Raw genomic sequence first — 922,330 nt, 5'->3', positions numbered from 1 at the left:
CCCCATTGTTATCTAGCAATAAAACCTGACAGAGGAGCTAACCCTTTCATACTCTGTCCAAAACTAAAAAGAAAAGATTGCCTTTAAAAAACACTTTAAAGATAAATTGAATGGATATCCGGTTTGAGCAAACTTTCAAAGCTCTTAGATACCATCTGCGGTTCAGTAATTGATTTTACTTGCTGTCTTGAGTCTCTCTTAAGAACTAAGAAACAAAATGGTCTTTATTTAACATTTTGTAAGCTGCCTGCAGCTTTTTGTCCTGACTTTTTTCTTTAAGTGAAAGTGCACTGATCACTGAATGAGATATCAGGTAAAGAACTTGATGAGTTTCTAAAAAATACTGTGTATATATAAAATGATAGGAACTCTTTTTAATCATGGTATAGCATCAAGTCAGTTAAACTCCTGTGATATTGATCTGGTCAGTTAAGTAGCAGAGGGGGTTGTTAATCAGTTTCAGTTGCTTTGGTGTTCATGAAATTAACAACAGGTGCAGTAGATGGGTAATAATGAGATGACCCCCAAAACAAGAATGGTTTTACAGGTTGAGGCCACTGACATTTTTTCCCTACTCATCTTTTCTGACTGCTTTTCACTATTTTTGCTTTTGGCTAGGGTCAGAGTCACTACTGGTAGCATGAGGCGATACCTGGACTCTACAGAGGTTGTACAGGCAGTCCAACTCCTACAGGATGGCACATCAATATGTGCCTTTGCCAGAAGGCTTGCTATGTCTCCCAGCACAGTCTCAAGAGCATGGAGGAGATTCCAGGAGACAGGCAGTTACTCTAGGAAAGCTGGACAGGGACACAGAAGGTTCTTAACCCATCAGCAGAACTGGTATATGCTGCCTTTGCCAGAAGGTTTGCTGTATCTCCCAGCACAGTCTCAAGAGCATGGAGGAAATTCCAGGAGACAGGCAGTTACTCTAGGAGAGCAGGACAGGGCCATGGAAGGTCCTTAACCCATCAGCAGGACTGGTATCTGCTCCTTTGTGCAAGGAGGAACAGGATGAGCACTGCCAGAGCCCTACAAAATGACCTCCAGCAGGCCACTGGTGAGAATGTCTCTGACCAAACAATCAGAAAAAGACTTCATGAGGGTGGCCTGAGGGCCGACATCCTCTGGTGGGCCCTGTGCTCACTGCCCAGGACCACAGAGCTCGATTGGCATTTGCCATTGAACACCAGAATTGGCAGGTTCGCCACTGGCACCCTGTGTTTTTTACAGGTGAGAGCAGGTTTATCCTGAGCACATGTGACAGACGTGAAAGGGTCTGGAGAAGCTGTGGAGAATGTTATGCTTTCTGTAACATCATTCAGCATGACCGTTTTGGTGGTGGGTCATTGATGGTTTGGGGAGGCATATCCATGGAGGGATGTAATGACCTCTACAGGCCAGACAATGGCACCCTGACTGACATTAGGTATCAGGATGAAATCCTTGGATCCATTGTCAGACCCTACGCTGGTGCAGTGGGTCCTGGGTTCCTACGGGTGCACAACAATGCCCGGCCTCATGTGGCACAAGTATGCAGGCAGTTCCTGGGGGATGAAGGAATTGATACCATTGAATAGCCCCCACGCTTGCATGACCTAAATCCAATAGAACACCTATGGCATATCATGTTTTGGTCCATTCGTTGCCGCCAGGTTGCACCTCAGACTGTCCAGGAGCTCAGTGATGCCCTGGTCCAGAACTGTGAGGAAACACCCCAGGACACACTCTGTCGTCTCATTAGGAGCATGCTCCGATGTTGTCAGGCATGCATACAAGCACATGGGGGCCATACAAACTACTGAGTACCATTTTGAGTTGCTGCAATGAAATTTCAGCAAAATGGACTAGGCTGCTGCATCATATTTTTACTTTGATTTTCGGGGTGTCTTTGAATTCAGTCCTCTGTAGGTTGATAATTTTAATTTCCATCAAACGATGGGGCATCCTTACATTCCTAACACATTACCCAGTCCATATCAGTATAGATATCCAGCATGATATTTTTCCCCATTGAGATGTGATGTGTTTTCAAAGTGTTGCTTTAATTTTTCTGAGCAGTGTACATACAGTATCTCACAGAAGTGAGTACACCCCTCACATTTTTGTAAATATTTGATTATATCTTTTCATGTGACAACACTGAAAAAATTACACTTTGCTACAATGTAAAGTAGTGAGTGTACAGCTTTTATAATAGTGTAAATTTGCTGTCCCCTCAAAATAACTCAACACATAGCCATTAATGTCTAAACTGCTGGCAACAAAAGTGAGTACACCCCTAAGTGAAAATGTCCAAATTTGATCCAATGTGTCAATATTTTGTGTGGCCACCATTATTTTCCAGCACTGCCTTAACCCTCTTGGGGATTGAGTTCACCAGAGCTTCACAGGTTGCTACTGGAGTCCTCTTCCACTCCTCCATGACGACATTACGGAGCTTGTGGATGTTAGAGACCTTGCTCTTCTCCACCTTCTGTTTGAGGATGCCCCACAGATGCTCAATAGGGTTTAGGTCTAGAGACATGCTTAGCCAGTCCATCACCTTTACCCTCAGCTTCTTTAGCAAGGCAGTGAAGTCTTGGAGGTGTGTTTGGGGTCGTTATCATGTTGAAATACTGCCCTGCGGCCCAGTCTCCAAAGAGAGGGGATCATGCTCTGCTTCAGAATGTCACAGTACATGTTGGCATTCATGGTTTCCTCAATGAACTGTAGCTCCCCAGTTCCTGCAGCACTCATGCAGCCCCAGACCATGACACTCCCAGCACCATTCTTGACTTTAGGCAAGACACACTTATCTTTTTACTCCTCACCTGGTTTCTGCCACACATGCTTGACACCATCTGAACCAAATAAGTTTCCCTTGGTCTCATGAGACCACTGGACATGGTTCCAGTAATCCATGTCCTTAGCCTGCTTGTCTTCAGCAAACTGATTGTGGACTTTCTTGTACATCACCTTTAGAAGAGTCTTCCTTCTGGAACGACAGCCATGCAGACCAATTTGATGCACTGTGCGGCATATGGTCTGAGCACTGACAGGCTGACCCACCACCCCTTCAACCTCTGCAGCAATGCTGCCAGCACTCATACATCTATTTCCCAAAGACAACCTCTGGATATGACGCTGAGCACGTGCACTCAACTTCTTTGGTCGACCATGGCGAGGCATGTTCTGAGTGGAACCTGTCCTGTTAAACCGCTGTATGGTCTTGGCCACCATGCTGCAGCTCAGTTTCAGGGTCTTGGCAATATTCTTATAGCCTAGGCCATCATCCATGCAGCGCAACAATTCTTTTTTTCAGATCCTCAAAGAGTTCTTTGCCATGAGGTGCCATGTTGAACTTCAAGTGACCAGTATGCGAGAGTGAGAGCGATAACACCAAATTTAACACACCTGCTCCCATTCACACCTGAGACCTTGTAACACTAACGAGTCACATGACACCTGGGAGGGAAAATGGCTAATTGGGCCCAATTTTGACATTTTCACTTAGGGGTGTATTCACTTTTGTTGCCAGCGGTTTAGACATTAATGGATGTGTGTTGAGTTATTTTGAGGGGACAGCAAATTTACACTGTTATACAAAGCTGTACACTCTCTACTTTTCATTGTAGCAAAGTGTAATTTCTTCGGTGTTGTCACACGAAAAGATATAAAAAAATCTTTACAAAAATGTGAGGGGTGTACTCACTTCCGTGAGATACTGTATATATATATATATATATATATATATATATACGCACACACACAACCATTACATATACTGTATGCACATACAGCAATGATAATGCCTTATGGTGTATATAATCTCCCTTGATTAATTCAATGCTAACCATAAACCGTTTGACTGTGACAAAATGCATGGGGCCTAGTGATGGCCGTGTCAGCGTGGGGCCTAGTGATGTAATCACGCTTAAAAGGAAGAGTGTCTGAATATGCTGGATTAGGTGATGTGGGAGAATCTATACCTCTATATACAAAAGTGCTTTTAACATGGTGCACTAATTATTTAGTGAGTCTGATTTGTTTATTACTTTTAATAAATAGGTTACAGTGGTTTTTACTGTATTACACTATCCAAGCCTCTCTTTTTTGGATGGAGGAGTCTTGGAGGTTGTTTGGCACTGGAGGGATAATATCCAAGAACCATTGAAGAGGATCACGTGAGTTGAGAGCAGCAGTACCTTGAAGTGAATCCCTTAAAGGAGAATAAGGTATTTTTAGTTAAATAGGTCTATTCATTAAGGTGGAGTGCGAATGGTGGTGGAACCCTCTATTCTTTCTATGCACATTAAGGACGTATGGAGATTGCTTAAAATACAGCACTCAGTTGGAACACCTTAAAGGAACTTTACTGTTGGACATTTCTTTGATCACTTGAAGTTTATGCATTAATATTAATTTTATTATATTTTTATGTATTTCTATATTGTGTGATGGTTTTGTAAGACATATACTGTATCAAAAAATGCACATTAATAAATGAGTTGTGACATGTGATACTTGTTATGCGGTGTGATTACTGGATTATATGAATAAATTGCAACTTGGTCATTTAGTTTACATACTAACCCTAAACTTTAAACAAATTAAACACAAATTAAAATTATAATATTAAATAATTATGCCCAGGATTGTCTTACACTTTTACTTCCACTAACTTGTAATTTTAATTAATTATTTTGCATCACAAATTGTGTGTGCAAAACCAAATTATGCTATTATATAACAATGAAAATAACTGTGGGACTCAAATATTATGTCAAATAATATGTACCAATATGCGTACAGCAAAAACATCCTTCATAGGACTTATCATTAGGTCACGTGCTTATGTAGCGTTGTATGTGAATGTTTACTAATTGCTTTTTAATTGCATCTGTGTGTTATTCCATGTTCATTCCTGGATTGTAAACAGCTGTCATAAACCCAGGGGATAATAGTTATCTTTTATTTTCACCTGATAGAGTTATATAAGATTTATGCAGTCTAAAGTGAAGCTGTAGTACCGTTGAAACATAAAAACAGTGTCACACCTAAAGTGCTTCTAAAGGCTCAAGGTTTTTCTATGCATGAAGGTAAAAAACCTTCTCTGTGCAGCATCCCCCCAGGCCCCCCTAATACTCACCTAAGCCCCCTCTCAGTCCGGAGATGTGCACTGGAGTCTTGGCTATCCCAGGATTCCCTCTCCTCATTGGCTGAGACAGAAGCCATTGGCTCCCACTGCTGTCAATCACAGCCAATTAACCAATGAGAAGAGAGGGGGTGAGCCGCGGCTCCATGTGTGAATGGATACATTGAGCAGTAGGCACCCAACAGGAGGGACGGACCAGGAGTGCCATCGAGAACACAAGAAGAGGAGGATCTGGGCTGCTCTGTGCCAAACCACTGCACACTGCAGGTAAGTATGAAATGTTTGTTATTTGAAAAAAAAAAGCCTTTAGAATCACTTTAACTAAGCACACAAAGGTGGTTTGCTTATATTTTAATATGTGCCAAGGCAACCCCAGACATCCTAGTGAAATGTGGGAGCCCCAAACTGATGGGAATCCTGTATTGCATTAAGGAAGTGCAGAGTTCCACATTGGACTAAAGCCAAGGATTCCAGGATTTTGTACTGGATGAAATGTGGGAGGGTTAGCAGCTCTGTCAAGTTCTAAAATGTATATAAGGTCCAAACATTTTAATAAATTTTGGATAGAACATCTCTCTTTTTTATTGCTGTTTGTGTCACTGTTTGGGAGATTCACCTCACTATGGTCTAGATGACCATTATCTCTGGTAAAAGGGGTGTGGAATCCAACATTTATAAAATATCACAGGAACAGGAGGTGAGGGTAAATCTTCCAATGATGAAATCTGTTCTGGTGACAATTTTTTTTAGCTTTGTGGAGATCCCCTCTTACTTTCTGCAATGTCTCTAGGACAGAAAATGAAGGGAAATCTCCCAAAATTTCCCGAATCACTCCCATAGGGGCTATAACCTTTACCTTTTCTATCTAAAATTAAAGTTTTGTCTTGACATGCATATTACTCTTTTGTCTGTGTCACCGTAGATTTCCTTTTACTTCTGTGCCTGTCACAGGTTTAGAAAGTGAGGACAATCTCTCAAGTTGTTACAAAGACAGCATAACTTTTATTGGTAATGTGGGGAAGGGATAGTTTGCTGTTCTACTTGTCTATGTAGGTAATTTCTTTACATTTTGCTGTGCTACTGAAACAGTAAGTGATAGATGGTCTTCTTTCAGAGATTTCAGTGATTTATCTTAATTTTATTTTATTTCAAATTTCTGAGAACACCCACTAGAAGCTAAGAATATGTTCCATGTGTTCCAATATCCTTTGTTTAGTTTTTGGTGCACTATTTTCCCAGGAAGTTGTGTGATTCCACTGTGTGTAGTTCAGTGTAGGCATAAAATAAAGTAGTCCTAGTTCACCTAATAAGTACTTCTACTGGACAAAGCATATAATATGAACTTTATTAAGTTAAAGTGGAACTTCACCGGAAAACGAAAATTCCTTTTATTTCCTCCTCCCCCTTCCTCTCTCACTTTTGGAGGTTTTAGGTTTGACAGGTACCTGCTCCCTCTTCTGCTGGGATCACCTAGGTGAGGACCCAGGAGGTTGCAGGTCCATTCAAAAAGTACAGCACAACTCACACATGTACAGTGGGGTGCTGGCTGTGAATTCACAACGAGTCATGTATGGCAGCACCAGGGACCCAATGACTAGTGCAGAACTGGCCCGGTTGAAGACAGCTCTGTAATCTCTGGACAGGTAAGTATCTTTTTATTAAAAGTCAGCAGCTACAGTATTTAGGTTTTTTTTTAAGATTGAAAAACCTCTTTAAATAACAGATTATTTCTGCTTTATTGTGACCAAAGTAACAAAGTAAAAGTTGAACATTCCCAGCCTACTCATTTGAGATTCTTCTTATAGTGAGAAACTAATTGCTTTTTTTCCCCAAATGCATTGCATTGCTGCACAAATGCGCCTAAATTGTATTTACTTTGAGCCGTTATAATAAAATCAGATTTCAGGCTTGGTTCAAATGTATCTTTTGTCAATGGTGGACTGACCAATTTATCTTTTGGCCCTCAATATCTCTTAACTTCTGCCCTGCTTCACTCACTATGAATCTGCTGCCTCTGCTTTCATGTTCTCTCACTTTGTTCTGCAATCCTATTCTACCTGAAAAAAGTAATACTGCAGACTGCACCTTTATAACTACAGCTTCCCAAGATTGTTGGCAGAGATAATACTTGAATCTTACCACCTCTTGTCATCTCCAAAACATATCAAGTGTCTGTCCCTCCTTCATTTACAATACAGCTAAAATGCTTGGGTCTGTCCTCATCCCATCCCAGGTTGCAATATACTGTATTAACAATCTGCTTTGTTGTCTAGCAACACATACCACTTCAGTTTAATTTCCTCTCTATTACTGTTCCTATGTCAACCCAAAATTTTAAACTTTATTGGTTTGACTTTTGCTCATGGTAAACAGGACAAATACAGACAGCAGTAAAAACTGACAGGTATTCTAATCCCTCTCCACTCTATCCAAAACTAAAGAAGAAATTTTTCTTTAGCTACACTTTCAAGTACTATTTCAAGACTGACCTCTATTATTCTTCTTAAAAATTGGTCCATCATTGTATTTGTCTGTAAAGCATATACTGTTCCCTGACTATCCCTCCTATTTTTTTTTAGATTGTTAGATTTTGAGGCCCTCTAAAAATTGGAACTGATATAAATATTAGAGTGGTGTTGACAAAATTGCAAATGCACTCCAGTGGTTTTATAGCTATTGCATTGTGGATTTGTACAGATTTTCTTTTTTAATTAATATGGCCATGAAACAATTTTTTTTTACATATTTTCTTTATTTTAGTTATGTAAATGTGAATTATTACATGTTAATACTATGTAGTCTCCTATCTACTTACTTACTTTGACAGATATGTAGATTTATATATTTGGACTTTGTTAAACCATTTGACATATTTTCTCTAACCTAATGTAAAATGCAAGGCTATTGTTTAAAAAAATAATTTGTAAATGGCTAAAAAACTGGTCACATTCAGAGAGTTGTGTTTAATAGTGGATCCCACCATTAGCAGTGGGAAGCAGTGCATACCAAGTGCTGGGACTCTTAAGTCTTTTAGTTGTGTATAAATGTTATAAAGTTTGGGATTAAAAATATTGTTTGTGCATTTTCATACAACACAACGCTATGCATTCACATCTAATCCTTCAAGATGTCTCCAATTTACAAGATGACCTAGACACATTAGTTGACTAGTTTCACATAGTTCGTATAATGATACACGGTAGTTATGGACTTGAAGGCTAAAAGCATGCATTCAATATACAATCTATGGGAGATGGACAATGATAGAATGTGATCTATGTGTCCTTGTAGATGATATACCTAATTACACCATGCAATGCCAGTATGAAGTAGCTAAAGCTAGCATACACTTTCAAAGAAGCACTAAATCAAGATAGAGAGACATGTTATTCCCATATTGCATTGGAACGTTGTCCAGGGAGTTATTTAACTGCATTTGGTAATGTGAAAGCACATTTTCTCTTTTTGGGCCAATATGTCCATGCTTTATAAAGGTATTTTTTTATGGTTGCAATATGTGACTAAGTAAAATAAATAACCAATATACCAATTATGAAAAAACATAATTAAGCTAAAAATGAAATAAATCAAAATGTGAGTAGAAACAATATTAAATCATAACAGTGTATTTGTTATTATTAGATGTGGGATTTAAAAGAAATCTTTAGAAATGAAATTTTACAAAATCAGCATTTTTTATTTGATCAAATCTGAATATACTGAGGGTCTCCGGGCCAGCAATGTGTGTTCTTGAAAATCAATAAAAGCAAAGCCATTAAGCTTGGTATTACAGAATGTTGAATCATATTTGCTACCAGGTGACACACACTTTATAAAGTTACATGCTTTGTTTGGATACAGGGTTTTTTATCTTCTGATATGAGACTTATAGCTAAGAATTTATTTCATATAAATCCAAGTTCCTCATATGGAGATAAACATTTTTAAAATGTATCAAAGGTTTTCATTAATCTGTTTTTATTCACTCATATCACAACGAACATTTACAATCCTATAACAAGTTTTTAAAAAATAAAAAAATTTGCACTTTCCTGGCACACACAGAAATGTGTTGCACTGTAGCAGATGCGTGGGTGACTCGCATGCAAAAAAATCTGGCTTGGTATGGCACAATTTTAAAGAAAGGGTTGTGGACTTCTTTCCTTGCATTTCTTGCAATTAGGGCAGCTGAGTGAAACAAATGGGCTGTCCTACACACAACGTGCATGCACAAAAATTCACCTAGACTAAGACTAGGTACACATAGTTACATAGTCTAGCTGAAAAAAGACAAAAGTCCATCCAGTTCAACCATAAAAAAAAAAAAAGTTATAATCCTATACCCACAGTTGATCCAGAGGAAGGCTGCCTCCACTTTAGCCACCTCTCATGGATCCCAGCTCCTGTTATTCCTCTGCCTCCACTGCAACTGCCTCTCGTGGATCCCATTTCCTGTTGTTCCTCTGCCTCCACTGCAGCCACCTTTCTTGGATCCCAGCTCCTGTTGTTCCTCTGCCTCCACTACAGCTGCCTCTTGTGGATCCCAGCTCCTGCTGTACCTATGCCTCCACTGCAGCTGCATCTCATGGATCTCAGCTCCTATTGATCCTCTGCCTCCACTGCTCCCTAGTCACTGACTGCCAGCCTGCCACTGTGTCATTTCTGCTGGGGGGTGGCACCGCCCCCCTGAAAAATGCCACCCTAGGCAAGCTCCTTGCTTGCCTGCAGCAAATACGCCTCTGCTCAAGGGTATAGGCTTCACAAATAGTGGTTCCCATTTGTACAGCAAGGTTTACAGATCAGAGTAAATCACATCTCCCACCTGGCACAACTCTGTTTTTTACACCCTCATTCCATGGGAAGGGTGAAATTGTTCTTATGGGTGCAATGTTCTTTAAAATGTTAATTCACCTTTAGAGAAACAAAATAAAAGGTTCTGGCTGCACTTTCCTCTGTAGGTGATTCAGGTTCACTATCCACATAGTCTGGTGTAGTGTTCCTGGGGTTTGAAAACCATGCTGTTATTCCATTCCTTCCCTAGGGTCATCAGGATGGATCAGAGTGGGGAGGATGGATGGTGTTAGTTCCCCTTTTCATTTTGTCTTAAAATGCGAACAATTTAAAAGGCTCCTGAGAGTTGAGGAGTCTCCTTTCAACTATCCTAGATATAACATTATTCTAGTAACAACCCTAATGCTGTTATTGCTGACATGGTGATCTAATGGCTTTTTTTAAATTTAAAAAAAAAACATGTTAGTGATATGGCTTTGTTGATGTCATACAGCAAAATCATCTATTAACCCCTATAAATTTGCAATGCATGGGCGCACAAATTTATAAGCCCATTAAATACACTAATACCAAACTGTATGCTAAATCAGAGAAAGGCATAAAAAGGCTATTATGGCTCGTAAAGGTAATAGCACCTTGGTTGTCTGACCAGACTTCATGTTTTAAAGGTGTAAAATGGAGTGTAAAATCTTCTTCTATTCAGATCCAAAGCAGCTCTGCTGGACCACTTTGGAAGTCTGCAGACTTTTTTGTTTATAGAAAGTAGAAATAACCTTTGAATAAGCTCATAAAGATATTTTAGGATGGAATATTTTTACTTAGCGTAATCCACAGTTAAAATCCACCATCACAAAACACTGGTGATAAGTCATGACTCATCACTGAAGACTGGTTGAAGGGATAAAACATGACTTTTGAATAGTTTCTGTAGGTAAAAGCATTTTATTTATTGCTCTTTGAAGTGGCAATATGGAGTCTAGATTTGATTGGAAATGAGAAAATCCATTCCCCGTTGGATTGAGATTTAGGACCCTGGTCCACAGTTGATACATTTGGAAACTATTTGCATCTTGGAAGAGGCACCCTCAGATGACATTCTATATGCACAGGGTGACCTGGTAAAACTGTCTGCTCTCCTTAAAGTGTTACTAAACTCACAACAGTAAAATCAGTCTGTATATGCAGTAAAGCATGCTTGTTATACTCACTGTGGAACCTAAAGGATTAATTCTCCACATTTTGTAAAAAGGATGTTTGATCCTCTCTTCTCTGATCCTCCCCTTCTTCCATTGTCCCCTAATAGAACAGAGGTTCTGAGTCACTCTGCACATGCTCAGTTTTGTGTGCATTGCTATAGAGAGTTTTTTTTTACTTGGGAAAGTGCATGTGATCAGCACAGGGCCAATCAGCACTGTCCAGCCAGAGGTCATTGGTCCAGCATACTCCTAGAGGAGAATGAAAACTTCTCTTCAAGCTTTAGACATGTGCTTTGCTGGACACTGATAGAAGTCACAAGACTGCTCTAACTGCTGATGAGAAAAGGTATTTAGCAGTTTATATTTACTAAAATAATTGTATTTCCATGTTCTGTGTACTGTTGGAGACCAGGGTCCTGGATTTAGTAACACTTTAAGGGAGTATGTAATGCAATCAGATGGGGCAGCAGCAAATAATATAGTGCACAAAAATGTCCAAATCTAACACAAGAATTGCCCTTAATTTTTAGTACTCCATTTTATATTTTAATGAACATATTAGAGGTCTCTCATGACACCAGAATGATTGAAATTAATAAAAAAACAATAAAAAATAAATACAGATTTTTAATTTTCGATGTTTTTCAATTTTTTTTTGAGGTTTCAGAACGTATGATGGTACAAAGGATGAAGACATACAAGTTGTGTTAGCATAGATATTGTTTGCAGTAGCACCAAAGGATCTCATAATAAAAATGTGGGTTCTATTTCTATGAAAGGTAGTAGGCTAGAGCCAACATCACAGGTAAAAGATAAGATGACGTGACCGTGTGGGGAAGGAATTGAGCTGGGAGTGATAAAAACATTTTTTATTGCATTTGTAGCATTTTGTTTTTAGGAGGCAAATTGTGCATTCGCTAGTGTGTGTCATTGTCCTGCACCAGCAGATATTAGAAATTTTATTTGTGAAGGTTCAGCAATGCCCATTGATCCTAACAGGTCTTTTGGATTGCCTTCCTATGCATGCAAATAGCAAAAATGTGCATAAAAATAGGTATAAACAGTTTGCTCTTAGTGAAATATTGGAACATTTTTACCCATAGGTTTCAGAAAGGAGGCCCCTCATTCTATTGAAAATTTAAACCTGGTAGCTCCAGGGCAAAACAGACAGTCTATAGTTTGAGATGTAAGAAAAATTAAGCTATGTAGTCTTCTTTTTCAACCTCTTTACCTTAGATATGTAACTATGTATACCAGACCGTCAACTCAGCATATACAAAGTATGTGCATCATTCTACTGGGTTATATTATACAGTGCTCTGCTGACAGACAGATTTTCAGTAAAAACGATGAGCTCTGCCATACTATTGTTTTTCTTATTATACAGAAACACAAGCAGAAAGCCATTTTGCATATGGAGATATATAGCTACATCTCCATAAATCAATAACATTTATATTCATTGTTGCCAAACAGAGACGGACAAAGCAATGAACACACCTACTGTTAATAAGATGAATGGATCAGAAGAAAAGTAATTTAGTTATTGTGAATGAAAAATGAGCTCAGTGATATAAATGTCAATTGAAAATCCTGGAATGAGTTAAATTTCTCCTTGACATTTTAAGGAATGTTCCACAAAGGGTCAACCCTTCCTCCACAGTTACTTATGAGTTCTCCTTGTAGTAACTAAGAGGGTTCCCAACCTTTCCTTGCTCCCTGTGTAGTGCCATTGTTGTTTAAAGTGAAACTCCAAGGAGTTGATTTACTTAAGGTAAATAGCTATTCACTTTTGCACATTGCAAGTGAATTTTCCCTGGAGCCTAGTAAATGCAGTGAAATGTCACTTTATAAAGATTGCCCAATCATGAGCAAGGCAAATTACAAAAAAAAAAAGGTTTGCTTCCACATGGTTGCATGATGGTCAAGTCAAGTCAGCAAAGCTTCACCTCAGTCGCTATGTTTTGAGAAAGGTTACTTTGCAAAGTGCAACTTCCATTGTAAAGTAAACAGTATATTTGCCTTTAGTAAATTACCCCCAAGTATTTTTAACATTTTATGCAAGGGCAAATACTCTTTTGGTCAGGGGGGAATGGAAAAAAGACAACACTTACCTTATTCCATGCTGGGTTGACAGCTAGCTCACTTTGGGTTAGTCTTTGGCATCCCTATATACAATGCAGGACTGCTAGCCAGAGGAGAATTTAGGAGAGATTTCCTCTTACTTTCTGTTGCATCTATAGGACAGGAAGTGAAGGAAAATCTCCCCATTGGGACAAAAGCAGCACAAAAATAAACTAACGGGTGTTAAACTTTCCCCACTATAAACTAAAAAGAATAGCTTTGGCTTTACATACCTATACATACTTTACACATTCAGAACATTACTAAATTGTGCTGCATGAAGACTGCACAGTCAACTACACAACAGAGGCACATTTGTTTCTGCTGTCTGCAACCTTGAAACTGACCTGGACATTTCTTATCACTGCCAAAGTGTAGCATTAAATGTCTTAATGTGAACATATGGCCAGGTTATGTACATTAAGTATTTATATATACTTTACAAGCTCCCATTGATCTCTCTAGTTGCAGACATTGTGGAGCAATTCATCCACAGAATTCACATCAGATTATTGTTCTCTTGGTCTCCTTGACAGGTTTCTGCATTTCTGTATGAACACTACAAAGTGAACACATTTTTCACAATCAGTGCTGGGACAAGGTCATGTAGTAAATGTCAAATGGTGCCTCCTTCCTCAAAATGTATGAGCATTATGTGTCAGCAAAAATCCCCTACTTCCCTAAAAAATGTAAGCGCTACTTACCCACTAAGCATAAATTCCTTTTGCAAGTCAAAATTCTCCTCAAACAAAATGTACCCCTATTCCAGTACATATCCCCACATCCCAGCTCAAATTCTCTCTCTCACCAAATCCCTTCTAGCACAAATACTCTACCCCTAAAATTTCCCCTCTGAGCATAAATCCTTTCCTCCACTCCAAGTCCCTCACTCCCAGCACAAATCCCCCCACCCAAATCCCTTCCCTCTCCTAGTACTAATCCTCCCCCTCAAATTTCACCGCCTAGCACAAATCCCCCCAATCATCCCTACTAGCACATACCCTGCCCCCCCCTCCAAAATCCCCCCTCCTAAAAGAAATTCTCCTAGTACAACCCCCCCCCCCCTTCAAATCATCCCTTCTAGCACAACCCCCCAAATCTCCATCATGACCAGGGCAGTCACCTCTCATGCCCACCCCTTGTCCCAGCTCTGTTTAAAATATTCTACATTGGCGACATTCCTTCAGAACAATATGGAGACCGCCATAGCTGACCTCATTCAAAAAAATGTTAGTTGACTGGCTGCGCTGCTGCTCTAGCTTTAATTTTTTCTGATTCACTGGCAGCAAGTCTGCAAATAGGACAAATTGAAGAAAAGTCAGAACCCTTATCTGCTTGCTTGTCTTGGGTCAATGATTTAAAATCATTTAAGCAAGGAAGTCAGCATGACTTTAATGCAGCCAATTACTTTTTTCGTTTCCGCTGAGGATCCTATACAGTTGTGGCCAAAATTATTCAACCCCCACTGAAATTGAGTGTTTTGGCCAGTTTGACATTGCTTTTGATCATTCAGTCATCTTGCTTACATTTACATTAAAGAGGCACTTGTAGGTCAGACAAATATAACATAACAGTTATAATGAAATAACCACAAATGTCTTTTCTGTGCTCACAGCATTATCAGTTTTATTCAACCCCCAAGTGACATTCAATCTTAGTACTTAGTACAGCATCCTTTTACAGTTATAACAGCTTTTAAACGTGAAGCATAGCTTGACACAAGTGTCTTGCAGCGATCTACGGGTATCTTCGCCCATTCTTCATGGGCAAAGGCCTCCAGTTCAGTCACATTCTTAGGCTTGCGCACTGCAACTGCTTTCTTTAAGTCCCACCAGAGGTTCTCAATCGGATTTAAGTCTGGTGACTGCGATGGCCACTCCAAAATGTTCCAGCCTTTCCTCTGCAACCATGCTCTAGTGGACTTGGAGGTATGCTTGGGATCATTGTCCTGTTGAAAGGTCCAACGTCTCCCAAGCCTCAGGTGTGTGACGGACTGCATCACGTTTCCATCCAATATCTCCTGGTACTGAAGAGAATTCATGGTACCTTGCACACGCTGAAGCTTCCCTGTACCTGCAGAAGCAAAACAGCCCCAAAGCATGATTGACCCTCCACCATGCTTCACAGTAGGCAAGGTGTTCTTTTCATCATAGGCCTTGTTCTTCCTCCTCCAAACATAGCGTTGATCCATGGGCCCAAACAGTTCTAATTTTGTTTCATCAGTCCACAGAACACTATCCCACAACTTTTGTGGTTTGTCCACATGGCTTTTGGCATACTGCAGTCGACTCTTCTTATTCTTTGGAGACAGCAAGGGGGTACGCCTGGGAGTTCTGGCACGGAGGCCTTCATTACGCAGTGTGCGTCTTATTGTCTGGGCTGAAACTTCTGTACCCACATCTGACAAATCTTTTCTCAGTTCCTCAGCAGTCACACGGGGACTTCTCTCCACTCTACGCTTCAGGTAGCGCACAGCAGTCGAAGTCAGCATCTTCTTTCTGCCACGACCAGGTAGCGTTTCAACAGTGCCCTTTGCCTTGAATTTGCGAATGATGCTTCCTAAGGTGTCTCTTGGTATGTTTAACATCTTTGCAATCTTCTTATAGCCATTGCCCTTCCTGTGAAGAGAAATCACCTCTTCTCTTGTCTTCCTGGACCATTCTCTTGCCTTCACCATGTTTGTAACCACACCAGTAAATGTCTAGAAGGAGCTGAGTATCACAGTCATTTTAAAGCTGCCTAATTGGTGCTTATTATGCTTGATTGCTGCTCGGTGACATCCACAGGTGTTTTCAATACCTGATGGAAAGCACCTGTATGAACCTCTGTTCTTCAGAGTGGTAGTCTTTAAGGGGTTGAATAATTGTGGCAATGAAGAAACCACATAAGAACCATTTACTACTGTATTACATAAACAATTGATGTCATTTTAGTTGCATTTGGGTAGTTACAACGTCCTTGTAGGATTTGATTCTGAATACAATTCCAAATGTACACTATAGTCCCTAAACCCCTTTACAGCATTGGGGGTTGAATAATTTTGGCCACAACTGTACATCTTGCATTACAGCTCTTGACAATGGTCTGTGGATAAGAACAAAAATCTCTGATACTTATTACAGATTCCTGTAATCTGTCATTAAACACATTTTGGGTAGAACAAAGAGCACTGTGGATCCATAACAATCCTCACATCTACTTAATATTCTTTAAACATTCATTTTCCACTTCTGCTTTATGCAAAACACAGTCTAATTTAAGTGGCTCTGCAGATTTTATTACACATTAAAAATGACATGTGCCATTTGGCTGCTTCTATTATATGATGCATAATTTGCTGCCCTTTTATTAATAGGAGATGTGATAATGTTCAAGTTTCATCAGGCGGATAACAGGCTGCAAACATGTCCTTTCATAAGAAAATGCTCAAAATGTGGTCTGTACATTCTGTTCAGAAATACAAATGAATACACTCTAGCTATTAAAAAGTTGTATCAACAGCAGGAGAGTGAACATTTAGGTAGAATATAAAATTGGAAGATTGCATTTTCAAATGAAGAGTAACACACAATAGAACAAATCCTTAAAGCCCAACTGAATTTTCAGTTTAAATTAGCTAAATACATACCAGGTGCATCAAACAAAAAGCTTACACAGTCTTACAGTTTATTTTCTTTAGTAAGCAGTCACAGCCTCAGTAAAAAAAAAGTCTATACTCCTCCAGCATGCTGTGTAGAGAATTCATGTTATCTATGTTGAAGCAGTGGTCTCTCTGCAGAGGTATTACCCAGAACACCCCCTGCAGAGTTAGAGCAAGAGCTTTCCAATCAGTAAAACACAGGTTCTCTGCTGATAGGAGAGCTCTAGCTCTGACAAGCAGGAGCATCCTGAACCTCTGTAGAGAGTCCACTGTATCCACACAGAAAGCAAGGGTGCTGGCAGGTCATAGGCTTTTCCACTCCTCAGTGTTTTCAAGAAAACAAGACTTGGCATACCTTTTTATGCATTAGCAAATTAAATACCTCCTGCGCTTGAGTTTGATAGTCTAGTAATAGTTCCTCATGTACATGTGCTTCTCAATCAGGGACACGCGAAGTCTTGATGCCCTCTTAGGACTGGGGAGACCTTGGATACAAACTATGAAAAGGAGCACCAGCCTAGTGCATTATCCCATACACCATTTATTAATAATCCACAAATGCATATATTTACAAACCATATGATAAGCACAGAATATCAAGATAAGTATCAGCTTAAAAGTGACTCTATCTACTCAGTGTACTCCAGAACTTGGTAGGACACCACCAGAAACCTAGCTGGTTTACGCGTTTCGATGCTAATACCCTCTTCCTAGCTGACTTAACTGTTTTGAGAGTAGTACCCTCTTCCTCAGAGGAAGAGGGTACTACCCTCGAAATGCGTTAATCGGCTAGGTTCCTGTGGTGTCCTACCAAGCTCTGAAGTACACTGAGTGGATAGAACAAACCTGAAGCTGATACTTATCTTGATATGCTGTGCCTATCATATAGTTGTTTGTATATTCATTTGTGGACTATTAATAAATAGTCTATGGGATAATGTACTAGGCTGGGTCACCCTCTTTTGTTTTCATAGCGTGTAATACCTTTTTATGTGCCTAGAATATATTTAACCAATTTAAACCCAAAGTTCAACTGGGTATTAAAATTTTCATAAATAATAAAATAATGATGTAGCGCTCAAAACAGTGAAAATTATGCAGAAACAAATATATCTCTGTGATCTAAACTTCAAAATTATATATAATAGACCTAATCATCCACAAATAAAATAATACCAAGTACAAGAGATTCTATATAAATCTCCTACTAGTGTCTTATTACAATCAAAGTCTGATAAACACAAAGTGACAGAGTGAAAATAATTGTGATATACTATAAAACATGCATTCAAAATCCTAAATTCAAAAGGATCAAAAAACAGTGCAGACAAGACAAGTGATCAGAATGTCACTGATCAAACATAAACAGTGATAACGTGATCCCAGCACTGGGGGATAAATCATACAAACTGAAGTGAACAGTGCTTCAAAAAAATCACATCAACATATAATATTGAAAATATTTGCAACAACCAGGTGAATCAAAAAACGTAAAAAAAGTCCAATCAAATTCCAAAATCAGTGTATATAAACGCAGGTGATCCACAATCTAAAACGTGCAAAAGTGCTGTAGATGTGCACTGCAGCTGCTGGTGGTATATCCAAAAATGGCTGAATTGCCTCCTCACCTCCTTACCGTGACCCAATGAGTCTAACCACTTTTGGATCACCCCTGGATCCTCCACAAATGATATCCTGTTTAAATGGACTCCTTCCAGCAGTAGTATAAAACCACATCAAGTTCCCCTTTAACACTGAGTGATACGATCAACTCCAACAGGACCCATGATTAAATACAGAAGAGAGAACTTCCATAGTGTAATACTGTATTTATTGGAAAAGTATTCAAACAAAGCCAATTTGCTACTCACATAGTACTGATATTAAACAAGCATTTCAATCCATTAACCTCATGCTATGGGTGTACTGCATGGGTTTCACTAGGAGCACCAAGATGGCATCCGCACCGGATATTCCTTTAACAGACCAAGCTGTTCAGCAAAAGTGGCAGTTAGAGGATTGAGACAAACAGGGGTGCTTACAATGGTCAACTTTTATTCATTTATTGAAAAACTCTCCCAAAAAAAACCTTGTTACTGTAGGTGCTAAAAAAAGTGGTATCTGGAGTTTGGTTTTAATTCATTAATCAAGTCATCTAAATCTGCTAATACATCTAAAACTGTCCTTTCCTCAGATTGATAATGCTGTTGTCCATGGGTGTCTCCATTGATCTTCCATTCAGAAAAGACAGCCTTAGACAGGAAATGTGTCACCACATTTATGGACTGGTAAGCTGCATCACACAGTTCAATGTATAACTATGGTCTCCCATCAGAAAAAAATTTGTGCCGCAGCTTCCTATGATGTGTGGTAACAATGCTGCACTGCTCCTAAATACAGAGCAGAATTGCCACTCTCATGTAGGCTGTGTCTGTTTGCTTTACAGTGGGATAGCAAAATATTTCAGTGGGCATGGCTATCAATATTGTCACTGCTGATTCACAAGACTATAGCTTCCTGGACTATAGTGCACTGCCTCTGTTACTGAAACCCTTCCACTGTGATCTTCAGTGCCTGGAAGGGGGAGCATGTGAGACACAAATGTAGGAGGAGTTGGCTTAGTCAGGGAAGGTAAAGCGAGTTTACTTTATGTGGCTTGTACATCTTAAAGTAACTGGATTTTTTACTTGTTTAGACTGCCATACAGGTGCCTTTATTTGTACTGTCATACACTGTAAAAAAGGTGCCACATAAAAATTATAGAAAGCCGAGGCAAATGAATAAAAAAAAAAGTACCAACTCCTGACAGGTAGCATCCCCAGGCCGCTTGGGAGGAGCCACTCGTGAGCTGCATTCTTGAAAAAGACGATATAACAAGAGTACAGCCGCAGTATAACTACTGTTTATAAAAGGATATAAGGGTGTTTCAGAACCTTTGGATTTGTATGAAGTTAGGCACTGATGCTTGCCTTGTACTAGGTGAAATAATTTCAGAAGCTGTCCTGAAACATCAGATTTATCTTTTGCTTGAGGTATTTAATTTAAACCTTTAGTGAGGTACAGACAGAAACATCTGAACAAATACAAAGGTGTAGCGCTAAAATAGTCAAAATAATAAAATGTCCATATATATATATATAAATATATATATATATAAAGTGCCAGTATGCAAAAATAGTAAGTGACTGATATAATCCGTTAAGATCTGGGTGTGCAAAAAGCTGTGGATTCTTCAATCAGTGCTCCAAATAACGTATGGAAGAATTACGCACTCACCAGATGCGTAAAGTAAATATGCATTAAATATCACTGTGGAGGTCTCGCCTAGATGTTGGATGGGGTCTTAATCCTGGGCTGTCTCCTTCTAAGTATGGTGGTACTTTTCAGGAGCTCACAGATGGGGGTATAGTCTAGCTGCCCAGAGATCCCTTGAAGGGATGGATGGGTTGTAGAAGCCTGGATAAGGGACTCTCCTCTCTGGATACTAAGGAGGCTGGATCATAGAGGGCTCTCAGTCTTTCTCCAGGCACTGCACACTTAGTTTAAAGAAGCTCCTTTGAATCGGGGGTTTTAACCTCAGTCCGGGGTCTGTACAGGGTGGCGGCAGCGAGGAATCGATTGTAGTAGCAGCAGAAAGGCGCAGGCACACCTAGAGGGGCGCGGGGATGCCTAGTTTGACTAGACACAGAAAATCCAAGGTGGTGACTTGCATGAAGTTTTTCTGCTAACCGGTCAACTTGGAAGTGACACCCGGAGGGGAGATTCCTCGCTGCCGCCACCCTGACAACCGCCAAACCGAGACACGTCCATTGGATTGCCAGACAGAGAAGCATGATTGGTTACTCCAGAGAACACGTCTCCACTGCTTTAGAGTCCAGTGGCAGTGTGCTTTATGCCACTGCATCAAAAGCTTTGCATTGCACTTGGTGATGTAAGGCTTGGATGCAGCTTCTTGGCCATGGAAACCCATTCCATGAAGTTCTGCGCACTGTGTGCTTCAGCATGCACTGACCCCACTCTGTCATTTTACGTGGCCTACCATTTGGTGGTTGAGTTGCTGTTGTTCCCAGTTGCTTCCACTTTGTTATAATACAACTAACAGTGGTTAGTAGTCTTTGCTCTTGTGCGACACCTTGGTAATGAGACACCTTTTTATAGGCCATCAGCTGAGACTGAACCAGCTGATATTAATTTGCACTGAAAATGGGCAGGATTACTTTCTAGTTATTGATATATTTCAGGTCGTGGCTTGGCTTTCCATGTCTTTATGCACCTCCCTTTCTGCATGTGTTCAATACTTTTTCCCTGTGTCATTCCATTTTATTAAACATAACTTAGTTTCTGAACTTATTTTTTTGGTTTCTTTGTATGTATGGATTGCATGGGTTCTTACCGACATGTGGTGAAAATTTCATGTCAATAGCAGCTTTAGAAATACAGTATATTTACAGAGAAAAATGGTGACGTGTTAAATACTTATTTTACCGTATATATATATATATATATATATATATATATATATATATATATTTGTTAGAGTGGTCATAAACAGCAATGCAGTGAGAGGGTTGTGGGACATCTGCTATTTTTGAATGATTCACAGAAATCTTCTTTGGACATGTTTAGTAGCATTAAGGATTTCTTCCATTTTCTCCATTAAAAAGTAATATTCCAACATATTCTGACAATCAGAATGAAATGTAAGTATATATACGTAGTAGAGTAGCCTTAAGGGATGTATACATTTATGAGTGCAGCTCAGATAATGACCTTTACTTAATCGCCCTTGCCCTTAGGCCATAACCTGATGAACATCAATAGAGGCAGATATAGGTGTTGACATATGCTCTGAAGACTGGTATTTAATTATTATACTATTGGCTGCACTTTGCATGTAGATATATAAATCATATTAAATGCTGAGTCTGGACAGCTTTTCAATGCAGTATGCTTCCCAAGAGCTGAATCAATGGATAAACAATTCAATTCTAACTAGAGAGCACAAAGCCGGCAGCTGAAAGGAACCCTTGTAAGCCAGCTTGCAGAGTGTCAATTCAATGTTTTCCATTTATATCTGTATAATTGCTAAGTAAAGGACAGCTGAATTTATGTTGGCCATACACTCCTGAGTTTTGCTAGTAATCTAAACATTGCTAGTGATAATCAGGATTGCAGGGATTAAAATGTGATGGACATAAAGTCTGTGTCCTCACCTAGTTCTACTTTGTGGTGCCCTGGTTGTGTCATGCTACATTGACCCCAGGACCAATGTACTGAGCCCAGGATGAAAAATCTTTTAGGTAGCCATAATTAATTAGCCCCATCATACTCTATAAAAGATAGTTGTAGTGGATTTTGCCAATTTAAACTGAAGCAAAAGACTCTTCCAGTACTCACAACATAGGTTTTGAGAGACCTCCCTACCAAGCTCGGACTGGGACAAAAAATAGGCCCAGGCATTTTATACTGAGCAGCCAATTTCTCCAGGGACTGGAGGGGATGGGGGATAGGGGTCGGGAGTTCGGGGGGTGGTTTGTGACTGTCCTGCAAACTGTAATGTAAAGGGCCACTGTGTTATAAAGGGGACTGCACTGTAAAGGGGCACTGTATTGATTACAGTGCCCCTTTACACTGCAGTTCCCTTTATATCACAGTTCCCCTTTACATTACAATGCCCCTAGCAATCACAGCTCCCTATCACAGTGCCACTTGCAGTCATGCCCCCTCCCCCCTTTCTCTCTAATCCCAGTGCCTCCTACAGTATATATTCTGCAAAGAGATGGCCCAATCCAGCAAATAGGCATCCCCATCCAGCAAAGAGACATCACGAGCCAGCAAAGAGACATCCTCATATAGCAAAGAGACAGCCCCATCCAGCAGAGACATCACGAGCTAGCAAAGAGACATCTCCATATAGTGTCACTAGCGCTGACCCCACTGGAGTTGAAACAGAGGGAGTCTAGGACCCAGGGGAACAAGAGCGCCAGTAGTTGTTGTTTGCAGCTCTTGCAGATGATGACTCTAGAAGACCGATGATCTTCTGATTCAGGCACAGTAGTAACAAGCAGAGCAGGTCTTGTAGATTGCCAGGCGTGCACCAGAGCAAGGCAGGTAGTGAGGGTAAGAGACCGGAGCAGTGTCATGAGAATAGCCAGTTTCATCAACAGTCGGGCAGCACGGTACAGAATCAGAATGAAAGCCAAGGTCAGGAGCAGAGCTGAAGTCAGGAACCAGTATCAATCAGGAGAGCAATCAGAGTCAGGTGAGGAACAAGCCAGGGCAGCAACAAAGGAATCACACAGGAACAAGCAGGACACGGGGGAGCTGAAGACCAGTCTGCACTCAACATGGGCAGAGACACTCTTTAAATAGGCCGTCTGGTGCCAATCTTCGCCGTGCGTGTGCGTGATCGCGCATTTCTGCGCGCATGTGCATTTCCGATCGCGATTCGTCTTGCCGGAAATCCCTTACAAATAGGCTCAAATTGCATTGCTGTAAATATTGCATGTGATTTGCACAGGAATGTGGTGTGATTCCTTAACAAATCACATGTGATATGCCACATCATGGCAGTATGAACTGGGCCTTAATGCAGGACACCATGTTGGGTCCAAGAAGTTCACTGAGAGAGATAGAGAGACCGTTTTTGGCAAGAACTGTCTTCCTCTCACAAAGTGAGTGATACTGAACAGACAGAGAACAACATGTCATGTCAGAAGGTAAAATGACAGCCGCAGAGCTAGACACCCAAGCATCCTCTCATGTCTCATGATGAACGTTTACTGTCAGAAAACACTATAAGACAATTTGTATAAACTCAGTTTAACTCTGATGAGACTCTCAGTCTGAGTCTATACAAAGTGTCTTATGGTATTTTCTAACAGTAAATGTTCACTCACTGGCAGTGGCAGGCTGGCACTTACTTTTTCTTCAGTCTGGGTCGGCTCTCTGTAGTGTCTCTGGCATCAGGTGATGGGGTCTCCTCAAGCCCCTCCCCCTTTAAGTCACGCGTGGCCCACAGGTCAGCTGACCGCTAGTTCCTTCCTTCTGCTCCGTCGGCCATATTGGAAGGACTTAGAAGCTGAGCCGCAGAGAGACCTAGGAGCGGTGCAGGTTCCAGATGAGAGGCAGCTGAGCTGCCGTATTTTTGCTGCATTGCGCTCCAGCCCAATATCATATTCCTGTGCATGCAGCCCCGGCCCACAGGGCAAATGCCTGGTGTGGCCTATGGCCAGTCGGGGCCTGCTCCCTACCCACAGAACACTAATAACATCAGGGGGATTTCAATTCCCTGCTGTTAAGCGTATGTATGACATCAATGTCATCATTGCATGGGATGGTCATGTGAAACGTGTTAAAGTGTGTGTATAGTCAAAACCTTTTTTTGCAGTTTTGGGTAAAGTGGTGAAGGATTAAAACCCCTGCCAGTTTTTATTTTTTTTTGCTGTTCTTATGCCATTAGGGAAATTTCCCTTCACTTTCTTGTCCCAGAGGTTGAACAAGAAGTTACAGGAAACCTCCCAAAGTGAGTGGAATTCCCCTCTTAGAAGTGTACCTATTGGAAGATTTTTCCTTACCTTTTATTCTGGGGACAGCTCAAAATTCAGAACCTCCAAATGCAGAGTGACAGAATGAGAGGGTTAAAAAAGAGGGTACTGGAACAAAAGATCAAAGTGCATGGGCTTAATTATGGGGGCCACTTGTCCACTGCTGCTGATGTAACAATAAAAGTCTTGAATATAAGTCCAAAAGAACAGCGCTGTTCTTTTGGACCTAAAATAGAGGGTATCCTTCTCATTCACCATGTACCCGATTCCACCCTCTTCCCTGCATAGGTGTCATGTCACCTGTATTTTTCAGGGGTAGTGAGTCTGCCCTTTAATGAGTTTCTACCTGGATCCAGGGGTAGTGGTTTTGTCAATGTCCATGGGGACATTGGAACTATCTTACTGTCCCTTGCATGTGGGGACACCTGTTGGGAGACTGGTCCTGGCTTAATCCAGGACTTGTTAACAGTCCTCTGAACACCTGCCTCAGGCTTTATGTCAAGAGACCTTGCATTGCCTGTTTAGTGCAAGCAGTCGTGAAGCTAGAAATTCTTTCACCTGGGGCAAAAACTCAGACTGAGACTGAAGTAAAAAACACACCCTGTCCCACCAATACTGGGGTCTTCGGGGTGAAGTGAGGAGAACCTGCCTGATAGAACACCCACAGCCAGTGTACCATGTATGCTCCCAAGGAATACAGTGTACTATGTATACAGTTAGGGAATACAAATCATTTATGTGTATTTAGCTGTGTGTATATATAGCACAATGGAGTAAATCCTGTTCCTTACGCTTTGCTCCCCCTCACTGATCCTGCTCCCTAGTGGAGACGTTTAGAGCATTCCTCCCCACAGCCTCCACACACCAGGGACCAGTGACAGCCCAGCCATGACATCATCTCACTGTGTTTGGAAGAGTATGGGGGGAAAAAGTATCCTGAATAGGAAGGTGTGTCCCCAGCAGGAGCAGCCATTGTAGGCGGTGATGGCACAGAGTGGGTGTAGGTAAAGGGGCAGAGGGAGTGACGCAGTGTGCTGTGGTGCCGGCCCTCTCCTTCGTACTGTGGGATCTGGTTTTGTGCTGTGTGCAGCTCAGGAGTGATACCCTTCATCTGCTGCACGCCTCCTAGTGCAGCGCCCAGGGCACATGCCCCCCTGCCCCCCTAGTTTTGGCCCTGGGTACAAGTTTGATTTCCAGGAGACATCCCATATAGAGGTTAGAAGGAGAACTCCATACCAAAAATTACTTTTAACAGTTTACTGAATTAACAGAAGCAGAGATATGCATGTTCTTCAGCTATCTCTTGATGTAACAAAACTCAAGTTACAAACAGCCAGCTATAGGCATCCTTTTATGAAACAGAGATCAGCGGCGATCCTAAGGATCGTTGCTGATCTCAGATCATTAGTGGTTTAGGAGACAGAGATGATCAGCGGAGAACATGTTCTCCGCTGATCATCTCAGCACACAGATGGCCAGTATATGAAAGAGTGATGTCAGCCCTTCACTGGCGATCTGTGTTCTCCCTCCAGATTCTCCAGCCCAGAGGTGAAGAATCGGGGGAACCGCAAACAAAGCAGAGATAATTTACCGCTGCTTAGTAAATGGTGTTTGACTGATCTCTTACTGTAATCTTGCGAGATTACAGTAACAGCAGCCATTTTCTAGCATTCAAAGCGTTTATAGATCAGTTCTCTCTTCATTCGGAGAAGCTATCTACACCACGTCATAAAAAGGCATTCAGAGGAGAACTCTCTCCTCTGAGAATGCTGGAGAACTGAGCAACAGTCATTTACCACTGCATGATAAAAGGACACCATAGTTCAGAGAGATGTAGTATGGGAAGAGAGGTGAGCAACCCATTACTCACAGAAAGTATGTCCCAGAGTCCAGCATCCCAAGATAATTGGATGTGAGTAGTCCTAGAAAATGTATAATGTGCTTAAAATGCACAAGGCTTTCCCACTAAGGGGAAGCTAAACCAATAAGACCCAACTGCTTGTGTATTGATCTGGTACAGTCCACCCACAGAGAAAACCAGTAATCACTCTCCTATTGGCAACTAAATCAGGAATCATTCTACATTTCTAATATACTGTATCTTTTCTTAGGCTGGTTGTTCAGAATTCAATTGAGAGAAAAAGGATATGAAAGCAGATCGTCTGTGGTTTATTTTGTTATTTTATAACCTATTTCTTTTTAATTCCTCTTTTTTAAAACATGGACAATGTTTTCCTGTTTATTTCATTTTTTTTAGCGCTCAGCATTTTCCATTTTACACCAATGACTGGTGTGGGTAGTCTATATGTTTATGCTTTGCCTTTAAGGCTTATTTTTAGTGTAGTTCATTGAACAGCTGGGTCAGAGCACATCAAATTGGAGAAAATACCTGCTCCATTGATTACAATTTCAGGTTGAATTGAGAAGGAACAAAACAGGGAAGAGTTCAAACATGGTGCACTGATTTTGCAAATTAAGCAAAATGAGTTTCAGACAATTGGTAATGTCACTGTGTATTTCTGTATGTTTGTACTTTGTTTTAAAGAGGTTATACCAGTGATATACATAGAAAATGAATGCCATGTCTTGCATGAATACAAAGTAAGTACAAATATTGTCTGCATTAAGATTTACAGCCTTATTAATATGCAGCAATATGCATACTTATTTCACTGAACCTTGACACTTCCTTCCCATAGGGCCCTTAGATCAAGCTAATAAAACAAAACACATAACACAAAAATAGTATAGCACAAATCAATTTGCAAAGCGCTGCAGATACTTTCATATTGTAAGCCCACAGCTTTCTCTACTAAGCAGAACAGCAATATGGCATAAATTTCCAGAGACGCAGAGGCTGCCTGTGAAAGCCGGACTCCAGGATTTAAAAGCAAAGATATTACTTGAGAGGAAGGAGATGCAATCAAAGAAGCCATTTCTACAGTAGTGCCATAAATTACTGAACACACATCTCAAAGTCTGTTGTTCCTAATAGACTTCTTTGACAAACAAGTGTAAAATGTCTCCTAAATATGCAGCAAAGTGGACATTTTAAATGTAGAATTCCTTATTTGACTTTCCAGGGAATACAAAAAACAAAACACAATAAAAAGTAAACAATTACAAATACACAAGTAGTTCACTTGAGATCCTCAGTTCAGATTTGCTGATTTCATTCATGTTTTTGCCTTTTTTTTTTATAGTTAAACAAAGGTGCACCCTCCAGTAGAAAGGGTCCAGTCCAGTCTAATACACAAGGCACACAGGTTGGTACATCCATGTGAGCTGTGAATGTACATGATTGCCAATATCAGCCTTTGTGTCCACTGAGCTCCTCCACAACCAAACAAAAGTCTCCCTCTCACAATAACACGGGAACCCTTTATGGGTTTACCAGGACAGGGGGCAAGAAATTTGACAGATTGGTTGTACATAAAGTCTTTGTATGATCCCTGTAAAAGGTTAAAGTAGAACTATAGGCAAAACTTTTTTTCATTTTGGATAGCGTAAGGAAGGATTATAACCCATGTCAATTTATGTTTTGCATCTGTGTCCCTTTGGCGCAATTTCCCTTCACTTCATGTCCTATAACCAAAACAGAAAGTGAGAGAAAATCACTGCAAATTAAGGAAATCCCTTGGGGACCTCCAAGTCACCAGAACTAGTGTCCCAATTGGAATGTTTCTGGGGACAACCCAAAAATTGGGGTTTCTTTGACTTTCAATGATAATAATAAACATGACAAATAGAGAGGGTAAATCTCCCTAATGGGGGAACAGACAGCAATAAAAACTGACAGGTTTTCTAATCCACATCACTGCCCCTAGCTAGATCACCAACCTCATCTGCAGATATTGTCCAAATCGTCCCCTCCACTCCTCCCAAAACATCTTGCTTGCTAGCTCCCATGTCGCCTTCTGTCATGCTTGTCTCCAGGACTTCTCCAGAACCTCTCTGATCCTCTGGAACTCCCTACCCCAGTATGTCTGGTCAGAACCCACCCTGCCCACCTTTAGATGATCCTTGAAAACTCACTTATTCAAGAAAGCCTACCCCAATTCCACCTAAGAACTGTACTTGAGTAATCTCCATCAGATCATCCCCTGCAGCTATTACCTTTTGTACCACTTCCCCTTTCTTTAGATTGTAAGGTCCATGAGCATTGCCCTCCTATTCCTTCTGTATTGAACTGTATTGCTTTTATACTGCCTCCTTTTTATTGTAATGCGCTGTGCAATCTGTTGTCCTGTATAATAACAGTAATAATCCTTCTCCACTGCATACAAACATTTTAAAAAATGGCTTCAATTATACTTTAATATTCAGACTGACTGGTATGTTTAATAAATTATTATACAAAATAAAACATCTCACTCAATCTCTGTGAAGGCTACATTCACATGAGTGGGCAGAGGCACACAGTTTTTCTTTAGGCGGCTAAACACTTTCCCTAGACACAGTCACACTCTGTGCTATGGTCACATATAAACTGGCCAATTAGCCAAAACTCCACAGAAATGCTAACCCTTAACCCACACTTGGTTACATTCCGGGACGGTTGGAGGCTCTCTTTGCATGCACCAGCTCAGATGATTGGTTTCATGCTATCAGTGGTAGAGTTAGCCACAGATTTGTACAGAGAATAGTTCTGACAACCACAGCTGACAGCTGTGACTGTTTATATAGTGTGTGCAGGCAGCAGTTAGAACCACTGGCCAGAATCTTTCATATAACCGCCTCTTTCTGGTAGGTTCAAATGTAGCCTTAAAGTTCATTTATTATAAAAGTCCTTCTTTAGCTCTCTACAACAGCGTCAAGCTGAAGACAGAATTTTATTACAGTGAGATATATATATATATACAGTATATATATATATATATATATATATATATATATAGTATATATTGGTAATAATATAATAATACTGTATATAATACATGTTAAATGTATGACATTCCCACACTTCAGTTACTACACTGTGGTCACTTATTTTATTAACTCAAACATTGTTCCGAAATCTCCAAGGAGGTTGGCCATTGCACCTGTAGTGCTGCCTCCTTTACCTTTACCATCCGGGCACCAGAGGTATGAAAGAGCTAATTGGCCGATACCACCCTTCAAATGTCTTGACAACATCCATGTGTTTTAGGTTCCACTTAGTGCTGAAGGTTACAAGGTTTGTTATTAAAGTGTTACTAAACCCAGGATCCTGCATTCACTATATATGGTCTCCCACTGTACAAAGAACATGGAAATGCAAGTATTTTAGTAAATATAAACTGCTAAATACCTTTTTTTCATCAGAAGTTAGAGCAGTCTTGTGACTTCAGCAGAGCACTGGTTAAAGCTTGTAGGAGGAGTTTTCTTTCTGCTCTAGTAGGATGTGAAACCCCCTGACCCTCTGTCTGGACAGTGCTGATTGGCCCTGTGCTGATCACATGCACTCTCCCAAGAAAAAAAAAACTTGTCTAGCAATAGTCACCAAACTGAGCATGTGCATGTGACTATGGATTCAGTCTGTATCTGGTGGTTATTTCAACAAGAGGAGGGGCAGAGAAGAAAGGATCAAACAGCCTTTTTACACAATGCAGAGGATTAACTCCTTAGGTTCCATAGTGAGTAATAGTGCTTTACTGCATATACAGACTGATTTTACTGTTGTGGGTTTAGTAACACTTTAACAAAGCAGGAGACCAATATGAAAGTGTCTGTTTTGCTACAGGGCACCTGTCCTCATACCACATAGGAAGTTACACACAATGCTAAAACTTACACCCATCCTGCACAAGATATAAAGCAGTATGACTGCCATATCCGTGCATGTGGATGGGGAAATCAGATGTGCTATTATGTTCTCACAGTGGGGAGCCTTCCCAGCCATCAGAATGCAATGATAAGTGTTGCTGGCTGTAGCTGATTGTTTGAGAAAAATCTAACAGGCTGGTGACCATTCAGCTTCAGTGTTCAGCCTATTCAGTTAAACTTTGAAAATGAAAGGCAGAAGCTGATTGGTTGCCATGCACAGCTGTTGCATATTCTGTACACTTCAATTTTAATAAACTCAAAGCCTCATTCACATTTGCGAGTGGAGCTGTTGGCGATTAGGCGCAGGAGACCCAGTGAAGAGGGGGGTCCTGACAATCAGATGGAGGCAGAAGCCCCCCAAAAAAGCAATAGGAGGTTAACAGCTCCTGCAAGCAGCCCCTATGAATGAATTCTATGACTAACACTAGAAAGTTTCCATGATGACAATTTTCTCTTGTCAACCTATTAAGCAAATTCTCCTTTTTGAAAACAGATTTGTGTCTTCTCTGTACAGACTGTCATACTTGACTGCGTTTATTTATTTACTATTTTTATTTTGTCATATTGATTGGTTGACACAGAGAATAACTGCAATAGACTAAATTAATGGGACATTCATCACATATATTTTCTGATTCTGACATGAATAAAACAGCAAGTAGGCGAACTAAGAGGTTAGAGATATGTTTTTTTATAGACATAACATAATATAAATCTTTTTTAGGAAAAAAGCGATATAAAGATATTGCATCTTTAGTATGCATTGTGCATGGTCATTGCCAACATGGGGATGACTATTATAGTCCTTTTGTTTCTAGATATGTATTCATTGCGTTAGGTATGCATTTCTCCTACAGGAATAGGAAAGCTCTGTTCTTTACAGAGGTTGAAAATAACCACTCAAAATTCTGAGCTTCATTACTCAGTCCTTGCAGCATCCCACTTTATCTTGAATTAAGACATACAGACCCTTCTAATGCTTACAGTATGATAATGTTTGTGTGAATCAACTCCCTGAGATTCGGGTGATTTTATTACAACTCTTTATCACATGGACTAAACAGCTGGGGAATTCCATGTACAAGGAAGAGGCACTACCATACCAAGCAAAGTCTACATGGTGAAACCCTACCTTGGGGAAGAGTGACATGACTGGTGCCTGGACCACTACTTTTTACCACTGGCATGATCATCTTGGGACTGTGTCATTTTGGTATGGGTCTGCTACATTTTGGTGCTGAGTAAGTTAAGTATGCTGTTGAAGGGGTTACGTGTCCATTACAGACTAGGTTAGTTCAGTTTTAGCATTACGGATTAGGGGGTTCATTTTAAGAGTTTAGGATAAAGTAGACCTGGATAAAGATGTGCATGACGGAAAAGTCTGTCAGTTCTGATTCGTATGTTAAGTTAATAATCTATTGTCATATTCGTTATGTTAGAATGGTCTGTTTTCAATTCCGTATTGTCTAATTTGTTTCATATTCAGATTGGATAATTATTTTCAAAACAATTAGAATTTTGGAAGATGGCCATATTCATTCTATTTTATTCTGTTCTATATTAATCTATTCTATGCTATTCTATTCTGTTTTATTCTCTTCTCTTCTATTGTATTATTTTCAATTCTATTCTATTTTATTCTCTTATATAATATTATATTCATTTCTATTCTGTTCTATTATTTTCTATTCTATTTCATTTTATTCTATGCTATTTTGTTCCATTATATTCTATTTCTTTAATTTTTTTTGCTATTCTATTCTGTGTTATTCTATTCTAGTCATTTCTATTCTATTATTTTATGTTCTATTTATTCTATTCTATTTGTTTCTCATCTATTCTATTTTACTCCATTCTAACCATCAAAAATGCAATGCACCACAGCAAAAATGCATATTTGCCACGTTTATGCCGTGGAGCAGTGTAAAAGCAACCTAAATAGGAATCATCTTCTTATTTTACTTGCGTACCTTACTGTATTTATTGCAATATGTTTCCATTTCTAATTCATTTTTGAATACAAATTCAGATAGGGGAGGCAAATTATGTGGTAAAAGTTTCTATAAAGGGAGGATTAGAAATTACTTTACGTTTAGGGTTGCTAAAGCTGACAATACATTGGTAGATTGCCTATTGAGACATGACAAATTTCGTTGGGTAATACATCACAATTTCATTTTCATTAAACATTCAATTTTGTAGAATGAATGTAATTTCCTGAAGGAAATCCATATACACTGTTAGAAATTAACATCAATATATACGAATGATGCCGTGCAGTGTTCCAAAACTCAACCAGTGTTCATCAAAATAATATTAAATACCTTAACAATGTGCTCAAAGAATATGCTGTTGAACCTGTTGTAAATTATGCTTAAAAGCAGAATATCCATGTGTACCTATTCAAATATCCACGTGTACCACTTAAATGTGAATACATAACACCAGTGACTGTTGCAATAATAATTGTGTTCAAACTTGAAAGAAAGGAAAACAAAAAACTTTTATGACATAGCCACGTGTCCCAATGATTTATCCGTGTGCACAATTTAGAACCTCTTCTAACTTATGCTTAGAGACAAAATATCAATGTGTACCTATTCAAATGTCCATATATACCACTTTAAGTGTGAATGCACTTAAATACGGACAATTTTCTGACAGCTGTGAAAAAAAAGAAAAACAAAAAATGTTATAACATATCCATGTGTCCTGATGGTCTGTCAATGTATACTTAAATACCAAATATCCCTCTATAGTGCCACAATAGTCTTTATCTTTTCCCCAAAATGTGTAGATGAACACTACATACTTTAAATATGCATAGAAAGAGCTCCAAACATCAAATGAGCCAAAACATCAGAAAATTGTCCGTATTTGCTAATAAACAACTTGCAAATTATTGCATGCATGAATTGAACTTGAACCAGCAAGTTTCCAATCGCTATCTTGCCCCACTTTTCCTTACGGAACAATTTTACAAATATGTTGCCAACACTGAAAACCCTCCTCTTCAGGGAAGCCTACCCCAACCTCACCTAACACCCGACCTCACCTAACAACTAACCTCCTCCACTCCACCTACCACTCCATCCCCCACAGCCATCTCCGCCTGTGCCACCTTCCCCGCCCTCATAGATTGTAAGCTCGAAAGAGCAGGGCCCTCGAACCCCTCGTGTATTGTATTGTTAATGTCTTGTCTCATGTTCTGTCCCCCCTGCTACTGTACAGCGCTGAGCATACCCATTGGCGCTATATAAATACTCCATAATAATAATAATATATTCAATTTGTCCACATATACCACAGTGTGTATGAATAACTAATCTTTTCCACTATCACCAGTGCTGTAAATTATATATCTCAATTAAAGTGCACGTCTTGGCACCCCAAAAGCTAATGCTCTCACCTTGACCATACACCTAACATATAGTAGGCCATATGTGCTTAACCCTTCCCTTAAGTGGGAATCCTATGAGCACAGCACTCTTCAGTCCAGCCTTCAGGTACTTTACAATCCAGTGCCATCCTCCATATTTCTCCAGACCAGGGCAATGATAAACTCAGAAAAGAGAAGAACAAATAGTGCTCTCTACTTCCCAAATCTTATTTTTTATTAAAATTAATTGTACTTAACTTAAAAAGTGCACTGCACATCAATGTACTGCAGATTCTGGCATACAAGGCTTGAAAACCTCCAAGAAAATGGCCGCTTGCACACTTCCTGATAGCGGCATGACATCTGCCCTACGCGTTACGTCAATCACGAGACTTCCTCGGGATGATTTTATGTTTGGAGATCTTTGTATGCATTTTTAACGTATACAGTGTTTGCCTAAAAAATTTGGGGATAAGATAAAGACTATTGTGGCACTACATTGGGTACTTAAAGTGGTATACACTGATAAACCATTGGGACACACGGATATGTTATAACATTTTTTGTTTTTCTTTTTTTTTTAAATATGAACACAATATTTTAACTGTCACTGCTGTTGTGCATTCACATTTAAGTGGTACATATGGCTATTTTGCTTTTAAGCATAATTTTCAAGTGGTTCAAGTGGTTCAACAGCACTTTCTTTGAGCACATTGTTAAGGTATTTAATATTATTTTGATGAACACTGGTTGAGTTTTGGAACACTTTGCGGCACTATTCGTATATATTGAAGTCATTTTCACTTGTGGGAGCACATGAGTGTGTGCAGCAGTACATAGTTTTCAAATTAATTGGTAGTTTTGAGTGATTGCACTTGGGTATATTTGGTTGATGCTGTTAGCAATTAGTTTGTTTGAGAAAAATCCAGCTCCTTTGAATTTTCTCATCACGGTAGTCGAAAAGAAGCATTGATTTGACCTCATTACCAATTAGCAAATTGAATGAACGTTCCAAAAGAAATAGTTTGACGGAAATTCTACTAGTGTATGGCCATCTTTCGATGTTAGGGACATTTAGGGGTCCTTTTTTTAATCCACGTTTGCTTTAAGTGCCAACTGTAAGCATTGAAAACAAAAGGTGTTATTTAGAGCTCCCCATCCTCTACAGAGAATAAACAAACTTGCTCTGCTGAGCTGAACATGCCTGTTTATGGAGCTACTGGCAAAAATTCAAGCCTGATAGTGGTCATAATGTCTATGGCTGGTCTATTATTATGATCTGCTAAATGGGGCATAACATTATTCTTAAGGTTCCGGTACATGGGCAGAAAAAAGCTAAGGCTTTTCCTGCTGATAATTGGTGCTTGCATAAGCAACCACTGACTTTCCTGCCAGAACAATATCCCTGTTTGGATTGAAGATGTCATATCAGTAAGTGAATGTGGCTCTAAAACAATTGTATCTATGCTAAGCCAAATATAGGTGGTCAGCACTTGTCTAGATGGCAAAAAAATCTGATGAAGCCTAGACCTTCTAACATCAACAAGCAGCTTAACCTGCAGGTGTATGGGCAGCCCTAGGATTTAAATAATCTGTATATCTAGATTGATTAGGGATATATGTATAACAATTCCTATGTGATGTCTGCTTTGAATTTTTGTAAACGTGAAATGTGAATTTTCGCAAATGGTCTCCAGAGAGCTGTAGATGCAATCTGCTAAATTAAAAACAAAACAAAACCAACATTATTTTAGCGGAAAATAAATCCTCTGTGTTTTGGGTTACAGCAGTGTTCATATCATATTTGCTTTGACATTTACAAGTTCCAGAATGTAGAATTTCTGAACAGATAATCTCCCTAGAGGCTTGTTGTTCACTTGGGAAGGTCCCAGCTTTCAGGTTGGGTGGTATTCACTTTTTTTGCACAAAATTTATTTAGCAAGCTGCTGATGGCAAACATAAAACAAAAACAAAACAAATAGTTCAAGATGAGAAAAACTATCTGTGACTTTGAGCTGTTTGGATTTATTGTATCTATTACTGTTCTTTGCTGAACAGCAGACCTGTCAATATAATGTGCTGTGGGAATGTCAGTGGGCATGTGCAGAAACTATACAGCTTGAGTTACACACAGTCTGGAATATATTGAGGTGAACTGACTTGTATTGGGGCCCTTTCACATTTTTCCAAGCAATGTATTGAATGACCACATGAGTTTGTAGCAGGCCCGGATCTAGGGGGATCTCTGATTCTCTGAGAGTACATCCAACTGATCTATGAGACTTGATGGGGAAAATTGATGTAAGGGGGCACACTGATAGGGATAGTTGATGTAAGGGGGAACTTTGATAGGGATAGTTGATTTAAGGGGGCACTCTGATGGGGACAGTTGATGTAAGGGGGAACTCTGATAGGGACAGTTGATGTAAGGGAGCACTCTGATAGGGACAGTTGATGTATGGAAGCACTCTGTGGAAACAATTGATATAAGGAGCTCTCTGAGGGGGACAACTATTGTAAGGGGGTCCTCTAAGGTACACATTTTATGTAAGGGGCACTTTGATGAGGACACCTAATGTAAGGGAGGGGGGCTCTTATAGGAACCCTGTTGTAAAGGGGAAACTTTGAGGACTCCTGATGTAAGGAGGGACTCCGATAAGGACACCTGATATAAGGGGTCACAGTTTCTGTTTAATCATCCTAATACATACTAACACTCTCTATTCACTCCCTTACTGCCTCTGCACTGTCAGATGATACTTTAGTTTCCGGGTTGTGACTCCATGGTACAGAAGCATGCCAAATGAACAGGGAATACTGGTTCCATGCATCTCTGTGACACTATTGACATTATGCCCCCTGAATGTTTCAATTGCACTCCCAGATTGGATCAGGCTAGATTTGGCCCCGGTGTGTAGGCAGGTGTGGTCTGCTTTCTACACTGCAGGTGGTGCTCAGCCAGAGCGGTGATGCAGCTGGAATATCTGTCAGGAGAAACCTGGTTTCTCTATGGTTTCCTAGCTCCTGGAAGCAGCGTTCCACTTGGCTATGCTGTATCCAGGTGACCCCCGTGGCCATCTTGGGTCAGCAGACCCTTTTTAAGTGCTTTCCTCCAGGCTTTGGAGCGCTGTTATGCAAGTGGGCAGATTAGGGAAAGAGCAATTGTCTGTCAGGGAAAGTGGTCAGCATCAGAGAAAGTTTCCAGATGAATAGGGACAGGCTAGGGAAATGCCATCTTGTGTTGGAATCCTTCCCCTTTGGGCTCAGAAGGGCAAGGCTGTATTCCGTCCTTGGAGTCAAAAGCTGTCAGTGCATTTTACCTATTCTGCAAGCTGCGCAGAATTTTGAGCGTTCCCCAGCTTGACGCCCTCCCATTGGAAAGTCTGCATTCTTGGGCTGTTTTGTCAATACAAGCCTTGTTACTTACAACTGGACTTCCTGTGTTTACTGCCTCCGCACCACACTTCACCAACCCACAGGTTTTAAAGTCTGGTATTTTGCTGCATGGTTTGCTTTAAAGCAGCCCATTCCACAATGAACAAAAAATGCCTCTGCACCATTTTTGTAATATAGTCTATCACAGTGCACATCATGTGCATTGAAGTGCGTTGCAGTGTGCGGGTGCAAACAGTTATTGTGCTTTGGAGTGACAGTTTAAATGAATAACAGTGCACCATAGAAATTGTGTTGGGATAATGCACAGTAAAACACATTTTACAACAGCACATATGTGTGAAGCCAGCCTTAGATGCTCCTACAGGTTTTTATATGCACACAGATGATCAGGGCCTCACACCACACAGATCACTGTATTTCTGTGGCATGTTTGGCCCTAGTTATCCGTGTGCATGATCCATATAGATTCTAATTGCATTTTCTGAAATACAGACAACTGTACATATCCGTATACAAAATAATACAGTTAAAGTGTATGTAAAGCCAAAGCGAAGAGTTAAAACCCCATCAAGATATTAATTGCTGACTGTGTCCTGCTGGGGAGATTTACTTTCATTTCCTGTCTTCCAACAGGAAGTGAGAGGAAATCCCTCAAAATTGACAGTTGTTGTCAGAACATATTTTTCCCATTGGCAGATTTCCCTCCACTCATGTTCTCTTCTGCTCTTGGTCTCATAACAACTTTAAAATGTAAGATTTCCTCTTACTTCCTGTCTCAGTGGCAAGTATCACCATGACAAACAGAAGGGTAGGCATAGACCTCCATTAAAACGTGGCAGAGGTTCTAACCCTTACTTTCTCCAAGTAAAAAAAAAAAGATTTGCCTGTGCATATACGTTAAACATATGCCACAAAAAACATGTAAAAATGCAACTATTTCCCTTTAATGTGCACTGGTGGTTACCAATCTTTTTGGCTAATGCATCCCATCAAAGACAAACCAGGTGCATGGGTACCCCATACATACATAATTGCCAATAATTGCTATTGTTTCACAGTAGAGGGATTTTTAATGCATCTTTAAATTCTACAAAAACATACTTAAAAACAATTTAAAAAACTGTTAAAAACTGCAGAACTTAAAATTCTTCTCTTCAAAGATGGATTCCCTGCCAGAAGAACTGTTAAATGTGTTAAATGAGGATGGCCAAAGGAGGCCTTTGACAGTTGACTAATTAGGGAGGGGTGAGTCAGCTCAATGATTGGCCATATTGGACTCATCTGGAGAAGTACCAACTTCTAAGTCTCAAGTTCCCCTGAAGTTCACATAATACTGGTTGGAAACCCACTGGCATACACCATTGAAAAAGATTCAGTAACAAACAAAACACTATTTCAGAAGTCTTGGGTGTGGGAGTACCTGATTCATTGTGGACCGTGGAAGTATATTCACTATCAGTATTACTTTTGTGATGCATTCTGGCCTTTCAGCTTTTTCTCAGCAAGAATGAGAAAGAAGGTAAAATAAATATGGACTCGCCATTCCCAGTGGCATGTAAATATATAGGAGCCACAAGGAACCGTAATGTTTTATGTATGTTTAATGAGGAAGGAAAAAAGACATCTTTTATTCAGTTCTTGTTCTGTTTTTAGTCCTTTGACTATGACTAAGACATTGAGGTGGATTTAATAAATTATTTGAGAATACTCTCATAATTTTCAATAAGATTGGATAATTGAAGTGAATATAATATATTTAGTTACAAAATGTGCTTTATGAAAATTCTCAACTTTTAGTAGATCAGTCTCAAAGTCTCTGTAATCAAATGGCCTAAATACTGCCTTTGCAAAATGTTACTGATTTTGCCTCTAAATATAATTTTCTACCTGTGCTTAAGGCATCCAGATAGGAAGAGATTGAACCTGCATCAATATACAAATAACTGTAAGAGTTATTTTCCAAGTCCTCTAATTTTTTCTCTATCGATGCCATAGAAACAGAATACGGTAAGTATGAAAAATCTGTATCCTTTAACATTGTTCACAGAAGCTAGGAAAATGAACAACCTTGAAGGGGAAGAGTTCAGTGTTGAAGAAACAGGATAAACAAAGTTAATTATTTCATCATTAGCTTCAGTTTTCAACCATTGTCTAAAATTAGTCATTAATGCATCTGGCTTCAAAGGGTCAGGCTGATGTCTGATATGGTCACCAGCTGACTACTCATATTGCTTCAGCAATTAAATCTCCTTACTAGAGTTGTTAACTCAGTTCCCATCCATGTTGGAATCACAGTCCTGCTTCCACATGATGTTGTTTCACCATAATATAAAATAAATTAAAAACAGAACAAGGAACCAGAGATCTCACCTCTGCACACCTTTGTAGACATTTTACAACAGTGTAATTGCAGATATCTACAGCATATTGCTTCAATTTTCATGCATGTGTAGATACATTTTTGTGTAAGGAGATGCGACTCTTAATACTTACAGGAGTGCCACAAGCTGCTGAAATGTACATTATACAATGTATGTGCTATGTATCAAGGTGCTACCGCATGCAGAACATGCAAACTCACATTTTAGTGGTGGAAAATTGTTAACTGATAAAATTTAAAGTGTCCCTGTGGGCAGGAAATGGATTGTAGTAACCCCTTGACCCCCAAAGGCTGGTGGGAACCCTACAGACAGGGTGGGCTAGCATTTCACCTCAGCACAAATGGAGTATTTCACCTTAGGCTAGCATGTCACCTTAGGCAAAAATGGAGCACTTTGTTCAGATGGGCATTTACTGATTCTCACTCAAAACTCACTCAAGACAGAAGGTAACAGCAGAAGACACATATGGACTAGCAGACTCCAGATAAGGGGAACAAAAGTACCCACAGTCTTCATAGATGCAGAACCTTTAAGCCGATCTAGCATTCTGTGTTTATAGCTCCTGACTGTAAAGCACTTGTCAATTCTGGGGCCAACACCCTGGAAAGAAGACTCCAAACTCCAGTAAGGTCCAAGCTTCCATTTCAAGCTTTTATAGCCCCTCAAGACATCTGGAGCTTCTCCATGGCTCCTCAATAACCAGGTACACAAGCTAGGCCTCAAATCCAGGCCTTTGCCCAGCCACATTATCACTCTCATAGGCAGCAGGCCTAAAGCTGACCATACATGGGTCAGCTTTTTTCGTTTAGCCAGTGGGTTTAGTCCAAACTGAGGTTTTCAAGGGACCCCTTGAGAATCTCCATTTGGAAGAAACTAGTTGGGGCAGAATCTCAGTGCTGACATCACGCTGCTGTACAATCCCAGGTTGTCAGCGGCTCTCTCATTGAGGTCATACTGTTTTTCACTGTCATATTGTTCTAACTGGATGACTGTTCTACAATGAATCTTTATTTAAACTATTACACTATTACTGGCTTTCTGTTGGCTTCTTGGTGAGCTCTCTCTGTTCCAGAGGGAATTACCTTTTGCTGTTACCTAAGTGGAGTGATTCTGGAGTGGACGTGCATACACCTGGGGAAGATTTGTGCCTGAGAAACATGCTGTGTCTGCTGCACTTGTTACAGCTTAGGGTCTGATGAGTGTGCATAGGATTAAAATGGTGGCATTCTGTGTTTTGGTTACACTGCAAGGATCTGCTGGATGGTGGAAGATCTTTTTTATCTGAATATACTGTAATGGACTTTGATTTAAGAGAGACTTCATGTTTGGCAATTGAACGCTATTTACTGGTTTTAATTTTTTTTTTATGTTTTTGTTATATTCATTGGCACTGCAATATTGTAAATTGGAGTAAGCAATTTCTTGCTCAATGATGCCCAATAAGCATCAAAGGTTGTTTAATTTAACAGTGTCATGTGTGTTTGGTAGTGCAAAGAGTTCCATCTTCAATTGGGTACAAAGTGAAGAGTAAGCAATTTCAGTACAGGAGAGGAGCATATACAACTGTGCAAGGTTTAAGGTAAGGCTGGAGTTCAGCTTTAATGACCTCTACTGGGACCTCACAGGCAGATGTGTGACTGCATTTTTGTTGTATCAGACTAAAGCTTTGTTATTTTTAGCAGCGGGGGTCAGTAAGAGCAGTGTGTGAAGTCTGCCCTACATTCAAACCTTATCCAATTAATTTAGCAGGTAGTAAACTGCAATGAACTCGGTGTGCATGCAGATCGGATAATGGAGATTGACATCATTATTGCACACGCTGTGTGTTGCAACCATTATTCAGAAAGACATTTATATTTCATAAAAAAATAAAATAAGAAGAATAAGAGAAGGCAAAATAATGTGCAACAGTGACACATATCAGTCAATCAGATTTGACTTGACGGGCATATCCGTGAACTATGACTACTGATTGGTAGCTATGGGTAACTTTACTTAAAGTGACACTACACAATATCCTTATTGTCCAAAAACAGCCCATACACATCCAATAATTAAAGCAGAACTAAACTCTCTGACCCTTTTCAGCCAAGGAAGATGCTATCTTAGCCTCTGCTTGATCTTCAACTGCCATGATGCAGCACATGCGATGAGTTATGACACCAGCCATTTGATGGTTTGACAGTTTGGCTGAAAGCAATATAGTGTCCAATGTAAGCTCCCAAACCTCACCTAAATATAATGTGAATCCAAAGTAGTACAGAAAAAGAAAAAGTGGGGCATTCTGGGCTTGTTCCCACCGAACAAATTAGGTGGGATAATGTAATGACGATTATATGCAGCATTACATCATGACACAAATGACATAAAACGTTTTTGCACCATTCACACACCCAAAAATACTCTATTAAACCCCACTAGCACGTCAAAGTCCAAATTTGGCCAAAAAGTTCCATGGTAAACAAAAAAGAAGAGTAACATAACAAAACATGTCCCAAATAGCTACAACACCCTATCTTACCTTCCACATGTGAATGTCATCTCATCAAATCTGATGTTACCACCAAATGATGGAGTGACTGGAATATCATGGATTTTACTATCTATAGCCTTCCAGAAGTGACCTGGTTCCCCCCTGTTTCCATAACTGTCTCCTGCTGCTGAAACGCAGAGGGATGGCATCATGGTGTCACTTCATTTCCAGTTTTGGAGACCATCCATCAAGTATCTAAACCACACAGAGTCTGATAGGCAGGGAAATACCATAAAAATGGTGGAGGCAGTGTTAAAGTTACCCCAAATTTGGCATAACAAGCTCCAATTACAAGTCAAGGATGGTGAATGTTGGGAATAACTAGAAAGCAATAGTCACAGCACCGGGAGCACTTTCCTATTAGGAAAATATAACAAAAATACACACATTACAATTAAATATACCAATTTGTTACACAGGTTTTCTATTACATTTAATTTAATAGGAAATCTGTGCAACAAATTAAAAATATAAAAAAAAAATTCGATGCATTAGCTACAAGGGACATTATTCACATTATCTTATAATAACAACATTTAAGGGGTCCTGCCCCTTGGAGGAAAATGATAATAGCCCAAGCTTGATGTTGGTCAAGATGGTACTATCAATCCTGTCTGTTGGGCTACTATCTGCCACAGAGTCATCATTAGCATGCCACCATCCCTTAACCAATTCAATAACGGGCAATTTTACACCTTCCTGCCCAGGCCATTTTTCAGGTTTCAGCGCTCTCACACTTTGAATGACAATTGCGCGGTCATACAACATTGTACCCAAACTAAAATTTTATCATTTTCTTCACACAACTAGAGCTTTCTTTTGGTGGTATTTAATCATCGTCAGGGTTTTTATTTTTTGCTAAATTAACAAAAAAAGACCGAAAATTTTGAAAAAAAAACCCACGTTTTTCTTTGTTTCTGGTTTAAAAGTTTGCAAATAAATAATTGTTCTTCATAAATTTAGGCCAAGATGTATTCTACTACATGTCTTTGGTGAAAATAACCCAAATTAGGATGTATTTTTTAGTTTGTAGGAAAGTTATAGAGTTCACAAACTATGGTATAGATCTGAGTATTGATCAATTCTGAAGTACTGACAGCCAATCTAATTTCTTGAGGTCCAAGAATGTCAGAACAGTACAGATATCCCCCAAATGACCACTTTTTGCAGAGTAGACAGTCCGACGTATTTCATAAGAGGCATGTCGAGTTTTTTGAAGTTGTATTTTTTTTTGTCATAATCTTTCGGAAAACAAAAAAATAAAAAAAATTATTTTCACAATTTTTTTTTTACATACTGTCACCAGTGCAGTACAGCGTCATCATATAACTGGCATGGCGGTGATCAGGGACACTGACTGGTGACAGCGTGAAAAAAAAAATATTTTTTTTTTAAATTTTTTTTATTATTTAAAATTTTTTATTACATTTTTTTTTCTTTTTTTCAAGATTTTTTTTTCATATTTCACTATGTCCAAAGTAGTACAATGTTACCATAGTAACATTGTACTACTTTGGGGAAGTGATCAGTATTTTTTTTTTTTTTTTTACACAATTTGCTTATTGCATTACTTTGCTATAAGCAAGCATTTACCTGAATGACATCGATTCATTCAGGGTTTTTTTTTTTTTGTGCTTAGCTGTGATTTGGCCACAGCTAATCACATGACATGTGCATGTGATTAGCTGTGATCATTCACAGCTAGACACTAGTATACAATGGATGGCATGAATGAAGCCATCCATTGTATACAACTGTCATGTGACCTGCTGTGATTGGTCACAGCAGGTCACATGGTACTGGCAACGGGACCGATACTCAGATCTGTCATCGGCCGTGTCCGAGGTACATGGCCGGTGACAGATCGCGCCGCTGTGCGGATCTGCAAGCGCGCGAACTGCACATGTGCGGGAGTACGCCAAATGGCGGCCTCCCGGAAAGCTAGTGCATTTTTCTGGACGCCATACGGCTATTGGCTGGGCGTCAAATGGTTAAACAGTGTTAATGAACAATGCCATGTATCTACGGTCTAGATACCATAATAATGATGTAGCCTAAACCAGGAAGTCATCCACCTTAGAATTGCTCTCTAGATTCTAGACACAGGGGTCTCCAAACAATGGCCCTCCTGCTGTTGAAGTACTACAAGTTCCATCATGCCTCTGCTTCTTGGAGTCTTGCCTGTGGCTGTCAGAATCTTTCAAGGTCTCATGGGACTTTCAGTTCCTCAACACCTGTCAGTGCTCCGGGTATGACCAGAGGTGTGTGGACCGACACAGGGAAACACAGACTTCAGGTATAGCGTGTAAAACAATATAATTTATTAAGGCAACACAGACATAAACGCAGTGCAACAAACCAAACCCAAAACTAACACAAATAGGGACAACAAGGTGCAACAAACAAAAAACCTTAACTGATATATATATATATATATATATATATGGAGCACAACGTAGTCAGGCGCGCCGGGTCGGTAGCTAATGAGCAGACAAGGTACAAGGAGTAGGCAGAAGATTGGTTAGGAGTAGCTGAGGTCGGTGCAGGCAGAGTTCAAGCAGAGTCAGCATCAAGCAGAGTCAGGATCAGGCAGGAAGCAGACAGGATGCAGGTACAGGGGCTCATGGGAACAATACACCAAGGCCCTGACTGCAGGCCTGGCCATTCCTTAAATACACCTCCTGCAATCAGCCTCAGGTGATGGCTTGATTGCAGGAGTGAGCTTCTGGCTGCCGAGAGCACCCGCTGGCCAGCCCTGGTACTGCAGCCCACAAGGCAGGTGAGTCCCACCACCATTGGCGAGTCCATTCCTGACAACACCTGTAGGGCCATAGTTTGGAGACCCCTGCTCTAGAGTAACTAGGTTATCATGTGGATGATCCAGCTTTGAACAAGAGCAATGGAGGCTGTCTTTATTTAAGACATTAAAAAAGCATGACATACTTTGTGTTTGGTCACATGACAACAGAACCAGGGGCATGTTATATGAAATGGCAGCAATGTTGCTATGGAAACAAAGGCTTTGTAATACAAAGCATATTTGAAGATGAACATTTGCTCCAGGTGATAGTAGGGACGTTTAACTGTTAGCTAAGCAGGATATCCTGATTACGAACTCCTGTCATTAAATCTGTCAGTATACTCTTATCAGCAATTTCCTAAGTCGGCATGAATTTATTAAATAAAATTATTAGTACCATATATCACAATTATTGTGTGCTTCTTCTTTAAAGTGTCCAGTGCTCTCCATTTAAATTCATAAATAGTGCCCACAAATATATACTGTACGTAAAGTGTTCAGTGCCTCACAAAGTGTTCCATGCTCTAATCCATCCATAAGCCAATCAGTGTCTAACTTCAGCTTGTGCAACTAAGCTTTAACAATAAACCTGGAGACTGATTGATTTCTATGCAGAGCTGCACCAGATATTGCACTCTCCAGTTTTAGTAAATCAGCCCAAAGTATCCAGTGCTTCAAAAAGTGCTCCATGCACTATCCCATCAAATACTCCAGTGATCTGTATTACACCATCCACTCCACACAATCCTCTTATTGGTATCAATTATGTACAGTCTGCTCTACAACACTTTGTGCTTCTTCTTTACTCGTGACCCCTCTTTCCGTGAACACGTGTCCATATATATGTAAAAAAGTAGCATATTTAATGTAAGTAAGGGGCTAATATTGCAGTAGCTGATATAGATATGTATATTTTACAACATAGGTGGTGCTTGTGTGTATATATAAATATATGTGCGTGTACTGTATATACTGTCTTGAATTATAGGGAGATAGTATTAATTTGTCAGTATAAAGGAGGAGCAGTATATGAATGTGTATATGAACAGCATAGATATTAAAGAAGGGACCAACAAAATAGTTTTTCAAAGCTGGTAGTTATGGTGAAGGATTGCTAGAGATTGAGGGATTGAAAGATGCGCAGATAGGTCTACTACATTAAAGGGTTAATAGCAGTATATCGAAATCAAAATGTCAATATAGCTTCCTGAAGACTTTTTGTGATGAAACGTGTCTGGGCTGAGCTACAAACACTGACCTCATAATGCATGCAAGTTATGCTCACACCAAGGAAGGGAGTGGATCCGACTAACACAAAGAAACAAGATAACTATTCCCAAGTGCTGGGAGAGCGTACAGTGAGATGTGAGTGAATTTTTATATGTATTTTATCTAGTTTTATTAAATAAATGATTTTACACTATATTGGCCCTTTTGTCTTTTCCTGTGTCCACGTGAATAATTTAAGGAAGGCATTGTGGAGGAGATATAATCCGTTGGAGGAAAAGTTCTATTTGACCCACTTTTCAGAAGGGGTCAAAAACTTTTTTTGGAGATGTGGACAGGTGTGCACAGAAAGAGCAATCATGAGTGGAGAAAAAGCACAACGTGTTGTGGAGCACACTATACATAACTGATATCAGCAAACGAATTGTGTGGAGTGGATGGTGTGCATACAGATCACTGACGTAGTGGATGGAATAGTACATGGACACTTTGGGGATGATTTACTAAAAGTGGATAGTGCAAAATCCGGTGCAGTTCAGCATAGAAATCAATCAGCCTCCAGGTTTTATTGTTAAAGTTAGACACTGATTGGCTAAAATGCACAGCTGAATTAGATTTTGCACTCTCCTGTTTTAGTAAATCAACCCCTTTTCCCCTTTGCGTATACATTTGTGGATACATTGAGATTGATTTACTAAAGGCAAATAGACTACGCACTTTGCAAAGTACAGTTGCACTCAGCAATGGTTATGATTAAGCACGAGATTGTGTGAAACGCGTTAACAAGTTCTGTATTTATGTCCTTGTGTTTTGTGTGTCCTGTAGATCATTAAATACACACTATATTCATCTATCCTCTGGTGTGCGGCTGACCCTTCTTCCTATTGCATTGTGTGTGGTGGCGAGCCAGAAACTGCACCTGTTGTGGATTGATCTGGATTGTTTGCCTGAGCGGAATACCTTTTGTTCTTTCCACTCTGCAAGATAAGTTGCTCCAGAAGTTAATAAATGAGAGAGAGCTCTGCTGCAATCCATCATCCAATCACGTGCAAACAAAAATGCTATTTTTAAAAAAAATTTCCTTGCCTGTGAATGGGTATTCTTTGCAAAGTGAAGCTTTACCTCATTTACTAAGCTCTGGAGCAACTGCACTTTGCAAAGTTCACAGTCTGTCTTTAGTAACTTTCATGGAATTTGAAATAAAACCAAAGTGCTGAGCTTAGTATACTAGCCCCATTGTGTATAAATAGCCATAATCAAGCAAAAATAAAGAAGCCCACACTTAGGCACATACAAAATGTACATATGATTAGGGCCCACAAATGTTCATAAATGCATAGTATTCTGCCCACATTTCTAACGTGACAAGCAATAAAGATAATAAATGCATGACCTCTTAATAATTTTCTTTGTTTTATGCAGTCTTGGAAGTGCTCACAGTTTTAGATGTACATTGTATTTCAATTTAATAAATTAAAGAAATTTTGCCTTTTATTTAATAAACATTTTGGAGAATTTTGGAGAATGTTTTCCATTTATATGTGTAAAAGTACAAAACTGAATGCATTTTCTACTAAAAGTAAAGATTTCATAAATATTTCAAAAATATATTTATATTTTGTTGGACATAAAATTAAGATCACTGTGCTTTTATTTTTTAGGTCCTCTGCTACAAGAAAAAAATGGATTGGATAGGTCTTTAGTGAAAAGTTCATGAAGTTATGTCATAGAATGAAAAATGTGAAAAAAATGACCGTACGTGAAAATAGCTACACCAACAGCGGGTTTTAATTATAATAGCCTCATCATCTAATGGTGGTAGTAAAAGTCCTACCAGCAATAAACAAATAGTCATATCAACAGCATATTATGTAAATAGTAGCACTTGCAGCAGCACATAATAATAATACCCCCACCGTCATCAAATAAAAACAATGATAAAAGTCCCTGTGGTAACAAATATTAATACTATCCCACACACAGAACAATGTTATTAATAACATTGATAATAATAACAACAACAGCAAATTAGAATATTATAGGCCTACCAGAATCAAACAACAACAAAAATAATAATAATAACAATAATAATAATAACAAACATCATAGTAGTTGTAATAGTTTTAAAACAGCAGTAATAGCCTTACCAGTTGCAAATTTAATAGTAAACATAATAATAATAACAACATTATTCCTAATAGAAATAATAATAATAATAATAATAAATGCACCACAATAAATAATAATGAACACCACCATCATTTCACCCACATCACATAAAATTCAACATCTATTATCATTAGTATTATTGCTATAACAACAACAACAATAATAATAATAATAATAATAACAACAGAAGCAGCAGCAGCCATGATAAACATCAAATAATAATAATTATAATAATGGCCAAATCAGATCACTAGAATAACATAAAGACAGTCCTTCAAACAGCATATAATGATATACAGTGCTGTGAAAAAAGTATTTGCCCCTCTCTGATTTTTTAATTTTTTGGCATATTTGTCACATAAATGATTCAGATCAGCAAACAAATTACACAAAGATAACCTGAGGAAATACGAAATTCAGTTTTTAAATGATGATTTCACTTATTAAGGGAAAAAAGCTTTCCAAACCTGCCTGGTCCTACAAGTAATTGCCCCCCCCGCCAACCTAATAACTGATTGTGCCACCCTTAGTGGCAACAACTGCAATTGTTTGCAATAACTGGCAATGCGCTTTTCACATTGCTGTGGAGGAATTTTGGCCCACTCCTATTTGCAGAATTGTTTTATTTCATCCACATTGCAGAGTTTTCAAGCATGAATGGCCTGTTTAGGGTCACGCCACAGCATCTCAATTGAATTTAAGTCCGGACTTTGACTAAGCCACTCCAAAACCTTAGTTTTTTTTTGTAAGCCATTCAGAGGTGAACCTGCTGGTGTGTTTCGGATCATTGTCCCCAAGTGCGCTTGAGCTGGAGGTCACGAACCGAAGGCTGGAAATTCTCCTTCAGGATTTTTTGTAGAGCACAGAATTCATGGTTCCATCAATTATAGCAAGTCATCCAGGTCCTGAAGCAGCCACAGAGCATCACACCACCACCACCATGTTGGACTGTTGGTATGATGTTCTTTTTATGAAATGTTGTGTTAGTTTTACACCAGATGTAACGGAAACACACCTTCCAAAAAGTTCAACTTTTGCCTCATCAGTCCACAGAACTTTTGCCCAAAAGTCTTGGGGATAATCAAGATGTGTTTTGGCAAATGTGAGATGAGCCTTTGTGCTCTTTTTGGTCAGCAATGGCTTTCGCCTTGAAACGCTTCCATAGATGCCATTTTTGCCCAGTCTCTTTCTTATTGTTGAACCATGAACGCTGACCTTAATTAAGGCAAGTGAGGCCTGCAGTTCTTTAAATGTTGTTCTGGGTTCTTTTATGATCTCTTGGAAGAGTCGTCATTGTGCTCTTGGAGTAGTTTTGGTAGGCCAGCCACTCCTGGGAAGGTTCACCGCAGTTCCAAGTTTTCTTCATTTGTGGATAATGGCTCTCAGTGTGTTTTGCTGGAGTCCCAAAGCCTTAGAGATGGCTTTGTAACATTTTCCAGACTGATACATGCCAATTACTTTGTTTCTCATCTGTTCTTGAATTTCTCTAGATTGGGGCATGATGTGTTGCTTTTTGAGATCTTTTAGCACAGCTTCTATTTAATTGATTTCTTGATTCAGGTCTTACAATAATCAGGTCTGGGTGTGGGACGTGAAATTTAAAGCAGCTTTCCAACAAATGTGGTTTATTAATGATTTAGCAAGGTGGGGGAGGCTATTACTTTTTCACTTTTTTTAAAGTCAGACAGGTTTGGACAGCTTTTTTCCCTTAATAAATGAAATCATCACTCGGGTCATCTGATGATCTGAATCATTTAACTGTGACAAATATGCCAAAGAAAAAAAAAATATATCAGGAAGAGGGCACATACTTTTTCACAGTACTGTAAAACTCTACAAGCATAACATAAATAATGATTATCATGATTAGAGATGAGCGAATTATTCAAAAATTCGGTTTGGCTGATTCGCCGAATTCGCGGAAAAAATTTGCTTCGAGCCGAATCTATTCGCTGCTTTTAACTTATAAAAAGGGTGTTTCTAGGCTTCAGAGAGCCTTTATATTAGTGCAGAACACTGTACCTTTAATTTAAATGCCCTTGGAGTCTGCTGGGGAAGAGAAATAATACTGTCAGTCAGAATGACATGCAGATGAGTGCCGTCGATCTTAGAATCACCGCACACTTCACTCATTTGGGCAGTCACGGGGCCAAAACCAGAGTGTGGAGCCACAGTGTGGCGGTGGAGGCAGCAGCAATGGGAGGCCATACAGCACCCTATGACAAAATGGAACCCACCAGCAGTGTGAGGAGACCTGAAAGTGGCACATGGCAGAGTGTGGCGATGGAGACAGCAGCAATGGGAGGCCGTACAGGGACCCATGACACACTCTGGACCTGGCAGCAGCATGAGGAGGCGGTACAGGGGCCCATGGCAGACGACAGAGACACATGGCGCAGGGTGGCGGTGGATGCAGCAGTATTCGGAAGCCAAACACAGACCTCGGTTAAAAAGCGGAAGCCGTCAGCAGCGTGAGCAGACGACAGAGGCACATGGCGCAGGGTGGCGGTGGAGGCAGCAGCAATGGAAGGCCATACAGCACCCTATCACAAAATGGAACCCACCAACAGTGTAAGGAGACCTGAAAGTGGCACATGGCGCAGGGTGGCGGTGGAGGCAGCAGTATTCGGAAGCCATACACAGGCCTAGGTTAAAAAGCGGAAGCCGTCAGCAGCGTGAGCAGACGACAGAGACACATGGCGCAGGGTGGCGGTGGATGCAGCAGTATTCGGAAGCCAAACACAGGCCTCGGTTAAAAAGCAGAAGCCGTCAGCAGCGTGAGCAGACGACAGAGGCACATGGCGCAGGGTGGCGGTGGAGGCAGCAGTATTCGGAAGCCATACACAGGCCTAGGTTAAAAAGCGGAAGCCGTCAGCAGCGTGAGCAGACGACAGAGACACATGGCGCAGGGTGGCGGTGGATGCAGCAGTATTCGGAAGCCAAACACAGGCCTCGGTTAAAAAGCGGAAGCCGTCAGCAGTGTGAGCAGACGACAGAGACACATGGCGCAGGGTGGCGGTGGATGCAGCAGTATTCGGAAGCCAAACACAGGCCTCGGTTAAAAAGCAGAAGCCGTCAACAGCGTGAGCAGACGACAGAGGCACATGGCGCAGGGTGGCGGTGGAGGCAGCAGTATTCGGAAGCCATACACAGGCCTCGGTTAAAAAGCGGAAGCCGTCAGCAGCGTGAGCAGACGACAGAGACACATGGCGCAGGGTGGCGGTGGATGCAGCAGTATTCGGAAGCCATACACAGGCCTCGGTTAAAAAGCGGAAGCCGTCAACAGCGTGAGCAGACGACAGAGGCACATGGCGCAGGGTGGCGGTGGAGGCAGCAGTATTCGGAAGCCATACACAGGCCTAGGTTAAAAAGCGGAAGCCGTCAGCAGCGTGAGCAGACGACAGAGACACATGGCGCAGGGTGGCGGTGGATGCAGCAGTATTCGGAAGCCAAACACAGGCCTCGGTTAAAAAGCGGAAGCCGTCAGCAGCGTGAGCAGACGACAGAGACACATGGCGCAGGGTGGCGGTGGATGCAGCAGTATTCGGAAGCCAAACACAGGCCTCGGTTAAAAAGCGGAAGCCGTCAGCAGCGTGAGCAGACGACAGAGGCACATGGCGCAGGGTGGCGGTGGAGGCAGCAGTATTCGGAAGCCATACACAGGCCTAGGTTTAAAACTGGAACCCAGCAGCGTGAGCAGACGACAAAGACGCACATGGCAGAGGATGGATCTGGCAGCAGTATGAGAAGGCGGTACAGGGGCCCGTGGCACAGTGTGGTGATGGGGGCTACAGCAACTGGATGCCAGAAAGTGGCCGATAGGGCTATATACTGCATGGAATTATAAAGTTGTAAAGACAGCGGCCTATAAGGCTATACACACTGTAACAATCATGACTTGATTGACCACTGGCCTATAAGGCTATACACAGCATGAATATCATGACTTATTCTGAGAGTGGTTTGGAAGGCTATATACAAAAAGTAATTCATGAGCTGTCCGGACAGCGGACAATAAGTACATATATACAAATCAATTCATCAGCTGTCCAGCCAGCGGCCTCAAAGGCGACACATATAGAAAGCAATTCATGAGCTGTTCAGACAGCGGCCTCTAAGGCGACAGATATACAAAGCAATTCCCGAGGTGTTCAGGGAGCGGCCTGAACGGCTAGGTTATTAGGTCAGTTGTGTCAGGAACTGGTGGTTTGAAATCCAGACTAATCCACGCCTGATTCATTTTTACAAACGTGAGTCTCTCCACACTTTGGGTGGACAGTCGTGTCCTCCGCGGAGTTACAATACCTCCTGCCGCACTAAACACGCGCTCCGATGCCACGCTACTGGCCGGGCATGACAGCCTTTCAAGGGCAAATTCAGCTAGTTGGGGCCAAAGGTCAAGTTTCGTTGCCCAGTAGTCAAGGGGATTGTCTACCTCGGTTGGCAGGGTGCTGTCCAAGTAGGCCCAAGCCTGTTGTTTGAGGTCCTGCTCCAGGTCCACCTGATGCTGCTGCTGCTGCTGCGGCTGGTTAGTAGTTTCCTCACTGCGCTGGTGAAGAAAGCTACTCATCATCGACTGCAGACTGAGGCAGCCGCTGCTGGTGGAGCTGCCACTGCTCCTACCACCCCACCCCTCCCCTGCTGCGATGGCAGCGGAACGCGAGCGCACAGGGCCCACAGTGTCTGAGGATGGACGTTGGCGCAGAAAGGAAGAGACCAATTGACTACATAGGTGGTTTTTATAGTACTTTATTTTGGCCTCCCTCTCAGCAGGTGTGAAAAAGGCCACCATTTTTGAACGGTAGCGAGGGTCCAACAAGGTGGACAGCCAAAAGTCATCCCTCTGTCTGATGGTTATTATTCGGCTGTCGCTACGCAAGCAACCGAGCATGCTATGGGCCATTTGTGCCAAGGAATGCGAGGGACTCCCTGCCTCCATCTCCACAGCATATTGCCACGGTGCGTCTGGGTCCTCTGTCTCCTCCTCCTCCTCTACAAGATGCTCCTGCTCCTCCACTCCTGTCCGCTGAGTGGAAAAACCACCCATTTCACTCAATAATTCCTGAGCACCAATGTCCTCCTCTACCTCCTGCTCTTCTTCCTGTCCTGCCCCCACAGGGGTCATGTGGCGTTGAGATCTGTGCGCCATGTCTACCGCGCCCTGACCAGCCATTGTTAACAGCATTTGTTCCAGGACGTGTGACAGAGGAATGACGTCGTTCATCCCATAGTCCTGCCGACTCACGAATAGCGTGGCCTCCTCAAAGGGCCTGAGCAAGCGGCAGGTGTCACGCATGAGCTGCCAATGGCTGACATCGAAGTTACACAGGGGAGTACCTTTATCCGCTTGTAACATCAGGAAATCGGTGATGGCCTTTCGCTGTTCGTAAAGGCGGTCTAACATATGTAGGGTTGAATTCCACCTTGTTGCAACGTCGCAGATCAGGCGATGCTGTGGAATTCCGTTCTGCCGCTGCAGCTCAAGGAGGGTGTGCTTTGCGGTGTAGGAATGGCTGAAATGCATGCAAAGTTTACGTGACATTTTAAGGATGTCTTGCAGTGGGATGGTGGATTTTAGGAACCGCTTGACAACCAGATTGAACACGTGAGCCATGCATGGCGCATGGCACAACCTTCCTTGACGCAGAGCAGGCACCATGTTCTTTCCGTTGTCGGTCAACATGGTTCCGATTTTCAGTTTGCGCGGAGACAGCCATCTGTCGATTTCTCTGTTCATTACACTCAGAAGTTCCTCCCCTGTGTGACTACGTTCGCCAAGGCATACCAGGTGCAGCACAGCGTGACACCGTTGCGCCCTGCACATGTGATATGCCGGTCGGGTAATGGGACTTGGCACGGGGGTGGCGGCTGAGGACACGGCGGAAGAAGAGGTGGTAGAGGCGGACATCTTTGCTGGACCAAGGACGTGCAAACGTGGAGGCAAAAGCGGCGTGACCTGTCCAAGTTGCTGGTGCGGCTGTGCCGGCACCACGTTCACCCAGTGGGCTGTAAATGACATGTACTGTCCCTGACCGTAGTTACAGCTCCACACGTCGGCGCTGCCGTGCACTTTGGCAGAGACCGACATGCTCAAAGACTGGCCCACCATCTCTTCTACATGTGAATGCAGGGCTGGCACTGCCTTTTTGGCGAAGAAATGCCGGCTTGGCACTCTCCACCGTGGCTCGGCACAAGCCATCATTTCTCGGAAAGGTGCTGAGTCGACCACTTTGAAAGGGAGGGACTGCAGCACCAGCAACTTGGACAGGAGGACGTTCAGCTTCTGCACCGTCGGGTGCGTGCTCGCAAACTGTTGTCTCTTGGAAACGGATTCCAAGAAAGACTGCTGACGGAATCCATGAAGAGGAGTAGCAGGAGAAGGAGCATCTGAACGAGCGGAAGATGCCAACGAGCGACAACTCCCCTCAGCAGAGGTGTTGGAGCCTTGACTGGCTGATAGAGGGCGATTGACGTCGGGTGACGGAGCAAGTAACGGAGCGGGTGATGGAGAGGGGGCTGGGGCAGGCAGAACCGCCGTATCTTTATCACGGTTTTCCCAGGCCACCGAATGGCGACGCTGCATATGCTGACGCAACGCTGTAGTCCCAACATTGGCCCCCTGGCCACGCTTGACTTTCTGGCCACATAGTCGACATACGGCTACGTTTACTTCCTCGGGCGGCTTGACGAAAAATTGCCACACCGCCGAGTAGGAAACTTTGCCCCCGCTACTCCTCACTGGCTGACTGCTACTTCCTCCGTGCACACCGGCACCACTACTGGCCGTGGTGGTAGGCTGCAGTGGAGCTGGTGCTCTACTCCGTGGCCGTTTGGCTCCACTGACACTGCTGTGACCCTGCTGCCTCCTGGGCAACCCACCGACTGTTTTGCTCACTGGCAAGCTGGCACCCTCTTCTCCTGATGATGCGGAAGCAATAGCCTGATGACGACGAGGCTGCCAAGTGTGATCAGCCTCATCATCATCAATTAGGGTCTCCGTTCCTGACCGCCCTCTGTTAGCTCTTCCTCACTGTACAGTGGGGCTGAGCCCACAGCATGCGATACTTCGCTTGGTGAGGGAACATCAAAGGACAGGGGCAGGTCGAGGACATGTGATTTCAGTGGGCTTGCTCCCGGGCCATGCCAACTAACGGTTGTGTTTGACGTACCCACCGACCGTTGGCTGTAGGTGTCAGAGGTGACCTGGGAAGAGGAAGACGACCGAGTCAACCAATCGATGACGGCAGGGTTGTCGGTGGAGACACGACCGCTGGATGACACCGGGAGCACTGGCCTCTGGCTGCGACTAGTGCTGCCTCGACCCTTTCCTCTGCTGCCACGTCTGCTCGCTCCTGAAACATTGCCTCCTCTGCCACTCCTCTGCGTGTTGTCTGACATACTCTTTAATTCAATAAGCACCCCAAAAATAAAACCGGATTTAACTCTTTGAACGTACAATAGTGGTTGTGAAGCAGAAAGTCAGTTTATTTAGCACAATCGGTCAATTTCAGCTTGCCGTTGGCTGGAAACTGTACGTTTATGTCACTGGAATGCACTAATCACCCAAAAAATATTACCGCCACCCGGCGTGTATATGGATTTAACTCTTTGAACGTACAATAGTGGTTGTGAAGCAGAAAGTCCGTTTATTTAGCACAATCGGTCAATTGCAGCTTGCCGTTGGCTGGAAACTGTACGTTTATGTCACTGGAATGCACTAATCACCCAAAAAATATTACCGCCACCCGGCGTGTATATGGATCTAACTCTTTGAACGTACAATAGTGGTTGTGAAGCAGAAAGTCAGTTTATTTAGCACAATCGGTCAATTGCAGCTTGCCGTTGGCTGGAAACTGTACGTTTCTGTCACTGGAATGCACTAATCACCCAAAAAATATTACCGCCACCTGGCGTGTATATGGATTTAACTCTTTGAACGTACAATAGTGGTTGTGAAGCAGAAAGTCAGTTTATTTAGCACAATCGGTCAATTGCAGCTTGCCGTTGGCTGGAAACTGTACGTTTATGTCACTGGAATGCACTAATCACCCAAAAAATATTACCGCCACCCGGCGTGTAAATGGATCTAACTCTTTGAACGTACAATAGTGGTTGTGAAGCAGAAAGTCAGTTTATTGTACACAATCGGTCAATTGCAGCTTGCCGTTGGCTGGAAACTGTACGTTTCTGTCACTGGAATGCACTAATCACCCAAAAAATATTACCGCCAGCCGGCGTGTAAATGGATTTAACTCTTTGAACGTACAATAGTGGTTGTGAAGCAGAAAGTCAGTTTATTTAGCACAATCGGTCAATTGCAGCTTGCCGTTGGCTGGAAACTGTACGTTTATGTCACTGGAATGCACTAATCACCCAAAAAATATTACCGCCACCCGGCGTGTATATGGATCTAACTCTTTGAACGTACAATAGTGGTTGTGAAGCAGAAAGTCAGTTTATTTAGCACAATCGGTCAATTGCAGCTTGCCGTTGGCTGGAAACTGTACGTTTCTGTCACTGGAATGCACTAATCACCCAAAAAATATTACCGCCACCCGGCGTGTATATGGATTTAACTCTTTGAACGTACAATAGTGGTTGTGAAGCAGAAAGTCAGTTTATTTAGCACAATCGGTCAATTGCAGCTTGCCGTTGGCTGGAAACTGTACGTTTATGTCACTGGAATGCACTAATCACCCAAAAAATATTACCGCCACCCGGCGTGTAAATGGATCTAACTCTTTGAACGTACAATAGTGGTTGTGAAGCAGAAAGTCAGTTTATTGTACACAATCGGTCAATTGCAGCTTGCCGTTGGCTGGAAACTGTACGTTTCTGTCACTGGAATGCACAAATCACCCAAAAAATATTACCGCCAGCCGGCGTGTAAATGGATTTAACTCTTTGAACGTACAATAGTGGTTGTGAAGCAGAAAGTCAGTTTATTTAGCACAATCGGTCAATTGCAGCTTGCCGTTGGCTGGAAACTGTACGTTTATGTCACTGGAATGCACTAATCACCCAAAAAATATTACCGCCACCCGGCGTGTATATGGATTTAACTCTTTGAACGTACAATAGTGGTTGTGAAGCAGAAAGTCAGCTAATTTAGCACAATCGGTCAATTGCAGCTTGCCGTTGGCTGGAAACTGTACGTTTATGTCACTGGAATGCACTAATCACCCAAAAAATATTACCGCCACCCGGCGTGTATATGGATTTAACTCTTTGAACGTACAATAGTGGTTGTGAAGCAGAAAGTCAGTTTATTTAGCACAATCGGTCAATTGCAGCTTGCCGTTGGCTGGAAACTGTACGTTTATGTCACTGGAATGCACTAATCACCCAAAAAATATTACCGCCACCCGGCGTGTAAATGGATCTAACTCTTTGAACGTACAATAGTGGTTGTGAAGCAGAAAGTCAGTTTATTGTACACAATCGGTCAATTGCAGCTTGCCGTTGGCTGGAAACTGTACGTTTATGTCACTGGAATGCACTAATCACCCAAAAATTATTACCGCCACCCGGCGTGTATATGGATTTAACTCTTTGAACATACAATAGTGGTTGTGAAGCAGAAAGTCAGTTTATTTAGCACAATCGGTCAATTGCAGCTTGCCGTTGGCTGGAAACTGTACGTTTATGTCACTGGAATGCACTAATCACCCAAAAAATATTACCGCCACCCGGCGTGTAAATGGATCTAACTCTTTGAACGTACAATAGTGGTTGTGAAGCAGAAAGTCAGTTTATTGTACACAATCGGTCAATTGCAGCTTGCCGTTGGCTGGAAACTGTACGTTTATGTCACTGGAATGCACTAATCACCCAAAAAATATTACCGCCACCCGGCGTGTAAATGGATCTAACTCTTTGAACGTATAATAGTGGTTGTGAAGCAGAAAGTCAGCTTATTGTACACAATCGGTCAATTGCAGCTTGCCGTTGGCTGGAAACTGTACGTTTATGTCACTGGAATGCACTAATCACCCAAAAAATATTACCGCCAGCCGGCGTGTAAATGGATTTAACTCTTTGAACGTACAATAGTGGTGTGAAGCAGAAAGTCAGTTTATTTAGCACAATCGGTCAATTGCAGCTTGCCGTTGGCTTGAAACTGTACGTTTATGTCACTGGAATGCACTAATCACCCAAAAAATATTACCGCCACCCGGCGTGTATATGGATTTAACTCTTTGAACGTACAATAGTGGTTGTGAAGCAGAAAGTCAGTTTATTGTACACAATCGGTCAATTGCAGCTTGCCGTTGGCTGGAAACTGTACGTTTGTCACTGGAATGCACTAATCACCCAAAAAATATTACCGCCAGCCGGCGTGTAAATGGATTTAACTCTTTGAACGTACAATAGTGGTTGTGAAGCAGAAAGTCAGTTTATTTTGCACAATCGGCAAACTGCAGCACCAACTGTGCACAACAGCCACCAAAAAAAAAAAAGGGTGTATGTCACTTTAAATTTTTGATTCTTTGATAGCTGTGGCCCTAAGTAATGATTCTGTTTCCCTGAGCAACGATTCTGTGTCCCTGAGCAACGATTCTGTGTCCCTGAGCAACGATTCTGTGTCCCTGAGCAACGATTCTGTGTCCCTGAGTAACGATTCTGTGGCCCTGAGTAACGATTCTGTGGCCCTAAAGTCTCTGTGGCCCTCAATACAAAGAGGTCTGTCTCTCTTGAATGACCGGAGGCTAATGGAGAATTCTAAGATGGCCGCGATTTATAGCTCCACCATTACACAGTGCTGGCTGGCTGGCTGCTGATTGGCTAATGCGATCACATGTCATGATTCATGACTCATGAATGCATTATGGGTCAGCGCGCCTTGTCTGCGCGCCTTCCCAGAGATCCCCGCCCCATCTTCTCTGTCCATTTTCTCCTGTCGCCACACATTTCGCCGCCATTTTTGGGAAAATTCGATTCGTGCATCCGAAGTTTGCTAATCTTCGGATTCGTCGCGAATAGAATTTTTCCAAATCTTCGGAACGAATTCCACTTCGTCATGTTCGATTCGCTCATCTCTAATCATGATGATCGGTATCAACCAGCATATTCTTAAAATGAAAATAATACTAATAATAATAATAACATCAATAAAATAATAGCATCCCATCTGGAATATGCAGTTCAGTTTTGTGCACCAATAATTCACAAAAATAACATTGGGGAACTGGGGAAGTGTAGAGAAGGGCAGCCAAAATGATAAGAGGCATGGAGGAGCTTAGCTTATTCTCTCTTGAGAAGAGGAGATTAAGGGGGCATATGATCAACATGTATAAATACATCAGTGGATCATATAGTGAACTTGGTGTAGATTTATTCACCCTAAGGTCATTACAGAGGACAAGGGGGCTCTTTTTTTTTTACGTCTGGAGAAAAATAGATTTAACCTCCAAATACAGAAAGGTTTCTTCACAGTAAGAGCTGTGAAAATGTGGAATAGACTCCCTCAAGTCTTGGTTCTGGCCAGCTCAGTGGATTGCTTTCAAAAAGGCCTGGATTCTTTCCTAGATACATATCATATAACTGGATACTAACATTTATAGGTAAAGTTGATCCAGGGAATATCCGATTGCCTCTCGGGGGATCAGGAAGGATTTTTTCCCCTGCAGGAGCAAATTGGATCATGCTTTGCTGGGTTTTTTGCCTTCCTCTGAATCAACTGTGGGAATAGGATTATAAATTTTTTCATATGGTTGAAATAGGTGGACATTTGTCTTTTTTTCTGCCAGACTAACCATGTAACTATGTAATATTCAGGACATTATAATATCAATAAAATTATCCTCCAAGAGATATAATGATAATAATAATAATAATAACAACAACAATAATCATCATAATTTTTTAAATATTTTATTTTAATAGATGTGTTGTCTTCTACTGTAATTAACAGTGCCATTTGCAATAAATAGCACCACAATTCCACAGTTTGTGCATTGGTGCAAAAAAACAAAACAAAAAACATGCATACGTCAGTTTGAATGGGCTCTTGATATCCATCAAGGCCATGAAGAAAACCTTGGGCATCCACAAAAGATAATGTTTTAAATAATAATATGAAGTCGTACTTTAACCCCACACAATGAAAATATATGTAACTGCCAACATATGTTCATATATAGCTTCAAAATACATGAACCTTCATTAGTATCACATTCCTTATAGGGCAACACTGTTTCTGAACAATTCTAAGCCTGCAAAATGTTCCAATTACAGGTGTAAATATACTCCTTTTTATAATGGTCTATAAATGTCCAGGTTTACACTCCAAGGCACAGCACGATTTTTAAAGGATAAGTTCACCTTTCATAACATGTAACATGTTACACTCATATTCAGGCTGTACAAAGTGAACATCAGTTGTGCATGCAAGATACTTCTATACTTCACGAGTGGCTCTGGTACAATACACCCTCATATGACATGCAGGTCATCTTGCGGCTTGTTCAAACATGTGAGGAAGATTGCTTTGAACATTCACAGCCAAAGTCTTGAGTTCTCCTCTAGGCCACGCTATATGTGAAAATAGTCTTATGGACTGTATTGCAAATGCTTCTTTTCTATAATCTCTGTACAGCGTGTGTGGGAGGTCTGATCATATAGTTTCAGTCCCAAGTTTGGAGTCCTCCCTTAGACCACACTGTAAAAAAAGTTCTATGGATTTTTCAACAATTGCTGCCTATTACTATTGCACAGGACTTTGTACCCGGCCACCTATATGTCCTGTTCTCATATCTTGTTGCCCACAATTTGGAATACACACTTGGATATGCATTATATATAACACTTTATTGGAGAGAACGCTTGTATTCACATCTTAGTTTCCAGCTACTGATTCAAATGAAACATATATTATTCCTGGTTTTCCTGAAGGACTTTATTAAGGGACTTTTTGCACATTCCTTCTGCTCATAGCCAATTTTACAGTATCCGTCTGTACACAATTTCAAGTTCAAGGATAAATGAGAATGTGAAATAATTATTTAATATTGACAGGGTGGTATGGGGTCTATGATTGTTTTTATATTTTTATAATTGTCTATGTGCGGGCAGCACAGTGGCTTAGTAGTTAGCACGTCTGCCTTGCAGTAAATGGGTCATGGGTTCGATTCCTGACCATGGCGCCTCCTGCATGGAGTTTGCATGTTCTCCCTGTGCTTGTGTGGGTTTCCTCTGGGTGCTCCGGCTTCCTCCCACATTCCAAAAACATGCTGCTAGGTTAATTGGATCCTGTCCAAATTGACCCTAGTATGTGTATGTATGAATGTAAATTAGGGACCTTAGATTGTACACCCCTTGAGGGTTAGGGGCTGATGTGAATGTTCAATAAATATGTGTAAAGCGCTGTGTAAATTGACAGCGCTATATAAGTACCTGAAATAAATAAATAAATGTGTTACATGTTCAATAAAGTTGTTTTTTTATGATTCATTGGTCTACATTTTTGAGATAAATGTTTTATAGTGACCCAGTTCTATGATGGTTTGGTCTTGAGCCCATAACTAGTTCTTTTATTTTTTGATTTTTCATAATTATTTGCTAGGGGCTCCCAACCATACTAGACTTACATGATGGCCCACGTTTTGGAGCTGAGTCATTTCGGGCCCCGGATGGTGTTTTTGTACTTTTTAAGTTTCCTAAAAAGTACACAATATCTGTAAAGTATATATATATTCATTATTTTACATTTTAGATTAACGAATGGCTAAAACACCTGTCAAGTTGTTTTTCGATTCAGATTGAGTAAGTTTTTCCTGGAGATACAACCTGAAGCAAGAGCGAATAGCTTCCAACTGAGTGGAAATCCCCTTCAGACTAATCCTGTTCCAATGACAACTCAACATTTTGGAATTTCCCATCACAATCAATCCTTGCAATAATGGTCATCAAGACCTAGCAGGGACACAGACAAATAAAAACATGACAGGGGGTTATAACCTTTCCGTATGCTATCCAAAACTATCAATGGCGTTGCAATGCATATACTCATGTATTGTGCATTAACCTGCATTTCAGCAAATGTGATTCAGTCTGAAAATTAACCCTGTCACTAAAGAAAAATCAAATGTGGCTTGTGGATGTGTTAATCCTTTTCCCTTCACCTTTTATATTTCAATATATTTATTAAGGCTTTTTAGAAACATTATACAGAAAGACAGAAGATGCAACCCACCAAAATGACGAGTTGCAGAATATAAGCAATAAAACAGTAAATTCAAGTACAATGTGTAGCAACATAACAACAAAATCAACCAAAAAAGCGTAATGAGAAATACACTGGCAGCACAAACAAAGTTTGATCGATTATGAGAAAATTGCTCCATAAACAAGATGGTATGAATAATATCATTAAAATAATAGACAAAAATATAGAGAACAAAAAATGAGGAAAGAACTTAAGAAGAAAATAAAGAATAAAACCCAGAAAAGAAATAAGAGAGAGGGCCAGCCAAGAGTCCGTTAAATAGCAGAAATATACAGAATCCATGGATCCCAAGTGCTCTCAAATTTAGACGTATTGTTGTTAAGTATACTAGTAAGTTTATCATTAATCGTAATCCAATTAAGTTTCTGCTTGACTAATTCCAGTGAAATTGTTGGCTGTTTATAATGTTTGGCTATTGTAATTCTCGCGGCCAACAGGATATAAAGAATCAGTTTAACCGATTTCTTAAGAATATCAGTGGGAAATAAATTAAATAGAGCTATTTCAGGGGATCGATGAATATTAACCCCGTTACCGAATAAAGCAAATTAAATAAATGGATCAAAAACCTACTCACCACAGGGCATTTCCACCATATGTGGAGCATAGTACCCTCTTGTCCACAATGTCAAAAACAGCTGGGTGACACAGTAGGGTACATTTTAGCAAGACGTGTAGGGACCAGATACCACTGAAGAAGCGTTTTGTAGTTAGATTCAATGAGTGTAGTGTTAATCGAGATTTTAGATAGAGCACCAGCCGTATTCTGCCAAGTGTCCAGCTCCAGAGAAATATTTAAATCCCTTTCCCAATGTACCATATAAGAGAGCTTAATATTTGGATCAACAAGGGAAGCATATATATTAGAAAGATGACCTTTCACTATCCCCGTAACCCTACAGGAGACCTTGAGAGGGGTGAGCGTACAGGGTTCTGTTAGTAATTTAGGTTTGCTAGTGACAAAAGACATGATTTGATGATAGCGAAACAGTTCGCTAGAAGGCAGGTGGCACTTTGCCTGAAAATATTGGAGAGAATATGGACGAAGTCCATCTAAGTAGTCCCTGATACGCAAAAAGCCCTTATTGATCCACCAGTGAAACACAAATGGTGTTAGAACAGGCGTGAATTCAGGATTACAAAAAACTGGGGCCAGAAGGGCATGTAGGGAAAATAAAGGCTTGCGGGCCCTCCATCTATCCCAGATTGTTAAAGAATATGATAATGTAGGGCAAAGGATGGGAGGACACAACTGACTGGGAAGCCACATAAGGGAGCCAACAGCATACGGACGGCAAGATAGGGCCTCAATGCCAACCCATTGAGGCACATAGCTCCTAGCAGTAGTGCATGAGAGCTGCGTTATCTGAGCCGCATGAAAATAAGTCATAAGATTAGGAAGTCCCAAACCGCCATGCTTTTTCTGAGAAAATTAAGTCGAATTATTGACTCAAGGATGTTTACCTTCTCATATAAATCTATAGACAGCAGATTGTAAGAGTAAGATTTCCCATCTGGGGACTGCAATCGGCAAAGTCCGAAAATAATATAGTAGTCTTGGCAGAAAAGTCATTTTAATGGAATTGATTCTACCAAACCAGGATAAAGGGAGATCTGCCCAATTATGTAAATCGGTCCTGAGTTGTTTAAAAAGAGGGGGGTAGTTAGCATGATATATTGATGAAATAGAGCTAGTGAGATAGATCCCCAAATAGGGAAGAGAGCAGGGGGCCCATTGAAAATCAAAAATGTCCCGAAGATACTGAACCTCCAAAGTGGACAAAGAAATATTTAAAACAATAATTTTAGAGGAATTCAGAGTAAGACCCGAGGCCATAGAAAATCGGTGAAGTAAATGGAGGAGACTAGGTAAAGACACTCGAGGAGCAGACACATACATAAGGACATCATCAGCAAATAAGGCACATTTATGATCTCGTTGGCCACAGTAGATACCAGAGATAGCAGGGTCAGAACGGATAGCAATAGCAAGTGGTTCCATTGCTAATGCAAAAAGTAAAGGGGAAAAGGGACATCCCTGTCTAGTACCTCTCCCAATACACAGAGGAGCCGATTTGTTTTCAAGAATAGAGACCTGGGCTGAAGGATTACAATATAAAACCCGCAATAAAGTAAAAAAGGAGGAGATGAGCCCAAATGCACCTAACATCTGAAATAAATAGTCCCAAGACAGGCTGTCAAAAGCTTTATGGAGATCTAAAGACAGCAGCAGGACTTCCTTCGACAAGGAATTGTCCCAATTAGATTGTACAGCTGACAGTAGTGCCAAACTTCAACGAATTTGATCAAGTGTTTGACAACCGCTAATAAATCTTGACTGATCATCATGAATATAATGAGCTAAAAATTTATGAAGGTGTAAAGCCAAAACTTTAGTGAGAATCTTGAGATCACAATTAATCAAGGAGATAGGACGATAATTAGAGACAGCAGTAGTATCTTTATTGCGCTTAAGAATGACACTAATGAACACTTTATTTTCCCTTCACCTTTTAGAACATCCATATTCCTGGCTGTTCCAACTGCCAAAAGTGTATTGCAATATCATATCAGTCATCCTGGAAACCTTAGGGCTCTTTCAGATGGAGCAGCTTCACTCTGCTCAGCAAGGGATCTATGAGTGGATCCCCTGCTGAAACGGAATTGGACATCAACGCCCATTCAGTTTGTGTCCGGCAGATATTGACAGATCTGTAACAGCTCTATGGGTGGTCGGATGTAAACGGACTGCATTGTCTATTTACATCAGGCTACTTCTGATCCATCACTTTTAGATCCAGAAAAACAGAAAAGAACATAGTCTAGGAGGTAGGCAGGTGTTAACAGACACAAGTCCTGTTACACTTGCCTGTTCATAGAGTAGCATGGAGCTCCTGAACAGGTCCACCTGAAAAACAAACAGGTAGACCTGATTGGAATGCCTGAGTGAAAGGGCCATTAGGTGACATTCACATGGCCTGTTAGATCTTGCCTAGGGTGGCAACAGGCAAATAGATATTGGTAGATTCTTGCCAGGGGTCTGCATGTAACTGCTCATCTGAGTGGTTACATGCAAATAGAGCCTCCAACTGACTGTGTGTGCCCATAGTCCGCGTTTCTGCTGAGTTTTTGCCACACAGAAACTGCCTGCAGTTAATTGGCCAGTTTGTATGTGGTCATAGCACAGTGTGGCTATGTCCAGAGGTGGCACTTTGCCTCCTTTCTAATTGCAGCAAGTTATGGCTGAGTTATGTTCAGACAGATTTTTTTTCATGGGTGTGTGGTATCTTGTACACTAAAGAGGTAAAGTTTGAATGATGAAGAAATGATATCTACATACACGTCAATGGTATGAAGTGGAGAACATGTTTATCCCTCAGTGGATGAGTCACCCTGCTTAATGCCCCCATTGCTAATGACAGAGCCACCTGCAAGGAGCAATCACTCTCTGAGGAACTGAAAAATGTTTGATCATCCTTCTTCTCCTAGTCTTGTGATTCTAAGTGCAGTACATATTACAAGAAAGGAAAACTATTTTATTATAGAGAAGTTGTGCTAAGGACAAGTCTGAACCTGTGTAGAGAACCCGATTCAACAGCTGCTCATTAAATTCCCTGTTTCCTAGTCAATAAGCTATATGCCACCAGCTGTTTCCATTTCGACATTGAAAAGTAAAAGGAATGAATTTTGTTACAAAACAACATTAAGTAAATGTTAGAATGAGCAGAAGTTGCTAGAAAGGCTGAGAAATGACTAATTGTTTTCTAAGAGAGACTCCTGTAACATAGATCCATTTATAAACCAGCTGTAATGGCTAGAGTAATGGAAGCTTTATAGCTTTCAGGCTCTGTAATGAAGCAGATACCATTCTGCACAATGTGTTAACTCATGATGCATTCAAAGATGCTCAGTCATTTGTCTGACTGAAGGCAAGATCAAAGGATCAGGAGCTGACGGACAGCAATTCACTTCCAAACATGTTCAACATTAAAACTGAATTCTGGGAAAAGTAAAAAATTAGCCTTCTGCAGTTCCCTAGTGGAGTTCCCCATTTGGCCCATGATGGGGTATAGAATAACCAGATATACATACCTTACTCCTCACTCCCCTGACAGCTGGCGCTCTCTGATGCTCTTATGACAGCCTTCGTCGTCCTTACATACAATGCAAGACTACTGATGTGTGATGTCATCAAAGTGTCTACGAGCAGTACACTGCTGCTGAAAAGTGACTTCAGGGGACCCATCATACAGTTGGAAGGAATCCTGCAAGAGCTGGGAATAAGATAACTTTTTACTATTTACCCCTAGACTAACAAGTATTTAACCCTTGCAGTGCAAGTGAGTGGGCATTTTCCAGCTGCTCTGGGGTTGGACTTTAAAAGGATAAGTTCACTTTTTAAAGAAAAATAATAAATGCCCATTTTTTTCAGGCAAAAAACATGCATTTACTATCTATTTTTTTGGGGTGGGGGGAGCCTGGAAAGCATTGCACCAGTTATCAGCAGATTGTGGGTGCCATGCAAGATTCCTGCAAACCTGTCAGTGTATCTGTGTGCCCAGACATCCCCGTACAGGCAAGCAGATACAGTTTGACAGGAAGACTCAATGAACTACCACAGCGCTCAACAGCACTGTGGTAGTTCATTGAGAAATACAAGCCTTTGCAGCTGTCAGGACTTGTAGTGCATTCATTCCCAGAACTCTGTGAATGAATGAGGGGCCATGTGGGCGGAGCCCCACACAGCCACGCTGTTTTCAAAAGTGACAGTTGGTACAGGTACTGCTCTCACAGGGAGAAAGGGCAGGCAGTGGCGGCGGCTGCAGTAGTAGGAACATGTTACATGTTCCACACCAAAAACTGCTGGAACATTTACCATGTTCCAAAAGGTGAACTTATACTTTAAAGCAAACATGTTCTCAGATAAATACACAGGCTGTCACTGCAGACCTCCTAGTTACCTAGCTGGCTAACTTGTTCTATTGCTTTAAAGTATAACTAAAGGAATACTTTTTTTTTAGTTCTGGATAGAGTGCAGAGGGATTAGAACACCTGTCAGGTTTTTATTGCTGTCTGAGCCCCCACTAAGGAGATTCATCCTCTCTATTTGTCCTGTTTACCATTATTATTGAAAGTGAAAGTAAAAGAAAATCCTAAATTTTGGGTTGTCCCCAGAAAAGTAATAGAGGGGAAATCTTCCAATGGGGACACTAGTTCTGGTGACCTGGGGGCCCCCAAGGAATATTCTTAATTTGTAGAGATTTCCTTTCACTTCCTGTTTGGCTATGGGACAGGAAGTGAAGGGAATTCTCTGCAATGGGACACAGATAGTGAAAAAAAAAATCTGACAGGGGTTATAATTCTCCCTTACTCTATCCAAGTTTTGCCTATAGTTCTACTTTAAGGTATAACTGCACTTTTTAATTTTAACCACCTCAAGACTAGACTATTTTACCCCCTTCCTGCCCAGGCCATTTTTAAATTTTCAGCACTGTCACAATTTGAATGGCAATTACTCAAACATGCAACACTTTACCCAAATGATTTTTGTATATTTATAGCATTTTTTGAGACAGAGGTTTCTTTAGGTGCATTTAATCACCATTAGGGGTATTTTTGCTATATAAATGGATAAAAACCCAAACATTTTGAAAAAAAGAACAGTTTTTCTTAGTTTTTGTTATAACATTTTGAAAATAAATAATTTTTCTTCATTAATTTAGACAAAGAGGGGGCACTGTCCCTTTAAAGTCCCATGAAGTGCATGAATAGAAAGATATGAATAAACAAACATTTCATAACACAAAGTGTTCATGTGCATTAATAAATTCATATACGTCTACTTAAACAAAGTATGTGCATTTGTAAGCAGTCGATAAATTGCTCACCTGTAACACAAAAAAATGCATAATGAATCTTGTATATATTAACACAGTGCTGTGAGGTTAACCGCTTCCCGACCGCCCTATAGCAGAAATACTGCTACAGGGCGGCAGGGCTGCACAAAATCACGTATATATGCGTGACTTTGTATTTCCGGGTAGGGTGTGTGCACCCCTACCCACGCTGACATTGGCGACTTCAACTGTCGATCACTGGGTCCCGGCCGGTGATTTCCCACTGGCATCTGACGATCGCTGAGTATCACTGATGGGAGAGAAAACTACCTTTTCTCATCAGCAATAGTATAAAGTAGTCTCATGACTTTTATCAGTCTCCTGTGGAGCACTGGTTAATCTTGTGGGAGGAGTTTTATTCTCCTCTGACTTTCATATGAGGCTGCATGACCCCTGACCCTCTGTCTGGACAGTGCTGATTGGCTCTGTGACGATCACATACACCCTCCCCCCCAAAAAAAACCTCTCTAGCAATACACACCAAACAGAACATGTGCAGACTTGCCACTGCTGCTCTGTACTTTTTCTGATGGATTGCGGGCAGTAAAAGAAGGGGCGGATCAGAGCAGACAGGATCAAACAACCTTTTTACACAATGTGGAGGACTAACCCTTTAGGTTCCACAGTAAGTATAACAAGCATGTTTTACTGCATATACAGACTGATTTTTACTGTTGTGGGTTTAGCAACACTTTAAGGAGCGTAAAAGCTAATTTTCTAAAATAGCTCATATCTCAGTTCCTGGGGGATTAGGAATGACAAGTTTCTCATTCTAAAGATGATAATCTACCTATATCAGTTTATAATTGCAAGAAATCCTTAGTAAAATGAAAAAAGAACATGCTTAAATGCTACTGCAAGTAAACTTACATAAAGTACTAAGCTTTTCAGAACTTGACTTGTAAAGCAATGTTTCTCAACACTCAGGAGCTACTGACAAGTCGTGCCTTACAGATCTCTGCATATAAGAACATATGAGATGGTCGCAGCATTTCTTTAAAGTGTATATAATGCCAGGGGAGTATTTCCCTTACCTTGGAGAGATCTCTTTTTACTTCCTGTGTCCCGTGTCTCGGGAACTGAAAAACTCTCCAAAAGGACACAGATACCAAGGATTTTGGCTTTAATCATTCATAAACCTAGCCAAAAAGTTTTGGCTTTATATATATGGTACTTTAAATAGTAACTCCACTTTTTTTGAAAAAAGAAAAAAAAATCTCTCTGGGCGATGAATGTACTTTGCATGAATTTTAACAAAATGTGTTGCAGATTCCTGTTTCTGCTCTGAAGAAATAGCTGTTTGTTTGACCTTATTCTGTGCAGACGGATTCCTGAATGGGAGGGTCTATAATCACCTGGTGTCTGCATCCCTTCAGAATTAATTCACTTTTAGGGAGTATCTCACCAAAAATTTAATTTCTGTTGCAGAGGATGCCTACTATCTGACTGGTATCTTAGTGGATTCTGGGAAAATCACTGAACCAATCACGCAAACAGAAAATTTCTTTTTTGGAGACATTCTGTACACCATTGGTATACAGCAGCGTTTTTCAACCACTGTGCCGCGGCACACTAGTGTGCCGTGAGATATTGTCTGGTGTGCCGTGGGAAAAATTCCAATTTCATCTGTAACATGTGGCTTCGGCTCACAAATAGACCAATCATTAGAATCTAATGATTCAGTGGTCGGCAAGCCGCGGCTCGCGAGCCACATGCGGCTCTTTACCCAGTCTAATGCGGCTCTTCTGTGTGCCGGGCGCCTGCTCCCCTCCCTCCTCTCGGTCGGCCGCTCCCCTGCCTCCTCTCGGTTGGCAGCCCCAAAAGTCCGCGCGGACCTTTTAATCCGGCTTGCGGATGTGGCTGTCAGGATGTGTGTAGGCGGGGCAGCGTGCCGAACGTGAGGGGAGGGGAGCTAGGCTCCTCTCACAGTCCGCCCTGAAGACCCGAACGGCGCGGGAAGACAGCGAGAGGAACGCAAAAGGTAAGTGAATTGACACGGGGGACTTGGCTTACTAGAAGGGGGGGGGGGAATAGTACTGTGGGGGATGAAATACTATATGAGGGATGAATTACTTTATGAGGGATGAAATACTATATGGGGGGATGAAATACTATATGGGGGATGAATTACTATATCAGGGATGAATTACTATATGAGGGATGAAATACTATATGGGGGGATGAAATACTATATGGGGGGATGAAATACTATATGGGGGGATGAATTACTATATGAGGGATGAAATACTATATGGGGGGATGAAATACTATATGAGGGATGAAATACTATATGGGGGATGAATTACTATATGAGGGATGAATTACTGTATGAGGGATGAAATACTATATGGGGGGATGAAATAATTATAAAATAATTTCTTTGTGTTTGATTACTATTCAAGAGAATTACTTTATATATAGTCAATATAGGCACAGAGGTAATTTTTTTTAACATTTTCTAATGGTGGTGTGCCTCGTGATTTTTTTCATGAAAAAAGTGTGCCTTTGCACAAAAAAGGTTGAAAAACACTGGTATACAGGATACTTCCAGGTTGCCACATTTCATTGGATTTCACAGAAAATTACATGCTGCAGATTGAAATGGAAAGATAATTTTTAATAACATTAGCCACTTGAATTCTGAAGGATTTACCCCCTTCAGACCAGAGCATGTTTTGCTATTTAGCACTGGGCTAACTTAACTAGCAATTGCGCTCTCATGCAACAATATATACAAATTAAATTTAGATAACTTTTTCACACAAATAGAGCTTTTTTTTGGTGGTATTTGAACGCCACTGTATTTTTAATTTTGTGTTATATAAATGAAGAAAAATCAGTTTCTGCCTTCACCTTTTTGGCCCTTTGTAGTTTAATTTTTTTTTTTTTTTGCATTCTAGCTTTCCAGATTCTGCAAACTGCTTTTAAATGGCCTTGTTTCTTGCACAAACTGCATTCACACGTTTTTTGTTCCATGTTACTGCTTTTATTCCTAATTTTTTGTCTTTACAACAGACTGTACGTCAGAAGCACCTTTACTATTAATACTTTCTGTTTTACGCTTATATTCATCCATAAGTTTTCCATTAGCATATTTCAGTGTCAGTTCATCATCTGGATGTGCATCAAGTGCTTTGACAAGCATTTCATAACTTTCTGGTAAACCACGAAGTAAAAGTGCTGAAAATTTGTTACAAATCCTTTTATTTCTTTTCCTATACCTTTCAGGCATTCAGCCATTTCCAAGATGTGCCTTATGTAATCCTGCATATCTTGGCCTTTCATCAGCTTGTTTTGGTATCGCTTTCTGATCAAATACAGTTTATTAGTTTATTGCTGAGATTAGCTCTTTAATGAACCTTTTGTAATCTTTCCCACATTTCTTAAGCAATTTAACACTTACATATACACTATATTGCCAAAAGTATTGGGACACCTGCGTTTATACCCACATGAACTTTAACCACTTGTCTACCGCCCTATAGCAGATATACTGCTACAGGGCGGCTGTTCTATGCAAAATCACGTATATATATATATATATATATATATATATATATATATACGTGATTTTGCAGTTCCGGGTAGGGGGCGCACATTAGTTGCAGTGCATGTCAATCACCGCGTCCTGGCCGGCGCTTCTCAGCCGGCATTTGGTGATCGCCCCTAAATCTGAGAAGGAAGAGATCTGTGTGGGTGTCTGAGCCCATAACCAGAGATTCTGTATATAGCCTTACAGAACAGACAGTGTACATTCCACGTGTTTATCTGCCGCTTCTCTGTTAGTAGGAAACAGGAAGTTTATTATGGAGAAAAGACATAGAGATAACCATAGATCTAACTACATACATATAAACAATGCCATCTACTGGTTGAAGAATATATCTCAACTGATCAGGGACACTGATGTAGCTGAAAAAATACATGAACATAGTATTTCAACAAGCAACCTGGAAAAAGGTGAAAAATAAAGTATATCTCAGAACAAAACTGGAATGCAGACTGCTTGTGTTCTAGGCATTTGTCCCTGGGTGCCTAAGAGACTTAGGTTTTGAAAAAAATCCAGCAGGCTCATAGTTTACAAAAAAGGTCCTGGAAATCACAGCATTCATAAAATGATTCTTTTATTAAGTGGATTTGGTCTATTTTCTGAAATCAAAGCTTTAAAGATCGAACAATGTTTATTTATATTTATTTTTTAATAATAATGGAATAAGAGATGTGGCCACCTTGGGTAGATGAGGCATAATAGAGTGCTATATCAGTCCGTGGGTACAATGAAAAAAAAGATTCCAAGCATTGAAAACTACAGGGGATCCCCTGAATGTACTCTATATATTTAGATCCAGTAATCCAGGAAGTCTGAATCTCTGGGCAAAACCATGGAATATGAGCGTGTGCACCATCACCACAACCTAACCAACACTGGGAGAAAACGCAGAGGAGATTGAGGGTGACTTCAAAGGAGTTAGATACCAGAGAGACAGAAGATTAAAATGAATGTCCTCAATTTTACAAGATATAAAGGAGACATGGCAGATACAAAATATTTGCTTCTGGTCATCACAAAGCTGCCAATCAAGCTCCATATCCCATTTTCAGAGAGACTGTGGATATTTGTTGACCTGATATAGTTTTTCTGCAAGAGGCCAGCACCGGAGATGTCACTTGAGTGCTCTGCCCATCTCTCCTCTCCATAGGACCAAGTCTAATACAAACATACATACTTGTAGGGCGATATTTCAATGTAATGATAATTCAGAGGCCAGATCATGCACGCAAATATCTGCAGGAAAAACTAAGGAATAAGCAAAGTCCTTGGAGGATGGAGTGTAGAAAGTATATTTAGAAAGCAGAGGTGAGATAGTATTACAAAGGGAGGTAGGAGGAATCTAGCAGATAAAATGAAAGATAGAAAAAGAACACATTGCATATGAAAGTGGTAATATACCTTTGCTCCAGGGATGAAGGAGCTTTCTATGGGGGGGAGCGTGATTTCCTGTATATAAATTATTACAATACGGCAGAGAAGTTTAGGAAAAGGACAAAGGGCAGTATGTGTAAAGTTCTAGAAGGACCACAGTAAAAAGTAAGTTACTCCTCCTAAACAAAGTGCAGTGATTGTAAAGCTGTTTTCACTGCACTAACCTTACCTAATCCTCATGCTTAAAGTATTACTAAACCCATGCTCCTGCATTCACTATATCTGGTCTGCCACAGTACACAGAACATGGATATGCAATTATTTTTGTAAATATAAAACATGCTAAATACCTTTTCTCATCAGCAGTTAGAGCAGTCTTGTGACTTCTATCAGTGCCCAGCAGAGCACTGGTTAAAGCTTGTAGAAGGAGTTTTCATTCTCCTCTGACTGTCCTATGAGGCGGCATGACCCCTGATCCTCTGTCTGGACAGAGCTGATTGGCCCTGTGCTGATCACATGCACTCTCCCAAGAAAGAAAAACTCTCTAGCAATACACACCAAACTGAGTATGTGCAGCTTCTCCCCAAGGTCTGTTCTATCAGCAGATGGATTGGGGACAGTAGTAAAAGGGGAGGATCAAAGAAGGCAGGATCAAACATCCTTTTTACGCAGTGCAGAGGATTAATCCCTTAGATTCCACAGTGAGTATAACAAGCATGCTTTACTGCATATACACACTGATTTTACTGTTGTGGGTTTAGTAACACTTTAAATATGCTGCTATTTACTGTACTGTCATGACCACAAATATTGGCATCCCCTGCATTTCTGTCAGATAATGGACCACTTCGCCCAGAAAATTGTTGCAATTACAAATGTTTAGGTATTTTCATGTTTATTTCAATTTGTAAATTGGAGAAACAAAAAGCCAAATCTGACACATTCCACACAAACCCCACAAAAAGGACTGGACAAACTTATTGGCACCCTCAATTCAATAATGCAGGGTCTTGGGTTTAGTAACACTTTACCCATGCCTGCTCTGCTGCATGGTTACAAAGTCTAAAGTATATATTTAGTTATCCAATGGGGGCATCTGTTCAGGGGACAAATGCCCAAGAGGGTAATTCTCCTTACTTTTGGGGATTTTCCCTAACTTCCTGTTGCGTCCCTGAGAAAGAGAGTGGAAGTAAATTATCCCAATGGTAAACAGGCAGTAATAAAATAACTTTGCAGGGGATTTAAACCTACCCTGCTCTGTCCAAAACAAAACAATTAAACAAATTATCTGTTTATACAATTTAAATCTGAATTCCAAACAACTATAAAAATGTACAAATTCATGCAGGTATGTATTTATTAACACACCATGACATTTACTGTTAAATGCAACTAGTGGACGAACTTAAATCTCCGTTGATTTCAAACTCTTGTTAGGACAATAGAGCAAATGTGTGCCCATGCAGGTAACCCCACCAACAGCACATACTTCTCTTTCCTTTGCTTCTGTCACTCTGCTTGGCCACCTGTTCTTCTTGCCTATGGACTTGCAGAGAAAATACTTTCATTGTAAGTCTAATTTCAACAATGAGAGTGCAAGTGGCTTCTCAATATTTTAGGTAGATGTCAAATAATCAAACTTGCAGATTAAAAATGATTCAGTAATTTGAAGGAATCCATAAATAAGGTAAAAGGTATTTTTAAGGTTTGCAAAAATTGTTTTTTAATCACTTCAGGACTAGTGGTTGTTCATTCCTTAGGGACCAGAGCCATTTTCACATCCTAGCTGGGTTTATTGATTTGCCAATAACGTTTTCATTTTTTATGATACTCTAGTGATGCATATTTTGCTTTTTTTTTGTAGACTAAAACAGCTTCCTTGTGGTGGTGTTATAGTCCAAGGATGATTTTATTTCTTAAGTATTTTAAATGCACACATAAGGAAAACACTGAAAAGTATGTTTTTTCAGTTTTGACCAGTGGTAGTTTAGTGTTAAAATAGATGAACATTATATTCTGCTACAGTATGTGTCAATAGTCAGCCTTCCTCCACTTTACTACATTATGGATTTTATTGTTGTTGTGTACCTGGTAGACAGATTTCTTTCTACTTTGTCACCAGGGCAGAATGTGAAGAAACATCTCCCAAATTGGTACACTGCAATAAAAACCTGATCAAGGTGCAAGACCGTTCTCATGCTAACCAAAACAAAAGGAAAATATTCTGTGCTGTCACACTTGTTGTGTGAAAATACAATACAATGCATAAGAATGGTTAATGTTCATATTGCTGTGAATTGAGAATTTATATAGTTAATTTTCCTTAAGCCATTGTTTATTGACTTCAGTACAGTTGGTTAATATACTGCCATTTTGTAGTCATTTTGGTTATTGCTACCTCTTTTTCTGCGTTTCCTTCCATTTTATAATGTATGTCACATTGCTTTCATGGGATAAAAATGGCTGCTAGTCTCATGGCCACATGTTAATCTGCTCTCATGGTGCCACAGCATTACCATGTTTTGACCTGCAAATACCGTCTTTTCAACCATCTGCCACATCCTGTTGTCTGCTGTTAACACGTTTCATTCAATAAAGATTTTCTTGGATGAGAGAAGGTATTCGATGAACTCATCTATCTGGTAAAGACTGTCCATGGTGATTGTATCTGCTTATAAAGGCCAGGTATAGATGTCTCAGCAAGGGATAAGTCACTAGTATAACAGTTGGAGTCAGAATACATTCTGCCTACCATAGTTTGGAATAATGGTAGGACATAAGTGGGAAACTGTGCACCTACAGGCAGAAGTCTCAACTTTGGTACACATTTGTACAAAGTCACACTGTTATGTGTCATAGCCATTTCTTATAGAAGGTTTTAGTGTCTCAATCAATTTAATTTCGTAAACTAGCTGAGGGCCCTAAACCATTTGTAAAAAGGTTGCATGTGGTTATAAAAAAAATCAATATGACCTTGGTCTAATGACAAGCAACCCTGGAATTGTAAATTAGTAGCTTTTGTAGCCAAAGTACAATGTGTGTACCTTGTGTCACCTTTTGACTTTCAGGAAACAAGGTTTGACTGTAGAACCATTTTACAAATTCTGGTTGTTAAGGTCTGTAAATGGTCATACATTTTTCAGTTGGGTCTAAGGTCCCATCCATGCCAGGATGCATATTCCACAAAGCACACAATGGAAAGCATTGCATCAGGCAACCCAATGAATATGAATGGGATCTCCTAGATTGTAAACTCCAAGGAGCAGGGCCCTCCTATCCCTCTTTTATTGAACTGTATTGTTGCTGTATTATCTTCCGTTATATTGTACAGTGCTGAGCAGACTGTTGCCGCTATATAAATCCTGTATAATAATAATAATAATAACAACATAACTTGATGTACAGAAATGTATGTCCTAAATTTTATTGCAAATCACTGCATCGCACATCCTTTGTTGTGGTGCCCTGGAACATTCTTGAAATGCAATGGATGGAAATATTTACCTTATGTAAATGGAACATAACGTCTTATCTAAAAATCTCTCTCTCTCTCTCTCTCTCTCTCTCTCTAATTATAGAGTAGGTAGACATATAGAAAAGACGGGTTTGCTTCCTTGTCCCCTGCCTATATAAGAATAGAAATGAAATGCTTTTTCATTGCTACACTAGTTAAGGCCAAATTGCAGATAAGTGGCGGTTGTGTACAATCATAATGTTGAATGAATTGTAAAAAGGAAAGGATTAAAGAAGAACTCCAGTCTAAATAAATCTCCTTTCTATTTTCTAATGGCGGAGCCGTTCAGGATAACCTGTTAAATAATTTTGACTTGGCCTATGAAGCTGGAAGTAGTGTCAAAATTGCATACTCAAACAGTGATACTTCTCTAACAGAATTCATGACTCTTTTCCTATCCATCTGGGAAATTTGGGTATTGCCATCCACCTGCACATTCAGGCTCTTTTTACATTATCCATTTTATGAAGTAAAGTCAAGCAAATTCTAACCTACAGAATCATCTAAAGATAAAAGCTAATTTAATTTAACCCAGCACCTATCAACAACTAAAATGTTGTATTTTGACTGGACTGATCCTTTAATTTAATTCTATTTATACATAATCAAATTCTACCATCATTTTTCAGATGCAGTAAATTATCTAGTGCCAGATGAAAACAAAAATTGCCTTAAGCTTATTTAGCTTTCTATTTCAGCAAAAATGCTGCATTAAGTAGTACGGCAAAAAAAAAATTAAATATCTATTTTTTCATACATTTATTTTTTTCTGCTGTTAAATACATTTGTACTGAGTACAAGTAATGTCCCTTAATTGAGAAGCAGCTGAGCATTAAATCAAATGGCTGGCTGGATAGTAATGGAAAAATGGAAAGGAAAGCTTTTGGAGAATTACGGCTTTTTCTTAGCACCAATTAACACTTTTTAAGGGAATCTGTCAGGACTCAGGAGAGAAACGTGAGAGCTGCCATTGCTGGGTTATTTCTGAAGGTGTTTCAGGGCTATCACCCTCAGCTTTGCTTCACCATTTAGTGAGTCATTGACCAGAGAAAGCATGATGAAGGGAAAACCCTGGAGCCTGTACCATCAAAAGTAAGTCCACAGTGGCAGCTACCATATTTCTATATTTACAGAACCATAAACTATATAGGGTTCAATTGAACCAGTGTGTTGTATTGAATCTCATTTTACTGTGTGTTATTGCAACACATGATTGGTGGGGCCATTCATTTAGAATGGCACCCCAATGCACAACTACGATAGTGGGCAACACACCCATGCTACAGCATACATTGAGAATGCTATTACAAGTAATTAAATTTGAACATGGGGCTCATTTTTTCATTTAGTTAAAAAAGGAATTTACCCATAATAACTTGATAAAAAAAATAATGTTCTTTAGTAGAGAACATACATTCCACATTAATAATTATGTTACCAAAGTTAGTGTGTGCTGTAAATTGCCTCCAGCATTGTTCCTGTTTCTTCTTGCTGGAGGTTGCCATTAAACATGTGCAAAACGAAAATTTTAGTTTTGTTTCATTTTGGATACATTTGTTCATTGAAGAATTTCGTTTCATCATATTTGTCATGTTGACCCAGTTTATTTTCAGACATCGTTTTGTATCTTCAGCATTCATTTCGTATATTTGTTGGTCCGGGTGGATTTGAAAAATGTAGCAGTTTTTTCAGAAGATTGTTATATATTAAATATATTATTGAATTCATGAATTCAAAATGGAAGAATTGAATATTTCCAGAAGTTAGTCCAACCCACCAAGAGAAATGGCACAATCTGATTTGACAATATCGACTGGCACCATGCGCATCCATATTAACGAATTGAACGAAATTTGGATCCATTTGTTTTCCGAATCTGAATTATTGAACAAATTCAAAAATTTAATTAATTTCCCCTTGGGCCCAAACTACTATCCCACAATGTTCTATATTCTGGAAAGTGGCTCCAGGTGGTGTGTCTCTAGATCATCCCCACACACATTGAATGGGTGCCAGCCTAGCTCGCATGCTGCATACTGTGAGGCAGAAAACTCCAGACGGCTGCACTTCTGAAAATCCACTTTATTAGAAACAAAACAACCAAATGACAGGTGGTTAGCAGATGGCGCAGGGGACAAACAGGTAAGGTCATTAAAGGGCCATCAGGAAGAATGCAGCCTCGTAGTCTCTATGCTTTCTTGAAGACTCTTTGAAGCTTCATGGATAAAGGGTAAACTATATTGTGTGTATTTTTTTAACTAGACCGAAGACATTTAGGATCAATGTGCATATATTCAGGCTACCCTCTTAGGGATTGTTGGCTTTTTAAGAACTAGGAGGCTGGCATTTAAGCCCCTTTACAGCTCAGGTTCTCAACAGTGCGCAGTACTTCTATCAAGTGAAATACAGCCAAAAAATTCTGTGACTACTATTTGCTTACAGGAACATGTTAGCGATTTGGAAAAAATAAAGTATAGGAGATGTGAGTAAGCATCCTTTTTAAAAAAAAACAAAAACATTAAAGATTGTTTATAGGGTGATTGCAACCACATTAGCTCTTTCCTAAAAAATGTAACTGTTGCAAAATCGCATGCTTTCCTGACACCAACAGAAACACTTTGTCTGTTATCAGACACACGGCAGTGCCAGTAATTGTTAACATGCGTATTTTTGGGCGTGCCAAAACGCATGGTTGGCGGCACCATGCACTTCATTGTACCGCAATTTTGAAAAGTATATTTGGTACGTTTCTCTCACACAGGGCAGTCCATTGAAATGAATGGGCTACTCTACACTCGGCGCACTGGAACGCAGTGGAACGCAAATGAGCTCCGTCGCACCTGTAAAGTATCAGCCTAGCCTAAATATTAGGTCATCCATATTTAGGAAAGCCCATGGCTGCAGTGCTTTTGAGGCACAAATCCAGAATAAGCATGCTATAAATTTGTTTTATATTTTCTATACCTCTTCTGGCTCATTTACTCGCACAGCATTGAAGTGTTAGCAACATCATTACAACATTTGAACTGCCATTTTCAAAAGGTGAGGTCAGTAGTGATAGCATATTTGAAGTGGCGCTTCACCCGTTAAAACAGCTTTAGCTTTCCACATTCCTCCCCCCTCTCTCTTTAAAGAATTGGGTGTTTTTCCCTCTTAAACAAAAAGATTTCTCTGCAGCACTTCCTACTTTTTGGCCTTGGCTAGAATGACATTGCTCTTCCCACCTCCTGGAATCCTCTGTGAGCTTATGCAGGTTGCAAACAAGCCGCAAAACCCCACAATGGTCACTGACAGCAACCGGTGCATGTGTTCATGAATACGTGGAAATGCCCTGCTGCAGGTCTCTGCCAGTCCCTAAAGATCTGGGTATTGTGAGATGGAGAAAAAAAATGTCTAATCTCTGCGCTAGGATGTGGAGAATAGACTGGGGAGCTCCGGCCTTCACTAAGGAGACAGAATAATGCTAATATGCCAACGACTTTCGCTTGTTTCCTTATACAGGTCTCTTTAATAAGCTCAAAGGATTGCGTTAATGTCTAAATTAAAGCAGTATTAAACTCAAAACTAAATATGCAATATATAGCATCTTACCAATCCTATGTGGTGTGGTGGCTGCATTATTTTTCTTTTTTTAGTCTTTTTTCCCTCTGTTTTCACCTGGTGATCTGGCCAGTAACACACCTCCTGTGTTACTGTATGTAGGGTACCTACACTCTGGATGAAGGAGCAACAGAGATACCTTTGGACAGCAGCTTTGTCAGTCTGGGGGAAGAAGAGTGTTGGAAGGACTAGCAGATTTAAATACAATAACAAATTAAAGCTTTAGATAGAACAAGGGTTTATTTTTCTTTGGTTTACTGTCTGTTTAAGGACATTTTCCTTTACTTTCTGTCCCAGAAACGCAACAGGAAGTTAGAGAAAACCTCCAAAGTGGCAGGAATATCCCTCTTAGACATTTTTCCTTGAACAGGTGTCCCCATTTTAACATGTTCTATTACCTTTTGTTATGGAAGCAACTCTAAAATGATAGAATTCTCCTCATTTACTTTTTCGGTGACAATGATCACCAGTATAAACAGAGAGGTAAATCTCCCCAATTTGGACAAAGACTGCAAAAATGCTTGACAGGGGATCTAACCCTAGAGATACACAAATGCCAGAGATACATAGGTCAAAATTCGACTGATTTTGTGTCCGAAAATTGGACCTAAGAATAATTGGCCGATATTCGCTCTGTTAGTGGGTCAATGGCACCGGCCGATTTTCGTGGTTTCTCCCCTTTTCGGTGATTGATCATGTTGGAAAATTTCTGAAAAACTACCGATTTTCTACTCAATGATGGTCAAATCGTACGATCGTTTTTCCAAAAAGAATATGAACATGAGCCATGACCTGGAAGGAACAGAAGTTTCGTCTGTTATATGGGGTGAACTTTATAACTTGGTAGGCCGATTTTCGAAATCATTGATGGCACCATCGGATTACCAAGTGAACGGCGTTTTCGAATTTCGGAATACAAATCGGTCAGAATTCGACCCATGTATGGTTTGTATTAGGCATGTATTTCCCAAGATACTTAGTGCCTTCAGAAGCATCCTTCTGTTGTACAGACTTACTATTTCAAGAATATCTGTGGCACCTCTGTGAAATATATACGTGTTGTCTCAAGGTCAATGAGTTTTTTGTTCTCAGGGAGACATTATACTGTTTATGACCAGTCATGCAGCATGTATTTGCACACAGATAGGATTGATTTTTTTTTTTACATTGTACTGGAGTAATATTATCTGGCAATGTTAGATACAAAGAGTGTTTAGTGCCATTCTTTTACCCCATCATCAATATCAGATAAACTATATGACGTTTACAGTAAATTGTTGGTGTTCCCAGGGTAACAGTAAGGGGAAAAAATGTCCTTTGCTCTTTGTAGTTACACATGTACCTGTACAAAGACTGGTACAAAACTGTGACATGCAACACTTTTGTGTAAGTAACAATGGAACCTGTTTCAATTGGTATGCATTCAAGTCTACTAAATGGGATGCATTTGCCAAAGATGAAGCAAGCTTTATTGTCAGTAGTATTCCAAGTTCACAGCTTAGACTCTGCACCTGTAAACATAAGCTTGGTTTTCAATTCAAATAGATTTGTTGTGTGGTTTTAAATTCTTTTTAACACAGCAGTTTGAGTTAAAGCTAAATTGTGACATAGTTACATTGTTAGTCTGGCTGAAAACAGACAAAAGTCCATCCAGTTCGACCATAAAAAAGTTATAATCCTATACCCTCAGTTGATCCAGAGGAAGGCAAATAACCCAGCAAAGCATGATCCAATTTTCTCCTGCAGGGGAAAAAATGACTTCCTGATCCCCCGAGAGGCAATCAGATATTCCCTGGATCAACTTTACCTATAAATGTTAGTAACCAGTTATATTCTGTGTATCTAAGAAAGAATCCAGGCCTTTTTTAAAGCAATCCACTGAGCTGTCCAGAACCAAGTCTTGAGGGAGTCTATTCCATATTTTCACAGCTCTTACTGTGAAGAAACCTTTCTGTAGTTGGAGATGGAGTGCCCCCTTGTCCTCTGTGATGTCCTCAAGGTGAATAACTCTACACTGAGTTCACTATATGAACCACTGATGTATTTATACATGCTAATCATATCCCCCCTTAATCTCCTCTTCTCACGCCTTTCACTAAAAATCTTAGCTTGCATAGCATCCACCTCAACGTGTATGTAACGCCATATCAAGGAATCACAATCATTGGCAAATGACCATTTGGAGCATGCTGGGTAATTTATTTGTAAAAACATGGTAAAAAAACACCATAACTAATATGAATACAGTACAAAACAGTTTGTAGGTTTCAGGTCTGCAACCAGTATGACTGCATTTTCTGCATTCTGGTATCAAATACACATTGGCAACTTTTGCAGCATTCAACAAACTCAAATGTATCCATAATCAAATGTAAGCCTCTCTGGCATTTACTACAAACTGCATGTACTTTTTTTTTTTTTATTTGCCATTCACATAACAATACCAGTCAGTTCCATAGCTGAATAGGTACATTTCGTAGTTACAAATCAAAGGAAGAATACTTTCCATATTCAGATCTAGACATGTGCAGTTCATTTTGTTGTGAATTGAAATTTGGACAAAATTTTTGTTATTCAGAGATCTGGATGCATCCGAGTTTCTGTATCACAATAGTAACGTATTTCAACAAATCTTAATATTTCAAATTCTAATTCAAAAATGAATTCTAATTCTACTTTGAAAATTATTTCGAATTTGAAAATGAATTCAAGTTTGAAATGGAAATGTATTGCAATAAATACAGTAAGGTATAAAAGTGAAATAAGATGATGATTCCTACTTCGACTGCTTTATCAAATAGAAAAGAAAGGAACAAGAAAAATAGAATAAATCAGAATAGAATATAAAAGAATACAGTACAATAGAAAATAACATTAAAAATAGAATAGAATAGATTAGAATAGAATAGAAAAAACAGAATGGAATAGAACAGAAAATAATAAAATAGAATAAAACAAAATAGAATAAAAAATGAAGGAATAGAATATAATAGAAAAGAAAAGAATATAATAAAATAGAATAAAATGAAAAAAATAGAATACAACATAAAGGAATATAATAGAAAATACAGAACATTAAATAAAACAGAAAAAAAGAATAGAAAAGAAAAGAATAAAAGAGCGCAGAATAGAACAGAAAAAAAAAGAATAGAATAAAAAATAAAAGAATAGAAAGTTACAGAGTAGAATATAAGAGAAAGAATAGAATAGAATAAAATAGAACAGAATAGAATAGAAAAAAATAAAATTGAATGAATATAGCGGTCTTACAAAATTTGGATTTCAATTTGAAAATAACGAATATACAAAACAAATCCAAATACATTCTGAAAACAAATAATTCTAACATGACAAATACAATGAAGCAAAACTTAACGAACGAATTTGAAACAAAACAAAACACATTTTTCTGTTTGGCTTCTGTTTAGATCTCTAGAATGGTACATTAATGAAGTTCAATTGTGCAGAAATACAACTACGTACTTCCAACTTGTTTCCACACATCTGATGACATAAAATATCAATGCCTGTCCCAGTTGGATGGTAACCATATATATTAGGAGTCCAATGAGTGTGGTAAACTAAACGAGACAAAATTAAAACTTTTTTTAACAAAGAACTAAAGCATGGAGTGTATCTGAGTTTTGTAGGAGACTGTAGGTGGTAAAATCCCCACAGTGCAGAAAACAACTGAACCAGATGACTCCAAGGTCAGGTACCCCCCCCCCCCTCCCCCAGGGTTATTCTACCCAACATGTGTCCACATGAAGCTCAAAATTGTTAATTGACCTTTAGAGTATCCTGTGAATCTATCCATTTTTAGTACCAAATTTTATTACGTTTTTTTGGGACAACCACGGGCTTCATAGGTCATCATGCGCCTCTCTAACAAGAAAATGGACCTTGGGACAAGCTACACAAAACAATAGCTTTGTCACCACATAGTAAGTCCACCAAAACAGCCTGTTTCTTCCCTACGTATTGAGGGACATTATCTAAAGTCAATTGCTTTCATTATAAAGAATAACCACAACAGCAGCATAGTTAAACATAATTAGGCCAGCATTTCAGGAAGCCCCAATAGTACAAATAAACTTTCACAACCAAACTGGTTTTCTTTGGAGTTCGAAATGAAATGAGAGTAAAACACAGAGTTAGTTTACATTCTCAGTGACATTCACACATTTTCAAAAAGCATGACACAGCATCATTCTGAGGTCACGTGTGCACATACAAGCAGTCATAGGCCACCTTCCTTAAGAGCATGAACAATCTTTGCGTGGCTTGCTTCAGCCGCCAAAAATCTTTCTTAAAAACAATACAATATACCAGTCCAGAGTAAAGCATACATCTCTCTCTCTATATATTGTGGGGTTAGCTCAGGTGGGGGATCTCCTTCCCTGGGACAAAGGTAGACCGCACAGCAGGCTTTCATCAAAATCTGACTGGTTGTCAGCTTTATTTAAAAGGTTTGCAGGAAAATAAACAGAACATGAAAATAAACCCTTGCCATCCAGGCACTAACTAAACAAAAGATGATTCCTCTCTCAAAGGTGAAGGGCTTCTCCCTGTCACCAAAACAAAGTAACAGCAAACCTTTTCTTGCAGGTATAGTCCATACACACAGCTCTCTCAGAACACCTCTCTGAGTCCCAGGCCACGAGCAACTCCTTGCTCCAGCCCTGCCCTTTTTATACCACCTGTTGGTGGTCATCAGTGGAGCCCAAACTCTGGTCCGGACCCACCTGCTTAACTGTTGCCTCGAAAACCCGGAGTGGACTCCACCTAAACGGTCAGGTATGAGCATATGCGAGGTGACACATAGCGTCCCTCTATCACCTCGCCGTTCATCCTGTCACATACCCCCCCCCTCTGCTCAAGCCCCTGCGGCTGAGCAACTGTCCCAACCAGACAATGGACCCGGGAGAGGGCATCTACATTACTTTGCAGCTTCCCCGCTCTGTGTTCCACTGTGAATTTGAACACTTGTAGCACGAGAAACCACCTTGTCACTCGACTGTTTTTCTCCTTATTATCACACATCCATTTGAGCGGGGCATGATCAGTAACCAACTTGAACGGTCTTCCCAACAGGTAATATTTCAGGGCCTCCAAGGCCCATTTGATGGCCAAACATTCCTTCTCCACAATGGCATAGTTTCTCTCATGTTTGTTGAGCTTTCTACTTAGGAAGACCACAGGGTGCTCCTCCCCATCTCTGATTTGGGACAGGACAGCACCTAGTCCCACATCAGAGGCATCAGTCTGTACCACAAACTGTGTTGTGAAATCTGGAGTCACAAGCACAGGTTGAGCACAGAGAGCTTGTTTCAGCCTTTGAAATGCGGTCTCCGCCTCAAGATTCCACTTAATCATGACTGACCCCCTACCTTTTGTCAGATCTGTCAGTGGGGCTGCAATGGTGGCAAAATTGGGGATAAACCGCCTGTAGTACCCCGTGATTCCAAGAAATGCCGGGACTTGTTTTTTATTTACAGGTTGGGGCCACTTTTGAATTGCCTCAATTTTATTGATCTGAGGCCTAATGAGACCTCGACCAATGATGTAGCCAAGATATTTGGCCTCCTCTAAGCCAATGGCACACTTTCTGGGGTTGCTCCATGTGTTCCCGAACAAGTGGCATGACAGCTGCGATTCTATCCTGCATCTGTGAGATATGCTCGATGACACGTCTATAGGGCGTGGTCTCTCCCTCCCAGGTTTCTTTTGCGACATCTAGCAATCCCCTGGGATGTCTACCATACAGTAATTCAAAAGGTGAATATCCTGTAGATGCCTGAGGTACTTCTCGTATAGCAAACATGAGATATGGTAGCAAAAAATCCCAATTTCTCCCATCTTTGTCCACCACCTTTTTTAACATATTCTTAAGGGTCTTGTTAAACCTTTCCACAAGCCCATCGGTTTGGGGGTGGTAGACCGAGGTACGGAGATGGGAGATTTTGAACAATTTGCATAACTCTTTCATAACTCTAGACATAAATGGCGTGCCCTGATCCGTTAATATCTCCTTTGGGATACCTACACGACTAAACACCCGGACAAGCTCTTTGGCGATATTTTTAGCGGAGGTATTACGCAAGGGGATGGCTTCAGGATACCGGGTGGCATAGTCAAGTATAACCAGTATGTGCTGATGGCCCTGGGCAGACTTTACTACTGGACCCACCAGGTCCATGCCCACTCTTTCAAACGGTACTTCAATTATGGGTAGAGGTACTAGCGGACTGCGAAAATGGGGTGAGGGCGCGGAATATTGACATTCCGGACATGACTCACAATGCGCTTTGACGTCTCCATGTAAGCCTGGCCAAAAGAATCTCTGGGTTATTCTCTCCTTTGTTTTCTCTACACCCAGGTGTCCACCCATTATATGCCCATGGGCTAAATCCAGTACCATCCGGCGAAAGGGTTTGGGGACCACTAATTGTTCTACCACCTCCTCCCCCTGCTTTACCACTTGATACAGCAAGTTATTGTTAAGAGCCATGTAGGGAAAAGACACCGCTACATCATTTTCCACTGGTTCCCCATCAATCATTTTAATGTTTTCACGGGCTCTATTAAGTGTGGAATCTTTCAGTTGTTCCGTACAGAAATCCTCTTTTTGGACCTCTAGGTCAGGCACCACATTCTGTCCACTCTCACTAGAGCCAGCGAGCATCTCTTGCTCTATCTCCTCAATGTCTGGGGTTGGATCTAACTCCTCCTGCTCCCCAGCCATTACAGATAAAGGGAAAAGATCTACGCCTTCCTCGGACACACCGACAGTTTCCCCTTCCACCTTGCCGTCAAAGGGGTCAGGAGTGAGTTCAGTAGTTTTCTTTGTTTCCCCAGCAGGGGGAGCTCGGTCCTCCTGACTCCCCTCCTTATCCCATAACTTCCAGAAATGGGGAAAATCTCTCCCCAATATGGCTTCATGAAGCAGAGAGGGCACCACCCCCACTGAATGGGTCACAGGGCCCCAGGGAGTACCAATCTCCACCAGAGCAGTCTGGTAATTACGTGTATCACCATGAATACAAATAACCCCAATCATGCTAGGGTGTAAGCTTGCAGGGTTTACCAAATCACTCTTAACCAAGGTCACAACACTACCCGAGTCTAGCAGAGCAGTTACTGGCTTTTCATCAATGGCAATCACACACATTTGCTTTTCCATGCGTTTCTGACATGCTGCAGTACATACCACCTGTGCAAACAGAGACATGCGTTTTCCTAAATACGCATTTTCACATTGCATAGGTTCATCATTTAAAGGACAGTTTGCAGCAATATGACCTAACGCATGGCAACGATAACATATTATATGTTCAGTGCTTAGACCTCTAAATGGCTTTGGGGACCTTCCTGACCTATTTGGCCAGTCTCTAGGTCCTAAGCCTACAGTCTCATTATCTGACACAATAGTCTTATTTTTTTCTGAGCCTTTGGCCCATGGAACAGTCTTACCGGATCTTCCGGATAGTTTTCCACCCCTAGTGACATTGGGGTACGGCCCAGGTGAATGGAAAAAGTCCTCAGCGGCTGCATATCTCTCCACCAGGTCCACCAGCTCGTTTGCAGATTTAGGGTCTCCACGGCCGACCCACTTCCTCAAAGTGGCAGGGAGTGCACGCAAATATTGGTCCATGACCACCCGCTCCACAATCTGAGGGCCTGACAATACCTCTGGCTGGAGCCACTTTTTGGAGAGATGTATCAGATCGAACATCTGAGATCTGGGTGGTTTGTCCGCCCTGTAATGCCACTGATGCACCCGCTGAGCCCGGACTGCAGTGGTGACACCCAGGCGTGCCAGGACCTCAGCCTTTAGTTTCTCATAGTCCTGGGCATCCCCTGGCTCCAGGTCATAATAGGCTTTTTGGGATTCACCTGTCAAAAATGGTGCAAGCAGTCCTGCCCATTGCTCCTTTTTCCATCCTTCCCGAACAGCAACCCTTTCAAAAGTTGTGAGGTAGGCCTCCACATCATCCGCAGGTGTCATTTTCTGCAACACATAGCTGGCCCGCACCATTTTCTGCTCCCCTGGCAGCGGATCTGCAGATTCCTTCTTTAATTCTAGTAGGTGTTGGGCCACCTGCTTAAGGAGCTCTCGGTCTGCTTCTTGGGCTTCCGCAAACTGGCGATTTGTCTCCCGTTGTGCTGCATTCACCTGCAGCAAGGCTCTTATTATTTCCTCCATCTTCCCACTTGCTCAGGAAGTTGCCCGCATCGTCCACCATATGTGGGGTTAGCTCAGGTGGGGGATCTCCTTCCCTGGGACAAAGGTAGACCGCACAGCAGGCTTTCATCAAAATCTGACTGGTTGTCAGCTTTATTTAAAAGGTTTGCAGGAAAATAAACAGAACATGAAAATAAACCCTTGCCATCCAGGCACTAACTAAACAAAAGATGATTCCTCTCTCAAAGGTGAAGGGCTTCTCCCTGTCACCAAAACAAAGTAACAGCAAACCTTTTCTTGCAGGTATAGTCCATACACACAGCTCTCTCAGAACACCTCTCTGAGTCCCAGGCCACGAGCAACTCCTTGCTCCAACCCTGCCCTTTTTATACCACCTGTTGGTGGTCATCAGTGGAGCCCAAACTCTGGTCCGGACCCACCTGCTTAACTGTTGCCTCGAAAACCCGGAGTGGACTCCACCTAAACGGTCAGGTATGAGCATATGCGAGGTGACACATAGCGTCCCTCTATCACCTCGCCGTTCATCCTGTCACAATATATATATATATATAAGATACAGTCGTGTTCAAAATAATAGCAGTGTGTTGAAAAAAGTGAATAAAGCTCAAAATCCTTCTAATAGCTTTTATTTCCATACACACAAATGCATTGGGAACACTACACATTCTATTCCAAATCAAAATATGAAGAAAAATAGATCAAATTTGTGTTGTTCCTCTAAAAAAATTGAAGAAAAGTGAATATTAGACTGTTCAAAAAAATAGCAGTGTTTGTATTCTTTTTTACAAACTCAAACATTCACTATATAAACTGAAAAATGTTTGAAGATTTTGCTTTCCTTTGAATCACTTAATGAATATTTACTTGTATAAGCGCTGTTTCTGAGAACTGCTATACATCTGTGTTGCATGGAGTCAACCAACTTCTGGCACCTGTGAACAGGTATTCCAGCCCAGGATGATTGAACTACATTCCACAGTTCTTCTCTATTTCTTGGTTTTGCCTCAGAAATTGCATTTTTGATGTCACCCCACAAGTTTTCTATTGGATTAAGATCCGAGGATTGGGCTGGCTACTTCATAACATCAATCTTGTTGGTCTGGAACCAAGATGTTGCACGTTTACTGGTGTGTTTGGGGTCATTGTCTTGTTGGAACACCCATTTCAAGGGCATTTCTTCTTCAGCATAAGGTAGCATGACCTCTTCATGTATTCTGATGTATTCAAATGGATCCATGATCCCTGGTATGCGATAAATAGGCCCAACACCGTAGTATGAGAAACATCCCCATATCATGATGCTTGCGCCACCATGCTTCACTGTCTTCACAGTGTACTGTGGCTTGAATTCAGTGTTTGGGGGTCATCTGACAAACTGTCTCCGGCCACTAGATCCAAAAAGAACAATCTTACTTTCATCAGTCCACAAAATGTTGCGCCATTTCTCTTTAGGCCAGTCAATGTGCTCTTTGGCAAATTGTAACCTCTACAACACGTGTCTTTTTTTCAACAGTGGGACTTTGCGGGGGCTTCTTGCAGATAGCTTGGCTTCACACAGGCGTCTTCTAATTGTAACAGTACTCACAGGTAACTTTAGACCTTCTTTGATCTTCCTGGAGCTGATTGTTGGCTGAGTCCTTGCCATTTTGGCTATTCTTCTATCCATTCGAATGGTAGTTTTTCGCTTTCTTCCACGTCTTTCAGGTTTTGGTTGTAATTTTAAAGCATTTGCGATTATTTTAGCTGAGCAGCCTATCATTTTCTGCACTTCTTGTTTTCCCCTCTCCAATCAACTTTTTAATCAAGGTACGCTGTTCTTCTGAACAATGTCTGGAACGACCCATTTTCCTCAGAATTTCAGAGAGAAATGCACTGTAACCCGCATGTACAACATTTGCAGCCTTCCTTCCTTAAATAAGGGCAATAATTGCCACCTGTTTTTCAAAGAATTAATGATCTCACTAATAGAACTCCACACTGCTATTATTTTGAACATGCCCCTTTCAATTAGTGATTCAATTACACAGAATCAGCAGCATGCATGTCATGACTGTTGGGTCTGTTGGATTTCTAGTACTCTACTACACCTGCTAGTAAATTATTTGTCATGTATAAATATCATTTCTACCAAAAACAGTGATTGATCAGGTTAGTGATGTCTGACTGCTATTATTTTGAACACAACTGTATATTATATATATATAATATATATATATATATATATATATATATATATACATACATACACACACACACACACACTCACCGGCTACTTTATTAGGTACACCTGTTCAATTGCTTGGTAACACAAATTACTAATCAGCCAATCACATGGCAGCAACTCAATGCATTTAGGCGCCAGACGGGCTGGTCTGAGTATTTCAAAAACTGCTGATCTACTGGGATTTTCACACACAATCATCTCTAGGGTTTACTGAGACTGGTTTGAAAAAGAGAAAATATCCAGTGAGCGACGGCTGTGTGGACGTAAATGCCTTGTTGATGTCAGAGGAAAATGGGCAAACTGGCTCGAGATGATGGAAAGGTAACAGTAACTCAAATAACCACTCGGTACAACCAAGGTATGCAGAATACCATCTCTGATTGCACAACACATTGAACCTTGAAGCAGATGGTCTACAGCAGCAGAAGTCCACACTGCGTGCCACTCCTGTCAGCTAAGAACAGGAAACGGAGGCTTTCACACAGCCTCACCGAAATTGGACAACAGAAGATTGGAAAAACGTTGCCTAGTCTTATGAATCTCAATTTCAGCTGTGACATTCAGATGACCGGGTCATAATTTGGTGTAAACAACATGTAAGCATGGATCCATCCTGCCTTGTATCAATGGTTCATGGATGTGCAGCCGACAAATATGCAGCAACTGCGCGATGCTATCATGTCAATATGGATCAAAATCTCTGAGGAATGTTTCCAACACCTTCTTGAATCTCTGCCATGATGAGTGTGTGTGCGTATATATATATATATATATATATATATATATATATATATATATAAAATGGTTTTTTTTTGTTAATTGCTTTATATTATTTTTGTATACAGGGTGGACCATTTTGTCAAGGGGGCCCAGGGCAGTTGCCTCTTTTGCCTCCTTATAAATCCAGTACTGACACCACTCATATCAACTCCTACCATCTTAATTGTTGTATATTTTATTATTATACAGTATTTATATAGCGCTAAATGGTTTGCTCAGCGCTGTACATTATAGTGGGGGACAGAACATGAGGCAATACAGTAACAAAACAAAACACGAGGGGTTCAAGGGCCCTGCTCTTTCGAGCTTACAATCTAGGAGGGAGGGGATAGTGGTACAGGAGGAAGTGGCTGTGGGGGATGGAGTGGTAGGAGGAGTGAAGGAGATCGGCTGTTAGGTGAGGGTGGGGTAGGCTTCCCTGAAGAGATGAGTTTTCAGGGTGCACCTAAAGGTGAGGAGGGTAGGTGACAGTCTGATGGATTGGGGTAGTGAGTTCCAGAGGATGGGGGAAGTCCTGGAGAAGTCCCGCAGTCGGGTGTGGGAGGTGGAAACCAGGGAGCTAGGAAGTAGGAGGTCTTGTGAGGAGCAAAGATTACGGGAAGGTGGTATTTGGGTATCAGGTTGGTGAGGCAGTTTGGGGCAGCATTATAAATGTCTTTGTATGTCTGTGTTAGTAGTTTGAATTTAATGCGTTGGGCAATCAGGAGCCAGTGGAGGGAATGACAGAGGGGGTTGGCAGAAGCGGAGAGGTTGGTATGGTGGATGAGTCTGGCCGCTGAGTTCAGGATAGACTGAAGCGGGGATAGTCTGCGATGAGGTAGGCTGGTGAGAATGGAGTTGCAATAGTCCAGACGTGAGATAATAAGGGAGTGAACGAGTTGTTTAGTAGTGTCTGGGGTTAGGAACGAACGTATTTTGGAGATGTTGCGGAGGTGGAGCCTGCATGAGTTTGCCAATGATTGGACATGGGGTTAGAAGGACAGGTCTGAGTCTAGAGTGACACCTAGGACTTTGGGTTGCGGGGTGGGACTGATGGTGGCGTTGTTGGTCGTGATGGATAGGGCTGGGGGGAAAATCAGGAGCTCGGTTTTGGAAAGGTTCAATTTGAGCAAAGGTTCAATTTGAGGAGCAACATCCAGTCTGATATGTCATTCAGTAGGTGGGTGATACGGGCGGAGACTGAAGGGGTGAGGCGAGGGGAGAGTTAAATTTGCATGTCATCGGCGTAGAGGTGATAGTTGAAGCCGTGGGAGTGTATCAGTTTGCAGAGGAAGGAGGTGTAGATGGAGAAGAGAAGGGGCCCGAGGACAGAGCTTTGGGGGACCCCAACAGAGAGGGGGAAAGAGGGGGAGGTGGTAGCATTATAGGTAACGCTGAAGGAGCATTGGGATAGATAGGAGGAGAGCCAGGAGAGAGTGGAGTCTCTGATGCCGACGGAGTGTAGTTTATTAAGGAGGAGGGGGTGGTCGACTGTGTCGAAGGCCGTGGAAAATTTGAGGACTAAGAGGACTGAGTAGTGGCCATTAGCTTTGGCGGTTAGCAGGTCATTAGTGATTTTGAGTAGGGTGGTTTGGGTGGAGTGTAGGGGATGGAAGCCAGACTGTAGTGGATCGAGGAGGTTGCTGTCAGTGAGGTGGGCGCTTAGGTGATTGTAGACTACAGTTGCAAGAAAAAGTATGTGAACCCCTTGGGATTACGCAGAGTTTTGGATGAATTGGGCATAAATGTGCTCTGAACGTCATCTAAGTCACAACAATAGAAGAACACAGTGTGCTGAACATAATACTACATAAATATTAGATGTTGCCATGGTTTAATTGCACATAACATGTAAACATTCACAGTGCAGGGAGGAAAAAGTAAGTGAACCTTTGGACTTAATAACTGGTTGACCCTCCTTTGGCAGCAATAACCTCAACCAAACGTTTCCTGTAGTTGCAGATCAGACCTGCACAACGATCTGGAGTAATTTTGGACCACTCCTCTTCACAAAACTGTTTCAGTGTAGCAATATTCTTGGGATGTCTGGTGTGAATCGCTCTCTTAAGGTCATGCCACAGCATTTCAATCGGGTTGAGGTCAGGACTCTGACTGGGCCACTCCAGAAGGCGTATTCTGTGTTGTTGCAGCCATTGTTTTGTTGAATTACTTGTATGCTTTGGGTCATTGTCCTGTTGCATCACCCATCCTCTGCGGAGCTTCAGTTGGCGGACAGATGGTCATACGTTTTCCTGCAAAATGTCTTGATAAACTCTGGAATTCATTTTCCCATCAATGACAACAATCTGTCCAGGCCCTGAGGCAGCAAAGCAGCCCCAAACCATGATGCTCCCTCCGCCATGTTTTACAGTGGGGATGAGGTTTTGATGTTGGTGTGCTGTGCCTTTTTTTCTCCACACATAGTGTTGTGTGTTCTTCCCAAACAACTCAATCTTGGTTTCATCTGTCCACAGTATATTTTGCCAGTAGTGCTGTGGAACATCCAGGTGCTCTTTTGCAAACTTCAAACGTGCTGCAATATTCTTTTTGGACAGCAATGGCTTCCTCCGTGGTATCCTCCCATGTACTCCATTCTTGTTTAATGTTTTCCTTATTGTAGATGTGTCAACAAAAATGTTAGCATATGCCAGAGATTTCTGTAGGTCTTTAGCGGACACTCTGGGATTCTTCTTTACCTCATGCAGCATTCTGCGCTGTGCTCTTGCAGTCATTTTTACAGGACGACCATGCCTAGGGAGAGTAGCAACAGTGCTAAACTTTCTCCATTTGTAGACAGTCTGTCTTACTGTGGACACATGAACATCAAGGCTTTTGGAGATACTTTTGTAACCCTTTCCAGCTTCATGCAAGTCAACAATTCTTGATCGTAGGTATTCTGAGAGCTCTTTTCTGCAAGGCATGGTTCACATCAGACAGTGCTTCTTGAAACCAGTAAACCCAAAACAGGTGTGTGTTTTTTAAGGGCAGGACAGCTGTCAGCAACACATCCAATATCATTACACTGATTGGAGTCAAAATTGGCTCACTCCTGGCTCCAATTAGCTCTGGGAGAAGTCATTAAGCTAGGGCCTCACATACTTTTTCCTCCCTGCACTGTGAATGTTTACATGTTATGTGCAATTAAACCATGGCAACATCTAATGTTTGTGTAGTATTATGTTCAGCAGACTGTGTTCTTCTATTGTTGTGACTTAGATGACGTTCAGAGCACATTTTATGCCCAATTCATGCAAAACTCCACGTAATCCCAAGGGGTTCACATACTTTTTCTTGCAACTGTAAGCGCTCAAGGAGCTTGGAAGTGAATGGCAGCAGGGAGATGGGTCTAAGGTTGTTCAGGTTAGTGGGGTCCAGGGAGGGTTTTCTGAGTATGGGGGTGATGTGCGCGTGCTTTAGGGGGGAGGGGAATGCACCAGTAGAGAGGGAGAGATTGAAGATGTGGGTGAGGGAGCGTAGGATGGAGGAGGAGGGTGACCGGAGGAGTTGTGTGGGGACAAGGTCAAGGGGGCAAGTGGTGAGGTAGGCTTCTGAGAAGACCTTAGTGACCTCCTCGGTGGTAGCAAGGCTGAAGGAGTGGAGTGTTGGGGAGGTTATAGTGTGCGGGACGTTAGGTGTGGTGGGGGGTAGGGCGGTTGCGAGGTCAGAGGAGGGGAGAGTTGATGGGGTTATAGTGGGAGGGAGGCTAGGTGGGGAGGTAGGTTGAGCATTGGCAATGTCCTTACGGATTGCGTCGATCTTATTTTGGAAGTGATTGGCAATTTCGTGGGCAGTGAGTGAGGTACTGGGTGGGGGTGGGGTGGGAGAGAGTAGGGAGCTGAAAGTGGAGAAGAGTTCAGCAATGCAACTGAACGAGAGTGGAGGGATGGATGCGGGAAGGAGGGGGACAGGTATAAGGTTGAGGGGGTTGCGGCGGTTCATGGGGGTAGGAGGGTGCCTAGTGGGTGAGTGAGGTGGTGAAGGACCAGGGTTTGGGGAGATATCCCCAGAGGTTAGGAAAAGAAGAAGGGTGAGGAAAGTAACATGGGAGCGGGATGTACATGAGCGTACATACCTTCCAGGCCTGGTATTTGGGTCAGCAGGAGAGTGAAGTATCTGCAGGAGGTGATAAGAGCAGTAGTAGGGAGATGGTAGCAGTGAGGGTGAGATGTACAAGTTTTGGGGTGGAGCAGAGGGGTAAATAAATGAGATTTTGGGAACACAAGAAAGTAATATGAAAAGGAGGAGTAGAGGGGATATATTAAAAAGGTACTCGGAGTGGCACTCAGACTTGTAAGAGATGTTTCCCAGGGTGTTTGCTTCCAGTCTGTCCAGCATGCAGTAGAGTTTCTTGCTGTTGTTGTGTCTCCCTGCTGCTTGAGTTCTCCTGCTTTAGTTCTCCTGCTGTGTTTAACTGCTTCTTCTTAGCACTCCATCAACACAGCGCTCGCGCAATGCAGCACCCCAATCAGAGACTGTGCCCCCCCATCAGTGATCTCCCTCCATGAGCTGATCTAAATTTATAGGGAGATGCTCAAATGAACAATTCAACTCCACCCCAATTAGAAGCTGATAAGGATCACATGAATAGTGGGGGATGTTTCTCAGGAAACAGACTACAGTCATAAAACGGGTGCAGCTAGAGGTGAGAACTGGTCCACATATATACAAATATAAATACACTATTTGTTCTGAATTTAACAGGAGTCAGTGCGTTTCCTAGTTAAGAGTGGAGATAGGTGCGTTTACCCAGAGAAAAGCAGCAGGAGTCAATGCGTTTCCTAGTTAAGAGTGGAGATAGGTAGGTTTACCCAGAGAAAAGCAGCAGGAGTCAATGCGTTTCCTAGTTAAGAGTGGAGATAGGAGACAGGTGCATTTATGCAATGCAGCACCCCCATCAGAGACTGTGCCCCCACCCCCCCCATTTTAGACTTACATATTAAAACCAGTGCATTTCAATTTGGAATAGAAAACTCACAAATAACACAAATGAGATCATAGACCAAGCACAACGGAAAAATTCTATTAAAAGAACATTTCCTGAATTTGATTAAAACCATGCATGGCATTGGGTACCCAGAAAACCCTGTTAGCAACATCAGTTATTGTTTGCAATCTCTTGAAGGACTACTATAACACTGTTGAATGTATTGTGCTCATAAAACTGTTAAAAGCTATAACAACATTTTTTTAACCAGAAAGTAGTATACTAGAATAAATCTGGAATTGCTACTCCAGTTGCTAATGTGAATGCATTAAAGAGGCAGCACTCAATGCAGCACAAAGCAGTGGCCAAATATGTCCAGAACAAATTCCAATACTTTCACTGAAAACAATTTATAAAACTTTTTTTAAAAATATCCATGCACTACCTTGTGGTGTCTGCAGATGTAATTGCAATCAATGGCGGTATCCTCAGTGCAAGTGAAGTTGGCCGTTGTGGGTTTTCGGAATCTCCTTTCTTGTCCCATTCTGCTTGTTCTGCCAGTCTAAAAGCCAAAGGAGGGAGATGAATAGTCCTACATGAAAGCCTTCTTACTAAATACGGCTCCATGTCCCTATCAGTCCCATCTTGTTCTTCCGATTTGGAATAAAGAGCCTCTTCTGACACCTGAAGAAAAAAGAAAGATTAAAATTACAAACAAATATACTGAATATATTTTATAGGAATTGCAATTAAATATTCAACTTTAAAAAAAAAAAGAGTTGGAAATAATACCAGAAGATGAAGGCTAAAGAAAAATCTAAACCAAAAGTTAATATATATGAAAGTTATGAATATGATTTTCATATGTTAAATATGCAGACAGCATATTTCAGGAGACCATCATCAAAATAACTGTATCTACTCTCTGTTTGGGATTTGGGGGTGACCACAAGAATGGTCCGAGACGAAAATATTTGTACTCAATTCTTCAGCTGTGGACAATGGTTTATTTAGATGCAGAACATGTCCTTTCTTCACTTTATTGCTTCAAATACTATGTCTTGGCTTTCATTGTAGTTATTTCAGCTTAGTGATTTTGGATGAGTTCCACTTCATTTATCTGATACCACTTTTTACTTTCTGTGGGCTTCTGTGGAAGACTGGGGGATAAGGGAAAGATCACTAGTCATGGTAGTTTTGTATTTATGGGTAATATGAGCAGTCTAAGGGTGCTTACTAGTGAGTAGCAAAAACGACACTAGTTTCTTCATATATGATTTATACTTTGCACATCACATGCCTTGTACTTCTTGGGTGTCTATAGCTGCTTTTCAGTGGATAAGAGCAATGCATAGGCTTATTGGTCTTTTGAAATGTTCTAATCTTTATGATATTGCTTTGGCTTCTACTCTTCACATACAAGTGTAGAAGTATTTAGACTTGCAATGGTGCTCCATGCAGAATGTGGGTATAGGGCTTATGTATATGCGCACTGCATTTGAAACACATCAAGGCTGAATGTGGAATCTGAATCACAGAAGTACAGAACTACGTGCACTTCTGTGACCCACCGAAGAAGTATGTCCAAAAGAGTTTTGGCCATGCTTATATTTAAGGCCCCTTTCACACAGACTGTCTGATCAGGTCCACCTGCCAGTTTTTCAGGCGGACCTGATGGAAGCATCCATAGACCTCTATGGATCGGCAGGTGTCAGCGGACAAGTGTCTGCCGACACCCGCCGGCATCTGGTCCTTTACGCCAAAAACAAATGGATGGGGAGCCGTCTAGTGGATCAGATCGGATGGCAGTCAGATGGAAACAGACTAGCATTCCGTTTCCACCTAACCAACTCATAGAAGACAGCGGGCAGACTCTGTGTCCGCTCTGTCGCAGCGCCTGCTCAGCGGGGATCAGCGGAGAGATCCCCTGCTGAGCAGGCCGATCCACGGACGGGTCCGCCCCATCTGAAAGGGGCCTAACACTCCATAACATACAGTTCATTTTTAAATGTAGATTTTATAACATAACACTAATATGTCCACTCTGAACAGAGCAACCATCAATGTGAGCAGGCAGCACTAATACAGATATTGGGGTTAATTTACTAAAGGCAAATAGACAGTGCACTTTGCAATTGCCGTTGAACTCATTTTCCCCAGAGGTTTGTAAATGAGGTGAAGCTCTGCATATTTCCATCATCCAATCATGTGCAGGCAAAAATGCTTTTTTTAATATTTTCCTTGCATGTGATTTGGTATTTTTTACAAAGTGAAGCTTTACCACATTTACATTTACTAAGGAAACTGCAAAGTGCACAGTCTGTTTACCCATAGTAAATCAACCCCATTGTATTGGAAGACAACCTGCCATTTCTATTCTTCTGAACAGCTACTGCAAATTACACTTATTCCTTAATGTCAAAATTAATTATGCTACAATATGCTACTGTTTTCATATTTCCGTTCAGTTTAAATTACATTAATCATTTCCTCACCACATCCTGGGTCAGTAATGAGCAGCTCAAGTGAAATGAAAGCGCCTTCTTGCCTAGCAAGCTTTTATTCAAAGTATTCATTAATGCAGAGATCATATTTGACCACATTAAGAATATCAGATGTGAGGACAAATGCTAATCAAAAAGTATCACGTATATGAAGGGCATGCTAGCATGAGGGGAGGGCGCATAAAAATTGCCATATGAGATGGCATTTGGAGTGTCTAAGGGGCACAGTATAGCAGGATCACCGGAAACATTCATAAGGTGGTATGATTATTATTGGGTGGGGGGCAGTGTTAACTTTGACGTCAAATTTCAGTTTAGTTTTTGTCATAGTCTTTTGCCAAAAATCCCATTTTTGTTTTAGTTGTATTTTAGTCATCTGAACTGTTTTAGTGTTAGTTGTATTTTAGTCGAATAAAATCTCCAGTACATTTTAGTTGACTAAAATAATTTTAGTCAACTAAAATCTAATGGGTTTAGTTAAATTGTAATGCATTATTGAAGCAATTCTCTAGAATTTCCAAACTCATTATATTCTCCTGGAGTAAAAATCTAATAACATGTTATTATTTATGGTATTAACCACTTCTTGTTTGGCCCATGTACATAAACAGACGGAAGGGAGCAGTGCAGGAGTGGGTGGCCGTTTATAAACGTCCTCCCACATTCCCTGTCTGTGTGCGCTGCCTGGGAGAGTGCATTACCACAATTCGGTGCCCGCTGTGTCCGATCGCTGTACGGGACCTCTGTGTGAGGTCCCGATCATGTGATCACTGATTGGCCAATCAGTGATCACATGAATAGTAGTAAGCAAGATATCACTTGCTGACATCATTGCTTACTATTTGAGAAATCTGTGAATGATCACAGAGGTCACATGGTGCAAGGCTATTCACAACAGCCTTGTACCATGTGACAAGTTGTGACTAATCACAGCTCTCACAGTATTTATCAATGTCTGCAAGAATGCAGCCAGAGAGAAGGAGAAATGATTACTTTTACATCCTTTATGGGTGTAAAAGCAATCAGTGTAAAAAAAAAAAAAAAAAATCTTCACATACTGCTAGGGTGACAGTATGTTAAAAAAACATTTAGTAATAAAATAAAATGTAAAAATAATTTAGAAAAATTATAATTTTTGGTCATAAACTAGTTTGGGTTATTTTTTTTTTTTTACTAAAAAGATAGCTGAATACATTTTTGATGTATTCCAAGATTTATGAAGAAAGATTATTTATTTGCAAAATTTTATAAGAAAAACAAATTTTTTTCAAAATGTTTGGACTTTTTCATTTATATAGCAAAAAAAAATAAAAATCCCAGTTGTGAATAAATAACACCAAAATAAAGTTTTATCGGTCTCAAAAAATGCTAAAAAATTCATATGGATACAGTGTTGAATGACAGCACAATTGTTATTCAATGTGTGATAGCACTGAAAGCTGAAAATTGGCCTGGACAGGAAGGGGCTGAAAGTGTCCAGAAAGTGGTTAAAGGATAGTTCACCTTTTGGACAAAAATAATAAATGCACATTTTTTTTGCAGTTAAAATGCAATGCATTATTTAACCCCTTGCCTTCCACCTGCTGTAGGAGTATGGCCCCAGAGCGGCTCTCCTGGGTTGGATCACATGCCTAGTACGTGATCTAGCATTTGCAAGTAGGGAGCGTGCGTGGCTGGTGCGCCAGCTGTGCTGTGATTAGTCACAGCAGAAGCCGATCAGCTGGTGCCAGCCAATACATGTGCACCGACACCCTCTGATTGACAAGGAAACATACTGGACGGAGCTCTGCATATGCAAATAGTGCAGAACTCCATCCTGTCATTGGGGATGTACTAGATTTTGTTTCCATGCAAAGCAGAGAATAAAATCCAGCACATCCATTAGTGAAATCAGCACACTGTACACACATAAACACTGGTTAGACACACATTTAGCCCTTTGATTGCCCTAGATGTTTAACCCCTTCCCAGCCAGTGTCATTAGTGCAGTGACAGTGCCTAATTTTATTAGTATTAGTGTCACTGTTTCCTACAAAGTGTAAATTTTTGTCAGAATGCTTGTCACGATATTGCTGTCATTACTGGTAAAAAAACATCCATTATATATCCCATAGTTTGTAGATGCTATAACTTTTGCACAAACCAATCAACATATGCTTATTGAGATTTTTTTTTTACCAAAGATATGTACTGTGGTAGAATACATATTATCTTGAATTTATAAAAAATTTTTATTTTTAAATTTTTTATAGGATATGCTTTATAGCAAAAAGTAAAAAATATAGTTTTTTTTAACATTATCATTTTTTTTGTTTTTGTTTGTAGCGCAAAAAACAAAAAATCCAGTGGTAATTAAATACCACCAACAGAAAGCTCTATTTGTGGGACAAAATATGTTTTATTTGTGTACAGAGTTGCATGACCGTTCTATTGCCAGTTAAACTAACGCGGTGCCAAAAAGCAAGAAATGGCCTGGTCACGAAGGAGGTTAAATCTTCTGGAGGTCAAGCATTTCTCTAGAAGTGGTTAAGTATTTCTCTAGAACTTCAAAATTCATTATATAATCCTTGAGTAAAAATCTAATAACATGTAATTATTTATGGTATTAAGGTTTAAAACATGTACTATAGACACAGATTTAGCCATTGTGATACATAACCAGTGTTAATTTTGACATCAAATTTTGATTTAGCTTTAGCTATAGTTTGACTAAAATTCCATTTTAGTTTTAGTTGTATTTTAGTCATCTGAATGTTCTCAGTTTTAGTTGACTAAAATAGTGTTAATTTCATCACTCAAAATATTTTAGTCAACAAAATTAACCACTTGCTGCCCAGCCACTGTAGATATACGGCGGCAGGGTGGCACTCGCAGGCAAAACCACGCTTTAAAACGTGTGTTTTGTAAACAAAATGCCGCCCTATCTGTCCCGCCGATCACCGCCGCAGATGTGAGTCGCCGGGTGACAGCCGGTCCTTAGCAGCTGTTTCCCGGCGATCGGCAGCAAACAGTGACAGACAGCACAGCTGCAGTAGCTGTGCTGTCTGTCACTTCCCTGACAGCTCGAGGATGAGCTGATTGAGAAAGAAGAGTTTCTCTCTCTTGATCAGCCTTGTCCTGTCCAGCACACCCCCCGCCCCCTAGTAAAACACTCCCCTCACTCCTATAACCCTTCCCTGCAAAATAAAGTTAACCCCTTCCTCCCCATTGACATTAGTACAGTGTCAGTGGTTTTTTTTTGCACTTTTTGGGGATGTCAGTGACCCCAAGTCAGTACCCCCCAATGTCAGAATGTCCGCCGCAGTCCCGCAGTCCCGCCATAAGTCGCTGGTCGCTGCCATAAGTCCCTGATTGCCGCCATAATTCGCTGATCGCCGCCATTATTACTATAAAAAAAACCCTAAAAATCCCAGTATCTTTCCCGCCACACGTATTGTTTTTTTTTTTTAGCAAAGACATGTCGCAGAATGCATTTTGGCAGAAATTTATGACTAAATTTGATTTTTGCATTTTTTTTTTTACTGGACATGGTTTATAGCAAAAAGTCCAAAATATTGTTTTTTTTTCCTTTTTTTTTATAGCGCAAAAATAAAAACCGCACAGGCGATCAAATACCACCAAAAGAAAGCTCCATTTGTGGGGAAAAAAAGGATGTAAATTTCATTTATGTACCGTATTGCACCACCGCGTAATTGTCCGTTAAACTAGCACAGCGCTGTATAGCAGAAAAATGGCGTAAATTGCAGTATTTATACCATAGTTTGTAGACGCTATAACTTCCACACAAAGCAATCAATATACAATCATTGGGATTTTTTTTTACCAAAAACATGTAGCAGAATACATTTTGGCCTAAATTTATAACCAACTTTGAGTTTACTATATATATTTTATAGCTGAAAGTAAAAAATATTGTTTTTCTTCAAAATTTTTGGCTTTTTTTTGTTTATAGCGTGAAAAATAAAAAGCGCACAGGTGATCAAATTACACCGAAAGAAAGCTCTATTTGTGTGAAAAAAAGGACGCAAATTTCGTTTGGATGCAGCATTGCATGACCACGCAATTATCAGTTGAATTAGTGCAGCGCCGAGTAGCAAAAAGAGGCCTGGTCATTAAGGGGGGTAAATCCTCTGGAGCTCAAGTGGTTAACACTGGTTGGGGGGGGCACCCTTGCTACCATGACAACATACACACAATCCACCAAACAAGAAACAGGAACTATGTTTCTGTTTCTTGTTTGGTGGATTATGGATGGGTTGCCATGGCAATTGGGAATGCCTGCTAGAAACTATACTGGCTTTTTGAATATTTCCAGGGGCAAAAATGGCCACCTCATACACGCTCCTGAGTAAAAAACCTGTTTTATACATAAAATCCATAATGTAGACATTAAATAAAGGATGTTCCAGGGCTGACAGCCAACTGGCGTTAACTGAGCTTCCCATCTGCGGGCTGTGTTATTATGGATACACACATATATACAAACGCACTTAGGGCTGTGAAGCAGACATAATTAACAAGAAAGATACATAAAAAAGGCTCTTAGCGAGGTCAGACACACTTGTATACCTTCTATGATTCATCCTCATTTTCTGTCCCTGAGCTCTCAGTCATATCTGTTGCTGCTTCTTTGTATCATTACGTTAATTAACAAGATAATTTGGGAAAAGAATGGATGATGGATGCTGATTCATCAGTGTTTATGTGATGTCTGCAGCAGCTCTGTTCTTTCCAGTATCACACTCCTTGTAAGAGTGCTAACACCCTACAGTCCAACTTTAGTTAAAAGGTTAGTTCATCCTTACAAAAAAACTGCCTATACAAGTAAAGTGTGTTTGTAGATAAAAGCAAACTATGCAGCTCTGACCAATTAATGCACTTGCTATAGTTGTAGGCCATTTACTACCTCCCAAAGTCTGACTGGAAAACTCCCAAGACGTTGCCAGGATGTTGCTAAGTGAGGCCCAGGTCCAGACTGGGACAAAAAAAAATAGGCTCGAGCATTGTGAGCAACCCTGAGCCAAGGAGCTCTTCCCTTGGAGCCTGGTGGCAGAAAAACAGGGCCTAGTCGCAAGTGTGACCTCCTGGTAGTTATGCCACTGTTTCAGTAGTTTTTTATTTTATTATTTTTTTTACCATTTTTTAATTTTTTTTTATTTTTTGACAATTTTTGTAGGAGCCCTGTTGGGGGACATTAGTGAGATATCAGAGGTCTAAACAGACCCCTGACATCTCACCTTTGAGACAGAGAAAGGAGATTGAAGACATAGCCCTCAATTTCCATCATCCATGAATGGCCAAGAATAACTCTGTAAAGAGCTTCCCCTTCATTCATAAACTGAAGTAAACAATTTACTATGCCTCAGTTATGAATGGTATCGATCACTGACTGTCCATTCAGACAAGGAAGAAGCCTGGAAATGGCATATTTACTGGCCCCTTCCCCCCTCTCCATCCTGACAAATCCCCCACAGCAGCCAGTGGGAGAGGGGAGGAAAGAACCTGGATGCGCTGCAGGGGAGGAGGGGGGGTGGGAGAAAGCACACAGGGGCCTGGAGAGAGCATAGGGGATCAGGATAGAGGACAGGGGCCTAAGGGCAGAAGAAAGAAGATGGATAGGAGGGGCAGCATATAGAGGAACCGATCCGTCCATTTCCACAAAATGCCTGCAGGACAGAGAGGAGGAGAAGCGGTCATTCAGCGGTGGCAGGAGGAAAATGGATGGATCGGTTTCTATATAAGCCGCCCCCCCCCTCCCCTTCAAGCCAGCCAACTTTTGTTATGGCCCCCAGCCCATTGGGCAAATGCCTGGTGTGCCCTATAGCCAGCCTGGTGAGGTCTAGTCATTAATGTTCACCTCTTCCGTCACAGTAGTGAGCTTTTTCAGTGATTCAAACCCCCTCACATGCCCTTGCTCAGCGTTCAGTCCAGTGATGGAGGAGGTGAGTAGTAACGACTAGGCCTCACTTAGCAACGTCCTGGGAGTATTCAAGTCAGGCTTTGTGAAGTATGTAAATGACCTACACCTATAGCAAGGACATTATTCAACTTTAGTCAGAACTGCAGTTTGTTTTTATCTACAATTACCCCTTATCTGTGTAGGCAGTGTTTTGGTAAAGGTGAACTATCCCTTTAATAATAAATGTGACTCAATACAAGTTAGGACTTTGATGCACTGTGATGAGGTCCAGTAATCGTATGCATACAGCTGACTGCAGATTTCTGAGAATATTCTGGTTGGATGTCGTAATTCAAAGCAAAGTCTCTATCTGCACAAAGACAACCAAGTAAGCTAGAATATTATAGATAACATGACAGCTTCCTGGTCACAGGTCTGAGTCAGGGAATTGCTAATAAGCAAGGCATCAATAGCTAATTACTCACTTCTAACCTTACAGAAAATGTGAATATAATTCTCTCTTCCCACATCAGTGGACACAGGATTCCAGAGTTTTACTTTCTTTCAGTATTCTGGATCAATGTATAAAACCAAAAAGAATTAGTACAATGTTCTGTATTTAAATGACTGTCTATTAGTACAGTGATTCCTTCCACTCTGTCAATATTATAGTATTAATTTCACTGGTTCTTGCCAAAGGTTAGAATATATTTCTTTTTAAAGTGGCTGTATACCCAGTGAAGTGACTGGCCTCAGAGATGAAACAAATTCTCCTACATAAATTGTATCTGTCTTATCTGCAGTCTTCTCTTCTCTACATTTATTCAAAGAGCTAAATTTATAAAGCTTGTCTTAGAGTTCAGAAAAAAGGGGGCGGAGAATTGAAATTACATACTGAAGAAGAGCTCAGTGAGGAGAGCTCTGAGATCTCATTGGAGGGAAGAGACAACCCCCCCCCCCTCCACATAGTTCACAAAAACAGAGCTGAGGCAGAAATCAGCTGGAGTTCCCTTCCCTGTCATCATTTTTCTCTTGGTGTCAGGAAAACTTTTCAGAAGTGATTCATGCTGATAGAGAAATGAAGCAGAAGACAGAAATGACTCGTATTGCTCTTAAGTGCACACTATAGAGTGATATGCCTTGTTCATATTTCATGTCTGAGGTTTACAACCACTTTAAATCTGGACTGCAGCCTTACCTTCAGTCTTGCACAGATGTACAGGCTCCTCTCTGGTGCTGAAATTGCTTACTCTGAATTTACTACACACAGTGAGCGTCTCCAGCTATGCACTAGAAGCTGTAGCATGTCAGACAAAGCCATTTCCTGTCTGGAGGACATCCAGCATCATCTAGTTCTTTCCCCCAGCCCTACTGTTTCCTAAACTTTCCTTTTCATTCATTCAATTTCAGTCCTTTCAATCATGGAGACTTAGCATCATATGTGGCTGTTACCGAGGGAGGTCTACATGCCTGCCTAGGAATGCCCACTCTTACAGACTGACCCGTGACCATAAAGGAATTGTAATATTTGCATACGTCCTCCCAGGAGCCAACCTACTGCTTCCATCAGGTCTAAGATTTCTTGAGAGGAGTAGTGAGGCTCAGTGCTGTGATGTCTTCAGGAAGCTATGTACAGCTTCTTGCTAACCCCTCCCATTATCTATGATCTGCCTGCATTGCATGGGGAAGCACAGAGATCCAGTGATAATGCGTCACTGGGTCTAAAATGAGGTATATAATGATAATAAGAAGGTTGTATTAAAAAAAATCATAAGCATGCTGATGAGGATGGAGAAAGGAACCAGGGAAATCAAAATGAAAGCAGACTAAGCTTCAGCTTTATAGGACAACTTTGCCCATAATGGCAGGCACTGGTACACTCAACCAGCTGCAGTTTGCCTCTGTAATAGAGGTGTCTCTGCCTCACAATTGGCTTATTCCATTTTTGTTAATTTGGCATTAGGAGGAATTTATCAATGGAGTACAGTACAGTGCCATTATTTATTAATGTTATATCCATGGCTGCTGGAGTAGAATGAGGAATCTTGGTGAGGTTATCCAGAAACCATCTGTAACGGACACCCCAACTAGGTATCTCCACCAAGAAGCTGCTTCCCAAGCTCTGAAACACGAACTAGACAACACTAGTTTTTGGAGTAAACAAGAACTCCTTTATTAGAGAAACACAATGCATTTATACAGAGAATCATCAGATAAGATCTAATCACATTATCACAGACAATGCCCATCTCAGACAGTCCGGCACCCACATAGGAATATATTATGCATATGAAGCCATATGTTACTATGATAGTTCTTTTGGGGTGATCCTGAGGGAGCAGCGGCAATCCCAGTATACCAATTGATTGCCCCAGACCCCCAGATGATATGATCCAAAAAGGGACATATTCTGTGGACAGGTTTGGAGTGACAGCTGGTTAAAAAACCTGTTGACGTTTGTAGAGTAACCAAGCAACAGTTACCAAGCCCCGATGAGATATAACGTTGAAATTTCAAGGGTGTCAAGCGAGCTCCCTCTCAGTAATTAGATCGGCACACATCCCACCAAAAGGAGAACAAAGTCCCAAAAGATCGACATGGAAGGAAAATGGCTAGATGGAAGTCCAGATGGGCATAAAATTCAACTAGTGACCACCTTCTCCTGGATAACTTGAAAACACAATAAAACACAGAGTTCTCCAGGCAATGGTTCTCATACGGCCCCAAGTCCGTGACACCATCCAAAACTAGACTGCTAAACAAAACAAGTTTGCCTTTATTTTTATTCTATTAACAAGTCTAATAACCCCTTACATTACATACAATAACCAGTACATCACCAAAGCCCTCCAAATTTCCTACACAAAGTAAAATTCTGTAGGTGATTCCACAGATTTCCTTCTCATCAACTTTCAGGTTAACACAACTGTATATTCTGACCCGGGGCGGAGCCTAACCATGGCGGCTGAGGAGAGCCCGATGTAGGAGCTCTCGGACAAGCTCCTCCACCCGACCTCCCCAAACCCCTACCTGTAACGGGGAAGCATAGTGGGAAAATTTACTGCAGCATGGTGGTCCCCTTTGGATAGACTGAAGCGCTGTGGGAGAGCTGATCTGGGAGAAGGGGTTCGGCTGCGGTGCTCGATGGTGAAGGCGTGTCTGGCTTCTGGGAGACGTGGAGGAGCGGTGTGGCCACGTGGTCAGCCGCTAAGCACCGCTGGGAGACCAGGAAGCCGGCCGGTGTTTGGTGCGGAAGGAGAGCAGCTGCCCGACTTACAGGCTCACTAATTGGAGCCCTGTTGCCGGTCCAATACTCGGACCATTGTTTGCCGGCTGACTATCCGGTGCCCTGCTAGCTAGCTCACGGTTTGCAGCTCTGTATGCTAAACCCAGAGCTCGGAGTCCTGGTGGTCGGTCCCTACCCGGAGATCTGTTTGCCGGCTTATTAGCCGAAGACCTGACGGCTGGTCAACTATATGGAGTCATACTTAGTGGCCCACTGTCCGGCGTCCTGCTGACTGGCCCACTGCTTGGAGCCCTGCCTGTGAAGGAGGAGAGGCACTAGGGGATTGGAGAGACAAAGGCGGATGATACACTTGGGAGCCCCCTAAATGTACACACTGCCCAGCCGAACAACAGTGGAAGAGAGCTCCTAGCCGGGTCACGAGAGGAAGAGTGACACGAGGAGGGTGAGTGACTTTGGTCGACACTTGATAAATATGGTCCCCTGTTGTAAACTGTTTAGGGGAAGAAGTGTATGAGAGTAAAAAGGGGACCCCCCCTGACAGGGGAATGTAAAGGAGTGGAAAAGAGAAGAGGGTAAACGAAAGAAAAGTGTGAAAACCAAGTGAGTGGATAAGGTGCGATTCGTTTATTAATAATAGTCTCTCCATAACCCCGAGCCTATAAAGAAGAATAAGACTCATAGAAGAATGAAAAATAAAAATGCAAAAGGAAGTGGGCCTAAAGGGACTCAGACCGGTACCATTAAAAAATATACCTCCCAGGGAAACATAACTCCAGAAAGATCTCAGGGTAATAGTGGAAAAGGAGAAGTAGACCTAAGTCTGGAATGTAGCCCTAGACTATCACTAGGCCTTGACATTAGTAGCCAACAAACATCAGCTAATACAGTGATGGAGACAGAGTTACAAATACCAAATAAAAAGGAAATGGCAGAAATGTTTAAAGGTCTGGAAAAAACAATAAAACAAGAAATTGTAAATATTCGAAATGATCTGGGACATCTCTTGGTGAGAGTGGAAGAAACGGAGGAAAAAGTTAAAAAACAATCCCAAATTATCTCTGAATTAGAAAAAGAAATAACCAATATAGGGAAAGCCCAAGAAAAACTGCGCTATAAGACTGAGATACAAGAAAATAGGAATAGGAGGAGAAACATTAGGATACGAGGAGTCCCAGAGAATTCAAAAGGAGAAAATTTGCAAGAGGTGGTCTGTAAAATATTAAACTCCATAATGGACAATACTGATATGGAAAGGATTAAAATGGAAGGAATCTTCAGACAAGGAAAATTCCAAGGAAATTTGGGAAAGGAAAGGCCAAGAGATATACTTGTTAAATTTTGGGACTTCCTAGATAAAGATAAAATTTGGAAAAGGATTAAGGGAAAATCAGTAATCATGTTCGAAGGAAAAGAAATACAGATATATGCGGATTTGTCATCAGAGACTCTGTGGAGAAGGAGAATCCTTAGACCTCTATTGGAAAGATTGAAAGAACAGAACGTCCAATATAGATGGGGGACCCCTGAGTGCCTAATAGGGTGGAGAAATGGAACTACAGCATATCTCAGGTTCCCAGAAGATTTGCAGTATTTTTGTGATAGACTTAAACTACAAAGACTGGAGATCCCTGGTTGGGAAGAAGAACACTGGGAAATTAGAATAAAAGGAAAGGAGCGCTGGCAGCCTGTTGGAGGGAGGAGGCGGGGGGAGGGGGGGGGGAGGGGGAGAGGGAGAGAGATAAAGTGGGGTTTTTTTTTTTTTTTTTTTTTTTTGTCTCTCTCTCTCCCTCCTGTCTTTTTTCTGCCATCTCCCAACCGTCTCCTAACCACTATTATTGAGATATTCAGGGAGGAGTTAGGGGTTGAAGGGGAGGTTGGAGAAGGGGGAAAAGTTGTCCATGGGTGGAGTTCTTTACTTTTTCTGCCCTGAGATTAAATCAAAGGTGGATTGTATTTCCACAAATGATTAGTAGGCAAATAGTAGGCCTAAAAAGAGGGGGGGGGGTGGGAGGGAGGGGAGGGAAGTTGGGAGGGATGGAAGCTGGGTGGGAGGGAGGAAGGGGAGGGAGGGAGGGGAGGAGGTACGGGGTCAATACTCTGCAAGACAGAAGAGATAAAGAGGAAAAGGCAATCAGGAAGAGAGATGGAGCCAATTGGGAACGATGGAAGAAATACAGTTTATAACATATAATGTGAACGGGCTGAGTTGCCCAGGGAAGAGATTTAGGTTGTTTAATGAGTTACATCATAGGGCGACGTCAGTGGTATTTTTACAGGAGACACACTTTGAGATAGAGGCAAATGTAAAACTGAGATCCAAATACTATCCAACATGGTACTATGCAGATTCTCCAATTAAAAGAGCAAAAGGGGTTGCAATAGGTTTGGCAAAGAATATGAGATTTGAGCTGGAGGATAGAAGAACCGACCCGGAGGGGAGGTTTTTATTCTTAAAAGGTAAACTTCAGGGGATTGAGTGCACTTTAGCCAATATATACTGTCCTAATAAAAATCCGGAGATATATATGAAGGGTCTGTTAAAAAAATTAATGGAATTTAAAAAAGGGCGTTTGATAGTAGCTGGAGACCTAAATTTCTGTATGGACCCACAAAAGGATAATACCTCTTCTGTGCAAAGAGAGGGGAGTAGGTCTCTGAGAGCTTTGAAAAAAGCGATGCATGAATACCAACTAGTGGACACCTGGAGAATAACGCATATGAAAGACAGAGACTATTCCTTCTTCTCGAATGCACACGAGATATACTCGAGATTAGACTACATCTTAATAGACCACCAACTGATAGATCATCTGGTTAAAATCGACATAGAAACAAGGACGTTCTCGGATCATGCTCCGGTTGTGATGAAAATGAGATGGGGAGGAAGGTGGACTGGAGGATTGGGGTGGAGGTTAAACGAGGCTCTTCTTCTGGATGAGGATATAGTTCAAAAAATCGAGAAAGAGATTAAGGTATATTTTAAGGAGAACGAAACAGAGGGAGTATCGATAGCTACAGTTTGGGAAAGCCACAAGGTATTTATAAGAGGAATCTTGATCGCGGCAGGTGCAAGGAAAAAAAAGGAAAGAAGAGAGAGGGTCAGTAGGCTCTTAAAAGAAATATTGGAACTGGAGCAGATCCATAAGAAGAAAATAACAAAAGATACGAGACAGAAGCTAGTGGATAAAAAAGATGAGCTAGAGAGGTTGATGGAGGAGGAGAAGAGAAGAGTATACAACAGGGTTTTGAACGAAAGATATAGATGGGGAGACAGACCAGGAAGATATTTAATGAGAGCCTTGAATAAAAAGAAAAATAGGAACTACATAGAAAAGATAAAAAGTTCAAAGGGGGAGTTGGTCCACTCAAATAAAGAGATTATTAAAGTGTTTACGGAGTATTATAAGAAATTATATAATATCAGTACCCAAGGCCCTCTAAAAGAAGCCCAAGAGGAAATTAATAAAAAAAAGATGACATACTTAAAAAATGCGGGATTACCAAAACTAAGTGAAGTACAGTTGAAATCCCTAGATGCAGAAATCTCCCAGGAAGAAATTAAAAGAGCATTGAAAAGCACAGGGGGGGGAAAAAGCCCAGGCCCGGATGGTTATACAGTTAGGTACTATAAGAAATTCAGTGAGGTATTGCTACCCAAGCTGGAGAAATATATGAATGCTCTGGGAGGTGGGACGGAAGTGAGGAGAGAATCCCTGCAGGCACATGTGGTACTTATTCATAAGGAAGGAAAAGATCCATCTCAGTGCTCCAGCTATAGACCTATTTCATTACTGAACACTGACACTAAACTGTATGCAAAGGTGTTAGCAAACAGGTTGAGGGATCTGATGCCTGAATGGATCCATAGAGATCAGGTGGGCTTCGTACCAGGGAGAGAAGGTAGAGATAACGGCTTGAGAACCCTGATGCTTATACAGAAGAGTAGAAAAGGGAAAGACCCGGTGGTGCTCTTGTCGATTGACGCAGAGAAGGCATTCGATACAGTGGACTGGGGCTTCATGATGGATAATTTAAAAGTGCTGGGGATGGGCGATAGAATGCGAGAGTGGATAAGCAAATTATATAGTGAGCCTACTGCAATCATCACGGTAAACGGGGAGAGATCAGAACCCATTGGAATGTCTAATGGGACAAGACAGGGCTGTCCACTGTCCCCTCTGTTATATGTATTGTCACTCGAACCTCTGTTGTCAATAATAAGAAATAGTGGATCGGTAAAGGGAATACAGATAGAATCCACAGAACATAGAGTAGCGGCCTTTGCGGACGACTTATTGTTCTATGTGGGGAATCCTCGAATAACTCTCCCAAATATAATGAAGATTCTGAAGGAGTACGGTGAACTTTCAAACTTAAAAATTAATCCAACGAAAACAGAGATCCTGAATATTAATATATCAAAGAATGAAAAAGAAAAACTACAAAAAGAATTCCCCTTTATATGGAGAGAAAAAGAGATAAAGTATCTAGGAATAAAGCTTACTGCCTCACTCAAGAACTTGTATAGATTAAACTATATATCTTTGATAAATGAGATCAGGGAAGATTTAAAAAGATTAGAAGGAGGAAACCCAGCCTGGATAGGACGTATAAACCTGGTCAAAACGGTAATTATGCCTAAAATACTGTATAGATTTCAAATGGTACCAATTAAAATTCCAGAGGCCTTCTTTAAGATAATGAAAAGAATGTTAACAAAATATATATGGAGGAATAAGAAACCTAGAATAGCATATGAAACATTGAGTAGGACTAAAGAGAAAGGGGGAATGGGTCTACCAGATGTCAAGAGATATTATAAAGCAGTGGTTTTGGCAAGAATATATGACTGGACATTTAACCATAAGGGGAAAAGTTGGGTAACAATTGAAAATGATCTTAGTGGCACTAGACTGAGTCAGATGATATGGGTCCCAACACAGTTTAGGGGAATTAAAGAAAGCACAAGTATGTACACATTAAATGTTTTTAGGATATGGGACACTTTACACAAAAATATGAAATGGGAATTCAATTCTATATTAATGCCTCTTACAAATACTGAGTATTTCCCCCCGGGAAAGAATAAGATATCAGGGAGATGGTTTAGAAAGGAGGACACCCAACTGAGTGATGTCTTGGTGGAAGGGGAACTGAGATCACTTAAAGATTTAATAGAGAAGAAGGGAGATATTTTTATTAGAATAGATGAGTGGAAGTATCATCAATTGAAATGTTTTATTGGAAATTTACCGAAACCCCTGAGAATAAAACAGGAGTGGAATATGTTTGAAAGGTTGTTGGGGACACGAGGTGATGGGAAACACGGTATTTCAAAAGTGTATAGAATACTCACAGAATTAGACATAAACACAAAGTTAACTTTTATTACAAAATGGGAAAGGGACATGGGAGTTGAGTTCGACGAAGATAGACAAAGAAAGATGTTTAGATTGATACACGATAATGTTAGTATGAGAGAGGTTGAGGTTAATTACAAGTGTATGACACGATGGCACATTACACCGAGTGTAGAGCATAAGATGAATGGGGAAAACTCAAATAAGTGTTGGAGAGGATGTGGAGAGATTGGCACGGCGTTTCACATATGGTGGGAATGTCCGAAAATTCAGGCCTTTTGGAAGATAATAGTTAAACTGATTGAGGAAATAACCGAAATTGACATAGGGTTAGACCCAACGACGTGTCTCCTACACAAGGTAGAGACATCTGTAAATAAACATAAAGATTCAGGTATTTGGTACTTCTTGAATGCAGCGAAAGGGCTGATACCCAAGTTTTGGAGAAGAGCCGAGGTACCGAAGGAGGAAGACTGGATTAACAGAGTGGACCAGATTGGTAGAATGGAAAAATCATACCATATGCATGAAGATAGGATGGGAGTGTATTCTAGGAGATGGGAAAAGTGGGAAAGAGCAAGATTGAAGGAGAAATATAAGAAAATATAAACTAAGAGGTTAACAATAAAATGGATAAGCCTTATTAGATCAGAATGGATTGGAGTCTGCAGAGGGAAGAGGGGGGATGAGGGGCGGGAAGGGGAGATAGTGGGATGGGAAAGAAAAGAGATCTTTTTAATAAGGGAAAGATAGAAATGTTATAAATGTTTATTTGTATTGAGAATTTTTTTCCCTGTTTTGGGACTTTTGTATTAATATGAAAAATTTAATAAATATTTAAATTAAAAAAAAAAAAAAAAAAACACAACTGTATATTCTGCACCAGACATCCCTCGGTATTTAATTGGGTATTAGGCCCACCCCGTACTGTACCTGCTACAGATATAAAACTTTGAAATTCAGTATACGTATTGCCACCAAACTGTAACTGTATATTGCGCTTCATACTTCTACAGAAAAATAACCTGTATTTGAAAATAGGCCCAAGTAGACCCCTATTCCTAGAAAAGAAACTATTAGTGCAGAAATGGATTTCAATTTAGCCTCCTGCCATGCTTGGTTGAATGGGTATACTCTGCTAAGGTTAACCCTAAAATTAAAATGCTTATCCTATCAGCACAGAGGGACTCTGATTCAATTGAAAAAAAATTCTGAATGGTTGAATGCTTGGAACTTAATTCCCCAAGATCAAATCCATGACGCGATACACATTAACAGTATTACATTACATTACATTACATTGAGTTTATATAGCGCCAAAGGGTTTGCTCAGCGCTGTACAATAGAGGGGGGGACAATACATGAAACATTACAGCAGCTACGAACAGCACACGAGGGGTAAGAGGGCCCTACTCTTTCGAGCTTACAATCTGGGAGGGAGGGGGTAGTGGTACAGGAGGAAGTGGCTGTGGGGGATGGAGTGGTAGGAGGAATGAAGGAGAGCAGCAGTTAGGTGAGGGTGGGGTAGGCTTCCCTGAAGAGGTGGGTTTTCAGGGAGCGCCTGAAGGTGAGGAGGGAAGGTGACAGTCTGATGGATTGGGGTAGTGAGTTCCAGAGGATGGGGGAGGACCTGGAGAAGTCTTACATATTATAAAACAGTAAGAGTTGTTGAATATTAATTTCTACTTGGGCACCTATAGCAGTGCACGTTTACAGGACCTAATACCCACAGTACTGCGATATCTAAAACAAAATATACAAAACAATGTTTAATGCTATACCTAAAGCAACCAAACTAATAATATAAATCTATTAGTGTTTACATGCATAGTGCATTATCATAAAAAATAATAAGAAAAATATAATGTTCCTTATATATTTAACCTCCCTGGAGGTATTCCCAAGTGTAGCTTGGGGTAACGTTTCAGCACCACAAGCGGTAACCCCGAGCTACACTCAGGAATACACTGCAGCATTGCTCCGGGATCTCTTCTTCACTTACCTTGTCCTGCGCTCCTGCGATGTCCCTCCTGCAGTGTCCCCGGCAATGTCCTCCAGCCGATGCCGGCATCTGTCTTCTGGGTTCCGTTCCCTGCGACGTCAGGACATATGGGGATGGAACGGCAGGAAATTTAAAAATGTGAAAAAGTGACATTCACTAAATACACTAAAATCACATAGTAAAACATTACTGTATCAAACCATTTCACATACATTTTGTCCCGAGTGCTTTGTCCTGTGCCCTGCCTGCATTTTTACCGTTCTTTCTGCCTGGAAACTGAGAAATGTCCATGGCGTCCAAAAAGCGTCCCTTTAGGTCAAAAGCGTTTTTAGACCAGCTAGAGAACAGCGATAGTAAATTAGAACTACTTGCAGAATTCAGTGATAATGATTCATGGGGAAATTCGACATCAGACACTGAAAACGATTTTGCAACTTTGCTCAGTGATGTGCAAACTTGGTGCTACATTTAAAATTTCAGTGTTTTTGGTTTGATTATATTATTGAATTAAATTTATTATTATATTATTATTTTTTATGATTATTTGTTAAATTATAATTTATGATTTCGTGTTTCAAATTTTAACATGTAAAAACACAGGTTGCGCTCATATTATAAACCAAAATAAACTATAAATGTATCAACAACATATAATTAGTGTCCAAATAAATTGTGAATGATATAAAGTCCAAACACCAATGCAACTTTGTGTCACGATAATGTTCAAAAATAAAGCTCTCAGTGTCCAACAAAATTCACCGTGCACAAAATCCACCAAGATAAATTAAATGAACTCACCAGAGCAATATGCTGATCAAATTATAAATCAGCATAAGCGCTTTCTGCTCTGGGAGCAATACTCTGCAGGAGAATAAGCAGCACTGTAGACTCTATCCATAGGATCTGGGAGCAATACTCTGCAGGGAATACTCGGCAATTTGGGTAAATATCCTTAGTAGTCACCGCCTCTTCAAATGTTCAGAACAGTACTCGGGATTTAAGACAGGAGAAACTCATGGTGCAGTACCATTAAAACCATATTTTATTTAAAAAACCATTGCACTTATAATTATCGGTGTTCCAGCCGACACCAGCAAACGCAGCGTTCTCAGTTATCAATGAATGAACCCAGCCTCATCCAGCATGCACAGAAGCTGACAGCTCGGGAACGTCCATATCCGCAGGCTCCTCCCTACGCATTTTGTCACCACCTTCGTCATCACTATTATATGCACCTTTTAAGGTTAGGTTTTGCAGCTTATATATTTTCATATATTTCATATTTTTTTCACTAGAGTGATTTATTCATTTCTGTGGCGCTATCCATAATTTTTCTGAACTTCAAATTTTAACATACCCGGGATGTTTACTAGACTCTTGTTCAGACAGATTTCAGTGAGTTATTCCTAAAAATTACAGGCCTACAATAACAAAAAAATACATATTTCCATGCAAAAAAATGTACCGCTTTGAGCACAGAAATGCTGACATAATCACACCGCTAGGGAGGTTAAAGTCCCAAAAAATGTATCCACTTCACTAGAGTCTATTAAAGACCCACCACCTATTTCTATACATCTTCACATGTTCATAACACCATGAGTGATCCATTCTTTAAACTCCACCACCTTCAGAAAGGCGCACTCACCAAATAAGATGGACCTTAAAATATGAAGGTGTTTTTGCACGTGTTATACTGCAAATCCAAGAATTTCAGACCATGAAAATGTAGCAACCTCCTAGTTAGACTGCAAGGTAAATTTAGTTTTGGGCTCCTTCTGTAAACAGGGAAGCAGTAATTTTTTGGTCTAGTCTGTTCAGGTCTTCACAGGTTTGGAGTTTGATTGCTTCCCCCTACCTCCAGAAGAAGTCTCAAATGAGAATTCAAATGATCAGTTTGAATATTAAGCAGGGCCTAGCCAATCCCTGGGGAGGTATGTCCAGATGGTGGCTGGGAGGCTGGTAAATAGTCTGGATCCCTGAAGAGAGGGGTCCCTCATTCTTCTCTATAGAGGGAATGGGTCTGTGAGCTGCGGGAAGTGGGGGAGGATGAAGGGGTGTGTGATATCCCAAAACATTAAGATTTGGGACAGTCAACAGAGTGCACAATTCAGTGTATTATTCACAACTATAAACCATGAGACAGATTTTAGCACTGGTAAAGGTAAACTGGAACACTCCATGTCCTCATGGTTTGGAACCACAAGGTAGCTTGTAGCACAAATAATGGTAGACTGGAATAGTCTGTAGATTCACAACAGGGGACCATGAAGTAACTTTTAACACAAGTAATGGTAGACTGGAACAGTCTATATATTGAAGGCTGGGGACAATGAACTGAGGTCCAGCACAGAAAAATGCTCTATTTACAGAATCCTGGAACTAGATCAGTCTATCGGTGTAGACCCTTGCAGAGTGGTATCCAGTTCAAAGTGCAGCCCCCAGAGCCTCCTTACAATTTCTACAAGCAAATAAACTTAAAAAAACACCTTAGACTATTCCACCTTAGACTATTCAGTAAGCCTGTGTGAGTGGACTGTTGCTGTTGCCTGGCTACTTGTGCACCAATTTGGGAAAGAACCAGTTAAACTCAGGAGCTGCTCCTGGGGTAGTGCTACAAAAAATATCTCCAATTCCACAAATGATCATTAGTGGCAAAAATAAAGGGAATGAAAATAAACAATCTTCTGTGCATGGTGAGTCATTAAAGGTGAAAAGATCAGCTGAAGGGAGATCACAGGCAATATTGGTGAATGGTCCTTTGCTTTCTGCTTATTGTTTTTTTTTTGTGGCAGGTCCACTTTAGCAGAAATTAAAATCTTTTAATAACCCTGTCATGAGAGAAACATGAAAGCTGCTGGTGCTAACTGCTTCCATAAAAAAAAAAAATAAAAACAATTTTGCCTGGCTCTTATTACTGACCCTTTTACCTCAATCCTTTGAGTTATTGAAGCAGAACAAGCATGGAGATATGGACTATGGATCTTGTTTTCAGTCTGTGATTCCAGTTATTAAAGCCATTGGACTAGCTGAAGAGGTAGGAAATTAGCATTCTTAGAAAGAGGTCAGCAATGGCAGTCCCTGAATTTGCTTCATAATAGGTTTACTTCAAACAACCTATCTTCCTTACAACTGTTACACAGAAGATGGACAGCATATTGATAGAAATAAATAGGGCTTCTACTGTGCCTACACAGCCCACCAAGTATTTTGTGTGAGGAGACTGTACAGGATTCCAACCCAGCAAAGATCTACCAGGAGCAAAGACAGATAAGTATAGAATTTGGGATTCTGGTACTAGGGTTTATGTAAAGGACAACTATATGACTAAAGCTGTCCTTTATTATCACCTTTTCAATAAAACCTTACAGTAGAACTAAAAGCAATTTTGGGTAGAGTAAGGCAGGGTTATAACTCCGATCAGATTTTCTTGCCATCTGTGTCCCATTGGAGAGATTTCCTTTCAAGTCCTGTCCCATAGCCAAAACAGGAAGTGAGAAAAAATCCCTCCAAAGCAAGGGACTCCTTGGCTGTTACCCTAACTAGTGTCCCTTTTCCGGGGACAACCCAAACTGTGGGATTTTCTTTCACTTTCGTGGGGCTGCAGAAGGTTAGATATTTTCTTTCCTGAAACAGTGCAATGCACCCAAACACATAACAACAGTCCATTTACACCAAATCATTAATCAGTCTGGGGGTTGTCTTTTTAAAGTTCTTTTGCTAGTAGAAACTTGGGAGGGGGTTTGGGGTGATGTGAGATACTCCAAAACATCAGGTATTGTTGGTAGAGGATATTTTTTTTCACAGTAACAAACTACTACTACTATAACACTAGTATGGTAAACTACTACTATAACACTAGTATGGTAAACTACTACTATAACACTAGTATAGATAGACAGGAGCAGTCTGCAGTTAATGGATGACGACCATAAATTAGTTTAAACACAGGTAAAGGCAGACTGAACAGTCCACAGATCCATGGCTGAGGACCATGAAGTAGTTTGTGTATAGGTAAAGGCAGACTGGAACAGTCCATCGTTCATGGCTGGAGACCATGAAGTAGTTTTAGAATGGAGGGTCTACTCACTGGATCCTGCTACCCAATCAATCCATAGGTGCAGTCTCTTACAAGTCCAAAGGTCTCCAGGGACAAGCAGCCCCCTGCTATCAGCTCACAGATCATTCCCCACAGTGGGAAAAAGACAATCTCCTCAGGGCTGCAGACTATTTAACAGCAACCCAACCACCATCTGGGTACACCTGCCAAGGGATTGGCTAGGTCCTATTTAGTATTCAGGCTGGACATTTACATTTTTAATCCCTAAGTTCCAGAAACTCCAGAAGTTCCAGAAGCAATCAAACTCTCAGGCTGTGAAGCTCCAAACAGACCAGACCCAACAATCACTGCACTGCACTACCTTTATAATGGTAAACATAGTGAGACACAGAGTTCAGTTGCAGCAAAACTTGAAACAGAATGCCAACATAACAGACACCCTGGTGGGAGAACACCGCTGGGGAAATAACTCAAAGTTCAATGTAGTCAGAAGTGTAGGGTGAGGCGCGGCCTGGATGATCCAGTCCCAAGAGGGAAGCTTCTTTGCAGGATAGCAAGTCCCTAATCTTTCTCTCCTCATCAGGAACCTTCCTCTACCGCTAGTTACTTTCCATAACAAGTGGGGTCTCTATCTCTACACTAGCCAGATGCCAGAAGCACACCAAAACCTGGGACAGGGACTTAAATAGACCCTGTTGACCAAAGATGGCTGCAGAGGGTCACATGGGTGCAGAATAGCCAACCGAAACGCTGCTCCATTGACCTAGGAAACAATAGAGAAACGTTTCTCTTGATTTTCCTCTCCAGGCTGAGATGCCACTCGGTATGAAACAAAATGGTAAACATGAAATTAAGAGGGTGAATCTCCCTAGCAGGGGCACAGAGAGAAATAAAAAACAGGTGTTCTAATCCCTCTCCACTCTGTCCAAAATAGAAAAACATGTTTGTCTTTAGTTATGATTTAAAGCTGAACTCTAGGCTACCTTTAAAAAATAACATTTGGGTGCCCCCATATAATAAATAAATAATGCTTGATTGGTCTGGGGTTGGGGGTAAAGCAGGGCAATATTACCATATTTCTCACTCCTGCAGGATTATTTCCCACCATATTTTTGCATGGACAACCAGTCTCCTCTTTGCCAGTCATGCAGCCATCTCTTACTGGCATCATCACATACCAATGGCCCTGCATTGTATACTGTAAGGTGACCAGATTTTCAAAATGAAATCCAGGGACACTCTACTGACCATGTCCACTTTATTGGGGGTGAGGCAGGGGCGAAGCAGGGGGTGGGGATAATAGCGGCATGCAATGCATGTCAAACCAGATGTCCGTCTGGCCAAATTGTGCTAATCATGGGAGAGGCTTAAAGGAATATGGTTTAGTAACACCTACTGGTCTCTGGGTCAAGAGTGCAGGCCCAGGTGTGCACAGCAGGTCATACCATCATAAGAGAGGGCAAGGCAGAAAATAATCCATAATCTTACCTCCCACACCGAAGTCTGCACAAGCCAAGAAGGAAGTAACTGGGAAGACCACGGAATATCACGTGACATTATCAATAACCCTGGACGCAGCCAGGAGGAAGACATACCCCTTTCCTCCCTCCTACTCCAGCCTGACCATTATATAAGTTGGATAACATTGGGAACACATTCTTTCTAACTGGGGATGAAATCAGGGACACTTTTTTCTGTATCAGCCTCATATAATTGGTGACTGTCCCCAGAAACCTGGGACATCTGGTCCCCCTAGCTTTGTACATAAGGATGTTGAATTTCCACCTGCATTCTGCGGCTGCAGCAGATCAGAGAAAAGTGCTTAATGTCAGGGGAATGAGAAATAAGGAAAATATTTCTCTGCTTTCTGCCTCCCAGACTAAATGAGCAGCAGTGCCTACTATACTAAAGGGGGGTGGGGGGACCCATAAATGATCTAACCACTTCAGGTCCCCTTCATGACCAGGCCTTTTTTTGCTCTTTAGTACTGCTCAACTTTAACTGGTAGTTGTGCAGTTGTGCAGTGCTGTACCCTAACAAAAGTTTATTTTCTTTTCATACAAATAGAGCTTTCTTTTGGTAGTATTTGATCACCGACTTTTTATTTTTCATTATATAAATGAAAAAAGATATTCTGACTCAGATTGTTGTGATAGCGATTTATCCCTTGTGAGACCTCTCTGCCTAACCTGTATAAGCAGATATAATCACTGTGGACAATCCTTATCAGATAGCTTGAACTCACCAATACTGTGTTCATCCAGAAGTTGCTTTATTCTGTACATGTGACAACAGGATACAGCAGAATGAATGGTTTCCAGTATTATGCGGTCAAAAGATGATACTTTCTGTAGCGTACTATGTAGAATACATGTGTCCCTGTTACATGTGGTCTGTAAGCTGCCTCCATGACACAGGAAGTGCTGAACTCAAGAAGAAGGGAGGAGCTTCATATACAAAGGAACTGTGTCATAGATCTCAGGGAGGCAACATGAAAAACAAATGCATACCAAATAAGGCCACTGGATGGCAGCATTACTAACTATAGAAATGTCCATAGAAAATGGTACAAAAAATAAACTATATGAACTCTCAAGTACATTAACATAAATATTAACTGTGTAACAGCATACTCCCCGTCTGGCATTGTAAATGTCACTATTTAAACCATAACGGTAGTTATACAATTGCAAATAAACAACAGTGCAATTTGCTTGATGTCTTGAAGACCTGAAAGACATAAAAAAGAGAACATGCATATAGTGCAACAATTATAAAGTAAGGCTTCAAGTTGTATCAATTAAAGTTCAAGACACTTCCTTCTTGAAGTCACAGGTTGGATCCAGCAGCATACGCAAGCAAGTTCATTCTCCAAAGGGTAAGAGCAGAACAAGTTCTGTGATAGGTCTGCTGAAAGTCTTTACAGTCCCTTGTCTTGCAACTTTCACCTCCACCTTGCGTACCTTGCCGTCATCACTAGGAATGCTCTTTACAATGAGTCCCATAGGCCACTCGATTCTTTCAGCTTGCTGGTCCTTCAGCAGAACGAGATCTCCAACTTTAATGTTAGGGTTCAGGCGTTGCCATTTTCTGCGTCCTTGCAGAGTAGAAATATACTCCATTCTCCAACGATTCCAGAAGCGGTTGGAGAGGTGTTGTACTCGCTTCCACTGGTCATAGCACAAATTTCCTGCTTTAAAGTTTCCAGGTGGAACAGGAACGGACCCACGCTTCTGGGTAAGTAGAGTAGCTGGGGTAAGGATAGTTGGGGTCTCTGGATCTGTAGAAACTGGAACAAGTGGTCTTGAATTGATTATGGCAGATGCTTCTGAGAAGATGTGAAGCTCTTTTCTCTGACTTGTAGCAAGGGAAGCTGAGGTGTAACAGCGTGGTATACTGATTCCATCTAAGGCATGTAGAGATTGTTTCCAGGACTCCCACTTTGGAAGCTTGTCTGTAGGCAGCGGAGCATCCCAATCTTTAATAGACTTTGAGAACTGTCTAAGTAAGGCTTTACCTTGTATGGTGATGGGAGCCACAAATCCCAATGGATCATATAAGCTGTTCACCACTGACAGAACACCACGCTTGGTAAATGGTTTGTCTGCAGAGCCGACTTGAAAGCCGAAGGTATCTTTTAATAAGTCCCACCGTAGGTCCAGACTTCTCTGTACAGGTGGCATGTCCATCCCAAGATTTAAATCTTTAAACCCAGCGGCATGATCGCCAGGTTGAAAGGCTTTCATAACAGCGACACTATTCGAGGCAATCTTGTGTAGTCTGAGGTTAGCACCTTGTGTCCTTTGGAGCAGGTCTATGGCTTCTTCATCTGTAGGTAAAGACTTAAGTCCATCGTCAACATAAAAGTCTCTCTCAACGAAGTGTCGAGCATCCGCACCATACTCCTTTTCTCCATCAAGGGCAGTCCTTCGTAAACCATATGTTGCAACAGCGGGTGAGGGACTATTTCCAAAAACATGTACCTTCATGCGGTATTCAATGATCTCATTGTCCATGTTGTTGTTACGGTGCCACAGAAACCTTAGGAGGTTCCTATGGTCTTCACGTACAATGAAGCAATGAAACATTTGCTCAATATCAGCAGTTATGGCAACCGGTTCTCTTCTAAATCTCATAAGTATACCTACAAGGTTGTTGGTTAGATGCGGGCCAGTGAGAAGAACATCATTCAGCGATACGCCTTGATGCTTGGCACTGGAGTCAAATACTACCCTGATTTGTTTTGGCTTACGTGGATGATACACTCCAAAGAAAGGCAGGTACCAGCACTCATCGTGTCTTTGAAGTGGTGGCGCTGGTTCGGCGTGATCATTGTCAAAGATCCTTTTCATAAAAGCGATGAAATGTTCCTTCATTTCAGGCCTGTTCTTTAGTGTTCGTTGAAGTGAGTTGAATCTGGATAGAGCCTGTTCACGATTGGTTGGGCGTGTGGCCCTTGCAGCACGAAGAGGTAATGGTGCGATCCAGCTGTTAGACTCATCCTGGAAGAATTCTTCGTCCATTATTTTGTTGAACTCTCTATCTTCCACTGACGAGGCTATTTTGTTGTCATCACTTGTAGTACTAAACACTGTGGTACCTAGGATGTCATCACAAAGAACAGGAGTAACATCAGGTACTTGGATGATGTCAAGAGGCTTCTCCTTTACTTCATAATGGTGAGGGCACTGTTTGAAGTGGGATGCACGTCCATTTCCCAACATGTAAGTTTTGAAGGAGTGGATCTGAGATGACATTTTGTCCAGGCATACATCGCCCACTATTACCCAGCCTAGGTCAAGTCTTTGTGCATAAAGGGCACCGTTAGGTCCATCGCATTGGTCGCGTACTTTATGTACTCTGAGAATGTCTCTTCCTAGCAGGACCAAGATTTCAGCACTCTTGTCCATCGCAGGAATCTCATCAGCAAGGTGCCTTAAGTGAGGATGATGATATGCAGCTTCTGGAGTAGGAATCTCTGCTCTTTCATCTGGTATCTGATCACACTCAAGTAATGTTGGGAGGGGTATGCCTTCTCCATCCTTGATATGAGAGACCATGAATCCATCGACCCTTCTGCCAAAGGTCTCTACACGACCCGAACAGGTTCTGAGAGTATACGGTGTGGCGTGACCTTCTAAGCCAAAGATCTCAAAGAATTTAGGCTTAACCAGGGATCTGTTGCTCTGTTCATCTATTATGGCATACATCCTAGCAGCTTCCTCAGGATGATCCTTTGGGTATATCTTAACTAGGCATATCTTGGCACAGCATTTGTGATCCAGTCCCTCTCCACAGACTTCTGTGCATGAAGAAGAAACATTACTTTTGGCTAGAGCATGACTTTGTTGCTCCCCGCCATAATTTGAGACAGGGGTTGAGGTAGGTAGCTGCTGCGGGTTGTCTGGAAGTGGAGTAGGATGCATGGCTGTAACATGTCCGTTGCTACAGCATTCTGTGCACTTGATGACAACTTTACAGTCTTTAGCTAAGTGGCTATAAGAAGCACAGCACTTGTAGCATATTCCAAGTTTCTGGAGAATCTCCCTACGCTCTTGTAAAGTCTTTGCCCTAAGCCCACGACATTTCTTAAGAGGGTGAGGCTTCTTGTGAATAGGACACTGACGATTAGGGTCTTTATCTCTGGCATCCACAATGCCTTGGTCAGTAGGTGAGGTTGTGGAGGGTGAGATGTCTGTCCTTTTAACAGATATTGCTCTAGTACAGTCTCTACGTTTAGCTGCTGTGTTATCATACCTTGATGATAATGAGGATGAAGCAGGCAAGTTTGGTTCGCTGAAGCTGGGATCGTTTCTCATCCAGGCTTGATCACTAATAAACCTGCAAAAGTATGAGAATGGAGGAAAGGATACATTATAGTCTCTTTTGTACCTTGAGCCCTGTTGTGCCCATTTCTCTTGCAGGCCGTATGGCAGTTTAGACACCACTGGGTTGACACCATGAGCGGTGTCCAGGAAGCTTAGTCCAGATAGACGTGGGTCTGTCTTTGCCAACTCTAGCTCCATGAGGAGGTCACTTAGATCTTGGAGCTTGCGATAGTCTCTGTTTCCTATTTTTGGGAAGTTTTGCAGTCTCTTGAATAGAGCGCTCTCTATGGCTTCAGAGCTACCATAGGCTTCCTCAAGTCTTGCCCATGCAGCAACAAGACCTGCGTCTGGGTGGTCAACATGTACTGTTCTCAGTCTTTTAACACGATCTGCAGATTCTGGTCCCAGCCACTTTATGAGCAAATCAAGTTCTTCCTTAGTAGTAAGGTTGAGATCAGCAATAGCAGCCTTGAAGGTTGATCTCCAGGCCCTGTAGCTCTCTGGACAGTCGTCAAACCTTGAGAGGCTGGTGTTAATGAGCTCACGGCGAATCATATATCTGGCAAAGTCATTCAAGTCTGATCTCTCACTCTTTGGTGCCAAAGTAACTTGTGGAACCCCTTGGGTGTGAAAGTTCTCTGGTGATGTAGGGTGAGGTTTACCAGGGTAAAATGATGTTGCATGAGCGTTTAACTGTGGTGTAGTCTCTAAGGCTTGTGCTGGCTGTGGCTTGAGCTGCGACTTGTCACTGGAAGTCACCTTGTTGTTGGCAGGAGTTGATGTGGTTTGCTGCATAGATGTACTTGTGTTGTAGATTTGAAGAGGCTTAGGCATATGGAGCTGAGAGGTCTCTGTGTTGAGAGTCAGAACAGTGTTGTTAGTAGGAGATACAGGAGATGACTCTGTATCTTTGCAAATGTTATGCTTTAATACGTATTCACTGGTGCGTTCAACTGGATCTTCCAGTTCTGCGGGGATAAGGCAGTCTGAATTAGTACTTTGTCCCATTGCTTGTTCAAGGACTTTCAGCCTTGCTAGGGAAGCTGCTTCCTCCCCTTCCATCTGCAGAATCTTTATTTGGGAATCTGCCTCTGCTTGTTGAGAAGCCATTTGTGCTTGGAGAGCTTTGCTTTTAGCTTCCATCTCTGCTTGCTGAGCTTTGCTTTGAGCTTCCATCTCTGCTTGCTGAGCTTTGCTTTTAGCTTCCATCTCTGCTTGCTGAGCTACCTTGCGTGCTTCTATCTCTGCTTGCTGAGCTATCATCTTTGCTTGTTGAGCTATCTTGCGTGCTTCTACCTCTGCTTACTTTCTGGTAAAAGAGCTTTGCGCCTTTTTTGATTCAGCATCAGCGCGGGCCTCTATTAGCTTATGGCTTAATGTCGAACTTCTGGAGCGAGAGGATCTAGAAAAAAGTGCAGTGCGCTTGGTTGAGGTGGATCTGTGAGATCTGGTCTCCTGCAGTTGAGTAATGCAGAGTTCTGCTTTAAACTTAGCATTTTGCACTGCAAAATCCCTTTGTTGGTTTAGTGCATCAGTCCTGGTCAGTTCTGCTGAAGAGTCCTCTATATTAGAGTCCTGCAAGAAAGCTGAGTATTTTACAGACAGCCGCTGGTAGCGTTCATACACAGCAGATAGGCGATTTATAGAGTCTCTTAATTCAGCTGATTGATCATTAAAGTGTGACAAAACTGACATGCATTGTGAAGTTCGGTCCCAGAGGTCTGACAGATTACTGGAGAACTCATCTCTAGTGGCTTCATAGTTTTCCCTGAGTTTCTGTGTCGATTTTATTGTACGTTTGGGTTTTACGCTCTGTTCGGGAATGTCTGCAGAATCTGCTCCCTGTACGTCTGCTGGTTCAGAGGAATGATGTATCTGCGTTGGTTCGGCCATAAAGGAGTGTTCAGAGCCTTGTCTAGACATTTTTTACTGTTCTGCAAAAATTGGTACTGTCTCTTTAAGAAGACGAACAGCAGCTTAGACAGGTGGGGTAACACAGTTCAATGCAGAGAAACAGTTTTCAACATTCACATGAAGTGCAGTAAGCTTGTGCGACCATGTGCTTTGCAAGATGGCGGATGGCACTGAGCTTGATTGCATATTAGGCACACACATATACACAGCAGGCTGTAGGGATTCTATGCATCTTTTGACTATTCTGACTCAGACTGTTGTGATAGCGATTTATCCCTTGTGAGACCTCTCTGCCTAGCCTGTATAAGCAGATATAATCACTGTGGACAATCCTTATCAGATAGCTTGAACTCACCAATACTGTGTTCATCCAGAAGTTGCTTTATTCTGTACATGTGACAACAGGATACAGCAGAATGAATGGTTTCCAGTAGTATGCGGTCAAAAGATGATACTTTCTGTAGCGTACTATGTAGAATACATGTGTCCCTGTTACATGTGGTCTGTAAGCTGCCTCCATGACACAGGAAGTGCTGAACTCAAGAAGAAGGGAGGAGCTTCATATACAAAGGAACTGTGTCATAGATCTCAGGGAGGCAACATGAAAAACAAATGCATACCAAATAAAGCCACTGGATGGCAGCATTACTAACTATAGAAATGTCCATAGAAAATGGTACAAAAAATAAACTATATGAACTCTCAAGTACATTAACATAAATATTAACTGTGTAACAGCATAAAAGACCAAAAATTTTGAAACAAAAACACAATATTTTTCACTTTTTGCCATAAAACATATCCCAAAAAAGGTCTTCACAAATTTAGGCCAAAATGTATGCTGCTACCTGTATTTGGTAAAATAAATCCCAATAAGTGTATATTGATTGCTTTGCGTTATAGTTTCTACAAACTATGGTATACAGTATATACTGGAATTTTAGTAGTGGGACTGTGATAGTGCAGTGGGCAATCTGACACTAACTGACACTTGGTGGGAACTGACTGACACTGACATCTCCATTGACACTAGTACAGTTATCAGTGATAATACTATACACTGTCATTGTACTAATGAAACTGGCTGGGAAAGGGATAACACCTCAGACAATCAAGGGGTTAAGTGTGTGCCTAACAAATGTTAATTAGTGTAATGTGTGCTGGTTTTTACTAAAAATCTATTTGTTTCTTCTCCCTGTTGTGCAGGGAGAATAAACAGAGAGATTGCCCCCTGTGTACAGAGCCCTGTGTTGTTTGTCAACACAGGGGCTCTAGGCTGTGATTGGACACAACCAGTCAGCAGGTCTCAGCCATGAATGATTGGCCGAGACCTGCTGACAAACTTTTACAGAGTGGAAGTCGGAGGGTGGAGGCACGCACACACGTCCTGTTCCTATTGGAAGAAACCAGCGATGTACTGATACGTCACTTTACCTTTACGAGCCGCCCATCAGCAGTACATTGTGGGTGGTCTGCAAGGCTGACTGGAGTTCAGCTTTTAAAATGAACAATAGCAGTGCTTACCCTTACAACTGTACACCTTATCAGCTTCCAGTTTTCTCCAAACGACAGGTGTACTCTAAGCTATTTGGTGATAATCTGTCTAATGTATGAGCGAGACTTTGAAACTGCTTTCACAATGTTTTCTGTGCACTTTAGATAATTCGCTTTGTACCTGTGATTGGCTTGTTTACCTGTCATGGTATTAGCTTTGTGCAAAGCTGTACCTGTGTGATGAATTACATTCATTAGACAGGGCAATAGCTCTTCAGTTACACACAGGCAAGGTGCGCCTATTGTAAATTGCCTGACTAATGTCATTGAAGGAGACTCTTAAAGGTCACTTGGCTCCAAGGAGTGGAAGGTTTTTTTTATGTATTTATTTTATTCTAACCAAGATAGTGGATTGATTAACTCTAACTGCCTCCAGTTATTTGTTTGAAGCCATTAAAAATGACTGCTGTGATACATTTTCTCATTGCTTGCGTATTGAATAAACACTGAGTGATAAACCCAACCACTTAACTTAGCAATCTAATACATCGGTGAGTTATTATAATGATTAGCCCATGCAACTATGTACAGCTGGTGATATACTGTATACGACTAGTTTTGGCAATACGCAGTCATCTCCATGTCTAAAGTCATACTGCGTTTAGAAAAGTGTTTTTTCATAAATTGTTATACCTTTGCTAGGTAACAAATGTAGATAGGTCACATTTTTTCTTTGGTCGGCATGACTGGCTGAATATACTGACTACTTAGCTTGTAATTTAGAGTAACAATCTGCCATTCATTTCTATTCTCAAGTAATGCAACAACTGTCAATTGCAATGTTTTTCTATTCACAGGAGGGATGAGTAGAAGTCGCCTATTACTGTTCATGTGACTATGAGTGTCAGTGTAATGCCAACAGTGCATAGGGATATGTAAACACCATGGAAGTATAGCTAGGGCTACGGTTGCTTAATTATTCTTCTGTGGAATTGACAGTTCAGTTGAACAGTTGTTTGTGTACAAATGCAGCAGCCATCCTAAAGTGATATTAAAGGTTTGTATTTTGTTTTTTAATTACTTACCTGTTCTGCGCAGTGGTGTTGCACAGGGCAGCCCCAATCCTCTTCTTCTCGGGTCCCGGCGCTTCTGGACTCTCCCTCCTGTCAAGTGCCTCCACAGCAAGCAGCTTGCTATGGTGCCCCCGACCTGCTGCTATGTGTGTCCATTCCCACATAGATGTAGCTTGGCCCCGCCCACCACTCTCTCCTCATTGGCTCAATGGCTGTGATTGTTAGTAGCGGGAGCGAATGCGGCCAATGCAGAGTAAAAGACCCGGGACAGCAGATGTTCTCATGCACATCACTGGATCAAGAGGGGGTTCAGGTAAGTATTAGGAGGGGCTGGGGGGGGCTGCTGCACACAGAAAGCTAATAAAGGTAATAAAACTTGAGCATTTACAAGCACTTTAAATAAGATCATTAGTTGAACATTCAATAATACAGAAATGTGGTAGTCAGCTTTAAGGAGACCACTAGGAACAGCCGTTTTGGGGGTGTCTGTTTCTATCTAAATAGAGCGGATGCAGGAATGATACCCTACTGCTGGAGATCACCCTCCAAGTGGATTTGGAATTCCACTGCTGAAGACAGAAACCAGGTGTGCCCAGGAACCTGTTGCAAGTGGCTGTCACTCAAAGAGACTTCCAGAAAGTCAAGGGACAAACCACTGTTCAGAGCTTGACTTGGAAATCATGAGTCTACTCCCTGGGAGGAAGTAAGGCATTCAGTGAACAACTTTCGTGACTGGACTACCTGAAAGAGCCCCCCCCCCCGATGGCTTGGAGCCAATGTGCTTATCTCATCTATCACTTTCAAGTGAAGAAGGGACTGTTTAGCTCCAGGGGTAGCAGAAAAAGGTTTTTTTTTCCAGGGCTTAGCATGACCCTTGATTTTGTGAAAGTGAAGCGAGAGATATGTTCAGAATGAATAGCTGCATGTAACTCATACCTTTGCTGTAACTTCTCTTCACAGTCTGCAATAATCATAGATTATTTAGTGATTGGTTTAGAGTGCATCATATTTATTGTCTTGTTTCTAGTGCATCAAGATTAGTGGCTGGTTTCCAGTTGACCATATTTAGTGACTGGTTTCCAGTGTTGTATAATTACTGTCCAGTCTCTGGTGCATCATGGTGGGTGACTGGTTTCCAGTGCATCATAGTTATTGAATTTTTTCTAGTGGATTATAATTAATAATTGTTTTTCAGTGCATGAGTGCTAGTGACTGGTTTCCAGTACACCATATGCATTAATTGATTTCCAGTGTGCTATAATTACTGGCCAGTCATAGTTATTGTTCAGTTTCCATTGCATCATAGTTAGTAGTTACTTTGTAGTGCATTATTTTTACCAACCAGTTTCCAGCACATCGTAATTGGTGACTGGGTTCCACTGTATCATAATTAGTAAATTGGTGGCCGGAGTGAAAAATGGGATGCTACCTGAATAGCCTGTCTATTATTCTTGGCTTATTTGTGCATTGATATGCTCCGAAAAATGGCAACTGTCCCAACCTATAACTAGCCTTAGCATAAAGGTGCACATGGAAGGGCAATGCACATCACAAACAAACAAACAAACAAACAAAGGATTTCCTAGCACATTTACCAGCCAGCCTGCAAAACAACCAAATTGGTCCTGTCTAACAGTTTGCATTAAAAACAGAGGGACCAATGTGGTTGATTTTCAGGCTGGCTGGTAAGTGTTCTGGGAAATCCTTTGTTTGTTTGTTTGTTTGTGATGTGCATTGCCCTTCCATGTGCACCTTGCTGCTAAGGCAGGTTATAGTTTGGGACGGTTGCCATTTTTTGGTATGCTCCCACCTTCCACTTGCTGTTGGTACAATCCTCAGGTAGACACTACCTGCTTCCTAATGCTCTACAGTTAGTTTTCCTGAAGAGACAGAGCTCAGGATAGTCATCATCTTCTTACACGTCAATACATTGGAAAAACATCCTTATCCAAAGTAAAACTACAATGGATTCTGCTTATGTGTCTTAAAATGAGTTTCGATGTCTGTGGATTCTGTCAAGTTACACAGACTGAGTTTCAGGAGGCATGTCATTGCCTATATCAGTATTTAAAACAGAAGAGTGGGTGTTTTTAAAGAACATGGTTTAGGCCCCATTTCCAAGGGGATGATTACATCTGTACCCTATGCAGGGTTGGTGAATACAGGTATGCACATCTGTTGTGTGCATCCTCATGCTGGCAGTCCCATTGTTGTCTATTGGGATGCAGTGATTGCACAGACACAGCCTCTGCTCCCAATGGGATATCCATGCAGGTGGGAGTGCATGACTGTGCACCTGCACAGATGTCACATTGTGAATAAGGAGTTTGGTGCCACTACCTATACAGACCTCCATCAATAGAGTCCTCAAAAGTGATCTGCACAACCGACGTTGCTGTAAAATCTTGCTTTTATTCCAAAAAACACAGAGTAAAAGTTACAGCTACAGTCAGTTGGTGCATTTCAGTCTACACGGCTTTAAATATAACAGATGTCACATTGGGAGCAGGGGCTGTGTCCGTGCAGCTGCTGCATCCCAATAGACAAATATGGGACTGCTGGGACTACGTTCTTGAAAATAATGAGCAGGTCTCTCTGATCCCTCCTGTATTAATTTGTATTGTAATTGTACTGTCTGCCCTTATGTTGTAAAGTGCTGCGTGAACTGTTGGCGCTGTATAAATCCTGCATTATAATAATAATAATAATAATAATAATAATAACAGACAACCAACAGAGATGTTGTAAAAAGGCTAGGTTGCCAGGGCCATCACCAAACATTGTTTCCCAAACAGTCACCTTCGGTCTCCAACAGCATAAGCTCATGAAAAAGCAAGCATACAAACGCTCTACATATTGAAAAGCTCATGAAAAAGCAAGCATACAAACAATCCACATATTGGAAAACATCATCTAATACCTTTATTCATCAAGAAAATGCAGTGGTCACTTCCGGCACACAATGACGTCAGCAGAAGACTCTGCTATTGTAATGTATGCATGTATTATTATTATTATTACTACTATTATACAGGATTTATGTAGTGCCAACATTTTGCACAGCGCTTTAGAAAATGAAGGTAGACATTACAGTTACAATACAATTTGATAGAAGAGGAAACAGAGTGTATTGGGTTATTACATTCTTTTATGCATTGAATAATATATGATATTATATAATTATATTATGAATTTGATCACTAATTAATGATGTGTTTATGAATTAGTTTATTATTACACAATCTTTCACTGTTCACTGTTATTTTGGCATTTGTTTTTTTTTTTATTCTTTTGATATTTGGGCATATTTGCGTGATTTCCTTATTTTTGTGTCTAACTTTAAAATATTAGTTTACTGCTTAAAGGATAAGTTCACCTTTTGTAACATGTTACATGTTACACCCACATTCAGGGTGTAACATATTACGATCAGACCAGCCCCTGCTCCCCGCTTTGACAGCTAGCGAGGGATCTTCTCTCCCCTCGCTAGCTGTCAAATTTTTAAAAAACTGTGGCCGTGTGGGGCTCTGTCCACATGGCCACGTCACTCATTCCCAGTCATCTTTGAATGAGCAACTACAAGTCCTGACAGCCTTAGTTGCTGTCAGCTTGTAGTCCTCAATGAACTATCACGGTGCTATGAAGCGCCGTGGTAGTTAATTCTTTCTTCCTGTCAGTATATCTGCTTGCTCATATATATCCCATACAGGCAAGCAGATATACTAACAGATCTGCAAGGAAACTGCATGGCACTAGCAATCTGCTGATCGCTGGTGCAGTGGTTTACAGGCTCCTGCAGACAAAAAGAATAAATGCACATTTTTGTACCTGCAAAAAAATGTGCATTTATTATTTTTTTCTAAAAGGTGAACTTATCTTTTAAAGCCACAATGAGATTGCTAACAATTACGTTAGAATACCTAGAATAAATATAGTTGAATTAGAGGACTAAACCAATAGCCCAGATTAACCTTTCTTAAGTATACAGTACATGTTCAAGCTGCAAATAAAAAAAATCTCTTTGGTAGAAATCACTATTACAGTAAAACTGGGACATTTCCAAGAACAAATATTTCCACAAGCATTCAAGACTTTACAATAGTCCAGAAAATCAGAATAGATATTTCAAATAGAATGCATGTAAACCCCTCAACCATTGGCAAATAAACACTTTATGTGTAAAAAAACATGGGAGAATGTGTGCATCTGTGTAAAATTAAAGTGTTACTAAACCCAAGACCCTGCTTTCACTCTATCTGGTCTCCCACAGTCCATAGAACATGGAAATGGAAATATTTTAGTAAAGATAAACTGCTAAATACCCTTTCTCATCAGCAGTTAGAGCAATCTTGTGACTTCTATCAGTGTCCAGCTGAGCACTGGTTAACGCTTATAGGTAGAGTTTTCATTTTACTCTAGGAGGATGCAGAATCCCTGACCTCTGTCTGGACAGTGCTGATTGGCCCTGTGCTGATCACACGTACTTTCCCAAGCAAAAATAAACCTCTCTAGCAATACACACCAAACTGAGCATGTGCAGAGTGACTTCACATGATATGTCTTATCAGGAGATAAGAGGGGGGCACTGGAAGAAGGGGAGGATCAGAGAAGTCAGGATAAAACAGCCTTTTTACACAATGCAGAAGATTAACCTCTTAGGTTCCATAGTGAGTATAACAAGCATGCTTTACTGCATATATAGACTGATTTTACTGCTGTGGGTTTAGTAATACTTTGGATAATCCTTGGCTAATCACAGGAAAGAGTTCAGAAGTCCTGAAACACTAATGGCCCCACCTTCTGTATGTGGTCCCAGTAATTTTCCAGTGGAATCATCAATTTGTTTTACTTCGCAACAATTTTGCTTTTCATTAACTAAATACAGTATTTCTCTGCTCTGTGTGAATTTACTGAAAGGGAAATTGTTGCGGAGAATATGAGAAGATAAAAGGAAGCCATGCATTGTCTAGTGGAATGTTTCTGTAGGCCAGCACTGTGCAATCCCTGCAGGAAAATTACTTTCAGGCCTGCAGGGTGAACAAAGCTGGATTGTTAGCAAGTAGATAATAATTCACAAAGCAGTGGAAATCAAGCAGTACTAAAGAACAGTATTAGATAGATGTTATGATAATAAAAACTACTTGTTTCTGATTCTTACATATTTTAGAAGACAACACAAAGTGTGTAATTGCACTGGGGGTACATAAATGCTCAGTCCTAGTTTATAATAGGAACAATCTGGGAAGCAAACTGGGCCCATTTCCATAAAAGGCCTTCACTATTCAAATGTCTGCATTCCAACCCAGCCTCCCCCCCATACTCTCTCCCTCCTCCCGTCATTGATTCCCGCTGCTGTAAATCACAAGGAGGAGCCAGAGCGGGGACGGGGATGGTCCATGCTTTGTGTGTCTATGGACACAGAGAGCAGGCTCAGGTGTGGATTGCTATGGGTGGGTGGGGGGGGGGGGAGCCAGGAGCACCAGCGGGGGACCCGAGAAGAGGAGGATCTTGCTGCTTTGTGCAAAACCATTGTACAGAGCAGGTAAGTATAGACTTGTTTATTATTTTAAATAAAAAATATTTTTAGGTTTACAATCACTTTAATTTTCCTACAGGAGATTGCTGCATAGAGGCAGTTGACCTATCATTTTCAGAGGGATTGTCACAGCCTACATTTATCTCATACAAGTTTAGTGTATATTAAAGTACTATTAGGGTACTGAAGGCTTTGGGAGACATGGGATACTAGCTGAATGCATGAAATGCTAGCATTGACTCTTAACACCTCCTACATTTTTATATTGGCCAGTAAGGCCACTCATCATAGCAAGGAACCAGTGGAAACATGGGCCTCTCCAGGTGCAGAAAAAGGAAGCTAAAGGTTTGTGCCTGAATAGTAGTGCTGTAACATATCAGCATAATCAGTGCAGGCCGATGTACTTCACAGACACATACGCCATTTTATTTTCCCTCAAAAGAGAAGATTAAAAAAAAAAGATTTGCTGGGAAAACATCAGATATGCAGATCTCACGGCTAATGTGGGTCTAACTCAACCACTAGGAACTTGGGAGTGGCTCATGCTGATGGGTACAAGCTGAGAAGACTCAAAATCCCGACCATGCTTGCATGTCGCCTTGCTAAAGACGATACCAGTATAGTTTTTGAATTATGCCAATCTCGGTATTGGAGCCCAAGTCTAGTAAGTTCCTTGCTCACAGCAGAGGTGGCATGTTGAGTATATGTAGTATATGTGTAGATAATTTATAAGCCATCCTCATTTGTTGCCAAATGTCTGATATGCTACTGGCTGAGATAGTAAGTGAATCTCAACGTGTGTCTGAAGCAACGTCACAAGCCTTGCATGGTGAATTAATTTACAGGATAGCTATGCCTTTGCTAAAATATTAATTTCTGCTTTGTTTTTCTTATATGTGTGCCCTGGGCTGAATCATATTCTTCAAATGCTTTCAGTGAAAGAAGGCAAGAGCCTCGAGCACAGAGCTCAGAAATCCAGGATGAGACAAAAATCATGCAAAGGGGGATTGTTAAGTCCCATGAGAGATCAGAACAGGTAGAAACAACCTGTTATGCGTGGGGAAAAAAACCCCAAATTTTGAAGGTAAATTATTAATTGTAGTATTGGTTTGATTGTTTGTTTCAACTGGAGTCTACTTTGACTTTCAAAATACATAAAGCTTCCAGTTCATTTAAAGGATCAATATTACAAAAGTATATCCTGCTGGTTGCACCGTCATATTAGCTTGCACAAGAGGACTTCAGAGTCATTTAATAAATTGCATACACTCTCCAGCAAAGGAAAATAATTCTATTCAAAAATAGCTTCTTTAGTCTCAGTGATGTGAAATCCAATACACTTCTAGAGAAGCAAAGCATTGGCATCAAACATATTACATCAGTATTTTTGTTAAATTTTATGATAGAGTGATTGCACAGATTCTTTCATGGATATATGATATTTACTGAAATAGGGAAATGGTTAGGTCATACTATTTGAGTATAGATATGTCCACTATTAAGTGATAAAAGGTGGATTCTGTCTTACTGCTGGTAATATACACCAATCAGCCATAACTTTAAGACCGACCACCTAATATTGAGTAGGTCCCCCTTTTGCTGCCAAAACAGCCCTGACTCATTGAGGCATGGACTCCACTAGACCATTGAAGATATCCTGTGGTATCCAGCACAAAACTGCCAGTAGAAGATCCTTTAATTCCTGTAAGTTTTGAAGTTGGGCCTCCATGGTCTAGAATTGTTTTTCCAGCACATCACACAGATGCTCGATTGGACTGAGATCTGGAGAGTTTGGAGTCCAAGTCAGTACCTCAAACTCACTGTTGTGTTCCTCAAACCATTCTTGAACCATCAGGAAATACCATTTCCATGAAGGGGTGCCAAGAAACATACAAATGAATGGCAGAACCCAAGGTTTCCAAGCAGAACCTTGTCCAAAGCATCACACTGCTGGTCTGCCTTCTTCCCATATTGCATCCTGGTGCCATCTCTTCCCCAGGTAAGTGATCTACACGCACCCGACCATCTACATGATGTACAAGAAAATGTGATTCATCAGACTAAGCTACTTTCTTCCATTGTCTTTGGCTCATGTGCCCATTGTAGGCACTTTTAGCAATGTGCACAGGTCAGCTTCAGCTTCAATGAGTAATGTTGACCACACAGGCGTTGAGTCCCTTTACTCATCCTTGTAGGTTTAGATTGAGTTTATTTTCCGATTAATGTCATAAAATTGTCTCTGTCTGATCTGAACACAATAATTGTAATATGCACATTGCTTTTGGATTGTAGAATTGAATATGTCTGGCTGCGCTTTGTTTGAAGCTTGAGTGAAAATTACTTAATACACGTTGACGAAACTAACTCATTAAAACAACAACAAACATATAAAATACCTCTGCTGCCAGATACACAAGCAAATTATTGCACGATATTCCCTGCTGAACAGAATGACAGAGACTTACAATATCCGTTAATTAGGAGCAAAGCATTTGGTATGTTTCTGCTACTGTGAAATATTTCATGTCCATCTGGCATCCACCAGATAAAAATGGAACATTGTCCTTAGCTCCTTGTTTTGCCCTTTTTCTGCAGACTTGATTACAGTCCTGCATACGACCTGTCCAGCATCATGGACTTTTAGCTGATTCACATTATATTACTGTTCCGTACATAGCTAAGTCAGATGAAAGAGATCAGTGTTAGAGAACAAAAAAAAAATGTATATATATATATATGTATATCACCATGTCCTTCTGTGGGACAGATAACCATGAAAGCTCTCTCTTGCATGAGTATCAAAGTTTGCTTTTTAATTAGACAAGTGGATGAAAATCCCTTTCGTTTCCTTCCATATAAAGTTATTCAAGCTAGTTTTTGCTTCAATGCCAGGACCTTCTATTTTTAGCTAAATCAATGATATTCATAGTTACACAGATAGGTTCAAAAACACACGCCCATCAAGGCAAAAAAAGGTATTCTATCCTCAGAACCCTAACCTACAGTTGACCACGCAATATCCTTTTCACATTGTACTAAACCTGAACTCCAAGCAGACATAGAAGACACATATTAATGCAGTGATGTATTCATTAACCATTTAACGACCTCCCCAAGATAGCAGATGTTCTGGTACAGGGCGGTCTCACTGTGCAAAATCATGTATAATTTTGCATTTCTGGGTAAGGGGTATGCGCACGCACGCACTGACCTACCCGCGGTGTCATTAGCTGCTGAAGATGTCAAGCACCCGGTCCCGGCCAGCAATTCATAGCCGGAACTTGGTGATCGGTGGAGAAACTGACAGGGCAGAGATCTATGATTAAACAACACAGATCTCTAACCTCTCTGCAGGGACGTGCTGCTTTCTATCTCTCTGCAAAGCAAAGAGATAGAAAGCAGCACATTCCCTAGTAAAACACCACACAGTAAGCACAAAGAGGCAGTTAACCCTTTGATTGCCCCAGATGTTAACCCTGTCATTAGTACAGTGTCAGTGCTTTTTATTAGCACTGATCACTGTATTAGTGTCACTTGAGAAATCAGTGGCTATTAGTCAGTTGCCAGCCAGTGCCAGTTAGTGCCAGAATGCCCGCCAAAGTCCAACATTCCCACAGTCCCGCTATAAGTCGCTGATTCCCACCATTACTAGTATAAAAAATAAATAAAAATTCTAGCATATATACTGCCATTTTTAGACGCTATACCTTTCATGTAAACCAATTAACATACATTTATTTGAAATTTTTTTACATGTAGCAGAATACATTTTGGCCTAAATTTATGAAAAAATTTTGTTTTTTACATTTTTTATTGGATATATTTTATAGCAAAAAGTCAAACATGTTTTTTTTTACAAAATTGTCGCCCTTTTTTTCGTCTATAGCACAAAAAATAAAAAATGCAGAGGTGATCAAATTCCACCAAAAGAAAAAAATGTGGGGCAAAAAATTAATTTAATTCATGTACAGCATTGCATGACTGTGCAATTGTCAGATAAAGTAATGCAGCACTGCAGCGCAAACAATGGCCTGTTCCGGAGGTACATCTTCCGGAGGTCAAATTCATCATTATCTTTTTTTTTTTTTAAATGCAAGCTGTCTAGGTACTTGAATTTGATTTGGTATGAACCTCTTGCAGCCCTTGTACAGCAGAGCTCAGACTTAGAGAGGGAGAAGCAACACAAGTAGATAATCAGTTATGCTGTAGTGTTAACAAGGGATATTCCAATAAGAAGAGAAAGCGGAGTGACAGAGAGATAGGTTAATCAACCTACTGCTTCTACTTCCACTGTCCAGTTACAGGATAGGAGAGAGACAAGACTTGTAAGTGTTACTTAACTGCAGCAGACAAAAATAAGTTCTCCTACCATGACAGAGAGGGCTATGCTGTGTAGCAGAGCTGTGTAAATCTAGACTGGAAGAACACAAATACATATTCTTTTTTTTTGCACAGAAAACAAATTCAAGTTTCTTTGAAAGTAAAATAGTTTTGTTGTTTAAATGCAAAATAACCAAAAACAACTTTTCAGGTTAAAAGCCTATTACTGTTCTCTATCATCTCTGTTTAAAAGCCTTAAGGCCATGATTGTCACTAATTACAGCTAAAGACAACAGCTTGAAACAGTCGTATCGTTTCTCCTATAAACAGCAGTGATGTGCAAATAATGCAGCTATATGTACATAGAGTATCATTGTAATATTTATTATGTCAGTATTGCAAACAAAAATCCCAGCAATGACATCAAAGTTGTAAGCTTGCTGTTTCTTCTGTCCTCCATATTTTTAAATGGTTAAAGTGGACCTGTAAGGCAGGGGCCTATCCCTAATGTGTGCAGTGCATGCCTTGCCCATGGGCCCCAAGAGGGTGGGACCTACTTTGCTCTCACTCACATATTGGTGATTGGATTCAGGAATTGGCTTGCTGATACACTGTCCTTTGAGCTGCAGTCAAGCTAGTCACTTGTGGTTGCAGTTCAAAGGAGATCTCTGTATGCGTGGATCTATGATTGGTGTCTGATATAGCCAAACCACAAGTAAAAGGCTTGGAAAGTGTAAGCAGTGGGGAGATGCTGAATCCCAATGAAGCTGAATGTGCGGGTGGCTGTACTGTTGTGGCTGAGGTTGAGCGGCACAGTGCACTCCTTACAGTGTAAAGAGGATAAGTCCGAATGTTTTTTTTGGTGAAAGAAGAATCACATCACTAAGAAAAATGTGCAACATTTTGGGGCCATGAAAAACCCCTTCTTCAGGGCATGGACCTCTGATGAGAGGGTCCTGCACGGCTCCGAAACATTGTACTTTTTTGTTTGTGATGTGATCCTTCTTCTTCTTCAAAAAGTTCAGACTCATCCTGAAGATCTGTGGTGTGCTGGCAAATATTCACACTGTGTCGTGCATGTTCCAGTTTCAAGCTAATGGTTGCTACAGTACCTAGAACTTTAGGGCCCATTCCAGGAACCCGTGCAATGGGAATATGGACACAGTGCACTCCTTGGGACACTTTGGAGGAAACTGTGCGCGGTATCTAAGGTGCTGTGTCTATTTTCCTTTGGTGCTTTGCTTTCACGCCTGGTACAAAGGCTCGCACAAGTAAAGGAGTCCTTAGTCACCTTGTGTTTGCTTAGTGAAGGTTTGGCCTCTTTTGCCACATACATGCTGGATGCTGCTAAACACCTAGTGTGTATGTGCTCTTAGTGTAAAGTGGCGTAGACTTGAGTGTTTAGGAAGGGGGCCTAACCCATGATTTTTCACACAGGCCTAGTGCATTCAGATAACGTTCCTGCTGTGAAAAATGTATGTGAAACATTGATATTTATTACCGATCAAAGAAATCACAGAGCTCCCTTGACAACACCATAAAGTTTCTCCTCCAAAGGCAAGCGCCTTTGTTCAGGCATCTATCAAAGTCCAGATTTACTTTCAGCACTGAGATGATGGCCTAGAGATGACACAATCAGGGGCGGACTGACCATTGGAGAACTCAGGCACTGCCCGAGGGCCCGGGGTCAGTAGGGGGCCCCATGAGATGTCCCTGGTACCTTTCATAGGCTTTTTTGGGTGTGGGTTGAGTGTGGGCAAGGACACAGGGGCCCCATGATCCCCTATTGCCCGGGGGCCCCATGAGTTGTCAGTCCGCCCATGGACACAATTATGTAAATCCGGGTGCCTGAACAATATTCTTTATATTCTTGGCTGTGTGCAGACATCTCACACTAGTCAACCTTTTTGCTGCTAGGTCTCATTTTGTGACCTATTAGAAATTTCCAATAAATGATCATTGGGAAAGGAGAAGGAAGAGACATTCTCCAAACCTTACAAGCAAAGGATCAGTCTATTGTCCTTCAGACTTTGGGGGACTGGAATATGGCCAGTGGGAGTAGAATATGTCCCAGCATCAGTGGGAGTAAACAATGCCTCAGGCTTGGTGGTCAATGGGAGTAATAAATATTATATAGCATTTGTAGTCGGTAGAAGAAAGAATAACTGCCCCATTATTGGTGTTGATGGGAGGACAACTGCCCCACGATTGGTGTCAATGGGGAGAATAGTGCCTTGTATCAGTGGGAGTCATAGCCCCCTAACATTGGTGTCAGTAGGAGGAATAGTGCCCCAAGAGCCAGATAAGGACAAGCAAAGGGCTGCATCTGGCCTATGGGGCTGCAGTTTGGAGACCACTGTTCTAGACTATCTGAAATGAGAAAGAGGTACCTCTTTTAGCACAAAATATGTAGTCAAAGGACACATCCCTGCCATGCCCCAAGTTCTGCAAGCCATGAAGAACTGGCATACAAAACATTACCGGTTAAGCCCAAAAGCATTTTTTCCAATTAACTAAACAATAATTAATAGGTTGGATGAAAGATTTAGTGTATGTAGCACTAGCCTCTTAGGGGTCACTGTTGAATTGGGTCCCCCTATAGTCTCACACAGCCATTCATTTAGCACTTTACCCACAAAAACTTTTGTTCGTTGACAGAAATCAGGCCATTGGTTTTTGTTATTTATTGAGGGGACTAGAACTTGGATAGGGTAAGGGGGGTATAGGATGCCCAAGGGAACCGATATCAAGACCTTCCTGAACTATTCACAACTTCTCCTTTTTGAATCAACACAGTCTCTGTTGGAGTGCTAACCAACAGCTCCTAGCTGTACCACTGTGACGGGAGTGACTTTGGGTGGGAGGCCCATGGAACACAGCCCCCTTTTGAGGGGAGGGGAGACCCCTGTGTCAGCTCCCCAGCTCCCCAGCTCCCCATTATGTGTAAGTCACCCTGTGCCTGTTAGGGGTACAGGGTGAAATGTTCTAATATTGGTGTGGGGGTTGATCATTGTTCTCTGCCATGCGGCTGCATCCCATTGTTCTATTGTGAGGCTCAATGAACTACCATGATGCAGCTTCAAAGGCTGTCGGAACGTATAGTTTTCCCATCCACAAAATACTGTGAATAAGTGAAGCAGCTGCGTGGGCAGAGCCCTGCACAGATGTGTTTTTTTTAAAATTGTGACAGCTAGCAGGGAGGAGAAGATTCCCCACTAGCTGTCCAAACAGGGATCGGGGATGGAGGGGGCTGATCCATTCATAACATGCTACACCCTGAATATGAGTGTAACATGTAACATGTTACAAAAGATGAACTTATCCATTAAAAAGAAAAAATCTGACTAGATGTAACTAGCATGTGTATTTGTAATTTGCCATTTTTATTTAAATGAATATGATAAAATCCCATTGTTTTAGCTGCACTGTTGTTATCCATATAAAGTAAAACAAGCTATGGATATGTTCCAAAGTCATACTTGTATCTAACAGAACAGGTGATGATAATGTTGTCAAAAAGGGAATACTGGGACACATTGAGCAATCTTCTAGGGGTTTATAATCCTAAAAAGGAAAATCCCTGCTCTAAGATATCATCGGAGGAGGGGAAAGCTTTCTCCTGCCATAGGCTGATGAAATTCATTTTCATATGAAATACCAGTAGAATTTAATTTTAAAAACTTAATTTACGGAACATTCAATCATTTTTCCAAAGGTTAGTGGGGCCAATCAATTATTGTTTCTCAATGTAGTGATGAGAAAACTCAAAGGAGCAGGGTGGAAAATGTTTCTTGGACAGGCAAAGTTCTAAATGTAAATATGGTTAGTATCATACATATTGTAATGTGCACGTACTAGGCACAAAAGAAACCTGTTTAATACGTCTGAGATTCCATTCAGTGGAATTCCATTTATTACATCTAGGATTGTACTCAAGGACAAAATTCTAAGAACTTTCATACAAAATTAGTTGACTTGATGGCAAAATTTAATACTTTGGCAAATAATTTTTCTGAATTTCTGTACAAATATTCAAGTGAAATTCTGCTAGTGTATGATCAAATTTAGTTTCCTAGATTGTACCTCTCAGCAAAGGTGCATATACATACTGGAGCTGAAGGACTGCATTTTCATTTAAAGTGGTTTTAAACCTCAGACATGAAATACAAACAAAGTATATCCCTCTATAGTGTGTATTTGCCTCAATCCAAAGCAGTGTAATTTCTTTCTGCTGCATTCCAACCCTTTTTTTCTGAACTCTCAGACAAGCTTTATAAATTCAACACTTTGTATTTCAATGGTTTTTATTAATTTTTAACAGTTTAACACAGGAACAACAAATCACGCCCACGCAGGGGCTATCAATTCACATAAAAAAATTAGAAAAAACAGTGCTCTAACAGCAACAGAGCAAAAGAAAAGGTGCGCCCACGCAGGGGCTATCAATGGCACTTAAATGACAAAACATTAGTATAACACCGATAGTAATTCAAACTAAAGGCAGCTATCCACTGCCACACCAAGAACAAACAAAAAAAAAAAGAAAAGGAATGCGAATTTGAAAAGAAAAAAGATACCAAAACTAAGAGCAGGGGTCCAAGAACGCCAATACCAAACAACATCACATCCCCAGACTAGCCAGGGGGAGCGTGGGAAAGGCATATTGCAATCACGGCTCCCATATTTTCAAGAATCTCCGTTGGGAGTCGTTGCAGATACTTGACATCTGTTCATTGAGCATCATAGTGGTCATTTGGTCCTGCACCCCCTGAAGAGGGACAAACGGGCTCTTCCAGGCCTGAACAATTGTTCTAGTGGCCGACAAAAACAAATAGGAAGCCAACTTCTGCTGATGAACCAAGATGCCCAATATGGGACAATGAAGCAAAGCATACCGAGCATCCTGGCGTATGGAGAGATAGAACAATGTGAAAAGGATGCCAAACACAAGAGACCAAAAACGAAACAGTCTTGGGCATGACCACCAGATATTTTATTTATTTCAGGTACTTATATAGCGCTGTCAATTTACGCAGCGCTTTACATATATATTGTACATTCACAACAGTCCCTAACCCTCAAGGGGTGTACAATCTAAGGTCCCTAACTCACATTCATACATACACATACTAGGGACAATTTAGACAGGATCCAATTCACCTACCAGCATGTCTTTGGAGTGTGGGAGGAAACCGGAGTACCCGGAGGAAACCCACACAGGCACAGGGAGAACATGCAAACTCCAGGCAGGTGGTGCCATGGTTGGGATTCAAACCAACAACCCTAGTACTGCCAGGCAGAAGTGCTAACCATTTAGCAACTGTGCTGCATGCAATACATCACCATGATGGCCACAACCCCGAAAGCATCGATCACTGCAGGAAAATCAACACTTTGAATGGATGTAGAGAAGAGAAGACTACAGATAGAAAAGTACAACGTATGTAGGAGCATTTGTTTCATCTCTGTGTGTCACCTGAGCTCAGTCGCTTCACTGTGGTATATGTGAGGATTTACAACCACTTTAAGGCTACTGTAGGTTCACACCTATGCGAATGGTGCAGATCACGTTTGCATGACCACAGCAGCCCATTCATTTAAATGGGCTGCTGTACATGTAGGAAACACAGGTCCTTGCACCTTTCTAAAAATTGCATGGCGATCGCATGGTGCTTTTGCACCATGCTTTTTTCAGCACTGGAAAACCCACTGCATTGTCAGATGCATGGGGGTGCCATTAAGAATTAATGGCAGACCCATGCATCTGCTAAATAGCAGTGTGGTTTGCCCTTGGGTACTTGTGGGTATGGGGATGTTTGCAAATTACATGCATATATGTGAACCTAGCCTAAAGGATCAGCATGTATTTTATACTGTCTCTCTGTATTGTGACATCAGGAATGCATTTGTGCAGACTTGTAGAGTCACTGATAGGTGTGCTTTAAATCTGTAGTAGATAATAAAATGGCATATAAAAGTAAGGACCATAACTGGTTTACACATTATATTTCTTTCCCATAATAGATCTGAAGATAGAATGTCATAGCTAAAGTGTTCTTCTCTAGAACTGATACAAACAAAATTCGGTCATTTTTATAGCTAGTGACTCATGCTGGTAGTAGATTTTCTCACTGGGTTAATGACATCGAGCTTGTTACCAGCCCAGGGTCTCTAATGTTCCACCGAATGTCCCTGTGTGACCCTGAATGAGTCATTTTATAAACTTACTTCAGGCACCAAAACTCATGCTACAAATCTTTCAGTGTGCACAGGTATTCAGGCTATATCAAAGCATCATTTAAATCCATATACTAAACTTTGTTTGTTCAGTTTTGTTGCAGTTTATTTGTTCTGCTGGGAAATTTCCATAATAAACGCCACCTATCTAGAATTTTTATTATCTAATCTAAATGCTGGGAAGACAACACTGAATCTGCTTATTAAATATTACATTATTTGAGAGAACTGAGAAGAATTTTTGTAAAGGGTGACATTTTGGGACGCTGTCACTGCGGAGCTGAAGCTCAGACAAAAGCAGGATAAATAGGATTACTCATATCTTTCTGGCAAATGGGAGCTTCATTTTAGAGCTATGGTTGCTACTGGAAATCAGCACACGGATGATGTGTCCTCTCCATGTACTGTGGTTCCTTCCGCTGGCCATTACATCACTGCAGGACACAGCAGGGGCTCGCAGGAGGAACCACCATGCACAGCTGGGGACACGACACGCTTGTAGCAGAGAGGTGGGGCAGGTGGAATGTTCCTCCATGTTTCCCATTAACTCGATAGGCGCCAAGTCTGGGTCATAAAAAAAGGATTGCCCCCTCGTGGGTTCTACTAGGCTATGCTAAGCACCTGTAACAGGATCACTCTACACACGGGGTACCTTTACTCTGTACCTCTTTTCATCAATGAGATGCCAACACCAGGGAGAGAAGGGATGGCTCAGGTGAGAACATCACTGGATCCTGGGACAGATGAGTGTGTGTTTATTGAAAGTCAGCAGCTACAGTTTTTTGGAGCTGCTGACTTTTAATAATCACAAAAATGACTGGAGCTCCTCTTTAAGTGCTGTCTTAATACCCCAATGTGCCTAATAACCCAAAGCTGTAAACTAAATGGAAAATGCGCCTGTTTCTTGCATTGCACGCCTTGAAGAACTTCAGAGCAGGCAGAAAGCAAAGTTTCTAAAACGCTTTACTTAGAAAAATGCCAAAACATTACCAAGTCCAACATGTAAGAACAGTCCTTTATCCTACATCCCTAAACCCTAACTCAGGCTTGTGTGCTGTCCCAGCATACCTGCAAAAGGTAGAGTCCCGCAGTATTAAGTTTATTGGTATGGGCAGAGTCCAGCAGCGGATGTCTTTGGGGTGAACCCTAAGCTCCAGTGGCTTCCTACATTATGACGGGTTCCAAGATGACAGAAAGGTATAACACCATTCTCTTCCAGGCCAAAGTGCTCTGGACCCCTGTGCTCTGGACCACTGTCCCTTTTATAACACCAGGATAAGTGGGTTGGACCCAAAAGGCCCACCAAGCAGTAACTCTGAAAACTCAGGTTAACCCTAACCCATCTATGGAAGCACCTAGCTGGATTGCAAGCCGCTTACATGCTAGTGACATACCTAGAAGTCTGGGATTCCAGCAAGAGAGAAAATGTTGGAATTTCTGCCTGTGGGAAAGGGGAGTATGCAAGAGTGCAATCATGAATGCAAAAAGTAAATATGATATTTTGAATTTAAAAAATGTGTTCACTATTTGAACTCTTTTCCCCATATAGTCCATCTGGATTAGAGTACAGTGCCTTATCATTTGCTGTACTATAGTTTGCTCCTAAGTTGGTGGTCAGTGGTAAATTTCCCATTTATGTTTGTGGTAAAGTGCAACACTAATTGTCAGGGTAGTGCTCAGTTATATTGATGGTTATTGGGTAAGTTAAGTACCTCTTCACATTGATGGTTGGTGGTATAGTGCCCCCTTACATTAGTGTCAGTGGTGACATAGTCTCTTGCTAGTCTGATTTTAGTGTTACTGGAGAAGTGCTCCTTACAATGGTGTCAGTGGTTTAGTGCCCCCATATGTTGGTGCAAGTGGTGAGGTACCCACATATATTGGTGTCAGTGGCATAATACTCTCCTACATTGGTAGCAAGTAGAGAAGTGTCCCAGGGGTAACAAATGTATCAGTCAACTGATATACTTAAACACAGTCTGGGTCAGCCACACTGCTCAAACCGCATGTATTAGCAAGTCTCATCATTAAAGAATTTTACCTTCCGTAACATGTTATACCCATATTCAGGGTCGAGCATGTAACATGCTATGAACGGACCAGCCCCCTGCACATCCCTGATCCCCGTTGTGACAGCTAGTGGGGGATCTTCTCCCCACCCTTGCTAGCTGTCACAACTAAAAAAAAACATGGCCATGCGGGCCTGTAGTTCTCAATGAACTACCACAGCACTATGGAGCGCCGTGGTAGTTCATTGAGTTTTCCTGTCAGTAAGTATTTGCTTGAACGTGCAGGATATACGAGCACACAGATACACTGACAGGTCTGTAGGAGACCTGCATGGCACCAGCAATCTGCTGAACGCTGGTGCACTGCTTTAGAGGCTCCAGAAACAAAAATAATTAATAAATATTTCTTACCTGCAAAAAATGTGCATTTATTATTTTGTGTTAAAAGGTGAACTTATCTTTTAACAAAAGTGGTTGTAAACGTTTACATATACCCAGTTGAGTGACTGACCTCAGGTGATACACAGAGATGAAACAAATCCTCCTACTAGAGTTGTACCTGTTTATCTGCATTCTCTTCTTCTCTACATGTGTTCAAAGTGCAGAACTTATACAGCTTGCCTTAATTTAAAAAAAATCAGGGGATGGAGAGTTAAAGTTACACACTGCAGTGCTCATTAAGGAGAGCTCTGAGCCCTGATTGGAGGGAAGTGACACCCAAAGGGGTTGCACAGCACACAGGAACAGAGCTGAGGCTGTCACTCACAGGTTGCATGCTGGAACTCCCTCCCCTGTCACTTCTTTAACCCTTGGAGTCAGGAAAACTTTTCAGAAGTGACCCATGCTGATGGCAGAGGAATGACACTTGCTCTGGATGAGACAAGTACACACTATAGAGGGATACGCTTTGTTCATATTTCATATCTGAAGTTTACAACCACTTTAATTCATACTGGAAATAAGCTAAAATGTGCTGAAAAACAACAATAAAGCTAGCATAAAAAAATCACATTTTAGAAACGGATGTAAGTCAAGATAAAAAATAATGTTAGTGCAAATAACAACAAAAACATATATTAGAAGTGAAACATAGTAGGGATACAAAATAGATGAAAAATAATAATACCACATTCAAGCACACAGTACATGTCCTTGTGAAAAACTCTAACAATGGACTAATGTCATATTCTGCATTAAGTCCATATGGCTCTAAAGTAGTAAACCTGAGCTCTAGACGGATTAAAAAAATATGTACTCATTACAAAAAATATTTAAATGTATTTTGAAATGCAGCTAGTGTAAGCACTTGAATTAGACTTGGCATCAACCTCCTGTTTTCCCCTTTAAAACAGCAGCTAGACCAGGAGAGGGATGGATAATACTAGGAGCCAATCAGTGGTGGCAAATGCAAATGTGATGACCAAGTTCATGCTGGGGACTGATAGGTGCCTAGCTTTATTGCTAAACTGCAGAAAAAGGGCAAGTCACCAGCCTGCTGTACTGTCTGACAGGGTTATATAAATCTCAGGACTGAATGGATGTGAATGCTTTAAGGCAGTGTTTCTCAACCTTTTTTCAGTCAAGGCACCCTTTAAAATTATGGACAGTCCTGAGGCACCCTTTAAAATTATGGACAGACTTGAGGCACCCCATTCTAAAATTTGAAAAACTATTCTAATAGTTTTATATAACACAGCAACATCCACGCATGTAGGACACCCAACATTGGAGGTGATTTATTCTTTCAAAGCAAATACACTTCTGCACACTGGTACTGACTAGTATTCCAGTGTTTCTCTTCTCCCTCCCTTCTTTCTCCATTACTGAGCTAATGTGACCCCAGCACTGACAGAGAGAGGCAGGGGAGGGTCAAATTAGGATGCTGTGCAGGCGGCTGACAACCTCCTTATCAACTGATGATGTTATTGGCTGTCAGGACGACTGTGGCTAGAAGGTTGTAATGTTGCACAAAGAGAACCTGTGGCTTTGTGTAACTAAAGGGCAGGCTTGTTCCACCCACTGGCTTGTATATAAGTGTTGGGCAATTTTTGGACATTTTGCCAAGACACCCCTGAAGAAACCTCAAGGCACCGTAGGGTGCCTAGGCACCCTGGTTGAGAAAGGCTGCTTTAAGGAACCAAATCCAGAATACCTCTCATGTACAATTAATGACTGCAGGGAGGAAATTGCATTCAATGTCCATTTAAAGACAAGAATTCTTGCTGAGCTTTCTTAATCCTATAGAACCACATTATCCAAATACAGAATATGACCTTAATCTAGTTATAAGCAAGTTGATATTATAACTATTTTTTTTTGTTTCAACTATCAGTTTAAGGGCCTCATTCACATAACCGTAAAAATTTTATTAATGTTAATACATGTGTAATTTAGGAGAAAAAAACCTGCATAATGTTTAGTAAAAATACTTTTGTGTAGATGCTTTTAAATACATACAGATAAGTATGCGTACATCATTTGTTTTTGTGTCAGTTTATTTCCTTTTTGTTTAGACTTAAATTACAGGCTTACAAACATATATACTGTACATGCATTTATACGCATATACTCGTAAATCGTATGTTTTTAAACACGGATTTTGGATTCTGTGTTACGGATATGAATGCAGCTCATGTTTCAGCACCTGAGTGAATTGCTCCATTGAAAACAATGCAGCTGCATTCAGATCCATAATTAAAAAGCAGTGGTATATGCATTTTGTTACGGCCATATGAATGATGCCTTGGAGTTGTTGATTTTTGTATTCTCAATGTGTTTCCTTCCTAAGCTGTTTTTTCATTAACATAAATAATATATTTCAGATCTGATGTTACTTTTTATTATGGTTTAGTTACAGTAGGACTTTATGTTGACACACGCTAGTACTGATAGAATAATGCAGTTGAACCGAGACTGTGTTTTATGCATACTGGTGTCGCGTTTTGAATATCAATTGGCCATATGGTTGTGATGTGGAATCCTTAGGGAGGAGATAAGTGAGATCAAATAAATGTACTTAGAACACATAAAGGCATGGATTGCCATACTCTCCCTTTTTACACCCCACTTGGTTTGCAGGCCAGGGAGCCTATATAAACATTTGCTTCTCAAAGGGAATCGCCTTAAATGATTACATTGTAGTGCTTTCAATGTACTTCCATGTGGGTTCCTAAAACTTTTATGATTGAACAAATTCTTGGGAGCTAAGAAAAGGTTCGGACACTGTAAATTTTTAATGATACAATTTTATTTTTATACACATTAAAGTGATTTTTTTTCACTTCATGCTTACAGCTTTAATTATTCACACACTTTTGTGCAGATACTCCTATACAGTGCCTTGAAAACGTATTCATACCCCTTGAAATTTTCCACATTTGTATTTGTAAATGTATTTTATTGGGATTTTATGTGATAGGCCAACACAAAGTGGCGCATAATTGTGAAGTAGAAGGAAAATGATAAATGGTTTTCAAAATTTTGTACAAATAAATATCTTTCAATACTTTTTAGAACCATCTTTTGCTGCAATTACAGCTGCAAGTCTTTTTGGGGATGTCTCTCCCAGCTTTGTACATCTAGAGAGTAAAATGTTTGCCCATTCTTCCTTGCAAAATAGCTCAAGCTCTGTCAGATTGGATGTAGAGCATCTGTGAACATCAATTATCAAGTCTTGCCACAGATTCTCAATTAGATTTTGGTCTGGACTTTGACTGGGCCATTCTAATACATGAATATGCTTTGATCTAAACCATTCCATTGTAGCTCTGGCTGTATGTTTAGGGTCGTTGTCCTGCTGGAAGGTGAACCTCCATCCCAGTCTCAAGTCTTTTGCAGACTCTAACAGGTTTTCTGCTAAGATTGCCCTGTATTTGGCTCCATCCATTCCCATCAACTCTGGCCAGCTTCCCTGTCCCTGCTGAAGGAAAGCATCCCCACAACATGATGCTGACATCACCATGTTCCATAGTGGGGATGGTGTGTTCAGGGTGATGTGCAGTGTTAGTTTTCTGCCACACATAGCAGTTTGCTTTTAGGCCCAAAAGTTTAATTTTGGTCTCATCTGACCAGTGCATCTTCTTCCACGTTTGCTGTGTCCCCCACATGACTTCTCGCAAACTGCAACTGGGACTTCTTATGGCTTTCTTTCAGCAATGGCTTTCTTCTTGCCACTCTTCTAAAAAAAACAGATTTGTGGAGTGCACGACTAATAGTTGTCCTGTGGACAGATTCTCCCACCTGAGCTGTGGATCTCTGCAGCTCCTCCAGAGTTACCATGGGCCTCTTGGCTGCTTCTCTGATTAATGCTCTCCTTGCCCTGCCTGTCAGTTTAGGTGGACGGCCATGTCTTGGTAGGTTTGCAGTTGTGCCATACTCTTTCCATTTTAAGATCAAGGATTGAACAGTGCTCCTTGAGATGTTCAAAGCTTGGGATATTTTTTTTATAACCTAACCCTCCTTTTAACTTCTCCACAACTTTATCCCCGACCTGCCTGGTGTGTTCCTTGGCCTTCATGATGCTGTTTGTTCACTAATGTTCTCTAACAAACCCCTGAGGGTTTCACAGAACAGCTGTATTTATACTGAGAATAAATTACACACAGGTGGACTCTATTTACTAATTAGGTGACTTCTGAGGACAATTGGTTCCACTAGATTTTAGCTAGGGTATCAGAGTAAAGGGGGCTAAATACATTGCACAGCACAATTTTCAGATATTTATTTGTAAAGAATTTTGAAAACCATTTATCATTTTCCTTCCACTTCACAAATATGTGCCACTTTGTGTTGGTCTATCCCAAAAAATCCCAATAAAATAAATTTACTTTTTTGGTTGTAACATGACAAAATGTGGAAAATTTTCAAGGGTTATGAATACTTTTTCAAGGCACTGTATACAATTTTATTATGAATTATATGATACAATCAGTGTGACACCAGGCAATGTGTTTTCAGGTTTATCCAGAACTCCATCCAACACCATATTAAAGTTACAACAACCTAAGCATCAGGGTATTCTGTAGTACTTTGTGGAGTGCGTATAGGTGAATATACAAGTAGTACAAATGGTAAATTTTGGTTTAACGTATGAATAAAAGAATCCATGGTTTGTTTAACCCCCTGGCGGTATTCCCGAGTGTAGCTCGGGGTTAACCTTCAGTACCAGACGTGGTAACCCCGAGCTACACTTGGGATTACCCGCAGCGTTGCTCTGGGATCCCTCCAGCATTTACCTTGTCCTGCACTCCCACGATGTCCCCCCTTCAGCATCCCTGGTCATCTCCTCCGGCCAATACTGGCATCTGTCTTCCGGGTTCCGTGGGGACATGCGGGACGTACGGGGGACGGAACCGGCGGGAAATTAAAAAATGTAAAAATGTGACATTCACTCAATACACTAAAATCTGATAGTAATACATTACTGTATCAAACCATTTCACATACATTTTGCCCCGAGTGCTTTGTCCTGTGCCCTGCCTCCATTTTTACTGTTCTTTCTGCCTGGAAACTGAGAAAAGTCCATGGCGTCCAAAAAGTGTCCCTTTAGGTCAAAAGCGGTTTTAGGCCAGCTAGAGAACAGCGATAGTAAATTAGAACCACTTGCAGAATTGAGTGATGATTCGTGGGGAAATTGGTCATCAGACACTGAAAACGATTTTGCGACTGAGCTCAGTGATGTGCGAACTTTGCACTCTATTTCAAATTTCAGTGTTTTTGGTTTGATTACAATATTGAATTAAATTTATTATTATTATTATATTATTATTTTTATGATTATTTATTATATTATAATTTATGATTTCGTGCTTCAAAGTTTATCATACCCGGGATGTTTACTAGACTCTTGTTTGGATAGTTTTCAGTGAGTTATTCCTAAGAATTACAGGCCTACAATAAAAAAACAACATATTTCCATTGAAAACAATGTACCGCTTGAGCACAGAAATACTGACATAATCAGACCGCTAAGGAGGTTAACAAAGTGAAATTGTCCTTGGTTAGGTGAGTTTCCTGGCTGTTGATGATCTTTGGGTTGAATCTTCTAATCTGAGCCACTAGAGGTTTCTACACTGGAAAGATATGAGTAGTGGGTGCTTTGCGAGAAGCTCACTCAGTGTGTTCCGCACTGTTTGGTTGATATCGACACCCCATAAAATGTTCATTCTTAGTACCCAAACAATTCCTAGAGTGAATTTACCACACGTGTGAACTGTACTGAAAATTATTACTAAAAGCCAGAAAACAAAACTACCTGGTCTCACACTAATTGTATCAGAAAATATATGATAAAATTGTATCATAAAATGTACAGTGTCAAAACCTTTTTCCAACAAATTTGTTCAATTATAAAAGTTTTAGGAATCCACATAGCAGTATGTCAAAATCACTACAATGTGAGAATTTAAGGTGCTACCCTTTGTCAAGCACCAGCTGCAGAAGTGAGAAGCCCATATAGGCTTGCTGGCATGCATATTGAGTGGGGTGTGAAAAGTAAGAGTATGGCAATCCATACCAATATGTGTTCTAAGAACATTTCCTTCACAAAGGTGTACAATTCACTCTAGGAATTGTACTAAGAATGAATGCTTTAGGGAGCTTCTCACGAAGCCCACACTACTTACATCCTTGTGTAGAAAACTCCAGGGGACACCAGTGGCCCAGAAAAGAAGATTCAACCCATAGATCATCAACATCCAGGAAACTCATCTAACCAAAGACAATTTAAATTTGTTAAACATACCATGGACATAATGAACAGCTAATTTTAGTCTGTCAACTCATTGTTTTATCCATACGTTAATCCACAATTTACCATTTGTACTGTTATATTGATAGTCTTCCTTCAGCATACCTAGAAGTAGTCCACAAAGCAGCCGCAGAATACCCTGATGCTTAAGTAATTGTAAAATAGTGTTGGATGAAGTTGTGGATAAACCAGAAAACACATTGGCTCATGTCACACTGATTCTATCATAAAATGTATAATATATTTTTACCATAAAATGTACAGTGTCTGAACCTTTTCTTGGCTCTCACAAATTTGTTCAATGGTAAAAGTTTTAGGAATCCACATTGCAGTATGTCAAAAGCACTACAATTTGACCATTTAAGATGTTCCCCTTTGTCAAGCACCAGCTGAGGAAATGAGAAGCAAATGTTTATATAGGCTTGCTGGTGTGCAAACGAGTTGGGTGTTAAAAGGGAGAGTATGGCAATCTATGGCTTTATATGTTCTAAATACATTTCCTTGATCTTATGTATCTCCTCTCCAAGGATTCTACATCACAACCGTATGGCCAATTGGTATTTAATATGTGACACCAGTATACATAAACATAGTCTTGGTTCAACTGCATTATTCAATCAGTATCAGCGTGTGTTAACATAAAGTTCTACTGTAAATAAGCCAGAATGAAAAGTACCATCAGATCTGAAAAATAACATTTATGGTAATGGAAAACACAGCCTAAGAAGGAAACACAATAAGAATACAAAAATTAACAACACTAAAGCTTCATTCACACAGCCATAAAAAACAAACATACTGTACATAAATATAAACTGCTTTCAGATCCGTAACAAAATTTCAAAAATCTGTATCTATGAACATGCATTTTACACATAACATGTGTGTACCTATTTGTCAGCATGTAAATTAAAAAGTCTATAGAATGGGGAAAGTAAATTATCATAAAATTCCATTTTTATGCACGTTTTTAGCCAACAGAATATTATAGATATATGAAGACACTTGAATCCCAATGAAAGGAAAGTTTCCTTTTACTCTGTACATCACAACTCTATCTCTTGTACTAATTTTTGCCTTGGTTCTTCGCAAACTGTTTTGTCAACACTATGGAATATAAACTCTGAGGTGTCACAGATCATAGCCCATTGGAAAACAAACTTTATTGGCCCTGGCGGACTTTGGAAAAAACATACATTTTGCCCAATCCTAATAGTTTAGCAAGAAAGGATTCCAAACCAACTACAGGCCTCTGAAGACCCATAGTGGCAATACCGACCCAGTTTTCTAATGAAAAACACTTATGGTGTTCCTTAGAGGATCCACGATAAAGCAGGACTCTAACAAGACAGAATTAAAACTAGCACAGGCAGTAGAGACAGCAACTATGCTAACAACCCATCAGACCACCACAAAACACAATGGCTATCCCTACAAAGGTTGTAATAATTTACATCTTGGGAGATGGCCAAAAGACACATTTTCCTCCTATTTTAGGATTTGCTTCCTAATCTTATTTTGTGCAAATGAATTAATCTAGTAAATTGCTAGCCTATAAAATAGGAAAGCTTGTCAAACACAATCCTTGCAATTAAAGATGGACTTGGGTTAAATCTAACTGATACTTCACAAATCTCAGACAGATTCCATCCATTCTGTCTTTCCACATTGGCCCACACTTCTGAATCAATTTGTCAATATTTATTGAATAATGAATTCCGCAGTTTATCACAAGAAGTACAAGATATGTTAGAAGAGCAACCTGCCTTGGGAGAGGAAGACAGCATATCAACTGGGCAAGCAACCTGCCTCCTCTAATGAAGCTATGGCTATTGTGTCCTTAGAGCCTAATGCTTGTCTGAGTAAGGCATTGGTGCCTCTGTTCAGCCAGGTTTTATGGAGAACAGATTTACTGTCATCTACTTATAGAATGTACAAACTATTGTACAATTGAGTGGGACCCACGACACAACTTAAGCCCTAGCAGCCTTGAATATAATGCTAAGGGGTTTGACTCAGCTACTGGCCCTTTCTCTTGGAGTGTCTCACTAAATATGGCTTCCCTGAAAATTTCTGTAGTGGATAAAAATTATTTACACATCCACTACTGTCAAATTCTGTTTTACCAATACTCTCTTTTCCTCATTTCCTCTATTTGGGGATCAAGAAAAGAATGTTTCCTATTACCCTTAATATTCCTTAGTTCAGTACAACTCCTACAATAGGACATGAGCCACAAATAAGATATTATATATATATATATATATATATATATATATATATATATATATTCCAATGCAGGTACATTAGGCCTATACAACTATACCATATTTTGTTAAATGATGCTCAAAGTGGTTGTAAAGGTTGAAGTTTTTTTTTACCTTTTAGGCATTTTATGCATGAAGGTAAAAACCTTCTGTGTGCTACTCCCCCCCACCCCTCCCTAATACCTAAGCCCGATCTTCATCCAGCACTGTGCACGGGAGCCTTGACTGTCCCAGCTGACTTGGCTGACTCCCTCTCCTCATTGGCTGAGACGGTAGTGGTAGCCATTGGCAGCAGGAGCCAGTGAGACAATGAGGAGAGAGTGGGGGGGCACGGCCGAGCCGCAGCTCTATGTGTCTTAGGGGTGCATAGAGCTGGGCTCCGGGGAAAGCACACACCAGTGCTCCCATAGCAAGCAGCTTGCTATTGATGGCACTGTTCAAGGTGGAACAGCCAAGAGCGTAAGCGGGGGACCCAAGAAGAAGAGGATCGGGGCTGCTCTGTTCAAAATCATTGCACAGAGCAGGTAAGTATGATGTGTTTGTTATTATTATTATTATTTTTTAAGCTGAACCTTTAATACCACTTTAAATATAAGTTCATCCCATACAACTATAGAGTGTATCAATCACTCTGGAGCATATTCAGGCCTCAGAATCAATTGGAGGAAGCCTATATTAATGTTTATCAAATACAAACATGTCAGTACTATTGGTTGTCACGGTCAGAGGTCAGGCTCAGAGACCAGTAAGTATAGCAGCAGACCAACCAACAGGATAGGTAAACAAGCAGGTCACCCTGGCAGATGACGCAGGCTCACCTGAGGTGTGGGGTCTAAGCACTAACTGGTATTCACCAGAGCTCCTAATGGCGGAGATGGGTTTTGCTGCGTATTAGTACCAGGTTGCAGTTCTCAGGATCGCCCCACCAGGAGGTGAGCAAACTAGGATCCAATAACAGATATGGCAGGTAGGGATCAAGCAGGAGCAGTAAACAAGCCAAGGGTTGGTAACAGGTGGTTGCAGGTTGGGATGAGGCAGAACCGTAGTCAAGGAACAAGCCAAAGGTCGGTAGCGATGGTATGGACAGCAGCAGGAGAGACAAGAGCGAGATATTGGCTGGAGAAGGCACAATAATCTGGCAAACAGGAAGTGCAGAGACATGGCTTAAATCAGGAAGTTCATGGGAGGAGCAAAGAGTTCAAGGTTCAGTAGAAAACAAGGCACAAGGCAGGATTGTCCAATAGATCAGGCAGAGTGGTGTCCAGCATCCCAGATAGCTCAGTGTGAAGAGTTACTGCCAGACACAGTAGAGGTCCCAGGTTTAAGTTCAGATCCTGAAATGGGTTTAGTTTATACAATAGCAGCTATTATGGTTTACATCCAGCTACTAGATGTATTATTATACTTTCAGTATTATGGAATATTATATTATAGTAATGTTATGTAGTATACAATACTTTCAGTACTTCCCCATATCCTTTACCTATTTTTCATCACCACTTAGTGATGTAATATATGTCCATTAATGCGTGGTCATAAGATATGCATATCTAGTATCCTTTGTACCAGTATCTAGATCTATTTATCTAGGTCTTTTTACCATCAGTACATATAACACAAATACACAGGATATGCATGTTTTCTACACTGTTCAAAAAAATTAAAGGAACACTTTTTAATCAGAGTATAGTATCAAGTCAATTAAACTCCTGGGATATTGATCTGGTCAGTTACAGTAAGTAGCAGAAGGGGTTGTTAATCAGTTTCAGCTGCTTTGGTGTTAATGAATTTAACAACAGGCGCACTAGATGGGCAACAATGAGACAAACCCCAAAACAGGAATGGTTTTAAAGGAGAAGGCCACTGACATTTTTTTCCCTACTCATCTTTTCTGACTGTTTTTCACTAGTCTTGCATTTGGCTAGGGTCAGTAGCATGCTACTGGTAGCATGAGGCAATATCTGGACCCTACAGAGCTTGCACAGGCAGTCTAACTCCTCCAGGATGGCACATCAATACGTGCTATTGCCAGAAGGTTTGATGTGTCTCCCAGCACAGTCTCATGAGCATGGAGGAGATTCCAGGAGACAGGCAGTTAGTGTAAGAGAGCTGGACAGGACCAGTATCTGTTCCTTTGTGCAAAGAGGAACAGAATGAGCACTGCCAGAGCCCTACAAAAGGACCTACAGCAGGCCACTGGTGTGAATGTCTCTGACCAAACAATCAGAGACAGACTTCACGAGGGTGGCCTGAGGTCCCGACATCCTCTAGTGGGCCCTGTGCTCACTGCTCAACACCATAGAGCTCAATTGGCATTTTCCATTGAACACCAGAATGGCAGGTCTGCCACTGGCACCCTGTGCTTTTCACAGATGAGAGCAGGTTCACCATGAGCACATGCACATAGACAAAGGCACCCTGATTAAGTCCTTGGATCCATTGTCAGACCCTTCGCTGGTGCAGTGGGTCTTGGATTCCTCCTGGTGCACGACAATGCCCGGCCCCTGGAGGCGAGAGTATGCGGGCAGTTCCTGGAGGATAAAGGAATTGATATAACTGAATAGCCCCCATGCTCACCTGACCTAAATCCAATAGAACACCTCTGGGATATCATGTTTCAGTCCATCTGATGCAACCAGGTTGCACCTCAGACTGTCCAGTGATGCCCGGTGATGCCCAGACTGTCCAGATCTGGGGGGAAATACCCCAAGACACCATCTGTTGTCTCATTAGGAGCATGCCGCGATGTTGTCACGTGGGGGCCATACAAACTACTGAGTACCATTTTGAGTTGCCATAATGAAATTTCAGAAAAATGGACTAGCCTGCTCCACAATTTTTTCACTTTGACTTTTGGGGCGTCTTTTTGGGGCAATCCTTTGTAGGTTGATAATTTTCATTTCCATCAAATGATGGGGCATCCTTACGTTCCTAACACATTACTCAATTCATATCAGTATAGATATCCAGCATGATATTTTTCCCCATTGAGATCTGATGTGTTTTCAAAGTGTTCCTTTAATTTTTTTGAGCAGTGTATTTGTATGGTAATATACTGATAGTAAAGACAATTAGTTAAAAAAAAGAACATTGTAACAAGATATAACAGGGGAAAAATTGAAACATACACTGTGAATAAATTAATGAATGTTGAATTTTTCCTAAGCATTAGATTTGCCAAGTACTCAACCGTGAATATAGAAAACATTAAAATTGCTGTAAACCGTAAGTTTCCCTGGATAATAGATGGACTTTAGTGTTATATAAACAGAGATATTGCATAGATTATGATTAGCATTTTATAAATGTAAAATAAGGGTGGTATATATATTTTATAAATTCTTTATTTTCACCTAGTTAGGCCCGGGAGGTAGAAGCGGAGGAAAGGTAGAAATGAATGATAGGAAAATAAATTAGAAAGAAAGAGGGGAAAAAAGGAAGAAGGGGGGGGGGGTAAGGGGACAAAGAAAGACCCGGCCATTCCCCATGGCATATTGGTTGAGCTCTGTGAGGCTAATGGAGCTAGGGGGTTCTATTCTTTGTAACTAGAATAAGGGATCCAGACTTTCCAATATTTCTTGTCTTGCTCTTTCAGCACCATGGTAAGGTTCTCCATTTGTTTTATTTCAGTTATCTTGGCTAGCTAATGAGATCTGTTTGAGGGGTGGTACTCTTCCACAACGCTGGGATACATGCCTTTGCAGCATTTAAGAGATGTTTTCGGTTTTAAGTGTGAATTTTGTATTATTTAATAGATAAAGGAGTATCCGGTAATAAGAAAGCTGCCGGGTTCTCTCCAAGAGGCACACATGTGATTATTTTGACAGAGTAGGCTATCATTATCCAAAATTCTTTCAATTTTGAAATATGAAAAGGGAACCCTCCAGACAGTGCCATCAGGCATTTGATACTTGCAGGAACATCCAATGCAGTACTGCCAGTGTTCTGTACCATCTAGTAAGAGGTTTATATCCTCCTTCTTGATACCTACTCGCCAGGAATGTCTTGTGAGCAAAAAGTAAAATACTGTCCTTCTGGACTTGAGAAAAAGAGACTTTGAGATCCCTTATTTTTTATTTTATTTAATTCAGGTACTTATATAGCGCCGTCAATTTACGCAGCACTTTACATATATATATTGTACATTCACATCAGTCCCTAACCCTCAAGTGGCGTACAATCTAAAGTCCCTAACTTACATTCATACATACACATACTAGGGCCAATTTAGACAGGAGCCAATTAACCTACTAGCATGTCTTTGGAGTTCCTTTCTCATAATTGCAAGAAGGAGAGTTCTTCTGGCACTGCCAGTCAAATCAGCGAAGCATATAAGTGTGACAAAGAGTGCCGTAGTGGTTCACCCATTAACCAGGTGTGCTCGAATGTGGATGGTATATGGTTTTGTAATCCACTCTAATATTTATATATAGAGCACTAAGAGCTGGTCCACACTAATGCGATTTCAGATGCAACTGGAGTCACACAGAGTCGCATGAAAAGGGAAATCATATTGTTTTCAATGGTGTCTGTTTACATCAACACCACTCAGCACAGAATGATTTAGGAAAGGTTTCCTGCACTACTTTGGTGCAATTCCATTGCAATTTTGGCTCCAAAGAATACACAAACCTTATCAAAGTTGCATCCAAGTAGCACTACATAATCGCACTGAAAGTTGAATCAAAATCATAGCACAGCTCTTTAAACCTGACCTTATTATCAGGATATGTTTGTTTGCTATCAGATTTCACATTCTCATGTGAGGCATTCTTATTGACAAGGAAAGATTGCAGGACCCTGGCTTGCATTTTGCTTTACATGTAAGAGAATTTTAAAGCCCAGATGGGTGATGAATCACCCTTTCAATCCCCACCCTGCCCTTCCCTTAAGCCACCCCTGCATTCATTTCCTAAAGTTTTCTTTATACATACCTTCTACTGTTGATGTTTTTGCTCTGGTCACTTTTGGTGTGGCACTGTTCTCTGCTCCATTCTCCTTTGAGCCCATTGTGGCTTGACTCTGCACTTCCAGGGAGACGTGCTAGTGCCTGGGGCTGAGAAGACATGGGTTGAATGAAACTAGGCATCATCAAACCTGAAACAGGACTGGCACTCGACCAAGAAATAGGGCAAGGAAACAGCTTGGAAAGTCTGAGTGCCACTTGGATATATTTTGTGGGCTTGGCATTTGAAAATAACATTTTTTTACTCCTATAAGAAATGTTCCAGCCAAACCCCTGTTTCTCAGTATGCTCCACAGGGTATAGACTTGAATTAGGGGGATCAGGTCAGGAGCTTCATTTGCTGACTTGTTTCGGAAAGAACATGGTCTGAGACTATGATCCTTATTTTGCTTCCATACTAAGTAAGCTGCTTAACAAGAAGTATATGTATACCAACAATTGATAAAGTCAATATCAGCTCTACATTTTTATCCTAAAGAAGATGAGAAATCCGACGAATATAGTGAGACAATTTTCTTTACAGCTTATCAATCACCCCTGCCCTCACCATTGAGCTTGGGCTGCTATGACCATGATTAAGCCCTTGAGTTGGTGTAACTTAAACTTTTAGGAACTATGTTGCTAAGGCTTAATGTCACATTTGTTCCATTATAATCCAGGTCAATTTACATTAGATTAATAAAATACAATATATACTTTCAAGTGTTCAGTACAGTTTTCCCGTAGAACTTCCCTGCTCTGAGTCAAGGGCGCCTAGTTATAATTTTGCTGCAAAATGAAGTCAGGACTTACATAAGGTATTATAGCTGAGAACTAGGGTAGCAGAGATTCATTAAACCTTATAGCTTTGCATAAACACTGGCTAGCTTAAGTAACAGCACTGTAGAACATTAACTTTCTAGAGAAACTAGGGCACTTTAACAACAGGGGGTGAGCACCTGGCATAGATGTGCATCAGACACAAAATATAGGAAAATATAGGGCACAGGCATATCAGAAAGTGTGCACTGAACGATCTCAGTACAGCACGCCAGTATAAATATGCTGTGCTGTGTTTGTGTGCTTCAAGTAATAGTATAAAATATTAAAGCCAATAAAGAGAAATATACATTTTTCTAAAAGAGATCTTTAGGGCTTATTCTCATCATAAGGCACACAGAAAAGCACATTACTTTCAATTCACAAAGCCACATTAATTATTTCACTTGTGGTCATTACTTTTGATGACCCTTTTTAATTGATTGATCAATTTCATTGATCACTTTCACAATAACTCCTTCTGGTCTGTCCTGGTGTCCCCTTACATAGTTCTTAACTCCCTGGGGATGGGTAGGATCATTAATCATGTAAACATTGTCAATGTGGTCACATGATCAGAAGTTGGTACCGCTGGCTAGTAATCTGCAGTCCAGACAAAGAGCTGTCTGTGACAGATCGATCTTTATGCTGGGAGTGCGCAGTTAGCGTGCTCTCAGCACATAAACATTGGCTACCCAGCGATGCATATGTGCTGCATGTGGTCATTAAAGCTCATCCTTTTGCTGTGTTGTGCAGTCATAAAGGGGTTATAGATGTTCAGCGCAAAAAAAAAAATGGATTGGTATAAAATGTTAATTATTCCGAAACCATGAACATGTAAATCCTTGCTATCTCATGATGTGTTCTTTTATCTCAGGAAAATGTTCAAATGGCTCTCCTGCTCTTCTCAATGAGCAACGTATTGAGTTGCAATAAACTTAATGGTCCTCCATAGTCATTGCAGGGTCCTTAAAGAGGTCAATATGATGTCTCGGTGTGAATGGCGCTAACAAAATCCAATAGCGTGTACTGGACTGTAACAGTGGATCACTAGTCTCCACTACCAAAAGTGGCATAGAGGGTCATGTGATGGCAGCCCCGGGTAAGTAAAATTGGCTATTATTAGAGTTTAAAAAAAAATTGGGAAAGGTTTAACCTATTTTGCCATCTGACATACACTGCAATCACCACCGTTGCTGAACAGCTGCTGAGATAAAATCAAGAGGAAAAGCAACCTAAAGTAGTGTATTCATTCAATTAATAAGTATGGTTGTGGGCTAAGTAGATAATTGCAGAGTCACCTGGTTGAATTAATGGAATCCAAACACATAAAACAAGTAAGTATAGAAAACTCAATGTATAATTGCAAACTAAACATCAAAACAAGCGTTAAACAACAGTAACTATATAGATATAGGGATGTGTACATGCCGCAGCCAGGATCCTTCACAAAGTTGACCCCAAGCAATCAGTGGGCAGCTAGCCTGCTGAATGCTACACATTCAAGTCAATGGGGAAGAGCCGCAAAAGTTCAGCAACTGCGTGGAATGCATGCGATTGCACTGTGTTTATTGGCAAAAATGGGGTCAAAACAGGTGGTGAGGATGCATCAAATCTCTTTCCTCGTGACCTGTCAGTAGCCTCTGGTGTGCGATCCAAATACGGATCAGGCTGCAGGGGCAAGGGAGAGTTACACACGTGTCTAAATCTATCCTAACTGTAGGACATTTGGGGGGTCTATTTATCAAGAAATGGCTAGCTGTTTGGCCATCAAAACTGAATGTATGTTCATTTTGTGCAAATGGTGCAAAATCATATCAAAAATTCTCTTTGATTTGAATGCGTGAATGTGAAAATTACCACATTATGGCCAGTAAGTGTCACTGACTATGAGAGGAAATATATATGGTCCTCAGCATTATCTAATGGCCATTATGTGGTATTTTCCACATTCTCACATTTAAATTGCAGAGAATGTAGCCTGAGAACATTTGATTTTCCCTATTCACACAGAACACATATACATGTGGTTTCAATAGATGAACAGCTATGCAATTTTTTTTACACATACTCCACATAGTTTACCACAGCATTATACACCTTCTCACCAAGCTGCTTGGCAATAGTTTGGCAGCCCAGTCCATCCTTGTGTAGGTCTACAATCTTGTCCCTGACATCCTTGGACAGCTCTTTGGCATGGTGGAGAGTTTGGAATCTAATTGTTTGATTGCTCCTGTGTACAGGTGTCTTTTATACAGGTAACAAAATGAGATTAGCAGCACTCCCTTTAAGAGACTACTTCTAATCTCAGCTTGTTACCTGTATGAAAGACACCTGGTAGCCAGAAATCCTGCTGAATGATAGGGGATCAAATACTTATTTCCCTCATGAACATGCAAATCAGTGCATAATTTGTTAGACATGCTTTTCTTAAGAATTTTTTGTTGCTATTCCCTCTCTCAGTGTTACAATACACATACCATTCAGTTTTTAGACTGATCATTTCTTTGTGAGTGGGAAAACATTCAAAATCAGCAGGGGATCAAATACTTATTCCCTTCACTGTATATCATAGACAATTGGCATTTTTAAAAATAGTTATTTCACCCTTTTAATCTTTTGTATGTTTACATGTTTGTGCTTCTGATCTCTTCTATCCTCTTTCAGCCACCCCCAATCTACATGTACCCTCTCCAGTATCAACTGCACCTCATTTCTTTGTACTGACTTCTTGATCATGGCAACACTGGACCATGTTTGTACAATGTGCGTTAGCACAGTCACTTGTAGTCTTCATCCGGGGTGCATATGACAGGGTGACAACAGAGGAGCACAACTGGAAAACAGTTTCAACTACATAACATGACGTGTCTTATCAAGGACCTTGGCAGGATTAACAGGCATGCTTTAAACTAAAAGCTGTGTATTTAAAAAAAAACAAAAAAAACCTGAAAACAGCTTTTGAAATTACATTACAATGTTAAAACTGTGATATTAATGATTACGTTTACATCTCCTTAAATTTGGTAACATTTACACAGAGAATATACTGTATATGATATAAAAAAAAAGAAAAACAAAGTATACATTCTCTGTGAGATTACACCAATATAATTGGGTTTTTGATGTCAGAGATACGATGGTATGATGTATAAATACACGAAAGGCTGCATTTCTTACAGGATTTATTTCTAAATCCTTGAATGAAAACAATGTGCTTGTAAATAGACGTGATTTTCTCAATAACAGGCAAAGAAAATTCCCATAGGTCATGTCTCAGATTCAGGCAACATAAAAATAATAAACGACAAAGTAGAAAATACTCTTTTATCTTCAGCAAAGCCACAATAATGACATATTTAATGCAGCCAAAAATAAATCCTTTAATATATTTCCTTTTCCATTGAGAATCAGCACAAATGTGAGAGTGCCTGTGTATGTCAGTCATTATATAATCTGCGGGAAGAAAAGCGAGTGTGCTTGGAAGCAACAAAGGAACAGAAGGGTCAATAAGGACCATCAGACTTCTTTCCATTTTCAAGTAAGATGTCCACGCAGACAATTTTTGTTTCAGATTTCATCATATTCAAACTTTGCTAACAACTGTGTATATTTTGAGTTTCCTCTGACTGTGTACAGTTAGTGTTCTGTCCAGGTTATTATAGTTATTATTATTATTATTTTTATTGTTACTATATTATTGAATGCTGACATCTAGTGGGTGTTTTGGGCCTTATTTTTTTTACAACATATTGCTCTCCATCTCCTGTCCTCCCTTATATTTAGTGCTAGTTAGTTCAGCCCTATCTAGACCCTCCCTATTTATTCAATGTTACCTGTTAGTCAATTTTAATATTTCACAAAAACATCACTTTGGAAAGTCATTGTCGTTTTTTTACATTTCAAAAGACTTGAAAAATATCCTCTGTACTGCAATAAGCTGAAGTAAAATTGTGTTGGAATTAAGTTCTGTGCCTTATCGAAGAGTTAAGCTCCCTGTGGATTCTGTCAAATCAGCAGGTGACCTTACTATCTGGACAGCCTGGATTCTAAGGAGGTATGTCAATGGTTAAAGCAGTATTTAAAACAGAAGAGTCAGAATAGGTTTTCAATTGTATAAACTGTATAACCCAGTTTTAGGTTTTAGATAGTGCTGAAGTTTAGTCCTCAACAAGAATACATGCTTTTGCATACAAACATCTTTTGAGCCATGAGCTTGTGGTGCCTGAAGCCCTTGGTAACTACACAGATACTTTATCATAGCGTGCATCGGCTGAACAGGAATGCTGGACTAAACCAGGGGTGTCAAACTGGAGGCCCTCCAGCTGTTGCAGAACTACAAATCCCATCATGCCTCTGTCTGTGGGAGTCATGCTTGTAACTGCCAGCTGTGCAATGCTTAATGAGACTTGTAGGTCTGCAACAGCTGGAAGGCCGCCAGTTTGACACCCCTGGGCTAAATCCAAAGAACAGAGGTATTCCGCTCAGGCAAACAATCCAGATCAATCCACGACAGTTTCAGGCTCTGGCTCTCCACCACACATGATGCAATAGGAAAAAGGGTCAGCCGCACACAAGAGGATTGATGAATATAGTGTGTATTTATTGATCCATAGGACACACAAAACACCAGGACATGAATACAGGACCTGTTAACACGTTTCACATGATCTTGTGCTTAATCAATCAGATGAGATCATGTGAAATGCGTTAACAGGTCCTGTATTCATGTCCTGGTGTTTTGTGTGTCCTATGGATCAATAAATACACACTTTATTCATCTATCCTCCGGTGTGCGGCTGACCCTTTTTCCTACCACCCCTGGGCTAAACCATCAAAAACACTCCAACAGTCAATCCAAGGTGCTCCAAAGGTTATTTAGGTGTGCAATGATTCCTCAAGTTCAGCCATCCACAGATTGGGAATTCTCGAGTCAACTGTAAAAAACACACAAGAGGGCACAACTCCTTATGTATTAGCACCATAAAATTTATTGAATCCCCAAAGACAAAAGGATACTCAAAAGCGATGAAAAACAGCAGGCATATAACAAGAATATTTCAGCCTTGGTTGGTAGGTCCCTTCAAACAACCATCTGAATGGAAAGCTAACACGTTTCGGGAGTCAAGCCCCTTTCAACAGAGCTGAACCATCCTAGTGTCCTGTCGACCCTTAAATGGTCATTGATTCTCTTGTGTGTGCTTTATACAGGAATGTTGGGCTCTATACATACAGGTTTGTAGAAAAGAATGTTGAGCATGTTGCTGATCTGTTTATTCTTGTTTAAACATTTCTGTTTATCAAATGTTCATTTGGAATTGTCAGGGGAGGAAAGAGTGGAGCAATTGTGAAGTCTTAAACAGGTGCTAAAATAGAAGCTTAAAGTATACTATATGTGAACCCTCACATTGAAAAAAACCAATTCAGTTTAAAATAGAAATGAAAGGCAAAACATTTGTGTATAAGCATTAAAAAAACCCCATTAGAAATAATGAAAAAAAAAGCAGCACAGTGGCTAAATGGTTAGCACTTCTGCCTGGCAGTACTTGGATCGTTGGTTCAAAACCCAACCACGGCACCACCTGCCTGGAGTTTGCATGTACTCCCTGTGCCTGCATGGGTTTCCTCCTGGTAATCCGGTTTCCTACCACACTCCAAAGACATGCTGGTAGGTTAATTGGCTCCTGTCTAAATTGGCCCTATTATGTGTATGTATGAATGTGAGTTAGGGACCTTAGATTGTACACCCTTTGAGGGTGAGGGACTGATGTGAATGTACAATATATATGTAAAGCGCTGCGTAAATTGACGGCAATACATAAGTACCTAAAATAAATACCTTTTCCCCTTTTTTATAAGTGATCACATTCCCTCTGTTCGTAGCTGCATAAGGAGCTCAAAGAGCCAGGGGAGGAGAAGCAGCAGCAGAGCATTGATCTTCCAAGTGAATGGTTTTGTGGGGAGGGGGGGTGTTAGCACAGGTCTGATCTTTGGAGGAGAGCTAGAAAACAGCTCAAAAGCTAGAAAACTGACTACGCTGTGCTCTCTTGCCTAGTATGGTCAGATTCTAAGTTAATGAAGCAGTTAAGGAAGCAGAGGGACTGCCAGGAACACCAGGGATTTCACATAAAGGTAACAATACAAAAAGAGAACAGGATACGTTTTCATACAAATACATAGTACACCAGGCTCATATCAGGAATATAAAATCTTGGGTTGACATATCCTTTAAAACTCTATTAAAACACAAACCTTCAAATTTGTACAACAAGAATATAAAGCAGCTGTTTGTTGTAAGGTATGGAAAATTAATAAAACTTCAATAAATACATCTTTAAAAAAAAAAAAGATAAAGAGAAAATAAACCAGTGAGAACGGCAGAGGGATGTTTGGGAATAGCAGGATGCCTTTGTTCCACAATGTTTCATATGTATTATATCTTTCTTCAGGGGTAGAAATAGAAAATTTCAGAGTATTTCAGAGCAAGTAGAGTTTATTGGATAGTATTTGAACTGTATGGAGGTGTGTGACAGCAAGGAGTTGTGGCCTTAAAATATTACTAAACCCCGAACCCTACATTCACTATATCTGGTCTCCCACAGTACACACAACATGGAAATCCAATTATTTTAGTAAATTTAAACTAATAAATACCTTTTCTCATCAGCAGTACATAGCAGTCGTGTGACTTCTATCAGTGTCCAGCACTGGTTAAAGCTGGTAGGAGGAGTTTTCATTCTGCCCTGATTGTCCTATGAGGCTGCCGGACCCCTGACCCTTTGTCCCAAGAAAAAAGAAACATTTCTAGCAGTACACACCAAACTGAGCATGTGCAGCTTGTCCCCAAGGCTCTGTTCTATCAGCAGGTAGAAAGGGGACAGTAGACAAAGGGGAGGATCAGACAATCTAGGATCAAACAGCCTTTTTACACAATGCAGAGGATTACAGCCATATGTTCCACAGTTAGTATAACCAGGGCATTTTGTTCAGTGGGAACATGGGGGAACACAGTTCCTGCACCTCCAGCTCTGAATGAATGTAATGGCAATGAGTGCTGGGGGGGGGGGGATTGCTGGAGGGTCTATTGTATTTATGCTGGCTGCTGGGGAATCTATTGTTGCTGGTGAGGGGGGTCTGCTGTTGTTGGGGGGTTGTCTTATGTTGGTGGGAGCAGGGGTGGACTGACCATTTAAAAACTCGGGATCTGCCCGAGGGCCCGGGGTCAGTAGGGGGCCCCATGAGATGCCCCTGGTACCTTTTTCATAGGCTTTTTTGAGTTTGGGTAAGGACACAGGGGTCCCATGATCCCCTATTGCCCGGGGGCCCCATGAGTTGTCAGTCCGCCCCTGGGTGGGAGGCATCCACTGTTGAGGGAGGGATCTAGTGATGCTGGCTGCTGGGGGGTCTTTTGTTGCTGGGGTGGAACTATTGTTGCTGGGTGGTATTTTGTTGTGGGGGGTCTATCTTTGCTTAGGGATCTATTGTTGCTGGGTGTGGTCTGTTGTTGCTGCATTATTGTTATCTTTAAGGCATTGCATACACATTTCTTAGCACTTCAAAGTGATACTCAGTTGTGTATTCTTTAAAAAGTAATGGGACATGGGTAGGGTGAGGAACTAAGGGACAGTGCTTGGAGGTGGGTAGGGGGACAAGAGGTGACTAGGAAGGGGGAGTTGTTGTGGGTTTAATAACATTGCTCTCCAGAGGATTTACCGCCATTCCTGACCAGGCCATTTTTTGCATTACGGCACTGCGTTACTTTAACTGACAATTGCACGGTCATAAAACGCTGCACCCAGATTAAATTTATATCCTTTTTTTCCCCATAAACAGAGCTTTCTTTCAGTAGCATTTGGTCATCTGTGCTTTTTTAAGTTTTCTGCACTATAAACAAAAATTTGAGAAAAAAAACAATATTTTTTACTTTTTGCTATTAAACATGTCCAATAAAAAAATTGTAAAAATCAAATTTCATCATAAATTTAAGCCAAAATGTATTATGCTACATGTCTTTGCTAAAGGAAATCCCAATACATGTAAATTAATTGGTTTACGTGAAGTTATAGAGTTTACAAATAGCGGTATATATACTGCAATTTTTTACTAGTAGCGGGACTGCGGTGAATATTCTGACACTGGGGGGGGACTTACTGGGTGTCACTGACATCCCCAGTAACGCTAGTACAGTGAACAGTGCTATTAAAAAGCAATGACAGTCTACTAATGGCACTGGGCAGGAAGGTGTTAACATCTGGGACGATCAAAGGGTTAACTGTGTGCTGTGTGTGTTTTACTATGGGGCTGTGTCTGTGCTTTCCATTGTAAGCACACTGCTTTGTATGGCTCTGCTATGACAGCTGACAGGGGAGAGAACTGTATTGTTTATATACAGTTCTCTCCCCCCCGTCAGTATTACTCGGCGATCACCGGGTGCAGGCAAGTAATCACCAGCCGGGACCCAGTGATTGACAGCCGAGACAGCCAATGGCGGCATGGGTAGGGCACGTGCGCAGCTTACAGGCGCCCCCTACCTGGGTGTAAAAATCGAGCATATATATGTGATTTTGTGCATCCCTGCCACTCTCTAGCAGTATTTCTGCTATAGGGCACGGGTAAAGCGGTTAAGGAAATCACCAAATTCTAACTATAATTCTTAATATTAAACAAATTTCATCGTGCAAACTTGCCTTTGATTAACATTGCAAATCCAAGAGGGCAGTTTTACAGTTAATCTGTGTATAATTGCCTGTACCAACCTATGAATGGCGAACTGGAAATGACAGCTCTTTGCAGAGAGGTACAAGGGAACAGATGTGCCACCTGACATTCCTAAGATTAATATCACTCATCCATCAGACAAATTTGCAGAGTGCTTAGCCCCTGATCTTTGTCATTCCATCGGTGTTAATCTTTCTAATTCTCTATTTAGTTCACTCCTGCTGTATGATTACCTTTATTTGAGAACTGGATTATATAAAGCAGCAGTTGCACATGGAATGTGAATGTGTTATTGTAAACCTGTGCCAAAACAGAAGCCGCTGGAAAGTAGGAAGAATGTGGTGCCAGATCATGCCTTGTGAAAGTTTACCTTTCCTGTGTTTGTCACTGGAGCCCCCCCACTAACTTCCTAGTCAACTACTGTCCCCGTCTAATGCTTTCTTTGTGCCAGTGTTCAGGTCTGACATCAAGCAGTGCACATGGATAGAGGAGTGAATGCGCTTATTTCCCCAATAGCTGGAACTACGGTATCTTTGCGCACGTGGAAAAGGACTGTTGTGCTGAATGTGTAAACGGGAACAGAATGTTCTGAAATGTTTTGTTATCTATCAGTTACAGGCATCAAATGGTCTGCCCCATAGGCAGCAAATTTACAGTGTTGCAGATCATATTCTGACTTAGCAGTAAAATTCAATGTTATTTAGTAAATCACTATATGTGTGGGGACCCATTTCTTGGAGACATAGGGGTTGATTTACCAAAGATAAATAGACTGCTCACTCTACAAGGGAAGTTGCACTTTGCATGGGAATTATTTATCCCCAGAGCTTAGTGAATTAAATAAAGTCCTGCTGGCTTCCATCGTTCAATCATGTGCAAGCAAAAATTCAGTTAGTACATTTTTCTGGTATGTGTTCCCCCTGACAGTACTAGGGTCGTTGGTTCGAATCCCAACCAGGGCACCACCTGCCTGGAGGTTGCATGTTCTCCCTGTGCCTGCATGGGTTTCCTGCGGATACTTTGGTTTCCTCCCACACTCCAAAGACATGCTGGTAGGTGAATTGGATCCTGTCTAAACTGTCCCTAGTATACGTATGTATGAATGTAAGTTAGGGACCTTAGATTGTACACCCCTTGAGGGTTGGGGACTGATGTAAATGTACAGTATGTATATATATATAAAAAGAGCTGCGTAAATTGATGGCGCTATATAAGTACCTGTAATAATAAATATGTGATTTGGAATTCTTTGGAAAGTGAAATTTCACCACACTCACTAAGATCTGCAGCATTTATTAACCTCCCTAGCGGTCTGATTATGTCCATATTTCTGTGCTGAAAGCGGTACATTTTTTTGCATGGAAATATGTATTTTTTTTATTGTAGGCCTGTAATTTTTAGGACTAAATCACTGAAATCTGTCCGAACAAGAGTCTAGTAAACATCCCGGATATGATAAAATTTGAAACACAAAATCATAAATTATAATTTAATAAATAATCATAAAAATAATAATATAATAATAATAAATTTAATTCAATAATATAATCAAACCAAAAACACTGCAATTTGAAATATAGCTCCAAGTTCACACAACACTGAGCAAAGTCGCAGAATCGTTTTCAGTGTCTGATGACGAATTTCCCCACAAATCATTATCACTCAATTCTGCAAGTGGTTCTGATTTACTATCGCTGTTCTCTAGCTGGTCTAAAACCGTTCTTGACCAAAAGGGATGCTTTTTGGACGCCATGGACTTGTCTAGGTTTCCAGGCAGAAAGAACAGTCAAAATGCAGGCAGGGCGCAGGACAAAACACTAGGGACAAAATGTATGTGATATGGTTTGATACAGTAATGTTTTACTATGTCAAATTAATTTCTAAGAAAATGACAGTTGAAAAAAATGTAGAAATTTGCCACCGTTCCGGCCCCCGTACGTCCTGACGCTCCCAGAGACCGGAAGCCGGATGCTGGCATCAGCCGAAGGAGATGGCCGGGGACGCTGCAGGGGACGCATCGCGGGAGCGAAGGACAAGGTAAGCGCTGCAGGGACTCCCTGAGCAACGCCGCATGGTAAGCCCGAGTGTAGCCCACCATTTTCAAGCCCACCTACACAAATCTTATATCAAAATGTTTAGCTATCCCTGCTGCCACTAAAAATGTCCATGGCTAAGCCATAATCCTGATTGTTTTCACAATATGACCATTTGTTTGCAACTCACGCCGCCCATTGACATTCATTGAAACTCCACTGTAGCCACCTCAAATTTGAAGGGCAATTTCTAAACTGCGACTGTGCCTTCATTTTTAATATTTCAGAGACATACTATGCAACAAAATGTAGGTCTGGGTCTTATGATTCTCGCAATATAAATCTCTTTGGTGTAGGATTTATACTTTTTAAACTACAACCGTTTGAAGATGGCAACCGCCAGCGAAGTGAGCAAGTTGGAGAAGTTTGTTTTTAACCGCTCTTCTCTGCCCTTGCTGTAGAGTGAGTTGCCATAGGAACCCAGGTGTGTGAGCAGCCAGCAGAGTGACAAAAGCAAGAGTGTGAGTTGTAGACTACTGGTGGAGGCAAGAACACTTCACACGATTTCCCCAGAAATTGTAGCTTTTCTAGTTATAGTTTATTATGTCATTGGTTTCTAAATGTCTACCATTTTTGCAACTTATTGTTTTGTTTTTTTCTATATATGGCACTTGTGTACGCAGTTTATTTTCTTGTCTTTCCATCAGCACATATTCTGTATTATTCATCGAAAACCTTGTATGTTTTATTCCTGTCGGTCAATGCATCTGTTTTTGACTGATTCTCTGCTGTTATCTATTCTATAATAAAACTCTTTGTAAAAGAAATTGTGCCCTTAACAAGATATTCCTCAGTTGCTCATTCGCAGTTAACTCAGCCTTCATGGCACACTGCCTGTTATGGAACAATTATGGAATTGCAGAGAGCATAGTGCCACAATGGGGACTCCTGTGCACATGCATGGGAGTGACGTCATCGCGTCCTGGCTATTCAATCAGCCAGAAGGCCAGGTGAAGATGTAAGTTGTAATATGTAAGTTGACAGCTCAGTGTTGGAGGGCCAGGTAAGTCTGTCATAAGCAGTGCATACTAGTACATTAGGGCATTAACCACCTGGGGCCCCTTAAAAAAAAGTGCAGAGTTTAATATTGCTTTAAAAAATCTGAGTAATTCCAACCCAAAAGCTTCCATTTATGGGAATTTAAAATAAAAACTCTTCCTATTATGGCTAATTGAACTTGTTGATGATGTGCTTTCTCTCAGCTACTCGATCATATTACAGCCATTTACATAAAGGGATTATGTGCAATATGTCAGAAACCCACAAGCAAAAATAAGATTGGATTGCCTGTTCTCTAAGATTCCCGTTTCTATTGTAACCAATATTAATGTATATATGAACATTTAATTTAATCTACAGAACACTGTAGCATATACCATGACACGGTTATTTGGTTAAAAGGTTCTGTAATACATAACCTGTATGAGGAAGGTTATTAATGAAATATCTCAGAACAGATGTTCCATTATATTATTAGGTTATGTGGGGAATTCTATCCAATATGATTCTTAACAAAGCAGAAATAAAGAATAGAAGATGTTGGAAAATGCAATAGATGCAAATGAGTAGAACTGGACTTGTTTCAAGTATAACCTTACTGCCCCTTTTAAAGCCCATCTCCAGGGAAAAAAAAAATCACTTTTACTTATCCGATCCTCCACTCCCCTGGTACTCTTCTGTGCACCCCTACAATCCAACAGTGGACTGTCCTTTGCCATTTTTACATCCAATGCAGGGCTATGGCCAGTGCATTGGATATGATGACTTTAACTACTTGCTCTCTGTAAGGTTTTATCCACTTCAAGACCAGGCCATTTTTGCTATACGCTACTTTAACTGCCAATTGCTCGGTCATGCAACTCTGTATGCAAACAAAATTTATATAAATTTTTCACACAAAAACAGCTTTCTTTTGATGGTATTTGATCACCACTGGGTTTTTTATTTTTTAGAATATAAACAAAAAAAGACTCAAAACAACAATATTTTCTACATTCTGCTATAAAACATATTTAATAAAAAAATTTAAAGAAAATAGAATATTGGCCAAAATGTATTCTGCTACATGTCTTTGGTAAAACAAAAATCCTGATAAGTGTATATTGATTGGTTTGCATGAAAGTTATAGCATCTACCATCTATAGTGTACATTAGGTACTAGCATTTTTATTTCTTTATTTCTTTATTTATACTAGTAATGCAGGAGCTGCTGCCTGCTCCACTGCATCTAATGACAGCAATCCAGGGATCTTCTCCCCCTGCTAGCTTTCACTATTGCTCCGCCCCCCCCAGCCACGTCATTCATTCACAGAATTCTATGAATGGAAAATTACACGTCCCAACAGTCTTTAGGGATGTCAGCTTGTAGTTCTCAATGAATTACAATGGCACTGTTGAGCAGACAGATACACTGACAAGTATGCAGGAGTCCTGCATGGCACTCGTGATCTGCTGATCGTGGGTGCAATACTTTCTAGGCTCCAAGTAAAAAAGTAATAAATGTACTTTTTCACCTGCAAAAAGATGTGCATTTATTATTTTTTGGACATTGGACAGCTTTCCTGTCCTCCAATGGCCAAGACTTGTGCTGACTCACTCTCCTGCACAGCCATTCTCTGGAAAGATGTTTCCCAACTCCCTACCTCTCCAATATATGTTAACCACTGCTCAGGGTAGAGAGACTCCCAATCTCCAAGCAAGCACAACTCCTCATGTAGGTGCTAGCCCAGCTTGTATGCTACATAGATGAGAAAAAAAGGAAGTCCGATCGGCACTTCAAACAATCCCCCTTAATTGAACCACTAAGACAGAACCAATACAGACAGTGGAAATACAGTGGAAGACTGGCAGGTAAATGCATTTCATTACCCCTACTGAATAAGCACTGTCTTTAGTGTGAAATACGTTTACCTGCCATTCCCCCACTGTATTACCACTGTCTGTATTGGTATTATCTTGTGTCAATATATTCGATTGTTTGGAGTTCAGCCGATCAGACTTCATTTGTTCTCTCTCCACCTCTCCAAGTCTCTTATGCAGCTGAGAGTGGAGATTATGTGAAAAAGAAAAAAAAAGCTATTTAGAATTTTTTAAAATGTACTGTATATACTGCACAGGATTCCAGGGATAGGTATTGCATGCGTGTTATGTGGCACCAATATTTGGATTATGGCCCCTTTACCGGAAAAAACAGGTGTGTGTGTGTGTACTCAGGGGTCTCACCCATCATGGGTGAGGTAATCCGGGGTAACCATGTAGAGGAGAGGACTGACTCGCAGTACTACCAGAGATATTTTTTTAGAAAGACCTGTTGGAGTGCTGCACGTGTGCTGAGTGCTGCCAAACAGCCAGAGTTGGACTATGTTTCTTTATGTTTTATTTTCTGAAGTTAAAGCGGAGTTCCAGCTGAACAAAAGAAAAAAGTCAGAAGCTACAAAAACTGCAGCTTCACAGCCGGGTGCCCACTGCGCATGTGAGAGAAGCGCTGCACTTTTTGAATGGCCCAGTAGTCTTATGGGACGTGTAAGAAGACTACGGGGAGGGGGGAGGACAACTTCTACTTCCGATCGCCTTGGCGATCGCAGTGGGAATGGGTACATGTCAAATTTGCGCACCCGCTCCCCAAAGGTGCTAATCCTTAATGGGGAGTGGGGAACAAGGCATTAAGGTGAAACTTCCCCTTTTTGGTGGAGCTCCGCTTTAAGTGAATTTCATGCTGCTGCTTAGCTTGCATTTAAAGGTCAATAAACACTTTTATCTTTAAGTAAAATGGATTTGCACATGGTCCTGAGAAGCTATACCCATGAATATTACAAGTGGTGTTTCGGATGTGGGCAGAGTGAATTACAGCCGCAAAAGCCTTTTAAAACTGAAACTGACTTTTAAAGAGACAGTGTACCTATAGCATGTCTTGGGTAGTTGGCTCAGACACTGCAAACAGCAGGAAAAGACATGGAGGAGGTCATCAAAGCACTTGTGCAAGCCACCGTGACCCAACAGTAAGCCTCCATGGAGGCTAACCGTCAACATGAGGAGGTAATGGCTCAACAGCAGCAGGCCCTGGCACAGGCTGTAGCTGCATAACAAGAAAGCACTCGGTTGCTAGCCACCCAGTTTATAGCCCAGCAGGAAACTACACAGGCACAAGTGGCTACCTTGTAGGAGGCAGTGCAGCGTCTTGCCCAGGGATGAGCGCAAGCAGTCGCCACCCTTGGCAACCAAGTAACTGGGAGAGCAAGCCATTATTTACAGAAACTACACTCAGTGATGATGTTGAGGTCTTACTAACCACCTTTGAGAGGATGGCAGAGAGAGAGGGGTGGCCGTTGGACCAATGGGCTGGCATTATCGCCTCCATTCTTTCCATTGATCCACAAAAGGTGTACTTTGACTTGCCAACCAAGCACATTAGAGATTATGAGCGACTAGAGGCAGAGATCCTGGCTTGCCTGAGGGTGACTATGGCCGTCCAGGCTCAGAGGGTGCACCGCTGAAGATACCAACCTGACTGGCCACCAAGGGCCCAGATGCATGAACTGATGCAGCTGTTCAAGAAATTACTGCAACCAGAAAAGTTGACAGGTCCTCAAATGGTGGAATGGGTGGTGATGGATAGGTCCCTGTAGTCCCTGCCAGATGACTTGCAGTTCTGGGTAAGCCATGAAGACCCTGTAACCACGGACCAGCTGGTTGAGTTGGTCAAAAGGTACACAGTGGTGGAGGACCTGCCAAGCATTGGTAACCCATGCCAGTATCAGCAAGGCCAGCTGTCGTGCCTAGGAGGGAAGCCCTGCCAGACCCTGGAACCCGCATCCCTGCCTCAACGTCCCTGGAACCACGGAGGTCGATCCCTGTTAAGAGAATGTGGGATGTACAGTGTTGGTGTTGCCGATCCTGGGGCACAGTGCCCATTTCAGGAGGGACCCATGGACTGTCAGGAATGGACTGGCCAGCAATGGTGGGACTCACCTGCCTTTTGATCTGCAGTACCAGGGCTGGCCAGCGGGTGCTCCCAGCAATCAGAGACTCAACCTTTCAGCCAGCTAACACCTGGAACTGATGATACTGGTGTATTTAAGGGATGGCCAGACTTGCAGACTCTGCCTTGGTGTTGTGTTTGTCCTGGGCCCTGTATCTGTCCTGCATCCTGTTCCTTTGCTACCTGTTCTGATCCCTGGCTTGTGACCCTGACCATCCCTCTGCCTGACCCTCTGTACTACGCTGCTTGCTACCTGTTCTGATCCCTGGCTTGTGACCCTGACCATCCCTCTGCCTGACCCTCTGTACTACGCTGCTTGCTACCTGCTGAACCTGGCCTGTGACCCCGACCATTCTCCGCTTGCTCCCCCTGTACCTACCTGCCCAATTGATATTGACTCGGCCTGCCTGACGACGCTTGCTTGTATGTACTGTTATCTGTGGGTGGTTGGTTGGGTTTGTTTGCACTGTATTATGTTTAGTATTGCACTGCGTTTATGTTTGTATTGTTAGTGTTAATAAATTACATTGTTAATCACATATCTGAAGTCTGCGTTTCCCTGCTTCAGTCACACACCTCTGGTCATACCTGGGAGCCCTGACATTACACCAAGGCCAATCCTGACCAGAAGTGGCTGCACAGGGAAGCCATCTTGGCTTGTTGATGGGAAGGATGGATCTGGATGAGGTTGCGTATTTATATGTGCTAGTGTTTGATGACAGGGAGTATGCTTATCAAACTCTGAAGGAGTATACCCGGGATGAACTGCTAGAATGTATACGGCTCGCTCATGTTCTAGTAGATCAGGGCACAGAGTTCTCTGAGGTGCAGCCTTTGATTGAGGTTTGTGCAGAGTTGGTTTCATCTGGTACCCTCGAATGCAGGGATGAATTTTTGCCACCATTTAGTGCAGACCAGGTAGAGTCCCTGGTGTGGTTATTAGAGGATGATGTGGGTTACTTTCTGGAGCGTTATTCCACATGTTCACCACAGATACTAAGAGATTGTATAAACGCAGTGCAGTCTTTGGTCAGACAGGCTTTGTGTAAGCTCAGCTTTGTTCAACCCATACTGCAGACATGGACAGACTTGTTGCACCCAGCCTCAGTCAGCTTACAAAGACCCAGTCCTGCTTCTAACTCTTCTCCTGTATTCCCAACAGCTCCTCCAGTTACAGCCCAGTATACTTGGCTATCTACCGCATGTCAGTACCCTGTTCCCACTCGCTGCACCTATCCTGCCTTTAACCCTGTAAAAAAGCCCTCTGTAGCAACTGCTCCCTCTCCTGTTCCATCCTCCAGTTCTTCTCTGTCTCCAGCTGCTCCATTCGTTTGCAGACCTGCGTTTACTTGCAGTGCTCCAGTAGTTAAAACCAGAAAAAAGCGAAAATTCTTTCCAACCAATACCATCCTGCCAGTATCCAAACCGGTGAACCTGCCTTCCGTGGTTCAGCCTGAAGCCTCTACTCGGCCTGATGCCTCTACTCGGCCTGAATCCTCTACTCGGCCTGAATCCTGTACTCGGCCTGAATCCTCTACTCGGCCTGATGCCTGTACGCAGCCTGATGCCTCTCTTCAGCCTGATGCCTGTATGCAGCCTGATGCCTCTCTTCAGCCTGATGCCTCTACTCGGCCTGATGCCTCTACTCGGCCTGAAGCCTCTACTCGGCCTGAAGCCTCTACTCGGCCTGAAGCCTCTACTCAGCCGGACGCCGGCATTCAGCCTGATGCCTCTACCCAGCATGATGAACTGATCCAGCCTGACGATCCTATTAGGCCAGTTGACTCGATGCCCGCTGTTGATCCAGATGATTCGGTACCTGATCCGGTGCCCGCTGTCGTGCCAATTGACTCAGAGCCCGCTGTCGTACCTGGTGACTTGGTGCCCACTGCCTTGCCAGATGACGCGGTGCCCGCTGGCGAGCCAAATGACCTGATGCCTGGTGACCCAGTGCCCGCTGTCATACCTGGTGACCCGATGCCTGCTGTCGAGCCAGACGATCCAATGCCTGGTGACCCGGTGCCCACTGCCTTGCCAGATGACGCGGTGCCCGCTGGCAAGCCAAATGACCTGATGCCTGGTGACCCAGTGCCCGCTGTCATACCTGGTGACCCGATGCCTGCTGTCGAGCCAGACAATCCGGTACCTGATGACCCGGTGCCCACTGTCGTGCCTGTTGACTCGGAGCCCACCGCCTTGCCAGATGACGCGGTGCCCGCTGTCGAGCCAAATGACCTGATGCCTGGTGACCCGATGCCCGCTGTCCAGCCAGACGATTCAATGTCTGCCCCAGTGCCCGCGGTCATGCCAGTTGACTCGGAACCCACTGCCTTGCCAGATGACGCGGTGCTCGCTGTCAAGCCAAATGACTTGATGCCTGGTGACCCGATGCCCGCTGTCCAGTCAGACGATCCAATGTCTGACCCAGTGCCCGCGGTCATACCAGTTGACTCGGAGCCCACTGCCTTGCCAGATGACGCGGTGCCCGCGGTCGAGCCAAATGACCTGATGCCTGGTGACCCGATGCCCGCTGTCCGGTCAGACGATCCAATGTCTGACCCAGTGCCCGCGGTCATACCAGTTGACTCGGAGCCCACTGCCTTGCCAGATCACGCGGTGCCCGCTGTCGAGCCAAATGACCTGATGCCTGGTGACCCGATGCCCGCTGTCCAGCCAGACGATCCAATGTCTGACCTAGTGCCAGCGGTCATGCCAGTTGACTCGGAGCCCACTGTCGTGCCTGGTGACTCGGTGCCCGCTGCTCCGCCTGGGGACCCGAGACCTGTCGCTCCGCCTGGGGGTCCAGCGCCCGCCGCTCCACCTGGGGGTCCGAGACCTGTCGCTCCGCCTGAGGGCCCGAGACCTGTCGCACCGCCTGGGGGTCCGGCGCCCGCCGCTCCGCCTGAGGGCCCGAGACCTGTCGCTCCACCTGGGGGTCCGGCGCCCGCCGCTCCGCCTGAGGGCCCGAGACCTGTCGCTCCACCTGGGGATCCGGCGCCCGCCGCTCCGCCTGAGGGCCCGAGACCTGTCGCTCCGCCTGGGGGTCCGGCGCCCGCCGCTCCGCCTGAGGGCCCGAGACCTGTCGCTCCGCCTGGGGGTCCGGCGCCCGCCGCTCCGCCTGAGGGCCCGAGACCTGTCGCTCCGCCTGGGGGTCCGGCGCCCGCCGCTCCGCCTGGGGGCCCGAGACCTGTCGCTCCGCCTGGGGGCCCGAGACCTGTCGCTCCACCTGGGGGTCCGGCGCCCGCCGCTCCGCCTGAGGGCCCGAGACCTGTCGCTCCACCCGGGGGTCCGGCGCCCGCCGCTCCGCCTGAGGGCCCGAGACCTGTAGTTCCGCCTGGGGGTCCGGCGCCCGCCGCTCCGCCTGGGGGCCCGATGCCTGTCGCCCCGCCTGGGGGCCCGATGCCTGTCGCCCCGCCTGGGGGCCCGATGCCTGTCGCTCCACCTGGGGGTCCGGCGCCCGCCGCTCCGCCTGAGGGCCCGAGGCCTGTAGTTCCGCCTGGGGGTCCGGTGCCCGCCGCCCCGCCTGGGGGTCCGATGCCTGTCGCCCCGCCTGGGGGTCCGATGCCTGTCGCCCCGCCTGGGGGTCCGATGCCTGTCGCCCCGCCTGGGGGCCCGAGGCCTGTCGCTCCATCTGGGGGTCCGGCACCCGCCGCTCCGCCTGAGGGCCCGAGACCTGTAGTTCCGCCTGAGGGCCCGAGACCTGTAGTTCCGCCTGGGGGCCCGATGCCTGTCGCCCCGCCTGGGGGCCCGATGCCTGTCGCTCCACCTGGGGGTCCGGCGCCCGCCGCTTCGCCTGAGGGCCCGAGACCTGTCGCTCCAACCGGGGGTCCGGCGCCCGCCGCTCCGCCTGAGGGCCCGAGACCTGTAGTTCCGCCTGGGGGTCCGGCGCCCGCCGCTCCCCCTGAGGGCCCGAGGCCTGTAGTTCCGCCTGGGGGTCCGGCGCCCGCCGCCCCGCCTGGGGGCCCGAGACCTGTAGTTCCGCCTGAGGGCCCGAGACCTGTAGTTCCGCCTGGGGGCCCGATGCCTGTCGCCCCGCCCGGGGGCCCGAGGCCTGTCGCCCCGCCCGGGGGCCCGAGGCCTGTCGCCCCGCCCGGGGGCCCGAGGCCTGTCGCCCCGCCCGGGGGCCCGGTGCCTGCCGCTCCGCCCGGTGGCCCGCTGCCTGCCGCTTCGCCTGGTGGCCCGATGTGCCTCTGCCCGGAGTCCTGCCCGATGTGCCTCTGCCCGGAGTCCTGCCCGATGTGCCTCTGCCCGGAGTCCTGCCCGATGTGCCTCTGCCCGGAGTCCTGCCCGATGTGCCTCTGCCCGGAGTCCTGCCCGATGTGCCTCTGCCCGGAGTCCAGCCCGATGTGCCTCTGCCCGGAGTCCAGCCCGATGTGCCTCTGCCCGGAGTCCAGCCCGATGTGCCTCTGCCCGGAGTCCAGCCCGATGTGCCTCTGCCCGGAGTCCAGCCCGATGTGCCTCTGCTCGGAGTCCAGCCCGATGTGCCTCTGCTCGGAGTCCAGCCCGATGTGCCTCTGCTCGGAGTCCAGCCCGATGTGCCTCTGCTCGGAGTCCAGCCCGATGTGCCTCTGCCCGGAGTCCAGCCCGATGTGCCTCTGCCCGGAGTCCAGCCCGATGTGCCTCTGCCCGGTGTACCGCTGCCCGGAGTCCTGCCCGGTGTGCCAGTCTTTGATATCCCGCCAGTTACCAGACCCGGGCGGTGGAACATTTTTCCCAGCTAGGACTGTTTGGAGCGTCCTGAGGCCGCTCCTTGAGGGGGGGGGTACTGTCAGGAATGGACTGGCCAGCAATGGTGGGACTCACCTGCCTTTTGATCTGCAGTACCAGGGCTGGCCAGCGGGTGCTCCCAGCAATCAGAGACTCAACCTTTCAGCCAGCTAACACCTGGAACTGATGATACTGGTGTATTTAAGGGATGGCCAGACTTGCAGACTCTGCCTTGGTGTTGTGTTTGTCCTGGGCCCTGTATCTGTCCTGCATCCTGTTCCTTTGCTACCTGTTCTGATCCCTGGCTTGTGACCCTGACCATCCCTCTGCCTGACCCTCTGTACTACGCTGCTTGCTACCTGTTCTGATCCCTGGCTTGTGACCCTGACCATCCCTCTGCCTGACCCTCTGTACTACGCTGCTTGCTACCTGCTGAACCTGGCCTGTGACCCCGACCATTCTCCGCTTGCTCCCCCTGTACCTACCTGCCCAATTGATATTGACTCGGCCTGCCTGACGACGCTTGCTTGTATGTACTGTTATCTGTGGGTGGTTGGTTGGGTTTGTTTGCACTGTATTATGTTTAGTATTGCACTGCGTTTATGTTTGTTTTGTTAGTGTTAATAAATTACATTGTTAATCACATATCTGAAGTCTGCGTTTCCCTGCTTCAGTCACACACCTCTGGTCATACCTGGGAGCCCTGACATGGACTTTGCAGAAAATGTTAATATGGTTGATAATGTTCGTGGTTCAGGTCTCAAGACAAAGTTGACCTCTAAGGGGAGGCAAAATTTCTCCATTACAGCTCCCGGTTCAGAAGAATGAAGGGTAAACTTCCCCGAGGCCAATGCACCCAAACTTGGATGTATCTAGGGTGCATTTAGCACCACCCAGTTACAGGATCCTACTCTGGTCAATGCTTGAGAGCAGATCTTGGTTGTTAATGGGGTACCACAAGTGCCTGGTGCAGATTGAAGGTTTCCTCATTTTGCGTTGAATGGGGACTTGCTTTATCGATCTGGTCCACAACGATGCACTGGGAGGTCACCTGGAGGCTAAAAAAACAGAGGCTAGAATAACCAGTTTTACTGGCGGGGGGTGAAGGCTGGGGTGAAAACGTACTGTGCATCCTGCCCGACTTGTCAGTTAACTGCCCCAGTGTCACACTACAGAAACCCCCTAGTACCTGTGCCCATAATTGAGGTGCCATTTGAACGGATCACTATGGATCTTGTGGGTCCTTAGTAAAGTCAGCAAGGGGACACCAATATATACTAGTTGTCCTGGATTACACAATTAGGTATCCAGAAGCAGTCCATTTATGGAAAACTTCTTCTAAAGCCATTCCCCAGGAATTATTTCAAATATTTTCATGAACTGGGTTCCCCAAAGAGATACTAACAGACCAGGGTACCCCTTTTATGTCGAAAGTGATGGCAGACTTGTGCAAACTGTTTCAAATTAAGCAGTTGTGGTCATTTGTCTATCATACGCAAGCAGATGGCCTCATTGAGAGGTTTAATAAAACCCTGAAATCAATGTTAAAAGAGTAATTCAGAAGGATGGAAGGATTGGGATATGTTGCTCCCTGTTCTGTTGTTTGCCATCTGGGAGGTTCCACAAACATCCATGGGCTTCTCACCATTCGAGCTAGTGTATGGGCGAAGGCTCCAAGGGTTGCTCTAGTAAAGGACACGTAAGAAAGTGAAACCTCACCACACAAAACAGTAGTAGAGCATATCTCCCAAATGCAAGAGAGAGTGGCTAGAGTGATGGAACATCTCCAAAAGGCTTAGGACACCCAAAGGAGGGTGTACAAACGGTCAGCTAAGGTCAGGCAGTTTCAAGTAGGAGATCCGGTAGCTGTTCTGATACACACGGTGGAGAGCAAGTTCTTGGCCAAGTGGTAGGGGCTGTTTGAGGTAGTGGAAAAAGTGGGTGATGTGAACTACAAGGTACACCAGCCAGGGAAAAGAAAGCCATATAAAATTTACCATATAAACTTGTTAAAACCCTGGAGAGATAAAGAGCAGTTGTCTGCTGTGGTAAGTGTCAATTCAGAGGAACCTACGGGAGTTGACCTGGTACAGGTGACTGGTACCCTATCTAGGCCACAAACCCAACAAGCAAAACAGTTTTTGCAGAAAAATAAAATGTTTTCAGGATTGCCTAGTATCACCAATATCACTGAGCATGGCATTGTAACAGAGCCCAATGTAAAGATTTGTTTAAAGCCCTATCATATCCCAGAAGCCCATAGAAAGGCAGTGTCTGAAGAAGATTGCTTGAACTTGATGTCACTGAAGAGTCGCAGAGTGAATGGTTGAGCCCCATCATGTTGGTACCAAAGCCCAACAGAACCCTGTGCTTCTGCAATGACTATAAGAAACTTAATGAAGTTTCCAAATGTGATCCCTATCTGATGCCTTGGGTAGACGAGTTAATTGAGAGATTGGACCCCACCCGGTACATTATCACTTTGGACCTCACAAAAGGGTACTGACAGATTACCCTCACCAAGAAAACCAGGGAGAAAAGAACTTTTTCCACCCCAGAAGACCACTTCCAGTATAAAAGAATACCATTTGGCTTACACTCTGCTCTGGCCACATTCCAAAGGGCAATGGACAAAGCATTGGCAATGTACTTCAGTCTACCTGGACGATATTGTCATTTTCATTACTGATTGGGAGACTCATCTTCCCCGGGTTAAGGCAGTCATAGACTCCTTAAAAACAGCAGGGTTCACAATTAATTCCAAGAAGTTGGGGTGGAGGAGGCCAAGTATCTAGGGTAAATTGTGGGTAGGGGGCTAGTTTATATTGTAAAACTCTGAGTAAACTGATGGCGCTATATAAATCCTGTGTAATAATAATAAAATAATATTGAAACCGCAAATGAATAAGGTGGAAGCCATTGAGAACTGGCCCAGTCCTGTAACCAAAAAAACAGGTCAGAGCATTTATAGGCATTGTTGGCTGTTCCTGGAGGTTTGCCCCCAACTTTGCCACCATTGCTGCACCATTAACTGACTTAACAAAAGGCAGGAAGCCAGCAATGGTAAAGTGGAATGAGAATGCAGAAGAAGCTTTTCATAAGCTTAAGACTGCATTGTGCAAGCATCCGTTTTTTGTAGCCATATTTTTCTAAAGAGTTTGTGGTGCAGATAGATGCCTCAAGTGAGGGCTTAGGAGTGGTCTTTTCTCAAGTGGTCAATGGGGAGGAGCACCCAATAGTTTTTCTCAGTAGGAAGAGAAAAAGAAAAACTACGCTGTGGTGGAGTGAAAGTGTCTCGCCATCAAATGAGCTCTGAACTCTCTGCAGTACTTTTTGCTAGGCAGGAGGTTTCACCTGGTGTCAGACCTTGCCCCATTGACCTGGATGAGACAAAACAAGCATGCCAATGCCAGGGTGACGGGATGGTTCCTTTCTCTCCATGATTTCCAACTTTGGGGTAGAGCACAAACCCAGGAGATGCCCTCTCCTGAGTGCATTGTCTGATGTCAAATGGTGCCTCCAACACCTCCACTTTGGGGCAGGGTGGGGGGATATGTACAGGACGCCAGGGATAGATCCTGGATGGGTGCTATGTTGCGCCGATATTTGGGTTATGGTCCCTTTAAGGGAAAAAACAGGTGTGTTTGTGTGTGTGTACTCACAGTTCTCTCTGCAATAGCAGAGATGTATTTGGGAACCCCGAATTTTGGAGGTTCAGAGTGACATTCGGTGGGAAAAGAACCTCCACTCCTGACTATGGGGACTCCAGTCCCTAGGGGGTTAAGCAGCCTCCAGGATGCAGCGCAAAAACAGAAAGCTCTGAATGTCAGGTGTGGAGAGTAGGAGTTTTTGAGAAAGACCTGTTTGAGTGCTGCACGTATGCTGGAAACTGCCAAACAACAAGAGTTGGATTGGGCTAACCTTGGGGTACATTCCCATCTATGAACTTTATGTTTCTTTATGTTTCTGTATGCTGTTGTGCTGACGATAGGCAAACATTTCTGTTATATTTTCTGAAGTTAAGTGAATTTCATGCTGCTGCTTAGCTAACATTTAAAGGTCAATAAACACTTATGTTTAAGTAAAACGGCTTTGCACATGGTCCTGAGGAGCTATACCCATGAATATTACAACACACAAATGTTTTGCCTTTCATTTCTATTTTAAACTGAATGGACTGAATGAAAGGTGAGGGTTAACATATACTTTAAGATTTTTGAACTTTTGTGGCATATTTATTTTTGTATCATCTATGTCAAATCTTTTTTTCACAGATAAGCATTTTGTACATTACAAAGAACTTCCCAGAGCACCATGGGTTAGCTAGAGAGACAAAACAGAAGACAGTGTCAGCTTTGAGGCTTCCTAAGGCGCTATCTGATAAGAGATTTGTCACTGCCATTGCTTTGACTAACTTATTCATTTACAGAGCTGTGCATTAGGGACCCGGTCACACGGCACCGACAGCTACCGCACACTAAACCGCAAATAAGAATATGGAGGAACAGGAAACAGAAGGTATCCTTGGACATTACCTGGGAATTTTGCCAGTTTAGAAAGATCCAGCATGCAGCATGTGAGTTTTTGCAAGTATGTACAAGTATCTTAAGGTACAGACAGCTCTTTTTCAAAGTGATAGCATCACTTTAACTACATAATTAGTCTTATAACATTGTAATTGGTAACCAGTTTTTTCTGCTTTACATGATTACTTTATGAGTGCCCTGCTTCTGTTGCCTGACTTACACCAACATCTGCTCCCCAGCTCCACATTACTTCTGTCTTGACACACAATTTAACTGGTTGAATGGTTTTTACATTAGTAAAAAAAAAAAAAAAGCTACTATATTTTCTAATTACATACGGTATATGGCTGGCAATTTTTTAAAAAGTGCACGTTTGTACCTCTTGTCTCATGTCAACTAAGTAGCGCTCTCTCCCTAAGGGGATGCTGGAAATAGACAGGTCCTCCCATAATAGCACAGAGGCTGCCAGCCCCAGACATAGTTCCAAGCACACCAACGAAAACATGCTCAGTCTTGGGGATGTCTTTTGAGGATTTATTGCAGAATTAAACAATAGAAAGGTAAGAGGGTGCAGGGTACTCCAAAAAATGTCAGCAAAAAGTATCAGATGGACAAACTTTAAGCAGAATCCTCTAGGAGAAATCCCAAGGAGAAAAACACTCTGAACAGGCTTCCAAAGCATTTATCATCTTCCTATCCACCTTCTGGGCTACCCTTCCCAGGGGCTCTCTGAGGACCAATAAATATTCATAGAGGTTGCCCCTCCTACTTGGTTTTCCAAAAGCTTATTCCAGAAGTAGGCAGGAGTAATCAACCACCAAATGTAGGGAAACCTGGCAAGACCTATAACCAGATCACTACTCCACTGAGTACAGCAGAGCCAAAAACTAAATTTAGCCTAACTAGGGCAGGGTGCTACACCTATTTCCTTTGCATTGTAAGCTTTTTCAGGCCTGGCCCTGCCACAGTTTTTTAATGGTTATGTGATAGTGCCCCGTAGATCATAGGTAGACATGTGCACAACAGAAATGATCGTTTCGGATGCTTTTAATAATTGAAGAATTTGTTTTGTATTTTCGTCATTCGTTTCATATATTCATTGGACTGGGTGGATTTGAAAAATGTTGCACTTTTTCTGGAAAATTGCTATACATTTGCTATATTATAGAATCAGATAGATTCGAATCAGAAGGATTTAATATTTTCTAACGCTATTCCAACCGACTAAGAGAAATGGAATGAACTGATTGTTCAATATTGACTGATGTCATGTGCATCTGAAATAATAAATTAAATGAAATCTGGATTAATTTATTGTCTGAATCCAAATTATCGAAAGATGTAGAAAATATAATTATTTCCCCATGGGCCTGAACTAGTATCGCATCATGTAACCTCATCCGAATGAAATTAATTATACGAATATAGTAATTTCATTGTAACTTGTTTTGGATTCGTTACCATTTGTTTCTGTGTCCATTTGGAGATTCATAATAATCTGAATCTCCAAAAATGATATTTTCATCTGAAAAACTAATCAAAATTAAACCAATATGCTAATCAAAAGGTTCTGCATAATATGCACATCAATAAGAGTGATAACCATAATATATAAATCTTTCAGTACTTTGATTACTTACTGAAGTCTGACTATGACCCAGGTATTCATAATCACTAAAATAACCTGACAAGACATGCCATGTACAGTAGGTGCTGTGAAATTGCATGCCATTATAATGAAAATGTATCCAATACAAATACCAATGCCACGTGGGAGTTACCGGTAATATCTTCATTCATAATCACTCATGCATATAGCACTGTTCCAAATCCCAGAGGTCCCCCATGCTAGGAACACATGATGCTGTACAGTCTAATAGGATATGGTACACCTGGGGACATCTTTCAATCTTTTACAGTTTTCTCTTAAAATGATCATGGAATATTTGATAGTTGGTATTACGCCAAAATGAATAGTTACTTGCTATACACTACTGTAATTTTCAATGTTCAATGTACATTATTTTATGCTTTGATATCATCGTCGATCTTGTCAGTCTTTGAAGACTCAATGTTGCACTTTAACACAGACTTATTCGTTTCTCTGGAGGTGTGGATTCTGGTTAACCTGACAGGGCAAGAGGAGACACTGGAAATGTAATCTGAAATCCTAAAGTTCATTATGTGTTGACAAAAATGAAGAGCCTGCCATTGCTGATCATCTTCTGAAAATTACTAATTGACTCACCGAAACTAGCTTCAATACATTTTGAAATACTATATAAGAAATTGCTAAGATAGCAAAGGTAACCGCAATGTATCTCAGAAAAGGATTTCCCTAAAGTGTTACTAAAGGCAGATTTTTTAAAAATTAAATTAACAAACATATACTCACCTGCTCAGTGGTATTGCACTTCTCTTCTCGGGTCCCCCACTGGCGATCTTGGTAACTTGTCTTCATTGTGTGTCCCCATAGCAAGCTATTTGCTATGGGGACAAAAGCTGCATGCTTACTCCCTACCTATGTGTCTACTGAGCCTTGCCCCATAGACACACACAGAGGGACTTAGATCCGTCCCCCCACTTCCTCTCCGCCGCACTTGATTGACAGCAGCAAGAACCAATGGCTCCTACTGCTGCTCGAGTCCCTGTGTGAAGAGGAAGTGAGGGGAGAAAAGATACTGCTGTGCACAGAGCTGATCTCTTCTCCCCTATCTTCCCCTTCACACAGGGAAAGGGGAGCACAGAGAACTTAAAAATGTTTTTTATCTTAATACAAGCAATGCATTAATTAAAAAAAAGCTTTTAGGTTTGGGATCACTTTAAAGTGTCTCTAAAGCCACAAAAGAAGCTCCCTTTACCAAAGCTACAGAGCCCACCAAACACAGAGGAATATCCGATTGCTCTTGGGGGATCAGGAATGTTTTTTTCCCCTGCAGGAGCAAATTGGATCATGCTTTGGTGGGTTTTTTTGTGTCTTCCTCTGGATCAACTGTGAGTATAGGATGTAAAAAAAAAATATATATACAATTTTTTCTTTCCCTTTTATGATTGAACTAGATGGATTTTTGTCTTTTTTCAGTCAGACTAACTATGTAACAATGTAACAGAGGCACATTCTGAAGTTGCAAACTAGGGCCAAAGAAAGCCCAATAGAGGATACAAGGCAGACCAGGTACCTGTGATGTGTGTGTGCTTTACTGTGTAACGACCTTGCTTTGTATTGCTCTACTATGCAGAGCAATACAAAACAATGTGCAGGCGCTGACAGGGGAGAGATCTGTATTGTTTACATACAGATCTTTCCCCTGTCGGTGATACATGGTGATCAACGGGTGCTGGTGGGGAATCACTGGAAGGGACCCGGTGAGCGACAGGTGAGGCCACCAATGGCAGCGTGGGTAGGGCACATGTGTGGCTCGTGCGCGCCCCCTACCCAGAAATGCAAAATTACATATATATATATATATGTGATTTTGCGCACCCCTGCCGCCCTGTAGCAGTATTTCTGCTATAGGGTGGTGGGAAAGCGGTTAAATAATTGTAATTGAATAAATCTATTGGTATATGTAATTGTAATTGTATAAGGTGGGGAGCTGTAATGTTTTACATCCTAGCACTGCCTGACACAACAGTATATACTTCCCAACTGTCCCTGATTTGGAGGAACTGTCCCTGATTTGGAACAAGGTCCCTCTGTCCCCCTTTCCTCCTCATTTGTCCCTCATTTTGCTCTGATCTATATAGTTGTATATAAAATGCTCTATTTATCTTTTAAAAAGTGATAAATCGTTCACCCAGTTTCTAAATGGTTGCATTTGTAAACTTCAAAAGCAATTATTAGTGGTGGACAGAAATGAAAATTCTGGTGCCGAAACCGATAATGAAAATTCAGACTGCATGTTGCAGAAAACTGAACCAAAACCGAAAAGTCTGCGTATGTGGGGAGGCTCCATTTTTTTTGTATTTTTTTCTACGTTCATGTATATTTTTATTTATTTTTTTAACTTATGGTTTTATTGCTATCACATAGGGAACCAATAGTCGGCTATGTGATAGCATATGAGTGACAGGTCCTCTTTGTAGGGGGCAGGGTGTGGGGGTGGGGTGCAGTGTGTGCAAGGAGGGAGCAGGAGAAGAGCAGTGTATACAGTGTGGGAGCAGTGTATACAGAGAGACTCCCTCACTGGCTGTCACTATATGTCAGTGCAGTTTTTTTTGTAATTAACGTTTTATTGGTTTTCAAACATTTACAACAAACAGAATTGCATAGAAACACAGTATGACAGACACAAAGTAACATAAGAACAGAGAAATAGGCTCATCGCTGAGAGGTACATAGATACATACAATGTCAATACATAACAGTGAATTAGCAATCATTCTCAGACAACTGAGTAGACAAGTCGGAATTGGAAGTATCCCATGGTTCCCAAACTGCTTAAAAAATTGGTACAGAGTTAGCATACATAGCAGTAAGGTACTCCATTTTCCGAATCTCCGCTATAACCTTCTTCAATTCCGATAGCATAGGAGGCGTAGTAGAAAGCCAATGCATGGGAATGGTTCTCCTGGCTGCCGTTAAAATGTGGGAGGAAAGTTTGCTAGCAAATTTGGTGAAAAAGTTAGGCCCAACAAAAAGTGGATGGGTTCAAATGAAATAGAAGCCCACAAAAGTAGACTTAGTAGGTTAGGGACTTCTCTCCAAAAGGGTACAATGTACTGGCAAGCCCCAAAAATGTGGAAAAGAGTGCCAATTTCCTCACCATGCTAGCAGACAGAAGATACATTTGGATTACAAGCATAGAGAACCTCAGGAGTCCTATACCAAAACATCAGAATTTTATAAGTGTTTTCTTTATATACTACACATATAGAAGATCTGGAGGCAGCCTTCCAAATCCTGCTTCATTGATCCAAGGCAATGTCACATTGGAGGATTCGGGGCCATTTACGCATATAAAGGCGGGAGTCAATAGAAAGGGGGCAGGTGTCTAAAAGCAGCTTATACGTAGAAATTATGTCCCGTTGGTATGGCCTTGGATGCAGATACGCTCAAAGGGGGTAGGTTTCTCAAGAGTCAAAGAAGGGGCTTTGGAGAAAAAGAAATGACTGATCTGTAGATAAACATAATATTGGTGGGGTGGCATACGAGTGGCTTTTTGAATCTCAGAGAAGGATTTAAGCTTATGAATCACTGGATGGACCAAGTGTCGCAACTGAAATAGATTGATATCAGTCCAGGGATGCACACGAGTCAAGGCCGGCCTATCTGGGAGACAGGGATTAATTATGTCATTAGTGAAGGGGGAACACAGGGAAGAGAGGGCGAATTTAACCCTACATCACCTCCATATAGATAACGTGAACTGCACGGGTCCAAGCAGGAGATGTTTGTGAGAGGAGGTTTCAGTGTTGGTCGTAGACCAGAGGAGAGAACAAGGGTGCATCAGACTTAGTTGTAGCCATTCAATCTCGGCCCATTTATTAGGGGGGTGCTGGGAGGACCATGAGACAAGAGCCCGAAGGTGAGTAGCTAAATAATACGTCACAATGTCTGGGGCCCCCAGACACCCCCTAGATCGAGGAGAGAGAAGTACAGTATGGGCAATCCGGTGAGATTTATTATGTCAGATGAAGTGGAGGAAGGACTTCTGAAGGGAGTGTAGTTTGGACATAGGAATAGGAACAGGAAGTGTCTCAAACAGATACAATATCTTGGGCAATATGGTCATTTTTAGTACATTGATATGTCCAAGGAAAGAGATGGGAAGATTGTCCAAGGATTTTAGTTCTGGAAAAAAAACTAAAAAGAAACTTTGTTTCTTTTAGCTCCGGGAGAGTGACAGCTCATTCTCTTAGCTATAGTGAAGAAAAAAAAGCCAGTAATTACTTTTAAAAGCCGGCACTGACATATAGGGGTTTATTTACTAAAGCTAGAGAGTGGAAAATCCTACTCGCTGCTGCATAGAAACCAATCAGCTTCTAATCTCAGCTTGTTCAATTAAGCTTTGGCAATGAAACCTGGAAGCTGATTGGTTTCTATGCAGAAGTGAGTCTGATTTTGCACTCTCCAGTTTTAATAAATAAACCCCATAGTGACAGCCAGTCACTGTATACACTGCTCCTCTCCTGCCTTTCTCCACTGCCCCCCCCCTCACACCTGCAGTACACACACTCCCCTGTATTGGCACCTGTATCGGCTAAATTTTTCCTATTTGCAAAATGCTGATATTTTTGGCCGATATGTTTTGGTGGCTGGAATTTCAAGGCCTCCCTAGCAAGTATAAAGGAATAGTAAGAAAAAGCACTTGTGGGTTTAACTAATCTTTTTTTTTTGCATAATTCTCCTTTAAGGGGGCGTGGTGGGGGGTGTCCTATGCCTACATACATTTGCTAAAAACTGTCCCTTGTTCCCATCTCAAAAAGTTGGGAGGTATGATAACACACTAATAAGCTTTAACCCAACCCTAATCTTAGAGCGTAACTTACAACTCATACTGGCATGTTGATCCTGTAGTGACTTTTGAGCCAAGAGGAGGAACCACAGCCTGCAGCAGAGGGAGCAGTTTCACACATCCAGAACTGTTGGATATGCATACCGGTCCGGGAACAGCAACATAGTGAAGTTGTCACACAAAGGCTATGTACTGTATATCCAACCTAAAGACCACCATACTAGCAGATGAGGAAATGAGAGGTATAGCAAAGCCCAACAGCCTAGAAGAATAGCAGAAACGCAGGACAAGCCAAAGCATGAGCTAAGTTCCACAGGTGTCAAACTGGCGGCCCTCCAGCTGTTGCCAAACTACAAGTCCCATGAAGCATTGCAAGACTGACAGTTCCAAGCATGACTCCTAAAGGCTGAGACATGATGGGACTTGTAGTTTTGCAACAGCTGGAGGGCCGCCAGCCTATGAAAAAGGTACCAGGGGCATCTCATGGGGCCCCCTACTGACCCCAGGCCCTCGGGCAGTGCCCGAGTTTCCAAATAGTTAGTCCGCCCCTATATATATATATATAGTGTGTGTGTGTATTCATGGCCACGGTAGGAATGAAACACCTTGTCATGTTTGTCAAACGGTGACCTATTCAAGTGAATGAGGCTCCGTTGCAACTGCTCTGCAAGTGCAGGTTGTCGCATACTCACCATCTTTCAAATTTCTCTGAAAAGCAATCTGAGCGGACGTCCATGCCACATGTGTAAACAAGCCCTTACTCTTCAACCTGCTCAGCAATCTCACTACTCAACAGAACAAGAAAAGCAATCTGCATGCTACCTAAACCTGGGGCAAATATATTTCCCATTGTGGACACAACCAGCAGTTTTTCCTGGCCTCCTGTCATGATATGCAATTGCAAGATTTGTAAGTATTTTACAAAAGCAATTATTGCTTTAATTGGGAAACAACTAGTCCACAGTGACAATGTTGCCACAAAAATCCTGAAGCACCATTTCCCATACACGAAAAAAATGAGTTGTTGCCAAAAAAACAAAACAAAACTAAAGCAGTAGTCTTTGGGATTACTCAGGAATGGTACATTGCTGTCCTGAGGGTGCCAGAACTGTAAGGGGTTTACTAGTTCCATCTTTAAGTTGTAGTTTGATAGTTTTTGTATTGTTCATGTAACTTCATGGATTTGTAGCGCCCCCTAGTGTGCTACTAGAATAGTGTACAGTATTATAGGCAAAATCATTGTGTTACTCATGGTAGTTGTGTGAGTCATGTGATTGAGGTTGGGTTATTGTAGGTCAGCTGGATGTCTCAACAGGTTGTGGCTCTATGGCCTCCTCCTGATTCTGTAGGACCCTGGAACCTTAAAGAAGTCAGTAAGAAGGAAGAGGTGGAGGCCAAATCTGAATATCCATAGCAGGTCCAGACAATCCCAGGTTTGGAGGCCCTGGTAGAGTGGTGGACTGACCTATAAATATGGAGGAGTCAGGCTGACAGAGGAGTCAGGTGGAAGATGGAATGCTTAGGAGACTGTTGGTGCCTGGGAGGGGTCCCCTGGGCCTGAGGGGGGCAGCCTCTAGGCTGGGCTCTGGCTGGCTCTGGAGGATACATTCTGCAGAGAGGTGTGGATGGGACCAAGGCCTGCAGCAGCAGGGAGCAAGGAGGACAGTGTGGGTACAGCAGCACACTCCGAGATCTGCAAGGGAAAAGACTGCCAAACGTAGAAAGTTTTCTAAGAACAGCACTAGGATCGGTCCTTAATCCTTGTCTTGGGAGATCTTCCAAGGGGCGAGGAAGCATGGTAGTGCTTGCAGGTTGTGAAGCTGGGAGCAGCTCTGTAGAGGGAGAGCAGACATCTTTGCATGTAGCTACGAGAAGTAAAGTGATTTTTTAGGTACTGCTAGTTCCTAGCACGTAGGGGGCAGCTGCTGCTGATCCGCAGCAACTGATGGCTTTCAAGAAGAGACCAGTCCAGGATATGCCTTTGTACATAGAAGGAAAGTGTCCCCTTTCCATTGTTTCAAGCCAAGTTGGGCATCCCATAATCCCTATTCCCCTATCCAAGTTGAATTCCCCTAATAAAACAACAAAACCAAGCTTATGGACTGGTCACTGTCTTTGGAGGCACATCTGTGTGGAAAATACCTGTTGCCTGGCTGTGCAGAGGGAAGCTTAGGGATACCCACAACACAGCGGCCCTTGTGAGGGTAGTGCTACAAATATAAAGTAACTTGCAGTCTCTGTGTTCCTGTTGTTTTCCAACAAAACAAGAAGGAAGTCATGTGTCCAGCAACATCTTGACTGGTAAGAGTCATATCTGCAGCAGCTTTCCAACAAGAATTAATTGGTAACACAAATTGCTAATCAGCCAATCACATGGCAGCAACTCAATGCATTTTGACATCTAGACGTGGTGAAGATGACTTGCTGAAGTTCAAACCAAGCATCAGTATGGGGAAGAAAGGGGATTTAAGTGACTTTGAGCATGGCATGGTTGTTGGTAGCAGTATTGGAAATGCCTATTTTATTTATTGAATACTTTGTACTTTATTATTATTATTATTATTTTTGCTTTTCTTTTTACTAGAATTATCTGTATTATTGAATTGATGAATATTGAGTTACTGGATAATTAACAATAGCTTTACTGTTATTGGTAAGAATAATGCTTTGGAGTTGTCAATTCTTAGGACCAGCAAGTGGAACCATACAGCATTTTGTCAGTGAACCATGCATTTCGCTCTGTAAATCCCAGTATTCTGTGCAGATATAGATGTCTCTCGGTATGCATTAGATACATGACTCAATCTTAGCAAGCTACATGACAGATTGAACATTGACTTCAGTGCCCTCGCATGCACCTTACCTTATAGGGAATAACCTCTTGCCAATAGCTAGCACTTATAACCTTCAAAAGACTCTTTTATCACATACACTTGACACCTTGAAACTCTTTGTGCAATAGGGTACCAATTATTCCTCAATCAATGTAGAGAGAGCCAGGCAGCTGTGCAATATGCCTTTAGCTGACAAAACATAGCATAGAAACCTCTCTCTTCAGATTCTTAGCTATCTATACTTCCCAAGTGTCCAGTAAGGTCTCTTCCACCCTCATTGATACATATATCAATTTTATAGCAACTGGGAGTTTGGTTCGGGGGAGCAGTATTCCAAGAGGTAAGTTCTACACTGTGCTGACACTCTGCCTTTTTTTACTATCTGTACCCATGTGTTTTTACTTGCACTATTTTAGATCGCTAAGTGTAAAGTGGCTCAGGATGATAAAATGGCAAATTATAATCTGTGTGTAAGTCTATGTCAAATGTACCCTCTGTCCATAATGGAGAAATGAGTCTGGTGGCTGCACAAATGAAAAACCATCTTTATTGAGTTTTCATCCAAATACACTCCACATACAGTAGAAAAGGGAAGACAGCAGACCAGTTGATGCATTTCACACTGACATCAGTGCTCAATCATAGCCCCCTGTCCATATGGTCTAGAGCAGTCTTTCTCAACCTTTTTGAGACAGAGGAACCCTTAAGGTAACTTTCAAGTCTCAGGGAAGCCCTGCTAAAAATAACTATATCTACAACTCATGATACATCAATGTGAAGATCAGTGGGAAGAATGCTCCTTATACTTGTGGTTACTGGGAAGAATTACCCCCTTAAGATAGCTAAAAAAAAACAACGGGAAAGTATCTGAGAGGCAGAAATTGCTCATTACTCAAGGAACCCCTAGCATCCTCTGGAGGAACCCTAGGGTTCCACGTAACCCTGGTTGAGAAACCCTGGTCTAGAGTTTAAAGGATACTGAAGTAGGCCAAACAAAACCTGTGGAATTTGGGATGAAAACAAATTTAAGAAGACATTGGGGGAGATTTGCTAAAACTGGTGCACACAGAATCTGGTGCATAGTAACCAGTCAGCTTCTAACTTCAGCTTTGACAATAAAACCTGGAAGCTGATTGGTTACTATGCACAGCCATACCAGATTCTGTGTGAACCAGTTTTAGTAAATCTCTATCAATGGGTCTTAAATGGCCCCTTATATTTTATAGAACTTCTATTAGGCTGGATTCATACCACTGTATTATAATGCACTTTGCATTGCACATCAGCACATGTACAAATGTGCATCAATACACATTAAGAATTTTTTTTCTGTATTATATTTTTGTTTGATGTTTTTTACAGAATAAAAAGTAACTAAAATGTTAAAACAACTGTATAACAAAAATGTCTTTCTGCTTGTTTCTCATTATGTGTGTATTTTTTTATTTTATTTATTATTCCATCAACTAACAGCAAAATACAAAAAAAAACTGAAATATTTTCATGTACAATGGCTTTAACATTTTAATTTTTTCTGTGAAAAAATGCAAATAACAAAAAAATTGCACAAAAAATATAAAACCCCAGACACTTTGAAAAACAACATGTGGAGTTTTTTTTTTGTGCAAGCTGATTTTGCCTAAGCAGTTAAAACAAAGAAAAGGACAAATCACCGCAGCTTGTCGGCAAACAACTTGGGCACTCAAAGCAACAGCAACCCTTTGCCAGACGTCCCTTTTGATATTTGATAAGTAAATGTTTTTAATGCACATATCTGTGATTTCTGCACTGAAAGATGCCTTTATTCTGTGCTTTGAATTTACCTTTACATTTTAAAAAATATAAGGCAACTCCATTGCTTTTTTTACATTTTCTCTGATTTTGCTGCTGTTCTTTGATAAGAAACAGCCACAAAAAGATATGAGGAGTGACGTTTGTGAGATTGGTTCAGTATTGTCACATGTTCATATCAAAACCCCTTCACTGCTTGCTGGTTTATTTGATGTAAAATTCCATGCAAATTCATCAGAGTAGAGAACAGCCTTCCCACTCTCACTCTGACAAATCCACTACATTCATAATCAAGTGTTATACATGTCGCTGAACCCAATGCTGTCTAAAATAAGATTAGTAATGTTTGTCTCGGATTGGGGAATTTCATCCGCAGAGACTTGACCCCTGGGCTTTTTATTTCATTGACTGAAAATGGTATCATAGTTACAATCATTGAAAAGATTATGGAAATTCACTGACTGGCAATTTTCTGTTGGTTATGGTGCTTCTTATGTAATCATATGAACGGCTTCCCAGCATAAATGTGATTGATAAGAAAAAAAGTGAGTTTAAGACCCTGATAACAGATGGGTATGTCTTTCCTTTGATGTAGTGTTAGATTAGCTATCTGTGATCGTGAGGGGTGCAGTTCTGTAATGATCAGTAGAGTTTAGGAGGATTGGGAACCACAAAGAAGCAAAACATATATATTACATAATGCACAGATACTATACCTGTAATCTAGTGGTATTTTGTTATGTTTTATTTTAACTATCACTATTTTTTATTAAAGTGATATTAAAAGTAAAATGTTTTAAATAAAAAAATGATAAATGTCATACTTACCTGCTCTGTGCAATGATTTTGCACAGAACATCCCTTAATCCTCCTCTTCTCGGGTCCCCTGTTTGTGCTCCTGGCTCCTCCCCTTTCTGAGTGCCCCCAGAGCAAGCTCCTTGCTCTGGAAGCACTTGTGCATGCTCGCTCTCGAGCCATGAGACACACAGAACATGACTCGGCCCTGCCCCTGCTCCCACTGCCTCTAATTGACAGCCAATAGCTTCTGCTGCCGTGTCTCAGCCTATTAGGAGAGACCCAGGAAAGCAGAAGTTCCCATGCACAGCGCTGGATTGCTATTGCGCTTAGGTAAGTATTAGGGGAGGCTGTGGGGGTAGCTGCATACTGGAAGTTTTTTTTCCTTCAGGCATAGAACTGCTTTAAGTTTGAGCTATCTGCTGTCTTCTTTCATTTCCTAAAGAGACATTGGGGTTGAATTACTAAAACTGGAGAGTGCAAAATCTGGTGCAGCTCTGCATAGAAACCAATCAGCTTCCAGGTTTGTTTTGTGAAAGCTTAATTGAACAAGCTGAAGTTAGAAGCTGATTGGCTACCATGCACATCTGCACCAGATTTCACACGCTCCAGTTTTAGTTAATCAACCCCATTGTCTGTGAGCTTTCAGAGCAAAAACACAATCTTTTAGGTAAGGCCTTCCAGCTCTCTGATAACTTTTAAGCAATCCACTACTACTGCTTTCTATGCTTCTTTCTCTTTAGGGACTGCAGTGATTAAATATTCCTTCCATTGGGGTTGACTCTTTTTTAGTTCAAATTACATTGTGGTTGTAAAACCTATAGATGGGCAAACTGATTTTCCCAATAGAACTCTTGGCAGTTCAAGCAAACAAGTAGATCCACAACTGTCCTAAAATGGTTCATCAGTAAGGAGAAAGGGAGAAGCTGACAGTGCCAGCGAGAGATTGCCAGAAGAGGCAGAAAGCAACCTTTCTGTGCTATATTATAGCACAGAGCAGGTAAGTATATCCTCTTTTTTATAAAAAAAAATAGCCTTTAGTATCACTTCAAGTCAGATCAGCTTTTATTGTCTGAGCAATAGGTTATACCTAGCCATATGTCCCATGTTCATTGCTCCACTCTATGTTCCTAGTGCAAGTCCATGTTCATAGCTCCAGTCTATGTGCCTAGTGCAAGTCCACGTTCCTAGCTTCAATCTGTGTTCCTAGTTCCTGACTTCCTGTGACCGTATTCTCTCCTGTGATCCCTGTGTCTCCTGTGTGTCTGGTTCTTTGCATCCTCTGTGATCTCTGTTCACCTACCTTCTGACTGTTTTTGTTGGACTAACTTTTCTCTAGATTCACTTGTCTGCTTCCTGCTCTGGCCTTTGGCCAACTTTCTGGACCTTTCCCCTTGTTCTCCTTCTGTACCAACATGCATGGCTTTGTCTCTACATTCTTGTTTTTCTCTGAATTTTTTATACCTCAGAACTTAAATAGTTCTATGCTGGGTCCTGGAGCCCGGATGCTTTGTAGAGCTTTAAGTGTCTGTAAGTGACATCTCAGCTGTTCATAGTCTTTTATATATGTGCGCTGATTGATGTTCAAGGCTCTCTTTTGCTCTCTGCTGTGGGAGCCTGCTGCTGTGTGAAAAGGCTGAGTGCTGACATCACTATAAAAAGGTTCAAGTGCTGCCTGTTTGCTGGAGGGAAACCTGTTAATCAGGGACTGACCAGAGTTTTGTTAGTGGCTCATAAAAGCAATTGTTTTGTTTGCTTTAAGTGCTGGACAAATGTGTTTGGACTGTTCATGTGTGTCCCTGGCTTTTCTGTACTTGTCCAAAGAAACATTTAGATCACATTGTAAGACTTCATGTACACAAGCAGCTCCTAAACTCGAGTTCAGGAGCTTTTGGCATTTTTTTGCCAAAGTTCCTAAACTCAACTCCATAAAAGCCATGTCCATGTACACACAGGCTTAGGGTGGACTGACCATTTGGAAACTCGGGCACTGCCCGAGGGCCCTGGGTCAGTAGGGGGCCCCATGAGATGCCCCTGGTACCTTTTTCATAGGTTTTTTTGAGTTTGGGCAAGGACACAGGGGCCCCATGATCCCCTATTTCCCGGGGGCCCCATGAATTGTCAGTCCGCCCCTGCACAGGCTTTTAGCAGAGTTTAGGAGCTGCCACATTTAGGTGAGGTTAAACCTCCCTCTCCTGAACATGGAAGAATCGATTTCAAATAGGAACGTTTTGACTGCCGACCACGGGAATACGCAAAAGGCAGCAAAAACGTGGTATTGCTGTTGCTGCATTTTTGCCGCGGTTTCCATTTTCCCGCAACCAGCGGTCAGGGTAGATTCATGTACATGAAGCCTAACTCTGTTATGGAGAATGGCAGACCTGACAGATACATTTTGCTTTACCTAATGAATAAAATTGCTACTCATCTAAGCACTCTTTCCTTTGTGATAGTTTTTAAAAACTGTGACAGATTCAAGATAAAGGGGAACTGCACTGCATCTGAGCACCACAAACCAAAAAATGCTATTTAATTCACTGTTATTTTTCAATACAAACACCCCCATCTATCCAGGTCTCCAAGCTTTATTTTGCTGAGAATTTTGAAAACCACTCCGTCATTTCTGGCAGTGTTCATCTTGTGTAAGGGCAGATGATTCATGTAGCACTTACTTCCTGGAATCTATGCCCTTAGCTCAGGCATTGGCTCAGGCATTCATATCTACAACAAAGATTGTGCTCTATCGACCTATCTATGCAAATCTACACACAATTTAAATATATATACATATATATATATATATATATATATACATACAGTATACATGCATGTGTGGCAGGGAAGTGGGGGGGGGTGATTTCCCCTGGGCTGGGGAGGATGGTGGTGATGGGAAAGTTTAAATTAAGCCAGTACTCCGCCAATTCCTGATCTCTTCTGAAAATGCTAATATGCTGGCTATTATGCTAATCCAATGACTCCAATACTTTCTGAGGAAATAAACTGGTATGCAGATTAGGTCTTCTGAATTTAATCTAACATACATGCATATTCCAGGTCACTGACTCAGAAAGAGTGAAGGCAGAGATAGACAAGTATCCAGTGCTTTTAGAAGGTGGTATGCAATGTCAGTTTCTCATTTCTTTCAGTACAGGCTTTCTTTTTAAAGGAAAATTAACAGTATATTTATAGTTATACCTACTTTGTTCATTAAAGTACATGTATATATACTTGTTTGTTTGGATATCACATGTGTGCGCAGCCTATTTCATTAAAGTGTGCACCCAAAGTTCAAACACACATGCGTGTGTGTATGTGTGTATATACTCTATGTTGCCAAAAGTATTGGGACGCCTGCCTGTACACGCACATGAACTTTAACGGCATCCCGGTCCATAGGGCTCAATATTGAGTTGGCCCACCCTTTTCAGCTATAACAACTTCAACTTTTCTGCGAAGGCTGTCCACAAGATTTAGGAGTGTGTCTATGGGGATGTTTGACAATTCTTACAGAAGCGCATTTCTGAGGTCAGGCACTGATGTCAGACGATAAGGCGTGGCTCACAGTCTCCACTCTAATTCATCCCAAAGGTGTTCTATCTTGTTGAGGCTCATAAAAGGTTTTGTGCAGGTCAGTCAAGTTCCTCCATCCCAAACTTGCTCATCCATGTCTTTATGGACCTTGCTTTGTGCACAGTAATGTTGGAACAGGAAGGGGCCATTCCCAAATTGTTCCCACAAAGTTGAGAGCATGAAATTGTCCAAAATGTGTTGGTATGCTGACACCTTAAGAGTTCCCTTCACTGGAACTAAGGAGGGACCAAACCCAACCCCTGAAAAACAACCCCACTCCATAATTCCCCCACCACCAAACTTTACACTTGGCACAATGCAGTCAGGCAAGTACTGTTCTGGTAACCGCCAAACCCAGACACGTCCATTGGATTGCCAGACAGAGAAGCTTGATTCGTCACTTCATAGAACACGTCTTCACTGCTCTAGAGTCCGCTGGTGGTGTGCTTTACACCACTGCATCCGGCGCTTTGCATTGCACTTGGTGATGTAAGGCTTGGATGCAGCTGCTCAGCCATGGAAACCCATTCCATGAAGCTCTCTACACACTGTTGGCTGCACGAAGTTTGGAGGTCTTTACCTCTGCAGACAACTGGCAACTTCTGTGCACTGTGCGCTTCAGCATGTGCTAACCCCACTCTGTCATTTTACGTGGCCTACCACTTTGTGGCTGAGTTGCTGTCAATCCCAGTTGCTTCCACCTTGTTATAATACCATTAACCTTTGACCGTAGAATATTTAGTAGCAAGGAAATTTCATGGATGGACTTATTGCACAGGTGGCAACCTATCATGGTACCACGCTTGAACTCACTGAGCTCCTGAGAGCGACCCATTCTTTCACAAATGTTTGTTAAACGCAGTCTGCATGCCTAAGTGCTTGATTTTATACACCTGTGGACATGGAGGGGATTGGAACACCTGAATTCAATGATTTGGAGGGGTGTCCCAGTACTTTTGACAATATAGTGTATGTAGCACTACCCCCTTAGGAGTTGCTAGAAGATTTGGATCCCCCTATAGTCCTGTACAGCCAGGCATCACACATCTTCACCAAGACTTGCATCCAGAGCCAGAGATCAATCCTTGAGCTTTGCTTTTTGTTGTTTTACTTAGGGGATTTGAACAGGGTTAGGGGTGTACAGGATGCCCAAGGGTACTGTTGAACTGAGATTAACTTCCTGGAACTATTTACAAGCCTGCTCTGCAGTAAAGTCTCTGTTGGAGAGCTAGCCAACATCTCTTTCATGTACCACCCCAGACCCTAGATGAACTTCTCCTCTTCACGCAGCAGACTGGAGGTATCCCTGAACAGGGGATCCGGTTCCTATCACTTTAGGAGTTGAGCTGGCAGATGGCTATTCTGGTTTTCTACCAGAGTGCTCTTTCCCCTATCTGCCCAAGGGGTGTAGGTGTAATTACTAAGATAAAAAAGAGAGAAAGCCACCTCTAAGTGCAGTATTGACAATTTATTAATAAACAATAAATAAATTGCACTTACAAGATGAATAGTTAAAAATACTAATCGTGTGGTGTAATAAAATCCAGGTGGAACATTCAGCCGTCCAGCAGCAAACTCTCTCTATAGGATCAGGAAATAGAGCCCAGGATGTGCTTGTGCATCAAAAATGAGGCTTGGAGAGCAGAGTTGGATGTAGGAGGTGAAGGGGGCGGTAACGCATTTCGGAGCATGCTCAGTAGGCTCCTTCTTCAGACCTGAGCCCCAATAGATCCCTGACATTTTTATAGTGTGAAGGGAATGGGAGGCAGACAAGTAGTTTCTGGGTCCTGAGGACCTACATGTTTTCCTGCATCGTACAGGAATTAATACAGATATAAAAAAGATATAAAAACTCACGAGAGAATATCTTTAATGCTTTTGGTTTAAAAAGTATATGAGTGTGTATTTATACATATAATAACATACGTATATCTAAAAAATGGCATATTCGATAGAAGGGAAATAGAAAATGACAATTAAATTAATTCTAAAAATAAATTAGAATAGAACAATGGAGCTGAAAATAAATGTTAATAATAATTAATAAATCAATGAGATAATGAAAAAGGTAGATTATTGTACCATAAATAAAAAAATTAATAACAATAAATATAAAAGAAAAATCAAAGTTAGAAAAGCGCATTTTAATAAATGGGCTTGCTATAATAGTATGGGAATTTTGTGTATCTCCTTATTATCCCTTTGTGATGTACTAATAGGGATCGTAGTTAAATAAGAGAAGGATAAGGAAGGGATAAACCTAAATTTGTTGGAGGAAAGGACTACTAGTAATAAAGTACACACAGCTGTATAAGGATATCGTGTTGATATTTATAAGGAAGCAAATTTCTCTATAAAATGGAGCTTATTTCAAGCTCTTCATTTAGGCCACCAGGGATAATACATCCAAGGTGTAGATCCAAAAAGTTTCCCTCTGACAGAGACGCATAAAGCGCTCTGCCAGAGGAAGGTCCTGTGGCATTCCTTCAATGATCCACACACTAAGACTAGTGGATTTACCGTGGCATACAAGGAAATGTCTGGGTACACTATGCTGATCTTTTCCATGCTCTATAAGGCGACGGTGCTCGCCAAAACGTTTACGAAGGGTACGTGTGGTTCTACCCACATAGTTCAGACCACAAGGACAAATTAGATAATAGACCACGTATGTAGAAGAGCATGTGTAAAATTCCTTAATCGGATATGATATCCCTTTATCGGTGAACTCCTTTTGTCCATGATGAATAAACTGGCATGTCTTACATAAGGGTTTTTTGCACTGATACATACCAACAATAGGGGAAAGGGTGAGAGGAACTGTGTTCTTTGTCTTAGTTTTACGTTTGCTAGGTGATATTTTCCCTTTTAAGCTGGGAGCTTTCCTGTATGAAAACTTGGGTTGTTGTGGTAAAAGGGTCAAGATGCAAGATTGGCCAGTGTTTGCGTAGAGTATACTCCATTTGCTTATGATGACTATGGAACTGTATGACAATCTAATCTGTGATGGCATATTGTCAGTAGGATGTTCTGATGTTGTAGGGCCATTGGTATAAAGTGTGTGGGCTTCTTCTACAGCTGCAGAGGTTGGGCTCTAACAAGCGTGCCCTATATAATATACATTTTCTGGTGCACTTACTTACTCTCTCTTCTTTCCTTCTCTCTCTCTCTCAGTACCGCTTGCAAGTTGGTGGCTGCTACCAGGCCTATCAACTGGGCCACTCTTTCCCTGCCATACAGTGAGCTCTGAGCTTTCCTCCTTTCCAGCTCCAGGCCTGCAGGTAGGCCCCATCCCACTGGGCCTCCCTGCAACTGCCTTCCTTCAGCCCCAGATCTTCCACCCGAACTCTCTCTCCCCTTCTTCCTGCAACTGAGCAGGCTCCAACACTTTTAAGGTTGTCCAGCCCCTTGCCAAACCCTTGTTGGAGATTGGCTAGGATCCCTCAAAAGTGCAACTATCCACTATTCCGATCGTCCTACTGCCTCTAGGGTCTTCTTCTAAAAGCCCTAGAGCAGGGGGAAATTCCAGAGAGGCTGGCCTGCAGAGCCTCCCAGCCTGACCACAATTTGACCTCTCTCTGGTCTCTACACCTGGGCTGCTGCTCAGCCCATCTAACCATTGTAGTTTAACCCCCCCCCCTAGCTACCTTGGAGGGTGATATATTTTATATATATATATATATATATATATATATACACAGTGGGAATCGAAGGTTTGGGCACCCCAGCTAAAAATTTGTATTAATGTGCATAAAGAAGCCAAGGAAAGATGGAAAAATCTCCAAAAGGCATCAAATTACAGATTAGACATTCTTATAATATGTCAACAAAAGTTAGATTTTATTTCCATCATTTACACTTTCAAAATAAGAGAAAACAAAAAAATGGTGTCTGCAAAAGTTTGGGCACCCTGCAGAGTTAATATCTTGTACTGCCCCCTTTGGCAAGTATCACAGCTTGTAAACGCTTTTTGTAACCAGCCAAGAGTCTTTCAATTCTTGTTTGAGGTATCTTTGCCCATTCTTCCTTACAAAAGTCTTCCAGTTCTTTGAGATTTCTGGGCTGTCTGTCACGCACTGCTCTTTTAAGGTCTATCCATAGATTTTCAATTATGTTGAGGTCAGGAGATTGTGAAGGCCATGGCAAAACCTTCAGTTTACGCCTCTTGATGTAATCCCCTGTGGATTTCGAGGTGTGTTTAGGATCATTATCCATTTGTAGAAGCCATCCTGTCTTTAACTTCAGCTTTTTCACAGATGGCATCAAGTTACCATCCAAAATTTGCTGAAATATTATTGAATTCATTTTTCCTTCTACTCGTGAGATGTTCCCTGTGCCACTGGCTGCAACACAACCCCAAAGCATGATTGATCCAACCCCATGCTTAACAGTTGGACAGAGGTTCTTTTCATTAAATTCTGTGCCCCTTCTTCTCCAAACGTACCTTTGCTCATTCCGGCCAAAAAGTTAAATTTTAACCTCATCGGTCCACAGAACTTGTTTCCAAAATGCATCAGGCTTGTCTATATGTTCATTTGCAAAGTTCAAACGATGATTTTTGTGGTGAGGACGTAGAAGAGGTTTCCTTCTGATGACTCTTCCATGAAGACCATATTTGTACAAGTATCTCTTTATAGTGGAATAGGGTACCACAACTCCAGTGTCTGCCAGATCTTTCTGGAGGGATCGTGCAGTCAAACGTGGGTTTTGAATTGTTTTTCTCACAATCCTGCGAGCTGTTCTGTCTGATATTTTTCTTGGTCTTCCAGATCTTGCTTTAACTTCCACTGTTCCTGATGACTGCCATTTCTTAATTACATTCCGAACAGAGGATATTGACATCTGAAAACGCTTTGCTATCTTCTTATAGCCTTCTCCAGCTTTTTTCAGTTTCAGTTTTCTAGACAACTGCTTAGAACAGCGGTTCTCAACCTGGGGGTCGCGACCCCTTTGGGGGTCGAACGACACTTTCCCAGGGGTCGCCTAAGACCATCGGAAAACACATATTTCCGATGGCCTTAGGAACCGAGACACCGCTGCTCTATCCGTCTCCAGGTGTGGGCGGGATGACATGCCGTCCCTGTCATCTGGACACACCCCCAGGATCAATCCTCGTCGGTGATTGGCCGCCGGAACTGTAGCTCAGGAGAGGCACACAGGCGGCCAATCACCGGCGAGGAGGTGGAGCTTGGAAAGGAGGAGCCGAGCGGCACCGCGAAGATCGTGCAAGTGAAGAGGAGGAGAGCGGCCGCAGAAGGAAGACGTCTGACCGGTAAGTGTCTGTACCATGGGAGAGGGAGGGAGCGAGCGAGCCCAGGCTGGAGCAGGGGTCAGCAAGGTAAGTATCATTGGTGTCAGTGGGAGGAATAGTACCCAAACATTGGTGTCACTAATACCAACGATGGGGCACTATTCCTCCCCCCACTGACACCAATGTTGGGGCACTATTCCTCCCACTGATACCAATGATGGGGCACTATTCCTCCCACTGACACCAATGTTGGGACACTATTCCTCCCACTGACACCAATGATGGGGCACTATTCCTCCCACTGACACCAATGTTGGGGCACTATTCCTCCCACTGACACCAATGATGGGGCACTATTGCTCCCCCTGATACCAACAATGGGGCACTATTCCTCCCACTGACACCAATGATGGGGCACTAGTCCTCCCACTGACACCAACGATGGGGCACTATACTTCCCGCTGATACCAACAATGGGGCACTATTCCTCCCACTGACACCAATGATGGGGGCACTATTGCTCCCCCTGATACCAATGATGGGGCACTATTACTCCCCCTGATACCAATGACGGGGCACTATTCCTCCCACTGACACCAATGATGGGCACTATTCCTCCCACTGATACCAATGATGGGGCACTATTCCTCCCACTGATACCAGTGATGGGACACTTTTCCTCCCACTGACACCTATGATGGGGCACTATTCCTCCCACTGACACCAGTGTTGGGGCACTATTCCTCCCACTGATACCAGTGATGGGACACTTTTCCTCCCACTGACACCAGTGATGGGGCACTATTCCTCCCACTGACACCTATGATGGGGCACTATTCCTCCCACTGACACCAATGATGGGGCACTATTCCTCCCACTGACACCAACGATGGGGCACTATTCCTCCCACTGACACCAACGATGGGGCACTATTCCTCCCACTGACACCAACGATGGGGCACTATTCCTCCCACTGACACCAACGATGGGGCACTATTCCTCCCACTGACACCAACGATGGGGCACTATTCCTCCCACTGACACCAACGATGGGGCACTATTCCTCCCACTGACACCAACGATGGGGCACTATTCCTCCCACTGACACCAACGATGGGGCACTATTCCTCCCACTGACACCAACGATGGAGCACTATTCCCCCCACTGACACCAACGATGGGGCACTATACTTCCCACTGACACCAACGATGGGGCACTATTCCTCCCACTGACACCAATGTTGGGGCACTATTGCTCCCCCTGACACCAATGATGGGGCACTATTCCTCCCACTGACACCAATGATGGGGGCACTATTCCTCCCACTGATACCAATGATGGGGCACTATTCCTCCCACTGACACCAATGATGGGGCACTATTCCTCCCACTGATACCAGTGATGGGGCACTATTCCTCCCACTGACACCAGTGTTGGGGCACTATTCCTCCCACTGACACCAGTGTTGGGGCACTATTCCTCCCACTGACACCAGTGTTGTGGCACTATTCCTCCCACTGACACCAGTGATGGGACACTATTCCCCCCACTGACACCAATGATGGGGCACTATTCCCCCCACTGACACCTATGATGGGGCACTATTCCTCCCACTGACACCTATGATGGGGCACTATTCCTTGCACTGACACCAATGATGGGGCACTATTCCTCCCACTGACACCAATGATGGGGCACTATTCCTCCCACTGACACCAATGATGGGGCACTATTCCCCCCACTGACACCTATGATGGGGCACTATTCCTCCCACTGACACCAATGACAGGGCACTATTCCTCCCCCTGATACCAATGATGGGGCACTATTCCTCCCACTGACACTAATGATGGGGCACTATTCCTCCCACTGACACTAATGATGGGGCACTATTCCTACCATTGACACCAATGATGGGGCACTATTCCTCCCACTGATACCAATGATGGGGCACTATTCCTCCCACTGACATCAGTGATGGGACACTATTCCTCCCACTGACACCAATGACGTGGCACTACTCCTCCCACTGCAAAATTACAGTTATGAAGTAGCAACGAAAATAATTTTATGGTTGGGGGTCACCACAACATGAGGAACTGTATTAAGGGGTCGCGGCATTAGAAAGGTTGAGAACCACTGGCTTAGAAGAACCCATGGTGCTGATTGTTGGGGCAAGGTCAGATGAGTCTGGGCATTTAAAACCTTTGAGATTGACATCACCTGGTCTTCCCAGATGATGATTGAGAACAATCCATGACACTGGCAGGTCTCAGCTTTGCAAAGGGGGCAGTGCATGCTATAAATTCTGCAGGGTGCCCAAACTTTTGCAGACGCCATTTTTTTGTTTTTGGTTATTTTGAAAGTGTAAATGATGGAAATAAAATCTAACTTTTGTTGACATATTATAAGAATGTCTAATCTGTAATTTGATGCCTTTTGGAGATTTTTCCATCTTTCCTTGGCTTCTTTATGCACATTAATACACATTTTTAGCTGGGGTGCCCAAACTTTCGATCCCCACTGTATATACACACGCACTCTTATAAATAAATGTAAACAAACATTTTAAATTATATTAAACATGGACAATGTCAGAAGGGCAGTGAACAGTGTCAGTAGGGCAGAGGTTGGTGGCAGTAGAGCAGTGGATAGTGTCAGTACAAGAGTAGACTTTGTCAGTAGGGCAGAGGATGGTGTCAGTAGAGCAGTGGACAGTATCAGTAGAGCACAGATTGGTGTTAGTAGGGCAGAGGATGATGTCAGTAGTTTTTTTTATTTTTATCTTTTTTACAGTTTTATTTTTTGAATTATTGTTTATAATATTTTTTTTTCAATTTCTAGGAGCCCTGTTGGGGGACTTTTGGTAAAAATTTCAGGGGTCTAAACATACCTCTGATGTCTCATGTTTGAGACAGAGAAAGGAACTGAGGACTGAGATTCTCCAGCCCCTTTCCCTGCATCCTCAGTTTACACTGGACAGCGAATGAATGAGAATTGTTCTGTGCTGAGCGTCTTCCTGTTCATTCACAAACTGAAGCATAGTAAACAGTTTACTATGCAGTTATGAATGAACACAGTAAGTAATCAATATTGATCACTGACTATGTTCATGCAAAAAAAGAAGGGGCCTGTAAATGACATACAGTATTTACAGGCCCCTTTCCTCTCTCTACATCCTGAAATATCCCCGTGTGCCTGCAGCAGCAGCTGATGAGAGAGGAGATCCACACCTATGTTGTATATGGCATATGGAAGGGTTAAAAATCTTGTTAGAATTTGTTTGTAGCAGTAAATGAAAGTAAATCTCCCCAAAGAGAGGGGAATTCCCTCTAAAACAGTTCCCACTGAACATATTTCCCCATTGAAAGACTTAAACTCACCTCTTGTTCTGGTGATAGCTTTAAAAAATGTGGTTTTCCCCTCACTTTATGTTTTGCTCACAATGGTACTTAGGACAAAAAGAAGGGTAAGTGTTCTTACCGAGGACACAGGTGGCAGTAAAAAAAAAAAAATGATGGTCTATCCCTGCCTATCTACCCAAAGCTAAAACAAAAATGTTGCCTTTACATGCAATTTAAAACCTGACTCCGCACACAGGGGAAAATAAATATCCTTGCAGTAGAGGTCCTCACACAGCAAAGGTTAAATGCTCGTTTTTTCCTGGGATAGCAGAATCAGATGCTCCTGGTTGTGGTCGCATGCTTGTCTCCTCACATACAATGCAGAATTAATAGCCCTGCATTATGTGTGATGATGCCAAGGGGCCATCCACACCCCAGAGCTTCAGAAGGAAGAGGAAAGCACTAGAGGACACCAAAGAAAGCCCTAATGTAGCAATACAGCCTCTTCCTCTACCACCTAAAGTTAAGAAGCTTGCCATGGGGGCACCCAATCAGCCTTGCAATCAAGCTGCTGCTCTGCATGCCCACACACAGCTACGACGTGGCTCTGTCCCCTCTCTCCTCATTGGTTCACTGGCATTGATTGACATGCCCACACACAGCTACGGCGTGGCTCTGTCCCCTCTCTCCTCATTGGTTCACTGGCATTGATTGACATGCCCACACACAGCTACGGCGTGGCTCTGTCCCCTCTCTCCTCATTGGTTCACTGGCATTGATTGACATGCCCACACACAGCTACGGCGTGGCTCTGTCCCCTCTCTCCTCATTGGTTCACTGGCATTGATTGACATGCCCACACACAGCTACGGCGTGGCTCTGTCCCCTCTCTCCTCATTGGTTCACTGGCATTGATTGACATGTCCACACACAGCTACGTCTTGGCTCTGTCCGCTCTCTCCTCATTGGTTCACTGGCATTGATTGACATGTCCACACACAGCTATGGCTTGGCTCTGTCCCCTCTCTCCTCATTGGTTCACTGGCATTGATTAACATGTCCACACACAGCTACGGCTTGGCTCTCTCCCCTCTCTCCTCATTGGTTCACTGACATTGATTGACAGCAGCAGGAGCCAATATAATGGATGAAGTTAAGAAAAAACTTTAGCCTTTTCAACCACTTTAACCTGTGAATTGTGGGGGGACCCCACAACAAGGGGTCAGGCTTTACGCTATAAAAATAATTGTGTATTAAAGTGGTAGTAAACTCTCATTTCTATTTTTACCTACAGGTAAGCTTATAATAAAGTTTACCTGTAGGTAAAATGAATATCTCCTAAATGCACCGTTTAGGAGATATTCTACAGAAGAGCAGCCAGTGACATAACTGGCGCATGTGCTCTGAAGGAATGACATACCTGTGCTGTTCCTTCAGAGCTCTGTACCTTGACCGAAACTCCCATGGGCAGGAGTATTGTCATCGGTGGCTCAGCCATTCAAGCAGCCACAGCCTGGGAATCCAGGAACCCGGAAAGAAGAACGGGTGAAGATGGAAGTCCTGTCAGCGGTGAAAGCGCACCACTGGAGGGTTATGTTTTAGGCTACGTTTCATGCGATGCATACTAGCACATTATGATATTACCTTGCAGGGGGGAACTTTTTTTGTAGCAAGTATACTACCGCTTTAATATTTCACAAATTGAACTTTATTCTATGTCTAGCTATACTGAAGGATGATAGGTTACTGATAGTGAAAGAACAGCATACTGAGTTGCATGAACTGGAAAACTCTTAATAAATTATAAAGAGCTGTGTCGATCTTTCCTCTCAGAGCAGGGGATGTTTTCCTGTTGGAAGACGTTGAATGAGCGTTTATTGATTTGTTGTTTGCAGAGACTTTTCTTTTGGTAAATGCCAACTGTCAAACGAGACAAACACAAAATAGCTGAACAGTGTTTGCAAATTGCCCCATTGTAAACACTTAGTTGGACTCAGAACTTTGAACACTGAGAGGAAATATGAAAGACGACTGAATAGTTACTCTATGAGGCCTGTAATCATCAAGTCAAAAAATAAAATTGCATGTTAGCTCAATTCTCAATAGAGTATGATTAATCTAGACATCTTTTTTACAAAGCACAGCATTTCTGATATTTGTGAAATTGTGACACTTATTTCTCCCATTTTATTCTTATTTTACTGAAACCAGCCAAGGGCATCATGCGACTTAGCAGCTGTTGAGAAAAAACATGTCTCTGCTCACTTGCCAGTAGAACTATGCATTTTTTTACAGGAGTGGGTTTTAATAATATACTGTAACACGACAGATCAGGCTTATTATGATATGAAACAACCATAACCACTGCTGTTTGTAGCCACAGAATTTAGCGCTTATCTGTATAATGTTGACCTAATACATTTTTTCATACAAGTGTAGGGACCTTGATTCGGGCAGTATTATATGTTTTTAAAAAGTTTTAGAGGGCATCTTACCCTGAAGTTAGTATAGGTGTTACTTCCTATTTTGTAGTGTATAAACATTCCTAAGACAATGGTATTAATTGCTGCTTCCAGATACTGTCGAGCAGATCCAGAACTTTGTGCCAGAGAGGTTTTCATTACGAGTTATAAATATTTATTAGCCTGGAGAATTCCTAAAGCGTGTAACCCAGAGGGCTGTACTAGGGATCAAAGACAGATTAAGGCAGAATGGGGCCCTAGGCAAGGTAGCAGTTTTGGTCCCCTCAATCTTTTGACTGACAACGATAGGAATTGCAATAGATAAAGAAAAACCACCCATTCGTATTGTCTGTACTGGATTGACTCCATCAGACACCAACTGCATAGAGGTGACTCCTCTCTTGTGAAGTGACAGGAAGGTGCACAACTTTTACCAGTAGTGCCATCCACTTGTTTTACTTCAGGAGTAGAAATGATGTAGATGGGCCCCTACAAATCCGCAAGGCCATTGGCACCTACACTTGAGGAGCTTAAAGCGGAGTTCCACCCAAAAGGGGAAGTTCCGCTTTAAAGATTGGTCCCCTGCTCCCCATTAAGGATTGGCACCTTTGGGGAGTGGGTACCCGAAATTGAAAGGTACCCGATCCCACTTCTGCTGCGATTGGAAGCGGAAGTTGTCCTTCTACTCCCTCCCCGTAGTCTTGTGAGACACGTGACAGGCCCCAGAAGATGACGAGGCCATTCAGGAGCGAAGTGCTACTCGCGCATGTGCAGTGGGCACCTGGTTGTAAAGCCGCAAGTTGTCACAGCCGGATGCCCACAGTGAAGATACGGTGCCTGGAATATAGGACGGCTGGTGAAAAATGCTGCGGCAGGTGCAACACAGGATCGTGGGACAGGTGAGTGGCTGTTTTTTAAAAGTCAGCAGCTACAGTTTTTGTAGCTGCTGACTTTCGTTTTTTACAGAGTGAGTGGAACTCCACTTTAAATGATGTATCTGAGACCCTAAACATCCACCAGGCCATTGGCTCTTATCTAGGTTGCTTACCTAGCACTGCTGCATAAGTAAAAAATATGTGGACCCTATGATTCTAGAGGGTTCTGTTCTGAGTAGCCTTCCCAGAGGGGTCAAGGGGTTCACAAAACATCTGGGCTAATGGACCTGCTGCAGCTTTTAAGAAGGCATTCACAGCTGTCCATACTTAGAACTATGCACAGGAACCTTCTCTGCTAACTTTCTGTTGTAGAGCAGGATCTAGCCTATCTGAGGGGGGCTGTAATAAAAAAAAGTCAGGAGACATAATGTCAATAGTGTGACAAGGATGCATGGAACCAGTATTCCCTGTTCACTCGGCACACTTCTGTACCATGGAGTCATAACTTGGAAGTAATGTCTGACAGGTAGCTCAGAGGTGCTACAGAAGTGAAGTGGGAATGCTAGTATGAATTAGACTGTAATTAGTTTATGGTGATTAAACAGAACCTGTGCCCCCTTATATCTGGTATCCCTAACAGAGTTCCTCCTTACATCAGGGCTCCTTTTAAGAGTCCTTCCTTACATCAGTTGCCCCCTTACATCCACTGCCTAATCAAAGTGCCCCTTACATCAGTTGCCCCCCTCAGAGTGCACCCTTTACATCAACTGATCCCATCAGAGTGCCCACTTACATCAAATGTCTATATCAGAGTGTCCCCTTACATCAACTGTCCCCATCCAGTCTCATGAATTTAGGAATGCACTTTCAGAGGTCTGGGGGGCACAACTAGAATCTGGGGGGGCATAGCCCACCCCAGCATCCCCCTAGATCCAGGCCTGCTCTGTTGTTGTATATAAAGTCAGGCATACAGAAGAGCATTCACTTTTGAGGTGACCAATACCTATGGATACTGTTGCTGCAATTTCCTCAAGGTCCAAAAGGTATGCTTAAGTGAAATGACATTTGTTTGGGTATTCTGTTTTCTCATTCTCCTTCCCATATAGGTATGGGAGTACAATAAATAAAATCTGTTAAAGCAATAAAAGTTACTGGCAAACACATTCTTTAGACCCACTACACACCAATGACATATTCTGAGAGTAAATGCAAATTCCTTTAAGTCAGATGGAGCATGTACGAATGTACCTATTTAGGCCGCGGGGGGGTTATCTCATGGATGTTACACAAGGTTTGATAAAGCAAAAATGTTATGACTAAAAAGGAATTTAATCTGACAGCACCCATGAAAGAGTGCATGGTTTAATCACTAATCCAGGTGTAGTTTGTGTTGTATGTTTGTGGGTGAGGCTAGGAGCTAAGGTGCCCAAGATAGAGAGATGGCACACACAGAGATGAAGAAAAGTGTCAGGAACCTAAGGCCAGCTGTGCTCATTTTCATGCGCACACTTGTGAGCACAGACGTGCTTGTGATCATAGTCGTGAGCATAGGTGTATATTTGGGCTTGCAAGATTGAGGTCCATGCCATAGCACACATGTGGATGCATGGGAGTGCCCACAGATTCTGGCGACTGGTGACCTATTTACATCAGAGGCCTGCCTTATATTATCGCTGGATGGTCTTCAACTTCTACCTTGTGGCTTGTGTCTCTGAAAGCCTGCTTGATCCTATTACTGACAAGGCTTCATTTGACTCTTCTTTGGATTCCCCTTGCCTGCTTATGTCTGCTCCTGATTAGTTTGCTATCTCCAGATTCTGCCTGCTGATTTTGTACCTCACTGCCAGCACGTTGCAGACCCCTGCTTGTCTCTGACCTGGACTCAGATCATAATTCTGTACCTATGTGCCTGGCTACCACCGAATTCAACTTGTGACCTGAAGCCTCGCTTTTGCTCATCCCACCTAAGCACCTCCAAGTCCAAGTTCACTGCACCAACTTTCCGACACCTGCATCCTTCCACTGTTCTAGGAGTCCCTGTCTCCATCACCAAGGGTGCTTGGGAGGGAATTGTGCAAGAGGCCACCCTCATCATTATCTCAAGCTGCAATGACAGATACATGACAAGTTCTTGTATTTGAGATAATGGTAAGGCAGAGGATTCACTGGAGTACTTGCAGCAACACAGTTGCTCTGCTCTACCTCAGAAGTGCGTGTGCACGAAATGCGTCAGTTGGAGCCCAGGACGTCGTTGACATCACGCCGGTGCCACGTGGAGGCCCGGCGGCCATCTTTGAATTTGGAGGGTCAGTCACTCATTTGTATCTGGCACCACTGTGATTCTTACTAAACGCTTCTTTGAGTAATAAAGTATATTTACATACTACACTATGAGTAGTAGTAGTAGTAACTTTTGTAGCCTTAGAGTGACCCTTGTACCAGCTTCAGAGAGGGGGAATTACCTACTCCACACATCTCTGCAAGGATATCTCTGGTCTGTGGGACTTCATCTTCACCACACGAGGGCGCTTCATCTCCACACTTTCCAGCTCCTATCCATTTTCTGACCAGAAAGAGAGGGGAATCTTCAGGATATTTTATACACATGCATATTACCAATACGCTTCTGGTTAGTGCGCATGTCTACCATTTGCACTGGAAAACAGCGAGCACTATTACAGGACTGCATTTCATTTATGATTTAAATTTTATAATTTTATGTTTGGTTTTATTTCTATATCACTACTGTTGCTTACATTAGGGCAACTTCACACAGCGATGCATTTTATATTTGTACAGTTGGTATTAACACTTGGTAAAAGGTGCAGTAGTATTTGCAGTAACAGGTGCAGTAACAGGTGTAGTAATGGATGCAGTAACACTTGCAATAATGGATGCAGTAACAGATGCAGTAAGACTTGTAGTAACAGGTAGGGATAATGCTTCATACAGCCACAGAACAGTCTCTAGCAGTATGTGGGTGTGGGTACACAACAGCAAGGCGCCACTTGTTGGATGGCGTCAGAATTACACCTGCCAACATGTTCACAATGATTTGCTCAGTTGCTTATAGAACATGCAGTATAAGAAAAACTAAAACACCCTAATTCTATGCCACCATTCCAGTGCTTAGTAAAAACTGCAATATACTGAATTTCCGCTTCATAAAATGTGTTATTGGCTTAGAACATATAATCACAAAAGCTTGTATTGCATGACATTTATGTAGAAATCAATTCTACATGAGTACATTGTTGTTTCTCCTATATACTGCATATAGGACTCATAACAATCACCTAAATTGGCTCTTTGCAAGTAATTAAAATGGACCATAACTAAAAAAAATGTCCTGTGCTATCCATCCAGAAATGGTAATTGTACCTAAGGAATACCCTGAGAAATGTACCTTTTTGTCCAGAATTTTTCCTTAAAAAATAGCAGTGTATGTAAGGGTGCCTAGTCTCTCCTGTACCTACAGTTTCATACCTAACTGTAAATCTTCAGTGAGATCTAATGCACTGTTGCCTCTGATTCCTAGCCTCAGGAGATTTGGAGTGAGATTTGGGGATGTCAATACTGTGCTGTTCACTGTTCTCTCTGCTGGAGGGTCTGAGATGAGAAAGCAAAACCCTGCCTCTACCAAGATAGTCACCTCAAATGGACACACTGTGCCAAACAAAACATAGGTCAGTAATAGGCAAACGTTGCTGAAAGACAAAGGGAAATATTGGGGAGTAGTCTTTTGTTCTCTGTCTGCCTTTTTCGGGGGGTGGGAATAGGAACTTCCAGAACATAGTTCCTCTTTCAGGCCAGTGAGCGAGACTGATTTCTAAGATTTGCAACTGAAGATTGTGAAGGGAAAGAGGTACTGTACATGCATAGTTTTTTTTTGTTTAGTTTAGCTGGTGGGTAAACGAAAAAAAAAAAAAACGAATGGATTTTCCCATCCACACAAGCGAGGTGGATGGTGGAATCCTCGCTACTGTTCTATTGTATTAGGACAGCAGGACTCCCGTTGGACAGGGAGGGGCACACACAGAATTTTGATCCGTGCATACCCAGGGTTAGAAAGTAAAAAACTGCGCTGGTTTATCTCTGCACATACCACAGAGGAAACATCAGCTACAAATGCCTAACCTACTTTGGTATGCAGTGCTGGTGCCTTAATTGGATATTCCCCAAACCAGTGTGATGGTTCTATGACTGCAGCAAAATACAATGGTATCTTGGAGCAATCTTCATTGATATATAACCAGCTTAAAGGGTAAAGTCTACACTGTAAAAATTTAATCCAGCAATTAGATCATCAGCTAGATACAAGTTGTGACATGTATCACAGAAATAAACTCTAGGCCCTGTTTACATATTGCGTAGCAGAAACAAGCGTTCCTGCTCGTGATTTCTGTTGTGTGATTTTCATGCAATCACCCACGTCCCAGCCTATTCACTTCAGTGGGCATCTCTACTGTATGTGCGTTGTATGTGTATGGAGCTCCTGCTCCTTTTTGGGTGACAAGCTTAGCGCAATTTTTAAATGCATGCATTGCTGCAATTGCCTTGTTGCGGGATCAGGGGCGAACTGACAACTCATGGGGCCCCCCGGGCAATAGGGGATCATGGGACCCCTGTGTCCTTGCCCAAACTCAAAAAAGCCTATTATAAAGGTACCAGGGGCATCTCATGGGGCCCCTACTGACCCCGGGCCCTGGGGCAGTGCCTGAGTTTCTAAATGGTCAGTCCGCCCCTGTGCGGGATAGAATCGCACTGCATGCACTGAGTGCACTTTCTGAATGTCATCATTAGTATCTCAGTCATTGTTTCCACTTGATACCAAGAATTACTCAATGTATTATATTTTAATTATTAGAATCTCTTATCCTTTTGATTTTCCTGGGAGAAGTGTACAACATCTCCGTGTATATTTAATCTTCTAAGGCATACCACCTGCTTGCACACTTTCCCTAATGATAGCAGAAACAACAGATTGATACGGTCTAAGCATTTCTATACTGCTGTGGGTAAATATTACACTGTAATGTTCGATTGTGCGGTGCATTCCTCATTAATATTTCACCTTCTTGAGTTCAAGGATTGCCAAGTAGCAGGGCTGTTTATTGCTTTTCTTAATTGGCCATAGCTATAAACTCTTTAAGAAGAGAGTCATATTGATGACAAGGTGATAGAGTTTACCAGCATGCAATTCAGGTTTTCCTAGTGAAGCCAGACACTAAACAATTGTAAATCTTAATAATAAAAAGTATTGATAAACAATAAACCCTGGAGATACTGTAACACTTCCAGGACTCTCTGGTATTTAGAATGGCAAGACCCCACCCTCTCCCCAATGTGAATAGCATTTATTTTATGACAGTAACATTTAAGGTTAATGTCTTACATAATCATGGTTTTGCAGTGCTTGCTGAGACAGTCCCTATGACAATTATGTGTCACAGTCAATTGTATGCTGTCCTGCTAAATTACAGTGATCCCCAATGGATCCTAGTACATGCTCTATTAAAATACTCGGGGCTGGCAGCACATAGGAAAGTCGGGCCGAGCCTGTTTCACATGAACTCCAGTTTTCTAGTAGTCCAGCCATCCCTGAAAACTGCTTCAGTCTACAGCGCTGCACAGAGATTGAGAGTGTGCTTGACAGAGCAGTGTTTAGGGAAAGCGAAGCGAAGTACATTGAACCACTGGAGAGTCCACTGCTTTGTGTAGGAGAGCCTCAACAAGACTCTCCTAAGTGAAACCTGAATGCAATACATTAATAAATAGCAAGGATAGCTGGTGATCCTGCCATGAAGACCCCTGTCCAGGAAACCTCTTCTCAAAGCTCTGTCCCAATTTTTCACCTGTAATGTCACATTTCCAGTGGAAACGATAACAGCTGTGTCATTAGCCAATGCACAATTGTCAGCACCTGGAAGTCTGGAATAAGCATTGGTCTACAGATGCCATTTGGGAACATGTATGTAGACAGGAAATGACAGCAAAGATTCTTTTTAATTTATAGTACTTTAACCACTTTCTGACCACGCTATAGCTGAATGACAGCTTCAGCATGGTCGATTAGTTCTGGGAGGGTGTCATATGATGTCCTCCCAGAATGCAACCCCCCCCCCCCCCTTTCCCCTGCATGCCCCTAGTGGTGTGCACCCAATTCTCTCTGTGATTGCTGTGCCCTTTGGACACAGCTGATCACATGACACGGTAAAGGGCCAGTCACAGCGGCCTCTTACCATGTGGTCAGCACAGCTGATCACCATGTAAATACACTTGCTGGTTATTGGCAGTACTTTCCTGCCGATGACCAGCAAGTCTGAAAGGAGACATCTACACTGATAATCAGTGCAGCTCCAAAAATGCCCAGCAGTGATGCCAATGTGTGCCCGTCAGTGCTGCCAATCTGTGCCCTTCAGTGCTGCCAGTCAGTGCCACCTATCAGTGTTGCCAGTCAGTGCCACCTGTCAGTGCCCTTCAGTGCTGCCTATTAGTGCCCATCAGTGCCACCTATCAGTACCCATCCTTGCCACCTATCAGTGCCACATATTAGTGCGGCCTCATCAGTGCCTCCTCATCAATGCCCACCAGTGCTGCCTCATCAGTGCCACCTTGTCAGTGCCGCCTCATCAGTGAGGCCTATCAGTGCCCATCAGTGCTGCCTATCAGTGCCACATATTAGTGCTGCCTCATCAGTGCCACCTTATCAGTGAAGCCTCATCAGTGAGGCCTATCAGTGACCATCAGTACTGCCTATCAGTGCCAATCAGTCAGTCAGTGCCTCATCAATGCACATCAGTGAAGGGGAAAAATTAACTGTTTGCAAAATTGTATAAGAGAAACTCAGAACTTTTTTTTTTAATGTTTTGGTCTTTTTTCATTTGTTTAACAAAAAATAAAACACCCAGTGGTGGTTAAATACCACCAAAAGAAAGCTCCATTTGTGTGAAAAAAAAGTATAACAATTTCAAATGGGTATATACATATATTGCACATGGCCTCACAATTGTCATTCAAAGTTTGACAGCTCTGAAAGCTGAAACTTGGCCTGGGCAGAAAGGGGGTGAAAGCGCCCATAGGCAAGCAGTTAAAGTGATATTTAATAAAAAAAAAACCCCTAAAGGTTATACTTATTTGCTCTGTGCAATTGTTATGTTAAAATGTCTGACTCTAGAGACATATGTCAATGACGTGATGCTGTTAACACAAGTGCATGTTGACACCCCCCTTCAAAAAAAAAAAAACCTCTGCTGTAGGCTAAAGTCTGTGTTAACATTTCACAAATCTAGCTCTATAGTAAGCTTTCTGTTATGTTACTTTCACCAGTGGACATAGAGCAGTGCTGCAGCTCCTAAACATGTCTTGTACTTTGAAGTGTTTGTAAACATTTACATGTACTCAGTAAAGTTACTAGCCTCAGATGATACACAGAGGTGGAACAAATCCTCCTATATACATTGTACCTGTTTATCTGCAGTCTTCTCTTCTCTACATATGTTCAAAGTGCAGAGTTTATAAAGTTTGTCTGCAGGGAGCAGAGAGCTGAAATTACATACTGAAGAGCTCAGTAAAGAGAGTTCTGAGAGCTGATTGGATGGAAGAGACACACCCTAACTTCACACAACTCACAGGAACAAAGCTGAGGCTGTCAATCACAGGATGTGTGCTGAAGCTCCCTCCCCTGTCACCATTTTCTCTTAGTGTCAGGAATCTTGTCAGAAGTGATTCATACACGATAGAGTGATATGCTTTGTTTATATTTCATGTCTGATGTTTACAACCACTTTAAGTATGTTTATGATTTTAAAAAAGTGGAGAGTGGATAAAACCTTTGTCCATTTTTTTTGTTGCTGTTTGTGTCCCACTGGACAGGTTTTCTTTTCTGTCCTGTTCAAAATGTATTCTGCTACATATTTTTGGTAAAAAAAAATCCCGATAATTGTGTATTGATTAGTTTGCGCAAAAGTTATAGCATCTACAAACTATGGTACATATTCTATTTATTTATTTATTTTTACACTAGTAATGGCGGCGATCAGCGACTTATAGTGGGATTGCGATATTGCGGCGGATATTTTTACAATGACACTTTGAGAACCAGTGACACTAATACAGTGATCAGTGCTAAAATATACACTAATAACTGTACTAACGACACTGGTTAGGAAGGGGTTAACATCTAGGGTAATCAAAGGGTTAAGTGTGTGCCTAGCTATGTGCTACACTAGGTGGTTCTTTTACTATGGGAAGTGATGGATCATGTTCTCAGCTCTGCAGAGACACACAATTCATGACTCCCCCATCACCACAGAACTGTATCTACAGTTGCAAGAAAAAGTATGTGAACCCCTTGGGATTACGTGGAGTTTTGCATGAATTGGGCATAAAATGTGCTCTGAACGTCAACTAAGTCACAACAATAGAAGAACACAGTCTGCTGAACATAATACTACACAAACATTAGATGTTGCCATGGTTTAATTGCACATAACATGTAAACATTCACAGTGCAGGGAGGAAAAAGTATGTGAACCTTTGGACTTAATAACTGGTTGACCGTCCTTTGGCAGCAATAACCTCAACTAAACATTTCCTGTAGTTGCAGATCAGACCTGCACAACGATCTGGAGTAATTTTGGACCACTCCTCTTCACAAAACTGTTTCAGTGTAGCAATATTCTTGGGATGTCTGGTGTGAATCGCTCTCTTAAGGTCATGCCACAGTATTTCAATCGGGTTGAGGTCAGGACTCTGACTGGGCCACTCCAGAAGGCGTATTCTGTGCTGTTGCAGCCATTGTTTTGTTGAATTACTTGTATGCTTTGGGTCATTGTCCTGTTGCATCACCCATCCTCTGCGGAGCTTCAGTTGGCGGACAGATGGTCGTACGTTTTCCTGCAAAATGTCTTGATAAACTCTGGAGTTCATTTTCCCATCAATGACAACAATCCGTCCAGGCCCTGAGGCAGCAAAGCAGCCCCAAACCATGATGCTCCCTCCGCCATGTTTTACAGTGGGGATGAGGTTTTGATGTTGGTGTGCTGTGCCTTTTTTTCTCCACACATAGTGTTGTGTGTTCTTCCCAAACAACTCAATCTTGGTTTCATCTGTCCACAGTATATTTTGCCAGTAGTGCTGTGGAACATCCAGGTGCTCTTTTGCAAACTTCAAACGTGCTGCAATATTCTTTTTGGACAGCAATGGCTTCCTCCGTGGTGTCCTCCCATGTACTCCATTCTTGTTTAATGTTTTCCTTATTGTAGATGTGTCAACAAAAATGTTAGCATGTGCCAGAGATTTCTGTAGGTCTTTAGCTGACACTCTGGGATTCTTCTTTACCTCATGCAGCATTCTGCGCTTTGCTCTTGCAGTCATTTTTACAGGATGACCACGCCTAGGGAGAGTAGCAACAGTGCTAAACTTTCTCCATTTGTAGACAGTCGGTCTTACCGTGGACACATGAACATCAAGGCTTTTGGAGATACTTTTGTAACCCTTTCCAGCGTCATGCAAGTCAACAATTCTTGATCGTAGGTCTTCTGAGAGCTCTTTTCTGCGAGGCATGGTTCACAACAGACAGTGCTTCTTGAAACCAGTAAACCCAAAACAGGTGTGTGTTTTTTAAGGGCAGGACAGCTGTCAGCAACACATCCAATATCATCACACTGATTGGAGTCAAGGTTGGCTCACTCCTGCCTCCAATTAGCTCTAGGAGAAGTCATTAATCTAGGGCCTCACATACTTTTTCCTCCCTGCACTGTGAATGTTTACATGTTATGTGCAATTAAACCATGGCAACATCTAATGTTTGTGTAGTATTATGTTCAGCAGACTGTGTTCTTCTATTGTTGTGACTTAGATGACGTTCAGAGCACATTTTATGCCCAATTCATGCAAAACTCCACGTAATCCCAAGGGGTTCACATACTTTTTCTTGCAACTGTATATAAACATAGACACTGCTCTGTTCTTCCTCCCTGACCAACGATCTGCAGGTACTGGACTTGTAGATTGGTTTCTGCATTGACATTTCATAGCAGAAGCGATCCTCCGGCAGAATGCGTGTCCTTGTGTGGAGAAAGTGCAAAATCGCATATATATATATATATGTAAATTATATGTAAATTTACACAGGAATGCTGCCTTGTAGCAGTAAAACTGCTATAGGTCGGATTGTTAAGTGGTTGTAGCTCACTCTGTAATCTGTCACTAATACTCTTTAGCAGCAGGAGCTGCACAGGGGGTATGACTGTCCCTAATGTTTTATGTAAATCACTTTGGCACATCTGGTTTAGGGATTTTTTTTTTTTTTACTGAAACATTTTTTTTTTCATTTTTTGTTCTTACAGTAAAACTGCTATAGGTCAGATGTTAAGTGGTTGTAGCTCACTCTATGATCTCTCAATGATCCTTTTTAGCAGCAGGAGCTGCACAGGGGGTATGACTGTCCCTAATGTTCTTTGTAAATCACTTTGGCACATCTGGTTTAGGGATTTTTTTTTTTACTGAAACATTGTTTTTTCATTTTTTGTCCTTACAATGTAACAATTACTTTCCTATACTGAAATAGGTATAGAAGTCACAAGTATATAGGGCTGTTTTCATCTGATTCAAATCAAGTATTCTCCATAATTTTCTGTCTTGAGAATTTCATTGCAGCCTTCCCAGCTCCATCCTTCAATTAAAATGATTTATTTTGAGGACACATTCTTATCTGGAATGCTTTTAGTGCTTCTAATAAGGTTTTATATCTACAATGTGCTAAATAATACCTTGGTACTGAGTATAGAAGCATAAATATTTCAGTTCTCAACAATGTACAATTATGAAATACACTTTCATGAAATAAGTTACTGAGGGAACATGATTTGCAATCACATTATCAGATATGTCCTTACACCATTTTCATCAGTAAGTAGCAGGTGTGAGATTTGGCTTTTGTATCTTTATTGGGCTTTTACTTTGTGGAAGTGCATATTTGTCATGTTAATGTGTAGCCCTATATGGAGGCCCTAATAAGTGTGGGGGAGGGGGGCACACAGCCTCAAAGACTTTTAGCCTCCGCTGCATCCTGTTCCTGTTACAATTATGTTGGATTCTAAATTAATTAGTGAGTTTTTATTGTTATTTGTGTTGTTACTTTTCTGATGTTCAGCTACACTTGGCCTCCCTGCAGGGCTTCTGTTTATTAATAAAGTCCACTTTACACCACATGTGTGTCTGTGAGTTTGGGTTCAAGCAGGGCAGGTCATCCTTGGATGACCTCCCTTGCATAAGGACCCATCTATCCAGTGGCTCCTTAGGGAGTAGTGCTACAAAAGTATTCTTAGCCAAAAGGGACAAATACAAATGTGACTTTTATGGCCGGTTCACACCACATGCAGTCCAGTGCATTTTTTTCTGCATAAAAAAAGCATGGATAGTAGGTTATATGGTTTCCAATAACACACCAGTGCGGTCAGTTCCAGTGCATTCAAGTTCCAGAAAAAAAAAAAAGTAGAACATGCTGAATTTTTTCTGCACTGAACTGTACTAGAACACAGTAAAACACATCAAAATGCACATGAATGCACCAAAAATGCACTGAAACTCACATGTCCTTATTTATGGTAAAGAAAAAAACTGGGGAAAATGCACCAGAATTCATCAAAAATGCACTGGAATGCATAAAAAAACATGCATACAGAATCTCATCCAGAACACATCAAGACTGAGTTTCTATGGTGGGAACCAGCCCTTAATCTGCTTATACTGTATTTTGCCTTCCCTGGTTCCTGGTACATATAGGTTCCTGACAACATCACGGTCATAACACCCTACCTCTGTACCCCTCTCAAGTGTCCTCCACTCTAGTGTGGGCTAGCTGTGGGCAATTATGAAAATATCAAAATTCCTTGATTGTATATGTGAGTCTGGAGGAGTGGATATAAGCAAGCTGCATTTGCACATACAGGTGAAACTCGGAAAATTTGAATATCGTGCAAAAGTTCATTTATTTCAGTAATGCAACTTAAAAGGTGAAACTAATATATGAGATAGACTCATTACATGCAAAGTAAGATAGTTCAAGCCGTGATTTGTCATAATTGTGAGGATTATGGCTTACAGCTCATGAAAACCCCAAATCCACTATCTCAGAAAATGAGAATATTGTGAAAAGGTGCAATATTCTAGGCTCAAAGTGTCCCACTCTAATCAGCTAATTAAGCCATAACACCTGCAAAGGGTTCCAGAGCCTTTAAATGGTCTCTCAGTCTGGTTCAGTAGGAATCACAATCAAGGGAAAGACTGCTGACCTGACAGTTGTGCAGAAAACCATCATTGACACCCTCCATAAGGAGGGAAAGCCTCAAAAGGTAATTGCAAAAGAAGTTGGATGTTCCCAAAGTGCTGTATTACCATGTTTCACCCCATGTTTCACCCCACCCCTGTAGTCCCATGAATAAGTGCCAGGGGCAGGGCAAAACATGTTTGGGGGCATGGCTTGGATGAATCAAGCTGAGGCAGCTTTTACCTGCTAACCACTCGGGCTGGGCAAGGTGTGAGGCTATCTTTTCGTATTTCTACAGCGTGCTTTGGGTCTGGACACACCTATCCAAAGCCTGTATCCTCACTAGTCAACAGTATCCAATTCATCGGAACCTGTTAGCCTGAGTGGGGGCCCTAAGCATTTTCCCTGGTGGTGGCTTAAAAAAAGAGGCAATAGTGATTGAAAAAAGCCATTTGTTAATTTGCCTCAGTTTACTTGACCAGTGGTGGTTTCTGAGTGAACCTTACTGACATAGCTGAAAACACATCCTTCTGGAAAGTTTCATTTAATGCTTTTGGGTACCTTAAATCCAAACTCTGGGCACAAGACAACAAAAATTAACCTTGCATGATCCTCTCCAACACTTCAAGGGGTAATGCTTGTTTTTGCCTATGGGAAAAAGAATAAGGAATTATAGTTACCTTGCTCCACCTGGGTCTCTCCAGTGGTGCGACCAGTCCCACAAAGTCTCCATTCTAAGGTGCTGTCAGATGCAGTCACACATCTGCCTCCTCCACGTAAAATGCATGGGTAATGGCCCTTCATTATATGTGATGAGGCCAATGAAGAAGAGGAGCACACTGGAGCCTGTTGAAGCAGGGGTAAGGAAAGTAATAGAGCCTTATCTTCTCCTCCTTGATATAAAAGGTATTTAACTCTCACAGTGCAGGGTGGGGGACACTGCAAGGGTTAATGCACACTCATACATAGCATACATGTGTCCTAATGTGACTTTTGTGCCGGTGCACAGCCCCGAACACAGACAGTGGGGCCATGCAGCCGAAATCACAGGAATTTCTAATTGGGAGCAGCTGCTGTGTCCCAATAGGCATCAATGGGACTGCCTTCACATGGATGAATGGAACCCTGCTCATCCCTTCCTGGGCAGCACAGTGGCTAAATGGTTAGCATTTCCGCCTGGCAGTACTAGTGTCAGGAATGGACTTGCCAGTGGTGGTGGGACTCACCTGCCTTGTGGGCTGCAGTACCAGGGCTGGCCAGTGGGTGCTCTCAGCAACCAGAGGCTCACTCCTGCAATGAGCCATCACCTGAGGCTGATTACAGCAGGTGTATTTAAGGAATGGCCAGGCCTGTGATCAGGGCCTTGGTGTATGTTTCCCATGAGCCCCTGTACCTGCATCCTGTCTGCTTCCTGCCTGATCCTGATTCTGCTTTAATCCTGACTCTGGATGAACTCTGCCTGTCCTGACCTCGGCTATTCCTGACTACGCTTCCGCCTGCTCCTTGTACCTTGCCTGCCCGTTTGCTACCGACCCGGCCTGCCCGACTACGTTTAGTATTGTTCTTATTGTTATCTGTTGGAGGTTTGGTTGCACTGTGTTTATGTTTAGTCTTGCACTGCGTTTATGTATTGTTGAGTCTTTAATAAATTGTATTGTTTATACTATACCTAGAGCCTGTGTTTCCCTGTGTCAGTCCACACATTTCTGGTCATACCCGGATCCCTAACAACTAGGGTCGTTGGTTTGAATCCCAGCCACGGCACCTCCTGCCTGGAGTTTGCATGTTCTCCCTGTGCCTGCGTGGGTTTCCGCCGGGTACTCCGGTTTCCTCCCACACTCCAAAGACATGCTGGTAGGTTCATTGGATCCTGTCTAAATTGGCCCTTGTATATGAATGTGAGTTAGGGACCTTAGATTGTACGCCCCTTGAGGGTTAGGGACTGATGTGAATGTATAATATATATATGTAAAGTGCTGCATAAATTGACGGCGCTATATAAGTACCTGAAATAAATAAATAAATAAAATCCCTGTGCAAGTAAACATGGCCCTCTCATGGGCATATGCAGTAGTACACCCCGTGTGAATGAGACCAAACACTAATCTCTGAACAGAAATTTTCTTTTCTTTTTTCACTTGGGCATCAAGGTACAGAAACATAGACGTAGCATCAGCGGTTGCAGGGGTCGTATCAGGGGGCCCAGGCGGCTGCTGCAGGTCCAGTACAGTGATTCTGCACTGAACTTGCAGCCACTCTGTGTAACAGATAGTCAGATCACTACCTCTGTGCCTGCCACATGTAAGCAACAGATGTCTTTCTGGGAAGCACTTTCTACTACTCTGTCTGGGCTTCTTGCGGGACTCTGTAGTATTTCTATACTCTGCCCTCTTTGCTGTGTACTCCAACAGGTCAGCACATTAATCCAGGATCTCAGGAATGTCAGCAGAGAGAGCCAGACTCACAGCTTCCTTTTGGAATGCAGGTATCTTTTGGTGTGCAGCCCAGTGAGACAGTATCAGCTTTAACCCTTGCCAGACCAAGCAATAATTAGTGCAACATCTTAGCCATATTTTTGTGGAAAGTGTGCAAGAAGGCATGGGGACCATTGTGTACATGAAGGGGGCAATGCATGGGGGGTAGGTAATGTGTGCAGGGAGCCAGGTAAATGTTGGCAAGAAGGGACATTGTGTACTGGAGGGAGCAATGTATACAGGGAGGGGGGTAATATGTACAGGAGGGGGATATATGTACAGGGAGGGGACATTGTGCACAGAAGGGGGCACTGTGTACAGGAGAATGGGGTAATATGTACAGGATGAGGTGATACATACAGGGAGGGGGTAATATGTACAGGGAGGGGGAATTGTGTACAATAGGAGGTAATATGTACAGGAGGGGGTAATATGAACAGGAGGGGGTAATATGTACAAGGTGGGGGAATTGTGTACAGGGAGGGGGTAATATGTACAGAAGGGAGAACTGTGTACAGGAGGGATAATATATAGAGGAGTGGGTAATATGTACAGGGAGGGGGTAATATGTACAGGGAGGGGGGATTGTGTACACGAGGAGCTAATATGTACAGGAGGGGGTAATATGTACAGGAGGATGCATTGTGTACAGGAGGGGGTATAATGTACAGGAGGGGACATTGTGTACTGGGGGGGATAATATGTACAGGAGGGGGCATTGTGTACAGGAGGGGAAAATATGTACGGGAGAGGGCATTGTGTACAGGAGGAGATAATATGTACAGGTAGGGGGTAATATGTATGAGAGGGGGCATTGTGTATAGGGAGGAGGTAATGTGTACAGGAGGGGGCAGTGTGTACAGGGAGGGGGTAATATGTACAGGAGGCAGAAGTGTGTACAGGAGGGGGGGTAATACGTACAGAAGGGGGCATTGTGTACAGGAAGTGGGTAATATGTACAGGAGGGGGTAATATGTATAGGAGGGAGTAATGTGTACAGGAGAGGGCATTGTGTACAGGTAGGGGTAATATGTACAGGAAGAGGGGTGATGTATGCATGATTTGTGCAGGGGGGCAGTGTGTACAGATAGGGGGGCAATGTGTGCAGGAGAGGGTAGTGTGTGCAGGTTGGGGGGTAATGTGCGCAGGAGGGAGCAGTGTGTACAGGAAGAGTTTTTTTTAATCAATCCATCGATCGACTTTAGTATAACCAGCCTGTAAGATTGTTTTACATGAAATTGCTGTCAGCGGCTATAGCCACCAGCAGTGAGCATTGTGTTTTGCTGGCCAGGAAGTCTCCCCACCTAGTGGCAGAACACAATAGTGCTGCTTAAGTGCTTAAGCTGTTTATCCACGTAAAATATTTTGGCACACAGTGGGAGTATCTTGGGGCGGGGCAGAAGCTGCAGGTTGTAGTGGGGTAGGGGGCTCACTGCATCAGGGCCCACAAGCTTCAAGCTATGCCTCTGTACAGAAACCAAGCACATTTATATCTGTATCTACATTTATCTGCATTAGAAAAGAACAAAAAGACAAAAGTCAAATGCTATAACATAAAAAGTTGTCAGATTCCACTGTTGGCTGCCAGGGGGTGACTGTAAACAGCTCAGACATATTTGACAAGAATAATACACCTCGCTGTCATTTGCATTCATCTATTGGAAAAATAACAACACAGACACTGAGGTCACGCTTGACCTTTAAAATGTAACATTCTTCATGAGTAAAGCTGTTCTATCTACTGTAGGTATATGTCCTTGGTGTGGGCATACAGAAATGAATATAGAATCTTGGGAGCTGGGTGCAATCAAGACAGAATTGTGTAGACTGCTTTGACATTGCTTACAGGCAGAGCTGAGATTAGAATTGAAAGGCCTTAGGAAAAAAAATAGATGGGGCTGCAAAGGCACAGATTAATTAGCAGCATGAGTTAAGAACAAAAAAATGATTTACGTCCTTTAATCCCACATATTACTACTTTGTATTTTACTTATAAATCTTTTGGAATGCATAATGACATTAAACAGTAAAAATATGCATAAAAGGTCTAGTTAGAAACAGAGCAAGAATTTGATAACTTTGCTATGATGGTATTGTTCAGGCATTTCCTGATATACAGTGAAGGAAATAAATATTTGATCCCCTGCTGATTTTAAATGTTTGTCCGCTCACACAAAAATGATGAGTCTAAAAATCGAATGGTAGGTGTATTGTAACACTGAGAAACAGAATAGCAACAAAATATTCAAAAGAAATGCATGTCTAAAAAATGCAAATTATGCACTGATTTGCATGTTCATGAGGGAAATAAGTATTTGCTCCCCTATCATTCAGCAGGATTTCTGGCTACCAGGTGTCTTTCATATAGGTAACAAGCTGTCTCTTAAAGGGAGTGCTGCTAATCTCATATTGTTACCTGTATAAAAGACACCTGTCCACAGGAGCAATCAAACAATCAGATTCCAAACTCTCCACCATGGCAAAGACCAAAGAGCTGTCCAAGGATGTCAGGGACAAGATTGTAGACCTACACAAGGCTGGGCTACCAAACTATTGCCAAGCAGCTTGGTGAGAAGGTGACAGTTGGTGAAATTATTCGCAAATGGAAGAAACATAAAACAACTGTCAGTCTCCCCAGGTCTGGTGCACCATGGAAGATCTCACCTCGTGGAGTGTCAATGATCATGAAAACAGTGAGGAATCATCCCAGAACTACACGTGAGGATCTTGTCAATGATCTCCAGGCAGCTGGGACCACAGTCACCAAGAAAACAATTGGTAACACACTACACCGACAAGGATTGAAATCCTGAAGTGCCTGCAAGGTCCCTCTGCTCAAGAAAGCACATGTCCAGGCCCTCCTGAAATTTGCTACTGAACATCTGAATGATGCAGAGGAAGACTGGTTGAAAGTGTTGTTGTCAGATGAGACCAAAATTGAGCTCTTTGGCATCAACTCAACTCGCCGTGTTTGGAGGAGGAGGAATGCTGCCTATGACCCCAAGAACACCATCCCAACTATCAAACATGGTGGTGGAAACATTCTGCTTTGGGGGTGTTTTTATGCTAAGAGGACAGTACAACTGCACCGCATCAAAGGGACAATGGACGGGGCAATGTACCGTCAAATCTTGGGTGAGAACCTTCTTCCCTCAGCCAGGGCATTGAAAATGGGTCGAGGATGGGTGTTCCAGCATGACAATGACCCAAAACACATGGCAACAAAGGAGTGGCTCAAGAAGAAGAACATTAAGGTCCTGGAGTGGCCTAGCCAGTCTCCAGACCTTAATCCGATTGAAAATCTGTGAAGGGAGCTGAAACTTCGAGTTGTCAAACGTCAGCCACCAAATCTTAATGACTTGGAGAGGATCTGCCAAGAGGAGTGTGCCAAAATCCCTCCTGAGATGTGTGCAAACCTGGTGGCCAACTACAGGAAACGTCTGACCTCTGTGATTGCCAACAAGGGATTTGCCACCAAGTACTAAGTCATGTTTTGTGAAGGGGATTAAATACTTATTTGCCTCATGAACATGCAAATCAGTGCATAATTTGTTAGACATGCATTTCTTTTGAATTTTTTGTTGCTATTCTGTCTCTCAGTGTTACAATATACCTACCATTCGATTTTTAGACTGATCATTTCTTTGTGAGTGGGCAAACATTCAAAATCAGCAGGGGATCAAATACTTATTTTCTTCACTGTAGGGTGACAACACCCTGTCTTTGTCTCCCAGTTGTGCTCCTACCTTGTCACCTTGTCATATGGGCTTCTAAAGGAGACTAGGAACAGCTATTTTAACACAAATTAGACAGTCATGGAACTCCAGCCCTGCTGGTTCTTACAGTAAAGGCCTCTCACCTGGTTGCACATAATTTGCTCAGTTACCCCTGCCTCATTCTGTTTGGCTTCTCAGAGCTGCTTAGAGAGAGAAGCTGAGAAATGTGTGCTCCCTGGGCATGTCCACGAACCCAGAAAATGGTGATAATTGGGGTTAAATTGGTTGAAGAGGCCTGCCCCTGCCCCTGGCCTTCATGGGTGCTTTGCTACACTGTCACCATTAGAAAACCTATCCTGAGAAATGCCTTTCAGCCTTCATTGGAGCCCATGTTGATATAAAGCCCCTGCATAGTGGTTGTATGAGACAGGCAGCAACAAAAGGTGAAAATAAGTATTTTATTATAAAAAGGGAAATTTTTTATTTAGCTGCACAAACCAATAAACACATGAAAGAAGTGAGTGTTTCAGAATTCTGGAATTACTGTGAGTCTTCTGACTCATCTCAACATTTCTTCTAGCCATCATAGTTTATTTGCCAAGTTTAGCAACAAATGTCCAAGAGGGAAAGGAAATTATTTTGTATGTAATTTTTAGGCTTGGTGCTGGCCCCTCTAAACCTTCTATGTAGACACTGTCCTACAAGACCCATACAGTAAATACAACCCTGCATACAATCCTAAGAATAGTGGAATGCCAGCAGAAACAACCTGACACCACTGTCTTAAAATATACATAGCGTATGCCTATGGGAAATACTTGATGCCTACTGGCCTAACAGACACGATTGCTCAGCAAAACTTTTGCTTTGCCTTGCACTGCAGCACATTAACATGAAGACTGTAGTGTGTTTTATTGATGCTGTTGTATTATACTTGTATCATTAACCCCGACAGGTTCCTTCACTTTGACCAGTTCTGATGCTTCTACTAATGCACTTGACTTCTTACAGGTTCTTGGCATTTTTCAAGGCTAATTTGCAAACTTTTGTTTAAAAAAAAAAGGTCCTGGTTAGCCAGGCACTGCCATGGGGGACATGTATCAATGATTATTATTAAAAAAAAAAGGAGAGTCTTTTCAGGAGGCTTAAAAGGCAACATTGAAAATTCAAAATCTTTTGAAAATACAAAATCCTTTAAATAACATGCTTGGGGAATGTCCTAAAGTTTCACATGAAATTGTCGAACAGTGTGATTTAACTGTTTTAACCACTTGCCTACCGGGCACTTTTACCCCCTTCTTGCCCAGGTCAATTTTCAGCTTTCAGTGCTGTCTCACTTTGAATGACAATCATGCAGAATGGTCATGCAACACTGTACCCATATGAATTTTTATAAGTTTTTTTAGACGGATAGATCTTTCTTTTGGTTGTATTTAATCACCACTGAGTTTTTTTTAATTTTTGCTAAACAAACTAAATAAGATGGAAAATTTTGAAAAAAAAACCCTTTTTCTTAGTTTCTGTTTATGAAACATTATCAAATAAGTAAATTTTCACTGATGTGTGATGAGGTTGCACTGATGGATACTGATAGGCTGCACTGATAGGCTGCATTGATGGGCATTGATGAGGCTGCCCTGATGGGCACTGATGATCCTGCACTGATGAGCTGGCACTGATACGCTGCACTGATGGACACTGATTGGCATTGATGGGGCTGCACTGATGATCAGGGCACTGATTATCAGTGTAAATGTCCTCTGTCACAGAAAAGCCAGTTATCAGTTTTCCTTTCCTCAGACAGTGACAGCGCTGAGGAAAGGAAATGCCAATAACTGGCATATGTTTACATGTGATCAGGAGTGATTTTGCACAGCTGATCACATGGTAAAGAGTCAATGTCCTTGGCTCTTTAACCTGACCAGTGATGCGCTGTGTCCGTGGCACCGATTACTGCGCTGCGTGCCCCCGAGGACATGCACTAGAGGTGCAGCCAGTTCCCGCCTGGCCTATAGCAGGTTGACGGCCAGGCGGGAACTGGTTAAAGTGGCACCTTAAAATTCATAGGCCCTTATCCAAGTATGCAAGTGATGTTGAAAAAAGGAGGACAACAAGTGTGCACCCCTCCTTCATGAACCATACCACTGTCTGCACTGTTCCTTAAAAAAGAATAAAAGGGAGCTTGATAAAATTCCAACCAGAGATATCTCCAGCCATGGGTATTTAGCCCCCTTTTCCTGTACCATATCAGACCACATGCCATTCAACATTATGGAGGTATCCTGTGCCCAGGAGGGTTTTATGGGGGGGGCATATCAGAATCTGGAAGCCCCCTTTACAATAAATGGCTACAAGGTTTCTGCATTCAGTGGAATGAGTGCCATATATATTAAACCTCCTATTACTCATTCCTAAGAAGGTTATAAATCATTCATCTTGTTAAGTGATGTACCTTCATTGTCAATCATGATGGCCCGCCACCATAACAACATACTGCCAAATTATGTTGTGATGCTGCCCAGTAATGTTTCCCTGCCACACTACCATCCCAAAGCTCATTCCCTAGTGCTCAAGCTGCAGCCTAAGGTCTTGTGCTGCCCCATGATACCTTACTGTGCAGCTCCCAGGTCCCAGCATCTATTCAGATCTGATCAGCAAATAACCTGAACCAGTTGAAGCAGAACCATTCCTGGACATCCCCTGAGGCTCTAAGTCATGTGACTTGTATCAAAAAGAATTGCTGCATGGTACTATAGTCCCCCCACTGCCAACACTGCTTCTGTATACTATGCACTTCCAGACCCAGGAAATTTTGCATACTAAATGGTCTGCTTTATTTCTATCACATTCTTACCTTTTTTGTGCATTTTTTCATTTTATGTATTTGTTTCCTCTGATCCTTTATAAAGGATTTTGCTGAGAAGAATATCAAATGTAACAACATAGAGTGTAACTGTACTGTAATAAAGGGGCTGCAATTGGAGTGATCTCTAGCATTCTCATGAACATGTACCCAGTCTCTCACATTCTGCTCCAGAATGTCCCCAGTTTATAAACAGACCTGTGGCTGTATTTGTCTTTCTCCAATAGGCTTTGCAGTCTCTGACAGTATTCTGTAGCATTAAATATACAAATGATGTGCAGCTCTTTGGTAGTATGGGTTCACACTTGAAATTCCCCGTATCTAGTTAGTTGACTACCATTGCTCTAGCCCGGGCACCACAGTGGCTAAATGGTTAGTACTTCCACCTGGCATTGATAGGGTTGTTGGTTCAAATCCCAACCATGGCACCACCTGCCTGGAGTTTGTATGTTCTCCTTGTACCTGTGTGGATTCCCTCCCACACTCCAAAGACATGCTGGTAGCTTAATTGGCCCTAGTATGTAAATGTAACCTTAGATGGACCTTAGATTGTATGCCCCTTGAGGTTTAGGGACTGAAGTGAATGTACATTATATATGTAAAAGCGCTGCATACATTGATGGCGCTATATAAGTACCTGTAATACAGGGGTGTCCAAACTTTTTTCAAAGAGGGCCAGATTGGATGAAGTGAACATGGTGGAGGGCCGAACATTTTTCCGAACATTCTTTGAACCATTACAATTAAATGCAAATAAATTATTTTATGCCAAGTTAATTGCAAACGACATACTTTTCATTTCATAACATTAAGATGAACTGACAGCTGAGTTTTCACAATGTATTGAAAATAAATAAAAAAAAAACTTACCTGCACTAATGTGAAGGGTGAAAAAGGTAGCTGGAGCTGAAGTCTCTGCTCAGCAGCCGGGAGGGGAAGAGAAACACACTTCAGCTGGAAGCCCGGCCCTGACGTCACCGCCCTCTGTCGCTCCCAGCGCGGCGCAGTCACGCATGCGCACTGCTCTCAAGCAGAAGACTGTCTGCCACAGAAGGGAGGGCCGTGCGACAGCCGCATTTACACAGATCAGGGAGAACGCGCCGCAGTCAGGCATGCGCACTGCCCTCTGCTCTCAAGCAGAAGACTGTCTGCTATAGAAGGGAGGGCCGTGGGAGGGCCACATTACACAGAGCAGGGAGGGCTGTTGGAGGGCCGTATTAAACCGACCCCCGGGCCGTAAATGGCCCGCGGGCCGGACTTTGGACATGCCTGCTGTAATATGTAAACAATAACCTAACAAGTCCCCTTTGCGATTTTGCTAGTTACCCTTTCCAGCAAACGTTGCAATAAAAATAGGGATTTTTAGTTTACTATTGCTATACATGTTTAAGGTGGCCAACAGCATTAAAGTAATCATGTATTGCAACATGTGTGAACTAAAAATCCCTATTTTTATTGCAATGTTTGCTGGAAAGGGTAATTAGCAGTGTGGAGAGAGTTCCTCCGGGATTTCTAGTGTTAATTTGTGGTTTCACCCCATTAGCACCTGATAGATAAATGCATGTACACGCTATTGGGATTTGAGCACAGGTATATCTTGTTTCCTTTTGGGATTTTGACATCATCAAATGCATATATGACCCACTATTGCTTCTGATTGCTTCATTATGTTCACAATGTTATCAGAGGCGGGTGTAGGAACAGAAAGAGCTGCTCAGTAATGGTTTGCATATCCATTGATCCAGTGGCTTCCTCACAGCTACTCAGCACTGTACAGTACATTAGATATAGAGAGGCTGCAAAATGATAATTGTATCGTATTGCCTTATAATTTACAACTGACAAGTCTTGCACTGTTTAAATACTCAGTCTACATCTGCGTAAAAAATGGACTTGTCCCCCTTTTCACTAAATCTCACATCAGCATACAGCTCTGCATACTGATATGACAATCTTACATTCAATAGTTAAACAAACATTTTTTGCTTTTACTTACAATTATCGATTTTCTTCTTCCTTGTTGAGCAAGGCACTGGTATAGATGAGCACAATGGAACAATTAGTAAAACAACAAGGTAAGTGAGCGCTAAAGTCAAATAATCCAATTGAAAATGAGGCCAGCAGCTGAACACCAAAAAGTACCATATAAAACCTTCCAAATAATCAAACAAAATAGGGTGCAGCGCTAAAATGATCAGCTAAGTCTTAATAAGTAAAATTCATGTATAAATGCAATATAATAAATCACATACAATAAATCACATAAATGAAGTGACAAAGTGCAGATAAAAAAGTCACTGAATAGTGACAAATGAGTGTTGTGCACTAAAACAAAAACAGTCCATAGTGCAAGTGCAGATGAGATCCCAAATTATCTTCAAAAATCCAGTGGCTAGGATCCGTGAATGAGGTGATAGAGTATGTAAAGATTGCGCACTCACCAGATACACAATCACAATGCGCATAAAGGTTGGTAGCCACAGGACATCAAGGATCCTATATGGGTCTTGTCAGATCTGGTCAGGTACCCCTCACTGCTTGGAAGTGTTGTCACACTGGGAAAGGCTGCTCTGTGAATGTAGATGGCTCCCAAAGGGAGCTCAAAAAACAGAGGAGGCCAAATAGTGTAGTATCCTTAGGAGTATTTTATTCCACGTAAATGTACACTAAAATACAATAAAAGCCAGGAGAGGTACTGACCATATGAATGCATAAGATAGCCGCCGGGGCCCTCGTGGCCCCTGTCGGCGTGACGTCACACCGCTGTAGCCCCTCAATCTCAGCTTTCACTCGATAAGTAAATCACTTCATGTCTTCATAATCGATATGTTAGAATGGTTAACTTTTGGAACGATTCATTAATTTAGGAGAGTATATGTTCATTGTTCCAAATCGATTTGTATTTTCAGAGGCTCTGTTATTCTTTTGTTATTTCAGAAGATTGGCTATATTCGTTTAATGTAATTAACTGATATATAATAATTTATTGTTTTGTTAAGTTTAATTAATTTCCTCATTCTCATCTTTGTTTGTTGGGCCACGCACATACAAATTAAACAAATGGAATCTCAAGTTCAACCCAGACACAAAATGACCTTTTTAGAATATTCATACTACACTCACTAGAATAAAAACAAATGGATCTGAATCAATTTAGATCATTCGTTATGTCTTTACGTTCTTTTGGATGCTTCAAACATTACCAAAAGGTCCAAACTATCGCATCATGTCATCTGAATGAAACCAGTTCATAGAAATGAATTTGTTGTTTTCATTATAATTTCTTTTGAATTAGCTGAAATTCATTACTATTGTGATTCGAATAAGGACAATTTTGTCCGAATTTTAATTCGTAACGAAACAAAGCACACATGTCTAGGCATGTATCTCTGGCATCAAGAACACATACTGGAAAGGTTACCTCACCAGTGCCTTGCCCTCAGATGATGTGCACTGTGCAGTGTTTGAGGATGTAAAGGGAGATGGACTAATCTGTTCTTAGTGAAAATGGCCACCTTGAGAAGAATGGGGAGGCAAAGAAAATTAGGTATGCAAAGAACAAAAAGCCTGCAATTATCTCTAAGTATCTTTTTTGTAGATTGCCATTAGCAAACATTTCTAAAGATGCCTTTGTTGTAATTTTTAAGATAAGGGCAATGTATAAAGCATCATCTGTACCTTCACAATAGTGATGAAGCTTGCCTAACCATTCCTGCCAGCTTCACATTCCTATTAGTTAGTGATGCAACCTATCATAGAAATGGGTCAAGGGGAGGCTTAGTGGCAAGGTCCAGCATTATCAAGAAGTGTTGAAGCTTTTCCAGTCTTTGCCTGCTTTTGCCTATCCAGCTGACCATTTTTTTTACCTGCAGCAGGTTTAGATTATTTTTTTACAGTTTTGTATTTATGTTGTAATTCCCATGCTAAATCAATGCATTTATCTTCCTTAAACATGGTTTTATGCAGGTATTTATCTTTAATGAACATTTTTCATGCCTGTCTCTTGTCAGACTGGTAGGTGTTTTTCTGGCATCGATCTCTACATATTCTGCTTTGATTTTTGCTTAAACGGAAGGATTACACAGACTCTTCACATTGACTGCCAGATTGTAGAGGTTACATCACTAATTGCTTGTTACTATTTTTTTAGAATAAGCAATACGCACTGAATTCCCTCTGTGGGCAGTACAGTAGACAGAAAAGATGGGTTAAATTAGGTAAATACAAGTATTCTACATGACAAGTATTTTGAGAGCTTTGATCAGTCAGGAGGTTGCCTACTAGCAACAGCTGATGGGTTTGGTGAAAATCTCCTGGAAGATTACTTTAATAAATGTGGAATTTTCATTATGCTGAAGTCACCAGCATACTTTTTATGGGTGATGTGCATTCTCATTGGATTTTGAAGATGCCCAGTCCTCCCAGGAGGCAACAGTGATGTAATATATGGCTCCTGGAAGCTTCAAAAGTTGGGCTGAGGTTTTATTTTCACTACTGTTTTGTGCTTATTTTTTCAATGGCTTTTTAAAAGACATTTATAACTGGGATGCTGTCAGGGCTCCGGGTATGACCAGAGGTGTGTGGACTGACACAGGGAAACGCAGGCTTCAGATGTGGTATAAACAATATGATTTATTAAGACTAACAATACAAAACTCAGTGCAAAACTAAACATAAACGCAGTGCAAACAAACCAAACCAAACCACCTACAGATAACAATACATACAATGCAAGAGTCATCAGGCAGGCCGGGTCAGTAGCAAACAGGCAAACGGAGTACCAGGAACAGGCGGGAGAGTGGTCGGGGTCACAAGCTGGGTTCAGTAACTCACGGACAGAGGGTCGGGCAGAGAATGGTCAGGGTCACAAGCTAGGGATCAAACAGGAGAAGTCAGCAGAGGTCAGGATCAGGCAGGGTTGGCAACAAGTCAGGCAGAAACAGGAACAGGAACACAGGATACAAGATACAGGGGCCCATGGAAAAACACACACCAAGGCCCTGACTGTGAGTCTGGCCATTCCTTAAATACAACCCCTGCAATCAGCTTCAGGTGTTTGGCTGACTGCAGGGGTGAGTCTCTGATTGCTGAGAGCACCCGCTGGCCAGCCCTGGTACTGCAGCCCACAAGGCAGGCGAGTTCCACCATTATTGGCAAGTCCATTCCTGACAGATGCGAGGGGCTGACAATAAAGCAGACCTTAGGGTTAAGGTCATGAAGGTCTATTTTAATCATGGCATTGCAAGAGGGTCTTTCAAATTTTGTGAAAACTAGGCTAGGAAAGTCTTCTATTTCCAATTTAAACAGTTATGTCCATCCTGTTTAAATACTTTGAATCCTAACATAAAACCCAATGATTTTCTTAAAACTGCTTTTGGGTGATAAAAGTGGATGTATAGTATCCTTTTAGTTTTGAATTTCCTAAGCTGGTAGCCTTAGTAGCCAAGCATCAAGTAAGCCTCCCTGCATTGCAGAATATTGCAGGTAGTTCTTTAGTCACACCTATTGAAATGTAAGCAATCAATTTCCTAATTGGCACTGGCACCTTTCTTGTTCAAGGTCGTTTCTGAACCAGACACCAGATCTGTCTGGTGGGAACAACTTATAAACACCACAGCACTGAATAGTTCAAGGAATGTTGAAGAATTTCTCATATGTATCAGTGGCTCAGGGTTTAGTCATCCCTTTATTCATTTCACAATACATTAAGGGTGCATTCACATAGCACTCGTGATCCAGTAAGGTTTGCTGCAGTGTGTGTGTAAACCATGCCAAAGCACATTTCTTTTCATAGATAACTGTGTAGTTAAATAGGGATCACTGGTCTGGTGAGTGCAAATCAGTGGGAAGAGGGGGGGAATCAAACATGGGCATGGATCAGTTAAAGGGACCAGAGTGTGAGTATGCCCTTAGATTCATTTCAGACTTGATCTAAGTAGGGTAGATCAAAAACAACAAGATCCATCAAAAAAACACTGATCACCTCCAGAATGTGTACAACAAAAGATGTTTAAGCTTTTCCACCCATAACTATTCTTCACAAAGATTGTGGAAGGTCAAGCTGTACAAAAGGTTGGTGAATCTTTGTCTAGTTTGGACAGAAATAAATTGATACCCTATTCTTCAAGCTCTAATAGTGGTCCTAAAGATCCCTTAGAATGCTTTTGCTAGTCCAGACAACCTCTTTCCTAGGACAGGTAATATAATACTTATGGGAGAGGGGTTGTGTGGGGGAATTTAAAGGATAGCTGTACTAAAAATACAGCTTGTCTCTTATCTTCTATTCAATTTAATAAGTTGGTCCCCGGCATATTTATGAGTTAGGTTATTGTAAACATTAGCATTTGGAGCCAAAGAGGCAGAATTATTTCCCAGAGATTTCAGACCCCTGGGTAACAGGTTTTCATAATGTACTATACTTCTCATGGCAATGCACAAGCAAAACTTCATCTGAGCACCACAAATTGAAAACACTATTTAATTCATTTTTAATATTCAAAGCAAACTCACCCATCCATCCATGTCTCCATGCATTATTTTGCTGATAAATCACTTTGAAAAACACCCCTCTAGCATTTCTGACCATTTTAAGTAAGGGCAGATGGACTTACTTTCTGTCATTTGGAAGCTATCTGCCTATAGTTCAGGCAGGAGGGTCTGCTTGGCTGAGAAAGGCCCAACCTTCCCTCCTAAAGACACCTGGGATATATGACATCATTTGCCTAGGCATGGAAACCAGGAAGTAAGTGAAGAAATGTAAAAAAAAAAAGTTTAAAACAAGTATATACAATATACTTTCCTATCTCCTAGATTATAAGCTCGAAAGAGTAGGGCCCTCTAACCCCTCGTGTATTGTTGTTGTTGTTGCTGTTCTGTTTCTTGTATTGTCCCCCCCCCCCTCTATTGTACAGCACTGAGTAAACCCTTTGACGCTATATAAACTCAATGTTATAATAATAATATCTGTTTACTAAGATTAGCGGCATAATGATTAAAAAGAATGAAGGAAGTTCCACTTTAAGGATGTGAAATATCCTTCTCTATGTAGTTTAGATGTGTTAGGGCTTGTTCACGCTTAAATAAAATTTTAACTCTTCAAAAACGCCTCTATAGCGTTAGTATGGGCATTATACAAGCATTAAAAACGCTCCTATGTATGGTTTTGAGGCATTTTAGAATCATGTTACGCACATTAAAACTGCACCACAAATGCCTATAATAAACTATAATGTGCTACATAATAAATATTAACACGCCACAACTGCACTGCAAATGCCCTGCAAAACCTGCCAGGGCGTTTGAGAAACATCACCAAAGACTTGAATGGGAGGAGTTGAAAGACTTCAAACTCCACCTGACTCAACACGAGGCTTCAATTTTGAAGCGACGCAACGCTTCATGTTTTGATAATGTGAACAGTACTGCTGCAGTGTGCTGCCCATAGTATCATTTGCATTGGCATTTGAGGAAAGTTAAAAACGCCCCTCAGACGCCTGCTTTCAAAGCCAGTGTGAACTAGACCTTAGTGTACTAGCTGATCTACCAAGACTGCTTAGCTTTACTCATTTCTCACACTCCTTTCAAAGTGGTGAAGACCAATAAAACTAGAGGTAGGAATTCAACAGCTATCTCTCTGACTAGAGTTAACACAACTCAGTCTAAAGACCACTAATTAAAAAGGTTTACTTCTACAAAATTGTTTCAACCTATAATTATGAAGAAAGCTAGATGGTTATGGTTGTGCAAATTTGTAGAGTACTATTGGCAGCCTAATGTTACCAAAAATGGGGTAAAAACCCATATACGTTTTGCCACAATTTTACAGGGGTTTTGCTGCATTTTGCTGCATTTTGCACCTGTACCAAACATGCACCAAAAATGCAGCATGCAGAACTTTTAAAAATGCAATTGACTGGTGTGAAGAGCTCCATGGGTTTTAATGGTCATGAATTTTTCTTCTGCTTTTAGTAAGGCAAAAATAGAAGAAAAACTCATCAGTGTGAAAGGAGCCTAAAAGAAACCAACAACTGCACACTATTCTCTCTCCAGCTAAATCAAGTGGCAACCTCCTCTAACTAAATGTAACTACACAAAAAGCCAGGAGTCTATGATCAGCAGATGTCTTTTATTTTATTAAATGGGTTTTTAACTATTAGCAATGCCCTTGTCATACTCCTTTATGATCTTTTGATCTAATATTTAGCTTGGGTAAAGTTGGATTTCATTATTTTATTTAATTGTTTAATCTAGTAGCATGATCCACCTTTGGAAGCTGCCTTCAAGCTACCAAAAAGGAAAACTTTCAATAATGCAAGGCTAAAGCTGGCCATACACTTCTTGAGTTTTGGCCAATTTCCACTGAATCAGATGAAATTCAATCCACGGTTGGCTCTGTTGTGACCACCCAGCTCAACAAACTTCATCTGAAAAATGTAAGGAGCCAGGTGAAAAATTGTAAGCTGTACAATGCGTGCCTCCTATCAGTACAATAGCCATCAAGAGGGATTCCTCTATCCCCACTATTTAGCATGGATAGAAGAATCTATTATACTTAATAGCAATACAAGGATTTGTGCAGAGCAGTGTCAACACATTATGTCGACAAATCCACTTTGGGATAAAAAGTCAGTTGTAGTCAGTTGTCCTTAAAAATGTCTATGGTGGACAACATACAACATAATAAAGTATAGGTATTTTGTTATAGCTATAGCATACATTAAATCACATCTGTAAGAAGTGGCAGGGGAACACTAGGAGGCAAATCCTTCATAATATGAAAGTATACTGTGCATACAGTGAGGAACAGGAGTATTTGAACACCCTGCGATTTTGCAAGTTCTCCCACTTAGAAATCATGGAGGGGTCTGAAATTCACATTGTAGGTGCATTCCCACTCTGACAGAATTTAAAAAACAAATTCAGGAAATCACATTGTATGATTTTTAAAGAATTTATTTGTCTTGCACTGCTGAACATAAGTATTTGAACACTTGAGAAAATCAGTGTTAATATTTGGTACAGAAGCCTTTGTTTTGCAATTACAGAGGTCAAACGTTTCCTGTAGTTCTTGACCAGGTTTGCACACACTGCAACAGGGATTTTGGCCCACTCCTCCACACAGATCTCCTCTAGATATGTCAGGTTTTGGGGCTGTCACTGAGCAACACGGAGTTTCAGCTCCCTCCAAAGATGTTCTATTGGATTTAGGTCTGGAGACTGGCTAGGCCACTCCAGAACCTTGATATGCTTCTTACGGAGCCACTCCTTGGTTATCCTGGCTGTGTGCTTCGGGTCGTTGCCATATTGGAAGACTCAGCCACGACCCATCTTCAATGCTCTGACTGAGGGAAGGAGGTTGTTCCTCAAAATCTCACAATAAATGGCCCCATTCATCCTCTCCTTAATACAGCGCATTCGTTCTGTCCCCTTCGCAGAAAAGCCCCCCCAAAGCATGATGTTACCACCCCCATGCTTCACAGTAGGGATGGTGTTCTTGGGATGCAACTGATCCTTTTTCCTCCAAACACGACGAGTGAAGTTTAGACCAAAAAGTTCTACTTTGGTCTCATCTGACCACATGACTTTCTCCCATGCCTCCTCTGGATCATCCAGATGGTCACTGGCAAACTTCAGACGGGCCTGGACATGTGATGACTTGAGCAGGGGAACCTTCCATGCAATGCATGATTTGAAACCATGACAGCCTAATGTTCTACCGACAGTGACCTTTGAAACTGTTGTTCCAGCTCTCTTCATGTCATTGACCAGCTCCTCCCTTCTAGTTCTGGGCTGATTCCTCACCTTTCTTATCATCAGCGATACCCCAGGAGGTGAGATCTTGCATGGAGCCCCAGTCCGAGGGAGACTGACAGTCGTCTTTAGCCTCTTCCATTTTCTAACAATTGCTCCAACAGTTGATCTATTTTCACCAAGCTGCTTGGCAGTTGCCCCATAGCCCTTTCCAGCCTTGTGGAGGTCTACCATTTTGTCTCTGGTGTCTTTTGACAGCTCTTTGGTCTTGCCCATGGTACTAGTTGGCGTCTGACTGACTGTGGGGTGGACAGGTGTCTTTAAAGAGCTCAGACAGGTGCTACTAAGTTAGATTAATGAGTGAAGTAGAGGTGGACTTTTTAAAGGCACAGTAACAGGTCTTTGAGAGCCAGAATTCTTGCTGTTTCTTAGGTGTTCAAATACTTATGTTCAGCAGTGCAAGACAAATACATTCTTTAAAAATCATAAAATGTGATTTCCTGAATTATTTTTTTAAATTCTGTCTGTCAGAGTGGGAATGCACCTACAATCTGAATTTCAGACCCCTCCATGATTTCTAAGTGGGAGAACTTGCAAAATCGCAGGGTGTTCAAATACTTCTGTTCCTCACTGCATTTACACATTCTGGAACTTGCTTCGGAGACGCTGTAAGTCTTGCTTCTTATTCATCGTCTGGTAAAAGTTATGTTACCCTATTAAAAAGCCCACCATACCCTTTCCATGTATATTTATTTCCATATATTTGATATATGCTATTTGGGTTGGCCAGTCCTATAGCTATTCACAGCTACAGTATATTTGTGTTGATAAACTAGTGAAAAGTCATGATAACACCTGAGCAGAATCAATGTAGTAAAGCTAGCATTTCTATGTGACATTTCTGTTTTGTTACCAGCACGTTGCAAATGCCAGGAAAATGCACTCTTACTCTGTAGTGCTTTGATCATCATACAAGAAATAAAAGGAAGCAAACTGTCAAGGAATCACATTCAGTCTCAGTCGTTGTATCCAGGTCTGCCTGGTGTTCCCTTGTTATTTCTTCACCTTATAGCTCTGCTTTAGATTTCACTCTACCTATCACTGCTGAGAATAGGAACTGTCAGTCATATATATATATTTCATAACAGGCTTCCTGCTGTTTAAATAGCTTCCTCCAACTTTTCCTAATCTATAGTTAATGAAACCTCCATCACACTCAAGTAGACAGGAGGACAAGCAATACATTTGATAAATGCACATTTTTCCTTCGGTCAAGGTCATTTTCTTTTCATATACAAGACAATTTAATGTGCTATATATATTCTTTGAATATTGTGAAGCATTTGCTGGCAGGATTGTGGGCATTGTATATGTGTCACCTAGGTTTCTCACCTACACATGGTGAGAAGCTTGAGGGTTGATGACCAATGTGGAGGAAACAAACTTGTTTTCTCAGAATCCTAATATGTCCTGCTCTGGGTCCTGGAGTCTGAAGGCTTTTTAGAGTTTTAGGAAGGAATAAATCTTGATTTATAGATCAACACCTTACCTATTAGCCAAACAAATGTACAAATATACATTTATTAGTGGCTTCCCCTGTTGCGCTTAATTTCCAAAACATGCTGGGCTTTTTTGGCATCCTCTCTAAAGAGTAGCTGCAGCTTGAGAATTTTTGATTTAGTAAAAATCAAGAATTTTCAGCAAAATTAGTTGTCTCAGTGAAAGCCCTTGTAGTCAATAAGAAAGGCATACATTTGACATGGTGATCATGTAAGCTTATTGCTAAACAAACTCATTCATCATAAGTTCTAACATGTCAATAATATAACATTTCCAATAACAAATCCCTTCATCAACAAGGCTATTTATCTCCATGACAGCTCTGATATGGTGATCACATGGCTTTGTTTATAGCCAAAGGGTAAGAGTTAACATTAGGGCAAATATTAGGTTTAAGTCTGTGTTTGTTCTTCAACAAAACCATTGATCATAATGTCAGAGCTGCCATGTGATTTATTTTTTCGAATTTCACATAAGCTGTGGGTGTCTAACATGCAGTCCCCCAGGCCACAAGCAAGCCATTGGCTCCCTATGTGCAGTCCGCCCTGTCCTGGGCTCGGCCACCACCTGTTGGGCACCTGTGAAATTTGTAGAACAACATCAGAGTGCCAGGGGCTGACACAATTTCTGCATTTCAGTGTTAGGCACTTAGTACTGTCAGGTGAAGTTATTTCTGTCCACAACAGAAATATAGACCCCAGCCTTGTTGGGGAGACATAGAATGATGTTGGACCGTGTGATCGGGTAAAGAGGGTTAAAATTTCACTGCTACTGCACTGACCAACAATTTTAGGGTGTTATATATCACTGAACCAATGGAAACCACCCAGTTCAACTACACTTAGTATGAGTACAGCATACATGCACAAAGCAGTTTACAGAACATACTTACTTCCTTGTCAGCCAAAAATCAAAGTTTAAACTGTCTTAACAGTTTACATTAAAAACACTTCCAAGGGATACCTGCCCCCACTTTATTCATTGCTATATATAGTCCCAGATGGAAGTTCTGTTAAGTTGGAGTTAGGGACCACACTTCAAAGTAGGGCCTTGACAAGCCAATATGGCTTCTACATACATTTTGCAAATGTATGCAACAAAAAAAAAAACTCTTTTTAAAGCAAATTGTTTAAGTAGTTTACACTTTGTGTTTGTGGTAAACTAGCAGTTTAATTTGCTCCATTGCTTTTTGTCTGTTCTGTGAACTGTCCTGCCTGTGTACATTTTACTTATGCTAGGTATAAATTTACCTGGGTGGTTGCAATTTGTTTTTTGCTTGTACAGTATTTCTGCAGATTTTAAATAGAAAAAATTGTCAAACTGAAAACACGTTATATAAACACAACGATCTGATTATTAAAAGCTTAAAAAAAAAGTGATAACCCAAAAACAGTTAAAAATTTAAGATGTAAAAAAATTACATTGCTGTGCAAAAAAGTATTTGCCTCCTTCCTAGTTTTTTTTTAATATTTGTCACACTTAAATGCATTTGTGTTTACTTGGGTTATCTTTATGTAATATTAACCCCTTCACGCCTAAGGGTAAAACAAATCTTAAAGCCTTAGCACAATTTTGAAACTTTGACAGGTGTTAGCCAAAATGTACATATCATAACAACTACTTTGTGCATCCAGGTGGATTATACCTTGATTTTTTTCAGGACAAAATGGACTTTCATTTGGTGGTAAATGGCAATGGATATCAAGGGTAAACTGACCCAAAATAGTAAAAAAAAAACATTTTTTAAAATGTAGTTGTATATTTGTTGCTACTACCATAACCAACCACCAAGGAACAACCCAAAATAATTTCTCCTGCTCCTGACATCCGCAGCGATACCACATATGTGTATGTTAGTTGTTTTTACCTGTAGTACGGCCCTGAAACAATAGTGCACATTTTGCTTGTTTTTCTTTATTCTGCCACTAACTGACACTGATACTAATTTAAAAAAAAGAATCCTGACAAAAAAAATACTGGCCCTGACCTTGACATTTGACCCAAACACTAACCCTGGCACTGACCTAGATCAAACATTGATCTAAGTATGTTTATTTATTTTTATATTGTATTTTTTTTAATTATTATTTTTATTTATTTAATTATTTTTACAAACACTTTTTTTCTCTGTGAAAGAACAGAGAGAGATACAATGTATCTTTCTCACAAAGACAGGTATGCAAATTAGCGGCCCCATGGAAAAAAAGCACAGTCCAGTGGGGCCACTAATTTGCATACGCTCAACACCAAGGGGTTAAAATTTGTTTAATGATCTGAATCATTTTAGTGGGACAAATATGGAAAAAAAATATGATCAGCTGCAGGGCTAATAATTTCCACTGATAGCACCACTCCACATCAGGGAATCAAATGCTCTGATCTAGGGATTAATTTCCCCCATTTTGTCTCATATATGAACCCAACTTCTCACCATATGAGGAATGCACTTCCCATCAAATAGAATATAAAAACAAGAGGAGCAACTTCATAGAGCTGTATTTATAAAAACAGGAAACGTGTAAAAGCAAACATACATCATGAAAACCTTACGTGTCCAGTGTCAGATTAAACTCTTAGGCAGTCGAAATCTCACAGGTGTCTGGAGGTTTCTCCAGAGTGCACACGTTTATGTGGGATAACAATGAACTAAGTAGTATGTATGTTTCCAGCTAGATTGAGATAACCAATCACTACTGTACATTACACATATGTAGGTTGCACTAAATAATTTACAAACTGACAGCTGAAAGAATATGAGCTTTTAAGAGACATACTGTAACGTCAAACTGATGTCTATGATTTATGTACTTTAAGTTGTTATTGAGTACATTACGGTAATACAGTGTTTTCTCGTAGTGTCTTTAATGTAAAGTTTTTGCTTCTTTGGGTTGATTCATTTTTTAAATCTTTTGAAAAAAAATTTAAGAAAATGCCATTGTAATTTTCTTTCAAGATCAAATCAATAATTTTTTGATCTGTTGTTGCAGGTCCCTTAATCGACGTGGGGCCCATAGGTTGCATATCTTATTCCTTACTCCTGCAGTCTTCTTCATCCACCAGACTACCACTCCCATGAAGCTGCTCCTCTACACCAGTCGAGAGGCCACCCCTTCACTGATATCTTTATATACATAGCAGAATTAGGGGCCCCACAGAACAGTTGATGAAGTTGAGGTCCCACCCAAACTGAGGGAGTGGAGGAACGTGCCCACTGCCAGGGGAGCCAGGATTAAGGTAAGTATGCCACTCTGTTATATGTCCCTAGAATAAATGAGCAGGGATCATCTTTAAGATATGACAAGCAGACTGGTGATAGGTGCCATTCCAGCAGCTTACATACAGAATAACGACAGAAGACATACTGACAATCCATAACGTGACTAGTAACAGGTAACGTGTAGTATTGATAAGTGACATGTTGACAAGCTACATATAGACTTCTATGTGGGGGTTTTGACTTGTGTCTACATTAGTGGTGGTGGCTGGATCTAACTTATATTTTTTCACAAACGTATGGCATTTATTGACAGGTTGTTTTATCATGACTGCTGACACAGCAGGCGAGCATATTCCTTCTACATACAAATAACTAAACACATTTTTTTACCATTCATTTTTCACTTGTCCTTTCTTGACCCAAAAACATGCATTACCAATGTGTAGTAAAGTACAGTTATAGAAAGTAAGAGCAACTGTCGATCAAGTGATATGTTAATTTCCTTCGTAATTATTCCCTATCAGCTTTTGCTTAGATTTGGTATTTCAGAAATAATAGAGCTTGACAAAAATCAAAAGTGAATAAACAAAAGATACTTAAGCCTTCAGTACATGCACAACAGTTCACATAGTTTATTCAGCTACGTGGAAATTGATGCCTCTAAGAGAATTTATGCATGATCTGACAGAGGAGTGTTGCAAACATTAAATTAGCATTGGACAGATGTAACTAATTTTTAACAGCAGCTAGAATGTAATTGAGGCTGACAGGGTCAATTATATTTCTGTAGAAGAACATGTGTGAAAGGAAACCGACAGCTCGGAACAAAAAATCTTAAAGAGGGTTAAAGGTGGCTTAATTTGATTAATGAGTGAATTTATAAAAATACTGTTTTCAAAGTTATCTCAAGTAGCTAATAATTAGCTAATTTTAGGGAAAATTTACAAACTATTCATTTTGACCAAGCCTAGAAAGAAAAAAAATCTTCTGTATTTCACTTATTAAATGGGAATTTGCATGTATCATTTGTTATTATTATTATTATATACTTATATGGGCAGCACAGTGTCTAAGTGGTTAGCACTTCGGCCTGGCATCACTAGGATCGTCTGTTCTAAGCCCATCCATGACACTACCTACACAAATTTGCATGTTCTCCTCGTGCCCGCATGGGTTTCCTCTGGGTACTTCACTTTCCTCCAGCACTCCAAAGACATGCTGGTAGATTAATTGTCTCCTGTCTAAATTTGCCCTAATATGTGTATGCCTGAATGTGAGTTAGGAACCCTAGATTATATGCTCCTTGAGGGTTATGGACTGATGTGAATGTACAATATATGTAAAGCACTGCGTGAAATGATTGCACTATAGAAGTACCTATAATAAATATACATATTGTATAGAATTTTAGTTTTGCCAATAAGCATTACATATGAGACAAAGGATTGCCTGAGCACTATAGGCTCCCAAAGGAGACTGTATACTTTGAGGCCTCCTTTGCCTGATTAAAATTTTAGACAAAGTCAGCCAATAAAATATGAGTCACTGTGATCAGTCATTCAGTTCTGTGTTTAAAATACAGATTGAGATAATAAACTTTGTAAAGCAACAGGCTTTTTTGTAAGAAGTTATAAGCAGATAACATCACAAATTGTGCTTGCTTGCTAAAAAGACATAAAAATATGCAATGATTCATATTTATCTGATGTAAAGAAAGAAAACATATTTTAAATGTAAATTTAAATTGCTTGATAAAAGGGCAAATTACTGTACAAGCCTTTTAAAAGAATGTCAATGTGATAAAGTGTTGCGCTATTAACAAATAATCAGATGATCAGTGCGGTAAAATCAAACAATATATATTTAAATAATCAATGTGTCCATAGAAAGTTCATAATTCACATAAACTTCAGTGATCCAGACCAAACTTAAAGATGGTCGCTCACCTGGACACCAGGACCTATATAACATAAACTTCAGTGATCCAGACCAAACTTAAGTATGGCCGCTCACCTGGACACCAGGACCTATATAACATAAACTTCAGTGATCCAGACCAAACTTAAGTATGGCCGCTCACCTGGACACCAGGACCTATATAACTAAATATAAGTCACAAGTACTTGTAGCATTTCCATAAGTGAACTCAAGATGGTGGCAATCTGGTGAGCACTGTAAATCTCCTCCATCAGTAATAAAAACTCCACTCCAGTTATAGTAGCTAAACTCTTCTTTGTGACAAAATAAATCTATCCCAATCTTACCTAAACTAATACAAAAATAACTAAAAATAAAATAAATAAATATAAATAATAATAATAAAAAAAAAAAATACATTTCCCAAAAATAAATAATTGCCCCACAAAATAAATGTCCAAAATAGTCTCTGTTATATAGTGTCTTTCCAACCTCCAAATCAAATCGTATCACTCTTTAATAATCCAGTGTAGCGATTCCAAATTCTTTAAACTCCTAAAGAAGAAATGACAAACTTAACCAAATAATTTTGTCAGAAAGTGATAAAAACTCTCCAAAGCTCTATACCACTCCTGAGGTCATACTTCCATATACCCAATCTCTCAAAGTCAATGATGGTGAAAAGTAAAGTAATTTCCTCCAACTAGTGCAACTCTGGATAATTACCCTTTGAAGGTAATGACAGGCTTTGCACAAATCAATGGATAGTAGCACTCTCCAGGCTTCCTAATATTCCTGTTGCCACTCTTCCGTATTCCTCATAAGGTAAATAGGAGATTAAAGGCGGTATGTAGCAAAATATATAAACATTTATTTAGTATCTTACATTTAAAATAGAAGAAAACCAGCGTCCAGCATTGGGAACAGCTCAGGTGTTGTCAGGAACCATCGTGACGCATGGGTCTACACATGCATAGGTGTCTGCCGAGATGTATAGGTGGCAGGGCACTAGGACCCAGGCGCATCCGTCGTGTGGACAGTACTAGGCAGGCACTGGGACCCAGGCTACGCCTGTCAGGTGCAGGGCGGGCTATTTAAGCCGAATGGTCTTTGTATCCTGTTACCTGTGTGTGAGTACTTCTGATCTGGATTGTTTTGACCTTGTTGCCTTCTCCCGTCCTGACCCCTTGGCTTGCCTGACTCTGCTCCCGGATGTTCCCATTTAGATCTGACCTCCTGGTATTGACCCTGCGTGTGACCAGACTATCCTTTGCCTACCGTTTTGTACCTTACCGATCCTCTAGTTACCGTCCCGGCCTGCATGACTCTGATTTAGCTCATCCATCCATCCACCCCGCAGGGATCACTAGGCTCCCTTACATCAGACTCCTAGCTCTCCGGAGCCCCTGTCAGACTCCTCTACCCCTGTTGGAGATACCTGGTAGTTGCGACCTGGTACCGGAGCGCTCCAAGTCCATCCCCACCATCAGGGGCCCTGGTGAACAAGTGCTTTGGTGCTTAGACTCCGCACACTGGGGAGGCTCTACCGGGGGACTGATAGAGGTGCTGTCAGGCGGTCCCTTACAGGTGTAGTCCTAGTATGAAAAAACCACATGTTCCCACTTCCAAGATGGCTGTGACAGCACTTCCGGTGCACGAGTGCGTCAGACGTCACGTGTCCCAACGCATTTCGTCACTTCCTGGACTTCTTCACAAGGGATCCCTTAGTCCATAAGGTTTTCTTCTATTTTAACTGTAAGATACTAAATAAATGTTTATATATTTTGCTACATACCGCCTTTACTCTCCTATTTACCTTATGAGGAATATGCAACAGGAATATTAGGAAGCCTGGAGAGTGCTACTATCCATTGATTTGTGCAAACCCTGTCATTACCTTCAAAGGGTAATTATCCATTGTTGCACCAGTTGGAGGAAATCACTTTACTTTTCACCATCACTGAGTTTGAAGTGTTCACTATGAGAGATTGGGTATATGGAAGTATGACCACATGAGTGGTATAGAGCTTTGGAGAGAGTGATACGATTTGATTTGGAGGTTGGAAAGACACTATATAACAGAGACTATTTTGGACATTTATTTTGTGGGACATTTATTTATTTTTGGGCCATTTATTTATTTATTTATTATTTATATTTTATTTTTAGTTATTTGTGTATTAGTTTAAGTAAGATTGGGATAGATTTATTTTGTCACAAAGAAGAGTTTAGTTACCATTATGTTTACTTTCAAGGGTGAAAGTTTTTACTTTTCTTTTAGGGTGTAATAGTTATTGTCATAGTTGGGAGTGTGCAGAGACATTGTTTATTGATCCACTCCAGTTATGGTACCTCCACTTCCTCTCTTCCACTTGGAATACCAATAAGGAAGGAAAAAGAAAGTGCCTCTGATATGTAATATTGTTTATTTAACAAAATGCCAAAAATGGCAAAAAAATACTTACAATAAAATGAATAATAGAAGCATTGTACATGAGAACCGGACTTCCGGTCTGTGGCTCCGTGCAGGAAATTATGTCGTTAAGCTCTGTCCCACGCGTTACGCCACCAACCCATGTAGCTTTCTCAAGGAGATAACATTGACTACTATTTGGGATCACTTGGCGGTGGGCGCAGCAACTCTAATTATATTGTGTCTTTTAATTTATTTGGTAGTGCACATTGTTATTGTTTATATATACTTTTAAAAGAAAGGCTGCCACAGTGTCACACAATGTAAGTCCCGATCTGGCACTGCCTGCCACCTGTTCAAACAAATTTTAGGTATGGAAAAAGTATGCATACTTCCTCAAATCCCACAATGCAGTGCTCACCATGTCTGAGTGCTGTCACATAATGGTGGGGATGGGACTTGTCTAGGCATATGCTGACCTCCAGAAAAGTCAGTATTTGCATAACAAGGGGTTGCAACAGATCAGGGCAGCAAACAGGAGTACTAAAGGACTAAAATGGCACAAGACGGACCCTACTAGGCAGATGTGGAGGCCATCTATTTTGTGTGGCACCACAACAAGTTTACTACAATATAAAAAGACTTTCAATTATGAATCTGTTTCCAAGCCCTGCTTAAAGCCTTACCTTGGTGTTAAAAAAAAGTCCTTCTTGGAGTTAAAAAAATATTATTTATGTAATTACCTGACTGTACTAAATTACTAAATAATAACTGATTATAATGTGCATCCTTAAATATTGGCTTTCATATTGGATTCAAACATAAATCCATCATCAATAAGTAGATTCTCATAAGTTAATGACCATGATCCACTAGACACAAAAGGACTTCTCTCAGCTGTAGTCCACCAGGCAGATGAAAACTTTTCAACATATTTCATGAACAAAAATCCACTTCTTCAGGCACACATGAGAGGACTGATATATAAATCAGCTACCATTCATTAAAAAGATATCCGAGAGTAAGCGTTGTCAGCAGTCTGGCCAAGGAAACATGAGGAGGATAGATGAGAGGAGAAAAATTGCAATACCCCAGTCTCCCAGTATAGGTCCAAGGTGCACATCCGTGGAGGACTTTGTTTGAAATTTCAACGGGGGATGCTTAATAACACAGCCCACTTGGTCCCACTTCCATCCAGGGGAAAGAAAAAGTACAGCCATAAAATTATCCTACCTAAACTTCCACTTCGTACCACCCAGATCCTATACATGGTGTTCTTGTCCCTAATCCTAGATGCATTGAATGAGAGTTCAAAAAATAAAAATTGCCATAAAATAACACTCCATTATTTTGGAGACAGTGAGTGAAATTTGTAGGTCAGAGCTCAAATATTCAAGTATACTTAGATTCTAACAGAGATCCATATGTGTTTTAAAATCCAGAACAATTAAAATGACACTATGGGTACTTATATCCTCTGAATCAGTAATTTTCTCATATAGTGTTTCCTATGTAAATCATCCCTCCTCCATTTCTACTTAGCAGTTTCTCAATGATAAGAAATTTTGCTTTTCTGAATCATCTCTGGTCAGTGCACAGCTGGCTTCTGGAAGTGCTTTGTTCCTGAACTATGGGGAAACTATAACATCTTCATTTAACAAAATGACCTTTTCATTTACTTCATTAAGAAGCTGTAAATAGCATACAAAACAAAATTACCATGTGTAGAAAGGAAATACACAGGCGTAATGAAGACAGCCGGTATGCTTGCAACCTGGGCTCATATGAACATGTGGATGTAAGAACAACCAACTATCAAGTTATCTTACTGATCGGCTTAAAGCAGAACTAAAACCTTAAAAAATGTTTTTAAAACAAATGAAGAAAAATATGTTGCTGGAAGGTTTGCTTTTATTGCAGACGGGTGGGGTGTATTCATAAAAAAAAAATTGCATAGCGATTTGCCCAGTGGAGGTGTAAGTAGATTCATTCTGTGTGAATGGACCAAAAAATTCCCAAAACAAAACAGTTTTATCAGGCTATTTCCTGTGCTGGCCAAATGTTTTTCATGGATTTAAAATGAAAAATACAGTATTTGACTCCTAGGTAGTGCTAAGTATCATAGGAAATAACTTAAATAAAAAAGCCTAATAACATTCTTTATTTGCCCAGTTTGCACAGAACGAATGTACTTGTCCTTTCAATGGGTGAATTCCTATGCAATTCTTTTTTTTATTAAATGTTCCCTTTGTAGGTCTTTTCTGCAATACATAGTTACATAGTTAGTTTGGCTGAAAAAGACAAAAGTCCATCCAGTTCAACCATAAAAAAAGTTATAATCCTATACCCACAGTTGAACCAGAGGAAGGCAAAAAACCCAGCAAAGCATGATACAAATTGCTCCTGCAAGGGAAAAATTCCCTCCTGATTCCCCGGAGGCACATGGATATTCCCTGGATCAACTTTACCTATAAATGTTCTTTTTGTGAATTGGTGCCTAAATCTGAACAGCTTATCCCAGATGAGGTAGTACTAATGATTTGTACCGGGGTAAAATTACATCTCTCTCTCTGGAGTCTATACCTCTTTTAATACAAGAGAGAATTTTGCTTTCTTCAGAAACCACAGCTTGGCATTGCAGGCCATTGCTAAGCTTATGATCTACTAGAACTCAGAGATCCTTCTCCACCATTGATTCCCCCAATTGTACTCCCCATAATATGCAAAATAGATTACTTATTCCCTTCCAAAACACTATTTCACCAAGTCCAATTCACATGATCTGAGTTTTTACTTATCTGTCTACTTTTAGTGTAAAATGGGAATCATCTCATAATAAACTAGTGCTCATGATTAAACTTTCAGCTCCAGTTTTCAAATCTGGAAAAGAGAGGTTTAGGTTCAGTAACACAGATATATTATTCTGGCCTGCTCTAGAAAATGTGAACCATGACCCCTCAACATTATCTAATGGCCAACAAATATGCACACAAAAAAAAACATAATGCCTCAACATGAACACGTGAATGTGAAGTCTGGTTCACTCCAAATGGTCCTTGACCTTTTTAGATGAGGTGAATGATGTAGTGATATACAACAAGTGGCACCATTGCAAGTGCATAAAGAAAGTGATTGTAAGTACATAAAGAAAGTGAAGTGATCATCAGCACATTGTGTGCTCATCCTGAGCACACAATGGCTTACACAGAGTGACAGACCAACATGCATAAAAGGTCTCTTCTAGCTACTAAAGATTTTGTAAATATCTTTCGAATTATGAGGAAAGTGAAAAAAAAAGGTTACACCCATAAAGTGTATGACTACCTAGGCTATGCACATATATTATTGCATCTACATATTCATAAACCAGGTTTAAAATAAGCCATCTTTGACCTCTCTACCTGCATACACTGTGAAGTTATTGATTCCTAAAAGATTGCAATAGAGACTCGAAATTCAGGTTTCAGTTTGTTTCTCATAGCTTAGAAACACCTTCTGTGTGTTTAAAATGGAGGTTTGGAAGGCTGTCAGAATTCAACTACCCATACAATATAGCTGAGATTTCTGTGCCTCTGTTGTGAAGTATGAAGTACAACATATAAAGATGAATTTCTCTACAATGCCTATAACTACAGAGGTGAATAAGGGCTTGCTTTTAGTTCTTGTTTATAATATGGTTGTGTGCATAGTTTGGACACAGGTCCACTTTAAATGCTCAGGGTTGGAAATGCTCAATATTATTGGTCCAATCATAGAGTTTTTGTAGTATTAAAACAGTGATAACTGTATTGACAAAGTTTATGAAAACATATTTGAGTTTAAGCAATTATGAGAAGGGTTACCATAACAAATATATACTACTGGTAGGTTAGAATAAGCATACAACATAACAACGAGCATTAAAGGTGTTCCTCCCACCCTCCTTTGCTTTTATGAAAATAAAAGTTTGCCTTTAGGTCTACCTGCTACTGCTATTTTGCTGCCCTCCCTCTTTTCCCCAGTACCATTTACCCTGTCTCCTTCCTCTTTCCCTTCTACTCATCCCTGCTTTTCCTTTCTTAACCCCCTTTTCTTTTTTCTTTGTACTTCTCTTCCTTCAATCCTTCTAACCTCATTTCCATCTTGTGTTCATGACAGAGATATTTTTTTACATTGCTGTTAGTGCTCTGTTGTGAAATTATATTATAGTGAATCTGGTAGCATTGTTGGAAATATTATCTATTCTTATCCACACTATTTTGGGTACATCCTCATATTGTTATTTGATAGAAATATTTTCTTGCTTCTCATAAAAAAAAATTATGTTATGTACTGGTGTTCTCTTGTACTGTAGATTACATTTAGGGATCTTCCACTTGACTATACCATGTATTATTATAGAATTAACTCTGTATTGTCAGGAATCTTTTAAAAAAGTTTAACTCAGAACATGGTAAATGAATAACCTATTAAAGATCTACTAACTGCTAAAACCAATGGCCACTACTCCGTACTCTTACTACTCGACCTCTCTGCGGCTTTCGATACAGTTGACCATCCCCTCCTCCTCAAAAAACTCCACTCTCTTGGCCTCCGAGACTCTTCTCTCTCCTGGTTCTCCTCCTACCTATCGCAGCGCTCCTTCAGTGTTACTTATAACTCTGGCTCCTCCTCTTCACTCCCTCTTTTTGTAGGGGTCCCCCAAGGTTCTGTCCTTGGGCCCCTACTCTTCTCCATCTACACCTCCTCCCTTGGTTACTTGATAAACTCTCATGGCTTTAAGTACCATATCTATGCTGATGACACACAAATCTATCTTTCTACTCCTCACCTCACCCTTTCAGTCTCCTCTCGCATTACTAACCTACTAAGCGACATATCGGCATGGATGTCACTCCACTTCCTCAAACTCAATCTTTCCAAAACTGAGCTCTTAGTATTCCTTCCAGCCCCCTCCCCTAACTTCTCCATCAAAACCAATAACACAATCATCAGTCCCTCCCCTCGTGCCAAGGTGCTAGGTGTAACCCTAGACTCCCATCTGTCCTTTCAGCCCCAAATCCAATCACTGTCCAAATCTTGTAGACTTCTCCTCCGCAACATCTCCAAGATACACCCGTTCTTAACCTCGGAAACCACCTAGCAACTTATTCACTCCCTTGTTATATCTCGCCTTGACTATTGTAACTCCCCCCTCATTGGCCTACCTCATCGCAGGCTATCCCCTCTTCAGTCTATCATGAATGCTGCTGCCAGACTCATCCACCTTACTAACCATTCCGTATCTGCTTCCCCTCTCTGCCAATCCCTCCACTGGCTTCCCATTGCCCAACGGATAAAATTCAAAACATTAACAACATATAAAGCCATTTATAACTCTGCCCCAAATTACATCAGCAATCTTGTCTCCAAATATCACCCAAACCATACTCTCCGCTTCTCACAAGACCTCCTGCTCTCTAGCTCCCTTGTCTCCTCCTCCCATACTCGTCTCCAGGACTTCTCCAGAGCTTCCCCTTTCTACCCCTACTCTGCTCACTTTTAGGCGATCCCTGAAAACCTATCTCTTTAGGGAAGCCTATCCTGCCCTCAGCTAATAATGGAATCTTCTACTCTTCCTACCAGTCCATCCCCCACAGTTATTACCTTTTGTACCACTAACTCCTCCCTCCTAGATTGTAAGCTCCAAGGAGCAGGGCACTCCTATCCTGCTTGTATTGAACTGTATTGTTGCTGTATTATCTCCCTTTATATTGTAAAGCGCTGAGCAAACTGTTGGCGCTATATATATCCTGTATAATAATATAAATAAAAATAATAATAATATAATAATAAAGATGAAAAACACTAGCTTTTTGCTGCAGTATTTAGTCCAGAACTTTAATCCAGATATTTCCCCAAAATTGTCATCCTCAATTGGATACCGGTTCAAAGATAGATACTTTCAATGCTTGCATTTAAAAAAAATTCATTTAAATGTTTTAGACCTGCAGTAAGTTGAGTCTTTTTTAATGTGCCTAGAGTTCAAAGTTAAGTATTGGGTAAAAGTGTATGTTACCTTAGATATATTTTTCTCTTTGTAAGTTCACATATATGTATTTCATAAATCAAAGTCTCTATCATTTTCATGTACTTCTTCCATCTTAAGTACCTACTTGATTTTGTCATTCATCTTTCTTCCTTGTTCTAAACTGAAAACACAAAGCACAGAAGCTGATCTGTGCTTGCATGGTCAGTGTGTCTCCAGTGTCTCCAACCCTATTTCCCACTATAAGGAAGAAGAGATGCATGGTGTCATGACATAACCTTTTAACCTAGTAAAAAAGATACGAAATATACTTTCTGAAACTAAGCAAAAGCAGGTATCGTACCTGCAAAGTTATAACTGTATTATAAAGTGTCAATAACATTGTATGTTCATAACTACTTTAACAAGTTACTAGAACCTTTTTCTACTTAAGAGCCAGATTACTTAAAGTGGAACTTTAGTCTGAAAACTAAGTCTAGTATAAGTGCCTTTACTGTTTAAAATGCAGTAATACACTGTTTAAAATGCAGTAATACACTGTCTCACCCTGCTGTGCACATGCTCAGTTGCTCTCTATTTTTAGGAATTTTTAGGCACTGCTGAATCTGTAGAGGCCGATCTTCTGACATCCTTAAAGTGGAATTAAACCCTCCTGTCCTTTAGTGTCAAGGTCCTACCTTTTCCCTGAGGTTATGTTACTCCATGTGCTTGCGTCCATCTTGGATTCTGCTGTGCATGGTGGGAATCCTTTTATGCCTTCAGGTCTCTGAGGTCCATCCCCCAGAGGGGCGTGTCTGATGACATATAAGCCTGTGGCCCGCACATGCTCTTTGCACTTGTGTCTTGTGTCTTTGTGTTGCTTTTACTCTGTTCTGACTCTCGTGACTCTCCTGGTATCTGATTCGGCTTGTGACTTGACTATTCTTTGTATTCTCCTTTGATCTGACCCTCTGTTGCTGAACCCGGCTCGTGACCTGTGATTCTCGTCTGCTGTCCTGTACTGTTTTGTCCTGTTGTTGTTGACCCCGGCCTGTCTGAATCCTCTTTTGTCTCTTCCACCAGCTACACGCCATTGGCGGCGGCCATTACCGCAGCTGAGGTGTCTCGGGGGCCGCGACCTGGTTCCTGGCTGCGTCAAGTCCATCCCCACCATCAGGGGCCCTGGTGAAGGGCAGCCTGGGACTTAGACTCCGCGCCCTGAGGGACTTCGGTCTGTGGGTGGTGGTTGTCGTCAGCCAGTGCATTACATTGTTAGGCCTGCCTGTCCGTTCCTCGGCTCCTGCCCTGACATTTAGCCAAGGAAGCTGCTAACCAGCCTAAAGTTAATGGACCCCCCACTCTCACCTCTATGGTCTCCCGTCTCCAGGAAGAAATCCGCAACTGCAACACTACATTGGGTGTCTTGAAGACTCTGTTTGCTGCTGCTTGAAAATTCTAACGGAGGCCTCTCAGTGGTCCCATTCTGGGACACTGGTCTCTGTATGTGTGTACTTATTTATGGTTTTGATTGTTACTCTTTGGTAAAATAATTTGGTGGCTTTAAAAAGACTTATCTACGTTTCATGTGAACCCCTGGGTGTCGGGAAGAGTCTATGCGTTCTCCCTATTTAAAAGACTCTCCCCATTGTTTGACTTTGTAGAGACTCTTTCGGTCCTTGACCTAGTGTCTAGGATATTGGTATTTTATTATGTTATGTTGCATACTACTGTTTAGCCTGTAGTTAGATGTGGGCCATTCTTTGGCCTTGGCATCTTTGGTTTCTCTCTTTTTCCTTTTTTCACTTTTCTAACTTTTTCCACTTTTCTTGTTTGAGGGTCAACCCATGAATCTTGAACTGCCTCTGTATACTCGATATTCCACACGGATGGGTGAGTTTGTCTGATAATAGCTATTCCACTTGCTTTCCATGTCTACCTTAAAACAATGCACTGCCATGATCCGCTTGCTTTCCCATAATGTTCAAGGTTTAGGCTCCCTTTCTAAGAAACTCAAAATATTTTCTCATTATAAGTCTCTAGGAGCTCACATCATGGCTTTACAGGAAACAAATTTTGCCCCTTCTTTTACTCCCAGATATATTCATAGGGATTTTCCGATTTGTTATTTTGCCAACGCCTCTGAAAAAAAGAGAGGGGTGGAGCTCTGTTCTTCCAAACGTCTATCATTTACTGAAACTAAAGTTTTAAGGGATAGGGAGGGACTATACCTTCTAGTCAAAGGTCATTTGGAAGGAAATATGGTATCTTTTCTTATTTACTATGCCCCGAATACGAACCAGGTGGCCTTCTTCCGTTCCCTTTTTAAATCTCTGTCTAAAGAACTGGAAGGAAATGTGATTTTGGCGGAGGACTCAAATCTGGCTTTAGATCATGTACCCAGCAAATCCAATGTAATCAAACTTAAACCGCCTTCTAAACAAAGCCGCGATTTCATGCAACGTTTGCATCACCATGAACTAATTGACATGTGGAGGGAGGCCAATACCACCTATTCCCAATTCTCTGGGGCTCATAATCATTATTCTTGTATAGATCATGTCTTTCTCCCCTTGGAAATGATAGCTAAGCTACATTTGGCCAAAATTATATCCAAACCTTGGTCGGACCACGATCCTGTGATTCTGATGCTCTCTGATTTGATGGTTAGAGTGGTTAAACCACATTGGCGTTTAAACGAGTCCTTACTAAGTGACGAGTCCTGTTGACTGGCAGTGGGTGACCATCTAATTAATAATTAATTAATAAAGCAGAGGATACAAATCTCTCTATTAATTGGGCAGCCCGTAAAGCCTCAGTTAGAGGCTTCTTTATCCAGCTGGCCCCTATATAGTCCACCTCGACCAGTGGAACCTTCCTCCATTCGATCCTTTCTGGAGTCTTTTCCTTTTCCTTCCCTCACTGAAGCCCATAAAGAGCTTATGCAACAACCTATTACTTTTGAGGAGCTCCAAACAGTTATTAAATTACCGTCGTCATATAAATCCCAAGGCCCCGATGGCCTTTCCAACAAATACTACAAAACTTTTTCTGATCATCGTCTTCCTCATATGACACTATGCTTTAATTCATTGAGAATGGAGGGAGGGGTCCCTTTAGATAAGCACAAGGCATACATTAGCATTATTCCCAAACACAATAAAGATTCCACTAATGTCCACAATTATCACCCTATTTCATGAATTAATTGCGACCTGAAAATTTTAACAACGCCGCACACTTTAACTCCTTTCTGGCACAACATATTCATAAAGACCAGTCGGAATTCATATCAGGTCGTCAAAACATTGGACCAGATTCGCAGATCTATTACTTTGATCTCAGCTGCCCATTCTAATTGGGATGCCCCTCTTTCTAGGGCACTTTTGCTTCTTTCTCTGGACCTTCATAAGGCCTTCGATAGTCTGACGTGGGAATATTTATTTACTACCCTGAAGGCCTTTGGATTTGGCCTGATGTTTCTTGCTTTGTTGCACTCGTTATATGATAATCCCTCGGTTCAGGTCTCCATTAAAGGCTACATATCCTCTGTGTTCCCAGTCTGAAGAGACACTGGACAGGGCTGTCCACTGTCTCCACTGCTTTTTGCGCTGGCAGTTGAGCCCTTGGCTATGGCAATTTGTTCCCATCCCCAAATCCATGGTATCCGTTGTGGACAACAGAAACATATATGTGCCCTATTCACAGATGACGTTCTTATGTATATTACTTCCCCTTTGATAACTATCCCTAATTTACTGTCACTAATACGCCAATTTTCCGCTCTTTCCGGGCTTTTCCTTAATTCCCAAAAAACAACAGCCCTTAATGTTTCCTTACCCATTTCTGAAGAACATCAGCTTAGAACTTCCTATGATTTTCAGTGGGTAAGTAAGTCGTTATCATATTTAGGAATACATATAACCGCCTCAATCGAAACGCTATATCAAGCTAACTACTCTTCCCTCTTTAAAACACTCAAAGACGATCTTCGCCACTGGTCTGACTATTCCTTATCATGGTTTGGTAGAGTCAACTTGATCAAAATGACGTTTTTGCCTCGATTGCTATACTATTTCCGGACCTTACCGGTATCGATTTGGAGACAAACATTACAGCATCTACAAGCTCAGGTTCTCCATTTTGTCTGGAACAATAGACGGCCTCGGATGAACCAGAAAACATTGTATGCTTCCAGACCGCGAGGTGGTATTTGCCTTCCTAATCTCCATGCATACTTCCAGGCTGCACAAATCGCCCAGTTGGCTTACACAACTGCTGGGGGAAATATTCCCCTCTGGGTTCTATCGAAGCTCTCTCCTGTCACCCTCTAGCTGTTGGGGAGTTACTTTGGCTTCCTAATCCATTGTGCCCTCCTATATTGTGCCCCACTCTTTCATTTTCTTTGGCACTTTTGGTCAGGGTACGCCATCATAAGTCATTGGCATCTCAACATACACCTGTAGCTCCGGTTTTTTGCAACCCTGAATTTGTGCCTGGATTAACACTGGCCCCTTTTCAATGGTGGATCAATAAAGGCTTGTTGCTGATAGGAGACTATCTTAACGGTGCTTGCATACATTCTTTTCAATATTTTAAAGATAAGATGCATATGCCTACCACTGAAATCTTCCGGTATAACCAGATTGTCTCATTTCTCCCCTCGAAGCTTACTTTATTGCATGAGTCACCTTTGCTCATCGCCTTCAAACTTTCTTGCTGGAATAGGGATTTCCCAAGAGGCCGTGTCTCCACAGTATATGCTGTCCTAACTAATCCGAACTGTAAACTTCCCTATATGGAGCATTGGGACTGTGATTTAGCTATCAATTACAAATTATCGGATTGGCAAGACATTGCTCTGGCACTATTGAAAATTTCTATCAATACTACCCTAATTGAAGCAAGTTATAAAACTTTGTTTAGATGGTATTTGCTCCCTACTCGGATTGTGAAGATGCATCCGTCTGCTTCTGCGATGTGTTTCCAGCGTTTTGGCCAGGTGGGGTCTATGTATCACATCTGGTGGCAATGTCTGATTGCAACTAGATTTTGGATTTGCATGTTTATTTTTGTAAATTCAGTGACAGGAGTAAATATTCACAGATCCTCAGAGACAGCGTTCTTTCATAAATTTCCACATAACGCTCCCAGATAACGTTCCCATAAGTTGATCACCTACATGTTTCTGGCAGCAAGAATTACTATAGTTAGACATTGGAAGCAATCGGCCATTCCACATGCTTATGTTAAAAAGAAACTAAACTGGATTGTGTTTAATGACAAACTCACCTGTATCCTGCAGAATAATTCGAAAAAATTTGATAACATATGGAACCCGTGGATTCAATACATCTCTGTGCCTTAATGTGCCTTAATCTTGACCCTCTCTTCCATTCTTTTCTTTGCTTTCTTTATTCCTTTTCCTCTATTCTGCATTGTCCTTTACATGTTGGTTAGGTGAGACACACTTAATTTTGATATGGTTGTAATATGCATTTTGCCTTAACTGTCAATTGTTTTGTGACAAACTTCATTGTTATCGGTGTCTTATATTTATATGTATGATGGTACACTATTCATTAGTACTACTTGTTTTTGTAAAACTATTCAATAAATAAACCATTGAAAACTAAATGTCATTGTTAGGAGCTTGTGAGGTTCTCTGGAAGATGCATGGGATTCCATTATTTCATACCAAATGTTAAATAACAGTAGCCATAGAAACTTCTTTGGGAATGCACACAAATACAAAAATCTTTGGTGACCATTGTACACTGCTCTAGGTAAAAAAAAAAGGAAATTCAGAAAAATAAAATTTTTTCAGGTCAGTTAAAGGAGAAGCTTAGGGTTAAGAAAAAAAAACATACATACTCACCTCTAGCTGTCCCCTGCCAGCTTACAGACCTCGCTCACATCATATGTGCATAAAAACTGATGGAAAAAAAACACACAGATTTCACTTGCAGAGACACGAGTCTACGTCAGTTTTCATGTGCGTGTCAACGCTGCTGTCATGTCAGTTTTTTTCTGCAGAGAAATACGTAACATAAATTCTTTGCAAGAGCACACAGAAAACAATTGTTCTCTAAGTGCCCTGTTCACACCACAATGTTAATGTCACATAATTTTGTTTTTCCATGCAGAAAAGTGCAGAATCCTGCGCAGAAAAAAGTCCACACAGCGTTGTGGTGTGGTGTGAATAGGACACATAGAGAACAATTGTTTTCTTTGTGCTCTTGCAGAACGCATACAGAAAAACTGACATCTTTGCACATGGTGTGCACAAAGTCTAAACCTGAGAACTGAGTGATCACATGACTGCTGATCTCTCAGTTCTCGGTCTGCTCTGAGCAGAGAGCTGTGACTACCAGTCATTGGGCTCTGCTCTGCCACTCCAGAACTCACTGGAGCACTAGGCAGGAGAGGGGACAGGCTCAGCTGGTTTTGGCTGAGAGCCAGAGCCAGCTGTCATTCATGCATCTGGATATGATCCTGACATTATTGTTGGGATCCTTTCAGAGCCTGAGACTGCTCTGTGACATCAGCCAACAACGGGCTTTAGCCTGCTGTCGGCTAATTCTAGGTCACAAGAGTGCAAAAGTAAGTGAAATCATTCAGTGAACTAATAATGCTATTCAAGAAGCAAATCAACAGTTATAATATCAGAAAGTTACCCTAATGTCAATCTAAGCTCTGTACAATCTGCTGACAAATAATCACACACAGATTCATAAAAATCAGCACGTAAGACTGTACTTCCTGTACAATGTGCTGTGTGACTCCATCTCTCGCTGTTTCCCGCATATCTGATCACATTCAAACTTCTGAGGAAGAGTGGAATTTGATTGGATATCTTAGTCCTGGCATTTTTACACCAGGCTTTGAAGGTTTGAGAGCTGTCAAGTAGAGTGTTCCAGTGGCACCAGCACATGTGTTCCAGGGTCACCAGACTACAGGCTAAAGGAAGTGGGGTCAACCAGGTACAAAATGTATGGATGAAAAAAACAAACAACTTACCAAGTAAGCTGTACTTTCTATACATCTTAAAGTTTAATTTTGAATTTTGACTGGAATGCACCTTGTGTTAGAATTCACAACTGAAAGAAGTGTTGGGAGAATTCAGAAAGCTTTATAATTCTCAAATGTTCTACATACAACAGTTTATAGGCACACTAATATTATGTTTGAAACTGCAATTACAAAAAATAATTAGGCTAAGTTCACAACGTTGTAGGTTTGCAGCCCACATTTGCGCAGGCATGGTAGCCCATTAATTTCCCACAGCATTTTCAAATGCAGCTGCAGGGAAGTAGCATGATGCTTTTGCACCATGTGATTTCCCTGCGGTTCTTCCACCTGCAAACATGCTGCAGGTCTAGATGCGTGGGGGTGCCATTAATGAATGGCAGCCACATGAGTCTCTACAGAGCAGCACTTTTTGGCTGTGTGTGGTTGCGGGTGAGTGAACAGCTGCTATTCCCACACACACAACCACCTGCAGCCAAAATGCACTGGTCTGGCTTAAGGCTAGATTCACACTGCCAAAATGTGCTGCTCTATAGAGACGTGTGAGGATGCCATTCGGCCTAAACCCACGATTGCGGGTGTGGGAAACGACAGGTACCATGCAATTTCCCTGCGACTGCATTTGAAAATGTTGCAGGCACCTTATTTTTGTGGGAATCGCAGGCGTTTTATTCTATCTATTAAATCTATGGTTTTACACTATGGAGGTATTTTGTTTTATGGTTTTACACTATGTACTGGTCTGAGCGGATCTATTACCTATTGTGGATGGAGGCATAAAAGAGAGAGAAGGAGGTACTGATAAGGATTGAGAAGCCTGACCTTACCCAGTGATTACTAACAGGATTCGGGGGATCCAAAAAGTGTTGTGGCCCCTTTTGGGGTTGCAGTGGGAAGGTGAGCGTGCATGCCTGCCACTTTTGAATATTACTGCACCTATCACCAAACGCATGATCACGTGTAAAAATTGCATGATTGATGGAATTTTACAGCAAATTGAATCACTGATGGACATTTTTATGGATCTGTGTTTTAATAAGGTCTATTTGCACATGTCACCTGTATGATTATTATTGTCCCTAATTAGGGAAACACTAACTGTTTAATTCCCTGAACGGAAAATATATTTTTAATCACTTTGTTTAGGTTCTATTGAACCTTTTTCTGCACGTTTTTGCACTAAGTGATTCACTATAGCAGATTCTGTTCATTTTGTATTTATTTGCTTGTATTAATGTTATATATGTTCCTACGGATTATAATGTCATTGGGTATTCTTTGCACAGTAAAGCTTTACCTCATTTACTAAGCTCTAGAGCAAATGCACTTGCAGAGTGCTCACTCTATTTGCCTTTAGTAAATCAACTCCTATGTTTCAAACCAAATACTACTATGTAATAGTAGTAATACTAATTCCTAATGCATAGTTTGTAATATTAAACAAATAAGCATAGAAAAACAGAACAGAAAGAAAGAATGTTTCTATTGATTTCCTATAAAAAATCCTGTCTTTTTTTCATACTGCTATACGTTAAAGATCATTCCAAAACACAATAGTTGTCTTGTCTCACACCAGTGCTTTCATGGGCCACTCACCAGAGGTGAATGACCTTGGTGCTAAGAAAGGTCCGAAGAGATTTTCTCCCTAGTAACCCTTTTCCACCTTCTCCACAACCAGATAATCTCATCAGCAGAGCGTTAAAAACAGATAATATGATTGTTCAGAAAAACATTTTTGTTAAAAGCCAGAAAACATTTCAACCACATGTATCTGTGCTGCGCACAGCACAGGATCTCTTAATCACAAATGAAGCACGTGACACCAGCTTGGACTCACTTTTAGGAATTGTTTGGCATAGTTTACCCTTCTGACAGCTGAACCCAATGTCTCTCCCCAGTGCTTTCCTGCAATCAGAATGGAAAGCCAGGGTGTGCCTCAGCTCTTTCCGACATGTTTCATCCTATAGACTTTGGAAGTGGGACTCTGGACACAAAACTGCAGAAATTGTGCACACATCTGAACCACAGTACACACATGATTTACATAGATACATAGTTAGCCTGGCTGAAAAAAGACAAAAGTCCATCCAGTTCAACCATAGAAAAAAAACACAGTTATAATCCTATACCCACAGTTGATCCTGAGGAAAGCAAAAAACCCCAGCAAAGCATGATCCAATTTTCTCCTGCTGGGAAAAAAAAGTCCTTCCTCATCCCCCAAGAGGTGATATTCCCTAGATCAACTTTACCTATAAATGTTAGTATCCAGTTATATTCTATATAACTAAGAGAGAATCCAGGCCTTTTTTTGAAGCAATGCATTGAGCTGGCCAGAACCAACTCTTGAGGGAGCCTATTCCACATTTTCACAGCTCTCGCTGTGAAGAAACCTTTTCCGTGTTTGGAGATTACATTTTTTTTCCTCCAGACGTAAAGAGTGCCCCCTTGTCCTCTGTGATGACCTCAGGGTGAATAGCTCTACACCGAGTTCACTATATGAACCACTGATGTGTTTATACATGTAGATCATATCCCCCCTTAATCTCCTCTTCTCAAGAGAGAATAAATTCAGTTTCTCTAATCTTTCCTCATAGCTGAGCTCCTCCATGCCTCTTATCAGTTTGGTTGCCCTTCTCTGTACTTTCTCCAGTTCCCCAATTTTATTTTTGTGAATTGGTGCCCAAAACTGAACTGCATATTCCAGATGAGGTCTTACTAATGATGTGTACCAGGGTAGAATGATATTTCTCTCTCTGGAGTCTATACCTCTTTTAATACAAGAGAGGATTTTGCTCGCTTTAGAAACCGCAGCTTGGCATTGCATGCCATTATTAAGCTTGTGATCTACCAGAACTCCTAGATCCTTCTCCACCATTGATTCCCCCAGTTGTACCCTCCCAGTATGTATGATGCATGCATATTCTTAGCCCCCAAGTGCATAACCTTACATATATCAACATTAAACCTCATTTGCCACACAGTTGCCCAATTAAACAGTGTATTAAGGTCGGCTTGAAAGCTGAAGACATCCTGTAAAGACGTTATTCCACTGCACAGCTTGGTGTCATCTGCAAAGACTGAAATAGGATTTTTAATCCCAGACCCTATATCGTTTATAAATATATTCAAAGTAAGGGTCCCAACACTGAACCTTGGGGTACACCACTGACTACCCTAGACCAACCTATTAAATACATAGAAGTCATGAAAAGGTGCACAGAGCATCCATTAAACATCTCACTCTTCACCAACCTATCAAGCAAAAGTGACAGTATCCATAACACTTCCATGGATGTGTTCGTGATAGCAGTCCTTTAAAGTAGATCATTCCTGACAGAAAAAAAAGGTCATTGCAAGGGCTGACCTCCTTCTAAAAAACTAGCTTGTTGCCTGGCTATTATGCTAGCTCACTAGCTTCAATATGATATAGAGTTACTAACTCAGAAAAATCATGCAGACCCAGAAGGTCAGTGACTTAAATTATTAAAGCCACATGTCAAAATTACATTTATGCAACTCATATTTGCAGAATGAAAAATAAAAAATGGCAACTGCCAGATTTATGTCAGAACATTTATCTCAGTAAAGGTATCATTTAGAGCAGGAGTGTCAAACTGGCGGCCCTCCAGCTGTTGTAAAACTACAAGTCCCATCATGCCTCTGCACTTGGGAGTCATGCTTTTAACTGTCACTCTTGCAATGCCTCCTGGGACTTGTAGTTTGGAAACAGCTGGAGGGCTATATTTTCATCCAGATCTACCTCTTTGAAAGAAAATGTACCTTACGCTATATCCATCAGAGCAAATTTTCCTTTTTATGGGTCCCGTGCTATCATAAACACACCTAGTAGTTTGGGATCTGGGAGTGATTAGAACCCCTGTCTGTAAAAGAGGTTTTTCCTTATTTCCTGTTCTGCTGACAATGGTCTCACAAGAGAGGAAGTGAAAATCTGTGACATGAATAAAAATCTGATAGCGGTTCTAGCTTTCTCCTACTCTACACAAAAAAGTTTTTATTTCTGTCTGGGATGCTGTTCGAGAGCTTCTTTCTGGTAAAACGTCAGCAGGAACAGAAATGAGGGAAAATCTTTCCACTCCAACATGGGGTCTTATACTTCCCCACCCTAATCAAAACCAAGAAAGAAACATTTGGGCTTGACATACACTTTATGTTTTTGGCAGCTGTAGTTACACCATTGCTGTTGATTCTGCAGTAGTTAGATCTCCATTTTGGTTCATGCTGCTAATTGTGCTCCTCATAAATATTTCCAAGAGCTATTTTCAAACCACACCTTAATGTCTTCCGGTATATATAAAATGTGCTTGTAATTACATTTACTGTAAATATATTACTTTGTTTTCCAATTTATAAGTACAAACTGTTCTTTTGATTAAAGGTTACAATGAGACTGTGAGTTGTGCCTGGAGGAATCTGCTTATAAATAGCAGTCAATCAGATTTTCGCTTTTGTTCACCTATAGTACACTAGCAACATAGCAGGGATGGCTACTGTAGAAAACAAGAATGGTTAGTTAGTTATTTAGAAACCTTGACATTCTTTTTGGATTCATTTATAGTGTGATCTATAATAATGTTACTGCTTTTTAAGACTGCTAAAATTCAGGCATGACAGAAAGGTTTGTTTGGGTCACATGTCATGCTCTTATTTAGTCCTTGTGGCCCTTAGCCAGTTCAAGAATTAAAATTTAATGAGGTACCGAACTGTTCTATAGATCATTCGGGCCATTCTTACGTACAGTATTTTTCAGTGTGACTAATTAAAGCCCATGTCAATTTTGTGTGGTTCTTGGCAAGCCGATGATATGCTTGCTTTATATATCTCTCAAATATCTCTAAAAGCCTCAGCAATTAAAAAGCTAGATGATGGTGTCTTGCACCCTGATGAACTCTCCATATTGTAGAACAGACAAATGTCTATGAAGTCTAGCTGTGAAAGAATAGGGCCTTTATTGTGACCTTTGTTATGACCTTGTGGTAGGGGACTGAGATAGAAATTTATATGGCAAAATGTTATGATGGTGTAATAGAGGCAGTAAACACAACAACTACATTCTATAAGTGGCTGTAGTATTTTATTTCAATTAAAAAGAAGGGCATTCAAGGGCTATTCAGATAGGAACTGGACGATGAAGGAAAAAGCTAGCCGTATATGGATAAAATTCAGCTGATCCTTGCTGAGCTGGATAGTTTTTGATCCATCTATAGCCTTTCCCACTCAAAAGAATCGATCTAACGATTGGCTTTTCTCAAATGGGAACACCAGGAAATTTTGACCCGATCAGCACATGCAGTCAATTGGTTACAACGCTGATCAGTGTATTCTGACAGGGGAGGAGTCCCCACTTTCAGAATACAATAGCACAGCGAGGAGGATTCCCCCCATCCAACTCACTTGTGTGGATAAAAGAATCCTTGTTTTTTAGCTAAAATGTATTTGTTCCTTCATAAAAATCCAAATAAATTCTTCGTATACAGCCAGTGTGTTTTTGGGCTCTATAGTGCCACTTCCATCAGGGATTGACACGTTCGTTAAAGCTGAGAGGTTTAAGATCCAGTAATTATTGTATTATATTAAAAGGCATGCTCCCCAGCAGCTGGTTATCATGTGGCGTGATGCTATGTGCTATATTTGCGGATTTTATTTAGACTTTTTTAGGTAAGAAATTTTGGGCTCCAGTCTTTTGGCGTGTTGTTCCTAGTTTTTCTTTGTCTTCCAATCTTCAAAATTATTTTATATATTTATAAATTTACCCTGTGCAGTGAGGAAGTCTGATTTATATGAGCTAGGTGTGGCTGGACTAACTTGCTACATTCTATGTGCAATGCCCCGAAACACAATTCTTTGGGCTGGATAACTCCATAATTGAAGTAAAACAGAAAGAGGAACACAATGAAAGTACTTGCCCTGTTTAGCTCTCCAACTCACTAAATCTCAGTGACAGCAGAGAAAATAAGCTTTCTGGTTATTGCTAGAAAATCTTGCCGGGTGTCATCTAATATTGCCCAAGCTGATTTGGTTTGTTAAGATTCAAATTTTATATTTAAATCCAATATTAGCCTTTGTATACAAGAGAATATTTCCAATGACAGGCCAGTACTGGGTGCCTCAGGGCACAATTTATGTGCAATGACATTTCCAGGAGATTGAGACATGAAAAGAACTTCAAAATGAGGCTGGAATTGCAGAGTCTTTAAGACTGTTTGAAGGATAAATATAAGACAGGAGAATTATTTTCTGTTGCCACTCATGTCCCTGAAGGGGAATCTTCAATCCTCCTTTCTATCAATTGTCACGTTTAAAATGATAGATCGGGAGATATGGCTTATTGACATGACGCACACATACACGCAGGAAGATAGATAGATAGATAGATAGATAGATAGATAGATAGATAGATAGACAGACATTTATAAACAAAAGGTTTTATTGTTTTAAGATTATGTAATAGAAAGGTTATACATACAAAAAAAGAGACCGCATTGCAGGATATCAATAGAAAAGAACAGGAGAAGCAACCATACCTGTACCATTCAAGAAGTATTGAACTTCAAGCATTCATAACCTAAGGATGATTATTAGTTGGTTGCTATCCCATTCCCCAACCCAGTAAGCCTGGAAGGAAGAGTAGGTCATTTAATGCATGTGTTAGTTGGCTGCATTGGCTTATGGAAATACAAACACAGTACAGGGAAGGGAAAGAGACAGGAATAAGTGTGCTGGAAAGACACCAACACAACAAACAATATTAATATTTCAGCATTTTATTGTGAATTTGTAGCACAAAGTGAAAAGGTCAGTAGTCAATTGCAAAGATTAATTGTTTTTTATGACTGAGCAAGTTCCAGTGAAATTTGTTAAATAATTTAAATGGTTTTGAGTCATTTTATTTGAATTTACTTTATTAACTTTAAATTTATTAACTTTACATTTACTTTATTAACCACTTTGATACCAAGTACTTTTACCCCTTCCCGCCCAGGCCAATTTTCAGCTTTCAGAGCTGTCGCACTTTGAATGACAATTGTTTTTTGTGACTGAGCAAGTTCCAGAGAAATTTGTTAAATAATTTAAATGGTTTTGAGTCATTTTATTTGAATTTACTTTATTAACTTTAAATTTATTAACTTTAAATTTACTTTATTAACCACTTCGATACCAAACACTTTTACAACTTCCCGCCCAGGCCAATTTTCAGCTTTCAGAGCTGTCGCACTTTGAATGACAATTGCGTGGTCATGCAACTCTGCACCCAAAGCAGGATTGGTAATGTAAACACCCTTTGCACTACGTTTGCAAGGGTACTTTCTGCCACTGCTCTTTTCATAGCGACACAATCACTTTCATTCTGTCTGTATATGCATACTTTGTTTCTAAAACATGTCAAAGGGTTTCCAAACCATTGTGGATTAACTACTAGCACAGCAGAACAGTCTGCTTTGTCTAAAAGGAACTTACTTTGCCACTTCATAAGGATGGAGTCCCTGTGATGATGACTCATGGATTTCTATAAACAACGTACTTCTTTCAGAATAGCTAAAAAAAAGTATTTATTCCTAAGAAGGGAAAACAGAGTAGAACTTCCATTGCTGACTACATAATATTATTATGCAATATTAAAAAAAAAAAAAAAAAAAAAAATATATATATATATATATATATTTCCAACACCTCCAAGATACGCCCATTCTTAACCTCTGCAACTACTAAGCAACTTATTCACTCCCTTGTTATCTCTCGCCTTGACTATTGTAACTCCCTCCTCATTGGTCTACCTCATCGCAAGCTATCCCCTCTTCAGTCTATCAGGAATGCTGCTGCCAGACTCATCCACCTTACTAACCGTTCTGTATCTGCCACCCCTCTCTGCCAATCCCTCCACTGGCTTCCCATTGCCCAACGGATAAAATTAAAAACATTAACAATAACATATAAAGCCATTTATAACTCTGTCCCCAATTACATCACCAATCTTGTCTCCAAATATCACCCAAACCGTACTCTCCTCGCACGATTTCTGGTCTCTAGCTCCCTTGTCCCCTCCTCCCATGCTCATCTCCAGAGCTTCTCTAGAGCTTCCCCCATCCTCTGGAACTCTCTACCCCAATTTATCAGACTATCGCATACTCTGCTCACTTTTAGACGATCTCTGAAAACCTATCTCTTCAGGGAAGCCTATCCTGCCCTCAGCTAATAATGGAATCTTCTATTCCTCCTACCAGTCCATCCCCCACAGTTACTACCTTTTGTACCACCAGCCCCTCCCTCTTAGATTGTAAGCTCCAAGGATCAGGGCCCTCCAAACCCTCTTGTATTGAACTGTATTGTTGCTGTATTGTCTCCCGTTATATTGTAAAGCGCTGAGCAAATTGTTGGCGCTATATAAATCTTGTATAATAATAATAATGTATATGTGTGTGTGTATATATATATATATATATATATATAAAAGCACACAGTTTAGAATTTTTTTTTTTAGTCCAGAGCAGTGTTTGCATTGGCTGATGATTCTACAATATTAAAATGTTAAAATGCAGATTGTTCATTCAAAGCTGAGGTAGCCTTAACAAAGGAACTTCAATTTCCCAATCAAATGGTACTACGTTTTGATGGATGGATGGATTGGGTGAAGAAAGAAGGAAGTAGACAGTGGACACACAGGGGGAGATTTACTAGTCTGGTGCAACTGTGCATGGTAGCCAATCAGCTTCTAACTTCAGCTTGTTCAATTAAGCTCTTACAATAAAACCTGGAATCTGATTGGTTTCTATGCACAGGTGCACCAGATTTTGCGCTCTTCAGTTTTAGTAAATAATCCCCACAGTGTGACAGAGTAGGAGAGGAAGACTCTTTTCCTTTGTATAAGAACAGGAAGTACTCCATGTTGGAAACATTGACTGGAACCATGTGTTGGTCATAATACTTTATGCTCACAAAGTGCCTCAATAAGTTATGTAGTCATCCACCAATTGCACTGATGGATTTATTGCTTTGTTAGGGCTCATGTTATCAGAGCATCTCTGAATAAAAAATTATATGATATATAATGTCTCTAATTTTGAATATGAAACAGGGTTTGAAGAAACTGGACTCATTTTCAGATTTCATTTTAGCTTGAGAAGTTGTTCTGCAAACAAAGTCTATACAGAGCAAATTGTGCCAAGGCCACAGCCAATCTCTGAACAGTGGGATGCTCTTATTCACACAACACCTGGATCAAAGACTTTCAGAAACGAACAGCTGAAGGAGACAAGACTTGTAATTTCCTCCATTGTTCCACTTGTGGACAAAACTATTAACAGGTTAAGAAGATATTCAATAGTAGGTAGGTAAGCACTGCCTTATTATATCATAAACAATATTTGTGACATAAATAAAACTATGCCATAACACCATTACTAGTCCATGAAAACCTGTGTAAACGGTGAATTCTCTTAATTTACAGTATCTCCCAGACGTGAGTACACCCCTCACATACAGTATGTCTAAACCACTGGCAACAAAAGTGAGTACACCCCTAAGTGAAAATGTCCAAATTGGGTCCAATTAGTAATTTTCCCTCCCCAGTGTCATGTGATTCATTAATGTTACAAGGTCTCAGGTGTGCATGGGGAGCAGGTGTGTTAAATTTGGTGTTATCGCTCTCACTCTCATGGCAAATAACTCTGAGGATCTGAAAAAAAAATTGTTGCTCTACATAAAGATGGCATAGGGTTTAAGAAGATTGCCAAGATCCTGAAATTGAGCTGTGAGTTACTGTATGTCAGTGCTCTATTCTTCTTATAAAAAGTGTCACTTCATATGCTGTGCTCCCTGCTAGTGATCCCCCTCACTCACCGACTCCAATGGACTCTTAAAGCTAAGTCTATTGCGCTTAATTACAAGATTCCATTGTTGCTGGAGCTTGTAGTCCTCCTCAATGTAGATATGTTCCTCACTTCACAAGGTGGTCCAACTCAGTCGTCACAGGATATGGGTACTGATCTGTGTTGATATCACCTTCTGTCATCCATGGTGCAGTAGCTCTGAGGCTGCATTCACACTTGAGGGTTTTGTAGCTTGAAGCTCGAAGCTTCAAAAACGTTCAAACTGAAAAAAACAATTGTTCTCTATGGTGCCTGTTTGCCTCATAAGGTGTGAACAGGTACCATAGAAAACAATTGATATTTTTAAGTTTGAGCTGTTTTGAAGCTTCAAGACATTCTCTAGTCCACGCACATGTGCGGACAGGAACATGCCTGTCAGTGGTCATAAAGTTCTGGCTGATAGGTGTATGATGTCACACAGGCACATACAGTGTCATACAGTGATGTGAGGAACACGCCTACAAGGGGGAGGACTACAAGCTCCAGCAACACCGTAATCTTCTAATAAGTGCAATAGACTTTTATTTAGTTTTAAGAGTCCATTGGAGTCAGTGAGCGAGGGGGATCATTGGTGGGGAGCACAGCATGTGAAGTGACACCTTTTATGAGAAGAATAGAGCACTGACATAGATTAAGAGAATTCATCATTTGCACAAGTTTTCATGGACTATTAATGGTGTTATGGCATAGTTTTATTTATGTCACAAATTTTGGTTATGATATAATAAGACAGCGCTTACCTAGCTATTATTGGATATTTTTTCAGGGTCAGTACCCTATGTAGTAGCAGCAGCCACTGTGTTGTTATATTGCTTCATGCAGTTGGATTTGTTTTTATTCATTCTCAACTTTATTATTAGTACTTTTTGGAAACTCAGTAACGATAGATAATTTTCTAAGACACCAAACACTAAATAAGTTTTTCTAAGACACACAAAATATGTTTAATATATAAACATTCTGAGACTGGGTTACAAAATTAGCTAATCCAGAGAAGAGGTACATTTGATGTCAACTTAACATTTTAATATTTTATCAGACAAAATTGTTGATATTGTTCACTTCTGGAAAAGATTATCAAAGGGTGCATCAATGTTTCGATGCATATATATGGATAAGATATAATAATATACCAGAGGACTTGATCATGACCCAATATCATATTATCTAAAAAGCATTTAGTAATAATATTACCATTTTTTGTTTGTCTATATTCATTATCATAAGAGACAAGTATGCTTCATAATTTAGATATACACAAGTAGTGAAATGGGAGTAGTTTAAAGTATAAGCAAAACATTGTAATTATTATTTTATTATTATTGTCAATTATTAATTATTATTTTAACATGGATTGTTGTATAAAAAAATTCCATATCTGTAGCAAAGGTTCATGTAATATACCAATAAATTAAACATCACTAATAATGCCACTAGACCTCTGAGAAAGATATCTCATTGTAAATATAATCTTAGTGTCTGTGTCACTATTTCAATTCTACTGTTGTTTGTGTTTGTTATGTGACTACTTTCACATAATTGTATTGTGTTTAAGAATATCTGCATAGGACAAATAATCTCATGAATAATTCATTAGTCCACTTAATTATTTTTAGTAAAATATTTTTTTATTGGAGGCACTGTTATACATCGATTCCAGGGGGTCTCCAAACTATGGCCCTCCAGTTGTTGAAGTTCTACAAGTCCCATCATGCCTCTAGGAGTCTTGCCTGTGGCTGTCAGAGTCTTGCAAGGCCTCATGGGACTTGCAGCTCCTCCACAACTGGAGGGCAACAGTTTGGAAACCCCTAGAGGATCCATATAGCTGATTCAATTAATCATTCAAGCATCCTAACAATGTGGAGGATTTTTCTTTTCAAACACTGCATTTGTTATTCAAACTCAAATACATGCGTTTGAATTGCAAATTCACCTTTTGACAAGAAAAGGCTTCATTTGACCTGCTTTGCCTGCAGTTCAAATCCACCTCAATAGGACGTGTTGTGTCCAAAGAAATACAGTGCAATGCTGCATTTCAAATGCATGTCAAGTGCAAAAATACAAAACCTATCAACATGAGCCCTTAGGCTGTCAAACAAGGTATCTTGCTAGTTAGTTCTATGTAAGTGAGTGGGTGTACAAAAAAAAATCACTGTTATACTCTCCTTTACAGTATTATTCATTTATCATAATGATTTTAACAAGCAGCACTTAAAAAAATCCCAATAATGATATACGTTTATATGTGTTTGCCTCTGGTTCATAAAAAAAATGACAGCAGAAATAAAGCAATACATGCATAAAAAAATACATTGCTAAGATATGAGACTCCTTATCTAGTATCGGGCAGTGTTATCTCAGTCAACACAGCTAAAAATCACTAAAGTCACAGATATAGGTGTCAGTGCACCTGTGAAATCATTAAAGGGGATGTGATTGTGAACAAATAACAATTTCTGTTTGCAGAAACACAGGGCCTACTGGGTTCATGACAAATGTGCAAAAGATAGTCTAATGCACACATAAATCTAGTAGATGTGTCAATAACTGCAGGCATTATGGACAAACGCACAAACTATAACTGTGTCCAGTTTATTGGACAAGACATAATCACAGAGGGAGTAATCATTTTACCCAGTTTAGCAAAGTCAGGATTACTATGGTGCAATTTTATAAAGAAAAGACAAGTAGAATTAGACACTTTGTAAACCATCAATTCACTTTGCAAAGAAATGCTCACTTAGTTCTGCAAATATGCTAACAGTTCCTGCCAACTATCCAGACAGATGCCAGAAAAAGTCCTGTTTTTGTTTTACTTTTCCTTACACATGATTGGGTATTTAAAGGAACAGGGGCGGACTGACAACTCATGGGGCCCCCGGGCAATAGGGGATCATGGGGCCCCTGTGTCCTCGCCCACAGTCAAACCACACCCAAAAAAGCCTATGAAAAGGTAGCAGGGGCATCTCATGGGGCCCCCTACTGACCCAGGGCCCTCGGGCAGTGCCCGAGTTCTCAAATGGTCAGTCCGCCCCTGTAAAGGAACACATTTATTTATTAAGCTAATAATATTTATTAAGCTAATATTATCATACACTGATCCAAATGTGGCTGGTTCAGTAGGTACACATTTCATAGAAGACTTTTGTTGAAGAGACATGTTGGAAAGTTTTTTTCGTAGTTGCATGGTGGTGGAAGCTGCTGTCAGAATACAATGATTCCTCCATCTGCCTCATTTGTGTGGATGGAGGAATCGTTCTTATTTTTCCGTTTGTTCAGCTCGCTCGCTGAATAAATAAAAACTAACCATTATTATATTATTATTATACAGTATTTATATAGCGCCAACAGTTTGCTCACAATTTGTTTCTTCCATCTACCCACATGGAAATGTATTTTAAAAATATTCTTCCCAAATATATATATATATTTGAAATGCTACAATTTTGGCCATATTCAATATATTTCAAAATATATTTCAATAAATATATAGATATATACTGTACGTTGAAATGCGTTTTTATTACAAAATATATGAAAAATATTTTTAAAAATACATTTCAAATATACTATATGTCTTTAAAAATAAAAATCTACATTTTTGGAATGCATTGACAAATATATCTAAAAATATATGTTAAAATGGCTTTTTATATGTTTAAAAAATCTGAAGGATATACCGTATTTGCCGGCGTATAGGACAACTTTTTACCCCTTGAAAATCTTCTCAAAAGTTGGGGGTCGTCTTATACGCCGGTATACGGCATACTGACACTTTTTAGGGGGGCGGCGCGGTGCCGCCGCCGCCCCCCCCTTCCAACGGAAGGGATACTAAGTACAGGGGTGGGCAGGGGCTGTTTCTTACCTGGCTCCGGTCCCACGACGATCCGGTCCAGGAAGCGCGGCTGCTCCTTCAGTTCGGCCACTGGATGTTCGCGTGGCTGCTCGGCTCCGCCTCCTCACCGGCGAGGGGGCGGAGCCGAGCGGCCCCGCGAAAATCGAGTGAAGGAGCAGCAGGTAAGTGTTCAGTGTACAAATGCTGCTGCAACCACATATGCTGGCTGCAGCAGCACCATACTATAACAGGGTCAGCAAGTGTAATTGGTGTCAGTGGGAGGAATAGTGCCCCATCATTGGTGTCACTGATACCAATGATGGAGCACTATTCCTCCCACTGACACCAATGATGGGACACTATTCCTCCCACTGACACCAACGATGTGGCACTATTCCTCCCCCCCACTGACACCAACGATGGGGCACTATTCCCCCCCCCACTGACACCAATGATGGGGCACTATTCCACCCCCCACTGACACCAATGATGGGACACCATTCCTCCCACTGACACCAACGATGGGGCACTATTCCTCCCCCCCACTGACACCAACGATGGGGCACTATTCCCCCCCCACTGACACCAATGATGGGGCACTATTCCACCCCCCACTGACACCAATGATGGGGCACTATTCCACCCCCCACTGACACCAATGATGGGACACCATTCCTCCCACTGACACCAATGTTGGGACACTATTCCTCCCACTGACACCAATGATGGGGCACTATTCCCCCCACTGATACTAATGATGGGGCACTATTCCTGCCACTGATACCAATGATGAGGCAATATTCATCCCACGGATACCAATAATGGGGCACTATTCCTCCCACTGATACCAATAATGGGGCACTATTCCTCCCACTGATACCAATGATGGGGCACTATTCCTCCCACTGATACCAATGATGGGGCACTATTCCTGCCACTGATACCAATGTTGGGGCACCTATTCCCCCCACTGATACTAATGATGGGGCACTATTCCTGCCACTGATACCAATGATGGGGCACCTATTCCCCCCATTGATACTAATGATGGGGCACTATTCCTGCCACTAATACCAATGATGGGGCACTATTCCTCCCACTGACGCCGATGATGGGGCACTATTCCTCCCACTGGTGTGCATTGGAAGAGGGGTAGTCTTATATGGCGAGTATAGCCCAAACACTACATTTTAGCAGGAAAAGTAGGGGGTCGTCTTATACGCCCAGTTGTCTTATACGCCGGCAAATACGGTATTTAAAAAATCTATATTTTTAACAATATATTCTTCAGATTTTTTTTAATTTAAACTACAACTTTCAGTATATCAGTCAATTTGACTTACACATCAGATCAGCATAACTAGCCAGTTAAGATGATCTTTGCCAAAATGTTCGACTGAAAACAAAAAGCAATATCTGAATTTTGAAGGTGATATGTTGAGTTCTGCAAGTTCCTTTCTAAAAATAAGTCACCTGCCAGATGCATCTAGAACTACAATGCATAATAAAAAAAATAGGAAAGGAGTTAATCTGTATAGATATCCTTACTGTAAAGCTGTCCACAAATGAATACATTTCATAGAGCGATGAAACTTTAAATTAAATTTTTTTCTGAAATCACAATGCAATTTAGGAAATAAAGTGGTGGTTTTGATCTATGGCAAGGAGATGGGAATAGAATCACCCCGATTAAACACAGTGAGAAAAAAAAAACATATCACTTTGCACAAATTTGTAATTATTCCTATTTTAATTCCATTTTTAATAAATTTTTCAATACAATTTTCTGAAGATATAAATGTATTGCTCAACACTCCTGGAGATTAATTGTGATTGCGTTTTCAATATAATAAAGTGGTTGAAATTGACTGAAATTTGCCATGTGTATAGCCAGCTTAAAAAATTCAGATTTGGTAGATCATCTGAGAGTGATATTTGTTCTCTAATGATGAGATACTCATGCTATGTCCCACACACAGCTATAACTTTGCACTTTGTGAATCAGGTGCTAATATCACAAGGGAAAATTTCAGGTGTTGGAAATTCCTAGAACATTGCCTAACTTTGATATACCAGGGCCAAACGTCATTTACTGATTGCAGTCAGAAAAGAACCAAAAAGTCTTGCACAGCTACACACCCTAAAACAAAAACACACACGAAAGGGTATCATTTTGACACCAGTTAAGAAGATGGACAATAATGTTACAGGTAAAAATGATGGAGGAATTAATAAAATTAGTAAATTAAAATGTTTTCCCAATTTTGTCTAAACTGAAGTACAGCATATCAACTTTTAAATTTTCATTTTGTAAGCTGTGTGAAAAAAATGAATAGTAGAAGCTGTTTGGTTGCTATGGGCAAACTGAGATAGAATTGTCTAAGGCTAGGTTCACACCTATGCAGTTGGTGTTTGAGCCCTTTCTGCAGTGCTTTTTGTAGTGCGTGTTTGCACATGCACTTTTGATGCATTTTGTTTTGCTTTGCCAACTTGTTGCTGGGCAGTTTAAAATGCAAAATTATTATTATTATTATTATACAGGACTTATATAGCGCCGACAGTTTGCTCAGCGCTTTACATTATGGAGGGAGACAGTACAGTAACAATACTGTTCAATACAAGAGGGATTAAAGGGCCCTGCTCCTTGGAGCTTACAATCTAGGAGGGAGGGGATAGTGGTACAAGAGGTAATTAGCTGTGGGGGATGGAGTGGTTGGGGGAGTAGGGGATTCCAGTAGTTAGCCGGGGTCAGGGTAGGCTTCCCTGAAGAGATGAGTTTTCAGAGTGCGGCTAAAAGTGATTAGGGTAGGCGATAGCCTGATAGCTTGAGGTAGGGAGTTCCAGAGGATGGGTGAAGCCCGTGAGAAATCCTGGAGATGAGCATGGGAGGAGGAGACAAGGGAGCTAGAACATAGAGGTCTTGCGAGGAGCGGGTCCAAAATGCCTCGGACCCTACATCTAATATTGTGGGAAATGACCCCCCCTCACCCTGGGGGGACTTTCTCTTACACCTATAGGGCAAACGGAGTAGGAGTTGTTGGCCTATGACCCTATCCCTATCACTCAGGGAATGTTATTCAGAATTTTTGTTCTCACCCTTGGGAATCTGTTTTATGTAAATGTACTTGTACCTATGTGCAGTCTCCTTTCTGTAAATATGAACCGATATGTGCCAATTCGGGACGTAGGCAAGCTCTCCAGTTTTGAGCTTAGCTCTCTCTTATATATATATCTATATAGATATATATATATCTATATATATGAATATGATGTGTCTCACTTGTGAATGACAAGCTCTTCTCTGCATATTTGTCTTGCAGAGAACATTCAGTTTAGTTATTCGGTTGAACTGCCATTCTTTTGTTGTTTTTGTCTTCTGCCTGGTTCCTTTTTTTTTTATGCTAGCAGTGGCGGTGTTCAGCGACTTATAGTGGAACTGTGGAGGGTATTCTGACACTGTGGGGAACTGATTAACTGCCACTGACATCCCAGTGACACAAATACAGTGATCAGTGCTAATAAAAACCCCTGACACTACTAATGACACTGGGCAGGAAGGGGTTAACATCTGGGGCGATCAAAGGGTTAACTGTGTGTTGTTTTACTAGGGAAACATGCTACTGTGTATTTCTCTGCTGTGCAGAGAAGTACACAGCAGCATGTTACTGCTGGAAGGAGAGAATCTCTGGGCGGGACCGGTGATCGACATCTGTAGCCGCCAATGGCAGCGCGTGCATCCCCTACCTAGAAATGCAAAATCACATATATATATATATACGTGATTTTGCGCAGTAGTTATGCTATAGGGCGGTGGGGAAGCAGTTAAACTATGACCCTTATGTGTACTGTAAATTGTTTTTCTTACATGAACCATTTTATGAACTTAATGTACTTTATGTTTTACAAATCACATTTTGAATAGCAGCCCTTGGCAACCACTTCAAGGATGGGCATGTTTTTTTTACCTACAAGACTTTCCTGTATATGGTAGGCCTGTGTCAGTCTTTGGGAGAAAAATCTTTTGGTGACCGACGAATCTGTAGTAGCTCTGGGCCACCAAAGCTGGCCATACACTACTAGATTTTCAAAGCTAATATTCGTACAAACTTTTGTATGAAAATTCATTTGAAACTTGTCAATATATTAATTGACTCGATTAATGATGTTTGAAATTATGTCAAAATTTTGCTTGCATTCAACATTCCATTTTGATCACTGTGGTGAAAATTTAATATAGATTTGACCCCGTTAATGGTTAGTCAAGTCAAATGTTCTTAAAATGAAAAATTAGTGTATGGCTAGTTTTAATTCACAACATTAATTGTTTCTGTCAGCCAATTTATACAAATTAACACTTTTTTTTAAAAAGGTGCTGTTGTTGAACATTTTTGTCCTTGAAGGTGTCAGTTTTTTTTTCACTTTTGAAAAGAGAACTTTTAATTGTCTTAAAATATGAGGACAATTTATTTATTAGCCAGTTCTTGGAGTCCTGTATGATTGGAAGTACTGAATTTACAATGAATAAGTAATGAACTTTAAAATCACTTAATAAGGACAGCATTAAATTTAGGGAATCTCGTTCTCTTTCAGAGTGTCCTTGAATATTTCTTTATTAATGAGCTGGAGGAGAGAATTTGTACAGAATATTAAGGTATCATACAATATGTCACATTTGATTTTGGACTGTAAAACACTGTCATCTTGGAACTGGATGTGTAATTTTATTTGACCTTTGTGTAAAATTAGAGTGATTTTTTTTTAACAAAAAACACATTCTTAATGGTAAATTTATTGGAAACATATACATGTTATTATGAATTAATGCTGATCAAATATTATTATAAAAACGGCAGCATCGTTTTTAACTGATGAGTAAACTACAAAAACAGAAACACAGTAAACACAAATGATGGCATTCACCATGAGGAAATTGACGAGATCAGTTGTGTCTCAGCGGGCATCAGGTGTTCTGTCAGGCAGGTTGGTGGCCATCGTTCATCATGATTCATGTGAGCCTTAATTGCTGGACAACATAACTGAAAATGGAAGTACAATAAGGGACTTTTTGTTTTCAATAAAGGACTTGAAAAAGTTTGGATGTTTTCATTACCCCTTACCCATTTACATAGGACAGGGTAGCAGTATCTGGGCCCCCCTACTATTAAAGGGAGCTTCTAGATTCTGACAAGCCCCCTGCTTGAGGACCCACACAACCAGTGTTTTTTTGGCATTGGGTTCCCTTTAAAATCCTTTTGAGAATGGTATGGATTACAGGAGATTTCCCACTACGTTTTTTTGTTTTGTTTTTTTAAACAGGTTCCTGCTCCTTTGTTTGCATTCACCTGTCAGCCGGGATTCCCTTGACAACCAGCAACTCTGAGCTGGATCTGTCACATTTAGCAGTGGTAGGAATAAATGTTTTGCTGCAGGGAAAATAAGGTGCAAAAAATGTGCTAAATATCACAAAACAATTACATTTAATGTCTGTGTTATTTTAGAAGTGATTTTGTAAGGAATGACTAACATTAGTGAATAATTTAATTTAGTTTAGTGAATTGAGCTCAATGTGTTTTATTACACTTAGTAAATTACCCCTCTCATTGCACTCCTCCCCTTCCCCTGAATTTATAAAATATTGAGAAACATTCAGTTTTCTAATTTTGCTGTTATATTGAAAGCATAACATACACTATATGCACATTTTTGTAAATTTTTAATGTAGATTTTCTGGGCATATAAAAATACAGAAAAAAATGCATATTGACACACTTAAATATTTAAAATTGTAAATAAAATAAAATTTTACAAACTATTTGTACTTATGATTTAATGAACAATATAACTCATTAAAAATATAAAAAATTTAGCTCACTAAACTTAATATGATAATTTTATAAAATGCTAAAAAAAAAGTTAAGGTTTTGCATATTTTGTTAATTATGTTACACAATTCAAAAAAAAAAAGTTTGTGTGATAGCTGTAATTGCAAATACTTTTTTCCTTACAATAAAGCCAGTTATGCAAAAGGGATCTTTTGTCTGGTATACATCTCAAATGTGCTACAGCTACAGTATAATCAAATACATCTTAAAACCCTTTCACATTTGTGATTTAATGGCACCAAAAAAGTGTGTAAATTTGCTAAAACTTGGGAGCCAAAATCTGAAATCTGGCTTTCTTGGAAAACTAAGGTTATAACGTCTCTAGCTGTAGATAAAGTGTTGGCTTATTGTTTGCTCTTTTTTTTGTTTTGTTTTATGAATTTACCACTTATTGAATATATTGAGTTGTTTATATGATAATCCAGAATAAAATTAAATTGTAAAGGAATGGAAGCAGACCTAATATTTTTTTTTCCTAATGGAATGTTCCAGGGATAAGAGGTAATTTAAAAGTAAACCAACAATGTTTATTATTATAGCTAAAAATAGCAATACATTTTTTTTGTTGTTGTTTTGAAAAGAGTATGGAGGGCTTAGAACCTCTCTCAGCGTATTTTTGCTCTCTGGGCCTCATCAGTGGCTTGCGTCTCCAGAACAGGAAGTGAAAGAAAATCTCCCAAAGCGGGAGTAGGCAGCTGTCAATGGAACTGGTGCCCCCATTGGAAGATTTAACCTCAACTCTTTTGGCAACTGAAAAAAATTGGATTTCCCTTTATTTTCTGTCTCAGTGACACATGTCACCAAGACAATAGAGGATGTTTATCTTTTCAATGAGGAGAAAGAAAGCAATAAAACCTGATAGAGGTTATAAACCTTATATACTCTTTCCCAAATAGGAAAAAAAAATGTTTTGGGTATACATATTTATTTGTGACATTGAACTCTTGTCTATTATACTCTAAATTTTATATGACCTAATATGTCATGTTATGTTACAATAAATATATATATATATATATATATATATATATATATATATATATAGAACTGTAGCACTACAATATAAATAAAAGTAATTACACCTGTGCAAATCATAAAAGTGTCCATATACAGTGACTATCAAAAAGTCCAATAATAAAGTGATCCTCAGGATAACTTGTAGCCAGTCCTTCACCACATAGTGTTATCCACAGTGTCGTGCCTCCACCTTAAGTAGAAATACACACTCACCAAAATATTGCTGTCTTTGAAAATAGAATAGCAAAATGCACTCAAAACTGTAGTGTCGCTCCCTCTAGGAACTTGGCACTCCATTCACTCCATATCCAATATGATCTGCCTGTCATCTCTCTTTCCAATAATGAATCTCATGAATCCATAAAATATGACCTACTCATCCAGATTGAACTACCAGCAACAAAGAAAATACTTATTCCCTGTTCCTATGTCCAAACTACACTCCCTCCAGAAATCCCTTCTACACTTCATTTGGCATAATAAGCGGCATAGAATCGCACGTAGCGTGCTACTGTCCCTGCGTTCTAGAGGAGGCCTGGGGGCACCGGACATCATGACCTACTATTATGCTACCCACCTCCGCTTCATTCTGTCATGGTCCTCCCGGTCCCCTCCCAATCTTTGGACTGAGATTGAGTCCTTACAATTGACTCCGACACATCCTTGCTCTCTCCTCTGGTCATCTTCGGTGGTAGACCCCACCTTTTTCCTTCGTCTCTTTCTTGGCCCCATGCAATTCTCCATGAGTATTTGGCGGAGATGTAGGACTAGGTTTGCATTGACCTCAGATTGCTCCCCACTAACTAATATCCTAATATAAGGCCAAACTCTTCCAATTGCGCCACCTAGTACACCCTGTTACCCAGAAGTTACAACCATTCTCATACCTCCAGGAAAGAGATCTGCCTTCCCATTATTTTTATATATACCTTCAGATACACCATTTTTTCTCCACCATGTCCCCTACTTTGACTCTTGGGAAACCCTCTCCGTTTGAACGTCTTTACATACAGGGCCCACATCAAAAGGGTATAATTTCCAATATATACAAACTCTTAATGAACGCTACCCCTCTCTCTATTGACACTCACCACTACATGCGCAAGTGGTCCCAGTTTTTGCAATGTGACATTGATCTAACACAGTGGAAGAAAATTTGGGAAAACGCAGCTAAATCTTCTGTCTGTGTGGATTATAGAGAAAATACATACAAAATCTTGATGTTGTGGTACAAAACACCCGAGGTTATTCATACTTTTAACCCAAATGCTTCTTCTGCCTATTGGCGTTGTGGGAAAGATTTTGGCTCCCTCTTCCATATTTTTTGAACTTGTGGATCCATTGTCCCTTTTTGGAAAGAGGTTTTGTCTTTTTTACAATTGTTATTGCATACCTCTCTCCCCTTTGAGCCCCTACACTTTTTATTGAGCTTGCCATTCCCAGGTCTTCCCAAGGCGGCCAGGAAACTTATTGCACATATTTTGACTGCGGCCAGAAGAAGCATTCCTATGTGTTGGTTATCCGCTACAGCCCCTTCGATGTCAACTCTGTTTAAAATTATTGCTGATGTGCAACATATGGAATACCTGACTGCTACACATACCTGCTCGACGGCTGCGTTCGAGGCAGTGTGGCACCCATGGGATAATTTCTCCCCCTCCCTTTTTTCTCCAACTGTACTGTTCTGATGGCCTCCCCACTGTAACTATGTGTCATTATTATGTTTGTAACCATGCAGATTTCACCATCAATGTGCTCCTTCTTTCCCTTTTGTTCTCTTTTAACGTGTTCTTTGTATATATATATGTGAAAAACAATAAAAATTGTTAATACAAAAAAAAAGAAAATACTTATAGTGCAGTATTTGTTGGTGATGCAGATATCATATATCAAAATAAAACAATAAAATCATTAAAAAACATCCACCGCTGATATCACTTACATCATGTACCCCCAATCTAAAGTAAGAGTGGCGAACAGACCTCTGGCAAATCTATCCGCTCTACAGATGTTTTGTGCGATTGCTCATCTTCAAGAGCATATATGATATAATGCAGCCATCATTAGATAGCCCATCTCCCAAAAGGCCATAACATCATTTGCAGTGATAACCGGAGTTTGTAACGTCACTTCCGGTTAAAGTGCCATTTTGCCTTAGCCTGTAATGTCAGTTCCGGTCCGAGGCCATTATAGCATAGACCAGGAATCAGACACAAGGCACACATTTTGGCTGCCAAAATTATATAATGTTATGGGGATTGAGTACGCTGCATAATACAAATTATAACTACAAAAAAAATCAAATAGATATAATAATACATGAAAAAATACTGTATATATTAGAGAGAGGAAAATAATTATCATAATAAAGGGTTTGTAAAGTTAAATGACATTTTTTTATAAATGAAAAATATAAGAAATGTGAATATAATTTGTGTCAGTAAAACAATTGGCATCACAGTCAATATTCAAACCTAAGGAGGAAAAACAACTTCAATTCATATAATCACTTAATTTCTAACCTAGAAACTTCCCTAGTATGATGACAACCCATCCAGTGTGGCTGTAGTTTATCAAATGCAACAAATTTCTCACCCCTAGGGTCTTTGTTGTGACATGCTTGAAAATGAGCTGATAAGCTATGATTTTTAAAGTCTTTCTTAATGTTATAAACATGTTCCCTTAAACAGTCTTGTAATCTCCTTGTAGTTCTCCCTATATATTGTTTTTTGCTTTTCCATTCCTTCAAATAAACTATATATTTAGACTCACCAGAGATAAAAGTGTTCATTTGATATTTTTTACCAGTAGTAACTGAATAAAAATGGGTAATTTTAGGTTTCCTATTTCCATCCACTTTATATATTGCTCATTTATTAAAGGGATAGAACCTTTTAAATTCTGTAAAACAGGGAATCTTCTGAGGAGGATTTATAATGTTAGGGGCTAAATGATCTCTCAAGTTTAAAGCCCTTCTAAATACAATCTCTGGTTTATCTGGTAGAACGTTTTTAAGAACTGAGTCTGATTTCAATATACTCCATCTCTTTTGAATAAACTTATTTATTTGAGAATGTTGTATTGAAAAAATGTGATTAGAGAACAAGACAACGTATTTTATTTTTTGTATTATTATTAGGGGCTAGTAATGTATCTCTAGCCATAGTAGCTACTTTTTGTATAGTTTGATCTAGAGTATTTTCACAATAACCTTTTTCTATAAATCTCTCTGTCAACAGCAAAGATTGTTGGACAAAATCATCATAATCTCTGCAGTTGCATCTCATCCTTAAAAATTGTCCTTTAAGGACATTCTTTAACTATAAGGGATAGTGGCAACTATTGAGTGGGATGTAACTATTTCTATCTGAGGATTTAAAGAAGGAATTGGTGCATATTTCTCAATTAATTATCCATAAATTGAGATCCAAAAAATGTAACTCAAATTTACTGTACCTAAACGATAGTTTAATATTATATTTATTTTTGTTTAAATAGGACATACAGAAGTTTCATCACTCCTCCATAACAGTAAAATATCAATATAACATTTATAAAAGAATAAATTATCCCATTGTCTATCATATATAATCTCTAATTCCCATCTGGACATAAAAAGGTTTTTCAAACTCAGGGTGAATTTGGCCCCCATGGCAACTCCCTTTTGCTGTAAATAAAAAGAGCCGTTAAACCAGCAAAAATTATGTGACATGACAAAATCCAACAAGGATAAAATAAAATGTTTTTCCGCTGGTAGTATAGTATATTACTACCTTGTAAATAAAAATGGACAGCTCTCCTACCATCAGTGTGGTTGATAATGTAATAGAGAGAAGCCACATCTGCCATGACCATAAAGGTTTGGTCTTCAATATGGATATCTTTTAACTTATGAAGTACCTGTTTAGTATCTTTTAAGTACGCAGGAGTTTTTATCACCAGTGTCTGTAGAAAAAAATCTATATATTCTCCTATTTTGGATGTTGACGATCCTGTTCCACTAATGATCGGTCTCCCTGGTTTTTGTGGACTTTAGGGAGAAAATAGATAATGGGAATCCTAGGGGATGTAAGTATTAAATATCCTCATTATTTTTTTACTAAGAATATTTAGTAGGATCTCTTTTTAATGGAGAATAAGTAGTACTATCATTCAAAATATCATACATTTTATTCACATATTTGGTTTTATCCATAAGAACAATTCCCCCCCCCCTTCTCTGCTGGCCTAGTTATTAAGTCTTGCCTCTGCAATAACCTTTTCATGCCCATATGGCTCTCTTTATCATCTCTGACTCTTTTTATGTTTACTTTTTCCAGATCTTGAAGTACCAGATCTTTGAACACCCCAATATGAAAGTTGCCAATATTAGGTGGGTTAAACAATGAAACATTTTTTAAAGTGGTGTGCTGGTATTTGGAATGTTTATTATTTTGCCCAATGGGATGCTGCATAAATCGTTTTCTAATACTAATTTGCCTTGTAAACCTCTGTATGTCCATAAAAGTTTGAAATCTATTTAATTTTGATTTTGGAGAAAACTTTAAACCCTTGCTTAAAATCATTTCCTCTTCAGGACTCAATGACATTGAGCTAAGGTTAAAGATATATAAAATGAACTTTTAACATTCGCCTTTTTTTTGGGTGGGGGGTGGGTTCTATTAACTCTTTGTCTTCCTCTTCTGGATATATACTTCTTTTTCTGTTGTAACTTGCCCCTATAAAACGATCTGAATCAAATTGATTTAGTGTTCAGTGTAACAGGTGTGTCAGGGATCCGGGTATGACCAGAAATGTGTGGGAACACAGGTGTAGTCAGGGCTGGAGAGGTGGAATGATCAGGCAGGCCGTTTGGTACTGTTAAGCACAGCCTGGCGGCATCTCTAGCAGCCCACAGCATGGGGTTCCTCAGGGCGCGGGGTCTAAGTCCCAATCTGCTTATTCACCAGGGCCCCTGATGGTGGGGATGGACTTGGAGCAGACTGAGATCAGGTCGCGACCCCTGAGTACATCCGGCAATGGTAGAGAGCGTTGTCAGAGGTGTGCGGGGAAAGGAGCCTGACGTGAAGAGGCTGGCAGACCTGGTAACAGGGACAGATCCATGCGGGATGGATGGATCGTCTGGGTAGCGTAAGGTGTAGTCAGGCAGGCCAGGTCAGCAACGTGCGGGCAGCGAGGTACCGGAGGAGCAGGCAGGGAATGGTCAGGGTCACAAGCCGGGTTCAGTAGCTCACGGGCAGCACAGTACAGAGGATCAGGCAGAAGGATGGTCAGGCAAGCCAGGGGTTAAACAGGAGACGGTCAGCAGGGTCAGGAACAATGCAGAGGTCGGCAACAGAAGATTCACAGGATACCAGGTACAGGGGCTCATGGGAAACAATACACCAAGGCACTGATCACAGGCCTTAAATACACCTTCTGCAATCAGCCTCAGGTGATGGCCTGATTGCAGGAGTGAGATTATGGCTGCTGAGAGCACCCGCTGGCCAGCCTTGGTACTCCAGCCCACAAGGCAGGTGAGTCCCACGACCATTGGCGAGTCCATTCCTGACAAGGTGGATGCATGAGAATTATAATTATTAGTTGATCCTCCCTCCTCTTCATACTTAAATTGTTCTCTATCATCCCATCCAACTCTATTGGGCGCTCCACTTGATGATGGATCATAGTTAGACCATTGAGAGGGGTTCTTTTGATAATAATTATAACCCCCTCTCTGTGGTCCTTTATAATAACCCTGATGGTTGTTTTTAAATCCACCTCTCGGGGGTCCTCTAGAATATTGATAATAATTAGTGTGCCCACTTCTAGGTAGTCCTCAGTTGCTACTCTGTTACACTCACCAATCTGTTAATCTGAAGAATCTCCCAATGGTTCAAACCTAATAAACGTGGGGATCAGGGGCGGACTGACCATTTGGAAACTCGGGCACTACCCGAGGGCCCGGGGTCAGTAGGGGACCCCATGAGATGCCCCTGGTACCTTTTTCATAGGCTTTTTGAGTTTGGGCAAGGACACAGGGGCCCCATGATCCCCTATTGCCCGGGGGCCCCATGAGTTGTCATTCCGCCCCTGGTGGGGATATCTCCAAAATGTCTCCAATTATCATTATAACTTCCCTTATTCTCCAAATTAGTTTTCTTGGGTGATTTAGACCAACCAAATTTGTTCTAATTCTTAAAGGGCTTCTGAACTTTCTTCCATCGTCCAGTGGTGGTCCCCCTAGGGTCTGACCAGTTTAGGGATTATGTTACAATAAGCTCTTTTTGATATCATATGGGATAATTGTTCACACTAGATTAATAATAATTAATTTGCACTAGAAAGCATGGGTGGGATATAGATGTTTTACTTTTGTGTAAGGACCCAGGGTAAAACCTTCATTATTATTTTTCACCCAAAAACAACAGTACAATAATGGCGCTATTAAAAATATTTAAATTTACATTGCAGTCTGTATAGAAGCTGGAGTGTCTGATTAACTAACACAGAAAGGTGTTACGACTTTGCCAGGGAAATAATCTTTTACACTGTAATCTGAAAGATACAAGACTGTATGGGGACAATAGAGCAGGTTGTATAAAGAGCAAGTTGTGTTTAATGTTAAAGAAAAAATAAATGCCCCAGATTGCTTGTTTTTTTCTTAAACATCTGTACCATGTAAAATTGATTGACTGGGACATTGAAGTTTTCTCTATTGGCAAAAAAAGTTTTGAAAAGCTTTTTTCTCTTTGCCCCAACCTGTAAAACCAACATTTTTTTTTAAATGACTGTCATAAGGATGATAGATTGCAGAAGAGATTGGTGCCAGCATGAAATTGTGGCACCTAACTCTACCTTGAGCTAGCCTGTCAGTAATGTCTTGTTTCTGTTCTTTTATCTGTACAGAGCAAACAAGTGAGCATGGGTTAGGTGTAACAGGCTCCTCTGTCATTCATTATCTCAGAATATCACTGTAGTACTGTAGTACCAATGTCATCTGGAACCAAGTTTTCTTACTGTAGCCATTTAGAATAAAAGGACAGCCTTGTAAGTAACACCACAGAGGAAACAACTGTACTTTTTGGTGATGGAGGAAGTTCCAGTGTCCCACCAGTCAGTCAGAAGGTCATTCTATCAGTGGCCTAAATTGGACTTCTCAGTAATGCAGCCTCAGTAAACGTTTTCTAAAACATTCTACGTTTTATGATAAAAAAATTATTTCTTGTGCTATATTTAAGTGACTTTGCCAGCTCAGGTGTATGCTATTTATTTGCTGCAAGTGGAAGCATTTCCTCAGTCCCCTCTTCCCCACTGTTAATATTACAAAACTATGGGGTTGATTTACTGAGGGAAAATACGCCATTCACTGTGCAAGGGAATTAACCCCAGAGCTTAGTGAACATGTTTTTCTTTGAAAAGAATACCCAACCATCCACAATGCTTGCAAGCTTGTCTTATAATGGGTATCAGGAATCAGACAAACCCGACTACTTGGAATGAAAAAACTTGGTGTACGATTGTTTTTCAAAACCATACTATTTCTAAAATGTGGATATGCTCTCTCTTCTTCTTATTTGTTTGTTTCCCCTTACCCTTTTTTACCTCCTCTGTTCTCTACCACATTATCTCTGTGCTAGAGTAGGCGTACTCTGTATTTTAGAGGTGATAGCCTTATAGCCTGTTAAATGACAATGTACTTTATATTGAACACTTCTGTATTCTCTTTGCTAAAAATAAATATATAAAGAAAAAGAATACCCAATCATGTGCAAAGAATAAAAAAACGGCAGTTTTGCTTGTACATGATTGGATGATGGAAGACAACAGAGCTTCACCTCATTCATTAAGTTATGGTAAAAATTATTTTGCAAAGTACAACTATCCATCCTATTTGCCTTTAGTAAATCAAGCCCTATAACTTTGTAGAAGTCAAAAGTTTCAAACTCGGGTAGCAACAGCATACTGACTGCACAGGCACCATGATTTACATAGTTGTGTCATCATTGAACATGCAGGTCCGGTTACTTCATTCCTGTGATTGACTGCCTGGCACCCCAGGTGGGTGCTTCCACCAGAGAACTGCTTCCTCACCGCGGGGAAACATCCAAGACTAAGATGATACTAATTTAGGTGCAACTGAAACTGTTTATTGAACAGAAATACAGGTTTTTATACACTTCAGAAATAGGGGCAGTCCCCACTTCTGTACAGGGGAGACCCCAAATCTGTATCCTGGCCCTCCATTTCTCAAAGTCTGTGTGCTTTGGGCAGACATGGACTTGAATCTGATGTAAAACTACTCCAAAAGGACCCAACAGGCACACACCTCTCAAAGAATAGAGCCCCCTCAAACTCCATTGCCCATAGTCAGTAGGAAAGAGGCTAGCCTGTAGTCTCCTCCAAAAGCCCCTGTCCTGGTTGGGTCTGTCACAATCCCAATCTTGAATTATGAATGAATGAAGATAGATATGTTCTTCTGGATAGAGAATCCGATAAAGACATTGTCAGGAATACTGTGAGCTCTGTGAGAGGAAATAGATACCTCTAATTGTTACACTTACACATTACTGTAAGCATGCATCTACTTACTGTATATGTAAACTCTATTAATGCACTTCATTTATTTCCTTCCCCTGCTAAGAATACCATTAAAATGTTCCTCCTTAAAGGTGCAGGAAACCCAGCAAGGCACAATGGCAAATGAAGATGTCCAATGTGCCAAGTCCAGGAAGTTAAACAAAAATGCTTAAAGTAGTTCTAAAGTCAAGACTTTTTATTTACATTTAAAGTGATAATACATTTATTTTTTTAAAAAATAACAAACATGTCATACTTACCTGCCCTGATCTTCCTCTTCTTGGGTCCCTCGCCGATGCACCTGGCCCCTCCTTCCTGTTGGGTGCCCCCATAGCAAGCAGCTTGCTATGGGGGCACACAAGCAGGCGCACTCCTGTGCCGCTGCTCTGTGTGTCCATTCACACAGCTCGGATCTGCCCCCTCTCTCTTTCCATTGGCTCTGTGGCTGAGATTGACAGCTGTGGGAGCCAACAGTTTCCACTGCTGTCTCAGCCAATGAGGAGAGGGAGTCCCAGTATAGCCGAGACTCCACTGCACATCGCTGGATTGAGAAGGGGCTTAGGTGAATATTAGGGGGGGGCTGAGGGGGGCACTGCACAGAGAACATTTTTTACCCATATGCATAGAATGCATAAAGGTAAAAAAACCTTCAGCCTTCACAACCACTTTAATGCATTCTCTGTATTACCTGCACTTACCAGAGTCTAGCACTGTGCCCATCTGTAGTGGCCCTCTCCTCTCTCCCTGAAATCACAGAACAGTGAGGCAGCAGTGGGAGCCATTGGATCCTGCTGCTGTCAATCAAATCCTGTGAGCAGACAGAGGGACTGAGCTGCACTGTGTGTGTCTGTAGATGCACACAGCCCAGCTTGGGAGAAAGCCTGCATGTCTGCTCCCATAGTAAGCAACTTGCTATGGTGACGCAAAGAAGAGGAAGAGCTGAGAGCGTTGGCGGGGGACCCCAAAAGATGAGGTTTGGGGCTGCTCTGTGCAATTCCATTGCACAAAGCAGATAAGTATAACCAGGGGCGGACTGACAACTCATGGGGCCCCCAGGCAATAGGGGATCATGGGGCCCCTGTGTCCTTGTCCAAACTCAAAAAAGCCTATGAAAAAGGTACCAGGGGCAGCTCATGGGGCCCCCTACAGACCCTGGGTTTCCAAATGGTCAGTCCGCCCCTGAGTATAACACATTTATTATTTTAAGAAATGTATAACCTATATAGCCTTTATAACCACATTAAGAAGGAATGGGCTCCCTCCAGGCATACTTTCCCCCTAATGTATCCTTTGATATGTATGCTCCACTCTCAAGGTTTAGAATTAGGACCGCAGTATACAGAGGGGCCTTGACAAAACAGCACGGCCTCCACATATAATTTGGAAAAGTTGTGCAACGAAAACTTCTGTTTTTTATGTAAATTTTTAGACAGTGTAATTTTTTTTGTGTGTGTGCTGGAAAAAACGTGTATTTTGTTTGTGCTGTGTAAAGCCCTTCCATGTGTACCTTAAGCTATAAACTAGTTAAACATTAAGGTGGTTGTCATTTTTGTTGCACTTTATATACCGTGAGGCCTTATTTTAACCACTTGTTGCTTGGTCAAGGTAGGTTTATTGTGACCGAGTAGCAGCTGCAGGCTCAGCATTGCCGCCTGCTTCCGGGTGCATGCATGCACCCCCTGCTGACCCGCACTGTGGTTGGACAAAGTACAATTTTGTTAACAGGTTTCAGCCAATGATTTATGGCTGAGACCTGCTGATTGTCGGTAGCCAATCACAGTACAGAGCAGCGATCTGGCTGTTTCTTCTCCCTGCAAAGCAAGTACAAAAACAGCCAAATGTCTTAGTAAAAGCAGCGCATATTACACACACTATACTTGTTAGGCACACATTTAACACCTTGATTGCCCTTTGATGTTAACCCCTTCCCAGCCAGTGTCATTATTACATTGACAGTGTACAGTATTATGTCTGATCTCTGTATTAGTGTCACTAGTGTCAGTCAGTTAGTGTACCTCCCAGCAAGGATCTGTTAGCTCCAGATTACCCGCCACACTATCACAGTCCCACTATAAGTCGTGTACCAATGCCATTACCAGTATAGCGTCATAGCACCGTAAATTATAGTATACATACAGTATATACCATAGTTTGTAGCAGGGGCGGACTGACAACTCATGGGGCCCCCCGGCAATAGGGGATCATGGGGCCCCTGTGTCAAGCTCAAAAAAGCCTATGAAAAAGGTACCAGGGGCATCTCATGGGGCCCCCTACTGACCCTGGGCCCTCGGGCAGTGCCCGAGTTTCCAAAATGGTCAGTCCGCCCCTGGTTTGTAGATGCTATGACCTCTGGCCTAAATTTATGAAGAAATTAGATTTTTTTATTATGGGATATGTCTTATAACAGAAAGTAGAACATTTTTTTTTTAATTTTCGTTTTTGTACATTTATATAAATAATAACAACAATCCCAGCAGTGATCAAATACCCCACAAAAGAAATCTCTATTTGTGAGAAAAAAAGATGATATAAATTTAATTTGGGTACAGTGTTGCATGACAGCACAATTCCCAGTTAAAGTAGTTCAGTGTGGACTAGCAAAAAATGCCTTGGTCATGAAGAGAATAAAACCTTCCGGAGGTCAAGTGCTTAGATTGAAATAACACCTTTGATAGTGGAAGAGACTGGAAAGTATATATGTCCTCAACTTTTCTCTACAGCATTATATTTATTACTGGAGAACAGGTGTGCTATATAAACAGAATACCATTTTTACATACAGTCCAAGTTATTTACTTCAGCTGCAATTCTCCTTTTGGAAGTACACAATGAAATAAAGAGCTTTAAATCGGCGCTATCACAAAAACTGGCATTGGAAAGGCAATTTTACTGGGTGAATGCTCACGTCCCTGCCAGCCTTTGGTAGTGTCAGTTAGGTAAACTGGTTTTCCATTGAATTAATCCTCCAGCACTCTGACTGTACAGTAAAACAGTATGCCAAACAAGTCAGCAAATGCAGGTGCACAGATAAATCGAGGCATAAAACTGTAGGTTTACCTTAAGGAATGAATGAGTTCCTATCCAGATTTAACTGCTGGGCATAAAATATCTTCCAGTCCTTTGAGCAACCTTCCTTCTACATGTGTGATATTTGTTTTTACATGATCATCAACTCTTGAATGAACACAGCTGTCAGCCTATAATCTCTGCATGTAACGCTGAAAATCATTGATGGGCCGGTAATTCTCACAGTTGCTGAAAATGACTGTAAATCCCTTTAATTTCAGTATTTCAGCACTAGCCTGAAATTAGGAAGAAAGACAGGCCTGCATGAAAAAATGACCTTTCTCACTTCCCACAGTGAATTTCTCCTCCCACTCCTAACCTATCGACATGGAGAGACGAGACTCAGAAGCAAACTGGGGTACAGATTGGTTAACAGCATGCTGCACTTATATTCATCAATGTAAGCGTAACAACCATTACATTCAGAAGGTGAGACAAATTTACATGGCGGGAAAGAGCCAAATACTGAAAAATAGTTCAATTTGGAGAGAGATAAAAAAAATAATGATAATAGTCATGATTATAATTTGGCAGAACAGAAAAAGCATAATATATTCATTTTTCCTGACCTACTGCTCAGCAAAATTGCAATATACTCAGAATTAAGGGTCGATTTACATCTTCTTTTTGTTGCGGAAACAATGGACATTACTCCAATGCATGGCAAAGCAAGTTACATGCATTACAGTACCATTAATTTTGAATAGAACTCCTTTGAATTGTGTTGCAGTGTGTAGGAACACACCACAGTAGGTTTTGGTGCATTGCAGCAAACATGTCCAAATTTTTGGATGTTTTGGTGCGTCAGAAGCCCTTTATAAATATAACTACAGCTGAATTGAATTTTGTCTGGTCCAACAAAGACATGTTTCAATCCACTGCTGCTCATCAGAAGTCAGTATATTGAAAATTGAAGGAGGATATGGAGAGAGAAGATCTCAGTCACATGTCCTTTCAATGCTACCAATACTTGATCAGAAGAGATGATTATGCAAGCATTTCTATGCTCTAATAGTTTTACTGCAGTTGCCCATAGCTTCTTGAGTGTATTGCTGAATCCTTGTGATAAACAGAGTATGTCTGTCCTATTACTATCTCACACGCACAGTGGTAGATAACTATGACTGCATTCCAGGCTGGTTGGGTAATAGCTGGAGGGTCTCCTCATAACCACAGTTTTTGTCTCCAGATCTTCAGCTCAAAGACAGATGCACCATGCATCATCCTCATGCATAATCCTGATGATGCTCCATGCATCATCCTCAGGTGCCCCTGCAATTGGACTTTGCTGCAACATTCATCTGAAGGTACCTATAAATAACTATATACACTATATTACCAAACGTATTGGAACACCCCATAGCCACAGGTGTATAAAACCTAGGCATGCAGACTGCTTCTACAAACATTTGTGAAAGAATGGGTCGCACTCAGGAGCTCATTGAATTCAAGCGTGGTACCATGATAGGTTGCCACCTGTGCAATAAGTCCATCAGTGAAATTTCCTTGCTACTAAATATTCCACGGTCAACTGTTAGTGTACTATAACAAAGTGGAAGCAGCTGGGAACAACAGCAACTCAGCCATGAAGTGGTAGGCCACGTAAAGTGAGAGCGGGCTCAGCGCATGCTGTAGGGCACAGTGCACAGAAGTCGCCAACTGTCTGCAAAGTCAATAGCTAAAGCCCTCCAAACTTCATGTGGCCTTCAGATTAGCACAAAAACAGTGCAAAGTGAGCTTCATGGAATGGGTTTCCATGGCCCAGCAGCTGCATCCAAACCTCTGTCTGGCAATCAGATGGACATGTCTGAGTTTGGCGGTTGCCAGGAGAACGGTACTTGCCTGACTGCATTGTGCCAAGTGTAAGGTTTGGTGGAGGGGGATTATGGTGTGGGGTTGTTCTTCAGGGGTTGGGCTTGGCCCCTTAGTTCCAGTGAAGGGAACTCTTAAGATGTCAGCATACCAAGACATTTGGACAATTTCATGCTCCAAACTTTGTGGGAACAGTTTAGGACCCCTTCCTGTTCCAACATGACCACAAAGCAGGGTCCATAAAGACATGGATGAAAAAGTCTGGGGTGGAAGTAATTGACTGGCGGTGCACAGAGTCCTGACCTCAACCCAATAGAACACCTTTGGGATGAATTAGAGTGGAGACTGCTAGCCAGGCCTTCTCACCCGACATCAGTGCCTGACCTCACAAATGCGCTTCTGGAAGAATGGTCAAACATTCCCATAGACACACTCCTAAACCTTGTGGATGACCTTCCCAGAAGAGTTGAAGCTGTTATAGTTGCAAAGGGTGGGCCAATTTAATAGTGAACCCTACTGTTTAAGACTGGGATTCCATTAAAGTTCGTGTGTGTAAAGGCAGGCGTCCTAATACTTTTGATAATATAGTGTATATGCAAGGATATGTGCACATTTCCACCAGGACTCCTATCGGGCTTATTTGCTGATAATATCTATTTGCACATTAGATGTATTTACGATTATTAATCTTTTCATATATAAAGCTTGTATTATTTTTTATACTGGTGTGTAGATAAGTGCTTATGGTTCATGATATATGGTGGTTGCAGTAGTTCCTCTGCTTCCAATTACTTTTATTAGATTACTTCTTAATTTCCTAGAATCCCTTCCTTTCCTTCGACGAAGAAACAGCAGCTTTGAAATGTGTTACCGCGGCATTACGTTCCCGTAGTGATGTCACTTCCGCCCGGCGGCCATTTTGCGTTCCAGCCTGGTTCCGCACGAGACACACCCTGTACACGCTGCAGAGGACTCGATGTGAGTCAGGAGACCTTGCTTCCACCACAGCCGTGGCCCCCAGATGTTCATCCACCCTCTCCTCTCTGCCTCTCGAACTCCATTGTCAATACTGCACTTAGTCTGGCACCCCTCTCTCTCTTTTTCTAACCAAATCTCTGCCAATTCACACTAGCGAGCCACGCTGAATGAATGGCCGTTAGTGTGCACTGGGGGCACCATGTGGATGCACTGATCCTGGCGCATTGCACTGTTTACTTTCTTCTCAAAGAGCTTTTTTGAAATATCATGAGTGACATTTTAATAAAGTTCTATTCACTGCAGTTGTGCTGCGATGCAGTGATTTGCAACACAACCTCTGCACTGAAAAGAAAGTACTGCAGGCCATTGAAAGCAAGGCATTTTGCCTTGTCTGAGTTGGGGCTGCCTGGAAATAGTTGACAGCACAGTACAACTGGTGCAAATGACCCTCAAAGTATGGGTCAGATGCTTCTGAGCCCAGCTGTACCTGTTGGCTCAGTGGGTACGGGTGCAGTCTGCTGTCTTAATTGATTCAGAGGTGGTTGAGACAAGTTATGGATATTTACCAGTATATGATTCGAGTAACAGTCTGTAATCCTTTCTACAATAAAGATTAAAAACCATCAGTCTTACAGCAGTAGGAAGTCCCAAGCGTCCATGTTGACAATATTATAGTCTGTGCTTGGGACTTGGTACGTTAAGTCTAATTTAAAAGATCACAAAGAAACAAAAGTGGATTCTTATCTAAATTGTGTATTTTGTCTCACACTGAATGCTGATAAACACATTGAGCTGTTTGGGATCTTCATATGAAGGTAATTAGACAGATAAGATATTGATTGCGGCTTTGTCTTCACAGTAAGTGAAGAACTTCCAGCAATATATTGAGCAAAGCAGGACAGGAGCCAGAGCTAGGGATGTACAGTATAACTGAAAATCACATCATATTTTGCTATTTGTAATTCAAGCTGCAAATGTACTTTAAAGGATATCTAAAAAAAAATGTATTCAGATAACTGTATGTGGTAAATGCTTGCAATGACAGTACTCAGTGAACTCCTTTTTACTTCATGCAGTTTTATGTTTCTCTCCACATTTATATGCAGGCCAAGCTGTCCAACAGAAGGGACCGTGACAAGGTTTGGGAAAACATTTTTACATTTCCAGCAGTGCTTACTACAGTTACTTTTCATTCAGTGGTTTAAATCCTCTTAGAAAGTAGCTGCAATGGTTTAGACACCCCAGCCCATGTTATAGGTTGTCCCCAGTCCTGTCACTTTGAAAAGAAATTATAAAAAAGTACATAGAAATTGGCCCACAGAAAGTTCATGTATATTTATTCTGTGTGAATGGGGCAAAAGAACAATTATTATGCTATTTCCTGTTCTGGTTGAATGTAATCCATTGATTTACAATTGAAAAAACACCATTTGGCCAATAGGTGGTGCTCAGTATTATGATACTTAGCACCATCTAAGTGACCAAATCCGGTACTTTCGGTTTTAAATCAATGAAAAACATACAACTAGCACAGGAAATAGCCTAAAACATTTTTTTTGCTCCATTTGCATGGACAAACATACACGCACTTTCACTTGACAAATTGCAATGCAAATTGTTTTCCCAAGCTTTACCTTTTTATACTGTGTAAACACACATTTCATCTGGCAGTACAAGTGCTGCAACCATATACTGGAGGAAAAGTTTTAGGAGGTTTAACTTAAATATGAAATTGAACATGTTAGAACACAATCCCATCAGCTGAGGCCAACCCTTCCGCCATCTTGTGCCTTGCTCTTTGCCATAATTCAGCTCATGGCATCCCCGGCCATAGACCTTGTTTATCCAAAGAAGAAATAACACAATAAATAACTTCACTGCACTATACTGGTGTTGTTCAGGGAATGGCAAGACAGTCACATCACATGGACATGCAAGCCAGAGTCACTTGACATACACAGTCAATCACAAAAAGTGGACAATCCACAATAATCTCAGGTAAGAGTATGTGCAACACCTCACAGCCATCTACCTACAGTCTTTCCTCTACCCAGGGTCATCAGTACTTACAGGACTATGTTTTCTATGGACACCTCCTAGCTGGGTACACTTTTCCTGAGAACCCATAAGGAAAGTAGACTCACGCAGGGATCTCCATCTTGACCTAAAGTCCTTTTTCAATCCTCCCTAGTCCCCACCTCCCTAAGTAACAGAACGTCTACAGTTGGCTCCTCCTGCATACATGTGGTGTGGGGTGTTTGGCTCCAATGCCCCAAGACTCTGTGTGTCCCTCCCCATCTAGTTTATATGTGACTGCTGGCATGTCTGTGGGAGGGCTCTACCTAAAAGAGGCCTAACACCTAGTGTCCTTATCTGCTGTACCAGACACTAATCTGGTACAGAGCCACCAAGTGGCAAAGTGGCTAACTGCACATGCCTACATGTACAATATGTGCTTGTATGTTAGTGTGTGTATGTATTTATGTGGGTGCTGTCTCATGGGGGAACTGCTGTGCTATGAATAAAGAGGGTGTAATGAATCATAAGGCGTGCTGCTCTATATGTGGTACATACTCCTGACCCTGGCACTCTGCACATTACACACCCCTGACATCTCTACTCTGTACATTACACACTCCTGACATCTCTACTCTGTACATTACACACTCCTGACCTGTGTGGGATATGGGGACTAGATAGTCATAGGGCCAACACAGCTTACATGCAGACAAGGAAAGCAGTGTGTGTGTGTGGGGGGGATAAGAGAAAGTTGAAGAAAAGGCGTATGAGCCTGTCTTTTTCCTGGATCGAATGCTTGTTGCAAGCAAGTAAGACACCATTCCTCTTGACTACCTTAAAACATAAATTGGGTATACAGTCATAATGTAATCATTCTCAAGGTGAGAAATGTTTTAAATTGCATTTCGGTAACATAAGAGGCCTACCTTAGGGTGGGTTCTTCTGGACTACAATAGGCACCATAGACTGGGTCACTCGCTTGCACGAGGGGCACCTTTACTGTGCTATGCTCATCAATGCCTAAAAACAAGGCGGAGGCCACTCTCAGGGATAATTCTACCTTAAGGCAGACCTCCAAATTAGATATGGCTGTACACCATGTACACTTGAACACTGGTCTGCAGTTAACTGTCTGTTGCCTCACTCCCAGCAACAAAATGGGGTCCTGCTGTGTACCTAGCGTGGACTGCATGCATGTACTTTATTAAATCTTGCTCTTCCCGTACCTAGTGTCCAAGCCAAGGACCTGTGCAGTGCTGATCTGCTCCTGCTGCCATGGTAGACAGACTGCTAGAGAGTGCCAACAACAACTTCCTGCTAGAGGACATCCCACCTGCCACAGGTACACACTTGAAGACAGGCTGCTTGTTCTTTTTTTTAGACTTCTGTTACCCCTGGTAACCACTTCCTTGCTTCAGCTCTGAACCATGTTGACTCTTCATACCCCAATGTGCATTACTGACACAAGCTGCAGACTATGTGTAGTGTGGCTATTACATTTATACACCCCTCTGAATAACTTCAGAAAAGGCTTGGCAAAGTTTCAATGCTTAACTTAAGAAAGTTCAGCACAACCGGCAAACAGTCATTCCCTCTCTAACACCCTAACTAAGGCTTTGGCTACATCTGGAAGAGTCCATACATTATGAATTCCATTATGCTGGTGTCTTCTGGGTGGACTGTAGGTCTCAGTAGTCCCTCTACATGGTGGTGGTTGCAGTGATCAGCAAAAGGTGTCCCAGAAGGAGAGCCTCCTTGCAGAAAGAGCTCTCTGTAAGCAGCTGGAGATTACATATTGGAGGTCTATCTGTGTCCCATGCAGCAGAGCCCTTACCCTTTTATATACAGCACAGGGAGAGAGGCAGAGCTCATAAAAGTGCAGAAGCAAGGTGTTCAAGCAGACACTGCAGGCATTGATTATCTCTGGGTAGAACAACAATCATGACTGTTTTTTATTATAGTGGGACTTTTTTTTTAGACTGGGGTGCCTTGAGATTTTGCATACTTTTAAAGGGTTCCATGACTAAAAAGGTTGAGAAAGACTTGTAAAGTCCTTGTAGCAGCTTTTTGAACTTTGGCAGACAGTATCTTGGACTCTAGAATATAACAATCTTCACTGTTTCAGGTTAAAACTTGAGAAATACAAGGAACGTTCTTCTGCAGCGTAAAATAAAAAATACATTGGGGGTCAATTTGGAATTCCAAGACCTGCATAAAACTGAATGCAATAAAGAGAGAGGTACAGGCCATGTGAAGGTAGAAAGTAAGCTGGATATAAAACTAGAATCGATTTAATCACTGAAGTGTTTTGTAGCAGAATTCCAATGTAATCCACTTGCTTATTGGTGTGGTCAACCTCGACCTGCAGGACAGATGATTCATTTCAGATGGATATTATTAGCCCTTCTCACTAAGATCTAAGGTGTCTATATATACAGCTGTTTGAAAATACAGTGGAGAGAACCGAAAAGAAGCAGGCAGCTGAAAAAGGTCAATTTATTAACAAGATTGGGGAAGATTAAGGTAGAAAAAAGGTATAAAACAAATTGGCTTTCTGAAAATTCATAAAGGGCATGTATTTTATTTTTATATTTCTAAGGATATATATATATATATATATATATAAAACGGGGTTAGCCTAATGTAAATTTGTTTTAATTGCTCCTATGTAGCTCGTTATAACGTAGTGAGCAGCCATAGTTACAAAATCCAGCTATGCTGACATCTCCTTCTGAAATATAATGCTTTCTGAATCTTGATCTGACACAACTAAAGACATAAAGCCGGCCAATAATGGATCAAATCTTCGCCAGATGAGTAGATCCATCTATGAACAGGCTGGTTGTACTGAAGTCAATCCATCAAACAATTTCAGTACAACCAACCTGTCTAATTTTTTTTATGCAATCACTGCTGTTGGCTATAAGTGACAGCAGTGATCATTGTGTTCAAAGAAGGTTCCCCGTTGGCAGAACGCAATAGCACTGGGGGAGTGATCCATCCATTAACAGTCTGTGTTGATGAAGCAGTCGAGCAATTTTCTTTCTTTCTTTCCATGCATTGTGAAAGGAGAGAAAATTGCATAATCTATGGACTGTTTAAGAGTTAGTGACACCCATTTGCTGCATGTTTGTTTTCGGTGTATGACTTCAAAGTATAGAAAGCAGACACAGACAGGCAACTAGCATTTTAGAAGGGTTAGCAATGGCAGCCCCTAGATTTTTCTTGTGACAGGCTTACTTAAAGTGGAACTTCACTCTTTCAATCAGCATTGACTATTTTTAATCCTTATTCTGCTAGCATTAGTAAATAGATAGTAAGGTTTATTATATTTATAATGGAACCGGACCCAGACTGCACTTGGGAATTTCCGTTAGACTCCAGCTTCCCTGTCCGAACACAGATCCACGGACACCACCGCTGGCCATACAAGATGAGACAACATCAGACTCGTATGAAAGACAGGAAATAGACTGCTTTATTTTAACATAGATACAAGATATATACACAGGGCGGGGAAATACACACCCAGAAAGGAAACACATTAGCAGGTTGTCCCATCAGGGGGAAGGGCTGCCGGAAACATTACATCCCATAATAGTTTGCTACCAAGCAAGACACACAATAGAACAATGGGATGCACCACCTGGCAGTGAACAATAAACAACCCCCACACCAGTACACAAACATTACATCCCATAATAGTTTACTAGAACAACGGATGCAGCCGCATGGCAGTGAGCAATGAACAACCCCCCACCCCAATATTAAAACATTTCACCCTGTACCCCTAACAGGCACAGGGTGACTTACACATAATAGGAGCATAGGGAGCTGAGACAGGGGTCTCCCCACCCCTCCAAAGGGGGCTGTGTTCCATGGGCCCCCCACCCAAAGTCACTCATGTCACAATATTTACTTGTTTTAAACTTTTTTTTTACATTTCTTCTGTTACTTCCTGGTTTATTGCATAGGCAAATGATGTTACACATCCCAGGGGTCTACTGGAGGGGAGGGGGGTTTTCTCAGCTAAGCTCACCTTCCTGCTTGTATGCCTGAGCTAAGGGCAGCTGGATTCCAGGAAGTAAATACTACATGAATCATCTGCCCTTGCTCAAGATGGCCACAGCCAGAAATGCTAGAGCTGTGTTTTTCAAAGTGATTTCTCAGCAAAAGAAAGCATGGAGACATGGATGGATGGGTAAGTTTGTTGTGAATATTAAAAATGAATTAAATAGTGATTTTGGTTTGTGGTGCTTAGATGCAGTGTAGTTCTGTTTTAAGACAAGAAATGCAGAAGTGGCTAAAAAAATGGTTAAAAAAAGACCACAGGATCCATCAAGTCTTCCTTTTATTTGATAAGTATGGGCAGATCAATGTTTATGCCAAGCATCTTTTAAATCATTTTAGATGTGGTGACATTGCATTGGGTGACAACATGCCTTGTCTCTGGTGTGGCTGGTTCACACCACTGTGTTGCGGTGGTGGTCAGGCAGTGTGCGTTGACAAAAGTACTGCAAATGGTACTTTTCTCCAGTGCTGCGCGGGTCACCGCATGTCATCTGACAGAACTCTATGAAATGCCACTGTGTGGCATTGCAGTAAAGTTACTTTAAAAAAAAGAGTGAACAGTTCAATGTGCTGGTATCGACTCATAAATACTACGCTGGCCCTGCAGGACCACAACCCACACCAGCGGCTGTATTGCAATGCAGTAACTGGTGTGAATGAGCCCTTATTGTTGATTGGCTCGCTACCTCTGCTGGAAGTCTGTTACAAATAAAGTATCAACTACCTTTTTGGTAAACTAGTGCTTTCCAATGTGACTCTTTAACTTTCCTTCTGCTAGTTCTTTGACCATGTACTTTGATCTTGTGCTTTTGAGCTCACATTCACATTAAAAATAATAATTTTTTAAAACGTTTTATACCCTAAAAGTGTATGCGAGGTCAAAACTTTTTTTTTAGTTTTGAATAGTTAAACAACTGTCAGTAAAAGTGAGTTAAATACCATAAGAGTGCACTGGCTGTTTAAGTATAAAGATCCACAAATCAGATTTAAGGTGCTTCTGTGCAAATAATTAAGTAGCAAAACCCCAAATAAAGTGCACAACTGTGAAATAAATAAATTAATATCATAAATTATATAAATAAAAGTTCATGCCCAAAGTCTATGAAATAAATGAAATAAATTATTACCATATATTATTTCAAAATCAAAAAATCATGCTCAAAGTAGTCCGTAAAGTGATACCAGGAGAATACAGTGAACAAAACACTGCAAGCTTTGTGATCCTCAGGGTGTCCCTTCAACTCATTACAGTAAAACTCCTTACCAGAGACACAGGACCTGTTAAGTTATAGGAGACCAATGCCGTTCATCACAAACACATCCACAGTTTCCACCTCTAGTGGTTCCAGTACCTCCAGGACCAGGTTAAACCACCATGAAAAAAAGCAAAGCAGGCCACATCATGCAGTATTTTCAACAAATTCTCATCTATTACGCATACAAAATACTTGCAATAATCCACAATACAGACCAGCAAAATCGAAATACCGCATTGGGATCTGTGTGCATGATGAAGTCACAATTAGGGTCCATCTGATGCGTTTAGTTAGAGAGAACATCTTCAAGGGAACTTTTAGTGAAAGCAGGTTGCATTAAGTAATAGTGGTGTGACCCTCCTGCGCTCCAAATGTGTGTTTAAACAATTAAACAAATTAAATTTCTATATGAACCCCAAACAGCTGCTAGCATTAAATCATATACCAGTGATCAAGTGAATATAAACCATATAGAATGCTGCGCTACATTCAAACTAATTTAAGTGAATGTGGAATCCAATATCTCAAATCAAAATAGTGACAATAATAATAAAAATATATACGTGCTTACTGATATCAAAATTATCAAATAAAACACCCAAAATAATGAAAAACACAAACTTAAATCTATACGCATGTGCATGAGAAATACATATACATATAATTACATCACACGTGCAAAATGTGAAGTGAAATGTTGACTAAATAATAAACGCAAACTCAAAGTCCAATATTGGAATGTTGAAGGTGAACAAAACTGTAAACAGTGTTTCCAATAATACTATAAAGTGACCACAGGTGAAACAAATCGTGCAGGTATCTGGGTGTAGATAGAGCTTATGAATCCAACCACCTTCTGGATTAGCCTCTCACCTCATCACTTCGACCCTTGCGGATCAAAGAGCAGTAATGGATCCCTCTCACAGATCCTCCAGGCACCAAAGCACTCCAAAAACGCTTTTCAGGATTTAATATTCCCACTCAAGCTCTTCTCCAGGTATAGGTGAAATATCAATCTCTCAGAACAAAACAGAGGAATCCTCCCATAGTGTAGTATATTTATTATACCATAGGAACATAAAATCTTTGGTAAAATTGAACTTACGTAGCAGCCAGTCCACATTAGACCCTCATGCTCTCAGATGAGGATATATCTATGTTTGTTGGGTGTACAGCTGAATACACAGGTGTACCAAGATGGCCGCCACGCCGGAAATACGTCACCGCGCTACGCCGACGCGTTACGTCACAATGTCACGTGACTTCATCAGGGCTGATGAAGTCACGTGACATTGTGATGTAACGCGTCGGCGTAGCGCGGTGACGTATTTCCGGCGTGGCGGCCATCTTGGTACACCTGTGTATTCAGCTGTACACCCAACAAACATAGATATATCCTCATCTGAGAGCATGAGGGTCTAATGTGGACTGGCTGCTACGTAAGTTCAATTTTACCAAAGATTTTATGTTCCTATGGTATAATAAATATACTACACTATGGGAGGATTCCTCTGTTTTGTTCTGAGAGATTGATATTTCACCTATACCTGGAGAAGAGCTTGAGTGGGAATATTAAATCCTGAAAAGCGTTTTTGGAGTGCTTTGGTGCCTGGAGGATCTGTGAGAGGGATCCATTACTGCTCTTTGATCCGCAAGGGTCGAAGTGATGAGGTGAGAGGCTAATCCAGAAGGTGGTTGGATTCATAAGCTCTATCTACACACAGATACCTGCACGATTTGTTTCACCTGTGGTCACTTTATAGTATTATTGGAAACACTGTTTACAGTTTTGTTCACCTTCAACATTCCAATATTGGACTTTGAGTTTGCGTTTATTATTTAGTCAACATTTCACTTCACATTTTGCACGTGTGATGTAATTATATGTATATGTATTTCTCATGCACATGCGTATAGATTTAAGTTTGTGTTTTTCATTATTTTGGGTGTTTTATTTGATAATTTTGATATCAGTAAGCACGTATATATTTTTATTATTATTGTCACTATTTTGATTTGAGATATTGGATTCCACATTCACTTAAATTAGTTTGAATGTAGCGCAGCATTCTATATGGTTTAGGTTGCATTAAGGCTGTTGATTTGAATAGACTGCCTAAAGCAGTCTCCACTGGGATATTTACTCTAGCATATTGTTCGGGCATTCTCTGGTGGGTTCTCAGTGGCCAACAGGGCAAATAGTGGGAGTGAATCTAGCAGGGACACACACAACAAAAACAAAACCTTTTAGCTAATCCTTCTATTTGATTAACCTACTGTTGTATCCATTCATCATGTTGTTTATTACTCGTGATGCACAGCCTGGATTGCCATTCTGGCAGTGATGGCGCTTGCCAATAAGGATGCTCTGAGAGAATTTGTTGGCTGATATAAACAGCTAGGTTTTATAGAACAGCAAAGTTCAGAGCAGCCCTGGTATTTTTTGTAATTGGTTTCTGAAACATTAATGCTAATTCCATTGTTTCACCAGGATAATCAAGTGCCATCTTTAAATGTCGAAGCTTTGTATTCCCAGGCCAGCACTGTTAATCACTGATTCACAAACTTCTCCACATCTATAATACATAACAATATGCAGTAACAGTCATGCCCCATTATGTTATATCACATAGCTATTCATCTAATTTTATCCACCAAGGCAATGAAAGCATCACTTAATGCATCATGTTCCTAGTATATATTATTCCAACAGCTGAGATAATAACAGCAGCCTTGAACCACAGAAGTGTGATGAAGGTAGCAATAATGTTCTACTTACACTTTTACCTCTTGCATATAAAGGATTGCTGTTTATGTTCATGTTGCTTGTATTTCACAAAAATGCTTCAAGTAGAAATTCACCGGGCAGCCATCTAAATTTACAACAACAAAACAGTAATCAGTGATAAGCACTATGATGCAGTATAATGAAAAAAAAAACAAAGTAACTAATTCTAAACATACATAAGCAATATTCAAAAAGGCAAAATCTTAAAAGAGAAACTAGTTTACTTTTAGAGGGAATATTTTTTATGTCAACTTGAGAGTGATTTTGGTACACTTGCTGTGCATTTAAAGCAAAACTAAAGTCTTCAGATGTGTGAAGAAGTTGTTGCACTCCATTGATGTCATCTCTATTGAAAGCCAGACATAACACAGGAAACACAGATGTGCTTCACCCCAATCAAAACCCCATGGAAGGGACAAAAAACATTAATGGAGGGCAGTCTTTGGTGGGGCTGTTGTGTTTCATGGGCTTTCAATAAAGCTTTTTAGAGATTACATCATCCAAGAGCGACCACTTCTTCGCATGCTAGTTTTCTGAACGTAATGGAGACTTTTGGGGCCTGCACCCAAACTCCTGGTGTGGCACTATCACAGGCTGTGGAGTGGTGGCAACACCTTGACACATATACATAGAAAGTCTGCAGATACCTAGGTTTCGGAGACACACACAAAAAATGGCAACCGTCCCAACCTATGACCAGTCTTAGCAGTAAGGTGCACATGGAAGGGCAATGCACATTGCAAACAAAGGATTTCACAGCAACACTTACCAGCCAGCCAGGTGTTGACATCTTCTCAATGGCTTCTTTCATGAGTGAATGAACAACCATACTCATATATAATTATAAACCATACACAGGAACGTGTTTGTTTGATACACTGCGTATATATATATATATATATATATATATATATATATATTTTTTTTTTTACTATCATGCTTTTTTTCTCATCTACCAGAACCTGTGTGTAGAGGATGCTGCTTATGCTTATGTTACGGCTCTCTAGCAGTCCCTAGGCAACAGCTGAGAGAAAGCTACATTTGATTTTACTAGTTTTCAATTTACTTTCCTTCATCCCATCTTTCCCCATTGACTATTGGATTACCGCAGCTAGTAGAGAAAAAAATAAATTCCAGCCAATGGGGAAAGGAGAGAATAATGTCATTGTAGCCAGTCTTTTCACAGCTGCTATCTAGTTATTTCACAGCTGCTATCTAGTGATTTGTTATATTCTAACTGATAAGGATGTCATTTTGAATGTAACTCTAATGTATATAACTAGTGCACACCTGATGCACATGGTTGAAGTACTCCACAACCAATGGTAATGTACTAGTGTGCATTGTGGTGCGCTGCATCACAAAAAATGGTGCAGATCTGGTAAGTTGTGGCACTTTAATTATTAGCCTGCTTAACCTAATGTACATTGTCTGCATTCAGGGCTGCTCATTCTCTCTTACATACCTATCACAATAGGATGAACAGCTATCCTGTGTCCAGACAACCGCTGCATCCCCAGAGATAAACTTGGGCTGCCTGCATGCAGTCCCAGGCATCAGAAGCTGCATAAACCAGGTGCTCATATGAATAGCACAACAATAAAACACAGACAGGCCACCCAGAATGACACGTATAACTGGTGTCATTGACTTATCTCCGACTCACTTGTATAAGTGTGGATCCATAAACCCAAAAGGTACATACTAAGCAAAATGGTAGTGTGACAAGAACACCCCTACCTGGAAAAAGAAGGTTACTAGGTGATCCACGCGGAGTAATATGAATTCAAAAATATCCCAAACAATACTTTATTTGATCACATAGATCATAAGGAGGTTAAACATGAGCACGGTGTACATATGAAAAAAATAAATAAAATCATGTTAAAAAGCACTAGGCGTCTTCAGTTTCGGGTCATCTTAGCAAATAGAGTACCATAAGGCAGAGTTATATAGTGGTGATGTAGTTATCCTGGGTTTCCATGGGTTTTCGTCTAGTATTCAAATGAACCATGTATTCAGCAAATGTGTTCCCAATATATGTCAGGTATCTCCTGGTATGAAACAGCTGGAACACAGAAATACATAGTATATATATAGAAGTGGGAAAACCAAAAAACCAAAACACATCCAAAGTTCACCAGGCCTCCCTCTACAGTAGTCAATGGATACTACTATTACCTTCTCAATAGTGAAATTAACAGGCCAACTTCTCAAATGTAGGGACTTCCTGGATAGCCACCCCAAGTGAAACAGGGTCCACAGTACCAAATGATTCTGAGGATATATATAGAAAAATAGTGATACATATAAAAATCGTGGGCATCAGGTCACCCTGAAAACAAGACACACATAGAGTGGATATATTACCATAAATGAAGATCAAGAAGACAGCTGTCGACTTGAAGTAAGATCAGGTCCTTGATGCTTTTCCAAGATACATGTGGGGGTGGGAAGCCAGGTAGTCACAATGCATGGATTCCACACACATAGACTGTGTATATAGCGTATAGCAGGCTATGCAGGCCTGAGTTTTTAGACCCAATATAGGGTTTCCAAAAATTACTCAAAATGAGAAGATTATTGCTCCATATACTATGTGTATAGCATGTAACAGGCTATACAGGCCTGAGTATTTATACCCAATAAAGGGTTTCCAAAGATTGCTCAAAATGAGAGGGTTATTGCGGTTTCATGAGGATATGGCTAGGTCACAGCACAAACCCTGGATAGGATAGCGTATATATATATATATATGTAGATCGTCCTCAAAAGAGGATTTACAAAAAATTCCCCGAGTACACAGGGTAATTTAGGCCCATATAGCATGCCCTTTTAATACCATAAATGCTCTATAGATCTCAACAGCCGTAAGCTGAAATAACTTGCCACCGGTGGAAGATAAATTTCCCTGAAAGATTGCCGTTTGCGAACCGCTGCAATAGTAGCCTTATGGTAGTTTTCAGAGGGTCAAGGGCCTTCCTAGCAGAGAGCTGCGACACCGCCGTTCCTTCCCGCCTCGTGGGCGCCGCACCCAGTGAAGACGCCGAGCGTAGTGACGTCAATACGTTGACGCGTTTCGTCCGCCAATCACCGCAGACTTCGTCAGAACTGGGAGGGGACTTCAGTACTTCGCCTTATATGGTGCTCTAATTGCATACCAAAGAGTCTCCACCTCGCCATCTTGTGTTGAAAGAGTATCACTACATTGGAATGATCCAAAGTGAATTAAAACACATATATAAATTTAAATTTAAAATGGTTGCTGGATATAGAAGGAAGGAGCCTAAATGTTAACAGTCAGATCATCTTCAAAAAAAGGGGGATTAATGATAAAGAGGAGATCAATATTAGCACAATACTTATTCTAAAGAGGAGAACATCAAGACCAGATCCCGTTACCTCAGCTTCAATATCAGTCCAATTATTATAAAGATTTTCTTTTTATTATCTAGAGAAAATAGGATCAAGTACAGGGTTAGGTTCATATTTTGTCCAAATATGTCCATATTCAATTCACATAAAAGATCCCACAGTATAGATTATAGCTTGGGATATATAGGGGGTTCCAAGAGACTCATTTCAAAAAAACCCCAAAGTTAAGTTCTGTATTGAGTCCGTATGGGGCAAGTGCTCCCAGGGTATAGATCCAGAATTTTTCCTTTTGTAGGAGGACTTTATCAAAGTCACCCCGACGAGCTGAAATATTTAGCAGAAAGATCCCTTTTACTTTTAGACCATCTGTTTTGCCCCCATGAACTTCTTTGAAGTGTTGAGCCAATGGGTTTTCTTTTTCTCCCTTTCTAACGTTTCTATTTTCATTTCTGATATCTCTCAGATGTTCACCAATCCTCGTCCTAAGGTTTCTTTTAGTTTTACCTATATACATCTTCTTCTTCTATTCCAAATACGAAGCTTCATTAATTGCTCAAGTAGCAAAATAGTGTACATGATAGAATGCCCTTGCAAGAAGATGTATATAGGTAAAACTAAAAGAAACCTTAGGACGAGGATTGGTGAACATCTGAGAGATATCAGAAATGAAAATAGAAACGTTAGAAAGGGAGAAAAAGAAAACCCATTGGCTCAACACTTCAAAGAAGTTCATGGGGGCAAAACAGATGGTCTAAAAGTAAAAGGGATCTTTCTGCTAAATATTTCAGCTCGTCGGGGTGACTTTGATAAAGTCCTCCTACAAAAGGAAAAATTCTGGATCTATACCCTGGGAGCACTTGCCCCATACGGACTCAATACAGAACTTAACTTTGGGGTTTTTTTGAAATGAGTCTCTTGGAACCCCCTATATATCCCAAGCTATAATCTATACTGTGGGATCTTTTATGTGAATTGAATATGGACATATTTGGACAAAATATGAACCTAACCCTGTACTTGATCCTATTTTTTCTAGATAATAAAAAGAAAATCTTTATAATAATTGGACTGATATTGAAGCTGAGGTAACGGGATCTGGTCTTGATGTTTCTCCTCTTTAGAATAAGTATTGTGCTAATATTGATCTCCTCTTTATCATTAATCCCCCTTTTTTTGAAGATGATCTGACTGTTAACATTTAGGCTCCTTCCTTCTATATCCAGCAACCATTTTAAATTTAAATTTATATATGTGTTTTAATTCACTTTGGATCATTCCAATGTAGTGATACTCTTTCAACACAAGATGGCGAGGTGGAGACTCTTTGGTATGCAATTAGAGCACCATATAAGGCGAAGTACTGAAGTCCCCTCCCAGTTCTGACGAAGTCTGCGGTGATTGGCGGACGAAACGCGTCAACGTATTGACGTCACTACGCTCGGCGTCTTCACTGGGTGCGGCGCCCACGAGGCGGGAAGGAACGGTGGTGTCACAGCTCTCTGCTAGGAAGGCCCTTGACCCTCTGAAAACTACCATAAGGCTACTATTGCAGCGGTTCGCAAATGGCAATCTTTCAGGGAAATTTATCTTCCACCGGTGGCAAGTTATTTCAGCTTACGGCTGTTGAGATCTATAGAGCATTTATGGTATTAAAAGGGCATGCTATATGGGCCTAAATTACCCTGTGTACTCGGGGAATTTTTTGTAAATCCTCTTTTGAGGACGATCTACATATATATATATATATATACGCTATCCTATCCAGGGTTTGTGCTGTGACCTAGCCATATCCTCATGAAACCGCAATAACCCTCTCATTTTGAGCAATCTTTGGAAACCCTTTATTGGGTATAAATACTCAGGCCTGTATAGCCTGTTACATGCTATACACATAGTATATGGAGCAATAATCTTCTCATTTTGAGTAGTTTTTGGAAACCCTATATTGGGTCTAAAAACTCAGGCCTGCATAGCCTGCTATACACTATATACACAGTCTATGTGTGTGGAATCCATGCATTGTGACTACCTGGCTTCCCACCCCCACATGTATCTTGGAAAAGCATCAAGGACCTGATCTTACTTCAAGTCGACAGCTGTCTTCTTGATCTTCATTTATGGTAATATACCCACTCTATGTGTGTCTTGTTTTCAGGGTGACCTGATGCCCACGATTTTTATATGTATCACTATTTTTCTATATATATCCTCAGAATCATTTGGTACTGTGGACCCTGTTTCACTTGGGGTGGCTATCCAGGAAGTCCCTACATTTGAGAAGTTGGCCTGTTAATTTCACTATTGAGAAGGTAATAGTAGTATCCATTGACTACTGTAGAGGGAGGCCTGGTGAACTTTGGATGTGTTTTGGTTTTTTGGTTTTCCCACTTCTATATATATACTATGTATTTCTGTGTTCCAGCTGTTTCATACCAGGAGATACCTGACATATATTGGGAACACATTTGCTGAATACATGGTTCATTTGAATACTAGACAAAAACCCATGGAAACCCAGGATAACTACATCACCACTATATAACTCTGCCTTATGGTACTCTATTTGCTAAGATGACCCGAAACTGAAGACGCCTAGTGCTTTTTAACATGATTTTATTTATTTTTTTCATATGTACACCGTGCTCATGTTTAACCTCCTTATGATCTATGTGATCAAATAAAGTATTGTTTGGGATATTTTTGAATTCATATTACTCCGCGTGGATCACCTAGTAACCTTCTTTTTCCAGGTAGGGGTGTTCTTGTCACACTACCATTTTGCTTAGCTCATATGAATAGCCCTAGCACACAATATAATGGGGGTGCATTCAGAATCTGGTGCAGCTGTGCATAGTAGCCTATGCACAGTTTCTAACTTAAGTTTGTTCAATTAAGCTTTAACAATAAAACCTGGAAGCGAATTGGTTTCTATGTAGAGCAGCACCAGATGTTGCACTTCCCAGTTTTAGTAAATCTCTCCCGATGTGTATTAAAGTATGTAAATATTAACTCACTGCGCTGGACTGAGTAGGTCTAATGGGCCATTGAAGCTGAGCTCCATGGAAATATAAAGCTTCTCATCCTGAAATGTAATTTTTAAAATGCTAGCGTTGGACATAACTTCGGATCAGCCTCTTAAAGTCTTGGTACAAAAATGATTAGACTGTAGTGCAAGGAGCGTGCTGAAAGTAGGAGAGAGAGCAGTGACAGAAAAAAAAGATCACTAGCCCTCTGGTTCTTCTTTCACTGTCTAGGGTGGTGGTGATGGGGAGAAAGCCTCTAAGGCAGGGGTGTCAAACTGGCGGTCCTCCAGCCGTTGCAAAACTACAAGTCCCATCATGCCTCTGCCTTTGAGAGTGATGCTTGTAACTGTCAAATTTTGCAATGCCTCATGGGACTTGTAGTTTGGCAACAGCTGGAGGGCCACCAGCTTGACACCCGTTCTCTAAGACTCACTGAACTGTAGAAGAGGAAAATCAGGTCTCCCAGTCTGTCTTGTTCTGTGTAGCAGACCTGTGCAACTCTTAGAACTAAATAGGCAGAAATAAAATCATTTAGCAGATAAACCAGCTCCATTATGTGCATGTAATTAAGCCTTTGTCACCAAGGGTTAAGGGTACTAAAAGCTGGGAGGCAGAGGCGGGCCTTTCCGTCATGAAACTGCTGTGATCGGTTGTCATGGTTGTCACAGAGGTGACATGATCGGAAAACTCCTAATCATTTACTATGACAATCTGCTATAAAGTCTATTGTGACGGAGGTGTAGGCGGGACAGAACGCACAAGGAGACCAGTGGGCACACAAGGCTTTTATTGAGGGATTTGGGACACTTGATCGCGGCAACAAGGGTTAAGTCCAGGGCACACAACAGAGGGATATTTCAGGCAGGTAATGGGTAATCCGGGCACACGACAGGGGGGCAGTTCAGGCAAAGATAAACTGGGCACACAGCAGTGGGCAGTGGATGCAAAGAGAGTTCGGGCACAGCAGAGGGCCGTTCAGGCAGGCAAGGGGCAATCCGGGCACACAGCAGGGGGCAGTAGAGGCAAAGAGAGTCTGGGCACAGCAGCGGGCAGTTCAGGCAGGCAAGGGGCAATCCGGGCACACAGCAGGGGGCAGTGGAGGCAAAGAGAGTCCGGGCACAGCCGAGGGCAGTTCAGGCAGGCAAGGGCAATAAGGGTATACAGCAGGGGGCAGTGGAGGCAAATAGAGTACGGGCACAGCAGCGGGCAGTTCAGGCAGGTAAGGGGCAATCCGGGCACACAGCAAGGGGCAGTGGAGGCAAAGAGAGTCCGGGCAGAGCAGCAGGCAGTTCAGGCAGGTAAGGGGCAATCCGGGCACACAGCAGGGGACAGTGGAGGCAAAGAGAATCCAGGCACAGCAGAGGGCAGTTCAGGCAGGCAAGGGGCACACAGCAGGAGGCTTGCAGGGACACTCATGGCAGGCAGGCTTGCAGGGACACTCACGGCAAGCAGGCTTGCAGGGACACTCAGCAGCAGGCGGCTTGCAGGGACACTCAGCAGCAGGCGGCTTGCAGGGACACTCAGCAGCAGGCAGCTTGCAGTGACACTCACGGCAGGCAGGCTTGCAGGGACACTCAGCAGCAGGAGGCTTCCAGGCACACTCAGCAGCAGGCGGCTTGCAGGGACACTCAGCAGCAGACGGCTTGCAGAGAAAGTCATGGCAGGCAGCTCACAGGGACACTCAGCAGCAGGTGGCTTGCAGGGACACTCAGCAGCAGGCAGCTTCCAGGGACACTCAGCAGCAGCAGGTGGCTTGCCGGGACACTCAGCAGCAGACGGCTTCCAGGAACACTCACGGCAGGCAGGCTTGCAGGGACACTCATGGCAGGCAGCTTGCAGGGACACTCACAGCAGGCAGGCTTGCAGGGTCTGGAGGGTCTGGCTGCAACTCAGACTTCTCACAGCACTCTGACACGAGCAGGGTACGAACCAGCTGCTCTGGTCCTACTCCAGTCTTTTTATCGCCGAAGCAGGACGCTTCCTGGTTTCCCCGGCAATCGCCAGCCCGGCGTCGTGTTTCCGGGGCAACAAGACCCACCCCCTCACTCCGGCTGCGCACAGGGAGCGCAGCCTTTGTCTCCGGCGGGCGCAGAGCGCGGGAACCTATGGGCCACGCTGTGCCTGCCGAGACAAGGGGAGGAGGCGCGCGGAGATACAAGGTGGCCTGCATGTGGGGAATCCACATGCAGGCGCAGCGGGGTGGCAGACTCCTCGGCGCCCGGCTGAGGAGAGGTGTGAACCTCACTGCAGGGGACAGATCCCTGGCACCCAGCACACCACTTTGTGTGGGCTATGTGTGGGCGCAGGGACATATAATGGGGAAGGGAGGGAGGAAGCGAGGGAGTGTGAGGGGAGACCGTGACATCTATAAACAATGCAGTTCTTGTATCACAGGGAGTGTTCATTTCTATGGAATGGGGATGTGGGAATTACACAGACAAGGTAAATAGGTGAGGTGACTCCAGTGCTAGTTGAAAATGCCAAAAAGAAAATATAAATGTAGCACTAACCCCTTGAGGGCTGCTGAGTATTCTTCAGGGTTCCCTGTCTCTCCTCAGCCTGCCTTCGAATCTCAATCCCTGCTGACACCACCTTAGACCTTTAACTAGGAGGACCCCCTGATGACAACCATAACATAGACTTACACACAGTTTAGAGTGTATTGATATTTTGACTATATTGAGGTCAGAATGCAAGCACAATAAAATGACATGACAATAGGTGCATAGAATACCAGCTAACACTCCTAGAAGACTCTTGTAAGAGTTGCAACACAACACAACTTCAATCAATTTTTAGATTTTCTACAAATCAGAACTTAAACAGCAGCCACAGTTCTGACATATTTCTTCCCAAAATAAGCTGAAGGGAAACTATCAAATTGCCAAACTAACTCACGTTTGGGCTCTCAGTTATTGGAGGGTGGGTTTAACTATGAAACAAAAAAGTTCTTTAATTAGATATATCAATGTCCCTTTAACACAGAAGTGTTCAATCTTCTGCATGCTTGATGGGGCTCTAGTTGGTGTACATGAGAGTTTAAATCTTTTTTGATGTAAAGGCAAGACTTCCTTAAGAAAGGGCGAACACAAATGAAATGTAACTTTATCACTCATCACTTCATCACTCCTTTAAGTGATGTTGAATTTGAATGATATCTCTTTAGGAAAGGGGAGGAAGCAAACTTCAGCAGGGGTTAATTCCTCTTTAACCACTTGCCGCCCAGTCACAGTAAATCTATTGCAGCTGCAGGCTTAGAAACATAAATAAACACTGCAAGCTTCTTCTGGGTTTGGAGCGTGTATGTGTGCACTCCCTGCTGACCCACACTGTGGTTGGACACAGCACCATTTTGTCAGCAGGTTTCAGCCAATGATTTATGTCTGAGACTTGCTGATTGGCTGTGTCCAATCACAGCACAGAGCAGCGATCTGGCAATTTTTTTCTCCCTGAAAAGCAGCCAGATCTCTCAATAAAAGCAGCACACATTACACAGAGTACACTTGTTAGCCTTGTTTGGCTTTGCCGACATCTGGTAATAATTCTTTTCTTGGTTCCCAGTCAGGTAACAATTTTTTTATTTGGGTTCTCCTAAAAGAAATTTAAAGCTGAACTACAGGTATTGATTCAGCTTGGACCAGTGTAAGTATGCATAGCTCATACTTGGGGAAGCTGACAATCACTACTTCTGTAGTAGTTGGCACTACCACAGTGATAGCCACGTTCTTCTGTGCCTGCTTAGAATCTATGTGAGTGGCTGCAGCACTGCACATTGACCACAGGGGGTTGTTCGCTCGGCACTGCCACCATCCATAGAACGCCTTGTATTTTTTAAAATGAATACAAGGTGTTCTCTGATTGGATGAGATGAGGAAGAAAGACAGTGACATCATGATCTCCACCTTGTCCAATCAGAGAAATCCTTGTATTTACTAAAAAAAAAAAATACAAGGCATTCTAAAGCCAAAAACGGTTCTAAAGCCTGCTGTATTTTACATGTGATTATCACTAGCGGCTGTTGTAACCACTAGCAATAGTTGCTGTCTTCTCGCAGAGGAGATGGCTGCCCCAACCAACCCCCCCCCCCCCCCGCCAGGTGAACACAATAGCTCGGCGGGCTTGTGTTGATGGGGGAATCAAAAGCATTTCTTTCCAGGAAAAAAATATGCTCCATCTGTGGACTGCCAGTACCAAGCCAGTGACCTCTGTAATCAGTGTGCAAAGTGGGAGCTGCTTGCACAGGACCGGGAAGATTGTGACTGTCACCATATAATGCTGACTATTACAGACATTGTCAGCTTCTCCAGTGGCTCCCCAGGTGTGAGATATGTATACTTATGTTAGTCCAAGCTGGATTTTACCTGGAGTTGAGCATTGAAAACCCCCACTGTATAACATAAAAATACCTACAAAGTACTACGATTTTTAGATCCCAGACAATATCTACAAAAGTTGTAATTAACAAAATAGTGCTGTGATCAAGGCTATCTGCTGAAACACGTTAGATCTTTTACTCACTACAATGTGAGAAATAAAGCAGTTTATATGGATTCAGGAGTTGCTGGCTCTTCTCTTCATAAATACCAAAATATATTATGCTTTTTTATTGTTCTTAAATAACTGATCCTCTTTATGTTCACTTTTAAATAATGAAATAACATTAAGTGACAGAACACTTTATTCCATGCAACTACAATGTAAAATTACATCTTTCAATGAGGATTCAAGGTCTATATGGAAAGATAACAAGGATTATACTTCTATTCTCTCTCTTGTTCATCATCCATGTGATATATAATAGAGATATAAAGCAGCAGCATAGCCCCACGGGGAGGCCTTGTTCTATAGCTTGCTATGTAGGAGAACATTGGGAAAGAAAAAAAACATTGCCTTTACTGACTCATAAAACTGAAGATTCAAAGCCTGTGAGCTCCTTTGAAATATGGTTCATTAAGTGCTTATGGCACTAGAGATACTAATGAAGGACAGTGATCAATTCGATTTTTTCCCTTTTTTTGCTGAAGGGGACAATATAAAGCAGGGTGTCTAGGGAGGTAATTCACCTGAAACACGCTCAGCTGTGTCCACGATTTCTCATTATTTCCCAGAATTCATTTCAGAATGAAATATACTGGTCATGGTTTAGTATAGTGTGAATGGTGGTGAAGCATTACTGTGTCACTTCAAACATTCATTCAAGTTCCTTTAAATGAGAAGCTGTTTAACACTATTTGACATAGACACGAGTTCAGCTCCTTTCACCTCAATTCACCTCAATAAAATAAATCAGCACCACCCTGCTTGTCCACTCATATCTTGCATGCAAGGAACCACCATCCTGGGTCCCTAGGTCCCAGGCCCCTGTAAAGCAGTCTATGCATATTCATGGAAATTGCAATTACTATGACACATTTGACTTTCAAAAAAAGAAAATCGACAAAGGAGTAGGTGATTTAAATGAGGATGCTGACAAAAAAAATCTGCTGCATATAAAAGAGAGAGAGCAGTGATATGATTCACAGCAGGACCACTATTAAGGAGAAGCAGAATGTAGATGAGACACTGAGGTTTATTACTGTACTAAGCTCCACAATAGCACTAGACTTATGAATAAACATTAACAGCCCAGCTTTGAGGACTCAGAATTGAGACACATCTTACCTTTTGTACCTTAATAGGATCTACTACTAAGATACCTTTATGACTGTGATTTCTAAACTAACAGGGTGATGGTCATAAAGTTCCTACCCTAGTGAACAGTACCTGTTATTGGGGAAATGTCAAATTCAGATATTTGCTTGCTATTGAGTCCATCTTAGCCCAGGTTCACATTTGTTTGGCATTGGTTTACAGTACGAATTGTAAAAGTATCTGGTGCGATTTCGTTCAGCGGTTCAGATGCAATTCCAATACAAATTGTTAAGCTGTATAACATTGGAAATCGCACATGAACCAGGCTGAAAATCATTCTGAACTCTTTTTTAAATCACACTGTGGCTGACCCACACATATGTGGACTGGTTCCATAGAAAAGAATTTTGGTTCACACGAAATGCAAATCAGATGTGGTGCATCCAATATACATATATTATTATTATTATTATACAGGATTTATATAGCACCGACAGTTTGCTCAGCGCTTTACATTATGGTGGGAGACAGTACAGTAACAATACAGTTCAATACAAGAGGGATTAGAGGGCCCTGCTCCTTGGAGCTTACAATCTAGGAGGGAGGGGATAGTGGTACAAAAAGGTAAATAACTGTGGGGGATGGAGTGGTTGGAAGAGTAGAGGATTCCAGTATTAGCTTCCCTGAAGAGATGGGTTTTCAGAGTGCGCCTAAAAGTGAGCAGAGTAGGTGATAGTCTGATAGATTGGGGTAGGGAGTTCCAGAGGATGGGGGAAGCCCTGGAGAAATCCTGGAGACGAGCATGGGAGGAGGAGACAAGGGAGCTATAGAGTAGGAGGTCTTGCGAGGAGCGGAGAGAACGGTTTGGGTGATATTTAGAGACAAGGTCGGTGATGCAATTTGGGGCAGTGTTATGAACGGCTTTATACGTCAGTGTTAGTGTTTTGAATTTTATCCGTTGGGCAATGGGAAGCCAGTGCAGGGACTGGCAGAGAGGGGTGGCAGATACGGAACGGTTAGTAAGGTGGATGAGTCTGGCAGCAGCTTTCATGATAGACTGAAGTGGGGATAGCCTGCGATGAGGTAGGCCAATGAGGAGGGAGTTACAATAGTCGAGGCGAGATATAACAAGGGAGTGAATGAGTTGCTTAGTGGTTTCTGAGGTTAGGAACGGTCGTATCTTGGAGATGTTGCGGAGGTGAAGTCTACACGAGTTAGTCAGCAATTGGACCTGGGGCTGAAAGGACAGATTGGAGTCTAGGATTACACCTAGTACTCTGGCATGAGCGGTGGGGCTGATGATAGTGTTGTTGATCTTGATGGAGAAGTCAGGGGAGGGGGCACGGGCTGGGGGGAATACTAGGAGCTCAGTTTTGGAAAGATTGAGTTTGAGGAAGTGGAGTGACATCCAATCCGATATGTCACTTAGTAGACTAGTGATGCGAGTGGAGACTGAGGGGGTGAGGTGAGGGGTAGAGAGATAGATTTGTGTGTCGACAGCATAGAGATGGTAATTGAAGCTGTGGGAGTTTATCAATTGGCCAAGGGAGGAGGTGTAGATGGAGAAGAGAAGGGGTCCGAGGACATATGTGAACCGGATCTAAGACATCTACTGTAAATATCTTATGTAATCCATTCTATTTAGACAGAATAAATGTCCATTTAGAAGGATACACAGAATGAATATACGTACAACATGTCAACATATCATCTGAAATGTCAAAAAAACTATAAATGGAATATTCTGCCATAACAGCAAACTACAATGTCTTAGACTCTCTGCTTTAGATGCATAATGATATCAGAGGTGACAATTCTAGCTGCAAGGTGTAAGGAGATGTACGCATAATTTTTATGCTACTATATCTTCAGGCTTAAATAGTGAACTTTTTTTTTATTTTTCAGAGAGATTTGGTGGATCGTGGAAAGGTCAGGAACAGCACAGTGCTCCCAGACTGTACAAAGTCATTTCAAGTGGGGAATCAAGAAAATGAAGTATGATTTGTGCTTGTTAAACTTTTAATCTAATTTTTGATATTTGTGGGAGAAATATAGCATTTGTAAAGTACATTTTTTTCAAATAATAAACATATGGTATTGCACAGAGCTGACCTGATCCTTCTCTTCTGGGGTCCCCTTTCAGTGCTCTTAGATCATCCTCTTTTTGGTGTGCCACCATAGGAAGCTGCTTACCTATTATGGCACACCTCCAGGCTCACACACCTGCTTTACTGCCTGCATCTATAGACACAGACAGCGCAGCTTGGCTCTGCACCCCATTCCCTCGTTACAGGATTTGACTGGCAGCAGTGGGAACCAATGGCTCCCGCTCTATCAGCAAAGCCTGTGAGAGTGGAGAGAGGAGAGAGCCAATACAGACAGGCACAGCACTTGAATGATACAGTACTAGGGGTGGGGGTATAAGGGGGGTGAGGGGGCGATACACATCCTGAAACCTTTTTTACCCTAATGCAGGGAATGTATTAATGTAAATAATGTTTAGCATATACAACCACTTTAATTAATGATTGGGTTAGTTTATTAATGTTTTTTATCTTTGGCATACTATGTACTCCCAATAAAAAGTACACAGAATTTACATAGCATACACTGTCCGCCCACAGCATTATACCCTACACTTTTACCAGCAATTCCTGCTGTTAAAATAACCTATTTACAATAACAGTGGTCAAACCAGAAAAGTGGGTGATTTTAAGTGTTTTAAGTAATTTTACATCTTTTTGTCTATGGATTCCATAGAAAAGAAAATCATTTTTGCAAGGCAAAAATTACCCCAAAAAATCACTCAAAAAACGTTTTTGTCTTGAAACCACAATGGGATTGATTCACTAAAAGCAAATAAACCATGCACTTTGCAACTGCAGTTGTATTAATTTTCCCCAGAGCTTAGTAAATGTCATAGCCAATCATGTGCGAGCAAAATGCTTTTTTTTTTAATTTTCTTTCCACCTGATTGGGTATTCCTAACAAAGTGTCACTTGACTATATTACATTTATTAAGGAAAAATGAGTGCAACTGCACTTGGAAAGTGCACAGTCTATTTGCCTTTCGTAAAACCACCCCGATATATATGTAATACTTTAATATACAATGACTAGAAAGATTCACATAAACAGCGCTCTGTCATACTAAATTGTCATAAAGAAAGGAATCTCAAATAATACAATGTCCAATCAAAAACAATTGAAATACTTAAGATACTAAAGAAACTTCCACCAAAATAAATAAAGAAATAAAGATATACATAAATAAATAAAATATGTGAATCTTTCTAGTTGTTGTATATTGATTTATTAGTTGTTTAAAACAGCCGCTTTGTTCACCATTTAATATTTGTGTTACATTTTCACCACCGCCTTTACCCCGTAGATATAGCCTGTGATTTCCTGCTTATATATTATAATAATATTGTAATACTTTGTTATCTTAAATAATGACAAAGTTGTCACTGAATGAAAATGCTCTTAGCAGAAAGGTAAAACTTGCTCTGGTCAATAATAGGCATACAGGTGCAAGAGCTGAAGTGGTTAAAAGACATTATTCTTTTAAACTGATCTATAAAATTAATCTATATTCACTTTAAATCCCAAATTATGTGCCAGAGAAATTTAAAAAAAAGCTGGATATTTTTTTCCTGCACATGACTGAATGATTGAAATAAATAAAGTGTTGCCTAATGTAATAAGCTGATTGACCATTTACCTTTCTAAATGAACAGTATCTGCCTCCTTTAGTAAATAACCCCCAATAAGTCTGGGTTTATATAAAAAATGTCATTCCATCTCAGTATAAAATGAATATCTGCAAAGACATTACCTGATCCCATACAATGACATAAAGCTGCACAGTGCTTGCATATTTTGCAATAGCTCTTTGCTTGACATCTATGATCCACAATAAAACCATCATCTATCGTATTCTGCTGTTGTCATGTTAGCGGCTGCTGAGTAGCAGTTAAGATAACAGCTGTAGTATTTTTCCAATAATGTATAATAATATATATTAGTGATTACATATGTGGGTAATATATACAGTATATAAAATCTGGCACCTAACTACATAAAAGCCTTCAAGGGTTCCATCAGAATATTTATACGATTGGATCTACAGCCCTGGAGTGAGAGGTTTTCTTTTTTGCTTTCCTTGAATTTAAAATACATCATTAACAATATTCCTAAGGGAGAGTTCACATCATGTCCACACATGAATTGCACAGGAACGTGTTGTTTGTTCTTGTGCAATTCAGACCACATTGCGTTTGCAATCTGCGGCAGGTGCCCATACACTGTGTGCACAATTATTAGGCAAATTAGGGTTTTTTTTACAAAATCCTCATTTTTATGCATATTGTCCAGCTCCAAGCTGTATAAACTTGAATGCTTATTGGATTTAGGCATATCAGGTGATGTGTATTTGTGTAATGAGGGAGGGTGTGGCCTAAGGAGATCAACACAGTATATCAAGGTGTGCATAATTATTAGGCAGCTCCTTTTCCTCAGGCAAAATGGGCCAAAAAAGAGATTTAACTGATGCTGAAAAGACAAAAATTTTAAAAATCTTTCAGAGGGATGCAGCACTTTTGAAATTGCTAAGGTATTGGGGCGTGATCACAGAACCATCAAATGTTTTGTTGCAAGTAGTCAACAGGGTCGCAAGAAACGTGTTGAGAAAAAAAAGATGTAAATTATTGCCAAAGATTTGGGAAGACTCAAACATGAATCTATCAGGAACCCATTATCCTCCAGTGCTGTCTTATTCCAGAGCTGCAACCTACCTGGACTGCCCAGAAGTACAAGGTGTTCAATGCCCAGAGACATGGCCAGAGTAAGGAAGGCTGAAACCTGACAACCACTGAACAAGACACAAAAGTTGAATTGTCAAGACTGGGCCAAGAAATATCTGAAGACAGGTTTTTTTAAAGATTTTATGGACTGATGAGAGTGACTCTTGACGGACCAGATGAATGGTCACGTGGCTGGATCAGTAATGGGCACAGAGCTCCATATTGACACCAGCGAGGGGGAGGTGGAGTACTGGTATGGGCTAGTAATATTACAGTAACAATACCAGCCCATACCAGAATGCCAATTCCACCTTGCTGGCATCTGAGTTGAAGTGAAGCTCTGTGCCCGTTACTGATCCAGCCACGGGTCCATCCATCTGGTTTGCCAATTATAATCCATAATTTTCCTCAAATAATCTCCGTCGAAGAAGCCCGTGAGGGCGAAACATGTAGGGAGTATACTACATTTACTTAACCAAGTTTGATTCTCAGTTGGTATTCTTAGAATTGAAATTGTTTTTATGTTTCTGTATTTTTTCCTTTCTTGTGTTTTTTACCACAATACGAAATAAAAATTATATAGCGTTTAATGTGTGATACTCATGTCTATACACCCTGAAAGTCCTATCTTCTCTATTGAATATTTGCAATTTTAAGGAATGTGGTGCAATAATCATATCTGGTCACTCGCTCGCTACTTCACTGTATCTAAGAAATATTATAAAAAACAATTAGACATGCTGTATAAATGGGAACACATAGCAAACACATAGAGGTTGATTTACTAATGGCAAATAGATTATGCAATTTGCAAGTGCAGTTGCACTCTGCACATGCAGTTGCTGCAGAGCTCAGTAAATGAGGTAACACTTCACTTTGCAAAGAATACCCAATAACATTCAAAGAAAATAAAAACAAAAACAGCTTGTTTGCTTGCACATGATTGGATGATGTAAGTCAGCAGAGCTTTCTCTCATTTACTAAGCTATGGAGCAGTATATTTGCCTTTAGTAAATCAACCTCATAGTTAGATTTTCTTAAATTCGACCTCAAAAGTGGAAATATGGTTTAACGTTGGTTTGGACAGAAGGAAATCAGATTGAGACTAGTGGTGCAGCTATTGCCCTTCCCTGCAAAGCTGATGATTGCAGCACAGTGGCTAAATGGTTAGCACTTCTGCCTGGCAGTACTAGGGTCGTTGGTTCGAATCCCAACCATGGCACTTCCTGCCTGGAGTTTGCATGTTCTCCTTGTGCCTGTGTGGGTTTCCTCCCACACTCCAAAGACATGCTGGTAGGTGAATTGGCTCCTGTCTAAATTGGCCCTAGTATGTGTATGTATGAATGTGAGTTAGGGGCCTTAGATTGTACACCCCTTGAGGGTTAGGGACTGATGTGAATGTACAATATATATGTAAAGTGCTGAGTAAATTTAAGGTGCTATATAAGTACCTGAAATAAATAAGTCTGCCACCCCCAATAAAGGTAGCAGATCAGGGATCTTTGCACATTATTCTATGCATGGCAAGGACTTGAAAGCTACAAGAAATCAGAACATTGCACAACTGTGTGTGTTCCCAACACACTGACAATTTCTCAGTTGTGGTAACATTGTGTGTGGTAAGAGGTAAAGCTTTTGAAAAACCCTCCAAACCATATATTTTCTGAAAGCACATAACCAGTAGAATAAAAAAAAAGGTGTTACTGATTTTTAAAGCCCCGAGATATTTGCGCAAATGTTTATCAAATCAATATTTGAGCTAAAACACACTAAAATCATTATTAGCACATAAAAACACAGTAAATTTTACAAAAATCCTGCTCAATTCCTAATAAATATAAAAGTTTAACTTCTATTGAGTTAATAAATAACAAATATTTGTAAATGTTAAATTGCACCTTTTTGCAACATGATGAAAATCAAAGGTACTCAAAAACGTAAATAATAATCAAATTTCCCTAAAAAACTGGAGGTTTTAATTTTTCACTGAAAGCTTTCTGAGTTTGTAAAAGACCCCCTAAACCTTACATTTTCTGAAAGCACATGATCAGTAGAATAAAAAGAAGGTGCTATGGATTTAAAAGCCCCGGGATATTTGTGCAAATGTTTCTTAAATCCCTATTTTCACTAAAAAACACTAATATCCTTATTTGCACACAAAACCACAACATAACTTGCGAAATTCCTGCTAAATTACTACTAAGGCCCAGTTCAATGGGGTGTGCTAAGACGTACACCCATGGGCAGTGCTTATCCACACGGGGATGTTCTGTGCATCCCTGTACAGGCAGTCCAATTCATATCAACTGAGACAAAGCAGCTGCTAGGACAGATCTGACATTTGTACGGATGTAGGTGCATGGTCTCAAATGCAAACATTGTGAGTTCAGAGACATGCACTGACATGTCAGCTTGGAAGCAGTGGCTGTGTCCATGCAGCTGCTGTTTCCCAACTGACATGAATAGACTGCAAGCAAAAGAAAGCACACAACACCAGTGCATTCCGTGTAGCCGCTGTGTCCCAATTTACATCAATGGGACTGCCTTCATGGAGATGCACGGAACACCTGTGAATGCCTGTGCAGTTAAACAGTCTCCCTGTATTATGCCCTGTGTGAACAAGGCCTTAGACCTTGTTTACACTTGCGATTGGAGGAGCAGCAAAAATGTACGGTTGAGCTGCATTTCTGCAGCCTAGCAACTTGCCCCCTTAAGCTGCAATAAGCAGCAGAGAGGGGTTTTTACAATTGCGTCCACTACAAAGCTGACCCAACTTGCAGTGATACAGACTTCCAAACGCAACATATTCAAGTCAATAGCGAAGCGCCACAAATGCCCTGCAAGTTGCAGGGCATTTTTCAGCATAAATGGGGTTAAGACAGGTGGTGAGGAGGCATCAACTTGCTTCCTCACCCTGTCAGTAGCCTCTGGATCGTGATCCGAATATGGATTGAGCTTCAGAGGCAAGGGAGATTAAGATGCATGTCTAAATTTACCCTTATTAATTATTTTTTTGCTTTTTTTTAACAATTTAATTTTTTAATTTTTATTTTTAATATTTTTTTGGGGGGAAGGAACTTTGTTGAGACATCAGGGGTATAAATAGACCCCTAATGTCTTTTCTTTGAGGCAGAGAAAGGGACTGTAGACAGTCCCTTTCTCTACAGCCTGAGCTGCAGTGTAGATGAATGAATAGTCTGTACAGACTCCTATTCATTCACAAAATTACATAATAAACACTGTTTACTATGATTCATTTACAAACTGAAACATAGTAAATAGTTTACTATGTGTCAGTGATGAGTGCTAGCAATCACTTCGTTCGTTCAGGAAAGACAGTCACATCCTGACAAACATGATCTCCTGGGAGGGGGAGGAGGGAATGCCGGCCAGTACCGCGGCATTGGGGGGCCCAGCGAGATCATGGGGGGGCTTGGAAGGAGGGATCACAGCTGCAGCCTGCAAAAACCCTTTGGAGGCTGTGCAAATTCCAGTGGGAGAGGCAAATTAAGGAAGCAGGCAATTGCACAGGGGATCGGTGCTGGTGGGGGGGCAGGGGGGGTAATCGGCCAGTGCTGGGGGGATCAGTGCTGGGGGGGTGCAAGAAGGGGCGAGGGTCACAGCAGCAGGGAGGCTCTGCAATTACCGATGGGAGAGGCAGTAATTCTATACGGTGAGAGGCAGAGAAAGCGTGGCAGGTGGAGAAAACACATTTTAGGTTAATAGCTCTGATCAGCAGTTTGTTAGCCGCTAATGTGAGCTATTGGTTTTATTCAGCAGAGTCTGCTGGACAAAAAACAAATAAATGTGCCGCGCTCCACTAGATAAAAATTGTGAAAAAACTCAAAAAATGTATACATATACAATATATAATTCAAATTAATTATAAAATAATTTTAAATAACATATGTGAGTCCACACTTATGGTATGCAATCCTACTACAAATCTGTGCTTATTTCCCCAAAACAGTCCGTGACTATTTGTGGTATCTTCCACTAGTGAAAACTACATAAAAAAGGTCCACAAAAAATTTTCTTCTCATGTGATCCTTCACCAGTGTGCACTCACCTGATTTATATGACCAAACCCTTAAGTGAGGTCAAAAACAGCCTGTGTCCTTTTAAATGGACTTAAAGATGAATGAATATATATCCCTGCCCTCCGATGGATGGATGGATAAGTGGAGTATTTCCCTTTTTCCAGCAGGGGGTCTTGCTGTTCCCAGAGATCTGTTTTCCTGGAGTTGGATGGATGGATGGGCTTATCCCACTCTCCTCTTGTGGGTCTCTTCACACCTTTTTGATTTATCAGTCCATGTGCATGAATGTCATGTAATAAAAGAGTATAATATAGTGCCTTATCTCCTTTAAAAAGTATTTATTAAACTTGCAATAATATAGAATCCTCTTATGTGTTTGCCACACTCCTCATACTTGCTGTGTATTTTCCTTTAAGTGTCGTGACGTCAGAGCTCCTCCCCTACGCGTTACGCCACCCGGTCCTGTGGCTTCATCAGGGGGAAATGATTGGATGGCACAACGCTCATTGACTTATATAGGAACTAAAGGTGCCATTTTCTAGTAGTCCGCATGGCGGCAGCCATATTTCTGGGGCCAAAATATCATTTTACTTATGAATTTGCCACAGCATCGAGCAGTGAAAGGTGTACGCTCGATGTGAACATATACTGGCTAGTGCAACATCATTTATAGCCTATATATGAATAATCTGAACTGGATATTGATATATATTAAATATATTAACATTATTGGGCACAATCCTATTACTATCCAGATGGCTATTTAGAACATGCTGTTTTTCTATTGTGGAATACACATAATAGGATAATAGACTTACAATTATTAACACAATATTTTACAATAAAATGGTATCACAACTTGAATTTTACATAAAAGTATTTAAAAATATAAAAACAAATAAAATACAACTCTGTGTATATATGTATGGTGTATATGTGTTCCTATACATATATATATATATATATATATATATATATATATATATATACCGCTAATAATCCTATATTAGGTTGAATAATTAATTTCTCCCGGGCATCCATAACTACTTATATTATTAACATATCCCCATCAACTAAAATTAGATATAAAAATAAATATAACATTTAAAATAAAATATAAAATAAAAATAAAATAGAAATAAAATTAAAATTAAAATAAAAAACAATAATAATAATAACTAATATAAAATGAATAAACATATATGAAATCTATAAATAATTAATATTTATACCTTTACCAACTCTCTATTGCTATGATGGAGTAAATATTGGATTTTAAATCCATATAACTGAAAATTATTTTAGATTTATCAATCCCTCTGCCTAGAGGTGGATGACCATATCAACTACCACTGCTAAATTAATATATATTTTTTATTATTCTTATGAATATCAAAGCTGGTAGATTATAGTATTAATAAGATATTCAAAAATATAAAAACATATGTAAACATTTTTTAAAAAACTTATTTTACATGAATAAAATAAAATTATATCTTAATTGCTAATAAAACACGAAAGGTCAAATTCTTTATTGAGGCCTATTGGAGCTAAACTCCTCATCTTGTGAATCCATCTGGATTCTTTTTTACTTAATTCTCTTATTTTATTGTCCCCTCTCCAATGACTAATGTGTTTTTCAATTCCCCAAAATTGCAGAAGACTAGCATCCTTATTATGGAACATACGAAAATGTTGTGATAAATGGTGATACTTGTAGCCTCTATTTATATTATAGACATGTTTCTTTATTCTGTCTTTCAAGGCTCTTTTTGTTTGCCCTATATAAATAAGGTTACAGGGGCATTTTAAAGCGTAGACTACTCCCCTCATGTCACATGAGATAAATTGTTTAATTTTGTATTCCCTACCATTATGGGAATTTTGGAAAGTAAATCTTCTCCTTGGTTTATTAGTGACTCTACTACAGCTATAACATCTCCCACAAGCATAAAAACCAATTCCCTGAAAGAAACTAATGTTGTGTGATTGTGTGGGGGGCTCTATAACATTTTTCACAAATTTGTCTCTCAAATTTGGTGCCTTTTTATAAATGAACTTAGGTTTTTCTGGTATAATGTTCTTAAGATGTTTGTCAAATTTTAATACAATCCAGTGTTTAGAAATAATATTCTCCACTGCTCTATATTGTTTATTGCATTGTAAAACATTAAAACATCAAAGGTTCATCATAAAATGTTTAACATTTTTTTTAACCCATAACTATTTTTGGCATAAAGGCAAATATTTTTTACAACTGAGGGTTGTAGCCATGGGCGCTAAGTTCACCCCCAGTATAGCCAATTTATATATGGCAAAATGGGAAGAAGAAATAATTTTTAATAATCCCAAAAAATAAATAATTGATGACCTGATAGTAATATAGGAAGGCGATAAGGATGGTTTAAAGATATTCTATGAATATCTAAATGGGACTGATGTTCCAACTTAATTGGATATTAAAATCGTTCCTAATAGTATACATTTTTTAGACATCCAGATTATAAAGGAGGAACCCACATTATATACAAAAACATATTTTAAGAACACAGATAGAAATGCATACATTCTGTTAAATAGCTGCCACTATAAACCCTGGCTCAAAAATGTCTCGAGAGGGCAATTCATGCGTATGAAAAGAAATTGCACAAGATACATGGGCTATATGGAACAAAGTGCAGTATTAGCACAAAGGTTTACAGATAAAGGATATAAGCAGGATATGGTAGAAAGAGAAAGGCACTCACTAGGACAATTGGATAGAAGCAATATGTTAATGGATAAATTACAAGGAACTAAGGAGAATATTGAATTGCCGGCTGTTTTACAATACAATAAACAATACAGAGCAGTGGAGAATATTATTTCTAAACACTGGAATGTATTAAAATTTGACAAACATCTTAAAAACTTTATACCAGAAAAACCTAAGTTCATTTATAAAAAGGCACCAAATTAGAGATACAAATTGGTGAAAAATGTTATAGAGCCCCCCACACAAACACAGAACATTAGTTTCTTTCAGGGAATTGTTTTTTATGCTTGTGGGAGATGTTATAGCTGTAGTAGAGTCACTAATAAACCAAGGAGAAGATTTACTTTCCAAAATTCCCATAATGGTAGGGAATACAAATTAAACAATTTATCTCATGTGACATGAGGGGAGTAGTCTACGCTTTAAAATGCCCCTGTAACCTTATTTATATAGGGCGAACAAAAAGAGCCTTGAAAGACAGAATAAAGGATGTCTATAATATAAATAGAGGCTACAAGTATCACCATTTACCACAACATTTTTGTACAATTTATAATAAGAATGCTAGTGTTCTGCAATTTTGGGGAATTGAAAACAACATTAGTCATTGGAGAGGGGACAATAAAATAAGAGAATTAAGTAAAAAAGAATTCAGATGGATTCACAAGATGAGGAGTTTAGCTCCAATGGGCCTCAATAAAGAATTTGACCTTTCGTGTTTTATAAGCAATTATTAAGATATAATTTTATTCATGTAAAATAAGCTTTAAAAAAAATGTTTACATATGTTTTTATATTTTTGAATATCTTATTAATACTATAATCTACCAGTTTTGATATTCATAAGAATAATAAAAAATATATATTGATTTAGCAATGGTAGTTGATATGGTCATCCACCTCTAGGCAGTGGGATTGATAAATCTAAAATAATTTTCAGCTATATGGATTGAAAATCCAATATTTAATTCATCATAGCAATAGAGAGTAATATTGAGTTGGTAAAGGTATATATATATATATATATATATATATATATATATATATATATATAATTTATAGATTTCATATATGTTTATTCGTTTTATATTATTTATTATTAGTATTTTTATTTTTTTTTATTTCTATTTTATTTTTATTTTATTTTAAATGTTATATTTATTTTTATATCTAATTTTAGTTGATGGGGATATGTTAATAATATAAGTAGTTATGGATGCCCGGGAGAAATTAATTATTCAACTTAATATAGGATTATTAGCGGTATATATATATATATATATATATATATATATATATATATATACACACATATATATATATATATATATATATATATATATAGGAACACATATACACCACATAAACATACACAGAGTTTTGTTTTATTTAATTTGTTTTTATATTTTTAAATACTTTTATGTAAATTTCAAGTTGTGATACTATTTTATTGTAAAATATTGTGTTAATACTTGAAAGTCTATTATCCTATTATGTGTATTCCACAGTAGAAAAACAGAATGTTCTAAATAGCCATCTGGATAGTAATAGGATTGTGCCCAATAATAGTTTTAATATATTTAATATATATCAATATCCAGTTCAGATTATTCCAATATAGGCTATAAATGATGTTGCACTAGCCAGTATATGTTCACATTGATCGTATACCTCTCACTGCTCGATGCTGTGGCAAACTCATATAAGTAAAATGATATGTTGGCCCCAGAAATATGGCCGCCGCCATGCGGACTACTTGAAAATGGCGCCTGTAGTTCCTATATGAGTCAATGAGCGTTGTGCCATTCAATCATTTCCCCCTGATGAAGCCACGTGACCCAGTGGTGTAACGCATAGGAGAGGGGCTCTGACATCACGAAGCTTAAAGGAAAATACACACCAAGTATGAGGAGTGTGGCAAACACATAAGAGGATTCTATATTATTGCACAAGAAAGTGATTGTATTAATTGTATTATGTGAGTGCATTATTTTAAGCTTAATAAATACTTTTTAAAGGAGATAAGGCACTATAGTATACTCTTTTATTACATGACATTTATGCACATGGAGAGATAAATCAAAAAGGAGTGAAGAGACCCACTAGATGAGAGTGGGATAAGTCCATCCATCCATCCAACTCCAGGAAAACAGATCTCTGGGAACAGCAAGACCCCCTCCTGGAAAAAGGGAAATACTCCACTTATCCATCCATCGGGGGGCAGGGATATATACTGTATATCCATTCATCTTTAAGTCCATTTAAAGGGACACAGGCTGTTTTTGACCTCACTTAACGGTTTGGTCATATAAATCAGGTGAGCGCACACAGGTGAAGGAGCACTTGAGAAGAACATTTTTTGTGGAACTTTTTTATATAGTTTTCATTAGTGGAAGATATCACAAATAGTCACAGACTGTGTTTGGGAAATAAGCATGTATTTGTAGAAGGATTGCATACCATAAGTGTGGACTCACATATGTTATTTTAAATTAATTTTAAATTATTTTATAATTAATTTGAATTATATATTGTATATGTATACATTTTTTGAGTTTTTTCACAATTTTTATCTAGTGGAGCGCGGCACATTTATTTGTTTTTGATCATATTCACACACAAGTATGAGTATATGTATGGTGTAGGCGACCCACTTATTTGATTTTCACTAATTTATATCACATACATAAGTATATTTACTCAGCACACAATTCATAGTGGTGATTTTAGGTATACATATTGTAATTTTATTTTATTCATGCACATAATACACCATAGTAGCTCACAGGAATCAAGTATTTTTAGAGTCTGCTGGACAGTTCTGATATAAGTTCATGGTCGCTGAAGTGACCATATAAGTAGGAAGTTAGGTCCGTACTGCGTACGGATCTGGTCAGCTGGAAGCAGTGTTATAGGTCCGTACGTCTGGCAGCAAAAGGGTTAAGGCCTAAATCCACCTTTCAAAAAAAAAGTAAAAAAAAGAAATCCAGTGGTGCAGCAAGTTTATAAATCAAGAAAGCAGCACTGGTTACAATACTCACCTCTTTTTCAGCTCAGTCTTCTGGGTTGAACTCACCGCTGGATAGCTTGAGGGTGGTGCAATGTAATGCAGGCAGTAAATATACAGAGTCTGGTTGCAGTAAGACTTGGAACGTCTATTGAATAGAATACCAATGTTACAAACACCCTGGTGGAAAAGGACCACAAGGGAAAAATCTCACAGTTCAATGCAATCAGAGCAGAGGAGAGCTGCTGATGGTGTCTGTTTCAGAGGGTGAAGAGCAGCCTGGTAGGTCTGGTCCCAAGAGGGGAGGCTCCTTTCCAGGATAGCAAGTCCCTAGCCTGTCCCTCTTCGTCAAGAACCTTTTCCTACCACTAATTACGTTCCCTAACAAGCGGGGACTCTCTCCATCCACTAGGCACTTGCAAAATGCGTGCTAAAACCTGGGGGCAGGGAATTTAATAGACCCTGCTAACCCAAGATGGCCACTGAGGGTCACATGACCCCATGTAGGCAACCCGAACACTGCTCAAAATGACCCAGGAAACCATAGAGAAACCAAGTTTCCCTTGGACTTCCTTTCCAGGCTGTGGTACCACTCAATTTGAGCACCACCTACAGTGGAGAAAACAGACTGCCCCTGCCTACAGGCTCATCACTGTGCAACCCATTGTCATCCATCCCATGTACTCTGTAATCCCAAGCTATGATAGACACAAGCTGTTCAGGAGTAAGCACCAATCATCACTACAGGGGAAAAAAGTATGTACAACTGGCTGTATAACTGCATTTTTAAAAATAGCTGGGGGAGGCTTTAGGGAAGAGGGGACTGATACAACACTCTGTTAGATGCTCTTGGCAATGGTAACAGGAGGTACAGCTTTTATTGCATCTTTGCCCCTTGCCTCCTGCATTAGTAAAAACAGCAGGAATCTTGTTCCAGGATGCACCAAGTTCTCCCTAGCACCCAGGATCCCATTATGTGTGTGTTTAGTAAAACATTTTTAACCTCCCTGGCGGTATTCCCGAGTGTAGCTCGGGGTAACGTTTCAGTACCACAAGTGGTAACCCCGAGACCCCGAGCTACATTCGGGCTTACCATGCGGTGTTGCTCCGCAATCCATCGATCACTTACCTTGTCCTGCGCTCCCGCGATGTCCCTCCTGCAGTGTCCCCGGCAATGTAATCCGGCGGATGCCGGCATCTGTCATCTGAGTTCCCCTGCGAGCGTCGGAACGTACGGGGGACTGAACGGCGGGAAATTTGAAAATGACAAAAAGTGACATTCACTAAAATCACGAAAATCACATAGTAAAACATTACTGTATCAAACCATTTCACATGCATTATGTCCTGAGTGCTTTGTCCTGTGCCCTGCCTGCATTTTACTGTTCTTTCTGCCTGGAAACTGAGAAACGTCCATGGCGTCCAAAAAGTGTCCCTTTAGGTCAAAAGCGTTTTTAGACCAGCTAGAGAACAGACATAGTAAATTAGAACCACTTGCAGAATTGAGTGATAATGATTCGTGGGGAAATTTGCCATCAGACACTGAAAACGATTTTGCGACTTTGCTCAGTGATGTGCGAACTTGGCGCTATATTTCAAATTTATGTGTTTTTGGTTTGATTATATTATTGAATTAAATGTATTATTATTATATTATTATTTTTTATGATTATTTATTAAGTTATAATTTATGATTTCGTGTTTCAAGTTTTATCATACCCGGGATGTTTACTAGACTCTTGTTCAGACAGATTTCAGTGACTTATTCCTGAAAATGACAGACCTACAATAAAAAAACATATTTCCATGCAAAAAAAGTACCGCTTTAAGCACAGGAATATGGACATAATCAGAACGCTAGGGAGGTTAACCACTTCCTGTCCGCCCATGTACTGTACATAAATGGCTGGATGGGAGCAGTGCAGGGGCAAGTTGCCGTTCATAAACGGCACCCGCCATTTTGGCCTGCGCTGTACGGGACCTCTGTGTGAGGTCCCGATCATGTGATCACTGATTGGCCAATCAGTGATCACATGAACAGTAGTAAACAAGATGTCACTTCTGACATCATTGCTTACTACTAGTGAAATCTGTGAATGATCACAGAGATCACATGGTACAAGGTTATTCACAACAGCCTTGTACCATGTGACAAGCTGTGATCAATCACAGCTCACATAGTATTTCTCAATGGCTGAAAGAATGCAGCCAGAGAGAAATAGAAATTATTGCTTTTACAGCCGTTATGGGTGTAAAAGCAATCAGTGTAAGAAAAAAAAAATCTGCATCACCCTCCACAAGTAGTACAGTGTCACTATGGTGACACTGTACTGCTAAGGTGACAGTTTGTTAGAAAAAAACCCATAAATAATAATATAAAAAAAAATACAAATGTAAAACAACATTTTTAAAAATGATAATTTTTGGTTATAAACTAATTTGGGTTATTTTTTTTTACTAAAAAGATAATTGAATACATTTTGGCCAAGATTTATAAAGAAAGATTATTTATTTGCAAATTTTTATAAGAAAAACACTTTTTTTCCAACATTTTTTGACTTTTTCATTTATATAGCAAAAGAAAAAAAAATTCCCGGTGGTGAATAAATACACCAAAATAGAGTTTTATCTGTCTCAAAAATATGCTAAAATATTTGTATGGGTACAGTGTTGCATGACCGTGCAATTGTCATTCAAAGTGTGACAGCGCTGAAAGCTGAAAATTGGCTTGGGCAGGAAGAGGGTAAAAGTGTCCAGACTTGAAGTGGTTAAAACATTGCATAGTTCTAAAAGGAAAGCAGGCAGTGTTTTTTTTCAATGACTCCCCCAGAGCCGGCAATACCCGACTATAAGTTTAGCAGCATTGGGTCTTTTCACTCAAAAAGTAGATGCAGGGTAGCTCCAGCAACCACCGTAAAGAGAAAACACTGTCCCTTAAAGCAAGATTCGCCCACATAACAACATATGGGACTGTGACATGATAAAGACATCTGGAGTGTTCTCCTAAATGGTATTGCTCGTAGAAATGTAATCATCCCTGTCTATCTAATCTTGTCAATCTATTTAACTGTCACATTGCTCACAATCCTCAATGTCATTTTATGTCATGTTACTTTTACACACTTCTCATCAGAATGCAGGCAGAAACACCAGGGCAGCTTTTTTTTCCAGCGCAAGCAAAAAACGAAAATGTAGCCAATTATATAAATAGGTTGTTTGTATAGAAAAAGCCTAAACTGAGACATGAATGCTTTCCATTGATTTTTTTTTAAGGTATCCATTTTAGAAACAATTCCCCCAACACTTACTTTTTTTCTTAATGTCTGTGGAGCCTTAACAAATTGGACCCCTGGTATACAGCTTCTTGATAAGAGCATTAAAGCAACACAGGCATGTTATTACAATCAATGAAAGTGCAATCAATCCCGAGGCCAAGGCCGCTGCATTACATTAAGCAAAGGGCATCACTGCGCATGATGTATTTTCATTTAATTGGTTCGCTTTGATTCCTAAAGTCATGTCTGTGTATGGTCTATATACGAGAAACATGGTTTCCTGATCAATAGCCTTCCCCAGAGGAAAAGGAATAAATGTTACCCTTGAACTTCTTCAACCCCTTTGGTTGACCCGACTGTTAGTGCGGCAGTGTAATGTATGTTAATATCTACTGAATGGGAAGTACAAGGCTGAGTTGGGTGCTGTTCTAAATGCTGCTCCAGGGAACGTCTGATTTCAGTATACTCTGATACAGCAAATGTCTAAAGGCATTTTCGTTCATTATGAAATAATGATTATACTACGTATGCCTCATTCTTTTACTGTCACTTTTCTGAAAAACGTATCTGCTTCTGGGAATGCTGCACAGAATCTAGCACCTCAATATTTTATCATGGTATCACTACTGAAGGGAAGGAGTTCAGATTTCCTGATCCTCTCGTTTAATAGAGATTATGTAACCAAATGTCTAGTCTTTGGTCATGTGACCAGCTTTCTTGGGTTCCTGGAGCAGAGGTTTTGGTCATTCTGGGCCTTCAAAGATCACATGACCAAAAACTGAGTTTCTAGTTACTTAGCCAGCAGTGGGACCCCAGAGAAGAAAATTCTGCAGTGAAGGTAAATATTTTAGTGTAGAAAGAAAGGTTAGAACCCCTGTCAAGTTCACTGGAAAGATTAATCAGGGTTGATTTACAATAGGTAAATAGGCTCTTTACTTTGCAGAGAAAGTTGCACTTTGCAAGGGAATTTTTCCCACAACTTTAGTGAATGTGTTGAAATGTAACATTTGAAAGAATATCATGTACAAAGGATTGGACAATGGAAGTCAGCATTGCTTTACCTCATTTAGCCCTGGTTCACGCTATTGCGGGCCATGTGGCCCACGTTTGCATGGGCACAACAACCCATTAATTTGAATAGGCTGCTGTGGCCGCATTTCCTCACAAAAAAGGTGCATGCACCTTTTTGAAAATGCAGCTGCGGGGAAACTGCATGGTCTTTTTTACCATGTGGTTTCTCTGCAGTTCCCACATCCGCAATCACGCTGCAGGCTGAGATGAGTGGGGATGACATTCAGAATAAATGGCTGCCTGCCTGTCTTGCAAGAGCAGCGCGATATAGCTGCGAGTCATTGTGGGTGCCACACCTGCAACCAGCCCGCAAGTGTGAACCGAGCCTTACTAAGCTGGGAAAATTCCCTTACAAAGTGAACATTTATTTGCCTTTAGTAGATCAACCTCATCTTCTCTAATTGTCCTGGTGACCATTGTCAAAGACAGAAAATAATGGAAAATCCAAGAACAGAAAGTAACGGTCATTCATCTAATGAACACACTTGTTTTGGTGACAACCAGGGGCAGACTGACCATTTGGAAACTCGGGCACTGCCTGAGGGCCTGGGGTCAGTAGGGGGCCCCATGAGATGCCCCTGGTACCTTTTTCATAGACTTTTTTGAGTTTGGGCAAGGACACAGGGGACCTATGATCCCCTATTGCCCGGGGGCCCCATGAGTTGTCAGTCCGCCCCTGGTGACAACTGTCAAAACAGGAATTCCCGTCACTTTTGAAAGATATCCTTTTATTTCCTGTATCCAGGACAAGAAGGGAAATCTCCCTAATGGGATACCAACAGCAACATCTATCAGGGGTTATTACCCTTACCTGCTCTATCCAAAACTAAAAAGAAAGGATTTAGCTAATAGACACTGTTGTCATCACACTTTACTGATCTACGAGTTACCAATTCATTTTTGCTAGCTAATCCTGATTCGCAGGGACATTCAATTTCTTTAAATTTAACATTTGCAGCTTCAATCTTTCTATCTTTTTTGGATTGCACTCATTTATTTGTAAGTGCACATTGGAAACAACATGATGCATGCAGTGAAAATGACTACAAGCATTCACAAAGTAAAAGAATACATTGCAGATCATTAAGAGATGCAAAGTAGAACAAGACATCACTTATCTTCATAGAATAAATGATATCTCAGAGTGTTTTATTACAGTTATTGACTTCAATGTGCTGAAACATTCTTTGGAATGTGAGCTTCACGCTGGCTGTATTTCCCACGCGGTTTCTAAATAAAGACAGCTTGTGTAGACTGTGATCTGAAAAGGTTCTTTTTCATTATAGTTTGGCCTTAAAGTAAATTCATCACTGAACATCAGCAAAATATCATTAACCTTCAAAACTACCACAGGTATTGTAAGCTGAATGGATACAGTAAGAAGCAGGCTTGACTTAAGCACCACATTTTTTACAATGGTGCTTCCTGATCAAAGAAAAGGATTCCTTATTTCCATTGGAATTTACTTAAAGAAAAGTGTTCTTGTGGTTGGACCTCCTCCCTGACCTCATTACATTACATTTTTACAGAAAAATGCAGTGTTGCCATAAAGATAGGACAGCACAGTGGGTAAGTGGTTAGCACTTCTGCCTAGCATCACTGGGGTCCCACCCATGACTCTACCTGCCTGGAGTTTGCATGTTCTCCCTGTGCTTGCATTGGTTTCCTCCTACACTCCACAGGCATGCTGGTAAGTTAATTGGATACTATCTGAATTGGCCCTAGTATGTGGATGTGAGGTAAGGACCTTAGATTGTATGCTCCTTGAGGGCAGGGACTGATGTGAATGTACAATATATACCATATGTGTTGCATAAATTGATGGCTATATACAGTAAGTACCTGTAATAAATTAATATCACAGGTAATGAATCCATTATGATGACTTTCTCACCAGAACAGTAAGATTAGGTTGTCAGTGCTTCCTCTTTCCTTCCTTGCCATCCTTCCTTCATCCTATCTGCTTTGTAAAACCTCTATTACCACTTGTGTGGATTAATTTACCTAAATTAGAATTCAACTCTTTAACTTAGTGTAAATGTAAATAAGCTATCAAATGAAGATTGGTGGAGTTTGTAGTGAAGATAGTAGTGTACAAGCTTTATTACCTCCAATTGTTTGATCTGCTGCTAAAAACCTTAGACTAAACAATTTCTGGAACTAGCCAACTAGGATAGGTTTATACATAGAGGCGAGATCATCACCGGCTCTGCCCAAAAATGACCAGATATGATAGCTGCTATCTCAAGATGAGTGGTACCTTAACTCAATGACCACTCCACTGAATATCTGTAGTTCAGATGTCAAAGAAGAATTTATGAGCTGCAGTAAACTTATCTGACACTGATAGTGGTGTTTACTGTAGTTCCCCCTCTATTTCTCTTTCTAGATTCCTATTCTAGATGTCTGTATGATGAATCAATCAGATTGATATAAATCTTAATGACTTTGCGAACATGGAGTATGCTTACCATGTCTATGAGAACTTTGTCTTCAATGATAGATATTTCCCAGCGTTCCCTACAAAACCTCACAGTCACACAGACAAGTGTACTATTTTCATATAATATAAAGTCAATTTTACATTTAGCATCCTCTTAGATAGGCGGCTAGTTAGGTTAGGTAAGTTTACATCCTGAAGCTCTCCTGTAACCAGCTGAGCAGTGTGTGATTATCTTGAGTTTTTCTGTGTCTCACTGGTTTGCAGATTTGACTGCTCCCCCAAATTTCTGGAGGGGTACGGAATATAGAGGGCTGGCAGAATCAAATAAGCAGCCTGAATGTGTATGTGGTCCCATCCACCCCCCTTTTGGAGCTGACTGAGGGATATATCCAGGAATCTGGTCTGAAACATTCACAGGAAACATATCTGACTGATATTGGATGGAGGCATCCAAATATCCAAGGACATTTGTGAGTACAGGCTGGTGTGTGAAATCCTAGTGACCATGAGCAGCTGCTATCTTTCTCTTGTATAAGCGTCATCCTGTGCTAAAAGGTGGACATTTATTATGATGTTCCTGTGTGGCTCAGTCCATTATTTGCTGCTGCAAGGATTGTGCTAGGAAGCTTTGAATAAGAAGAAAGTACCCTCAAGTTGCTACTTTACGTTACTGGAGTACCCACAGTTACCCAACATTCCATCCGAGTTCACGTTTTATGAAAGCATCAAAGAAAAGGATACCCCTAAACCAGCCTTTCTCAACACAGAGGAACCTTTGCTAATAATTACTTTATGTACAAGACATGATAAATTAGTGCGAAGGTCAGTAGAAAGAATGCTCCTTACATCAGTGGCAATTGGGAACATTAACCCCCTATAGATAGGTCAAAAGATTAATGGTGTCAGTGGAAATTTATCTCAGAGGAGGAAATTGCTCATTGCTCAAGGAACGCCTTGCAACTTTTGGAGGAACCCTGGCTGAAAAAACCTAGCCTAGACTGTTTCCTGAGCCAGGAGAGTGACTGTATGCTTGGCTGTGGATACACTATCTTGGGAAAGAACCTTTGGACTACTCAGCAGACCTTCTACGGAATGAGTGCTACATATAGTCAGCATGGTTTAAGAAAGATATTTCTAGCAGCTATAAAACTTTGACCTTCACATTTTAAGGCTGTAATTGGAATGGAAGATTATATGGTGCTATTAGGTTAGTCCACTATATAAAAATTATATAAATCCTGTACAATAATATTTGACACATACAAAACATATATTCGGTCTCTTTATTAAAACAAAATCCAAACCGAAGCCCCAGCCAGCATTTCAAATTGAAAAGTAGCTCTGGCTGTAATAGTCACCTCTTCTCTGCCACCTGCGTCATTCAACCCAGGAGACTAAGGACATACTGTAGATGTAGAACACTATGAAACTTCATGGTGCCCTGCACTCAAATTGTATTGATGCAAAGAGCGGCACTGATAACCTCACATTAGCACTGTGCTCTGTATCATTGAGCACTACCGAGAAAAGATCCCAAAAGAAGGAGGACCTTGCACATCATGTGGTTAGCCCAAAGGCTCCAGGAGAAGTCTGGAGTTGGGCTTTAAGTGTTTGCCAACAATGCACCATTAACTTTAAATATATGTATGTGCTATTGAGGAAAATTTGATGTCTAAACCTTGATGTCACTTATACATTGACCACTCTTTATTAGACAAAAGGTCACATTAGATCCTAGATTTTTATATCAACACCATTTGGGAATCGTAAATCATTGCGACTGATTTTCATTATTTTTCAATAAGATTTCATAGGTCTCAGAGCTCACTGTTCACTGAAAGCTTTTACTTTACCACAGGGGCTACAAATGATTGATGTTAGAGAAAAACATAGAGTTTAGGAATGGACAGGCTTTGCTGAATGTATAAATAAAAATAAAATTGAAAGGTTAGATTTAAAAACAAATCTAAACAAAAGATTTATGTGCTGCTCCTTCAGACTATAAAACAGGCATGAATTATGGGGATATTTACAAAGGATTTAATGCACATTCAAAGCACAACATTTCTCCACATTATAGAAATAATTTGCCACTCATCACACACTCGCCAACATTCGCTCTACAGTTGGAAAATGGGGCTTTTACCTAATTTATAAAAGAGTGAATGAATTGGCCACAATATATCTAAATCATTGGTCAGGTTGAGACGATGAATTATTGTATTTTCTTTAAAATAATTTGTTCTAACACCAATATGTGGCAAGATTAATGATCTGATAGGGAACTCCAAGGAAACACTTCACCGAAGCCTGCTAAATTCTTAAAAACTATGTCTGGCCGGGTACTAAAAAGAGTAGTAGGGAAAGCCGTTTGACCTCCATTAGGGATCCCAGCATTTTTAATTTGTGTATTTGTTTTCTTTTTACAGCTGAACTCCAAGGATGATATATTTTGCATATATCTTGTACACTTGCCTCATATATATTTTGTGGTCAGAAAATGTACTCGACCTTCTACAACAAATGGCAGAGCTTAGCAGGATAGGCTACATGACTGCAATGACATTTAAATGTGTCTTGGTGGGTAGCTCTCCTACTGCACTTGTTGGCTGTTTAATGAAATAGTGTAAAGAGCCTGACATTTACACATTACTGTGCAACACTCTAAGCATGCCTTTATGTTGGTACCCATAGACCAATTTCAGCTGTCTCAGACGATGATCAGATGTCTATGTGGGTAATGTCATGCTGCACTGCCACCAGATACTTTCCTTGATTTTGTTGATCTTTGGTTTGTATGTCTGTGGGTAACATCACAATAACTCGACATTTCCACACATCTCCCCCAATATCTCGTTGATGAAACCATATTTTTACAATCATTATTTTATGTACTATTATAATCCATAGGCCCTATACATATGAGTATAAAAATGACCAGTCCAGTGTGCACTCCTCACAATTTCCTACACCTGGACTGAAACAGTATAGTCACTTAATATACACAAGCACTTAATGAATCTATAATTTGCTGTGTGCTACCTTCCATAAAAAAAAAGCAGGAACTGTAATGTCAAGCAGGCAGTTTTTTTTCAGTGGAATTTAGTCCACTGTTAGTATGCCCTGAATTAAAATGTACAGGGGTTAGACAAAAAAATGGAAGCACTACATGATTTGCAGGTGTGAAAGTGATTACCTATTTTGCGTTGAAAGTGGAAGTGATGTAACATTCTTTTGCTTCCGCTGTGTGATGAGACACCTAACAAGTGACTGCAGAGCTCAGAGTCCCATGAAGAGTAAGTCCAGTGAAGACTGAGACTTAGCTCTGCAGTCACTTTTGCAGCAGTTGTTTTCTTATTCCGGGTCCTGCGCAATGTCCTTTTATTTCTTTTGGTCAGTTGACCATTCAGACTGCGCTAATGCTTATTAGATGACATTCATCTGGGAAACTATATATTTTGTCATAACTTTTGATATTGTCCCTCGTCAACATGGCAAATAAATTGTCAACTTCAGCCACAGAGGCACAAGCTAAGCGGGCACCAACAATGAAACTTTGAAGCTCCGTAAGCTCTGATACAAGTCCGTATTACTAGCAGCACACACAGTGAATAACGAAAGTGAGGCTTCCTGTCTGTTAGCTTGGTGTCTCATCACAAAGCGGAAGCAAAGGACTGTTACATCACTTCCGCTTTCATTGCGAAACATGTCATCACTTTCTCACCTGTAAATCATGTAGTGTTTCTATTTTTTTGTTGAAACCTTGTATATTAAGTGACATTCTGCTTTTTCTCTGTGTTTAAAATGCCATGGCAAAATCTGTGCTAGACTGGTTAAAGCCAGTAATGTACAATGTCTGTACTGAATGCTGGAACATTTCTGTCTTAGCAAAGTCTTTAGAATCAAAGTTTGCATTGCAGCAGTGAACAGGCTGTTCACATTGTAAGTAAAAGTATATCTAAAGCCAAAACATTTTTTAAAATCTAATATAGAGTAGGGAGAGGTAAAACCCCTGTCAGGATGGTATGCTGTTTCTGTCATGTTGGGGGAAATCTCTTCTTACACAATTGTCCCCTATGGAGAATTTTACCTCTATACTTTATCCTTTAACAAAAACATCATGTTTGTAAAATATTGGATTGCCCAATATTTTGGGCAATCCTATGAAGGATTTTTCCTCTATTCTTTTTCCTTTAACAAAAGCATCAAGTATGTAAAATAATGGATTGCTCAACACTTTTTATCCCAGTGAAAGTGGTCAAGAGGGAAGATGAATGTCCCCAGTGGGATCACAGATAGCGATGAAAATTTGACAGTTGCTCCAGGCAAGGCAAGGATAAGTTCACCTTTTAAAAAAATAAATAAATAAATGCACACAAATGTGCATCTATTATTTCTTGTTTATTTAAAGCATTGCACTTGTGATCATCAAATCTTGGTTGCAATCTCAGACTCCTGCAGACTATCAGTCCATACCTCATACGGGCAGGCAGTTACTGAATGACAGGAAGCATCAATGAACTACCATGAGCACTCATCAGAGCCCTGGTAGTTATTTTATTATATGGCAGGTACTTCTATAGCACGGTCAATTTACGCAGCACTTTACATATATTGTACATTTACATCAGTCCCTGACCCTTAAGGAGTATACAACCTAAGGTCCCTAACAAATACGCATGCCATGGCCAATTTAGACAGGAGCCAACTACCAAACCAGCATGTCTTTGGAGTGTGGGAGGAAAATTGCACAGGAACAGGGAGAACATGCAAACTCTGTAGTGCCGTGGCTGGGATTTGAATCAACAACTCTAAAGCTGCCAGGTGGAAGTGCTAACCACTTAGCCACCATAATGCTTTGAGAACAATAAGCTGATGGCTGATAGTAGTTGTAGTTCTCCCGTTAACAGAACTCAGTGAATGAAGGACTTGGCTGGGTGGGCATAGACCAGCACAGATATTTTTGTTTAAGATTGTGACAGCAGGTGCGGGAAAAAGATCCCTGGCCCACTGTCACAACAGGGGCTCAGGGATGGGGGGAGGGAGCTAATCATTATGTAATAAGTTACATTTTACACCCTGAACATGGGTGTAACATGTAACATATTATGGAATATGAACTTATACTTTAATCCTAAACTAAAGAAAGTGTTTTAAATAAACTTTAATTCAGTATGCTTCTATTCATAGGTAACACAAATGTCTACCCCTCATGAATATTTCTAACACATGTAAGCTTTAAAAAGCTTTAAAAAGAATGAATATAAAGTAGCATCATTCTTGTATCATTATAAATGCAATTACCAACTACCACTGTTTGATAAAGTCATTCATAAATAGTAAAGTGTAAGAAAGTAATCCTTAACTTCCTATGTGTGGGCAATGATTTGAATTCTTCTAATTTGACAGGGATCTATTAGAAAGTCACTTACTCAAAACTCCCAGCAGCCATGACTAAGACTCCTTCTAAGTAATATTCCCTATGAGGCTAGAAGAGTTGTGAACAAATGCAGATGTGTACACAAGAATTACATGCAAGTCAACAGGGAATCCACTGTCTTGCTGAGCTGAATGGAGTTTCTTCTTTCCACAAAAGAATAAAACCACAAAGTCAAATATCACAGCTGTTTAGGCTTGAAATTCTTGCTGGGTCACACTATAGAGGCACTTGGTGAGCCCAACACCATGGCTTTTGATTAAGATGTGGTGAGCCCGATATATATATATACATATATATATATATATACATACACATATATATAGTTGTGTTCAAACATGCATACCCTGGCAGGAATTATGAAATGTTGTCATCGATATTGAAAATATCTTTTATTTAATGATAGTGGCCAAATTGACCCTTCAGTGGTTCCAGCAGAAAAAGGTGAATGTTCCAGAGAGGCCATCACAGTCTCCTGACTTTAATATCATCCAGCAACTCTGGGAAGATCCCAAACGTGCTGTTCATGCAAGACGACCAAAGACTTTGCATGACTTTGAGGCATTTTGCCAAGATAAATGGGCAGCTATACCACCTACAAGAATTCAGGGCCTCATAGACAACTATTACAAAAAACTGCACACTGTAATTAATGCTGAAGGAGGAATTACACAGTATTAAGAACTAAGGGTGTGCATACTTCTGAACAGGGGTCATTCCAGTTATTTACTTGTTGCCATGTTTTGTTTTTGTGCCATTCTGTTATGACCTACAGTTGAATATGAATCCCATAAGAAATAAAAGAAATGTGTTTTGTCTGCTCAATCATGTTTTCTTTAAAAATGGTACAAATGGTACAAAATGCTCCATGCAAACTTTGAGCACAATTGTGTGTGTATATATATATATATATATATATATATATATATATATGCACACTGCTCAAAAAAATTAAAAGGAACACTTTGAAAACTCATCAGATCTCGTTGGGGAAAAATATCATGCTGGATATCTATACTGATATGGATTAGGTAATGTGTTAGGAACATAAGGATGCCCCATTGTTGATGGAAATGAAAATGATCAACCTACAGAGGACTGAATTCAAAGACACCCCAAAAATCAAAGTGAAAAAATGATGCAGCAGGCTAGTCCATGTTGCTGAAATTTCATTGCAGCAACTCAAAATGGTACTTAGTATTTGTATGGCCCCCATGTGCTTGTATGCATGCCTGTCAATGTCGGGGCATGTTCCTAATGAGATGACAGATGGTGTCCTGAGGTCTTTCCTCTCAGATCTGGACCAGGGCATCTCTGAGCTCCTGGACAGTCTGAGGTGCAATTTGGCGGTGTTGGATGGACCACAACATGATATCCCAGAGGTGTTCCACTGGATTTAGGTCAGGCGAGCATGGGGGCCATTCAATGGTATCTATTACATCATCCTCCAGGAACTGCCTGCATACTCTCACCACATGAGGCCAGGCATTGTCGTACACAAGGATTAACTCAGGACATGCCGCACCAGCGTAGAGTCTGACAATGGGTCCAAGGATTTCATCCCGATACCTAATGGCAGTCAGGGTGCCATTGTCTAGCCTCTAGAGGTCTCTGCATCCCTCCATGGATATGTCTCCCCAGACTATCACTGGCCCACCACCAAAACGGTCATGCTGAATGATGTTACAGGCAGCATAGCATTCTCCAGACCCTTTCACATCTGTCACATGTGCAGAGGGTGAACCTGCTCTCATCTGTGAAAAGCACAGGTGCCAGTGGCGGACTTGCCAATTCTTGTGTTCAATGGCAAATGCCCATCAAGCTCTATGGTGCCGGGCAGTGAGCACAGGGCCCACTAGAGGACGTTGGGCCCTCAGGCCATCCTCATGAAGTCTGTTTCTGATTGTTTGGTCAGAGACATTTACACCAGTGGCCTGTTGGAGGTAATTTTTTAAGGCTCTGGCAGTGCTCATTCTGTTCCTCCTTGCACAAAGGAGCAGATACCAGTCCTGCTGACAGCTTAAGGATCTTCTACGACCCTGTCCAACTCTCCTAGAGCAACTGCCTGTGTTCTGGAATCTCCTCCATGCTCTTGAGACTCTGCTGGGAGACACAGCAAACCTTCTAGAAATGGCACATATTGATGTGCCATCCTGGAGGTGTTGGACTGCCTGTGCAACCTCTGTAGAGTCTAGGTATCGCCTCATGCTACCAGTAGTGACACTAACTCTAGCCAAATGCAAAACTAACGCAAAACAGTCAGAAAAAATGTTAGTGGCCTCCACCTGTAGAACCATTCCTCTTTTGGGGGTTGTCTCATTGTTGCCCATCTAGTGTACCTGTTGTTATTTCATTAACACCAAAGCAGCTGAAACTGATTAATGACCCCCTCTGCTACTTACCTGACCAGATCAATATCCCAGGAGTTTAATTGACTTGATGCTATACTCTGATTAATTTTTTTGAGCAGTGTACATAGAGGTGATTTTCTCAGACTATAAAATATGTTTATTTTAGAAGTATACATAAGCTTAATTGAAGTGAGCATCAAATGCTGCAGGCATGTCAATAAAAGTCAGCAATAGCTTGACCTTTTGACTCATTTGACCTATGGCATGTATGATACAACTGTGCCATCCAAAGATGAGTTAGGAAATATTTCGCTCATAGAAATTATGCAGAAAAGGATATGCTCATTTGAGAATGGCTACCCAAACCTTCCAAATAAAAGGCCAGCAGTATAAGCTGGAAGAAGGGCTCTATGAAAACAAGAAAGGTCTGTCCCAGAGGGCTCCATAACAACCTGGAAAGTCTGTGCCAGAGGACTCCATTACAACACAAGAGCTAAGAAGCAAAGTCTGTGCCAGAAGGAACTTCACCTACAGGTGAAGCTAGCGCCTAATTTCTTGCATGGCTTGTTGAGTAGAGCCTGGAGCCCTGGTTGTCTACAAAGATCATGAAGCCACTATAAACCAAGCGAAGTGGCTTTTAGTGTATCCCTATTGTACACATACATGTTTATTCGCTAGGAACGTTGGGTAGTATGTGCATGTGTTGTAGGTATATCTGTAATAATTTGTAAGTCTTCTATTGTTTCCCTACAATTGTAAGTTGTTTGCATGTACATCATTCTTATATAGTAAAAGCACATAATACTGTAAAATGTTAAAAGGAAAAATAGGAAAAATCATCAATCTCATTAGCAATTTGAGTATTTATTCCAGAAATACTGTATGTGTCCATACAACAGATATTTCAGGGATGCAGTGGTCCCCTTTATCAAGACAACAGGCAATGGCTGAAAGGCATGAAGGTAGGTGTGTGCAATTTCATTCACTGTACCAAAACCTGGCACACCTGGCCCCAAATGCAAGATATGAGCCAGGGCCTCTGTACTTCAGTCCTATACTCACTCATTCATAACATCATAAAGCTCTATAAGTCCCCTTTCAACTGAAACACCCAACTCCATTACCTCCATGCCTAAATCCCCACAAATTCTGATTTACTGAAGCAATTAAAACACACAAAGAAAGGTAAAAAAAAGTATATTGTATTATATTGCATCATTCTAATTCTGCTTAGTAAAAACATATGCAATTCATTTACTTTCAGGGCTCTACTTAAAGGAACAATTGAGTACTGTCCGTGATACTTTTTTTATTTACACTAACATACAATTTTGAGGACAAGCTTTCAGGGAATGTCCCCTTCTTCAGGTATAAGCAGTACTGAAACAAAGATTTAGCAGAATGTTAGAAGAGATGTAGGGGATGGGAAAAAAACAAAAAACAAAAAACAGAGATATGACACAGCAAAAGCAAAGTCTGGGGGGTGGGGGGGGGGGGGAGACAACACTAGCAGGGGCAGTCATGCTTGAGCTGATAGTCATAAAACTGTTGGATAATGATTGAGGAATTCCATGTCCACATTCAGGCCGTTATCTCTTGTGTCAAATAGAATTATCATTCTTAGTTCAAAAGTTTTTCTTTCGTGAATGGATTTGAAATTTCCTTTAAGAACTAAAATATTGAGTTTTTCCATTGTGTGGTCTGGTTGTGCGAAATGGTGTCCCACAGGTGAGCGAGCAAAGGTCATCTTCTTTATGTTCCTTGATGGTATGTCTGTGCAAATTCATCCTTGTTTGCAACTTCTGTCCTGTATCGCCAACATAAGATCCTTTGCTACATTTTCTGCACTGGATAAGGTACACAACATTACTAGAGGTGCAGCTGTATGATCCGGAAATATTGAAGATCCCTTTTGAGTGTCTGACACTTTTTGATGGATTGATTTGGTTGCACAGTTTGCAGCATTTCTTATTGCAGGGTGCTTCCATTATTTGTGACATCATAATCAGAAGGAAGTTTCCTACTGATTAGTTTATTTCTGAGGTTGAGGGGTTGTCTGAAGGCCATTATTGGTGGTTGCTGGAATATTTCTTTCAGAGTTCCATCCTCTGTTATGATGGGTTGTAAATCTTTGATTATTTTTATTATTCCTTCTAGTGCTGGGTTGTATGTGGTTACTAGAGGTACACAGTTGTTTGTTTTTTTCTCCTTGTACTGAAGTAGATTTTCTCTTTGGGTTCTCAAGGCTGTGTTTAAGCTGTTGTTGATAGTTTTGTCCTTGTAACCTTTCTTATGGAAGGAGTCTGCTAGTGTCTCAAGATGTTTATCTCTGTCTCTTGGGTCAGAACATATTCGCTGGTATCTAATGGCCTGACTGTGTATGATGGCACGTTTCGTGTGTTGGGGGTGGAAGCTGGAACTGTGGAGGTAGTTGCATCTGTCAGTGGGTTTCCTGTATATTGAGGTGTGAAGCATATCATCTCTGATGTATACTGTGGTGTCTAGGAAGTTGACGTGTGTGTTTGAGTATTCCATTTTTAGTTTGATTGCTGGATGAAAAGTGTTGATCAATGAGTAACATTGTTTTAGGTTTTCTTCACCTTCTGTCCATATGATGAAAATATCATCAATATAGCGATAGTATCTGTATGGTTTTTGTTCCATGCTGTTCAGGAATTTTTCCTCCAGGTCAGCCATAAATAAATTGGCATATTGGGGTGCCATTTTACTTCCCATCGCAGTGCCCATACATTGAAGATAGATGCCTTTATTGAAGGCAAAGTAGTTGTGTGCAAGTATGAATTCAATGAGCTGTGTAACATCCTCAGCAGTGTATTTGTGGTTTGGTGAGGATGATAAGGATCTGTGACATGCAGCTAATCCATCCTTGTGAGGAATATTACTATACAGGGATACCACATCCATAGTCACTAGAAGTGTATTAGATGGTAATTTCTGTATGTTGTTGATCTTGTTCAGAAAGTCAGTTGTGTCTTGCAGGAAACTAGCAGTATTCATGACTAACGGTTTTAAAAATTTTTCTACAAAGCCTGAGATTTGTTTGGTGAGTGTATTCATCCCTGTTATGATGGGTCTGCCTGTATTTCCTGGCTAATGGACTTTGGGCACCATGTAGAAGTCCCCGATTTCTGGATGATCCGGAATCGCATTTATAAGTTCTGAATGTAGGTGGGCTGGAAGTGTTTTAATGAGACCTTTTAATTGCTTTGTAAAGTCCTGGGTCGGATCATAATACAGTTTCTTATAGTAAATGGCATTTTCCAGCTGCCTCTGGCCTTCTTGTATTTGTTTGTATCCATCACAGCAACTGCTCCCCCTTTATCCACTGGTTTGATGGTGATGGCCCTACTTAGTGATTAATAAAAATTCAATCCTTTTAACTTTAAACATTTTTTTTTGTCCAAATGCCACTTGTACCATAGATCCGGAATGCTAGAGGTTCATTTTAAAGGGAAATGTACTTTTTTTTAACACATATTTTCTTTAATTGGTATAAGCCCGGCCTCCAGGAGGTTGGACACTAGGTAAATTAACGTCGCAACACATATAAATATACATCTGTAAAGATTAAATAGGCCCAGGGGTAGCAAGCAATGAGAAAACTTTTAAAAAAAGAGAAAAAATCATCTAAACTATAGCAACAAGTCAATGTGAGGAAAAACAAAAAAAGGGGGGGGGGGAATCTGTGTCCCACAATAAATTACTGGATAAAAAGAATTTAGGTTTTGGGCAGCGCAGTGGCCAAGTGGTTAACACTTCCACTCAGCAGCACCAGGGTCATCGGTTAAAATCCTAATTACGGTGTTACCTGTATGGAGTTTCTATGTTCTCCCTGTACCTGCATGGATTTCCTCTGGCACTCCAAAGACATGCTGGTAAGTTAATTGGTTCCTGTCTAAATTGGCTCCAGTATGTTTATATATGAACGTGAGTCAGGGGCCTTAGGTTGTACTGTCATTTTTGCTAAGCCATAATTGTTTCAGAAATCTTTGCCATTTATTTAAGGAACTGTGAATAAATCTTAAAATACAAATAATTTACAAAAATTGAGCAGATTATTTTTTTTTAAAAAGTGCCATTTCTATATACTCTATGGCAAGATATAGTAGCATACAGTTATTGTTGTTGTTGGTATTATTTTTTTAGATTCCTGTTTTCACTCTTACATCTAAGATCAATGGATTATGCATGACAGTGTTAGCATGATATAAGTAAAGCCAAGATATTGACTTTGTAGAACACAGGCATTCATGTATATGCTTTATATGTTCTCTTGCTATAATCTTCTCACTTGATCTCTGGTAATGTATATTCATGCCTGACTGGCAAGCTCCGAATACTCTGGAAAGAGCTTGCCTCACAAACTTTCTATATCCTGTAGAAGGTTTTGTCTTCCTGTCACACTTCTATGACTGTCAAGGTCAATTAGCACATCACGGGTTTCTGTACTGATAAAGTATAAATACATTGTAAAAGTTAATATTTAGTCAAAGTAAAAATCTACAGATATAGTCATACTGAGATGAAGCTCTGATTTGCAATGGCGCAAATGCACATTAAAAGGGAACATCTGAATTTTTTAAACTTGCCTTTCCGGCAGTATGAACACATTTGGGAATTGCTTATTGCCTGTAGGGGCATCCATCTGTTTAGAGGGTGAGGTCATTCCTTGGTAGCCTATATCACCAAATTCCCTCATTGAGTCTCAGCCTGTTTGGTCTGGCAAGCAGAGTCTGCTGTAATTGATTTCCACGAATAAGGTTTCTAATTCATATACAAACTGCATTCTCTTAGTTTAGAGATAGATCAGATTTTGTACAAGTACTACATGCAGCCAAAATTAGCTTGCACATCAAAAAATATACTAGTGTGGAATGCTTGTAGTAAGTGAAACATAACCATGCATCACCCAAGTCAGTACTTTCATGCTGACCCCATATATAACAATAGGCAATTATTGGATCATAAATTCAATATTTTTAAAAGATCTTTCGCTCAAAAACAATGAGTCACAGCTAGTGTGATAGACCAACAGCCTGTACAGATTACATAGGAAGAGCACTTCTTGGTGTAATCTGCAGTGCTCAGCTGTTTTGAGAGTTTGACAGCTGGCTCCTGCACTGTGTATCAGACCCTTTGACCTCAGCTTCTGTATCAGTGAAGCCTGCAAAAACAATTGAAGGCTTCATTCATAAATATATTATAACAATAATATGAGGCTGATGAAGGAAGTTTGTTGTTCTACCGAAACGTGTTCCCCAGAGTAGCACACACTCACTCCCTTGGTGCTGTCACCAGGCAGCTCATCCTCTCCTGCATGGCAGTTTCTTCCAGTGAAGTCTCGGTTCCACCGATGCTCTTGTGAACACAACGACTGAAGCTCATACACTTCTGCCTATGTTCCTGGCTTCTCATCTGCAAGGCTCTCATCCTTCCTGCACCTTCTGTATCTGCCCCTCCATCCAGCTCCCAGTGGCTCAAGCCAACCATCTGCCTGCAGTCATAGATTTCTGCCCTCACGATATGCCTGTCATTTCTTAACCCTTGTGAGTGCAACTCTTTTTTATCCATGTCAATAATATGATAATGTATTTTTGTTACAGGCTGTATGAATGAAGCCTGTAAATGCTAGCAAAGTAATAAAGGAGTAAAACTTCTTTTTTTAACTTCTTCGGTTGCTTCCTAGTCTGGCCTATGGCAACATTATGCCATACCTCCCAGGAGTCTTCATGGGCATTTTTTTATTTCATCCCAAGAAAGGGTCTTGTCAGCTAAGCAGACCCTCCTGTTTGCATGCCTGAGCTTATGGCTGATGGATTTGTCCTTACTCAAGATGGCCATGGCTAGAAATGCTAGGGGAGTGTTTTTCAAAATGAAGCATGGAGACATGGATGGATAGGTAAGTTTCCTTTGAATATTAATAAAGAATTAAATAGCATTTTCAGTTTGTGGTGCTCAGATGCTGTTAAAGACTAAGTTCATGTTTGGAACATGTTACATGTTACACCTGTATTTAGGGTGTAACCTGTAACATGCTTCAGCTCCCCCCCCCCATCCCCCAGCCCTCTTCTCGCACCTGCCATCGCATTTTAAAATCAGCGATGCTGTGAAGTACTTTTCCCACTCAGCCACATCATTATTATACAGGAATATATGAATAAAGAAGCTACAAGTCCCATCTGCTACCACTGCAGACAGTTTGTAGGTCTCAATAAACTGTGGGATGGCTGATGAGCACCCTTGTAATTTTTTTAACACTTCCTTAAACTTTCTAACAGAAAGCCTGTACAGAGGTACAGGTAAAAAAAAGATGGAGGATGTGTCTGTAAGAGGCTGACATTGCACCCTGATTGTGGGGCAATGCTTTGCAAGCTCCTGTAGGAAAAAATAACAAATGCACAAATAATTTTTCTGCAATAATATGTGCATTTTCTTTTCCTGAAAGGTGAACTTAGCCTTAAAATTCTTTTAAAGTTTTTTTAAAACTTTCAGTTTGATATGTATTGAAAACTAGTACAGCATATATAATACAATAAAAGTTTATACTTTAAAATATAACAATATATATAACAATATTTTGTCAGCTGAGACAATATTTTACATGATAACACCATATCAGCAAAATGTTTATTCGATAAATGCAAGTATGTGCTGGTAGTGGTGCATAATCAGAGGTAGACCAAGCTGACCCAGAGATACACAAGAGGCCAGTGTATGCTTCTTACAGACACAAGAATAAAAAGGCATAGCACAATAATGTACTGAAATATCAGATTTATCCAGACATAACCTTTAAATATGTTTTGCTGTATCAATTTTCTTCTGTATTGTTGCCAAAAACTGTCTAAGGTCAAGAAATGGTGTACCTTAGCTTTGGAGCATAACATCTCTACTGAAATCCTACAAAACAAATTAATCCCTCTCTTCCCCTTCCCCTCATGCACTGTGAAAATGTCATTATTCTGCAGGATGGCAGGATGCATGCAGCCAACTATACGTATCAGATACAAATATGGATGCAGAACCTCAGAGCTGATGAACACTGTGCCAGCTATAGATGAAAGGTAATGGGTGCAATTTATTTATTTTTTTCTCTGCTAGGAGACAGGGGAGAAGGATCTTGATATTTCAATACAGTGCACTTATCCTTTATAGTGACTGAATATCCTGACTGAAAGTTTAAAACATTTGTTGGCCATTACCTCAATTGCTGCCTCACTAAAACACAGTGGAGGTTATTTACTAAAACAGCATGATGCAAAATCTGGAACACCTCTGCATAGAAACCAATCAGCTTCCAGGTTTTATTGTCAAAGATTAACTGAACAAGCTGAAGTTAGAAGCTGATTGGCTTCATGTACAGCTACTCCAGATACTGAGTGCACCAGTTTTTGAAAATCTGCCCCTGTATTACTAATGAGATATTAAGAAACAAACTATATATTTAGTCAATTTTATTTTAACTTTTGTTTACAGGTTTATACAAAAAAATATAATTGAGGGTCACACTGGAATTTTAGCACAGCATTAACTTTATATTCACTTACTGTCAATGCAGATTAAAGGTCTGTAAACTTGCTTAATCTGTTAAAAGACTGTTCACCTATCAAAGTAAATATTCAATTTTCAAAGTGAATCTTAGTGGGTAAGATGAAGCTTAGTTTACATTGCATACCCAAACATGTGCTAGTAAAAGTCCTTCTTTTGTAAATTTTCCTCGTACTAGATTGGATATTCAAAGTGAACACCTTATTAATGAACTTTCACTTTCCTAGGAGAGCAGCTTCTACTCCTTCAGTAAAACAGCCCCTTTGTCTCCATAGCACAGCTATGTTGTGTTTTAATTAGGTCTGTTTTCGGCACATCCGTAAAAAAAAAAGTTTTTTGCAGCCCTGGAGCAGCAGACACACGTCAAGAAAAAAAATGAAATATGTATGTGTTTGTTAAATAAAAAAATTATTTTTTTACTTTTCAGCATGATACATAAAGAAAACACTCTGAGATGCACTATACACACCCTATAAATCTTTCAGTAACAAGAGCTTTAATTGCTCTTGTAGCCCTGGTCTTAAAAAATAGAAAATTTACACAATATATCAATGCTAAAGTTGTGTCTGTTCTCTAATATCTAATATAAAAAGTTCTTCCGAGAAAATATTAACACAAGTAGGATTGTTTTTTTTTCCCAACTCCTCTTACAGAAGATAATATATTCTCTTCTCAGTCTTGAAATATATGTGTAGTTGCAGCTAAAGCTGAATTCAATTTTGCTCTTTTAATCCAAGGAAAGTAGAGTACATAGTGCAGATAAACTGAACATTTGCTGGGCTTTTTCTGAGTCATGAAAGTTAAGGAGAACGGATGTACTTTTAGAGATCAAAAGTAAAATTATATGTAGGAAATGAAAAATTGAAAGCTAGAAAAGTTAGCAGTGCGAAAATGTGAAGCATTCTAAAGTATCAGCAATGACATGGTAAAGGCCAAATGACCATGATGTCACAGCTCCTTCTAGTGTTGAATTGATGGAAGCCTACACCATGGTAGATTCTGAGCTTAAGGTCCTATAAACACATGTGATGACCATGTCATAGTCTTTAAAAAAAATCAGGTTAAAACATAGAAATCAAGTATTTACATGTATGCTTGTGTTTTTTTGTTTGTTTGTTTTTTCTTTTCACAAATTATGTTTTAATCTCTTGGAATGTCCATATGCCTTTGAACTCGCTAGAAAATCTGATTAGTCAATCCCCTAGCATTGCCAACTACCTCCTTGAATGTCATAGGCATCTCCTCTTCTGGGATTGTCTATATACTTTCTGTGCTGGTCAAGGTCTTTTACCCCACTTTTCACCTCCCTTCACAACCTTTTATGTGGATGCTGGGAAGAAGCAAAGGGAGATTCTATAAATGTCATTTGAATGACAGCTCTAAGTCTTCTGGGGCTGCTGTCATTACATCCAAGATCACAATGCCCAGAAGCAGTTTTACGAACCACACAAGGGAAGCCTTTACGGGTAACTAACATGCATAAATAATGTCTTATTGGAAGTTTGTTGTTGGAAATAAATGGTCCTAAACCACAGGAAATCAGTTTAAAAAAAAATAGTTGCTGGAGGTAGTTCACATTACTGGGTAGAAGAGCAATGTATTTTAGAAACTGCACATCCTGCAGTTGGGCCACATTATTATGTGCTTTAATGCACACTAAAATAAACAGCAATGCACAAGCTCATTTATAATATATTTGAAACATGAAAATAAAAATTTTTAACAAGAGAAAGGGAAAATAGAAAAGAAAATGTGAAAGAAATTTAAAATACTTCAGTTGGCACTATAATGCACTCCAAGGGCTCATTAACACCAATATGTTGTGTTATTTCGCTCAGTAATGTGCTTTGCTTTAGTATGTCTAAATTATTGGAATGGGTTAGCTAACAGTTTAACTTCTATAGTTGGGAAGATACTGCAGAGTTTAATAAAGGACCACATAGATGAGTTCTTGTTGGAAAAAAATATTTTAAGCAACAGACAGCATGGATTCATGAAAGACCAAAGTTGTCAAACAAATCTGATTTCTTTTTATGAGGAGGTGAGCAAAACCTTGGATAGAGGGGTGGCGGAGGACGTGGTCTACTTGGACTTTGCAAAATTGTTTGAGACAGTTCCCCACAATGTGTAAGGTAAAGTCTACGGGCTTGGAAAAATCTGTATGTAAATGGATAGAAAACTGGCTAAAAGATCGTATTCAAAGAGTAGTGGTTAATGATTCATACTCTGAATGGTCTAGGGTTGTCAGTGGTGTACCCCAAGGTTCAGTGTTGGGACCCTTACTCTTTAATATATCTATAAACGATATAGGGTCTGGGATTAAAAATCCCATTTCAGTCTTTGCAGATGACAACAAGCTGTGCAGTGGAATAATGTCTTTACAGGATGTCTTCAGCTTACAAACCGACCTCAGTGTACTGTTTAAGTGGGCAACTATGTGGCAAATGAGGTTTAATGTTGATAAATGTAAAGTTATGCACTTTGGGGCTAAGAATATGCATGCATCATACATACTAGGGGGGTACAACTGGGGGAATCAATGGTGGAGAAGGATCTGGGAGTTCTGGTAGATCACAAGCTTAATAATGGCATGCAATGCCAAGCTGCGGTTTCTAAAGCGAGCAAAATCCTCTCTTGTATTAAAAGAGGTATAGACTACAGAGAGATATATCATATTACCCCAGTACAAATCATTAGTAAGACCTCATCTGGAATATGCAGTTCAATTTTGGGCACCAATTCACAAAAAGAACATTGGGGAACTGGAGAAATTACAGAGAAGGGCAACCAAACTGATAAGAGGCATGGAGGAGGTCAGCTACGAGGAAAGATTAGAGGAACTGAATGTATTCTCTCTTGAGAAGAGGAGATTAAGAGGGGATATGATCAACATGTATAAATACATCAGTGGTTCATACAGTGAACTCGGTGTAGAGCATTCACCCTGAGGTCATCACAGAGGACAAGGGGGCACTCTTTACGTCTGGAGGAAAAGAAATTTAATCACCAAACATGGAAAGGTTTCTTCACAGTGAGAGCTGTGAAAATGTGGAAAGGCCTAGATTCTTTCTTGGATACACAGAATATAACTGGTTACTAACATGTATAGGTAAAGTTGATCCAGGGAATATCCGATTGCCTCTCAGGGGATCAGGAAGGAATGTTTTCCTCTGCAGGAGCAAATTGGATCATGTTTTGCTGGGTTTTTTGCCTTCCTCTGGATCAACTATGGGTGTAGGATTATAACTATTTTTTTTTATAGTTGAAGTGGATGGACTTTTGTTTTTTTTCAGCCAGACTAACTATGTAACATACCATAACACAATTAAAAGTGTTCCTGCTGCATTTTGTTTGTATTGCATAGCAATAACACAGACGGATTGTAGAGATGCATTGGGGTGCCATTCAAAATTAAAGGCACTGCAGTGCACCAATATATGTAATGAGCTTTTTCTTTTACCAAAGATTTTATTAAGCATGTTGAAAGAAACATAGAAACCATGACAAATCGTATGATACAAAGCGACAACAAACAATAGAGGATAGGGAAACATCATACAACAAACACAGAAATACAAATATAAGGTCCACGCTGGGGTCTAGATAACACTGTGTAAAGCAGGCAGTATTAGAGTATCCTCCTGCGCTCAATATAGGCACAATCCCTATCTGAAACAGCTGCTGTCACTTAAAACATAACCATTCAGTAACCAATAATATATATCTTAAACAGTGAAGCGCTAAATAAATAAATAAATAAATATATATATTAGGTGCCGTCAGTGAATATAAGTGCTATAGTGTAATAATTCCTTGTAGATCACTGGAACATGCCAACCAATGGTGTATATAACTGGAAACAAAACTGAATACTTAATATATCAGTGAGAAATGCTAAATAGATATATAAATAAATATAAACACACCAGTGATGAATAATCTAATACCTCCGATAAAAACTTCTTCTCATTCACAGAAGAATATAAATAAATAAAAAAGTGCTCATTAAGTGAACAAATGATCAAAAACTCAAAAAGTGAACAAGTGTATATAAAAAAACTTTTCTACGTGCATATACCAAAAATGTATATACATATAACATATATATAGATAAATAAAGTCCATGCAGGTGTAGCTTGTGAAAAAACGTGGTCTTCACTTCTAGTGCACACACACACACAAATCCTCAAATGGCAGCAGTGCCTGCTCACCTCCCCGCACTGACCCTCAAGGGGCCAAAAGGCTACTTAATCTCCTCTATGGCCAATCTTTCTCCTTCGGTAGCTCAGCAGGGGATCACAGGGTCTCCACTTCTCCTCCACTCATACGTCATATAGGACATAAAACAGAGCTCCCATAGTGTAATATTGTTTATTATAGGCCACTTCTATTGTATATTGGTTGTACTCACAATTTTCTCCCTGGTTACACAGACTTTCCACCTCATCCCATAGGTGTATCACATGAATCACAGGGGAACACCAATATGGCCGCTCCGTTCGGACATGCGTCCCACGTGACCGGAAGTGACGTATTTCTAAACCGGATATGGCGTACCGACGCGTTGCGTCACGTGCGTCGTGACTTCATCAGGGTTCAGTCATTCTGGGGCTCCCATGGTTACGGGCCCATAACCCCCAGATTGACTGGGCGACCGGAGTAATCACGTTCCCTTCCCCATACTGTCGGATATACTGTCGCACTTCGGGCCCGGGGGCCCCCCAAATCCTCCTGTGTTCTGAGGGGGAAGCGGAACTAAAACAAGTAATCCCTGCGGTCTACCATGGGTTTTTAGACGTGTTCAGCAAACGGGGAGCTGATGCTCTACCCCCCCACCGCCCTTATGACTGCCCCATTGACCTGTTACCCGGCTCAGAAATTCCTTTTGGGCGAATCTTCCCCCTTTCAGAGCCCGAATTGGGGGCCCTAAAGGAATATATCGAGGACAGCCTCCAGAAGGGGTTCATCCATCACTCCACCTCACCGGCGGGGGCGGGAATCTTCTTTGTTGAAAAGAAGGACAAAACCTTAAGGCCATGTATCGATTACAGGGAATTGAACAGGGTCACGATAAAAAACCGTTACCCACTACCATTAGTACCAGAGCTGTTCCAAAGCTTAAAGTCAGCAGTGGTTTTTACCAAGCTGGATCTGAGGGGGGCGTACAACTTGATTCGCATAAGGGAGGGGGACGAGTGGAAGACGGCCTTCCGCACCCGCTTCGGTCATTTTGAATATCTGGTCATGCCGTTCGGGTTGTGCAATGCTCCGGCCACTTTTCAACACTTTGTAAACGATATTTTTAGGGACTTTCTGGACGTCTTCGTGATCGTTTATTTAGACGACATTCTGATTTTCTCCCCGTCTTTGGGGGAACACAGAATACACGTAGCAAAAGTATTGGGGCGGTTGCGGCAGCATGGGTTGTACGCCAAGGCAGAAAAATGTTGTTTTGAACAATCCAGCATTGCCTTCTTGGGCCTGATTATCTCCACCGCGGGGGTCGCGATGGATCCCCAGAAGGTCGCTGCAATACTGGATTGGCCTGAACCCACAGATAGGAAAGGCGTCCAACGATTCATCGGCTTTGCAAATTTTTACCGGAAGTTCATCAAGAACTTCTCGGGTCTGGTCTCCCCCATTACTCAGCTAACCAAGCTGGGAACCCGATTCAGATGGACACCAGAAGCGCAGGGAGCTTTCGGAGTCTTAAAGAAGCTGTTCACTTCGGCACCCATTTTGGGTCACCCAGATGCCGCTCTGCCCTATATCGTGGAGGTAGATGCATCGGAGAATGCGGTAGGCTCCATCCTCTCCCAACGAAAAGGCACCAAGGAACTATTCCACCCTGTAGCGTTCTTCTCACGGAAGCTGACCCCAGCGGAGAAGAACTATGATATCGGTGATCGAGAGCTACTAGCGATCAAAACGGCGTTAGAGGAATGGAGGTACCTGCTGGAAGGTGCGGTGCACCCCATCTTAATATTTACTGACCACAAGAACCTAGAGTATCTGAGAACCGCCAAGCGTCTACGCCCGCGACAGGCGAGATGGGCACTATTCTTTTCGAGATTCAACTTCCATATTACGTACCGGCCGGGATCAAAGAACACTAAGCCGGATGCGTTATCACGGATGTACGAAGACGCCAAGGAGACCCCAGTACCTGACACCATCCTGTCCTCGGGTAACTTCTTGGTCCTTCAGTCGGATCTTCGTTCCAGGCTAATGGAGGCATCCACAAACTTCTCTACCCCAGGCGGAGGGCCGCTCCAGAACAAGGGGGGACTCCTATGGAGGGATGACCAAATTGTGGTGCCGGAAGAAACCCGAACCCTGGTCTTGGGGCATTGCCACGACCACCCAATGGCGGGGCACTTTGGCCCAGAAAAGACCCTGGAACTTCTCCGACGCTCATTCTGGTGGCCAGACATGGCTAAGGATTGTAAAGGCTATGTCAGGTCCTGTGTCACCTGCCAGAAGAACAAGCCAGCAAGAAACAAGGTTTGGGGTCTGCTGCGACCCTTACCTATTCCTGAACGGCCTTGGCAAAAGATCTCACTAGACTTTATAGTCGAACTTCCGCCATCCCGAGACCACACGGCAATCCTGGTAGTCGTGGACCGCTTATCCAAGATGGCCCACTTCATCCCGTTGAAGAAAACCCCCTCGGCGGCCGAGACCGCGCAAGTCTTCATTCGAGAGGTAGTCAGGTTGCATGGGGTCCCTGAAGACATTGTCTCGGACCGAGGGGTCCAGTTCACGTCCAGATTCTGGAGGGCACTGTGCAAAGCCCTGGACATCAAATTATCCCTCTCCTCTGCGTTCCACCCTCAAACTAACGGTCAAACCGAAAGGACCAATCAGACCTTGGAGCAATACTTGAGATGCTATACCTCGTTTACTCAAGATGACTGGCTGCCACTTCTTCCTTTAGCGGAATTTGCGTATAACAACGCCCGCCACTCAGCAACAGGGCAGTCCCCGTTCTTTGCCAACTATGGCTTTCACCCAGTCTTCCTCCCGGATTTGGTGTCGGAATGCCCAGTACCAGCAACACAAGATGTGGTAACGTTCTTCGCTGCGAACAATAAGAAGCTTCAAGTGGCCATCAGTCGGGCCCAGGAAGACTACAGGAAAGCATTCAATAGGAAACGGAGAGGAGATCTGGTATTGCGGCCTGGGGAGAAGGTTTGGCTGGCGACGTCCAATCTAAAGATGCTTTGCCCGTCAAAGAAATTGGGTCCCAAATTTATGGGCCCCTTCTGCATTAAACGGATGGTTAACGAAGTAGCCTACGAACTCGCCCTCCCTGACACGCTCAAGATCCACCCGGTCTTTCATGTGTCCCTTCTGAAGCCTGTGGTCCCAGATGCCTTCCCTGACCGGGAATCTAGACCCCCGGAAGCGGTAACGGTCGAAGGAGAAGAAGAGTTCGAGGTTGAAACAATCCTGAAGTGTCGAAGGAGGGGAGGCCAGACCCAATTCCTTATCAAATGGAAGGGCTATGGTCCTGAGGACAATTCTTGGGAACCAGCCCATAATGTCCATGCACCCAGACTTGTCCGGAGGTTCTTTCGAGATCACCCGTGGTGGAGAGATCGGGTGGGCATCCGGAGGTTGCCCGTAGGGGGGGGGGCAATGTCAGGGATCCCCTCGATCCCCGCCGCGTTGGTCCCGGCGCAGGCGCAGTATGCCGCCCGGCGCAGGGACTCGAGCACTGGTTCCGGGCCGGCCGCGGCGTTCGAGTTCGCGCATGCGCAGTAGAAGCCGCCCGCTGGGCACCAATGGCAGCGCAGGGCGGGATATTTAAACGACCCTGAGCTGTCATTCAGTGCCTTCTGGTCTTTCCTGCATCCTGAATCCTGTGAACCTGTACCCTGTAAGTTATTGACCCGGATTGTACCTGACCTTGCTGTTTCTCCTATTCTGACCCTTGCTTTGCCTGACCTCTCTTCTGAATGCCCCCTATTGGATTTGACCTGCTGTTGCTGACCTGGCGTGTGACCCGACCATTCTATGCCCGCTGCCTTGTACCTTGCCGCCCTCTCTGTTACCGACCCGGCCCGTCTGACCTTGCTCATCCATCCATCCCGTGCAGCGGGGTCTTCTGACCTCCTCACATCAGACTCTTCCCCGTGGGAGCCCCTTGCGCATACTGCTACCACTGACGGGCGTACCCAGTAGCCACGACCTGGTCTCAGGGAGCTCCAAGTCCATCCCCACCATCAGGGGCTCTGGTGAACAAGCACCCTGGGACTTAGACTCCGTGCGCTGGGGACGCCTATTCAGTGGAGTGCTAGTAGTACCGCCGGGCGGTCCCTTACACTGTGAGTCGACTGGTGTTTAGATATTAGGTCTTGATGCTTCTAACATTTTTATTTGATTCATGCCATTGGTGCTGCAGTAAGGACCATCTATAAGAAACTGTGGCATCAGCGGACTAGCCAGAAGACTGCTAGAAAAGGGTTTCAATGTTAGAAATGTAAATTTAAAAAAAGGTGCAGTGAATTAGGGAGAGAGTAGGAGGCACAGCTGAGTGGGGGCACAGCTAAGAAATGCTCAGTGTATCAATGGACCAATGAATATAAATTAGACGTTTTTGCTCAGGTCAAGAATATCTAAACAATGGAATTGAATGTCTTAGGTATTACAACTATTGTTCAGAACTTGGAACACTGAACATTGTTAGAAATCACACCTGTGAGTCAACTGGTGTTTAGATATCAGGTCTTGATGCTTTTAACATTTTGATTTGATTCATGACATTGGTGCTGCAGTAAGGACCATCAATAAGAAACTGTGGCATCAGTGGACTGGCCAGAAGACTGCTAGAAAAGGGTTTCAATGTTAGAAATGTAAATGATGCAGTGAATTAGAGAGAGAGTAGAAGGACTGAGGGCAGGGGTTGGAAGCTAGATACCTCCTACAACCAAAAATAGCTATTGGCAGCTCACTTTTTTTCTTTGGTTTTGCAAACACTTTTTATTTAGCTTAAAAAAGGTGATAAGGTACAAAACAGAGCCTCTTTGGCATACCCCGGCTCAAGGTAACCAGCAGAATAACAATCTACAATTACTCAACAAGAGCTTATCATTACAAGCACTTCAGTTAGGCCATAGGCAAAATGTTACGATAGAGGCAGTAGTGGAAGGCGAATCTAGCCATATGTCCCAAGCTTCTATGAAAGCAACAATTCTCACTCCTAAAAATAGGCCCTAGGCAAAATAAATACTGTAAATGAAAACATTACATTGAAAGCTTCCATCACAACAACACTTCTCACTTCTATGGAGAATACGTGGATCTTGGAGCAGGCTTCCCTGGATAATCCCACAGATCAAAAAATTATTCTAAGAATTCGTTACCATAGAGGCAGTAGTGGAAGTCGAATCTAGCCATATGTCCTAAACCTTAGAAAATATATTGGGGCAACCTCTAGATTCAAACGTAAATGTCTAAAGAGGTTGCATTAATTAACATTTCCAGAAGTCTAAAGTAGATTTCCTTTTAAGAATTATAGCCTTGCGGGAAAAGTATAAGAGCATGCCCAATACAAACAAACATCAATAATCAATGGCACTGAAAAAGTAGTGAGTGTGCAAATAAAATGCTTTTTTCCCCCCAAAATGACTGTACCACTGGACAACACTAGAAAATATGCATAAAGGTAGCCGGGTCCAAAGGCATCACCAGCATTTGGAAAGGATAGACAGAATTATACTGTGTAACCGCTGAGGAGTGAAATATACACTATGAAGTATTTTGAATTGGATCAGACAGTCTCTCGTGGAGACCAATTATGACATAGGGTTTTCCAATTCATCCTCCCAGTCCTCACCATTCAGCCCTGGAAGGCAGCCCACATTTAAAACAAACTTTTATATTTACCCTCCCTGTACCCTCCTTGCAACACTAACCCTTCCTAATGTAATAGCAGATCACTGTATTATCACTGTATAATCACAGTCATAGCAGAACACTATAGTAGCATTGGTCCCCCTACTAGTTTTATCTAAAAATGTACAGTGGACTTGTTTTAAACCATTTTTATTTGCATGGAAATGTGTGAGACTTTGCAATGGTTGTTTACAAACCACTATGTAAAAGATTACCATGTTTATTACCTGACTTTTACTTTACAAAAGGAAAATAAAATACAAAACTCAACGTGTTCCAGAGATATCAATAAATAGCGCCTAAATGACACTAGTGCAAGGATACATCCTTCATAAACTATTGGAAATAACACAAGAACATCTGCTTTATACAATCATGCATGCTTGAGGGAGCAATCTCAGCAAACATTTTATCCAGTGTGCCTTTTATATTGAATGACAGAAATGGTTCCTTTACAGATAAAGCTAACATTTCTGAGTACTCCAAATATTTTGTTACTTTTCTATTTACTTTTTGAATACATCTATTGTTGCCTACAATCTGTTAAACTAAACTCCAAAGAGAAAAAAAAACTCATTTAACACAGTTATATATTCATTGAAAGCAGTTTACTGTATTTTAAAGCAGAACCAAAGTCTGATTTTAACAAAATAGAATAGGCGGGCTGTTTCTTGCAGAAAAGACATGCAATTTCTCTTCTGCAATAAAATAAACCTACCTGCCTGCTCACAATCTTATGTAAAATGTACACTGATCTGTGTATGTGCAGCTCAGTTAACAATCCAGCACAGTGACATCATCCCATGCCGTCCAATCAAGATAGCCGAAGACCAGCACCTGGAAGAATATGAGGAGGCGATGCTGGCACCAGTGAGGATCCTCACAAGCCTTGGACTGTTGATGCAAAAGTAAGTAAAGTAGTTTAGTTCTTTTAAAATAATTCAAGAGATAATTCACCTTTACCAAAACCTGCCTATGCAGGTAAGAGGCACCTGTAGATAAAAACAAACTATGCAGCTCTGACCAAAGTTAAATAATGTCCTGGCTATGGGTGTAGGCTATTTATGCCATTTACCTCCCAAAACCTGGTCATTAAATTGCAGAGATGGCATCATCCCATTGTGCCTTGTTGCTAGGATATTTATTCTTAAAGGAAATAGTCAGCACTAGGAAAAAGAATTTTTATGCAGCTAACAAGTAAGGTAAGGTGGTCTCCCACCCAAGCACTGACCAGGCCCAACCCTGCTTAACTTCTGGAATAAGACAAGTGCAAAGCAGCTTGTAAGTAAGGTAAGTATACAAACCCCAGAAATAAAATGTGAAAACAAAAGTGCAGCACCTAAGTGGTCAAGCATGAATATAACAATCTTATAATCAAACACCAGAGTTTAAATAATATACAGTACTTATGACAAAAATAACCCACAAAAACATGCCTTTAAAAAGTACATAAGAGCTCCCACAAACATGACTCCTAGTGGTAAATAATAACACCAACAGTTGCCTGTGTGTAGTATTCATCCAGCAGTCCAAATGTATAACCATGTGCTGCTCCAAACCACCAACTTTGAACAGTCTCTAGCTATTAAGCTTCAGAAAGGCAGTTTTCAGCAGTTTTAGCTCAGACAGGGCATCTCTGTATGGGAAACCATCCACATTGTAATTCTACTCTCAAACAGGGGGCCACCAGCACCACCCGTATCTCACGCCAAGGAGAAATGCTCGCCACACCGGAGCCACAGGAAAAGATACATAGAGTAGTAATTTATTCATAAAATCAGCATCTATCCATCCATTAAATCCATTCACCAAAGTTTACAGGTATAGCAGAGTGTAAATCTATCATGTGGGGACATTCACTTAGTAAGAAGGTCGTCGGTCCCAGAAGCGGAAGCAGCAGCATCACGTCAGCACATAGCTTTTCCCAACGTGAACACTAAACAGACTGCAGGGGACCTGTTTTCCACATCCATCTTGTTTTCTTACCCAGTCTGCTTCTTAATCTCACCACTCTGTAACATGCACTCTCTACTTCTCCTTCCCACAGTTGTATCATCTCTCCTCAAACTCTCTTTCCCTTACTCCTCTCTGCCCCACATCAACTCCTGCTAATTCTGAACCCACATACTAATAAAACCTCCAGGACACTGGGACCTGTCCCTCCATTTAAGTCTTACTCCCATATTACCTCTCTCCCTTCTGCTTCTCCTAACATCTGGAGACATCTCCTTAAATCCTGGGCCGCCATCACCTGGCACCACCTATCCAGTAATAGTGGCCGCAATCCACACAATCTGGTTTCTATTCCTCTTCTTCCTCGAACCAGCCTCCCCTTTTCCTGTGCCCTTTGGAATGCCCGCTATGTCTGTGTCATGCTCACCTCTGTCCATTACCTTTTTATCACAAACTCCTTTAACCTACTTGCAATTACTGAAATCTGGCTGCACGAATCTGACTTTCCCTCTCCTGCTGCCCTATCCCATGGTATCCTCTGGACTCACTCTCCCAGGCCTAGTGGATGGAAGGGAGGTGGAGTTGGAATCCTCCCTTCCCTTCAAAGCACTTTTCAGGTCCTTCATTCACCTCCCTCTATGTCCCTCCCCTCATTTGAAGCTCACTGTATTTGTCTATTCTCTCCAGTCTCTTTGAAAATTGCTGTGATCTATCGGCCTCCTGGACCGGTATAAAGCTTTCTCGATTACTTCTCTGCCTGGCTACCCTACTTTCTCTCTTCTGAAACTCCCACAATCATTCCTGGTGACTTCAACATCCCTGTTAATCTTAACACTCCTGCTACTTCTAAATTTCTGAGCCTAACCTCCTCTATTGACCTAAAACAATGGGCACACGATTCTACTCACTCTGATAGGAACTGCCTAGACCTTGTATTCTCCTACCTATGCACTCCTTGTAACCTCACCAACATTGTCTGATCACCCCCCTATTAGCTTCATTCTCTCCTTGCCTTCCTCCTCCTTGACTTCAAGCTACCAAACAGCTACCCATAGAAACCATCATTTTAACCTTTCTCTTGTTTTTTTCTGCAACAGATTGTCTCTATGACAAAATCTCAGCCCTGTCCTGTTATCTACAACAGTTCACTGTCATCCACCTTGGACACATTGGCCCCCCTCACTACACACAGAATCAGGACTGACCACTACAGCCCTGGCAAATAGACAATAACAGATACTCAAAAACATAGCTGCATAATACTAAGTCCCAGCAAGACTTCCACCAATTTAAATCTGCTCTACAAAAATACAATTCCTGCCTCCACATTGCCAAACAGTCCTATTTTATCACTCTCATTAACACCCTCTCACGCCATTCCCCATCAACTCTTTTCTTTCTTTAACTCTTTACTTCGTCCTTCCTTACCTCCACCCACTAACTCACTCACTGCCCAGGAGATCGCTAATGACTTCAAAAATAAGATTGACACAACTCGTGACTAGATCTCCACTGTACAGATATCTCCCTCATCTTACACTCCTTGTCCACCTGCATGGCCAATACTTCCCTTCTTTAACCCAGCTACTATAGAGAAAGTCACAAAACTTTTTTCTAAAGCCCACCTAACCACCTGACCCCTGAACCCTGTTCCCTCGCAAATAATACGGTCACCCTCTGGCACTATCCTACACTCTTTAACTCATATCTTCAATCTCTCCATTTCTACCGACATCTTCTTCAACCCTCTAAAACATACACTAGTCACCCCTATACTTAAAAAGGCCTCACTGGACCCCACCAATCTTAACAACTTAAGACCCACCTCCTTACTCCCTTTTGTCTCCAAACTTCTTGAATGTCTAGTCTAGAACCGGCTGAGCTGCCACCTCATTGAGAATGACCTTCTTGATCCCCTTCAGTCTGGATTTTGCCTGCAACACTCCACAGAAACTGCTCTTCTAAAACTCACAAATGATTTACTAACAGCTAACACCAACGGTCACTATAGTGTACTCTTACTCTTGGACCTCTCTGCTGCCTTTGACACAGTTGACTACTCCCTCCTCCTCAAAAACCTCTATTTTCTTGGTCTCCGTGACTGTACTCTCCATTGGTTCACATCTTACCTATCTCACTGCACCTTCAGTGTCACTTAAAACTCTACTTCCTCCTCTGCTATTCCTCTTACCGTCATGGTTCCCTAGGGTTCTGTCCTTTGACCTCTCCAATTCTCGATCTACACCTCTTCCCTGGGTCAACTGATAGCTTCCCATGGTTTTCAATACCATTTCTATGCTGATGACACACAAATCTAACTCTCTACCCCTCAGCTCACCCCATCAATTTCCTCACATTTCAATGATTTCCTAACAGATAGATCAGACTGGATGTCACACCACTTCTTCAAACTCCAGGATGCTAGGTGTGACCCTGAATTCTGAACTTTCCTTTCAGACCCACATCCAATCCCTGTCCAAATTATGCCGCCTCAACCTCTGCAACATCTCCATAATACGCCCCTTTTTAACCATTTACACCACAAAGCTTCTAATTCACTTCCTGGTTATCTTTCGCCTCGACTACTGCAAATCCCCCCTCATTGGCTTACCTTTTCATAGGCTATCCCCCCTTCAGTCCATCATGAATGCTGCTGCCAGGCTCATCCATCTTGTCAACTATTCAGTGTCTAGTACCCCTCTCTGCCAATCCCTCCACTGGCTTCCACTCATCCAACGAGTAAAATTTAAAGTACTAACAACAACTTACAAAGCCATCCACAACTTGGCCCTCAGCTACATCATTAACTTGGTGTCATAATACCAACCAAACCGCTCTCTTCAGTCCTCCCATGGCCTCCTGCCCTCTAGTTCTCTAGTCACTTCCTCTCATGCTCATCTCCAAGACTTCTCCCAAGCTTCTCCCATCCTATGGAACTCCCTACCCCAATCTGTCTAACTATCTCCTAATCTATCCACCTTCAGATGATCCCTGAAAACCCTTCTCTTTAAAGAAGCCTATCCTGCTTTTAACTAATGTACTGTGTTTTTACTTTCTCCATCAGCTCATCTCCCCATTGCTATTACACTTTGTATCACTTGACCCTCCCTCTTGGATTGAAAGCTCCAACAAGCAGGGCCCTCAGATTCCTCTTGTATCAATTTTAAATTTTAACGTTATTGTCTGCCTTAGTTTTGTAAAGTACTGCGCAAACTGTTGGCGCTATATAAATCCTGTATAATTATAGTACTAATACACTATATCCACTTACCTATTAGGCAGATTCTGACATTTATCTCCTACATGTAAAAATCGTGATTTTTTTGCTAGAAAATTACTCAGAATCCCCAAACATTATATATATTTTTTAAGCAAAGGCCCTATAGAATAAAATGGTGTCACATTGTATTTATATAGCGATTTTTCAAACACAATTTTTTTTTGGAAGAAATATTCATTAATTAATTTTATTTAAAAAAACACAATAGATAGCCCTATTTTTTGTAACACATAAAAGATGATGTTACGCCGAGTAAATAAATACCTAACATACCATGCTTTAACATTGCGCACGCTCGTGGAATGGCGCAAAACTACGGTACTTAAAAATCTCCATAGGCAATGGTTTAAACAATTTTTTTACAGGTTACCAGTCACAGAGCATTCGCATCTGCATGTGAGCACAGGAGGACAGGGAGCTTTACATTTTTCTTTTTATCACTTTTGTTCCTACCACAAGAAATGTAAACATCCCTTGTGATAGAATTAAGGCATGCCAGGTTTTTATGGAGACATCTGGGGACAAAAAGACTCCAGATATCTCCTCTACTCTGGAAAGAATGAGATCAATAAAAAAAAAACATTGATCTATGCTTTCCAGAAAAAAAATGGCAGTGTTTACATCTGCCCTAACCGGAAGTGAGGTCATGATGTTGCTCCCGGTTCCCAAGACCATAGAGATGCTCTATGGCAACCCGGTGCTGCCAGAAGATCGGATACCAGGCTCCTTGATCACACAGGAAATCCACTGCCTGCAAAAGCAATCCAGCAGCTAATCAGCCACTAGGATGGCTTTTACAAAACAGGGAATCACTGGCTGAAAAAAAAAGATACCGGGATGATGCCTGTAGCTGCAGGTATAATCCCAGTATAAATGATGAAAGTCAAGGACATCCATAGATGTACACCCTTTGGGCCTCGACCCACTGCCAGAATATGGCTTCCTTCCTGCCCTGACAGTAAATAAACAATACAAAGGGGTGTGTTAGTATATGGGGGCATGCCCTTCACACCTAGATCAATGTCCACTAACCAATATTAATTTAAATGGGTGGGACCATCATTTGGCAGACCAGCATGCATGTGAGGGGAAGATAGGTTCCCCTATTGTGGATAACAGACTAGACCAAGCTAGTTAAGGTCAGACTGTGGCAGCTGCTATTCTGTATCTGGGTTCTGAAGGTGAGGTGGCTGGTAGTACAATCTGATACATGGACGTGGCTGAGAGCAGTAAGCTGAGCCCAACCTGCTAGCCAGTTTAGTAACAGGATATATACCCTAACGGCAATTGAAGATGTTGTCTAGCAATATACAATAATGGTATTTGGCGCTGTTTAAAAAAATATGTTTTGGGAAACAAACACAATACCAGATGTCGAAATATAATAAACCAATCAGACAAGGAGCATTTGTGTAGCTATTTTTAAACCTTATTTCCACCGAGAATCTTTTATAGCAAGCTACACACTTGCCTGTAATAAAAGAGTAATCATAACCTGTCAGTTTACTGAGCTGGTTGAGCTCCAAAGCAGCCAAGACAAAGTCTTCAGTCTCTACAGGGATGAACGCTGCACACTGATGTGGACACAGGGATATTAGTCACAGGCTATTTTTGAAGCTCCCCCCTGCCCAGCAGAGTATTATTCAAACCATTACAGAATGAGATGTTAGCCCTCATTTCCATTTTCAGGCTTTATAGACCATTTAACTGCAGCTCTGAAATCATTTAAAAGGTAATTGAGTTTACAGCCGAGAAAAAATAAGAATCCTCCTAAATTGTTTCTTTATAATGACTGAGTGTCAAGTCAGAACAGCGTGAGACGAAATTGGAAGAGTGAAATGAAGGTGAATGATTGATATTTCTAGACAGTTATGTTGATCACTTCTGTCTGAACAGTCCTCAAGGTGGGACTCATGTTGATGAAATCACTAAAGAAGACAAGATGAAAAGCTTTTTTTTAAAGTACCACTAGGCCTAAATAAAATCCAAAAACTCCATTAAAGGTCATATCCAGCAAAAATGTGTATTCTAGATTTGGATAGACATTGATGGGTTGTCTTCAAAGGCAAGATGATATGTCCAAAGTGTCTGGCTTTATCTCAAGGTTGGATAAAGTGGTGAGAGGTTTTATCACTTTCTGTGTCCTCACCTGGGAGATTGGACTCTCATTGAGAGGCTTGGAGTTCCTCTGAGAGAAAGAACTAAGCCATCTGCTCACCAACCAAGGCTCTGCAAGCTAAAGAATACCAACCTTAACTTAAAGGTTCATGTATAACTGTGAGTAGAACTTGACGTTTGTGCTGCACTGTAGGTATCTGAAGCCCTATCCCTCTCTCCTTTTAAGTTGGTATTGCTGTAAACCTTTTCTCCTTCAAAAAATTGCCTAAGCAGCACAGTGAGCACAACTGAGAGTTTCAGTCTTAGCAAAATTACTAATTTAACCAACTCATGTCCCTTCGGATCCATTAGTGTGTCCTTTGAGAGCGCTGGACCCTGAGCTGTACTCTCCTCATATCTATATCATGATTACTTGTCTCTTGTACTTAGCAAGAAAATTAATAGCTAGATATTGGCTGTCTAGTACAATACCTTCTAAGAAATGTTGGGTGGAGTATGTTAATTCTCTGCTTTTACGAGAACAAATTACCTATCGTCACCATAATGCCCCACGTAAATTTGAGCTAATCTGGCAGAACTGGCTAAATAGGCCCGACTTGGCACCTCCAAGATTGACAATGAACAGACTTTTACAAATCTGATACATTACGGCTAGTTGATTGTTGAAATGGAACTTGATGGGCCACCTGCAACTGTTATTATCGTTCCTGTTGTGTGCTCTTCTTTTCTTTCTTTTCCTTCTCTTACAATATTCAAGAATGTATATAGTAATCATTTACACAAAGTAAGGCATAAAAAGGTTTCTTTACCAGATTAAAGTAAAAAAGGAAGGTGTACAGAAATGTGAATAGGTTTAAGGGCACAGAGAAAATCAGTGAACCTAGCCAAATACATGTATAGACAAGCAATCAACCCTAAACTACTTACCCTAGTTTAAACATAGAACAATAATATATACGATTCATTTAAAAAATAGGTTTAAAGCTTATTTCCAGACAATGTTTCCCCATTCAATGGGGCTGTGCCCACTTGAATGGGGAAACTGCGCATTTTGTCAAGAAGTGAGGAGAAAGCTTATACTCCCCCGATCCTTTGTTCCACCAGAAAATAGCGATTCAAGGCCACTGGAGCTCGGGGGCCAGACTGGTCTTGTGCTGGGAGTATTGGAGGATTAGGTAAGTAAATCTCCTTTCTCCTCTTCTCTAGACAAAAATGGCCAGTTAACCTGTACAGTATGGATACAGCCCCACTGCATGGGAAACATTTTTTTTTGCCCAGAGATGAGCTTTAAGTCAGGAAATTCAATCAGTTCTGATAGTTGATGCATGCTTTGGATATGGTCAAGATGCAATTCTCCCTTGATTGGGGCTGCTCACTCCTCTTTTAAGACTTCAGCTCTGTGTTTTTCCAAACACATGTCTACGTGATCTCACTTCCTACTTCACTCCAGTCCCTGCCAACATTACTTCATGCTTAACAGGCCATTTTAAACTAACTAGGCAAATTAATTAGCATCTAAAGGAAGTTCAGGAAACACAATTAAAGTGATTGTAAACTCTCAACATGTAAAACAATTCATTCAGTTTAGAATAGAAATTAAAGGCAAAACATTTGTGCATAGATATAAAAACATTATATACACCCTTGTGTTTATTTGAATTGTGATTGGATGTATCCAAATTTCCAAATTACAATAGGAATTAATTTAAACAAATCTGAAATAAGGAAACTCAATTTTGCCCAAAAATCGAATCAAATTCGAAAACAAAATTGAATTTGAAAACAAAAATAGAATAAAATAAAATAGAAAATAAAGGGCTAGAATAGGAAAGAATAGAAAATAATAGAGTAAAACAGAACAGAATAGAAGATAAAATAATAGAATGAAATAGAATAGAACAGAAAGTAAAATAATAGAATATAATAGAAAAGAAGAGAGTAAAACAGAATAGAAAATAAAAAAATAGAATAAAAATAAGGGAATAGAATAGGAAGTAATAGAATAGAATTGAAAAAAACAATATGTTAGAATTGAATAAAAAAGAATATAACCATCTTCCAAAATGTGAATTTCAAATTGAATAGATTTGAATAGAATAGAAAATAATAGAATATAATAGAATAAAATAGAAAATAATGGAATAGAATAGAACACACAATAGAATAGAATAAAATGGAACAAATATAACTGTCTTCCGAAATTCGAATTTCCAACACAATAAATTTAAATTTGAAGAGAATAGATTAGGATAGGAATAGAAAAATATATAACAAAAAAAGTACATAATAGAATAGAATAAAATGAATATACTTGTCTTCTGAAATTTTAATTTCGTATAGAATAAATTTGAATTTGAATGTCGAATTTCACTTTGGATGAATTGAATTCAGTTTGACTGAATTCTGAAAATTTGAATCAAGTTACAAAACACATAAACAAAACAATACTAATTCTGAAAGCAAATTAAATGAATTTAACTAAACAAAATTATTTAAATAACAAATTGAAACTAAACAATTTTTTTTTCATTCTGCACATGTTTAATAGTCGATAAAGTGTAGAAGATCATCATTTTCATTTCCATCATGTCCGTTTACACTTTGATATGACCGCTGAACATCCATGTATTGCATTTTACAAGTAAAACTATGTTGGTGTAACCTGCTGTGTGTTTTTGGAGAGCTGAGCTGTCTATGGAGGGTGCTGAGTCAACAGGTGGTCATACAGACAGAGGTCTAACAGATTTGTCGATGTATAAGGTGGTGCTTGAAACAGAACACTCTACCTTTACATAACAAATACTCATAAATGCTTATCATGTGGGTGTATATATATATATATATATATATATATATATATATATATATACACCCTATTTTAGTGTTATCTTTTTTTCACATTTGTATTTCAGTATTATATACACTACACATCAGTGCAAAATAATTATGTTACAATTTTACATGTAAAAAAAGCTAAATCTTTCTTTTAAGTACCAGAATCCACAAGGAATAACAATTTATGTTAATGCACAGTCAATGTCGCCAGGCATAATGAGTACTGATTGGCTCTCTTCTACTAAATTCTGTGCAGAGAGCTATGTTCTCAAAAGCAAATCACTGTTCTGATCTCCAGATTGTTCCCTGTAGAATTCCGGGTATCAAACATGCAAGAGAGGCAATGATCTTCAGATTTCTGCAAAAAGGCATTCACAGACTTGCCTCGGAGGGCAGTGTTCTTTTTGGTATTATTCGACAGTAATACACCATAAACAACAGCCCTGATGGATTATTTTGCCTTTGGAGGTCATGAAATGCAAATAGAAGATCACTTTGAGCACAAAGCAGGAATGTGACCAGGGTACTAATAGATTCATTTATTTCATAAAAAAAGGAAATTCAGTCATGTACTGTATTTGTACAGCGCATTCATGAACTTTTACTGTGGATAGTGTAATAATGCATGCAATTAATTAAAAATATTCAGAGGACATAGCATAGACCTTACATAGCAGTAATACCTTTAAAATGCCAGCACCATCAAAAATTGATACTTTTCATTTTGGTTAGTTATCAGCTATTAAATGTCTTGCTGATAATAAATAACCCCTTAGCCTGTCAACAAAGCCTAATTTTAGCCGTTAAATGTTATTAACCCTCCATCAAAAATGATCTTTAGTGTATAATTTTAATGTTTAACACAACTTAGATTGCTGGTGCTCAACCTTTTCAAGTCCAAGGCCCCAGAAATGTTTTACATACTCACATTTAACAGCAAATCTCTCTTTTTCCCACAAGAATTTACACTGCCTCCAGACTTCCCATTTTATATGTACACCATTAGGTCACAATGCCCTTTACATGTTTTTAAACACCCCACTTTTACTCCTTCGGCTATGCCCAAGTAAAGACAAAGTGGAAGAAGAATGTCAGAGAAACTGGGTTTGTGATCATCAGGTTAGCATGGATTTAAATGGTGGAGGATAACGCACATATGTATGCTATTGAGGGAGCACATGGATATTACAAGGAATCTTAAGAATATTACACGGTTATATGGACGTGTTTTATTATATATTGAACTTCATTATGAGCACTTTAATTCACGTATTTATTATTTAATAATTGTAATTCAATTGATTTTTAGCACTTTTAGGGGGAATTGTTGATATATGCATTTTATATTTTTGCACATTAATATTTAAGCACTTTATTATTGATTTTTTAATCAGTGTGAGCAGTTTGAAGTCTGAACATTAACGAGAAAAAGGGAAAGCAGCTCTATTGCTTTACAAATTCTCAATCTGTTTTTCCAGAGGTAAAGCCCTCTAAAAAGGGTCTGTAGCTTTCAGATTCATTTAAACCAGGGGGGCGAGTGGCTTCAAGGCATCTAATCCAGTGCATTTCTTGCTGGAGCAATACCTTGTTCCATTCACCGTCCCTGGTAGGAATATGTATTCTATCAAGAGCTGAGAGTCACCTTTGGCATCCTATATTTGTGGAATTTAGCAACATGCCTTCCCAGAGGTAAATAAAGGTTACATATTCTCATAGCATGGACATGTTTATAAATATATATTCAAAATTCTTGGCGTGTCTTACCGACGTAGAAAGATTCACATTCACATTGCATAAGGTACCTTTCATCTGACAATTAACAAAAATGTTTAGAAATACATTTCTCTCCGTTAGGGAGAGTAAATTGTTTTTTGTTACTCAAATAAGAACAATGTGCACAATCTCCACAGGAAAAGGTGCCAGCGTATTTACATGGATCACATCTCTGGTTCCGCTTGTATTCACTTTGTACTAAAAATTATTTTAAAGACCCTGCCCTTTTGTAGGTGATTGAAGGATTATCACCCACTAGTTTGCCAATGATTGGGTCTTCCGCCAAAACAGACCAATGATTTTGTAATATCTTTCTTATTTTTGCATGTTCATTAGAATATTACAAAATGACCCCCAACTTCCCTTTGGCCCTTTGATGGTCTTTAGATTTAACCTCCCTAGTGGTCTGATTATGTCCATATTTCTGTGCTCAAAGCGGTACATTTTTTTTGCATGGAAATATGTATTTTTTTATTGTAGGCCTATAATTTTTAGGAATAACTCACTGAAATCTGTCCGAACAAGAGTCTAGTAAACATCCCAGGTAGGATAAAACTTGCAACACGAAATCATAAATTATAATTTAATAAATAATCATAAAAAATAATAATATAATAATAATAAATTTAATTCAATAATATAATCAAACCAAAAACACTGAAATTTGAAATATAGCGCCAAGTTTGCACATCACTGAGCAAAGTCGCAAAATCGTTTTCAGTGTCTGATGACGAATTTTCCCACGAATCATTATCACTCAATTCTGCAAGTGGTTCTGATTTACTATCGCTGTTCTCTAGCCGGTCTAAAACTGCTTTTGACATAAAGGGACACTTTTTGGATGCCATGGACATTTCTCAGTTTCCAGGCAGAAAGAACGGTAAAAATGCAGGCAGGGCACCGGACAAAGCACTAGGAACAAAATGTATGTGAAATGGTTTGATACAGTAATGTTATACTTTGTGATTTTAGTGAATGTCACTTTTTGTCATTTTCAAATTTCCAGCCATTCCGTCCCCCCCGTACGTCCCGACACTTGCAGGGGACGTAACCCAGAAGACAGATGCCGGCATCCGCCGGATTACATTGCCGGGGACACTGCAGGAGGGACATCGCAGGAGCGCAGGACAAGGTAAGTGAAGAACAGATCCCAGAGCAACGCCGCATGGTAAGCCCAAGTGTAGCTCGGGGTTACCGCTTGTGGTGCTGAAACTTTACCCCGAGCTACACTCGGGAATACCGCCAGGGAGGTACAGAAAAGATCATGTCTATCCATTTTTTTATACGATTGAAGGTCCTTTTAAGACTTGTTTTTGTGTGTCCTTGTGCTAATAATCTTTTTGTAAGCTCATCTGCCTTTTTTCTGAAATATACGTTCATCTGTGCAAATTATGTTTAATACGGAAGAATTGACTGTATGGGATAGATCTCTTCAAAGATTCTGGATGGAAACTGTTAGCATGCAGAATGGTATTGCCAGCAGTTTCTTTCCTGAAAAGACTACTCTCCAAGCATTCACCTTGTCAATTGGAGATATTGATGTCCAAAAAATTGATTTTCTCTTTACCATAAGTCATAGTAAAGAAAAGGTTTGAATCATTTTGATTCATCACCTCAAGACACTGTTTCAACAACACTTCAGGGCCATCCCAGACAAGAAATATGTCATCTATATATCTTTGCCAGATAATAATATGTTGTGTATATCTGGAAAGAGATTCATTGGAAAAAAGTCCTACTCTCACACCCCTAGGTACAGATTGGCATAGGATGGGGCACAACAGGTCCCCATAGCTACGCCCTGCACCTGGAGGTAATTGGAGCCTTGAAACAAAAAATTATGATTCAAGATAAACTCAAGATAAATTTTGTATGTGCTGGAGAGCAAATAAACATTTAATGATATATTGGAAGTTTAAATAAAATGTTGATTTTTTTTAAAAAGTGGTTTCTCTTGTGCAATTTAAGATTGCCTTAAAATCCCACTAAATGTAAGATAAACATCCTTTGTACTAAAGAAATAGGGATGATGGCAACCATACCCTGAGCTACACTGAATTATTTTTTCCAATTCTATAAGTTCTTTGCCTGCAAACAGACATTTTTAATTCCATACTATGTGTTTTATGGCTGCATGTCAAAATGAAAATCAGCTGGACAGAAAGGTGGTAAAGCCCATGGCAGTGATACCATTACAATTGTGTATTTATAAAATCCTCTCTATTTTGTTTATGGTAAAAATAGCCAACTGCTGGTAATTTGAATTAAAACAATGGGGTGGATTTACAAAAGGCAAATAGACTGTGAATAGAATAGAATGTGAAAACTGTGAAGTGCAGTTGCACTCATTTTCCCCAAAGCTTAGTAAATGTGTTAAAGCTCTGCTGATTTCCATCATCCAATCATGTGCAGAAAAAACATATTTTTTTTTATTTTCCTTCCACCTTATTGGATATTCTTTACAAACTGGAGCTTTACCACATTTACATTTACTAAGAAAAATGAGTGCAACTGCACTTGCAAAGTGCATAGTCTATTTGACTTTATTAAATCAACCCCACTGTCATACTGACCAAGGTCAGACACCCATCATTCATATCTCTTTAACTGATTTTTGAGTAGTGTCAACTAGTTATAATTCTGCTAATATTGTGAGTCATAATGATGGTATTAGAGACACGAATGACATGATTAGTTTCCACAACAACCAGCCCACCATTCCTTGGGGAGCATTGTTACTTGAGATGACTGGTGGAGCTATTCATGGTGTAGAATGTCCTAGATATGAGGGCTCAGCTGTAATCTTGGCCTCTGAGCTCTTAAAGAATCTAACTTACTTACCAAACTTGACCTCTGCTAACGATGCTACTTTTGATAACGAGAATAATAATAAGGAGATATATACTGTATCTCTGGAAAGAATTAAAGTGAACCTACAATAGTTTTGGTTTTATTGATACTTATCTATTTATAGGAGTTCGTATGTTTTCAATCCGTATATGTAATTTTAAGATATTTCTAGAAATCATTCTTTTTTTCAGATAAACATTAAAGGACAAGCTTACCTTCGGGAACATGTTACATGTGCCATGTGTTTTTAAGGTGGCACATGTAACCTGTTCCCACTCCTGCATCTCTCTCCCTGATCCCCCCCTTTGCTGTGACAGCGGGTGGGGCTCCACCCAACCAGCTGCATCATTCATTCATAGAGCTCAGTGAATGAATAGACTACAAATAATGACAGCCTTTGCAGCAGACAACTTGGAGTTCTCAATGAACTACCAGGGCACTGGAGAACATCCTTGTAGTTCATTGATTCTTTCTGGACTGAAGTAACTGCCCATATTAGAGGTAGGGGCAGACAGCCACACATATAGTCTGCAGGAACCTGACCTTTGTGATCTGCTTATTGCAGGTACTATGCTTTACAGGCTCCTAAGAAAAAAAAATTAGTATATGCACATTTTTTTTACATTCAAAAAATTAGCAATTTTTTTTGTAAAGGTGAACTTATCCTTTATGGCTAAAAATGCATAGGGGTTGATGTACTGAAGGAATGTAGGCTGTCCACTTTGCAAGGGAAGTTTCACTTCACAGGGGAATATTACCTAGAATTTAGTGAATGTGGTGAAGTTTCACTTTGCAAAGAATACCCAATCATGCCAAAACAAAAAAAGCGCAGCATTTTCATTTGCACAGGATTGAATGATAGTCACAAGAGCTTCACCTAATTCTCTAAGCTTTGGGGCACATTTCCAAGTGAATAGCCTGCTTGTCTTTAGTAAATCAATCCCACTATATTCGGGTACTTGTAGGATTCCATTTTTTCATATATTTTCAATTAAATTTTTTCTCCATATTTTTTAAAGTTGTGTCTTTTACTTAAAGACCATTTAATACTACATGCCTGTCTAAGACTATCCCATCTATAGAGCGACAATGCTGCTGTGCGATTTCACTGCAGAAAAAACAGTGCTGTCACCCTGCTTGAGAAATGTGAGCTATAACCAATCATTGTGTAATAAAACAAAGTTGCAGGGGTGAAAAAAAAGGAAAAAGCTTGTTATGGTAATGCTATTCCAGTGGTAAACCAGTCTAGTAAGATAGTTTATTGGATGATTAGCAGTGTAAAAAAGCTGCTGTTGAAACTGAACAATCTACTTGTGCAGTTTCTTTATAAAAGACCTGTCTTTGAGTCCAGGCATTGCCAAAGTCATATTTCACTCAAATCCTAAGGAAAGCAGGAGTACGCAAGCATCCAAAACATGTTTTTTTACACTGCTGATCATCCAATAAACTATCCTTCTGGCACCCTTACACTGTTATTGGATGATATATTAATGAATACAGAGCTTAAATATTATAAATCAGTGCCATGTAGTACTTAGCAAACAAAAAATAAATTAGAAATATACTGTGAAATAGAAAATATTTCATTAATAAAGATCATTAAACAAACGTCCAATAGGTATGTATATTCACATTAAATGTAATCTCAAAGCACGAGTGTTCATAATTATATAATTTCCCAAACATGCCAGAAACTCTTTGTGATAATGGCAAAAAACTCTTCTGAACTTCCACTGTGATGATAATTCTCTAGTGCGTTTATTTCACCACTTGTATATACAGGTGAAACTCGAAAAATTTGAATATCGTGCAAAAGTTCATTTATTTAAGTAATAAATTATTTTTATTAATATTTTATTCTATTCTTTTATTTTCTGTTCTGCTCTCTTCTATTCTTTTCTATTCTGTTTTATTCTATTATTTTCATAAATTGAATTTGTGAAGATAGCAATATTCATTCTATTTTATTTTTTTCCTTTCTATCCTGTTCCAGTCAATTCTATTCTATTTTATTCTTTGCTATTCTATTCTTTTTTATTCTGTTCTTTTTGTATTCGAATTTCAGAAGATGGCTATATTCTAACACTATTACACACAGTCTTTGAAGGAAATCATCAATATGCAGCAATATGTTTATATTTAAATTTTTTTAAAATTTGTTTTCAAAGTCAATTCAAAAGTTGGCCGAAATTTTGTTTTTGTTATTTCGGATTCATTTGAATTCATTACTTTTGTATTTTAGAAATTTGGATACACTTGAATTTACAAAGAATGAAAAATGTGTCTGAACTTCGATCTGGAGCGAAACGAACCGAACAACAGCAAGGGGACAGATATACTTCTATCACCAATCTTTAGCTTATCTTTATATCTGCATGTGTATGTATATATATATATATATGTGTGTGTGTTTGTGTGTGTATATATATATAGTTCAAGCCGTGATTTGTCATAATTGTGATGATTATGGCTTACAGCTCATGAAAACCCCAAATCCACAATCTCAGAAAATTAGAATTTTGTGAAAAGGTGCAATATTCTAGGCTCAAAGTGTCCCACTCTAATCAGCTAATTAAGCCATAACACCTGCAAAGGGTTCCTGAGCCTTTAAATGGTCTCCCCGTCTGTTTCCGTCTGGTTCAGTAGGAATCAAAACACAATAATAGAAAGTTATGTGGAAGGGAAAAGTGTGGAAGAAAAAGGTGCACAAGCAGCAGGGATGACCGCAGCCTGGAGAGGATTGTCAGGAAAGGGCCATTCAAAAGTGTTGGGGACTTTCACAAGGAGTGGACTGAGGCTGGAGTCAGTGCATCAAGAGCCACCACACATAGACGGATCCTGGACATGGGCTTCAAATGTCGTCATCCTCTTGTCAAGCCACTCCTGAACAACAAACAATGTCAGAAGCGTCTTACCTGGGCTAAAAAAAAACCAGACTGGTCTGTTGCTCAGTGGTCCAAAGTCCTCTTTTCTGATGAGAGCAACTTTTGCATCTCATTTGGAAACCAAGTACCCAGAGTTTGGAGGAAGAATGGAGAGGCACACACTGCAAGATGCTTGAAGTCCAGTGTGAAGTTTCCACAGTCTGTGTTGATTTGGGGAGCCATGTCATCTGCTGGTGTTGGTCCACTGTGCTTCATTAAGTCCAGGGTCAACGCAGCCGTCTACCAGGAGATTTTCAAGCATTTCATGCTTCCTTCCGCAGAAGAGCTTTATGGGGTTGCTGACTTCATTTTCCAGCAGGACTTGGCACCTGCCCACACTGCCGAAACACCAAAACCTAGTTCAATGACCGTGGGATTACTGTGCTTGATTGGCCAGCAAACTGGCCTGACCTGAACCCCATAGAGAATCTATGGGGCATTGCCAAGAGAAAAATGAGAGACATGAGACCGAACAATGCAGAAGAGCTGAAGGCCGCTATTGAAACATCCTGGTCTTCTATAACACATCAGCAGTGCCACAGGCTGATAGCTTCCATGCCACGCCGCATTGAGGCAGTAATTGCTGCAAAAGGGGCCCAAACCAAGTACTGAGTACATATGCATGATTATACTTTTCAGAGGTCCGATATTGTTCTATCCTTGTTTTATTGATTGCATGTAATATTCTAATTTTCTGAGTTTGTGGATTTGGGGTTTTCATGAGCTGTAAGCCATAATCATCACAATTATGACAAATCACGGCTTGAACTATCTTGCTTTGAATGTAATGAGTCTATCTCATATATTAGTTTCACCTTTTAAGTTGCATTACTGAAATAAAAGAACTTTTGCACAATATTCTAATTTTTCGAGTTTCATCTGTATATCCCTTCACACAATTATGCTCTCACTTTATCTTCTGACCTAACAAATATTAGGTCACACGTGCTTTCTCCTTTAAGTGGAGGTCACATAAGCCACAGGTGTACTCCTCACTTCAGTTCCCAGATGTTCCTCAATCCATCTCCATCATTTGCAACCCTTTGGCCAATATTAATTTGTAACTCAAAAAAAAGGAAGGAAATTCTAACTCAAATAAAAGAAGGTGCTCTCCATATAACGTGCAATATTTTCTAATACAACTCCATATACTTGACTTAACCACTTTCCATCTGGATGATTTACCCACCTTTATGACCAAGCTATATTTTTTGCTAATCGGGCGCTGCGCTACATTAACTGACAATTGTGCAGTCATGCAACACTGTACACAAATTAAATTTATATAATTTTTTTCACACAAACAGAGCTTTCTTTTGGCAGTATTTGATCACCACTGGGTTTTTTATTCTTTTTTAAGTGAAAAAAGACTAATAATTTTGAAAAAAAAAACCAATATTTTTTACTTTTTTGCTATAAAACATATCCCATGAAAAATTAAAAAAATAAACATTCTTCATAAATTTAGGCCAAAATGTGTTCTGCTACATGTCTTTGGTAACAAAAAATCCCAATAAGTGTATATTGATTTTTTTTGTCCACAAATTAAGCTATATATACTGGAAATAATAGCAGGGATCAGCGACTTATAGCAGGACTATGATAGTATGGTGGGCATTCTGACACTGGCTAACTGACACTGACATGACCACTGACACTTATTAGCTTACTTTTTCCAGAAAAAAAAGTATATTTGTGGTCATGTGATCTTTGTTGAAGAGGAGGACCAGAACTCGGACTAGAATCTCTCAATCAGTGGTTAGGGATCCCAGAAGATTAAATAGCTAAAGATCTTTTTAATCTGCTTTTGTTGTATACATTTTGCTATACAATTGTATGAACATACTATTTATACAACTATATTGCATTTATACTGTTTGTATTAATCATCTTTGTATATATAGCTTTGTCCACTACATAAGTCTTAGTATATGTAGCACTACCCCCTTAAGGGTCGCTGAAGTTTTGGGCCCCCCTATAGTCCTGCACAGCCAGGCAACACACATTTTCACATTAACTTGCATCCAAGAGACAGTAACCAGTCCTGGAGGTTTGTTTTGTGATTTTATTAGGGGATTTGAACTGCGATAGGGTTAGGGGTGTACGGGTTGCCCAATGGAACTGTGAAACTGAGAACAACTTCCTGGAACTATATACAAGTTTTCTTACGGAAGAAATTTCTCTTCTTGGAGAGCTAGTCAGTGTCTCCAATTGTACCACCCCAGACCCTGGATTCTCCTAATCCAGTTGTTCTGAGGGTAATCCATGAGCAGGGGATCTAGTGCTTGCCACTTTAAAGTAAGACAGTCCCAGGTATTTAGTAATCTGGTTTCCCACCAGTGCTCATTTCCCTCTCTGGCCCATCGGGTGCAGGTATACTCACTCAGTCCTTCTCCTGTGCTGCTGGTGGGTCAGTGGCTGCTACCAAGCTGGACTGCTCCTTCTCTGTCTCATAGGTGGTCCTCTCTCAGGGGGCCAATGAAGTCCTGAGTTTTCCCCCTTCCAAGGACCTCTGCCTATAGGTAAGCCCTTCTCCACCTGGGCCCCCTCACAGGCTCCTGACTTCCAGCCTTACCCCAACTCTCTTCCAACTCTCCTGCTGCTGAATAGGCTCAGTTACTCTTAAAGGTGGCCCTGGGCCCTTGCCAAGCCTCCTGTTGGGGATTGGCCAGGGTCCCCTAAGATTACAGACTAGCCACTCCTCAAATCCGCCCAATGCTTCTAGATCGTTCTCCAAAGACCTAGAGCAGTGGGAAATTCCAGAGAACTAGTCTGCAGGGCCTCACAGCTCTGAGCACAATCTGACCCCTGCTAGCTTTTTCACCCAGGCTGCTACTCACCCCAGCTGGCTAACAGTTGGAGCCTAGCTCCACCTAGCTGACAAGGAGGTTGCTACATATACATCATTGTGCAAATGTTTTGGGCAGGCGTGAGAAAATGCTGTAAATTAAGAATGCTTTAAAAAAAATTGAAGTGTTAATAGTTTATTTTTCTCAATTAACAAAATAGACAGTAAATGAACAGAAGAAAAATCCAAATCAAATCAATATTTGGTGTGACCACCCTTTGCCTTCAAAACAGCATAATTTCTGCTAGGTACACTTGCAAACAGTTTATGAAGGAACTTTTCAGGTAGGTTGTTCCAAACATCTTGGAGAACTAGCCACAGATCTTCAGTGGATGTAGGTTGCCTCAGATCTTTCTGTCTCTTCACGCAATCCCAGAAAGATTCCATGATTTTGAGATCAGGGCTCTGGGGGCCAAGTCATCACTTTCAGGACTTCTTGTTGTTCTTTACTCTGAAGATAGTTCTTAATGACATTGGCTGTATGTTTGGGTCGTTTTCTTGCTGCAGAATAAATTTTGGGCCAGTCATTCTCCTCCCTTATGGCATGGCATGATGGATATGTATCTGCCTGTATCTCTCAGCATTGGGGACACCATTTGATCCTGGCCAAATCTCCAACTTCATTTGCAGAAATGCAGCCCCAAACTTGCAAGGAACCTCCACCATGCTTCACTGTTGCCTGCGGACATTCATTATTCTACCGCTCTCCAGTCCTTGGTGAACAAACTGCCTCCTGCCACAGCCAAATATTTCAAATTTTGACACATCAGTCCATAGCACCTGCTGCCATTTTTCTGCACCCCATTTCCTACATTTTCATGCAAAGTTGAGTCGCTTATCCTTGTTTCCATGTTGGAGGTATGGCTTTTTGGCTGCATTTCTTTAATGAAGACCACTTCTGGCCAGATTTCTCTAGACATTAGATGACTGAACCTGGGCCCCACTGGTTTCCGCCAGTTCTGATGGCACTGCTGGACATTAACTGATGTCTAGAGGAAGTAAACATGATGTGTCTTTCATCTGCTGCATTAAGTTACTTTGCCTGACCACTGCCTCCGAGTTGCCAGTTTCTTTGCGCTTCTTTAAAAGAGCTTGAATAGCACATCTTTAGACCCCAGTCTGCTTTGAAATCTTTGTCTGGGAGAGACCTTGCTGATGCACCTTGTATTTTGTTGCTGTGCTCAGTCTTGTGATGGTGTACGACCTGTGACATAAAACTCTTCCACAACCTCACATAGTAGCAGAGTTTGGCTGCTCCTCATCCAGTTTTAAGCCTCCTGCACAGCTGTTTCTGTTTCAGTTAATGACTGTGTTTCAATCTACATATGAAATTGATGATCATTAGCCCCTGTTTGGTATAGCTGGTTAATCATACACCTGACTCTACAAAATCCCTGACTTTGCAAATGTACAAAATATGCAAGTGTAAGAATTGGCACTGGTTCAAAGCCAAAGGGTAGTTGCACCAAATATTGATTTGATTTTGATTTTTCTTCTGTTCGCTCACTTTGCATTTTGTAAATTGATATAACTAAATAATTAAAATATACCTTTTTGAAAGCATTCTTACTTTACAGCATTTCTTCACACCTGCCTAAAACTTTTGCACAGTACTGTATATACATTATAGTAACCTGGGAATTGCTTGGGCCTTGTTGGTACAAGCAATGTGTCTTACAGAGAACCTTTGCATTGTTACTGCTGTCCTGTTCCTCATACTTATCTTCTGTTTACTTCCTCACTGACCTGGTAACCCACCAGACCAAACCTATTCTGGTCAGAGCTTACACAGGTGTTAGGAGTCTCCCTACACCCCTTTATGATAGCTCTCAGGTCTGGAAATTGATAGCCCAGGAACCTAGCACTGCATCACTGGAAGAAGATCAGTCATTCACTCCCCATACCCAGATGTATTGGGTTTCTCACATAGCACCTTCATTATTTAAGGCTGAATTTTGTGATAACCCTAACTGCTCCTAAAGCTGTCCTCCCCCCCACTCCTAACATGTATGCTTACTAACCTGTGTAATTAAGATGTGTATACTTACAGTCAGGTCCATAAATATTGGGACATCGACACAATTCTAAACACCACCACAATGGATTTGAAATGAAACGAACAAGATGTCCTTTAACTGCAGACTGTCAGCTTTAATTTGAGGGTATTTACATTCAAATCAGGTAAACGGTGTAGGAATTACAACAGTTTGTATATGTGCCTCCCACTTGTTAAGGGACCAAAAGTAATGGGATAATTGGCTTCTCAACCAGGCTTCCATGGCCAGGTGTGTGTTATTCCTTCATTATCCCAATTACAATGAGCAGATAAAAGGTGCAGAGTTCATTTCAAGTGTGCTATTTGCATTTTGAATCTGTTGCTGTCAACTCTCAAGATGAGATCCAAAGAGCTGTCACTATCAGTGAAGCAAGCCATCATTAGGCTGAAAAAACAAAACAAACCCATCAGAGAGATAGCAAAAACATTAGGTGTGGCCAAAACAACTGTTTGGAACATTCTTAAAAAGAAGGAACGCACCGGTGAGCTCAGCAACACCAAAAGACCCGGAAGACCACGGGAAACCAACTGTGGTGGATGACCGAAGAATTCTTTCCCTGGTGAAGAAAACACCCTTCACAACAGTTGGCCAGATCAAGAACACTCTCCAGGAGGTAGGTGTATGTGTGTCAAAGTCAACAATCAAGAGAAGGCTTCACCAGAGTGAATACAGAGGGTTCACCACAAGATGTAAACCATTGGTGAGCCTCAAAAACAGGAAGGCCAGATTAGAGTTTGCCAAACAACATCTAAAAAAGCCTTCACAGTTCTGGGACAACATCCTATGGACAGATGAGACCAAGATCAACTTGTACCAGAGTGATGGGAAGAGAAGAGTATGGAGAAGGAAAGGAATTGCTCATGATCCTAAGCATACCACCTCATCAGTGAAGCATGGTGGTGGTAGTGTCATGGCGTGGGCATGTATGGCTGCCAATGGAACTGGTTCTCTTGTATTTATTGATGATGTGACTGCTGACAAAAGCAGCAGGATGAATTCTGAAGTGTTTCCAGCAATATTATCTGCTCATATTCAGCCAAATGCTTCAGAACTCATTGGACGCCGCTTCACAGTGCAGATGGACAATGACCCAAAGCATACTGCAAAAGCAACCAAAGAGCTTTTTAAGGGAAAGAAGTGGAATGTTATGCAATGGCCAAGTCAATCACCTGACCTGAATCCGATTGAGCATGCATTTCACTTGCTGAAGACAAAACTGAAGGGAAAATGCCCCAAGAACAAGCAGGAACTAAAGACAGTTGCAGTAGAGGCCTGGCAGAGCATCACCAGGGATGAAACCCAGCGTCTGGTGATGTCTATCCGTTCCAGACTTCGGGCTGTAATTGACTGCAAAGGATTTGCAACCAAGTATTAAAAAGTGAAAGTTTGATTTATGATTATTATTCTGTCCCATTACTTTTGGTCCCTTAACAAGTGGGAGACACATATGCAAACTGTTGTAATTCCTACACCGTTCACCTGATTTGGATGTAAATACCCTCAGATTAAAGCTGACAGCCTGCAGTTAAAGCACATCTTGTTCGTTTCATTTCAAATCCATTGTGGTGGTGTATAGAGCCAAAAATGTTAAAATTGTGTCGATGTCCCAATATTTATGGACCTGACTGTACCTATTTTCAGGCCGCTTCTGTCCGGTCTCATGATTCCTCTCCCCTGTGTCAGCCAGCAGCAGCTGCAGGCGAGAGGAGGTAGCAGACAATGACAATAGATGGGCCATCAAAGCACCGAAGCATATGCATTACATAGTTACATAGTTGCAAAGATAGTCTGACTGAAAAAAGACAAAAGTACATCCAGTTCAACCATTAAAAAAAAAAAAAGTTATAATCCTATACCCACAGTTGATCCAGAGGAAGGCAAAAAAAACCCAGCAAAGCATGATCCAGCTTGCTCCTGCAGGGAAATAAAATTCCTTCCTGATCCCCCGAGAGGCAATCGGATATTCCCTGGATCAACTTTACCTATAAATGTTAGTATCCAGTTATATTCTGTGTATCCAAGAAAGAATCCAGGCCTTTTTTAAAGCAATCCAATGAGCTGGCCAGAACCAACTCTTGAGGGAGTCTATTACACATTTTCACAGCTCTCATTGGGAAGAAACCTTTCCGTGTTTGGATATTAAATCTCTTTTCCTCCAGACATAGAGTGCCCCCTTGTCCTTTGTGATGACCTCAGGGTGAATAGCTCTACCCCGAGTTCACTCGGTGAACCACTGATGTATTTATACATGTTGATCATATCCCCCTTAATCTTCCTCTTCTCAAGAGAGAATAAATTCAGTTCCTCTAATCTTTCCTCATAGCTGAGCTCCTCCATGCCTCTTATCAGTTTCGTTGCCCTTCTCTGTACTTTCTCCAGTTCCCCCAATGTTCCTTTTTGTGAATTGGTACCCAAAACTGAACTGCATATTCCAGATGAGGTGTTACTAATGATTTGTACCTGGGTAATATGATATCTCTCTCTGGTGTCTATACCTCTTTTAATACAACAGAGGATTTTGCTCACTTTAGAAACCGCAGCTTGGCATTGCATGCCATTATTAAGCTTGTGATCTACCAGAGCTGAGCAAATTGTTGGCACTATATAAATCCTGTATAATAATTTGTAACATAGTTTCCAAATTAAACAGTGCATTGAAGTCAGTTTGTAAGCTGGAGACATCCTGTAAGGACGTTATTCCACTGTACAGCTTGGTGTTATCCAGGGGCGGACTGACCATTAGAGCACTCGGGCAGTGCCCGTGGGCCTAGGGTCAGTAGGGGGCCCCATGAAATGCCCCTGGTACCTTTTTATAGGCTTTTTTGGGTGTGCATTGAGTGTGGGCAAGGACACAGGGGCCCCATGACCCCTATTTCCCGGGGGCCCCATGAGTTGTCAGTCCTCCCCTGGTGTTATCTGCAAAGACTGAAATGGGATTTTTAATCTCAGACCCTATATCGGTTATAAATAAAATTAAAAAGTAAGGGTCCCAACACTGAACCTTGGGGTACACCACTGACAACCCTAGACCATTCAGCGTATGAATCGTTAACCACTACTCTTTGAATTCGATCTTTTATCTAGTTTTCTAACCATTTACATACTGATTTTTCCAAGCCCGTAGACTTTACCTTTCCACCACCACCCCCCGTCCAAGGTTTTGCTCATCTTCTCATAAAAAGAAATCAGATTTGTTTGACAAATTCTGTCTTTCATGAATCCATGCTGTCTGTTGCATAAAATATTTTTTTCCAGCAAGAACTCCTCTACGTGGTCTTTTATTAAACTCTCCAGGATCTTCCCAACTATAGAAGTTAAACTAACAGGCCTATAATTACTTGGTAAAGATTTTGACCCATTTTTAAATATTGACACCACATTGGACTTTCGACAATCCAGTGGTACTATGCCAGTCATTAAAGAGTCCCTAAAAATTAGAAACAAAGGCTTTTAAATGACTGAACTCAATTCTGTAAGGACCCATGGGCGTATGCCATCCGGTCCAGGTGCTTTATTCACCTTTATTCTGTCTAAATATTTTTGGATCATATCACTTGTGAGCCAATGTAGATCTGGAGCTGTGTCAATACCATGCTCATTATGGACAAGAGCTCCCCCATACTCATTTGTATACACAGAGTTGAAGAAGGTATTCAATAAATTTGTGTAACAAAGTGAGCGCAAATATTGAGGAGATAAATAAGCAGCTAATAGCACTAGAGGTAATCACAACCACCTCTGGTATAAGTAATAAAATAAAGTGCAGCGCTAAAAAACACAAAGTATAAAGTTCGATATAAAATTTGATATAAAAAGTTCGATCAATAAATTCATAAATGCAATCGGTCCGTGAATGTGGTGGACACAACTTTGAGTGATCCGGGAAAATGGCAGAAATGCGAACTCACCGACTGCGCATAGGAAATGTGCATGTGTATATCAAATCCTACAGATGTCGTTATCCCCCAGGGAGAGGTGTCATCAACCAATCTGCTGGACTTACAGGGCCTCCTTAGGATGAAAATGAATCAGCCGGACAAAAGGTTCCTTCCAGGTAAAGGCTTCCCTCCTCTGGATGTAGTATGTAGCTGTGTCTGCTAACCCCTCAATGAGGGGCAAAAAGTGGGAGAGTACCCATAGTGTAGTATATCAAGTATTTTATTGGTAAAAGAAATATAGTAAAGCAGGTCAGTAATGGTGCTGGCAAATGCCTGGAAACACAGTATATAAAAAAAACGTGTCACTGACCTAAATGTAGCTGGCCGCCAGACCTCCTGGTGGTCTGAGCGGCAATGAGGCGTCACAGGCTGTCAGTTCCTCCTAATAAATTTGCCTTCTCTTTGTCCCCAGTCACCCACTCTAGAATATTTTGTAAAGGACCAGACTTTTTTACTATTAATATCTTTCAGGAATTTTTGGGGATTGGTCTTGCTATCTTTTGCAATCTGTCTTTCGTTTTAAATTTTTGGGGCCTTTATTTCCTTGATGGGTGATGTAACCTCTCCAGGTTTTACTAGCCATTGTCAAAGTGCTCTCTCCTCTTCTCTGCAGCTTCTGCTGGCTGACACAGAGGAGATCATGTGATCAGATAGGATCGGCCTGAAAATAGGTAAGTATACAGATCTTTTAATAAGCGTAGGTGTTAGAAGGGGGGAGGTGACAGTTTTAAGAGTAGTGAGGACTATCCCAGAATTACACTTAAAAAAAATTACTTTAAACCAGGTGCAAAGGTGCTGCTAGGAGTGAAAGTGAGTCTAAACAAACTCGCTGATTTGCCCTGAATGGCACAGGTTTGCTTGAAGCAGTCTTTGCTGGACCCTAGCATTTTGAGATTCATTCATCTCATAAAATAACTCCCACACAATGTAAGTAACAGAAGCACTTTAAATAATGCTGTCTATAGCAGCAAGCAATATATAGCTTCCCACTGCCTAAACGATATTACCATTTTCTTTTAGGCTAAAATGAAAATGCGCTCAGAAATGTCACAGAAGAAATGTCTCACTTCCATATCATATTTTAAAAAATTGTTCAAGTTCTGAAAGACTTATATGAGAGTGTATCACAATGGGAATTTTTATCTGCAGACACAGATGCTTCCTCATACAATGCAGCTTGTATTCTGAATGACCCTTCAAACTCCCAATGACATCCAAGTGTCAGAGTGAATTCCCTCTTCCCATACAATGTAGAAACTCATTAATGAAGTCACCGAAAACCCTGATTTAGGTTTAAATTTCTAGCAGTCATATAGGTGTAAAAGTTTAAAGATACTTAAAACTAAACTCCAGACAAACAGCTATACATTTGCAGATGAAATGCACAATGTACAGTATAAATACATAACTGGTCTATAAAGTGAACTTGGTGCAGAATTAGTCACTTTAAGGTCATTGAAAGGAAAGGGGGGGGGGCATCTAGAGGAAAAGAGGTTTAACTTTTGTATACAGAAAGGTTTCTTCACAGTAAAAGCTGTAAAAATGTGCAATGGACTGCCTTAGGAACTAATTGTAGCCAGCCCAGTTAATTGTTTAACAAATGAAAACTTAGTTGCATTCCTAAATGTACAGAAAATAACTGGATATTAAAAGTAAAGATAAGCCAAATGTATCTGGGTGTGGTTCATGGGAGGATTGCTAAACTGTGCATGAGTTCTAAAAAGTTATAAACCCACAACAGTAAAACCAGTCTGTATGCAGTAAAGCATGCTTGTTATACTGTATTCACTGTGGAACCTAAGGGGTTAATCCTCTGCATTGTGTGAAAAGGCTGTTTGATCCCATTTTCTCTGCCTCTCCTCTTGTTCAAATGTCCATGTCTTATCTCCTGATAAGACAGATTGTACCTGTAGCCATTCTGCACATGCTCAGTTTACTAAGTATTGCTAGAGAGGTTTTTTTTTCTTGGGAAAGTGCATGTGATCAGCACAGGGCCAATTAGCACTGTCCAGACAGAGGTCTTTAGCAAATTAAATTTATTAAAATTGCATTTCTGTGTACTGTGGGAGACCAGATAGAGTGAATGCAGGGTCCTGGGTTTAGTCACACTTTAATCCAAACCCCACTGAAGTCAATAGGAGCAGAAATCTTTAGAATTGATTTTGGCCATTTTCATAGTAATAGTATTACCTCAGCTAAATGTGTTACTTTCTGCTGCAGCCAGAGATTTGCGATCGGTGGGTAGGTGAGCAACCTATTTAGTTTGCCCATTTGCTGTATAGGCAAAGTCTGGGCTGAATTCTACTTAGTATCTTAATGCCTTAGGGGATCAGGAAGGAATTTTTTCTTCCCCCACTGGAGCAAATTGAACAATGCTTTAAGGGTTTTTGCCTTTCACTGGATCACCTGGGGGTACTGGCTTCTATATATGGAGAATTTCTATTGTTGGTTGTCTTCGATGTGTCTTTTTTTCTGGTACAATATTTTTTAATTTAAAACATAAGGAGACTATGACAGAATATGCATGCAAAACAGATAAGTCCCACGCAGCGATGTCTTTTTTCAACTTAACCAAAGATGATACTATGTTGTTACTCTCAGTAGTGTATTTAGATTTTGTGCTGCCCTAGGCAATGAGAGAGCAAGAGAGTTCAATAAGTGTGTGTATGTATATATGATTCTTTCTCTCTCCCTCTTCCTTTCTCTTCTCACTCTCTTCCCCCCTCTCTGCCTCTCTCTCTCCCTCTCCCTTCCCCCTCTCTTTCACACTCTCTCTTTCTCTCCTCTCTCTCTTCCCTTTCTCTCTCTCCCCTCTCTCTCTTTCCCCCCTCTCTCTCTCATATCTCCCCCCTCTCTCTCTCCTTTCTCTCTCTCCCCCCTCTCTCTCTTTCCCCCCTCTCTCTCCTTCTCTCTCTCATATCTCTCTCCCCTCCCCCTCCCTCTCTCTCTCCCCCTCTTCCCCCTTCTCCCTCTCTCTCTATCTCCCCCTCCCTCTCTCTCTTTCATGTTTCCCTCTCTCACCCCCCTCTCTCTCTCACCCCCTCTCTCTCTCTTCCCCTTTTCTATCTCTCTCCCCCTCCCCCTTTCTGCCTCTATTCCCTTCCTCCCCCTCTCTCTCCCCCCTTTCTCTCTCATCTCTCTTCCCTCCACCCCCCCTCTCTCTCTTCCCTCTCTCTCTTCCCTCTCTCTCTTCCCTTTCTCTCCCTCCTTTCTCTCTCTCTCCTCTCTCTCTGCCCTTTCTCTCCCCCCTCTCTCTTCCCTTTCTCCCCCCCCCCTCTCTCTCTTCCCTTTCTCCCCCCCCTCTCTCTCTTCCCTTTCTCCCCCCCCCTCTCTCTCTTCCCTTTCTCTCTCCTCCCTCTCCCCCCTCTCTGTCCCTCTTCCCTTTCTCTCTCCCCCTTTCTCTCTCCTCTCTCTCCCCTCTCTCTCTCCTCTCTCTCTCTTCCCTGTCTCTCTCCTCTTTCTCTTCCCTTTCACTCTCTCCTACACCCCCCCCCTCTCTTCTCCCCCCTCTCTCTATTCTCTCTCCCTCTCTCTCTCCTCTCCTCTCTCTCCCTTCCTCTCTTTCTCCCTTTATTTATTTTCCCTCTCTCTTCCCCTCCCCTCTCCCCCCCTCCATTCCTCAGATCATATGGGACCACACCATCCCCTCTCCAAGTGCTGCTGATCTCTGGGCAGCAGGAAAGAGGGGGGAGGGAGGTGTGTGCAGTCCCATACAATCTGTCAGTATAATGTACTGGATGGATGACAGGTGGTGGAGTTCACAGAAGACAACACAGCTCATCTCCTCTGTGCTCTTTCCTCTTCGACACTTCTCCTCTCCCTGCTCCAGGCTGTCTCCTGGTCCTGACTCATCAGCTGCTGGAGGGAGAGGTGCATGACCGTCACTCTGCAACTGCCCTCCCCCACATCGATCTTCCTGCTGTCTGCTGCTGCTCAAAAGGTCCCTTCTTCTGGGGGGGGGGGGGGGCAGTGACGCCCCCCTAAAAATTGCCACCCTAGGCAAGCGCCTTGTTTGCCTCGTGGTAGATACGCCCCTGGTTACTCTGCTTGTCCGCAACTGAACAGGGAAGAAGAAGCAACATATTAATTCTCTTAGCATTCTATCCCTCTGTCCAAATATTAGCACACAGCACTGCAGCACAACTGATTGGCTCCCTATGCTGCTTTTTTATTCTTTTTCTTCAAGGGCTCATGCCCAATATGCCTGTGCTCACTAACCCTTTATCTGCCTGAAGTTTGACAAGGATCAGTCAACCCATAAATATTATTTTTGTTTATAGATAAAGCCTGGTGAGTCGGCCCATGGTGTTCGAGTATTCTAACAGTAGAATTCTTTTTAGCGCCTTTTCACCTGGAAATTTTTGAGCATTCCAACTCACCTTTAACATGTTCCTGCTCCTTCTCTTGAATATTCCAATAAATAAAATAAATTTTAATTCAAACAGAGAAATTTGAATCCACATGTAATGGGCACAGCAGGTGTGTATAATCAAGAGAGGTGCGTAGAAACAGAGATCTCAGCCCTGGAATGGTCAATGTTCTGTGGTTTAACTTTCCTAAGCATCTGCTATAAAAAGAAACATGCTTTTTTGGATGGTCTGAACTTTTATCGAACAAAAAACTAAAATACAAATTCACTTTGTATGAAACAGTTTCAAACGAACAACCTTTACAAATATGTAAGTAAAATGGGCACTAGCCTAAAGAATGAATGGAAAGTCTATCAGCCAGCTAAGCACAGGAATGTGGACCATCCATTCATTTCTATAGATCCAGCATTGGTCCTGCACGCTACAGGGGACTTTTTTAACCACTTCAATACCGGGCACGTCCACCCCCTTCCTGCCCAGGGCAATTTTTGTCTTTCAGCGCTGTCACACTTTGAATGGCAATTGCACAGTCATGCAACACGTTACCCATATTACATTTTTAGCATTTTTTTCACACAAATAGAGCTTTTTTTTGGAGCTATTTAATCACCACTGGGTTCTTTTGTTTTGCTAAATACATCAATTTTGAAAAAATGCATTTTTCTTTGTTTCTGCAAATAAATAATCCATCTTTATAAATTTAGGACAAAATGTATTCTGCTCTATTTCTTTGGTGAAAATAGCCCAAAGCAGTGTATATTATTTAGTCTATAGGAAAGTTATAACAGTCCACAAATCATGGTAAATATATCTGAAAATTGATCAATTCTGATGTACTGACAGCTATCTCATTTCTGGAGGCCCAAAATCGCCAGGACAGTACAAATATCCCCCAAATGACCCCTTTTTCAGAAATAGACAGTCCAAGGTATTAAGTAAGAGGGATGGCGAGTTTTTGAAGTTGAATTTTTTTGTTTAATTTTTTAGTAGTAGTAGTACAATGTCATCATACAAATGGTGTGGCAGTGAGCAGGGACACTGATTGGTGACAGTATGCAAAAACAAAGAAAAAAAATAATAACCATTTACTTTGTTTATTACATTTTGGTTTCTTTTTTTAAGTTTTTTTTAAACATGTGCTCTGTGACCAGAGCAATACAGTGTTACCATAGTAACACTGTACTACTCTGGGGAAGTGATCAGGAGTTTTTTTTTTTTACAAAAATCAACAGACTAGTGCAAAATGAATGGCCTGAATGAACGCCATCCCTTGTGTACAATTTTCATGTGATCTGCTGTGATTGGTTACTTCGACCACATGGTACCGGCAGTAGCTGGTACACTGATCGGTCATCCACTGTGTCCAGTGGATACAGAAGGTGACAGATCGTGCCACAGCACAGTATGTGGGGCGAGCGTTAGGCACATTCTAGGGAGGATGTCACATGACGTCCACCCGGAACGGCGCATGTCCCACCTGGCCATCATGTGTCTACATATATACAGTATATATATATATATATATATACTGTATTTACTGTATATAAACTGCATTTTCTTATGTATTATGTTCATAAATAAAAACTATATTTGCTTTTATAAAAATATGAAATATTATATATGAATACTTCATAATTCGTCCAACCAGGATATAGTAATCTAGGCTCCCTTTCAAATGTTTATCATGCTGACCTGAACTACTCAATAGCTCAAGCTTACACACAAAAATAAGTGAGTGGAGTGATTAATTCCTTACCTTACACACACACACACACACAGTAACGCTCAAGACAGATTTTCAGTTAGAGACAGACAACCTGAAAGCAAATAGCTAATGCTCTGCTTTCTCATAAGGCTGTGTGAATATGATGCCAGGGGCACACAGTGTATCAAATATCTATGTGTAGTATAAAGAATTTAAATTAGTTACACACAGGGTCGGACTGACAACTCATGGGGCCCCTGGGCAATAGGGGATCATGGGGCCCCTGTGTCCTTGCCCAAACTCAAAAAGCCTATGAAAAAGGTTCCAGGGCATCTCATGGGGCCCACTACTGACCCCGGGCCCTCGGGCAGTGCCTGAGTTTCCAAATGGTCAGTCCACCCCTGGTTACAAAATAATAAAATGCAGTTTTAAAATCATATAAATGAAATATAAAAGCAATAAAGTTTGTTTATAAAATGACCTTTCCTTTGCCCATATAGGTCAAATTAAATTGGTCAATTAAAATGTATCTAAACCCAAAAGCAAAAAAAGGCTGCATTAGTTTACCGTTTTTATGTTTCTTCTTTTTTCTTTATTTGAGCAACCCCGTGTGAGCTTCAGAAAGTCAGTTTGGAACTTGGCAAAAGAGAATGGCCCAGGAGCACAGAAAGTTAACAGCGTATGCTGCTGAGCAGGAGGGTAGGGGGTAGTTAAGTGACCTTTTCTGTGAACCTTTTACATTATGTAATGTCAGGTAACAAAATAATGCTTAAAATCAATCTAAATTTTCTTTCTAATTTATCCTGTACAATGTTTCCCCCCTATGAGGCATACAGAGGGCAATGTTCAGGAGTGGACCTGTGAAACAGAATTTTTTTTTTAAGAACAAGGATAAAAGCAGGCAGCCAGCTCCCAAAAAAAAATACTGCAGGCAGCATTTTGGAGTGGAATGTTCATGGTTGTATGTCTGATATAGGAGGATTACCATTGAAACTGATGCTGATTTTCTGAAAATCACCAAGTGGCAGACCATATATAGTAATTTTCTATGAAGAAAATAAGAGCATGACGAATGAGCTGTTTTCAAAACTCTTGTGATTCAAGAATACATTCTCCAGATTCCCTACTTATCACAGAAAGACATTCTGATGTCCTACATCCTGTCATGCTATACATTTCTATATGAACCTCACATTACTGCTGCAGTGCTGACTCTGCAATGATACTTATAAAATACATTTGCTGATTCTATATTCGCCTTCAGCTATGACATATTACTGAGTAACATAGTTGCCTGTGATTACCAAGGATAGGATCAAACTACATGCACTGATATATTTCATTATAATTGGAGCCTTGTAGAATTGTCAAGTATGGGCATTCCATTCTAAATTTAATTGCCTCTCAACATACAGTTGTGTCCAAAATTATTCAACCCCCACTGAAATTGAGTGTTTTGGCCAGTTTGACATTGCTTTTGATCATTCAGTCATCTTGCTTACATTTACATTAAAGAGGCACTTGTAGGTCAGACAAATATAACATAACAGTTATAATGAAATAACCACAAATGTCTTTTCTGTGCTCACAGCATTATCAGTTTTATTCAACCCCCAAGTGACATTCAATCTTAGTACTTAGTACAGCATCCTTTTACAGTTATAACAGCTTTTAAACGTGAAGCATAGCTTGACACAAGTGTCTTGCAGCGATCTACGGGTATCTTCGCCCATTCTTCATGGGCAAAGGCCTCCAGTTCAGTCACATTCTTAGGCTTGCGCACTGCAACTGCTTTCTTTAAGTCCCACCAGAGGTTCTCAATCGGATTTAAGTCTGGTGACTGCGATGGCCACTCCAAAATGTTCCAGCCTTTCCTCTGCAACCATGCTCTAGTGGACTTGGAGGTATGCTTGGGATCATTGTCCTGTTGAAAGGTCCAACGTCTCCCAAGCCTCAGGTGTGTGACGGACTGCATCACGTTTCCATCCAATATCTCCTGGTACTGAAGAGAATTCATGGTACCTTGCACACGCTGAAGCTTCCCTGTACCTGCAGAAGCAAAACAGCCCCAAAGCATGATTGACCCTCCACCATGCTTCACAGTAGGCAAGGTGTTCTTTTCATCATAGGCCTTGTTCTTCCTCCTCCAAACATAGCGTTGATCCATGGGCCCAAACAGTTCTAATTTTGTTTCATCAGTCCACAGAACACTATCCCACAACTTTTGTGGTTTGTCCACATGGCTTTTGGCATACTGCAGTCGACTCTTCTTATTCTTTGGAGACAGCAAGGGGGTACGCCTGGGAGTTCTGGCACGGAGGCCTTCATTACGCAGTGTGCGTCTTATTGTCTGGGCTGAAACTTCTGTACCCACATCTGACAAATCTTTTCTCAGTTCCTCAGCAGTCACACGGGGACTTCTCTCCACTCTACGCTTCAGGTAGCGCACAGCAGTCGAAGTCAGCATCTTCTTTCTGCCACGACCAGGTAGCGTTTCAACAGTGCCCTTTGCCTTGAATTTGCGAATGATGCTTCCTAAGGTGTCTCTTGGTATGTTTAACATCTTTGCAATCTTCTTATAGCCATTGCCCTTCCTGTGAAGAGAAATCACCTCTTCTCTTGTCTTCCTGGACCATTCTCTTGCCTTCACCATGTTTGTAACCACACCAGTAAATGTCTAGAAGGAGCTGAGTATCACAGTCATTTTAAAGCTGCCTAATTGGTGCTTATTATGCTTGATTGCTGCTCGGTGACATCCACAGGTGTTTTCAATACCTGATGGAAAGCACCTGTATGAACCTCTGTTCTTCAGAGTGGTAGTCTTTAAGGGGTTGAATAATTGTGGCAATGAAGAAACCACATAAGAACCATTTACTACTGTATTACATAAACAATTGATGTCATTTTAGTTGCATTTGGGTAGTTACAACGTCCTTGTAGGATTTGATTCTGAATACAATTCCAAATGTACACTATAGTCCCTAAACCCCTTTACAGCATTGGGGGTTGAATAATTTTGGACACAACTGTATTTAATATTTGCAGACAGTGGAGTGTGCCATGAGAAATCATTCTTTTAAATCCTTATAAACTATATCAAAGTGGAATTTACCATTTTACATTTGAAGGTACTTTCTAGGGAGGCATTACAAGTTTATTTTAAGTGACTATGCCCATGTGGGCCAAAGCAACAGGCTCATTTTAATGGTAGCTCCACTAGCTGCTTATACTTATCATTCCTTCTCTCTGGTGCCGCTCTGTTTAGCACCAGGGAGCCAGAAAAAGAATCCCTGTAAACTCCAAGTCATGACTTTCACTGGGTTGGGGACCCCCTCCTCACCCCATGTGACAGTGCAAGGTTGCCTGAGCAGCCAATTCAAAGGCACCATCACCATCACTTTTAAAGAAGGGGAGTAACTGACATATTTTTTGTATTTCAGTGTTATTATTCATTTATAAACAGTTTAAGACAGGAGCAACAAACACATTTTGAACCAATAGGCAAGGCAGTAGAGGGTTAGACAAATCATTTAAAGTCTAACTCTGGGCTTTTCCACATGTAATAAACTCCACCTCACTATCTGTTGATTGTTTTGCCTAGGAAGTCTGAGAAATCAGAAGATTACACAATTTAACTCAAAGCCATTCAGGCTCTCCACACTGGTCCTGGCTGAGACTTGACCCATAAATTTGCTCTTCTTGCTGGTCTTTGACCAGTCATGTTGCTGCCTCTCTCTCTAACATCATCACGTACAATGCAGGACCAGTGGCCACTGCTAGTCCTGCATGATATGTAATGATGTTGAAGTGCCTGTCCTCAATCTTGGGTTGGGAAGGAAGAAGAGTGAAGTGCCAGCTGCCGTTGAACTCTGGATTAAGGTGTCTAATGATTTAATCCCATAGACAAAATAAACATTAAAGTGGTTGTAAACCCTTTCATATACCCAGTGAAGTGACCGACATCAGGTGATAGATGAACCAAATCCTCCTACATAGGTTGTACCTGTCTTTCTGCAGTCGTCTCTTCTCTACAGCCATTCAAAGCGCTGAATTTATACAGATTGTCTGAGCTTTCAGAAAGCAGGGGGGTGGGGAGCTGAAGTTACACTCTGCAGAGTTCGGTGAGGAGAGCTGAGAACTGATTGGAGGGAAGGGACACACATCTTTTGCACTGCACACAGGAACGGAGCTGGGACTGTCAATCACAGGCTGTGTGCTGGAGCTCCCTCCTCTATCACCTTCTTACCTCTTCCTGTCAGGAAAACTAGTCAGAAGGGACTCAAACTGATAGCAGAGGAACGAAGCAGGGGACAGCAATGACACTTTGTGCTCTGGATTGAGACAAGTACACACTATAGAGGGATATGCTTTTTTCATTTTTCATGTCTGAGGTTTACAGCCACTTTAATTGATTTCTCAACTGGTTTATTGAGGAGTTGGTTGGTCCCTGTTTATCTCTAAGCAGTATTTGAGGATTTTTAGGCTTTAAGGGGTTGTTTACACTTGCAGTATTCACCTCTGTCTGGAAAGTGATCTGTCAAGAATCCCTTTCCAGAGGGTAATTACACGTGGCTGCAGGGCAGTTATGGTGCACCCCCTTCACCTTAATAGCTGAAGTTTGGTGGAGGTACTGCCCACCAAATGCACCAAGGGGTATATATTTTGCTTCAATATATTTACCACTCTGTCCTGCCACAATGTTATGTCATAGTGGGGCAGACAGGATCCACCTATTTTTACTGCCCCCCTGGCTGCAAGTGTAATTGAGCCCTAAGGAATATTTAAAGCTTGCTATAAATTCAGCTGCCTTTATATTTGGATCTACTAATCCTGAAAGGGATGGAAAATCCAAAATATTATAGCTGTCACAAAACCATGGAGTGAGGGAAATCTTCCAAATAAGGGCACCTGTTCCAGTGACAACTGTCTAAGGCTCAGTTTAGATGTACAGCATCCCTTGTCACCCCTCTAAAAAGCAATCAATGGTGGATCCCTTTTTAGATGTGTTTGACAGGTGGTACAAAGGTATTCTGTTGCCTCCTCACCACTTGTTTTAACCCTGTAAATACCACACCACTATCAACCATGCAATCAAAATCATGTGTACTGCATGTGGTTGGAGGGTAGTTGCACTGTGAGTGCCGCTCTTGCTGTAATTAGACACAGCAGAAGCCAATCAACAGGTGCCGCCCAATGGATGACTACTGGCACTGTTGATCGCCAAGGAGACTGACATAACACAACTCTGTCTATGTAAACAAGGCAGATCAGTGTTATCAACAGCAATCTGCTAAATTTTATTCAGAGAATAAAATCTAGCAGATTACCTAGTAAAAAGAGTACACAGTGCACACACAAACACTGGCTAGGCACATAATTAACCCTAGATGTTTAACCCCTTCCCAGCCAGTGTCATTAATACAGTGACAGTGTATATTTTTAGCACTGATCACTGTATTAGTGTCACTGGTTCCCACAAAGTGTCAGGTAGTGTCAGATTGTCCGCCGCAACTTTGCAGTCCCGAAGTTGCTGATCACCACCATTACTAATATAAAAAAAAAATTATATATATATATACTGCCATTTGTAGAGGCTATAGCGTTTGCGTAAACCAATCAATATACGCTTATTGGGATTTTTTTTTACCCAAAATATGTAGCAGAATACATTTTAGCCTAAATTTATGAAGAAATTTGATTTTTACATTTTGGATATGTTTTATAGCAGAAAGCAAAAAATATTGTTTTTTGTTTTTTAAATGTTGGTGTTTTTTCATTTATAATACAAAAGATAAAAAATGCAGAGGTGATCAAATAACACTAAAAGAAAGCTCTATTTGTGGGAAAAATTACATAAATTTAATTTGGTTGCAGCGTTGCAGGACTGCGCAATTGTCAGTTAAAGTAATGTAGTGCCGCATCGCACAAAATGGCCTGCTCAGGAAGGGGGGTACATCTTCCAGAGGTCAAGTGGTTAAAAGAAAACTGGTGCACCGAGACCTGGCTAACACACTCCAGCTCCTTACCAGATCCTATTTACCATTGTTATAAATGGTCAATCAGCGCAAAAGAGCTTAACGCCTCTCAGCAGTTGGCATGCCTCGTTCACCAACAAATGTGGAATGTGCAGCCACAATATTTCTCAAAGGAGAGAAAGCAATCCCCTAGCATAATACTGTACAGACTCATCTCTACCCCTTGAAGGGGTAATACTGTGCAGCGTAATACCGTACAGGCTTCTCTCTACCACTGGAATGGGTAGAGAAGAGTCTGTACAGTATTATGATATGGGATTGCTCTCTATCCTTTGCTTGAGATTTGGGAATGTTGGACACATACCACCCATCCTTTATCTCCCCAGAGAGAAGCCACAACTTATATACCAACAACTAATTATACTGGTTTTCAGAGAGAGATAATTTACATATTAAAGGCTTAGGCAGCTTTCAACATATATAAAAATTTTGCTAAAGTGTATTTCCACATATTAACAGTATGGCCAGGCAAATGCACAGCGCTTTTTGTGTGAAGGCTGGTTTTCCCAATCAGCCATGATCTGTGTTTTTTCCACACTGCATTAATGCCAGTCACCACAAGGGCACAGTGCACTGGATGGAACCAAACGTCACAGCACTGCTGTGCAGCGTCAAACAAAAGGAAGTGGCAGAATGATACACTCTACGCATAGGGATTTTATGCAGCAACATGTCCAAAGAGCATTTATGTACGAAATTAAAAAAAAGCTATTGAAAAGTAGTATAAAACATAGTCCAAACTACTAAAAAACATAAGAAAATAGCGACCAAATGGGTGTGTTATGTGTTATAGGTTTTTACAATATGTCTAGTACTGTCATTGTGCTTTGATCATTTGGTCGCTATTTTCATTTGTGTTTTAGTATTTTGGACTATGTTTTATAGTTTTTTTCAAAAATGATGGGCCAAATCCCTCCCTGTTCAGTTCGTGGTTAAACATTTGAACATAATGAAAGTTCGACCACTAACTTTGAAAAGACGGAACAATTCACTAAGCGGCATCTTACCGCATCTGAGTATACTGTAAGATACTGTAGAGCTACTAACCATTCTTTATTGTTTCAGCTGTCAGAGGGATTCCCCGCTGACAGCTGAATATAAAAAGAATTGCCGGCATTGTCCAGCAATTAAAATTTTTAAAAAAACTGCGTGCGGTCCCCCCCATCTATACTAAGCTCTTCGGGTCTGGTATAGATTTTGAGGGGGACCCCCATGCCAAAATCCATACCAGACACTTACCCGAGCATGCAGCCCGGCAGGTCAGGAAGGGGGGGATGAGCGAGTGCCCCCCCCCCTTCCTGAACCATACCTGGTCAAATGCTCTATACAAGGGGGGTGCCCTGGGGAAGTGGGGCTCCCCCCCAAAGCAACATGGGGACAAGGGCCTCTTCCCCACAACAGTGGCTGGTGGTTGTGGGGGTCTGCGGGCAGGGGGCTTATCAGAATCTGGAAGCCTCCTTTAACATGGGAGCCCCCATATCTCGCTCCCCCTATGTGAATGAGTATGGGGTACATGGTACCGCTACCCATTCACAAAAAAAAAGTGTTGTGTAATGACAGGAGACAGTCCTTGACAAGTCCTTTATTTAAAAACAAAAATTAAAAAAATGTCCATCGAAGTGGATCCAACATCAATCCTGCCTGCCACCACCGACGACCTGAAAAAAAAAAAAAAAAACACTCTGCTCTCGATGCTGGATCCTGGTCGTCTGACAGCTGTGCCATGATGACAGTTCTTAAATAGTGTGATGATGTCACAAGGGAGTGGGGTCACCCCACCCCCTTGTGACATCATAATACGCTGTGCTTGGCCTAAGCATTGCACCTGACCTGTGGTCAGGTGCATTGCTTTAGCCAATCACAATGCACTGTCAGGGTGCAGTGCAGTGTGAGGCGCAGCAGGTGAACAGCCCACCGAACGCCCTTGCTGTTTGTATGTTTGTCGAACACACGAATGGCCAATGTTGGAGTCGAACTAGTGTTTGACTTGAACATACAGCCCATCCCTACTTTTCAATAAACCTTTTTTGTAATTTTATACATAAAGGCTCTAAGGATGTGTTGCTGCATAAAAGTCCCTATACATAGTACATAGAGGGTATCATTCTGCTAATTTGCATTAATCTGGGATGTTTGCAGCCTTTAGATTCCCTTATCCAATAATTAAACAAAAAAAAAAAAGAGAAACTCTAACAATAAAAAAGAAGAATCAGTGTGATGTGCTGAAAAGCACATTGCATCGCTCCCTACAGGAGCTCACACTGATGAGCTGTCCACATGTAAAACACTACATTTTACCGTGCACACTAGTGTGAGCCACTACGTCTAGAGTATTTCTTTAATACCAGCCACCAGAATCTCTAAGGTCTTGCACTAGTTTAGTATCCTAAGAAAATCCTGAAGAAAACAGCTACTTCGCACTATTAGTTATTTTCATGTTCTAACAGCTTGTGGTAAATCAAAATAAACTGGGAGAAAAGGCTGAATGTCAACCATTGATCTGTTTGGACTGCTGTACTTAATCAATAGATTGTAATTCAAACAAGTGGCAAGACAAGCTTCCACTGAACAGCAAAATGAGAAAATCAGTACAATTATGCTTTGCCTCAGCTTCCTACTCACTCTAACGCACACTTAGTAAATGAGAGGAATAAATCAAATAATTATGTGGCCATAGCTCTACTAAGTGGCTTATGGGCAACATAACAACTTCAATAAGAGGCGGCAAGAGACGGTTGATTAAACAGTCCAATGGGAGCAAGCTGAGCTTCACGGTATATTTTATAGCTAAGCAGGAAATGTTTGCAGCAAACCTAATGTTAAAAATGAAATAGAAAAATATATCTACTAATGACTATTATTTTGGTTTCTAGCTGTGTAACCATTAGGCTCCATTCACATCTGCATGTTGTGCTTATGCGTGTTTTTTTCATGCGAGAGCATAGGGCAGCCCATTCTCTTGAATGAGCTTTCCTACACGCATCAAAGCAGCAAAATAGCTCATGGAGCATTGCACCGTGTTCTGTTTTCTCTTTTTTTAATGCTCATTTTGCTGCATTTATAGCAAGACAAAAAGTTCATTTCCTAGCCGGATTTGGGGTGCAAATAACAATTAATGGTATCGCAAGCTTGACATGCATTTTTTGTGCTTTCAGGGAACATGTAAGTAAACGTGTGTTTCTGAGCACGTTCCCGGAATGTGCAGCTGTAAATGGGGCCTTAAAGCTGAGCTATAGGTAATCCTCCAATAAACGGAATGCTGGCTTCCACTACATTATAGCTAATAATTTGAAATCCTGTACTTAAAATAAGCTGCCTATATTACTTACCCAAATCTGAAGTCTCATCAAGCATATCAGCATGACCCAGATCTGCATCACGATAGTATGTGAAAGTGTATTGTTTGTATTGGTATAGATGTATAAAAAGGTTGGCCTCTCCTCTGATGATGTGCTCTGCACGAAAGGCCTAAGGAGGAGCCAACAGAGCGTGACGTCACAGCCGCCCGAAGCCAAGAGGAGGCCCGGCGGCCATCTTTACTAAGGGGTCAGTACTACTCTTCACTATTACAGATATATGTAGAGTGTATACTACCCTGTTTTACATGTGCACCCTTTGAATAAAGTCTATATAAATACTACACTATGGGCACTTTTTTGGCTATCATTGGAGCTAATTGATTTCCAGGACATCTAATTGCAATCCATTACCACCATAGGGAGGGAGCTCTGTACCCTTAATGTTGGACGGGAGCTTGTGCACCCGTCCAACATTAAGGGGACCTCTGGACCTAGCAGTTTAATTTTACCAAGACAAGATTACCTACCGTTAGATGGAAGCTCACGTACTCCGCCTTCCTAAGTGATCCAGGTGGATATTGATTACATGTGCAATATTTATGCACGTCCGGTGAGTGCGCACTTTTATCATTTGTTCCTGTCAGAACTTGCCTTGGTATACTGCTACGAGTGGATCATCTTATATATTTTATGAACGATTAATTTGTGCTTCCAGATATTTTATGGGACATTTATTATTCATTTATCATTCATTTATACTTCTCACATTCATTGCTATTACTTAGCGCTGCACTATACTTTATTTAATATTGTTTGTATTGCTTGTTGTGCCAATGTCACTTTCATATCCTCATCTGAACATGCCAATTAGAGATGAGCGAAGTATTCAAAAATTCGATTCGACTGATTCGGCGAATTCGTGGAAAAATTTCGATTCGAGTCGAATATATTCGCTGTGAATTTAACTTAAAAAAGGGTGTTTCTAGGCTTCAGAAAGACTTAATATTAGTGCTGAACACTGTACCTTTAATTTAAATGCCCTTGGAGTCTGCTGGGGAAGAGAAATAATACTGTCAGGCAGTATGACATGCAGATGAGTGCCGTCGATCTTAGAATCACCGCACACTTCACTCATTTGGCCAGTCACGGGGCCAAAACCAGAGTGTGGAGCCACAGTGTGGCGGTGGAGGCAGCAGCAATGGGAGGCCATACAGCACCCTATGACAAAAATGGAAACCACCAGCAGTGTGAGGAGACCTGAAAGTGGCACATGGCAGAGTGTGGCGATAGAGACAGCAGCAATGGGAGGCCGTACAGGGACCCATGACACACTCTGGACCTGGCAGCAGCATGAGGAGGCGGTACAGGGGCCCATGGCAGATTACGGGCCTGGCAGCAGCATGAGGAGTCGGTACGGGGGCCCATGGCAGATTACAGGCCTGGCAGCAGCAATGGGAGGCCGTACAGGGACCCATGACACAATCTGGACCTGGCAGCAGCATGGGGAGGCGGTACAGGGGCCCATGACAGATTACGGGCCTGGCAGCAGCATTTGGAGTCGGTACGGGGGCCCATGACACACTCTGGACCTGGCAGCAGCATGAGGAGGCGGTACAGGGGCGCATGACAGATTACGAGCCTGGCAGCAGCAACTTGGACAGGAGGACGTTCAGTTTCTGCACCGTCTGGTGCGTGCTCGCAAACTGTTGTCTCTTGGAAACGGATTCCAAGAAAGACTGCTGACGGAATCCGTGAAGAGGAGTAGCAGGAGAAGGAGCATCTGAACGAGCGGAATATGCAAACAAGCGACAACAGGGGCCCATGACAGATTACGGGCCTGGCAGCAGCATGAGGAGTTGGTACGGGGGCCCATGGCAGATTAGGGGCCTGGCAGCAGCTATGGGAGGCCCGTAATCTGCCAGCACCCTATGACAAAAAATGGAACCCACCAGCAGTGTGAGGAGACCTGAAAGTGGCACATGGCAGAGTTTGGCGATGGAGACAGCAGCAATGGGAGGCCGTACAGGGACTCATGACAGACTCTGGACCTGGCAGCAGCATGAGGAGGCGGTATAGGGGCCCATGGCAGATTAGGGGCCTGGCAGCAGCTATGGGAGGCCCGTAATCTGCCAGCACCCTATGACAAAAAATGGAATACACCAGCAGTGTGAGGAGACCTGAAAGTGGCACATGGCAGAGTGTGGCGATGGAGACAGCAGCAATGGGAGGCCGTACAGGGACCCATGAGAGACTCTGGACTTGGCAGCAGCATGAGGAGGCGGTATAGGGGCCCATGGCAGATTAGGGGCCTGGCAGCAGCTATGGGAGGCCCGTAATCTGCCAGCACCCTATGACAAAAAATGGAACACACCAGCAGTGTGAGGAGACCTGAAAGTGGCACATGTTTGGGGCATGATTCATGGCGGATTTAGTCAGTTGTGTCAGGAACTGGTGGTTTGAAATCCAGACTAATCCACGCCTGATTCATTTTCACAAACGTCAGTCTCTCCACACTTTGGGTGGACAGTCGTGTCCTCCGCGGAGTTGCAATACCTCCTGCCGCACTAAACACGCGCTCCGATGCCACGCTACTGGCCGGGCATGACAGCCTTTCAAGGGCAAATTCAGCTAGTTGGGGCCAAAGGTCAAGTTTCGTTGCCCAGTAGTCAAGGGGATTGTCTACCTCGGTTGGCAGGGTGCTGTCCAAGTAGGCCTAAGCCTGTTGTTTGAGGTCCTGCTCCAGGTCCACCTGATGCTGCTGCTGCTGCTGCTGCTGCTGCGGCTGGTTAGTAGTTTCCTCACTGCGCTGGTGAAGAAAGCTACTCATCATCGACTGCAGACTGAGGCAGCCGCTGCTGGTGGAGCTGCCACTGCTCCTACCACCCCACCCCTCCCCTGCTGCCATGGCAGCGGAACGCGAGCGCACAGGGCCCACAGTGTCTGAGGATGGACGTTGGCGCAGACAGGCAGAGACCAGCTGACTACATAGGTGGTTTTTATAGTACGTTATTTTGGCCTCCCTCTCAGCAGGTGTGAAAAAGGCCACCATTTTTGAACGGTAGCGAGGGTCCAACAAGGTGGACAGCCAAAAGTCATCCCTCTGTCTGATGGTTATTATTCGGCTGTCGCTACGCAAGCAACCGAGCATGCTATGGGCCATTTGTGCCAAGGAATGCGAGGGACTCCCTGCCTCCATCTCCACAGCATACTGCCACGGTGCGTCTGGGTCCTCTGTCTCCTCCTCCTCCTCTACCAGATGCTCCTGCTCCTCCACTCCTGTCCGCTGAGTGGAAAAACCACCCATTTCACTCAATAATTCCTGAGCACCAATGTCCTCCTCTACCTCCTCCTCTTCTTCCTGTCCTGCCCCCACAGGGGTCATGTGGCGTTGAGATCTGTGCGCCACGTCTACCGCACCCTGACCAGCCATTGTTAACAGCATTTGTTCCAGGACGTGCAACAGAGGAATGACGTCGTTCATCCCATAGTCCTGGCGACTCACGAATAGCGTGGCCTCCTCAAAGGGCCTGAGCAAGCGCAGGTGTCACGCATGAGCTGCCAATGGCTGACATCTAAGTTACACAGGGAGTACCTTTATCCGCTTTTAACATCAGGAAATCGGTGATGGCCTTTCGCTGTTCGTAAAGGCGGTCTAACATATGTAGGGTTGAATTCCACCTTGTTGCAACGTCACAGCATGAGGAGTCGGTACGGGGGCCCATGGCAGATTACGTGCCTGGCAGCAGCAATGGGAGGCCCGTAATCTGCCAGCACCCTATGTCAAAAAATTCAACACACCAGCAGTGTGAGGAGACCTGAAAGTGGCACATGGCAGAGTGTGGCTATGGAGACAGCAGCAATGGGAGGCCGTACAGGGACCCATGACACACTCTGGACTTGGCAGCAGCATGAGGAGGCGGTATAGGGGCCCATGGCAGATTAGGGGCCTGGCAGCAGCAATGGGAGGCCCGTAATCTGCCAGCACCCTATGTCAAAAAATTCTACACACCAGCAGTGTGAGGAGACCTGAAAGTGGCACATGGCAGAGTGTGGCGATGGAGACAGCAGCAATGGGAGGCCGTAAAGGGACCCATGAGAGACTCTGGACCTGGCAGCAGCATGAGGAGGCGGTATATAGGGGCCTATGGCAGATTAGGGGCCTGGCAGCAGCTATAGGAGGCCCGTAATCTGCCAGCACCCTATGTCAAAAAATTCTACACACCAGCAGTGTGAGGAGACCTGAAAGTGGCACATGGCAGAGTGTGGCGATGGAGACAGCAGCAATGGGAGGCCGTACAGGGACCCATGAGAGACTCTGGACCTGGCAGCAGCATGAGGAGGCGGTATATAGGGGCCTATGGCAGATTAGGGGCCTGGCAGCAGCTATGGGAGGCCCGTAATCTGCCAGCACCCTATGTCAAAAAATTCTACACACCAGCAGTGTGAGGAGACCTGAAAGTGGCACATGGCAGAGTGTGGCGATGGAGACAGCAGCAATGGGAGGCCGTACAGGGACCCATGACCAACTCTGGACCTGGCAGCAGCATGAGGAGGCGGTATATAGGGGCCTATGGCAGATTAGGGGCCTGGCAGCAGCTATGGGAGGCCCGTAATCTGCCAGCACCCTATGTCAAAAAATTCTACACACCAGCAGTGTGAGGAGACCTGAAAGTGGCACATGGCAGAGTGTGGCGATGGAGACAGCAGCAATGGGAGGCCGTACAGGGACCCATGAGAGACTCTGGACCTGGCAGCAGCATGAGGAGGCGGTATATAGGGGCCTATGGCAGATTAGGGGCCTGGCAGCAGCTATGGGAGGCCCGTAATCTGCCAGCACCCTATGTCAAAAAATTCTACACACCAGCAGTGTGAGGAGACCTGAAAGTGGCACATGGCAGAGTGTGGCGATGGAGACAGCAGCAATGGGAGGCCGTACAGGGACCCATGACAGACTCTGGACCTGGCAGCAGCATGAGGAGGCGGTATATAGGGGCCTATGGCAGATTAGGGGCCTGGCAGCAGCTATAGAAGGCCCGTAATCTGCCAGCACCCTATGTCAAAAAATTCTACACACCAGCAGTGTGTGAGGAGACCTGAAAGTGGCACATGGCAGAGTGTGGCGATGGAGACAGCAGCAATGGGAGGCCGTACAGGGACCCATGAGAGACTCTGGACCTGGCAGCAGCATGAGGAGGCGGTATATAGGGGCCCATGGCAGATTAGGGGCCTGGCAGCAGCAATGGGAGGCCCGTAATCTGCCAACACCCTATGTCAAAAAATTCTACACACCAGCAGTGTGTGAGGAGACCTGAAAGTGGCACATGGCAGAGTGTGGCGATGGAGACAGCAGCAATGGGAGGCCGTACAGGGAACCATGAGAGACTCTGGACCTGGCAGCAGCATGAGGAGGCGGTATATAGGGGCCTATGGCAGATTAGGGGCCTGGCAGCAGCTATGGGAGGCCCGTAATCTGCCAGCACCTTATGTCAAAAAATTTTACACACCAGCAGTGTGTGAGGAGACCTGAAAGTGGCACATGGCAGAGTGTGGCGATGGAGACAGCAGCAATGGGAGGCCGTACAGGGACCCATGAGAGACTCTGGACCTGGCAGCAGCATGAGGAGGCGGTATATAGGGGCCTATGGCAGATTAGGGGCCTGGCAGCAGCTATGGGAGGCCCGTAATCTGCCAGCACCCTATGTCAAAAAATTCTACACACCAGCAGTGTGTGAGGAGACCTGAAAGTGGCACATGGCAGAGTGTGGCGATGGAGACAGCAGCAATGGGAGGCCGTACAGGGAACCATGAGAGACTCTGGACCTGGCAGCAGCATGAGGAGGCGGTATATAGGGGCCTATGGCAGATTAGGGGCCTGGCAGCAGCTATGGGAGGCCCGTAATCTGCCAGCACCTTATGTCAAAAAATTCTACACACCAGCAGTGTGTGAGGAGACCTGAAAGTGGCACATGGCAGAGTGTGGCGATGGAGACAGCAGCAATGGGAGGCCGTACAGGGACCCATGAGAGACTCTGGACCTGGCAGCAGCATGAGGAGGCGGTATATAGGGGCCTATGGCAGATTAGGGGCCTGGCAGCAGCTATGGGAGGCCCGTAATCTGCCAGCACCCTATGTCAAAAAATTCTACACACCAGCAGTGTGTGAGGAGACCTGAAAGTGGCACATGGCAGAGTGTGGCGATGGAGACAGCAGCAATGGGAGGCCGTACAGGGAACCATGAGAGACTCTGGACCTGGCAGCAGCATGAGGAGGCGGTATATAGGGGCCTATGGCAGATTAGGGGCCTGGCAGCAGCTATGGGAGGCCCGTAATCTGCCAGCACCCTATGTCAAAAAATTCTACACACCAGCAGTGTGTGAGGAGACCTGAAAGTGGCACATGGCAGAGTGTGGCGATGGAGACAGCAGCAATGGGAGGCCGTACAGGGACCCATGAGAGACTCTGGACCTGGCAGCAGCATGAGGAGGCGGTATATAGGGGCCTATGGCAGATTAGGGGCCTGGCAGCAGCTATAGGAGGCCCATAATCTGCCAGCACCCTATGTCAAAAAATTCAACACACCAGCAGTGTGAGGAGACCTGAAAGTGGCACATGGCATGAGACACTGTGGACCTGGCAGCAGCATGAGGAGGCGGTATATAGGGGCCCATGGCAGATTAGGGGCCTGGCAGCAGCTATGGGAGGCCCGTAATCTGCCAGCACCCTATGTCAAAAAATTCTACACACCAGCAGTGTGAGGAGACCTGAAAGTGGCACATGGCAGAGTGTGGCGATGGAGACAGCAGCAATGGGAGGCCGTACAGGGACCCATGAGAGACTCTGGACCTGGCAGCAGCATGAGGAGGCGGTATATAGGGGCCTATGGCAGATTAGGGGCCTGGCAGCAGCTATAGGAGGCCCGTAATCTGCCAGCACCCTATGTCAAAAAATTCTACACACCAGCAGTGTGTGAGGAGACCTGAAAGTGGCACATGGCAGAGTGTGGCGATGGAGACAGCAGCAATGGGAGGCCGTACAGGGACCCATGAGAGACTCTGGACCTGGCAGCAGCATGAGGAGGCGGTATATAGGGGCCCATGGCAGATTAGGGGCCTGGCAGCAGCAATGGGAGGCCCGTAATCTGCCAACACCCTATGTCAAAAAATTCTACACACCAGCAGTGTGTGAGGAGACCTGAAAGTGGCACATGGCAGAGTGTGGCGATGGAGACAGCAGTAATGGGAGGCCGTACAGGGATCCATGAGAGACTCTGGACCTGGCAGCAGCATGAGGAGGCGGTATATAGGGGCCTATGGCAGATTAGGGGCCTGGCAGCAGCTATGGGAGGCCCGTAATCTGCCAGCACCCTATGTCAAAAAATTCTACACACCAGCAGTGTGTGAGGAGACCTGAAAGTGGCACATGGCAGAGTGTGGCGATGGAGACAGCAGCAATGGGAGGCCGTACAGGGACCCATGAGAGACTCTGGACCTGGCAGCAGCATGAGGAGGCGGTATATAGGGGCCTATGGCAGATTAGGGGCCTGGCAGCAGCTATGGGAGGCCCGTAATCTGCCAGCACCCTATGTCAAAAAATTCAACACACCAGCAGTGTGTGAGGAGACCTGAAAGTGGCACATGGCAGAGTGTGGCGATGGAGACAGCAGCAATGGGAGGCCGTACAGGGACCCATGACACACTCTGGACTTGGCAGCAGCATGAGGAGGCGGTATAGGGGCCCATGGCAGATTAGGGGCCTGGCAGCAGCAATGGGAGGCCCGTAATCTGCCAGCACCCTATGTCAAAAAATTCTACACACCAGCAGTGTGAGGAGACCTGAAAGTGGCACATGGCAGAGTGTGGCGATGGAGACAGCAGCAATGGGAGGCCGTAAAGGGACCCATGAGAGACTCTGGACCTGGCAGCAGCATGAGGAGGCGGTATATAGGGGCCTATGGCAGATTAGGGGCCTGGCAGCAGCTATAGGAGGCCCGTAATCTGCCAGCACCCTATGTCAAAAAATTCTACACACCAGCAGTGTGAGGAGACCTGAAAGTGGCACATGGCAGAGTGTGGCGATGGAGACAGCAGCAATGGGAGGCCGTACAGGGACCCATGAGAGACTCTGGACCTGGCAGCAGCATGAGGAGGCGGTATATAGGGGCCTATGGCAGATTAGGGGCCTGGCAGCAGCTATGGGAGGCCCGTAATCTGCCAGCACCCTATGTCAAAAAATTCTACACACCAGCAGTGTGAGGAGACCTGAAAGTGGCACATGGCAGAGTGTGGCGATGGAGACAGCAGCAATGGGAGGCCGTACAGGGACCCATGACAGACTCTGGACCTGGCAGCAGCATGAGGAGGCGGTATATAGGGGCCTATGGCAGATTAGGGGCCTGGCAGCAGCTATAGGAGGCCCGTAATCTGCCAGCACCCTATGTCAAAAAATTCTACACACCAGCAGTGTGTGAGGAGACCTGAAAGTGGCACATGGCAGAGTGTGGCGATGGAGACAGCAGCAATGGGAGGCCGTACAGGGACCCATGAGAGACTCTGGACCTGGCAGCAGCATGAGGAGGCGGTATATAGGGGCCCATGGCAGATTAGGGGCCTGGCAGCAGCAATGGGAGGCCCGTAATCTGCCAACACCCTATGTCAAAAAATTCTACACACCAGCAGTGTGTGAGGAGACCTGAAAGTGGCACATGGCAGAGTGTGGCGATGGAGACAGCAGCAATGGGAGGCCGTACAGGGAACCATGAGAGACTCTGGACCTGGCAGCAGCATGAGGAGGCGGTATATAGGGGCCTATGGCAGATTAGGGGCCTGGCAGCAGCTATGGGAGGCCCGTAATCTGCCAGCACCCTATGTCAAAAAATTCTACACACCAGCAGTGTGTGAGGAGACCTGAAAGTGGCACATGGCAGAGTGTGGCGATGGAGACAGCAGCAATGGGAGGCCGTACAGGGACCCATGAGAGACTCTGGACCTGGCAGCAGCATGAGGAGGCGGTATATAGGGGCCTATGGCAGATTAGGGGCCTGGCAGCAGCTATGGGAGGCCCGTAATCTGCCAGCACCCTATGTCAAAAAATTCTACACACCAGCAGTGTGTGAGGAGACCTGAAAGTGGCACATGGCAGAGTGTGGCGATGGAGACAGCAGCAATGGGAGGCCGTACAGGGACCCATGAGAGACTCTGGACCTGGCAGCAGCATGAGGAGGCGGTATATAGGGGCCTATGGCAGATTAGGGGCCTGGCAGCAGCTATGGGAGGCCCGTAATCTGCCAGCACCCTATGTCAAAAAATTCAACACACCAGCAGTGTGTGAGGAGACCTGAAAGTGGCACATGGCAGAGTGTGGCGATGGAGACAGCAGCAATGGGAGGCCGTACAGGGACCCATGACACACTCTGGACTTGGCAGCAGCATGAGGAGGCGGTATAGGGGCCCATGGCAGATTAGGGGCCTGGCAGCAGCAATGGGAGGCCCGTAATCTGCCAGCACCCTATGTCAAAAAATTCTACACACCAGCAGTGTGAGGAGACCTGAAAGTGGCACATGGCAGAGTGTGGCGATGGAGACAGCAGCAATGGGAGGCCGTAAAGGGACCCATGAGAGACTCTGGACCTGGCAGCAGCATGAGGAGGCGGTATATAGGGGCCTATGGCAGATTAGGGGCCTGGCAGCAGCTATAGGAGGCCCGTAATCTGCCAGCACCCTATGTCAAAAAATTCTACACACCAGCAGTGTGAGGAGACCTGAAAGTGGCACATGGCAGAGTGTGGCGATGGAGACAGCAGCAATGGGAGGCCGTACAGGGACCCATGAGAGACTCTGGACCTGGCAGCAGCATGAGGAGGCGGTATATAGGGGCCTATGGCAGATTAGGGGCCTGGCAGCAGCTATGGGAGGCCCGTAATCTGCCAGCACCCTATGTCAAAAAATTCTACACACCAGCAGTGTGAGGAGACCTGAAAGTGGCACATGGCAGAGTGTGGCGATGGAGACAGCAGCAATGGGAGGCCGTACAGGGACCCATGACAGACTCTGGACCTGGCAGCAGCATGAGGAGGCGGTATATAGGGGCCTATGGCAGATTTGGGGCCTGGCAGCAGCTATAGGAGGCCCGTAATCTGCCAGCACCCTATGTCAAAAAATTCTACACACCAGCAGTGTGTGAGGAGACCTGAAAGTGGCACATGGCAGAGTGTGGCGATGGAGACAGCAGCAATGGGAGGCCGTACAGGGACCCATGAGAGACTCTGGACCTGGCAGCAGCATGAGGAGGCGGTATATAGGGGCCCATGGCAGATTAGGGGCCTGGCAGCAGCAATGGGAGGCCCGTAATCTGCCAACACCCTATGTCAAAAAATTCTACACACCAGCAGTGTGTGAGGAGACCTGAAAGTGGCACATGGCAGAGTGTGGCGATGGAGACAGCAGCAATGGGAGGCCGTACAGGGAACCATGAGAGACTCTGGACCTGGCAGCAGCATGAGGAGGCGGTATATAGGGGCCTATGGCAGATTAGGGGCCTGGCAGCAGCTATGGGAGGCCCGTAATCTGCCAGCACCCTATGTCAAAAAATTCTACACACCAGCAGTGTGTGAGGAGACCTGAAAGTGGCACATGGCAGAGTGTGGCGATGGAGACAGCAGCAATGGGAGGCCGTACAGGGACCCATGAGAGACTCTGGACCTGGCAGCAGCATGAGGAGGTGGTATATAGGGGCCTATGGCAGATTAGGGGCCTGGCAGCAGCTATGGGAGGCCCGTAATCTGCCAGCACCCTATGTCAAAAAATTCTACACACCAGCAGTGTGTGAGGAGACCTGAAAGTGGCACATGGCAGAGTGTGGCGATGGAGACAGCAGCAATGGGAGGCCGTACAGGGACCCATGAGAGACTCTGGACCTGGCAGCAGCATGAGGAGGCGGTATATAGGGGCCTATGGCAGATTAGGGGCCTGGCAGCAGCTATGGGAGGCCCGTAATCTGCCAGCACCCTATGTCAAAAAATTCAACACACCAGCAGTGTGTGAGGAGACCTGAAAGTGGCACATGGCAGAGTGTGGCGATGGAGACAGCAGCAATGGGAGGCCGTACAGGGACCCATGACACACTCTGGACTTGGCAGCAGCATGAGGAGGCGGTATAGGGGCCCATGGCAGATTAGGGGCCTGGCAGCAGCAATGGGAGGCCCGTAATCTGCCAGCACCCTATGTCAAAAAATTCTACACACCAGCAGTGTGAGGAGACCTGAAAGTGGCACATGGCAGAGTGTGGCGATGGAGACAGCAGCAATGGGAGGCCGTAAAGGGACCCATGAGAGACTCTGGACCTGGCAGCAGCATGAGGAGGCGGTATATAGGGGCCTATGGCAGATTAGGGGCCTGGCAGCAGCTATAGGAGGCCCGTAATCTGCCAGCACCCTATGTCAAAAAATTCTACACACCAGCAGTGTGAGGAGACCTGAAAGTGGCACATGGCAGAGTGTGGCGATGGAGACAGCAGCAATGGGAGGCCGTACAGGGAACCATGAGAGACTCTGGACCTGGCAGCAGCATGAGGAGGCGGTATATAGGGGCCTATGGCAGATTAGGGGCCTGGCAGCAGCTATGGGAGGCCCGTAATCTGCCAGCACCCTATGTCAAAAAATTCTACACACCAGCAGTGTGAGGAGACCTGAAAGTGGCACATGGCAGAGTGTGGCGATGGAGACAGCAGCAATGGGAGGCCGTACAGGGACCCATGACAGACTCTGGACCTGGCAGCAGCATGAGGAGGCGGTATATAGGGGCCTATGGCAGATTTGGGGCCTGGCAGCAGCTATAGGAGGCCCGTAATCTGCCAGCACCCTATGTCAAAAAATTCTACACACCAGCAGTGTGAGGAGACCTGAAAGTGGCACATGGCAGAGTGTGGCGATGGAGACAGCAGCAATGGGAGGCCGTACAGGGACCCATGAGAGACTCTGGACCTGGCAGCAGCATGAGGAGGCGGTATATAGGGGCCTATGGCAGATTAGGGGCCTGGCAGCAGCTATAGGAGGCCCATAATCTGCCAGCACCCTATGTCAAAAAATTCAACACACCAGCAGTGTGAGGAGACCTGAAAGTGGCACATGGCATGAGACACTGTGGACCTGGCAGCAGCATGAGGAGGTGGTATATAGGGTCCCATGGCAGATTAGGGGCCTGGCAGCAGCTATGGGAGGCCCGTAATCTGCCAGCACCCTATGTCAAAAAATTCAACACACCAGCAGTGTGTGAGGAGACCTGAAAGTGGCACATGGCAGAGTGTGGCGATGGAGACAGCAGCAATGGGAGGCCGTACAGGGACCCATGACAGACTCTGGACTTGGCAGCAGCATGAGGAGGCGGTATATAGGGGCCTATGGCAGATTAGGGGCCTGGCAGCAGCTATGGGAGGCCCGTAATCTGCCAGCACCCTATGTCAAAAAATTCTACACACCAGCAGTGTGAGGAGACCTGAAAGTGGCACATGGCAGAGTGTGGCGATGGAGACAGCAGCAATGGGAGGCCGTACAGGGACCCATGAGAGACTCTGGACCTGGCAGCAGCATGAGGAGGCGGTATATAGGGGCCTATGGCAGATTAGGGGCCTGGCAGCAGCTATGGGAGGCCCGTAATCTGCCAGCACCCTATGTCAAAAAATTCAACACACCAGCAGTGTGTGAGGAGACCTGAAAGTGGCACATGGCAGAGTGTGGCGATGGAGACAGCAGCAATGGGAGGTCTCCCATTGTCCCAACATGGCCCAAATAGTCCCAACATGGGCCCCCTGGCCACGCTTGACTTTCTGGCCACATAGTCGACATACGGCTACGTTTACTTCCTCGGGCGGCTTGACGAAAAATTGCCACACCGCCGAGTAGGAAACTTTGCCCCCGATACTCCTCACTGGCTGACTGCTGCTTCCTCCGTGCACACCGGCACCACTACTGGCCGTGGTGGTAGGCTGCAGTGGAGCTGGTGCTCTACTCCGTGGCCGTTTGGCTCCACTGACACTGCTTCCACTGACACTGCTGCGACCCTGCTGCTGTCTCCTGGGCAACCCACCGACTGTTTCGCTCACTGCCAAGCTGCCACCCTCTTCTCCTGATGATGCGGAAGAAATTGCCTGATGACGACGAGGCTGCCAAGTGCGATCAACCTCCTCATCATCAAGTAGGGTCTCCGCCTCACTACTAGCCCCCTCGGCTGCGTCTGGGTCAGGAGACAGACCTGTCTCTAGACCGGCTACCGGGCCACTCTCCTCGCCACTACTTCTTCGCCTAGCTGCTGAAAAGGCGGATGTCTCCCCCCGTTCCTGACCGCCCTCTGTTAGCTCTTCCTCACTGTACAGTGGGGCTGAGCCCACAGCATGCGATACTTCGCTTGGTGAGGGAACACCAAAGGACAGGGGCAGGTAGAGGACACGTGATTTCAGTGGGCTTGGTCCCGGGCCATGCCAACTAACGGTTGTGTCTGACGTACCCACCGACCGTTGGCTGTAGGTGTCAGAGGTGACCTGGGAAGAGGAAGACGACCGAGCCAACCAATCGATGACGGCAGGGTTGTCGGTGGAGACACGACCGCTGGATGACACCGGGAGCACTGGCCTCTGGCTGCGAATAGTGCTGCCTCGACCCCTTCCTCTGCTGCCACGTCTGCTCGCTCCTAAAACATTGCCTCCTCTGCCACTCCTCTGCATGTTGTCTGACATACTCTTTAATTAAACGATTATGTGTCCCTGAGTAACAATTCTGTGTCCCTGAGTAACAATTCTGTGTCTGTGCGAGTAACAATTCTGTGGCCCTAAGTAACGGTTCTGTGGCCCTCAGTAACAGTTCTGTGTCCCTGTGTAACAATTCTGTGTCTGTGCGAGTAACAATTCTGTGGCCCTAAGTAACAGTTCTGTGGTCCTCAGTAACAATTCTGTGTCTGTGCGAGTAACAATTCTGTGGCCCTAAGTAACAGTTCTGTGGCCCTCAGTAACAATTCTGTGTCTGTCCCTGAGTAACAATTCTGTGGCCCTAACTAAAGTTTCTGTGGCCCTAAGTAACAATTCTCTGGCACTCAGTAACAATTCTGTCTGTCCCTGAGTAACAATTCTGTGGCCCTAATAACGTTTCTGTGGCCCTAAGTAACAATTATCTGGCACTCAGTAACAATTCTGTCTGTCCCTGAGTAACAATTCTCTGGCACTCAGTAACAATTCTGTCTGTCCCTGAGTAAAAATTCTGTGGCCCTAAGTAAAGTTTCTGTGGCCGTGAGTAACAATTCTCTGGCACTCCGTAACAATTCTGTCTGTCCCTGAGTAACAATTCTCTGGCACTCAGTAACAATTCTGTCTGTCCCTGAGTAAAAATTCTGTGGCCCTAAGTAAAGTTTCTGTGGCCCTGAGTAACAATTCTCTGGCACTCCGTAACAATTCTGTCTGTCCCTGAGTAACAATTCTCTGGCACTCAGTAACAATTCTGTCTGTCCCTGAGTAAAAATTCTGTGGCCCTAATTAAAGTTTCTGTGGCCCTAAGTAACAATTCTCTGGCACTCAGTAACAATTCTGTCTGTCCCTGAGTAACAATTCTCTGGCACTCCGTAACAATTCTGTCTGTCCCTGAGTAACAATTCTCTGGCACTCAGTAACAATTCTGTCTGTCCCTGAGTAAAAATTCTGTGGCCCTAAGTAAAGTTTCTGTGGCCCTGAGTAACAATTCTCTGGCACTCCGTAACAATTCTGTCTGTCCCTGAGTATGAATTCTGTGGCCCTAACTAGCGTTTCTTTGTCCCTAAGTAACAGTTCTGTGGCCCTGAGTAACAATTCTGTGTCTGTGCGAGTAACAATTCTGTGGCCCTAAGTAACAGTTCTGTGGCCCTCAGTAACAGTTCTGTGTCTGTGCGAGTAACAATTCTGTGTCTGTGCGAGTAACAATTCTGTGGCCCTAAGTAAAGTTTCTGTGGCCCTCAGTAACAGTTCTGTGTCTGTGCGAGTAACAATTCTGTGTCTGTGCGAGTAACAATTCTGTGGCCCTAAGTAAAGTTTCTGTGGCCCTAAGTAACAATTCTCTGGCACTCAGTAACAATTCTGTCTGTCCCTGAGTAACAATTCTCTGGCACTCAGTAACAATTCTGTCTGTCCCTGAGTAAAAATTCTGTGGCCCTAAGTAAAGTTTCTGTGGCCCTGAGTAACAATTCTCTGGCACTCCATAACAATTCTGTCTGTCCCTGAGTAACAATTCTCTGGCACTCAGTAACAATTCTGTCTGTCCCTGAGTAAACATTCTGTGGCCCTAAGTAAAGTTTCTGTGGCCCTGAGTAACAATTCTCTGGCACTCCGTAACAATTCTGTCTGTCCCTGAGTATGAATTCTGTGGCCCTAACTAGCGTTTCTTTGTCCCTAAGTAACAGTTCTGTTGCCCTGAGTAACAATTCTGTGTCTGTGCGAGTAACAATTCTGTGGCCCTAAGTAACAGTTCTGTGGCCCTCAGTAACAGTTCTGTGTCTGTGCGAGTAACAATTCTGTGTCTGTGCGAGTAACAATTCTGTGGCCCTAAGTAACAGTTCTGTGGCCTTCAGTAACAATTCTGTGTCTGTGTGAGTAACAATTCTGTGTCTGTGCGAGTAACAATTCTGTGGCCCTAAGTAAAGTTTCTGTGGCCCTAAGTAACAATTCTCTGGCACTCAGTAACAATTCTGTCTGTCCGAGTAACAATTCTCTGGCACTCAGTAACAATTCTGTCTGTCCCTGAGTAAAAATTCTGTGGCCCTAAGTAAAGTTTCTGGGGCCCTGAGTAACAATTATCTGGCACTCAGTAACAATTCTGTCTGTCCCTGAGTAACAATTCTCTGGCACTCAGTAACAATTCTGTCTGTCCCTGAGTAAAAATTCTGTGGCCCTAAGTAAAGTTTCTGTGGCCTTGAGTAACAATTCTCTGGCACTCCGTAACAATTCTGTCTGTCCCTGAGTAACAATTCTCTGGCACTCAGTAACAATTCTGTCTGTCCCTGAGTAAAAATTCTGTGGCCCTAAGTAAAGTTTCTGTGGCCCTGAGTAACAATTCTCTGGCACTCTGTAACAATTCTGTCTGTCCCTGAGTAACAATTCTCTGGCACTCAGTAACAATTCTGTCTGTCCCTGAGTAAAAATTCTGTGGCCCTAATTAAAGTTTCTGTGGCCCTAAGCAACAATTCTCTGGCACTCAGTAACAATTCTGTCTGTCCCTGAGTAACAATTCTCTGGCACTCCGTAACAATTCTGTCTGTCCCTGAGTAACAATTCTCTGGCACTCAGTAACAATTCTGTCTGTCCCTGAGTAAAAATTCTGTGGCCCTAAGTAAAGTTTCTGTGGCCCTGAGTAACAATTCTCTGGCACTCCGTAACAATTCTGTCTGTCCCTGAGTAACAATTCTCTGGCACTCAGTAACAATTCTGTCTGTCCCTGAGTAAAAATTCTGTGGCCCTAAGTAAAGTTTCTGTGGCCCAGAGTAACAATTCTCTGGCACTCCGTAACAATTCTGTCTGTCCCTGAGTATGAATTCTGTGGCCCTAACTAGCGTTTCTTTGTCCCTAAGTAACAGTTCTGTGGCCCTGAGTAACAATTCTGTGTCTGTGCGAGTAACAATTCTGTGGCCCTAAGTAACAGTTCTGTGGCCCTCAGTAACAGTTCTGTGTCTGTGCGAGTAACAATTCTGTGTCTGTGCGAGTAACAATTCTGTGGCCCTAAGTAACAGTTCTGTGGCCTTCAGTAACAATTCTGTGTCTGTGCGAGTAACAATTCTGTGTCTGTGCGAGTAACAATTCTGTGGCCCTAAGTAAAGTTTCTGTGGCCCTAAGTAACAATTCTCTGGCACTCAGTAACAATTCTGTCTGTCCCTGAGTAACAATTCTCTGGCACTCAGTAACAATTCTGTCTGTCCCTGAGTAAAAATTCTGTGGCCCTAAGTAAAGTTTCTGGGGCCCTGAGTAACAATTCTCTGGCACTCAGTAACAATTCTGTCTGTCCCTGAGTAACAATTCTCTGGCACTCAGTAACAATTCTGTCTCTCCCTGAGTAAAAATTCTGTGGCCCTAAGTAAAGTTTCTGTGGCCCTAAGTAACAATTCTCTGGCACTCAGTAACAATTCTGTCTGTCCCTGAGTAACAATTCTCTGGCACTCAGTAACAATTCTGTCTGTCCCTGAGTAAAAATTCTGTGGCCCTAATTAAAGTTTCTGTGGCCCTAAGTAACAATTCTCTGGCACTCAGTAACAATTCTGTCTGTCCCTGAGTAACAATTCTCTGGCACTCAGTAACAATTCTGTCTGTCCCTGAGTAAAAATTCTGTGGCCCTAATAACGTTTCTGTGGCCCTAAGTAACAATTCTCTGGCACTGAGTAACAATTCTGTCTGTCCCTGATTATGAATTCTGTGGCCCTAACTAGCGTTTCTTTGTCCCTAAATAACGATTCTGTGGCCCTCATTAACAAGTCTGTGTCCCTGAGTAATGGTTCTCTGTCCCTAAGTAACTTTTCTCTGTCCCCAATTATCGTTTCTGTGGCCCTAACTCTGTCCCTGTCCCTAGTACAGAGCGGTCTGCCTCTGTTCAATAACTGCAGGCAAATGAAGAATTCCAAAATGGCCGCTATTTATAGCTCGACCATTACACAGTGCTGGCTGGCTGGCTGCTGATTGGCTGATGCGATCACATGTAGTTGAGGAATGCATTATGGGTCAGCGCGCCTTGTCTGCGCGCCTTCCCAGATATCCCCGCTCCGTCGCCGCACATGTCAGCCGCCATTTTCTGAAAAATTTCGATTCGCGCGTCCGAATTAGGCTATTTTTCGGATTCGGCACGAATCGAAATTTTTCCGATATTCGACTCGAATTCCACTTCGGATACTTCGATTCGCTCATCTCTAATGCCAATCATACTGAGGGTGGGTGCCAAGTGCTGGAACACTCTGCATGGGGGTGCATTCTTCTTCCCCTGACACCAACACTAACTTTGACTGACACCAATGATGGATTTATTTTGCTCACAGTGACACCAATAATGGGTTTATTTTACTACCAATAACACCAACAATGGAGCTGTTTTTTTTTTTCTTACTTCGGCTGCCACCAAGGATGGGCTTATTTTAACTTTCACAGACACTAAAAATGGGTATTAATTTTTTCCCACAGATTCCACTTTAAGGGCTGCATTTTTCTTTTCAAACCCCCCAAGGTGGCCCTCCTACATATTTTCCAATGTTGGAATTTAGCTGCCTGCATAGAGTTCATGTTATACTATTCAAAAAGTCTGAGATCAATTAGGCAAACCTACAGTATGTAAACAAGTTCATGAAAGTGTTAATAAAATATCTGATGGGATGGAGTTAACACTCTTATTGAAGTCACATCACACAAGGCACTGACCTGATCCAAGAATTGATGAACTGGAAACAAGGAAAGTCAAGCTTTGAATCACAGAATTACACATTTTCGCAGATAGGCCCCAAGCAACAACAAGGGCTACATGAATAGGGGGACAGGGGGAACATGATATATTAAAAGTTAGTGTTATCATAGGAAGTATGGGTACTTACCTGGTTGGCTAAATTGTAGCAGGTGGGTGGGCTAAAAGCCAGAGTAGATGGGGGTGGGTTTTGGAAGCAGTCAGAGCCATCGGATGAGAAGGATTCTTCCCACCCTCCTGTCCTGTTTGGATATGTTTTGTGCTGGTTTAAGGTATTTGCAGTTTGGGGTTTTCAGAGGCATTAAAAACTTTCACTAACAGTTCATAGTAGGGACCCATCTATGGTATGGTGTCCTCTGTTGGAAACCAGTTCATTGTGTGTTATCTGGGAGGTGGTAACATAGAATTATCTGCAGTGGTGCATTGGTTACCGAGCCGGTGTAGCGCGGTTGGGAATAGTTAAGTAGAAAAGGAGATACAATCTGATTCTGGTTATTTGATGCCTCCTAAGATAGGGAACCTTTTTATGTCATGGTTAGCTGATTATTATTGTTTCTGTTTTAAGGAATGTTATTTTTTTATGTTTGTTAATAAATGGCCAATATGGCCAATTTTCTCCATGTTGGTGTTGGGCTCCTTATTTGAGTAAAGTAAGTTGTGGAATATGCCATAGGCACCTTGGTGGTATGGACTGGTGTACATCTGTTGTACCCTAGTCATGTGGTCTATAAGAGTCCAACGCAAGACAAATTCCTTCACTTATTGGAGCAAGGTGTAGGTGTAGTGTAGATATGGTGATATTATACTTTTTATTAGACTCAATAGACTTATATGAACATAGAAATAAATGGGTAGGCCAAGAAAAGCTAGGTGAAGAATCTTATTCAATTTCCGAGCAGCTGTATTTCTAATACTCCATGCTCTACATCTGAAAATGTATGTCAGTCTTTGAACAATACCACAAATTCACAATGACGTGCTAAAACAGTTTGAGTAACTGTGGTGTTACAGGCTAGAGGTCAATCACTACTTATTTAGACCAATATGCAATTATTGACCTTACATAAGTGCACTAAAAAAGAAAAAATCATTAATGAATTAACTGCCATTATAGGATATCTTGAGCTTGACGAATGGTGCACACATGCCCCATTAAAATCTTTAGCATTCAGTCCTATATATATATATGTAATATTTTAACACATATTAGTCTTCCTGAAAAAAGTATGTTGGTAGCAGCAGTATATAATAGTAGAGGTCGATTTACTAAAACTGGGGAGTGCAAAATGATGCAGCTCTGCTTAGAAATCAATCGGATCCTAGGATTTTTGTCAAAACTTAATTGAACAAGCTGAAGTTAGAAGCTGATTGGCTACCATGAACAGCAGCCAAAACAGTTGTTAAACTCTCCAGTTTTAGTAAATGAACCCTTTAATAATATGACTTAGGGAAGGACGCAGTGTAGAAAAATATACTGAAAGAAGTTTTTTTCTTGCAGTGCTCTGATGTTTGCAAAGTAGCTGGATTCAGCACCAGGTGATTATAGTACTATTAAGTTCAACGTGAGACTGGTACTAATTGGCATCAATACTTAAAATACTAATACGGTAAGTCCAGCAGGCATAGTAAAAGTGAAGGTTAAGATTAGAATTAGATGTTAGGGGCCTAAAGTATATCTATCCTCACCTTGAAGAACAACCATTACATTTTAAAATAGGAATGAAAGGTAAAACATTTGTGTTTACAATTAAAAAAAAAGATAATTACCTTTTTTCCCATTTTTTATAAGTGACCACATACCCTCTATTCTCGGTTGCATAAAGAGCTCAGGGAAGAGAAACAGCAGCATTTTGATCTTTCCAGTGAATGGATATGCAGGGGGGACATGAGTACAAGTCTGACCGCTGGAGGAGAGCAGCTTAAGTTCCCAGTACAGCCACAGAACTGTCCATAGTATGCTCTCATGCCTAGTGTGGTCAGCTTTTAATAGGAAATAGGGACTGGCAGGAACCAGGTATTTCACACAAAGGAAGCAATACAAAGAGAACAGGATACTTTTTCATACAAGTACATGGTGCAGCAGGCACATATCAGGAATATGAAATTTTGGGTTTACATATTTTTTCAGTGTTTAAGGGCTAGTGGTTAAATTTTCAGGGTTAGGTCAAGAAGCGTGAGAATAGTTGAATGTTAGGGTTAGATTATGTGGAGGTAACAAGTACCTGTGCTAGTATAAAATATATTGTTTTTCCATTTTGGATAGAGTAGAGAATAAGTAAACCACCTCTCAGTTTTGTGGGGTTTTTTTGCAAAAACAACTAAATATTTTGGTTCTAACCCTTCACCATTCCTACGTAAATAAAAAAGTGTTTCATTTAGATTTTCTTTATGTGGTAGGGGTCAGGTATGTGCAATGGGTTAATCTCAGGGGTTAGGTTATACTTAAGGCTCCCCATACACTATACAATCTGATTGAATCTCCTTTTAGAACTGTATGGCATCTAAAGGGTTCAGCTAGCATGAAGATCAGAGTTAAGGTCAGCCTGAGAGTTCGGTTAAAGCGAGGGAACATGTTATATGGGACAGAGGGGGGGTTACCTTTTTCTATTGCAAAATCCTCATTCTGAGTACTACCAGAACCAGGACCAAATGTATTACTGTTTTGGTATAGTAAAAATGACTAATCACATATAAATGGTACTTCAATGAACACCACATTTGCCCCAACTGTGTGAATCTTTTTATGGCTAACTGGAAGATGAAGTTATTTATTAGTATACTCTCATAGCTTTACCACTTTAGAAAGAATACAATGAACTCATATTCCAGTAAAGGTGTGCTGCTAAGTATCTCAAAGGATGTACTATATTTATAATGATAAACAAGATATACCTGTGCTCAAATCCCAACAGCTAGTGCATGCATTTATCTATCAGGTGCTAAAGGGGTGTAACCACATATTAACACTAGAAATTCTGAAGGACCCTCTGCACACTGGTATATACCCTTCCAGCAGACTATGCAATAAATAGGGATATTTAGTTCACACATATTGCAATACATGCTTAAGCTGGCCAACTGTGTCAAAGTAATCCCTCTATGGCCAGTCCTACTCTGCCCTGCCTACGCAAATGCTACTGTGGACACAATGCTAGCATAGGGGAAAAGACACAATGGGGAGAGCTACAAGGCTCAGGTCTGGCTACTGACCCAACAATACAACAAACAAGAGATCCCTGTGCTCAAATCCCAACAGCTAGTGCATGCATTTATCCATCAGGTGCTAAAGACTTGAACCTTGTAGCTCTCCCCATTACCTGCAGCTGCCATTATCTCCACTACCACTCGTTACCAACCTTTGGCTATCCTTCCGCTTGATCAGAACCTTCCACCACTTGTAGTCAACCTTTGGCTTTCTTTCGCTTGATCCCTACCTGCTATATCAGTTACTGGACCTGGCTTGCTCTTCTCCTGGTGGGGTGTTCCAGAGGACCACAGCCTTATATTAACAAGCAACAAAAACCCATCTCCACCCTACAGAGCTCTGATGAATACTGGTTAGTATTTAGGCCCTGCACTGCTAGTGAGCTCATGTAATCCGCCAGGGTGATCTCCTTGTGTACTTATCCAGCTGGTCAGTGGGACCCTCTCTACTACTATAGCTACTTGTCTCAAACCTGACCCCAGACTGTGACATTTGGCATACCATTCACACTGTACAAGACTTAAATATTTACTGCTGAGATTAATACTGAAATTGAAAATGGTTTTAGAAGAATAGACCCAAATAAGATTTTATCATACAAAGACGATTGCTGTTGAGGATATGGATAGATTTATACAATGAATACTGGAAAGAAGAAAGGTTTTATGGATACATTTAAGGAGGGTTTAATGGGAAAATTTAGCCTTGCTTTTATTAAAGCTAAGAGCATTTCTTTGGAAATTTGGACCATTTTGTAAAGGTTATATAGCGGAATGTGAAACCAAAAGACCCTGTTTTCATTTTTAGGGTCCAGATTTAAAGATGGTCCCAAGTACAACTGATAAATAAACAGGAGTATGTAGAAATTTGAAAAGTTTTAACTGCCAGGAATGTAGAATATGTTGGAAAAAATAATACAATGAAAGTGTGCAAAATGTTTGATGGCCAGTGTGTGGTAATAAATATTATTAAAAGCAATAATTGCATGCAATACTGCATATTTGGTATATGTATCTATTTACAGTGCGAGCTACAAGATGTTGATATAAAGAGCCCGATATTGAGGGAGACAATTAGGGAGTACTTGGAAAACATAAAGAAAGTTTTGCTTACTAAGTGTTTCTGTTTTTGCTGAATTTCACAAATGTAATCTGAAAGGTCTTTTAGTTTATGGTATTGATTGTATCCCTCTACTGTAGAGAGTTTCTAATTGCAGACACAATGACCCTCTGCAGCCTAATAGGTTTGATTGATTTAACATTCATTTCTCAATTAATATTGTAAATGGTTCTAAATATGAAACTATGTACCGTATTTTCCGGCGTATAAGACGACTGGGCGTATAAGACGGCCCCTACTTTTCCTGTTAAAATATAGTGTTTGGGCTATACTCGCCGTATAAGACTACCCCTCTTCCAACGCACACCAAATAAAAATTAAAAAAACATCAGATTTGATTTCAATATGGTATGGTATTTCAGTATGGTATTCCAATGATGGGGTGCTATTCCTCCCACTGACACCAATGATGGGGCACAATTCCTCGCTCTGACATCAATGATAGGGCACTATTCCTCCCACTGACACCAATGATGGTGCCCCATCATTAGTGTCAGTGTGTGAGGAATAGTGTCCCATCATTATTGTCAGTGGGAAGAATTGTGCCCCTTCATTGGTGTCAGTGGGAGGAATCGTGCCCCTTCATTGGTGTCAGTGGGAGGAATAGTGTCCCAACATTGGTGTCAGTGGGAGGAATAGTGCCCCATCATTGGTGTCAGAGCGAGGAATCGTGCCCCATCATTGGTGTCAGAGCGACGAATCGTGCCCCATCATTAGTGTCAGTGGGAGGAATAGCGCCCCATCATTGGTGTCAGTGGGAGGAATAGCGCCCCATCATTGGTGTCAGTGGGAGGAATAGCGCCCCATCATTGGTGTCATTGGGAGGAATAGTGCCCCATCATTGGTATCAGTGGGAGGAATAGTGGCCATCATTGGTATCAGTGGGGGGAATCGTGCCCCGTCATTGGTATCAGTGGGAGGAATAGTGCCCCGTCATTGATGTCAGTGGGAGGAATAGTGTCCCAACATTGGTGTCAGTGGGAGGAATAGTACCCCATCATTGGTGTCAGTGGGGGAAGGAATAGTGTTCCATCATTGGTGTCAGTGGGGGGTGGAATAGTGCCCCATCGTTGGTGTCAGTGGGGGGGGAGGAATAGTGCCCCATCGTTGGTGTCAGTGGGGGGGGAGGAATAGTGTCCCATCATTGGTGTCAGTGGGGGGGAGGAATAGTGCCCCATCGTTGGTGTCAGTGGGAGGAATAATGCCCCATCATTAATATCAATGACACCAATGATGGGGCACTATTTCTCCCACTGACACCAATTACACTTGCTGACCCCTGTTCCAGTATGGTGCTGCTGCAGCCAGCATATGTGGTTGCAGCAGCACCTCTGCACGGCACACTTACCGGCCACTCCCTCACTCAATTTTCACGGGGCCGCTCGGCTCCGCCTCCTCGCTGGTGATTTGCCGCCTGTGTGCCTTTCCTGAACTACAGTTCTGTCGGCCAATCACTGGTGAGGAGGCGGAGCCGAGCGGCCGCGCGAACATCCAGTGGCCGAACTGAATGAAGGAGCAGCCTCGCTTCCTGGACTGGATTGTCGTGGGACTGGGACCGGGGCCAAGTAAGAAACAGCAGCCCCTGCCCACCCCTGTACTTAGTGTCCCTTCCGTTGGAAGGGGGGGCGGCGGCTGCACCGCGCCTCCCCCCCTAAAAAGTGCCGCCCTGACACCAAGTGTCAGTATGCTGTATACCGGCGTATAAGACGACCCCCGACTTTTGAGAAGATTTTCAAGGGTTAAAAAGTCATCTTATACGCCGGAAAATACGGTAATTGGAATGTATTATGTGCATTTAACTGTCTTTTAAAGCCTAAGTGCAGTCAAAATAAAAAAAACTGAAAAATCAGCACAGGGGACATAACTTACAGTCAGCAGGATATTTCCATTGTGCTGATGTCTCCTCTTTTTGTTGAGATTGTACTCCTATGCCCCCCCTAACCCTACAGCCATAATCTTCCAGTGCAGCAGGGGTTAATAGAACTAAGGCACTGTCATGGGCTCTCACCAAGACAGCCCAACTATGCCCACCCTTTCTGTTTAGCTCATCCACTCCTGGATGTTGTACTACAGCTTCTTTGATTGAAACACGATCTATGAATAGAGGGATGGACCTATCAATCATCCCTTCATTCTCCATTCATAGATCGCTTTCTATTCATAGAAGCTTTAGTACGGCATCTTAAAATGGAGTAGCTGGGTGGAAAGGGAGAGCATAGTTGGGCTCCCGTGATGAGACCCTGTGACAGCTCCTCAGTTCTATTAACCCCTGCCACACCTGAAGTTTACAGGGACAGGGGTAGGGGGACATGGATGGATGAGGATTTCAACTAACAGAAGAAGCAGCAGAACAAGGGGCACATCCTACGTTCTGTAATTAATGTCCTTTGTGCTGATTTTTCAGTTCATTGCTGGTCAGTAGGAAAAATGCCTCTTTACAATATTGGTCAGCATGCCTCCCTTACAGACAGCTGAAAAGACCATTGGAGTCAAGCAGCTGTGGTAGTGTTGACTCCGGAATCATGCAGGCACCTTTAGATGGGAGCTCATTCATCCACAGCTCTTGGAATCCCTAGCAACCTCTGGACAAACCTTAGGATTTCAATAAACCATATCATGTATATGTTTAGGTCATGGACCAACCCTTGGAGAAGTCATTTGCAATGAAACAAATGGAGTGGAGAAAAAATTTGAAACAAGTTTGATTGTAGATGGTTTACAGCATCTTCTACTGCCTAGATTACCCAAGCTGTTTGAATACAGCATAGCAATATTGATTGGTGTTTTACAGTATGATGCAACAAAGATAATCTGGTCCAGCTGAAATGTCTTAGAAAGGTTTTTTCTCTCTACATATGTAATAGCTCATGCTTGTCTAGCCAGACGTTTTAAGATTATTTTGGTGGCAACAATGGATTATTCTGTTGTCTCAGTGCAGGTAACCTAGAGACTATGATATTCAAGTTTGCAGCTTTCAACAGTAAGAACAGTTTCTGGACTTTCAATGAACTCTTCTACAAATATCATATTAATTATATTAGAATGTACCAATATGTTTCATTTTTATCATAAAGTAATTATGACAGTAATTATGAAGATTTCTTCACAATTAGAGATGTGAAAATGTGGAATTGACTCCCTCAAGAGTTGGTTCTAGCCAGCTCAGTGGATTGCTTTCAAAAAGGCCTGGATTCTTTCCTAGATACAAACAATATAACTGAATACGAACATTTGTAGGTAAAGTTTATCCAGGGAATATCCGATTGCCTCTCAGGGGATCAGGAATGAATTTTTTCCCCTGCAGGAGCAAATTGGAGCATGCTTTGCTGAGGTTTTTTGCCTTCCTCTGGATCAATGGTGGATGGACTTTTGTCTTTTTTCAGCTGGACTAACTATGTATGTAACTGTGTAACTATGACAGATGACACTCATACCAGATTCACTGGAATATGGTGACAATTCCTGCAATCTGTCTGACTCCAATCATTTGGAATTATGTAAACATAGAACATGTTTTGGCATGTATTTTTTATTTACAAAATCACAAGATAGCACAGCATATCATGGTTAACGCTCACTAATTGGTTGCTAGAGATTACTGCACATCCTTACCACTCACAGTTTGGTTGCTAGAGGTTACTGCACATCATTACCGCTCACTGATTGGTTGCTAGAGGTTACTGCACATCACTACTGCTAACTGCCTGGTTTCTAGAGGTTACTGCATATACTAAGCAGAGGATAACAAAATGTAAAGTGAAGGCAGCATATCAGCTCACCAAAGAGTTAAACTAACAAATGATCTTTTTTTCTAATAACAGTTTGCACTCACTTTTTCTCCATGGTGACACCTAAGCCTGACATAAGGCCATGGGGTCTTCTCCAGCACCTCCCTCTTGGTCAGCTGACCTGTTGTTTCAGCCCCCTGGCCCCGAAGACTGAATGGTCGGCAGCAGAAAGGATTCAAGGAGCAGCCCAGCTGCCGCAGCTGCTTTGTGAGCCCCAAGGACAGGCGGCCCAGCGGCTGAACTAAATGGGCCATGGAGAGGCTGGGTGAGCGGCATGGGCTACAGGAGCAGTCCAGCTGCTGCAGCTGCTTTTAGAGCCTCAAGGATATGTGGCATTGCAGATGTCCCGGTCCACCAGGCAAATGCCTGGTGTGCCCTATGGCCAGTCTGGGCCTACATTGCATCATTTGTCCATAACAGTTCAATTGTATCTCTGTGATGATGTCTGGTATTTGCAACAAAACCTCTAGTAAGTTAATACCCAGCATTTGATGCTTTTCTGCCATTATACTGAATTAATCAAACTTTCACACAAGAATAAATAACTTTAGCCATGCAACTATAATTTTCAAATCCCTTTGGACTTAGCTGAAAATAACTGTCTCTTTTTAAAGATCCTTATCATGGCGTTTTAGATTTGTGAATTGATTCTAAAGTGTGTAAAATATGTAAAAAAAAATGAGAAATGCATGAAAAAGTAACAAAAAAATGTGATATCGCCTAAAGGAAAAATGTACAAAATCCTATGTGGCATTTGTTCTTGGCTTGAGGAGAAGATGGTACAGTTGGAGCTGATGTTATTAGGCCAATATCCTGAAGGTCTGGAATCATTCCACACATTTAGAAGGTTTTTTCCAGGAAGCATAAAGATGTGATGATTCCTGTTCAGACAATCGCCAAGCACATACTATACATTTGGCCAAAGACTGGTATGTGTTAAATATACTCAGTTAGACAATCACAGATTAAACAATTGTTGCAAAGAGGAAAAGAGAGCCAAATGGTAAAAGTATTAACATCAGATTTTGGAGAAGTTCCTAATCTCAAGGAGGAACTTCGCCCCAACTGTCCTAAATAGAATTTAAAATTCCTAACACTTGTTCCTGTTTGAAAACAAAAATATATACTTAATAGTACCTGGAGTCTAACATTGTCCTTTTAAAAGTAAAATTCACCTTGTTCTGCTCTGTTCCCTAGCCACCATCTTGAAACGAGACCTGGCAGAGAGCCAAAGTATATTTCAAATACGCCGGCTTTCCCTGCAGCATATGTGCAGACATGCATTGAGGCTCTGCCTCCTTACTGTAACCAGTAAAGTCCGCTTAAAAGGAACACAGATAGCAATTAAAACATGACAGAGGGTCTAACCTCGCACAAACTCTAACCAAAACTGAAAATAGTATGTCTTTTTTTATTTACACTCTAAAGCAGGTGTAGGCAACCCTTTGAGCATAGTGTACTGAAAATGTTTTCAAAGTATTTCAAGAGTGTCAGCTGCATAAAATAAAATGTCAACTTCACACTCAGTCACTGAACGTTTATAAAATAAATGCTGTAAATGACATGAATAGTAATAAGAAATTAATACTTTTCAAAGATCAGTGATAAGTGGTAAAGTAAATGGTAACTTATCCTTGTTCCAAAAGATGTGTGCTGCAAGGTACAGTGAGTACAGTAAACGAATATGCCAGCTGAGGGCTTCTGCTAAATATATGAGTGTAAGGTGATAGCAGTCAACCTAATTAAATGCCCTCAGAATATCCAAGTTCCTGCATCTTCACACCTCTGATCAGCCCCAGTTCCTGCACCTTCACACATCAGATCACTCCAATTCCTGCAGCTTCACATTACAGGTAAGTACCAATTTCTGCACCATCAGACCTCAGAGTAGTCCCAATTCCTGCACAGTTATACCTAATATCAGTCCCAATTCCTGTATCTTTAAATTAGTAACTCCCACAAGCTGGTTAATTTCTGGTCCAAAATAATGCCTGGGGCATCCAACTCAATACCAGGGCCAGGTCTAGCCTGCAGTGCAAAATATCAGAGTGGAAGAGAATGAGAGGTCAGCAGGGCAGAGAATAGGGTCAGCAGTTTGTAGGGAAATGTACAAACACCATTAGTTTGTAGGGTAGTATACAGGAGTAAGCAGGGCAGAGAATGGGAGGTCAGCAAAAAAATGTACAGGGGCCAACAGGGCAGTGTACAGGGGAAATTTCATATTTCCTTATTATTATTATTGGCTCACCAATATCTTAGAATAAATCGTAAGCCTGATTACCTTAGCTGACTTCATACTATAGGAATGTAATTACAAAATAACCAAATGACCAAGCCCTTTCAGGAATGTGTGCTATCTTTCTTTAAAAGGTAATTTCACTTTACAAAGGGTTATAATTGGTCATATGCAGTGTGATTTTACCTACAATTGTTTGTGTGACCTCTCTTTTCACATCTCGAAAAACCCCAAAGACTGAAACTATATACGTAACCGTGATAAAACAAGGGGTCAGGAGGGTGAAGGACAGGGGTCAACAGGTTGGAGGATGGGGGCCAGCAGGCCAATGTCAGCAGGGCAGAGGATGGGGTCAGCAGGCTGGAGGTCAGGGTCAGCATGGCAGTGTAATGGGGTCAGCAGGACATAGGACAGGGGACAGCAGGGCAGTGTACAGGGGTCAGCAGGGCAATGTACAAGAGTCAGCAGGGCGGTGTAAAGAAGTTATCAGGGCAAAGAACGGGGGTCAGCAAGGTGGAGAATAGGGGCCAGCAGGGTAGTGCACCGGTGTCAGTATGGCATGTTTTGGCTTCTGGGAAGGAGGATGGGGCACAGCACAATGGAATGGTAGCAGGCATGGTGGTGAGAGCAGATGGGGAAGGTTTGGGGTATGTGTGGTTGTGAATGCAGGAGAAGGGGATTATTCAGCTACTATGGACAGGGGTTCACCCAGTGGAAGAGCAAAATGGAAATATGGCTGTATGAGTATAGTGGCAAAGGGAGCACTGCCTTTGTGAGGTACTGCCAGTACAGATTTTAGATTTCGGTCCGTGTTCTATCCCTTTCCAGGCTGATCAGGCAGAGGGTGTAATATGCAACCTGAGCCTGCACCTGGTAGTGAGGCTGACTGTAGGCATGGTAGGAGCGGTGAAGATGCTGGGGTTCTGGATGTTAGTGGAACGAGGAAGCTGGGGAACAGAGCTCCCTCACACAGGCAGACTCCATCTCAACAGGAGCAATCGTACAGTCTTCTTCTTGTGGGATTATCCTATCACATGCACAGTACAAATTTTTGAACCCAATGTTGGTTGGCTGCCATTACTGCAGAAAATTTGCATTTCACATGCCAGTCTACCTTTATATTCATATAAATAACAAATTGCAATGTTATCCTATTAGAGAGCAAGGTTAGGGGGGAGTGGGGGTTTGGAGGGCAGTTTGTGATATGACTGGATGGATGAAAGCCTGTGGGTTTGACTCAATGTCTAGTGGTAAGAGGGGGCAGAATACGCACACACATGCAAGCAATCTTTGTTTTACATATAATTATATACATGACAAATGATTCCTAGAGCACTGTGGGTTAGGTAAAGAGAGGGGACAACAGATAAAGCTTGCTTTGAGGCTCTAATTGTAACATTGCAACATTGCAACCTTGGATTCAGTTTTCTGCTAGGAAACTAATTACTGCTGTGATGAATCATTGAGTTCCCTGCTCTTTTAAGGAGGATGGGTCAACTTTCAAGGCATTCCTGTTCTCAATGTATTCATTTGCAAATTGAAAATTGTTAACCCCTTTGCGCCGCCGCCTCCCTGCCCTTTAAGAGTTTCAGAAGCGGGCGGGGTTTTAGGGTCATGTGACTGCCATAATTTGCTGTCACGGTGGTCACATGATCGGAAAAGGTCCCGCAAGTGGAGATTGGGACCTCTCCATGAGTCATGGATATATGTGCTGGGAGCGTGCAAGGCGCGCGCTCTCAGCACATATGTATTTTCTAATGGCACGCAAATATGCGGCCACTCGGCGTCAAGGCCCAGACGTCGAGAGGCCACATATTAGCATGTGCTCGGCGTCTAGGGGTTAAAAACACTATTTTCTATATTTTTTAAAGAATAATTTTTAAAAGTACAATTACAGAAATGTTTTCCATACACTGAAACACAATCGAGCACAAACACGTCACCCAACAGTGAGTCTCTAAGCACCTATACCCTTGACCAAAAACATAGTATACAGCAGACCAAACCTGTAACCTGCAGAACCCTTTTCAACACCACTAAAGTATACAAAACAATTATTTGTTGAAATTGACCATTGGCTTTGTGCGGGGGTGATCTTCATTTCTTTGAGGGCCTATTGCCTCTGGTGCTTGGTCATGAGAGTGAAGATAGAGGAGGACTACAGAATAAAAGAAGGCAACATGGAAAAAAAGAAGTGACCAAGGAAACAAAAGAGATGTGAAAAAAGGGGCATAGGGTATCTGGATCATGGAGGCACACTCCATAATTCCTGAACATGGTAGAAAAACTCAGATGACTACGGTTTTAAATTGTGTAGAAAATGATTCAGATGGTCCAGTTGGCAATACATTGGAATTACCGTCAGGGTGTTCAACCTTCCTCTAGGTATTGTGGGTGGAACGGTTCAGTTCTCCTGCAATGTTGGGTTCAGAAATTGATTTCCAATGTCTTGAAATTACCTTCTTTGTGGTCAAGAGGGAAATGTGAAGTAAACCCTTCATAGCTGGGGAGATATGGCCAGGAAATATAAAGACCAGGGCAATTGTGGGAGACATTAAAGTATGCATGTCCATGACAATGTCATAGACATGGAAAACCAAAAGTTATGCATGTTAGTGCATGTCTACCATATGTGTAGCATGGTTCCCTTCATTCTCCCACATCTTTGAAGTAAAGTAGAAGATCTATGGATCTTAGTAAGAAGTATTGGAGTGTGCATGAGTGCATAAGAAAATAAAGAGGTGAGCAGGTCTTTCTTTCTGAAGGAACAGGGTTTCAAATGGGGTCAGCCATCTATGTAGTGCAAAATGAAATAAATGACAGAGTTGTAGGTATTGCATCCAACACCACAAAAAGGGAGATAGATTGGAAGTATAAGTGGTAAATGGCTGCATATTTTCAGTCCCATATTTTCAGTAGGAGGGACACAATTTGGTAGAGTGGAAGAATGTGATCTATAAATGGGTAACATCCAGGGTAGTAACTTGAGCAGTAGAGGGGATACCCACAGTTTGCTATTGCTACCAATCTTCCAGTGTAGTATATGGACCATGAGAGCTGATTTATTATAAAGTTTAACATGGGAAAGGCCCAGGTCACCAGTTTGTCTCCACCTGACTAAGATAATTTGGATTTAGACAATAGTGGTCAATAGCATTTTAAAACCCTCAAAATAATCACACAAACATTGGGCATCAGTGCATTTAAACATCCCCACCTCTTCCTCATTATTAGTCGTCGTTAGTAGAGATGAGCGAATTATTCAAAAATTCGATTCGGCTGATTCGCCGAATTCGCGGAATAAATTCGATTCGAGGCGAATATATACGCTGCGAATTTAACTTATAAAAAGGGTGTTTCTAGGCTTCAGAGAGCCTTTATATTAGTGCAGAACACTGTACCTTTAATTTAAATGCCCTTGGAGTCTGCTGGGGAAGAGAACTAATACTGTCAGTCAGTATGACATGCAGATGAGTGCCGTCGATCTTAGAATCACCGCACACTTCACTCATTTGGGCAGTCACGGGGCCAAAACCAGAGTGTGGAGCCACAGTGTGGCGGTGGAGGCAGCAGCAATGGGAGGCCATACAGCACCCTATGACAAAATGGAACCCACCAGCAGTGTGAGGAGACCTGAAAGTGGCACATGGCAGGGTGTGGCGATGGAGACAGCAGCAATGGGAGGCCGTACAGGGACCCATGACACACTCTGGACCTGGCAGCAGCATGAGGAGGCGGTACAGGGGCCCATGACAGATTATGGGCCTGGCAGCAGCAGTGGGCGGGCGGTGGATGCAGCAGTATTCAGAAGCCAAACACAGGCCTCGGTTAAAAAGCGGAAGCCGTCAGCAGCGTGAGCAGACGACAGAGACACATGGCGCAGGGTGGCGGTGGATGCAGCAGTATTCGGAAGCCAAACACAGGCCTCGGTTAAAAAGCGGAAGCCGTCAGCAGCGTGAGCAGACGACAGAGGCACATGGTGCAGGGTGGCGGTGGAGGCAGCAGCAATGGAAGGCCATACAGCACCCTATCACAAAATGGAACCCACCAACAGTGTAAGGAGACCTGAAAGTGGCACATGGCGCAGGGTGGCGGTGGAGGCAGCAGTATTCGGAAGACATACACAGGACTAGTTTAAAAAGCGGAAGCCGTCAGCAGCGTGAGCAGACGACAGAGACACATGGCGCAGGGTGGCGGTGGAGGCAGCAGTATTCGGAAGCCATACACAGGCCTAGGTTAAAAAGCGGAAGCCGTCAGCAGCGTGAGCAGACGACAGAGACACATGGCGCAGGGTGGCGGTGGATGCAGCAGTATTCAGAAGCCAAACACAGGCCTCGGTTAAAAAGCGGAAGCCGTCAGCAGCGTGAGCAGACGACAGAGGCACATGGCGCAGGGTGGCGGTGGAGGCAGCAGCAATGGAAGGCCATACAGCACCCTATCACAAAATGGAACCCACCAACAGTGTAAGGAGACCTGAAAGTGGCACATGGCAGAGTCTGGCGATGAAGTCAGCAGCAATGGGAGGCCGTACAGGGACCCATGACACACTCTGGACCTGGCAGCAGCAAGAGGAGGCGGTACAGGGGCCCATGGCAGAGTGGCGAAGCGTAAGCAGCTTAAATTGAAGGCCATACAGAGGCCTATGTTAAAAATAATAACATGTTTGGGGCATGATTCATGGCGGATTTAGTCAGTTGTGTCAGGAACTGGTGGTTTGAAATCCAGACTAATCCACGCCTGATTCATTTTCACAAACGTGAGTCTCTCTACACTTTGGGTGGACAGTCGTGTCCTCCGCGGAGTTACAATACCTCCTGCCGCACTAAACACGCGCTCCGATGCCACGCTACTGGCCGGGCATGACAGCCTTTCAAGGGCAAATTCAGCTAGTTGGGGCCAAAGGTCAAGTTTCGTTGCCCAGTAGTCAAGGGGATTGTCTACCTCGGTTGGCAGGGTGCTGTCCAAGTAGGCCCGAGCCTGTTGTTTGAGGTCCTGCTCCAGGTCCACCTGATGCTGCTGCGGCTGGTTAGTAGTTTCCTCACTGCGCTGGTGAAGAAAGCTACTCATCATCGACTGCAGACTGAGGCAGCCGCTGCTGGTGGAGCTGCCACTGCTCCTACCACCCCACCCCTCCCCTGCTGCCATGGCAGCGGAACGCGAGCGCACAGGGCCCACAGTGTCTGAGGATGGACGTTGGCGCAGAAAGGCAGAGACCAACTGACTACATAGGTGGTTTTTATAGTACTTTATTTTGGCCTCCCTCTCAGCAGGTGTGAAAAAGGCCACCATTTTTGAACGGTAGCGAGGGTCCAACAAGGTGGACAGCCAAAAGTCATCCCTCTGTCTGATGGTTATTATTCGGCTGTCGCTACGCAAGCAACCGAGCATGCTATGGGCCATTTGTGCCAAGGAATGCGAGGGACTCCCTGCCTCCATCTCCACAGCATACTGCCACGGTGCGTCTGGGTCCTCTGTCTCCTCCTCCTCCTCCTCTACCAGATGCTCCTGCTCCTCCACTCCTGTCCGCTGAGTGGAAAAACCACCCATTTCACTCAATAATTCCTGAGCACCAATGTCCTCCTCTACCTCCTCCTCTTCTTCCTGTCCTGCCCCCACAGGGGTCATGTGGCGTTGAGATCTGTGCGCCACGTCTACCGCACCCTGACCAGCCATTGTTAACAGCATTTGTTCCAGGACGTGCAACAGAGGAATGACGTCGTTCATCCCATAGTCCTGCCGACTCACGAATAGCGTGGCCTCCTCAAAGGGCCTGAGCAAGCGGCAGGTGTCACGCATGAGCTGCCAATGGCTGACATCTAAGTTACACAGGGGAGTACCTTTATCCGCTTGTAACATCAGGAAATCTGTGATGGCCTTTCGCTGTTCGTAAAGGCGGTCTAACATATGTAGGGTTGAATTCCACCTTGTTGCAACGTCGCAGATCAGGCGATGCTGTGGAATTCCGTTCTGCCGCTGCAGCTCAAGGAGGGTGTGGTTTGCGGTGTAGGAATGGCTGAAATGCATGCAAAGTTTACGTGACATTTTAAGGATGTCTTGCAGTGGGATGGTGGATTTTAGGAACCGCTTGACAACCAGATTGAACACGTGAGCCATGCGTGGCGCATGGCACAACCTTCCTTGACGCAGAGCAGACACCATGTTCTTTCCGTTGTCGGTCAACATGGTTCCGATTTTCAGTTTGCGCGGAGACAGCCATCTGTCGATTTCTCTTTTCATTACACTCAGAAGTTCCTCCCCTGTGTGACTACGTTCGCCAAGGCATACCAGGTGCAGCACAGCGTGACACCGTTGCGTCCTGCACATGTGATATGCCGGTCGGGTAATGGGACTTGGCACGGGGGTGGCGGCTGAGGACACGGCGGAAGAAGAGGTGGTAGAGGCGGACATCTTTGCTGGACCAAGGACGTGCAAACGTGGAGGCAAAAGCGGCGTGACCTGTCCAAGTTGCTGGTGCGGCTGTGCCGGCACCACGTTCACCCAGTGGGCCGTAAATGACATGTACTGTCCCTGACCGTAGTTACAGCTCCACACGTCGGCGCTGCCGTGCACTTTGGCAGAGACCGACATGCTCAAAGACTGGCCCACCATCTCTTCTACATGTGAATGCAGGGCTGGCACTGCCTTTTTAGCGAAGAAATGCCGGCTTGGCACTCTCCACCGCGGCTCGGCACAAGCCATCATTTCTCGGAAAGGTGCTGAGTCCACCACTTGGAAAGGGAGGGACTGCAGCACCAGCAACTTGGACAGGAGGACGTTCAGCTTCTGCACCGTCGGGTGCGTGCTCGCAAACTGTTGTCTCTTGGAAACGGATTCCAAGAAAGACTGCTGACGGAATCCGTGAAGAGGAGTAGCAGGAGAAGGAGCATCTGAACGAGCGGAAGATGCCAACGAGCGACAACTCCCCTCAGCAGAGGTGTTGGAGCCTTGACTGGCTGAAAGAGGGCGATTGACGTCGGGTGACGGAGCAAGTAACGGAGCGGGTGATGGAGCGGGGGCTGGGGCAGGCAGAACCGCCGTATCTTTATCACGGTTTTCCCAGGCCACCGAATGGCGATGCTGCATATGCTGACGCAACGCTGTAGTCCCAACATGGGCCCCCTGGCCATGCTTGACTTTCTGGCCACATAGTCGACATACGGCTACGTTTACTTCCTCGGGCGGCTTGACGAAAAATTGCCACACCGCCGAGTAGGAAACTTTGCCCCCGCTACTCCTCACTGGCTGACTGCTACTTCCTCCGTGCACACCGGCACCACTACTGGCCGTGGTGGTAGGCTGCAGTGGAGCTGGTGCTCTACTCCGTGGCCGTTTGCCTCCACTGACACTGCTGTGACCCTGCTGCCTCCTGGGCAACCCACCGACTGTTTTGCTCGCTGGCAAGCTGGCACCCTCTTCTCCTGATGATGCGGAAGCAATAGCCTGATGACGACGAGGCTGCCAAGTGCGATCAGCCTCATCATCATCAATTAGGGTCTCCACGTCACTACTAGCCCCCTCGGCTGCGTGTGGGTCAGGAGACAGACCTGTCTCTAGACCGGCTACCGAGCCACTCTCCTCGCCAGTACTTCTTCGCCTGGCTGCTGAAGAGGCGGATGTCTCCCCCCGTTCCTGACCGCCCTCTGTTAGCTCTTCCTCACAGTGGGGGCTGAGCCCACAGCATGCGATACTTCGCTTGGTGAGGGAACACCAAAGGACAGGGGCAGGTAGAGGACACGTGATTTCAGTGGGCTTGCTCCCGGGCCATGCCAACTAACAGTTGTGTCTGACGTACCCACCGACCGTTGGCTGTAGGTGTCAGAGGTGACCTGGGAAGAGGAAGACGACCGAGTCAACCAATCGATGACGGCAGGGTTGTCGGTGGAGACACGACCGCTGGATGACACCGGGAGCACTGGCCTCTGGCTGCGACTAGTGCTGCCTCGACCCCTTCCTCTGCTGCCACGTCTGCTCGCTCCTGAAACATTGCCTCCTTTGCCACTCCTCTGCGTGTTGTCTGACATACTCTTTAATTCAATAAGCACCCCAAACATAAAACAGGATTTAACTCTTTGAACGTACAATAGTGGTTGTGAAGCAGAAAGTAACGATTCTGTGTCCCTGAGTAACAATTCTGTGTCCCTGAGTAACAATTCTGTGTCCCTGAGTAACGATTCTGTGTCCCTCAGTAACGATTCTGTGTCCCTCAGTAACGATTCTGTGTCCCTGAGTAACGATTCTGTGTCCCTGAGTAACAATTCTGTGTCCCTGAGTAACGATTCTGTGTCCCTGAGTAACAATTCGGTGTCCCTGAGTAACAATTCTGTGTCTGTCCCTGAGTAACGATTCTGTGTCCCTGAGTAACAATTCGGTGTCCCTGAGTAACAATTCTGTGTCCCTGAGTAACGATTCTGTGGCCCTAAAGTCTCTGTGGCCCTAACTCTGTCCCTAATACAGACAGGTCTGTCTCTCTTGAATGACCGGAGGCTAATGGAGAATTCTAAGATGGCCGCGATTTATAGCTCCACCATTACACAGTGCTGGCTGGCTGGCTGCTGATTGGCTAATGCGATCACATGTCATGAATGAATGCATTATGGGTCAGCGCGCCTTGTCTGCGCGCCTTCCCAGAGATCCCCGCTCCGTCGCCACACATGTCGCCGCCATTTTTGGGAAAATTCGATTTGTGCATCCGAAGTTTGCTAATTTTCGGATTCGGCGCGAATCGAATTTTTCCTAATCTTCGAAACGAATTCCACTTCGTCATGTTCGATTCGCTCATCTCTAGTCGTTAGTACTTTAATTCCCCCTCAAAAAAATCCCACAACATTGGTGACCACTGTCCAGTGGCCCTTTAACCCCCAACCCCCCATCCCCCCTTTCTCCACACACATGCACACACCTTCAAATGCTCCTGTTATGCTCCTATGCTGCAGAACTTAAAGGATAAGTTCACCTTTTTTCCAAAAATAATAAATGCACATTTGTTTTGCAGGTAAAAAAATATGCATCTTATTTTTTGTTTCTGGAACCACTAAAGCATTGTACCAGTGATCAGCAGATCACTGGTGCCAAGCAGGTCTCCAGCAGACCTACCAGATGTCTTCCTGTACAGGAAGAATCAATGGACAAGCACAACGCTGCACAGTGCCATGGTAGTTCATTGAGAACTACAAGCCGACAGCCGCAAAGGCAGAACACCGTAAATGAATGACGAGGCTAGGGGGGTGAAGCCCCGAACTGCTTTTTTTTATTGTCACAGCTAGCAGGGAGGAGAAGATCCTGAATATGGGTGTAATATGTAACATGTTAGGAAATTGTCCTTTATCCTTTAATGAATTGATTTGTTTATTAACACTTCCTTCTTCCCTTGATCTGTTGTGAAAGTAAGGGCCGCCGTTATAACTCAAGTCAGCCTACCTAGCAAGCAAGGCCCCCTTCCTCTTTGGTCACCCAGAGGAAAGGAATGAGAAGTGGACAATTTTGGTAACAGAGGGAGGGGGTTAAAACATGAGCCAATATACAGAATGCAGACATCAGAAGAATGTAATGTACAAGCTGCAGGTGCCTAATGCATGTAATGTACATAGTTCAGAGGTCAGCAGTAACCAACACACAGTCTAGAGGTCAGGAGTAAGTAACGCACAGTTCTGAGGTCTGTAGTGTGTAATGCAGAGGTCAGAGGTACACACGCATATGCATTATAGACATCAGAAAACTCTATAACACTGCCAGATCTGCACTGAAGACCTGTTAATAAATCCAGCACCTTTGTACAGGCTGCTGCCCCCCTTGCACCAGCTCCCTCACTGCCCTTTCGTCAACTAGTAGCATGATTGCACTCTCCAACGCATGCCTCCTCCACAGTGCAGACCTATGTGTGGGTTGTCTCCTTCTCGCCATGCTAACTACACTCTCATGTACTTAAGGTGCACCATGGGTTTCTCTGTTGACCAGTGCAGGCTCCCATTGAAATGATGTGATGTAGGACCACTAATTCCTTGCTGCGTCCTGATACCTGACATCCTTGTAACCAGGCAACTATTCCCACACCTGACATGGTGAGATCCTGCGCCCCCTGCTGACCCAGTACAGGAGTGCTGGCTGTACCCACCTATCCATGGCCCTGACACTGTTTACATTGGTGATTGATCACAGCGATCACATGGCACAGAGCCGCTGCAGTTAGCTCCAGTATCTAATGACAGCAGGAGCAGTATGCACATTCACAACATGAGAGTAAAAGGATTTGCAGGTATGTCCACCCACTCAGTTAGAGTGCTGTCCAGCTTTCTACAATGACTGAACATAAGGTGGTTATACAACCACAGATGGCACTAGTAGTAGTTGCTAGCATCCAACTGCTCAACACCAAATGATCATCTCAAAAGTCCATAATCCTTTATTATTGGTGACAATGTAAAAACCAGAAGGGCAGCAGCAGCCAATGCATTTCAGGGGCCAAGTGTTCCGTCTTTGTCAAGGCTTGGGCTTAAAGTGTTAAACCCAGGAGCCTATATATTCACTATATCTGATCTCCCACAGTACACACAGCATGGAAATGCAATTATTTTAGTAAATATAAACTGCTAAATACCTTTTCTCATCAGCAGCTAGAACAGTCTTGTGACTTCTATCAGTGTTCAGCAGAGCACTGATTAAAGCTTATAGGAGGAGTTTTCCTTCTGCTCAAGGAGGATGCAGAACCCCTAACCTCTGTCTGGACAGTGCTGATTGGCCCTGTGCTGATCACATGCACTCTCCCAAGAAAAAAAAAACTCTCTAGCAACACCCACCAAACTGGGCATGTGCAGAGTGTTTCCACACAATATGTCTTATCAAGAAGGGGACACTGGAAGAAGGGGAGGATCAGAGAAGATAGGATCAAACAACCTTTTACACAGTGCAGAGGATTAACCCCTTAGGTTCCACAGTAAGTATAACAAGCAAAACCAGGTACCCGCTCACCCCTTCCCCAAAAAAGGTGCTAAATATGGCAGTGGGGGGGGGGGCAAACAAGTGGAGCTTCCACTTTTGGGTGGATGGGTGATGGGTGGGTGTCAGTGTGAAGCAGGGGGCTTTTATAGGTAGACCTTATTTGCATGCAGACCACCCTAAGTAATGCTCACATGTGATGCTGAGCCTCCATGATTAAAAAGGGGTGTCAGGGCCAGTTAGGCTGTGGAGGAAAGTGCTAGATGATGCTGGACTTCTTCCAGCCAGGAAATGAGGCGGGCTCTATTGGACTTGCTGCAACTTCTAATGCCCATTGTGAAATCGGAGTCAGTAATTTTAGTACAGAACAGGAGCCCAAAGAACTGTGCAGGACTGAAGACAAGGCTAGAGTTTAGCTTTAAGCTTCACGAATCAGCAGTTTCTGAGGCTTGAAAATAAAATAAATATATATTCTATAACGTGTCAAATATCATTTGCTCCGATCTCTTAACTAAATCTTTCACTCATGACTTGTACCAGTGCTAATAATATAATCTAATCAATTGAGATCATTTCAGTTGAAGTCATGAATCTTTGCACCACAGGATGTAACTAATTATAATTACATTCCATGTTAATTCAATTTCCATTAACCTGCTGAACATTTACATATATATCCGACATGGAAGACACGTAAATCTTACATAATTATGTTTGTGACTTGTAATGATCCATTCCTTTTTGATGGACACAATTGAGCGTATTAATGAAGAATTGAAGCTAATTGGAGCGAGCAGTCAGAATGCTTTAGTTTCAAAGCAGATTACAGAATGATGCTGCAACCTGATTGGTTCCTACAAACAACAGCTCTTTTTTTCTTCCTCAAAAAGCAGACTTCTTGTATTAAAACTGCAGTATATTTTCAGATTTTACCTTTCTAGTTTTATGTTTTAAGATGCACCCATATGTAAACCGTATGTCCACTTTCATTTTGCTCTGGTCTAATATTTTTAAGGCCCCTTTCACACAGGCGGACTCCGGCTGATCCCCCTTGTCAGTAGGGAATCTGTCCGCTGATCCCAACTGAACAGGTGGATGACAGGTCTGTGTCCTCTCACACAGACACAGCTCGCTGTCCTCTATGAGTGGTCAGATGTAAACAGACCACCTGCCCATTTACATATGTCACCAAATCGTCTATGCAAAGGTGACTAGTGCTCTGTGCAAATGAACTCCCCTCTAGTATTCTGCCAGCTCCTACCACCACCAGTGCCCCCGCCTGGGACTGCACTCATGGATAGTAGTTGACCTCCTAAGCATACTGCATACCAAGGAAGGTCAGTTAGCACTTTTTAACACTGGTCAGTTTTTTATTTATTACACCGTCCAGGAGCCAGTACTCTCCATGCCCGTATGATATAAAAAAGAGGAAGCCAAAACAACTGCTATAGCGCAATGCAATGTATTAAAACTCCATTAAAGATTCAAAAGTAACGCACAAATTTAAGTACCCCCCCCTCTTCAGCACCCAGAATGATCTACTGATACAAGTGTAGGAACACTGCAGCTCCAATCTGCACTAGAGCCAGCATGTGTTCCAAATCATGAACATGACACAGCAACAGAAGTTCTCACCCCTATGCGTTTCGTCACATTCAGGAAATCATCAGGAGGCTGGATGTGCGACTGTCACCAAATAGTCCAGACTGTTGTATCACCTTTTTAAGGAACCGCTACATCTCACTGATGGACCAGTTGGTGCAGGCATCTAAATACCTGTGTGATGCAGCACTGGAATTTATGGAGCTGGGGTGCTTTTGCTTAGGATGGTTGGCTGACCAGGGTTCAAAACAAATAAACGCTAATTGCTTTAGGTAAATGTAAAACACACCTAAATGTGAGCAGGAAGCCTCCTTCCTAATATCAAATCGTAACCGAATAAAAATCATATAGGCAGTGCTTCACCTTCTAACACAAGGCACTAACTAACAAGGAAAACCATTGCACTAAAAGTATCCATTCCAATCTCCGCAATCAGAAAAAACACCACTCCTTTAAAAAAAACACCATAGAGCAGTTTTAAATAAATGTGAGATGGCTCCTTCCAGCTGATGGAAAAGAATTTGCCAATTCAACTGACCTTCACATTATAGGTACAGCATGTCAGTATGAATTCAAAACCATTCATACAAAATCAGGCTTTTGGTTGGGATTATTATTCCACAATTGGTGGAATATTAATCCCAATTACCATCCATCTAGTAACAGTATTTCTTAAAATGCAAATTCGTTCCAAAAAGGGGAAAAGTATACCATAGCTTACTACTATTTAACACATAACACTTTAATGAAAGCATTAAAAACACAACAAGCACCACTCACATGATTGGAGTGCCTCTATGTCAGGTACAACATAATCCCAAAAAGAAGCATCTTCTCCCACTAGTGGTTAAAACCATTATTTGATTCATACTTTTATTTACATTGAATTATAGTTTTATGTGTTAGTCAGAGTATTGTGCTAGAGAATGACGTGTTGCCTATACTTTTTTCCAAACTTCGAAAAAACTTCCCCTTGTGGGAGACCAGCTCTTTGGTGCAATGCTAGCTGAAATTATTAAAATGCTACAGGGGGCATGAACAAACTTCACTTCCAATCCCAAAAGACAATTGAAGACCAGACCTTCCTTTTAAGTAAATAAGTGGTGCTTACATTCACCAGGAAATTAAAGCATCCCAAATCTGCAAAGATTGTCCAGACTATCTCTACTTCATGGTAATGGAACAATGTTTTATTTGCCAAGCACTGACCAGGCCAAGACCCCAAATCTCCCAAAATATCTTGCATAGGTCCCCAAATTAACTAACACAAAGTGATAAGGATAACAACACAAGCCAATTCAGCTTATCAGACCTAAGAACAAGTGTTATGTTTAGCCAAAGCGAAAATTTTGGAGAAAAATGCTATTAGCTTAAAGTGTATATAAAATAGAAGCTCTCAGTCCTCATAGTAACGCCTGCCTGAATCATAAACTAGCCTGGGATGAAAGTAAAGCTTTACAAATCCTATTAAAAAAATATAGCTTTGTCAGAACCCCAAGGAGCAGCAAATTAATTGGGCGTTTTAAACGTCAACTACTCAAAAATGCTTAATAAGTCTCCTGATACTCATTTCACTGAGCACACTCTGCATCTTCAGCAACTCTCCAGAAGAGGAATAGTTAACATGACAATGAACGAACTGCAAATCTATTTTTATTCCTACGATCCATAAGCAGCAATGATATTACTTAGAATGTTAATGGTGCACGCAGCTACTGATCTGAGGCTAAAAGAAGCTTTCCGAGTCTGTACATCCTTCAACTGTGCTGAAAATAATAAAGGAGATAGTCCTACAGGTACTCTTTGATTGTGACCTAAAAGAAAGCCTATTATTGGTGAAACTATGGATTATTATACACATCCACTTTGCCCCTAAATTCAGTTGAGGTTGCATGAGCTACTGTGATGGTAGTACTGTTGCTATTCTGGGGCAGCAGGTTCATTCCATATCAGATTCCACCAAACAAGTAGTGGTATCCTGCTTGAGGATGGCTACATTGGTGCAATGCTGACGTCAGAGAGCAGAGCCAACAGTATGAAACAAATGGCATCTCCTCTCCGAGGTAAATAATGTGCTGGCTCCAATAATTTATTTAGCTCTCTCTGACCACCAATCGAAAAGGGATCTTGACCACTAACACCAATGTACCAAGGGCACTATACTGACCGCCAATGCAGATACGTTTGGCACAGTATTGTGTTCTTTATGTGAGCATGATTATTTGTTTTTTAATTGTTTATTTATCTCAAAAGATTACACTATATGTGATTTACATTTTTTGCATGGCGGGAGAGAAACACGTTGGAATAAAATTGAATATCTACACACAAGAAAACACACAAGTGTATGTACTGAAGGGCTTTACTTGCTTCAATATCTGGTGAGAGCATGAGGAGAACATAATTCAAATATGGAAGTTTCCCTGAGACTTTGGAGATGAACTTTTAAGAAACTGTGGACTGTACTACAAGCGCTGGTTACTTATATAATATAGATCTGACCTACGAAGGGGGGTAGTACATGTTTTCCAGCAGCTGGGAATTCTCTTTACAACTCTTCAGGCTCTGAGTAATTAATTTTAATTTACTTTGGTTTTATAGTGACTGGAAATAAGTCTAGATTAATAAACAAAAGTGCAGTGCAGTGCTACCCTAATATGAATCAACATAGTTTGAGGTTTAAGGCAAAGGTGGAGTCAGGGCCAAGGGTGCCAGTCTCCCCCCAATCCTAGGAAGGGGAATCTCATATGGACAGAGCAGGTGATCAGTGCGTGGGTGGGGGAAATAACTGGAACTGATCTTTTGTGGCTCTCTCTGCGACATCTGAAAGCTGGCATCTCTTCCTCTTTTCTGCCAGCTTTCAGCTGCTGCAGGGTGAGTCACAAAAGACCCATTTCAGTAATTTCCCCCACCTAACACACTGATCACCCCCTCTGTCCACTATCGAATTCCTACTCTGACTTGCCCCCCGTGTGTCCTCCCTTCCTTCCACAGTGCTGCCAACCTCCCTCCACTCCTCTCCCACCAGCAGCAGCTGCAGACATACAGGGCAATCTTCAGGATGAAGAGCGAGGGAAGGGGCCAATAAACACGCCCCTTCCTTTTCTAAAGGAACACAGTGAGTAATTGTTACTCATTACTCACTGTGTTCATTCCTAACTAAAGCATAGTAAGCTGTGTTTACTATGCTGCAATTTATGAATGAACAGGAGCCTCTGTCTCCTGTTCATTCATTTGCAGTGCAGCTGAGGTTTCCTCAGTCCCTTTCTCTGTCTCAAAAGTGAGGCTTTTAAACCCTTGATATGTCACCAAAGATCCCCCCCCCCCCCCAACAGCATTGTGAAAAAATGTAAGAAAAATATTTAAAAAAATTATAAAACATATTGTAAAAAAAGTAGACTAAAATTATTAATCAGACTAAAATGTAACGCCTAATATGTAGCATAATTTAGCCACACCCACTGACTCACTAAGCATGATGCTGGTCACCATCTCCCTGGTCGGGGCCTCAGTGTATTACTTTGTCCAGGGGCCTATGATGCTATTAATGTGGCACTGGTTGGAGTGATCATCTTTGGGAGTCAGCAAGCTCCCACTGAAAATTTTTTGATTCTCTCATTTATTGTGCAGATTGGCTATTGGTTATTTCCAAGAAGTCTAAATTCATATCCTGTTTTTATATTCCTTGAAGAAGTGAACTTTGTTCGTGAAACACATTGAGGAAAAAAATTGGATCTATGGAAAGAATGAATCACTATTTAACATCAATGTATGAAGTACAGTATAACTCTCAGCAAATGTCTAGCTAAATTCATAGCAATGTGAAATGATGGGAAATTATAGATTATATATTGCAATAAGATGTAGTTTTAATTTTTACAATAGTAAACGTTGTAAATAAATTGATTATATTTTAGATGTTGTTTTCTGAACTGATTGTATTTAGGAGGCACCTGATAAAGTCCCCTTTTTTGCTCCTATACTTTGCAAAGAAACTTTCACTTTGCAAGGGAATTTTCACTTGGCTTAGTGAATAAGGTGAAGCTTTGCTGACTTACAATATATGTACAAAATCCTTTTTTATATATATGTATAAAATTATCCTTGAATGTGATTTGGTATCCCTTGCAAATTATATTTCATCACATTCCCTAAATTACATTAAATTCGCTTGCAAAATTTGTAGCCTATTTGCCTTTAGTACATAGGTCCCAGTAAATATACCAAAGTTGTCTAGCAAACAGGAATGATGCTTTTCTTACATTCATACAATATTATTAAAAAGCGTCAATTAAGCTTTTATTTTGTTAAATGGGGTGCTGAAATTGACAGCAACCTTTACTAGATTTGAAAGTGAATGCAAACAGATAAAGGGGTCCCATGGATAATTATGTGGTGGTGTAAATGTTTGTCATTATTGCGTGTCCTTACAACCTGTGTAGAAGCACATATGTACTCTCAGGTGTTGCAAAGCTTGGGATATGTCACTAGAGAGTTAGGGAAAGGTAAGGGAAATTTTCAGTAGTATTGTAATACAATTCTCAAGAACCACAAATATACTCCAAAAAGTCTGCACTCTTGTTGATAAAAGAATATAATCCTAAGAATTTTAAAATAATCATTGATGAAAAGCCGTGGCATAACCCACCCTAAATGTTTAAATATTGAACATTCAAAGCATTAATACTAGACAAACGTACATGCAAATTGTGGCTGACTTGCCACTACCACACATACACAATCCATGTACCTTCTACAGGGTCCGCTTTTCAGAAATCCTCTGTCCAGAATCTGTAGAGAAGCCCCGATGGAGTCCTCAGACGAGGCTCACAAGCTTGTTATAATATCAGACAAGTGTTTCTGCAATTAAATTGTTTGCTGTGCTGGGAATCTAAGCTGCCCTGTTAGGCTCGCTGAGTTCATTTCCTCTCAAATAAAGGTTATTATGAGGAGGAGAATAAGTGAAACTAAATTGGTTGAGTTGACCTCCCCTGGAACTGAAATGGTTCTTCACTGTCACATTGCATCCTGCCAAGAGTGACTATTGCCAATATAGTCAGCGCCTGTGTATTGTCACTGTTCACAAATGACTGATTTTCTGATTCGCGAACACTAACCACTGTAATACAGTCACTTTACAATCAGCCAAGTAAACTTTCCTAATTATGCCTAAAAAAGGGAAGGATCAAGCAAGCTCTGGCAAAGTATGGAATGGCTCCCTAAATGTTGGGGAACTTCAAGTCTCAGCAAGCCATCTTCCAGTTGGAAAGCCAATAAGTATACTTTTTTTGTGAAAAGTGAAAATCTTGAATTTATAGGAAAATTAAATAGGATCCCATAATCAAAGCGGACTTTGTGCTTTGTGCATTATATACAGTACATTACAATAATTTTTTTTAACTCCCCTCCACTTGCTTAATCACTAATATAAAAAAAAAAAAACACAAGTAAGAGAAAAAAATTTTTTGATAATTTACTCCTCTTAATATATTGCTTTTTTCCTCGGCTTATTAAGGCCTCATTCACAAAGGTGGCGAAGGAAGCAGTATAAACAGACAGTTAAACGACAGCCTGACTAAAGTCTAAAATATAGCCTAAGCCCTGGTTCACACTGGTACAGTGTGGAATTTGCAGCGGTTCCATCAGAATCGCACACCGTTCATGCAAACCACTCCAGGTGTGCATGTTAAGTTAACAACACCCCGAAAGAGGTTTTCAAAATGTGGTGTGATGTGCAGAATCAGATCGCATAGGTGTGAATACCCATGCGATCCAATTCTAGTGTGGACCCAAAAAATGGTCCTGCACGTTTTTGGTGCAGGTGCAGTGCGACTTGAGCCATACAAAATGTATGGCTCCAATCGCACCGCACAGAAATTGCATGTGATTTGCATAGGAATGCGGTGCGGTTCCTGTGCGAATCCCATGCGACATACCGCACCGTATATATGTGAACACAGGCTGTTCACATTCCCCATGTCAAATTCCACTGCCTGTCAAACTCAGCCATTCAAGTCAGTTTGGCCTTGCTGCAACCACGATCCAAATTCTTGGCTAGCAGTTGAGGTGCTCTAGTCCCAATGTAAATTGCTGCTCAACAAAAAAAAGATGGGAGCTGCACTTTGCTAGTGGTGCCATGGGGATTGGTCGGGTGTGCTGGGTCATCAGGTTTTTTGAGGAAGGCAGTGGGTATTGTGACTGATAACGTATTTACAACGAAGGACTTTTTAGGGATTTTCAATTTTTAATGAAGGACTTGTCAAATGTTTGTGTGTCTTTATTTCTAAACTACAGCTTTTTATTTGGTGAAGAAGTAGGAGTAGTATGTACCCTTTACTCATTTACTTGGGAAGGGGGCGGTATCTGGGGGCCCTCTTATTATTAAAGGGGACAGAGTTTGATAAGCCCCTTGCCACAGACCCCTGCAACTATCAGCCAGGGTGGGGGATAGAGGTGCTTTCCCATTTTGAGGGCATGTACCTGGTATGGTTCAGGGGTGCACCCTTGCCCCTCTTATTTCCTGCATGCTTGGATTAAAGGCCTGGTAAGCATTGGGGTGGGGATACTTTTTTAATTCTTGGTGTAGGATGTGCTACGGCAAAAATTACATTTAAAAAGAAAAAAAAACAGCACACAGGCCCCTCCAAGTGTCCAAAATGTATAGCAGACTCTTGTAGGGTCTATATGCTGCTTTTTTTTTTAAATAAAAAAAGAAGCCAGGAATGAAGCATCACTTGTAGGCAATGTTAAACACTTTTTCCTTTGTAAATGTCAGTACTGCCGTAGCACTTTCTATGCATCACAGAGATGTGCCCCTCTCACAGGCAAGATTAGGGACTGCTTCCTAGCCCTTTCAGAGAACTGAAAGCTAGGAGACAGAGGCAGACCTTTGGGTCATTTGCCCACTGTGATTGGCTGTCACAGTGGTCGATTGCAAGTATGCACTGGGAGCTTACCAATCCCCACCGTCTACCATGCTGGGAGCAAACAGGGAGCACACTCTCAGGACAGTAAGTTGTTTATACAGGGCTGCATATGTGGCTGCTTGGTGTTAAGACCCCCCGCCGGGAGACCGAACTGAATATATTCGTGCGGCTGGTGGGAAGGTATTAAAGGAATTGGGTATTTTTACTGTTCCACTTTAAGCAGTTAAAATATCTCTGCATCTGACCAAATTAAATTTTTTAAAAATGCAGTGTTCACTCCCCATGCTATATTTTGACATTCCTTACCTATTAGCCCAGAAAATGGGCATTTTTAATATGACAGATTTGACTCCCATTGATTTCAATGGGGTTCAGGTTCAGAGTCCATTATTTGAAGTTATCTCAGAAGAATCCAGAGCAGTTTGGATCACCTCTACTCCTGAATGATTGAATGCAGCTTCCTAGCATCACCTAGTGTAAACATAACCTTAAATGTATGTAACATTTTATAAGGTTCTTAAATACTATTAGGTAAGACTTTTTTTCAGCAGGAATGCGGGGAAATGCAGTCTCGGCACCTCCAGCACTGAATGTATGTAATGGCAAGGTGTGCTGGAGGGTCTATTGATGCTGGAGGGGATCTATTTTTGCTATTGTTACTCTTGAGGGATCTGTTGTTTGTGGGGGGGTCAGCTTTTGCTTGGAGGGATCTACTGTTGAGGAAGGGGTCTGTTGCTGCTGGCTGCTGGAGGATATATTGATGATATGGGAGTGTGACAAGGGCAACACCACCCAGAAAAAAAGTGGTTACTTAAAGATCCACGCGGAGTAATATGTATTCAGTAGTTACAAACAATACTTTATTTGATCACATAGATCATATGGAGGTTAAACAGAAGCACGGTGAACATATCAGACAAATAAAATCATTTAAAAGCACTTGGCGTCCTCATTTCTGGGTGATTTTTGGCACATATTTTCTGGGTGGTGTTGCCCTTGTCACACTCCCATATTTTCTATTATGCATTCCTGGTTTATAAATCCACACTTTTATGACAAGTGAGTCGGAGATAGTATTAGGACACAAATTATCTGTGTTATTACAGGTGGCTTTTCTTTTTTTCTTTTTTTTAATTTTCTTGATATATTGATGATGGCTGTTGGGAGTCTATTGTTGATATGTGGGGTGTATTGTTGCTAGCTACAGGGGTCTATTTTACTGCCTTCCTTGCTATCATTAACAAATTCCATACAAATCACCTAGCACCAAAAAATTATACATGGTTCCAGGGGCGGACTGACAACTCATGGGGCCCCTGGGCAAGAGGAAATCATGGGGCCCCTGTGTTCTCGCCCACACTCAAACCACACCCAAAAAAGCCTATGGAAGGTACCAGGGGATCTTATGGGGCCCCCTACTGACCCCAGGCCCTTGGGCAGTGCCCGAGTGCCTAAATGGTCAGTCCGGCCCTGCTTGGTTCTGTATTCTCTGAAAAGGGGGAGGAGTACTGGGAGGTGGATCAGGGGCGGAAACAAGTGTTGACTCAGAAAGGGGCAGTTCCTGTACCTATTCTCTCAGGAAAAAAGCCCTGCTATTCGGCATATCATGTATTCAACATAATTATACTGTATACTATATAACAATCAAATTCTCCTTAAAAGTAGCAAAAATGTATATGCTGTAAATACTTTGTGTCATTGGAAGGGCTTTTATCACATATATTAACATGCAACTCATGCTGAAAATGTAAAAAAGCGTCTGTCATGTGCAGTCAGCAATATGCTGTAGGGTCATGGTGAGAACACATAGCTGTTCTCTGATTGCAGACATGCAGCACAAAGACATGAACATCTTGCCTCTATACAGTCCCCTAAGAGGCCAGTGTGTGACAATAACCACTTGTGACAAGTCACCGAGGCAAGAATGATGAAAATAATGCTGTCCCCGTCACATAACAAAAATGTAAACTCCGAAGAAAAATCAATAAACTAACTTTTAACCCATTCACTTTTTGTTAATACATTAATATCTGAAGGTAAAACAAATCTTTACGCTTGAACGCAGTTTTGCAACATTGGCATGTGTTAGTAAAACTGTACATATCATTGCAACTACTTAGTGTACCCAGAGAAATGATACCTTGTTTTTTGTTTCAGGATAATTTGGGCCTTCGTTTTATGGTAAATGATAAAAGATATCTCCTGTTTTTTTTTTTTTATTATTATTATTACTACTATTATGAAGGAAAAACTAGGACAAAATAGTAAAAATATTTTTAAACTTTACTGTATATTTCCTACCATTACTATGACCAACCATTAACCTTCCTGGCAGTCTGATTATGTCAATATTTTTGAATGTGAAAGTGGTACATTGTTTTGCATGGAAATTTGTTGTTTTATATTGTAGGACTGTAATTCTTAGGAATAACGCACTTAAATCTGTCCAAACAAGAGTCTAGTAAACATCCCGGGTATGATAAAGTCTGAAACACAAAATCATAAATTATAATATAATAAATAATTATAAAAAATAATAATACATTTAATTCAATAATATAATCAAACCAAAAACACTGAAAGTTGAAATAGAGCACCAAATTTACACATCACTGAACTCAGTCGCAGAATCATCACTGTCGTCACTTTCAGTGTCTGATGACGAATTTCTCCACGGATCACTATCGCTCAATTCTGCAAGTGATTCTAATTCACTATCGCTGTTTTCTAGCTGCTCAAAAACCGCTTTTGACCTAAAGGGACTCTTTTTGGATGCCATGGACGTTCTCAAGTTTCCAGGCAGAAAGTGCAAGCAGGGCACTGGACAAAGCACCAGGGACAAAATTTAGGTGGAATGGTTTTGATACAGTAATGTACTCCTAACAGATTAAAATGTATTGTGTGTATGTCATGTTTTTACTTTTTTAAATCTCCTAACGGTTCCGCCCCCCTGCCTCCCGACGCTCGCAGGGAAGGGAACCCGGAAGACAGATGCCAGCATCGGCTGGAGGACACAGCAGGAGGACCTCGGGGGATCGCAGGACAAGATAAGGATCGGGGGATCGCAGGACAAGGAAAGGATCGGGGGATCTCAGGACAAGCACTACAGTGTAATCCCAAGGGTGGCTTGGGTTTACCGCCTTTGGTACTGTGAATTAACCCTGAGTCACTGCATTTTTTAAAGGACACGTGACTCAAAAACTGCACCAAAAATGCATCTTGGGTGCGTTTTTGAGGAGTTTTACATTGATTTCAATCGGTAGGTGCATTTTTGGTAGTATTTTTTACACCACAATGCAGGTGCAACACCCTAGTGTTAAAACATACATAGACATACATAGAGAAGCATTTTACGCATTTGCGCTTAAGCACAAAAGCACTTCAAAAACTAAAAAAGACAAAATAAATTCTCCTACTCCTCATGTAGGATCTAGTGCCCAGAAACAATAGTGTGCACTTTTTATCCTACCTAGTACATTTCCTGTCATGCTGCATTTCATGTCAATACAAATTACATAATTATCTGTGATGCCTGTTCACATCAATGAAGTGCAGCTTCACTGCGTTTTTACATTTTTTTTTTACGTTGCAGGCGCTTCCTTTGGTGCAGTGCGACATGTTTTTCACTCCATAAACTTCAATACCCCATAGACATGAAGCATGAAAAATGCATGAAGCATGAACAATGCATCAAAAACACACGATGAGTTACTACAAACCACTGAAAAGCACATCATGCTGCAGCAGCACTACTATGAACCAGGGCTAACACTGAAACTAAATAAATAAAAAAAAAACATGTAATCCTTCCTAAAAACCTTTGCCACTGTGACCTTTTACACTGACCATGACTGTGTACCCCAATTCTGCCAATATTAAAGTGGGGCTCCTGGCTCTCCCCCCCCCTCTTTTTTTATTTACATTCTTCTTCTTTGGCTAGGAGAAAAAAATACAATGTATCTTTTTCTCTATTCAGAAAGAGTACAGGAGCAAGTTTCAGTGCGGTTCACACTATTGCGGTGCCGGAAACCACATGTGATTCAGACAGGAATGCGGTACAACTCCTGTCCGAATGAACAAAATGAATGGCTCAAATCACATATGATTCTTTGCAGTGCGATTTGAGACATTTGTTTTGTATGGCTCATATCGCACCACACCCGCAGGAAAGGCACACACAGGTATTCACCCAACCGCACTGCATTCTGTGAAGCTTTTTGGTGTGTCGTTAACTCCTTGGCACCGACGGTATGCAAATATGCGGCCTCTCAGTGGCTAGGCCTTGACGCAGAGAGACAGCATATCTGCGTAAGTGATGTGAACAAACATGCACACACCCTGCGTACTCCGGGCACAGTTAAAGTGTCCTGCAAAAAGCTCCCGATCGCAAGCTTTGCGATTATGTTGCAGCTGTGATAACCAATTACGGCAGTCACATGACCCTAAGCCCCGCCCCTCCTTCCAGCATCAGAAACCCCTTAACCACTTGCCCTCCAGAGGATTTACCCCCCTTCCTGACCAGGCCATTTGCGTTACGGCCCTGAGTTACATTAACTGACAATTGCGCGGTGCAACACTGCACCCAAATGAAATTTACGCAGTGCAACGCTGCAACCAAATGAGATTTATGCAGTGCAACCAAATGAAATTTACGTCCTTTTTTTCCCATGAATTGAGCTTTCTTTCAGTGGTATTTATTCACCTGTGCGTTTTTTATTTTTTGCATTTTAAAAAAAAAAGACCGACAATTTTGAGAAAAAAAACTGTATTTTTGACTTTTTACTATTAAACATGTCCAGTAAAAACATTTAAAAAATCTAATTTCATGATAAATTTAGGCCAAAATGTATTCTGCCATGTCTTTGCTAAAACAAAATCCAGAGATGTGTAAATTAATTGGTTTTACGTGAAAGTTATAGCGTTTACAAATGGCGGTATATATACTGGAATTTTTTAATTTTTTTTAATTTTTACTAGTAATGGTGGCTATCAGCGACTTATAGCCGGACTCCAGGACTGCTGTGGGCATTGTGACACTGGGGGAAACTGACTTGGTTTCACTGACATCCCCAGTAAAACCAATACAGTGATCGGTGCTAATTAAAAGCGCTGACTCTGTGCTAATGGCACTGGGCAGGAAGAGGTTAACATCTGGGGCGTTCAAAGGGTTAACTGTGTGCTGGGTGTGTTTTACTAGGAGCTGTGTCTGTGTGCTTCATTGTAAGCACACTGCTTTGCATGGCTGTGCTGCTCACAGCCATGCAAAGCAGTGTGCAGGAGCTGACAGGAAGGAGAACTATTTTGTTTACTAACATTCTTCCACCATCGGAGATCCTCGGCAATCGGCCGGGACCCGGTGATTGACAGCCGTGGTTGAGAGTGGCGGCGTGGGCAGGGCACGCGTGTGCCTCACACACGCCCCCTACCCGGAAATGCCAAAGCTATATTTACATGATTTTGCGCACCTGTGCCATCCTGTAGCAGTGTATCTGCTCTAGGGTGGACGGGAAGCGGTTAAAGGGCCGGGAGGTGCCAGCGCAATGGGGTTAACAGACACCCACAGCGGTTCACATGAACGGAATGCCATTCTGATGTGGTGCAGGAAACTGTAATTATTGTGATAGGCTACCATACCGATCATGTGATCACAAGATGATCTCCCATCTCCTGATTGTTGGTACAAGACCAGTGAGTGCGCTATGGAGCATGCTTCCAGCATACATGCAGTGCCTAGGAAGAAGGTGCACCTCTGTGACACTGTATGTATGTGTTATGCCGGCATCAACAGGTTAAGGACATTATTTTCTGGTATGGATAATTAGTAATGATTAAGTGTACCCGTGATGTTATATTGAGGGACACTAATTAACAAAAAAAAAGGTCTTTATTGCAACAGCAGCACCTCTTTCTTTCTTTTGACATGTTTACCTTCTACTGGCACTTAGGTGTAGAGTAATTATATGCAAAGAGAGAAAGATATTGTGAAAATCACAACACCTCTAGGGCTACCTCATTCAAATGTATTTTAAACCTCCCCCACTGGGGGATATTGGGGGACAACCATTAGAGGGATCATGTAGGCTTAGACGGGACCACCTGTGAAGCTTGGGTATATATTTGTATTTTCTGTATTTTTGTAATTTTTACTGTTTAACATATATTTTGTACAAGACAGCCCTAGAGGTGTTGTGGTTTACACAGTTTCTGTCTCTTTGCATCAGTCATATTACAGTGGTGATCCCACTGGGGCAGACTGACCATTTGGAAACTCGGGCACTGCCCGAGGGTCCAGGGTCAGTAGGGGGCCCCATGAGATGCCCCTGGTACCTTTTTCATAGGCTTTTTTGAGTTTGGGCAAGGACACAGGGGCCCCATGATCCCCTATTGCCTGGGGGCCCCATGAGTTGTCAGTCCGCCCCTGCCCCTAACCATTCTATATTTTCTAGGTAGAGTGACTCCACAATTAAACTGGAATTGAACTAAAAAAGTAAATATTTGCTATGTTACAGGGAGCATAAGAAGTGTTAAATTTGTCTAAGCAGCACTTGGAAAAATGTACCTTTTGTCCTGAATTCTTCCTAAAAAAGCAGTGTACTTCCTGGTGTGTGAGAGTGCCTAGGCTCTCCTGTGTCTGCAGCTTCATAGTTGTATAAATACAGGGCAGTATAAAATACAGGGCACTGATGCTTTATAAATCTCTCACAGATTTGGCGTGAGATTTGAAGTGGTTCTAAAGGCATTCTGTGCTTGAAGGTAAAAAAACTTCTGTGTCCAGCAGACACCGCAGCCCCACCTAATACTTACCTGAGCCCCATTGCGATCCAGCGATGTGCACAAACACCTCAACTTTCCAGGACTCTCCCCCCTCATTGGCTGGGACAGCAGAGGGAGCCATTGGCCCCCACCGCTGCTGTCAATCACAGCCAGTGAGCCAAAAAGGAGAAGGGGGCGGAGGGGGAGTGCCAAGCTGCAGCTCTGTGTGTGAATGGATACACAGAACAGTGGCTCAAGAGCGAGCCTTCTTGGGTGCGCCCATAGTAAGCTGATTGCTCTGAAGGCATTAGGCAGGAGGTAGGGGCCAGGAGCGCCGGTGACAGACCCAAAAAAGGGAGGATCAGGGCTGCTCTGTGCAAAACCACTGCACAGAGCAGGTATATATGCCATGTTTGTTATTTTTTTTTTAAATTGCCTTTAATATCACTGTGATGATGCTGCCCACTGTTCTTCCTGCTGGAAGCATGGACATAGGGAAGCAAAGTCGTGCCTCTATCAAGATGGTAGCATCTCTATATAGACACAATGCAAAACAAGGCATGGTAAGTCAGTAATGGGGAGTGATAAACTGAAGGAAGTCCACAGGCAATCCTGGAGACTAGTTCTTTGTCAGTGAGTTTTTGGGCACAGCCTTCAACATGCCAAGGATTTGTAAAGAAAAGAAAAAAGTATTATGTGCTGTTGCCAACTTCCTATTCAGATTTTAAGTTGTCAGGCTACACTGACCTTTCTTATTCAATACACAACTTGAGATTAGTACTTATTTCAGTACACTGGTTCCTCTGCAATGTAAGTCCAAATCCATCAATACATTAACTGCACATCATACTGACCTAAATTTAGAATGCACTACGCAAACAGCATACTATTGATTTATAGTGCTTTCCCAAGTGACCCCAGGGTGGGCGAAATGGAGTATGTAAATGCTGGATTCTCTATCCACATCCTAGGGAGTAAGGTCATGACATTTTTAGGGCCTGCATTTCATTTCACAAGAGCACCTGTTCATAACTCTGTCTCTCTAGTTCTGTACTTTTTAATGGTCTTTAACCGCTTCCTGTCCACCCATTGCACATAGACGGCATTCATGAAGCTTTGCAGATGCAGGCTAACATACTTGTACATTAGCCTGCATCAACGGCTCCTGTGCAGCTCAGAGAGCACGCACCTGGGAGCCCAGCAATCGCTATATCTGCTGTGATCACATTACTGCTGTATCTGGGCGATCACACAGGGTTTTACCATGTGACTGCTGTGACCAATCACAGCACTCACATTGTAAACATTGTAAAGTGAAAGTAAAGATCGCTTCTCTCTGCTGTCAGTGTGAGAGTAGAAAGAGGAGATTATGAAGCCTGTAAATGTACAGCAGCCTGTCAGGCTGCTTGTACACTAACAAACTGCAGTGCCAGCCACCCCAGAGCCCCAGTTTAGTGCCCCTGTGTCCCTGATCACCGCAAAACCCCATACCAGCATCCTGATCACCGCCATACACCATACCAGTGCCCTGATCACCGCCAAAGCCCATACCAATATCCTGATCACCCCCATGCCCCATACCAGCATCCTGATCACCGCCATACCCCATACCAATGTTCTGATCACCGCCATACCCCATACCAATGTCCTCATCACCGCCATGCCCGATAGCAGCATCATAATTTCCACCATACCAGCATCCTGATCACCCCATATGTCATGCCAGCGTCCTGATCACCACCATACCCCATACCAGAGTCCAGACTACCACCATACCAGCATCCTGATCTCAACCATACCTCATGCTAACCTCCTGATCACCACCATACCACATACCAGCGTCCTTATCACTGCCATACGTCATACCAGCGAATGACATTTTAGGGTCTCAATTTATCAATTTTCAAATATATATCCCATAGTTTGTAGACTCTATAGCTTTCACACAGACTAAATAATATACACTGTTTTGGGTTATTTTTACCCCCAAAATGTAGCAGAATACATTTTGGACTACATTTATGAAGGAAAAGTATTTATTTGCAAAATATTTTAAAATAACTAAGCAAAAGATTATTTTTTTCAGAATTTCTGGTATTTTTTTCATTTGTATAGCAAAAGATTAAAAAACCCAGCGGTTATCAAATACCACAAAAAGAAAGCTCTGTCTGTGATTTCCAGCACCATGTCATCGCACATATACAGTGGTACCTGCATCTTTACAGTTCTTTTTTTATGATCTGTACTTTTTTTCTCCCTACTTTCACCCTTTATCTTCATTCAAAATATCACTTGATCTATAAAACCCACCACAATGTGATATTCTGAGAAGCATTTTTACTATTGATTTCTGCTGTTACTCATTATGCCTTTTTCTTTGTCAGATTTGTTTGTCTTTGTAAAACAACTGCACTGCACAATATTTTCTTTATTTTCATTAAAGATAACCTCTTATTGTTGAATTGAAACATTAAACTGATAAATGCCATGAATATTAAATGCTAAACTAGACAGATTCCATATACTGCATACCCAAGGCTATGTTATGGATGTTGGAACGCTACTGTATTTTAATTTTTGTGTTATCTTTTTTCCTTTGCACAGAACCTCTATTATCTTGAGATATGAATACTCTAAAAATATTTAGGAGAGTGTGAACAGTGCATTTGTTGGCTTAGAAAGCTTTTAGTCCAATTGACCATAGGAACCAACCAGATTATTATTTTATTTTCAACTCTGCACTGCAGAAATGGCAGTTGGAAGCTAACTGGTTTCTACCAGCAATATGAATTATTTCAGTTTGTATATAAACATATAACATGTTTCATCCATTTGCATCTACATTACCACTGAGAGTTACTTTATGATTTAATTGTATATGAGGAAAGAAATACAATGAAATTGATTTAGCCAGAAAATTAGTGATCCTTTCCATTGTTGTGTAGCACTACCCTCCCAAGGGCAGCTGGATTTGATTGGGTCCCCCTAAGATTTGCATGGCCAGGCAACAGACATTTTTTTACACTGGTACTTTCAGAGTCAGTAAAACCTTGAACTGGTTTTTAGTTGTTTCTAATAAGAGGTTAACAACTTGGGTCTAAGGGTATATGGAATGCCCAAGGAACTGTAGAACTCGAGGATAAACTTGTAACCATATACAAAAATGGTGGACTGGCAAAAATAAATGACTGTCCCATTCTTGGTTTACCTCCTCAGACCACGGATGAATCTTCCTCTTCACCCAGCTGTACTGAGGGTATCCCTGAACAAGAGGTCCCAAAAGCTTGCAGTTAAGCAGTACCAGGTTAAGAATAGTTGGGTATTGCACCTGACTGCCCTCTACCCTTATCCGGCCCAGGAGATGTAGGAGTACTCACACTGCCCTGTCCTGTCAGCGTGGTGAGTTGGCAGCTGCTTTCAGGAAGTCTGCTGGATTGGCTCCTTCCCTGCTGCTCAGGATGTCCTCCCCAGGAGACTTTAGGCAGTGGAGATCCTCCTGTCCAGCAACCAGCCTGTAGGTAGGTTCCCCTTCCTGGGGTCCCCTCCCAAGCTCCACACTCCAGCCTTCTCTTAATCTATCTTCCACCCAACTCCCCTCTCTCCCCAGAATCAGTCATATTTGATGGTTGCCCTGGTTACCATGCCCAGCCTCCTGTTAGGGGATTGGCCAAGGTCCCTCACACATGCAGATCTGGGCCTCTATTCCTCCTCCTCCTCCCCTGTTCCAAAAAGTTCTTAAGTTTCTGGAAAGGTGAGAGAGCTCCAGAAGCCTTGACCTGTTGTATCTCCCAGCCTGTCCTGAGATGAACTCACTGCCTAACTCCCAGGCTAACTCATCTCAGGCTGCTACTCACCCTTTATCTAAAAAAGAAAACAACAAAACCTATTTAGCTAACCTGGAGGGCGTTACAGTTGCATGCCCTCTGTATTTTCTAGCAACCAATCTGTAAATACTGCCCCACAACAAATGAAAGGGTTTAATACTGACATGCATGTAAAAGATTACATTATAGTAATAAGGTCCTCTAAAAGAACAGAACCAACTTGATATTATAATGCAAAAAATGTAATTCATGGCAACATAGGCATAAAGCAAGCAAATGTTACAATATGTGGGCTACAAATGGGCAATTATGACAATACACAACTAACAAGCTGGAAATTGCGACAATATGTAGGTAATGTCTATATGTAAGCAATTGCCATAATGCTAACATTTCCGAGAAATGTCCTGATCTTTGATGACATTTGAGAGAAAGAAAAGCTCTCAATTTTGCTTATGTTTGTCCTGTGAATATTTTTAAATGTATTTACTTATCACAGGTATTTATATAGTGACAACGATTTACAAGCACTTTTGCATAACTGATATTGCTATCCGCTCTGTGTTAAACTGCACTTCAATATGCACACTGTGGCTCACCGATTCATAAAAATTGGGGTGCTGTGTATAGCAGAGAAAGCTTCATGAAGTTCTCTTTGTATTAAATAAGTGTGTTAAATAAACGCGTATGTGATATTTATCAACACCTATTAAATTGTGCATAGTGTATCAAATATATTCAACAAAAATATATAATAATCAAAAAACTGCTGCCACTTTAAACAAACCGTAATAAATGAGTGAATAAAACAACACATAAAGTGTTATAGTGGTGCTAAATTAATAGTGATGGAGTGATATAGTGAGTACAACACAATAAAATGTGAATAAATCAATAAAATGATATCAGTGAATTAATGTGAATACAAAAATTATATATAATATAATAATCCAACGTCCACAGAAATTGTTCCTCCTTCTTTGGAATCTACCATGTGCTGCCTAATAATAACCAGGTGCCTCAAAGTGTGCCCCACACGGATGTGCACTCTCCAATAGTTGTTGTCTCCCACTTTTGTGGTTGGCAAAACAGACTTCAAAGAATAATTCTCCAAATATAAGCGGATTATAACCAGTGGAGTAAAACCATCATGGAGGTATAATGGTTCAAACTATTAAGGATTCCATACATTTCATGCTTATGTATCATACAAGCATGATATTCCTCTGCAAAAGGATGTGCTGGTAGCGTGTCTGTTGACTAGAGTACTATGACGCAATGCATTGCTTAGTTGGAACCATCTACTGATAGTCTGCTGCTGGGGTGTAATATGTATTGGTGGAAGGAGCTGAGCCCTAGAAGTTTTGAACGGATGACCATCTGGGAGAGTGGGGAGGTGAACCATGTAATGAAATTATACATGTTATGCTGGCTTGTTTCTTATATTTACGCAAGAGGAAGCAAGAAAAAATCTCTCTGTATAGCAGCAGACTATCAGTAGCTGGATTCCAACTAAGCAATGCATTGCGTCATAGTAGCTTTGCCAGCCACGAAAGTGGGAGGCAACAACTATTGGTGAGTACACATCCATGTGGGGAACGCTTTGAGGCACCTGGTTATTATTAGACAGCACGTGGGGATTCCAAAGAAGAGAAACAATGTCTGTGGACTTTGGATTATGATATTATATATAATTTTTGTACTCACGGTAATTTTATTGATTTATTCACATTTTATAGTGTTGTACTCACTATATCACCCCATCACTATTAATTTAGCACCACTATAACGCTTTATGTGTTGTTTTATTCACTCATTTATGAAGTTCTCTTTGCTCATTGTAGCAGAAAAGGCTCCATGTATGGAGAACTTTGAAGGTTACAAGACCAACTTTTGCCTTTTTTTTCTATGACTCCATGCAAATTTACTGCACAGAGCACATTTGTATAGCCCATCGCTCTGATTTATAAATGTGCAATGTTTGTTTGTTTTTTGCTCTTATTACAGCAGGCAAGGCTATGCCACTGCATTCTGAATCTCTCAATGTTGAAAACACATAACAAAACATTTCTGGGTTCATTCCCAACATCACAATACATTAACATGCATTGTGTTAGGGCAGCCCTTTCAAAATGAATGTACTGCCAACACACCATTAGCCACCAAGAATAGCGCATAAACCATCTTTGACAGCGTACTGTGCCACACATTAATATGTTGCTTGGCTTCATTCCGCTATCGAAATTTATTAAAAATTGCCATACACATGTATGGCCAGAATTACTTCCATTGCAACAGAGAGCAGCTGGGAACACAAATGTGTAACACAGTCGTATTGTACGTGCAATCAATGGCAGCTATGCTGCTCCAAGCTTGCCTCTTTCCCTATATCTCCAGCTTTCATCAGGTGCAGGTCCAGGAGTGCACCCCCGCTCAATTGTTCCACTTGTCAAGTAGAAATGAACAGGGCACACACTGATGTCTTCACAGATGTAAAACCAGCTTTAATGTAATAATTAGAGGATTCGCAACATAAAAATGTGCCTGTTCACCTCCCGCTCCTACACATTTCACCCCACAATAATTGAGACCATGATTAAGCTCTTTGTTGGGTGAAACACATTGGAGTAGGAGGTAGACAAGCTCATTTATTGCACATGATTGTGATAGGTTGCAGAGCAGAACTATTCACGTGAATGGGTCGTGTTCAATGGGCGGTTGCACCCACTGAAAGCGCCAAGGGTTATAATTGCTGCTGGTGCATGTGTACACCCCCGCCCACTAACTCTGCAGCTACAGGGGGAGTGGTTAGGCAAAATGCAGCAAAAAGTGGCTCAGTACAGAGGATAGGTCTCAGCGCCCGTCTCCTGTGTCCATAGTTCGGGGGTCAGAAGTGTGTAACACACAGGCCACATTTACAGAGTACAACCAAAAGTACCCCTTCTTCCCAGTATCTCCCCAGTAGCCCATATCACCCACAGTACAGATCTTCCCTAACATTCCTACATTTCCCACCCCCAGTTGATCCCCTCAATACAGACTCCCCGTCCATCAGACTGACCCCCCCACAGACCCCTCAATACAGACCTGTCAGGGCTGGGCTCCTGCTACTTAACAAGCAGCTCTTTTCCTTCAGTACTCAGAAGCTGCTCAGCTGTCGGTTAATTACCAGCCACTCATCTCCACGGTAATTCGCCTGGATACCATTACTTGCCTCATTAGTCCAGCCCACAGCCAGCCCTTTTTGCTATTTTAGCAGCTTAGTTCATTTCCTCCTTGCCCTTGTATGATCTATGATCTCCAGTGTGTCCCTGAATACAACTTGGTCTGGCTTACTTCTCTTCCGATTCCTGTTCCTTGTTTTTGCTCCTGGCTATGCTGACTTCTGGTTTCCTGACCTCGGCTCAGCTGAGTACCTGTTCTGGCATCAAAACCCTGGCTTCTGTTTTTGACTACGTTCCTGAACAGTGTTATTTTTGTTATTTCATTAAAGGTGTGATTTTAACTGTACTTTCTGTCTCCATCTGGTTTATGGTTCCGGACAAGACCCCTCCTAAAATTCCCCTCCCAAGTTCTGATTCCTCAGTACTGACCCCCCGTCCAGTGCAGATGCCTTAGTACAGAAATCCTGCCTCCTGTCCAGTAAAACACCCTCTGAAACCTCCCCTAGGGTACCTTACCATAGGAACAGACACCCCCCTAAGTACAGCTTCCTCAGTACAGAACTCCCCAAGTACAACACCCAAGAACCCTAAGAACAGACACTCCATCCCTTACACTCACTCACATACAGTGGAAGCAGCTCAGAGTAGCAGCATTCTGTTGTGCCTGGGTGGACAGGATTATATGGGAGGATGACATGAATCATTCCTCTCCTCCCTCCCACCTCTGAGTTTTCACACGTTACACATCTGGGGGCCCCAGTCTGCTCCTATACATTTAAAATACATCAGTGGATTAATTGACTTCCGACCAAAATTGGCCATTAAGTATGTGCTTGTATGATTGTGTTAGGAACATTTGTGGGACATCTGTGACTGTTTCAATGTTCTCTGTACAGTCTAGCAGAAAGAGCTTCAGTGCTATAAACGAATGCAATAAATAAATGTGTAGAATGGAAGTGAATGAATGACAGCTTGGCTGTTAATCAGATTAACCCAACCCATAAAGGTGATTATTAATATCACTGTGATATAGTAGAGAAATAAATACAATATACACATAATCACCTGAATTCTGCGATCACTCCCAGGGTGGAACAATGGTAAATCCTATGTGTGAATTATATTTGGGTCTAACAACTCAATATATCTGTCAGCAGCCAGACAGCTCCTATTATTGTAAACCACAACACTTCCTTAACAACCAGGTGATACATGAAATATTTTTATTTTCGCTACAGTGCTGTATGTATAAAGTGTATGAACTGCTTTACATGAGAAAGCCCTGAGGGTTATCTTCTGACTACGACAAGAATACTCACACCATGAGATCACTGAGAAACTGCAATTGTCAGATGAGTGGACTGCTAATGTCAGCGTTCTGCTGTTTTAGAAGAAACTGATTATCATGCTCCTCTGCTTCATTTACAAGTGAATTCAAAGATCAATGATGCAAATAACCCAAAGTGCTGGGAATTTGCTGACATTGGTGTACACCAATCCACCAACAATTTAATATTAGGGGAATTTTTGTTTTATTAGTTTACTAAAAAAAAGTCTGTTGGAAGTCCAGCATGGCCTAGTCGACTGGTAGGAATGTAGGAATGCAGCACAGGCAGAGAATACAAGAAATCATCAGCAGACAAGACATCTGGCAGGATCAACAGGTTTATTTTTGGCACATATCAAACAAATATAACAAAATGCTTACAATGATATGTTTAACTTGTAAGGGGCAGGGTGGTGGTTGTTTGTCACGTCCCCCATGGGAAACATGAGAGTCCTTCCCCTGGGGGTGGATTCTTCTGGGCTACACTAGGCACCTTGTACAGGGTCTCTCTCCTACACTTGGGGTACCTTTGCTTTAGTGCCATTTTATCAATATCTTGAGACAAGGCTGAGGCCACTGTACGGGAATGCTTGACCTTAAGGTGGGCTTCTACTCTTATAAATGAACGTATACCATGTACACTTGCACAGCTATTGTCACAACTACTGTTTTTCCAGTTAACTCTAGAGCCCCCATGTAAATGCACATCTTCTCACTGCAATTTGCAATTAATCGGGCTGTGCTGAACACTGACCACAGCCACCTGTCCAGCATTTCCCACTTCTGATCCTGGTAACAACATGGAACCCCACGGTGCCCATAGCCTTGCCTTCAAACATGCACTTGATTTTAGGTCTTGAACTTCTGTACCTCTATAGGATGGGGGTGGATTCTTCTGGGCTACACTAGGCACCTTGTACAGGATGGGGACCTCTGCAGGGAAGTTTTGCCCTGGCTGCTATGGGAGGCAAAAATGTGGCATAGGGAGTGCCAACAACACCCCCCCCCCCACATGGCTAGAGGTAATCCCACCTATAACAATCTTTGGACAGACTGCTTTTTAACCGTACCTTTGTTGCTTGTGGCAACCACATGAGTAACTTGCATTAAGGTGACTCTTTAGCATGTTGGTATGTTAGCTCGTCATACCCCATGTGCTAGTGACCCAAGCTGTAGACTAAATGTGTAACTGTGCCAGTTACATGCATTATACACCTTTGAGTAACTTCCGGGCAAAAAGCAAAGTTTTGTATTTCAATGGTTTTTATAAATTTTTAAACAGTTTAAGACAGGAGCAACAAATCATGCCCACGCAGGGGCTAGCAATTGCACATAAAAAAATTAGAAAAAGCAGTGCTCTAACACCAACAGAGCAAAAGGTGCGCCCACGCAGGGGCTATCAATGGCACATAAATGACAAAAACATTAGTATAACACCGACAGTAACTCAAATTAAATGCAGCTATCCACTGCCACACCAAAAACAAACAAAAAAAAAAGAAAAGGAAGGAGGAGTACACAAGAAAAAAGATAATAAAACCAAGAGCAGGGGTCTGAGAACGCCAATACTGAAAACATCACATCCCCAGACTAGCCGGGGGGAGCATGGGAAAGGCATATTGCAACCACGGCTCCCATATTTTCAAGAATTTACATTGGGAGTCGTTGCAGATACTCGACATCTGTTCATTGAGCATCATAGTGGTCATATGGTCCCGCATCCCCTGAAGAGGGACAAACAGACTCTTCCAGGCCTGAGGAATTGTTCTAGTGGCTGACAAAAACAAATAGGAAGCCACCTTCTGCTGATGAGCCAAGAGGCCCGGTATGGGACAATGAAACAAAGCATACAGAGCATCCCGGCGTATGGAGAGATGGAACAAGGTGAAAAGGAGGCCAAACACACGAGACCAAAAATGAAACAGTCTCGGGCATGACCACTAGATATGCAATACATCACCACGATGGCCACAACCCCGAAAGCATCGATCACTGCAAGCAGGGTTTGCCTGGGTCAAACGAGCCAGAACCCAATACCAACGAAACAATACTTTGTATGCTGCCTCCAGCGTGGTTGTATTAAATTAACATTTAGCTATAAGTGACCAGGCCCTATTCCAGTCCTCCAGATCCATGACTGCCCCCAAGTCATGCTCCCAGAACAACATATTAACCTCCCTGGCGGTATGATTATTTCAGATTTTTGGTGCTGAAAGCGGTACCATTTTTTTGCATGGAAATATGTATTTTTTTTATTGTAGGCTGTAATTTTTAGGAAAAACACACTGAAATCTGTCCGAACAAGAGTCTAGTAAACATCCCGGGTATGATAAAATTTGAAACACAAAATCATAAATTATAATTTAATAAATAATCATAAAAATAATATAAAAATAATAAAAAATTTAATTCAATAATGTAATCAAACCAAAAACACTGAAATGTGAAATAGAGCGCCAAGTTCGCACATTGCTGAGCTCAGTCACAAAATCGTTTTCAGTTTCTGATGACGAATTTCCCCCACGAATCATTATCACTCAATTCTGCAAGTGGTTATGATTTACTATCGCTGTTCTCTAGCTGATCTAAACCGCTTTTGACCTAAAGGGACACTTTTTGGACGCCATGGACATTTCTCAGTTTCCAGACAGAAAGAACAGACAAAATGCAGGCAGGGCGCAGGACAAAGCACTAGGGACAATATGTATGTGAAATAGGTTGAAACAGCAATGTTTTACTGTGTAAAATGTAAAAAAAAAAAAATGACATTTTTTAAAATTTTTAAATTTCCCGCCGGCGGCGGCGGCGCCCGTACGTCCCGACGTCACAGGGACAGGACACAGAAGCCGGATGCCGGCATCGGCCGGAGGAGATGGCCGGGGACGCTGCAGGGGACACATCGTGGGAGCGCAGGGTAAGGTAAGTGAAGAACACTTGCCGGAGCAGTGCCTCAGGGTAAGCCCGAGTGTAGCTCGGGGTTACCGCTTTTGGTACTGAAATGTTACCCCGAGCTACACTCGGGAATACCGTCAGGGAGGTTAAAGAGAAGTATGTGTCATGCGTCTGTTCAAAGCTGCATAAAGAAGGGAAATAAGACCCGGGGCGCCCGGGCGCTGTTGGCAAAGCAGTTCAAAGGCAAATTTCTGGTCACGGGAAAGCAGAAGTGCCCCGCAGTGAGATCAGCCAATTCCAGGTGGGGAAGGACTGAGAAGTCAAAAAGTGTTGCATCTGCGAAAAACCATTGGCCACCCACCAAGAAAATGCCCTTGGTTGATCTAAACCCAGTGGAAAGAGAGGATTGTTAGTAATCGGGAGCAAAGGCAGGAAAGGTGACATCAGGCCACTGGAGTAACATACCGAGTCCCACACTTGTAAGTCATGGAGCAAAATTGGACTCAGTGCCATAGGGTGCAGGGCAGGGGGAAGCCATAGAAGCGTCGATGTCCCAATAGGGGCACAATTAGGTAGTTCCAGCAAGACCCAAAGAGGAACGTCTGAGGAAGCGTGCAACATAGACAGAGGGGCAATCTGGCTCGCCTGATAATACTTGGTTACATTAGGCACCCCAAGACCACCCTGGAGTCTATGAACAAAAAGCGTATTTCTGGGGACTCTGGGGTACTTATCGGCCCAGATAAAACGCATAATCTTCGCCTGAATCAGCCGAAGAAAATGAGGAGGAATCTGTACTGGTGGGGTGTGAAAATAGTATAACAATTTCGTCAAGATGGTCATTTTCACTGAATTAACCTGTCCTATCCAAGACAGGTGTGGAAATTGCTAAGAATGCATAAGAGAGGACACAGAGTGAAGCAATGGATAATAATTTGCAGCAAACAACGACTCATAAGTGGGGGTCAAGCGAATGCCTAGGTATTCAAGAGAAGAAGCCCATTTGTAAGGGAAGTGGGACTGTAGGCGCGAAACCAAACCTGAGGCCACAGTAATATTGAGAGCGACAATCTTATCCAAATTAATATGGAGACCCAAAATCAAGGAGAAGCGCTCAAGAACCTGTTGCAAATTTGGAAGCGTCGTCAGGGGATTAGTGAGAGTCAAGAGAGCATCGTCCGCAAAAAGGTTCAACTTGAACTGCTATCCCACGTATGGAACCCCCAATACATTACAATTGTTCCAGAGCGCTAAAGCCAGCAGCTCAAGCGCCAGGACAAAGAGCACCGGGGACAGGGGGCAGCCCTGTCTCGTCCCTCACCAAATAGGAAAGGGATCTGAGAAATACCCAGCGTATTTAACGGAAGCCGAAGGGGAAGAATACAAAGCTTGAATCCAAGAAAGAATAGAATCCCCAAAACCCCAACAAGACAGCACAAACCACAGATATTCCCAGGATAGATCAAAGGCTTTATATATATCTAAGGACAGTAAGAATCCCAGGATTTTCCGCTGTTGTAGAAAATGTAGAAGATGGACCACCTTATGAACGTTATCACCCACCTGCCTCCCAGGGATGAAACCTACTTGGTCCTTGTGGACCAGACTACGCAAATATTTATTGATACGAAGACTAAGAATCTTGCCCAATATCTTCAGGTCTTCATTAAGAAGAGAAATGGGCCAGAAGGCTTGCGGTTCCTGCACATCATAGGTCATTTTAGGAATCATGGATATATGAGCTCTACACACGTCCAGAGAGGGCAAAGAGCCCTGTCGTAACTCATTAAAATAGTCAGCCAAGAAGGGTGCTAACAGGGTTGCAAATTTCTTATAAAAAGCAAACTTTTAACGCTTTACTGAATAAAGTGCAAAATTACAAAAGAATCCAAAGCAGACAAGACAGTTTAACAGACTTCTACAGATCAGTTCATTAGTCCCTAATCCTAACCAGACTGTGTGTTGTCCCGGCATACCCACAGAGGTGAGTCTGTGTAGTTGCGACATCCAACAAAGGCAAGTTCCCAAAGCTGGTATCTTTGGGGTAAGCCACATGTCTTTAAGATTTAAAAGATAGTTGTGCCATTTCTACACCTTTCCTAGGTGTCATTATCTTCGGGGTTCTGGAGAGGCAGCAAAGACTGGAGAAGTGATACAGCCTTCTCTCACAGCGGATCCTCCAGACTCCATGACAAAGGCTAAAAGCACAGGCCCAGGCATACGCACGCTTTCTGGACCTGGCCCACTGTCCCAATTTATACTCACAGATGCAGTGGGTCAGACCCAAGAATCCCATTGAAGGACTGTGAAAAACATTAACCCCTCCCCTCCGGGACAGCACCTACCTAATCACAACCTGCACAGAAACTGATCAAAAGAGACCAAATTATAGGTTTTTATTGTTAAAGTATACATATAATTTAAGGGTGCAATGGCCTTTCAAAATCCAGGATGGGCATGGCTGTTGTCAGCAAGGAGAATGGAGGAGGATCAGTGAACATCCATTTACTGATTGCCCTGCACTGAATGAAGCCAGAAGTGACAGTCATTGTCATGCCTCAGCCCCCTTAGTTTCAATGGGGTGCAAAGTTGACTTAGGGGGCTAATGGACTTTGATATCTTCATAAAGAGGGCCTGTTAACACATAGGGGCTTTCAGCACTCTATGTGACAATAATAAAGTTAAGTGAAAAAAGTTTAAAAAGTTAAGGTTTAAAAAAAAAATACCCCCCCAAATGTTTAAAGCCCCCACATACACACACATACTAATGCCCTTTGGGTGCACCTTTGCATAAAAATGACTTACCAAGTATCACATACCAAGTATCACCATATATGCTGAAGTGAGAACATTAATTCTAGGGCCATGATTCAGTGTTCTATAACCATATGAAGCACACTGGCAGATCTAAAAGAAGAAAAGCAGTTGGCGAAAACTTTGATGAATTGTGCACAACCGTATATGCAAAAATTGCCACGCTAAGTAAATAACATAATATCAATCCTGTGCAAGTGTAAAACAAGTGACTGAGAGTTCAGTGTCTAACATAATAGTGACAGTCCGTGATGAGAAAATCTTGAAGAAAAAAATCAATATGAGTTCAAGTAGTATAGTTCAAGTGTTAGAGTGCTACGTAGTGATCAAAAACTTCTGCATCTAAACGTCTCCAACACCAAAGTGCACAACCACTCTAGGTATTAGAGACTCTAACCATAAGCATAGACTCTTTTAGTAGGAAAGAGTCAAAAAGGCATATGATTAATCTTCCAAGCAGGACCTCTTATCTCATTCACATCTCCATGATAAATCACCAAAGGTAGATAACACATTCTCCAATCGCCTTCACAGCGCTCCTCAAACCCAATGTCACATCACATCCAGTATGAAAGTGTTTTCATATATAGCAAGGAAGCTCACGTAGCGTAAAACCATAAAGACATGTTAATTAAAACTAAGGAATATATCCACTCACATTATCATAAACTATTAAAACGTTAAACATATATAGTGCCAATCCGGGAGTTGGTCAAAGTTGTTTCCTTGAAGTCGTCTGTGTGATGACTTAATGAGTGTAAACGCCGCCCTATGTGTTTCATCATAAATTATGTCGTTGGGGGCGAAAAATGTTTTTATACAAGATGTGATATGATATTGGGTATGAGGAACGCTGTGAAGGTGATTGGAGAACGTGTTGTCTACCCTTGATGATTTTTCATGGAGATGTGGGTGAGGTAAGGGGTCTGTTACTATTATGTTAGACATTGAACTCTCAGTCACTTGCACAGGAATGATACTCTGTTATTTACTTAGTGCAACAATCTTTGCATATAAGGTTGTACACAATTCACCATTCACTGTTAAAGCTAAACTGATGACCTGTAAAAGCTTTTAAAGCATTGGCTATGGACAATTTTAGGGTACTGTAGTTTGTTGTGTGCAATTTTAAGGCTTGGCATATTTGGTATTTATTTACTTGACAGCCCCCTCTTTTATATTTTAAGAAAACATTGAAACATTAGGTGATATATTGGGGGAGATTTACTAAAGCTAGTGCATTCAGAATCTGATGCAGCTGTGCATAAGCTTCCAACTTGTTTAGTCAAGCTTTGACAATAAAAGATGGAGGCTGATTGGTTTCTATGTACAGCTGTACATAGATTTTTCAATCTCCAGTTTTAGTAAATCAGTTATACTAAAATCAACTTTAGGATATTTTTAGGCCTAGTTTACACTGGCATTGAAAGCAGGCGTTTGAGGAGTATTTTTAATACTACTCATACACCTATGCAAATGATACTATGGACAGCACACAGTGCTGTTCACATTACTAAAACATAAAGCGTTAACATGAGGCTTCAATTTTGAAGCAACGCGATGCTGAGTCTGGAGGAGTGTGAAGCCTTTCGACGCCTCCAATTCAAGTCTATGGTGACACTCTGAAAACATGTTGGCAGGTGTTTGCAGGGCATTTGCAGTGCAATTGCAATGCGTCAATAACATTACAGTTTATTATAGGCATTTGTGGTGCAGTTTTAACGCTTGTAAAATGCCTATAAAATGCAACAAAACCGCTCCTTAGGGCATTTGGGGAGCATTTTTAATGCTTGGAAAACACCAGTCTAAACACCCATACTAAAGCTCATTAATGCCTGTCTAATGCCCATACTAATGCTATAGGATCATTTGTTATGAGTTAGAAATTTAGTCAAGTGTGAACAAGCCCTTACTGAAAATATAGATTTAATAATAAGTGACATACAAATTGCAAATACCACTAAATTATTCTCCAGGATCTTGGCTTTCAGAAATTATATAATGTTTGAGGTGTTTTAACAAATCTTCAAGCCTAAAATGTGCAGAAACTCCTTTGAAATATGTGTGAAAAAACATCCCCTCATTACCTGAATATTCTTTTCAGTTTTCTTCAGTTTACATTTTTTTTACAGAAAGAAAAACTGTAAAGATATGAAAATGAATAAACAATTTATAATTTAAAAAAATGTAAAAAAAAAACCCCAAAATACATGGTACATGCAATTTATTAAGCTAAACTACTTTAAGTGTAACCCAAAAACAACACCCTCTAAATAAAGGAAAAAAAGGAGATTTTTTTTGCCAAGCAAATTTTGCTTAACCCGTTGACGCCGAGCATACACAAATATGCATGCAATTAGAAAATACATATGTGCTGAGAGCATGCACCCTGCGCGCTCCCAGCACATATGTCCGTGACTCACGGAAAGGTCCGGATCCCCCCTTTCGATCGGGACCTTTTCTGATCATGTGACCACCATGACGGTGAATCACGGCGGTCGCATGACCCTAAAACCCAGCCCCACCTCCCAGCTTCTGAAGCTCTTAAAGGGCCGGGAGGCGCCGGCACAAAGTGGTTAAGCAGCTCAATCAACTAAATTGAGAGTTTACACCTTGGCAAAATTCACAGATGGTGAAGAAATTTTATGGCGACATTGATCTTGCTGAAATCACTCCAGTCATCTCTAGTTATAAACTAATGGAATGCTTATCGTGTTGTACAGGAGCTTACCAATGGCTAGACAGATAATGGAATGACCACAACTTTTTTTATGTTTAACATTTTTTAATATTTCAGTCTGAAAGCATTAAATTCACCTGCATTTCATTTCTGAACTTAAAAGGAGTTGGTGTTGAAATAGAAGCGCTATTTTTAACTCATGTCCTCCGATTTCATTGCTTCACATTGCGTCTTTCAGTGTCAACCTAGAGTTCTGAGATGAAGTCATGACCAACTTTGGTCAATAGACAGCCCTGCTGCAGCAATGTGCATTGGAGCTACAAGGCCAACGGTGATCTTTTTTCCTCTTCTGCTCATTAGACATTCCAGGACTGGCCTTTTAAACTGGCAGACTGCCCTGGCAAATGACTTGAGAATGATGTACAAGATGGTGCGGCTGCAGTTTAGCCTTCAGGGTATTTCCTTGATGTAGCTACAAAGCGAAGGGGAGATCTGCTGGTTTCAAAGAGAAAATTCAGTAATAAATTCTCTCTAGCTTACTGCCAGACGTAGGATCCAATCTCTTCTCTACATAATATTTATAATATTTTACTGATAAAGAGCGTGTGTGTATGACAGTGTAATGTATCACTCCGTTGTTTGCCAGCTTTTATAATACATTATTTTATGAAAATGGAAAAAGGGAAACATATATTCAGTGTACAATATGAGCCTGTCAGTCCACTAAGAACTGATATTTCAGTTACGGGTGGGCTGCTCTGGGATAGATATGCTACTGGCTTGTCTCTTTGGCATTCCTTGCCCCATATCAGCAATAAGTCTCACCTCCTACCATAGTTGAAGTCTCACTTTATATAATGGCTTCTTCATAATGTGAAAGTAAACCAAAAAGGAGAACTAGACCTCCTGAATATGGTCATGTTAGGTGCAGTGGGCACAAAATCAGGTTTAAAGTGATTGTAAAGGTTTGGTTTTTTTTAATATTAAACAAACATGTTATACTTGCAGTGGATATAAAAAGTCTACACACCTCTGTTAAAATGTCAGGGTCTGTGATGTAAAAAAATGAGACAAAGATAAATAATTTCAGAACTTTGTCCACCTTTACTGTGTCCTATAACCTGTACAACCCATTTGAAAAACAAACTGAAATCTTTTAGGTGGATGGAAGTAAAAATAAAAAAAACTAAAATAATATGATTGCATAAGTGTGCACACCCTTAACCTCCCTGGCGGTATGATTATTTCAGATTTTTGGTGCTGAAAGCGGTACCATTTTTTTGCATGGAAATATGTATTTTTTTAATTGTAGGCCTGTAATTTTTAGGAAAAACTCACTGAAATCTGTCCGAACAAGAGTCTAGTAAACATCCCGGGGATGATAAAATTTGAAACACAAAATCATAAATTATAATTTAATAAATAATCATAAAAATAATATAAAAATAATAAAAAATTTAATTCAATAATATAATCAAACCAAAAACACTGAAATCTGAAATATATAGCGCCAAGTTCGCACATCGTTTTCAGTGTCTGATGATGAATTTCCCCCACAAATCATTATCACTCAATTCTGCAAGTGGTTCTGATTTACTATCGTTGTTCTCTAGCTGATCTAAACCGCTTTTGACCTAAAGGGACACTTTTTGGACGCCATGGACATTTCTCAGTTTCCAGGCAGAAAGAACAGACAAAATGCAGGCAGGGCGCCGGACAAAGCACTCGGGACAAAATGTATGTGAAATGGTTGAGACAGCAATGTTTTACTATGTAAAATGTAAAAAAAAACAAAACATTTTTTAAAATTTTTAAATTTCCCGCCGCCGCCGGCGGCGGCGCCCGTACGCCCCGACGTCACAGGGACAGGACACAGAAGCCGGATGCCGGCATCGGCTGGAGGAGATGGCCGGGGACGCTGCAGGGGACACATCGTGGGAGCGCAGGGTAAGGTAAGTGAAGAACAAATGCCGGAGCAGTGCCGCAGGGTATTCCCGAGTGTAGCTCGGGGTTACCGCTTTTGGTACTGAAATGTTACCCAGAGCTACACTCGGGAATACCGCTAAGGAGGTTAAACTAATACTTTGTTGAAGCACATTTTGATTTTATTACAGCCCTCTATCTTTTTGTGTATGAGTCTATCAGCATGGCACATTTTGACTTGGCAATATTTGCCCACTCTTCCTTGCAAAAACACTCCAAATCTGTCAGATTGCGAGGGCATCTCCTGTGCACAGCCCTCTTCAAATCACCCCACAGATTTTCGATCTGATTCAGGTCTGGGCTCTAGCTAGGCCATTCCAAAACTTTCATCTTCTTCTGGTGAAGCCATTCCTTTGATTTGGATAATATTTTTATTAGTATTATCATAATATCTTTATAAACTCTACTAAAACAACAAAAAGTATGATAAAAAGATTTTATACAAATATTTATTGCCAGAAGCCTACATGCAAATCTTTTTGCTTCTACAGAGCCCTTCATTGTTTCTTGTTTTGAAAAGCTCTGGTTTCAGTATAACCACTTCCCATCCGATGTACGTTTATAAATGTCCTCGGATGGGAAAAGGTGATATCTTGGTTATTGCTGCAGCTGCAGCAATGATCGAGATATCATTTCAAAGCCCCAGCAATCTCTCATGGCCCATGTTATTACAAGGGATATTGTTTGTCCTTTGTAATAGCAATAAATTTGATAAAAGAAGGTAAAACTTACAGCGCAAAAAAAAAAATGGCTAAAAAAAAATAATTACATAAAAAAATTTTTTTAAAGCACTCCCAATCCCCCGTGCTCACGCACAAATTGAAACACACACGTAGGACCCACACTCATGTGTAATTGGCGATTACACCACACATGTGAGGTGTAGCCAGAAACGTCTGAGTGAGTGCAAAAATTTTAAATTCAGACCTCCTGTGTAACTCTAAACTGGTAACTTGTAAAGGCTTTTAAAGCATTGACTATGGAGATTTTCAGGTATCGTAATTTGGCAGACTCAATTTTAAAGCTTGACATGTTTGGTGTCTATTTACTCAGTGTAACATCAACTTTTATATTCAAACAATTGGGTATTATTTTGTGTTTTTGTGCATTAAAATCTATTAAAGTGTATGTTTTCCAAAACAAATTGCAGTTGAAAAACTGCAACGCAAATATCTTGTAACATAAAAATATGCAATGCCCACCATTTTATTCTTTAGGGCCTCTGCTAAAAAAAATATATACTGTTTGGGGGATATATGTAGCTTTATAGCAAAATAAAATATAGTTTTTTGCATGTAGGAGAGGAATGTCAGAATTGGCCTAGACTGGAAGTGGTTAAAAATAAACTGTACAGACTGTTGGTCAATTTATTTTAGTATTTTTTCTTTGTTTTAATGACTACTTTAGTCCCAGAGCCTCCTCTATATCTTCTGTCCCCCTTAAAATCACAGAATATTTTCTTTTATTTCACTTTGGCGATGTCTTGGTTCTACACTTTATACCATTTAGCTTTCAAATGTAGAAAAATAAGACTGCGCTAGTACTAAATATAAAACACAAAATATGTATACTGTGACATAGACAAAAAAATATTAAATCTAAAACTTATCAATCTCAACGAAATATTCTTAAAGTCACAAAATATAAGTCAATTATAGAAAGTCCCAAAAAATATGTGATATAAAAATATGAAATTGAAAAAATTCCTTTTTGAAATAAAATCCACCAAGTGAATCCACCACCATATGAACTGAATAAACTCACCAGAGCAATATGCTGATTAAATTATAAACCAGCATAAGTGCTTTTTTGCTCTGGGAGCAACGATCTGCAGACATTTTTAAGCTATATTGCGGGTTAAAAAAGTTATGAAAATTAGCATTTCACAGGTCTGCAATTTCTGGTATTCTGAACGATGGTACACATATTAACATAAGCATTTGGTCGTGCACTAAATGCAATTTTTTTTTAATTTACAGTATATATCTTTTATTAGTTTATAAACTTTTTTTTATGTTTATTTTTCTTAAATATTGGGGGGGGGTGTCTGCCCCCGTGCACCCTTGCATGTACAGAGATCTATTGCAACTGTAATCAGCAACTATACATCACTGTTGATGCAGGGGGAGGAAAGTAGACCCCCAGATCCTGGCCCCGCGTTATGTGAATGAGTAGGAGGTACATAATACCCCTACTCATTTACCAAAAGATGTCAAAAATAAATAAAAACCCAGAGAGTTTTTTATTAAAAAAAAAACAAAAAGAAATGTCCCCCAAAGTAGATCCAACATTAATTACGATGAACATCGACCCGCACAGAACATGACGTGTCCTGTGGAGAGACACTCGCCTAATGACAGGTAAACATGGGGGCAGGGTCACCCAGTGATGTTGAAGGGGGCTTTCAGATTCTGATCAGTCACTACCTGCACCCCCACAACCACCAGGCCAGGGTTGTGGGGCAGATGTCCTTGTACTCATCAAAATGGGGACAAGGTGCTTTGGGGGGGAGCCCCCTCCTCCAAAGAACCCCCCTATGTTGAGGGCATGTGGCCTGGTATAGTTCGGGGGGGGAGCATTTTTTAAAAATTTTGGCATGGGGTTCTGGTATAGATTTTGGGGGGACCCCACACCATTTTTTTTTTATTTTGGCATGGAGTTCTCATCAAAATCTATACCAGACCAAATTGTGGGGAAGGATGCTATTTCTTAACATTGTTTTGTTTAGATTCTGCAGATGAATCACTGTTCTTAAGGACATGGCAGCCTCCTGCTCCTTAAAGGTTTTAAAGGTTCAAGGTTTTTTACCTTCAAGTATTCTATGCACGAAGGTAAAAAAACCTTCTATGTACAGCGACCACCCCCCTCCAGCCCCCCTATCCTTAGCTGAGCCCCATCCGATTCAGTGATGTTCTCGACACCCTCTGCTGCCTGGGGACTCTTCCTCCTCATTGGCTGAGACAGCCAATGGGCTCCCACTACTACCAATCACAGCCAGTGAGCCAATGAGGAGAGAGTGGGGGGCCATGGCCAAGCTGCATCTCTATGTGTCTTACAGATGCATAGAGCAGTGGCTCAGGGACGAGCACGCAGTGCTGCCCCCATGTCAAACGCTTTTCCCTGGGGGCACTGATAGCGGGGGAAGAGCCAGGAGCACTGGTGGGAATGGGCCTGCTCTGCACAAAAATCACTACACAGAGCAGGTAAGTATAGACATGTTTGTTATTTTAAAAAAAACCTAAGCTTTAGTGTCACTTTAACAACCAGCTATTTATAATGAATTTGGATCCGCCTGACAATAGAATAAAGAATTTGGAAAACTTTTCAAATGCACCCGATCTAACGAATATACAAAATTAATCCTGAAAAAAACAAATTAATCCCGAAAATGAACTGGCCTGACACAACGAATAAAAAGAAAATAAATCTCAACCTAACGAATGTATTCAAAATGCAACAAGACGAAAACGTGCGCGTCTACAAATCAATGCCATGCCAGTGCCTTTTTATAATGACTCCTGCAACTCAACTGGTCAATGTGTATTTGTTTTAGAAATGTTAAATATATATATATATATATATATATATATATATATATATATATATATACACTATATATATGTAATTTGGCAAGGGTTGCCAAAAGTTCAGCATATTACTGTAACAAACTATACACTGTATGAGTCTCCAGCCATTAAACATGTGCCATTTACACCTTAATCTGATTTCCTTCAAGCTGCTTGTACTGCCAACAACTCACTGAAGCGAGCAGACAAATCACTGTGAGAAGAAAGTGAATGATTGGTGGACAGACCTCTACACAATGGGGCTGATTTATGATAGCTGGTTCAAAGAAATATATGGCCCATTTTCCATAGAAACCACTGTGTTCAGCTGCTGTTATCTATGCTTCCCTGGGAAAATAACACGTGGAATCTGGCTGGATGCAATCTTTTCTTTGCTATAACTGGACATGTTAGAGTAAAAAGGTAATGTACTCCAGGAAATGAAAGAAAATGTCTCCACTACTCTGTGTACAGTGGTGGCATTTGAGAGGGTATAGGCCCCTGAATGTTGCCCCGGGAGTTTTCTTTGCTGCTGTACCCAGGACCTCCAACTGGCTGTACAGAGCTGGAGAGCCAGACATAAGCAGTGGCCAAATAAATACTGTGGATGCCATACATATAACATAAATGCAAACACATATGAAAGCAAAATATGTCAATGGTAAAAGACATCATAGGTACACATTTACGAATAGCAAGTCTTCTAGGTATCTGTAGATAGAATAAAAAGAAATAACGGCAATAAAATGCGTGAGATCTGATAAACAAAGTCTGAACACTGGGATGAGGACAGCACAAGACAATGACATTTTCTAGAGTAGTTATTCATGTCTTTATAATAACTTTTACTAATAAACAAACTTCACAATGCTCATTCATTGTAGTGTATATCTGTCACTTCCCCTTATTCATAGCACTCCTGAAAAATTGAATGCATGGTCTACAGCCACTGATTTACAAGATATCTCTCGCCCCTCCCTCTTGTAAGCTCTAACGAGCAAGGCCCACTGAATCCTCCTGTATTCATTTGTATTGTAACTGTACTGTCTGCCCAAATGTTGAAAAGCGCTGCGTAAACTGTTGGTGCTATACAAATCCTGTATAATAATAAACTGATTGCTATTATAACTGTCTTTGGTTGATTGCGGTATAGACATGATTGCAGATGATGTGCTTCCCATGCCGCCTACGAAGGAGTATAAAACATGCCTCCAGTCATTTTGTACACGAAACATAATTGAAACATTCCTCACTCAGTAATGTACCTAATTGCCTCTATACTTCTAATCCGTACCTGTGTAGTCTCTGCAGAGCATACCTACAACCTCCTTTTCTACGCTGGGGACTATCTGCTTCCTCTACGGAAGTTGATAAGCTATAGGAATGCTTTATCTTAAAGCTTAAAGTGGTTGTAAACCCTTACATTTACCCAGTGAAGTGAATAGACTCAGATGATACACAGATTAAATAACTCCTCCTACGTACGTTTTACCTGTTTATCTGCAGCCCTCTCTCCTCTGCAGCCTTCGAAAACATACAGATCAAAGGTTATTTCTCAGCTCCAGCAGGTGGGGGTGGGGATCTGATGTCAAACACTACACATCATAGAGCAGGCAGCTGAGTGTAATTTTAGAACTGAGTGGAGGGAAAGGACACACCCCTCTCTACACAGTCTAATAGGGAAACATGCACAGCTGAGGCTATCAATTACCTTCGGTGGTGTTGACATTTACTGGTAAAAGTGAGTCTTGCAGATAGAAGAGGAATGACAGAGAAGACAGAAATCACACTGGGTGCTTTGGAGTGAGGCACGTACACACTATAGAAGGATATGATCTGTTCATTTTTCATTTCAGTAGTTTACAGACACTTTAACAGAAAGGCAATACTTGGTAAATGCATTTGTATCTCTAATAATTAGTAAATGTTGGTCTGAAATATTTATAACTAGACTAACATCTGTCTTTGTATCTATCAAACATACCAAAGCTAAGTTTACCAAAGAAGTGAAAAAGCAAATTCCTTTTCACTTTCAATACCCAATAATGTGCAGATACATTACATATGATTAATATGCTCAACTCTTAGAGTAAATCAGCCCCATAATCTCAAACTCATTGGTAATAGAGACTGTTCTTTAAGCAGAGCCAGTTTTTTTGGAAAGTTTATGTATAATTTGCAAAAGTAAATGGTAACTTAGCTTATTGAATAAGGTGAAAATTTGCTTTAAACATAATCATGTGAATCGTCAATCGTGCAAGACAAAAAAAACAAGATGTTTGATAGGAACTGTAGGTGTATACAGTACATATTGACAAATCTGTCCTCCTTTTATAATATGCAGAGGGCATTAGCACATGAGTGCACCACATATGGGACAAATAAAGCCACAAAACAGATAAACTGTAAGGGATATTCAATGCAGGTACCCAGAGACAACAGGGATGACCAGTTAAGTCTTGCTGTACTTAGGAAACTGGAATCAGACAAAGTACAATTAGAATGAAGTTTATTAATGCCCACAACACAAACAGACCATAAGTAAAGCAAAGGTAAAAATCTAAATTTTACAGTGAAGCAAAACCAAACCAACAACCTAACTATAATACACTATAAGACAGGGATCAGGATAATCAGCATGCAGGGATATGGCTAACAGGTAAAACACTGAAGCACTGATGCAAATCAAGGGAGGGGTTATATACCTTTCCAGCAGCCAGAATCAAATGAAGCCAAATTACTGGGATCTGCTGGCTGCTGGGAGACACCCGTTGGTGGCCACCAGAACTGCACCTTTCAGCTTTGGGAACCACAGTGCCACCAGTAGGTGATCCAGGTCCTGACATAAACTGGTAGATAAATCAATCAGTGGGTGTCCCTACAGTACCACTTGGCCCAACATTCTTCAATTGAAAAATTAAAGGAGCTGAGAGGAAAAATGTAAGCTGCATCAGGAAAATGTTTGAGTATTCTGTTAGTTGGCAGCACTTTCTTTCAGAATACAATAGATGCAGCAGGAGAATATTCCATACGAGCTGCTTATTGTAGATGGAGGCCGAACATAAAAATCTATCTGTGTTTGGCCAACCTAAAATAATGCTATTAGGTTTTTGTCACAAAGACTAATTAAAGTAACTCTTTTTTAAGGGCAATATGAAGAAGAAGCACCTTAAATTTAGAGATGGATGATTTAGAATAACAGCTACATTAATCATACAGAAATCAACAATTCTTTGCTTTCATAACTGATACAATCATTGGACATGCGTGTTCTTGAAGAAAAAATTACACTCATAGATCATCTGAGAAAGAACAACAGCATCCAGATAATTTATAGCTGTTCATGTAAAACTAGTTCAGTGCTCTTCTTTGCCTTGTACTAACTTGTCATTCATGACAGATATACAATATTAATATTTTTCTGCCTCATTCACTGAAATATGTCCAGCAAAGAACTGAAAACTGTGATTCCATATTCAGTAACCAATACATGGAATACCTGTAATGCATTTTGAAAATATAAGCGTACTTTCAGAGACATTATAGTTACAATTTTACTTACCGCCCCCATCTCCCCTCCCTTCCATGACAAGAAGTAACCCCCAACCCTGTAATCAGAAAGCGAGGGAGAAAGAGAGAGTAAGAGAGAGAGAAGAATTAAAGCTGCTTTCAAGAGAGAGAAGAATTAGAAGGATTTAGAGCCCATTCACACCTGAACGTTGCGCGAGAAACTCGCATACAAGATTCCCGCACCATGTTCAAAACGCGATCTGCAGCGGGTGTCAATGCAATGCTAATGACACCGCAAATACAGGTCACTAACACAGTGTGTTTGCCTTCACTGGATCATATGGTACAGAAGTATCATGCGGTACAGTTGCAGTGCGCTTTTTAAAGTAGTGCATGCACTCATTTTGGTGCAGTGCAGTGCGATTTCAGCCTATTCAAATTAATGGGCTGAAAACGCACTGCACTCAAACTGCACAGGAATTGCATGGGAATGCAAGCACATTCCTGTGCGATTCCTGATGTGAACTGGCCCTCAGAGAGAAAAAAAAAGAGAGGTTACTGACCTGGAACTGACAAGCACCTAGCTGAAAAATCTAATCTGCATATTTCCAAAAGAGTGCAAAAATTATGTCCATGCAATAGAAGTGGTCCAACTTGAGCTAAAGATCTAGTGTATCAAAACCTTCAAAAGGAGTTCAAGGATAACTTCACCTTTATGAAAAAAATAATAAAATAATAAATGCACATATTTTTGCAGGAAAAAAAATGTCCTTTTATTATTTTTTCACAGGAACCTGCATAGCATTGCACCCGTGATCGGTGGATCATGGGTGCAATATCAAGCTCCTGTGGACTCTGCCTACAGCTCTGAGCCCACACCTCAGTTTCAGAGCTGTAGAAAGTGTGAATGGACTACTCACTGAACTTGAATAATTCACAGATCCCTGTGAATGAATGACGCAGGTGGAGCCCCACACAGCCACAGAGATTTCAAATGTGTCAACAACCATAGAGGAGAAGAACCCTTGCCTACTGTCACAAGGAAGGGAGGGCTAAGGGGGAGAGGAGGATCTGCTTGAACATGTTACATGTTACATCCTAAATATGGGTATAATATTTAACATGGTCAAAAGGTGAACTTATACTTTAATTGACTAAGCCAAGGTCATTTTAGTGGAAAAGCAGTAACTTTCCCCACCATCTGTTCTGCTCAGACAGTCTGAAGTTCTGATCAGAGACAGTGAGTCTGAAGGGAAATAGCTTCTGACACACACACACACATATATATATCATCAGTTTCAAAACAACTTTAAATAAAAAGAATGGTGCCCAAAACCAATACAAATTTTAATTTAATAAGTATTTTCTGACTTACGGAATAAGTCATGTCGAAGGAATCACTTTGTGAACCAGCAGTTGAAGCAATATGGATATCACCACCCACAGACACAGAAGAATTATACCGTACATATTGTGTGTGTATATATATATATATATATATATATATATTCAGAAGGATGACATTTAAAATGAAAAAATGAAATGCAGTCCATACGTTTCCCCTCCACCTAAATCTATATAAACACATTTACATAAAGCAGATAGAGATTCTTCAGAAATGTTCATGCTACAGTGAGCAGCAAAACATTGCATAAAGTTTGCTGATGACAAGTTCTTTTATCTTTATGTGAGTAATTGCAGGTGAAAGACAGATAAGCATGCTGAAACTGGACTCAATAATACATATGTAAAAACAACTAGTGAGCGATATTAAATCCATGAATATTTTAGCTTTTATTGAATGTTGAGCAATATTTGATATATGACAGGCCAGTTAAACACAGTGTAGTTTTATTTGGTATCTGCTCACCTGCAGTCCATTTTAGCAGTTAGAATTCTTAAGCCCTGATGAAGGGGGAGTGCATTTGGTCCCCAAAACATGTTGGTTCTACATTGGATTATGCTTTGAATACATTTTAGCATTAAATTACCTTGGATTCTTGGACATTTGTTTGTGCTGTCATTGGATTGTATGTATGTGAAGTCTCAACTCTAAGTCCTTTCCCTTTTTCCTGAGGGTGGATCCCGTTTTGTGGAATGCTGCTGAACTGGAGTCAGTGTGCCCAGTGACCCTTAGAGAATCTAAATCCAGGGCCCTGTTTGTTTTTGGTATATGGAAACTTTAGTGGATATAACTGTCTTATGTCAATATTACATTTTTAAAGGCCAAATACATGTCTGGCTAAACTACATATTATCCTATATTTATATGTAATTGTAGTGAATCACTCTCTCCAGTAGTTTGTCGCCCTGCACCCTTCCCCCTTTCCAATCCCATTAAAAAAATGTATCATGCTTGAGACTTCATGATTTTAACAGTGGGGAGTTTATTGTGCAGTGGTACTATTTCATCTGAAATGACACTGACAGGGACTGCTGACCTGTGCTGGAAATTCTGGTGCTGATATTTCATTGGAGTTGCTAAGGGATAGAGGATCCAGTATGTGTTTCAACTTGCCAGCAACCACATAAAAGGAAAGAGTTTTAGTTCGAGTTGGCTTTTAATGTAGCCCGGCCATCCAATTCCCCAAAACCACAAAAAATACAACAGTTTATGCATTGTAGAATGCGTATGCATACTGAGCCATTAAACTTAATACACACTTTTCTTACAGTGCCGCAGTGCTAATGGTCTTATAGTAGTCACCAATCACCCACAACTTTACAACCACCCACCTAATATTGAGTAAGTCCCCCTTTTGTTGTCAAAACAGCCCCTTTTGCTGCCAAAACAGCCCTGACTAGTCAAGGCTTGGATGCCCCTAAACCCTTTAAAAGTATGCTGTGGTATCTTAAACTAAGCCATCAATAGCAGATCCTTTAAGTTCTATGAATTGTAAGGTGGGGCCTTCATGGATTTGACTTGTTTTTCCAGCACATCCCACAGATACTTGATTGGATTAAGATCTGGAGCATTTGAAGGTCATGCCAACATCTTAAACTTGTTGTTGTGTTCCTCTAACCATTCTTGAACCATTTTTGCAGTGTGCATTATCTTGCAGAAAGAGGCCTCTGTCATCAGAGAATACCACTTTGAAAAAGAGGTGTACTTGGTCAGTAACAATATTTAGCTAGGTCAATGAGTGGTAGGACCCAAGATTTCAAAGCAAAACTTTGCCCAGAGCATCACACTGCCTATGCCAGCTTGCCTGCTTCTCCTATTGCATCATGGTGCCATCTTTTCCCCAGGGAAGCACACCGCACGCACCCTGCCATCCAATGATGTAAAAGAAAATGTGATTCATCAGACCAGGCCACCTTCTTACATTGCTCTGTGATCCAGTTCTGATGCTCACTCGCCCATTGTAGGCACCTTTGGCTGTGGACACGAATCAGAATGGGCACCCTGACTTGTCTGAGGCTACACAGCCCCATACGCAACAAACTGTGTTGCCCATTTTTACTGCTTTCAACTATTATATCCCACTGACTTTCAGATGCCATTGTAACGAGATAATCAATGTTATCCACTTAACCTGTCAGAAGTCATAAACTTATGGATGATCAGTGTAGAGTAAAAAGTAATCTCCCTCTTGAACTTTTTTAATGGGAACTAATATAAGAAATAATTGCTGAAATTGATGTACAACATCCTTCTATGCATCTTATTCACTAGACATTAAAACATAACCTTCATTAATACATTTCGTATTTTTCAGCATTGCCCTCTCTTACACCATAAGCATACCCTATGATAATAGTTACTCTGCAAACACTTGGGTTATTCTATTGTTAATGTTTCTGCATAGTGTACCAGCTAGTTTATTTTCAATTCCTGTAGCGTGCTGGCTCCTATTTATGTTGTATCTTTCTATAGCTCCTTACTCTATACTGGAAGTAATGTCACCTGGCCCCACCCAACGCATTGCGTCACTAACCATGTGACTTCCTCAGGGAAAACGTTTCCCTGAGGAAGTCACATGGTTAGTGATGCAATGTGTTGGGTGGAGACGGGTGACATCAATTCCAGTCTGGAACAAAAGCCAAAAGTCAGTTGTGGACTGCAAGTTGACATGTTTTTTATGTCTGTGAGCATATATTATATACAGTATATGAGTGCAATTATATGGAAAATTGTTGTTGGATTAATTTAATGCACTATGAGTGATCTTCTTTGTCTCTGAGTATTGCCTCTAGCTGTTACAAGCCTTGCTGGACCCTTTATAGGGTCCTGCACATCTAATTTCTGGGTTTATGAATTACATACATGTGTAGGAGAGAACACAGTTATTGATGAAGTGCTTATGACCTATATGTTTTATGGGTCTTATCCTGAGGTGAGCAAGTAATCTCTCTGGTGGTGGAGCACTCTATAGTTGAAATGCAGTGGATCACGGATTTAACACTTATTTACATGCTTAATGGACATTTATGTTGCATATTTATATTTACTTTATTGAGCTACTAGTGTTTTATATCGTGTGATTTTGCACTTGATTATTTACAATTTTTAGCACTGGTGTTATACTAACACTAATGGCAGTGAGAGATATTGTTTATGTTCATATTTATGTATTGTATTTTTGATTTCACTAATGTGTTTACTGATGAATTCTTTTGGGGTCAGGGGCGGACTGACAACTCATGGGGCCACCGGGCAATAGGGGATCATGGGGCCCCTGTGTCCTTGCCCAAGCTCAAAAAAGCCTATGAAAAAGGTACCAGGGGCATCTCATGGGGCCCCCTACTGACCCCGGGCCCTCGGGCAGTGCCCGAGTTTCCAAATGGTCAGCCCACCCCTGTTTGGGGTGATGTCGTTTGAGTAGTGGGAACACATTTTGGTGGCTGCAGCTGCTCTTTAATAGGGGTCTTTGGTACAGTGCTAGAGCAAGAGTAGTGCTACTGATAGTTTTTTTATGTATCTTTCTATTACTCTTTCCTTACTAGTACTTTTACTACTCCTTGGGTGATTTTCCTATACATTATTTCTCCCACTCCTTGCTTACATTTTACCAAATCCACTACTCATCTATTTCTGTTTTCTTGCCTTTTACAATCAACTTTTCTACTTTTTCTACCTAATCCATCATCAACAAAATTTACCGGAAAATAGGTTTATATTTGCACAAGTACAAATCCTTAAAAAAAGCACATTAGCTACAGCACTTTTACATGAAGAAACCTCACAAATGGCAAAATGTGTAGTGACCTGGGCACCACTATCATACCATATTAAAATGGGATAGAATTTTGTTCACATCCCTGTCCCTTAGCAAATATGAATCCTTATGGAATGCTTTCTCATAAATCTCTGTAACAGAATCGAACAGTTTTGTTGTGTCAGGGCACCCGCTGTAGTTATTTCATAAATACACAATCTGGTTATCTAAACAATACTCAAATCTGTAACCTGCAAAAACTTTAGAGCATATGGTTAAAGTAAACTCCCCACCCAACCTCACCCTTTCTCTTCTTCTCCACCTTCCCCTTTCTATTCCCCCCCCCTTTTTTTTTCTTTTTTCTTTTTCCTCTTTCCTGCTCTCTTTTCTTTCTCTCTTTTTTTCCATCTTCTATCCCTCTAGTTTATCGCTCTTCTCAAAAAAGCAACATAGATGCATTGGTAACAATTGTCTTCATATGTGAGAAACTTGACTGTTGTACTTAACACTCCACACCTCTTCATAGAGAACCATGACATTAAGGCATATATGAATCCTTTTAGACTAATACCAAAGCCTTTGTAAATATTAAGTTCATACTCATTTTTATTGTGATTTTTTTTTTTTTTTGAGATATCATGATACAGACTATCTCCTCAGAACTTTTCCTTGGTATTTTTGTACGATAGTTAGCCGACGAGCTGTTATAGGCTGGAAATTCTACATAATGGATCTAAATATATTACTTGTCACCATGCATAAATGGTATGTACAGTCATGGCCGAAATTGTTGGCACCCTTGATATTTTTCCTGAAAATCAAGTATTTCACACAAAAAAGGTATTGCATTAACACATGTTTTGCTATACACATGTTTATTCCCTTTGTATGTATTGGAACAAATATAAAACAGAGGCAGAAAAGCAAATATGACATAATGTCACACAAAACCCCAAAAATGGGCTGGACAAAAGTATTGGCACCCTTAACTTAATATTTGGTTGCACACCCTTTGGAAAACATAACTGAAATCAGTCGCTTCCTATAACCATCAATAAGCTTCTGACACCTCTCACCCGGAATTTTGGACCACTCTTCCTTTGCAAACAGCTCCAGGTCTCTCTTATTGGAAGGACACCTTTTCCCGACAGCAATTTTAAGATCTCTCCACAGGTGTTCAATGGGATTTAGATCTGGGCTCATTGCTGGCCACTTCAGAACTCTCCAGCGCTTCTTTGCCATCCATTTCTGAGTGCTTTTTGACGTATGTTTGGGGTCATTGTCCTGCTGGAAGACCCAGGATCTTGGACGCAAACCCAGCTTTCTGACACTGGGCCCTACAGTGCGACCCAAAATCCTTTGGTAATCCTCAGATTTCATGATGCCTTGCACACAGTCAAGGCACCCAGTGCCAGAGGCAGCAAAACAACCCCAAAACATCATTGAACCTCCACCATATTTTACCGTAGGTACTGTGTTTTGTTCTTTGTAGGCCTCATTCCGTTTTCGGTAAACAGTAGAATGATGTGCTTTACCGAAAAGCTCTATCTTGGTCTCATCTGTCCACAAGACGTTTTCCCAGAAGGCTTTTGGCTTACTCAAGTACATTTTGGCAAACTGTAGTCTTGCTTTTTTATGTCTCTGTGTCAGCAGTGGGGTCCTCCTGGGTCTCCTGCCATAGCGTTTCATTTCATTTAAATGTCGACGGATAGTTCGCGCTGACACTGATGCTCCCTGAGCCTGCAGGACAGCTTGAATGTCTTTGGAACATGTTTGGGGCTGCTTATCCACCATCCGGACTATTCTGCGTTGCAATCTTTCATCAATTTTCCTCATCCGTCCACGACCAGGGAGATTAGCTACAGTGCCATGGGTTGCAAACTTCTTGATAATGTTGCGCACTGTGGACAAAGGCAAATCTAGTTCTCTGGAGATGGACTTGTAACCTTGAGATTGTTGATATTTTGCCACAATTTTGGTTCTCAGGTCCTCAGACAGTTCTCGTCTCCTCTTTCTGTTGTCCATGCTTAGTGTGGCACAGACAGACACACAATGCAAAGGTTAAGTGAACGTCTCTCCTTTTTATCTGCTTTCAGGTGTGATTTCTATATTGCCCACACCTGTTACTTGCCCCAGGTGAGTTTACAGGAGCATCACATGCTTGTAACATTCTTATTTATCCGCAGTTGTGAAAGGGTGCCAATACTTTTGTCCAGCCCATTTTTGGAGGTTTGTGTGACATTATGTCGAATTTGCTTTCTTTCCTCCCTTTTTTTGTTTTGTCCCAATACACACAAAGGGAATAAACATGTGTATAGCAAAACATGTGTTAATGCAATACGTTTCGTGAGAAATACATGATTTCCTGGAGAAATATCAAGGGTGCCAACAATTTCGGCCATGACTGTATATTTAAATCCTTCAATAAACCTCACTATGTTACTTGTAGTGACTGGCCTCAGGTGATATACTGAATTGAAACAAAACCTCCTACATCTCTTGTACCTTTCTATCTGCAGTCTTCTCTTTTCTACATCTGTTCAAAGTGCTGAATTTATAAAGCTTACAGAGCTGTCAAAAAAAAGTGGGCGGAGAGCTGAAATTACACTCTGCAGAGCTCAGTGAGTAGAACTCTGAGAGCTGATTGAAGGGAAGAGACACACCCACCTCCACACAGCTCACAGGAACAGAGCTGAGGCTGTCAATCTGCTGGAGGTCCCTCCCTTGTCACCATTTTCTCTTGGTGTCAGTAAAAACTTGTCAGAAGTGATTCATGCTGATAGCAGAGGAACAAACCAGCAAACTTAAATAACACTCCTAATTGTGACAAATACACATTATAGAGTGATATGCTTTGTTCATATTTCATGTTTGAGGTTTACAACCACTTTAAGCGACTGTAGCAGCTTCATAGTTGGTTGTTAGGTAAATCTAGAGCTAGTTTTTGCTGTAGCCACACAAGCAGAAACTGTTTGGTACAGTCTGCGTTTGCACTGGATGAGCGTTTGATTACATCTCTCTGTCTATGGAAGAAGCTTCTGGAGTATAGGGTGGGAGGATTCATATTACTGGCCTGAATATTTAGGAGGGCCTAGCCAATCCCTAAGGAGGTGTGCCCAGATGGTGGCTGGGTTACTGTAAAATAGGCTGGAATCCTGGAGAGTCAGTTGTCTTCTCCCCCTGTGGGGATGGATCCAGGGGCTCAAGGGAAGGGGGGACTGCTTGCTTTGGGACTCCCCTCCTTCCTGGAGTAGAAGCTGGGCTACTCTTCCAGAGGACATAATTATGGATTGATCATTTCAAGGATCTGTGAGTAGAGCCAAACTCCCCTGTGCGCAGTGCTCAATAGTCCTATAGCTACTAGAAGCTTGACCTTTTCAGCCTCTAATTAATCCCCCTGCTCCCCAACTGGGGAGGAAACAGTATTGCTGCTGCTTAAAGGTGGAGAAGAGTCCTCTGCAATTATGCACCAAGTATGGAGTATTTCACACTCTATTGTCCAGGTTCATAATTACTGTGCAACAAGTTTTAAAAGGACACCCCTGGACTGTTTATCAAGTATGTGAGGATGAGATGCTGCTGTGTAACTGGCTACCTGCACTGATTAGGGAAAGAATCTGTGGACATTTACAGTGGCCTTTATGGAGGTAGCACTGCACTAGAAAATCACATATAAAGAAGGTTAAGAGCCGGACTCATCAAAATGTTGTATGGGACCTTACATTACGCTTAGAGCAGATGTAAACTAACTGATAAAATCTTACATAAGTGTACATTCAATGCATTTTAAATATATATAAATCTGTAGTAATAAAAGAGTACAAACATCAATGTTTTTATGTAGATGACCTTTAAAATGGCTGCACAAGAAACCAGAAAGGTATGAAAGCATATGTAAACCCAATCAGCAAATTCTCATACAAGCTTTAATGAGGTAATGAAATTCCAAAAATAAATTTAAAGTCAGTTTTAAAGAATAGCATACAATAACAGAAGTACGTTCAAATCTGGATAAGGTTACAGTGATTTCGTATGTACGTTATGAGCATAACAAAATAAGAATCATTGTAGTTCTATTTACATCCACACCAAAGCTTAGGAAATTACAAAAAAAAGTAGTATTTCAGCCAGATTAAGGAGGGAATGGGTGGTGTAGAAGGTACAAAGGGGGTCAGGTAGTTCATAAGCCATTTTCAATTATTTAATTTAAATTTGAGGGTTTCTTTAACATAATACCTGGTGATCCTGACATGAAGGTTTTTGTCCAGGCACTTCCCGATGTAGGATAACAACACACGTTATACAGGAATGGGCCTTAGGTTGTTGTCATCAGGAAACACGCCCTGATAAATGCAATGCAGCGTCACTGGAGTACATGTACTGTATGTAGACAGGAAGTAGTGCTGGAAAGTCATTCATCCCCCTAGCTCCCCATTGCACTCAGCGGTTCCTACCACTGGCCACTTGATCACTATTCTATCCTGCAGTGATGTTGAAGTCAGGGGGGGATGGGGGGGGCATCTTTGCATAGCAGGGGACCAGGTGTCCGACACTACCAGAAGTGTCAGGTCTTGAAGAGACTTCAGTAGATTATTTCTCTGCATTCTCTGCATGGTCATTGAACGAGGTAAGCATTTACTATATTTTTGTAGGGACAGCTTTCTGAGCACACTGATTTTAGCAAAAGAGTCACTCTTAGGTACATTTTACTGTTTTATGTAGAGAAATTAATATCATATAATTATGAAGTAATAAATAAGGGGTTAAATGAAATAGGTTTAACTGATGAAGAATTTAGTAAACCCATGTGGAATACAATTGGTAACGTAACAGAACTAACAGTAAAACAGGCCTGTAATATGATAGTGTGTTAAAGGGCCATACAGTCACAGGTGAGGGAGCCTGCACAAACACATAAAGACTACACAATAGAGAGAAAGGGATTATTATTAATAATAATAATATTCATAATTTATATAGCACCGTTTACAATAAAAGGTAGACAGTACAGTTACAATACAATTCAATACAAGAGGGATAGGAGGTGCCTGCTTAAATTCTAATAGGCAGGGTCAAGTGGTACAAAAGGTAACAACTGTGAGAGATGAGATGATGGAAGATTTCAAAGTTCAGTAGTTAGTTTTCAAAAATTGCCTGAAGGTGGACAGAGTAGAAAATAACCAGACAGATTGAGATAAAGAGTTCCTGAGGATGAGAGAGGCTCTGAGGGGGTTCTGGAGAACAGAAGGTCTTTGGAGGGTAGGAGGTGATGGATTGGAGCAGAGTTGTGGATGGCTTTGTATGTTGCTGTTAGTATTTTGAATTTTATTTGTTGGGTGATTGGAAGAGAGGCATAGAGGGGTGGTGGACAATGAGTGGTTGGTAAGCTAAATGAGTCTAGCAGCATTAAGCATTCATGGGAGACTGAAGGGGGATAACCTGTGTAGAGATAGGCCTATGAGAAGACAGTTTCAATAGTTGAGGCAAGAGATAACCAGGGAGCAAATGAGTAGCTTGGTGGTCTAATTGGTTAAGAAGAGGCAAGTTTTGAATGTCACAGAGGTGAAGTCTACATGATTTGGACAGCAATTGGATTTGGGAAAGCAAGGACAGGTCAGATTACAGGAGGATTACAACTAGTTCCCTGGCATGAGGGTATGGACTGATAATTTTGCTATTAATCATGATGAAAAGTCATGAATGAATGGGGAAATGTTATAGGCTCAGTTTTAGAAAGATTTAGTTTGAGTAAGTGGTGTGACATCCATACTGATATGTTAGTTAGTAAGTCAGTAATGCAAGAGAAGACAAAAGGAGTGAGGAGTAGGGAGATAGATTTGGGTGTCATCCGCATAGAAATGGCACTGGAAGCTTGAGAGGCTATCCAGTGACCAAGGGAGGAGGTATAGACACATACGTATTGGAACACTGTGATAGGTAGAGGAGAACCAGGAAAGAACAGAGTCTAGGAGGCCAAGGGAGTGGGGTTTTTGAGAAGGAAAGTTGAATGGAAACACATATACAGTTAGGGTCATGCTGCAAATTTCTCACAAGTGTAAAGTGCAAATTTCATAGCAACCAATGAAAATTATTTCAGGAAAACTGGAGGTCTAGCTGTTGCTGTTTGGTAACCTATCCACCTATGTAGTAACACAGTGGAGTTGATTTACAAAAAACGGCGATCTGCATAGAAACCAACCAGCTTCCAGTTTTTTGTCAAAGCTTAATTGAACAAGCTCAGGTTAGCACCTGATTGGCTACCATGCACAACTGCAACAGATTTTGCACACTTCAGTTTTAGTAAATCAACCCCAATGAGTTTGATTTACTAAAAGTTTGCTTTGCAAGTGAAGTTGCACTCTACAAGGAAATTTTCTTAGTGAATGAGGTGAAGCTTCACTTTGCAAAGAATACCCAACTCACATGTAAAGAAAATAAAAAAAACAGCATGTTTGCGTGCACATGACTGGATGGAGCGCAATTACACCTGCAAAGTGAACAGTCTATTGGAATTTAGAAAATCAACCCCCATGAGTTCTCCCTTCATTAAGATCTTAGGTTTCCTTGTAACAGAGATCTGTATTTTTTAGATTTCAACAGTATAGCTGCCTGATGGTAAAATGTGGTATTGCAGCATGACCTTAAAATACTTTGACATGTTATGGAATCAGATTCAGGAAGTGAATAGTCCCACTATTGCTTTCTAGGGGACTTTGAGAGGTGCAATATAACAAACAAAGTATTATATTACAGTGTATTAGCCCTTAAATATGGTGGCTGCATTACCTTTTCCAGACTTTTTTGCTATATTTTAACCTGTGACTTTGTTAGTAACATACTTCATGTCCTAGAGTGACAATCCTTACTATATCTACTGTACTATATCTTGTCACCCTAGGACAGAAAGCATTAGGACTACAGAACACCTCAACCTCTTCTCATCTCCATAACATGGGGGGTATTCTGTGGTCCACATAGTGAGTGCAGTGAACAATGCTAACTGGTAACAGTTCAACAAAGGCAGAGGGCACAGGAAGTTTTTTTGCCACTTATGGAGCAGACATAACAAAACACTTTCAATAGTTTATTTAGGGCACTAAAATGTAGCAAACATGAGAATTTCATCTTTAGGGTTTACAAAAACATTTTCCCTGAAATTCCTAGCTAATTCACCTAGATACAGTAAACATGATACCTACCTGAATTGCTGACTATGGGTTACTACTACACAATGCATGCTCTACTTATTTCTTTTATAAAAATACTTTTAACATCAATTAACATGTTTTCTAGAAAATAGCTTAATTACAAATATATGAAAATACAAAGTATATTAACATATTAAATTATTTCTAACTAAACAGAACATACATTCAGTGTTATATGAAATATTCATTGTAATTATGGTTATTGCAAACCTACCTTATATAAAAGCCTATGTAGCAGAAGGCAGAATATGAGCATGGTAAAAAAAACAGAAGATTGTTCGAGGTATGGAGATGGGTGGATTGTTTGCTCTTTATCTGCTGTGAAACTGATGTTTCCATGCATTCATTGTCTAAAACTGTGTGCCTGGACTAAGATGATAGGAACACAATTACCACATTACAGTTTTCTATTTTTAAATTGAGCCAAGTTGTTACTGTAGAAGAAAAAAAGGAAAAAAGCTGGATTGTCACACGGCAAGTGGTTTCTGAACTTCTAGGCATCCAGCATATATCAAATTTTGCACTTCCTCTCTTTTGAAGAAAGCTTGTAGTTTAGGTGATATCCTTTGTTGGCTAACCTCTGTAAATAAAAATGCAGGCTTTCCATGCCTTCGATCACTTCTTCAAGCCTGAACACGGCACAATACTCTACTACTTACATTCTTTTGAAAGTTTCTTTAGGAAAAACATGAGAATACTATCAGTAAATTCATACACAGGTAGCACTACCTCCTTAGGAGTTGCTGAGTATTTGGGTCCCCCTATAGTCCTGCACTGCCCAGCAACATGGATTTTTCACAGACTTGCATCCAGGAGTCAGTAACCAGTCCTTGAGCTTTAGTTTTTTTATTTTTATTAGGGGAATTTCAACTTGGATGGGGTAAGGGGTTTATGGGATGCCCAATGGGACTGATGAACTGAGAACAACTTCCTGGAACTATTTAGTTCTGCAACACATCTCTTTTGGAGAGTTAGCCAGCATCTCCTGTCATACCACCCCAGACCCCAGATAAACTTCTTTACCCAGCTGTCTGGTGGAAACCAGATTATCCACCTAACGGGACTGACTTATTTCCAGAGTGCTCCTTCCCCTATCTGGCCCAGGGGGTGCAGGGTTACTCACTGAGCCCTTCTCCTGTGCTGCTGATGGGTTGGTGGCTGCTACCAGGCGTTCTAGCTGGGCCGCTCCTTCCCTGATGTACAGGTGGTCCTTGCTCTGGGGGCTGGTGAGGGTCTGAGTTTTCTTCCTTCCAAGCTCCACTGCCTGTAGGTTATCCCCTCTCTCCATCTGGGCCCCCTCCCAGGCTCCTGCCCTCAGCTTCCCATTCTCTCTGTTTTCCACCTGAACTCTCCTGCAGCTGAGCAGGTTCAAGCACTTTTCTCCGGTTGGGAATTGGCCAGGCTCCCTCAAAAGTGCAGATGAGCCACTCCTCAGATCCACCCACTGCTTCTAGACATTTTTCCAAAGTTCTAGAGCAGGGGGAAATTCCAGAGGGCTGGTCTGCAGAGCCTCTCAGCTCTGACCAGAGTTTGATCCCTGCTAGCTATTACACCAAAACTGCTACTTAGCCCTCCTGGCTAATAATTGAGGTAGAGCCCCCCTAGCTGTCTAGGAGGGTGCAACACACATATACAGTAATATGTCGCAACACCCCAAATAAAGTCCAAAGAAACAGATTATGTGAAAAAACATTCAGATTTTTGTAATGTGATACTCTTCAGCACAGTTCATGAAACAACACAGAGTTAAAAAATACATTTCAAAGAGTCAGTGAAACAATCAGCCATCCACTGATCTAGTGTAAGTTTCTTGAAATGCTTACCAAACAATTTGTGCCCTCCACCACAGACAACAATGGCCTCTTAACAAAATTAATGGATTTCAATAACAGAGATCAAACACACATGTTTATCAATGTCTATCCTGACATCTATTCATGGTGAAAAGAACTCCGCCAGCCTCAGGCTCCAAGATTTTACCAGAGAGCATCCATACTCATAGAGGGGAACAGAGAACGCACATGATGTAAAACTGCCAAATAGTTTATTATAAAAAAGACATACTTAAAGAGGTAAAAGCAGATACAGCATGTAACAACAAATACAGTCATGGCAAAAAATATTGGCTCCCCTGCATTTCTGTCAGATAATGCACCACTTCGCACAGAAAATTGTTGCAATTACAATTGCTTAGGCATTCTTATGTTTATTTCTTTTGATTGTATTGGTACGGCATATAAAAGTGGAGAAACAAAAAAACAAATTTGACACTTTCCTGCAAAACCTCAAAAATGGACTGGACAAAATTATTGGCACCCTCAGTTTATTATTTGAACACCCCTTGGAAAAAATAACTGAAATCAATTGCTTCCTGTAACCATCATTGAGTTTCTTACACCACTCCACTGAAATTTTGGACCACTTTTCTTTTGCCAACTGCTCCAGGTCTTTCAGATTGGAAGGGTTGCTTTTCCTAACTACTGTTTTGAGATATCTCCATAGGTGCTCTATGTGATTGAGATCTGGACTCCTTGCTGGCCAGTTCAGTACTCTCCAGCACTGTTTCTTAAACCATTTCTGGGTACTTTTTGACGTGTGCTTTGGGTCATTGACCTGCTGTAAGACCCATGACCTCCGACAAAGACCTAACTTTCTGACACTAGGCCCTACATTTTACCCCAGAATTCTTTGGAAGTCTTCAGATTTCATAATGCCATGCACATGGTCAAGATATCTAATGCCCAAAGCAGCACAGCAACCCCGAAACATCAGTGAACCTCCACCATATGTGACTGTAGGGACTGCATTCTTTTTTTTAAAGGCCTCATTTCTTTTTCTGAAAACAGTAGAATGACAGGCTTTACCAAAAAGCTGTGATTCTGTTTCATCTGCCAACAGCACATTCTCTCAAAAGGATTTTGACTTCCTCAGGTAAGTTTAGGCAAACTCCAATTTGGCTTTTTTATGTTTCTGTGTCAGTAGAAGGGCCCTCCTGGGTCTCCTACCATAACATCTCTTTTCATTCAGATGGCGACGTATAGTGCGAGTCGACACAGTTGTACCCTGTGCCTGAAGGTCAGGTTGAATTTGTCTGGAAGTTGATCGAGATTCTTTAGCCATCTTTTGAACAATCCTTTGTTGCAATTAGAGATGAGCGAATTATTCAAAAATTCGATTCGGCTGATTCGGCGAATTCGCGGAATAAATTCGATTCGAGTCGAATATATTCGCTGCGAATTTAACTTATAAAAAGGGTGTTTCTAGGCTTCAGAGAGCCTTTATATTAGTGCAGAACACTGTACCTTTAATTTAAATGCCCTTGGAGTCTGCTGGGGAAGAGAACTAATACTGTCAGTCAGTATGACATGCAGATGAGTGCCGTCGATCTTAGAATCACCGCACACTTCACTCATTTGGGCAGTCACGGGGCCAAAACCAGAGTGTGGAGCCACAGTGTGGCGGTGGAGGCAGCAGCAATGGGAGGCCATACAGCACCCTATGACAAAATGGAACCCACCAGCAGTGTGAGGAGACCTGAAAGTGGCACATGGCAGGGTGTGGCGATGGAGACAGCAGCAATGGGAGGCCGTACAGGGACCCATGACACACTCTGGACCTGGCAGCAGCATGAGGAGGCGGTACAGGGGCCCATGACAGATTACGGGCCTGGCAGCAGCATGAGGAGTCGGTACGGGGGCCCATGGCAGATTACGGGCCTGGCAGCAGCAATGGGAGGCCATACAGCACCCTATGACAAAATGGAACCCACCAGCAGTGTGAGGAGACCTGAAAGTGGCACATGGCAGAGTGTGGCGATGGAGACAGCAGCAATGGGAGGCCGTACAGGGACCCATGACACACTCTGGACCTGGCAGCAGCATGAGGAGGTGGTACAGGGGCCCATGACAGATTACGGGCCTGGCAGCAGCATGAGGAGTCGGTACGGGGGCCCATGGCAGATTACGGGCCTGGCAGCAACAATAGCAGGCCCGTAATCTGCCAGCACCCTATGACAAAATGGAACCCACCAGCAGTGTGAGGAGACCTGAAAGTGGCACATGGCAGAGTGTGGCGATGGAGACAGCAGCAATGGGAGGCCGTACAGGGACCCATGACACACTCTGGACCTGGCAGCAGCATGAGGAGGCGGTACAGGGGCCCATGACAGATTACGGGCCTGGCAGCAGCATGAGGAGTTGGTACGGGGGCCCATGGCAGATTACGGGCCTGGCAGCAGCAATGGGAGGCCCGTAATCTGCCAGCACCCTATGACAAAATGGAACCCACCAGCAGTGTGAGGAGACCTGAAAGTGGCACATGGCAGAGTGTGGCGATGGAGACAGCAGCAATGGGAGGCCGTACAGGGACCCATGACACACTCTGGACCTAGCAGCAGCATGAGGAGGCGGTACAGGGGCCCATGACAGATTACGGGCCTGGCAGCAGCATGAGGAGTCGGTACGGGGGCCCATGGCAGATTACGGGCCTGGCAGCAGCAATGGGAGGCCCGTAATCTGCCAGCACCCTATGACAAAATGGAACCCACCAGCAGTGTGAGGAGACCTGAAAGTGGCACATGGCAGAGTGTGGCGATGGAGACAGCAGCAATGGGAGGCCGTACAGGGACCCATGACACACTCTGGACCTAGCAGCAGCATGAGGAGGCGGTACAGGGGCCCATGACAGATTACGGGCCTGGCAGCAGCATGAGGAGTCGGTACGGGGGCCCATGGCAGATTACGGGCCTGGCAGCAGCAATGGGAGGCCCGTAATCTGCCAGCACCCTATGACAAAATGGAACCCACCAGCAGTGTGAGGAGACCTGAAAGTGGCACATGGCAGAGTGTGGCGATGGAGACAGCAGCAATGGGAGGCCGTACAGGGACCCATGACACACTCTGGACCTGGCAGCAGCATGAGGAGGCGGTACAGGGGCCCATGACAGATTACGGGCCTGGCAGCAGCAATGGGAGGCCCGTAATCTGCCAGCACCCTATGACAAAATGGAACCCACCAGCAGTGTGAGGAGACCTGAAAGTGGCACATGGCAGAGTGTGGCGATGGAGACAGCAGCAATGAGAGGCCGTACAGGGACCCATGACACACTCTGGACCTGGCAGCAGCATGAGGAGGCGGTACAGGGGCCCATGACAGATTACGGGCCTGGCAGCAGCATGAGGAGTCGGTACGGGGGCCCATGGCAGATTACGGGCCTGGCAGATGACGACGAGGCTGCCAAGTGCGATCAGCCTCATCATCATCAATTAGGGTCTCCGCCTCACTACTAGCCCCCTCGGCTGCATGTGGGTCAGGAGACAGACCTGTCTCTAGACCGGCTACCGAGCCACTCTCCTCGCCAGTACTTCTTCGCCTGGCTGCTGAAGAGGCGGATGTCTCCCCCCGTTCCTGACCGCCCTCTGTTAGCTCTTCCTCACTGTACAGTGGGGCTGAGCCCACAGCATGCGATACTTCGCTTGGTGAGGGAACACCAAAGGACAGGGGCAGGTAGAGGACACGTGATTTCAGTGGGCTTGCTCCCGGGCCATGCCAACTAACGGTTGTGTCTGACGTACCCACCGACCGTTGGCTGTAGGTGTCAGAGGTGTCCTGGGAAGAGGAAGACGACCGAGCCAACCAATCGATGACGGCAGGGTTGTCGGTGGAGACACGACCGCTGGATGACACCGGGAGCACTGGCCTCTGGCTGCGACTAGTGCTGCCTCGACCCCTTCCTCTGCTGCCACGTCTGCTCGCTCCTGAAACATTGCCTCCTCTGCCACTCCTCTGCGTGTTGTCTGACATACTCTTTAATTCGACGATTCTGTGTCCCTGAGTAACGATTCTGTGTCCCTGAGTAACAATTCTGTGTCCCTGAGTAACGATTCTGTGTCCCTGAGTAACGATTCTGTGTCCCTGAGTAACAATTCTGTGTCTGTCCCTGAGTAACAATTCTGTGTCCCTCAGTAACGATTCTGTGTCCCTCAGTAACGATTCTGTGTCCCTGAGTAACGATTCTGTGTCCCTGAGTAACGATTCTGTGTCCCTCAGTAACGATTCTGTGTCCCTGAGTAACGATTCTGTGTCCCTGAGTAAAAATTCTGTGTCCCTGAGTAACAATTCTGTGTCCCTCAGTAACGATTCTGTGTCCCTGAGTAACAATTCTGTGTCCCTGAGTAACAATTCTGTGTCCCTGAGTAACAATTCTGTGTCCCTGAGTAACAATTCTGTGTCTGTCCCTGAGTAACAATTCTGTGTCCCTGAGTAACAATTCTGTGTCCCTGAGTAACGATTCTGTGTCCCTCAGTAACAATTCTGTGTCCCTGAGTAACAATTCTGTGTCCCTGAGTAACAATTATGTGTCTGTCCCTGAGTAACAATTCTGTGTCCCTGAGTAACAATTCTGTGTCCCTCAGTAACAATTCTGTGTCCCTCAGTAACAATTCTGTGTCCCTGAGAAACAATTCTGTGTCCCTGAGTAACAATTCTGTGTCTGTCCCTGAGTAACAATTCTGTGTCCCTGAGTAACAATTCTGTGTCCCTGAGTAACAATTCTGTGTCCCTCAGTAACGATTCTGTGTCCCTGAGTAACAATTCTGTGTCCCTGAGTAACAATTCTGTGTCCCTGAGTAATGATTCTGTGTCCCTGAGTAACAATTCTGTGTCCCTGAGTAACAATTCTGTGTCCCTGAGTAACGATTCTGTGTCCCTGAGTAACAATTCTGTGTCCCTGAGTAACAATTCTGTGTCTGTCCCTGAGTAACAATTCTGTGTCCCTGAGTAACAATTCTGTGTCCCTGAGTAACGATTCTGTGTCCCTCAGTAACAATTCTGTGTCCCTGAGTAACAATTCTGTGTCCCTGAGTAACAATTCTGTGTCTGTCCCTGAGTAACAATTCTGTGTCCCTGAGTAACAATTCTGTGTCCCTCAGTAACGATTCTGTGTCCCTCAGTAACAATTCTGTGTCCCTGAGTAACAATTCTGTGTCCCTGAGTAACAATTCTGTGTCTGTCCCTGAGTAACAATTCTGTGTCCCTGAGTAACAATTCTGTGTCCCTCAGTAACGATTCTGTGTCCCTCAGTAACAATTCTCTGTCCCTGAGTAACAATTCTGTGTCCCTGAGAAACAATTCTGTGTCCCTGAGTAACAATTCTGTGTCTGTCCCTGAGTAACAATTCTGTGTCCCTGAGTAACAATTCTGTGTCCCTGAGTAACAATTCTGTGTCCCTGAGTAACAATTCTGTGTCCCTCAGTAACGATTCTGTGTCCCTGAGTAACAATTCTGTGTCCCTGAGTAACAATTCTGTGTCCCTGAGTAACGATTCTGTGTCCCTGAGTAACAATTCTGTGTCCCTGAGTAACGATTCTGTGTCCCTGAGTAACAATTCTGTGTCCCTGAGTAACAATTCTGTGTCCCTGAGTAACAATTCTGTGTCTGTCCCTGAGTAACAATTCTGTGTCCCTGAGTAACAATTCTGTGTCCCTGAGTAACGATTCTGTGTCCCTCAGTAACAATTCTGTGTCCCTGAGTAACAATTCTGTGTCCCTGAGTAACAATTCTGTGTCTGTCCCTGAGTAACAATTCTGTGTCCCTGAGTAACAATTCTGTGTCCCTCAGTAACGATTCTGTGTCCCTCAGTAACAATTCTGTGTCCCTGAGTAACAATTCTGTGTCCCTGAGTAACAATTCTGTGTCTGTCCCTGAGTAACAATTCTGTGTCCCTGAGTAACAATTCTGTGTCCCTCAGTAACGATTCTGTGTCCCTCAGTAACAATTCTCTGTCCCTGAGTAACGATTCTGTGTCCCCGAGTAACGATTCTGTGTCCCTGAGTAACAATTCTGTGTCCCTGAGTAACAATTCTGTGTCCCTCAGTAACGATTCTGTGTCCCTCAGTAACAATTCTGTGTCCCTGAGTAACGATTCTGTGTCCCTGAGTAACGACTCTGTGTCCCTGAGTAACGATTCTGTGTCCCTGAGTAACGATTCTGTGTCCCTCAGTAACGATTCTGTGTCCCTGAGTAACGATTCTGTGTCCCTGAGTAACGATTCTGTGTCCCTCAGTAACAATTCTGTGTCCCTGAGTAACAATTCTGTGTCCCTGAGTAACGATTCTGTGTCCCTCAGTAACAATTCTGTGTCCCTGAGTAACAATTCTGTGTCTGTCCCTGAGTAACAATTCTGTGTCCCTGAGTAACAATTCTGTGTCCCTGAGTAACGATTCTGTGTCCCTCAGTAACAATTCTGTGTCCCTGAGTAACAATTCTGTGTCCCTGAGTAACAATTATGTGTCTGTCCCTGAGTAACAATTCTGTGTCCCCGAGTAACAATTCTGTGTCCCTCAGTAACAATTCTGTGTCCCTCAGTAACAATTCTGTGTCCCTGAGAAACAATTCTGTGTCCCTGAGTAACAATTCTGTGTCTGTCCCTGAGTAACAATTCTGTGTCCCTGAGTAACAATTCTGTGTCCCTGAGTAACAATTCTGTGTCCCTCAGTAACGATTCTGTGTCCCTGAGTAACAATTCTGTGTCCCTGAGTAACGATTCTGTGTCCCTGAGTAACGATTCTGTGTCCCTGAGTAACAATTCTGTGTCCCTGAGTAACGATTCTGTGTCCCTGAGTAACAATTCTGTGTCCCTGAGTAACAATTCTGTGTCCCTGAGTAACAATTCTGTGTCTGTCCCTGAGTAACAATTCTGTGTCCCCGAGTAACAATTCTGTGTCCCTGAGTAACGATTCTGTGTCCCTCAGTAACAATTCTGTGTCCCTGAGTAACAATTCTGTGTCCCTGAGTAACAATTCTGTGTCTGTCCCTGAGTAACAATTCTGTGTCCCTGAGTAACAATTCTGTGTCCCTCAGTAACGATTCTGTGTCCCTCAGTAACAATTCTGTGTCCCTGAGTAACAATTCTGTGTCCCTGAGTAACAATTCTGTGTCTGTCCCTGAGTAACAATTCTGTGTCCCTGAGTAACAATTCTGTGTCCCTCAGTAACGATTCTGTGTCCCTCAGTAACAATTCTCTGTCCCTGAGTAACGATTCTGTGTCCCCGAGTAACGATTCTGTGTCCCTGAGTAACAATTCTGTGTCCCTGAGTAACAATTCTGTGTCCCTCAGTAACGATTCTGTGTCCCTCAGTAACAATTCTGTGTCCCTGAGTAACGATTCTGTGTCCCTGAGTAACGACTCTGTGTCCCTGAGTAACGATTCTGTGTCCCTGAGTAACGATTCTGTGTCCCTCAGTAATGATTCTGTGTCCCTGAGTAACGATTCTGTGTCCCTGAGTAACGATTCTGTGTCCCTCAGTAACAATTCTGTGTCCCTGAGTAACAATTCTGTGTCTGTCCCTGAGTAACAATTCTGTGTCCCTGAGTAACAATTCTGTGTCCCTCAGTAACAATTCTGTGTCCCTGAGTAACAATTCTGTGTCCCTGAGTAACAATTCTGTGTCTGTCCCTGAGTAAAATTCTTTGTCCCTGAGTAACAATTCTGTGTCCCTGAGTAACAATTCTGTGTCCCTCAGTAACGATTCTGTGTCCCTCAGTAACAATTCTGTGTCCCCGAGTAACAATTCTGTGTCCCTGAGTAACAATTCTGTGTCTGTCCCTGAGTAACAATTCTGTGTCCCTGAGTAACAATTCTGTGTCCCTGAGTAAAGATTCTGTGTCCCTAAGTAACGATTCTGTGTCCCTAAGTAACGATTCTGTGGCCCTAAAGTCTCTCTGGCCCTAACTCTGTCCCTAATACAGACAGGTCTGTCTCTCTTGAATGACCGGAGGCTAATGGAGAATTGTAAGATGGCCGCAATTTATAGCTCCACCATTACACAGTGCTGGCTGGCTGGCTGCTGATTGGCTAATGCGATCACATGTCATGAATGAATGCATTATGGGTCAGCGCGCCTTGTCTGCGCGCCTTCCCAGAGATCCCCGCTCCGTCGCCACACATGTCGCCGCCATTTTTGGGAAAATTCGATTCGTGCATCCGAAGTTTGCTAATTTTCGGATTCGGCGCGAATCAAATATTTCCTGAACTTCGAAACGAATTCCACTTCGCCGTATTCAATTCGCTCATCTCTAGTTGCAATCTTTGATCAAGTTTTTCTCTTTTGTCTATGTCCAGGGAGATTAGCTATAGTGGCATGGGCACAGGAACCTTAAGGTTAATTGAAACAGGTGAGTTTAATTACAAATTACAGGAGCATCTCAAACTTGGAATGCAATTATTTCTTACAATTTTGAGAAGGTGCCAATGATTTTGTCTTGTCCATTTTTGGGGTTTTGCATGGAATGTGTCAGATTTGGCTTTTTGTTTCTCCAGTTTTTTGTGTCATACCAATACAACAAAATAAATAAACATGAGAATGCCTAAAAATTTGTAATTGCAACAGTATTCTGGGAAAAGTGGTGCATTATCTGACAGAAACGCAGGGGTGACAACATTTTTGGTCATCACTGTATTAGTGCCTCACCAGCGTCCACCCGGTGAGCCTAATAAGGTCACATGTTAAACCCCAAAATTGCCAAAATTTACATCCCTTTAACAGTGAAGCTGGTCACAATGAAGCTGGTCATGCAAGAAAAGATTTCTCTTGTGCAGTCAAGCTGGCTGAATGGAAGAAATCCAAATATTCTTCCAGCCACGCTAAACAGAGTGGCCAGGAACAGCCATAGATGGATCAAAATTCAACTGGTCCCTGTTGAACCAGGGGAGGTTTGATCCATCTATAGGAAACTTTTTACTATACTCTGGAAATAATGTATGGGCAGACAGATTACAATGACAGTCTGCAGGAGTCCTGTATGGCACCAGTGATCAGCTGATTGCTGGTGCAATGCTTTCCAGGCTCATTTATAATTTTTTTTAAAGTTGAACTTATCCTTTAACCTAAATGAAAAGTCTTTGTGTAACAATGTCTGCAGACATAATGTATGTATATCTGGAATATAAACATTATTTATGAGAGGGAGACATAAATAATTAAACAAACCAATTAAAAGGGTTTTGCGAAATCTAAGCAGTATATTGGATAAGGCCCAGCACAAACACAATCTAACATTTGTAGGTAGGAAATAGGATCGCATGAAACATGTCAGGAATCAAAAGAACAAAGAAAAAATCCTACCCTGAAAATTGCTATGTTGTAAAGCACAGCATGGCTTCACTGGTAATGACTATCTTAAATTAGAGGAGAAAGCTGAGTGTAGATAGTCAATGTACTTAGGCCTTATTTACACAAGCGTACCTATCCGTGCACCTGTGAAAATTGCCGTCTTTGCCTGTACAGGATGCACAGGTGTTTCATGCATCAGTGTGCAGCCATTCTCATTCATGTGTATTGGGACACAGTAGCTAACCCCAATTTGACAGCCATGGGGGTACGGATGCGTGTCCCTGAACGCACACTGTCTGTACAGATAAAATATAATGGCTGTCATTTTTGGTCCTGCCTTCTGAAAATGCTAGTTGTCTAGCTGTCCTCAAGATTAGTGCTTTAATTGTTTAAAACAATTAATCATTGCATGCACCAGAATATATTTACCTTCGGGATCCAGCCTGAGATGGAGGAGAGTAAGCTAAGTACTTTTCGGCCCATCAAATGGGTTTCCTGTAAGATGCATATGTGAGGACTATAGGATTTAAGAAATTGGAAGACCAAGGAACGCTTCACAGGGGAGTTGAGGCCCCGCACACTCCATGAAATACATTTCAAATCAGAAGACGCCATTACACGGATGTTCTAAAATTAATATACAGTCCTTCAGGCCGAATCCCGAGCAGAAAGCACAGAAATGCAAGTCATGTAGCATAAAAAGCAGTATACTAGCTTGATACAGAACAGGAAATAAACCACTTGAGATAACAATTGTACATTTCAGTTTAAGGAAAAAACTACAAATTCCCAGAAAACATAATCAAACTGCCCCCCCCCCCCCCCCCCCCCCACAAAACCGGAAGAGTCACAATTATTTCCTGGACAGAACTTGGCAATAAGCCATAGAGAGGTCCATGGAACAAGCTGCCTTGTATCTTTTGGGGCAGTTCACTCAGCAAATGCCAAGGGTGCTAACTTGAATTTCAAATGGATCAAATTGAGGTATCCAGCAACCCTCCAACCCCATGAATTAACAGATAATAATAATTAGGTGGATCAAGAGGGGATATCTCTTCAAGGGAGGGGGGGAATATCGGTAATGTCCCCCCAGCTCTGAGGGGGAGTCCCTCCCACTTTGACCACTTGTCAGAGGGTACAGCTGGGTAGAAGTCAGCAGGCAGAGTTGTCAGGAGCAATCTCAGAGGGGAAAATAGAGATTATCGTACAGGTTGCAGGGTTTCCACCCACGAAGCTGCCTCATCAGGCGCAATAAAGAAATGATTTCTCCATCCTGAACCCTGAGCTGCGCAGGAAATAGCATGCCATAAGTAAAGCCTTTTGCTTGCAGCTGGGCTTTGACAGCATCAAAGGAGCGACGCTGCCGCTGAGTATCCACAGAGTAGTTAGGTAACAGCATCAGCTTGTGATTTTCCTACCGGAGTCCACATTGGGACCTAGCTGCATGCAGTGCAAGATCACAATCCTGGTAATTGAGCAACTTAAAAATGAAGGTGCAGGGCGAAGACCAGGAGGGCCTAGGGCAACCGGCATCCGATGGGCCCTCTCAACCACAAAGAAGCCAGAGAAAGTGGCTCAAGGCAATAAAGACCGGAGAAGATTCTCAGTGAAACGTAGTGGGTTTTCACCCTCCTCCCCACCCACTATATGGAGGATATTGCGCCTATTTTGGTTCTCCTCATCCTCTGCTTTGGTCTCGAGGTATTTGATCTTGACCCGTATTGTGTGCATCTCAGCCGAGTGGCTGCGAATGGTGTTTCGCGTCACTGACCCTTTGCTCAACCACCGTTAAACGGCCCTGGAATGCATCAAGGGCTCACCAGATCAGTCCAATGTTGGTCTGTAGATGTTCAATTTTTGCAGTGAGCACCACCTGACAACTGGTAATAGCTGTCATGAGAGAGTTAAGGTCTGCAGGTGCGGCAGGTAAATTTGGCTCCTGAGAGAAAGGTGCGGCCATTGTTGTCACCCCTTTGGATCCTGCGGTCTTATTGACCTTAGTAGTATCTGTAGTTTCGGACCGTTTGCCTCTAGTCACCCCCAGGCCTCATCCGCACAGGCAGAGAAATTTGATTACTATAATGACTGCTGTTCAATACAGCCAGCCAACCTGCGTAGCTCCTAAAAGTGAATGGATAAGTATAACTGTAGCTGTAAGTGTGTGGGGGTAAGCCATCTCCCTCTGTGACTCTTGCAAGCTGCTGTCACCCCTTAGAGGGGGGGATTTGGGCCACGTCGCCCACTCACGTCCTCTCAAAAGACGATGGAAAACTGTAGGATGCACAGGCCTGGTGATTTACAAAGGCCTTGGGGTCCGAGGCGCTGGTATTTCCCCTCCACAGTCTCCACCCTGTGGCAGCTGCAGTTGTTGCAAGTGAGCGGGCACTGGACAGGAGTGTAGCCCCAGCTGAGAAAGCGGAGAGGCTGCAGGCTCCGTCGGTGCAGTAGACAGCAATAGGCCCCAGACGTCTGGAGGTCCGGGGGGGTTCAGATGTGCTCGACTCCCCTCCCCCAGGCAGCGGTTGCAGTCAGGAGAACCCCTGGTGTGCTGCGAGCAGCGCTGCCCCCAGGATGGGCATGCAGGCTCTGCCGGCGTGTAGGCCGCAGTGGGCCATGGACATCCGGAGCTCCGGGGGGGTCAGATGGTCTCGGCTCCCCTCACCAGGCAGTGAGCACATTCAGCAAAGCTCCCAGCTTAAAAAAAGAACAACGCTGCTCCCAGGATGGATGAGGATATGAGCCAGAAGCGGCAGAACTCTTCTTTATGCGGCTGCTCTGGTCGCCGTCTTGGACACAGCCCCCCCCTGTTCCCATTGTTGATGTAGTGTTTTATAACTGCAGACATACCATTGTAATTACATGATGCAAATATGCCTTTATTCCCCAAACAAAACATTAATTATGAAGAACGGTACCATACTAGATCTAATTTCATTGTATTCATTGTTTATGTATGAGACATAATGTGTTAGAACAGGAATATAATTATAAATGACAACCCAAGACAAATTTCATTATATAGATCAGCGACCCTATAAACGTTTTGCATCCTTGTCACCTTTGTGTATAATATAAACTCAGCCTTGATTATTTTATCGTGCGTGCTACAGATAAAGTCAAGAGACCTTTTGCAGCTAATCATATTTTATCTATAGTCTGTTCTACAACAGAATATGATATAAAGGTGTATCAGACTGTTCTTATAATGGAAAGAATTTTAACTTTTATAATAGTGCATTGAAATACATAAACTGTTTACATAGAAGAGTGATGGCAGAAAAAAAGACCATCAAATCTGCTTCTTTTTTTTGTTTTTATATATATATATATATATACACTGTATATATAGTGTATATACTCTATATTGCCAAAAGTATTGGGACGCCTACCTTTACAAGTACATGAACTTTAATGGCATCCCAGTCTTAGGTTCAATATTGTGTTGGCCCACCGCAGCTATAACAGCTTCAACTCTTCTGGGAAGGCTGTCCACAAGGTTTAGGAGTGTGTCTATAGGAATGTTTAACCATTCTTCTAGAAGCGCATTTGTGAGGTCAGGCACTGATGTCGGAAGAGAAGGCCTGTGTCAGGAAAGGCCTGTCCATAGCGCAGGTAAAGCTCCATGGCGCACAAATATGCGCATGCGCAGGGTCCTTGCAAGCCGAGCAGATGTGCGGGCGCTTGGGCAGAGGCGCGCGCCTGTCATTAATGCTGGCGCCAAGAGGGCTATTTAAACTGTCTGCTGTGGTTATCTCATTGCCGTACGGTCTTTTCCCCCTTGCTCATGTTTCCTGACTTCCGTGATTGATTCCTGTTGCCAAACCAGCCTGTTCCTGACTTCTGCTTGATTGTCTCCTGCCCTGACCTCTGGCTTGTCCTCGGATTATTCTTCTGCCTGCTCCTATCTAATTGTTCTCCTGTTACTGAACCTGGCCTGCGACCCGACTACTCTTCCTCCTGCAGCTATAAGCCTGATCTGCCTCACCAATATCGAACCCGGCTCGTCTGACCCTGCATCCTCAGCACACGGTGCTCCGGCATCCATCCATCCCGCACGGATACACCTGCACCTTGCTCTGGCCTGCTACTCATCAGCCCTCAAGCTATTACCCGACTGATCTCAGGCACTCATACCTCACCGTGCTCCTGCGACCGCTGTCTCACCATCAGCGGTCCTCGAGACGGAGTTGTACGGGAGGTCTGCCTCTATACGTCAGGCTCACTATCCAGGTACGTGACAGCCTGCCTTGCAGTCTCTGCTCTAATTCATCCTGTGTATTCTGTCGGGTTGAGGTCAGGAATTAGCAGGCCAGTCAAGTTCCTCCACCCCAAACTCACTCATCCATGTCTTTATGGACCTTGCTTTGTGCACTGGTGCGCAGTCATGTTGGAACAGGAAGGGTCCATCCCCAAACTGTTCCCACAAAGCTGGGAGCATTAAATTGTCCAAAATGTCTTGGTATGCTGACACCTTAAGAGTTCCTTTCACTGAAACTTAGGGGCCAAACCCAACCCCTGACTTGGCACAATACAGTCAGGAAAGTACCGTTCTCCCGGCAACCACCAAACCCAGACATAGCCATCAGATTTCCAGACAGAGAAGCATGATTTGTCACTCCAGAGAACATGTCTCCACTGCTGTAGAGTCCAGTGGCAGCGTGCTTTACACTACTACATCCGAAGCTTTGCATTGCACTTGGTGATTCCATGAAGCTGTCTATGCACTGTTGATGTGCTAATCTGAAGGCCACAAAAAGTTTGGAGGTCCTTTGCTATAGACTCTACAGACAGTTGGCGACTTCTGCACACTGTACACTTCATGTGCTGACCCCGCTCTGCCATTTTACGTGGCCTGCCACTTTGTGGCTGAGTTTCTGTTCCTAGGTGCTTCCACTTTGTTAAAATACAACTATCAGTTGACCGTGGAATATTTAATAGTAAGGTAATTTCACAGATGGACTTATTGCACAGGTGGCAACCTATCATAGTACCATGGTTGAATTCACTGAGCTCATGAGAGCGACCCATTCTTTCACTGATGATTGTAGAAGCAGTCTGCATGCCTAGGTGCTTGATTTTATACACCTGTGGCCATGGAGGTGATTGAAACACCTAAATCCAATGATTTGGAGGGATGTCCCAATACTTTTGGCAATATAGTGTATAAGTATATATATTTACACATGCCATATAAGACCTTGCTAATATTTACAGGGTCATGTAGTTCTGGTAAGCCAGTTATGAATCATCTATGGTGGACCTTGGTTGACTGGGATGGGATATATCTTCCACATATAAAATACTGAAAGTGTTGTAAAAAAACACATTTTCTTTGTTATTATCAAGTGGAATTTTTGTTTTTTTCAGCATAACCATTTTGGTGTGTATCGTTCAGCATTACCGTTTTGGTGATGGGTCAGTAAAGGTCTGGGGAGGCATATCCATGGAGGGACACACAGACCTCTACAGGCTAGACAATGGCACCCTGACTGCCATTAGGTATCAGGATGAAATTCTTGGACCCATTGTCAGACCCTACGCTGGTGCAGTGGGTCTTGCGTTCCTCCTGGTGCAAGACAATCCAACAGAACACCTCTGGAATATCATGTTTCAATCCATCCAACGCTGCCAGGTTGCACTTCAGACTGTCCAGGAGCTCAGTGATACCCTGGTCCAGATCTGGGAGGAAATACCCGAGGACACCATCCATCGCCTCATTAGGAGCATGCCCCGATGTTGTTAGGCAAGCATACAAGCATATGGGGGCCATAACAAACTACTGAGTACCATTTTGAGTTGCTGCAATGAAATTTCAGCAAAATAGACTAGCTTTCTGCATCATTTTTTCACTTTTATTATTTAGGGTGTCTTTGAATTAATTCCTCTGTAGGTTGATACTTTTCATTTCCATCACATGATGGAGCATCCTTAAGTTCCTAACACATTACCCAGTACATATCAGTATATATATCCAGCATGATATTTCTAACCATTGAGATCTGATGTGTTTTCAAAGTGTTCCTTTAATTGTCTTGAGCAGGATAGATAGATAGATAGATAGATAGATAGATAGATAGATAGATAGATAGATAGATAGATAGATAGATAGATAGAATCCTAAATGTAATGAATGTGCAATAAAAAATATATATATTATAGAACTTTATATGATACTCACTCTATTATTTTACATTGATGTGATATGCAGTATGTCTATTTCTTACGTATTTGTTTTTACGTCCTTACCAAGCATTATTTATGTATTTCTTTATTTTTTTTTAATAAAAAAAATATTTTTCTAATATTCATTTATTGAACATTCTTTACATTCTGTTTTAAATATTTTATATATTATTATTATTATTATTATTCAGATGTTACCTCTGTATTAACATATTTATTTATTATCTCTTGCACCTCTTGGGGTATTTTTACAGCTACTTTGGTTTAGTGATTGGCATAGGAGTGCCAACTATTATGTTTTTTAAATATATATATATATATATATATATATATATATATATATATATATATATATATATATATATATACATTAATACAGTTAAAGTTACTGTTTCTTAAAGAAAAGTACATAATGCCATGATTGATAACAAGCAGATTTTACCTTCCACTGATCTCGATTCAGTAACCTCTATCTGACTGGTTTCTATGGATTACTCTGCACATCAGCACTGTTCTCTTCACTGTTTACTGAATAAGCTTGTCAAAATTCTCTTATAAAAAAATATTCTTAGAATTTTTGAAAAGACGAACACAGGTTTTTCTAACAAGCATGAGTAATGGAGCAGGTCTAAATTTGAGGTGCCATTTCACATACATGTCAAGCTTAGATTTTGTGAAATAAAAATGATAAAGGTATAATTAAAGATCACAGATTGCCTATTGCCTGTATCTCAATGTCAGCTCTACCATCTGCTCACAGTGGTATGAGGGGTTTACCAAAGAAGCGCTGACTCAGACGGGCGACTCATCTGCCTGCTAGTGTAATTATAGAAAGCGCTTGTTAGTAACCCAACAGACGGCAATCATCATAAGTCAGAAAGAATTCTTCCTTCTGGCATAAAAGGTGAAAAGATCTGTCTATTAAGAAATTGGAAAATAGAAAATTCATTTTGTGTATTACGGAAGACAGCAAACATTGTTACAGCATTTTAGTTAATTTGTGGAGAATACTACGTGCTGCAACCTAAAGGACCAGTCCAGCCAAAAGTGATATTTTAGTTATAAATGGAGCCTGGTGGTCTGAGTAAGGTACTGGCTATCCAACAGTGAGATATTCCTGCCATAATTAATGATTCAGTGTACTGTCCTCCTGGAAATTTGAGTCTTCCCACCCAACTTTGTGTGTTCCAGGTTCTGCTGTAATATTCTGCATAAGATAAAATAATTAAAAAATAAGTAGGGTGAGAGAGAATCCCCCAAAACCAATCAAGCAATTGTGCAGGTCCAGAAAGTCATCTTTAACCTCTTCACGCCAGCCGAACACAAATGTGCGGTCTTCCCGCGTCTGGGCCTAGACGCCGAGCGGCTGCACATTTGCGTTCTATTAAAAAAAAACATATGTGCTGAGAGCGAGCGCCCTGCGTGCTCCCAGCACACATGTCCGGTACTCACCAGGAAGCCCACTGTCCATAGTTTTACATCCATTGTTGTTTACACATGTACTTGCATACATGTACTGTATACAGCCACTGAATTCTATGGGTGACTGCAGGCAGCACCTGTGGACTCCCTGGTAGGGAAATCCCTCTGGGTACATGTCCACTTGAAGGCCTACCCCATACAAACCATATATTTAGCTTTGTAACAGGCAGTGGCGGGTTAAAGTCTTTTGCCAGCTGTATATCTGGGAGACTACAGTGCTGACATTTTCCATTAGTGGTTTAACGTTTTGTCTTTTCCCAGAAAGCTTTATCAAGATGTCACTCTCTTCCAAATATTGCATGAATATTTATCAATTCTACAAAAATCCAGAGAAGAAGCATGATGCCATTATTGTAATAAGTGCAGAACTTGGGCATAGAGGGAAATGTTGGTGGGGATAATCTAGTCACCTATATCGTACATGAAGTGTCACCTCTGAAAAGGAGATGGCCTTTAATTTAGCATGTTTTATTAATAAATTCCTTAAAAAAAGAGCTCAATAAATGTTTATTTTATTTAAAACTCTCAAAGCTCATAAATAATTTGTCTTTGTAATGTACTCTTAGATTATAGACACCTGGGATCCTGTACAAATTTATCTTCTAGAGCTGCATGTTTACAGACCCAGTGACGAAGATATGGTATGAGGTTAAAAATTGTATTGTAGAAGGGGCCAGCGAGTTAGGCGCTGTGTAATTAAATGACATGCAGCTAGCTAACAGAACACTTCTTACACTACCTAAGGGGATGTGCCGCTCTTAGTAAACAGACCCAACGTCATCCAGCTAGGCTGTACTCTCCCTCCTGTTTGCTGAAGGAGTTCCCTACGGTGCTGTATGTCACAACAGACGCAATCCAGTTTAATAAAGTGGACGGATGGCATAAGCAGATCCAAGAAACACATTATTGCTAAAAAAAAAGAAGCGTAAGCAAGCAAGAAAAGATTAAAAGATATAAAGTCAGAACTCGCTTAAAGCTGGCTGTTCACTTACAGACATTATATAAATACTATGGAATGGCAAATAACTAAATGTGTGTGAGGCATGTGTAGCATTTGTTACTACTTTATACCTTCTTCCACAATTTAAATGCAGCATTACATCTATGTGCTGTGGGAACGCTTGCAGACCATGTTAACGCATGGCTGTATGGGGTTGATTTGCTAAGGGCAAACATGCTGTTCATTTTGCAAGGGAATTTGCACTTTGTAAGGGAATTTTCCCTTAACTTAGTAAATGAGATGAAGCTCTGCTGACTTTTCTCATCCAATCATGTGCAGGCATAATTCAGGGTTTTTTTTAACTTTTTTATTTTTCCTTGTATATGATTGGATATTTTTAACAAAGTGATATTGTAAAACATTCATTAAGTGAAAGGAAAACGCCCTTCCAAAGTAAACAGCCTATTTGCCTTTAGTAAATCAACCCACATGAGTTGCATGGTGTTGCTGGTAATAGCCAGCAGTTTTCAAAGTTTTACTTACATGTGATTGTGGGTGGGGGGGAAACCCCTTTTTTATTATTATTATACAGGATTTATATAGCACCAACAGTTTGCTCAGTGCTTTACAAAATAAAGGGAGACAATACAGCAGCAATACAGTTCAATACAAGAGGGTTAGGAGGGCCCTGCTCCTTGGAGCTTACAATCTAAGAGGGAGGGGCTGGTGCTACAAAAGGTAATAACTGTGGGGGATGAACTGATAGGAGGAATAGAAGATTCCGTTATTAGCTGTAGGCAAGATAGGCTTCCCTGAAGAGATAGTGGGCAGAGTAGGCGATAGTCAGATTGGGGTAGAGAGCTCCAGAGGATTGGGGATGCTCTGGAGAAGTGCTGGAGACCAGCATGGGAGGAGGAGACAAGGGAGCTAGAGAGCAGTAGGTCGTGGGAGGAGCAGAGAGGACAGTTTGGGTGATATTTGGAGACAAGATTGGTGATTTGGGGCAGAGTTATAAATGGATTTATATGTGATTGTTAATGTTTTGAATTTTATTAATTGGTCAGTCAATTTGAACAATTAATTTGAAAACAAATTGACTGTTGACAGAAAATCAAGCTCTATGTGTGCTGTGCTGCAGTGCTATTTATTTTGGCCTCCTAACACACATGCATTTTAGTGCAAGAGAAATGCACAGCACAGTGAACTGTGTTGCATTGGAAAAAAGGTTTAGGGGTGTTAGACCTGCATTGTGGTCCAAACCTTTACTGAAAATGAATAGGCTGCCATAACACAACACAAGTTAACACGTCATGACGTTATTGCACCACAACAGTGTGAATCTGGCTTTAGTATTGAAGAAACCAGTTACCAACATGTTCATTTAGGGGAGATTTATTAAAACTGGAGCACACAGAATCTGGTGCAGTTGTGGATAGTAACCAACCAGCTTCTAACTTCAGCTTCAGCTTCTTTAACCACTTGCCTACCGGGCACTTCTACCCCCTTCTTTACCAGGCCAATTTTCAGGTTTCAGCACTGTCGCATTTTGAATGACAAATGCATGGTCATGCAACATTGTACCCATATGAAATTTTTATAATTTTTTTCTCACAAATAGAGCTTTGTATTGGTATTATTTACTTGCATTTGGGCATTTTACTTTTTGCATTATAATAAAAAAAAAAGTTTTTTGTTTCTATTATAAAATTTTGCAAACAGGTAATTTTTCTCCTTCACTGATGTGTGTTGATGAGGCTGCACTGATGGGCACTGATGGATACTGATAGGCAGCACTGAAGGGCACTGCTAGGCGGCACTGATAGCCAGCACTACTGAAGTGGCACGGATAGGTGGCACTGATAGGTGGCACTGATGATGGGTACTGATAGTCAGCACTGATAGGCGGCACTGACTGGCGGCACTGCTGGGCATTGACTGGCGCAACTGCTGGGCACTGACTGGTGGCACTGATGGGCATTGGTGGGTAGCACCGCTGGGCACAGGTGGGTGGCACTGCTGGGCACAGGTGGGAGGAACTGGTGGGTGGCACTGCTGGGCACCGATCATCAGTGCCCTGATGATTGGTGCCAATCCCTGCTCTGACAACTGCCGGTTCTCAGCAGTACTTTCCTCATGCTCTGACAGCGTGAGGAAAGTGCAGCCGAGAACCGGCAATTGCATTCCCCTGTGATCAGAACTGGGAAAAAAAGGGCGCTGTGGAAAATGCTCTCAGACAAGCACCTTAGTGAAGGTGCATCTTTATTGGGTGAGACAAAGTAGCAAATATAATAAAATTGACCAGCCTGAAGTAGACAGTGTGACTCCAATGGACGGCCCGTCCGCTCTGAGGGGAGTTGAGATCAGAGAATGCTCCTGTCGGCTTCAAATCACGTGGTGTCAGCGTACCAGCATCCTGGGTGGTGTCACCATGGCAAGCGAAGGCAGTGTCCGGCGTTGGCTTCAGCTGGGAGCATATGTAGGGTTACCAAGATGACATGTTTCACGCAGTTGCTCTTTGTCAAGTCTTGTCTGAGGGCATTTTCCACAGCGCCCTTTTTTTCCAGTTCTCTTCATCATGCATATGATTAACAAGGCAGCAGTGGTGAGCTCATGATTAACTGTTCACATGTTTCCACCTGGAGTGGCCTCTCTGCGCTCATTTGTATGAGTTTTCCTTTCCCTGTGATCAGCGTGTCATTGGACACGGTTGATCACGTGGTAAAAGGCCGCTGTGATTGGCTTTTTACCACATCACGTGATCAGCTGTGTCCAGGGGCGGACTGACAACTCATGGGGCCCCCAGGCAATAGGAGATCATTGGGCCCCTGTGTCCTTGCCCAAACTCAAAAAAGCCTATGAAAAAGGTACCAGGGGCATCTCATGGGGCCCCCTACTGACCCCGGGCCCTCGGGCAGTGCCCGAGTTTCCAAATGGTCAGTCCGCCCCTGGCTGTGTCCGTAGGACACAGGGATGATGGAGAGCGCGTTCTGGAAGAACATCATATGACGCTCTCCCAGAACTGGCCGGCCACAGTGCAGCCGTCATTCGGCTATCTACGATCGGCAACTAGTTAATTAACATGTTCCCGCAGGCCATACGTATATATGCGGACTCTCAGTGGGTGGTCTTTAATGCCAAGAGGCTGCATATGTTTGCAACCTGCACGCTTCCAGCACAGTTGCTGGTGGGTACTGGAAAGCTCCCAATACCTACTTGCAATTGAGAGCTTCCTGATCATGTGACTGCTGTGACTGTCAATCATAGCTGACACATGATCGGAATACCCGGCTCTCGGTATTAAGAACCTCTTAAAGGGCTGGGAGGCGGCGAGAAGAAGGGGTTAAGATTTGATGAGAAAAGCTGATTGGTTACTCTGCACAACTGCATCAGATTCTGTGTGCACCAATTTTAGTAAATCTCCCTCTTAATGTGCTTCTAACAATTCTGATTGGGCACCACTTATCAGAATGCACCACACATGTCTAACTGGCTCTGAATAATCACATGAACATTAGTTGAACAGGTCTTGTCATGGTATGATCATGCAGAGTTCTGATGAGACTTTTCATAGAAGGTGGTAAAGTACAGCCTAGATTTTAGTCACGTTTATGACTAAGGTTTCAGTTTCGTTCTATCAGCCCTTTCAAAAACATGGTACAACCTTCAAAAATGTTCTCCACACACAGATTAACACCATTACTGTCTTCTTAACTTATACAACTTATTTAACTTATAAAAATCCATAGAAACAACTTAAATTCCTTTCTGGTGCTTCAAAAATCTCTACCAGGAACCAATTCTGGACCAGACTGCATTTTTACCTGAAGGCTGGTAGTTTGGCAAGGAAGTCCCTAGCAGCTAGTCACTGTGTGGACAGTCTCATAATGCCTTAGCAGGTACACCATGGCACCTTGGGGCTTCCTACCTTCCCCCTTTTGTTTTTTTCCTACTATTTGATTTGGCTCTTTTAATTACCAGTTCCATTTTAGATGGCAAACCCTTCATTTTTGGTTAAGTTATACCCTGCTGTTCTTTATATGCACCTCAAGCAGTTATGATTTTGCTGAGAAAGACCTATCACGTTTGCTGTTTCTGGGCTAAAAAGAGATTATACTTTTACCTGTGATAGCCTGGTGGGAGTAGCTGTCATCCAATGGTACATAGACCTTGTCTTTATGTATTTGTTGGAGTCTTCTCCAACAGCAGATCATTTGGAAATCACTTCAGCCAACTCACTGCTTCTCCACTCACAGCTTTAGTTAGTTGCGATCAGTTTATTGGCTAACGGTTTTCTTGGGCTCAAGCCTAAATTGTTCAGGTCCGTTTTATTAAATTATAGTGATGATTTAAGCGTTATTTGAAACCCCATTTAAAAAACACTGAAATGTATAGGCTTTTTTTTTTACATTCTCATTTGCTTGTATTAAATTTGGGAGGGTGGGGAAGAGTATTGTGCTGTCCCATGTACATGTAACTGGGATAGTGTTTATAGGCTGTACTATCAGCTGTAACATTTATTAAAACATTGATGCAAAACTCTTCTTCCATTTAACTCTAACTCTTTTATGCCTTTTTTGTTAACCCTTTATGATATTTTAACAAACCGTCTATGTGGTTGTTAACTTAATGATAGTTTCATAATGAATTAGCCTACCAAAATAACCTGTTTTACGTGCTGTTTTAATAATTACTCTTTTTATTATTATTATTATTGTTAGGTGACAATTGTAAAAACATGTGAAAAAACATTTTTTTTATTTAAAAATTAAAAACACTTTTTTAAATTTACTTTTCAAATTAATGTATTTTTTTCTTTCACAGTCTGCATTTCACTTTAAAATCCACACATTGCTGATTGCCTTTGTCAAAGTGCCTCTGCGTGTAACAATGCCATGTGATCAATATGATTGGCTTTCATGTTGATTACATGATTGCCAGCCATGCTGATTGATTCCCCATCACTGTATCTGACAAGGCACCTACAGTACTGTCACAGCTATTGACATTTACTACTGTATCCCCAGCATGGGATATTGTGCTAAGAACCATTAAACAGACTGCAGGAGGGAAGTGGTTAAAGGATAAGTGCATGTTTACATTAAAAACTCCCTCCCATGTATAGAAAACATGCAGGTTGGCTTTAAGCCAGCTTGTGTTAAATTAGCCATTACAACTACTAAAGGAATTCCTTGGATGTGATAAATCTAAATTGGAACTAAATTCAAAATTGTATTAAACACGTACAGCATAAGTCAATGCAAATGTACTTATGGTAACATGACTGGAATTGAAAGTACATTTAACCTAAAATGCAAAATCTAATATATACATATTTGTTTATTTTTTATCATACCCACTATGTAGATTATTTTTGTAATTGTGTATTTTCCTGCCTGCAATTTTACCTGGAGATCCATCCAGTGAGAGCTTTCCCTTGCTACCACAGAGTCTGCATGTAATCTTGTGTTTCTGATTGGAAGAGTGCAGAATTCGACATACTTCCAATAAGAAATACATGCAAGTGTGCTCAACCTTAGTCCACACATTGAGAGCTCTGCTCAACTTTGACAGCACTGATTTTGGGACAGGTAGACCAGAAGTATCTAAAGGCTTTGAGCCATGAACTTTGGGCCATGTGCTCTTACAGAGCTATATTACATGTCTTGGGATGGAAACAATTGAGTACTGACGTGATACTTTTTTTATTTGCACTAACATACAAATTTGAGGACAAGCTTTCGGGGTATGTCCCCTTCTTCAAGGTCCAGGCAGTACTATTTTACAAAGTTTTAGCAGAATGTTAAAAGAGATGTTGAAAGGGGGAGAAAAAAAACCCCAGAAAGAACCACACACAAACAATTGTACACAGCAATGGTTATAAGACTAGGATTAGACTAAAGATAAAACACAGCAAAAGCAAAGACTGGGGGGGGGGGACAACACTCACAGAGGGGTTCGTAAAACTGTTGGATAATGAGTGAGGAATCCCATGTCCGAATTAAGGCCGTTATCTCTTGTATCAAATAGAATTATCATTCTTAGTTCAAAAAGTGTCACACACTCAAAAGGGATCTTCAATATTTCCGAATCATACAGCTGAACCTCTAGTAATGTTGTGTACCTTATCCGGTGCAGAAAATGTAGCAAAGAATCTTATGTTGGCGAAACAGGACAGAAGTTGCAAACAAGGATGAATTTGCACAGACATACCATCAAGGAACATAAAGAAGATGACTTCTGCACACCTGTGGGACACCATTTGGCACAACCAGACCACACTATGGAAGACCTCAATGTTTTAGTTCTTAAAGGAAATTTCAAAACTATTCACGAAAGGAAAACTTTTGAACTAAAAATGATAATTCTATTTGATACAAGAGATAATGGCCTTAATTTGGACATGGGATTCCTCACTCATTATCCAACAGTTTTACAACCCCCTCTGTGAGTGTTGTTCCCCCCACCCTTCCCAGTCTTTGCTTTTGCTGTGTCTGATCTCTAGTCTAATCCTAGTCTTATAACCATTGCTGTGTACATTTGTTTGTGTGTGTTTCTTTCTGGGTTTTTTTTTTCTTTCAACATCTCTTCTAACATTCTGCTAAAACTTTGTGAAATAGTACTGCCTGGACCTTGAAGAAGGGGACATACCCCGAAAGCTTGTCCTCAAAATTGTACGTTAGTGCAAATAAAAAAAGTATCACGTCCAGGGGCGGAGTGACAACTCATGGGGCCCCCAGGCAATAGGGGATCATGAGGCCCCTGTGTCCTTGCCCAAATTTAAAAAAGCCTATGAAAAAGGTACCAGGGGCATCTCATGGGGCCCCCTACTGACCCCGGGCCCTCGGGCAGTGCCCGAGTTTCCATATGGTCAGTCCGCCCCTGATCACATCAGTTCTCAACTGTTTCTGTTGCAAGTGCACTAATACGGCTACAATCACCTCAAGCATATCTTGGGATGGAAACTTTGGCTGCCTCCAAAAATTTCTGCTGAAACCACTGAGCTTGTGGTTCCTCTCCCCAACCCTCCATGGTTAATGGGGATACAGTAATGATATAGGAATAGTCAAGAGAAGCCACAGTGATTAGGAAAAAACCATAAATATGGCATTCCCTGAAGTTTCATTTTCTGAAGAGGTGTCCTTGAAAAGACATGACTTCCGGACCACATTCTGGCACTGAAGTCCACCCATGATTTTGAGAGTCACCTTCCATGGACACCTTTCAATCTACCTGATAAGGAATGCACACATTAGAATGTGATTGTATTTCAAAAACCACAAGTGGTTTAATCAACAGTATTAAAATGGGAAAGAGAAACCTCACCCCCTGTAGTCAATTTTGCTTTTACCCCCTTTTAACACGGTTTACTGGGATATCCTGAATTTGCATACTCACCCACCATGTGAATCCAGAGTTGCCCTGCTGTCTCACCACTCACTACTTTCCTGATGTTATTGGAGCTGGATGTCTCCTCCAGATTCAGGCAGCCAGCCTCTTGAAGATGTGCCACTAGGTCCTTCTTCCTCCAGCCATAGAATATGAGCTGCTTCCTCCTGACATAATTGATGTAGATAACCCAGAAGGCTGCTGGAGCAGGGCTGATGTAATTCTGGTCTAGATGAGAATGTTTTCTTAAAAAATAACCAAAAAGGGTTGCAGTTTTTAAGTTAAAGGTGGGAAAGAATTACTATTATATAACCTGGCATTTGGGAGTAAAGGTTTACTTTAAGTGAAAAGGATAAAGGGAAGTAATAAAAATATACAGCCAGTGAAACACAAGTTAAGGTTATTTCAGGGACAACTGGAAAAGACACTTGGTGCCAATAACCTGAGAAATAAAAGGTGTAAGTGTCAGACTGTTTCCCTTGAGGTGTTTTTAGTTTTTATTTGTTGCAATAGCCAGAATGTGTTAGAAGACATAGAAAGCAAAGTAAATGGCTAGGAGGGAACACAGACGTGGTCAGGAAGAGTGTTAATCTTGATTGAGTTTTAGTCATAGCCAATTTAGTTTGAGTTGTATTTTAGTCATCTGAATTGTTTTAGTTTTAGTTGTATTTTAGTTAATTAAAGTCTCTAGTACTTTCTAGCGCACAAAAATAATTTTATTTAACTAAAACCTAATGGGTTTAGTAAAATTGTAATGCATTATTTAGGCATTTCTCAAAAAATTCCAAATTCATTATATATACTCCTGGAGTAAAAATCTAATAACATGTTATTGTTTATGGTACTAACGTTTGAACATGTACTGCAGACATAGATTTAGCCGTTGTGATTTATAACCAATGTTAATTTTGAACTCAAATTTCAATTTAGATTTAGTCATAGTCTTTTGACTAAAATGCCATTTTAGTTTTAGTTGTATTTTAGTCGTCTGGATTGTTTTAGTTTTAGTAGTATTTTAGTCGTCTGGATTGTTTTAGTTTTAGTTGTAATTTAGTCGTCTGGATTGTTTTAGTTTTAGTTGTATTTTAGTCGACTAAAATAGTGTTATTTTAGTCAAAAATATTTTCGCCTGCGAAATTAACACTGTCAGGAAGGCTGTAATAAAAAGAGTGAAGAAAAAAGGACAGACCAGAAGAAATGTTAATTCTATCCAACAGTGTCATAATATTTTACATTTTCCAAAGGGTCACTGTAATGTGAATGTCCATGTCCATGACATCATTTAGAAGTAAATGAAGGACCCAGAAGGAACTCGGGAAAAGAGAAGAAGATGGCTATTATAAGATAGGGAGAGAGCAAGAGGGAGAAGAAAGTGAAGAAGAATAGAGAAAGAGTCCAAATGACTTGAGGTGGGGGGCACCAAGAATCCTGTAAGCCCCTGACTTATCAGCCATTTATAGCTTATTAAAGATAAGGTGTTCACTCCAATCTGCCATGTTTTTTTTAACATTAGGGGTCTGAGATTGTGTTTGTGTATACAATAAGAGGATAAAATTATAATATCCAACAGTGTCAGGTAGATTTAAAGTAATTTTTGATTGGCTTTTTGGAATTGTATTTGTATCTACAAATAGATACAAATATCTATTTATAGATTACCCACTAAGGCTCAGTTCACACTGCCATGACTTGGAATCCGACAATCATGACATGTGAAATCCCATGTTATTCAATGAGAGCTGTCTTAATTAGCACTACTGAAGTCGCTTCGACTTTAGAAAAGGTTCCTGTACTACTTCAAGGTGATTTCTATCCAACTTGTGCCCATAGTGGAAGTCACCTCCAAGTTGGATTCTCATCTATATTTATGTGATTTGGATCCGACATTACAGAAAGATTACCTGTAGTTGATGTTCTTATTGGCCACAGACAAAGTCACATGGCATGAAAGTAGCTTCAAAGTTGCATCAAAGCAGTACTCAAGTCGCATCAAGCCACCAGCAAATCGCTAGGAAGTTGCCTGGCAAATTCACACTGTGAGTCACGTGACTTTCAGGTTGCAGTAATGTGAACCAACACTGAAAGATGCAGCTAGAATTAGAGCCTGTTCACAGTATTGCAGTACTGCATTATGTATGTGTTGGTGTGTTGTGGTGCCATTACATTTAATAAATAACACCCCAAGCCGCCTCCAGAACACAGCTGCATTATAGCACACCACAGCACACTAAAATACACAATGTGCATTGCCTTACAGTGTGCTGAACATGTTGAGGTGCTTTACATTTTAAATGGACTGCTAATGGAATGTACTGTAACATGCCTCAACACCTGGAAACACAATAAGTTGTCAACCACACAGGGAATACATTGTGTTTTAATGGGTCAGCCAACACCCTGACTTGCATTCTGAGAACAACCATTGTATACCATTGCAAAAAACAGGAAAATTAGTCTGCATATGTAATGAGCAATATGGTTGACTCTGTATTCATAAATAATATAATAATAATATAATGATAATTAAAAAAAAGCAAGGTAAACATTGAAACTGATAGGTAAGGTTAATTACATGAAGCTGTTTTTTTGTATATGTTTATCCTTAAAAGATGTTTAAAAGAATATTCCCTATATACTGTTGATCGGGGGTCAGCAACCAGTAGATCATGTTCTAACAGTAGATCTTGGCCAGGTGACTGGTAGATCTCAGTCTGGGCTTGCTGACACGTCATCCCAGAGCATCAAACAGACTGCAATGCAGAGGGACTACTTGTAAAGTTGGAGCTGCAGTAGGGAGCAAGAGCGTCATAAGTTGATGTCTCCTCTGTAGTGCTGGCTCCTACACCCTGTCATGTTTGGTGGGTGTAGCACCAGCCAAGCATGACATATTCAAGTGAATGAGGCCGCTCTGCAATTGTCCTGCAACCTTGTGCAGCACAGCAAACAAGAGGTTAAGCAGGCAGTAGTGTGTTGCTTTCTCACCACCTGCTTTAAACCCTTGGACCCTGCAGAAGCCTGCAGTTGCATGGCACTTGCAGAGTGGCCAATTTACCTGAATGGGTGTCAGTTGACAGGAGGTAGCACCAACCAAAAGCAACAGGGAATGTAATTCCTGCTGCGGCATGTGTACATCTTTGGCTGCTGCCTCAGCAGTTAAAGGGGGTAGGGATTGGGGGGCAGAAAAACCATGATTCAACTATTGGGTTTTTCCACCCCACAACTTTAAATGTTAACAAGCCCTTAGGGTACCGTTGCCGATTAAAACTAAGGGTTCATTCACAGGTGAAGTAGGCACTGCTGCTCCTCTGCAAAGCGATCCCAGTGTGTTTGACAGTTGGCGAGGAGGTGATAAGTTGCTTCTTCATCACCTGATTTAAACCCATGATTGCCGTGCAATACATGGTAGCACAGCTATTTAGAGGTTTAACCACTTGCCTTCCTGAGGATTTACCCCCCTTCCTGACCAGACCATTTTTTGCATTACAGTGCTGTGCTACTTTAACTGATGATTGCGCGGTCATGCAATGCTGCACCCAAAATAAATTTATGTCCTTTTTTTCCCACAAATTGACCTTTCTTTTGGTGGTATTTGATCGCCTGTGCGTTTATTTTTTGCGTTATTAAAAAAAAAGGCCAACAATTTTGAGAAAAAAACAATATTTTTGACTTTTTGCTATCAAACAGTCCAGTAAAAAAAAATTTAAATCTACTTTCATCATAAATTTAGGCCAAAATGTATTCTGCTATATGTCTTTGCTAAAAAAAATCCCAATACATGTACATTAATTGGTTTACGTGAAAGGTATAGCATTTACAAATGATACTGGATTTTTTTTTTTTTACTAGTAATGACGGCGATCAGAGACTTAGCGGGACTGCAGGACTGTGGGACTGCAGCAGACATTCTGACACTGGGGGGACATCCCCAGTGACACCAATACAGTGATCAGTGCTAATAAATAGCACTGACGCTGTACTAATGGCACTGGGCAGAAAGGGGTTTACATGAGGGGCGATCAAAGGGTTAACAGTGTGCAGGGAGTGTTTTACGAGGGGGCTGTGTCAGTGTGTGTCACTGTGTGCACAGCCATCCAAAGCAGTGTGCCCAAGCTGACAGGGAGAACTGTTAGTAAACAAAACAGTCCTCCTCCCCGTCAGAAATGCTAGGTAATCAATGGGACCTGGTGATTGACAGCTGCAGTTGTGAATGGTGGCGCAGGTAGGGCCCACGCCCTCTACCAAGAAATGCAAAATCATGTATATATATGTGATTTTGTGCACTACTGCCCCCCCCCCACACCAAAACACACCAGCTGCCAGCACAGATCAGGTGCTGATACCATGCTGGTTTTCCAGCATGCCTGTTCAACAGAAGCCGGCTCCTACTGAACTGGCCATGACCGGCCAATATTCAGTTTGTGCACACAGGGCTTAAAAGTCTGAAAGACAGTAGCGTGGTACCGTGATAGGTTGCCACCTGTGCAATAGGTCCATCCGTGAAATTTCCTTGCTACTAAATATTCCACGATCAACTTTTAGTGGTATTATAACAAAGAAGAAGCAACTGGGAACAACAACAACTCAGCAACTAAGTCGTAGGCCACGTAAAATGACAGAGCGGAGTCAGAGTCAATAACTAAAGACCTCCAAAATTCATGTGGCCTTCAGATAAGCACAACAACAGTGCGTAGAGAGCTTCATGGAATGGGTTGCCATGGGCGAGCAGCTGCATCCGAGCCTTACATCACCAAGTGCAATGCAAAGCATCAGATGCAGTGGTGTAAAGCACACCACCACTGGACTCTAGAGTAATGGAGACATGTTCTCTGGAGTGCTGAATCACGCTTCTCTGTCTGGCAATTCAATGGAGGTGTCTGGGTTTGGCGGTTGCCAGGAGAACGGTACTTGCCTGCCTGCATTGTACCAACTGTAAAGTTTGGTGGTGGGAGGATTATGGTGTGGGGTTGTTTTTCAGGGGTTGGACTTGGCCCCTTAGTTCCAGTGGCGGGAACTCTTAAGGCGTCAGCATACCAAGACATTTTGGACAATTTCATGCTCCTAACTTTGTGGGAACAATCTGGGGATGGCCCCTTCATGTTCCAACATGACTGCACACCAGTGCACAGAGCATGGTCCATAAAGACATGGATGAGGGAGTCTGGGGTGGAGGAACCTGACTGGCCTGCAGAGAGTCCTGACCTCAACCCAATAGAACACCTTTGGGATGAATTAGAGGGGAGACTGCGAGCCAGTGCCATACCTCACAAATGCACTTCTGGAAGAATGGTCAAACATTCCCATAAACACACTTCTAAACTTTGTAGACAGCCTTCCCAGAACAATTGAAGCTGTTATAGCTGCAAAGTGTGCCAACTCAATTGAACCCTACAGACTAAGACTGGGATGCCATTAAAGTTAATGTGCGTGTAAAGGCAGGCATCCCAATACTTTTGGCAATATAGTGTACTCGCAGCCAGTTTAGCAATTCCACCAGAATCTCCCCTACTAACACAACCGCTCACAACCGCTTGGGACAAATCACAGCCTAGGAAGCTGCAGGACCATTCACAAAGTGCAGAGCGACCTGCTCATTAACAGTGGGAAGCCAGCTGTGAAGCTGCAAGGAATCACAGCTGGCTTCCCACAGTTGTGATGCCGGGGACCCGAAGACTGGTGAAGAACCTGCCCAGGTGAGGACGGCACTGGAGTCCTGGACTTTTAATTTAATTATTTTTTATGTGACTGAACATCCTCTTTAAGTTCCACAAAGTTCTCTGTAATTATGTGTATCATTTCATCTGGCTAATTACATAAACATATTACTATATGAGAGTTCAGGCGCATTCGTATTGTTTGGAAATACTATTGTAATGATCATAATAACTTAAAAACAAATGAGTTAGGCTTGTAACGTTGTTAATAAGCATATCAGCTTTCTAATGACATAAAAGTCAAATATTTACATCCACCCTGATAAAAATCTACATATGAAACATGTAACAACCAATTTACACAATCTCAACAGGAAAACTGGCTCCTGTTTATACTACATTCACAGTCGCAAAAAACCTGCTGCTCAGGTTATCTCATAAGGACACGCTGCACGGAGCGCAATTTATGCAGCCTGCAGGAATCACCACACTATAGGTGGATGTATTCCATAGCTAATTTACAATGAACTGCTTTCCTAATTTGTATTGACTTATTTTTTAAAGTCTTGCAAAGAGCTATGATACAATTCAACATGCAGAACTCTTAGCAACCAATCAGAAATAATTTTCTCTACTGAGCTTACGCAAACTGAATTGCAATGCATTGCATATCATTGCTGCTCTATACACTACGTCATTTAAAATGCCTTCTCATGCTTCAGTAAGGAATTATGGAGAGGCAATTAGGGCTTGTTCAGAGTCTAACAAGTACGCCCTATTGCACACTGTTTTGTGCATTAACGCACATTGTGTTAGACAGCTGACAACACACCTCAATGCACAGAAAATAGATCTGGCACCATTTTTAACAGCACACGATAACAGGAAGAACATTTGTTTCTGTGGATTGTGGTGTGCAGGTGTGCTATACTGTACTATAGGGTATATGTGCTTTGGGGTGCAATAAAACATGAATTGCAACATGTGGCAACGTACATGTACAGTACATTTACATTATTAAACATATTCAAAAAATACATTGCAGTCAACAAGGTAAAACTAATAATTGTTATGATTGAATGATTGCTCAATTCTCCTTACATTCTTTGCACATGCCCCATGGGGTGGATTTACAAAAGACAAATAGACTGTGCACTTTGCAAGCGCACTTGCACTCATTTTCCCCAGTCCTTAGTGAATGAAACGAAGCTTCACTTTATAAAGAATACCCAATCAGATGCAAGGAAATTTTAAAAAAATGATTTTTTTTGCTTGCACATGATTGGATGATGGAGACCAGCAGAGTTTTACCATATTTACTAAGCTCTAGGGAAAATGAGTGCAACTGCAATTGCAAAGTGCTTTGCCTATTTGCCTTCAGTAAATCTATCCCTATGTATCCATTCCTGGTGTATAAATGTACCCGGGAGAAACAGTTGGAGCTTCAAGCCTAGCTGCCTGCAGACTGTCAAATACTGTGAAATACGCTGTAGCAGAATGGAGGGGAATGCTTTGCCAAGTTGTTTTCAAGTTTCGGGTCTTATGTGACTAGAGCTGTATACCAAGAACACAGGTATTCTGCACCCCAGACATACTGTATACCTCTCAATGCACAGGGTCCTAGCTGGGACACAGATAGCAAAAAAAAATCCAGTGATTATTAAAAACCAATAGAAAGCTCTATCTCTCTAAAAGTAAATTAATTTGGGTACAGTGTTGCATGACCGAGTAATTGTCAGTCAAAATATCACAGTACTAAAAACTGAAAAATGGCCTGAACAGGAAGGGGTATTACAGGTTGGTACTCAGCTGGTTAAAAATAGATAATTTATAGAGCTTGGAAGGCAGCTCAAGGTGCCAAAAAAGTGAAAATGTACCATTTTCCGGCGTATAAGATGACTTTTTACCCCTTGAAAATCTCAAAAGTCCCGGGTCGTCTTATATGCCGGTATACAGCATACTGACACTTTTTAGGGGGGCAGCGCGGTGCCGCCGCCGCCCCCCCTTCCAACGGAAGGGACACTAAGTACAGGGGTGGGCAGGGGCTGTCTCTTACCTGGCTCCGGTCCCACGACGATCCAGTCCAGGAAGTGCGGCTGCTCCTTCACTTCGGCCACTGGATGTTCGCGGGCTGCTCGGCTCCGCCTCCTCACCGGTGATTGGCCGCCAGAACTGTAGCTCAGGAAAGGCACACAGGCAGCTAATCACCGGCGAGGGGGCGGAGCTGAGCGGCCCCACGAAAATCGAGTGCAGGAGCAGCAGGTAAGTGTTCAGTGTAGAGGTGCTGCTGCAACCACATATGCTGGCTGCAGCAGCACCATACTAGAACAGGGTCAGCAAGTGTAATTGGTGTCAGTGGGAGGAATAGTGCCCCATCATTGGTGTCACTGATACCAATGATGGAGCACTATTCCTCCCACTGACACCAATGATGGGGCACTATTCCTCCCACTGACACCAACGATGGGGCACTAATCCTCCCCCCCACTGACACCAACGATGGGGCACTATTCCCCCCCCCCCCACTGACACCAATGATGGGGCACTATTCCACCCCCCACTGACACCAATGATGGGGAACTATTCCACCCCCCACTGACACCAATGATGGGACACCATTCCTCCCACTGACACCAATGTTGGGACACTATTCCTCCCACTGACACCAATGATGGGGCACTATTCCCCCCACTGATACTAATGATGGGGCACTATTCCTGCCACTGATACCAATGATGGGGCACTATTCCTGCCACTGATACCAATGATGGGGCACCTATTCCCCCCACTGATACTAATGATGGGGCACTATTCCTGCCACTAATGCCAATGATGGAGCACTATTCCTGCCACTAATACCAATGATGGGGCACTATTCCTCCCACTGACACCGATGATGGGGCACTATTCCTCCCACTGGTGTGCATTGGAAGAGGGGTAGTCTTATACGGCGAGTATAGCTCAAACCCTATATTTTAACAGGAAAAGTAGGGGGTCGTCTTATACGCCCAGTCGTCTTATACGCCGGCAAATACGGTAATAGTAAAAAGAAAGAGAGAGAGGAAGATCATACTGCAGAAACAAACTGCAATCCAGCCAAGGATTGGTGATCTGCTCATGCTGAGAGCCTAATTAGAGAATGGCAGTTGCACAATACTATCAATGTCTAATAAGACTGAACGTATCAAAAGAACATTGCTGCTGTTTCCTTTTCCAATTGCAGCTTTCATTTTCATTTTATGATTTAGCTTTTTGTTTATGGGTTTCCTCTCATTGAGGTAATTGGTATTTGTATGTACAGTTTATAGGATGACTTGACACATTTTAAATTATAATAGGATGATTTGCATCTCGCAGATGTGAATCTCTGCACTGAATGGAAGCGTAGCTGTAAATATTCCAATTAAATTATATCATTAGTATTTCCGAGATGTCTTGAACATTCACCTGAGCCAGACAGTTTTTTTTTTCCTGACAAGATAAATTAAAAAAATAAGTCACTCACAAAAGCTGCTGGGAACAGAAATACAGAACATGATCTATCTACAACTTGTTTCAGTAAATTTTGCATCAGTTCTGTTAGGGGACCAGGCATCAAACACAAGCCTAGGGTCTGCTAAACCTTTATTCTTATTATTGTTACCTTCATTCATATAGTGACAGCAGTCTAGAGAATGTGGGGTGAAAGTACAATATATTGACAAGCTAATCTTTTTATAAATTTGCCCCTTAGGCTAATAGTATTATACCTGTCCTGGCTTAATTATGAAATAATTATATTTTCCCCTTTATTTACATTATTCATATATGAGCATATTTCCACTTTTATAATCAAATTTTAGAAAACCCCACTATATGTTTGTTATGCATCACATAGCATGCTTTAACCACTAGCCTACTGGGCACTTATACCCCCTTCCTGCCCAGGCCAATTTCCAGCTTTCAGCACTGTCGTACTTTGAATGACAATTGCGCGGTCATGCAACACTGTACCCATATGAAATTGTTATCATTTTTTTGAGACAGATAGAGCTTTCTTTTGGTGGTATTTAATCACCTCTGGGATTTTTATTTTTTCTTAAACCAAAAACCACAGAAAATTTTGAAAAAAAAAAGTTTTTTTCTTAGTTTTTGTTATACAATTTTGTAAATAAGTGATTTTTCTCCTTCATTGATGTGCGCTAATGAGGCTGCAGTGATGGGCACTGATAGGTGGCACTGATGAGGAGGCACTGGTAGGTTGCACTGATGGGCATTGATGGGCATCACTGATATAGGGCACTGATAGGCAGCACTGACAGGCACTGATAGGTGGCACTGGCTGGCACTGTTAGGCAGCACTGACTGGCACTGTTAGGCGGCACTGGCTGGCACTGATAGGCAGCACTGACTGGCACTGATGCTCACTGATGGGCATCACTGACTGGCACTGATAGGTGGCACTGATTGGCATTGATAGGTGGCACTGATGGGTGACATTGAAAGGCAGCTCAGATGGGCACTGATATGTGGCATTGATGTGCACTGATATGTGGCATTGATGTGGCACTGATGGGCACTGGCATGTGGCACTGATGAGCACTGACTGCTGGTACTGATGGACACTGACAGGTGGCACTTCTGGGGCCACACTGATCATCAGGGCACATTGATCATCAGTGCCCTGATGATCAGTGTACATGTCCCCTCTGCGGAAAGCCGATTACCGGCTCTCCTCTCCTCTCGAGCTGTCAGCGTGACAGCTCGAGAGGAGAGAAATGCCGATAACCGGCATTTCCGTGTTTACATGTGATGAGCTGTGATTGGACACAGCTGATCACACGACCGAGCCGACATCTTCGGCTCTTTCCATGATCCGCTGTGTCCGAGGGACACAGTGCACCGGCGAGAATAGAAGGACGTCATATGACGTCCTATCAGAACGAGAGAACCACCTTGCGCCTGTCATTGTACTATAGGGCGGGCGGAAGGTGGTTAAAAAAGAATTAAAAATATTTCTTATCTTTTAGATGTTTTTCAGGAGGAGGTGTCATGGCTGAATGCAAAGTTTGTTAGAGTGAGCCTGTCTCAAGTCTGTCCTCATTAACAAGAAGCCTAGCTCCTAAATCGTTAACCCATTGCTAGCACAGACAGTGTTCAAATCTAGTTGCAACTAATAATGAAAATCTTCCTGTACAATAGAGACAGGGTTATTAATGGCAAACACAGCTGCCCAGCCCCCTCATAAACAAAGAGAACTATGTAGGATTTTTCATTGCTGTAGTGTCCAAAATAGAGCAACTAAAAAGGTAAGATGCAATTTTTGTTTAATTATGCTATGTGAATGAGGACATGTAGCAAATATAAGTAGGTGTTGTCTCAATTTGGCTACCTGTCAGCTACCCGTTCTCAGAAACTGCCTCCTGGTGCACAACATCAGCAATCAGAGCCACACATTTGTTCACATTCCTTAAAACAGGGCTCTCTTATTTGAGGCTGTTGTGCATACTCAGATGCTGGGAGGCAGTGTGTGAGGTCAAGCAGTTGATATCTCATGTGACCTCTGACCCCCTAACTCAGACGCAAAGCAAACAAAACAAAAATGGCAGCAAATAAAGGCTTACAATTACAACATAAAATCCACAATAGTGTATCAGTGCTCACTGAACTGTATCTGTAAAAGAGCAGTATTTTTCCACCCTAGTCTGCTCCTCATTTGGCGTAAAGGCATCTCCTTCTCCCCTCATCTCCATTACATAGAAGGGAGTAGTTAACAGAAGATAGCTGGGAAGTCTGATAACATTATTACTGTTTAGTACATAGAAAGGACACAAGATTTCTGGCAGGATATGCAGGTATTTTTTGCTGTACTTGTCAAAAATGTACTTAACGTGAAAACGAATGAAGCCACCACATTTAGGAACCGATAAGATGCTATCTATGGCTGTTCCCATTCGTGAGGATTTGATCTAGTGATTAACTCCTCCTAAATGGGATTGCTGGAAAAGCCGCGGATGAGTCCGACTCTGAATACATTAGTTCAGCAGGGAGGATTTCCCCATCCACAACAAATGTGTGGACAGGGCAATCCGGTCAGTTTTTGTTTTTATCCCACTTGCTGAATAAACTGAATAATGTATGGCCAGCTTTAAATCTTCCCAGACCATAGCAATGAGGCACCTCTCATAAAACATCAGGCTGGTACTGGCATCAGTCTTTTCCCAGAGGTTGTGTGGGAATGCTTCAGCGTAGTCAGGGACAGGCCAAGGGGTAGGTTGAAGAGGTGGCTGCCTTGGGTGCTTCAACAGGAGGGGGCACAAAAAGTGCTAGGCTTGCAACCTATGCTACTGAATGAGTACACAGTTCATGAGTGTAGGGGTACACTTTTGCCTATTCGCTTTGGGTGCTAAAGGACCTTATTTTTGTACTGGGAGCAGGGGCCTATCTACAATGTGGCAAACAAGGCATCTTACAGGGGGCCCGCGCCGCCCCCTAGGCAGAAGGGACATGCATTGATGTGAGCGGCAGGGCAGCCATGGAGGGGGACAGCTGACACACAAGTAGAGAGGAGGGCAGGGTGGTGGGCAGATACTCAATGTGTGCAGAGAGCGGTTGGGTCCCGCTGTCAGGCAGGCTTCGGTCAGGATTTGCAGTGTGCACCGGGCTGTGTGGGCTGTATGGAGTGGGTGAGGCCAGGGGTGCCAACAGAAGGCCTATAGAGAAGGAGGAAGAAGAGGAAGAGGTCTTTTCTGGAGGAGCCCCCCACTCTTTTTTGCAGCTGCCACCGGAGATCCTGGTGGAGATGGGACAGAGGCTCAGCTGCCACTCCTCGCACCAGATCCTGACACCATCAAGGGGAGGAGCAGCTGCTGAACAGGTAAGAGCGTGGAGGACTGGTGCTTCCCCACTCCTGTCACACTGCCCCCCATCATGCTGCCTGCCTCCTATCCCTCTGCCCCCCACCCCCACTGCTCCCCTCCTTTCCTGCTGCTTCAACCATGGGTTGAAGGAACAAAAATTGCTAAAATCCTCCATTAACATATTCAGTGTTGATGGGGGAATCCCTCCTATTGTGCTATTGTATTGTGACAGCGGGAGGTTTCCTTCCATTAGAATACATTGATTAATAATGCAAGCTTTAGTCAGTGGCAGTAATCATATAAATAAGAACCCGACAGGGTGATTGTACTAAGAGTAGATTGATAGATTGACTTCAGTACAACCAGCCTACCCACAGATGGATTGAAATTTGGCAATCTATGACCAGCTTTAGTTAGTTTTGCTAGACAGCTTTGCCTGCATTAAAATGTGTGAAAATGTGTGAAACATAAACAAAGACATATAAAATAAAATAAAGTAACTCTTATACTGAATATTGTCATTACACATATTACCACATATTACTACCAAGTACAAAATTCACAATGATAGTATTTCTTTAACGTGTTACCAAACCCACAACAGTAAAATCAGTCTGTATATGCAGTAAAGCATGCTTGTTCTAATCACTGTGGAACCTAAGGGGTTAATCCTCTACATTGTTCTCTTCTTCATTCTTCTCTGTTCCTTCTCTTGTTTAAGCAACCACATCTTAACTCTTGATAACACAGACTGAACAGTAAGCATTTGGCACATGTTCAGTTTGGTGTGTTATGCTAGAGAGTTTTTTTTTTTTCTTGGGAGAGTGCATTTGATCAGCACAGGACCAATCCACACTGTCCAGACAGAGGTCAGGGGTTTTGCATCCTCCTAGAGCAGAAAGAAAACTCCTCCTACGAGCTTTAGCTAGTGCTTGGCTGGACACTGATAGAAGCCACAAGACTGTTCTAACTGCTGATGAGAAATGGCATTTAGCAGTTTATATTTACTAAAATAATTGCACTTCCATGTTTACTAACTAAAACTACTGAAATAAATTGGCATAGTTAATAAAAAAAATATATGTATGTATTTCATTGATTTCATATACCGTAGTTCTAATACATTTCAAAGTACTTCAATGTAAAGTCGCACTACATGATTAGGTGCAAAAATGATTCATATCAATCTGTTGTTGAGCCTGTACCTGCAGAATACACATTAAGGTGTAAACATTTAAAAAATACACAACAAAAGCACTTCAAAACAAGTCCTCATTCAGAGAAATGTATCCTTAAATTTCACAACCAATGCTTTAAGATTACAGCTTATTTTCTATTTATTTTATACAGAAGCAGAGTCTTGGAAGCCTGCCAGACCTCTAACAAATGCCTGGTGCTTGAAAGCTTCTAGAAACTGACAGAAACCAGACTTTACAGTCTCTGTTGTAATCTTTAAGGATGAATTACTTCAGAGTACAAGCAGCCGGAGAGGTCAGTAATGGCTTGTTTTAAAGCTCTTTTACGGTTCTTTAAGAACATGTAAGTATATTCAATTCTAGTGTTGGCACAGGTGCACTTTAAAGTCAAATGTCCCTCCTAAGTTATACAAAATCATACTTGGCACTAAAGAAAGACTACAGAAAACAAATAAACACCATAATTAGTCAGCATCTCTGGTGGAAATTAATATAGAACTCCAGTACTGCTAGGTCGGGGTACTGTAAATAATTAATTTACTGATCATGTGTGCATTCTGAACATCTCCTGCTGCTTGATTAATCCTTCATCGGCTATCAGATCACCAGTCATCAGGGGGACCCTCTGACAAGAGGAAGTAAATCTGTGCTTCCTACCAAGATGGCAAACGCTACACAGAGACATATGGTAAGTCAGTAACAGGAAAAAGATCATCTTCAGGGAGACCATATACAATAGTCAAAGTTACTAGTCCTCTGGCCTCTGCCTGAATTTTTTGGGAGCTCAGCTTCCATGGTTTAGGTCCTCTTTGTGCGTTTCGGCCAACATGTGATAAAAAAGTTTTACAATTTTTCATAGATTTCATAGACCTTTTTTAGAGCCTTCCTATGTAAGCTCACCATTGGCTCCTTAATAAAAGTGTTCACAAACACTGAAATATTTTGAGAGGCCAAATTTCCAACACTGGAGCTAAAGATGATATATACCCAGTGCTTCTAGATGTGCAATAATATGATTTGTAGACCATTTCTGGTAGTTCAACTAGTACACTTTGGTGTTTTACATACATAAAAAGGGTGTCAGAAGAAAAGACGAGGAAGCCCGGGCAAATGCGCCAATGCTCAATATGGCCTCGCAAATTTGTGCAAAAATGTACGCATGTGCATAGGCGAGCGGCACGTAATCGCGCATTCCTGTGCGAGAAAGCGCACTGGCGCATGCAGGGTGCAATCATGACACTTAGTGGCCTTTATAAGGACTGCTGCTCTGCTCAATAATTGCTTGATTATCGTCAGCCCACTGTTCCTGTGTCCCTGTGTATACTCCCTGTGATTACCCATTACCGACCCGGCTTGACCCTGACCTTCCTTTGGCTCTCTTCCTGGCTCTCTACCCCGGCTTGACCGTGACATTGCTTTGGCTTTCTTCCTAGCTCTCTAGCCTGGCTTGACCCTGACCTTGCTTTGGCTCTCTTCCTGGCTCTCTACCCCAGCTTGATCCTGACCTTGCTCCTGTCTGCGGCTCTGTGTATGACCTTGGCTTGATCCTGACCTTTCTCCTGTCTGCTGTTCCGTATGGACCCTGGCTCTGGCTACTGACTACTCTACTCATACTTTGGGATCCATGTGTCCTCTGAAGAAACTCCTCCTGCCTCGAGCACCCACAGGTTCCGTCTCATCAGGCATCACCAATCAGCTATACCACTGGCAACTCGTGCTTCTTTGGGCACTGCACCTCCTGTTACCACCTCCAGGGGTGCACTGCACTTAGCTGTAAGGGGAGCCCTCTCTCTACTCCAGCCTCCGGTCAGGTACGTGATAAAGGGTTGACATATTACTTTAGGAGTAGGAACATTAGCAACTAGACAACTAGCAACTTGATGGCAATAACTAATCACATTGATACTTTGCCATTGAATAAATTATCTGAAAGGAGAAACTACCCACAGAAGTAACCCTACTTACATCAAGCCCAACTTCAAGTGTATGGTGCAGTCTCTATGCTACATAAGACTATAACTTCAACTCATTAAGCCAACTTACTCTGTACTAAAACCCTTAAAACACTATCGCTATTGAACATCAGTAGGCTGCCTTTATTAAGGTTCACATTGCATTGTCCCCTTGGGTGTCTGATTAGCTTTCTATTTACGTCTATAGAACATATATGTCCTTCACATAATTACCCTGTGCATGGTGCTAGAGATAAAAGGAACAATTATGCTTAATTTTACAGTCACCTACTACCTGGACTTCAATCTTAACAAGCTGAACAATTTTCAGTCTAATTACTATGTCTTGGGTTTAATTGCTAGTCTCTCAATGGGTACTCCAAATCTGCATAATGCAGCCTCATTTTTAAGTCATTCACATGTATTTAAATGGCTTTAGCTGTAAGTGTAATAGTATGTAGAAAGCAGTAGGGTGGCTTGTCTTATTAAGCGTCCCTACAATGAAAGTGCTTTATCTCTCCCTAGTGTACTGCTCTAAAGTCTGTATAGGTTTGTATGAGCTAGTTGGCTAAAAAGGAGAATTAATTTGTTAATGAAATTGTCAGTAAGAAAATCTCCTAAAAAATGGACAGTACAAATGCTTGATGTTTCCCTGTTTCCACTATATATGTATCCTGTTTTCTAGATCACCGTGGCATCAATTCACTACACTTTACCATTTTGTTATTTCTGGGCAGGCTACCAGTTACCTGAACATTCCAACCACAATAAACTGTAACCTTTCTGGCTTTGTTGAGAATGCTGACATAAGTGGAATCACTACTGCTTGTTGTGATTCAGGGTCATTTTTCTTGTGTTACATGGGAAATTAAAGTTCGTACTACTATTGTAGTTTTTTGACAGGTTTATTTATTCATACAAACATTGTGCAGTTTCATCAAATGAAGTTCTATGCAAATTAGTAATACATTTCTGCAGAAACTCTTCTTCAACTTGTGAGGCCTGTAAGTGCCATAGAAAGAGGCAAACCACATTTAACACTCATAAAAAACACAACTGGTCCATGGAATACATTTATCTAAATGAATCGAGGAATGGCCATTTTTCCCCTGTCTTAGGTACCCTATTGTCCCCTAGTTATTATAGCTCAGAAACAAAGCAAGTTATTTGGCTGTCAGTTTTGGGTTCTTACCGCTGTGGAGTAAGCACATGCAGATATCGTAGCGTAGGGTGCATGAAATCAGTAAAGAAATGATCTCTCTGGTCACTGGCAAGAGATTCACAATTAGGCAATATACAGTAATAACTGTAACACATGCAACAAAGCGTATGTCATACAAGGAAGGTAGGGCATATTCTTTTCAATAAGTGGGATGTACCACTCGACCTTTGCTGGTCCAGATTGGTGAGCATTTCTCTGATGAAATTAATATGTAGAGACCTTTTAGAGACATCCATGGAGGAGACATGATCTCTTTTTCTTCTTGTGGTGTAGAGAGGCTATTCACATCTAACAGAGGCAGTAATTTGTATCAGATTACTCAAGTGGAAGGCGTAGTGGATTTTTGAACACTGCTAAAGTAGCTTTATATTAAAATCTAAATGAGCTTTATATTAATTTCCTGCGGTAATATAATACATTTTTCTATACTTCCATTTACGCAATTGTGTAAATAGCTTTTCCACTCTGCTGTATCTTTTATTTTATTGATGGGTATTTATGACTTCTCCCTTTGTGCTCTAGGGTATGGTATTTAATGTTGATGCATGAGACCTAACAGATAGCAATGACTACAGCTCAAAAGGCTGAAATGTGTAAGCTTCTCTGTTAGGCTGGATTTTATGCCTTATGTTTAAAGGGTAAGTTCACCTTTTAACATAAAATAATATATGCAAACATTTTTGCAGGTAAAAAATGTGCATTTATTATTTTTGTTTTTTGGAGCCTCTAAAGCATTCGATCAGCAGATTGCTGGTACCATGCAGGTCTCCCCGTGACCTGTCATTATATCTGCTCACTCATACATCCTCTACGAGCAAGCAGATACTACTGACAGGAAGGCTCAATGAATGGCTGTGGAGCGCTGTGATAGTAAATTGAAAACTATAAGCCGCAAAGGCTACCAGGACTTGTCGTTTTCCCATTCACAGAATGCTGTGAATGAATGACATGGCCGGGCAGGCGGGGCCCTGCATTGCCACATATTTTTTTTCATTGTGACACCTTGGGGGAGGGGTTAGAAGATACTCCGATAGTTGATACAGCGGGCATCGGGAAGGGGAGGGAGGGGGCCGTTCAGATCGTAACATGTTACACCCTGCATATCCTTTAAATAAACTGTTATCTTCTAGAGGAGCTTTACCGTGGTGCTGACTTTCAATTCTTACATCTTACTGTAGTTCTGTTTTCCTTTTAAGTAACAAGTCATGTGTGGTATGCAGAAATGTGGTCTGGTTTTAGAAAGAAGTAGTCATCAGTTTAATTGAAGTGCAACTTTCATTTAAAATAACATTACTAGCAAGAAAACTTTTAATGCAGAAGAGAACATAGGTCTGATCTGCAATAATAGCTTCTTACTTAGGGTAAGAAGTCTCTGAAAAATGCACATCCACAATTCAGTGTACAATCTTACCATGCCTTTGTACCAGGATGAAATATTTCCATGAGTTACTTCATCCTGGGCCAATCAATGCAAATGCCTGAACCTGGAAGACAATAGGGGCAAAAAGGTTAGTGGTGGCAAGGGAGCTTGAAGATGTAGAATCATTGAAGGGGAAGTAAGTACTGCAAATTTTAGTTTGTCTTTATTGGTCCTGAACAGCATCAATAAAGACCTAAAAGACTCAGAACACCATCAAGCACCCCATCTGTAAGCAGGTGCAAATATTCTTCCAACCTGTAGGTGGCACTGTGGATGCTTCTTACACTTTTTCCGCTCAAAGCAAGAGACAGAATAGTACATAGGAATGCCAGTTTACCTGATACATAAAAGGTTAATTTCTCCCTTTGAGGCTTTTCTCCCCTAGACACGAGCCGTTGGCATGCTTTGTCCCTATATAACAAAGTATTATCTGACAGCCTGAGATTCAGGTCACCTGCTTGGTGATTTGGGTAATGTCCTGTAAAGGTGCAATTCATTACAGTCTAAAAAAAAACCCTAGTTCCATCATTGTCCATCTCTGATAAACACTTAAAAAGTACAAAATAGTATTTTAAAGTGTTACTGAACCCAGGACCCTGCATTCACTATATCTGGTCTCCCACATTGCACAGAACATGGAAGTGCAATTATTTTAGTAAATATAAACTGCTAAATTCCTTTTCTCATCAGCAGTTAGAGCAGTCTTGTGACTTCTATCTGTGTCCAGCCCAGCACTAGCTAGAGCTTATATAAAGAGTTTTCTTTCTGCTCTAGGAGGATGCAAAACCCCTGACCTCTGTCTGACCAGTGTTGATTGGCCCCGTGCTGATCACATGCACTTTCCCAAGAAAAAAAAAAAACCTCTCTAGCAATACACACCTAACTGAGCATGTGCAAATGCCCACGGTTCAGTCTGTCTTATCAGGAGATAAGAGATGGTTGCTTGAAAAAAGGGGAGGAACGGAGAAGAAAGGATCAAACGTCCTTTTTACACAATGCAGAGGATTAACTCCTTAGATTCCACAGTGAATATAACAAGCATGCTTTACTGCATATACAGACTGATTTTACTGTTGTGGGTTTAGTAACACTTTAAGAGAGCTAAAATGACATACAAAAACATTGACTGAGAGGCTACTGCAGTATCTCCTGAGGTGCGTTAAGTGCTAAAGCAACCGAATCATTGAAAAACGAGTGTAACCCAGAGTAACATTTTTAAGAACATGGAGGGAATGGTGTGTTTTCAAAACCTCAAAGAGCTATGCAGATTTGATGGGAGTGTAAATACGGAGAAAGTAAATTGGACGGATGAGGTAAAGATGGAAAAGGAAAAGAAGAACAAGAGAAGAGGAGAAAAGGAAATACAAGTAGCAATAGAAGAACCAGAGGAAAAGGGAAAAGAGAGTAATGGTGGGTGGTAGAGGGTGGGGGTTGTGGGGTGGAGGGGGGGATTATCAAAAATAATGTATTGTAAACAAGCTTTATGGAATGATACTCAGTGGCAGGGGCGGACTGACCATTTGGAAACTCGGGCACTGCCCAAGGGCCTGGGGTCAGTAGGGGGCCCCATGAGATGCCCCCGGTACCTTTTTCATAGGCTTTTTTGAGTTTCGGCAAGGACACAGGGGCCCCATGATCTCCTATTGCCCGGGGGCCCCATGAGTTGTGAGTCCGCCCCTGCTCAGTGGGTTCCTTTTTTATCTGTTTGCAAATGAAGTTAATAAAAATATAATTAAAAAAGAACACGAGGGTAAGTCTAGCCCAATAGTCAGGTTACCCTTGCACACTCCTATAAAGACCCTGAAGTCTGTATTAATTAGTTGATTATTTTAAATGTTTACCTCTTTATAACGTATCTAGTGGTAGCTAGCTACATTTAACTTGGCTTCTGTAATGTTGAGGACACGTCTTAGCTTATCCAAGCCATGTCTTTGGCTCCAATGAATGTCAAGAAAATATCCGAGTGCGTGATAATATCCACCAGAGGGACCCATCAGGGTGCTACAGCAAAGTTCAGTCCCTTAGCTAAGATTTCTTCCTCCAGCTGTGTAAGTTTTCTGTCTCAAAGGTTCTTTACCCGCTTGTCCTCAGCCTTTCTTCTCCAAGGCAGCAAAAGGTCCGTTAGAGCGCAAAGGGCAACCAGTAAACTCTAGAGTGGTAAAGTCCTAGCTGAAAGGTTCATCACGTCCACATTAGGCACATCATGGGTTAGTGCAGCTCCTCATCAGATAGAAATATATCTGTAGCCATGCAAAGAAATACAAGAAGATGCAATCTAAGTGCAGCAAATGAGATCATTTACTTATAAAAAAAAAAGCAAATTGGCCACTCACATGTAGTAAGATAAAATAGTGTATATCATATGCTCTGTAGCTGTATGCCCAACAGAAATCGTGATCGCTTGTAAGTCAGCCTATCAGGAAGAATGGGTGGAGCAGGAGCCTTCGGTCAGCCAATCCAGGAGGGGCAGAGAGTGGTCATCACTTCTGGGTGTAGCAGAGGAGAAGCCATGAGGAGTGTGTAGCAAGATGGTACATGCAGACATGAGCTTGAGCATCGGAACTACTACGGCGAGTGGTGGGTGACCAGATAGGCTAACGAAACTGCTGAGCAGGACAATGAAGGACACTGGTGTGCAGGGGCGGACTGACCATTTAGGCACTCGTGCACTGCCCGAGGCTCCAGGGTCAGTAGGGGGCCCCATGAGATGCCCCTGATACCTTTCATAGGCTTTTTTGGGTGTGGTTTGAGTGTGGGCAAGGACACAAGGGCCCCATGATTTCCTATTGGGTATGACTGAGGGGAGTTGTCTGCCAAAGATATGTCTGGTATCACTGGAGAGTGTCGCTTGAAAGACTGGAAGGAGGCTACCATTATGTCCTTGAGCCTTGTGAGTACAGACACTGTGGGATCTTAGGGACCCCTCTGGTGCTCCATAGTCAGCATGGGCCTGAAACAAGGGATGTCCTGAAGAGCACTGTCCATTTAACCCCTTCCTAACATTGGGACTTTACTCAAGGCTGCTACTTAAGGAAGTTCTTCAGTTATAAAACAACAAAAACAACAATCTCTAGACTGATTATTGGAGACAACGAAAGAAATTATATGTACACCTGGCTGTGAAACTACCTTGTGTTTGGCTGTGGGGTGAAATTATGGAAGACCTGGACATTAGTACTGTGGCTTCTTCTGGGGTAAGAGCTACAAGTAATACAAATAAACAACACTTCTACAAAAGCATTCTTAATTTACAGCATTGTTTCACACCTGCCTAAGACTTTTGCACAGTACTGTATGTGCTGGTGATTTGCTCCACTATTCTTTTATTCAACTGCTCTTTAATACAATATATAGTAAAACGATACTTTGAGAAGGCTCAGAAGTTCCATGGCTGTATTACAAAATCCTGAAGAAGGGGTTTTGAAGGTCCTTGAAAACTATTGGCCTGTTTCATAATATTTTAATAAGTACAAAAAGATTAAATGTGAACTCTATACAAATATTCCAAAAATAATTTAAAGCAGTGTAATACCATATTACTTTTTGGTCCCACCAACAGTTCACATTCTATGTATATTCTCATATTTACCCTAATTACGCCACCTGTACATATGTGGGGTGTCATGTGAAATATGCGCCGAGGAGAGGTTTGGAAAACCATGATTCAAAGAGACTGTACAATGGTTTACTGGTTCTGTACATTTTATTTTACTTATTATGGTTAGGAAAAAACATAAGCATTTAAAAATATTCTTATTTTTGCCAGATAAATATGAAATACTGCATATAAATATATTTCATTTTGAATTAAGTTCTAGGCTTCTTTTCACACATTTTCCTTAGGTGCTGTGGTGAAAGGAAAGCTGTTTACAGAGTTCAAAAGCTCAAGCTAAAATTTACACAAGCAAGTGAATGAGCCCATGCAGCTACTTTTCATCTGTGTGTGTATTTACATGGTTCCATACAGAGCTTCAATATGAGAGAGTCTGAAAGTAAACAGCTTCTGTTTTGCTCTCCTATAATGCTCTGGGACACCAGTGTTATGAGTGCAAGCTGTATTAGTGCTTATAAGTAGAAAAATATATATATTTTTACAAATACTAAAAACATAGATTTCCAACATCAGTTTAAAAAACAACCACAAAAAAAAGATAAAGCTGACCCACAACCATTATAGTCAGTTTCCCTCTAAAGAAGATGAAGCAGTCCTTTCTTTAAAAAAAAAAGACAGCAAAAGGATTTATTTTTTAGGGTCATACATGTGCTGTGTTAAGGGTGTACATAATTCACTTTTCCAACCAGAGTGAAAGCTACATACAAAAAAGGGACTGTTGAAAAGATTTGACTCTTTCTATTTCTATGTTGTCACACCAACAGATCATGCACACCTCACCTGGAATGTAACTACTATGTTACATTAAAATATGTATAATGGAACCTTTGTTATAAAATAATCACTTTTAAATAGCATTCCACATCATCATCTGTTTTTGTTTGGAATAAAGGAAGCTCTATATGACATTGTATAAGACATGGAACTCTCCCAAGCAAAATATTTTGAGTCGCAATTGAAAAACAGAAGACATCTTTATATCAACACTGGGATATGTCCACTCTGAATTGGATTTTTTAATTTATCTTTATAGAAATTTCCCATTAAAAAGCAGTTTTATCAGTTCATATTTGAAGAGAACATTTGGAAAGACCTTTTCATCCCATACGATGATAGATTTAATATCATGCTTTAAAGAACTGCTAACCAAAGTCCAATAAAACACAGCTCTTTACTTGCAAGCAAATACAATTTCAGACTCGATGTCATCACTGGGATTCTGTGCTTCTCTATGCAATGCAGTCAGATCATTATATTGTACACAAAATGGTTCCTGGGTATGCTTCAGTTCCCTCACGCTACACAAACTAACTAGACCAAGAAGGTGAACTGTACCCGGTCACAGTTAAAACCGTCAGTATGAGTGCACCTTTAAGAGATATCTCCCTTTTGGAAGCAAATAACTCTTAACATTCCAACATTTCAATCAAGCATGCAAACCTTTTACCACTGTCTCTTTTTCCCCTTCAATTTGAGAGCTGTTATCACTACCTTAGGCCAATGTAAATTTTTGTGTCTCGTAGTCTGCGAGGCACAGTAATTATAGAGTGCCTATTAACAAGTTCAGGCATCCATGTGTATATCATAACAAGAACTGGGTCAAACGTATACAGAGTATAGAAAGTGTTGTAATATATGCATAATATGACAATACTGAAGTCTGTAAGCCAAAAGGTAAGAACACCACATATTTCCTTCATAATACAAAAGAGTCTTTTTTTATCAGATTTAAAAAATACAGCAAAAACACCTGTAAAGAGTTATATCACAACAAATTACTATGCATTTTAATTACATCATATAATCCTTGGTCAACACAGAGGGCCTTCTGATATAATTTTTAATTTTGGTCCAATGTCAAACACTAGTTCTTTTGGGTTACTTTCTGTAACACCCTGCTATATCTCAGACTGCAGGATGTTAAAAGAGACACAAGGTAGCAGTGTCCTGCAACTCAGTGGCAGACACTCTGGTGAAAAGCTTTATGGATTTTGTACGTTGAATTGCAGGACCTTTCTGGGAGACAGCAAATTAGGAGACTACATTTCCCGGAGGAGCTGGCAGATATATAAACAGAAGCCCAGGAACGGTAGGGAGTTGGAGGAGTTGGAAGGCAGGTGGGAGAAGAGGACTGTGCAGAATGCCGGAGGACAGGACCAGGCCACAAAGTGTGAGAACAGAGAAAAAGAGAGGAATAGCTGACCACTGCCATCACCAGCGCGTCTAGTGAACTACCCTGTCGGCCAGTGAACGGGAGCGCTGCTGTTAGGAATGGACTCTGCAGGAGGGACCGAAGGACCATTGGGGCCCCCCATCTACAGAGATACCACCCGTGACCTGAATGATGGCACAGATCGGGTGAGAGAGTTCCAATTTCCAGCCAATTAAGTTGACACTGACGTTTTCTCAAATCAGCCATTCTCTATCTAGTTACAGACATTATTCACAAGTTACATCTGTTGAGGCCCAGTTCACCTGGCCTATTAGCAAACACATCTTAAGCATAATACAGTCATCAGAGCCTACTGCAGTGTCTGCCCTCTGCAGGCCAAGCCACACCACTGCTTCTCTTGCAATCAGACCACATTTATCAAGCGACACTTCATTATTGCCATTTTCTACTGCGGCCTAGAGAGGAACTAACCCTTACCAACAAGTGCTTCTGCCCACCTCTTAAACCTCTTGTTTACAACCTGCCCAAGTTGAATACTGCTTAAAGAGGTAGTGCCTGTTCTTGCATCAGTCCATTGAGAGACTTCCACCTATTGCATCCAAGGAGATGTGAATTCTGGTAGTGCACCAACTTGGGCCCCAATGAGCTCGCAGAAGATTTTTCACTGCAGTTAAAGGGACATTACCTCATTGAGCTCTTTCTTTGCTTCAGACTTGAACTTTGTCATCAGCTTCTGAGAGCCCAAAGTCAGCTAGCCTTACTCTTTTGTAGTTTTCTTTTGCTCACTGGGGACAGTAACATGTCAGAACTGTGGCTCTTTGTTAAATTCTCAATTGCAGGACATCCAAAACTGATTGAGATTTTTGCTGTGTGTATTGGCTTTCTGATTACAGTTACTAAGAGTGATAACTGTTATTATTTGCATATATATCACTTTATGCTGCTTTACTGAGCACTCATTCAGTTACAATATAAACAAAATGTCAGTTCACTCTAACTTGTGTGTGAGTCTATTTCTGGTAGAAATGGGAGAGTCTATATTGGCCAGAAGTGTATGATGTCAGCAGGGATTGGGCTTTCAGAGTGGGAACAAGAGTGAGAGGGAGCCTGAAAATAATTCAGTGACCCCCAAGGGGGTAGTGCTACACCTCCATGCTGAAGACAAATGCTACTTCAGTCTATTTACTGTAATATTCTATTAAAATTATAGTAAATCAGCAGTCCATGGGTGCAGCAAAAAGGTCCCTACTCCACATAGTGGTGCCTTTCTTTAAAATGCGGAGTTGAGCTTGCACACTAGTTGATTGAAATGACAACACAGCAATAGGGTCTCTAAGATAACTAACCAGTTTCAGAGTAGATCAGTGGTTCTTAACCTGGGTTCGATCGAACCCCAGGGGTTCGGTGAGTCAGTCTCGGGGGTTCGGCGGAGGTGACCCACACCCGGCTCATATGATTTGTGATGACATGCCCCGCTTGTCCATCATTGGCTGCAGGTGGTCACGCAACATCGCTTAGCCCAGTGGTCGGCAAGCCACGGCTCTTGTGTGCCGGGCGCCCGCTCCCCTCCCTCCTCTCGGGCGGCAGGGACTCAAATGCAATGATTGGCCAGTCTCGCTGCCACTCACATCCTGATAGCCAGTGATTGGCTGTCAGGATGTGTGTAGGCGGGGCAGCGTGACGAACGTGAGAGGAGCTAGGCTCCTCTCACAGTCCGCCCTGAAGACCGGAACGGCGCGGGAATACAGCGAGAGGAACGCGCGGAGCAAAGGTAAGTGAATTGACACAGGGGGGACTTGGGGACTTAATATGGGGGATGAATTAATATGGGGAATGAATTACTATAGGGGGGGTGAATTACTATATGGGGGATGTATTACTATGGGGGATGAATAACTATACGGGGGATGAATTACTATGGGGGATGAATTACTATGGGGGATGAATTACTATATGGGGGATGAATTACTATATGGGGAAGGAATTACTATAGGGGGGATGAATTACTATATGGGGGATGAATTACTATATGGGGGGATGAATTACTATATGGGGGGATGAATTACTATGGGGGATGAATTACTATATGGGGGATGAATTACTATGGGGTATGAATTTTCATACCGTTTGTTACAACATATCTTTGCGAGCAATCCTTTTCGAGGATGCTGGACATAAAGACGAAGAAAAGGAACAGACTTTGTTGCGAAAATGACATGAGAGTGGCACTTGCCAAGGTAATGCCGCGCATTTTTGAACTGGCCTCTGAAAGACAACAGCAGAAGTCACACTGATTTGCGGTAAATATTCATTATTTTGTTTTTGTGTGAAAATCATGTTTTAATGGTTTTGTTCTTTGTTCTTAATGGTTTTGTTCATTTTGTGCACCTATGTATAAATATATACCTATGTTTTGAATTTTAAAAATCATATTTTATTTTTCCAATTAAGAAGGGTTCGGTGAATGCGCATATGAAACTGGTGGGGTTCAGTACCTCCAAAAAGGTTAAAAACCACTGGAGTAGATATAGTAAGTGGTTGATTGGCATAGTACTCCTGGTAATTTCCTTATACAGCAGAAGCAGGATTAGGGTCTCTGATAAATAATAGGTGCAGCGCTAAAAAGACTTAAAGGACTCTTTAACTGGTATACGTGATAAAGTGCAAATATAATAAAGTGCTGAAGCAATCAAAGTAAAAACATTTATATATATATACAGTGGGGATCGAAAGTTTGGGCACCCCAGCTAAAAATTTGTATTAATGTGCATAAAGAAGCCAAGGAAAGATGGAAAAATCTCCAAAAGGCATCAAATTACAGATTAGACATTCTTATAATATGTCAACAAAAGTTGGATTTTATTTCCATCATTTACACTTTTAAAATAACAGAAAACAAAAAAATGGCGTCTGCAAAAGTTTGGGCACCCTGCAGAATTTATAGCATGCACTGCCCCCTTTGCCAAGCTGAGACCTGCCAGTGTCATGGATTGTTCTCAATCATCATTTGGGAAGACCAGGTGATGTCAATCTCAAAGATTTTAAATGCTCAGACTCATCTGACCTTGCCCCAACAATCAGCACCATGGGTTCTTCTAAGCAGTTTTCTAGAAAACTGAAACTGAAAATAGTTGACGCTCACAAAGCTGGAGAAGGCTATAAGAAGATAGCAATGTGTTTTCAGATGTCAATATCCTCTGTTCGGAATGGAATTAAGAAATGGCAGTCATCAGGAACAGTGGAAGTTAAAGCAAGATCTGGAAGACCAAGAAAAATATCAGACAGAACAGCTCGCAGGATTGTGAGAAAAACAATTAAAAACCCATGTTTGACTGCACGATCCCTCCAGAAAGATCTGGCAGACACTGGAGTTGTGGTACACTATTCCACTATAAAGAGATACTTGTACAAATATGGTCTTCATGGAAGAGTCATCAGAAGAAAACCTCTTCTACGTCCTAACCACAAAAATCATTGTTTGAACTTTGCAAATGAACATATAGACAAGCCTGATGCATTTTGGAAACAAGTTCTGTGGACCGATGAGGTTAAAATTGAACTTTTTGGCCGGAATGAGCAAAGGTACGTTTGGTGAAAAAGGGGCACAGAATTTAATGAAAAGAACCTCTGTCCAACTGTTAAGCATGGGATTGGATCAATCATGCTTTGGGGTTGTGTTGCAGCCAGTGGCACAGGGAACATCTCACGCGTAGAAGGAAAAATGGATTCAATAAAATTTCAGCAAATTTTGGATGGTAACTTGATGCCATCTGTGAAAAAGCTGAAGTTAAAGAGAGGATGGCTTCTACAAATGGATAATGATCCTAAACACACCTCGAAATCCACGGGGGATTACATCAAGAGGCGTAAACTGAAGGTTTTGCCATGGCCTTCACAATCTCCTGACCTCAACATAATTGAAAATCTATGGATAGACCTTAAAAGAGCAGTGCGTGACAGACAGCCCAGAAATCTCAAAGAACTGGAAGACTTTTGTAAGGAAGAATGGGCAAAGATACCTCAAACAAGAATTGAAAGACTCTTGGCTGGCTACAAAAAGCGTTTACAAGCTGCGATACTTGCCAAAGGGGACAGTACAAGATATTAACTCTGCAGGGTGCCCAAACTTTTGCAGACGCCATTTTTTTGTTTTCTGTTATTTTGAAAGTGTAAATGATGGAAATAAAATCTAACTTTTGTTGACATATTATAAGAATATCTAATCTGTAATTTGATGCCTTTTGGAGATTTTTCCATCTTTCCTTGGCTTCTTTATGCACATTATTACAAATTTTTAGCTGGGGTGCCCAAACTTTCGATCCCCACTGTATATATATATATATATATATATATATATATATATATATATATATCTATCACTGCCCCAGATAAGTGGCAATAATAAATAAATAAGGTGACTGTTAGTGCTGATAAAGTGACAAATATAATTAAGCAATTAACAATTGCACAGATATGTCCATAAAGTGACAAAGTGGAAATCAAGGTGAACGTGATCACTCTACACAATAAAGTGACTGCTAGTGATGATAAAGTGACCAATGCAATAAACAATAACAATTGCACAGAAATAACAATATTATGTCCATAAAGTGACAAAATGGAGATCTGGGTATGTATGATCTCAAAATCGGTGATCCACACGCTATACTCAATGATTGGTGATGTGCCAGGTAAGTAGTAGAATTACGCACTCACCAGATGCATAATAATAATACGCATGTACAGATATATACTGTGGTCAGCCAGAATAGGGTCTGTTCACACCAGCTGCTGCATTACAATGCTGCTCGTGTGGAGTGGTCTGGCGGGATCACTGCAGTGCTGATCCTGGCACATCGCACTTTTCACATTTTTTTAAAACAAACTTTACTGAAATGTCACACAGACAACGCATTAAGTTCATTTGGCCACTACACGGTACAAGGTGGTGAATAGTCTTGTACTGTGCTGCACTAAACAAAAGTACAGCCTGCCATACTTTTCTTCAGTGTGCACTGCCCACACAGCACCGCAATGCAGTGGTGTAATCCAGGCACATAGAACATAAGGCATTTTGCCTAGTCTTGAGGTGGGACTGTGCTGGAAAAGCCACCTAAACACAGTCCCGCAGCACCTAATGTGAATGCACCCTTATTACTGCACAAAAGTATATCTAGAATAGAGGTGCCATAATTATCTACATTTAATTAGTAAACTCTTATTACTGGTCTAGCAGTAGAAAAACTGCAGATTTTATTTAGGTTTCCCATTTTCTTACATTTAGTGCACCGTGCATCTTTTGCAAGCAATTCGGCATCCTCTGCAATGTCCTGTGTTGCACCATACCTGAAGCAGTACTTGTGTATGTGCTGCTTGGCATTACAGTTAGACATATATCTTGATGTGCCTTTGTTTTGGGCCTCAGTTCGTGCCTTATGAGAAGTAGATTCTAATTTCACAGCCTGTATGGTGCCAGTAGCCCACTCACTGAGCAGTCTCACTTTGACTTGAAATTGTAATAGCTTTTGCTAGAGTTAAATCATGTTTCAAGAGCAACCTTTCTCTACTGAGATCAGAGTTTGTTTTCTCTTCTAGTTAGTCTCTTATCATTTCATCTGTTGGAGCCCCAAACTCACGGTTAACAACCAGCTCTTTCAAAGCTTCTATAAATTATACCATTAGGCTGTCTTGGTTGCTGTAATTTATATTGTTCTGTAAATACAAACAAAAGGTAGTAGTAGCCAGGGACTTTTTCAAGAACATACAGTTATAAAGAGAACACTGTATCTATAAAAAAACATAAATTTTACTAGAACATTCGATAAAAAACAAAACACAAACCAACTCTAAATATTGAGTACAGGGTTCAGTTATAGTTTAGATTCAATACCATTCCACATTGAGATTCGACGCGTTTCGATGAATAGATCTCTTACAGGAGTACATGAGCAATCAGCATGATGAGCTCATGATTCTCATTATGATAAAACCATATGTTCACTGGAATTCTTAAAATGTGTATCATCTGTTTCCCATGTAGTGGGACAGTAGGGCTAGGAAGTTCTCATTCGGTAGGTTGGATGCTAAAGGTGCAAGGGGCCCTCAATGGTCAACCATAATCCAATTATATTGACACATCAAATGAGAAATAAAATGTATCATCATCCATATTTCAAGCAGAGCAAAGAAGACTTAAGGTTTATCAATGTCCTATAAGTCAATCATTCTCAGTGTCTGGGGGATGGACAGCCAAGGGTGTATTTATCACAAGGCAAACAAGGCATTTGCCTAGAGCAGCATTTCTCAGGGAGGGTAGCACTGCCCCTCGGAAGAAGGGACACACGCGGCATGGGGACCTGGTGGGTTCCGAGAGAGGCTGCGGGTTTCATGACGGTGTATGCACAGCCCAACTCTCATTCCCGGGGATGTCCAGAGCTGTTAAAGTGAGTGCCTCTCTCTTGCCATGGGGGATGGTGGCTGGTGTATGGGGAGGGGGCAGTGGTAGTGGAAGGATCTCTCGGGTGGGAGACAGGGGTATTTTTGGTCAATGTCAGGTTCTGTCTGCGTGGGGCGTCGATTTTTTTGTTGCCTAGGGAAGCACAAAACCTAAATACACCATTGTGGACAGCCAAAGATTAGCAGAAGTCAGAAAAGATGGGGACTCATTTCCAGGGTATTCTTCCTTTCATATCCAGAGTTCCAGCGAGTAGTCATTGTTCTGCAAATATATTTACCTTTGGCACAAAGAAGTTCTTTAATACACAGAGAGCTGTAGCATAAAGCAAGTCATAGATGATATGATTTTCTTTCAGGGGTGTATGTGCATATGCAAGCACCTACATCTATATTACATCTACAGTATATCCTGTAATTCATTTGTACAAGAGGTTGTATGCAACACCAGTGGTTTCCAGATGCTAAAATACAGCTTTACATGATATGGCCCAATGTGCCCTTGCAGGAGCCCTTTAAGCAATGTCCATTTGGAATAAAACAGTGATTGTCAACCCTTTGAACACATACATAAGATAACTGCTGTTGCTGGCCCATTTAGGGGCATTCATCCTAAATCTTTCTTTACATCTTCATGACGATAATCCAATTTTTTTATTCTTTCCTTTTTATCGGTTTCACTTGAGCTCTTCCTATTACAATGTCCATAAAAAATATTTGAATATATCATATATTTATAATCAATTAATGACTGAATGCCATAAGGGTAGTATTGTAGATGCAATAATGTTAGTCTGCTTCAATGGAACCTTCAGCCACCCAAAATCTCATCTCAAGGTCCAAACGTCTTGGTCTGCCGTGCTTGAATGCAGTGCAGTGTACCTGCAGTTTTCATGCAGATTACCTACACTTTCCCATAAACTTCGATTAGATCGAACACAACAGTATGAAAAAGCCCCTAATCATAGTTTTCTGAAAGCGCACTAAAGATGCAGCATGCAGGATTTTTGGTGCGCTTTTAGAAAATACACCAAAATCAAATTGAAGTCTATAGGAAACTGTGGGTAACCCGCATAAAAACCTTGGGTACATTTTTCAGCATGACAGTGTGAAAGAGCCCCTAATCATTATGCTGTACGTGCTATTAGTTAAGTCCAGTAAATTTGCCAAAAGCTCTGGAATTTCTCAAAGTGGTTGGCTGGAGAGCATATCTGTGCAGCGCAACCCCCGCAGGAGCCACTGGTAATTGGGTCTATTTCCCCCAATATGGCACACCTCTGGCTGTCTTGCACAACTCTTGGCCACCCTGTGATGGGGCTGTAAGACAAAACACCCCACAGTCACTTCTCCACTGTGTAGCAGGATTGAGTACTCGCCAGAATAGTGAAGTGTCCTCATTCCTGGTCTTCTTGCTCTATCCAGACCAGGGCTGGACTGACCACTTGGGAACTCGGGCACTGCCCGAGGGCCCAGGGTCAGTAGGGGCCCCCTAGTACCTTTTCATAGGTGTTTTGGGTGTGGTTTGAGTGTGGGTGAGGACACAGGGGCCCCATGATCCTCTATTGCCTGGGGGTCCCATGAGTTGTCAGTCCACCCCTGATCCAGACTCTGACCCAGTCTCTCTCTCTCTCTCTTTCTCTCTGGCTCCACATCTAAGGCTAGCTGATACCTCAATGTCTTCAAAAATCCTGCTCAGCTTCCTCTCTGTCTCTCCTCCTCTACCCCAGGGACATCCTCCAGAAGGTTGCACCCTGGAACTCTGCACTTTGACTGCCTGGCCTCAGGACATTTATGGGCTACCGCTCCACCTACTGGGGATGCCTCCCCAGAGATTGGCTGGAAACCCATAAATATTCAGGCCACTTGTGCTGCTCTCCCTCCCATTATACTTCTAGAAATATGAAGAAGTATAACAGCAGCCTGTGAGACGCTGAACAGCACAAAGCTATCAATCCCTACCTAAATTTGCCTAAAAACCTACTCTAAAGGAGGAGAGTGCTACATCTCTAATGGTTTTAGCATCCACGGGCTCAACAATGTTTCATGAAATCTGGAGTGTTCACTGTAGTTCATACACCCAGCAATTGGTATCCCATGCATCTTTAGAATTCATACACTATGTATATATCCGTTGTTACCTGTCCAAATATTGTAATTAGCATCTGTCTCTGTACGTTACTTATGGGCTTTAATAATAAAATCTTGGAGATGCAGTTTTATGCATCCCATGTGCCAATGACAGTAAAGAGTTACCAGAAATTGACAGACTGAATAGAAATAACCTTTAAATGCCATTCCACATGACATAATAAAAACAGAAATTCATTATCAATATTAAGTAATTAAAGACACGGTTGAAAAGTATATATATGATCTGTTCCCTGCCAACATCTGCTCACAAAATCCTGTATTACTACATAGCCATTAGAGCAGTGGTTCTCAACCTTCATAATGCCGTGACCCTTTAATACAGTTCCTCATGTTGTGGTGACCCCCAACCATAAAATTATTTACCCAGTAATTATAATTCATGAGTGTCGTTTTACCTCCAATATTGCTGCTTTCAACACAGTAGCTGCTTTTAACAGAGTAGCTGCTTTCAACACAGCAGCTGCTTTCTACACAGTAGCTGCTCTTTACACATCGGAAATATGTGTTTTCTGATGGTCTTAGGGGACCCCTGTGAAAGGGTCGTTCGACCCCCAAAGGGGTCGCGACTCTCAGGTTGAGAACCACTGCATTAGAGTGACACTACTATTCACTATTTCAGGTTTGCAGCTGCCTTTGTCACCTTTCTGATTTGTGGACACCAAGAGCAGGTCGACAAGCAGGTAACACAACAACACCGATAAATAACCTGTATACTGTACATCAGATTGCATGATTTATTCTCCTTCCAAGTAGGACTGAACTACACTGTGCACAACATTGGATGAAGCATGCCAATGTAAAAATATGTGCTGCTCACATTACCATCTAAGGAATAGTACACACACAGGGATTGAACAGTCCATATTACCCACCCCTCAACCAGAGCAACAAAAAACAATAAGGTATCATTAGGATCCCCCAGCCACCCACCCCAAACTACAAAATAACAGCCACTTATGGCTATACACATGCCATGCCCACTACATTTTGTATGCAAAGTGCAGAATCTGACATGTAGAAGTGCCTGTCAAACTCCCCCATTCAGCTCAAAGGGCCCACGCCACAACCAAGAGCAATACATGCAATTGGGATGCAGTAATGCGGCATTAAAGGGTTAAATCAGGCGAAGAGGAGGCTTTATATAGCCTTTCTGATCGCCTGTCAAATGCCCTCTCTAAAAAGTGATCCAAGTGTGGATCGCCCTTCAGAGGGCACCATAGTCTACCGTAAGTGTGAAAGAGCCCCAGCTGGTCCCTGTATCTGAAATAGAATTAACTGGTATTAGCACGTTGCAGCTGTCAGAATCATTCAGAAAGCAGAGCATGCTGGGTTTTTTTATTTGGAGTAGTTTACACTTGCAGTTGGGAAGTGATAAAAATAGGCAGTTGAGCAGCATTTTTAATGCCCTCCCAACCACTCCCTCTTAAAGCATATTTTTTTGCAGCCAAATTGGAATAACCGTTCTTTATAATGTTCCCATTCATATAGCATAACTTTAGAAAAAATTGTAAAAATGACTGCTTATCTTTTGAGCTTGCTTTTAATTTGCATGAATAGAGGCTAACATAGTGTCATCTTTGGCCATACACAATAGGAAGGTTTAGTTCTGCTTGAAGCAAAAAGTGGTAGCCTCACATGCCAGTGGTGTGGCAGAGCTTTGTGATTCACAGGACTGGCTGAACAGACTTAGGGCTCTTCCACATTCATGGTGGACGGAGGAGCCCTCTGAAGAGCGATCAGATCATTTTTTAGAGGACATTTGAAAGGAGGTGAGAAGGCATTATATTGCTTCTTCACTGGCTGATTTAACCCTATACTGCCTCACTACCACACAGCAATCATGTGCATTACACACGGCTGCTGCATAACCCCATTAAACCTAATAGGTGCGTTTGACAAGCACTGCTGCTTGTCAAACTCTGCACTCTGGGTTAAAAAATTGCATGCTTGACAGTTTGGATGGGTGGTCTGCAGGCATTTTTACCGCCCCCCTCAGTCACCCATCTGAAAGAGCCCTTGCAGGTAAAGTAGTTCACATACATGCATCTCACCTGCGCCTTTAGCTGTTTGCCTGAAGCCCTGTTTTAATTATTTCAAATGGCTTCAAATTGTCAGCCAAGTTTGTGGTAACCCTTTATTATCATTAAGAACAATGTACGTCATACATAATCATTCTGAGATTTAATTCATAAAGCATTGTAAGCAGCATACAGGGAGAAAGGCTGATTACAGAATACAAGCAGCAGGAGAATTTCAGACGATGTATGCAGCAAGCATTATTAATAGGGAATAAAAATATATACTGTAGAACAGAACTGGATAGCAAAGCCCAAAGTGAATAGCAGCTACATGCAAACGTTCATTTTCAATGATTTCATTGATAGGAGAATATCATCCTATACATTCTCCAGTCATACAGGTTAACCATTTTGTAATGTCAATTTTAAATCCAAATGCTTAAACATCAGATAACACTGTTCAACAAATTTTTATTTTTTGCCAGTTTTGGAAACAAAAGGATCCATTTCTTAATGAATTTCACATTCTGAGTTCAAATATAACAATGAAATTTGTCAATTGGCTCTAGTTTTTCTGTAAACGGAAAGTTTTCTACTATAGGCGTAATGACTACATAATGCACAATAATTATATAGATAGATGTCTTTCCACAAATATAAAGCAAGTGATATTGACTACATAACAAAGCCTAAATGGCATAATATATTGCATAGGATTACCAAGAAAAATTATAGCCATAAGCTAAGTTGAATCATTTTAATACTTAGGATTCTCACTAGTTTTGTCTTCAGTTTGTGTCGGTTTTGCTTCTCTTGGCTTTTCTCTTGTATTCGAGGAAAGGGCTATCTCTTACAACTGCACGTGACTACACGCTTCAGGTTCTTCCTCACTTGACTCAACCACGAAGGATTCTGGTGCTTTAGGAATTGGTAGCCCCTCTCCATGAGGAACTGGACGTATTGCCGATGGAATATTTGGATAGTGCACAGATAACTTTTTCTTCTTATTTAGCCCTTTTACAGTTGGAGGCACCATACAAAAGTAACAATTACTAACATGATCTGTTGGCTCTCTCCAAATCATTGGCACAGCGAAAGGCATAGATGCCTTTTTTCCATTCAACCATTGCTCCAGTGCTGTCCCACAAGAATTGCAGCATATATGTGGTGCCCAGCTCTTGTCCTGGTCTCCTATCTTGCAGCCAAAATACAAGTTGTAGGCTTTCTTAATCATTCCTGTTATCCTCCTTTTTTGTGAGATAAAAGTTATTTCACCGCAGATATAGCAGAAATTATCTGCTTTATTCACACAAGTTCGAGGCATTACTGAGTAGCCTATATAAGCATAAAACGAAATGTAAAGACGCTGTCGAACTACAATCAGCTACAGATACTGCAGCTTTTATGCAGTGAAGTGATGCAATTAAACGCTAATATTGCATCATCTCAGTATACATGCAATTTTCTATTGGTCACCAGTATCAATTGCGCAATATGCAGCTGAAGTTGCATCATAATTTTGAATGGCTTATGTCATTAGATGGGTGAATATATCATGGAAACTAGAGCCAATCAACATTTTGTAGGGTCATTTTCATTTTCAGCACCCCAAAATTATGTAAGATTAGCTAATTTTATGCCCAAAACTTTTTACCTGTTGAACAGTGTAATCTTAAAATGTGTTATTGTTAATTCAAAAGATCATTTCAAATATAGTTTTCACTAAAATAGCCTAGCCAAGGTGGACTCAAATGTTTATATATTTTCAGATGCTCTTAGTGGAAGGCATTATCATCAGTGCACTTACTGCAGAAAATTCTGGATCGAACGTTTGAAATTAAAGTTGTACTTGAGGCACAAATACTTTTATTTTAATACATTACTCAATATCCACAAAGGATATAAATCCACGTTGTGTCCACCAAATGCCTTTGCAAAGCCAGATATTACCTTGTAAGAGTATTGATGACTTCATCACTGTGCCACACATAGCCTGTGCAGAGAGCAGAACTGGGAGGGACCCGGTAGACCCACCCACTACTGGCTGTGTGCACAACACTACAGGAGGGGGCAGAGACAAGACCAGTCTACTTGCACAAGGAGAAAGAGCAGCAGTGAGTGGTCTTTATTACAGGAAGCTCTTGCACAGAGGAAAATTTTTTACACTGGATTACTGAACAGATCTGGAAGAAATACACAAATCACACCAAGATTCAAGTAAGAATGGACAGGATGAATGTATTTAGACTATATATGCTTGTCCTGGAGTTCAGACTTAAGTAATACCTTTTATATGTTAATTTAGGTTATTAAAGATGCAAGCTTTCAGGGTGCCTTAGATACCTTCTTCATGCTTTATATATTTATAGGCAAATTATTTACAGAATTATATAACGCCCGAAGAAGAGATCCAAGGTGTCCTAAAAGCTAGCATCTTTAATGTGACAGTAAATGCTCCCTGTTAGATTTAACTATTAACGTATTTTTCGCTACATAAGACGCACTTTTTTCCCCCAAAAAAAGGGGGGAAATGTCAGTGCGTCTTATGGAGCGAATATGGAGTGGCTGGTCCGGTATTTCCACCGCGGCCGTGTCAGAATACTGGGCTGGCCGCTCAGCTCTGCAGCGGGACATTATGGAGATGACTGCTGACCTTTGGGGAGGTGGGGAGCGGGTACCTGAATTTGACAGATACCCGCTCTTACTTCTTTGTTCTTACCTGTTGCTCTATCCAGCGGCGTGCTGTCTTCCGGCTTGTGTAGTGTGGGCACTGGGCATGACAGCCGGGTGCCAAGTGCGCATGCACAAGAAGCGGTGCTTTTTGTGAATGGTAAGGCGGTACCTGGGACACATGACAGATCCCAGAAGCCGCCAGACCAATCACAAAGCGCAAGTGCTTCTCGCTCATGAGCACTGGGCACCCGGCTGTCTTGCCGAGAGCCATTACAGAAGCCGGGAAGACAGCGCGCGGCTGGATCGAGGAACAGGTAAGATCAAACAAAAACTCTGCAGAAGTAAGAGCGGGTACCTGTCAAATTCAGGTACCTGCTCCCCACCTCCCCAAAGGTCAGCAGTCATCTGTACTGTCCGCAGTCTCTGGTCATCCCTGTACTGTCCGCAGTCTCTGGTCATCCCTGTGCTTTCCGCAGTCTCTGGTCATCCCTGTGCTGTCCGTAGTCTCTGGTCATCCCTGTGCTGTCCGCAGTCTCTGGTCATCCCTGTGCTGTCCGCAGTCTCTGGTCATCCCTGTGCTGTCCGCAGTCTCTAGTCATCTCCTGTACTGTCTGCAGTCCATTAGTTCAGAAAAAAATTTTTTCCTGTTTTCTGCCTCTAAAACCTAGGTGCGTCTTATAGTCAAGTGCGTCTTATGGGGCGAAAAATACGGTAACCCTTTCACTGGCATTCACATATTCCATACATCAGCATCAGCGGGGTGGGGGGGTTTACAAGCCAAATGATGACTGTCTAATGGAAGTGTACAGCTGCCCAATCACTTCCTCGCGCCCCTGTTATATTTGCCCTCCAGATGTGTCCCTGCTATGGCTGGTACTTCTGGGTAGAGGGGAAGGAAACCAGCAAACAATCGTTCGTTGATCTTCCCTACCTACTAAGTGCTAGGAAGCAATGTGTATTACATAAGTTACAGGTTTAGCTGTCACTCCATTAAATTTGGCAATCTGCACTCTGTTAGCTGCAATGGAGGGCAGGTGAGACACCAGGGGTCTAAACAGCACCTGTTGTCTTATTAAAATGAACCTCCCATAACAAAAAAGATTTTTTGGAAAATTTGGGGTGCAAAACAAGTCACTGGAGAATTTAGGGTACCAAAGTGTGTCGTTGTTTCATGGGTACACACAATTTTAAGGCAAAACATGTTGGGTATATATTTACTCTGCGCAGCCTCAAGCCTCTGTGTGCCTTAGAATTAAATTTAGTATATTTTTTTGTGAAATTTTGCACTTGATAAACAGTTGTGCTAATTTCATCTAACAAAAAAAATTATAACCCCCCTTTTCTTCTACAGGATCTCTGTTTTCGGAAAAATATCATGTTTTTGGGGTTTTAAAGAGTTACTAAACCCAGGACCCTGCATTCACTATATATTCACAGTACACACAACATGGAAATGCAATTATTTTAATAAATATAAACTGTTAAATACCTTTTCTCATCAGCAGTTACAGCAGTCTTGTGACTTCTATCAGTGTTCAGTAGAGCACTGGTTACAGCTTGTAGTAGGAGTGTTCATTCTCCTGTAGGAGGACGCAGGACCCCAGACCTCTGTCTGGACAGTGCTGATTGGCCCTGTGCTGATCACATGCACTCTCCCAAGAAGGAAAAAAAAACCTCTCTAGCAATACACACCAAACTGAGCATGTGCAGCTTGCACAACCACCCCCCTCCCCCAAGCCTCTGTTCAATCAGGAGATTTTTAGGAGACACTGGAAGAAGGGGAGGATCAGAGAAGGCAGGATCAAACTTTTTTTTACAAACTGCTAAATACCCTTCTCATCAGCAGTATATAGCAGTCTTGTGACTTCTATCAGTGTCCAGCAAAGCACTGGTTACAGCTTGTAGGAGGAGTTTTCATTCTCCTGTAGGACCCCTGACCTCTGTCTGGGTAGTGCTGATTGACCCTGTGCTGACCACATGCACTCTCTGAAGGAAAAAAACCTCTCTAGCAATACACACTAAACTGTGCATGTGCGGCTTCCCCCTGAGCCTCTGTTCTATCAGGAGAAATTTAGGAGACACTGGAAGAAGGGGAGAATCAGAGAAGACAGGATCACACATCCTTTTTACAATAATTAACCCCTTAGGTTCCTCAGGGAGCATAACACGCATGCTTTACTGCATATACAGACTGATTTTACTGCTACGAGTTCAGTAACACTTTAAGTAATCTTCAGGCCTAAAACATGTATACAAAAATGGCTGTGGCAGCAGATAGGTATAATACCGTAGGATAGAATAACCTATCACAAATGTAAAAAATTCAAATACTTGCCTTCTAAATATTGCCTCTGCGCTCCGTGCTACTTGGCCTTCACTTTCTGCTTGCATGTATCTTTCTGCCACATGCTGAAACTAGTCCCATTTGCCTTTGCTCCTGCCAAATCCACTGCAAATGCATCCCCTTTTGTCTACTACTACATCAATGTGCTCAATATGGCTCTGCTCCTGCTGTTACACTGAAGCCTGTGGGTGGCGCTGTGTAGGCATTTTCTCAATGCTTTTATTTGCCAGCGCTGCATGTGTCGCCATGTAATGTTGCATGTTGGCAGAAGGCAAGGGAGGCTGCAATTTAAAGGAATTTGCATTTATGCAGCATTTGAAAATATTTTCATGGATGTGTTGTCTAATGCTGCTCCTTTTGAGACCACGCACCCGCACCCTCACGGCTGTCAAATTGGGAGCAGTGGCTGTGTCCATGTAGTCTCTGCATCCTCCTAACTGATGTGAATGGGACTGCCTGCATGAGGATACATGTAACACATGTGCGACCAAACACTGCCCTTGCACAGACTATAGTACACCCACGTGAATGGGGCCTTAAAGCGGAGTTCCACCCAAAAGGGGAAGTTCCGCCTTAAAGACTGGTCCCCCGCTCCCCAATAAGGATTGGCACCTTTGGGGAGCGGGTACCCAAAATTGACAGGTACCCGCTCCCACTTCTGCTGCAATCGCCTAAGCATAGTCTTCTGGGACACGTGAAAGGTCCCAGAAGACGACAGGGCCATTCAGGAAGCGCAGTGCTACTCGTGCATGCGCAGTGGGCAACCGGCTGTGAAGCCGCAAGCTGTCACAGCCGGGTGCCCACACTGAAGATGCCGGCGCCTGGGACAGGACGGCCGGTGAAACGGGCTGCGGGGAGGACACCGCGGTATCGTGGGACAGGTGAGTGGCTGATTTTTAAAAGTCAGCAGCTACAGTTTTTGTAGCTGCTGACTTTTATTTTTTTACATTGTGAGTGGAACTCCGCTTTAAGGATAAGTCCAAAGCCTACAATAAAATATATATATATATAAAAAATAAAAGTACTGTTTTATACACAAGGCCAGTTATACCTTCTGAAGATAGCTAGAGAAATGACTTGTGCCTCATGGACCTTTTGAGTTGTATTGCTCCCCCCCCCCCCCCCACCCAAAAAAAAAAAAAAAAAAAAAGATATTTCCGCATATTTCTTTCAATTTTTTTAAACTCCAGAAGGTTCTGTAGCTGAATTCTCTGTTTACTTAGAAACAAGAAATAAATGAGTGGTTTGTTTAGTGTCTGGCATTGAAGTAAATACTTAGCTATATTCATCTTGCAGTACAGATATTACTGCACTTTAAGTAGAGGAAATATCAGTCAGTGCATTAACCACTTGAGGCCGGAAGATTTTACTCCCTTCGTGACAAGGTTATTTTTTGCAATACTGCACTGTGCTACTTTAACTGGTATTTGCGCGGTCATGCAATGCTGTAAACGAAATTTAGAACATTTCATTTTTTTTTTACACAAATAGAGCTTTCTTTTGGTGGTACTTGATCACCATTGGGATTTTTATTTTTCATTATATAAATGAAAAAACACCAAAAATGTTGAAAAAAAACAATATGTTTTGCCTTCTGCTATAAACCATATCCGATAGAAACATTTAATAAAATCATATTTATCCATACATTTTTGTCCAAAATATATTCTGCTACATGTCTTTGGTATAAAAAAAAATCCCAATAAGTGTTAATTGATTGGCTTATCAAAAAGTTATAGTACCTACAAACTATGATATACAGTATATACTGGAATTTTTATAAATTTTTTTTACACTACTAATGGTGGTGAACAGCGACTTATAATGGGACTGCAATAGTGTGGCGGGCAATCTGACACAAACTGAAGCTGAGGGGAACTGACTAACTGCCACTGACATTAATACAGTGATAATATTATACACTGTCACTGTACTAATGACACTGGCTGGGAAGGGGTTAACATCTAGTGTGATCAAGGGGTTAAATGTGTACATAATTATGTGTAATGTGCGTGAATTGTGCTGCTTTTATTAATTATCTCTAAGTTTCTCATCCCTGCATGGCAGAGATGAGAGACAGAGAGATTGTTCCCTCTATACAGAGCTCTGTGTTGATTGTCAACACAGAGCATTAGGCTGTGATTGCACACAGCTGATCAGCAGGTCCATGAATCATTGGTCGGAACTTGCTGACAGGCTCCTGCTTTGTATGACCATGGTGAGTACCAACCAGGGGGCGCACACTCCCGAAGCCCGAAAGTAGACAGCAATGTATGGGTATGTCACCTTACTTACAGCAGCCGCCCGTCCACAGTACATTGTGGTTAATATTAGTCTATTAGTTATTGCCAAATGTAGAATTACCAAACAATAAGAACTGCAGTTCACACTTCCTACTGTGGTCATCCCATCAACTTTCCATAGAACAGTGCCGTTCACTCCTTCTTCAGGCCTGCAGTACTCTGCCTTGTCCTGTTCGCCATCACTGTGTGTCCACCCCCTGTCTATGCACATCAATATATCAATATATGACCCTTCCTCCTCTCTGTGACTGTGTCAGGCAGGCAGTGCAGCATGCTTGACTAAGGAAACTCAAGCATGCATGTTTAAAAATTTTCCACACTTGCAGTCAGTAAACAGTCCTTGAGCTGGTTTTTAGTTGTTTTTATTAAGGGGTTTAACAATTTGAATGGGGTCTAAGGGTATATGGGATGTCCAAGGAACTGCCAACCTGAGGACAAACTTCTTAGCAACAATACTGTACAAAAATGTGGATTAAGAAAACAAAATAGCAACGGTCTGTGTTAAGTAGCACTGAAGTCCCCTTGGTATACCTCCTCAGTCCCCAGGTGAATCCTTCCTCTTCACCTGGCTGTCCTGAGGACAACTAGATGGTGTGACGGACGCGGTATCGCTGCCACCAATATGCGACGATCCCACGATCGCTGTCACCAATATGTGACATCCACGGTGTCAGACCCTAGCCCTTCTCACCAAACTCGTGACGGAAGAACTAACCGATCTAAAACCGCGATGTCACGTGCATAACAATGCCACACCCAGCTGCTCCCTGCACAACGATTTTCCAGCTAATTGGACCACCATCGATGTACCGACAGCCTGAGCGATTGTTACTGGCTCAGGTTAATTACGCAATTAACCCTTCACACTGCCACCACCTCCTTTTTGTACAGAGAAAGAGGAAACTTGGCAATATCCGTAATAACACTATAATGGTTGAGGTAATAGTCTGTATAACACGGTCACCGCAGGCCGGTTATACAGAGGGTTAAACAAACACAGTAGCGTTCTCTTTAGAGGCAGGAATTCGTAAACTGCAATTAAGAGCTATAGAAACAGTTCAACACTTTCAGAAGGAAAGATTTATTACTGAAAAGTCAAAAGGGGGTGCAATAAAATATTTACAGAACAAAGATGTAACTAATATATATATAAATATACAGAGAACAACAGCACAGCACAGAGATAACAGAGAGAGGTGAAAGGGTTAAGGTACTTGCCAAAGTCCTGGGTTAGCAGATCAAGCTTCAGAGCGAAAGGGCACGGATCCCTAGCAAGGGGTGTCTCTGAAGACAAGGACCAATGCCCCGTTTAGGGAGGGATCATCGGGCAGATACCTCAACTAGAGCCAGAATCTCTCATAACTCATATTTTGCTCATAACTTTTTCTATGCACGAGTGACATTCCACCCATGGGTAGATTATTATGCAGACACGTCTGAGGATTGATTAGATATGAATTATGAAATTCTACACTGAATGGTTCACAAGATCTACTTTTCTGCTTTTCTATGTATTCCAACCACGAAGAGTAACCTATCAAACTGTTCGCCTCCTCGTGGCCAATCTGACGATATGCCTGTTTTTTATGTAAGTCTCTCATATTCCAAGATATGAGACATAGGGGAAAAATGGATTTTTAAAAAGGTTATCTGGTTCAATGTCTTTTGAACTCCTGGGAAGGCTGCGTTATCTTTTTACGAGGTGTTAAATTGCACAGGTTCTTTGGACAGCGAGGCCCCAGCTCCCTTGGGGACTTTATAACTCCTAGCCCACTGCTGGGCTCTGGCCTCCTGTGACACTCCTAACATACACACACACACTGGCCAAATGTCACTGTGCCTCTCAGAGAGGGAGGGGGGAAAGAATAAGGGGAGAAAATGGAGATTCTTAAAATGGAGGCTGCATCCTGCCTCTGGTGCGCACGTTCGCGACAGATGGGTCTTGAACCTGATCACCCTCTCCCTTTATCTGGCCAAAGGGGTGTAGGAGTACTCACACTGTCCCATCCTGTCAGCGTGATGGGTTGGAAGCTGCTTTCAGGCCTTTCACTAGGCTGGCTCTTTCCCTGCTGCTTAGGATGTCCTCCAAAAGAGACGGTGGCACAGTGGATAGCCTTTCGTCCAGCAATCAGCCTGTCAGTAGGCTCCCCTCTCTAGGGCCCCCTCCCAGGCTCCACACTCCAGCCTTCCTCTCAGCCCATCTTCAACCTGACTCTGCACACCTACTCCCCAAGCTCTGCTACATTTAAAGGTTGTCCTTGCTCACCATGCCCGGCCTCCTGCCTGGGGACTGGCCAAGCCCACATGGAAGAAAATATATTTGAAATATATTTAAAAAATATATTTTTTAAATATATTCTTCAGATTCTTTTTAACATATAAAAAAGTCATTTTAACATATATTTTTACATATATTTGTAAATGCACTCTAAAAATGTAGATTTGTATTTTTAAAGACCGTATATTTGAAATGTATTTTTAAAAATATTTTTCATATATTTTGTAATAAAAATGCATTTCAACATGCAGTATATATATATATATATATATATATATATATATATGTGTGTATTTTGAAATATATTGAATATGGCCAAAATTGTAGTATTTCAAATATATGGCAATATATTTGGGAAGAATATTTTTAAAATATATTTCAAATATATTTTTCTTCCATGTGGGAGGTCCCTCAAACATGCAGATCTAGGCCTCCTCCCCTGGTCTGCCCCTCTTCCAGAAAGTTCCCCGAATTTCCGGAAGAGTGGAAGGGCTGCAGAAGCCGTAGAGCCTTCCAGTCCAAATGAGGTGAACTCCTGCTTCACCTACCTGGCTGCTGCACAGCCTCTGTCTAAAGAAAACAAAGCCTAGAATGCACTACACTGTATTCCAAACAATGTTTTTGTTTTCTCCTGTGCAGTGCATGAGCCAATAATTTGCCAGCTTCTGAATGTACTGTATATTTCTCTGCAAACTTACTACACCTTATTATTTAAAAGAGTGCCTGATAAGCACAAATGGAAGCCAGAAATAAAGAATTAAAACATATTTATGAACAAAATGTAAAATCATATATTAATTTCTTTGTATTTCAGTTATTTCTGGCCTACTCCTTGTAACCCCTTTACGAAAACCCATGACATATGCAGTGGAGAAGGGGTGGTCTTTAATGTCCACACCCCACATATGTGTCCCTGAATGGCTGATGTTTATGTGCTGAGAGTGGGCTTCTCTGTGTGCTCTCAGCACAAAGACCAATCTGTGAAAGACAGCTCCCAGTCCAGGCTATATTTTGGCAACAGGCAGAACCGTCTTACAATAATGTGACCTCTGTGACAGTGGTCACATGATCGCCAATTCTTCCTGCCCCAGATAACAGTTTGGGCATTTTGAACTGCTTATAAAGACATACCAAAGCATGCGGGGAAGGATGATCCTGAACGATCTTATAGTATTTAAATTTACTTTGTGAAGCTCCCCACATTTACTTCTTTGGATTCTGTGACACGTATTCACTATGGGTAGGCACTGCTGTGTCACACATTTCACAGAGCCTGCCTTCTGAACTACAGAGTGGCTAAAAGGAGGAGCTTCAGGAGGCAGAGTCAGTACTGGAATCACTGCTTGCAGGCAGCAAGGTACCATGGGATATGTAGTCTTTAGAAACTGAACATAAACAGCAGAGGAGAAGCTGCAAAGCATGCAGAGAATACAGGAAGTTGTGGAAAGAGATGGTCAGTAGATAGACAGAACTCACAACATAAAAAGGAGAATTTTCAAGTATATTGGATTGTCAATAATAACTATTATTTGTAGTGTTAGTACAATGCTGATGGTATATAAAGAAAGTGTGTTCTGCAACCATAGAACTCTTTTAAGTAGCAAAAGTCATGCAAACGTATCACTTCAACTCTCAAGTCCGTGAATCACAAAAATAATACTGGTGTCGTCTGCAACTTATACAGTAAATTTCCCCAATGCGACCAGTGGCTCTGACAAGCCCTGACCACACCAACGACCTTCCATAATGAAATCATGTTTATCTGTGACCCTGTAAATGAAAATATATCGCAGAGCCCAAGTCATTAGAGTTTAATCTTCTCGGTAGCATCGCTCCATTCTGTCATCGCTGCCCTTCTTTGCAACTACGCTAGATGAAATCTTCTCTAAGAAAGAAAACAACTTGTGACATGAGTACAATGAATGGGAACACATAACCAGCACCAGATAGTAGAATAAATAACAATTGATTTCCCAGATAATCCTCGTATTATACCAAACAATCGGGTAATGGGAAATTATTTGTTTATATGATTAGCTTTTAACGTAGCCATGATGTACATATGTATTATGTTTAAACAATACCTACAATTGGATTCACTAGAGTTTACATAGTGAAATACAGATAGAGACCCAACCATGAGAAAAGATTAATGTAAGCAACTGTTCAATAAGCTATATTAGAGAGAAGATTTAGATTGCTCATAGACTTTAGAAAGGAATCATCAGATGTGCAGACATAGACCAGCCACCCTTAAAGCGGACCTTATGGCCCCCAACCCCACCCTCTCTTTTGATCTTAAACCCACTCCATCAATGACATAAAAATGTCAGGACACATTCCTATTACTTGCCTCTTTTATTTGTACTTCACCACATTGTATTGCTCTATTCAAAACTACCATGAAATCCACATCAGCATTTTAAAAATCGGTCTTTTCTGTGCCAGACCACCAAAGATATCTGTGCCAGATCTCTGGGTTAATAAAAAGCCTTTTCCATAAGATCTCATAAGATTTCACAAAATCTCAGGGTGAAAAGCCTTTTTTTTTGCAGAGACCTTCCAAGATTACCCTGGAAGGAACTTGTGATGAAGCCTTCCCAGGAGGCAACTGGGAGGCAGTAGTTACATCACCAGTGCCTAGAGCAGTGTTTCTCAACCTTTTTTAAGTCAAGGCAACCTTTAAAATTATGGACAATCCTGAGACATCCTTTAAAATTATGGACAGTCTTGGGGCACCCCATTTTTCTTATTTCCAGGGCTAGATAGATTCATTTTACAATGTTGCTGCGAGCAGGTTTAGAGTTAGTTAGGTTTTGGGTGAACTTCTACTTTAAAGTGTCATTTGATTGAGGATATGCTTTTATTTGTGGAATAAAATAAACTGTAAGATCACCAAAAATTTTTTTTTTTTTTACAAAATGGTATCCATCTGGGAATTTTAAGTTTGGGGTGAATGGTCAACTTTAAAGTGATATTAAAGCTTAGTGCTTTTTTATTATTAAAATAACATACCTGTTATACTTACCTGCACAGAGCAGCTCCAATCCTGCTCTTCTGCCAACCCTCCTGGCTCCTCCTCTTCAGCAAGTGCCCCCTTTCTATAGGGGCACTTATGTTGATATAAGGTGTTTTCATACACAATCAATGTATTCGCAAATCAAACACAATCAATACTATAAACAATTGTGAACCTATATTATGCAAAACGCATGACTCCAAATTAAAGTGGAAAAATAGTGAAAAAGAGTCCAAATTGTGGCACTACACCACTGTACTCATGCACGTGGATGGTGTACGTGAGTGATCACATAAGGGTATCCGTCAAAAGCCGGATTGGCCGCTCACCTCCTTGCTTCGACCCGCAGGGGGTCAAAACACTTTTGGATCACTAACACAGATCCTCCATGTATATGATTCCTCTACTCCTGCATATCTCTCCCCTCAGCAATCTCACTTTTAGGGATGTGCATATAAGTAGCAGAATCCTCACCAGGTAAACGCATATGGTAAGAGCCAATATCTCAAAAGACATAGACAGAACCTCCCATAGTGTAATACCTTTTATTAAACTTGATAAAAGTACAGAAATCCATATGAATTGCACTCACATTTTGATCCTTAGAAAAACAGCATTTCAGAACCTCATGTTCTGGGTGTATCTGCATGGGTAATTCAATTTGGGTGCAGCAATATGGCGTCCACCCCGGAAGTGCGTCACCGCGCCTATGCGTTACGTCACTAAAGTCACGTGACTTCCACAGGGCTAGCACTACGGAAAGCGGACGTCCTTTTTATAGGACCCTGAATGTCACTCCAATGCTGATAGACTGAATCTCGCTAGGTTGAATCGCAGGAGATTTCCACCGTCATTTCCCTGAATTTTATGGGTTCCACAATTTCACACACAGAGTCAGTAAAACAGTCCTTGAGCTTGTTTTTGTTGTTTTTATTAAGGGTTAATAAGGTGGATGGGGTCTAGGGGTATATGGGATGCCCAAGGAACTGTAGAACTTGAAGACTTCTTAGCAAAACACTGTACAAAAATGTGGACCAAAAAGTAGCAACTGTCTCTTTAAGGAGCACTGATGTCCCCTTTGGTGTACCTCCTCAGACCACAGATGAATCCTTCCTCTTTCATCTGGCTGTCCTGAGGGTATCCCTGGGCAAGAAATTCCAAGCTTGGTGGGATGCAGCTGCTTTCAGACCTTACACTGGGCTGGCTCCTTCCCTGATGACAGGGTGTGTTCCCTAGGAGTCCGTGGTACAGTGGAGATCCTTCCATCCAGCACCAGCCTGTCAGTAGGCCTCTGTCCCTGGGGCCCCTCCCAGGCTCCACCCTCCAGCAGCTCCTCTCAGTCTTCTCCCAAACACAACAACTCTCTTGCTGCACAGGCTCTGCCACATTTATGGGTTGCTCTTAGCGACCATGCCTGGCCTCCTTCTTGGGGGATCAGCCAAGTTCCCCTAAACATGCAAATTCAGGCTTCCTCCCCTCCTCTGCCCCTCTTCTAGAAGGGTGGGAGGGCTTCAGAAGCCCTGACATGTAGCGCCTCCCAGCCTGTCCATAGGTGACCTCTCTACATGACTCCCAGGCTGACTCATCCCAGACTTCTAGCAAGCCTCTGACTAAAAAAAACTATCCTAACTAAACCTAGAGAGCACAATAATAGAATAAGGCTTCTTGCACATGGTTATAAAGAACAGTGTATGGGCGCACAGTGTAAAATACATATGCTGTTGTGGTACCCTGGAGCCACAGCTGCAGCATATTTTTTGCCCATAGGTAAAAAAAAAAAAAAAAGATAAAAAGTGATTATTAAAATTATTAAAAATTCATACATGTGCGCAAATAAATGTTGGCGTAGGCAGTTCAATGAAAACAGAGTTTTCAGTAAAGCATTCATATGAGGAAAATACGCTGCAGCAGTTGCTCCTGAGGGCCACAACAGATGTATTTTATACTGTACACCCATAATCTGTCCTTTACGGCTTTGTGCAAGAGGCCTAAGCCAAATGGAGAATGTATTCCAAACTGTGTCTAACCCATGGAGAGTAGGTTTTGGTCAGGTACATCCCCACAGCTTTTAGTGCATTTCTATGATGTTAGCTGTCCAGACACACTCAGTGAAGTAGGTTTCAGACATAATAACTTCAGGAAGCGCAGAATATGAATGTAATAAGCAAACATGGTAAGTCAACACTGCCTTTGGACTAAAGTCAGGAGGAGACGACAGACTGCTAAAGTCAAATTCTGATATTTAGCTGCAATTAAAAGTATTTTTTAAAGATTAATAATATAAATAAATATTTCCAGGTCAGCTGAAATTTTTTTTTTCATCATGTATCCTATGGTGTCAATCAGCCTAAGACTGGGGCTTAGAAAGTGTCTTTGAATGGATCTGCAACCATTTGCATGTCTTTGCATTTGCCACATAACTTCCAATGCACATTACTTCCAGCTATGGTATGGCCTGGACCGGGATCATATTTTTTTTCTCTGAATGCGTATTGGCTTGCATAATTAAGAAAAAAAGGGTGTGATTACTGTTTTTCCAGAAAGACAGGGAACAGAATGCTTAACAATGCAGGACCATAGACTTGTGAATCGGTCTTCCCAGAATTCTAGGCTGCTAATGGTCATCAGATTTTATAGGCTTGTAGATGGGGCAGCCTGCAGACCAGTCTTTCTCAACCGTTTTACCCCAAAGGAACTCTGGAAAAAATGTTCAGGTCTTAGGGAATGCTTGCTAAATATAATTTATTGGGGGTCATTGGGAAGAAGGCCCCTAAAGTGATGGTCAGAATGCCACCCTTAGCCCTGGTTCAAACTGATGCGGTGTGGGAAACGCTGTGATTACTGCGAACCCTGCATTGCAAACGCACTGTGTTTTACGATCTGCTGCGGGTGTCAATTCAAAGTGAACAACACCCCAAAATCAGGTTGCAAACAGTACATTTGCCTGAACAGGATCGCATGGTAAAAAACAACCGAAAAATACATATCCCCAACTGAAAAAACTGATGGGGTTTTAAAGGTACCATACCACAATATTGAAATAATCAAAAAATTAAACAATTACAGCTTTATTAATAAAATTCAAGCCACAATTGTAGTGATGAAAAAGGGCATGTAAAAACACATTCCTCTTGAAAAGCATATAATGGTTTTAACAAACACAATTAACAACCAACATTACATAATATGGCCTTTGATAGCATGAATATCATAGCTGACATAATCATTCGAAGTTGATACATTGTTTATTTCTCCGATGAAATTCGTGGGACATAGCCCGCTTATTCAGGGAGACAAAGTACATAATTCTGAAATTGCACAAAATGGGCCAAAAAAAAGAAAAAAAGGGAAAATAGAAATAAATATATAACATATTGAAATCATAATAAATGAAACTAACATAGACTCTGTTAGCATTTACCCATTAGTAACATCAGTGACTCTGTAGGAGGCCAATGGAAAAAACATGAGCATTAGGTCCAAGCACAAATGGAAGAAGTCCCTCAATCCAAAATGTCGATGTCCACCAGCTAGATAGAATTATCAATCCATAGTAGGAAGCTGAAATATCATCAAAAAGTCAAGATGTTTAAATTGTCCCAGGGTATTACAAACCTCATTGTGGTGTCTCCATCTCCCATTCTCTTTCCTTCATCAATACGGTAAAAAACCATGCGATCCGATTTCTGTGCAGCTCAAAAAAGGTGCCTGTACTTCTCTCACTTCTTTTGTGCAATGCGGTGCAATTTGAGCCAACTCAAATTGAATGGGCTCATGTTGCACCACACAGAATCGCATAGGAATGTGGTGCAATTCATATGCGGTTCATAGTGTGAACCTAGGCTTACAGACAGTTTAAAAGATTATTGTTGTCAAGCTGCTGGCTTTGCCATGTGGCGTTGCACCTAGAACCATGTAGATATCAACAGATAGCAAGTCAATCACCTGCAGCCCAAGAAACCCTGAGCACCTTCTGGAGGAACCTTGGGGTTCCACAGAGGCCTGGTTGGCAATGGCTGCTGTAAAGCAATGACAATAAAGGTCTATGCACAGGGAGGGGAGGGATACTGGATGATTGCCCAGGGGCATGGTACCAATAAAATCTGTTGGGTTGGGGAGCCTGACTGGAGATATTTTACCATTCAGGCATCAATCAGTGTGGAACTCCCAGCCAGTGACACATGGTGGGCATTATACAGCTACCTGCTCCACATTCAGACACTTGAATTCAGTGTCTTCCAGTACCAATTTATTATGCGATGTCATGTAACCAAATGAGCCACAAAGGAAACTGATACTCAAAATGTGAAAGAAAGTGCCAAAAGAAACCAAGGGTCTTTTGCAATATCGACCTTTCACCATGCCAAATTAATGGGGCACCATGGCACACTTTGCTTTTTTTTGCATATTCTTTGACCTACAAAATCTGTCTCTACAAAATTACATTTGCTTCAAGGCCAAAGTTTCTCAGTCCTCGGCTGTCTACTCATGTAGCCTAATCCCCATATACATATCCATTCTTAATTTTTAAATTCGACTGAAGTTAGTTTTAATCAAATTCACCTCTTTCATTGTAACCTACAGCAAAAGTACGTGGTATTAAAACAGATATTCAGCAATTTTATGAAATGGCAAAAAGGTAAGCGCTCTAAGGAAATAAACACAAAGGTTCCCAATATATTCCACATATTTGTGGAGCCTCTAGCAAAATCCAATTTTTGTGTACTGCAAGTCAGCAGAAGCCAAGCTTTCAAAGTGGTTTAATCAAATCCAGTACTAACAGGAATCACATGCCTTTTGTGTTCTATATCTTAAATCTCCTAACAGCATTAGCAGTGTTTGCCGATGATAGCAAGGTGGAGTAAGCTGTAATGCTTTATTTTCTTGGACTGGCTGAGAACAACCGTGTGAGCCAGGTTACGTTGGAAATATATGTTTGCTTACTTTATGAAAAGGCATCATTGCAAGGAATGTACTAATATTCATTAAATACTCGGCTCCATGGGATAAGAAAAAATTAAAGCCACGGTAAACTTCAAAATTTTCTTCGCATACTTGGGTGCAGACACATGCAGAGACTGAACAGAGTTTCACATTATCTCTTTGAATAGTAGGATGATTTCATGCCTTGTCACTCATGAACTTGACAGGAGGTCACACCCTTCTATTGCGCTGTGAGGATTATCACAAATCAGGGGAATAGCAGAGATCAAGTAAGCAGAAATAAATGTTCTACCCATAATAACAGAAACAATACAGTATACCTGTCTGTGCTGAAGGCAGACTCCTTAAAGCTGAACTCCAGAAATTATTTGCATTGCATTCTTACATTGGTTCTGCTAAGCACAATGCAAGTCAACATATCTCATAACTGATGGGGAAGCCAAAAATCACTGTAGTAGTCAGCTCTATCGAAGTGATACTCACACTTTTTTGCGTCCTGCTAGGGTTCATTGCAACTGGCTTCCCCTATGCACACATCCCATGCTCATGCGCAAAGGCGATCGCATGCGTTTGTCCCACACACAAGCAGCGATTTTCCCATGCATGTGAGGTATCACCGCAATTGCCAGGTCATGAGCAGTAATTCTAGCACCAGACCTCGGGATTTTAAAGCATCACCTATGGATAGTAAAATTTACATCATTTGTCACCATTGCAAAGGTGTGTGTAGATTTAAAGCGTGACATGTTTGGTATCTCTTTACTCTGTGTAACATCATCTTTTATAATTTACAAAAAATTGTGTTATATATTGTGTTTTTTGCATTAAAATTAAAAAAAGTGTATTTTTTCCTCAAAAAAATTGCATTTGAAAAACACAAAACTGCACAAATACCGTGTGAATTTAAAAATTGCAACACCCACTAATTTATTTTCTGAGGCTTCTGCCTTAAAAAAAATACATAATGTTTGGGGGCTCCAAGAAATTTTCTAGTAAAAAATACTGATTGTTACGTGTAAACAAAGTGCCAGAAAAAGCGTCTTCAAATGATTAAAACCCCCAAACAGTAATATTTTCTAAAAGCAGGGGCCCAGAAGAATAAAATGGTGGCAATTTTTTTTTTAACACAATATTTGCGCAACTGCTTGTCAAATGCATATTTTCAGGAAACAAACACACTAAACTGCACACAAACCATATACAGTATACTGTAAGACCTATATTTTATGGAAAAATATAAATGATTGGGTTGCACTGTGTAATATACCTAACATGTCAAGCCTTAAAAAAAATGGCAAAAAAAACGATGGCACCCAAAATTGTTTGTAGGCTACATTTTAAAAGCATTTACAGGCTTTCATTTAAGATTTAATTTTGAATTATGAACTTAAAATTATTGCTCTCTGACATTTGCGTCAATACCTCCGATGTGATGCAATCGCTGTCTACATATGCGTTTGTGTGTGTGTGCGGGGAGACATGGAGGGGGCTTAATTTTTTATTACTTTTATTTATGGAATTATATTTCAATTGTTTTACACTTTTTTTACGTTATAGCTATCATAAGGGGGCTAACAAGCCCCTACTTTATAGTATTGGGCAAGTTTCAGGTACTTTTTGTAGCAATATCTGGGATTTGTTAGAGCACTAAGGTCTCACGTGCCTTCCGCTGCAGCTAATCAAGCATAGCTCGTACTTTATTAGCTGCTTCCCTAGCCAAGGAATGACAGCTTTGAACCCGGAAGTAACAAAACCCATGTTGCTTCTGGGTTCATTCATCGCAGAGGAGACCAAGGAATGGAGGTTCCCTGATCTCCTCCTGCTTGGCATCCTGAAGGAATTTACTGTAGTATCAAGCTCCCCAGTTGGGTGGTGGTCATTTATTGTACTATAGAAGTGATAAAAGTGATCGGGTGGCTCTACAGCCTCCCAGATTGCTTTTCTAAAACAGCTGAGAGTTGAAAAGATCAGTGCTAAGTTCACAGCTGTAGCCATGGGCTTGCCAGACAGAATGGGGGTAGAGAATTCAAGATGATGGGAGAGGCTCCAGAGAATCCTGGAGGGGGAGTACGTAAGAAAGTAACAAGAAAACTAAAAAGCAGGAGTTTATGGGAGAAGCGGAGTGGAAAATTTGGTGATATTTCAAAATGAGGTGGCAATGTAGTTGGGAGCAGAATTGTGGAAGAGTCTAGCAGCAGCTTTCATGACAGACTGCAAGAGGGGATAGCCTATGTAAAGGTAAGCCAATAAGGAGGGAATTGCAGTAGTTGAGACTAAAGATAATCAGGGAGAGAATTAGTAGTTTTTGGTGTCACTGGTTAGGAAGGGGCAATAGTTAGAAATGTTAAGGAGGTCACTGAGCCAAGATTTAGTCAGTGATTATTTGTGGAACCTGAAGAAGAGGTAAGAGTCCAGGATTACACCTAATAATTACACCTATAATATTTCATATATGTCTAAGCAACAGTGATCACTATGAAATTTACCCCTACCAATCAACATTTACCCCAAAAATGAATGACTAGTTGTGTCTTCTTAAATATAAAGGTGTGCAGATTCGAAATAATAGTTTGCCAGCCAGCTGAAATCAGACAGATGGGGTGACGATCGCCTTATGTTTCTGAGTACCTTAATATTGTCTTAGAAACTAAAAGTCCTACAAAAAATAAAATATTTGTATATAATTCCAAACTCCAGCCAAACAGCTAAATGCATAATTAAAATATTGCAACTGTTTTACCAGCCAAAGGGGATTTATATTTCTGTCCTTGCCAAACTGTAGTGCCAGGCTGATGACCTGACTTTTCTCTGCTGTGGTCAAAGTGGAAAGCCCTTATAGAAAGCCTCAGTGGAAATTAAACAGAAGTAGTAAGTGGTTTCTCACAGCCAAAATTCGGATTCAAGTCTGCTTTGGAAGTCTTAATGTAACTGATAATACAGGTACCATAGAGAGAGAGCAAGCCACAGGCTTCGGGATTCTCCTGTGAACATTCCGATATCAGCACTGGAATGTCTACTTATTGCCTAGAATTGCTTATTAAAAGTAGAGTGTATAAATATTTTATTTTGGTAAGAGACATATTGTATTGCGCATAAACTACAAACCTGTTTTCTTTTATAAATTCTAAAATTAGGTTAATCTAAGATTCTTGCAATGGAAAAGCCTCCTTTATGGATCTTTAATACCAAAATGCATGTGTTTTAGACATGCTGTTTTGTGCATTTGACAGGCTCTATATGAACTAAGTTGAAGAGCAAAATGAGGGTAAGCACTTCCAAAATGCAGACAGGCTCAGAAGGACCAGTGCCGATGGACTTTGCTAGGAAAAAGCAGCATGCTTTTGACATCGTTTAAGACACTTCTGAGATCTTTAATAATTCATTCCAGGTGCATTTGCCAATCAATATACCTGCTTTAAGCTTCTTTTGCATTCCAATGGACTTGTATAGGGATAGAGGAAATTTATAAAGTGAACAAATTCTGGTTGACACAGATTGTTCTGCCTCCATCAGGGGAATATATTATGCCCATCCTGCCTGCAATATCAAATTTGACCACTAGATGGAGCCAGTAATAAAATTACTTTTTTTTTACAGAAACTAGAACTGCTTTAGAAAATGTTTAGATAAGAGTTAAAATATAACTAAAGGCAAAAAACTTTTTTTTTCAGTTTTAGATGGAGTGGCGAGGGATTAGAAAACCCCAAGTTTTGGGTTGTTACCAGAAACGTAATAGAGGGGAAATCTTACAATGGGGCGCTAGTTCTGGTGACCTGGGGGTTCCCAAGGAATTCCCTAAATTTACAGGGATTTCCTCTCACTTCCTGTTTGGCTATGGGACATGAAGTTAAGAGAAATCTCCACAAAGGGGCACAGATGTTGAAAAAAATCTGACAGTGGTAATAACCCTCACTTGCTGTATACAAAATGAAAAAAAAAGTTCTGCCTATAGTTCTACTTCAAGAGTTAATAAAAATTCCCATAATTCTGAGAGAAATTAAAGAGGTGCATCTTGGGAGTTCAGACTCCATCTTAGAGACTGGGGGAGATGAAGCCAACTATCAGAGAACACGTTGGACTAAAAATTGCATCTTTTTGCATCCCCTAAAGGCAGCATCGCTGGTAGGCTTGAACTTTCTGCAATCTATAACTTAACTATCTATTGTGTTTTCTGTATGGTATTACATTGATTGTATGTATGTCTCATCTGTTTTTCTCCTAATAGATTCACCCCACACTGTTTTGTTAATAAAGCTTCAAGATTCAGTACGGCTTATTGTAGAATAGGAGAGTTTAGCTGCATGTCGAGTTACACATAGGGAAAATTGTAGTACGAACAGAACACAGGTCCTTATACATTTTGAACCCCCAGACCAATTGTCTTGCACTGCCATCCAGTAGACTGTTTTTGCTTTCCTCTCCAATTTCTTAAAGTAAACCTGTGTCCAGACTATGCACAATAAAGTATTTACATGTTCAGATCAAGCAGTAAAAGCACTTTAACTTCTTCCTGACCTTCCTATAGCAGAAATACTGCCACAGGGCGGCACAGGTGTGCAAATTCACATATATATGTGATTTTGCATTCACAGGTAGGGGGCATGCGCGCGCCCTACCCGTGCCGCCATTCGCGGCCCTGCTGTCAATCACTGGCCGGTGATTACTCTCCGGCACCCGGTGATTACCGTGGATCTCCGACGGGGAGGAGAACTGTTTTGTTTACTAACACATCTCTTCTCTGTCAGCACAGGGACACTGCTTTGGATGGCTGTGCACAGGGTACAAGTGTCCAGTGGGAGTTTACTTCCACGTTAAAGTATAACTAAAAGCAAAACATTTTTTCTTTAGTTATGGATGAAGCAAAGCATCATGGCTGCTGCAGCATGGGAGTGCTGCAAACACCAGTCTGATAGGTATTTCTTCCCCCTTCCCCAAAATGCTTCAGCTAGCAGTGTCTGATGTTAGCCCAAAGACAGTTAGATCAGGAATCAGGTCTGTGATCGCCTTTCATTAGTGAAAACTGCATATTAAACCTAAAATGTTAAGCTTTAATACAGGGATTTCTGAAGATCTAGTTAAAATAAATTCCCACCAAATGACATAAGTTGATCTTTTGTAAGTTCTTTGAGTTTTCTTTAGATGGAAAATATGTGAATCACATTCAAATACATGTCTAAAAAATATCAGTTTACTCTTTAAATATGGTCCCTTGATTCTCTTCCAGTACAATGGATATGTTCTTTCTATACAACAGTAGCAGCAAAATATTTATTTTTAGTAAACAGAGAAAAGGGATGGCAAAAGCAGCTAACCACATTGTTATAATCAACCCCAAACAAGCCTGCAGATATAGTCTGCTCTTTTCATGGCCTGGCAAGCATGAATGACAAGAAACAAAACAGTTCACTGCAGAAACTATTATCTCCTTGTTTTATCAACATAGAAAAACACCATTCGGCTTGACAGGCACAAACCCCACTAGTCAGATCACATGAAAGGGCCAGTAAGACCAGATAATTCCAGCTTTGGAATTATGAATATTAAATATGTTCATAATAAAGCAGCAAGGATTTACCAAGCAATTCAAAAATAGCATCAGGTTCCTATCTACTGCAAATCTTCTTGTCTCTCATTTAGCAAGGATTTACTTTGGTAAATCACTCCTGTGCCGGGACATGCCACCTAGACAGTATTATAGACATCTGCACAAATTTTATAGAAAGGGGAACAAATAAAAGAAAGGGAAAAAAGGAAGCAAAGAAAAGAAAGAAAGACAGGGAGAAAAGGGAAAAAAAGGGAAGAAAGAAAAAGGAAGGAAGGAAGGAAGGAAGGAAGGAAGGAAGGAAGGAAAAGAAAAGAAAAGAAAAAAAGAAAAGAAAAAAAAAATAAGAAAGAACTGAACATGATCTACAGAGCTATCTATTAGCCAATTAATCTAGCCATATACTTTCTGTATGTATAGATTTATTTTGTTCAGCAGTGTGGATAGAGGAATCTTCCCTGTTGGTATTGATTTCTGATAGCTGGATTCTGCATCTTTCAGCTGGATTCTGCATCTTTCAGAATATCCAAACAGTAACTACATCTGATTGGATGAAGTCTTTGTTCAGGAGGCAACTTCTACCCAAGTCCTTCAACCAAAATCGACTGAGAAATCATCTTATGTTGAGACAGGGATTAAAGAGTTTCCACTCTCATCCCCATGTTATATATTGAAAATGATACATTGAAATTGAAACTGGGATTTTTACATTTTAACACATATTGATAAGATTCATTTTAGCAAGCTCATTTGAAAATACTATATACAGTATACACACACACACACACACATATATGAGAGTATAAAAAATACAGTCAGCGCTCCAATGGTCAGCAGCTGAATATTCAAGGAAAACACATAAAAGTCCCAAAAATATATATATAAAGAAAATGCAGCGATGTGTGATGTTACTATATTGCGGGCAGATATAAATAATAAATGAAACCAAAGCAAATGAATAAATAAATCAATAAATAAATCACAGTCCAGTAATGGTGCTCACTGATTCCCAGTGCAAAAGTTAGAAATGCGCACTAACCAGAAACGTATTAATAATACGCATGTGTATATGATATCATGGAGAATCCCCTCTCTTTTCTGGTCTGGTAATGGGCAGGAGCTGAAGATAGTAGAGATGAAGCGCCCTCATGTGGCGAAATGGAGGTCCAGCAGGTCACAGAAATCCTTACAAAAGTGTGTGAAGTGGAAAATTCCTCCTCTCAAAGGCTGGTGCAGGGATCAATCTGGGTCTGCAGAAGCTGAAAAGGCTCATCGCAGAAGACACAGGAAAGAACCCATAGTGTAGTAGGTTGATGAAAATGATTTTATTCAAGAAAAAAAGGAGTGTTCAGAAAAAACTCACAATGGTGCCAGGTATAATCAAATGACTGACCCTTTAAGATTAAAGATGGACGCCTGGCCTCCACGTGGCACTGGCGGCGTAGTGTCAATGGCGTCCTGGGCTCCACTGACGCGTTTTGTGCGCACGCACTTCTTCAGAGGTAGAGCTGAGGATCCTCAGCTCTACGATGAGCGATGAGCCTTTTCAGCTTCTGCAGACCCAGATTGATCCCTGCGCCAGCCTTTGAGAGGAGGAATTTTCCACTTCACACACTTCTGTAAGGATTTCTGTGACCTGCTGGACCTCCATTTCGCCACACGAGGGCGCTTCATCTCTACTATCTTCAGCTCCTGCCCATTACCAGACCAGAAAAGAGAGGGGAATCTCCATGATATCATATACACATGCGTATTATTAATACGTTTCTGGTTAGTGCGCATTTCTAACTTTTGCACTGGGAATCAGCGAGCACCATTACTGGACTGTGATTAATTAATTTATTTTATTTATTTATTTATTCATTTGCTTTGGTTTCATTTATTATTTATATCTGCCCGCAATATAGTAACATCACACAGCGCTACATTTTCTTTATATATATATATATATATATATATATATATATATATATATATATATATATATATACACATACATACATATACAGTTGCAAGAAAAAGTATGTGAACCCCTTGGGATTACGTGGAGTTTTGCATGAATTGGGCATAAAATGTGCTCTGAACGTCATCTAAGTCACAACAATAGAAGAACACAGTCTGCTGAACATAATACTACACAAACATTAGATGTTGCCATGGTTTAATTGCACATAACATGTAAACATTCACAGTGCAGAGAGGAAAAAGTATGTGAGGCCCTAGCTTAATGACTTCTCCCAGAGCTAATTGGAGCCAGGAGTGAGCCAACCTTGACTAAAAATAGTGTGATGATATTGGATGTGTTGCTGACAGCTGTCCTGCCCTTAAAAAACACACACCTGTTTTGGGTTTACTGGTTTCAAGAAGCACTGTCTGATGTGAACCATGCCTCACAGAAAAGAGCTCTCAGAAGACCTACGATCAAGAATTGTTGACTTGCAAGAAGCTGGAAAGGGTTACAAAAGTATCTCCAAAAGCCTTGATGTTCATGTGTCCACGGTAAGACAGACTGTCTACAAATGGAGAAAGTTTAGCACTGTTGCTACTCTCCCTAGGCGTGGTCGTCCTGTAAAAATGACTGCAAGAGCACAGTGCAGAATGCTGCATGAGGTAAAGAAGAATCCCAGAGTGTCAGCTAAAGACCTACAGAAATCTCTGGCACATGCTAACATTTTTGTTGACACATCTACAATAAGGAAAACACTAAACAAGAATGGAGTACATGGGAGGACACCACGGAGGAAGCCATTGCTGTCCAAAAAGAATATTGCAGCACGTTTGAAGTTTGCAAAAGAGCACCTGGATGTTCCACAGCACTACTGGCAAAATATACTGTGGACAGATGAAACCAAGATTGAGTTGTTTGGGAAGAACACACAACACTATGTGTGAAGAAAAAAAGACACAGCACACCAACATCAAAACCTCATCCCCACTGTAAAACACGGTGGAGGGAGCATCATGGTTTGGGGCTGCTTTGCTGCCTCAGGGCCTGGACGAATTGTTGTCATTGATGGGAAAATGAATTCCAGAGTTTATCAAGACATTTTGCAGGAAAACGTACGACCATCTGTCCACCAACTGAAGCTCTGCAGAGGATGGGTGATGCAACAGGACAATGACCCAAAGCATACAAGTAATTCAACAAAACAATGGCTGCAGCAGCACAGAATACGCCTTCTGGAGTGGCCCAGTCAGAGTCCTGACCGCAACCCGATTGAAATGCTGTGGCATGACCTTAAGAGAGCGATTCACACCAGACATCCCAAGAATATTGCTACATTGAAACAGTTTTGTGAAGAGGAGTGGTCCAAAATTACTCCAGATCGTTGTGCAGGTCTGATCTGCAACTACAGGAAACGTTTGGTTGAGGTTATTGCTGCCAAAGGAGGGTCAACCAGTTATTAAGTCCAAAGGTTCACATACTTTTTCCTCCCTGCACTGTGAATGTTTACATGTTATCTGCAATTAAACCATGGCAACATCTAATGTTTGTGTAGTATTCTGTTCAGCAGACTGTGTTCTTCTATTGTTGTGACTTAGATGACGTTCAGAGCACATTTTATGCCCAATTCATGCAAAACTCCACGTAATCCCAAGGGGTTCACATACTTTTTCTTGCAACTGTATATCTGTGCAAACGTTTTAGGCAGGTGCAAAAAGATTATCAACAAAATGGAAAGTAAATGAGCAGCAGAGAAATCCAGATTCAATCAATATTTGTTGTGACCACCCTTTGCCTTCAAACCAGCATAAATTCATCTAGGTACACTTGCACAACATTTTTGAAGCAATGTAGCATGTAGGTTATTCCAGACATTATGGATAACTAACTACAGATCTTCTGTGGACATAGGCTGCCTCAAATCTTTGTCTCTTCATGTAATCCCAGACATACTCCATGATGTTGAGATCAGGGCTTTGTGGGTTCCAAACCATCACTTCCAGGATTCCTTGTTCTTCTTTACACTGAAGATTGGCTTTATGTTTGGGGTTATTGTTCTGCAGCAGAATAAATGTTGGGCCAATCACATGCCCCCCTGATGGTGTGGCATGATGGATAAGTATCTGCCTGTATTTCTCAGCATTGAGGACACCATTGATCCTGACCAAATCTCCAAATTATTTGCATAAATGCAGTCCCAAACATACAAGAAACCTCCACCATGCTTCACTGTTGCCTACAGACACTCATTATTGTACCACATTCCAACCTGTCAGTGAACAAAATTCCTCCTGCTACAGCCAAAAATGTCAAAATTTTGACTCAATAGTCCAGATCACCGGCTGCCATTTTTCTGCACCCCAGTTCCTATGTTTTTGTGCATAGAGGAGTCGCTTAGCCTTGTTTCCACTTCAGAGATATGGATTTTTGCCTGCAATCGTTCCATGAAGACCACTTCTGGCTAGACTTCTCTGGACAGTAGATGGGTATACCTGGGTCCCACCAGTTCTGTGCTGATATTATAATATGTCTTTCAACTGCTGCATTAAGTTTCCTTGGCCGACCACTGCGTCTATAATCCTCAGCGTTGCCTGTCTCTTTGTGGTTCTTCAAAAGAGCTTGAACAGCACATGCTGAAATCCCAGTCTGCTTTGAAAACTTTACCTGGGAGACCTTGTGTCTTGTTGCTGTGCTCAGTCATTCCATGGTGTACAACCTGTGACATGAAAATGTCTTCCACATCCTCACCTTAGTAGCAGAGTTTGGCTGTTCTTCACCCAGTTTAAAGCTTCCTGCACAGCTGTTTCTATTTCAGTTAATGACTATGTTTCAACCTACATATGAAATTGATGATCATTAGCACCTGCTTGGAGTAATTGATTAACCTGACTCTAATCCTACAAAATTCCTGACTTTGTGGAAGTGTACAAAGTGTGCAAGTGTAAGAACTGATGCTGGTTTGAAGCCAAAGGGTAGTCACACCAAATATTGATTTGATTAAAAATTTTCTCTTGTTCAATTTGTAAATTGATAAAAACAAGCAATTAAAAATACATTTTTTTTAAAGCATTTTTACTTTACAGCATTTCTCTAAACCTGCCTAAAACTTTTGCCTAAGACAGATGCACCTGTAAGAAGTAGGCAGGGCTATATCTGATCTTGTACCAAAGCCTTCTCTGAGTACCAGATGGAGAATTCATGAATCACATTGAGCTCTTATAGCAAACCTGTCTCATAAAATACAATTCTGCTCCCCATTTGCACTGTCTACCTATGCATCAAAAATGCTAACCCTCCCCCAGTGACCCTAAGGGGTTGATTTACTAAAACTGGGGAGTGCAAAATCTGGTGGAGCTCTGCATAGAATCCAATCAGCTTCCAGGTTTTATTGTCAAAGCTTAATAGAACAAGCTGGAGTTAGATGCTGATTGGCTACCATGCACAACAGTATGGTAGCCATGGTATGGTTAAAGTTACATTAAACCCCAAACCAAAAATGTATTATATTTCAGCTTAGCAATTACTAGATGTGATGGCTGCATTAATTTTCTTTTTTTGGGGGCTTTTTCCCCCTCTATTTTCACCTGATGATCTGTCCAGTAACACACCTCCTGTATTAGAGTACCTCCGCTTTGTATAAAGTAGCACAGCGGGGCAGCAGACAGCAGCATTGCTTGAGGGGAGGAGAGTTTTAGATGTACTAGCAGATTTAAATACACTAACAAACTGAAGCCAAGCTTGAGTTCATACTTTAAAGGCAGTTACAGAAACAGTTGTTTTTCCTTTTAGGATAAAGGTTTTACATAAATAAAAACTGATCACTGTTACCACCCCTGAGAGTGGTAAATTGTTTATCTCAACCCTTTAACTGATACATTTTGCAAGAGAGCTTGTTTTTTGGAAAAACAACATACTTACTGGCTAGATCAAAAGATAAAAATTGGTGAAATAAAGCCTAAAAAAAGAAAACAAATGCTGCCATTACATCTATTGGAAAGCTGCAATATAGTAAATGTCTGCTTATGGATTTAATGCTTTAGGACTGATTAGTATCACACTGGACAGCGTGTTAATGCATTTCCACCATAGATAATTACATTTGTTTATTTTTATGCAGTTAGGATGTGTTTTAATAAGAATATGAGAGGCAAGCGGTCACATAATTAAGGAGGAGAAAATGACCTTCTCCTAAATCTGAATCTAACTCATAAATTGGACATAGGGTAACAATATCTGAAAGCAATGCCATAGATTTAGGATTCACTGTGTGTGGAAAACCATTCTCAGACTCCTGATATAGGGGTTGGTGAATGGAACCACGGCACTTGGCGGGGGCACAAGCATCCAAATCTCTTAAAAGTGCTGAATGCTGAATAGTTTAAGCTGGCCATAGATTGATCGAAAATCAGCGAGTTCAGCAGGGACCATCGGAATCTTCATTCATCTATGGGCAGGCTTGTTGTACAAAAAGCTGATCTCTCGACTGATCTCTGTACATCCAGCCTGTTGGAAAATTATTGCTTGATCAGTGCTGCCAGCTGGAGCCGATGGTGCTGATTTATTACAGGATCAGTGTATTCTGATGGCAGAGACGTTTCCCCGCAGTCAGAATACAGTAACTCCACAAGAGGGATGCTCCCATCCAGATCGAGTGTGTGGATGGGGAAATCGATTGATTTACTTTCATACAACCCACTGGTTGAACAAAATAAAAAATGAATCATGTATGGGCTGCCTTATGGAATAGCCTCACCGGAACAGAAGGACATTGGCCCCCTGGCAGCTGAGAATAAACATTGTTATGTTGCAGGGACTTTTAATCTGGAATCTTACTTTAAACTTGACAAAGCAACTTAGATGGAGCCATCAGTCCACTTTCTGCATAGAACATCTGTTGCAGAGGATGCTCAAAAACGGGCTCAAAGGTGGCTCAGTTCTGCCCAGAAATCTTATCATTGGGGTTTAATAGGACCCTTCACAAGCTCCCTTGGGTTTTTCTTCTAGGCAACTATCCAAATGTGAAAAATCTTGCCACATAAATTAGCACAAAGTTTCCATTGCTCCAAACCTCTTGATAGAGGCATTCAAGAACCAGATCAACCTAATTGTGTTGCTTGAAAAAATAAACACAGACAGAAACAATCCCATGTAAGCCCTCATAAGAGTTTAGCAGGCATAGAAAAAAACAGGCTTATACCCTCAGGTTATACCATATCATTGCTCCCCTCTCTGTATCGTATTCAACATTCTAGATCTATACTAGTACTTAAGCTGACCATAGCAGGGACTGGCCAAATTCCGATACATGTGTGGCTGCTCCCAGTCCACAGAAGGCAATCTAGCCATTGATTTCTATCAAACGGAAATGTTGGAAACATTTTTCTTAGGGCTCATGTATACTGCAGCTGCTAAACTCATGTTTAGGAACTGTTCAACATTTTTTTCAGCAGCCCCTGAACTCTCCCTAATTTTTTCCTATGTGTCCATGCACACATCTTCGTTTACAGTCGTTTACAGGCATTTGAGTTTACAGTCGTTTTTTTAACGCAGAAAATTTGCTTTCAGCAGTTGAGTTTATCAGCGCTTCAAATGCAAAACGCTTGCAAACTCGGCTAAACGTAACAAACCACATTTATAAGCGTTTGTGTCTGAAAATTTTTTTCAACACTTCCAGTTCCTGATGCTGTCCAGAGCTTTTTTTTCATGAAAAATGCATTCAAGGTACTCAGATGGACAAAACACTGAACACAGGATGTTCCTACCAAGCTTGTCACACATTGTAATGACCAATTCACACCTCAGACCTCTCCCCCCCCTTGGAAACAAAAGATATGTTAATGCCCATTCACACCTCAAATTCCTCATGAAGACCCCCTGCCAGGTGACCTCAATGACTCACTCCACCAGACACCTTCCCACCCTTGGAAACAAAAGAAATGTTAATGAGCAACTCACGCCTAAGCTAATTTCAACACATACTGCTGTCTCTGCTTCTACTCTCTGTATTTCTCTCTGAAATAGTTAATAATTTACCACTTTTCAGTGCATTCTGGACATTTGGGAGGTTCTCCTGTGCTTATCTTTAAAAAAACGCTTCTAAACGCAAACACAAATAAACGCATTATGCAAACGCGGCTAAACAGATGTTTTTTAACCTACGTTTTCCAGCAGTCAGTTTCCACCGTTCAGAAGTGTCCCGTGTACATGGGGCCTTAATCAGCAGCTGCAGTCAATGGACAGCAGCAGCTGATCAGTGTAGTCTGACAATGGTGAGTCCTGCTTTCAGAATACAAAGCCTCCTCGCTTGTGTGGATGGGGAAATCCATCCATTTGATCATGAATCATCTATGGCCAGCTATAGACTCAGCACTATGATATTGTGATAAATGCTTTGATATGATCCTGATTTTACCTGTCTCTATTTGCTCTTGTGGGCATGCAGTGTTGTTAAGCTCTGATTGTTGCACTGAAATGCAGTGTTGCTCAAAACACGCAACACAGTAAAAGGCCATATTTGCAAATACATATGTGGGGACCTTCTGCTGGAGAACTATGCCACTGAATGTGAATCGACTGACCTGTGCTTGAAAGCACCTATACTTGATGAGTCGTGTCTGTCATATCATATATTAAGGTGTGCTACTAGGCCTTAAAAAAAAAAAAAATTTGTAATACAAAGCATTTATAAAACAAATTTGTTGTGTGAATGTCTCAAGCATTCACACAGCCATTACAAATAATCCCCAAACTGTGCCTAATATGTTTATTTCACATGATCATCAGTTCCATCTAGTATCCATAATGCAGTACTTTCCTGATTAAGGTGTTTTAGGAAAATACCACATTATGGCCACTAGGCGGAGCTGACGATAATAGAAAATAAACGTATTTGGCAAAATATGTGTATTATTCTATTCATGACAGCTGTGCAAATGCTTGAGACATTTGCACACCATATTTAGTATACATAGCTCCTGTAGTGTATTATGGACATTTATGACAACAACTACAAAACTAAAAAAGTTAATATACTAGTTAAATAATAATAATAATTACAATATTCATATGCCTGTTAACCTTCAAAAGGATCTTTTGAAAATGATAGTTGCCAGGTTTTCATGTTGATCAAAAGACTTCAGTACTTTGAGTCACTGACCCAGAACAAGTGTACAGATCAGGAGTTCTGACTTATTATTTGTAACGGAGGTACTGGATCCAACTCATCAATGGTTCACGACTGGAGAAGATCATGACGTGTTTTATATATTTATTAATTGATAAGCATGTCTTGCATTGTTGCTTATTTGAATTTTAGTTGCATTTTTAGAGCAGTATTAAACCCAAAACCAAAAATGTAATATACTGCAGTGTACCAATCATTAGATGTGGTGACTGCATTAGTTTTCTTTGTTTAGGTTTTTTCCCCTCTGTTTTCACCTGGTGATCTGACCAGTAACACACCTCCTGTATTAGAGTGTCTATACTTTGGACGAAGGAGCAACAGAGACACCTTTGGACAGCAGCATTGTCAGTCTGGGGGGAGGGGAGTGTTAGATGGACTATCAGATTTAAATACACTGACAAACTAAAGCTGAACTCCAGCTTACACTTCATAAGCAGTTATAGCCTTTTGGGATGAAGGTTTTATAAAATAATATGTGTATGTATGAATGTAAGTTAGGGACCTTAGATTGTACACCCCTTGAGGGCAGGGACTGATGTGACTGTACAATATGTATGTGTAAAGCGCTGCGTAAATTGACGGCGCTATATAAGTACCTGAAATAAATAAATAAATAAAAGTGACCATTGTAAGCACCCTTGCCAGTATTAAATAGTTTGTCTCAACCTTTTAACTGCTACATCTGCAGAACAGCTTGTTCTGTTGAAACGCAATAGACTTACTGGCCAGATCGCCAGGTGAAAATAAAGGAAAGAAAGCCTAGAAAAGAACAGTAATGCAGCCATCACATCTAAGAATTGGTGAGCTGCAATATAGTAAATGTTTGTTTTTACATTTAATACCAATTTAAGGTTTTACAACCATTTGTGTATCAATTCCATATTTGTTTTGTAGCCCTGCAGAAGTGGGATATGTGACCCCTCAAAACGTGTTGGCTGTTTTAATTGTCTTGCTGTATTAGCACTGATCAGGGGCGGACTGACAACTCATGGGGCCCCCGGGCAATAGGGGATCATGGGGCCCCTGTGTCCTTGCCCAAACTCAAAAAAGCCTATGAAAAAAGGTACCAGGGGCATCTCATGGGGCCCCCTACTGACCCCGGGCCCTCGGGCAGTGCCCGAGTTTCTAAATGATCAGTCCGCCCCTGGCACTGATATTAAATGTTTTTGCACCCTCAGCTCATTGGTCTGGCGCTCTTTTTGTACTTAATTTTTTCAGAAGGTATAGGCAGAGGCAGCCATGCGCTCACATTTTCAGAAGCAGATGGGCAGTGCAAGTCACTATACATTCTCTCAGTGCAGGTTTCTACAGATGTGCAGTTTCCTGTTTTCCATCAGTGAATTTGTATTCTGCTTGTGTATAGCAATTACTGTATAATTGTTTGTGGAAATGTCACTTCCAGGTGGATGTTGGTGTGCTGGATCTCATGCTTTTCACTCTCTTTTACTGCCTGAATATTTCACTCCTGTGTTCAGGTACAGACTAAGGTTGAGGGCTGCTATTCAATGCAGGGTTGAAAGTTTAAATTTAAAAAAATGCTATAATGGCTGATTTTCCACTGCTGATTATTTAGCCGTGGCAACATGAATTAAAAAGCTAAATGTGATTTCCGAATTGGATTGTACTAAAACACTTTCATCTTTAATTGTATACAGATAATTCCTTTTAAATATTATTTTTATGCAGTTCCACTCTTATCGACTCTTGCGTATATGCCTGTCCAGCACCCCTCATCATTTATTACCAGAACAGCATATGCTACAGCTTAATGAATTCTCTCATCAGCAACTCAGACCACACTCTGCAACACTGAGTAAAGTTTTTCTTTTAATAAATCATTTTCTCCCGGATGTCTTGTACACGTGGCACAAATTAATGTTTACAGGATTTGGAACTATTCACATTTTATATATAAATATGCTGTGTGTTAGCATGCTTCATGTGTGTCCCATTGCAATTTGCTTTATTTTACTGCATTTAACACTATGGGACAATTTTAAAGCACATTGTGACCAGTGGTGTATTTATGTTTTGTGCTGCCCTAGGCAACACAAAAATCGGATGCCACCCCCCCTCCCCAGCACAGAGAGCCTGACACTGACCAACAGCAGACACCCCCCTGTGGAGAGAGCCTGACACCAACCAACACCAGACACCCCCCTGCGGAGAGAGCCTGACACCAACCAACACCAGACACCTCCCCTGTGGAGAGCCTGACACTGACCAACACCAGACACCCCCCCCCCCGTGGAGAGAGCCTGACACCAACCAACACCAGACACCCCCCCTATGGAGAGAGCCTGACACCAACTAACACCAGACACCCCCCTGTGGAGAGAGCCTGACACTGACCAACACCAGACACCCCCCCCCCCCCCGTGGAGAGAGCCTGACACCAACCAACACCAGACACCCCCCCTATGGAGAGAGCCTGACACCAACCAACACCAGACACCCCCCCTGTGGAGAGAGCCTGACACAGACCAACACCAGACACCTACCTGTGGAGAGAGCCTGACAGTGACCAACACCAGACACTCCCCTGTGGAGAGAGCCTGACACCGACCAACACCAGACACCCCCTCCTGGAGAGAGCCTGACAGTGACCAACACCAGACACTCCCCTGTGGAGAGAGCCTGACACCGACCAACACCAGACACCCCCTCCTGGAGAGAGCCTGACAGTGACCAACACCAGACACTCCCCTGTGGAGAGCCTGACACCAACCAACACCAGACACCCCCCTGTGGAGAGAGCCTGACACAGACCAACACCAGACACCTACCTGTGGAGAGAGCCTGACAGTGACCAACACCAGACACTCCCCTGTGGAGAGAGCCTGACACCGACCAACACCAGACACCCCCTCCTGGAGAGAGCCTGACAGTGACCAACACCAGACACTCCCCTGTGGAGAGCCTGACACCAACCAACACCAGACACCCCCCTGTGGAGAGAGCCTGACAGTGACCAACACCAGACACCCCCTCGTGGAGAGAGCCTGACACAGACCAACACCAGACACCCCCCTGTGGAGAGAGCCTGACAGTGACCAACACCAGACACCCCCTCGTGGAGAGAGCCTGACAGTGACCAACACCAGACACCCCCTTGTGGAGAGAGCCTGACACCCACCAACCACAGACACCCCCCTGCAGATAGAGCCTGTCAGTTACCAACACCACACCCCCCCCTGCGGAGAGAGCCTGACACAGACCAACACCAGACACCCCCCTGTGGAGAGAGCCTGACAGTGACCAACACCAGACACCCCCTCGTGGAGAGAGCCTGACAGTGACCAACACCAGACACCCCCCTGTGGAGAGAGCCTGACAGTGACCAACACCAGACACCCCCCTGTGGAGAGAGCCTTACACCTACCAACACCAGACACCCCCCCGTGGAGGGAGCCTGACACCCACCAACCACAGACACCCCCTGCAGAGTGAGCCTGCCAGTTACCAGCACCCCCCCCCCCCACCGCGGCGGAGAGAGCCTGACCCAGACCAACACCACCAGACACCCCCCTGTGGAGGGAGCCTGACAGTGACCAACAACACCCAACCCCCCCCATACCTGAGAGAGCCTTCCACTACCCCCCCCCCCCCCCAGCGACAGCAAGAAATACACTCACTTTCACAGCTTTGACCATCCCCGGGAATGACAGTTTGGTTCTGCATACACCATCAAGCAGCCCGCAGCCTCTCTTGGATCCCACCTGATCCCCATGCCGCATATGTCCCATCTTCCGGGGGGCAGTGCTGCCCCCCTAAAAATGCCGCCCTAGGTAAATGCCTTGTTTACCTTGTGGTATATACGCCCCTGATTGTGATGCAGGAAAAATACAGCCATGCACACAAAAACCCAGCAAAACACACCGAAAGCTGACATCAAAACACAGCTATGGTAACGTCACATCAATCCAGCATTAAAAGGACTCTTACTAGAATGAAAGTGCCCATAAAAGGAAAGTAAATATCTCGACCTCTGCCAGCCTTGCCGAACTGCAATGCACAGAACTTGCCCCTTGAAATGGAAAGAAACTGACACTTCCGGGAGTGTCAGATTGCTGGACCCCAATTACACTTAATGGTTCCGCCTCCAGCCCCTATCACTATAGGACACAACAGTGATGTAGGTGGGAGGAACCCTAGAGTACTATGGGGGACCAGGAGACCAACAATCACTGAAGTGTCAGTTTCCAAAGATGCTTCAGTTGACAATTTCTTGGCAGTACATCCATGTTCTGTGACACAGGGAATAAGAGAGGTAAGTATTTACTATCTTCCTTACAGGAGGAAACGTTAGTGAGTTCTTCACAAATTTATGGGCACTGTCATTTTAGCAAGTGTTCTAAAAGGTTTCTGTTACCAATACTAGGTGACAGCCTAAATTAGAACTCCAGCCATAATGCCACCACGCAGCTTCTGGTCTCCTCCCTCTTCAGTCTACTTAAGTTTCTATTCATGGTGTAACCCAGCTTTCCCAAACTTTTTTCTCCAGAGCAACCCTTGAAATAGATTTCAGATGTTGGGTAACCCCAGCTAAAACTAATTCATTTGGAGTCAGTGGGAAAAATGTCCTCTTTACAGTGATGGTCAGAATGATCCCCCCCCCTCACAGACAGCTAAAAAGATCATTGGTGTCATGCTGCTGGCCCAGCAAGGCCCCAACGCTATGTAGGCACCATGAAATGGAAGGCCAATCCACCACAGTTAAGAGAACCCCTAGCAACCCATGGAGGAACCCTGGTTGAGAATGGCTGGTTGTCACTTTTTGTTTTTTCTATCCTACACTTTGGTGGTACCTCCTTCACCATTGTACCTTTTCTATCATCATGTAAAGAGGTGTTGGTTGTCAGGGAAGCACAGTGGCTAAGTGGTAAGCACTTCAGTCAAGCAGCGCTAGGGTTGTTGGTATGAATCCTAACCATGAAACTACCTGTGCTTGTGTGGGTTTCCTCCTACACTCCAAAGACATGCTGGTAAGTTAATTGGCTCCTGTCTAAATTGGACATAGCATGAGTATGTAGGAATGCAAGTTAGGGACTGATGTGAATGTACAATATGTATATATGTAAAGCTCTGTGTAAATTGATGGTGTTATATAAGTACCTGTAATAAATAAATGTAAAGGGGTGCTGCTTGTTATAAAGCACACCATTATTTATTCACTATAATATGTGGTAGTAGAAAAAAAATCTCTTTGCATAGATCTCCCAGCATGCTGAACATTTGTGTCATATATGGCTATGAAGTAAAATTCTGAGGTCATGCACTTTAGAGACCTGGAATTCCTACTCATTACATATACTATCCTTCTCATACTTTGGGTGGCCTCAACATCATAATCATTGGGATACATGGACTTCATATATTGTTAAGTTGTTCTTTGGGTAGTTCTGAGATTTTCTATGTTATACTATGTGTTGTTCCACCCCTTTGATGACAATTAAAACTTTTAAATGTACTAAAAAAGTTTTGCAGAGATATTAAATTGTATTATGCTATATTGTTTTATGTATAGGATCAACAGCGGGCTTTTTGTATTCTTTATTTATTACTGATTATTATGAAAATACAAAGGGTGCTACAAGACAAAGGGGGAGATTTACTAAAACTGGTGCACTCAGAATCTGGTGCAGCTCTGCATGGCAGCCAATCGGCTTCTAACTTCAGCTTGTTCAATTAAGCTTTGACAATAAAAGATGGAAGCTGATTGGTTTCTATCCAGAGTTGCATCAGATTTTGCACTCTGGTTTTAGTGTGTTTACAAAGTACGGCATCCTCTGATATACAAAAGAATATTAAGACATACGCTTACATACGATGTATACCTGAAATTGCCATGTATGTCATGGTACATATTGTAGTTCAGTAGAAACTCATAACCTGGAGGAAGGTGGTAAGAAGAAGGTCAGAAGATACTATATGTAGGTTTTCATGCTCTCCCAACCCAAAAACCTAGTTAGAAAGACCATGTACAGGGGACACTTCTGAACGATGGAAACTTCTGGAAAACGTAGTTTAAAAAACGTCTGTTTAGCTGCGTTTGCATACTGCTTTTATGCGCATTTATGAGCGTTTGCATTTAGAAGCATTTTTTAAAGGTAACCTCAGGAGACCTTCCAAAATGCCCAGAATGCACTGAAAAACAGTAAAAAATTAACTATTTCAGACATTTTAAGAGAAATAGAGAGCGCAGAAGCAGAGAGAGCAGTATTTGTTGAGATTAGCTGTCTTTTTTTTGTGGTGTTTGGATGTGTTCCAGTTCATTTCTGTGCAGAAATTATTGCAGCAGTGTCTAACATATTTTCTTCCATGCGAAACCCCAATGTATGGAGTACCAGGTCCATTTGAGTACCTGGAAAACGCTTTGCATGCATTTTTCATGATGAAAAAAGGCTTTGGACAGCATCTGGAAATGGAAGAGTTTAAAAAATTTTCCAAACGCAAACACTTATAAATGTGGTTAGCCGCGTTTACAAGCATTTGGCGTTTGAAACGCTGATAAAATCTACTCCTGAACGCAAGTTTGGTGCGTTCAAAAAACGACTGTTCACTTAGCTGCCTGTAAACGACGATGTGTACATGGACAAATAGGAAAACATTAGGGAGCGTTCAGGGGCTGCTGAAAAAAAACGCAGAAAAGCTCCTAAACGTGAGTTTATCAGGTGCATTGTACATGAGCCTAAGTGAAAGCAAGGAAAGAACAGAGGACTTTTTCAATAAAATGGGTATTAGTAGCAGTACAGTAGCTGAAAATGAGTCACATAGGCAAGCCATGATATTGTTTATCTCAGGGCTGCCAATTTATATCCACTCCTAAGTGCTGAAAGTCACGTTGGCAAGAACCGGTGACAGATGTAAAAGTTGCCTCCTCTTTATCTCATCTGTATGATTTATAATAATGCAGAAACTTGTAATATTCATTCACAAATCACCAAACAGGCTACAGTACACTAGAACTTGGTTGCTCCAGAGCACAGCAACGTTCCCATCATCACTGCACCATATAGCATATGTTAACTAGCAATAGATCTAACTACTTCAGTAAACTAATGCCAGCAGTCCATGCTTCTAACTTTTCACTGCACAGATTTTTCTCAGCCAAATAAGGAATAATACAACAAACCTAAGCCGTGACACTTCATTAGTCAGACTGAGGATGTACAATAGTCATGTTAGTATTAGGTTTACTGATGAGCTGTCTTTTCAGCACAGCCTGTCCAATGCCACCCCAGCAGTTAAGCAAATCCGGTAAGAGTACTCACAGAGGTTTCTTTACGAAGCAAGTAGCTGCGCAGAAGAGGGGGATCCGAGGCTGTGTAATTAACGATTAGAAATTCATGCAGCGAGGCAATGACAGGCCCAGGGGACAGCTTGCTGGAGCGATAGTATTCATGCTTGTACAAGCTGACTTGTAATTTATGAAACACAAGCTCTGCCTTCTGCCAATCAGGCAGCTCTCTACAACTTGTCCAACTGGCTGCAGAGACTGAAAGGGCAGCGAGAGAACAACAGAGATATTCTACACGTCCTTAATCTGCTTATCTGAGCCTGTAACCTCTTAGTGGCAGGTAGCTGGAGCGCAGCTTCATTGTGTATTAGAGGGAGGATGAACAGGTGATTTATTTGTTAATAGGAACCTGTCAGGACGGCTATTACCTGGCACAGCGGAGGCTCCCAGCCAGTGCTAGAGGCTACCACTGCCTTAATCCCAGGAGCAATGCTAGTTCCAGGACAGACATGTCACCCAGCATAGGTGTGCTCTGTCCTAGAACTTCTTCTTCCAGGAGACAGACAGTGGTAGCCTGGAGCCCTGGATAGGAGCCATCAAAGTGACAAGTAACAGCTGTCTCAAAGGTTCCCGCTAATGGAAGAAAAATATATTTGAAATATATTTTAAAAATATTCTCCCCAAATATATTGCCATATATTTGAAATGCTACAATTTTGGCCATATTCAATATATATATATATATATATATATATACACATATACATATACATACATACACACACACACACACACACACACACACTGCATGTTGAAATGCGTTTTTATTACAAAATATATGAAAAATATTTTTAAAAATACATTTCAAAATATACTGTGTGTCTTTAAAAATACAAATCCACATTTTTGGAATGCATTTGCAAATATATGTAAAAGTATATGTTAAAATGACTTTTTTATATGTTAAAAAAAATCTGAACAATATATTTTTAAAAATATATTTTTTTTTTAAATATATTCTTCAGATTTTTTTTAACATATAGAAAAGTCATTTTAATATATATTTTGTACATATATTTGTAAATGCATTCCAAAAATGTAGATTTGTATTTCTAAAGACATACAGTATATTTAAAATGTATTTTTAAAAATATTTTCATATATTTTGTAGTAAAAATGCATTTCAATATGCAGTGTATATATATATATATATATATATATTGAATATGACCAAAATTTTAGCATTTCAAATATATGGTGAGAATATTTTTAAAATATATTTCAAATATATTTTTCTTCCATGTGGGAAGAGAAGGCTGTGCACTTTAAAGTGCATTTCCACATTTGCAGTCAAATTTGAGAGCCCCTCCACTATATGTTTGTTATGTGTTCCCATTCACACAGCATGCCTTTTTTTTTCTTACCTTTTAGTGCAGGTTCACATATATATATATGGATTGGATGCGGTTTGAACTGCATCCAATCCACATGACATGTGAAATAACATTGCTTCCCATGGCGCCTGTTCACATATGTGCTGTACACTAGTGGTGCGGATTCAGTGTGGATTGAAAAAGAGTCATGTACAATTTCTGAGCAGTGTGGACTGGTTCAGGTGCAGGCTATTGACTTCTATGGGAACTGTTTCTAAACCACACATGTCATCAATTGTGAACAGGATAAAATCCTGACCTGAACCTGATCCAAACAACTACTGTGTCAATTAGCTGTGAAACCTGAACTTCAATCCGCACTGCACATGTGTGAATCAACACTTAGATGTTTCTCAGGAGGACGTAAACGTACATATTCACCAGCACACCACGGATCTCCAATATGGTCCAGAAAAAAAGGTTTTTATTCCAAAAAGATCACATCACAAAAGAAAGTGCAACATTTCAGAGTCACACAGGACCCACTCGTCAGGCATGTGATCCTTATCTTATCACATGCCGGACAAAGGGGTCCTTCGTGGCTCCAAAATGTTGCACTTTTGTGATGTGATCTTTTTGGAGTAAAAAACTTTTTTGGACCATATTGGAGATCCGTGGTGTGCTGGTGAATATGCATGTTTCCTTATGATGTTTCCAGTCCCTGGTAGTCACTATAGCACCCTCCATTGATAAGCCATACTTCCAGGAATGTGTGCAAAGGGAATATAGGTATAGACTGCCTCAGGAGAAGGTATCTTGGTTGACTGCAGGGTTTTCTGAACAATGTTAAAGTGAGCCCCTTTCCAGTCTGTCCTCATAATCATACAATGCAATAAGCCTAGCTCCTAAAACTTTAACCACTTGCAGCCTGCATCACTTAGATGTACAGCGGCAAGGCAGCTGTCCTGTGCTGGATCACATAAATAGCACGTGATCCAGCTCTTCCGGGAAGGGAGAACAGGTGCCCACTGCCCTGGCTGTGCTGTGATTAGGCTGTGCCAATGATTAGGCTGTGCCAATGAGACCCAGTGGTCGGTAAACAGGCTGACAGGACAGAGCTCTGTGTATATAAACAATACAGAGCTCTGCCCTATCAGCAGGAATGTGCCAGTTTTTGTTTCCCTGCAAAGGTAATAAAAAGCGGCTCATCCCCTAGTAAAAGCACCACACTGAAATTTGATTTTTTTATTGGATATGATTTATAGCAGAGTGTCAAAAATATTGTTTTTGCTTTTTCTAAATTACATAGTTACATAGTTAGTCTGGCTGAAAAAAGACAAAAGTCCATTCAGTTCAACCATAAAAAAATAAAAAGTTATAATCCTATACCCACAGTTGATCCAAAGGAAGGCAAAAAAACCCAGCGAAGCATGATACAATTTGCTCCTGCAGGGAAAACAAAATTCCTTCCTGATCCTCCGAGAGGCAATCGGATATTCTTTGGATAAACTTTACCTATAAATGTTAGTATCCAGTTATATTCTGTGTATCCAAGAAAGAATCCAGGCCTTTTTTAAAGCAATCCACTGAGCTGGCCAGAACCAACTCTTGAGGGAGTCTATTCCACATTTCACAGCTCTCACTGGGAAGAAACCTTTCTGTGGAGATTAAATTTCTATTCTTCCAGACGTAAAGAGTGCCCCCTTGTCCTCTGTGATGACCTCAGGGTGAATAACTACGCCGAATTCACTATATGAACCACTGATGTATTTATACATGTTGATCATATCTCCCCTTAATGTCCTCTTCTCAAAAGAGAATAAATTCAGTTTCTCTAATTTTTCCTAATAGCTGAGCTCCTCCATGCCTCTTATCAGTTTGGTTGCCCTTCTCTGCACTTTCTCCAGTTCCCCAATGTTCTTTTTGTGAATTGGTGTCCAAAACTGAACTGCATATTCCAGATGAGGTCTTACTAATGATTTGTGCCGGGGTAAAATGATATCTCTCTCTCTGGAGTCTATACCTCTTTTAATACAAGAGAGGATTTTTCTCGCTTTAGAAATCACAGCTTGGCATTGCATGCCATTATTAAGCTTGTGATCTACCAGAACTCCCAGATCCTTCTCCTCTATTGATTCCCCCAGTTGTACTCCCCCTAATATGTATGATGCATGCATATTCTTAGCCCCCAAATGCAGAACCTTACATTTATCAACGTTAAACCTCATTTGCCACATAGTTGCCCAATTAAACAGTGCATTAAGGTCGGCTTGTAAGTTGGGGACATCCTGTAAGGATGTTATTCCACTGCACAGCTTGGTTTCATCTGCAAAGACTGAAATGGGATTTTTACTTTCAGACCCTATATCGTTTATAACTATATTAAAAAGTAAGGGTCCCAACACTTAAAACTTTAGATCATTCAGAGTATGAATCATTAACCACTACTCTTTGAATACGATCTTTTAGCCAGTTTTCTATCCATTTACATACGGATTTTTCCAAGCCGATAGACTTTACCTTACACATTAGCCATGTGTGGGGAACTGTGTCAAACGCTTTTGCAAAATCCAAGTATACCACGTCCACTGCCACCCCTCTGTCCAAGGTTTTGCTCACCTCCTCACAAAAAGAAATCAGATTTGTTTGACAACTTCTGTCTTTCATGAATCCATGCTCTCTGTTGCTTAAAATATTTTTTTTCCAGCAAGAACTCATCTATGTGGTCTTTTATTAAACTCTCCAATATCTTCCCAACTATAGAAGTTAAACTAACAGGTCTATAATTACTTGGTAATGATTTTGACCCCTTTTAAAATATTGGCACCACATTGGCCTTACGCCAATCCAGTGGTACTATGTCAGTCATTAAAAAGTCCCTAAACAATTAGAGACAATGGCTTTGAAATGACAGATGTCATGGAAATTTTGTATTGTTGGTCGAACTTTAAATGTGTCATATATTCGTGTTATTCATATGTCTCTCGTGTGGCTTAATTAAAGCTCTGAAGGCTGCAATTGGGCCATGCACATGTACAATGTATGTATTACAGTACTCAGCTTGGTAATGGATGAGATGGCAGATCTGCGCTTATAGACCGGCGTGTATACCACCACGGCATTCCATGCGAATGCTGCTGTCAGTAGACCGTGGGCCTGTATCCACATATCAGCAGCATGGTACCACGTGGGCTTCATAACGCAGTGCGCAAGCGGTGTGAACTCCACGTGTAGGCTTATGCATATCTTACAACCCATTACTAATCTGAACTGTATCTTGGATGGATGTGTTTTAATAAAGATCGTATCGGGCCCATCCAGGTACAGACTGGTATTTTTAGGAGATGCTTGTGCAGAGAATTTACATACCAATAGAAGCTAGTAGGACAGGAAATATGACCTCAGATGGCTCATAGGGGGGAAGGGGAGGAAGTCTGCTGACCTCAGAAGACTCATGGGGGAGGACCAGTGATAGATAATAGCAAAGGCTATGCTCCAATTGGAATGTACATCCTCTGTATAGGTACTCCCCATTGCATTGTTCGGTGGGAGGGGATTGACTTTATTCATGTGGGGGGCATGTGTGTATTTTTAATAAAACAGAGAGCTGAGCCTGAAGCCGGCCCTTATGTGGATTGCAACCAGCTTTAGAGTGTCGTGTGATCATTCTAGGGTAACGGAGCTCCAATCACCCACATTTCAACAGAACCAAAGTATTTGGATGGGCAGGAATCGTGTAGTTTAGCTGCAGTCGTGGTAAGCGAGATTCGCACAGCTTTATGGGGGATTTCTGCGCATCCAACTGCGAGTACTCACGGTAAGGAGAAATTCGTTAAAGCGAATTTCCAAGACAGTTTGGCGAGCCTGGTGGATACTAACGCGTATTCTTGCGTAGCTAACAAAGAACGAGGGGGGAATGGGCCATCATGAACTAGCAAAAAGTATGCCGGCACATTTCAGGTCTCTCTGCCATTAAGAGGATCGCTTTTTGCGTGTTCGTGTGGCTGATTTCGCTCTCTGTTAGCTAACAAGAAATACCGCTTAACAAGGACCTCGTTTTTTGTCCTAAACTCTTGATTTGTGGGTGAAAGACAAGGGTTTGTCTCTGCGGAGAGCAGCAGAGGGGTGGGTTTGGTTGGCTGGATTTGGTCAAGTTTAAAAATCTTCCAACCAAAAATTAAACGGGTATATGTTTTAGTGGGTAAAAGTTGTTGCATAGTGTTAGGTAAGTATTTGTGGGCTGTAGGTACTGTGGTAATTGCTTTACCCCCTCCACGTGAGGTAATTATTACAGTGCTGAAAGGCTTAGGTTAATTGTTAACTGTTGTAAGAGCTCTGTGTGTATGTAATCTGTACAATGTTTTGTGGTACTACTGCTCCCAGCAAGCATGCAGCAGGGGGTCCTTTCTGTTACATGTGCATGTTAGTGTGATATGTTGGTGTTTTATGTCCGTTCTGTGATTGTGCCCAAATTGTGTTGTATGTGTGCTTCATATTGTTGTGTAATTGTCCAGTGTATGTTCTGTCTAAAAGTCTGTTTTATGTAAGGGGTTAGAGGCAATTTTGAGGCTAGAGTCTGCCGTGTGCTTCCCTGTGGGGGGGCCATTCTAGTGTTACCATGTGCTTCCCTGTGGGGGGGCCATTCTAGTGTTACCATGTGCTTCCCTGTGGGGGGTAATTCTAGTATCTGCCATGTGCTCCTCTGTGGGGGGGTCATCTTCTTGACTAACCACATGGACTCCTTTTGTTTGGTGGCCATTTTGTTGGCTACCATGTGCTTTCCCTGTTGGTGGCCATTTTGTTGACTACCATATGTGCAGTAATCTCTATGCAATGTGTATGCAGTTTTCTATATGCATTTGACCCATATTGTGTTTTTAATCCAAATTTTTTACAGTTTCATTTGTTTGCTTTTAGCTTTAAATTTGCGTATTGCCAGCCAATTTAAAGTGTGTTAAGCGAGTTTTCCCTTCACGTGTTCCACATTTAGTGAGCGCAGTGAAGTCTGGGTTTTTGCACATAGATTTCTTGTATAGTGATTATGTTTTTCTTGTGTTTTTCCTGTTAAAAGTAGTTCCTTATTGTAAAGTGGGTTTGTTTTAAGCTGCTGTGTCGCGTGTTTCACGTCCAGCAGACTTTTTGTGTAAACAGTTTTAGGTGGTTGCAGTGAAGATTGCGTGTGTAGCGCAGATCGTTTAGCGGTGCTGGTATGAGTGATTTTTGCGTCAGCAACAAGGTTACTTTTGGCGCAGTTTTTCGGTTTACCTCTGTGTAATTGTTTTACTGTGAAACGTCCCGTGTTTTTCATAAGGATCCACTTTGTCCTTTTTAACAGTTTTTCAGGTTGAAAAGGGTTTTTTTCTGTGTGTATTAGGAAAGTTTTTTCTTTACACAAATTTCCTAAAGGTCAGTTAGTAGGTTTCTGCCCAACCAGTGACCCCTAAGTAACATCCAAGAACCCCTCTTTTTGTTTTGACTTGTGTTAGCTACTGTGTGCAGGGAGAGAAAAGCCACTTTCATCATTGTGCGGTGTGGCCTGCCAAACACAGTGGGTGATGAGAACCACATAAATTACGCTGTGTGAGTGGGCGGTCCAGGGAAATCCTGGTTACCACAAACACTTCGGGTGTTCAGGATCGCATAAATTGCGCTGTGGGAGTGGGAGGTGTGCTCTCAGTCTGACCGCCACTTGATGCGCTTCGGGTGATCGATAAGTATCACATAAATTACGCTGTGCTGGGAAAGTGGTGGAATCAGGCCTCTCGGTAGGATCCCACCGAGTGCTCCAGGGGGTAAACAGGTACCCGGACGCGGGATATATACCAGTGATTAGTCACGATGGGCAGTAGTCAGTCCATGAAGAGAGAGGGGGAAGCAGCCCTCTTCAGGGTAAGGACAGCTGCACAACTGATGAAGGTGAGTTTGGGGGGGAAGTCTACAGAACCCCTCAAAAGGTGGAATAAATGGTCGAAGGGTACCAGATGGGAAATTCCCCGGGAAGGTACATTTGACGCATGGAGGTGGGAAAAATTCATCTCTGAATTTGAACCACGGATGCAGGCGTCAGAACTAGAGATCGCACAACTATGGCTTCACAGGTCAATCCGATTAGGGAAGCAGGGCATACAGAAACTGGTGTCTGTCCGGAAGAACCAGGTGATGTATACCTGGCCTCCAGAGGGAATAAAACAGGAGGATCCAGTGTCAGAGGTGGAGGAAGCTCTTTCAGGGCTGACTCTACTAAGGCAGGCAGGATCAGGGTCTGCTGGGGTTCCCGAACAACCAACAGTGGCTGAGATAAGTATAACTGCACCTGTCTCTTCTGTTAGTGACGTCACTCTTGATGTACCTTCTGTGTCTTCTGTATCTATGCCTCAGCCTCTGCCTCTACCTCTACCTCTCCCTTCTCCCTGCTTCACCCCAGCTCCTTCTGTTTCCAACTATGAAGCCTTCTCAACAACCGATTTGCAGACTATCTGTGAATCAAGGGGAATAGACACCCGGTTAAGAAACAGGGCGGATTGCATCAAAGCGCTACGAACCACTGATCAGACCCCTGCCCCCCAGCTATACCCTGATCTGAGGGACCTCAAACCTGAAGGTGCAGTAAGCGAGGTGGTTAATCTAAGCCCACCGATGAAGCTGGGCCAGCCCTTGCACTCTTCCCGGACCGAGGCCTATCCAGTCAGAGTGCAGCAATTTGAAGGTCCTCCCAATGCACGGGGGGAACGGACTTTAGGGGAACGGGTAGTTTGGCATGTCCCCTTCACCCCGGCAGAGATCCGCACTATTCTGGCTGAGCTCCCGGACTATCGAGTCAATCCGAGAGGATTTGCTCGAATGTTTGGACAAAACCAGTTCAGCTATGGTATGAGCGGGTCAGATTGTGCGCAGATCCTGCGGGCTAAGGTGGGCATGGAAGTGGCCAGTACAGTGATTGCAGGGTGCTCTATAACCACTCATGAGGAGATGACTTCAGGGGGCAAAGAGTTCTGTACACAGCTAAAGGCAAAGCTTCCAGAAATGTATGGTGCTACCTCTACTACGGACATGATGAAGCTCACCCAGGGTCCTAATGAGGAAAGCGCCTGCTTCTGGCGCCGTCTCAAGCAGACGGCACTGGATGCAGATCTGGAAGTTGGACCTGATGCTCCAACTGAAGGGGTAAAGGTGACCGCGACGCACATTCTGTTGCGGGCCAAATTTTTGGAAGGCATCAATATTAAAATTCGGGAAAGGCTGGTTCTGGCCCGACCCGAATATAATGAGATGTCTATCCCTGCTATCCTTTCCACTCTTGCGGCAATAGAGAGGGAAATGGATAGAAGAAAACAAGACAAGGCCAAAGTTCTTATGTCCCAGACCCCACACGAAAAACCAAGGGATCTGGGTCACAGGAAGGATAGGCCCCCACCCAGGTGCTTCCAGTGCCACCAAACGGGGCACATGAGGAGGAGCTGTCCCCAATTACCTAAAGGTCGGTGGCAGTTCATTCCTGATGAGTCCTCCGCCCCTATGACCACCATGGTAAGTAACTCCTATGAATTCTCATAGGAAGTTGACAAATCGGTGTCGGCCCAGATCCATCTTTTTCTAGAGGAATTAGAATATCCCCTCCCTTGCCTCACCGACACCAGTGCAGCAAGAACGGTCCTGCGAAAACAGGACATCCAAGGCAAGGTACCCCTCTCAGGGGAAAGCCCTCCTAACCCCTACTAACCTCACTATCAAACGATGCACTATTCTTAACCCAGCTTCTCTTCTTCCTGTGTTGGAAGATGAGAAGGGGGGGGGGGGGGGGGGGGGGAGGACAGCAATGACAGTGCTGAATTTTGCAACACGACTAACAATACTAACACCTCTTCTGCTAACATGTCTTCTTTGTCCACTACTAATCTCTCTTCCAAAGGACACGACTGCATTTCTTTGGTGGAACTGGAGTCAGCGGCGACACACCCCATATCACCCCGAGAGTAGCGGTAAGGTTGAACGTCTTCCGATACCCAAAAACCTTGGCCTGAGTGTCTCCCCATTGCCCCCTATTCCATCTGGAATGCCCCTCGGCAACCACATGGGCTGTCACCCTACGAGGTGTTGTTTGGGGGACCTCCCAAAACAGGGTTGTACTTTCCTCAACAGTTGTCGTCTTTGCATTCACAGCTTACAGGTTATGTGCAATCTCTGCAACGGGAGCTGCAGAAGATACACCATCGGGTTCGCGAATCGCTCCCCGATCCAAATACAATAACAGGTGTTCTTTCTATTGAGCCAGGTGATTGGGTCGTCCTAAAGAAACATCAAAGAACCGGACTCGAGCCACGGTTCACCGGACCATACCAAGTCCAGCTGACGACACCTACCTCACTCAAACTCGAGGGACGAGACAACTGGGTGCACGCAAGCCACTGCAAGAAGCTTTTCAGCTACACCAGAGAATGAGGGGTGTCATTTTCCTTTTTCTTTTTGTTTGTATGTCATACATGTGTGTGAACGGAGGAAAAGACGGCAGATACCCCAACCTTTTATTTAAAATGCACCTGCGTTTAGCCAGAACCGCCAACAAAACCAACTGTTGGGTATGCTCAAAGCCCCCACCCAGTCATCACATGTCCACAATGGCCGCTGTTCATGCCCTATATGACATCCGCGTCGGCATGAAAAAGCAAGGGACCCCTGGTCAGCCCCCACGTAGACATTTGTCGGTAGAACTTAATGACACATTTTTAGCAGGTAACATCAGTTTCAGCACCAACATTAGCTCTAGCTCCTGTAGGGCCCTCACCAGTCCATTATGGGTAACTGGGCAGCTAGGCAGCCCTCAGGTGTGCTTTAACATCAGCTTTGGCACAGGTAACAAGTTTGTTGGGACTACCACCTGCGAGGGAGGTATAACTGTCAATCTGACTAACCAGACTTCCTTTCTGAGTAACCACACTGACCGACCAGACCACGTGTGTTGGAAGGACGGATGTGATGTGCAGACTGAGGGAGCAATCCCCCAGTCTGTGCAACTGTTGCTCAGTGCCAGAGGCCGAACGAGGAACTCCTCCTGTTCTGCTCTGACAGGTCCATACTATTTTCTGTGTGGTTCGGCAGCCTATAGAACATTTCCCCAGAACGCGAAAGGTTCGTGTGCCCTCATAAAGCTAGTCCCCGCATCCTATGTAGTGATGGATCATGAAGAGTTGATGGTCCACAAGAAGGTAAGGATGGCAGGGAGAGTTCGCAGAGAGCTGTTCTCTGAGGGCGACCAGGCATGGGCTTGGTTCCCCTCATGGACAGGATGGGGAATAGAACTTATGAAGCGCCTGAACAATTTTTCTGTCATCGTGGATAGTATGTTTAACGAAACCGTAGAGGCTGTCAGAGAAATTGCCCAAGAACAACGGCAGATTGGAATTTTAGTGCTTCAGGAGAAGATGGCCCTTGATTATCTTTTAGCCGCCAAAGGGGGGTTCTGTGAGTTCATCGGAGAGGATTGTTGTACTTGGATAGAAGACACCGATGACAAGGTCCAGGCCCATATGGACAAAGTTAGTGAACTACAGGGAAAAGCTAGAGCTATAGCTAGTGAGGGTTGGAATCCGTTCAAGGGTTTGGGAGGATTGGGAGATTTCCTGTTCTCCATCGGATCTTGGTTGAAGGAAGTGGGAGTGTATGTCCTGATGCTTCTCTTTTTCATCTGCCTTTTATATGCCGCGGTGAGATGTTCCTGTTGCCTCATCGACCGTGTAAGCCAAGCTCGGGCAGACGACCACATCTCCATGCCCGCTCCGGGGATCCCACTCCAACCACTGATCGGAGGAAGACCTCACCAACCAACCACCTTCTCTACAGATTACGTCCTGGCTTCCCTCTAATTTATCTCTCTGAAGACCACATTCTCCAAGACCTTCAAGCAAGCTTCAGGCCTCATCATGGTTTGTGTCTGCGATTTGGAAAACCGTCTGGGTTGAGACCAGCCTTGTGTGGCCCCGTCTGCAGGGGCAATTTGAGAATCTGTTGCTGGATCTCCCCAGACCACCGTGGGATCACAAGCTTTATTCATACCACAAGTCTGTTTGTGGTTTTTGCAAGAGCCTTCCTGTAGTGAAGGTTCCAACGCTCTTGAGGATCATCGCTTCAATCAAGCCTGTTTGTGTCGAGTCTGCGTCGGGTCTTGTTGTTTCAGGTACCCCGTGGAGCTTTATTCTCAGGGACAACTACAGGAACTCTTTGAAGTTTGAGACTACACCCATCAAGCTGAAGAAGATCAAGAAGGGACACGAGGAGAATATGATAAAACAGGAGGGAATGTCATGGAAATTTTGTATTGTTGGTCGAACTTTAAATGTGTCATATATTCGTGTTATTCATATGTCTCTCGTGTGGCTTAATTAAAGCTCTGAAGGCTGCAATTGGGCCATGCACATGTACAATGTATGTATTACAGTACTCAGCTTGGTAATGGATGAGATGGCAGATCTGCGCTTATAGACCGGCGTGTATACCACCACGGCATTCCATGCGAATGCTGCTGTCAGTAGACCGTGGGCCTGTATCCACATATCAGTAGCATGGTACCACGTGGGCTTCATAACGCAATGCGCAAGCGGTGTGAACTCCACGTGTAGGCTTATGCATATCTTACAACCCATTACTAATCTGAACTGTATCTTGGATGGATGTGTTTTAATAAAGATCGTATCGGGCCCATCCAGGTACAGACTGGTATTTTTAGGAGATGCTTGTGCAGAGAATTTACATACCAATAGAAGCTAGTAGAACAGGAAATATGACCTCAGATGGCTCATAGGGGGGAAGGGGAGGAAGTCTGCTGACCTCAGAAGACTCATGGGGGAGGACCAGTGATAGATAATAGCAAAGGCTATGCTCCAATTGGAATGTACATCCTCTGTATAGGTACTCCCCATTGCATTGTTCGGTGGGAGGGGATTGACTTTATTCATGTGGGGGGCATGTGTGTATTTTTAATAAAACAGAGAGCTGAGCCTGAAGCCGGCCCTTATGTGGATTGCAACCAGCCTTAGAGTGTCGTGTGATCATTCTAGGGTAACGGAGCTCCAATCACCCACATTTCAACAGAACCAAAGTATTTGGATGGGCAGGAATCGTGTAGTTTAGCTGCAGTCGTGGTAAGCGAGATTCGCACAGCTTTATGGGGGATTTCTGCGCATCCAACTGCGAGTACTCACGGTAAGGAGAAATTCGTTAAAGCGAATTTCCAAGACACAGAGCTCAATACTTTAAGGACACATGGGTGTAGGCCATCCGGTCCAGGTGCTTTATTCACCTTTATACTGTCCAAATCTTTTTGGATCATATCAATTGTGAGCCAATGTGGATCATCTGGAGCTGTGTCGATACCATGCCCATTATGGACAAGAGCTCCCCCATGCTCCTTTGTATACACAGAGCTGAAGAAGGTATTTAATAAATTTGCCTTCTCTTTGTCCCCAGTCACCCTCTCTATATTATTTTGTAAAGGGCCTACATGCTCAGACCGGACCTTTTTACTATTAATATATTTGAAGAATGTTTGGGGATTGGTCCTGCTAGCTTTTGCAATCTGTCTGTATTTTTTCATTTATAGTGAAAAAAAAAAAACCCAGTGGCAATCAAATACCACCAAAAGAAAGCTCTATTTGTGTGAAAAAAAATTATATAAATTTCATACAGGTGCAATGTTACATGACTGCTCAATTGACAGTTAAAGTAGAGTAGTGGTGAATAACAAAAAATGCCATGGTCATGAAGGTTAAATATTCCGGAGCTGAAGTGGTTAAGTGTATTATGCTGTTTGCATGGAGTTCAAAAGCTGCATGAGCTCTTGTTTATATGGTAAAGGCTTCGGAATGAAGCATCCATGTTCTGTACCAAATCTAAGGAGTAAGCTTTGCCTGTTCCAGTTTACACCAATAAACTTCTTCCTGATATCATAACACAAATATATAAAGTCCTGCATAAGACAGGTTTATGGCAGAAATGGTAATAAAATGAGGCTGCCAGCCTCCACTGTGAATAGAGAGCAACAATAAAATGGCAGCAGCATAATGAAATTATACTCACCTTTATTTGAGATTTTGCTTCTCCAAACACTCAACTTTGTCCTTGTCATCATTCTTTATATCTTGGGAAATTAGGACCTTTCCCATGACACAAGCAGTTTTTACCTAGAAATCAAAGTAATATAGACACAAACTGCAAAGAAAAATGAATAATAATAGTAACAACAACACTATGAAAACTATAGGGAATGCGTTTAGGCACCCAAAGAGCATACTATGTACAAATAATAACAAAGCATATTCCGTAGTTTTGCAATATACTTCACCTAGTTTCAGAACTTGTTATGTTCTGGTAATTTTATAGAAAATGAGATTAGATGTCACAAACTAGGTTTACCTTTTTCAAACATAATTTTAAAGCTGAAGTGTATTTAAAAACTTTAGTTACATTACTTACCTGTAATGATTATACCTTACCTGTCTGTCCCACAATCTTATCCCTGACATCCTTTGTCAGCTCTTTGGTCTTGCCCGTGATGGTGAGGTTTGAATGAAAGAAAGAGATTCTGTGGACAGGTGTCTTTTATACACATAACGAGTTGTCCTTAGGAGCACCTTCTTAAATTGACAGGACTAATCTGTGTACCACATGAACACATAGCCAGTCTGTGGGAGCCAGAATTATTGTAGGTTGGTAAGGGATCAAATACTTATTTTACTCAATGAAATGCATTTCACTTAATAGCATTTTTTATCATGTGTTTTTTCCGCATTTTTGGTTGATATTCTGTCTCTATCATTTAAAATACACCTACGATAAAAATGATAGACCCTTAATTTCTTTGTAAGTGGGCAAACTTACAAAATCTGCAGGGGATCAAATAATTATTTTCCTCACTGTAAATTAAGCAGTGCTCTACGACTCTCTAGCCACATTACTCTTGGGGGTAGCCAGAATCACACACACAATGACACTGAATAAGTTGGAGGATGACATGCCCTTTAAGGACTAACATACACAGACAGCCATTACATAACCAAGCCAATCTTGCATTTGCCTTATCTTCTCATATGGCAGGAGCAGCTTTATTGACACTCTTCCTATAGGTTTGCTGAACCATCCAAGCAGCACTCCTGGCTATTAGGGATGAGCCAAGTGTACCTGGATTCCGCTCAAGGTGGGTTCTGTGAACTTTACTGAAGTTCAGCTGTTAAATTGGAAATCCACTGAAGTCATGTACAGGCCATTTTCTGGGCTGATAGACAAGGGACTGTCAAATGACATTTAAGGCTGGGCACTGACCTGGGAAACATGTACCAAAGCAAAAAAAATGAAATAAATAATAATAATTTGTGTGGCGGACAGCAGCTATTGTAATAGGAATTTAGGTTAAACATTAAAAATGCTAAATTCCTACCACTTCCTTCCCAAAGACATCCATGGACATCCTTGAGTTTCAGAGGTTATACTGGGATGATAACTGCAACTACAGGCATCATCCCAATATCAAAATATGAAGCCAGTGATGCTATTTTAGGCCAAAGTGATTTAGCCACTTGATCACTTCTGTGTGCGGCGGAAAGTTGTCCCCCTCTGACCACCTTCTTTCCTGGGCTGATCGTGAAGCCCTGGAAAGCTGCGAACAGCGAAGATAGCTGCACATCACAGAGAGAAGGGAACTTCTTCTCTCTGTGACCCTGGAAACTTCTGGTTCTGCTTCTCTGTTTACCTGGCCGTTAGCGGCTAGGAAAGTAGCAGATCAGACCGATCTGTGCCTGATCAGCTACCCTGGAGACCAAAGAAGAGATTTGGGGACTCATAGATCCCAGATCTCTCTATAAAGAGGACCTGTCACAGCTCATGCTGTCACAAGGGAGGATATTCATCCCTTGTAATAGCAATAAAGTTCATTTTAAAGTTCATGTTATGTACTTATTTACTCAGCATAACATCATTATATTTTACCGAACAATTGGTTATTATATTGTGTTTGTGTGTATTAGAATTCATTAAAGTGTATTTTTTCCAAAAAAGATTGCATTTGAAAACCGGCTGTGCAAATTTCAGCATTTAGGCTACAAACAAGTACAATATGTAATTAGCAATTTCCTTTAGGGCAGATATATTTGGCAAAAAAAACATTTCTTATTGTATTTTTGATATAGTGAGTAAGTAGCTCTGGAACAGGACTCATAAGGGCAAGAAATTAAAATGGGCCGACACACACACACATGAAATTAGCTCTCACAGTGACACTGACAGCAGTGTGCAGGAGCACAGATGATGATGATACCTCACCAACATAACATGTCCCCTCCTGAGTCAGTGACAGTCTCTCTCCACGCCAGGTGGTCCCTTCAGTCCACTCCAGTCCAAACAGCACTGACAGTCTCGCTCCCGGCTTGCCTTGCCTTGCTCCCGACCACTCCGCCTGGCTCTCTTGCACCATGGCATTACAGGACATGCCCACCAAACACACTGTAGCAGACCCTTTGGATGGTCTTAGCCGGGTCTGAACTGGAACTGTGCATGCGCAGTTCCAAGCCGAGTGCCACAGCCACATTTTTTAACTGCCAACCTTTTCTTGTCACTGGCATTTTCTGGCAGGAGAAAAGTGCCCATTTTTTAAGGGCTGCCAGTAAAAATACTGACGGTTGGCAGCACTGAGCTGGGACGATATCTGAGAGGAAGTACTGAACACAGGTTAAAATGTATTGCTGGAGTCAAGTCAGCACAGGCCATGTTGAGCTATCCAGTTTAAATAGTCTACTTGGCACTAAGAGTACCGGCACGTATACATGCCTGAGGTTGCACACATAGTCCCATATGTTGTTGCACACACATAGTCCCATATGTTGTTGCACACAAGCCAACCTGCGCATGCTCACATTTGCTTATACAGAAGCACAATCTTCCATACTGGCATGACGTTCCTGAAATACCCAATAAAGGACTTCTATTCTTCATTAAATGTTACCCAATAAAGAAGAATAGTGACTACTTATGGTCTTAGGTGCTATTTATCTTCACAAGTCTGTCGCTGAAGAAAATACATATTGGATCTTGAGAACTCACAGACTTGGGGCCCTCAAGTGGGGGTACCCCATGAACCAACTAGTAAAGGGTCCAGTGAACCCTTTTATTGGTTCACTATGTGCTCGGTATATTGTCAAAATCTACCTCGAGAAGCAAAATTTGGCATGCAATGTAAATCGCTGCTAGAGTGAAGTGAAGTGCAGTGGAGACAAGATTTTCTCCTCACTGATCATTATTATTATTTTTGACGGAGTTTCAGAAGTACTTGAACTGAGAGTTAGGAAAGATTCCTGAACAGGTGCGCAGAGCTGAAAGACAATAATAAAAGCATTTTATTTTCCAATATAAGCATCTATCCCCTAATTGACAAGCTGGCCATCTTCTTCACAGAACCAGAAAGCAAATCCATAATAAAGTCCCTGTTTATTCAGAAAATATTGGCGTTCAGGACACTTGTTTAGCGATACTGGCATACACTCACAGCCAGGGAGGAGAAAACTCAGCCAATCAATTATATTTGTGTTTGCCAACTTCCTTCCTAAGCAGAAGCCTGAGCGGGAGGAGGGTGTACCATGGAGATGTTGAAGTTTCAGAAATAATCTTTATTTATCCTACGTGTACAGCTACTGAATACACTTAGACGTGGAATAAATTAGTTGTGTCTGTGTGAAAAAGACATTAAAGTGGTCGTAAACCTTTAAATAAACCCAGTGAAATGACTGGCCTCAGTTGATATACAGAGATAAAACAAATCCTCCTACATAAGTTGTACCTGTTTATCAGCAGTATTCTCTTCTCTATAGCTGTTTAAAGTTACTAAACCCTCAGCAGTAAAATCAGTCTGTATATAGAGTAAAGCATACTCGTCATACACACTGTGGAACCTAAGGGGTTAATCCTCCGTATTGTGTAAAAAGGCTGTTTGATCCTGACTTCTCAGATCCTCCCCCTTCTTCTACTGTCCCCAATCCATCTGATAATAGAAGAGATCCTTGGGGGCATGCTGCACATGCTCATTTTGGTATATATTGCTAGAGTTTTTTTTTTCGGGGGGGGGGTGCATGTGATCACCACAGGGCCAGACAGAGGGTCAGGGGTTATGCAGCTTCACAGGACATTCAGAGGAGAATGAAAACTCTTCCTACAAGCTTTAACCAGGGCTCTGTTGGACATCGATAGAATTCACAAGACTGCTATATACTGCTAATGAGAAATGGTATTTAGCAGTTTATATTTACTAAAATAATTGCATTTCCATGATATGTGTACTGTGGGAGACCAGATTTTGTGAATGCAGGGTCATGGGCTTAGTAACACTTTAAAGTACAGAATTTATACCGCTTGTCTGAGCTGTCAGAAAAAAAAGGGATGGAGAGCTGAAGTTACACTCTGCAGACCTCAATGAGGAGAACTTTGAGAGCTGATTGGAGACTGGGAGACACTCCTTCACACAGCACACATGAACAGAACTGAAGCTGTCCATCACAGGCTGTGTGCTGGAGCTTCCTCTTCTGTCACCAGGAGGAATGAAGCAGCAGACAGAAATGACACTTAGTGCTCTTAACTGAGACAAGCACACACTATAGAGGGATATGCCTTATTCATATTTCATCTAGAGCCTCCATGTTTCTCAGATGACACAAGGGCCTCACCTATTGTATACTTGATATACTTGACTCAGTATTTTCCATTTGGCATGTGTGTGTATTGCAGAGGGGATGGTACTTTCTGCTTTTCCTGGCCAGCTAAGTACACTCAAATCTATTTTATATATGGTATCAAGTACTTTTTGGTTGAGAAAATCTCTTTAGGAAATGTACTAATATGTATGGTCCAATTAAATTTGTTTTGGAGTTGTGGATAGAGCGGGGAAGGACTAGGAACCCATATTGGGTATTGATTCTAAAAAGATTTCCCTTTACTGAAAGGGTGTCACTAGACAGAAAAATCTGCAACAGACCAGCAGTAGTAGCTCTAGCCTTCCTCTATTCTACTGAAAAAAAGGATAAATCTGTCTGTGAAGCTAGTTTGCAACCTTACTGAAGTATCAAATAGCAACTATTTGGCTAAACATATAGTAGAATAACCTCTGCTAGTAGAAATCTTAAAGGATAAGCTAATCTTTGAGAAAAAATAATAAATGTACACTTTTTTTGTGGGTATAAAATATGCATTTATTATTTTTTGTTGCAGGAGCCTGTAAAGCATTGCACCAGAGATCAGCAGATTGCTGGTGCCATGCAGGTCTCCTGCAGACCTGTCAGTATATATACTGACAGGAAGAACCAATGAACTACCACGGAGCTCCACAGCGCCATCATAGTTCATTGAGAACTACAAGCTGACAGCAGCAAAGGCTGTCGGGACTTGTAGTTCATTCAATTACATGCAGAGCCCCGCATGGCCATGCTGTTTTTAAAAAGTGATAGCTGGTATGGGGAACTTCTCCTCGCACTGCTGTCATAGGGCGGGGGAGGATCGGGCAGTTGCTGCAGCATTGGAAACATGTTACATGTTCCACCTTAAAAGCAGGTGGAACGTGTAACATGTTACCAAAGTTGAGCTTATCCTTTAAGCGATGAGTTAATACAGTCTGCCCCAAAGCAGATGTTGCTGTTTTTTTTCTTTACTAGAAAGTTCAGCAGCATGTTTTACGAAATGAGTGTCATAGTTGTGCCCTGCAATAAATGTATATTTGTAAAAGAAAAATGATATATGAATAATCAAACAAAGAAATTATATTCTTTCATAAACTCGCTTTATTTAAAAACAATATAGAAATAATATTTATAGTTCCCCTTTCATTTCCGCCTATAATTCTGCATAGACGTTTTATGTAAAATACTTGTCATCTTCAGTTACCTAGAGATAATTTGAATAGCTAAATTGTGGTAAATATTGGTTAATTGCAGTCATTCTATGATGAAAGTAAAACACGTTCTAGCAGTATGCAAACACAACAAACAAGGCCTCTCTATTGCTTCCATGGTCATTTTATAGTCCACTAAATAAGTCAGCATTAATCTGGTATATCATTTAGAACTAATGGCTTTCATTCTCATTTGCATGCAATTAGATCTAATGATTACAGTAACATAATGTCCACATACAGTATCTGGTGAAACATAGAGAGTAACAATAATGTACAACCAATCTGATTTATGTTAACTTTACTCACCCCACTTAGAAATTATTACATTTCAGTTGCACTTATTCCTCTAAATTTGCCTATTTGTTTAAATGTATGTAATATACAGGTTTTCCCGCAATGATACATGCAACCTGGAGATATTTCTGACATTTTATATTACATTTTGGCACATATGTTCTAGTGCTGTTTTTTGGCATAGGAAAAAAAATAATAATATTTGATATATATTTTTTTTACTTTAAGTCTTTATTAAAATATTTAGAAGAATAACAATAAGGTATATAATGTGATAATAGTAATGCCAGTAAGTCGTTAGAGAATACATATAGGCAGTATAAAGTCAATGAGTTGTGAGATAATCAGATAATCAGACAAGATTAAATAAGAAACATTAATGAAAGAAAAAGAGGAGTGGAGTAATCCAGTTATTTATGTTAGCTGTGGCAAAAACATATGTTGTATAGTAAAGCTAATTCAGCTAATGGGAAAAAATCCTAGTGGGCCTATGGTGAGAGTGGCTTATAGTAAATGCTTGTAAGGTGCTAATGGGGAGTATAATCAGGTTTTAAGCTTAGATGAGTGTAATGCTTCTGTGGTCTGTAATCCAGAAATCCCAATTGGAATTAAATTTTGGCAACATACAGTGAGCCTTGGCAAACATGTATTTCATAAGGAAGTGTTTGTTAAGGATACCAGTGGTCTCATTGGTATTGCGAGGACAAGGACAGCTCCATTTTCTAGCAAGAGCTAGGCGGGCTGCTATAAGGGTGTGAGTAATAAATGTATGGGATTTAGAGGGCCCCGTGTACATTTCCAGGCCCAGTAGAATTGTTTGAGGCATGGGAGAAAAAGGAACCTGAATTACAGAGGAGATAAAACTGGCAATGTTGGACCAGAATTGAATGAGGCAGGGGCAATCCCACCTGATGTGGTAAAGTGATCCAGGTTGACCACAGTTTCTCCAACAAAGCGAGCAGAAAGAGGGGTATATGGCTGCAAGTCTTGTTGGAGTAAAATACAATTTGTAGAATATTTTTTGACTGGATTCCCAATGTGTAATACAGTGGGAGACCTTCAAAGGGATTTGGAGTGCCTGATACCATTGTGCAAGTGGAAAAGATAAATGTAAGGTATGCTCCCAGAATAACATTGATGGCGATTTGAGGTGTGGTATTGGCTGGGACAACGAATTACAGATGAAGGAGATGTCCTTAGATTGAGGGTTAGGGACGTAGTAAAATTTTACCAGGTTTAGAAATAGAGGATTAGCCAACCAGGTAAATATGTGATATTTTTATGTGATTTGTTAGCAGGCTCCAGCAAGCTTTCAAAAAAAAAAATCCAGTAGTGCTGTAGCTGACCGAAGCCTAATAGAAGCTTGTTTAAAGTGATTGTAGAGGTTTAAATTTTATTATTGAAAAATAACAAACATGTTATACTTATCTGCAGCCCCAATCCTCCTTTTATTGGGTCCCCCGCTGGTGCTCCTGGCACCTCCCTCCTGTCAAGTGCAAGTCAAGCAAGCAGCTTGCTATGGGGGCACCTGTGCTCACTCCCGAGCTGGCCTACAGACACACAGAGCGTGGCTGAGCCCTGCCTCAGCTCCCTCCTCACTGGCTGTGATTAACAGCAGCAGGAGTTGGCTGCAAACGGGTCACAAGTGTGAGGAACAAACAAACAAGCTTTGGCTGTACTTTTCTTTAATAAACACAAAGTATTTAAAAAAAAATAAAATAAATGCAATGCTTGTTGATTCAACTCCTTAGAGAAGTGCAATTTTCTAATTCTTGGAATATAATGTGACAAGGGACACTGCTACAGCAAGACATTTTATTAACTTTACACCCAGTTTATTTAATTGAGAGCTCTAGCACATTGCCAAAGAGAGAAAGAACATTCGGAGACTAAGGCAGTTGAAATGCAGGAAAATGACTGACTATTAAATGTAAGTATGCAAAGCATGTTTATGGTAATAAAGCTTGCCTGGTTGTTGTAACCTTGGAGCAGTTAGTGGACTATATAATCAGTGTTGACTGAGACTACCAAGCTTTCCTAGTTTATAAAATACAGCTGCCCACAATTGAACATGGCCAAAGCTTAGCTTGGCAGGGCAACAATGATTGTGTATTGGCACTACTGTAGATTCAGTACTGGCGCCAATTGCAGTTTATCTCTAAGATGCAGCAAATTGAGCTGTTTGTCAGGTACTAGCTCTCAGCTACCAACAAATACTGTCAGATGCATCAGAAAATGACAGAGTTGATTGTAAACCCTGACCGTGTAAAACAACCCATTAGGTTTAAAATATAAATGAAAGATAAAACATTTGTGTATAGATATAAAAAAATGTCTAAATTCCTTTTTTCCCTTTTTATCAATGATCACATGAGCCTCTGTTCTTATATGCATAAGAGCTAGGGGTGGAGAAACAGTAGGACACTGATCTTCCCAGTGAAAGGCTGTGCAGGGGGAGTGTGCCAGGACAAGTCTAATCATTGAGTTGATCAGTGACCACAGTGTGTTCTCCTGCTTAGTGTGGTCAGTTTTTAATAGGAAAGCAGAGGGACTGGCACTGAATATGAAATGTTGGGATAAATATTTTTTAAGCTTGGTTTGTTTATGTAACTGGGTGTGCTGCCTGCTGCATGTGCCTCTCTCCTGTCACTTACCTCTCCCCATTGTCACTGTGCTGCATTTGATGCCTCTCACCCTTAGCTTCCCAGCTGTGTGAGCAGAGCGGACTCTGTGTGAAATCCCCCACTCATCTTGTCTCTCCTCACTCCTGACAGTAAACACCTTAGCCAATCAGAGAGTAGGAGAGTCAAAGCCAATGAGAACATTAGAGAGAGGACATGCTGTGCAGCATTGGATCATGGGATATATAGTTCTTAAAGGGGCACTGCTCAAGACAAGTGAATGGAGGCTTATGGCTGCAGAACTACAGACACATGATTCCCTGCATGCAAAGAAGGAGAGATACAGCATTTTTTCCAGGCGAATCACCAGCGCTCAAGAGAGAACAGCATGGTAGTGAACAGATGCTGACCTGTTGCTGGGGGCTGCACTGAAAACCAAGCTGATTCTGTGGGGAGCAGAAAGCGAATGACTGAGCGACATAGAGAGATGCTGTGCCTTGAACTTCAAGCTGATAAGACCTGTTGCTGTGTGCTATCACATTAGAGAGGACCTAATTGTGAGAATTGAGACTTCTGGGACAACTGATCACCAAGCTTACTGGACCGGTTGCATACCGAGAGTGGTGAATGGAACTACCAAGCTTAACAACTTGTTCCCAACAGTTAATGCCAACTGAGACTGCCCCTTACTTAGCAGTCTATCAGCCATCCATTGCATAAATTCTTAAAGAGACAGCTACATGTTTACCACCCTCAAACAACAACAAAGAAAAATTCCCAGCTCAATTTACCAACCAGCCTGCAACAAACCGAATTGTCCTGTCTAACAGTTTGTGTTATAAACAGGGGTTTAGTTTGCAAACATTTACAAATACATGCATAAGCTGCAGAAGCAATTCATGACTCCCCAGTATTATCTGCAGTCCTAACTCTATCAATTTTGAGAGCCTTAATAGCAGGAGCACATATATAATAATGGATATATAGATTGAGAGTAGGTATGCCTAGAGGGAGCCCACCCCTCCTTAAAGGCACAGGAGTGCACTGAACACTCAGCATATAGCACAATGCAGCAAATGTGTGCAGTGCACCCTTCACCAAATTACCAACAGTACAAACAAACGGCAACTGCCCCAACCTGTAACTGGCCTTCACAACAATGAGCACATGAAAGGTTGATGCATGACAAACCACAACAAAGAAAAATTTCCAGCTCAACTTACCAATCAGCCTGCAACAAACCAAATTGTGCTGTCTAACAGTTTGTGTTAAAATCAGGTTCACATGTTCACCACCTACAGAAGGGCCCCAACGAAAGCTGGCCAACACTGACAGTTAGGCACCAGGTACTTTAGCCACAAGCAGGGGTACCCCTTTTGCCCGTAACACATATACCCTCCCACCATTAGGGCTGTATGCATAGAGTGCACTCAGGGGCATCATTTGGGTATCCATTGCTAAATATTACAGTGAGGTTTCTTTATGCCATTAATGCTTTCATGGTTGATGTTAATCTTACTGTTACTGTATGGACTAGTGTAATGAGGTTTAGCGTTTTTGCAGCATAAGTCAATGGCCGTAGGTATAGCTAACCTGCTTGTCAGTTAATTTAATGTATTATATTGTCCTGTTTGATATTTGCTTGCCCTTCAATAGTACATTAATATTATTATTTACAAGTTGCTTGTGGCTTATGTCAGGGCTGGGATCCTGCTACTTAATGAGCAGCTCTTTTCGTTCAGTACTCAGAAGCTGCTCAGCTGTCGGTTTATTACCAGCCACTCATTGTTTCCACAGTGACTCATCTGGATACCATTACCTGCCTCATTAGTCCAGCCTACGGCCAGCCCTTTTTGCTATTTTAGCAGCTTAGCTCATTTCCTCCTTGCCCTTGCGTGGTCTATGAACTTGCGGCTCCTGCAGGGGTAGTGCTACATTTATAAAATGTTTTTGTTAATTTTGAACAGAGTGGTAAGGGGTTACAATCACAGTCAAATTTTTATTGCTGTCTATGATGGGTAGATTTTCGTAACGTTCCTGTCCCAGTGATTACATAGGAAGTTAGAGGAATGAATCAAGTAAGGACAAAGACAGCAAAAAAAAAAAACAGACAGATGATTTTTAACCTTCTCCACTAACAACATAGGGACAAATACTAATGGAGGGAGGATCCTGTTCTCCACAGGACACTGCAGAAAATGCCATACAGCTCTCCTGCATTCTACATTTTATAAAATGCAGAGCGCAGTATGGAGCCTGAAACATCCTTTAGATTTTTTTTTCTTTTCAAATGATATCCATACAGACGATTAATGAACTGTGAATGATATTCAGAAAGCACTGAAAATGAGCCAATGTCTAACGTGATGGATTATGCTGATCCTGCCCAGTGGCATCTACTTCAATATCTAGGAGAGGCTACTAGGTGTGACTGAAGCGTTATAATAGGATAGTAAATGCCTGCATACTCCAAATAACAATAAGAATTCTTTTGTTATTAAAGATTTATACAAAAATAAAATGCAGACACAGGAAGGTTGTGACTCTCAAGTGGCACTTTACTGGATAACTCAAGAGAACACTTGGCAGATAAACATGCTTGAGGCTAAATAATAGAAGAAATGAATTAGAATTAATAAATGTCTACATCAGGGTTTCTTAATCAGAGTTCCTTCAGACGTTCCTAGGGGTTCCTTGAGCAATAAGCAATTTCTGCCTCTCAGATGAACAACCACTGGAACAGATGATCTTTTTAGCTACTTGTAGAGGAAAGATCTCCCCAGTGACCACCAATGTAAAAAGCATTCTTCACAATGACCATCACACTAATGAACTGTGAGCTGTAGATATAATAATTATTAGCAGGGGTTCCCTGAAGCCAAAAAGTTACTTCAAGGGTTCCTCCATGTTACAAAGTTTGTGAAAGGCTGGTCAACACACATAATCAGTGACCCAGTAAATCAAAAATGTCTTTATTAAATAACCACCAATGGCTAACATGTTTGCATTAGATTTCACCTACAACTACCACGGGGGTCTTGCTAATGGCCCCAAGTAGTATGATGACTGGGATCATAGGTTCAGGTAATACACAAATACTAGTCTTACTAGGGTTTTACCACAAAGTTACCTTCATGGGCTGCATCCTGGACTGGTTACACATCTAAAAAACATTCCAGTCTCCACTATTGTTAACAAAAAACCTGAAGAATATATTTAAAAAATAATTTAACATATAAAAAAGTAATTTTAACTTACATATAAATGCATTCCAAAAATGTAGATTTGTATTTTTAAACACATACAGTATATTTGAAATGTATTTTATAAATATTTTTCATATATTTTGTAATAAAAACACATTTCAACAAGCAGTATATATATATATACATATTGAAATATATTTTCAAATAAATTGAATATGGCCAAATTTGTAGCATTTCAAATATACGGCAATATATTTGGGAAGAATATTTTTAAAATATATTTCAAATATATTTTTCTTCCATATGGGTACAACCCCAAAGTTTGTCACATGGCTGGTACCAAAGTGGGTACAAATACCCCTCGTGTTTGATGCCCAATGACACTAAGTGTGCAGAAAAACATAAAACCACCACCCACCCTTCTGAAAGACCGCAGAATGAACTGAAAGTTGTTGTCATAGGAGTGTTTGGGAGCTGTGATCTGGTTATCAGAGCCAAATAAAGGAAAAATCATGTGAAGCAAATGTATGGAGCCATAAATGAAAGAAAGCATGTATTATGCTAGTTATTGCTTTAAAGCAGAGTACTGCAGAGCCAAAATCTCTATGGATATTATTTTGTTTCTCCCAGGATGCACATCCAAATGCAGACTAAAGAATCTGGTCAGGTTTAATTTGCAGTGGGTTCTTTGAATCCTGCTTGAAATATAAAAACCTGAACTTGGCAGCAAACTCCATCGAAGTCTATGGGGGCTGAATCTTGATACTCAAAGCTAGCTATTTTGGCAATTTGCTAATAGCAAAGCTATTGTCAAAAAAGGGCATGAAGAGCTGGGCACTGCCCTGAGGGACATTTAACAAAGCAAAATATTATATTTTTTTTAAATACTGTACAGCAGCCTGCTCAGGCCAATTTTCAGACAATTGCGCAGTCATGCAACATTGTACCCATATGCAATTTTTATAATTTTTTTTCGCACAAATAGAGCTTTATTTTTGTGGTATTTAATTGCTACTGGCCTTTTTATTTTTTGCACTATAAACAAAAAAAGCAAAAAAAAAAAAGTTTTTCTTTGCTTCTATTATAAAATTTTGCAAACAGGTAATTTTTCTCCTTCACTAATGTGCATTGATGAGGCTGCATTTATAGGCAGGACTGATGGGTACTGATGAGGTGGCATGGATAGGCTGCACTGATGAGGTGGCACTGATGAGGCGGCACTGGTGGGAATTGATGAGGAGGCACTGATGATGCTGCACTGCTATGCTGCAATGATGGGCACTGATGGGCACTAACTGGTGGCACTGACTGACAGCACTAACTGGCAACACTGCTGGGTGGCACTGATGGGCATAACTGATGGGCGGCACTGTGGGGCAGCACTAATGGATAGCACTGCTGGACACTGATGGGCACTGGTGGATGGCACTTCTGGGCACTGATGGGTGGCACTGATGAGTGGCACTGATGATCAGGGCACTGATCATCAGTGCCCTGATTATCAGTGTGGATGTCCTCTGTGACATTTGCCAGTTATCGGCAGTACTTTCCTCATGAATGTGAATTATGGACCTTAGATTGTATGATCCTTGAGAGCAGGGACTGATGTGAATGCACAATATATATGTAGTAAACATGTGCAGGATGAAAAAAATTAGTTTTGAATAGATTTGTTAAGCTACAAATATCGTTTTGTTGCATTCGTAATTAAATTTGTTTTGTTTCGGTTATTTGTTTTGCACCGGATTCAAAGTAGTCAAATTGAATTTGAATCGAAAATATCGAATCGATCCAAATTCATTGTGAAGAATAGCTGGTTCTATTTTATTTGAAATTTGAATTTTGGAAGACGGTTATATTCTTTCTATTGTATTCTATGCTATTATATGCTATTCTAAACTATTATTTTCTATTCCTTTATTTTTTTATTATATTTTATTCTGTTCTTTTATTGTCTATTCTATTCCATTCTGTTTTACTATATTCCTTTCTTTTCTATTCTATTCTATTCTTTTCGAAATTCAAATTTCAGAGGATGGCTATATTCATTCTATTCTATTCTATTTTTTCAATTCTATTCTTTTCTATTGTATCATATTCTTTATTTTCTATTCATTTATTTTCTATTCTATTTTATTATAGTCTTTTATCTTCTATTCTCTTCTATTCTATGCCCTTATTTTCTATTCTGTTTTATTCTATTCTTTTCTAAATTTGAATATGGGAAGACAGCTATATTCTATGTTATTCTATTCTATTCAAATCTCTTCTAGTTTGTTGCTCCAGAGCTTAGTAAATGAGCAGAAGCTTTGCTGACTTGCATCATCCAATCATGTGCAAGCAAAAGTGATTTTTTTTTTTTTTCAATTTTCCTTGCATGTAAATCTTTATCTCATTTACAAAGCTCTGGAGCAATTGCACTTGCAGAGTGGAACTGCACCTTGTATGGTGCACAGTCTATTTGCCTTTAGTAAATCAACCCCCTAGTCTTTGAAGGAAATCAGAAATATTCAGCAATATGTTCATGTTTCAAATTTGTTTTCATATTCGATTTTGTTTTTGAATTTGATTTTAATTTTGGGCAAAATTTTGTTTTGTTATTTTGGATTCTTTTAAATTCGTTACTATTGTAATTTTGGAAATTCTGATACATCCGAAACTCTGAATAATGAAAATTTTGTTCGAATTTCAATTTGGAATGAAACAAACAGCATATGTCTATGTACAGTGCTGCGTAAATTGACGGTGCTATATAAGTACCTGTAATAAATAAATACATTATCTCTTATGAGTGCCACCAGATCTAATGTGCAATAATTGCATTTATACATACCTATTTTTCCAAGGGTCTCCTGACGAGTCCGATGAGATCCTGGTGTACACATCCTGGTGATGGTGATGGGCTTCTGCTTCTCCTTTCTGCTATACTGAGCAGCACTTGAGCGTCATTTAGCTTAGGCTTTGGACTAGGAAATAGGTTGAATGACTCATACGTCTTGATCTTTTCTTGTACACTAACATAGTTTAAGAGATGCTTCTTTGAAAAAAACAACTCAAATTGAAATTTCATATTTTATATAATCTCTTTAGCAATGTTCTTGGCTGGCTTTATAGAAGTTAGGGGAAACATCAAGTAGAGACAAGATGAAACTGGAACTGCATGCTTGGGTGGACCTTGGTGTTAGCTGAAGCAAATCTGAAGACTGTGGTACTGTTGGACTACACCCAGCACAGAATACTAGATAAAGAGCTTATATAATCAACTCATCCAATAAATCATTTCATACCTGAAAATATGTGCTGTGCAAATGATAGATAGATGAAAATAAGAAACATTATTATGAATGAAAAGGACCAACGAGTAGTTTAAAAGATGTACAGTCAACTACACTCAGTTATAGGGATAGTCAGAGTTGCTTGATCAGTGGTCAATCAACCATTAGAGCCCATTCACAATTCTGTGACTTGCCATGCGACTTTGGGATCCAAAGTCACATGACAAGTCACATCCCGTGTTTCCCAATGAATACCATTCATATCTGTGTGCCTTCAAGTCACAGCAACTTGAAAGTAGTTCCTGCACTACTTGAGGGCCAACGTCACATGAAAGTTGCACCTGAATGGTATACATTAGACTTGTGTGCGACTCTGTAGAGCACAAACAATCACACGGTCTGCTCTTTTATCCCTGTCCCAGCCCATCCAGAGTCACATCAAAGTGGCATCAAGTTGCACTGTAAAGTTGCAATGGAAATCACATGATTTTGAAGTTGCACAAGCGTGAATGTAGCCTTGATGAACTAACAAGACAAAAGAGATGTGGGAAGTCCAGTAATGAGGTAGCTGGATTTTGAAGGTAATATGAAGACTGATAGTCATAATTTTAAAAGGAGAAAGATCATATAGCAAAACATTTCAAAGAAGCCAAGACCTATTAGTGTAAGGAAACTTATCTGCAGTATGTGAATTAGTTGATTAGCAATAGATATGGAGTTGTTTTAACACCTTCCAGCCTGGCCAATAGCAGATTCGGATTCTCCTCCTTCTGAGTGGACGTCATATGACGTTCTGTCAGAAGGTGCTGCGCACACGGCCGCGGGGTTGCGCAGCGGTGCGATCTGTCACCGGCTGTGTCCACAGGACACAGCCGATGAGAGATCACTACACCGGCCCTCTGCCAGTGTCATGTGGCCACTGTGATCAATCACAGCAGATCACATAACAATTGTATACAATGGATGGTTTCCTTTCATGCCATCCATTGTATACAATTGTGTTGTTAGCAGCGATTGGTCACAGCGGTCACATGGTACAGACAGGGCCAATCACAGCCCATCTGTATCATGTGATGATGTCATTCAGTAACAACGGTTGCTAATATCAATTAAATACATTGGTATTAGCAATCATAATGAGAAAAAAAATGTTTTGATCACTTGCCCAGAGTAGTACAATGTTACTATGGTAACATTGTATTGCTCTGGTCATAGTGTGTTAAAAAAAAATAGTAAAAAAAGAAAAAACGTAAAAAAATGTAATCATCACCACACTAGTTGTATGATAACGCTATCCTGGACTGGTGACAATGTGTAAAATTGTGATTTTTTATTTTATTTTATTTCTTTATTTTCCAAGAAATTGTAACAATAAATTATGACTTAAAAAAACTTGCCATGCCTCTTACTAAATACCTTGGACTGTTTATTTTCTAAAAATGGGCCATGTGGGGATATTTGCCTCAGGAAATGAGATTGGCCGTCAGTACATCAGGATGGACTCTTACTTTCCTACAGACTAAATAATATACACTAATTTGGGGTATTTTCACCAAAGAAATGTAGCATTTTGACCTAAATGTTTGAAAAAAGGTTACTTATTTGCAAAATTATATAACAGCAATGAAGAAGAAAAAATTTTTCCAAAAGTTTTTTTTTTTTTTGTTTATTTAGCAAAAAATAAAAAATGCAGTAGTGATTAAATACCACCAAAAGAAAGCTCTATTTGTGTGAAAAAAAATGATGACATGACCGTGTAATTGTCATTCAAAGAACGACAACACTGAAAGCTGAAAATTGGCCTGGGCAGGAAGGGGGTAAAAGTGACTGGTATTGAAGTGGTTAAACTGATTTGCATATTTCTTCTTTTTTATTATACAGGTTATGAAGTTTAGTATACTGTTAATTGTAAATATTTTTTAATTTGTTATTAATAAAAAAAATCCAGTGAAAGTACTTTGAGGTGATGGCAAAACATGTATGTCAACATTTACAGGTATTCTAATATGTGGCATGCTGGAGTTCAACCAAGATATTATATCACAGCTTATGTGTCAGCTTATGGTTGCTTAATGAAGAAACAATACTGAACTTTAAGACAGCCTTGAGCTGATTTCGTAAGAGCTGATGAGTTGTCCTGCTGCCCTTGGATGAATTCCAGCTTTAGAGGTTGAACAACTAATTTTGTTCACAATAACGTATTAAAAAAACAGAAAAACGCAATCACAGCTTGTCAATCAAGCAGCTACACTGGCTAATCTTGCACACGGGAGACATCTCCAGGAAATTCTACTAAGAGATGTTTCTAGGCTCTTTTTGTAAGCTCCTATTCATCTGGCAGGAAATCCGACACTATAGAACCCAGAACACAAATAAGTGTACTGACTGTGGATTAATATCCCACCAGTGATTCTATGTATGTTTTCACACAAAAGGAGGAATTGTATGCTTTCTTATTCAATTCTTGCTATATTGACAATAGGTACACTTCACATGTCCATCTAGTCTGCTAGTTTCTTTTATTTTATTAAAGCAGCCCCCTCTCCCCCACACCCCATTTTTCTCTTAGTTGGTGGCGAGTTCTGTACATTTCAGATACTCACCCATCCAGTGGATCCAGCGTTGTCCAGCTAAGATCCTCTACTCTTCTGGCAGCCGGTACACCTTCCGATGACACACTGCTAGACCTGCCCCCTCCATCTTTACTGAGTTAAAGGCTTTGCCTCCTGGGATATGTGGTGTGCATATCCCAGGAGGCAAAGGGACGACAGTGGACATCATTCTCCTTGGCGAAGAATGAGCAATGGGGAGGGGAGGGCTGTACAATGTATTTAAAGTAAAAGGCTGAACAAGAAAAAAAAACAGTGCTATTCATGCACAGGACCAGAGGAGAGCTGGAGAGGAGGGATCATGGCTGGGGGTAAAGATAAGCTTTATTATTTTTATCTATGCACATAAGCGAGTATCTCATAAGCAGGGCGGACTGACCATTTGGAAACTCAGGCACTACCCGAGGGCCCAGGGTAAGTAGGGGGCCCCATGAGATGCCCCTGGTACCTTTTTCATAGGCTTTTTTGAGTTTGTGCAAGAACACAGGGGCCCCATGATCCCCTATTGCCCGGGGGCCCCATGAGTTGTCAGTCCGCCCCTGCTCATAAGTACAGTATGTTACTAATGCACTGCATCTACTAGATATTGATTAATATCACTATTTTAAAGGATTTATAGAGCACCAATAGTTTGTGCAGCATTTTACAAAATAAACAGATACAGTAAAGTTACAATACAATTCAACAGAGCTTTTTTTCAGCGGGAACACGGGAATGCGGGGGAACGTGCTAAAATTATGGAATGACAAGGGGTGGTGGGGTGTGCTGGGGGGTCCATTAATGCTGGATGCTGAAGGATCTATTGTCACTAAGGGGATCTATTGTTCTGTGGGAGGTATTTTTTTGCTGGGGAGGTCTATTATTGGCAATGGGGGATCTGTTGTTGCTGGGGGGTCAATTGTTACTGGGAGGGATTTACTGTTGAGGTGGGTCTGTTGTTGCTGGCTGCTGAAAAGTCTATTGATGCTGGCTGCTTGGAGATCTATTGTTGCTAGAGGAAGTCTATTGTTGCTTGGGGATCTATTGTTGCTGAGCGGGTATTTTGTTGTGGAAAATCTATTGTTGCTGACTGCAGGTGATCTATTCTACTATTTTTCTTGTTATCATCAAGATCCATACAAATTACTAAAAGGGGCAGCACTGGAAGGTGGGTAGGGGGTGGAACCAATGGGCAGTGCTCAAAGGTGGGTAGGCGGTAGAGACAAGGGGTGACCTATTCTCTGAGAAAAAAAAGCCCTGCAATTCAAGACAAGATGGTTACAGGTAGTCGTGAAAGCTTGCAATTTAAAGGGAAAGGGAAATTATATAAAGTGTGGCAGCTGCATGGGGATGAGTTGATCAAAAAAGTATAATTCAGTTGCTAGCTTGAGTTGGTATAGTTTTGCCTGAAGAGATGAGTAGGAGATAGGTTGGAGTCAGGATTACTGAGGATGGGAGAGGAACTGGAGAAGTCCTGGATATGAACACGGGAGGAAGTGATGAGGGAGCTGGAGAGCAGGAGGCCTTGGAAGGAGCAAACTGGATGCTTTGGTTGATATTTTAAGATCATGTTGGTGATGTAACTGTGGAAACAGTTGTGCATTGCTTTGTACAGTATATTGGCAAACATATTGGGATGCCTGCCTTTACACGTACATGAACTTTAATGGCAACCCAGTCTTAGTCCATAGGGTTCATTATTGAGTTGGCCCACCCCTTGCAGCTACAACAGCTTCAACTCTTCTGGGAAGGCTGTCTACAAGGTTTAGGAGTGTGTCTATGGGAATGTTTGACCATTCTTACAGAAGCGCATCTGTGAGGTCAGGCACTGATGTCGGACAAGAAGGCCTGGCTCACAGTCTCCGCTCTAATTCATCCCAAAGGTGTTCTATCGGGTTGAGGTCAGGATTCAGGCCGGTCAAGTTCCTCCACCCCAAACTCGTTCATCCATGTCTTTATGGACCTTACTTTATGCACTGGTGCGCAGTCATGTTGGAACAGGAAAGGGCTATCCCCAAATTGTTCCCACAAAGTTGGGAGCATGAAATTGTCCAAAATGTCTTGGTATGCTGATGCCTTAAGAGTTCCCTTCACTGGAACTAAGGGGCAAAAACCCAACTTCTGAAAAACAACCCCACACCATAATCCCCTCTCCACTAAACTTTACACTTGGTACAATGCAAACAGGCAAGTAGCGTTCTCCTGGCAACCGACAAACCCAGACATGTCCACTGGATTGATTGCCAGACAGAGAAGCGTGATTCGTCACTCCAAAGAACACATCTCCACTGCTCTAGAATCCAGTGGCGGTGTGCTTTACACTACTCTATCCAACGATTTGCATTGCATTTGGTGATGTAAGGCTTGGATGCAGCTGCTTGGCCATGGAAACCCATAACATGAAGCTCTCTATACACTGTTGTTGTGCTAATCTGAAGGTCACACAAAGTTTGGAGGTTTTTAGCTATTGACTCTGCAGACAGTTGGCGACTATTGTGTGCTTCAGCATGCACTGACCCCACTCTGTCATTTTATGTGGTCTACCATTTCATGGCTGAGTTGCTGTTGTTCCCAATTACTTACACTTTGTTATAATACCACTAATAGTTGACCGTGGAATATTTAGTAGCAAAGAAATTTCACAGATGGACTTATTGCACAAGTGGCAAACTATCACGGTACCTCGCTTCAATCCACTGAGCTCCTTGAGAGCAACCCATTCTTTCACAAATGTTTGTAGAAGCAGTCTGCATGCCTAGGTGCTTGGTTTTATACACCTGTGGCCATGGAGGTGATTGGAACTCCTGAATCCAATAATTTTGAGGGCTAGCCCAATACTTTTGGCAATATAGTGTATGTTGTGTGACATGGAGTGATTAAAATTACTGGTGGTGAGCATTTTTAGAGAGCTCATGTCAGTTCGAACTGTGGTTTAACAGCTTTCTGGTCCACTTTTATTAAAAGGAAAAGCAAACGAAAGTAAAAGCTCAAAGTTGCCCACATAGGGGATTTTCTCCAACAAACAGATTAATGAAAAATGCCGAGCCACATGGCTCTCTTGTCAGCAGCACCACTGCTATTGGCACTGGTTCCTCAGACCCTCAGCTCTCTGGCTCTCCTAACTTATTCAGCTTCTTAGTTGTAGCACCTTGCTCCACAGGCCCGCTCCTGTTGTCCAACACCCTGGACTCTCTCACTTCTCCAAGACTTACAGAATTCATCCAGTTCCCTTGATTCACTAGTTGCCTCAGCTCTCTCAGTCCTGCAGACTCATTCAGCTATCCCAACCCTCCCCGTCCTGTCTGTGGGGAATCTCGTCCACATGGAATTCTGTCTCTGAGTTGATCAACTCTTCTGGCTGGAGCATACACATCTCCAAACAGGGGCACACATGTATCTCCACAAAGGGTTCTGAGATATGGCCAGCTCCTAGCTTTTAAGGATTGTTTACACCTGGACACACATTCTGCAGGTCTTCAGGAAGATCTTGACACAAGATTGAAGGCTTTGTCCCATCCAAGACACTTTAAAGCCTTGAAGCGCCAGGCTTCAATCCGAGACTACAAAACCCAGAGAAAGCTCACAATAAACACTGCAGAGCCCCGCACTCTGCATAATTTCGAATCCTGTGTGCCTTTTTCCTAAACTCATACCATGGTAGGCCTTTGCACTCCTCACAGTTGTTAATATTTTATGTAGCACTACCCCCTCAGGAGCAGCTGAGTAATTTTCAGGTTCCCTGTCTTTCTTGACGCCACTCTGGAAGCCCAATCCCTGCTGAGACCACCTTAAACTTCTGGCCAGGAAAAATCCACTGACTGCAACCATAAAATAGACTCACACACAGTTTAGAGTAAGCTGATGTTTAGATTGTATTGAGATCAAATATAAGCACAATAAAGCAACAGGAAAATATGTGCATAAGATAACAGCTGTTACTCTAGTAACTTCAAGTAAGGGTCATAACACCCTCATAGAGGTCCTGCAATTCAGAATTTAAACAATAGCCCCAGTCCTCAGATGTTTCTTGCCCAGTGAGTAAAAAAAACCTACCAAACAAATAGGCTAACTCACTGGGCTTTTAGTGGCTGGGCTGAGTCTAATTCTGAGAAACGAAGAGCTCTTCAATTAATTAGGTTAGTGTCCCCTTAACTGCAGTGTCAGATCTTTGGCGCACTCAATAGGGCTCTAGTTGGTGCACATGAGAATTCAAATCTTCCTTGAGGCAAAGGTAGAAGTTCCTTAATAGAGTGTGAACAAAAAGAAAGGGAGCTGTCCCTTTAAGTGATATTGAGTTTGAATGGTACCCCTTTGACACACACAGGGTGAGGTGTAGAATTTGGCAGAAATTAAAAATGGGCAGGGTCACACTTCAGTAGGAATTAGCCCTTCCTTGGACCAAAGTGGCAGTTTACAGCAATGAAGCAGCTCTTTGGCAAATGGGGCAGACTGTAATGGGAGCAATAATACAGCTGGGCCTGTGGATGGCAGATTTTGCAGTAGACCCTTGTCATTGGATATGCTGGAAGTGTAATAACTAGTAGGCCAAACAACTTGGGCCTTAACACATGTAACTTGAGAAACAATGGTAGTCAAGCTGAGTAGAAAGTAACTGGATTTGGTAATGTCATATGCAACTTAAATGGCCTGAGTGTGGAATTCTCTAACCCCATCCGTGGCTCGGTCAGGTGGCGGATGGTCTCTCTCTAGACGGGGGCTCCTCGTGGTTCCTCCTTCAGAGATCACTCTGGACTGCCTGCTTACAGGACTGTCCACCAGACTGTGAGCGGTTTCATTAGTCAGCAATTATTATTATTATTACTACGAGTTTATATAGCGCCAAAGGGTTTGCTCAGCGCTGTACAATAGGGGGGGACAATACATGGATACCTCCTCTTTCCTCCATGCTCTGCGGTCTGGCCCAGCTTGGACCTCGGGAGTCCCACACGTCGTCTTCTTCTTACACCTGCTCTCCAGCTCCCTCCGTCCACTTCCTGTCCTTGAGTTCACGAGCTTCTGTATTCATTTGCCTCTGTCCATCCACCAGCTCCTCTGGGAAATGTAGTTTATTAACTCCCTGTCAGACGGTGAAGTGCAGTTATCAGCCTATGAATCCTCACTAATGTTTTGGGGGTCTGTGAGCTCTAAAGGCATATGGAATCTTGTGAAAACTGATGGCAAGATGAATGCAGCACAGGGGTTGCACCAGGTGGGTGCTGAAGCACCCTGAAAAATTCTTTAAGCGCCCCCATAGCACCCCCAAGATTCAGATGCCACTACTTGCATATGTCATAGTGTTTTTTTTTATTTAATTTTGCATGCACATCCCCTCTTGATACCAGAAGGCTGGGGACTCCTTTTCTTTCCTGTGGAGGGATACAGCTGCTCTGGCCGCAAAAGCCAATAACCTTTAGTGAGTCCCGACTGGCTGGTTTCAGAGGCAGTTTGATATACAGCCTCTCTGCTACCTCCTCAGCCAATGAGAAAGCACTGTACCCGATCCCCTTCTCCCTTCTTCGCCTGATTTGACTTCTAAGCTAAGCTGTAACAGGAGGCGGAGCCAGCAGCTGGATGGGAGGGGGAGGGGGAGAGAGAGGAGTGGAGAGAACAGAGCCTGCAATGGGGAATGGACTACAATAGGCAGATGCATTCTCCAGCCTGCAGAGAGCCATATGAGTTGTTTTCCTACCCTTGGTCTGTAAAGAAAGAAACAGCTTCATTATGGAGAGAGCAGGCTTCTTTCTACAGTGTGTATACATGATGCACATATTTTACATTTCTTATTATTATATGTATGGGGTTTCACCACTATTTGTACATTGCAGCTTTGCAATATTTCTTAGCATTTGCAGAAGGTGTGACATCATCAGTAGTATGTTCTAATACACTGATTGATTTGCGCCTCTGCTATTACTATTGTACATATAGGGTTTCAACATTATTTGCACATTGCAGCTCTGCGGATTCTCAAAATACGTTTCCTGAGAGCATGAAACCATCACTACTATATTGCAATACATTGCTTTATTTGCACTGGATACTCAGTCATATATAGGTTTTACCACTGCACCTATAAGTCCATTTGTTCTATTTTACAAAGAAAGTATAGGACTGCGCTGCATTTTGTGCTTATTATTGATATACAGAGGACATACTGATCACCTTTGTACAGGGGACACACTAACCATCATTGTGCAGATACACACTGACCACTAATGTAAGGGAGCTTGAAGAGTATTGACCCGCAGTGTAAGAGGGCACACTGAGGAACTAATGTTGTATGTAGACTTGACCCCCACACTCTATACCCCATATAGTGCTGAGATTTTCACTCTATATGCTATGTTCTATGTTGAACAATGAAGGGGGCATACTGATAGCTATACTGCTGGGGGTTAATTATTGTGCAATTTTGGGGGTGAATTACTGTGTACTACTGGAAGTTAATTACTGTGCTGCTGTGGGTTTATTATTGTGTTGTGGTGGGTGTTTATTATTGTGTTCTGTTGGGTGTTTATTACTGTGCCGTGCTGGGGTTAATTGTTGTGAAATACTGCTGGTTAATTATCATGCAATGGTGTGGGTTAGTTATTGTGCAACATTGGAGAATAATTATTTTGCAATGTTGGGGGCTAATTGTTGTGTAATTTTGGGATTTAATTGTTGTGCATTGTTGAGGGTTAATTGTTGTTCAGTGTTGGGGTTAACTGTTGTGCAATGCTGGAGTTAATGACTGTGCTGTGCAGAGGGTTAAGTATTGAACCATACCCTGGTTAATTCATGAGCTGTGATAGCAGTTAATTCCTGTGTTCTACTGTGGGTTAATTATTATGGGGTGCTGGTAGTTCATTAATATGCTGTTCTGGGGGTTATTGCTAAATTTAACGTGTTACTAAACCCACAACAGTAAAATCAGTCTGTATATCCAGTAAAGCATGCTTGTTATACTCACTGTGGAAGGGGTTAATCCTCTCTATCGTGTAATAAGGCTGTTTAATCCTGACTTCTCTTATCAACCCCTTCTTACAGTGCTCCTCTTATCTCCTGATAAGACATATCAGTGTGGAGACACTATGTACATGCTCAGTTTGGTGTGTATTGCTAGAGAGTTTTTTCTTTTCTTGGGAGAGTGCATGTGATCAGCACAAAGCCAATCAACACTGTCCAGACAGAGGTCAGGGGTTCTGCATCCTCCTAGAGCCGAAAGAAAACTCCTCCTACAAGCTTTAACCAGTGCACTGTTGAATACTGAGGTCACAAGACTGCGATAACTGTTGATGAGAAAGGTATTTAGCAGTTTATATTTACTAAAATAATTGCATTTCCATGTTCTGTGTACTGTGGGAGACCAGATATAATGAATGCAGGGGGTCCTGGGTTTAGTAACACTTTAACACAAGCTGAGGGTTATATTCTCTGGCCCTAGCTGGGCTTAGTTTAATCCCACAGTCTCTTCAGTTCACCCCCAGGTCTTATTTGGCCTACACAACGGGAGCAAAGTTTTACACTACAAGCCACAGACCATGAAGAAACACCCACTTTTGCCCCCACCCCTCCAGGTTGCGCGATAGGTGAAACAGGTCACACACCATATAATCACCCCTCTTCGCATTTCCAGCATCGGCATAACACCCCCAAACAATTTTGTCTGGAGCCGCCCCTGATGCAGCATGTTATCAGAAAGTACTGGCCAACAATTTGCATTCTTCTGCACGAAAGCTGTGCATAGAATGCTCTTGGACTTTCCAGCACAACAATGACTCTAAGCACAAGGCCAAGTTGACCCTCCAGGGTTATAGCAGAAAAAGGTGAAAGTTATGGAGTGGCCATCACAGTTTCCTGACCTTAATATAATAGAGCCACTCTGGGGAGATCTCAAACGTGTGGTTCATGCAAGACCACCAAAGACTTTGGATGACCTGGAGGCAAAAGTAATACATGCAGCACTTTGCATCACTTAGCAATAAGCAAAAGCAAAAATAGGGATTGGATTCTAGGACCTTCTTGTTTATCACCCAACATACAGTCTATATGCAGGCAGATGTCACTATCTTTGTAGGACATTTGCTATGAGAATACATTCCAACGTGATAAGTAAAATGTCAGACGTTCTAGAGAGTTCCCACTCTGTTAAGAACAAATTTTTATTGCTGTCCTCACAGAAATAGAGAGAGAGGAAGAGAGGAAATCTACACAATGACATTTAACATTGCTCTTAAAGAAAAAAAAGAGTTGAAGTGCCTCTATATAAGTTTAGGATTAGATAATCCTTTAAAACTTATTTATAGACAAATTTTGACCTACCCCGCTTCCAAGCTACACCAACACCCACCCCCCACCATCTCCCACTTTTTCAGCAATTAGAAAAAACCCTCTGAGGGTGTCTTTGAAACGCCTGAATCTGCCATCATGTGTCTCTCACAGGTGTGGAGACAGCTTATGCCTCCACCAACTTGCCGTCTTGGGGGGGGGGGGGGTGTCATCACACATCTGTAGTTCTGGAGCATGATAGAACCCCACCACTGCATGGATAGTCAATGGGAATTTCTCACAGACCCCAGGGGGGGGGGGGGGGGTGAGGGTAGTGGTTGATGGTATTGTTTGTTGTGTGGCCTTTTTTGAGTGGGGCTGTAAGATTATTTAAAGACATTTATTTATTTTAGAAAAAATGAATCTCCATAAAACCTATTTATATCAGCACAAGTTACTTGAAAGGTTGGATTTGCACTAACATTTTATTGTAGATTAATTTTCCAGATTTTAACACTGATAGTTTATTAAAATCTGTTTGCACATGTAATTAGTTGATAGTTGATAAATCAATATTCACTTTTTTCTCTTTTCTTGCTGACCCTGCAGTATGACTTGTTTGGAGACCTCACGGCTGATTAATCACTTGAGCAGAGTTCAGTCTATCTCTGCTGAATTCATTAACCTTGAGCATGTAAAGGACACTGTACAAAGATGAGGCATATTCCAAGATTCTATCACATAAATGATGCACATTCCAATAAGCCATTTACAGGTAGATGCTACACTAAGAATAAGGGGCCGTGAAATAACTGTACACAATCGTATACATTTCTGGGCTTCCAGGATCAATTACAGTATTTTCCCCAGAGTAAAAAGGGCCTGTAGTCTGGGAGACAGAGTAGTTATAGAGTGCCTTTTTTTTACAAGTTCTGGCATCTGTAATACATGTTCAAGTTTAGGCAGGTGCTGTCCATTTTCTCCACTGCAGGTGGCTCTCATCCCAGCGGCATTGCAGATGGAGAGGAATTCAAGATGAAGATGCTCCTTTATGGTTTCCTGGGTCACTGGGGAAGAGATTTTGTTGGATTTTGCTACCCCATGTGACTGGTGGCCATCGTGGGTCAATCAGAATGTCATAAGGGATTCACATGCTGGTGTGGCACCGTGGCTCCCAGACCTATAAGCTGCAGTCCTGGTGTCCACCAGCGGGTGTCTCTCAGCAGCTAGAAGCTCATGGTAATCAGGCATCACCTGCTGCTCGTTGCAGGAAGTCTATTTAGCCCTGGTTCACATATATGCGGCCGTGCGGGCTGCGTTTCGCGCAGGCACGAGAGCCCATTCATTTGAATGGATTCCCGTGCCCCGAAACCTGCACTTTTTTGGAAACTGCAACCTGCACGAGAACCTCGGATCCCCGTGCGGTTTGCGATTTCCAGTGCGGGCGGCGTGCCATTAGAATTAATGGCACCCGCCCGCGGGTCCGCATTGTTCTGTGTGGGATTTTTGTACGGATCCGCAACGGCACTACCTGCACATATGTGAACCTAGCCTTAGAGTTCATGTACACGGGGCGTTTGTAAAACTTTTCTGATCGCTGGAAACTGACTGCTAGAAAACGTAGGTTAAAAATGTCAGTTTATGCGTGTTTGCGTTTAGAAGCGTTTTTAAAAGATAACCTCAGGAGACCTTCCCAAGTGCCCAGAATGCGCTGAAAAATAGTAAACAATTAACTATTTCAGACATTTTGAGAGGAATAGAGAAAGCAGAAGCAGAGAGAGCAGTATGCGTTAAGATGACCTGTCTTTTCTGGTTGTATTCACTATGGATCCCATCATGAGCATAATGCAGCACGTTCTACCATTTTTTCCTTCAAAGAAGAAAAAAAGGCTCTGGACAGCATCTGGATATGGACCTATCAAGAAACGCATCTAAACGCAAATGCTTGTAAACGCGGTTAACCGCGTTTACATGCGTTTACAAGTGTTTGTCTTTTGAAACGCTGATAAAATCTACTCCTGAATGCAATTTTGGTGCGTTCAAAAAAATTACCGTAAACTCAACTGCCTGTAAACGACGATGTGTACATGGACACATAGGAAAACATTACCGAGAGTTCAGGAGCTGCTGAAAAAAAAACGCTCGACAGCTCCTCAACGTCAGTTTAGCAGCTGCAGTGTACATGAGCCCTCAAGCCTTGCCTGTGCTTCTCCTCTTTGCCTTGGTGTTTCCCCCTGTGTTCTCCTCTTTGCCTTGGTGTTTCCCCCTGTGTTCCAGCATTCTTTAGTTCTAATGGCACGCCGCCCCCACTGGAAAATGCAGCCGTACTGGGAACCAAGGTTCCCATGCGGGCTGCGTTTTCAGAAGTGCAGGGACTTCTTCCCTGCGTGTCACTGGGTACGGGAGTCCATTCAAATGAATGGGCTCTCGTGCCAGCGCAAACCGCGGCCCGCACGGCCGCATATATGTGAACCAGGGGTTAAAGAATCCAAACTCAGCTTCAGTATGTGCTGCGTGGGGAGGAGGAACTCTGCTGCCTGTGCCCAGGAATGGGAGAAGGCGCTCTGTAGCGGGGTACATGGTATTTTACTTGCAAATGTGTGTATGCATGTAGGAACCAACCCAAGAAAAGCTAGAGGCATTTGTATGCACGAACATGTGCATTTTGTATACAGCCCATTACAGTTTTGTTGCACTTTTAGGAAGCGCACGGAACTGGTGGGACACAATATAACTCTATAGGAAAATGCAGAAAACTTGCTGCAAACACGCGGGTAAGCTGCACCACAGAAGTGTGAAAGGAGGCTTACCGATCTGCATGTTTACGCACCTTTGTAAATGTCTCCATTGGAAACATTGCTGTATTCAGGTCTGCAAATAAAAACTGCTTGTAAATGTGTTTAAGCCATGTGAATAAAGCCTACAAAAGAAGGGAGTACAGCTACAATTCAATTCAATACAAGTGGATTGAGAGGAAAAGGGGGGAAAACTGTTTCTACACCCCCCTTGCCTCATGGGACTGCGAAAGCGCAGTGTCAAGGCTCCCCAGGCAGTTTTGGTGGGCTTTTTCGGTGGCAAAAGGTCACCTGACCTCTGTGATGGTCATGTGACCTCCTCAATTGCTGAGTAGCCTCTGCAGGCACAGGCTGTGGTGCCCCCTCCCAGCTTGTCGTGGCCATCTATTGTGTGGTGGTGTCACCTTTGTAAAGCAAAGGGGGGCAGGTTATGAAACTTGAGTCGTAGTGGCTAAGTTGTAAGAATGAGTTAATATATTTTAAAAGTTAAATATGGAATTTAAAGTACACGGCTTGAGTTGTAGTGGCTGAGCCGTTCGCTCTTGAGTTTTATCTGTTGAATTAATTTAAATGGAGTGTATTTATTTATTAAATGGCTTTTAACCACTTGTTCTCCAGAGGATTTACCCCCCCCCCCCTTCCTGAGCAGGCCATTTTTTGCGTTACGCTGTTGCGTTACTTTAACTGACAATTGCACGGTTATGCAATGCTGCACCCAGATGAAATTTACGGCCTTTTTTTCCCCACAAATTGAGCTTTCTTTCAGTGGTATTTGATCGCCTGTGCGTTTTTTATTTTTTGCGCTATAAAAAAAAGTCCAACAATTTTGAGAAAAAAAAAACAATATTCTGGACTTTTTGCTATTAAACATGTCCAGTATAGGTAATGGGATTTTTTTTTCCTACTAGTAATGGCGGCGATCAGCAACTTTTAACAGAACTGCGACAGGCATTCTGACACTGAAGGGAACTAACTTGGTGTCACTGACATCCCCAGTGACACCAATACAGTTATCACTGCTAAAAAACAGCACTGACAATGTACTAATGACACTGGATAGGAAGGGGTTAATGTGAGAGGTGATCAAAGGGTTCACAGTATGTAAGGAGTGTTTTGATAGGTGGCGGAAGGGGTGTGATTCTGCCCCTTGCTGTGACCTGACAACACACTTGATTTAATGATGTCTGCCCTCCCCACCCCAGACATAACCGCCCCATGCTCAGCAGACCAACTCACCTGTCCTCCATCTCCACTCTCAGCTCCCCCCTCCCTTTCCAAACTGCATGCAGCTCACTGCACTGCTCCGCCCCCTGAGCTGCTTACCTCATGCCCCGTCCATTCCACCAGCAATCCCGCCCACTTTACACTTCTCCCATGTATTATTCTACTATGTACACGCCCCCACGCTGTATAGTACATATCGTGGTTGCATGTAGGAATCTGAACGCACAGCTATGTGCTGTGTGAGGAGGAGCTCTGATGCCTGTTCCTTCTCTGGAGCTAACAGTCGGGCACAGTGTTTGAGTTGGGCAGGGGGCGTTGGGGGGGCACAAGTGACATATGGGGGGCACACCCCACCCCAGCACCCCCCCTAGATCCGATCCTGATCCTGCATCTAGATTCTGATCCTGACCCGCCTGCTTGTTCCTTCTCCCATTTACCCACTCCCTGCCCTGGCTTGCTCCTTGTTCCTTCTCCCATTTACCCACTGCCTGCCCTGGCTTGCTCCTTGTTCCTTCCATTTACCCACTCCCTGCCCTGGCTTGCTCCTTGTTCCTTCTCCCATTTACCCACTCCCTGCCCTGGCTTGCTCCTTGTTACTTCTCTCATTTACCCACTCCCTGCCCTGGCTTGCTCCCTGTTCCTTCTCCCATTTACCCACTCCCTGCCCTGGCTTGCTCCTTGTTCCTTCTCCCATTTACCCACTCCCTGCCCTGGCTTGCTCCTTGTTCCTTCTCCCATTTACCCACTCCCTGCCTTGGCTTGGTCCTTGTTCCTCCCATTTACCCACTCCCTGCCCTGGTTTGCTCCTTGTTCCTTCTCCCATTTACCCACTCCCTGCCCTGGCTTGCTCCCTGTTCCTTCTCCCATTTACCCACTTCCTGCCCTGGCTTGCTCCTTGTTCCTTCTCCCATTTACCCACTCCCTGCCCTGGCTTGCTCATTGTTCCTTCCATTTACCCACTCCCTGCCCTGGCTTGCTCCTTGTTCCTTCTCCCATTTACCCACTCCCTGCCCTGGCTTGCTCCTTGTTCCTTCTCTCATTTACCCACTCCCTGCCCTGGCTTGCTCCCTGTTCCTTCTCCCATTTACCCACTCCCTGCCCTGGCTTGCTCCCTGTTCCTTCTCCCATTTACCCACTCCCTGCCCTGGCTTGCTCCCTGTTCCTTCTCCCATTTACCCACTCCCTGCCCTGGCTTGGTCCCTGTTCCTTCTCCCATTTAGCCACTCCCTGCCCTGGCTTGCTCCCTGTTCCTTCTCCCATTTACCCACTTCCTGCCCTGGCTTTCTCCCTGTTCCTTCTCCCATTTACCCACTCCTTGCCCTGGCTTGCTCCTTGTTCCTTCTCCCATTTACCCACTTCCTGCCCTGGCTTGCTCCTTGTTCCTTCCATTTACCCACTCCCTGCCCTGGCTTGCTCCTTGTTCCTTCTCCCATTTACCCACTCCCTGCCCTGGCTTGCTCCTTGTTCCTTCTCCCATATACCCACTCCCTGCACTGGCTTGCTCCTTGTTCCTTCCATTTACCCACTCCCTGCCCTGGCTTGCTCCTTGTTCCTTCTCTCATTTACCCACTCCCTGCCCTGGCTCGCTCCCTGTTCCTTCTCCCATTTGCCCACTCCCTGCCCTGGATCGCTCCCTGTTCCTTCTCCCATTTGCTCACTCCCTGCCCTGGCTCGCTCCCTGTTCCTTCTCCCATTTGCCCACTCCCTGCCCTGGCTCGCTTCTTGTTCCTTCTCCCATTTGCCCACTCCCTGCCCTGGCTCGCTCCTTGTTCCTTCTCCCATTTGCCCACTCCCTGCCCTGGCTGGCTCCTTGTTCCTTCTCCCATTTGCCCACTCCCTGCCCTGGCTTGCTCCCTGTTCCTTCTCCCATTTACCCACTCCCTGCCCTGGCTGGCTCCCTGTTCCTTCTCCTATTTACCCACTCCCTGCCCTGGCTTGCTCCCTGTTCCTTCTCCCACTTACCCACTCCCTGCCCTGGCTTGCTCCCTGTTCCTTCTCCCATTTACCCAATCCCTGTCCTGACTGGCTCCTTGTTCCTTCTCTCATTTGCCCACTCCCTGCCCTGGCTGGCTCCTTGTTCCTTCTCCCATTTGCCCACTCCCTGCCCTGGCTGGCTCCTTGTTCCTTCTCCCATTTGCCCACTCCCTGCCCTGGCTGGCTCCTTGTTCCTTCTCCCATTTGCCCACTCCCTGCTCTGGCTGGCTCCTTGTTCCTTCTCCCATTTACCCACTCCCTGCCCTGGCTTGCTCCCTGTTCCTTCTCCCACTTACCCACTCCCTGCCCTGGCTTGCTCCCTGTTCCTTCTCCCATTTACCCACTCCCTGTCCTGGCTGGCTCCTTGTTCCTTCTCCCATTTACCCACTCCCTGCCCTGGCTGGCTCCCTGTTCCTTCTCCCATTTACCCACTCCCTGCCCTGGCTTGCTCCCTGTTTCTTCTCCCACTTACCCACTCCCTGCCCTGGCTTGCTCCCTGTTCCTTCTCCCATTTACCCACTCCCTGTCCTGGCTGGCTCCTTGTTCCTTCTCCCATTTACCCACTCCCTGCCCTGGCTGGCTCCCTGTTCCTTCTCCCATTTACCCACTCCCTGCCCTGGCTTGCTCCCTGTTCCTTCCCCCACTTACCCACTCCCTGCCCTGGCTTGCTCCCTGTTCCTTCTCCCATTTACCCACTCCCTGTCCTGGCTGGCTCCTTGTTCCTTCTCCCATTTACCCACTCCCTGTCCTGGCTGGCTCCTTGTTCTTTCTCCCATTTACCCACTCCCTGCCCTGGCTTGCTCCCTGTTCCTTCTCCCATTTACCCACTCCCTGCCCTGGCTTGCTCCCTGTTCCTTCTGCCTGATCTCCTGTGTATGACCCTGGCTCTGACACCAGCTACACTTCTCTTATCCTGCTATTTGTTTATATTTGGTTTGGGCAGTTGGTGATTGTTTGTTTGTCCACTCACTTATTAGATTTATGCGGTTCTGATATATTGGAGGTGTGTTTATACTTTTGTTATTCGCCTATTCTTAATAAATGACATTATTTTACATTATACTTGTGACGGGTGTCGTCTGTCCACACATTCTGGTCATGCCTGTTTCACAAGATACCAACACTTGGTATCCTTGACATAACACCAAGGCCAGGAAAGACCAGACGTTGTTTGCTGCAAGATGCATCCTGCGGAGGTTGTATATCATGCTTAGCTAGTGACAGAAGAAAGGGAATATTGTCACCAAATACTGAAGGAGTGGGCCAGAGATCAGCTGTTAGAATGCATTCAGCTTGCTCATTCCCTAGTTGATCAAGGCAGGATGTTGTTTTGTGATGCTCAGCCCTTGATTCAAGTCTGTGCAGTTGGATGTCCAGTGTTCCTAAGGGTAGTGATGACTTTTCTCCTCCCGTTAGTATGGCTCAGGTGGAGCCACTGGTATGGCTGTTGGAGGATGACTCCGCTTATTTCTGTAAACACTATTCTACATGTTCCCAACAGGTACTTATGGATTGTATCACCGCAGTGCAGTCTCTAGTCAACAAGAAAAGTGTAAACTGAATTTTGTTTAACCATGACTACAAGCCTGGTCAGATCTATTGTACTCAGCTTAAGTTCACTTGCACCAACCCACTCCTGCAGCTAGACGCCAGCTTTCTCAAGTATCTCCCTCTCTGTCACCCACAGCAATCATGGTTGCAGCCCAGTATACTCTGCGCCCAAATTTTTGTTAGTACCCTGTTTCCACTTGCTGCACCTACCCTGCCTTTAACCCATTGAAGACTCCCCCTTCTACTCCGTTGCAACCCTTAAGAAATCCTCCTTAGCAACTGCTCCTTCTTTTTCTGCTGACCCCCTACTCACAGCCCTGCAAAACTTCAGTGGCTAAACCAAGAAGAAACTGAAGTTTTTTGAGATGTACAGAATTCTGCCACTATCCATGCCTGCCTCCACACCAGTAGATCTGGTCCAGCCTGCCTCTACGCCAGCCGATCCAGTCCAGCCTGCCTCTACACCAGATGATCCGGTCCAGCCTGCCTCTGCGCCAACTGATCCAGTCCAGCCTGCCACCACACCAGTTGCTTAGGTCCAGCCCATGTCAATCGTGCCTTCTGCCTTTCATATTTGGGACTCTCAGTAACGAAGCCTCACCCTATTGCTGTTAAATCTGTTCAAGCCTGTCTTACAAGTTCTAATCATCCTTGGGAAAGACTAACTAATTTGGCTAGGTGGGGTCCTTGACCTCTTCCCAAAATTACTATGCATCAAGCCCATGTTCCAGCCTCTCAGTCTGACTCTACTGAGCTTTGACCTGCTACCCATGTCCAATCCAATGCTGCTGATCCTCTGCCTGACCTCACTGACTCTCTGCCCAGCCTGATGGTCCTGTGCCTGATGCCCAGCCTGGAGGTCCTGTGCCTGATGCCCAGCCTGGAGGTCCTATGCCTGATGCCCAGCCAGAGGGTCCTGTTCCTGATGCCCAGCAAGAGGGTCCTGTTCCTGATGCTCAGCTGTAGGGTCCTATGCTTGATTACCCCCCTGCTTCTGATGGTCCTACACCTGATGACCCACCCACCTCTGATGGTCTGCTTGTCTGACGACCAGCCTGCATTTGATGCTGTCTGATGAGAAGCCTTCCCCTGCCTCTGGTCTGGTGCCTGATGTCCAGCCTGCCTCTGATGGTCCTGTACCCAAAGACCTGCCTCCCTTCTCATGGTCCTGTGCTGGAAGGCCAGCCTGCCTGTGATGGTCTGCTGTCCAATGATGAGCCTGCCCCTGCCTCTGATGGTCCATTGCCCAATGTTCAGCATGCCCCTAATGGTCCTGTGCCAGATAACCAGCCTGTCTTTGATGGTCTGCTGTCCGATGACCAGCCTGCTTTTGATGGACCGCTGTCCAATGACCAGCCTGCCTCTGATGGTCTGCTGTCTGATGACCAGTCTGCCTTTGATGGTCCACTGCCTGATGTTCAGCCTGCTTCTGGTGATCCTGTGCCAGATATCCAGCCTGATGGTCCTATGCTTGATATCCACCCTTCATCTGCCCAAAGACCAGTCTGATTAATTCTCTGCCTGCCATCCAGCCAGGTTTTACTGACTTTGCATTCACTGCTCAGCTAGATTCAATGCCTGCTGCTTGGCTGGATTTTAATGCAAAGGTTAAGTGTCCACCTGCTTATGGGTCTGAATTCCTTGAGTCTTCACATGCCCTATATGGGTTACCTGTTATCCTGAGATTCTTTTTATGGTTGCCTCAGTTGAATCCTTCTGGCAGTGTGTTGCTCCTAGGGCACCAGAGCCTGCTGGTCCAGACAAATCCTCAGTAACTGGTAGCTGCATTTGCCTTGATATCCTTGGTAGTGGTGAGATTGTGGGGAATGGCAGAGTACCATTTGTGCCTTGTGATGATCTGGATGTGATTGCCACGACTCCAGATGCACTAGGGGACCCAGGTTGGGTGACTAGTGCCTCAGAGAGACCTAGGTGGCCGTTGTTGTGTGGAGCAATTCCTGGAAACCAAGCAAGCTATATGGTTATGTCTAGATACTTCGATGTCAGAGTTCTGATATTGTCACATGACCCCAGGGCAAAGTTTGCAGATAACCCGTAGGACCCCAGCCTTAGGGTACCTGCCGTTTTGAGAAACTTGGAGCATAGAATGTTGTATAGAAACACGGGTAAGAAAGTGAGTGCTAAAGTGACTAGCTGCTGTAACACCAAAAAGGTACGAAATAAACCTTCCAAAGCAATAGTATAAATAGTAGGTGCAGCGCTAAAACTTGAATACCATAAAATCAATAAAGTGCAAAATTAATCAAAAGTGCCAATGCGGTTATGGAAGCATGAACCAAAAAACCATAAAAACTAAATATAAATAAATCACGGTTTCAAATGATAATCAACGTGACTGTTAGTGTATATAAAGTGACCATGTAATGATGACACTAATATGTCAATAAAGTGACAAGGTAGTTGTGATGACACTATATACTGTCACTGAAAGGTGACTAATAGTGCTTAAAAAAGTGACAATTATGATGAATATAAATAAATGTCCAAAAAGAAGTGATAAAGTTGTAGAGCCAATGTTATGATCTCAGAGGTTGGTGATCCACACTCTACATCCAATGGTATGGTGATGTGCCAGATAATAGTAGAATTGCACACTCACCAGATGCACAATTAAATCACGTATTTGAGATATATACTCTCTGTGGTCAGCCGGAGGTCCCTTTAAGGATATTCACAGCCTGGTCTGGAGTCTCCCTCTCTGGGTCATCCGCAGTACCTCGGCCTTCCTCCTTATAAAGCTATGTGGGTTTCTAAGCTGCTAGCAGCCTCCTGCTTCCCATCTTCTAGAGTTCTCTAGTGAATGTGATCTCCAAACCCTCTGCCCTTCCGACAGCTGCATGATACCGTCAAAGACAAACCTCACAGCCGAGCGAGAATGAGAGGAAACCGGGAGCACTAAGATCATCAGTTTGAATCCGAGTCATGGCACTGCCTGCCTGGAATTTACCTGTTCTCCCTGTGCCTGCGTGGTTTTCCTCCAGGAACTCCAGTTTTCTCCAACACTCCAAAGACATGCTGGTAGGTTAAGTGGATCCTGTCTAAATTGGCCCTTATATGTATGAATGTGAGTTAGAGACCTTAGATTGTAAGCTCCTTGAGGGCAGGGACTGATGTGAATGTACAATATACTATATATGTAAAGAGTAATTTGTACATATATTGCAGGTAATCGGTATCTGTTCGCATCATGGAAGACATTTCCAATGACAAGAACACACTATCTGCAGTGCTCTGCATATGGTTACTGTTATTGATTCCTGAATATTTACAAGCAGATAATACTGATCTGAGAAAATGTATGTTCATGAATCCAGGCAATAGTACTCATGAATTTATGATTTACATTCAGGTGACTTTAACAATATCCAGTTTGACATTGTCTAGTGTTCACTAGTTACATTTTCCCATTTCTAATGCACTAATGCAGTCAATTGAAGTAACTGTTATTGAAATTTCATTTTTAATATATACACTGTTCTATCTCTCTCTTTCTCTCTCTCTCTCCATATATATATACACACACATATATGGCTTCTTTCAGGGGGAATGCATACTGCTGGCTGCTGGGGCATCTATTGTCACTGGAGGGGATCTATTTTTAAGTAGGGTCTATTGTTGGTGGGGGAGAATCTATTGTTGCGGGGGGGAGGTCTTATGTTGCTGGGGGTTCAATTGTTGCTGGGAGGGATCTACTGTTGAGAGAGAGGTCTATTAATTATGGTTGCTGGGAGATCGGTTGTTGCTGCTGGGGGTCTATTTGTTGCTGGGGTGGATCTATTGTTGTGGGGGAAGTCCATTGTTATGGGGTGGTCTGTTGTTGCTGCCTGAAGGAGATCTATTTTGCTAATTTTCTTGTTATCATTAAAGAATTCCATACAAATTACTTATCATCACAAAATGATACTTGGTTCCATACTCTCTAAAAAAGGGTGATACTGGTAGGTGGGTAGGGGGTGGAACCAAGGTATGGCGCTCGGAGGTGGGTTAGAAGGCAGAGACAATGGGTGATTCAGAAAGGGGGAGTTCCTGAGATTGCCAACAAGGGATTTGCCACCAAGCACTAAGCCATGTTTTGTGAAGGGGATCAAATACTTATTTCCCTCATGAACATGCAAATCAGTACATAATTTGTTAGACATGCATTTCTTTTGAATTTTTTCTTGCTATTCTGTCTTTCAGTGTTACAATACACCTACCATTCGATTTTTAGACTGATCATTTCTTTGTGAGTGGGAAAACATTCAAAATCAGCAGGGGATCAAATACTTATATATACACGCTAACATGTTATACTGCATTTTGAATAATTATACTAAATATATGGTTCTTTGTGTAACATTCCCCGCTTTTTTATATTTAACAGCACATTTACAAGACAATAAAGGTGGACATGCCATGCAAGCTCACTTTAGACTGGGCATTCAAGTTCTTTATCAAGAAGAATTATATCATTGTTTCGCTGGAACATATTTTATGGCCTACTTAGCTGTGACTCATATGCAAATAAAAGTTACTACAAGCCACCAGCATATGGTACTCATGAAAATTGTAATGACTGCCTTAGTGTTCTGAGCGATGGCTGTGTTGGAGCAGTTGTCGCCCTGATGTAAATTTCATTACATGACGCTTGTCAACAGCACACTGTCTGTCTGCATTGCAGATGGAGAGGAATTCAAGATGAAGATGCTCCTTTATGGTTTCCTGGGTCACTGGGGAAGAGATTTTGTTGGATTTTGCTACCCCATGTGACTGGTGGCCATCGTGGGTCAATCAGAATGTCATAAGGGATTCACATGCTGGTGTGGCACCGTGGCTCCCAGACCTATAAGCTGCAGTCCTGGTGTCCACCAGCGGGTGTCTCTCAGCAGCTAGAAGCTCATGGTAATCAGGCATCACCTGCTGCTCGTTGCAGGAAGTCTATTTAGCCCTGGTTCACATATATGCGGCCGTGCGGGCTGCGTTTCGCGCAGGCACGAGAGCCCATTCATTTGAATGGATTCCCGTGCCCCGAAACCTGCACTTTTTTGGAAACTGCAACCTGCACGAGAACCTCGGATCCCCGTGCGGTTTGCGATTTCCAGTGCGGGCGGCGTGCCATTAGAATTAATGGCACCCGCCCGCGGGTCCGCATTGTTCTGTGTGGGATTTTTGTACGGATCCGCAACGGCACTACCTGCACATATGTGAACCTAGCCTTAGAGTTCATGTACACGGGGCGTTTGTAAAACTTTTCTGATCGCTGGAAACTGACTGCTAGAAAACGTAGGTTAAAAATGTCAGTTTATGCGTGTTTGCGTTTAGAAGCGTTTTTAAAAGATAACCTCAGGAGACCTTCCCAAGTGCCCAGAATGCGCTGAAAAATAGTAAACAATTAACTATTTCAGACATTTTGAGAGGAATAGAGAAAGCAGAAGCAGAGAGAGCAGTATGCGTTAAGATGACCTGTCTTTTCTGGTTGTATTCACTATGGATCCCATCATGAGCATAATGCAGCACGTTCTACCATTTTTTCCTTCAAAGAAGAAAAAAAGGCTCTGGACAGCATCTGGATATGGACCTATCAAGAAACGCATCTAAACGCAAATGCTTGTAAACGCGGTTAACCGCGTTTACATGCGTTTACAAGTGTTTGTCTTTTGAAACGCTGATAAAATCTACTCCTGAATGCAATTTTGGTGCGTTCAAAAAAATTACCGTAAACTCAACTGCCTGTAAACGACGATGTGTACATGGACACATAGGAAAACATTACCGAGAGTTCAGGAGCTGCTGAAAAAAAAACGCTCGACAGCTCCTCAACGTCAGTTTAGCAGCTGCAGTGTACATGAGCCCTCAAGCCTTGCCTGTGCTTCTCCTCTTTGCCTTGGTGTTTCCCCCTGTGTTCTCCTCTTTGCCTTGGTGTTTCCCCCTGTGTTCCAGCATTCTTTAGTTCTAATGGCACGCCGCCCCCACTGGAAAATGCAGCCGTACTGGGAACCAAGGTTCCCATGCGGGCTGCGTTTTCAGAAGTGCAGGGACTTCTTCCCTGCGTGTCACTGGGTACGGGAGTCCATTCAAATGAATGGGCTCTCGTGCCAGCGCAAACCGCGGCCCGCACGGCCGCATATATGTGAACCAGGGGTTAAAGAATCCAAACTCAGCTTCAGTATGTGCTGCGTGGGGAGGAGGAACTCTGCTGCCTGTGCCCAGGAATGGGAGAAGGCGCTCTGTAGCGGGGTACATGGTATTTTACTTGCAAATGTGTGTATGCATGTAGGAACCAACCCAAGAAAAGCTAGAGGCATTTGTATGCACGAACATGTGCATTTTGTATACAGCCCATTACAGTTTTGTTGCACTTTTAGGAAGCGCACGGAACTGGTGGGACACAATATAACTCTATAGGAAAATGCAGAAAACTTGCTGCAAACACGCGGGTAAGCTGCACCACAGAAGTGTGAAAGGAGGCTTACCGATCTGCATGTTTACGCACCTTTGTAAATGTCTCCATTGGAAACATTGCTGTATTCAGGTCTGCAAATAAAAACTGCTTGTAAATGTGTTTAAGCCATGTGAATAAAGCCTACAAAAGAAGGGAGTACAGCTACAATTCAATTCAATACAAGTGGATTGAGAGGAAAAGGGGGGAAAACTGTTTCTACACCCCCCTTGCCTCATGGGACTGCGAAAGCGCAGTGTCAAGGCTCCCCAGGCAGTTTTGGTGGGCTTTTTCGGTGGCAAAAGGTCACCTGACCTCTGTGATGGTCATGTGACCTCCTCAATTGCTGAGTAGCCTCTGCAGGCACAGGCTGTGGTGCCCCCTCCCAGCTTGTCGTGGCCATCTATTGTGTGGTGGTGTCACCTTTGTAAAGCAAAGGGGGGCAGGTTATGAAACTTGAGTCGTAGTGGCTAAGTTGTAAGAATGAGTTAATATATTTTAAAAGTTAAATATGGAATTTAAAGTACACGGCTTGAGTTGTAGTGGCTGAGCCGTTCGCTCTTGAGTTTTATCTGTTGAATTAATTTAAATGGAGTGTATTTATTTATTAAATGGCTTTTAACCACTTGTTCTCCAGAGGATTTACCCCCCCCCCCCTTCCTGAGCAGGCCATTTTTTGCGTTACGCTGTTGCGTTACTTTAACTGACAATTGCACGGTTATGCAATGCTGCACCCAGATGAAATTTACGGCCTTTTTTTCCCCACAAATTGAGCTTTCTTTCAGTGGTATTTGATCGCCTGTGCGTTTTTTATTTTTTGCGCTATAAAAAAAAGTCCAACAATTTTGAGAAAAAAAAAACAATATTCTGGACTTTTTGCTATTAAACATGTCCAGTATAGGTAATGGGATTTTTTTTTCCTACTAGTAATGGCGGCGATCAGCAACTTTTAACAGAACTGCGACAGGCATTCTGACACTGAAGGGAACTAACTTGGTGTCACTGACATCCCCAGTGACACCAATACAGTTATCACTGCTAAAAAACAGCACTGACAATGTACTAATGACACTGGATAGGAAGGGGTTAATGTGAGAGGTGATCAAAGGGTTCACAGTATGTAAGGAGTGTTTTGATAGGTGGCGGAAGGGGTGTGATTCTGCCCCTTGCTGTGACCTGACAACACACTTGATTTAATGATGTCTGCCCTCCCCACCCCAGACATAACCGCCCCATGCTCAGCAGACCAACTCACCTGTCCTCCATCTCCACTCTCAGCTCCCCCCTCCCTTTCCAAACTGCATGCAGCTCACTGCACTGCTCCGCCCCCTGAGCTGCTTACCTCATGCCCCGTCCATTCCACCAGCAATCCCGCCCACTTTACACTTCTCCCATGTATTATTCTACTATGTACACGCCCCCACGCTGTATAGTACATATCGTGGTTGCATGTAGGAATCTGAACGCACAGCTATGTGCTGTGTGAGGAGGAGCTCTGATGCCTGTTCCTTCTCTGGAGCTAACAGTCGGGCACAGTGTTTGAGTTGGGCAGGGGGCGTTGGGGGGGCACAAGTGACATATGGGGGGCACACCCCACCCCAGCACCCCCCCTAGATCCGATCCTGATCCTGCATCTAGATTCTGATCCTGACCCGCCTGCTTGTTCCTTCTCCCATTTACCCACTCCCTGCCCTGGCTTGCTCCTTGTTCCTTCTCCCATTTACCCACTGCCTGCCCTGGCTTGCTCCTTGTTCCTTCCATTTACCCACTCCCTGCCCTGGCTTGCTCCTTGTTCCTTCTCCCATTTACCCACTCCCTGCCCTGGCTTGCTCCTTGTTACTTCTCTCATTTACCCACTCCCTGCCCTGGCTTGCTCCCTGTTCCTTCTCCCATTTACCCACTCCCTGCCCTGGCTTGCTCCTTGTTCCTTCTCCCATTTACCCACTCCCTGCCCTGGCTTGCTCCTTGTTCCTTCTCCCATTTACCCACTCCCTGCCTTGGCTTGGTCCTTGTTCCTCCCATTTACCCACTCCCTGCCCTGGTTTGCTCCTTGTTCCTTCTCCCATTTACCCACTCCCTGCCCTGGCTTGCTCCCTGTTCCTTCTCCCATTTACCCACTTCCTGCCCTGGCTTGCTCCTTGTTCCTTCTCCCATTTACCCACTCCCTGCCCTGGCTTGCTCATTGTTCCTTCCATTTACCCACTCCCTGCCCTGGCTTGCTCCTTGTTCCTTCTCCCATTTACCCACTCCCTGCCCTGGCTTGCTCCTTGTTCCTTCTCTCATTTACCCACTCCCTGCCCTGGCTTGCTCCCTGTTCCTTCTCCCATTTACCCACTCCCTGCCCTGGCTTGCTCCCTGTTCCTTCTCCCATTTACCCACTCCCTGCCCTGGCTTGCTCCCTGTTCCTTCTCCCATTTACCCACTCCCTGCCCTGGCTTGGTCCCTGTTCCTTCTCCCATTTAGCCACTCCCTGCCCTGGCTTGCTCCCTGTTCCTTCTCCCATTTACCCACTTCCTGCCCTGGCTTTCTCCCTGTTCCTTCTCCCATTTACCCACTCCTTGCCCTGGCTTGCTCCTTGTTCCTTCTCCCATTTACCCACTTCCTGCCCTGGCTTGCTCCTTGTTCCTTCCATTTACCCACTCCCTGCCCTGGCTTGCTCCTTGTTCCTTCTCCCATTTACCCACTCCCTGCCCTGGCTTGCTCCTTGTTCCTTCTCCCATATACCCACTCCCTGCACTGGCTTGCTCCTTGTTCCTTCCATTTACCCACTCCCTGCCCTGGCTTGCTCCTTGTTCCTTCTCTCATTTACCCACTCCCTGCCCTGGCTCGCTCCCTGTTCCTTCTCCCATTTGCCCACTCCCTGCCCTGGATCGCTCCCTGTTCCTTCTCCCATTTGCTCACTCCCTGCCCTGGCTCGCTCCCTGTTCCTTCTCCCATTTGCCCACTCCCTGCCCTGGCTCGCTTCTTGTTCCTTCTCCCATTTGCCCACTCCCTGCCCTGGCTCGCTCCTTGTTCCTTCTCCCATTTGCCCACTCCCTGCCCTGGCTGGCTCCTTGTTCCTTCTCCCATTTGCCCACTCCCTGCCCTGGCTTGCTCCCTGTTCCTTCTCCCATTTACCCACTCCCTGCCCTGGCTGGCTCCCTGTTCCTTCTCCTATTTACCCACTCCCTGCCCTGGCTTGCTCCCTGTTCCTTCTCCCACTTACCCACTCCCTGCCCTGGCTTGCTCCCTGTTCCTTCTCCCATTTACCCAATCCCTGTCCTGACTGGCTCCTTGTTCCTTCTCTCATTTGCCCACTCCCTGCCCTGGCTGGCTCCTTGTTCCTTCTCCCATTTGCCCACTCCCTGCCCTGGCTGGCTCCTTGTTCCTTCTCCCATTTGCCCACTCCCTGCCCTGGCTGGCTCCTTGTTCCTTCTCCCATTTGCCCACTCCCTGCTCTGGCTGGCTCCTTGTTCCTTCTCCCATTTACCCACTCCCTGCCCTGGCTTGCTCCCTGTTCCTTCTCCCACTTACCCACTCCCTGCCCTGGCTTGCTCCCTGTTCCTTCTCCCATTTACCCACTCCCTGTCCTGGCTGGCTCCTTGTTCCTTCTCCCATTTACCCACTCCCTGCCCTGGCTGGCTCCCTGTTCCTTCTCCCATTTACCCACTCCCTGCCCTGGCTTGCTCCCTGTTTCTTCTCCCACTTACCCACTCCCTGCCCTGGCTTGCTCCCTGTTCCTTCTCCCATTTACCCACTCCCTGTCCTGGCTGGCTCCTTGTTCCTTCTCCCATTTACCCACTCCCTGCCCTGGCTGGCTCCCTGTTCCTTCTCCCATTTACCCACTCCCTGCCCTGGCTTGCTCCCTGTTCCTTCCCCCACTTACCCACTCCCTGCCCTGGCTTGCTCCCTGTTCCTTCTCCCATTTACCCACTCCCTGTCCTGGCTGGCTCCTTGTTCCTTCTCCCATTTACCCACTCCCTGTCCTGGCTGGCTCCTTGTTCTTTCTCCCATTTACCCACTCCCTGCCCTGGCTTGCTCCCTGTTCCTTCTCCCATTTACCCACTCCCTGCCCTGGCTTGCTCCCTGTTCCTTCTGCCTGATCTCCTGTGTATGACCCTGGCTCTGACACCAGCTACACTTCTCTTATCCTGCTATTTGTTTATATTTGGTTTGGGCAGTTGGTGATTGTTTGTTTGTCCACTCACTTATTAGATTTATGCGGTTCTGATATATTGGAGGTGTGTTTATACTTTTGTTATTCGCCTATTCTTAATAAATGACATTATTTTACATTATACTTGTGACGGGTGTCGTCTGTCCACACATTCTGGTCATGCCTGTTTCACAAGATACCAACACTTGGTATCCTTGACATAACACCAAGGCCAGGAAAGACCAGACGTTGTTTGCTGCAAGATGCATCCTGCGGAGGTTGTATATCATGCTTAGCTAGTGACAGAAGAAAGGGAATATTGTCACCAAATACTGAAGGAGTGGGCCAGAGATCAGCTGTTAGAATGCATTCAGCTTGCTCATTCCCTAGTTGATCAAGGCAGGATGTTGTTTTGTGATGCTCAGCCCTTGATTCAAGTCTGTGCAGTTGGATGTCCAGTGTTCCTAAGGGTAGTGATGACTTTTCTCCTCCCGTTAGTATGGCTCAGGTGGAGCCACTGGTATGGCTGTTGGAGGATGACTCCGCTTATTTCTGTAAACACTATTCTACATGTTCCCAACAGGTACTTATGGATTGTATCACCGCAGTGCAGTCTCTAGTCAACAAGAAAAGTGTAAACTGAATTTTGTTTAACCATGACTACAAGCCTGGTCAGATCTATTGTACTCAGCTTAAGTTCACTTGCACCAACCCACTCCTGCAGCTAGACGCCAGCTTTCTCAAGTATCTCCCTCTCTGTCACCCACAGCAATCATGGTTGCAGCCCAGTATACTCTGCGCCCAAATTTTTGTTAGTACCCTGTTTCCACTTGCTGCACCTACCCTGCCTTTAACCCATTGAAGACTCCCCCTTCTACTCCGTTGCAACCCTTAAGAAATCCTCCTTAGCAACTGCTCCTTCTTTTTCTGCTGACCCCCTACTCACAGCCCTGCAAAACTTCAGTGGCTAAACCAAGAAGAAACTGAAGTTTTTTGAGATGTACAGAATTCTGCCACTATCCATGCCTGCCTCCACACCAGTAGATCTGGTCCAGCCTGCCTCTACGCCAGCCGATCCAGTCCAGCCTGCCTCTACACCAGATGATCCGGTCCAGCCTGCCTCTGCGCCAACTGATCCAGTCCAGCCTGCCACCACACCAGTTGCTTAGGTCCAGCCCATGTCAATCGTGCCTTCTGCCTTTCATATTTGGGACTCTCAGTAACGAAGCCTCACCCTATTGCTGTTAAATCTGTTCAAGCCTGTCTTACAAGTTCTAATCATCCTTGGGAAAGACTAACTAATTTGGCTAGGTGGGGTCCTTGACCTCTTCCCAAAATTACTATGCATCAAGCCCATGTTCCAGCCTCTCAGTCTGACTCTACTGAGCTTTGACCTGCTACCCATGTCCAATCCAATGCTGCTGATCCTCTGCCTGACCTCACTGACTCTCTGCCCAGCCTGATGGTCCTGTGCCTGATGCCCAGCCTGGAGGTCCTGTGCCTGATGCCCAGCCTGGAGGTCCTATGCCTGATGCCCAGCCAGAGGGTCCTGTTCCTGATGCCCAGCAAGAGGGTCCTGTTCCTGATGCTCAGCTGTAGGGTCCTATGCTTGATTACCCCCCTGCTTCTGATGGTCCTACACCTGATGACCCACCCACCTCTGATGGTCTGCTTGTCTGACGACCAGCCTGCATTTGATGCTGTCTGATGAGAAGCCTTCCCCTGCCTCTGGTCTGGTGCCTGATGTCCAGCCTGCCTCTGATGGTCCTGTACCCAAAGACCTGCCTCCCTTCTCATGGTCCTGTGCTGGAAGGCCAGCCTGCCTGTGATGGTCTGCTGTCCAATGATGAGCCTGCCCCTGCCTCTGATGGTCCATTGCCCAATGTTCAGCATGCCCCTAATGGTCCTGTGCCAGATAACCAGCCTGTCTTTGATGGTCTGCTGTCCGATGACCAGCCTGCTTTTGATGGACCGCTGTCCAATGACCAGCCTGCCTCTGATGGTCTGCTGTCTGATGACCAGTCTGCCTTTGATGGTCCACTGCCTGATGTTCAGCCTGCTTCTGGTGATCCTGTGCCAGATATCCAGCCTGATGGTCCTATGCTTGATATCCACCCTTCATCTGCCCAAAGACCAGTCTGATTAATTCTCTGCCTGCCATCCAGCCAGGTTTTACTGACTTTGCATTCACTGCTCAGCTAGATTCAATGCCTGCTGCTTGGCTGGATTTTAATGCAAAGGTTAAGTGTCCACCTGCTTATGGGTCTGAATTCCTTGAGTCTTCACATGCCCTATATGGGTTACCTGTTATCCTGAGATTCTTTTTATGGTTGCCTCAGTTGAATCCTTCTGGCAGTGTGTTGCTCCTAGGGCACCAGAGCCTGCTGGTCCAGACAAATCCTCAGTAACTGGTAGCTGCATTTGCCTTGATATCCTTGGTAGTGGTGAGATTGTGGGGAATGGCAGAGTACCATTTGTGCCTTGTGATGATCTGGATGTGATTGCCACGACTCCAGATGCACTAGGGGACCCAGGTTGGGTGACTAGTGCCTCAGAGAGACCTAGGTGGCCGTTGTTGTGTGGAGCAATTCCTGGAAACCAAGCAAGCTATATGGTTATGTCTAGATACTTCGATGTCAGAGTTCTGATATTGTCACATGACCCCAGGGCAAAGTTTGCAGATAACCCGTAGGACCCCAGCCTTAGGGTACCTGCCGTTTTGAGAAACTTGGAGCATAGAATGTTGTATAGAAACACGGGTAAGAAAGTGAGTGCTAAAGTGACTAGCTGCTGTAACACCAAAAAGGTACGAAATAAACCTTCCAAAGCAATAGTATAAATAGTAGGTGCAGCGCTAAAACTTGAATACCATAAAATCAATAAAGTGCAAAATTAATCAAAAGTGCCAATGCGGTTATGGAAGCATGAACCAAAAAACCATAAAAACTAAATATAAATAAATCACGGTTTCAAATGATAATCAACGTGACTGTTAGTGTATATAAAGTGACCATGTAATGATGACACTAATATGTCAATAAAGTGACAAGGTAGTTGTGATGACACTATATACTGTCACTGAAAGGTGACTAATAGTGCTTAAAAAAGTGACAATTATGATGAATATAAATAAATGTCCAAAAAGAAGTGATAAAGTTGTAGAGCCAATGTTATGATCTCAGAGGTTGGTGATCCACACTCTACATCCAATGGTATGGTGATGTGCCAGATAATAGTAGAATTGCACACTCACCAGATGCACAATTAAATCACGTATTTGAGATATATACTCTCTGTGGTCAGCCGGAGGTCCCTTTAAGGATATTCACAGCCTGGTCTGGAGTCTCCCTCTCTGGGTCATCCGCAGTACCTCGGCCTTCCTCCTTATAAAGCTATGTGGGTTTCTAAGCTGCTAGCAGCCTCCTGCTTCCCATCTTCTAGAGTTCTCTAGTGAATGTGATCTCCAAACCCTCTGCCCTTCCGACAGCTGCATGATACCGTCAAAGACAAACCTCACAGCCGAGCGAGAATGAGAGGAAACCGGGAGCACTAAGATCATCAGTTTGAATCCGAGTCATGGCACTGCCTGCCTGGAATTTACCTGTTCTCCCTGTGCCTGCGTGGTTTTCCTCCAGGAACTCCAGTTTTCTCCAACACTCCAAAGACATGCTGGTAGGTTAAGTGGATCCTGTCTAAATTGGCCCTTATATGTATGAATGTGAGTTAGAGACCTTAGATTGTAAGCTCCTTGAGGGCAGGGACTGATGTGAATGTACAATATACTATATATGTAAAGAGTAATTTGTACATATATTGCAGGTAATCGGTATCTGTTCGCATCATGGAAGACATTTCCAATGACAAGAACACACTATCTGCAGTGCTCTGCATATGGTTACTGTTATTGATTCCTGAATATTTACAAGCAGATAATACTGATCTGAGAAAATGTATGTTCATGAATCCAGGCAATAGTACTCATGAATTTATGATTTACATTCAGGTGACTTTAACAATATCCAGTTTGACATTGTCTAGTGTTCACTAGTTACATTTTCCCATTTCTAATGCACTAATGCAGTCAATTGAAGTAACTGTTATTGAAATTTCATTTTTAATATATACACTGTTCTATCTCTCTCTTTCTCTCTCTCTCTCCATATATATATACACACACATATATGGCTTCTTTCAGGGGGAATGCATACTGCTGGCTGCTGGGGCATCTATTGTCACTGGAGGGGATCTATTTTTAAGTAGGGTCTATTGTTGGTGGGGGAGAATCTATTGTTGCGGGGGGGAGGTCTTATGTTGCTGGGGGTTCAATTGTTGCTGGGAGGGATCTACTGTTGAGAGAGAGGTCTATTAATTATGGTTGCTGGGAGATCGGTTGTTGCTGCTGGGGGTCTATTTGTTGCTGGGGTGGATCTATTGTTGTGGGGGAAGTCCATTGTTATGGGGTGGTCTGTTGTTGCTGCCTGAAGGAGATCTATTTTGCTAATTTTCTTGTTATCATTAAAGAATTCCATACAAATTACTTATCATCACAAAATGATACTTGGTTCCATACTCTCTAAAAAAGGGTGATACTGGTAGGTGGGTAGGGGGTGGAACCAAGGTATGGCGCTCGGAGGTGGGTTAGAAGGCAGAGACAATGGGTGATTCAGAAAGGGGGAGTTCCTGAGATTGCCAACAAGGGATTTGCCACCAAGCACTAAGCCATGTTTTGTGAAGGGGATCAAATACTTATTTCCCTCATGAACATGCAAATCAGTACATAATTTGTTAGACATGCATTTCTTTTGAATTTTTTCTTGCTATTCTGTCTTTCAGTGTTACAATACACCTACCATTCGATTTTTAGACTGATCATTTCTTTGTGAGTGGGAAAACATTCAAAATCAGCAGGGGATCAAATACTTATATATACACGCTAACATGTTATACTGCATTTTGAATAATTATACTAAATATATGGTTCTTTGTGTAACATTCCCCGCTTTTTTATATTTAACAGCACATTTACAAGACAATAAAGGTGGACATGCCATGCAAGCTCACTTTAGACTGGGCATTCAAGTTCTTTATCAAGAAGAATTATATCATTGTTTCGCTGGAACATATTTTATGGCCTACTTAGCTGTGACTCATATGCAAATAAAAGTTACTACAAGCCACCAGCATATGGTACTCATGAAAATTGTAATGACTGCCTTAGTGTTCTGAGCGATGGCTGTGTTGGAGCAGTTGTCGCCCTGATGTAAATTTCATTACATGACGCTTGTCAACAGCACACTGTCTGAATTTTTAAACTAAAGCAAAAAAAAATGGAATGCTTTATAAAGAGATTTCTCAGTTTATAGTAAAAGTGGATCTCAGCTAGCCAATCCTTGTACAGCCATTTCAGCAAAGTCTGCCATGATCTCAAAAAAATTAAAGGAAAACTTTTTAATCAGGGTATAGCATCAAGTCAATTAAACTCCTGGGATATTGATCTGGTCAGTTAATTCACAGAGAGGGTTGTTAATCAGTTTCAGCTGCTTTGATGTTAACGAAATTAACAACAGGTGCACTAGATGGGCAACAATGAGACAACCCCCAACACAGGAATGGTTTTACAGGTGGAGGCCACTGCCACTTTTTTCCCTACTCATCTTTTCTGACTGTTTTTTACTAGTTATGCATGTGGCTAAGACAGGGTCACTGCTGGTAGCATGAGGCGATACCTGGACCCTACAGAGTTTGCATAGGCAGTCCAACTGCTCCAGGATGGCACATCATTACGTGCCATTGCCAGAAGGTTTGCTGTGTCTCCCAGCACAGTCTGAAGAGCATGGAGGAGATTCCAGGAGACAGGCAATTACTCTAGGAGAGCTGGACAGGGCTATGGAATGTCCTTAACCCATTAGCAGGACCTGTATCTGCTCCTTTGTACAAGGAGGAACAGGATGAGCACTGCCAAAGCCCTACAAAATGACCTCCAGCAGGCCACTGGTGTGAATGTCTCTGACCAAACAATCAGAAACAAGCTTGAACTTGGTTCCCAAAATTTAACTGCATATTTCAGATGAGAAACAGACTTCATAAGGGTGGATTGAGGGCCCGACATCCTTTAGTGGGCCCTGTGCTCACTTCCCAACACCATAGAGCTAGATTGGCATTTGCCATTGAACACCACAATTGGCAGGTCCGCCACTGGCATCCTGTGCTTTTCACAGATGAGAGCAGGTTTATCCTGAGCACATGTGACAGACGTGAAAGGGTCTGGAGAAGCTGTGGAGAACGTTATGCAGCCTGTGACATCGTTCAGCATGACCATTTTGGTGGTGGGCCAGTGATGGTCTGGGGAGGCATATCCATGTAGGGACACACAGAGATCTACAGGCTAGACAATGGCACCCTGATTGCCATTGGGTATCAGGATGAAATCCTTGGATCCATTGTCAGACCCTACATTGGTGCAGCGTGTCCTGGGTTCCTCCTGGTGCACGACCATGCCCAGCCTCATGTGGCAAGAGTATACAGGCAGTTCCTGGAGGATGAAGGAATTGATACCATTGAATGACCCCCATGCTCACCCGACCTAATAACAATACAACATCTCTGGGATATCATGTTTTGGTCCATCTGACGCCGCCAGGTTGCACCTCCACCATATCAGACATGTCAAACTAGTGTTACTTACTTTAGAACCACACAAGTCCTTCTTATGTCTTTTTTGTGACCCTCATCAATTTAAGGATTTAAAATAAACAAGGTCCAAGCTGTTCTTCGGGTGATAAAATATGCACTTCCTTACACAATTCTGCAGTGCTAACAGGTCTGTTTGATTAAAGAGTATGTAAACCCAACATTTCATATTCCTGATATGTGCCTGCTATACCATGTACTTGTGGGAAAAAGTATCCTGTTCTCTTTGTATTGCTTCCTTTGTGTGAAATCCCTGGTGTTCCTTCCAGTCCCTCTGCTTTTCTATTAAAAACTGACCACACTAAGTATGAGAGCAGAGTGGTCAGTGCTCTAGCTGTGCTGGGAATTCAGCCTGCTCTCCTACCATGATCAGACATCTGCTCACACACACACCCTCACAACAGCCATTCATTGGGAAGTTCAGTGTCCTGGTGTTTCTCCTCTCCCAGCTCTCTGAGCTCAGCTGCAAGGAGCTTGGAGGTTTTGTGATCATTTAATAAACAAGGGAAAAAAGGAATTTATACTGTTTTTTTATCTATACACAAATGTTTTATCTTTCATTTCTATTTTAAACTGAATGGGTTGTTTTACAAGGTGAGGGTTTACATATACTTAGGCCTCACGCACACAGGATGTTTTAAAAATGCACCTCCTCTTGGCAGCAGCGTTTTGGCAGAAAAAAACGCCTGCCGCTTGTCAAAGTGTCTAATGCTTTTACAAGTGTTTAGGGACATTTACAAGTGTCAAGCGCTTGGGCATTAATTCATTTCATTGGATAGAACAATAATGTATTCTGGCCATTGAAATGAATTAACGCTTTAGTGCTAAATGCTGCACATCATTTTTTCTGCCAAAATGCTGCTGCTCCTGGACGTACTGGCCCTGGGTTTGTTTCCCCTGCTGGTAAACGCTACTGCTACTTAAAGCTTTTAAAAATCTATATGTGTATGGATGCATAGGATAACACGGAGGGCCATTTGGAAGCCGTAAAAAAAAAAAGCCTGATGCTACTAAAAGTGGCAGCAAACTGTGTGCATGAGGCCTTAAGGAGTGCAGTGGGTCAAACTCTGATGCCTTTTGGATTGTGCAGTCATATGGTATATAAAACCCATTAGATCTTTCATTATAGGGCTCTATAACACCAGAAACTGCGTTTTTGCATACACAGTGACATGCATTTGACAAGCGTTTTTATGTGCATTTGTACTGCATTTTTCCTACACTTGCATTCCCTTTAAGGTCACTAACATCATCTTCCGTCTTTGGGCTTTTATTTGCACTGCACATGTTGTGGTACATTTTTGTGCATTTCTGTGCATACACAATGCAGAAAAATGCAGCTTGCTGTACTTGTTTCACTTCACTGGAATAGTGTGTTCTATGCCCATTGGATAACCTGGATTTTGAAATGTCTATGCACTGGGAGTGCAGTCAAAAATGCATTCCATTGCATCTGGTATTTATGAGCCCAAAATCAGCTAAATATATTTCAGGCACATCAAAACAAAAATAGATTAAAAGTCTTACAGTTTAGCTTTAATAGAAAAACCTCTTTCTCTACCAGCAGCTTCAGAGTGAGACCCTTGCTCTTTGAGGGCAAGCAGTGGTCTCTCTGCAGTTGTTTGACACCCCCCCCCTGCGGAACCCTCTTATCAGCAGGGAGTTTAAACTTTGCTGATTGCAGAGCTATCAGCCTGACTGAGCAGGGGGTGTGCCAGACCTCTGCAGACCACTGCTTCCCCACAGAGAGCAAGGACCCCAACATGCAGCTGCTGGTAACTGCTTTAGGGCTCGTACACTGCAGCTGCTAAACTCACGTTCAGGAGCTGTTGAGCGTTTTTTTAGCAGCCCCTGAACTCTCCCTAATGTTTTCCTATGTGTCCATGTACACATAGTCGTTTACAGGCAGTTGAGTTTACAGTAGTTTTTTTGAACGCACCAAACTTGCGTTCAGGAGTAGATTTTACCTGTGTTTTAAACGCCAAACGCATGTAAACGCGGTTAACTGCGTTTATAAGTGTTTGCGTTTAGAAGCATTTTTAAACTGTTCCATGTCCAGATGCTGTCCAGAGTCTTTTTTCATCACCATCATGTATGCAAAGCGCTTTCCATGTATTCAAATGGACCCGGTACACCAGCGTAGTCAGTTCCAGGTTTCACGTGAAGGAAAAAATGGTAGAACGTGCCGCATTATGCTCATGATGGGATCCATAGTGAATACAAGCAGAAAAGACAGGTCATCTCAACACATACTGCTTTCTCTGCTTCTGCTCTCTCTATTCCTCTCAAAATGTCTGAAAGTTAATTTTTTACTATTTTTCAGTGCATTCTGGGAATTTGGGAGGGTCTCCTGAGGTTATCTTTTAAAAACCCTTCTAAACGCAAACTCATAAATGTGGTATGCAAACGCAGCTAAACTGACGTTTTTTAACCTACGTTTTGCAGCAGTCAGTTTTCAACATTCAGAAGAGTTTTCCAAATGCCCCGTGTACATGAGCCTTTAGAAAGGAAAGTGTTACAAATCAGACAGTGCACAGTCCACATGTGTTTTTCTGCTTCATTGCAACAAGGAAACTTTATTCAGAGAAAAGACATACCATAGATGCAGCTACCAACTTATAAACACTGTCATCTACTGGCTGAAGAATACAGTTTTATCTCTACTGAATGCTGATGTAGTTGTTGCACAAAATACATGAACACTGTATACCAACAAAAATAGTCTCTAAGACATTGAGCACCTTTTTGTTTTGATGCATTTGGTCTTTATTTATATAATTTAAACTAAAAATGCAATTAACTGCTTGCCTGCCGCCCTATAGTAGAAGTACTGCTATAGGGTGACAGGGCTGCGCAAAATCACGTGTATATATACATGATTTGCACTTCCAGGTAGGAAATGTCGCTATTGGCAGCTAGGGATGTCAATCACCGGGTCCTGGCGATCGCTATGTAAAGCTGACAGAGGAGAGACCTGTGTGTAAATAACACAGGTCTCTCCGCTGTCAGCATGGACATGCTGTTTTGTATCTGTCTGCACAGCAGAGAGATACAAAGCAGCATACCTCCCTAGCAAAACAGCACACAGTTAACCCTTTGATCGCCCAAAAGTTAACCCCTTCCTGCCCAGTGTCATTAGTACAGTGTCAGTGCTTTTTAAAAGCACTGAACACTGTATTAGTGTCACTGGGGAAGTCAGTGGCAGTTAGTCAGTTCCCCCCAGTGTCAGAATGCCCGCCGTAGTACCGATATAAGTCGCTGATCGCCGCCATTACTAGTATAAAAAATGAAAAAAAAAATTCCAGTATATATACCGACTTTGGTAAACGCTATAACTTTCACGTAAACCGATTAATGTACACGTATTAGGATTTTTTTTTAGCAAAGACATGTAGCAGAATACATTTTGGCCTAAATTTATGATGAAAGTTGATTTTTTTTTATTTTATTGGATATGCTTTATAGCAAAAAGTCAAAAATATTGGGTTTTTTTTCAAAATGGTTGGTTACTTTTTGTTTACATCGCAAAAAATAAAAAATGAAGAGGTAATCAAATACTACCGAAAGAAAGCTCTATTTGTGGGAAAAAAGGACATAAATTTCATTTATGTACGCAGTGCAGTATTGCAAAAAATGGCTTAGTCAGGATCCTTTGGAGAGCAAGTGGTTAAACAAACTTTTCAACTGCTGCAACAGTAAAGGAGAGGTAAGACTTTGAAACTGGAGACTGTTAGTACCATGTCTATCTGCTTGAATATTCTTTTCTGTGCCTTTATAGATAGGATAAAGTGATCCTAAAAATCAAATTCAACATTTCCAGTAATAGAAGAGCTATTACACCTCTTTGTTAGCCTGTGTTTTCTACCTTCACTCTCTGACAGTGCTTTACCTTTGTTCAGCATTCAATAGTTCTGGAATAGTTAGATGCCTTTGTCCCTCACTAGCCACTGTTGTTCCATCCCCTGACCCCTATATCATTGCATGGTCCTGCTCAGAATTGAAGCAGAGAGAACAGAATGATGACATTTCATTCAAGTGTACTGCCACTCCTTCACTGTTCAGTTAGCAGGCTGGGGGATTTCTTGTGTCATTGCTGCAGTGAAGGTTGGGCATCTGGCTATGCTGTTTGGCAGGGGTGTCTGGATCAAAAGTCTTGGTGAACACAATAACAAAAACAATGTGTCTGTTATATGTAATAACATTTATATACTGCTCAAAAAAATTAAAGGAACACTTTGAAAACACATCAGATCTCAATAGGGAAAAATATTATGCTGGATATCTATACTGATATGGACTGGGTAATGTGTTAGGAATGTAAGGATGCCCCATTGTTTGATGGAAATGTAAATCAACCTACAGAGGACTGAATTCAAAGACACCCCGAAAATCAAAGTGAAAAAATGATGCAGCAGGCTAGTCTATTTTGCTGAAATTTCCTTGCAGCAACTCAAAATGTTACTCAGTAGTTTGTATGGCTCCCACGTGCTTGTATGCATGCCTGACAACATCGGAATCATGTCTCCTGGAATCTTTTCCATGCTCTTGAGACTGTGCTAGGAGACACAGCAAACCTTCTGGCAATGGCACGTATTGAAGTGCCATCCTGGAGGAGTTGGACTGCCTGTGCAACCTCTGCAGGGTCCAGGTATTGCCTCATGCTACCAGTAGTGACACTGACCCTAGCCAAATGCAAAACTAGTTAAAAAAAAGTCAGAAAAGATGAGTAGGGAAAAAAATGTCAGTGGCCTCCACCTGTAAAACCATTCCTGTTTTGGGGGTCATCTCATTTTTGCCCACCTAGTGCACCTGTTGTTAATTTCATTAACACCAAAGCAGCTGAAACAGATTAACAACCCCCTTTGCTATGTAGCTGACCAGATCAATATCTCAGGAGTTTAATTGACTTGATGCTATGCTCTGATTAAAAAGTGTTCCTTTAATTTTTTTGAGCAGTGTATGAGATCATGGCAGACTTCAGATTTAATATTTTGAACAAAAAATCAGCAATTTGACCAGAGAAGCCTCAAAAATTGTTTCAGCCCAAATAACTGCATTTGTTTCAAGCTCCAGTAAATGGTGCAAAAAGATGGAATGAGCAATTCTGTTGTTTCATACAAAAAAAATCTGAACATCTTTAGAAAAAAACATATATATGATTTATATTGATGACACCAGGACAATTTTATGTTATAAAGTGCCTCATAACCTTTTTTAATTAGATAAAAGAAATGTTTGTTCTACATATTACAGAAACAAATACACACAACAGATACCCATAATTAATGATCTTTCCACAACATGCACACTGGTGTTCTTGGCCTGGAGGACAAATCTCCTTGTGTGGCCCATTATACTGATTTTCCAGAGCCAGACTGATAGGAATCAAGCTAATCTTCTCATCTGGTGCAGTGGGTGGCTCTCCCTTCTGGTAATGGTGAAGTCCTTGTATATACTGTATACAGACAATCCTGCACGTAATTAATGTTATCCAAACATATCAACAGAGGTAGTCTGTTACAAAACTATAATGTAATAATGATCTTTTTTGCAACAAGCATCATGATTTTTTTTATTAACCTTATTTTTTTGGATACACAAAAAGCTAGTGTATGTAAAGTATATCTAATGCCCACGCTTTTTTTTTAGCTTTCAATAATTAAAAAATGGTTAAAATCCTTGTCTGTTTTCTGTCCCTTTTGAGGAGATTTGCCTTCATTTCCTGTCTCTAATACACAACAGCAGGTGAGTGCTTAGACAAAAACATGTCTCCATTGGAAGATTTCCTGTCAGCACCTGTTCCAGTGACAACTGTAACATATTGGATTTTCCATCACTTTCTGTCTCAGTGACAATGATTCCCAGGATAATTTGAGGGGGAAACTGTTCCCAGCAAGGACACAAATAGCAATTAAAACCTGACAATGGTTCCTACCAAAAAAAAACAAAAAAACGTGGACTTAACCCAGCCATAGATGTGTAGCCCCCTCACGTTTAGCTAGGGGGAGCGAGTTAGTTTTTTTTAAGGATGAGGCTGAGTAGCAGCCTGGGATGAGTCATCCAGGTTATTTTAGGTGAGGGCTGAGGGCTCTGCAGGTCAGTTCCCCGATACCTCCCCTGCTCTAGAAGCTGTAGAAGTTTCTAGAAGGCAGTGGGTGGGGGTGAGGAGGGTCCGATCTGCATATTTAGGGGATCTTGGCCAATTTCCAAGCAGAAGGCTTGGCATGGGGCCAGGGCAGCTCTTAAGTTTGAGGGAGCCTGATCAGCAGGAGTAGTGTTGGGTGGAAGATGGAGTGAAGGCTGGAGTGTGGAGCCTGGAAGAGGGCCCAGGGCTGGGGCCTACCTACAGGCTGGTGCTGGACAATGGAGTCTCCACTGTATCACCATCTTCCAGGAAGGACAACCTGAATAGCAGGGAAGGAGCCAGCCAAACAGAAGGCCTGAAGGCAGCCACCTACCCATTGAGCTATCAGAAAGGACAATGCGAGTAACCTTTCACCCCCTGGGCTGGATAAGGGGAGAGGGAAGTCAAGAGGAGAACCCAGCTAGCGCCTCATCTGGGACTGTTTCTTAAGTTGGCAGTGCCTGGGTCCCCTTGCCCAGAGATACCCTCAGGTAGTTGGATGAAGGAGGATTCATTTGGGGTCTGAGGAGGTACACCAAAGAGCTAGAGAGCTCTTTAAAGGAGAGACTTTTTGTCCATGGACTTGTACATAGTTGCTAAGAATTTTGTTCTCACAATTTCTGGGGATCCCATACACCCCTCAACCCCATCCAAGTTCAAAACCCCTAAAAAATCACAAAACCAAGCTCGAGGACTGTTTACTGTCTCCAGTGTTCTGGTGTGGAAGAAAATGCATGTTGCCTGGCTGTGCAGAGTTGTAGGAGGACCCAAAACTCAGTGACCCCTAAAGGGATAGTGCTACAGATGGATTAAATTCAATCCATCTATGGGTAGGCAGGTTCTACCGAAGTCAATCCATCGACTGACTTCAGTACAACCAGCCTGTTGACTTTAGCTGCCATCAGTAATCATTGTGTTCAGCCGGCAGGGAAGTCTCCCTGCCGGCAGAACACAATAGCACTGTGTTGATGAGGGAATTGAAGGACTTTCATTCCTGCAACCATGGGTTGTAGGAAAGAAAATCACATTATCTATGGCTTGCCTTAGTGTAGCACTGGGCTGGGCTCTTTAAAATATGCCCAGCAATGCTGAAAATAAACAGCAGCAGAACATTGTTTTTCTCTTTGCTGCCTGAGTAGCAGCTGCAGGGAAGGAGAGGAAGAACAGAGGACTGGTTAAACAGTCTCAGGGGTGTCATTTGATATTTATTGCTTGCAAAACTTACAGGAGAGGAGATAAGGGGCATGGGATACTCCAAAACGCTTAGAACAGTTGGCAGAGTACACTCTTCTTTTAGTAGAGGTAGCACAGTCTAGAACTCATAGCTATGAACCATGAGGTAGTTTATAAAAACAGTCTATCTTCTCATAGCTGGGGACCATGAGATAGCTCTAGAATAGTTAGTGTCATAGCTGGGGACCATAAGGCAGGTCTCTCGGATTATGCAGTTGTAGGGAGTCAGTCAGGGTCTCTACTCACAAATCTTAGAACAGCTACATCCTCAGACTCCATGCCTTGATAGAGAAGTCCAGCATTTAGTCCAGAGGTGCTGCACAGGCAAGCAGCCCCTGACACTAGTAGATCCATCCCTGGTGGGAAAAATACCATCTCCTGAAGGCTTTGAGCTATTTACCACCTCCCATACCACCTTCTGGGAACATCTCCTCCAGAGATTGGCCAGGGCATAGCAAATATTCAGGACGGTCATTTGAATTTCCTGCCCTAAGCTCTGGAAGCTTTTTCCAGAGGCAGGGGAAAACAATCAAACTCCCAACCCTTGAAACCACGAGCAGGCAATTGGTCCTCTCATTATTTGTTGTATTGTGCAATCTGTTTTACCTAGTACCTGTTCATTGCTATTACCTTTTTTATTGTTGCCTTAATGGTTGTTTATCTCAAATAAATTCTTCTTCTTTAGCCTTAGTGTGTCAGTGGGTGTGGTATTGCTGACAGGGTCGCTGTCATCCAGAATCAGGGGACCCATCCATCAGCAGCTCCTGCAGGGTTAAGCGCTACATTAGATATACGTTTAATGTAAATAACATTTTCTACATGAGTTGTTTTTTTAATTGGATCAAGAAAAGATGGATTAGTAATTATTTCTCCATTCTTCCTAAGAGTAAGAATTAAGTCAAAAAGCCCACACAACTTTTAATTACGTTGTTCCTTTTCCTCTCAATAAGATAAAGTGAACATAGTGGATACCCATATTAGTGTCCCTTTACATGTTAATTAAAAACTAAAATTCTTTATTAACACAAAGATTCAGCAAGGTGTTATTATTACATTATGCTAATACATTCAATATGAATTTTTATATAGTCCAGATTCAATGGTACTGAGCGCTTGCAATAAAAAGGGCACAAAACTTAATAAAAAATAAATTTACTGTATAATTTTTTAACATTGCCAACAAACTGGAACTTGTTGGTGGAGATTACATCATCATTCTGCATGTCTGTCTGATGTTTAGGCTCAGCTTGCCAAGACCTTGGTACAGATAGTTTGACAGTTCAGGAGGGTGAGAACATGGGTAGTATACCTGTACAAATCTAAATCTAGGCTTCTCTTGCAGATGACCATGTAATAAGGTAGCTTTTAAAGTGAACCTACATTTAACCATTTCAATACCAGGCACTTTTTCATTTCTCCAGGCCATTTTTCAGGTTTCAGCGCTCTCACAATTTAAATGACAATTGCGTGGTCATATAACATTGTACCCAAACTATAATTTTATGATTTTCTTCACACAACTAGAGTTTTCTTTTGGTGGTATTTAATCACCACTGAGATTTGAATTTTTTGCTAAATTAACAAAAATAGACCAAAAATTTTGAAAAAAAAACACGTTTTTCTTTGTTTCTGTTATAAAAGTTTGCAAATAAATAATTGCTCTTCATAAATTTAGGCCGTGATGTATTCTGCTACATGTCTTTGGTGAAAATAACCCAAATTAGGATGTATTATTTAGTCTGTAGGAAAGTTATAGAGTTCACAAACTATGGTATAGATCTGAAAATTGATCAATCCTGAAGTACTGACGGCCAATCTAATTTCTTGAGGTCCAAGAATGTCAGAACAGTACAGATATCCCCCAAATGACCCCTTTTTGCAAAGTAGACAGTCCGACGTACTTCATCAGAGGTGAGATTTTTAAGATTTTTTTTCATATTTCACTATGACCAAAGTAGTACAATGTTACCATAGTAACATTGTACTACTTTGGGGAAGTGATCAGTTTTTTGTTTTTTTTTTACACAATTTGCTTATAGCAAAGAATTACTTTGCTATAAGCAAGCATTTGCCTGAATGACATCGATTCATTCAGGGTTTTTTTTTTGTGCTTAGCTGTGATTTGGCCACGACTAATCACATGACACAGCTGGGCGGTGATTGGCCCAGCTTGTGCATGTGATCGCTGTGACCATTCACAGCTAGACACACTAGTATACAATGGATGGCATGAATGAAGACATCCATTGTATACAACTGTCATGTGACCTGCTGTGATTGGTCACAGCAGGTCACATGGTACCAGCAACGGGGCTGGTACTCTGTCATCGGCCGTGTCCGATATACACGGCTGGTGACAGATCGCGCCGCTGCGAGGCTCTGCAGGCGCACAAACTGCGCATTCCCGGGAGGACGCCATATGGCGTCCACCTGGAACGCTGAGGGATTTTGCCGGCCGCCATACGGCCATTGGCCAGGCGGCAAATGGTTAAATGTTAAAGTTGAACTCCAAGCAAATACCCAAATGTACACTATATATATACAGATAGAGAGAGAGAGATTGGACAATAATATGGAAACACCACCTGATTTGAAGATGTGCAAGTGACATGTTTCACATTGAACGTGGAAGTGATGTTTTGCTTCCGCTGTGTGATGAGACACTGCGTGAGTGCGCTGCTAGTAATACAGAGTCATGTCAGAGGTTACTGAGCTTCAAAGTGGGCAAATTGTTGGTGCAGTTCAGCTGGTGCCTCTGTGAGTGAAGTTGACAATTTATTTGCTGTGTTGCAAGGTACAGTATCAAATGTTATGACGGCATACACAGTTTCCGGTAAAAAGTTATCTGATAAGCATAAGCAAGTTCGACATGGTCAACTGACCGAAAGAGACAAAAGGACATTGAGCAGGATTGTGACCCGAATAAAGGAAACAACTGCAAAAGTGACTGCAGAGCTCAGTCTTCCAAGGCCCGTGTCCACAAAAAGTGTGCGGAGGGAATTCCATAAGCAAAACATTCACAGGCGAGCTGAAATTTGCCAAACCACTAGTGACTGATTTTAATGTTCAGAAGAGGAGAGAGTGGTGGTTTGTCTCAACCCTCTAACGGCTACATCTACAGAACAACTTGCTCTGCCGAAAAACAACAGACTTACTGGCCAGATCACCAGGTGAAAATAAAGGCAAGAAAAATTAAAAAAGAAAACAAATCAGCCACCACATCTAAGAATTGATAAGCTGCAATATAATAAATGTTTGCTTTTGGGTTTAATAACATTTAAGGATGTTATAATGGTTGCAAAGCTGTATAAATGTGTCTTTTATATATTCCTAGAGTTCAGCTTTAACAGTCTTGCTGCGATGAACTTCTGGTGAAATGCTGCTCTGAGTTCACCTGTTTTTAGGTGTAAAAAAATTGAGTATCTGCGCTTGTTCAAAGAGAACAAGCTGCCAACACGAAGTTCTGATACAAAGAATTTGCAAGGCATATCATTATAAGTGTGGCACTAAAAGTGCAAGAACCAATCTGAGAAGATTAAATAAAGCATAAGTGAAAATAAAAGTGACAACACTGACAGATATGTAGAATAATGATTGCAAAAAACAGTGAGAAAAAATGTGAGTCCCAATGCCAATAGAGCACTAAAAGGTGTCTTGAAGTACAATCATAGATTTTCATTTGCTAGATGATCAGACATATCCAAGTGAACTACGTGTCACCCCGCTCTGTGCTCAGAGAAGGCTTTCCAGATATGTTTGACTATCATATTATAGAGTGGTCAAAATGGGCACAAGAACAATCATATGGCAACCGCTCCAGCCTCCTCATAACCTCCAATGATGGTTCATATGGCGTTCACCAACTCCACATGGATTACCAGTGCATGCGTAGTCAGGCATATAAGTACCATGTGCATGGAATAAATAGCTCCTCTGGATGTGTCTTGTCAGCCAGAATTCCTACTACAGACATGCAAGACTTTGTGACCTGATTCACCCAGTTCCTTGCTGACTCTGACAGTCAAAATCTTGCATATCTGTAGTAGGAATTCTGGCTGATAAGACACATCCAGAGGAGCTAGCTTTTTGATACCATGCACATGGTACCTACTGACTACGCATGCACTGGTGATCCATGCGGAGCTGGTGAACGCCATCTGAACCATCATTGGAGGTTATGAAGGAAGCTGGAGCGGTTGCCATATCACCTGGTTTTTATGCCATGAAATAGTGTTTTATTAGCCTAATAAAAAAGTTAATGTGATTCTGTCCAAATAACCATCCAGGCAAGAAACACAAATACAGAGAACACTACTAAATGCAATAAAAAACACCCTCAAAATAAAGAACAAAAGAGTCATTTTTTTTCCACCTAAGCAGTTTAATGTTGAACTGAGAGTTGCCATGTTTCAAAAATGGTATAGGCAGTGAAATTGGAAAGTCACCTTGCTCATTCATAGTGCTGCTATTGTTGGGTATTTATGTGACACTTTTGGTTTGCTTTAGCCACTTAGCTATAGTATTTGAGTGACAAAGAGCTCTAAGGCTATGAATATCTTTGGTCATTGGTGGTGGCACAGCAGAAATGGTCTACAGGTGAACATTGAGATCCAGCCCTGTTCTCTAATGCTACCCTTTCTATGGCTAGACACTGCAATTAGTCACTCACTGATTTTCAAAATGAATAGCAAAACTAAATACTCTAAAGCTCTGCAAAAGATTACTTACCTATTGACTGCTGTTAGAAATAAGATGGATTTTCTTTCCCGAAAGACTTCTGTTGCTTGTGATCACCAGCCGATGTTCTGCATAGACTTCTAACAAAATTCATCATCCATTCTTTGTCTAGCTCACTTTGATCAATTACAAAAGCAAATATATTGTTTACAAGACTTAGATTATTTGAGCTACTTAGAGCAGAAGTCCTTTCGGGAATGGATATAAAGGACAACACTAAAGTGGAGATGAAGATGAAGAAGGGGAAAGTAATAATTGCATGTTTACAGTACAAAGACAAGAAAGGCGATCATGTTGAGCTTCTCTCCTACAGTTAAAGCAGGATTACATAGAATGAATCACTCTTCCCCCTCAGGACACAGGGGTCGTGTTTGGACTTTACAATTATCACATACCAGTGTTTCTCTGGCTGCAATCTATTCCCATATGCACACAAGCATCAGCACATATTATGCTGCTGGACATCATAATAAGATAACACTAAACAAGTAATGTAAGATTTTATCATAAAGGTTGATAAGAGCACAACCATCCCCATCTTCATTCAATTCTCTATTCACATACAGTACACTAAGGATTTCGATTATTTTTGAGGATGCCAGTAAGAAAACTGCTACTGTACTGGGACCCAATAAGAGAAATATTACCAAAATGTCAGCAAAGTCAAACAAAGAAATATAATGATGACAATATAACACATTGCAAACACACTTCTCTACTTCTGTAAACTTTAGTTAAGCAGAGAAAAATCCATTTTTTGCTACATTTTCTTTTTGATTTTTTCAACTAGTGTTGGGGTCTCTTCCCTTCACAGTCTCATCTGTACAATTCCCCCCGACTCCCTGCTTGCACGCAGTCTAGTCTAGTTTGTTTCACAGGTTTTGAGAGGGGTGCTGGTGTCATGGGTGGGAATACTTTTTATATTTTTATCCCATAGAAATGAATGCTCTCTGTGATACATTAACCACATTGCTTATAGCAGCCTTTCTCAATACGAGGGTTCATTGGAACTTTAGTGCTTTTCAGAGATTTCTAGGAGTTTTTTAACAATGAGTGGTAGCAGATCCCACCTGACACTATCTGCATAGTTCCATTATTGATGGCATGCAGAATAAGTCCTACTGTGACCACCAATGTAATGACACATACTTTCCACTGATCACCAATATAAGGGAGTGTTCCTTCCACTGACCACCTTTGTAATGGGACATTCCTTCCATTGACCACTAATGTAAGGGGACATGCTTTCCACTGACCACTGATGTAAAGAGACAATCTTTCCACTAACAACCAATTCAAAAATTGGTAACCAACAAATTAAATTAATATAAGAACAGCAAGCACGCTATGATATATTTATCACAGCAATCTATAGGTATACAAAGTGTGCTCCCCTATAATTTAACCAAACAAAAAAAGTGACACTATAAAGTGCCAAAACTCAAACATCCTTGTCAAATTGTTGTAGAAAGAGAAGAAGAAATCTTCAAAGAACCTCCTCCATTGTGCTCCACCATCAAGAGACTTTGGTAAGCAGATTTAGGTCTCTTCTTGTTGGGTGTTTGGTTAAATTATAGCGCAGCATACTGTGCACACTAACCACCAGCACAAGGGGACATTCTTTTCACTTGGCCACTAATGTAAGGGAACAGTCTTTCCACTGGCTACCAATTCAAGGGGACATTCTTTCCCACTGGCTACCAATGTAAGGTGTCATTCTTCCAATGACCACCAAAGTAAGGGGACATTCTTTTCATGGACCACCAACATAAGGGGACATTCTCTCCTACTGACCACCAAAGTAATTGGACAATGACTACCAATGTGAGAGGGCACCTCTCATACTGACCGATAAAGTAAAGAGAAACATCTTATTTCTATTGAAAAGGAGGATTTTCACCAATCTCCTTTGTAAGATAAACACTATTCCACTAACAACTACCAATGAAAAGGAAATTTCTCCACGGACCACTGATAAAATCCCCACTACAATTATTTCTTTCTGCACTTGTTTTTTGTCAATTATTAACCTCTTGGTGCTGACCTGCTCCCTAAGGGTTCTAAAAGCCGGAAAGCGGAGGAGGCCCTTCAAGTCATGTAGCTGCTGTGATTGGCTGTCACAGCAGTTACATAATCGGAAAGCTCCCAATCGCATGTATGCTTAGGGAGCTTACCGATCACCAGCTGCTACTGTGTTTGGAGCATGCTTTCAGCACAGTAAGTAGTTTTAGCAGGGCTGCATATGTGTGGCCGCTCGGTGTTAAGGCCGACAGGCCAAGCGGCCACATATATGCATATGGTTGGTGTCATCAGATTAATAATATTTCATTGTATAATTATTACTGAAAAAATGTTTTTGTATCAACAGTTTACTTAATATGCGAATATACCATGAGCTATAGATGTATTCATTTTTGGTAGGGGTTATATTATTTCAAGACTTCCTCCATGGTAAAAAGTTTAGGAAAGGTTGGTTTATAGATTACATCTCAGATCAATACAGTATAGATATAAAACATAGATAAATAATGTGGGCTATATTATCAACACTGATTTCGCACTTAGATAAACTAGGCTACATTTTCTACACATTATATGGTAACCAATCACAAACATGTCTGCTTTTTGGATCCTTACCCATAATTTAAGAAACAATGACATAAAAAAACAACAATTTTCCATTATAAGCATCATTTTCTGAATTTAGTTTCTGTGTTTTATCCACAAGTGTACATTCTCATTCTACATAGAACTGTTCTCCAGATAATGTTATGATCTTGCAATGTGGTACATACAGCATAGTATACACTTTGGAACTGATGATATATATAATTGTTTTTTTGGCGAATAGAGGTTAAGTAGAAAAAAAAAAAGGTTTGCTTGTTTAATATCCCCATAGATTCCAACACACTCAATTTTACTTTGAGTACAAGACTCTGAAAACATTCTCAATTGCTGATGGAATTCATAAAATGAAAGTCAAAGCTGAACTCCAGGCAAACAGAAAAATACACATTTGAAACACATATATATTACAGTATTTGAACTGTCATAAATGCAAAAAGAATCTGTAATTCTGTTCAGTAATTCTTGTGATCCTGGCACATTTATTTATGATGACTTACCGAAAGCTCTACTTTAAATGTCAGGAACCCATTACATAAGCTGACAAGAAAATTTAGTTCTGAGACTGCTAGTGCTAGGAGTGAAAGGTCAGCGTGTATTTTTCAGGCAAATGTTTACAATGCATAGACATACACATTCATGCAATATGACCATGCATGTTTATGCACAAATGTCAAAGAGCAAAATGAACTAATTGTGGACATTTTTCATGTGAACAGGGAGGTAAAATATCTAATAAACCACAAAACTAAAGCTGAAGTTTAATCTGCTTATATTTTGCTATCCTTTGTTCTTTCTTCCTTTCCTCTCTTATAAATCTGCTAATAGAAAAAAATAACCCTTTAAATAAACCATTGACATTTTCATTACATACCTTATTTAAGACCCATTTTAATCTAGACATCATCACTGGATCTCTGTGCTTCTTTATGCAATGCAGGCAGATCGTAGCTGTGGGGAGGGGGCAGAAAGGTGCTGGACATAGCTTAAAAAAAACATCACAGCATCCTGCCTCAGTACTCCTCTCTAGTAACCTCTGATGCAAGCAGTGGATTGGCTCTTAGGATGAGTTATGCAATTATAAAAAAAAACAACCTCAAGATTGAAACTCAAATCCAGATAATGAAAGGCACAGGCCAGGGACAGTAATACTGGGAGGAAAGGGCTAGATGATGCTTGACATCCTCCAGCCAGGAGATCAGTAGGGCTGTCTCTGACCTGCTGTGGTTTCTAATGCACACTCTGAGGAGCTCAGTAAAGAGAGGAGCCTGTACAACGGTTCAGGACTCAATGAGAAGATGGTAGCTCAGCTTTAGGAGACACTGATAGAAAAAATATTAAGGGAAGAGCAACTCAACGTTTGTTGAGAAAAAAACATTAACTGCTGGGCAGGGGCGGACTGACCATTTGGAAACTCGGGAACTGCCAGAGGGCCCGGGGTCAGTAGGGGGCCCCATGAGATGCCAGTGGTACCTTTTTCATAGGCTTTTTTGAGTTTGGGCAAGGACACAGGGGCCCCATGATCCCCTATTGCCCGGGGGCCCCATGTGTTGTCAGTCCACCCCTGCTGCAGGGTGATCAACGTACATTGCAGGGATTTTAACAAATTTTGTTGCAGATTTCTATCTTTTAACATTCTGAAGAAATAGCTGTTTGTCTGTGCCCATGTGCAAAGTGAATAAGAATGGGAGTGACTTTATAATTATCAGTCACCTGTCACACTTGCAGGGTTCTAATGAGGAAAGTGGAAGGGTCTTCATCCCTTTAGACGTGATTACCCTTTGGCAGTATCTCACCAAAAATGAAATTTTTGTTGCAGAAGATGCCCAAAATCTGACTTGCATCTGGGAAAATCAGAGAGCTAATCACACAAGCAGGAAACAACATTTCTGGGGGGCAATCTGTACACAATCTGTGTACAGAACACCTCCAGGCTGCCATATTGCATTTTACAGACAATTACAGCGCTGCAGATTGAAAAGGAAAGGTAATTTTTAATAAAATTCAATGACAACATTACTTGTGTAGCAATTGTATATGCTAGAATACTTTTTTTATTTGCCATTTTATTCTCACAAAAGTGCAGTTACCCTGTAAAGAGATACTATAAATTTTCCTATTCATGGCAAAGAAATGTTGTTGTGTATAGACTCTGCCACGCACACCCCTCCAATCTGAATGGGAAAAGCTTCCCTTAGTTTATATCATATATTTAAATTACATAAAACAGCCATAGCAGAAACTAGAATTACAAATGTATTTTTTCTATGATTGCTTAAAGCGGTAGTAAAGTTTACAAAAAAAAAAAATTGCAACAAACCCTGCAAGGTAAAGGCATAATGTACTACTAGCAATTTATGCAAGACCCACCTTGAATTGAAGTCCTCTAGTGCCGAGCTGTCACCACTTCATGGGCTGCAGTCGCTTGAATGGCTGAGCCGCGATGACATCATGGGTATGCAGTCGCAGCCACGGCACAGAGCTGTGAAGGAACGGCACGGGTATGCCATTCCTTCAGAGCGCATCTGTTGGTGAGGTCACTGGCTGCTGCTCCCTGGAATATCTCCTAAATGGTGCATGTTTAGGAGATATTCATTTAACCTACAGGTAAGCTTTATTACTGTATAAGTTTACCTGTAGGTTAAAATAATAATTCAGAGTTTACTACCACTTTTTTTTTTTTTGCAATAAATACAGTTTTTTTATTGAAGAAAAAATGTTATACAACACAGCAATGTACAATACAACAATGATGTACCATGAAAGGTTGAGAAAAAAAAGTTTAAACACAAAAATAAGAAGTTATACAAAACAAACACATTAAAAAAAGCAAAAAAATTAAACAAAATAAAAAAAACACAATAAAGGACCCTAAGGCCGAGGCATAAGAGACAGGTTGCATAATACTAACAATTCCGTGCTACATAGGAAAGCTTCAAACAACAGAAAATGAGGGGGTCAGTATGGAAAGAGCATCCTGATTGATTATCCACTATAAGACACCTCCAGAGGTGCTGCCTCTCCCTCCAGAAGAGCGCCTCTAGAAAATCCTGACAGAAGAAACAACAGGGAGTACTGACATCAGGTATTCATAGCTCAATATACACCTATGAGGCCAAATGATTAACTGACAACTCATGGGGCCCCCGGGCAATAGGGTATCATTGGGCCCCTGTGTCCTTGCCCAAACTAAAAAAAGCTTATGAAAAAAGGTACCAGGGGCATCTCATGGGGCCCCTTACTGACCCCGGGCCCTCGGGCAGTGCCCGAGTTTCCAAATGGTCAGTCCACCCCTGGGTGGGGAGGAACGGGAGAGAGGGCAAACAGGAGGCAAGTGGGAGATATGAGGGACAGAGATTGGAGGGACAAAACAGGGGGAATAGGCGAAGGGGGGCAAGAGGGGGAAACCACGAGGAGAAAACAAAGTAAAAAGAAGGGGGCTCCATCTCCCAGAAGAAAGGGAAGAGAGGCAACTAAAGTGCCCCCCATGGCCAAAAAAAACCCATCCAGGCCAAGAAATGGAAATCTATATATTCAGAAATGGTGACATCCGAGAAGGACACAGAAATACAATAAATACAGTTGATGATTAAATACCAATAAACTAATAAAGCCCAAGCAAAAGGAGAAGTCTATGAAAAAATAAATCACTGATGTTTGAGCAGCAGCTGTAGGTGGCACCCATCCTGCCCAAACTTGTTATTCATTTTATCATTCAGTTCATTCTTACACTCAAGAAACTTTGTTCAGTGAACACTCATTATGTATCTTCTGCCTTGGTAGGTCTTGCCAGGGCTGGCTTTTACTGACAGATTTTCTCTTTCGTTACTTTAGGGTGGGTATGCTGAGTGTTACATGGCATAAATGTTTAAGGTTAGGCATAGAGTGTGGGAGGAGGAACAATATAAACCGCAACTGCATCATGACCTGGGGTAAGTAAAATGGTCAGTACCTCAATCGTCTATTGGATCATGACTACATGTCCAACCACTATTTTACTGGAATGATTATGGTCCGCTTGTAAAAGGAGCAAGCTAACTTAACAGTCTGTGCTGTCGTTACTGCCACAGGGTGCTTGCTGTAGAACAAGAGAAGGTTCCATCTATACTCCTTAGAGAAAAGAAACTAGAGAGTGAAGACTGTGGGAGTGTAGCATCTGATTATCATGGCAATCCTATCTAAAGCCAGAAACAGTGGTGTTATGCTGGAACTCTTTAAATGGGATGCCTGAGCTGCATCATCAATCTAACCACACACTGCACCTGCTACAAAAGTCCCTTGACCATGATGAGGTGACCTTGCTTGCTAAATTGGCAGCATACAAGTGTCCGAAATGATCAGATTGAAGCAGTTCTTGGAAGCAGGGGCGGACTAACCATTTGAAAACTCGGGCACTGCCCGGGGGCCCGGGGTCAGTAGGGGGCCCCATGAGATGCCCCTGGTACATTTTTCATAGGCTTTTTGAGTTTGGGCAAGGACACAGGGGCCCCATGATCTCCTATTGCCCGGGGGCCCCATGAGTTGTCAGTCCGCCCCTGCTTGGAAGACATCCTTTGTGTGTCATCTCCTACAGAGTATGGACTACTACAACATTAGAAACAAGATGAAAGTAGTTGGTGGCCATTGTAAAACTATGAAGAAGAGCTAGTTGTGGTACCACTGATTATGATTATATGAAAACAAGAATTCCATCATAGATAGTTTATATCAAATAGATAATGAATTGTGTTGCCATTAATATATTCCCTGTTCTGTGTAACTAACCAACAGTTCCAAGTAATAGCCTTAGCCTTTCCTAGCTCTGTCCTAACCATGTGAGACTCTTATTCTAATGTGCCCTGCGTAATGCACTTGGCACTTTTTATTTATTTTATGTACATATTTATCAGAAGCACCTACACTGCACGTGTGATTATTTTTGTTTTTTCTGTGATAGTGGGTGCAGGTTTTTCAGGGCCTGTCCTGATGTCGTGCAGAGGATCTGTGGCCTGTCTTGGAAATTCGCTTTAACGAATTTCTCCTTACCGTGAGTACTCGCAGTTGGATGCGCAGAAATCCCCCATAAAGCTGTGCGAATCTCGCTTACCACGACTGCAGCCAAACTACACGATTCCTGCCCATCCAAATACTTTGGTTCTGTTGAATTTGTGGGTGATGGAGCTCCGTTACCCTGGAATGATCACACGACACTCTAAGGCTGGTTGCAATCCACATAAGGGCTGATTTTAGGCTCAGCTCTCTGTTTTATTAAGAATACACACATGCCCCCCACATGAATAAAGTCAATCCCTCCCACCGAACAATACAATGGGGATTGCTTATACAGAGGATGTACACTCCAATTGGAGCATAGCCTTTGCTATTATCTATCACTGGTCCTCCCCCATGAACCTTCTGAGGTCAGCAGACTTCCTCCCCTTCCCCCCTATGAGCCATCTGAGGTCATATTTCCTGTCCTACTAGCTTCTATTGGTATGTAAAATTCTCTGCACAAGCACTCCCTAAAAATATCAGTCTGTACCTGGATGGGCCCGATACGATCTTTATTAAAACACATCCATCCCAGATACAGTTTCAAGTTGGTAATGGGTTGTAAGATATGCATAAGCCTACACGTGGAGTTCACACCGCTTGCGCATTGCGTTATGAAGCCCACGTGGTACCATGCTGCTGATATGTGGATACAGGCCCACGGTCTACTGACAGCAGCATTCGCATGGAATGCCGTGGTGGTATACACGCCGGTCTATAAGCGCAGATCTGCCATCTCATCCATTACCAAGCTGAGTACTGTAATACATACATTGTACATGCGCATGGCCCAATTGCAGCCTTCAGAGCTTTAATTAAGCCACACGAGAGACATATGAATAACACAAATACATGACACATTTAAAGTTCGACCAACAATACAAAATTTCCATGACATTCCCTCCTGTTTTATCATATTCTCCTCGTGTCCCTTCTTGATCTTCTTCAGCTTGATGGGTGTAGTCTCAAACTTCAAAGAGTTCCTGTAGTTGTCCCTGAGAATAAAGCTCCACGGGGTACCTGAAACAACAAGACCCGACGCAGACTCGACGCAAACAGGCTTGATTGAAGCGATGATCCTCAAGAGCGTTGGAACCTTCACTACAGGAAGGCTCTTGCAAAAACCACAAACAGACTTGTGGTATGAATAAAGCTTGTGATCCCACGGTGGTCTGGGGAGATCCAGCAACAGATTCTCAAATTGCCCCTGCAGACGGGGCCACACAAGGCTGGTCTCGACCCAGACAGTTTTCCAAATCGCAGACACAAACCATGATGAGGCTTGAAGCTTGCTTGAAGGTCTTGGAGAATGTGGTCTTCAGAGAGATAAATTAGAGGGAAGCCAGGACGTAATCTGTAGAGAAGGTGGATGGTTGGTGAGGTCTTCCTCCGATCAGTGGTTGGAGTGGGATCCCAGGAGCGGGCATGGAGATGTGGTCGTCTGCCCGAGCTTGGTTTACACGGTCGATGAGGCAACAGGAACATCTCACCGCGGCATATAAAAGGCAGATGAAAAAGAGAAGCATCAGGATATACACTCCCACTTCCTTCAACCAAGATCCGATGGAGAACAGGAAATCTCCCAATCCTCCCAAACCCTTGAACGGATTCCAACCCTCACTAGCTATAGCTCTAGCTTTTCCCTGTAGTTCACTAACTTTGTCCATATGGGCCTGGACCTTGTCATCGGTGTCTTCTATCCAAGTACAACAATCCTCTCCGATGAACTCACAGAACCCCCCTTTGGCGGCTAAAAGGTAATCAAGGGCCATCTTCTCCTGAAGCACTAAAATTCCCATCTGCCGTTGTTCTTGGGCAATTTCTCTGACAGCCTCTACGGTCTCGTTAAACATACTATCCACGATGACAGAAAAATTGTTCAGGCGCTTCATAAGTTCTATTCCCCATCCTGTCCATGAGGGGAACCAAGCCCATGCCTGGTCGCCCTCAGAGAACAGCTCCCTGCGAACTCTCCCTGCCATCCTTACCTTCTTGTGGACCATCAACTCTTCATGGTCCATCACTACATAGGATGCGGGGACTAGCTTTATGAGGGCACACGAACCTTTCGCGTTCTGGGGAAATGTTCTATAGGCTGCCGAACCACACAGAAAATAGTATGGACCTGTCAGAGCAGAACAGGAGGAGTTCCTCGTTCGGCCTCTGGTACTGAGCAACAGTTGCACAGACTGGGGGATTGCTCCCTCAGTCTGCACATCACATCCGTCCTTCCAACACACGTGGTCTGGTCGGTCAGTGTGGTTACTCAGAAAGGAAGTCTGGTTAGTCAGATTGACAGTTATACCTCCCTCGCAGGTGGTAGTCCCAACAAACTTGTTACCTGTGCCAAAGCTGATGTTAAAGCACACCTGAGGGCTGCCTAGCTGCCCAGTTACCCATAATGGACTGGTGAGGGCCCTACAGGAGCTAGAGCTAATATTGGTGCTGAAACTGATGTTACCTGCTAAAAATGTGTCATTAAGTTCTACCGACAAATGTCTACGTGGGGGCTGACCAGGGGTCCCTTGCTTTTTCATGCCGACGCGGATGTCATATAGGGCATGAACAGCGGCCATTGCGGACATGTGATGACTGGGTGGGGGCTTAGAGCATACCCAACAGTTGGTTTTGTTGGCGGTTCTGGCTAAACGCAGGTGCATTTTAAATAAAAGGTTGGGGTATCTGCCGTCTTTTCCTCCGTTCACACACATGTATGACATACAAACAAAAAGAAAAAGGAAAATGACACCCCTCATTCTCTGGTGTAGCTGAGAAGCTTCTTGCAGTGGCTTGCGTGCACCCAGTTGTCTCGTCCCTCGAGCTTGAGTGAGGTAGGTGTCGTCAGCTGGACTTGGTATGGTCCGGTGAACCGTGGCTCGAGTCCGGTTCTTTGATGTTTCTTTAGGACGACCCAATCACCTGGCTCAATAGAAAGAACACCTGTTATTGTATTTGGATCGGGGAGCGATTCGCGAACCCGATGGTGTATCTTCTGCAGCTCCCGTTGCAGAGATTGCACATAACCTGTAAGCTGTGAATGCAAAGACGACAACTGTTGAGGAAAGTACAACCCTGTTTTGGGAGGTCCCCCAAACAACACCTCGTAGGGTGACAGCCCATGTGGTTGCCGAGGGGCATTCCGGATGGAATAGAGGGCAATGGGGAGACACTCAGGCCAAGGTTTTTGGGTATCGGAAGACGTTCAACCTTACCGCTACTCTCGGGGTGATACGGGGTGTGTCGCCGCTGACTCCAGTTCCACCAAAGAGATGCAGTCGTGTCCTTTGGAAGAGAGATTAGTAGTGGACAAAGAAGACATGTTAGCAGAAGAGGTGTTAGTATTGTTAGTCGTGTTGCAAAATTCAGCACTGTCATTGCTGTCCTCCCCCCCCTTCTCATCTTCCGACACAGGAAGAAGAGAAGCTGGGTTAAGAATAGTGCATCGTTTGATAGTGAGGTTAGTAGGGGTTAGGAGGGTTTTCCCCTGAGAGGGGTACCTTGCCTTGGATGTCCTGTTTTCGCAGGACCGTTCTTGCTGCACTGGTGTCGGTGAGGCAAGGGAGGGGATATTTTAATTCCTCTAGAAAAAGATGGATCTGGGCCGACACCGATTTGCCAACTTCCTATGAGAATTCATAGGAGTTACTTACCATGGTGGTCATAGGGGCGGAGGACTCATCAGGAATGAACTGCCACCGACCTTTAGGTAATTGGGGACAGCTCCTCCTCATGTGCCCCGTTTGGTGGCACTGGAAGCACCTGGGTGGGGGCCTATCCTTCCTGTGACCCAGATCCCTTGGTTTTTCGTGTGGGGTCTGGGACATAAGAACTTTGGCCTTGTCTTGTTTTCTTCTATCCATTTCCCTCTCTATTGCCGCAAGAGTGGAAAGGATAGCAGGGATAGACATCTCATTATATTCGGGTCGGGCCAGAACCAGCCTTTCCCGAATTTTAGTATCGATGCCTTCCAAAAATTTGGCCCGCAACAGAATGTGCGTCGCGGTCACCTTTACCCCTTCAGTTGGAGCATCAGGTCCAACTTCCAGATCTGCATCCAGTGCCGTCTGCTTGAGACGGCGCCAGAAGCAGGCGCTTTCCTCATTAGGACCCTGGGTGAGCTTCATCATGTCCGTAGTAGAGGTAGCACCATACATTTCTGGAAGCTTTGCCTTTAGCTGTGTACAGAACTCTTTGCCCCCTGAAGTCATCTCCTCATGCGTGGTTATAGAGCACCCTGCAATCACTGTACTGGCCACTTCCATGCCCACCTTTGCCCGTAGGATCTGTGCACAATCTGACCCGCTCATACCATAGCTGAACTGGTTTTGTCCAAACATTCGAGCAAATCCTCTCGGATTGACTCGATAGTCCGGGAGCTCAGCCAGAATAGTGCGGATCTCTGCCGGGGTGAAGGGGACATGCCAAACTACCCGTTCCCCTAAAGTCCGTTCCCCCCGTGCATTGGGAGGACCTTCAAATTGCTGCACCCTGACTGGATAGGCCTCGGTCCGGGAAGAGTGCAAGGGCTGACCCAGCATCATCGGTGGGCTTAGATTAACCACCTCGCTTACTGCACCTTCAGGTTTGAGGTCCCTCAGATCAGGGTATAGCTGGGGGGCAGGGGTCTGATCAGTGGTTCGTAGCGCTTTGATGCAATCCGCCCTGTTTTTTAACCGGGTGTCTATTCCCCTTGATTCACAGATAGTCTGCAAATCGGTTGTTGAGTAGGCTTCATAGTTGGAAACAGAAGGAGCTGGGGTGAAGCAGGGAGAAGGGAGAGGTAGAGGCAGAGGCTGAGGCATAGAGACAGAAGACACAGAAGGTATGTCAAGAGTGACGTCACTAACAGAAGAGACAGGTGCAGTTATACTTATCTCAGCCACTGTTGGTTGTTGGGGGACCCCAGCAGACCCTGATCCTGCCTGCCTTAGTAGAGTCAGCCCTGAAAGAGCTTCTTCCACCTCTGACACTGGATCCTCCTGTTTTATTCCCTCTGGAGGCCAGGTATACATCACCTGGTTCTTCCGGACAGACATCAGTTTATGTATGCCCTGCTTCCCTAATTGGATTGACCTGTGAAGCCATAGCTGTGCGATCTCTAGTTCTGACGCCTGCATCCGTGGTCCAAATTCAGAGATGAATTTTTCCCACCTCCATGCGTCAAATGTACCTTCCCGGGGAATTTCCCATCTGGTACCCTTCGACCATTTATTCCACCTTTTGAGGGGTTCTGTAGACTTCCCCCCCAAACTCACCTTCATCAGTTGTGCAGCTGTCCTTACCCTGAAGAGGGCTGGTTCCCCCTCTCTCTTCATGGACTGACTACTGCCCATCGTGACTAGTCACTGGTATATATCCCGCGTCCGGGTACCTGTTTACCCCCTGGAGCACTCGGTGGGATCCTACCGAGAGGCCTGATTCCACCACTTTCCCAGCACAGCGTAATTTATGTGATACTTATCGATCACCCGAAGCGCATCAAGTGGCGGTCAGACTGAGAGCACACCTCCCACTCCCACAGCGCAATTTGTGTGATCCTGACCACCCGAAGTGTTTGTGGTGACCAGGATTTCCCTGGACCGCCCACTCGCACAGCGTAATTTATGTGGTTCTCATCACCCACTGTGTTTGGCAGGCCACACCGCACAATGATGAAAGTGGCTTTTCTCTCCCTGCACACAGTAGCTAACACAAGTCAAAACAAAAAGAGGGGTTCTTGGATGTTACTTAGGGGTCACTGGTTGGGCAGAAACCTGCTAACTGACCTTTAGGAAATTTGTGTAAAGAAAAAAACTTTCCTAATACACACAGAAAAAAAAACTCTTTTCAACCTGAAAAACTGTTAAAAAGGACAAAGTGGATCCTTATGAAAAACACGGGACGTTTCACAGTAAAACAATTACACAGAGGTAAACCGAAAAACTGCGCCAAAAGTAACCTTGTTGCTGACGCAAAAATCACTCCTATCAGCACCGCTAAACGATCCACGTTATACACGCAATCTTTACTGCAACCACCTAGAACCGTTTACACAAAAAGTCTGCTGGACGTGAAACACGCGACACAGCAGCTTAAAACAAACCCGCTTTACAATAAGGAACTACTTTTAACAGGAAAAACACAAGAAAAACATAATCACTATACAAGAAATCTATGTGCAAAAACCCAGACTACACCGCGCTCATTAAATGTGGAACACGTGAAGGGAAAACTCGCTTAATACACTTTAAATTGGCTGGCAATACGCAAATTTAAAGCTAAAAGCAAACAAATGAAACTGTAAAAAATTTGGATTAAAAACACAATATGGGTCAAATGCATATAGGAAACTTCATGCACATTGCATAGAGATTACTGCACATTTGGTAGCCAACGAAATGGCCACCAAACAAAAGGAGTCCATGTGGTTTAGTCAAGAAAATGACCCCCCACAGAGGAGCACATGGCAGATACTAGAATGACCCCCCACAGGGAAGCACATGGTAACGCTAGAATGGCCCCCCACAGGGAAGCACACGGCAGCCTCTAGCCTCAAAATTGCCTCTTACATAAAACAGACGTTTGGACAGAACATACACTGGACAATTACACAACAATATGAAGCACACATACAACACAATTTGGGCACAATCACAGAACGGACATAAAACACCAACATATCACACTAACATGCACATGTAACAGAAAGGACCCCCTGCTGCATGCTTGCTGGGAGCAGTAATACCACAAAACATTGTACAGATCACATACACACAGAGATCTTACAACAGTTAACAATTAACCTAAGCCTTTCAGCACTGTAATAATTACCTCACGTGGAGGGGGGTAAAGCAATCACCACAGTACCTACAGCCCACAAATACTTACCTAACACTATGCAACAACTTTTACCCACTAAAACATATACCCGTTTAATTTTTGGTTGGAAGATTTTTAAACTTGACCAAATCCAGCCAACCAAAACCCACCCCCCCTGCTGCTCTCAGCAGAGACAAACCCTCGTCTTTTCACCCACAAATCAAGAGTTTAGGACAAAAAACGAGGTCCTTGTTAAGCGGTATTTCTTGTTAGCTAACAGAGAGCGAAATCAGCCACACGAACACGCAAAAAGCGATCCTCTTAATGGCAGAGAGACCTGAAATGTGCCGGCATACTTTTTGCTAGTTCATGATGGCCATTCCCCCCTCGTTCTAGGTTAGCTACGCAAGAATACGCGTTAGTATCCACCAGGCTCGCCAAACTGTCTTGGAAATTCGCTTTAACGAATTTCTCCTTACCGTGAGTACTCGCAGTTGGATGCGCAGAAATCCCCCATAAAGCTGTGCGAATCTCGCTTACCACGACTGCAGCCAAACTACACGATTCCTGCCCATCCAAATACTTTGGTTCTGTTGAATTTGTGGGTGATGGAGCTCCGTTACCCTGGAATGATCACACGACACTCTAAGGCTGGTTGCAATCCACATAAGGGCTGATTTTAGGCTCAGCTCTCTGTTTTATTAAGAATACACACATGCCCCCCACATGAATAAAGTCAATCCCTCCCACCGAACAATACAATGGGGATTGCTTATACAGAGGATGTACACTCCAATTGGAGCATAGCCTTTGCTATTATCTATCACTGGTCCTCCCCCATGAACCTTCTGAGGTCAGCAGACTTCCTCCCCTTCCCCCCTATGAGCCATCTGAGGTCATATTTCCTGTCCTACTAGCTTCTATTGGTATGTAAAATTCTCTGCACAAGCACTCCCTAAAAATATCAGTCTGTACCTGGATGGGCCCGATACGATCTTTATTAAAACACATCCATCCCAGATACAGTTTCAAGTTGGTAATGGGTTGTAAGATATGCATAAGCCTACACGTGGAGTTCACACCGCTTGCGCATTGCGTTATGAAGCCCACGTGGTACCATGCTGCTGATATGTGGATACAGGCCCACGGTCTACTGACAGCAGCATTCGCATGGAATGCCGTGGTGGTATACACGCCGGTCTATAAGCGCAGATCTGCCATCTCATCCATTACCAAGCTGAGTACTGTAATACATACATTGTACATGCGCATGGCCCAATTGCAGCCTTCAGAGCTTTAATTAAGCCACACGAGAGACATATGAATAACACAAATACATGACACATTTAAAGTTCGACCAACAATACAAAATTTCCATGACAGGCCTTCAAGTCTTTTTACTGTTCCCACTGGGGAAGCACTCACCAAGTATTTGGAGGACTAGCTTCGGCAGATCTCAAAGGAGCAGGGTCTGGCTGGCTTGGCCTACTAGGTGAACCAGAGTACTTTGCCTAGTCAGGAGTCTTGTGCCCCAGGGGGCTTCAGGGGTTGAGGCCCGTCCCCTTTGGAGGTTGGTCCATTACTGTACCCTTGCACACTTTTTGTCTGCTGTGATTTCACATTTCACTTTTTAAGTTCACAGAGATTCAACATGCACCACACCATAGAACGTAGAAAAAAGAAAAAATTCTACTGTGTTGCTATTATACACAACGTACTAAAGTAAAGACAGCTACATACAGACCTGTGTAAACCAGAAACCTCAGATTTAATTTCCTACTACAGATTTAACAGCTGCTGGTTTATATTCTCACTGGCTTTTCTCAATAGACTGATCCTGGGCCAGGAAAGAATCTTATCGTAATGCGCTCTGACAAAAGGCCCAGTTTCACTTCATCATAACTCATACAAAGATGCGTTCCATGAACTTGGCTGCATTATTGTAACTGCTCAGAGATCACAAAAGCTATAGAAGGGAAATCTACTAATAAACTAGATCTCACCCCTAAACATTAAAGAAGTAATTTCATTAGTCATGTATTCAGTGCAGGGCTGGCCATATTTAATAAAAATAGAGCAGTTCATGGAAACACAGCAGCAACTACATGTTTAATATAGAATGCAATTATTGGTCATTTCAAATGTAAATAGCTCCTTAATAATTTGAAACCCTTATCCTTCTGGATAACTAAGATACTGCCTATGCAGGTGCTATACATAATAAAGGAAACCGCTCATTAGTTTCTCTCCCCACCCCCATGTGTTAAAAAAAAAACTGCAAAAAATAGATTTGAGAATTCAAGTTAGGTCTGTCCGGTTTTTCTTTTTAATTATATGGTGCAATTGCAGCATGTAAAACATTGTTTTACAGACAAAGATCATTGTCAAGTTGTCAAGTATAGTAAACTAAATTATGATTTACAATTTTTTTTTCAAAGTTATTGCCCATTTTTTAATCATTAGTTAGCACTAACTGACCTTAATTAATCGCTATGTCTGGCCAATTTTTGTCTTGGCACAATAAAAATATTTAAAAAAAACCCCTTTATTTAATTTGTAAATAGCTTTGCCAAGCTTTAAATCAGATAATTAATTGTAGACTTATTAAAACTGAAAACAATAAATAATAAATAAAATGTGTATTCTAATATGCATGCATGCATGCATGCAACGGGGCTGATTTAATAAAACTGGAGAGTGCAAAATTTGGTGCAGCTAATCAGCTTCTAACTTCAGCTTGTTCAAATAAACTGGCAAAAACCTGGAAGCTGATTGGTTTCTATGCAGATCTACACCAGACTTTGCACTCTCCAATTTTAGTAAATCAACCCCATAGTAGCATTGGGTTTACAACTACCACTAGTCTTTCTGTATATGATTTTTTTTTAATTTTATTGTCTTTGAAATATGTGGAAAATAAAGTAATGTTTGGAAGTCTTAAAATTACCATTGTTTGCAGTTTCATCCCTATTTAACCCCAAGAGAAAAGCTCATGTGACCATCTATCCTAAAAAAATTGGATGTTGCGGCCTTACAACAATGTGTATGTCCTGCACAAGCCACATACTGCCCGTCATTCACAAAAATTGCAAGAGATTACAATATCTTGCAGAATGTATTACTTTTGAGCATGCAAAAGGGTTACATCCTTCTTACAGCACCAAATATAATGGAGAAAAAAGTAGCCAAACTATATTAGTAATTAGTAAATGTTTTAACCCCTTGACGCCGACGTCACACAAACATGCGTCCTCACAGAACTGGGCTTTTTTCCGTCGGGCTGCATATTTGCGTTCCTGTCTTTGTGTTGGGAGCGTGCCGCACAGCGCACTCCCAGCACAAAGACCGGGGTGTCACTGAGAGCTCCGGATCCCATTCTAATGATTGGGACCCGGGACTCCTGATTCCGGGTCACATGATCGCTGGATAGCCTCTGATTGGCTCTGTGATCAGTCACCTGTCCCCTTTGGGTTTTTTTCTCTCTGAATGGAGGAGAGAGGTACATTGTATATCCTTGCAGAGAAGAAAAAAAACTGTAAAAAAAAAAAGAAAAAAAAACTGTTTGTAAAAACAAAAGAAAAAAAAGATAAATAGATATTAAAAAATAAAATAAAAAATACCTAGATCAAGGTTTGGTCTAGTTCAGTGCCAAGGTTAGTGTTTGGGTCAAGGTCAAGGTCAAAAGGTCAGTTGTTTTTTTGTTTTTTTTTTAATTGGTAGCAGTGTCAGTTAGTGTCAGTGTGTTTTAGGTAAAAAGAAAACAAAAACAAAAAACAATGTGCACTATTGTTTCTGAGCTGTAGTACAGGTACAAACAACAAATAACATACACATATATGGTATCGCTGCGATCACCAAGAGCTGGAAAATTTATTTTGGGTCATTTGGTTGTAGGTTATGGAAGTAAAAAGAAACACAAAGCTAAATTTAAAAAAATGATTTATTTGTACTATTTTGGGTCAGTTTTCCTTTGATAATAAAAAAAATCAAGAGATATCCATTACTATTTACCAACAAATGAAAGCCCAATTTATCCTGAAAAAAACAAGGTATAATCCACCTGGATACATAAAGTAGTTGTGATGATGTGTACAGTTTTACTAACATGTCAAAGTTGTAAAATTGTACTTAGGCTTTAAGATTTGTTTTACCCTTAGGCGTGAAGGGGTTAAAAAACCAATTGACACACATTTACTTGTAAGCCTTGAGGTGCATCATATACATTATTGTATATTCTATACAAATGTCCTTGCTGATTGTTATATTCCCTTTTCATGATTCCCCCCCCCCCCCCAGCTTTCTTTGCAAACATTTGTTTTTTCTTTTATGCCACATCTTATACCTTTTCTAAAGTTGTTTGCTCCAATGTTTTTTACGAACTTTTTAGTAGATCAAAAGTGGTAAACAGATAACTACAGTATAGACTATTTAAAGTGTATCTAAACCCCCCAAAAAACATATTTATTGCACCATAAGCAATTCAGCTTGGTGGCTTAATTATTCATTTTTGAGGCATTTTCATCAAGTACAGATAGCACATGTAGATCTTGCCATAAATGCAGTATCCTTGTAACTTCTTGTAAGGTGAACCGGAAGCATAAAACAATGTTATCGTATTTTCTAAAAACTACTGATCTTCCAATACTCCATGTAATGGTCATGATTGAAGGTAGAGACATGGCTCCTTCCATAGATCTAGTGAAGGAGGGAAATTTTGCATTTAGATACACTTTAAATAGTTTTCTTATCCAGACCAGAAGCAGGGATCATTAGGCAAGCGTTCCTATGTAAACAGCTTACTATTGTTGCCCATAGCTTATATATACACACACACACACACACACATATATATACACATACACACGCAAATATGCATATACTGTACATACACACACAGTATAAAGATAAGCTAAAGATTGGTGACAGAAGTAGATCTGTCCCCTTGCTGTTGTTCAGTTCGTTTCGCTCCAAATCGAAATTCAGACACATTTTTCATTATTTGGAAATTCAAGTGTATCCAAATTTCTAAAATACAAAAGTACCGGTAATGAATTCAAATGAATCCGAAATAACAAAAACAACATTTCGGCCAACTTTTGAATTGACTTTGAAAACAAATTTGAAAAAAATTTAAATATAAACATATTGCTGAATATTGATGATTTCCTTCAAAGACTGTGTGTAATAGTTAGAATAAAGCCATCTTCTGAAATTTGAATTTCGAAAAAAAAAGAACAGAATAAAAAAGAATAGCAAAGAATAAAATAGAATAGAATTGACTGGAACAGGATAGAAAGGAAAAAAAATAAAATAGAATGAATATTGCTGTCTTCCGAAATTCAATTTCTGAAAAGAATAGAATAAAACAGAATAGAAAAGAATAGAACAGAGCAGAACAGAAAATAAAAGAATAGAATAAAATAGAACAGAAAATAAAGGAATAGAATAGAAAAGAATAGAGTAAAATGGAAAATAGAATAGAATAAAACAGCAGAAAAGAATAGAAAATAAAAGAATATAATAAAATAGAGTAGAAAGTAAGGGAATAGAAAAGAATAGACTAAAAAACTATTAGAATTAAATAGAATATAGAAGCCTTTTGAAATTCAAATTTTTGAAAAGAATAGAATAAAACAGAATAGCATAGAAAATAATACAGTAAATCAGAACAAAATATAATAGAAAATAAAAGAACAGAATACAATAGAATAGAAAATGAAGGAATATAATTTAACAAATTTACCTAAATATAATTAGTTAAATAACGAATTAAAACAAAACTAAACAAATTATCAAATTTTTTGTCTAATAATTGTGCATGTTATGTGGTCACCTTGCTGTATGTTAGATTGTGAACCTCTTTTTTGCAATAGAATTTATATTCAACTCTTGTTATTTTAGTTAACCTTGTATCTTCTGGTCTGGGATTCCATAGCTAGTTTTAGATCAGGGTCCAATAACCACCATAGGCTAGATCCAGGTCAGGCATCTAAAGGCCACTTAGGTAGTTAGAGGTCCGGTTGCATGTCAGATTAGAAAGTACTAAGGAATAGGCAGCAGAGTAGATAATGTGACTCTACGTTCCAGTGCCACACCACTTTTTCTGCTGGTGAGAAGCTGCATTATAGGCTGGTTGGTCAACGATTGGAGGATCTCGCCTTCATCACCGATTTTGTTTTTAGTTCTCCAAAACCAAGACAGATGCCACTTTGCGATCATCCTTAGAGGGTCCTGCAAATGACCTTTGCCCAACACTCTACTGGAGGTATTTCTATTAATAACTACATATACACCTGGGTATATGGGCACTTGTTGGACCCTTTGCAGATATTACCTGTTTGTATAGTGGATATATGTACTATTATTAATATTTTATTATAAAAAGCTCATATTATTTACATACTAGTATGCATCTATAATCTTATGGTAATGGTTGCAGTAGTCCCTCTACTCTGAATTTCTTTGTTTGGATTACTGATTAATTTCCCAGGAAGGAATTCCCCTCTGTTAACAGAGGCCCTGTCCTGGGTTGGCACTGCCAACTTTATTATCAGTCCCTCTCCTCCACTTAGCAAAGATTCTGGTTCTCTTATTTACACATAGCGCAATATCCTGTTTGGGTAGGGCCATTTGTCATAACCCACCCACCCCCGCCCCCACAAAAGAGGGCAACATATTTTTGGAGAGGCTGAATATGCTTCAAGTCAGCTTTGAACAACGCCTGTCCATGAGCCTCATGACTCAGGGAGAACTTTGCTCAGGCAACAGGTGTTATTGGCACAATTGTGCCTGGTCTGGACTTGGTCACACATATAACAAAATGTTATAATGGTCAAAATGTCTCATTCCTCCCAGGGAAGACTTCCCCATCATGTATAGCCACCCTTCTGCCTGGGCCTTGTACAAAGGTTAAAGCTGCCATGCATAAGATTCATTGCTAAGGACAAAGCAGTTTACCTCCAGCTAAGCTTTGTTTGATGTTATTCCAAGTTTTCCTTTCTTTCAATTCAGATGACCTAGCACCAAGGGTATCCGACTAGAAGAGTTTTATTCATCTAACAACCAGGGCATTGTATGGTGATAGAAAGCACAGAGTCTGCCAGAACTCCTTGAAAACTTCCTTGGCTGAAACAAAGATCTATAATTCAATAGTCAGAGAATAACTCATTAGATGGCAAAGTGGTGAGTTCATTACCCAATAGGGAGCCGTGCTGCCCGTATAGGACTCCGAAAAATACAGTATATTAGTAAGGTTCATTGATTTATTTTCAACACTTTCAGCAGGTTTCAGAACTTTGCACTGCTTATTTTATTTTCATAATTAAAGTGGTAGTAGACCCAGAACCATATGATATATATACTGTGTGTGTATATATATATATATATATATATATATATATATACACACACACATATACATACATACACACACATATACATACATACACACATACACACACACAAACACAAAATTTTGCCAAAAGTATTGGGACGCCTGGCTTTACACGCACATGAACTTTAACCACTTGCCCTCCAGAGGATTTACCCCCCTTCCTGACCAGGCCATTTTTTTGAGATACAGCGCTGTGTTACTTTAACTGACAATTACATGATCATGCAACGCTATACATGAATTAAATTTATGTCCTTTTTTCCCCACGAACAGAGATTTTTTTTGGTGGTATTTGATCACCTCTGCGTTTTTTATTTTTTGTGCTATAAACAAAGACTGACAATTTGAAAAAAACACAAACAATATTGGACTTTTTGCTATGAAACATGTCCAGTTAAAAAATGTAAAAAATCTAATTTCATCATAAATTTAGGCCAAAATGTATTCTGCTACGTCTTTGCTAAAAAAAAAAAAATAATAAAAAAATATGTGTAAATTAATGAGTTTACATGAAAGTTATAGCACCTACAAATGGCGGTATATATACTGGAATTTTTATTTTTGTTATTTTATGCTAGTAATGACGGCAATCTCGACTTATAGCGGGACTGCGGCGGGCATTCTGACACTGGGGGGAACTGATTAACTGCCATTGACATCGCCAGTGACACGAACACAGTGATCAGTGCTAAAAAAAAAAAAGCACTGACACTGGGCAGAAAGGGGTTACCATCTGGGGCGATCAAAGGGTTAAAAGTGTGTTGTTTACATGATGTGCTGTGTTTGTTTTACTAGGGAGACATGCTGCTGTGTATTTCTCTGCTGTGCTATGTTGTTTACACACAGGTCTCCCCTGTCAGCTTTGCCTGACGATCACCGGGTGCCGACAGGAAATCTCTGTCCAAGACCCGGTGATTTAGATCTCTAGCTGCCAATTGGCAGCGCAGGTAGGGAGGCGCACGCGTCCCTTACCCAGAAATGCAAATCTCTTATATATACGCTATTTTGCGTAGCCCTGTCGCCCTGTAGCAGTAGTTCTACTATAGGGCAGCAGGATGTAGGGTTAGCCTGTAGGGTTCAATATTGAGTTGGCCCTCCCTTTGCAGCTGTAACAGCTTCAACTCTTCTGTGAATGCTGTCCACAAGGTGTAGGAGTGTGTCTATGGGAATGGGACTATTCTCCCAGAAGTACGAGAAGGCCTGCCTTGCAGTCTCAGCTCTAATTCATCCCAAAGGTGTTCTATCAGGTTGAGGTCAGGATTCTGTGCAGGCCAGTCAAGTTCCTCCACCCCAGCTTCTTTCATCCATGTCTTTATGGACCTTGCTTTGTGCACTGGTGCGCAGTCATGTTGGAACAGGAAGGGGCCATCCCCAAACTGTTCCCAGCATGAAATTGTCCAAGCCGTCTTGGTATGCGGACGCCTTAAGAGTTCCCTTCACTGGAACTAAGGGGCCAAGCCCAACCCCAGAAAAGCAACCGCACACCATAATCCCCCCTCCGCCAAACTTTACACTTGCCACAATGCAATCAGACAAGTACCATTCTCCTGGCAATCGCCAAACCCAGACACGTCCATCAGATTGCCAAACAGAGAAGCGTGATTCGTCACTCCAGAGAACACGTTTCCATTGCTCTAGAGTCCAATAGCAGCGTGCTTTACACCACGGCATCAGACACTTTGCATTGCACTTGGTAATGTAAGGCTTGGATGCAGCTGATCGGCCATGGAAACTCATTCCATGAAGCTCTCTTTGCATTGTTGTTATGCTAATCTGAAGGCCACACGAAGTTTGGAGGTCTTTAACTATTGATTCTGCAGACAGTTGGTGACTTCTGCGCACTGTGAGCTTCAGCATGCGCTGAGCCCGCTCTGTCATTTTACATGACCTACCACTTTGTGGCTGAGTTGCTGTTGTTCCCAGTTGCTTCCACCTTGTTATAATCCCACTAACAGTTGAGCGTGGAATATTTAGTAGCAAGGAAATGTCATGGATGGACTTATTACACAGGTGACAAACTATCACAGTAACACGCTTGAATCCACTGAGCTCCTGAGAGCGACCCATTCTTTCACAAATGTTTGTAGAAGCAGTCTGCATGCCTAGGTGCTTGATTTTATACATCTGTGCCCATGGAGGTGATTGGAACACCTGAATCTAATGAGTTGGAGGGCTGGCCCAATACTTTTGGCAATATTGTGTGTGTATGTGTATATATATATATATATATATATATATATATATATATACTGGCTTTTCTTTCCTCCTGGTGATGGCTTTTTACCTGGTGATCTGGCCAATAACACACCTCCTGTATTAGAGTGCCTCTCCTCTGGCCAAAATAAGCATGGGGACAGCATTATTATACTTGGGTAGAGGGGAGGGTCAGATGTACATTGTACTAGCAGATTTACATACATTAACAAATTGAAGCCAAACTTCAGCTAACCCTTATAATCCGTTACAACAAACTGTTTTTTTCTTTTTGGTTAAAAGTTTTACATAAATTAATAAATACATACTGATCATTGTAAGCACCCCAGTCAGTGGTAAATGGTTTGCCTCATCTCTGTAGCTGATACATCTGCTGGAGAGATTGTTCTTTTGAAAACAACAGACTTACTGGCTGGATCACTGAGCAAAAATAGAAAGAAAGCCTAAAACAAGAAAAAGTAATGCAGCCATCTAATAATTGGTAAACTACAATACAATAAATGTTTGCTTTAATTTTTTAATGCCACTTTAATTGAAGTCTCACATAGCAATACTTCACTCATGCCACTGCACAGCAGTGTGGTGCATTATGCTGCTCTGAAGTGACATCCAGGGCACTACAGATAAATACAGACATGCCGAATTGTGGAGTAAACAGGGCACAAAGGAAACAATTGTTTTGTGCCATAGCTGTGATTTGAGTTTATCCAGAGTGAAAAAAGAAGGTCATCACACTTAAGGGGGTATTTACTAAAACTGGAGAATGCAAAATCTGGTGCAGCTCTGCATACAAACCAATCAGCTTCCACATTTTATTCCCAAAGCTTAACTGAACAAGCTGAGCTCAGAAGCCAATTAACTACCATACACAGCTGCACCAGGTTCTGAGTGATCCAGTTTTAGTAAATCCACCCCATAGTGTGAACAAGTCCTAAAGGAGATTGCACCAGCTATGATGAGTTTTAGAGGACTATGGCTGACTGATGTTAATTGTGCTATATTCTCCATACATTTCTGAGAAATTTAAAGTGGAGCTCCACCCAAAAGGGAAAGTTTCGCTTTGAGGCTTCATCCCTCGCTCCCCTTTAAGGGTTGGCATTTTTTTGGGGGAAGGGGTACCTGACTTTGACAGATACCCATTCCCACTTTCGCTGTGATGGCCTAGGTCAGTGATAGCGAACCTTTTTGAGCCCGAGTGCCCAAAACTGCAACACAAACCAACTTTTTTATTTCAAAGTGCCAACACTGCAATTAACCACTTGCCTACCGGGCACTTCTACCCCCTTCCTGCCCAGACCAATTTTCAGCTTTCAGTGCTGTTGCACTTGACAATGACAATTGTGCGGTCATGCAACACTCATTTTTTCACACAAATAGAGCTTTTTTTGGTGGTATTTAATCACCACTGGGTGTTTTATTTTTTGCACCATAAATGAAAAAAGAGCAAAAAATGAAAAACAAAAGGTTTTCTTTGCTTCTATTATAAAATTTTGCAAACAGGTAATATTTCTTCTTGGATGTGCGTTGGTGAGGCTGCACTAATAGGCAGCACTGATGGGCATTGATGAGGCGGCACAGATAGGTATCACTGATGAGGCAGCACTGGTGGGCATTGATGAGGAGGCACTGGTGATGCACTGATATGCAGCAATGATGGTAAGCTGCACTGACTGATAGCACCAACTGGAGGCACTGACAGACGGCACTGATCGGCGGCACTGGTGGGCATCATTGATGGGTGGCACTGATGGGCAGCACTGATGGGCACTGACAGGTAGCACTGCTGGGCAGCACTGACAGACGACACTTCTGGGCACTGATGGATGACACTGCTGGGCACTGCTGGGCATCATTGATGGGTGGCACTGATGGGCGACACTGCTGGGCACTGACAGGTAGCACTGCTGGGCAGCACTGACAGGTGGCACTGCTGGGCAGCACTGACAGGCGACACTGCTGGGCATTGATGGGTGACACTTCTGGGCACTGATGGATGACACTGCTGGGCACTATTGATGGGTGGCACTGATGGGTGGCACTGCTGGGCAGCGACAGGTGGCACTGCTGGGCAGCACTGACAGGCGACACTGCTGGGCACTGATGGGTGACACTGCTGGGCACTGGTGGGCATCATTGATGGGTGGCACTGATGGGCAACACTGCTGGGCACTGACAGGTGGCACTGCTGGGCAGCACAGACAGGTGGCACTGCTGGGCAGCACGGACAGGCGACACTGCTGGGCACTGATGGGTGACACTTCTGGGCACTGATGGATGACACTGCAAGCAGTTAATCTCACCTCTGGCGGTGTCGGTGTGGCTTCCAACCCAGCAGCTCATTCCCATCCACACTGAACACGTTGCCCCTGGCCCCGGAGTAGTGTGGGAGCCTCTTCCTCTCTTCCACGCCCATCCCCGGCTACATCACCCCTGGTGCCAGATCCGCATAGGAGCCGTTTCCTCTGGTCCACACCCACCCTGGCCCCAGAGACATGTGGGAAATGTAGTTTGATGGGGGTCCAGTGTGGACGAGATCTGGATGGCCGGTCCGTGTGCGCTCATCTTCCTCTTCTTCCTGGCATGCCCACTGAGATGGCTCTATGTGCCAGCTCTGGCACGCGTGCCATAGGTTCACCATCACTGGCCTAGGTGAGCAGAAGCAGATGCTGTCCTCCCTCCCCATAGTATTCACATGACAGGTCCTAGAAGACTACTGGACCATTCACAAAGCGCAGGACTACTTGCACATGTGCAGTGGGCACTCAGGTGTGAAGCCGCAAGCTGTCACAGCCAGGTGCCCACACTGAAGATGCCGGGGACACAGGACAGCCGGTGAACCACAGTAGTTGTAGCTGCTGACTTTTTTTTTTTTTCATTTTGACTGGAGCGCCGCTTTAATGTTGCTATACAATTGAATATATTATATTACTGTTCTAATTTTCAGTATTGGATTTGTCAGAGAAAAGGTTTAAATATTTTTTAAATTGGTGAAGTGGATCTAAAAACAAAACCAAAATAAAACATTCTATTATTTCCGACACTTTGTTTTACCTTCCCCTTAAGTTTAAAATGCTGAAGGCATAAATTCTGAATATTACCCAAACCGTACAAATACTACATTCTGTTTTCATCTGTTACATTATGCTGCATTCATTTATCTTTGTGCCATCCAGAAAAGAATCATTACGCCTATATCCGAAAGCATTTAAATTGTCAACTGCTGTACTTTCAGACTAAAAGCATGCAGTATATGGGATATTCAAAAGTCTAACAATGGCGCCCTCTACTGGCAGTCAAGTGTAAGGTCTGTGGAGGACCAAGTTCAAAGTAATAAATGGATTTCTAAACAGATATAATAAATTACTGGATGGTGCAGTTTTTTCATAAATAATTAAAAAAAATTAATCTTGTTTGGAAAGGAAAACTGATGTCAAGATCAGGTTCAGTAGAAGGTTTTATTGTGCTGCGCACTGGCGCTGTAGAGGGTTTTTTGTTTCTTTTTATTCCTACTCACCATAACCTGCATTATACTTATGAGAAAACTTCCTAACTGACCGATTCTGTGATCTTTTGGTTTGTTTTTTTCCCAATCAGTTGCATTGATATCTGCAGTGGAGGTTACAATGAAGTAACTACAGCTGACAGAATGTTCTTATTATGGAATGTGTCACTGATGGATTGAATAGCAGTGCATGGTTAGTTTAGTAAAGAGTAAGTCCATTTTCATGAAAACAAAAATTGCAAATAAAAAAAAAGTCATTGTAATTGAATGTCAACAAAAAGTAACTTTCTTTTTCAGTCTGCAGCGCTGTAATTTTCTGTAAAATGCAATGCAATATGGCTATCTGGAGGCGTTCTGTATACAGATGGTGCACAGAACACCCCCAGAAAGGTCATTTCCTGCTTGAGTGATGAGCTCACTGATTTTTCCAGAAGTCTGTACTAAGATACCAGTCAGATTTTGGGCATCCCTTGCAACAAATATATAATTTTTGGTGAGTTACTCCCAAAGGGAAATCACATATAAAGGATGCGGACCCTGACACTTTCTTCATTAGAGCCCTCCAGGTACAACAGCTGATTAATAAATATAAAATCACTCCCATTCACATCCAATTTGCACACAGACACAGACAAATACGCAGCTATGAGTTTAGAATAAAAGTTAGGAATCTGCAACAAAGTTTGTTAAAATCCCTGCAACGGACATAGATCACCCAGAAAGGAATGTTTTTTTTCAACAAAAGTGGAGTTACTCTTTAACCAGAAGCCATAGGTGCATTTCATCTGGGACAGGTCTCTTTTTGTGTCATTTAGGCCTCATCCACATGGTCTTTCCTATACATACACCCATGCAAAGGGTTGTCTTTGTCCACACAGGATGCACAGGTGTTCTGTACATCCAAGGACAGGTGATCCCATTCATGTCATTTGGGAAACAGCCGCTGCTCCCAATTTGACAGCTGCACGGATATCAAATAACCCGCTTTCTATGGGCAAATTAATAGATTAGTGTGTGATTGCATTTTGTGCGTATCTTTGAACACAAATCTGGTAAAACAGGACCCCGCCAGTTTATCTGTACACCTTATAGTCCTTACAGGTCACTTTTTCCAACTACAATATGGTGGCTACCATTGTGGACATCCTTTAATACAGGGGTGCAAAGGTTGAGATCTATCTACACAACATGGGGTAAAGCAAAGATCCCCGGGGGTGAGGGTGGGGGGGGAGTAGGTGGTGCCCATAAAAAAAAAGTCATCCCCTAAGTAGTGTTCTCTGCCCCCCTTTACATCACCCACAACTATAGTGTCCTGTACCCCCAATGTAGTGCCCTCTGCCCCCTTCACACCCCCCCCCCCACAGTAGCATCCTGTACCCCCAATGCAGTGTCCTCTGCCCCCTTCACATCATCCCCCCCACAGTAGTGTCCTCTGCCCCCTTCACATAACCCCCCCCCACAGTAGTGTCCTCTGCCCCCTTCACATCATTCCCCCCCCCCCCACAGTAGTGTCCTCTGCCCCCTTCACATCACCCCCCCCACAGTAGTGTCCTGTACCCCCAATGCTGTGTCCGCTGCCCCCTTCACATTATAACCCCCCCCCACAGTAGTGTCCTGTACCCCCAATGCTGTGTCTGCTGCCCCCTTCACATTATCCCCCCCCCCACAGTTGTGTCCTGTACCCCCAATGCAGTGTCACCTGCCCCCTTTACATCATCCCGCCACAGTAGTGTTCTGTACCCCCTTTACATCATCCCCCCCACAGTAGTGTTCTGTACCCCCAATGCAGTGTCCTCTGCCCCCTTCACATCATCCCCGCCCACAGTAGTGTCCTGTACCCCCAATGCAGTGTCCTCTGCCCCCTTCACATTCTCCACCCCCCCACAGTAGTGTCTTGTACCAATGGTGTGTTCTCTGCCCCCTTCACATCACACACACCCTTCTCCTCCACAGTAGTTTCCTCTGCTCTGTCCCCTTCACATTTCCCACACACACATAGCACTTCTTACCTGCCAGCATGTGTAACGCAGATCAGAGATCAGAACACAGCAGAGTGCTGGGTGGAAGGCAGGAGCAGGAGCTGCCACAGTTCATATTACCAGGCTGGTGATTAGTTGCTAGGTGGTCCTAGCAGCCAATCACTGAGCAGCTCCCGCCCTCCATCCAGCACTATGCTGCCTCCTACTTTCTGCTGCAGGTAACATGAGAACGGACGAGGCTGGGGGGAGGCAGATCTGCAGTCGCAATCAAACTGTGAGCTCCTCTTGATCAACCATGATCGACTGCTTGCCGACCCCTGCTTTAATACTTGCAGTCACCAACAAGGAACAAATCTGGAGCAGATGGGCCAGAACTGATCTGCACTGTTTTCTTGGCTTTGAAGGGCCCTGTAAGTAGAACTACGGTGTCACACATTTCACAGAGCCTACCTTCTGAACAGTGCTGAGAGCAGGAGTATCATGAGGTGGAGTCATTACAGGGATCACCAATTGAAGACAGCAAGGTACCATGGGATATGTAGTCCTTTGAAATTGATAAACAGCAGAAGAGAAGCTGCAATGCATGCAGGGGATCCAGGAAAGAGATGGCCAGCAGACAGGAAGAACTCACTATGTGAAAGATTTTTAAGTGTAGCGAGGTGTCAGCTATGTTATAAATGAAACCGAGGGACACGGACAGGTGGAACTGTGGATCATGCATTTTCTGTCTACTGTCCTGTATTCAGATTCACATCACTTCCTCTCAGCAGAGGGAGCACTATCTTCAAAGAGACAGCAGAGGATCTTGAGAACTGTAGTCTCCGCTACGAACCTGCACTGTATTCCTAAGTGTTGCTTGAACTACACATTCCAGGAGGATGGCCTAGCAAAGAGAATTGTAGGACAGCCTATATATTTGGCTGTGAAGGGCAGGCTCAAATTCTTGGCCGTGGATTTCTGACAGGCCGGTGAGAGGCTGCCACCCTGTATACAATCATAACAGAACCCTGCCGCCAAGCACAGTGACATTCCAGTCTGCCTGTGTTGCAGATCATTAGACAGGGTGCTGCAGTTGTTCATTTTCATGCCAAAACCCTCACAGTTCATTTCCACATTCCTGCTGCAGTCTATGCCAGGCTGACAGGCTGCTGCGTGACCATCCTTCACCTCTCAGCGGATACACAAGAGCCTGCACAGCACATTCTGTTTCGCGGAAGCTGCATCCATATCAGGATTGGCAAGTGTGCAATTGTCCAACCTCCTCCTGCCATTCAACTGCTTAGAAACACGATATGTAGACATCTTTATACTTCAGCCACAGAAAAAACCTTTGCTATTAGTGCTTCAGTTGTTCACCTGCTTAACATTACTGGCCTTTAAATGTTCATTATAGTCTATGGGCCCCAAGATTGCTAGCAGAAAGCAACTTTTACCCCCAAACTAAAGTCTCCTACACAGGTCATGTAACACAATTCATCCAGTTAAACACTTGGTAACCGCGCTATAGCCAAAAGATGGCTACAGTGCAGTTACCCTGATCTGGGAGAGCGTCATATGACGTCCTCCCAGAATGCGCCCTCATGCACGCCCCCGGTGATCTCTGGGATCGCTGTGTCCTGTGGACACAGCTGATCACGTGATGTGGTAAAAGGCCAATCACAGCAGCCTTTTACCATGTGATCAGCTGTGTCCAATGATGGATCAGCACTGATCATCAATGTCCAGCAGTGCTGCCCACCAGTGCCTAGCAGTACCAGCCACCTTTGCCCATCAATGCTCTGCAGTGCCACCCAGCAGTGCCATCAGTCAGTGCCACCCAGCAGTGCAGCATCATAAGTGCCATCGATCCGTGCTGCCTATCCATGCAGCCTCATCAATGCACATCAGTGAAGGAGAAAAATTACCTGTTTGCAAAATTTTATAATAGAAACAAATTTTTTGTTTATAGCACAACAAATAAAAACACCCAACAGCGATTAAATACCACCAAAAGAAAGCTGTGTGAAAAAAAAATGATAAAAATTTGAAATGGGTACAGTGTTGTACGACCGTGCAATTGTCAAAGTGCAACAGCACTGAAAGCTGAAAAATGGCCTGGGCACAAAGGGGGTATAAGTGCCCGGTAGGCAAGTGGTTAAGGAAGCACTCTACCCTTGTGTGTCATAACCACACCAAAAGGGTATTTCAGTGATATTTAACTCAGTGCTTCAGTAGGTCAAAGTGGGCTGATGAGTTTAGCATGTCTGAACCTAGAGTGTCACAATGGTTGAGAAGCTTGCAAGGTCAGGGCAATAAAAGGGGACAAGCATCATCTATTGGCCTCTAGAGGGGTAGTGCTACATAAACTTATATTGGATTGTCAAGGAGAACTATTATTTGTATTGTTATTACAACCTCTTGCAAAAAGTATGGAATGTCAGTTGAAACAAAGGAGAAGATTATAAAACTTCCTCAAGAAGGTAAATCTTTACGGAATGTTGCAATAGATGGTTGTTCCCAGGCAGCCGTGTCTAAAATCTGAACCAAGTACAAATCAAATGGGAAGGTTGTAAAAGGGAAGTGTACTGGTAGACCAAGGAAGACATCAAAGCGTCAAGATAGAAAACATATTATGCCTTAAAAACAAGAAATGCACAATAAAACAAATGAGGAACAAATGGGCAGAAACTGGAGTCGAGGTCTGTCTACTCCAAACTGTAAGACATTGTCTAAACGAAATGGGATTTACATACAGAAAAGCCAAACGAGAACCATCATTAACATCTGAACAGAAAAAAAAACAAGGTTACAGTGGGCTAAAGAAAAGCACCATGGACTCTGGATGACTGGATGAAAGTGATATTCAATGATGAATCATGAACCTGCGTTGGGCAGGGTGATGATGTAGGAACGTTTGTTTGGTGCCGTTCCAATGAAATGTATAAAGACGACTGCCTGAAGAAAACATTCAGATTTCCACAATTACTGATGATTTGGGGTTGCATGTCAGGTAAAGGTATGGAGGAGATGACAGGCATTAAATCTTCAATAAATGCACAAGTTTATATTGAGATTTTGGAAACGTTTCTCTTATTCCATCAATTGAAAATATGTTTGGTGTCAACATCATTTTTCAGGATGACAGTGCATCTTGCCATAAGGCAAAAGCTGTGAAAACTTCCATTCAAGGAAGACACGTGATGTCAATGGCCTGGCCTGCAAATAGTCTGGACCTCAATCCAATTGAAAATCTATGGCGGAAATGAAAGAAAATGGTCCATGACAAGGCTCCAACCTGCAAAACTGACATGGCAACTGCAATAAGAGAAAGTTGGGGCCGGATTAATGAAGAATACTGTTTGTCGATAGTTAAATCCATGCCTCAGAGAATTCAATCTGTTATAAACGGCAGAGTTGGTTCAACTAAGTACTAGTGGTGTACTGAAGATTTTTTTTTCGTGTTTCTATATATTCCTCATAATTATATTTTTTTCCTCTGCTTGATCTGCAAAAACAGTTGCAACTGATTACAGTTTTTTCTTTAAGTGTTTCTTAAAGCCAAAAAGGTTGGAATGGTAAATGAAAATAGTTTTGGGTCTGTAATTACTGTTTTTTCTACACAATTAGACGAACATTTTCCAAGTGGCGATTCCATACTTTTTGCCAGGGGTTGTATGATGCCGATATTATAATACGAAAGTGTATGCTATAACCATAGATCTTCTTTAAGTGCATGCATATTAAGTTGTGTAAGCGTAACATTTACAGGTATACATTACCTTTCACAGAGTTCACGTTTGTGTCCCTGAATATTCCCTCATCGGATTTTCTTTTCTTAAAGCGGAGCTCCACCCAAAAGGGGAAGTTCCACTTTAAGGACTGCTCCCCAGCTCTCCATTAAGGATTGGCACCTTTGGGAGCGGGGGAGGGGGAGCAGGTACCCGAATTTGACAGGTACCCACTTTCACTTCCGGTCCCATCGCCTAGGCGATCAGAAGCGGAAGGTGTCCTCCCTCCTTCCCTCCCCGTAGTCTGAGACACGTGACAGGTCCTAGAAGACTACAGGACCATTCATGAAGCGCAACGCTACTCGTGCATGCGCAGTAGGTACCTGGCTATGAAGCCGCAAGCAGTCACAGCCGGGTGCCCACACTGAAGATGCCGGCTTCCAGGAAGGCAGGTGAAATGTGCTGCGGGGGACACACCAAGGGACAGGTAAGTGGCTGTTTTTTTTTTTAAAAGTCAGCAGCTACAGTTTTTGTAGATGCTGACTTTTATTTTTTGACAGGATGAGTGGAACTTCGCTTTAAGAAAAGAGCCATCTTTGTTCAGGCATCAGCCAGGGTCAGCATCTACTTTGTTGACCGATATGTTGGTGCAGTTCTTGGCTGTGTTTACCAATGTCCGACAGATCATTCCTCTGATGTAGTCTTTCAGCTTTTGTTACTACAGTTACAATGTTGTAGGTGGATTATTAGGTGAGAGGAGACTGAGGAAATGCTTACTGCAGCAGATTGATTACACCATCACAGCATGGATAAAGTCACTTGCCTACATGGGCATCCCAGTTATGTGTTCAGTGTGATTGGCTTGTACAGTGATCATGTGATAAGGAGCCTGCTTCACTGGCTTCATACCATAAATGGTGCCTGAGAACAGTCTGTGATATCCCTGTGCCAAGGGGGGTGGAAAACACGAGAGAGAGGCCTCTCTCCTGTGTAAACATATAATTCTCAACATGACCCAAGGGCTGGAATGAGTAAGGAACCTGCAAAAGCAATGAACTGGAGGGATGATATTTTGGGTATGGGACCCACCATCACTGAAACTTTTACTGTAGACCTCCATAGAGAAACTCCAGCAACAAGAGATTACAGATTTTTGGCGTACAATAGGATTGGCTGAGGAAGCGTAACCAAACTGGTTCATCACTCTGATTGGTAGGGTCATTAGGAGGACTCTTGGTGTACAGGACGCAGGACATTAGAGCTGCAGTGCTATGGATGGAGTAGCAGAATAGAAATGCCCTATAAACACGTGTCATTCGCCATGTGACTGTGACCCAACATTGAGGAGCACTTGACTATTAAAAATGTGTATAATCACCTCCCCCTGAAACTCCTCAAAAAGTCACACTTTCTCCCCAGAAAGTAACACAATATTATCACCTTTTTGAAATTACATAAACATACTCATATTCAAATAAATGAATATAATAAATAATAAAAAAATAAAAAAACTCAAAAAGTCAAAAAAAGTCCAAAGCAAAGTGTCCCAAAAAAATTGCCCAATCCAAACAAAAAATAGTGTCCAAAATGTCCCAATGTTCAAACTTTATCATCCAATAGGAAGAAATTCCATTTCGTCCCGTGGTACCTCAAAAAAACAAATTTAAATAATCTAGTGCATTACCTTTATAGATAATATAATCACTCTGTGCAAAAACACAAAAACACAAAAACTGTGCAAAAACTATATATATATATATATATATATATATATATATATATATATATATATATATATATATATATATATATATATCTCTTCCGTGCACATATGGGTTAACTGTGACCACTCTGTGAACACTGCAACACTGTGTATCCACCAACACCAATAGTATTAAATACTATTACCCTCTGTATCCATATACCAGCATCCAATGAGATCTTCTAATTTGCTCCCAAGAAATTATTCCAAGGTCCTCAAAAGACAAGAAGGGTCTCAAGGCTCATATTCAGGGTATAATTAAGAAATCTTTAATAGCCACTTACATTAAAACTTCATTAATCCAGCTTCCAACATGGTTTTTGTGTGAGCTCTATCAAACAAATGCAAATGCCATGTGTTGACAACCCACAAAATGGCCGCGGCGACACTTCCGGTCTGCGTGCGTGCGTCACGACGTCACACCCTTAACGCGTTTCGTCACTTCCGGACTTCGTCTGAAGGGATACGGACGTCCCACATCACTCTCCTTATATGTTAATGTCTCTTAATGATGCGAAGCCACCGCCGCCATTTTACAAAAGGGAAACCAGGCCATCGCAATTCCTCTATCACTCTAATGGGTATCCTTAGCCAAAAATCGGACTAAGCAAATACTAATACACAAAGGGTAACAGAGGACTACAGATTCATATTTCATATAATAAAATACAGTATACAAATATCCGATTATCAACCGAAAAATAAAATAAAATTACATCATATACTAAAAACTAATTATAAATACATATTCCCTATATTCAACCCCATTTAGAAACATTTAAATAAATACTATCAATTTTCAATATAATAAAAATTATTTGACTATTGCCTGGTTTCATACAGCTCTCAGGGGCCCCAGCAGCATCTCCCAGAGTTGTTGGCTTTGCCCTTTTCTATCTGTCCCATTTTGCTTGTTTCAGGGGGATACCTGGTTCTGCGACTGCATTTTCCAAAAGTACACCAAACCCCCAACAAGGCAAGCAAGAATCCCCATAGCAGCTGTAGGAAAATCGTAAAGCTAAACTCTAGGCAGATATTAAAAAAAAAAAAACACGCAGTTCCGAATCAATAAAACAAGAAATGTTCTATTTATAATACAAGCACTGTGAGCACCTGACTTAGACCTAGTATCAGCTGCTTGTAGTCTCCTGTTCAGCAGGGCTGGAGTGCAAGAGGAAGACGTAGTACAATCAGCCCATAGGTTCAAGTGCTCACAAAAAGCATGCTGATAGGAGGAGTAAGCAGAGTGACAGAGGTGAGCTCATCACTATTCACTCACAGGCAGAGGAAGTCAGTCAAATGATGCTGGCCATCAAACTGATGGCATTTTGTGGCATAATTCAATTACTGTGGAGGAGAGCTCCAGACTGAAAGCAAATACTGCAATTAAAGCCATGTCATTTCAGGTTTTATTAAGCTAATCATTTTTATCTTATTTTTGGCTGTATTTCCATTTTAAGGGTTATCCAGCACACTAATGTGAAACGCCACAAATTACCCAAATATTTAAAAATGCTTCAAGGCAATTCAAATCAGATCGCTTAAATTAAAAAAACAAAATAACACTTTTCCCCAAACCAATATACATAAAAACACATTTTTATTAAGTGCACTTGGTTTCATTATATCATTTTACAGTCATTATAATATACAAAATTGTAACAGCTCTTTAAAAAACAATATTCAAGACATGGATTGTTAAGCAAAAAAAAAATACAAGGCACACTATATAAAATATAGGATAATCTGAGATCAAGCGGTCAGTATGAATCTGAACTGTGCAATGTGTAGAAATAAAACTGAAGTTTTATTCGTTTTTTTTTCTTTTCTTCCAACAGTATGTACACATTATAACAATTTCTGGTTAACCTCTGAGTAGATCATGCACAAATTGCCCAAAGTAAGATTATATGACAATGGTACATGGTATTAAACCAGCCTACAGCCAATAAAGCTTTCCTGTTTAAAATGTTTATCCCCAAGCCTTAACTTCCCTTTAGACATATGTTGATTGTTACAGTGCATTAGTCACATTTGCATTAACGCTGAAGTTTAATCTCCTTAAATCTTACCTTCCTTGGTTCATCCCTACCCCCTTCATCAAAATGTATAAACAAAACCTGGTTTTAGTACATGCCGGTGATATCATCACTGGGTCTCTGCACTTCTCTCCATAATGTTGGCAGATCAAGGCTGGTGAGAAAGTCTGGCAGGGTGCTGTACAAAGCTTTCGATAAATCCTGTGTGTGTTGGTGAGCCTCCATGCTTGACAGAACTGAAATCTAAATAATTGAAATGGTGGGTCTAGGTCACCTGGGAGTAAAAAAGCTAGATAATCATGGACATCCTCCAGCCAGGAAACGAGTCAGCTTCTGCCCTCTTACAGTCTCTAATTTCACAGCACACTGTGAGCTTCTCAGTGTGTATTAGAGTAAGAAATTTCAGTACAGGTCAGGAGCCTGTACAACTGTGCAAGACTGAAGGTAACACTGGATTTCAGCTTTAACATAGGCCTCTCTTTTTTAAAGGGCTGCTAATGCACCACAAAAAGGCGAAAAAAAAACCAAACAAACAATATAGAGCCAAAAATGCACCACATGCATTACATGGGTGTATTGCCAGCTACTCTAGCTAGGCATTGGCATGTGGTTATAAATGAATTACACCACAATGCATCATACTACCGCATATTAATGAAATTTACCATGTGTTGCCGCAACACATACGTGTAGAGTAAACATTAATAGAATAAAATAAAAATAGTTACTTTAACAAAGAAACCACTCATTCCAGGCCAGGGCTGGTGACTAGAAGTATTGATGCCACTGAATACGCATGAAAGCCAAGCAACCAGCATTATATTAAACATTCTCTGCAGAGGCCACATGATGAATGCAGAGCCACCAGCCAGACCCCGGCTTTAGTCGATATTTCAATTTGTATAAAACTTGGGGAAGGGGTGTGAAGTCCAATAAAATCATCCACTTAAATATTTAAACACATCATTTGCTTGAGGTCATCTACTAACATAGCAAGCCTCCAGCGCAGTATATTCTAGGAGAGTGTCGGATATCATCTCTGAATTTATGTCCAGCAAGTTTTCCCAATTGGAAAGTCGTCCTACAATATGATCAGCTAACTGCGGGAAAAATAAACTTCTTTCTAATCAAAAATCCTCTTTTAGTCATATTAAGTAAAAGGTCAAGTCCAAGAAAAAGTGTCATTTCACTTCTGAATAGATGTCAATAGGGTGTGTCATCAACCAGCATATTATGTCTTTTGGCGACTATACAACCAAGTTCCCTGCTTCACCCTCCCGCTGTGGATTCTTTAAAGGAGTTCCACTTGTGTTCAATTTTTTGTCATATAGAGATATTTACCTGTGAGATATGCAATAACCATGACAACTAATTGGATGAGTAAGATGCTGAAAGTCAGTTGGTTGATGTGGTAAGTGCACTTCACTGATCTTCGTGTGCTATTTGCACAGTATTATTGAATTAAGACCCTTGTCCATGTTAAATACAATAGTAGCATGTGTAAGCTGGATAAGCACATACAGGGGTTAGACAAAAAAAAATGGAAACACTATGATTTGCAGGTGTGAAAGTGACATGTTTCACATTGAAAGTGGAAGTGATGTAACATTCTTTTTCTTCCGCTGTGTGATGAGACACCTAGCTAACAGGTGGGAAGCCTCACTTACGTCATTCACTGTGCACACCACTAGAAATACAGAGTTCAAAGAGGGCAAACTGTTGGTGCTCGCTTAGCTGGTGCCTCTGTGATGGGACTGAGATTGAGCTCTGCAGTCACTTTTGCAGCAGCGGTTTTTTTATTCCGGGTCACAATCCTGCACAATGTCCTTTTGTCTCTTTCGGCCAGTTGACCATGTCGGATGCGCTTATGCTTCTCAGATGACGTTTTCCTGGAAGCCGTATATGCCGTCATAACCTTTAATGATGTATCTCGCAACATGGAAAATAAATTGGCAACTTCAGTCACAGAGGCACCAGCTAAGAGGCACCAACAATTTGCCCTCTTTGAAGCTCAGTAAGCTCTGACATGACTCCGTATTACTAGCAATGCATGCAGTGAATGATGAAAGTGACGCTTCCCACCTATTAGCTAGGTGTCTCATCACACAGCAGAAGTAATAGAATGTTACATCACTTTCGCTTTCAACGCAAAACATGTCACTTTCACACCTGAAAATCATGTAAGGTTTCCATTATTTTGTCCAACCCCTGTAAATTAACAAAGCTCAACAGGTCATGGATCTGCAATTGAGGACCTTAAATATTCCTGAAAATGTGCACAAAAACAATATTAAGCCAAATTTCTGGAAATGTTGGGTTGCTAATAATTGATTTGTATTATAGTCCAGTAATTAGAACATCTACCAAAAAATACAAACAACAATTCTTGGTGCATTGTACAGCAGAGGACAAAGAACAAAACTGGAGCAGTCAGATGAATCAGATAAAAAACACAGAAAGCAGCAGCTTCTAAATTACATTCCTAGAAATGCGCAGGCAAAAGAGATTGTTTAGATTTGACTGACGCTGCACAGATCCCAGGAGTCGGGCAGGCAACGGAACTTAAAAAAGAGTTTTTTTCTATAGGCAATTTAAAAGGAGACGGGAACAAGGGCTTTCACGAATGAAGGAAATACTGTCGACTAGATTGAGCTTACTGGCTGCTGATTTATGAACATTGTATGAATCTGGGTTAGAATTCTCGAACATCAATTTATCAAAGAATCTAATCAGATACAGTGTTACATTTTCCCATTGACTGGAAAATGAAATCTGGCTTGGTGTCACAGGCAGCTGCCACACATCTGCTCCTTTTTTTTTTAAGCAAGGGAACATAGGATATTATGCCATAATAATCAGTCCATAGAAATGGATCCCTTCTTATAAGGAATCCAATCACCCTATAATGAATGTTTTACATTATGGGGCAGCAGTGAAAACAGCAACATTTTCAGAAGAAAATATTTCAAGCACAAACTTGTAATTGTAGGTTATAGGCTTCTCCCAGCCTAACTGAAAAATTGTCATTTTTACAAATTCAGGCTGCATGTGTGATATAGTGGAATCTTTTTTTCAACCAGTATTCCATGGCGGTTCCTCCAGAGGTTACATGGGAAAACAGCAATGGCAGTTCTACTGCCTACACGGAGCACCAATGTAAGGGGTCACCAGTTTTTAATGGCTGTGGATTTTTGACCATTTATTTCATTATTATTGATTTACTTTCATGATTATTAATTAAAAGATATTCTTACATTTTAAACACTCAACAACTTACTAATCAAGCTGATATACCATGAGCTGTAGGTGTAATATTGGTGAAGGTTCCCCCGAGACCTGAAAACCGCTTAAAAAGTGGAAGGCGAGTCAAAACCTAACTAAGCGTAACATCTATTCCTACCCAATTCTGAGCCTATTCTATCTACCCTGTAAAAGAAAAATTCCTATACTTACCTATTCTGAAGTCACTCCAGTTCAGTCACATGATTGGGTCCCAGCACCAGCTTCTGTGTAGGAGGGGAAAAGCAAACAACGAATGCCCCATAGAAAGCCTAGTGGTGACGTCATCGTGCAGGCTCTGCAGCCATTGTTGGCGATCACTTCTCTTCACTGAAGCTGGCTATTGGAGAGATCATGTGACCTGGACTGGAGCAACATTAGAATAGGCAAGTATAGACATCTTTCCTTTTACAGGGTAGATAGAATCGGCTTATAATGGGGGTGAGAGTGGATTTAAGCTTAGATTTTCACTTGACTTCCACTTTAGGGCTTCCTCCATAATTGAGAGAGGCTTGTGTAGTGTTAAACTAAAAAACACCAATTTACAGTGGGGCTCCCCCCTGCACTACAAGGTTTAAATACACTTTTATGTATTGTGCATTACATGCACTCATATGTTTATAGATATTGTATTACCGCTTCAAATGACTAATTGTGGTTTTTTTCTCAATTGTTTATTAAATATATGTAAGCACTTTTAGGTATGTGCGTTTGTGTGCATGTACTTACATTTTTTTATTTTTCCACTTGGTGTTCCATGTGTTTTATTTCATCTATGAATTAATTTAGTGCCACATTGTAAAAGTCCTTGTTCTGGGTAACCTTACACTTTGCTTTCCCCCGAGTTCAGTTTAAGGGCTCATAGTCCAAAGCATGGATTGATCTGAATGTCTCCTGTATTTAACTCTTCTTCAGCACAGACATATTTCCACACAGAACATTATCTCTATTGTGCACATAGGTGTAAAAATGCATCCTGTACAGCTGTTGCTAAACAGATTTACCTTGAAGCATTTCCATGTAAGCCTGGGTTCACACTTGTGTGGTGCGGCTTATCGCGTGTGATTTGCACAGGAACCGCACCGCATTCCTGTGCAAATCACATGCGAATTCTAAGCAGTGTGATTTGAGCCATACATTTTGTAAGGCTCAAATCGCACCGCATCCACACCAAAAAGGTGCAGGACCCTTTTTTTGGTCTGCACTAGAATTGGATTGCATGAGTGTTCACACCCATGCGATCTGATTCTGCACATCGCACCGCATTTTGTGGACCGACGTCGGGGTGTTAACATACACACCCGCAACAGTTCGCATGAACGGGTATGATTGTGATGCGGTGCAGAATTCGCACTGAAACCGCTGTGAATTCCAGACCACATCAGTGTGAACCCAGGCTAAAATGTTAATGAATGCTGCAATTGTTACAGTATAGAGATGCCTTTTATATATTAACTGAAGGCTAACCGTTACTTGGACCCCATCAGTTAAACATTTTTAAGGTCCAAGAAAGGGGATCAACTACTAAGAGGACCCACAATTGGCAGCAGAATCGCACTGGATTGTACAAACAGTTCAATGAAATTTGTAACAGCAGCATATCTGCTCTCCGAATTGTCTCTACGATATTCGTACCATGATGAGAACTCTATGATCCTAGGACCATTAGTGACAATGTGCTTCAGATTTCCAAAAGCAACCAGTAAGGGCTGCAGCCTTAACCTTCCCCAGCTATGATTCTGTGTGCAAATGAATCCTCAGCAACACACGATTCCATAACCAGAATTCACTCGTACATAAAATGGAATAATTGCAGCCATAATAGATCATAAGTGAGGTATCCATAATTGAGGTCCAAATAAATTTAGGACATTTTTGATACAAGAATGTGAAACCTTCACTATAGCTTTGAAAGAGACACACAAATGAAGTTACATCGTTTGAGTCTCTGATCTAAAAACTGGTGATTGATTCCATTCACCAGTGACCATCGATATCTATGTTTGGTGGAGGTGAGATCTAAAATATTGGTGATTGCTCAGAAGCAGAGGGAGGTAGGTTGTGCTATATGAGTTTGCTGCATGATGTGCCTATCTCAAATTACCCACACACCACCAGGGAGATAGAAAACTGCACCAGACAAAGAAAGAAGGGTGATTTGTAGTAGCTAATAACACAAAAACCTGAATCCAGCAGGAACCGCCATAATTAATTTCAACAATTAAAGTGTTACTAAACCCAGGACCCTGCATTCACTATATCTGGTCTCCTACAGTATACACAAAATGGAAGTGCAATCATTTTAGTAAATATAAACTGCTAAATACCTTTTCTCATCAGCAGTTAGAGCAGTCTTGTGACTTTTATTAGTGTCCAGCTGAGCACTGGTTAAAGCTTGCAGGAGGAGTTTTCATTTTCCTCTATCCTATAAGGCTGCATGACCCCTGACCCTCAGTCTGGACAGCGTGGATTGGCCCTGTGATGATCACTTGCACTCTCCCAAAAAAAGAAAAAAACTCTCTAGCACTACATACCAAACTGAGCACATGACTCAGCAACTGAGCAGAGTAACTCCTAGAGCTCTGTACTATCAGCAAATGTATTGGGGACTGTAGAAGAAAGGGAGGATCAGAGAAGACAGGATCAAACAGTCTTTTTACACAATACGGAAGATTAACCCCATAGATTCCACAGTGAGTATAACAAGCATGCTTTACTGCATATACAGACTGATTATTTTGTTGTGGGTTTAGTAACACTTTAAATCTCTAGGCAAAGTAGAAACATCAGTAGCCTTTTTTAAACCTTTTCTATACAAAGCAAATTGGTATGTCTATTGATACAAAGCAGTTATAAAATAGGATCCTATGTCAGACCATACAGTGTTTTCATTTGGAAATCTGCTCAACGTTACTCTACATAAAAGTATTAGATATTTCTCTTAAGACAGATCCGAGCATCACTAGACGACTTCTCAGAAGCGCCTCCAGTGTATCGAAGACATTCAAGTATGTACATGATTTGACAAGGAAGATTATGGTCATATAAGCTTTGAAATGATCCTTCCAGTGTAGTTTCAAGTAGTTCTTATATACTCAGTAGGCTTAGTTAAAATCCACAGGCAAAATGATAAAAATGGAAAAGTTCCATACATTTTAAAAAAAATGCAAGTTCCTGTTAATAGTTGACCTACTTTTGTGGAAAAGCGATATTCACAGAAATACTGATCATTAGAGTTAGTGAATATTTCGTGTCTTGCTGCTTTTTCTTTTTCTAAAATTAGTTTCAGTAGTTCTACAGGAAATGTAAACCATCGATCAGTCCAAGATAAAAGCAGATATTCACCTACATACGAAAGCTGCGGGTCCTCTGAAATGACTGGAATGGTCTCTTAAGAGCCAAAAAAGACAGCTGAGACTTTAGGGTAGGTCGCTCAGGAAATATCGCTGCCTCGCTTTCTGGTGTGGGGAGCCGTTCCTTGTAAACTTGTGGGTGAGACCTTTGAAACTGAAGAGGAACAATTGGTTCAATAAGCAGATAATATACTGATAGGGGTTTATCTAGATAATTTGATAAGGAACATATTTATATGTGAACTGAACTCCAATGAAAACATAAAACCCTCATTTAGGTTTAGGGGACCAGAAAAGGCACATTTTTCATTTTTATTATACTTTTATACATACTCAAGCACATACTTATGCAATTCCTGCAGGTTTTTCTCTGCAATGCTAGATCAGTGCCTATTTGCTCAATCGGTCGAAGGTCGTCTGACAGCAAGTGCAATACAGTTTCCATAGCCCTGCATTGGACATGAGGACACCTAAGGACAGTCCACTGCCAGGCATAGGGAAGCTAGGATCAGGTAAGTAAAAAGTAAGTAACATTGCCTTTTATGGTCCCTTGGTGCAGTGCGGAGACAACCCCACTTCAAAAAAGGACTTTTGTTTTCCCCAGAGAGCGGTTTTAAAGTACAACTAAAAGCTTCTCTTTGACAGTCTAAAGGAGTAACAAATACATTTTCTGTACAGCACTCAGTCTTTATAAAATCAAACAAAAATCTGCCTTTGTGAATATAAATGTGGAGCTGCTTGTTGGTAAGCTTAAAAAACCTAAACACATACAAACAATATATACTGCGCTTCTTAAATACTGTGAATAACTATGGTGATACTATAAATAAGTGCAAATTATTGCCTCTACAAATCATTTGCAAAATAAGTAACAATGTGAATTAGTGGTGCACCAAAATGAAAATTCTGGTGCCAAAACCGAAAATCAAAAGAAAGGAAGGATCAGAGAAGACAGGATCAAACAGTCTTTTTACACAATACGGAAGATTAACCCCTTAGATTCCACAGTGAGTATAACAAGCATGCTTTACTGCATATACAGACTGATTATTTTGTTGTGGGGTTTAGTAACACTTTAAATCTCTAGGCAAAATGCACTTCGCCGAACACTGAAACCAAAATGCGCAGTTATTAAAAATGAATAAAAAATACACTTTGATTAAAAAAAACAAATATCCCATTTTGTTTTTAAAATATGAAAGAGAATGTTATGGCGAGTAAATAGATACCCAACATGTCACTCTTTAAATTTGTGCACGCTCGTGGAATGGCGTGAAACTGCGTACTTAAAAATCTCCATGGGTGATGCTTTAAAAATTTCTACAGGTTAGCAGTGTAAAGTTACAGAGGAGGTCTAGTGCTAGAATTATTGCTCTTGCTCAGACGTTCGTGGTGATACCTCACGTGTGTGGTTTGAACACCACTTACACATGTGGGCATGGCCTACGTATGTGTTCACCACTATGTGCGAGCACGAAGGGGGGCACATTAAACTTTTTTTTTTAATTAAATTTTTTTTTTTGCACTGTCCCTTCAAAAAAAACAAAAAATGTAAATCACTTTTATTCTTATCACAACAAATGCATGCATCCCTTGTGAAAGAAATAATTAGTGACAGGTCCTCTTTATGGAGAGATATGGGGTCAATAAGACCCCACATTTCTCCTCTGCAATGTTAAGCATTGGATCAAAAAAAAAAAAAAGCATCGATCTAGTGCTTTAAAAAAAAAAAAAAAAAAAAAAAATGGCCGGAACGGGAAGGGGCATCGCTCTGATACAGATGAGTGGCGGCCATCTTTCCTTCACTCATCTCTATGCCCAGCGCCGGGATCGATGGTTTCTCAGGTAAAGCTGAGATCTACCAAGCGGCAGCCGGTCACGGCAGTGGCGAGGTATTTTCAGCACCTGTATCGGTGATTTTTCTCATTTCGGCCAAAACGTTTCGGTCACCGAAATTTTGGTGCATCCCTAATGTGAATGCTTCCATATAATTATGAACAAAAGTTCATTTTTCTATAAAGCTTCATATCCGACTTCCATGTTCCCACTGTGCAAAGATAAGACACCCAAGAAATAAGTGCCCTCCTCTCTTCGCAAAATTCCATCATGGGGTTGCAGCTTTCGCGATACATCACTTCCAGTTGTTGGAACACACACCAGCGTTCCTTTCTGGTGATATATATGCCTGAGTGATTGTAACTGATGTAAGCACAATTTTATAGTGGTTTTATAATAGATAACCTTTACTACACTATAAGGAGGTCCTCTCTCACTTTGCCTCTGTCAGGAAGATTTTTTATTCAGAGGTTCTCGCTGCATAATACCTTCGGGAACATCTGATGTGGTCCGTATATGCAAGTCAGCCAAAACGGGAAGATAAGATCTAATTTGTGATATTTCAAGTATTTATGACCTTCTTTGAGAGAAGAGGTGATATATTTCTGGTGAGTGCGGTGTGTTTCCCCTTCTTGGGAAGAGAGGAAAAGCACTTATTTCTTGGGTGTCTTTAGCTCTGCACACTGGGAAAATGAAAGTCGGATATGAAGCTATATAGAAAAGTGGACTTTTGTTCATAATTATATGGAAGCATTCACATTGTTACTTAATTTGCACATGATTTGTAGAGGCAATCATATGCACTTATTTATAGTATCACCATAATGATTCACAGTATTTAAGGAGCGCGGTATATATTGTTAGTATGTCTTTGGGCTTTTTAAGCTTACCAACAAGCAGCTCCACATTTATATTCACATTTATTTTTTATAGATATTTATTAAAAATCTACCTTTACATTTCCTGACTGAGCCAAATCCTCTTTCAGTATCTCACACACCCGTCCAAGACACTGCAGCTCACAGTGGGAGGGTTTCAGCAACAGAGGCAGTGCTGTCAATCCAGAAAGCAGTGGGCAGGGCTGGGTGTGGCCATCGGCTGATTGAGAAGCTGCTTAACGTGAAGTAGTAATTGTTAATAGCCATGCCCATTATTTCATCCAACCATACTGCAAGCAGGCACAGCCCACATGAATTCAGGAGCATTTCAACATTATTGCCACCCCATCACACTGGTAGAATCAACAGATATTTGTAAGACTACTGGGGATGAAGAAAAAAAATGTAAAGATACACTAAACTAGGTCCTGTAGCACATAATTCTACTTTAACCCCTTTGCTGCTACTGACATAAAAACGTATGTTAGCAGCAGCAGAGGCATTTGTGTGCACTATTGGCTGTTTATTCTATTCAGACGCTGGTTCTACTAGACACATCCTAGAGCTTCAGATATCAATTCTGAATTTGGCACGGCCGTATGTGGCTCTGCCTTCAGCCATGTCATCCATTCACAAAGATCTTTGAATAGAAAGACTACAAGTCCCATCTGTCACCATTGCAAAGGAAAAAAGGGCAGCACAGTGGCTAAGTGGTTAGCACTCCCGCCTAGCAGTACAAGGGTTATCAGTTTGAATCCAGCCATGACACTACCTTCACTGGATTTTTCACTGGATACTTCAGTTTCCTCTCACTCCAAAGACATGCTGGTAGGTCAATTGGCTCCTGTCTACACTGACCATAGTGTATGTATATGTATATGTATGTATGTACGTACGTATGTATGTATGTGAGTTAGCAACCTCAGATTATAAGCTTCTTGAGGGCAGGGACTGATGTGTAAAAAAAAAAAAAAATACACACACACACACACACACACACACACACACGAAACTCGAAAAATTAGAATATTGTGCAAAAGTTCATTTATTTCAGTAAAGCAACTTAAAAGGTGAAACTAATATATGAGATAGACTCATTATATGCTAAGCAAGATAGTTCAAGCCGTGATTTGTCATAACTGTGATGATTATGGCTTACAGCTCATGAAAACCCCAAATCCACAATCTCAGAAAATGAGAATATTACATGCAATCAATAAAACAAGGATTGTACATAGAATATCGGACCTCTGAAAGTATAAGCATGCATATGTACTCAGTACTTGGTTTGGGCCCCTTTGCAGCAATTACTGCCTCAATGCGGCGTGGCATGGAAGCTATCAGCCTGTGGCACTGCTGAGGTGGTGTGGAAGACAAGGATGCTTCAATAGCGGCCTTCAGCTCTTCTGCATTGTTCGGTCTCATGTCTCTCATCTTTCTCTTGGCAATGCCCCATAGATTCTCTATGGGGTTCAGGTCAGGCTAGTTTGCTGGCCAATCAAGCACAGTAATCCCACAGTCATTGAACCAGGTTTTGGTGCTTTTGGCAGTGTGGGCAGGTGCCAAGTCCTGCTGGAAAATGAAGTCAACATCCCCATAAAGCTCGTCTGTGGAAGGAAGCATGAAGTGCTCCAAAATCTCCTGGTAGACGGCTGCGTTGACCCTGGACTTAATGAAGCACAGTGGACCAACACCAGCAGATGACAAACTTCACACTGGACTTCAAGCATCTTGCAGTGTGTGCCTCTCCATTCTTCCTCCATACTCTGGGTCCTTGGTTTCCAAATGAGATGCAAAAGTTGCTCTCATCAGAAAAGAGGACTTTGGACCACTGAGCAACAGACCAGGTCTGTTTTTCTTTAGCCCAGGTAAGATGCTTCTGACGTTGTTTGTCATATGCAACACTGTACCCATATTACATTTTTATAATTTTTTTTCACATATAGAGCTTTCTTTTGGTGGTATTTAATCACCACTGAGTTTTTTATTTTTTTGCTAAATAAAACAAAACAACACCTGAAACTTTTGGGGGAAAAAACCCCGCACTTTTCTTCGTTGCAAATAAATAACATTTCTTCATAAATGTAGGTCAAAATGTATTCTGCTACATTTCTTGGGTGAAAATAATGATTTAATTTGTATAGTTTTTTTTCAAATTTTTCTATTTTTTATTAATTATTTTTTCTTTTTTTACGATTTTTTTTTTCAGCACACTGTGATAAAAGCAATACAATGTTACCATAGTAACATTGAACTACTCTGGGCAAGTGATCAGAATTTTTTTTTTTTTTTTTTTTTTTTTAACACATTATGATTGCTAATACCAATGTATTTCATTGATATTTGCAATCATTGTTACTGAATGAAACTGATTCATTCAGTCTTTCGTTGTGATTAGCTGTGATTGGGCAAAGCTGATCACATGATACAGATGGGCTTTGAATGGCCCTGTCTGTATCATGTGACTGCTTTGACCAATCACAGCAAACAACGCAATTGTATACAATGGATGGCATGGCAGGAAGCCATCCATTGTATACAATTGACATGTGATCTGCTATGATTGGTCACAGCGGTCACATGACACTGGCAACGGGCTGGCGTAGTGATAGGTCATCGGCTGTGTCCCGTGGACACAGCTGGTAACACATTGCGCCGCTGCACGGCCCAGTGAGTGGCTTGTTTTGACAGGACGTCATATGACGCCTAGTCACAAAGGCAAGTGTCCCGCCTGGCCGTCATTCTGCTAAAGGCCAGGTGGGAAGGTGTTAAGATCTGTGTATGACATTTTATAAACAGAAGCTGAAGGGCGTGTTAAAGTTTTAGAGAAAGCGGCTTGAAGCTTGCCGAAAACTTTGCTGAAAGTCACATAAAAGCTTGCTGTTCATGCCGCTCTTATACAAATTGAAGCCTGTGTGAAACAGACCTAACTGAACTCAAGTACAGACCTGGAGCTGGAGAAATCATCTGCAAGAGCACAATTACAGAACCTGTGATCCACTGAACCGATTCCAAAATGTTAATACAAAAATGTTTTTTTCTACTGGTAACATGACCTGCTAGAAAGGAGGTGGATCAGAGACAATGAGACCACAGAGGCAAATTCTTAAAGCGGTAGTGAAGTTCACTTCATCTTGTGGGCTACAGGAAAGGCTATAAACAAGGCTTACATGTAGGTACAGTGAATATCTCCTAAACATGTACCATCTAGGAGAGATTTACATACGTAGCAGCCGATAATATCACATGCTGTGCCATGGTCATGATTCCTGCGCGTGCTCAAGTGACATCATCATGGCTATTAAAATGGATAGAGCCCACAAACCTGGAGGGAAGACCAGGTGAAGATGGATTCCCTGTCAGCGGTGACAGTGCGCCACTGGAGGGATCCAATTTTAGGCAAGTCTGTTATAATGTGCAAGTATACGATGCATACTAGCACATTATGACGTGAGCCTGCAAGTTTTTATTTTTAAGCGTGGTTTATGACCTCCTTAAAGAAAAGGTATTGCAGACTTTTGAAAACAAGACTGTTAAAATTTGTGTTCAACTCCTATAAAGCAATAAAATAGCAGTAGGAGGACGAAGGCAACTCTTCCCAGGGTGTCCGCTCCTGGACTGCAGAAAAGCTGTTTGACACTTGAGGAATGCACATAAAAAGTTATAGTTCAGTGGCTTTAACACCTTCGCTTTGAAAACTTTTTTTCATTAGTCAGAAGTCTTTCTCAAAAGACATTGAGATTTGTTTTATGACAGTTTTGCTATAGAATAACTACACACTATACACTTCTCTATCAGTTTAATGCAATTCAGAAAATTTAGAGTTTACGTGATTCCCCATGCATTAATCAATGGCCACCATGGTAAAATACTCTAAGATAGGGCAATGAAATTGACAAACTCAACAACTTCCCGTAAAATATCAGCTTTTGGACATACATACATTATAACATACATATATATTATAACATACATTATAACATATATATATTATAACATACATACACACACACACACACATACATATATATATCTCATGTTCTCCCTGTGCCTGCGTGGGTTTCCTCCGGGTACTCCAGTTTCCTCCCACACTCCAAAGACATGCTGGTAGGTGAATTGGCTCCTGTTTAAATTGGCCCTAGTATGTGTATGTATGAATGCGAGTTAAGGACCTTAGATTGTACGCCCCTTGAGGGTTAGGGACTGATGTGAATGTACAATATATATGTAAAGCGCTGCGCAAATTGACGGCGCTATATAATATAAGTACCTGAAATAATATATATATATATATATATATATATACAGTCATGGCCGAAATTGTTGGCACCCTTGATATTTTTCCTGAAAATCAAGTATTTCACACAAAAAAGGTATTGCATTAACACATGTTTTGCTATACACATGTTTATTCCCTTTGTATGTATTGGAACAAATATAAAACAGAGGCAGAAAAGCAAATATGACATAATGTCACACAAAACCCCAAAAATGGGCTGGACAAAAGTATTGGCACCCTTAACTTAATATTTGGTTGCACACCCTTTGGAAAACATAACTGAAATCAGTCGCTTCCTATAACCATCAATAAGCTTCTGACACCTCTCACCCGGAATTTTGGACCACTCTTCCTTTGCAAACAGCTCCAGGTCTCTCTTATTGGAAGGACACCTTTTCCCAACAGCAATTTTAAGATCTCTCCACAGGTGTTCAATGGGATTTAGATCTGGGCTCATTGCTGGCCACTTCAGAACTCTCCAGCGCTTCTTTGCCATCCATTTCTGAGTGCTTTTTGACGTATGTTTGGGGTCATTGTCCTGCTGGAAGACCCAGGATCTTGGACGCAAACCCAGCTTTCTGACACTGGGCCCTACAGTGCGACCCAAAATCCTTTGGTAATCCTCAGATTTCATGATGCCTTGCACACAGTCAAGGCACCCAGTGCCAGAGGCAGCAAAACAACCCCAAAACATCATTGAACCTCCACCATATTTTACCGTAGGTACTGTGTTTTGTTCTTTGTAGGCCTCATTCCGTTTTCGGTAAACAGTAGAATGATGTGCTTTACCGAAAAGCTCTATCTTGGTCTCATCTATCCACAAGACGTTTTCCCAGAAGGCTTTTGGCTTACTCAAGTACATTTTGGCAAACTGTAGTCTTGCTTTTTTATGTCTCTGTGTCAGCAGTGGGGTCCTCCTGGGTCTCCTGCCATAGCGTTTCATTTCATTTAAATGTCGACGGATAGTTCGCGCTGACACTGATGCTCCCTGAGCCTGCAGGACAGCTTGAATGTCTTTGAAACATGTTTGGGGCTGCTTATCCACCATCCGGACTATTCTGCGTTGCAATCTTTCATCAATTTTCCTCATCCGTCCACGACCAGGGAGATTAGCTACAGTGCCATGGGTTGCAAACTTCTTGATAATGTTGCGCACTGTGGACAAAGGCAAATCTAGTTCTCTGGAGATGGACTTGTAACCTTGAGATTGTTGATATTTTGCCACAATTTTGGTTCTCAGGTCCTCAGACAGTTCTCGTCTCCTCTTTCTGTTGTCCATGCTTAGTGTGGCACAGACAGACACACAATGCAAAGGTTAAGTGAACGTCTCTCCTTTTTATCTGCTTTCAGGTGTGATTTCTATATTGCCCACACCTGTTACTTGCCCCAGGTGAGTTTACAGGAGCATCACATGCTTGTAACATTCTTATTTATCCGCAGTTGTGAAAGGGTGCCAATACTTTTGTCCAGCCCATTTTTGGAGGTTTGTGTGACATTATGTCGAATTTGCTTTCTTTCCTCCCTTTTTTTGTTTTGTCCCAATACACACAAAGGGAATAAACATGTGTATAGCAAAACATGTGTTAATGCAATACGTTTCGTGAGAAATACATGATTTCCTGGAGAAATATCAAGGGTGCCAACAATTTCGGCCATGACTGTATATATATATACATACATACATATATATATATATATATATATACATACATATATATATATACATACATATATATATACATACATACACATATATACACACATACACATATATACACACACATATACACACACATATATACACACACACACACACACACAGTATATCAACACACATACATATATTATAAACATACACACTATACACATACATATATATTATAACATATATAAATACGTATGTTACGATCACTCAAATAGCTTAAAGAGTTGTAAATAATCAGCGTCATTCATCAAACTGTATTTACAGCCTGCATTTTCCCACAAAAAACAATAGATATTTGTAGGAGAAAAAAAAAAAAGCTTGAATCTGGAAATGCTGCTTCTGGGCAATACAGGAGATGCCAATTAAACACACACATATGCACACACACTTAACGGTCACAAAAAAACCCCAAAAAGTTAGATATATTTACAAATCCTAATAAAAACGTATTAAATCTTTAACCCCTTGCCACCAACTGCACCTATACATGTGGCCTCACTGAAGTGGATCTACTTCTGCAAGGCACAAAAAACAAAAACTGAGACTCACAGTACCTGATTACCTGATCTCCGTGATAGCCTGTGATTGGTTATTACAGTAATCAGTCACCCCTGTATTTTTCACCTCTGAATGGAGAGAATGTTACTTACTGTGGAACCTAAGGGGCTAATCCTCTGCCCTCTTCTTCTACTATCCCCAATCAGTTTGCTGATAGTACAGAGCTCTATGCGTGACTCTGCACATGCTATTTAGTGTGTATGGCTAGATTTTTTTTCTTTTTTTTTGGGGGGGGGGGGTGTATGTGATCAGCACGGGGCCAATCAGCACTGTCCAGACAGAGGGTCAGGGGTTATGCAGCCTCATAGGACAGTCAGAGCAGAATATAAACTCCTACAAGATTAAACAGTTTTCAGCTGGATACTGATAAAAGTCACAAGACTGCTCGGTTGATGATAAAAGGTGTTTAGCAGTTTGTATTTATTAAAATAATTGCATTCCCATGTTGTGTGTACTGTGGGAGACCAGATATAGTGAATGCAGGGCCCTGGGTTTAGTAACACTTTAATTTTTTTCAATGGGAGGTGTAACGTACATGTGAATGATGTAACATGCATGTGACAAATGTACAGATTTGAGTAGGTAAGATGTGATCAGTAGCAATATGTAATCGTAACTGGAGGGACATTCCATTGTCATTAAGGATGTATATTCTGTAGGGACATTCCATTGTCATTAAGGATGTATATGCAGTCCATTGTCATTGAGGAAATGAGGTACAATTAGCATCAATTAGGCTGGAAAGCCCAGCTTCCAGGATGTGACACCTTTTGTGTTAAGGTTGTCACCTTCTGGTGAACCCAGTTTAAAGGAAAAGGCCCCCAGACATTCCGGCTTCCTCCATACATCAAAAAGGGTATGTTTAATCTCTCATAAAAGCTAAAATATTAGTTGCAGAGAGATGAACATGCTACTTTCTTGTAGGGCATTCTGTAGGCTGCATCGGCACTAAAAATCATATTTGTGAGGTAGGCAGAAGGCCAGGAAAATGCAGGAAATGGTTAGGTGGCGCTGGATGGCGACAGTCGAATGGTGTTTGGTACGGTCGCCATCAGACTGATGCGCTAGTGTCGAAAATCCAATCCCTGACTTGGTGTTTCAAGCCGGTCTTGGCCCGATTGAACTTGGGCAGGTCAACACTCAGAACATCCTGTGGGCAGGTTCAGGAACACCCCCCCATGGTCAATTGGCCGAGGACTAATGTTCCGCCTATGTCCATATCCCCATAAATGGGGTACCTGGACACTGGGACATTTTCTATTCGTACGGAGCTGGTTCGATCGACCAATGGATTGCCGATTCTCTGACTTGCTCCAGTCACAGGGTAAATACTGGTAAAGTTTTACTTCTGTCTTTTATTGCCTTTTTATTTTATAGCAATTAGTCATTTGTGTGTCTTCTTGTATTTTTTGTATTTCTGTAACTTTTTATATTTTGTACATATTTTATGCACTGCCCACCTTCGGGAAATTAAATCTAAAAACTAAATTAGTGACTTCTGTGTATTTAAGCACGTGCTCATATCTTCGGAGAGATTAGATTGGAGAGATTAGATTGGATTAGATTAAATTGTATTGTATTTTAGTGCCTTTAAACGCTCAGTCAAGCTCATTGCCAATCTGTATGCAATTGCACTGTGTGTGGGCAGATTGCGTGCAGATTGCAAAAGGTAACAGATCGGCCAGACAGAGATCTGTGTGTGTGGGGTGTCCCAGCAGATCGTTCTGCGGATAAACTGTTGGGTGGTGGCAGGCTACCTTTTGTGGTGTATCTGGTGTGGGGGAGTGGACAGTGGAAGGGTGATTAACACCAGGGTTCAAGCTGTAGGTAGCTGGAGGGACCTTAGAAGGGTAGGTAATTACTAAGCTGGTCCTCAACTCTAATCAGTGCACCAGATTGTAAGTAAGATTTGTATGTGCCAGTGTGTGGTCGACCAGCTGAATTGGAGTGGAGTGTCCATCTGGTGGTGGCAAAAGGTAGTGCAGGCTGGGGAAGTATTTCACGGCTGATCTTATATACGGTTTTATATATTCAAAGTTAAGTCCCCTTTATTCCCTCTTTACCCCCTGTCACGGCCGCAGGTGCGCGCCTCGGTTAGCTAGTCACTGTGGGCATGGCGTGTGGGTGGATCTCTGACAGGAGGTAATTCCAGGAGTGGAGGGAGGGGAGCCGGTATTTAACAATGGATATGCCTCGATCGATCCCACATATGCTTCATATCTCCAGTGTATAGTTAACACACCACTGTAGGATTTCCGAGCGTCGTGACCTGGGGAGGATCTTGATGTCTCGAGGCTTAGAAATCCTACAGTGGTATCCTAACTATACACTGGAGATATATGAGGCTTATGCGGGATCGATCGAGACATACCCATTGTTAAATACTGGTTTTATATAGTGAGGTGTGCTGAAACACTTATTAAATGTGAGTGGAAACCTGGAAACTGTTTTTATGGCTAATAAATTGTTTTAGGGATAAAACTCTACGTTGGAAGATCTCTCAATACATGTATGGCTGAGGAGGACTAAAGCTAGGTTCATCTATGTGCGGGTGGTACCACTGCAGATCCGCACAAAAATCCACACACACAGAAGAATGCGGACCCGTGGGCGGGTGCCATTAAATCTAATGGCACACCGCCTGCACTGGAAATTGCAACCGCACTGGAAACCAAGGTTCCTGTGCGGGCTGCTGTTTCCAAAGACGTGAAGGGACTTCTTCCCTGCGTTTCCCGGGGCACGCGAGTCCATTCAAATGAATCGGGGCAAAACACAGCCCACATATATGTGAACCAGGGCTAATAAAAGAAGGTGGAGAGGCAGAGAAGAGAGGAATCTGACCTGGCTGGGAAGGCACACATGAGTCCTGAATAAGGGGACACAAGTGCTGTATGACCTCACTTAGCGGTTTGGTCATATATTTCAGGTGAGAGCACATCTGGTGTAGGGCTCTCAATCTATATATAATTTAATACATTCTGGCACAAGTGGTGATGAAGAGAATGGAGAAATCATACTGATATAGGAAGGCACTAAGCAGATATTGGGACTAATAGTTATACTGGATTTTTTATTTTTTGGACAGATGTTGATTTCACAAGAGTGATTTTATAAAAGAGTATTGGGATTTATTAATTTTTAGTGCACTTGCATGTTACATATTTCAACTCTAATGTATAATGGATGTGAATCGCGGCAGTTAATTAGTAGTGTATTGAAGCGATTTAACACGCGTTATGGGAGTGTGAACAGTGTGAGCGACTCACATAAGCACATTTACTTGTAGCAGCTCACAAGGTATATTGTATAATAAAATAATGTTTTTGCAGGGTTTTCATTCACATTCTGCACCTATTAGCCCATGTGCAGCATATACTACCTTCACAAAAACATTTCTGGATTGCTTCTGACAGCTATGAAGATTTTTTTTGATGGCTGTGGAAAGCAGCAAATTGAATTTGAATTTTAATTGGATTTTATGGAAGAGTAAACACCAATAATCAGCTGCCCATATAAACCTTAACCACTTCAGCTCTCATACCTGTACATACCTTATGGACTAGAATGATTTTTATATTTCCAATATAGGCCTTTTTACTTAACATCGGCATTACTTTAGATAACAAAGCAATATCTACAATGTTTATGAGGAACAACAAGGCTTTCTTTGGCAATATTGGTTGGCAATTTTTTTTTTCTATGTAATTTCTAGGCAAAAATATGTAAAAAAATTTGAAAAAACATTGAACAAAATCTATTTTTTTTTCCTGTTTTCACTAGTCTTCATCTATACTTGACAGATCTGGAACCGCTCAAAGTTTCCAGCACACCATCCTGCCAGCTCTCTCTGCTCCAGGTGCTAGTCCCTTCAAAGAGTATGTTCTGCTCCATCCATCCACAAAAATACAAAAACACTGGGCTGCACTCTGTTTGACTAGTGACTTAAAGTGTTACAAAACCCACAAAAGTAAAATCAGTCGGTACATGCAGTAAAGTATGCTTGTTATACTCACTGTGGAACCTAAGGGGTTAATCCTCCGCATTGTGTAAAAGGGCTGTTTGAGCCGGTCTTCTCTTATTCCCCACCTCCCTTCTTCCACAGTTCCTAATCCATCTGCTGATAGAACAGAGAATTGGGGCAAGCTGCACATGCCCTGTTTGGTGTGTATTGCTAAAGGATTTTTAATTCTTGGGACAGTGCATGTGATCAGCACAGGGCCAATCAGCACTGTCAAGACAGAGGGTAAGGGGTTATGTAGCCTCATAGGACAATCAGGGGAGAATGAAAACTCCTCCAAACAAGCTTTAACCAGTACACTGCTGGACACTGATAGCAGTCACAAGACTGCTTAACTGCTAATGAGAAAAGGTATTTAGCAGTTTATATTTACTAAAATAAATGCATTTTAATGTTCTGTGTACTGTGGGAGGCCAGATACAGTGAATGCAGGCTCATGGGTTTAGTAACATTTTAAGATGCTTTACTGTAAGTTAGAAATATACAAATTTATGCTAAATTTTGTCCCATCTAAAAGAACACTAAAAATTTGGATTTCTGGCTTACCTGCAACACAGGGCATCTTTTTATTCATGACTACTTGGGTTATACTGCCACCTTCAGGTGAATGTGCAATGGCCAAAAAAGGCAGGTTTTCCCACCAGGCATAATCCCTCCCTGGTCAGCTAAGCCTTAGTTATGTAGCAAGCAACGAGAAACATAATCAAAGAGGGGAGGGATCCCTGTGATCTGTGATGTACTCCTAGAAAAGGATTTAACTGGTAAACCAAAAAATGTAAGGTCCTAATCGTACATCACAGGACACAGAGCCTCTTCATATTCATGATCCCTACACTGAAAAGGAGGGGTAGGCAACACAGCAAAAAAAGTTGATGAACGCAACACAAAAAAAATAAGGGAAAAAACCACTACAGAGTCACTTTCAAGGCCTTTTGCCCAAACTGTGCATATGTAGAGGCACGAACATAGATGATAAAACTAATTAAAACATGTTAACAGATAACCAGGCAGCAGCCTTACAAACTAGAACAGAAGATCGATGCTGAATTACCCAGAAAACACCAACACTCGTGGTGGAATAGGCCTTGACCAAGAAAGGAGGAACCTTGACATCACAGGCCTGAGAAATGAGCTGACAAATCTACCTAGAGATAGTGGATTGAGAAGCATCCTGACCCTTGCAAGGACCTTCAGGTCGACCAAACAAGAAATCAGGCCGTGGAAACAAAGCTGTAAACCTCAGATAAATCCAAATAGCTCAAAACACCCAGAATGAAGCACTTAGGATTAGGACAAAGATGACAGCACAATGTCCCGCTTCAAGTGGAATGAGGAAACCACCATAGGTACAAGAAAAAAAAAAAAAAAGAAGAGAAGGTGGAAAGGTCTTATAACCATATTTTCCTGAATATGAATCAGGAAAATGTTCCTTATAGGAGAAGGCAGCCAACTACAGGAACAAAGTAAAGACAACCACTTGGCTGCAGCTGCTAATCAAGAAAGGTTTCCCAGCATGTCCCTTCAAAAGAAGCCGATCAAACAATCAACTGCTGTCGAGCAGGGATGGACACAGTGATCAACATTTGTCGGAACGAAAAGCAACAATTGTACACTTAAAGATGCAGACATAACTCCGCAGAGAGGCAATATTTAGAGCGAAATAGTACATATAATGTGAACTAAAAAGTACATAATTGGATTATTGTCCATGACTGTCTCACATCAACACTCCTAGTGGTGAGGAACTGTAAGCACAGGGTTCAAGAATTATCAGTTTCTAAACTACGTGTTTGCATACTTGGGTGCTCCATGTTTTATGAGAAACAATTCACTACCAGATTCTCACAGGTAGGGATGAACCAAGGCGTGTTGCATCCTAGTCCAAATCCATGTGAGCGAGCCCCAGTAATCAGTCAACTGTCATTGGCCAATCACCTGATGCCGGGGCATCCCCATGTATACAAGCAGTGGTGAATTCCATGGTCGCAAATGACTAGCCCAGTACAGGTGACGGCTTTCTGATGAACTCACTCTCTATAGTTCGGACTAGGATCTAAAACATGCCCAAGCTCATCCCTACTCATAAGCACTCTATGAGAGCCTGAATTTATCTGCGGTTAGTTTAAGATCACCACAAATCGGCTTTGAAGGCACTGATAAACATGTGCCACTTTTTTTTTTTTTTTTAAATCTCCGGTCATTCCTAGTGTTTGGATAGTTGCCAGCATTCCCTAATATTTATACAGGAAATACAGAACCACTGATTTTCACCTGTTTCAGTTTCTTCTTCTTCTCCTTGGTGGACATCTGCTTGTTATTAATAATATCCTCCAACACGACCCGTGCTGGATCTTGAGGCTTGCCCAACTTCTCATATTCGTACTGAAGCTTTGCTGGTTGGGGCTTTTCAAAGGTAGGGTGTAGAGTGGAGTCCATATCTGCTCCTGGATACTTGATCTACAAAAAACAAACAGATGTACTGAAAAGTAAGCTATTTTACTTTCCTTTACATTGATCGTCCATTCAGAGGTATACAAGAAGTCTATATATCCACTTGAAGACCAGGCCTATTTTGACACTTTGTGTAGAAAAAATAAAATAAAAATGAGCATTTTTCTGTTGGAAAACGATTTAGAACCCCCACACAGGACTGTTGACAGTTCTTTTCTGATCCCCATGGCTCAGTATCTAGCCTATTCAGTGTTTCCATTGTGACAGTGTGGCAATCTGTCACCCAGGATTCTCAACAAGGCAGGTTGAGGGGCTCCAGGGTAAGTGTTTGATACGGAGGAAAGTGGCTTTTCACTGTCCTCTGTTGTTTGTAAGGTCTGTTTTGGGATCTGGAGCCTGGAAATTTCAAAGAGATCTGGGAGGGATGAAATCTCCAATCCTGGGACCAGGTTTTGGGAATGGCCAGGAGACTGATTGCACAGGTGTGTGCAGGCCTTTTCATAGAGTCAGGACCAGGGTTCTGAGCTCCACCCCGGCAGATAGGAGTCAGGAGGGCTCCACCCCGGCAGATAGGAGTCAGGAGAGCTCCACCAAGGAGAGGTGGAAGCCAAAAGCGGCAAGGAGCTGCTTGGCAGTAGCTGTGTGCTAGTGGCCAGCTGTGTGCGAGAGCCATGTTTTTGCTGTGTGCGAGAGCCATGTTTTTGAAAAAGTCTGCAGGAGACAGACGTAAGCCTGAAGAGGAAGGCTAATGGAAGATTGTATATATCTGAGAGAGCCAGGAGGCTGAATTTTGTTTATGTGGATGATAGCTACCCCTGTGTAGGAAACTTCTGATGTTTTGAACTTTCATTTAAATAAGTGGGCTAAAAAGGCCTTAAAAAAGAAAGCGAGTTGCTGTGTGCGTTTAACCAAGCTCTACCATTTGAAGCGAGTTCCCACATAATGTAAGAGCTAACAAACTCATTGAGTATTTATACACTGACACTAACTGCAATTTAAAAAGCCACAGATGTGGGACATTAACCTCTAATTGGCACTTTAACACGTGTGTCACCTTGTGTGTCTGTACCAAGACCAAACATTCCAGGGTATGTAAACTTTTGATCCATTTGGGTGATTTCTGTTATCAATACGATTTAAAAAGGAGACAAACAACTATTTTATAGTAAATGGCTTCATATGATCATCATCCTTCAATAAAAGAGCATTTTTTTGGCATGACCAGATTTTCAATATCAATGTCAAAATGTCACAATTTCTGCCAGAACACACACAGTATATTTTAGATTTCTATTTTTTTTTTTTACAAAGGCCCTTAAAAAAAATTTGCAACGTCCACCATTTTATGTTAAAGTTTTTTTGTGTGCAGCTGTTTTTGAAATGTAATTTTGTGAAAAAAATGCTTGAATTAATTTAAATGCAAAAAAAACAACATATAAATCGAATTTGTGGTAAAGTATAAAAAGATGATTTACGCAGAGAAAATAGATACCCAACATGTCACACTTCAAAATTGCATGTGTTTGTGGGATGGTGACAAAACTACGATACTTAAAAATCTCCATAGGCAAAACTTTAAAAATTTTTACTGGTTACCAGAGGAGGTCTAGCAATAGAATTATTGCTCGCTATAAAGTTTGCAGTGATACTTCACCATGTGTGTTGCGAACACCATTTACATATGCGTGCGCGACCTACATTTGCATTCACTTCTGCTCATGAGTACGGAAAGATGGGAATAGCTTCCAAATATGTACATAGCAATGAATAAACTGAGAGTAGGTTACTTGAGGTGGTCCTCTCCTCACAGCAGCCCAAACACAGCTGAAGACTCCCAGGGATTATCCGCAACAAATTCAATAAAGTAACCACTGCTGTGCAGATCAATTTAGAACTTGCAAACAATGGAAATGTCCACACGGGCAGGGCCATTTAACCCCGGCGTCACGGAACTGGTCTTTTTTCCGTGGGGCCGCATATTTGTGTACTTATCTTTGTGCTTGGCGCGCTCCTAGCACAAAGACCGCGGTGTCACTGAGAGCCCTGGGTCCTGTTCTAACGATCGGGACCTGGGACTCCCGATTCTGGGTCACATGATCGCTGTGATAGCCTCTGAGTGGCTATCACAGTGATCAGTCACTGTACAGCCCAGCCCCCTGGCTTTTTTCTCTCTCTATGAATGGAGCGTTACATTGTATCTCTCTAACTCCTGGCATAGAGGGAAAAAAAAATTAAAAAAAAAGAAATATTAAAAAATAAAATAAAAAATAAAGAAAAATACCTAGATCAAGGTTTGATCTAGTTAAGTGCCAGGGTTAGTGTCTGGGTCAAGGTCAGGGTCAAAGATCAGGATTTAAAAAAAATTGGTGTTAGTGTCAGTGTGTTTTAGGGTAAAAAAAAAAAAGAAATAAAATTCGCACTATTGTTTATGGGCTGTACTACAGGTACAAACATCAAATAACATACACATATATGGGATCGTAAAGAGCTGGATAATTTATTTTGGGTTGTTTTTTGGTGGTAGGTTATGGTAGTAACAAGAAACACACAGCTAAATAAAAAAAATGATTTGTTTACTATTTTGGGCCAGTTTTCCTTTGATAAAAAAAAAAAAAAAAATCAGGAGCTATCCATTAACATTTACCACCAAATGAAAGCCCAATTTCTCCTGAAAAAAATCAAGGTATAATCCACCTGGATGTACAAAGTAGTTGTATGATATGTACGGTTTTACTAACTCATGTCAACGTTGCAAAATTGTGCTTAGGTATTTAGATTTGTTTTACTCTTAGGCGTGAAGGGGTTAAATAGTGAAAGTGGTTCCAAAGCCGTAAGGTTTTTTTTACCTTAATGCATTAAAGGTAAAAACACCTTCTAGACTGACACCCCCCCCCCCCTATACTTACCAGAGTCTGATCTCAGTCCAGCGATGTGCCGTCTCCTTCCTCACTGGGCAGATTAATAGCAGCAGGAGCTTCTGGCTCCCACTGCTGTCAATCAAATGCTGTGACAAGTCAGTGGGTGTATTAGACAGCCCATTGATATGAATAATAAATGCTTGCGCACCAACGCACCACAATGGGCGTTTACAGAAAGAGTTGGTCCCTGAATCATATCAGTAATCCCATTTGTTTGTTTTCTATATCTGCAATCTTATTAGGTCCCTTAATGCATTATTAAGCTTCAATAAATGGAGATTTCACAACATAATTGCTCGTAAGCACCAACATAAAAAGTGGAGTAGAAAGTTATCCTAACCACAGAAACTGCTACTTCTCTTTAGTCTAATGACAGAATCACTGAGGTGCAGCAACCACTTCTGGTACAAAGTGGCTCTCCCATGTGGTCCTGGGACATTTACTAGCAATGACGCAACGTCAAAGTGAGATCTCACTGTTCTGGCCAGCGAGGAGCAACACCCTCGGAAATAGGTTAGGGTCTCTTAGCAATCCTGTTGCCATTGTTAGAATCGTTTGTGAAACAGGGCCCTTAGTTTGTGGTGCTGACATAAAAAGTGGATGAGACATTGGTTAGTGCACATACTTGGGAACACCCACCAGATGATTGCACATTAAACTTTACGGAATTACTTGAACCTGTGCAAACATAGAACTTTAGGCCACAAAAGAAAAAAAAAAACAGAGTACCTGAACTCTTCTCTGGTGTGCAATATAATCCTCCACAGAGTTTTTCAATGATACTGGAACATTCAGTATATTTTGACAATTGTCCATCATGAAAGTCACCAGCTTTGTAGACAGAAGTTCACCCAGATCCACCTCTTCTTTGGAACGAAGGATACAGCGAGAAAAGGTCTGAACCATCTGAGAACATTATGAAAGGGAGTAAGACCACAATACACTGCAGATACATAGGAGATCCAACCCAAACAGACAATTATTTCTATTTATTGTTGTAACAAATCAATATAATGTTGTTCAAAGAGCAACAAAAAAAAGTGCTAAAACCAAGTTAATATATTAGTTAGATCAGGAAATGATGAATTCTAATTGACTGCGAGAGGTTATATCTCCTGTTCTTTGCTGGAACTTAGGAACTAGATACAAAAAGAAAAATATAAAAAAAATATTGGTTGCTAGGAGAAATATTGCTGCTTTTTTCCCCTCTTTGTACTAGTGCATGAAATGAAGATCTTAGTCAAAGGTAAACATATGGAAATATCAGGAGGCCAGCAGAATAATATAGGAGTCATCAATAACTTTTTGTTAAAAAGAAAAATGATATAATTCAAGCCTCTCTGCCACCAAGTAAATACTGCCAAACTGATCCATAAAGTTGGAGTTCACCTTTTCTCATGGCCGTCACTTTGTAAAATCAAAAAACTCAGCTCCTAAATACTTTACTGGAATCATGTAATGGGAGAAACATGGAAGATGCCATAGTTGCCCTCCCTCCTGAAAATGCTAGTCAGCTGGGTGTCATGCTGCCCTCTTGCTTTGATATTTTGAGTTCCTATTCTACAGCAAGCATGAAGATAAGCATGTAGATCTTATCTGATTACCGAATCTGGTTCCACTCTAAATTCCAGTGGTACTGCATCACAGCCACACAGCTAGCAAGGGTGTAAAGAATAGCAGACCCTGAATTTCTCCAATTACAGTATACTTTAATATGTCCAGAGAAAGGATGGATGTCAATAATGGATGCAGAGAGGTAAGCCAGAATTATAGACTAGAACTATGGTCTAACTTAAAGTGAGAGATGTGTTCTCAGACTATATATGTACTGTATAAGCATCTTTATTTCACAGGCTAGTTAGACTACGATTTAGAAGTGGGGATGGGAGCAGGTTTAAACTTGGCTGGTTATAGCCTGGACTTCCACTTTAAAGAAGAAATCTGGGCAAAATTATAAATTTTCCCCATGCAGTAGGGATGCATGGGTGAAATGCTCATTTTTGTCTAGGGTCTCAGAAAGCAAAGATATACTTGCCTAATCCACCAATCCTTTGACCAGTCCCCACCACTTCTGCCCCCGCACACTAGTGGTCTTGTGAATGGGCTGCTCCTGACGTCATCATGCCCACAGACCGGCTCCAGACACGAGGACACCAAGAACAGTCCACCGTTAGACGTGGGGGAGCGTGGTTTTCCAGAGGAATGGGTAAGTACAGCTTTTACATGAGCCCCTAGACAAAAAGAGCACTTAGCCCATGCAGTGTGGGCACAGTCCCACACCAGGGGAAAAGAGAATTTTTTAACCGAGTTCTGCTTTAAAGCATAACTAAACTCAAGAACTAAACTGAATATGTTGCAGCTTACCAGTCCTTAGTAACATGGCTCAAATGGTTATCCTAAAGTCACAATGCTTACTCACTGTAGTGAATCTATAGTGAAGCAGTGTTTTCACCCTAGGTCAAGACTACAGAATACCTCCTAGATTTCAGGCAGGAAGTGTTTTTGCCCATTTACAGAACAGAAAGAACAATACTCTTTCAATAGTAAATTTAAAAAGCATACTCTCTCCTTTTCCAGCAATGCAATGTCCATGAGCTCCCTTGCCAGTGTTTGTCCTTGTCTGGTCATCTTCAATATTTTGGCTCTATGGTCTTCTCAACTGGCCGTGTCAGGGCGACATAACACACGGGAGTTCATGCATCCCACCACCTGGCAGATGCCAAAAATGTACACGGAGCTGCACATGGCCATACTTGGTCAATGTCATTGTCTGAATATAGCCATGTGGATGTGGATAAGTGAATGAGGTGGCGAGGATCCCCATCCCTTTATGTTCAGCTGTGGGGCACAGAATGTCCGGGCCGCAGCTGAATGATCAAAGATTTAGCAGGAGTGACAAGTTGCCTCCTGGTTTGACCCAAACCTAAGTTTGAACCAAACCCCTGCTCACCCTTACTGGTAAGCTGCAATACATTACATTGACAATTTTGTGGTTCAATATGCTTTAAAAGCCCAAAAGGGAGCAAATCTTAAATTACATTTATGCCTTTACTATTTTTTGGCCATAGAAGGATAGCTTATCTCTAATGTAGCAAAATATTGAAATTGTTCCTACATCCACCCCTAGTACTGAACATGCACCAAGGGAGCATTTGTGCCCAGTCATTATGACATAATAAAAGAGAAGCATCTGGAGGAGCTAAAACTGACAATTTATGCTCATATACCTGTCAAAACAAAAAGGCAGTATTTTATTTTGTTCACAGTAAAACTATTGCCTTTTAAAATTAAAGTGCCCACATGGAAGAAAAATATTAAAAATATTCTTCCCAAATATTAAGACATGTGAAATACTACAATTTTGGCCATATTCAATTATATATATATATATATATATATCATACACACACACATATATATATATGTATAGTATATGAAAAATATTTTTAAAAATACATTTTCAAATACACTGTATGTCTTTAAAAATACATTTAATCTACATTTTTGGAATGCATTTACAAATATATGTAAAAACATATGTTAAAATGCCTTTTATTTATATATATATATATATATATGTTAAAAAAATATGAAGAATATATAACAAAAAAAAAACGCATTTCAACATATATTATATAGACTTTATTTTATATATTGAATACGGCCAAAATTGTAGTATTTCAAATATATGTCAATATATTTGGGAAGAATATTTTTTAAATATATTTTTATTCCATGTGGGTGTTACTAAGCCCAGGACCCTGCATTCACTCTATCTGGTCTCCCACAGTACAAAGAACACAGAATTGTAATTATTTTAGTAAATATAAACTACTAAGTACCTTTTCTCATCAGTGGTATATAGCTGTCATGTGGCTTCTATCAGTGCTCGGCCGAGCACTGGTTCCAGCTTGGAGGAGTTTTTATTCTCCTCTCACATGTCCTCTGAGGCTGCATGTCCTCTGAGGCTGCATGACCTTCTGTCCGGACAGCACTGATTGGCCCTGTGCTGATCACATGCCCCCTCCCAAAAACGAAAAACCTCTCTAGCAATATACAAACAAACATTGCATGTGCAGACTTGCCACCGCTGCTCTGTACTGTCGGTACTCTGTCGAGACGCTGGTGAGCAATGATCAGAGTGGGATCTCACTTCCCTCCATCGGAGTTCAGTGCTTGCCGGAGAGGTCTATTCATATGAATTTTGAAAGTGTGCATGACCTCCGTTGATACATTTAAGCATATCTCTGTGGTGGTGGACAAGTGGAAATCTGGCTCATTGGAAGGATCTTAATACAGTGGATACCTATCTCAGTGGCTCACAGGAGGATAATCCATTGCAGGGGCTTGTGGAAGGAATGCACCCAATTAAGCACTTTTGACCCACCTATGCACAAGGGGTCAATACATTGCGGTGAGTGCAGTTTTGGAGGGGGAGCACGAGTGACAGCACAGATCACTAATCATTTGCTATAGGCACTGGTTTTCATCACCAAGTCACGATTGTTTTACACGTTGTGGAAGGTGTCTTGTAGTATGGGAACATTGTTCACTTCAAAAAACTTTGAATACTGAAGCTGTTAGATCGAAAGGACAGCCAAGCAACTAGCATTTTCAGAAATCAGGTTTCTATTGGCAGCGAACATACTGGCTCTCTGACAAACTACATATGCCTAGGGCTTTAAATTCTGCAATTATAACCTGCAATCATTCTCTAATGTCAAGCACATCATGTATTTGATGGCCTGAAAATCCTTCCAAATCCTCCTAAAAAGGAAAAAGTGAAAAAAAAAAAATTTGAACACACGCTGTGGAACAAAGGCAAGCATGGGCATGGAAATCTTTTATTAGGCAGATAAAACCATCCCTTTTGTGAGCAGACACCTGTAGTGCTAAGCTCAGCAGTCAAGGAGGTCCAATTATCCGAAGTCTCTTTAATAACATACCAGTGCTCTGTTCCCTGTGCTATCATGCAGAGGTGGCATATCCCTGTTAAGGCTTATCCTCGCCATCATCCTCATTAGCAGCTGCAGTTTCCTGCGATTTTCCGGTGGCAGAAGCAGACAGCAAAGTTGAAGAGCTTCAATAGCAATCAGCTCCTTCTGCTGAAGACCTGTGACAGCATAAATTACAATGATTCAGAGGCAAAAAGATCTTGTACAACTGACAGACCCCAGCGACTGTATTCCCACTGGTAGAAAACGCATCCTGTTCGAACACATCACATGGTATGGTCTTTCTCCAGATACCGCTGAACAGCGATTTATAAAAGAAAAAAAGGCTGAAAAAATACATAAGATCAAAATCAGTTATGAGGGTTTCATTGTATGACAAGGGGGAATGCCATTTGCTTTAACCTGCATCATTTAAAAAAGGCATTGCTAATATTAGTAACACCAAGTTAAAAAGTGAAATCAGTGGTTGAGTAAAGGGTTTTTGCGGAGCATAAATTTAGAATTTTGTACAGTAAATTTTATATGTGATTTTCATATTTGCACATGACCATCTTCCAGATAGTGTGCCCCCTGATGAGCACTACGGTCCGACTGTAAATCTTTATATCACTACTGAAGCCTGTATTGACATAGGATTGGCAGGAGGAACCCCAGCATTGGGGGGGGGGGGGTGAAGTTTTCTGCCACACCCTGGAGCATCAGATAGCAGCAGCATCTGTAGCTCATGAAAAAGCGCCCACTGAAAAGGCAAGTACTCTTCTGCCATTATTGCAAGGTTATTTTTGTAGAAATTCACTATGCAAGTATAATTCACTATGCGGGTATAATTCACTATGCGGGTATAATTCACTATGCGGGTATAATTCACTATGCGGGTATAATTCACTATGCAGGGTATAATTCACTATGCAGGGTATAATTCACTATGCAGGGTATAATTCACTATGCAGGGTATAATTCACTATGCAGGGTATAATTCACTATGCAGGGTATAATTCACTATGCAGGGTATAATTCACTATGCGGGTATAATTCACTATGCAAGGTATAATTCACTATGCGGGTATAATTCACTATGCGGGTATAATTCACTATGCAAGGTATAATTCACTATGCAGGTATAATTCACTATGCAAGGTATAATTCACTATGCAGGTATAATTCACTATGCAGGTATAATTCACTATGCAGGTATAATTCACTATGCAGGTATAATTCACTATGCAAGATATAATTCACTATGCAGGGTATAATTCACTATGCAGGGTATAATTCACTATGCAGGTATAATTCACTATGCAGGTATAATTCACTATGCAGGTATAATTCACTATGCAAGGTATAATTCACTATGCAAGGTATAATTCACTATGCAAGGTATAATTCACTATGCGGGTATAATTCACTATGCGGGTATAATTCACTATGCAAGGTATAATTCACTATGCAGGGTATAATTCACTATGCAGGGTATAATTCACTATGCGGGTATAATTCACTATGCGGGTATAATTCACTATGCAAGGTATAATTCACTATGCAGGTATAATTCACTATGCAGGTATAATTCACTATGCAAGGTATAATTCACTATGCAAGGTATAATTCACTATGCGGGTATAATTCACTATGTAGCTTATAGCTCCTTAATACTAGTTTTATGGCAGACCTGTAGTAACATGGTCTTCTGGGGGAACTAAAATGGTGAAAGAGGGTGAGAGCTAAGCCAGGCATCATATGTCATAGGTTTGGATCTATATGAAAACTACACCTGCATATATGGATTTATTTTATTAATAATAATAATAATAGGCATGCAGATAAAGTTAAAAAGACATTACCTAATGACAGGGTCTTAAAGCCCACCACCTCATCAAGTTTTATTCACCTTACCAGTACTACCCCTTCCTTAAACCAGCCATTCATGGATCGAAATTTGACCGGTTCAGCAGAGACCGGATACATTTTGATCCACGTGTGACTTGTGTACAACGAGGGTGCCCAATCTATCAATCAACGTGTGCACAACTAGCCTGTCAAGTTTTTTTTCTTAACGATTATCGCAGCTGGCTGTAGGCAGCAACACTAATCATTGTGTTCTGTTGGCAGGGAAGGCTCCCTACTGACAGAACACGATAGCACTGTGGGAGGGCCAAAGATTATGCAATTTTCTTTAATTTCACCACGGATAGAAGAAAAGAAAATTTATTTATTCCCCCCCATCAACAATGACCGTACTGATGAGGGAATAAATACATTTTCTTTCCTTCCATCTGTGGCAAAATTAAAGAAAATTAATTAACCAATGGCCTGTCCAAGTCTCATCCTCCACAAGATGCAAGGTGAAAGCATCTCTTTAAACAATATGTGTTGTATATACCAACATAAATATGTACTCAACTAACATGCGGTTTTTCTGAAAAAAAAAAAAAAATTAATTCATTTAGAATGCCAGACAAATGGCTAAATATGCATCTGAAATAAATGTGAGAGAACTGGAAAAAAGGTTTGCAGTTCTGTGCATCCAGTCTTTTGTCCAGGGACTTCCGCCAAACAGCACTGCCAGATTTTCTATGTACAGTGTGGGGGCAGGAAAGAAATTCCAGCCTCCTAATTGGGAATTGAAAGAGCAGCAGCAGCACATTAATGAGTAATTCATCTGCTTACTCTGTTCATCGGTTTTCTCCTGTCTGAATCTTTTACAAACTGCACATGTGCATACAGCAGGTCCTGAGTGGCTGTTACCACTTGCCCTTCCCCTCTCTTAGTCAGAATGCTGCAGTTCAGTGAATTAAAAGGGAGTGATATCAACTGGTCTAGTACTATTTATGCTAGCTGCATTAAAAGTACACATTTTAAGAGACCCCAGATTTTGTGAAGACTAACGAAGCTCACACTGCAATAGTCCTCTTTAATGTGAAGCCCCCCCCCCAGTAGTTTTTTGCCACAAGATATCCACAATCTTCTGCACTGAATGGTGACAAGCTTCACTCATCATAGAATATTGAGAAAATACTGTGAGTGTGGTTGTCATAGGTCCGACCCCGAAGAGGCACCACCATGGCTCACCTCATTTACAACATAATGATGCAGGATTTACATTATCATGTCTGTCTCTCTCTGTGTCATCCAGGACCAGACAGTGCAGAGAGAAGAAGAGGATCCTATGTGTCACATGAAATCCTGAAGACTTTGGGGGGGGGGAGAGAATAAATAAATATTAAATATAAATATTAAAATGTAAAACCAACTACCTTTTCATATTCTACAAACATATACACCCTATCCCGTAGTCTCATACTACTAACATAATGTCCATCAAAAAGTCCCACATACAAAAAGTCCAAAAATAAATTAATTATAAAAATTTAAAATGTGCAAATAATGATCCTCGCTTCTTCAATCTTCCAACTGTGACAATGTCCAAATCTTCCCTTCAATCCAAAAGTACCTCAAAAAAAATATACTAGATATAGTGCATTATCTTTTAAAAAAACAATATACGTGATAGCATGCAACCACACTGGTGATATAAATAAACATCACACGTGTGAAGTGAAAAACAGCACACCACTTGACTAGTGGTCCTGTGAAACCACCACTGCAATGCGTGACACTCTACAAAAACACAATTTGTGATCAGTGACAAAATAGTGCCAAATACGTGCCACTCCGCATATAGGACAACATACAATTACCCCCTTAAACTTTCAAAGCATACTGGGAATCCTTTGTACCACATACAGTTGCCTTCACTAGGAGTATGCTATCCTTGATATGAGTAGACAATGGAATCACCTCCTCACACAATGACGGGCATCGGGATCCCCGTTCCCCACAGGACAAATGGGAGCAGACTCAGTGGAACAGTACAAATGGTATACACAATTTACTATACAGCTTACATAGTAAAATTGCCTTGTAAAAGGGCTTGTGAAAGGGTCGGGGGTGACGGGGCGCGTCGGGGTCGTGGCATTGGACGCTGGGCCGGGGGGAGCGGAGCGGCCATTTTGGAGAAGGTCTCAGCATAGAACGGAGATCAGCGAGGATGGACGGCAATTTTACTATGTAAGCTGTATAGTAAATTGTGTATACCATTTGTACTGTTCCACTGAGTCTGCTCCCATTTGTCCTGTGGGGAACGGGGATCCCGATGCCCGTCATTGTGTGAGGAGGTGATTCCATTGTCTATTATTGTGTATTATTATTGTACATTTACATCAGTCCTTAACCCTCAAGGGGGAACAATCTAAAGTCCCTAACTTACATTCATACATACACATATTAGGGCCAATTTAGACAGGATCCAATTAACCTACCAGCGTGTCTTTGGAGTGTGGGAGGAAACCCACGCAGGCACAGGGAGAACATGCAAACTGCAGACAGGTGGTGTCGTAGCTGGGATTCGAACCAACGACCCTAGTACTGCCAGGCGGAAGTGCTAATCATTTAGTGTGTGTGTTTATTTTATTAAATGAAAGGGTTAGGAAGGGTGGGGAGAGGTTTGGAGTCTGGCGCTGGGCTTTCATAAATCTAAAAGAATAACTACATTAATATTTAATTTAAATTAAATTAAAGTTCAAATACAGCTATAAACTGGAAGTTCACCCTAGAATTACTCAATCAACATCAAACCTAACACAAGTACGGTGATAAATTGATAAATGCATAGCACCATATCAGGGGCGGACTGACCATTCGAGCTCTCGGGCACCGCCCGAGGGCTCGGGATCAGTAGGGGGCCCCCATGAGATGCTCCTGGTACCTTTCATTGGCTTTTTCATAGGTTTTTTTGGGTGTGGGCGAGGACACAGGGGCCCCATGATCCCCTATTGCCCGGGGGCCCCATGAGTTGTCAGTCCGCCCCTGCACCATATTAGACTTCTGTCTGTGCTCTAGCTGTTCAGCAATTGGCAATTAAAACTGCTGGTCATTTACCAGTAACACCATGCACAACTCATAAGGGTCTATATATCAAACATAGGGGGAGGTTTAGTAAAACTGGTGCAGCTCTGCATAGTAACCAACCAGCTTCTAGGTTTTATTGTCAAAGCTTAATTGAACAAAGTGAAGTTAGAAGCTGATTGGCTACCATGCACAGCTTCACCAGATTCTGAGTGCACCAGCTTTAGTAAATCTCGCCCACATTCTCAAGGCTCCAACAAAATTTGCCTGACCATACAGCGCTGAGCAAACTGTTGGCGCTATATAAATCCTGGATAATAAATTTGCCACATTCTGCATTATAGTACCACCTCGTACGATTGTTAGCACCATCTAGTGGCAATAAAACAGTATTTTCTTTTTAAATAGCTCAACTTGAGAAAAAAAAAAATTAAGAATTTTGGCCACTAGATGAACTTAAACTTTAAATGTTAAAGGGAATATACAGCTGATATCACTGACAGAACTTGCGAAAAAAAGGTGGGCTGCAAGAACTAGGAGGAGGAAATGTATCCATACTGCCTGTAACGACCAACCAATCAGAGTGCATTTATTATTTATGTACCTGACTGGTTACTGGAAGAAACATTTTTTTATATAGCCAAAATGCAATCTGAAGATGAGAATATATTTCAACAGCTCTGCATGCTGACTCTCTTTATTGTGCTTTGATGTGATTAGACGGATTGAGAGAAAGCAGGCTAAGTAGCTGAATAAGTATGGAGGCGACAGCAAACACTGCTGTGCTTTATTGTTGACATTATTAGAGGAAAGAATGGATGTAATAATTCCCTGAAAGATCCCAAAGGCTGCAGCTATAAATAGCTGACATAGACCTTTAGAAGACGTGAATTCTGGAAGCTGAATGAAGATCGGCAATATTTAATGTGTGCTGTGAACACTGCTGAGCAGATAAATACTGCAACATATATTCTTAGTACAATTTCTTTCATTCAGGCACTAACCATTTTATTTTTTATGCTTCCTCTATATTGAGCTAATCATCCAGTTTTGGATGGATGCAAGAAGAGTAAATCACTCACCAGCTTGACACAAATGTTCCTTGTCCTGACTCAGCTGGATGGTCTATAGCAGCCTCTCTCAACTAGAGATCCTCAAAAGGGTTCCAGGGGTTCCTTGAGCAATTTACACGTCTCAGATATGTAACCACTAACAACAATCGTTTAAGTATATGTATGGGGGGCATTCTTCCCACTGACCACCAATTTAACAGGCATTTATCTCATTGACCACCACACTATTATATCAGCAACTAATGGCACATTAGTTATTGGCAGGGGTTCCCTAATGTCTGAAAGTTAAAGCACAACTACAAATCATCTGAGCACCACAAAGAAAAAAGGTGCTATTTAATTCATTTTTAACATTCAAAGCAAACTTCCCCATCCATCCATGTTTCCATGCTTTATTTTCTTGGGAAATCACTATAAAAAACACCTCCTAGCATTTCTGGCTGTGGCCATCTTGAGTAAGGGCAGATGATGTATGCAATTCCAGGAATCCATCTGCCCTTCTCTCAGGTATGCGGGCAGGTGGGTGTGCTTAGCTGAGAAAGCCCCTCCTGAAGCCTGATAGGATGTTACACATCATTTGCCAAGGCAAGGAAAAAAAAAAATTTACTAATGCTAGCGGCATAAGGATTAAAAATAGTCAATGTTGATCGGAAGAGTGAAGTTCCACTTTAATTAAAAAAAAAAAAAAAAAACATTCGTCAAAACACAAGGCCTGTGGACTGAATCTAGCCCACCAGGCTATTTCTAGTGGCCCTCACACCTGTCCTGGAGCTGCGGCACCCCACTCATCTCTACCCCAGCAGTCGGCAGCAGAGAGGAGGACAGAACTCTGCCTACACATTCTGCGCCTCTCCATGCAGCTGCAGCACCCCCTTGTCTCCGGCTCCCCTTGACTCCCGCCCTCCTCCAGATTCTGCACTTTTTGCTTCTTTCAAGCAGCAGCACAAGGTAAGGGTGGTGGCAGTATGATGTAAGGACAGGTGGGGGACTCTTGACATCTGATATAAGGGGGGGGGGGGGGTGCTCCAGACTTACAGATACAACCAGCCCTGTGAGGGCAAATGGAGATTGACACTCTTGATTTTAGAGTTCATCCATGTTAAAAAAGCTAATTTACAGGTATACACAAAACATTTGTTTTTATCAATTTTGCATCAAGGAAGGGTCAGAACCTCCATCGGGTGTTCCTGTCCCAGAGACACGACAAATAGTATAGAATACACATGTCAAACACGCTGAATGTGGCTTGCCAATCCATTAGATGTGGCCCTCACACATCTCCTACATTTCCTCCCCCTTCCCCCATCTCAGCAGTCAACATCAGAGGGGAAGACGGAACCCCTTCTACAGATCCCACTACTCTCAGTGAAGCCAAAGCAGCACCCCCCCCCCCCCTTCATCTGCACCTCCCCTGGTCTCAGCATTCAGCAGACTGGCAGCTGGCTCCAGCCCTCCTCTGGTCTTCCTCCAGACACTGCACTTTCTGCACCCCAGCTCCTTCCCACCAGTAGCACAGGGTAAGTGGGGGTGCACTGATGTAGGGCAGGGTGGGGGAGCTCTTTACTTCTGATGGTGGGGGTTCTTGACATCTAATCTTACAGATACTACCGGCAACCAGAATGCTTGTTCGGCCCACGATGAAATGTAGTTTGACACCCCTGGTATAGAACTCCTCTACAAGGGCTAGATAGCAAAGATAAACTGGCAGAGGTTCGAATTCGTCTCTGCTCTTCACGTTGAAAGTGAAAGTTCAGTCAAAACTGTCAAATCTATAACTAGTTGTTATATGGCCAGTGCCTCTTCCCCAACTGAACCACAAAAAACAGTCCATATAAATTTCAATGAATGGGATAGTGTCAGGAGCTCAAAGAAACCAGTCATTTTACTTTGACATAGCATGTGGAAGGCCTCTTTTCCTATCCCATAGTGTTCTCTGCAACGTTACCCTGTAGCATGTTATGTGATAAGCAGGATGAGTGGTTTGGATGATGTCAGGAAGAGGGGAGGAAGCAAGACAAGTCAGACACCGGCAAGATAAGCAGATATGGGACCGGTCATCACAACTGGATCTGGAGGGGAAGAGACCACAGAACCAAAATTGGTGTAAGCAATACTTTGATACTTTTTTTTCTAAGTTATGAGATAAAACAAAATTGTTAAAAGCTGGGAAAGTGGTATTTAAATAATTTTGCCCAAAGTTAAACTTTAACTAATGTGGATTACATATGGTCATTGTGGTCACTTCTCTCTTCTTTAAGCACCTCTTTCAATGCACATATGCTGAGAGCATTGCATACAAGAAAAAAAAAAAAAAAGCACTAGCCCAAAAAGTAAAAGGTAATTTCTACTTAAATTGACATTTTCCCTTTGGCTAGTGTTCAGAGGGTTGAAACACCCACTGACTTCTTTTTCCTTTCTGTAGGACTTCATGGCAAGTGGTCTATACTGGGTCTCCTCATTATGGATTCTCGGATGGGAGGGTAAGAAAATTCTGGTGCTCAGGACCTGTCCTCTAAGCCAAGAGACATAAGAAGCTACTGGTAATTCAGCTGCTGAAAAACTTCTGTTCAGCCACTACAGAAGTCTAAGAAAAAAAAGCTTGGCCATGTGGCAATTTTTTTTTTTTTAATAAAATGGAACATTTATCTTTGCTTACCCAAGATGTTCACAAACACATCAAAAAGCTGAAAAGTCAGTAGTGGCTCCTGAAGATAACTGTAATAATCTGCAATAGTCTTAAATACATCTCGTTCAAACCCCGTGTACATTGGTTGCTTCATTTCTGAGCAATTTGGCCCTGAAAAAAGGGAAAAGAGACATATCCATAAAATGTTATGGCAGTTTTAAAATATAAATAAAAAAAAAAAAGAAAATCTAAAAAACGGAAACTCAAATTTTTTTGTTAAGAAAAAAAAAAAAATATATATATATATTAAAAAAATAAATATATATATATATATATATTAAAAAAAAAATATATATATATATATATATATATATATATATATATATATATATATATATATATATATATATATATATACATACATACATACATACATATTTTTTTTATCATCATGTCCCATTGGGAAGTTTTCTTTACTTCCAGTCTCTGAAAATAAGGAAACCATAGGAATTTGTTCCAAAATGGGAAAAACAAGACACACACACAAACTTGTCACCAGAACAAGTGTCCCCATTCTCCCTCTAGTCCTTTAGCAAGAATAAGTGATTTTCCACCACTTTCTGTTCCAGTAACAACCACCACTAAGAAAAAGTGGTTGAATCTACTCGAACAGGAACAAGGACCACACAAAAACCCCACACAAGAGCACCACACCAGTTTTTAACCATTTCCCGCTACTTAAGGAAAAACGGTTTTCTAAACCCTTCTGCCTCTCTGTAAAAGCTGAAAATGGCTTCTAGCTGGAATACGTTATATCTTGATTAGTGTCACTAAAAAGCAGAATTGTTTTTTGCATACATGTTATACTCACCTGCTGTGCAGTGGTATTGCACAGAGTGGCCCCGATCCTCCTCTTCTCTGGTCCCCCACTGACGATCCTGGCTCCCCCTCCTCTTTGTGCCCCCCTAGCACCATAGCAAGCCGTTTGGGAGTAATCATGTAGCATTTGTCCCCATAGCAAACTGTATGTCTACGAGACTTAGTCCCGTCCCCCCACTTCCTCTTCACCAATGGCTCCCGCTGCTGTTCGAGTCCCTGTGTGAAGAGGAAGCGAGGAGAGAAGGGAGGCAGCCGTGCACAACACTGATCTTTTCTCCCCTCCCTTCCCCCTTCACACAGGGCAGGGGGAAACACAGGGAACTTAAAAAATGTTTTTTTACCTTAATACAAGCAATGCATTAGGGTCAAAAATGTTTAGGTTTAGTATCATTTTAAATCAAGAGAAACATATGTGGCAGTAGAAAATAAAGATACTTACAATTTGCTAAACACTTCATTGCAGACAGCAGCCAGTGTGGAAGCTCTTCTGCAAAAATACAAACCATTTGTATTACACTTTTTTTCACTATGTTTATGCAAGCTCAATACAAAAATTACATGAAAGATGGTAAAATTCATCTAAACTGAAGTAAAAATAAAATGTAATCTATTGTAGCGTATCAGTCCTTAGATGGCTACATTTGTTTTCTTTTTTTACGGCTAAGTAAATTTATGGAACAATTCCTGCTGATCCTGAGGGAAATCGTGTGTCCTTGTAAAGTCCTGAGTACTGAACTGAAATGTCAGACAATGGTACTTGCCTTCCCAGCTGCCTTCTGTAGAGCAGCACAGTGGCTAAATGGTTAGCACTTTCGCCTGGCACTACTAGGGTCGTTGGTTCAAATCCCAACCATGGCAACACCTGCCTGGAGTTTGCATGTTCTCCCTGTGTGGGTTTCCTCCTTGTACTCTGGTTTCCTCCCACACTCCTAAAGACATGCTGTTAGGTTAATTGGCCCTAGTATGTGTATGAATGAAAGTTAGGGACCTTAGATTGTACACCCCTCGAGGGTTAGGGACAGATGTGATATTATTATACAGGATTTATATAGCGCCAACAGTTTGCTCAGCGCTTTACAATATAAAGGGAGACAATACAGCAACAATACAGTTCAATACAAGAGGGATAGGAGGGCCCTGCTCACACACACGCTAAATGGTTAGCACTTCCGCCTGGCAGTACTAGGGTCGTTGGTTCGAATCCCAGCCACGGCACCACCTGCCTGGAGTTTGCATGTTCTCCCTGTGCCTGCGTGGGTTTCCTCCCACCCTCTAAAGACATGCTGGTAGGTGAATTGGACCCTGTCTAAATTGGCCCTAGTATGTGTATGTATGAATGTGAGTTAGGGACCTTAGATTGTACAAGCCTTGAGGGTTAGGGACTGATGTGAATGTACATTATATATGTAAAGCGCTGCGTAAATTGACGGCGCTATATAAGTACCTGAAATAAATAAGGACTTATTCACACTGCATTGCTCATAACCAGTGTGCAGTCATGCAAGTGCAATACATTGTTCTAATGCATTGCAGTACTTGTTTTTGCAGTGCTTATTTTTTTGAAACTTCTATGTTAATTCTAAGCACTGCAGCGCATTGTGATGCAATACGTAGTGTTAGAGAACACTGCAAAAAATAGAACATGTACTTTTTTCAGTGCATACCAAAGCAGCTGCCTCATGTCCTGATCAATAAAATGCAATTTAAAACCAAACAATCTTGCTGTCCCACCACTCAGTTTCTACTGTAGATGATATTCCGATGCTGAATAAATAGCAGACAGAGGTTGCTTAGACAAGTTTGAAGCTGGACAAGCCCCCCTGGGTGACAGCCATGTTTCTGTTGGTCAGGACACATAGATGGCCCTATACTGTACTGATTTGAGCTAAGTAGCTACTGAAGGGACATGGAAGGACAAAAAAGACTGGGGATTAAGAAACAGTTTTCTTATTAAATAAAATAGCCTTTAGATACACTTTAGTCCTCGAGCACACTGGACGTTTTTACAGCTGCGGTTTTTGGCCCTTGGTATTTTCTACAGCCAGTAAACTCCCCAGCATGTTATCCTATGTGTCCATGCGCACATAGGCTGTAATCAGCGTTTTTTGGCTGGAAAAAAAAAAAAACACAAAAAAAAACAAAAATAGTGGGTTTCTGGAGTAGTTTTTTAGCTGTAAAAATGCTCTAAACGCTGGTAAAATGCAGAAAAACACAGTAAAACACGACAAACCGGCATTTTTGAGCAACATTTTTGTGTGTAAAAACCACAAACATGGAAAAACACCACACACCACTGAAAAGCTTGCATTTTGAATGTGACTTAACAAAGCTAATGATACCAGCATTACTAAATGCCCAGTGTGCATTAAGTCTCAGCTGCTAAATGGTCAAGGGATTGGAGGAAAGCCTATTGGGGGCTGTTGATAAAAAAAAAAAAAAAAAAAGTAGTAGAAACTGCATCAAATAGGCTTTTGTAAATAACTTGCATAACTACGTTTACAACCAAAAGGGAGCTATTTAAAGAACTTTAGTATTTGGGTTTATATACACATTTTAATCTTGGAATCAGAACAAAACCATTAACAATGCTTATAACACAGCTTTCCAAAGTCCCAGTGTGCATGTTATCAATGGAATTGTAATTATACCTGTATAGCCACAACGTCTTGTGACGGTGTGTGAGAGTCCTAACAGGAATACTTCGAAACAGTCGTTAACTACTCTGGAATCAGAGTGTGGTGAGAAAATGCTGCAAGAACACAGTGAGGTGCATACATACATACATACATACAAGTATGTATGTATGTATGTGCATTTATATGTAATTTCATTGTTTTAAGATTCGGGGAGTTACAATACAGAACTTAAAGTGTTACTAAACCTAGGACCCTGCATTCACTATATGTGGTCTCGGTGTATCTGGTACAGTATACAGAACATGGAAATTAAATTATTTTAGTAAATATAAACTGCTAAATACCTTTTCTCATCAGCAGTAAGTGCAGTCTTGCAACTTCAGCTGCGCACTGGTTAAAGCTTGTAGGAGGAGTTTTCTTTCTCCTCTAGGAGGATGTGAAATGTCTGACCCCTATCTGGACAGTGCTGATTGGCCCTGTGCTGATCACATGCACTAGCAATACACATCAAACTGAGCATGTGACCACAGGTTCAGTCTGTATCAGGTGGTCATTTCAACGAGGCGGGGCAGAGAAGAAAGGATCAAAAATCCGTTTTACACAATGCAGGGGATTAACCCCTTTAGGTTCCACAGCTAGTATAACAAGCATGCTTTACTGCATACACAGACTGATTTTTACTGTTGTGGGTTTAGTAACACTTTAAATAGAAACAGTACAAAACGGAGTGCAAAGGAATAGAACATTTGTCAACATGACATGCATTCCCAGTTAGGGCGAATGACCCACTTAGTGTGACTACTTTTTCAGAGTGTAAGCCTTTGGGGAGAAAGAAAACAAGATTCCTCAGAAGTTCACCCCCAGATGTGATATGCAAAAAGGACCAGAGCTGCACAAAGCAGCTGCAGATCTTATGCATGTATGAAGAGACATTCATTTTAAATAAAATATTCAAAAACAGGTTTATACGGAGTGGCTTTAGCAAAGAATCACCGAGTGCTGGGGAACTTGCATTTAAAAAAGTTAAAAAGGAAAGAATTTTTTAAACCTTATCTAAAGAGAACCTGTCTTGTCCACCAAAGCGTATAAAGAAAGATTTTCAGTATAATGTAGGCACTTTGCAAGCACCATGTTCATCTTCAAATCAGTTCCTTTGTACCTGACAAGCACTGTAAATTCAATTCTTAGACTGGTATGTAGGGCCCTGATTTCCAACCCCGGCATAACAGGCCATATCACACTAGCAGAAACACATAAGCAACAGTGTTTAATACCGTGCTCATCTGCTCCAATAATGGTGATCGTGTCCTTAGGGACTTGGTGCCAGCAACAGGATCACTACTAATATGGCCATAATCATTGTCACCTTTAATTTCAGAACCTCTGAGGTCAGGAGACATGGATATTTGACAGCCGGATGGCATGGGGTGGACCTTAGAGACAGGATATAACCTCAATTTGGATAGAAGTTTTGGTTCTGTATACAGCCTGGATGTAGGGATCCAGGAGGCTCTCCAGGGAAGACCAGAACAGATACCTTGTGCCTGAACTCTATCATTGATGTTAGTTTGCATGCTTTATTAGACAAACCAGGTTCACATTCAAGAAGAGTCTCAAAAAAAATGAAAAAGGTTTCAAATGAGCTGTTTCATAGCCTGTACATAACAAGGCCCTCATCTCACTATTCTCAATATTACCTTCCATCATTCACCTGAACAGAAATAATAGCCATTTGATACGTATTCTGTTTAAAACAGACAAGCTGTGATCTCATTTTCGCCTGCAGGAGAAGTAACAGAAGGAATCAGAGATTGCATTCCCATTCGCTCGAGAAACCTGTGGATTTGTAGCAGGCACACAGTCTTCCATGTTATTAAAACTAAGGGGGTCCATTGACTTCTTGGAATTTTGTACAACCGACTATATGTGATCAACAGAAAAAGAAAACCAAAACAAAAAACTAAGAGGTTCATATTTTATGGCCTGCTTAGAGGTACATTACGTACATGTTATTTAGGGAAGGGTTTTGATTAGAACCAATAATGCATGAAGGTGGCGGTATCTAAAGTGCCCCTTGGCAGTTACTGTACGTCAAACACGTACATGTTAAAACACATTTTCAATCACCAGAGCCAACATTCATCTTTATTACCGGTATTTGCACTTCAAAAACAGGCTGCATAATTTACTGCGCAATCTGAAAATTACATTTAAAATTGGGAGTCTTCTTATAACATGAACCTGTCAGCAGTTCCTCCACTGATTGCAAGGTAACAAGTGGTTAGCTTTTCAGAAGATCCATAACGACCCATTTCTTTCTGGGACAATTTTGACAGTTAAGATGGTTATGGGTCACCCTGTATAGTTTTAGGGCATTGCTGGGGAGTAACATCTGAATAGCACAGTACTGGTTGTGCAACACTAAAGATGGATACGCACAGCCAGACTGGGCAACACAGATTTAACCTCAGCTGTTTTACAGGAGGAGAAAGGAATAGAATACTTACTTGATCGGTCATCCATTACCACAATCCCCTGTTTGTTGACATTGTATACATTGTGCATTATGTGCTTTCCCTTTGCCTGCTTTGTATCCATCACATCATTCAGGGAATCAAGACCCATTATCTTTTGTAAACTGTATGACAAGGAAAAGATAGTACATTAATAATCCAACAGCACAAAGGGTTTACGAGAACAAATATGAGTTTGCAGATTAAAAACAAGGAAGGATATCACAGTCATGAATGGCAAAATGAGCAATTCACTAGCTGGCTCAGCATTTAACAGTGTGCAGGAAGAGGGGTGCCCCATTGGAACACTGGAGATTATCGACAAAGCAGCCTGGATATGTTAGCAATTAATAGTAGCTGTGTTTGCCTTAGTCACATAATCCCTTCTTATCGATAAAATAAAACAAACAGTCTGTTCAATTATCTGAAATATTGCATAGTTTACCTGAAAGAAGTTATCACATTTTCCCAAGCTTGGCTTGCTATATGTTTATTATATTTAATTTCCAAAATTATAGGTAATAGAGGGAGAAGCAAATGATACAAAATGTAACAACTATGGATGATAAATGGAATTCAACTCTCCCCGTGAACTTGTTAGGTAGGAGTAGGATAGGCTTCACTAAAGAGATGAGTTTTCAAAGGACAGCCTGAAGTATGGCCAAGTAGGAGATAGCCGAATGGATTGGGGTAGGGCATTCCAGAGGATGGGAGAGCCTCCGGAGAAATCCTGGAGATGAGCATGGTAGGAGCTGACCGCAGGAAAAGGGAGGGGGCTTTGTGCTTTTAAGCAGAAGGTCTTGGAAGGCGTAAAAAGGATGGTTTGGGGGATATTCTGAGATGAGGTTGGGGATGTACCTTTGGCAGATTTGCGGATAGGTTTATATGCTTTAATTAGTATTTTGAAATGTATGCACTGGGTAAGTTGAAAACAGAGGAGGGATTGGAAGAGAGTTGGCAAACACTGAGCAGTTGGATAGGTGGTGGTGTCCGGTAGTAGCATTTATGATAGACTGAAAGGGGAATAGCTTGTGTAGATGTAGGCCAACAAGTAGAGAGTTGCAAGAGATGAGGCAAAAGATAACAAAGGAGTGAATTAGAAGCTTTTTGGTATCCTGTTGTGGAGATGAAGCCAGAACAAATAGGACAGTGAATAGATGTGTGGCCAATAAAAGTGGTCAGTATCAGGATTACACCTAGCACCTTGACCTAAACAGAACGATTGTTTGCAATGCTGTTGATCTCGATGGGGAAGCCAGGGAAGGGAAGGGGAATATTATGAGTTCACCTCCATGACTGACTGCTTACCCCTCGAGGATTAATTAATGACATTTTACAGAATCTCCTTCCAATGGTCATACCACACAGGAGCTTTGTTGACTTTCATCTAACCAGACTACTAAAGTAATGCCTAAGCTTGTAGTAATGAATACGACTTAAAATTACCATGATAGTGTCTTGGATTTCCATATTTCTTCAATGTTGGCTGCTGTTAACTCTCTGCGAGAAATCAGTCGACATGTAGGTACCTCTCCTATTGCGATACTATGACGTTTATACCACAACTCAGAGTTCTTGAAAAAGAAGATAATTCACACATTTGTAACATATTTTACACAGAAAATACATGTTATGGTCAATATAATTAACATCACAGTCCATTCATGCATGCAAAATAGTTGGCCAAGTTATATTTGGGAGGCTCTTATAGAGGCATAACGTTTTCAGATCATCAGGTCTGTGAGCTGCACAGATCGTCAATGTATCTACATTCATCTGTACAATGGACAGAGCTTACAATGGGTACAGCAAAGGCTTAGATATACATCAGCACACCAAAATTGGTGGTTTACATTTTTACAGCACAAATGTATCTTAGCTGTGCTAGCATGTGACATGCACTGCATCAATTACCATCATGGAGATGGACGGCCACTTAAGGTTATCAAAGTCCTTGGAGGTTAGTTGGTATAAAGAACTGGCACTCTGGTAGAGTTAACTTTGTAACTGCTAATGTTTTATTTTAACCAGCAACTGTCAAGGCAATATAAAAAAAAAAAAAAAAAAAATTATATCCTGAATTACATTTTAAATCAAAATACTGTAGTAATATATAATCTATTTTTTTTTATTAAAAACACTCATTACACTAGAAGTCATGTACAATTTCTTAAATAATACAACTAAATTACATTGAAAATGGCATTGATAGAAGCAAGTATTTCCTAACCCAGAGATTTAAAGACTATGACAAACAGTTAAGACATACACAAGATACCAGACACACTGGTGTATATACAGTAAATAGAATACAATATATACAGTATATGTAGTTGTTAAGAGTTTTCTGCACAGTGCATGTCTTGCTCATCCTTACCCTTTTAAAGTGGGCCATTCATACAAGTTTTATACTGACACATTTGTATCTGCACAGCTATGTATCTGCACCAAAACAATGGCAAAAAAAAAAAGAGAAAAAAAAAACCTTTATATCAGAAATGCACACAGCTGTCAAAAGGTAAGGCCCTACCAATCTTCATACGTCAGTAGTCAGCCCTTTTTACATATACCATATGTTCGAATATAGCTAGAGAACAGATAGAGCGTTCAATGATGAAACATTTGCTCCCCTTTAATTAAAGAGAACAAATGGTATAGTTGGGGTCTTTCCAAAATCTCAAAAGAATCTCTGCAAGCAAAAACATTTTTACAAAATTGTGCTCTTTAGCTCTCATACATGGGCTGACTGTCAGAAGTGATGCTCACACTTACAACACATTCTTAGAAGGCACTTTAGGGTCATTCAAAAAGATGATTACATAAAAAAATTGATCAGGAAGCGACTTTAGGCAATTCTTGAGCTTTCCAGACATAGACTAGCTCATCCTTCTCATGGAAGGTCTGGTTTAGACTTTCAGACTGAATACTATTGTCCATTAGTTTAGGCCAGTGCCAGGGGTGCCTTATCCAGGACCCTCCTCAAAGACAAGCTAGTGCCAGGGGTGCCTATGCTGGTTCCTCCACCAACATAAGCCAGTTCCAGAGGTGTCTATCCTTGCCCTTCCTCCAACATAAGCCAGTGCTATGGGTGTCTATCCTGGTCCCTCCTTAAAGATAAGCCAGTACCAGGGGTGTCTTTCCTGGTCCGTCCTCCATGATAAGCTAGTGCTAGGGGTACCTATCCTGGTCCCTCTTCCAACATAAGCCAGTGCCATGGGTGTCTATTCTGGTCTCTCCTCCAAGAAAAGCCAGTGCCAGGAGCATCTTTCCTGGTCCCTCCTCCAAGATAAGTGGTGTCCATCAATCAGGGCTTTGTTCAAGATGCACCAGTCCTTGGTGTGTCTTAGTGCTGCCAACCCCTTCAGATAATCTGAATACTTAAAGTGGTTCTAAAGGCTCAAGGTTTTTTACCTTATTGCATTCTATGCATGAAGGTAAAAAAACCTGTGTGCAGCAGTGCCTCCAGCCTCCTGAATACTTACCAAAGCCTCATCGTGATCCAGCGATGTGAAGGACAGCCTCGGCTATCCCGGATCTCTGCCTCCTTTTTGGCTGAGACAGCAAGCCAATCAATCACAGCCAGTCAGCAAATGAGGAAAGATGGGGTGGGACCAAGCTGCGGCTCCAAGTGTGAATGGACACACAGAGCAGCAGGTGCCCCCATGGAAATCTGCTTGCTGTGGGGGCACCCAACAAACAGGAGGAGTCTGCAGGGGACCCGAGAAGAGGAGGATCCAGGCTGCTCTGTGCAAAACCATTGCACACAGCAGGTAAGCATAGACATGTTTGTTATTTTACAAAAAAAAAAAAAAGAACCTTTAGGATCGCTTTAAGTTTATTAAAAATTGAAAGATATTTTGTACAAAAGATAATTTCTTGGATCTCCTACTGACATCTTTTCTATATATCAAGCTATGACCAACTGGTTCCCTTTTGTGCAGCATAACCGACATTTGTACAGCAGACACAATATCCCTTTTGGCCTTATAAACTTTTATAAATATATGCTAAATGCCTAAAGATTCTTGGGATTAGGAACATAGAGCTTAAGAATTTCAGATTCCACTGAGATTTTTATATCATTAAATGATTGGCTTCTCCAGCAATCACTGAAAATCAACCTTCACAAACACCTGACACTCCAAAACACAAATTCCACTCGCTAGCGCAGCCATTTCTTCAGTCCTTGAATATTGAAGAGCCGACTACATGGGATGAGAGGAAACATGTTTGATTAACATTTCTCCCTTATGTCATTTGGGAATATATTAGCATAATAGAATATCAACCATGAAGATTAAAAGTGCAGCAGGTGGCATATCAGAATACATTTAGAAAATTATACAAAAGGAGAAAATCATTTGCTTGGATCGGTGACAAGAGGATTACTGCAAGTGCATGTGTGTGATGGTGATAAATGATACATCTGGTGAAGCAGGGCATCACCAGATCTGATCATACAGAATAGAGCATGGAATGGTGAAAACCCGACTCCTCGTGTCATACTCAGCCTTATGCTTCTTTTTCTAGGATAGATTGCAGTGTGTTCAGAGTATGCAAGACAACATTGATAGTTCATAAAGGAAGAAAAATCGGGTAAAAAGCAAAACTAGATACTGTATAACTTAAGTACAACTCAGTTTCCGTTTCTGCACCTGGGGGGGTAGCTTATATACAAAGTACATGACCATCTAAACCAGGTACTCAGAATAGTCTGTAGCCTCGGCCAATAGGACCTTAAACTCACTGGGTGTCCAACTTTGCTTGCTCCACCAATAATACAACGGGTTAATTGACATATGAATTGCAGGAGGAACTTTGCAAAAAACAATTCATAACTGGATGCTATTTAATGGGTAAAAAATGCATTTTACTTATTCTGAATAAATCACCCCAACTGTTTTACAATACATTCTTGTTGTAACCATGTATATTGGTTATAAAAATAATCCCCCTGCGCTCCACTGGTAAGAACACAACCCCAATTTATGCAAGCTGCTACCACATATTCCCAATACCACAGGATGTATGACATAAAAAAAACAATATTGGTGAAGCGCTTCACATGAAAAACTAAATAAGTAGGTGCAATGGTATAAAAATACATATAAAGTGACCACACTGTATTGAAAGGTATAGATAACTAATGCTAAATAATCCCCCCCTAAAAAATATAAGTGGCAAGTGCTGAAAGTGCAAAACAGGTCATGCGTTTGCTAACTAAATCGTGCCAAAATACAATATATGCACAATAAACATAATACACAATAACATTGCACACTCTACCTGAAAGTGGAAAGTGCTCAGCATGGGTATGAATATTGGTTAAAAGTAAAATCCACAATAAAGTGCAAAACAGGTCATGCGTTTGCTGAGTAAATGGTGCCAAAATACAATATATGCACAGTGAAATATTACACAATAACATTGCACACTCTAACTGAAAGTGACAGGTGCTCAGTAGGAGTATGAATATTGGTTAAAAGTAAAATCCACAATAAAGTGCAATAACAAAGTGCTTGACATTTCATGTGCAAACTAACACCGCGATGTCAGTGCTTCAATTCTTCACTCCAAACATGATGCGTGTTAGCATGCCACACGTGTATATCCTAATCCAAAAGTGGCTAAAGTGCGTTCTCACCTTAACCATGCCATTCATACTCATACTGAGCACTTTTCACTATCAGTGTGCAATGTTATTGTGTATTATGTTTATTGTGCACATATTGTATTTTGGCACGATTTAGTTAGCAAACGCATGACCTGTTTTGCACTTGGCACTTATATATTTTTTGGGGGGGATTATTTAGCATTAGTTATCTATACCTTTCAATACAGTGTGGTCACTTTATATGTATTTTTATATCATTGCACCTACTTAGTTTTTCATGTGAAGCGCTTCAACAATATTGTTTTTTTTTTCATGTATATTGGTTGCCATCACTGGTCTTTAAAGTGGTAGTAAACTTACATTTTTGATAGGTTGCTGACAGGCACGGTATTTATGAAAGAACAGACCGATGGGGGTCTCTTCTGTCAAAAACACTTCAACAATCATACATACTGAGCCACACATGAGCAGCTCAGCAAACATTTATGGCCCCCGATCTGTGCCACAGCGATACAACTCAGGAGTGACATCATCGCGGCCAAAGGCACAGAACCCAAGAAGGAAGACCAGGTGAAGATGGAATGGTTTAAAGAACCTTGTCCAACTACTTTATACCCTCTATAGATGCACCTGCAGTGGAGCAGTCAATCCCGAGTTCCCTCATTCTCACCTCTTCATAGGGGAAAAGCACAAGGCCCACCAAGGATGCAGGTCTGTGTACCACTCTACTCCATCTTCAGGTTGATGTTGGCAGGATCTCTCCTGCATTTCCACCCTCCTGAATATAATGTATGATTTGAAGCCCAACTGACCTTCAGTTTAAAATATGCTAAATATATTCCAGGTGCATCAAAACAAAAAAGGTGTGCAAAGTCTTACGATTTCTTCCTTAGAAAGCAGTCTAAGAAAAGTCTGTCCCCTGCCAGTATGTTGTAGAGAAAGACCCTTGCTTCTATTTTGTGGGAAACAGTGGTCTCTATGCAGAAGTCTGACACACCCATGTGTGTCAGAGCTACAACTCTCCAATCACCAGGGAGCATGAGCTTTCTGGGTGCAGAGCTATAGGTCTAACTCTGGGTGAGGTTGCTATACTTCCGCATAGAGGCCACTGCTTCTACACAGAGATTGAGGGGTCTTTTGTACAGGCTGCTGGCAGGTGACAGGCATTTTACTCAAGACCTGGTTCCATTCTAAAAAAATAAAAAATTTAAAAAAAAACACAACAAACCACACTTCTACGGCTATGTTCACACTTTTGTGGGCTGTATTTGCATGGGCATGGCAGCCTATTCATTTGGAAAAAGGTTTCTGCAGCATTTTAACAATGCAGCAGACAAGAAATCGCACGGTGCTTTTGCAACATGCAATTTCCCTGCGGTTCCCGCACCCACAAAAAGCTCTGAGTTTTTAGATGCATGGGGGTGCCACTAGGAATGACTGACAGCCCTGAGCATTTTTAAAGAGGAACATTTTAAAGAGCAACATTGGCTGCAGGTGGTTGTGGGAATCACTTATTCTCGAACCTGCAACCACCAGGAATAGTGTGAACCTACTAAACAATATGATAGTGTGACAAGAACACGCCTATCTGAAAAAGAAGGTTTCTAAAAGATCCACGCGGAGTAGTATGAATTCAAATGAATTTAACAATACTTTATTTGATCACATAGATCATGGGGAGGTTAAACATGAGCACGGTGTACATATTAAAAAAATAAAATCATGTTTAAAAACACTTAGCGTCTTCAATTTAGGGTCATCTTAGCCAACAGAGCACCATATAAGGCAGAGTAGTGTAATGATGGAATAGTTATCCTGGATTTCCGTAGGTTTCCTGCTTAATATTTGTGTGAACCGTATATTCAGTGGGTGTGTTCCCAGTATATGTCAGGGACCTCCTGGAATGTACAAGCTGGAACACAAAAATACATGGTATGTATCTAGCAATATGGAAACCAAATCACATCCAAAATTTACCAGGCCTCCCTCCACAATAGTCAATGGATACTACTGTTACCTTCTCAGAGGTGAGACTATCATACCCGCCTCTCAAATGTAGGGACCACGCATCGTGTATACCTGGTCCCTCACCCCCATATGCATTTTTGGAAAAGCATCAAGGACCTGATCTTAGTTCAAGTCGACAGGAGTCTTCTTGATCCTCATTGATGGTAATATATCCACATCTCTATGTGTGTTTTGTTTTCGGGGTTACCTGATGCCCATGATCTACACATTTATTATCTTTTTCTATGTATATCCTCAGAATCATTTGGTACTGTGGACCTTGTTCCATTTGGGGTGGCTATCCAGGAAGTCCCTACATTTGAGAGGCGGGTATGATAGTCTCACCTCTGAGAAGGTAACAGTAGTATCCATTGACTATTGTGGAGGGAGGCCTGGTAAATTTTGGATGTGATTTGGTTTCCATATTGCTAGATACATACCATGTATTTTTGTGTTCCAGCTTGTACATTCCAGGAGGTCCCTGACATATACTGGGAACACATCCACTGAATATACGGTTCACACAAATATTAAGCAGGAAACCTACGGAAATCCAGGATAACTATTCCATCATTACACTACTCTGCCTTATATGGTGCTCTGTTGGCTAAGATGACCCTAAATTGAAGACGCTAAGTGTTTTTAAACATGATTTTATTTTTTTCATATGTACACCGTGCTCATGTTTAACCTCCCCATGATCTACGTGATCAAATAAAGTATTGTTAAATTCATTTGAATTCATACTACTCCGCGTGGATCTTTTAGAAACCTTCTTTTTCAGATAGGCGTGTTCTTGTCACACTATCATATTGTTTAGTATGCTGTCCCCTGGGTTTATGTATCCACACTTGTACAAGTGAGTCGGAGAGGTGCTTATGACATTAACAATTAGTGTCATTTTTGGTGGCTTGCTCTTGCTTTATTGTTGTGATAGTGTGAACCTAGCCTTTTGCTGGGCATACACGGTGAGAAAATAGTTTGAAAAAGCATTTGATACACTCAGTTGTTTGACTTTAAAAACGTCAGTGGGCTAAGTTCGAATATCGAAATGCAAAGTTTTATGGCAAAACAACAAACCATCATATGTTGGATTTTTTTGAGCCAAAAATATTGATTTTCTAAAAACATTACTAAAAGAATCGATCGCAAACAGTTTGACGAAATCTACAGCGCATGCGCGTTAAAATGTAACCCCAGAAGTACAAGCAACAAAAAGAAAGGTTTTTCTTTTTTAAATACAGTTGGCGAGTGGGAGGGTTCACGAAAAAGGTAAAAAAAAAGTTATCATTTTCACTGATCGACAAAACTATTTATTATTTCTTTTGGAACGATTGATTCGATGACAATCGGGGTGATTAGGGATTTAACGGCTTTACACCTGAAATTTACAACCTTGCAGACGAGAGCTCCGAATTATATGTTTATTAGCAATAATACAATTGTATGAGAGCACCCATGCCCTGCCCATCAGATGCTCTGATTAGATACAGTGGGGATCGAAAGTTTGGGCACCCCAGCTAAAAAGTTGTATTAATGTGCATAAAGAAGCCAAGGAAAGATGGAAAAATCTCCAAAAGGCATCAAATTACAGATTAGACATTCTTATAATATGTCAACAAAAGTTAGATTTTATTTCCATCATTTACACTTTCAAAATAACAGAAAACAAAAAAATGGCGTCTGCAAAAGTTTGGGCACCCTGCAGAATTTATAGCATGCACTGCCCCCTGTGCCAAGCTGAGACCTGCCAGTGTCATGGATTGTTCTCAGTCATCGTCTGGGAAGACCAGGTGATGTCAATCTCAAAGGTTTTAAATGCCCAGACTCATTTGACCTTGCCCCAACAATCAGCACCATGGGTTCTTCTAAGCAGTTTCCTAGAAAACTGAAAATAGTTGACGCTCACAAAGCTGGAGAAGGCTATAAGAAGATAGCAAAGCGTTTTCAGATGTCAATATCCTCTGTTCGGAATGTAATTAAGAAATGGCAGTCATCAGGAACAGTGGAAGTTAAAGCAAGATCTGGAAGACCAAGAAAAATATCAGACAGAACAGCTCGCAGGATTGTGAGAAAAACAATTCAAAACCCACGTTTGACTGCACAATCCCTCCAGAAAGATCTGGCAGACACTGGAGTTGTGGTACACTATTCCACTATAAAGAGATACTTGTACAAATATAGTCTTCATGGAAGAGTCATCAGAAGAAAACCTCTTCTACGTCCTCACCACAAAAATCATCGTTTGAACTTTGCAAATGAACACATAGACAAGCCTGATGCATTTTGGAAACAAGTTCTGTGGACCAATGAGGTTAAAATTGAACTTTTTGGCCGGAATGAGCAAAGGTACGTTTGGAGAAGAAGGGGCACAGAATTTAATGAAAAGAACCTCTGTCCAACTGTTAAGCATGGGGTAGGATCAATCATGCTTTGGGGTTGTGTTGCAGCCAGTGGCACAGGGAACATCTCACGAGTAGAAGGAAAAATGGATTCAATAAAATTTCAGCAAATTTTGGATGGTAACTTGATGCCATCTGTGAAAAAGCTGAAGTTAAAGAGAGGATGGCTTCTACAAATGGATAATGATCCTAAACACACCTCGAAATCCACGGGGGATTACATCAAGAGGTGTAAACTGAAGGTTTTGCCATGGCCTTCACAATCTCCTGACCTCAACATAATTGAAAATCTATGGATAGACCTTAAAAGAGCAGTGCATGACAGACAGCCCAGAGATCTCAAAGAACTGGAAGACTTTTGTAAGGAAGAATGGGCAAAGATACCTCAAACAAGAATTGAAAGACTCTTGGTTGGCTACAAAAAGCGTTTACAAGCTGTGATACTTGCCAAAGGGGGCAGTACAAGATATTAACCCTGCAGGGTGCCCAAACTTTTGCAGACGCCATTTTTTTGTTTTCTGTTATTTTGAAAGTGTAAATGATGGGAATAAAATCTAACTTTTGTTGACATATTATAAGAATGTCTAATCTGTAATTTGATGCCTTTTGGAGATTTTTCCATCTTTCCTTGGCTTCTTTATGCACATTAATACAAATTTTTAGCTGGGGTGCCCAAACTTTCGATCCCCACTGTATGTGACAGTCCATACTTTTATAAGGTTTTTTATGGCTTGTTGCCCACCTTTATGCTGATCAGTTACACTCCAGAATATTTGCCTTTTACACTTCTGGATATCTTATCGAGACATTATAGGAAACATTCATCATTACTCGGCAGTTTTTGACAACTTACATAATATATCTCTTACAAGCCTTTGGTAGTAGCAGAAGCCATTTTAACTGCAGAATACATTCACTTACTGATCTATGATATATAGTAAGGATCACTTTTCTCTCTATACAGGGGGGAAATTTTTCAATGATGTCGTTGTTTAGCAACAGATCTTTATATGTCCTACGTTTTTTCTGAACAATTTTCTAACCGTGTATGGCCAGCAGTGCCACACACAAGTTCCGCCCACCTGTGCCCAGCAGTGCGCCCACCTGTGCCCAGCAATGCAGCCACCTGTGCCACCTAGCAGTGTCACCACCTGTGCCCAGAAGTGCCACCTACCTGTGCCCAGAAGTGCCACCTACCAGTGCCCAGAAGTGCCACCTACCAGTGCCCAGAAGTGCCACCCACCAGTGCCCAGAAGTGCCACCCACCAGTGCCGCCAGTCAGTGCCCAGCAGTGCCGCCAGTCAGTGCCCAGCAGTGCCGCCAGTCAGTGCCCAGCAGTGCCGCCAGTCAGTGCCCAGCAGTGCCCAGCAGTGCCGCCAGTCAGTGCCCAGCAGTGCCGCCAGTCAGTGCCACCTATCAGTGCTGTCTATCAGTACCCATTATCAGTGTCGCCAATCAGTGCCACCTATCCGTGACACCTCATTAGTGCTGGCTATCAATGCCGCCTATCCGTGCCACCTCATTAGTGCCGCCTATCAGTGCCCATCAGTGCCGCCTCATCAATGCACATCAGTGAAGGAGAAAAATTACCTGTCTGAAAAAATTTATAATAGAAACAAAGAAACTTTTTTTTTTTTTCAAATTTTTTTGCACTTTTTTTGCTTATAGCACAAAAAGTAAAGTGCCCAGCAGCGATTAAATACCACCAAAAGAAAGCTCTATTTGTGAGAAAAAAAAGATAAAAATTTCATATGGGTACAATCTTGCATGACTGCACAATTGTCAAAGTGCGACAGCGCTGAAAGCTGAAAATTGGCCTGGTAAAGAAGGGGGTATAAGTGCCCGGTAGGCAAGTGGTTAAAGAGCTAAACTAAACCCATTGATTTAATGGTTTCAAAAGAGCAGTTACATTCCCAGCATGCCAGGAATGATAATTGTCACATTTGCTTGTGCTCTCAACCAAACTGTCAAACCATCAAATGGCTGGTGTCATAACTGGCCACATGTGCAGCACCATGGCAGTTCCAGATCAGACCAAGAATAAGATGGCATCTTCCTTGGCAGAAAAGGATAGGAGGGTTTAGTTCCGCTTTAAATACCTTTTGTTTTGATGTACCTGGAATGTTTTTAGCTAGTTTTAAAATGACTATTTAGTTTGGCTATAATTTGAAATCTGATAGGCTGTTAACACTAACACAATCATTGCTCTTTGCACTACTCTTTTAGGGAATGTGAGAAGGATAACTATTGTTGCATCAGACAGACGTGTCTAAAAACATATTGCAATAGACAAACTTATGTAGACGTAAAATTAGGACAGTTAGCATTGTCCCCCTGAAACAAATATTAAAAAAAAAAAAAAAAAAAAAAAAAAAAAACAAAACACACACACAACACAATAACAAAACCTTATAGTAAAGGCTAACACCAAAACAGAACTTACCATCACAAGGGGTTTCACAGGAATATGACTATGGGAGGTCACAGCGTCCTCATCACTCCATCGTGGGAACGGAAGGGGCTCCACTTTCTGTGGGGGTCTGTTTGGGTATGGCTTAAGTGGGGAAGTTGGTGGGAACCTGCAAAAGAAAGTCAAAAGACGAAGCATAACTAAGGAAATGGATGGTATTAAGGGACCACATTTAGTATCATGTTATACCAGATGCAAGCTATCCAACTCTGCTCTAAGTTAGCGTGAGGTTTACGTCAAAAGCTATATTATCTACAAGATGCCACCTGACCGAGAAAATCAAGTAGAAGCTGTAGATTTGAGGTTTCTATAATCACTGAACTATGAAAATAATACATAGCATATAATGTGAGCACTGCTGGGGATTATTGCCAGAAAAGAGGAATTGTCAGCAATACTGATAGGAAGCTTTACCATCAACTTCATGTCGGAAATGCTGGCAATGCAAGTATTTATCACAACACAACTCAATTGTATGTACCTGAAGTAGATGTAGAGATTTATTTATATAGATACACAGTATATATTTTATTTATAGTAGTGCACTTATCCTTTAACCAGTTCCGCGCTGCCCTATAGCAGAAAAATACTGCTACAGGGCGGCACAGGTGCGCAAAATCACGTATATACACACAGGTGATTTTGAAGTTCTGAGTAGGGGCACTCGTGTGCCCTACCTGTGCCGCCATTCGTTGCCTTGGCTGTTAATCACCGGGTCCCGGCCGGTGATTACTCACTAGCACCTGGTGATCGCCAAATATCTTCGATGGGGGAGAGACCGGTGTATAAACAACACAGGTCTCTCCCCTGTCAGCTCCTGCACACTGCTTTTTATGGCTCTGCAAAGCAGAGCCATGCCAAGCAGTGTGCTTACAGTGAAACACAGACACAGCCAACATAGTAAAACAGCGCACAGTTAGCCCTTTGATTGCCCCAGATGTTAACCCCTTCCTGCTCACTTGCATTAGTACAGTGCCAGTGCTTTTTATTATCACTGTATTGGTGTTACTGGGGATATCAGGCTGATTGCCACCATTACTAGTAAATTTTTTTTTTAGCACAGACATGTAGCAGAATATCATTTGGTCCAAATTTATGGCGAAATTTGATTTTTTTAAATTTTTTCACTGGACATGTTCATTAGCAAAAAGTTAAAAATAGTTTTTTCACAAAATTGTTGGTTTATAGCGCAAAAAAATTAAAAACTCACAGGCGTTCAAATACCACCAAAAGAAAGCTCTATTGGTTAAAAAAAAAGGATGTAAATTTTATTAGGGTGCAGCGTTGCATGACCGTGCAATTGTCAGTTAAAGTAACGCAGTGCTGTATCGCAAAAAATGGCCTGGTCAGGAAAAGAGAGTACATCCTCTGGAGGGCAAGTGGTTAATCTTCTGTCCTATCTACAGTCCTTAATTGGTTTCACATTGGCATTAAGTGGTGCAATATTTTTGAACAGTGATTAGAATTCACCTGTACAAGCTGTTGTTGTCTTCAAAGTCTTCTTTCCCCCATCTACCCTTCACATCCTCTATAACATGGTTCTTCGCGAACTTCTTTAAGAGCTGGATAGTTTGAGCTCGAGTCACTTCTGGTCCAAAATTCTGGTTGCACTGGAGCAGCTCATGTAGCCAGTCTACAGCTTCCGAGGCTGTGAAACACTTATCGTAGATCTTAAAGTGCACGCGATGCCTCTTCTGCGGCATTCCAGCACGGAACAGCTCAATTGTTTCATTCCACTGAAATAAAACAATACAAAACGTTAATGACACATTTTCACTATGCCCTGTGAGTAGGCAGTGCCGTGTCACACATTTCACAGAGCCTGCCTTCTGACTTACAGAGGTGTTTAGAGGAGGAGGAGTTTCAGGAGGCGTAGTACAGGAATCAGAAAGGTACCATGGGATATGTAGTCAGCAGAGGAGAAGCTGCAAAGCATGCCGGGAATGCAAGAAGATGTGGAATGGCCAACAGACAGGCAGATCATGAAAGGGTATTTTTCAAAGTAAAAATTACTATCCTATTGCTATTAAAATATAAAACATGTATACTGTGACTTTAGATTATTATTATACAGTATTTATAAAGCGCTGATAGTTCACTCAGCGCTGTACATTACAAAGGGGGACAGAACATGTGACAGAACAATACCAATACAATGCAAAAGATGAGGGAATCGAGGGCCCTGCTCTTTCGAGCTTACAATCTAGATCTCCTTTATAGGCACCCTGTGACCAAACCATTAATTTCAGCAAAAATCTTCCCAATAAATTATTTGCATTTAAACATTTTACTTGTAAAAGAATCCCTTATATAGACATCCAAGAATGCCTAAGGTTGGCCATACAAATAGATTATTTTCCATTCAGTCTGCAAGGAAAAAAAAAAAAAATTAAACAGATTCCTCCATCCCCACTACACAGCACAGATGGAGGATTCCCCACTGTGGCTACTATATTCTAACAGCTGGCCCAAAAACACCCAAACAGCCAACAACATACAAACCATCACTAAAACATCCCCCCCTTGGCTCTCCCAAGCCAAACTTTGTGCTACCCATACAGTTAGACTCCTGTTTGAAAACAGTAGGTATTGAAAGGTTTGTCCAAAGTTCTAGTGTTAATGTTTAATGGGGACAATTCAATGATTGTTTTCAATTTTAGTGAAACATTTGAAGGTGAAGGACAGAAAACTTTTTCTTGTTTCTTTTCTGAACATTGAAATTCTAACAGTGAATGTGGTTTCTTATTGTAAAGTGCATGTGCTAGGTAGAGTATGATCCGGGGTTTGGGGTGCCATTGAAGGATAATGTTGCACAGCGCATTGTGCTGTGATTGGCACATAATTTGGAATTGTGGCGATTCTGCCCGTGATTCCAAATCGTGAAGTGTGAATGGAGACTTTTGGGCAGCCAGATGTAAACAAATTTTTTAAAGCTGAGTTCCAGTCGATTTAAATTAAATAAATAAAAAAATAAAAAAGTCAGCAGCTACAAAAGGAGGACAACTTCTGCTTCCGATCACCTTAGGGAGCGCAGGAGTGGGGAACCTGTCAAATTCGGGTACCCACTCCCCCCTGCTTCCCAAAAGGTGCCAATCCTTAATGGGGAGCGGGGGACAAGTGCCTAAAGCGGAACTTCACCTTTTGCGTGGAGCTCCGCTTTAAATTATTTTTTGGGACATCAACAGACCTGGAACTGTAAATAGATGCAAGTCCGTTTACATCTGCTAAACCAGAGAATGACATTGAACTTCCAATCAGGTCTGCCTGAAAAACTGACAGACAGACCCGATCAGCTTGTTTATCAAAAAGTGGTCTAAAGCCCCCCCCCTCCTTCAGGGGTACAGAAAATTGGAGATGATGGAAGAGTGGAAGGCTTGTGCCATTGTGCATTTAAATCTACTATATGTGATAAACATGCCAGTATGTACAGAGAAAAAAACCCCACACAACACCTCTGTACATACACAACTTTTAAAATATTTGCGCTTTGACGTGGGCTTAGCATTACAATTCACACCAAGCATTAAAATCGACAGAATAAAGACAGCATGACAAAATTGAATAACTATTTGCCAGGAATAATAAAACTGTTGCGATTGAGAGTCATCATGTGACCTAAACCAGAGGGAAAGGACCACATGGATCTCTGCCTAAGTATTGTGGGTGCCTTACACCACTGTATATTATTATTATACAGGATTTATATAGCGCCAACAGTTTGCTCAGCGCTTTACATTATAGTGGGGAACAATACAGTTCAATACAAGAAGGATTTGAGGGCCCTGCTCCTTGGAGCTTACAATCTAGAAGGGAGGGGTTAATGGTACAATAGGTAATGACTGTGGGGGATGGACTGGTTGGAAGAGTAGAGAATTCCAGTATTAGCAGAGGGCGGGATAGGCTTCCCTGAAGAGATAGGTTTTCAGTGATCGCCTAAAAGTCAGCAGAGTAGGCGATAGTCTGATAGATTGGGGTAGGGAGTTCCAGAGGATGGGGGAAGCAATGGAGAAGTCCTGGAGAAGTGCATGGGAGGAGGAAACAAGGGAGCTAGAGAGTAGGAGGTCTTGCGAGGAACGGAGAGTACGGTTTGGATGATATTTGGAGACAAGATCGGTGATGTAATTTGGGGCAGAGTTATAAATGGCTTTATATCTTATTGTTAATGTTTTGAATTTTATGCGTTGGGCAATGGGAAGCCAGTGGAGGGATTCGCAGAGAGGGGTGGCAGATACAGAACGGTTAGTAAGGTGGATGAGTCTGGCAGCAGCATTTATGATAGACTGAAGAGGGGATAGCCTGCGATGAGGTAGGCCAATGAGGGGGGAGTCACAATAGTCAAGGCGAGATATAACAAGGGAGTGAATAAGTTGCTTAGTGGTTTACGAGGTTAGGAATGTCGTATCTTGGAGATGTTGCGGAAGTGAAGTCTTCAAGATTTGGACAGCGATTGGAGTCTAGGATTACGCCTAGTACCCTGGCATGAGGGGAGGGACTGATGATTGTGTTATTGATCTTGATGGAGAAGTCAGGGGAGGGGGCACGAGCTGGAGGGAATACTAAGAGCTCAGTTTTGGAAAAATTGAGTTTGAGGAAGTATACCGCAAAGATTCTTGCAAAAGGACATGGGGCAGCACAGTGGCTAAATGGTTAGCACTTCTTCCTGACAGTACTAGGGTCATTGGTTCAAATCCCAACCACAGCACCACCTGCCTGGAGTTTGCATGTTCTCCCTGTGCTTGTGTGGGTTTCCTCCCATACTCCAAAAAGACATTCTAGTAGGTTAATTGAATCCGGTCTAAACTGGTCCTAGTATGTGTATGTATGCGAGTTAGGGACCTTAGACTGTACACCCCTTGAGGTTTAGGGGCTGATGTGATAGTAATATATGTATAGCGCTGCATCAATTGACAACGCTATAGAAGTACCCGTAATACATAAAAATGCAGTGAGCCAATATGGTCAGGAAGGCACAACCAGTGTGCAGCACTACCAAGCAGGACGTAAAGCCTGCAAATGTAATGAGAGAATGGCTGCCTCCATGTATATATTTAACTACACACAAAAGGTTTGACGATATATTTGTACTTCACACTGATCTTTTACACAGATACCCGATTGACTGAAAAAAAAAAAAAACGGAAATGGGATTGGTATAGTTCCTCTTTAAGGGCCTCTAGATATAACACTTTAGTATGACTCATTTCCACTGCTGTTTCATGAACATCTTAAGTTCCACATCAGCATGAAGTCTTTCAGCATAAAATGAGGTTGAGCCATGAATACTAATCATTAGACCAACTGGTTTCTGTAACAGGTCACTCTGTTATTTGGTTCCATTGTTAAACGGTTAACAGCCCATGAAACTGAGCCCTGCGGCTCCCACCCCACCTGAACAAACACTTATTAAGCTGTTACTGCCAGATTGGTCATTTTCTTATTGTCTTTGTAAATTAAAAAAATGTGACAGTTTAAAAATGGGTTTTAAACTTAGAATTTCAATGTCGTTCAGGAAAACATGGGAACAAAACAGAATCATTGCTATGGAAAACCAAAGTGGGATTAGCTGCCACTTGGATTCAATGCTAATTATAGGGCTACTGTTTAAAGTAGATCTATAGGCAAAGCTCTTTTCTCCCATTTTGGAAAGAGTAAAAGAGGGTTATAACCCCCGGTAGATTATTTTTCACCATCTTGAGTCTCATTGCAGAGATTTCCCTTCACTTCCTGTCCCAAAGCAAAAGGAAATCTCTGCAAATTAAGGAAATTCTTTGGGGATCCCCAGGTCACCATAACTGGAGTCCCCTATTTTCCTCTATTACTTTTCTGGGGCCCACCCAAAATTTGGGATTTTCTTTTACATTCAATGATAACGGTAAACAGGAGAAATAGAGAGGAGGAATCTCCATAAAGGATAAATTCACCTTTCATAACATGTTACTCCCATATTCAGGGTGTTACATGTAATGAAAGGACTGGCTCCGCTTCTTCCCTCTGACAGCTAGCAGGGGATCTTCTGCCCCTGCTAGCTGTCAAAATGCTGTGAATGAGAAAACTACAAGTCTCGACAGCCTTACCCTAGGTTCACACCTGTGCAGGTTGCATTTGATGCGTTTCTGCATTGCGTTTTGTGTGGCACTTTTCTTTTTTCAATTTTTTTTTCCTCTTTTTCTTGTTGCTAGGCACATTGTAGCCTCTCTGGCGGTATTCCCGAGTGCAGCTTGGGGTAAAGTTTCAGCACCACAAGCGGTAACCGCGAGCTACACTGGGGAATACACTGCAGTGCTGCTCCGCAATCCCTCGGTCACTTACCTTGTCTTGCGCTCCCGCAATGTCCCTCCTGCAGTGTCCCCGGCAATATAATCCGGCGGATGCCGGCATCTGTCTTCTGGGTTCCGTCCCCTGTGAGCATCGGGACGTACGGGGACGGAACGGCGGGAAATTTGAAAATGACAAAAAGTGACATTCACTAAATTCACATAGAAAAACATTACTGTATCAAACCATTTCACATACATTTTGTCCCGAGTGCTTTGTCCTGTGCCCTGCCTGCATTTTTACTGTTCTTTCTGCCTGGAAACTAAGAAATGTCCATGGCATCCAAAAAGCGTCTCTTTAGGTCAAAAGCGGTTTTAGACCAGCTAGAGAACAGCTATAGTAAATCAGAACCACTTGCAGAATTGAGTGATAATGATTTGTGGGGAAATTCGTCATCAGACACAGAAAAAGATTTTGCAACTTTGCTCAGCGATGTGCGAACTTGGCGCTATATTTCAAATTTCAGTGCTTTTGGTTTCATTATATTATTGAATTAAATTTATTTATTATTATATTATTTTTTATGATTATTTATTAAATTAGAATTTATGATTGCATGTTTCAAGTTTTATCATACCCGGGATGTTTACTAGACTCTTGTTCGGACAGATTTCATTGAGTTATTCCTAAAAATTACAGGCCTACAATAATAAAAAAACAAAAAACAAAAAAAACATATTTCTATGCAAAAAATGTACTGCTTTGAGCTCAGAAATATGGACATAATCAGACCGCTAGGGAGTTTAAAACGCATTAAAAAACACAGCAAAAACACAAAACATGCTTTTCCGCAGCGTTCCCATCGAAGTCTATAGAACCAAAAACGCAACGTTTTGCTTTCAAAAAAGTCCCACCCTTTCCAAACGCACTGTGTGAAAACACAGATGTGAACATGTCCCATAGGAAATCATGGTAAATGGACTGTACTGTGTTTCTGCAAAACGCTGCGGAAAATGCTTAGGAGTGAACCTAGGGTCAGTGGGCACTGTGGCAGTTCAATAATTCTTCCAGTCAGAGTGTACTGGCTTGCTCGTACGGGAGACCTGCATGGCATCAGCAATCCGTTGATCTCTGGTGCAATGCTTTACAGGCTCCCGCGACAAAAATTATAAATGCACTTTTTTTACCTGCAAAGAAAAAAAAAATATGCATGTATTTTTTGTTAAGAGGTGAACCTATCCTTTAACAGAGGCTCAGACTGCAATAAAACCTGAAAGGTGTTCCCTCTGCACTCTAAAACTAAAAGGTTTTGCCTTTAGTTTATACTTTAAAGTTATCAGATAAATACTAGTTATACATGTTTTAAAGAAAGTACTGCTAGGTTCACAATTTTGCACTGTGGGAACACATGCAAAATTGCACACATTAAGCCTGGATTCACATACATGTGGTATATCGCACAGGAACCGTACTCCTGTGCAAATCACATGCGATTTGTGTGCGGTGTGATCGGAGCCATACATTTTGTATAGCTCTAATCGCACCGCACCAAAAACGTGCAGGACCCTTTGAGTCCGCACTAGAATCAGATCGCATGGGTATTCACACCTATGCGATCTGATTCTGCACATCACAACGTGTTTTGCAGACCACTTTTGGGGTGTTGTTAAGGTAACATACACACCTGTAGCGGTTCGCATGAACAGGGTATGATTCTGATGTGGTGCGGAATTCGCACAGAAAACGATGCAAATTCCGCACCGCATCAGTGTGAACTAGGGCTAAAAATGTGCAACTCTTTTGCAGACAATGCAGTTATTACAGCGGTAGTAAACTGCAAAAAATAAATAAAAATAAAAAAATCTTCTCCCTGCAAGTTAAGAGCATTATGTGCTAGCATGCATCACATACTAGCACATTATGAAAGACTTGCCTGAAAACCAAACTTCTGGGTTCGCGGGAATTTGACTGACAGTGCCGCAGTGACGTCACGGCTCTCAATGGCCCGCAGGGCAAATGCGCCAGTGACACCACCGGCGCTGCGAATGTAAATATCTCCTACACAGTGCACATTTAAGAGATATTTACAGTGCCTACAGGTAAACCTCATTAAAGGCTTACCTGTAGGTAAAACATAATTAAAGGCTTTACTACCACTTCAAAGAGGAGCTAAAATCCAGGATACTCCCTTGAGTGGTCTGACATCCCTTGCTGGCACCGGAAACTTCTACTCAGCTTTTTCTGGAGTGCCAGGGTGCAGCCATTTTCATTGGGCTATGTGGGATGACATCACTCCTGCGCATGTGCAGAAATCCCAGCAGAAAAGCGCTGTGCCGGATTGGGAACCGAGCTGCAAGCAGGCAGGTAGGTAGGTTTCTTTTACTGCAGAAGAGACATTGTATGTCTCTTCTGAATAAAGACCCCACCTATTCGCAGTTCTTAAAACACTTTAATGGCACCTCCTCGCATGCGCAAACAAAGTACCATGTGTGTTTTGGTTTAGTGAGATTTTTCAAAAAAGCTGCGTACTTCTTTAGTGACTGAAGAAGTGAATTAGTGACTGAAGTGAATTGGCTGCCCTAAACACGTTGCACAGAAATGTACAAAAACACATGCGCGCTCCAACGCACACATTCTCGCAGCATGCTTTTGACAGATCATTCATTTCAATTGCCTGCCCAATGAGCAGGAACGTGCATCAACGTACAGCAGAAAGAAAAAAAAAAATCACACCACATCAAAAACACATAGTACTGCGGAACTGTGGAAGTGCACGTTTAGGTGGCTGCAAACACACCTGTATGCTAAATGAGTTTGGGTGCCATTAACAATTAATGGCACCCATGCACATCTAACTAGGGCAGTGAATGTGCTCAGAAATATGTATTTGCCACACTGCAAGGGCCATGAACGGGTTCGTAAAACTAATAGCACATATCAAAGGATTTTTTTTTTTTTTTTTTTTTAAAAAGGTACAAGGTGTAGTTACATTTGATGTAACCTTTGCCACCCCTCTGAAAGGTGATCCTCCAGATCACTTTTCAGAGGGCGGTTGACAGGCGATATGTCATTTACTTGATGCTCATTAGGGGCAGTTCACACTATAGAAACGCAGTCCAGATGCGTTCCAGATTAGTTTTTGCATTCGAGTTTTTTTTGTGCTCCAGTGCATTTATTATCCATTCAAGTTCATTTTTTTCCCCTCTTTTTCTTCCATTTAAATAGGGATGTGTGTTCCAGTGTGGTGTTGGTGAGTTTTACCTGTTCCAGTACAATTCTGTGCAGAAAGAAATGCAGCATGTTATACTTTTTTTCTGCAACTGGACCGCACTGGAACTGCAATCACTGATGTAAACTATAACATTGACAACCGTATAACCTACTTTCTGTGTGTTTTGGATGCAGAAAAAAAAGCAACTAAAATGCATGTACTGTGAACTGGCCCTTAAAGCCCACAATACTGCACTGCAAATGGGTCATGTTTGGCGACAATTCAGCCCACTGAACAGGATAGAGAGTATATTTTATACAGCAGCAATTATACAACCTCATCTGGCTGCCTTTATGGCTTAAACCTAAGCTCAACCACCTATTTTTTACCATCCCCCTGACTGCAAGTGTAAACCACCCCAAATAGTGCCTGAGCAGGTGTAAGATATACTGGAGACAGGTAGGTGTGGCTCCACAAAAAGGGAACCAGTCTAGCTAGGCAGTGCTACCCCCTCAGGAGACAGATTGCTGCAGGCTCAGCATGTGTGTAGACGGATAAGAAGGAGGGTGTGCCCCGGTCTATCTGGCCTTAAGCCTAGTACATATGAGAAAATCTGATGGAAAAGATCGTTTTAGAAGCGATCGTCTGATAGTCTGACCCATTAGTACACAGCTTTCAAGAGCCAATCATGACAGCTCATCTGAAATTAACTGAACAGGCAAGCACGTAAATGTTCTCCTACAATAACAGAATGAACGATTTTCATTTAATCAGTACAGTATTCGTCCTGAAAAAAAAAAAAAACACATCCTTAGATAAACTTACCGATGACGGTATTGCTAAGAGCCTTTCAGGACAGCACATAGAGAGAGCGCAGCTCTACCCATCATTACAGGAAACACTTTCCCCCATTGCCTTTCAGGACAGCACCTGCAGACTATAACTGAGAAACTTACCCTAGGGTGGGACCACCGCTTACAGGACATTCCTGATGAAAGAATGGTCATCAGCTGCCATTAAGTCCACCCTATAATGGTGTATAAATGTGGAAAAGCTGGACCACATAGCTGCCTTGCAAATCTGTTCTGGAGATGCACCAGCCCTCTCAGCCCAGGAAGCCGCCACTGATCTTGCAAAAAGTACTGCAATCCCTACCGGAGGATCTTTGCCTATTGCTCCAAAAGCTTCCTTGATAGCTTGCCTAAGCCATCTCCCCAAAGTACTTTTGGAGGCTCTGTCCTATTTGCAATTTCCTGAAAAGAGTACAAAGAGTTTGACTTCCTGAACTACTTCAAAGCCTCAAAAAATTGTAAGACATCTTCTCACATCCAATGTATGCAACGCTTCTTCTCCTGGATTGTCTAGAGGAGATGTACAAAAAGTAGGTAATACTATTTTTTACGATGAAAGGCAGAAGAAATGTTTGGAAGAAACCCAGTGTCCATTCTAAGGATCACTCAAGTCCAGAAAAATAACTAAAAAGGGTTCAGATACGGACAGCCCCTGGATCTCACTTATTCTTCAGACTGAAGTGATTGCAACTAAGGGGCTCAAACGGCTTCCTTGTGAGGCCCCATAAAACTAAAGTCCCAGTTTGGAAAAACTTTAACGGAAGATGGCCTAGCCCTGGCCAAGGCCTTGAAAAACTTACCAATAAGCAATTCCTGAGAGAACGTTCTCTCCAGGAACACCGACAATGCTGGAACTTGAGATTTAGAGGTACTGGTTGCCAACCCTTTCTCCACTCCTTCATGGAGAAATTACATGACTGACATGATCCTCTTCACCTAGAAACCCTTGGCCAAACACCAGGAATTATAATGCTTCCACACTTTTAAATATATTGCTCTTGTTACCACCTTCCTACTTGAAAGTAGGGTGGAAATGAGCTTGTCTGACAGCCCCTTTCTTCTTTGAAGATACTCTTCAAAAACCACGCTGTTAATTTGAACCGCTCCACCTCCAGGTGCAATACCAGTCCCTAAACAAGCAAATCCTTCCTGTCCGGCAGTCTCCAGTGGGGTCTGGAGGATAGATTCAGGAGCGTCGGGAACCACAGCCTTTTTTGGCCAGTATGGCGTGATTAGGATTAGGTTTGCTGCTTCTTGCTTGAACTTTCAAAGCACCAGAAGAATAAGCTATAAGGGTGGGAACACGTAGCACAAGAGGTACGTCCGTGGATGAGCTAATGCGTCCAAGCCCACAGCCTGATCATCCCTGTGCAGGGAAAAGAACACTGGAGACTTTGCATTTGGGTGACTTGCAAACAGGTCGACCTGAGGAACTCCCCAAGCTTCCTTGACTAACTGGAAAACATTCTGATTCAGGCTCCACTTGGACTCTAATACCTTTCTCCTGCTTAGAAAGTCCATCAGCTGATTCTGCAAGCCCTTTAGGTGAACAGCCAAGAGGCTGGCTAAATTCTGTTCTGCTCAAGGCAAGATCTCTATTGTCCCCTGGTCCTTGTGCCCCCGTCTCGATATGTATGCTACCACTGTTATACTGTCAAAGAGGAACTGTACATGCTTCCCCCTTACTGACTGCTGAAACTAAAAAAAAAAAAAAAGAAAAAAAGAAAAAAAGAAGAAGGAGGAGACCCAGTTGGATGGCCTTTAAATCCATCCAGTTTGAGAACTTTCTGGCCTCTGCTTTGGACCAAGAGCTCTGTTGCCATCTGATCTTTGAGGTGGGCCTCCCACCCCCACTTGTCATTAGACATTTGGACAGGGGAAAGGACCACAGCGGACCCTTTGACAGGTTGATCGGATCCTGCCACCACCACAGTGCCCTTTTCGTGTGTTTCCAGAGGCTGCTGGTACGCCCATTTTTTGAAGAATGTCCAGCTGGATAGTATGGGAATGAAACTTAGCCGACTGGACTGCCAGAATGGAGACGGTAAGCAGCCCCAGCACCGACATGGTTAACTGGACTGACACTGACATTTTGGACTGAATCTTCTCTATCTACTCCTCGAGGAGAGAGATCTTCTGTTGCACAGAGTCTATAGTATATCCCAAAAATCTTATGCTCTGGGCTGGGATTAAGTTGGATTTTTCCAGGTTCAAAAACCATCCCAGATTTTTCATGAGTCTGACTTACCTGAAGATTTGACAGCACCTGAGCCCTGATTTCTGCAAACAGGAGCAGGTCGTCTAAATGTGGCAAGACCAAAATCTCCCTTAGCCTTAGGGGCTCTAGAGCTTCCGCCATCACCTTGGTGAACACCCTTGGAGAAGATGACAGGCCAAAACAGTAGTGCCTTGAATTGTAGGCGCCAATTGCACGCTCCTAAATTGACAACCAGGCAGAGGGATTTTTTAGAAGATTGAGCTGTCGGTATGTGAGCCCAAAAGTGGACTTTCTGAATGGACCAAGTTCCTGGAAATCTCTCCATTTTGAACCAAATCTCACTCCCTTCAAACACTCTGCAAGTACAGAAAATAAAGCTTCAACATGTCAGAAATATATGTTCCTACTTCCTTTTTGGCATAACAACACAGTTCTGAATTCCTAAGCAAGTGTTGTCAGCACTTCCTTCTTCATTTATGATGGATTACACAGTGCATAGACCTCTTTTTAAAATCGCCATAACCCTGGCTTGTAAGGAGGAGAGCAAAGGAATCCTCCGAAATTCGAGCTGTGTATGGCTAGCATAAGGCCCCTTTCACACGGGGTGGACTCCGTCAAGCAGATGCACCTGCTCAGCGCATCTCTCCCGCGGAGGACAGGTGTGTGTTCGCTATGCAGAGCAGACACAGCCCACTGTTTTCTATGGGGCGATCGGATGGAAATTTACTGCCCATCAGTTTCCATCCAACTGTCATCTGATCTGATCCACTGGATGGATATGGAAACGATTACCATCTGTCTGTTTTTAGTGGACGGAATCATATTGGATGCTGGCGAATGTCAGTGGACACATGTCTGCTAACACCCACAGCTCCATAGACAGCTATGGATGGTTCGATCAAGTCTACCTGAAAAACCGACAGGCGGACCTGATCGGACAGTGGACCTTACTCTGCGGCACTTCATGAACATTCAGCAATGTGTAAATGCTGATGTTTAAATATGCTTCAATTACATATAGCAAATCAAAATGTAAAAACGTACTTCATGGATCTTTAACGAAAAGGAAGCGCAAACTGAGGATGGATAGCAGAGGTTCAGCACCTCAGAGTCAATATTTGTCTTGTATTTAGCAGTCCTGTGCAATGACACACTATGAAAAGAAAGAAGAGATTTACACCAAGATGTCAAAGTACAAAAACCTATTACATATCCAATACACAGTTACTTAGTGGAAGAAAAAAAATTTAAAAAAAAACTTTTGGAGTTCTGCTTTAAATACAATTTATCCCCCATGGTCGATATCCAATTCAAGGCCCCATGCACACTCCCCCAGCTCTTCTGAATGCCTCCTAGCAGAAGAAAAGCAGCATTAAAAATGCACCTAAAGCCACTTTCTTGAGCAATTTAGACATGTCAAGCTTTCTTTCCATTCATTAAGTTCATTGGTCAAAATAATAATTTAATTTATGATATTGAAATTAACACTAAATGCTGTATGCACCTAGCATTTAGGCGCTTTTACACACGTTTAGAGGCAGAAAAAGTATATATATATATATATATATATATATATATATATATATATATATATATATATCCATCTTGCATGATAAATTGTATTTTGAAATGTTTGAAAAATGATGTAGTGCCCTATTAGTTAGCTGGGTAGAGCTAGAGTCCTGATTGGTAGAGAGGAGGGCTGTATAGCAGCCTGGTTGTAATAGTCAGAAGGTCAAATTGTGGGTAAAAGCCGAAAGGCTCTGAAGGTTATCCCCTCTGGAATTTCCCCCTGCTCTAGAGCTTTGGAGGAAGGTCTAGAGGCAGACGGTGGATCTAAGGACTGGCTGGCTTTTACTCTTGAGGGATCCTGGTCAATCCCCAACAGGAGGCTTGGCAAGGGGCCAGGACACTCTTAGGAGTAAGTGAGCCTGCTCAGCAAGGAGGAGGGTTCGGGTGGAAGAAACAGGAAGATGTGAGGCTGAAAGCAGGAGCCTGGGAAGGGGCCCAGATGGAGAGAGGGGCTCACCTACAGGCAGCAGAGCTGGAAAGGAGGAAAGCTCAGATCTTCACTGGCCCCTAGAGTGAGGACCACCTGTACAGTGAGGAAGGAGCGGCCCAGCTAGAAAGCCAGGTAGCAGCCACCAACCCATCAGTGGTACAGGAGAGGATCTGAATGAGTACCCCTGCACCCCCTGGGCACATAAAGGGAAGGAGCACTCTGGTGGGAAACCAGATTCGCCACCTATCTTGGACTGTCAATTGCTTAAAGTGACAGAAACTGGATTCCCTGTTCAGGGATACGTCCAGATTGCTGAGTGAAAAAAAGAGGAGTTCATCTAGGGTCTGGGGTGGTACATTGGGAGATGCTGGCTAGATCTCCAACACAGACTGTGCTATATGTGGAGGCTTGTAAATAGTTCCAGGAAGTTGTCCTCAGTTCATCAGTTTCCTTGGGCATCCAGTACACCCCTAACCCTATCTCAGTTCAAACCCCTTAACAAAAATAACAAAAAAAAAAAAGCTCAAGGATTGATCTCTGACTTGGGATGCAAGTCTGTGTGAAGATGCGTGTTGACTTGCTGAACAGGACTATAGGAGGACCCGAAAACTTCTCAGCAACTCCTAAGGGGGTAATGCTATATTAGTTACAGACCATTGTAGTGGGAGGGGATTAGAAGTGTGTTTTAAAGAATTAAAGCAATGAACTATTCACAAATTAACAATTTAATAACCCCACATCAATCCCCCTCGCTTGGTGTTGTTTTAGAAATGTTACTTGTGCTTCATAACAGTACCCTGAAAGAGACCCTGTCATCAGACTATTCATTTTAAAGAATCTTCCTATAAGATTATATATGCACATTTAGGCTCCATGCACGCTAGCTTTAATAAAAAAAAAAAAAAAAAAAAAAAAAAACAGAAAAAAAACACTAAATGCTAAAAAATTACTGTTTTTTTCTGCCAAGGGCACTGGCTTTTTTCTTTTTTTTAAGATAACTATTCTGGCAGCAAAAAAAAAAAAACTAAATGCTAAAAAATTACTGTCAGAAAAATAATCTTTAAAAAAAAAAAAAAAAAAAAAAAAAGATGCCAGCACTCTTGGCAGAAAAAAAAAATGGTAATTTTTATTTAGCATTTAGTGGTTTTTATTCTGCCAGAAAAATTATCTAGAAAAAAAAAAAAAAAAACGCAAAAAACGCAAAAAACAAGGGGTTTTTTTTCTGCCTCTAAACACTGAACTTAAAAAAACACCTCTAGACTACCCAATGAGCATGGAAACATAGGGGACCATTTCTTGCTTCTACAAGCAAAACACTAAACTCATCTAGGAGGAGCATTTTTTTTTTTTTTCAAGCCAGTGTGGATGGAGCATAAAAGTGCTTAAGCCTAAATTTTTTTACATGTATCCCTTGCATTAAGGTAAAAAAAAAATAAAAAAAAAAAAAATAATATATATACATATATACATATACATACATATATATATATATACATATACATACATATATATATATATATATATATATACACATATATATATATATACATATACATATATATATATATATATATACATATACATATATATATATATATATATACATATACATATATATATATATATATATACATACATACATACATACATATATATATATATATATATACATATACATACATACATACATATATACATATACATACATACATACATATATACATATACATACATATATATATATACATATACATACATACATATATACATATACATACATACATATATACATATACATACATACATATATACATATACATACATACATATATACATATACATACATACATATATACATATACATACATACATATATACATATACATACATACATATATACATATACATACATACATATATATATATATATATATATATATATATACATATACACACACACACACACAACTACCTGCACTAGGACTATTAAATGTTAAATATATTACCAAAATATGGGAAAAAAAGTGCCAAAAACAGTGATATGTGAATCCCTACAAATGATTGTGTCATTAACACTCAGGTAAAATAGAGCTGCTGCTGAGAGAGGGTTTGTCTCCCTTATATTGCAAATCAAGATGAAAACTCAAAGTGCTGCCTATACAGTACTAGTATCCAGTATCTGTGCAAACACCAACCAACAAGTTCAAATGATTGCGCAGTCTAGTCTAGTGCCGTTGTGCATTCTCCTTCCAAAACAGTAAGTGCCAAAATACTGTGCGGTGCTCCCCTCCTTTGTTCCCACATTCACCGACAATTGGAGACTCTTTATACATAAAGAGTCTAATGCGCTTGTATTAAAAATTCCTTGTGATCGCTGGGACTTGTATTCCCCTCAGTCAGTCTCTCATCCACTACACCTCCTGTGGTTGGAAGGCTGGTATCCTCTCACATGAATGGCGAAAGAGCCCCCGTAGCGTAATTCTGTTTTATTGATAACAGTTAAAATAAGTTACACTTACATAGGTAAAATTTTAAAAGCATAAAAACCGCCGGACCAGAAGTAGTGCACTAGACGGATATGACCTCACGAAGGCAAAAACACAGGAAGCGCCACCACCTAAGCGTAGTATGTAAATAAGAATTCCAAGGAAGGATATAAATTAAGAATTGCACTCACATTTATTAAAAGGACAAAAAGCATGTATGAACACACATCCACCGGAGGACTGCAGAGCTCGGCAGGGTCAGCAAGGTTCAAGGCTAACCCAGATAGGCGTGTGGATCGTGCTGGTAATGGCGTCCAAAGTATGGGCCAGTCTAACCGAGGTATGCTGGGATGAGCCGCGCTTCACACAGGCAGGCGGTGTGGAGTAGGCTGTCAGCAGTGCTGCGGCAGACCGGAGGTGCAGAGGATTCCCCCATGCTCCTCACGTCATCCACTGAGAATCCTCTGCATGTCCGTTTTTTTTTTTGGCTTTATTCAGGATAGATAGAAAAAAAAAAAAAAAAAAAAAAGGATGGATGATTTAAAAAAAATTAAAAAAAAAAAAAAAAAAGATTCAACTAAATAAAGAATAATCGGATTTTAATAAAATGCTTTTGGAATAAAAATCTAAAAAATAGTTATTTAACCCCTTGGTGCCGGCGCCTCCCGGCCCTTTAAGGGTTCCAGAAGCCGAGAGGCGGGGTGGGTTTAGGGTCATGTGACCACCGTGACACGCCGTCACACGATTGGGAAAAGTTCCGATCGAAACCTTTTCATGAGTACCGGACATGTGTGCTGGAAGCGAGCAGGGTCTGCGCTCTCAGCACATATGTTCTTTTTTAATAGAACGCAAATGTGCGGCCGCTCGGTGTCTAGGCCCAGACGCCAAGAGGCCTCACATTTGCGTTTGGCCGGTGTGAAGAGGTTAAGATACATTAATAATTGAGTTTATTATTATTAATAAATGAAATGGAGCTTAGTTATGTAGCATGAGGCTGTGTATTCTGTAATATTTACATTTTTGGTAAACTCATTCAATGAATCCAAGCTCTGCAAGCTGAGATAACATGCACTGCGTTGATACATTCACACAATTTCACAGTAACCATGAGAAAAAACATGAAATAAAAGAATTTGAGTAGTTATGTTTTATTAACCTAAAACCGGTTCTGATATCGCTGTTTTACTAACCTGACAGCTAATTATTCTAAAAAGGAAACCTTCATTTGGTTTGCAAATATTAAAGATTCTAACTACCAGCAAGAATGAGTTGGAGTTCTTCCGTTTAAAGAGCACCTGTCATTTTAGATCCATCATGGCAGCGCCTGTTAGCGGGCATCCACTCCCCTGCTGCCGCCACATCCCTCACCTTGTGTCATTGCCGCATCACCAGCCGTCCCATTAAAGTGAATGGGACTGTCGGTGAGTCAACAGCAAGTCAGAGGAGGAGCTGCTGCGGGACAGAGATGACAGGTGCTCTTTAAAAATTATGATTTAAATCCAGCCTTTTCACTAGTAATTCAAATCAAATCCACCCCGATTTTATTACAGAGTGCATCTAATCCTCTTCCTAGGGAGCTGCAGCCGTACCGAGGTGGACTTTTTAGGATCCATTTGTTTAGTTATACAAAAAGGACTCTATTCATAAGGGACTATCAACAGACTGTGTCATAATATTCTTTCCCTTCCCTTTCCACTTAGTTACCTAGAACTAATAATATTGTTTTTGTTTCTCTGGATATGACATCACGTCTGCTTAGGTGAAGGCCCCGTTCACAGTTGAGTGTTTTTGAGCTACAAAATACTCTCAAAAACGCTAAACAAGCAAAAACCTACTGTTTTCAATAGATCTTGTTCACATTGCAGCGTTCTGTCGCTTGCAGCAAAATGCCCGACACTCAAAAAAGGTACATGAGCTATTTTTCAGGCAGAATTGAGGATTTTTGCCCCCATAGATTTCAATGGAAAGTTTAACATGAGCGTTCTTTGAAGTGTTTTGAAGGGATCTTCTGCTAATACAGCAGCTCTCTGCCCCTTTTTCAGCAGCACTCCAAATGCCTAGTTGAAAAATGCCTGACAAAAGCTACAAAAACGTGCAATTCTGCTCCACAGCATGCTAAAATCGCTTGGGAAAAAGAAAAAAACCCCAAAAACTTGAAAACGTGACATTTCAGGGGGACTTATAGCCTATATCACCCCTCTGTATCACCCCCCTCATACTTACCCGAGCCTAATCTCGATAAAGCACAATGGCAGCCTGTAGAGGCTCTCTCCCCTCCCCCGCTCCCTCTTTCACAGGCTGGAGCCATTGGTTCCTACTGCAGTCAATGCCAATAACGAGGGAGTGGGGTCGACAGCGATGCTTGGGTCAATGGGTACAAACAACAAGGCTCGCAGTCAAGCATGCAGGCTGGTCAAAATAGAGAAGAGGAGTTCCCTGAATGGTACCTGTGCTGAGTGAGCATCCTCCCATGTTCACAATACAGCAGGGCAGCTGCTCAACACAAGAACCAGAAGCTAGTGGAGATCAGTGTAATGGTGCCAACTACAGTGATTTCCAGCTTCTAGAAGGATCCCATGGGTTTAGAATGTACATACACTATATTACCAAAAGTATTGGGACACCCCTCCAAATCATTGGATTAAGGTGTTCCAATCACCTCCATGGCCACAGGCAAGGGCGGACTGACAACTCATGGGGCCCCCGGGCAATAGGGGGATCATGGGGCCCGTGTCCTTGCCCAAACGCAAAAAAGCCTATGAAAAAGGTACCAGGGGCATCTCATGGGGCCCCCTACTGACCCCGGGCCCTCAGGCAGTGCCTGAGTTTCCAAATGGTCAGTCCGCCCCTGGCCACAGGTATATAAAATCAAGCACCTAGGCATGCAGACTGCTTCTACAAACATTTGTGAAAGAATGGGTCGCTCTCAGGAGCTCAGTGAATTCAAGCGTGGTACCGTGATAGATTGCCACCTGTGCAATAAGTCCATCTGTGACATTTCCTTGCTACTAAATATTCCACGGTCAACTGTTAGTGGTATTATAACAAAGTGGAAGCAACTGGGAACAACAGCAACTCAGTCACGAAATGGACGTGTCTGGGTTTGGCGGTTGCCAAGAGAACAGTACTTGCCTGACTGAATTGTGCCAAGTGTAAAGTTTGGTGGAGGGGGGGGATTATGGTGTGGGGTTGTTTTTCAGGGGCTGGTCTTGGCCCTTTAGTTCCAGTGAAGGGAACTCTTAAGGCGTACAAAGACATTTTGGTCAATGTCATGCTTCCAACTTTGTGGGAACAGTTTGGGGATGGCCCCTTCCTGTTCCAACATGACTGCACACCAGTGCACAAAGCAAGGTCCATAAATACAAGGATGAGTGAGTTTTGGGTGGAGGAACTTGACTGGCCTACAGAGTCCTGACCTCAACCCGACAGAACACCTTTGGGATAAATTAGAGTGGAGACTGCGAGCCAGGCCTTCCCGTCCGACATCAGTGCCTGACCTCACAAATGCTCTTCTGGAAGAATGGTCAAACATTCCCATAGACACACTCCTAAACCTTGTGGACAGCCTTCCCAGAAGAGTTGAAGCTGTTATAGCTGCAAAGGGCGGGGCCAACTCAATATTGAACCCTACGGACTAAGACTGGGGGGCCATTAAAGTTCATGTGCGTGTCAAGGCAGGCATCCTAATACTTTTGGCAATATAGTGTACTTACATTGCTGCAAGTGAAGTCAAATATTTCTGTACCTGGAACTCCACTTAAACAGTTACTTGTGTTAGATAGCTGGGTCTGAGGGAAATACAATGGAGCCTGGTTTACCTTTTCAATAAAACTGTTTATATCCTTTCTATATACACGCCGTCTAATGGCAGGCCTAAAAGCACATCTTCTGGATGTGTGTATATACAGAATGTCAGATATCAGTGACAGATGACGTTTCTTCCAAGGGTCATTCTTGTTTGTACATTGGGTGTGTGTGAAGGATAGTCAGGGCAGTCATTTAACTTCTAAAGTTCCGCGGTTTATAAAGTTTACCCTGGTGAGCAGTATACTGATGTATTGCTGTGGTGCCTAAGGTCAGCTGTCTGTATTTTTTACAATATGGTGCCTATAATTAAATGATAAAAATGTCTTTCATCTTTTCAACTTATGGATCCCACTGCATTTTTAATTTATAAAGATAAAACTCTCAGCAATGTCTAGACAATGTCAACCAGGTTACAAATGAACAAACAGAACAATGTAATGTGCCACCAACAACTTCTACTGATATAGCGGGTGTCAGATCACAGAGCGCGCAAAGTACATAGCAGGTGTCAGAACACGGCCTGCGCAAGGCACATTCTGAGGAGGACATCATAGGATGTCCACCTGGAACTACGCATGTCCCACCCGGCTGTCATTTGTCCATAGGTCATTTGGACCCAACTTGGAGATCTGTAGTGTGCTAGCAAATATCTACACTGTGTCATGCATGATCCAGTCTCCAGCTGGTGATTGCTGCAGCACCCAGCATCCCAGAGACTCTTCCAGGAACGTGTGATGGGAATATGAATTGCTATTCACACTGAAACACATCCTGAAGCTGCACTACTTGATCGCACGTCACTGTACATTGTGGGTCCATGCCGCAGCTGCAAGCCGGAGTTGGGGTGTAGCCCCCCCACTGAACTCAATTGGCAAGTGCTGTCTGGCAAACACTGCAGTCAGAGGTAAAATTAGATCTAGATTCAAAGCATCACAGCATGTGTTCAGCCCGGTCAGAATGTAATGCTAGAATTCCAGAGGGCGGTAAAAACACAGCTCGGGCCCGGGTTTTTACACCCCCTCCTTGCTGGCAGTGTGAAAGAGCCCTACAAGTTTGCAGTAATTTTTTTTTTACTTCTTCAGAGAGCGACTACTGTTTTTTTGCCAGGTCCCTGCTCCCACTTTTTCAGTGCTCACCTAGGCATGGATGGTGTTAGTATATTCAACCTACAGTCCCCAGGACATTTCACATCCCAGTCTTATGCAAGCCATTGACAGGGAGAAAACCGGACGGTTTTTTAACAAAAAAAAAAAAAAATTGGTCGTTCAATAGGCCGACATTACCACCAACAGTACAAAAAAAAAAAAAAAAAAAAAATCGGCCGATTTTCTTCCAGTCTACGGCCGGCATTTAATTACTTCTATCCCTGCATAGAGCTCCGCTATTATATTTGACATTAAAAAGTATTGCGGTTGCAACATTGTATCTATTTGTATCCATTTCGGATAGATTTTTTTTTTTCAGATACAAATAGATACATTGTTGCAACCGCAATACTTAATGTCAAATATAATAGCGGATTGGAATTCTTCTCTCTCTTCCTTTTTATTTTTTTTCTTCTTCTTGCAGGTCACGTCTCATGCGCAGATTTTTTATCGGTAAAAAGATCAGCCGATTTGCCCATCATTGCCGCGAAAATCGGCCGATCGGCAAAATTGGCCAATTTTTTTCCGACTTTACTGATCAAAAAAACTGACAAAATCCAGAAAAACGGCCAACCAATTAACCCATTAACGGTGCGAAAATCGGCCAATTTTTTTTCGGCTAATTTTCGACCCATCTATGGCCTGCATTAGACCCTATCCTCACCTGTGCATTTTAAAAGCGGTGTGTTAAAAGGTTCTGCTTTTTCTTCAAAACACCAACATAAAGAGTTGAGTGGTAACATACCCAAAATAAATGTAAAAACTCAATTAAGATGTAAGGCTTCAACTAACAATTTTTTTCATATTCGATTAGTTGGCCGATTATGATTTTGATTAAATTGGATAAAAACCTAAAAAAAAAAAAAAATTAAGTGTGGTGTATAATTTATGTAAAGTTTAAAAAAAAAAATAGAATTTCTCTAGACTATCCTAATGCAGTGGTAAATACAAGTAATCAGCTATATGATTAGGGAACAGACAGAAGAGGGTGAATCTTCCACATTCACTCAAAAGATCAAAATTTTTATTTAAAGAAAAATCTTCAGTGTATGTGGTTTTCATTCAAAAATGACATTCATTTTAAAACTGAATGTTAAAAGCAAGTGAAATTTTCTAACAGCATTAGAGCAGGGGAATTTCTAGCTTTGTGTTAACGGTAGGTTATGGTAGAGATATACATTTAAATTTCCAAAAGGTTTTTTTTTTTTTTAATCATTTTGGTTTTCCATTTTTGAAAGCATTTGGGAGATATCAATTACCCGATTACCATTTACCACCAAATCAAAGCCCAATTTGTCCTGAAAGAACAAGGTATAGTCCACCTGGATACACAAAGAAGTTGCGATGATATGTACAGTTTTACTAACACGTCAAAGTTGCAAAACTGTGTTTAGATGTTATGATTTGTTATACCCTCCATCATAAAGGGGTTAAATAAACCAAATGCAGGCGGCATGTATGAACATCACCCTTACCAGATGCTGGTTACTCCATTCACCTAAAGACAAGAATGCAAAGCACTCAGCACCCTGACCCTACATCCGCTATATCTGGTTTCCTATCTCCCTCAGCTCCTCTCTCACCATAGTGAAGGGGGTTGCGGGACGGGATTGTCCTCCATCTAGGGTAGGGGTGTCTTGTGGGGGTGTTGGGGGGTTGAAAGTCCCAGTGGACCATCATTATCTTTGGTCAATTCTTGAGGTTCTCCTCTTGTAATCTTTGGCGGGGGTAGGGTCCTCTGTCATGCAGGATTGTCATATCTCTGATGGCATAGATCTGTCTATGGTGCATAATAAAATTCATTTAGCCTTTTAGGTGTGCAGCCTTATTTCTTCCTCTTTTTTTTCTTCCACAGTACACAGAAAATGGAAATGCAATTATTTTAGTGAGTATAAACTGCTAAATACCTTTTCTCATCAGCAGTTAGAGCAGTCTTGTGACTTCTATCAGTGTCCAGCAGAGCACATGTTAAAGCTTGTAGGAGGAGTTTTCATTCTGCTCTAGAAGGATGCAGAACCCCTAAACTATGTCCGGACAGTGCTGATTGGCCCTGTGCTGATCACATGCACTCTCTTAAGGAAAACAAACAACAACAAAAAAAAACTCTCTAGCAACACACACCAAGCTGAGCATGTGCAGAGTGACTCCACTCCATATGTCTTATCAGAAGATATGAGGGGGGACACTGGAAGAAAGGGAGGATCAAACAGCGCTTTTACACAATGCAGAGGATTAACCCCTGAGGTTCCACAGTGAGTATAACAAGCATGCTTTACTGCATATACAGACAGATTTTACAATTGTGGGTTTAGTAACACTTTAAAGAAGAAAAAAGAAAAAAAAAAAAGAAACACCAAATCCCTTCTCCTCTGCATTACACTCAGACAAGCCTGGCAATGAACTCTGAACAGGTTGCAGCGTGCCCTATAGAGGGATCAGACTGAATGCCGGGACGCTCGGAGTGTCATTACACCGTGCTGTAGGTATAATCTTACTGAGCAATGTAATGACGCCAACAGCCACAAAAAGTCCCTGAACAAATACACAGAGATCAACGTCCAACACAAGACACTGCAACACTAACCAAACCTCAACACCATAGACTTCCATCAACTCTACAATAGACAGTACAGTCACATGGGCACACGACATACAGGACGACATACAGGACGACATACAGGACGACATACAGGACGACATACAGGACGACATACAGGACGACATACAGGACGACATACAGGACGACATACAGACGGCAAGGATTTTACAACTATTATTACAAAGTACAGCTTCTGGAAGGATTTGTCCAGAAACTTCTTACTGATGATTTTTCCGCTGCTGGCAGGAAGCTCAGCCAATGTACATTCGGCTACATTCACAGGGCAGCCAGCGGCACATAATTTGCTGCGTCTATAGGCAACTAAATATGCCACCTCCGGATGCATCAGAAGAAACGCTGACCATGGAAAGAGCTCAGAGGCTGTATTCACATGTAATCGCTCAGATGAGAGGTGAACAGTGGTGGTGCCGGCCATTGATTTGTGCAGAGGGTTCAGGCAGCATTAAAGCTGGCCATAGATGGTTCGAATCACAGCAAGTTCACAAGAGTCCGGCCAGGATATGAAACATCTATGGGCAAGCTGATTGTAACTACTTCGATTGTTGTACGACTTGGGTACAAACAGCCAGTCAGATTTTTCATGCGATTACTTCCAGCGGCTATAGCTGCTAGCAATAATCACCGCGTCCTCCGCCTCCCTACCAACAGAACACAATGGCTCCCCAAGAGGGATTCCCCCATCAATGGAGGAAAGAAAAATCACATCATCTATGGCAGGGGTGTCAAACTCCATTTCATTGCAGGCCATATCAGCATTATGGTTGCCCTCAAAGGGCCGGTTGTATGTGTAAGACTAGATGTCCAGAGCATCCCCCCATCAGATGTCAAGAATCCCACACCCTCCCTAACATCACCATGCACCCCCTCTGGGGGCAGAGCTGGAAAGCAGAATGTGCAGGGTCTGGAGGAGGACCAGAGGAGGAGTGGAGTAAGTTCCAGAATCTGCTGAATGCTGAGACCAGGGGAGGCGGAGATGAGAGGGTGCTGCAGCTGCACTGGGAGGTGCAGGATTTGGCAGGAGTTCTATTCTCCTCTCTGCTGCCGACAGCTGAGACAAGGTGGGGGCGAAGACAGGGCGGTACCTGCAAGAGTGGTGCACCTGCAGGAGAGGTGCAAGGGCCACATGAAATGGCCTGGATTCGGGCCACATGAAATGGCCTGGATTCGGGCCACGGGCCTTGTGTTTGACACCTGTGATCTATGGCAAGCTTTAGAAGAACTGTCAAGAATCTAGTGATTCTTGCCAGCAGCCTCCCATGCCCCAGTGCATAAATGTAGCCTTAAAAGAAAAGTATGGCCAAAGCTTTTTTTTTTTTTACCCATACTTCTCTTCTGGATCACAGAAGTGCACTTCATTTTGATCTGCTGTGACCCAGAATCAACTTACAACGGGCTGACAACACTAAGTCACTCCAGGCTCGGGAAGGATCCCAACGATATTGTCAGGATCCACCTGGTTGTCTGATTACAGCAGGCTACCACTCTAAGGGCATGGCTGACAGCCCTTCTTCAGCCTGGTGCTCCAGTGAGTGCTGGAAGAGTAATCAGAGAGTGGTGACTGACAGTCCCGGCTCTCCACTACAAGAAAACTGAAAACTGAATGATCAGGCGGTCATGTGATCACTCAGTTCTCAGTTTCATGGACAGCAAGGTAAGCTGCACCACAGAGGTGAATATGTATGTTTTTTTCTTCCCATGCTTCTCCTTTACCAGCCATAGAACACATGCACAGCACCGTATTTGTGAGTTGATTTACTAAAGCCAAACAGGCTGCACACTTTGCAAGGGAATTTTCCCTTAGCTTAGTGAATTTGGTGCAACAGAGGTGAAATCTTCCAATGAGGACCCTAGATCTGGTGACACGCTGGGATTCACTCACTTTGGAGAGATTTTCTCTCATTTCCTGTTGTGGTCATTGGGCAGGAAGTGAAGGGAAATCCCCCAATGGGAAACAGATGGCAAAAACCGAAAGGATACCACCCTCCCTTCCAAAATAAAAAGAGATTTGCCTTTTGTTACACTTTAATAGAACCCCCCCCCCATGCAAGCAATTTTTAAAAGGGGTCAGGCGCTTCTTTTGCGATTTTCTTGTGTGTAGGGCTGTGCAGAAACGCATGCCCACTCTGCTGGGAACAGAGGCTAAGGCTGGCCATACACTATACAATTTTCAGTCCAATTTCCTATAGATTTACCTTCAACCATGTAGTGCGAGGGCCTGCCTAATTGGATACAACTGAAAGTGTTGTTTAGGTGTGACCTCATATTATATGGGTTTTGGTAAATCTAAAGCAAAATTCACAAGAAAATTGTATAATGTGTGGCCAGCCTAAGTGCCAGGTCACACCGGTGCGATTTCAGGGGTTATTGAGGAATTGAAATCGCATCTAATGAATGTGAGTGTCAGTACCTTAAACATGTGCGATTTGCTGCAGCACGGTTTCTAAAGTAGATCTTGCATTACTTTTCTGCAGTTTTGTTGTCATTTCACGTACATGGAATATAATGAAAATCAAACTACAAATTGCAAGAAATAGTTGAAAATCTTCACAAGCAGCAAAAAAGTCTTCAGAAATCACGCTGAAATTGCACACAAATCGCACGATTTTAAATCGCAGCGGTGTGATCGGCCCCATTCACACTTGGTCATTTAGAATCATTGCCAGAATCGCTGCAATTCCCCCTCCAATTTCAAATCGTGTGGCAAAACACACATTTGGGTGCCAGTCATTCTTAACGACAACCCAAGCGCAGTGCAATTTTATCGCAATTGTCATGTGACAGAATCACGTTTAAAAATCATGAAAAGCTTGTCACCCAAAAAGGAACCTTTTTTGGGAAAGAAATGCACATTGGGCGACCCACTGAAGTGAATGGATTGCCCTATGCGTTTTCAAAATCGTGAGATCTCAATGGGGCCTAAGGCCTGTTCACATCTGGACATCTGATCTCAAGCGGAACCACCGTGATTCTGCCTGTGATCCCAAAACGCTCTGCCAAAATGACGAACCGCACAAGGTCTACTTGAGTGCCATTCATTTTCAGCGGCAGCAAATTACGGAGAGATAAATCGTGCTACAATCACGGCAAATCGCATCACGTGACGCTGTTTGCCGTGACAATCGCGGCAGAACCGCACTGAGTTTTGCTGTCATTGAAGATGAATGGCACTCAAATAGATGTGTGATTTGTCATTTTTTTGCAGAGCGTTTTGGGATCGTGGGCAGAATCACAGCGATTACGTCTGAGATACAAATCACCCAGATGTGAACGGGGCCTCAGGGTCACCATACACGTCACAATCTGACCGTACAACTTTAGATTTACTGTAATACAAGGGCTCTCCTATTCTGTGCAACCAGACAGGCCTCTGTACTACATAGTGGTCGGTATATCGGATTGTACAATCAGATTGTACAGTGTATGGTCAGCTTATATCAAATCTTCTCATGCAAGTTTGTTTTTTTGTTTTTTATTCAATTTTTAGGCCAGTGATGATGCAGATGTAACCCCCCCCCCCCCCCCCTTTAATGAAAGCCTGAAAAGACCCATGCACAGTGATCTCATCATGTGTAGAGACCCTCCTGTTAGAGAAGTCAAGTGAACCTGTAGAGGATGTAATTAGGACATCCGGAGAAGTTTCCTGTCCTGAGATCAGACTGATAGGGACCAGACGGGACAGGGTGAGATGTCGGACATACCCCACCGATCCCTCCTCCCCCGTACTCCTCACCAGTTTGGTGGCCCGGTACGGCCCCGGTCCGATGATGCGATGCTCCATGCTGCCCCCCGGCCTCACTCCGGGCTGTGTATCGGGTCTCCTGGAGACAAGCACAGTTTGAATCTCGTACCTGTTGCACGCTGAATGCCTATTGGCCCTAGTAGCCCACGTGATGTGTGCGGGCAGGACAGGAGGGGCTGGGCCTGTGTCAACTATGGGATTTCCTCAGGGAGGATCTGCCTGAGAGAGGCGGGGTTCCTGTGTCATGCCGATACATAAGAAGGGCGTGACTACCAGGGGCGGGGCTGTCACATCCCTCCCTCCTCTGCTGGAATACCTGAAGCTTCTCTCAGGTCACAGCGAGCACATCTCTATACAGGGGATGTACACTACATTGCCAGAAGTATTCGGACGCCTGCTGTACATACATGAACGTTAATGGCATCCCAGTCTAGTCCATAGGGTTCAATATTGAGTTGGCCCACCCTGTGCAGTCATAACAGCTTCAACTCTTCTGGGAAGGCTGTCCACAAGGTTTAGGAGGGTGTCTATGGGAATGTTTGACCATTCTTCCAGAAGCGCATTTGTGAGGTCAGGCACTGATGTCGGACGAGAAGGCCTGGCTCGCAGTCTCCACTCTAATTCATCCCAAAGGTGTTCTATCAGGTTGAGGTCAGGACTCTGTGCAGGCCAGTCAAGTTCCTCCACCCCAAACTCCCTCATCCATGTCTTTATGGACCTTACTTTGTGCACTGGTGTGCAGTCATGTTGGAGCAGGAAGGGGCCATCACCAAACTGTTCCCACAAAGTTGGGAGCATGAAATTGTCCAAAATATCTTGGTATGCTGATGCCTTAAGAGTTCCCTTCACTGGAACTAGGGGGCCAAGCACAACCCCTGAAAGACAACCCCACACCATAATCCCCCCTCCACCAAACTTTATACTTGGCACAATGCAGTCAGGCAAGTACCATTCTCCTGGCAACCTCCAAACCCAGACACGTCCATCGGATTGCCAGACAGAGAAGTGTGATTCATCACTCCAGAGAACACATCTCCACTGCTCTAGAGTCCAGTGGTGACGTGCTTTACACCACGGCATCTGACACTTTGCATTGCACTTGGTGATGTAAGGCTTGGGTGCAGCTGCTCGGCCATGGAAACCCATTCCATGAAGCTCTCTACGCACTGTTGTGCTAATCTGAAGGTCACATGAAGTTTGGAGGTCTTTAGCTATTGACTCTGCAGACAGTTGGTAACTTCTGTGCACTTCAGCATGTGCTGACCCCACTCGGTCATGTTACGTGGCCTAGCACTCCGTGGCTGAGTTGCTGTTTTTCCCAGTTGCTTCCACTTTGTTATAATCCCACTAACAGTTGACTGTGGAATATTTAGTAGGCAGGAAATGTCACAGATGGACTTATTGCACAGGTAGCAACCTATCACTGTACCACGCTTGGAGTCACTGAGCTCCTGAGAGCGACCCATTCTTTCACAATTGTTTGTAGAAGCAGTCTGCATGCCTAGGTGCTTGATTTTATACATCTATGGCCATGGAGGTGATTGGGACACCTGAATCCCCTGATGCCCCTGGTACCTTTTTCATAGGCTTTTTTGAGTTTGGGCAAGGACACAGGGGCCCCATGATCCCCTATTGCCCGGGGGCCCCATGAGTTATCAGTCTGCCCCTGCTTCTGAACCAGGCTCGCAGGCAGGCCTCCTGGCGGCCCTCCTTCACCAACCTCACTCTACTCCACTCTACACTCTGTCTCCAAACTATGGCCCTCCACCTGTTGATGTACTACAGATCCCATCATACATTGGGAGTCTTGCCTGTGGCTGTCATAGTCTTGCAAGGCCTTGTGGGACTTAACATCTGGAGGGTCATACTATACTCTACTCTACACTTTGAGCAGGCTCTGACACCTTTTTATAAAGAGTCCAGCCCCCTTCCAACCTCCTGATGGGGATTGGCTAAAGTCCCTAAAGAGGTGCAGCCAGCTACTCTTCAGATCCCCCCCCCCCCCCCCCGCTGCCTCCAAGGCCCTCCCTGAGAATCTCAGAGCAGGGGGAAATTCCAGCGAGGCTGGCTTGCAGAGTGTCTTAGTCATGACCTAAATATGACCCCTCTGGCTATTACACCTGAGCTACTAACAGCTCCTGACTAACCATGAGGGATTCTAACTCGGCCTAGTGTAACGAGGAGGGTGTTACATATGCAGAACACCTCAATGCTGCATTATGGCCTTTAAAGCGTTTCTAAACCCAGGACCCTGCATTCACTATATCTAGTCTCCCACAGTACGCAGACGATGGAAATGCAATTATCTTAGTAAATATAAACTGTATGAATGCTAATTCACCCTGCACTGCTATATGGTAAATGTCTGCGGGCAATATCCATCTGTACTATCGCCAATGCCATGTATGAATGCTAATTCACCCTGCACTGCTATATGGTAATCTATACAGCTTTTAAAATCCACCTCTAACTGAAGCTGATTCATAACTATCAGTGTTATTAATGGTAATTCTTACTGCTTCCAAAATCTCTAATTCTGTCCATATTACTGTGGTGTTTATTTTGCTCTTATTGTCTTACCCAAATTTATGAGCTGATCCTAATCTTTACAGCTCTGCCCTCCTGCTCTCTTGTTGTCTCTTGTAGTCCTTCTTTGGTGTGAGAAGTTTGCCCTGCTAGCCATGTGTCTCTGCTATGCATTCCTAATTGATTAATTGTCAATACCTCCACCCAACTCAGTATAAATTTAGGCCTTCCTTAGGGGAGGCACAGCCAGGGGCTGAGTATTGCACTTTGGCGAATGCACAAAACAAGAAACCACAGCAGACAACTTCAAATACTAATCAGACTACAGGTGACCTGTTTCACCATCCAGCTCTTACCCAGTCTGCTTCTTCATCTGACCACTCTGTAACATGCACACCCTACTCCTTCTCACAGTTGTATCCTCTCACTTCAAACTCTCTCTCCTTCACCCTCCTTCTCCACCAGCTTATATGTATCACCCTCACTCCTGTCTTCACCTTATTACTGTACTCCTCAATTCCTACTAATTCTGAGTCCACATACTAGTAAAACCTTCAGGACACTGGGACCTGTCCCTGCATATAAGTCATACCCCCATATTACCTCTCTCACCCTTCTGCTTCTTCTAACATCTGGAGACATTTCTCCAAATCCTGGACCACCATCTTTTTCCTTTTACCAATACACCCGGCACACCCTATCCTCTAACAGTGGCTGCAATCCACACAATCTGGTTGCCATTCCCCTTCCTAGAACCAGCCTCCACTTTTCCTGTGCCCTTTGGAATGAGCACTCTGCCTGTAACAAACTCACCTCTGTCCATGACCTTTTTATCACAAACTCCTTTAACTTGCTTGCAATTACGGAAACCTGGCTTCATGAATATGACTTTCCCTCTCCTGCTGCCCTCTCCCATGCTGATCTCCTCTGGACTCACTCTCCCAGGCCTAGTGGACGGAAAGGAGGTGGAGTTGGAATCCTCCTATCCCCACTAAGCACTTTTCAGGTCCTTCATTCACCTCCCTCTCTGTCCCTCTCCTCATTTGAAGTTTACTCTACTCGTCTATTTTCTCTTGTTTCTTTAAGAATAGCTGTGATCTATTGGCTTCCTGGACCCGTATCAAGCTTACTTGATGACTTCTCTGCCTGGCTGCCTTACTTTCTCTCTTCTGAAATTTCCACAATCATTCTTGGTGACTTCAACATCCCTGTTAATCTTAATACGCCTGCTACTTCTAAATGCGTAAGCCTAACCACTTCTTTTGACCTAAAACAATGGACACATGCTTCTACTCACTCCAATGGTAACTGCCTCGACCTTGTATTCTCCTACCTATGCTCTCCTTGCAACCTCACCAATTTTCCTTTTCCTCTCTCTGATCACTCCCTTATTAGCTTCACTCTCTCCTTGGATTCCTCCTCCTTGTCTTCCAGCTACCAAACAGTTACCCATAGAAACCTTCACTATTTTAACCCCTCTCTTCTTTTTTTGGCAACAGATTGTCTCTATGACAAAATATCAGCCCTGTCCTGCCCCAACCTGGCCACTTTTGTCTTCAACAGTTCACTGTCATCCACCGTGGACACATTGGCCCCCCTCACTGCACACAGAATTAGGCCTCCACAGCTACAGCCCGGGCAAACAGACAATACCAGATGCCTCAAAAAATGTAGCTGTGCTCTGGAGCGATTATGGCGTTAGACTAAGACTCAGCAAGACTTTGACCAATATAAATCTGCCCTTCAAAGATACAACTCCTGTCTCAACACTGCCAAACAGACCTATTTTATCAGTCTCATTAACACCTTCTCACGCAATCCCCATCAACTATTTTCTACCTTTAACTCTCTACTTCGTCCTACTTTACCTCCACCCACTAACTCACTGCCCAGGAGATCGCTAATCACTTCAAAAATAAGATTGATACAATTCATGACGAGATCTACACTGTACAGATATCTTCCTCACCCTACACTCCTTGTCCACCTGCACAATCTATACTTCCCTTGTTAAACCCAGCTACCATAGAGGAGGTTGGTAAACTTTTTTCTAAAGCCCACTTAACCACCTGTCCCCTGGACCTTGTTCCCTCGCAAATATTACCTTCTGGCTCTATCCTTCATTCTTTAACTCATATCTTCAGTCTCTCCCTTTCTACTGGCATCTTCCCCAACTCTCTGAAACATGCGCTAGTCACCCTCATAGTTAAAAAGGTCTCATTGGACCCCACCAATCTTAGCAACCTAAGACCCATCTCCTTACTCCCTTTTGCCTCCAAACTCCTTGAACGTCTAGTCTACAGTTGGTGCAGCTCAGGTGGGGGGGTGGGAGTGCTCCCCCAATAAGTAGGTTGGTTGTGGACAAGATTTTGGCGATGGGTTTTAAGGCTGATGACATCTTTGCTTTGATCAGTCCGGTTGGCTCCTATGAGTATGACCTGTCCTTCATGTGCCCCAAGTCTCTCGATATTTTCTGGGAGAAGTACGAACATGTGTATAGTGGTCTGCCGGAGTGGAAGGGACCTGTCCCAAAACTTGCCTCACACCAACCTTTTGTTAAGAATGTCACCATCCTAGTAAGGAATGAATCAATCAATCCCTTCTGCTGACTTGGCTGTCGGCCTGAGGAGATTTGGGGAGCTACTGACCCCTCTGAAAAAGATTGTGGATGAGAGGGGGATATGGACTGGTGGGTGGTCGCTACAGATGAGGCTGTATGTGTGTGGGAATGTGGTCCAGCGTCTGCCTGCCTTCATTGGGAAGGATAGGATTGTCGTGTTCTACCCTGGACAACCCAAGCTCTGTAATAAGTGTGGTTCTCTGGGTCATTTCACCTCATGTGCAGAGATGAAGTTCTCTATGTCAGGACCTGGGACATCTGGCTAAGGATTGCAATATTATCAGGTGCAATCTTTGTGATAAGGATAGCCATGTGTGCAGCCAATGCTCTGAGGCCATGCATAACCAGTCAACTTTGGTGGAAGAGTTTGTTTCATCTGGACTTGGAGGAGGCAGAGGAGAGGGGGGCTGTGCCAGAGGTCCCCAATGTATCTGTCCCTTTTGTCTCAGTGGTATCAGTGTCTGATGATCCATCCAATGCATCACCTCCTTGTGTTGTGATCCCTGAGTCAGTGTATGTTGTGTCTGATCCTGCTGTGTCAGTTTCCCCAGAGGTAGTGGGGGCTGTGGAGGGAGCTGAACCAGTGTGTATGGTTGCACCGACCCCTGCTCCCCAGCGTCTGAGGATCAGAGGGCATGAAGTGCTGGGGGGTGGAGTGGATGATGGTGGGGGTGCTGGGGTGAAGGTTGGGGGGACCGCTGTGGTGAGTGGAGAGAGTGGGGTGGATGATGTTGTGGGTGATGGTGGAATGGAAGGGGGGGCTTTGCAGTCTGGGTTGTCAAATGATGATATAGAGTGGTTGGAGGCAAAAAGAAAGTCTGGGAAGAAGAGGAAGAAGGATGTATCTGTACTTGAACCTGGGAGGGTGAAGGTGTCTAACACATTTGATGTATTATCTGAGGTGGAATGTGAGGGTTATTCGGGTGATGAGTCGGTGGTTTTCATGGAGGAGGAATTACAGAGGACACTGAAGCGTGCAGGGTCTCCAAGTAGGGAGGGGGATAAGCAGGCTAAGAAACGTGTACCGCAATCATCTTGATGACGGTTCCTACTCCTTTGAAGGTGGCGACCATTAATGTCATCAGCATAAAATCAGTAAGTGCTCGTAACATGGCCTTATTTTTGCTTAGCAGGTTTGATGCTAATATTTTCTTTTTGCAAGAGACCAGGTTGTCCAGTTTGACGGATATTCATATTGGGAAGGAGGAGTGAAGGTGTGGCTTCTCCTTCTGGTCTCTTGTGGCCGAGCCTTACACTGGAGTTGCTATACTTTTTTCTGGCATGGTAACCTGCTGGCGGATTATTGAGGTAGAAATGAGGAGATGTCAAGAAAAAGAAAAAATGCCATCCAAATTGATACGGTAGCCGTATCTTAATAATATCTCCGACTCACTTATGTAAAAGTGTGGATTATAAACCTGAAAATTCTGGAAAACAAAATGGCAGTTGGCTAGTGCTAGTGGTTAATTAAATCCTATGCGGAGTAATGTATTACTACAAAAATAAATGCGATATTGTGTTTATTTGATCACTTAGATCAGGGGTCCTCAAACTACGGCCCGCAGGGGCATATTTTCCGCGAGGAAGGGACACTAAGTACAGGGGCGGGCAGGGGGCTGCTGTACCTTACCTGGCTCCGGTTCCAGTCCCACGACGATCCAGTCCAGGAAGCGCTGCTCCTTCGTTCACTCCGGCCACTCCCTCACTCCTGGCGCTCGGCTCCGCCTCACCGGTGATTGGGCGCCAGAACTGTAGCTCAGGAAAGGCACACAGGCGGCCAATCACCTGCAAGGAGGCGGAGCCGAGCAGACCTGCGAACATCGAGTGAGGGAGAGGCCGGAGTGAAGAAGGACAGCTGACAGGTAAGTGTGCCATGCTGATGGTGCTGCTGCAACCAGGTATGCTGGCTGCAGCAGCACCATGCTGGAGCAGGGGTCAGCAAGTTAAGTGTCATTGGTGTCAGTGGGAGGAATAGTGCCCCATCATTGGTGTCACTGATACTCCCACTGACACCAATGATGGGGCACTATTCCTCCCTCCACTGACACCAACGATGGGGCACTATTCCTCCCCCCCACTGACACCAATGATGGGGCACTATTCCTCCCCCCTACTGACACCAACGATGGGGCACTATTCCTTCCCCCACTGACACCAATGATGGGGTACTATTCCTCCCACTGACACCAATGTTGGGACACTATCCCCCCACTGACACCAATGATCGGGCACTATTCCCCCCCACTGACACCAATGACGTACTATTCCTCCCACTGACACCAAAGATGGGGAACTATTCTTCCCACTGACACCAATGATGGGACACTATTCCTCCCAGTGAGACCAATGATGGGACACTATTGCTCTTACTGACACCAATGTTGGGACACTATCCCCTTCCCCCACTGACACCAATGACGGGGCACTATTCCCCCCCCACACTGACACCAACGATGGGGCACTATTCCTCCCCCCACTGACACTAATGATGGGGCACTATTCCTCCCCCCACTGACACTAATGATGGGGCACTATTCCTCCCACTGACACCAATGATGGGGCACTATTCCTCCCACTGACACCAATGATGGGGCACGATTCTTCCCACTGATACCAATGATGGGGCACTATTCCTCCCACTGATACCAATGATGGGGCACGTTTCTTCCCACTGACACCAATGATGGGGCACGTTTCTTCCCACTGACACCAATGATGGGGCACGATTCTTCCCACTGACACCAATGATGGGGCACAATTCTTCCCACTGACACCAATGGTGGGGCACTATTCCTCCCACTGACACCAATGATGGGGCACTATTTCGCTCCATAAGACACGCTTGGGGGGAAATGTCTGTGCGTCTTATGGAGCGGCCGGCCCAGTATTCCCGCCGCCGTTGTATGTCCGCAGTCTCTGGTCATCTCCTGTACTGTGTCCGCAGTCTCTGGTCATCTCCTGTACTATGTCCGCAGTCTCTGGTCATCTCCTGTACTGTGTCTGCAGTCTCTGGTCATCTCCTGTACTATGTCCGTAGTCTCTGGTCATCTCCTGTACTATGTCCGCAGTCTCTGGTCATCTCCTGTACTATGTCCGCATTCTCTGGTCATCTTCTGTACTGTGTCCGCAGTCTCTGGTCATCTCCTGTACTATGTCTGCAGTCTCTGGTCATCTCCTGTACTATGTCCGCAGTCTCTGGTCATCTCCAGCACTATATCCGCAGTCTCTGGTCATCTCCTGTACTGTGTTCGCAGTCTCTGGTCATCTCCTGTACTATGTCCGCAGTCTCTGGTCATCTCCTGTAGTATGTCCGCAGTCTCTGGTCATCTCCTGTAGTATGTCCGCATTTGTTTATAGTTTTTTTTTTTTTAAACTATAGTCCGGCCCTCCAACGATCTGAGGGACAGTGAACTGGCCCCCTGTTTTAAAAGTTTGAGGACCCCTGACTTAGATCATGAAAAAGGTTGACATTGACACAGTTAACATGTTGCAATCATAGTAAAATCAAAGGATTAAAATAAAGAACCATTTGGCGTCTTCAGAAACGGCTGTATAGGCAAAAGTGCTCGATATGAGGCAATGGAATTTCCTTTCTGTATTCATCTGATGTAAAATTCCAAACTGTATGGCCTAGTGAATTCATTTTCTTCTTTAGCTGTTCCTTCATGAACATCACAGTAAAAATGGATGAAATCCTAGGAATTAGATAGTGGATAATGATGAGTATAAAGGAGACAAGGGATAATCATCTTGACATCAACCTAATAGAATGCACATATTCAGATTATTGAACATTGAATATTGAATATATGTCTCTTTACCTTCTCAGTGACTGTGCCATAGTATGTGAATAATGGGTATATACCTTCTTGGATAGCCAGCATAGATGGAAATGAATCCACAGAGAAAAGTGACTCTAAAGGTGAAATAAATATCAAATAATAAGGAATAAATTCCAATAGTGCTATAGTGCCAAGTAATTGACTAATGTGAATAATCATGAGGAAGACCAGAAAAAATTCTCACTGTAGATGTGAAAAACATTGGTGTATTGGTAAAGGAATAATAGTCCAGAGTAGTTAATGTGGAAAATTCCAATAGATGACATTCAAATATCAATGGTTCCTTTTATAAGTGCCCCTCTAGGGCTTCCAAAAATTGCTCTTTTTGAAGTGTTGGTGCAGTTCCTATGGAGATGCGTGAGACTACTGTCCCATATCACTGACTGTGGAGAGATGCATGGTCTTAGTCATCTCCATGGGGGGGGGGCAGGACCTACGCCTGATTAACATCTATGGGCCCCAGACAAAATGGGACAGGAAATGCATCTTCATGAAGACCAAGCCTTTTTTTTACAGCCCAGCAAGTTGTCTTTGATGGTGATTTTAACACCGTCACTACAGGAGCCAGGCTGGACTGTGACAGATTTTTAAAAAACAAAATAGCTAGAGAACAGGTCTGATTGATGTGCACATTCATTGCTGCCCAGATGCCCACACAGGATTCACTTTTCAGCGAGGTGCTAGTCAGAGCAGAATGCATTTTTAACCAATTCAATACCGGGCAATTTTACCCCCTTCCTGCCCAGGCCATTTTTCAGGTTTCAGCGCTCTCACACTTTGAATGACAATTGCGCGGTCATACAACGTTGTACCCAAACTAAAATTTTATCATTTTCTTCACACAACTAGAGCTTTCTTTTGGTGGTATTTAATCATCGCTGGGGTTTTTATTTTTTGCTAAATTAACAAAAAAAGACTGAAAATTTTGAAAAAAAAACACGATTTTCTTTGTTTCTGTTATAAAAGTTTGCAAATAAATAATTTTTCTTCATAAATTTAGGCCGAGATGTATTCTACTACATGTCTTTGGTGAAAATAACCCAAATTAGGATGTATTTTTTAGTTTGTAGGAAAGTTATAGAGTTCACAAACTATGGGATATATCTGAATATTGATCAATCCTGAAGTACTGACAGCCAATCTAATTTCTTGAGGTCCAAGAATGTCAGAACAGTACAGATATCCCCCAAATGACCCCTTTTTACAAAGTAGACAGTCCGACGTACTGCATCAGAGGCATGGCAAGTTTTTTGAAGTTGTATTTTTTTGTCATAATTTTTCGGATAATGAAAAAATAAAAAAAATTATTTTCACTATTTTTTTTTTTACATACTGTCACCAGTGCAGTACAGCGTCATCATATAACTGGCATGGCGGTGATCAGGGACACTGACTGGTGACAGTGTGAAAAAAATATATATTTTTTTTTAATTTTTAATTTTAAATTTTTTATTACATTTTTTTTCTTTGTTTAAGATTTTTTTTTCATATTTCACTATGTCCAAAGTAGTACAATGTTACCATAGTAACATTGTACTACTTTGGGGAAGTGATCAGTATTTTTTTTTTTTTTACACAATTTGCTTATAGCAAAGAATTACTTTGCTATAAGCAAGCATTTATCTGAATGACATCGATTCATTCAGGGTTTTTTTTTGGGTTTTTTTGTGCTTAGCTCTGATTTGGCCACAGCTAATCACATGACATGTGCATGTGACCTGCTATGACCATTCACAGCTAGACACTAGTATACAATGAATGAAGCCATCCATTGTATACAACTGTCATGTGACCTGCTGTGATTGGTCACAGCAGGTCACATGGTACCGGCAACGGGGCCAGAACTCAGATCTGTCATCGGCCGTGTCCGAGGTACACAGCCGGTGACAGAGCGCGCCGCTGCGCGGCTCTGCAAGCGCGCGAACTGCGCATGTGCGGGAGGACGCCATATGGCGGCCTCCCAGAAAGCTAGTACATTTTTCAGGACGCCATACGGCTATTGGCCGGGCGTCAAATGGTTAAAGGAGAACTCCGCCTTCTCTGCACCAGTGTGCCAGGCAGTGGAGTTTTCCGATCATTGAACTTTGTCTGTGACTCTGAATAGCCCCGATACACCACGTAGGGGGAGGGGTACCTGGAAGCTGAATTTGGCACTCCTTGATGAGGAGAAGGTGAGTCAATCTTTTCAGAATTTTTTCAGGCACAGGTATCAGTCATAGACTTTTGCAGCAGTAAGTCAGAGTTGTGGGAGCAAAATGAAGGATCATTTGGGTTTTTCATGGCCATAGGAAGAAATAAACAGCTTGACTAGTGTCTGCGGAGGAAGCTTGATAGACTTGTCTCGAATAATGGAGATCGGGGGGCGATCTCTGAGGTTAAACTCTTGCTCAGAACGTGTCAATTTGACAGGCATGCTGGTTTGGTTCTGGAAAGGGATTAAGGGAAATATCACTCACCCGACCCTTACCAGAATTGCAAATAAGTTAGAAGTGTTAAGTCAATTGTAGGCCTGGTTGATAGTATGGGTTCCCTGACAAAGTCCAAGTCGGGGATCTTGGAAACTTCCAGGTCATATTATGCTGACCTCTTGGGTATTATTATTATTATACAGTATTTATAAAGCGCCAATAGTTCGCTCAGCGCTGTACATTACAAAGGGGGACAGAACATGTGACAGAACAATACCAATACAATGCAAAACATGAGGGGATCAAGGGCCCTGCTCTTTCGAGCTTACAATCTAGGAGGGTAGAAGGGACCTCTAATGGGGGAGGATGTCGGGTTTTCTGGACTCTGCTCCAGGACTGGGAAATGGCAGTTCTCCTGTGAGTTTGACAGAGGACATCATGGAAGATGAGGTGGTTAAAGCTATTGATAAGCTTGCCACTAAAAAAGTCGCCTGGGCCAGATGGAATGACAGCCAAGTTTTATAAGCACTTTAAGATTACTCTGACCCCATATTTGCTGGAGGTTTTTAATGGCTGTTTGAGAAAGGGTTCGCTGTCTCCCTCCATGCTACAAACTTCAGTGATTCTGCTGTCAAAGGGTAAAGATTCTTTGAGAATTGGAGGCCCATCAGCCTTCTCAATGTTGATAGGAAGATACAGGCAAAGATAATTTTCTGGCGTTTATCATCCATTGCAGGCAATTTACTTTCGGTTCAGGGTAGAAGCACTTTTTCAGCGGTGTTAGCTGTCCTGGAGACCCTGGAACGGTGCAGGGCTACAGGCTGGGGAAAGTTCCTGCTGGCATTGGATCAGGCCAAAGCTTTTGATCAGGTCAATCATGAGTACCTATGGCTGCTTCTTGGCAAGCATGGCCTGAAGGGGGGTTTTATTGATTGGCGGAAGGTTTTATACAAGGGGGCTGAAAGCTTCATGCTTGTTAATAGTTATAAAAAATAGGTAGTGAGCGCAAGAAACAAATATGTTCAGCAGCTGGCACAATGTGGCAAACCCTCTGTCTCCACCAAACAAACAAATAATAATAGTAATGTGCAGCGCTGAAGAAAGTGAATGGATAACAATAGGTATGACTATAAAAATAAAAACAACATACAATAATAGAAAATCCCCAGATAAGGGGAATTGATGATAGTCCCAAATGTGTGATGTGATTAACCCAATCAAGGCACATACATATCAGTGACTTCTGTGACTCTCACATAAAATATATATATATAAACCAATAACGAACAAACAAGTTACTGTGCAATCATAAATAATCTCAAAACAGGGAAAAATTATAGTAATAGTCCCAAATAGTGATGTGATCAGCTAAGAAAAAGGTGTCTTCTGTGACTTCTGCGCAAATCCTCCACCACTGACATATGCGGGAAGATTTGCTCGATTCTACTACTCTAGCCAACAGGTCTGCCCAGGGGTATGATCTCTCCAGAAACCAGCAACAAATCAGAAGGAAACAAAAAACTGCTGCTCAGGGATAAGTTTGCTCCATATTCAGCCCACAGTATTCAGGGTAAGGTTCTTCCTAAAGGATAAGCTCAGAGACCAAGCCCAGAAACAACCTCAGATGGTGTAGTATGTTTATTAAAATTTAAAAGCAAACCACGTGGAGCTCAATACATAGAGTGGTAAAAACACTCACAAAGATGGCCGCCAGACCGTTACGTGGACGTGGCGGAGTGATGTCAGCACATAGGCTCCTCCTTGACATGTTTCTTGTGCTCACTACCTATTTTTTACAACTGTTGATTTGCACAAACCCTATAGTTAGAGCAGCAGGACTATGGATATTTTTGAAGTGAGGTCTAAAAAGGCCCATGATCTCTGATAAGGTTTTTATTCAGGATGATGTTGCTGATGATCTGCGAGGGTTTTTATACTTTTACAGAATCTTACGACCGCAGAAATCAGGGGTCTTTGGGACATCTCCTTTCCAAAAAAATATGTTAAGGAGAATATGGTTCCTAGGTCCCTGCGCTGGGAGGTGTCCTTAGAAACTGATGACATAAACAGTGACTCAGAATGGCACCAATTTGTTAATAATGCAGGCTTGGGCCTTTTTAAGTTTTTAATTTTTAGGAAAAAGAAAAACTTAATGCATCTAGACACTGAGATTAATAAAACATGGGATAAATTGACACCCTTTATAGGTAAGGATGAATATCTAGCTGAATCCAACAAATTAAAGGCATTAACGGATGCCTAGATTGTAAACTCCAAGGAGCAGGGCCCTCCTATCCCTCTTGTATTGAACTGTATTGTCTCCCATTATATTGTAAAGCTCTGAGCAAACTGTTGGCTCTATATAAATCCTGTATAATAATAATAATAATAATGCCACGGAAAGGGAGTAGAAACTCCTTGTTATCCATTCACTTTCTTCAGAGCTGCACATTACTGTTATTATTTGTAAATGTTGGACAGCCCTTTGAGGTTGGCTCAGGTGTGCATCAGGGGTGTCGTTGGAGTCCTCTGCTATACTCATTCGTAATCGATCCCTTCATTCAGAGTTTAGAGAGCGGACCGTTGTGTGGAGTTCTTTACCCTTCCGAACGCCTTCCCAGAGCCTCGGCAGGAAAATAAAGTTTTAGGCATCAGATTTGGTCCCAGTGAATAAGGCCTTGCAAATTGTGTAAGCAGCCTACAAGATGCCGATGCCTAGGTTGCCAGCTCGAAGAATTCAAAACTCTCTTACAGGGAAAGGATTGACCTGATTAAAACTTTCTGATCCCAGTATTTTTGTAGGTCAGCTTTGTCTGTGTTTTGCCTGTGTCTCTCTATGTGAAGATCTACAGTTGTTTCTTCCAGCTGTTATGGGGGAACAGACCGAACCTCATTAAGAGGTCTGTAACCTACCTTCCCATGCAGATAGGTGCCTAGGTATGGTCAACTAGGTGGTTTTCTTTTTTGTGATGTTTTTGAAACATAATTTTGGTAGCATGCTGGCAGAGGAACCGCCTGGGTGGATTGGTATTGTTCAGTCCTGGTTTAGGCCTTTTCTGTGGAGCTGGGAGAATAGTGGGTCAGTGAAAAGCCTGAGGATCCAACATGGTAAGCTCCCGACTTATATTGCCCCGTGCCTGGAAATGCTTCGACAATGGCGAGTGATGGTGGAGGAAAGTAAGCCCCTTCCTAGGAAGGCCTTGGAGAGGAAGGTTGTTGAATCTGCCTTTAGCGAGCCATTGGCCTTGAGGGATTGCCCAGGCCCTGTTATGAGGGAGGGTCTGCGTTTGATGAATCTGGAGAGAATCCCTTTAAAAAGTTTCGGGATTTGGCCTGGCTCTCGTTCCAATGCAGACTCTATGTGAAGGGCAGCCTGAAGCATCGCTCTTTGGAAAACTGTGGTTGTCCAAGAGTCTGTCAGTCTCTGGGTGTGTGGCTTCTTTTTCTGTCCTTTCATGTCCCCTAGATTTTTGTAAGATCAGAATTTTGAAAAAAGGCTGCATGCATGGGATAAATGTTTATTCGTTTATTAGCCTGAGGGTGGGTTTAGGTGAAGGTAGGGTTTGTTGAGATACAATATTAAGATAACATTATTAAAATATGATTAGCTCTGTTTATGTTTTTTCCTGGCAAAAAAGCAGTTTCCTGTTTTCTATGCTGAAGTAAACTATTTTTGTTTAAATATATATACAGTTAAGTCCATATATATTTGGACAGAGACACAATTTTTGATTTTGCAGGTATTTACCAAAACATATTCAAGCTATAGTTATATAATGGATATGGGCTGAAAGTGCACACTCTCAGGTTTTAGGGAATGGAAATTATTCTCTGAATGGTGCCTGTGCCGAGAGGCCTCATTGCATCGTAATGCACACAACTAACTTTAGTCACTTTTACATGAGGCCATCTATCTGCACTATGCCCCTCTCTGCACTTTTCAGGGAATTACAGGAGCAACATCCAGCCCCCTGCAGGCAGATTATCATTGTCTATGGCAGACTGCGGCTACAGGGGGTTGCACCAAGCGGTACTGGTGTTTAGGGCCCTTTGTGTTTAGTGGTGAGGCTCTGTGGTTAACAAGCCCTAACAAGCTGTATGACATTAACTGTCACTCTAGGCATGTGTGAACCCATTTGTAATGTTTGCCTTCTAGCTGTCCTATTTATACAAGGTACACATTTCTATGTTTATTTTCCTGGCTATATGATGTAGTGGAGAGATGTTCATACTGTAAATAATGGCTGTACACTTGTTTTCTGTGCTGCACGATTATTAGAATTATGGATCTCTTTGGGACAAAAAAGAATCAGAGTACTCTGCTCAGTCCACTCAAAATGAATATCTTAATATAACAGAGGTGTACAGAGGCATAGCTTGAAGCTTGTGGGCCCCGTTGCAAAAGTTGACCTGGGCACCCGCTGGGGTGGGCGGGCCAGGCAGGCACTCTGACTTCCAGATTTACATTCAAGTCCACCACTTTCACCCAGCAGCTCAGAGTGTGGCCTGTCTGCTCCCACCTTGTGTGCATTGCAGGGCAGGGAGGGGCTGTACTGGGCTGGTCGGGGAGGTCAGCAAGCACTTTTCCCCAGCAACACAGTGTAAAATAGGGGTAGGCAACCTATGAGAGGCGGAGAGCTACCTAAACAACATAAAAGAGATCACAGGTCACTGGGGTTTTGCACCCCCTTTTTTTTTTAATAAGAAATTTACTAGCAAGGCCTAACTAAATAGTATGGAAAATTTAGAAAGTCATATAAAAAAAATAATGGTAACAATATAAAATTAGCATACCTTTAAAAGTGGAAAGTGTCAGTAGAGCAGTGGACGCTGTGTGAACAATGTCAGTAGGGCAGAGGATGGTGTCAGCTCCTGGGTTGCTTTTGCAGTGTGTTTTGGATCATTGTCCATCTGTACTGGGAAGCGCCGTCCAATCAACTTTGCTGCATTTGGCTAAATCTGGGCTGACAGCATATCTCTAAACACTGCAGAATTCATCTAGCTGCTTCTGTCACATCATCAATAAACACCAATGACCCAGTGCCACTAGAAGCCATGCATGCCCATGCCATCACACTGCCTCCACCATGTTTTACAGATGTTTCAAGCCTTCTCCACACTTTTTTTCTTCCCATCCTTCTGGTACAGATTAATCTTAGTTTCATCTATCCAAAGAATGCTTTTCCAGAACTGGTCTGGCTTTTTTAGATGTTTTTTGGCAAAGTCTAATCTGGCTTTTCTATTCTTCAGGCTTATGAATTGTTTCCACCTTAAGGGAACCCTCTGTATATGCTCTCGTGAAGTCTTCTCTTGATTGTAGACACCTCCTGGAGAGTGTCCTTCACTTGTCTGGATATTGTGAATGGGTTTTTCTTTACCATAGAAAAGGATCCTGCGATCATCCACTACTGTCATCTTCCGTGGACGTCCATGCCTTTTATGTTTTTGTTGAATGGCATGTGGTCTGTGTGGCATGTGGTCTGTGTGTCTGCTGAGTTCAGGAGTGCACAGGGCACAGCTGGATACATTTCATGGTTGTAAACCGAATTAGCTGATTCCAGGTTGTCTGTCAGCCTCTTGCTCTGGCCGTATCATAAAGCTATAAACATGTCAGTCACTGGACTTGAAAGCATTCCGGAATAGCAGTAAAACATACATCCCACTTGAAAACCACTTTGTCATACAATTTCATAACTCCCGGCAGGAAAAAGGTACAATAGAACAAAGCATATATTCAGATAGGTCAGTTTAATGCGAGTCACCTGATGCCTTACATCCCTAGATTACATCTACCCGAGAGCAGAAAGCGATATCTCTTTAACCGTCACAGGCAGATATGTCATATCTGGTGTCTGGACGTACAGCTGATGATTCTGCATATTATTCTACCAGTGGATAGGATGCTACATGTACCTATGGGAGGTTATTTACCATGATATAAACTCGCGAGCAATTTGGGTCGCAGCTAGGGTCTCCGCCTAAACCCCCTCCCCAAATGAGGCGAATGGCCCTTGGCTTAAGTAGACACCCCCTGCTGGGGGACTAGAAAATAGGCTGTCAGGCCTGGAGAAGTAAGATGAAGAGATTCTCCCTTTTTAATATCAGGAACCAACTTTGGGAGAAACGGTACCCTTTTGTTCAGGATACTTGAATCTGCTTAAACCAAGGACTCTGGCAAGTATTCTACCTCTCTAAACTTCTGTTATCTCTCAGTTGTGTTATTGCTCTCTGTATTTATATATATATATGTATATATATATATATATATATATATACATATATATATATATATATATTGGTTACATCTTTTTCTGTAAATATTTTTTATTGCACCATTTTGACCTTTTTAGTAATAAATCCTATTTTCTGAAAAGCGTTGAACTGTTTCTAAAGCTCTTTAATGCAAACTAAGAATCCGTGTCTCGGAAGAGTGCTACTGTGTGTTTTAAACTTCTGCATACATCTGCCTGCGGTGACAGTGTGTATACAGACGCTTATTCAAACATCATAGTGTTACTGCTAAGATTTGTGAGTTTCCTCCTTCTCTGTAACAAAAGGTGGTGGTGGCAGTGTGAAGGGTTAATTGCATAATTAACCTGACCCAGTAACAATCACTGTCAGGCTGTGGGCACATAGATTGTGGTCCAGTGAGCTGGAAAATCTTTGTGCAGGGTGCAGCTGAGCGTGGCATTGTTACGCAAGTGGCAGCGCGGTTTTAGATTGGCTAGATTGGATCACAAGTTGGTGAGAAGGGCTGGGGATCTGATGCCGCGCTCGTCACAAACACAGCTTGCTCATTTGTACCTACAGGTAAGTTTATAATGAAGCTCATCCATAGGTACAAGCAGGGGCGGACTGACAACTCATGGGGCCTCCGGGCAATAGGGAATCATGGGGCCCCTGTGTCCTTGCCCAAACTCAAAAAAGCCTATGAAAAAGGTACCAGGGGCATCTCATGGAGCCCCCTACTCACCCCGGTCCCTCAGGCAGTGCCTGAGTTTCCAAATGGTCAGTCCGCCCCTGGGTACAAGGAATATCTCCTAAATATGCACTGTTTAGGAGATATTCCCTATTTCTGCAAGCAGTGATGTCACCGGTGCATGCACACTGCACTATGAAGGGACAGCATTCAGTCCCTTCAGACCACTGTGCCATAGCCATAGATCCCATGTGTGAGAGTGACGTCATGGTGGCTCGGCCATTTAAAGGCAAGAGCCTGTCAACATGGAAGGAAGACCGGGTGAAGATGAAAGCACTGTCAGCGCACCGCTTGAAGGCTTTGTTTTAGGGTAAGTCTTTCACAATGTACTAGTATGGATTCATACTAGCACATATTGTCATTACCTTGGAATTTTTTTCATGAAACTTTACTACCTATTTAAAGACAGGAAGTGTATTACTGGCCAGATCACCAGGTGAAAATAAAGAAATAAAAGCCTAAAAGAAAATGAATGCATCCACCATATTAAGGGCTTGTTCACACTTGACTAAATTTCTAACTCTTACCAAATGCTCCAGTAGCTTTAGTATAGGCATTAGACAGGCATTAATGAGCTTCATTATGGGTGTTAGACTGGTTTTTTACAAGCATTAACCACTTGCCAACTGCGCTATAGCCAAAATATGGCTACAGCGTGGTTGCCCAGTCCTGGGAGGGCGTCATGTGACGTCTTCCCAGAATACGCCCTCCTGTGCACCCCGGGGGCGCACACCTGGCGATCTCCTTGATTGCTGTGTCCTACAGACACAGCTGAACACGTGATGTGGTAAAAGGCCAATCACAGCGGCTTTTTACCACGTGATCAGCTGTGTCCAATGACACAGCAGATCACCGGTGAATGCAGTTGCCGGTTATCGGCTGCATTGTCACAGCATGAGCAAAGTACTGCCGATAACCGGCAATTATCAGAGGACGGATCGGCACCGATCATCAGGGCACTGATGATCAGTGCCCAGCAGTGCCACCCACCAGTGCTGCCCATCAGTGCCGCCCAACTGTGCCCATCAGTGCCAAGCAGTGCCACCCACCTGTGCCCATCAGTGCCTAGTAGTGCCACCCATCAGTGCTTTCCATCAGTGCTGCCTATCAGTGCCCATCATTGTTGCATATCAGTGCCGCCTATCAGTGCCTATCAGTGCTGCCTATCCGTGCCACCTCAACAGTGCCGTCTATCAGTGCCGCCCATCAGTGCAGCCTCATCAACGCACATCAGCGAAGGAGAAAAATTTCCTGTTTGAAAAATTTTATATTAGAAACAAAGAAAAACTTTTTTTTCTCAAATTTGTAGCTTTTTTGTTTATAGCTAAAAAAATATAACACCCAGCAGCAATTAAATACCAAAAAAAGCTCTATTTGTGTGAAAAAAAAATGCTAAAAATTTCATATGGGTACAGTGTTGCATGACCGCGCTATTGTCATGCAAAGTGTGACAGCGCTGAAAGCTGAAAATTGACCTGGGCAGGAGGCAAGTGGTGAAAACCTCTCCCCAAACTCCCTATGTGCAGTTTTAAAGTGTTTTGTAAGCGTTTGACAGGCGTTGAAAGGCTTCAAACTCTTTCTAGTATGGCTCAGCCCTCTTTTTTGTAGAGACTCAACGAATCCCTGCTCACCACTCAGGCTTCTTGCTCCCAGGTTCTTTCGCACATTCAGTCCTATTTTACGGACAATGTGGGTTCTGTATCCTCGGCCGTCACTCTGTTGGAGGCTCACAAAGCCGCCATTAGGGGTCATTTGATTAAGATTGCCTCATCCAGGAAAAGGGCCAGACAGAGGAGGATGTCGGAATTAACCTCGAGATTGGCCGTGGTGGACGCTACTTGGCAAGCCTGCCCAACTACGGCCAACAGGAAAGCTCGAGATGTGGTGGCTGCTGAACTTGATCTTCTCTCCACTACACGAGCTGAGAAAGCATTACATTGGGCCGGACATAAGTTTTATACAAGCGCCAATAAACCGGGGCCAATGTTGGCCAAGAAACTTAATTCTCTTGGTCGCACGCATAAACCTATTCAACTCGGAATGAGGGGCGGTGGCCTTATCTAGGACCCTATGAAGATTACACATAGATTTGCGGACTTTTTGTCTTCTCTATACCAAAAACCGAACACCTTTGTCACTGAACATGCTGATAATTTTGTCGCTGAGCTGCACCTACCCTCTTTATCCGTTGCAGCCCGAGATGCCCTGAATGTGGATATCTCTGAATCTGAACTCTACCAAGCCATCAAATCTTTGAAGGCCTCCAAGGCTCCAGGCTAAGATGGGTTTTCTGGGCTTTACTATAAAAAATTTGCCACCGTTCTGGTTCCTCACTTGATGGCCTTTTTCAATTCTTTGAAGCAGGGTTCCCGGCTTTCTTTTTAGTCTCTTCAGGCGCATATTAATATGATCCCTAAGAAAACTGAAGATGCTTTTGAACCGCAAGCTTTCAGACCGATCTCACTGCTAAATGTCGACTTGAAGATTTTGGGAAAGATTCTGAGAACCCAAATTAATAAGTATCTACTCTCCCTTATTCATCGAGATCAGGTTGGCTTTGTTCCGGGACGACAAGCTACTGATAACATCCGTAAAATCATCCATCTCATTCATATTTTACATCGTCGCAGGATACCAGGGTTCCTTTTATCCCTGGACATTTATAAAGCATTCGATTCACTTTCTTGGGAATATTTGACATATACGCTGTCTAGATGGGGGTTTGGTGATGCATTTCTGGCTTGGATCTCGGCTTTATATCTGTCTCCCTCTGCCTCTGTTAACAATGCAGGATTTTTTTCCTCATCCTTCCCTTTTTTCAGGGTCACGAGACATCTGTGATGCCTATTAGCACCTGCTCCTATTGTTCTCGCTCTTGAACCTTTAGCTGCAGCCATTCGAAATCACCCGGATATTTCTGGTGTCCCCTATGCCGACACTAAATAAAAAGCAAACTTTTATGCGGATGATGCCCTTTTGGTTTTAACCAATCTTCTCATCACTCTCCCCAATCTCCAGGTCATATTGGACTGTTTTTCGACTATATCTGGCCTCCGCATCAATTTGTCTAAAACCACGGCATTCAATATTACGCTCCCTGCCGACCTGGTTGAACGGTTGCAGACACAATTTCCCTACCGTTGGGCATCCCATTCTCTAGCTTATCTTGGCGTTACACTTACTTCCTCCTACTCTACTTTATTTTTGGATAATTATTACCCCTTCCCTGCTTCATTCTTGGCAGTTTCCTTCATTATCTTGGATTGGCCGGATACATGCTGTCAAGATGACTATCTTGCCGAAGATCCTGTACTTTTTTCGTACTCTTCCTATCCAGGTCCCTGCGTTTTTTCTTTGTGTACTGCAAATCCGGATTCTCAGTTTTATTTGGGCTCATAAACATCCCAGAGTGCCTAGAGCCACTCTGTATACGCATAGATTACAGGGAGGTTTGGGAGTTCCACGCGTTTCTAGATGTTACTTGGTGGCTCAGATTTCCCAGTTGTCTATGCTTCATGCCACGACAGATATCCCGTTATGGGTACTCTTGGAATTACCCAACTGTGCTCCGCTTTCCTTAATTGCATTGCTTTGGCTCCCGCCTAAGTTACGCCCTCCGGATTTGAGCCCTATCATGCTTCACAGTTTACGAACCTGGGATTCTGTAAAATATTCGGGTACTTTGATTTAATCATGTCTACCTCTTTTGCCGATCATGCATAATCCTTTATTTCCGCCAGGCCTAGAACATCCACCTTCTTTCTCTTGGTGGACCTCCCATGGCTTTGTTATTGTACATGATTTTCTGAATGCTTGTACGTTTCCTTCATGGGAGTCTCTTCGAGAATCAAGGGGGGGTCCCACCACGGGAATATTATCGGTATTTGAAATTGCGCCACTGGGTCCTATCCTTCCGTCGTACCTCTACATACCCTTACCTCAAAACATTGTTTGAACACATTTGTCAGCATTCCCCAGGGTCCCCTGGTCTCATTTCTGTAATTTATGCCTCCCTTAACAGTAGGTCCTCCTCACCACCCCTGTCTTATGTCTCTCAATGGGAGCGAGATCTGGGTGGCTCAATTGCAGTGGAGGATTGGCGTAGGGCCTGGGGGATGGTGGCGAAATGTTCATTCAATACAGTCACTCTTGAGGCAGCCTACAAAGTTCTCCTGCGGTGGTACTGGGTCCCGGCTTGGATTGCTCACTTTTTATCCGACTGGCGGAGATAGATGTTTCTGGAACTGTGGTCTACACAGGGACGTCTTGCACATTTGGTGGTCGTGCCCGCGATTGATAGGCTTCTGGTCTAGGGTTTTTGGTTTCCTACAAACGCTATTTCATATTACGGTCCGTAGGGATTCAAGGGTGGCCCTCCTGCATTGCCCAATTTTGGGTCTGTCTAGATCTCAGCAGAAACTGGCATCCTACCTATTTATTTTGGCCAAACGTGTAATAGCTCAAGTTTGGGGAACCCCTTCGGTTGTCTTCCAGGGGGTGAAGACCCGGATGAATGATATGTTGATCAATGAACAGATGTTAGCATTCTTCATGATTCTCATCCGAGATTCCTTAAGGTTTGGGAACCTTGGATACGATATTCCTTGCCATCCCTGCCCCCTACTAGTAATGGCCTCTTATAGTTGCTGCCTGTGCTAGCCCCGGATCCGTGATTCTCCTAGTCTCCCTTTCCTCTGTTTTCTTTCTGATTCCCTTTTTTTTTGTTGCTTTTTTGTTTTTTTCATTTATATTTTCTTTTTCCTTTCTTCTAACCTTTTTTCTTTCCTCTTCTCCTCACGGTATTATGTTGGACTACTGCTGATAATATTTGGTTCGGCTTTTCGCCGTCCTTCCTGTCATTGGAAATTTTGTTATTTGGCTAATGCAAGTCAGCAGGATGTATCTGTTTCTGTGTTATTGTTATGCTCGGCCCCTGCGTGGGCATATATTGAGCTTGTTGTGCTCCTAAAACAAAAACTTTCTTACTAAAAATATTGAAACAGAAAGGCTTCAAACTCCTCCTGACTCAACTTGATGCTTCAATTTTGAAGTGACGCGACTCTAAAGCTTCATGTTTTGATAATGTGAACAGCAGTGTGTGCTGCCCATAGTATCATTTGCATAGGTGTTTGAGGAGCTTTCAAAATGCCCCTCAAACACCTGCTTTCAGTGCCAGTGTGAACTAGGCCTTAAGGATTGGTAAGCTGCAAAATATTAAAATTTTGGGGGGGTTTATAACCTCTAATACAAATAGATATAACTGATAACATTCCAGATGTGTTTTTTTTCTATTGTAGGCTAGCAATGAAGAGACTCAACAACAAAGAAGTGGAATTGCCATGTCAGATGATGGATGCGCCCCTTTTCAGGTTCTTCCCACCTGTCATTGATGTCATTCACACATCTTCCCCGAGATGTTATTTTTGGAGGACCATCTGGGCAAACGTAGTTCATATCAAGATGTAAGCTTTTTGGTACTAATGCACCTTTAAATTAAACCAATTGTACACCCCCCCCCCCCCCCCGGATAACCCAGCCACAGTATGTTAATACCTTTCTGTGCATTTCTTCGACATGTCTTGCTTGTTAACACATTCGGATGACAACAGCTGGAATATCTATTCTGATGCTCACATATGTTTCTCCTCCGACTGAGAACAAGGCATGTGTGTGGTACATCGTATGTGTGCTGCCAGGAAAGGACCTATTTAGAAGGGTTCCAGATGGTTGGTTTGCTGCTTTTTCCACTATTTGCTTCAATTTCACATTATCATTTTGTTATTTTCATTTATAAGTATAGTTTTAGATTGCACCATTGTTAACAGTTGTTTGAATTCCATTAAAGTTAACCACAATTAAAAAGCTGTAAAGTTGGAATTTTCATAAAAGAAAAAAATAAACATTTTAAGATTAGTACTCTACTTCAATAGTTGGATATATACCGTAGTTACTTGTAAGACCTCATTCACAAGGGCACTGAGGTCCGAACACTGTGAATTGGTCATTTGTTTATGCGGCTGGAGCCACCAGGTGCTGCATGCAGACAGCCCAAGTGAGTGTATGGCTTGGTTCATACCTATGCTTTTTGCTTTTGATCTGTTCTTTAATGCTTTTTGTGGTTTGCATTTTTACACCTGCTTTTTGTTAAGCTATTTTTTTTTGTTAAAAAAAAAAGCAAACCACGGCAAAATTGCAGCAAAAACACACTACATGCTTTTAAGCAGCTTACCCATTGAACTCTACTGTAGCAAAAACACTGCTTTTTGCATTTAAAAAAGTCCCTGACCCTTTCCAAAAACCCAGCAGCTCAAAAAAGCATAGATTTGAACATGTCCCATAGGAAGCCGTGTTAAATGGATTGCAGTGCGTTTCTGCAAAAAGCACTAAAAACCACATTGAAGTGAACCAGGGGTATGGGGATGCAGCGGCTGCATAGACACAGTTGCTCATCCTAATTTGACAGATGTGCAGTGAGCATCCCCAAACACAAAAAGTGTGGGATCAGGATCACTCACCCTCATCCTACGTTCACACCTATGCAGGTTGCGTTTGAGGCATTTCTGCATTGCATTTTGCATTTTCACTTGCGTTTTTGCCGCTTTTTTGATGCGTTGTGTGGAATTTTTTCTTTGTTTTTTAATTTTTCTTTTTGCTAGGCAGATTTTAAATGCAAAACGCAGCAAAAACACAATACATGCTTTTCTGTTAGATTGGATGGAGAGCGTCTGTGAACAGCAATTTTCAAGTCTTGTCAGAGATTCTCAATTGGATTTAGGTCTGGACTTTGACTGGGCCATTCTAGCACATGAATATGCTTTGATCTAAACCATTCCATTGTAGCTCTGGCTGTATGTTTAGGGTCATTGTCCTGCTGGAAGGTGAACCCCCCGCCCCAGTCTCAAGTCTTTTGCAGACTCTAACAGGTTTTCTTCTAAGATTGCCCTGTATTTGGCTCCATCCATCTTCCTGTCAACTCTCACCAGCTTCCCTGTCCCTGCTGAAGAAAAGCATCCCCACATAATGATGCTGCCAACACCATGTTTCACGGTGGGGATCGTGTGTTCAGGTTGATGTGCAGTGTTAGTTTTCCGCCACACATAACATTTTGCTTTTAGGCCAAAAAGTTCAATTTTGGTCTCATCTGACCAGAGCACCTTCTTCCACGTTTGCTGTGTCCCTCACATGGCTTCTCGCAAACTGCAAATGGGGCTTCTTATGGCTTTCTTTCAACAATGGCTTTCTTCTTTCCACTCTTCCAAAAAGGCCAGATTTGTGGCATGCACGACTAATCGTTGTCCTGTGGACAGATTCTCCCACCTGAGCTGTAGATCTCTGCAGCTTCTCCAGAGTTAACATGGGCCTCTTGGCTGCTTCTCTGATTAATGCTCTCCTTGCCCGGCCTGTCAGTTTAGGTGGCCGGCCATGTCTTGGTAGGTTTGCAGTTGTGCCACACTCTTTCCATTTTCGGATTATGGATTGAACAGTGCTCCATGAGATGTTCAAAGCTTGGGATTTTTTTTTAACACCTAACCCTCCTTTAAACTTCTCCACAACTCTATCCCTGACCTGTCTGGTGTGTTCCTTGGCCTTCATGATGCTGTTTGTTCACTGATGTTCTCTAACAAACCCCTGAGAGCTTCATAAAACAGCTGTATTTATGCTGAGATTAAATTATACACAGGTGGACTCTATTTACTAATTAGGTGACTTCTGAAGGCAATGGTCCCCCTAGATTTTAGTTAGGGTTATCAGAGTAAAGGGGGCTGAATACAAATGCACACCACGCTTTTCAGATATTTATTTGTAAAAAATGTTGAAAACCATTTATCCTTTTTCTTCCAGTTCACAGTTATGTGCCACTTTGTGTTGGTCTATCACATACAATCCCAATAAAATACATTTACATTTTTGGTTGTAACATGACAAAATGTGGAAAATTTCAAGGAGTATGAGTACTTTTTCAAGACACTGTATTTATTTTAATTTCTTGCAAGTCCACCGTAGGTTTCTTTCAACTTCTGGCAATCGTCTGTTTAACAGAGGGTTGGTAAGGCCCGGGATAGGGAGGTGTAGAAGAGCTACTCTAGGGTCTGGATGAGACCAAAAATTCTGGAACAAAAGGTTGTCAATTTCGAAAAAGACCACCATGTGTGAAGCATAAGCTTCCCAAAGTTTTTAATGGATCTGGTTAAAATAAATGTGTTACAGAAAATCATGGAAAATCATTCAGGTATGTTTTTTTTTTATTTGTCAATGTGTGTTGGGTGGCCCATAGAAGTCAAAGGGAGCACATGAAAAAGCACATGATATAAGCTTTTATGTTTATGGTCTAGGGCAGGGTGGGCAATCTGCGGCTCTCCAGCTGTTGTGGAACTACATTTTCCATGAGGCATTTCAAAACTGACAGTTACAGCAATGACTTGCAGAGGCATGATGGAACTTGTAGTCCTGCAACAGCTGGAGAGCCGCAGTTTGCCCACCCCTGGTCTAGGGTACAAAGACCTTTCTCTGGCAACAGTCCAGGTGCTCTTGGCCAAGCTAAATTTGGAAAATGACAGGCATTTGTCACACCTCCATATATGCTGATCATATAATTTGTGCAAGTGCACAATGAAAATGTACAAAAATGCATGTAAATTCATGTTAAAAAACATATGAAAACGGAAGGGCATAGGTTTAAAGCCAAAAAAGGAGAAACAAAGTGCAGTATGTCAAGCATTTATTGAAGGACAATGTTAAAAACACTCACGTGGTGAAAGGATAGAGGAAGCTCAGGTATATAAAGAAGATGACATGGCCGAGTCCTCGCTGTGATAGCCATGGTCCACGCTGAGGGAGACTCTAAATGTACACGAGGAGCTGGCCGGCATGTGTAAGTCTCGGAAGATGTCATTTGGAGTGCACCCAGGAGAGCAACGTTGGCATCAGCGTAATGCCGTAGGGGAGACCAGCATGCAAAGCGACCCGTTTCGGAGCATGCGCTAGGCCACTAGAAGGTAGAAGCGCGCTCCCTTCTCTGGCAGCTTGCATTGGACTTTATGATCTTTTTCCTGTGTCCCTTGGAATCAGGATTTGGGGAATCTGTATGCGCTGGTTTTTTAGGTTTAAAGTCAGCCTTAGTTTTCTGGCCTTCAGAAAGTCTTTATAAATACACAGGAAACCAAAGATGGTTCATTTACAATTTAGTATTTTTTCTAGGCCGCCTGGCCTAGCTAGATTTGGAAAAGGGCAGGCTTTTTTCATACCCTACTGGATACTAAGCACATAATTAGAGAAATGCACAAAAAAACACCAATACTCGTTAAAACAATACATGACAACAAAAGTACATAGGTAGGAAGCCAGCCTTATGCGGGCCATAGATGGGATGAAAAACGTATGAAAATCGGCCGAAAAAAAAAAAAATCGGCTGATTTTCGGATCATTAGTGCGGTAATCAGTCAGCCGTTTTTAGTGATTTTTGACCTTTTGCATTATCGGCCCTGCTGGTAAATAATCGGCCAAATTTGTCGTTCTGCCAATTTTCACGGCAATGATGGAGAAATCTGCCGATCTTTTTCCGATTTTAAAAAATGCGCATGAGCAGTGACATGAAAGAAGAAGGAAAAGAAGAAAAGGAAAAAAAGAGAATATGAATGAGAAGAAGAAATAGAATATGAATAAAAAGAAGTAATAGAATATGAAGAAGAAGAAAAGGAAAAAAAAGAGTTTCAGTCCGATATTATATTTGACATTTAAAAGTATAGCAACATTGTATCTATTTGTATCCGAATAGAAACATCTGTATCCAAAATGGATACAAATAGATACAATGTTGCAACTTTTTCTTATTCATATTCTATTTCTTCTTCTTCTGCATATTCTATTTCTTCTTCTTCTGCATATTCTATATAATTGCCGGCCGTAGACGGGACGAAAATCAGCCAACTTTTTTTTTACCAATGGTGGTAACGTTGACTGGTTGAACGACTGATTTTTCGTTTTTCTAAAAAAAAACGGCCGGTTTTCTCTCCGTCTATGGCCTGCATAAGTTCCCTTATAAATTCACAGGAAAACAGCTGGATTTGCACCTTTGTGATTTACTTTGATGCGCTTTCCAATAGAAATGAATCAAAATGCATCTCAACTCACACAGAGTGCCTGGGGATGGGTTTTAAGTATATTAACTCCGGTGTAGTTTCCCAAAATCAAGAAATGTCCCCGAAATCTCCCACAAAAAAAACCTCTTGATTTCACTCATCCTTAGGCCTTTTCACATTGATCAGTTTCCAATGCCTTCTGATACCTTCCAATTGATTTACAATGGAAGGTTCTTTTGAAAAACTGCACCAAAGGAGGGTTGCCACCTCATTCCTTTAAAACTGAACACATATTATTTACAGAGATTCTGTGGCTGATGAAGGTGGTAATTAAACTCACTTAGTGCTTATCTGCATTAAATTAGCCTCAGAACCTGTGTAATTAATATGTATTAAAGGATGAGGTGACAACCCTACACCAAGGATTCAGCATGCAGGACGTTTCAAAGCGCAGAGCACCTGCAGCATGAAGAGTTCCATTGGATTTAAGGGACACCATTTTCATGCATTTTTCTTCCGCTTTTTAATCTCCAAAGGCATATCAAAAACTGATCAATGTGAAAAGGCCCTAAGCTTGGGTTCACACGTGTGGTGCTGAAAACAGAATGTGATTCAGAAAGGAATCGCACCACATTCACTTGCAATTCTTTACAGTGCAATTTAAACCCATTCATTTTGTATGGCTCAATTCACACTGCACCTGCATGAAAAAGGCGAAGGCAGGTTTTTTGCTGCACTGCAATTGGATGGCATGAGTGTTCACGCCCATGCTATCTGATTCTGGCAATCGCACTGTGTTTTGCAACCTGTTTTAGGGGTGATCTCATGAACACAGTGCGATTTGGATGCGGTGCGGGAAATGTACAGGATTCGCTGCGTTTCCCGCACTGCATATATGTGAACCTAGGCTAAGTGTAGTCCTGGTCTGAGCACACCTTGAACTACAGGCTCTGAACTACAGGCTGTCACTGACAGTGTCACACATTCTGCAGCCATTCACATGCAATCAACGCTGCTGTCATTCTCCCTCTTCTTGCCTGCCAGTGAGGAGAGAAGGGGAGAGAGACAGACAAAGCACTGAATATTTCTAGGGCTGTGTGCAGCTACAGAGATAATGTAAAGCTCCACCCACCACCAGGAAAAGCAGAGGGAACTGTAATGTAATGCTGTGCAACCTGGGAGAGGATAAAGATTCCTGGGAGGAGCAAGGAATTGTGGGAGATGTAGTCCACAGAAAGACTGAGCCTGTACTGCAGTTTTGCTCTTGAACTACAGATCCCAGCATTACCAAAGCTATGCAGAGGAGGAAAAAGAAGGACTTTTCAAGGGCTCAAAGCAGTAACTGGGGACGCAGAGAGGCAGAGTTGCTGACATCTTCTGGTCTGTGGGAACACCACTGTCAAGTATGATGTTGTCGACAGGTCATGGGGAGGACAAAATATTAGTTGGCATTGTTATGCCCCAGACAGAGATCAGGAGGAGACAAGTACACTATTTAGAGAAAAAGTATTGTTGCTTGGGACACCATTTAGGTTCTTAAACCTGGGTTTGCAGGACTCACATTTGAGTATTTCAACATCAGATTTGGTCCCCAATGCACTGGCCAGCGTGGTCCTTGGTCCGCTTGCTATTTGATTCATATATTATTTTGTAATTGTTTCCATATACTTGTTAAAGTATTTACTACTGTTTTTCCGTCTTTTGGTTATTGTTTTGCTTTATTTCCCTTTCAGCTTTGCTGTGTCAGAGGATGTAGCATTTCCAGGAAGGTCATTAACATTTGGAGTCAGGGGGCACAAACATCAGTGGTTCCTTGGAGGGTAAGCACTACACTAGTCTTTATATGGATTGTCTCTTACCATCTCTCAAGGGAGATTCTGGTACTTTTGCCAGATTTAAAAAAGATTAACGTTACATGACTTTTCATGAATCCACAACTAAATTATTTAGTGTTTTCTAATACCTGCTTTTAAATGTCTGTGAAGTATTTTAAAGCTCTTCTGCATATATCCTTCTTTCATGATATGATTTGTTCTTTATATTTCTTGCGGAAAGTGTGTTTCTGATACCAATAAAATGCATTTAGTAATTTGGAATTGGTACAGGGATTTGGACCCTCTTAGTTTTACATGAATATGTTTCTTCCTCCCTCCGTAAATAAAGTTGTAAAGGATTTGTGGAAATGCTGCCAAGGTCATTGTGGTTAATGCAGTAGGAATCAGACCTGGACACCTTTCCCATCACAGGTCATAGCAGTAAAGATTAATCTAGGCAGCAATCACATTGCCATATTGAGGTCAGGAAGGTTATCTTGTGCTGATTCCTCCAAGACACAACAGATACCTTACCAAGCAAGGCTATTTCTGTTCTGCTGAGCAAATACATTTAGAAAGTTTAACTTTTGTGGCATGTTAAAAACTTTACATTTAATAAGATAAAATTGAACAATTTCCAGATATCGGCGCGGGTTACACTAGGCCAGAGAAGAAAATAATTGATTAGAGTTTCTGTATAAGGCCTCACGTAGACTGGACGTAATCTCTTCTAGATGCCTTTCCTCCTGGCAGCTGTGTTGTAGCAGAAAAAACGACTGACATGTGTAAACTCATGTAACATGTTTAGGTGTATCAAGCGTTTGGGCGTTAATTCGTTACATGCAGGGGCATTTAGAGGCAGAAAAAAAACTTGTCAGATGCCATTAACAGCCACGTTAAAAAACATCCAGTGTGCCTGATGCTCAAGGTTTCATGCACATTGTCATGTTAAAACCTATACTGGACCCTTTTGCCAAAAAAAAAAAATCAAGAGTAAAAAAAAAAGCTTATTTTGGCACATAATTACACGCATTTATGTATGTTTAGAGATGTATGGCATTTAGAGCTTGGACTCATTCTACTGGCCAATATAGCTATTAATTCTCACTAGTGAAATAAATTTACGCACACACACATGCATTTAGGCACATACATGCATAAATTATGGCATTAGGCTCCTCTCCAATGCATTTTTTTTACACCCCTAAACACTGCTTTAAAGCAAGGGACTCCAAAATGTGGCCCATTGGCCGGATGTGGCCTGTTGCTTTCTTTTATCCAGCCCTTGGGACACTATTCCTTCCACCGACACCAAAGACAGGGCATTATTCCTCCCAATGACACCAGAGATGGGGAACTAATTCTCCCACTGAAACCAACAATGGGGCAATATTCCTCCCACTGACACCAGTGATTGGGCACTATTCCTTTCCCTGACATCAAAGACGGGGCACTATTCCTCACACTGACACCAGAGATGAGGAACTAATTCTCCCACTGCCACCAATTATGGGGAACTATTCTTCCCACTGACTCAAATTATGGGGCACTATTCCTCCTACTAACACCAATGATAGGGAACCATTCCTTCCACTGACACCAATGATGGGGCACTATTCCTCCCACTGACACCAATGATGGGGCAGTAGTCCTCTCACTGACACCAATGATAGAGCACTATTCCTCTCATTGACACCAATGATGGGACACTATCCCTCCCACTGACACCAATGATGGGACACTATTATTTTCCACTGACACCAATGATGGAGCACTATTCCTCCAACTGACACCAATGATGGGGCACTGTTCCTTTCCCTGACATCAAAGACGGGACACTATTCCTCACACTGACACTTGAGATGAGGAACTAATTCTCCCACTGACACCAATGATGGGCATTATTCCTCAGACTGACACCAATGATGGAGCACTATTCCTCTCATTGACACCAATGATGGGACACTATCCCTCCCTCTGACACCAATGATGGAGCACTATTCCTCCAACTGACACCAATGATGTCCAGCCCTGCTAAAGTTTGAAGGGAGGTAAACTGGCCCTTTGTTCAAAAGTTTGGAGACCCCTGCTTTAAAAGATAAGTTCACCTTATCTACCATGTTACACCCGTATTCAGGGTGTAACATGCTAGTGCTGCAGCTGCCACCATTCCCCCCCAGTCCCTGCTGTGACACCAGACTGGGGATCTTCTTCCCGTGTCTGCTGTCACAATTCAAAAAAGAATTCTGTGAATGAAAACTACAAGTCCTGCCAGCTTTTTGCTGATGTCAGCTTGTCATTCTCAATGAACCAGCACTGCACTGTTGAGCTCTGTGCTCGTTCATTCTCTCTGCCTGTCTGTCTGTCTGCCTACTAGTACTAGGTACGAGCACACAGATATACAGACAGGTCTGCAGGGGTCCTGCATGGCACCCTCGATCTGCTGATTGCAGGTGCAATGTCTTCTAGGCTTCTAGCACAAACAATTTTACCTGCAAAAAATGTGCATTTATAATTTTTACAAATAAGAGTATGTGCTCAAAACATCCAAACTTCAAAAGTACGTGTCCATAATTGTTGCACAAAATAATTTTTACTTGTGGCACAATGCGGACTTTCATGGCACCATCATAGCTTCCGCTATTGGAGGACGTCGGATGACAAAACACGTAGGACGGGGCCTCAGAGGTGACCTGCCGATGTCTAACTGTGACTGGAGCAAACCTATGACCAACATTATTGTATGTGTTATATGCTAGTGTCGGCTGTGACAGTTTCCAATGTGAGCGGATCTGAAGCTTTTAACTTAATAAAATGCCTGGATGGTTTTATGCTATGTAGATTCCTCTTTCTTTCCTTTATGAGCTGGTTTATAATTTTACCAACATGGAGTTCTGGTGAGTGTATTCAATTCGTATGGTGGTGGATTTCACGTGGGTGTTGGGTTACACAACACAGAAGGTCTAATTATAACAAGAATTTCTGAAGAATATATATATTTATGGTCTCACTCCATAATTTTATGGACATTTATAGATTTATGTATTCACATAGATATTCAGTCGCTGTTTTTTGCATGGTATTATTTAGTGCACTATTGTATTTATCTAAATTTTTTTTACCTTTTTTACCTTTATTTGCACCAATATAGATGAAATTTTCTCTATACACTAAGAGGTTTATTATGAGTGAGGAGCGCTGTCTTAATTGATTCATTATCCCAGTCTATAAAGAATTTATGCACACCTCATAGCTTAAATCATTAGATATCCCTGAGGGCGGTGGACAGGGAGGACTCTCCAATAATGGAAAAGTTTTATATATTTAAGATAATGGCAGCTGAAACAATCCATATAAACAACATGGTATAAATCTACAAAAATAAGGGGGGAAATAGAGAGGATAAATTTGATGTTCATTACAGAGGTGCATCAATTAAACATACATTCAGTGCAATCTATCCACAAAATCCGTAAGGGGCAGTTCTCCCTCACCTTATATACAAGGATGGCTGAGCAATATTGCAATATATATTATTTAAACAAAGAGTACAGCATATACCACATTTTTACATATATGTATATGGCTCTAACAAGCAGGGCCCTCTGTTTCCTCTTGTGTCAAATTGTATTGTAACTGTTATGTCTACCTTCATTTTGTAAAGCGCTGCGCAAACTGTTGGCGCTATATAAATCCTGTATAATAATAATAATAATATGCACAAAAGGGAATGGCTAATGCATAATAGCATACATAGATGAATGTATCATATAACAGAACCTCTACATTCTGGAAATGGAGGAGACAGAAGGATTTTGGGCACTGCTATGTCATGAAACACATCAGAAAAAACTATTTGCAAGTATATACGAGAAATACTTATATGCAAGCAAGTAATTACAGAAAAGGCTTCTAAAAATTCATCTCATTGATTCCTGGGGGCTAATGGCATTCATTTTGTATTTTTATTCACAAAGGTGAACTTAGTGGGTAATGAATCCACACATTCTGCGTGTGGGTGCAAGTCCAATTTTTTTTTTTGTGTATTTACAGTGGTTGTAAAGGCAAAACTTTTTTTACCTTAATGCATTCCCTGCATTAAGACAAAAAAATATCTCAGTATTTGTATCGCCCCATCACTCCCCTATATACTTAGGGATACCGAGTCCTATCTCTATCCATCGCTGTGCCCATCAGCTCACAGGTGCCCATCTCTTCCCTATATACTTAGGGATACTGAGTCCTATCTCTATCCATCGCTGTGCCCATCACTTCCCTATATACTTAGGGATACCGACTCCTATCTCTATCCATCACTGTGCCCATCAGCTCACAGGTGCCCATCACTTCCCTATATACTTAGGGATACCGAGTAATATCTCTATCCATCACTGTGCCCATCAGCTCACAGGTGCCCATCACTTCCCTATATACTTACAGATACCGAGTCCTATCTCTATCCATCGCTGTGCCCATCACTTCCCTATATACTTAGGGATACCGACTCCTATCTCTATCCATCACTGTGCCCATCAGCTCACAGGTGCCCATCACTTCCCTATATACTTACAGATACCGAGTCCTATCTCGATCCATCGCTGTGCCCATCAGCTCACAGGTGGTGACAATGACACTACATTTTTAGCAAATGTTCTTATCTTGAAAAAAAAAAGGAAACTAAAGTAGCCAGCACATCTAAGGACTGTAAGCTAAAACATGGTGATTTTTTTTTTATTCGATTTGGTTATCATTTAAAAAATTTTGGCTAGATGTACACTTTAATTACCAAGTTAAAGAATAATTAGTGACAATAAGTGATCAATCAATGACAATAAGTCACTGCTCAATTAATTCGGATAGACTGTGATTATAAAGCATTGTAACTCCAGTATGAAGGAAAATCAGACTTTAGTCCTGAGGCATTTCATTGAACAACATTCACTGTCTCAGTTCAAACCCTGACCAGGATATTAGCTACATGTTGGTAGGTACAGTAGATTGGCTCCTGTCTAAATGGGCTCTACTGTGTGTATGTGCTCATGACTAATAGGGTCCTTTAGACTGTAAGCTCCTTGAGGGCAGGGACTGATGTGAGTATAAAGCAGGGCATAATTGCCAGCTGTGATATCGGCGATAATAATAACAATCAAGTTCCATTGCAGTTCCAGTATCAGACAAACTTAGAATGTAAAGATGGTGGTAGGGGGCCAGGAAAGCATCTCTGAAGACTATCCAAGCTGCATGAAAATGGGCACTAAAGGGGAGACAATGGACCCCTGGACAGGGCATTCACACTAGTGAACAGCATACTTCACAAGATGAGGTGTCCAGCACATGCACCACTTATAAAGTACTTTTATGTGTTTCAATTGTTTTTAATGGTTTTACCAAAACGGAGAAGATACAAAACAGTATATGCTTTACATTGTAAAAAGGTTTGTGAGCTCACTGGGAGCAAAGAGTGATAACAAAAGCAGACAAAGGACATTATTGTGGTATTACATGGTCCATCAGAAACCGGTAACACTGTAATCTCATTGAAGAAGTCCATAATTATAATTATATAAGTACCTGCAATAAATAATAATAAATAAATATCAAAATGGTGGAGAAAAGCCAACAATAGGCTCCAGTGGAAACTATCTAGGACACCAGGGGGAGGAGACCAGCCTACCTATGCCTGACCCCCCCCCCCCCCAACCATAGGTCCATCTGATGTAACCATTTTTCCAGAGGAAAATCCAGCTACAGGGCAACGGCTCTGGAATATCATCCAGAAGGTGTCCACAATATAATTTACAATAGCAGAGTCTTTAGGCAGCAAGCTAAGCCATACAATATTATAACACTGTATGACCTGAAAGTCAGGACACCTAACCGGGTGTCATCATTACAAGTAAATTGGGTTAAAATAGCCAAAGTATAGGAATAAGAAAAGTGGGGAAAAATAGAAAAAGGAAAGAAAAGGAGAAAGAAAAATGAAGAGATCAGAGGGGTGTCTGTCCAGGAGTCCATGGTAGTCCCCTCGAAGGTGTCACCTCTAGGTATCCGATACCTGTAAGCAGGAGAGCCAGGGAGTCCATATTGTTTCAAAGGGTGGTTGTTTATCTCTCAGGACAGTCACAATCTTTTCATGAAGCATGATCCAGGTTAATTTACGTTTCATCAGGGCCAAGTCAACCACAGAACTGCGATTTTGGCAGCCAGGAACATAAAGTGAATCAGTTTGTGTGTGCCTGGGAACATTTTCCAATGTCTTGTTTAGCAATGCTATTCAAGTGTCTTTAGTTACAGTGCCTTAAAAAAGTATTCATACCCCTTGAAATTTTCCACATTTTGTCATGTTACAACCAAAACGGAAATTTATTTTATTGGGATTTTATGTGATAGACCAACACAAAGTGGCACATAATTGTGAAGTGGAAGGAATGATAAATGGTTTTCAAAATTTTTTATAAATAAATATCTGAAAAGTGTGGTGTGCATTTGTATTCAGCCCCCTTTACTCTGATACCTCTAACTAAAATAGAGTCAAACCAATTGCCTTCAGAAGTCACCTTATTAGTAAATAGAGCCCACATGTTTGTAATTTAATCTCAGTATAAATACAGCTGTTCTGTGAAGCCCTTGGAGGTTTGTTAGAGAACATTAGTGAGCAAACAGGCATCATAAAGGCCAAGGAACACACCAGACAGGTCAGGGATAAAGTTGTGGATAAGTTTAAAGCAGGGTTAGGTTATAAACAAAATCCCAGGCTTTGAACATCTCAGAGAACACTGTTCAATCCATCATCTGAAAATGGAAAGAGTATGGCACAACTGCAAACCTACAAAAGACATGGCCGTTCACCTGAACTGATAGGCCAGGCAAAGAGAACATTATTCAGAGAAGCAACCAAGAGCCCCATGGAAACTCTGGAGGAGCTGCAGAGATCCACAGCTCAGGTGGGAGAATTTTTCAACAGGACAACTATTAGTCGTGCACTCCACAAATCTGGCCTTTATGGAAGAGTGGCAAAAAGGAAGCCATTGTTGAAAGAAAGCCATGAGAAGTCCTGTTTGCAGTTTGTGAGAAGCTACATGGGGGACACAGCAATCATGTGGAAGAAGGTGCTCTGATCAGATGAGACCAAAATTGAACATTTTGGCCTAAAAGCAAAATGTTATGTGTGGCGGAAAACTAACACTGCACATCACCCTGAATACACCATACCCACTGAGAAACATGGTGGTGGCAGCATCATGTTGTGGGGATGCTTTTCTGCAGCAGGGACAGGGAAGCTGGTGAGAGTTGACAGGAAGATGGATGGAGCCAAATACAGGGCAATCTTAGAAGAAAACCTGTTAAGAGTCTGCAAAAGATTTGAGACTGGGGCGGGGTTCACCTTCCAGCAGGACAATGACCCTAAACATACAGCCAGAGCTACAATGGAATGGTTTAGATCAAAGCATATTCATGTGTTAGAATGGCCTAGACAAAGTAAATGGAGAATCTGTGGCAAGACTTGAAAACTGCTGTTCACAGATGCTCTCCATCCAATCTGACAGAGCTTGAGCTATTGAGTAAAGAAGAATGGGCAAACATTTCACTCTCTAGATGTGCAAAGCTGGTAGAGACATCCCCAAAAAGACTTACAGCTGTAATTGCTGCAAAAGGTGGTTCTACAAAGTATCGACTCGGGGGACTGAATACAAATGCACGCTACACTTTTCACATATTTGTTAAAAATTTTTAAAACCATTTATCATTTTCCTTCCACTTCACAATTGTGTGCCACTTTGTGTTGGTCTATCACATAAAATCCCAATAAAATACAATTACATTTTTGGTTGTAACATTATTATACATGATTTAACATGACAAAATGTGGAAAATGTCAAGGTGTATAATACTTTTTCAAGGCACTGTATATTGTCCATGGTTACAGAATATATTAAGGCATGGACCCACACCCAAAAGCGCCTGACCTTGGGACAGGCCCACCAAGTATGAAGGACTGTCCCCATCTGGCCACAGCCTCAAAAACCCTGCTTCCACTAAGGCTATGTTCAGGATGCCCTTGTAGATGTGTGTATTCCAAGCCTGTCAATCCTCCAGCTCAGGAGCTATGTTCAGGTCCCTCTCCCATGCCGTCTGGTATGGAAGCTTTGACAACAGACTAACAAATAGTCTGGATAAGTCTACTTTTATCTTAAGAGTGTTTGATTTCCAAACATCTAAACTCCTGTAGAAGTCACCAATGTTGATAGCAGAAAAAAGCTGCAATGATCAACAGTGACCACTAGAGGTCATACTAAGACAGCAGACTAAGAAGATTCCACTAGCACATAAATAAAGTGACATTTTTGTAGAGGAGTCTGTTGTTGCTGACCTTTCCATCTGAAAATGCTACTTGTGAGGCTGTCCTGCTGATTTTCTGATATCACTTTAAAAGAGAAGTGCAGGTTTAAAAAAAAACCAAACATTCATGCTCACCTAGGTGGATGCAGCGTCGGTCCAATGCAGCATCTATCCCCCGCCTCCACTAAGACCGAGAGCTGAGCGATCAAAGACCGCTGACCACTTGGTTCTCGATCTTCAGTGACCAGAGAGCCGTGACTGCAGTCACTGGCTCTCTGCTCTGCCCCTACAAGGCTCACTGGAGCGCCAGGCTGTGGAGGGGGTGGGAGCAGCTGGCTCAGGCTGTTAGTGGCACACTAAGAGGCTGAGCCAGCTGCTGGTCAGGAATCTGGGCAGATACTAACATTATTGTCAGGATGCCTGCAGAGCCTGGACACAACTCACAGGAGTGCAGAACTAAGTGCACTTCTGTAAACCACAGGGGAAGTATGGCCAAAAGAACTTTGTCCTTATTTCTCTTTTAAGTCACTGACCTGGAATTAGTAAGCAATCCTGGAACCCATTTAGTAGCCAGGTAACTAAACGTGCTCGGGTGGAAGGCCTGCTCCCCCTTGTGCCTAGGATAGAGAACACCATGTCCCTGGTCGCAGCCGCAGGGTACTGCCTAGTTCTATTTGGTCAAATGTCCACCATTACAACTATCAAAATCAATGCCTTTTTTTAGCTATACTTATTTTGGACCACAGGAGTATATAGTTAATGCCTGCTATCAGCTGATGGGTGAGAGTTTCTGCAATATGGTTGGGATCCACCCCGACTGTCTAATCGACAACTGGATCTCTGTGTGTGGCTAACAGCCAAAGTCAGCAGCTGCTGCTCTTGATCCCACTTTTATAAAATGCGTAGAGCAGGCGTAGCATTCAATTTCAGCTTATCTGCTCATTTCTTGCACGTGTCTCATGCCAGTGCATATGCTTAGGGCACATTGCATTGGCTAAAGAGCTGGATCGCAGAACTTTTTTGTGTAAAAAGTATTTGATCTGCATGGCCTTCAAGGGACATTGTCTCTTTGAAGCAATTCTTGACAACATCATCAAAGTAAAAGAGTTGTAAGGAAGAGTCTGAAAAGTCCTCTCCCTCTCTATTTGTTAAGGAATGTCCCTTTTGTTTCTCCACTCCCTCAACTCTCCCCCCCCCCCACCAAGCTTGGCTTCCTGTCCATCCCCAAGTCATGGCCATGAAAGTCTACCAAACCCCCAAACAAGTCTTTCTCAGCATTAAAGGGTGCCACAACTTTCCAGAGTGGGGGTATATTGGTTAACCTTTGCGGATGCTTGGAGAGCTTGCATCTTAGACCGTTGGGTGCAGGAGATGGTGTCCCAGGTCTTCAAACTGGAGTTTGGCTCTCTTCCTCAGTTTCTTATCTCCAACCTTTCTTCTGTATCACCACACAGATTAACAGATCTATACTAAACCCTCTCATATTTTCTGGATTAAGGTGTCATTGCTCCAGTTCCTGTGGCAGAACAGTTTCAAGGGTTTTACTCCAACCTAATCACCATTCCCAAGACCAAAGGAGACATTCGCCCCAGTTGGGATCTCAGCCTTCACCAAGGAGACTTTCTTGCTTCTGTGAACATCATAGTTCAGCCATTTTCAACCAGGGTTTCGTGGTTCCTCCAGAGGTTACCAGGGGTTCCTTGGGTTATGGCTGACTGACCTACCATTTTAAGCCCGCATAGTTCCATAGCCAACTCCACTTAGCAAAGCCAGCAGCATGATACCAATTATCTCTTTTGGCTGTCTGTAAGGATGGCATTTTGGCCACCACTGTAAGGTTGGCAGTCTTCCTTTTATAGAGGGCATTTCCCAGCTGACCTGCAATTAATTGGTTTCAACAAAGGTTCCCTGAGACCTCAAAATTATTTTAGGGGTTCCTCTGGATGAAAATATTTGAAAAAGGCTGTCATAAGTGCTTCCTAAAGGGTAACTCTGCTTTTGTTGAGAAAAACACATTCCCCTCCAGGTGATCTATGTACATTGCAGGGATTTTAACAAACTTTGTTACAGATTCCTACCTTGTGTTATTCTGAAAAAATAGCTGTTTGCCTATGTCCATGTTCATAGTAAATCTATATAGGAGTGACTTCATAATTATCAATCAGCTGCAGCACCTGCAGGGCTTTAATGAGGAAAATCGCAGGGTATGCATTCCTATAGACTTGTTTTCCGTTCAGGAGTATCTCACCAAAAAGGATATTTTTGTTGCAGGGGATGCCCAAAATCTTACTCGTATCTTAGTGCAGACTTCTGGGAAAATCAGTGAGCCAATCACACAAGCAGAAAGTGACATTTTATTTTTTTTTTTTTGGGGGGGGGGGGGGGGGGGAGTTCTGTACACCATCTGCGTACAGAATGCCTCCAGGTTGCCATATTGCATTTTACACAGAATTACAGTGCTGCAGATTGAAAAGGAAAGGTAATTTTTAATAACCTTTACAACATGACTTGTGTCACAATGGTATACTGTAGCGAACTAGGAGTGCAGCAAGAGGGCACACATGTAACCAGACTTGTTGGCATTTATTGGGGAATGGGAGGACACGACAGGGGTACACGACATAGTACAACGAAGTAGTCCACTGTGCGGTAATGTATCTCTACAGATAGTCCATGTAGGGTACAGGCCAGAGCCTAATGAAGCGGAGAGGGAGGGGGGGGCTAGGTCGAGCACACAGGGCAAAGGATCTGGGCAGAACAGGGTCAAGTCCAGCACACAGGGCAAAGGATCTGGGCAGAACAGGGTCAAGTCCAGCACACAGGGCAAAGGGTCTGGGCAGAACAGGGTCAAGTCCAGCACACAGGGCAAAAGGTCCGGGCAGAATAGGGTCAAGTCCAGCACACAGTGCAAAGGATCTGGGTAGAACATGGTCAAGTCCAGCACACAGGGCAAAGGATCTGGGCAGAACAGGGTTAAATACAGCACACAGGGCAAAGGGTCCGGGCAGAGCAGAGTTAATTACAGCACACAGGGCAAAGGGTCCGGGCAGAACAGGGTCAAGTACAGCACACAGGGCAAAGGGTCTGGGCAGAACAGGGTCCAGTACAGCACACAGGGCAAAGGGTCTGGGCATAACAGGGTTAAGTACAGCACACAGGGCAAAGGGTCTGGGCAGAGCAGAGTTAATCCTGCACACAGGGCAAGTCCAGCTCAGGGCAGATCTCGGGAGGGGAGGGTTAAATTGAGGAAACAGGGCACGGCCAGAAGTAAGGTCTCCAGGACAGGGTTGTGGGGTCTGGCCGCAGCTTAGAAGCACCACAGTACAGGGAGGACAGGAGGCACAGAATCCACTAACTAGCCCGGGCCCCGCTCTGGCATTTTCATCACCATGGTCAGGCATATTCTCAGTGCCTAGGTAACCCAAGACTCAGCGTTGGGTTATTCTGGCAACAGGCCCCGCCTCTCCGCACCAACCCCACACATGGAGAATGGCCTTTGTCTCTAGCACGCACAGAGCGTGGGAACAACGGGGTCACGCTGTGTCCTCTGGGGGGGAAGGATGTGGGGAATCCACATGCAGGCACAACGGGGAGGTTGACTGTCCAGCGCTTGACTGTGAGAACAAGGGGAAGCCCTCAGTGGGGGGGAGTAGCTCCCTGGCATCTTGCACGGAGACTATGTGGTCTATGTCTGGTACGCAGGGCTCCAGATGGTGGGGCAGGAGAGAGAGATGGGGGGGGGGCTGTGACACATACACTATATATATATTTTAATTTTATTTGCTATTTTGTCCCCACAAAATTGGAGTAACCCTTTAAGGGTGAATTCACACATTCATGGTGCTTTCTGTGTGTCCCATTCACACTGCAACACAGCACTGCAACCTGCTGCATTTTATCGCTGTGCACTGTACAGAACTGCATGGCATTGTACAGCATCGCAATGCTCTGTGCTGCTGTACAGTGCCATGCAGTTCTGTACAGTGTGCTGCGATAAAATGCAGCTGGCTGCATTGCAGTGTGAATGGGATACACAGAAAGCATCATGAATCAAGTATAATTTTATACACTTCAAATTAAGTTTGTACAAAAACCAAAAAAAAGGAGGAGCTGTGTAAAGCGCTGAATCGTGCACCACACTGCTCCCTACCACAATTAAAAACAGAGAACTGCAGGAGAGGTAAAGTGCTTTGGCAGCAGTTTGTTCTAATATGAATTTGACCTAAATGTCTCCATTTTTCTAGTAAATCATCATTTCCCACGCTTTGATATGGGGCTCCTGTACTACTAGTTCTTGGCCCATTATCTAAATGTTTCCCCTTTTGTTATGTTCATGTTTAAAGTCCCACCACTTCAATTATTTAATGAGATTTAAAGAAGAACTCCGGGATAGGCAAAAATATCACCCATTAGTACATTCCCCTACACAAAACACTAAACAAATAGTTCTCAAAATTTTTTAGATTCTTACCATTTAGGAGAAAAGTGCTCATGATGATCATCCATTTACATCCGATTTTCCATAGAGATGCAACGGATGGATAAAGACGGACAAATGGTCCACTTGTGTGAAAGGGGTCTTAAAGTCCAACTTCACCCAAAACCTTTTAAAAGATTTTTGGATAGATTCAAGAAGAATGAATTATTTCTTTTGTTGTGGTGAGTTCACCTCTGGCTATACCCCTATGATAACCTGTGCCAGAAGGACAAGAAATCAAGGAAGCAGTTGTCACTGGGACAGGACAACAACACATTAACATGACAGATGTTCTAATCCTTCTATTTGTTCCTCAACAATTGTTTTCTTGTAGACTGTGTCCTTACTGGAGAGACTTTTCATCAATTACTGACCCTGATATCTGTTTAGTGGGGTCACAGAGTGCATGAAAACCTGCACAGGGTTCTAACCCTCAGCCACTCGGTCAAAAAAATGTGAAAAATAAACTAGCTGAAGTTGAGTTGCAGGCATTTAGGGTTAAAAGCCAAGCTCACCTTTTACTTAATTAAATGCAAATTATTTTTTGCAGCTAAAAAAATGCATTTATCATTTTTTTTTTTAAACTGCAGCCTGCAAAGCATTGCACCTACAATCAGCAGGTTATGGGTGCAATGCCAGGATCCTGCAGACTCCTATACAGGCAGGAAGCTACTGAATTGCAGGAGGAATCAATGAACTACAAGAGCGCTCACCAGCACCCTTGTAGGTCATCGAGAATTACAAGCCATCGGTTGCAGCGGCCAATGGTACATGTAGTTCGTCAATTCACAGGACTTTGTGAATGAATGGCGCGGTCGTGTGGGTGGAGCCGCACTGTTTTCAAACTGTGACAGTGTTTGCAGGAAGGAGGGGATCAGAGGCAGGAGCTGGAACATGGTGCATGTAACACCCTAAATATGGGTGCCAAAGGAGAAATTATCCTTTAAGGTTAAATCTAACTCCACCTGTTTTGTTTTTTTTTTTCCTACCCCTTCAAAGCTCAAACTTGCCTTTTTATTTAAATAAAAAAAAAAAACAAACAGAAAAACTCATACATACCATAAATCCTGTTTTCAGTCATGCCCAGTGATGTCACAGGTCCTTTTTCTGTAATGTCACATGGGCTTTGTTCAATAGAGCTGGGAGTGTGGGCTGGTATGGTGCGCCCCCCCCCCCCCAAAAACAGCCTAGACTTACAGCATGTGGGTTGGAAGGCCCTTTTCTGTTTGTGTGCACAAAGCCAGCTCTCTAAAGACATGGTTTGATGAGTGTGGTGTGGAGGAACTAAAGTGACCTTCACAAAGCCCCAACCTTAACCCTACTGATCACTATTTTGGCCTATTAGGTGCAAATTAGCACAGGCACACTCCAAACTCTTGTAGACATTCTTCCAGACTGTTATAGCTACAAATGGGGGTCAACTTTTCTATACTCATGCTTTTGGAATGGCATTACCAACAATCTTATATACTGTTATAAGTGTTATGGTAAGGTGTCCATAAACATTTGGCCAGATAGTTTATCTAAACCCAAGAACAAAATATTTGTTATGTATACCATGCCTTAGATGTGGTGGATGCATTAGTTTTCTCTTTTAGGCAATTACAGAAATAACCTGTTGATCTTGCCAGAACTGAAGTGTCCATGTCATTTCCTGAACTGAAAACACAAACACCTTCTGGGAAGGTGTTATCTACCTTCTGGGAACTCCCAGTTCCCCCATGTCCCCAAGTAATGGAAAAGACATGTTTGAAATTCTGCCAGGGCGACAACTATGGCTCTCTCCATATATGCAGTGAGTGTAGCCACCCAGGGACAGAAGTGTGTTATCTGCAGGATTACCAGGTGAAAATAAAGATATACAAGCCTGAAAAGAAAACAAATGCAGTCACCACATCTATGGACCAGTAAGCTGCAATATATGACATTTTTCTTTTGGAGGTTTAGATATTCTTTAGGGTTCATGTATACAGCTAAATGAAAATATAGCAACTAATATGCAGTAAGATCATGCGTGCAAAGTGCTCTGTACACGGCAAAATCCTGCATATAAAGTGCTCTGTACACAGTGAAATCCTGCGTATAAAGTGCTCTGTACACAGCAAAATCCTGCATACAAAGTGCTCTCTACACAGCAAAATCCTGCGTATAAAGTGCTCTGTACACAGCAAAATCCTGCATACAAAGTGCTCTGTACACAGCAAAATCCTGCGTATAAAGTGCTCTGTACACAGCAAAATCCTGCATACAAAGTGCTCTGTACACAGCAAAATCCTGCATACAAAGTGCTCTGTACACAGCACAATCCTGCGTATAAAGTGCTCTGTACACAGCAAAATCCTGCATACAAAGTGCTCTGTACACAGCAAAATCCTGCGTATAAAGTGCTCCATATACAGCAAAATCCTTGGTATGAAAGTGCTCTGTATACAGCAAAATCCTGTGTATAAAGTGCTCTGTACAAAACAAAATCCTGCGTATAAAGTGCTCTGTACACAGCAAAATCCTGCATATAAAGTGCTCTCTACACAGCAAAATCCTGCTGTATACAAAGTGCTCCGTACACACCAAAATCCTGCGTATAAAGTGCTCTGTATCTGTACACAGCAAAATTCTGCGTATAAAGTGCTCTGTATACAGCAAAATTCTGCGTATAAAGTGCTCTGTATACAGCAAAATCCTGCATATAAAGTGCTCTGTACACAGCAAAATCCTGCATACAAAGTGCTCTGTACACAGCAAAATCCTGCATACAAAGTGCTCTGTACGCATCTGAGCAATGTTTACATGCATGCAGCATAAATGGCTCTGTTGCTAGATGCAGGTGGCTACTCCAGAAACTGCCTAAAGCACTCTGTTGCTAGGACTCTGGTGGCTTCCTCCACCTAGCATCCTATTATTGTTGATGCAGACAGCTCTTGAATAGAATACATTTGTGCTATATACATTAACGTCAGCACAAAATAATGACATGCATAATGTGTAAAACACAGTCCTTAAAATAGAATGCCAGCTAAAACCTAACTAATCTTAAAAATCTATTCTGACTAACCTGTTTAAGAAATATCTGTATACTTACCTATTGTCAGGCTGCTCTGGTCCAGTCACATGATCTCCGCGATGTCAGCCAGCAGCCGCTGCAGGGGAGTGGAGAGAGTGATTAACAATAGTTGGTAATGCCTATGAGTGGCGACATCACCCATAGGCTTGCTATGTCTCATCCATTGTCAATGCTCCTAACTCTCCCCTGCAGCCACCACTGGCTGATACAGGGGAGTCAGATCATGTGACAGGACTGGAAATAGATGAGTATACAGAGAAATAAAAAAAAAAACTACATGGTAATGGCAATTTTTCATACTCACCTGCCCTGCTGCTTGTGCCACAGTTCTCCTCTGCCTGAAGGATCTTTTTGCTTCCAGCATTTCCGAGTGTGTCAGATGCCCGCTCTGCATGCTCTGGTTCCTTCCACCAGACCCTAGCTCACTACGGTTTCCTGCAGTGAAGTAGAGGTCAGCAGGAGGACTCAAGTAGCGCAGCGGGGGAACCAGGCATCTGATACACCCAGAATGTCAGAGACAAAAGATTCTTTAAGCAGTGGTATCTCTTGATTACAGCAGAGAATAATAGCAGGGTCAGCAACAAAAGTATTACGACGACATCCTTTACAGTTAAAGTGGTTGTAAACTTCAGACATGAAATATGAACAATGCATAACCCTCTATAGTGTGTACTTGTCTTAATTAAGAGAACTAAGTGCTATTTCTGTCTGCTGCTTCATCACTCTGCTATCAGCATGAATCACCTCTGACAAGTTTTCCTGACAGCAAAAGTAAAATGGTGACAGGGGAGGGAGCTCTAGCACACAGCCTGTGATTGCCAGCCTCAGCTCTGTTGCTGTGTGCAAGGGGGAGGGGGGGGGGTGTCCCTTCCTTCCAATCAGCTCTCAGAGCCCTCCTCACTGAGCCCTGCAGTGTGTACTTTCAGCATTCCACTGCCTGTTTTCTGAAATCTCAGACAAGCTTTATAAGTTCTGCACATTGAACATATGTAGAGAAGAGAATACTGCATATACAAGTTATGTAGGAGGATTTGTTTCATCTCTGTGTATCACCTGAGATCAGTCACTTCACTGGGTATATGTGACCCTATGTCAACACTCTCTTTACTTCTGCTAGGTAATGATAGTGTCTAATTATTGTAATGTTAAGCTGAAGAAATAAAAATATAGTTTAGAATTAAAAAAAATACATTTTCATGTTTTATCTTTTATTGTTTGTACAAAATTTGAAATGTGGTACTAGATTGCAGCACTGGACACTGTTATAAAAAACCTGTGTCATGTCTCAGGACAGGGACAGTCATTCATGGTCATCGCAGTCATTCCTTCACTCAGACTGATGCCTCATAGGATCACATTTGTGGTTCAAAAGGATTTTCCAAGTAAAAAATACTTATCATACACATCCATGCTAACGAGCTTAAAGTTTCCTGAGTGATCAGCGATAAATATATGTACATTTTTAGCAAAGAAGAAAAAAACAAAAAACTGTACACCCTTTTGTCAGCAAATAATCCCAAATAAGTTACAGTAAAAATCCAGAGCTTTCTTCATGATGGGGGGAAAAGTGCAATTGTAGTCCATTTACTGCTAATTGATGCTCGATTGTCAAGTAACTCCCAAGATACCATTGTGTGGTACAGCTAGAAATTGTGTTCTTTGCGTCAATGATGTTTGTCCTTCACGTGCCCGTTTTGGTGTGCTTTGCCGTTCTGATAAGCTTTTGGCAGCCGCTGTCCTTTGATGTAGGCGTGGAACCAAAAATTGAGAAACAGGATCAAAAAAATGAATCCATACCACCAGATGACATAGAGGAAGACTGGGAACTGGTACTGGCAATTCTTCATGAAGAAGAACTGGCCAATGTGCAAAGTGACCATCACAAACTGGGTCTGGGAGAAAAAGGGAAAATATTATTCTCACTGATTGGCTAAAACAGGAAAAAATCAGTACAGTTTTTGCTTAAAATATAACTGTGTCCAAGTGTGTTCCACAAAACCAAAGGTGCAGGTGATGTTCAATGAAAGCGGACCTTCACCATGAAGGTCATGTCATGCTGCCCTACCTTCTCCTCTCCTTCTCTTACAATTGGACTTTATTTTTTTTTTCAACTAAGTAATTTATTTGTGCTGCACTGCAGCATTCCTGTGTTTCTTACCTAGGGGAAAATCACAACTTTTACTCCCTTACTTCTTGCGTGTATGTAGATGTGATGCAACTCCCTCCTCATTGGCTTACCTTTACACAGGCTATCCCCCCTCCAATCCATCATGAATACTGCTGCCAGGCTCATCCACCTTACCAACCATTCAGTGTCTGCTACCCCTCTCTGCCAATCCCTCCACTGGCTTCCACTCGCCCAACGAACACAATTCAAAATACTAAGAACCTACAAAGCCATCCACAACTCTGCCCCCAGCTACATCCCCAACCTGGTCTCAAAATATCAACCAATCCACTCTCTTCGATCCTCCCAAGACTGTCTTAGATCCCGTGTAACCTCCTCCCATGCTAGCCTCCAGGACTTCTCCCGAGCTTCTCCCATCCTATGGAACTCCCTACCCAATCTATCCGGCTATCTCCTAATCTGTCCACCTTTGATGATCTCTGAAAACCTCTCTCTTTAAAGAAACTTATCCTGTTTCTACCTAGTAAACTGCCATTTATTTCCTCCAGCAGCTCATCCCCCCACAGCTATTACCTTTTGTATCACTCAACCCCTCCTCCTAAATTGTAAGTTCTAACGAGCAGGACCTTCTGTTTCCTCTTGTACCAAATTGTATTGTAAATGTAATGTCTGCCTTCATTTTGCAAAGCGCTGCGCAAACTGTTGGTGCTAAATAAATCCTGTATAATAATACTATAATAATAATAATGCAGGGCTTTAGGTCCCAAAAAAACCCTGTGACACAGCTGTGTGTAATGGTTTCCCAGATCATCTGCCCACACGCAGGACTAAAGACAGCTATCACTGTCAAGTCCTAAACCTTCCCTATCTTTGCTCATGTATGGAAAAGCACCTGCACGTGCATAGATGTACCAATGAGTTCTGCCAGGAACCAAAGGCTGGGCAAAACTCAGACTCATCGCACATCTGCCCATGTGTCATTATGGCAACAATGGAGGGGAGGGCAAAACCACCTGGGAAGCTACTGAAGTTCTGCTTTACATGATCTCTATGCTGTGTTGTATTACAGGCTACTCCTACACTTAATATCCCTTTCAATAGTTCAGTTTAGCCATGCTGGACCAAACAAACTCTTTACTACACTAACTGGGCGCTGGGCACGGTGTATTAACTGTATGCAGCCCCAACTACATACAGTATAAAGCACTGTGTTCCAGCAATGAGGTGGGAACTTCCTGTCACACTCCCAGAACAAAATACAGTTGGGCTGAGTGCTGCTCACCTATTCATGGAAGGCTTTGTATTTTATGAACGATTACAAAAAATGGTGCACTAAAATGAAAATTCTTGGACCGAAACCGAAATTCAGTTTTTTTTAAATATATTTTTTTATATATACAATTGTATTACATTCGACTTTTTAATATAATGAATTTAAATCAATATGAATTTACTATCAACACCTTTTCGGCCAATAGGCTGCTTTCACACTGAGCAGTTTTGCGGTGCTTTTGCGTAAAAAAAAGAAAAAAAAGGCATAACAAAAAGCTCAAGAAAAATGCATCCCTTTAAATTCAATGCATATCTTCACATTGGTCTGTTGCGCTTCTCTTGCTGTGTTAAAAATCCTACTTGCCGCATTTTTGGTGCATATGTGGCAAGTTAAAAAAAAAACAAACAAACAAACAGCAGCGAAAACTCACCTCTGCATTGAGGCCTGGTTCACACCAATACGTTTTTTAGGACTTTTTGCAGAAACGCACTACAGTTCATTTAACATGGTTTGCTATGGGACATGTTCACATCTATCCTTTTTTTGAGCTGCTGCATTTTTGGTGTCAGGGGCTTTTTTTGTTTTTTTAAACGCAAAACGTTGCATTCTTGGTTCAATAGGCATCAATGGAGAAGCTGCAGAAAACACACGTAGTGCTTTTTTGATGCGTTTTCCTGCATTTGCCATGTTTTGCATTTTTAAACTGCCCAGCAACAAGTTCAGCAAAAAAAAAAAAACATTAAAAAAAACGCATCAAAAAATATGTCAAACACGCATGCAAAAACACAAAACGCACTGCAAAACTGACAAAAATACAAACTGCATTGGTGTGAACCAAGCTTGAAATGTATTGAAACCCCATAAAAAATGCTTAAGCCAATCAAAGGAAGCGTATTAATTCATAGAATACAAAGCTTGCTGTGAAGGGCTGAGATGGAGATCGTGACTTCATCCACCCACCATTCCACCTCAGCCAATCAGAGGAAGCTTTGTATTCATTCATAGAATATCCACACATAGAATACAAAGTTTTCTGTGAATGGCTGAGTAGCGCTCAGCCCAACTTTATTTTGTGTTGGGAGTGGGGCTGGAACACAGTGCTGTATACTCCATTTAGCTTGGTCTACATACAGTTAATACAGCACCCAAAAAATATTGAGGTATAAAACCCTCAAAAACAAACTGGGTTGTGAATGTGTAAGTGTAAATGAAAAAATCAAAAAAGTGTACACATATCTCAGAACATGCTGCCTCATTGAGTTAATACAAAAAAATAATACAATAATATTCTATAAAAAATATATAAAATATTAATGCGGCGCTTATATTCAAATATTTTCCAAAATATATAAACACATGAATTATTTGGACTTTTTCATGTGTTTATATATTTTGGAAAATATTTGCTTGAATATAAGCGCCGCATTAATATTTTATATTTTTTTTATAGATTATTAATATATTAGTTAATACAGCACGCCCAGCAAGTGCACCTGTTAGTGCAGTAAACAGTGTGTTTGGGCCAAATTAACTATTTAAAGGGATATTAAACATAGAGTTAAAGTTTTAAATGCACTGTATCTTTCCATGGTAGGTCTACCTCACAACTTGATAGGTGCATTAACTGCCTGGTAGAAGGACAAATAAAACAATTTCATAAGTTTCAATGATTTATCTGCCAACAAGCCAGTAATTTCCTGATACCTGATAATTTCCTGATATGCGTTATGTATGAACACACAATAGTGAGAGTGATCCATTCACCACACGAAGCAACGGAAATGAATACATACAGTATAGATTGTTGTAAAGCAATAAAAACAGATCGTTTTAGATAATTAGTGACATATAAAGCTCAACTGCAAAGTGCTATGTCATAATCCAGAAATGACTACTTGGTAACAATGTAGCAAATAAAATGAATGAATTAATATGTACGCCCCTTGAGGGATAGGGACTGATGTGAATCTACAATATATATGTAAAGCACTGAGTAAATTAACGGCGCTTTATAAGTACCTGAAATAAATAAATAATAAATGTTGATGGTACTATAAAGAGTGAAAAAATGTGAAAAAAGCAACCCAGGAATCATTGTAATTGGGATCTTTGTGCTGCACAGGGTGTGGTAGTTTATGCAATAAAGATTCCCTGTTTATGTAAAGGCTGCTAAAAATGTATACAGCAGCATGCAGTGCACCCAAGCGGCTAACATGTAGCCACAGCCCTGCAGCACCTGAGCTCATATAAATGCAGGGCAGAGAAACACACTGGCTGAAAGTGTGAAAGACAGAAAAGAAAGTTTTGTTCTCAGCTTTTTGTTCTCAGTTAAAAAGCTGAGAGCTGGATAAGAGAACGCTTTCAAACTCACTATGTCATGTAGACTTCCTAAGCATTTTTAAAAAAATAAATTCTTTATTTATTTGGCACCAAAAAAAAAGTACAAAGGCATCATAACTGAATTGGTACATAGGAACTGAGGAGTTGCGTTTCGAGAAGGAAACTCTATATAGTATCAAGGTACAAAGATATCAGCAACCACAATTTCACTAATATATTAAAAAAAATGTTGTGAACACGTAACAAATTCAGGATGTTGGGAAGAGGCGACAGGTAAGGAAAAGGAGTTCCCTTACATATGTTGGAGGGCTGCTTCTAGTACACTCTATCTCTGTTCTCCCCAACTGCTACATTCATTGTAATGTGTCAGGAATGCTGACTAGGCAGTTGCTACAACCAGAGTAGTTGTAAAGGTTCTACATACCAGTTGTATGGAAGTCATGTACTTTTTCCACCACAAATACTTCTGGTAGGCTGGACCCAACGCTGACAACCCGTAATACGTGTACATGATCACATGTACAACACAGTTCACCAATGCGTGGAATGTACCCAAACCACCTGAACCAGAAAAGACAGAAAGTGGTTACATGCTAGAAACCCGCTCCGGGTCATTTCATTATTGAGACTGACACATTCCTAGACTGTATTTTAGAACACAAGAGCTATGATGGTTGACAAGAGTCAACATTGGAAACTTAAGTAAAGAACGTTTGGTTGTTTTAGGCAACACAATGTGTCTTTCTTTGAAAAAATTAAAACTCTGTTCTTAGCTATTCTGTATATATTTTTGCTCTTCAATTAATGAAGTTGACCTTTGGGAACATGTTACATGCTCCACCCAGTTTTAGGGTGGAATATATAACATGTTCCCACTCCTGCAGCTTTTACCCCTGATCCCCCTCCTCCGACAGGGGGCCGGGAATCTTCTCCCTGCACTCCCACACAGCCACATCATTCATTCACAGAGTTCTGTGAATGAATGCCTACAACTACCGTCAGCCTTTGCAGCAGACGGGTTGTTGTTCTCAATTAACTGTGAGGGTGTGGTGAGCTACACTGATAGTTTGCAGGAGCCAACATTGTACCCGCTATCTGCTAATCGCGGGTGCAGTGCTTTACAGGCTTCAAAGAAAAACAAAGAAAAACAAATTGTAAATGCATATTTGTTTACCTGCAAAAAAAAAAATGTGCATGCATTTATTTTTTTTTGTAAAAGGTGAACGTATCCTTTAACAAGGCTTTTTTATTTTTAACTTGGTGTCCATGTTATTTTTCATGTAGGAAATGAACACATCTAAACTGAAAAAGAAAATACCTGCAGCAAACTTAACTCCAAACCACCAGGTCCATGGCATGATGGAATGATGGTACACGTGCAGGAATGTAATCTGACTGTTCTTTTTGCGCAGTACAAAGAAGATCTAGGAAACAGGAGAAAATAAAAGTTTTAACCAATTAGAGTTAGGATGCATTGGTGTAAGGAGATTTTTGGTATCACTGAAAATATCTCTATACTGGGGCAGCACAGTGACTAAATGGTTCGCACTTCCACCTAGCAGCATTAGGGCTGTCAGTTTGAATCCCAACCACGGCACCACCTGCCTGGAGTCTGCATGTTCTCCTTGTGTCTGCATGGGTTTCCTCCAACACTCCAAAGACATGCTGGTAGGTCAATTGGTTCCTGTCTAAACTGGCCCTAGTGTATGTATGTGAGTTAGGTCCCTTAGATTGCATGCTCCTTGAGGGTTAGGGACTGATGTGAATGTACAATATACAGTTGCAAGAAAAAGTATGTGAACCCCTTGGGATTACGTGGAGTTTTGCATGAATTGGGCATAAAATGTGCTCTGAACGTCATCTAAGTCACAACAATAGAAGAACACAGTCTGCTGAACATAATACTACACAAACATTAGATGTTGCCATGGTTTAATTGCACATAACATGTAAACATTCACAGTGCAGGGAGGAAAAAGTATGTGAACCTTTGAACTTAATAACCGGTTGACCCTCCTTTGGCAGCAATAACCTCAACCAAACGTTTCCTGTAGTTGCAGATCAGACCTGTACAACGATCTGGAGTAATTTTGGACCACTCCTCTTCACAAAACTGTTTCAGTGTAGCAATATTCTTGGGATGTCTGGTGTGAATCGCTCTCTTAAGGTCATGCCACAGCATTTCAATCGGGTTGAGGTCAGGACTCTGACTGGGCCACTCCAGAAGGCGTATTCTGTGCTGTTGCAGCCATTGTTTTGTTGAATGACTTGTATGCTTTGGGTCATTGTCCTGTTGCATCACCCATCCTCTGCGGAGCTTCAGTTGGCGGACAGATGGTCATACGTTTTCCTGCAAAATGTCTTGATAAACTCTGGAATTCATTTTCCCATGAATGACAACAATCCGTCCAGGCCCTGAGGCAGCAAAGCAGCCCCAAACCATGATGCTCCCTCCGCCATGTTTTACTGTGGGGATGAGGTTTTGATGTTGGTGTGCTGTGCCTTTTTTTCTCCACACATAGTGTTGTGTGTTCTTCCCAAACCACTCAATCTTGGTTTCATCTGTCCACGGTATATTTTGCCAGTAGTGCTGTGGAATATCCAGGTGCTCTTTTGCAAACTTCAAACGTGCTGCAATATTCTTTTTGGACAGCAATGGCTTCCTCCGTGGTGTCCTCCCATGTACTCCATTCTTGTTTAATGTTTTCCTTATTGTAGATGTGTCAACAAAAATGTTAGCATGTGCCAGAGATTTCTGTAGGTCTTTAGCTGACACTCTGGGATTCTTCTTTACCTCATGCAGCATTCTGCGCTGTGCTCTTGCAGTCATTTTTACAGGACGACCGCGCCTAGGGAGAGTAGCAACAGTGCTAAACTTTCTCCATTTGTAGACAGTCTGTCTTACCGTGGACACATGAACATCAAGGCTTTTGGAGATACTTTTGTAACCCTTTCCAGCTTCATGCAAGTCAACAATTCTTGATCATAGGTCTTCTGAGAGCTCTTTTCTGCGAGGCATGGTTCACATCAGACAGTGCTTCTTGAAACCAGTAAACCCAAAACAGGTGTGTGTTTTTTAAGGGCAGGACAGCTGTCAGCAACACATCCAATATCATCACACTGATTGGAGTCAAGGTTGGCTCACTCCTGGCTCCAATTAGCTTCTGGGAGAAGTCATTAAGCTAGGGCCTCACATACTTTTTCCTCCCTGCACTGTGAATGTTTACATGTTATGTGCAATTAAACCATGGCAACATCTAATGTTTGTGTAGTATTATGTTCAGCAGACTGTGTTCTTCTATTGTTGTGACTTAGATGACATTCAGAGCACATTTTATGCCCAATTCATGCAAATCTGCACGTAATCCCAAGGGGTTCACATACTTTTTCTTGCAACTGTATATGGAAGGGCACCATAAATTGATGGTGCTATATAAGTATCTGAAATAATAAATAATACCCCATTATACAGCTGCCTCAGCATGCCCCTCAATGGTATTTCTAATTTAATCCATAAACGTAAAACAGAAGGCCTGTGTTAAATTTATCATTCATTGTACTACATGGCCAAGTGTTCAATGGTCATATGTATAAAATAACAAAATATTGCCTGGCATGCAATTAACAACACGTGTACGGTGGGTAAAAAGAGTTGTGAGGGCATCTGACCAGCCTGTTCTCAATGCTATATAGCATAAGAGGAAATGTCGGACCCCACATTTTTTGTACCCTATATGACTTGTGCGTGTGCTATCTATGCTTTGACTGACTGTTTATACATGCTACTATTCTACAAATTCTGACTGCATGGCCACATGAATTTTTGTACCGAGCAATGTTTTCCTTCTTGATGCTCATGAACATCTTTTTGAAGAGCAAGCTGGAGTCCAATAACAATCATTCACAGATACTTTATTTGGTAAAACAATACGTGCCCTGGGACACCCAAACAAACCCAGCAGAACACAAACGCATTTGCCTTATTTATAGCTATGTCATTGAGCTATGACTAAGGCTTCAGCTGAAACGTGTTAGTGCTCTGCAGGGTTTGTTTGGATATCCCCGATCACCAGGGGTGGACTGACAGCTCATGGGGCCCCTGGGCAATAGGGGATCATGGGGCCCGTGTCCTTGCCCGAACTCAAAAAACCCTATGAAAAAGGTACCAGGGGTATCTCATGGGGCCCCCTACTGACCCTGGGTCCTCGGGCAGTGCCCGAGTTTCCAAATGATCAGTCCGCCCCTGCCGATCACTTATCTTTTGCCAAATAAAGTATTGTGCAGGATGGTTATTGGACTCCAGCTTGCTCTTCAAATGCATGTTCACGTGGTGTACAGGAAGCTGAGCTGTTGAGGTTGACATCCTTGCTGTGTATACTTGTGTGGAGGTGGAGATACTCTTGTGAAATTTTTACTCAAGGACATCTTGTATTTGCATGATTTACCATTAAGTTGGAGATGTTGGTGTCTGGACTTCACTGCCAGGAAGTTTGGTGTTTGGTGCAAAGGACACAGGAGTGCACAGACAAGGAGTTAATGCCACAAACTGTCTTAGGACTGTTTGTGGGTACCTTATATATTGCACAAATCCTCTTATGACATGGTTCTGTTTCCACCTTTCTGATGTCTAAGGGCTCATGTACACTGCAGCTCCTAAACTGACGTTCAGGAGCTGTTCAGCGTTTTTTTTAGCAGCTCCTGAACTCTCCCTAATGTTTTCCTATGTGTCCATTTAGTCGTTTACAGGCAGTTGAGTTTACAGTCGTTTTTTTGAACACACAAACCTTGCGTTCAGGAGTAGATTTTACCGGCGTTTCAAAACGCCAAATGCTTGTAAACGCGTTTATGAGTGTTTGCATTTAGAAGTATTTTTTAACTGTTCCATGTCCAGATGCTGTCCAGAGCCTTTTTTCATCATCAGAAATGCATGCAAAGCGTTTTCCATGTATTCAAATGGACCCAGTACACCAGCGCAGTCAGTTACAGGTTTCACGTGAAGGAAAAAATGGTAGAACGTGCTGCATTATGCTCATGATGGGATCCATAGTGAATACAACCAGAAAAGACAAGTAATCTCAACAAATATTGCTTTCTCTGCTTCTGCTCTCTCTATTCCTCTCAAAATGTCTTAAATAGTTAATTTTTTACTATTTTTCAGTGCATTCTGGACATTTGGGAAAGTTTCCTGAGGTTATCTTTTAAAAATACTTCTAAACGCAAATACACATAAACGCGGTATGCAAATGCATCTAAACTGACGTTTTTTAACCTACGTTTTCCAGCAGTCAGTTTCCATCGCTCAGAAGAGTTTTCCAAACACCCCGTGTACATGAGCCCTAACAATGTCATGTACAGGGGTTAGACAAACAATTGGAAATGCTACATGATTTGCAGGTGTGAAAGTGACCACATGTTTTACATTGAAAATGGAAGTGATGTAACATTTTTTTGTTTCTGCTGTGTGATGAGACACCTGACCTAGCTAACAGGTGGAAAGCCTCACTTTATTCATTCACTGCATGCGCTGCTAGTAATATGGAGTCGTGTCAAAGCTTACTGAGCTTCAAAGAGGGCAAACTCACATAAACAGAGAGAAGAAATTTTGGCACTATGTTGGAGAGGCTGTGGGGAAAGAGGGACTATGACTCACATTTGGTGAGAATGTATAAAAATCCAGGGGTTTTGGCAAGAGGTAATTCAGTATTTACAGGAGATTATGGGGATAACTTTCCAGAAAGATCCGTGGGTTTGCTTGTTTTGTGGGATGAGATGTCAATAAAACAATATAAAAATAACTTATTATATCATTTAATTAGTGCTGCAAAAGGATTAATCCCTAAATTCTGGCAGGTACCAGATCCCCAACAACAAGAGAGTGGATGGGGAGTATTGAGTATATAAATAAGATGGAGGAGTTATACCACATGGACAAAGATTAAATGGGAAAATTTAGAAAAGAATGGAGTAGGTGGTAAGTTTTTAAATCATCAGAAAAATATCTTAAGATAATGGGTATCAATTAGGTGGAATTAGAACTAAACTAAATAACTGGAGAGTGATAAATATGCAGATAGAACATAGGCGAGTAGAACATTAGTAGAGAGGTTTAGAAAGAGATTGGTAGAAATAGTTTGAAAGGGGTAACTATTGGGATAGGGGGCATAGGGAGGGAAGGAATGGGAGTTTAGAAAAAGTCTATTTGGACTGTTTATGTTATGATAAATTGTATACTGTTTTAATCTGTATTGAAATAAAATTTAATAAAAGATATTAATTTAAAAAAAAAAAAAAAAAAAAAAAAAAGAGGGCAAACTGTTGGTGCCCACTTAGCTGGTGCCTCTGTGACTGAAAACGGAGATTGAGCTCTGTAGTCACCTTTGCAGCAGTTGTTTTTTTATTCCGGGTCACAATCCTGCGTAATGTTCTTTTTTCGGTTTATTGACCGCGCTTGTCAGATGACGTTTTACAGGAAATTGTATATGCTGCCATAACCACAAATAAATTGGCAACTTCAGTCACACAGGCACCAGCTAAGCGGGCACCAACAGTTTGCCCTCTTTGAAGCTCAGTAAGCTCTGACATGACTCCGTATTACTAGCAGCACACGCAGTGAATGATGAAAGTGAAGCTTCCCACCTATTAGCTAGGTGTCTCATCACACAGCGGAAGCAAAAGAATGTTACATCACTTCCACTTTCAACGCAAAACATGTCACTTTCACACTTGCAAATCATGTAGTGTTTCCATTTCTTTGCCTAACCTCTGTATATATATACTACATCTCTACATACAATATATGTATATACATATATTGTTCTGTCAAATTTTTATATGCAACAATATTAAAGAATGAACCATCTGATGTAGTTTTTGAAATATAAAGTTGGGGGTAGAAACTCAATGTCTGGGGGTGACAAATATAGATGTGGTATAAATCTACAGAAGGAGGAATTATGAGGAAGTCGGAAGTGACAAAACACATCAAGGGACAGGACGTCAGACGTTACAGACTGACCGGAAGTAGCGGAGCAGCCATTTTTACTAAGGTGGTATCAGTACATGTGTTCCTGGAAGCTGCTTGGAGATCCTGTCATATAGGAATACATGCGTTTTTACTATTATATTGATGTAAGCATATTTTATTAAAGCCTCGACTGATTAATTTGAATACTACACTATATAGTCCTTTCTTCCTTCTGGGTGGTATTTTATGGACGGCCTTGATCCTGGATCCTGAAGGAATTTTTGGAGATTGCGTATTGGGAAAATTATCCTAAAGACTTTTGTTTATTCTATTTAGGGTAAAAGTATTTACTCTAGCCACATAGAAGTGCTCATGGGGTGTTTTCACATTGTCACGTGTTTCACAGTTTTTCACATATTGGCAATTTATTTATATTTACCATATTTTTCGCTCCATAAGACGCACTTTTTTCCCCCAAAAAAGGGGGGGGGAAATGTCAGTGCGTCTTATGGAGCGAATATGGAGCGGCCGGTCCGGTATTCCCACTGCCGCCACTGTGTCAGAATACCGGGCCGGCCGCTCGTCTCTTCTCTGCAGTAGAACCTTACCTGTTCCTCAGTCCAGCGCAGCGAAGGCTTCCCTCGTCAGCATCTTTAGTGTGGGCTCTCGGCTGTGACAGCCGGATGCCCAGTGCACATGCGCGAGAAGCGCTGCGCTTTGTTAATAGTACGGCGTCTTCTGGGAAACATGACAGGTCCCAGAAGACGCCGGACCAATCACAAAGCGCAGCGCTTCTCGCGCATGCGCAGTGGGCACCCGGCTGTCAGCCGGGTGCCCACACTAAAGGGAGGACCACTCTGCGGAAGTGGGAGCGGGTACCTGTCAAATTCAGGTACCCGCTCCCCTCCCTCCCCAAAAGGTCCGCATTCTCTTAGTCATCCCCTGCACTGTCTGCAGTCTCTGGTCATCCCCTGCACTGTCGGCAGTCTCTGGTCATCTCCTGCACTGTCTGCAGTCTCTGGTCATCTCCTGCACTGTCTGCAGTCTCTGGTCATCTCCTGCACTGTCTGCAGTCTCTGGTCATTTCCTGCACCGTCTGCAGTCTCTGGTCATTTCCTGCACCGTCTGCAGTCTCTGGTCATTTCCTGCACCGTCTGCAGTCTCTGGTCATTTCCTGCACCGTCTGCAGTCTCTGGTCATTTCCTGCACCATGTCCGCAGTCTCTGGTCATCCCCTGCACCATGTCCGCAGTCTCCGGTCATCCCCTGCACTGTCTGCAGTCTCTGGTCATCCCCTGCACTGTTCACAGTCTCTTGGTCATTTCCTGTACTGCCCGCAGTCTCTGGTCATCCCCTGTACTATGTCCGCAGTCTCTTGGTCATCTCTTGTACTATGTCCGCAGTCTCTTGGTCATCTCCTGTACTATGTCCGCAGTCTCTTGGTCATTCCCTACACTGTCCGCTGTCTCGTCATTCCCTATACTGTCCGCAGTCTCTTGGTCATCCCCTATACTGTCCGCAGTCTCTGGTCATCTCCTATACTGTGTCCCCAGTCTCTGGTCATCTCCTGTAGTACGTCCGCAGTCTCTGGTCATCTCCTGTACAATGTCCGCAGTCTCTGGTCATCTCCTGTACTGTTTGCAGTCTCTGGTCATCCCTGTACTGTGTCCGCAGTCTCTGGTCATTTCCTGTACTGTGTCTGCAGTCCATTGGTTCAGAATATTTTTTTTCTTGTTTTCTGCCTCTAAAACCTAGGTGCGTCATATGGTCAGGTGCGTCTTATGGAGCGCAAAATACGGTATAGATGTTTTGCTCAATTGAATATTGAGGATAATACACTATCTAGTTTTTTTATATATTTTTTTTGGTGTTATACGGTGGAAGTCAACAATACACTTGGATTATTACATTGAAGCAATAAGGAATTGAGAAGATTCACTGACACTAAGAGGGTTTATATTTTATTTCAATGTATAAAATAAATGTACACATGCACCACCACACACTAAAGGAAAATAGGAGCAACTATTATATTAATAGGATCTAGTACACAATTAGTCAGGCTGAGGCTCGGGGTGTTTCAGAGAGTACACATACCAGCATATACTGTGAATAGAACACTCAACTACTGTACATGAGAGCCATGGTAAGAGGGTACAAAGCCATACAGCAGAGGGCCGTGATCACTGAACAAGAGTAATCCAACATTTTATATAAGACTCACGTATTACATTCCTATACTTACTGTATCAAGTAACTCAATAAACTTTGAAAAATAAAAAAGCCAGCATGTCCATGCCATCTACAAAGCACAACAAAGAGAAAAAAAAATTAAAATGTCTTTTATGTTCTATTCAAAGAACATCTTTTTTAAACAATTCTGAAAGTCTGCATCTTCATAAAATGACAATACTGTACATCCAAGAATTTATTGCAGAGATTGTGTTCAGTAAGACATTAAATCTTCTGTTGACACAGCTGTACAATTACCTACAGAATCCTTCTCCTACATGTAGTACTCCATGGGGAAATAATGGGCAGCACAGTGGCTAAATGGTTAGCACTTCTGCCTAGCAGTACTAGGGTCGCTAGTTCGAATCCCAACCAGGACACCACCTGCCTGGAGTTTGCATGTTCTCCCTGTGCCTGCGTGGGTTTCCTCCGGGTACTCCTGTTTGTTCCCACACTCCAAAGACATGCTGGTAGGTAAATTAGACCCTGTCTAAAGTGGCCCTAGTATGTGTATGTATGAATGTGAGTTAGGGACCTTAGATTGTACGCTCCTTGAGGGTTAGGGACTGATGTGAATGTATAATATATATGTAAAGCGCCGCACCATGCTATATAAATACCTGAAATAAATGCACATTTTTTTAATCTGCAAAAATGTGTGCATTTATTATTTTTCTTTTAAACTCCGTGCAGGGGCAACTGCACTCCCAAGCTAGCCAATCATAACAGCTGAACACTGGCACCTGGCAGAGCCAGTGAAGAAGATGCCAGTCCCCCAAGGGACCTTGCAGATGTCGGACTATGGGAACTAAGGCAAGTACACAGAATATAACTGGATACTAAAATTTCTAGGTAAAGTTGATCCAGGGAATATCCGATTGCCTCTTGGGGGATCAGGAAGGAATTTTTTTCCTCAGCAGGAGCAAATTGGATCATGCGTTGCTGTTTTTTTTGCCTTCCTCTGGATCAACTGTGGGTATAGGAATATAACTTTTTTTTTTTTTTGTGGTTGAACTGAATTGACTTTTGTATTTTTTTCAGTCAGACTAACTATGTAACTATGTAAGTACATGCGCCTTTGGTTATGCTTTAAGTCTCATTCACACCATAATGTATATGTTAACTAAGATTGTAAGCTCCAAGGAGCAGGGCCCTGCTAACCCTCTTGTATTGAACTGTATCATTGCTGTATTGTCTCCCTTTATATTGTAAAGCGCTGAGCAAACTGTTGGCGCTATATAAATACTGTATAATAGTAATAATAAATTGTGTTGCACTGACAAGCATTTTAGGTATGTTGTGCTACTGCTTCAACCTGTGCAGCAAGATGCAGGTTCATACCTCCAAAATGCCACATGATTATTTTTGTCCAATGCAATGCAATCCATTAGTGTGAACAGGTCCCATGGTAAAGAACAGATTTTCTTTTGCCCATGCATTTTATCAATTAAGAAACAAGTAATATATGTTCATCCTTTCATCAACACTAAACATAAAAATGTGAACTGTATGATACAAGAAGTAAAGGCAGTTTACAGAGTATTTGTATATTAGAAAATTCTGCATCAGTGAGTTCCGCGGTGTGATTAGCATGCTGGGATCATGGAAACTTTCTCAGTGCTAGCTACCAAATCAGCTGGATCACAATGTTATTTCCTTTACCATCACCATTTACACATTTCACTGCTCACAGGAGCCTATTATCGTAAATCATTGACTTACACGTATGGCCTGTGGTGACCTAGAGTAGTCCACAATGTCACATTGGAAGGAATATCCTGTAGCCCAGCCTGACATAAGGAACTGCAATGAAAAGCAAAGTACAGTAACAACAAAGTCTTATCAATCTGAAATATGCAGTGGGGTCAACTGAATGTCTGGCACAGTGACAGAAAACAAGTTCTGGAAAGGTCAGATGTCTTTAGGATAATGTAATCATGACCACTAATCATGAAACAAAAAGTTGAGAAAGCTTTTGATTAACATCTACCCACTACTGTGTGTATGTAGGGAGATACTCATAATTGTAAACTGAAATATATAAATATTTACCATCTCTAAAGTGGTTGCAAATCCTTACCTATACCCAGTGAAGTGACTGGCCTCAGGTGATACACATAGATGAAACAAATCCTCCTGCATAAGTTGTACCTGTTTATCTGCAGCCCTCTCTTCTCTGGTGATCCTGCCAGTGCCCTTCCGGCAGCATTCTGACCATTCCTAACACAGAAGCAGATCTTTGATGTGATGCTCAGTTTTGCTGATCGGAGATACAGGGCACTGGATGCAGCTGCTGTTTGACTGAAAAATTTTCAGCAGATTCCTTTGACTTGGGTAAAACTAACTGGGCCTGCATGGCCACCCAGTGTGCAAATTTCAGTTGGTTCCTTAGGAATCAGTGAAAATTCACACAGCGTATGGCCAGTGGGAGGAACCACAGCACCCAGTAGGATACATGCTGACACATCCAGAAATGTTATACACAAGTGGCTCCTGGAGCTATTTAAAGGAATTTTTTGGGTTTATAAAAAAATAAACTTTCATACTCACCTCTATGATGCAGAATCAGTGTGATGCTACAGCTGTCAGACATCAGCTCTAAGCCCGATGATTGCTCAGTTCTTGGTTTGCTTGGACTAGAGAACAGTGACTGTCAGTAACCGCTCCTGCAGCACTCACTGGAGACCCAGTAAGGGGAGGGTGTTGGGCGCAGCTGTCAATCAGGCATCCGGGTGGATCCCGACTATATTGTTGGGATCCGTCCAGAGCCTGGAACAACTCTGCCACGTCAGCTGATAGCAGGCAATAGCCCGCTATTGGCTGATTCTGGGTCACTGGAGAGCAAAAGTAAGTAACAGCAAGAGAAGTATGACAAAAAAGGGTTGGCAATGCTTTTCTTTAGATTTAACTCGCCATGTGACAGTTCAACTTCCTTTTTTACAGTGTGCCTTTATTTTATTTCCTATGTTACAATGGTGAAATGGATGCTTTAGAAGCACTCTAACTAGTAATGTCAGCTCCTTTAGAAAAGTAAAGCCTGGTAGCAATGTGGAAATACATCAGAAAAACTCAGAGGAATATAGATAATAACAGGTACCTGATGGTGTCTGCTCTTGTGCCGGAGTTTTGCTTTCAAACGTTTAAAATGGCTGACAGGTAAACTTTTAAATTGCAAAAAGACTACAGCTGTCCAATCTGTATCAGCAGACCTGCAACGTTTGCCAATGTCTCTTTCCAGCTTGACCGTCTCTATTTCTATATAAAAAACTTGTGATTTCTGTTTAATCTACCCATACATTTCTTGTTCAATTTCCCTTAGAATCACCTTCAACTATGTAGTGCGAGGGCTAGCCTAAATTCATACAAATTTAAAGTGTTTAGGTTTGACATCATATTACAGTATATGGTTTTTGATAAATCTAAAGGAAAATTGTACAAAAAACTGCATAATGTATGGCCAGCCTTAGTGGCTCCTCTCAGATAATTCCTGGCATGTTTGGGCTGAGGCTGAGACTGCTGAGAGAGGAATTGATAACAAGTACAAGTGTAAAACACTTGGCTATTGTAGACTAAACATCCTACACCCATCCATTAATCATTTACTAAGGGTCATGTCTTGAATATACTTAGTGTGAACTTACTTCATAACACATGTACAAGGAGAAAATGACCATGGATAAGTTATACACAGCCATTATCCCTGTCAAATCAAAAGGTTTTCTGTTCTCCATCAGCCGTGGTCCCAAAGACGAGACAAAGTAAACATATGCCCCAATGAGGATTGTCTGGGGGATTGGAGAGGACATGAGTGGCCAGTCCTCCACACGTGGATCTAGAAAGAATAAAAAAAAAAAAGGCTATGCACACAATATAACAATGACCTATAGTACAAAACAATAACATATAATACAATTAGTCTTCACTCAATTCACTATCAGGACCTGGATCACCTGCTGGTGGCACAGTGGTTCCCAGAGCTGAAGGGTGCGATTTTAGTGGCCACCAGTAGGCGTCTCCAGCAGATCCCAGTAAATAGGCTTCACCTGGTGATGGCTGCTGGGAAGGTATATAACCCTTCCCTTGATTTTCATCTTTGCTTCAGTGTTTTGCTTGTTAGATAGATACCTGCTTGCTGATATTTCATGATCCTGATTCCTGTCTTAATCTTGTACCCTGCAAACTCTCATCTGCTGCTCTTGGCCCCCGTCCTAGTTCCCCCTTTCTGACTGTTCCTTGCACTTCTGGTGTTACCCGGTTATACAGTGTATACAAAAAAAAAGGAAGCATGGAATAAAAGTTAGATTTGGTAGTTAGGTTTTCTGTCACTTGGTTACTGTTCACTTATATTTTCAAGTTTGCCTTGTATATTGTTTGCTGTTGTTGGATGTGATTTTGTTTCACTATTAATAAATCATACTTAAATCATACTTGGTCTGATTCTTGCCTCCTTGAGTGTAGCTCACTGATCTAGTCTTCCCTGCTACTACTTCTGGATACCTGCACTCAGAATCCCTTATATTTACATCTATATTAGTTTGTAAAAAAAAAGTACTGCAGCCCCTGAAAAGTGCAGGCAAGGGATGACTTTAGAGTGAGGGATACTGGTTCATGGATATCTAGACATCTTTGTCCTACTCGAAATGGGCACCACCAGCCTGAGTCTCAGCACCGAAGACTTTGGCCTTTAGCACCTGGAAGGTTCTTTTGGGTAAGCAAGGAGGAAGGCTGGTTATCAGAATGCTCAGGGTGGGGAGGAGATGGCTCTGTACATATTACGCAGATGTGGAGAAAAGATATTGGTGAGGAAGGTATGAGGAAGGTAGCACTACTCTTCTGTCCAATGTGCACTTCTGTTCCCACTGCGCAAGCACCATATGACCGATGAAGACTTGTGGGCATGGCATACTGTGGTGAATCCGCTGATGGGTGACCAGTGGATTTGGTCTCCAGGAGATGCAGAACACTTGGAAGAACACATTATATTTGGTTCAGCTCCAGAAGACACCCCAAACATCAAGTGAATCCTGAGATTTCTGGGTGACTTGACATGTATAGCTGTCACAGCACTCTCCAAAAAGACATATGCACTCACAACACCAGACTTCACCTACATCAGAATACACTTTTCAGTGGACTAATCCTTTAAGGTTTTAAGATATGAAAAGTATACAAAAATGTTATTTAAATGGCCAGAAAGTGTTAAGGACACTGCTCAGAGAAAAAATTCCTTTAATCCCTATCTAGAGGGCCTCCTTCCTTCTTCAGCCACCATACTGTGTAGGTTCTTAGAATTTCATCTTGTGTGCCCACTGCAATGTCACAAGTATAATAAGGTATTGTGTTCACTGACAGACAGGGCACAGCCAAGGCATATATTTCCCTAAACTCTGCAATCATCTATTGTTCTTTCTTTGCTCTACACTTTCACTGTAATGTCAAGCAATCTTTTCCCTTAAATCCTAACAGTTGACATGTTACAGAGGCTGATAATATCCAGAAAAGAAAAAAAAAACAAAAAAAAAAAACAAAAAAAAGAGAACTAGAGAGGGAACTTAGTACAAAAAATGATTAGATGTGGTGGCTGCATTAGTTTTCATTTTTTAGGATCTTTTCCCTTTATTTCACCGGGTGATCCTGCCAGTAACACACCTCCTGTTTTAAAGTGGATGTAAACCCTATTTTTTATGTTTTACTTACAGGTAAGCCTTTAATAAGACTTACATGTAGGTACTGTATATATCTGCTAAATGTGCACCGTTTAGGTGATATTTACTGTAGCAGCGCCCAGTACTGCAGCATACTCACTGCGTTCTCAATGGACATCATGCTATTCATTGAGAGAGCTGTGCTGCGAGCGCAAAACCCGTGCTCATGCGTGAGAGTGACGTCACTGCAGCTTGGCCAGTCAAACAACCTCTGCCCGTGAAGGAAGACCAGGGGAAGATGGAAGCCTCAGGGAGGCAAGACAGCGCTTCGCTGGAGAGCTTAATTTTCAGGTAAGTCTTTCATAATGTGCTAGTATATGAAGCATACTAGCACACTATGCTCTTAACTTGCAGGGAAAAGTTCTTTTAGAGTTATTTTTAAAGCGGTTTACTATGGCTTTAACGTTTCTGCATTCTGGATGAAGCAGTAAAGCAGACACCTTTGGGCAGTAGTATTGTCTTCCTAGGGGGGAGGGTAGTGTTAGAAATACTAGCAGATTTAGATGGACTTGACTAACAAATTGAATGCCAATTCCAGCTAACACTTCATAATCAGTTACAGCAAACTGTTTTTTTCCCTTTTGGGATAACAGTTTTACATAAATAAATAAAAACTGACCATTGAAAGTGCTCCTGTCAGTGATAAATAGTTTGTCTCAACTTTCTAACTGCCACTTTTGCTGGACAGCTAGTTCTGTTAAAGGAATTGGAAAAATAACAGACTTGCTAGCCGGATTATCAGGTAAAAATAAAAGGAAAAAAAACCTTAAAGTGGTAGTAAAGTCACTTTTTTCATTTTTACCTACAGGTAAGCTTATAATAAAGCTTACCTGTAGGTAAATGAAATGAAGAATGAATATGAATGAAGATACAGTGGGTAAAATAAGTATTTAACCGCTTGCCGCCCTGCCACTGTGTTTATACGTGTGCAGGGCGGCAGTGGAGCGCAAAACCACGTTTAAAAACGGGTTCCGCGCTCCCGACACTTTCGCGGGCAGGGGGCGCGCGCGCGCGCGCCCGCCGACCCGCGGGTGATCCGATTCGATCCAGGAGGGATCAATCATTAGATTTCAGCCAGTGATTTCTGGCTGAAATCGGATGATCGGTCCCTGTCCTATCCTGTCCTGTGTTGATATTTACACAGGGCAGGATATGATGTCATTCTTCTCTGCCTGGACACATTCCGTTCCAGACAGAGAAGAAGAGACATTTAAACGTGAGTAAAACACTACACTAACAGTTAGAACACACTCTAGGACACATTTAACCCCCTGATTGCTCCCCCCCAGTTAACCCTTCACTGCCCTGTCACCAGTGTACCTGATCAGTGAAGCGATTTTTATTGATCACTGTATCAGTGTCGCTGGCGACTTCCAATAGTGCTAGCGCCCCTCCCAGATAGCGCCAGTTTGCCCCCCAGTACACCAATAAAGCCATTTAACCCCTTAATTTCCCCCCCCACCCCCCCAGTTAACCCCTTAACTGCCCTGTCACCAGTGTCACTGATCAGTGAAGCGATTTTTACTGATCACTGTATCAGTGTCGCTGGCGACTTCCGATAGTGTTAGCGCCCCTCCCAGATAGCGCCAGATTGCCCACTAATACACCAGTAGTCCCGTCTAACCCCTTGATCGCCCCCCCCCCCCCCTGAGTTGACCCCTTCACTGCCCTCTCACCAGTGTCACTGATCAGTGAACCAATTTTTACTGATCACTGTATCAGTGTCGCTGGCGACTTCCGTTAGTGTTAGCGCCCCTCCCAGATAGCGCCAGATTGCCCGCTAATACACCAGTAGTCCCGTCTAACCCCTTGATCGCCCCCCCCCCCCCTCCCCGAGTTGACCCCTTCACTGCCCTGTCACCAGTGTCACTGATCAGTGAACCAATTTTTACTGATCACTGTATCAGTGTCGCTGGCGACTTCCGTTAGTGTTAGCGCCCCTCCCAGATAGCGCCAGATTGCCCGCTAATACACCAGTGATCCCGTCTAACCCCTTGATCGCCCCCCCCCTCCCCCCTGAGTTGACCCCTTCACTGCCCTGTCACCAGTGTCACTGCTCAGTGAACCAATTTTTACTGATCACTGTATCAGTGTCGCTAGCGACTTCCAATAGTGTTAGCGCCCCTCCCAGATAGCACCAGTTTGCCCGCTAGTACACAGATAATCACATTTGACCCCTTGATTGCCAGGAACACGCTTACTTGCACGCTAAACCTTCATTGCTAGTATAGTGTCTGATTGGATCAATATCTTTGATCAGATCAGCGCTATACCAGCATTCACATTACTTTAGTATCCCCAAAAACGCAGTGTTAGCGGGATCAGCCCCAACACCTGCCAGCACCTGCGTTTAGCCCCTACGCCCCCCCCTTCTCCCCCGGCAAGTGCAGTGTCAGTAGATAACTGTCACTTGATACATATTACACACAAAACCGCAGTGTTCACAGAATCAGGCCTGATATCTGTTAGCACTTGTCGGTAAATTTTTTGTAGCGGTTCAAGCAGTCCCTGACAGCCAGGCGCTCTTTTTCCCGTGAGTCGCACTAGGTACCTGTAAATTTAGTGGCCAAAATGTCTAAGCAAAGGTACACTAGTGAAGAGGCCTATAGGATTCTGAGCATGTCAAGTGAGAGCGAAGGGGAAGACTCACTGGCAGAATCAGGCTCAGAATACGAACCTATAGACAGCAGCGGCACCCTGACAGCTAGCTCAGGCGACGAGGAAGTGGTCCCTGCTAAGGTCAGGCGTACCCGATCCCATTCCCAGGTTGCTGAGGTGGTACAAATGCATGATGACTCTCATATGCAGCAGAGTGCCAGTACTAGTGCCGCAGTATCTTTTGGTGAACTGGCGAGCACCAGCGGCCTAGTACATCCTGGTCGTAGGCATACCAGCACTGCAGTATCACTTGGTGACGTGGCGAGTCCCATAAGTGCAGTACAAGCTGGTGCGGTGGCGAGCACAAGTAGTGTCCCGCGGCCACCAAGAATTCGCAGACAGGCCCGTAGAGCCCCTAGTGTCCTTCCGGATGTGCTTGCAAATCCCGATTGGCAGCCCACAAATTCTGCAGCACCCGTACTTCCCCCATTCACTGCCCAACCCGGAATTCAGGTGGAAACAGCAAATTTAAATACTCCCCTTAATTTTTTTGAGCTGTTTTTCACAGAAGATCTTTATGCATTGATTGTGGATCAAAGCAATTTATATGCACGCCAATTTATCGCCGCCAACCCAAATTCAAACCTTGCCAGACCATTCGCATGGAAACCCATTACGGTTTCCGAATTTAAAGTTTTTTTGGGCCTAACCCTCAACATGGGCATTAATGATAAAAATCAATTGCGGTTGTATTGGTCCACCGACCCTCTTGTTCACATGCCCGTGTTCTCTGCTGCCATGGCCAGGCATAGATATGAGAGTATAATGCGTTTTATGCACTTCTACGACAACTCACTCAGTCTTCCTCGGGGTGACCCTGAATTTGACCGGCTCCACAAAATTCGGCCCCTCGTAAATCACTTTAACCAAAAATTTGCAGATGTGTATACTCCCCAGAAAAACATCTGCATCGATGAGTCCCTCATTCAATATTCTGGCCGCCTTGTAATCAAACAATATCTCCCCAGCAAGCGTGCCAGATATGGGATCAAGATGTATAAGACCTGTGAGAGGGCAACAGGCTATACATGTAAGTTTCGGATTTACGAGGGAAAAGATAGTTACTTGGAGCCCCCCGGATGCCCAGACTACATGGGGAGCAGTGGCAAGATAGTTTGGGACTTGGCGTCATCCTATTTCCACATGGGGTACCACTTATACGTGGACAATTTTTATTCAAGCGTGCCACTATTTAGACATTTGTTCAATTTGGGAATTTGCACATGTGGCACTGTGCGATCTAATCGCCGAGGCTTCCCCCAACGGCTTGTAAATACCCGTCTTAAAAAGGGGGAAAAAGCCTGCTTGAGAAATGAAGAATTGCTCGCAGTGAAGTGGAAGGACAAACGGGATGTTTACCTCCTGTCTTCCATTCATGCAGATACGACCGTCCAAATTACCACGGCAGCTGGTGTTGTTGAGAAGCCCCTCTGTGTCCACGATTATAACCTTAACATGGGAGGGGTGGACTTCAATGACCAGATGATGCAGCCGTATTTAGTTTCCCGAAAATCCAAACGCTGGTACATAAAAGTGTCAGTTTATTTATTTCAATTGGCTCTATATAATGCTTTTGTTCTCTATAAAGCAACTGGACATAGTGGATCATACCTAAATTTCCAGTTAGAGAACATCAGGGCCCTTTTGTATCCAGAAGGTGCTGTGCCCCAAATCCCTCTCCCAGATGCAGTTAGCCGTCTGCATGAGAGACATTTTCTCGATACCATTCCTGGTACCCCAACCCAAAGAAGACCCCAAAAAAGATGTCGTGTCTGCAGCAAACGTGGAATTAGGCGTGACAGCCGCTATTGTTGTCCCTCCTGTCCTGGCCAACCTGGCCTCTGCATCAAGCCCTGCTTCCGCCTCTACCATACACTAGTGAACTATTAGTATAGGGTACAGCACGGCACAGATCAGGGCACATTTACACAGGGTCTCAAAAGATGTTCGGTAGTCAGGAAACTGGCTATCGCATTTGGAGAGACCCTACCAGCTGTTTAAATGTTTGAAGTTTGGAAAAAAAAGTTAAAAAAAATAAAAAAAATAAATAAAAGTACAAATACCCCCCAAAAAAATAAAAAAATGTAAAAACCAAAAATAGTTATAGTTTTTTTTGTTGTTGTCATTTTTGTGATTGTTCGACTTTCACTGGTTTATTGTTGTTTTATTGTTAACCATTTGTTTGCAGGAATGCTTTCAGCTGCAGCGCTGACCTGTTTATTCTGACAGCAACAGGAACTTGCTCTCAGAATAGACATAAGTCAGCGTGAGCAGCGCTGTTGGATGAGATTTTTCATCCGCAGTTATAAAAAACAGAATATATGCCAAAGCATGGGGGCCTGGGGTGGCCTGTGGGTGGATGGCCCCTATGCTTCGGCATATATATTTTATATTTGTTGGCACATTTCATGTGTGCCCACCATTAGAAGTGGGTGGATTGAGGGAGGTTTCTAATGGTGGGCATACCACCACACACTTTTCCTTATAAAGTTGTTTTATTGAGTTTATGTTTTATTGTTAACCATTGTTGATTTTTTTGCAGGAACGTCAAACTGCAGCACTGACCTGTTTATTCTGACAGCAACAGGGTCTTGCTTTCAGAATAGACATAAGTAGGTGTGTGCAGTGCTGTCGGATGAGATTTTTCATCCGCAGTTAAAAAAAAGAGAATATATGCCAAAGCATGGGGGCCTGGGGTGGCCACTGGGTGGATGGCCCCTATGCTTCGGCATATATATTTTATATTTGTTGGCACATTTCATATGTGCCCACCATTAGAAGTGGGTGGATTGAGGGAGGTTTCTAATGGTGGGCATACCACACACTTTTTCTGGCAGAGATTTCTTCTCTTTTTTTTCATTCAGCCCACAGGCTGCATAAAGAAAAAAAGAACATAGCATATACACCCAACAAGGACCAGTGACGTACTGGTACATCACTGGACTTTGAATGGTTATACCAGGGTGATGCCTGCAGCTGCAGGCATCATCCTGGTTTTATTTTTTTCAGCCGGAAATGGGCTTTCATGTAAAAGCATTCCTAGTGGTTAATTAGCTGCAGAATTGCCTTTACAAGCAGCGGGAGAAAATGGCCCCCCCTCCCCCTCCCTGAGATTTGCTTTCCAAAAAGGGGTCATTTGGGGGTGTTTGTTCTATCCTGGTATTTTAGCACCTCAAGAGATGTGATGGGCGGTCAGAAAGTAAAAGCTGTGTAAATTTCAAATTATCTATACCATAGTTTGTAGACGCTATAACTTTCACACAAAGCAATCAATATACACTTATTGGGATTTTTTTTACCAAAAACATGTAGCAGAATACATTTTGGCTTAAATTTATGACTAACTTTGAGTTTACGATATATTTTTTATAGCTGAAAGTAGAAAAAATTGTTTTTTTTTCAAGATTTTCGTGTTTTTTTGTTTATAGCGCCAAAAATAAAAAGCGCACAGGTGATCAAATACCACCAAAAGAAAGCTCTATTTGTGTGAAAAAAAGGACGTAAATTTCGATTGGGTACAGCATTGCATGACCGCGCAATTATCATTTGAATTAGTGCAGCGCTGTATAGCAAAAAAAGGCATAAATTACAGTATCTATACCATAGTTTGTAGACGCTATAACGTTCACACAAAGCAATCAATATACACTTATTGGGATTTTTTTTACCAAAAACATGTAGCAGAATACATTTTGGCTGAAATTTATGACTAACTTTGAGTTTACGATATATTTTTTATAGCTGAAAGTAGAAAAAATTGTTTTTTTTTCAAGATTTTCGTGTTTTTTTGTTTATAGCGCCAAAAATAAAAAGCGCACAGGTGATCAAATACCACCAAAAGAAAGCTCTATTTGTGTGAAAAAAAGGACGTAAATTTCGATTGGTTACAGCATTGCATGACCGCGCAATTATCATTTGAATTAGTGCAGCGCTGTATAGAAAAAAAAGGCATAAATTACAGTATCTATACCATAGTTTGTAGACGCTATAACGTTCACACAAAGCAATCAATATACACTTATTGGGATTTTTTTTACCAAAAACATGTAGCAGAATACATTTTGGCTGAAATTTATGACTAACTTTGAGTTTACGATATATTTTTTATAGCTGAAAGTAGAAAAAATTGTTTTTTTTTCAAGATTTTCGTGTTTTTTTGTTTATAGCGCCAAAAATAAAAAGCGCACAGGTGATCAAATACCACCAAAAGAAAGCTCTATTTGTGTGAAAAAAAGGACGTAAATTTTGATTGGGTACAGCATTGCATGACCGCGCAATTATCATTTGAATTAGTGCAGCGCTGTATAGCAAAAAAAGGCATAAATTACAGTATCTATACCATAGTTTGTAGACGCTATAACGTTCACACAAAGCAATCAATATACACTTATTGGGATTTTTTTTACCAAAAACATGTAGCAGAATACATTTTGGCTTAAATTTATGACTAACTTTGAGTTTACGATATATTTTTTATAGCTGAAAGTAGAAAAAATTGTTTTTTTTTCAAGATTTTTGTGTTTTTTTGTTTATAGCGCCAAAAATAAAAAGCGCACAGGTGATCAAATACCACCAAAAGAAAGCTCTATTTGTGTGAAAAAAAGGACGTAAATTTCGATTGGGTACAGCATTGCATGACCGCGCAATTATCATTTGAATTAGTGCAGCGCTGTATAGCAAAAAAAGGCATAAATTACAGTATCTATACCATAGTTTGTAGACGCTATAACGTTCACACAAAGCAATCAATATACACTTATTGGGATTTTTTTTACCAAAAACATGTAGCAGAATACATTTTGGCTGAAATTTATGACTAACTTTGAGTTTACGATATATTTTTTATAGCTGAAAGTAGAAAAAATTGTTTTTTTTTCAAGATTTTCGTGTTTTTTTGTTTATAGCGCCAAAAATAAAAAGCGCACAGGTGATCAAATACCACCAAAAGAAAGCTCTATTTGTGTGAAAAAAAGGACGTAAATTTTGATTAGGTACAGCATTGCATGACCGCGCAATTATCATTTGAATTAGTGCAGCGCTGTATAGCAAAAAAAGGCATAAATTACAGTATCTATACCATAGTTTGTAGACGCTATAACGTTCACACAAAGCAATCAATATACACTTATTGGGATTTTTTTTACCAAAAACATGTAGCAGAATACATTTTGGCTGAAATTTATGACTAACTTTGAGTTTACGATATATTTTTTATAGCTGAAAGTAGAAAAAATTGTTTTTTTTTCAAGATTTTCGTGTTTTTTTGTTTATAGCGCCAAAAATAAAAAGCGCACAGGTGATCAAATACCACCAAAAGAAAGCTCTATTTGTGTGAAAAAAAGGACGTAAATTTTGATTAGGTACAGCATTGCATGACCGCGCAATTATCATTTGAATTAGTGCAGCGCTGTATAGCAAAAAAAGGCATAAATTACAGTATCTATACCATAGTTTGTAGACGCTATAACGTTCACACAAAGCAATCAATATACACTTCTTGGGATTTTTTTTACCAAAAACATGTAGCAGAATACATTTTGGCTTAAATTTATGACTAACTTTGAGTTTACGATATATTTTTTATAGCTGAAAGTAGAAAAAATTGTTTTTTTTTCAAGATTTTCGTGTTTTTTTTGTTTATAGCGCCGAAAATAAAAAGCGCACAGGTGATCAAATACCACCAAAAGAAAGCTCCATTTGTGTGAAGAAAAGGACGTAAATTTTGTTTGGGTACAGCATTGCATGACCGCGCAATTATCATTTGAATTAGTGCAGCGCCAAACAGCAAAAAAAGGCCTGGTCATTAAGGGGGGTAAATCCTCTGGGGCTCAAGTGGTTAACACGTCACCATTTTTCTTCGGTAAATATATTTTTAAAGGTACTATTGACATGACATTTTCACCACATGTCGGTAAGAACCCATGCAATACATACATACAAAGAAACCAAAACAAATAAGTTCAGAAATTAAGTTTTGTGTAATAAAATGGAATGACAAAGAGAAAAAGTATTGAACACGCTAACTGAAATTTATTTAATACTTTGTACAAAATCCTGTTGGTAATGACAGCTTCAAGATGCTTCCTGTATGGAGAAACTAGTCGCATGCATTGCCCATTCTTCCACACAGTCTTCAAATCTTGAAGGTTCAATGGGCCTATTCTATGAACTCTGATCTTTAGTTATTTCCATAGATTTTCTATTAAAAAATAAAGCTGCTAGAATGGCCCAGCCAATCACCTGACCTAAATCCAGTAGAAAATCTATGGAAAGAACTAAATATCAGAGTTCATAGAAGAGGCCCATGAAACCTTCAAGATTTGAAGACTGTTTGTGTGGAAGAATGGACCAAATCACACCTGAGCAATGCATGTGACTAGTATCTTCATACAGGAAGCATCTTGAAGTTGTCATTACTAACAAAGGATTTTGTACAAAGTATTAAATAAATTTCAGTTAGTGTGTTCAATACTTTTTCCCTGTGCCATTCCATTTTATTACACATAATTTAAATTTCTGAACTTATTTGTTTTGGTTTCTCTGTATGTATGAATTGGTTGGGTTGTTACTGACGTGGTGAAAATTTCATGTCAATAGCACCTTTAGAAATATATTTACCAAGAAAAATGGTGACGTGTTCAATATTTATTTTACCAGCTGTATTCTACGTAGCAACAGCTGGTGACATCACCAGTGCATGTGCTCTAAAGGAATGGCATACCTGTGCCATGGCTGAGACTCCCGTGTATGATGTCATCGGCAGCGAAGCCATTCAAGGAGCCGTAGTCTGCAAACCCAGAAGGAAGACTGGGTGAAGATGAAGCCTCTGCAGGGGTGACAGCGCACCGCTGGAGGGCTTCATTCTAAGGTAAGCCTTTCATAATGTGCTAGTATGCGATGCATACTAGAACATTATATTACCCTACAGCAGGAAACTTTTTTTTTCTTTTAAACGAGTTTACTACCACTTTAAAAAAAAAAACGAATTGAGACACCACATTTAAGAATTGCTGCAATGTAATACTTTTTTTTGTTTGTTTAATACCGCTTTGACGCTAACCTGTTAACCTGTAAAGCAGCGGTTCTCAACCTGGGGGTCGAACGACCATTTCCCAGGGGTCCCCTAAGACCATCGGAAAACACATATTTCCGATGGTCTTAGGAACCGAGACACCGCTCCTCTCTCCGGCGATGTGTGGGCGGGATGATACGCTGCTCCTGTCACCTGGCCACACCTCCGGGATCGCTCAGCAGCTCCGCCTCCTCGCCGCTGATTGGCCACCGGAACTGTAGCTCAGGAGAGGCACACAGGCGGCCAATCACCAGCGAGGAGGTGGAGCTTGGAGAGGAGGAGCCAAGCGGCAGCGCGCGTACATCAAAGAAGATCGAGGGAGCTGCCGGAGCGAGTGAAGAGGAGAGCGGCCAGAGAAGGAAGACAGCTGACAGGTAAGTGAGAGAGCGAGCCCAGGCTGTCACTAATACCAACGATGGGGCACTATTCCTCCCCCCACTGACACCAACGATGGGGCACTATTCCTCCCCCCACTGACACCAACGATGGGGCACTATTCCTCCCCCCACTGACACCAACGATGGGGCACTATTCCTCCCCCCACTGACACCAACGATGGGGCACTATTCCTCCCCCCACTGACACCAACGATGGGACACTATTCCCCCCCCCCGACCCCAATGATGGGGCACTATTCTCCCCTCCACCACACTGACATCAACGATGGGGCACTATTCCTCCCACTGACACCAATGATGGGGCACTATTCCTCCCCCCACTGACACCAACGATGGGACACTATTTCCCCCCCCCCCGACCCCAATGATGGGGCACTATTCTCCCCTCCACCACACTGACATCAATGATGGGGCACTATTCCTCCCACTGACACCAATGATGGGACACTATTCCTCCCACTGACACCAATGATGGGACACTATTCCTCCCACTGACACCAATGATGGGGCACTATTCCTCCCACTGACACCAATGATGGGGCACTATTCCTCCCACTGACACCAATGATGGGGCACTATTCCTCCCACTGACACCAGTGATGGGGCACTCCCCCCACTGACACCAGTGATGGGGCACTCCCCCCACTGACACCAGTGATGGGGCACTACTCCCCCCACTGACACCAGTGATGGGGCACTACTCCCCCCACTGACACCAGTGATGGGGCACTACTCCCCCCACTGACACCAGTGATGGAGCACTATTCCTCCCACTGACACCAATGATGGGGCACTACTCCCCCCACTGACACCAATGATGGGGCACTACTCCCCCCACTGACACCAATGATGGGGCACTACTCCTCCCACCGACACCAATGATGGGGCACTACTCCCCCCACTGACACCAATGATGGGGCACTACTCCCCCCACTGACACCAATGATGGGGCACTACTCCCCCCACTGACACCAATGATGGGGCACTACTCCTCCCACCGACACCAATGATGGGGCACTACTCCTCCCACCGACACCAATGATGGGGCACTACTCCTCCCACTGACACCAGTGATGGGGCACTACTCCCCCCACCGACACCAGTGATGGGGCACTACTCCCCCCACTGACACCAGTGATGGGGCACTATTCCTCCCACTGACACCAATGATGGGGCACTATTCCTCCCACTGACACCAATGATGGGGCACTATTCCTCCCACTGACACCAACGATGGGGCACTATTCTTCCCACTGACACCAATGATGGGGCACTATTCCTCCCACTGACACCAACGATGGGGCACTATTCCTCCCACTGACACCAACGATGGGGCACTATTCCTCCCACTGACACCAACGATGGGGCACTATTCCTCCCACTGATACCAACGATGGGGCACTATTCCTCCCACTGACACCAACGATGGGGCACTATTCCTCCCACTGATACCAACGATGGGGCACTATTCCTCCCACTGACACCAACGATGGGGCACTATTCCTCCCACTGACACCAACGATGGGGCACTATTCCTCCCACTGACACCAACGATGGGGCACTATTCCTCCCACTGACACCAACGATGGGGCACTATTCCTCCCACTGACACCAACGATGGGGCACTATTCCTCCCACTGACACCAGTGATGGGGCACTATTCCTCCCACTGACACCAGTGATGGGGCACTATTCCTCCCACTGACACCAGTGATGGGGCACTATTCCTCCCACTGACACCAGTGATGGGGCACTATTCCTCCCACTGACACCAGTGATGGGGCACTATTCCTCCCACTGACACCAGTGATGGGGCACTATTCCTCCCACTGACACCAACGATGGGGCACTATTCATCCCACTGACATCAGTGATGGGGCACTACTCCTTCCACTGACACCAATGATGTGGCACTACTCCTCCCACTGCAAAATTACAGTTATGAAGTAGCAACGAAAATAATTTTATGGTTGGGGGTCACCACAACATGAGGAACTGTATTAAGGGGTCGCGGCATTAGAAAGGTTGAGAACCACTGCTGTAAAGGCTTAGCCACGTGTCATTTTGTGTTTTGGCATGTTTAGTATCTATTTACTCAATGAAACCAATCTTTTTTTACTCAGATAATGCATATTCTAATGAGCTTGTGTTCACTAAAATACGTTTTTGTGTATTTTGTTCCTGAAAATATGTGTTTGATAAACAGATGTGTAAATATGCAACATAAAAAACTTCAACTGCCACCACTTTATTTACAATTGAAAGCCTTTATTTAGAAACCCCAAACAATTATATAATTTCTAAATACAATTTTAACCTGTGTGAATAATTGAAAGATTGCCCCAGGAATGAAGTGGCTGCGTGTCCCAATCTGGCTGTGTATAAATAGTTTTATGGTGGTCACATACTGTACACTTCGATTTTTTTTTTTTATACATTCGATAGCATTAACTTCCCTTTCAATTAATTTAAACTAGATTTAGGTGGCATTTGATCCACTGAGTCAATTGTCTAGGGCATGGATATAAAAATTGATTATGATTGTTCAGATTGTGAAATTACATGAGAACTTGAAATCATAAATTAAGACATTATCAATTAATTATTGATTGAAATCCAATTTTCAATGTTTAGCATATAGTTTGAATTTATCAAAGTCCATTTCTCAAAGTGAGCATGGCCACCATTACTGTGTAGCTCTACAGGCATGTTAAGGCTGGTGCCGTCTTTGGTTGAAGATTTGGATTCAAGGCAGAGGGGAGAACACTGAAAAAGTTTGCAAGTTTACCAAGTATGTACATCTAGCCTATACCTTTTTTTACCTTAGAAAAACCCCTTTACGGTTGTCCAGGGCTCGGATAAAGGGATTTCCCTCATTTCTGTCCTAGCAGTTACACCAGAGAGGAAGCGAGGGAAAATCTGAAACAGGGACCCAGACAGCAGTAAGATGCTTAGAGGGATCTAGCCTTCCCCTGTTCTTCTAAAAAGAATTTTTAAATTTGTGTCTACATGGTTGGAGATTAAGCTTAAAGCAGAACGCGGATTAAAAATTGTATTTTCCAATGCAGTGAGGCTGTGCCTGCACTGCATGTGTTAAGTGCTTGTTTTGTCTAGGGGCTCAGGGTAAAGCTATACTTACCCAATCCTCTGATCTCCCGGAAAACCATGCTCCCCCAAGTCCAGCGGTGGACTGTGCCTGCCGTCCGTATGTCCAGAGCTGGTCTATGGGCGTGATGAAATCAGGAATAGACCTTTCCCAAGACTGCTAGTGTGCGAGGGGGGGGGGGGGTGACAGGAATGGCCAGGATCGGTCTTTCGCTCGGAGGATCAGTGGATTAGGTAAGTATATCTTTACTTTCTGAGCCCCTAAAGAAGAACGAGCATGTAACCCATGCAGTGTAGGCATAGCCCCACTGCATGGAAAAATAAAAAAATTCCCTGGATTTCTTCTTTAAAGCAGAGCTCCAGTCAAATAAAAAAAAAAAAAATAAAAGTCAACAGCTACAAAAACTGTAGCTGCTGATTTTCAATAAATAGACACTCCCCTGTCCCTAGATCTAGTGGTGTACTCACCACAGCCAGGTTCACCAGCCTTCTTTGCTCCCTGGCGGCGACATCTTCAATATGGGCACCCGGCAGTGACAGCTTGCGGCTTCACAGCCAGGTGCCCACTGCGCATAGTAGTAGCGAGAAGCGCTGTGCTTTGTGAATGGTCCTGTAGTCTTCTTGGACCCGTCATGTGGAGCTCAGCTTTAAGGGAAAATAGGCAGTGGTGATAAGAGCAATCAATGGCCATGCAGGACCCTATAACTTCTCGGGGAAGGGTCAGGCCACACCATTGTGCCTCCTGTTCCTAGCCTACTGTAGATGCCCTTGAAGGTGCTTTCCTTCGCATAGCTGACAAACTTTCCCACATTCTTTCACTTTTATGACAGGTTGTTTCAGCTGACATATAACCGAGACAGCCGACAAAACTAAAAGCGACAAAAGATTATTTAGGAATTCTGAAAACTGCACCAGAAAAATTGTCAGCAAGAGGTAACCTGCACTCCTAGGGAGACGTTAGATGAACCCTAGAGAAATCTCTCACTTTTTTAAAATGCCCATTACACCTTATTAGGCCTATATGTAGACAAGGAAGCAAGAAATACAATAGGAAGCAGTACAACGGCCTTCATGACATTGATGGTGACTTTGCTGCTGGACTTCAGCCAGCACTGTATATAAACGTTATAAATCACTAATCCACTCAGTTATTCATATATCAGACTTGGCTTATAGTGATGTTGCCTTGTGAACACATTAAACTGCCTGGCTAGACTTGTATCTCCTTGTGTCTCCTGTATTAGCAATAAGGTGTGAACCTATTAAATAGAACATATAGAACTTTATTAAGGGTACTTTGACATTGATCCATAGCAAATGCATATGCGTTTTTATCGTGTTTGGAGTGCATTTTACAAAGAACATATGACTCAAAAACTGCATTAAAAATGCAAAGCAGGTGCATTTTTGCTGCATTTGTTCATGCATTTCAATGGGGAGGTGCGTTTTTTTTTTTACCATACCAAAGATGTAGCAAGCAGGATTTTACTAAACGCAGTGGACCCACAACGGATCAGTGTGAAGAGTTCCATAGGATTACATGGTCACACATTTTTCTTATTTTTAATGCAAAAGGAGAAGAAAAACGGATCAATATGAAACTCCAGCCAATAATAGATCAGATAAAAATGCGAAGCCCATTAAAAAATAAACAAACACCAACAATTGCTGCAACATTCACCTTCAATCCAGAGATTTTCCCTGCAGTATCTTTTTTTTATGAGAAACTTACAGAAAAAGAACTAGTTGTAGACTCAACCGCAATAGGGAATTTGTGAATACTCAAGAAAAATAATTCAAACAAAGGAGAAGGTGATCAGTGGCGCACGAAAACCTCTTTATTACAGACAAAATTAAAAGTATAAAACAAACAAAACCACAACCACAAACATACTTTTAATTTTGTCTGTAATAAAGGAGTTTTTGTGCGCCACTGATCACCTTCTCCTTTGTTTGAATTATTTTTCTTGAGTATTCACAAATTCCCTATTCCGGTTGAGTGCAAAACTAGTTCTTTCTCTGTAAGTTTCTCATGGGCTTGGTGTCTAGGGACTCCCGGAATACGTATTTTCGGTTGATCGTGTATATATATATTTTTTTTTTTTTAGGTACTTTGCGGCATCTTTTTGGAAGTTTTGCATCTTTTTTTTATGCCGCTAGTTGTCCTCAGTCTGATGGTCATCATTACTCATCCTACTTCCTTTAAGCCCAGGTCATCCTGGACCCTCCCAGTCTAACTGGACCGTTGAAGGAGAAGCAGCAAAGTGATGAGCTCATCTCTTTGTCACTCTGCTTTTTCTTCTTCTCAGCACATGAACTGATTGGCTCCTTGTACTGCTTCTTCCTCTCACTCTCCAGCGTTGCTGTACATGGACTAAGGAGGCTGATACAAGGTCGAATTCAGGTACTTACTTTGCTTGTATTTAAAAATACATTTAATGATGTATTAGTCTATATTCACACTTTTGTCGAGCCTATTCAGGTGATTTTAAAGGGTTTTTTTTTCTTTTTTTGCACATTATAAAAGTGAGGACACAATTTTTCTTGCACAATTTTGTTTTTGGCCATTCAGAATTTTATTATGGGAGCGCCTGATATTATCATATATTTTTTTAGATACTCCTTATGAAGTCTATTGGTCTCCTGTACTTTTTCTTTTACAGTGGATTTTATTATAGACAGCATAACAACAGTCAAAAGCAAGATCACTAACACAAAAGAATAAATTATACAATTTTTCTGATGAAGGACATGACAAATGCACTGCAGTATTGACAAAGAGAGAAACTAAGTACATAAACACAATACATAAAAGGGTGGAAAGAAACCTGATAAATTGCATTAATAGCAAACACGTAATGACCAATGGGCTAGTAGGTGAGAGCCAAAGATAAATCACAAAAACCGCATACAGAGGGTAGGAAAAGCTGGGCACGGAGCCGCACTGGGCGCACATCGGCACTCCACACCAAGGACTCTCGAGAAAGTCCAACAGGTAAATAAAACATTGCAGGTACAATTCTCTAGGAGTATTACAATCAGTGCAAATAACATGAAGACTAACAAAAACAGAGAGAAAGAAGAAAAAAAAGAAAAGAAGGGAGAAACAAGGATAGTTAAGACAAAGAAAGGGCTCCAGGGTATCATGCCAGGAGTCTTATATCGACAGGAGGGTCTGGTCAAATCTAGATGGTTGGGCCACATCAATCCAAGGGTGCCAGATCTGCAAAAACTTTGGGTGGCTGTCTAACAGCATGGCCATTAGCTTCTCATTAATCATTATAAAATTCATCCAGTTCTTAACAGCCTCAAAGCTAAGAAGAGGAGTCTTCCAAGCTCTCGGGATCGTTAATTTGGTAGCCATAAATAGATGCAATGCCAGCTGCCACTCAGGGCAAAGTAGGCCTACTAATGGTTTAAATAATAGCACCTTGTATGGGTTGCCCTTAATATCTGTGTGTAACATAGTGCGGAGAAGGGCATAGACCCTAGTCCATAACCTGCACGCCTTGGGGCAAGTCCACCAAATATGAGCCATGGTGCCTATTTGTTGATAACCCCCGAAAGCAAGTCGGAGAATATGAGGGGATAAAACGAGGCAGCCGGGCAGGCATATAATACCATCAGTAAAGGACCTTATAGGCATTTTCTAAAATAAGAACATTCCTCAAATATTTAGACACTACTTGAGTCATGATCCGCCAGTCTTGCTGATCTAGACAACCCCCGAGTTCCTATTGCAAATGCTGATGATAATGAACCGGGGGGGGGAGTCCTATAAGAAATAATAGCAGGGTAGACAAGAGAGATCAAGCCTGGAGCATGAGGCCTGTGCCTGCAAAGGCTTTCAAAGGTCTCTTGTACTTTTTCAAGCAACAGACATCTAGCAACAGGCACCTGAGTGCTCAGGAATGAACAAGCACCAATTAAAACAATTAGATTTTTAAATGTTGAGCGTTTTGTAGCTTTGAACTATAAAACACCCAGGTATGGATGGGGCCTTTATGATTACAGAGCTGAAACAATTTATGTCTTTTACACCTGCCTAAAGTTCAGCTCTAAAATGGAATATACGGCTATATCTAACTAATCTTAAATATGCTCCCTTCCCTCTAACTTGCATCTATGCTCACTAACCTGTATCAGAAAGATATATATATTTACCAATTTTCAGGCCAAACCAGTCATGTGATCTCCCCGTCAGCCAGCTGCAGCCGCAAGGGAGAGGAGAGTGCTCTCGACAACGGTTGGTAATGCCTGGGAGCACCAATGTCACCCATAGGCTCCCATGGCCCATCTGTTGTCAGATGAAGAAACTTCAGCCCTGATGCAAGCAGTGGGCTATTGGAAAATGTAATATAAATGTAAAAAAGGCCTTGATGGGTGGAAGCCAGTCTGGAGGAGTTGGGATTCCTTTGCAGACTGCCCTATGTAACACCCATATGTGGCGCAAGGTCTTCATTAAAGAATCCAATGAATGAAAGGGACTTACTGGAGTCTGGGACTGGGAAAATGAGAGCCAGATGATGTTAGACATCCTCCGACCAGGAAAAGAGGCGGGCTCCATCAGACTTGCTTAAGCTTCTAATACACCTACGAGCTTCTAACAGTGTGCAGTGAAATCTGAGTAAGTAATTTCAATACAGGAAAGGAACCTGTACAACGGTGCAACACAAGAGAAGTCTGGAAGTAAGCTTTAAACAAAGAGAGACTTTAGTCTTTGAGGTCTACTACTTCACTAGGATGCTTGGAAAATCATACTTAACTGGTATATTTCTAGTCAGAAGACATGTACAAAAAAATAAAAATGGCACAGTCAGCGTATAACCGAGGCTATATTAACTACATAAAATTTGCTGTTTTTTTAAATCCCCTATACAGTAATACCCCGGTTTACGAATTTAATTCCGTCTGCGGGAATTTTCATATAGTGAAAAATTTGTAAACCGAAACACTGTTTCCCATAGGAATGCATTGAAAACCAATTAATCCATTCCAGAGGTCCAGAAAAAAGTAAATGCTTCTAAAATACCACATGAGTTATTTTATTAAGTCATGCAGTATTTTAGTAGTGACAACCCTGTGTTAATGTTTAAGCTGTCAGCAGCGTTTCCCACTGATAGACGAATGTAAAAGAATTGCCAGCAATTAAAAAAATAGTTTAAAAAATGGTGTGGGGTTCCCCCTCCCATCCATACCAAGCCCTTCGAGCCTTTTAGTTTATTTCCCCAAGTTAAAAGAAACAATGTTTCCTTTTAGTTTCTTTAAAGAAACAAAGTTTCCTATAACTCTGGGGAAAGTGACAGCTAATCTTGTGAACTATAGTGAAGGAAAAAAAAAGCCGGCAATTGCATTTAAAAATCGGCACCAAAATACACTTTGTATTGCGAAAAAAATTAGTAAAAAATTAGTAAACCGAGGCATTATTTTCAATGGATTTTCATTCGTAAACTGAAAATTATGTTTTAACCGAGGCATTCGTAAACCGAGGTACCACTGTAAAAGGAAAGTGTGCAGTGGCTGTAGATATGAATGGTTGATGTCACGTGGACCAGAAAGAATCAATATGGAGGTCACTTACCAGCATCTTTAATCCACTCATCGTAAAGAAGTACTGCTCTGGATGTTAGTTCCTTGAAAGCCATGTTCAACTGAGTTCTGTTAGAGAAACAAATCATATATTTTGACGTTAATGGGATTGTAGATGATGGAAGATTCATTTTATATCTGTATAAGGCTCTGCAATTTCTAACCTAAAGTACAAGTAAAGGTTCCTGTATGACAGTATAAACACATACTAAATCCACTTATGTGATGCACAAGCCTCAAGAAACGTAAACGAAAAAAATTCCTTAGCCTTCCCAGACTGAATCAAATCCTTCTTCATTTGTTCTCATGTGCTTCCCCTTCCAGACACTGCAGCTCAGTCAGGGAAAGCAATCTGTACATCATGAACAGTTATAATTCCAGCTTGGTATCACTGCTCGGTTTGGTGCAGTCGTAGCTTTTTCTGCTTGTTGTGCGAGGGCACAAAGAAATCAATAGTTTTCTATGTGCCTTGTTCCTGTGCATGAAAACCCCTACTTAGCAATGCAAAATCACATATACATACGTGATTTAGCGTTCCCCTGCTGCCCTGTAGCAGTATTTCTGCTATAGGGCAGAGGGGGAAGCGGTTAAACATCACATACACTGCACATGCAGCGCAGAGCACCTGCCAGTTTCCTGCGGATTAGCTGCACTGAGCTGTAGTCTTCTATTATATCCTGCGGGTTTGGTACACTTTCAGAAAGTGCATCACACCAGCAAGACATATTAGAATTATATGGCTCAGTGCTGGTAACCTGCAGGAAAGCCGCAGGTGCACTGTGTTGCACACATGGTGCAGGTAAACTGCAACGCATCGGTGTGAAAACAGTCGAAGCCCTCATGTACACGGGACGTTTTAATAACACTGGTAACATTAGCTGTGTAAAGTCACATTAAAAACGTGAGTTTTTAGCTTTTTTAGTGTTCTCTGCATTAGCGTTTATCAGTGTTTTCTGGAGATTAGCGCGTTTTCCCTAATTTTTCTGTGTTTGCGTTTTTAGCGTTTCTATACCTAAAAATGTTTTTGGGTCAAAAAAACTTCAAAAGCGCCGGTTTACAGTGTTTTACCGCTTTTTTCAGCGTTAGAGCGTTTTTACAGCTAAAAAACTCGTAGAAACCCAATAGTCCTGGGTATTTATTTCAGCCAAAAAACATCCCAGCCAAAAAACGTTGATTACAGTCTATGCGTGCACGGACACATAGGATAACATGCTGGAGGGTTTGCTAGCTATAGAAAAAGACGTAAAAAAGCCAAAGACAGCAGTTGTAAAAACATCAAGTGTGCATGAGGGCTTATAGGGGGCTGAGGACAGAAAGGGCTCATTTACATTTGGAGTTTGGGGGGGGTAAAACCCTATGGTTCATTGTGGCCCATTACTGGTTACCAGATCACTTTAGTGGCCCTTGCTCTTCAAAAGGCTGTGCACCCCTGTGCTTGATTATTTCTCCCAGGTCACAATCATGTGCAGAACCCAAGGACATGATATCTTTGCCCATCTAGCCAAAAATGGAATGTTGTCTCACAGGTAGCCCAACAGGCACAACTACATACAGCTATTATCTCATGAATACCTGAAATGAAAAACAAAAAAAACGAAGCTCCTGCATGAAACCTTTACACTGACATGCCTGAAATATGCTCAACATTCTTTATATTTTTTTTCCCACAGCAAAATAGTTTACATTCCACATTTCCTCCCTGAGCCATACTTCTGCTCGCTTACTGTACACAAGACACTTGTTACATGATGTACAGTGTGCATTGTGTGTGTATCAATTCTGGATTAGTATTAGTCCTCATGCACACTTGACGTTTTTACAGCTGCTGTTTTTGGCTCGAATGCTGAAAAACGCAGTAAAATGCCTCAAACCTGTGTTTTTGGACTTTTTGTACCCACCCCCCCCCCCAAAAAATTTTTTTTTTGGTAAACAAAAAGCTAAAAAATGCAAACACTAAAAAAAAGCGGAAGAACTCAAGTTTTTAATGTGCCTTTACACAGCTAATGTTACCAGCATTATCAAATCGTTGGAGATACTCGGCGATCACCGGGTGCCAGCGAGAAATCACCAGCCGGGATCTGGCGATTGACAGCCGAGGCTGTGAATGGCGGCACGGGTAGGGCACGCATGCCCTCCTACCTGGAAGTGTGTGAAATCACGTATATGTACGTGATTTTGCATACCCGTGCCGCCCTGTAGCAGTATTTCGGCTATAGGGCGGCGCGGAAGCAGTTCATTATGTTTGCATTCCTTCAAGTCCTGATTAGAAATTAGCCTGCCTATGTAATGCCCCGCGTTGCCACGACACATCATGTGCACATCAATTCATCTAGTCGTTAAACTCTCCTGGCAGCCAAAAAATCCTGAATGCGGCAAAAACAAGTGCTTTTAGCGCTTGGACGTTTATTCATTTGATTGGCATTGACATGTATAAATGCCCAAGCTAGTGTTTACACGCGTTTTGCCAGATTTAGCGTTTTGCAATCAAAAAAGGAACGTTTAACTGCCCCTAAACTCTGTTGCTCCTAAACTCTGGTAAAAGCCTACGTGTACATGGACACAGGCTTTTACTGAGCTGAGTTCAGGGACTTTAGCAAAAAAATGCCAAACACTCCTAAACTCACGTTTAGAAGCAGCAGTGTACATGAGGCCTAAAAGTACAATTGTAAAATTCATGTGATACCTACTTAACCACTTCCCGTCCGGCCCATGTACATAAACGGCCAGACGGGAGCAGTGCAGGAGCGGGTGGCCGTTTATAATAGTCCTGCCGCATTCCCTGCCTGTGCGTGCTCCCTGGGAGTGCGTGGCACTGCGAATCGGTACCGCGATCGCTGTACAGGACCTCTGTGTGAGGTCCCGATCATGTGATCACTGATTGGCCAATCAGTGATTATATGAATAGTAGTAAGCAAGATGTCAGTTCCTGACATCATTCCTGACATGCGCGTTCTCAACATATATGTTTTTCTTAATTGCACACAAATGTGCGGCCGTCCTGAAGAGGTTAAACGTGCATTTTTAGTTATATTTCACGTGTTTTTTCTAGTGATGCACTGAAATTTCGTCCAAAAACAACCCTATCGGCCTTTGGCTGATATGAAAATAAGCACCGATACAGGTGCTGGAAATAACCCCGCCCCTCGCTCCCACTCGGTGGTCCTCAGCCTTACCTGAGAAATCATCGAACGATCCCGGTGCTGGGCATAGAGATAAGTGAAGGAAAGATGGCCTCCACACATCTCTATGCCTTTGGAGGACCAGAGCAACATCATGTCCGGTTCTGGCGCCTTTTTTTTTTTTTTTTTTTAAATCGCCTCCTGCCCGCCATAAAAGGAAATGAGGAGTGGGCGGCGGTTCTCTCGTTCTGGTTAAAAAAAAAAACTCTAAAAAAAACGCTGCTAAACACTAATACAAACAAATGCTAAAAAATGCTGAAAAACTCACGTTTTTAACGTGACTATACACAACTAATATTATCAGTGTTATTAAAACACCCCGTGTGCATGGAGCCTTATATATGGGTGGTTTGTTTATTTTCCTGGAGTTGGGCTTTTACTTCCACGTTTGTGTTTATTCAGCACCAAGAAACGTTCCTCTGGCGGACACACACAGTCCTCGGTTCTAGAACAATGAAGATTTATGTGGCCCCCTTGATGCAGGCAGTAGAACAGTACTAGTCGGTACCAGGCCCTCAGTTCTCCTCAGCTCATTAGTCATTCACCCTTCCACAATCTTCACTGTATATTTGAACTGTGCTGAGCAGATAAGGATGTGACAAGAAGGCTAAAGCAATCACAGAGGACAGCATTCTGGAACTGACATCTAGAAACCATCAATTATCTCCTCACAAGACTGCTAGGCCTCAACATTCCTGAAGATTCATTACACTCCAGCCCTCACACTAAAATGCCTGCACTCTGGTGTACATTGTGTAGGAGCAGTGCAATGCAGTGTTACAGCACTGGGGGTTTTAACTACATTCACAAAAAATTCAAAGCACAGCAGTGACATGCTACATTTTTATCTTGCACACATCACCACACATGTATGATGCGGACAAGGCACACAGAAACAAACTGCTGCCCTTACATTGAGCCTATGTTGGTCTATGCCGGGTGTCGGCAACCCGCGGCTCCAGAGCCGCATGCGGCTCTTTTTCACCTTGGCTGCGGCTCCGGAGCACACTGCCCACCAGGTGACAGGCAATAGGGCAGCAATGGGCAAACTACGGCCCGGAGGACCTTTTAATCCGGCCCGCGGAGCTAGGCTCCCGCTAGGCTCCTCTCACAGTCCGCCCTGAAGACCGGTGTAGCATGAAAATCTGTCTCCTATGAGGATCTGTCCCCCTCGACGTATCTGTGCATGTGCCGGAGATCGCCGATCGGCTGCTAATGCCTGAAACTGGCACATGCGCAGATACGTCGAGGGGGACAGATCCTCATAGTAGACAGATTTTCATGCTACACCGGAACGGCGCGGGAACACGGCGAGAGGAACGCGCGGAGCAAATGTAAGTGAATTGACACAGGGGGGACTTGGGGACTTAATATGGGGGATGAATTACTATAGGGGGGATGAATTACTATAGGGGGGATGAATATGGGGGATGAATTACTATAGGGGGGATTAATTACTATATGGGGGATGAAATACTATGGGGGATGAATTACTATGGGGGATGAATTACTATATGGGGGATGAATTACTATGGGGGGGATGAATTACTATGGGGGGATGAATTACTATATGGGGGATGAACTACTATGTGGGGGATGAATTACTATAGGGGGGATGAATTACTATAGGGGGGATGAATTACTATAGGGGGGATGAATTACTATATGGGGGATGAATTACTATAGGGGGGATGAATTACTATATGGGGGATGAATTACTATATGGGGGATGAATTACTATATGGGGGATGAATTACTATGGGGGATGAATTACTATGGGGGATGAATTACTATATGGGGGATGAATTACTATATGGGGGATGTATTTTCAGTTTTAAAAATGTGGCTCTCAAAATAAATTTCAATCGTGGTTTTGGCGAGATTTGGCTCAGTTGAAAAAAAAAAGGTTGCCCACCACTGACCTAAGGCTATGATTGTGATTATGATGATACACTGTAGCCCTGATTAACCCTTTGCTTACTGGGCCCTTAAACCCCCTTCATGACCAGAGCACTTTTTGCAATATATGCAGTGTCGGATTTGTTTTAAATGTTGCAATGGTTTTGCGGCTCCCAGTCTTTTTTTCCCTCTCGGAAACGGGTCCAAGTGGCTCTTTATGTCTTAAAGGTTGCAGACCGCTGGTCTATGCAGATCAGTACAGCTCAGTGGGCATGAGCCCTAAAAGACATAAAAATAAATGTTCCATTAGGGCTTAGACTGGCTATACCTAAGCCAACTCAGTACTGATATGGGGATTATTGTGTGGGAACTGCAAAAGAACACATTTGTGGTCCCCCTACAACTGCAAGGACTATCACAGGCAGGCCCAGACTGGCCATAGAGCACACCGGGCCGCCTGGATAGGAGAGGTGGCCGGGCAGCACATGGAGGACCATACCTTTCTTCTATGTGCCACCCAACCGCCTCTCCTATCAATCTAGTGCATGCAGTCGGCTCCTGTATGTTCCCCCCGTGGCCGCCCCTCCTTCCTCATCTCCTCCAGTGCCCCCTCATCCCCTCCAGTGCCCATACATCCCCCTCCAATGGCCCCCTCCATCTCCTCCAGAGGCCCCCTCCATCTTCTCCAGCAGCCCCCTCCATCTTCTCCAGCAGCCCCCTCTCTCCTCTCCTCCAGCGCCCCCCCATCCCCTCCAATGGCCCCCTCCTCCAGCACCCCCCCCATCCCCTCCAATGGCCCCCTCCCTCTACTCCAGCGACCCGTCCCTCATCTCTCTTTTTTATAGTTTTCTCTTTCTCTCTCTCTCCCAGTCTCCTGTTTCTCTCCTTTCATTCTCTCTGTCTCCCATTTTTTTACTTTCTTTCTATCTTTCTTTTTTTTATAGTTCTCTCTTTCTCTCTCTTGCTGTCTCCCATTTCCCTCATTCCTTCCTCTCTCCTTTCGTTTTCTCTCTCTCTGTCTCCTTTCTTTCTCTCTCTCTCTGTCTTTCCTTCTTTCTCTCTGTCTTTCCCTTCTTCCTTCCCTCTTTGTCTACAAAAAATAATGTTAAAAAATAATAGGATATAAAATTGTGAAAAATTAAATAAAAACCTACTGACACTAGTGGCAGAATTATCAGGGTCGCAAAAGTCACTCCTGTGACTGGGCCCTGACGTTCCACCACCGGGCTCTGAGGTAAGGGTCCCTGGGCTTTGGGCTGCTCAGTCCAAAGTGCCCAGGCCTATTTTCTGTCCCAGTCTGGGCCTGATCACAGGTGCCTGGGCGGTGGTACCAATGTCACTATATTAATTTTAATTACAGATTCATCTAATCCAGCAAACGCCAAACTGGGCAATGGGTTGGATGCAGCCCTTTGCTTGCAGCTATCAGGCCCTTGGGGAAATATTCCTTTCAGTGACACCGACGATGGGGCTCTATTTCTGCCACTGAATCCAAAGATGGTGCTCTATTTCTCCCACTGACACCAACGCTGGGGCAATATTCCTTCCACTGACAGCAACGATGGGGCACTATTCATCCCACTGACACAAACGATGGGGCACTATTCATCCCACTGACACCAACGATGGGGCTCCATTTCTCCCAATGACGCCAAAGATGGAACTCCCTCCCACTGATGACCAAGCCTGAGGCAATGGTTAGGCTACGTTCACACTAGCCTTGTGTGCAGGCGGCAGAGAGGCGTTTGGGAAGCGTTTTTACCGCTTCCCAAATGCCTCTGCCAATTCTGCACATTACAGCACATGGTGCTGTTCTAACAGGAGCGTTTGCGTCGCGTCGCGTCGCAGCAAAACGGATGCCTCTGGTCGAGTCAGGAGGCTTTGAAGCCTCCTATTCTCGTCTATGGTGCCGCTCCGCAAACGCCCGGCCGACGTTTGCGGTGAGGTTGCGACGCGGTTGCGGGGTGTTTGCGGAGCGGTAACACCACTCAAATGCATTATAGGCGTTTGTGGGGCGTTATTAACGCTCGGCAAATGCCTAGCAACCGCCGCTAAACCGCGCATGCGGCGTTTGCGGAGCGTTTGCCGAGCGTTAAAAACGCTCCGCAAACACCGGACCAACGCTTGCCAAACGCTATAGGGGCGTTTGGCAAGCGTTGGCAAAACAGCCTAGTGTGAACGAGCCCTTACTCCCACTGATGCTGAGTCAATTTCTACTTCCACTGATTACAGTGTGGCCCCCCTCAAGTCTGAAGCACAGTAAACTTTCCCTTTGCTTGGAAAGTTTGGAGATCCTTGATCTAATATATACAGGTTCCATAGTTACTTCAGTCAATGCTTAGGTTCATGCAAGCAGCCAATGCAAGTAATGTGTGAAGTAATTCAAAGGATTAGTTGGTGACCTGGAGCAGCATATAACCCATGATGTCGTATGATTTCATATTGCCAGCTATGTCTATGGAAATCTATAATCATCAGGATCAGATTTTATACTTTATTATATATCTTCAGCAGCCATTCACACGTTTGCATTATAGTGACGTGTGCCAAAATGCATGTATTAATTCACATTACCACAACGCATGACAACACACTACCTCTATGTGCAGTGCACTGCAGAGCCTTTATATATGAGTGGCAATGCATGACGCATACCACCACACAACACCCATTCCATGCATTGTGGTGTGCTGCATTTAAAAAAAATGCAGTCAAGCATGTTTTTTTAACCATTGTGGCGTGTTGGCAGCTCATTTACTATGAATGGACTGTCCTAATGAAACCATGGTACCACAGACATTTTTATGTATTAGCACACCACAACCAGGGCCGTAGGTAAGGGGGTAACACCAGTCCTCCTGTATGGGGTCCAAGCAGCTGGGTGAATTGGATGTGGATGGGTAGGGAGGGTGATCAACATGGTGGGGGGGGGAGGGGGCAATTGCAGGAACCGATCCCCTGTGCAGCACTCTCTGCAGCAGCTTAAAACTGTAAAATGAGGCATACAATTGGTTAAAGTAATTAACCCCCCCGCCATACCCATCACCCTAAATGTGCACCATATGTTGCCCCTTGCTGACCAGGACCCCCTGTGTACCCCCACAGTGTGGCTGGCTTCCCTCCTCTCTTTCCCACCGGCGGTTGTAAGCACACAAAAGGATTTTTAAGGATAGAGAGTCACATTTACCCCTTCCTTTTGTGAATGAACACTATGGTGATCAGTACCAATCACACACTGTTCATTCATAACCGAAGCATAGTAAACTGTTTTTTTTTTTAAGGGGGCTGTCAGGTTGGCTATATGGGGCCTCGCGGTTTCTAACAACAGCCCTGATCACAAAGGAATAATTTTGTGTGAATGGATCCTTAGCTGCACCAATATGTGGTACAATAAACATTTGTGCAATAATGTTCTTTAGAAAAGCCATATATTTTACCAGGGACCTGCATTTCTGGCTCAAATGTCTTAAAGGGACAATGTCACCTTATCCAAGCAGGTCAAAAAGACAATGTCTCCAGAAAGGGAATCCCCTAAGCTTCCTACTTTCCCAGAGCTTTCTTGCATCTTCTTGCTCCTCTACTGGCGACACTCTTGCAGGTATAAAGGGACATGTGATCTAGTCCCTTTTTGACAGTATCGGGGCCTAGAAGCCAATCAACAGGCCCATGTGCTGTCATGAGTGACAGCGCTACTCCCCCAGGTCACCAAAACAGCAGATCTTAGTGATCTCTATGCTCTTAATGGGTTTCCTTTAACCATTTCAATACAGGGCACTTTTACCCCCTTCCTGCCCAAGCCAGTTTTCAGGTTTCAGCGCTCTCACATTTTGAATGACAATTGCACGGTCATACAACATTGTACCCAAACTAAAATTTTATAATTTTCTTCACACAACTAGAGCTTTCTTTTGGTGGTATTTAATTAATAATTTAATTTTTATTTTTTGATAAATTAACAAAAAAAGACCAAAAAGTTTGAAAAAAAAAAAAGTTTTTGTTTGTTTCTGTTCTAAAAGTTTGCAAATAAATAACTGTTCTTCATAAATTTAGGCCGAGATGTATTCTGCTACATGTCTCTGGTGAAAATAACCCAAATTAGGATGTATTATTTAGTTTGTAGGAAAGTTATAGAGTTCACAAACTATGGTATAGATCTGAATATTGATCAATCCTGAAGTACTGACAGCCAATCTAATTTCTTGAGGTCCAAGAATGTCAGAACAGTACAGATATCCCCCAAATGACCCCTTTTTACAAAGTAGACAGTCCGACGTACTTCATAAGAGGCATGGTGAGTTTTTTGAAGTTGTATTTTTTTGTCATAATTTTTCGGAAAATTAAAAAATTAAAATAAATTAGTTTCACTATTTTTTTTTACATATTGTCACCAGTGCAGTACAGCATCATCATATAACTGGCATGGCGGTGATCAGGGACACTGACTGGTGACAGTATGAAAAACAAAAATTATATATTTTTTTGTAATTTTTTTTCTTTTTTTTTAAGATTTTTTTCATATTTCACTATGACCAAAGTAGTACAATGTTACCATAGTAACACTGTACTACTTTGGGGAAGTGATCAGTATTTTTTTTTTTTTTTTTTTTTTTTTTTTTTTTTACACAATTTGCTTATAGCAAAGAATTACTTTGCTATCAGCAAGCATTTACCTGAATGACATCGATTCATTCAGGTTTGTTTTTTTTTTTGTTTTTTTTTGTGCTTAGCTGTGATTTGGCCACAGCTAATCACATGACATGTGCATGTGATTAGCTGTGGCCATTCACAGCTAGGCAGTAGTATACTGGTTCACTTTTTTTTTTACATAATGTCACCAGTGCAGTACAGCGTCATCATATAACTGGCATGGCGGTGATCAGGGACACTGACTGGTGACAGTATGAAAAAAATATATATAATTTTTTTTAAATTTTTTTATTATTTTTAATTAAACTGTTTTTCTTTTAAGATTTTTTTTCATATTTCACTATGACCAAAGTAGTACAATGTTACCATAGTAACATTGTACTACTTTGATGAAGTGATCAGTATTTTTTTTTTTTTTTTTTTTTTACACAATTTGCTTATAGCAAAGAATTACTTTGCTATAAGCAAGCATTTACCTGAATGACATCGATTCATTGAGGGTTTTTTTTGTGCTTAGCTGTGATTTGGCCACAGCTAATCACATGACACAGCTGGGCTGTGATTGGCCCAGCTTGTGCATTTGATCGTTGTGACCATTCACAGCTAGACACACTAGTAGACAATGGATGGCATGAAAGAAGCCATCCATTGTATACAACTGTCATGTGACCTGCTGTGATTGGCCGGTGACAGATCGCGCCGCTGTGCGGCTCTGCAGGCGCGCAAACTGCGCATGCCCGGGAGGACGCCATATGGCGTCCACCCGGAACGCTGAGGGATTTTGCCGGCCACCAAACGGCCATTGGCCGGGCGGCAAATGGTTAAATACACAGGTGACTGGTAAAGTGTTACTAAACCCACAACAGCAAATCGGTCAGTATATGCAGTAAAGCATGCTTGTACTCACTGTGGAACCTACGGGGTTAATCCTCTACATTGTGTAAAACCGCTGTATGACCTTGACCTTCTTCCAGTGTCTCCCTCTTATCTCCTGATAAGACATAGTGTGGAGACACTCTGCACATGCTCAATTTGGTGTGTATTGCTAGAAAGGCTTTTTTTTTTCTTGGGAGAGTGCATGTGATCTGCACAGGGCCAACCAGCACTGTCCAGAAAGAGGTCAGGGGTTCTGCATCCTCCTAGAGCAAAATGAAAACTCTTCCTACAAGCTTTAACCAGTGCTCTGCTGGACACTGATAGAAGTCACAAGACTGCTCTAACTGCTGATGAGAAAAGGTATTTAGCAGTTTATATTTACTAAAATAATTGCATTTCCATGTTGTGTGTACTGTGGGAGACCAGATATAGTGAATGCAGGGTCCTGGCTTTAGTAACACTTTAACCACCTCCCGCCCGCCATATAGCCCGACTCGGAGCGCGGCAATCGGCGGTGCTCTGTGTCCCTCGGACACAGCGGATCACCAATCCAATCCACGGAAAAGGCCGAAGATGTCGGCTCGGTAATGTGATCAGCTGTGTCCAATCACAGCTGATCACATGTAAACAGGGAAATGCCGGTCATCGGCATATCTCTCCTCTCGAGCTGTCACGCCGACAGCTCAAGAGGAGAGGAGAGCCGGTAATCGGCATTCCGCGGAGGGGACATGTACACTGATCATCAGGGCACTGATGATCAGTGTACCCTGATGATCAGTGTGGCCCCAGAAGTGCTACCTGTCAGTGTCCATCAGTGCCAGCTGTCAGTGCTGAACAGTGCCACGTGCCAGATCAATGCCACATATCAGTGCCTACCAGTGCACATCAATGCCACATATCAGTGCCCATCTGAGGTGCCCTTCAGTGTCACCCATCAGTGCCACATATCAATGCCTATCAGTGCTGCCAATCAGTGCCACCTATCAGTGCCAGTCAGTGCTGCCTATCAGTGCCAAACAGCGCCAGTCAATGCCACCAAACAGCACCAGTCAGTGCCATATATCAGTGTTGCCTTTCAGTGCCCATCAGTGATGCCTGTAAATGCCTATCAGTGCCACCTACCAGTGCCTCCTCATCAGTGCCACTTATCAGTGTATCTTATCAGTGCCCATCACTACAGCCTCGTTAACGCACATCAGTGAAGGAGAAAAATCACTTATTTACAAAATTTTATAACAAAAAATAAGAAAAAACATTTTTTTTTTTCAAAATTTTCGGTGGTTTTTGGTTTGTTTAAGAAAAAATAAAAAAACCCAGAGGTGATTAAATACCACCAAAATAAAGCTCTGTCGCAAAAAATGCTAAAAATTTCATATGGGTAGAGTGTTGCATGACCGCGCAATTGTCATTCAAAGTGTGATAGCGCTGAGAGCTGGAAATTGGCCTGGGCAGGAAGGGAGTATAAGTGCCCTGTAGGTAAGCGGTTAATAGGAAAACACCTGTTCTCACCACGGCAATAGTTCATTGTGTTTCTGAATTTGAAAAATAAATAACATTTGGCTCTTCTTTTTTAAAAATTGGAATCTTTAAAAAAAATATGATTTTATTTTTATAGTCCATAACAAATGCCTTTGATACTCTATAACATACATACCTATACATCAGATTTACAACAGGAACGGCTGTACGGAATAAAGGGATTTGGGCCCCATGTGTATAGTTAATGAGATTACCAGCAGTTAGTGCCATAACCGCGGTGAGCTGCTGGGGAGTCGGGTATTATCTCCTCCATGAATTAACTCTGTTTATTATTAAGCCAAGCCAGTGTGTACTGTACTTTATGTGCTGAGAACTTCTCCAAACATTGCGGACGCTGTCCCAGAACACAATGGGAATGTACCATGGGAAAGTTGTGCCGGAGAAATTAGCGGCAACACAAGGAGACCAGTTCACATGGCTTCACATGTGTAGAAACCAGTCTGACCAGTTCTGCCGGATCTCACTGTATCTACTACTGTCTGGCTACCATTCAATTTCATTAAGCAAACAACCATTCTACTACCACAAGGAGCAGTACAAACTGCATTTTAGGTGTTAATATGAGTCTTAGATCTTCTGTACATGAGCGGTAAATTGCAGGCGTTTTTTTTGCACCCGGGAAAGACAACTGCAGCGTATAACCACCAATAGTAATGAATGGATGTATGTTAGCTGTAGGAGTATACGCTGTGCATGATGGAGCGGTCTCTCCGGAGAGCGGAAATCCACCCACAGTTTACATGGGGTGCCTCAAACCGCCTATGTACACGAGGTTTTAGCTGCTTTATTTTAAAGACTGACAAAATTTACGTTACTTTACCTGGTGCTGATGCTTCATTTTTTCTCCAGTTTATAAAAGTTTTAAATAACAAATTTTGATTTTGAAAAGGTCAAATAAAAAAAAAAAAAAAAGTACAAAGCAAGGGAAATTCCCCCTTGGGCATGGGGGGAGGGGGACAATTTATAACAGAGACTGTATATCACCACTGCTCTCTGGTATACAGTGCTTGGATACACATCCCACAAGTTACATTTTAAGGCACACTCCTAAAATTGCAGGTTGCAGTGTGAAGCCAACACCTCGTAGAGGCCTTTCTGCTTAAAGGTGGAACTAAAAGTCTCTTTTGCAATAAATAAAATGGACCAGACTACTTGTAGTCTTCCTTGACATGTAAAATGAGCCACACATGCGTGGCTCAGTTTAAATCGCTTTCACAGTGCCATTGTACTAGGGTGACGTAACTCTTATGCATGTGCGTAGGCATGTGCCTACATGGATTTATGTATATACTGCAGCATACCTAGTTGGTCTGCCCAGGCTGGGGAAGGGGTCAACTGCTGAGACCTTAGTTCCCGGGCTATTTGTGGGCCTGCCCTCATCCCAGTGTATATATATATATATATATATATATATATATATATATATATATATATATATATATATATATATATATATATGGATGTCCAGTCCAGGAGAGCGGGAGTTCGGCCAGGAGGTCAGAATTTCGAGTCCAGGGAATCACACAAAAAGCCAGAATGCAGCCCCACAAGATACAGGGGTTCCAGAGGACACTACCAGTCACTGGAGAGGGCCAATAATGGACTAACACCTTTTAAGTTATGCCTGGGCAGGCACCTCCTTTAGTCAGTTTGGGGTTTGGACTATGTTCTGTTTGCTATTTATTCTGCCACAAAAAGTTACAGTAAAGTTTGTTACACGGTTTTCAAGTCTGGGCTGAAGTTACTCTAAAGTGGTGCATGATGGTTTCTGGCATAAAAAAGAACAGGGCCTGTAAAGCGCATACGGGGTATGAAGCAAGGCCACTATGAAGGGTTAGCTCAGCAGAAGTGAAGGAAGAGACTAGCTACTACTGGTAACCAAAGACTGGTGGAAAGTGAACAGCAGCCTGTCATGAAGTCCTCTGGTAGCAAGGGGGCTAGTGCTCTGCCTCCCCCCAGCAGCCAGTTCCCCAAAAGTAACGGGATGGAACCCATGTTATGAAGACCCACAGTGTGGCCGCATGAAACGGGAGAGCAGCAAGAATTCATTAAGTGCACACATGAGGTGCACGCTATGTGCACGGTGGGACCCCATTCTGTTCCCGGGAGTGAGGTGGCAGAGGTACACTGGGCAGGTGGAGAGAGCATAGGCTCAGCAGAGTCCCTCATTAATGCAATAATCAGAGAGAAAAGGTGTGTAGGAACACAGGACAGCATTCTGAACAGTGTACAGCTTGTCTCTAAGTCAGGGTACCACCATAATGTTGATGTCATATGAACACACACGGGTGTGGTAGGCCCCGACCACATGCACTCTAGCAAATCAAGATGGCCAAAGCCTGGTACCCGGGAGGAGCTGGGGAGAAGATGCTGAACCCCTCGTGAACTTTGGACCATTGGAGAAGAGGGACGTATGGTGCCTTTAGTTCCACTTTAATGTGCTAGAGAAAGCTCCATGTTTGGAGGAAACCAAGGCATATGACCATGTTCTCCTCGTTCAGGTTCTCCACATTCAAAGTCACTTAATTCACTCAGTTTGAACGTCAGCAAGTCGTCTTCACCACGTCTACATGTATAAATGCATTGAGTTGCTGCTATGTGATTGGCAGATTAGCAATTTGTGTTACCAAGCAATTGAACAGGTGTACCTAATAAAGTAGCCGGAGAGTGTACATTGTAGAGGGGGCTGCTCGCAGGGTACAATGGACCATAAAGTGGCAGATTGTTCAATCTGTACTGAGCACAGAGGCAGCAGATAGAGCTTCTCAACTCCAGTCCCCAAATATCCCTCAATTTGCATGTAGGGTACTTTCGTTTAATTTCAGATGCATTCATTCATTGGAGAATTTCATTTCGTCATATTCGTTATGTTGAATGGAATCGTTTTGTATCTTTGACATTCATTTCGTATATTCTTTGGTCCATGTGGATTCGAAAAAGTTTGCAGTTTTCTTGGAAGATTTCGTATATATTCGATATATTATCGAATTGGACAGCTTCAAATTGGAAGGATTCAATATTTTCAGATATTAGTCCAACCCACCAAGAGGCATGAGTTGATTGGACAATATCAATTGGCATCATGTGCATCCAAATTAACGAATGGAATGAAATTCGGACCAATTCATTATCTAAATCCGAATTATCAAACAAATTTGAAAATTGATTTTTTTACCCATGGACCTGAATTACTACCGCATCATGCGATGTCATCCGAATGAAAGGAAAGCATGTTAATTTCATCATATCTTTAACATTGGTTGCCATATCGTTTCAGAGATTCGTATACATCACAATCTCCGGAAAATAAATTTTTGTCCGAAAAACTAATCTTAGCGAAACGCAAATGTCTATCCCTCAACAGATCCTGTTTTATAGAATTTCTGAACATTTTTGAAAAGGGTGTTGATTCGACTTCCCTACCTGCAAAGATATTTGAGCAAAAAGCAAACCAATGAGAAATTATTTCACCGATGAATGAAATCTGATTCCAGTAGGATTCTGCACCTCGCCCTTCTTCTTTGCTCAGACTCACTTAACACAACTGTAATTCTCCACATTTCACAACAGGAAGCAAAAGTTGCACACCTGATGTCTCCAGCTGCATCAAGTAATCCTCCATGTAGGCTCAGTCACTGGATACTTACGTCACGCGTATCACATGCCACACATTACTACTATTCATCACAAACCTCTACTAGTGATCTCACCTACGAAACCTGACCTCTGATAACACTTGACGTCATGGATTTCAGTCATGCTACTTATCTGTGCCACCAACAATATTAGGAAGGATGCATGAACATTCCTTATAAAAACCAGGCCTGCTGAACTTGTGCGACGACCTGACAGACCAGACGCCACACGTCTTTACATCTGACAGTGCATCACTGACTGGTCACTTCATCACTTAGCAACCAAAAGAGTAGCATTTTATGTTTTGTGTTCAGTAACTGGGCCACCACCCTAAATGTAAGCACTGGGGACACACCAAGAAAAAAAAAGCACCAAACGTTCTATAGGGAATTTCCAGTAAAAATGGAGAACAAGAAAAAATGAGATTCTATCCAACAAAGTCAAACTGTCAGGGTAAAAATTGGGCCTTAGGTGGCACCTCATAGAGACAGGATGGGACATCATGAGACTTGGTTGTTTAGCAGTTTCCTGTTGCCATAGACACCAAGGAAACCGCATACAGAGCAACACTGGAACCTTCACCTCTTTGCTTACTCCTTCTGTCAATGGTAGCAGAAACGGTTAGAGTCATACAAGAGCCATCAGGGCTAACTCTACATTTTGCACAACATTACCCATATTTTGGGTGTAAGACCCCATTCACACACCTGAAAAACAAACAGGCGGACCTGATCAGACCATCTATTACTCTCTTTGGAGTGGCGGATGTAAACGGACACGTGTCTGTTTACAACCGCCTTCATCCAATCCGATCAATTCCACTGAAAACAGACAGATGGTAATCCATTCTCCATCCATCTAGGGGTGTCAAACTGGCGGCCCTCCAGCTGTTGCCAAACTACAAGTTCCATGAGGCATTGCAAGATTGACAGTTACAAGCATGACTCCCAAAGGCAGAGGCATGATGGGACTTGTAGTTTCACAACAGCTGAAGGGCCGCCAGTTTGACACCCCTGAACTAGCGGATCGGGACAGATGTAAACAGATAGGTGGTCTTTTTATATCCGCCTCCCATAGAGGACAGCAGGCCGAGTCCACCAGTGTGACAGGGGCCTAACTTAACATGATGTAAGTTGGACCCATCCTCAAACCAACCAAACACCCAACTCCACTCTTCAGGTACAGCAAAGGGGGGTTCTTATCCCCCACAGCCACAAAGATCTGTGAATAAATGAACTACAAGGTCCATCTGCCACTGCAGCAGATGGACTTGTAGTTCTCAATGGAAGAGGAGTGCAGTGATCACCGCACTCGTAGTCCATTGACACTACCTCCAGCTCTCTAACCAAAAGTCCACACTTCAGTGCAGACATGGAGCTGGAAGAAGAGTCTGCAGGAGCTTGGCATTGCACCTGCGATCCACTGATCAAGGCTGCAATGCTCTGTAAGTTGATTTCTAAAAAAATTATAAATGCACATTATTTCTCTGTAACTATTACGTATATTTTTTATTAAAAGGTGACCTTAGCCATTAAAACACACTGATAATTACATAAAAACCTCCAAACCTATTCCTTGCTCTACTCATCATCTTCGTTCCCATCCACCACCCCATTTATTGCCGCTGCCCCCATGGAAATCCTGGTACTTCTGGGTATTGGACACATTCCTATGCCATCCCATAATGCACTGCCAAGTGTCTGAGCAGCCAACTGCTAGGACTGAGTGCGGTCATATTGAAAGGTTGGTGTGCCTGACAGGGCACAAATGACTTTCAGAAAAAGTTCTTCATGGAGGAAACAGTGAGGATCAGAGTGGCGGCAGTAAGGCTACACCAAGTTGTGCAGGGTTTGGACCGAACAGGAACAATTTACCATTGGGAATGGGAGGTGTATGTTCAGTGTTGTCTCAAGTCTTGGTAATATTGTACACATTGTCTTGCAGTTTTGAATATTTTCTGACACAGGTAAAAATCCACTTTTACCAATACAAAGTGGCGCTTTGGAAAAAGGTCCCGCATGCTGCATTTTCTAGTGCCTGCATAATACATGGACATGAAGCACTTTTAAAGGCTAAGTGTGCTAAAAATTCATATATCTTTTAATACTAAACTCCGGGCAAAAATTTGTTTTTTGATGTTTGAAAAGACTGTTCCATTGGTCAGATATATTATTGCTGTATCTTCACTGGGGAGATTACCCTATACTGCCCTATTTTGTATACAGCAATTCTATGCAAGTGTTCCCAATAATACCTTTTCTGAGCATCAAAACAGACAGTTCTACTGCTAGATGAAAGAACAAGCCTGTATATATTTATAGGTGCTGTCTTATAGCAATGGCTGATATTTTATGCTGAAGCAGACATAAACGAAAGGAAAAGCAAAAGTTTATCCATAACAACCAACAGGATTCCAGTTTTTATTTCTAGGTTAAAATTACCAGAACTACACCCAGTGACAACCTAGAGAAGAGCTGAGATGTTGTCCATTAGCCACTATTCAAAGGAAACTTGTAATGAGACAAATAATGGGCTACAAACTACTCTAACTTAAAATATAGCGAAAACGCTTTTAATAAAGGTACATATATACACCGCGTTCCAAATTATTATGCAAATTCTATTTAAGTGTCACAAAGATTAAATATTTTGTTTTTCAGTGTAACTCATGGATGGCATTGTGTGTCAGGGCTCTTTTAATCACTGAAAACACTCTTGGACACCTGTGATAATTAGATTGGCAGGTGAGCCCAATTTAAGGAAAAACTACTATAGGAGGGTGTTCCACATTATTAAGCAGAGCATCATTTTCAAGCAATATGGGAAAGAAAAAGGATCTCTCTGCTGCCGAGAAGAGTGAAATAGTTCAATGCCTTGGACGAGGTATGAAAACATGAGATATTTCACGAAGACTTAAGCGTGATCATCGCACTATTAAGAGATTTGTGGCTGATTCAGAGCACAGACGGGTTCGTGCAGATAAAGGCACATTGAGGAAGATTTCTGCCAGATCCATGCATTGGATCAAGAGAGCAGCTGCTAAACTACCATTACATAGCAGCAAACAGATCTTTGAAGCTGCTGGTGCCTCTGGAATCCCACGGACATCAATGTGTAGAGTCCTCCAGAGTCTTGCAACTGTGCATAAACCTTCTATTCGGCCACCACTAACCAATGCTCACAAGCAGAAACGGCTGCATTGGGCAGAAAAATACATGAAGACTAATTTTCAAACAGTCCTGTTCACTGATGAGTGCCATGCAACCCTGGATGGTCCAGATGGATAGAGCAGTGGATGGTTGGTGGACGGCCACCCTGTTCCAACAAGGCTGCGATGTCAGCAAGGCGGTGGTGGAGTCACGTTTTGGGCCGGATTCATGGGAACAGAGCTGGTCAGCCCCTTTAGGGTCCCCGAAGGTGTGAAGGTGACCTCTGCAAAGTATGTGGAGTTTATGACTGACCACTTTCTTCCCTGGTACAGAAGGAAGAACTATGCTTTCCGCAATAAAATCATCTTCATGCATGACAATGCACCATCTCATGCTGCAAAGAATACCTCTGCATCAATGGCTGCTATGGGGATAAAAGGAGAGAAAGTCATGGTGTGGCCTCCATCCTCCCCTGACCTCAATCCTATTGAGAACCTTTGAAGCATCCTCAAGCAAAAGATCTATATGGGTGGGAGGCAGTTTACATCCAAACAGCAGCTCTGGGAGGCTATTCTGACATCGTGCAAACAAATTCAAGCAGAAACTGTCCAAAAACGCACAAGTTCAATGGATGCAAGACTTGTGAAGCTGCTATCAAATAAGGGGTCCTATGTTACAATGTAACGTGACCTGTTAAAATGTTTAAAAAGTTAAAATGTTGTTAAAAGTTTGATTGAAATAGCTTTTGATTTCAGTAAATATGCTGCAAACACAACAAATGACAATTTTCAGTTCTTTACAACCTATAAAGTGTTTTGAAACTTACTGTGCGTAATAATTTGGAACAGTGCATTGGAAGTGTTTTATGTTTAAAAAAAATACTGTTATCATTAGGAGGTTTGTTCAATAAAATGTGAATTGTACTCTTAATAGTTGATAACATGAGAATTATGCTGACTGTTATTTACATCAATTATTTAGGTAAATGAGAAAAATATAATTTGCATAATAATTTGGAACAGGGTGTACAAGCAGATTATCTGCAGAGAAAGACAGAACATCTTTGCCCATTATCAGCCCATGTATAGCTGACTCCTGAAAACAAGAAATACTTGCTCCTATATTGAACAGATGGTTTTTAGGAGATGAAAACCAACAGTCACCAAAATGCACTATTGCACTTGCCAATACCGCAACAATGTGTACTTTTGTACTCACCAACACCGCAACATTGAGCACTTGTACTTGCCAACTAAGCCAACCAACACTACTTTTGCACTTGCCAACTAAGCAAACGTGCTTTTCGATGCTCACCAACACCACAACTGTGGGCACCTTTGCACTCACTGACACTGCAATGATGCACATGGTCATGGACTTGGGGCTGCAGGAGAACCATTGCCCAGGAAACTCCGTGTTTTATTGTGTTTTCAAGTTAAATCAGAAGAAGCTGGTCACTAGTTGACTTTTATGCCCAAATGGACTTCCATCTAGTCTTGGCACTCCATCAGCACTTCACTGTGTCCTAGCCACATTCGCATAGAACTGTATAATGGCTAGGGCCAATAGGAATACCAGCTAACTTTAATAGGAGTCGCTTCACAGGCCCATTGTCCTGCCATGTCGCTCTTTTGGGACTATGTTCTCCTGTTGGTGGGCATGGCATTCAGAACTAAAAAAGTTTTGGCTTTAGTTATACTTTAAGTAATCCTGGTTATAGTCAGGAGGTGAATCAATAAATCAGGCACACTGTCCCTATACACCTTCTTATTTCAGCTCAGTCGGTTTCATTTATAGCACAGATCTAGTTGTCAACCAAGCAGGCAAATATAAAAAAGATCAACTGCAAGCTTAGTCAAATAATACCCGACTTCATTTAAAATTCAAACTTGCTGGTAGTAAAATAACATACATGAAACTTTTGCCGTTCGCAGAGTCATTACCACACTCCTGAGGATAATGTAAACCAGGAAAGGAAAAGAAACCCATTATGAAATGCATAATCTGCTATTGCTGGCCTCCTTTTGGAAATGCTAGTTGCCTGGCTGTCATGCGAATTGTGTGTGTGAGATATATATATATATATATATATATATACACATACATACATACACACACACACACACACTATATATATATACAGATCAGCCATAACAATATGACCACTGACAGGCAATGTGAATAACATTGATTATCTCGTTACAATGGCATCTGAAAGAGGGTGGGATATATTAGACAGCAAGTGAACATGTTGTCCCTGAAGTTGCTGTGTTGAAAGCAGAAAAAGAAACAGGTGTAAGGATTTGAGACACTTTGACAAGGGCCAAAGTGTAACAGGTGGAAGACTGGGTCAGAGCAACTCCAAAAACATCAGCTCTTGTGGCATGTTCCCAGTCTGCAGTGGTCAGGACCTATCAAACGTGGTCCAAGGAAGGAAAACAGGTGAATTGACATCATGTTCATAATTAGTCAATGGTCACTATTACAAGAGGGGAACAAAGGCTGGCCCAGGTAGTCCGATCCGATAGAAGAATTACTGTAGCTCAATTTGCTGAAAAAGTTAATGGTGGATCCAATTAAAGGTATCAGAACACACAATGCAGTTTGTTGAATATGGAGCTGCATAGCCTGAGATTAATCAGGGTGCCAATGCAGACCTGTGTCTAAAGTCAAATACGTCTACAATGGGCAAGTGAGAATCAGAACTGGACCACAGAGCAATGGAAGAAGGTGGCCTTGTCTGATGAATTCAAGAATGGCTTGAGGGACACAACAAGGAATGTGAGGCATTGGCTTGGCCTCCAAATTTTCCAGATCTCAATTCAATTGAGCATCTGTGGGACATGCTGGAAAAACAAGTCTGAACCATGGAGGCCGCACCTCATAACTTACAGGACGTAAAGGATCTGCTACTGACGGCTTGGTGCCACATACTACAGCATACTTTCAGAGTTCTAGTAGAGTCTATGGCTCAATGGGTTATGGTGGGTGGTCATAATGACATGGCTGATCAGTATATATACACACACACACAGTATATGAGCGAATGTGCAAAATAAGAGTTAACAAAGGTACAATCCATCTTTTTTTTGTTTTAATATAATAAATATACCCACATTCAGTTTAAATTGGGCTTTCAAGTCCAACTAGGGACAAATAAAAAAATTATCCCTTGCTTGTTGTGTCTAGAGGAACAATAAAAGGAAACATACTTACCCAATCATCGGCTCCTCCCATATAACACCCTTGCAAAAAATAAATGCACCCAAGTAGATCACAAAATATGTTTTGTTTTTTTTGAATCGGAGGTGGCAAAGTATTGTACAATGCAAAGGCTCCTACAGACTATTCCTCCAGCTGCAGGTAAGGACCTTCTGTTATAGAAATGGAGGAACAATCAATGGACTGCAAGTTTAACGTTCACCACACTTGGCTTCCATTGAGCAGTGCGAGTCCCTCTGCCACAGTGGCAAATGGGACTTGTAGTCTTTCCATTCATAAATCTCTGTGAATGGTGATGTGGCTGTGCAGGCAGAGCCACACACAGATGAGCCAAAGTCGAAATTAAACAGAAGCCTGTGAGGCAAAGGACTCCGCGACTCAGGTGAGCTGGGTTGGGGGCTAGGCTGTAACATGAAACATGTTGTGAAAGGTGGCCTTGACCTTTAATTATATATCCTCCAGCTACCTATATAATCATATGTAGGCTGCATAGTGCTGGCTCTGCACACAGGTAATGTGGCCAGCTCTCCTAGACACCATTCTTTATAGCAGCACTGTTTTGGCAGAAAAAATGCTGGATGCATATAAATGTGTCTGGGCGTGTCAAGTGCTTGGGCGTTAATTCATTTTATTGTCCAGAATATTAATTTATTCCAGCCAATTAATTTATCTCCCAAGTGTTTGATGCGCCTAGCATTAATGCGTGTTTAAAATGCATTTACAAGCATCAAGTGCTTTTTCTCCCAAAATGCTATTGCTCCTGGACAGGCTGCCAACAGGGTTTTTTTTTTCTGCCTCTAAGCCTGGATTCATACTTGAGCGATTTGTAGCTTGAAGCTTGAAGTTCCAAAAATGCTCAAACCTAAGAGACTGATTGTTCTCTATTGATCGCAGGAACAGACACAATAGAGAACAATTGATTTTTTAGGTTTGAGTGTTTTTGGAGCTTCAAGCTACAAATCGCTCATGTGTGAATCCAGCCTAAATGCCTATCGTATGTGTGCAAGGACACATACGCTAATATGCAGGAATGTTTAGAGGCAGAAAAAAAAATGTCAGACGCCCCTAACAACAGCATTAAACATGGCCAGTGTGCATGAGGCGTTATCCAAACTGGAGACATACAGTATATATACACAGATATATTTTTTTTTCTGCAGGTGAGTGAAAGCATCCAAGCGGCTAAATAGCTGATGGATCGCTGTTACAAGCAACAGGAGGGCTTGTCTTAACGGGAGCCCAGCAGCAAAGCTGCTGGTGCCATAGACTTACCATAGAGCTGATCAGGGACCAGAATGTCCCTGATCATCTCTATGGCATACGAAACCAAAAGTGATGAGTATTTTGTCACTTCCAGTTTTGTTTTTTGTTTACTAGTCCTTACCGGCAAAACCAATCCAAGTTTGATCCGAAGCTTTCAAGAGGAGAGATCTGGGCTCTATTAGACCCCAGCTGTCTCAATAAAGAGGATCTGTCACTGCCTATTGCTATTACAGGTTTACATTCCTTCTGATAACAATAAAAGTGCTAAAAAAAAAAAATTAAAAGGGGTAGTGTAACAAAAAAAAAATAAAATAAAATAAACAATAAAAAAATGTAAAGCACCCTGTGAGCTCATGAGCAAAGGCAAACGCATATGAAGGTTGCACACACATATGTAAACAGTGTTCACACCAAACGTGAGGTATCGTCACAAACGTTATAGCAGGAACAATTCTACTACCAGACCTCCTGTGTAACTCTAAACTGGTCACCTGTAAAGGCTTTTAAGGCATCAGCTATAGAGATTTTTAAGTACCGTAGTTTGTTGCTATTCTAGTGTGAGCAATTTTAATGCATGATATGTTAGGTTTCTGTTTCCTCGGTGTGGCCTCATCTTTTATATTTTACCAAACAATTGAGTATTGTGCATTAAAATTCATCAAAGTGTATATTTTCCAAAAAAAATTGCTTTTGAAAAAAACACTGTACAAATACTGTGTGACATAAAAAACAGTAACAACTACCATTTTGTTCTCTAGGGCCTTTGTCCTATAATGTTTGGGGTTCTAAGTAATTTTCTAGCAAAAAATACAGATTTTTAAATGTAAACAAAATCTGTCAGAATTGGCCTGGTCTTAAAGTGGATATATATATATATATATATATATATACACACACACACACACATATAGCATATACATATACACACACACACACACACACACACACTGTTGCCAAAAGTATTGGTCGGCCTGCCTTTACACGCACATGAACTTTAATGGCATCCCAGTCTTAGTCTGTAGGGTTCAATATTGCGTTGGCCCACCCTTTCAGCTGTAACAGCTTCAACTCTTCTGGGAAGGCTGTCCACAAGATTTAGGAGTCTATGGGAAGGTTTGACCATTCTTCCAGAAACACATTTGTGAGGTCAGGCACTGATGTCGGACAAGAAGACCTGGATCGCAGTCTCCACTCCAATTCATGCCAAAGGTATTCTATCAGGTTCAGGTCAGGACTCTGGTGCGCAGTCATGTTGGAACAGGAAGAGGCCATCCCCAAACTGTTCCCAATAAATTGGGAACATAAAATTGTCCAAAATGTCTTGATACACTGACTCCCTAAGACATCTCTTCATTGGAACTAAGGGGCCAAGCCCAATCCCTGAGAAACCACCCCACACCATAATCCCCCCACCACCAAACTTTACACAATGCCGTCAGTCAAGTAACATTCTCCTGGCAACCGCCAAACCCAGACATATCCAACAGATTGCCAGACAGAGACGCGCAGTTCATCACTCCAGAGAACACATCTCCACTGCTCTAGAGTCCAGTGGTGGCGTGCTTTACACTACGGCATCCGATGCTTTGCATTGCACTTGGTGATGTAAGGCTTGGATGCAGCTGCTCGGCCATGGAAACCCTTTCCATGAAGCTCTCTACACACTGTTGTTGTGCTAATCTGAAGTTTGGAGGTCTTTAGCTATTAACTCTGCAGACAGTTGGTGACTTCTGCGCACTGTGCACTTCAGCATGTGGTGACCCCGCTCTGTCATGTTACGTGGCCTACCACTTTGTGGCTGATTTGCTGTTGTTTCCAGTTGCTTCCACTTTGTTGTAATACCACTAACAGTTGACCGTGGAATATTTAGTAGCAAGGAAATGTCACAGATGGACTTATTGCACAGGCGACAACCTATCACGGGACCACGCTTGTATTCACTGAGCTCCTGAGAGCGACCCATTCTTTCACAAATGTTTGTAGAAGCAGTCTGCATGCCTAGGTGCTGGATTTTATACTGTGGTCATAGAGGTGATTGGAACACCTGAATCCAATGATTTGGAGGGCTGGCCTAATACTTTTGGCAATATAGTGTATGTTAGAACTTGTAATCTGCATCCTTTTCCTGGAAGATATTGAGGGCAAAGGATCGGCATGACAGGTGGGCATGGTCTGTGCAATGGATTCCTATATGCTGTCCAGAATGAAGTGGGTGTTGGTGGAAATTCTGAGTACACTGAGAGATGATGAGTGTGAATGCCAATCCCATACATTCCAATCTCACGACTTAGAGCAGGAAATGGAGTACACCTGCTGACTGACTGAGGGTGTGATCACCACCTCCACATTGTACAGACACCATTCTGGCCGGCATGCTTTGATATAAATGACAGATACGGGAAAGGATTAAACAAAACTGAATGAGATATAAAGAAGTACATTCCAGTATTTAAGAACATAAAAGCCCAATGAACAGTGACAAGGTGCAGATTGCGCTACTGGCGATGAGACTTCTACCGTCTTCAAACCCGAACATTGCTGACTACTAGGATGACTGCTTTATGTATGGAAATAAAACACTGCTTCTGAAACAGATCCCGTATGCAGATTTTTAGTCATTGTGCATTTTCTATTAGAGAACTGCATGTTATTCTGATGAAACTTATGAGTGTGCCTTGTTGGCAACTTCAACAATCTGTGTATAGTAACCTTTAGGATCAGATCTTGCAGTTTGATGGTACACTTCCCTTTAAGGCCACCATACATGTTACAATCTGACCATACAATCAACTTTAGATTTACCCAAACTATGTAATATGAGAAGCTACCTAATCTATCCAATCAATCTGAATCCAGTCAGGCAGACTCTTGCACTACGTGGCAGTTGGTATATTTGAGAGATTGTACAATCACATTGTAATGAGTGAAATGAGGCTTAGATCTATCAACAACTATGTAGCATAGGTGCCCACCTGACTGGATACAAATAGAAAGGATTGTTTAGTTAGGCTTCTGCTACAATTTTAGTACACCTAGCTGGCCAGATACTACACAATCTGATTGCACAATCCCCTTTAGGCTCACCATACACGTTACAATCCGTCAATGGTATCTATGTACAATGAACTTGAAATATACCAAATTAAGTAACAGAAGGACCTACCTAGTAAACTACCCAATCATTGTGTATGCAATAAGGGAATCTCTTTCAATACAAACTTGTTGGTAAATCTAAAAGGAGATTGTACAAACAGATAGCATAGTGTATGGTCAGCTCTACTGTACAATCAGATTTTGTATGGACAGTTGAAGATTTACCAGCAGCTATGTATAGAGAGTGGCCATAGTTATATGGGGAGGGGGGTTATTGTGATACAGAGAGGATGACAACTCTATTGCTTTTTATCAAGCTGTACTTTCCACTAAATGATTGCTTTGATATTTTGAATGAATGGAGCCATTATCGATAATTTATTAATCAATCAGAGCTGTTGTGAAATTGCATCCTCTTCAAGACATTTGCAGAGTACACAAAGTAATCAAATTCAAAATGATCGCTTTCAGTCTTTGATTTCTTTTCTTATAAACTTTGACATTTGATGACACATTTGCAGTCTGGGGCTAACTTTCCCCAAACCCAATCACACTGACGGTGTATAGAGGAATCTTACAGCACCTGCTACATCTACAAAGACAGGTGCATGCATACGTTTTACAGATAATGCCAAATCCCAGGTGTAACTGGGGAGGATCAAAGATCAATTCCCAAATCCAAGTCAGATCTCAGCCCACACAGGATTACTAAATCCAAGTCTGATCAGAGATCACCTATAGTACACAATTACTAAATCCAAGTCAGATCAGAGATCACCTATAGTACACAATTACTAAATCCAAGTCAGATCAGAGATCACCTATAGTACACAATTACTAAATCCAAGTCAGATCAGAGATCACCTATAGTACACAATTACTAAATCCAAGTCAGATCAGAGATCACCTATAGTACACAATTACTAAATCCAAGTCTGATCAGAGATCACCTATAGTACACAATTACTAAATCCAAGTCTGATCAGAGATCACCTATAGTACACAATTACTAAATCCAAGTCAGATCAGGGATCACCTCCTATCAAGGACCACTAAATACAAGTCAGATCAGAAATTACCTCCAATACAGGATCACTAAATCCAAGTCTGATCACCTGCAATACAGGATCACTAAATCCAAGTCTGATCACAGATCACCTGCAATACAGGTTCATTAAATTTGAGCCATACCAAAGATCACCTATAATACAGAATCACTAAATCCAAGTCAGATCAGGGATCACCTCCTGTAAAGGATCACTAAATCCAAGTCAGATCAGGGATCACCTCCTGTAAAGGATCACTAAATCCAAGTCAGATCAGGGATCACCTCCTGTAAAGGATCACTAAATCCAAGTCAGATCAGGGATCACCTCCTATCAAGGACCACTAAATACAAGTCAGATCAGAAATTACCTCCAATACAGGATCACTAAATCCAAGTCTGATCACCTGCAATACAGGATCACTAAATCCAAGTCTGATCACAGATCACCTGCAATACAGGATCATTAAATTTGAGCCATACCAAAGATCACCTATAATACAGAATCACTAAATCCAAGTCAGATCAGGGATCATCTCCTGTAAAGGATCACTAAATCCAAGTCAGATCAGGGATCACCTCCTGTAAAGGATCACTAAATCCAAGTCAGATCAGGGATCACCTCCTGTAAAGGATCACTAAATCCAAGTCAGATCAGAGATCACCTCCAATACAGGATCACTAAATCCAAGTTAGATCAGAGACCCCCTCCAAGAGTTTATTACAAACATGCAGCAGGATCACTAATCCAAGTCAGAGATAGGCAGATCCTCTGATCCCAGCCATGGACCCCCTGCTGAATCTATGGACAGAAGTCAGGCTCATGCTCTCACCTGGAGGACTCAGAGCAGCAGCTGTCCCCGGCTGTGCACACAGCAGAAGAGAGGAGATGATGATCTGGAGATGGAGGAGTCCCTGTGCACCTCCCTCCTCCTCACATTACACCCAGTGCTGGGAGTGGCTGACACATCAATAGAAGGAGCTGTCATCTGTCTGTTCCTGGGACACCATATAACTCATGGCTGTAAAATCATCTTCTGCTACTCACTCTACACCTAACAAGTTGTCCACATTCACAGCAAGCTAATGAATTTGATTGATTTAAACACAGGAGAAATGATCTTGAAGTATAAAGCCTAGTACACTCTATGAGAAAATCGGATGAACAATCGTCCAACTTTTCATGATGTAACCGAGAACAATATGAACTTGTACAAAGATTCTTGAATGACAAAGGCAAATGTGAGCAAAAGTAGCGTGATTATTGTCACAGAAAAACGTGCTACTGTTCAGTGTTTGTAGCTCTTTAGTGATCCAGAATACGAACGTTCTGCACTGTGTTTTCTGTTCGACTATTTCTGTTTGATTGCTGTACACATTGAACAAACATTTTGCGTTATGTCACCTTAAAGTGTTAGTAAACCCACAACAGTAAAATCAGTCTGTATATGCAGTAAAGCATTCGTTATATTCACTGTGGAACCTAAGGGGTTAATTCTCAGCATTGTGTAAATATGCTGTTTGA

General features: G+C 41.9%; 3 protein-coding genes and 1 long non-coding RNA gene across 4 annotated transcripts; 1 reads left to right on the top strand and 3 right to left on the bottom strand.

Moving 5' to 3' along the window:
• Positions 1-96,841: 96,841 nt before the first annotated feature.
• LOC149453628 (3',5'-cyclic-AMP phosphodiesterase 4D-like) lies at positions 96,842-608,691 on the bottom strand. Its single transcript, XM_089688034.1, has 3 exons — positions 608,518-608,691; positions 313,420-313,513; positions 96,842-97,084 (listed from the first exon to the last, which is right to left on the bottom strand). The coding sequence occupies exons 2-3, from the start codon at positions 313,459-313,461 to the stop codon at positions 96,842-96,844; spliced, it is 285 nt and encodes a 94-aa protein (XP_089544160.1). The 5' UTR covers positions 313,462-313,513; positions 608,518-608,691.
• Positions 608,692-724,103: 115,412 nt separating this feature from the next.
• Positions 724,104-807,687, bottom strand: DEPDC1B (DEP domain containing 1B). The gene is made up of 11 exons (XM_089688053.1): positions 807,640-807,687; positions 780,785-781,050; positions 779,288-779,423; positions 768,268-768,395; positions 766,816-766,946; positions 762,112-762,159; positions 760,824-760,964; positions 752,181-752,347; positions 747,964-748,140; positions 744,137-744,322; positions 724,104-728,745 (listed from the first exon to the last, which is right to left on the bottom strand). Exons 1-11 carry the CDS (start codon positions 807,685-807,687, stop codon positions 728,584-728,586), a joined length of 1,590 nt encoding a protein of 529 aa, XP_089544179.1. The 3' UTR covers positions 724,104-728,583.
• Positions 774,520-775,176, top strand: LOC149453627 (uncharacterized). The gene is made up of 2 exons (XR_016314415.1): positions 774,520-774,797; positions 774,903-775,176. It is a non-coding gene; the product is annotated as an uncharacterized LOC149453627 (long non-coding RNA).
• Positions 807,688-854,985: 47,298 nt separating the features above from the next.
• Positions 854,986-921,710, bottom strand: ELOVL7 (ELOVL fatty acid elongase 7). Its single transcript, XM_089688052.1, has 8 exons — positions 921,639-921,710; positions 893,250-893,326; positions 872,372-872,562; positions 870,453-870,533; positions 868,744-868,800; positions 860,854-860,959; positions 859,960-860,096; positions 854,986-855,686 (listed from the first exon to the last, which is right to left on the bottom strand). Exons 2-8 carry the CDS (start codon positions 893,311-893,313, stop codon positions 855,459-855,461), a joined length of 864 nt encoding a protein of 287 aa, XP_089544178.1. The 5' UTR covers positions 893,314-893,326; positions 921,639-921,710; the 3' UTR covers positions 854,986-855,458.
• Positions 921,711-922,330: the final 620 nt, after the last annotated feature.

The sequence above is a fragment of the Staurois parvus genome, unplaced genomic scaffold, assembly GCF_062004578.1.
Source record: "Staurois parvus isolate SC_StPar_1 unplaced genomic scaffold, SC_StPar_1.0 ptg000445l, whole genome shotgun sequence".
Taxonomy (NCBI): Eukaryota; Metazoa; Chordata; class Amphibia; order Anura; family Ranidae; genus Staurois; species Staurois parvus.
This window is presented reverse-complemented; position numbering and strand designations above follow the sequence as displayed.

Bases quoted from the DNA above. Each gene is read 5' to 3' on its own strand.
- LOC149453628 (XM_089688034.1), bottom strand. From the start codon at position 313,461: ATGAACATAAACAGCAATCCTTTATATGCAAGAGGTAAAAGT. The intron at 97,085-313,419 runs GTAAGTAGAACA...TTTTTTCTTCAG, and splicing joins TATATGCAAGAGGTAAAAGT to GTGTCAGAAGAGGCTCTTTA.
- DEPDC1B (XM_089688053.1), bottom strand. From the start codon at position 807,687: ATGGAGCATCGCATCATCGGACCGGGGCCGTACCGGGCCACCAAACTG. The intron at 760,965-762,111 runs GTAAGTATCTTT...CCCTTTTTTCAG, and splicing joins AATGAAGTGTTTAGCAAATT to GGCCAAATTGCTCAGAAATG. The intron at 728,746-744,136 runs GTGAAAATCAGT...GTTCCTCTTCAG, and splicing joins AGAAGAAGAAACTGAAACAG to TTTCAAAGGTCTCACCCACA.
- ELOVL7 (XM_089688052.1), bottom strand. From the start codon at position 893,313: ATGGCTTTCAAGGAACTAACATCCAGAGCAGTACTTCTTTACGATGAG. The intron at 872,563-893,249 runs GTAAGTGACCTC...TATTCTTTCTAG, and splicing joins TGAGTGGATTAAAGATGCTG to ATCCACGTGTGGAGGACTGG. The intron at 868,801-870,452 runs GTAAGTCAATGA...TGTGCTTTGTAG, and splicing joins GGTCACCACAGGCCATACGT to ATGGCATGGACATGCTGGCT.